Source organism: Talpa europaea, assembly GCF_964194135.1.
Source record: "Talpa europaea genome assembly, chromosome: 13".
Lineage (NCBI taxonomy): Eukaryota > Metazoa > Chordata > Mammalia > Eulipotyphla > Talpidae > Talpa > Talpa europaea.
In genome coordinates this window covers 70679047-71825750 of record NC_140080.1, presented here as the reverse complement: position 1 = coordinate 71825750, position 1146704 = coordinate 70679047, and the positions used below count along the sequence as shown (strand labels likewise).

The window sequence follows — 1146704 nt, the reverse complement described above, 5'->3', positions numbered from 1 at the left end:
GCTCAACTGTGAATGCCGGTTGTCTAGCTCCCAAAACGGGGTCCACCCCAGATAAAGATGGTTCGCTACCACCGATGTCCCACCTTCAATAGACTATTCCTTCCTGGCACTTTGATATTCAGTCAGTGCTGACTCACTGCCTGCATGAATGAAAGAGTTTAGGAAGGAATAAACAGCCTGCGGACACTGAGGGCAGGCTCCCAAGAGGCAGGTGTTCTGGAAGTGCCTTTAAATAACAATAGCACATTGGGAATAAGGGTCCAGCCAACAGTCCTTTTCCCCAGATGAGTATTTGCAAGTATATGTTTTTTGCTCCATAGCTTTCTCTCTCTTCTGCCCCTTTCTGTCCTCCCTTCTCCCTGCAAATCCTCCTTTGGTTACCTGCCTTCCCCTTCCCTCCATCAGGCTGGTCTCAGCACGCCAGGTGCTGGTGGCCTGGCTAGTGATGGAGGTAGAAAGCTGGATAGCCAGAACCAACACCCCAGACCCCTCCTTGTCACCCCAACCTCTTATGCTAATCTAACTGCTCAGCTCTTCGAGGAACTTTGAGTACCCCCATCTCTGCTTTCACCCTTTGTGCAGGAAGGTGGAGACTAGTACATCAGTGTGAAAAAGCATAGATTTTCACCTCAGAATGGGATGTAGGGCCTCCCCGGTGGTGCAGCGGTTGAGCGCTGGGTTGCGAAGCTGCCCACAGCTTCTGCGGCACTGGTTCGATCCCCGGCCGCCGAGCGAGCGTCCCACATGGCGTGCAGACCTCTCCTGCCGCCCGCTGCTCCCCTCAGCAGTGTATTTCCTCGGTCTGCCTGTTCTGTTCCCCTCTCTGTCTCTGGTGAATTCTCTCACCCTCCTGCGCTTCTGACTGTACCCACAGTGCTTGTATAAATAAATAATAAATAAACCTTTAAAAAAAAAAAAGCAACCCTAAACAAAAAAAGAATGGGATGTAAATCTCAGTTCTCTCAAATACCTTCTGTATCGCTTTGGAGATGTTATTTAACCTCTCTCAGCTGCAACTTCCTTATCTCTAAAATGGGGAGAAGACATCTTCCTGAGAGTGGTGAGGAGTAAATGAGACACAGACACAGCTACAGCCCACCCCAAGGATTCTCTGCCATTCTTTTAGAGTGCAGACACTCCAGATGAATTGTCCAGGCTTCCTCTGCTCCCCTTCCCTTAGTTCCATTCCACACAATTCAGGTCCCGCCGAAGCAAACTTGAACTTGACACCAGACCACTTGTATCTCTTAAGTCTGGTCAGCCTATGATTCTCCCCGATTATTCTTGCCATGGTGAGTTGCACACACCTCTGTCTCACAGTGCGCATGCCCTTTTCCAGGGACCCCAATTAGGGGAAACCCCAGTGCCCCCTCTTCTCTCTTTGCTCTTTCTTTTTCCCAAGAGCATTCCCAGCACTGATGTTGCTATTGTCTGCAGCCCTCCTCCTCCTCCTAGTTAATGTAGCCTCAGGTTGCATATTAATTTAGTTTTTGCATTAAAAAAATTGTATCCATTATTTGGAATAGATAATATATTCATGGATTTCAAAATTCAAAAAGCATAAAATAGTTTATCGTGACAAGTCTTCTTCCCACCCTGAATCCAGCCAGCCACACATCTCCCCAGAGGAGGCCAGAATAAACAAGCCTTCCAGTTCTTGTTTACCCTGGTGAGTAGATGTGGGTGCACTAGTGCAAGAAACTCAGTTATCCTCAGCAAAATAAGCCAGAAAGAAAAAGAAAAATACAGGATGGTCTCACTCATAGCAGGAATCTAGAAAACTTAAATAAGGGACCAGGAAAATGAATAACTATAAGAAAGAAAATATCAAAATCAACAAACAACTATGAACCAGAGACACTCTATGGGGGGGGGGTAGGGAAAGGGAAACCCCCTCCTTTCAAATAAGGGGGTTGCAATAAGGGGTCAAAATAAGGGGGTTGCAATAAGGGGTCAAAATAAGGGGGCTGCAATTGTATGGGGAATATAAAAATAAAATTAGAAAAGGAAACTCAGTTATCATCCTTGTTTTCAATGGGGAGACCTAAAGGCAGGATCCCATAGCTGCTGTGGGATTCCCAAGAGAGGACCCCAGGCCTGGGGCTCTCAGGACCCCACTGGCAGGGTAGAGCAAGCTCAGGGCCCTTCCAGTAGCTCACTTATCTGTTGGGTTTTTCCTCTTCTTCCTCCCATCACCCACCATCCCCCTTCCTACCCCCTTCCTCTTAACCATAGAACCCTCACTACTTTTATAAATGCCTGCTCCTTTTTGTAAGTATTTCTAAGATGGAATCTGACCAGTTTTAACCTGCATCTCTCATGGGAAGTGATGGCAAACATCTTTTTACGTAACTGCTGGCCTTCTGGTTATCTGCTTTAGTGAAGTTTCCTATCTGCTGCCCATTTATTGTTTTTTTTTGTTTGTTTGTTTGTTTTTCTATTGTTGAATTTACAAGGGTTTTCAAAAAATTTCTTGTATATGAGCCCTTGGTTGCGTATATAGTGTGTGAATATTTTCTCCCATTCAGTAGGATATCTGTTTAATTCACATTTTTTTCCCCACTATGTAAAGCTTTTTATTTATTTATTTTTTTTTGTGGGACCCTCGTCGGTGGCCGGGGATCGAACGGGCGCTGCCGAGGCTGCGGGCAGCCTCGCAACCCAGTGCTCAACCGCTGCGCCACCAGGCCCATGTAAAGCTTTTTAAATTGAGGTAAATTCCACTTACTTAATTTTACTTTTATTTCCCTTGCCATAGGGGTCAATGGTTATTCTCTTTAAAGTATGATGTAGTTATCATGTACGGAGTGCTTGCTCTGAGTAGACATTATATTAAGAGCTGTTTAATTGTGATCTCACCTAATTCTCACAGTAATTCTCCAATGTAGGTGTTATGGTCTCTATTTTACAGTTGAGGAAATAGGCTCAGGGAGGTGAAGTCCTTGCTGAATGCCCCAGAGTCAGGGTTCAAGTCCAAGACTGTTTGCAAGGCTGTATTCTTAATTGTATCTCTATATTGCATCTCCCTTGTTCTAAATTCTCATGCCTTCCATTTCCCTTCCCTCCTTCTCGCATTTTCCCTCGATAGTTCCCATTATACCTTTAATAAATGACATCATCTGTGTGATTAGGTACCAGGCCTTTTCTGGCCTTCTCTCCTTGATTGCGGGGCGGGCCCTGGAGTTCGTAAAGGTGAGTGGGTGACCAATCACTACACATGTTGCTAATGAGTATATTATTCTCTGCCACCACTTCCTGCTGGTAAGAACAGAAGGGAGAGTATGGAGGGTGGGAGCAAAAACGCACAGACCCAGATAACTTTCATTTTTCACAAGAAGAGGAAATTAAATTGAAATAAATGCGTTCTCTATTAACATTTTATGCAGCTAACTGAAGTTCAAAAACCTTTTGAGCTGTGTCAGCTCTGCTTTCACCAGTATGCTGAACCCTGGAGAAAACTATAAGCAAATCCTTAAGATCAATACAACCTGGTTTCCCATCATTCAAAATAAAGGGGAAATTTTAACCATTCCCGAAGGTCTGGTACTCCACTGATTGAGGGATGAAGAATCCCTCATCTCTAGAGTCTCCACAAAAATCATCTTTGTCACTGCCCTCCTCTCCCTACCTCCTTTAGGGCTCAGCTCTGGTGCCAGTGGGATGGCAGGAAATCCCATGGACCTGCATGCTGCCAACTCTATCTCCCTTCTACTCTTTCCTTGCCACCCAAAGAGGGGCTTCCGATACACGGTGTTGCACATGCAAGCACAGGGCAGGTTCACTATCCATTCGGGCAAATGAATAAAGGTGTCTCGGAGACCTCAGCGGATTTTTCAGCTTTAATGCACTCTTAGGGAACCAGGTCCACAGGCGCGCCAGGCAGGGAGGCTGGCATGAAAGGAGGCAGACACCAGCCAGGCAGGAGGGGGTGCTGGGAGGCAGGCAGGCAACTGATCCTCCCAACTTCCCCACGAATCTTTACACTCTTTCCCTGGTGTTCCTCCCATAGCCGTCTCTATAGCCCTGAGCCTCTAGGCTCAGGTGTGCACAATTACACACGTGTGCAAACCCATGCTCCAGGTGTCCACAATCAGGCATGCATGCCCCGCACCCATGCTCCCAAGTGCCTTCTGCATCAACTCCATCAGGACTGCAGAAGGTGACAGCCACAGAGACTAGTGGTGCAAAAAGCCTGATTAATTCCATTTACCCCACAAAAGTGACCATGCTTCACTTTCACCCTACACAGACTCGGGTGCGCCCCATGGATGGTCGATGGGAACTGGCATGGAGCCATTGGGCAGATCCAACCCTGCTGCTGCAAGCTTCTGCTCGCCACACGCCAGCCCTGCTCAGGGCCTAAATCCCATCGTTAGGTCTTTTTCTTTGGTCGGACTTGGGTCTCGATTAATTTTTTTTGAGTGAAAATTATCGTTGGATGGGGAGTGTATTTTTTCCCCAGCCTGCTTACCTACCATGTATAGTAACATATCAAGTGCCACCACTGTGTGAAGGATTAGGGGTGATGTGATGGTGATGAAGACAGCCACCTTCCAGGCATAATGCCAGGTGTGCTATGGGTATTAGCTCTAATCCTGGAAGTAATTCTGCAAGGTGAGGTGCTATCATCCTACTTTACAGGTGAACAATCAGCGGCTTGGGGAAGGTAAGTAACTTGTCCAAAATCACACTGCAACAAAGTAAATAGAGACCAGGTTAAAAATCAGCTGCATTTGTCGCCCCACTTGCGGGCCCCTGACAAACAAAGGGCAACTGCAGAAACTATTGTTCCCTAAGGGGAAAAGGCAAGGAGCCCATGTTGGGAGGAGACTCTGCAGAGAGAAGGCAGGCAAGCAGGGATTAAAGAGACCCTAAGGGAGGGGGCATGGAGGAACAGAGGGCTTTAGGCCTTCCAAAAAACTGCTAGACATCTTAGGTAGGGGAAGTTACTGGGGGAAGACATAGGCCTTGTTTAAGACAATCCACTTACCACTCAGACATGTCCTGGCTCCTTCAAAGACACCATCCTAGTTAACCTGCCCAGTAACACTGGACCCATTTTACAGAAGAGTTTAACCTAGTCAAGGCATAAGCCTAACACCTCTTCGCTGAAGCCTCCTTGCTAACTCTATTTCCAAGCCTCCAACAAAGACACGTAGCCTCACCACAGGACACGAGAGTGGCGTCAGGACTGTCCTGGAGAGGCTCAGACCTTGCAGATTTCCTTTCCTGCACAGCAGCAGCAGAGTAGAATCTCAAGATTCCGCTCAGCTCCTGTGTGCCTGGAGCGCTCTGCTAAGTGCTGGGTGGGGCAGTGGGAAGAGCAGTGCAGAGGGAGGGGCCGTGAGTGACATCGGCCTGGCTCCAAGGACCAGAGTGAGAACACTCCCTGAATGAGAAAGCTCAGCAATATTTACCCACCTCCTTGTTCTGCTCTTGACTCTGGGCAGAAGACACTTGCTGCCTTGCCCTGAGTGCTGTGTGACCTTAAGAGGACTTTGGGCTCAACGCTTACCCTTTGATCAACAGAAATGATAACGTGAGAGCGTTCTGTGTCTTCAGCACTGAACTCAATACCTGGCACCTAGTAGGTACACAAGTAGCTGAACGAACGAGAGGAGGCATGGAGTGGGAAGCATGGCCCCTCTGACGGCCCCTATGCCTGGTGCCCTCTTAGCAAGCACCTCTGCCCCACTTTGCGCCAACTCTGAGCAGCAGGGATCAGAAGCAAGCTGGTGGCTCTTGTCTCTTCTCAGTACCTCGGGAGCTCCTGGGATGACCGGCATTTGGGTCAGGGTCCCTGCGGGACCTTCAAGGGTGACTTAGGGACACACATTTTCATGTTACTCTACATTTCTGATCATTCAAATTCTCCCTGCCCTTAGTTCAGGCAGGGTCCGGACCATTCATTCCATGAGGCTCTAGTTCAAACTGAGATTTTCTAAAGTCCCGCCATCAGAGTGGGGGACATGTCACTGGGCTCTGCCCATACCCTTTCATGTTGCTGGGCAGATGTGGCTCCTTTGCTAGCTGAAGACTCTGAGGACAAAAAGTGAATTGTCTCCTTTTCCAACCTCTCCCAAGCACTGGACAAAGAAGGCAGTCATAATGCAGCAGAAGACTAAGGATTTAACTAAAACATGACAAATCATCAACGGGTGCTGAAGCTAGTGGATAAAATGTAGATGAGAAACAATATTCACATAGCCTCAAAGTATCCCACCCAATGGGCAATATTACTAAATTATGAAGTTTGTAATTTGACAACAGAGGAAGCCAGCAGACAGCACCTCAACCAGGTGATCAAAGCTAACATCACCTGGAAATGGCTCTCCTGGGCCTGCTGGTACGATGCACTCACAAGAACACAGCATCACTTATTCTTGCTGAAAATGCATAACCGCAAATGAAACAGAAGAAAATATCAGAAAAAGCTCAAATTGGGGAACACTTTACCAAATAAGTGGTTTGAACTCACATAAAGAGATATAACTAAATGCAACTTGTGATCATAGATTGGATCCTGGGCCGAATGATTTTCCTTTTGTTAGAAAGGATAGCTGAGGAAAGGAAACTTAAAAATGGAATGCTAATAAGGAAATTTGGCAAAATTTCAACAGGGTCTGCACAGTTTAGATAATGGCACTGGATTAAATGTTAATTTCCTGATTTTGATCATTGTACTAAGATTATGTAAGAGAATGTCCTTGATTTTAGGAAATACATACTGAACTATTTAGGGAAAGAAGAGTAATATCTCTGCAATTACTCTCAAATATTGCAAAAAAAAAGTAATGTGTGTCTATATGTGTGAGAAAGAATGAATGATAAGCAAATGAGTTAAAATGCTAACTTTTGGGAAATAGGTTTGAGGGGTATGTAGGAATTCTATGTATTATTTCTAAAACTTCTCTGTTGGTCTGATTTCAAAATAAAACAAATGAGGCCAGTTTGAACATTAGCTGGGTCTGCCTGGGGAGCTGTCAACCACTTGGACTGGACAAGGCAGGGACCAATTACCCCGTCCTCATTTACCAATTACCCACCTTCATCCCCAGCCAAGCACAGGGTAACATGAAAGGAGAGACCCCCAAGCCTGGACACAAGAAGTGGGTGTCGTGAGTTCCACCTGCTGCCCATTAAGGAAATGCTATCTGCTCAGGCCCCAAAGTAACTGGGGGTGCCTGTTCCCACTCTCATCCCTGGGAGTGGTCAGACTAGTGAGACAAGAAACAGTATCACCTTCAGTTCTGAGGAGAGAAGAGACAGATATAATATTCAGGTGGGTGTGGAGGTTGAGATGAGGACAAGGAGCAGGAACAGCAGCCGCCACCCACAGGAACCTCTGAGGGAAGTGGTTGGCTGTGTGGACCACAGCTCAGGGGTCCCCATCCTGGAACAGCTCTTGACTCTGTCTGCTCCTCATGGTCCCCAAGGTTGGGGTCCGGAGAATCTGGACCATTGGGGCAGAGGTGGCTCAAGGTGAGGTGATGGCTCTGCCACAGTCGCAACTCTCAGGAAGGCAGCTAAAGGACATCCTGAAACTGGGGTGAGTGTGACAGTGGGTGCCCCACTGGAGCCAAGTTGGAGATGGAGCAAGGCCTGAGGTGTTGGCATGCGGCAGCAAGTAGCAATGGTGGAGGCCGGCAGGCCGAGTTGTGCCTGGCTGTCATGGAATCCCCAGTTCTCATGCTTCTGAGGGCCCCGCTGGCCCTCGCCAGCCTTCCGACCAATAACAGCCTTCCGACCTGATTGTACAACATGCCTTGCAGCTGTTTCCCAGCGGGTACATCCTTTCAGGTGCTCCCGCGCCCCCCAGACCGCGAGCAGGGCGGGGCAGGTGTGCTTGTGTGCCAACAGAAGCACTGAGATTGCACTGGTGACAGGACTCACCCGATGCCACACAGCTATAGTGGCAGAGCAAGGACTTGAACCCAAGCCTCTGATGGAGCAATGGGTAAACTGCACTGTTGCTGGTTATTGCTGTCTATGAAGGTCTCTTTCCCGGGCATCTTGCTGAGCCTCCAAGTTCAAACACCTGCCGGAGCACTCAAGGCTGTGCCTGAGCTCACTCACCTTGGGCGTCCCTGGCTCCAGGCCTAGGACACATTGCTCCTCTGCCTGGAGCACCCGCCTTCCCTGTCTTTCTCCAACTTTCCCATCTTCTGGGAAAACTGAGATTGAAGTTTCCCTCCTGGGGGCTGCTGGCCGGCCCCTGTGACCGCACCAACCTCTGGGAAGTCTAAGGGCAGCTCACGCATTTCGTTTGCTGCCGGTGCCCAGGCATGGTATTGCGGGACTTGGCTTAGCACATCACAAACAGTCCAAAGTGCTTTGGGAATACCAGTGATTCCTGAAGTTTTTGGGTTATAGAGTCCTTTCAGAATCTAATGAAAGCTATGGTTCCTCTGATCCAGGTGAATATCCAGGTGAGGAGCTAAGAGACAGGTGAGGAGAGAGGGCTGGGGGCAGGGCAGCTCTCTGTGCAGACTGAATTTTGGGAGGGATTTCACACCATGCAATTTTCCTTTCTGATAGAGCCCTGGTCTTACTCTCCCCACCCCCGCAGAGAGGACAGGGCAGAGGGCCATTGGGGCTCCTGCTCAAAGGCTCTTCCTGGCCCAGCTGAGGTGCAGGAACTGCCCAGTGGCCAGGCCCTCCCCTGCTGAGGTGCACAGGCGACCCCTCCCACGGAGCGAAAAGCAAGCCAAGAGTTGGGGAGACATTCTGCGGGGGTCGCTGCTCCAAGCCCCTTCTTAGACTCACTGCTGCTCCACTTTTTGTTCCTTCAATGCAGTAAATCTCCTTCTATTATTCTCCAAGTTGATATAGTAAGCTGTGTCATTCTGAGAAGAAATACATAATGGTATATTAGAGGAATCATGGATCTCCTCATTCATGCTTAGGAAAAATTTATTACAATGTAAGAAAGTCTGAATAGCATGAATTTATTATAATGATTTAACACTTCTGCACTTGAGTTAAAAATGCCCCTCCATAAATAACTGTCCCTGCAAAACATAGCAAATTTACACAGTTTACCGTTTCCCAATGTTATATAAATCCAACAAGCTTAAATCAACTCCAGCTGGAAGAGGAATGCTGCGAACGGACTGTGAAGTTCATCTTGTCTCGATTGGCAGCCATAAGAAGCTGGAGAGTCAGCCTTCCCTGTCCGTGGCCCCTTCACATCAGCCCTGGTCAGAACCACCTCAGAACTTAACAGGGAAAAGGACAAAGACAGGAACCACTTCGTACCTGCAAGTGGCTGAAGGACAGTGGGCCTGGGCACTGGGGCTGTGGTGAGGACCTGGGCCATGACCTGTGTGGCGGTGCCTATGAGGTACGAGCCAGCCAAGGCTGTCCCGAGGGGGCCGTGGAGGGGCGGGGCAGAGAGGTCAGTGCCTGTGCCCTGATGGGATCTCAAAGGAGGCCTGGCTTTCTTTCAAATACCTCTTTTCCTTTCTCTCAAGTGCCAACACTGTTCTACTCCAGCTCTACTGAACACCCTACGTAGCCCTACTTGCGTGAACACTTTGTCCTTGTCTTTCCTCTGGGCCAAGTACCAGGGCTTGATCAGTGTTCCAGGCACTGAACATATAGGGTAGGGATTATCACCTCCACTTTTACAATCTTACGTTACCATATCTGAACGTTAGAGGTTATATGTCACTTGCCTAAATGTATATACAGCACACAAGAGGTGAGGATGGGTTGGTTCTAAGGTCAATCTATATCTGGCCACTTGACATTCTGACAGGAAAGACAAAACAGTATACAAAACAATGCAGCATAGTCTGAGCGACTTATGATGGAAGGCCTATGAAGCATTGTTGGAGCCAAGAGAACAGAGTCTGTAAGAATCCCTGGGGGGTGGGGGTGGGGCAGGGGGTGTTGTCAGGAAGATGGGGAAGCAGTGACAACTGAGCTGGATCTGGAATTCATCCAAAAGAAAAGGGCCTGGAAAAGTCACAGAGGTCTAATACGATGGCACACAGGCCCAGCTGAGGGTCTGGTGCACAGTAAGTACTCACTGTTTGATGTTTTCCTGGCGCCCACTGGAGGCCACTCCACATGCCCACATTCCACATTCCTCTCCCCGCACAGGCTCTGGGTCTCCATCCTTTCATGGCTAGCGCCATCACTCCACCAGGTCACAGCCACACAATGATTTGATTTTGCCCTGCATCTCACTTTCTTCTGGTTCATGCCTTTTCTCTCTCCTTTGTTCAGTCACAGCATTTCCCAATGTTTACTCCTCCAAGAGCTCCTCTGTTGATACCCATGTGCACCCCCATTGGGAAACAATTTGTTTACCCAAGTGCATTTATCCACCCTTTTTTTCTGTTTTTATTTTTTTTAATTTTTTCTGTTTTTATTTTATTTATTTTATTTTTATATTCCCCATACAATTGCAACCACCTGATTTTGACCCCAATCACTCCTTTCCCTGCCCCACCCCCAAAGTGTGTCTCTGGTTCATAGTTGTTTGTTGATTTTGATTTTTTTCTTTCTTATTGTTATTCTTTTTCCTGGTCCCTTATTTAGGTTTTCTAGATTCCTGCTATGAGTGAGACCATCCGGTATTTTTCTTTTTCTTTCTGGCTTATTTTGCTGAGCATGATCCCTTCCAGCTCCATCCATGTTGCTGCAAATTGCATGAGTTTATCTTTTTTGAACGCTGAGTAATATTCCATTGTGTATATGTACCACATCTTCTTGATGCAGTCATCTATTTTTGGGCATTTGGGTTGTTTCCAAAGCTTAGCTATTGTAAATTGTGCTGCTATAAACATAGGGGTGCAGGTGCTCCTTGGAATTAATGTTTCTGTGTCCTTTGGGTAAATACCTAGGAGTGGAATTGCTGGATCATATGGAAGCTCTATCTTTAGTAGGTTGAGGAATCTCCACACAGCTTTCCACAGTGGTTGGACCAGTTTGCACTCCCACCAACAGTGCAGGAGAGTTCCTGTCTCTCCACACCCTCGCCAACATTTGTTGTTGCTAGTTTTTTTTAATATGTGCCATTCTCACTGATGTGAGATGGTATCTCATTGTAGTTTTGATTTGCATTTCCCTGATTGCAAGTGACGTTGAACATTTTTTCACATGCCTGGTGGCCATTTGTATTTCCTCTTTGGAGAAGTTTCTTTTTAGCTCTTCTGCCCATTTTTTGACTGGATTATTTTCTTTGTTTTTGTTGAGTCTCATCAGCTCTTTATAGAATTTTGTGATCAGTTCTTTATCATTAGTGTTGAGTGCAAAAATTTTCTCCCAGTCGGTATCCACCCATTTTTATTAAGCACAGATGTATGTGTTGTGCATATAAATATGGGAATTCTGCCACCTTTTAAAAGGGTTTCTCTGTGGATTAAAAGAAATAAGGTATCTGGATCTTGCCTAATGCTTAGTAGGCACTCAATAGACGAGTTTCCTTCCCTTCCTTATCCCATTCCCTCAAATAGTCTGACACTACTGCTAGGTAGACAGTTCTAAACAAGTCATTCCAAAATAGTCTATGGTTTTTCATTTCTTGAACAGTAGAACCCCATTGCCTGACATTCACTATTCATCACAAATTGGACCCAACACACTTCTCTCAGCTTATTTCCACATCTTCTCTTCTAGAGCCTCACCTACTAGTCACGACCCCATCCTTTCAAAACACATCTGTGCTCTCTCATCAATAAACTCAGGCTCTGCCACTCCGTCTTAGATGCTCTTTCAAACCCTCTTCCTTTCTCTCCTCCCATGAAGCCTAAGTAAACTTAGCCTAGCAATTTGCTTTTCTGAAACCATTACATTTATGGCTTCTCACCAGTCACTGGAAATTTTACTGTGATGATTCTTATTTCAATTATTATTAAAATTTTTTAAGTATGCAGCTTCGTCTTTTGTTTAGTATGTAAGCTTACTGAGGAATAAATGGTGCTACAGAGAGTCCTCAGCAGTGGGGCACCCTGCACGTGTCAGATAATACACCTAGATCCTTCACATACAGTATCTCATTGAATTTCACCCGCATGACCATCCTATGAGAAATGCATTCCCATATTATAGATTAAGAAACTTCAGTGTGGTCAGTGTGGTTTTGCTTAAGATCATGCAGCTAGCAAGCAGTATAACTGAGATCTAACAAAGGTCTATTTGCTTCCATAGCTCAAGTTGTTAACTGCTTCCCTAGGTCAATGACACTTTTATGTACTGCTGGACACCCAAGGGATGCACTCAGCTGGCCAAGAGCTGGACAAGAGCATGCCCTTAGGTTTTGACAAACCTTGGGCTTTGACAGGTCACAGAAAAGGGATTTGGCTGTCCCTTTGGCAACATATGATTTAATTCATTCCTACTAAACTCCAGGTATCAGTGTCTTCTGGTTTTACTAGTGTATCTACCATTTCCTTCCTCCATTAGCGCCAATAAGCATCACCCTCATTTTGGCCACTGTCTTTTCAGAAGAGCTCTTAACTAGGGCTATAACAGTCTTCATTATGAAGTTAGTTATGAAGCCTGAGAGGTTAGATAATCCCTTTTCTGCATGAAATGGAGCCTAATGCCTCAGGCACAACATGCTGGAACAGCGACTCTGAGAAACTGGTTGCTTATTTATGAAACTGGTTCTCTAGTCAGGTCATTCTTCCTCTGTGAACTCTCACCCCACTCATTGCTAGCTATGTTCTTTGACTCAAAGATAACCTTATGGCAACTGGGACAAACTTTACGTACCTCATTTTTAGCTTGGGATCAACTAGATGATTCTGCCCCTGCCACCTCTGCCTCTGAGAGTTATCTGCAGATTTTGCTTAGGTCCTGACTGACTTGGGACCAGGGGACCATAGGGTCTCTGGCTGTCTTGGTTGCATCCACAGGTGTGATGGGCATTTCAGGCACTCAAGCCCTCACCTACATTCTCCCAACACTAAAGTCAACCAGGCATACCATTTTTTCATCTTTCAAAGTGCTGTGGTATTTCTTCCTGGTTGAGCAGTTTTGAGGACGGACACATGGAAGGAACTCAGAAGGTTAAACCTTTCACTTCAGCCTTCACACAACCTAGAGGAGGCTTGGTGTCCAGGTGAGCGGGAGTTAGCCAGGAAAAACTATTAGGATGTGACAAACCATATCCTTTCTTTCAGTTGACCACAAGCTCTGCTGATTTAACAGGTACTGAGGAAAATAGTAGTTTGATAACCCTCAGCTTTTGGTTATTATTTCAAGTTATTCCCAATTGATCAGATGACAGATGCTCAAAGGACAATTCAATATCAAAACCACGTGGAGAAGATAGCCATAGACATAATTTATTAACTTAAAATCTCGCACATATATAAACAGTTGCCCACATTAAAAGTAGCGCAAACAGGTGAGGATAAAGTGTCAGCTGGGAGGAGTCTGTTGTAGCCTCCATCTCCCTAGTGACTGCAGACTGTATCTGGCTCTGCTCCTTTAAGCCTGGCCCTTTCCAGATTCTCTTATCAGTAAATCTTTCCAATGAACCATGGTCTTGGCGGGGCTCAGAGAAAACAATGGCTCTGAAGAAGGACAGAGTCCCTTGGGGTGCTCCAGGAAAGTTCCCACCATGGAGGTCAGGTTGAGATAAACACAAATGTGCCTCCTGGAAGGGCAACTGTCAGCAAAAGCTTTTCCTTGATTAACCTTGGTTTTCTAAATCAAGCACTTTGGACCTACTTAGGAGCTTCAGTGGACATACTTTATCATTTTCCATTTTGCAAACACTGATTTTTCTCTCTCACAGAATGGTGTGTATCAGGATAGGTGATGTTATGGCCTCATCCCCATTTTGTGTCCAGTCTAGCTTTAGGAAAGCAGCCACTATTGAGCAAACTTCACAGAGGGAAAGGCAAATTCTTTTGTGCCTCTCTTTTTATTAGTGGCTTAGTTTGCAATTAGGTTAAGCCTCCAGGCTCTACAATAGCCTCAACGCTCTACAAGAACCTTTTCATTCATATATCTATATATATCCCAAGTATGACACAGATTAAAATTTCAATATGTACGGTTCAATTCATAATGAAGGTGTTAGAATGAACATAGATTCATAGCCAATTGTCCTGACACCCACAGGATAGAGAAAAGAAACTAGTGAGGCAATGTGGTAAGTAAAAAATATGTTGATTGGCGTTCTGTTGAAAATTCATCTTTGTTCTTTCAAATTGCTTATTTAGGGGGAGTTAAAGAAGCAATTAAACTCTCTGCTATGGCATGTGATTCCACAAGAGCCTTTAGTTTAGATACTGCTTATGATTCCTCAAAAGGCAAACAAGCTTCTTGAAGAAATCATAATCTGTTTCTTGGTCCTTCCAGCATCCTCTTACTCTGGAGAGCAGTTAGGACACTGGCATTCAGTTATGTTATGGACAGTTATGGATGACTGAAGGAAGTTGCATGGACTTAAAGTGGTTATGACACAGGAGGCAAGGGAAAGATAGCTCTGAAACCTAACTTTGAGAAATTGTTGAGGGCTTTTAGTTTGCTTGCACCCATTTTTGTTACACCAAAGAAAGTCTTATTTTCCAAAGGCTTTCTGAAATGAGGTGAAAGTAATTTAGTTACTCTCACAGGGGTGATCTTGAAAAGGCTATTATAATCTGCAACAGTGTTCAACTTTTTAAGTGAATAACCACAACTGGTTAGTCGTATCCTTACAATTATTTCAGATGAATATGGTATTGGTAGGGCCCATTCTTCTCTCTTAAAAGAACGAAAAGACCCAAGAGAAATACTGGGAGAAGACAGGGCCCCAGACTGACAGAGACAATGAGACTTAGATCTGTCCAGACAAGGAAGTTGCTCAGTAAGGTGCTTGTAGGCTGAAATAATCTAGTTTTGATACAGAATTCAGGGCAGCCATGCAGGTTTACTAGGTACAGGCTGCTCTGGGTGGTCTGACCATGCCTCCCAATACTGAATGACAAAGAGTCCCAGTCCCAGTTCAAGTCTGAGGTTGGTAAAAGAGAAAAAAGCAACACCTGCCATATCAAAGTCATCAAGATGTATCTGGAGACACATCTTCCCCTCACTTTCAATAGCTGGAAAGTTTGAAACTCACTAGTTCAAGTAGGCTCATCATACTCTCCATCAGCTTGAGGGGTCACTAGAGTCCACTGTAAACTGAAGAACCCATTTCCAGAGCTCAGCTGACTAGGAGAACAGAGAAAGAATAGGGTCTCAATTGTATTTCTTCCATGGCTTTCTTGGGGTCACAGTGAAGCCCAGTGGGAAAGAAGGGAAACTGGTGGGAGGTGGAGCAAAAGCAAGTAGAGATAGTTCTTTGGAGCACTGGGATGGTGGCCCTGAGCAGAGCACATTCAAGGCCTGGCCAAGCCAGCACAGCCTCATGGAGTGAGAGGGAGGGGCCAGGAAAAACTGTCAGGTTGCAGCAGCTGGATACTACTCTCTCTCTCTAGTGGCATCTGCCCTGGATACGGGCATGGGAAGTTCGAAGGGTGAATAAAACACCCATGGGGGTCGATAAAAAACATCAAGAGATGCCCCCTATTTATCTTGGGAAGTGGAAGAATGGTAGGAAAAGTATTGCAAGCTGTGCCTCCATTGGATTTCCTGAGGGCAGACATTCAGTAGTGTTACGTAATGCCAGTTCTGAGGGCTGGCTGGGTCCCTCTGCCAGCTCACAGAGCCCTTTAGGTCAGATGATGGACAGCTGATGACTACTGACTCTGACTCAAGATTGGCCCTCAGTGTTTTTGTGATGGTAGGGGCACTAACTCTAATTTCAGAATTAAGTGACTACACTTAGAGAGAGGTAGGTGGTGTGAGAACAGGGTGGAGATGTAAAAGGGCCTGTCTTCCTGAAATTGCTTTTGTTATAAAAGGGCTATGTTTAAATGAGAGAAATCTTTTAGTAGAAAGCTTTTCCTTATGCACAAAAGAGAACCGACCTTTTCCAGCAAAATACTGAGAAGGAAACACTTTTGAAATGAGGGAGAATGTAAATGGGCCTCTGCCTTGCAGAAAAAGTCCTATATTAGTTTTCTACTCTCTACTGGGCATAGAAAAGATTGTGCCCTCAGCTCCCCCCACCCCCCTTAATGTGCTATCTACTGATTGGTCTGATCAAAAACACCCTGGGTTGTTAGAATGATTTACATATTCAATATCTAATAGGATGCTAGTGAGACAGGTCCTGTGAAAGGAGAGACACTATTACTTTGCAATCAAATAATTTAAAATCCTGGATCAGTATATAAAAAAATCCATGCATTTCTGATGGAAGTTTTGCAGCATATACTTCAGTGTCAAATGAAAAAGATATCCTCCAGAATTTGATTCTCCTCCAGGTCTTCAGGGGTCTTGCTTATCCCCATCTTGTTCCAGGTTGATTTTAGAGATCTGGATTGGCAAATACCATGATTCCAGGCCCCGGCCTGTCTGGAGGGATGGGTCTGAGATTTGAGAGCAGATTTTGGGCTCAGAGATTGAACGAAATCCAACAGAGATGTCTCATACCTGTAACACACACAACCCAGACAGAAAATGATCAGACTAGTGGGACATTAAAATCCAAGAGGTCCATCCAGGGCAGACAGGTTGTTGCAGGCAAGTGTCAGATCAGAGACCACATCATGTATCAAGAGAGATTTCTAGGGGAACTGTGGGAGGTAAACACCAGAGGCCCCTGCTGTCTATATGTTCATCTTTCTGTAAGTAACATTCTCCTCTAACCTGGAAGAGAGACTATGGAGTGGGCAAAAAATCATGATAATAATATTAGTATCAAACATTTATTACAGGCTTACTGTCAGGCACTGATCCTATGCTTCATATATATTTAGGTACTGTGCTAGTCTCATCCCCATTATATACACGAGGATACAGATTCAGCTAACATTAACTCATGACATGGTAGAGTCAGGCTTTGCACCCAAGTCTCTTGTTGCCAGTATTTTTATTCAGAATGCTAAAGCTACTTTCCAAAGTATACAACCAGAGAGACTTGGTTTTAGAGCCTACCATTTGCAAGCTATGTGATATTGGGAAAGTTCTTTAATGTCTCAGTTCAGTATCTCATGCACAAGGGGCTAACAGAATTTCTGTTAGATGAAATGAATCTACGCATATAAATTAACATATAATAAGTATTCAATAAAAATGCTACTTTCTTCCTGTTATCTTATTCTCACTTACTCAAGAATTTGGAGAAAGAAACCCTCATCTGAATCTATAAAGAGATCTCTCCAAAAGACTCTTGGTATTGAGCATTTTTCTCAAAATCGATAAGCTTGGAGAGGCTTACAGGCAAAGAAACTAATTATAGTCGCCAACACCCTTACCCATGGCCCATGATACATTTTTCTAGAATGGCAACTCAAAGATGTAAATGTTTCTGCTTCCATATCCATTTACACCAAGGATTAGTAATTTCTAAAAGCTCAAGCAGGGTGTGTGTAACCTGTGTAGTATAGGCCCCAGAACTTGGTTTATTGCTCTATGGTTGCCATCTTGAAATTCTTACTGATCTTATATTTGACCTTGAATTTTATAAATATATCCTCATGGAACAAGGGAGCATGTATGTAAGCAGAAGATAAATGCTGGCATGCATTTGTAGGATCAGGCCAGGCCTGCAGGCACAGTGGCAAAGGGCAGTGTGTATACCAAAAAGTTGTCTTGCTTGCCTGGTGTGCACATTCATGCCAGAAGCAGTTTTGAGTGCCGCTGGGCCCCAGGGGCATAACTGGGGCTAGGACCTAACCCTAGGTTAGCAACAGTGCTGGTGGTGGCAATAGTGATAGGCTGGCTTGCCTGTCTTCCTAGAGTCCATACCCTAAGCAAAATTATTAGTTCTCTGGCCTAAGCACTGGGGTAAGAACTGCTAATGTTTAGACAATAAATATCAGTAAATAACAGCATATACAAGGAAATTGCAATAAAGTGTATCAAAGAAATATTAGGATTCTTTAAAGAATCTTGAATATCTGGTTTTAAAAACTGGTAACCCATTGCAAAGTAAATATCCACAGGCTTACAAAGAGAAATTAAATGTAAAGATTGTTGACTTTGATAGAAGGAACAATGTTTTCATATGCACCATTAAGTGAACCAATTAATGAGGAATACAATATTAAAATTACTTTTTCTTTATCATTGAAGATAGAGTAGTAGAAAGCATATATAGGCATTCTGAATTATACAGAAATTGTTAAGTGAGTATTTTCTTGTTTGATCTCTACAAGTTAAAGGATATGCTTGAGAAAACATTAAAATGACATTGCATAAATCCATGTTTAAAATTAAATTCAACATACGTGAAACTAATATGTATATAGAGATAAATCTTTTAAGAAAAGTTTCATAATAATCTTCAACTACAGATACACTAAAATTTATGTTTTGAAGTAATTTATCAGAAATCTATTCTGCGGACAACTAAATTTAACAAAGGAACCAAAAATATACAAAAGAGAAAGAAAAGTCTCTTTAATAAATGGTGTTGGAAAAACTAGACAGCCACATGCAAGGGAATAAAACTAGACTACAGTCTTATAACATACACAAATTTAACTCATGGTGGATTAAAGACTTGACTGTAAGAACTGAAACCATGAAATGAATAGAGGAAAACCTAGGCAGTAAGCTTCTCAATATCGATCTTATTGATTTCTTTGTGGGTTGAACTCCAAAGGCGAGGAAATCAAAAGCAAAAGTAAGCAAATGGAACTACATCAAACTAACAAGTTTCTGCACGGTGGAAGAAACCATCATCATAATGAAAAGGGAACTGACTGAATGGCAGAAGATATTTCCAAATCACACATCTGATAAGAGGTTAGTGTCCCAAATACATAGAAAACTCATAAAACTCAACAACAAAATAGGCAGAAGAATCAAAAAGACGTTTCATCCAAGAAGACATAATACAGATGGCCAAAAGGCATAAGAAAAGATGTTCATTATTTATGATTATGAAAATTCAAATCAAAACGAGATACTACCTCACACCTACAGAATGGTTATTATCAAAAAAACCAAGAGACAATAAAGTGTTGGCGAGGATGTAGAGAAAAACGAACCCCACTACAGTGTTGGTAAGAATGTAAATTAGTGCAGTCACTATGGAAAATAGACAGTAGGTTCCTCAAAAAAACAGAAATACCACATGATCTATCTATCCCACTTTTGGGTGTTTATCTCAAGTACATAAAAACACTAAGATATGCACTCCTATGTTCATCACACTATTACTTAAAATGGCCAAGATATGACAATGACCTAACTGGATAGAGATAATATGGCACATGAAGACAATAGAACACTACTCAGCTATTAAAAAAAAAAGGTGAGCTTTTGATGTCTGTGTCAACATGGATGGACCTTGAGGGTATAACATGCCAAGTAGATGGACAAAGACAAATATGTGATTTTACTCATGTGGAATAGAAAGGAACAAAGCAGAGGAAAGGGGTTGGAGGGGGGATGAAATGGGTAACAAGGGTCAATTGTACAGTGATGGATGGAAACTACACTTGGTGGTGATCATGATGTAGTGTGTACCGATGTCGAATAACAATGTTGTATACCTGAAACTTATAAGCCAATGTTACTTAAATAAAAATTTATTAAGAAAAAAATCACAATGTTGTCATTGCTTATAAAATAGTCATAAGGGCTCTAATGTTAGTTGCATCAGCAGATTCTTCTCAGAATGAAAAATTGACAAAATTTAAGTGTGATCTTTCCTTTGCCAAGAGTGATTGATTTGTTAATTATATCACTTAAAGTTGCTAAAAGTATAAATTTTGATGATCTAATAAATGCTTTTAAAGAAAAGTGAGTCAGAAAAATCTTTGATCAAGTTATCACATTAATAAAGTATTCTTTTTTTTTTTAATTTTTTATTTTATTTTTTTAAGATTTATTTATTTATTTATACAAGCACTGGGTACAGTCAGAAGCGCGGGAGAGTGAGAGAATTCACCAGAGCCAGAGCAGGGAACAGAGCAGGCAGAAGGACCGAAGTACACTGCTGAGGGGAGCAGCGGGCGGCAGGAGAGGTCTGCGCGCCATGTGGGACCCTCCTCCGGTGGCCAGGCAGCAGCCGGAGATCGAACCGGCGCTGCAGAGGCTGCGGGCAGCTTCGCAACCCAGCGCTCAACCGCTGCGCCACCGGGGAGGCCCTAATAAAGTATTCTTATTTATTACACTATATAAAATTAAGACATCAAAACGTAGTTTTTTGTCTACCTGTGGGTTTATATTATTACTCATGTATCATTGTTATCAGATAGGTTTTATAAATTTGTTCTAAAGAAAAGTACTTTTTTTATTTTAGTATTTTTAACTGCACTTTTCCATCCTACCTTTTGAACAAAGGGGCTATACAGGTCTTGTAAGTTATATAGTTGGCTCTGCCCACAAGTCCCAGGCAAGAGCAGGCTACCAACTCAGGCACAAAAATATACGATTTTCTATGGCATGAGAACCTGCACATTGGAATCCCTTTCAGCAGAAATATTTTCTACAGCTTTTATCATCATAGCATCAAGGCATTGTTTCAATACAGTTATTTCTATTATTCAAAACAATGGTTTCCGTGTTCAACCAAAACATCTTTAAGGTGTAAGCCAATGAGTTGGATATTGTTACCAACACTGTTTGTTGATAAGCAAGACAGATGTACTTTATGTAGGCTTTCTGGAACCTACCTTGGAAATCTGAGGCAATCTTGTGGTAATAATCATCTTTTCATATAGGTCATTCATTTTTTTTTTAAATTAGAAACAACTCTTGGCCTATATTTTCCTATGTAATTTCATGCTTAAAAGATCTAGTGAGAAATGCTCTGATTGAGGAAATCTTTATGAAAAAATGAAGTTAGAATAATTAGTGATAAGACCATATATCAAAAATAGATCTTTCAGAAATGCAAACTGAAATTCAGAGTAATGACATGGATTTGTGTTTAAAAGACTGATGTAAGAAGTTCCAACTTATGTAATCATCTGGAAAAAAAAGTTACGGGATTCAAATTCCTTCCCAGTATTCTTATTCAGATCCATATATAATATAATAAAAAAATCCTTATAGTATGAACAAGAATGACCCACAAAACCATAGAAAGCTTGGTTTTATGTATTAGGATAAGTTAGGTTATTTAGAAATAACAAATTAACCTAAACATTCCAATGGCTTCACACCACTGAAATATATTTCATCCTTATGCTAAATGCTTAAAGCAGGTCTAGCCAGACAGTCGATCTGCTATTTTATGGTGTCATCACCTGAAACATGTGAGTGTCTACTAATGCTCGCAGGTAAGAGAAACTAAAGAACTAATTGTTTTTATGTTTTCCACCATCTGGAAGTGACAAGACACGTCTTACATCTGATTGATGAGAACAAGCCACGTAGCTCCAGAAGAGGAGGAGAACTGAAAATTGGCAAACACTAGCAATACCTATCCATCGAGGACCTGGTCTCAGAAATAATTTAAAATAATTATCTTATTTTACCAATGAGAAAATTAAGGTCCAGAGAAGTAAAAGTGAACTGGTTGGGATCAATATCAAGTGAGTGGCAGAGTAAAGGAGTTTTTTACACAGGCCTCTTGACTAGCCTAGAGTATCTCCAATTTTTCCACCAAGATAAATAAGATGTGTAACTAAAGGAAAAATAGATGAAGAAAATGGTTGCTGTGTCCCACCACATTTTATTTTAAAAGTATAGTATGACTTATTTGTAACTCAGTGTAATCACATCTACACTCCTAATCAAGTGGGCCATCGTTTCAACCATCAATTCAATGCACCCTAAAGTGCAAATGCTTATCTTCATTATCTGGCTGATATAAAAATTCCATCTTTCTAGAAGTCACATTCAATTATGTATTACACTGTGTCAGAAGAATGAGAACTGTTTGTGGTAGGAAGGGCCTCGTGTGGTACCTAATAGTGAATTTTGTTCAAAGAGTGTATTAATATCAGCAAAGACCAAAACATTTGGCAGGTCAAAAACAACAAAATAGGAAAGATTATTTTCAAAACCAAAGCTTGAGAAATCACTCAATTTTACACCAGAATTATATATGCACTAAAACAATAAAAAATGAATTCCAATGGTATTTTGTACTAAATATCAGCAAAGGGCAGTGTGCTTATAAATTGTGTTCTGAGAGCAGTGTGTCTAAGTTTGCTGAGGTGACATGTGACTGGTGGCTTCAAAGTTGATTAGCTTGATCTGACTCTAGTGGGCACAGTTGGCATTCAAACAATTTAAAGGGAAATATAACTTATTCAAATGTATATGCTATCATCCCCCAAAAGAGACTATATTTTAGCCACAGGGGTTGCCTCTGTTGGCCCTTCTTGCCTCTCTACCTCATAGAGTCAGTACTCATGACTTACCTAGGTACACAGCCTTACTTTAACAGCTTCATTATGAAGGGGTAATAAGCAAAAGGGCTATTTGGTTTATTCTGCCATCCAGAAAACAATCTGAACTTGTACTGTCCTCCTTGAGTTCTCTTTCTAGCTTTGTTGCTTCCGAGCTAGAAAGACACCAAGACATAACCCAAGCAAGGATGTAGGTTCTCCTAATTTGACTTGATTCCATACCACCATGGAATCACTCAAGAAAGGAACAATCTGACACTGAACAGTGTTTGTGAATATTAGCATAGGCCAGGAAATAAATTAATTTCATGACTCATTCCACATACTGTATTGGATGAGAACCTAATTGTGATGCTAGAGCTTTCCCCTTCCACTGTCTTTGTCATCTTCTGTGATTTCAGTAGACTTCTCTTGATTTTCCATCTATAAAACCAACAACCTCCTATTTTCTTGCCCTTTTAAAATTAATTTATTATTTTATTTTCTTACATAATTGTTCAGTTTTGTACAATATTTGATTTCTCCCCTCAGATGGAGTCCCTATAATTTTCCCACCACCATGGTACCCGTGAACCATCACCATAGTCCCTTGTACTCTTCCCTCCTGTTTTGTCCCTTTTCCCTCCTCTTTCCCTGCAGTGTGCTTCAGATCTCTGGTTTGTCTGAAACCTTTGTCTTTTTCCTGAACCTTTCTTCGGTTTCCCTATACTCTCCCTATAAGTGAGAGCATCCAATATTTTTCTTTTTGCTTCTGACTTATTTCACTTAGCACAATCCCTTCCAGCTCTGTTCATGTCTGCCTTTTAAGTGATGGAATATAATAGGGCTCAATTATTAACTCTAATATCTTAGGTGATTCCATCCATTCTTATAACTCAACCAAAATCATTGAAATTCATATGTAACCAAAAAAGGCATTAAATTGCAAAAGCAACCTTAAGAACAAAGGAAAGAAATGGAGCTATCAGGTTACCTGACTTCGAAGTTTACTATAAAGCAAGAGAATTAAAAACAATATGGTTTTTGGCACAAATACAGATTCATTGACCAATGGAACAGAATTGAGAGCCCAGAAATAAATCCACATGTATACCATCATTCCATTTATGATAAAGCATCCATTCCCCACAAAAAGGGGAAAAGACAGTCTCCTTAATAAATGGTGCTGGGAAGTTATGGAAACAACCTAACTGCTCTTTGGCGTGGCAGTGGATTAAGATGATGTGGCATATATACACAATATAATACTACTCACCTATAAAGAAAGAAACCTTTTTTAGTGAATTATAGCTGGGCATCTAGTGTAAATAAAACAAAAACAAAGAAATAAGCAAACAAAGAGCAGGTCCAATATAAATTGATAGTCATTAAACTTAAGTGGGTACCAAACATTTTCTGACAAACTACTGTATTTCTCTAATCAGTTGTTTTGTTCTTATTTCCTCTTTTCTCATTATTAATCCTATACAGATGGCCTCACTTCCCACTTCAGAGAAAACAGAGGTCATTAGAGAGAAATTATCTTTACTCTATCAAGTTAACAAGTCTTTTAACACTCATCAGTTCCTCCTTTTACACTGAAAGAAGTGATTCTTCTATTAGACAAGGCCAACAACTTTCTTTGTGCTCCTTGGGAAGCTGTTAGTATTGATTATCCACTCTAGCACCTTCAATCTTTTCCTGCCTACTGGTAACCAAGTGCACTTAAGTAGTTCTCTCCTTTCCATAACCAAATCACTTATCAATTTATTCTAGTTTTGATTCCATCTTCTACTATTCTACTAAAATTGAAATTATTATACTTATTGATGACCTTCATGATGCTAGATCCAACAGACTTTTTGTAGTCATTATTTTACACATCACCTCTGCACAATTCATTGTGACTGACTGCTTCTTTATAAATCTGAAACTGTTTTATTGACATAAAACATACAGAAAAGTGCACCCTATTTAAAGCACAAAGATCAGTGGTTTTTAGCGTTTTAATAAAGTGCAAATATTAGCAAGTTGAATCCAACAATGTATAACAGAATTTATATACCACATTCAAGTCAGATTTACCCTGGATATGCAAGATTGATTCAACATTTGAAAAAATCAATTAATGCAATCTATCATATCAACAGGAAAAAAGGAAAAACATGATAATATCAATTATTAAAAAAGTATTTGACAACACCCAACACTCATTTATGATTAAAAACTATGAGTAAGCTAGGAAAGGGAGACCGATATGGGATAGCTACAAGAAAGTGTACAGCAAACATCATACATCACTATCATAACTGTGAGAAATTTGAAGCTTTCCTACTAAGTTGCAAGCAAGGATGTCCTCTTACATCACACTGAATGTTGATGAAATAGACAAGAAAGGGAAATAAAAGATATAAAGATTTGGAAGGAAGAAATAAACCTTTCTTTGTTGACCAATGACATGATTATCAATGAAGAAAATCTAAATGAAAGAATGCATAAAAAACTCAGAACAAATAAGGTTGCAGAATACAAAATTAATATATAAAATCAATTGCCTTCCTATAGATCAGCAATTAACAGGTAAAATTTGAAATAAAAAAAAACAAATATTTACATAGCGTCCTCCAAAATGAAAATAGATAGTTAGAAATCTAAAAGAATACATACAAGATCTATGTGAGGGAAACTACAAAACTCTTTAGAAGAAAATCAAAAAAGTAATGGAGGGATATCTCATGTTCATGGATAGGGATGCACATTCTTATTACATGTCTGTTCTTCCTATAGAGTCAATGTGCAATGCCAATGAAAATTCCTTTTTGTGTGTGTATATGGGTTCTAAAGTTATTATATAGAGAAAAAAGATCTAGAGCAGTTGACACAAAATTCAAGAACAAAACTGGAGGATTGATAATATCTGTCTTTAGTGCTTACTAGAAAGGGCTATAGTAATCAGGAGAGTGTGATTCCAGTGAAGGAAAAGACAAAGAGATAAACAGAACAGAACAGAAAGCCCAGAAATGAACCCACATAAATATAATCAACTGATTTTTTGACTAAGGAGCAAAGGCAGTCTCTCTCTCTCTCTCTCCCTCTCTCTCCCTCTCTCTCTCTCTCTCTCTCTCTCTCTCTCTCTCCCCCCCTCTCTTTTTTTTTTTTACAACAGCAACAAAAATGATGTATGCCCAGTGGTAATGCCCAGCCTCTAAGTTCAATACAGTATAGGAATTGAAAAGTCACACTGTAAGCACCAGTTAGTGCAAGGCAGAGCCCCATGCCTCCAAAGACAGCAAGCTCACCTCCCTCAGAGACCACTACCAGAATTATCTGCTCATATTACAGTAGAAAGCAGTCAGCATCACCTATGAAACATTCCTGCTATAGAACAATTAAACTTTAACCTAATAAACCTCTAAATCTAATTGTCAAATCACATTATATATAAAGCACAAAAGAAGCTAAATTATATCATAAGGATCTAATAATCCAAATCCCAGAATGTACGAAACTCTACAAGAATGACTCAATTACTTCAACAAATAAATGACATTAGAAAAAAGGGAAACATGTTATAAATTAAAAGAGATTTAAAGAAATTCATCAACCAAATGCAGCATATAGAGCTTAACTGAATAGTGATTTAAAAAACCCAATGATATATGTATATATTTAAAACAAAACAGGAAAACTGAATATGGACAGAGTATTCGATGATATTAAGGAATTACTGTTATTTTGTTGTGTGATAATGGTATTGTGGCTATGTTTAAAAAAAACCTTATGGGCCCCTCCCCTAGTGGTGCAGCGGTTAAGCACTGGGCTGCGAAGCTGCCTGCAGCCTCTGCAGCACCCATGGCGAGGGTCCCACATGGCACACAGACCTCTCCTGCTGTGCCCACTGCTCCCCTCAGCAGTGTATTTTGTTGGTCTGCCTGTTCTGTTCCCCGCTCTGGCTCTGGTGAATTCTCTGACCCTCCCGTGCTTCTGACTGTACCCAGTGCTTGTATAAATAAATAAATAAATAAATAAATAAATAAATAAATAAATAAATAAATCTTCTAAAAAAAAAAACAACTTATATGTTTGAAATATATATTGAAGTGTTTACTGGCTTAAAAACGTAATGTCTGGTATTAAGAACAGTGAACACTGAAGGCTATAAACTATAAGTAAATAACATGAGTTTATTATATCCTTTCTACTATTATTGTGTGTTTGAACATTTTCATAGTATAAGATTAAAAAGTAATCCTCCCCTAACCCATACTCCCCTTTTATGACAAGTTTTTTTAAACAGTAGCATGCACTGTCTCCACTTCTTCGTTAGCTTTCCCCTGACCACTTTGCTGAAATTATCCCTCCTAAGGTTACAAAAAACCCTCTCCGTTTTGGCAAATTCAGTGGACATTTCCATTCTTTTTATCTCTCAGACTTATTCTACAGAACTGACCATGTCTACCTCCTGAAACACTTTTCTTTCTGTTCTTGATTCCATGATATTGCAACCTTTGGAACTTTGGGGCCTCTCCTCAATAGCAGTTACAATTTTTTTTCTTCCATCCAACTTGAAAATAAATGGCATTTCTTAGTGCTTAGTTCAGGTGTCTTCTCTTAGCATTTTCCCTTTTACTCCTTTCGAGATGTTATTACATAATAGTTTTGTGCCCCTTTTCAAATTTACTATCTTTAGTCCAAGCCCCCAAATCCAATCATCTACTTGATTTCCCCACTTGAATGTCTCAAGGTATTGCAAACTTAACTTTCCCTAAAGCAAAGTGTTCATTTTTGCCCCATACTTGCCCTTATTTCACAGCTAAATCTACTCTCTCCTCTCCCAGTGTTTGCATTTCAACAAAAGCCTTTTCATCTACTTCATTCCCAAAGCCAAAAATCATAGCCATGCTTGATATCTTCTCTTTAAAGCTATCCTTTTCCTATATATAGCTCCTGTTTCCTATATATAGGTCCTGTCTTAAACCCATTACAATTTTGATGGTTCTCTGAGACCTAGGTACAATCATCTTTCATATATATTAATGAAACAGCCTCAGTAGTTCCCTAGTTTACTTCTCCCCTCCACAGAGAAATCAGAGTGAACTTTTACAGACTCAAAAAGGATCTTGTCAATCCCCTTCAGGAATTTCCCCTTGCACTTAAAGTACAAAACAACTAATAAAAGTAATGTGCTGGTTAATTTATGCGTCAGCTTGGCTAGGATATGGTGATCTGTTGTTTGGACAAACTCTAGATGTTGCTGTGAAAATATTTTTTAGAATGCTACCTGAAAAAAAATACTGTTTGGCCCTCTATAGAAAGTTTATCAAATCCTGTTCTAATAAAGTGTGACCATGTTAAAAAACCAAAACCAAAATCTCCTCAAACATTTATATTCAGTTCATTTTAAGTAAGGTAACTCACCCTCTAAAATGTAGGTGGACCTCATTCAATTAATTGAAAGCCTTAAGAACAACAATTGAGATTTTCTAAAGGAGAAAGAATTTTGCCATAAGATTGCAGCATAGATATCCTGTGTGAGCTTCCAGTTTGTCAGCCTGTCCTATGAAATTCAGATTTACCAGTTCCCACAGCTCACGAGCCAATTATCGACTCTCTCTGTTTAGCAGTTCTGCTTTTTTATTTATTTATTTTTTGATTAGTTTGTTTTCTTTTTGCCGAGTTGTATGAGTTCTCTGTAGATCTTAGATGTAAGTGTTTTGTCAGATGCATCGTTTGTATTATTTTACATTCAGTAGAGTGCTTTTCAATTTAATGTAATCCCAGTTGTTTAATTATTTTTTGGGTATGGTGTGAGACTGTGGCAATTCTCCAAAGAGCTCACATAGATGGCAAATAGGCACCTGAAAAAAATGTCCATTACTTATCACATGGGAAATGCAAATCAAAACCACAGTGAACTACCACCCCACACCTGTGAAAATGGTTCACACTGAAAAGACCAGAAACAACAAGTGCTGGCAAGGATATGGAAAAAAGGGAATCCTCCAATGCTGTTGGTGGGAATGTAGACTGGCCCAGCTCCTATGGAAATCAGAATGGAGGTTTCTCAAAAGATTAAAAATGGATCTGCCATATGACCCAGCAACTCCACTCTTAGGTATCTACCTGAAGAATCCAAAGACACTAATTTGAAGGAAATCTGCACTTCCATGTTTACTGCAACATTATTTGCAGTAGCCAAGTTATGGAAATAACTTCAGTGCCCCAAAACAAATGAGTGGATCATGAAGATGTAGTATATATACACACAATGGAATATTAAGAAGTGATCAAATAAGATAAACTCATGCTATTTGCAGTAACATGGATGGAATTGGAAGGTATCATGCTAAGCAAAATAAACCAAAAGGATAATGGTGTCACTTACATGTGGTATAGACAGAAACCAAACAAAGGGTCAGATAAAGACAAGCTTAAAAACTAACCCTTGAAAGCTAACTATGGAACTAAAGTATCCTGAGGGAGAGGCAAGAACAAAGTGGGAAGGGAGCACAATGGACTATGGTGGTGGGCTACAGTGATTTGGTGGTGGATGTACCAAGGTAACTGTACGTGAAGGGGAGGGATCCTATACTTCCAAAATACCAACAATACTGTAAGTCAACAACTCTCTCTCCATATATGCATGACTATTTTTCTCCTAGATAACTATGCACAAGCAAACACACAAATTGGTTCTGTTTCTCTGGAGAACCTGAATGATACTGGGAACAAGAGCCTGAATGTTCCCTGCCTGCTTCTCTTTCTCTTTTTTTTTTTTTTTAAGAGGCATGTATTTTTATTTATTTATTTATTTATTTATTTATTTATTTATTTATTTATTTATTTATCTATTTATTTATTTATTTATTTATACAAGCACTGGGTACAGTCAGAAGCGCGGGAGGGTGAGAGATTTCACCAGAGCCAGAGCAGGCAGAAGGACCTAAGTACACTGCTGAGGGGAGCAGCGGGCGGCAGGAGAGGTCTGCACACCATGCGGGACCCTCCTCCCGGTGGCCGGAGAGCAGCCGGGGATCGAACCGGCGCTGCAAAGGCTGCGGGTAGCTTCGCCACCCAGTGCTCAACCGCTGCACCACCGGGGAGGCCCTGCTTCTCTTTCTCTTATTTTGTATGACTCTGTTTCACTCAGTACAATCTAGCTACAATGGTTTTCTTTCTCTTTTTAGAATGAACAAGTTATTTTTTCTGTCAAGATATTCAGATTTGTTGTTTCATCTGTTAGGAATGTTTATCCGCTCTCTCTTTTTATTTTTTTAATATAGGAAAGTGTAAATAACATTTATGTAGAGTTAAGAATAACAACATGATAAATACTTTATACCAAACGTGGTCATTTTTTCTTCTAGGTAAATATCAAATTTTCTTCTAGATAAATACTGTTTATCTTTCTGGATATCAACTGAAATACCACTACTTCGAAAATGTCTTCCTTAATCACACTATCTAAATTACTTACCCCAGTTATATTTTTCTCATAATCTGCTCTTTTACTTCATAGCATTTATCATAATTTGCAATTAATTAATTGTAGGGGTTTATTTACTATCTATTTCTTTCATTACATTGGAAACAATAGGAGGGCAAGAAAAATTTGTATTCTTTTTATTTTATTTCATTTTTTATTTTCCATTCCTAGGACTCTACCCAAAGGACACAAAAACATTAACCTGAAAGAGGACAATTGTATTCTTAATGTCAGTTATTCAATAAGTGATTAATTAAACTACCTTGTTAAAATTATTTTCTTTAAAAATTTAATTGTCCAAATATGAAAGAAAAATGAAAAGAAAAATGAAAGTTCCCTAAACACTCCCTAAACACCCACCCAATTATCCAATAATGCCAATCCCATTATCCTCCCCAGAAATCAACATTAACAGAAAAGAATATATGCCTAAATCTTTGTTTTAGTGATTACATGCATATATGTATTATATATATACAAATACCATACCAAATATGGTATGATACAAATACCATACCAAATACCATACCAAATATATACCAAATATAGAGACACATGTATGTATTTATTTATTTATTTATTAAAGATTTATTTATTTATACATACAAGCACTGGGTACAGTCAGAAGTGCAGGAGGGTGAGAGAATTCACCAGAGCCAGAGCGGGGAGCAGCGGACGGCAGGAGAGGTCTGCGTGCCATGTGGGACCCTCCTCCGGTGGCCGGGGAGCAGCCAGGAATTGAACCAGTGCTGCATAGGCTGCGGGCAGCTTTGCAACCCAGCCCTCAACCGTTGTGCCACCAGGGAGGCCCGACACATGTATTTAAACACTTAAATGGAATCATGCTTATGTACTGACATGATCTACATTTTCATTTAGCGTTTTGGCGATTGTTGCACAACAATGTATACAGATCTACCTAATTCTTGTAAAACGTGCAAGTGTTCTATTTTATGGATGAATCTACATAGTCTTTATTATCTTATTCTAGCTAAACTTTGTACTTAGCATTTCTGTTATCTTAAGGAAAATATCAGTATTTGGTCATTAGTGTTGATTTAAGGACAATTTGTTTGAAAACATTTTCTTTAAACTATGCTGTTCTTGAACTTTCTTCTACTACATTCACACAAGATAATGTCAACATAACTTGTTTCAATGAGCAGAAATAAAATGCAAGACACAGTGAAGAGTTCAGGAAATCTCAGATAAAATAGCTCAAACGAGGTTTGCTTTTTACCATGCCATAAACTAGCCAAATTTAGAAAGTTTTAGTATCTATCTTCCTTTCTGAGTTATTGAATTTAGATAGATATCAGTGATTACCATGTGAAAAGCACTTTTTACTCACATTCTTGCCAACCAGTCCCCAAAGTCTCTAAGCAAGGAATGAAGAGCTCAGGCATCATTGTAGCCCAAGAAGTATCTTTCCTAATATTTTAATGCTATTAGTTCTATAGTGCCAGTTAAATTGAAATTCTGTTGGTTTAAAAGTTCAACTCCTATTTCTATGCCAATTTTGTGGTTCCAACCTCCAGATCCACAAAGTTTATGTTACCTATTGTGCTGTGACTTAAAAAAGTTGTTCAGTTGGTGAAACTTCACTCTGACAGGTTATTTCATTTAAACCAAGCTGTAGCTAGACACTTCGAGCAAAGTAGAACAATTCAATGGGCTACATTTACACACACACACACACACACACACACACACACACACTCACTTTTCCAATAGATGGCCATCCTATTTCATCTATTTTAAATGACATGGTTTCTCAGGCACCAGTATCTCACTGTGGTTTTGATTTGCATTTCCTGGATGATGAACATTTTTTTTAATGTGCCTGTTGGCCATCTGTATGTCTTCTTTGGAGAAGTGCCTATTTAGCTCTTCTCCCCAGTTTTTGACTGAGTTATTTGTTTTCTTTTCGATGAGTTGTATGAGTTCTTTGTTGATCTCGATAATAGCCCCTTGCTAGATGTATGGCATTACAAATATTTTCTCCCATTCAGTAGGGAGTTTCTATGTTTTAGTTACAGTCTCTTTCCTCATGCTTATACTTCCAACTATTGGAAAACTTAAGATATCTTCATTATTTTCCAGAATTTTAATCATTTTGTGAAATCATGATGCAAGATAATGGGTATTTAATATAAAATGTTCTATTTTCTGTGGAGTTATAAGTTACTATTAATTATGAATTAAAGCCTAATTTAGTATGGTTGGAAGCGATCATGACAAGTGAAATTTTGCACCCAAATCTTGGCTATCTTGAGAGAAAAGCACTGCTAGGCAGCTTGGAGTCAAAAAATGTTACCTGATAGGTTCATGGAAGAAAGGAGTAAGGGGACTGCTGGTGAAAGCATAACCAAACCAAGAGAAGTGCTTGTCAGGCAATTCTACCAGGCCAAAGTGAGGCGATGTTACCCTGTTTATTAGCATGCACTTTAGAAAGTTCAGGGCACGTATGGATAGCGTTCATTCTATTTAACATTACACATTACTGAAAACACATCGATAACATAAATAATTCATCAGAGCATTGTTTGAAATTTAAGATTACAAAGCATTCTGTTTTATGACTCTTTGTACTTTCTTTTTTTTTCTTTTTTATTTTTTTTAATTTTATTTTTTTATAGAGGCATGTTTTATTTATTTATTTGTTTGTTTCTTTGTTTATACATGCACTGGGTACAGTCAGAAGCGTGGGAGGGTGAGAGAATTCACCAGAGCCAGAGCGGGGAGCAGAACAGGCAGAAGGACCGAAGGACACTGCTGAGGGGAGCAGCGGGCGGCAGGAGAGGTCTGCGCGCCATGTGGAACCCTCCTCCGGTGGCCGGGGAGCAGCCGGGGATCGAACCGGCGCCGCAGAGGTCGCCGGCAGCTTCGCAACCCAGCGCTCAACCGCTGCGCCACCGGGGAGGCCCGACTCTTTGTACTTTCAAAGAGAAAGACAATATAGATAGATAGACTTCATAACCTTTATATGAACCTATTAGGGAGAACAATTCAACAGAAAAGAAATTGCCCCCTGCACCCCTATCAACAATTTCTCTGTGATCGTGCCACAGGCTGTTATATTTAGACTTCAGTAAAACCAGATGTTCAGGGGACAGAATGAGTTAGAGATTAAGGTGTTCAGTTTGTTCTGGGCGCCATGATTGAAGGTAGAAGACTAGAACTGATTGTCTGCAAAGAACATTTTGGGGAAGGAAGAAACCTGAAATTTTTTGTTATTTAAGGTAGCAAATTATAATCCTCCATCTTCTGGTCACAAAGGTGATAAAGGTTGGCAGAGGGCAAATCATAAGACAACAGAAAGCAATGGATATACAGTTAAAGAGCCACCCACTTTGTTGTAGGTGTAAATAGCTCCCAAAAGAATCATTCATTAAATGGTGTCATTGTGATGAGTTAGAGACTTTTTACCTAATTCTGGATATGGCTGCATGGAAAGGCATGTTTGGGATAAATTATGCATCTTAATTGGCCATAGTATATGATGTCTTGATGAAAATGAGAGCTAGGGAACATCCAGATAAGGATAATAGTAAACAGTATGATTCTTGAAAAAGATAACTGCCCATCTCCTTTATTAAATGTAAAATGGAACACTCTCAATAAAGCAGCCCATATGCTGTGGCTGAGAGCTATGTTGGATTGGAATTATGGTAACCACTTTCTCCCAATGAACATGCCTCTCATCTCTAATGTTTATCTCATGTTACTTTGGCTCACCCCCACAGCCTGGGTTCGATCCCCGGCCAGGGAGCTAGCCTACATGGTGCAGCAGATCTCTCCTGCCTGGCCTGCTGTTCCCCTCAGCGGTGTATTTCAGTAGATCTGCCTGTTCTGCTCGCCACTTTGTCTCTGGTGAATCCTCTCATCCCCTACACCCTAGTTCTTGTATGCATTAATAAATAAAAATAAATCTTAAAAAAATCACCCACATGTTATTTTGTGATGGGGGGGAGGTAAGAATAATGCAGAAAACTACATCTGATTTTACGGTTCCCACTTACTTTAATAGGTTTTAGTGAAAATTAGAACAATTCAATAGAAAGGAAGGAAATTTCAGAAGGGGAATAAACAAAAGAAAACAAGGGTAGCCAAATAGGGTGGAAATGTTTCAGTTGTTGTGAGCACACGGAATGAAGGCAGAAATTGATGGGGAAGGGCATCAGAGTTCTAATAGGGTATTATCAAGACTGGGGGACCCATTAGGTTTTCTCAGTGTTTTGCCAGTAAAAAGACCCAGACAAATCAACCCAGTTTGGAAGAATTTAGAAAACTGGATGACAAGGAAAAGCCCAATGAATTTGTTATTGAAATACAAGTGATGTCAATAAGAAAGATTGAATCTGATGAAGATTGATGGAAGGTCAGGATCTCCTGGCTCATTATAGTTGGCAGTAAGCCCGCATGGTAATTGAGCCTGACGTTCCTTGTTTGGGTGAATATAAATGATAAATGGAAGGAAGGAGATAAAAGAATAAACAAACAGGATTATGCTAAAGTAAAAATCCGACATTACTTTGGCATTTCAAGAGAGGCCCAGGGTAAGAGAATAATAGTCTTAGTCTAAATTCAGATACATGGAAAGTAAAGCAATATGGTTTGCCAAAGCCACCTTTGCTTCTGAAAATTAACAATGTAGAATGTCAATCAACAAACATGAATGGCATCATCCTGGAAATGCCTTTGTCCTGAATTACTCTTAACCTAAAAGATTCATTTAATCATTTTTTTCTTTTACAAAAAGTTCATTCTAATTGTGTGATTTAACTTTAATACATATTTTTCTCAAAAGATACACAAGTCATTTTTTTAGAACATACCACATTTTTTATAGCAGTGATTTATACTTAAGATTAAATTTACGTATAGGTCAAATAAAGAAGAAAAAAGGAGCTAAGTTTTATTGGAAACAAAATCACACTGCAGCATTTCTAAGGTAACTTATAAGAGAAACATGTACATTTGCATTCTAATAATCAACTTTGTAACAGGTCAATCTAGACAATTCTATTTAGTACTGCTGATTCCCACTTCTTTTTTATTTATTCATAGAATAATTTTTGTTTTCTTAACATTCAGGTATTTCACAATTTAGAAAAATGTAATCCAAAGAAAGTACATATGAAGTCAAAGAAAGAAAGAACTTGAAAGGAATATACTAATTACTAAAAATACTGACAGTGGGCTATACTATGTATATATAGTATATACAGTGGGTGGGAGGGTTTGGGTAATTTAAATGTTACTTTAAAAAATCTATATTACCATTGCTATATTACCATTGCAAATATGCACAAGTGCTACCAAATTACTGGTATTAGTTTCTTTAAAAACTCATTAGTAAACAGGTTCTTGAATGGGTCTTCCCTAACCTCTATACACAACTTTATAAAAAGGATTACAGTTGACATTATGAGGGAGTGAATGATGGCTACCTATATTACTGCCAATTAATCTGATTTGGCACTTTAAACCTGACTTTGGGATCATAGAGTTTAGGTGGTGGCAAGAAAATAAATTTGAAATAGTTCACTATAGGTGATACAATATTAATTTTTTGTAAATGCTAATATGAATATGTTCCTTAGAAGGCAATGTTAGTTTATAGTATTAAGTTATACTTCTAAAATTTGATCTTAAACCTCTGTGAAAACACAGTGCAAGTTTTTATTTCATTTAAAGAAAATAGCCCATTTAAATAAGTTCTCATCTGTTTACACATTTGCCATTCATCTGTTTTTAACTTTTCCTTAAACTGACAACTTTCTCTACTACCCTTCCTTCTTGTCTTTCAAATAAACAATGCTACAAAGAAGAGATTTTAATTTCTTTTGACAGCAATGACTATTTAAAGAGATCTTTGCCCCAGTCTGATTGTTTCAATCAGGAAACTCATGATAACCTGCACTGATGATATAATATCTGTAGCTGATGCCAACAGCATCCCACCCCCACCCCCCTGCCATTTTGAGCCACACTTATGCACATGGAAAACTCTATCAGTTGAAAAGAATTCTTCATTTTCTTAAATAACAGCTTTTGCCAATAGATTTTTCTCTCTTCTTTGTTCGGAGATCTCAAGGGGATCAACTTTACTTTTTTTTTTTGTCTAAAATGAACGTGACAGAAGGGTTTACCCTTTATGCAACAACAGGAGCAGAGAGAGCACAACAGACTGAAGTCTGCAGGGAATGAAATTAAAATTCGCATACTGACACAAAAGACTTTACTGAAGTAAGGATACAATGCTAGCATGAAGCCTTCTAACATGAATAAGAGTCAATGCCAAGTGACCTACAGTTTGTACATTAGTAGAAACATTTTGCTGTTCACAAAAATACTTACATTCAAAGGGACAAGAAAAAAGAATTGAGACAATATGTGGTGAAGCAAACTTACTGAAGGGAACAGTTCTGGGAAAGTTACTGAACTGCAACAGCACCTGAATGAGATGCAAAAGGAAACTGTAGTCCTACCAAGATGGCCTGTTTACCAGCACCACAGCAATCCTGCTGACTCCTAACTGAGTCAGCAGGACTCAGTGGTCCTGCCGAATGGTCGTGGTTCCCAGGGGTTTCAGGGCCAGTTCAAGCTTTGGTTCTGCCACTAATTAGCTTGTTTCTTTGTACATCAGTGGTTTGTGTCACAGTTATGATCTACCCCTGCCCTGAAGCAACACCTCCGTTTCTACCACAATCTGGTTCTTCTACCACCAGTTCACTTCTTTCCAAAGCCCAGAAGACAGGACTTGGGTCTGGGGAGTATCAAAGGATTTAGGGAAGTTTTATTTTAGAAGCATCAGAGTTCTCAGGCAAGAGCTGAGGTTGTGAGGACAGCAGACACAGAGGGTAGAGAGAATGAAGAGACACTCACTGAGGACTTGCCTCTGAGCTAGCTGGCACAGTACTTTCAACTATCTACGCAGGAGGGCACCACCATTAAAGAAAACATTTAGAAGCATCCTAATGAAAGTCCACACAGAATGCCATTTGCAGTTAATTGGCTATTCTGCACCTAGGTAGGAAAGGTGTCCCAAGGCAAGACACTGCTAGCCTTCATCATGTTCTATTAAGTGCCAAGTATATAACTGTGGTGACTTTTGTTGGGCAGATTGCTTTCATGGCAGGGGAAAAGAACAGCTCTCAACAGAAATAAGCTGAACATTTCTTCTTTCAGTGTGGACTGGCATGGTGCCCCAGCTCTGGTTTCCAGTCTAGCTTTTAAAAGCACCTCTGTAGCTCTATCCCCAATGTACAACTCCCACTATCCTTTTATTAATTCAAGTACAACATTAAAAAATAAAATAATCCCTTTGTCTGAGCATGCCTTTTTTCTGATCTTCTTTACTATATGTTATTATTAAATATGAACATTAATCCAGAATAGTTTTTAAAATGCCAAAACTAGAAAGGATGAATTTTTCATGTGTGGTACAGATCATAACTATTTAAGACTCTTATAATACTTCCAATTGTATACAAAGTCTGTCTGTATTCTACCTTGATGTCCAAATTGGGACATATCCAATTCTTTTTGGTCCTAAAGATCAGCTCTGGTTTTCAATAACACAAATCATGTGACAGGAAGAGAGTGAAGCAGGGTCCATATTCTAATACAAATTCCAAACTACAGAGTCTCAGCTCTTCCAAAGGAACAAAGCCTCTCAGGTATACCAGTAATCATTCTCCCCTTTTTTGCCAAGGGGCTTATGTCCAAACCAAGTTGATCAGTTTATAAGCATTTAGGGATGAAGCCAAGCAACAAGATGATGAGCTTTCAATCTCAGTAACAGTCATACTTCAGGATGCACCCATGACAGAAAGAAAATCAATGAAAGGCCTGATAAGTAAACAGGTAATGCATTGGCCAATTAATCTTGAGCTTCAAGGCCAACTTGGAATCTTTCTTTCACGGGCAACATTAGGACTTGAACACCAAGTGGCTCGTTTATATCCTCTAAAAAGACACAGCAAAGCTGGTTTGTGAGAAAATCAATCCAGAAGTCTTAAGGCTAATGAAAAAGAAACAATATTCATATATTTCCCTTTACTGTTTACAAAGAACATTTATACATGTATATCTCAATTTCTGTGGTTAAACTGGTAAGGAGGGAGAGACAATACAAAATGTTACAAGCGAATTCCAAACAAGAAAACAAAAAACAACAACAAAGGACTGTCATATCTTTTGGGAGCCTATCTCATTAATATGAAAAGCAAATAGCTCATGGGGAATATATGAAGTGTTATTAAAAGTTTTATATATATACATACATACATATTTATATAAAAACATATATGCACATATATATACACATAATACAGATATTTAAATAGTTAAAAAAATGTGCAGCTGAGCTGAAGAAACCTTACCCAATGACCACTAACTACATTATTCTTTGTCTTCTCCATTATAAATATTTTGCTCATACAAAGTCTTTGATTTACTTGGTGGCATTCTTGCTATTATCACGTACAATCCTGACTATTCCTTCCCCAAGGCAAAGCAAGTAACCTACACTAATATACTGTAGCCTTTTTCAATGTGGCTGATGACCTCAATTTGGACTGCAAGGGTTTTATCATTTTCTTTCTCTTGGTGTCCTCTCTAAAGTATGATCTTTTGTTTTCCAGGTAAGATTTAATTTAAACATTAAAAAAGTAAAAAAAAAAAAAAAAAACTAAAACAAAAACCAAACAAAAGAAACCTTCAGTAAACACATGTTCACTGCATAATCTCAGGGATGACGGGAAGGCTACAGATTCTCAGTGTTGCTGTACCCCATGCTATGAATGACATGGTGCGAAATTTGCTCACCTGCCCAACACATCTAAATTACTGGCTAGTAAAGATTTTGACAGGCAGTTTAAACCATGACATTCTGAAATCAATAATTTAATTACTATTGAAAATGTTGAAAATGTTCATTTCTTCACTGTTTTATTTTTAAAATGTGTTAAATTATTCTGAAGTGCCTAGAGAGATATGCACTTCATTTTGACTCTGCCTCTAAACAAAAGGTAAGGTTGACAGAAGATGTAAAGGCTGGGAAACTAAGGTTTCAGATGGCCCAGGGCTGTGTAAAGGTTTTGCTGCTAGTCAAATGCAGAGGCGGGATATATCCTGGTCTTTGGACTCTGATACTTTGAACTCTAATTCTATGCCAATTTCTCTGTTTCCTGTCTGCATGCAAGAATTTTACTAAAAAACAAAACAAAACACAACAAATTAGCCAAAGTCCAGAGTAGAGGTTTAGAAAAAAATCTGTGATATGGTAGAACATAAGATAATGGAATGATTCAGTGATGATAGATAACTGGGAAACACTGCCTATGCAATCAAATGCCAACACGCCCAACAAGGTGAAACTGCTCATAATTGAGAATCTGGTGTCATTCAGCCTGGAAACATCCTGAAAGTCTAGACAGTCTTCAATTTTCATAAAATCGGAAAACCTTCAAACAGATGAAAATGCAAGGATGTTCTGAGAAGTAAAAGAAGCACAACTAAATATACAAGCTGGATATAAACTATGGTTCTTTTGTAGATATAGTGAAGACTTAAAGGAAAATAGTTGCCTGCAGGAATGCCATGAATTGGTAAATTTAAAAGGAAACAATCACTTTCAATCATTCATTCACCCAACAGATATTTGTTTGGTAAATTTAAAAGGAAACAATCACTTTCGATCATTCATTCACCCAACAGATATTTGTTGAATATTCATTATAAGCCAAGTCCTGCTCTAGCACAGGGCTATAATAGTGAATATAACAGAAAATCCCTGCCCTTCTGCTCATGTTTACATTCTACATGCAGGAGAGGGGGAGAGATAGACAAAAAATAAAATACATTAGTAAGTAATATATTACATTAGAAGGTGATAAGCATTATGAAGAAGGAGAGAGGAGAGAAGAGAGACAGATAGAAGCACTAGGAATGATTTCTCTAGTAATCTTTCTCTTGAAACTTGCTTAGAGTTCCCTTATGGAATGATAGGTACATATAATCACTTCATAGAGAAGACTGCCAACAGTAAATGACATGTCCTAGTGATTAGTTCCCAATTTGAACAATTTAGATTGACATGTGGAGTTCTTTAAGGGTTTCTCAATCCTTTTTTCATTACAGGTTTATTGATGCATTCTGACAATCACTTGGGCAGAGAGTGACAATGGCTAAAGAAAACTGTTAATGCAAAAGAGAGGCCCTGGGATTGGGTGGGGGGTCAGAAGAAGAAAGGGAGACGCAAGGAGTGAACAGATGTACAGCTCTACAATAAGGATTTTCTACCAAATACAAGTGAGTCAACTGGGAAATATACATCACTGGAGTCCATTCCTGGCAATTCTGATTCAATTAATCTGGGGTATGACCTGAAAATAGGCACTTTTACAAAAATCCTAAGTGATTTCAATGTGGAGACAGATGTTGAGAACTGAACTGAAAGGAATTTCAGAATTTTCCTAAGGGTTAATATGAGGAAGAAATCCATTTTAATTAATTTCAGTGAAGTATTGAGTGATCCTGGAAACAAAAGTCTTAGGAACCCAACATTATATCCTAACTCTATCAATATACCCAGAATTTACCCCCCATCCACCTTCATTTGGATGAAAAACTAATGGAGGGAACACTCGAAGACGTTAGAAAATGATGCCAACGTTGCATAAGGAAAAATCCCTTGAAAACACGGTTCTTAATGTTTACTTCTAAGTCCTATTACTGTAGAGCAATGTCTCTCAGTGTAAGAGGTCACATCATTCACACATACTGGTTTAACTGCTCCAACAAGTCTTGTTGTCCAGTGCACAGAAGAAAGCCAATGCTGAGTGTTCATGATGGTTTAGCACTAAATTAAGGGCCTTACGTATCTAGTCACACTTAATACTCTGAGCAAGTTAGTAAAGTAATTACTAATACTGTTATTTCCACTAGAGGAACATGGCTTAACAAGGTAAAGAAAGAGGCATGTTTGCAATCATGTCTGCATGGTGAACGAGAAGAAATACACCCCTAATTGCTTATCTCTGAGAGGAAACTAATTCTATTACTAACCTTTTGTCAGGGAACACACATAGAGTTTGGATTTACAATAAGTTCTGTTCCTTATTGTCTGTGTGATCCTGGGACATTTTAACATGACAACTACTATTTAGCCATACTTAGGACTGTGTTAACGTCTTTATATAAACTATCTTGTTTAATCATCACAACAAATCTATGAGGAAGATATTATCTCCATTTTATAGATTAAATGATTTGTTCAAAATCACATAGCAAGCATTTAAATCTAGACCTATAAACCTAGTTGCTGTAATTATTACACCTGAGCTCTTAACTGTTCTATTATTGCCTCTCTGAGCTTCACTTTCTCATGATTATGAGGATTGCACAAGGTAACACATATAAAGGAATTTTTATGAAAGTATTATAGGGCCTAGGACCTCAAGTGACGCTCACATATGTTTCTTCACATTGAAGTTAAGGGAATTTGATGACCTTGGACCAAATGAACACCACCAAAACAGTAGTTCATGAGGTTAAAACCTATGAGATGGGGCTTCCCTGGTGGCGCAAGGGGTTAAGCTCAGCACTGTGAAGCTATCCGCAGCCTCTGCAGCATGGGTTCAATCCCTGAGTTCGATCCCTGCCTGGCCAGGGAACTCCCTGTATGGCGCTGCAGACCTCTCCTGTCTCACCTGCTGCTCCCCTCAGCAGTGTATTTCAGTCATTCTGCCTGTTCTGCTTCCCACTCTGTCTCTAGTGAATTTTCTCACCTCCTGCACCTCTGGCCTAACCCCAGTTCTTGTATGCATAAATGAATCTTTAAAAAATAAAAATAAAAATAAAATCTAGGAGATGATGACAGCAGAAACTGGAACCCAGGTTCTACTCCCCACTCTGTCTCTAGTGAATTCTCTCATCCCCTGCACCTCTGGACTACACCCCAGTTTTGTATGCATAAATAATCTTAAAAAAAATAAAAATAAAACCTAGGAGATGATGACAGCAGGAACAGGCACCCCTGAACAAATGTACTAATCACAGCATTTTTAGAGTTTACTACCCTGGAGAAGACACACTAAGGAAGTATAACCCTAACCTCCTGCTGGCTCCACAAAGAACATATTTGTGTCATATGTCCCAAGGGTAATCTTAGGGATTTTGCCACTACTTGCAAGTACAGAATATAAAATTTTGAGATGGGTTTATCTTCTACAAATGTGTGCTCTTTATTTTCTTTTTAAATAATGTTTTATAAGTTATTTAAGTAATACATTGTAGAACTTTGTAATTCTACTTTGTAGAGCAAAGTATGGACAATAAAATAGCACTTACAGTCTCTCTACCTAGAATTTAGATTTCCTGAAACCAAAGACTAGAATTCTAAGTGGTTAGTAAATACAGGCTGTTGTAATGTGTATTTTCCTTGTACTGTATGTTTTTCCTATAGTAAAATCTCTTGACAAGCTTCCTCACGCTTAATTCATTTCTTAGAATTAAGCTATGCCTTTATTATTTCTATTTAGTTTATTTGTTTCTATTTTCTTAACTTGTACACTTTATAAACAGTGTGTGCAGGAGGAATAGATGATAATATTAATGATTTTTAAGTGTGGGAATTATAGTAATAACCCAAGATCATGGCTTAATTAAAAGCAACACCTTTTTATCAAACTTAAGAAATTTTATACATTTGGCTATTTTTGGTAGTAATGCAGTTTTCAGCAGGTAATTCTAAGTTATTAACCCGACTTAAAAAAGCAAAACAAAACAATGTTTTTGACTGGCATGGCTTTTTACCCTCCTGGTTAAAGATGAAGACAGAGAAGCTTTTTTACAACCTCATTTTTTTTTTACATATTCAATACATTCTTTTCTGAAGTCTTCAAATTATACCTTTTTATCATCATTTTGAGTGCATTTTCATTAGGTTTTTCTTTCGTTATTTACAATGTCCTCAAAATGGAAAAGCTACTGTGCTTGTGTATAGTTTATAAACTGTTCACTGAGGTCAGATGAAGCTAGAATGATAGTTCTTGGTTTAGCAGCCCAACACAAGCCCTAATCCATAACAGGCATTCAATGACTAGTAGCCAGTATGGTTACATAGAGGTATCACTCACATACTCTGTTACACAGAGGCAGTCTGCTATTCAAACCTACCACATAAACCTAAGTAATGTTTATGGTCTCTAGTTTGAAGGTTGAAATTATAGTTTAGCTCCTCTCTCTCCACCTTGGGAAAATAACACATTATCTTGTGCTAGGCACATAAGGGAATCTGAATACTTAAAATATTTGTGTGAATGTATGTAAGTGAGAAATGTAAGTGAGAAAAAAAGTCTGATTAAAAAAAAAGATTTTGTTACAGTTAGGGTTCTGAGCACAAGTGCAAGAAAGCGTTGCAATTTGGTTGTAGTAGGTAATGGAACCACAGCACCTCCTCTTCTCAGAAGGACTAAGTTTCTTGATAGTTTCTTCCTATCAAGTTATAAAAATAAATTCTAACTCTTAAAGTAAGTTTGTATGACTTCTATTCTACAGCAGAATTTTATTATCTTAGTACCTATATCTCAGAACCAAATCCAAGTTTCAGGCAGAGTGACTAAAAAAAGAACCAAAACATTGAAATATGGGATCAGAAGTGCTAAATTCCAGTCTTCTTTTTCTTCTTTACTGTGTGACCTTGGGGAGAACCTCAGTCTTTCTTGGGTCTCAATTCACAGTTGCAAAAGGGGACAACACTACTACTTACCTCACAGGGTTTGGTTGCAATTTAGATGAGAAAATGCATGTTAAAGGCATTCTGTTAACTCAACAGTACTATGCCAAGGAGTACGTACAGGTCATTAAAATTTTCAGCAATTTTGTTATTGGTATAACAGAAACATGTTTCTTGTTTAGGTTTTGAATCCTTGGCAACTGTCAACTCAGAATTTTGTTACCTGAGATAAAATAGATCACTATTATAATAAGCAACAGCACATTTATATGATTTTCCCTTCTCTGCAATCTAAATGGTTACTGGCAATGTGGCATAGATATAAAACAATGCCTGAACTGCCCAGGAGGTAAAGCCTTGGTTTATAATTTATGGAGAATAAAGAGGGATAAACACAGAAAATTTGTCCCTTTCCATGGCACAGCAAAGGATTAAGACACTCTCAGTCATTTTACTACCTTAAAGGTTATGGCACCATATCTGAAACTGGAAGCAACTGGTCTTTCATGTCAGGTTACTTAAAGGAAAATAAAAATAAAAAACATCATATTGCGGTAACACTGGTTTATGACACTGTGTGAGAGTCAGTCTTTTTTAAAAATAAAAAGTGTTATATTTAAGGTGTACGGTGTGTTGTTTTGATATACACACAGTGAAACGATTCCTATAATAATTACTGTTAAAGTAATTTGACATAGCTATGTTCTCATAGATTACTACTTTTTTGTTTTTTTGATGGTGACAGAAACTGAAAGCTACTCTCTTAGTAAACTTCCAATACAGTATTATTAACTATGCTGTACATTAGAGCTCTAGATTTATTCATCCTACATAACTACAACTTTGCACTCTTTGACCAACATCTCCCCTTTTTCACTACCTCCGCATTCCTGGTAACCACCACTCAACTCTCTACCTCTGTAAATTTGAGATTCTATATGTAAGTGAAATCATCCACCATTTCCCCCCAAAGTCTTATTTCACTTAGCATGATGTCTTCCAGGTTCACATATGTTGTTGAAAAAGTCACGATCTCCTTTTTAAAGACTGAATCATATTCCATAGTGCATTCATTTTTGATGAACATCTAGATTATTTTCATACCTGAATGATTGTGAATAATGCTGCCATGAATACGGGCAAACATATCTTGATTTCATTTCTATTGGTATATATCCAGAAGAGGGATATCTGTATTGCAAATAGTTCTGCTTTTAATTTTTTGACTATTTGCATACAGTTTTCCATAATATTTATACCCACTACATTCATACCAATAATGTACAATCCTTTGCAACACTTATTTTAATTCTTTCAATAATAACTAGCCTGAAAGTATAAGGTGATATCTCATTATGATTTGGATTTGCATTTTCCTGATTATTAATGACATCCAGCACCTTTTCATATATCTATTGGCTATTTGCATGTCTTCTTTGACAAAATTCAATATCCATTCATGATAAAAGCTTTCAACAAAGTATATATGGAAGGAAATTCCTATAACACAATAAAGGCCATTTATAAAAAATCCATAGCTAACATCATAATCAATGGAGAAAAACTGAGAACTTTTCTTCTAAGATTCAGTAGAAGGCAAGGATGCCCACTCTTGCCTCTTGTATTCAACAACATACTAGAAGTATAAGCAATGAAGAAAAAAAAAACTGCTAGAATAAACAGATTCAATAAAGCTGCAGGATATAAGAATCAACATATAAAACTCAGCTGTATCTATTTATATTAACAATGACCTATCTAAAAAAGAAATCAAGACATCAATCTTATCTACAACATCGAAAGGTATAAATACTTAGAAATATATCTAATCAAGGAGATAAAAGATTTGTATACTGAAAACCATAAAATATTAATAAAAAATTGTAGACACAATAAATGAAAAATACCCCATGTTTATGGATTGGAAGAATTAATATTGTTAAAATGTCCACATTACCTGAAGTGACACACAGATTCAATGCAATTCCTATCAAAATTCCAATGGCATTATCACCAAAATAGAAAAAAGAATCTTAAAATTCCTATGGAACTTCAAAATATTCTGAGCACTAAAGCAATCATTAGGAAGAAGAACAAAGTTGGAGGCATTACATTTCTTGATTTTTGAACCATATTACAAAGCTATAGTAATAAAAACAGATACAAAGACCAATGGAACAGAATAGAGTCCAGAAATAAAACCAAGCACAAATGATAAGTTAATTTTTGATAATGGTGCAAAGAACATAAGGAGGAGATCAGCCATTCAAAAAATGGTGCTGTGAAAACTGGACAGTCACATTCAAAAAAATAAAACTGGATTGTTACTTTACACTATATACAAAAAACAATTGAAAATGTACTAAAGACTTAAAAGAAAGACTTGAAACTATAGGATAAAAGCTCCTTAAATTTGTCCTTCAAAATTAATTTTGAATATGACACCCAAAGCTCAGGTAACAAAGGCAGAAACAAACAATTACATTAAACTACAATGCTTCTGCACAGCAAAGGAAACTATCAACAACAAAATAAAAGCTACCCAAGGAATGGAAGAAAATATTTGCAAACCATATATCAAAGAATATAAGGAACTCTCACAACATAATAGCAAAAATACCAAACAGCCTGATGAAAATATGGGCAAAGAATCTGAATAGGCATTTTTCCAAAGAAGACAAAGGAAAAATACTGTCTTCAAGATGGAGAGGAAAAATCTAATTTCTAGAATGCAGTGTACTTGGATCTTTCCAGTCTGGTTTTGGTAGCATGTGGTCCCAGGTTACCAATAATCTGAGTCTGGTCCTTCAATCTCAACCTCCAAGGGCATGGGATCCCCACAAGCCACCTTTAAGTCAGCTGTGTGCAAACAGTTGTCAGGGAGCATAGCTGTGCACAGGTATCTGCACTCTAGAAAGTGCACCAAGTTGTAAACCTAAGGCAAATTTTTCAAGAAGCATGTAGTTTGACAGCAAAGGACCAAGGTCTGAAAAAAAAAAAAAACAACAATTTTTTTTTAAAAAAGCTCCCAAATATCTATCAAGTCCTTCAAAGCACACACTCAAAGATTTTCCAATGCCCTCTCACAACAATAACAAAATCAATATGAAACCTCCCTTCCTGAACCCAATATACCTTAAAATCAATCAAACAAACAAAAAAAACCCTTCAAGTTTGTATTACAATTAAAAAAAATAAACTTTCTGAAAAACAGCTAGAGTAGAAAGGTGAACAGCACTTCTTAGAAATAGGCTAACTCCTGGACCTCCCTGGTGGCCTATGGGTTAAGTCTCAGCGCTATCACAGGTACGACCTGAGTTCAATAGCCGGCCAGGGAGCTAAACCACATATGGTGCAGCAGACCTCTCCTGTCTTGCCTGCTGCTCCTCTTTCCAGTGTATTTCAGTAAATCCACCTGTTCTGCTCCCCATTCTGTCTCTGGTGAATCCTCTGACCTACACCCCAGTTCTTCTATGCAAAAAAACAAGGTATTATTAAAAAAAGAAAAAGAAATAGGCTAACTCCAGCACCAATCTCCAAAATTCACCACTTGGGCATGATTTAGTGACATCTGACTTCTTCTCTTCATATCTCCCACACAAAAGCAGGGCAAGAGTGTGGTCCATAACTCTTCTTAGGATTCAGAGAAAAGCAGAGAGAAGAGGGTTTTAGTAACATTTCACTTCAGGGACTGAGAATGTAACCCTGCTGCTTCCCCCACCTCCCATTTGACTCTTAATCAGTCTGGGTGATCATCAATCATCACTGAGTTGTCATATGACTGAGAGACAGAAATTTGGCCAGTATTCTAAAAAGTGACAAGATTTCTGTTTCATTGAGCAATTCCAGAAACCACTGTCTTCACTTCAGTATAAAATGTATCAGGATCTACATACCCGAATAGAAAAAGATAGCATCAGGTACAGGATATACAGCTCTAATAGGTCCCCATTCCCAATCAAATTTGAAATAAAAGATTTGAAGATTTAAAGCAGCATTAATGCAAATATCTGTTGCAAGTATACTTTTTGATTAAATTGGCATACATCAAGTACAATTAGAAAGGTTATTTATAACGAAGAAATACATAATTCTGCATCTTAATGGGGATGACAATTACAGCTGATGGTTGCTAATTAACATTACTTCTTTTTCTCTGGATATCAGATACTCCTGTACAATCTTTATTGTTGGCAATGGACAAGCCTAATGCTGGAAGGCACGAAAGGGTTAATTTTCCTTAACATATACACTTATAATAGATTCCCTGCTAACCTGCCTAGTTCCGGCTTCACATTGGAGACAGGAGCATCGAATAGAATTGGTAAACTCTAACTCTGACTCAGTAACATGGAATTAAAAGTATTTATTTGTTCAATTTTCTTTCCCAGTGAAGGCATACCTATCCATCAGGGTTCAGAATGACTGAGAAAAAAGCCCCAGGTCAAGTGGTGTGTGGAGTGTTGCCTGTTCCAGCCAAGCAGAAATGTGTGACCGTTAGTTCAGTGGTGCTACCCTCCAGTGCCAAGATGACCACCGTGCTTGCTTACTCTTTTGGACAACTCAGGATGTGTGATCAATGCAGGAGGCCAGAAGTGAAATGGAGAGAAAGAAGCATTGTAGCTTCTAGCACAGAAAACTATAAAGCCCTCTTTGCTTGTGCTGTAAATTACATATTTATTTTGTTAGCATGAGATAGATGAATATTTCTACATACAAAGGTGCCCAGCTAAAATCAGGATAAGTGATATTAATGTCCTATGGTCAGTGTTATTGAACCTGGAAAGCAATAAACTTTATGAGTCAATAAATATTACATTTGCAACATAGTTAACATTCCTTTACTGTCTCTCGCACTTATTACACATTGTAACCACAAGTCTACAATACATTATTCATATTTGGGGTGTCACCAAGTGATGGATTGCTGTAGGAGAGGCTGTCCTTTAAATAAATCAACAAATAAAAATGCAAATGTTAACATTTTCAGCCACAACTTTTTCCATCTTGAATGGGGAATGAAAATTTCACATTATATTGACAGGCAGCAGAGAGTACAATTAACAACCTACCCTGTGAATGAGAAAGATGACTTTGCCACGCCTGGTTTTATCACCTGCACATGGAACGACACAGGGCTCTTCTAGGTGTTAGCACGTTTCAGAGAACAAAGGAAAACCTGTCTCCCACAGGCATCTGTCCTACCCCCATCCTTTTTATAAGTTCTGAAAATTCTCAGAATTTACGGTGTGGACAGGGGAAAGGCTTTTTATTTTTTTTCTCCTCAGTTCTTTCAAAGGCTTATTGGGATGAAGAACAATAGGCTTTTTTTTTATTGCATTATGAGTTTGGTATAACTGAAAAGCAGTCTATAAAAAATGCCTTTTGTACCTTTGAAATAAAAATAATTCAAATAATCCTGATTTTGAAATCTGGAAAGCCACCACTGTGCCTTCCTGGTAACTGATTTTCATAGAAGTGAGTCTTCTTTTTCAACTCTGCAGTTTGTATAATAGACCATAATATGTCATTGTGCACTCTAAAGGATAAAATCTGGTGTGCTACATATTGTTTTATTTAGCCAAATGCTCATTATTTAAGAAGCTTCTGAGAATCTATATTTAGCTGCTCTGCAGTCTTAGGAACTAATAGATAAAGAATCTTTTTCTTAAGGTATATAAATTATGAGTCTTCACAGCAATTTTGACCTGGGCTTGTAAAACTCTCCAAAGTTGATATAGTCTATTCAGAAAATGTATGCTGAGGATGTTCTACAAAACCTTACCGGGGAAACATTTTATTCTTCTTTTTCATGCTTCTCTCTAAACTGAAATATAATCATCAAAAACACATTAAAGTAGTGGTAAAGATCTCATTCTCATCTTCAACAATAGGAACATTCACTAAGATTAAAAATCCAGACTGTCTCTCTTCTCTACCTGTAACTCCAAAGGAATCCCTCAAGGTGAAGTAGGATGAATCCTTTGAGCACATTAAGTGGTCCATCAACATTTCAGAACCACAACTCATGTGGGTCTTTGGCAAAAAGCCAGTATGACAACATTGAGAAGAATAGAAAGGAGTAATGGAAAAAGAATGTGGTAAACTAGTTCAATTTCCTTTTGATTGCAGATGGCCTCTAAAATAGGGAGTTGTCATTGTCAACTATTATAATATTTAATATTAGGATTTGAGGCTTTAGAGACTGAAATGCTACCTCAATTTCTTATTAGCTATGTGACCTTAGGCAAGTGACTCAATCTCTCTGCACTTCATTTCCTAATTTTCAAAATGAGTATAACAGTAGGACCACCTCACAAAGGTGTGATAAAGATTAAATCAGGTAACGCATACAAAGGACTTAGCACAGCACTAGGCACACAGTATATGCTCAGCAGATGACAACCATTATGACTATCTCTCTGTATTAGTCAATTTCCAAGTCTTCAAAATTAAGTCTTAAAATCTATATTCATTTCATTAAGATGCTAGCAATTTAAATGTTCAAAGTATCATATCCCCAAGGAAACATAAATCAAGCCCTTTTGGTGTTGATGTTTATATATTCAGCTTCAAAGTGTTATACAAGATGACTTATTAGATATGGGAAATTTTAACAACATATTTCTTTTCCTGAGTCCAAAAAAAGCTGATGGAATTATTTATTAACTCTTTAAAAGTCTCTGATACACATCTGTGCAAGGTCAGATTTCCATCATGTCCTTTAATCCAAACAACCACAGGTAGGATCCAGAAGCAGCTATGAGAACCCCAATATCTTCTATTAAACTAATCATTAAGGGTCTGCTGGTGGTGCAAGGGGTTAAGCACCGCACTATGAAGCAATCCGCAGCCTCTGCAGCATGAGCAGGCCAGGGAGCAACCCACATGGCACAGCAGACCTCTCCTAACTTGCCCGCTGCTCCCCTCAACAGTGTATTCAGTCAGTCTGCCTATTCTGTTCCCCACTCTGTCTTTGATGAATTCTCTCACCCCCTGCATCTCTGGCCTGTACCCCAGCTCTTGTATGCAAAAATAATCTTTAAATAAAAACTAATAATTAAGGAGATTGGCAAAAACATAAAACAAACAAACAAACAAACAAAAAAAAAAAACCACAAAGTCTCTTATACAAGTAAATGTTGACAGTCCTTTAGCTGTAGTATAAAACCTGTGATTTTCAGGATCAATTAATTCAGTTAGTTAAACTTTTAGTATAAGTGTATATAAGCATTCTATGATAAATTGGGAAGGACTTTCTGATGAAAATGGATTTCAGATGAAAGATAGGATTAACTGTGTGTTTCTACAGAAGTCCTAACCAATTACTATTATCAATTAAATAATGGCATGGTAAGGAAAGGGTTCCATGAGTTCAACCCGGTGAAATCTAGATACTTTCAAGTAAGTAAGAGCCAATAAGAATTGCCAAGATTTTCCTACTCCTTATTAAATAAACTTGAAAAAAATGTGCTTATTAGGGTATCTCTGCTTACCGGGAGGTATCCTGTTGGAATGATGATGCAGTTGTGGTTACAAGTTCCTTTGGGCTTCCTGTTGTCATAGGAGATGTAGATGCATCTTTTCTAACTCCTGTCATTGTTCCTGTATGAACAGTAAAGGAAATATTTGGGGATCTGATAAAAGGTAATGGGAAAGTCCATTCTGAGAAATATAATAGAGATTTTAGGGATCCCCAAGTTTTGAGAGTAAGGTATTTTTCTCCCCCTTAAGTGAAATAATGGCAGATGGAAAACTCAGTGAGTTTAGTTGTATAAACATCAGATTCATAATGTCATGCTTTCAAAAAGTCAATTTGTAGAATGGACTAACTAGAGATTTTGTTTTTAAACATGATCACGTATTATATTTTTGCCAATTTAGTTTACTGTGCAAATGCCCAAGAAGGTAACTTTATTTTGTTCCCTTTACTTACTGTTTTTCTTCTCTTTGACAAGAGAAAATTCCAGCACTTTGTACCTACAAACATCCCAAATTAAAATGATACCCCCCCCAAAAAAAACTTTGAAGGCACACATAAATCTTAATGCTTCTTTTAAAGAATTCCACATTGGGCTAAAACAAGTGTCTATGGGAAGAGATGCTCAACTAACTATTCTAGGACTGATTTGGTTCCTTTCTAATGAGCAATGTTTGGTTGACAATTATTTCCTCTTCTGGAGTGCTAAATAATAAAATGGCATGGATAGAAAGGTTTTCTGTTTTTATTTTGTAGTTATTAATATTTTAAATAATGACGTTCTTCTTGTTAGTATCTATTTTACAAACAACACAATATCTGTCTTCTTAGTGGAAGATTATAAGCACCTCATCACAATTTTTTTTTGGTTCCTCGGACACTGTTACCCAAGTTGCTTAAAGAAGTTATTTGGGAAGGGTCTCCCCTCGTGGCACAGTGTTTGAGCGCTGGGCTGCGAAGCTGCCCACAGCCTCTGCAGTGCTGGTTCGATCCCCGGCTGCTGGGCGAGGGTCGCACATGGCACTCAGACCTCTCCTGTTGCGCCTGCTGCTCCCCTCAGCAGTGTATTTCATCTCAGTCTGCCTGCTCCCCACTCTGGCTCTGGTGAATCCTCTCACCCTCCTGCACTTCTGCCTGTACCCAGTGCTTGTATAAATAAATAAATAAATCTAAAAAAAAAAAAAAGAAGTTATTTGGGAAGACTCATGATTTTTTTAGGGGAGGGTACACACTCAAATAACTTGAAGACGGCTTCGAAGTGTTGGGAATACTAGAGCCTAAAACACCAAGAATACCACATGCTAAGTCTGGGAATGGCACAGGTTAGGTATGTTCAGAGAAAATCAGACCTAGAGAAGGCAAGAATCTTATATTTGTAGAGATCAGTATCAAAACAATCACCATGACCCTGAGTAATCAAAAGCCACTTATTACTGACTATACTCTATTATGTGTAGATGTAAAAGATGGCCAACTAGATGCAGATTTCAGCCCTTTTTGTCTATTCAAATGAGTGGGGCCCTCAAGCCAAACCATTACCAGGTTTGGAGTCGAAGTGGTGAGGAAGAAATGCAATACTCTGAGCAATCAGATAAAGCATCTTGGCATGCGCCTGATACTGTTCTACACCTTTTCCATACACCATATATTCTTCCTATTTTGTTAATAGTTTCATTGAGGTGTAATTTGAATACCATAAAATTTACCAATCTTAAGTGTATAATTTGATAAACAGCCATAAATATATGGAAATATGAAAGCATGTTTACAATTTTAATGCTATTTCCTTATTTATTTTTATAATCTAGTATTAGAATACTTCCTTACACAAAAAAGTTCCCCTGTGCCCATTTGTAGTCAATCCCTTACCCTTGTTCGATCTTCTTTCCTCTCCAGTTTAGTCTCTACAGTTTTGCCTTCTGAAGGAATTAGTGACATTTATCCTCATAAACCCCCATCGCAATAGACAAAACCAGTAAGAGATGGATCCAGCATTCAAGTCCAGAGACTGTGACTCCCGTTTTCACCATTATACTACATTGTCCTAGTAAATACATCTGGCTTTAGAATTAGGGAAGATTTAAAGTAGGAGAAGAAATTTATTATTATTATTTTAAAATTTATTTTTCCTCCACCTCAGTCCCTGTGCTACCCTTTCCCCACCCAATCTTATCCCTCTCTCTTCTCCTCCCCTCTTAGATACCTCAGATTTATGGTCAGTTTTCAAGGGTTAGTAAAGTTTATATTTGCTTTACACTTTGCTTGGCTTGTCTATATTCCATATATATGTGATACCATCTGGCATTTATCTTTCTCCTTCTGGATTATTTCACTTAGCATAATCCCTTCTGGCCCCAAGGAGACAGAATTTTGAAAGGAAGGAATAAGGACCATGGAATTAGCTAAAGCATTAAATGAAAAATCTCAAGGCTAACTATTTAATATATTCAGAAAGTATTTATTGAGCATCATTGTGTCCTTGTACCTTGTTAAAAACCTTAAACCATTTTACATGCATAATTTCATTAATCCTTACAACAGTCCTTAAATTATATTATTGTCCTCATTTTAGAGATAAGGAAGTGGAAACTGTGAAAAGTCAAGTAGCATGTTCAATATTACAGGTTAGGAAGAACAAGGCTGGGTTTTGAATGCAATCAAGGTCTATTTGAATTTGCATTGCAAACTCTTAACCAGTTTGATAGTCTGCCTCAAAATACAACAAAATAGCAGTAGTAACAACAACAACAAAAATTTGTTTTTAGAGAGATTACCGTAGTGGCAGAATTCAGAATAGAGAGAACGGGGGTAAGTAAAGTAGTTCATCATTGCCACAGTTGTCTGGGTGGAATCCTGGGTGATGTAAGGGAAACTAAAATGGACAAGGCGGGGTAGAAACAACTGATAGGAAATTGTGGGTGAGAAGAGAGGCGAGGAAAATTGTCTGGTAATGACAGACTATAAATATCTTTTAGCGGTCATAGAGGATCTGAACATTAGTCTTCAATTTCTGTTTTGCTACTATGCCAAAAGTTTGGTCCAGACAACTGGCATTTGATGAGGATAATCTAAGGGAGAATTTCAACAGCGGCCCATGCCTTCTAGGGAGTCCATGAATGTAATTCAGGAATGCATGACTACCTTAGCATTGCAGGCATAATGATGTGTATGTATATGTGCTCATTTTTTTGGGTAAAGGAAAAATGATTTTCACCAAACTTAAAGGGTTGTGGGATCTCCCAAAAGTTAAGAATGATTACTCTAAGGCATTGGGCAAGTTTATTTCTATTTCTTTATTTCCCCCTACAACCATTCCTTATATCCACTTGCCCTCTCCCCTTCCTCTTAAACTCAGAAACCTGGGCCTCCCTGGTGGCGAAAGGGGTTGAGCACCGCACTATGAAGCAATCTGCAGCCTCTGCAGCAAGAGTTCGATACCCGGATGGCCAGGGAGCTACCCACATGGCACAGCAGACCTCTCCTGTCTTGCCTGCTGCTCCCCTCAGCAGTGTACTTCTGTTCCCCACTCTGTCTCTGGTGAATCCTTTCACCCCCCGAATCTCTGGCCTGTATCCCAGCTCTTGTATGCATAAATAAATAAATTTTTAAACTCAGAAACCTCACTTTGATTATTATTGTCTTAAAGCTTTTGTATTTTAATTTGTTGTCTTTGTCATTCTGACTTGTTTTATTATACATAATTCCCTCAAACTCCCTCCATTTTGCCTGTAACATTTTATCTTTCCTTATCACTGAGTGATATGCCATAGTATGTATATACCATATCCTCTTGATCCAGTCTTGTATTGGTAGGCATTTAGATTGCTTCCATGTCCTATCTACTGTGAATAGTGCTGTAATAAACACCATAGAACATATTATTTTTTGCATTGATGGCTTCATATTCTTTGGCTATATACCCAGGAATGGGACTGCTGGGTCATATGGTACTTCCATTTTCAGTTTTTTAAGGTAAATTCCCATAGCTTTCTAAAATGGCTACCAACAATGTAAGAGGGGTCCTCTTTCTCTACATCCTTAAATATGTGTCATCCTCATGGGAGTATGATGGCATCTCATGGTGGTTTGAAACTGCATTTCCTTTATTAAAAATGATGAACATTTTTCCATATATTGACTGATTTTCTGGATATTCTTTTTTGTGAATTGTTTAACTCTGCTACCCATTTACTAAATGTGCTGTTTTTTTCATTGTTGAATTGCTTAAGTTTTTTATGTGCCTTGGATATTAACCTCTTACGGGTTGCATAATGTTTAAATATTGTCTTCTATTCAGGAGGATGTCTTTTTGATCTCATATTTTCTTTTGCTGTGTAAAAGCTTTTTTTTTTTTGAAAGACATTTATTTATTTATACAAGCACTGGGTACAGTCAGAAGCGCGGGAGGGTGAGAGAATTCACCAGAGCCAGAGCGGGTAGCAGAGCAGGCAGACTGAAGTACACTGCTGAGGGGAGCAGCGGGCAGCAGGAGAGGTCTGTGCGCCATATGGGACCTTAGCCCGGCGGCCAGGGATCGAAATGGCGCTACAGAGGCTGCGGGCAGCTTCGCAACCCAGCGCTCAACTGCTGCGCCACCGGGGAGGCCTTGTGTAAAAGCTTTTTAATTTGAGGTCATCCCAACTGTTATTTTGCTTTTATTTCCCTTGACATAGTGGTCGTTTCCAAAAATATCTTTATCAATGATGTCATAGAACATATTGCCAATGTTTTCTTCTACATATTTTATTATTAGTTGCCTTATATCTAAATATTTAATCCATTTGGAATTTATTTTTGTGCATGGATTTAGAGAATGATCTAACTTACTCTTTTAGGAATGAAATCTTCCAGTTTACTGAGAACCATTTGTTAAAGAGACTCTACTTTCTTTTACCTTTTCTCTCTTTTTCTTAATCCTCAATGCTTTATTACATATGAAACTTCCAGAAAGTTACATATCTCCTTTTAATTATATCCGCTCCTTCTATAAAATTTAATATCATGTATACAACCAATTACATGTAGTGATACATATTACAAAACTACATATTTATCTATATTTATATGCACACATACAAAGACAATATACACATTTAAAATAATTTTTGCAAGAATATTATGTTAGATGATAAATTTCATACACAAATGCATGTTTATATATGTAAATATATGTGAATATTTTTATGAAAATAAACATGCATATATATTTTTGCATCCACAGATGGAACTGAATATAATGGATCATGTCCTATTTATATATAGAACTGGATCTATGTCTGCCCATCCATCAATCAATATTTCATGATAAGATAACTTTTCAGAGTTCAGTGTTTAGGAAGGCTCATTTTCTAGGCTCTTTGTCTTATTTTGTATTTTAAAAACAGCTCAACCTAAGAAAGAGGTTAAGATCAAGAGATAAAGTACTGGTAGCACTGTCACTTTTCCATTTATGTATGCATACCAAAAAATGTGCTATAGTTTTCCTATTTTTGAATTTTATAAAACTTGTGATATACTATATATAATTCTTTTTGAGACCTCTTTTGCTTAATATTATATCTGAGATTTATCAATGTTGATGCTTCATTTAGTTATAGTTTTTGTTCCATATTCCATATAATATTTGATTGTACACATTTAAGTCTTTATTCATTTGCCACTGATTAATATTTGGAGGACTTCTAGTTTGGGGCTATTGTGAAGAGTGATTCTGTGGCAGAGGTCACTAGTTATCTAAAAAATATATTCTTCCCTTCTTCCTGGGTACACAGTCACATATTTCCCGGTCCACCCTTGTAATTATGCGTGATCAGGGAGAAAACTAGTGGATGCTACCTGTGCCACTTTGGGCCTTTAAAGACCTTCCCTATATGCTATTCTGTAGCTTTCCTCTTGCCTACTGGCTATTATAGGGATAACATTTTCTAGTTATGGGACAGATAGTAAATATACTAGGTTCTGTAGGCCATCCAATTCCTGTTGCAACTATCTGTTCATCTCTGCTTTTGCAGCATGAAAGCAACCACAGGATATATGTACAAAAAATGGACATGGCTGTGTTCCAATCAAACTTTACTTACAAAAACAAACAGTGATCAGATTTGAACATGGATCAAGTTTATGACACCTCAAGGGGATTTGGGAAGGCACAGAGAAGTGGCAGAACTACTCTATTCTTTGGAAAAGGGCTGCTGTCAGTCTGAACCCTAACTCTGGACTATTATAAAAAGAAACACTGTTTTTCTTTAAACCATTATTTTTTTTTCCTGCGGACCTGTTAATATAGCTTAGCCTACCCTAACTGAATGTAAGCTAAGAACATATTTGTAAGTTAACCTTTGCATGTCTAAGATTCTTTCTAGTACATATATCTAAGAATGGAGTTGGTAAGATACAGAGTATTTGTTCCTTACTTTTAATAACTGATGCCAAATTGTCCCTCAAGTGGTTGCAAGGATTTACATTTTTACCAGCAGATAGACATTCTTGATATTCTAGTCTGGATAACACAAGAATGATAATGAAAATACAACTGACAACTTTGTGTTGGTATTTGGAGACCTTTGCAATTCTGTATTAATTTTAGGCTTAGTTTTCCCATTTCTATAAACATTGTTGTTGGAATTTAATAGGGAGTGCACTGAATATGTAGATTGAATTCCTTCTTTGAGTGAACTGGGCAGGATAATTTATTGTATACATATGGGTTATGTTCTGTTGATAAAGGCATCTACTTTTAACAATCTTTTAGCCAATATCTCTAGGAATCTGTAGTAATAGCTTATGGTTCCTTTTCTAAAGATTAAACATATAATAACAATGGGCCTCCTTGGTGGTGCAGTGGGTTGAGCACAGCGCTGTGAAGCTGTTGGCAGCCAGGGTTCAATCCCCAGCTGGCCAGGGAAATACCTACATGGTGTGGTAGACCTCTTCTGTCGCGCCTGCTGCTCCCCTCAGCAATGCTTTTGGTCTGTCTGCTTGTTCTGCTCCCCCTCTGTCTCTGGTGAATCCTCTCACCCTCCCATGCCTCTGGCCTGTACCCCAGCTATTGTATAAATAAATAAATAAATAAAGTCTATTAAAAAAAACAAACAATAATGATGATGCTAATAGAAAAAGAAACATGAATAAATGCTTCTTAGAAGCAAGATAGAATGGATTTGTCTACTTTGAATCCTTCATTTTATTTCTTTAATTATGTCACCTATGTTAATACATGTTGGGCTACAAAGATGACTCACAGCATTGCAAGCACAGACTCCCTAAGAGGAACAATGAGCTTTAGAGATTCTTTCTCACTCAGATGAGTCTAAATAATCCTCTTCCCATAAAAAACAAGCAAACTGTGTTTGGGAACCCTTCATGGGGCCTCAACCAGTGATAGCTGGTACATACTCTATAACCTAAAAAAGTCCAAAGACAAAGTGAAGGGCAATGTCAACACCATCCGGTAAATGCAAATTACTCTCAGTACAGTCTCAAACTTTTTTTTAAAAAAGATTTATTTTTATTTATTTATTTATACAAGCACTGGGTACAGTCAGAAGCACGGGAGGGTGAGAGAATTCACCAGAGCCAGAGCGGGGAGCAGAGCAGGCAGAAGGACCGAAGCGCACTGCTGAGGGGAGCAGCGGGTGGCAGGAGAGGTCTGCGCGCCATGTGGACCCTCCTCCTGGCCGGGGAGCAGCCGGGGATCGAACCGGTGCAGCAGAGGCTGCGGGCAGCTTCGCAACCCAGCGCTCAACCGCTGCGCCACCAGGGAGGGCCCCTCTCTCAAACTTTTAAAGGGATTCAGAGATCCATAACACAGGAACAAACAGAAGGTAGCCTAAATGTAGTAGGGGCCTTGCAATGACTTTAAAGTCTGACAGGGGAATGGGCAGAGAGAACTAAGCCCGAGGTCTAACAATTCACTCTAGAACAGATGTGCTCAGTGGCCTCCCAGCCTTTCCTTTAGTTTGTGAGAAGAAAGGAAATCAGTGACTCAGGAAAGAGAGATTCTAGGCATGTTGGAAGAGGAAAAAAATATCATTGTGTAGGGAAGAAAAAAAGGAATGAAGACTGGGTGCTTCCAGATTTATGCCTTTGGCTTAAGAGTTCTTGACTTAAGTTGAGATTTTCCCCATTCCACAGAGCTCAATAAAAGAAACGAAAACAGAACATCCCAAGCACTGATGACTGAAAAACATTTTATATTCTAAGGGTAATTCTGACAACAGTGTACATATTTTTGTGACTACAAGGTTGTTTCTTGAGACAAGAGCCAGGTCTTTTTTCAAACGTTTTAGCATCAATAAAGCTGACAGATTGGTGAGGAGGATAGAAGAGATAAAGGAATAAGAGATTAAAAATAATGATTAATGGTCCCACAGTAAATGTCCTATGTAGTATTTAATGATTAAAGGACAACATGAGAAACAAAGGATATATTACAAAGGAAAGCATAATGAAATTGAGATACGCTAATGAGGCGAAAGTAAGTATATGCTAAACCAAGCAGTATGACTTAGGCAATCAATGCTAGGTCATCGGTCTTATGATAAATAGGGTGTCCAAGCCCCCTGTGGCACACCTTGGAAAGTCTGCCTCCATTTTGGACGGTTGCCACTGCAAATGCCAATGCAGTGACTTTGCCCTAAGCTGTGCCCTGTGTCCCGCAGCTTTGAATGACTCAAAGGTACACCCTCAGCTCCTTTCATGATCAGGTGTAGAATCATTTTGCTAATGGCTCCATATTAGAATAAAAGAAGAGAAAAATACAATAAGTCTTAAGCGTAGGGAACAAGTTAGTCATTTCCATGACTCACTTAAAACAAAACTCTTTCAAAAAGATGACAAAAACTTCTATTTTCTTTCACTGCAACACTACAATCCCTCCCTACCCCCCAAAAAGGAGGGGGGAAAGATGAAAAAATAAAACCATGAGTGAAAACTATTCCAGAAAACTTTGCAGAATTGTAACAGCTTTCTCTTGGTTAAATTGATTGGTATAGCAACATTATACAATGACTATTAGGATTCATTGTGCACAACAGAAAGTGCTGAAATGTCAGCAGACTATACAGCAAAAAGTAATGGGTTCTGAACCCCTGTTAGTCAAAAATGATTTTGTTTCAAATTAGAAATTGATTTCTTTTGGACACAAGCCCTTTGCAGGCTTCCAGCTTCTGTAGCTGGACCCGGGAGAGATTAACCTCCACCACTGCAAGGCCTGGCCTGATGACACCTTCCTCCAAGTGCCTTTTCAATTGCAGCTTTCTAATGTGGCTGTGGTCTTAACCAATAACACAAGCTATTTGTCCCTTTGCTATTACACTACATTTTTCTCATTTTGCCATTTTATTTTCATGCTGACACACAACACAAATCTGTTGACAAGTTAACAGAAGCCTATGTAAGCTTTGCAGTGCAACCATCACACCAGTTGTGACGGGTTCTCCACTCTCCCAAAATGCAATGACTAAGAATAGAGGAAGCCAAAGTAAGTTTCCCAATTCTGAAGCATGACTAACAGAAAGTAAAGGCAATTCTATCTCAGATACTAACTCTCCTCAACTCATGTTTGTTTCTGGTAGCAAAGTCTAAAAAGAAAAAATTATTCTAAGTTATCTTAGCAATAAAGGGTTACAGAACTTTCCTTGTGTCAAACAAAAGTACTTCTGCTTTTGTTTCAAATTGTGGATGTAGACAAATTATCATCTCTCAATTATCTAGAATTAAATAATTTCTTGATTGATCATAATTAGAACAAGACAAAACAAAAAAGCATGATGGAGGTGGCAGCAATGAGAAACGGTAGAGGGGTACGCCTGCAAGATCATCTCATGAAGTGTGTACCACACTCAAATGAGTAAGTGTGAGAGTGGCTAGAGGGTGTATGAGAAGTTGGTTGCTTCACACCAGAGGCAGGCAGGTGCTAGCCCACAGAAAAAAAAAAGTAACTAAGAAGGAAATCAGGATAAATGGTTGTGAGAAAATTAAAAAAGAAGTCCAAGAAAGAGGTGTGAGCAGAAGGGGGCTCAAAGGCCTTTCTCGGCCCTTTGTTCCTTGAACATCTCTTAGGCACAATGATGTTCAGATGTTCCATTCTGTTCCCAAGTTGTCAGACACAATTGGGAAATCTAGTTAAATGCTACTGCTTTACTCAACATTTCAGTTATTTATAACTGGTTTCTTTTAAAATATCTATGACATATGAAGTAGGAAGAATTACTGGAACTTAAAATACTGCTAGGCTACATTAGCTTAAAACTTATAAGGTTTTCATTTAGCCACAATGTAGAATTATCTATGACCTGAAATCTAATCTCCCCATATTTCCAGTTAACTGAGGACTAACTGTAGTTGCTAGGTTTTACTTTCTTAGTAAAGATTTAAGTTCTATTTCTGGCTTTCTTTACCCACATTGAACATTATTTTGTGCACATGACCATACTTACTGCTGAATAATTTTTACAGTTTACTGCTTACAAAAAGGGACAAGCTGGATAGTTTCTTATGAGCATTCTAAGAGAAAAGCTGGTGTAACTCACTGATCTAGTAGATGTGCCACATTTGGCCTTGCCATCACACACCAGTTTGTCACATACTCACCTCTAGTTCAGGAATGTAGGAAACCATCTGGAGTTCCTGGCCAGCAGCCACCAGTAACCACCTGCCCCAAATGGTTTCTCATTTTGTTACTACAGATGCTAAACTCACCTTGACATGTCCACAGGGCGTTATCTTCCACAGGTGACTGAAACCCAACTGTCTTCTTCTCCCGCTTATTCTCCCCATTGCTAGAGGCATCTTGGTATTTTTTGATGGATGGTGATCCAAGCAGCCAGCCATCACATTTTGATGTCAATAGACTGAAAAGGACAGACAACAATGTGCTGTAAAGCGCAGCGAAGGGGATACAGATCGCACAAAGATATCTAATTTAGCATGAGTTGAAATGGATTTCATGGTAAGAAGAACTTTCCTTTCCTTCTTATTTTTTATTGAGGTACAATTAAAATAATTTACCGAAGGTCTATTTTGTGTCCTGCCAAAACAATTTTGGAGAAGAAATAATCTTTATTCTCAAAAAGTTTATATTTGGAGTTGGAAAAATGAGAATCAGATCCATGAAACTGCTAATAAAGCCAAGGAGTATGACTAAGAGGCAGGATATCTGGAGAAATAAAAAGTATGTTAAAACAAGACTTGCATTAATAAAATGTTTCCAAGTACTAAAACTGAACATTAGGGATTAAAATATCACCAATTTGCTTTGAAATGCATGTGTGCCTCTCATTTTCAAATGTTATAGCATTTATTATGTACCCAGAGTATGAAAGGAGTAGTAGAACAGTGCATGTGGAAGAATTGGTCTCTGTCCTCACATAATTTCATTATTTGAAGTTAATAAGGCAAATATGGAATAAAAGGAATTTTAATGAAAGTAAACACATGTACATATGTTTTTCTTTCTAATAAAATGCGTTGCCACTATTAGCACGTTTTCTCTCACAACATTATATTTTTTAGAGAAGAATGTTTTGATGAAGTGTTTCCTTTGCTATTCCACCAGCCTCCTTTTTTCTAATTTAAATTCACCAGACTCATGACACTTTGGCTCTGTCTTCCCCATGTCCACAAACAATGTGAAAATTAAAGCGAAGAAAAAAAGATATATACTGTAAAAAGTAAAATTCTGAAAAATAGAACATAGAGGTAATCTACAACCAAGAAAAGTTGATAGAGAATTACCCTTAATAATGCCATCTGGCTCTTAATCATGATTCAAATCACATAAACCCATCAAAGTCACTGGACTTCCAGTTTATGTTGATCAAAAATTTTAGTAATGTTGCTTATACCATAATTTATTAATAAAAACCAAGAAATGTAATGACTGTGCTTAGGATGACAGAAACAAAAACTACTAGCATAACTTTATATGGTCATAATGTAATGTATTAAATTTATATTCTTTAAAAATTTTTTTATCAGAACCCAGAGATCATTTTTCCATCTGTACCCATATGTGGATATTCACAGAATTTCTATTAATGAGACAGGAAAATAGGGACATTAAAACTACTGTGAGTTAAAGACAAATTTACCTCATCCTAGAAGCACCAAACTAAGACTATTCAGTGATTATATCTCTGAGTATTCTTATAGAAAATTGAAGTGACCAGGAGTACTGGCTTTCCCAAAATTCATTCATTTTCAGCTCAGTTGGGTTCCCAAATTCAGCCAACGCAAATTATTGATTGCTGCCTGCTTTTTTTTTAATCCCATTTTATACCTATACATTTATTCTAAACCCCATCCTGGTGCTCTTCTATTTTAACAAGGGACTTGGCTTCTAATTTTCATGAAGTAAAGATGACTATATAAAAAACTTCATTTGCATCTAATGCCATCTTTCTCCATTTATTATTCTTTTCCTAATTCCCAGAAGAAAATTATACCTTCTATTCGTACTCTTGACACCATTTTGATTCATACTCCTGTCACTCTGCTGATAATCATCTTTTCTTATAATTTAGAAACTCCTCTTCCTCTCAACTGGATTATTTTCTAGGATTATGAAATAGATCAGACCTTTCATTTCAAATCAAAATCTAAACTTGAAACTAAAGACTCTTCCCTAAATTGGGAAAATATAACAACATTCAGTGTCAGAGAGGATGTGGGACAAGAACTTTTTAATGAACTACTGAGGAACTGCAAATTATTGTAGCCTTTTTGTGGGTGATTTTCAACACAAAATAAAAATGCCCTTACCCTCCTAATAATTCTACTTGTAAGAAGTTATCCTATAGAATTATATAAACAACACCATGAGAATATTTGCTCAAGAGTGGCCACTGCAGAATTACTTATAATAGTGGAAAAAACTGAAGGTATGCATTACACAATATGAGATGGAATAAACAAACTATGACATATCCATCATAAGGAATACTGTTCAGTCATTAAAAAGAATGAGGCAGCAGCGAAATAAGCCAAAAAGAAAAAGAAAAATACCGGATGGTCTCACTCATAGCAGGAATCTAGAAAACTTAAATAAGGGACCAGGAAAATGAATAACTATAAGAAAGTGAAAATCAAAATCAACAAAAAACTATGAACCAGAGACACTTTTGGGAGGGTGGGGGGCGGGAGGGGAGGGATTGGGGTCAGAATGGGGGGGCTGCAATTGTATGGGGAATATAAAAATAAAATTTATTATTAAAAAAATAAAAAGAATGAGGCAGTTAGTAATCCATATTATTGTGGAGAAATTTTGACATACTATTAAATAAAATATTTTTTTCAATAACAGAATTTATAATTTATTCAATAATACAAAATACAATTCAAAATACAAAATATAATTTATTTCAAAATAAATTCAAAATACAATTTATTCAATATACAGAATTCATTTCTGTAAAGGAAAAAATCGTTTTGAAGTTCTACATGGATAAAATCAAACTAGAGAAGTAGAAGTAGAGTGAAAGGCAAAAGACTTTTGTAATTTATTTATTTCTGGGAAAAGACTTTTGTAATTTATTTATTTCTGAATGTTTTAATGTCCTTTATTAGGTATGTACTTTCGTAATTAAAAACACACACAAAAAATTCACCATCTCCTTTATATTACCATTTCCCTTCCACTTCCCTTCTCTGTCAAACTTCTAGAAAATAGTAATTAATTTTATTACACACACTTACTAAAACTATTTTTTTTTAAAAGATTTATTTATTTATGCAAGCACTGGGTACAGTCAGAAGCGCGGGAGGGTGAGAAAATTCACCAGAGCCAGAGTGGGGAGCAGAACAGGCAGACTGACGAAGTACACTGCTGAGGGGAGCAGCAGGCGTGGCAGGAGAGGTCTGTCGTGCCATGTAGGCCCTTGCTGGCGGCTGGGGATCGAACCAGTGCTGCGGAGGCTGCAGGCCGCCTCGCAGCCCAGCGCTCAACTGCTGCGCCACCAGGGAGGCCCAAAACTATTTTTTTTAAAAGAATAAATCTAGTAGTCTTTTCTCCTTCAATAGTCTTATTACTAGGCCATCTCACAGGAATTACCTCTGTTCTCAAAGTATTTTCCCTTGGACTTTATAATATATTATCTTAAGTGGCTTTTTAGTTTTAGGAGGCTTCAACTTGAATTCTATTTCTGGGAACTCATCCGCTTCTTTCCCCCTAAATGCAGTATTTCCTTAAGACTCTGTCCTCACCATCTTTTCTTCCCTGTAGTACTTTCTTAGTGATCTTGCCACCCCATTTTATCTTCAATTCTGATTTTAAATAGATTCATGTAGCCCAAGTGCTCTACCAAATTGCTGACCTGATCAAGTATCTGCTGAAAAGTGGTGAAGGGATGTCCTATCAGACCTGCCTAAAGCAATGCATTATCTTTATCTTGAAGTTAGTTCCTCTATTTCCATTCTCATTTAATGGTATCACCATTCTCTAACTCTTGTGAAAAACCTCAGTTGTCTCAGGCCTGCTTTCCTTATTCCTGGTCAATAAATTTCCAAATTAACCATTCCCTTATATATTCATAAATTTATATATTCCTTTATAAATTTGAGGACATAATTTATGGACCTGATAACACACGATGGTGTTGGGGTGGGTAAAGAGAAGACAAACCACAGAGTGGTTACAAGTTTAAGAGGTTGGGGCCTCACGTGGTGGCACAGCAGTTGAGTGCTGGGCTGCGAAGCTGCCCACAGCCTCTGCAGCACCGGTTCGATCCCCAGCCGCTGGCGAGGGTCCCACATGGTGTGCAGACCTCTCCTGCCGCCTGCTGCTCCCCTCAGCAGTGTATTTCGTTGGTCTGCCTATTCTGTTCCCCGCTCTGGCTCTGATGAATTCTCTCATCTTCCCACACTTCTGACTGTACCCAGTGCTTGTAAAATAAATAATTAAAAAAAAAAAAGTTTAAGAGGTTGGAATCATGAGAAAGAAAAATAATACTATTAATCTGTTGTTTATCAGATGTGATAGAAAAAATAGTCTCTATAGCAGTACTCTCAGTTAAGACACCAATTTTAGGCAGTGGTCACGTATTAAAATTATCTGGGGGATTTGTAAAAAGAATGTTGTACTATCCACTTCTAGAAAGTGAATGAGTGAGTCTGGAGTGGGCCATGGGCATTGTTTGCTCCTCCATTTTAGAAGCTCGGAGGGGATTCCAAAGTCCAGCCAGGGCTGAAATCACCAAACTATGGCAAACAACAAGAGAAAACCTTCTTTTGATAAAATGGTTGAGGATGAAGAGAATTATCTTGTTCTGTTCATTGTAAAGACTTGGGAGCAGTGATAGTTCAGTATCTTTTTATTTTTACTGAGGTAACATTGTATCATGGTGTATGTGATTATACCTCTTCAGATACATGTTACAGGTCAGTAGCTTTTATCTTTTTGTTCTTGGCTAAAATGCACTAAATCTCTAGAACTGAGCCAGAAACTGGATGACATACCAATAATTCAGGTATGAAATAACCAGACTGAATTAAGCCATTGGTCCTAGGATGATGGGATTATATATATGTACCCCCCCTTCTTAAAAGACAAAATTTGTTAAAAATGACTCAAGAAGAAACAGAAAATATGAATTGCCTCTTATCTATTAAAGAAATTGAACTGACAATCAAAACATTTCCACAAAGAAAAATAATTAGGTATTGTCACTGGTAAATTTTACCAGTGGTAAAATCACTGGAAAGAATATTATAAATCTTACCCAAACTTTCAGCAAACAGAAGAGAAGGGAACACTTTTCAACTTATTTTGTTACTTTGGTGATACAAAACCTGTTTTAGTTATTACAATAAAAGAAAATATAAACTTGTTCCCATCAGGAATATAAATGTAAGAATCCTCAACAGGGCCTCCCTGCTGGGGCAGGGGCTAAAGACTGCTATCAAGCTATCACCGCCACTGCAGCACAAGTTCGATTCCTTGGCCAGCCAGGGAGCAGCCCACATGGTGCAGCAGACCTCTCCTGTCTCGCCTGCTGCGCCCCTCAGCAGTGTATTTCAGTGGATCTGCCTGTTCTGTTCCCCACTCTGTCTCTGGTGAGTCTTCTCACCCCCTGTACCTCTGGCCTGTACCCAGGCTCTTGTATGTTTAAATAAATAAAATCTTAAAAAAAAAAATCTTCAACAAATATTAGTAAGTTAAATACAATGATATATAAAAAAAGTAGTACATCATGGTTGACTGTTTCCCAAAATGCAATGTTCACATAACATTAAAAAATAAATTATCACATTAAAAGAATAAAACAGAAAACCACATGGTCACATTAATATAGAAAAAAGCAATACACAAAATTCTGATAAAAAACTTTTAGAAAATTAAAAATAAGATGGAACTTATTTCAATCTTATAAAGGACATTTATCAAAAGTCTACTTTTAAAATTGTGTTTATTGTTGAATTGTTAAATGACTTTTCCTTGAGAACAAAGCAAGGATGTCTTTTTAACCACTTGTATCCAACATTATACTGGATGTTTTAGCCAATGCAATAAAGCAAGAAATAGAAAAAAAGCATGTAAAAATGTGGAAAGGCATAAACAATGCTGTTGTTATTCATAGCTGTCAATAAGCTTGAAAATCTACAAAAATTTGAAATCTATAAAGATAAAATCTGCCAGAATATGTGCATTTAGCAAGATTGTAGTACACAGGGTAAATATTAAAAAAAAAAACACTCTTTATATATGCCACCAGTAAATTCAATGAAAATGTACAAGATTATTACACTGAAAACTACATGGTATTACTGAGATAAGTTTATAAATATCTAAACAAGTGTAGAGCTATGCCATGTTTGTTGATTGGAAAATTCATTATTTTCAGAAAGTCAATTCTCCCAAAATTGTTCTAGTCATAATACCACCTCCTTAGTAGAAACTGATAAATTTAATATAAAATGTAAAGGAGGTCTGGACTAGGCAGAACCCTGCTCCCCTCCCCCGCCCACAGAGGCGGCACTCTCCGACCCGCAGAGAGGAGGAAAACAACAAACCAAAACGGCCAACGGGAACAAACGACGCAGCAAGCTGGACTGTGAGTGGAAAGGAACTATTGCAGCCACCACACCCCGTGAACGGGAGCTGGGGCGAGCCCTGCAGGATTCACCGCAGCAGTGGGCAGACGGCTCCGGGCACCATTAGAGAAGAACAAAGACCCCGGGAGACACCCACACAGCCCGGGCTGCCAGTAAGCTTGTGCGGAAAAGCGGCGCGCTTGGCGCGCTTGAAAAGCAAATGCAGACCTGGATCGCGGCTGCCCAGATCCCCCCGCCTGCGACCTAGGCTTGCGGGGAGATGCGCGGAGGTCCTCACTGAGGTGAAGGTCCCTCCCTGAGTAAGCAGGAACCAGGCGCCCAGGCACGGGAGCGGTGCAAAAGGCGCCATTCCCGCGCCACTGAACTGGGCTACAGCCCGCGTCCTGGAACTGAGGGCTTTGAACTGAGACCCGGGGCACGAAAATTCGGGGCGTGGGTTCTCCATGATGGTGGGGCACAAGGCAGACACAGCACCCCAAAGCTGTTGAGGTGTACCCTACCATTCCCGCTCTGTTCCCTGTCCCACGGGGTGGGGGGAGGCGAAAAACAGCCCCCCAAGGACAATAGGAGAGATCTCTGGCGCCACCTAGCGACCAGGAAAAAGAAGTCACTAACACCCCATAGAACAGGAAATTTCTTAAGACTGCTTGAAAAGGGCAGAAGGCTTCTGGAGGACCCAGTGGCCAGCCAGGAAGTTAGCCCACGCCAGGCCCCTCCCGACCAGCAGCCTGAGCCCACAGAGGGAGCAGGCACCCACGTCTGGGGCAGACCGGGTGCGCAGAAGAGTGTGCCTGAAACCGGAGGCGCAGGGACTGCATCCAGCTTCGCCATTTTAGAACAGGGACATTTCTTCAGTAAAAACTGCCTAAAACCAGTAGAAAGCTCCCCCAGAAGACAGAGATGGCTCCTGGAAGAGCCAGAGGGGAGCGGAGAAGTTCACCCAAGATGTCAGTCAGTCCGAGCAACACAGTGTCCCAACGCATACGACAAATTAGAAAACAGACAGTAGGGAGTAGAAGAACCACACGCAACCTAACAACTCCTCAGGAAAGAGGCACACCACAGAAAGAAAACCACTCCCCAGATTGCAACGACAGCAACTTGGAAGAACTTCTGAGCCTTCCAGAAAGAGAATTTAAACTTGCCATGATTAAAAAAGTGATAGATCAGAAGAAGGAAATTGAGTCCCTAAAGAGGGAAGTAAAAGAGGGCCTCCCCGGTGGCGCAGCGGTTGAGCGCTGGGTTGCGAGGCTGCCCGCGGCCTCTGCGGCGCCGGTTCGATCCCCGGCTGCTCCCCGGCCACCGGAGGAGGATCCCACATGGTGCGCAGACCTCTCCTGCCGCCCGCTCCTCCCCTCAGCAGTGTACTTCGGTCCTTCTGCCTGCTCTGCTCCCCGCTCTGGCTCTGGTGGGTTCTCTCGCCCTCCCGCGCTTCTGGCTGTGCCCAGTGCATGTATAAACAAAACGAACGAATATAATAAATGGATGAGAACATGCCTCTATAAAAAAAAAAAAAAAAGAGGGAAGTAAAAGAAATGCAGGAGATCAAAGAATTAATGGAGGAACTAAAGAACTCTGGGAAAAGCAATGAAAGCAGAATAGGTGAAATGGAAGAGCGAATAAGTACTCTTGAAGACACAGAAATAAAAAGAACCAAAACAGAAAAGGAAAGAGAGTACGAAGGAAAAAGAATGAAGAAAGACTTCGGGAACTATCTGACTCCATGAGGAAAGGAAATATAAGAGTTATAGGAATTCCAGAAGGAGAGGAGAGAGATGTAGGAACAGAGAAAATATTCATGGATATAATTGAAGAGAACTTCCCAAATGCGAAGAAGGAGCTGAAAATTGATATACAAGAAGCAAGAAGAACACCAAATTTCCACGACGAAAGGAAAAACACAGCAAGACACATAATAGTAAAGCTCCCAAGAATCCAGGACAAGGAAAAAATAATGAAGCTGACAAGAGGGAAGAAACAGATAACATTCAAAGGAAAACCAATCAGGCTGACATCAGACTTCTCTGAAGAAACACTACAGGCAAGGAGAGAGTGGAGGGACATAGTCAACAGACTCCAAGAAAACAGATGCCAACCAAGAATACTCTATCCCGCAAAGCTCTCTTTCCTCCATGAAGAAAGAATATGGACCTTCCCAGACAAAGAGAAACTCCGGAATTTCATTACGACTAAACCCCCACTCCAAAAAATACTACAAGGAATCCTAAAGCCAGAACCTCAGAGGGACGAATAACAACGAAAGAAGACCAAAAAAAAAAAAAGTTATTAAAAGAATAAATAAATAAAATCAAAGGAAAGACAAACATAATGGCAAATACAGATGCTAACATATCAATATTAACTCTAAATGTAAATGGACTAAACTCTTCAATAAAAAGACACAGAGTTGCAGCCTGGATTAAGAAACAAAACCCAACCTTTTGCTGTCTCCAGGAAACACATTTAGCTACAAAAGATAAAAACAGGCTCAAAGTCAAAGGATGGAAAACAATCCTACAAGCAAATGGGCCAAAAAAGAAAGCAGGAACAGCTATACTTATATCAGATAAAACAGACTTCAAACTCAAAAAAATAAAAAGAGACCCCAATGGTCACTACATTATGATTAAGGGGACAATACTTCAAGAAGAAATAACACTCATTAACATATACTCACCAAACGAAAGAGCACCAAAATATATCAGACAACTGTGGTCCTCTCTGAAAACAGACATCAGAGAAAACACATACGTAGTGGGAGAGTTCAACACACCACTATCAACAATGGATAGATCAACAAGACAAAAAATAAGTAAAGAAACTAAAGCTCTAATTAAGGACCTAGAGCATTTGGGCTTAACAGACATCTATAGAAAACTAAACCCAAAAAAAAAGGAGTACACATTTTTCTCAAGCGCACACGGATCATTCTCCAGGATCGATCACATACTGGGGCACAAGACAAACATCAACAGATACACCAAGATTGAAATCATATCAACCATCTTTTCTGACCACGAAGGCATCAAACTAGAAATAAATCATAAAAAGAAGGCAAGGAACTATCCTACCTCATGGAGATTAAAAGCCACACTACTGGAAGACCACTGGACTAACGAGGAGATCAAAGAAGAAATTAAAAATTTCTTTGAATTGAATGACAAGGAGGACACCAATATCCTAAATGTATGGGATGCAGCAAAAGCAGTAATAAGAGGAAAATATATAGCAATAGAAGCACACATCAAAAAACAAGAAAGAACTCAAAGAAACAACCTAATCTCGAAGCTCAAAGATCTAGAAAAAGAACAACAAAAAAACCCCAAAACCAGTAGAAGAAAAGAAATAATAAAAACCAAAGCAGAAATAAATGAAATTGAAACTAAAAAAACAATCCAAAAGATCAATGAAACCAAGAGCTGGTTCTTTGAAAAAATAAATAAAATAGACAAACCCCTAGCCAGGCTCACAAAGGAAAAAAGGGAGAAAGCACAAATACACAGGATCATAAATGAAAGAGGAGAAATCACAACGGACACAGCAGAAATCAAAAGAATAATCAGTAACTACTATGAACAGTTATATGGAAACAAGTTCAACAATCTAGAGGAGATGGACAAATTCCTACAACTCTACAATCACCCAAAGCTAGATAAAGAAGAAATAGAACACCTAAACAGACCAATTACAAGCAGCGAAATTGAAATGGTAATCAAAAACCTCCCCAAAAACAAAAGCCCAGGACCTGATGGATTTACAAATGAATTCTACCAAACATTCAGAGACGAATTAGTGCCTATCCTTCACAAACTCTTCCAAAAAATTGAGAAGGAAGGGACAATACCAAACACGTTCTATGAAGCCAATATTACACTAATACCAAAACCGAATAAGGACAACACAAAAAAGGAAAACTATAGGCCAATCTCCCTAATGAACACTGATGCAAAAATCCTCAATAAAATTTTAGCTATCAGAATCCAACAATGTATCCATAAGATAATTCACCACGACCAAGTTGGATTCATTCCAGGGGCACAAGGATGGTTTAACATCCGAAAATCAATCAACGTTATCCAACACATCAACAAAAAGAAATATAAAAACCATATGATAATATCAATAGATGCTGAGAAAGCTTTCGACAAAGTGCAACACCCATTCATGATAAAAGCCCTTGAAATTCTTGGGATACAAGGAACATACCTCAACATCATAAAGGCCATCTATGACAAGCCAACAGCCAGTATCATTCTCAATGGTGAAAAGCTGAAAGCAATTCCATTAAGATCTGGAACAAGACAAGGATGTCCACTCTCACCATGCTTTTCAATATAATACTGGAAGTCCTAGCCAGAGCAATAAGACAAGAGAAAGACATCCAAGGAATCCAAATAGGAAAAGAAGAAGTCAAACTATCACTATTTGCAGATGATATGATAATATACATAGAGAACCCCAAAATCTCCACAGAAAAACTAATTCAACTCATCAATCAATTCAGTAAAGTGGCAGGATACAAAATCAACACGCAAAAGTCAGTAGCCTTCCTATACACAAAGAATAAATCTGAAGAAGAAGAAATCAAAAAAACCATCCCTTTTATTATCGAAACAAAAAAAATCAAATATTTGGGAATAAATCTAACAAAAGAGGTAAAGACCTATACAAAGAAAACTATAAAACACTGTTAAAAGAAATAGAAGAAGACACAAAGAAATGGAAAGACATCCCCTGCTCATGGATTGGAAGAATAAACATTATTAAAATGGCCATCCTACCAAAAGCAATATACAGATTCAATGCTATTCCAATCAAAATCTCAATGGCATTCTTCAAAGAAATAGAACAATTATTGATGAAATTCATATGGAATCACAAAAAACCCAAATAGCGAAAGCTCTACTGAAAAAAAAAGAAGGAAATGGAGGCATCACACTCCCAGACTTCAAACTATACTACAAAGCCATAATCATCAAAACGGCATGGTATTGGAACAAGAACAGACATACAGACCAATGGAATCGAATAGAAAATCCAGAAATAAACCCACAGATTTATGGTCAACTAATCTTTGACAAAGGAGCAAAGAATATGCATTGGAGCAAAGAAAGTTTGTTCAATAAATGGTGCTGGGAAAACTGGGTCGCTACATGCAAAAGAATGAAGCTTGACCACTACCTCACCCCATACACAAAAATCAACTCAAAATGGATTAAAGAACTAGACATAAGACCTGAAACCATAAAATACATAGAAGGAAATATAGGCAAAACACTACGGGATTTGCACATCAAAGACATCTTTACAGACACATCACCCAAAGCAGTGATAGTGAAGACAAAGATAAACAGCTGGGACTACATCAAATTAAAGAGCTTCTGCACAGCAAAAGAGACAATAACAAAAACAAAGAGAAACCCCACCAACTGGGAGAACATTTTTGCACCCAACACTAATGATAAAGGACTGATCACAAGAATCTGCAAAGAGCTGATGAGACTCAGCAACAACAAAGTAAATAATCCAGTCAAAAAATGGGCAGAAGAGCTAAAAAGAAACTTCTCTGAAGAGGAAATGCAAATGGCCAACAGACATATGAAAAAATGTTCAACATCACTTGTAATCAGGGAAATGCAAATCAAAACTACCATGAGATACCATCTTACACCAGTGAGAATGGCACATATTAAAAAAACTAGCAACAACACATGTTGGCGAGGGTGTAGAGAAAAAGGAACTCTTCTGCACTGTTGGTAGGAGTGCAAACTGGTCCAACCACTATGGAGAGCTGTGTGGAGATTTCTGGACCTACTAAACATAGAGCTTCCATATGATCCAGCAATTCCACTCCTAGGTATTTACCCAAAGGACACAGAAACATCAATTCCAAAGAGCACCTGCACCCCTATGTTTATAGCAGCACTGTTTACAATAGCTAAGCTTTGGAAACAACCCAAATGCCCAAAAATAGATGACTGGATCAAGAAGATGTGGTACATATATACCATGGAATATTACTCAGCATTCAAAAAAGATAAACACATGCAATTTGCAGCAACATGGATGGCACTGGAAGGGATCATGCTCAGCGAAATAAGCCAAAAAGAAAAAGAAAAATACTGGATGGTCTCACTCATAGCAGGAATCTAGAAAACTTAAATAAGAGACCAGGAAAATGAATATAAGAAAGTGAAAATCAAAATCAACAAAAAACTATGAACCAGAGACACTTTTTGGGGGGTGGGGGGCGGGAGGGGAAGGATTGGGGTCAGAATGGGGCGTTTGCAATTGTATGGAGGACTATAAAAATAAAATTTATTATTTAAAAAAAAAAAGAAAATTATATATCCTTAAAAAAAAAATAAATAAATAAAAATAAAATGTAAAGGAAGGGCCTCCCCGGTGGCGCAGCGGTTGAGCGCTGGGTGGCGAAGCTGCCTGCAGCCTCTGCAGCACCGGTTCGATCCCCGGCTGCTCCCTGGCCACCGGAGGAGGTTTCCACATGGTGCCCAGACCTCTCCTGCCGCCCACTGCTCCCCTCAGCAGTGTACTTCGGTCCTTCTGCCTGCTCTGCTCCCCGCTCTGGCTCTGGTGAATTCTCTCACCTTCCCGTGCTTCTGACTGTACCCAGTGCTTGTATAAATAAATAAAAATAAACCTTTAAAAAAAAATGTAAAGGAAGAAACCTGGAACAACTGAAGAATTTCTAATAAGAAAAACAGAAGACTTACACTGATTTCAAGATTTACTATATAAAGCTAAAGAAATCCTGATTGTGTGGAATTGATAATAAGAATGGAATACAGGTGAACGGAAGAAAAATTCATTAATGTATATGTGTGTTTGTGTGTGTGTACATATATCTAATTGACTCTTAAGGACGCATCAGGTAATTCAATGAAGAAAAGATTTTTTTCAACAAATGGTGCTGTAATAACTTTCTATATTAAATGAGGTGTTAGCTACACAAGAATAGTTGCTTGTTAAAACACATTAAATTGCCATGCATTTTACTAAATGTAAATTATATTTCAATAAAGTTGACTTAAAAATAAAGTCGAACTGACAAATATTTTTACGATAGAAACTTTTAGATATACTTATCAAAAAATAATTTAGCTATATTATTTCCAAAATTATATTGACCCAGATATTAAACTGAAGAATATTCATGTATTTTGTACTATTCGTTTACTATGCAAGGCGCTGTAAAGTCAAAACCCAATTGTCAGATGATCAATGTTTATCACTTCATACAGTCCAGATAAAATGTGTTCACAATTCATTGACGGATTATGGTTAACATAGAACAACATCATTCATTGGTAAGATGGAATTATTAGGAATAGTTTTCTGTTTGGTTATTTAGCATCTGTTGGAGCTATTAAAATGATGACAAAATGTTCAAAATCAAGATAGCAGAGAGGTTAAAATCATATCATTTAGGACTGCCATGCTATATAAGTCATTCTTAAGTAAGATTTTACTGATCTATATCTCTTTATTTTAATGTTATAGAATACTAGAAGGGATACTTTGAGAAGCCCTGGTTTAGGATGGGGAAAGGAAGAACATTTTCAGTTCTTCAATTCCAATAAAATTTTAATAATCCAAAGCTCCATGAACTTTTCTTTGAATTTTGCCCAAACCTGGTATCGCGATAGTCTGCCTGAGAGTTTGAATGGCAAATTTTAAATGTCATTCAGGACCAATTGAATACCACTTGTATTTGCATTTCTTAAAAAGTAGAAAAACATTAACCTTTTGTTTTATTGAATTAAAATGCCACGGAAATGCTGATGTAGTCTTGGGAGACTGAAATACTTTTACAAAGAAGAATAGCTGTCATTTATTAAACACAAAGAACAATTACTTGATAGGATGCCTTCTGACAAAAAGCAGCTTGGTATTCTCATCATAGAAAAGGCATTATAAAAAAAAATCTAGCCCAGACCTCTGAGATTTGAATAATTTAAAGCTGCATTTGGTGCAATTTGAATTTTTCTTTAGGGAGGCAAAGTTAAATACCTTTAATTTGTTCTAATTATTTCAAATTTGCAAGTTAATTATGGCTGATCATTAAATAACAAAAAGGACTATCGTCTCCACAGAGTTTTACCTCCTACCCTCTGCATTACTTAAGCTAGATTTTAGTATGCATGAATTAACTTTCTAAATAATCACACGGTTTGACTAAATGGCTCAGTAAAATGAGCTCTGATCCTCAGACTAAGCATTAATGGACATTAGAAATGCTATTGGGACTCATGTTACTTACATTATAAGTATTTTTAATGGGACCTTATTTACTAATCTTTATGCACTGTTCAAGTTAGAATACCATATAGATACATTATTCTGCTTTACTGGAAGAAAAGTCTAATCTTTGAGACAATAAAAACAAATGTCCTTTTAACACTAAATTCATTTTGAAATTAATGCAGGGATGTGATGATAGATTTTAACTTGAATGATTCAATCTAGCAAAAATGGTGAGCTTGGTCTGGAAATGTTATATTATGGATCCACTGATGTGCTAAATGATTTAAGTAACAAAAGGAGGTCCACTGAACTAGCACTGAAATTCCACCTGCTACTTTCAAAGAAAGAATTCATGGTTTCTTGGGAGACTTTCTAGGTACCATTTTTGTTCATACTTTGCTATCAACAAAAATGAAGCCAGATGGCACATAACCCCACTGCTAAGAATTCTTAAAAACAGTGTTTCAAATGTGCCATTATATCTTCACATTCCCTAGAGAAGGATTTGTTAATGAACAAAATATTCTGAGACTAAAGAGTTTATAGAATAAAATTTCAAACAGCTACTGAGGTGAGAGATTATATCTGAAACTTAGTGTGTTAGAAACTAATGCTATCTCAATTAAAAAAGTAATACATTTTCAAAAATGAAATATTTTATATACCATCTGATCTACTTCTTCACTCCAAAGTCATCAATACAAAATTTATATCCTTATAGCCAACAAATATTACCTGAGTGCCGACATGTGTCAGTTCCATGTCTGGGCATGGGCATCCAGAAAGTAGTAAGGGATAACATTTGAAAGTTTACAACTAAGCAAGGAGACACAGCCAGCGCAACAATGAATATCTAATGTGGAAGGTGTTATGACGGCAGTATATGTAACAGATAAATGTAACAGAAGCCCTCCAAGAAGGGAATGGGGTTATCATAAGGATGAAGGATAGGCCTCTCCAAGACATATCACTACAGCATGTGTATTATTTTGAATAAGGTCAACTGAGGTGCTTCAGGCTCACAGGAAACTTTCATCACTCCCTTAACTACGTAGATGAATGAAAATGGGGGTACTATCCAGACTAGATTTTTTTTTAATCAGAAATAACCTTTGTATTTAAATGACAGGGCAAACAATTAATTAAAGAGTATCTGGTCTTCATCATAAGAATCATTTTTTCGGCATTTGGGTTGTAAGGGACCAGGAAAAAGAATAAGTATAAGAAAGAAAAAATCAAAATCAGCAAACAACTATGAACCAGAGATACACTATGGGGGGTGGGGGGCGGGGAAAGGAGGGGTTGGGGTCAAAATAAGGGAGTTGCAATTGTATGGGGAATATAAAAATAAAATTAAAAAAATAAATCATATACAGTGTTGTAAACCCATGTTACCTCAATGAAGAAAAGAAAGTTAAAAAAAAAAAAAATCATTTTTTTGGGCCTCCCCTGGTGGCGCAGGTGGTTGAGCACAGCGCTGTGAGGCTGTCCGCAGCCTCTGCAGCACGGGTTCGATCTTGGCCGGCTGGGGAGATACCCACATGGCCCAGCGGACCTCTCTTGTCTCGCCTACTGCTCCCCTCAGCAGTGTATTTCAGTCAGTCTGCCTGTTCTGTTCCCTGCTCTGTCTCTGCTGAATCCTCTCACCCTCCCGCACATCTAGCCTATACCCCAGTTGTGGTAGGCATGAATAAATAAATCTTAAAAAAAAATTATTCTTTCCTTATCAGAGTCCCCTTCTCTCTCCTTGAAGCCCAGGGTTCCTACCCCACTCCTTAGCTTGGGACATATAACCCTATTTCTCCTCATTGACCTTGAAATCCTCAATTCAATATATTTCCCATAAGTATGTAACTATTTTTTTCCCCTCTTACTAATCTATTAACATTAATTTGATTACTTGACCAGTCCTAGAAAAATCCAGAGGGGTAGGGGAAATTTCCTCTACTCCCCAGCAAAGGGGTGAAGTAAAGAAAATCAGTCAAAAGGAGTATTCATGTTCTAGCATATACTCTGCAAAAGGCAGTGATATGGTTTCTAGTTCCAAAAGATATGGTCATCCTAATAAAGAATTTACTTATGTGTATATGCCACATTCATCAGGTATTCTGGGTAGAATAATGATCTCTGGAAGGAGTAGTCCTTTAGAGGCAGAAAAGACAACATTTAGACTTATGTGACACAGGAAGGAGAGGGGACTGATTTTGAGAGGCAATTAGGGCAAAACAATAATTTTAGATTATTAGTTTGGGTGTCAGACAGAACTAGGTACTATATAGTCATTTATAAGTTCTGGAAGATATGATTTTTCAAGAAAGTACTGAACCTCTCTGGGTTGCATTTCCTTTTTAACAAAATGAGGTTAATTAATAACAATATGAGAGTCCTAAGGTTGTGGTGAGAAATAAATTAACATATGTGAAAGATGAAAAAATACTACCTAAATGTTAGCTTCTACTGTTATCATTATTTCTATTACTACATGAGGCAATATTTAAGACTTAGAGCAATATCCAGCACATCATAGGTATTCAATAAGCTATTACAGAATAGCTGTAAAGATGGATGGTATAATATTGAGAATTACAGAGAAAGTGTAGGCCACTGGGGTGAGGGGAGAGATAACTGATTATATCTGAAAACCCTGAATTTGAGGGACATGTAAGTCATTTGGGCTAGATAATATTAACATGCACTTACAAGGCAGGTTTGGAACTCAGGAGGGTTAAAAGCTGGGATCTGAGATAAAGATTTTAAAACTATCAGCATGGAGAGCCGATCTAAAGTCATGGCAATGAATTAAATTTCTCACAGAGAACGTTCTATTGAGAAGGGGGAAGAGGATGGAATTGTCAATATTTAAACAGTAGGAAAAGGCAAAGGAAGCTGTAAAATACTTTTGAGGGAAGGGAAACAAAAGCTAACAGGGGGATAACTTCCAAAAGGGAGATAAACAGAGAAAGAAGAAAGAATAGTGCCAAGAAAACAAGGAAATGAAAGAGATTCTGAAAGCCTTGCACTGTCATTTGCTATGAGAAGTCAAGTAAAATGATGATTGAAAAGAAGTAAAATGATTTAGGAACTAGCACGATACTATCACCATAGGGAACATGGTTTTCATTGAGTGGTAGAGAAGGATTATATGAAAGATGAGGAAGTGAAAGCAGAAAATATATATTATGCTTTCAGCAAGGTTGGAAAAAAGTAATGTCCAATAAGATAGGACAGTTCAATGGCAAGCCAAAAGATGAGCTTTGTTGTTTTAAGAAGAAGGATCCTTGAGGGCCTTCCCAGTGGCGCAGCGGGTTGAGCACAGTGCTGTAAAGCTGCCCACAGCCTCTGCAGCACAGGTTCGATTCCTGGCCAGCCAGGGAGATTCCCACATGGCATGCAGACCTCTCCTGTCACGCCTGCTGCTCCCCTCAGCAGTGTATTTCGGTCCTGCCTGTTCTGGTCCCTGCTCTGTCTCTAAGAATTCCATCTCCATTCCAGTTGGTGAAGAAGCAAATTAAGATCAAGTAACAGCTTCCCGTATAAAATATACCTTCACTGATTAAAAAAAAAACAAACAAGCAAGGTCTGCCCTAATCTCTGTCTCTGGTGAATCCTCTCATCCTCCCGCGCCTCCGGCCTGTACCCCAGCTCTTGTATAAAAATAAATAAATCTTTAAAAAAAAAAAAGAAGGATCCTTGAGAAAAAGAAAGAATCTGAAGATCTATAAGCACTGAAATAGTGAAACTGTTAGGAAATAGGAAGGTATTGTGAATAAGGCAGTTAGGGCAGGAGACATTTGGATTTGAGAGCTCTGTGGGATTTAAACAATAATGCCTGATAGGCTCTTAAAATATGAATTCTAGAGAGAGGTCAGGGTGTCACACAGAGGTGTGACTCTCACCATACAATTAGAGATTAGGGCAGACCTTGCTTGTTTGTTTGTTTTTTTTTTAATCAGTGAAGGTATATTTTATACGGGAAGCTGTTACTTGATCTTAATTTGCTTCTTCACCAACTGGAATGGAGATGGAATTCTTAGAAGCAGCAGTCACTAGGGGGAGAGTTAAAAATAAGAAAACAGTGGTAAAGCTGAGCAAAAAAAACATTGCTGCAGCCATCACCAAGCCACTAATTTGTTTTCTTATTCTATTCAAAATGCCCTCAGAATTTCTCTATGGTCTTCAATAAGGAAATAGCTCTTTCACTCAATTAATGTATATTTCAATGGAGAATAAGTACTTTAACTTCTTAAATGTAAAAGAAGGTTAACATATGGGAAGATGAAAATATCAGTTCAGTATTGAAAAAACACAGATATAAGCAAAAGCATAAAGTTTGTTCACCACACAGTTTCCTAAGGGTGGAGACCATGCTCTATTCTTTGAATTCCCAGCAATGCCTTCCATGGAATGTACACAGAGCAGAGGCCCAACATGGAACCATCATCACCATCAGGATACAAAATACTCCCATTATTCTAAATAAGACTCCCTCTACTATTCCTATGTAATCCCCTTCCTCTCATCCCTAACTTCTGGCAACCACTGATAGAGTCTCTGCCACTAGTTTTGTCTTTTTTATAATATCATGTAAATGGGACAAAACATAATTCAATTCTTTCTGAGGTTGGCTTCTCTCATTCAAATCTTGATATTCACCTAGGTTGCTGCAGGTATCAAGAGTTCATTCCTTTTATTTCTAAGTAGTATTCCATTAATATTGACATAATATAGTTTATTTATCCATTCATATACTGAAGTTCGTTTGTGTAGTTTCCAGGTTTGGGCAGTTGTAAATGAAGTTACCATGAACATCCAAGAAACTAAAAGAAGCTTCTAAATTTCAGCCAGAGCTTAAAGCATAAAAGATGATCTCTGGCCTTACCACTAATAGCATGGTTAAAAAGGAGCCCTGTCCAGCATTCTCAAAAACACTTTTATGACAAACTTTAGAAATAGTACCCAAAGTTCTCTCCATCAGATTTACATTCCTCATTTACATTAAGGAAATGCTTAGTCCCTATTTATTGATTGAACGTCAGTTTACCTTCAAATAAACTAATTGAGAGTTTATTAGAGTTCTAATTCCAATCAGCCCTTCTCCTCTGTCCATTCAGAGACTCACATTAACCTCATGTGATCAATAAGCATCACAAAAAAAATCCATTTTCTGACACTTAAAGAATCATGAGTTTTTGTGACTGACTGCTGAGTAACACAACTAGCAAGAAGCCACTAAGTGGCTTCCTTGTCTCCTTGGACCAAACAGAGAAAAGAATCTCCTCCATTGCTTTATTATATAAGACAAGAATAACTAACCCAGTAAAGTAAGGCTTAGCGTCAATGAGCCTTCTATAAAAATCCTGGACACACCAACAGCTACAAGACCTTTCATGATTTTTATACACTCAATATGACCATAAGTATATACCTACCATTCTCTGCCTCTGGGGCCTCAGAACTGGCCTACTGCCATTGATAACAGGCAGCTTTGGGTAAATGAATAGCATTTTTGAAAGTCACATTTTTTTCTGGCCAGTGGGTCCTATTCATACAACCATCATCCAGTGAAGTAAATGAGAATGTAATAGAAAGTCAGGCAGAAAGAAAGCAAAATAGCACTTTAAAGAGATTCAAAGAAAACACTTACAAGGATCCATAATTAGAGCAGCCAGCTTGGAGGTATAAAATTATGGATTTCTTATAGTTTGTATGGGCCATGTCCTGGCATCCATTTGACCCAGAACCTTCCAACAGTATGAAAATACTGAGTATAAGGATAAAATGAAAACCTTTAATTATCCCAGTGTGACCAATTTAAAGGAAATCAGTCAATACCTCAATATTAACAGTTAAATATAATTTACACGAAGATAACTCTTTGAATGTTTTTTCTCATATAATGTTTGTTGCTACTAGCATTAATGTACAGTTACCAAATGACACATAGTTTTAACATTCTGCAATTTAAAATTGGTCTCTGTTGAGTTGTACTGTTTTGCAAAATGCATGTGCAATAAGTGTGTTTAATGAACAAACTCACTGCTAGGTGTTACACTGGATTCCTTGTTGGAGAACTGTGAGGAGAACAGAGTTGCTAAGCATAAGCATATAATAATCTCTCAGCCATGAAAAACAGATCATTACAACATATTATGTCTATTAATTTATTCATTTAGAGGTACAAGCTCCTCTTGCTCAAAGGTCCAAAGGCTTTATGAACACAGAATTGAGGGATCAGAAGCCATGGTTTAAAAGGCTGACTTCAGGCAGTCCTACTCAGCCATCTTTGGCATAGATCTGCTCTGGAAAACAAGGCAATTTTGATAATACTTTGGCTCTTCAATGGGCATTAAAAATATGCAAAAATTATTTGCTAAAATAATTGACAATAGCATTATAAAAATAGTTTACTGAACATCGATTACATTATAGTAGGGCATATAAGACTTACAAAGCAAGCAAGACCTGAGCAGAGAAAGGATTTTTTCTGGTTTGTTCCCAAACCAGCCATTATCAGACTCTCCTGGGAGCTTTCTGAAAATAGAGATTCCTGGGCCCCAGCCACAGAAACTGTAATTTAATAGGTTGGGGTTAAATGCCCTTGGTTTCTTCCTTTATTTCTCCTGTAGCATGGATTTCAGTTTCCACAATTCCATGTGGCACTACACAGTGTCTATAAGATTCTTCGTTACACTACTTTAGCTGCATTCCACAAGTTTTTATATACTGTGTTCTTACCTGATTGAGTTCTATATTTTTCATTTTAAAAGAAGAGTCAGCTTGCTCTACAAAATAATTCATATTTTCACCAGATATGTAGTTTGTCATTTTCCCTGTAACCCTACTAGCATGGATGTTATCAATCTTTAATTTTTTTGCTGATATGAAGAATGAGAAGCGACAGATGACTGCTTTTTCCTTGATGAGTAAGAGGCTAATCACTTAAGAATCTAGGAATAGCTTCTCTAGGCAGAGAAACAGCAAGTACAGAGATACTGAGATGAAAATAATTTTAGGATATACAAGGAATCAAAAGGCCACTGTGGCTGGGATATCCTGAGCAGAGTGATAACATCATAGAGTGAGGTGAGGAGGCAAGCAAGGGCCACATCCTATTGGGCCTAGTAAATGGAAGTAGAGTTTAGATTTGTATTTCAAGTATGAAGTCATTAGAGAGTTTTAAACAGAGAATTGACATAATTCTAACATATATTTAAAAATGACTACTCTTCTTGATCCAGTCATCTATTTTTGGGCATTTGGGTGTTTCCAGGTTTAACCTATTGTAAATAGTGCTGCAATAAACACAGGTGTACAGGTGTTCTTTTGAATCACTGTTTTTGTGTCCTTTGGGTAGATCCCTAGTAATGGAATTGCCAGATCGTATGGTAGCTCCATTTTTAGTAGACTGAGGAACCTACAGACAGCTTTTCACAGTGATTGGACCAGTTTGCACTCCTACCAGCAATGTAGGAGAGTTCCTTTTTTTTTTTTTTAAGATTTATTTATTTATTCATACAAGCACTGGATACAGTCAGAAGTGCAGGAGGGTGAGAGAATTCACCAGAGCTAGAGTGGGGACCAGAACAGGCAGACTGACAAAATACACTGCTGAGGGGAGCAGTGGGTGGCAGGAGAGGTCTGTGCACCATGTGGGACCCTCGCCTGATGGCCGGGGATTGAACTGGCGCTGCAGAGGCTGGGGGCAGCTTTGCAGCCCAGTGCTCAACTGCTGTGCCACCAGGGGAGGCCCTGAGAGTTCCTTTTTCACTGCAACCTCGCCAACATTGTTGTTGCTTGTTTTTTTGATACATGCCATTCTTACTGGTGTAAGGTGGTATCTCAGTGGGGTTTTGATTTGCATTTCCTTGATTATAAGGTTTGTTGAACATTTTTTCATATGCCTGTTGGCCATTTGCATTACCCCTTTGGATAAATGTCTTTTGAATGCGTCTGCACATTTCTTGACTGGATTATTTATTTTGTTTTTGTTGAGCCATGCAAGTTCTTTGTATATCTTTGTGATCAGTCCCTTATCAGTTGAATGGAGTGCAAAGATTTTTTCTTTTTTTTTTTTTAAGATTTATTTATTTATTTATTTACACAAGCACTGGGTACAGTCAGAAGCGTGGGAAGGTGAGAGAATTCACCAGAGCCACAGCAGGTAGCACAGCAGGCAGAAGGACTGAAGTACACTGCTGAGGGGAGCAGCGGGCAGCAGGAGAGGTCTGTGTGCCATGTGGGACCCTCGCCCAGCAGCCAGGGATTGAACTGGCGCTGTAGAGGCTGCGGGCAGCTTTGCAACCCAGCGCTCAACTGCTGCGCCACCGGGGAGGCCCAAGTGCAAAGATTTTTTCCCAGTCAGTGGGGTGTCTCTCTGTTTTGGTTAATGTCTCTTTTGCTGTACAGAAGCTTTTCAGTTGTGGTATATATACAAATGGAATATTATTCAGCAATCGAAAAAGATAAACTCATGCCATTCACAGCAACGTGGATGGAGCTAGAAGGAATGATGCTCAGTGAAATAAGCCAGAAGGAAAAAGAAAAATTTCGGATGATTTCACTTATAACAGGAATACAGGGGAACCAAATAAGACATCAGTATAAAAAAATAACAGTACAAAACACAACAAAGCAAAAACAGACAATTATAAACCAGAGACATCCTGCAGGGGAGGAGGAGGGGGAGGGATCAGCGGGACGAGGAGCACAGGGGACTGAGGTGATGGTGCATGGCTGCCTTGGGGAAGGAAATTCTATGGGGACTCAATCTGAGGGGGTAGGGGGGAGCAAATATTGTCTAAAAAATTTAAAAAATGATAAATGTTAAAATAAAAAGAAGAAAAAAGAAAAAGAAAAGAAAAAAAGAAAAAAGAAAATAAAAATGACTACTTTGATTTCTGTGTCAGAGATGTGTTGTAGGAGTCACAAGTAGCAACAGAAACATCAGCTAGCAAGTAACTACAGTAATCTGGATGGAAATGGATTAGAATGGAAGGAAGATGACAGAAAGTTGAGAATTTTGGAAGCACGGTCAATAGGACTTACTGATAAACTGGACTTAGATGAAGAAGGAGAGAAAGAAGTCAGTGGGTTAGCCAGCCTTTGCTTTGCATAACAGCAGAAATCTATTTGAAATGGGTAAGAAAAAAAGGTAGAAGCTGGGTTTTCCAAACTTTTTTGTCATCTTAGTGATATTCTGGAGGAAGGTCTGGGTCATCCTAACCTTCTTTGTGGACAAAGAACCACTATCAGCAGAGGTACTTGCTGATGGCAAAGGGAATACAGAATGGGTAGTGGAAGAAAGTAGTTATAAATACCAGCTAAAGCCATGCAGCCAGCTGCAGAAATAAGAATACTTTGAGTCTTTCTTAGTTTGTTGTGAATATATTTCTATGTATTATGAACCAAATATTTTTGCATTTCCCTCCTTTTATCCCTCTTTCATCTAATATAAGATGCAAATAGCTAACTTTTAAATCACAACATTGAAATGGCAGGCTGTCTAGGAGAACATTAATAACATAAGATGCATTAATAATCTTTGTATCACAGCACTGAAATGACAGACTATCTAGGAGAATAGTGATCATTACCCAAGGATTTCACATTCAGTTCTGGAAAATGGTACCATATGCTTTCAGTTGTATGTGGGACAGTGTTGGATAGAAGTATGGCTTTGTAAGTATTTGGAGATAAAGTATGGTTTAAGGAGATGTATGAGTGTGAAGTTGACAAGGGATAAACCCAGGGTATTCTATACATTCTATATATATTCAGTCAATGTGGCCACAAATTTGAAGTATTGGTTTGCCAGGAAGGTATTTTATACATGTGATTAAAGTCAAGAAAATCTCAGGTAATCTGGATGGGCTGATCTAATTTCTTGAAAACGTTTAAAAGATGAGGTGACGGTCCCCTCTATTCCCCTCAACAAAAAGGAAAAATCCCCCTTGTGATCAATAGCTTCAGCCTGATCTTAGAATTCCCATCTGTTCTTCCTGAATCCCTGATATAGACTACATACCTGCCTAGTGTAAGCCAGGTCCTTGCAATACATCTTATAAAGTATCTCCCACTAGTCTGTTTATCTGGTTGATCTTGACTGGTCCCATCTTTTGCCATCTCACGTGACATAACAAAGAAAGATTCTCTTTCCATCAAATAGACCAAGGCTCATGTTCAAGGTTAAATGATTAAGGTTTGTACACACTGTTTTCCTAAGGAGAAAATCCAAATAGCAAAAGCAACATAGAAATCAATCCTCTTCACCACAAAAGCAATGCGAAAAACAAATGAGTTGAGTTTAATATGACATTTTCTCTGCAGGATCATGAAAAGTAAGGCTGTTTCAAATATATAGTCAGTAGGCTTCTACCTACAACAAGCCACCATAGGCTAATCAAGATCACAGCCATATCCTCAGATACTTTATGATCAAATGTATGCTGAAAAACATAGTCATTATTTCTTTACATCTTATCTTCAAATAAACCTCCAGAACCCTATCTATTCAGGAAGTTCCTACATACACACGTCTACAAATAAAAGAATGCATTTACTTTTTAAACTTTTGTGTTTATGTGTTTGTTCTATGTATATTCAATTGTCCTAAATCCAAACATCACTTTCAAACTATATCTAAGCAGTTAGAAAAGCTTTTGCTAATTAAAAATAAAAATCTCTTAATGGCATCTAAAATTTTTACATCTTTTCACAGAAAACTCTTAGGATTTCTGAAAACAACAATAAATAAACTGACATAATAATCACTAGTCTTAACCTTGCTACCTCAACTCTTTTACAGGCATATAAAAATCTTATATGCCAATGAGATGTTTTGCTAAAGTGATTTTGGCTTTCATCCATCTCGTCTTAACTTTTATTCCCTCTTCCTACTGTGAAATATCTATATGCAAATATTTCAGTTGTATAAATGAAAACCACAATATGTTTACAGATTAAAAAAAATCCTAGAAATGTTTAGAAAGAAAAAGGAATAAAGACTTAGATATATTTTATCAATTAAATCATAATATCTATAACAGTCCTTTGAATTCTAGCAAAGGTTTATGGTGACAACTAAATATGTAGTTGTAGGCTTCAGCCTAACCTCTATTTATTAGGGCTTACAAAAAAAAGTTAAAAATAAATGATACTTTTAACCAGTTGACCCTTCTAAGACTATTGTTTTTCTCTATCTCTTGGGAAACTGTTCACCATCCACAGTGCTATTTCTTTTCTATATTGTGACAAGAACCTATGTATTTCAGATTGGAGCAGGATGGGCAGTCACTTTCTAAAAAGAAATCAAAACTATTTTCATTCCAAATAAACCCAGGAATAAGGTTATCAGAGCAAGCAGACTCAAGTGATAATGAAACTTTCAATTCTTCAACCCCATTAATATTGGCAGGAAAGAAAATTATTTTCATGAGAGTATTTAGAGAAAAGAGTGAGAATCGCTACCATTCTGTCCGTTTGTGTACAGCAGATAAAGCATAAAATGTTTATACAATTTATTATTTAGCTCCTGTATTTAACCAATGATATTTGTAATATTCTTCAGGAAAATTTTCTAGTTTCTATAGATGATGCTTTCTACCCACTACCTCCATACACATATAAATCAAAGCCAGGGAAAATGCTATGCAGTCAAGTAAAATCCTGAAAATCCATACACTGCCATTTTATAAAATATTTACCTCACAAAATCATCATGCACTAAGATGACAAATCTGACTAAAAAAACTACCCGGAGGCAAGAAGCTTATTCTAAGGATATCCTATACCATATACAAGGGCGCAGGTAGTAGGTTTGTCTTTTCCTATTTGAAAGCCATTAATCTATAAAGACACAAAGCATGTATAGACAAAAAGCTTGGTTAAGAACCCTAAGAAGACATATTTCGGTCTACTCACCGTAATTTATAAACATGTGTTGTTGGCAAGGGTAAAATGGGTCTATGGAATGTAAGAAAGAATGGTTGTTCTCGAAAGCTTGTAAGATCACATTAAACATGAAGAGAACAGACACCAGATCTGCGTGTGTTAAATATCTCCCCTACTGCTTAAAATGAAGAAGTTTATTTAATAGACGTGATATTTATCACTAATGTATCTTTTCAAAATTATAAGTTCTGTATAATTACAAAAACTAAAATGATCATTCACCTGGACATAATAAGATTTGAATAGTCATTGTTCCTACTTGTTTTATCATTGTATCTGTTATGGCTACAGAATAGGATGTCATTTGTAGAATTCAGTTTAAAAAAGTAAATCTAGAATAACAGAAGGCATAAGTGGGCAGAAAACTCTTCAGGAGGAAGAGAGAAAGGCTGATGTTGTCTGAAAGCAAGTAATACTTTGTGCTGTTTCTTCTGTTTTTGGTTATATTTAATTAATTTCAAATACTGAAAAATACTAACAATAAAGGTTACTTTATAAGCTTTAGTGATTAAAAACATATAGGCCCAAAATTACCCACTTAAAATGATATTTAGTAAGTTCATAGAGTTGTACAGCCACCACAATCTAATTTAGAACAGTACCAACACTGCCACAGGAAACCTTATGCTTATTTGCATTTGGTCCCAATTCCTACCCTCTGCAGTAGGTAATTACTAATTTGCTTTATCTACAGACTTGTCTTTCATAGATATTGCATATAGATGGAAAGGTACATTTGTGGTCATTTGTGATGAGCTATCAGTCAGTGTTCTTTCAAGGCTCATCTTGTTATAGCATGTATTAATGCTTTGTTCCTTTTTATTGGTGAATATTTCTTTGCACTGATACATAGCATTTTGATTATTCATTCACCAAATGCAGGATATTTGGGTTGTTTCTACTTTTTGGTTATTATGAGTTATTATACAGAAATCTCTGTGTGGATGTATGTTACCTAGCAGTGAAATTGCTGGGTCAATGGTAACTCTATATTTAAGTGATGCTTTTTTTTAAGTGATGATTTTTGTATTTGTCAAAAAAGGTGAAGGATTTATTTATTTATCTATTAAATTTTATTTTATTTTTTTCCTGTCATCATGTTATTTATCATGTCTCACATAGATTTTTATTTATTTTTTTAATTTAAATTTTATTTTTATATTCCCCATACACTTACAACCCCCTTATTTTGACCCCAATCCCGCCTTTCCCCGTCCCCCTTCCCCCATAGAGTGTCTCTGGTTCATAGTTGTTTGTTGATTTTGATACTTTCTTTCTTATAGTTATTCTTTTTCCTGGTCCCTTATTTAAGTTTTCTAGATTCCTGTTATGAGTGAGACCATCCGGTATTTTTCTTTTTCTTTCTGGCTTATTTCGCTGAGCATGATCCCTTCCAGCTCCATCCATGTTGCTGAAAATTGCATGTGTTTCTCTTTTTTGAATGCTGAGTAATATTCCATGGTGTATATGTACCACATCTTCTTGATCCAATCATTTATTTTTGGGCATTTGGGTTGTTTCCAAAGCTTAGCTGGAGTAAATAGTGCTGCTATAAACACAGGGGTGCAGGTGCTCTTTGGAATTGATGTTTCTGTGTCCTTTGGGTAAATACCTAGGAGTGGAATTGCTGGATTATATGGAAGCTCTATCTTTAGTAGGTCACGAAATCTCCACACAGCTCTCCATAGTGGTTGGACCAGTTTGCACTCCTACCAACAGTGCAGGAGAGTTCTTTTTTCTCCACACCCTCGCCAACATTTGTTGTTGCTAGTTTTTTAATATGTGCCATTCTCACTGGTGTGAGATGGTATCTCATGATAGTTTTGATTTGCATTTCCCTGATTACAAGTGATGTTGAACATTTTTTCATATGCCTGGTGGCCATTTGCATTTCCTCTTCAGAGAAGTTTCTGTTTTGCTCTTCTGCCCATTTTTTGACTGGATTATTTTCTTTGTTTTTGTTGAGTCTCATCAGCTCTTGGTAGATTTCTGTGGTCAGTCCTTTATCATTAGTGTTGTGTGCAAAAATGTTCTCCCAGTCGGTGGGGTTTCTCTTTGTTTTTGTTATTGTCTCCTTTGCTGTGCAGAAGCTCTTTAATTTGATGTAGTCCCAGCTGTTCACCTTTGCCTTCACTATCACTGCTTTGGGTGATGTGTCTGTAAAGATGTCTTTGATGTGCATATCATGTAGTGTTTTATCTATATTTCCTTATATGTATTTTATTGTTTCAGGTCTTATGTCTAGTTCTTTAATCCATTTTGAGTTGGTTTTTGTGCATGGTGTTAGGTAGTAGTCAACTTTCATTCTTTTGCATGTAGTGACCCAGTTTTCCCAGCACCATTTATTGAACAAACTTTCTTTGCTCCAATGCATATTCTTTGCTCCTCTGTCAAAGATTAGTTGACCATAAATCTGTGGGTTTATTTCTGGATTTTCTATTCGATTCCATTGGTCTGTGTGTCTGTTCTTGTTCCAATACCATGCAGTTTTGATGATTATGGCTTTGTAGTATAGTTTGAAGTCTGAGAGTGTGATGCCTCCATTCCCTTCTTTTTTTTTTTCAGGAGAGCTTTGGTTATTCGGGGTTTTTGGTGATTCCATATGAATTTCATCAATAATTGTTCTATTTCTTTGAAGAATGACATTGAAATTTTTATTGGAATAGCATTGAATCTGTATATTGCTTTTGGTAGGATGGCCATTATAATGACGTTTATTCTTCCAATCCATGAGCAGGGGATGTCTTTCCATTTCTTTGTGTCTTCTATTTAAAAAGGTGAAGGATTTAAAAAGATTGAAATATCTAAAAATACTAAAGAGGAAAAAGCTTTTTATATTATTTCAATAGCTCAAAAGAATTTGAAAGAGGATTGCAAGATTAATGTCAACCCTTGAAAATTCCCTCTATTGTTGATGCCATTTAACATTCAATAGCACACTCCCCCATTCCCATTTTACTTTAGTTATACTTTATTCTGGGATGTCTCTGAACTCAGTTTTACAATCTTAGTGACTTCTAGCATAAGGTAGCCAGCAAGAATTCCTACCCATACTAATCAGTCATGTTGTTAAAAAACTTGGAAAGGATACTGGAGAAATGTTGTTTTGAATGAGCAATTCTTTAGGCCTAAAGGTAATACATAGGTTACACAAAATAAACAAATGGAGTTAGAAATTAGGGGGGAAAATCTGAAGGGGAGCTGCTATCAATTATCATCAATAATAAAAAATAATTGTAAAATAGTGTTGCCAAATTGTTGTTCAAAATGATTCTAGCAATTTTCATTTCTGTCAGCAGTATATTAAAACAGCTGTTCCTTCCTACCTGTTAATATTAGATATTGTTAAACTTTTCAATTTTGCCAATTTATTGATTCAAAAATGTTATCTTCTTGTTTTTAATTTTCCAAGATTAGTTGTGAGAAGATTTTATATATGTACTGGTTATCTGAGTTGTCTGTCTGGAGTATTTATCTTAACAATTTGAGGGAACTTCTATGCTATGGCTGCAATACTTCTTGTTCATTATCTTTTCAGAACTTCTTACTATCTCCTCCCTGAAGCCATTCCAAGTATTCTCAGATACTACAATCCCTACTGTCATACTTCTTAGTAGATGTCTCCCTTCAGACTTTATCTAGAAGACTGAAAAAAAATTATTCACAAATATTTTAAGAGCACCTAAAATGTATACATGTTATAATATAACATCATATAAAACAGGACAGTTATCACTGTGCACTCATGAAGCTTAAAGTTGGGTGATGTTATATGGGACTTCATAGTTGTTTTTCTGTTGTTCACTTGTACAATATAAACAACTGATAGCAGTCTTGGATATTAGTTCCTTATCAGATATTTGATATGCAAGTATTTTTTCCCATTCAGTCTTTTCATTTTAGTGAGTTTCTTTCACTGTTCAGGAGCTTTTTTGTTTGATGTAGCCCCACTTGTTTATTTGTACTTTTGTTCTTCTTGCTACTGCTGTACTATATAGCTTTGCCTGTTTACTAATCATGAATTATTAGAGATGGAAGAAACTTTTAGAAAAAATCTACATTAATTTCTATATAGGGCCTCCCCGGTGGCGCAGCGGTTGAGTGCTGGGTTGCAAAGCTGCCCGCAGCCTCTGCAGCACCGGTTTGATCCCAGGTTGCTCCCCAGCCACTGGAGGAGGGTCCCACATGGCACACAGACCTCTCCTGCTGCCCGCTGCTCCCCTCAGCAGTGTGCTTCAGTCCTTCTGCCTGTTCTGCTCCCTGCTCTGACTCTGGTGAATTCTCTCACCCTCCCATGCTTCTGACTGTACCCAGTGCTTATATAAATAAATAAAATAAATAAATCTTAAAAAAAAATAATTTCTATATATAGGTAAGGGGATTGAGGTGCACTGCATTATCTTTAAAATTATATGGTTAATCATTGGAAAGACTAAAACCTAACATTCTTGTTCCTTATTCCAGTGATTTTTTAATTATTTATTGTTATAAAGCAATAATAAATTGGTGCTTCACAAATAAAGCTGCTATAAATATTTGCATATAAACTTTATATGGATTCATGCTTTCTTTTCTCTTGGGTAAATATTTAGGAGTAGAATGGCTACAGTGTTGGGGTACCCAAATTATGGGTGGGGATTCATAGTGGTTCCTCCCCCTCCTCCACATTGAACTCCTCAGTCAAAATGTCTCATTGGTTTTGATCCAGCCATAACCTCTAGGATGTGGCTGAGCACTAGATTATAGGGTGAGGATTATAGTTGAGAAAAGTCCATAAGCAAGAGATTGTTCTCTTTTGCTTTTCAAGTATCCAGCCTTACTCTGGGGCACTTACTCCTGTTATTAATATCCAGGTACTTAAGCTCTGGTTAGTAATCTTTCAGTTGTCTTGGCTTTCCCCTTTGGTGGGGATAAGGCAGCTTATTATAGCCTCAGGTTGCAAATAGAAGCCTCTTCTATGAGGAGACACAGGTGATCTGATCTGGCTCTTCTTGCAGAGCTCTAACTGTTCTATCCTAGGAACCTCAGGCTCAAGGCAGTGATCTTTACGCTGCACCCACCCCTTTTCCAGTGCAGTGCTGGATCTCCAAAATGGGGCTGTGTCCCTGTTTCCATTCAGCAGTTACCGCTTCCCCTCATGCTTTGCACTGCCCAGATATCTCTGCAAATACACTTAAATTAGTTTTTTCTACCCTTTTCCTCCACTCTGTTGCTCCTGATATATGTGACAGTGACAGTCTATCTTTAAGGGATTGTAGGCTTTGTTTCGTTGCAATTTGGTTGTGAATATGTAGAGAAGGTAGGCCCAGTGTCTAACTCTGCTGCCATCTTGCTATACTACTCTGATAATCTTTAAAATCAAATTAATCATCTTCATCACAAAATGTATTCTTCCAACCGCACTGAACTAAAACCTCTGGCTGAATATTTAAACCTCTTAAAAATCTGTCCTAATTTACTAATTTAATCTTTAGTTTAATTTTCCCTTACTGTTCTGTGTTCTGTTCAAACTAAAGCAAAGTTGCTGTTGTACTCCACACACTGAGATTTCCTTCCTTTACTCAAATTCTTCTACTTCTCCTTCAGCATAAAACACACACACGGACACACACACACTCATGCATTCCTAGCCTGTCAAAATTCGGTCTTATCTTCTAGGACTTATCTCAAATATTACCCCTCTAAAAAAACCTTAATTTTATTATGTGTCTTTTATAGCCCTTATATTCTATATAGAGGATACATTTTTATATGTTTGCATCACCCTGCTACTAAAGTACTTGAACGAGAGGACTTCTCTGTATCTCTTGCAGTACAAAGTTTTTTTTTTAAAATGATATGTAATACAATTTTTAAATTGAATTTCTCAGTACAATATTAGGAAAGTACAAAATGGTATGATTTTTAGAAATCTCTAAAATTACCAAACTATTGTTGATTGATAAGGGTCATCTTTGCAGAGCCAACAAACATCAAACTAACTAAAAAATAAACCAGAGAACCTATAAGCAATCACCATTGCTTGTGACTTTTTAAGTCATTACCATCTTTCATGTGATAATTATCTTCCAATGGCTTGGCTCAGCTGTGCCCTACTATTTGCTCTTATTTGTCATTAAGGTCTCACATATTATTTATTCTCATGCTATAGCATTTATGCAGGAATGCAGCAATATAAGCTCCCTTGCCTGTGATTCTTCCCACAGATAATAGAAAATAAATTGCAATTAGATTTTGGTAATTGTATATAATTAACTCAAAATGAGCTGTTAATTATAAAAAATATGTTTTTCACTTCCTCATTATCTCATTTATTTTAGTTCCAAATTCTTAATGCCTCACTTGAGTAAGTTTAATATTTTAAATACACAGAGTATCTTTAATACTAAGATAATTTAAATTTCCAAATAAACAAAATTTAGCTTAAAATTAAATTTTATCTAGGGAGTTCTACTGGCAAAATCAAAGAGCCTGCAAGGTAGAAATAAGGTCATTTCCCATTACAGTTCTTGATTATATTTTCTAAAATCAGCAGGCATTTTTGTTTAAATAATTCTACAAAAGCTGCTCAAGGCTGTACACAGTATTCTCCATTGATCCATCTCTACCTCTTTCTGGGCTTAGTGGAGAAAACATTTGCATAACTAACTGAATCCAGGAGAGAAATGAACTTATTGCCTTTACTTCTTTTAATCTCACATTATTAAATAATTTAAGGACATTGAGAGAGAATACTTGACTTTCCAATGACTGTCTGTCAGACTTTAGAAACTACTGCCAGAGTTTCTTCTATAATGTATATTAACATTTTAAAAGGTCTATGGCCTTGTTAATGACATATTAGGAAAGTTTCTTTTGTACTTTAGGACGCATATGTCCAGATGCACCTAAACTTTTAAAGCATGTCCATCTCTTTTACTGCAACACTAGTTCCCAAAGCATTCACTACACCTACTGAAGAGCAGTAATGAAAATTTTCATAAATTGCAAGTGGGAGAATGAACTGCTACAACCTTTTAAAAAGGAAAACTGTCAATGAACTATTATAGCTTATAGTGATAAATTATATCAAAATATCCTTATATAAAAATAGGCTTTCACCCAGCAATTTCATTTTTAGTAATTTATCACAAAAATGTTGAAGAAGTACATCATGCTTATTATAACATTGTGAGTAGTAGGGAACTTAAAACAACTTGAGTGTCCAACAAGAGGGGTTGGATTAGATACACAGAAACCTTGAACTATTATGCATTTATAAGAAAAGAATTACTATTTGTATAAGTTTTATTTTGCTGACCCAACAAATCACCACAAATGTAGTGGTATCAACAACACGAATTTATTATTCTATAATTCTACAGGTCAAGAATGTGACATGGGTGTTAATGCACTAACATTAAGGTGTTGGCAAGGCAATGTTCTTTAGTGGAGATTCTAGGGGAAGATATGTTCCCTTGCTCATTCAAGTTGTGGAAGAATTCAGTTCCTTGCAGTTGGAGGACTGAGATCTCTATTTCCTTACTGGCTGTCAGCTATGACTAATCCAAGGTTCTAAAGGCTACTGCATTCCTTGAATTGTGACTTCCTTCATCCATTTTTAAATGGAGGCAGGTTGGATCACTGTAGACTTAGAATCTCTCTTCCTTCTGTTTCATCTCTCTGACCCAGCAAGGAAAGGGTATCCAGTTTTCAGAACTCATGTGTCTAGACATGGCCTATCCAGATAATACAGAATAATATGCACATTGCAACATCTGTTCCCTTGTTCATATCTGTTAAGCCCTTTGTCATGTGAGGCAACATATTCACAGGTTCTGGCAATTAGAACACAGATATCTTTGGGGGGAGGTCAATTATTCTGCTTACTATAGTGGCATAACTAAAAACCTAATAAATTACCATTAAGTACTTTTAAGTGAAACAATAAAAGAATAAGTAATGTCTTCAACTGATCTCAAATATATGTAGATAGTGTATATATATATATATATATATATATATATATCCTTTTTAAGCGTAAAAAGTGGTATAGAAAGATGCACACTGGGATGCTAACAAGAGCTCAACCAAGACTATCAGGATAGGGAACAGAAGAGAAAATGGAAAGATAACTCATCTTTTCTTGACGTACCTTTGTATTTTTGTAAGAAAAATGTTTTTCTTTTGAAATTTAGAAGATGCTTAAATATAAGGTACAATATGAAGCAAAATGTATAAATAAAAACACATATTCAAATAAAGAAGATTTAGAAGTTATATACTCATGCTATATTTACACAATAAGAATACGGGTATGTGTTATCTTCTTCTTTTGGTTTAACAGCATTTTATACATTTTTTTACCATAAGCAAGCAAACACATACATAAAGACAGAGATAAACATGACTAGCATTATGAATAAGAAAAAGATATTTTAAATTAAAAAACAAATATGAAAAAAGTTCATATACATCAGCTAAAGGAGATTTATAATGTTCCTACATAAAAAATGTGAATCAGGAAATGAAAACTCTGCAAAGTGATGCAAAGGATTAACAAGACATATAGAAAAACATCCATTACAAAAGCACCCTATTTTTTCACCTATTAAAGTGCCAAATATTGTTAAATTAGACAAATCAACATTGGAGAACCACGTGGTGGCAGGCAAATAAAGAGGCTAGACAACAAACAAGAAAATGACACATCATGTTAGAAGCCTAGAAAGCAGATATCTGAGTTCAAATTCAATCAGCCAACTAGAAAATTCAAACATGAATATTTGCTAGATAGGGCAGAGGAGGGGGTTAGGCTGAGACATGACAGAGAACTTCTGAAAGGTCCAGGGACTGGAGGAGCCAGGTAGGATTGCAGGTGGGACAGAAAGCCTGGCTGGCTGAAAGTTTGCAGAGCAGTAAAATTCCAAGATATTTTTCCTCTATTTCCAGAATCCCAACCTATCTCTCTCCATCTTGAGAGGAATGGAGGTTACTTTTCTGGAGAGGCTGAACTACAGTGACTCCGGTCTAGGGGACATGAAATATAGCTGAAAGCAGAAATACCATGCAGATAAGCGGGGTATAAATTGAAAACCTACATAATGTGTGATGGGTCTTTTTTCTCTCCTTCCACTGGGTCACCCACTTTGACAGTCAGGCATATTTAATGCTCTCATCTCTTCTTCCCACCTAAGGAAACTAGGAGAAAAGGCCTACAAGTACTAATATGCCCTCAGGATTCCCAGCTGATCACTTCAAGTGAAAATCATCAATTGACAAGCTCTGGTCACATACACTGAGAGCTTTTAGTAGCTCTTCATTGCTGTGTTAGTGGCTCTTCATTGCTGTTAGTTGTGGAAAAAAAGAAATTTGAACTTGGTGAAAATAGAGATAGTGTACCAGGAAAAGATGAAACTTCAAAAACTCCTATTAATATTCTTGGAGGTAAGAAAAAATATTGCATAGATAGGACAAGCATAGATTCTTATAAAAATAAATCTGAGAAAAACATGTTCTTGGAAATTATAGAGCAAACAAATTTAATAGAAGGGTTGAAAATATAATCTAGGAAATTGTTCAGATTTTTCATTTCTAAATTTTCACTTCTAAAAGAATCTTCTAGAAAAACCTAAAAAAAAAAACAAAAAAAACAAAAACAAAAAAAGGGAGACATATGAAAGATAATCCAAGAGAGTCAATATCTGACTAACAGTTCTAGAAAGAAAGAATATTTTAAGAATGAAATGGAGAAAACTGACAAAGGCAATTTCCTGCTTTGAAGAAAGTCTCCCAGCTGAAAAAAAATCTGATTATTAAGAATAATGAGTGAAAAAAGGTCCAATTAATGCATACTGGCATTAATTTTAGATCAATACTGAGAGAGAAAAGATTGAAATGGTGCCCATGGGGAACAGGTCATATAAAAAAGAATCAAACAGCACTAAGGCTTTTCAATGGCAACAGTAGAAACTATAAGATAATGAAACACTGCTCCAGGGAAATAAGAGTTTGGAATTTGAGTTCAGTCTGCTAACACAAAAAATATTAACATTGTCCAGATGACTATAATTGAATTCTAGCGCCATGAGAATAACCAAGATACAACCCAAAATTACCTGATATATAAACAAATAGGAAAAAACACAACTAATACTCAAGAGAAAAGTCAATCAGTGGAGATGAACTTCAAGATGACACAGGTGTTAGACTTAACAGATAGGTATTTTTTAAAGGAAAAATGTGCTTGTAATGAATAAAATTTTTACCTCAGAAGAGAAATAAATAAAACAAAGATCCAAATGGAAATTTTAGAAATGAAAAATCTAGTATCTGATATTTAAAAAACATTGCTGTATGAACTTACCGACAGACTGGAAATAACAGAGGATTTGAAGAACTTGAGGATAAAGTAATAAAACGTTATTAAATGTCAAGAAAAAACATTTAAAAAATTTGCAGTCTGGAATCTATAGGGCATGATCTAAAGGTCAAAAATCATATAGTCACAAAAGAGAATAGAGAAAACATATTTGAGGAAATAAAAAATTCTTCAAATTTCATGCAATGATAAATCTCAAACATGGCTTTAGGAGTACAAATTAATTTACCTTTTATGAAAAGCAAATTGACAATGTTATTTAAGAATCTTAAAAGGATTCATATATACTCTGAGCTAATAGTTACACTTCAAGGAATCTAACCAAGGAAAAAGGTAGAGATAAGCAAAAAATTTACTTACAGAAATATTCTTTAAGGCATAATTTATAATAGAAAGACCCTGTTTTATAGAAAAACAGGATAGTAGATGCATATTGTGTAATAGCTATCACACAATATTTGTTGAATGAATCAGTATCTTGTTTTCATAAAATAATTAATGACAAAAATATTAACAGTGAAAAGAGCAAAACATTAGGCTCTATATAAGCATAATCACTACTATTCAATATTTAGATAAATATATTTAGAATATATTATTATAAAAGAAAGGAAAAAGGGTTCAAGGAATCATCTCAGAAAGATGAGATTACAAATGATTTTTACTTTCTTCTCTACACTTTTCTGTATTTTTCAGATTTTACAGGGAGGACATATTTATTCATATAATCAGAAGCTGAAATCATTGATATAGAATATACATATATGCCAAACAAATCCTTAATATCTGTATCTTGCATATTCTTGCCTATATCCACCCCTCAACTTTACCTTGGTCCAGAGTCACTCCCATTCATATCCAGATTGAGCTCTCTGGGTTTAGTAAATTCTTTATCAGCAACCAGTTCTCTTGATGTAAATGCAGCTTGAGTTCTTAACCTATAAAAATAAATTTACAGAAGTTTTACTCTTGTGGGACCCAATAAACCAAACAGTAACCCTTAGAAGACCATGTTATTCCAGGTAGTCCCCCCACCCCAGCAATTATTTTCAAATTAAAACTCAATCTATCAAAAAGAAATGAATACTTCCTAAATGTACATAAATAAACATGGGTTACTTTCAGAAAAAATTTAAATTTTCTCTACTTTTTGAGGAGTGGGGGAAAAACTGAATTGGTCAAATATCATTTTAAAACTCAACATTACAGATGATTTAAGGGGTACTTCAGTCTCTTCTCTAGAAATCTAAAAATTCTTTCCATCTACGGTGAAGCAAGTATATTTTGATTACCAAAATTTAAATGGAAATTCTAGTAACACTAGGTATCACTGACCCTGCCCAAAATACCATAGAAGTTTGCTACTTCTCATATATACAGCTCAACAAGCTCTATTTCACTGACCAGCTTATTTTCCCTAGGTCATAGAACTTCCCCAAAACAACTGGAAGATTTTCTATCCACCAATGCTACTGTAGCCCCATCTTCAGTTTACTGAGGATGGAAGACACTTGAAGAAATTATCATAAAGCTATTCTACCAGGAGTTTGGGTGGCAAATTAATCATTGGCATCAAATATGTGACCCTTATTCCCCAATCTCAGTTTTTAAAAATGTATTCTTGTTTAATTTGTGAAATGAAATCTGTAAAAATATAGTTTTTTAGCTGTGAAGTAAAACCAACCACGAAAAGGTAAAAAAAAAAAGGTTGTTAAAACAGCATTGTTCTTTCCATCATTGTCAAAAGACATTTTTATAATTACAACTAACAATGTACAGTGATATACAAAGAGAGGTATATAGATTAATTACTCACTAGGAACTTAGGGTTTAAAAATACTAGGCAGTGTCTCACAGGTAGGTAAAAGCAGATGTAATTAAGCAATTACGAGAAAAGAGTAAAAAAGAATAGCAATAGCAATAGTAGCAGGTCACAGCAGTCTCTGCAGCAGCAGTGTAACAACGATGATGATGTTGCGGATGATGGCAGCTACCATATACTGAGTGCACTTAACATATACTATCTTCATGGATCTTCCCAGCCACCATTACTATACCTACTTCCAGATGAGGAAAGTAGACACAGACATAAAACTACCAAATTGACACATTTTTAAGTGGTAAAGATAATATTTTGAACACAGTATAAGAGCATATGGCAAGGGTGGCAGGCAAAGGTAAACATTACAATTTGTCTAGATTTTCACACATTATACATATACTCCTTTCCTCCAACAAGGATTTAAAGTGATTCTCTGCACTGTCATGAGTAGCAATTTAGATAAATCCTCCCCGATCAACCTGGAAAGGGTTCAGAGATAATATCCTTTTGAAAGCTCGTATTGACTATCATGCAATATCAAGGTGGCAGAATGAGTTATTAATTACAATTAAAATAAATCTTAATATCATGCCAAGTTTATTTCAAAATGACAGGCTCATCCTCAAATTCTAAATAAATAACAAGTCTGTGGTAGTCATTTGGTATTCAATTACAGATTGCCTTCCCAGTATTTCTCCTGAATATCCTAAACACCATAAATAATGCCTTGTACACAGCATATATTAATTAATTCATCAAATTAATTGAAGTGGGATTCCTTTGAACATTAAAATTGACAAGTTCAATAAAGAGATATAAAAAGGCAAATAAAAACAGAGTGAGATTACAAATAAACTGAGAAACACAATCAAGTCTTGCTTATTTTATTATCTTTCCCATAGAGTTTTGTAAAGAGCAAGGTGCCAAGTATATGTTTACTTTGTATATGTTACTTAATACATGTTTACGGAATCATAGACAATTAGGTGCTAATTTTGCATATATTTAATAACATAAAAGAAGTGAGAAAAAGACAGGACGCAAAAGCTTTAGGTACTGGGATTTGAACTGCACTGTGATAGAGTGTGGATAAATAGAAAAGTAAAGTGAATACATTTAAATCAGAAAAAAATAATATGTTAATAGGAAGCTTATGAATGGCATATTGAAAAGATCTCAAGGAGACAAACTTGACTGAAAAAAATTAGTTCAGAGGAAAAAGAGAGGCAAATGGGTAGAGAAGTGATTCTAGATTATAAAAGGCTTTTAATATTAGGTTGAAAAACAAAACCTAATAGAAAATCATTTAAGAGTTTTAAAGTTCAGAAGTGGCACAATAAATATGTATTAGGAAGATTCATTTGAGATAGATATTCTTGGTATATGACACTAATGTGCAAAGGTTGAATTTCAAATAATTCATAAATGATAAAGTTACACATGAATAAGTGAATATATCAAAATCTGTGAGATATAGTTAAAATAGTGCTGGAAGGGAAATTGATAGCACTAACTGCTTCTAGGAGAAAGGAAGAAAAGTCTCAAGTCAATAATCTAAGCTCCTATCTGAAGAAACTAGAAAGAAGACAAGCAAGATAAATACAAGTCAAGTTGAAAGAAGAAAATAAAGAAAAGAATGAGGTCAGAATTACGTTGATACTAAAAACAGAAAAATTCCAAAAATTCTACAAACCATTATCTCCCATCAGTATAGATATGACTATTTTTCACAAAATATCAGTACATAGAATTCAATAATATGCAAAAAGACTTACACACTATGATTGAATGTATGTATTCCAGGAATACAAGGTTAGTTCAATATTTAAAAAAAAGTCATTCCAAGTAAATCTACACATGATAAAATGGCACAGAACTATAGCATACATTGTATCAATGTAATTTATTGGTTTTGATTTTGTATCACAGTTCCATAAGATGTAGGCATTGGAGGAAAATGGGTGAACAGTACACTGACCTAAACATTTTTGCAACTTCCTGTCAACCTATAATTATTTAAAAATATAATGCTTAAAAAACCCCTATGGATATATGTATAAATTTCTATGGATATGTATAAATTTCTGCAACTTATAAATATACAACACTTTCTCAAAAGCTGTGTTTCATAGCTCTCATCTAAGCTAGGACAATCAAGATAATAATAAAGACTTCATTATTATTATGCAGAATTATTTAACTATACAGTGCTGTTCAAATTAATATGATACATATTCTAAAAGTACTCATTCTCCCCTAAGACTGTGCCCTTTTTAAAGACTTCATTTTTATATCCCAAGAGCCTAAAATCATTCTTTGCATATCATCTACATTCAATAAATGTTTGTTGAATGAAGTTCTTAGGAGAGAAAAAATATTAACTGAACAATCAGAGATTGGGGTAAAAAAACTGAAGTAACATTTTGGCCTTTGGTGACAATCTTATTGTAAGACGATTCATTTTCAGATATTTAAAAAACTTCCAAGTTTTGACAATGAAGAACAGAACAATGAAAGAAGGCGGAAGATCACTTCAAGTTCCAAGAAAAGTATTACACTGAAGGAAATGTTAAAAGGGAACTTTCAAATAAGTTAGAATCTCAAAAATATTAGGCAGAATCTGTAAGTGAAGAAAATTAGCTCTAAAGAAGTAAAATAAATCAATACTAGTATATATACCAGTAGTATAGTAGATATATCTATATATGCATATCTACACATACGCACATATAGATATCACACACACATATCTGTATAGGATGTATACCTCTAATAAGAATGTGTACAAAGGTGAAACAGTACATTTGACTAGGGAGGAAATGGCTGTACTCTTACTACTAATTTTGTTTGTATATGCCAAACAAATTATAATACCAAAATAGAAAATCAGCTTTTAGAACACTGTTATTTGGAAAGAATTGTTAGGAGAAGAACAGTCTAAATGTGGATAAATTTGTAAGTATTGGTGATTGAATAGGTTATGCTTTGTGACCAGGAAAGGCTGAATTTAAAGGGCTCTCATCATTTGTGATATTATCGTAGGTAGATATAAATATGGAATGATGGCTGCTAATCAGTTTATCACAATTTCATTCCACATCCTGACATTTCAAGTTTTACTTATTCTCTCCAGTGACATCAAATAACAAAGGATTTTGTGTAATGGTATTACCACTTAAAATACTGTCTTGGGAGTCCAGCAAAAATTATATTGGACTTATCAGAAACTAGATATTACCGGCTACCATTCTGGAAAATGAGGTAATCTTTTAAGTCTTCCAAAGAAGACAATGGAATTCACTGAGTAGTTACAGCTGTTGTGCATCTTGAACAAGTCAAGATCCCAAGGAACTCGTCCCTACACATCTATTATGATAACAAATACACTGTTCTGCAGGCTACAGACATTGCCGAAAGAATAGGCAGTACTTACCAATTGTAATCCAGGCGAGACTGATGAAGTTGCTGCTGTTTTAGGAGAAGCTTTGTCTCCTGCTGGGCTAGCAGATGCTGAAGGCGTTCCTTTTCAATTTCTAGTTCCAATTTCTGAAGCATAAGTTGCTGTCTTCTATCTTCTGAAAGTTGATTTTTGATGTCAGTTTCTTCACTAGGTTGTAGTGCCCCTTGGTCATGCATCAGAGATGCCCATGAAAGTCCACAATAATTGCATGATTCCAGATGTGTCTTGGAATACTGAGGGGCTATATTTGCAGAATGGCTCTCATGAACATGATCTGCATTTTCAGAAAGTCTGTGACCATAACACTGACTTGATAGAGTATGGTTAAGATATGGACATCCCTTCATTTTCAGGTCCTCTGGTAGAGTCTTCTCTGAAGGGATTGCATCTACTATTTTTTTGCCAGGGGATCCACAATTACATGTTCTGCTCTCTGACAGTACCCTGTTCAGGTCCTCTTTGGGATAATTAAGGACCACTGGTTTCAAAGAATTATTCCTTAACTCCATAAAGGATTCTGAAGCTGATCCCTGGTTTGCAGATTTAGGTCTCTGCTTGGTTTGATAGCTCTGTGGTTTGGCTACACTTATGTAGGAACCTTCTAGTTCCATAGACGAAGACTGAAGAGTACTTTTCTTATTGGATACCTAAAATGGACCAAAAGATCACTTGTCAAATAAGAGCACAATGAAATGAGTTTTTTCTTTTGAGAAATCAATGATTTATGTTTACCAAAATAAGATTGTTGTTTTGTTTTCTTAAATAATAAATGATAGTATTCATACAGCTAAACAGATATGGGACACAAAACTATACCTATTTTCAAGCAATCTACACTTCAGCAAATCCATAGGATGAGAAAAAGAAAGTATTGCTATATGTCAGTTAAGCAAGATGTCAAGAGTTGCAAATAAAAGGCAAAAACTCAGATGTTAATATCTAAAAATGTTTGATTTTGAGTAGTGACCCAAGAAATTCATTCAGTCACCTCAAATAACCTTCGATTGGTCATTATATAGCATGAGATTTGATATAAAACATTTCACCTAATACTGAGTAGGCTGTTAGTTACTGCTAGAAATTTGATGAATTTTTATAAACATTTATAGCACACAGATAAAACCAAGCATTTTTAATAAAATATGATTCTAATCAAAAGTAGTTATTTAAATACAAAACACATTTAACTTCGGCAATAAATATAAGTGATTTTTCAATTAAGTGGTTCAAGTGATTATAATCTATTAGAACTCAGGCTGAAAGGAAGCAGTTACAAATTACATTTGACAGGCCAACAGAGAGAACTTTCCCAGCTTTTTAGCAACAGGCCGATTCTAGTAAGGTGGGAGGAAAAAAAAAACTTAGTCTAAATCAGTGGTTCTCAAACTTCAGCATGTTTCAGATTCACATGATGGGCTGGTTAAATGTAAATTGCTGGGTTTCAACACCAGAGTTTCCAATCTAGCAGCTCTGGAGCAGAGTCAGAGAATCTGCATTTTAAACAAGTTTCCAGGTGGTGCTGATGCTGTTAATTTGGAACCAAGCTCAGATCCATTGGTGTTATCATGGCATGTCTGATATCTCCTGTGTCCCACTTGTTTTGATTACAATGGACTCACTTATTCAGGATAACCTCCTCATTTTTAAATCCTTAATTATTAGTACATCTGTAAAATCTCTTTCATACAAAACCCCTTGGTCATACAAAATGACATTCACAGGTTTCAGGAACTAGGACATCTACATATTTGGGAGCCATTATTCAGTCTACCACAGATTTTTTAAAAATAAGAACAAATTTACAAACAGTTGAGACAGTTCTGTTTTGGATACCTAAAATGAATAAAAAGTTGAGAGCCCCTAAGAGAAGTAGGAATATTTTACCAATTTACTTTGCAATAGTTGCTCTTTTCCCCAATGAGTATGGGTAGGACCTATGAATATTATGGGATATTAATCCTGTGATCATGCTGCATTATATCACTAAACGGATTTTATAGATGTAACAAAGGTTTCTAATCAGTTGAGTTTAAATTAATAAAAAGAGAGATTATCTTAGGTGGGCCAGATCTAGTCAGATAAACCCTCTCCAGGTCAGAAACTCTGTTGCTGGCCTTGAAGAAATAAACTATGTTGTGGGAGGGCCAATAAAGAGGGTCAGGTGGCAAGGATCCACGTGGCACCTGAACAAAGGTGCAAGTAAGGCGCTGAGCAAAGGACTCAGAGTTGTGTCACTCATGATCCATATAAACTGAGATAACGTGTGCTATTTTAAATGGGAAAGTTTGTAGTAATTCACTATAAAAAACCAACAGCCCAGTACTCAAGTTGTCTAAGCCTCATGTTCATCATCAGTATAACAGGGATTAAAAACAGCATCTATCTCAAAACTGAATGTTCTGGTGGGACTGATAGGTAGTTATCAAGGATGCCAATTTATAAGGGTGCTGATTAAGAAATGGAAAAAAATCCCTACATTTACTCAAACTTCTCTCAAGAACAATGTGTGTGTGTATGTGGAGAGAGATAGAAGTAGAGGTAGAGATTGGTGGTGGGGAGAGAGCGGGAAAGAGATAGTGAGAAACCCAAGGAACAAGTTCAGTGACAACAGATTAAAGTATTTTCCAAAGAGAAAGAGTTCAGTTATTATCTTTGTTTTGCTACAATGAGGTTTGTAAGTTAGCCCAGAGTTGAATCCTTGAGATAATGGAGAAAGACGATAAATTTTCTCCTTCATTAAAAAAGATGGCAGTCTTGCACCAACATTTTTGCACTGCCTCTTAGGGCTGTTGTGATTAGATGAAAATTCATATAAAGTGTTTTGTATAGTCCTAATATAAAGTTAGTATCCAAAAAAGTGTTTCCAATTATTAGTACCCCTACTATTATTATCACCCACTTATCTTCAATAATTCTTTGACAAGTGCCTAAGTCAGGGGCTATGCTGACTCCACTCTTTTGCATAGCAGTGGGCATGCACACAGAACATTCTCAGTAATTATGGACTGACTGTATCAGCTCAGCAGAAAAATTCAATTCATGCATGGGTCACAGTAACTAAAGAAAATTAGAATCCCAGATTAGCCTAATCATATGTTAATAAGGAAGAGGAAGAGGGGAGAAATAGGAAACTCCCTGATAGAGTCTGACTAGAAGAAATTAAGTTATTTTACTGGTGGAATTTAGACAAATATTGCCTCTGGGAGACATGGAAGTCACAATGGGCCTGAATGAAACAGATGTGCTTTTCCTTCTGGAGTGGCTCCATGCATTCTATGTAGTATTTACATATACAACTTCTTTTAACTAAAGCTAAAATTAAGAACAAATTTCAAACTGCTGCCTCTAACATATGGGTCTAAAATGAATTTTTTAGATATACAACATTAATTCAGAAACTAATAGATGTTTTTGAGGCATAATTTATATGTAGTAAAATGCACAGACCTTAAGTGTACAGCTAGATGAAACTTTACATTGCATATTCACATAATTATTACCCAGAAGTTACAGGAGCAGCCCATTACCCCTGAAAGTTTCCTTGTGCCCCTTCTAGTCAATATCACCCCCTCATACTTCCAAGGGGAAACATTATTCTGACTTCTATTACCACAGATTAGTTTTGCCTGTTTTGAACTTCATATGAGTGGAATCGTAAGAGTTTGTTAATCTTTTGTGCCTGTTTTCTTAAGTTCAACATCATTTTCAGACTCCTCTGTTTTTGCAAGAATCAATAAATAGATTGCTATTTTTTATTGTTGCATACTACTTCGTTGTATAAATATAACAATATTTGTTTATCCATTCACTTATTGGACTGGGTTGTTTTTAGTTTACAGCTATTAACAGTAAAGCTGCTATGAATATTCCTACACAAGTCTTTTTTTTTTTTTTAAAGAAATCTGCATTTATTTCTCTTGGGCACTGACTAGGCATGCTTACCTTTATTTTAATCAGTTAATATGTTTTCTAAAGTGGTCATTCTATTTTATATCTGTATCAGCAAAGTAAAAAAAAACCATTTGCTTCACATTTGGTAGTGCAGATGCTTTTGTTTTTAGCTACACAGTAAAATCTTATTGTGGTTTATTTTGTATTTCCCTGATACATAATGATGTTGCAGAAATGCTTATTGGACATTTTTTGTGACATGCTTGTTGAAACCAATACCTTTAAATAATTCAAAATAATCTTTAAGGACCGCAGGTGAGAAATAAAAAAATGAAGGTAAAGGAAAATACCTTTGCGTAAATTATTTCTGATGAGACAACTTGGTTCTAAAAGGTCATATTCACTGGCCAAAGAATATAGAAAATTTTCCCATAACACCTTGTCATTTTGGCTATTCTTAACTCAGAATTAACTATGTACTACACTAAATGTTTTATATATTAAACCTATAATTCTTAACAATTCTGTAAAGTGGTTCTTATAATTACATTTTACAGATGAGAAAATGAAGCTCATTGAATCTGCAACTTTCTCAACACAGGGGGGCATGTCTCACTTCAAAATTTTAGTCTCCCATTACTCCATGGTGTGATTTTTTTTTTTTAGAAACTTACTTATTGTGAAATACAATAAACATAGAAAAGTGCACAAAACAAATACGAGCAGCTCAGTGCACAATCACAATGCAATGCTCATTTAACTATCTTGTGAAAAACAGAACACTGCTATATGCAGAAGACCCTTATGTTCCTTTCCTGTCAAAGAGAATGACTAACCTGACTTTATGGGAATAACTTCTTTAACATTTCCGTGCTTAAATACCTATACCAGAGTTCAGTTTTACCCATTTATTTTTCAAGTATAAATGGAACCATATGATATACATTCTTTACTGTCTGACTTCTTTCATCCACATTATATTTGTGAAGTTTGGAAATGGTAACATATGTGGCTATAAATTTCCATAACTACATAATAGTGGTCAGCAAACTATTTCTGTTAAGGGTTAGTCGATAAATGTTTTAGACTTTACAGTCCCTGTGGAATTTGTCATAACTACTCAGTTCTGCTTTTGAAGTGTAAAAGCAAGGATGGGTCATAAATTAATGACTGTTCCAGTAAAATATTATTTATGGACACTGACATTTAGATTTCATGTAATTCTCTCATATTCTTAGGTCATGAGTTATACAACAATATGCAATGTGCTGAACTTGGCCTGCCATAATTTGCCAACTGAACTTGATGATAACATTGCAGATGCTTCCAATTAAAGGATTCTAGAAATATACTAAGATATGTTCAAAACCCAATAAGCAAATTAAACAATATAACTTGCTATGTGCTATTTACATGTTATCTGTATGGTGAAAAATAAATCAGAAAGCTTAATCAAAAATGAACAGAATGATTTTAGCAGAAAAGAATGCAGAAGAAAATATGCAGGCAAGAAAAAAAATTGTGAATTAAAAAAAAATTTAGAGAGGAACAAGATTTTCAAATCCCAACATATTAAAAGATATTAAAAGTGAGTAAATTTCTAAGCTGGAAGAAGGTTTTCTGAATCTTTGAGATATTCCTTTAAATACGATAGTTTTTAAAAAAGATCAAGCTATCTATATTATAAACAGGCATGATATGATCTTTTTTTTTAAAGATTTATTTATTCATTTACACAAGAACAGGGGTATAGGCCAGATGCGCAGGAGGGTGAGAGGATTCACCAGAGACAGAGCGGGGAGCAGAATAGGCAGACTGACGAAATACACTGCTGAGGGGAGCAGCGGGCGAGACAGGAGAGGTCTGCCTCGCCATGTGGGACCCTCACCGGCCAGGATCAAACTGGCGCTGCAGAGACTGCAGACAGCCTCACAGCGCAGCGCTCAACCGCCTGCACCACCAGGGGAGGCCCTATGATCTTTTATATATGTATGCACACACAAGTGTATAAGCACATTCATAAACAAATACACATATTACATGTCATTCTTATGGTAATCCAGTATTTATTCATATTTTCAAATATTAAAAAAGAACTGTAGTAGTATTGCTTTGTGAAATATGAGCAACAAGTAAATTGGAGTAGCCAATGCTACCAACAGGTCTAAATGCTGTTCTCTTTTCTCTGATTACAAATAATAATTTTCTGTCTAGCAAGAATAATTTCTACTTGTAGCCTTATCAGAATAAAAATCTCAATTTTATAACTTCAAAAATTTCCCCTCTTTATTTTACTGAAAAGTCATAATAAATTCAAGACCTAGATAAATATTTCTAAACCTATACTACTGTATTTGGAGCAGGTCACTGCATTACCCAAAACATTTGGAGTTAATGTGAAATAAGGCACAGAACGACCTACTGCAATTTTAAATTTGGGCTTACATGGACCAGTTGTCAAGCTGACAGAAGCAACGTAATGCAACAGCTGCACTGTATGGTTTGCCAAAGTCTCATCCCAAATAAATGTTCATTCTCCCTTGTGCAATTAACTCTCCTATACTGGCAGATTTTGCTAGAAGATCATCAAGGTAGATTACCTTCCAGCATTATGAACTAAATACTTACAGGTGTTATACCATCAGTTATAACTTACAAACTTTTGCATTTTAGCAAGACATCCAGGCAAATGAATCATCTAATTTATGAATTATTTATAAGAAATTCACAGCATGCTCCTGGCGTCATCCATGGCCTTTTCCAGGTCATATGACACCAATTAGAGCTGAATTTTAAATTATTCAATAACCTGAACTCTCTTGTCATTTAACATATAGATATCAAGGCAGTAAACAAGTTAAATCTAATGGGCCCTAGAGGTTTAGACTTCTCCACTGCTCAGCAGCTGAAGCTGTAGGCCATCAATGGATGAAAAAAAAAAAACAAAAAAACAAAGCAATGCAACAGTCAAATGCATTTGCAAGGCTCTAATAACTTATTCTAGTTCCCATAGGGACTGTAGCACAATTTAGGAATATTGAATCTAAAAGACATTAAAGTCAATAATTATGAGATCTGAAAGAATATAAGCACACAATAGTACATAAATGACAGAACACTAGCAACAGACTAAACAACGCCTTATCAATACTTACGTACATCATATGCCTGTCATTAATCATTAATTTTAACAGTAACTATCAGACTTAGAAAAGGCTACACTTCATATTCTTGAACCATTATTATATTTCCTGAAAGTTGGAATTTGTTGAGTTGCTAAAAAAATGAAGAGACAGCGGGGCCTCCCTGGTAGCACAGGCAGTTGAGCGCAGCTCTGTGAAGCTGACTGCAGCCTCTGCAGTGCCAGTTCGATCCCTGCCGGCCTTGGAGCAACCCACATGGTAAGCAGACCTCTCCTGTCTTGCCCGCTGCTCCTCTTAGCAGTGTATTTCGTCAGTCTGCCTGTTCTGTTCCCCGCTCTGTCTCTGGTGAATCCTCTAACCCTCCCACACATTTGGCCTGTACCCCGGCTCTTGTATAAATAAAAAATAAATCTTTAAAATAAAAAAATGAATAGACAGCATGGGATAAATGATGGTATACTGGAGCTGAGGTCAAACGACCTTGATCAGAATTCCAGTCCAGAACTTAGGAGTTCTACTGTTTTGGACTGTTCACTTTATGTCTGTTAGATAGTTTAGACATTTGTAAAATAGGATTTGAAGCTCTCCATAGTTTATGCTGAAAAACTCAGGGTTGAGTTGTACCCAAGGTAGTGAGAAAAAAGGGTTAGATTATGAGAAATTATACCAACCAGTAAACTTTCATTTATCAATAACAAACATACTGCAAAATTATTAAATGCTCTTTTCCACTAGCAAATTCTGTATTTTAAACATATCACTGCCTTATGTGACTCATATACTGAAAAACTTAAATCAGCATCTTAATTTATCTGGCCACAAAACCTTAAAGAGATGCAAAAGAAGATGGAATAAGACAAACATTAGTTGTGAAACTGTCAGTGTTTTGATGAGATTTAAAAAGGACAGCCACATACCACAGAAATACCCAACAGTAGTACTCATTCAAATATATGAACGCATATGATATTTCATGTATATGATCACAATTACTAAAAGCAGAAAAGCCCAGCTTAGTGTGTACCAGGCCTTCTAAAGCAACAAAAGGAAACAGATGCATGAGACTAGTTTTAATTATTTAGTGAAGATCAGAAAGATGAGATAATTTTACACAGAAAATAAAAATAAGACATGTTAGAAATGGTGAGGACATCTTCATAAGCACAAAATGAAAATAAAAAAAAATATTGAATTACAAAGCCAATTAGTACTTATATATTCAGTTAAGGATATAGCACAAGAAAATGACCCATAAGTGTGTACACCAATTTTCCTGTGTCATAACCTTGGCATTACGCTTTTTGAGCATATCCTGGGGCACCACATAAAACTCCAAGGTCTGTTCACTGTGCTCTCTCATCTGTCCCTCCAGTAACAATCTGGCTCAAGAATGGAAATAAGAACTGAGCATGATCGGTTGTTTCAATGAAATTCTTCTTAAAGAGAGTAAACAAAATTAGTTTGTGTCAAAAGAAGGGATATTCTAATAAAGATGTTTTAATATACTTTCTAGAAAATACAGTTAATACTCTGAACATGACCAACTTTCCCTGAAGGTGGGGTTGGAGTTTAGAATGTAGTTATGTTGTTAGCTGGGGGTTGGGGGGGGCAATATTTGCATTGGCTTTTTGAGAGTAGCTAGTGAGAATAAGTTCTTGAAAATAAGTTCTTGAGAGTAGCTAGTGAAAATAAGTTATGAAACACCAAGTATAATCTACAGTCTACTTGGAGAGAAACAGAAAGGAAGGGAAGATTTCCAAAGTGAATTAGAGCACTTTTGCTAAAGATTAGAGCCTTTTATATTCATTTTCCCCTATGTAACTGGCTGCAGATGAGAATTATTAGAGATCTAGTGAGAATCATTTCTGAAGGCACAGGGAACTACCAAATCAGAGTTCTAAGGACTTTAGAGAGCGAGCCCTTCCTTGGTAACTCAAGAATTCTTAGTCCTTTAACTATATAGTGCCAAATCCTGACTTTTAAAAGAAATTTTGGACAGCATTTATTAGCTACTTTAACTTACTATTAAAAAAACCCAAGAGAAGAAATTTCATTTAGAAATTAATAAAAATAAAACCAGTGATGCAATTTCCTAGTGCTCAAATGTCCTAACTCTCTTTATCTATCATTCAGACGTCTGCTAATGTTTCAAGGTCAGCTAAACACCATTTCCTTCACTGTGGTTTCCCTATTTCCCTAGTTCAGATTACTTGTGCCTTCCCCAGGAGGCATCCAGGGAGGTCTTTATTCATTCTCTCATTGTTGCACTTATTTCATCTTGATCATGTTTTTACATCTATGTTTCCTTATTTATGTGTAAGTATGTACACTTCTGGGCCTCCCTGGTGGCGCAGCAGGTTGAGCACCGTGCTGTGAAGCTGTCCGCAGCCTCTGCAGTGCGGGTTTGATCCTGGCCGGCGAGAATCCCACCTGGTGCAGCAGACCTCTCCTGTCGTTTCCGCTGCTCCCCTCAGCAGTGTATTTCTGTCGTCTGTCTGTTCTGCTCCCTGCTCTGTCTCTGGTGAATCCTCTCACCCTCTTGCGCCTCTGGCCTGTACCCCAGCTCTTGTATTAAAAAAAAAGTATGTACACTTCTCCTTATGGAAACCGCAAACTCTCTGAGGGCAGAGACCTCAAAGAGATCATCATTCTTGTTCACTGCTTTATCTCAATAAAAGAGAGGTGCTCAACAAATAATGAATATAGTGTGGCTCCTCACCAGAATAGTGTATGGAACTTGAAAACAGGGGAAATGTTACTTAGGGGACTTGTATTTCAATGACATTGATCTTTATAAATAAAAGGTATACTTAAGTTAGTAAATATTTGTTGACTGAGCCTATTAGCAGGGAGTAAGAGCAGCAACAGTTAAATGGCCTAACATGTATACTAAGAAAATTGAAGTAACTTAAAATGTATTTACTTTTTGCAGGGATTCACTTACTTTTCCTGTAGTACCCCCCCTTTTTTTAACAACAGATGTATAAAAGGTGATTAAAGAAACTATAAATGCAAGAAAAATCCCAACTGTCTTTTGTTGCACAGAGGCAAAAAAAACAAGGCTCTAGATGCCCATCAAGTGTGAAACAAAACACAAAAGCACTTGTTGCTTTTAAGATGAGATTTTAAACTTGAAGATTATATATATTATTTTCTGAAATGTTCCATGAAGAGGTTTTAAAATAAGGAACTATATAGAAAGACTACAGAACATGTGTGTTGTATCAATTTAAAATAGGAATAGACAAATTGACAGGTTGCAATACTTGGTACTTGAATAAAAGGCACCTGTTTCAGGACTCCTACTTTTGAGTTATTAAAAAGAAAATCAGACTTAACATAAATGACTCTCATATCATAAACAAAGCTGACATATTTGATATAGACATTAAGTTCAGAAGAACAATTTATAGAAATTCTGGACAAACATGACTTTCAAATATGTAAAGTTAATTGTGTTATCCCCAAATCCCTTTTCAGCCAATGGCATCATCTATGTGTGAAAAGATACTTTCAAACAACTACATTTCTGTAACTATTAAAAAAAAACTTAGCATAAACTTTTAATCTTCTGTTTCCTGCTTTTAGGTGTTGCCCTGGTGCTAAATGTGAGAGGGAGAAATAGAATACGATAATGTTGGGAGGAATGATGAATTTTTTAAAAGTTATTAAGCGGAAGATACATAGGGATGGACAAAACTTCTGTCACTAAAAAGCCAAGTCTTCTATATTCGTCTAACAACAGAAGGGAAGAATTTATATAAACAAAATGCTATGGACATATACACTCAGTATTACTGTCTTCCCTCTCTATAATTTTACCCAAAGGTACAGATTGCTACTTTGCGTTGGGCAGGACAGATGGGGATCTGGAAGTATGTGCCAGATACTGTGCTAGGTGCCAGGAATACAAAGCTTTACAGAAAGAGTTGCAACAGTCATGGTCCTCAAATTTTGGTTATGGGGGTAAACCATTTTATATGACAAAATCTATTAAGAGTGTTATGTGCAGTGAGTTGAGGAGCATTAGGAAGATTAGTTTTTGCCTTTCTTGGGGAGAGGAGGAAAATTTTCATATTAGAGGAGATAAAATTTTAACTAGTGAAAGACATACTGTAATTTAATGACAACAGTATATGCGAAGGTGTATGACATGTGTATGCTAGTGCATTTTAGGCAGAAGGGGAAAATATGAGTGGAAAAGATTACATAAATGGATATGTATGATGAACTCTAAGTAGTCCAGAGCATAGTGTAAAGGCTGATGGGGAATGGATGAAGTCGAAGGTTAAGTGGGTGTCAGAGTAGAAAAGGTGTAAATGCCAAGATAAAGAAATTCCATTTAAAATTTTTTATGCCCATCTGATCCAGGAAATGGGCAATGAATCAAATGGTAGGAGATGGAACGAAATGAAATAATAAAGGGCAAGATAATCTATTTGAAGAAACCAACACATGAAGTTTATGTGGGGAGGTAGTAAAAGAAAGGAAGGGCTAGTAACAAACTATTGACAAACTAAATTGAAATACTATAATTAAAACTGAAGTGTTCAGGTCTGTGCATTATAGTGAATGATCTTGGGAGTGTAAGGGACTAGGTAGAGGGAAGATACCTATTCAAAGTATGAAAAGGAACTACAGTAGGAGGAAGGCACCAATAACCATTTTACAGTTTGTTGATTAAAGACTATAGAATTTCTTTAGGGTCTAGTGCATCCAAATTCTCAAAAAGGCTGGTCAGAATCCATTTTGGATTAGCTTGTTTTAGTCAACTTTCTTTCATGAATAACAGTGAAGACAAAATATCAAAAAAACAAGAAAATACAGTTTTACTTTAGGTGTCCCTTTTTTGTTCTAGACAATCTAAATTAGAAAATGTTGTCTTAGAAGAGTTTTAAGGAGTCTTATAGGCCTGGAAATAAAATTTGGTTTACAGACCCTGCTAAGAGAGATTCTGTCAAAACCTCAAGCTTTAAATTGAGGACTCCCCCTCCCTACCCTAAAAAACTAGCAGTAAGGACAAAATAGAAATAGAAAAACACATGTAAATACTAAAGCTAAATTTCAAATCCATCCAGCTCGGGACTGAATTAAGGTCATTTGAAACCATGTTAACTACCAGCAAGAAGAAAAAGAAAATTCTTTCTGGAAAAAGGTAACATCAAACAGAGACCCATATTGTATCTAAAATTGTCACAAACAATGTCTAACATAAGCAAGCATACAATATGATAAAAATATCAGACTTGGAAGGGGAAAAACAATAGAAATAGAATCACAACAGATTTAGATAATAGCATTATCAAACACTTTAAAGTAATTGCTATGTATCTAATTAAGAAATTAACTGATATGATGGAGGATACAACAAAGAATTAAAAACTAGAAAACAACTAAATGCAAATTTAGGACTGAAAATACAATAGATAGAACCATCACCTTAACAACACATTAGATGCATTCAAGGAGACAATTAGTGAACTGGAATAAGAAGCAGAAGAAAATATCTAGACTAACATAAAGGGATGGATATGAAAGGATGGAAATATATAAAAGTATGTAAGTAACATATAGGACATGATGACAAAGGTCTACGAATACATGCAACTATAGTACCAGAAGAAAAGAAAAGAGAGAATGAGGAATATTTCAAGACACAATGCTGATTATTTTTCAATGTTTTTACCAAGGCATAAATTTAAGTAGTATGAAACCAAAGGATGACAAATACAAATTACACCTAAAGCACATCACAGTGAAAATGATGACATCAAAGTACAAATGAAAACTTGAAATAAATTTGTACCAAATATTGGGAAGATACACTAATATTTAAGAAATCCATGCATGTGTTATCTGTAGGTTTGTCTAGTTAAATAGGATATAGATTAGGTGATGTTGAAATCATGTAGTGAATCCATGAGCTATATAATGAACTGGAACCAAGGTACACTATGTGACATTTGAAGAACAGTTTATCATTTGCATCAAAAAATTTTACCAAAATCTGAGAAAATGTTTTAAAAACTTACATGATTTTTGCATGCAATAATTGTATCACTGGACAATTTTTAATCAAGCTTATTTTTAATTTATGACATGATGGTATTAAGTATTTAGGGAAGTAATTGCTTATTTATCTTAAATCTCAATTCATATGTAGTGAAACAAGTTTCACTGGATGTTTTGGTCAAGAAAAGATATTCCTTTTGGGCCTCCCAGTGGTGCAGCAGTTGAGCGCTGGGTTGCGAAGCTGCCCCCAGCCTCTGCAGCACCGGTTTGATCCCCGGCCACAGGGTGAGGGTCCCACATGGCGCGCAAACCTCTCCTGCCGCCCGCTGCTCCCCTCAGCAGTGTATTTCATCAGTCTGTCTGTTCTGCTCTCTGCTCTGGCTCTGGTGAATTCTCTCACCCTCCTGCACTTCTGACTGTACCCATGCTCGTATTAATAAATAAATAAATAAATCTGTGAAAAAAAAAAAAAGCAAAAAAAAAAAGATATTCCTTTTGTGAACACAGAAGTATTATCAGTTTTACTGAAAGGTATGATTCCCTCAAATAATGAGCTTAGTTTTGTGGCCACAAATTAATATGGTGTATTATTTACTGAAATATTCTGGTTAAAGAAGCAATTAAGTTATCAAAACTTAAGTAGCATTTATATATACACAAAAGATATCTTTGAAAGAAAGATTACAGAGTTAAAAAGCCAAGAGAAACAGTGTGCAACACTGTTATGTAGGTTTATAAAGTAACAATTTGGTTTGCTAAAGATAAAAAGATGATTAAAATGGCTGAAAAATTAGTGATCAACTGTAACAAAGGTGTTTACATGATGATGGCTGAATCTATAGGAAGGAAGGTAGCTCAAGTACCATGCTTTCATGACACCATAGCTTCATGTGGTTATGATGGTACTCTTCATGTGGTTATGATGCAAAACAAACCCACACATTGAAACTAGTCACATATTACACATGGGATGATGAGTATAGAGGGGAAAAGTTCTGTTGAGAGTGGGAATAAATCTCAAGTATTTCTGCAACATAAGAAACTAATTTGGGCACAACTTTAAGAGATGGGAACAGGAGAGTCAACCTAGCTTATTTGTCAGATATCTTTGGTATTATTTGCTGATTTTTTTAATACTTCTGTGCCAGGGAAAAATTCAACATGGCAGATCAAATTGAAGAATAAAAATGAATGGTAGCAGTTTGGAAGAGCCATGTCACTAGGGATTGTTATATTGTATTCCGAAATGTCAACGAAGTAAATAATGATCTTGGTAATGCACATCTGTGAAGTATCATCACTGAACTCCTTTCAAATTTGATCTTTCAAATTTTATTTTCCATTAAAAGAAGACTCATACCTAGGAAATGCATTTCTTTCATTGAAAGGATTTAACTATAATTAGGAATAAATTTTTGAAACTTATTCAGGAGACAAAGTTTTAAAATATTCCATCATTCATTCATTTTGGACAAAAAGTTAGACGTTAATAAGAATGAATATTCCAAGTCTATTGCTTTAAAATCTCTTCTTCCATTTTTACCAGTATGCAATATACACAATACATCAATACATTGTGAGAGGTATTTTCTAATATGAGTGTTTACAAAACAATAGAAAATGAGTTTAAATATATATATAATTACTGTCAGTATCATAATCACTCCAAACAAGACTGTACAAGTTGCCATGAATGAGCAAGCTCATGCAGTATATTAAAATCTTTTAATATTTACATACATGGTGCTATTAATATATCTGATGTTCATTCAAAGATTATAGACTTTTTTGAAGGGGAAATTATGATTTAACAATACACTTCTTAGTTATGATTGCAAATGACAAAAGTGATACAAGTAATTTGTCATTCTCTATATTAATCTCCTGTCTGCATACTTTCAAAGCAGGTTTTCCTAATTCATTTTTTCCAGTGTTGCATTAGTTCAGATTACTTTTACTGAAATACAATTTGTCTTGTCTGCTGATACTATAAATAAAAATGTGTTTATACCATTTCATTTTCTAGTATCTCATTTTTAAATGAATTTTACAACAGTTTTAGTCCATGGAGATTAAAAACTAAAAAACTGAACCAAGTCCTTCGCTACAGTTTTGAAAAGGTGGATTTGTTCCAATTTGACTTAATATATGGTGCAAATTTCTTTATGCACAGTCCTTTTTGTGAAACATACTATGTGAACACAGAAAATTGCATCCAGCTGAACTGAGTCAAGTAGGAATTTACAAAATGCACACAAACACCAGTCATCTGAGTTTCCCACATGTGTAATACTACAAAGTTTTCTTTGCTATCCTTTCACTATGAACTTTCAATATAAAAAAACACTCCATTAACATCTCCCAAATGCATCAAGCAGTATATTCAAAAGGAAAGTTTTAAATATTGAAGAGAAATATTGAAATAATAGAGTATTTTGAGAGAAAAAAGAGAACATGTTAGCTCAAGCAACAAGTATAAAGGAATCCACATTAAGGACCATTAGAGATGACATGCAAAAATAAATAAAAAAAATGTATGGTTGATAAAGATTCAAGTGCTGTGAAGGCAGTAAGAACTAGGCCTAGGGCCTCCCCTGGGGCACAGCAGTTGAGCAAAGGGTTGAGCGATGGGCTGAGAAGCTGCCCACAGCTTCTACAGCGACAGTTTGATCCTCAGCCACCGTTGAGGGTCCCACATGGCATGCAGATCTCTCCTGCCAGGCCCACTGCTCCCTTCGGCAGTGTATTTCGTCAGTCTGCCTGTTCTGTTCCCCGCTCTGGCTCTGGTGAATTCTCTCACCCTCCAGCGCTTCTGACTGTACCCAGTGCTTGTATAAATAAATAAATAAATCTTAAAAAAAAAAAAAAAACAAAACTAGGCCTAAAATAATAAAAGAAACAGAAAGACCGGCAAGTATTTGGAATGAACACCAAACAGTAAAATAACTGGAAGCAACTTCTTTCATAATCGAAGAGAAAGCACTATCTACATACAAAAACCTTAAATGTAATTCACCAAATATTGTAGAAGTGGCTCATTTTCATGCTTAGAGTTTTCAAACATCATTGTAGCTGTCTGCAAAAGCTGTGAGTGTGGATGAGAAACTGCAAACAAATTTCTAGTAGTTTTGCATAAATTAATTAAAGGCTACACATGGGATTAAATTTTTAATTTTGAGGAAACAGATCACTGTTAAAATGGTATTCTTTGAAAGAATACCAAATGCAGAAACACATGCCTCAGTGTCCCGACCCGCGGGATTCGTAAGCACGAAAAGAGAAGGGCTGAGGATTGAAATGAGGGGCTTGAGACAACTTGACGCTAGCACATGCTTCTTTATTTCTTCTCCTCTTTCTCTTCTCCTCTCTCTCTCTCTGGGTTCTCCTCTTATATCCTGGTAGCTCCTCCCATCGTACCTCCCAGTCTCACGTGATTTACAGGAAAACACAAGTGGTTTCTCAGAAGGCGAAACGGTAAGGCGAAAACTTAACTGATGGCACATATTGCGCAACACTGCGCATGCTCCGGACACCTCAGCATTTAAGGCCAAAGGATTACTAAGTTAGAATTTGGTGCCAATTTCTCACACACGTCAATGAGCCATACCCTTCCACATTTGTTTACAACTTTCCTTTTCATTTCAGACAACCCTATTTCCACCACTTACAATAATTTATAAGCTGCAATTCTTACAACACTCACTTCAATGAATTTCTGGTCCACTTTAAGGTGAAGTATCATATTTATTATTACATCTTTGTATTTTAAACATTTAACATGTGTAAACCTGTGCTACCATTTTATATTGGTACTTGTTTTTTTAAGTATTATTTGGAATTTTTAAGTGTTGTATCCCTAATCCTGGTTTCTCTATAAGTCTTATGTCTTTTATTGTGTAGTTTTGCATAACATGGTTACTTTTAAAAGTATATGTATGTCACATTACAGCATGAACCATGTGGACTTCTCTTTTCCACCATTTTCCTACCATCTCCAGCTTTCAATAAAGGAAGGAGACAATGCATAAGACACATAGTCAGTGTGCCTGAAAAGTATCTGCATCCTTCCAGGGACTATTTCAGGGACAATAACTGATATATCTAAAATATCAGTTATATCTGATCTATGTGGGGATTCTCCTCAACCCCCAAAAAGTGAATGGTAAACAGAACTTTAGATGAAGTTAGGAAGCAAAATATTGAAGTTTATAACTTACAAAATTAAAGATCAAAATATCATCCTTGATGTCTGATATATGGTACCTGCTTCATATTTTGAGAACTACATCTTAGGCAGTCAAGCATAAGGAATCCACAAAGGTGCCATCTCACATGCATAGGTTGCTTAATTTTTTAAACTTCTACATTTCTACCAGTTTAGAAAACAGCAACATCTACAAAGATCTATTGAATATAATATCATAAAATAGAACTATATTACATTGAAAAGCTTCTTTCTGCACAGTGAAAGAAACTAATATGAAAATAAAAAGACACTACTGAATGGGAAAAAATTTTTCTGCATCATACATCCATCATAGGGCTGATATCCAATATCTACAAAGGACTCAAACAACTCAACAATAAGAAAACAAATGACCCAATCAAAAAATGGGCAGAAAATCTAAACAGACATTTCCCCAAAGAAGATATACAGATGGCCAACAGGCACATGAAAAAATGGTCAATCATCACTTATTATCAGGGATATGCAAATCAAAACCATAATGAGATACCACTTCACACCTGTGGAATACCCCAGAAATAATAAATGTCCGTGAGGATGTGGAGATGGACATTATATCATGATTAAGGGAACAAGAAATCGTTAAGACATAACACTCATCAACATATACATACCTAATGAACAGACACCAAAATATATTAGCGAATGACTATAATTTCTGAAAACAAACACTGGGAAAAACACATTTGTGGTAGAAGACTTCAATATTACAATTTCACCAAAGGACCCATCAATGAGACAAAAAGTGAACAGGGAATACAGGAAAATAGTTGCACACCATACATTTGACAAGGGACTGATATCAGAGCTCTATGAAGAATTCATGCAACTCAACAAAAAAAGATCAAAAAATGGACAGAAGAGCTAAATAGGCACCTCTCCAGACAAGACATACAGATGGCCAACAAGAACAGGAAAAAGTACTCATCACCGTTTATCATCAGGGAAATGCAAATCAAAATCACAATGAGATACCACCTCACATCTGTAAGAATGACCCATATTAGAGAGATCAGAAACAAGTGCTGGTGAGGAAGAAAAAGGAACTTTTAACTGCTGGGGTGGGAAGGTAGACTGGTCAAGCCCCTATGGAAAGCAGTGGGGAGGCGTCTCAAATGATTAAAGATATATCTGCCATATGACCAGCATCTTCACTTCTAGGTATCCATCCAAAGAATACAAAAATACCAATTAAAAAGAAAACCTGCACTTCCATTTTTATTGCAGCATTATTTACAATACAGAAGCTATGATTCCAACCTGATTGCCCCCAAACAGATGAGTGAATCAATAAGATGTGGTATATTTACATTATGGAATACTACTCAGTGATTAAAAAAAGGATAGATTCAATGTATTTGTGGCAATATGGATGGAGCAGGAAGGGCTTATGCTAAGTGAAATAAGGCAAAAGGTTAAAGACAAATACTGGATGGTATCATTTACATGTAGAATGTAGAGAAACCACACAAAGGGTCTGTCAAAGATAAGCTTTAAAACCAACCCTTGAAAGCTGAGGCATCCACAGGAGAAAGGGAGAGGAAGGGGCATAGAGTGGGACAGGGTGGGGAGAAAGCACAATGCAGTACAGTGGAGGAAAAAAAAAAGCATTACTGGTGCTTTGATGGTGGGTGGGCTATGGTGACTATACACCAGGCAGGTAAATCCTATACTACCAAAACACTAACAACAAAGTAAACCAATGTTACTTCAATTAAAAAAAAATTATTAAAAAACAAAAAAAGGCAATAATTGGGAAAAGATATAGACAGTTGCAAATGAGGATAAAAAATGAATAACAACCATATAAAAAGATGCTTATCATCACTGATCATTAGGAAAATTAAAGTGATTTAATTAAAGACAAAAATAATTTAAATAAAAATAAAAGGACTTCATATCTATTATATTGGTAATAATAAAAAAATGTAATGTGGTTTTAGAGAAAACACAATTCACATACACTTCAGATGGGTATGTGATAGTCTAGCCATCTTGGAAAGTTTGGCAAGTTCTTCAAAATTTAAAAATAAACTTACCACACTACCCAGAAATTTATCTCTTAGGCATTGATCCAAGAGAAATGAAAACATATGTGTACACAAACACTTGTATATAAATGTTTACAGCATCACTATTCACAACAGCCAAAATCTGGAGATAATCCAAATACCTTTTAAATTGTGAATGGTTAAACAAAAGGTGGTATATTTATAAAATGGAATAATATTTAGTGCACAGGAACAAACTATTATTATTTGCTATAACATAGATAATCCTCAAAAACATTTTAAGGGCAAAAAAAAAAAAAACCCAACAAAAAACCCAAATGCAAAATGGCTATCTCTCGTATGAACCCATTTATATGAAATGTCCAGAAAAGGCAAATCCATTGAGACAGAAAACATACTAGCAATTGCCTAGGGCTGAGGGAGGGAAGACAGATGACTGGAACTGGGCACGAGGGATCCTTCAGGAGTGATCAAAATGTTATAAAACTGGATTGTGGCGATGGTTGCCCAACTCTATAAATCTCTCCCAAATCACTGAGCACTTAAAACTGGTGAAATTTATAATAGAATGACCACATTTTCACTCACTCATCAGCATCTATAAAATGCACACTAAGTAAAAATTACTGTTCTAGGCACTGTGGAATCATCAGTGACTAAAAAGAACCTGCTCTAAAGAGAATTCACATTGTAGTAGAAAGAGAAAAGTAAACAAGTAAATAAATTATGAGATCATTTGTAAGTATGAGGACAATAAAAACAGCTCTTTGTGAAGAACAACTGGGGTGAGTGATAGAGCCTAAATGAACCCTTCCCACCTGTTACTTGCCTCAGGATTTCTGTCATCTTCCCAAGACAGATACCTTCTGCCACCATAGCTACCTGTCATTTGCATGGGAGATCCCAATTTCAACTTCATCTTCTTAGACAAGGGCCTTTAGAGTCTAGTGGCTGAAAATCATTGAATTTGGAGAAAGATTTATTGCACAAAGTTCTACATTTTTATGGCAATATACAAATAGTGAAAGAAGATAGTTTGTAAAAACAGGTGGAAAGAGGTGAAGTTAACTATAACAACAACAGAATATACAAGCATTTCAAATAGTGAGCCAGATGTTTCTTTTTTCACTAAGAGTGAATGATGATGAAAATTCAAGGAAAAATTATTGTAACAATATTTATAGCATATGGTTTCTTTAGAATCAGAAATCATTATAAACTTTGTATACCATACAAATTTTGGACATATTTTGGCTAAGGTCATGATTATGATCATATTAGCTGTTTTATTACTTGCGACATCCCAAAGAGAATGCACGCATGTGTACACACACACAGTCACAGAGACCCTTATTCTTTTTTTTTTTTTTAAGATTTATTTTTATTTATTTATACAAGCACTGGGTACAGTCAGAAGCATGGGAGGGTGCGAGAATTCACCAGATCCAGAGCAGGAAGCAGAGCAGGCAGACTGAAGTACACTGCTGAGGGGAGCAGCGGGTGGCAGAAGTCTGCGCACCATGTGGGACCCTCCTCCAGTGGCCGGGGAGCAGCCGGGGATCGAACCGGCGCTGCAGAGGCTGCGGGCAACTTTGCAACCCGGCGCTCAACCGCTGCACCACCGGGGAGGTCCCAGACCCTTATTCTTTAACCTGGAGTAAATTCAGAATGCAGCAGAAGACCTGCTCAGAGAATACTGTCCTAAAAGGCTATGATGGAGGTGAGAGAGGAGACATGTGAGGAAAGAACATAAACCTGAATTCTTATGGTAGTTTTCATGTGAGGAGGACATTAAAATTTAAGGCTAGCCAAGACTTCATTATGAAAGACTTTTAAATCAGCCTATTTCAGTGACAAGAAAGGTCTTTTCCTAAATTGTCACAATGTTATCTTTCAATGCTCTCCAGAAACCATCCCAACCAAGCGAGAATTCTTTCACAGAGCAGCCTTCTGAGCAAAGTTGCCAGGCAGAACCAAATATGTCTGCAATCAAATGCTTATGAAACAGGGTGATACTTTTTTTTTCCACATTATTGGAAAAACAGTAGTCTTTAACATAAGACCTTTCTAATAATAAACCCAAATCTGACTCTACGCTGAATGCCTCTTCTTGGATGGCACATTTTGAGAGAGTGGCAAGGCGAGAAAACAGACACATCAAGGAGAAATCGAGAAGAGCAGAGAGGGGCAGAGTAGGGTGGAAGAAAAAAGAACAAAAACAGTGCAATAGTAATGGCAGGAAAAGTTATATTGAAAAAATTTACTCTAGTACACTTTAAATTGGTTTTTTAAAAAACCATTTTAAGCTTAAAGTACCCATTTTTGTGCTAAAGGTAGCATATTGGATCATCTCACTCTAAACCAATATTAGTTTAAATTCAACACAGAAAAGGACATCACATTAAAATGGATAAAAGTGATGGAAAGGAAGAGACTTATAGAACCTTGATGAATTTTGCTCATTTTCTATCTTACAGAGTCTCCTGTTATCTAACACTTGTGTGATTAAGCACACTGGTCATTTCTTTGAATATAAAATATTTCTGACCTATCTATACCAAGATGATAACTTTGGGAAGTATATTATAAAATTTTGATGTAATATGACTAAGGGCATTTAAAAACTGAAATCCAAAATATCTAAGGGTAAAATATATTAAAAAAATGAAAGGAAAAATTAAAAAGAGCTTTCATAGTTCTTTCATATAAAGAGCTTTCAAAGTTCTTAGTAACTGATGGGGAAAAAGATAAAAAATCAAGTATCTAGCAATTCTGAGCAAATACTATAAAAATATCAATCTTGTTGATATGTACTGAAAATTCCATCCTTTTATTGCAGGTTACCTTATTTTTACATGTAGATGAAATATTTATCAAAATATGTCTTATCATTGGATAATAAAAAGAATTTCAATAGTTTTTATGGTACCAAATTATGGACAGTACATTTTCTGACACAAGAGCATTGATTTGAAAGCTGAGGTATCTGCAAACATTTAAAATGAAGAAATAATCCCACAAATGATTATAAACTTTTCAAAGAGGAAATCATGAAGGTAATAGTAAATATTTTGAAATGAATCAAAATAAAAACTTAGTGGGATATAGGTAAAATTGCCTGCAGATAATTGCTAACTTTAAATATTTACATTGAGAAAAGATTGAGTTCCAAACCAATAATCTGACCATCTTTATTAACAAGAGAAGATATGCACTGAAATAAGAAAGGAAAAATAAACATAACACCAGAAATGAATGACATAGAATACTGACTAATAAAAGCTGCTTTATTACAAAATTCAGTAAGATTGATCAAGAAAAAAAAGAAACAAAACATCAAAGTAAAAAAATCACAAGGTTCACACAAATACAGCTGGTGTAGATGTTATCAAGTTAATAAAGGACCATTATGAACAACTTGATGCTACTACACATGACAACTTAAATTCAGAAATTCCTTGAAGGAAAGTAACAAAAACCAACTAAAAGAGAAAAATTTTAGTACTTCCATGTCAATTAAAAAAAATTGAAGTAGAAACTACAAACATTACCACACACACACACACACACACACACACACACACACACACACTCACACCCTCTATCCCTCATGGCTTCAGTGGTGAATTCTATCAATTATTGAAAAATTTAAATAACACTGTGTAGGGTAATGATGGTAAAAGGTATCAGGCTTTTCTGCCCTCCCGCCATCAGGATAGATGAAGGATCCTTGCGGTCCTGAATGCATGCCTGATGGTGGGCACCTGGAATAGGGTGTAGGCCTAGGTAGATGGGATTCACCTGGGCTGAGACTGTGCTTTTTAAGGGCGGCCTCACGGGGACGCCAGTAGAAGCCGAAAGAGAAGCCGAGAAGAAGCTGAGAACGAACAGAAGCCGAGAGAGAAGCAGAGAAGGCCGGAGAGCCCACATAGAGTGAAGACTTGCTGGGGGCCTCCCAGCCCCCCAGAACCCCTGCCTGTCGTGTACCGGGTAAATCCCAATAAAAGACCTGCAAAAAACCACTGAGGACTCTGACTCCTCCTTTATCCCGCCTGCTGGATCCTAGAAAACCTGCACCATGTCCTTTCCTGCCTCTACACACTGCAAAGATAGAAAACAGAAAAAGGTAAAAAAACATTCTAATTCTTTTTTTAAAGCCAGAATACCTAATACACAAGTCAGACAAAACTATTTCTAGAAAACTACAGATAAATATACCTTATCAACGTGATGTCAAAATGTTGAGGAAAAAAGACACTCAGATATAACCAAATGATCAGTTGCTCCTTGCCACCTGTTGCCAAAGTCTCCACACACAATAATTGTCAATTGTATTATAATTACACCCAGTTGTTTACAGGTGATCACAGACCTAACACAATCTCCCCAAGGAAATGTGATTTTTAAAAGGCTTTAAGGTGAGTCTAAGAAAAATAAAAACTAGAATCAAGTTTACTGTTATCCTTTCCATCACTCCAATGCAGATTTTAAGCAGTCTCCCACTGGTATGAAAAAAAAAATATGACAATCATTTACATTTAAATTATAGGAGAGAGCGTGACTATTTATAAAATGTTAGCAATGGTATTCAATGAGTGTAGTGCTCACTTGTTTACAATTAGAGTGTATTAGTGTACAGCAATATGCTCAAATTATTTGCCTGATGAGCTATGGAAACTTTACCATAAGCCACCAGAATATGTATGATGGCTTAGATTTTCATAAATATTTTTTCAATCTTAACATAATTTTCATCTACCAAAACAATTTCCTAACAATTTAATGACAACAAAATCACAGTAAGATAACATTTCAGGGCCTCCCGGTGGCGCAGCGGTTGAGCGCTGGGTTGCGAAGCTGCCCGCAGCCTCTGCAGCGCCGGTTCGATCCCCGGCTGCTCCCTGGCCACCGGAGGAGTGTCCCACATGGTGCGCAGACCTCTCCTGCAGCCCGCTGCTCCCCTCAGCAGTGTACTTCGGTCCTTCTGCCTGCTCTGTTCCCTGCTCTGGCTCTGGTGAATTCTCTCACCCTCCCGCGCTTCTGACTGTACCCAGTGCTTGTATAAATAAATAAATAAATCTTAAAAAAATAAAAAAAAAATTAAAAAAAATTAAAAAAAAGATAACATTTCAATTTCTTACATCCAGATTAAAAATACAACATGGCAGAATTCAAGGAGTAAACTGGACTCTGACAAGTCTCCATTTCCCTTAAACTGCCATATGATGACAACATAATTATCAAGCAAAAGTATCTATAAATTTTTTTTTCAGAGAATTGTTTACTGGAAAACATATGCAACTTAACATCCAAAGGTCTTTCATTTCCACGCTGAATTATTAATAGTTTTCTCTAAGGGCACTGTGCCATCTAAACAGCAACAGACACAATCTGCCAGCCTCTTCAGTTTAGGTCTCCTAAGGCAGAAATCCATTCTGACACTTGAGCCACCTTTTACTTTTTTTTTAATTGATAAATTTTTAAAATTGAGGTAACACTGTATATATTTAAGAAGTATAAGTTCACACCTCTTCGGGTGTATATTATTAGACCACACCTACCACCAAAGTTCCAATAAAAATACCCCACCAATCCATTGGATCCCCACCATCCTTTGCTCCCATTCCCCTGTCCTCTTCTGGTAGCCTCTGTCTGTATTGAATTCTAAGGGTTTGCTTCGGCTTGTTTTTTTTTCTGTACTTCACTTGTTTCTTTATATTCCACAAGTGAAATCACCTGGTATTTGTCTTGCTCCTTCCGACTTGTTGCAAATGGGAGACTTCAACTTTTTTAGAGTTGAGTAATATTCCATCATATATGTAAATAACATCTTTTTTATCCACTCCTCTGTTATTGGCACTTAGGTTGTTTTCATAGGTTGACTATTGTAAATAGTGCCGTATAAATATGGGAATGCACATATCCCTTCCAATTAGTGTTTTTGTGTTGATATGGGCCATCATCATAGGTGCAAGATGGTATCTCTTGGTTTTGATAATAATTGATGATTTTTAATTATTTTTGGCTATCTCTATATCTTATTTAGCTCTTTTTGATTGGGTGATTTGTTTTCTTTTTGTTGAGTTATATAAATTCTTTGTAGATCTTGGACATCAGTCCCTTGTCAGATGTATGTGCAAAAGTTTTTTCCATTGAATAAGGTGTTTTTTTAATTATAGTTTCTCTCACTGCATAGAAGCATTTTAGTTTGATGTCATCCTACTTGCTTATTTTTGCTTTTGTTTTCCTTGCCACTATAGCTGAGCCCTCAATTACATCACTGAAGTCAATAGTGTGGATTTGCCTGTTTTCTTCAAGGTATTTATGATTTTAGAATTTATGTACTAAAATGGACTAAGTCTTTAATCCATTTTGAGTTAATTTTTGTGTATGGTGTGAGATAGTGGTCTAGTTTCATTCTTTTGTATGTAGTCACCTTTGATTTAAAAACCTTCATTCTAAAATTTTAACTGGGAGTATACTGAATGGGGGTATAAATCAGGACTCTAATTCCAGTATATTCTCATTTCTATATGAATTTTGAAACATCATAATCTATATCCTTCTTATCTGAATGTTACTAATTTCTTGTTACTCACTTTTATCCAAAAATTTCTTAATATTCCATTAATTCTATATCTTAGAAATTCTGTAAGATCAGAGGAGAAATTGACAATTCTTACATTCCTCAGTGTCATCAGCAGCTCTGCCTTTTTAAAAAAATGTTCCTCTGTCCACAATTTCAATGAGGCACATGCTTGGGTCCCCACCAGGTCAAATGCCAATTAAATTCATTAATTAAAAAATAATTAAAGGGACATTCATGTTCTAACTGCCACAAGGTAACTCACAAGGCTATCTTCTTAACCAGAACCAACACAAACCACATCTGACAAAGACTATAGAAGTTATGAAATGCCATCTCTAGAGTCAGAACTCAGTAGTATGGTAAGGACATTATCTCCTTAAAAAGTTTCTTATACAATAGGTTTCATTATGGGAATGCATTGACTAAAACTAGTTTCATTGGCACTAATGTTCTACTTAATTTTAAAGATAACATAACATTGAACAGAATAATGCATTCTATTAATAACATTCTATTGAAACAATAAACTGATTTATAGCATTTGTTTGTCCAAATAAGCACCCAGATCATTTGCCATAAATCTTCTTGAGTTTAACAGAAGGCTAAGATGCAGCTTGATAAAAATAAAAAGTTATCATAAAACATAATGAAAAATCCAATTTGGAAATTAAACAGTGCACTGCCCAGTGTCATGCTTTGTTTAGGGTCTGAAGCTTATAATGAAGATGAAAGAGTTGCTCTAGTTTACTTAAAATGCTATTGTGAGTCTTCATTTGAGAAAAACAATAAAAATAAAAAATAATTAAAATCTATTAGAGGAAGTCTGACCATTTAACTTCTGAAGCAATCCACTCTAATCTCATTATTTACTTTACAATAAAATACCTTACATTTTTTACTCAAAACTTTTTTTTTTTTTTTTTTTTTTTTGGTATTCAGAAGAGCAGGTTTAGCATAAAAAAAGAGAAAGAAAAAAAAAAAGCCTGTTTAGACATAGGTGGACAGAGAGCTACTGCTGCTGCTTTTCAAAGGGAAAGGTTTGTTCAAAGAGACGTTGCATAAACACAGGCAGGAAGTCCTGGGACCAGAACTGCATTTTGCCAGGGCAGGAGTTGTTCTTATTAAGTTGAACTTTATTTCCTGGGGGTGAAAGAGGCCAGAACTTAACACAAGATTTATGTTCACAAACTAAAATATTCTGGAACTTTAGTTTTCAGTGTGCTGACTCAAATGCATGCTTGTGTACATATATACATAGCATGGACATACACCAGCTCTTTCTAGAAGCTGATATCAAAAGGCCATCCCTCTAAGAAAGATGATCCAATTATCATTTGGAAGCAATATTTGAACTTCACAAAGCTTATTTGCCACTGATTCTATATAAATTTTGTCATTTATATGTGGATGATTTGTCTTTAGTAGAAAGTATTAAAGATTTTTTATATTATTTACTATTTAGAAAAACTCTTGTTTTCTAAATATATATATGGCAATCTGGATATTAGGAAGTCTAACATATTATAATCTTTCAAATTAATTTTGCAAAAGAGGAGCAATTTAACTATTTTTACGAAACAGTAACGTTTGCAGCATAAATTTAAAAGCAGTTTTCCTGAAACTCATCATAGATACTGGCTTTGGTATTGGCTAGATTTCAAAGTATAACATTTAAATAACCTGAATTTATTAGCCAACACTCAAGAGTACAATTATACTCCAGCTAATGAAATAGCTTCAACCCAGATCAATCCTTCACCTACTCTTTACGTACCATAAATTGCTGAACAGTCTTTTATTGATGGCTAAATTCATCTTCCATTTAATTGTAAAATTTGGGAAGCTACAAACCAGACTCCAGACTCCCTTAGAGAGAGAACTCTGGACATCAATTAGGTTCTGCCTATTGTGAGATTTGGGAGGTACTATTGTTTATCTCTGCTGGCAAGGGCGATGGTGAGACATGAGAATTCTCTCCAACAATAATATCTGAGGGAATGTGTTAGAGTTTTCTGAGTAAGAAGCAATTTGTGGCAGCAGCAGAAGCACCAATGACTTGTTGATCTGGCTTCCTTACCCTTAGATTTCAACAACAGAGTTTACCCTAGTTTCCTGGGTCTCCAGAGACTGTTGCCAGTGATTGTCTCAGTGCATTACTTACTAAGTTACTAATGTATTAGTTCTCTGTTGTTGTGCAGTCACTACTAGAAGTCCAACATAAAACATTATTCTTCAGTCCTTTCAAAGCTTAAATGCCTAGCGTAAGTTCCTTTCTGCTTAAAATACCTAGAGTGACTTTTGTTCCCCACACTAAACTCTGATGGATATAGTCTTTTGCTATTACTAGGGACACATTCCCTTTTTAATATTTCTAAGTTAAGGTATAATTTACACACAATAAGATTCACCCTTCTAAAGTCTACAGTTATTCAAGTTTTGAGAAATACAATTGGATAACCACAATTATAAGCAAGATGGTTTCTAATGCTCCTTTGTCGTCAACCTTTCACCCAATCTCAGCCCCTGATTTGTTTCTGTCTTGGTAGTTTTCCTTTCTAGAAAATGAAATTAATGAACTCAAATCTATTTAGTCTTTTGAGTCTGGCTTCTTTAAATTGGCATAATTTTTTATATTTGAGATTCATCTATGTAGTGTCAGTGGACCTGTGCTAAAGCAGGAGCAGTGAATGTAGAAAGAAACAGCAGGAACTGGGATATATTTAGAAGGAAGAATCGGCTGAATTTGGTGATAGATTGGAACTGGGGTAAAAAAAAGAAAGGTATCAACAATGACTCCAAAGGTATTTTTCCTGAGAATCAGAAATTATAGGCGTAAACTGGATAGATGAGGAAGTTATAGGTCTGGATAGGGAGTCAAGAGTTTAATTTTAGTTATGCTAAGTTTGAGAAGTTAGTGAATATGCTTATTTAAATTGAAAACTTTACAGCAGAATATATATTTTATTAATATATATTTTTCTGCATTAGTAAGGGAATGGACTAGAATATCTGGGAGTGTTTTCCATCCCTAAAATTCTGCAGTATCAAAATGTCACAAGTGCAAATTTGCAAGTACACTAAGTTTCTTGTATCCACAAATGGCTATTTGTAGGGTCACTATAATTTAGATGAATACGACATTGTTCTGTGGCAACTAGAATCAGCATTTATAAAGCACAGAAATACCACTTTGAGAGCACAAGGCAATTTCATGGTTAGGGAATTTTTTAATGTTGAATTTTCCATGTTTTGTTTCCATCAAATATTGCTATTCCTTTATTCTCTTAGGTCAGAACAAATAGCTGTAGTTTCTTAGATCTTACTATGGGCATAATCTCAAATGACAGCCTCATTTTAATTGCGTTCTAAAGTTAGACATAATGTTTCAGCTTTGATGTTGCCCTTATAACTAGAAAAGGATCCTAAACAGTTCAACTAACAATATTAAATATTTCTCCACAGTGTAAAGACTGTTAACCTCTATCATCTTTCCTTTTGTAGATATGCAACTCCTGGTAGTGTAGATGAATACAGGTAAGCCTCTGTGATATATGTTAACTACAAATCTAGTGGAGGTTGCAGTGACCCAATTCTGGCACCAGAATGCAATACACTGTAATAATATCAGAAAAGTGCCTCACTGAAGAAACCCACAAATGGTATCGACTCCTTTTAGGATCATTGCTAGTCTTCTAATGACCACTGAAAGGCAATTTGATGATAGTAGCCCAGCAATTCTGATACTTTACCAGATTTTAGACTCTGTTCACCAAGGCCACTTTCTTCAAAATGCCTCTTTACCCAGATATTTTATACCATGCCAGAAAGTTTACAATGTGGTAAACTTTTCCTTACTCATTCAATGCCTAAGAATTCATTACTATCTATGTTTATCTACCCTAATCTATATGACTAAACATTTCTAAATAAATACTCTGTTTATTAATAAATGTTTAAAGAAAGAAAATTCATTAGCTTCTTCAAGTTATTTCTTTCTTGAAATAAGGATCTGGAAGTATCTTTGGCTGGTGTAACAGTACCGCAATGTCAATGGGAACCTCAGTTCCCTCTATCTTTTGGTTCAGCTGTGGGCTTGCCACCTTTTACTCACAAAAAGGTTGCAAAATATCCAATGCCAGGTCATCATTCCACAAAACAAGGCTTCTCAATTTTGTGTAAGGACATTTGGACCAGATGATTCTTTTGTTACAGAGGACTATAGTGCAATTGCAAGATGTTTAGCAAGATCCATGGCCTCTACCTGCTAGATGCTTGTAGCAACTTCCAATTCAAACAACCAACATTTGTCTCCAGACAATTGCTAAATTTCTCTCAGAGACCAAAATCATACCTAATTCAGAACTGCTGCCATAGAAGAAAAAGAGAATGGATAAAGGACCAAAAGAGTCACTACAGTACAGCCTGCTTTCCACCCTCCACCCTTTACCCCTACTCCAGGCCTGCACAGGATTTCTTAGAAGCCCCATGGAACAATTTCTACTTACATCTCACTGGCCAGAACTATATCCCAGTGTCACCCCATTTCAAAACAGGCAAGGTAAGGCAGCTTTGATCTGGAGTCACTGTTACACTCAATAAGAATGGCATTTGTTTAAGAAGTAAGAAGTACAGCATAGATAATAGGTAGGTAACTAGCATTTTCTAAGATAGAAAATACTTCAGCACTTAATTTTTCAGACAATTTTGCTCTCTTTAAACTGACATTCTTGAGTATATCCTTGCAAAGGCTCCCAAGGTTTTAAAAAGAAATTTTATCCTGATTTGTGTCTTATAAAAGACTTATTCTTTTTCTGCAGAGGTTGTCTTTTCCCTTAAGAATTGGTTATTCTTTCCCGGTTCTTAGTATGTAGAACAATCTTTCTTCCCCTTATGTCATTGGGATTCCAATGGCATAAAAGTTAGGTCCTTAAGGCTCTGTTCATTTTCCCCTCCCCCAATCTTGTTTTTCTTTTCTGTTCTGAAGATTGAATAATCTCTATTGATCTATCTTCCAGCTTGCTGACCTTTTCCTGTCACTTCATTCTGCTGATGAATCTACACAGTGAATTTTCTACTTCAGATAATACATCTTTTGGTTCTAAATTTTCCATTTGGTTCTTTTTAATAGTGTTCTGTTTCTCTGCTAAGAACTTCTATTCATTCATCTCAAGTGCATACCTTTATACTATGCAGGATTGCTACAATAGCTGCTTTAATCTTCACCTGATTATTCTAAAATCTGGGTGATCTTGGATTTGGCCTCTGTGGGTTGTCTTTTCCCATGAGATTTGGTTCTAATTTCCTGCGTTTCTGTAGGATAATTGTGAGTGATATCCTGGACATTTTAAATGTTATGTTGTGTTGACGGCAAGTTCTGTGTCCTACTCTAATCTTGCTAGAGAATTTGTTTTAAGAGGCAATCAGTTTAATTAGGTTCAGACAACAAATTCTTTCTCACCTTCTCTGAGCAGTGGTTATAATTTCACTTCAGATCTCACAGCCTTTGGCACTGTGCACTGAATCTGTCTTGTGCATACACAGCCTAATAATTGTATTATGATGGTCATACACAAAATGAGGGGATATTCATTTACTGTTACTGAAGAACCATTATACTACATCCTTGCTATTGTTTTGACTGTATAGGATTTACCCCTCAGCTCTATCAACAAAGCACTGCCACCGCTAAAGCACCCATAATCCTCCATCATAGTCCACTGTGTTCTCTCCCTCACAGCCTTCTTTTCACTCCTTTTCTTCCCCTGTGAGGGGAAAAAGGATGTCCCAAAGCAAATTCCATATAGGCTTTGTGGACTCCACCCCCACCCCAGGTCAAAGCCAAAGACACCGGGAACTCCAAATCCCATCACCACCAAAGGGAAGGTGGCTGAGACCTGAGGGTGGGGTTAAGCAGGTGGATACAAAAGGCAGACACGTGGGCTTTGGGGGCTCTCCATTTTTGGGCTCTTGGCCAGCAGCAGCGTCCGGCCAGCTCTGAAAGTGACTTTGGGTTTCCAGGTCGTCGGATCGGGTAGGACGCATTAAAGACTTTATTTCCCTATTTTCTCCCTGAGTTGTATATTTTCCTTATTTCCTTTTCTCTTGTAAATGAACCTTTTATTAACCCTTTGGCGTGTGTCTGTAGTAGAGTATTCATAAGTCCCTTTAAAGCGCGCGGGTGAGGACCCACAGCCAGGAACCCGTTTAATATCGGGGTTGCTCTATAACACCCCCTCCCCCTCTGAAAGCTGAAAATCTATGATTAGTTTTCAAAGGTTGATTTTAAAGTTTGTCCTTGTCTTATCCTTTTTTTTTTTTTTAATATTCCACATAGAAGTGACACCATCCAATATTTATCTTTCTCCTGGCTTATTTCACTTAGTATGATCCTTCCAGCTCCATCCATGCTGCTACAATGGCATGAGTTTATCTTTTTTCATTGCTGACTAGTAATGTATATACACCACATCTTCCTGATCCACTCATCTATTTTGGGGCACTTATATTGTTACCATAGCTTAGCTATTATAAGTAGTGCTGCTATAGATATGAGGGCACATATACTCCTTCCAATTAGTGTTTTTGTATGGATATGAGTCATTATCACAAAGTGTGAGGTGGTATCTCTTGGTTTTGATTTGCATATTCCTTCTATCTTTTGGTTCCTCTGTGGGCTTGCCACCTTTTACTCACAAAATGGTTGCTCAATCTCCAACACCCTTCATCATTCCACAGAGCAAGGTTTCTCAACTTGGTATATATTACTGTGCAGAAGCTTTTTAGTTTGATGTTGTCCCAATTGTTTATATTCTCTTTTATTTTCCTTGCTGCTGGGATGATTCTGTACAGGTTTATGTCTTGCGAGTGTTTTGCCTATGTTTTCTTCAATAAACCAGTTTAGCAAAGTGGCAGATTATAAAATCAATATACAAAACTCAGCTGCCTTCCTGTATATAAACAATGAGCCAGAAAAGCAAGAAAACAGAAGAACATCCCATTTAAATCACATCAAAAAGAAATGAGATACCTAGAAGTAAACCTAACAAGAGAGATGAAGAACCTATACAAGGAAAACTATAAGATACTGTTAAAGGATATAAAAGATACAAATAAACGGAAAGATAGTCCCTGCTCATGGATTGCAACAATCAACAATAAACACTGTCAAAATGATCATCTTACCCAAAGCAATTTATAGGTTCAATGTAATCTCAATAAAAATTTCAATAGCATTCTTAAAGATATGGAACAAAAATTACTGAAAATCATATGGAATAACAAAAGACCCCAACAGTCAAAGCTATTCTTGTTAGGGGGAAAAGGATGTCCCAAAGCAAATTCCATATAGGCTTTGTGGACTCCACCCCCACCCCAGGTCAAAGCCAAAGACACTGGAAACTCCAAATCCCATCACCACCAAAGGGAAGGTGGCTGGGACCTGAGGGTGGGGTTAAGCAACCAGGTGGATATAAAAGGCAGACACGTGGGCTTTGGGGGAACCCCATTTTGGCTCTCCACCAGCTCGCAGCGTCCGGCCAGCTCTGAGAGTGACTTTGGTCGTGGGATCGGGTAGGACGCATTAAAGACTTTATTTCCCTATTTTCTCCCTGAGTTGTACATTTTCCTTATTTCCTTTTCTCTTGTAAATAAACCTTTTATTAACCCTTTTGTGTGTGTCTGTAGTAGAGTATTCATAAGTCCCTTTAAAGCGCGCGGGTGAGGACCCACAGCCAGGAACCCGTTTAATATTGGGGTTGCTCTATAACATCCTGACAAAAATGGGGGAAAATTGTGGTTATTAATTACACTTGGAGACTTCAAACTACACTATAAAATCATAAAAATTAAAATAGCATGGTAGAGAAACAAAACCATCCACACAGGCCAATGGAATGGAATCAAGAACCCAGAAATAAACCCACACATACATGGACAAGTAATCTATGACAAAGGAGAGAATAGACACTGGGACAAGGAAAACCTCTTCAATAGAGTGTTGAGTGGCCATATGCAAAAGAATGAAACTAAACCACCATCTCACGCCACACAAAAATTAACTCAAAATGGATTAAAAAAAACCTGGATATAAGACCTGAAACCATAAAATACATAGATCTCTTTTCTGATATCTCCCCTGTCCTCGTTAGCTCATAGGGACTCCTTTCCTGGTTCCTCCAGCAAGAAAGGCAGGGCTTTTCTCACAGCGCCACTGCAGCTTGACAGCTGGCTCTGTCCTAGGGGCAAAGTTGGGAAGGGAAAAACAACAAAGGGATTCGCTCCACAATTTAGAATGCAGGGCCCGCTTTTTTTCCTTGAAGGAGAAAATGAGGTTTCCATCATTCTCAGTTGCCAGCATCAGTGTTGTTCTGCTCCATGACTGGAAACAAAGTCATGAGAAAAAAAGAAACAAAATAAAAAAACAAGCAGCTCACCCCCAAATTAATTGCCCCTCCATGTCTTGACTTTCCTGTCACCATCTATTGGCTTTGTTTATTTCTACAGCTGCTTTTCTATCTTGTCAAGTTCTTAAGTTCTAACTGGCTGAAAAGGTAGGCTATATGATCTTACCCCATCATGGCAGGAGAATAAACTTTTTAAGGTTTTATTTTATGAATGCCACAGCCAGGTAAATGTTTATGAATATCACAGAATCTTACTGTACCACAAACCACAAAATCTCAATATGTGAAGAACCAAAAATAAAGAATTTTAAGAAACAAAATATATTCCTTTCTGATATTAGTGGTGCAACAATTAAAATTAAAATGGCATTTTTATCATGAAGAGCCTGAACTAATGAATAGAAGAGCTGATAACATGTCAAACACTAACTGGACAACCTTGGGCAAGTTAGTGAACCCTAGAAAAGCTATTTCATCATTAGTAAAAATGAGACAATATCTACTTACGGCATTTTGAAGATTACTGTTTGTAAAATAAATTGCACACAGAAGTGATCAATAAATAACAGTAATTATTATTATCACCACCACCCAGATTTATCCTGAACAATAAGGAATTCTTCTGCCCTCTGTAAAAATTGTATATTTTACTTTGATTTCATTAAGGAAAACCATAAAAATGCAAATTTAATTTCACTGAAAACCAGTAGCCGAAGGAGAACTTTCCTGTATCCCAGAAAAGGAGAAACGAGAAAGATGAGTTTATCTAAAGTTTTACCAAATCTAGTCGTCTGACAAAAAGATATGGAATAGTTATCCTCTTAGAGGTCAACAAAGCAGTTTCATCATATAGGCAATTTCCATTTTCAGAGCTGTCACTTCATTTTGTTGCTTTGGTAATGTATTGGTGATTCTACTCTACTGCATTGGCTTTTTATTTGAGACTTGTAAAAATAAAATCAGAGCTTTGATTAAATAAAGTTGGTAAGAAGGAATATTGAAAGGGATATTCACACAGGGATAACAAAAAATCAGAAAAGATACCAACAAAACTTTGGGTGTTGTAAAGTAGGAGGTTGAACTAGTAACTGATTTAGCATGAATGCAACAAAATCCTAATTGAGAAGTAGGTTGATTAGTGTTGCTCAGGAATTGGAAATAATGGGTATTACTAAAAGTGAAGATAGAAGTGAGACTAAAAAAGAGGAGGTAGATAGAAAGTGTCTATTAGAAGTAATGTAGGTTTTATACACCAGTAAGAATGGCACATACCAAAAAAACTAGCAACAACAAAAGTAGGGGAGGATGTGGTGAAAAAGGAACTCTTCTGCATTGCTGGTGGGAGTGCAAACTGGTCCAACCTCTATGGAAAGCTGTCTGGAGGTTTCTCAGTCTACTAAAAATGGAGCTACCGTATGACCTGGCAATTCCACTCCTAGATCTACCCAAAGGACACAAAAACACTGAATCAAAAGAACAACTGTACCCCTATGTTTATTGCAGCACTATGTACAATAGGTAAATCCTGGAAACAACCCAAATGCCCAAAAATTGAATGTTTGGCTCAAGAAGATGTGGTATATATACACAATGGAATATCATTCAGCAATCAAAAAAGATAAACTTATGCCATTTACAGCAACGTGAATAGAGCTAGAAGGAATTATGCTCAGTGAAATAAGTCAGAAGGAAAAAGAAAAATATTGCATGGTTTCCTTATAGCAGGAATATAGGGGAAGCAAATAAGACATCAGTGTAAAAAAATAATAGTACAAAACACAACAAAGCAAAACCAGACAATTATAGATCAGAGACATACTGTAGGGGAAGAGGATGGAGAGGGATCAGAGGGTTTCAGAGGGCGGGAGGGAGGAGCACAGGGGACTGTGATGATGGTGCACGGGTGCATTGGTGAAGGAAATTCTATGGGGGCTATACCTGAGGGGGTGGTGGTGGGGAAGCAAATATTGTTTAAAAATTAACAATGATGTAAAAAATAAAAACAATAAAAAAGTAATGTAGGTTTCAGAAGACCAGTGTTTAAGAGAAGGTGTGTAAGCTAAAATATACATGAGAAAAAAGCAGAAATAGATGGCAGTTTTTCAAAAATAGAACATAAAAAATTTAATGCTCAAAATTAAAATAAAAATTAAAAAATGTAATGCTAGGAGTCAATCTATGCTCTGCCACTAATTAGTTATGTGAACTATAGTGCTAGTGTTTCCACTTCTGTAAATGAGGACACTGTATGAAATGAATGGTTCTCACCTAGGTTGACAACAATATTATTTAGGGAGAAGATGACTTCTTAAAAACCACATACCTGGTTTCCCATCCACCAAAATTATGACTCCTGGTTATGTTATAGAAAAATCTCCCCACCACTGAAGAAAATAAGCTCAAAAATTCTCTCTAGTTTTAATACTTTATGCTTCAAATAACAACAACAACCAATCTCATATATAATTAAGTTCAGTAAGCAGAAATCCACTGTGAGCTTTCCTTTACACCATTTGAACCACACCAAAAGAGGCAGTGAAGAGTAAAATAAGAACTTATTCCACTAATGAATGTTAGCCAAATGAATGAATGTATCTATGGTATCATCATGAATTCAATTTTATAATCCAAACTAAGTTTATTTCTAACAAACTACTATAGGGTACAAATTTTTGTGATATTTAAAGTTTATAAATGGATTCATAAACTCTGTAACTAATGTTCATTAAGTCTGTCCTAGATGTCCAGCGGTCTTTACTTTGATACTGCTGTTTCCCAGTTTTAATTATCCCATCAAAGAATCACTGCTTCAGCTTTTCTTTTATCTTCTTTTTGAATTATTTGCAAAATAATAAATGAATACATAACTAAAGTATAAAAAATTTTAGGAGGTAAAATGGAAAATAAAAGCATCTCTGTGCCCTACTCCCTAACCCACTGCACAGAGGTAAACCCCCTTCTAAACTTTTATGTGTTTAAACCTTGATTTCTTCAATTATATTTGTTCTTCAATTATATTTGTTATATATATGTGTTGAAACTTTGATTTCTTCAATTATATACTGTTTTCATCATTACGAAAGTCACAGAATTTAGCTCACTTACACTACGTCCTTTAATCTTTTTCTTAACTATATTTTTATCTTGAGTTCTTCTTTACATTACCTTTGAAACCTTGAATAATAATTATCTACCTGATCCATTACTTTAGATTAACTCTTGACTTACCATTCTGCAAAATGAAAGTCAGTATTCAGTTCCTTCCACCCCTCTGCCTCCCCTTCTTTATATCATCCCTTTCACACCTCAAGGTTTTAGCATTTCTGTCTCAGAAACTACGATTGGCTCTCCCAAGCTTTGTTCACAGACTTTTTTCTAAAGACACAAAGTCTACAAACATATAAAATATGTAACTCTACCACAGTAGAAACAGGATATGTACTTATATTACAAAAAAGTAGAAGTCAGTTTATGTTCACTAAATCAGATACCTGAAAGGGAGTGTTCTAATCATAGAGGCCAATGGAATTGCTTTTCTAACTTTCAGCTCCTCAGAATCATGTCTCATTTTTTCACTTAGTTTTGAGCCATGACTTTCTTGTTCAGCTTTTCATTTTCACTATATTTCAATGTACCTCTTTGATTCAGGTGGTAGGAATACTTACTGTTCTCTCTATCAGGATAACATTCATCCCTGGCTCTTCGTATGACTGACTTCTAATATTTGGGGGCTCAGTTCCAGTGTTATTTTTTCACTGAGGATTATGTCTGTTTAACTGTATTATTTGTAGACTGTAGGATGTTCACTGCAGTATTCTTTGTAATAGAAAATCAGAAAGAACTAAAGTATCTATCAATAGGGATTGATTAAATTATGATGCATCCATATACTAAAATACCAAATAGGCATTATAAAACATTCTGTTAATGAATGTACACACCTAGAAATTTTTATTTAAAAAAATAAAAATTATATATATAGTATTAACCCATTTTTCTAAAAATTAAAATATCAGATTCTGCATAGAGAAATAACTGCAGTAGTATACATACATACACACATACATATTTTAACAGTAGCTATTGCTGAGGAAAGAGAATATAGAGGACTTGGAATTAATACAGCACATATTTTTTGACTAATTTGAGTATTCCAAGACAGGAATGTATTAGTTTAACAATAAAAACAATAAACGATCTTAAAAAGTAATAATATACTAACAACACAAACTCCTAAAAAGAAGTCTTATCTTTCCTGGCTTGTGTTCACAATGACTAACCACTAATCATCCCAGCTACTTCTGGAGTTCTGGGGCTGAACTACTTCTTAAGGTTTTAAAGAACCTGAAATGATACATTATATTTATGTGACTAAAAGGAGTAAAATTTTGGAACAAAAATTGAGGTGGAAGCTGCTGTTACCTCTTCTAGATTTACCTATGTTCTCTTCTTTGGCTCTATTCAGGAGCAAATGCTAGTCTACACAGACACATATCTCAGCTGAGGCAGCAACTTTGATGAGTCCAAATAATAGTTGAATATAGCAATCCATTTTACAAAGTCATTTTCCCTTATGCTTTAAACCAAATGCACACTGGTGGTTATAACAATTTTATTCTTAGTAAATGAAAAAACCATTTATTCACCAATCTCAATTTTATTCTTAAGGCACTCAATTCTGGTGAATATAGAGAAATGAAAACTGGGGCAGTAATCTCTAAATTGACATAGTTCTGGATGAAGGTCATAAGGACAAAAGTGAATAACTGAACATAAGGGTATTCCTAAACAGATTTTTTCCCCCACAACTCTATTTCACAATTTTCATAAACTCAATTATAATAATAACAATGACAACTGGGAAGCTGTTGTACAGCTTCCAAAAAATGGTTGTAACATCAGCTATGCATATTACACATTCATTGCTTGACACATGCATCTTGCTTGACAAGGGTAAGTCTTTTAAATTTTGGCCAGTAGAAAAATTCCTAATAGTTGTACAGTGGTACATTATTGTTATTTTTATGCTCATTTCCGTGATTACTAATGATCTGAAAGTATACTTCTATTTGCTTTATATTAACTAACTCAGTCAATCCCAATAGATACTCTAATAAGGTATGTTCATTACATTTCCCCCATTTTGCTGAGGAGGAAGTTGTAGTAAATAGTGGCACTTACTATATAGGAATCCAAGCTTTTTGGCTCTACACTGACATTCAAACAAGCTTTTAAAACTGGCATTCAGAAGGAAATTTTGAGCAGAATGAACAGAAAAATATATTGTCCCCCAAACAGCAAACTTTAGAGTAAGACTACAAATCAATGCCCCCAAATACGACTTATGGAAGTAGAATATAGTAGCTTGTCAAATGGTCACTGATTGAATCCTCCACATACGCAATATTTAAAAACAAATGTTTCAAAATGTTTCTCACTTACACTGATGGTTGTCTATTTACTGGTCAGGAGGGTAGCAAATTACTGCAGAGTAACCCAATGAAATGAGCATAATATCAAGCTAAATCCTATTAACAGGTGTGGTTTAAACATTGAAATTTCAAATTTTATAACTACTTCTTCAAACTATATGTACTTATGTGAAGATGTCATAATTAATATTTAAAAGTCAAATTATCTGGAAAAAGGATTCATATAAAATTTATTTTCAGAAACTGATATTCAGCCTATTGCCTTCAGAGTCGATTGCTCTTCTTGTAAACTTCATTCAAGTTTCTGTGATTTGAAATATAAAGACTGACATTTAAAGCCTGTGTAATGTGTCATTAAGAAGATACTCAAATAGAAACACTGCCACTTTGTCAGGAATATATAGTTTGCTAGGATAATGACTATAGTAACAGCTTACAAGTTTCTTTTCTGGGTATTAAATATATCTACACTATTAAAGATATTATAATTGGAAACGACTGAGCTAAACTAGGGCTGGAAAATTTGTTCTGATCATAACAAGGCCAGGCAGCTAGAACTTTAAAGGAAAGTCATGCCGTTCTTCTTTTTTTTTTTTTAAAAACTGCTTTATTGAAGTAAAATTGACATTCGATAAACAGCACATATTTAACTTAAATGTAACATATAATCAGTTCCAAGTTTTAGCATATCTATGTGCCCAGAGCCATCAACATAATGAAGAAAATGAACATATCTATCATCTTCAGAATCTCCTGTTTCCCTTTATTATCTCTTCAACTCTATTCCATAACCCTGCAATTACTCTTACCCAACCAGCAAGCTCTAATCTATTTTCCGTTATTAGTGATTACTATCCTTTTTCTAGAGTTGTATTTTAATAAAGTAATATGGTCTTTTAATTCTGGATTATGTAGCTCTGTTTAATTATTTTGACATTTATCTATATTGGTGCATGATTCAGTAATTCCTTTTCATTGCTGAGGTATTTCATTACAAGACAATTGTGTGTCATTTAACAAAAGTGAGTGTATTCTAAGAAATGCATTTTTAGGTAATTGCTAAGGAATGTTGTAGGGTATACTTACATAAATCTCAAATGGTATAGCCTACTATACACCTAGGCTGATTGGTAGAGCCTGTCAGGATCACCACTCCATCTGTGAGCCTTCATTGATGGAACTGTCATTGACACATGACTCTATACTACCATTTATCAATAACATTTAGTTTGTTTCAGGTTTGGGACTACAAAAACTAAAGCTGTTACATGTTGTTATTTCTCTTGGGTAAACTGCTAGCAAAATGTATATAGTAGGTTACAACACTTTCTAAAAAGTTGAAATGCTTTACAGAATGGTTGTACAATTTTGTACCAAAAAATGGTTGTAACATCAGCTATGCATATTACACATTCATTGCTTGACACATGCATCTTGCTTGACAAGGGTAAGTCTTTTAAATTTTGGCCAGTAGAAAAATTCCTAATAGTTGTACAGTGGTACATTATTGTTATTTTTATGCTCATTTCCGTGATTACTAATGATCTGAATATCTTTTCATTGTGCTTATTTGCCATTTATATATCTCCTCTTGTGAAGTATCTGACAAAATCTTTTAACCATTGTTTTAATTCTGAAGTTTGTTTTCTTGTTTTGTGAATTCTTTAAATATTTATTAAATATTATAGATAGTCATCAGATACTCACATTACAAATATCTTGCAATCTGTGGCTTGTCTTTTTATTCTTTAAATAGATTATTTCTAAAAAAATCAAAGTTTTAAATTTTATGGATTGTGCTTTTGGAGTTATAGTTTATAAATCTATAACCAATCCATGGTTGCAAGATTTTCTCCTGGGAATTTAATAGTTTGAAAAACTGTTTTTACAAAGAGAAACCCCACCAACTGGGAGAACATTTTTGCACCCAACACTAATGATAAAGGACTGATCACAAAAATCTGCAAAGAGCTGATGAGACTCAACAACAACAAAGAAAATAATCCAGTCAAAAAATGGGCAGAAGAGCTAAAAAGAAACTTCTCTGAAGAGGAAATGCAAATGGCCAACAGACATATGAAAAAATGTTCAACATCACTTGTAATCAGGGAAATGCAAATCAAAACTACCATGAGATACCATCTCGCACCAGTGAGAATGGCACATATTAAAAAAACTAGCAACAACAAATGTTGGCGAGGTTGTGGAGAAAAAGGAACTCTCCTGCACTGTTGGTGGGAATGCAAACTGGTCCAACCACTATGGAGAGCTGTGTGGAGATTTCTGGACCTACTAAACATAGAGCTTCCATATGATCCAGCAATTCCACTCCTAGGTATTTACCCAAAGGACACAGAAACATCAATTCCAAAGAACACCTGCACCCCTATGTTTATAGCAGCACTATTTACAATAGCTAAGCTTTGGAAACAGCCCAAATGCCCAAAAATAGATGACTGGATGAAGAAGATGTGGTACATATATACCATGGAATATTACTCAGCATTCAAAAAAGATAAACACATGCAATTTGCAGCAACATGGATGGCACTGGAAGGGATCATGCTCAGCGAAATAAGCCAAAAAGAAAAAGAAAAATACGGGATGGTCTCACTCATAGCAGGAATCTAGAAAACTTAAATAAGGGATCAGGAAAATGAATAACTATAAGATAGTGAAAATCAAAATCAACAAAAAACTATGAACCAGAGACACTTTTTGGGGGGTGGGGGCCGGGAGGGGAGGGATTGGGGTCAGAATGGGGCATGGGCAGTTGTATGGGGGAATATAAAAATAAAATTTATTATTTAAAAAAAAATAAATAATAAATTTTTGCTCAAAAAATGACTCTGTTTTGGGAGGTAGGCATACAAAAAAAAAAAAAAAGAAAGAAAAACTGTTTTATATGTAGGCTTATGATCCATTTTGAGTTAATTTTTGTATATGGAAGAAAGTAATGATTGAAGTTCATTTCTTTTTTGCTAAGGACATATAATCTTGAGATATCCATATAATACTCATTTGTTGAAAAGACTTTTTTTTCTTCCACTGAATGTCCTTCACACCTTTGTAAAAAAATTAGGGATATATTTGGGGTTTATCTCTGGATTCTCTATTCTGTTTCACAAATCTATCTTTATTACAATACTGCACTGTAGGAATATAATAAGACTGCAGATGTTATCCCATTGAACTTGCTCGTTTTTTCAATGTTGTTTGGTTTATTCTAGTCTGTACATCTCCATATATATTTTAGAATCAACTTGTCAATTTCTAAAAATAAACATCTCAATGGGATTTTGATTAAGATTGCAATGAATATTTAGAATATCTTGGAAAGAAATGACATCTAAAGAGTATTGAATCACCTGACCCCATGAATAAAGGATATTACTTCATTTATTTAGGTATTCTTTAATTTCACTCAGTAATTTTTTTAAAGATATTTTATTTACTAATATAAGGACTGGGGTACAGGTCAGAGGCATGGGAGAGTGAGAGAATTCACCAGAGGCAGAGTGGGGAGCAGAACAGGCACACAGACCGAAGACACTGCTGAAGGGAGCAGCGGGCAAGGCAGGAGAGGTCTGCGGCACCATGTGGGTTTCTCCCTGGCTGGCCAGGAATCGAACCGACGCTGCAGAGGCTGCGGACAGCTTCACAGTGTGGTACTCAACCCACTGCACCACCGGGGAGGCCCTCACTCAGCAATTTTTAAATAGTCTTCAATGTATAGCTCTTTTGACATTGACACATTTATTCCTATGTATTACATACTTTAAATGCTTTTGTAAATGGTATTTAAAAAATTTTCCATTTCCAACCCTTCATGTCCAGCACATAGAAATAATAGTTTATTTAGTAATTGACTTTGTATCTTGTAACTTTGTGAAACTCACTTAGTTTTAACAGAAATTTTTTGGGGGGTGTAAATTCCATTGATCTACACAGATGATCATGCTGTTTGTGAATAATGACAAATTTCATTGCTTAGCAGTGTCTTGTCCTCTTTATGAAATGAACGTTTTTAATTTTGGTGATATTCTTTGCTCTGCAATCTAGTTTGCTTTCTAGCTCTGCTTTCTCCTCTCTATTGTTAGCATAGTACATCCTTTTCTACCTATAATGTTACTTATGTGTTTCTTTAAATTAAATAGTGATGAAGCAGAGAGAAAATGATTTTTTAGAAGGCAAATCAGTGAATTACAGTATAACTTTAAGTGGCTTTTTATATATGTAATTGAAGTTACTGGAATTAACTTGAAAATCTTAGCACTTCTTACTACCTCCTTTACCTTCATTTATGCCAGTCAAACATCATTATATATTATGAATTTACAAGTCTCCTTATACTATTATATATTTGCAGCCCCTATTACTGCTCCTGCACTATCTGATTTCTATGCCAATGTATAACTCTGTTTTTAGGCCAGCACCATCTACTTCCTATTCTGTAAATAAATTCACAAAAAGCATTTTGTGAAAATGGCTTAAACTGTGATTCTACCTGCAGAAGAAAGTTTCTTTATTCTGAAATTCTGAAATTATATGGAAGTATGAGTTGACACTAATTTTAAACTAAATTAAAGGCTTACTTCATTTTGTAGTGCTTTAGTTTGTATCACTGATAGACATAAAAACTTCTCTAAGGTGCTGCAGTTTCAATTCTAAAGTTTCTAAGAATTGAGAAGCATATTGATAGGTATTCATGTAAGCATCTTTCAAGGCAATACCAGCTTAATGCATTGAGGAAGAAAGAAATCTGTGGTTAAATGCTCAGCTGCAGCTACAAGAGCATAATGCTGAAGAACTGAGCAAAGCAAATCCAAAAAGAAAAAAAATGAAAGTAGCGAGGATTAAGAGGAAAGAAGATCTGGTGTGCAAGTTTATGTTCAAGTTTACAAAAGAAATGTCACCATTAGGCAAAGTAAAAGCATAATATATATTTCTGTTATCTCAGTGACATTAAACATCATCATCAACAACAAAGACAATAATGTTACTAGATATAAAGAAAGTTAAAAGTAGGTTAAAAGTTCTAAGTCTGAAAGTTGACTGAGGCATACCCACATGCTGAAGAACTGAGCAAAGCAAATCCAAAAAGAAAAAATAGAGAGTTAACACAGCAGGTCTGCTTGCAAGGTTGGGCCTTGGCTGGCATTATGAAAACTTCAATTTGGGGACTATTCTCACTATTCTTTAACTGATAAGGGTATTTTACTGTGCCTACATGGTTTGTGCAAACAAATGACTTTACATGAACATCTGTTTTCCTTCTGGGAGCATGGAAATTGTAGATCCTATACAAAGGGTGCTGACATGACTAGACTCCAATAAGATCTCTAATAAGCTTCCCTGGTAGAGAGCACTTCATAAATATTGTCATAATTAGATACTAGAAGAACTGAGGAATTGAGTATATCCTGTGTGACTCTACTTGGATGAGATTCTTATAAGAGTATATATGCTTTCCTCTAGATTTCATTCCACGCAGCTTTTCTGTTAGTTGATTTCACTTTGCTTCCTTTCACTATAATAAATCTTAACTGTGATTAAGACTATGTGCTGAGTCTTCTACGTTCTCCCAATGAATTATGAGATCACCCCCTGTTGGGAGTGTTCATGGGAATCCTGAAACACCCAGTTTTAGGGCTTAATCAATTAACATAATCTTTTGCTTTAAAAAAAATGAGGTGGTGCTGGCAGTTTCAGTTGGATGTTCTCTATGAGATAATGCTTTGAGTACACAGGCAAATGCTCTGTGACAAGAGGTGCCAAATAAGATTCACTTATAAGGGTAGAGGGAAACACATCAGATATTCAATCTGTGAAGCAGGCAGGTTTTCATCAAACACTTAATATTTCATGCCCAAAGCAGATCGAAAGCCTTAAGCCTACACTTCTTTTGAAAATTCTGAACACTGCAAAAGTGTAAGCTAAACAGAGTAGTAGATTTATCTATTAGATGTAAAAAGTTAGTGCTCTGATTCAGTCTGGAAGAACTGAAGCAACCAACAAGTTTAGCTAACCAAATGGCATAGTATTATCTCCCAAAGCTGATGAATGATTTTACTAATACACTGTGAAATTTGGAGAACAATGAGATTCAGTACTAAACAGTGCTGTATTTTGTGAAACATACAAATTATTTTTTTATGTTTATACTCCCTTCTAACCTATTACTTTAACAGGTTACCTCCATAAGTAGTATATTTATATCTTACTGATTAAAAACCATGATTATCACGCTTTTAAAAAGCTATTAAAATAACCAGGAAGATATCAAACTCTAGGGAGTATTTATCAGCACTTTATTTTAATCAATACTCCATTTGAAATGAAATGAATTTACTTAGTAAGACAGAAATCATTCATATAGCCTGAGAGATTAAGATCAGACATTCAAGTTCAAATCCTAAATTAATCAGACTGCTCCACTCTCAGAGATTTCCTTCTGCTCAGTAGACTTAAGATTTTGTATCACAAGTTAGACCTGGAAGGAAACTTGGATAACATCAAGAGACTTAATAATATATCCCTTCTGTGGCATTTAGAATAGAATCTTGCATTGTTAACTTATCCATCAACCATCCATTCTTCTTTCTCTAAAAAGGATAGATCTCACCTAAATCAACAAGTCTAGTCAAGCCTACTTCATCTGGTCAGCTTATTGACTATGGGAACTTAAAAATTCTCATACCCAGGGCATTTCATTCATCACCAGGATAGAACTGCATGGCCCAATATGGTAGTCGTGAGCCAAATGTGTCTACTGAAATTAAACTTAACATTGGTTAAGTTTACTGTTTATGATTCAGATACAATACTGTTTATGATTCAGATATACGATCACACCTCTTCATGTGTAAACAAAGGTTACCTCTATCAACAAAAGATAAAAATGAAACAATGTAGGAATTAATGTTAGCTTGAAGAAATGAAAGATTAATAGACAAAAAAGTTAACTTAAAATTAACTTAAAATTCAATCTCATTAACCACATGACAGTGCGCAGCTCAGCTACTATGGCAACTTATTACCATGGTTGGACAATATGCTAGAGCAGTTTCATCCCCACTGATAGATCCATTGGACAGCACAGCTCTAAAAGATGTTCTGCTAATAGGGTCTAGATTCACAATTGATTTCAAATAGCCTTTCTCTGTAAGACTTTCCATGATATGCCTAATTCAAAGGCTTTCTATCAAGACAAGCAGTGAGCATATAATTAAGACATATAAAATCACATTAAGATTTTAACATTATTATTTCTCCAAAAGACACAGGTTTGATCATTAATTCTAACTGAAGGGGGAACATGAAGTTGTTTTTTTTTGTTTTTTTTTTTAACTTAGAAAGGCTATTTAGAAACTATCAAACACATGGATGGAGGTGGTTAAAAGGTACAAAGCTCTAGTTATAAATAAGTTACGAGGCTATAATATACAAAAAGACTATAGCTAAAAATACTGTATTATTTATTTGAAAGTTGCTAATAGATCTTAAAAAGGCCCATTACAAGGAAAAAATTTCACTTTGTAAGGTGATGGATATCAATTAAAATTACTGTGATAAGCATTTTACAATACACACATATATCAAACATTATGATGGACATTTTAAACTTATATGTCAATTATATCTTAATAAAGTGGAAGAAGAGTAAGAGAAAAAAAACAAAATCTGCTAAAAAAAAATCAACTAAACATGAATACAGATACTCTTACCCAGATATATTGTCACTTACATTACACCCCATTTTCTTTATCATCTGCACATATAGAATGTATTTTTTTCTGAAGTGTTTGAGAGTAACTTACATATATCATGATATTTCATCCCTAAATACTTTAGTGAGCATTTCTTATGGATTGCTCTATTCTCTGGCATAAATACAATAGTTAGTAATTTGATAAATTTTATCTAATCCAACATACTATCTAATCTACCATATTCTGATTCTAATATCCTTTATAGTATATTCCTCCCAGGATTATAGAATATAGTCTCAGGTGTACTGTACTTCATTGTCATATCTCTTAATCCTCCCTTAATGTAGAATATTTACACAAACTTTGTCTTTTATGACAATTCCACTTTTGAAGTAAAGGAATAAACCTTGCTTACTTGGAAGGTTTGTCACTTTGTATTTGTCTGAAGTTTGCTTGAGGTTTAGATTGAGATAATACATTTGAGGTGGGAATACAGAACAGGTGATATGTTCTTAAGAGTTTATCATCTGAAGACACATGTTTGCCTGTCTCTTACTAGTGATGTTAATTTTGATCACCTGGACAATTTCATCACCTTTTTCTCCCTGGCAACTAATAAGCAGTCTAAATGTAGTATTTATTATTTTTAAAGATTTTTATTTATACAAGAACTGGGGTAGAGCCTAGAGGCACAGGAGGGTGAGAGGATTCACCAAAGACAGTGTGGGGAGCAGAACAAGCAGAGAGACCGAAAACACTGCTGAGGGGAGCAGCGGGCGAGACAGGAGAGGTCTGCCACGCCATGTGGGCATCTCCCTGGCTGGCATCTCCCGTGCTGCAGAGGCTGCGGACAGCTTCACAGCACAGTGCTCAACCTGCCGCACCACCAGGGAGGCCCTAATAAGCATTCTAAAGAGAGACACCTAATGACCATAATGGTCCTCATTTCCTCCTAAATCTAGCACCCACTGATGAGTCTTGTTTGGTCTAATCTTTTCCGTGGTGGTACTAAAATAATGATTTTCCAATTTTAGCATGTCTATATTTATCAACTAGATTTTCAGCATTCTACTATAAATAACCCTTCTTCCTCCCCATGTATGTAAGTATGGATGTAGATACGCATGTATCACTGATACAAACTCATGAATTTGTTTTCCCCTAATATTGCATAATTCATTACTGTTGTTAATCATTTACTTAAGCAAGTGCTTATAAGATAGTGCCCCTACTTGGTGACATTATTTAAGAATGAAATGATGACTGGTTAACACAATCCCAAACTGCCTGGTTATGATTTCAAAAAGAGTGGAGGGAGAGAAGGGTGAGGGGAACATAGAATGATGGATGGTGTGGAAATGTTCTCAGATAATCTAATGAAACAGAAGCACCCAGAATGAAAGCAGGCACAGGCTGTCCTGCTTTACCTGCTAGCCATGTAATGGAAATGTCCTACTTTATATTTTGGAAATTGGATCTATTTAAGGGAAAACATGGTTAATGAATTAAGCTTCTGTACAAGAAAATTCCTGAGAAATCATGATGCACAGGAATAACTAAATGTGGCTAAAATAAATAGAAAATGACAACAATGGCATTAAGCTGAACATGGCTAGAATCAGAACTGCAGTTTAATATAAAGATATGGTTATAGCTTCTCTTGTAATTCAGCAACTCTGGAATTACTTATATTTTTTCTTATTACTTACTTTTTTCCTTACCCAAACTACAAACTATGCAATACAGCCTCATATCCTCACCTCCAGCATCCAGTCCAGTCAGTGCTCAAAGGTGCTAAAGAAATGTGAATTTTCAAGTTAATATAGAGCTGCAGAAAAGGGGCACTTGTCATTAAATAACTGCCCATGAAAAGGAGTAGTAAAAGAATGACAACTGTTTCTGCATGTGAAAAACACATAGTTAGAAATACATTTTCTAAGTAGGCAAATTCAAATGACAATCATAGAAATTAACTTCTATGTGCTTTAGAGCCAGGGCAACATGCCCATTGTTGGGAGGACAGGAAAACAGGGCTGCAGTCAGGCTTACTGGGACATCTGAGAGAATCTATGAGGTAGGCATGTCACTGGATAGAGACAAATGTCACACAAGATCTAAGGAGAGCTTACTGGTAGTAAGCTAAGAGGTGAGAGAAAGCCTGGGGAAGGAGCAGGAAAAGTCAAGGAGAACTGGAAAGAAAATAGAAAGAATGGAAGAAATCTTGGAGGTCTTTCTTCGCTCTCCCTTAACTTTCTCATTTTCTGAGAAAGTAAAAATCAGAGAAATTAAAGAACTTACCCAAGTGCATTACAGGAAGAGTGAAAATTAGAACCACAGACTCACTTTCCACCAAGTAGCTGATATATACAAAGGGCAATGACCTTGAGATCACAAAAGCCCAAGTTTGAATCTTTACTGCCACTGGCTCGTTTTATGGACATTGCAAAAGCATTGATATTTCATGAGCACTTGGAAAGAAACTGGCATGTAAGAAAAGTGAGTTGAGTTTTGAGTAGCTATGAGAAGTGGCTATGAGAAGTTCCCAAAATGGAACTCCAAAATGTAAATGGTAAGATGTATAGAAACTAAAGAGAACATATTATTGTGTAAAAGATTAAATTCAAAGTAATTCTGGGTTTAAACTGTTCAATATTTTTAACCATTGTCCCAATTATATCCAACGAAAAGAACAAGGAACAGGTATTAATATCTAGATTGGACCAACAAATACTTTTGTTTATATATGTGAGATATGTAAGTAAATATAAAACTGTACGCACTAGCATATCTGAAACAATATTCCGACACTAATAATACATATATATAGTGTTGATTTGGTTTTCAACTACTAAGAGAGTTATATTATGTCACCAAATAATTACTTATTATTATTCAATTTAGCCCAATTTGAGGATCTGGAATAGGTATGCATGACTTTCAAAGAAGTGTATAGAGACTGATTCTCTCATATTGGAAACAACTGGTCTATAATCTTTTGTGTGGCTTTTTGAATAAAGAAAAAGTCATAATAAAGTAATGGGTAAAACATGAAAAAGTAAAATATTTTATGCAGACTGGTCAGCTAACATGACAGCAGCTTCAACACAAAAATCATGTATTCAAATGCCAGACAAAGACATAAAGAATTTAGACAACTGAAAACAAAGATGTAAATTTCCATAAAACAAAGTAAAATCTTAACTGTCTACGGAAATATGTACAAAGACATTCATGAATTTTCAAGTACTCAAATGCCACTATGCTACACAATTTGCTTAACTTCCCCACCTGTCATGGGCAGCTTCTCAGATGGCCCTAATGATCCATTTCTTGGCATTCATGCCCTTGGAGTAGACAAAGGCATGCCATGGAGGCAGGATTTAGAACTTGCTTCTAAAAGTTCAATTACATTACAAAAAAATGCAACTTCCCTTGTTAGTAGATTATTACCTACTTGGCTTGCATGTTTTGAAGAAACAAGCAGCCATGTTGGAAAGGCCTATATGACAAGGAACTGAGAGTGGCCTCCATTCAATAGCCAGCTAGGAAAAGAGGCCCACAGCCTAAAAATCCACAAGGAACTGATTCATGCTAACTACCATGAATGACAGTATGGAAGCGAATCCTAACCCCCCCTGCCCTCGTCAAACCTTCACCTGAGAATTCAGCCTCTGTCAACAGTTTTAGTGCAGCGTGTGAAAGAGCCTGCAGCACAGGAACAAGCTAAGACTTGACTGGATTCCTAATATACAAAAACTGTGCGATAATAAATAAATTGTGGCAATTTGTTACAGAGCAATAGATAATAGTAATAGATGCTTTTACAGTAGGGTTCTCTGGCTTGTTGAGTGAATTTGAATGACAGATTAAAAATTAATTAAAAAATATATTGCTTAAAATGCTAGATAGTGCTTTGTGCTCACACTTTATTAAGTAACTCATGGCATTCCAGCCAACAGCTAGGAAAACACATTTTATTTAGAATATGGTTTTTTGGTAACAAATTAATTTATAGCCTGCACACTATTTTCATTATACCTTTTAAAATTAGTAACTTTTAAGGAATATTTTTAGTTTTAAAAATTCAGCAGATAATGCAGAGCACTCCCCAATATATTCCTCTTCATGGTTTTCCAATTTTTAAGATCTTTTATTAATCTAGTATATTTGTTACTATGGACTAACCAGGTTTTATATAACTTACCCTTCCAAACCAAATAATATACCAAGAATCAGTGAATGTAACCAAGTATTCATACTTCTCATGTTCTTTATTAGTTGTCCTTATTTACATGTAAGTGCCTATTTAGCTCTTCTGCCCATTTTTTTGATTCAATCATTTGTTTTCTCTTTATTGAGTAGTATGAGTTGTTTGTAGACCTTGGATATCAGCCCCTTGTTGGATGTATGGTGTGCAACTATTTTCTCCCATTCAGTAGGGTGTCTTTGTTTTAGTGAGTTTCTTTTGTGTACAGAAGATAAGCCAAAGTTTCATGCACTGGTCTTAGAATGTGTCTGATTGCTATGTGTGTGGGTGTGGGAGGGGTGGTACATAACTATCCTTCTCATGTTTGCCTTAGCACAAGCCTCACAATCCACAGTGGCACAAAAATTAAATGAGTAGTTCATCTTAGGATTCAAAATTCATGCACAGTATCCCATAGGGAGTCAACAGAAGTTTTCCTAAACTCTGGATCCTAAACTCTCATTATTATTATAATTCATACTATTGGACAACACTTCAAATAAATTTATGTCTATGTCAAAACAAATTCTACACTCATGTTTAATATTAATTCCCCTTGAAACAGAATATTTGCAATATATCTGAAAAATAATAAACTGATAAAGTTTACCCATCTAAGGGTATCATTTACTATTCTTCCTTCCCTAGCTATTAAATGTGTACACTTTATTTTTTTATGTTTAAATATAACAATTTTATCATAACAAAAACAAGAAGACAAAGTAGACTAGCAAAGGAAAAGATTTGCATAGGGCAAAATCTAGGTGGGTTCCAAGTGTGAAACCTTGTCATCCTCAGTGACATACTATCCTCCTAGCATAGAAGTGTGACAGAACCCAAAGAATACTGCCAGCCAGGGAGGTCCCCGAGTCAGGGCCTAGGGCTTTTATTGAGCATCATTAAATACTCATGAAATATTTTTTTGACAGTGGTGTCCACCATGTAATAGACATCTAAGTTTATTTTGTTTAAATTTTTCAAATTGAATATTAATTTATAACACTATAGAAGTCTCAGGTATATATAGCTTTATAAATCCACTTCTCTTTATATTACATTACATTTGCCACTAAAAGTCTAGCTTCTATCTTTCACAATACAATTGATCCCTTTTACCCAATTTACCCACTCTCCCCTTTCCCTTCTGGTGACCACTATTATGTTCCCCTTTAGTCTAATAAGAGTTTGCTTTTGTTTTGTTTTGTTTATACATTTGTTTTGTTTATCTTCCACATGCGTGAAATCATGCAGTGTTTGCCTTTTTCCACCTGACTTATTTTACTACGAATAAAAGGTCCATCCATGTTGTAAATGGCAGGATTTCATCTTTTTAAAGAACTGAATGGTATTTCATTGTGTAAACTACATCTTCTTTATCCAATCATCTGTAATTGGGTACTTGGATTGTTTCCAGCTTTTGGCTATTGTGAATAATGTTAGGATGAATATGAGGGTGTAAGAGTGTGTATCTTTGAATTAGTGTTTTCATATTCTTTGGGTAAATACACAGAAATATGATAACTGGATTCTATAGGACTTTTATTTTTAACATTTTTGGAGCAATACCCATAAAAGAAAATAGTTTATTGACTAACATTGCTGATTGACTTAGGTTTAGCTGTTACAGGGGATCCGGGAAGGAATCTTACAGACACACCAAACTTACCAGCAAGATACCGGTACATTATGAAATGGCTTTTACATAATTTCAGAAAGCAAGGCCCCTGGTCCTCTTCTGGGATCTCTTAATGATTGCAGCTGCTTGAATCTCAGAACTTTCACTAGATGTTTTTTCTTATTAAGGATTTTTTGTTTGTTTCATAAAAGTAATATCCTGCTATCTTTCCTATTTAAGGGGAATACTTCTGGTCATTATTAATTACATGAGAGCAAATAACTTATTGTGATCACTATTCAAGTTCAGGTGGTCACTGTAACAGGCATCCAAATGAAAAAAAAATGATGTTGAGAAAAATCAACATCTGGAGTAGGGTTTCAAAAAAGGTATCCTGAATACTAGACTAGTGTAAAAGCTAATTTTTGTGCATGGTATAAAGAATTTATCTTTTTGCAAATGTTCAACTGTCCTATTAATGCTCATTAAAAGATTCTTTCCCCACTTAATTGCTTTAGCACATTTGTTGAAAATCAATTGACTGTAATTGTTAAGAGTTTATTTCTGAATTTATAATTCTGTTCCATTGATTGATATGTCCATCATTATGGTAGGACTAAACTATGTTGAAAACTGTATGTATTAGTTTTATATTTCTGTATGTATTAGTTTTATATTTCTATTAGTTTTATATTTCTTTTAAAGTTCCACAACAGTAGAAGTTTAAAATAATTCTAATTCATTAATTCACAGTTCTACAGGTTCCACAAAGAGTTGTCAAGGTTCTATTTTCTCAACTGAAATCAAGGTGTTAGCTGGTTGAGTTCTAATTTGGTATATCTGAGGAGGAACCTGCTTCTCAGCTCATTCAGTTTGTTGACAAAATACAGTTCCCTATGGTTATATACCTAAATCTCCAATTTTGTTCTACTGATTAGAGGCCATTCTCAACTACCCCATTCCTCTTCTTCAAAGCCAGATGGTGTGGTGAATCCTTCTTATGCATGAAATCTCTGACTTCCTCTTTTGCTTCCAACTGAGGAAAACTCTGTTTTTCTCAGGTGATTAGGCCAGAGCCACCTAGGTTATCTCCTACTTACTACACAGTCAGCCTTCCATTTCCAAAGGTTCTGCATCCATGAAGTCAACCAAGTGTGGACAGAAAATAAATACTATGTGGTTAGGCCTATGATGATTTTGGTTGTACAACATGAATAGACTACTTTCTTGTCATCATTCCATAAACAATATAGTATAACAACTATTTAAATAATATTTATATTGTATTGTGTTTTATAAGTAACCTAGAGATGATTTAAAATATACAAGAGTATGTGCACTGATGATATGCAAATACAATGCCATTTTATATAAGGGATTTAAACATCCACAGATTTTTTTATATGGGGAGGAGGTCCTAGAACCAATCCTCTGTGGATACTGAGGGATGACTATATAACATAACATAGTCATGGGAGTAGAACCATTTTTCCAGGGCACAAAGGTCATGTTAAAATTCCATGTTATTATACTGAATCTTTAGAGTAAATTTTGAAATCAGAAAAAGTAATCTTTATTTTTCTTTCTCAAAATTCTTATTCCTTTGTATTTCCATATAAATTTTAGAAACAATTTCTGCAAAAAAGAAATGATCAAAATGTGCTGGAAATATGATAGAGATTACAACAAATTATAGATCGATTGGGAATTGCCATTTTAACAACATTGAGTCTTGCAATCCATTATGTGGAATGTGTTTCCTTTTATTTAATCTTTATTTTATATCAGCAATGCTTGGTTGTTTTCATTGTACAAGTCTTATACTTATTTTATCAAATATATCATTTGTTCACTGGTAGTAAACAGAAATACAATGGATTTTTGCATATTGGTACTACATCTTGCAACCATACTGAGCTCATATATCATTTCTAGTAGTTGTGGGGTGTGTGTGTGTGTGTGTGTGTGTGTGTGAATGCCTTAGGATTTGGGGCAAACAGCATCATGGAATTTTCAAATAGTAGCTTTATTCAAATAATTTATAGAAAATTTCCTCCAATATATCTCCCTTTCCTCCCTTTTCCTTTGTACAATACATACACACAAGGGAGTGCACAACACAACATCTTTAAATCTCATTAGTTCAACAATAAAGTTTTGTAATTACTGTTTTATTCACGTGTTACAAATTATTTAAGCAAAGAGAAAAACAAAATTACCTTCATCAATGCTCAGATTTTGTGTGAATTTGAGTTAGTGTCCTAATGTCATTTCCTTTCACCTGAACCTACTTAATTAGGATTTATTGTAATGCAGGAAAGCTAGTAAAAATTTTAGTTTTTATTTATTTGGGACTGTCTTTATGTCACCTTCATTTCTGAAGGATAATTGTACTTGATTGCAGGATTATTTTTTTCTTCAGCTCATTAAATATGCCACCCCACTGCCTCTTTCCTACATTGTTTCTGAAGAAAAGTCAGCTGTTAATCATCTTCTTATTCTACCTACTGACCACTTATTCTGTGAGCAGTTTAGTAATATATTTGAGTCAGTAATATATTTGAGCATGATATTGTCTTTGACTTGATTTCTTTGTCAGAAGTATGATGACACTTTTAGACTGCCAAAAGAATCTGGACTACATAAAACAAAGACAAAGTTTGTGTCTTAAAAAAAGGTCAAAGATAGTTCAGTATTAAATAGAACTGAAATATTACACATGAAATACACAAATAAAATTAGGTGGAATATAAATAATGAATTCTACTGTCACATGAGTACATGTGGTGAACAAAAATATTTAGCCAAAAGAATACATGAAAACCACCACAGAACAGGAAGTAGTTTCAAGACACTGTGGCCCTAACCACCACAAAAACTCTTCTAATTAAACCTGTGACACAATAGTAATAGAAACCATCAAGAAATATTAAACATGGGCTCAGTAATGATTTATCGTTAGTGCATTTCAGATTTCTTTCTAGCCCATAGCCCAGATGAAATTAAGAAACATGGTTTACATGATCATGGGAAAAATGCAAAAAATTCTATAAACTGTCTTTTACCAGATCAGAACCAAAGAGATTCATTAACAGACATTATCTGGTGCTAAAAAGTGGAGATGACTTTATAGCAAAGAGAGAAATCTTAGGAAGAATCAAATTCTACCTCTTTTATATCTACTTGACAAAAGAAAAAAAGAAGGGTAAACTTACATATCAATATTTTTGAACACATGGAAAAAAGTACTCAAAATGCTTCTAAGGCTTTCCCTTAATATAAAGGATACTGAGGAAACAGTATAAAATTTCTAAAATGGTATAGGCTGTCAAATAAGACTAAAATAGAAATCATAAGCATTATGGCTTGAGGTGACACCATTCAAGTTTAGATTCACACATAAAAATATAACATTCAATTGTGATAAGAAAACAAAAATATAAAATTCAATTTGATAAGAAAAGGTATGTTCTAAAATGTACATCTGCCAAAACTCTGCATACTAGATGTTCTCACATCCAAGATCAAGGTGAAACTTTGGGGAAGTACTGTTTCTTATGACAAGGAAATGAAGTTAAAAGACATGTATCAGTTAAATATCTGAATTGAAAAAAGAGCAAATGAAAAACCTTTCTAGAATTCATAGTGAAGAATTTGTAATGCTGAATAAATTACAAAATGAATGTAGAATGACTCATTTTGGAGGAAAAGCAAGAAAGAGGATGTAGTAAAAAAAAAAGAAAAAATATTCACATTGTAAATCAACAATTTTTTTTCAAAGAAATGGTAGAAACTGGAAAACAAAATCATAAACTAGGCGCTCTTCGGTAGGACTGTGGAAATTATAAAACTCCAAGCAAAACTTCTAACATGCAACTTGAGGCCAAATGACAACCAACACAAAGAAGAAACAGAATAAGACTCAAATGAATGCTTCATAAAGAAACAAACTGCTGCCATCTCCACCACAAAATTTAGAGGTAAGTTTTTAAAAAGACTTATTTTGAGAGCACATTACCTGACATTATTTTCTTGACTAAAATTCTTAACCCACCTGAGACAGTTGTCTCTAGGTTGAACAGCAATGGTGTTCTTTAGAAGGTTTACAAAAAAACTCTTAAAGTCTGGTTTTCAGGACTTGATACTATTCAAAGCAGGAAGATAACACCTGAGTACATTATCCACATTTTAATACTCAATATGAATGACTCTGACCTTACTACAGTTTATTCCATAATGTTTTAATATAAAAGACTCAGCTGTGGCCATTTGAAGATTTAAATGCAAGTAGATGTGAAAAAGACAGCAAGTATTATTACTTTCTTGAGAACAATAAGAATGCCTTTAGAACTTGTTTCACATAGCAACTAGCAGGGTTCTGAACATTCATTTAATTATATAATATATATTATTTGATGATAGGTATATAAATGTTTATATATAAACATTTGCAAATAATAATGTAATTAACAGAAAAACATAAAAAGACACAAAATATTGCAGTGCTCTCTAACACTTTTAAGCCAACAAGTTACATTTACTATTATAAAATGTAAACTTGAATTAGGAAAAGCTTATGAGTGTTTTCCATATGGACAATGAGTAACAAACATCCTATTTGATCTTTTTCTTTAAGCAACAGAACCATGAGTTTTCTTTACAATTCCTGCTTTGCTTTCATATCACCAGGAACTTCCCCACTGACTAAAGCCTTCTGATCTCTGGGCTACAGGAACAGAAAAGGAAAATGAGAGGGAAATAAAAGACACCAAGTGAATCATGTGCTTTATTTGTATGTTTTAGGGTAATATTATATACCATGAGACAAAGAAAAAGGCAAATGACTCTTCTGACATCTTGCTGATCCATTAGAGACAAGAAAAGGTAAGAATAAAGATGCTTACCTGTTGTTTCTGCATTCTAGCAGCATTAAGTTCTGAGAGAGACATGGTGAGCTTCTCCTGCTGTTCTGATAGGTATTTCTGATATAGGCTTAAAAGTTCTTGGCATTCTCTATATTGCAGTTGAAGAGGTGAGATTGTAAATTAAGGAAAAAAAATATTAAGCTTATTTAAACTGCATTCATCAGTGGCACTTTTCAGATCCCAATAAACAAAAAGTAGATAAAAATGTAATCACATTTGGTGAGAGTACAGGTAACTGGTTTTCAGATGAACACAGTACATAAAAACTCTAATTCACAGAGTATGGTCATCCCATTTGAAAAGAAATTTCTCAAACACGTGCAAAGGAATGAAATTGACCCCTACCCTTATACCACAAAGAAAAACTAACTGAAAATGTACCATTGACCTAAATGTAAGAACTAAAACGTAACATTGGTAAAAGTAAACCTTTGTGAACTTGAATTAAGCAATGGTCACCTAAAAGAACAGCAACCAAATAATAAACAAAAATTTAAAAGCTCTGCACTTCAAAGGACACCACTAAGCAATTAAAAAGACAACTTCCAGAATGAGAGAAATACTTGCAAGTTATATATGTATATATGATTTAGAACTATTATGGTATCCTAAATATATAAAAAACCTAATAGGGCTCAACAATAAAAGATGATTACCTTAATTAAATTAAAATTAAAAAGAGCAAAGAACTTAAAAAGATATTTCCAAAAAGAAAATATATAAATGGCCAAGCATCAGAAGAAAAGATATTCAACCTCATTAGTCACAGGGGAAAAAATTAAAATAAAAACAATGAGATACCACTTGCATTCTACTAGGATGGTTAAAGTGAAAAAACCAACAATAAGAAATTAGTTACCTACCTTTGTAGCTGATAGGAATGTAGGAATGTTAGCAGTGCCTCAAAAACAAAAACAAATGAAACCAAAAAAAAGACACAGACATATAACCCAGCAATTCCACTTTTAGATATACACCCAAGAGAATTGAACATATATGTCATATAAAAACTTGTACCAGCATTCAGAGCGAGTATAACAGTGAAAAGTAAAAAAATAAAAAAATAAAAAAAAAGTCCACCAAGTGATAAATAGATAAATAAATGTGGTATATATCTATATATTAGAATATTATTTGCCCATAAAAAGAAACAAAGTATTGTTACATGCTAAAATATGGATGAACTTTAAATACATGAAGCTAAGAAATCAGACACAGGCCACATATTGCATGATTTTATTTCTAAGAAGCTGTTATTGTTTTTAAAAATACCACTTCCAACGAGCTAGCGGAAAAAATAGTCAGTTCTAGGTATACCAGATTACAATTAAGAGTTATATTCATCTATACCCACTTTCTACACTATTCTCCAATTTTTTAAAATACCTATTACAGGAGAAAAGTTGAAAATAAAAGGAAATGTTCAGAACAGGCAAATCCATAAAGACAAAAATTACATTTGTGGTTGCCAGGGAAATGCCAATGGATATCGGTCTTGGGGGTAGGTAATGAACATGTTCTGGAATTAGATAGGGATTATAATCAGATAGGGATTATAATCAGATAGGGATTATAATCAGATATTTGTCTTGTTTGATTTGTTTTGCATAATGTCAGCTAAGTCAATGTTTCATTAATAAAATGATCATTAGGACACTCTTTTTTAAAGGAAATTTTCTTTCTGTATACTACGCTCCCTTTCACATACTAATACAAAGAATATAAAAACCGAACTGGGCCACCATCCACCTATGTCCTCAAACTTATGAAGTGCTTAAGATGCAGAAACTACTTTAGAAGCATGACCTAATTGTGTAGGTTAAGTGTCCACCAGAAAGAGTTCTATCCAAGGGAGAGTTCTGTCCTTCTCATAGCAGTAATTTCTTCCCCAGGTCCATTTTTCACTCAGATTATTTCTGAATCTCCCCCTTATATTCATGAATGTATGTATGCTGTTGGTATAAAAATTACTGTGCAATGAGATCATTTTATATGCATACTTTTACAACAGGTCATTATGATTAAGGATGGAAATAGTGTTTCTTAAATGTCAAAAATGGTGACTGATTTCAGTATTCCTTAACATTTTCCTAACCTAATCTTTGCTTCTGGGCAGATTCCTGTTCTAATAACTTTTGCCAATCATGACTGCATAAATAGCCAACTGCTTCATTATTCTCATTATTAACCTTTAACAAAAAAAGGAGCCACAAATGGTTTGTAGAAGAGGAGCTGGTTTGTCAAGAAAGGATAGGTCACTAAGCTCAGAGAACATATGAATTAGAAGAGCTTGTTGAATATTTAGCATCTTACAACAATAACAATAGAATGAATAGTGGTCTGAACAGCTTATAAGTTTTCAAAGTCTGTATCACAGACCATGCTGGTTTTACATTTCCATGCTTTTTGTCAGCAAACTCCAATAGACAGGAATGATTTGTGGTAGTCCCAAGAGTCTCTGCCAGCTATAATGTATATAAAAGCAATTTTTATTTCTAGCTTTACCATAGGCAGTAATGCTTTTAGTAATGCTTTTAGTGAACATATTAGCCTGGACTCAGAATATGAATTTTATTCTTGAAAAAGCCAGCACAATTATACAGTCTAAGAGTTAAACATGAGTATTTGAAGACAAATTATAGGTATAATTATTTGAATACATGCTACATGGCAGAATACAAAAACAGGTAGTCCCTATCTTTATCAATTTTTTATATCTGTTCTTGATTCACCAGATTTTGAAATGTCCCCCTTTTTCTTGAAAAGTGAAAATATATGTCCACACACAAACCTGTAATTTCCCTTCCTTTCTACACAGTGAGACTTCAAGCCTCCATTTGAGGAAAGAGATTTAGGTTAGGAAAATGCGGGTAAAATGCCCTCTTCACTGAAATGGCTGCTGAAATGGTTATTATGCAAGGCTTAAAGCCTACATCCAAAGTGTATATATAAAAAATAAAAGTAACGATCAAAGCGGAATGAATAGGGAGATGGAAGAATGAAAACCAAGAAAAATCAGCAGTAGAGATGGACAGAGAAGGGAGGTATTACTATCAATAGTAGGCTGCCAAAGAGAAAGAAACTGTCTGAAGCTGGAAGAATACTTAGAACACAGCAAATAGTACTCACCTCACCCTGCCCCACCTTTGCCCCGAGACATCTGGGATATTCAGACCTAACAAGTCATCCTGATCTGAACCAAAACCAGTGAGAGGAGAGAAGGGAGACTCTACATTTAAAAGAATTCTTTTTTTTTTGGAACCACAATTCCTTGGAGAAATAGCTGATTTGATTCTTGGGTAGAGAAAGTGTGGTCTGACCTAAACTAAGGATGTTGATAACGTCAGTGCCCGATGAACACCCTCTGGCCATTTTAAACTGATGCCACAGAAGACAGCAACTATTTCATTAGGATCTATATAATCCTGTGCCCAACTGTTACAACCTCACAAGATTTTTCCACTTGAAGAAAATATGATTTCTGATCATGTCATATTTCTCATCTCACAATCATTTCCTTTTCTCCCCTTTCAAAACAGAAGACGTTTCCTGAGATAAACACTTGAGTCCAAATTATATACCCAATTTGGTGCACAATGACAATATGCACAATTGAAAAAGAATTGTTGATAAAAGAGAAACTGATACCAAGATGAACCGATGGGCAGAGCTAGACAAGAATTTTCTACGAATGTTTATACCCTTTGTTAAGTTGTGATCTGTGCTGGAGAACAACTCGCTGATACAAGTCCGAAATTTTCCATTTAATTAAGAGAAATTTATGGCAAATTCAGTGCCAGGTCACAGTGTTTTCCAATTTCCTGATGATAGCAATCTGTTGGGAAAGGGAACGAAACTCCAAAACAAGCAGGGGAAAATGCAATGTTCTAAGACTCACAAAGGGAAAGACGAATCCAGTGCCTCACCCAGTTTCTTCTGGATTCTGGTCCTTGAACAACCGCAAAAACTACCACCTGACCTAAGGAAAGATATCTAGGTAGAACATTTATGGTTTTTTAAAGTGCTTTCTTCCCATTTTTAGTCTCTACCTTGTTTCTTGTGGCTGCAAAACAAGATGGGGCAGAAAATAAGTTGAAACTGCGATGTTTGACATTTCTGTCTTTTGCTCAAGTCACTAGACCCTGAGGGTTTTTAGGAAATCAACTACACCAAGTTGATTTCTCTTACATTAAACATAGGACACTTCTTTAAAAGCTCATATGCAAATATCCTAAAAAGCAGGTTTTCAATGTGCCAGATTGATGAGAATGTTGATTTCTTCTTTATAGCTTCTTTTCACATAATACTCTAAGGATATATACTTTCAAACATTCATAGTGGACATTAAAGACAGGTACAAAACCATTTTTATTGAAAGTCATATATTTTCTCTTGCTATCCTATTGACAAAATTTATCTTTTGTTTAAAGGTTCCATGTTTTAGCTAGAACTGAAGGAGAAATATGTTCTGTATTTAGAAGGCTGTTTTAAATCAATTCAGCTTTTGTTGAATTATAGCAATGTAGGGTAAAGAAAATATCAGGCTTTTCTGCCCTTCCGCCATCAGGATAGATGATGGATCCTTGTCCTGAATGCATGCCTGATGGCGGGCACCTGGAATAGGGTGTGGGCATAGGTAGATGGGATTCAGCTGAGTTGAGACTGTGCTTTTTTTAAGGGCGGCGTCACGGGGACGCCAGCAGCAGCAGCAGCAGCAGCCGAAGCAGAAGCCGAGAAGCAGCAGAACGAACGCTAGAGAGCCCAGATAGAGTGAAGACTTGCTGGGGGCTGGGAGGCCTGCCCGCCTCCCAGCCCCCCAGCCAGCACCCCTGCCTCCCATATGCCTGGTGAACCCCAAATAAAAAAACCTGCAAAACCACTGAGGATTCTGACTCCTCCTTTACCCGGTCTGCATGGGATCGGAAAACCTGCACTGTGTCCAGTTCCTGCCCTTACAAGCAACTAGCCCAGAATTGAAGATAAGACTATTATCACACACACCCCCCTCCCACCCACCAGAAGTTCGCAGGTGAACTGCAGTAACAATATTACACTTGAAAATTTCAAATTTCAAAAAGAGTTCATTCCTGACAATGCAGACCACTAGAACCAGTCTGCATACCAAGGTTTCTAGATTCTGAAAGATCAAGAAGTGAGGTTGTATATATAATACTTTGTGAAGCAGTGCTAAACATGGCAAGGTTGGGGCTCACTAGCCCCAGCCAAAGAAGCAGGGTAAGTCCTTAGATCAGGCATCATCTGGGGGAATTCTGTTTAAGGGGAAACTTAAAGCACACCCTCTATAGATCCAAAAAGGAGGACCACCATAGGGCACCCTGCCAGGATCTCCAAATTATAATACAGAACAATAACTAGTTTTTCCTAACCTTTTACAAGTTAAGATATGCATAGGAAATTAATCAATTTCAATGACACACGGGAAAATTAGCCAGAGCAACTGATCCAGAGGCTCTGATATCACAAGTAACACCTGGCTTCTCTGAGGGGTGGAACTGGGGGTGGGGAGGCGATGAGGATCACAACTCCAACAACTGTCATCTATCACAACACACCAGTGAATAGCTGCCCACCCAGTGGAAAGAACTGCAATAACTTGTGTCAACAAGGAGTTCAACTATGTTTGGTCTACACTCCTTAAGAAGTTGGGAAAATAGATCACACATCAGAGCAATATTTTCATCAAAAGCAGCTAATGCTAAAACATTCTAATGTATAAAGGGCAAGCTTCAGTTATTAGAAAAACTAATTCTTGGAATGTCTTGCTCCTTGAGGATACAGAAATACAAGATGCAACTTCAGGTCTTTCTAGCAGATCATCCTACTATCTCAAGAATTGTTTTAATTGTTTAACTTTATCGACATGCATCATGGACTTCAAACATTAGAATGTATGACCATATGCTCTGATGCTTTGAAGGTAAAGTGAGTTCTATTAATAATTACACTGTAGTAACAGTAATAAGACAAGGCTAGTGCTAGGCAAACCAAAACATTTCGTCACCTTATATTAAACCATTCCCCACTTTGGTCTTAACCATTTTAGTATGAGGTAACCTGAGTTCATGCATCCTCTTCTATAAAAGCAAAATTTAAAACAGTACATGCTAACAGCAATAAACTTAAAAATTGAAATATACAAAAAATAAAAATGGTAACCTTCTCCTTTACACACACACACACACACACACACACACACACACACACGCAAATCTCTTTAGAAAGAATTCATCTCATTCTGCAAATATCTACAAAGAAAGGATATTTGTTCTTGTTATTTAAATTAAAAATTTCAGGCCTCCCAGGTGGCGCAAGGGGTTAAGACAAAACCTATGAAGCTGTCCACAGCCACTGCAGCACAAATTCGATCCACGGCCTGCCAGGGAACAACCCACATGGAGCAGCAGACCTCTCCTGACTCACCCGCTGCTCCCCTTGGCAGTGTATTTCAGTCAATCTGCCTGTTCTGTTCCCCGTTTTGTCTCTGGTGAATCCTCTCACTCCCCACATACACCTCTGGCCTGTACCCCAGTTCTTGTATGCATAATCTTTAAAAAAATTAATTAAAACTCTCCATGAAGTATCAATATATATGACATCTCCCTTCTCTTCTGTCTCCTATATTTGCCTGTTTGAGCTATTTATGCTGCTATGTAAGGCCATTCATCTCTGAGTGGAAGTGTAAATCAGGGTTAAGAGGTTCGTTAACCTCTTTTTCAAACTAAGAAATCCATTGGGATTATGCTTTCCTCAAACAACTAGTTCACTTCCAGTTCTTCTAGTTTTTGTGCTGTGATCACTCCAATTTTCAGATTTCTCAGGAGAGTTCTCTGTAAGAGTCAGATACCACCATTACCTGTCACACAATCAAATGCTTATCACCAGGAATAGGCATTAGAATTAGAATAGCTGAGGATGGCAAAGTCTATCATTTACTGGTGGTGGGGCACATCTAAGTGCTTCAAAGATACTACAGTATCTCTTTCTCATCAAATACATGTTACAAATAATTTAACACATTACCCTAGTTTATTCTGCCAGTGAGCAAGGATTTGGAGTCAAATCCTACAAACAATAGATCAGCATTCCTTAAAAAGTAATGTACACAGGGCCTCCCCCATGGCACAGTGGTTTGAGCGCTGTACTGTGCAGCTGTCCGCAGACTCTGCAGTGCGGGTTTGATTCCCGGCCGGCCAGGGAGAAACCCACATGGCGCCACAGACCTCTTCTGCCTCACCCACTACTCCCCTCAGCAGTGTCTTCGGTCCCTCTGCCTGTTCTGCTCCCTGCTCTGTCTCTGGTGAATTCTCTCACCCTCCTGCGCCTCTGACCTATACCCCAGTTCTTGTATAAATAAATAAAGCTTTAAAAAAAAGTAATGTACACAGGAGTCACCTGTGAATCTTGTTAGACAGCAGCTACTGAGGCAATCTGAGGGAGGGCCTCAAAGAGTATTTCTAAGAGCATCTGAATGATGCTGACTGCTGGCTCAGGCATCACGCTTTGTGCGCATCACTTCTGAATACCTTTCCTCTGCTTTATGGGGGGAAGAAGCCCATCCTCCTCTTCTCTGTTTGAAGTACAGTAAATTATTAGAATCCTTTGCCTTCTCCCTTTAATCTATCCTTAGAATATAAGTTGTTGCTTTTTTTTGCTTTGGTCAACTGTTTTTGCTTTGGAAAAAAGCATACAGAAAATAAAATACAAGATACAAGATGTGGAATAACCCATTTTCTTATTTAGAAGGAAGCAGTATTCTAGATTTTCAGAATAGTATAACATTTCTATTGTGGTTACTGCTGAAGTCATAACAATTAGCACACATTAACTGTAGGGTTTGAGAATTTATATTGGGGGAAGAGCCCCTAGAAAAACATATACACATTTTTTTCTCTGCCTTTTTTCAAATAGACATCCATTTTCTAATTTGCCCAAACTTACTTTTAAGCCTAAGTTGACAGTGTAATAATTTTTGAAATGTTTAATATTGCCAGATCAACAGCTATAGGCCCTACAGAACAGCACTCTTACCAGAGTTGCACACTTTTTAATGAAATATGGAAATATGAACCAATATAAGAATTCCAAGTAAAAACCAAACCATTTCCATAAAACAGTATTTATAACTAGAGTGAAAAAAGGACAGTTCTCACAGAATGGAATCACATCTAATATTTTAAGGTTAAATTAGAAAAAGGAGTACGAATATCTCATTTCTTACCTCTTTCATTGACTGAGGCTACTGCTCACAAATGTAAATTATTGCTCAGAGAAAAATTAAGTAACTTCTATGTGCAGGTTTATTATCTAAACTCAGCAAATGCTGCAAAGACTGAAGGTAATAAAGCATTTTATGAACAACTTCACTTCAGTGGTTCCTAATATAATTGAGCTGATGTGGACTGTTTAACAGAATGATATTTAAAAACTGGTAAAGAACCAGATTATTTGCTTGACCCTCCACTCAAGAAATGTTGCAGAGAAATAGCTGAAAACACTCAGAGAAAAGTTTTACAGTATAATTATAATCAAGGAGTTAGGTTTTGCTTTACTATTTTAACACTCTTGACTATCAAATAAATTAATCCAAGAAGCCATATTTAAAAGAAAAATCCCCAAGGCCTCGGTTTTTACCTATACACATGCTTAATAGAGAATTGGAGCTACCATAAAATTCAAAAATAATAAGCAAAATAGTTAACACCATTGATTTCTATCTTTTTGTTGTTTTAAGCAATTTCACTATGAAGCAAAAATGTTCTCTAGTCTGTGTTTAGTGATGATTTTCCTTGAAAAGCCAGTCTTAGTTAAATTAATTCACCCATGACTACAATGGTAGGAATGGAAATCTTCCCTTCTGGGCTAAAATAAAACATCTAAATACAATGGAATGAGTTTAGAAAATTGAGTTAGTGTTAGCTGCCAGAGAATATATTTAAAAGAAAAATGTTAAATAAGCACAGTGGGATTTCAGGTTCCAGACAAGAAGGCATAAACATAATTTTTCCAATTCCTCTCACTTAGTATAAAACCTGGATATCACATGGAAAACAAGAAGATTCTGAAGGATGGAGAAAAGGTAATCAATTGCTTACAGGGCCTCAGAATTTAGGGAACACACACTGGTGATGAGTTGCCTAGCACTGTTTTTGTTTTTTTTTTAAAGATTTATTTACTTATTTATACAAGCACTGGGTACAGTCAGAAGGGCGGGAGGGTGAGAGAATTCACCAGAGCCAGAGCAGGGAGCAGAACAGGCAGAGGGACCGAGGAATGCTGCTGAGGGGAGCAGCGGGCGGCAGGAGAGGTCTGCGCACCATGTGGGACCCTCCTCTGGTGGCCAGGAACAGCCGGGGATCGAACCAACACTGCAGAGGCCCCAGCCTAGCACTGTTTTTGCTTCCTGTATCCTACACTGGTTGGAGAAGGAAACAACCTAGAAAGGCCAATGGTCACAGAGAAAAGAAAAACCAGTAACAATCCACTCCCAAAGGAAGCCAGCCTTCATTAGCTGAAGAAAAGCAAAGGAAAGGGGAAGCCCAGCAAGATAGACAAGAACTGCATTATTCTAGAGTCAAATACTAAGAAAACACTGCAAACCCAGTTCACCTCCATCAGCAAATGCTAAGTGAGAAGCCTACACTTCTAGGTGTCCCTCTATTTGCCCTTTCCCTGCTGACATGGCATCAGTAGAAACTGAATGGGGAGTTAGGAATTTATCTGCCATGTGAAGTTAAGGGCTCACTGCTCCACCTCTTTCACCCTCATGATTATCAGTCCAGGGAGCCTGGACTTTGATTCCCATTAGCTTTAATTAGGTGTTAGAGGAAGCAAGGTTTTCAAGACATACCAGCAATAACGAGTGGAGGCCATTTTGGAAGCCCCTGACCCTCGAAGTCAGTGTGGTATCAGCAGAGGTCTAGTAGGAAGTGTAAATTTTACAAAGCAGTTATTAGGTGCTCCCCACTTTGGGTGTCAAAAAAGGTGGCATATGTAGGAACCCTGCAATTCCATCCTCACCTAGAAGTAATGAGGTGGTGGCCCTTCTTTCTCCACTCATGTGATATCAGAAAAGGTCTGCTAAAAGAGATGATTAAATAAAACTATAACATAATACCGAAAATGTCTAGAATATAATTAAAAATCACTTGCCATACGCCATACCAAGAGCCAGGATAATCCCATCTTAACTGAGAAAAGCCAGTCAACAGATGCCAATACTGAAATGACACAGATGTTAGAATTATATGACAAGGATTTTAAAGCAGCCATCATGAAATGCTTCAATAAGCACTTACAAACATGCTTGAAACAAATGAAAATCATCTCAGCAAAGAAATAGAAAATATAAAAATGTATCAAGTGGAATTTTAGAACTGAAAAATATAATAACCAAAATAAAAGGCTTCAGGGTGGGCTCAACAACAGAATGGAGAGGACATAGGGAAGAATTAATGAAGTTGAAGACAGAATAATACACATTCAATTGGAACAAAAGAGAGAAAATAGCCTGACAATGAAAATGAATAGAGCTTCAGGGATCTATGATACTCTAATTAAAGGGCCAACATTATTGTCAATGGAATTCCAGAAAGAGGGTGGAGCTGGAAAAATATATGAAGAGCTAACAACTGAAAATTTCCCAAATGTTGCAAGAAACATATATCTAGAGTCTAAAAGTTGAGCAGACCTCAAACAGGAGAAACGCAAAGAAGCCCGTGCACATAATAATTAAACTACTGAAAATGAATTAGAGAGAGAGAAAATCTAAAAGCTAGAGTGAAGCAACAGCTTATTTAAAGGGATAGAAAAAAGAATGACAGATTTTCATCATAAAACCTGGAAGCTAGATGGAAGTGACATTTTTTCAGATGCAGAAAGAAAACTGTCTTTCCCCTTTCCATCATTACCAACATTCTAAAAGATTGATTTATATTCATTATGGTCTCTACTTTCTCATTTCCAATTTAATTTTTGGCCCAATCCTATATTTTCCTGTCATGTTATTTTATTTACACTGTATTCTTGACAAATGTCCTCTAACCTATTAATTGTTAGATTAATTATAGATTTCTATATCCAGTAAAAACATCCTTTAGGAATGAAAGAGAAATAAATTCACAGATGAAGGACAAGCAAGAGAATTTAGATATATTCTAATAGAAGGGCTAAAGATGGTCTAACGAGGAAGCAAATGGAACATCAGGAAAGAAGAATAGAGACAGTACAAATATGCATAATTCCCTTCCAAATTTTCTAAATTATATATGATAGCTGAAACAAAAATTATAATAATTTCTGAAGTGGATAAAGAAAAAACTTAATATGGAATAACTAAGGAGTAATAGCTTAAGCTACTGCATTTGGAAGCAAAAAAGATTTACTCATTTTTTAAGAACAGGGTAGATGGCCAACATGAATTTGTTAAATATCACCAACTTTCTTATAGCTCCCATCTCAACACATCATTCCCTCAGGTGTTGAAAATCAATACAGGTTGAATGAATGAATGAATCCTTTCTAAGACAAACTTCTCCATCTGTGTTCCTGACTCCATACTCCTCTGTATTATTCAGGACGCTGTACTATAAATTATTCTGTCGGGCCTCCCTGGTGGCGCAGTGGTTGAGTGCTGGGTTGCAAAGCTGCCCGCGGCCTCTGTGGCGCCAGTTCGATCCCCGGCTGCTCCCCGGCCACCAGAGGAGGGTCCCACATGGCGTGCAGACCTCTCCTGCCGCCCGCTGCTCCCCTCAGCAGTGTACTTCGGTCCTTCTGCCTGCTCTGTTCTCCGCTCTGGCTCTGGTGAATTCTCTCACCCTCCCACGCTTCTGACTGTACCCAGTGCATGTATAAACAAAAACAAACAAATAAAGAAAGAAAGAAAGAAAACATGCCTCTATATAAAAAAAAAAATTAAAAAAAATTAAATTATTCTGTCTTTCTCATTATATCAATAGTTTTTGGCTCCTTCCCATAAGCTTGCAAAGAAAAGTCATCCTCAAATAATTATTTTTCTCCTTAAGTTGCCAACATCCCCTTTCCATCATTACCAACATTCTAAAAGATTGATTTATATTCATTGTGGTCTCTACTTTCTCATTTCCAATTTAATTTTTGGCCCAATCCATTATTTTCCTGTCGTGTCACTTTATTTACATTATATTCTTGACAAATGTCCTCTATCTATTAATTGTTAAATATAACAATTCAATTTGGGGTTTTATCCTCCTTGTTGACCAGGTTCTCCTCTTCAAACGATCTCCTCTCTTGCTTTCCAAGTTACTGGCCCATTCAGCTTTTTCTTTACTGATTGATCCTTTTTACAAATCTCTTTCTCAGGCCTCCCTGGTGGTGCAAGAGGTTAAGACGCACCTAGGAAGCTGTCTGCAGCCACTGCAGCACGAGTTTGATCCCCTGGCCAGGGAGCTACCCACATGGCACAGCAGACCTCTCCTGTCTTGTCTGCTGCTCCCCTCGGCAGTGTATTTCAGTCAATCTGCCTGTTCTGCTCCCTACTCTGTCTCTGGTGAATCCTCTCACACACCCCCCCCCACACCTCTGGCCTGTACCCCTGCATAAATAAATCTTTAAAAATATATAAAAGTCTCTTTCACCTACTAACTTCTTTTATCCACAATTAAATGCAGATAGTCCCTGAGAAAATGTCCTAGAACCATTTCTGTTGTCACTACCTTTTCCCATGACCTTTGCTATATACCATAGGTTCAAATTCATTACATATGCCGGTGATCCTCAAATTTCGATTTTAGCTACTCAAGAGACTCAGTGTGACATGAAGTTCTGTAGCAGCCCCACATTACAAACAAGATTATTACCTAGTATAGAGTATGTGCACTATTTTGCATTATATGGGTAGTAAAATGCAGGTAAGACATTTGTTAATTCTCCAAGTTCTTCAATTTTTCAAAGTATGTTCAGCATATGATGTTGTATTTATATGTTTAAATAACAAAAGTCAATGCTTCCAAAAAGGTTCACCTACCTTTACTATTTAGAGCATCACTAGACTGTTGCTGAAAGATGTCACTTTATTATAAAGTGATAACAATAAATGCTATCTTCATTTGACGGAAACACGTAATTTACTTTACTACAGGATAATATAGCACAATTAATTCCTGACATTATTACTCTTTGAAGTGAATCCAAAATGACATATTAAGTTAGGGTTACCTACATGCAATAAAGTCACACTGAATAAAAAGCTTATGATCAAATAGGTTACACATCTTTTCCCATTTCAGGCAATGGCTCAGAAATATATAGACCATGTAGACAGATAGACTGTGCTTAAAGTTTAGTAAATCACCTTCTGAGCATCAAAAGGAATTAATGTTGAGCAATTGAAGGAAATATCTAAGGAAGATTTAATAATGAAAGTAACTGAGTGGTAACATAAACACTACAAACAAAATTTTAGTCCCTGTACTCAAAGAAAATCTTTATAATATGTATTAGTTGGATTAAAAATGACCTTCGTATTGCATTAGGTGCCAAATTACTGTGGCTTCTTTTGAATCTACAAGCCCCAAATAAACCAGGCAGCCACACTGTACATCTCACAGCTAGCACATTGTTAGCTCCTTCAATTCAAAAGGGTTTTATGTAAGGATGCCAATAGGCCATGATCCCTGTAACCAGTGAGCCATCTGTGTAGCACTGTATCAAATCCTGATAGAGCTGAGGGAAGTAAATTTGTTTTTGCATCATTGCTAGGGATGCCTCTTGGAATAAAATTTGGGAATGTTCTATCTCTAGGAAATGGTAGAGAATTTAAAAATTTGTGTATTTGTCAAGCCAAGTGCCAGCAAAACCCTCCTTTTAATAAGTAACAGGAGTCATGATAATGTAGCAGAAAAAACTAACTCCCTATAATATAGACATAATCTGTCAGCTATGTGTTCCAATTTCTATCATACACAAGAGATCGATTAAAAATGAAATGCAGGCTCCACTGGGTGGCATAAGACTAAGCCACAGGAAGCGTTACTCCTCCTACTAAAAATTATTCTGCATTTGTTTTCTCATTTTAAAAATATATATTTAGATTACAAAATTAAAACAAATAAAAGTAACACTGCATAACTTATCTATCGTTCTGTACCAAATTGCTTATAACTGTAACCATAAAATGATAATAATCTGCCATATGTGCAGCTGCAAAACTAAGAAAAGCACTGGTCAGTTTAAATGTGAAATGTGAACCTACTACTCCCCCTGGTGCCAGTGGAGATGAATTGCAATAAAATAAAAGTTACATTTCTCTAACAAAGTGTGAAGTTACACAGCCAGTTTGGTTATCATGCTTGTTTTGGAAACACAAATGTGTTTTACTGCATTTGATGTATTTAGAAATCATTTGAGCATAATGTGAGTATCACCATGAGAAATATTAGGTAGAGGCCGAAAACAGCTCCCAGCTGATCCAAATCCAGGAGTACACAGAATACACACACATACCCATATGCCACACAACCTCAAACATCTACTAGGTAAAGTAAGTTCACACCAAACACATCTAGTGTTAAAAGTCTATAACCTTCCTTCTACCATTTTACAAGAAGTCACAAACTACAATCCTTCCAATGATGTCTTCCACAAGCATAAGTCAGTTTTTTTCCAAGGGAAAGTGCCATATTCATTGTAGTATTTCTGCAATTTTAATTATTTAATATGTGTCAAACTGTGCTATCATTTTTATTAGGTCCCCCATGTAAAAAGATGTGTCGGGCCTCCCTGCTGGCACAAGGGGTTAAGACGCAACCTATAAGGCTATCTGCAGTCACTGCAACATGAGTTCGATCCCCGGGCAGGGAGCTACCCACATGGCACAGCAGACCTCTCCTGTCTCGCCCACTGCTCCCCTCAGCAGTATATTTCAGTAGATCTGCCTGTTCTGCTCCCCACTCTGTCTCTAGTGAATCCTCTCACCACCACCCCCCCATACCGCTGGCCTGTACCCCAGGAATTCATAATCATTCACTTAGTCGGCACTGCTATTTCCTGGGAACTTATAAGAAATACAAAATCCTTGAGCTCTCTCTGGATATGGGTCAGAGTCTGCATTTTTCTCAAGTTGCCCAGGTAGCTGATGTACACATTGAAATCTGAGAAGCTAGACTACTATGACAAAATTCCAGGCTTCATTTCTGCCCATGTTGCACAACTATAGAAGCAAAGAAAGCACCCTGCCAAATCAAGTGAGAGTTTTTTTTTTATATTGAATTAAATTTGCTGCTGTTTTGTCAGACTTTCTAACCTCATTAGAACACAAAATTTTTGGATCACAATGAATAAGGATGGGTCACAACAGATATAAGGATAAAATTAATGAAATATAACTACATACTAATTCCTATAAGCAAAGTTTCCTATAGAAATACATATAAAACATATTTTTCTTTTTTTTTAAAGATTTATTTATTTATGCATACAAGAGCTGGGGTACAGGCCAGAAATGCGGAGGGTGAGAGGATTCACCAAAGACACAGTGGAGAGCAGAACAGGCAGACTGACTGAAATACAATGCTGAGGGGAGCAGCGGGCAAGTGAAGAGAGGTCTGCTGCGCCATGTGGGTTTCTCCCTGGCCAGCCAGGGATCGAACTCATGCTGCAGGGGCTGTGGATGGCTTCATAATGTGGTGTTCAACTCCTTGCGCCACCAGGGAGGCCCTAAAACATATTTTTCATTCATAAACACAGAACAGAAAACATTTGTACAATAAAAACTAGCAACTCATGCTAATACTACATGCTGAGGATACATTTCATTAATTATAAAAACATTTAAAAAAACTAGAGAGTAAATGCTTTCTCCTCCAAAGTATATAAAAGCACCTAAGTGCCCTGTTTCCAGTGAATCAAAATCTACAGAAGAAAAGGTCTAGTAATTGAATGTTTATGCAATTTGTTGTGATAGGACTACTTAACACAGAATTTTACTGAAAACCTTTACACATTTCTTTCATATATGCATACTGTCATATACTTTTAAGTATCAAGCACCCAGGAATACTCTGGCAAGTGATCCCCATTCTGTTAAGATATCTTCTCTGACTCTTAAGGTATGTACACACTGTATGTACATGACACAGACTACCCTGAGTGCTTCATTAAGAGGGATGCAATTTGCTGAGGGATATGGCTACCTGTCTCCTTATGTTTTGGTGCTTCAATTACTTGTCATTGAAATATATGATACACTTTTGATTGCTGAGTAATATTCCATGGTGTATATGTACCACATCTTCTTGATCCAGTCATCTATTTTTGGGCATTTGGGTTGTTTCCATTGCTTACCTATTGTAAATAGTGCTGCAATAAACATACAGGTGCAGGTGCCCTTTTGAATTAATGTTTCTGTGTCCTTTGGGTAAATACTTAGGAATGGAATTGCTGAATCATATGGAAGCTCCATCTTTAGCAGATTGAGGAATCTCCACAGCTCTCCACAGTGGTTGGACCAGTTTGCACTCCCACCAGCTGAGCAGGTGAGTTCCTTTTTTTCCACATCCTTGCCAACATTTGTTGTTAGTTTTTTTAATATGTGCCATTCTCACTGGTATAAGATGGTATCTCATTGTAGTTTTGATTTCCATTTCCCTGATTACAAAGATAAACTCATGATAAACTCATGCAATTTGCAGTAACATGGACGGAGCTAGAAGGGATCATGCTCAGTGAAATAAGCCAGAAGGAAAAAGAAAAATACCGTATGGTCTCACTCATAGCAGGAATTTAGAAAACCTAAATAAGGGACCAGGAAAAAGACTAATTATAATAAAGTAAAAATCAAAATCAACATGCAACTATAAACCAGAGGCACACTATAGGGGGGGTGGGGGGGGAGGGAATAGGATCAAAACAAGGGTGGTGGGAATTGTATGGGGACTATAACCAAGATGAAAATGCATACATTGTGCAAAAATGAAAAATGATGTAAAAATATGTAAAACTAAAAAATTAAAAATAAATATATATGATACATTACACTGTAAATTTGAAGTATACAACATGTTGACTTTATACATGTATATATTCTAATATGTTTGCCATTGTACTCATAACACCTCCATTACATCACATTGGTGAAAGAAATTTAAAAAGACACAAATGGAAAGATATTCTGTGCTTGTGGATTGAAAGAATTAATATTGTTAAAATTACACTACCCATAGCAAGCTGCAGATTCAGTGCTATCCCATCAAACTTCCAATGGCATATTTTCCTAAAGATAGAAAAAAAAATCCTAAATTTATGGCACCATAAAAGACTCTGAATGGTCAAAGAATCTTGAGAAAGAACAACAAAACGGAGGCATCACACTTCCTGCTTTCAAACTATGTTACAAAGCTGTAGTAATCAAAATAGTATATAGTACTAACATAAAAGCAGATACATAGAGAACACAAAAATAAACCCATATATATGGTCAACAAATTTTTGACAAAGGAGTCAAGTATATAAGAGAGGGGAAGGACAGTGTTTTTAATAAGGTGCCAAGAAAACTTGAAAGCCATATATGCAAAAGAGTAAAACTGGACTCCTACTTATACTATACACAGAAAGCAACTTAAAATAAAGACTTGAATATAAGACCTGAAGTCACAAAACTCCTGTTAAAAAAACATAGGGGGTAAGTTTCCTGACAATGGCCTTGGCAATTATTTTTGGATTTGACACCAAAGTTCAGGCAACAAAAACAAAAATAAGTAAGTAGGACTACATCAAACAAACAACAAAGGAAACAACCAACAAAATGAAAGGCAACCTATGGAATGGGAGGAAAATATTTGCAAAACATATATTTAACAAGGGGTTAATACCCAAAATATACTACGTAAAGAACTCATGCAACTCAATAGCATATAATATTATTTATTCTTATGTCCTCACAAAGCATCTTGATGCACTACTAACTTCACTATCTAGCACACTTTATAGGACCTCTATATGGTACTCAAAATGCCTATCAAAGAATATCCTCCTATTTATTAATTTCAGCATTAGTACTATTATTTTTAAAAATTACCACTAAATTCAAAATTAGAAAAGACAGTTCTCTGAGAAATATTTCTTTATAGAACTTTTAAACTCAGATATAAAAGACACATCATGATCAGAAGGGAGGTTCACCCTGTTTAGAATGCAGAAAGTGTCTAGAAAATGTTGCTCCCACAACAAAGAGAAAGAATCAGATAATCTGTAAAATATAACTTTGGGCGGCCCATTAGAATTCAGGTTACAAGACAGTCAGGTGAGATGAATTCCAAAGGTGACAAGCTTTAGTAAGGAGACATAGGACACAGAACCCAGAGGAAGAGCTGGTCATCATAAAAGGCAGATAAAAAGGAAACAGCTGAAATTTCTAATAAATTGTTAAAGGCCGAGTGTGGGCAAATATGACAGCTTACACATCCCTGGGAGCACAGACACAGAAGAGCATGTACTCACTCATGAGATCTGTTTCACAGGCCCCTGTCAGGGGCTTGTCAGAAATAATGAGTACAAAGCAAGAGACCTTAGAGAGTCCCCTTCAGTGGTATAAAACTTTCCACTTCTTAGATCCTTCTCTCACGGTGAGTAAAAGCTGAAAGTTTCTATGAGAAGGTCAGAATGCCCCTGCCTTACCCCTCCTACCAGGGCACCAGGAACATTAGAAAAAAACTTGACAGGACTTCAGAACCCACATTAAGTATAAGACAGCAGCAACTCACCTCTAGAGAAAATACAAGTCTGGAGCACTGAAGAAAGCTAAAGTGAAAACAAAAGAGAATCCAATGCGACCATTGACTGGAATGAATCAGACTGCACAATGTCTGTATGCAGTGCTATATGAGCCCAACTGCTGTTTACCTCAGTCTCTACTGTTCTTTACCATCCAATGTCAGGTATTAAAATGAAACATACAAAATACAAAAACAGAGCACCCCAAATCTGTGGTACCATATAAAACATGTCTAGCCAGAATTCCAGAAAGACAAGAGAACACAGAAGGAGTATCTTAAGAGATGATGAAACACAACAAGCCACAGACCAAAGAAGCTCAAAGAACTCCAAGCTGAACACACACACACACACACACACACACATATCAGTCAAATTACTAAAATCTGAAGTCAAAGAAAAGTCTTGAAGACAGTAGGAAAAAAACAGTAACTTTTAAAGTTTTGAAATACAAGAGTATCACAACAGAAACAATATTCCATACTTGGAACTTGATAATGGCAATTAATAAAAGCAACAGGTATAACTAAAACTTAGTCAGATACCATTTTAAGTGTCACAAAATCTGATGAGATACAATTGATATCTTTGTTACAGATGAAAAAAAAACAAGATACAAAGAGGTTAAGTAAATTGCTCAGGAACCCGGGGTTAGAATCTGTGGAGCTGGAGTTGGCACCAGGGTCCATACTACAATCATAAAGGCAACAGAAAATCTGGATTTTAAATATATTTTAAAATCTGGATATATATATATATAAATATAAATATACATATAAATATACATATATATGTATTTTCATGTATTTTTATGCTAAATTGTAGTACTTACAAGGGGATTTCCACCAGAGACTACATCTTTTTCCCTAGTTCTACACAGTGAAAATAATCATATCAAGGAAAAAGTTATTACTATTTCTTGTTTCTGCTCACAGCAGTCAATCTCCAGATAACAGTTTTGTCACAGTGTTATGATTAATTATTAATACATTTTTTATTTTAGAATAATTTTACAGAAAGGTATAAAAATATTACAGAGAATTCCCATATATTTCTCATCCAGGTCTCCCTATTTTAGTATCTTACATTGCCATAGTTTCTCATGACCTAAGAAACCAACATTGTTACATCACTATCAACTAACTTCCAGACTTTAGTCAGGTTTCACTATTTTTCCATTACTGTCCATATTTTGTTCCACAGTCTTACTGGGACATTTAATTGTCTTGTTTTCTTAGCCTCCTCTTGCCTGTGGCAGTTTCTTAGGCCTTCCCTTGCTGATGTTTTCCCTTGCTTGCCTGATGTTTTCTCATGGTTAGAGTAGAGTTAAGGAATTTTGGAAAGAGTACATCAGAGGTAAAGCATGCTGTTCATCCTATCATAGTGGGGTAAACCATATCTACAAGACACCAACAACAGCATTCTCTGCCGTGGCTAAAGTTGTATGAAAATCTGTTTTGAGTGGAGGAATATGGAACAGACTTGGTAGTCACAGCACTGCAACCAAAGAATCTTTCTCCTTTTGGGGTGGAGGAAAAGGAGGATGCAAAGAAACAAAAGAAAAGGTGAAACTGGCATTCTCATGTCCTACCAATAACAGACAGATGCCTAGTGCTGCCATGTGCTATTAGAAATTATAACTTGGGAGGCCAGGGAAGGAATGATATCTAGAAATGTTAAAATAAAAATTTCTAATTGAGCGCCTCACTGTGAAGCTGTCCGCAGCCTCTGCAGCGTGGGTTCGATCCTGGCCAGCCAGTGAAAATCCCGTACCCCAGTTCTTGTATGCATGAATAAATAAATTTTACCAAAAAAAAAAAAAAAAAAAGAATCCTTGATTTAAAAAAAAAAATTCTAATTATTATGGGTTATTTGTAGATAATTTCTCAGATAATTTTGTCCTTCATTCCATCAGTCAGCACAGGAAGCTAAACCCTTTGAATAAGGCTCTTACCTCAAAGTAAAATGAATGTAAAAATGCCTAGGAAACCCTACACCCAGAAGACCTGCACTCAAAAGTTACAAAAAGTGAGACTTTTAGACAACAACAAAATAATAAGAGAAAAAGTTCAGAGAACTTCCAAAGAAATAAATCAAGAGAAGGGGTGAATTAATATTCATACTAATAAAAAAAAAACACACACAAAGAGAGGGGGTAGAGAAAGAGATTAGGGTTACTAAATGAAATTAGAAAAAAAAATCAACTGCTCCAAAGAAATCATTTGTAAGAAATATTTTCAGAAAGGCTAAATTGTAACAGACATAATTAGTCTGAACATATGCTATGTAACAGTGATCTGTTTATATAGTACAAAAGCCTTCTAATTTGTTTAGTATAGTCCTGATTTACCCAGAAAGAAGGTATTCAACAAATAGTGTGCAAGATACCAATATTCTATGTCTCTTCCTTCCTCCTCCTTTCTTCGCTCATGCCTCCACTGTTGATGTAATTCCAATGAGTCCTTTAGAATCCCTAATATTCTACCAAGTTATATTTTTCAATCTTCTCTTTATCTAAAATTCTCCCTTCCATTTTCTTAAATTAAATATACATTTCACCTAAAAGTAGCCATGATTCTGTAAACTTAACAAAAAAAAAAAAACTATAGAATTAACAAAATACTTTTTCTCTTATTCCCTCAGTTGATCTTTATAATAATAAAAACACTGTGGTGTATTAGCATCTAACAAATGAAGCAAGGGTAACTTACATGTCTGAAGGCCTTATCAGTTCTGATATTCCCAACAGCACTTTACAAATTACCTCAAATGAAGATCTGAATTCATCTGGAGATTCAGCATATTTGACTTACCTAAAGGTCCCCAATGACTTGCTGTTTAACAAATCCAATATATACTTTATGGTTTGCTTACATAACTTCTTAGACAGCTAACTTTCTCAAAGTGCTATCTTCTTCCTTAAACACTTTTTGACACCACTTTTTATTAATACTAGTCCATTTTTTTTCTAGTTACTCCTTTTCATTCTCATTCTAAGGCCTTATCTTTCTCTATGTAATAAATGCTAGGGTCAGTTCTTGGCTTTTAGCTCTCTTCATGCTATATGCTCTTCAGCAATCTCCCCCAAGATCTAAGCTTCAGAAGCTAATTATATTTTGCTAACTACCATAAGTACATATCTGATGTTGAGTTTTATTTTCAACTCTAGGCTTTTAATTAAATCAAGCAGATCTTTAACGTTATGACCAACATTAAAGACATAACCTTTTTCGTTTCTTAAAACCTGCTTTCCCCCCATATATGTCCTACCCATTAACTTATATGACCAATCCAGTAATCAGTTATCTAGGTTGTTATTTCCCACAACAAATCCAAATATCTATTCTACTTCTAAATAACTGTCCAGTCTGTCACCTCATTTCTATCCTCACTGCCTCTGATTTAGCTTAGTCCTTAGTATTTCTCTCATCTATGCTGATTTACTACACAGAGTTTCTGAATACTAATTTCATACTTTCTAATGGAGGAGCTGGAGTGCTCTACACAGGCTATTTCCCAATAAGGAAAAGAACAGAGAAAGTGCTGCAAACTGCATGCACCCTCCCTCCTTGGAACTGGTATTAACCTCTTGATTGCACATTGACAAAAACAGATTGCTGAGTAACATACCTGGAATCCAAGAGAGCAGGAATACTGGCAGTGCCACAAATATGAACAAGGACCCCTTCCACCTAAGCACATTCACATTAACAGTTGAACCCTTTCAGGTCCCATTCATGCCTGCTGACTCAGCAACTGCAAAAGCAGGTTTCAGTTACCAATGGAAGCCAACAAAGGTCAAAAAAACAAATCAAATCACATTAAACTACTATCCACAGCATCAGCTTCAGGGAAAATAAAAATAGCTCAACTCTATGTTATTGTTACAAATATATATATTTTTAAATAGAGAAATTTAAAGTACCAAAATAAGCAAATAAAAACATAACAAATGGCAATTTTTGAACTGTTGAGATCTCAACAGAACATATCACAAGGAAGAGACTAACTTTCCAGAATCTAACCACAAACACATGGAAGGTTATATCTCCCTATTAAACAGAGAGTTCAAAATTGCAATAATAAAGAAACCCAAAGAGACAAGAGAAAACTATAAAAGGCAAGTCAAGTAATACAAGGATATGCAGAAAAGCTAATCAAATAGATAAAATAAAATTTAGGGAAAAATGAGCTCAGAAATAAAATTAACAAACATAAGATAGAAGTAGAAGCTTTAAATAGAAAATAACATAGATTCAGGATGTAAAGAGCTCAACAAACACCAAAGTGATAAAAAATTCCAAAGAAAGCCATGGAAACAGGATAGACCAAATTGAGGATTGAAAGTAGTGAACTCAATGAGAGTAAAACACAAATGAAACTAGGTAGAAGAAGAGTGAGAAATAAGATAAAAAAAAAAAGTATAACAAAGCAAAAAAGGACAATTATAAATCAGAGACATACTGCAGGGGAGGAGGAAGGAGAGGGATCAGAGGAAGGGAAGAAGGGAAGAACCCAGGGGACTGAGGTAATGATGTAAGGGTGCACTGGTGAAGGAAACTCTATGGTAACTACAACTGATGGGGTGGGGGAAAGCAAATATTGTTTAAAAATGAACAATGATGTAAAAAAATTAATATTAAAAATAAAATTATAATAAAAAAATAAAATGATCACTGATCTTAAAATGAAAAGGTATTTGGAGAACTATTCAACTCCATTAGGGAAGGTAACGCAAGGAAAATGTGTATCCTAGAAGGGGAAGAGAAGGCAGGGTGAGGAAATAATAAAGAAATAATAAAGCAAAACTTCGCCAACCTGGGAAATAAACAAACAAGTCCATGAAGTTAAAAGAATACCTATACAAAGAATACAAAAACACTAATTTGAAGAGAAATATATACTTCTATGTTCAATGGAACACTATTTACAATAGCAAAGTTGTAAAAACAACCTACGTGCAAAATAAAAGAGGTGATTAAGATGTGTGGTATATATACATAATGGAATGCTACTCAGCTATTAAAAAAAAAATCTTGCCCTTTGTGACAACAATGATGAAACTGGAGGGTATTATGCTAAGCAAAATAAGTCAGAAAGAGGACAACAAATACTGGATCATGTCACTTAGAGTGGAATATAAAGAAAACAAGGAAAAGACAAATCTAAATCAAAGTAAACTCAGAAATCTGTCTGCAGATGGAAGATAAAAGGAGGGTAAGGATAAGAGGTCGGTCCAGTGAACTATGATGGAGGATTAGTATTGAAGCTTTGGTAGTATGCATGGTGTGGTAACATACATCTGAAGAGGTATGAACTTACACGCTTAAATCATATACAGTAAACCAATGTTACTGCTATTAAAAAAAAGTAATACAATTAAAACAAAAAGATTAAGTATAAGTAGTTGAATCTTGAGTCTTGTTTATGAATTCTGAATAAACACCGATTGCTATAAAATAAAGATCATAATGCATTTAATTAATAAACAAATACAATTGAAATATAGACTCAAAAACTAAATTGGTATGCCTAAAAAAAGGTACCATTTACCATAATGTAGTAATTCTTTTTAGAAATATTAACTGTCTTGGCCCTCCCTGGTAGCACAAGAGATTAAAACGCAACCTATGAAGCTGTCCGCAGCTACCACAGCACGAGTACAATCCCTGGCCGGTCAGGGAGCTACCCAGATGGTGCAGCAGACCTCTCCTGACTTGCCTGCTGCTCCCCTCAGCAGTGTATTTCAGTCAATCTGCCTGTTCTGTTCCCCACTCTGTCTCTAGTGAATCCTCTCACCCCCCACACCTCTGGCCTATACCCCACTCTTGTATGTATAAATAAATAAATCTTTTTTAAAAAAGAAATATTTACTGTCTTTTATGTACTAATTACTGTGATGTCACAAAAAAGTCACACTTTTGTAATAAGAAAGTTATTGTTTTTTTATGACAAAAGTATGTGGAAGGTACTATACAGGCAAATATCTGCCAATAATACTGTTGTCTGAATAATGCCATGCTCACTGATGTTTTTTTACATGCCTTTCCTTTAGTCTGGTATTCCCTCCTCTGCCTAATTTACTCAACAAATGCTTTCGTGATTTAAGATTCAGATCAAGAATCAATTCCTCTGGCAAGTTCTCCTTGATCTCTCCTCTGTTCTCTGAAATCTTACCCTGCAAATATCACTATCATAGGCTTATCACACTGCATACAAATATCTTGTTTGTTTCCATTATATAGATGCCTAGTACAGAAGGTAGCACTCAAAATCTGTAAAATGCCTACATTTTACAGAGATTAAAAATTAAGAGAGGTTAACATTAACATTATTCATACTTTCACTTCTGTTAATAACATATATACAACTCTGACTTTTTAACCTGTCATACAAGCAAATTTCCATTTACTTCTTTGGTAAATGGACATATTCTGAAATACCTAAATGCAAGTAAACTGAACATATCTAAAAGTTATTTTTCTTTTCCCAAAACTACCTGAATTTTGTCCTGAGTCCCTACAAGGAAAAAAAAAATGGTTTTCAGCATTTTAAAACTAAGTACAATAAATGTTAAATATACATGGTTTTAATTCATAACCTACAATTACCTATCACTATTTTAATTTTGGCTACCTCTCCTCTTATCCTCTTAAATCAAACTAAACAAAAGAATCATGCAATGGTCATTTTATAATTTTGGTTATATATGCTCAGAAGACTCTTAAACCAAAAAGACATTAATTAATCTTTCAAAGATTTTCAGAAAGCAGAATCAAATAATTCAAAAATTTCTAATATGTTACTTATTCTTATTGTATAACCCACAAGTCCTATTTAAATATGAAATAAATGACAACATAAGTAACCAAAGTGGCCCACTTAAAAATGTATTTTTGCAATGAATTTTAAAGTTCTATACATACTTAAAAGAGTCATAAATCAAAATAATTTGGAGCTCTACCTGCAAATTCCAGTCTTGCTTCTAAACTTAGATGCTTGCTTCTAAACTTAGGAAAAGTATAGAGGCATTCAAGTATGAGTGTAAATTTTTTGCAAATGTCCTATAATAGGTTGGGGAAATTCTTTTCTGTTTTTAGATGGCAAACATTCATAAGGAATGTTGGTTTTTGTTATAGTATTTTTTCCATCTTTGTCAACTGAGAAAACTATATAGTTTTTTTTTTTGTTTTTGGATAATATGGTAAATTTCACTGCTTAATTTTTTAATGTTAAAACAATCTTGCTTTCCAGAAAAAACTTTGGTCATGATATATCATAGATTTTTTTATACTGTGGATTTTATTGCAAATACTGTTGATAATTATTGCATAGGTGACAGAATACTTGATTGCAATTGATTTTTCATGTAGTTTCTTTGTAGGTTTTTATATCAAATTGTGGGTAAGATCCTTTTCTCTTCAATTCTCAGAAATAGCTTTGCAGGGCTGAGGCCTGTTGGGAACTGATCTCTTAGAATGTCTTGACAAAAGCTGCTTTGCATGTTTGGAGTCTTGAACTGTACTGTACTGGTTTGTCTATTTGTCTAGACAGTTTATGCAAACAATGTGATATAAAATCTGCTTTCTGTAATTATAGTTGGTCATGCAGTTACTGTGACTGACCCCCAACAAAAACCCTAGATTATTAAGGTCAAGCAAGTTTCCTTGGCAGACAACACTTGTATGTAACTGTTGCTGGCAAAATTAAATGCATCTTGCCTGACTCAAGTTGGTAAGGGCTCTGAAGTTTTCACTTATTTTTTCTTTATCTGCCTGATAGATCTTTTTCTTTTGCAATTTTACTTTGTATCACTTTGCTGATTTAAAACAAAAACAAAAACAAAGTATGTTTCTATAAGGGTAATGAGTTCTGCATCCTGTAAGTCCTCTCAGAAAATTAATAACCTTCAATGTGGTTATCACATTGTGATGTTGGTGAAGGCCTCAGACACTAGTATTTATTTTTTTCCTAAGTGTGGCATCATTCACCAGTGAAGACATCTGGACTTGAAATCTTTGTGGGAAGTTTTTCTTCTCTTAATTAATAGATGCTATTTTTAAGAGCAATTTTAGGTTTACAGAAAAAGTGAGCAGAAAATATAGAGTTTCTGTGCAGCACTCCCTCCCCTACAAGTTTCCCCTATTATTAATACCCTCCTTAGTGTGGTATATTTGTTATAACTGATGAACAAATCTTGATATATTGTAACTAAAGTACTAGTTTACATCAGGGTTCACTCTCTGGGTTGCACTTTATATGCGTTTTGAAAAATGCATAATGCCATGTAGTCATGATTCAGAATCATACAGAATGGTTTCACTGTATACAGTATACTGTATACTTCATCTATTCATTCTATTCTCCTTCTCCTCTTCCTCCCACTACCCTGAGTCCCTAGTAACAACTGATCTTTTTGCTGTCTCTATAGTTTAGTCTTCTCTAGATGTCATATACTTGGCATCGTATATAAATGGAAATTTTCATATTGGCTTCCTTAGTAAAATGGGTTATAGACTGGACATCAGACCTGAAACTGTAAATGCATACATAAAACACTCCACAACACGTTCCAGTGATATCTTTGGGGACTTAATACAATGGCAAGACAAACAAAATAAAAAATAAACAAATAGGTTTACATCAAACAAAAGCTTTTGCATTGCTAAAACAAACCATCATTAAAACAGATACCTTACAGAATGTGAAAAAAATTATTTCCATATCATATAGTCAACAAGGGGCTAATATTTAAAATCTACAAAGAACTCATACAACTCAACAATAAGAAAACAAATAACCCAATTTAAAAAAATGGGCAGAAGACCGAAACAGACACTTTTGCAAAGAATGGCCAACAGGCACAGGAGAAAAGGCTCCATCACTTATCATCAGGGAAATGCAAATCAAAACCAGAATAAGATACCATTTCACATCTGTGCGGATAGCCCATATAAGAAAGACCAGAAACAACATTTAAGGGTTTACAGAAAAGGGAGCGCTTCTACACTGTTGGTGGGAACGTAGACTGACCCAGTCCCAATGAAAAACAATGTTTCAGAACAATTTCTCAAAACATTAAAAATAGACCTATCATATGATCCTACAATACCACTCATAGGTATCTACCAAAGAAGTACAAAGACACTAATTCGAGGCAACAAATACATTCCTATGTTCACTGCAGCACTACTTACAATAAAAGGTTATAAAAACAACCTAAGTGCCCAATGACAAATGAATGAATTAGGATGATGTTGTATATATATATATATGGAGAGAGAGGGGAATACTACGCAGCTATAAAAAAGATAAACTCTTGCCATTTGTGACAACATGGACAGAAACGGAGGGGATTATGAAATAAGTCAGAAGGTGAAAGACAAATAACGGGATGATTTTCACTCAAATGAAAATTAAAAAAAAAAAAGCAAAGGAAAAGACAAAATCAAACCAAAACAAACTCTTGAAATCTGACTGCATAACTGAGGCTACCACAGAGGAATAATGGGACCATAACAAAGTATATACTTATAACAAAGTATAAGAGGAAGCAAAGGGAGGAGGTGACCCGATGGACTAAGGTGGCAGATTATGTGTGCTTTAATGGTGGATGTGGTGTGATAACAAACAGTTGAAGAGATATGAGTCTATACCTCTAAGTCATATACAGTGCTGTAAACCAGCACTGTCAGTATAAAATGCAATTTAAAAAATGATCTTCAACAGTTTCCATCTCAAGATGCTCAAAAATAATGAGCAAATTAAGCCCAAATCAAGTAAAAGGATTAAATATAAAAGCAGAAATCAAGAAAGTAGAAAACATGAAGTAAAGAAGAATTAAGACTGCCAAAATTTGGCATTTTGAGTGATAATTATATAATACTTTTGCAAGACTAATAGAAAAGAGAAAAAAAACACTAAATACCAATGTAAGAAATAAAAGAGAAGGCACCAAAGTCAAAAGGAAAACTGTGACAATTCTACTTCTGTAATAGTGATGCAGTCTGGGGATAAACCTTCCACATGTAACAATTTACCATTCTAGATAACTAAATATAAAAAACCAACTATCTCAGAAGCAGAAAAAATGGGAAGGGTGTTGCAAGTTGGAAGAAGGGAACATGAATTTCTATTCTTATGGCTTAATAACGAAGTATAAGCCTCAGTGGATGCTAAGTAGAATGGCAAAATTTTGGAGAGAAAACAGTCTTACCTACTGTTAATCAGAGAACAGAATTAAGGTGATAATGGCAGATGCAAACTAAGGAGGCATATTGCAGGAAGTAGGAAGTGCAAAAATTCATGTATTAAACTTTGCTTCAATTTCTATTTGCAAGCTACATGATTATTTAAGTAGAAATCTCCAAAGAACCAACAAAAAAAGACCCATTAGCACTATTAAATGAATTGAGGAATATCTCAGTATACAAAATCAATAGACAAATATAACTCATGTTGCTATATGCTAATAGCAAAATGGAAAATTAAAGTTTTCAAAACTTCCATGTGCAATAGTTCCAAAAAGTACTTAGGAAAACATTTAACAAAATGAATAAAAAACCTCTACCTTGAAAAGTTTAAAACATTGCTGGAAAAAAATAAAACAACTAAATAAAAGGAGAGGAAACATTTTCAGAGATTGGAATATATGATACTATTAAGATGTCAATTTTCTGCCAATTAAAATTTATGGATTCAGTAGTCTGCTAATCATAATCCCAGTGTTAATTTTTTTTATTAAACAGAAAGTAGCAAGCTGATTGTGAAATTTATATAGGAACACAAAGATCATGAATAAGCAAAACAATCCTGACAAAGAACAGTGATGGAGGATTTACACTTCCTGACTTAAATATATACTATAAAGCTACAGTAATTAAGACACCGCTGTACTGGCACAAAAACAGGGAAACAGATCACACTGAGTCCATTTAGTATCAACAAACATGACAAAGCAACAATGGGTAAAGTGTGTCAATAAATGGTACTGAAACAAATGGATAGCTATATGGGAAGAAGGGTGGGGGAGAAGGTGCCTCAACCCCTACCTTACAACATATAGAATTTTAAATCAAGGTAATTATTTTTAAAAAATATAAATATAAAAGCCAAAGTGTTAAAGTTTTGGGGGAAAACACAGAAGAATTAGTTACCTATAACTAATAGGTAGGTAAAGATATTTTTACATTGATTCCAGATTGTACCAGTAGCAAGTATGGCTGCTCGATTTACCTAGTAAGACCCACAAAATAGAAATGTGATGCCTGAGGTTGCCTAATATAATTGATATAAACCATATCTATAGAGTCTATCTATTATATAGGGAGCATTTCACAAATAAGCTCCCTTCTTAAAGCTTTTTACATTTTTCTCTTTTGTTCTTTGCTAAAATGAAAGAAACTGAACCATCCCATACTCATTTTAAGACTTGTCTAAACTAATAATTCGCTTACAATGAGGAAGAACTTCATTGGATAATTCAATATATCCAGGAAAATGCCATGTTCTTAAACTTTGGATCATGTAAATATCATGGATTAGTCCTACATTTGAAATTTATCAGTTGTTGTGTGTAATAATGGTTTGGTCCTTTCTATTGTTGACTAGTATTCCATCAAACAGAGCTACCAATTGTATATTCACTCATTGGACAATATTTGGGCTGTCTTTTAATTTTTGACAATTTTGTATAGTACCTCTATATTTATGTAAAGAAGTTTAAGTTTTCATTTCCCTAGAACGAATGCCTAGAAGTGGCACTGCTGACTCATACACTAAATTTATGTATATAAGAAACTGCCAAATGTTTTGTAAAGTTATTATGCTATTTGCATAACCACCAGCAACGCATGAGAATTCCAGTTCCTCTGTATCACTCATTTCAAGTAATTGGTTACTCTCGATGCATTTTTTTTTTTAACTTGACCCATTCTAGTAGGTATAATATAGATTCTCATTGTGGTTTGTTGTCTTTAAAGTGTACAGGATTCAGAGAAATTTCCCTATATGTGCACCTTGGCATACTAAATACTTCAAGCCAAAGGAATATAAGATAAGGAATGTACAAGACTCTGACCTTTCCCTGAAGCAAATCACAAAACCCTCAACAGAGAGGTCCCATTCCTATATGTGGAGGAAAGAACATTCTTATCAAAAGGCTTTAGAAAAACTCTGTAACTCAAACATGTTAACAACAACAAATAAACTAGAGAGTTCAGTAATAATAGTATTAATGTGTTCTATGGGTCAAGAAAAAAGATGTTAATTTTAGACTTTTGATAAGTCAAATATGTATGTGAAATATATATTTTTTACTATTCGGTTAAAAAAAACCTCAAATTTTTCTTAGGCAAAAATACTTAGAAGTGTACAGTGTACAGTATTTACAGATATTTAATAACAAACTTATAAATAAAGGCAAGAGGGCCTCCCCGGTGGCACAGTGGTTGAGCGTTGGGTTGCGAAGCTGCCCGCAGCCTCTGCAGCGCTGGTTCGATCCCCAGCTGCCCCCGGCCACCGGAGGAGGGTCCTACATGGTGCGCAGACCTCTCCTGCCGCCAGCTGCTCTCCTCAGCAGTGTACTTCGGTCCTTCTGCCTGCTCTGCTCCCCGCTCTGGCTCTGGTGAATTCTCTCACCCTCCCACACTTCTGACTCTACCCAGTGCTTGTATAAATAAAATAAATCTTTAAAAAAAAAAAAATAAAGGCAAGAAATATCTGCCCATAGTGGAGTTAAGGAAGATTAATTTCCTTAGGTTGCGATGGACTTAGAGTGATAGAACATAAAAACTGCTGTAGCATGAAAAATAAACAAATAAAAGGAAAGAAAATGATTGAATTAAAAAGACTCGTTTTAGCATAAGATAGCTTTATAACATGGAGTCAATTAATGCAAAGACACATTTCCAAGCTGAGTATAAGTAAAAATAAACCAATAATGTATTTGGAACTGCATAACATGACTGTTGTGCTCTTAAGTGTACTAAACAACTATTTATATAGAATGGAAAGAGTCTAACCTGTGACTGTCAATCTGGCAAAGATCACCACTTAATTATTAATCTTTGCAATAATACTAGAAATTAGAAGAAACTATATTAGGCAGATGGAGGCATGAAAAAACATATATATGCAATTAGACCACCCTATTTCAATAAATAAGTAAACTTTTTGGTCTTCATTTCAAATTCAGCTGCTTCTTTATCTATGTTTCTAATAAACTATAAAGAATTTGAGCTTCAGGAACAGCAAGTGCTGGACACAAACCCAGCTAGACAACTTACTAATTGACTGACATTGGCAAATTACATTAAGCTCTGTTACTTTCAGTTTTCTGAGCTATAAACGTGAATATAACAAGGAGTCACTATTCCTTTTCACATAGCCCTTATTTATTCTATTCTTCTATTTCTCAAGGTAGTCACATCATAAAAATAATTAAATCAATATTATCAATCTACAGGGGTGGGAGGAAACTAAGAGGGGCCACAAAATGTTTAAAATTATAAAAATGATAAATTGTTTCTCAACTCAGTGGATTCAAAACTAAGAAACTACTCTTTTACTTTGTAGCACTAATGTATTATTATATAAAATAATAATACAGTCTTATTCCAGTAATAAAGCATCACAACTCCACCCCAAATCATTGCAGTGAACATTAAGTACTAATAATTTACAACCTCAAATAAGATCAAAGGCTGAAAATATATTATATACTAAAAAGCAGTAAATGCTAAGTAAGATGTATTTCATTGTTGGTAAAACAATGAAAATAATTTCAAATTTCCCAGAATAACAAGTAATAAAGAATAAAAATAAAAAAAAAAAACCAAACTGCCAGAGGTTTACAAAGTAAGACTGATTTGAAAAGTCCAGTGGGAATCTTTAGAATACTGAGATGTATTTTTGTATTATCTCATAAAATTTTGGAAAACAGTATTAGTTGAAGATTAGCTAAATTAAATCAGATTTCAAACAAGATATAAAAATGTGAGCCTATAAATGAGTATTTATTCAATTGAGTGCAGTACCATATAGAGGAAAAAGAAAATTAATTGAAACCTATTTAATGACATTTTAAATTCAATAGCCTAAAATCTAGTAAAATAAATTACGTGTACCTTAAGTAACTTACAAAAATATTTAAAATCAGATAATACAAACATGCATAATGCTGTAGTAAGAAATATGCCCATTACACATAGGTAGAGAATAATTTCATTTTCATTGTATTAAAAAATAAATGCAATTGGGTCCTCCCCTGGTGGCACAGTGGTTGAGCGCTGGGCTGAGAAGCTGCCCACAGCCTCTGCAGCGCCGGTTCATTCCCCGGCCACCAGCGAGGGTCCCACAAAAAAAAAAAAAAACAAAACCACAAAACAAATAAATAAATAAATGCAATTGGATAGAAGTCCAAGATAGTCTCTCTAAAATATATTTATTGTGCTACTGAATAAGTTACTGCAACATGATTTCATTATATATATATATATGACAAGTGTGTTTATGAATACATATTATTAGAAATGTACCTGAAATTTTAAGTGAAAACCAAACATAATACAAGGTTGACAAAATAATGCACCATATATATTTTCAGCCTTTAATCTTATTTGAAGCAGTAAATTATTAGTACTTAATGTTCACTGATGCCCATGTCCTAATCCCCCAAACCTATGAAGATACTGCATTAAAAAAATGAAGGGGACTTTGCCCAAAGACCTATCTGGGATACCATTTTGGTAGTGTCTTGGAAGGATCAAAAAGTGAGAGTACTGATCATACAGAGGGATCTTAGAAGAGATGAGATACATGACTTAGAGACTCCTTCAGTTATGCAATCCAGATATGAGATGGTATCATTCAGAAAATGAGGGAGTCTCTTACCTAACAGAATGAATCCCTAAGTCATATGCAGGAAAACCACAAAGTTCTTGAGAATCTTACATGAGCAGAAATACTGCCAAATTGGACTAAAAGTAACAGAGGAAAAAATAAAAGAAGTTTTTTGAATTCTCAAAATACCATAGGCTGGAAACAGGCAGATGAGGCTACTCAGTTACAAACCTGCACTGCCCTTGGTGAAAAAGGAAGGATGATCCCGGCAGAGCAGTGAGTTCACAAAGGTAGAGCATCAAATCAAAGAGGGTTTTTCCAGGCACTGAAGCCTACAGGATCTGGCTAGGCTGGATTTCAAAATGGCCTGGAACTGGTTATTCCATTTTTCCTTTCACTTCCTCCCTTTTAAATGAGAATGCCTATTCTTTTATCTTATATCTGACCCAACATTGTCTTTTGGGGACAGGTAACTTGCTTCTTGAGTTTCACAAGTTGACAGATGGACAGGGATTGTGTCTCAGGATAAATTTTTCCTGGAGGTTCACCCATGCCTAATTTAGATGATTTAGATGATGAGATTTGAAATTCTGAACTGATGGTATTTAAAAGGATTTTGGACTTTGACTTGAAGCTATAATGGGCTTGAGACCTTGAGGGTGAATGTATTTTGGTTGTTGGACACACACAAATCTCTGTGACCAAAGAGTAGACTCTGGTAAGCAGAATAATAGTAGACACAAACATATCCAGGTATGAATCCCCCCCAAAAAAATATGAAAATATTACATAATCTGGAAAAAGTGACTTGGTAGATATGATTAAGTTAAGGATCTTGAGATGGTAAGACTACTGTGGAGTATCTGGTTACATCCAGTATAATCACAGCGGTTCTTATAAAATGGAGGGGAAAAAAAATCAGAACCAGAGAACAAACTATAATGATAGAAAAAGAGGTTGGAATGATACATGGCCAAAAGCCAAGGAATACTGGCATACTCTAGAAGATGCAAAAGGTGTGAAAATGAGGATTCTCCTCCAGAGGCTCTGGTAGAATCTCAGTCATGCTAAGATCTTGATTTTAGGCCACTGAGACGGATTGTGAACTCTTAGCTTTAGGATTGTAAAATAATAAATTTGTGTTACATTACATCACTAAGTTCATGACAGTATGCTACAGCAGCAATAGAAAATATGAATATTTAGAAGAATTCATATAAACAGAAAAATTTAAAAGGTTAACAAAGATACGAAAGGGGGAAAAGTATTTCAAGGTCAAGGTAATCTACTACAATATATTAAATTCTAATATTTGTAAAGTAAAAGAAGAGAACTATTTCTTCTCAATGTTTTTCAAAAATTGTGTATATTTTCATATTCCTGGGAAAATATTTAAAAGTTGTTATTACTGCGCTGTTATAACATCAAGGAGATCTTTATGAGTGTATATTATGCACCAAGCACTGTGCTATACCTTTAAATGTGTTTTTTTTTTTTTATCATTTATAACCTCTTTAGTAGCTATATGGGGTAGAATCTGTTGTGTATTCACAGACTACAAAGAGGGAGATGAGGTTTAAAAGTTAAGTCAAATTTATGCAGCTAAGTAGGACTATATATCCTTATGTGGAACCCAAATATGTCTTGTATTTTTTTCAGCCACTATACTGCCTAGTTTAATACAATTTTATTCTTTGGGTCTGAATTTCTTTTTAAATTTTTATATTGTTTTATTTTTTTAAATTGTATTATTTTTTATTGGGTAATGTTGGTAGATGACTCAGTGGTAGAGGTTCACACTTCTTCAGATGTATGAGATCCACACTACTGACCTATATTTCTTTTCGATATGTTATAGAGAACAAACTTACTATGCAAGAAAACAAAGCAATTTTAACAAGCAGATAAAGTACTCTACAAGTAAAGTTTTTCTACAAGGTCTGATTAATACAGAGTCTACCTTAAAAAAAAAAAAAAGAATTCTGGTTGACAAGAGACCACAGTCTATTTTTGTCTTAAACACTTTTTAAATACTTTTTAACAGTTTTAATGTATTGATAAAGGGCCAAGTCTTCTCTGCTGTCTTTATAAGCTAAGCATTTTGAAAGAAGAATGTGATACCTACTTTCTGACTTAAAAGGATTTGTGCTCACAATTCTAATTCTTAATTAGAGTATTGTCATAGAAGAGGTAGCTTAACAGGCTATAAATGCCAAAAATCTTAGGACTTACACATTTGAATCTAGTAACTTTCATAATTTAAACTCTAGCATTAGTTTAATGTCATATAAAGTGTGACAAAACCAGAAAGCACTTAATAGATATAGGAACCCTCAAAACCATTGCAAATTTTCCCTTAGAATTTCTGCCAAACACTAGAAATATGCAATACAAAGGGTAAAGAGTAAATTTATGGTTTAGAAGTCAGGAAAGACCCAACTGGGAATGGTAATGATTGGAAGGAGCCACAGAGGGATCTTCTGAGGTCCTGATAAAATCTGACTCATCCACACTAGGAATGAATTAGTTCTAAAGACTTCATCCTCCTGAGTGTTATTTCTCATGATAATGACAGAAATTCAAGAGGGCAAGCAGAATCACTTAAGCCAAAGTCAACAGTAAGGCAAATATATGTAACTATTATGTCACATGGAAAGTGGATATAAGAAGGGATAAAGAACTAGTTTAATTCTGACACTACTAAGTAAGCCTAGATAGAAATTAAAACCTATTTCAATTTGACTTTGGAAATAGGTATTCTTTTGTAAACTTTCACTAACAATAAAGCTCGTGTCACAATGCTATAATAATATAAAAAGGGAGCTACTAAATTTACATATACTATTACAAGTAACTGGCAGTGTTTATTTTTATATATAAATAATACTTGAAATACATGCTGGATTCACACTACTACAAATTCTCTTCAATCCCAAGTAAATATATTCAGATTTAATGCTCCAAATTAGATTGCAATAATATGTTCAGAACTAGCTATAAAAAAATCTTTGTGTTCTGGACAGTCAGACTATCTGTAAGTTTATAAAATAAATGAAAAGAAATTACTTGAGTGTCTTAACAACTGTCTCCCTCAAGTAAACTATGCAGCTTTCAAGCTTAAGAAATGGTTAACTGCAAAAGTTCCTCCATATGGAGGACACAACTTTATTCTACATGTTCCTTTTAAAGCACATTACACAAAAGAAGAAATAACTTTTTTATTCAAAAATAGTTAAAATCAATATAATTTAAGAAAGTGGTTCCATTAATCTTCAAGGTACTGATTTCCCCAAGTTTTATAAGCATAAATTTGAAGACAGACAAGAGACGAATTCCTTGAAAGATACAAACTACCAAAGCATACTCAAGAAACAGATAACCTAAATGGCTCTATACTGATTAAACTCAAATTCTTAGTTAAAAACATTCTCATCAGTAAGACAGGCGGGTGGGATGGGGGGTGGCAAGGGCAGAGAGAAGCAGTGAGAACAACACTCAGGGCTCAGATGGTTTAATTAATGAATTCTAATATAAATTTAAAGAAAAATGTTAAAACTCACTCTAAACACTTGCAGGAAATTGATAAGGAAAAATGTTCCCAACTCATTCTTTGAGGCCAGTATTATACATATAGAATATTACAGGCAAAATTCTCTCATTAAACAAAACTCTTTAACAAAATATTAAGTAATGATGTCTAGCAACATATGAAAATATAATATCACACTAAGTGGAGCACAGACCAAAATGTACAGTGATGTTAACATTCAAAAGTCAATCAACGTAACATACCTAATACTAGACTAAGTATGAAACACTACATAATCATATCAATCAACTGACACAGAAAAAGCTCTCTTCAAAGTTCAACATTCATTTGTGATAAGAACTACCAGCAAACTAGGAATAGAAGAAAACTTCCTTAACCTAATGAAAGTTACTTATGTAAAACCTGCAGTTGAAATAATAATTAATGATGAGACTAAATGTTTTCTCACTAAGTTCTAAAAAAAGGCAATAATATCCTCTAGCATTATTTTCAGACAACATGATTTTTTATGGAAAAAAATTTCAAAGATTCTACAAAAAATTCTTCATAAAACTAATAAATGAGTTTAGCGGTAACAGGACACAAGATCAATAAATAAAAGTCAATTGCAAACCTTTATATCAGCAATGAAAAATTAAAATGTAAAACTCTTTTCAAAGTTAGTACTACTGTTAGTAATCCAAAATATAATGTAGGTAAAATGTAACAAAATATGTGCAAGATCTGTAGGTGGAAAACTACAAAATGCTGATAGAAAAAAATTTTTTAAAGAATGATATAAAAGGGCCTCCCTGGTGGTGCAAGGGGTTAAGAAACAACCTATGAAGATATCAGCAGCCACTGCAGCGCGGAGTCTATCCCCAGCCAGGAAGGAGACCCACATGGCGCAGCAGACCTCTCCTGACTCGCCCGCTACTCTCCTTGGCAGTGTGTTTCAGTCAATCTGCCTGTTCTGTTCCCCACTCTGTCTCTGGTGAATTCTCTCACCCTTTACACCTCTGGCCTGTACCCCAGTTCTTGTATGCATAAATAAATAAAATCTTTAAAAAATAAAATTAAAAAAATATATAAAGAATTGGGAGATGTACCATGTTCATGAACTAGAAATTTAATATTGTTAAGAAATAGATTCTCTCCAGTCTGATATATACATCTAACCTAATCCAAATCAAAATCCCAGCAAGCTTTTTTTTATCTATCAAGCTCATTTTAAGTTGATATGGGAAAAAATATAGAACTAGAATAGCCTGTATTCTTTTCATTTCTGAAAAGAACAAAGTTGAAATAGTCATACTACATCAATACTTAGTGTCAAGCTATGGTACACAAGATAGTGTGAATGGTGAAAGAGATATAAATCAGCGGAATAGAAAAAGTGGATAGAAATAAACTGTCACAAATATAGCCAACAATCTTTTGATATAGAGGCAAAGGTAATTCACTATTAACAACACAGATTTCTCAACAAATGGTGCTGAAATCAGTGAAGAGCCAACATATGCAGAAAAATTGAGATTTTACACCACATAAAAATCAACTCAAAATGAAATGAATTATAAACCTAACTGTAAAACATAGTGACAAAACTTTTCATGTTCAGGTGTGAACATGAATGACAAAAAATTACTAAAAACTGATTTTACCAAAGGTTAAAAATGAATAAAAAGACAAGACATAGACTAGGAAAAATATTTTCAAATCACTTATCTGATAAAGGATATATATTTATGTATGTATATTTAAAATTCTTAGAACTCAACAATAAAAAACCAAACATTCCAATTTAAAAATAGGTGAAAGATAACAGATCACTTCACCAAAGAAAATTGATAGGTGACATATTAACATATGAAAACATGATCAAAAACAAGTGTCATTAGCAAAAGTCAAAAACCACAATGACAAAACACTACATACCTATTAGAAAGACTTATGTCCAAAAGTATGAACATAACAACTGCTGGTGGGATTGCAGAGTAGGAAGGAACTCTCATTCATTGCTTGTGGGAATATAAAATGGTGCGGTCACTTTAGGATCTAATTTGATATCTTACAAACATAGTTTAAACATATAATCCAGCAATCAAACTCCTGGGTATTTAACAACTTGACCCGAAAACTTAAGCCCATGCAAAAATGTACAAGTAAATGTTCATAGTAGTTTTTTTTCTACTCACTAAAAAACAAAAGTAACAGATATCTTTTTAAAAAAAGAGTAAAATAACAAAGTGTGGTACACTCATACAATGGAATAGTAAAGTGATAAAAAGCAATTATTAGGCCCTGCAAATATATAAGTGAGTACTTAGCAAAAATGATATATTTTTCAAAACTTTCTATATAAGGGAAATAGTAACAGGCTGTGCCTAGAGGCAAAAAGAAAAGTGGTCAGTAAGACAAAGGGTAAACTAATCACTGCTCACTGGCAAAAACAACAGTGTGATGGCAGTGGAGCAACATTTTTAAAGTTGTGAGATTATAAAGTAGTGGAAGGGAAAAATAAAAATGAAGACAAATAAAGGCTTTTTCATAGAAATTCATAAGAAAAGGATCCATAACAACAACTGCTATGAAATCTGTCAGGCAGAGGAAATGGCTATAGAAAGTTGGACTATCAAGAGCACTGGAAGTTTTAACTACACGGGTAAATACATAATATTTCTAATATTATTTAAATGTCCTTATAGATAATTATTTAGCATAAATAATAATGTGGGAATGAAATTAACATGTATCTTAACAATAGCACAAAGATCATAAATAGAATAAACTCTTCTCGTTTATACATTCCCTCATAGCCAAAGCTACAAATTGGGAAATGGAAACTTTGAAAAGAGAACAAAAGTTTTTATTTCTCCACTGCTCCTATCTCTTACACAAAACATTCTTTATTGAGGAAATTAGTATAAATAGTACTTTAATATACAGATCACCTGGGGAGCTTGTGAAAAGACAGGATGTCAAAAATAAATTCTGGAATGAAGCCTATAATTCTGCATTTCTAACAAGCTCCCAGGTGTTGCTAGTATGCTGACATTACAAGTCCATAGGAGGTACATGGAGACGATAAGGAACTAAAGATGAAAGTGCGTAAAGGAAGCTACCACTGAGTGACTCTAATGTGGGCAGTCATATCAATATTACAAATCCCTTGATATTCATGATTTCATTTAAGTTTTAAAAACTCTTCAAAGTATAACAATTATTATCCTCATCTTTCAGAAAAGGAACCTGAAGTTTAGAGAGGTCAGTTATTTACACATATCACAGAGCTACCTAACTACTTGGTTTAGCAGATCACAGGCATTCCGATGACTCAGTGAGCACCCTAGAAACTCTTTACCAACATGTTCCCTCCCTCTCATCACAGGGAAGACCTAAGCATAAACACAAAACTGTCCAGAGAAATTTTGAAATACAATTATACAACTGAACTAGCAAGTGTTATTATAAAATTAGGTCATTACACATTTATGGCTGACTTGTACTGCATTTAAGAGATGTTTAATATTTTACCTTAAATAAAATATAATTAATTGATATAAAAGACAAGACATGAGAAATTCTAAATTGTACTGTGATGTCAAATTAGACTTACTTGCATCATTTACCTATTCATGTGATGATTAAATGATTCATGCTTACCTGGTAAGCATGAATATGCTACACACTGATGATTTCAAGAAAAAGTAATATTCTGTATTACTCCAAAATATTCTACAATGTACAGTTCATAAAATCAGGAGAAAATTAAGTTAAAATTTTTAAGTAAATATGGCATTATTAATATTTCCTAGGCCCCTTCAATGTCCTTCACTAACTACTAGCCTGAGTCACAGAGTTGAGGAAAGATTAACTGGTACATATTTGCAAACATCTCCAGAGACTCTAGAAGTCTAAGAATAATTACTGTCCTAAATACCAATGGAAAAATAAAGAAAATATGTGTAGTGAAAAATCAAATACCCTCCTTTAAAGTTTCCTCAAACAGGTGAAACACAGTGGTTGCTAAGAGTCCCTGCAGCTTTGCAGAACAGGTGACACTCAGGTATCTCAGAAAGCTCAAGGTTTATTTCTTAGTACTTTCATCATCTCTCAAAGGGAGGTGGGTATTGTGTATCCCATAAAAGCAAAAATAAGTATAACCAAACAGGTAAAATCTTCCTAACTGGTTGCCACTTTATGGGCAATACCTGACTTTTTCTAGAAGTCTCTATCACATCTACAAAGTAATTGTTGTAAAACATAATTTAGAATTATTCTATCCTCTGAAGTCAAGACTTATATCCCAGTCACACAGCTCTTCAAACATACTTCCTCTGCTGCCTCGAAGGCAGTTAAGTTCTACAGCAACAGAGATAGTCAAAGAGAAGTTCTTGGGTTAAATATCACAGCCCTTTAAAAGTGCATAAGGAGATAAAATTTTCATTCCAATTTTAATTCTTTCTAGAAATGAAGAAATGTGTGGAGGCAGGATAAAAATAAATAGTACCTTTTGGTGACAAAGGAATGTTTTTCTGTAAATTTGTGGCAAGCTGCACCCCGCGAAAAACAATTTTGTTGCTGAAGAATGTAATCACGGATAGTTTTATAAATAACTGAAAATATTGCCTTACTTATAATAAGTAAGATAGATTTTCAGAATTTTAAAAACATTTTCATATACAGTGACTATCTGGCAACAAGAAAGGCTACAAAATTTTCCCTGTAGAAAAGAGCATGATCAACGTTTTCAATAGGATAGTTCAGAGATCCCATCATTGCAAGAGGTAATAACCTCAGACTATTTTAAGAGATCATAAGGAAAATTTATGAAAAAGTTAGGGCAAAAATGAAAGCTACGAAACTCCACCTCTATCATAGTTTCTTCCCAACATTCATATGTTTTCTCTGGCAATTTTTTCAAAGAACAGAAAGTCCTAGCAAAATTTTCAGTTGCCTTTTGACCTGTTAAGCCAAATAACATTTCTATCCAAATAATCCTTGTATGCTGTATTAGATTTATGCTATATCAGTTCTAATATATTTTTAGCAAGTAATTTGGGGCAAAAATTCCTCTTAAAGCTGCGTCTTTGCTCTATCTTGCCAGACAGCCAACCTTGCACTTTGAACTTTGCGGAGTCAGCTCTGGCTCTGCAGGTCCATTAAGAGTCAACAGTAAAGTGTTGCCCTGAGCTGTCGGAACACAAGAAGAGGAGGGCCCAAAAGACCAAAAGTAGTGGCTTCTTGGTGGGCACCAAAAAGACGTAAATCAACTCTTAAAACAATTCTTTAGTTGGTTGCTTTTGTTTAAACTTTTCCAGCCATCTGATTGGCAGCATTCACAAAAGCATCCACATATGGTAGAGAAAAAATGGTGATAGTACACATAAACATCCAAAAGGCAAGGAGTTATTCCATAAACTTGTCCTTCCAGATTAGTTCTGACACCTAAATTGACATGCTCTGGGCTGCCCATCCTGCAGCCCTCTCTCACCAAGTGACTCATTTTTTCCACAATGAATATGTTCTAAATACATACAAAAAACGTAGATGCCAGGAGTATTAACATAACAGCTTCTAGCATGATGTACTACAATTTATGTTAAGAAAACTAAAGGGAGGGCCTCCCTGGGGCACAGTGGGTTGAGTGCAGCACTGTGAAGCTGTCTGCACCCTCTGCAGCATGGGTTCGATTTCCGGCTGGCCAGGGAGATTTCCACATGGCGCAACAGACCTCTCCTGTTTTGCCCGCTGCTCCCCTCAGCAGTGTATTTCGGTCCTTCTGCCTGTTCTGTTCCCTGCTCTGTCTCTGGTGAATTCTCTCACCCTCCCATGCGTTTGGCCTGTACCCCAGTTCTTGCATAAAAATAAATAAGTCATAAAAAAAATAGAAAACTAAAGGGACCAAAATACAGAGAACAAGCTAACCAAAAAACTTGCATCAAGATTTCAGAAGTAGAACTCTAAATATTCATAAGTAGCAAAATCTTTACTAAGACTCATCCAATTCAAGACAACAAAACTAACCTTAGTCAGGTACATAGTTATTCATAATGAAGTATTTTGAAGAGAAAACCAGATTATAACATTTAACCCTGAAAGTTTTATTTCATAAGCTTCTGTATATGAAGACAGATTCAATAAGTGAAGATTTTTTTTTCTCTTATTTCCTTTGCTATTTGGGGGATGGAAAAGCATCCCTGATTTGTATATTAAAGCACAAGCATCTGTCCTACTGATGATATTCTAGGGAAGCACATTAGCATAAAATTTAACGATGTCAAATAAGTGGATGTGAAATAGGGACTGCGTAAAGACACTATTTCCAAGGCTGACAGAAACATCACTGTTTAGAAATGCAAATGAAACCATTATGTTCAATAATTATATGAAAATATGAACAGTTCAGCATGTTTTCCAGCCCTGATGGCGGTTAATGGGATGTACGCTTATGTAAATAACTACTATTAAAGCTAATGCTGAAAAAAACTAATAAATTCATACTAAAGCAACTGATTTAGTATGCTTTTAAACCCCAGCAGTGCTCACTTATTAGAAAAGAGTGCATTATTATGTTTAGAACTCATTACTGCTACAAGTCACTGCAACTCCATCAATTACCATGCATTAATGAAAATGGGACACATACAAAAAAAATTATTGCCTCTCAGCAGTTTTCTTTAAAGACAAAATCTAGGGGTATTACCATCATGGGGCCTTGTAGGGAACTTATCCACACTATAATCTTTATTACTAAAACAGTACTCCCAATACTATCACCCTAGGGTAATTGGGTATGAGACGGGCTAACCTTTATGTAAAAATATCAACATTTTAAGATTGACCATTTAACAGAAATAAGAAATTTTTAAAATTTTAATTGCATTTTTAAAACTTTTATTAACATATATGCAGCGCATTGTCTTTTTTTTTTTTAAGGAAGGCTAAGAAATGAAAATTCATAGTAATAATCATACCAGTAGTATAGAAAATAGATGGTTTCATTCCAAGATGCTGCCTGATATGCTGCTCGGTTCTACATTTATGTCTCAGCTAATTCTGTAGAACTAAGGAAGAGGATTTTTAAGAATAAATATAAACTCTCCTTTTTAGCTACAAGATGAACTTTCTTGCAATATATTAAATATTTAGTATAAGATATTAGAAGCTGCCTTGTTGTTTAAAATTCAAATTTAGCTAGCACCTAATGGCAAGGAAATGCTGACAAGGTAGGAATGCAAATATAGAAAAGCTTTTGCTCTCACCCTACTTGTGTCAACTTTCACAATTTATTCTGTTTCTCTAACATATGTAATTAAACTGATCCTTCATCCTTTCCTAGCATCCAGGAAAACAGAAAACACTTCAGCACCTACTAAATATGAAAAATATCTGATAAATGTCAAACATAGTCTCATAATATATAATGAGTACATGTTTATTTTGAAATTATAACTGTCACATGAGACCAACCATTTGCAGTTTTAGCACTTACATGTACATTCTCCTTCCAAGAAGCTTTCCCTGCAATTTAGATATACTATCACCAGGTGGTGGTAAAGTGTTATGGCAGTGTAGCTTTGATAATCAACTCAAGTTTGACCATTCATTCATGTAACTTTGCATCTTTTGACTACACATAAAATGCCTGGTATTTTGTACTAGATTTACAGCATACAACACTGCACCAAACAGAAATGGTATTCCATGAGGGAAATAGGTTCTATATAATAAAATGTTGAGTGCTTTGAATAACTAATGCCCACTCATAACCTAAAAGAGAAAAAAACAATCTCTTAGTGAATTAGTAATAAAACAATCATTCCTCAGTGTGATAAAAAGCACCTATCAAAAACTTCTGGCTAGCATCAATCATAATGATGAAAAACATTTCATCCTAAGAAACAGAACAAGACAAGGATGCTTTTGCTTGTGATTCCTATTCAATACATAACTGGAGGTTATGAAAAAAATAAAAGCTATACATAAAGATAAAAAGAAACTGCTAAAGTTGTAAAAAGAGTCTAGCCTCTTTATTGTCAAACTTTCTGTAGTGCAAATTTCTCACAAAGGCAATTACTATTTCTAACCTTTGCTCCTATTGGTTGCATTTATCTTATTTTCTCCTTTGCCTCTTTTCCTGTGTATATCAGATTTGATATAGAAAAGGGTTTTAAAGGTATGGTCAAAAATTAAACATCCATAGAATAACAACTATTTGAAAAATTACGAACTGGAACACAACGAGCATTATCTTTAGATGCTTGCATTTTCTAGGCTACATTTATTTAGAAATTCAAGAAGGCTTTAAGATTGTTTTGATAGGAAGGACTCTTATTTTTTCTCTTTGGCTCTGTCCTTCATAAGACTGAGGATTCAGGAAAACAAGATGCTCAGCAACCTAGATTTCCGCAGTAACATGCTAATAAAATTGATGAGATGATGACAATCCTTACCATCTTTTCTAAAAGGAAATCCATTTCAGATACTCAGTTAACTTCCAATCATTATATAACAATACCACAACTAGATATACTACTTCTGAAAAATTATAGGACTTGGTCATGCAAAATCTTGGGCATAACTACAAAAACAACAACAAAAGAAATTCTATTGCATAAATCTCTGACAAAAGGGAGAATATGGCCATATGAATCATTTATTCATAAGTGAAGGCCATACTAAGGTTGCCACTGGTAAATAATAAAGTCATTCATTACATTCTTCAAATCTAAAGCAATTACAAGCTGTGGCATGGCAAATGGATTTATCTAAAGAGATTACATCAGAATAGCTGCTGAAAAAAGATCAGCAATGTAAAAGGATAAACAGAATAATGAACTCTCCTGAACAATAATTATGAGATTGATTTATTGAAAATCTATTTCTTCATGAAAGAGATGTTGAAACTTTCCAAAGTAATTTGAAATTATACTAAACATATTTAGTACTGTTTACTCAGTGCAGAATTATCACTGAACTTTTAAAAATTAAACAAAGATCTAGAAAATCAATTTCTTAATATTTCAGACCGCTGAGCTTATTTACATGTGGGCATCAAAACCAAATGAATTGCTTAACCACTAGGGCTAGTTTAGAAGCCCCAATCTGCATCCATCTGAATACTAGCATCACTCACTATAAAGAAGTTGCTCTCTGAGGAGGCTAAGGCACAGGAGCCTGTGGCAAAACAAAGTTTGTAAACCAAAACACTATCAAAATCAAACCTGGAAAATCAAACTATTTGTTTTATTATAAAATGGGTGTACCACAGATATTAAAAGGATCTGAGACAATAAGGCAGAGAAATCCCTAAAAGGAAATCTCATCAAAAAACAATACTAAAATATTATTGTTCAAAATGCATTAGAGGCCTCCCCGGTGGCGCAGCGGTTGAGCGCTGGGTTGCGAAGCTGCCCGCAGCCTCTGCGGCACCGGTTCGATCCCCGGCTGCTCCCCGGCCACCGGAGGAGGGTCCCACATGGTGCGCAGACCTCTCCTGCCGCCCGCTGCTCCCCTCAGCAGTGTACTTCGGTCCTTCTGCCTGCTCTGCTCCCCGCTCTGGCTCTGGTGAATCCTCTCACCCTCCCGTGCTTCTGACTGTACCCAGTGCATGTATAAACCAAACAAACAAACAAATAATAAATAAATAAATAAATAAATAAATAAATAAATAAATAAATACGACATGCCTCTAGAAAATTAAAAAAAAAAAAAATGCATTAGACCCACCCAGAAAAATAGAAGGGAAACTGATGAAAGAATGATAACAGAAGTCACACTAATGTGTAAAATACTACCCTTCTACAGATACAGTGAAAGGCCTTCTCACTTACTTAGATTTAAAATGTCAAAGAACTAAATACATGTTAAGCACTTTCTAAATATGCTCAGGCTGCTGTAACAAAATGCCATAGGCCAAGTGACTTAAACAAAAGAACGTTATTTTCTCACAGTTTTAGAGCCTGGAAAGTCAGACATCAAGGTGGTGCAAGGTTTGATTTCTGTGGAGAACTCCCTTCTGTCTTTCAAATGGCTATCTTCTTGCTGAGCCTCTCTCAAAGTGGTGGAAAGGAAGAGAGGGAAAGAGAAAGGGTAGGGAAAGGAAGTAGGGAGGAGGTGGAGGGAGAGGAAGAGAGGAGGAGAGGGGAGGGAGAGGTGAAGAGAGAGAAAGAATGTGCATTTGATGACTTACATAATGTCACAATACTAAAAAGTAGCTGATCCAAGACTGATCTCAAGCTTTTTTTTTTTTTTTTAATTAATTTATTTATTTATGCATACAAGAGCTGGGGTACAGGCCAGAGGTGCAGGAGGTGAGAGGAGTCACCAGAGACAGAGTGGGGAGCAGAACAGGCAGACCAATGGAAATACACTGCTGAGGGGAGCAGCAGGTGAGACAGGAGAGGTCTGCTGTGCCATGTGGGTTAGCTTGAACTCATGCTGCAGTGGCTGCTGATAGCTTTGTAGTGCTGGGACTTAACCCCCTGGGCCACCAGGAAGGCTCCCCATGTAAGCTTTCTTAGTCAAAATTTAGTATTGTTGCAAGAACAACACAGTTGCCCAAAGAACCTTAAGATACACAAATTAAGGCAGTTGGTATAGGTATGAATGTTTGAAGAATTCTAAGAGTCAAATATTGTTTAAAAAATCTTTTATCAAAGAAAATGTTTTAAAGAAGTCTTGAAAAAGAAACTAGTAAAAGGAACAATGTTCAAGTGTAATAAGTAAAAAAACCAGTGGTAGTATCTAGGGAGTACTCAATGAAGTCATAAAAAATAAAGGTCATATATGAATGTGATACCAGTAATGGAAGCCTTGATGTCAAAATTAAAAATATGCATTTGAACCATTAGACCAAAGAAGCCATAGAGAGGTAATAAAAAGCTAAAAGTAAGGTAATAAAAATGGACCTTAAGAAAGATTAATCTGGCAGCAGTGATGGAATGAAGTCAATCAAAAAACAGCTGGAAAAAGTGGATATGACACAATAAAGCAGTAACATTTCAGTGAGGGGTGCAAAAGTCAATGGGCTCAAAATACAGTTTCAGAGGGAAAAATGATAAAAACTTGATGAATGAATAGAAAAGTCAAATACAAGAAAATCTCTGGAACATTCACCATATCTGGATTTCTGGGTAACTTAGGTTTTACTTTTTGAGTACCAAGATCTTTTTCAGTCAACTTTGGATAAAATCCATTGTAAAGCACATTATAAATTTTTATAAAATTGTGCGTTAGCTGTAAAGCAAGCTAGAAAATAAGACATCATCAGTCACTGTTGCAGAAATAATTTAGTATAATGGGAAAATATTTGGAGCCAAAGATACCACTCTTAGCTTTACAATGGGCTATCTCAGTTCCCTCTCCAGACCTGTACTTTTATCTATAAAGTTAGGGAAAGAATACTATCTCACTTAACCAGGTTATTGTGAAGATAGAAAAGTATAAGTGAAAATGCCTAGCAAGTAGATAACCAATATATAAATGTATGGTGGCTTACTAAGTACTAGGAGTACTACAAAATGAGATAAAAAATGATTTAATATTATTCTGATGACTCAGAATCATTATGAATGTTAAGTACTATATTTAATATATAAAATCCTTGAAATATAATTAGTGGACAGAATTCTAGACTGCAGTGGATTTTCAGTTCTTATGTGATTTTTAATAGTTTTCCTGTGTACTCTCCTTTCAACTTCAATATTCTCACAGTAACTCCATTCCCTATTTCTAATTTTCTCTTCTAATCTGCAATGGACTTATAAAGTAGACACCAGATAATGAGTCTGTTATTAATCCTTAGAACAGCTTCAGGAATTCTCACATAAGTATATACATAAGGGACTGGAGCAGGTGAAGAGTACTTCTTTTCATTCTTATACATGAATGAGTTCCAGAAATGCAAAATGTAAATGTAATTCACTATACCACAAAGTAACTTAACCCCTAAAGGCTTGCTAGAATTAAATTAAGCATATGGATAAAAGTTTATAATTTTTTTACTCTCTGCAAACATTTACTATTAATGCCTCTCTGTAATGACCATTAATATTTAAGTATTTTTACAAAAGCAAAACAATCTAAAAATAGTTTAGACAACAACAAAAAACTAGTAACAAATAGTTCTTTGTTCAAGCATACTTATTTCTCTGTAATATAAGAGTTAGTTAACCTGTTCTTATGATTCAAAGTGATACTCCAGGACACTACAATAACCAGGGTTGAAAACCTGCTAAAGAGGGCCTCCCCGGTGGCGCAGCGGTTGAGCGCTGGGTTGCGAAGCTGCCCGCGGCCTCTGCGGCGCCGGTTCGATCTCCGGCTGCTCCCCGGCCACCAGAGGAGGGTCCCACATGGCGCGCAGACCTCTCCTGCCGCCTGCTGCTCCCCTCAGCAGTGTACTTTGGTCCTTCTGCCTGCTCTGCTCCCTGCTCTGGCTCTGGTGAATTCTCTCACCCTCCCCTGTCTGTACCCAGTGCATGTATAAACAAAACAAACAAACAAATAAATAAATAAATAAAACATGCCTCTATTAAAAAAAAAAATTAAAAAAAAATTAAAAAAAAAAAAAAGAAAACCTGCTAAAGATATACAGCATCACAACAAATAAAATGGCCTCAAGTGATACAGCTTTTACAGTATTAAAGATCATTATTAGATTGATGAAACAATATTGTCTAAGGCTTGGAAAATGAAATACACTGACTTCACCTAAGTATACAAAATATATTCTATCACCATATAATTCAATTTATAAACACAAAAACAAAACTCCCCAATATTTACTCAAAACAAAAGGCTAAGAATCATCAGAGCTGATAAAGTGTTCAGCAACATACTTCATTATTTTAGTGTATCACACTGCCAACAAAAAACATCTCCTCTGCCCTTGTCTTAATTTTAAATTAGATTTTTAATTCTTCTACAATCATTTTCAAAACAAGAGCATTCCCTGCCTTCTCTCTTAGAAAGGGCCAGAAAGATTAAATAGAAAGAGACTTAGCTTTTCTTTTGAAATTAATTTCCTTTCGTATGAAATTTATTTCTACCCTCTCCTCTTACCCGTACCAATCACCCAGGTCTATGATAGAGCTTCCTAAAGTATGGCTTCTATCCTTGGCAAAAGTCTAACAGAATATGGTGGCAATCTGGCTCCTGTAGCAGAGATGTATAGTTAAATGGAAAGGTTTGAATACCTCTGAAGTATTACTGTAACAGAAACAGAGTAGAAGGGGAAAATCACAAACGATCTGTCATTCCGCTTTCTGGGAAAGGAAAGTTAAGAGTTGGTTTCCTCTTAATGGACACCCAACAGGTACAAATGGTACTGAGAAGTGTTTCCTCTTTCACAGAAATTAGAAGTAGATTAATTTACTCTCCTACTAGGCCTCAAAATCTAAGCACTTGCATAACCTAAAGAAAACCATCAAGGGCCTCCCTGGTGGCCTAGGGGTTAAGTCTCAGCACCATCACTCCTAAGGCCTGAGTTTGATCCCTGCCCTCACCAGGGACCTAACCCACATATGGCACAGCAGGCCCCTATCTCACTTGCTGCTCCTCTCAGCAGTGTATTTTGGTAGATCTGCCTGTTCTGCTCCCCACTCTATCTCTGGTGAATCCTCTCACCCCCCACACCTCTGGCCTCTGGTTCTTATATGCATAAATAAATAAAATCTTAAAAAAAAAAAAAACCCTAGTGAAGGCACAGAAATGAGAGAAATGAGAAATAGGGGCCACTCATTTCATCCCTCTTCCATATAAATAGTAGTCATAACAAGAATTGCTATCTTTTATCAGTGCCTTCTAAGTATGCAAAACTGCAAGGTTCTTTACACACATAATGTAAAGAATCTATCAAATTTCAACAGGTCTGCAAAGAAGGCATTATTAGCTTTTCATAAATTATAGATGAAAAAAGAGACTCCGACAAATTCAGTAGCTATCCCAAGGTCAGACAGCTAGTCGGTGCTAAAACTAGGATTGGACTCTAGTTCATTGTGCTGTCTTTACTGTCACTTCCCTTGCCTGCCAGTTAAAATAGTGAAGTCAGCAAACATCAGACTTTATTTTCCTTCAGCAAGCTTTGATGCCACTGTGTCCTGAGGCATATGTTCTGGAAATACAATTAGTTCAAATATTAATCAACTTCGGTGTCTTATACTATTACAAGCTAACATGAACTATTCCTATTGGACATATTTCACGCTAAGTTTCAGATTTATCTCTGCTTTCATTCTCATTTAGCTAGTCAAAAATATACTAAGTTCGTTATCACCCAAAGCAGTGATAGTGAAGGCAAAGATAAACACCTGGGATTACATCAAACTGAAAAGGTTCTGTATAGTAAAAGAGACATTACCAAAACAGACACCCCACTGATTGGGAAAAAAATCTTTGACTCCATTTAACTGATAAGGGGCTGATCACAAAGATATACAAAGAACTCACAAGGCTCAACAAAAACAAAATAAATAATCCAGTCAGAAAACTTATATAAGGGACCAGGAAAATGAATAACTATAAGAAAGTGAAAATCAAAATCAACAAAAAACTATGAACCAGAGACACTTTATGGGGGGTGGGGCGTGGGGAGGGGAGGGATTGGGGTCAAAATAAGGGGGTTGCAATTGTATGGGGAATATAAAAATAAAATTTATTTAAAAAAAAAAAAAAGAAATGGGCAGAAGAACTCAAAGACATTTCTCCAAAGAGGAAATTCAAATGGCCAACAGGCATATGAAAAAATGTTCAACATCCCTTATAATCAGGGAACTGCAAATCAAAACCACACTGAGATACCACCTTACACCAGTAAGAATGGCACATATCAAAAAAACAAGCAACACAAATGTTGGCGAGGATGTGGTGAAAAAGGAACTCTTCTACATTGCTGGTGGGAGTGCAAACTGGTCCAACCACTATGGAAAGCTGTCTGGAAGTTCCTCAGTCTACTAAAAATGGAGCTACCATACGACCCGGCAATTCCACTACTAGGGATCTACCCAAAGGACACAAAAACATTGATTCAAAAGAGCACCTGTACACCTATGTTTACTGCAGCACTATTTACAATAGGTAATACCTGGAAACAACCCAAATGGCCAAAAATAGATGACTGGATCAAGAAGATGTGGTATATATACACAATGGAATATTATTCAACAATCAGAAAAGATAAACTTATGCCATTCACGCAATGTGGATGGAGTTAGAAGGAATTATACTCAGTGAAATAAGCCTGAAGGAAAAAGAAAAATAGCAGATGGTTTCACTTAAAACAGGAATATAGGGGAACCAAATAAGACATCATTGTAAAAAAAAATAATAACAGTACAATACATAACAAAGCAAAAACAGACAATTACAAATCAGAGACATACTGCAGGGGAGGAGGAGGAAGAGGGATCAGAGGGAGGGAGGGAGGAGCACAGGGGACTTTGCTGCACGGGTGCCTTGGGGAAGGAAATCACATGGGGACTTAATCTTAGGGTGTGGGGGAAGCAAATATTGTTTAAAAACAAAAAGAAATTCAAATAAAAAAAAAAACTAATAAAAATAAGTCAACCCCTACCCCCACCAAAAAAAATATACTAAGTTCACCAGGTTGCCTGACTTTGTAAATGGCATATTCATTAACATAGATTAGGTCTCAGGAAATAAATTATTTAAAGATAAAAATTACCAAAATTTTTAGTTTCGGTAATAAATTCTATCTACTATAAGAACAAATTGTTCAAAAGCCTGACCTACACACAAACATGTAAAACAGTTTTTCTCTTTTTCACTAAGGGACTGTTTAATTGAGCAGTAAGTCAAATTATTAGAGTTTTTAAAACAAAACCACCATAAATTTATATGACACATTCGTAAAATGCTAAAAATCAAAATTCATACATTTCTTTACATAGAAACAGACTTAAAAATGATCTGAAATTATCTGATCATTCATGTGTGTTAGATAAATGTATATTTGATTAAAATCTTTTGTTTTAAATTATAATTTTATGTTTCTGAGTTTTATACGGTTTTATGTGCGGTAAAATTATATTAATGTTGGATAGGTTTATGCAGGAAAATTATCACTATGAACCTTTGACAGGTTTATGCAGGTAAAGGAAATTTGTACCTAAGCAATCTACTTTGAATAAAAAACCAAAGATGTCACTTTCTCCCTTTGACAAGTTCCATAAATACCACTGATCTTTTGGTGATTCAAAAAATATTAAACCAATTTATTGATTAAACCACTTTACTTTATTCATAATGGTTTAACATTTACCTCAGTCTTCATTCACAGTAATAATAAATGCTCAAGTCAAATCTTTTTACACATAGAGAAAAAAAGTCTAGCTATGCTACATATCTGACTTTATTTCCTTTCCTTTTTTGTCTTTTAAGATAGACGAGGGGTTAGGGGAAATGCAAATCATTTTTTGTAGAGGGCCAGATAGTAAATTTCTTAGACTATCCAGGCTACAGGGTCTTTGTTGCAACTATTCAACTAGAAGCTAGAGCGGAAAAGCAGTCATAGACATAAATGAATGTGTGTGGCTGGAGTTAACAGGTATCCTACTGAATTTGGTCGACGGCAGTAATTTGCTGACCCTGAACTAAGTGATCGGGAAAACAGGAAAAAGTGTTATCGCTACAATCACCCACGGGGTATCCTTCCTATGAGAGGAGCAGCCTCTCATAGTCATGGCGAATTCAGGCCACACTATAATCAATTCAATACTGTATACAATCAATCTAGCCCAGAGAATGCTAAATACACAGTTCACTGAAATTAGATTCTCCTTTTCCAGATAGTCACCATTTTTGTTAAAACAGATCACCAGATAGGGCCTCCCCTGGTGGTGCAGGCAGTTGAGCGCCGTGCTGTGAAGCTGTCTGCAGCCTCTGCAGCGCAGATTCAATCCCAGCCGGCCGGCGAGGGTCCCACAAGGTGCGGCACACCTCTCCTGTCTCGCCTGCTGCTGCCCTCAGCAGTGTATTTCATCAGTCTGCCTGTTCTGTTCCCCACTCTGGTGAGTCCTCTCACCCTCCCTCGAATCTGGCCTGTACCCTGGTTCTCTATAAAATAAATAAATCTTTAAAAAAAACAAAAACAAAACAGATCATCAGATAAATAAGGCTCCACTTTAACTGTGGCCAGGCTTTTAAAATTACCTCCCTTTCTCATCTTATTTCCCCCAACTCATCTAAACTCCACTAGACATAATACAAGCAGGTCCTCAAATGATATCATGTTGTGTCCCTATTTTTCTATAACATTAATAAGAAAAAAGAATCTCAGTCCATGGTGAACAACACCACTTTTCTAGCACTTGCTTTTGTTATACCTCTTTCATGTAAAGCCACAATTTCAAAGAATCCACTTAACACGGATTATGTTAAATGAGGACTTGCCATACTTATTTTTTTGTCCCAGGAAGGTCAAGGTATCACCACTTCCTCCCTCTGTTAAAAAGCAATTCCCATTTCCCTACTTCTGCTACCATACATAGTGAGACTAACTTTATCCTCTTCTCCCTTGCTGCCTTCCATAATGAAAGTCAGACAAGCTCATGCCCACTTTATCAGGCTCTCTGGCAGCTTCTCATGGCTATGCAATTAAGTTCTGGACAATGAATATCTTGTGAAACCTCCTGGGGATAGGGGTGCCTTGAGAAAGATTGTGTGTTTTTAAAAAGAAGCGGGAGTTACAAGTGGTAGGAACTCTTCCTCTCCCTTCTTCCTGCCTTTGTGCAAATGTGATGACTGGGATTGGAGTAACCATTTTGCACCCTAGATTTCGCTAACCACTAGAAAAAGTTGAGAATTCTAGAGATGTCAGCGCCGAAAACCTGAAGCTACTGAACCAATGTCAGAGGCCACTTATCCCCAGAGTTCTTGGTACATGCAGAACTTCTAAAGGGAATTTTTGTTACCAATAAAAGCATTCCAAATCTAACTTTTTAAGTGCTAGAATCCCAAACCACTAATATTTGTGAGAAGTAAAGACAAAAATTGGGGGAGCAAGTTTGTTGTGAATTCTGACTAAACAGCACTACTTCATCCTAGAGAGAAGATTAGTAGGAAGAAAATCACAAAAGAGGGTCTAGGCTGAAAGCTGACAACCTGGGGCACTAAAGGCAAACAGGTAAAGAAAAGAGAAATCCCAAGACCATTCAAATACTAAAAAGATATAGAAAAACTACTTCTTTAGAATGGTGGGGTCATATGCCTTATGAATGTTCTGCTCAGCAAATCAAGTCTAAGAGTTTTAATTACATTAATTTCCAATAAAGTACTTCCACTGTTTCAAAAACTGAAATTCAGAATTTGCTTTTTATAGTTGTATTACTGTGCTTTCTTTCGAGCCAATCAACTTATCTCATATGTCTATTTCCATGTTATTCACAAAGATAACATGTCTATTTCCATGTTATTCACAAAGATCATTTTGACACTTGAACAATCTTTGAAATAATTATTCAACAATCAAGTTAATGATGTTATTGACAATAAGGACAACAATTCCTTGGGCAACAATTCCTTGTGGTGCAAGAGGTTAAGTACAGCACTGTGAAGCTGTCTGCAGCCTCTACAACAAGAGTTCGATCCCCTGACGGGCAGGGAGCTACCCACATGGTGCAGCAGACCTCTCCTGTCTCGCTCACTGCTCCCCTCAGCATTGTATTTCAGTCAGTCCATCTGTTCTGTTTCCTACTCTATCACTGGAGAATCCTCTTATCTCCTGCACTTCTGGCCTTTACCCCAGGTCTTACATGCATAAATAAATCTTTATATATAAAAAAAGGACAATTCCTTCAAGGCATTTACATACTAGTTTCACTGGCAGATCCATCACTCTAACAATCACTTCTCTTTTTCATGTCAATGCCATTGCAAAAGTACCTACAGTAAGTAATCTTACACATTTAAAAGAAACTTCAGTAATATGCTCATTTTAACTTCATGTCCCCTATAGTACAATCACACACACGCTCTCTCTCAAATACACACACACACACACACACACACACACCCCTAATTCTAAGCTCAGTAGTACTCTCCTCCATGAGAATGGCTTAGTGGTTTTAAGCTGCAGTGTGAACACTTAATCAGTTACAACAGGTACAAATCATAATGTTGTTGTTTTTTTTTCTTTTTATGACTTTCAAAACTTTAGCTAGAAAGAATACCATACAAAGAGGTTTTAAGCTCAATTACAATAGTGGAACAGAATTTAATACAGTTTCAACACTATATTTTAATGCCCAAATTTCTTTTTGTCTCTTTTAGTTGACAAATATGCGCTCCACAGTGTAACAGCAGCATCAGAACAGCTGGATGGCCATATCAAGCACAAAGGAAGCAACAGCACATGCTGTTAAGTGTCATTCTGATTGCCTACAAATTGCAGCCCATGCAGATTTATTCCCTGTTATAAATTAGAACAATTATTTCTGGAGTTTACATTTTCTTAATGAAAAATCAAACTTTCTGAACATTAAGAGGATTTTCAAAAAGGATATCTTCCCTTTCTTTGATGATCAGTTCATTCTGTTCTTCCAACTGCCTGATCTTCTTCTCAAATGATTGCTGCTCAGCTTTGAGTCTTTCTTCTGTAACTTCCTTTTCCTCACTTACTCTGGAAGAAGCACAAAAATGAAAAAGAAAATGTCTATGAGAATAAAATAAAATATGTGCCTACAGCTAGTTTACCAAAACTAGATTTCTCCAGAGTTATGCAGGTTCTTCAGTGATACCCTATGTTTCATTTTTAAATTAACCTTTTATAAGATAATCTTCACACCTTTGTAATAAAATACGCACGTAACTTCTACATTAAGATCCTTCCAATCACCAGAAGTATCTTAACTACACACAGTCCTACACAAGACATAGGTTCCCATTGTAATCTTGGACAGAAAAATTAAAAATCAGGATGTTAAAACAGGTATCATTTTTTCATTATCACAATTGATTAACACAATCAATTTATGTTGATTTAGATCATCTTCATACTTTTTTAAAAATCCTGTCAATAAAATAAATAACATATCTCTCACAAATATGTCATTAAATATGATAAGTAGGAAATTTTATCACTTTTTCCTGATACTGATATTCTATACTACTTAGTAGTAAATAACTGAATTTGAACAGAAAGATGATGTTAACATAATACAATGTTTGTGCAACATTTATTCTCAGTCCAAAAACATAAAGTTAACACTGACCAAAAATAGTTACATCATTAATGTTTAACTATGCAAAGTATACAAGAGTCTTTAAAAACCCCAAAATTAAACAACATTAAAACTTGTCTTAAAATGAAAACCCTTATATTCTTGTTACTCTATGTGCAGAAAAGTTAGCTCTGAATTTCTCTATTACTGGTGCTTATTTCTCTAATGAGAGTATAATATATTGATCCTACAAGGTCACACAGATATGATGTATATAAGTGAAATCCATAGGGAAATCAAATCATTTTTCTTGAGCTCTTAAATTTACTTCTTCCCAGACTCATACGCTACCAGAGATATTTCTGAGTAACATTAACTTCATAGTCTTTCTTTCATTGCTAGTCTTCTAGTAGACATATTAAAATCAGTAAAATAACAAAATGAAAATTAGAATTTTTAATGTTCAAAAGTCAATTGTAAATTGAATTTAAAATAATTTAAGAGAACGAGCATAGCACACAGTACTGTACTTCTTGCTCATAATGACATTCAAATCATTTTCCCTAGTTCCTACTATTATATTTGGCATACTACTAGGCCCTAAATGGGAATTAGGCCCTTCTTTTTAAGAGAGTAATCTCTAAACATGATACAATCACATGGAATCCCAACAACTAAACAATGAACAAATATATAAAAAAGATTCAGACTTTGACATTAGGTTATCTAAGTCCAAATCTTCCCTTACCCTGTCATTACTTTCAAGCACACTTACACTAACATCTATCATGGTAATTCCCCTACAGTCTTCGAGTTTTTCAAAAGTTATCAAGCATTTGAACTATTAATTGTTTATACCATTTAAAATACTGGGTTTTGATCTATCAACCAGTTTCTGAAATATCTTTGTCAAAATCTGTTCCTGACCAAGAAAATCCCCAAAGAGTAAATCAAACCATGTGTGCTGGGGACTTTGGCAAAGTCTGCTTATTTGTCTGGTCATCATTTCTCTTACTCGTACAGAAAGGGTAGACTAGACAAATTTAAAAACTCTTTTCAGCTCAAGTTCTTAAATTTCCTTCACCATACTATAAATATAATATTGTGTTATGTATATATTATGTAGATATATATATCCTTTATAAATATGGAGAATATTTGTAAAGAAATAAGAAGTTATGGGGTACTGGGCCTCCCTGGTGGCGAAGGTGGTTGAGAGCCGCACTGTGAAGCTGTCCGCAGCCTCTGCAGCACAGGTTTGATCCTGGTCAGCGAGAATCCCACATGGTGAAGCAGACCTCTCCTGTCTTGCTTGCTGCTCCCCTCAGCAGTGTATTTCTTCAGTCTGCCTGTTCTGCTCCCCACTCTGTCTCTGGTGAATCCTCTCACCTTCCCGTGCATCTGGCCTGTACCCCAGTTCTTATATAAAGACAAATAAAATCTTTAAAAAAAAGAAGTTATGGGGTATCCAAAAGGAACCTAAGCTCTCTGTAGTTTCAATTACATTCACAAAAATCACACACACATACACACACACACACACACACACACACACAAAGATAGAGGGAATGGTCCAAAGATTTGTTTCTTTTTAACAAATAATGCTCCAGGGTCCTCATAATAATGGCAACAAAAAAATAGGTTGTTAAATTTACCCTAACTGTAAAGTAAATACAGAGACTATTTCCAGAGCCTGCCAAGGTTAGTACATCTAGACATACCCCAATAACTACCTTTGCTGGACTTAAAGATCCCTGAAAACTCTAGGGATCATTAAAAGCAAACCAGAGTCTACCATGAGCTTTCTCCCAAACGTAAATTGTTCTATCCAGAAAAATAACCACTCTTCTAAATCTAATTTGTGGGATATGTTTGAAAAATTTGTTGCTAAATTATTTAAATAGGGTTTTTTAAAAAATCCTTTCTGTTATGCCGCTGCGATTAGACTACCCTTTAGCAATTATTATACTCTGGAAGGCTATAAAATTAACAAGCTGTGTTAAGCACAAAGGGCAACACTTCTTCTATAGGCTTATCTGAAGATATGCATGGCTTCTTTGTGGCCTATTAGCATAGTTAATATGAGCAAGTATATTAATACAGCCATTAAATGCAGAGGACCTCCAATAAAACCACATCAAGATTTGATATTCCCTCTAAAATCTGTCTTTTTGTTTAATTTATATTCAATAATATTTCCCATAAGGCATATGTATGAGAAAAGATCTGATATCATGATCTACATTTTTCATCAAAGCATTCTCAGACCACAAAGCAACATAAAAATACCTAATTCTCTCTCATTTAGAATATAGCAAATTAAAAAAACGAGAATCTAAATACAGGAAAGGGAAATATTTGACAAGGATAAAAAGATTAAAACTCTGCATAAGAAGATATTCCCAGTGTTGGCTCGTTAGTCATCTAAAAGGAGGGCAATAACCTGTTTTAACATAAAAAATGACCAATGTCAGCATTTACTTAAAGCCTCAGAACATTTTCCAAAAACTTCCACTAAATGTAATCTTTGTAACAAGAGAATTCAAACCCTCAAACTTAGGTGGTCAGACTAAAAATTGTGCAGAAAGAATTGAATATTTTGAAGTCTTTTATTTTAAACATCCCTATACATTTTGTATTTTTCTCCATAAAACAATCATCTTTGTTTTAATATCAGAGTTTCCCCACACCCATCTACTGTAAATTTTTAAGTAAGATTAAGACTTATGATTTTGCATAACACTTGTTCTTTCAGGCACTATAGGAATAGGTACGTTTATACAAATGTGAAAGACCAGTGAAGTCAGCAAAGCTTCTATTCCAAAGAGGATTATAAATTACAGTTCACCCAGTGGTCAACCAGATAAATTTCTTCCCCCACTTACTATGTCATGTTTGGAAGCTGCGTATGCTGGTTGCTTTTTATATTAACAACTTTCAGGTTAAGATTTAGAGAAGGAAAGAACAGGTTTCACAATACATCTAGCAAACAGAAAGGAACATGTTATTTTTCAAGCAAACGTAAATGTCTGGTAAAAAAAAGTAGGGTTTTCATCATTACAAATATAGTGAAATCATCCTAATGCCCTCTCTATAAATTTTAACATTTGGTTATTTAAAAAAAAACTGCCTAAAGTAAAAGTCTAAAGGAATGGTATCATCTAAAGGAACACAGGTGCTTTAAGAAATCAGACACAGTAATCTGTCAAAAGGACTTGAAGAACTACCAGAGTAACATCTAATGAATGACACAAAAATCCTCAACAAAATACCAGCAATCAGAATCCAGAAACATTAAAAAAAAAAAAATTATATATCACTAGAATTTGTCCCAGGGAAGAAAAGTTGGCTTAACACTCAAAAAACAATTAGTGTAATATACCATATCAATTAAATAAAGGACAAATACCACGTGCTCTAAATAGAAACAAAAAAAGAGTATGAAAAGATTCAGCAATGATTCATGATTAAAAAAAAAAGACAGTAAACCTGAAAAGATCATCTCTGAAAAACCCACACTGAATATAATTTTTAAAGGTAAAACACCAAATGTAATCATGAAGTAGTCATGATAATCATGAAGGAGTCAAGGATATGTGTTCTCTGTACTTCAACATTTTACTGGAGGTTACAATTAAGTTGATTATACAGGAGAAATAAAGATTCTAAACGAAGACGTGAAATCACCTCTATTTCATTTGACATGATTTCATATAGAGAGAATCTATGAAATCCACTAAAAAAATCTATTAAAACTAATAAGAGACGAGAGCAAGGTTAAAAGATACATGATCAATGTACAAAAGTCATATTCTAGCAATGAACAACTCCCCCAAAAATTAATGAAAGATTCATTTACAATTGCATCAAGAAAAATAAAATACAAAGGAATAAATTCAACAGAAAAAGCAACATTTAGATAGTGGAAACTAAAAAACACTGTTGAAAGAAAGAAAAGACTTTAATACATGTAAATAAATTCCATTTTCACAAGTGGAAGGCAATATAGATAAGATGGCAGTAGTTCCTGCACAGACTTAAGAGATTCAAATCAACCTCTATCAAAATCTCAGCTGATGGGCCTCCCTGGTGGCGCAAGGGGTTAAGACACAAACTATGAAGCTATCTGAAGCCATTGCAGCACGAGTTCAATCCCCAGCCAGGGAGATACCCACATGGAGCAGCAGACATCTCCTGTCTCACCCACTGCTCCCCTCAGCAGTGTATTTCAGTCAATCTGCCTGTTCTGTTCCCCACTCTGTCTCTGGTGAATCCTCTCACCCCCCACATCTCTGGCCTGTACCCCAGTTCTTATATGCATAAATAAATAAATCTTTTAAAAAACTTCTCAGCTGGTTTATTTGCAGAAATTGAAAAGTTGATTCAATCCTAAAATTCATATTGAAATGAAAGAAACACAGAATGCCTAAAATAATTTTGAAAAAGGAAATAAAGGTAGAACACACACACTTTCCAATTTCTAAATTACAAAATTACTGCAATCCAGAGTATAATACTGTCATATGACTAGATGAATATAGTCAAAAGGAGCATAAACAAACACCTACATTTACAGTAAATCAAATTTTCTACCAAGGCACTAAGAAAACCAAAGGGAAAGAATCGTTTTTAACAAATAGTGCTGGGACAACTGGCTATTCACACACAGAAGAACAAAGTTGGGCCCTTACTTCACATAAAACACAAAATTAACTCCAAATGAATCAAAGACCAAAACATAAGAGCTAAAACTATAAAATTTTGGAAGAAAACATAGGCATAGATCTTGACCTTGGACTAAGCAATGGTTTCTTAGATATAATACCAGAAACACAAGTAACATGAGAAAAATAGAAAGATTGGACTTCCTGAAAATAAAAAATATCTGTACTTTTTTCACCAACAAGAAAGTAAAAAAAAGTGCAAGAATGGAATAAAATTTTTGCAAATAATATAAATATATTAAAATTTTATATATAAATAGAAAACTTTTACAAATAATATAAAGGACTGAGACATCGAATATACAAAGAACTTTGAGAACCCAATTCGGTAGCACATACTCTAAAATTGGAATAATACAGAGATCAGCATAGCCTTTGAATGAGGAGAACAAGCACATTTGTGAATGTTTCATATTTAAAAATAAAATAAATAAAAAGACAAATGATACAATTTAAAAGGATCTGAATAGTCCTTCAAAGAAAATACACAAATGTACAAAACACATAAAAAGATGTTAATATCATTAGCCATTAGGTAAATGCAAATCAAAACCACAGTTAGATACCACTTCATACCCACTTGAATGATATAACAAAAAAGATGGATAATAACAAATGTTGGCAAAGGTGTGTAAAAATCGGAGGCATCACAGATTGCTAATGGGAATGTAAAATGGCATGGCCATTCTAGAAAACAATATGACAGTTCCCAAAACTTTAAACACAGATGTGCATATGACCCTGCAATTCCATTATATCTTCAAGAGAAATAAAAACACATGTCCACATAAAAAGTTAGACAAAAAAATTGAAAAAAGAAAAACTTGTATGTTCATAGCTGCATTATTAATCATAATACCTAAAAAGTGGAAACAACCCAAATGTGCATCAATAGAAAATATGAGGTATTATTCATACAGTAGAAAATTATTTGACAATAAATAGAAATGAGGTACTAACACAGGCTGCCATGTGAACAAACCTTGAAATCATTATACTAAGTTAAAGAAACTAGTTTTAAAAGACTACATATTACAACTTCATTTACATAAAATTTTCAGATCATACAACCAGCAGACGCCAATCCTTGCCTCTCTGGATTTATGAAAATCCTAAGGGATTAAAAAAATCAAGTATTTCTTCTCCTCACTATACCAGTAGTCAAAATTTCTTTTTTCTGTTGTTATAATATCGATATTATTTCTATTATTTTTCCAGGCCTTACTAATAATAATTGACACAGAACATTATAAAAGTTTAAGGTGTACAGTGTCTTGATTTGATATACTTATAAAATACAAAATGATTACCACCATAATATTAGCTATCACTTCCATCCCATCACAAATAACCTTTCTTTTTTTTGTTGTAAGATTGAAGACTTACTTTCTTAACAGCATTCAACTTACTGGCAATAATGGCCAAATTATACATTAGAGCAAACCTGTTAATCTTATAACTGGAAGTGCATACCTTTTGAACAATATCTCATTACTTTCTATTATTAATAAAGAATATATTCAGAATATAATAAAGAATATGTTCAGAATAGGCATATTTGCTAAAGCAAAAAATAAAGTATTGCTTGTCTAGGGCTAAGAAGATTGGTAGAAATTGAGCAGTGATTTCTAACGGTTTTACTTTTTGTGTAATGAAAATGTCCTAAAATTGATTGTGGTGCTGACTGCACAATTTTGTGAATAAACAAAACCCTCCAAATTTGAACTATGTACTCTATTTCTACTAAGGAATAAGTTTTTTCCCTTTAAGTCTAACCAGTTAAAAATTCTTGGTGAAATAAGAAATCTGAGATGAAGGGTGGAATGCATGATTTCCTCTATAATTAAACCAGTAGTTTAGACATCAGAAATGAAAATTTAAAAAAAAGTGAATTTCAATATAGTAAGGAATATTAGATATAGAGAAAACTGACAAAAAGATGTATTTTTTTAAAACCCTAAGATTAAAACACATTTTCAAAACATAAATCATAATTGTCAAAGCTGCAAGATAGCTGATTGTTTAAATCCATGTTTAAGTTGGTGCCCCATAAAACTCTACTATTCACTGGTTACTTCTTTTAGTGATTTTTCCTTTCTCCTGTTGAACTCAGGTCTAACATAATCTGAATGCATTACAATAAGTATGTAAAAAATCAAACTGTAAAAGAAAATAATCAACATATATTAAAATCCATGGATTAAAAAAAAAAAGGAAAGCTGTCTGAGAAAAAGTTGACAAGTCATAGCATATAGTTGCACAGCAAATGTACCTACAGTTCAACTTTTCATTGCCAAAATGTGGTCCAAGCATAACTCTGGTAAATCCAGCAAGGTCACAGAAGATTATTACATCTACATGGCACTGTACATGTTTCCAGAGACCACATGGAGGTGGAAATATTGATATAGAAAAGCTATCCTCTTTTAGGAGGTAGGATCTGGTCAGATCCTACAAATTCCTTTTATTTTCTTAAAATTTATAAAGACTTTTACATTATAAAGATTATTTATACCCTCTCCTCCAAAAAAAAATCCACAAAGGTTTCAAATGGAAAGACAAAAGATAGAGTCACTAAAAAAAGTTTAACTTTTCTTACTCACTGCAATACACATTTAATTGTGAAAAAAGTTATGATTAATTTAAAAAATAAAGGACCAGAATAAATATAAAATAATAATGATCTACTTATTTTACAGTGGGAAACCAGTGGTATGCACTTTCTATTTTTCTTCTGAGAAATGTCAAGTAGAAATAGCAAACTGTCCTCTGGGAAAAATCAAAGTATGTGTGCCTAGAAAAGAACCCTGTCCTCAAATGAATTAGTACATAAATATTCACTGGGGAAATATGCATTATGTGACAGTATGGTTATAGGACATAAAATAGTAGAGATTTTTTTCAGGTTACATAGAACATGGTTCATATACATCAAAAACTGCAATTGTGGCCCAAATTATTTTTAGCCTCTTTTCCTTTCAGGACTAAACTATAGCATAGTTTGTGTATTAGTCTATAGTACTCCTCCCTAATTTAAAGTCTTAGGGGGAAAAAAATACAAATGCATATATTAAAGAACTGACACTATCTGTCAGCAAAAACTACAATACTTTGTAAAGTCATTCATTTTTCAAGTCCCTATAAATGACAAAGCTTCTCCCATCTACATAAACAATTCATTTATTTTACTGTGAAAGACTTTCTGAGGTCACTTAATTCAGCAATCTCGAACAAAAAAATTCTCTATCCTAATACCTCCTAGAAAGATCGATCCATATTCCACTTATCCTTCTGCAAATGTAAATTAATGCTGGAAACCTCAGGGAAACTACTTTATATACTTGAAACCCATATATCAAGTCATTTCTTAGCACTCTCTTCCATAACCTAAATAATTCATAATACTCCAAGTTTATTTGTGTGGTATCTATTCTCCATTAGCCTGTATATTTTGATTTGTATCTATATTCAATTCCTCTATTAGTGTAGTTAACAGAAGTGGGAAAGTTCCCTGTGCATCTAGAGATTATTAAGAAGGCATCTACAGCTATTAAAATCTCATACCAAGTGTTTATTTTTCTTTGTTTTCTTGTCAAGGAGCACAAAACTGCTTTTTCACAATCAGGTTATATTTACCTATGAACCATAAATATATTTTTTTGATGAACTAGGTCTAAATAATGAGTCTTTCTCCGATGGAAAAATTCTGACAGTGGTTGGTAGAAAATGGCTGCATAGTAACATGAATGTATTTAATACAAGTGAACTGTATACTTAAAAATGGTTAAGATGGTGAACAATGTTATTTACATTTTACCACACATATGAAAAGTCATTACACTGAAGGAAAAAAGCCACACAGAAGTATGTACATATAGCCATTTATATTGCATGTCAAAACATGTAAAATTAAACTATAGTGACAGAAATCACATGGTTGTCTAGGATGGGGGAAAGAGGAGGAACTAACTGTAAAAGGTCTCAAGATAACTTTGTGGAGTGACCTTACATTTGTCAAAATTCAATGAAATATATTCTTAAAATGGGTACAGATTGTATGCAAACTGTACTCAATATATTTAAAAATATTGATAAATAAGTTTTAGGAGAGAATGAATGCAAGAGAACAGAAAATAATATTACAGACTCTTCTTTCTAGGAAAGAGATGATGTTGTGGAGCACATAGAAGGTGGTAGCTAGAGGAAAATAGATGCTCAAAGGAGTATTTTATTTCTCAAGATGAGAGAAAAAGAAATGAATTTAATGCCAATGGGAAATCAATTATTTGAAAATTCAGGAGTATAAGAACAAAGGCTAGGAATTTTTTTGGTCGTTGTTTGAGACATATGAAATTTTGTTTTCAAATTCCTCAGTTCAATGAAACTGCATCTCAGTAAACCAAAGAAAAAGGGGGAAAAGGGCCACCCTGGTGGCGCCAGGGGTTAAGCACTATGAAGCTGTCCACAGCCTCTGCAGCATGAGTTCAATCCCCAGCTGGCCAGGGAGCTACCCACTGGTGCAGCAGACCTCTCCTGTCTTGCCCGCTGCTACCCTCAGCAGTATTTCAGTAGATCCACCTGTCTCTGGTGAATCCTATCACCCCCCACCCCCACACCTCTGGCCTGTACTCCAGTTCTTGTATGCATAAATAAATCAATCTTTAAAAAAAAAAGAAAAAGGGTGGGGGGGAAAGCCTTCGCAAGATTAGAAATATGCATCAGACTGAAATATGCATCACAAAAATTTTAGTGAAATCTACAAACCAAGAATATGTCATTGCCATATACATGTGTATTAGTAGTAAATATAACAATAATGGGTTTTTTTTTTTTTTGGTGGTATAAGCAAAATCTGTACTAATAAAAACCTTGTACTAAGAGGTTGACCCTTTAGCAAGAAATTACAAGGAACTAGCATTTTGTTAGAAAGCAGAAAATTACTGAAACCAAATAATATGCTCTAATATTTCAGGTTTTCTTTAAGCCTGGCCTCAGAAATAAAAAAGATTAGTTAGGGCAATAAAGATTAATATAAGGAATAACATAACAGTTTTGTAATGCTATCAAACATGTGAGAAGGACATCCATAGCCATCTTTGTTAGTAAACAGCCTTGTGAGACTATATTTTCAAATACCGAGTATAACCATTAAATTTTAAAATTAGTAAGAACTTTATTTCAGGAACTAGAAGAGCCAAAGTCCCCCCAAAAAAGGTTACTGCTGGTCTTAGGTGATATATAAGTCAGGTTAAGGAATGTAGTACTTTGAATTCTCATACCCCATATTCCAGCTCTCAAAACATTACTGCTTTATGCCATCTTTTATATCTGTGAATCTATGACTTAGCAAGGTAATTTTAAATTTTATAAAAGCCTTTACAAATATTTTAAGGCCTGAACATAAAATATATTTGAAACACACTTTATATAGTTATCTTTAATTGGATTTTAAAAAAAGCTTTATTTCCCAATATGTAATTCAATGATTAAAAACTAATATTTTTAAACTATTAGCTATGACCTGTCACTAAATTTAACTTTTACAATGTATATTAATACATTCTCTATAAACATCTTTAATTACCAAGTATTTTTACAATCTCAAAATTGGATGTGTATATTGACAAAGAAATTATACATACAAAACAGTTATGTATAATATATATGTTATACATAATATATAATGGTTATGTATATATACCATTAATAAACTGTAATAGTACATACAAATAGGTAACAGCTATTGTTTTCAAAATTCAAAATGATTAATTTGAAAGCACCAGGAATTTGCAAAATGACAACAGACATTCTTGTTATATACTAAATAAAATCAGTGTTCTTTTCTGTTCAGATTTTAAAGCAAAAACAAAAGTAATTGGTCTGACTCTTTATAACAATATCAGCCAATAGAGCTAAGTTTCAAAATTTTCTCTCTTGTTAGAACACTGTCACAAATAGTTGCACTACACATTTTTGGAAATCAAGTAAATAAGAAAATGGTTTTCTTACAAACAGAATGGTTTGTTCAGGTGTTTATTCTTTTTTAACTTTTATTTCTACTTTTCTTTCTTTGTTTTGGTGTCACAGAATATCTTTTTTCTAAAAGTCTTATTTTAAAAGTCTTTGCCCCATAAGACCAATAACATCAAAATATATTTATTATTTTCTATTTATAATTTTCTATTTTCAAAAACCGTTGCCTCTCCTACAAAATAATGCATTTCATAGAAGCTCTTGTCTCACCTGGCCAGTTCTTTAATTAAGTTTGCAATGCGTCTTTTGTCTTCCAGACATAAATCCTTCAGTGATGCACTCTTTATTCCACCTGTGCAGAAATTCTATTAAAAAAAAAAAATCTTAAGAAAACGTTTAATACTTTTGGAGAAACCTCTTAAAATAAGGTGAAATGTCTTAGTTATTTTTTATTGTGGTGGAGCACTAACCTGTGCTATTTAACCTACTGTGAATTCAGGACAGACTAAGAGCAGCTCCCCTTCCTGTCTGTGACTATGCAGATGCCTCTCTTTTACTTCCTCTTTTTCCTAATAAACCTGTCCTTTTAAAGTGGTGATTTTTTTTTTTAAACAAAACAAAACAAACAAACAAGCAAAAAAAACAGACTAAGAAACTGATTCTCCACCATGGATACATTGTGAAATTTACATTGAAAAGCAGTCACTAAGAAGACACTGAGAACTACCGGATAACATGGAAGTTTTCAGGGTGCAGGGTTGGACACCCAGAGGGAGTTCAGAGACCCAGAGGGAGCCCAGCGACCCAAACTGAGATGATAAATCTGCGAGTCCAGAAAAGCCAAGGTTTAGAGCTTGTAGGGCAGAGAATGGAGATAATAGAGCTGCACATAGAAAAAGTTCTGGAGATCTACAGAAGGTCTCCCTGCAAGTCAACAAGTCACAATGATCAGCATGCGTTTATGAAGAAACATAAGTGAAAAAAGAAATACACAAAATCCCAAAATGAACTCTGGAAATATTCTCTGTAGCTAAATGCCATGAATGGTCTGTGTATTCCCACTAGTCAGAATGGAAAACCTTGCAATTCAAGGTGCATCAGGCAGATTATTCAAAAGAATACTGCCTATGGTGGGCAAAACTAACCCTGTAATAAAAGCTTCTCTACCAAGCTTTAAAAGAATCAAACTTGGGCCTCCCCTGGTGGCGCAGCGGTTGAGTGCTGGGCTGCGAAGCTCCTCACAGCCTCTTCAGTGCCAGTCTGATCCCTGGCCTCCGGGGAGGGTCCCACATGGCACGACAGACCTCTCCTGCTGTGCCCGCTGCTCCCCTCAGCAGTGTATTTCTTTGTCAGTCTGTCTGTTCTGTTCCCTGCTCTGGCTCTGGTGAATTCTCTCACCTTCCCGCGTTTCTGACTGTACCCAGTGTTTGTATAAATAAATAAATCTTTAAAACAAACAAACAAAAAAGGATCAAACTCTTCCACATAACTCAATGATATCCCAGGGAAAAAAAACCCAATTTCTAGAAATTAAAAAATATCCAACATTCACAAGAGATTAAAATTCATACTACCTGTAGCATCCAATAAAAAACAAGCAGGCAGACAGGCAAAGAAGTAGGAAAATATAATCCATAGCTTGGAGAAAAATTACACAATCAAAATCTACCCATAAATGACTCAGCTGATAGAATTATAAACAAAAACATTAAAATAGCTTTTAAAACTATATTCCATATGTTCATGAAGCTAGAAGAAAGGCTGAGTATGTTTAGTATAGATTTGGAATATGTAAATAAAAACAAAAGACCCAAAATGAACTAGTAGAGAAAAAATTATATCGTATTACATGAACAATATACTGGAAGAGGTTAGTGGCAGATCACGCATAGCAGATCATTAATGAATTTGAAGACACAACAATGCAAACTATCTATAGACAAATACAGGCCACAAACAACAAAAAAATTACACAGTATCAGAGAAATGTGTGTTCAAGTCACCTAATATTTGTGTAATTGGAGTCCTCAAAAGAGAAGAGCGGGAAGACACAAAAATATCTGAAGACATGATGACATAGTGGCTGCAAAATTTCCCAATGTGATGAAAATTATAAACCCAGAGATGCAGAAAGCTCAGCAAATCCTAACCAAGAAACATTTAGAAAACTAGTCCAAGGCATACTATAATTAAAACTAGTGATAAAAAGAAAATTTGAAAAGTAGCCAGTTTAAACTCACACATATTAAATATAAAGGAATAAAAATAAGGGATGGCATTACATTTCTTTTCAAAAACAATGCAAGCCAGGTGCTATACAATAATATCAGAGTACTGAAAGAAAATTTATCAACTTAGAATTTTATAACCAGTAAAAATACATTCAAAAAATGAAAGTGAAATAAATATTCTTCAGTCATCAAAAGCAAAAAAAAAAGATTATTCCCAATATAACTGAAATATAAAAGTTAAAGGAAATATATTAAGCAAAAGGAAAATATTTAAAATGCAATGGTCTTTAGACAATTGAAATAAAAGGAATTCAACTGAAAAACAACTGAAATAAAAGGAATCCAAATTGGAAATAGTAATGTAAAATTATCTCTACTTTGAGATGGAATGATCCTATGTATATAGAGTTATAAGGAGTTTACACACACACACACACACACACACACACACACAACTATTAGAATTCATAAATGAATCCAGAAAGATTACAGGATACAAGCTCAAATGACAAAAATCAACTGCCTACACTACACTACACTACACTAGCCGTGAACAAACCAAAAGCAAAATTAATGGGGAAAATCTATTTACAATTTTCTTTTTATCACTAAAAGTACTTAGTGGTTGCTAGGAGATGAGATGATTGCAGAATGGGCGTGATTCCCAATATATAGAGTTTCCAACAAAATTTTATTTACAAAACAGGCAGCAAGCATATTTGACCCACAGGTGACAGACTGTCAAAACCTGACTAGAACTCTGATGGAGAAAACAAAATATAATAAAAGTAAAGTGAAATAGCTGTTAAACTAGGATTCAGTCAAAGGACTATATAGATGCTAATGTTACAAAGTAACTACGAATTACTACTAACTTTACAAAATATTAGAGTTAAAGGCAAGGGAGAAAGAAATCAATGACTGGTTTATAAAAACAGTCTTTATATGATAAATTCCAAATGAAGGAAAAACAATAATAATCCAGGCTAAATTTACTTTTAAAACATCTTTCTTACACATAAGGAAATTTCACATGAACAAAAATCATAAACAACTGCTGTAAATTTGATTTACTAACTCTACACAGATTAGGATATAGATTTTTTTTGGAACCAAGTCAGTAACTTTTCTTAACACTTTAAACTACCATAGATGTTTTGGAGCAAATTTTGTTAGTCATACAAATAATTTATATATATAGCAAGTATTATTCAAAGAATCCTAGACTCCTCTATATTTTTTATCATCCTTGCAGATCATCTAATATTAGTTCAAGGGCCCTTATTGAAGAGCTACAGAAAATCATCTACTGGTAAGAATTTAAAAAGATTGTAAATTCAGAAAGAAAATTAAAGCAATTACTGACCTGTTCATCTATTGCATCTCCTGCACCTTTTAAAGATTCCATGGACACTGAGGCAGCATTCACCTTGGAAGTCTTAAGTTTAAGATTAGCTTTTGGACTCAGCAACTTGTGTCTTGATCTGATATTTTCTTCTGTAGACGTTCCTAAGGATTTTCATCAAAGATGGTATCAAAATTATAACTTCTCATTCTCTTAATTCCACCCCTCCATACTTGATAAACTTCATTTACAGTTCTCAATAAGTAATGAATCATGAAGAAATGATGTTTTGAATAAACTAAGGATCTCATTAAAATATTTTTAAAAGGTGTTGTGAACATTCATGAGTCACATTAAAACCAATAAATTATAGCATGTGATACATACTTTAATTTAGGGGAAATTAATCTGATGGTCACATCATTAGGGTACTTACAATTTCTCAGTTTTACTATTCATCTAAGTAATAACCAGTAAACTTTAAGGAGTCTATTATATCAACCCTAAATCAAGAAATTTTTACTTTTCTTTGAAATATTAAATTTCGGCTATTATTCATAACACAAAAAATAAGAATCTCTTGCTTCTTAATATGTAAGTGAGGGCCTCCTTGGTAGTGCAAGTCAAGTACAGCGCTCTGATGCTGTCTGCAGCCTCTGCATCGCAGGTTCGATTCCTGGCCTGCCAGGGAGAGTCCCACATGGCAGACCTCTCCTGCCACTCCTGCTGCTCCCTTCAGCAGTGTATTTCCGTAGTCTGCCTACCCGCTCTGTCTCTGGTGAATCTTCTCACCCTCCCATGCCTCTGGCCTATACCCCAGCTCTTGTATAAAAATAAATAAATCTTTAAAAAAATAAAAATAAAAAATAAAAAATTAGGTTCTCTGATTAACTATCCTCTATCCAGTTCTACCTGCAAAGTTGTCCTAAGGTTTCATTTTCTCCTAACATTTAAGAAGCAAAGGAAAGTTAAAAATTAACATAGAAAATCATACCTGGAACATATACTACTGATTGTTCTTCATCAGAAACTTTGCAGAAGGACATGAAGGAAAACAATATAAAAGATAATCCAATATCCAACTACATGCTTTGTCAAATGTTGTAAGACTTTGTTCCATAAAACTTTTATCCATGTTAATTCCCAAGTGAGGTACTGTAAATTATGCTATTAGGGTCCTTTCATTTACTTTCCTTTTGCAAACAGAGAGTTAAGTGTTCTAGTTTGCTCATTATTGGAGAAATGACAAGTTATTTTAGGCTTGAATAAATAATTTCAAAAAAGCGTCAGCTTTGAAGAACAAACACTGTTTGAGGGCAAGTCAATCATGCAGACACAAAGACAATTTCTATCCTTCTGCAGTGCATTCATGAAATGTCCCAAGAAGCCCTACTATTTAACAAATGGAGGAAATTTAAGACAAAAAGAACTATTTTGAATTTGAAAAGGAGAAATTTAGAAAGGCTAAGTTCTTATCACTACTATAGAAAGACAACCAATAAGAAACCTTTCCTTCCAGAAACAAAATTTTATTCAGAACTATATCTAAATCTGGGTATGTCCATAATAACCTCCTATTACACTTTCAGAAAGAAGTATCTAAACAATTTTGTTCAAATGACCTAGAAAAATTCCAGTTTTCTGGTATTCTTTTTATTGAGGTAACATTGGTTTATAACAATATTTATAATTCAGAGGAGTTTTCTGTTCTTTTATATAAAATGTGTTGTTTCCAAAATTTCTAGGCAAATTAATTATTAACAATTTCCCTCCTGGAAATAGCTGAAGTAAAATGGTGAATTTAATAACATGTTCAAAAAATTCACTATATTTCAGTGCAAGATTAACCCTTGTAATGGAGTCTTTTTAGGGAATGCTGATCCGAAATGCCTAGAATCCCTATGAGAATTGAGAAGACGACTGCAGTGCCAACTGTTGAAGCTGTCAGGTGGTCTCTAACAGCTCTCTACACTAGACCATGCACAAATCACAGCTTCAAAATTTTGGCTAATAAATAATGCCCTAAACTTTAAATTCCCTCAAATATCAAAGATGGAGATTAGAAAAAATTTAAAGGCATATAATACAAATAAAGCATTAGATTCTACAATGCCACGGAAACTTGATAGAAGCTAACACTGGAGCAGAGAAAGAAATTCCAAATTTCCTGACACTTAATCTATCAGCCTAAGAACACAAAACATTAAAATCCCCTAAAATGAAATTAAGCAGGCTCCTTAACAACAAAAACTGATTCAACTTTTCTTACCTACTGGTACTAACAAAGGGCACTGCAAACACAGTAGATGCCCAATAAATGTTGTGCTATTTGAAAAATACATAAAGAAAAAAGTATCTGGAGGGGAAGAAAAGAAGGCTCAAGATTCAAAAAAGTTCCATACGGCCATGTATTCAATTAGAAAATATATAATTAACTTACAGAATATTCTACAAGGATGAGCTGTGGAAAAACTAACAACTTAGGTCTTGGAAAACATAGGACACTTCCCTAGACCATTCACAAAGGAGCCTAGACAACAGACCAACCACTGGGGCCTCTACTCAGTTCCCTCGAAGATGAACTTGGAAGTTCAAGTATTTTATACTTTCTCTTCTCAAACTTGACACTACTTACCCCATCCTTACTCTTTGCTAATAACTTGGTCTCCCTTTTCATTTAAGACAAACAAATTGTAGAGACCTTCCACAAGCTTCCACCAACATATCTAATTGACTGTCTTATATTCATGTCCATAAACTCTATGTTCCCTCTTTTTACTATAGATGAACTGTCCCTGCTCCTATCTAAAGTCATTGTAGGCCTTATGCAAAAAAATACTATCCCTTCTTCCTACATGATATTTTCTCCCCTCTTTCATGAATCATTTTTCCTATTAAACTTTTTCCAGCATCCAAATATATAATAATTTTCTTTCTCCTGAAAACAAAACTCTGTTGAGCCTATGTCTTTCTCACTAACTACTGTGCCATTTTTGCTCCCTTTACAGCAAAACTCCTCAAAGGAGTAATCTATTGATACATTCACTACCTTCAATTTCTCTCCTCTCATTTATTCTTGAACCTATCCCAAAAAGCTTTCCACCCCATCACTTTAGAACAACTACTTTTAACAAGGTTACCATGGTCTCTGCATTATTAAATCCACCAGTCAATTCTCAGGCCTGACTGTATACGATCAATAGCATTTGCTATAGATAGCTACACTCCTCCTTAAACCACATTTCCCCTTAGCTTCAAAGATACTATACACTCAATTTGATCCCGACCTTCTGTTTTAACTCTTACGCATCTCAGTCTCCTTAGATTCTTCCCAGCCTCTTAATTTAGAGTGCCTCCAAGGTCCACTCCTTGGACATTTTTCCCTGTTCATTTCCTTGGTGATCTCATTCAGTCTCAGGCCTTTAAATATTATCAATATGCTACTGTCTGCCAAATTAATCTCTAGCAGAAGCCCATCCCCTACATTTAACATTGCCACTTAGATGTATAAAAGATAACTAAAACACACACACACACAAAAGATACCTCAAATTCAACATCAAACACTGAAGACCAAAAAAATTACAACATAATAAAGTCAACAACCCTGAAAGAAACAAATGATCACTGCATTTCACCTCAGAAACAACAGTACTGTGGAAAGGGTAAGAAAAATTGTAATTAAACTGGGTTTAGAGTAATACCTAGGCAGTACAATCCAACACAGAAGAGCAGCTATTGTACAGAGCTCCTCTGTTGTTAACTCAAAAACTGGCATTACACTGGAAAAGGAGGTACAAGGAGTTGGCATGGAGGACAGAGGGTGTACCACTGGAAAACCATACCATACTGGCGCAAAATGACTACTGCCTTGAGCCTAACTCTCCCAAACTAGAACAACTGGAGCCCAAACCAGAGGGGAGAGCCAAGTAGTGTCAGCTATTTGGTGATCAAGCATAGTGAAACAGTGTCTCCTCATAGAGGCAACTACTATTTATATCTTGAAGCAGTGATATACCAGACACCTGTCTTGCCACCACTAAGAGCCAAAATCAAGACAATAACCAGAGTTTGAAGCATATGGATCTTCATAACAGGAGTAAGCACCCAAGAGTAAGACTCCATGTTCTAAAAGCAAAGAGAAAAATTCCCAGCTGTGGCTATGTCTTAACTTTAGTCCTCACCCAGCACTGCATCAATTGCCTAACCATAGCCTAAAAGTTGAGACTGGCATAACACTTGGAGACATTTTGGCCAAGGAGGCGAGTACAATGGATCCCCCCCACACAACTTAGGCAACTAGCACTGTAGAACCTTGAACACTTGATGATGAATGGAGGTGACCTTTCAGTGCCCTAGTGCCCCCTTCCTCACCAGCACCAGGTCTGTAAAATAATAGATACCTAAGGTTCCTGGATAAAAAAAGTAGGATTATATTCAGCCTCTTTTAGGAGAGTTATAAAGCCAATTTAAATTTATTAAGATAAGGAAACTCCCTTTTCAAAACAATAAAAATTAAAAATGAAGAGACAGAAGAACATCATTCACAAATGTTGGAGCGAAAAAACCATAAGGGAACCGTCAATCCAGCACTGCCGTAGAATATGTCTGAGAAAGAGTTTAAGGAAAGAGTTATAACCATGCTTGCTGAGTTAAGAAAAACAATGAAGAAAAACAGGATCACAATAAAGACTGAGAAAAAAATGTGACTGTTACAACAAGAACTAATGTATCTAAAATATACTGTAACTGAATTAAAAATTAGAATACAGGTCCTCAACATAGAAAAATGCAAGTAATGGAGAGAATTAGTGAGTCTGAAAGTACAATGGCAAAGAACAAAGAGAACTAGCATCCATATCATGGGGATTACAGATGGAAAAGAAAAAGGCATAGAAAATTAAAAAAAAAAAATTGCTGAAAACCATATCAACCTGTTTCAAAAGGACTAAAATGTTCCAAACAAAATAGTATTAGACTGACATACACCAGGACATATTAGTATTAAACCACTGAAGGGCAATGGCAAGGATAGAATATTAAAAGTATCAAGAGAAACATACTTTTTCAGCAGAGCCTTCAAACAAAAATCAACAGAAAAAGAGAGAATAAAGAAAAATCAATACAAGTAATATAAGACAAAGAAAATGGAAACTAAATATAAAAGAAGGGTGTCAATAAGTAGACACACTAAAAAAAATCAAAATGATAATAATCATTTATGTCTCTTATATTATATAGAAACAATCTAAGTGCCCAGTGATTAAAGGACTAGATGCGGAAGATGTGGTATCCACATAACAGAACACTACTCAGCCATAAGGAAAGATGAAATATGCAATTTATTACAAAATGGAAGGAACTTCACAGAATTATGTGTAGTAAAGCCAAGGCAGACTGAAAAAGACACACATAACCCAAGGATACCAAGCCCCACACCTTATGTCATCTCACTAAAATGTAAGCACTGAGAGAGGATTTTTGTTTCATTTTGGTCAATGTTGGTATCTCCAAACATCAAAGAATGCCTCCTTGTAAGCCACCTATGAAAGAATGAATTTGATATTCATTTACTTTTAAAGTCACTGTCCAACAACTTTCAAAGTCACCTTCCTCTATTTTAATCAAACGAAACTGGCAAAACTTGTTAGCTACACCATGCTACATTTCTTTTTAAATATAAAAATAACCAGTAAACCTCAATCCAATCCTTTCTAATCATTGTAATCTGTCTTCATCATATTGTCATGAGAATCCAAATATTTATCTTCTTCAAATACAGAGATGCCCACAAAACATACATACTTTATGGGAGAACAAGAGAATGCTCATACCAATCTATCCAAATGCCCAGAATTAAAACATCAAAGGCAGAAACAGTGGAGAGAAGCATGTCTAGATTACTGGAATCTGAAAGAAACTTAGTACTGACAACTGTAATGAGTTTCATTCAGTTACCATTAACACATGAATATGTAATGATTAGTGACCACAACTACTTTGCTGGATTGCTGGATAGTATATTAATGTAACATCCACATAAATTCTTTGTCTATTTTTAATTGAAAACTCAATGACAGAAATGATAGCTATAGCAATGTTTTCACCAGGTCCAGTATTTCTTAATATCAACTTACTAATACTGTTAACACACTTGAGTATATTTACATTCACATATAGATGCTGAGGAACACTAATTTCTGATATTACCAAGAACAATAATGAAGGGGAAAGGCGGCTTATTGCTGAAGGGGCACTTTTTTTTTTTTTGCATATTTAACCCAAAAATGACAATATGGCTTATATATTGTTTACACATTAGGTACAAAGATGTAACCTGTGCAAAACAGCACTGCTGAACCACACTGTGCAGGTGATGCATAAAACATAAGAACAACAGCAAAAAGAAAAAAAGGGGACATTCAGTCACAGATGATCTATCCTCACATGAAGGAAACATAGGACTGGGAACTTTCTCAATCACATTGTTCTAATTTCAATAAAGGTGAAGATGGAAAATCTTTGAAGAGTGTGAAAATACCAAATTATAGGGACATACTTTTTTCTGATGAAAGTTAAACCATAAAGACTTTGGGATGACTTGGGAAATCATTAATATGACAAGAAAATAAATCAAGACCCAAAACACATGACTAAACCAAGTGACTAATAACTATGGATATGCTTTTTAGCAAAGATTCAGTAACAAATTTGCATTTGATTTAAAATGAAAGTATCTTATGCAGGATGTTAATTGATCATTTTGTGAAATAGATTGGGGAAATAGGCGCTAGTAGAACCCTTTTAATTCCATTCAAGCAATTGAATTTCTATAGGATGTAGTCACAACCATTTTTCGTATACAATTTCAACTCTTCACTTTCAATAGAAAGACGGTATTTTACAGTAATTTTAAGAGTAAGGGAGAATGTAGAAGGGAGGATATGACTTCTAGGTGAAATAGTAACAGGACAACAAATAAGTGAGTACAGACAACTAAGACCAAGAGCATAGGTTAACATAACTGTTAATTTATTCAGTTCCAACCCAACAGACTGCTTCCCCCATACACCATTTATTCTATATCAGAGCAATACCATTGATCATAAAATTAAGTAATAATAACCAAAACCACATGGTTATGAAAATGTACTAAAGAAGCTTGTTACAAGCTATAACCTACTTGTACCTCCTCTATCACAAACTTCTATCAATGCAGAGGCAGTGTTTCAGGACAACAAACTCATTGGCAATTCCTGACTTCCTGATTCAACCCAGTTGTTCCCAATGAATGTATTCTTTTTGCATCCTTACTGACAGGTAAGAGAAAAAGTACTTAATTTGCATGGTGCATTAGTGTGGTTTCATCCAGTATGAGAAATTGATTTCACTTGATTCTCACCAACTTAACAGAGAAAAGTGGTACTTCTATTTAGAAAGTGCATAAGACAAACACTGAGCAGCATGAAGTGCAAAAATATACCTCTCTCCAAATCATGACACGTCAATTCCAGTAACTCAATAAAGGAAAATGATAATAAAATTGTGTAAGTTTCACAGGGAGTTTAGTAGAATCTGCAAACAATGATTCTGCCTCTAACTCTGCTATCATCAATCCCATTAAAGATACAAAAAGATTAGCCTCTGCAGCACCCAACAATAATTGCCTTCCTTTCAGTAACACTCCTCCAATTAACATGACCTAAATCATCATCAGGACCAAAGATCAGCTAGGAACAGTTTACCAAACCCAGGGAAACGCACTTGACATCTCATCAGACAATGAACCACCGAATACAACAACATGGTAAAAGTTCCACTGCTGCTCCACCTCCAAACAATCCAAGAATGTCAATATTACCAGTGAACACCCATAATCTATATCTTCAATCGACGGTACTTCCCAGCAGGATGATTCGGATCCTACTCAGCAACAAGCACCACCAGATCACGTCCCAGGATAAGGAGACCCAAGACCCGCACCTCTTCTAAAATCCCACTACGAAAATAAATTCTCACTGACAAGCCTTCGAAGTCCCACAAGGTCCTGACACTCCTAAATCAAAACAAAAAGGAACCTGGTCCAGCTGAAACGGGACAAACCCAACACGCTTCCCTTCTCCTCACAAGGACACAGCGAGCCCGAGGTGACCCAGGGCGGGGGGGCCCTAGAGCCCCAGATCGGGCCACAATTCCAGGCCATCTTCCAGATCTCAGGGACCGCGAGGGCTGGGAAACATCTACGCTGAGCCCCACCCCTGAGCTCCAAACGGGACTTGTCGCCGGCTGGCCGGCCATCTGATTCCCGGCACCTGGACCACGGCCGGACGGGCGGCCGCGCCCCCGGAGTTCGCACAGAGCTTCCCCTCCACCGTGAGACCCACGCGATCGCCCGCAGGAGGGCGGCGGAGCCCCCTGCCAGCCCCGCAAAGGATACAGTCCCGGCTCCAGAACGCCGCGGCGCCCGGGCGGGAGGGGCCCGCCACGTCCGCCATCTTGAAACAACCGCCACTCGGGGCGCCGCGCCCGGCCGGCTCCGCCCCGGCCCGCAGGCCCAGAGCCCATTGGCCGCACGGCGCCCAGGCCCGCCCTCGCCTGCGCGGCCGGCCCCGGCGGGGTGGGGCGGGCGGGCCCGAGGAGTCGCTGTGTACCCGCGGCGGGGGGTGGAGCGCCCGCCCGGCCCGCGGAAAGGGTCGCCCCGCGGAGCTGCTGCTCCCAGACCGGCCGGGGCCCCGCATCTCTGCGCCGCCGAGAGCTCAGGCGCCGCGCACTACAAGTCCCGGCATGCCGTGAACGCCACGGCCCCGCTGCGGCGGCCCCCGGCCCGCCCTCCCGCCCGCCGCGCCCGCCGCGCCCGCCGGCCCCCCGGCCCCCCGGCGCCGCACTGGCCGCGCGCGGAGCCGCGACGCGAGCCATGGAGGACGCGCAGTCCCCGCTGCCGGGGGGCAGCAAGCCGCACCTGGAGAAGCTGACCCTCGGGATCACCCACATCCTAGGTGAGGGGGCGGGGGCCGTGGGGGCGACCGGGGGACGAGGGCGTGTGCGCTAGGAGCCCCAAGGGGCGACGGGGCGCCGAGCCCGGGCTGCCCGTGGGCACCGCGGCTTGGACTTGCGTGGCCACGGGGGGAAGAGGGGGTGCCGGTGTGGCTAGGCCGGGGAAGGCGCGCCGGGAGTGTTTGGAGGCTGTGCTGGGAAACCCTACGGCCCCCGGCCCCCGCCCCCCGAGGAGGTGCCGCCCCGGGGCTCAGGACGGACGGGGAAAACGGGCAAAGGGGGGACAGCGGACTCCTGACAGTTGAAATGTGGGGTCTCCCCAGAGGCATTCTTGTGGCCAAGGGATAAGTATCCTTGAAACTGAAGCCCGTCCTCTGGGAGCAGAGAGAGCTGGGGAAGTGCTGCAGCCATATCCTCCCGGGACAGCTCCCTCCGAAGAGGTTGAGAGCTCGCCCCCCTGGATAGAGAGTGATGTCCTTTATTGAACCTTTACTTAGCAACTCCCGCTGTGTTAGACTCCAGGGCTACTAAGAGGAAAAAGCAAAACCACAGTTCGGGGGTGGGGGGATCAACAGACCAGGTCTGTAAAAAGTGGGAGAGGTCAGTAATCGGTTATTGTGCAGATGCGGCCCACAGGAGGAGGTTATTGACCTTATCTGGGGAGTTAAAGGGCATGTCCCACAGGAGATGATGGTAGATGTTGCAAGGTAAATGAGTTATCCAGATAACCAAGAAGGAAAAATGCAGTCTCAGCAGGCCGAATAGCATGCTTCCCTGCCTTCCCATCACATAATGAAATCCAAATTCTATCCCACGACCCCACAAGTCCCTTGTGATCCACCCTCATCCCTCTGTCTGACCTTATTTTCACTCTGCTTCGACCACTGTAACCTCCTCGTTGTACCACAAATACACTAAGTTCCTTCGGTCTCTAAGACCTTTGCAATTTGCTGAGACCCTCCTCCTGAAATTATCTTCCTCATAATGTCTTTCCCGCACGTTATTAAAATCTGTGCTTTAATATGACCTTACATAAACCTTTCTGAATAAAATTCTAATAACATCTCTATCATCTCCCTCCCTTTATCTTATATTTTATCCTCATGGCATTTATCACTACTTGAAGTTAGGTATTTATTTGGCTGCTTTTTAAATTTGTCTCTTTTCAGTAATTAAAGTCCATGAATATAGCAACTCTGTGTTGTGCTTCCCTGTACAGCAGGTGGTCCAATAAGTCCTTTAATAACGCTATTTAGTCCTATTCAACATCACTTGGTGGTAACACTGGTAAGGGGGAAAAAAGTTGATTCCCAGCTGGAGCCACTTCTGCCTGAAGCTGGCACATTCTTCCCAGGTCTGCATGGGTTTTCTTTGGCTACTCTGCTTTCCTCCCACATTCCAAAGAGGTGCCTGTAGGGTTGACAGGTGTGTCTAAATTGTTCCTGTGGGAGTAAGTTGGTGGAGGGTGGGGGGCAGGCATTGTGAGTGTTCCCTGTGAGGGAAGCATGGCCTGTGGTTTGGATCCCACCATGTTCCTTGAGCTGTTGGGATAGGATCCAGCCACCTGTGACTCTCACCTGGACTAAGGGTATTGGAGAATGAATGAATACAAATAACTGTGTAATAGTACAAATGCTTTTGGCTTTTTATTTAGAAGCTTAGTGATGTGACCAGAACTACGCCATAGGAACTTACCTCTTGTTGGTATCAATTAGCCTATGGTTTAATTGTTCCTTATATGTCACTTTGTGTAAAGTCACAGTTTCCAAGAACCTATATGTGACGTTATGGGAGAACATACAGTGTTTCCCAGTGCCAAAACAGTGAGTGAAACATGAAATCATGATGTGTTTGGGAAAGTAATAAGTTTTAGAAATGAAATTATAGAGTTGAACAAGGAGAGAGCTAATCATCAAGACCACCCATAACCTAGCTCGTTATTTTTATCCAAACTTCTGCCCTGTTGTGTTTACGGATTTAGTCAAGCAGGTCTTGCTATTGTCCCATTATTCCCTTTATAAATCTTCATTACTCCCTTCATAAATCTGAGTTTTCTGTAAATAAGAAGTTAATTTCTTTTGTTTAATGTTTAGTCTACTCAAGCCAACCAAATTTCTCTTATGTTGTTTCATATAAAAACCTTGTAGGGTAAGTGAATTGGTTAGGCTTTTACACCACTGGCTATCACCTGCAGCCTTGATTGTGCTAAGGCAGGAGGTGCTTGGGAGTGTGGACTCGGGGCACACATGCCTGATGGTAGACACCTGGAGCATGGTGTGAGCATGCGCAAGTGTGCACACCTGAGCCTGGAGGCTGAGGGTATAAGTGCGGCGTCACTCAGAGACAAAAATGGCTGCAGCGGAATGGCTAGGAGAGGACAAGCGATGGCTATGAGTGGAAGAAACCAGAACGCCAGAGAGAGCCTAAAGAGAAAGAGTAAAGACTCGCCAGGGACTGCCAGCCAGGCCCCTAGCCTCCCTGCCTTGCCTACCTGTGTGCAGCCTTGCCTCACAACAATTGGTATAGAAAGAGCAGAAAAGCCTGAAAAAGACATTGAGGGCTCCAGGATTCTCCTTTATCCATCTGCCTGAATCGATTGAGAACCTGCCCCGTGCTTTTTACCACTACAGACCTAAACAATTAAAAACTATTAAAAATTTTACTTAAACGCTTAATATATCTATTATTAAGTAGTTCAGATATCAGATAAACTGCTAACCCAACCCTATAAGGCAAAACCTACTAAGGAATTAAACAAGTCTGTAATCAAATAGAGTTAAGCTAGCTTTCCATAAACATTCTAAAGTGTTTATAAGGTTCATCAAAACCTCATAATTTATTATTTAATTAGTTTTATTGAGATGTTGGTTTACATGTATATGTTAATATATATGTGTTTAGGTTCATACCTCTTCATAGTAGCAGTCAAAAGTGGAAACAATCCAAATATTCATCAACTGAATAATGGTTTACAAAATGTGGTATAGCCATACAATAGAAAATTATTTAGTTAGAAAAAGAAATGAAGTACTGATATATGCTGCAGTAGGGATGAACCTTGAAAACTAAATGAAAGAAGTCAGGTACAAAGACCACATGCATGATTTCCTTTACATGAAATGTCTAGAACAGACAAATCTATATAGAGACTTAAATGTTAGTAGTGCTGGGGAAGGGGAGTAGGAAACACTGCAAAAGGTACAGGGTTACTTTTGGGGGTAAGGATGCATAATACTGAATATACTAAAAAACATCAACCACACATTAAAAGGGTGAACTTGAGACTGTGAATTATACCTCAAAGCTATTTTTTAAAAAGAATTCTAAAACCAGCCCTCCAAGGTTTCCTATCCTAATCCTCAAGACTATGAAACTGATGAAATGTCACCCCATGATGATATTATATTAAATGACAAAAGGGAGATTTTCCAGGCGAACCTGATCTAATCATATAAGCCCCTTAAAAGAAGCTGTTAATAGAAGAGGAAGTTGAAGAGACCTGAAGCAATAAAAGGATTTGTTATGCTGTTGCTGGCTTGAAGATGGATGGGAACACTTGACAAGGACTAAAAGACGCTTCTGGAAGCTGAAAGTGACCCCAGCTGACAGCAAGCAAGGAATGGAGAATTCAGTTCTACAACCACAAGGAATTAAATTCTGTCAACAACAGAACTGATCTTGGAAGATGACCTGAACTCTGAATGAAAACAATTATCACCTGTTACACCTGGCATAAAAATAGGACTGTAGAGCAATGATTTTAACATTAGCAGAGAATCCAGTCATGCTGTTCCAGACTTCTGAACTACAGAACACTGACCTAAATTGCATGTTATTTAAAGCTGCTAATTTATGATTATCCATGCCATTATCCATAATAGAAAACTTAACACCTTCCGCATTTTAAAGAGCACGCTTCAAAAAGAAACATAAGTGTAATGTGATCACAAAATTATAAATTATACTGATAATATCAAATCTCTCATACCAAAAAATATGAACCATCTATTAGTAGAAAAAAATTTTAAATCTAGATCACATAATCAACTATTTGTTGTTTCCAAAAGTCTACCTAAAAGCAAATTTATTAAAAATGCTAAAAATAAAGGGATGGCTATGTGTTTCTGGTTACCCACAACACCCACACCTTCAATGATTCGCTGGAAGAACTCACAAATATTCCAGCTATAGTTTCTTGTATCGGTCAACAAGGGACACAGACATGACAGGTGGAGTCTTGAAGCATCCATAAGCTTCTCAAGGTTTCATTTCTGAGAGTGGTCACGTGAAATATACTTTTTTTTTTTTAAGTAGTGAAATGTAAGTATGTGTGAAGTGTTTCTTACCAGGAAAGCCTGTTTAAGACTCAAATTCAGAGGCTTTATTTGTTCTAGTCACATAGGGAGAACAACTTGCCATTATTATCAAGGTTTTGGACTTGAAGAAGGATAGTGTGTCAAGAAATTTAGTGGGTTAATGCAGAGGTGGGCAGAACATCCTTATAAATATGAAACATATCCAAAGGCCACAGTCCCAGGCACCAGTCAGAGGTGAACCCTTCAGCAGGTCATTCTAAAGGTGTTAACCTGGGTTGGCTTTGTTTTTTCTGTGCAGTCCACCCTACCTCCCAGCTCTCCAAATGTCTCACCTTCAAAGCCCTGACTTTATAGCATTTCCTAATTCTTTGATTTGTTAATAGACTACTAATGTCTTTAAATTATTCTCTTTGAATAGTCTTATTTAATCAGAGGTTCTAAGTTGTCTTTTCTCAAGAGTTTTAATGTCATATCTTAGATTCCAAGATCTCTCATACTTTGATCTGTGGCCATAATTTTTCAGTAATGTAGATGACCATTTTTTCCAACCTGTGCACATTTGCCTGTCCCAAAAAGTCACCTCTGAGCACACAAACATAAATTTCTGTCTTTCAAGCTTCTTAATTGCAGACTATGGAATACACTCTGGCTAGTTGAGGCTAAAGATATACTTTTGCTAGTTAAGGCAGAAAAGGGTCAATTAAGAAACATTAATCTACAGATTCATAGGGAGAACTAAAGAGCCATTGCTAGGTTGAAAGTCATACTTCAAAAAATGGATGCTAAGTAGGATATATCTGCAAGATAAGGAATCTGCTGACACTCAACCCAAACTCCTTCACTGTGCTTGTGAGATGATCCAATATCTTCATTTGCCCATTACTTCACTTGCTCATTCTCTTCCAGATTTTTTGAGTGAATTGCCATGCAGGAATCGTGGTTTCCTATTTGCAATGGAATCTGAGAAATGTCTTTACCTGCTCAGTCTAAAAAACAGGGCTGCACACATTGGAGGGAACAAAAGTGTTCATTGAGCATTCTGCAGGAAAGGCCACATCACTCTTCAAAACCCAAATCAACTATGCATGGCTTGTGGCATTTTCTATCACTCTCAGTCATCTGCCTTCCTCTACCATTAGCCTGTGTCCCGTGGGGCCAGTATTGCCCAATTTAACACCAAATTATTGACTATTTGAAGTTTTTACTTTTGTTTCATGCTTATCTTGTTTTTCTAACAAGGCCATAAAATTCTTCAGACAGTGTTTCCAACTTAAATTCCTGATCTCTGGCAGTGATTTAATTCCCTTGGTCTGTGTGTGTGTTTTGTTCCAGTTCCATGCTATCTTTGGTATGGCTTTAAAGTATAGTTTGAAGTCTTGGAGTGTAACACCTCTACTTCCCGTTTTTAGTCAGGAGGGATTTGGCTATTTTTGGTATGTGTTCTTTTGTTGGTTTTGTGATCCCCTGTGAATTTCAGAAATACTTGTACCATTTCTTTGAAAAATGTCATTGAAATTTTTAATGGAATTGTATTGAACCTATAAATTGCTTGGTAGAATGCCTATTTTGACAATGTTGATTCTTCTGATCCATGAGCAGGGAATGTCTTTCCAATTTCTTTGAGTTGTCTTCTTTTTCTTTTAACAATGTTTTATAATTTCCTTGTATAGGTCTTTCACCTCCTTTGTTAGGTTTATTCCCAGGTATTTAATTTTTTTTTTACAACTGTAAATCAGATGGTCTTTTTAATTTCTTCCTTTTCAGACTGATTGCATATAGGAAGGCTGCTGTTTTTTGTGTATTGACTATATAACCTGCTACTTTACTGAACTGATTTATTGTGTTAATTATTTTTTTCCATAGATTTTTGAGGGTTCTCAAGATATATCATCATCGGCAAATAAAAACAGCTTTAATCTTTCCCAATTTGGATTCCTTTTATGTCTTTCTCTTGCCTAATTACTCTAGCTATTAGAGTCCAGTGTTATATTGAAAAGCAGTGGTGAGAGTGGACATCTTTGTCTTGTTCCATTTTAGTGGAAAGGCTGTCAGTTTTCACTGGTGAGAATGATGTTAGCTGTGGGTTTGGCATAGATGGTTTTTATTATGTTAAGATATGTTTCTTTTATCCCAAGTTACATCATAAATTGATGTTAAACTTTATTAAATGCTTTCTCATCATCTACTGATATGATCGTATGGTTTGTATTTCTCTTTTTGTTGATGTGGTGAAATATGTTAATTGATTTTCAGATGTTGAACCATCCTTGTGTCCCTTGAATAAATCCCCCTTGGTCATGGTGTATAAGCCTTTTGATGCATGTGTTGTTGGATTTGGTTTGCTAAGGTTTTATTGAGGATTTTAGCATCCATGCTCACTAGGGAGCTTGGTCTGTAGAGTGTGTGTGTGTGTGTGCGCGCGTGCGTGTGTGCGTCTTTCCTCGCTTTGGTATTAGTCTGATGTATTGGTAGTATTCCTTCTTTCCCAACGTTTTGGAAGAGTTTTAGCAGTGTAGGCATTAGTTCATCTTTGAATGTTTGGTAGGACTCACTTGTGAAACCATGTGGTCCTGGGCTTTCAGTTTTTTGGGAGGGTTTTGATTACAGTGTCAAATTCCTTGTTTGTGATTGGTTTGTTCAAGTTTTCTATTTTTTTTCTTTGTTCAGCCTTGGATGATTGTATAATTCTAAGAATTTGTTCATATCATCTAGATTGTTGAATTTGTTTGCATATAAATGTTCGTAATAATCTCTATTTTCTGCATTTCTGCTGTGTTGTAATTTCTCCTCTCATTTTTGATCCTATTTGAGTTTTCTCCCTCTTTTTCTTTGTGAGCCTGGTTAGAATTTTGTCTATTTTGTTTATTTTTTTCAAAGAACCAACTTTTGGTTTCATTGCTCTTTTGGGCTGTCTTTTTTATTGCTATTTCATTTAGTTCTGCTTTAAAACCTTTTGTTTCCTTCTACTTGCTTTTGTTTTGTTGTTGTTTCTCTAGTTCCTCAAGATGGGAGATTAGATTGTTTCCTGATTGGGCCTGTATTGCTATGTACTTTTCTCTTAGGCTTTTGTTATGTCCCATGGCTGTGTCCTCATTATCATTTGCCTCAAGGTTTTTTTTTTTTAATTCTTTGATTTTCTCATTAACCCAGTGGTCTTTCAGTAGCATGTTGTTTAGTCGCCATGTAATGGGGGGGGGGGGTTCCAGTTTATTTCTATGATCTCAGTCTTCATATGCTTGTTGAACTTTGTCTCATGCCCCAGTATGTGGTTGATCCTAAAGAATAATCCATGTGCACTTGAGAAAAAGTTTGTTCAGTTTTAGGAGGGTCTGTTAGGCCCATGTGGTCTAGACCTTTTATTAGGGCTATTGTGCCCTTGTATATTTTCTGTCTTGTTGATCTGTCCATTGCTAAGAGTGGGGTGTTGGGGTCTCCTGTCACATACATATTTGCTCAAGTGTCTCTTTTCAGAAACAATAGTAATTTTCTAATGTTTTTTGGTGCTCTCACGTTGGGTGAGAATATTTTGATGAATGTTATGTCATCTTAGTGTATTGCCCCTTTGTTCATAATATACTGTCCATCCATGCCTCTTGTCACCTCTTTTAGCTGAAAGTTTGTTTTATCTGATGAAATATGACTACCTCCTTTGGGGGGCCATTAGCTTGTAGAATTGTTTTCAACTCTTTACTTTGAAACTGTGTTTATCTCTGGAATTTAGGTTTATTTCCTGGAGGCAATAGAAGGTTGGATTCTGTTTTCCAATCCAACATGCTACACTATATCTTTTTATTGGTGAGTTTAGTCCAATAAAGTTGAGGGTAATTATTGATATGTGGAAGTCTGTTACTGCTGTTTTGTTCGTCTTTTTGTGGTTCTATTTAATTCCTTATTCAGTTTTTTTGTGGTCATTCCTCTATTGATTTAGATAATAAGGCTGCTTGTAATATTACTTGGGGTGGGGATTTAGTTGTAGGAAATTTCCAAAGGTTTTGTTTGTCTGAAAGGTCCTTATTGTTCCTTCATATAGAAAGGAGAGCTTTAACCAAATAAAGTATACTTAGCTGGCTTATATTTGAGTATGACTTAATCTTAACTAAGTACATCTGAATCACAGGTTATTTTCTGGGATTCTGGGCAATTTAACTTACATATTTTATGTCTTAGATTAAGGACTTTAAGATCTTGATTCTGGGTGAACACGGACAAGTGGAGAATGTGGGAAGAAGTATTAAAATCCATTGTATCTCCACTTAGGTGGCTTCTCTTTTACGTCAGCATGAATACTAGAACTGGAGAGAGGAGATTATTTGGAGACCTTTTTCTGCTTTGAAGATTTTGAAATGACTTTGTTTTCAGTATATTTCTGCACAGAACCCATTTTATATCATATTGTCTTGGCTTCTAAATCCTAGAGCTCAAAGAATAGAAGGTGGGTTTTATTTAGAAGAAAAATTGGCAAGCAGGTTTTATATCTTATAAAAGTTGTTGAGGTACTATTATTTTTTTTAAAGATTTATTTATTTATACAAGCACTGGGGTACAGTCAGAAATGCAGGAGGGTGAGAGAATTCACCAGAGCCAGAGCGGAGAGCAGAACAGGCAGACTGATGAAGTACCCTGCTGAGGGGAGCAGCGGGTGGCAGGAGAGGTCTGCACACCATGTGGGACCCTCACCCTGGGGCCGGGGATCGAACTGGCGCCTCAGAGGCCACGGGCAGCTTCGCAACCCAGCGCTCAACCGCTGCGCCACCGGGGAGTCCCCTATTATTATTTCTTTTGAAGAATCATAAGAATATGTGGACTTGCAGAAATCTAGACTCTCTGGTCTTTGTTCAGCAAGCAGAATGGTGAGTGTAGGGCACATTCCAATAATGTAAATTGCATGGTCCAAGGTTAGGAGACTGAGTGCCTTTGAGAGACTGATTGGGTCTTTCCTGCTTTTACTAGAGCAATAATGAACAGATTGTTTATGTCTAGTGTAGAAATGTGTAAGAGTGGACCAATTGCAACTCTATGTATATTCTTTTTCCCTTTCCAGAATCTTCCCCAGGGGTGACAGAGGTGACCATAATAGAAAAAGCACCTGCTGAACGTCATATGATTTCTTCATGGGAACAAGTAAGTATTGTCTTGTCAGATCCTTCTCAACAAAGAAAGATGCAACTTAAATGCTCCTGAGAAGGAAAGATTAGGGCATGAAACCTATTTTCAAATCATGGCTGCCTTCAAATTAGTGTTCACCATTCTCTCTGTTTCTATTCAAGTTTCTTAATACTCTACATTTCATGCCATTTTTCCAGCATGGAGCATCGCCACTTAGCCACTATCACATGGAGGCAGTGAAACATTGGAGACTGCATATAGAAAGCTAAAAATTCAGCAAGGAAAGGAAAAATCAAATAATAAGCACACATCACAGAATGTGGTTAAGTGATGCAGAGAAGTACTGTCCAGATCAATACTTAGTACTTCCCAGTCGTCTTCTGAACTTTGATACATTTACATGGTAAAAGTTTTAAGCTTCTAAACTGGGTCAGGCATTGTGCTTGGCATTGAGTCCTGGGAATTCACTAGTAATCAAAGGGAACAGTTTTTACCTCTTACTGTGCGAGATATAGTGTAAATCAGCACAAATATCATTACAAGGCAGACACAGAGGTAAAAGGAGCATTGTCAGAAGACCTGACGCAGTCAGTAGGATGGAAAAAGTTTTTTGCCAAAGAAGTTAGATGTTGTTAACTAGGTAGAGAAGATTTGGAAGAAGGAAGAGGCCTTCAGCCTGTGTGAAGGCTTTGAGATGGGAAGGATTACATTTTCTGACAGCATAAAGAATGTTCATGTGCAGCACAGGAGAGTAAAGAAAAGAGTATGGCAAGGGCCAGGACTTGCAGGGTTTATCATAAAGAATTTGCTCATTCTTCTTGGAGCAAATGGAAACCACCTAAATATTTTAAGTTCTGAACTAGGAAGATCATTTTTCTGCTTCGGAAAAATTACTGTGGCTGAGCAGTAGCAAATGGGTTTTACTAGAGGCATGAAATTGCCTGGCTATTGAATGAGCACCAGGTAACACATAACATAATTATTTCATCTAATCTTTATAATAATCCTGCAAAGTGGTGTTGATATCTCTTGTGTTATAGATTAAGAAGTTAAAGGATTTTTCCTTGGCCACGTATTACTAAGTGGCAAAGCCTGAAATTTCTTGTTCTGTTAGCTTTTGGATTTGTTTGTTCTTTTTCTGGTTCCTTGAGAGGAGAGAAAATGTTGTTTGTTTTAGCTCTTGTCTTGTTTCTTGATGTGGGCTTGTAGTGTTCCTCTTAGTACTGTTTTTTGCCATATCCTATAACTTTTATACAGTTGCGCCTTTGTTGTTATTTTTCTCAAGCTTTTTTTTATTTCTTTGATTTCCTCTTTAACCTAGTAGTCTTTCTGTATTGTGTTGTTCAGTCTCTGCTTGTTAGAGGATTTCTCTACTTTCTTTTTGTAGTTGATTTCTGGTTTTATACTATAAGGTGCTTGGTATATCAGTCTTCATGAATTTGTTGCTTCTTGTCTGGCAACCCAGTATGCAGTCAGTCCTGTAGAATGTCACATGTGCACTTGAGAAAAATGTGTATTCTGCTTTCGTAGGGTCCAGGGCCCTATTGATGTCTGTTAAGTCCACTTGGTCTCATTCTTAGTTTGGGGTTATTGTGTCCTATTCATTTTCTTGTTGACCATTGGTGAGAGTAAGTTACTGAAGTCTCCTACCACAAAGGTGTTTTTTCCCATTGTTTTGTTTTCAGAGTTGAAAGTAGTTGACAAATATATTTTGGTGCTCCTTCATTTGGTAAGTATACCTTAGTGAGTGTTATGTCTTCTTGATGTATTACTCACTTTTCATTATATAGTGTCCATCCCTCTCTCATTACCTTTTTCTTTTAACTGGAAATCTCTTTTGTCTGATTTAAGTATGGCTGTCCCCATCTTCTTTTGTGTCACATTTGCTTGTAGGATTGTTCTCCACCCTTTAATTTGAGTCTGTGTTTATCTTTATAGCTTAGGTGTGTCTCCTGGAGGCACCAGAAATTTGGATTCTGTTTCCTAATCCAACCAGATACTTCGTGTGTTTTAATTGGTGTGTTTAGTCCATTTACATTTGGATTGTTGATACATAAAAATCTGTTGCTACCATTTGTCCTTAATTTTATTGTTATATTTCCTTGTTCCATTATTTGTGGGTGTTCCTCTTTTTGGCTTAGGTATAGAGCTCCCTTTTAATGTTTTTTGAATGTGGTAGGGTTCAGTTTTTACTAACTCCTTCAGTTTCTATTTATATGAGGCCTTTACTTCTCCTTCATATCTGAAGAGCCTTTCAGGAAAGAGTATTCTTAGTTGGCAGGTTTTTAAGTTTTTCGATCACATCATCCCATTCTCTCCTTGCCTGCAGTGTTTGTTCAAAGAAATCTGGTATTAGCCTAATCGGGTTTCCTTTATTTATTATCTGCCTTTTCTCCCTCATAGGCTTCAATATGCTTTGTGTTGAACTCTTGGAAGCTTCAATATTTTATATCTTGGTGTAGGTCTCTTTTTGTTTAGGTACCTACGTGTTCTTTTAATCTCATAGAGTTATGTATTTATTTCCTACTCCAAATTCAGGATTTTTCTTCTATTATTACTTCAAATAAATTCTCTGTTCCTTTCTCTCTTACCCCTCTAGGATATCCTTTATTCTTATATTACCTTTATTACGGAGTTAGATAATTCTTGAAGTGTATCTTCTTTTTTGGGGGGTTTGTTTTCTTCTGCCTTTCATTCTTTTACCTTTCATCTTTATATTCTCATTTTCAGGTTCGCCGATTCTCTCTCCCATTTAGTTTATTCTGTTTTCATAGCTTCCTGCATATTGATCTTTTTATATACTGCAATTGTGTTTTCTTAGAATATAATTTTTATTCTTTTCATTAATTTACTTAGGACATTCATTTGTTTTTCTGAATTTTCTTCTGTATCTTTGATCTACTTTTCTATGTTTTTTTCTGTGTTCTTCGAAATTCTTTATCATGGCAAGTTTAAATTCTGTATCTGATGGGGAGAATAGATCATCCATGTCTTTGTGATTGGGTTTTGTAGATTTGCTCTCTTTCTTTGCTGTAGTATTCCCAAGAATATTCATGTGGCTATTTTTTGTGCTTTACCATCTCCCTATTGTTTGCTTTCAGTGCCACACTGCTGTGGGTATGGCTTTTTACCAGGCCTAGTTCTGCCCTTGCACTGGACCAGGGTTCTTACCGACTGTTCTTGGAGTTGCTGGTGCCAGAGAGCACCTTAGGGTACTTGTGCCACTTTCCACACCGAGCCAGGGGTTCGGGGTTCTTACTGGTGAGTCTGGAGGTCACTGATGCCTAGTTGGGGCCTAGAGACCTTAGCTGGGAACCTGCTCCACTTCCTGTATGCTGGGCCAGGGGTCCAGGTTCTCTTCCATTTTTTGTTTTTCAGGAAACATTTTAAACCCACCTGTGTAGGTTTTGTGCAGTTGCATGATTCATGTGTTCACTGTGCCTGATACCTGCTTTCTATAAAGATAACCTGCTTTCTATAAACATTTCATAGTTGCAGAATGATGCACAATTCTTGATTGGTTAGTTTTTCCTGTTTCCAGATAAATATTCACTTTACTGGTGATGAAACTGTGGCCCACAGAGTCCAAATGTCAAAATATCCCCTCTCAATTTAACCTCATTTTTTCTACAGTGTACAAAGAGTGGGTTCTGAGTATCTTATAGATCTTCCCTCATATGCTCCTGCTGTAAATTTATTATAAGCATCCCTGGTCAGACAGGTCAACCTGCAACTCCGTGTCTCTAGTGAACCTCTCTCCAGTGTTTCACTTCCTTCCTATATATTGACAGCTCCCTTAGAGAGTCTTCCCCATCTCTGTAAAACCTTCAGTTTTATATCTCTTTCTAGCTACTTGACCATTTGTTCCTTTGCACAGTCACACATTTAGAAAAACGGTTTAAATCAGAGATCATCAAAAGATTTCTTTAAATGACCACAGAATAAATATTTTATATTCTGCGGACTGTACAGTATCTGTCTCGTGTTCATTTCAACCATTTTAGCACTAAATGCAGCTATAATCCATATTGAAATGCATGGGGATGGCTGGGTTTCAATAACACATTATTTACAAAACTAGGTGGTAAGGCAGGTATGTCCAGTGGGCCATAGTTTGCTAACCCTTCATCAAAGTTATTCTCTCCTTTCTTCATTTCCCAGTTAATCTTCATCCTTCTACAGTCTCCCTCCACTGCCATACCATAGATACTGCTCTGTCAAAAAATCACCTTGGACCTCCTCATTGCATAAGCTATTTTTATTTCACTAGCTCTCTCCTGCCTTGTATTTCATAATACCACCCTCTCTGATTCTTTCCCTATCTCTGACTTTCCCTTCCTACTTATCTCTGCTCCTGCAGCTCCACAATACTTATCTGTTGCATATTTGTCTCTCTATAAAGTAGGAATATGTTTGGCTTGAAGAAATGTGATACTAAACTGAGATGAGCTTAAGCAAATGAAAATTAATATTGCTCACATAACAAGACCTGTAATATGCAGTTGCAATTGGTGCATCAGACCAGTGTTAAACTATTATCTCTGTAATTCTTTAATCTTTTTTCTTTATGGTGGCCAGTCCCATGTAACACCTCTCACCTCAAGACAGGATGATAGAGGATGTTGCCAGGGATATGTCACCTTTTAATAGGGACATGAAAATTTTCTTAGAAACTCCCTCGCTGGTGTTGGTTTTACATTTTTATATCAAACACTGCTTGCAGAGGAGAGTCTGATAACAAGTATCTAACTGGGCACATCGCCTTTTCAAGCAAAGGTTGGATCTGCCAAGGAGGAAGGAGAGGAAGAATAGGCAGGTTTCCACCACATACTCCTCTGTACCGTACTCATTCCTTACTGTTTCTGTGCTCACCACAGTGTTTATTCCTTAACAGTCACAATTAATGTTGGAAGAATGAAGAATTTAGAGAAAATGCAAGGTCAGAAAGAGTGTAGACATTTTAAGGTCACCTGACTTCTACAAGCAGTCTCCAGTTTATAGAAGTGAGGCTACAATAACTCCCATCTTTGAAACAAGGGGGCTGCAGATACAACGACTTCTCCAATTCTAGGCTCCTAATGGTGGCTGAGTAAGCTGGGGGAGGCTTGCTGATGTCTGCATGTTCACACTTCATCAAGATACGTGTTGTCCAGACAGGTCAATATATTGTTTTTCATTGTGTATTTTTACAGGAAAACTGACATGTGGAGAAATGACTTGGGGAAGAATATGATGCCTTTCCTCTGAATCTTAAGCAGTTCCGTTCTTGCCCCAAATCATGCCTTGCCTGTTAAAGCAAGAGGTTCCAGTTCACCAGACTCTCTACCCCCTTAGGAGGGATTTGTAGAAGATGATAGAAAATTATCCTGGGATCTCATATCATCCCACCACAGCCACTGTAGGTTGTCTTCCCACTACATGGGTTGTCCTGCCCATTCAGGAAATGCATTGTTCCTTGTTGCCTCAGTGATCCTGCAACCCTTCTTTCGCTGTGATTGCAAATGGGCTCAGCCTGCCTGGCATGGACAGGCACCTACAGAAACATTACTTTCCATGCGCAGCTCTTTCCTACTCTAATCCTGCATCTTGCTGCCCAGACTCCATCCCTGATAAAGTGGTCTCTGAAAGGGAGAAAACAATAGAATACAGTATTCCCAGAAGTAGGGGTGGAAAGGAGGCAGTGAATGGCCCTTGGCCCTTTCCTCACGACTTAGGTAGTGCTGGGCCTCCCTGGTGGCATAGGGGTTAAGTCTCAGTGCTATCACTGCAAAGGCCTAAGTTCAGAACCCACATATGGCACTGCAGACCTCCTGTCTTGCCTGCTGCTCCCTTCAACAGTGCGTTTCCATAGATCTGCTTGTTCTGTTCCCCACCCTGTCTCTGGTGAATCCTCTCACCCCCTGCACCTCACCCCTACACCCCAGTTCTTGTATGCATAAATAAAAATAAATCTTAAAAAAAAACAAAACCTTAGGTAGTGCTGATGAAGATTTTCTCGGAAGCAAACTGATAGGTTAGGTCCTTCAGGTGATGAAGTAGCAGTACAGCTTGTAGCAGCCTCTTTCTAGCATAGCTTAAAGTCACTGTGATTAATAACTGTAGAAGGAAAAAAGACTGAGAATTGGGAGCTTTTGTGACAGAATCATTGTTGCTCCACACAGAGATCACAGTAACATGTGAGGCAACATTATTATTTCAGATACTGATCAGCAGTGTTATTCTCCCATCTTGACTTTCTCACCAAATCCTCCATCCTGATACACACCCCCCTTCCTTTTATTTCTACCACTCTTCCTCCGCCTCTTTCCCACCCTTAAAAAAACAAAAACCAACCCATGAATCTGGCAAGGAAAAGCCTTCTGAAATGGCAGCTTGCTTCCTGTGGATGAACTGTCTGTTTCCAGACTGCCCATAAGACAAAACATCTATAGCTCTGAGTCTTTGGGCAGACCAGAGGAGCCACCTTAAAGTGGTCCCCTAAAATCCCACTCAGAAGGAACACACTGCATTGAGGGCCTAGCCAGTCTCAAGTGCCAGGCAGGTAAGGTTTGCAGCAAGGAAGCAGCAAAGCCCGGTCACCAGTGATTTATATGAGAATGAAATTGCACACTTAAGTTTTTTATGAACTTATTGACATTTTGTATGTCTATATTAGAATTTTATGTGTATTAAATATTTCACTGGACTTTTTCCATTTTTATGAACTCTGAATAATGTTTTAAAATATCGGTATAAAATAATATCAAAATTTCATTCAAATCTACCATAGTAAATGTTACAATCACTAATGCTGAAATTCTGCTGCTGCCTATCTTATAGATGAATTATGGCCACTACCCTTCCCCAGCTGGGATCTCAAGGAATCCTGATTAAGAAAGGATGAAAGAGAGTAGTTTCTTTGTCTCCACCACTAGATGGCACTATAGTGACCAAAATATCAGAGAGCCTGCTGACCTTTTTGAGTAACAGGAGAGAGACCTTCATCCATAATCGTATAATAACTATAAGCTTTCAGTGCTAGGGTCCTGGCGATAGGAGAAAGACAGCATGTGTGCACACATTTCCTCTCTGAAAGCACAGAGGATTGCTACACAGGAGGTACTGGGAATAAGCCCTAAACTCCAAATAACTTACTAAGTAGGAAAATAAATGTGAAGTAAAGGAATTAGAGAATGCTTTAGGTTACAACATCTCTGAGACTAGGAACTAGGTGGTGAAGAGAGGGAAAAAACTGATCAGAATGCGTATTTGTTAGGACAGGAAATGAAATACCTGCTTCATTAAAATGACAGTTGTCCATTTAGTCATCTAAAAACACTATTTAAAATCTCCTGCAAACTTGAAACTTGTTTTTCACCTACCATTCTTAAAGATGCTAAGCCCTAAAATTGTTATAGCCAGTCTTTTCCTGACAAGCTCACACTCCCTCCTACTTCCAGTGTTTTACAAACTCAGTCTTGGAGATTATTCATAAACTTGGGTTCACGGGGTTTGAGTGATAGGGTCAAGGTCACTCAGTGCACAGTTGGGAAGTAAACTCAGATTGTTCTCCTACATTTCAAATTTCCTCATACATTGGGTACTTGGAACTAACAATGTGACCTAAAGCAAACTTGACCTAAGCAGTGTTTGGTGGCACATGTCAAGGGTTTTAACAAACCAAGATTTGGACAGAGTAGCTAATATATCACTCCTCTGTCTGTGTAACCATGTCAAGAAGTAACTGTAAGTAGTCCAAGAAAGGAATTGGAGAACTCATTCTTCTGTATACTCCAGGGGTTTGAGTTGACTAGAGATGACTGTTCAAGCAAGTGCACATGTGAGTTAATTTATAGTTTAAGACAGTCTCCTAGTACTTCTTGAAAAAGCACTTAGCTGTTCCTTTCTTCTTTCCACCACCAGTTTGGAGGATTTCTTATCCATGTGAACTATTTGTTTATATCCTATAGTACTTTACTTTCTTAGAATTTTCAGAGCTAGTAGGTTCATTGCATTAAATATTCTAGAAGTATATCCTCTTCACTTTTCAGATATTCTCATTTATTCACTAATTTGTTTCAGAAGACCATTTATGAGCATGGATCTGAAATTGATGACAGTGATTGCTTTTTTTTTTTTTTCCATCATCAAAATTTTACCTCAGGACCTCTTCTTTTACCATTTTCTTCTAAGTATCCTCCTTAGTTTGTGTCCTTGAACCTCTTCCCAGCTACTGAGTCATTGTTACAGCAGAGCAAACACCTCCTCTGCCAGTTCAGATGAAGCGAAAAGAAATTTGGTGACTTCTGCTAAAAACTGCTTTGCAAACCTAGTGCCACTCTGAAGAATTTTTGCTTAGTTCTTGGTTTAGTTTTATTGAGATGCAATCAACATATAATTTTTTATTAGTTTTGAGTGTACAACATAATGGTTTCATATATGTATATATTGGGAAGTGATCACCACAATAAATTTAGTTAACATCACCACACAGTTAAAATTATTCTCTTGTGATGAAAGTTTTAAAGATTTATATCGGATGGTTTCACTTATCTGTGGAATATAAATACTCAAAAAACATTTATATGCAAAGAATAGCAGGGATAAATCTTGAACTCAGCAAAAGGGATATGATGGTTGCCAGAGAAAGGAGGGGGAAGAGGGAAGGTAAATGTGGTAGGGCACAGATGGTTTGGTGGAGGGTGATAAATTAAAAAAAAAAATTATGCTCTCTCAGCAAACTTCGAATATACATTACAGAGCTGTTAATTATAGCCACCTTGCTGTACATTACATCTCCCGGGACTGACTGACTTTACAGCTGTAAGTTAGCACCTTTTGGCCATCTTACCCATTTCAGCCACCCCTCACCCCACCTCTGGCACGTGCCCGAATCTCTACATGTATCTCGAGTTCTTTTTGATTTTCACATAAAAATAAGATTATGTAATTATTCTCTTTTTGTGTCTGACATATTTTACTTAATCTTTAGGTTGCTTCCATGGCCCAGCTATTGTAAATAGTTCCTCAGTAAGCACTGTAGAGCATACAGCTTCTTAAGTTGACTGTTTCGTGTTCTTTACATGAATGCCCGGGAGTGGGATTGCAGGGTCATGTCATATTTCCATTTTAGCTTAAGGTAAATCCAGGTTGCTTTCCAAGATGGTGGGCCAGTTTATAGTCCCTCCAGCAGTAATAGAGTTCTTTCTCCACATCCTCTCCAGCATTCTTTTGGGTTATTTTTTTAAATATGTGCCATTCTCTCAACCTGATAATGTGATTTTAACTGCCATCTCCCATGTTAAAAGCAATGATGAACGTTTTTCTGTGTATCTATTGGGTTTGTGCACATCCTCTTCAGCGAATTGTCTGTTCAGATCTGCTGCCCATTTATTGGATTTTTTAAATTGCTAAATTGTGCGAGCTTTTTATTTATCTTGGATATTAACTCCTTGTCAATTATATATTATGACTGCTTTCTCTCCTTCAGTAAGATGTCTCTTTAATCTACTTGTATTTACTTTCACTGAGTAAAAACCTTTGCAATTTGAGATAATACCAATTATTTTTGCTTTCATTTTTTTTATTTTTGCTTTCCTTGGCTATAGGGGTTGAATCTCCCAAACCATCTTTCTAATTGATGTTATGAACCGTATTATCAATGTTTTCTTCTGTATATTTTTGCAGATCTTATGTCTAAATATTTAATCCAATTGGAATTTATTTTTAGTGCTTGGAGTTAGAATGATTCAACTTCATTCTTTTACGTGTGGCTGTCCAGTTTTCCAAGCATTATTTGTTAGACTTTCCTTTCCCCATTGTATAGTTGTGATTCCTTTATCATAAATTCAGTATTGCTGTGTTATGTGAATACATTTCTGGACTTTTGATTATTTCCATTGATGTGTCTATTTTTTGCTCCAATACCATGTTTTAATTACTGTTGCCTTATGGTATAAAGCCAGATGATGTGTTTTTTTGCCTAAGGTTAGCTTTTGCTATTAAGGCCTTTTATGTTTCCATGTAAATTTTGATATTTTTGTTGTTTCTTGGAAAATATTTTCATGGGCATTGTGTTAAATTTATATATTGGTTTAAGTATAATAGTCATTTTGATTATATTGATGCTCCCCGCCCATCAGCATAGAATGTCTTTCCAAATCCTATGTAACATACAAGTACTTTAATAAGATTTATAGGTCATTTACCTTCTTAATTAATACCACGATACTTGATTCTTTTTGAAGTGATTATTGTTTTTGGATTTTTTTGCTTGCTTGTTTGCTCTTTTTGCATAGAAGAATGTGGGTGTAGGCCAGAGGTGCAGGTAGTGAGAGGATTCACCAGAGATAGATTGGAGAGCAGAATGGGCAGATCTACTGAAATACACTGCTGAGTGGAGCAGCAGGTGAAACAGGAGAGGTCTGCTGAGCCATATGTGGGTCAGCTCCCTGGCAAACTGAGGCTGTAGTAGTGATAGCACTGAATCTTAATCCCTAGGCCACCAGGGAGTCCCCATGAAGATTGTGAATGGAATCATTAAAGATTTCTTTTTTCATTCATTGGTTGAAAAATGTAGTGGATTATTGTATACTGACTTTGTAACCCTGCCATTATGCTGTATTCATTTATAAGCTTTTTGGTGGGGTCTCTAAGTTTTCTATATATTGTGTCATATCTGAAAATCAGTTTCATTTCTTTTCCAACATGGATACCTTTTATTCCCTATTGGTATCTAATTGCTCTAGCTAAAGTCTCTTAACACTCAAGAGAATTGTCAGTGAACATCCTTGTTCTGATCTTGAAGGTAAACTTTCGATTTTTCACCATTAAGTAGTACATTGACAGTAGGTTTGTCGGTCAGTTTAAGTTTGGCCTTTACTCTGTTGAGATAGGTTGCTTCTGTTCCCATCTTGTTTAGAGTTTTTATTATAAATAGGTGCTGAATTTTGTCAAACTCTTTCTCTGAACCTGTTGATGTTATAATTTTTATCTTCACTGTTACTATTACATTGCTTGATTTACGTATAATAAACCATCCTTATATACCTGGGGTAAATCCCACTTGATCATGATATATATTGTTGGGTTATATTTTCTAGTATTTTGTGGGGATACAACGTTTATCAGGGATATTGGTCCGTAATTTTCCTGTACTGTCTCTCTCACTTTGGTGTTAAGGTAATTTTGGCATCATAAAATTAGGAAAATGTTCTCTCTCCTTGGATTTTTTTAAAAATATCTTGAGCAAGATGAGAATACATATCTTGCTCAGGTTATTTTTAAATATATATATATATGTGTGTGTGTGTGTGTGTATACACACACACACACACATATAAAGGTTTGATAGAATTCACTTGTAAGGCTGTCTGAGCCTTGACTTCTATTTTGGGAGAGATTTTTTAATTACGGTTTAAATTTCCATGATTGTGATTTGTTTGTTTAGCTCCTTCTGGTTTAGTCTTGGTAAATTATATTAATCTAGAATTTATTTCTACAAAGTTGCCAAATTTATTGGCATATAAGTCAGAGATATATCTACTTTATTTATATGCATTGAAGAACTTTTGGTTTCGTTGATCCTTTGTATAGCTTTTTTGGTCTCTATATTTTTTCATGCTCTGTATTTTTTCTTTCTACTAATCTGAGTGGTCTTTGTTACTCTTTTACAAGTTGCTTTAGGAGTATTAAATTGATTTGGGGGATTTTTCTTGCTGCTTAATGTGGACCAATATTGCAATTCTTGCCTCTTACGTGTTTTTGCTGCATCCCATAGATTCTGGTAGTTATTGCCTCATTATTATTCTCAAGGTATTTTTTAGGTTCTGCTTTAATTTATTCTCTGGCTATTAAATAGCATATTTAGTCTCCATGTTTTTATGGTTTTTCTGAGGTTTCTTGTATTTGTTTTTATGGAAGATGGTCAGAAGGAGTACTTGGTATTATTTTAATCTCTGTACTTTGCTGACTTATGTCCCATCATATTATCAATTCAAAATGTTGCATGTGCACTTGAAAGAAATAGCTATGTGCTAATTTGGGGTTTAAGTGTTCTGATATTCTGTTAAAATTACTTGGTCTAGCTCTTCACTTTTAGGTTATTTCCTTATTAATCCTGTCTTTTTAGTCTGCCCATAGTTGTAAATGAGTATTAAAAACCTCTAGTGTTACTGTGTTGTCAGTCTCTCTCTAGTTGGTAGTAATTGTCTTATGTACCTTTGTGCTTCGTCATTGTATATACATTCATGAGTATTTTATTGTTTTATTAGCCCTTAATTATAATTTGATATCTACCTCTATTGTTAGCCTTTTTACTTGAAAGGTAATCTATCAGATATAGCTGTTCTTGACTTTTTGGTTGTCATTTGCTTGTAGGATTGTCTTCTAGTCTTTAATTCTAAAGTCTCCTTTGTTGATTAGATGGGTTTCCTGAAAACACTGGAAGGTTAGATTTTGTTTTGAAATGAATTCAGCCACTGTATATCCTTTAGTGAATTTGGGCTATTTATGTTTAAGGTAATTATGACACATAAGTGCTCATTGTCCTTTTTTTCTTTTTTGGTTTGGCTTTTTATTTTTTGATATCATCCTCTTATGTTTTGTTTAGGTTCCATTTCCTTCATTTCTCTTAGTTTATAGTTTTGAGTTCTCTCTAACCTTGTGGATCTCATGGACCCAAGCCTCATTGGCATTTAGAGCTAGATGGTTTGGGGCCCCATCTCTTAGATGGAAATCTTCTAAGTTGGGGTCCCAGATAAGGGGCCCAAACCTTTCACTCCTCAGGGAGAAGCTAAGTATGAGAGTTCCCTCCCAGTTGTGAGTGCACCAAGGTGAGTTTTATGGCAAGATTGTGTGTCAGCCTCTCTTAATTACTTAAGTGTTCAGTTGTCATTCCTCTAGTTTCTAACTTCAGAGTGAATTACTCCATTTGTATCTATAAATCCAGTGTGTCTACAGGGGGCGGGGGAGACAGTGAGTTTAGGAGTCCCCTCTGTCTCCTAAACTCACTACCAGAGTTTTGTAGATAATTATCAGTTTTCTCATTGGAGGAATCTGAAAAATGGTAAATAGTGCCTCTGAGATGCTTTGATATCCCTCTGCTCTCTCCCTATCCCTGACCTAATACTAAGCTGCTTTGTGATTCTAGAAAAATAACTGTGTGCTTCCTGAGGATGTGAAGAATTTTTACCTGATGACCAATGGCTTCCAGATGACATGGAGTGTAAAGCTAGATGGTGAGTCAGTCTCCATGCTTTAAGGGAATGCTTTCTTGCCTGTAAGATTAGGTGAACAGTTTTGAGAGGCTTTACACTTTTGCCTCTGCCTCTTGGGGTCCCTTTTTTTGTTTATTTGCAGAGCTTTTCTCCTCTCACACTGACCAGAGTTATTTTTCTATATCTTACTACTGCACTTTTAGCATGAACTTTTAGGTTAGAATTACTTCTGCTAATGACTTTGGAGCCATTATTGTCACCAGAATCACATCCCTCCTTATGTAATATGGCCTTTGGAATCAGGAGTAGACAGATTAAACTGGTAATCATGGAGACAGGCTAGCCCTTTCACAAGCCTGCATCAGAGAAGAGACATTTCATGAAAGTATTATAGATGAAGAATGTTCATTATTTTAATACTTTCTCTAATATAGTCCTCCCAACTCATTTTCTTACCCATATTACCATACCCATTCATGAGTGCATTGCTAACAGTAATTGAAAAGTCAGTAACAGAAAAGACAACAGAGGAGGTTCTCTTTAGCAGTCATTTCTTCTTAGATACCAACTGTTTATTGTCTTCTGACATCCCAGTTTTTTCAACAGTCAGTTACAAGGATTCAATATAACAGATAAAGAAAATATGTAGTCTGCTTGTTTTCTACCCTACTTACTAAAGACTAGAATCAAGCAAAAAGGATGACAAGTAGATATTTTCCATCATAGAAGTTTATAAACAGAATAATATATAATTATTATATAGTATATCACTTCTAATCAAAGCTGGGACTCCCTTGGAGTGCATGACCCTTCATATGAGGGGAAGAACATGTGAAAGCATTGTTTAAATCTTTTACTCTTCAAACAGGGTACTGTAGTTTAAATTTTCCACTTCTTTTTGAGCATCCCCTTTTGAAGTTTTCTTTAATACTCCACCAAAACACATGCATGAGGAATTCTTCACCCCAGTTGGTTTTCTTCACATGAAAATGTTGCTTTGGGCTATAGAATATATGGATCCTCATCATTCCACTTTTCATCACATTCCTCAACCCTGGAATGAAACAATAGCTCGGTCTAGGTTACTCAAGCAGAAGCCATTGTGACCATGATAACTAGACATTACTCAATGTAATTCTTTTTAACGTTCCCATAGAGCACATTGTTCCATTGGGCAGCATGGCAATTAACAGCATCTCAAAGCTGACACAACTCAACCAATCTTCTATGTATTCACTTCCTAATGCACCAACTCTGGCAGATCTGGAGGATGACACACAAGAAGGTACCTGAGAAATTTCTGCTTTGCGTTTAAAATCAGTCTTTTTCATAATGTTGAAAACCATGGGAAGTCATTCTGGCATTGTAATCTTTTCCCTCAAATCCCTCCTATTCATGACTTCTTAGGACCATTAAAGTTGAAACAGCCTGTATCAACAAAAGAAATTTTCATGAAGATAATTCCAGGCTTAATTCTAGCACCCACTTCACTGCCTTGCACATAAGTGAATGCATGCTGTAGATTAATCTTTATTCAACATTTTCAGTATCAAAAGGTTTTATGGAACATGATAATCTAAATGCAACTGACTGTAAGAAAGTGCTTCTTTGATCAGAATTGTGCTTGGCATCATATGAGACTCAATTGCAGAGTCTAAACTAGGTTGTTTGAGAAAATCAATTATAAAGCTGTGGTTTCTTGGTGCATCAGCCTTTAAGTATGGTTTTTATCCTCAAGAGGTCTTTACATCCAAGCTTCAGGTATATGTTTCAGACAGGAAGAAATAGTATAAACGGTAAAGGGCCAAAATAAAACCTGTCTTTTGGCAGGATTTCTTCCTTTTTTATCAGAAGCCCTCCCAAGTAGCCTTTGACCAGAGTCAGTGGCTCACTCATAGCTACAAAGAAGTATGAAGAGGTGAGAATTTTAACTGTGCAGTATTGCCTTCTCAAACAGTGTTGGGGTTTTTAAGAAAGAAGAAAATGGGGAATGAATATTGAATAGGCAACTAGCATCTTCAGTGCTAAGGCCTTGGGGTACAACACAGGCTAAATGCTGCCCTAGTTCTACCTAACAGATGTTAAGTGCAAGATCTTAAAGGTATGTCTTCAAGTAATATAACTGTGGCTCAGAACAAAATCAATATTTGCAGATATAGAAAAATATCCAGCTCTCAAACAATGCAAACTTAACAATTTTACATTAACAAGATTACTAGATAGCAAAAAACACAGAAAATAATCAACACAATTTAGAATCAGCAGATAAAGACAGTGAAACACATAGATTACTAGATTTTATGTGTAAAAGTAAATTAGTGCAGGCATGAAAATGGGGATAGGTCCACATTTAACTTCTACTAGAGATGAAAAATACACTAAGTGGGGATTAATAGTGACCTAATGCTAAAGAAAAGTATGGTGACATAATAGATAACTATCCAAAATAACAAAGAAAAAAATACCTTTACACCACTTGTTGCCCTTCAGTTCATTAATTTATGTGTATCCATGGAAACTTGACCATATCCAAGAAGTTTAGCGATTCTTTAAAAAAACATTGCTCAAAATCAGGAGAAAATCTTATAAGTAGTGAATAGATACAGTATATTTCTCATTGGGAACAATTTAAGCAAAATAAATTATGCAAAAAGCCATCAACTTAGAATTCTGTATTCACGATGGCACATACAAGGAATCTGTCCATATAATGAAGGCACCAGGACATAAGAACGTGTTCAGAAATGGTTATTGTGGCATTGACGGCAGAATAAATTAGGGTACATCCCTTCCCACAGACTATCAGGCAGCTATTAAAAAAATTTTTAATTACAAATTAAAGTTTAATGTGTAATATTCCATTTTTACACAATAAAACAATCTTAAGACAAAATTTAAATGTATACCTGTATGTCTGCCTAGGACCAATGAAAAAAGAATATGAATGGGTAGCCTCCAAGAGGTTTTTTAATGTTTTTAAATCAGAAATTAAATATTAATGCATTTTTATAAAATTATATAAGTCATTTACCTTGTTGTATCCAGTCTTTCATAGGCTTATAAACTTTCTTCACCTCGGTCAACTAATAGTTTTTATTGCAGAATAGCTGAAATGAAAGAGGTTTCTGATGTTTGCATTTCAAAGAACTTATTTCTCCGTGATGTTAGGTTTCTAGGTTAGTATTTTTAGCTGAGCCAGATTTGGCATTAATTATAATTAGTAATATTATAGTTAAATATTTTATACATTTTAGACAGGAAGAAAGATTCTAATCAAAAAATCATAATACTATTAAAAAAGGGAAAGCAACTGCCTGGGAAAAAGAAAAAGGTTATGTCAACATCAGCCCTTCAGATTACTCTATGTAGACCCACTCGCGAGAAGTTCAGTTTGTTTTCCTCATGTCACCTTTCATTTGGTTCACATTTTAAAGTGATTGAGAATATGTGAGATATCTTTCCATCCCAGCAAAGCCCAGTGAACATGTATGTGTTTGAATCGAATATGTTTAAACATTACCTCTGGGTTTGCAGCCAGTGAGAACCAACCAGAGAAGCCTCACTTTGATTCTCGCAGTGTGATATTTGAGCTGGATCCTTGCAATGGAAATGGGAAGGTTTGCCTTGTCTACAAAAGAGGAAAACCAGGTAAGCATCATTGACAAGCATAGTCCTACAGTATGGCCTGTGTTGATCTTGCTTTCTAGCAATTATACAAAAGGTACAATCCTACATGGCCTCCTGAGATGCCACCAGTCCTCTTATAGGTACCACTCTAAGCATCCCCTTCTAGACCAATCAGTAGAGTCTTTCTGAGCTGTCATCACTTGTAAGTTACTGTAAAATAGTCGGTGGTATTAGGGTAAGTGAGTAAAAACTGAAAGCCATTCTATTTTTGGACTCATCCAGCAGGATCATGCATTTGAAAAGCATCCAAGAAAATCATTATCTTCTATGCTTCTCCAAGTAGGTCTGTTAACAGCAATAAATTCCTGAATTACTAGACCTCAATACCAGACCCCAGATGGAAATGAAGACAAAAAGGCTCTGGCCCCCTAACAGCAGTTCAGATTCTAGCCTAGGGACTGTGGAGAACTGGAGAAGACGTAGCCCTCTTCAAGTGGTTCTCTGGTAGCAGTAAGATCATCTCCAGCAGAAGGAATCTTAGTGAGGTAGCCTATTAGTTGCATCTTAAACATAGGTAGGAATAGATGTTGGGGGGGGGGGGTAGGGGAGGAGAATTACAAGGGGCATCCAGACAGAGTCAAGGATAAAAACCACGCAGGGAAGTGCAACTGATTTGACGGGAATGGCAATTCCAATTCATTGGGCCTCGTGGCTGTAGATGAGAAGCCAGAATGCCAGTTGTTCTCCTTTCTGCAGTTTTGAGAGCCAGGAGGAGGAGTTTGAACTTAGAGTGGAAGACAGTGGAGAGTCAAGGTTGTTTAGCAGATGACAGAATTAAAATGGAAATATATGTACAAGCAGTTCTGGAAAAGTAAGAGACTGAAAACTGAAAGCCACTTAGGGGAGATGTCCCAGCCATTAAACAGGAGAAAACCTAGGAGAGTTCTACTGTGGTGAACTGGAAAGTCAGACGTGTAAGTCTGAGTTAGAAGCTGGTATGACAGTGTCTGCTTCAGCTCAGCAAGGTCATAACATAGCAGCATAGTCAGGATTCCTTGGAGAGGGAGTTGATCTGGGCTCCTCCAGGTTGATTTCTGACTGCTCTTTCCTGGCTGAGTCCTCTTTAGAAAACTGGAGCCATTCAGAACTGCTCTCTGTCAAGAAAGCTGGAACTACAGTATGTCCCCACTTGGGTGAGGGGAATGCTGATTGTACACAAAGGAAGAGCTGTTTAGGTCACTTGAATGCACGCATCAGTTGACTAATGAAGAACTTGTAAATCAACCGAAGAAACAGTAGCCATTGGAGAATGGGGCAGGGAGGTTAGAGGGAACTTTATATTTTACATTCTCTCCAGTATTAGAATTTTTTTTGACCGTTAGTATATATGGACTTTAAAAGTAGAAAAGGTGTCATTATCTCTTCATTTATTTGCTTTATCTGCTATTTCAGCATTAGCACAGGACACAGAGATCTGGTTCCTGGACAGAGCATTATACTGGCATTTTCTGACAGACACTTTTACTGCCTATTACCGCATGCTCCTCACCCACCTAGGCCTGCCCCAGTGGCAGTATGCCTTCACCAGCTATGGAGTTAGTCCACAGGCCAAGGTAAGGGAGAAATACTTATTGTCTCAAATTCAGATTCATCTGAAAATGCTCAAGTTGTACATCCCCAGCTTTTCCAATCCGATTCAGGAGATCTGGGATGGAGCCCAGGAACCTGCATTTTCAGTAAGGAAGGCAGGAATTCCAATATATGTAGATAAGTTCACTTTATACTGATCTAGTTAATTGGTTCCCAAACTTGGATGGTCCTCAGATTTACCTGGGAGTTTTATGTCCAAGTTTATTGGGTTCTTAGGCATACATACACATGAGTAGAGCAGAAAATCAGCCTCTTTCCTTCAGATTACTCTATGTAGACCCACTCGCGAGAAGTTCACTTCACCACAGGCAGCCTCTGATATTTCTTGTGTGCCCTTCACAAGATAAAGCATGCATGTGTATGGTTAGGGGTTGTATTTTCTAAAGCACAAACAATATAATTCACATTGTTCTGCACCTTGTACTTTACACTAACGCTCCACCTTGGAACTCTTTCCCTGTGAGTACATATGGAGCTATTCTCTTATTCCACTGTAAGGATATACTCACTTTATATTACAGGTCAAGGCAGCATTTCAAAAATATAGATGTCAGGTAATGCTGAGAGATTTCCTGGTCTGACAACTGGTGTGTTTGGAAGAACTTTTGATTGGGTGGCAGTAAAGGTAGGGACTAGCTCCATATGGACCTCACTTTCTTCAAATGTTACTTAACAGTAACATCCACTCACATTGTGAGATGACTATGATCAATGAAAGATGATACTCTTTTCCCTTTCTGGGCAACTAAAGGCAGAGACTCTCCAATACCGGCAGCTTTCCTCAGCAGAGGCCTGCGCTGGCTCTGTCATGCCCCCTTCCCTATGTGCAGGAGCTAATTTGAGGGCAGAACCAATGGAACACTGTCCCCTGATGGTTAGGGGTTTAGGGCTCTCTAGATAAGGAAGGAACTTTATTCATTGCATTTAATTTAAATGAGACTTAACAGAACAATGTGTATGTCTTCACTTGAACAAATTGACTTTCAAGTGGTTGTTCATAACCTTTTTCTGCGCAGCTCTCAACCTCTGTATCTCCAGTATAGATCATAAACCATGGAATTTCTCATTTAAACTGTGACCCTCTCAATTCTGCCTTACAGCAGTGGTTCAACATGTATAAACCCATCACCTACAACACTGACCTTCTCACCGAAGAGACTGACTCCTTTGTCAACAAGCTGGATCCCAGCAAAGTATTCAAGAGCAAGAACAAGATCTTAATTCCAAAAAAGAAAGGACCTGTTCAGCCTCCTGTTGGTAGCCAGAAAGTGCCCTCAGCACCTTCTTCTACCACCAAACCATCCTCAGCCTCTGGAAACCCAGTCCGGAAATGAGTGCCCCACCTACCTGCCTAGCACCACAGTTATGATTTCCATGCACTGTGCCCAGGGGTGGTCCCAGCCTCAGAGCCTGTGTGAGGAGCCAGAGGCCTGTACTCATAGGAATAACAAAAATCCTGTACCTTTTATTCCCATTGGCTTTAGCCAGGAGTTGAAAGGAACTATTTGGGTCTCCCCAAGGTCCTTCCTGATAACCCGAGTAGCATGTGATGCTACCCCTGCCTCTAGAGGCTGGGCAGGATCTCACATGGTATTTGAGTGGCTAAATATGTTTGTTTTTTTTTTGTTTTTTTTTTACCTCTAATTCCCTACCCCTCATCAGTGATTTAGAAAACTCCCTCAAAGAAACCACTGAAGCATTAGAATTGCACTCACTGTTCATTTGGTAGCCACATGTGGCTATTTAAATTTATATTAAAAATTCAGTTCCTCAAATGCATTAGCCACATTTCAAGCATTCATGTGGCTAGTGGATTCTGTTAGTATAGAGATACTAGAACATTTCCATAATCACAGGCGGTTATACTGGACACTACTGCATTTGAATATTTTCATATTGCTCTCAGATCAGTTTTTAAGAGAATGTTGACACCTTTGGTGAGTCACAATGTTCCATGAAAATTCTTGACACGATTGTATGTTCTTTATATCTTTCAACACAAATCTCACTCTGCCAGTTTATCAGTTTCTTATAAAGTTTCTTGCTTCCAATTTTGTGTTGTGATATTGACATATCTGCCAAAAGTTATGAGAGATTCTGCTGTACTTTAAACACATAAAACAAAAAAACTCCCAAATACTGCTTTCAAGAGTTTTGATGAAATTAGTCACTGTTGACTAGAGCTTTCCACCTCTTCAACAAAAAAATTAACATGCACTTACCTTGATTCAGAACTCTGATGGAGCATGTACCCACTGGAATTCTGTGCTCCCGGGGCAGCATGAAGGCTATAAGCAAATGGAGAGTTAAGGATAAAAAAATTAACAGGGTAGCAGAAAAGGATGGCGAGGAACCGAGTTGTTAAGGATAATAGCTGAAATTTAGTCTCCAGAATTACTCTCTCAGAACTGATCAAAGGAAGCAGCACCAGAGAGGAGAGTTCAGCACACAGGTGCTTCTCCAAGACAAGTGACAGAAAGGGACTGAGCAGTCATGTCATCTCCCACTGTGGAAGGTACCCTTCCTCTCGTACTTGTAAAGCCCCTGGATTACTTCTAAATCAGTCCAGGTTCAGGTCACAGTGAACTAGATTTCACAAATGAAGAGGGAACTAGGAGGGCAAAGGTACTTTTGAAGTCAGTCTTAGTTCTCAAAGGGCTGCAGATGGAAGGGGGTTCTGGTGAGGAAAGACTCAAGACTGTGCAGAAGGCAGAGCAGCAGAGGATAGCACTGACTACCTCACAGGTAGGACACAGTGAAAAATGATGTGGGATCCTTGTCCAAAAATCAGAACAAAGGTACTAGGGTGTATTTCCATTTTTCCATAGTCTCACGGCTTAAAATGGTATTTTATTTGCTACCTAATGCTGTTCTGAGAAATATTAAAATGTTAAATTATTAGCATTAACTTTATCATGCATCTTTATATGGTGCTACTCTAGATTAAAATGCAGAGTATTTAACTCATATGCAAAATCACCAAAATTGCATTTTGTATTCAATAGCTTATGTAAACATACTGTATGCTTACTAGAACAGTGGAGACCACACACAAAACTAGCTTAACATTTCACTTCTTCATATGTACACATTCTTTCAAAACTCTTGCAGCTTAGTGATGAATAAGAAAGGACTTGGATAGAAAAACTGAGATTCTCTGTCTTCGCTTCCCTTTTGTCATTTTCAGCACAATGATGGCTAATGCAGAAAAGTAATTTAAGTAAAAAAGGATATGATAGGAGTCTGTGATGCCATCACTACCTTTCTGCATCCAATCAACTCTGATTCCAATGAAAAGCATGGCCTCTTGGAGCTCTCGGTGCTCCCACTACTCAGTGGTAGGCATAACATGCGTTCTGTGTAACTTACCTTGAGTCTGAATGCTGATAGGTCATGGATCCACTGGAACTCCGTGTCCATGGGGCATCACAAAGGCTATAAGCAAAGGTAGAGGTAAGAACAGGTACACATATTGCAGGTATTTCCTCTGCTGTTTGTATGCTCTGTCTTAGCAGATTTCAAGACAGTAACAGAAGAGCATTAAGCCAGTTGTGAGACCTTTCTGAGTGTGGGCCCTGTGTGACTGCGCAGATCACCCACCCATGAAACAGGCCCTGGTGATAGAGGGAGCACTCCCAGCAAAATATTTGGACAACATGTGGGCTGAATGGGTTACATGAGGAGAAAACTAGCCCATGAGATTTATGTTTACACAGTTAAAATGGCAACAGGCTCTACTACAAATCAACTGTCCAAGGTAAAAAACAACACTGGAATCACAAAATAAGAATGGCAGGATGCCTCATGACGCACTGACAGTCAAGATGGTGCCAAGAGAGTGCACATCATCGGGTTGCTTGTGTCCTACAACAGGGAAGCACCCAAACATGGGGGGAAACAGCAAGGGGCTTTATGCACATGGTGATCCCATGAAACTGTGCTTCCCAAACTCAGTGTCACCAGAATGTGTGTAGAAAATTAGATGCCCATATCCCTATCCAGACCTACAAATTACTAGGAAAAAATTCCAGGCATCAGGACTGTTAACCAACTGAAAGGGTGACATTAATGCTTACCAAGTACAAAATTTTTAGTTAGCAGATATGGTAGTTTTGCTTTCATGGATAACTCAAACTCTGTTTTTAATCCAGTAAAGCATGCCCACTGACTGGCACAGAAGAACCAAGTGACCATTTTAGTTTTGTGTAGATTCCATGTCTTTTAAAAACATTTTACTATGGAGAATCAAACATTTACAATGTTTAAAAGAATAGTGAATGAACCCCTGTGTTTGACTCCTAACCAATCTACCTGCTTTTTATTCCAACTAATTTTTTTAGTAGTTCCATTTTAAATTATTGTTATACCTTTTTGCATTGTATTTTAACAGTTGCTCTCAAGTTTACAATGTATTTCTCATCAGTAGAGTAACTTACTCATACATGGGGTCCTTAGTACCTTAGAGCCTAGGCAGGGCAGGGACACAAACATATTTGGGTAGATTAACTCTGGCCCCTTGACTCTAGTCCAAATTGGCTGCACTTTTATTCTTGGGATCTTGTATAACTGTCCTTAGGCATAAGCCAGCCCATACTGGGTTGTTTTTCCAGGCAAGCATTCTGTGCTTAACACACAGTCTCCGTTATGGAGGTTATTGTGAGCTAATACATGGGTGAGAATTCAAAAAAGCTTGTCCCTTCAGCCATCAGCCTTCCTTTCTAGCTATGAACTTTCTAAACAACCCATTGAATCTGCCTCCTCCACTCACTTCCTGCTGTACACCAGTGTGGTTTTGTTTTCACTTAGTTTCCTGCCTACCATTACCCATCAGATGTTCTTCCTCTTCTTCCCAGGGTTCAGCTCCAGTCTACTTATGAGCCCCAGTTCACAAGAAGAGCTCTCTTTGGGATGGAGAGCTTCATACCAGTACCATTTGGTTAAATTTTGGTCATCTTACCTCAATCCTCACCTTCAGAGGTTCCTGCGACAGGGCTTTGTGTTACTCTGGCAAGCCATTCTGCATGGTGTGGAACCCCAAGCACTATTAACAAATAAAACTTAGAATAAATTAATACATCATGGTGTGCTAAATCAAGAGTTGCCTCATACTTAAGTCCTGATTAGACCAATAAATAAAGATAACAAGCAGAATCATTGAGCAAAAAAGATGTAAAAAAAGATGCTACACATTTACACGACTTGTACAAAGGGCAGGTAAATTTGGGAGGTAGGACATTAGTACAGTTCACAGACCACCTCTGACAGGAGACCCTGCCATAATGAAATACATGGTCAACATTCTAATGTTTTGGCAACCAAAAATTATCTCCCAGATTCTCTCTTGCCACTCATGGCTGTGGCTAAAGGTCTTTTCAGACCATGAACCTTGATTTGTGGTTTCAGAAATGGAATCTTTGTGATTACACATCCTATATTTCCTACAGCACCTAGGCCTTACCCAGTACCCCCTCTTGGTAAACAATGCAGCATGTGAAATGAATGTAACCTTCTACCTGGGCATTTTCAATAGCTGCCCGATTTGTGTCACATGGATCATCTGTTGTGAGCAGGCCTTCCAGATGGTAAGGGTGAAATGCAGTAGCGAGGACCAGATAAGAGAAAAGCATGGTAAAAACACCACAGGAACTGAAGTGGTGCTTTATAAAGCTTTGCTGTGAGGTGGATTAGCAGCTGGAGACGCGCTCTTTGCTGTGGTGGCTATCACAGGGCTGTGCACACAGGCCTGATGTGGCCTCTGCTGAGGAGAGCGCACATCTGGAGATGGAGTGTTTGTGGGGAAGAGTGTGTCTCTGAGTGTCTCTGAGAGCGCTGATTATCAATCACACAGAACTCCCTCATTTAAGGACAAGAATTCCCAAGGCTCAGAACACATTGTATGGGAGAGGAGAGACATTTCTTCTTGATGAAGTGAAGAGCAGTCCAAAGCAATTTTACATGCAAATTTCACATAATAAAACATTTGAGTAAACAAAGTACATACAATGTGTATTCTTTCAGACCTGTGTTAGCAAGTCCTCTAGCAACTAACCACTGCTGCCACTTAAAATCAAGATTTTAAAATCTGTTGGACAGTCTGTATACAACCACATTTCAAGTGTTGATTTATGTCTAGTGGCTGCCATATTGAAGAGTGCATACACAGAACATTTCTATCACAGAAATTTCTATTGAGCAGCCCTATTGTATGGCCTGTCTACATTACAATTCTCAGTCTGCCCTTTTCTGACACACAACCTGTACGTATTCTGCAACTCCTGGCTCACCAGGAAAGCTAAGGAGGAGTCAGCTGCCATGGCACAGCTCGGAAAAGGGGCGGCAGTCATGGCAACTGAGTGGGCACTACTGCCTCTGGCTTTGCCCCACAGTAGTCACAGGCCAAAGCAGCTCAGCCCTTAGGCTGCTGCAGTCTCCAGGGTCAGAACATGATAAAGGAACAAGTTTTCTGCATCTTAAAGCAGCTAGCCTTATCTCTGCTTTCTCAGGGAGCAGGAGGCCTGGCTTTGGAAACACCCTCCTGAGCTCAGAAATAATCACAAGAAATGACATTTCTCAAAGTACCTGCTATTTCTCTGGAGATCAGTTACATTTTTCTTTTTTCACAAACATCAGACAAAGAATACTTGAGAGACCAATGAGGACAGAGACACTATCAGCTCCCAAAAAAATTCAAGGCCAACATAAGGGAGAGAGATCTCACCCATCAAAACGGAAAATGAGGAAAAAACTAAAGGACAAGATTAAACCTCTGGAGAAAGCTTACCTTTAACTTTTGCACCAGTTGCCAACCATAGAGATGGAGGTAGAGACTGCACTTCAGAGTCTGCTTTTTAAATGCCTGGTTAATAAGGCACATTTCCCACACGTGACTTTAGACATATGGCCACACAGACTCTGGGACAGTGTTGGGCTCTAGAATATAGGTGTCCTGAAAAATAACAAGAAAAAACTTTGCCTTTAAGATTTTGATTCTAAAACAGACTGCTGTGGCCTCAGTTACTATAATCACAAATCATGTTTTTAGGCCATTACAAAATAGGCCTTCAATGTTATATCAATTTAGAGCAGGAAGAATTCAGTCAAGCATAAATTCAAAAATTTGTTCTGCAACATTTTTTCATAAACATAAGCTTACAAAGTTTAACAACAGTGAATTCATATATACATGTTGATTTAAGAAGTTGTCTAAATTTATACAGCCTTTACAATTTCAAGATAATTTTGCTGCCAAAAAGAGACAAGTTCTTTTTCCATACCCCCTGCAGAGAGAGACGGCTGGTTTAGAACCCATCTTTTTTCATCGAGACTGCATTTCTGAGGATGGCTGAGCTAGAAACAACCTCCTTTATTCCTTTGTCCTTCCAATCTTCTGCTTAATCTAAGCCAAGAAGGACTCTGACATTGATTGAATTGCTCTAATTATATAGCCAGGTCTACTACCAGCTGCTGTGTGCTGAGTTCCAGTCAATGACCCGCCTAAATCAGCATTATCAGCAAGCACACCTTCTTTCAGGGACTGCATAAAGCAGCTACCAAAGCTTCCCCAGGTTGCTAGCTCTGCATAGATATATAGCTACCACGTCTTTTCTTATTTGAAAATTGGGGGTTACAAAAATCTATTGCATAGGGTATGTAAATCGAATGCCGTTGGGGAAGGGTGACTGCTTCCATCTCCGAACCTGCTGCACTGCCCAAAAGAGACTGGCTGGCCCTCAGCAGAGCCTGTCCCAGAGCGGGGGAGGTTCAGAAGCACTGTTAGGCAGGTGCTCTTAAGGGGCAGGGGTTCTCTCAGAAAAAATGAACTTAAAATTGACTTTCTGAAAGAACAAAAAAACCAAGGCCTCTTCTTAGCTGGGCCAACTGAATACTCCAAGTGCAGTTATCTATTCTAGCCCAGAAAAAGCCACTGCTGACCCAGAGCAACTGAATGCTTCCCGCTTACCTTGTGGTTGATTTAAGGCCATACCTGTAACGCGCTGTGCAGGTTCTCTGGGGAACGTATTTTGTATTTGACAAGACCCATTTCTTCCTGTTTCCACCTAACTCAGATAACTTGTAGTATATCAAAATAGAAGAAAATGCATTAAATAGAAACCAACTGATGAACCCTTGTAAGTGGGAGATGAGGAGGTGTGCTTGAGTCTCTGCAGACATGGGGACTGGCACATGCAAGCCACTTCCTGCCCCACCAGCCACCAACCTGCACCATCGAGCCCTGGAGGCACAGCAAGTCCGACAAGTGGTCCTACAGGCCGTGGGTTGTAGTGTCCCAGCCCCTCCTCGGGGAGGGTCAGAATGTGCTGTTTTCATCATCAGGTGGTGCTTCTGCTTACCCAGCCTATTTAATTTTTCTGTGCATGGAACATCCTACTTTTAAATTACAAAACATTCCGGAAGAAAATCATTGTCACTAATCTAGTAGTTAGGAACAATTTCCACGATATCAACAGCTGAAATAGTGTTTGAACTACAAATTCCCAAACTCATAAATCTGTACTTTTTCAGGTGGATCTTAAAATTTTTTTAATTAACAGTGCTCGGTAAGAAAATATAAATGAGTGAGCCCTCCTTTGGTTGAGTATGATATTGGAATGACCTGTCATCTAATCTTTCCACATAAAGTCACAAAAGACGCCTTTGAGCTTCTGAACCTTTGCTACTTGTGTTGGGAGTGGATAACAGTTAATGTGAAATTTATGCATGCTTTTCAGTCCTTATCAAAAGTTCAGATAGTGCTGCCACCTTGTAACAACTAGGACTCTGGGATTTCAGTTTGGTCAAGGTGGGACTAACTGGCTCCCCACCTGAGCCCCTGGTTCAGTCTGTGCTGTGTTCGACCCAGTCACAGCTGACTATTGATATCCAACTAATAGGCTGTCATAAGAATTTTTAAAAGGCAAAAATATAACCAGGAACTAGTATGACAAGCCAGGACCTATCAGTTCCTATCTTCTGCCCTGGGGAAAGTTATTCAGCCGCTCTCAGCCTCAATTTCTTCATCTATAAAATGAAAATGCAGAATGGTTATAAAGCTTATATAAAATATATAACAAGTGTCCACACAGAGATGCCTCCAATAAATAGCTTAACTATCTTAGAAAATCTATTTCCCTGCCTGAATTGTCTAAAAAGTAGAACTGATTTTCTACCAAGTTTTATACTACCTTTTTTGGAAAAAGTGGTACTACATTTTAATATCATATACTTTTACTGCAGTTGCAAAGACATCCCTTTTCCGCGGCAGTTTGTGTTTTTATTTTAGTTCTAATGAAATGTATATCAGAGAACTGCAAAGTGGCTTATTAAACTTTAATAATCATTGATGACTGCCTCTCTTGGTCCCAGCACCCCAAGGTGAAGGAGCATGACTCTTTCCCAGCTGAATCCCCAACTTGGAACAGGGTCACCCTCATAGTATGTCCTTGATCCAGATTTGTGATTGGCGACTATCATTCTTAGGGCTGCCATGACTGATGATCACAAACCTGGTGACTTAAAACAACAGAAATTTATTCTAGTTTCACTGGCCAGAATCTAGGTACCTGTGGATCCATGCTCTCTCCAAGGCTCCAGGGAGTAATTTGGTCCTTGTCTCTTTCAGTGTCTGGAGGCTGCTGGCATGCCTTGGTTTATGGCCACACTATCTCAATCTCTGCCTCTGTCTTTAAAAAACCTCTTCTTTTGTGTCTATCAAATCTGCCTTTCTAAGGACATTCACAATTGGATTTAGGACACACATAAGTAATCCAAGTAATCTCCCCATGTGTACATCTATAACTTATTTTCATCTACAAAGGCCCTGCCTTATAAACAGTTACAGTGTCCAGCAACTCGAACTTGAATATTTTGTGTGGCCATTATTCAGTCTACTACTACAGTGGTATTTGGTGAAACACTATCTCAGGGGCATGAACATGTGGTGGTTTGGGAGCTGTGGATGATATGAGCCACTCACAAACCAGGAGTCTGGACACCAGAGCTCCTGGCCTAGTGACTCCAAGCCCCTGCTCTTCTTCCCCACACTGTGTTCAGTGATGGACCTGAAAGAAACAAAACTGGGTCGTCAGCCTTCTAAGTCCCTCCTTCACCCTCCCACCCTCTCCAACTTTGTTTTTAAAAAGTTATTTTTTCAATAGAAGCAACCTTCAGACTCCTAAGAACCCAAAACCTAGCAATCTTTGATAGTAAAGCATTTGCTTTTCTTTACCATCAATTTTGTAATTGGAACCCAAAATAAGAAATAAGCACAACCATGGTGATGGCCAGCAATATTAGTGATAATACTCTCCTTAATGCTTCCATTAATGCTTCCAAAGGCCTTATAGCAAAATTTAACCTCATAAATCAAAACTCTAATAATGGCAGCCAGAATGAGTGGCAACAGAGAGGAAATAAGAACAGAAAAAAATTCCTTCAATTTCACAAAAAACTGTTAACCCAATTTCCCAATAAAAGGAGGTCCTCTTTACCTAGCTATAACCAAAAAATCAGTTTTACTTGTTTGCTGCTTCGCAGTTTAACCCCCAAAATTAACATTAGATCCATTTAGTCACTTCCTTCCAAATGTGACCTTTTATTTTAAGCAGTAACTGTCAACAGAACAGCAAAGGCCTCTGAAAGGGCATCATAGTATTTGTTCACTAAACAGTGCAACAAAAATACATCTTGCTTTTGTTTGCACATCACAATCCCAAGTGATACAGATATTCCATGTCTGCATTCAGCACCAGTGCAACAGGCAAATGTTCTCCCAGACCACTAAACCACATGCAGAACATTACAGTTATTTAGAACCAGAAGGAAATGAACATTAAAACCCTATGTATCCTTTTCAATAAAGTGACCTGACCCTTCCAGGTGCCAAGCCCTCCATCCCGTGTTATATGACACAAGCCTGCTTGCAAGAGCTCCTGGTCTCTCAGTGAGTGGGGATACAAAAGAGGGGATACTTAGCCACAGAAGCTTATGGGGTAAATGTGTGGCCTGTGGTTCTTCAGATAGCACGATTATAGAGTCTATAAATCAGCCTCACCCAGATTTAGGATTGCAGAGTCACAGAGGTTTTGAAAGTGAAGCAAAGATGGACATAGTAACCCCTCCCCATGAAAAGCAAAGTACCTGCTGCAGTAGTTCCCCTCTCCCTGCTTTCGGAGGCAGAGGATCTTCGTGGGAGCCATGGGAGGTGCTGGGGGCCAGGAGTTGTCTGTGGAGAGCTCGGGCACCACCTCCTCAGAGAGGCTCTGCAGTTGCCCAGAGAGCCTCAGTGCCTGCTCTGGACACTCATTTATGGTGGCCTGCCCTAGGCCAAGCACTACGTATGTCATTCTGAGGTTCTCTGTAGACAAAGCTATAAATTTCCATCTGGTGACTCAGTAAATTCATTGAAAAAATGAATTTTCACATACGAGGTAAATATGTGAGTTGCAGGATAGTTTTAAAATGCTACTCTGATGCTGCGTCCACATCACCATGGCCAAAGCAAAGCACACAGTAAGGTGGCAGAAGTGACTGCTGACATCCTGCAGAAGGACTTAGGCCTCACAAATCCGGAGCTAAAACAAGCACATTCTTAGTGTCACTCACTCTCTTCACAAACAACAAAACCCAAAGGGCCTGAAGATGGCCTGAGTCCTCGGAGCTTCTGCTGGACCTGAGAAGACTTGCTGATTCGGGAGGAGGTGAGGCTGTGCAGCTGTTTAAGCTCCTGCACTCGGGAGAATAAACATTTCCAATTACGACATTAAACTCTATTTATTTAGTGTTTGAAACATGGTGTACATTTATGAATTTGTATAAACATTTAGTTCATTTAAAATCCACAACCGGTAAACAACCTGTGCTTGCTTGTGTACAATTTGGAGTTTACACCTCAACATTTTGATGTCAGTGAATCTAATCAAATTGCCTCATGACTGTAGGAACTGAAAGAAGTGATTTGTTCTTTCAAAGGACTGTTCCTCGCACAGAAAAGGTGTTACGCCTCGGAACACCTAAACCGGGTGTGAAGGAAGCGAGAAACAAAACTGACACAATGAAGAAAGTGTGTGAGGGGGCCCATGTCAGTGCACAGTGGGCGACACAGCGCATGGGGACACCGAGAGATGGGTGCTCCCTTTCAGAATGTTCCGATGCTCATGGAGAATCCCTCTTGCCTCCCACTGGAGGGGTTCTGTCCTGCAGGAGCTTGTACTTTGCTTGGGCACACTTCTTAGGGCACCCACAGGTGTCACAGCTGCAATTCTGAGGTGCCGACCAGGCCCAGGGCTCTGGCTTCTTCTGGAGTCAGGCCGCTCTTGAGGGTCCTTCGCACTGCAGGTCCATCAAAGGGATGACAAGAGAGGGAGGTTTTTAGCAGCCAGGCAGATACAGTCAGTCCGCCAGACCCTCCCCGAGACATCCTGGGTGGTGATGGGGTCACCACGCTCACAGACGCTCTACCCCTCCTGTCCTGAAGTGCCCAGGCCATCATCTGCCAGGGCAGGGCAGGAAAAGTCTTCAGGCTGCAAGAAGCTGCCCTGTAGATGGCTGACACCCCCTGCAACAAGAACACGGGAGTTGCGAATACAGGAGAAGGGAAGTGAGGCCCATCCTTACAGAGGTTCTGAGAAATGGGTGCAAATTGCAAAAGTATAGATTGAGAGCTCAGCTCTGACCAGTATAAGGAGTGGATCAGAGCTGGAAAAGTAATGACAGAATACCAGACAATGTGAGTTCAGTGGTATCAAATCCGGTAAAGTAACCCCACAAATCTTCAGGGGGAGCAAAAATGCTGGGGGGCACACTAAAGAAACCACTGCCCCACAGAGCGAGGTGTTCATGGAACCCAGGACAAGGGGAGCTGTGGGGATGTTTCTCTTGCAAATGAGGGGGCAGGGGGAGGTCTTCATCTCAACTCATCAAGGGCTGCTGAGGAGAATAACCAGTGAGTCCCTGAGGACTGGAGGCCAAGGAGCAAACTGTCAAACACTCCTGGGTGCATTTGGTGGCTGTGCTCTGTGAAACACACAAGGCTCCAGAAAGACCATGACCCCAGCCATGGCGGCTTACAACTGGCAGATGGAGGAACACTCACATTTAACTGCCTTAGAATTGCTTTGTGTTTAGGTTGGCACTAATATGGGATTTTCCCATTGTTTAGTGTTGATCAATTTTAATGTCAAAATAAAGGCTGGATAAGGGTGAAGGAGGAGGCAGCTGCTTTTTCCAAGACAAGTCCTTTCATTTGAAAGGTTGCCTAGTGATATTTTCCCCTAATTTACAAATTATATTTGGCCTACTCTGTATGTAAGGTCGTACAGAGTTTGGGGCATTTGATCTGTTTTCAGAAGAGCTGTTAGCCTAAATCAGAAATCATAGCGTCCCTCAGATGATCAGGGCAGACCCTTGATCAGAATGAGGAGAAAGTAAGACACCCTCAGAGTCTTCACACCCCAAGTCCCCTTACTGCCCTCTCCCTTCTGTGACCAGGGGACTGTATCCACCGGGGCCTCCAGCAGCCAGGGCCCCCACCTTGAGTGTCAATCTCAGTTTTGTAAGGGCAACACTCTAGTGACCTCATTCCCCTTTCTGCTTTTTTATTCCCTCTCCCATTGGCTACTTCCCTCACTGCCCGATTACTGTCCATGCCCATTCTTCCTGGCCATGTAGTTTCTCTTCCCAGAACCTCCGCACTCACATATAGCCCACTGAGCCTGCAGGCACAGGATCTGAAAAAGCCATGTCCATGCAGAACATACAAGGGAAAGACCTATAAGTAATGACTTCTGTCCTTGGTATTAACACTTTGAATAGAAGCTAACACCTAATCCTTTAACTAGTCAGTCAACAACACTTTATAGAAAATTATCATGTGCTCAGCACTTAAAGAGTTGAAACGTGTATGGAAAACTGACAGCATAGAGGATGGATTTTTACAGAGACACAGAGATCTATGGAGAGAGCGACGCTCAGATCTAGCCCCCACACACCACTGTGATCCAAGCCTAGCTCTAGGGCCCAGAGCCATCACGTACAGCTGCTGCCGCACGAGTTCCCCACCCCCCCACCTCCTTGGGCTCCAGACTGAGTGTCTAACTCGTCCAGACAAAACGTTTGGCTCCAGAGCCTTGGCTGGAGGCAGACTTCAGTTAACTGAGTAATGGAACTCATTCTATGGGGCAGCAATAAAAACACTAGTTTGTAATAAACTTTTATGTCCTTTAAACACCCCTTCAAGTGTTTGTTAAAGAAAGATAAGAATTTTAATGGCTGAAACAAAGATAAAATATTTCTCATTCTTGACAAGAACTGCTAAGATCTCTAAGATCCCAAATTCTGCCTGAGCAAGTCCATACTGAACTAGGACTGCAGGGACTACAGACTGTAGGGACTTACTCATTCAGTTTCATGAACCATAGAGGTAGCATGGACATGTGTCTGTGATAGTTTTTGTGTCTTTAGGTACACATGCTTGGCCAAATGACAAGAGAAGACTCTGAACTGGTAGCCATTTTACCCATGAGGGCACTTAAAGATGCACTGTAACACTTTGATCTGCACAATTGCTGAAATCTTTTTTTTTTTTAAGATTTATTTATTTATTTATTTATTTATTTATTTATTTATTTATTTATTTATTTATTTATATAAGCACCGTGTACAAACAGAAGCACAGGAGGGTGAGAGAATCCACCAGAGCCAGAGCAGAGAGCAGAACAGGCAGACTGATGAAATACACTGCTGAGGGGAGCAGCGGGCGGCAGGAGTGGTCTGCGCACCATGTGGGACCCTCCTCTGGTGGCCAGGGAGCAGCCGGGGATCGAACTGGCGCTGCAGAGGCTGCGGGCAGCTTCGCAACCCAGTGCTCAACCGCTATGCCACCGGGGAGGCCCTTGCTGAAATCTTTTACCTGTAGTGTTCAGTTCATGTAAATACTTGAGTCAGGACCCAGATACTTAATAGCAATGTGTAATCATCTCCTAATGGACACAAGCATTGGGTCAGCCTATCTGGGACTGGCTCAGAGATTAGAACAAAAGCTTAATGGCGCTGCACTGGCCTTGCTGCTGGTCTGCAAGGAGGCTGTGCCCTCAACCTCATGGTCTACTAGCAATTGTGATGCACCAGAGCCTTTGGGACTCTCCCTAAGCCCTTCTGTCTGGGCTCATGCATTCTCTGCTGTGGGGAAAAGCCAGAATAGGCTAATGTCTCTTTGCTGGCCAAGATGATTCTCTGAAAAGCATACACAGAAAAATCTAGCCCATTTGTGGTGTCCTACTTCCTGTGGAACTTCATGACAATTCATAAAAATACCCATCCTACCCCCTACCCCAAGACCTTAAGAAGGTAAGTCTTACCTTTGCTAAAGATCCTAAGTTAACCATGTACCCTTTGAAAGAAGGTGTGAATGAAGGAAATCAGCTGAAATCGGCTTTATGCCCCCATTCAAGTCATGCATGGACAGGGCCCTTTGGGTGTCCATTTGTTCATTAGTCTGCCTGTCAGCTCATTCAGCAAATGTTGCCTGATCTTCCATCCTGACCCAGTGCTGCAGTCAGGGAGGCAGAGGCCTATAGGCACACAGCGTGTGAAAAAAAGCTCAGGGCAGCACACCCTGTCAGAGACAGGGAGTTGGCTCTCACTCAGAAACTTTCCAGAAAATGGAAAAGGGCTGAGCATATAAGAGAATTAGGGGACCAGCAGTGGGCTGGCAGGACATGGCACTTGTACAATAGAAACAAGTCTTCCATCAAATAGGGGTTTCTCAAGTGCTGGGTAAGGGGGGTGGCGATGAGGGGTGGCGGTGGGGGCTGACCCACAGGCTGTAAGACTCGTCTGGGCCCCTCTCCACTCCCCGCTCCTGCTTCCTGCTTGAATGCTCTGGCTACAGCCTCACTGCTCCCCAGCCTGTCCCATGTGACTGCCTCCCCTCCCCAAGGCTGCTTAACAGAGAACAGACCGTGGAAATGTTTATCCCTGTCTGCCTCCTGCTCTTCCATAGACGGTGTGGGTCACTTTGCTGGCACCAGCAGCTACTTGAGGCCCCAGGCACTTGAGACAGCTCTCACGATGCTGCCTGACAGCAGCGGGATCTGACGCAGGGCGTCCCTGCTATCAACATGCTGCTCAGGGGTGTCTGGGGTCTCTGGATAAAAACATGTGTTCTTTTTCTTATTTTTTATTCTCCCTCTTAAAATTGAACACAATTTTTATGCTACAGAGTACTCTCAGGTGACTCTTGGCTAAGAGGAATTGAATCTGAGCATAGTGGTGATGACATCCTCCATCTATTGAGTGTTTACTTGGATCATTTCATTTAAGCTTTGTGGAAACCCTACGAGATAGGTACTGTTATTATCTCAGAAGTGATCAAGTGGTGCTATCGAGAGATCAAGTTAGGAGCCTAAGAACACACTGTAAGTGTTAGAGAAAGGATCTGAAATAAGGATTTGAATCATAGCCTACCCTGCAAACAGGACTGAAGTTGGCAGAATATGTTCTGACCACCTACCACACTAACGGGTGATCCACCAACTTTACTTCCATGTGGCTGAAGTGCATTTGTGTTCATTCGCCTTGAATCACTGACAGATTCCCCCACCTCCTTTTTTTTTTTTTTTTTTTTGCATATATCATCATCAAACAATTTGGAAATTGAGTGGTTTTTTTTTGTTTGTTTTATCATCCCTGAGACTGTAGAGATTTTCTACCAGGTATACTAAGAGCAGTGTGCCTAGGGCTGCAGGGACACTCAGAATGTCAAGATGTCTTAAATGGTCTGTCTCACGGCTAGGAGGTACTTGGCTGCTCAGCTGTTCTTTTTGTTATTTGGGGGACTTGTTTGCTATGAGGGACCAAAATGGCAGGTCCAGTCATGCCTCTTTGGACTTAAATATAGGGAATTGTTGTTTTAAGGTATATTGTTCTTAGTGCATCAATGTCAGGCTATCTATGGATTGTTCACTTTGGATTGGTTTGGCTCATGTCAATTATCTAGGCATCGGAGTGATGTTTATTGTTTCCATATCTTTTTTTCATGTAAAAGCAAGGATTCCCATATTGACAGGTATTTTACAAATTAACTGATCAGTACTTTTCAAATGTGTCAGGTCGTGAAATGTCCTCCACAGATCAAGATGGACTAAGAAGACAGGATGACTCAGGGCAAGGTAGGGTCCAGGGTAGGATGGTGGAGTAGAAAGAGAACATCAGTGGAAGAACTGGTGAAACTGAATCAAGCATATAGTTCAGTTAACAGTATTGTACCAGTGTTAATTTCTAGTTTTGGCAAATTGCCTTATGCCATATGAGGTGTTAAGATTAGGGGAAGTAGGGTAAAGGTATAAGGCAACTCTGTACAATTTTTATGACTTTTCTGGAACTCTAAGCCTAAAATTTATTCAAAATAAAATTTTTTAAAATTTCAGCCTTCAGGGCCTCCCCTGGTGGTGCAGCAGTTGAGCACTGGGCTGCGAAGCTGCCCGTAGCCTCTGCAACGCCGGTTCGATCCCCGGCCGCCGGCGAGGGTCCCACATGGCGCGACAGACCTCTCCTACTGTGCCCACTGCTCCCCTCAGCAGTGTATTTTGTCGTTCTGCCTGTTCTGTTCCCCACTCTGGCTCTGGTGAATTCTCTCACCCTCCCGTGCTTCTGACTGTACCCAGTGCTTGTATAAATACATAAATAATTCTTAAAAAAAGAAAGATTAAAAAATTCAGCCTGCAACAACAAAAAGTTGAGGTGCCCAATCTGGCTGATTTAAATTCAACTTCTTAGACACAGCCCAGACACAGCAACAGAGTCTCAGAGAGGGGCCCACACACTTGTACTTGCAAGTTTTGTCACTGTTAGCTTACCCTGTAAAATAACATAAAATTGGTTCAAATAGATAAGGAAGAATGATTTAAATAAAATGCAAAGATATTTTTCTTAATAAAATTAGTGAGAAAATTGCTGGATACTTTCAAATACCACTTTGGAAAAGAAAAGAAACTGAATTAAGTGGTACTGATCAGATCCAGGACTGAATCTAATATTTTGTGAGACATGACTGCTGTGTTCCCTAAAAGAGATTCAAGAATTTTTTCAAACTTGATAATTTTCTTTCTCCATGAAATTCTACTTCAAAGACAACATGTATCAGTGTTCTATAAAAGAAATAAAACTTTGCTACATGATATCAGCATGCACAGTGGTCCATGCCCTTGGCACAAATGCTGAAGCTCCATGAAACAGGATGAGGGGGGCGTCACTGTGTGAGGGGCTGACAGTCAAGGCATGAAATCAAAGCAGAGCTCTGCAGTCCTTTTCAGCAGCCCCTGGAATCAGGCTCCTGGTTCTTCCCACTGAGAAACTGTTCTTGTGTGACCATCCCTAAGTTCTTAACTAGCTAAGTACTTGGTTGCTTATTCCTAAGAATACTTCAAATGCTGGGGGGCCTCCCTGGTGGCACAAGGGGTTAAGTCTCAGCACTATCAAGCTATCACCACCCACTGTAGCACGAGTTCGATCCCCGGCCAGGGAGCTAACCCACAAGGTGCAGCAGATCTCTCCTTTTTTCACCTGCTGTTCCCCTCAGCAGTGTATTTCAGTCAGTCTGCCTGTTCTGTTCCCCACTCTGTCTCTGGTGAATCCTATCACCCCCCACACCTCTGGCCTGTACCCCAGCTCTTGTATGCATAAATAAAATATAAAAATATTAAAAAAAAAAGAATACTTCAAATGCTGGTCAGCTTCAGAGTTTTCTAGGAAAGGCCAACACTGAGGAGGCCTAAGAGAACACATAGCCCTGGCACAATACACCTGTCCCAATAGGATGGAAAGAGAAACAAACAAACAAACAAACAAACAAACAAACAAAAAACCCAAAAACCCAAGATCTTGGTGAATGGTCCATTATGGTCACATCCACTAATCAATTGGAGAGCTTTGGCTAGAATCTGGGGTGCAATGAGATGAACTGGTGCAGCCATTTCACAGGCTATAAATCAACTGGATAATTTGGAGCATTTAATTAATGAGACCCAGCATATCAGAGCCCTAGGAACATGTGAACTGAGTAAGATGCCCTCAGAGTGTCCCTATGGGCCATAGATTTCAGGCTTTGGCAGGACAATGGATCTGAGAGGCCTAATCACCAGCATCAAACATGACAGCAGACATTTCATTATCTCTGAGGATTCTCAAGTGACTTGCAGGTCATTAATAAATAAGTTATGGGATGGATTTTGTTTGGGTTTCTGCAATAGCTGGATTGTCATTGTCTGTAGTCAGTTACTACCCAAATATGTTGATTATTCATTATCTACTTGCCTCATTGCCACCATTAAACAATCAAATCAAATACAGCATTGTCTCAAGGGGATTTTGCCAACTCGCTTGTTCTTATTCCTTTAATTTCTTGTGAAAAGCTAGAGTTTATCATCCCTTTATAACTGAAATCAAAGTTAACTTCCCCTATTTTAAATTTCTGGTGTTGGTACCATTACTAATAAATTAAACTTGTTACAGATAAACACTCATATTCATGCAGTGTTGTATTTGTTGTAGTAACTGCATCACAAGAGAAAATGTGTTTGGCTAAATAAAAAGTATATATGGCTGTTTTGCATAAGATTGGAATGGAAATGATACCACAGGAAATTATTTTACGTCAACCCCAAAAACATACAAAGTCTTTCTCTGGCCAGATCGAAGAGGAAAATTAATTATGTCTGTGTTATTGTTCCAGTGACATTATGTCTCTAAGAATCTGGTTCTTTCCAGACCAGAGGGCAGGACCCCATATGCTTTGCCAACACAGATAAGTTACCTGTAGGAGAAGCCCATACCCTGCGCCTCCCAGAATAAAGAAAATACTACATATAACACTATGAAATAATACTCAGGCTAGACTGAAAGATGAAATCTTGCCACCTGCGACAATATAGATGGAACTAAGCTAAGCAAAGTATGCTAAACAAATCAGAAGGAAGAAGACAAATACCAGATTATTTCACTCATATGTGGAATATAAAGAAAGAAAGCAAAGGAACAGACAAAACTAAATAAAAATAAACCCTAGCAATATGACTGCAGAATTAGGACTACTAGAGGGGAAGAATGTTGGGTGGGAGAAAAGGGGAAGGGGACCCAATGGCCTACGGTAGAGGATTATGGGTGCATTGGTGTGGTAACATACATCTAGGAGGTATGAACCGCAACCCCTAAAATCATGTACAGTGCTGTAACCCAATGCTTCCTCAAAAACAACAACAACAAATCCTTTTCTCTTTGTGAGGCAACTAATCATTACCAGATGTTCAACAGGAATGGCCATCCTATTAGCCAATTAAATAATCATTATTCCACCAAAAAAAAAATAAAATAAGCATCTTTCAGACCTTTCTGGGGACAAAGTTTGTAATAGGAAATGGCGGGTACACTGGACAGATGTGGCTGCCACTGCCCTGTTCCACAATGGCCAACTTGATTGTCAAGCATGAAACCTTTGGTTGATAAGCACAGATGGGCCCTCCAGGCATCACTAACAATTCACTGGAGATGGCCTCTGGGTCTCTACCTTTCATGGATCATGTAGAATGGGGGGGCAGATCCTGTGTGGTGACCCCCACCACCCTACCCAACTCCAAGGCACTTACGAGATTTCCGGTTGGCCCTTGAGCGCTTCCTCTCCCGAGGCACCACTCGCTGGCTGGGCACTTGGGTGGCTGATTTGACGATGCGGTCCATGATCTCATCAGCTGCATCATCTGTGATGTTAGGTGAGTCATCAGTTCCCATTGTCCATGAACTAGAGGATCCTGAAGAATTAACCAGAGAGCACAGTGTACTCAGAAAGAAGGAAAATTCCACTGCTCCTCCAGTAGCTAAACTTGGTCAGCAATGGATCACAGCAGGGCCCAGTTAGAACCTGGGCCAGACAGAGGCAGCTCACTGTCCCCCTCACCCCGCAGGGGTACCAGTATGACCTGTGACTCCAGGATTTGACCACTAACCTTGAACTCAGAATTCCCACAAACTTGAGTTTGAGGCACTTGGGCCACACAACCCTATAATATAGCAGTGTTCTTGTCTCTCACTGTGCCTTAATTTTTGACCCCTAGTTGTGTTGTCTCTCTGTGTCAGATCCCGTGATCACGAGAGGCAGACTCCCACATTGCCTGCTGCCCTGCACCTCACAGATACGCAGTGGTGTTCATCCAGTAATAGCCAGAGACAGCTGTCCACGCCACTCTGTAAAAGGTGCACTACTAACTTTTTCTTTCTAACTCCAACTAACTTCTCCTTCAGTTAAATAGAACCAATGAATTTTGAAAAATGTAGTTTATCTTTGTATTACTTAACCTTTAAAATCATAATAAGATTGCCCTCTTCAACTACCAAAGGGAGAAGTGACATAATTTTTTCTTTGCTACATTTATCTGCTCTCTGACCAGAAAAATGCATTCACAAGTAACTCCCTGTAAAGAGAGAGAGTACAATTTCAAGTCTGGCATAAAAGCTTCTGCCTTTAGATAGGTAAGTTGAAAGCACCATGAAAACGATCCCCAAATCATGATCAGTAGCTAGAAATGAATACTATTTTAATATATCAAGAACTGTGCCTTTATGGTCAATTTCCTTATTAAAATCTATTCTATAAAATGAGGAATATGCTCTTGCAAGAAGAAAAATGTACAGTGTGCTCACAATATGAATTTCCTCTACCTATACTTCCTGTTGTAATAAACATGCAATTTACAAAGCCCAGAGGTGAATTTTCTCAAACTCTAAGTAACCCAGGTGCCCTGAGTTCGATTACGGTCCAGTTGAAGAATAGCCAGCTTTTCCAAGATCACAGGGGAAAAAATTGTTAATGTATATCTTAAAATTTTTAGTTCTCTTCTCATACTCTTTATTTAAACTTTTGGTGTTTGGCTTAATGATGGAAATAGTCAGGAATAGCTAGCTAGACACAATCCAGTTCATGGACACCTGTTTGTATTTGAAATTTTACTGCAAGTATGTGATGTGCTATAATTTAGTCATAATTTCTGCTATAAAATTCGTACAACTAAGTTAAATACACAAATAACTCAAACTTCTCAAAAGGAGTACCAAAATTCTAGATGCTCCATCACCTGCATATGTTTGAGCCAGTGGTCAGAAGACAAGGTTTTCCAATGACAAAATCTTTTATTGTTATCTTGACAATTTTTTGTTTTATTAATGTGAGTGTACCAACAACACTGGCATGTACTGGAAGAGCACATTGTACTTTTTCTGCTTTTACCCAAGGGAAATTGATCTACTTGTTTCTACTAGAAGACTAGTTGTTCAGCATCATAAAATCCTTTAAAAATTGATTTTCCCAGAAATGAATATTTGAAATTGCTACCAAATTTTTCTGCATTCTCAGGAAGACCCAGGTATTCTCATTAGAGGCAAGTGGCTGCAGGGCATACAGCTTCCAGGAGGGACTGCAGTCTCAGAACAATGGCCCTCCTGAGAGGAGAGCAATCAATACTGCAATTGTGTTTTGCCCAGCAATTTCTTGTTTTCCACTTTTCTTATTGATTTGTCATTCTGTGTCTCACTTTGTATCACCAAACTACCCTTCTCAAAACAGACAAACCTAAATAAATTGCATTTGCTCATAATATGCTTTCAGAACACTGGGTCAGAAATGAGGGCATCATCTGATCTTCCCACTGAGCCTGACTGATATTTTACTTCCCTGGGAATCTGCTTGCACTGTGCGGTATCAGGGAACACTTAAAAGGACCAGCTTGTCACAAGTCCAGGATTGTCGATCTCAGCTTTGTGAGGGTGACACTCCCACACGACCTCATTCTTAATTCTGTGCTTTTTTTTTCTTAATCACCCCTTCTCCTGTGGGTTACTGACCTTGCTGCCTGATTACCATTTATGCCCATTCTTCCTGGTCTTGTACATTTCTCTTCCCAGAATCACTGGGCCACATATCAAGAAAATTATACCCATGTCTTTTACATACCTCAAGGGGCCATTTGGCTCACAGTCTTCAAAGCATTGACAAGATATTTATATATAATGCAATGAGGTTAGGAGACAAAGCCTTAAAGACCGGGGCAGCAAACTATCACCCAGAACCCACCAGCAAAGATGGGCTCCACCCCATTTACCTCTGCTGGCTCGGCTGCGCATGCGCACACCCAGCACTGGGGTGGTGTCCTCCATGGCAGGGGAAGAGGTTTTCAGCACAGCCTTCATGTTCTCATGCTCAGCGGCATCCTCAGCATAGCTCAGGCCCTGCGGCTGGCTGGGGGGCGCTGGAGAACTTCCAGAGAACTTGCCGGACTGCAAGACAAAACAGAGTTAGGATGTGAGGTGACTCCCCAAAAAGCCAACTCAAGCTTACAGGATGTTCAATTAGGGAAAACCTCCTTAACTTATGTCTTCCTTGTGTGCATTCGTTAAGGCAGGAACTGAGATTGTCAATGAACTAATGACAGAACAATCCTGTGGGCAGGAAGTTCTCTTGTCAGAAAGAAAAGCCTAGGTCCCAGAAGGACCACACCCATCCCCAGGAGTGTTCACTGCTGATGCCTTTGTCAGGGGTGGGGTGGGGCTAGGGGCTGCTGATGGTGACTGTCCTTGAGCTTGGGAAGAACTCAGGAACCAAATCTGTTTCTAACACCAAAACTCCCTATATGAGATTTGAAATATGCCCCATTTAACAAATGTTTCATTTTTTTTTTTCAATATCAAAAAGCAGTTACATTTTTCTTATAGATCACATATAGCAGAGTTTTAAGAAAATTTTAAAAAGTGGAATTGGTCACAGATTCAACATTAAGAAACTGGAGATGAATTTTCCAAATCTAGTGCTATGCTGACAGAGAAGGAAACGGAACCCTCCGAGATGAAATAACTTGGTGAAGATCCCAAGGTGGATAGCTTCAGGGTGAAGATCAGAGAATGACACAGAAATTCCCACTGAAACTGAGTTTGGCAATCCTTACTACTTCTGGTTGTGTCAAAAGTTTAGTTGTTTTAATAAGCATTACATGCACATGAGGGTATTCTCCAATGCTAGCTGTACAGAGTCAGGGCAGAGATGTTTTACAAGAGCTATACTATAACATCAGGCCATATGAACAGAACACCAGACATCTGGGTGAAAAATAAAAAGCCCATCAGATTAACATTTGCAAAGAGCAATCATAGGGTCCTGGCTTCCTGTTTTCATGCAGTGTCCCAGTGGGTGACAGAGGCCAAGACACCATCTGCATTAGTCTCTGCTTATCCAAGGCCATTTAGCCTTGACTTGGTCTCTGGTCTGGCATCTGCACAGGGTCAGAAGGAAAAGTCCTGCCATTCCATCCCATCAACACACACTGATGCCAATGGATCCAACAGATGCCAGTCAAAAAAATGAGCTCAAGTCAGAGGCTACCAATATCGGGTGACTGTCACTCTTAGTCACTGCCCACATCCTCTTTGGCTTTAGGGTTCTTTATGTGATTATTCTAAAATCCAGTTCTCATACTTGAGTTGCCAGAAGGTTCATGTGGAGGCTAGAAGGAAAATCCTGTCTTTTTTTCCATTTGATCCTGCTACTGTTGACAGTGCTAGGAATCAGGGACAACTTGGAAAACGCAGTCAGCCCTTTGGTCCCTGGCACACCCAGATGATGAGAACTTGGGTAAGGAGGTTAGTGATCACACACAGAAACCAACCAGAAAATATCCATGCATGGTTTAAAGCACTGAATGGTGCTGACACTTCATGCTGCTTGTTAGTTAGACTGTACAGCACGCCTGGGAGGATCAAATGTGACTTTTTTTTTATGTTTATAAATAGTCATACCTCAACTTCATCCTCTTCATCAGTCTACCAGAGGACAGGACAGGATAGAAAAGACAGAAGGGATTCTTAGAAGGCACAAAGTCAGCACAGATGAGATCATCTCAATGCCACATCAAATTCCAAATATAGAATTTGGTGACCACAACTGAAACATACCCTCTCAGGCCCTGCCTGTATACACTCGTTACCCTCATCTGGGTATTTCCTCTGGGAGACTCAAAACCAGTCCTGACCAGTCAGGAGGGACTGGTGGGAGCTCTAGGTCCATCTCCTGAGGTTGCTCAGAATGCGGTTACCCAGGTGGTTCCATGACCACGACAGCCCCACTTGCAGTTCTGTGCCCCACCCCTCATGTGTCTTGCAGAATCCGCCACCAGCTGCCCATCCCCTGAGCCTCAGGAAGCAGATCGGTCTCTATCTGCCTACTTCTGCCTGTCATCCCCACTCTCATCCCAAGTGCTGGCCCTCCCCTGCCCAGGCTGCCAGGTCTGGGCCTCATGCATCCCTCCACACAGACCAAACAGGACAAGTGTAACCACTGACCCAGCAAAATGTGCCTATTACTGCCTCCTCAAAAACATGAAAGTAGGTTCCCTTTAAAATCTTACCTCATGGCAGCTGTCTGAGCTGATATGCATACTTTAAATTATTGCCAGATAAAGTTCTTGAAGTAACTTTGAATAAAATATCCCTTTTCTAAAAATAAATGGAGGGTGACAGTCAAGTCAACCTCTTGATTATAAATTAAACACACCCTCCATTTACGTGCTTCCACTGAGGTTACCAGGCAGGCCAGCAAATCAGACACAGGTTTTTGAGAGCTGACTAAACTTTTGGGAGCTGAAATGACCAAATGCTTCTAGTTCATCATGTTCCTGTCAAAAAGTAACAAGACATGAGATGACAGTTCTGCTCTACTATATATTTTCAAATCTTTGAGCTTATTTCTTTATCCAGGATAGTTGGCATTTTTTCAGCAATTAGCACCTGTGCAAGGTGCTACATATAGAATCTCTAGTCCTCTCAACTCCCCCCAGAGTAACCATTATTTCCTTTTTCTAGCAGAGTCAGTGAGGAGCTCAGAGAGATAAAGGGTCTCACCAGTGATTACCACAGCCTTGTAGGTGGGGCCTAGGGATTGATTGACAGCCTGAGTCCTCACAGCATTCCCAGTCTGATCAGCAAGAAGGGCCACTACTGCCTGTGGTCTATGTCGTAAGTCTAGAACTAGTTTATTTCTTCCTTCCTTTTGTGTTTTTTGTTTTGCTCTGTATTTTTTTATTTGAATTTTACATTAAAAATTATTTTTTGAAAAATTAATCTTTCCCTGATGAGTAGATATGAGCAAAATTAGAGTAAAAAATGCAAAATATTTACTGTTATAGCAATCTTAGATGTGCATGTAACTAAAAACAGAACTTTAAAATACATAAAATAGGGCCTCCCTGGTGGCACAAGGGATTAGGCAACGCACTATGAGGCAATCCACAGCCTCTGCAGCACGAGTTCTATCCTCGGTCAGCCAGGGAGCAACCCACATGGCGTGGTAGACCTCTCCTGTCTGCTCCCCTCAGCAGTGTGTTTCAGTCAGTCTGCTTGTTCTGTTCCCCACTCTGTCTCTGGTGAATCCTCTCACACCCCGCATCTCTGGCCTGTGCCCCAGCTCTTGTGTGCGTAAGTAAATAAATCTTTAAAAAATAAAATACATAAAAACTGACATAACTGACAAATCCGAAATTACAGATACTTATTATAACAATCTTAATAGCATAAGTAGACAAAAATCAGAAGGCTATAGAAGATCTGAGCAACACTACCAAGCAACTTACCTAACATTAAGTTGTCATATTAAAAACACTACACTCAACAATTGCAAAATACATGTTACTTAGAACCAGTTTCTGATATAAAGATCAGAAATTACTTGGCTTCTCACTGACTTTTTCCTGGAGGGGTCTCCTGGTACAAGAAAGGAGACCTTTTGCATATTCAGCAGCAAAGAAAGAGGGGGAGGGAGAAGCACAACCAGCAGATAGGAGACTGCCCCTAAATATGGAGTCTTCAGATTTACTCAGATTTCTCTCTTAGAAAATAAGTTTTCTTCCTAAAATCATCTCTGTTTTAATTGCTACCATGTCCACCTTTATTTTTCCCCACATGTAAATTAAAAACATCCACATTTTTTTCTCTAAAAGCTGCTTTCAGAGCTAATGTAATCTACCACCAGTTTTTGTGCCCAATGGTTTAAGTTGTTTATATGTTGTTTTTCTAAGTAGATCGTGATATCCTGGGGCTATAAGTGCTCAGTGCAGTGCTGGGCATACAATGGGAGTTGAGATTTGGGGAAACTTGAAGTTGTGCTGACTTAAGTGACCATAGTCTGGCTGTCCAGCAGATGGCGATCTTTCCACATGAATTATGCCACTTGACTCACTAAAAACAGGGACTCATGTTAGAGGATGAACCCAAAAGCCTGTACTGTCCAGAATTTAATGGGAATTTAAATACTTTTGAATCAAACTCTAGACACATTTATCCATGTTTATAAATAGGAAAGCTGAATGCTTTCAGAGGACAGAATTTTAAAATTAGTGGGATCTGAAAAAATCTCAGGAATTTGGCAAGAAATTTTGATGTGTTTTCATAATTATAAGCATATTGGGCTTGTATTCTTCACTCTCCAATGTGTCTCATTTCCATGAAAATAAGCAATTCCCTTTTAAAACTTTTAAAAATAACATTTTGGAATAAAATGTGGGCCATAGTCGTGCAAGTGGATTCAGTTAGCTTCCTGAGATGCCTCCTGGAGGCTCACAGGCTTCAGGAGAGGTGATGGCAAGACCCAGCAGATGACACTGGCACTTAGAACTGCCAGGAGGCTATAGAAAAGGCCCTTGCTACAGAAGGGTGAGCTGATCCCCCCTTAAGGGTCCTGGAAATTCCAAAGAAACAAGGGGTCTGAGTGGAGTGAGTGGTGAGGGGCTCAAGTCCCTGATTCCCATAATTGCCTTTAATTACAATAAAATTTATAAGATAATGCATCTAGTCTCCATGAAGGTCAACCCCTAGGAAATACAGAAGCAGTTGGGACTCTGTTTCTCCTACAATATGGATACCCATCTGGGTACAGAAGCAGCCCGACTGAGGTCTTCTTAAAGGACTTTATTCTCCCCCAGTGAAATCCTCCTGACTTGAATCCAGTCAAGGCTTGTGACCCTCAGAGGAAGACAGCATTCCCTGTGTCTTAATCCTTTACTTAGTACATTACCTGTGTCACTGAGAGCCAATACACTTCCCAAATATCTATATACAGAAGGGATAAGTTTCATGAAGGCACATCAGAAAAAGGCACCTTCGTGGTGTGTCCGTGTCTCCGGCATTTTCCACACATTCCTTACCCGTCCACTTAAGCACCTCCCATCTGAATGCCCACTGCACCTGAGGCCCAGGTGGGCTCAGAGCTGATGAAGGAGATATGGGGGAAGCGCTCAGGAGAAGCAGAGGTATGCAAGTTGAGCATGGTCCCACAGGGACTGTAGGGAACTGCTGCTGACTCACTGTCCTCTGGGATCCCTTTCCATCTTGATATTGTGTGACTCAAGGGATTGCCAGAGCCCATCTGTTATGTCTTTGAGCAATCACATCCATTATTTCTCTATCCAAATGCCTAGAAGGATGGTCTATGTGTCAACAGACAGGTCACACAGCATTGTTATGATGATTCAAATCCTAAGCCAATTCCTAAATTAATAATTTTTCTTCTATGCTAAGTGGCATTGTTTTAACATTTTTTCCTTCTCTTCCAATTTTCCCCACATCACAGAGGCTGAAAATGGAATCAAGCATTCACTATCTTCAGCATCATATAATACAGCAACATAGATTACAAGTTCTTCCATCAGCCACATATCCTTAATTTTACATGCCCTGCTTCCTAGTTCATTATGCAGCAGATTTTCACAGAAATGTAGGCACTTTTTGAAAAAGGAAACTTTTTTTCAGTTAAAAAAAGAAGCACAACCCCCAAACTGTGGGGAGGGTTTATGGCTGCCCATATTTTCAAAATAAAAGACAAAAGAGATTTATCTTATGACACTTACATCAGTGATCATCTTCCCTCTGGTCTTATTTCTCTCTCTGTGGTTGGCCCGTTTCTGCTTCTGCTGCAAAACCCTTTCCCTGGTGGTGCGATACTCCAGTGCAAACTCACTAATGATCCTGCAGAACTTGTTTATGTTCACTTCTCGAATTGCATATGGTGGATGGCCCATAAAGAGCAAAAACGAATGGAACCTGCAATGGAAAACAACAGTTTTTAAGGAAAAAGAACAATTTTAAGGAACAAAAATCAACTATCAAGAAAAATAGTCTGGAAATACATAAAACTGAGACTAAGAACTTGCAGATTATATGAAAAAAATAGGGAAATATTTTTATATATTTGGACTCTGAACTCTGAAGGACTATATTTAGGTGCCTTGGTAATATGGTAATATATACCTGAAGAGATAGGAGAGCTTTTATTTCTGAACCTGTAACATTATAAAACAATGTTATCTTAATAAAAATAATAATTAAAAAAAACAGTAAAAAACCAATCAGTCAACAATATTGTTCTTCATTCTGGGCTTTGAGGTTGAAGAGTTTTCTCAAGTGAATATGCAAGCAGGAGTCAAATTCAAGCCACTTTCTCATTGATGGACGTTATATCCATGTGGTAGAATTTCAAATTAATTAGTGATTCCTTTTTGTCTGTCTGTCTTTTAATGTTTTTCTAAAATGGACATATAAAAGTTTTGTAAGAAAAATGAGAAATTGTTACTGTCAGGAAAATATCGCACACTTTCTAGGTTATATAAGAACTAAATAAGGAATAAAGAAATGTTGCCTAGCAATTCCATGGGAACCTGCTTTAGTGAATATTTAGAATAGACATAAATGTGTTGCATCATGTTAAAGGATGGTTCATAAAAATAATTATAAAGTTACTTACAGAGCCTTCACAGAAAACTTTTTCACTAAGAAAAAAATATTTTCTTGAATATCATAATTAAATTAGTACAAACCAAACTACACAAGTAGATTTCTTTCTCAATCTTTCCTAGCTATTTAATTTATATATTAAACTTTATTGGGCTCCACTTATTTTTTTTAAATAAATGAAATAAGTAAACAAGTCTCCAATTTTAAGTTGCCAGATAATGAAAAAATGTTACAAGGAGACAGAGGGAAATTTTACAAAGAATTAACAATATTATATAAATGATACCACTATTTGTAGGTAAAAACTTTTGGTTCTGGTCACTCTAATTTGTATGGTTTGAATAGGGGTCAGATTGTTTCCCAAATGAGGAACTTATTCTTTCTGTGAAGAATAATAAAGTGAAGCATAAAACATGTCTTTAAGGGGTCTGAAAAATGCTGTTTATTTATTTATTTTTAAAGATTTATTTATTTATTTATTTATTTATACAAGCACTAGGTACAGTCAGAAGCGCGGGAGGGTGAGAGAATTCACCAGAGCCAGAGCGGGGAACAGAATAGACAGACTGATGAAGCACAATGCTGAGGGGAGCAGCGGGCGCGGCAGGAGGGGTCTGTGTGCCATGTGGGATCCTTGCCGGTGGCCAGGGATCGAACTGGCTTTGCAGAGGCTGCGAAGAATTTCGCAACCCAGTGCTCAACCGCTGCGCCACGGGGGAGGCCCTGAAAAATGCTGTTTAAAGCCAAACATGCTAGCTGAAACTGCCAAGAGAACACATAATGCATAAATGTTCATGACTTTGAATTAGGCAATGATTTCTTAGATATATCAAAAGAAGCATAAGAAACAAAGAAAACAGATAAATTGAAACTTCATCAAAATGAAAATCTTTTGTGCATCAAAGGACATCAAGAGAAAAAGATAACCTGCAGAATGGGAGAATATATTTGTGAGTCATATGTTTGATAAGGGATTTGTACCCAGAACATATAGAGAAATCTTGCATCCCCCCTACACTTAAAGAGATGAAAAATGGACAATGGATTTAATGAGCTACTTCTCAAAAAAATATGCAGATAAGCAATAAGCACATGAAAAGATGCTTAACATCTTAAGTCATTAGAGGACCATAAGTCAATGCCCATTTCACACACACAAGGATGGCTAAAATACAGACAATGACAGGGCTGGTAAGGTAGTTGAAAATAGTGGGAACATGAAACAGTTCAGCTGCTGTGGAGGTCTAGGTGTTCTGAGAATCCATATGCCACTTTGTCACCTGTGGAGGTTTGAGACCTTACACCTCGAGTGTCATGGAGCAACATCTGTGTAACCACTGCTGCTTTTAAAAAAAGTGCCCTGTTAAGTGGATCCCTGATTACCCAGTTGCATGGGGTGAAAAAAAAAGATAAAAGTTTACCTATTTGTGACTTTCTGATGTGAAGTCCTATATTTAGGTTTATCTGCTAGGCATCACCTGCCATCCAGTGAATGATTACAAACTAAGGTTTTTCTCCTTTCTGGGTCTCAGTCTCTCACTGTGAAATGGGAACAAGTTAGATCTCAGCAGTCCTAGGCTCCTGGGAATCTTGGTAGCAAAGGAAGGAAAGACAAACCACTGAGGCTCTGAGTCTCTCATGTCCCTTTCATGGTTAATCCTGCTTTAATCAGTTCTAGGTATGGGGCGAGATGGGGCTCCTGCTCATGACTTCATTTGAACCCAGGGTTGTGTGGTTCAAATACTTAGGCTGGGCCACTACTTGGAGCTTCCCCGCCTCTGCGCCATGACCCTTTCACTACCCACCATGATGTCAATGAATTCTTGGCTCACAGTTGTCATCCCCACTGGGTGGCCAATAGGGAATGTAGGCTGGGATTCGGGGCACCTAAGAGCAATCATCATTTGACCAGCTTACCAAGGAGAATGCACATATGCATATATATATATATATATATATATATATATATACACACACACACACATATGTACACATGCACACACATATACACACGCATTATACCCTAAGGAACAGAGGTATCCACAGAATGAATTTTTATCTGTCTGGGATTAAGTGGTTACTGTGACCAGGCATAATAGCTTTACAAGACTTTTGTAAAACTGCTCAAGTTTCAAGACATTTCAAATGGAAACTATTTGTTTATTTGAGTAGTTTTTTAAGTTGGAAATCGCTTGTATCATACAAAGCATGGAGGGCCAAAGCAGCTCACATTCCCTGCTGTCCCTCTTTAACCATGTTAAAAGCACAGTGTACTTTAGTTCAGTAAGAAATTTGACAAAAATCTCTGAGATCTTCTTACCCAGAGGGCAGATGTGAGGTCTAGATGAAGCACAGGGAGGCAGGTTTAAGGTTTAGGTCAAGCAACCAAATTCCAAAAGTGCTAATGAATGGATAGTTGTCAACCTAGAGGCAAGATTCTGTTCTTTATTCCTCTAAAGACCACCCCCGCCTTCTCAGTCTGCATCAAGACCCAGGAGGTATATTTACCAAAAGCAGGAAATGACATAGGGGAGAGAGGGTACATACGTGTACACACATACACACACAAACACACACACACACATCAGGTTCCTAAAAGGTCTGAGTTCAGGGAAGGCAAAGGAAGAAGATGAAAGGAGCGAGGGGAAAGGAAGGCAAGAGAGATGAAAAGAATAAAAAATAAGAAATGTACAGGGATAAATGAAAATACCACCCCTTTGTTAAAAATTAATGATAAAGGTTCCAAGCGCAGGAATGGGAATTGCTGGAGGAGCAGATCTCTGGAACAGCCTCTGGCTGAGATGGCCCCAGCTCAGTCTGAGATTGCTGGGAAGACTACCTGAACAGAACTGCAGGGAGGCCTGTTTCCGAAGGGCTGGCATCAGACCACCTGCTCCAAGTAGACCACAGCCTGTAGACCTGCACATGTGCTCACCAAGCTAATAGCCCAGGATTGAGCACACAGACCCTAGAGGCCACAATGAGGGACCTAAAACCATACTCTGTGACAAGCAAAGGAAAAGAAAGCGTTGGTGGATGGGAGGAAATATCCTTGCTTAGGAAGCTGGAAGAGCCAAGGTTCTAGTCCCAGTGTTGCCACCAGTTACAGATGAAAGAACCCCAGATATTCCTGCTTTTATCAGATTTACATAGAGGGCTCACAGGTGTAGGCAAGTAGGTCTGATGTATCTCTCCTGTGTCTCCCACATTCTGTGACTCTGAGGACGGTCCAATGGACAGCACCTGGGGTGGGGCCTCAGCCTCTTCCAGGCAGGGTGCTGCACAGAGCCACCATCAGAGAAACAATGAATGAGAGGCCTCAGAGGCAGACTACAGATGATATAGAGGAGAAACATTTCTAATAAGTTGAGCTGTCTGCAGGGAAGAGCACTCTTGTAGCTCCCTGTAGAAGCAGGCTCAAGAGATTCAGGGCTCCATTTGTCTGATGCAATTCCCGACTAAGTAGGATTTGGGGATGACATTTTCTCTGAGATTCTTTCCAATCTCAAGAGTCAATGGCATTATATTACTGTCATGTGCGTAAGAAAAATGAAGCTTGTGCGTCAAAGGTGTACTTACCATGTATCCCGAATTTACAGAACTTTTGTCCCTTTAACTTCAGGTGCAAAGTATTTTCAACATGCCATTTAATGGATATTTCTATAAGTTCCTCCACCCACTGACCTGTTAATTATTCTCCTATGGACAATCTTTAAGATGATAATTCGTTCTGCACAGTCTTTTAGGAACTCGGACATTCGTTGTTTTAAAACTGGTTTCATTTCATGTTTTGCAATTGCCTTAAGGTGATCCCATGAAGCCTTGCATCTTCTCTCCATCTGACATAAATTATCCTGAAGTTGATCAAAGTCAACCTGAAAATCAGAGAGAGAACATTGCAAATGCACTGAAATAACCGGACACCAACCTGAACCAGGAAACCAAACTGCCTCTGGGAAGAAATAAACATCAAAACCAAATTTACATCTTGAAATACAAACATATTTATGGCCCAAAAATTATTCACATGTGTATTTGTCATTATCTTGACATCAAATTATTATTGAAACTGTTCTCCAAATGAACCCAACACAAGTATCACCTCTTTTTTATTATTTGGAAAGAAATCTTAGAAAAGTCTTCGGGAACTGTAAATTAAAACATGATATCAAGGAAGCCTAGTACAAGATGAACTGAGCAGATGTCTCATAAATTTTTTCAGAGTGCTCTCTTTCTCAGAGATGATATTTCATGTAAGGTTGGAGGAACTCACCACAGCCATACATGGATGGCTCCGATATGCCAGGGCCAGCTAAGGGGCAGCCAGTTTCTCTTCCCCATCATCTCTTTTAAACTGTGTGACAAATTATATTATTTATCTACCCACTTACTCATTCAACCAACCCCAATGGAGAAGCTAGTGCTCGCCAGTTTTCAGTACAGGTTCTAAGGACAAATGTTGAGCAACCTGCGATTCTCAAGGGGGATCATATAAACAGGTGAGTACCAAGCACTAAGGACACACAGGACCCACCAGGTGAGTGCAAATGTGGATGTGTATCTAGGTATATATGTATGTGCTGTGGGGGCATGTGGTCCTGCAGCAGATGTAAACCATGAGCACAAAGAATCAATGTGACCTTCAGGGAACTGGGAATAGTTTGGGTTGATTTGAAGTAGCCTGAGATGTGACTTTTTAATATAATGCTTTTGTAAAGTTTCTAGACTAAAATTTGTGTGAGCCAGAGGATCAGTGTGGAAAAGATACACTTGAAGGTATTTAATGAAGGGAGATGTAGGATTAGCAGCAGCAGAGGTGGAGGAAGAAACTGAGAAAGCTAGGAGGGAGGGAAGAGACAAACAATGAGCTGAAGGGAGGCAGCAGAGAGATGGTGGGAGAGAAGAGCCAGTCTGAAGAGGTAAGAGAAAATGTGTGGGAGTGAGTTGCCATTGTTTAGATGCCACTGACTATGGTTACAAGGTTACAAGTGACCGGATATGAGCCCAAGGAGACTTGCTGAGGTGGCTCAGACTTCCAGTCAGAAAGAGAATGGAATGGTCAAATCAAAAACAGGTCAATTCTGTGAGAGGATCTGTCACCAGACAGGATGAAGATATGCTGAGCCTTAAAGAGAATACCCAGCATTCCAGGCAAGACATCACATGTCCTGAATTTCATGGGTGCTAAAGAGCCAAAAAAGAGAAGACAAGATTACGCAGAATGCTGAGATTCAGGCAAGCAAGGAGTTCATGGGTCTTTGAACAAAATGGTTTGTCTACAACTAAGAGAATCCTCTGTCCAGATTAAAGAAGGCTTCACTTTCCAAAGAGACAATGGAGTTGAGGGGGAAATCTGGCATTCAGCTGAGGGGATAACACATGTAAATTTAGAAAAGGATCAAATAGTTCAAAGAATAAGTCCAGAAAAGGATCCAGATGACTAGGGATTGACAAGTAATGTCTAGGAGGTCCAGGAGATTTAAAGCCAGTTGTAATAGGTCTAACTACAACTCTCTGAATCTGTCCTCACTGGCATCTGGCAGTGACCTTGATCCACAATAACTTTAAACACTTTAATACATCTAATGACTTCAGTTCATCTTAAACACATGTACCCCATAGCTTTGTGTAGTCTAACCAGATGATGCTGGTTCAGCACTGCAGTGAGCATGGTGTGGGCAGGCAGATATGATAGGAGAGATGGTTTTTCAGAGAAGAGAGAAATCTGAGCTTCTAAGGTAGGAGTAGAAACAACCTCACTGCCAAACAGGTGGGGAACTTTTAATGAAAAGCAGTTGAGCGTTTGACTTAATGCTGCATCATTTGAGAGGGTTGGAAGACTGTCTCAGCTGGTGCACATGAGCGGAGTCTTCACATCCTCAGATTCTGTCACTAGTTCCACTTCAGAGGGGAGAAACTGATGGCCTAGTGAGGTTAAGTAACCTGTGAGATGCCCAATGGGAAGTGGTGGAACTGGGACTTGAAACCAAGGCTCTATTTGCTTCAGTTCCTAACCATTACGACTTAAGCCTAGGCTTGGTCCTAACAAATTCCATCTCAGGGAGAGAGCTGGCCTGGCCTGCTCTCACCAGAAAGTTCTCTCCCAAGAACTGCTCCACATGGGCCACCTTCTGTGTGTAGGGAGACATAAAGGCTGTAACGTCTCGCCTTATCAAGGTAGTCTGGGATGCTGTGGGACAACTCAGGCAGGGAGGAGAGGCTTGTGGTGGGGAAACACACAGAATGAGTGTCACAAATTTTTTGACATGTATCCCTTCAAAATGTAAATACTGACTGCACTTTGAATGTGAGACAGCTTAAGTAACGTGGTTCTAATTAATGGAGAATAAATACTAGGTCATAAAAAAGGACAGAGCTTCTGCCCTGGTTCTTTCTCTCTCATCAACTAGTAGGGGAGGCCATCTACTATATAATGAGAAACTCAAGGAGCTGTGGAAGTGGCCCAAAGGGGAAGGAACCTCAGTTAACAGCCAGCAGGTGAGTAAAAACACCATGAGAGTAAATTCTTCAGGTCCACTCAAGCCTTCTGGTGACTGCAGCCTTGAAAACATCTTGACTGAAATCTCATGAAAGATGCTGAGGCAGAACCATTCATGAAATAACATTTCTTATTGTCTTTTACGGGTTGAATTTTATCACTCAAAAATTCACATATTGAAGTCAAATTTCCTGCCCCCCGGTATATATCAGAATGTGACAATATTTAGAAATTAGGTTGTTGCAAATATAATTAGTTATATTAGAATGATCATACTGGAGGAGGGTGGACTTCTAGTTCAATATAACAGGTGTCATTATAAGAAGGGGAAATTTGGACACAGACACTCAGGAAGAATGCCACATGAAGATGAAGGCAGAATAATTGCCAGCAAACCACCAGGACCTAGGAGAGAACTATGGAACAGACCTCGCCTTCAAAAGGAAGTAACCCAGGGGCTTCCCTGGTGGCCAAGGGGTTAAGCACAGCATTATGAAGCAATCCGCAGCCTCTGCAGCACGAGTTCGATCCCTGGCTGGCTAGGTAGTTACCCACATGGTGCAGCAGACCTCTCCTGTCTCACCTGCTGCTCCCCTCAGCAGTGTATTTCAGTCAATCTGCCTGTTCTGTTCCTCACTTTTCTCTGGTGAATCCTCTCACCCCCTACCCCTGTACCTCTGTACAGGGCCTATATCCCAGCTCTTATATGCATAAATAAATAAATCTTAAAAAAAAAAGGAATTAACCCTGCCAATATCTTGATCTCAGACTATTGGCTTCCATAACAGTGAGACAAAAAAAAAAAAATCTCGTTTTTCTAGGCTAATGAGTTTGGGATACTTTGTTACATCAGCCTTAGGAAACTAATACATTGCTAAATGGCTAATTTTTGGGGTGATTTGTTACACAAGCAGGTAATACAAGCAGGTACAATGTGAGGAATGAGCACCTGTGTTACTACCCGCCTGTACTCCCTGGAGCCATGGAGTAAGGCCAGTGATCACTTGTCACTTTGTTCTTCCCCTAGGAGTAGCCAGGCAGTTGGTCCCCACCTCCATCCATTTCCACAAACGTCTGGTGGGACAGTTTCCTTCCAATGCCAGAGCAACCAGCTCCTAGGAGGTGACAGGGGTGATGCCCAAAGTGTGACAGCCCAGGGCATGAGTGCAGTTGGACTGTGGGCTCCTGCAGTTTAGTTTGTACTAAACTGCACAGAAGGGCCCCTTAATTAAGCCCCAAAATGGCTTTGGGAGTAAAGGCTGAGAAGAGCTGGTAGATGCCCTCTTGGCCTCTTGGTGTCCTGCTGCAAGTTTTGGGGTCAATATTCATCATCAGGGCCTCCCCTGGTGGCGTAGGCGGTTGAGCACAGTGCTGTGAAACTGTCCGCAGCCTTTGCAGTGTTGGTTTGATCCCGGCTGGCCAGCGAGGGTCCCACATGGCGTGACAGACCTCTCCTGTTGCTCCTGCTGCTCCCCTCAGTAGTGTATTTCGTCAGTCTGCCTGTTCTGTTCCCCACTCTGTCTCTGGTGAATCCTCTCACCTCCCACGCATCTGGCCTGTACCCCGTTTCTTGTATAAATAAATCTTTAAAAAATAAATTCATCATTAATAATTGCCAAGGTTAATAGGTAGAAGCTACCTGCAGTTTTGCTTGCGCAGCCAATCTTTAGGACAAGATCAGCCATTTAATGACCAGTTCACTAGTAACCAAACATCTTTTGGGAAAGACCTAGGTCAGACTTTGGGGCCCAGCTACTGTCAGGACTCCTAAGCCAGGGCAACTTTTGTCACAAGCAGGCTCTCTCTAGGGGAAGGTACTAGGAAAGAACAAAAACCACATGTAAAAAGGGAACCTATTTGTTCTGGATGGTTTTAGAAACAGGACCAAGATGAAGAGGCTCCAGACAGCCAGGCAGACTTTGTCTCCTATAGTTATTCCTAACAAAGCTGCCCTCTGAGAAGGTGCTGGTGGGGCTGTCAGAGCAGCAACTGGAGGACCTCCTTTTGGGTGGGGGGGAGACTCAGAGGGGCCTTTTGTGTTGGTTAGGATATTGAAGTAATATTTGTGAAGACTTCAAAACAGTGCCTGGCACAGTCAATACTTAAGAGAGTCTGTGAAACTGGCAGCGGCGGCAGTGGTGGGGGGTGTTCTAAAAGCCCCTTTGTCAGCTCACAGAGCTTGAGGTTGCTGGCTGTGCCTATTTCTGCCTCAAGACAGGTCCATTGTCAGGCCGGCTCTACCTGCCACCCTGTCCTTCCTGAGGCAGGCAAGGAGGGTCTCAGTTCCAGGTCCCCACAAGCCAGAAAGAGGAAGCACCACTTGAAGGAAACCTTACCAAAGCCCCTTCCCCACCCCCTGCCCTCCCCCTGCTACTCTTCTCATACTAGACTCCAATACCCAACATGTCTCAGTGCAAAAGGTCCTTCTGCTGTTCCCTCTGCCACCTGGGCTGTGATTCCAGAAGTTTTCTCCATGCTGGCCTGGCTGCTGGGCCCTATTCATGCCCTCTCCCTAAGTTTCCTGTTGCTCCCAAGACCCTCACATCACCTCCCAGTTCTGGTGTATTTGGGATTCCTCTGAGCTTATTGAGGCCCAGCAATGCTCCTGTGGTGAGTTCAGCTGGGTCCCCAGCTATTAAGACTGTCTCTTTTCTGGGGGGTGGGGGGCAGGGAGGGGAGGGATTGGGGTCAAAATAAGGGGGTCGCAATTGTATGGGGAATATAAAAATAAAATTTATAATAAAAAAAAGACTGTCTCTTTTCTAATAAACCATAAGTTCATGAAGATTTTAACTCTGCACTAAATTTAAGGGCTCACAGCAGAGGGGCCAATTCCATGTACTGTTTAGAGTCCTATAAAACTGCCCCCTCCGTGTAAAATCATGGGGATGGCCAATGTTGGGGAGCATGGGCCAGGGTGCCCTGTGTGCTTGTTCCACACCTCCCTGCAAGGGAGTCATAGGAGGAGTCACAGCATGTCTTTTTTTTTTTTAATAATAAATTTTATTTTTATATTCCCCATACAATTGCAACCCCCTTAATTTGACCCCAATCCCTCCCCTCCCGCCCCCTACCCCCCCATAGAGTGTTTCTGGTTCATAGTTTTTTATTGATTTTGATTTTCACTTTCTTATAGTTACAGCATGTCTTTTTAACATGGGCTGGGATTTTTAATGCGCTGGAGAGTGCAGCTTGATGCTTAGCCCCACTCAGCAGTGGCCGGGGGTTAGTACTGGGATAATAGGCTTGCCTCATATTTCTCAGTAGGAAAGAATCTGATGGCAAACCTGAGAGGGGAAAACCATCTTAAAAGTCCATTAGAAATGGCATACAACAAGTCAAATTCATAAGCTCCAGGGCAGGGGATGCCAGCAGCACTTGGGCGTTTTCCTTCACAGAGCCTGTGCCTCAGAGATGACCCGCAAAGAGCGAGCATGGGAGGGGAAGGCACAGCCCGCTCCCCTGTCCACACACATACCTTGGCTGACCTGGTGACGGCCCCAATCTCCGAGTACAGATCAGAGCTGTCTGGGAAGTTTTCCACCACCATGGTGCACACGTGGTGGAGAAGTGACTGCTTGTGCACGGTGTCTTTGACTTCTGGAACCTTCTCGAGGTAGCTTAATTCAAATGCTTTGGCCTGTTTGGTGAACATTAAGTAAAAGAACAAGTTCCATGCAGATTCTTAGAGAAGCACAAATGGTTAGAATCCACACTCTACTGGGTAGCCCACCATAGTTTCCTCTGTGAGGGAAGCTGCTCAGGCACAGTCCATCATCTGCGGCTGATCACACATGGACCAGGTACACAGAAATGACGTGAGCCTCCAGCCCATTCCCATCAGGGTCTGATATAGACTGCCCCCGGGCTCCCCCTGCCAATCAGCATGCCATGGGGCTGAGTCTCTGCCATCTGGGTGTATTACAGGTACTTCTTTCCCTTGCCTTGTTACTTTTGACAACTTGGCCCAAATAAATTAAATTAAGTACAAGTATTTGAGTAATAAAATCAGAGGGAAAAAAAAGCAGAAGAAAATATCTTCAATGTCAGGTTTGAGAATAGCCGAGCTTCCTAAGGAACAGTGTGCTTATTTTTCTAAGTTTTCTTATTTATAGTAAGATACAGGTTGCCATAAATAGGCCCAGATAGATTAGGGACACAATTCTGCCTAGATTTTCAGCACAAAAATGTGAAAGTTGTTTTTTCATTTGTACACTGGGGGGCCAGAGACACAATCTCCACAGCAAATGAGGGTCAGGAATTTCATGACAAGGAAAGGTGGGAGGATGAGGGATAGGAAAGACTTACATTAGTTCCATTTAGAAAGTTCCCAATGGCTAAGAGAGTAGACAGGATGAAGCCCAAGGTTTTATTGTTCTCCAATTGGTCTATTCCTTCCTTCAGGTCCAAAAGAGGTTCTGCCACTTCCTTTCAGTTAAAAAAACATTAGGAGGAGATGATAAAGAATGTATATCTTGGCTTCACTTTGTCTTTATTCATATTTGTACAAGGGAAGGAGTGGATTTCTCCCCAGCACAAGGCAATCCCATGGGTGGAGACTTGCTCCTAGTTATGGAAAAGGGTCAAAAGGATCAGGGAGAAAGTCTGGTCCCCAAAAACTTGCCGGTGGAGACATGTGGCTACAGACACTTGTGCTGGGGTGACAAACGGGGTCTTCCCTTGTTCCTGCTTATCTACCAAGCTCAAGAAGGATGCTTGGGTCACACCCTCTTCACTTCTCCTCAACCATAGCTCACTTCCGCGACACTCTTCCTTTGCAGTTTCCTTCAGTATCTGGCCTACAGTGTTCCTCTTTGCCTCTCTCTTTCCAGGTAGATGTTAGAAAATGTGGCCTCCCTGGCCCTGTCTTCTAGCTCCCCTCTAGGCACTCTGTGGCAAGCCACCTCTTATCTGGTTACTTTCTAGAAAGACACCATCCTCACTACTCCCACGGCCTTCGTAACACCCACTCTGACCTCTAGCATTTTCTGTGGCCTCACAGCCTCAGTCTCCCCTTCCCTATCTACTGTTGCTTGATGAACCCCACTGCCATGCCTTTACTAGTCCTCTCCCATAGCTTATACCCAAAAGTCAGAAGGTTCAGCTTCATTCTCTCCAGCAGACCTTCTACCAGGCTAGCCCTGCCAATCCCCAAACAAGCTGATCTGATAAGTCCATGACATGACCTTACTTTGCTTGAGAAGGTCACCTAAACATTCTGACCAGCTTAGAGACCAACTCATGCCAGGTAGGTCACCTTAGCAGTCCTAGGGCTCCATTCCTGCCCTATTCCTGAATGAACGCAAATACCCACTGCCAACTCTCTGCCCTTCACAGGAGGATGGAGGCCACACAGCCACTCCACCTGTGCTTGGAGTCTGTCTCCTCCAGGCACTTCCTATCAGTACAGCTCACCTTCCATTCTCTGTCCTATCCACTGGTTCCTTCAGCCCAGCCTGCAAAAATACTCACATAATCCGAGGCCAGAGGAAGCTTGCTTCTATGCCCTGCTCCAGCCGAGTCCCCAATGTCTTCACTGTCAAGGTCCCTTTCTTTGTATTCTCCTCTCACCCTCATGTGATCTCTTCTATTTTCAACTTTCTACCAAGATACTCTTTTAAAGGGACCCAATAACCTGCTGATTGCCACAGGCAGTGGCAGTTTAGTTGATTATCATCAGGTGGGAGACACAGGTCATTTTCTAGGGAGTGCTTCTATTTTCCAAATTTTTTACTATGAGCATATGAAGTCAGAAAACTTTAATTGATATCTTTCTTTAACATGTCACCTAGTACCCACAATCAAGAGTGTGAAGCTGGTGCCAGGCAGACACTTTAGAATTACCCCTCATGAGTAGACAGCTGAGCTCTTAGGATGGACACACCATTCCCGTCAACCCTATCTTAGGAATGGTACTTCACTACTTTCTCATAAAAAACTGACTCTCTCTACAGTGGGCTGCAGGAATGGCTGCCTCTATTCCTAATTGTTTACCTTTTCTGTAGTTTCATAATCCATTTTGAATGCCCAGAGGTGGAGTCGAGCTGAGAGCTCGCTGATGGAGGAGAGTGTGAGGAGGAACTGCTCAGCACTGCCCAGGGGCACGTCAGGGTTGGCCAGCTGAGCTTCCTGGATTTTCTGCTTCTCTTCTTCAGTGGGAATCATAGTTAGAATTTTCTGGAAAGAAGGGATGATACAGTAATATTCTTATTCATCTCAGTCATCTCATTCATCTCAGTGATGAAAGATACCCAACCCCTTCAATGTTTTCAAATTCATATTGCAATTTTCCAACCAGGTAGTGGGTATTGTGTTGTCAGCATTTATATATACACACACGTGCATATACATAATCATTATAATAAATACATTATAAATACAAAATAAATAAATACATTATAAATACATTTCAGAGATTATATGTACCCGGTAGCATCTAAAAGGCTACTGACTGGAGGGCCATAAAAGAAGTCTTAGGGAACTAGAGGAAAGGCAAAGTAAGTGTATCAAGTTATTTAAGAATGTTCTGAGCTCACCCCTGAGCTGTTCATGTGTGAGTCTGACCTTAAATACAACATCAAAGGCTTTGAGACCTGAACTAGCGTTCTCGCATAGCTACCATCCACTTTGAAAACAGCTGACGCTGGAACCTCGGTCCCCAGAAGGCAGGTCAAAACCTGTGGCCTGAACCCCAACAGGTAAAGGAATAATTTCCAATTTGCTTTGAACTCCCTGATATAAAACGTAGGCAATGATAGGACAAGGAAAGCAAGTTTCAGGCCACTATCCCTAATGAATGCAGATGGAAAAATCCTTCACAAAAGGCTTTTAAAGTATAAACATCAATATATTAAGATGTGGAAACATAAGCAACCTAAATGCCCATTAGTAGAAGACTGGATCAAGAAGATGTAGTGGACCCACACTATGGAGTGTGGTAGACCCACACTGTAGAACACTATTCAGCTATAAGAAAAATGCTGCCCAAGGTTTCCATTACAGCAAAATGGAAAGTGCCTGAGAGAATTATGTGGAGTAAAGCAAGTCAAAATGACAAAGATAAAAATTGGACATTTACAAAGCAGACAGTTTGACAAAGTAAAATACTTACAAAACCACTGTCACTAATAAATGAAACGAAGTTCCTGAGATTAAGAGGCAGGGAGAAAGGGTGAAGGAGATATAAGGGATGGTGGTGGGAAAAACAAAAGGAGTACAATAAGTACATGTGTGTGCTAAAGATAATGAATCACTTCTCATTTGTTTATCACTAGAAAAGGCCAAATAATTATGGCCTTTGGTAGTAACTAATGGTCTAAGAACAGGGTTTGACAAGTAAGTATTTTATTGCTTGGTGGACTTTTTGAATGCAGAATAGTTAATTTAAGTATTTAAATTTAAGGTAGTTAAATGTTATCTACCATGAAATTAAACAACTGGGTTTATATTAAAATACTGTAAAAAATGGGAAAATAATTGATTTAGAGAGTTAATGGATGAGCACTTCCCTTTTTTGTTAATGTTGCTATGTATATTAGATAAGCTATACAGAAGAATTAACTTTTCTTTATACAAGTAACATATGATCTAAACAGAAAAAACAAAATAAAAAGAAAAGATGTAAATATGCTATCTTTTATAGTGCAATATGAAAATATAGTAAGATTACCTCAATACGCAAGAATCAATGCAATTAATCTACCATATTAAAAAGTCTGAAGAAAAACAGTGAGTTTACCAATGTTGTAAGATATAATGTTAATACATAGAAGAGTCCATTTAATACCTAGATATTTATAATGAACAAATAGAAACCAAAAGTTAAAAATAAAGCATTTATAATAAAATACTTCATATATATCTAGGAAGACATGTGAGGGATCTAGATATGGTAAAATAGAAAACGCTGATGAAAACAATCAAAGAAGATTTAAACAAATGGGGAGATACTCTGTTTATAGACTGACTCAACAGGATCAAGATGTTAATTTTCCCAAAACTGATCTGTAAATTTGACTCAAAGAAAATGAAAATACTAGCATGATTTTTTTTCGAGGGTATAGACACTCTAAAACAAGGTAGAGGGGACCAGAACCACCGAAACAATGTTGAAAAAAGGATAATCTTGGAGGAATCATATCACTTGTCTTTAAAATCTACTATAGGGCCTCCCTGGTGGTGTCAGGGGTTAAGACGCAACCTATGAGGCTGCCCGCAGCCACTGCAGCACAAGTTTGATCCACGGCCTGCCAGGGAGCAACCCACATGGCGTAGGAGACCTCTCCTGACTCGCCTGCTGCTCCCCTCAGCAGTGTACTTCAGTCAATCAGCCTGTTCTGTTCCCTACTCTGTCTCTGGTGAATCCTCTCACTCCCCACACCTCTGGCCTGTGCCCCAATTCTTGTATACATAAATAAATAAATCTTAAAAAAATTAAAGTAAAATCTACTATAAAGCTATACTAACAAGGCAATGGGGGATGGAATACTAATCCACTAGTAAGACACGGGCACCAGGATAGATACATGAATCAATGGGACAAAATACGGAATCCAGAAACAGACTACATAACTATGACCCCATTGATTTGAAGAAGATGCGAAGACAATTCAGTGGAGAAAAGATAATGTTTTCAACAAATGGTGTTGGAAAAACTGGAATCCACATGTACAAAAATAAAAACAAATATTACACCTATCATAAGTTAACTCAAAATGGCTCAAAGATCTAAAAGTAAAAGGTAACACAACAGAATTTTTAGGGGGAAATATAGGGAAAAAATCTTTCTGACCCACAGCAGGTAATGACTTCTTAGATGATCCAAAAAAATGAATGAGTTGATCAAGCAAACATCCTCCAGATTAAAACCTTTTTCTCTGTGCAAGAAATGCCTCAAGCTACAATTCTCCACAATTTTAAAAAGAGCTACCATCTGACTCTATGGTAGGGAAGGGATGGCATGGTACAAAGGGCAAGTTTATGGTAGGTCTGTACCCTAAAAATAATGAAACTTAGGTTCATACAAAGACTTTTGCATTAATATGTACAGTTGTTTTATTCAGAGTTGCCAAAAACTGGACCAAGCTATATATTCTTCAATAGGTAAAAAGACCAACTGTGGTGCACCCCGATGGTGCATTAGTCCTCAGCAACAAAATGGGACAAAGCATAGCCTTGTACCAGCACTTGCAGACTCTCAAGTGAGTCATGCTGAGTGAATGAAGCTAGTCTTAAAAAGATACAGCCTGTATGATTCCAGTTATCTGACATTCTCAGACAAAACTGAGAAGAAAACAGATTGGGGGTTACCAGAGCAACAGGTCAGTTGAAGATGTGACTGGATGGGACCATTTTGGGTTTTTTTTGTCATTGTTAAAGATTTATTTATTTACACAAGCACTGGGTACAGTCAGAAGCATGGGGAGGGTAAGAGAATTCACCAGAGCGGGGAACAGAACAGGCAGACTGATGAAATACACTGCTGAGGGGAGCAGCGGACGTGGCAGGAGAGGTCTGTGAACCATGTGGGACCCTCACCAGCGGCTGGGGATGGAACCGGTGCTGCAGAGGCTGTGGGCAGCTTTGCAGCCCAGCGCTAAACCGCTACACTACCAGGGACCATTTTGAGTTCTGACTGTGGCAGGTATTCCTTGGATTTACACATATTTTAAAACAGACTGTAATACCAAAAAATCCAATCACACTCTGGTTTAATGCAAAAAAATAACAAAATCAAAGACTGGACATTTGACAGCAAGATGAGTAAGCATGCAGCTGTTTACATGATGCTGCTTCAGGATGTATCTTGGTCGGGTAAGAGCTGTCCTGAGCCAGTGAGTATGAGCAGAATTAGTCATGTGTCCAAAGACAGTAACACCAAATTGCATGGAAAGCTCTCACTGTACATAGCCAGAGTGAGGCTGCAGAAGGTGAGTCTTAGCTACCTCTTCCCCCAGCATCCTCTTCATTATGGACCTGAAGCCAGAGATTATGTGGACTTCATAACTTGAGCATCATGGGGGATACTCAGCTACAGGGGCTCCCTGCTTTCCTGCAGGTTTACGTTACTGACCCCACCTGTCACATAGAGGGTATTAATAGCCGAAATACTCTGAGCAGATGCTATTTTCTTTCATGACATCCAGGATTTGAACTCAACTCAGTTTCAAAATGAAAAATTGTATTTCAAGTTGCTTAAATGCTTACTAATTCTAAGCATATACAAGAAGGTCAAAATAAAAAGTGTCAATAACTTCTTCAGAAATCATTTTCCTGTGATGATTTTAGTCGCTTTTCTTTCTTTGGGAAAGTAATCAAACAATGTTACTTTTGTTTTTCATTTCTGACTAAGCTAAACCATTTATTCATTGTTGAAGATTTATGAAATTGCCATCTGCCATTTTATTTTATTTTTTACACATTAACTGACAATAAAAATGGTCATCAGATAGTGGAATGGCAGGTCAACACCGCCTCCTATAAGATGATGGCCCTTTCTTCTCCATGAACAGAGGAGATGAGAATGAGGAGGTGCCTTTAATTTGCCCTTCTCCCATGTCAGTAGATATATAGATGATTTTATGATCATACAGTTTCACAGAAAAACATCAAACATGACCACCATGTAATAATCACAGTGTTTTTTTTTTTTTTCCACTTTCCTCTAGTGTCTTTCAGCAATGCTTTAAGCATATTTGCTTTTGTATCTGAGAACTGTATGTTAGAAAAAAACACATCAGTCTCATTTTAACAGACATAGCTCTGGATGAGAATTTAGTACAAAGATTTTGGTGATAATAGCAGAAAGGTAGAACCTTAGAGCTGAGGTTAATGTGGATGCAACTTGCACATTGACACTCATGTGACAATGGTTTTCTCCTTGTGTACTTATCTGCATGGAGGGATATTTTATACATATGCATATAAACACATATAAGCATATGCATATATACACAAATGTGTATATATATGCACAGTATACATGCATATATATGTATATATGCATATACATACTTTTTTTTCACTTGTCAAGTTGTCTTTATAGTATCTTCTTTTGTTCTTCTGACTATTCAGTGAGGTACATAGGGCAGAAATTATTGCCCCAAACTTGCAGAGGAAGTGAGTCACCTGCAGTCAGGTTAGGTACATCAAGGCAGAGCTGAGGAACCACTTTGGGGCTCCCCCTACTTTTTTAGCACCTGCTCCCTAATTCATGGTGATTCAACCAGAAACACACATCTACCAGTGCAGCCAAGGTGCCCACTCACCAGGGAGTTCTGTTCCCTGGCACTGTTGAGTGACTGGCCCTGTACTCTGGCCCCCAAATGGACACTCATGGGTGGGATTAGTGCCACACAAAAGCTAGAGAAGAGTCTGTTCTTTTGTACTTGTGGCCAAAGGGAACTTATGTTTCTGGGATGCTGACAGGACTGATAGCCAACAGGGGCAGGTCAAATGTCACTTGGGACTGTTCGATTGTATTACCCTCTGAGTAGGCGAACACCCTAAAAATTAGAAAAGCAAGAGAGAAAAAAGTAAACCTTCAACCTTCCATTTGTGCTTGATAGTTTACCTGGGGAAGTATCAGTATTACCACATAGAGAGGGCCCTAGAATATTGTTCTGAAATTTAATTTTCCTATGAAAAATGACTTAAATTGGTTTAGTTAACTACCTCTTAGATTTTCACGACAAACCCAGAAACAGACTAATGAGTGGCTCAGCTAAGCCACAGGACACCACTGTCTGTATCTTAATCACATTTAGGCACACGGAGGTTTCCAATGGCCCCATTAAGCCATGATGCCATGCTACAGAGCCTGCTTCCAAGAAGCAGACAGTTTGGCAAAGGGCCCTCTGGACAACAGCTGGAAATCTTATTAGTAAAGATCTGTAATACACAACTTCCACCCCTTCTCAGTCCTGGTTTAACTCTTGAACAGTAAGCCTGGAGCAGCAGCTTGGGTAACTGGCTCAGCACATGACGAGACCCTCCATGTCACTCAGGTCCCTAGGTCAGTGACCACAGACTGCTGCACATGAGGCATGCTTTGTTCTTTTCCATCTGGAAGCTTCCATAATGTTCCTCTCTGTATTTGTCTGCTGTCATCTGACTTTTCTTTATATTCTGTGTCCCAGTTGGCTACCCACCCACTTGGCTGCCCACCAAGATATTCTGACCTGCTTTGAGGCCTGACCACAAAGGGGCTCAACCGCCTCTCCATGCACTTCCCTTCTTGCACCTTCTCCCAGAAGAGCACATGTACAGGATTCTCTGAGGACAGCTATTTGGGCCAGTACTGAAGTCCTTGGACTGCCCTAACAAAGTGCTGCAAACTGGTACCTTATCACACCTGAAGTTTATTCTCTCCCAGTATGAGCAACTAGAGTCTGATATCCAGATGTCAGCTGTGCCATGCTCTCTGCAGGCTCCAGGTAAGGATCTTCTCGTGCCTCTTTGCAGCTTCTGGTGGTCGCAGGCAACCTGTGGGGTTCCTTGGCTTGCAAAGGCATCACCCCAATCTGTCCCCATTGTCACATGGCCTTCTGTTATCTCCCTGTGTGTTCTCTGTCTTCACATGGCATTCTCCTCTCTGGGTCTATGTCCAAAACTCCCTCTTCTTATAAGGACACCAGTCACTGGAGTAGGACCCATTCCAGTATGACCTCATCTTTACTTGATTACATCTGCAAAGACCCTACTTCCAAATAAGGTCACATTCTGAAGTTCTGGGTGGATAGAAGTTTGAGAGAGACTCTATTCAACTCAGTACAGATCTCTAAGAAGACAATTTTTCCTGCAGGGCCTCTTTTCTTTCTCCCATAAAGCACAAAGGCACACCTGTCTGGCTTGGTTGAGAGACCACCTTGCCCCAGCTCCCCCATAGCCCCCTCCTACTCTCAGGGCCATGGTGAATCCAACACAGCAGCATGAGTGCTTCCTCCACAGTTTGTCTTCATTGGGTCTCTTTTGATTTTTTCAAATAAAGCTGCATTTGAGTGAACCCCAACTATGGAAAAGCTTTAAAGAAATCCAGACTAGAGGTTGGGTTGGGTGTTACCCAATGCCACAGTGAGTGTCCTCAGATCCCCACTCTGACCCAGTAGGACCCCAGGACACAATGTCCTTTGGTAGGAATCTGTGACTGGGCCACTACTCACTCTTTATCTGTTATTGGCACATTAGAATTAATTTGTCACAAACCAGTCCATGGTAAAGGGACCAGCACCAGCCCATGGTGAAGGGAAAACAGGGCTTGGGGAAGGACACTGAACTCTGGCAGAGCAGGCAAGCAGTGGTCCAGCTGGGCCACCTCCAGCTGTGCAGTGGGACCCATGTCACCTGCCTCTCTCCACACAACATTCATATCAGCAAATGCCAAGGACTCAGTTCACTATAAGTTACCACATCATCTTTCATCTCCAACTTATCACATCAAACATCTCTCTCCATACCCCAATGAATGCCAGAAGAGAAGCAAAGTCATTCACCGGGAGGTGAGTCCACACAGAAAACTCTACTTTTGAAACTGTTCAGTAAATATATTTTACTTAAAAGGACCAGCAAGGAGACTGTCCCAATCTCCTAGAAGGTTCTTCTTCTTCCACATTGAGGTAGGTGGACATTGGATAGCCAAGAAGTCAGTACATGAACCAGAGATTGAAGATATCTGAACTTCATAGGCCAAGGGAGGCTCCCCTCCTCCCAGAAGTTGAAAAAAATGTGAGAATTATTAACATTATTCAGAGTCTGGCTGAGAGAAAAATAGCAAGCCACCCTGCAGAGAAAGTCATATTGGATACAGTAATGCTTTACATATGGGACATATTACAGAACACAAATAATGCTTGATAGAACTTCTCTTACCTCAATTCCTTCTTTGTTTAAGGCATATTCATCAAAATTCAAAATGGCTATCTTAATGGTTCTTGGAGGGGGGAGTACCGTCAGGCCAATATTAATAGCATTGCTCCTCTTGGAATCCAGGACGATGATCTCCTGTCTTTTTCCATCTGCAGCAGTTTTCTTGGTGACAAAATAAGGAGAACTCCAGATTAATGCATCACCTTTGGTCCTTGCTGTGTTTCATTATTGAAAGCAAGCTCACTACTTATTTAGAGATGAAAACAAATGGCCCCGACTCAGCTCAGGGAAGGACTGGCTACTGCTCAGCAAAGAAAGAGATCAGGGATTAGCTCTGAGATGCCGCCAAGCTTGGGTCAGCCATGAACTTCACGAGTCAGACACATTACAAAAGAAAATTGATTTTCCTTCAATTGGGAAAAATGTGATATTCACAAGAAAAAAAACACTTTTTTTTTTCCATAAAAGCAGTAGAAACCAAACTAAAACTTCTCAGAGTTCCCCTCCTGTGGTTTGAAAGGGTAGGATGTGCCTTGGTTGGCCCTGGTGCCCGTGGTATGCCTGGGGGAGGATGAGCTATTACATGAGCTGAGAACACAGGAGTGATGTGAAGAATCTGGTAACGCGGGCCGGTCAGCACTTGTGGATCCCCTCATAATGCACGCTTCCTCTGGCCCTCACACCAGAGCACCCGCCACATTTAAAATCTACAGGGCTGCCCAGTGGGTTCCTGAGAAGGGATCTTCCAACGAAGGGCAATGAAAGGCCACACATGGTGAGGAGGAATGGAGTATGAATAGGCATAGAAGGCTGAGGAGGGGACAGGGAACAAGAAACGTCCAATGTCATCGCACAGCCCTTGTGTGTGTGGCCTCCCTGCTGGCCTGGTGCTCCTTGGGGGAAGTAATGGGCAGAGCCCAGTAAGTGTGTGAGGTGCTGAGCCAACACTTGTCTTTGCCCAGAACTGAGAAGGCCCTTAGCTTCCGGTTTTAGCTCCCAGGAAGCTATGGGTGGGGGTTCTGGGGGGGGATGGGGAGCAAGTGGGGAGACCTGGCAAACTCTTTGTGTGTGCTCAGGTTTCCCTTGAGCCTAACAGAGCTGGGAGGATGATTATTTTGATTCATGTAACAAGCCCAGAATGACAAAGATGAATGCAGTGGATAGGGGATGTCCTGCCGGAAAAGACACACTCAGCACAGAAATGGGCAAGCTCCCTGAGGCCACTAACTCTCCTGGTGGTGGAAGGGTCAGGGTCTAGAGGAGCTGACACTTAAGTGGGGACCTGATGAGGATCTAGGATCTATCCTGGGGTTGGAAGGAAGACAAGGAGATTAAAGGTGCCTTTATCTAGGGTACTGGGAATGGCCAAAGACAAGCTGGCAGCATGGAGGAGCCACATTTGGGGGACTGCATGAGTCAGTCCGGGGTTCTGACTACACTGTGCAGACGGGCCCCAGCCAAGCAGCGGACTGCCAATCACCATCTGGCTCCTGCGTGAGGACTTACCCTCTCCTCTGAAGAAGGGAACTTGGTGGGCAGAAGCAGCTGAGCTGTCTGGAGAAGCTGCCAGGAGAAATGGGCTGTGGCCCCTTGAGTCCTACATGGTCTTTCCAGACTCAACTGCTAAAATTCTATTTTAGATACTTAAGTATGCCTTTGGGAATTAAAATTTTGTTGTGAACAAATTCACTGAAGGCATCCCAACTATTTGGGGACATGGTGGCCAGGAGGAGCAATTCCTGTGGGTGTGGCCATCAGCTTTAAGCAGTGGGTTCTCAGGGACATGTGGTGTTGATACACCCGTGATCTGCCCAGCAAGCTTGTCTTCCATGTACTTAATCAAATAAGCTTATTAGGAGCCCCTGAAATTTAGCTTTTTAATCTAATTTAATATATTATTTTACATATGAAATGTTAAAGAGGAATGAGAAAAGGTTGGCAAAATGTTGAACACAGGCAATGAAGAGGGATATTACAATTTGCAAAGTCAACATAGGGATCCTGGGTGTCCACTCCCCCGGACACAGCAGGGCACATAACCAACATCCATTCCCTCTGTCCTGCTCACCTAGTAGACAATGATTTTTTCAGGCTGGCAATGTGTCTGTTAAATCAGTTACCTCCCTGGACCCCTTGCAGCTAAAGTTGGCCCTCTCAGTTTTGACTTTTGTTTTCCCAATTAATCCAATGGACCATGCCTTTTACCCTTCTCCTTTCTTCTTGCCTAGAATGTGGACTGAGTCTTGGAGGTGCAGTAGAAGACACTCGTGAGCATAAAGAATGAGCAACTTAAGGATGGTCATGTGGAGACAGGGGGAGCCTGGGACCTGGCACTGAAGCGGCAACTACCCACAGACAGGCTCCAGCAGAGGAGGCGAGTATCAGAGGTGGGAGTTCCCTGGAATCATTAGTTCTTAACTCATCTATCTAGGCCCCCTCAGTCCAGGAGCCAGGAGAGATGCCTGAGCAGGCCCAGCCCAACTGCAGCCTTTGTGCAAATGAGAAAAGATGGTGTCCATGGTAAATAGCTTGAAGGAGAACACAATTCAGACTGTAGCCCTTCCTCCTTAGTCAGCATCCATGGGCGGCAAATGACCTACTCATGTGGTGATTAAGTCTCCATGTCCTTGTCCCCATTCCCAACTCATTTGGCACCAGTGGACAACACTCCTCCCCATATGGAGAAGCAAACTACCAAGCATCCTGAAGAAATGGGGAGAGCTATTCTGATAGATGACTCTACATGTTTTCAGAGATTCCAACCACCTTGGGAAGGAAAGAATAAGAATTAAAGTCAAATCTAAAACAGAATGATCCAATTTCTGGATTTTATCCAAGAGATGTTTTAAATGTTCTTCTTTATGATTAAAACAGATTTCCCACTGGGTGCTACTGAGCACTCAAGAGCTTTGGGGTCATTCTGCCCCAGGGGAGGGAGTGGGTGACGTGCCCATCTCTCTCTCCCCCCTATAATAACTGGAGCAGCATCTGCAAGGGCTTGTCCAGGAATAACATGTTTCTCGGTAGGAAGTCTAGAATTTAAATGAAGTCTACTGCCTCTCATCTAATATATATTTAAAATAACTAATCAAAAGTCCAACTAGATTTGTTTTTGAAATTAGAAAAAAATCCCAAATTGAATATAAAGTATATGCATAAAAAAGTCAAAAATATTCTAAAAAGTATGTTATATATAAAATCTATCAACCATAAAAACATCAAAAAATTGATCGATAAATCTTCCTTGATTTAGGGTGATACTCTAAGCTAAAAATACCATAAGTCAAAATGCATATAATATACCTAATATACCAATCATCTCATCTCATCCTAACCTATCTGAAATATGCTTAAAACATTTATATTAGAGATCAGTTGGGGAAAATCATCTAATGCAAAATCCATTTTATAATAAAGTGTTGACAATCATGGATTTTATTGAACATATACCAAAAGTGAAAAACAAAATGCCCTAATTCAAAATTCAACTACATTTTCTACTGAATGCATATCACTTTTTGTACAATCATAAAGTCAAAAAATCATAAGCTGAACCATTGTAAGAGTAGTGTTGGCACTAGTGTAGCTGGAATGATAGAATTGAATGATAGTGCAGAAAAAGCTCTCACACCATGGTTCAAGGTGTTCCAACAAAGACACCAAGGTATCAATCAGAATCCATATGAAAGTCCATTTTCTATACAGAACCAAATAAAGTAACTTAAAAAAAAGTATGGTAGTCAACACCATGACACACCAGATTAATGGACATTTTCCACAATAGAAAGAGAAAACTCCAAGACAAAGCAGAAACACAGGCTTGCATGGGAATAGCCCAGCATAATAGGACAGACTCAGGAGCTCTGAAGGGTAACTGAAAATCTTCAGAGCAGCAACGCATCTGGGGGTTCAGTTGGGGTTTACCCACCCAGATCTGTATGACCTTGGTCAGTCATTGACCTTCTCTATGCCTTAGTTTCCCTTCTGGAATCTACCTGACAGGGGTTTTGGGAGAATGAAATGAGATAATGGAACTAATCCAGTGAGAACAATGTCTGGCCCAGGAGAAGCACTGCAGAAGTGTCTTCTAGGCTTGAGAGAACAGTGTTAGTGGTACTAAAATAAGCAAAGCGCTTAGGGTAATGTGACATAGCAAGTACTTCCTAACATAAGCTCTTAGTTATTTTTACCTCCATGACTCCTTCTTAATTTTAATTTATTGACACTGTATTTTAAAACACATGGTTGACAATGTATGTATTTCATAGTTAATGTAGTTACCTTGTTCCCTGATGAAAGGTATACATAAATAGGAATGTTGGATCAGATCAGAGTCACCACCTTGAATAAATGAGAGCTCCAGGGAAAGTGTAGACTTGATACTCAATTTAGACTGCAGACCTGCTTCCAATGGGCCTGGATATCTCATAAGGAAGTTTGTGAATGACTGATAATATACATGGATGCTCATGAGTGTCTTTGCAGATCCTTAGGCACATGGAAACTCAGGTGGGACTAGATCTAGAAAATGAGCATGTCCTGGGTGGTACTGAACATCTCCTTGCAACAACGATGGTTGAGAATGTCTTATAAGGAGAATATTATGGTGATGTCACAAGCCAAAAAACAGACTAGACTCCAGGACTAACAGAAAGGGGAATTTTGGGGAACAATCAGGAGTGTTAAAAAGAAAACTTGTACACAATGGAAGTGCTTATGTTAATTCCACCAAGACTTAATACCTAATTTAAGTGCAGCTTCATACTCCTCCTGGAATGTAGTCCTAATTGGTCAGTATTGAACTTCTTGGCCAGCACCAATATGGCTCTTTTCCATTTCCCAAATAAGATAATCTGCCATAAGACCTTTTCCCACACGCACAGGCAGGTTACCTAAGCCTGCAGTAATTCCCTCTTCCTTTCTCTTGCCTTCTTTCTGCCTAAAAAGCCTTCCAGTTTGTATAGCTTTTCAGAGAACCTTGCTAAACGGGCTGCTGCCCAATTCATGAATTCCTTAATAAAACCAATTAGGTCTTTAATATAATTGGGTTGGATTTTGGTTTCTGAACAGGAGTTTCTCCTCCTCTGCCAAAGACATGGCCATCTCCATAACTCAAGGCAGACTAGGCAAACATTAATTTGCTACCATTAATTAGGAGAAGCTCAACATCATTCATCTAAGCAGGAAACAGTTCTGATCAATCAAAACCCAAAAGTCATATTTAGATCAGTGCTTTACAACTGGAGTGTACAAGAGAATTCCCAACAGTGATTTCTGGGTCTCATCCTTAGAAGTCCTGAGCAGCTTGGTCTGGGCTCAAATACCATGTTTAAAAGATCTCTGATGCAACTAAGGTCACTGGTTTGGACTTGCAAAAGGTGTAAAGGCTTTTGAGATGGGATTGTTGGGTGGGTAGAAAATTTTCTTTCAAGAACAGAAATGCAAATAGGAAAAGAAATAAAGGAGAATAATTCTTAGCATACAAAAACCTAGTTAACTCCCCTCTCTGTTCCAAGATGCAGCAGACTGGTCCTGCCATTTTTATAAATAGTATAGAATAACATCCCCACAACTGTAAACAATGCAGGAAGCTTTTGTCCATGTTAAAATCAGCTTGATGTGCCCAACAAATGACAAGTTCATCCCAGTTCTAGGGGTTTAAGTTGTCGGTTACTAAGAAACATCCCTTCCACACTCAGGGTTTGGGAGGCTCTGAGTGTAGGCACCTCTGGAAGACATGGCCACATGTTCTGCTGCAGCGAACACCATGAAACACAGGTGTGGTTCTTGGAATCCCTGTTCTACCTCCCCACACAGGTATGGGGGCTTCTGTCTATGGTACTCCATGATCAGAAGGTCAAGTCCCAAGAAGGACTGCTGTGGAGGCAGAGAAGTCCATGTGAGGGAAAAGTAGGGAAAAAAAGTGCATGCATGTGTGAGGGAGTCTGATCATAACTGAGGAGGTACGAGGTCTGGTCAGGTGATTGTGGCTTGTTTTCCACGGTTTCCTGAAATGCTGCCACAAAGGATAACCCTTTGAGGGTTTTTTTTTTAATTAATAAATTTTATTTTTATATTCCCCATACAATTGCAATCCCCCCCTTTTGAGGTTTTGAAGAATAATTTTATAGAAATAAAGGATGTAACCTTTAAAACAGTTGTTGTCACCCCAGAGGGTGCTGGGACTGAAAATAGAAACTGGGCTAAGGACGTGATTTATTATGAGAACTCTGTGAGTCTGGGAGAATACCACTAAGAGGAGAGCACTTCCATGAAAGGCGAGCTACTGCTCAAGACTCTCAGCATCCTGCCACAGACCTTGTGTCTGGCTGGGTAAGCCACGAGTTCTAGAAATGGTAAATCACTCCCTGCTAACTGCCAGGATACTAATGCCACAGACTTTCAAAGCTATGCATTGAGAAAGTAACAATGATGCCACAATATAATGTCATAAAGATTGTGACAACTATGGCATTTTTCTCAGTCCTATAACAAGACAACAATATATATGGGAAAGTGTTAGGCAAACAACAACAAAAACCATATAAGTCTAAAATAAAGGCTGGAAAACAGTTAGGAATAAAGTTACTGAGGAACTTACCAGAATAGGCTTGCCTTATTGTTAAGTTTAGGAAAAAAGTATTCCTTTCCCCTATTTGTTGTTTTGATCTTCAGTAGCAGAGGCCCACTAGACACAGTTTCAGTTTCAGGATAAATCTATTTTATCTATGACCCTAACCAGGAGACTTCTAGTTATTACAGTGGGACTCCCGGCACATACCAGGACCATCCTGGATACACTAGGATGTAGGGTCACCCCTCTGACGTTCCAAAGTTGGGTTTGGCATTTCCAGGTAGAACTCAGGCTTCCTGAGTGATGGCAAAGGAAATCACATAGCTCTTAAGTCCTGAACTTGAATGAATACAGAATAGGGAAATTGAATGAATACAGAATAAAGTCTTTTCTCAGGAAATAAAACCAAGGGGGAGGAGAGTGATAGAGAGTGGAGAGTGGTAGCAGGGAAAAGTGGTCCCCTGGCGCCTCAATTTTCACTTTAACTCAGTGGCTCACAATCTGGGTTGTGACCCTGGAGATTTTTAAAAATACTCACATTGGGGTTCACCCCCAGATCAAATAAATCATCCATCATGGGTGCTATGGTGATAAAAGAATTACGGAGACTACACTTGAGGGGAGAAACTAAATACTATCCAAAAATTAACAACAATGTAAGAAATTAAGTATCAAAAAATTAAAAATGAAAAAACAACACATTCCAGATAAAAAAAATGCTAATAGTTTCTGGTCTGCTTTGAAATATCAGCATAAAGTTGACCAAATTTCTACAAATCCACTCTGGAGTCCTCCCCTCATGTTAAACATAATGAACCCAAGGGAGTCAGACAGCACCCAAAGGAAGTTAGGGTCCCTTTCTTTTTGCTGGTCTCCCACTCCCCACACCTCCCAGTTTGACTGTAACTTGGGTGGTAGAAGCTGCCCTTTGGGAGCAAGAGAGACTTAACACCTTTGATTAGGCAAGTCGGTTGGGGCCAGTTTTTTGGGGCTCCTCAAGGTGACAACAGATCTGTGGAGGGCACATTTCTATACCCCCAAGGATCCTTCCTGGACAACTTGCTTTGGGACCACTAAAACGATCTCCCACGGGATTCACCACATTTCAGACCAGCAGTAGAAATACTACATGAAGAAATTCAACACAGGGTCTGTTTTCATCACAAGCCATATTTAAAGTCATCTTACTGAAGATATGTACGTATTTTTCTGCTGAGTGAGAAAAGTAGATCTAGTTGCAGAAATTATTCGGAAAGGAAACCAACAAGTACATTATTCTGTCTTATCATCTGAAATTTGATTTGGGGAATGACTTGGTCTGGGTAAAGTTTTTGTTTTTTTTATGGAAACAAAAAACATTTTCCTTTGCTCTGTGCTGTCTTGTGGAGTTAATTTCATTTTAGCTTTGCTGTGCTTTCTTGTATCTAATGAAAAACTCAGGGGACTGGATGTGGACGTACCTGTTTACAGCTGTATTTTATGAAAATCATATTCAAGGGTTAGAAGCAGAAGTGAAAATGGTGATACCTGTACCGGTACCATTTTCACAAGAGTCAACTTTCCAATATGATGTGTTCTAATCCTAATTAGCATTCTCAACTTTTTTAACATTTGCGAATTAGCCACTGTCTAGCCCCTCACCACAAAACAATATAAGCTCCTGAGTCTTATGGTAGAATAATTTGGAGTGAGTTTAGTAAATTTTTCACTATAATCCTTTCCTCTTATGCTCCCACTTAGTACCAACTAGGATGACATTTGTCCTTCGGCAATGAACTATTTTAAGCAAGGAAGAAACTTGGCTATTAAGAGAACATCTCAACCAGACTCTTATCACCCTCTGAAGTGGGACTGAGAGGAGAGTAGAGCCATCTATCTTGAGTCTACACAAGGCAACTTGTTATATTGTCCTTTCCTTTGTAGAATGAAGTCAAAGTGCCTTGACCACCAAAGTGTTACCCCCTTTCATTCCTCCCTACCCTGAATCAAGGGTCAGCCTTTCCCTGACAGCCTCCAGAATGAGCAATCACAGAAGCACAGAGGGTGAAGCTGGTCACAAGAGTCCACTTTGGGGAGAAGTCTGTAGGAAACTAGTGAAATAAATCAATGGATCGGAGGGTGGTGGTAGCGAAGTCTGGTCCTGGGTAACTTGGGACTACAGAGATTGCTGTTTTAACCCCGCTGGGCCAATCTTCTCCTAGATGCCAGACGTGACTTTAATAATTGTAGGGGCCATGTGGGTGGATCAGAGCTGAGGAAGTCAGGACAGACAGACACCAAGAGGGGAATACAACATCACTTTCCTAGGGGTCATTTTCTAGAAAGGACAAAGGAGTTCAGTCAATTTTCAACTAAAGGAGAGGACCCACTCTCCTAGCCGTTTGGAGTTATAAAGAAGGGAACGCTTTAATTCTGACTTGGGGGATTCTTGAGGTTGGAAATGGTATAGAGTCATATCCTGAACCTGGGCAGAAATCAACACAGGGTAACCAGCAGCTTGGGAAGAACAGCAAGTGCTTTCTGATCACTGGCAGGAATCTGATAAGAAAATCAACTGATTACAACTCCTTAACCTGGCCTGTCAGCATCACACAGCAGCGACAGGCACCATCTCTGTCACTTGACTCCTTGTCTGAAGGGCTCACTTGTCTTGAGGATGCTGCACGTACTTTCGGGTTCAGATTCGTTGCCAAGTGGCAGAAGGGGAGGAGTTCAACTCAGCCAGAGTGATGACAAATGAAGTAACTTATGGGCTAAAATTAATTCATGATATTAAGGCCTACATACACTCTCCTAACTTACCCTAAATTACATTTTACAAGTGTTTCCTCATATAACTTTGATTTTTCTGAGTAAGGAGAATAGTCTTAACTCTGATTAAAAACTATAATAGAGCCAAAATCACAAGGTGTTTTTTAAGCAGTTCTTTAAGATATGTAAAGGAGAGTCAATTAATGCAGTGAATAATTAGAATAAAATCTGACTCACTATCTTGTACTTATCAGTGTTCATTAACCATGACTTCACCTTTGATGCTCAGTAACTTCACGAACAGTGTTTTCCATTTATAAGAGAAGACATAACATCTGGAAACATCTAAATAATTGCAGCATGATGACTGATCCAAGGGATTATCCAAAAAAGTGTCACTTGGATTGTTGCTTTTGCAAACGCATTGTGTGATTATAGCTGAGGTTCAAGCTACTATCAACTATAATCGATGAAGATAAGAGTAAATAAACACATCCCCCAATAAAGTCCAGGGGGTTGATAAATTAGCAAGTCTACTTTCCTCTGGAAACTTTCCTCTATCTGAACGTACTTTGGTTACTCTTTTTGTCTTTCCCTCTAGGTTATTTGGTTCTTTGAAAGCTACTCTACCTAATCTTTCTAATAAGCTGGTGTCCATGTTAGCTATTCAGCATTCCCCACCATTTAGCTTATACCTGGCATGCAGCACAAAGATTATTATATTAATATAAGACCAGCTTTTTATGCTAACGGAATTTCATTTTCAAACATATACCTTATTAAAAGGAAGGGTATTTTATATAGCACAAAGCTCTCCAGTGCTACTCAACAGTGGAAAGCAACACTGCAAATCAAGAAGCATGCTGGATGCTAGCAGTACCTTTGAGACGGACAGTTCCTTAGACTTAGACTCAAACAGATGCTCCAGCCTGGACGTGTCCACCTTGATAGGTTCCAGTTTCGACCACAGGAATTCTCTGCAGCGGCGATTGTTTTTACAGGGCCACTCAAACGGCCGCACTTCATTCCAGAACAGACGGATGGTCTTCTTTTTCTTTGTAAATGCTGGCTGACCCCTGGGTACCTGGGGCCACCCTAAGCCCTGAGGAGCATTGAATACCGGAGGAGGAGCCAATAAATTACCAGGGACAGGAGGGGGAGGCACGCTGTCCAACAGGGGTGGAGGGGGCGGGGGTGGCAGGCCCAGAAAGATGGGTGGGGGTGGGGGCGGAGGCCCGGAGGCCTCCCTGTGACCTGGGTCCACGTCCAGGACATCAATGTCATCCTCTTCCCCCAGGTCAGTGAAATCCATGTCTTGGATTCTGAGCTCCCTAGGGTTGGCCATGAGCTGGTCCCAGATATAATCCGATTCAGTCTTCTGCTGTGTGGATGCTTTCTCAGAGACCTTCTCACTGGGCTCGGTGTCAGAGGAGACAGACACTCTTCCAACATCCCCGCTGTTGAATTTTTCAGCAAAGGCTTTCACACTGCCCCGATTGTCCAGACAGTCAACGTCCACCCTCCTGATGCTCTCATCCTGGGCCAGAGAGTTGGCCTGCAGGGTGGATATTCTGCTGGCCAGGCTAGCTACTGCCTCCGCCCCCTGCTCAGTCCTGCTGGCTGGGCTTGCCTCCTCTTCCTCCTCCTCTTCCTCCTCTGTGGGCTTTCTGTTATGGGCATACAGCATGTCCAGCATGAACCGTTTGTTGGTGAGGATGTCGCCACACTGCTCATTTACACCGGCATCCTGAACACCCGTGGACCACAAAGCTGAAAATATACAGAGGGAAAAATGAGAAAGTGGCAGGGGCCTGCCTACCAGGAGAAGCCCAGGTAGTAACTGCCTGCATTTTGACATTAGAAAAGACGGGGAAACAAATCGAAGAGATCTGGTCACAGCTGACAAGATGTTTTTGATCAGGAAGAAATGCTACCTCAAAGGACCAGTGACAGACCCCAGGGCACAAGACTCTCACATGCGAGAAAATGCTCGTGACTGCTGCCTAGGCTCAGGGGAGAAATTTCCCTCACCTTTCCTACCTATCCATGACTGCTGGCCCAGAGCCACTCAGCTGCAGGTAATTGATGGGCTTTTGTCTTAACTAGATACAAGGAGGTAAAGATGATGCTCCTTCATCCATGCAAGTGTTGGAAAGACTGCAGAGTCATCTCTGTTCCTCCTCTACTTCACATCTGTATAAAGGGCCTGGATAAATACACCAACCATGCCACTTTAACTTCACAGTCACTTGTCTTCAGGAGACCATCAGTGTCACCTGTCAGTTTCATCCATGACCTCCCAGCTAACTTTTATACTCTTCTGTCCTCTAACCTTCCCCACCCATCTCATCTTCATGTAAGGATGATCTTATTTTTTGCCATCTCAATGGATGAAATCAGTTCTTTCAGTTCTTCCAGAACCGCTATTCTATATCCACCCAGCTGCATCTGCACCCCAACCATGACAGTCCCCCTGTGACTCCTATAAATCACAGTTGACAAACTTAGCAAGGTAAGCCAGTCCAGCATTGAAAACCCTCTAGCAATTTTCTGTCCTGCATCTGCCATGCTCCTCACTACACCCTCCCTACTGACCCATAAACATTATAGAATTTCACCCACCTTTAAAAAGAAAAATCCCTCTTGATCCTGCTTACCCTCCCTCTCCAGCTAAAATCTAAATCATCTTCTTTCCTTGCGTGTAAAGCTACTGCGAAAAGTTGTTTGCTCAGTCTCCAATCCCTCTCCTTCTTCTTGCCTGTACCCAGTCTAATGAAGTTTTTGTCCCCACCCTCTTTTCAGCGATGCACTTTTCCAGATGACCAATAACTTCATGTGGCACTAATCTCAATGACCCTTCAACAGACATCCTTCATTTGACTTCCAGGATGCGATACTCACTGGTTTGATTTCTTCCTTCTGGCTCCTCCTTTTCAGTCACCTATTCTGGTTCCTCCTTATGTTTAACCTTTAAATGTCTTAAAGGTTGAAAACATCTATACTCACTTTTCATCTACACTCACTTTCTTAGTCATCATCTCATCAAGTTTCAGGGCTTTTAATATCACCTTCTGTTCTCATACCAATTCTCCTCCCCAGACTTGCTTCTCCTGCCCTGGTGTCCTGTCTCTGATACGGTAAATTCATTCATCTTGCTGCTAGTTCCAAAATCCTGAAGTCATCCTGGTGATTCTCAACCTCCACTCTACACCCACCCAACCCAACATAGCAGGGAATCCTGTTAGCTAAATGTTCATGTTACATTCAGAATCCAACCACTTTTCTCACCACCTTCCCTGATACAACCCTGGCCTAAGTCAAGGTTTCTTCCCTGCAGAGGTCATCCCTAGCTGCTGTCTGCTTCCACTCTTACCTATCTTTCGGCTCAGTCTTTCAATGCTATCACCTTTCACTGAGAAAGAAGTCAATGCCCATTCAATGTAATAAGTCTTGCATTATTCCACCTTAGCATTATTTCACCCCTTACCACTGCCACCATCCCAGATGGACATGAAGCTCTTCAGTTATAGCAGTTCCCTGCTATTTCTAGACCTCAGCAGGCATGATTCAGGCAGGGAGAGGAACTGGAGCCCTGTGCTCCTGTTTCCATGGGGTGGTGCTATATAGAAGATAGCCTTTCCTTTGGTCCCATTGAAATAACTGTGAGGTGAGTAGTGGCAGAATATTTCCCATTAGCACTTTTTAGTGCAGGGCAAGCATTAATAGCCAAAAAGGTTTTCTGTTCTGTTAGGTAATCCTTTACCCTATCCTTTGGCTAGGGGAATGGGCTTTGTTTGGAACTATACAGTCCAGTTTTTTTCTTTATTAATATAATTTTTTTATATATGTAGTTCATTGTTCATTTTTTGTCTTGTATATTTCAAGAGCCCACGGCTGTCTGCCTCCTCCGTCCCACATTTCAGGGCCCTCATATGATTGACTGCTCTGTCATACTCAGGGTGTTGGTACTTTAGCTATAAGAGGGAGGAGCAGGGAGCAAAGGAGCTACAATAAGCCCTCCTATGCTAATGCCATAGAACAGAACACACAAAGCAAAGAAAACAAATACCACACACCCAGATAAGTTGACTCCTTTTTGCATCCTACAAAGTCATTCTCAATTAATAGATACAAACATTAGAAATATGATTGGGGATCATTTCAGTTGCCTCTGTGACTTAATTGAGAACATTGTGAAAAGCAAGAGTTGGGACATAGCTGCCCTGACTCCACAGCTGCTATGGTGCCTATGAGCAATGGGATTTTCAAGAACCAATAAGCTAAAGCAAATAAATACAATCAGCTCTTTTAATAGCACCAGAATGAAGCTGAAAAACCACAGCAGAGCCCTAATTCCCAAGTCTACACACCTGGACACCACCAACTTTTGAGAGTGCATCCTGGTTTTTCACCAGGAACAGTCTCCATTTTTGGAGAGTTGTCCTTATTTGGAAGACTATTGGACAATCTGATCCAAGAAAGTTCTATTTCTTTGCTTTTTTTTTTCTATTTTGTTATGTTTCAGGCCTGCTACACATAGTTCTGACAAATAGCAAAGTTATTCATAACAGATAAAACATAATTTTAGGCCAAACTGATCAAGAAGACTTACCCAAGACACCCTGAAATGGGATCATAATTATATTCAATGTGAATAATAAAGAATTTAGGAGACTAATCTGACTTTCAAAGAAATTAAGTATCAATATATGCAATACCTCTTAACACATGTATCCTCAACCAACTGGACAAAAGATTTTTGATGCAATAATTCCAAAGATGTAAATTAATAGTCTTTCAGTCCTCCTTTTTAATGGTATCATAGTGATTAGCAATATTCTAACTGGTAAAAACTGAAATAGCAACTATTTTTGGCTAAGCCATTGACTGACAGTTCTCACGGATGTTGTTAATTTCATTCATTCATCCATCCATCCATCCACTCTCAACTTAGAGACAAAGTTCTCAACCTGTGAACTAATGAGCCATGTGTAGATGCCACTGGTCTGCAGGTCCTTGTGGTGACTTCATGCTGCCCTTTGGGACCAAGTTGTAAGTTCCTTGAGTGTGTGTCACTGTAGCTTAATGAAGGTTGGCTCACAGGAAAGCCCTCACTGGGGAGAGGGGGTTCCTGCTCCCTGCCACCCTGGTTGCACATAGTCATGGGAAGGAAAATCATCCCCCATGGATCATATATGAATCACAATAAATGATTATATGAATCATTTACAAAATTATATGAATCAATCACAAAATTCTCTGTGGCACCCTCCCCAATCCCTGGTAAGAATTAAAACTCTTTTTGGCCCCTAATCATACAGTCACTATTATGAAAGTGAACTAAATGAGTATCAGGTATAATACCAAAAAAGATGGCATTCTGTAAGGAGAAGCACACACTTGGTACCAAAAAAAAAAAAGAGTGGTCGGGGACATGGTAGGACATTGTTTGCATTGTGTCTATTCCCGTGTAGTACACCAAATTGACCCCCCCACACAGGAAGGAAGCACTTTCTGGAAGGACTCATTCAATTCATTTGGACAAATTGTCTCTGGTCTGAAATACTTAGTCATAATGGCTTAACACATTTCCCTCAAAGAACAATTCCAAGGGAGTAGATAGCAACATGACACATCTTAATTTAAATCAAATAAAAGCTACACCTACTGCTACCAATTAGAAGGAAATGAGGAATCTCCCTTTTAGGGTTTATGCCTCAGGAAAATTCATCTGTTGCCCTGATTATCCAGGTGCTTTCTTCCCATTTGTGGAAGTAATGGTGTAACAGCCTGCCAGACGGTGGTGGGGGCACCATTCCATGATGTGGGAAGAGGCCAGCTGACCGACTATGTGACCACATTCTTCACCTCCACATGTAGGCCAGCGAATGAGCTGACCCGACAGGTCATCTCAGAAGCAAGCAAACCAGGTCCCTGTCGTGGGATCCTCTGGAATGTGATTATTGAGAAAAGGGACTTTATTACCATTTCCCCTGTCCCTGGAGAGCTTGTCCTCCTTCTCCTCCCTCTCTAAGGTGCTGCTGGAGGATGAGATGCTGGAGGCGGAGCAGTTGTCCCTCTCGTTCACCTCCTCGTTCTGTCTCTCTTTCTCACTGAGGGAGGCTCGCTCTTCTGGCTCGTGCTCCAGGGCCTGCTCCACTCCGCTCTCTGTCCCCAGGTGGGCAGGGGCTATTTCCTGGCTGGCCTCATCAGCAACCTGCCCCACCTCTGCCTCTGGTTCTGGTTCTGCCTCCGGTTCGGGAACAGGATCCCCGGCACTCACTGATGGGAACAACAGTGGAGGTTACAGTCACAAGAGGATCTTCTTGAAAATGTTAGGTTAGGTATGAACATGGACATGAGGTAGATTTCTCTGTATTATCTACAGAGGTAGGAAGAATTCAACACATGGTCCCCAAGAGTCCTGTCCCTTGGCTACTCAATCAGTGTGGGCCCTGCTGGGAAGGGATTGTGCAGCTGACATTAAGTCTCAAGTCAGTTGACCTTAAGGTAAAGAGATTATTGAGGTAGGCATAAGCCAACCTGTGAGCGTTTTAAATCAGAGAGTCTTCTGATTAGCTGCAAAAAAGGAAGCAGCAGAAATGGAGAGAGATTAGAAGCTGGGGGAGGATTTGGTGTATCAGTCCTGGCTTTAAGATGCAGGGGAAGAGTTCTGGGTCAAGATGGTGGTGTAGGGGGCTGCTCCCCGCAGTGGTGTATTTCATCAGTCTGCCTGTTCTGTTCCCCACTCTGTCTCTGGTGAATCCTCTCACCCTCCTGCGCATCTGGCCTGTACCCAGGTTCTTGTATAAATAAGTAAATCTTAAAAAAAAAAAAAAAAGATGGTGGTGTACGAAGAACCTGAAGTCACCTCCGCCCACACACATATTAAATCACATATGAAATAATTTACATGGAAAAGAAAGAAAGCCAGATAAACAGAGCTTTCACAACAAAGGGTAAAAGAAAAGCACTGAAATTGACAGGAGAGAGATGCTCTCCCAAGAAAGAAACCCCGTTCCAGGCACAAGGATTCATAGTTGGGAGGGTTCTGAAGGTGTGGTGGGCTTTTCTCTGAGGAGGAGGGAGAGAGGTATGTCTTATATTAAGTTCCCCAAACCCTTGATCCAGCTCAGCAGTGAGTCTCTGGAGCACCAGTGAGAAAGGTCCAAGAGAATCAAGGGTCAACAGGGAAGGACCCTTAAGGGCACACACATGACTCACCTGCCCCGGGACTCAGCACAGTAACACTGGTGCAAACATGTCCAAATCATAGGTGAAAGAATTCTCCACCTATCATCTGAACAATATCTACCTGAGGCAAGAAGGTTTAGGGACAATCCTCAAATCAAAAACACTGGCAGGTACCACACTGGCAGCTTCTTGCAACTTTTCTAATGTCATTGTCTCTGGGTACCATTTTGTCACCTCCTCCTCCAGTCCACTAAAGTCTGTGGAGGAGCCCCACTAGGCAATCTGCCCACACCTGTGACATAGCAGCACATCACAGCTCTGTACTTGAGAAACATATCTCAGTTCCATGGTGGGCCCTCAGCCACTAGGTGCCAGACCTCTATCCACCCCATGCACTGGGCTTCCCTGACACAGAAGGTGTGTGGATGCTTCACAGGGAACACACCTTGAGCACCTCAGTCTTCAGAGGGGACTGCACTCCTGAACATCATGGGAAATCACCTGCACAACACCAATCCTTGTGAGGCAGTAATATTGGTTAATACATAGAGAAAAACAGAGAGGATCAAATGGAATGGGGAGACAGAGGAACATGACCCAAACAAAACAGCAAGATAAAGCCCCAGAAAAAGACCTTGAAGAAATGGAGATAAGCAAACTACCTGACAAAGAATTTAAAATTATGGTTTTACAGATGCTCAATGAACTTGGAAGAATAGAAAGCCAGAATATTTTTGAAAGATCTAAACAGAAGTTATAGACCTGAGACTACAAAGACAGAGCTGAAGGTGCAATAGAAGGGTCAAACAGTAGATTGAATGAAGCAGAGGAGTAGGAAAGTGAGCTATAATAACTCACCCAGACAGAGAAGCAAAATGAAAAAATTAGAATGAGTGAAGATGCCTTGCGTGAACTCTGGGACAATATCAAGAGGAAGAGTATTTGCATTATAGGAGGGAGGGAGGGTTAGAAAAATTATTTGTGAAAATAATGGCCAAAAGTTCCCCAATCTGGGGAGGACACAGACATCAAGGTATAAGAAGCCAAAGAGATTCAAATAAGAGGAACCCAAGAGAGGCATGCCAAGATACACTGTAATTAAAACAACAAAAGTTAAAGAGAACCTTAAAAACATAAGCAAAAAAAAAAGTGTGTCATGTATAAGGGAAAACCATTAAGTCTGCTCTCTGCAGACTTTTCAAACAAGACAAAAAATTTTAGAGGTCAGAAGAAAATGGGATAGTATATTCAAAGAGCAGAAATGAAGACACTTCCAACCAAGAAGTCTATACCTGGCAAGGTTAACTAACATACAGAACTGAAGGGGAGATAAGAATTTCCCAAAGAAAGGCTAAAGGAATTCATTACCCCCTAAGCCAGTCTTGTAAGAAATGTTAAAGAAAAGAAATATGATGAAATCAAGAAAACAGTATCACTGGAAAGGGGTGGTGGCAATGAAGATGGAGAGGAGCTGCAAGATGCGAGATAAATATTGGAGGTAGAATCAATGGGGCTTGCTGATGGACTGAAAATGGCAGGAAGGTGGAATTGGTGCCCTTTTGTCCTGTGAATGAAAACCATCACTCCCCCTCTTAAATGTATACTCAAATCTCTTTCCAGATGCACATTTCACCTTCCTTGTGGAGATGATTCAAGATACATAAGAACTGCTGTATGAATAGGGAAAACAAAGACTAGGCGGGAATGGGGAGTAGGAGGCAGAAAGACCATTTGATGAGAAATGTGGGTGGTCTCTAGAAGCCGAGAAGAACTCCTGATAGACTGTCAACAAGGGATAGGCACAGTTCTGGAACAGTCAAGGAACAGTCCTGGAAGCCCAAGAAATAATTCTGCCAGCACCCTCAGTGAATGTGGAGGTGGATTCCTCGCAGGGTCTCATAGGAAGAACCTAGCCACCCACAACCTTGAGGGTGACCTTGTGATACCAGGGCCAAGAACCCAGTAGAGCCATGCTGGACTTCTGACCCATGAAAACGAGATAATAGATGCTGACATGAATGGCTATGTTTGTGGTAATTTGATATGTACCAAGAGAAAATGAATACATGATCCTTTACCTCTTCAGGGAAAGAGAAAACATTCCCCGGTGAATCAAGCTGTTAAGCAAGTAACAGCCTCATGTTTCCTCAGTGGTGACACCAATGAGGCTCCTTACCCTTTGCTTGAATTAGGTTTGCTTTTAAGGTGAAGTAAGCCCACAATTTTGAAAACTACTTGGGAGAATCTCTCATGGACACAGAATTATCTGCAAACCTCTCAAGAATGGAGATTTGATGCTTAGAGCAGGTAAAATGCTCACACTCCCACATGTGTCATCACCATGTGTGGGGCAGGCATATGGGAAGTCTGGTTTTGCATGTTTTTGCTGAGCAAACTCTCAGCTGTAAGCTGTGTCTGGGTTGCTAAGTGATTAGGAATGTAAACAATTCTGAACTAACTCTGCAAGTGAAGCTTAGAGGAGGGCGGTCACTCCTGAGGGTCTGACACTCAGTTTGGGCAAAGCCACATTGCTGGAAGCCTGGCAGTGAACCCCAAGAAAATATACTTGAGCCTTAGACCCACACTCCTCAAAACAATATTGAAAATGAGGCTGGATCTGCACGTGGCAGGAAGTCTAAGGGAGCAATCCAGACCCCTCCAGCACTAGCTAGATGAGGGGCTTTCTCTCTGGGGGTATCTGCCTGCTCAAGTGAGCAGGAACAGCTGTGACAGTGTGTGCTGAACAGATCCCTGTCAGGCCAGGTGCATTACTAGGAGAGAGGAAAGCTCAGGCCTCACTGGACAGGGGCCCAGGTTGCCCTCAGCGTTTCAGCAAGTCATCATTCTGCCAGGACTCACTGGATCCTGTAACCATTTCCCTTGTCTGCTCTCAGGCTGCTGTCCTCTAACAATGACTCAGGGACAGGGGAAGAACAGAGAAAGGAAGGGTATGGGGGGGACGAAATGTCAGCCTATCCTTCTGTCTTTGGATGACTTGTAAGCATCACCAGGAGGAAATGTTCCTCCACAGGAATGCCCTCAAGCGCCCATTAGGTAGGGATTGGGCAGAGAGAATGGAGGTCTTGGCCCCACCACTGGCCCTTAGCTGGATGACATATTGTACATGTTCTGGGAATTCCAGCCTAGTAAGCAATGTGCTTCCTACTCAGGGCCTCTGCTGTCTACTGGCTGTTCCAAAGAGTGACAGTTTTAGGAACTAGAGATATGAGGGCAAAGTTTCTAGCAGAGACATACTGGCCGGCTGTAGCAGGAAGAAACCAAAGGCCATGGTGAGCCCATGAGCCTAAGAATGGGCGTGTCAGGTGCCTTTCCTTAAAAGTGAACATGGAACTGGGTAAAGGCAAGGAAGGAGCAAACAGGCCTCTTGAGAAAAATTCTCTTGGTGGTGAAGGAATTTTTATGGTGATTTCTTTTTCATCTGATAATAGAGTATTTAGCAAGGAGATATAAAACCCCATCCATCTTACAAGCAATGTAAAAGCACAGTTTCAGCAATAGCAGTGTCATCATTTGGTTGACGGAAAGCATATGTTCTTGCACACATTTACTTCAGAATAGCCACATCAAAACAAAAATGTGTTTGCAACAGCCCAGCATGTGGCATGCATTTAAGTTTTAATTGGTAAGCACATGGCGAAAACTGGCAAGGGTGCCTCTGTGTGGCTTTATCACTGACAGGGAAATGTGGGCAGGTGGTTGCCATAAGCCTGTGTCCACTCAAATCCTAGGACTCTGGGCAAAGTGATTTGATGGTTGTTTGACGCTAGTCTACACACACTCCAATGTCGGGATTCCTTTGACTTAAGCAGCAATGTGGCCTCTGATTAGCCAGTGGCTGTCTGGACAGGTGTGGCAATGAACAAGCGCTAGAAAGCCACTTACACGTGGGAATAAACAGTGCAATTCCATCCCCATAGGTTAGGGCCTGATGTCATAGCGTTTTTTAAGCATGTGATCCAGCCATTGGGGTGGGTTCTCTTTCTCATTACTGTCGGGAAGGAAGTGGTCCCTAAAACTACCTCCTGACCAGATCCTGTGATTCAGTGTCCACATGGAAGTCAGGCTGTAAATCTGAAGCGCATGACACCGTGCTAATGGTGGAGGACAAACTGAATAAAACTCACACACATTCAAGTCAAGCAGAGCGACAAGGGTGATGAGGGCCAATACACAAAGCTGCTCATTCCCAAGCATCCCTGCAGTGCACACACCAGGCGACATGTGCCAGTGCCCTGACACACCTCCCAGCTTTCAGAGGCCCCGCCACTTGGACAGGAACACAGGACATAAAAACCCATCAAAGTTGGGGGTGGGGGGTCATTGTGGGATGTGGCCTGACAACCCAGTGAGTACACTGGATAACAAAGAGTCCTGGAAGAGGCAGCCAGGAGGCATGGCAGAACCCTCTACAGCTCAATTAATCAAACCATGAAGGACCAGGGCAAAGACTCCTCCGGGTCGAAACCTTGGCCCCCTCCCTCATGTCCAAGAGCTTCAGCATGGTCCAGTGCCAGCATCTGCTCAGAGTTCTCACCGACACCCAGGATGGTCCTGGGACTCCATGCTCAGTTCCAGAACATTTCTGCTTCTCTTTTCCATTGTTGTCATCAGGACCACCCCCTTGTCAACACCTACCACAACCAACACTCCCCTCCCTACACAACCATTCCTTTTGAGTCGCTGCCCCAAACCATGGTCTGCTTCCCTCTGGGCAGACATGAGGAAAAAGTGTAGTTCCCCTTGCTATGTCCCCAGGAAATAGGAAGTGCGAGTCTTCAGGAAAAATTCTAAAGGGAGCAAAGACATTTGTCAACACAGGAACAAATTGCTCACCACTTCCTCCGTGGCTAGTCTTGGTAATTACTGTGTCTTTCTCTGACCCAACAAGGCTGTCTATAGAGACACATTGATGCTTGAGCCGGACCCTGTTCTGGCAGTGCTGGTCACAAGGGCGCGGGATATGACACCTCCTGCAGAGCCTCTGCAAGGCAAAGGTGAGCGGGCGTCCCCCTCCAGAGGCATGGAAACCCAGCCCCTCAGCCCCCACCAGATGCTATGTGAGAAATGTATAAACCTGGTGGCTGTCCTGTGGGCTTGCCTGTGCCCTGGGAGGCCACGCCAGGGGTCTTCAACAAGCCTGGGAGGGGATACAATTCTCTGTGCCAAAATAACAAGTGATTCCCAGAGGAAAAGGAGTTAGAAGAGGGAAATGTGGCTGAGAACCTTCTGGGCAGAAGGCAAAGTACATGCAGAGATCTGGAGCACATGGCATAAGAGAGGAAATAAAAGTGGCATCAGGAGCTAAGACCACATGGCTGATAAGGGAAGGACCTGGGACTTTACCCCGAGGAGAGTGACAGTTGCTTCCCCTGGAGAGGCCAAGTGGCCTCTGCCTATACCTATGTCACAGACAAACCCCGATTCCTGCTGGGACAACTTGGGGGAGGCAGGGCTGGCAGTGAGGGTTGAGGCTCCTAGTTGGTGTGGTGTAAACAATCCAGGAAGCAAACCCTGCAGGAAAAGAGACTGAGGAAGAGCTAGGTGCCAGGTAGAGGGGCTCAAGAGAAGAAAATGAACAGTGATCCTGAGAGAACAGGGGAGTGAAGGGTTGAGGTTCTAGAGAATAGGAGGAAGTCTCCATCCCAGAGAGTCCCTGGGGGAGGTGCTGTGTTAACACTGGAGGGGAGCAGGGGTGGCAGGGCTGGTGGCTTCCCATGAGGGTTCTTCCTAAGCATAGCACATGAACTGTCTATTAAATCCCCACAGCCTTCCCCATGGAGAAGGTTCTACTGACTTCAGAAAGCCAAGGAGGGGAGGAAACGGTGAGGGCAGGAACTCTCAACTCAAGCACATGCCTAGAAAGACTCGGCAGGCGCATCTTTGAGGCTGGCTCAGTGTGACTGTGATAAACCAAACCCACAAGTCAGCAGCTGCCAGGGCCCCTGCCCCTGTCCATAACCACCCACCTGGCTTGCCAGTCACCTTGCCCAGAGGTAGGACTCTGAGACCTGACCACACCCCAGGAGCTGGAAAGGGGAACTGGAGGCAGGGGAGAAGCAGCAAGAATGACTTGGCCAGGTGCCTCCGTGGCCCTTCTCCCCAAGGTAGGAGTGAGTTTGGAAATAAGAAGAGGACATGGAGAGAAATGCCTGGCAACAAAAAAGGCATTCAAATCTGGGATCTGTCTTCCTGGACCACGTCCTGGGAGCAGACTGATGGGATCTTGACATTGCCAACCGCACTTAGCAAAGGCCAGAAAAATGTATTTGGCTGGAATCTGCATTGACCTGATTCAGAGGGCCTTACACTGAAGTTTAAGGTTGGAGGGGGACAGTAGAAGGGAGGAGAAAAAAATCAAAATTAAACTGTGTAAGAATATACTGCAATGGATAGTTAGGTGATAGGGAAGGAATAAAAGGGAGAGGCCCATGATATATTCAGGAGGAAGTGACCAGGAACCAGGTCATCCCATTCAGTGGGGAAGGACCCACAACCAGAACATGGTTGCTCAAGGGAATCCTTTAGCCAGAGGAAACAGGATTGTAGGACAGAGGAGTGGGGGAGCCCAAAAGGGACCTATCAACATGAGAACCACAGGGAAAGGGGAACAGAGAGGTGATTTGTTGAGGGAGTGTAAAAGGAAGCCGAGTCAGCTGGAGAGAGCGACTCCTGCTTTCCCCTGCAGATCCCCCAGGCTGTGAGAGAGCTCAGGAAAGAGCAGGCCTTGAGGGTTTCCGCCAGCCTGCCCCCAGTGCCAAGTCAGGCAGGGCAGACATCCACTCACACCAGCAAGTTCTTCGTCCCTCCAAAAGCCCAGTAGCAACTCCCTATCTGGTCTTCAAAATCTCACCAGTCATCAGGCCTGCTTGTCCTTAAGTGAAGCAAAAAAACAAGTTACTATCTATTGAGCTCCTGCACAAAGTGCAGTCCCAGGGCATATACACATCACTCTCTTCAGTTCTCACACCAACATTGTGAAGCTGAATGCTCCACATGAGACACGAGGACACATTTTCAGAGAGGCTAAGGAACTTCTCCAGGGCCACACAGCAGGTTGGCTACTCTGGGCTGCTCCCCCAGACACATTCTTTAGTTTGTGCCCTGGGAGGCTGATTTCTCTAAGAGCAATTGCTGGGTCTGCATTCTCTCTTCTCCCAGCTGGGTGGGCTCCTGGTGGGAGTATTTGTGTCCCTGCCCTTTTCTCCTGCAGCCACAGTTTGGGGAAGTTGTAAGGCCTCTGTTTCTGTCCCCCGGGCTCTCCCAGGCTACAGCTTTCATCAAGTCCTAGCCCTTTGCCAGGATCCCCCAGGTCTGGAGGTGCAGGGAGTGTTAACAGTTTCTCACTGACTGTTGCTAGTGTCCGGGGGGGGGGGGGGGGCTCCCCCTGCCTCTGATAGCCCCATTCCCTCTCCACACCTTTGCAAATAGTTCCTTTGCTGACAGCCATCCTGCACTCTGAAGACTCACCAGGCTACTCCCACCAGAACCTCACTGACAAGTAGAGCAAATACTAACAGAGCTGGGGGCTGAATCTATTAGCCCGACTGAAAAGCTTGGGCTGTAAATCGTGATGTTATATTGTTTGGTGGAAAAGTATATAATCATCCCCCCAAAGCCCCAAACAAAACATACTGTGGGCATGAAACACTCCAATTCTGTTTTCATCAGTCTCCCAACAGCTGAGTCCACAGTATCCAATTGGAATCTCTTGTCATGCAATTTTTCTTTGAAGAGATAAATTGCTGGTAGAAAGATCTGAACTTATTAAGTCTTTGGGTGGCTTCGATCGATTTCAATCTGTGATGGGGGGGTTCAATGACTTGGCCAGGGCTTGGCTTTCTGGCAGGACTTACGAAATAAAGGCAGAGCCAGCCAGTTCTATAATAATCCCTCCAAACTGTGTAGATTCCAAAGACCTCCCCAGTTTAGAGCTCATAACTAACACCATCAACTTTAAACTTGTGGCTTAATCACATAAATGTGAAAAAGGTCCCAAGAGAAAAAACTCACAACTTTGAAAATTCTAAAGACTTTGCCTTTGGTGTTGAGCCAGTTCTTGCTAAGCTGCTCGCTCAGCTTCACTCCAGAGCAGTGTTTCTCAGCCTCCATACTAAGAATATTTGAGGTTGGACAATTCCTTATTGGGGGAGGAGAAGAGACTGACCCAGGCACTGCAGCATGCTAGCGGTACACTGGCTCCTACCCACAGAGGCTTGATAGTATCTTCTCTTCATGTGACACCCTTACATGTCTCCAGACACTGCCAAATGTCCCCTAGGAATCACCCCTGGTTGGGAATCACTGACTTATGGAACCATTTCATTAGGATAGACACACACTTAGCTTACCCAAGCTTTAAAAAAAAATACCTATCACCTGAAAAATACTTATTCATCATCTAATGGATTTGCATGGTTTCAAAATTAAACATGACTTTGTCCTAAAAATTCAGAGCTATGAATCAACATCTGTATATGCTACATTATGTTCACCACTAAAAGTCCAAGTCTATTCACCATAAATTGGCCTCTAATGTTATAATGCAATGTTACTTCAATTAAAAAAAACAAAACTATAAAATACCAGAAGAAAAAAATTCAGAGCTGTATTTTCCAAATAGATTTGGGCTTAAGCAAGTTCTTAAGATGAAAATCATATATCCCCCAAATTACCTTCAAAAGTCCCTTTAGAAGATGCTATTTTATAGATCCCCTACCCACTCTTAAGAGTTCCATCAATTAAGGTTTTCCTGTATCTTCTGTGAAATGTTGTAAGAAATAGCAGACTAGGAGTCATGGGACAACATAAATACAAACACTTAAACTCTAAAATCACATTTGATGCAGCAAGACATTCTTCTACAAGCACATGGGGATCAGGAACGGCTCAAGTTCTCATACCTTGCTCACACAGGGACACAGACCCAAGTTGAACACTGCACAGGATTACAAGAACTGTGTACACTGTAATTTCCACTCCATCTTTTTTCGCCCTGAAGATTATGCTTCTTAGTAATTTCATTTGGTTCAATACATATAAAACTCCACTGCACTATTATAGAGTAGAAAAAAAAAGCCGGCTTGGGGTCTAATCAGCCTAATATTGGTTAACATATAGATTATATTTCACACTATACACAGAAAGTGAAACTTAACTCAAGATTATTGTATCATTTATTGCCCTATATTATCTTGAACTTGAGCCACATGAACCCAAACATTAACCATCAATATGAAGACTTCCTTTGAGCCTCATTAAGTTTCTCTTCTAAACTCATCTAGACAGGTCTTTCTTGATTCTGACAGTATCAAAAAGGACTGACTACAATACCTGGCTGCCCTTCATGGCCAGGAGGACAGGTGGAGCCACATGCCCATTTTCTTACAACAGTGAACAGGAAGACAAGTCTTTCCTCAAGGATGAGGACATTGTCTAATTATAAACTGGCGGTGCATTTCAACAGCACCTCTAGCTCTTGTCAAATCCCAGACAGAAGTATCATCGACTTCAAGACAAAATCTGCTATTTTGGAAGGCTACACTAGCACTAGAAAGGGTAGTCCTGATTAATAACACCAAGCAGGCTTAGCATGATGTAGTTACTTTTAATTTGATGTTGTGGGTGATTAGTAACAAAACTCATTCATTTCATAAATTCTTATTGAGACCTCACATGTGACAGTCTATGTGCTACGAACAAAGAAGTCAGACATGAAAAAATCTTCCCTAAGATATTTTTCAGGCTAAAGTGGTCTAAGTCATAACCAAGAGATAATATAAGGTCAATACAACCAGTATTTAAAGAAAACAATAGTGTTTCCTTTCAATTGAATCTGATTATTACCAAAAAGAACCAGCTATCTAGTGATTGGGGTGTGATTAGAAATGCCACTTTTAAATTTTTATCTCCAAAAGTTGCCCCCTCCTCACTTACTAGTCACTGATAGATATGGCTATTCATTTGGCCAGTAACTCAATTTATTGTACTTGTTAGCAAACTCATTCAGAAGGAAATGGAATAATTCACTTAAAATTCTGAGTAGTTTTAAATGTGGGTGAATAAATATCTTGACTATCAATTAGTCAAGAATCAACCTCTAAGTCTTTTAGCATTTAGATCCTGAGAAAGAAATGGCCTAATATGGCAACTCTCTACAAAAGCCCTCTCTTTACATTGGCTACCATCATTTCTTTAGTATTTGCAGAGTAATCTGTAGGGTGAAAGATGTACTCTCTATCATGGCCTGGGCACAGGGGAAATAGCTGTCTCTATAGATCAATGTGTCTTTTTTTTTCCCCAAGTAGTTTTCTCATTTATAACTCACAGAACATTTACTGAGTGCCTATTCTGCTGCAAGCATTGACAGATGAAAAAGGTGAGCACTGGCAGGGGTCCTCCTTTGAGAATCACAGAAATGAGTAAGGGGGACTATTTATTACATACAAACATAAACCCTGTATTTTAGTTATGCACAAGATATAAGAGGCAATCAAAAGAGAAATTCAAACAGCCTGCCGGGAAGAGAAGATGCTTCAACTAGGGGGATAAGTCCAGTGGGCACCCAATGAAAGGGAGTACACCCAATGGAAGGGAGCACTCAAACACATAGGCACACCCAAGAGAATGTGACATCTTTCAGGTACTGGGGAGTGGTTTGGTGGGAATGGAGCATAACATGTGGGTGCTGGTTGTGACAGTAACCAAGAGTCTTGAATGACAGCGAAGAACTTAACTTTATACAACAGATGTGGGGGGGGGAGGGGTTACCCGACAAGAAATAGAAGGTGAGCAGATTTGGGGAAGGGTTTTATAGGTGAGAGATGAGTGCTATCGTCCATCTGAAAGCCCCTGACTAACACCCATTAAGTATGAAGTGTCTCATGGTGATATCTAAAGAGGCTGGATCCACAAAACTGAGCTCAAAAAAGTCAAGGTTGGAGATGAACACTTGGCAGTTGCAGCACATGGGAGGTCATTAAATCACAGATGGGGATGTGAAAGTACAGCCAGAGGGTACATCATGAAAATAGAGGGCTGCTAGGGAACCTTGGAAGACCTGACACTTGGGGGGACAGGCAGATTGAAGAGTCAGATGGAAAAAAATGATGAAAAATGTAGAAGACATGAATGTCAAATAATACTTGGAATCTGAAATTATCTAGAGAATACAAGGAATCCAGAGTTGTTAGATCTAAAAAGAAAACAAAAAGGTAATGGAAACTCCCAGACTCACACCATGATCAGATGCAGCTGAGACACATTCTAAGGGATATGAGCCCAAGGATTCTCCTGAAAAATCATACTTTTAGGAACTGGAAAACCAGTATGTGATTATCTTGCCATACTGCAGGCACTCAATCATTTTGTACAAATACCTTATGGGGCTTGGTTGGTGAAAGGGAGGGGTGGAAAGCAAGGGCTGCTGGAGGGAAAAGAAGAGTGGTGGAGAGGGCACAGGGTGACCCAGGTCCTACCACAGATAAGGATGCTGGAAGCAAACAGTTTTTCTTTGCCATTTCCCAGGTCTCAGTCATTGACTCTGGAAATTTGGAAACACCAAGTATTACTCTGACTGAGAATGCTCATTGTCCCTACCTGTGAAGACATGAGTATATCAGGAAGCATGTACCCAATGCTCCAACCTGGGGTGAAAAGCACTAATGTCTTCCCAGATTCCCTGTTAGCATGGTCAGATGCAGACAAGCTCGTTCCTCCCAGGGTCTGCTCTAAACAGAGTTTTGCAGCTATGGATACTTTCTTTTTCAGGGTGTATATCTAATTATCAATATTGGTTTAAAAACATTGTCATCCAATGCTTGGAAACCATTCTCTGTGGGTTTCTCATATGTCCGCAGTCTTGCAACGTAGGCTTTAATAACCTTTGTTTAGACTATCTTCCTAAGGACATGTGCATAGAAAACAGCCTTGGAAGACAGAGATAGGTTCTCTCTGGAGCAAATGACTGGTTGGTTTATTGTCCACTGTGATCAATATTCTAACTCCCTCTGGAATCAGAAGCATGGGAAGACATGTTCTGCCCACTATGAAATATTTGGGGTCCTTAAGTTCAGGGTGTGTGCAGACTTGGGTCACATTTACTTGTGGGAACTCAGATTTGGGGACATGATATAATTGTTCATATTCCAATTGATAGTATTGCTATGAGGAATAAGGTCATTTTCCCCTGACTCCTGAGTTTTCTACCTGTGTCAACATTCATCAAACCGTGGCAGGCTAACTCACTAGCTTACAAATAGCGTAAAGTCTCAGATTCTTCAGTTTTTGATGCCTAATTGCTGCCTATGAAATTATCACGTTGGTCACATAATACCCTTCTTCCACAGCCTCCCCAGAGGCCATTCCATGCCCTGTATTTACTTAAGTATATTTAAGTTATAGTCATACTTTTTCTACTCCAAAAGGACTCAGGCTATTATTTTAAAATATGGTACAAGAAAACACATTATAGGCAACTGCCTTTCTCTATGGAAAGAAAAAGGGAAAGTTTTGCTTTCTTCTATTTTTAGAGACTGACAAATAGCAAGGTATAAAAATGCAATGATTTAAAAAGTCTCTTAAAAAAAGGTCCACAGCAGGTGTAGTAGGCAAGGCCTTGGCAAATGTCTAGTTGGGGAGAGATCCTGAGAGATTTTGTCTAATTGACAGTTAGGTGAGGGATGGGGAGGTGGGGCAGCTCCAATCCCAGAACCACAAGGAATCTAGTTTCCTGCCAATTCATGACACAATGGACCAGGGGTGTCCAAAAGCTTTATGCAAGGGAACCAGCATGCATTAGGCTGGTGACTGACGATACTCCACTGCTACTGTGCCAGCTGGAAATAGCGTACCAGATGTTTCCGATTTCTGCCAGATGGATTAGGTAACCTAGAAGATGTCTGCAGCTGAAGGAGACCCAAAAGGTGACAGAGGTGCTCAATGACCAGTGACAGTCACCATGCTGATGAATGATGCCCACATGAAACATGATTATTCATTTAAATGAACTGAACATTTGAGGATATAACTATATGACAGTAACTTATTTCCTGCCTTAAGAATGAGGAGGCTAGAGAAGTGCCCTATTTACCAGTACTATAAATGCTTGGATATGTGAGGGAAATTATCAGTATACCATATCAACAATCTCTGTAAATGGTTCCAGGGGCATTCTGGTGTGTAGGCCATCAACATCTCTGCAATCTTTTCTATCTCCAGGGCCAAACAAAGAGGTGTTTGAATATACGAATCCAATTAGGTAGAAAAATAATCAGTATTAAACAGGTTTTTCCTTGACCTGAAATTAACATCGTGTGGTAAAATTTTTAAATGTCTCCCTAAAGCTTTATTTTCTGTGTGCAATACGGAGAATACTGAGCCAAAATCCAGAAAAGGAATCTAGCCATTAGTGTGCTTTCATGGCTACATTAGTGGGTGAAAGCCACTTGTTACCTCTTGACAGCAGTTTCCTTTTACTGGGAAAGGTCATTTATCTCCATCTAACCTCAGAAAGGCCTCAGTGTATGAGCCAGGGAGCATGGAAGGGTCATGGTTCTAGATTCCAGGAAAGGCAGTTCAGCGCTGGGACACCATCACCATCTGATTTTCAGACTGCTAGGTTATTCCACCTTGTTTCCATGAAACAAAGTCTCTGATGCCTATTGGGATAATAGGTTACCTTGTTTTAGTGACTTCCCTGGTCAGTACACAGATTAGTATTTTTAGTCCTCAGGCAGCTTTCTTAAGAGTCATGTCGAAGAATTCCATCCCAACAGGAACACTCTATCTTTTTCTCTGATTAGCGAGAATAGCTAATTTATTTCCAGGGTCACCTACAAGTTCCTTAAAATAATAGAAAATACACTTTTTAGAGAGAGAGAGAGAGTGAGATTCTGATGTATCCCACTAGGGCTCAGTGGAAATAAGGGAAGCATAATTTAAGCAATGGAAGGCAAGAGAGGCCCTTCCATGTTTGCCTAAATTTGGGTTTGATTGTCTCCATTAATTACAGCACAGTGCAAATGAGAACACATGTATATGTTTGTTCCTTACTTGGGGCTGGTAGTTTCTCACAGAGGAAAAACATTCAGACCATCACCACTAAGTCTAGGCAGGATTGGGACACAAACATCTGCTGTGAGCCACAAGAGGGCCAGATGGAAAAATAATTCAAGCACACATTGACTTGATGGTGGGGGTAGTGCCATAATTTATACAAAAATTACAGCAGATTTAGCTGGGATGGTTTTTGGCTAAAAAATCTCACTAGATGGCACGTAAGGCCATTGTTTTTCTTTCCTTTTTTTTTTTTAAAACCATCATCCTCCCCTCTTTTTAAGATTATTTTATAAGAGAAAAGGTAAAGAAGTATTGAATGTTTTCATATCTTCTGCTGTTAAAAGTTGTCTAGAATCCAGTTTTAATAGAAGAACCCATAGAGTGAGCTGTAGTCTTAAGGTATATAATTCAAGAGCAAATACTCATTTTTTGTTGGGGGTGGGTAAATATGTAATTCTAAAATGTAGGTCTCAATTTTCGTAGGTACCAGGGAGGGGGTAAGCAAGGGGCTGGTGAGCATTAACGAAAACACCACCATAGGCTCTGTGGTACAGGATGCCTGCTCAATGGCTGGGGTGGAAGTCAAAAAGTACTGGGGTCTACTTGGGGGGCAGTGCCAACAAGACCTGGAGCAAATCTTCCCCATCTGTTTGAACCTCACTAAAATATGGCGAAGAGCACCTCCCTTACTAACTCAATTTGCCAACAAGGTATTAAACAGCAGCATTTGGGAGGAAGGGCCCAGAAATGTGAAGTGGATTATTATCCTGATTCCACAAGGAAAAAGAATGAAAACGAGGGTCAACCCTGGCATGTTTGAACCATCTAATGCCAGGTGTTTTGTGCAGAACATCTGGATGTGTGATTATATTTTTTTTTCTTCCTCTAGCTGTTAGGATAATGTAAACATTAGGGATAAGCAAAAAATTACTTTGAATAATTGATATTCAAAATATTTGATATTCAAATATAATAAAATATTTCTCTTTTTGCCACAAACATCAAGTACATTTTACAACTTGGGGACAGGAAATTTTTATAGATCTTGACAACTCTGTCTTAGTTCTGTATTTTGCAGTTTAGACAACCATTCTGTAAAGTGCAGGAGGTACAACTCCAAGAGTTAAAAATCCCAATATTAAGTGCTGAACCACAACTTTGCAGGGGAATATTTTTCATATTGCCTCTGGAAATACCACAATTTAGATCAAGCAGTGATATCAGGCCTGGTTTGGAAAGCACAGGGTAGTAGTTAAAGAGCAGTCTGTTTTCCTGATTCTCAGAGTCTCAATATTTTAAGACCGACATTACTCATCTGTGACTGAGCCATCTGCCTGGGACAATCTTCCACGGCTCAGGGACCAGGAGTAAAACTGGATGTGATGGAAAGCTGTGGTGGAGCCAGCCTGCTCCTGCAGAATGAGCCCCGAGGCTCTCCTGAGGCTAGGAGAGCCAGCAAAGAATTGCACAGACAAGATTGTTCCGTTACATCCAGTTCTGCTGAGGTCATGGAGTCCTGCCTTGTTTAAATTAAACTTTACACCATATTTAGTCAACCTTCCGAGAGTTACAAGTTTTAGTGCCTCTGTTGTCTTCAGATGGCTAAATCTACATCAGGCTGCAAGTCATAACACTCGATTAAACAAACAGTGCTAGCTACAGGGTTAATCAACATGCATTGTTTGTTAAGCGCCTGTGCCCCAGAAGCATCCTGTCAGCTAATGTGAAAGAAAATGGACTCATAATTTGCAAGGAAAATAGCTGATGCTCCAAGGCTGCAAAAGTATAATATCATTGCTTTTCACCAAATAAAGATGATAGGGAATTTCTACAGGGAGGGCCTGTCTGTCTGCACACAAGCATCTACACCCACATCCACACCCACACCACGTGCCAGTAATCTTTAGCATTTTCAATTTTTTTCTTTTCAATATTAACTTCTGTTTTCACTAGGTCCAATTTTTCTTTGCTTTTTTTGATGGACTTTACTCTCCATCAGTTTAATTTAACCAGATGGACAATCCCTAGGATGAGAACATTCAAAAGTGGTCACTTTTTGGGGCAGTTCCAAAAAATAAATAATGTCCAAATTATAGAGTACTAAGTTAATAGCCTGTGACTTCAGATTAGGATTCCAAGTAGGTCTTATTTTCAATATTCCCCCCTCTTCAATGATAATGCATTGACAGTCTTTATAAATAATTATGCTTTAATATAAGTGTGTCTGAAGACATCTAACTTCTTAGTATCAGCACTGATTAATCACACTGTAACTTAACCTTATTTGCCTCTAGGTTTGCAGGTAGAATAGTTACCACCCCCCAGAAGAAGCCAGTCTGATGTAATTAACCCATCAGCTGTTACTCTGCTCTGCCAGCACCAGCACTCACCTTGGGGATGCTGAGATGTTCCGGGGGAGGATGATGATACTCTGAGAGCCTCCTGGGAGTCTGGAGAAGACGGGCTTTGGCTCAGAGGGGCAGAGGAGGCAGGGGCTGCTGGTGAGGTCAGGTCCAAGGAGAGGTCAGCTCTGCCCCGGCTCACACTCCGGCTTCTCAGTTCCTTCTCATGAGCCTCAGCTGCCAACTGCTCCAAGTATTTGTATCTGAAAGTTAAATTCCAAAGGGTTTCCGTAAAAAGAAAGAGGAGCCCGTGGCCGGAGCTTGTTTATGGATGAAACACCTGCAGAGGGAGCTGGTTTCCTGATGTACAGAGCGCAGCACAGAGCTGGCTGGAGAGCCAGTCTGCCAAAAACACCCAGCAAAGCCAAGATGCTAATGATTAAGAATCCTGCATCATTCAGAACCAAACAAATTGGGTGAAATGGCAACATCACACAGTCTGCAGATACTGGGTCACTACTGCAGAATCCTATTTTGCTGTTTTAGGAAGCATTTGTACAAATAAGCAAAACAGCAATAATGGCCATCCAAAAGCCCCAGCAGTGACAGCTGAAAACCACACACCTTCAGAGCTCACAGCTGTGAAATGGGAGGGTTCAGCAGAGAGAAACAATGCCCCCCAAATACCAAAAGGGGTTGTTGGACGAGGCCTCTCTGAATTTCTGAACCTGCTTCAATGCGAACAGCAATGCGCCTGGAATTCACTTTGTTCTCTCGGTGTCGACCATGGAAACTTTTTTATATTCTAAAATATTTCTGAGTAGGACTCAGACATCCAATAGCTTGGACCTGACGTCACATATAGTTTATTCATCAAAGTCAGTTTAAAAGAACAAAGATACATCTGTTTTGCATTTCAGGCAGGCAGAAACCCACTAACTGTTTATTAAGACCAGCTACCAATCATATTCCTCATAGTGCGCTTTATAGATCAGACCAAAATAACTTTGAAATATGTGCCTCTTCCAGATGTCTGCTAATTTTACCCACCATTATTTGTTCAGAAATAAACTTATAAATACAGCTATAGCAGGTTTCTGTCTATGCTACCCACCACTAAACTTTGAAGCAGCTAATGCAAGACCCTCATTCCCATCCATCTGGAGTCATTGCTTCTGTCCCTCCAATGGGCAAGCCCCCAGCGGGCAAGCCCCCAATTTTGACACACCACAGCACCCCTCCAACTCCCCACTCCTAAATCACCCAGATAACAAAGGCAGAGCAGACATATAAAACCTTGAAAAAGAATGCATTTAAAAAACATGCATGTCTTCATTTATCCTTAAAGTGGGATGGCTCCCACATCTACCATGGACACCCCTTCTCTCTGCCAGTCCATAGGCAGCTCACCCTTCAGGCCAAGCTCTCTGCAGGCCTCCCTCTGTGGGGCCTACCTTGACCACCACAGCTGGAAGTGATCTTGGCCTTGCCTCTGAACTCATGTCGGATATGTAGTCCATTCAAGTCAGATGGCATTTTACATTTATTGCCTGGCATATTTAGTCATCTTTTCACATGTGGATGTCTGTTTTCAACAAGCAGATAATAGGATTTTTAAGAACAGGAAGATTACCAGTCTTTGTTCTTTTTCTTGGTGCCCTGCAAGAGAAACTTGCAAAAGCAGCACCCACCTTCAGAGCTGTACCTGCATCAGAGGCGGGCCAGAGCACCTGCTTCACTTTCTAGGGGGTGAACTTCCTCTCAAGGTGAAGCTTATGATAAAAAGTACTCTGAGGCTTAGCTCTGGGAGCAGCTGCCTCACTGTTTCAGGTGAAGTGACACCCAGAGAGGCGGCTTTAAAAAATCTGGAGTTCTCAAAAGGTAGGAGAGGTAACAAAAGAAAGATATTTCTGAACTTATGCAGACCAACAAGCAAGGGAAAGTGATCTTGGAAGAAAGTGATCTCGAGGGCAGAGTCAGAACCCAGGAAGAGGCGTGTTTTAAAGGAGGTGGTAGCAACAAGACCAGGAAGGCTATGAATCCAAGAGGAGATCATGGGTACAGGTGTCCCCTTCTTTTGGGGAGGCAAGAAGTTACATGCCCGGGTCCAGGCAATGGGAGTCTGGAGGGGGAAATGAGGCTCTACTGTATCAGAAGACTTCAGGGAGGGAGGGAGCCCAGCCTTGAAGGAACCCAGCCTCCTCAGGCCATGAGGAGACCTCATTTGCGACCTGCATTCTGGCTCCCTGCCCTGGTCCTGACCTCTCCATACCCCTCCCGGAAGCAGGCATGTGCTGGAAACTAAAGCCTTCACCCCTTTTTCTGGGGGACTCCTGGGGTTGCTCATGCCAGAGTCTGGACAAATTTGACTCAAAGACTATTCCAGTGTGTCCCCTAAGTCCCAAAGATGTCCTCCTCCAGAACTGAGTCATGGAGAGAATCAAGGGTTTCAGCTGAAGCATCCTGAGCGTGTTTTTGTGCTAAACACAAGGGGTGGGGGAGGGGACACGGGCATTTGTTTGATGGGTAGAAAGCTTCAGTTCTACAGACAAAAAGATCTGGAGCTTGGTTGTGCAACAATGTGAATGAATGTAGCACTACCAAATTACATGTCAAATTAAAAATGGCTAAAATGGTAAATTTTCTGTTATGTGCCTCTTGCCACAATTAAAAAATGTTAACAAATAGTGGTGACATGCAGGCTTGAATGGCAAGAGTCATAATTAAAAAGGAACTGCATGGGCCTCCCCGGTGGCGCAGTGGGTTGAGTGTAGCGCTGGGAAGCTGTCCGCAGCCTCTGCAGCATGGGTTCAATTCCCGGCCAGCCAGGGAGAGTCCCACATGGCGTGGCAGACCTCTCCTATCTCGCCTGCTGCTCCCCTCAAGCAATGTATTTTGGTCCATCTGCCTGTTCTGCTCCCTGCTCTGTCTCTGGTGAATCCTCTCACCCTCCTGTGCCTCTGGCCTGTACCCCAGCTCTTGTATAAAAATAAATCTTAAAAAAAAAAAAAAAGGAAATGTAGTGTTTGTCTGCAGTGGGCTGGAGTGGTGAGGGTGGACTGTTGTGCTGGGAAGAGCCAGGTCATGTGGCATTTAGGGTTGTACAGCTCAGTGAGCTCTCCTGCCCCATGTCAACCTCCAGTAGTCACTGGGGATGAAGCTAGATCTGTATCATGACCTTCCTTCCCTCAGAGAGTGACAGGAAGTGCCACATGACACTTAGGGGCCCAATGCTGACTTGATCCCAAGACTCCAACGGACCATGAAATGACCATCACACACCTCCTGCCTTGTGATACAACCCCCAAATGACAGATTCTGGTGGAGTCTTCCGGGGCACTGGGTTTTCTATCCACAAAGCACAGCCCCAAGAAGAGACCTTTCGGGCCTCCCTGGTGGCACAGCGGTTGAGCGCTGAATTGCAAAGCTGCCTGCAGCCTCTGCAGCGCTGGTTTGATCCCCGGCTGCTCCCTGGCCACCGGGCGAGGGTCCCACAAGGCACTCAGACCTCTCCTGCCGCCCGCTGCTCCCCTGAGCAGTGTACTTCGTCACTCTGTTCTACTCTCCGCTCTGGCTCTGGTGAATTCTCTCACCCTCCAGCACCTCTGACTGTACCCAGTGCTTGTATAAATAAATAAATAAAAATCTTTAAAAAATAATAAAAAAAGAGACCTTTCACTTTTTTTTGCCACTTTCATCTAAACACTGGCACCTCTGCCTGCATCATTTGTTTTTCATTGTCTATAGAACATTTATCAAGTGACTGCCATAAGCTAAGAGCTACAGTATTCACTGGAGATTTAAAAATAAACATACAAAAAAACCCAAAAAACCACTCTCATGAAGCTCACCGTTTGGTGGCAGAGATAGGCAAACACACCTTGGTGTGCGATGACCTCAACATCCACCATGGACATGGGTGGCAGGCTGGCACCGCTGCCCAGAGAACCATGCAGGCTCAGTCTGTTGCCACAAGGCACTACAGAAACCCTGCTTCACTGTAGATTAACCTAAACCAACTTAGTAATGACTTTTCCCGCCACCCTCCTGCTGAGAATTTTTCCCTACATTTAACAAAAATCTGGCTCCTTCTAAGTTCCTTGCCCTCAGACCTGTTAAGTGGTGCTCAGAATCTCCCTTACTGCATCATTGGTCAAGTTTATGCATAATTTCCTAGCCCAGCCCCAGCTTTCCCTTACACAGTGTTCCCATAACCCCTGTTGGCTATAAAGCATGTTCTCCCCATGTCCTGCCATCCCCCTCAGAGGAATACCCATTTCAACGTGTGCCCAGCCTGGATGTCATTTCTTACTAATTATTCCAGGATGCCACTTTGACTGATATAGGATAAAATTTTTCTACTACTGCTTGAAAAAAAAAAAATAGAAGGAGCAACTCAGCAGAAACTCACTGTGTCTACACCATTGCCAATAAAGCAGTTTGCCTGAAATTATGAAATGAGATGATATGAAATGAATCAAAGTCAAATGTGCATGCATGGATGACCATTATGCCTCAAAATAGCAAAACCACATTCCTCTTGTTATACCAGATGATACAAACCTCCACACCCTCTGCTGCGGCTCTAGACATCTTTTCTGAGTCTTTGCATTACGGTTCAGAGACCTGGGACCCAATAAATATATTCAGCTCTATCTAGAAGAGTTTTGTAATTTTTCTACCTCTTATCTCTGTCACTTTCCCCAACTATTTCTAAATTCCATTATTCTTGGAAACCTCATCATTTCCTGGCTAATCAGGAACCCCCCACAGCTTTCCAAATCGGGAGGAAAGCTGTCTTCCCCACTCCCGTGTTCACCAATGTAAAAAGCAAACTAATCAGGAAAAGTGGCCAGTCCAAAGTCAAAGGAAAATGCCTGGCTGCTTCCCCAAACCTGTGTGTAAACAGAGGGCTGTACTGTACGGGACATCCCAAAAGGGGTCACAGAGAGCTCACCCTTGCACCAGTTAAGAAGCCCAGGCAGGTGGGTGACCTGATGTCCAGGACTGAGGGACAAGAAGAAGAGAGGAGTGGCAAATTTCTCTGCACAACTTTTCCAGGCATAAGCAATGCTCTGATTTGGGAAAAAATCATTAATATTCAGAAAGAACTAGTCTGTCTTCGATGGTTTGAGGAAATTGTGAGCTCAATCTGAGCCAGTTCATCACCCTCAGAGCTTTCACTTTGCTTGTGTTGATATAGCCTTATAGATGAGTTGTCAAAATTCTTTAAAAAGGAGAAATAAAATTTGATTTCTCAAGACTAGAAAATTGATAGCATTTTCAGTAAAAGTATATGTCAAAAATCCCCAATGTCAAAAAAAATTCCCAAATTTCAAAAAACATCCCCAAATGTCAAAAAACAGGCACTAATTAGAAAAATAGACATTCATTTCTCTCTTAATCAGCACTCTTCACTTTAAATTTGCTGGCCACAAGTGGTTACTAGGATGGCAATATTCTAATAGAACACTGAAATTAAAGCAATGCCCTGGTATTGTTTATGAGGCTGACCGAAGCAGCTAATTTTTTAATTGAACACAGGCTGTCTCTACTTTTCCCTGCCTCAGACTGTACTGATCTATTTAGCTGATGATGTCTTTAAAAAATTAGCACAATTCCACCTTTTATTGGCATAGTTCAGATTGTTAGATTCCCAACGGGCTCTGCTATGAAATCAGCCTTTCCATCTTGTCATGCAGGATCCCCATCTGGTGGTAGAGGAGGTAACTGCAGTGCTACGGGGTAAAATTTTGTCTCCTGCTGGTTTATTTTGCCCTTATCCGTTACTTACCTAAATTTATCAGACACTAAATACATCACCGTTCTCTCTTTTAATGAAATTCAAGCCATGTTTCCATTGATATGAAACTAGTTTTCAGCTTGAATATTTTAAATAAAGCTGTTCATTCATCTGCTCATTAACTCTATACATTCTTTTGAAGTACCTACTATGTGCTAAGCACTGTGGCGGGCACTGGGACAGACACGGTTCCTGCCATCAAGGAACGGAGTACAATTAAGCAGGAAGACTGGTAAGTAATCATACACATCCAGTGAGTTTCAGGGGTGTCTGGCAGCCTACCCAGCACCTGGCTGGTCAAGTGACTTGGAAGCACACAGTGGGGGCACCTAACGCAGGCTCAGTAGTGGAAGTGCAGGGTATAAAAAACACAGATCATACGTCAATATGTTAAACTAATGTGCTCTTTTAGAGAAGAGTTTTGGAAGGACACACACACATTTCACATCCACAACGACACTACATTTAGCTGTACATTCCTGGAAATTTTAGACAACAGGACACTAATCTACAAAATGCCAAGGTGTGAGGTGTCTTAGGTAAAAGTTATTATATTTCAATTAATAGTCTCTTTGACATGCTTGGTTAAGAGTGCAAAGTCATATGCCGTTTTGGTTACAATGGGAAAGAAGAGATATACAAACCTTTCTTCTCTTGCTTGTCTTTGCTCCTCTCTTTTGTCTAAATACTCCCGGCTAATGGAAATATGCACAAGAAATGAATTAGGGAAGCAAAGTAACAGAATTAGATGCTACAAAATTGCTAAGATATTATCTGCATATCATGAAATTCCACCATTGCTTTACAAATGGAAAGTGGCTGTAGTTGAATTTAAAAATTTGAAAGTTTGCACTACTGATGTCCAAAATATAATGGATTTTCTATAAAAATCACAGGAATGTCTGAAACAGAGAATTATTGGATTCACTAAGATCCACTAGTAATTACACTTCAAAAGAGTGTGTAAATAAGTGTATGAAGAGAGGAAGGAAAGTTTTCTTAAAAAGTGAAAAAAAAAGTAAATAAAACAGGACAATGGCAAGCAAGGCATAGCATTCAGAGGTGATTAACAGCCCATTGAGCTCTGGTAGTCCCACAAATTCAACTCAAGAATGCAATCTTCATGGGCCTAAGTTCCTCAGCCAGTTTGCACTATACCCTAAAGACAGACATTCCTCCCGCGGCCCAAGTTTCCTTTTTTGCATCCTTTACAATCTCAGTTCCCACGCAGGGATCACTGGAAGCTCTTGTGTTGTAATTCTCTTTTGTCTATATCCACAAGAAACCCAACTTTGTCCAATTTTAATGTTCTTTTGGTTTTCATAGATGAAATTATTATATTTCAATCAACACAGTCTCTTCTAGATGCTTGGTTAAGAGTACAGAGTCACATACTGGTGGGATTCCAACTTGAATCTGAGCGTAGGGCTGGGTAATCAGTCACTTTTCAGGGGACCATTTATTTTTCTAGAGAATTCTGACATCATGGTTTCACACTGAGCTTAAGAGCTTAAGCTCTAGCCCTTGGTACTGACAACTGAACATGAAGGGGCAATAAGTAAGAGCAACTACATTGGGGTAGGAAGGTGGAGGGAAGTAACAGAGGCTCAAATTTGTTATCACTATAAACATCCATCTTCATCATCCATCTTGCACACCAGGAATAATATTTCCCATTATGCAGGAAGTTTAAGATTATATTCAACAAAGATAACTGTTGTCAATATAATCAATAGTTGTTTGTGGTCTATCCTAATGAGCAGCACTCTCTCCTAGATGTTTATTTTGCCACACTCTCAGTGCCCTTAAACAAGTGAGATCCATTTGGGATCAAAATCAGATAATAAATAGTTATGAGCATGATCTCTAAGAATTATAAGACTTGTACTCTTATTTATATTCTATGAAAAATCTTTTTGTTTTTTGTTTTTGTTTTTTTTAGCATGCAGTTAACTAGTTTAGGTTCAACCTGCAAGTTCTGACTACCTTCTGATATTGGTTTCAATATTGGTTTGGGTTGCAAATATTTTTAATTTGTATTTGTATTAAGCCCTAATGTATATCACTTAATGGCCAGTTGGGGGCCCAAATGGTGGTTCACTCGACTTAGTTCACAGTCTGCTGTGTGCTGGTTAGGTTTTGAGCTGTACAAAATCGAAGATGAATCCAGGTGTGCTCTCTTGATTTCTCTACTCTTTGTGAAATTCCCATCATTGTTTGGCTTCCTTGGGCCTCTTTTCCTGGCCCTCTCCCAGAAATTTTGGTTTTCATTTCTCCTGCTCTGATGCATACTTTTGGTGACTCCATCTAGATCCAGGGCAATGCATTTGACGAACACAGAGGGGTAAAATGTTGATATGCCTACTACTTTAGGGGTCACAGCTCTTCTGGCCAGAGGAAGGGTTCTCTACCTCAGAGCTATAGGTGCCTGCCTGGACACCACTGCCATCATTCTATTTCTTTAACCACATTGCTTGGAGGCTGGGGTAGAAGAGAAGGAAAAACCAAGAAAACAGGCAAACTTTCCACTCTGGCCCTTAGGAATTTCTTTTGCTATTCCTCAGTTCAGAAAGAGATTTTTCCCTGAAACCTCTTTTAGTTCATACTTGGTATGCGCATCTGGCCTTTGGGGTAATTTTGAATACATGCCAGATGATACTGGAGGGTGAAATATGGTAAAGGCTCACTGGTTTTGTGGAACTTTGGATGCTAGTCTCCTTCCCAGTTTCCCTGATCCCATGCATTCTGACCATGGTTTATGGCTGCATTCAGTGATGAGCTGGGAGAGACAGAAGGGCGTGTGCTGGCGCCATCTTCCTCAGAACTGGCACCAGGTTTTAAGAGGTTTTCAATCAAAATCATTAGATGTGTAAATTAATCTCTGAATTTTCCATTTGTTCAGTCCGAGTTTCTGCTGCTATTTGGCAGTAAAATAGGCAAACCCCTCAGAAACTTCTGAATCAGAAAGCATTTAACAGGTTTCAGCGGTTTAACAAATTGGTCTTTCCAAAAGGGACAACTTCCAGAGCTACCTACCTCATGAGAAAAGGTGCACACAAGTGTGGCATTTCCATATATCATTTGCTACCACTCTGACAGCACAGGTGGTATTTCACATACTCATGGCAGGGGATGCTGCTGCTTACTGCATGCAGGTCAATAATCCATCTGACAAAAGCCAGGATTACCAGCTCACCCACACACTTGGGATATTTGTTTTCACATGGGATTAAGGTACAACTGAGAAGATTTCACAACTCTGCTCATATTTTGACCATTTCTATGATTACACATACTCTACCTGGCTTCTGGAAGAAAAGTCACTGAACCTGTAAATCCTCACTGACAATGTTATATGTGCTTTGTAGGCTCAACTGGGATAATTGATAATATTGTTTGCCAAAGAAACTATCCTGTGGAACCAGAAAAAGGGAAGAGAAGTGAAAAGAAAGGTGTGGGGACTGGGAAGATGAAGAAAGCAAAGATGAGAAGGAGATAAAGGGAAAGGGATGCAATAAAGAGGAGGGAAGAGTAGAAGGAATGAAATGTATAAGGGAGATCCCGCAAGTGTTCTGCATTCCATGAAGCACTGCACAGCATGAACCCCAAGAGAGCAGAGTGAAAGGAGGTAGACAGAGAATGGGGAGCACAGAAGACCAGGCTGAAGGAGAAATAAAGAGATATTGGACTCAGAGGGGGGTGGACGAGCCAAGTCCTGGCAATGGAGCGAGTCATATCCAGAAGCACATCCTTGTTGCTGGACAGAGACCAACAAGCTCAGAGGACAATGGGTACAGTGACCTTCCTCTCCCATAGGAGGAGAGATTACTGTTGAAAAAAGTATACTGAAAATTGCTACAGGGAGAAGAAGCCAACCAGAAAGTGGGAAAAGCACTTATTTTCAGGCATCCAATAGAATATGAATAAAACATGAGTGGCTCTAGGGGGAAGTGGCAAATTAAGTTAAGACAATTAAGTTCTCTGTCTTCAGGAAGGCCTGGATAAGACCATTTGAGATAATGGATGGCCCAGGAATGGAATATACAAGTCCTTAATTGTATTTGGCTGACTGGCTGTGCTTCCTGCCATATGGTTAGAGAAGAGGCCATAACACAGCAGATGTTGTCTATTTCAGGTGTGTCTTGCTCTTCTGGAAAATAGAGACTGAATCTGAAGCAAACATCACTTCCAAATCCTTTAACGCCAGCATTAGCCATATAAAAACTATGAAGTTATGTGCTTTAAACTTTAATTCATTATTTGAAAAAATTCTTAAAATTCTTCTTTTTTTACATTTATTTATTAGTATTATTTTTTAAATTTTATGTATTTTTTACATCATTTTTCATTTTTGCACAATGTATGCAATTTCATCTTGGTTATAGTCCCCATACAATTCCCACCCCACCTTGTTTTGATCCTACTCCCTCTTCCCCCCACTGTAGTGTGTCAAAACATTAATTCAAAAGGGCACCTGCACCCCTATGTTTATAGCAGCACTATTTACAATAGCTAAGCTATGGAAACAACCCAAATGCCCAAAAATAGGTGACTGGATCAAGAAGATGTGATACATATACACAATGGAATATTACTCAGCAATCAAAAAAGGTAAACTCATGCAATCTGCAGCAACATGGATGGAGCTGGAAGGGATCATGCTCAGCAAAATAAGCCAGAAAGAAAAAGAAAAATACCAATGGTCTCACTCATAGCAGGAATTTAGAAAACCTAAACAAGGGATGAGGAAAAAGACTAATTATAATAAAGTAAAAATCAATATCAACAAGCAATAAAAATTCTTCTTACTTGAATTTGTTTCTTTCTTCCCGCTCTATTCTCTGCAACCTCTCTTCCCTCTCCAGCCGACGCCTCTCTCTCTCTGCTGCCAGAGATTCTTGGTGCTGCTTAAAGGACGACGTGAGGAGACCACTCAGTGATGACCTAAAGATACAATGAGTTAATAATGTTTTAATGGTTTAGCTTATGATTAAAAGAACTGAAAGAAGAATCAGACCCTGGATAGAATTGAGTGCCTACTGGTACCCAGGTATTGCATGGAGATAATTTCTTTATCTCAGATCTTTTGTTTCAGGATCTACCTCTGTAAGTGGAGATAAATAACCTCTTCCATGTGCTGAGAGGATAAAAATGTCGTAATGTATATAAAATGTACATCATGTTTGGCATATAAGCAGTCATCAATGATGGCTTACTTTCTGGCATCCAATAGAATATGAATGAGTATTTCATATATGAATAAAACAATGAAGTATTTTATACTTGGTCAATGTTAAGACTTTGATGACCAGGAATCAACATTCACACTAAAGCAGTTTTCTATTTTCTATGTACTGAAGATACTTTACCATATACGAGTTTTTCAATATACCTCCTCAAAATAATTTTGTCATTTTACAACCACATTTTGGGAAGACAGATGAGAAGAAAATGACAGTGATGGTCTAAAACCAGAATTTAGCAAATTTCACACTGTGACAAAGCACCCAGGAACACACTGCATGTTCAAAGGACAGTCCTTGACTCGTTACTGTACAAACTGGACTGCCCCTGAGGATGGTATAATGGGGATGGCCAGCTAGGGGGAGGCTTCTGTGAGGGAGCAGGGATGTGGATCACAGGAAATTTCAGGAAGATGGGTGAAAGAAGGGAAGATTAAGGAACTTCAAGGAAAATAAAGAAGGCAGTTTTCTTGGAAGAGGAATCAGCTGGATCTCTAGGGAACAATAAAATCTGTTGTGAACATTTATTGGAAAAATACATTTCTAAAGCTAAGATATAAATATTTCTGAAATATGATCTGGTACTTGAATTCAGTAACAAGGTGCCTGCCTGGTGGGAAACACAAGTCTCTGAGTGTAGGAGAAAGATGTGACTCTTATTGCATACATTCTTCCCTGAGGCTTGTAGCTATTCTTGCCAGAAAAAGCAAGTCACCTCTGAAGTGGGGGAAGTGGAGGGAAGAAACCAACAACCCCAAAAGCTACTGAGAGTAACTAAATCATATATGCAAGGTCACTAGGGAAGCTACTAGCCCTAGACACTTAGGCATAGAAATAATTTTATTTATCGTTCACATAAACAAAGTTCAATATGACTCCTGACTTGTTTAAGCTACTTGTTTTCTGTTACATGCAGTCAAATCTAATCCACAATCAGAGCAGAGGGGTCTACAACATCCCTTTCAGTGATTCATATACACTGTTGTGGATATGACAGATTTAACTTGATTAAATAAGTTTCACACAACAAATGAGCATATACACCCTGGTGTTCCAAATTAAACACTATCAAAAACTATCAATTCTGTCATAAAGTTCATGAATGAATGCCAAAAAGGGTATCATATGGGTCTATCTATATGGAATCCTAATGCAAGCGGGATGCCAGTGGGGATGTGATTGCTTAATAAATGGTGTTGATAACTCATATATAAAACAAAATATAGTTCTCCCTTCTTCACACCAAACACATGCATAAAAAAAGTGAGAAAAGCAAAAAGTAAAGCTTTACAAGAATTAGGAAAGAATTCTTAGAGTAAAACCAAAGAGGGCAATCTGAAAGGAAAAACTTAATACATGTGCATATATTAGAATTTAAAACCAGTTTAAAAACTACAATAAATTAAGAATTAAGGAAGCCATAGTCTGGGGAAGCTAATTGTAACACATATAAACTACATAGGATTAGCATTCACAATACAAAGAGAATCCCTCTAAATCAGAATGAAAAAGACAACTATCCAGTGGGGAAATGAGCTAAGAATGATGGGTGAATTAAACTGTCAATAATATCTGAAGGATGCTCATCTTCACTAGAAAGCAGGGAAAGGAATTACAAGCTAAACCCATAGCGTGATATATTGTTCCACACCTCTCAGACTGACAAAAATTAATGTTTGGTGACACTAAGTATTGGCACAGAACAAGATGACAAGAATTGTCATATATTGCCTTCAGGAGTCTACATTGAAATGATCATTTTGGAGAAGCACTTAATATATTTAAGATGTGCATATCCTACAACCAGCAATTCCCCCTGGAGGTTTATATGAGAGAGTAATTTGCATGCAAAATGATAGACATAAACAGGAATACTATGCTATGCTGCTGGGCACTGTTACTGGTCAATAATAAGGAACAAAATCAAATATCTACAAATGGAAACCAAAAAAATAGCCAATTTTTACAAAAGAACACACTATAACTGTGAAAATGAGTAAATTAGAGTACAAGGAGTAACATGGGTCATTCTCAAATACAATATATTGACAGCAAAGACAGTTCTGAGACTAAACTACAAAGTTAAATCACACACAATATAAAAATACACTATTTAGGGATACATGTATATTTGGTAAAAATATAACATGGAAATGATAAACACTAATTTCAGGGTGGTAGTCATCTCTGGAAAAGAAGGAAAATAAAAGGAATAAGCACTTCAAGTTTATATATAATGTTCTTTATTCTTCATTGTTCTAAATATTTCTGTAATTACCTATAATCTTCTGTAAACCGGGAATGTATTTTCAAAAGTCATTTTATTTCTCTCAAAGGAATCAAAAGGTCTTTGGGTAGACAAATAACTCATCTTTAATATTAAATATCCTTGAAGCCCTGAGCTAGCTGAACATCAAAAACTATGTGCAATTCCAGAATTTAAAAAAAAAAATACAAATAAGCTACTCTATACAGGAGAATTATTTTCGGGACTGTTTTCTACCTATATAGTGAATTTGATTCTAGCCCAGCTCCCTGTCTGCCCTGCATGTCTGTTTTCTTAAGCACTAGCACCTTCACTTTCTGTGTTCTTTTTGGGTGGGATGAGAGGTGCAAGCTTGCTGTCCATGTTCTTATTGAGGAGCAAAATAAGGACCTTGGGTGGGATCTCCCCTTTCACTTGTGACTTTAGTTGTTTCTTCTAGATAGTTGACCTTATTTCAGGAAAAACTTAATACACAAATTAATAATGGGTCATTCGTGACTATACTAATAAAGTCACAGTGGAACGTTGCTACATCCAATCCATTACCATCATTTCCTTGTTCAAAGTGAAGCTTTTAGAGTTTGTTGAAAACTTTAGAACTAGACTTGAGAAAGTTAAGTTTCTGGTGGGTGTTTCCTTCCTTCCTGGGCACCTCTAAGGAAGGGAAATGCAAATCATACTCCTCTGCATTTGGACTTTTGCAAGAGCAGAACTTCTCTGGGCTCTGAGCCAGAACACACCCATGGACACATGAGCAGCAACATCAACACGGTGTGCAAGCTTTTTCCTTAACAACTTCATGTCTGAAATTTCTTTCAGAACTGAAATGTGAGGTGCTAACTCAAAGCAATGAGGAATGGTTCCTCTTTATCTGAAATGAAGCAATTTCTTGGCTGTCCTACCCCAGACTCCTGTAGCAAGATGGGAGAATTAAAGGAGCCCCATGAGCTTATCTCTCTTGGATGCATTTAAGCTATTTTGGTCATACTGGAAACAAAGCGTGGTAAAGAAAGTGTTAGTAATTAGTAGGTCTCCTGCTATTTAAGTAAGCCAAACATGTCAGAGTATAAAGCCTGGCCTTAAAAATCCTATTTCTAGAAATGGATTCAACGTATAATACCCATGCTCAATGCTGGGATGCGTTCAAATCCTACATAGGGGATATCCCAAATCATTCTTTTAAAAAAATACAAATACACCACCAAAATTCAAGCTAACATGGCAAATTTGTCCCTTTTTAAAGGCATCTTTACCAGATCTTTACTTTTCATGTTAGGTAGTGCAGGAAAATACAGTGATTGGAGGTTGCTATGATGTTGAAGTTGGGACAATCTGTGGATGAACTACGGTGGAAAGGGATGAACACTTGGATGGAAGAGGTCTGAGTGTAGCCAGTCATTTAACCTCGCTAAGCCTCAGTTTACTTCTTCATAAAATGGAGATAATTATATCCCTAACTCATGAAGTACTATGTGTTTAAATGAGAATGTAGACATGAGTTTGCTTAAAACAGCAACTGGGCCACAGTATGTAGTCACTTTATATTGGGAGTCATATCTATAGATGGAGGGAGCGCTGGCACTGCAGCTCCCAAGGTCAGGTCTGGAATACAACATTGGCAGTTCTCAGACAGAGGGTCTGGAGTGGGCTGAGGGCTTGAGCTGAGCCTTTCCGTCAAGTCCACCAGCTGGATCAGACATCAGGATGGCATGCCACCCTGGAATGCACCTGGAAAACTGAAGTCATCTAGTTTTACACCCAAAGCAGCTGCAAATGAGTAAGGCCAAGCAGAAATGCAGGTGGAGTGAAAGGATTTTGCAAGGGAGTGGATGATATACTCTGAGTGAGAGGAATTCAGTATTTAATTTTGACCGTACTATACTCCAGCCCTGTAATATCATATGGTTAAAGTCTTCCTTGCTGGAACAGGAACTCTATTTCACTGAAATATGATTGTTAATAACAGTTAACTTTCATGGAGATAATATGATATGTCAATTATTGTACCTTAAATGACTCAATTCTGTAAGGATTAAATCTCTTGTACAGTATCAAGTTTCATTTTCACCTTTACAGATTAGGTACCGTGAAGTGTCATTTAGGACACGGGAACTGAACTTTTAAATAGTTCTGTTAAGGACCTCCCCTGATGGTGCAGACAGTTGAGCACTGCATTGTGAAGCTGTCCACAGCCTCTGCAGCGCTAGTTCGATCCCACTGGCCAGAGAGGGTCCCACATGACACAGCAGACCTATCCTGTCTCTTCCACTGCTCCCCTTAGCAGTGTATTTCATCAGTCTGCCTGTTCTGTTCCCTGCTCTGTCCCTGGTGAATCCTCTCATCCTCCCGTGCATCTGGCCTGCACCCCGGTTCTTGTATAAATAAATAAATAAATCTTCAATAAACAAACAAATAAATAAATAAATAAATAAATAAATAGGCTGTTAGACTACAGCCCCAGTGTTGACCATGCAGTCTCACTTTACTGTGCTGGCTCACGTGAGGATTAAATCCTCCAGGCCCTGGCCCGCATCACAGTGCACTTCGGCCTGCCTGCTGCCCCCTCTGCAGGCACTGACCCCAGCATCCAGCAGTCCTTGCCTATTCCCTCTGATTTTCCACCCTCCTGACCAAGACCAAATGAGTCCTCCAGCCAGGAAGAGGTCAGTCCTCTCCTGTCACAGCTTCAGTTTTACACATATTTGGCTTCGTAAGTAAACTCCTCTCCTGAAGCTTCCAAAAGTTCTGATTGCCACCAACATCTTTGTGTACCACAGTTTCCAGGCCTTGCCAGGCCAGACTTAGGCCTATTCTTCTGAGTGTTTTTTTCCCCCTTCTTCTTCACTCCAGACCAACTTACTTCCTGTACACTTGCTTCTTCTCCAAACACTAAATTTCTTCCAAACACAGTCTCCCAGCTCTTCAGGATCAGACTTGAAGAAAGACATGGGCTCACTCTATTTTCCTATCTCTCTCTTTAACCCAACGTCCACCAGGCAAACCTAGGGGCAAACTGCAATTTGTCTTACGTCAGTGACTTGGTTTCCTGGGCCTCTTACCAGAAGTGTCCTTCTGAGAACAGAGCCCTGTTCTAGATTTCCACTCTAATGGCCTCTCTCTCTAGCTCTCCTATGAAGGTACATTTTATCCCCACAGCATTTACTATAGTGGAAAGTCTTTACTTGCTAAAGGCTTGCTTATCTTCTGTTTCTGCCATGGACAGTGAGCTCGAGTTAGGGACAGTCTGATTCCATTAGTGTTGGACTCCGTGACAAGCACAGGGCTGGCATATTGTGAGCATGCAAGTACTGTCTGAATGAAATATGAGTATTGTTGGGTGATGTGATGTGTGTGTGTATGCACACTCAACAGTTCCCAATAGCTAGGTTTCCAGCTGTCACCAAGTACAATGGCTTGGCACTGACAATGTCAAAAGATCATAGCGTGATAAAGGGTAGGGAGGAATTTCTATCTACATATCCATATTTCTCTGCCTACAACTAAGTGGGTGTATCTGTGTGTGGAGATACACATCACACACACATAGACAAATTGCAAAATATACACATACACAATTTGCACACACATGCAATTTGCAAAATCAACATAAAAGCTCAGTTCTTCCATTACAATAATCAAGCTTATTTAGTCATTGCTGGGCTTGAAGGGATGAAGTAGAGAAACGGGATGATGTCATAAGTATTAGGAACCCAGGAATGCATTTTCTGAAGGAGAAACCTTTCCCACTGTCTACCCAATTTCATTCTGTAATCTTTGTAAGAAGGCAGTGCAAAACAACTCTAGCCAGGGACAGCTGGAGAGCTGGACGTTGGTGCCCCTCACCACAGTAGGGTTGATGACAAATGGGCTCAGTTTATAACACTGAGTAACTGCAATGCCCATAGCTCTGGGGTGTGGGTGTTACATCCACACTCTTTGATGAATGATATCTGCACGTCATTGTTACAGATTTCACCCAACTCTATATAAACAATGTTCTCACTTCCAAATTGAATTACTGTATGTACCACTTAAGGTTGCTATGTATTTCCTCCACATAAACACAGATGAGAGTAATGTCTAATTAAAAAAAAAAAACATTCTAATTCCACTTTCCAAAGGAGGAAAGGGGATGCAGAGAGGTTAAAGGTGAATCATCTTCATCCTGTGACTTTGTGGGATCCAGATTTACTACTATGGTTTGTGAGTCCCGTTTTAGAAACAAATGGATTAACACATAATGATTCAAAGGGCTGAGAGGTGACAGAGATTTATGAACCCACAAGGATGTCACAACTTATTCTGCATGAGGAAGTCAGAGGAATTTTACGGGGCAGATGTCATCTCCTTAGGCCTTAGAGGATAAGAAGGAACCACCAGGATGAAGTCACCGAGAGCCAAAGGACAGAGCAAGATAAAGGGAGGGTCCTGAGGAGAGCCTGGTGTGTTCATGACAGCATGCCTCTGGGGATGAAACACAGGGGCTTGGGGACACCCATGGTGGACAAAGCAGGAAGGGGCACACAGGGCCCAAAAGTGAAATCCTACAGGTGATGTTAATCAGGTTGGGCTTGACTGCTAAGTCGTGGTGGTTATTCAAGGTGTCCAAGCACTGCTCAGATCGGTATTTCTGAAAGCAGGTAAGACATGCATGACTACAATATATAGCCCAGCAAGACAAGGGTTTTGAACCAAATCTATGGTAGCAGGAATGGTAAGGAGTCAGATCCAAAACAGATGGTAGAGAGGGAATCTCTATTGTCTGTTGAGGACCAGGAGTCCCCTAGAGGACAGGAGACTCACATAGAGCCTAGGCACCCTAAAACCCACAGATGCCTCATGAAGCTGCCTCCAGAAGCCTGCCCCTAGTGTATACTCCCTCAGTCAGGGCAGCCAGTGCTTCTCCTCACATGCACTTTGGATGTAACACAATCAATTAATCAGGACCACATTTTGCCTTACAGGGACTTATTGTCAGTAACAAGATTGCTATCAGGAGCTAGCAGCAGGCAAGTAGGAAGTCTCCTTGCAGTGCAGTGCAAGGAGCACACGGTTTCTTTGTCTGCATGTCAGGGGATCCGTCTGCATGGGCACTTATTTCCTGTTGGTAGTTGTATCAACTTGACAGGGTACCATTAATTGTGATCTCATAGAAAGGTGGTGCCCTCTATCCCCTTTTATATGCAATTCAGGATTTCCTTGGGTGTTTGGAGTTTTTTTTATTTACTTTGATCAATCTGTATTTTTTAATGAGAGCCCTGCTGGACACCTCCACTCACACAATTATATAAAGTACTGCAAAGATCAAGTGATGGAAAACATCCAGCAAGTATTTGGGATCCAGAAAAGCACCATATTCTTGGGAACAAAAATGATTCAAAAAGCAGGCAATAGAGCCTTAAGGCAAATGTAGATACTAGTGAAGAAAAGAAATGATACAAAGCCAAAGCATATTAGAAAGTCCACATGGAAGAGGACACCAGGAGGAGGGAGACGTGGGTACCAGCACATTATCCTCAGCACAACAGTCAACAGGTCTGCCAAGCAGGCAGGAACTACAGAGCTACAGTAACTGGAAACAGGCAGGAACTACAGAGGAAACAAAGGACTGAATTCTGAGGGACTTGTCATAGCAATGGTGGAGACAGGTATGCAGAGGGCCACAGGAAGTGAGGTCCCAGGAGGCGGCACCTGAGCTGGGAGGAAGCGCCACCACTCAGCCAGGCTCCTATTCACAAAGGCAGCTGTCCGCCCCAGCCTCACGAATAGTCTCATGTCAACCACCACAGACAACGCCACACAGCAGATGACAAAAGTAACAGAACTGTTCAAGGTAGCACAGGACATAGTCATAATCCAAAGACTCCTAGCTGAGTGGCAAAGTCAACAACTGGGAGGAAGGACAGTTCCTGACAGCCTAGAATAAGGTTGATCAGAGAAGACAGTTACTCAGAGGAGATGGGCAAATGGCAATGGTTGAACACAGAGACACATAAATGAATACAAATTCCCGTTGATATATGACAAATTGGTAGGAAATGATGAATTAGTCAATAAAGGGTATTCAAACAAGTGAAAAAAAAAATTAAGTTGGATTCCTGCCTCATACCACATGCCAAAATAACTTCCAGACAGATAAAATCCTCCACTGTGAAAACTGTAGCAAAGAAATACTAGTTGAAACCCGGAGAGAAAAGGACTTGCTCACAAGAAACACAAAATCCAGGCGACAGAAAAGATAAACAATTTAACTCAAAACATTGAAATGTTTCTATATGATAAAAACACCATACATAAAGTTTTAAAAAGACCAATGACTGAGGAAAATAACTGCTATTCCTATCAATTTATAGGGAACTTCTATACGCCAATAAGAGAAAAAACTCAACGATCATAAACTAAAAATTCACTCACAGTCATCTATTTTTGGGCATTTGGGCTGTTTCCAAAGCTTAGCTATTGTAAATAGTGCTGCTATAAACATAGGGGTGCAGGTGCTCTTTGGAATTGATGTTTCTGTGGTCCTTTGGGTAAATACCTAGGAGTGGAATTGCTGGATCATATGGAAGCTCTATGTTTAGTAGGTCCAGAAATCTCCACACAGCTCTCCATAGTGGTTGGACCAGTTTGTGGTACATATATACCATGGAATATTATTCAGCATTCAAAAAAGATAAACACATGCAATTTGCAGCAACATGGATGGCGCTGGAAGGGATCATGCTCAGCGAAATAAGCCAAAAAGAAAAAGAAAAATACCGGATGGTCTCACTCATAGCAGGAATCTAGAAAACTTAAATAAGGGATCAGGAAAAAGAATAACTATAAGAAAGTGAAAATCAAAATCAACAAAAACTATGAACCAGAGACACTTTTTGGGGAGTGGGGGCCGGGAGGGGAGGGATTGGGGTCAGAATGGGGCATGTGTATTTGTATGGGGGAATATAAAAATAAAATTTATTATTTAATAAAAAAAAATTCCTTTGAAATAAAATACTGAAAAATTTAAAAAAAAAATTCACTGACAGGAAATATGAAAGGCTCTTGGACACCTGAAAACATGCTCAATCACATTTACTTTAGGATAAATGCAAATTTAAACTTTAATGACATCTAACTCTTCACTACCATGTGTGATTGAATGGCCCTCTGACAGAGGTTTGGGGAAAACAAGCTCTCCCACAGCTGAGAATCAAGTCTGATAGTCCTCATGAAGAGCGACTTGGCAAAAATCAATCAAATTTGGAAACATATGAAGTTTTTGATTTACTAAATCTATTTCTTGGAACTTATCCTAGACATAATTACATGTGCAAAATGATACATGTACAGGAATTAACTGCAACATCCTTTGTAGTAGAAAGTGATTAAGAAAGAATTAAGAATATCTTTAATTGAAAGATTAGGATGTGTTCTAGTTTGCATAGTGAGTTACTATTTGTGCAGCTCTATTAAGCATGTACGTACCCTGGGAGTACACATTAAAAGAATTGTTAGGAGTGTTTGCTTCTGGGCAGGATAGCTGGGGAAAAGGGAGTTTTTACGTAAAGCCCATAAAAATCTTAAGAAAATCAAATTTAAAGTTAAATCCTTTATTCATCCTAATTGTTCACTATTACTCCCAAAGGAGCTAACATTACTTATATCTGGTCTTATAGTCTTCCGGGAAGTTGGAAAATCTCTGCTGGGACAATTACAAGCGGCAGACAATTCCCAAAAGGCAGGTGATTGTCACTGTCAGTGAACAAGGGCACTATTGTTAAAAAAAAAAAAAGAGAATAGAACCAATGCTGAAAGCAAATACTGATGCCTCAGGTTTTAACTCCCATGAAGTCCTCCCTGCCCCTAGAATCTGGGCCTGAGCTTTCTTCTAGTTGCTCCCATGACCACTTGGCATGCTCACCTGCTCACACCCCTTCACGGTATAGTTAGGCCTCCTTCTCAGTCACTCCCCAACCCCAGCACAAAGACCAAGTGCCTTAAGGCACCCTCAGCCCCACGCTGCTCCTGCACAGTCCCTCAGTAACCACTGTCCTTACACTAAACATGCCTGCTGCCACCATTTCTGAAAAGGCCCACAAGATGGAGATGTCCTCCCAGGGATGGGAAGTGAGCCCCGTCCTTCCTAACGTCCCAGAGACACAGTTTTTCTTGTGGTATGGTTATTGTTTGTTTCATCTGAATAACTGAACATGAATTGTTCAAATATTCTTGTAATTTTGCTTTCTTTTAAGAAGAAAACATTTAGAACTTTTCTACTCAGAAATCACATGTTCAAAATAGAAGATTTTAAAAGACAGCTTTCATGAAACAGTTACCTCTTACATCCTGGAGGGCCTCTGTGAATCACTCTGACTTTCTTGTTTTGTTTTGGCACAACTCAAGTTCCAATTACATGAAAATTAATGCTACCCTGTCTCTAAAACACAGTCTTAAAGAAGAAACTGTAATAGGAGATGTGGAAAAGGATTTGTTTTTAATACCCTTTCCTTGACTTATTTTTTATATTTTTTCTTCACTTATTCCTTCCTAAGTTAATTTGGAGTAAAATTGTTACTCCAAGTTTCATTAACATCTAACACATGAGCATGTTTGGGAAAAATACTAAGACTTCAAAGCACAAAAGATACTCAGTCGTATTTCCATAGTGACTGACCTGCCTGAAGGGGTGTTTTAGTTGGCCTGATTTTCCTCGGACTTCAGAGAAGCAAATCTTGTTTCCAAGTCAAGGGAATGGAGTTCTAGAGCTCCCCAGCATTGCACAGGGCCATGGATGCTGCTTATTAGTCAGGGTAGGCTGACAGAGATAATGGATTCTCATGGCAGAACTATAACTGCTGCTCATAGAACTCAGTATCTTTCCTACAAAGTTTTTCTTTTTGGCTTCAATAATAAATGGGTTTCTAAAACTCATTATCAACAATAAATTTTACAAAGTCTAATGAAATAGATAAAGCTCACTAAAAACCACCATATATCTTAGTTGGGCAGAAAATACTTATGAGAAATAGATGAGTGATAGCCAAAGAACTTAGTTGCCAAAAAATGAAAAAGAACAAATTAAACTGTATGAAAATATATATTATCCCAAGTGCACATGACATAATGTATGTAGGTGATGGTGTATTGATTCTTATTTCATAGTGTCAACACAAGCTGGCAAGGTGAGCATAAAAAAAGGGGTAATGAGGTTAAACCAGTCAGGTTTGATAGTTTCCTTGTCTTAATAAAGAAATTGCACATCTGATATTTCAAATGATTCATCATTTGAAAGTTTTTCAAAGTCACAGATGGTGATAGTTTTAAAACAAACAAACAAACCATGTCAATGTATATGGGCCAATAAACTCTTTCACTAGTGGATACAGCAGATGACAATAGCTGTCATTTCCTGTAGCAGAAGAGCACCGTAAGAGAGGTAGCTTAGAGGACGGAGCTCTCTGGCCACTGTTATTCCCCAGGGACCTGTCTCAGCCCGGAGACTTCAACTATAAGACCAATGAGACCACAACCCCTCAGAGTCTGAGAACAAGCATGGACTTGTCATGCTTGCTGCTCCAGGCTGAAATCCCCACCCTCAATTTGCTTTTCTTCCAGTATCCTCTGTCTCAGGCCTTTTAAAAAAAAAGATTTAATTTTTATTCATACAATAGCTGTGGTACAGGCCAGAGGTGCAGGAGGGTGAGAGGATTCACCAGAGACAGAGCGGGGAGCAGAACAGGCAGATGGACCGAAAGCACTGCTGAGGGGAGCAGCGGGCCAGACAAGAGATGTCTGCTGCACCATGTGTGTTCTCCCTGGCTGACCAGGAATCAAACCCCTGCTGCAGAGGCTGCGGACAGCTTCACAGTGCTGTGCTCAACCCACTGCGCCACCAGGGAGGCCCTCTGTCTCATGTCTCATGTGTAACATTCACATGCTTGCACAAGCCTGAACTCTCTCACTCACTCACTCACTCACTCACTCACTCACTCTCCCTGCTTCCCTAGCTTCTGCTCTTCTGGTCTTGGTAATGGTCACCCTGGACCCAGAGAAGGCTTCTGCTGGTCCCTATCCTGCAGCCTTGCCCTGCTGGGCTCCACTCACTGTTGTGTGAGAGCACATTGCCAGCTTCCAAACACAAACAGCTACTGTAGTCTCAGGGAGACAAGCCTCCTCCCCGGGGAGTTCTGGGAAGGGATGCAGTCCCACATTTCCTACTTTAATTCCCCCTGGGGGATACCCAACTGCATGGAGCAGAGGAGCCTGTACTCCTAGCCCTTCTAATGCAAGCCTTAATTTGGGTGCCCAAGGGTCAGGGCATGGGAAGAGACGGGACTTTCCCTTCAAACCTGGGAATAACTTCCCCGAAGTCCAGGGCTCCAGAAACCTGTGGACCTCCAGGCCTAATAGTTCAACTTCAGCGACTTCCAAACTGTCCCCGAGTCAATGAGTGGGATAATTTACCCAGTCCCTCAACCAGCATTTATTCTAGCTCCCCCTTAGCCAGCTCCTGGGTACTGTGGGGGACGGCAACCAACGGAGTCTGGTTCCAGCTCCTGAGGAACTGGCCCCTGGGCAGATGTGAGACATGCAATATAATTTCATCCAATCTAATATTCCTCACTTTGGCCCTAAATCTCACATCCCACATGACAAGGACCCTCTATGGGTCACTGTTCTGGAGCACAGGCCACCTGATGTCAAGAAGAGATGCCCTCAGGTAGAGGAGAGAGGCTGTCTTCAGGAGGAGCAACTTGTTACCTTATTATCAAGACCTAACTGAACTTGTATATGCCCCAACCCAGGGTCATGGTGGGCAGTAGATCCCGAGTGTGTGACACTGGGGGCTTTACATGCTGTCCAGGGTACTAACGGTGACCTGTGGCCAAGCAGGGCCCATGGATAGCCCTTCCTGGGGATGTCAGGTCTCGCCTGCCTGCTCTACATCCTGACTAAATCACCTGCAGCACTCAGCAAAATACACTTCAGAATACATAGGAGATGATCAGAATGTATAATACAGGCAGAATTCAGTTTAAATTCAGGAACTGAAGCAAATGATCTCTGAATTGTGCAGGCCTAGACTATGATCAGTCAGGAGCTGCTGAAGTTACAGCCAGTCCCCACACATTCTCACTTCCCCCTGGAGCCACAGGGGGGGGTTCATGCAGCACTTTCCTGTGCATATTTTCATTTGCTCATCGAAACCACCCTCTAAGGTAAGGGTTGGCATAATCGACATTTTAGCCTTAGGGATTAAATAACTTCCAAGTGAGTGAGTTGGAACCCTACCCAGTCTTCTCTAACTCAGCACTCTTGCCCTATAAGGATAACTAGCTTTAATTGTCCTAAAATTACAGATCTTACCTTTCCCTTGTAAACACATTCTTACGCAATCACTCCCTAGTTGGAGTGATAATCAGTTAATTTCTGGTGGTCTAATACTCCTGCCAAGTTAAATTCCTTCCACGTACTCCTTATATGATTCTTTTCTCTTCTGGTAGGTCCTGGATTAATTACACAACCCCTTAATGAGCTCAATACCTCCTGATTTACATAGAATTATTCATTCAAGGTGAAAACTGATGTGTAAAAGACAAATTGCAGAGCTTCCATAAAATCCAGAACAGTTTTTAAGTGGTGAATCAAAATACTCACATTTAAATATTTTAGAATTTTTATACTTTCTATGGAAAGTATGTACTTAGCATATAGCATACAAGCAAATAGTGTGAAAGAGAAAATATCCTTGCTTTTTGACTATATTCTGTAAAGGAAAATACTTCAGATTATCTTTGTTATTTATACTTGTTCCTGAATTACTCAAACTGATTCCCTTCCCTTGAGAACAGTGAATCATCAGCTTACTTCTTATAAAACCCACCTTTCCAGTCTGGCCTCCTGAGGGGGTGAAAGAGACGATGTGGGGGCAGAGGGCACAGCTGATCCAGATGAAGGTCTTGAATGATAGGAATTGTTGCCAAAATTGCTATATCTAAAAAGTGCAGAGTTTATATGGGAAAAGACAGAGAAATAAGTACAAGTCAGTAAGTGTCTTGATTATCAAAATAATTTTTCAAAAGCAGGTCTGGCGATGCTAACCCTGTTAGTCTTTTTAAGTTAGAATAATCACTAAACTGTTTTATCTATGATTATTTTTTTTACTAGATAAGTCTCCTAAAGGTCAAAGTCATTAGGCACCAGGATTTATAACCAAGGATTTCAATAAAACCTTCATATTTTCTGTGTTAAAATACACATTATATATTTGGTAACATAAATTAAGAATCCAAATTATCTGCTTTTGAATCATGAATCTATTTTTAAAATATTTTTTATGGAGGTGTGACCAGTGTAAATCTGTCAAGGGTCTATAGAAAATACCACATGATTAGCTCAAGAAATTAAAAATTAAAAATTCTGCTTCAGGTATTTCTGAGTTAATTTCATTCACTAAATATAATCTCATCACATGCTGGGTGATCAAGGAGAAATTGTCCCTAGGCCTTCTGCTCAGAGGAGATTGCACCTACATTGTCATCTGTATTTCCCCACAACCAAAATTATAGCTACTAAGATTTAAAGGAGCCTTATCATTTCTCAGTCATCTTGGACAAATGTTGGCATTTGGAAAATTCTAGAGTTTTCTATTTTTCAAAATAGATGCCCAGTGGCAGTGTGTATTTAGCTATCATCACTCAGTACATTACCAGAAAAAAAAATCACTTGAAGTCTTTATTTGGGGACAGACACCATGACAATTTATAAATAAGATTCTGAGGTTTCTGCCACCCCACCTCCTCAGCCACAGACTGGGGTTTTTTCCCTAAAATGATTAGGACACTGAGTTGGGAGTTGTGGGAAGCCAAAGATCAAAGGATATAAGTGCACAAAGACACCAGCACACAGTCAGTGCAAAACCCATAGACAGAAATCAGTACAGTAAGAATTCAACATGTTGAAAAGTTCTTGGAAAGTGTGATTTTAAGCAAAGTAATGTGTAATGAAACCAGGTCAACATAGGCTAATTGATATAAACGAGAGTTAATCTCCTATGTCATAGCTTTGATCACAAAAAAAATCACCAAACATCTAAATAAAGACCCCCAAACACTCTTAATAGTAAACAACAATTTGTATTTACTCATTGTGCTACCCACTTATGCTTCTCAGGAAGCAGGGAACAATGGGCCATCATAGCAGCCCAATGGGCAAGGCAGGGACCAACCATGGACAGCACATCCTTCCAGTGCAGGGCACACTCCCCTGCACAGTCACAGACTGGGGCAATGTATAGCATGTCCATGAACCCAGTGGTGCACTTTAGGTTGAGGATGAGGATTTGGGATGAGGGAGGGAACTGGAGTACCCAGAGAAAATTTACACAGACATGGGGAGAATGTGTAAACTCACATAGACAGTGGCTTTATTCTCTGTATGCTATAATAAATTTTATATTTGCTATGACAATGTTATAGCAAAAGGTTGCTGGATGAGACCATGTTATTCAAGAATCTACTGTGCTGACCATCTGGGAGACAATATGACTTTCAAAATGTGGATATGCTTTGACAGAGTAAGTGCACTTTGGGGAAACTAACATAACCTTTTGATTATTTAAATACTGAAAATTTTAGGCACAAATATATTCACTAGAGCATTATTTACCTCATGGAAGAAATCCAAAACTAGCCAACACAGGAATGGCTAAGAAAGTATGAAATGCTATTTGCCAAGGGAACATTATGCAGCCATTAAAAATGATCAACAATTGTATAAGTGATAACATGGAAAATGTTTACAGGTTGAAATATCAGCATATAAAGAATGCAGTGTCTGATCTCAACTTTATACAATTATTCTCTAAGGTTAAGAACAAATGAAAAGAAAACAGGACATCTATTTAAAAATATGGAATATAAGAGATGAAATTTCAGTTACCCTTAATAAATTACATTCTAACAGGAAATAAAATATTTACATGACCTCAAATATATACTGTGTTGCTAACTCTGGTCTGCCTGGATGATGCTCTCCTGGTTTATTTATTTGGTGTTACAAGTCAGGCCTGTGCTCAGTACCAGGCACTCGGCCAGGCAGATGGGAATAGAGATCGCACAAATTTACGTAATCATCCTTTTCTGTTAACACACCACCTTCACAGTACTTGGCTTCTGAGCATTCATTCTCCCTTCTCTTTAAAAACCCAACGTGTTCAACAGGTTAGCTGTTTCTCCAAGTATGTGCTGGTTTGATTTTTCAAGAGGGCAGCACCCAAATCACAGACCAGGGAGAAAAGTGAAAGATGGATTGATGGAACATTCAAAGAAAGGAAGGAGAGAGAAGGGAGAAAAATCACTGAAGTAAAGAGAAGGGAGAGAGCAAGCAGCAAACACTGCCATTTGGGAGTGGAAGGAGGCTGCCCCAGGATCCTCAGTCCTCTGGGACAGGAGACCCTGTACTCGGGCTTCAACCCTGGACCACCCCACTGCCTGGACACTCAGCTTGCTATTGTCCTCAGGCGTCTAAAACAATCCCTTTCTGACCCAAAGTGGACATCCTGTAGAATGTTTTAACAGAATTACTTTACTAAAATTATGCTGCTTAAATGACGTTATGGAAATAAAACCAGCATAATCCATTTCTCCCTCCTTTGGTTTTTCTAATGGCTGAGCAATGAGTTCAGATACCTCCCAGTCTGTTCAGCTTTGCTTCTCTATTTCAGTCATACTAGCTAGATCATAAGATTCACCCAATTTGCTATTTACTATGGTGGAGGTTTTTGTTTGTTTGCTTATTTGATTATTTTTAATGACCAACTGGTTGGGCTCCATTATAACCCATTCAATTGCAGTTAACCACCAATCCATCAAATCTGTGGCTGTAGACACCCACAAAAAACACAGTGAATGAACATCTGAAAGTTAATGGGTACAACAATATTTATACAGTATTCAAATTCCTGTCTCACAAATGGTTAAAATTTGTAACCTTCTCAAAGTTAAACCTAAGTCAGTCCTCATTCACAAGCAATGTAGCTGTTTTCCTTCATTGGCAGGTATATTCATTTTGGCAATTTCTATGTTTCTATTGCTCCCATCACCCAGGACTGTAAGTTGTAGTAAAGACCAAGTGGGAGGAACCTGCACCCAGAAAAGTCCCATTAAAGGCTGTGAGACCATCACCAAGGAGCCTAGGAGCATCACCATGGCCTAGTGCCACCCTGTTGGCTGCCAAGATATTTTTAATCCAGTACAATGTAAGGCTCCTAACTTGCATAGTTAGGGCTTGAAGGGCAAGTTATGGCTCTTGGATGTGTTTCACAAAAACTGTGTGAAAGGTTACAACAATGTTCGAATTCTAGACCTGGAAGAGACTGGTACAGAACCTGTATTTGCAGGTGTTCAGACTGTAGTGCACATACCCCCAGAGGTATACAGAGTGATTCTGGAAATGAGGAAATTTATTTTCAGAACCTCAAATTTCTTATCTGTTCTTTCTTAAAATGGATTTGCTGTGCCTCTCTGGGGAACTCCCAAGTCTCCTTTCTTCTTCTAGAACTGCATTCTGCTTTTAGGAACAAAGGGAACTCTCTCCCCCACCTGAATCAGGAACACAGGGAGCATTACTTCTGTAGGAATTCCTTAAGAAACACTAAAGAAGGAGAAAGCAGGGGTCTGTCTACCCAGGGAGGGACAAAGTCAGAGCCGGGCCTCCTCCTCTTCTCTGTCTGCCCATCAGCCTGCCTGGAAATCAGACCTCAGAGGTGCTGGGGCTGTCACAGGCACAGACACTAACTTATTGGGATTGAAACCTGATGTCAGATGTTTTCTGATAGAAATTAAGTTTCATTTGACTTAAGACCAGCCTTTCCAACTGGGCATACGTAGGGGTTTTCCACAATTTCATCCATTACATTTAAAGCTCCCCAGGTTTTGGCAAAAATCAATTTAAGGCACATAAACAATAGACAAATCACACCCTTTACAACTATTCACTAATGATTAGAGAAACAATTTAGAGAGGCTACTTAAAACTCTGAGGGAAGTTTCAAAATTCTTTTAGGTTGTATGTATGTCAAAAAGGTTGAAGACCACAGTTCTAGGTGAATGCTGTTGGATGCAAAGTCTTATACCCACTGCAACTGGTCATTTTTGTGGTGTGAAAGCACTGCCTGGCAGGTCCAAGCTTTGCCTTTGTGTAAGACAAGGTGTAACTTCTTGCTGAGGTCAAGGAGCCCCAAGACACAGATTCTGACAAACTGCCATGGACTTGCCTGAAGACCCCCTGACGGGGAATAAGCCCCTGGTATTTAGAGGTAAATGCACATGAGCTCAGAAAGGGGAGCGACCCACCTGAGACTGCCAAAGAGAGAGCTGGTCCAATATGCAGATTAAGACCAGACTTTGGAGCAGGCTAACCTGGACAACCCACTTCCTAGCCCCTCCCTGTGTCTCGGTTTCCTCACTGCAAATAAGGGTTAGTAATAGAACCTGTGTCTTCAGGGTTGAGTGATACCTTAGAGCACCATTTTCATGGAAAGTCTAGGGCCTATCTCTTAATACATATTCAAAGAATGTTAGTGATTATTATTAATAATCATTATCATTAGTGACCATCATTATCATTAGTGATTGATTTTGGACAATTGAATGTTCAAAATATACAAACTCTGTTCCTTGTTCCTCCCTCTACAGAGTCCCTATAATCCAGGCAAGAGTGAAAGGGAGGCACATCAGCAAGCCAATAGCACCTGCTAAAAATTGCTGCTGCAGTTTTCATTTGCACACCTTGCTTCCTCTGCCCTACCCCCGTAAGAACTATTGAAGTGTTCACACCTTAATGATATAATTATATTAATGTCTATGGAGTGATTCAAACTGCAATTGTTTGCCATCTCATGGGATACTATGAGTAATCTTCAAAAAGAAAAAATGCATATATTGGAGTAAAGTCAGAATGTGACAAAAAAGAAAAAAATGAAAATCACTCACCTATTAGAAGAGAAAGACCGGAAGTTGTAAGGCTCAGAGGCCGAATATACACTCAAATGGACAGAGTCAGAGGAACTGTTAAAGGAAACCTCACTCAAAACATTGCCAGGAGTCATGGTAAAGCACTTGGCTGCACCCCACAAGTCAAAAGAGACCCTGCGCTAGATAGATGGGTACAAACCACACAGATGCTCACAGACCATGCTTAAAATCCACTTTTAGTAGTTGTAACATAATGAAAGAGCTCCTTCAAACAGATGACAGTTTTCTCCTGCATCTTGCCTAAACACAAGAAATTTAGTTGGTGGTCATGATGTTAGTCAACTGCTCTCTGTTCTGCTTGGAATCCACACAAACCCGGCGCAAGGCCACATTGGACAAAACAGTTAGCACACCATGTGACTTCCCCGGGGTTAACCTCCATGCAAGTGGCATCTACCTGTTTTCCTTCTGGGACTCGGCTTCCTTTTCCTTGGTGGATATGGGCGAATCCTCAAAGTCATAGGAGAAGAGGTGGAAGGGGGTGTGGGGCACGTAGGGCAGTTTCTCTATGGTAGGTGACGCCTTCGGGGGGGCAGGTGCAGTGGAGGAGGGCCGAGAGGCTGAGGCAGGGGGTGGGGGTGACAGCAGGACAGGCCCGGAGGACCCACAGCACAAGGGAGTCCCCACTGCTGTGCTGGCCGGCAGCTGCTTTCCCTGCAAGGTGGTGCTGGAGGCAGTGGACAGGGCTGAACTCTGGGGAGCAGCATCCTTCCCTGTGGGGTTCTGTTCTGAGGCAGGGCTGACCTGGCTGCTGGACCAGCAATGAGCAGAGAAAAAGAGGAGAAAGAAAGGGAAGGAAAGAGATTTGGGAGAAAGGGAGGAAATGTTAGGAAAGAGAAAAGGCATAATGTAAAACCCCACTACTTCACCACAACCACTTACTTCAGAATCCAGCTGTGTTTTTCCAGCTAGAGCATAAAAGCCCAACACCAGACAATTTGGTTTGTCCAATATTCCTGGGCTGGCCAATCTGGGAGGTAAGACCCACTTGGCCAAAGGTCTTTGCAAGGACACCCACTTCTGCATCACTATGGTTGTGCTAGCACCTGAATTTCCAACATTTGAACATCATTACTTTATCTTGGTCAAGCAGAGGATCTGTCCTCCTAAAAAGCCCAACCATGAGGAAATGGGATGCTACCAGCCCTCTACTTCAGTAACTGCTTTTAGAGCCTTTCTGGAAAGTGGGTAAGGATAAGAGGTAAGAGCAAATTTCAACAAAAAATGTAAGGAACCCCAAAGGAGGGGTGGCATAATGAAGTCAAATTTCACACTTTCCCCAGGTTCTCCTCTACCACTAAGCCTTTGACATCTAGATTCCTGAAAGTAGGTTTAATTTTATCAGTTACAGTTATAAAACATTTCATCTTCAGAGCACTGGACTTAGACCACTTCCATAATTTGATGTATAACTTTATAACATGAGCACCTATGTTAAATTTTATATTTTTTAAAACCACAGTCCCTTTCCTGCAGAACTTGACTCCTGGCCATGCCCATTTGGGAATGGAATGTGAACTATTTTCCTTCCCACCTCAAATTCAGAGCTCCATCTGGGGACATACTGATTTCCCTGGCTGATTATGAGGTCAGGATGAGACTATACTGACACACTCAGCACCAGACTGGCACATGCAGTACACACACACAATGCACACACATCACTGGTACATGCAGTGGGCACACAAAAAGCAGCAGCCAACAGGAAGGTGAGTGATAGTGAAAGACACCAACTAGGCAGAAGTGGGCAGAAACTGTTATCGTCACTTTAAAGTGTAATAGGTTTATGCCAGGGAACACATGGGATCCATATTAATGTCAATAAATGCTTTGTATGGTCAAGGCAAAATTCTGGTGTTTAATATGCATGCATTTATCCACTAAAACTGGAAAGCCTAACTAATGTAATTAATCAAGGATGCCTCCAACATCAGTTCATGTATCAAAGACACTTCAGAGTGTAGGAAAATCAGCTATCTATCTAGTTAAGATACAGAATCAACATGGATGACTTTGAAGGTTGCCCTTTCTGGCCAGATTTATCCATTTAGTCTGTAGGTATTGAACCATGCCAGTCACTCAGGATTGAAGGGTCTGTGTCGGTGGGACAGAACTTGTACACTGAAGCATGTCAACCTCTATCAGTGTATTTATTAAAGGTTTACATTATTTTCTGTGCCTAATTTTCAACCTGAGCTAGAAATGTCAACTAACCTCCCTCCCTCCAGAACACTCTTAGCTGAAAAAGTCACTATACCCAAGCAGGGCATGAAGCACAGGTAAGGGATTCTATTAACATCAACTTTTCCCCCTCTCATTCTGAAATGGTCTATGTACACGGTCACCAGATCATTCCTTTACTCTCTCTACCCTGCTTATTTCTTCCCAGCATTTCCAAAGGGGGAAATTGTTAATTATTATTTTGTTAGCTCAGAGAAGGTTCCAAGACCCTAGGAATAAGTGGGCTCCTCAACATGTCAAGTGAGTCTGCTAGAGGGCTTTCATTTGCCCTGGTGGCCTGGAGAATGAGGATGCAGCAACAAAGAATCACACTGATTTTGAAGTTTGTAAGAGAAAGATTTTACCAGAATTCATTCAAGATCCTTTTGATTTTGCTTATTTGTGAAAACACTCACAGTGAAAATGTCAATTTCAAGTAGTAATTAAGTGAAGGAATTATTCAATTTTAGAATTATTTTTGAATATAAAATACAATTACCTGTGATCAATTTTTATTTTTATTTAGGCATCATTTGGGAAAAATCCTACAAAATTTTAAAAAATGTGTGCAAATGCCTGTGTCTGTTAATATTGTATGAAGACAGGAAAACAATGATCTTAGATTGGTGAACAAAGGACAGTAAGGGTGATAAGATTGTTAGCTGTTCTGGGTGTGAAAATAAATATTGGGACATTTTCCTGTGCTCTATGGGGTGCAAAGTGTTCTTGTCCATTTGAATAAAAAACAAACTTGCATCATTAATGCAGTAGTTACCCACACATTTCATCTAATATACTGGTAAAATTAGTAGGGAAAAGGGGACACACAAACTTATTCTTACTACACTGCTAAAGTGTTAAAGCCTTCTGAACAGACATGGAGATCCTTTAAGTTGCTCTCAGTGTGACTGAGCAAAAGCACTCAGTGAGGAAGGGAATAGTGGGGAGAAGACCAATTGGATAATGTTTCCTTTAAACATGGTTAAGAAGACAGCATTTGAATGAAAAGTGCCATTCTCTGATGAAAACATCTTCAGTTATTTCTATGACATTAGTTGTGGTTCTGCATACAGGATCAGTAAAGGTTTGCCAGTGGGAGCTAGTGCAGAAGGGAGGAGACTACTGAAAAGTGAATGCAGACGCTCTACTAGGAAGGTGCCTCTGGCTTTTAGTAGGAGCCTGGGAGGGTCCAGGCACTTGGACCCTCTGTACCTGTCCTTGCCCTGACTTGCAGCAGAGGCATCGTCCTCTCTCTCTTCCTCTGAATTGGGCTCCGTGACTGGCTGCTCCTCTTCTTCTTCCTCCTCCTCCTCCTCCTCCTGAGGCCTGAGACAAGGCCAGAAAAGAGAAATACACACAGAGACAAGACAGAAAAGTGAGATAAACACTACAGACAAAGAGGAGGATGAAACAAAGGGAGGAAAAAAAACTGGCTGAAATGAAAAGAGCACATTCAACCTATTAGGAGAGAGAAGAAAGTTCTGAGAATGGGAAATTTAAATATGGGGTGAAGACATAATAACCTACCACAACCAGATGTCTTTGTCAAATTGCTGCATGCCACTACCCTGCTCTCTCCCCATTCCCCCCCTACCTCCCCATACAGGTGATTCAGAGATGCTTCTGGCCCTGGATGGATGGATGGATGGATGGATTGGTGGATGGATGGATGGGTGGACGGACGGATGGATGGACGGATGGATGTATATCAATAGATAGATCTCGATCGATCAATAGAGATGAGATTTCTGTGTCATAGTATATGCTTGGTTTCATCTTTATTAGAAACCATTAAACAGATTTTTTAAATGATTGGATAAATTTGCATACCCAAAAGCAGTAGATGAGTATGCTGTTTGTTCCATACACTTGCCAAGATTTGATATTTTTGTCTTTCAGTTTTAGACATCTAATCTGCATGTAGTGATGCTTCAGTGTGGTTTTAGCTTTCTTTCCCTGATATCTAATGAAGTTAGGCTCATTGTAATATTTTCACCATCCATTTAGATATCCTCTTTTTGGATGTATCTAAACACTTCGTTCATTTTTTATGAAGAAGTTATCTTTTTGATTGGTAAAATTTATATAATTTGGATACAAGTTCTTTTCATATTAACGCTTTGCAAATACATTTTTCCTCTCTGTGAGTTGCCTTTGTATCCATTTCATGGTGTCTTTTAATAAACCAAAATTCTTATTCTTAATGAGGTCCAATTTATCTTTTTTTCATGGTATACTAATCATTTTGTGTCCTGTTTTAAAAGTGTTTGCCTACACCAAGGTCTTAAAGGTATTCTTTGATATATCCTGCCAAAAGGTATTCTGTGATATCCCTCTCATAGGGCACAGGGCTATCTATGATTGATTTTACTGTTTCACCCTATGATGAAATTAGTGAAACAGAAAGATATTTTACGCTGATAGTATTCAAGGTGAAAGAATTCAGACGACTGTGCTTTTCCCTTGCTGAATTTTCTCTTAAAGAATAATTCTGTTTATGTCTAAGCTAAAGTACCTCTAGGGTCATTTTGCTTACTTTCAGTAGATAAGGCACAGGCATGTTCTGAAACAATCAGGATTTTTCATTTTTTACCACAAACAGTCCTAATCTTAAGGCACACTTTTCCCTTTGGAAGAGAGATCCACAGGCCAACAACCTAATTGACCACAGGGCACAGTTTCCTTGAAAGCCAGCTTAGCTTTCCCCAATATGGGTCTCAAAGCTGATGTCACATTTTCTCGGCTTCAGAAAACAAACAGAAAGGAAAATGAGTGTTTCAAATGTGTAATAAAAGCATTAAAAATAGCATTAAAGCTGGGACAAAAGCAATCAGGATGAGGACAAGTCAAACTACAAATTCAGAGAAGGCATGTCAATTCCACTAAAAACAACAATGTTCATGCGAAATATATTTTTAACAACACAACTCTTAAAGGAGGCAAAACACATGATCATGGTCAAAAAACTTGCATGAAGAGCTATTTTCACTTCATCATAAATCAGGAAAATATAAGGCCACAATGAGACACCATTATATATTTACTAGGTAAAATAAAGAGTCTGACAAGAACACTGAAGAGACTGTAGATCAATTGGCTATTAGATCTTGCTGATAGGGTATGCACTGGTATAGTCACTTTGGGAAAAACAATTAGCACTGTGTTGTAAAATTACACATTGGTTTCATAACCTAGCAATGGCACTGTTAGGTGGCACTGTTACACTGTAGGACAGTGGTTGTGAACCAGGGTGATTCAACCCCCACCCTCACACTGGGGACATATGTCAATGTCAGGAGACATTTTCAGCTGTCATAGTTGAGGAGGTACTACCAGCACGTAGTCAAGGTCAAAGATACTACTGAACATCCTATAATGTACAAGATAGCCTCCCACAGTGCAGAAGTATCAGATGCAAAATTTTAGTAGTGCCTAAATTGAGAAACCCTCCCTAGCGATACTGACACACTCCTGCACCAGTATGTGAGTCTAAGAATGTTCTCAGAAGTACTGTTGGTAATTGGAAATAACCCAAATGTTCACCAACAGGAAAAAGGATAGACTGTAGTTTATTCCAAGCAGTGAAGATGGATGACCTTTAGCTTCACATGACAATGTGGATGAATATAAGAAGCACAATGTAGAATGAAAAAAACAAGTGTAAGAAGGAATATACAATATAATGTATATTATATTTTGTATAAAATGCATATTATAATATAATATATATCATAATATATATTATAATGTATTGTAATGTATTATTATATTATAATGTATATTATATAATATAATGTATATTATATTTTGAACTTTACAAAGTTCAAAAAATGCAAGATTGTACTGGTATGTTTAGCTATACATATATGTTTGATAATAAAAAATAACCCTCAAGATAACAATACATATTTAAGCAGGTGAATGGGTGGTAGGAATTTCATGGGGACTATAACCCAGATGAAAATGCATACATGCGGGCCTCCCCGGTGGCGCAGCGGTTGAGCGCTGGGTTGCGAAGCTGCCCGCGGCCTCTGCGGCGCCGGTTCGATCCCCGGCTGCTCCCCGGCCACCGGAGGAGGGTCCCACATGGCGCGCAGACCTCTCCTGCCGCCCGCTGCTCCCCTCAGCAGTGTACTTCGGTCCTTCTGCCTGCTCTGCTCCCCGCTCTGGCTCTGGTGAATTCTCTCACCCTCCCGCGCTTCTGACTGTACCCAGTGCATGTATAAACAAAACAAACAAACAAGCAGACAAATAAATAAATGGAACATGCCTCTATAAAAAAAAAAAAAAAAAAAAAAAAAAAGAAAATGCATACATGGTACAAAAATGAAAAATGATGTAAAAAGTGTATTAAAAAAAAGATTGTTGGTTACCTAGGTCCAGAGATGGGAAAGTTGGAAGCACACAGATGTTAGAGGAAACACTCTGGATTTTTCATTGGTGTTCATTGGCTTCTCATTGGTGTTCTTTACATCAATAAATTTTATATAAACTAAGAGAGGGCCACACATGAACCAATGATGATAATGCATCATAAACTAAGAATTAGGATTAATCTGATTCTGTATCATTAAGAATTTTAAATTATATTTTCAGAGCAGTTTTTGGGTTCATAGCAAAATTGAGCAGAAGATACAGATTTCCCACAAATAAAAAAAAATGCTTTTGCTCTTTTGAAAGAGCAAAGCATTCTAAATATGGAGTAAGAGTTCTCTCTCCTTTTATTAAATATATTTATTGAACGTTTGCTCTGCACAAAATATTGGGCTATAGTGTTTAAAAGAGATTTCCACACTTGAAATTTACAGGCTTATGGGAAAGAAAGACATTAAACAATTGCAACAGGAAATATTCAAATTGGATTGGAGGTGCTAAGTGGCCTGGAAAGTGAAAAAGGCTTCCACATTGCTATTGGAGCAAAACTCTAAAGGCCAAGGACTAATTGGCCAGAAGACAAGATGGGATTTTGCACATGACAGTCTCCTGCTCAAACATATAAACTAACCTTAGCATTAAGTTCCATTTTTCTATCATCTCTACAACTTCATTCTACACTCTCTTTTTGAACCTACCCACTCCAGCCCCCAATTTAACAGGTCTATTGGCCTATCCATCCAACACCAAGGCATTTCAGCTTCAGAATCCTTCCTGGAGCCATTCTCCCAGGCTGAAGTTACTTTCTGCTTTGTTTCTACTGGGACCCCCAGTATGTCATTTGTAGTCATTAGTTACAAAGTTCTATCCTAAGGTCTAGAAGAAATGCATATGTATTAAATACCCTATTTAGCTCTGCAAAATGCATGACACTTCATAATCCAATAAAAAGATACTTCACACAAATATTTCAAGTTTATAACAGAAAGTGCCTCCTTGAACTCCTGTTAGCCAATACTTACTTGCTAAGTTTGTATTTGGCCTCACAATGAGTCACACTTTCTGTTAACCTTAAGGCTGTTTCTAGGTTACCAATGGTCCAAGTGAGATTTGAAAATATGCAGTTAGTGATCTTAATGAGTTTGGATACATAACTGACCAACAGAAGCAACGATTTCACTTAAAAAGAGAGTTTTGATACCCACCAATTTTTTTTTTTAAAGTTCCCTCAAAACGTTTCTTGCCAGTCCTAAGGATGAAAGGACATCTAACAGAGCACAGCTGTTGCTTGGATGTTTCCATGGTGAGAACCCAAAGCTAGACAAGAAAGTATTTATTGCCCTTGTATCACACAAAGTTAAGAAGGAGCATAAAGTACAGGCCACAAATACCAAATACACACAAGAACTGGACCACTAGCCAGAACCTTGATACCTGAGCCATTGTTCTGCTACCTTTTTTTTTAATAAAGATTTATTTATTTATTTATACAAGCACTGGGTACAGTCAGAAGCATGGGAGGATGAGAGAATTCACCAGAGCCAGAATGGGGAACAGAACAGGCAGACTGACAAAATTCACTGCTGAGGGGAGCAGTGGGCGCAGCAGGAGAGGTCTGCACACCATGTGGGATCCTCGCCGTGAATCAAACCAGCACTATAGAGGCTGCGGGCAGCTTCGCAGCCCAGCGCTCAACCGCTGCGCCACCAGGGGAGGCCCTGCTATCATGTTTTGAATAACATACGAATGGATTCAGCACATTATTTCTTCTGAGAATAAGGAGTACTTCAATAGAACGAAGTTCCGTCTGTAGAGTGTACATTAGCAATAGGAAACAGGCATACACACTAGCCAGGTTTCAGATTTATACAGGCAGGTGCGAAATAAACTGGTTCCATGATAACTACAGACTATGAGATACCTGGCTTCTTTCATTTATGTGTAGCTTGATTTTATATTTGAAAAAACTTTCTCCTAAACCATAGATACTAGTAAATTGTTTTAAGTATTCTCTAGAGTCAAAGAGAAACAAGGACTAGAATTCTCTTAGACCTTCTGAAACAAGGACTAGAATTCTCTTAGACCTTTTGAGAAACAGCAGGGATGTCAAGCAGACTCCCAGGATGCAGTTTCAAGAAGGTAGGCTCCAGAGGTGAAAAAGCCCTGCATTGAGCTGGGCTCTGTCCAAAGTCCCTCTCTCTTATCTCACCCACAAAGTGAAGTGGAACAGAAGCACGAGCGCCGCCAGTGCTGACAGTCTGTGACAGCTGAACACACTAAATTGCATGGACATCACACTAGTTTCCCCATTTCCAAAAGTTGTACAATCTAATGTGTGTTTTCAGGTCAAACTCAATTTTATATGTTTTAAGTAATGGCACTTCTTACACAGTCTGGCTCACGGTTTTTGCAAATGGAAAAGGAAGAATTCTAAAGCATGAACGGCTACTAGTTAGAAATGAAGGAGCCGTGAAATGTGTCTTTGAGAAACAGATATCAGATGTAACTGCCGCAAGGAGGCCAGAGGCATTTCCAATTTTTAGTGTGCAGCAATATCTTTCTAACTCTTGACTCAGGTCCTGGGACTCAAATTGCCTTTTCACATGTTTTGGACTCCAACACACCACACTCAACTCTTAATATGGTAATAAAGTACAGATAATTGACATCTAGGGATAAACCTCAAACCTTCTATTTCAGCCAGGGTTCTTCAAACAACCTCATTTTCTATTTTCTACCCCCTCAAGTCATGCCCCCACATTACCAGCAGTAACCACATGGATCGTGTGGGTAGCATTTACTTTCTACTTCATTGACCATCTGCTGATGGAGATGTACATGAAGAATGAATTGTATATAAAGGAGGCAATGTGAAGGTAGTACAAAACACCTATAAAGACCAAACGAGTGGGACTCATGTTCATGGGTCGACATGTCACCCTGCAAACTCACAGTTCCTACAGTGTCACAAAGAGTTCTAGGTGCAATTCAGCCCTAATGGTAGGCCTAGGAGATCCAGCAGTGAAGCTATCAACTCTTTATCCAATGGTGTTTCAAACCCTCCATGGTCCATAGCAACTTTCAGACTTACAGCCCTCACCCTTGAGATGTATTATTCAACAATGGGACTACTCAGGCCCTATCTTCAGAAACCGTATTCAGGTGTGGCCTGATCATGGGTCATGTTCCACAGGGTTGAGTTTTGGAACGTCTAAAACAATTGCCCTAATCCATAATAATACTTTTTCAGTAGATCTGCATCAATAATTACCACCCAGAGTCCCTGCTTCCACTCCCCCTCTCATCCATTCTAATCCCCACCAGGCAGATAGATGTGCACTGCTGAGCCCTGTATTCAAACCATGAGCAGAGGCCATGCTGTGACTTCCAAGATCCTGTAGGACTTTGCACAACCTCACCCAACTTCTATGCCACCTCTGCCTCCTTCCACACTCTATCACTTCTCTTAGTTCACTCATACACTAAGTCCTTTCTTCCCTTTGTCACAGAACATGGCATTCATCCTTCAGGATTCAGTCTAATGCCTGAGGCAGATTCTTGGACCACTCCAATCCCATTACATTACATCACTATCTTCTTTTCTGAAGAAACTTTTAGAATTATACTTTTCTCTTTGGAAAAGTACAACATTACTGATAAAAACTAAGTCACATTTGACTAGAGATAACCACTGCAATAAATTGGGTGATAAATTTCCAGAGCAATTACCCTGCAAACTTTTTATGCCATATTGATGTGGCACATATGGTGGCACTTCTGGTATGGTGATTCCTAATCACCATTGGTTAGATTCCATCATAGGACTGTTTCATGTTTTAATCACCTTGCTATTTCCTCACTCTTTGCTGTTACTAGAGATGGTATGAGAATCTGCACACGTGCCCTTGTGTGCTTCTGTAAGTTCTTCTTAAGGACATGTTGTTATACCCTATCACATGCTACATCATATCCCTGTTTCTCCAGTCAAAAGTCTTAGTCCAGAGTTACATATGATTACCTGCTTCTGTATTTATGTATACACTGTCTTAAAAGTCTGGAAGCTTTACAAAGGTCATGACTACCTCACAAAGGTCATGCAGCCTCAGAACCAAGAATATGGTAGCACACGACAATCTCAACTGACTGGATAGTGAATGAATAGGACTTTGCTCTAATTTAGCTAGTGCTTCAACAGGCTTAGGGCAACAGCTGTAATATTGAAGTCCACAGAATGTTGAGACGGAGTAGAAAGTCTATCAATGTAGGGACAGCTTGAAATAATAAGCTGAGCTTGGGGAGTTTCTCTTCCAGAGACTTGGTGGCTTCCCCTTTATTTGTAAATAGGAGCTCTTATGAATATGCACCAAGTTCCAGCTATGCTTTTATAAAACAAAGGTACTTCATCTTTGCCTCATAACTTTCCTTCCCACTTTATGATCAAAATTATTTATCCTATATGTGTAACATAGCAAAACCAAACAAAGGATCAAACTAAAACATTAAAACCAGTCCTTGAAAGCTGACTCTAGATCCGAGGCATCCAGAAAAGGAGGGGAAAGGGAGACAGGAGCCAAGGGAGAGAGCGCAGTAGATGACGGAGGGGGGCTGTGGGTGCTTCGGTGGTGGGTGACTACACTGGAGTGGGGAAATCCTACACTGTCAAAACACTAACAAGGACATGAAATGAGGATACTTCAATAATGTAACAATTACTTACCCTTCTATTTGGAAGACAATTTTACAAAGCTGGTTATAGGTGAAAAAAAATCAAAGAAAAAGATCTCAAATCCAGTAATTTCCTCTTTGTTTCACTGCAGAGGCCTGCTGTTGGCACACAGCCATGACACCCTCCAAACCCGCCCCGCCTGTCCCCTCCCAAGACTTGGGAGACAAATACCTGCACGCAGCAGGCCCTGACTGGCCACTTCCTCATGGGGGCTCATCTCTAGTCAAGTTCTAATCTCATGTTTATAAAACTAGAACCTCATGGCTGGAAAAATAAAACCTCAGGAATGAAATTATTTCTCTGGGGCAATGTGAATACTGTAATTGAGTATTCCTGAAGTGTGATATAATTGTCTCTGAATTCCTCACTGAGTTATTGTGTCTTTAGAAAGCATGCTCTATCAGCATGACTAAAAGGCCTTCAGGCAGCAGGTACCTGTCCCAAATGTGCCCAGGTTTCCTTGCGTCCTGCAAGGCACTCTCCAAAGAACAAGAACAGGTTCTTTGCTTGGCTCTTCCTCCCAGGAATCTCTCCAGGAAAGTCAGGTTCTCACCTGGAGGGCTGTGGTCACAACTTATTCTAGTTATTTAAAAAACTTGGAGCCAGGCACTCTTGTACTAAGCAACTTTACATGGTTTACACCTTTACTTCTTGCAGGAACTGCTGAGGTATATGCTCCATTCACAGATGAGGAGCTGAGGCACAGAGAGGTTAGGAAGTTTTCTCAGAGTCACACAGCAAGTAAGCCTGGATTTGAGGCAATATAATCCAACTCTAGTATTCCAGCTTCTACCACGATGCTATGCTACCTCTGCTAGGGCCATATCTTTGTGACTGGAAAAAAATGTCACCTCTCCTTAAGGACTGGACGAAGCCATGAACCTTTTCTTCTTTCAGGCTCTTTTCTGAGCATCAGTGTTTTTTTCTCACTGTATTTATGTGCACAGGGAGACTATCAGATCATCCTTGCCATCACACCCTCACCCCACTCTACTCGGAGGAGAGTTACATCAACAACCCCTGGATACAGGGCACTGCAAGACCGATTTGAACCATGACGATATTCCATATTCATTTTAACTAGCCTCTGAAACATAACCATGACCTCACTTAGAAATAAAAATCTTTGCACATGAACAGGATGCTTCTGTGGCCACTGACAGGTCACTAAGCACATGATGTGAGAGAGGAATGATACTGGGTGAGGTCCCTCTTTCTTTGAGCCAGTCCCCCTCAATTTCCATGTGCCAGTCCCGAAGGGCTCCCTTGCAAAATGCTTTCCTGTATCACTGCTGATCAGAATAGAGTCCCTTTTTAGCCATGTCACATTTGACCTCTTCAATCTACATCTTCAAGATTTTACTGCCCTTTTTGATTAACCTTCTTCAGAAGAGTGAACACCAGGCTCTCTCCACAGACTCTTGCCAAGCAATGACCATCTCATTCTTCTTTCCCTGAAGGGATCCAATCAGCTTAACACAGTGATCAAAAGAAAGTTCTTACTCCATTTCCAAAGGTATCCTGGGAACTAGATCAGATAAGAGAGATGCTCACACTCTAGAAGGACCACCCACACCCACACACCCCATACCAACTGCCAGGGAAATCAAATTCTCCCAAAAGGACTGTGAACATTCAGAATATCGATGGAAGGTGTGTTGTACAGGAAACGTGGACTGTGTGCAGGCCCAGGGGAAGCAAGCTGGACACTGAAGAAGAAAATCCCCAGACAGAATAACTAGAAACAAGAACCTCTCCTTCTCTTTGTAGTATGTTCACTCCCTACTCCCACAGTAAATGACTTGTCTCTTCTTGAAACATCACACCAAGTAAGGTCACTCTAGCTTGAAAGACATTCGCTCTTGATGATAACTGATTTCAAGGTTCATTGACTGGGGGAAGGAAGTGAACTTCTCGGTTTCAGCATTTCATGAGACGATGATGCTACTCTTTATTTGCTTTTCTACTCGATTTCTTGTCCGTGGGTCGTGGCATCTAACTCAGGTTTCAACACTCAACTACATGCACCTGAGTTCCAGAAGTGCCTCTACAACAAACCATGGAAGTTCTCCTTGTGGCCCTTAAACACCTCAAGTTGAAAATGTTCAAAGTTGCTGAGTGACCTTCCAGTCAACCCATGACCCTGGGTGACTGGCTGCCAGGGGATCACCTCAGACTCCCCCTTTCTCACTTTACAAACCAGTCACCATTCTACATAGATGTCCTCCCGCATCTCAGCACTTTCCCTACTTGCCATTCTCCCTGCCACTTGCCTCTCTACCCCTCCCAGTACTGTGGAGCAGCCCTCAGACTTCTCTTGGCAGTCTGCCCTCCTGCTCTGAGCTCTCACTGAACAGTCGGCTGAAATGCAACCCTGAGCTCACTTCATCACTTCAAATTCATCAGTAGCTCAGTTTGTTTTTAAGGATAAAATTTTGACCACTTCTTCAGACCCTCGAGAGCTCCTTTAATTCAATTCAGCAATGTCCAGGTCCCCAAGAAATCTGTAATCTGGTCACAGCGACTCTTTGAGAAACCAGAAACCATGACACCCAAATCAGAAGGAACTTTCCAAAGTGAATTCTTCCTCATGCCTCGGTACTTCTACCTTTTCTACCAGGTCCAAGCTCACTCCCCTTGTCCCAGCCCTCTACCCTCCGGCCCACTCTTCACTAGTCAATACTCAGGAAAACATGAAGAGCCTCTTGGACATCAAATGGTAAATCTGAATGGCTGGCTGTGTTCCAACCATATCTCCCGCAGGAGGTCACATCCCTTGTTGGTGAGTCCCATTCATAATGAACCATTTCCCATCAGATAAATCTCCCCAAGTATCTACTTGCTGCTCATGGTACCAGGGGTTGCTAATCTGGTTGTTGTGAAATCCTCTGTTGTGTTTATGCCAGTGCACAGGATTCTTCTCTCCAGTTCATGTCCATATTTATTTAACAATTACCTTCTTTAATAGAACAATATCCGGGAAAGCTCCAGGGCATGCAGTGACTATAATTATAACACTGAGCTAAGCACACTTTGCTGCCTCTCAACTCTCCCACCACCCTACTGAAGAGATATCCTGACTTTACAGTGGAGAACACCAAGGCCAAGCCTGGGGAGGGAGCAGGGTCTATGGTCTGGAGACAAGGGCTGTGCTGTCAGTGACCCCAGTTGCTGCTCCTTTACTGCACTTGGCCAAGCCTTCCTTCGGGACCTGGGACTGGTGAGGTCGCCAGACTCATCATTTGTAGTTATCTAATACCTACCAGTCTCGAAATGTACTTTTTGTTTACAGATGCCTCCTAGAGAAAGAGCTAGGTCTACTGTACTCTTTCTGCTCAGACCCTGTACCTAACTGGTGAATTCTGTAGCCCCCGGCAATGAAATGCTGTGGACTTGCATTGAGACAGACCAGGGAGCCAGGCATTGCCCTAGAACTCAGCATCCAAACACATCTCCTTCCTGTCAAAATATGGGAGGATGAGCTCACCACTCCTGCACCATTCCATAATTAGGCTCCCTCATTTGCCCACTGGCTCCTGTGGCTGATGGAGAGGTGCCAACGCCCTTTCCTACTGAAAACTAAGATCACCTTCAGTTGCCTCCACTCAGCTCCCACCCCAGAGGCTCATGCTAAAGGGCATGATTCCCTCTCCCCAATACCCACTGGATCACTAATTTGTGAGCGTCAACTGTAAGTCCTCAAAAGGTGAGGACAGCTGAGATAATTGATAGTTAACTGTGGCTTCCTCCCAAACATGAGTTTCTGTTCTTTACACCTGGCTTCCTTCCCCCATCACCAGGTTTATGGGAAGTTAGTTATGATTAACTGGGAAGGCTTGTTCCAATGTTGCTGTCGTTGTTGTGAACAGTGGTAGAACTCCTTGTGGGCACTGTCTTCAGTGCCAATTTAGGAGAAAAACAAGCAAATCAGCATGATTATTTCAGGATCGTAATCAATGACTATATAAAATACAGCTCATTAGGATTATCAAGTTTTAGTAAACATTTGCTCTGATTTTTTGCCTTCTCAATAAGTCTAATTCATCCTCAAATTACTACTTAACACATTCTATAGATTTAGAGCCTAGTTCCAGGGATGTTTTGTTCTGAGCATCGACTCTGCATCAGGATGGTTTGGGTTCAAATCCAGCTGTGCCACTTCCCACTGGTGAGATCTAGGACAAGTTCCTTAACCTCTCTGTGCATCAATTTCCTCATCTGTCAAATGTGGAGTAGGGTAGCACCACCTTCTTCACGGAATTTACATGTGAAATTGCTCAGCACAATAGCTAGCACAAAGTAAGTTTGGACTGCTCAGGAGGTAAAAGCAGACTGGGATGGGTGCCTGGTAGGCCAACCTTCCTTGGACTCACTGCCAGACCTCTTCTCCCCACTGGCTCTGTGTATCCCCTCTCTGTATATCTTCCACTGTGTCCTGAGGACTCACAAACAACCATGAGCAAAACCCCCGACAGACTTGATCACTTTACAGAACACTCCTTGCTCTAACCCAGAACTAAAGGATGCTACTGCCTACAGTCCTTTCCCAGGGCATGAAAGGCTCTCCCCTTATACCCCACACTTCTCTTGTGGACTGCAGACCATTTACCACCAAGTGCCCTCAGGAAACTCAACACTTGAAACAGGGGTTGACAAATACCACCTACGGGCCCAATCTGGTCCACCACCTGCTGTTGTGCAGTCTGTCAGCTAAGAATGGTTTTCACATTTTTTAAAGACAAAAAAGCATAAAAGACCATTTCATGGCATGTAAAATTCAAATCTTAGTGTTCATAATATGTTTCACTGGAATGCAGCCATGTTCATTCCCTTACCTATTGTCCATGCCTGTTTTTCTGCTAGAAAGATAGAATTCAGTTGAGTAATTGCAACAAAGACAATCTGGCAGGCCAGGTTGAACATACTTACTATATGGCCCTTGGCAGAGACAGTTTCCCACCCTGGCCTTTGAGACACGTGGCGGTGTTCTGCACCACCCACTGCTGCCCTGTCACTCTTCCATGAGCATTAAAATATGCACAGGACAGAAAGCTGGATGGCACAGCTGTGAATGTCAGTGACTGAGTGAAGTTTAAAATGACCTCTATGGGTTGGAATGTTATGTGGAAATCAATAGAATAAAACCTGAAGTTTTTATATTAAGTCCCATGCAGTGTTCATTGCTAGAAAAACTTGCATACAGAGCAGGAAAGAAACCTGGTGTGTATTGAGAGAGGCAGGAACCAGGATGAATAGAAGAGCATTGTGGGAAAATTTTGTGCACATAATGGAACACTAGGCAATAATAGGGCTTTAACATTATGGAACAAATTGAAGTCAGAAGACTTTCCTAACAGGCAGTAAAGTTCAAGAATAGAATGAGGTGCCTTGGGGAAGAGAGTATTTGCCCAGGGCAATAGCTCTGGGCCCGACAACCTTGAAGATATTTGAGTTCTAAGATGATCTACTATTACAATATAAACCATAAACACCACTTCTTTTGTTAATTAGATGCTAAAAATTTTCTTGGTAAAAAATGAAAGCACCAACTTTTTTTTCCTGGCAATCAAATCTGTAAATTTTCAGCACAAAAATGAAACTTATTATGGCATATAGTCACTAAAAATACTTTCAAGTTACAGATGACCAGTAACACTCATACCTTCTTTGGCAAATGCTCAGTGTAGACTTCGATTTCTTAAGAACCCAAAATAAAACCATGTGAATTTAGAGTCCTATAGACCTTAACACATATCACATAGCTTAGCAGACTTACATCTGTTAAGGTGACTGAGATTTCTCCTTTTAGGCTCTTTAAATGTTTATATTTACCCTCAATAAAAATACTTCAGTACAGTGTGAAAATCACAGTCCCCCTCTAACAAGTCAGAAATGCACATCTTGCTCAATGATTGATTAGGAATGGGTGGTTGGGAAGTGGTTTTGTATGATTTGGAAATTGAGAAACAAGAGCCACACTTGGGTTTGATTCTCTATTCAGCCTAGTTCTACAAATCATCACAAAACATTTACCCCAACTGTTTTTGAAACATGGAAAATGAGGTTAATGACACTGTCCAGTCTGGATCCTACAGAGGAGAATTAAATGTAAATGATATAAAAGGACCATCTGAGTGTAGAATGCCATCTGCATTTCACGACAGCATAAATCTCTCTCTAGCCTCTAACATATTTCCAAGTTCTTTTCAAATGTATAGGTTTCCCCAGCTATCTGAATATAGAAGGTTCATATTTGGTATGATCTGGTAGATTATAATGGGGAATGTTATTACCATTAATTTACTGTAGAACTTTTTTTAACACTCTCAAGCCCCCCAAATACCTATCAAATCATGGCAAATAGGAATGCCTTACTTTTAGATAGTAGAGGAAGCCTGTATTAGAATTAGCTGGGTCACAATTATAAAATTCCTCTTATGTGATATATGTATAAGAGCATTGCTGCAAATCAGCAGTGAGTAGGACCAGAACATTCACGTAGATGAAGAGTAATCTAGGTCAGGCATGTTTTTTGTGTTTTTCAAGGTCTACAGGGAATCTAACACAATGAATTACTTGACTTGAAGGTAATATTTTGGGCTGCAGATGTTAAGCAGGTGACTAAGCTATGCATTCAGGGATCATTTCCCATTTTACTTCTCATCACCTTTTTCCTCTATTCTACTACCGCCTCCAGTCAAAATTGTCCTGACCTTTAGGGGCTACAGGGAAAACCCCTGCCAGTAGGCATCATGGATGAAGCCACTTCATAATCATCACAATCTATTAAATGTTATCTATTTTTACAAGCTGAAGAGTGTATTTTTAACAAATATGCTACTAAATTTACATTTAGTAAAATGAAAAATCAGTTCTATTTGAAAAGAATAATTTCTATTTGAAAAGAATAAGATAAGCAGCCTTCAGAGACGTGGACTCCTGTTCCAGATTCCACCAAGCCTCACATGTCAAAACTGTGATGGATACCTACCATAATACTTCCCCACTTACCACAAGGTATCATCCCCTGAACATACACATACAGACCTTCATAGAGTCTAACATCAAGAAGTAGACCAGGAATAACAGGACACAAGCCACACAAAGCAAGACAACACCAAGGGCTGCTAACAGGCTCCCTTCATTCTCTTGGCACTTTTGGTGGTTTTAGGCAGAGGTTTTCCAGTTCATCATGTACATTTTCTGCAACTGTAACCATGTCACTTCTCAAGCCTTAGCTAGAAGCAGTACTAGAAAGCTTCTAATGTCCTTGAGCATTGAGTTTCTAGAACCTCTCAGGTCACAAAGTGCAATGTCCGTGGTAGATGTTCTCATTCCTCAATCTGTGTAGGTGTTTAGAAGTTCACTGAACTAGCGCTGCTGTACCCAGACTTAGAAACAGAAAAGCCTGTAGATGGAGGGCCATGTGGTAGAGATGGTGCCAACATGGGTCAAGTCTGGCATATCACTCTCAACCTCATCCTTCCTTTTTTCCTTCTGTGCCAGGAGGCACACAGAGGTATAGGCTGCTCCATGCTCAGATCACTCCATGAGTTCCAGACTTCTCAGGGCACATCTGGCTATTGGTAGTGGTGTGTGTGGCAAGGAGGGGGTCAGGGGCTTGTCCCTTTAGGGATGCAGAGAAAGGGACATATCTTGATCAATATCTTTCTTAAGATAACCCAACTTATTCTGAGCTATCTCCTTAATCCCATCCAGCCTCATAGCCTGCATTTGATTCCCAAGAGGAGAAACATGATGAGAGAAATTGCTGCAAACAAATGACGGGCACAGAAATGGATGCCCTGCACCTGGTGTTAATAGTCAACCCGGGCAGACTTGGCTGGCATGGACTGGTCGCCTTCATCCTAGTCAGCCAGGAACACCCAGTAGGGCAGGCAGCACTGGCCCAGACCCCAGGGCACCCTTTGGCTGTACTGCTGATCTACAGAACTTTTGTACTCCTGTGGAGTCCCTCAAACTTTATTTTGAATATGTGCAATTTCTCATGAGCTTGTCAATCTTTCTATCTCTTTCTACTCAACTTCCTGATTCTTACATTCTCCCAGCCCCAGCGTGAGATTCTAAGGACAGAGAGCATATAACAGACTCAATAAAAAGGTTTGCTGACTGACTGACTGAAAATGACATTAGTACTTGGTGAAATGTATATTGATACACTCAATGTATTAGTTGACAGATTGCTACATATAGGATTATTCTATTAACTAAAACCAACCTCAACTATATTTTTCCATGAGATTCTCAAGACCCTTCCAATCCCTCATTTGCGTGGTAGCACACTATCTAGGCCAAAGCTTTGTGCCTAGGGTTCTGTTCTACTGGATAAAGCACAGCTTTCCTGTACAGATATAACAGAGATATTAAGTGATTAATATTAAAAACACAAGTGGGTGAAGAAGGATTCATGTGGTTAGTAAGAGCAAATCTGGGCATGTCACCAAGGCCACCTTGGCTGGGAATTTCCATGGGAATTTGGGGTGGTGTTTTAAAGAAAGGGGAAGGGAACAAGTTAGGAGGAGGCTATGTGACCAGCAGGAAGGGGGTGGTGAGCACCTGTGGGTTGTGGCCTCCATCCTTCACTCTGCACCCCTCTGCACGGGTCTGGGTTATTGCTTACTTTTCGCAGAGATCTCGCACTTGACTGGTCTTGCAGCCTGGAGCCGTCTGGGAGCAAGGGCTGGTGGGAGCCGACAGAGGACTCTTGATGCTCTGTACCGAGTGCCTGCGGCTCCGCCTGCGGTCCAGGCCCCGGTGCTCGCCCACTCCACCAGAACACACGCTTGCCCGCCGCCGGTCCCGGCGCCCGCTGGGGGGCGGCTCTGCTGTTTCATCACCATCCTCCAGCCTCAGCGCCATCTGAAAAAGCAGAACATGTGCAGTGTAAGATCAGACCAAGAGCCTTTCACAAACCTCAGCTGTGATTCTGCGTTTCAAACTTGCCTTAATGAGGACTTCACACTGTCTTTTCCCATCCTGCCGGCCGCAGCTCCTGTGCAAGCCCTCACAACCACATAGTCTCAAAGCACATTCTACAGACTAAAAGAAGCTGGCTGTGTGTATATTCCCCATCAAAGGGCTGTGAAAAGGACAACTATGCACATGAGTAAGTCTGAGAAATATTTCCTAATTGGATTGATCTCCAGCCTGGAGTCAGACCACACTACCATTTCCAGGAGCATCTCTCCTGGCTCACCCTGGCTTTTCACTGTTTCAGAAGAAAAGTCCCTCCAGAAGCCTAGGGTCCCGGGTTCCAGATGTTTCTGAGTTTGCTTTCCTGGACAGGGTGCTCAGATGAACAGAGCACAGGCTCTGGTCAGGGAGTGGGGGCTGGCCTAGCCCATGGCATTGTGGGAGGCACAAAGCCTGATGCCAGCATCACTCACACTGCCTGATGCCAGAATCACCGGCTGACAGTACTGCTGCTCTCAGGGTACCCACAGCAGCCTGGTCTCAGGCTATGGTGGAGTCTGTAGTTTCACTAGACAGTCCACATATGCAAGTCACAAAAACATATGCCAGAAATAGACTTGACCTCCAGAATAGTTATTAAAATTTTTCTTCTTAAAAATGGTTCATATTTGTGCAGAATAATTGGCCACTTCAGTTTCTTGTGGAAACCTGAGACAACTAGCACCACCTGCACACCTCTGCCCTCTTCCAAGGGATATCTGAGTTCTGCTTCTAGTTGGTGCCCAGTCCAGAAGCCCAGGCTGGCCATCTTTTCATCTCACTCTGGACTAGATCCTACCCCTTGACTTTCTCACCCACAAAAACACCACCTGTCTCTGCTCTACACACTTCAGCTTACCCTGGCAGTCAGCCTGCCCCTTACACTGTGCACCCTTCCAAGTGCTGGGCTACCCTCACCTGTGTCTTGGTTTTTTCCATATTTTTAGGCCTACCTTCTCCAGCACTAAACAGTAAGAAGTACACACTTTGGCATTGAGTAGGCCTTTGGGTGCATGCTGGTTGTGCCAGCAATGAGCCAGCAGTGACCTGCAGCAAATTACTTGCCCAATACATTATACATTGCATTTGCAGGTTTGTGGTAACAATAGTTTACATAAATACAACTTATATAAAGTAGCACAAGCAAGACCTTCCCTGTGACCAGAACTTACTAAAGACTGTAACCAGTCCTTTCCCCACCAAAGCCCTGACATGAAGGACTGAGCATAACCAGACTCCTCTGTCACACAGAACTGGCAGGCTAGGCCACCTTACAGGACAGATAAACCAAGTCCAATAGTCTCACTGAATTGGCAATCACAGAGTCCCATGGACACCCATTCCCAAGGTGTAAGTTCTCCAGCCTCTGGGTGCTCTAGGTCATATCTCACAAGTTAGACCTGACATGTAAGAGAATGCAGAGGAATATAAAGACAAGATAGCTAACTATACCCTTTGACTTTAACATCATCTAGCCATAGCAAATCTGACTGTTGCAAAATCAGTGGTCCCTTTGTCCAAAGTTCTAACAACTGTGTTCATCTAGCAAGGTGAGGTTGACTGAGTCAAGAACAAGTTAGCCACCCTCATCCAGACCTGGTAGCTGAGACATATGGCCTTCTTCACAGGAGTGTGTTAGCCTTTATTTGCCTCAACTCTAGTTCCCTCCAGCTCTAGCTCTTGGAAATATTGATTTAGTGAAAATTCTCCTGTGTGCCCAGTATAGTTTATAGCAAACTCTCAGATCTATGAAGCGAATTTAATATTTTTGACTATTTTGTTTCCCTAGAATTTTGTAGTCAGACATAATTTAGGAAGGCTCAGGGTAAGAAGAGAGAAGAGTTCAGCAAAAGTGTTATTCTTACAAAATTCATTAGTAAGTCTCTTTCGCAGGGGTCCCTCTCCAGTATAACTGCAAGAACTAAAAAGAAATTATGCATTTGGTTAATCACATATATCATCATCGCAACTTAATACTTCAAGTGTCACTGTCTGGGGAAAGTTTGAGCATGATTATCCACCTAACCAGGGTCAGTATTTCAAACTATTTCTAGCCAATTATTTCCCCTCACTTAGATTTAAAAATTCTAGACCAGCTGAACTTATCCTGACCTTAAGTATTGATTCTGCTTCTTATTAAGCACACATTTGGAATGATAAGATTAGAAGCTAAAGGAGAGTTCAGATATTTCTAATTCTTTGTCTAACCTCAGAGATCAAGGATCAAATAGCATTCCGTTCAAAGCTCCTTTCAGGGAGGAACACAGTGTTCATGAGATGAAATCCACTTTCACTGCCTTTTGTCAGGAATATGGAGACCCCTAGAACTTTTAAATGAAAAGAAAAGTCTGAACAAACTATCAAAGCAACACCAAACAATGAAATTCAACTGAGATTTTCTAAGATTCAGGTCCTCCACAAAACATCTATCTTCTTCAAAAAAGCAAACAGTGCTCAGAAGGGGTGAATGGGGCACAGAATCCCAGGATTCCCAGTGGCAGCCTGGCCATCAGGGACAGAGTAACATGAAATTTGGGGCTGGTGTTCACTCATGGTTTTGTCTATGTAACAACAATCCTGAGTCCCCTGTGTTCACTAGTGACAGAGAGAGACTGCACTTTAAAGGGCCATTGTATTATCTCCAAACTCTTCAGATCCAAAGGAGCATTACAGATTGCAGTCAAGGGGAAAAAGAGCTGGAAGGTACCTGGAGAGCATAGCACTCACCATGGCATTTATTCAGAATCCTTGGTGTCACATTTAACCAGCTGCAAAATGCAATGAGTGTCCTCTGTGGCAACACAAGATGTGATCGCCCCATCCTAAAAGCATCCAAATGATGGAGGGATCTGTTTGCTGGACCCCTGTCAAGTGCCTTCTAGCTCTTTGCATTAAGTGTAAAACACTGCTTATAAATTAAAACAGAGATGAGGAGCAAGCAGGTTCTAGAATCCACACCCTAACCCATCGTACTGAGCAAACATCAAGAGCAGATTAAGGTGGCCTCTGTGACCATTTCCAGCTGCCTTGGTGATGACATTCTTTTAAACTTTCCATTGTAGAAATTTTGAAACATACACAAAGAGTAGATAAGCGCACAGACTTTGTGATGTGCACCTCACCCTTGATAATTCAACAATGACCAACCCCTGGCTGATCCTGCCTCATTCTGTACTCCTAACCCCACAGCCAGACTCAGGGGTAAATACCCCCAGATCATATCACTTCATCTATAAATATTTCAATACACAGCCCTAAGAGGGTAAGCGTAACCACTATACCACTGTCCCATTTAAACCAATTTCTTCATATCAACAAGTAGATGATAATCTGAGCATTCTTGATGGGGGTGAAAAAGCTATTAATATTTGAGCTTATATCATCATATTACTAACATCCATGACAAATAGACATAACAGAGGTAACCCTTTTTTCATATTGCTACCTGGTGTCTCCTTTTTGATCTTTACCTATGTAACTTGACTCAGTTGTCAGATGAAAAAGATACCAATGCCATTCCAAGGAGGAGCCATGGTGAGGACAGTCATGGCAGATCACTGGGCTGGACTCCCACATAGTCATGCCTCCTGTTTTCTTACCCTGGTATACCCCCACCTATATCAAGTGTAAGATTATCCCCTTGCTTTGGCCAACAGGACATCAGCAGACTCAATGCATCCCAGAGGTTTGCAAAGTGTGCACTGGAATTTGCCCTTCTGAAATGCTACTACCATATGAAGAAGTGTGGACTTGTCTGCCAAAGACATAACTTAGCCGAGGGCACCAAACCCTAGGCCAGGTGAATGAGGTTACCTTAGACCACTCAGCCCCCATCAAGCCATCTGCTAACTGCAGCTGCCTGAGAATCGTTCAGCTGATCCAGACCCAAATTTCTGACCCACAAAATCATGAGCAGTAATTGTTTTTAGACCACTAAGTTCTGGTAGTTCTTTGCTATGAAGCAAGAGTTAATGAGTACACATTTTATTTTTAATCACTTATAACAAGGAAGGAAGGATCTTAAGAGACTAGATCTATTAGTTAATTATTCTTAAATGTAACTCCTCACCCCCAAAGGCCTTAAGATGCCTCCTCCATTATGAGGACCACATTTTCTGAATCAAAAATGAGTACACATAATCTGACAAAAGTTTTTCATTTTGATTTGTGAATTTTAGTATTTGAAAAATCATGTGAAGTTATAAAAATTCAAATGAATTTAGTTAAACATGGATTAAATCACCTTTCTGAAATGGAATTAAATTACATGGAACTGGGCCAGTCCCCACAAGTCCAGGACATATGGCCACCAGACGTTCTGCACCATGAGGGAGAATTCTAGAAGCCCAACCAAGTTCTCGGCAATTGCTTGAAAACATTCATGGTCTTTGGTGAGGGAAATATTGGCTCTGCTTGTTGGTCTCCTTGCCTCCCCTGAAAATACTGAACTTAGTTGCCCTGTGGCAGAGAATATTTTTCAAACAACTATGAACCAGAGACACACTTTGGGGGTGGGGTGGGGAAAGGAGGGGTTGGGGTCATAATCAGGGGGTTGCAATTGTATGGGGAATATAAAAATTAAAAAAAAAGAAAAAAAAAGAAAAGAAACAAACAAACAAACAAAAAAAAAGCCGTACTTAACTTCTGAAAGGAGTAAAGTCTTGACTCTGTCTGGTATCTAAAACATTCAGTGGTCACTCAGAGTTATTACTCAAAGCATCTTCCCTCTAAGGTAGCAGTTATCTGATGAAGTCACACCTTTCTCTCAACCTAGCATCTAGCAAACGTTGTCATAAAATGTGTCATTTTAAATGAAACCTTCATTGATTCACTGAGAGAACTTCTATTCTGGACAGGCATGCTGCTAGGCCCTAGATTGGAAAGAAAAAGGAAACACATGATGGAGAGAAGCTTACAGGGATACTGACAGGGAAATACGGCTGAGGGCTGTTTGATCTGAGGTGTGGACATAGGCCGGTGCTTTTCCATGGGTTGGACCAAAGTGCAGGGGTCAAGCAGCTGGAACTCCTTTTACCTTGCCCAGGAGGCCTTGTGGAGGAGAACACATCTGAGGTAACCCCTGCAGAAGGCACAGGAGTTGGCCAACTTGAGAATGGGAAGAATAGTACAGGCAAAGTAAAAAGAATAAATGAAGGAAAATTCCCAAAGGTCTGCCTTTCACACTCAAGACACAGGAAATGCTGAATGCAGCTCAGACTTCAGAGACATCTTAGGAATGACAAGAGACAGGCCATAGGGGAGTCAAACCACAGACTGTGTAGCCCCTCTACCTATTCAGCCTACTCAAGGAGTCTCGGCTTCATCCTGCAGGCCATGAAAAGGTTTTCTTTCATTCACTCACTCACTCACTTAACTCACTCACTCTACTCACTATTGCTTGTATTCTTCATCAGAGGACTGACATAGTCAAATATGACTTTCTAGAGGATCACCTATTTTCAGTTTCAGGGAATTAGAAAAAAGGAGAAAGCAAAGAAGGCCCTGTGAGGTAAGTCCCCACAGGATGTCGGCTTCTCCAGGCTCTGCTCTCCCAGGTCCTGCCCTGCCAGTGATACCAATCTCCTGGCCACCCCTCACACCTGCCACACTAGAGTTCCTCCAGGGCTTTCCTTTCATCACTTTCTTTTCAGGGCTCTCACCTGACGGCCCAATCTCTGTCACTTCAGAGATTCTTCCCCCACCACATCCAGTGTCTTTTCTTCATAGACATGCTTGTCTCTTACCCTCAACTTATTTGTGTACCTCACAAATAAGGTTCCCCATTTGTGATGTGTGTTCTTTCAAAGCAGTGGCCTTGTCTAAATAACTGCTGTATCCCTCAGCATAGACGAATGCTTTGCATATAGTAGGTGCTCAATAAATTTATTGAGACAACAAATTCACAGAAGAAGAAATGAATGAGAAGATATTGCAGCAATGCAGGCAGGAAAGAATGAGAGCCAGAGCTAGAGGAACGATGTTGGGAATGGGGAAGAAAAGTACTGTTTTCAGCAGTCAGGCCTCTAACTTGAGGGACAGAGAAAAGTCTAAGGCAACTCCAGGTTTATGACGTGAGAGACTCTGCTCTTTGAGGAGAAACAAAGAGATTGTGCCAGATTTTTGTTTTTCTCATGGGAGGAAAGTAAATGTACATGTTGGATGCAGCCTCCAGGTGGCCAGGTCCCAGATAGCCAAAGCTCCCCTGGCTCCTTTGGTCTCTCCTCCTCTGTGTCTCTCATCTCATTTGGCTGTTGGGGGAAGCAGTTACCTGCTGTCTTAGATTATGAAATGGAAATTCTTGGAGTATGGAACATATAGTGGGCCCCAAATTAATGAATGAAATACAAAATGACAAGCAGGAAAAAAAGCAGGCAGCCATGGCCTAGGCAGAAAGCACAGGATCAAGACAGCAGCTTCCAAGGTGGCTAAACTCACTGGGTAAATCAGAGGGCTGGTCATGGGGTCTGAGAGAGGACATCTGATAAGGAAATCCTGACACTGACAGGGAGTTGATAAGAAGAGGCTACGGAGGACTCTGAGGCGGACCAACCAGAGTGGTGCCCTGGAGACATCTGTCAACACAGCCAGGCGAGTGTGCAGTAGACGAGCAACATACGAGAGTGGTCTCATTTTTACAACACCAGCCTAACAGTGCTGCCCAAACTTATAAAGATGGCATACAAGAAGGGGGTCGGGGTAAGGAGGAGACCAATCTTATTTATGATTATCTGTGAAAAAATGCTAAATAATTCAGTGTTGAACAGAATTCCAACAGCATATTTCTTAAATGAATGCATTGTGACCAAGTAGATTATATGCCAGGTATACAAGAAGGGTTAAAGGATAAAAAGAAATGAATAAGCAATTCAGAAATTTAGAAAAAGAAGAGTAAACTGGAAGAAAGGTAAAGAAGGAAATTACAAAGATAAACATGTATTGATTTACAAAACAGAAAAAAAAACAGAAAAGTAGTGCAAATCACACATAAATTAATAGTATATGGGAAAAATAACAAAATAGACAAATCACTAGTTAAGGTAGAAGGGAAAAAGGAGGAAATTACAAACACAAAAAGAAATAACGAAAGTCAAATGAACTGCTGAAATAGAGGAAATTAAAAACATTCCTAAGAGACTGCTTGTTAATCAGTTTAAAAATCCAGATGAAATGGATAAATTTCTAGGAGAATATAATTTAGCAAAACTGACCCCAGTAAACACAGGAAGCATAAATAGACAAAGTTCCATAAAAAAATATATAGTTACCAAATATCTTCCTCTTTCCCCAACACACACTCTTATTATCATCATCACTGACCCAGGCCCACATAATTTCTTGAGATTCTATCAAATCTTCAAAGACCAGAGAAAAGGGCAGAGAGAAGAAAAGCTTCTGAATATTTTTGTGAAGCAAGACTAAAACAGATAGCTGGATATAAGTATCACAGACATGTATGCACACACACACACACACACAGAGTACAAGAGATACATGGAGGAATTTATCATTAGCAACAAACTGAAAACCAGTTAACACCTATTAAGGGAAGAAAAGATAAACTGTGATAAATGTGGTGAAAATGAACAAACTAGAATTCCACATATCACCATGAGTAGAAGGATACGAATACCATGAATCCATGTTTTTTTTTAAGTTTGAAAACAAAGTTAAACAGCTTTTTGTTCAGGTATGCAGACTGGGAGGAAAGAGTTAAAGCAGCCGGCCTGTGACCCTTTCTGTCCCTTTCAAGGAGATGTTCTAGAGCAAGAAACAAGGCAAAGTGGCCTCATCTCATCTCCTATAAACACACTAATAACTAGACTACTATAGACCTATGATATTTGCTAAAATATGAGAGCTCTCCTGTCTGCAGTGCCCTTACCAGGATGTCCCTAGCCGAGGATTACCTACAGTAAACGCAGAATTTATAGATTTATGAGTTGTGACTCTGTGCTATGTGGTAGAGACATTTCATAACTGTACACTACTCATTGGAGGAGGTGACCTCTGAACCCCATTTGGAGACCTCACCTATTATTTTGGGACATGCATAAAGGATAGACTGGGAGAAGTCACAGGGATATCCCAGGCCTTTCCCATGTCTCTGGGAAAATAGGCTACACAGGTGCAAAGATATTATCTTGGATTGATAGGGAGCAGGAGTTCCAATTTGTCAATTCTGACTTGATTATCCGATTCCTACCATTAATTCATAAAGTAAGTGATTTTCAGGTAAAGTTATAAAGAAAAGTTAGAGAATAGTACTGGGCTCCACAGGATAGAAGGAGGATATGCTCCTAAGTTACCAACAATTTTCTGGTTCTTAAAGATAGTACCTGAGAGTATCTGTCAGGGGTCTCCAGAGAAACAGCGTAAATAGAATATGCAAGGAGATCGTAACCAATTGGCTTGAATGATAATTGAGGCTGCGAAGTGCCAAGATCTGTAATCCAAAGGCCTGAGAAATAGCAGAGCCAGTGGTGTTAGTTCTGGTGAGAATATGGAGGTGGAAAATGATGTCCCAGGTCAAATCCATTCAGCAGAGAGAGTCAACTGCCTTACTCAAAAACACAATTTTGTTTCTGTTCAGGTCTTCAAAGGATTGGGTGAGGCTCACTCACACTGAAGAGGGCAATTAGCTTTAATTAGTCTATTAAATATTAATATATCTGAATATTAACCTTATCTAGAAACACTCTCATAGATACATCTGGAATAACTGATCAAATATCTGGGGATCTCACATTCTACCTAAGTTGGCATTAAAAATTAACCATCACTGTCACTTACATGTAGAATGTAGAGAAACCAGACAAAGGGTTAGATAGAGACAAGCTTAAAAACTAACCCGTTAGAGCTGACTATGGAACAGAAGTATCCAGAGAGGGAGAAAGCAGGGGAGGAACAAGAACAAAGTGGGAAGGGAGCACAATGGACCATTGTGGTGGACTACAGGTGATTTGGTGGTGGTGAGACCTGAAGAGAGGGATATTTTATTTGCAAAATACCAACAAGAATATAAGTCAGTGGTACATCAATTAAAAAAATATATAAAAATATTAACCATCACAAGGGGTATTCCATTTTTCTTTCTATGACACAGATAAGCCACATTTGTGAATGATATGCACTTGGTACTAAAATGCTAAGTGCACTTTGACAAAAGGAGGATGGCAAACACATAACAACTTTTGAAAAGTATGAAATGAAGACAAAAAAGGAAATGGTGAGGAAGATTGAGAGCCAAGCAGGCTGGAGAGAAAGTGTTCCCTGAAATGGGAAATAGTTTCTTCGAGTCAATACCCAGGCTATTGTTCAAAACTCTAACTGGGGGTCTCCCCAGTGGCGCTGTGAAGCTGTCTGCAGCCTCTGCAGTGCGGGTTTGATTCCTGGCCAGGCAGGGAGATGCCCACATGGCACGGCAGACCTCTCCTGCCTTGCCTGCTGCTCCCTTCAGCACTGTCTTTGATCCGACTGCCAGTTCTGCTCCCTGCTCTGTCTCTGGTGAATCCTCTTACCCTCCCGTGGCTCTGACCTGTACCCCAGTTCTTATATAAATAAATCTTAATAAAAAAGAAAATGTGTTTTTAAAAAAGTCAAAAAAAAAAAAAACCAAAAAACTCTCCTAACTGGTTCACTAATGGGAAATTGACAAGCATCAAGCTGTCTGCCAATATACACTGACAACACAGAATCAAAGCTGTTGTCAGATAAGTCCCCAGTTGAACAAAGCCTCAAGGATAGGATTTCTGGTGGGAAATGGAGGTAGGGAGGGGAATGATCAGTACTAGGAAAAGTTCACCTTCTACCTCTACCTGTCCGTAGTCTCTTCCTTCACTGTCTTTATATTCTTTTTTTTTTTTTAAAGATTTATTTTTTTATTTCTTATTTATTTTTTATACATGCACTGGGTACAGTCAGAAGCGCGGGAGGGTGAGAGAATTCACCAGAGCCAGAGCGGGGAGCAGAACAGGCAGAAGGACCGAAGTACACTGCTGAGGGGAGCAGCGGGCGGCAGGAGAGGTCTGCGCGCCATGTGGGACCCTCCTCCGGTGGCCGGGGAGCAGCTGGGGATTGAACCGGCGCTGCAGAGGCTGCGGGCAGCTTCGCAACCCAGCGCTCTACCGCTGCGCCACCGGGGAGGCTCTGTCTTTATATTCTTACTTTGTGCTATCTTTTAGCAGACCATACCTCTCCATCACTCTCTGGCTTCCCAATGCTAATGGAACACAAGTCTGCGCAGGTAATTGGTTCTTTTGTCAAGTGAGGAGCAGCCAGAAGAGATGCCCAGAGCCAGGTGACACAGAGCTGGGTGGCGGCAGGGACATCCCACTCTGACAGCAAATACTGTCAAGTAGCTCTGATTTCTCCTAAGATAATATAAATATAAGTCTGTTCTGTTCCTCCACTTGTCATTTGTGATGACAGTACTTGTAAGAAAAAGTGAGTTACATGTCAGTCCCTCCACTTCTCCCCAGTGGAGAGAGCAAAGGAGCCATTTATCCCCATGGGGACTTAAGCTGTGCACAAAAACTTGTGAATGAAGCTGCTCGTTGATAAGTAAAAGGATTTATAAGTGAAAAATACCTTGGAAATAATCCACATCTAAAAAAATCGGGACAAGTTATATACAATAATGTCCCTGCATACAGAACATTATATTCCTAATAAAATTAAGTTCTTGAAGATATAATGACACAAGAAATGGTTCGGACATGTCCACTAATAAAAACTTAGACTATGATATTGTACACAGGCTATTATCTTTATGGTTTACACTTAGGTAGATGAAAAAGTTAAGAGAAATATTATGGGTGAGTTTTTTTCCCTCATACTTTTTGGCATTTCCCAAATATTCTTCAATGTTTATATATTATTTTTATAAGGAGGTAAGATGTAAAAATATATATCACTATGAATAAGACTGATGACTGGATCAAGAAGATGTGGTATATATACACAATGGAAAACTATTCAGCAATCAAAAAAGATAAACTTGGGCCTCCCCTGGTGGTGCAGCAGTTGAGCACTATGCTGCGAGGCTGCCCGCAGCCTCTGCAGCGCCAGTTCGATCCCTGGCCACTGGCAAGGGTCCCACATGGCACACAGACCTCTCCTGCCGCACCCGCTGCTCCCCTCAGCAGTGTATTTCATCAGTCTGCCTGTTCTGTTCCCCACTCTGGTGAATTCTCTCACCCTCCCACACTTCTGACTGTACCCAGTGCTTGTGTAAATGAATAAATAAATCTTTAAAAAAAAAAAGATAAACTCATGCCATTCGAGGCAATATAGATGGCGCTAGAAGGAATTATGCTTAGTGAAGTAAGTCAGAATGAAAAAGAAAAATATTGGGATGATTTCTATTATAGCAGGAATATAGGGGAACCAAGTAAGACGCCAGTTTAAAAAAATAACAATACAAAACACAACAAAACAAAAAACAGACAATTATAAATCAGAGACATCCTGCCAGGGAGGAGGAGGGAGAAGAGTTAGAGGGAGGGAAGGAGCACAGGGGACTGAGGTGATGGTGCACGGGTGCATCAGTGAAGGAAATTCTATGGGGAATACACTTGGGAAGGGAGAAGCAAATATTGTTTAAAAATGAACAATGATGTAACAAAAAAATTTTTAAAAAAATTAAAAAAGAAGTAGAATAGTACAACTCAAAATGGGAAAATATGTATCAAAACCTGTATCTGACAAGGATTTCGTATTCAAGTACATAAAGAATTTTTCCAACTCAATAGTAACAAAGCAGCCCAATTGAAAAATGGACAAAGGATCTAAATAGACATTTCTCCACAAAATTTATTCAAATGGCCAACAGGCGCCTGGAGAGCTACTCAACATCATTAGTCACCACGGAAATGCAAATCAAAACCGCAAAGTGTAGCACTTCACACCCACTGGGATGGCTATAATTTTAAAAGATGAACAATAACAAACATTGAGGAGGATGTGGAGAATTTGAAATTCACCACACTGGTGGTGGGAGTGTCAAATGGTGTAGCCACTTTGGAAAATAGTCTGACAATTCCTCAAATGGCCAAACAAAGAATTGCATAGGCCCAGCAATCTCACTCCTGGGTTTATACTTGAAGACAACTGAAAATACACATCCACATAGGAACTTGAACACATATATTTATAGCTGCATTGTTCATAGTAGCTGAAAGATGGAAATAATCCAAATGTTCATCAACAGATGAACAGATAAACAAAATGTGACATCTCTAACAAATGAATTTTGGTAGACACGAATAGGAACAAAGCAGTGATACACACTGCATCATGAATGAATCTTGAAAATATGCTAAGTGAAAGCTGGTCACAAAGAACACATGTTGTAACACATGCATGGGGAGTATATCAGTAACAGTAACATGGTCTTGCAAATTTGGAAGTTGCTAAGAAAATATGGTAAGTAGACTTATTGTGATGATCATTTGGTAATGTATACAAATGTGGAATCATTATGTTGTACCCATGAAACTAAAATAATACTGTATGTCAATTAAATGCCAAAAAAAGACCACATGTCATGTGGCTCAATTTGTATGTGGTGTCTAGAATGGACAAATTCATTCAGAGAGAGAACAGATTAGTTGTTGGGGGCATAAGATATGAGAGATAGGGAGGACTGGATAGGGGACTTCTTTTGGAGGGATGAAATTATTCTGGAATATGAGAGTGATGATGGTTATACAATATTGTAATATGCTAAAAGCTATTGTATTGCAATGTAAAGCTTTTGATTAAAATGAAATAAAATGGTTAATTTTGTGGTATGTGAATATCTGGAGGAAAAAACTTGAAACAAAAATCGGAGGGTTATGAGGACCCCCCAAACTCTTTCAATGATACTTTTTCAGGATACTACTGTTAAAAAGTCCTCATGGCCTGATTCACTCTTATTTTGAGCACACTTGGGACTAAAGGAACAAGCTTTCCTGTTGAGGTCACACCATCTAAGAGGAAACATGTTTCCGTATTCTAACCCCCATTGACCATGGGAAAACCTAGATGATGTGAATGTGCTTTAATATTCATCTAGAGGCCTCCCCGGTGGCACAGCGGTTGAGCGCTGGGTTGCAAAGCTGCCTGCAGCCTCTGTAGAGCCGGTTCCATCCCTGGCCACTGGGCGAGGGTCCCACATGGCGCGCAGACCACTCCTGCCGCCCACTGCTCCCCTCAGCAGTGTACTTCGGTCCTTCTGCCTGTTCTGCTCCCTACTCTGGCTCTGGTGAATTCTCTCACCTTCCCTTGCTTCTGACTATACCCAGTGCTTGTATAAATAAATAAATCTTTAAAAAAGAAGAAGAAGAAGAACTCTGTTCTTTATAAGACATTTAAAAAAAAATTCATCTAGAGTCCAGGCCACAGTCACCCAAGATAATTAATAAAATGGAGGTATATGAACCTAAAATAAACCCAAAGGGCACATCTGAACTCAAGTCAATAAACCATAAAGCCATGATGTGGACCTCAAAGCAGGCCCAGCTTCATGGATGTATGACCTGTGCACTTGTACGGAGTGTGCTGTGCCTTTGGCAAGGTCCATGGTTAATGCTGTCACCGGCTGTGACCATCTTGAAATTCTTATTATTTTTATCTTTAAACTTGTATTTTGTAAAGGGACGTCTAATGCAACACACATGAGTAGAGGAAGCAGGTACAATGTGCATGTCTACATTCTTTGCCACCTGTGAGCATGTGTGGGAGTCCAGTAGGCTTGGGGTGGATCAAGGTCAGCACGTTACCCTCTTACCAAGTCAGCAGGGGCACTGAGAGTTTAGGAGTTGACATCTTTTGTGCAAACCAGATCTTGCTTTGAATACAGAGAGATGGCAAACTACTAGATCTATCATCCTTTCTCACCTGTGTTACTTTCCTGCATTAGTCAGCCACTTATGCTGAACAACCACATAGAAAACAAATCAAAAGATGGGGCAGCCATAGTTCTTTTTCCTTTTAGCCCTTCCTTAGCTTATCAGTAGGTTGAAGGTAGAAAACTGATATATGGCACATCTATCAAGAAGTAAAATAGTTGATTTTTTACTGTGCTTTCACTGTTCAAGAACAACATATACATGCATGGAAGGACTACAGACTACAAATTGCATAAAAGTTAAAATGTTCTTATATTGGTATTTTAACTGGCTCCACAATCTAAACAGCAAAATTCATGTGAAAACTTTTCAATTTTTATTTTCTTTCCCTTGCATTGATATTGAATAATAAAAAAACCACCATAACGAGATGAGAGAGACTATAGAAGAAATTAAAAAGTTGTTTAGCCTCTTTAATAGCACTTTTCCCCCTGCTTTTCCATTTTGCACTGGGCCCTACAGATAATGTATGGCAGACATCCTACCCCGTCAGGTATAAGAATATGCAAAAAGCCATCTCTGTCTGTCTCTCCCTCCTTCTTACCTTAAATGAAAGTGCTGCTGAAAACTGCATGTTCTTCAAAGTAAGTAGTAAATAAAGTAGCCACCAAGTTTTACACAGATCAGGCAGTGCATCAGAATCATCTAGAAGCTTAAGTCACAAGATTGCTGGGTCCACCCAGGTTCTGACTTAGCAGGTCTGGGGTAAGGTCTGAGAATTTGCATTTCAAATAAGCTCAGAGAGATGCAGAGGCCACTACCCCACACTCAGAGCCACTGGTCTACAGTATGGTTGGCCACCACCCCTGACATTCACTGAAGCAGCACAATGCCTTCCAACAGGTTGCTGTTACCTCATAAATGTTCAACTGCTCCACTAAATCCAGGTCAGTCCCTCTCTTGTTCAAGTGCCTCTGGGACACGGCTGCGATGCCCAGCTCCTCCAGGCAGTCCACCACGTCGTAGAAGGTGTCCTGGTCTGGCAATCCTGACAATGTCTGGAGGAAAAAAACCAAAAGGACTCAGATATGTCTTAGGGTGTTAAGATCCTCAAGGTTCTTAAGGCACTTTTTACATGGGAGACTGTGGCCATGAAGGTAACAAGATTTAACAAAGTCAGCTGACACCTTCATTTGAGACAATGCTTCTTTTTTTATTTTAAAGATATAATTATTTATGCATACAAGAATGGGGGTACAGGCCAGAGGTGTGAGGGGTGAGAGGATTCACCAGAGACAGAGTGGGGAACAGATCAGGCAGATTGACTGAAATACACTGCTGAGGGGAGCAGAGGGCAACATAGAGGAGAGGTCTGCTACGCCATGTGGGTTGTTCCCTGGCTGGGGATCGAACTTGTGGTGCAGTGGCTACAGTAAGCTTCATAGGTTGCATCTTAACCCCTTGTGCCACCAGAGAGGCCAGAGACAATGCTTCTTTAGTGTGGAAAGCACACTGGGTATAATGGCCCTATAATCCCTTCCCTTGAGTATAGACAGGACAGACCCATGACTAGGTCAGGTTATACATCTACAGATGTCATTTAAGACCTCAAATCAATTGATTTTGAGTTAATCAAAGGGGAGATTCACCTGGGTAGGCCTAATCAGGTAAACCCTTTCAAAGAGGGCTTAGGTTTCCGTGAGCTCAGAGACTAGCTGAGGGGTTGCCCTGCTGGCCCCCAAAGCAGCAGCAATCCAGCATGTGTCCAGCAGCCACTAGTCAATGAGCTTTGCTGACCAGCACAAAAGCTTGGAAGGGGACCCCAGCTCAGAGGAGGCCTCTGGGTCTAGGCCCACCCAGGCGAATCTCCCCTTTGATTAGCTCAAAATCAACTGATTTGAGGTCTTAAATGACATCTGTTGAAATCACCTCACTTTTGACGTATAACCTGACCCAGTCATGGGTCTGTCCTGTCTATACTCAAGGCTTCCCTTGGGTTATAGGGCACTTATACCCAGACCTCAACCCTGGTGGAGAGCCCCTGAGCAGAGGTCACAGCCAGGCAGGGCCTGGGTGACTGGATCCTGCCCCATAGAATCTACGACTTGAGAAATCTGTAAATTTGAGGTAATTTGTGACATGGTAATAGAAAACTAACCCAGGTAGTGGTTAGAAACTTCTGTTAAGATCACCCTTCCAACAGTGGAAGCCATAGTAATTTAATGACTCTCTTTTCTTTCAATTCTCAAGGCCTTCCCCCAAGCGTATGAAATTTAGGGAAATGCAAGAAATTTCAAAGCAGCAACCAAGAGACAAGACGAGAACCCAAGAAAGAAAAGGCTAACTTCTGCCTCCCTGACAATAAGGATGGCTGCGCAGATCAGGCCTCTACTCTAAACTGGATAGACCCTTGAGGTGATTTACAACAAATCACCTATCTTATAATGAGGACAAGCAGGAAGGTTAGAGATTGGCCTGAGGGAACTGGAAGTGACTGAACACCTGATACAAAGCCTGCTCAGAGCCACTGTCCTGTCTCCTGTCCTCACATCCCCAAGCCTTCTACACACATCACCCTGGCCTTGAATTCCAGACACAGGTTTTACTCCCTTTTCAATTTTCTCCTTTTGAAATTCTAAGAACCCTAGACATATTTCAAAATGATTCTAAATATGGTGACTTGCCTGGAAGAAAAAAGGCCAAAACTTTCATAAAGATCTTCTCCCAGCCCCAACTTCTCTGAGACTTCTATTTTGGGGCTATTAAAATTGGAAAGAATGTCTCTATTCATAACCCAAACAATAGCTTTTTTCCTCTCTAAGCTGAGTGAAGAGGACACAACTCACTGCTTTTGAGATGAGAACAAAGGAAAATAATTGGGGTGTTGGACTTTATTTCATCAGGGCCCCAGGAAGGTGACATAGCATAAGGCTGGGAATCCATTAACGCAGTCACAGATAGATGCTCACACTGATGGGCCAAGTGTGACAGCGGGTGTGGGCACGAAGGTGACAACCACCCCCTCAACTGTCCCCTGGCACCCAACTCTGACAGGAAAAGTGTGTGCGCAAAGAACCCCATCATCAAGACCACGTCACCTCTGGGTTTAGTGAAAACACTAAACTTGTTAAAAGATGAAGAGAGAAGAAATGGTGACACCCGGCTTGGGCAGGGCTGAGAACTGCAGGTGCCCTAGCAAACTGCTGACTCTGCCAGATGCACAATTTGAGGAATGCAGGCAAGTTGGCATTTAGTGTTAGAACTAAAAATTTCCACACCACAGTGGAAGAGGCACGGCAAGGCCTCAGGCAGGCTCCTCACTTCTCCGTTCCCCTCCCTTCTTCTTCCTGTTTCTCCCTGCTGAGATGCAGCTGAGGTTCTTTCTCTTAGAAGTTTCCAGGGGGTTAAATTCTTGGACCTAATCCCCACTGCCTTAGCAGCCCCACCAGGATGTGCAGGGGGATTACCACAAAATCATTAAACAATTAGGTCTACACAACACAACAGACTCGGGGAGCCCTTGCTCAGTAATAAGCCCAGAATAGACGGTATGAAGAGGTCATTTGCCATTTCCACTGTGAGAACCTGGACATGAGCCAGGTCTGCATGCCATCACCTTTCCTGTGTGACTGCAGGGGAGATGGCCTTCCGCCACAAATCCAGCTTCTCGGCCTGCCAGGGGAGGGGGGTATACACATTCATCTATTTCAGCTGATTGCCTCACATGCTCTGCAAATCTTGCCAGGCACCCACCTGTCCCCAGGCCCTGTCCTCCCATTTCTACCCTGATGCTGCATTGCTAAGTTGCCTCCTTCTGCAAAGTGGCAGCGACTGCAAAATTCTGTAGAGGCGATGTTACTTGCCACCTTTACTCTCACATGCTGAAGGTGCTGGAAGCATCTGACACCTGGTAACCTGTGTGCCCCTACTTGCTTCCTCTCAAACCTTGTCCTTTAAGTGCTGCAATAAGTAAATCTTTATACCTCTCTCAGAGGGAGAAATTTCTGCCCTAATGGACATTTTATTTTCCTCATTTTGGGTGTTTCACTGATTCCAGCAAATCTTTCTTGCGGCAAAATCTGTACACAAATGTCCATGGCAACCTTATTTGTGAGTGCCCAAAACTATAAATACCCACATCTCCTTCAGAGGGGGACAAAAGCACAAATCATGTTGGAACCACAGGCTGGAATATTACACAGCAGGACAAAGGATCAAATTAAGACGCACACAGCAACACAGATGGATCTCAAAGACAGAGCAAAAGAAACCAGCCTCAAAGGTAACATCCTATATGATTCCTTTAGACATTTCTGAAATGACAGAACTGTGCTAGAAAATAAGTCAGTGGTTGCTAGAAGGATGAAAGGGGGATTGGGATGTAACTATAAAAGGACAATACAAAAGAGAGTTTTGGGAGAGAGAACCAGTCCATATCCTAATTGTGAAGGTCATCCATAATTACATACGTGTTTAAACTCAGATAGCTGCTTATCAAAAGAAAGAAGTAATTTTATTGTATGATTATTTAAAAAACTAGCAGGGCCTCCCCTGGTGGCACAGAAGTTGAATGCTGGGCTGCGAAGCTGCCCGCAGCCTCGGAAGCGCTGGTTCCATCCCTGGCCGCCGGCGAGGGTCCCACATGGCGCACAGACCTCTCCTGCTGCAGCTGCTTCTCCCCTCAGCAGTGTATTTCATCAGTCTGTCTGTTCTGTTCCCTGCTCTGGCTCTGGTGAATTCTCTTGCCCTCCCGTGCTTCTGACTGTACCCAGTGCTTGTATAATAAATAGATCTTAAAACAAACAAACAAATAAATAATAAAAACTAGCAGGAAATATAAAAACAAAAGCAAACACCAACTGCACCCCCCATTCCTGTCAGAAGGGGAATCCCTCTCCCCTGGCTGCCTGGGACTCTCCCAGACTGCTCTAAGCCAGCTCCACAGTCATGCTTTGGCTCTTTACTCATCTGCCGATCAGCCTCATCCTATTCTACAAGGTGGTCAATCTGAACTCTCCAAAAGAGGGGAGTCCCACTGGGGATCTGGGGTGGAACAGGGCAAGGCATTCTAAAGCTTCAGCTGGCAGAATGGCCCGTCCCAGACCCATGTAAGCCTCTAACAAAGAGGACAGATTTCAATCTCAGAAACATGAACAGACTAGAAAATTTAGGAGCTCTGTTTTATTTGTCATAAAAATGTTATTTTTTTGAATTTGATATTAGACCATCTTTTGTTGAAAGGCAAATTAGTAAAGCAATATAATAATTTCCCAGATTTCAGAGTCTGAATTTTTTCCCAGACCCACATTAACATTTCAATTTATTCTTTGTTTTATATCAAGATGGTTTTACTCACTGGAGCAATAAACATGACTGAAATTCAACAAAAGAAAATAAACCCAGTGTGGGTACCAGCGGTCTTTGTTGCCCTGCTGAAGGAAAGGATGACATGTGGAATAACGTCCTCAGAATCTGCCTGGATGTCCCCTGGGCCCAAACTAACAAAAGATGGGACTGAACTGCCAGAAGAGAAAGGATAAGCAAGGAATTTCTGGGCACTGGTTGCCACATGCTGCCAAAGAGACGGACGCACTGGGTCCTTGCCAGCGGCCAGCAGCAGGATGCCCAGGCCATGCAATGCTGCCAGGATTGCTGGAACAGCCACGCGCAGCCTCCACTAATGAAATGGGCAGTGTTACAATGGAAAACACTGTATGAGACTGCAAATCCCGTTCTTGATGAATTCAGTGTTTCCCAAAACAGCTGTCAGGGACTGAAAATGACAGGAAATTGATGACTTTAATCTTAGAAAATCAAACAGAAAATTGCTTTAAAAATGCATAGTAAGATAAGGTCACAAATTGATTTGACAAAAACAGCATTTTCAGGATGATCCTACGATCAGTGATGCCTGTTCCCCTCTAGGACTGTGGTAGTGTGTCCTGCGTCCTCATTCACAAATGGAGTTGCATTAAAAAAGCAATCTCTGTAAGTGAGACTTGGGAAAATGGTCTCGTTGGTTTACTGTGTATTTCTTTTTATCTTGATAGGCTTAACGTCATTCATTTTCTACTGGTTCTTGACAGCATTTTATTTTTTTAAAATAACTTATTTTATATAATTATTACATCTTGACAGCATTTTCTGCAAACAATTTCCCTGTTTGTCACTTGCATTTAGCTGTTATTTGTGGTTTTCACTTCATAAATAAGATATTTTATGGTTGTATGCAGTGAAATATTTAAGTCCTTGCCATTGAAATCTTTTTACTGGTTTTATTATTAGGGGAACCAAATAAGACATCAGTGTAAAAAAATAATAACAGTACAAAACACAACAAAGCAAAAACAGACAATTATAAACCAGAGACATCCTGCAGGGGAGGAGGAGGGAGAGGGATCAAAGGGAGGGAGGGAGAAGCACAGGGGACTGAGGTGATGGTGCACGGGTGCCTTGGGGAAGGAAATTCTATGGGGACTCAATCTGAGGGGGTGGGAGGAAGCAAATATTGTCTAAAAAATTTTAAAAATGATAAATGTTAAAATAAAAAATTAAAGATACCCTGTACCAACAAGAGACCAATTTATCTTCTCTCTGATTTCTTCTCATTGTCCTATGGCTCAATGTATTACTGAACTCTTTATCCAGGATTTATTTTGGAACATGGTTAAAGAATATTTGTTTATTTCCATGTAATAAAACCTCCCCTAACCATGAATGATGCTAACCCATCCCCACTGATTTCCACCGCACAGTAAGTTGTTCTGGACACTGGGGTCTGTTTAGTGCCTCTGCCTATATCACTTTCACTGAGGAAAGAGTCAGAACCCCATTATTTGAATCCCTAGGCTTTGCACAACATTTTAGTATCTACTCAAAGTTACTACACATAATTATATTGCTTTCTACTAATTTGTCACCAGGTCATGAGGGGAGGTGTTTCCACAGTGATACTCAAGAAGAACTTCTGGGACTTTTCTGAAGATCTAACTATCTCCCAGCTTCTGCAATTGGTTCCAGTGGCTGCATGCAGTTAAATAGCCTGCAGAACACAAAAGCTGGCCCCGGCAGTGACTGATGTGGTGCCTGGGGGCTGCTGTAGGAGATACCCATCCACCCCAATCTTAGCTACTGAGGAGGGTGAGGCTGCAGTCCTGAGAGTGGGTTGTCCAGGGTCAGCACTGGGTCCGTCATCAGAGGACCCCTGCTGAACATGGACTCTGAAGACTGCTACTGTCTACATAAAGGTGACCCGGGAGAGATGTGATGGGAGGAATGGGGACACAGGGCACAGCCAACATGATGAGTAGAGACCCCCGGAATCCTCCTTTTGCCCCTGAGCAGTCAGAATTCAAGAAGAGTACCTTCATTTTTCCCTGACTTGTGAATATTCCCTTAGACTAAAACTTGCTAATTGATATTTTCAAGGAAAAAATGTTTTAAGTGGCCATCTTGATGGAAAAAGCAACCATGAAACCCTGTCATGTTTCTGGTTTTATTTATAAAAAGACCAAAGCGCAGCAAGCCTGCAGATGCCCACGGCCCCACATGTGGCACGGCAGCGTGCGTGCGCCAGTGAGGGGGTGAGGGCTCCTGTGAGGCGGCACGCTGCCGCCTTGGTGTGGGCTGCCGTGCTGGGGTCGGTGTGACTCTCAGCCAGAGGGCAGAATCCAGATTTGCACATCATATTAGTTCCCTAAGTTTGCCCTAACAAAGTACCTCAAGATGGGTGGCTTAAAATATAGAAATTTATTCTTTCTGAGTTTGAGAGATGAGAAGTCTGATATCAAGGTTTCATCAGTGCCACGTGCTCTCTGAAGGCTCTTCCTGGCCTCAGCCCAGATTGACTGCTGGCTTATGGATACATGACTCCAATCCCCCCAACATCTTATGGTCGCCTTCCTTGTACACACGTGTACAACTATCTTCTCTCAATGTGTGTCTCCTGTTCTATTTTCATAGGGACACCAGTTCTATTGGATCAGAATCCACACTAATGATGCCATCTTAACCTGGTTACAACTTAATGACCCTGTTTTCAAATAAGGTCACATTCACAGGTACCAGAGATTATAGGCACATAACTTTGGGGTGAGGTGGGTGGGGGACACAATTCAACCCATAATAAACATCAACCAACCTTATTCACTAAAGTCATTGCATAAACCAGCAGCTCCGTGTCAACCCCATCTTTTTCCTCCAGGATTTCCATGATATTTGACCAGGGCTTGACTCCTATCAGCAAAGCAAAAATCATTAGAAACAGCAATCCACCATTCCTCATCTAGCTCACATCACAGTTTATCTGAAGGCTTGTCACCCAATGATGGCAATGCTTTCAGTCACCAAATTCTAAAATGTAACACTATCCTTAGGGTGGAGTTGAAAATGCTTATAATTAGGAAAAAAATATGTGTCATCCTTGTCTACTTGAAAATATATACTCTTCATGCCTCTATATTTCCTTGAAAAAGCCACCTTCATTTACAACATGTAATTTTTATTTATTTATTTTTATTTATACAAGCACTGGGTACAGTCAGAAGTGCGGGAGGTTAAGAGAATTCACCAGAGCCAGAGCAGAGAACAGAACAGGCAGACTGATGAAGTACACTGCTGAGGGGAGCAGCGGGCGGCAGGAGAGGTCTGTGTGCCATGTGGGACCCTTGCCCAGTGGCCGGGGATCGAACTGGTGCAGCAGAGGCTGTGGGCAGCTTCGCAATCCAGCGCTCAACTGCTGCGCCACCGGGGAGGCCCAACAAGTAGTTTTTAAAAATCATTCATTTGCATCGGGCCTCCCCAGGGGCGCAGCAGTTGAGCACTGGGTTGCGAAGCTGCCCGCAGCCTCTGCAGCACCGGTTCGATCCCTGGCTGCTCCCCGGCCACTGGAGGAGGGTCCTACATGGTGAGCAGACCTCTCCTGCCGCCTCCTGCTCCCCTCAGCAGTGTACTTTGGTCCTTCAGTCTGCTCTGCTCCCCGCTCTGGCTCTTGTGAATTCTCTCACCCTCCCGCACTTCTGACTGTACACAGTGCTTGTATAAAATAATAAATAAATAATAAATAAATCTTTTAAAAAAAATCATTCATTTGCAGCTTTTGAGGGCATGTATTTCACTCCCTGAGCATGCCATGAGCATGCTGTGCTCTGATTTCCTGCAAGGAAAGGGGCTGCAAGAGATCTTGACACTTGCTCCAGCCGTCAACTCTGAGAAATAACAGAGAAAGGTCCATCTAGCAAACATTTCAGGAAGTGTATTACCTCTATTCAATTAAAGCATATGTGCTGTTTAAGAGATGGCTGTCCTCATGAAATTCATAATCTATTGTGTAAGTTAGGCATGAGCACAAGAACACAGATTACACAAGTAAAGGGCTCTGACAAGGCCAAAGCTCGCAGCTAAGCCTGTCCCTCAATGAGGACTGATAGCCACAGACAGCTTGCTGGCAAATAGTGGTGACAAAATGGGGTTCTGCAGGTGAAGGCTCATAGGTGGTTTTCCCCTGGCTCCAGGAGATGGCAGGAAAGCCCTTCATATTCAGGACCGCCAAACCAAGGCTACAGAGATGCTATGACACACTGACACAATTTCCTGTGCCTGAGAAAAATATTTTAAGTATTTGCAAGTATTCCCTTAAACTTTGCAGGGTGGTATAAAACATAAAGCTTTTTCTTGTCTTTTCTATGAAGATCTCAAACCATAACTTAGTTATTTAATCACTGTCATCTGTTTATCTACATGTCCACCCTCACCCATCTCCAAGCAGTGGAGTAGAGGTTTCGCAAGATTCTATTTTTTTTTTTACTCTGAATTTTGCAAGCACCTAGTTGGTGCTTAAATAACTGTCAGAAAAATTAGCTTTATATGAAAAATGCTTAACATGGCATCCATTATATGAACGGCACTGGAATATAAGTCATGGTGATAGTTATGGTAATGGTTAGTGGTGATGACACCCACTCTTATGCACAGACCTTCTTTTCTAGCTCCCACCAAACCGTAGTATTAACCCAGAATCAACAGCACAAAATAAATTGCTCAGAACTTTCTCCTTCTTACTTTCCTCCGCTCTGCATTAAACGCGAAAAAAACTAAGACAGCACAATGACTTGTATACTAGTGTAGTCTAACACTCAAACAGAAGGTCCTGTCAGTATCTTCCATGCCCTTCAACAGGATTGATAGATACACTTAACACATATACTTCTGTTATAAATGATCATGGACATGAAGCTTGTGTTCTGTCAGCCTCTAACTCCCACCATGCTTTGTGCATTACTTACAGATCAATGTGTTCTTGAGTAGAAGTCAGGGGCAGGATTGCCTAAAGGATGGCTAGATTTATTCTCTGGTTAATCATGTGTGATACATATGTTTGAGAATTATGTCATATCTCATCACTTCACATTCAAATGAAAAGTGGAACGTCTTCAAAAGAAGTGCTGAACTAAATTAGTGGGATTCAAGATTTATGACTGAAATTTCAAAATAGGTTACCCAAGTCTGACCACTTGCCCCACCCTGTGTCTGAAAGATAGACCCACGCAGTCAGACACCGTGTCCAAGGAGCAAAGGGTTGGCAACCAGTTTCCTGTCAACTAACACAGGGAAGACCTCAAGGAAAGGAAGTCTTTGATGGTGGCAAAATGACAAAGCAAAGTTCTCCCTTTGCTTCTGCAAATGCTTACCACCTTCCTCTCTCCCTGCCCGGTAGGAAGTAATCTGAAGATGCAAGCAGAAGAGATAATGGTCCAGCCCTCTGCAGACAGCAGTGCCCTGGGCCAGCCCCAGGGACTCACGCAACCTCTCTTTATCATTCCAGCCCCTGGGCAGAAGTGACAGTTGCCTGGATCAAATGGGGCATTTATTTTAACTCACCCATAAGCAATTATTAGCCTCTAGGGTGAACGTTGAACTTAGATCCCTCCATCTTTATCCCTGTTCCCACAGTGACCCACGCTTGGCCAAAGAGAGAATCACCCATGTGCCCAGAGGAATCTGGTTGACCTACACACAGCACATGTGTTTACAAAGCAACCCAAGTCATTTGTTCTGGGTCACCGTCATTTGCTGTAGGCGGTCATAATTTTTGAGGACTCATAGCTCATTTGTTGGTTTTCTTTGCCGATTCTTTATATCGGATGGTTTTCATCAGCTAAAAGAATTCCTTTGTATTCAAAATCAGCCCTGTGATATTTCCATTCTCCACCGTATTCCCCAGAGGAATGAGTCTAAAGGCACTCTGAGGAGTAAAATTTATGACTTATTTATACACTTGTGCACAAATGGACATGCTTGGGCAGCCCTTGGTCACTTCTGGAGCCCCTGTCTACTCCTTTACCCGCTAAGAGGGAACTGGAGAGCAACCTCTACGCCGGCTGGAGGAAACACACCTGGAAGTTGGGCTGCTCTCTGCAGAACACCATGACATATTTATATGTTTAATTCCATCACAGGGTTCAAGAACAATTTTACTAGCAGTAAAATAGGATGATGTTATGTGTATGCATTATAAAATCACGGCCAAGACCACACATGTCCATGGAGAAACATGCTATTGAAGCAGATGTGATAAGCTATGTCTGGATTTTTCCGTTAATGCTATTCCTTTTTTTCCCCAGCTTGTAGGGCTCAGTAATAGAGAGCTGACAGTAGTTGCCAAAAGCTTAAGAAATTTTATGGTCAAAAACACTGAAGTTGAGAAAATAATCCATTAGCTGTATTTTTTTTAAATTTTTACAAATTGGGAAAAGATGGCCATTGTTTTGTTTTGAGGGAGAGACTGAGTACAGCAGAGTCTCCAGCTGAGTCTATAGATGGAGTCTAGAATATGGGGTGTCAAGGCTGAGGCTCCCCACAGGATCACTCCTCCACCCCTACAACACACCCTTCATGAAATGTGAAGTCCAAGGAAGGAAATTGTGAACTCCCAGCTCCATGAAACTAAAGGAGAACCCCAAGGTCACGAGAGGTCTGTTCCCTCGAATACCACTCACCCCCTTGACCCACCACCCCAAGGGTCCAGGGGTTACCTGCAATTTAGGACAAGAAAGCAGAGTCCATTAATTCTCTTAATGAAGTAACCCCTGGAGTTGAGAGATGGACTGATTCCCACAAAGATATGTGAAAGGCTAGGTCTTGTTCTCTTGCCAACCTCCAACTTTAGGCCTTAAACCTCATTAATTGACCTTGAGAAATTCAGCCTAGTTCGTGAATCTTGGGCAGGGTCCATTAAGGATTCTCAGCTGGTGCCATAATTTGCTTTTGACCATAAGAGCTTTTGTGCTCAAGCTTCAAATGGCAGTATGTTGTGGTAGAAAGAAACCTGAACCCATCTGGATCTATCTTCCACACTCACAGCCCCTGATCATGCACGAGGATTTGTTTTTATCACGCACACCTGCACACAGACCTGGAGTTGCCTCCGGTCTGTGATCCACCATGCCTGAGGCTGCCATCCATCTGAGCATTCATGAGAAAGTCCCGAAAGTATGGTCCTGGATGATTTTCATTAATTTACATTCAACTTTCAAAGTAACTAGCTAAGCTACTTTCTTTGCCCTTTGGATTCAGTGCTGGAAGGTGGGTCTCTGAATAACACTAAGTCAGAGGCACATGGTTTGAGTCACAGCATGCTGTTTAGTCCCCTCATTTCCTTTTGTAAGTGTTATCTTGGCCGATTTGTGCATAAGAGTGTGCACAGACACACAGAGAAAACTGTAAGAAAATATACAGACATGTTAACAATTATCTCTGACTAGTGAGATTAGAGTTGCTTGTTTTCATTCAGGTAACGTTGGGTTACAATATTGTAGGTATAGGGACATACACTTCAGATGTATGTTACCACACCCACCACCAAGGCACCCATAGACCCCACCAGAATCTATTGTACCCCTTCCATGCTTTGCTCTCCCCCTAGAGATGATTTTTAAATTGTCTTCTTTATACTATTTCCCCAAAAAAATTTCTACAGTATTACTATTATAATCATGAAAATAAATTTTATCAAGTTTTTGTTCTTTGAGTCTTGGGGGGAAACAATAACAATGATAAAAATGACTAACTGTGGAAAAAAACTAAGTTTTTGAAAAGACAAAACAAGACAAAATCCAGTATTTTAACTAGGTTTCACTTCATTATTACTCATGAAGTCAAATCCAAAGTCAAATCCAAAGCTCAGTCTTTGTCAAGTATATGTCGCAGGTCTGCCCACTTGGGGTCAGTTAGGTGCAAGGACACAAAGGGACCCCAGCCCTTAATCAGGCCATCCACTCCCAAGAGACAGGCAATGACAAACTGCATAGAAGATGGGTCTAAGGCATTCTGAGAGCACATGACCACCATCTGATTCAAGGTAGCACAGGGTTAATAAAAAGTATCAGGCTTTTCTGCCCTCCCGCCATCAGGACTGATGATGGATCCTTGTGGTCCTGAATACCTGACTGATGGTGGACACCTGGAGTAGGGTGTGGGCATGTGTAGATGGGATTCACCTGGGCTGAGAGACTTGGCTTATAAGGGCAGCGTCATGGGGACGCCAGAAGAACCACGAGAGCAGCAGAGAACAAGACCACCACAGAACGCCGGAGAGCCCAGAAAGAGTGAAGACTTGCTAGGGGCTGGGAGGCCTGCCAGGCTCCCGGCCCCCCAGCACCCCTGCCTGCTGTGTACCCAGTAAAATCCCAATAAAAGCCTGAAAAGCCTCTGAAGGCTCCAGGATTCCTCCTTCACCTGTCTGCACAGAATCATAGAAAACCTGCACTGTGCCCATTCCTGCTGCTACAGGTAGTAAGGGCAAGATACAGGCCAGGTAGAAGATGGGGGTGATAGGAGTGGACAGCAATGGGTCAGGGGTGGGAAGAGCATAAGGGACTATGGTGATGGTACACAGGTTAATTGGTGGTGGGAATTTCATGGGAACTATAACTGAGATGGGAAAGCATACATTGTTTTTAAAAAAAATGAAGAATGATGTAAAAATATATTAAAAAAATAAATAAAATTATTAAAATAAAAAAAGAGCTTGATCCTAATTCAGAGGACATTGGGAAGTCATTGGCAGGGTTTAGATTAGGAATGATGTGACCACTCTCATGTATTGAGGAATCCTCTAGAAGGACCAGGTTTCTTTTGGACCCAGGACCTTTTGCCCTAGAGCTCTCACACCGGTGGTTGCTCAACAAGTAGCATTTACCAGTCAGTCGCATGTAATCAGGAAGCAAGGGATCCCAGGTGAAGGATGGTGAGGCCCCCCCCATAATGCAGGGGCATGGGATGGAGGGAGGGAGGGAGGCGGTTCAAGGACCATCTGATGGTCCAAGCAAACAAAGCATGTGTGAGGGATGGGGGAAGGCACACTGACTCCAGTAGGGGAAATGATCCGGTTCTGTGTGTGTGGGGGCGAGACACAGCATGAAGTTAAGCCCAGGGTCTAACTGTCCTGGGGGGCCTTTTTCACTGTCAAACCATGGTCCAGTCCTAATTTTCACAGACTTACTATCCTAAAAAATGCTTTCTGCAGTGGAAAGTCTACGCAAGAACTCTTAATTCTGCTTGAACCCATAAAAAGTGGAAGCCTTCCTACTCTAGATTTCTTTACCTTAATGGAACAAAGAGAGGGGACCACTCACCTCTTTTTGTGTCAACAGCAGACACAGCCTGAATTAGGAGAGGGGCATTTGACTCTGAGTACTCCACAAACACAAGCAGCAGCTTCAGGGCTGTCTTCACCACCAGGCGGAACTGTGGAGAGTAGAGAAAATCATTAAAAAAGATAAACACATGCAATTTGCAGCAATATGGATGGCGCTGGAAGGAATCATGCTCAGCGAAATAAGCCAGAAAGAAAAAGAAAAATACCGGATGGTCTCACTCATAGCAGGAATCTAGAAAACCTAAATAAGGGACCAGGAAAATGAATAACTGTAAGAAAGTGAAAATCAAAATCAACAAACAACTATGAACCAGAGACACACTCTGGTGGGTGGGAGGCGGGAAAAGGAGGGATTGGGGTCAAAATAAGGGGGTTGCAATTGTATGGGGAAATATAAAAATAAAATTTAAATTTAAAAAATGAAGAAAAGAAAATCATCACGTAGCTGCAGACACAAGGGCGTCGTCGTCCTCACAGCAGCTGACACCAGCTCTGGCTTTGCCTGGTCACTCTTTTCAGCCACCACACAGATTCCCTCCTAGGGTGCCTCAGGAGGCAGATTTTAGTACTATCCCCATAGCACAGATCGGGAAACTAAGGCACAGAGTAGCCCAGGATCACACAGCTGGAACTAGAAGCAGGTTTCTTTTGGACCCAGGACCTTTTGCCCTAGAGCTTTCACACTGGTGGTTGCTCAACAAGTAAAGTAGCATTCACCCAGTCAGCTGCATGTTATCCAGACTACAATGTGGTAAGGGAGGGATGATCATAATCCTCGCTTCTAGCAAAGAAGCAGGAAGAACAAGTTAAATGATTTGCCCAAGTTCACAACAGCTGGTCTAGGTAAGCAGGAATCTCAACCAAGGCTTGGTCTTAAAACTGAGCAGAGAGGGCAGCCTGGAGCCCAAAACCTGGAGGTACTGGGTCCAGGCACAGCCTTTGTGAGGAGCCACACAGTCTAGGGGCCTGCTTGACACAGGTCATAGGTTACCCGCACCAAGAAATTCCTAAACCTCCCCACTCAAGTTCAGCCAGTCCTGAGGCTGCTGCAACCTGGGACGTCCAGCTCCTGCCCTTCCCCACCAGGCTGCTGCAATGACACTTCATCCATAGTCTCCCTCCCCTGGACACCACTTCTTTCCAAGAAACTCCTCCTCAAGGAACTCACACACCAACTACCTCCTGAAAAGGTATTCAAATATTGCTTCCAACAAAGAGCAAGCCTGCCTTTGGGTGTTCAACCAGCACATCCCAACCCAATAATGTGCAGGAGGCAATTTCAAGGGGAGAGCGAGCTGATTTGCAATGTGTCTGCAGGACCTGGAATGGCATGTGGCAGGCCATCGAGACTGCTATGTGGAGTACTCGAGTCAAATGTCTCTCTTCCAATCCAGGCCGGCTGCTTCCTTGTGCACCTATGACCCACCATCATGGTTCTGAAGCCTCAGTTACAGGTTCTTTGTTTGCTACGCAGTCCAAGGGAGACCCAGGGCTTCCTGGAGGCAACTGCTCACAGCAGAATATCTACAACTCGCATAGACTTCACTCCAAAAGGAACAACTTAAATGCCACCACACCACATCATTTCTCCAAAATCATGCAAACACTGCAACCCTTTTTTGCCTTTCCTTGCCCTGCTTTACTAGTAAACCATCTGTCATTTTCTTGATTCCACATTTCTCTGCCAGTGTCCTGAGCTCCCCTTAATAGGAGAACTTAAATGAGTTGCTACAATCCCTGGCTCTATTTACTCACTTCCCATTGGTTCTTCAGCCATTACACAAATGAAATCACTCCTGTTAGGTATCCAATGGCCTCCACATTGTTAAATCCAACAGTTACTTTTCTGGATCATTTTAGCTCAACTCTCAATAGCAGTTGACACAATCAGTTGCCCTTGGCAGAAATTATTCTAGCTCACCATGTCAGACCTGCCTGCTACCTCAGTGGCCATTCTTTTGCTCCTTTCTTCTACGGTGTTCACATTCTAGGTGTGGGAAGACCTTCAGAGTTCACTCCCAGGCTCTTATTCCTTCTCTTTCCACACACACTCTGTCTCTTGGCTTCAAATTCCATTTATGACTCAATGCTAACTGTTGCTCTCCAGACCTGACCAAAATCCTGGGCCAGGTGTTTACACAACAACCTGAACCCTGACATCTCATCTCCACTCAAGATACTAATAGGCACCCTCAACTCAATGTGGCCAAAAGAGAATTCCAGGTTTTCACTCAGACTCCCTCCCTCCTACTACCCACTTCCAACTTGTCCATGCCACAGTCCCCTCTAAGTACCAGACTCCACCATCCACAAGTGGTGCCTGCACCCTCCCTCCCCGACCCCCTCCCCACATTCAACACAGTTGCCAATGTGATCACTTCCTTTAAGAGAGGTCCTAAATCTATCCACTTACCACTTCCATTCTGGGCACCATAAAAGCCTCCTAAGTACGTCTGTCCCCCTAAAATCCATTCTCCAACTTGCTGCCAGAGGGCACCTGTGCACTCAGTCCTCCAAACACTCCCCAGTCCTGTGGGATGAAATCCATCCTTGCAGGCTCCGTGTCTCAGCCTCTGCCAAGCACCCTACCCACCTCTCCTGTCCCTTCCCTTTCCACCCAGTGGTCTCTGCTACTCCTCAGTAGTCACATGGCCATGTGTTTTTAACATAGCAGAGCTTATTTGTGATCTAGAGTCTTCCCATTAGCTATTCCCTAACCAGACATCATGGGACCTGCCTTTTCTTATGCTTGTGGTCTAAGAAACATCCCCTCCTGGGAAAGGCCTTTCTGACAGCTTCATCTAAAAGAGCCCCTAGTCACTAATATCACTCTCTTATTTTCTTCACATCCTTTATCCTGGAATTACTACATACACTGTTCCTCTGAAGCACCGACCAGAAGGTAAGCTAGTTGGTGGCAGAGGCAGTCTCTGGAGATTCTCACACAGAATTGCATGTGAGGGGCAGGCTGGCATGTGCCCCCACTGAGGCTGGCTCTTCAAATCCATCCCCACTGTATTGTGTGGAGCGAGTCACCCTGAGTCCAGCTTCCATATTCCACTCGGTTGCCCTCCTCAGCACAGCCGGGGCCCTTCACAACTGTACAGAGGACAAGCGGTGCCCTGGGCTGCCACTCATAGGGTCATGCCCTAACCACACAGGGTGATGAGTCTTAAGAGAGCTTTGACCACCAGTTTAAAGATAGAGGCTTTTCACCTTCATCACTCAAGTCCCATATTTGGTCCTCTGCTCACTGACTAGGAATAGACTAAATTCCAGAGTATTTTTCTCAACAACTACAAGGTTGAGGGCAGAAGGGGGAAGTATGGCATAATGAACTGTGCTATCTTTGTGTGTTGAGAGCTGAAGAAATTTCTTCAAGTAAATAAAACAACCCAGCAAGTCCAGGCTTGGTGACTTCCTCAGTGGGAGGACTATCATTATGTGGTTTGAATCTGCTAAATGCCTTCTTGGGAAAGAACCTGGCTGCTGTCCAACGCCTCCCCCCTTGAGCTGGTCTCAGCAGGACCCCTTCTGCCCAAACATCAAGCTTCCTTCTGAGCATCTCTGTGGTCATCGAATCTCAGCCAACATGGTCCCATGAACCCAGAGCCCTTAACCACCCACCCTTGCATGGTTCTCTAATTAAGAAACCACTGTTTTCTAGCAAATTCTTATTTTTCTATTGCTCTCAACATTCCTATTCATATCTTTTTCCTCTCTGATTTAAAAATCTGTTTAGACCACTTTCCACATTGCAATTTTATTTAAAAAAAAAAATCCCCCAACTCTTCTGATTCATTATTTTAGTTTTCTATGAACTTGGCTCCTACTGAGTCTAAATTTATGTTTATGTACATTTGGGAGGCTTCCTTTTTAAAATTAATAACAAACGTATTAGATAAACTACTTTAGAAAAACATAAGAAGACACTAGAATAATAATTTTAGGAAAATGCCTGGTACTAATTGCAAACATGTCCTAACTAATCATCAAAATATGTCCAGCAGGACTCCTCATCAGAAATACCTTATTAGCTTTACTGCATAGACTTGAAAGTAATAAAAGGCCATAAAAGAATTCTACACATGCTCAGCTATCCAGAAATCACTTGATTTGATGACCTCAAGTATCTGGAATGCTGTCAAAACCCACCAAAGCCTTGAAAAAGCCACAGTGAAGCCAGATATTCATTCCTCCAAGTCCACACACACTGCTCATCTCAAAGCTCTTAAAAAATCCAATGTTGGTGCCATTTGCACTCATTGTAGGTGCATTCGAACCAGACTGACTATTGAGATTCCCAGCCCACATTCACTGAGAAGGGGCAGAACAGAGGACAGTGACAGGTCAGGAGGTGGCAAGAGCATGGATGGCGAATGAGCAGGTGGGCAAAGCTGCACACGTGCAGCACCACTGCCCAGCTCGGTGCTGACAGCACCTCAAAGGGCCATGGCCGCGGCATTCCAATCACACTGAGTTCAGGGCTGCCTGGATTCCTTCATGTTCTAATGAAGAGTTTCATTGCAGTGACTTACAGGTTCAAACACCTGCCCATCTTTCTAGCAGCAAAGGAAAATCAGTAAGAATTGATTCTCATTCCTATGGCTCATGGATCGCATAGGAAGATAAAACAACCAGTTACCAAACACTTAAAAGTGTACAGGGCAACATGGAGTCAGCCCCAGAGTCAGCCTCAACATGGAGTCAGCCAAAGACACAGGATGACACCTGGAGGTCCTGAGTGGCCACTTGCTAAGGCTGCTGCAGAAGGAATTCAGAATCTGAATGGGGGTGGACTGGCCAGTCCCATTTAAAGTCATTCCTAGTCCAAGAGGCTCTGATTCTACTTTTAACATTGTCTTGAGGACTTTAAAGGCGCCCAGCACCTGCGACATTCTGTGAGGTAGTAAGGAAGCCCTGCCCTGCCTCCAAAGAGATGGTCATCTAGCTTGAGAGAAGGCCTGGGACACCACCACACCACTCACCTGAGAGTTTCTCCCACGCCAGAGGCCTGCGGAATCCAGGTGCTGAGAGAGAGAGAGAGTGCTCCCTAGAGGACAGCCCATCTCATGGGGAGGGGAGGTGGTCAGATAGCTCAGAGCAAAGCCAGGCAGCCCTCCTGGGCTTCCAGGAGCAGAGCCTTGCAATGTTCTTCCAGTACCTGCTCATGCAAATAATCCCACTTCCGTAGGGCTAAAGGACACACACTGGGAGCAGGGGTGGGGGGCGGAGGGGGTCTAGATTCAGCCTTTGGTCTACGTATCACCTGCTTTTTCTGTAATTACATTCTAGGGAATGCATTCTATTTTAATGCCATCTGTTATAATAAATTATGTGCTACATGGCTTTAAAACACACAGCTAAATCACAGCATATACCAGGAACTAGAGAAACTCCTGTGTGAGAGGACAAGAGCACGTAGCCAGCTGTGAACTGTTGTGCTTCTCTTAAGTATTTAGAACATTTTGGGGGGTGCTTGGCCTGAAATTTACTTTCTGCTGCAGCTATTAATTGCACTCTCTGTTCCTACTCAGCATTGAAAAAAAAAAATTAGTGGTCCTGCCTCCAGAGGAATAAAGATGTCTTTGACTCAGGGATATAATATTTGTCAGGTCAAGTCCTGAGACTAAACCTCCAGATTCCATAAACAACTCGGGGATCCAGTGTTACCTCTGTGCCAGGAAGCTGGGCTGGAGAGAGGGGTAGCAAGATAGTGTTGACATAGTGCTTTTATTTTTTCATTTAATTTTCAGAGTCACCACACAGGGAGGCTGTGGGGTCAGTCTGTACAGAACCTGGGTGTCTAGGTTTTAGGTAAAAGGTAACTGCCAGATGTATGGAAAAGGAATAAAAGGGAGTTTCTCAATAATTTTTCACTTAAAAGCCAACTGGAACTCCCTTGATGTTTTATTGCACTTAGAGAAACACAAGAACTACACTCAGAAGGTCAAATATGCTGCTTATTAAGTAGAAATAAAAGGATTCCAAAAAAATTCTAAATTCCTATTCTTCTAAAAATTCAACAACCATAAAAAGAAAACAATTTTCAAACCTCAGGATTTAAATTACAAAGGGAGTTAGAAAAACATGCTCCACTCCATTTGTTTCATTTTCCACTAAAAAAGCATAAATATATGTTATAGAAGTGGATGTTGCTTATTAAAACCGAATTGGAAATCGGTAAGATAATTTGATCTATAAAGCTTTGCCACACTGTGCAAGTTTACCAGAGCTAAGAATATGCTGAGTATTCACAAAAAAAAAAAAAAAAAAGAAGATTCAAGTGCTTAAGGTACTTATCTTCACGAACTTTTTATTTAAACATTTTTTTCCAATGACATACACTGAAATTCAGAATGGTCCCTAAAGTCTTTTTAACTGGTCACCAAACAGTCCAGCAGAAACCTCCAATTCTCAATCTCTCCCCTTCCATAAAAAACTGCATTTCCTAAGTATAGAACTCGGGACCTACGTTGTCAGGTGTTACTGTGAGAGGAGTGTAGAAACAAGAGTGGGCACATTTGCCAGGACAGGAGGTCACCTGCCCCACATCCAGGTGCTATGGCTGCAGGGTTGATGGCCACCTCTTTAGCACCCCATGCAATTTCCCGGAAGGGCACCAACTTTATGATAAATGTAGTCTCAAATGTGAGACTGTGAACCCTTTCAGTTTTCACCAGTTAATGGATAAGAAATCTTGCAGAATGTGAAATACAGCACACTGCTCAAAACAACTAAATATCAAAATAATGATATTACAAACATTTTCTTCTAGTGAGCTAAAAATCCGGGGACTTTGCAGGAAGTTTCCTTAAAGAATAATGGATAAAAGACCAGAGATTATGCACTTTGCTTGCTTTCCCTTAGGATGCACAATTATGAAAAACTAGATGATAAAAGAAACCATAAATCCCCTCCATCATTGCTAAGGAATACTGACTGAGAAGACACCTTGATCATGTTTGCAAAATGAAGGCGAGAACCCATCCAAGGCTGGGTGCTTTCCTGTTAGTGACACCCCCATTTTCAGATGCAAATCTCATGATCAGGATAGCTGTGGAAATCATCACACAGGTTATTTCTGGAAGAAGTCAAAGAAACACACAGACCAAACTGATTCTTCCTGCTAAAGGATCTCCATCTTGCCCTGCGGTATAAAATGTAAGCCTGTGGAAAAGTGACAAGTACTCTTTTCTGAGCAATAATCAAGGCAAAAGAACTTTCTTTGGTAAATAATCAGCCCTGGAAACATGCCAGGGGACAACAGCTAAACCTGACGAATGGTTAACGTGCTGTTCGCAGGAGTTTGGCAGGCAGCACACATCTCAGAGTGGGGGGAGAGAGAAGGTTGGCAGGTAAGTGGTGGCAGCGGGCGAGGCTGTGGGGACGGGGTAGGCTGCTGGCAGAGGCACATCTAAGCCTGCAGAGCCACTCTGGGGCTGGTTCCTAGAGGCCTCCACAAGCCTAATATCATGTTCTTCAAATATTGCAATAAAACAGGAAAATACTCATAACATATTTGGAGTTAATTATATAAGGAAAAGTCAAGGAAAAATCAGAAGGAAGGGTATGAAATTAATCTTTATGTTGTAACATTTCAGGTGATTTTTTTTTTTACTTAGTGTTTCTGAAGTTTTATACAGAGTATATTACTCTTATGAAAACATTCAGTAAAAGTTTTAAAAGGTTATTTTTAAGATCAAGATTCCATATGCCATCAATAAACTCCAGCTATGACTTTTCTTCAATGTTTTCAACTGCATCATGAAAATCAGCTTTAATCCAAATTTCTATTAATAAAATACATATTAATTTAAGCTATTTGGAAGGATTAAACACAAAAATCTAACAGTATTTATTGGCTGAGCAGATCTCATGGCATTTAATATTTTTGAAGAGTATTTAAATATACAAAATCAGACCTCTGGCTTTTACTTAGAAAGCAGCTAAGAGTTTTATTCCAAAGCTAACAAGAAAAAGTCAAATAATCATTAAAATTATAACTTTTCTTCAGTCCATCAAGAGCTGGGTATTCCAGGTCAACCCCAAGGCCCAACATCTATGCAAGGACACCTTTCCTGCCCCCAAGAAAGAGTAGGTCCAGCAATGGTCCATCTGAGGCAAAGTAGAGGAAGAGAGAGCGATCACACCAAGCAGCAAGAAAAACTCAGAACATAGCATTAACAAATTTCTAAAAACTGAGCATAGGGGCCTCCCTGGTGGTGCAGGGATTAAAGTCATCACTATCAAGCTATCACCTTCCACTGCAGCATGAGTTTGATCCCTGGCCACATGGTGCAACAGACCTCTCCTGCCTTGTCTGCTGCTCCTCTCAGCAGCGTCTTTCAGTGGCTCCACCTGTTCTGCTCCCCACTCTGCCTCTAGTGAGTCCTCTCACCCCTGCACCTCTGGCCTGAGCTCCAGTTCTTGTATGCATAAATAAATAAATCCATTAAAAATTTTTAATAAAGAAAACCTGAACATGGGCTGCTCTGCGAGAATAGAACCCATGGGACTGCAGACTAAGACGATGAGGCATCCACTGGCCCGCAGGTGCTCTCCAGTCACCTCACGGCACTCTAGAGTAAGATGGAGGAGAGGGCACATCCCCCAGGTGTGGAGCACACAGGCAAATAACCAGCACAATGGCCCCACTGGAGGAAGGAGCAGCCACCCACCACCACGTAAAGGCAGGACCCCACACCTGGAACCTTCTCTACAAGACGAAGGCTGTAAGCCACAGAGAAGGGCACATTACAGGTGGTGTCAGAGACAGGGAAGAAAATGAAACTGTGCTTTAGGTGCTGAAAACCATTGCAAATCCAGATCTTTATAGTTCTCCTGCTACTGAGGGAGGGGCAGATCACTGAGAAAGCCCATCCCAGGGTTTTGACCCAGGGGCTTTGGCCCTGCTTAAGATTAATTCAGGACAGAGATGAGAGAGATCCCATGTGCCCTCCAGGCTGGCAAGCACCAACTAGCACAGGTCACCACCAGGGGATGGGGTATAAGCATGGAGAAAGACCCTCTCTGAGGCTCAGATACATCCAAGCTCTAAAGGGAGAAAAAGGACCATTGAAAAACCTGCCGGCCAACCAGCCCTCACCCTAAGTACAAGATAGGGCTTTCAGGAACTTGGAAACTGGTGGTGTACTGAGAATAACCACCTCAATAACAAAACCCAAACCGAACTGACTGCAGTAGCTGACTGACCACCTCACCCCTGATAGCCTAGCACTGACGGCTGGATCATTGCCAGGCATAAAAGCTACTGACTATGGTCAGTGCTGCCCTGCACATAATACCAAGCATTCAACCAAAATTACAAGATGCACTGGAATGCATGAAAGCTTTCAAGAAACAAAGCAATCAACAGAAACAGACTCAAATTTGACTCAATGTTGGAACGACATAATTCACCGTAATGACTATGTTATTAAAGATTCTTGTGAAATAGGTGAGCAGCATGCATGAAATCCAGCAGAAGGAAATAGAGCTGAGCAAAGAGTCAGTTAACTTGATAAGTCTGCAGAAATTGCCAAAATAAAACATGAAGAAAAAGCAAACAAAAGATTTTACCCGTGCAAAATCTATGTTTATGTCAGTCATTAGAAGAAACATTTAAAAGTCTACAGTTTTCCTTTCTTGGACAGAAGCCAGAAGCAAGACCATCTTAACAAGGTAAAATGGTTCTAATTAAAGTGCACAAGCTCTGTTTTCCAATGTGAAGATCCACGATGCATATATTAAAGACCTGGGGAAATTGGCAGTACAGTGGATGCACCATGAGTGAGAACAGGAACACAGATAATAGCAAAATGGAAACTGTTTTCATTTTTTGTTCATTGATATGTGAGTTAAAATAATCACCATGCTGTTGAGAATAACTGAGCATAATAATTGATGGTGTAAAAGTTATGATGCAGGTGCCTCAAGCAACATAAAATTAAAATTCATAATCTTTAAGAGAGTAAGAGCTATCAAAGTCTATACAGGTAATTGTCCCAATTTCTAGAAAAGGATTAGAGGTGAAGTTCAAAAATTTTACTCCCAGAGAACATTGTCCTTTCTTGCCTAATGGCCAGTGACTTGAAACCACTGCTTCATAAATTTTGTCAAGTTTTTCTCATTGTTTCAATAAATTTGGTCTCTGCTATTCCATTTGTTTTGAAATGGGGACTTGAAGTTAAAAGTGAGTTTGAAATTTAAATTTTTAAACTGCACTGGACATTGCTAAATAGACTAATTTCAGAGATGTTTTGGATTCACAGCATATAAACTAGGCTTTTAGAAACAAAAAAAATTACCAAAATAATTTAATTTTCTTAAAAACACGCATCTTACATGTTACTAAATCCACTATTAGTCCCTGACATATGTTCCAGAAGATTTGGGGATGAATGTTTCATGAGCACTTAGAAAAGAGAAGAAACACCAAATCAGCAAATTCCAGATGAGCACCTTCTGGCTAAGTGGGCATGACTCCTTTTTAACCACTGGGAGGTTGGCGGACTCATGACAAGAGTTGTTAGTTAACATTACTGTGCATGTCTTTGTGGGCGTAACGTTCAGTGTTTTACATATTCTTTGCTAATGTTACCCCCATTTCATGGGGATTATTATCTTCATTTTTCTTTTTTTTTAAAGATTTTTTTATTTCTGCATACAAGAGCTGGGGTGTAGGCCAGAGATATGGGGCAGGGGGTGGTGGTGGTAAGAGGATTCACCCAGAGACAGAGTGGGGAGCAGAACAAGTAGACTCACTGAAACACACTGCTGAGGGGAGCAGTGAGTGAGACAGGAGAGGTCTGCTGTGCCATGTGGGTAGCTCCCTGGCCAGGGATCAAACTTGTGCTGCAGTGGCTGTGGATTGCTTCATAGTGCTGAGAATTAACCCCCATACCATACAGGAGGCTCCTATCTTTACTTTTCTAAAAGAAAAATTAATCCACCCAAAGGGTCACGCGGGGGTGTTGGTCCCCCAAGTGCCACACAGACCACCAGAAGCAGTACACCTTGCCTTCAGAAGGCTTGTGAACTCAGTCAAGAAACAGTCAAGAAACAAACAAGAAACATTTTCCAGAAACCTTCCCCATCACTGCTCCAAAATGATACTAAATGCCCTGACACAGGTACCCACCTGCAGATGGCTTCTCCTTCCTGGCCTCTGTCAACCTTTTAGTCAAATGACATATAAGCTCTACCTATTAATTTTATGTTAATTAAAATCAGGACATATTGTTTACAAGATGAATGGCCCAGGAAAAATTCATAATTATCTAGAGGCCGGAACTCTTCCCTGAAATCGGTGGGAAAAAATGCAGAGCCCTGCATTTAGAAGTGAAACAATCTATCAGAGACTCTGATGGCACACAGGGATGTGTGAGCACAAAGCCTGGGAGGTTAGTGGATGATCAGCTAGAGTTGAGCCAGTACCCAGGGCTACTGCTGCTGAAAAGCCTCATGAACCATAGTGGGGTGTGTAGAACAACAATGTCACACCCCAGGAGGCTACCACATCACTATCCCTTGTCCAGATGGACAGAACAGTTAGTAACAGGCATGAGGAACTACAAATTAGGTCCTCAGGGGCTGTCTCTGGAAACATCGAGTTTACCTTGGACAGGATGGCATGGTAACTGCCTTTAAAAACTAAGCTTCCACAGGGTTGTGTGTGTTGTTTATTTATTTAATGCGCGTTTATTTCAGCAGTGCACATTTATTTAATGGCAGAGGCCACTGCAGGTCCCAAGGAACACAGCTGCTGGAAAGAAACAGCACTCCTGCTGCCTCTAGAAATATCAGTGATGTGATGGCTGAGTGTCAGGAGCATCTTTAACAGGACTTTGCCATCTCTTCAAGGCTACGACTATTATATTATGCAACTCATGAAGTGCTTTGGATCGCCCTGGTGTGTGGATCATCTAAGAGGAGAGCATGGGGGTGATGGATAAAGGGGTTCACTGAATCTCCTCACAAACAGCCAGCACCTCATGGAGCACTGGCACCATGGAGGCACCTGCTTAGCTCTTCTGGGGAACAGTGTCTGCCTCTCAAACCAGCATGCCAAAACTCCTCTGCCAGGGAGGCCCCTTCGAACCTCTCTGCTCCTGCAGAGCCAATGCCGTATGCATAGCTGCCCAGAATCAACACTCTGGCACCCTCTTTGATTCTGCTTTTATTTTTCTACATCCAGAAATCCAACCCTAAGAAGCTATTCCTCAAAATATCTTCCTGTTTCCATGATGTTCTGTTTCCATAGCAACTCTTGAGTAAGCCCCCCCACCTCATGGTTTGGAAACTGCTGCCTGCCACTTCCTATCTCTGTCCATTTCTTCTCCTTTCATCCTCCATTCTACATACCATATGCTATTTCTCATCATCTTATTGTCCTAATGAGAAACTTTCAGCCGTGTCTCCAGTGTGAGAGTGTGAGTGTGAGTGTGTGTGAATGTGTGTGAGTATGTGAGTGAGAGAGAGAGAGAGAGAGAGTGTGTGTAGAAACAGAAAGAAAGAAAGGGGAACTGCACGTTGGCCTGCCCTCAGCTCAGATTTAGACGCTGGGGCTAAGTGGGAGTTGGGAAACATGTCCACCCCACACAAGCACAAGGGATGTCTAGACATCTGTGATCAGTAACCTGGGATTCAGCTGGAAAAATTAGATTCCAAGGAGCTGACAGAAAAATAGAGCAGGGAGCCAATGTGGACAGCACTGGAGAGGGCAGATTCTCTGACCACATCAGGAGGTGTCCTTGGAGAACCTGAAATGAGGTGGGGCCTTCTAGTTGCAAGGACCCTAAGCCTTGTGCACTCCAGGGGCCAGAGTGGATCCATACAAATTTTGGGAGACAGATTTTGTTATGGTGACAAAAGCTGAATCAGCTCACTCCCAATCAATTATACTTCCAGATGCATGAAGGAAAAGCCCCCCACAGTGTGATAGATAAGTCAAGGGATGGGTATCTGCTTCTTACCTTGGCCTGGGGAGTTTAAAGATGGGTTTTTGTAAGCAGAATCAAACACTATTGAAAACACTTTTTTCTTTCTTTAAAAAAGTAGTTATTTGGCTGCAAATGCATCATTTTCTCCTCTGGCTATGAGTCTCAAGTATCTGCAAATATGCATTGCATAATGGCTGTCTGGCAGACCACGAAGTCACGTCTTAGTGCCTTTCAGGGACGGAAAGGAAGAATTATGAAAACAGGACAACAAGGTTTTCTCTAATCCAGGGTTTCATTTATCAACTCTGTGCCTGTTTAAGGAAAAAACAACCAGATCTCAAGGTAAACTTTTAGGTTCAGGGAAATCTGACTCTTAATCAAAAGAAAACCCAGACCCCTTGGCTTTCCCAACTACCTAATTTAATTTGTTTTTTTTTTTTAAAGATTTATTCATTTATTTATTATTTATTTTATTTATTTATTTATTTATACAAGCACTGGGTACAGTCAGAAGCGCGGGAGGGTGAGAGAATTCACCAGAGCCAGAGAGGGGAGCAGAGCAGGCAGAAGGACCGAAGTACACTGCTGAGGGGAGCAGCGGGCGGCAGGAGGGGTCTGCACGCCATGTGGGACCCTCCTCCAGTGGCCGGGGAGCAGCCGGGGATCGAACCGGCACCACAGATGCAGCGGGCAGCTTCGCAACCCAGCGCTCAACCGCTGCGCCACCAGGGAGGCCCCCTAATTTAATTTGAATTGGGATGAACTCTTGTGTCTGTATCTCCCATTCTGTACATCTAGGAGGGGACTAAGGCTTCCCTCTCAAGACCTCAGGGTTTTAGGTTGAATTTCCATTCTTCTTGTAGATTTATCACTATCCAGATGCAGGCTGTGGGGGGAATGACAGGAGACACTATTTTGTAAAGAAGTGGTGATATCTCATTAGAACTTGACTGAAAATAAACTCGGTGGCTGCTGCTGCAGCTCATTCCAGCCAGTAGCCTAGAACTCAGTATACGCTGCAGGGTCATGGGGGACCCTCATCTGACATCACAGCGAGCGGCCATGGGCTGTGGCTATTTCCCTGGCCCCCTTCTGCCAGCACTGCCGGCTCCACGGCTTAGGCTGCTCCTTGGCTCTATTGCCTCGTCCTCACAGTGACCAGCCTGGTGATGAATACAGAAGCCCCATACTTTTATGGACCTTTCTTTGGGGAAAAGATGGAGAAAGAAGCCAGCACTGCTCCTGAGCTGATGCCCCAAGGGACTGGGGAGGAAGCAAATATCTCACCATAGATAAGAGCCCCGAGGAGGGATATGCAGGGCCGGGGGTGTGTTGTTTCTACAAACCCATGACAGCTCATCACTTAATGATTTCTCATGATATTTAGAAACGCAATTTCTGAATTTCCCTGTGTTCCTTTCCAGTTATTTTTCTTACAAAAGGATTCCCAAGAAAAATTGACAGAATGCTATTGCCAATACCGACGCTTCCAGGTTGCCTCCCATCTCCCGAGCAGCGAAGCTTTCCTGTTAGGCCTGTTTCCTTTTTCTCATTTTCTCTTCCCCATGATCTCTCCTCTTGCTTTTTGCCACCTTCTTCTTCTCTTTGACTTTGCTCTCTGTATCTTCTTTTCCCTCCTCCTATCCCATCACCAGGTGTACACACACACCCCCACACAGTGTATATGGATGTACATACACACATACACATACACACACACACACACACGCACACACACGGCGTGAGCTAAGACTGCCCCTTGTCCTGTGGTAAGCGTGCTAGGCTTTATATCCTTTGAGAAGTGGGATTGGTTGTTGGTGCTCTATCATTGACCACAAAAAGTTATAAAAATGTCTTCAATCAGCAGGACATGGACCAAAAGACAATTTCTATTGCAAAATCTCTTCCTATCTCCCCACTCTGGGGGTCCTCAGAACCATCCAGAGAGCCTTAGGGAGGGAGCAGCTTCCAAATTAATGTGATGGTTGTGGTGGTGGTGGGGGGAGTGCGGTGGCTCCCAGCAGAAGGAAGGAAACACTGAAACAGGATATGAGATAGAAATCTACCCCCAGCCTAGTAGGTCCAGCTTTCCACTCCGCCTGTAAGGTCACCTACAGCAGTTTGAAAAGAGTCGTTTCCATTTTCCATAGAAAACAAAGCCAAATAAAAAAGAAGTAAAGATGTTCAGTCTCCGGAGAAAAACCACGGCTATTTATATTATGAAATAGGGGGCGGGGGGAGTCTGTCATCAGTAACAATGGGAAAAGGAAAATTGAGAAGATATGAGGGTCAAGCAAGGATCTGGAAGGCGTCCAGGGGGTGTCACACACCAGTGCCGTCCAGAGGAAAGGCCTCCCACCCACACAGCACAATCACCAGGACTCAAGCCTGAAAGGAGGGTTCAACCTCAAACTAGATCTGTTCTTGGCACAACAAAGCCAGCTAAGTCTCCCCCAAACATAACCGCCCCCCCGCCCAAGCACAGCCCATGCCCTGGGAAGCAAGGGAGGAGAGAAGCAAGGTCAAGGGATGCGGCCCAACACTGGGAACAGGATGCTGGGGCCCACTGAGCTCAACAGGCTGGCTCAAGATGGGATGGCAGCGAATACAGGGGTGGGGAACAATGTGGCTTACTACACGATGCCTAAAAACTACACTGATTCTGCGATCTGTTGAACACAGGCTCAAATTCCATACCAGGCCCTCTAGACACCCCTCTGTATGGCTCTGTTGCCCACTATAGTCACTTTGCTCTCCTGCACTATGCTTCACCCACTTTACCCCAAATGCTGACCTCACACCAAACCAACCTCGGATCATTTGTACCTGACCGGGACAAAATTCCCTCTTACTCTTTCCAAATCCCTCCTCCAGCCAGAATCCAGGCCCATCTGAGACATGCCCAGCTTCTAGCACACTCCCGGTAATAGGTAACTGCTTCCCCGGGGCAGCACTTCCAGACAGGGGATCTCACCGGCACGGCATGGCCAGGTGGACATGTGCCAAGGTCTGGGGGGGTAGTTAACAGTGTCTCGCAACCAAGTACTACTCCCTCAAATGGGAATAACATTACTTACCTTACATAAAATATCAGGGGGACTAAAGGAGAGATGCTTGTAAAGCACCTACTATGGTGTCTGGTAAATCTTTAATAAATGTTGGTTACTTTAATAACTAATGGTAGAGTTGAAAGAACCAACTTCTTCCATCTAATGTATAGGAATATGCATTTCCAAATGTACAACATATAAATATCTACTTAAGTAAGTGAACATTATAGGAATGTGAAACTAAGCAAGTAAAACTGATACCATACATATGTTTTAACTAAACATCAAAAACCAGAGGTGCAGAAAGCACCAATTTTAAACCTTAAAAGAAAAAGTAGAAATGTACTAAAAAGTCATTAGCTATTTGCAGTTTGAGTGTATTTTTCCCATTGTCAATGACCCTTCATTGGGATTTTTAGTACCTATAAAATAGCAGTTCTTATTTGCATAGTCACAGGGCTGCAGAAAAATTGAATGGGGCTGTTTCCTTGCAAAACCAACTCAGAAAGGGTAATAGAAAGGTGTATGACATGCAAGTGGAGCCAAATGCTCAACAGTAACTCTTACCTTTGACCCAATGAGAGTGTAGAGCCACTGAATAGTTTCATTGTGGTTTATTACTCCGTTCATCCCATCCACATACAACATGATCTGGCCCAATGCTACAGAAAAAAAAAGAAAGAGAAGCAAAGCACATTATGTTATTTTATGTAAATATAAATCTTTGAGAATTAGTATGTCAACTGGATATTTATACTTTAAGTACATGGTATATTAGGAACCAAATCTGAAGAGAATTTCCTGAGCTCTGGAATTTGCTAGATCTCATTTCACAGTGAAAGTGTTGACCACATCAGGACAGACACTGTCTATTCCTGGCATCTAGAAGATGTGATTAAGGCACAAAATCCAGTGATTGCTGTTTGTGCGCCTCGATGTATAAATGCATGTTTTTGTGTTTCTATATCTGTGTGTAGCCCCAGTCGTGGCAAAGATATCCTTGAGATGGTGACTGGGCTGTGGCCTCCCACAGGGGCCAAGAGGACAAAAGAAATCTCTAAAAGCAACCTTGTGCTCCAGGCTGTGGTCAGAAAGTTCCCAGATTCGATGGAATCAACCAGAGCTAATACAATTTAAATCATTTTGCTAAAGGATAAATATGTATTAAATATTTTTAATTCCTTCAAAAGATTCTCTGGTAAGTCAGAAATCATTAAAAAAATCATTTCTTCAAGAAAAAGTTTCCACTTATTGTCATTATTTATGAAAAAATATGTCATGTTATTACCTTTTTTTGACAAATGACTCAAAATTTTCAACTTCCCTAGTACAAAATAATTTGGACTCCATAATAAACAAACAGAAGTTGCATACTCTATAAGTAGACTTCCTTAAATTATATTTAACCTAAATCTTATTTCACCTATAGCTAATCAGCATGGCATTGACAATTTTAGGCAAACCATTTTTTTTTCTGGCAATGGCAGGACATCTTGTTTTTACAAAATTGGAACATAGTAGAGTAAGAATTAAGAATAATTCATTACTCCATCATTTATGATAACCATTCTTAATATGTTGATGATATGTTTTCTCATACTTTCTTTTATGCATTATGCATGCATACAAGTTAATAGGTTGTAAGAAGCAGTTTATGTGAAATGGTGTTGGCTGTAAAGAGAAAACCATGAAACAGTGAGTATACTCTAATTTGATGCATACAAATGTCAATATTTGTGTGATGTTAGAAAGCCCATTATTATCCCCTATCCAACAAAAGATCATATAACAAAACCACACAATCTTTCTGAGAAAAATTATGTACGCTCCTAAATATGTAAAAATTCAAGGTTTGAAAAATTGACCATATTCTTGACACAAACAGTATAATTAGGGAAATAACAGATAATATTCTATTTAATAGTGACACATTGTAGCTATTCCAACTAAAATTAAGAATAGTTTTAAAATGATGCCCAGTAATTCTATGAGCACTTAACATTGCTACAGAATTCAGACAAATTTAATAATGAGGAAAAATATAAGTAGGACAATTAGAAATGAATACATAATTTTGTCATTATTTACAATACTAGAGACTTAATTTTATCTACAGAATTTATGAAGAGGTCACAATTATAAGTGCTTTCTCCATAAGAGATATGTAATATATGATTAAAAAACTGATACAAAATTATAATAGATAAATGGACATATGATAGCAAGTATGATAAAGAACTAAATGATTTGGTATATAAATAGTTCATACAAATTTATATGAAACTACTAAATGCCAATAGAAAAAGGCCCAAAGCATTTCAAGAAAGAGATCACAAACTGGTTTACAATACACAAAGTCCCATACTGTCACAAAAAAATGCAAATTAAAATGAGGTAGCATTTTTGATTGAACTGCCAAATGTATTATCAAAAGAAATGATTAACTCTCAAATGCCAGAGAGGTTGAACAAGTAGCTCCATACATTACAGGTGGCAGAGCAAAATGATATAGATCCTAAAATGAGGCTATTTAGTGCTGCATTTATTCTCCAAGTCATTACCATTTACTTGGTGCCCACAGTGTACCTAAGAGCAGGAACTTTACACATGTTATTAACACAGTACTTCTGTGCATTGGATATTTTACCTCCATTTGACAGAGGGGAAAAATAAGGCTTTGAAAAGTAAAGGAGGGCCTCCCTGGTGGCTCAAAGGGTTAAGCACCGCACTATGAAGCAACCCATAGCCTCTGCAGTTTGATCCCTGGCTAGCCAGAGAGAAACCCACATGGCGCAGCAGACCTCTCCTGTCTCGACCACTGCTCTCCTCAGCAGTGTACTTCAGTCAGTTTGCCTGTTCTGCTCCCCACTGTCTCTGGTGAATCCTCTCAACCTCCTGCACCTCTGACCTGTACCCCAGCTCTTGTATGCATAAAATAAATAAAATCTTTTTTAAAAAATAAAAAATAAAATAAAAAAGTAAAGGAATGTGCCCGAAGCCTAACTGCTACCAGTCAGCAGAGTCCACCTCCATCCAGGGTAGATAGGTTTTCCCATGTCTGTACTCAGAGCCTGAAAGTCCTCATCAGGTTTCTCTCCAGTCACTGTGATTTGGGGACTCTATCCTAAGGAATTAACAGTAAGCTAAAGAAGGAGAAAAAAATATGAAGCAGAGATACTCACTGATACTACAATACTTAGTTCTAGAACTCCACATATGCATACAAAGCTGTGCCCCAACCTGTTCACATTTCTGATAAAATAATTTAAAAGTAGAAAATTTAAAAATAATATAATTATTTTTGGTGTTCAAATATCCACACAAAGCAGCACAGGAAAATGCATGAAATATTAAGTGTTATGATTGGATGTTGTTCTTTGGATATATTTTTTCCTACTTTTTTCTTTTTCCCAAGTTCTCCATTATGAGCAACTTTACTTTTGTAATGGAAAAGTAAATTAAAAGGAACTAAATAGAATTGTGTAGAATAGTGTTTAGGAGGCTTTTATCAATTTTTTAGACTTTACGAGGTCATCTTTCTTGGCATTTGCCTCCCTTCTTCAGAAAGCTACAGCCCTCACTTCAGGGAAGAGCCGTGAGAATTCAGTTAATCTGTCCTTTTTCCCTATTCCCCCTTTTTTTCCTCCTCCCCCTCCCAAAACAGGCAGGTCTCTGAGGTAGGGGAGTGTGTACCACAGTCCTTTGCGCATTTGACTTCCTATTCAGGAGCAGCAATTCAGAGGCAGATTTTAGCATCACCTTCTGAGTGAGATGTGAACTCTTCAGCCTCTAGAAGCTCCATTCAGGGGACCCTCCCCCTAGGTGAAAAGCCAAGTTGAAAGTCTCTTCCCTAAATTCTCAGGCTCTGAGAGCACAGAAGTCAGGGCTCTGCTACAAAAGGGCAAGATAATCCAAGATTTAAAAGCTAAGTTAAATTTCTCTGTTTTATTTCCATATATTTCCCTCTAAGACTCTATTAATGAGTCACATGAGAAGTTAAGCCACCGGAAAGTTCATGTCTTATGGAATTCAGGTTTCTGATTGCACTGATTTGCCATATTTTGGTCATCAAAAGCTTTCCCGCTTGGTCTTCTCTACCTTAGCCCGGATGCTGAAGCACTCCTTCCTGCAAAACCTACTTCAGGCACAAGATGGCGCTAAATAGATTCAAGTGGGTTAATGCACTGATTCAGCAGCAAAAATCCACCAACCTAAATGCAGGGCTGTGAATTACATTCACACAGGAAAAATAAAATAATATATACATATATTTTATATATATACATATATATATTTATAACCCGGGTCATGGAAGTTATGGTCTTTAGTGATTTGCTTGTTCAAGAAAGATAAGAACTCAGAACACAGTGATAACAGCTCAGTAACAAATACCTGGGTATGTGTTGTTCTATCACTCATGGCATTTACTGTAGGTGTACTTATTTTTTGTGTTTCAGCTTCCACATCTCAAAAATTATTATAATATTATAGTACCCATATGTTACTGAGGTGTTATAAGTATTGAGTTAAGACAGTATCTGACTCTAAGTGCTTGATAAATGTTACAAAAATGACCTCACTGAAGCCCAACATCCATTACCTACTGCAGAGAGCACACATGAACCAGTCTGCACCAAAGTGGGGCTGACCTGGAGGCTGACCTCACTGGGCTCTGGGATAAAGATGAGGTGGATGCCTCCTTGCCTAACCCAACGTGGCAAAGCCCTTTATTTTTACATAAGATAGATGATCCATTTTAAGATAATTTTTGTATGAAGTGTGATATTTAGATTGATGGACTTTCTTTCATACAGATGTTAATTGACATAACACACCACTTGTTGAAAAGAAACTGTACTCACTGCTTTCATGAATTTTCCATAAGTCAATTAACTGTATGGTCTGTTTCTGGATTTTCTATTCTGTTCAATTGATCTGTCTATCCCTTTGCCAATAACACACTATCTTGATTATTATACCTTTATAGTAAATTTCATGCCCTTATGAATTTTTCTTTGTCATTGCTACCTGTTAATTTTTTCTATTCAAAAAATTTCATCCCACTGATTTTTTCCCTATCTCATTGTTTTCAATTTCATGTCACTCTATTACTGCCCTCATTCTATTTGAGTTTTTTAAATTAGTTGTTTCTTAAGGTGTTTATACTTTTTTCTAATACAAACATGTAATGCTATAAATTTCCAACCATGTGTTGCTTCAATTGCATCCCATAAATTTTTCTTTTTCATGTAGTTTCAAATATTTTCTAATTTTCATTTAAAAAATTCTTCAACATATGGCTTATTTAAAAATAGGTTGTCTAATTTCTACAAGTTTGTGTTGTGTATTTCTTTTATCTTTCTGTTACTGATTTATAGTTTAATTCCATGATTACAATTTTTTGTAACTTTCTTTTATAACCCAGGTTAGATATCTTGGTGAATGTTTTATACATATTTGAAAAGAATATGTCTTCTGTAGTTGGGGGTATGCTTTAAAACTGTCATTTAGAACTAGTTGGTTGATGGTGGTATTCAGTTCCTCTATATTGTTGCTGATTTTCAGTCTACCAGTTCTACTGATTACCAAAAGAGGAATGCTAAAGTCCCCAATTATAACAAAGGATTTTTCATTTATTTCATTTGTTTTCAGATTTTACTTCATATATTTTGAAATTCTATTGATTTTCCATTTCTGAATGAACTGACATTTTTATCATTATAATGCTCTTTTTATTCCTTGTTACTTTAAGTCTGCTTTCTCTAATTTTAACATAACCTCCTTTTGATTACTGTTTGCATATTATTTTTGTATCCTTTTGCTTTTAAAATACTTTTAGCATTATAATTATAGATTCTTATAGGCAATATTTAGTTGGACCTTATTTATCCTGATCATTTGTCTTTTAATTACTATCATTAGGCCAATTGCATTTAATATAACTATGGGTGCTACTGAATTTGAATGTATCATTTCCAATCTGCTACTGAGCCCATCTAGTGAACTTCTTGCTTCAGTTTTTGTATTTTTAATTTCTAAATTCTCCATTTGGTTCTTTTTTATATATCTTCCATATATATATATAATGTCCATATATATATATATATATATATATATATATATATATATATATATATAAAGTCTCTTTACTGAGACTTTCTGTCTTTCCATTCATTTCAGTAGTGCTCACTTGGACTACCTTTTGTAATAACAGCTGCTTCAAAGTATTTGACAAATCTAGTATATGTCCCCTTGTGTTAAAAGTTTGGGATCAAGGTTGAGAAAATTTGTGTTTTACATAAGTTGAACCATTTTAAGATTTTTTTCCCTGCGATTTTGATGTATTTGCTGTCTTATTTTGGCTAATGCCTCCAGATGGTTTTTTGTTTTTTGTTTTTTTTTGGCTTGGACTGATAAACTTTTTCCAGGAATGGAGGACTTTTGCTTTCCACAATGGACAATACTTGCAGGGACTGGTTTTCTTTCACACTGGAACCCGGTAAAAATTTTCATCTGAGACTGCATCCCAGCATCCATATATTCAATCTTCATCACCATGGAAATGGCGGCAAAAAGTGAAAGGGGGGAATTGTTAGGGGGAAAAGGATGTCCTAAAGCTAATTCCATACAGGCTTTGTGGACTCCACCCCCACCCCAGGCCAAAGCCAAAAGACACTGGGAACTACAAATCCCATGTCACCAAAGGGAGGGTGGCTGGAGCCTGAGGGTGGGGTTAAGCAGCCTGGTTTGGTATAAAACCAGACACATGGGCTTTGGGGGATTCCCCTTTGTTGGCTCCCCGCCAGCTTGCAGCGCAAGGCCAGCTCTGAGAGTGCCTTTGGGTTTCCAGGTCGGAGGATCGGGTAGGATGCATTAAAGACTTTATTTCCCTATTTTCTCCCTGAGTTGTGCATTTCCTCAATTCCTTTTCCCTTGTAAATAAACCTTTTATTAACCTTTTGTGTGTGCCTGTAGTGGAGTATTAATAAGTCCCTTTTTAAGCGCGTGGGTGAGGACCTACAGCCAGGCAACCCGTTTTATATCAGGGCTGCTCTGTAACACCCTGACACTGGGTCTTTTGATTTGTCCTTTTCTGTGAAAGTTGAAATTTTCCCAGTTTATTGCATGCTAAGTAATTTTGGTTTATATCCTGGAGATTATAAAAATTTTGTTACAAGACTTTGGGTTTTATTTTAACATCACAAAAAATATTGCCATTTTTATTTAAGCAGGCAGTTAACCTGGTTCAGATTCAACCACAAGTTGTGCCCTGCTCTTTATGGGCTGTGATTCCAATGCCAGTTGAATTTTCAAGGCACTTGCTATGCCATTCGATCAAGGATATCACACTGTGGCTGGTTTGGAAGCTGGGCAACTGATCAGTTCTCAAAGTCTTTGTAGTGTTTGGGGTCAGACTCAAGGATGTATAGTTGTTGGTGAGCCTTGGGTTTCATAACAAACTCTGCAGGTCACTTTCCTGAGGTCTTCCCCCATTATCTTCTTGATATGTTTAGGTTCCATGGGGATCCCCTTCGAAATCCTTCAACCAGAGCTGGGCCATTATCTAACCTGCTGTCACTTTTTATGTCTGTATTCACATCTGGGGATAAGTAGTGGGAGAACAGAGAAGGAAAAAACACAAAAGGCCTTCAGCCAACCATCCTGTGACCACAATTCCTCTCAATCAATCAAATTTATGCCCCCATCCCCAACCAATGTTTTAGGTGCTTGCAGGCCCCTGCTGTTCTCACAGTATTGCCACAGCTGTTCTCTCTCCCTGGGATGGCCTGGGGGCAGGGGTGCAAGATAACAGAAAAGACCAACAAACATGGGGGAGGGAGGAGGCAGCACTCCTGAAGTCTGAAGTAGAGGCTCCATCTGGAACTCTCTGACAACACTGATGTTCACTCATGAGTGTTGGGCTAATTTGACTTGGGACCAGAGAATACTAGAAGTAAAATGTAGACAATACCCTCAGTTCAAAACTATTTTAGATTCTAGTCTTCTCCCCCAATCTGCCTACTGCAATTTACTATTCAGAGCCCTCGAATAGTTGTTGCACATATTTTTCTCAGGCTCATAGTTGTATTTAATGGAAGACACAGGATCCTGTGTGTCTACTTATCTCTCCCACAACTCTTCCCTGCTCTGTTGTGAGGAAAAGACTCCAGTGGCAGCATAGGAAGGTGGCCTGGAGTCAGCCAGTGCTATGTGAGGGTCCACTCTATCACCTTCCTACTGTTTTTTTTTCTCCTTAAATCGCTTGGTAACTTTTAATTTTGTTGCAATTTCAAAATTATCAAAAGTTGGAGTAGTACAAGAAATTCTGGTTCACCCATATCCATTTTACTCAGCTTCATTTGATTGTTTATATTGTGCAATATTTACTTTCTCATTCTCTTTTTGGGAACCTTTTAAAAGATCTTTAAAATGCAAGTGGTGTCTAAGATGTACAACTTGATAGTCTGCTTCCACAGACAGAGTGAAATTATTGTTTCAGTCTGACTGACATCATTACCATTGTGTATGTGTGATGGGAGCACCTGAGAGAGCGCCTCTTTATCATCTTTCAGGAACCCAATGTGGTGTGATTAACCATCACATCTGTACAGAGACCGCTAGACTTATTCTCTGCACTTTCCCACTCTTGATTTTTTTTTTTTACCAAAACAGCAGAAGGCAGACCTAATCTATACCCATTCCAGAAGAGCAGCTATTTTACCATTTGAAAATAATGACTACAAATAACTCCTACTTAGTTCTACCAAAAGGACAAGGAATAAAAAATACTGGTTATATGAAAACTAAGAGAAAACCTGCCTCAGCACAAGTGCAATTTCCTGCTGAACAATTATCATGATCACTAAGGTTGTTTTGGAGGGAGGGTGGTTGACACAAGAGGAATACTGTTGTGATGTTACCACAGCCTGTTCTTCCTGGAGGCCACAAACACAAGAAATACTGCTTTCTTCAGCCAGGACACAGGGGAGCACTGATCCTATGCAGTGAGACTTCTTTACTCTAGAGAGGAAAAAACCGTTACTACCACTAAAACCTTCTCTTCCAGGAAGGGCTAACTCATCTAAAGGTGGAATTTCAACTTATTTTAATCAGAACATTAAAATTTACTCTTCTTACCTCTGAAGTGAATTTGCTGATCCCCTATGTCCACTATTCACCAAAGCCCACATTATTGAAAAGAGGTTGATAATACTGACTTTCTTGGAACTAAGCAGAGACCTTGGAATACGCGATGTTATTATTACTCTCTTCTGTTTAACTGTCCACCCCACATAACAAGCCCAGGCCAAGTTTTCCCCAAGGGCAACTGTCAAATACTCTTTAAACATTGATTACTGCATGAAAATTAAGGAGAATAAGCTGCCAGTTCTAGACTGGAGACAAGAATTTAATCAGCACAACACGCTCCAACAAGGTTTCAACATTTTGAGTCCACTGCTGACATTTAGCAGGATTTGCAATGCAAATTTTCAAAAGCACTCAGAGAAACATTGCTAACTGCTCTCCCGAATGCCAGTTTCTTAAAAAGAAAAAGTCCTTAAGATAATTTTTTTTAAAAAATCAGGTCTATGGGCCTCTCTTAATACTTGCAAGTTAATGGAGTAACTCTCACAGGTGGGAGGCCCTCCACCAGGGTCCCTAAAACAGGATCACTGCTGTGGTTTTAACAGATCTCCCCACCAGGACATCATGTAGCTAAGCTCCCTGCAATCTTCTTCCTTCTAAAGTCACATACAGAACCTATTGCTTCTGGCCTATTCCTCTATCTTCTCCACCAGCAGTAAAACTTAAATCCCAGATTCCCACACTAAAGGTTTAAAGACAGACCCCAATGAGAAACCACCTCATTACTGCTGAGACTATTGTGGCCTCAGTTTCACCTGTCTTCCTCAGACTCTCTCAATTTCTCCTATTCCACATTTTTTTTCTTAGATAAGAAACCAAAAGAATGAAGAAAAGTTTAATAGATTAGCAGCTTTTGAGCTTCAAAAAGTTTTTGGCAGACTCCTAATTTCTCTCTACAAAGAAAAATCACCATTTTAATGATGTGTTCTGAAATGATCTTCCAGGACTTACAGCCAATGACAGCAGTGGAAGCACAGCCTTCCCAAGGCGACTCAGAGTCAGAGATGAAATGAACCAGAAACAGACTCCACTGGCTAAGTCATGACTGTCCTGCTCACCTCATGTGCTCAACCTAACTCTGCTATTCCCACAGGGACCTGGTGTGGCACTGAGTCAGTGACAAGGACTCGCTTGACAGCAACCACGGGGGAGACAGTCCCTCCCTTGGCTTAGGCAGGAGACACTCAGAAGGCAAACACCTGGGACATCTCCCATAAATGGCTTGTTGGCTTTCCTGTATATTTGGAGTGACAGAGGCTGGAGGCATGAGGCTTAGAGAGCAATTAAGCCCAAGCAGAGTGGGATAAAGTGGGCAAGAGCTCATAAACACCCACATTCAGAGAAGGGCAGGGCTGGCATTAGCCCAAGTAATTAGAGAAGGTTTCGTGGAAGAAGATGGCAGAGCCATACCTTATGGATGGGGAACACTTTGCTGTGAGATGAAAGATGAGCTTCTGGAACATGAGAAAAGGTGCATCATTGCTTCCCCTAAGTTCTGCTTTCAAAGAAAACTCACAGAACATGATTCTGAAGAGTAGCTGGTTTTATGTTGCCTCTACATTTCCTAATTCTGAAAAGGAACAAGTCACTGAGCCTCCTGAGCATCAATTACACATTTGTAAAGCGGAAGATAAATCCACCCTGGATGTCATGTTGTCAGGAAGGGAGGGAGATTGCATATCAGCATAGCCCATGGCTGATGCTAGACTTCAGTTCTGTCATCTGAGAGATACAAAATTTAATCTCAAGATGACCAAATCTCCCCAGAGCTTCAAAGTTTCACATTTCTCTGAAATTATTCTTGAATTCCTGGTGGAGATGTAATATGAAGTGTCTGGCATTAGGGGGCGCTCTTCTAATAGGTGTCTATATAGAGGCAGTCCCAGGGGTCCAGATGTGACTTCATAAAGTAAAAATCAAAATCAGCAGGCAACTATAAACCAGGGACATTCTGCAGGGGTGGGGAGAGAAGGGAGTAGGATCAAAACAGGGGTGGGAAGAACACAAGTGACCATGGTCATGGTTCATGGGTGGTGGGAATTTCACAGGGACTGTTACCAAGATGAAAATACACACATTGTGTACATAAGTGAAAAAATGACGTAAAAATATATAAAAGTTAATATATATATGTAAATCAGAAATAGTACACTTTGGGGCATTATTTTAAACATAGTATATTCCTGTATATTAGTTACATATTCCTATTTAGGATTTCAATACTTTGAGAATTTTAGTTTCTTTTGGGAAATAACCCTAACTCAGTGAATTTATCTTACTAAAATTCCACTAACTGTTTATGTATCTATGTCTACAGAGGACTTTCTATTGGCTCCCTTTTCAGAATATTCCTTCCGTGGTCCCCTGAAAGGATCTGTATCCTGTGGTTACCTTGAATACCAACTTTCCAGGCACGAGCCCAGTGAAGAGCTTGAGGCTTAGCTGCAGGGGGCAAATCTCTGCCTCAGAAGGCTGAAAGAATCTCTTTCCACCTGTCTCAGCCCCATCTCCAGTGTCTGACTTAATTGGTCGTGGTATGCTCCTGTCATTGGTGCTTCTCAAAGTTCCACAAGTGATTCTTCCTCACAGTAGTGCTGTGAACCTCTGGTCCATTTGGCCCAAACTATTACCCACTGCTTGGGATAGGGCCCTCTCCTGGGCCACTATCAGCACCTGATTCTAACAAAAGTCAAACTCAAAGGCACAGAAAACCAAATTCCAGCATGCTGAAAATCCTTTTCTGTGCTTTCCAATAAGGCAAAGGACTAGAACAGGAGAGATAGGGGGTGCTGGATTCCACTACCCCAGAAGGCTTCCACCCAAACCCCAAATTAAGGTTGCATGTTTGATAGGCACAGTTTCACAATTTCAACTTTCAGAAATAATTTTAAAATCGCAGCATCATGTGATACAGTAAATAATGTTTCTAAATAAGATAACCCTGTAGTTTCTTCTCCAAGGGCTTTATTACTTTAACATTGTTCTCCACAGTAGGGTTACAAGGACTTTTAAACATGAGGATCCAGTGTAATAGTCACTTGCCTATGACTTAAACCTAAAAGCTTGGGAAGTATTACAAGCTTGCCAAATCTATGTTTATGATATTTTATGACCCAGAACAAAACAAAAATATGCATAATAGTCAAAGAATCAGAAACCTTCCTATTATGAGTCATTCAAATTTATGCATACCTGTCAGCTCTACATCAGTCATGTTCAAAGATGAAGAAAAATAATACAACTTCCTTTAAAGTGAGGGAAATAATCCAATCTCTCTGTTGCTTGCATCCAATTATTTGCATTCCAAAAAAATTGAAAGATATGTGATACATTAGTATGTGGGATACAATAACATACAGATCCAGGTAGATCCATGCCAAGCCATGGATGAAATTTGAAAAAATCATGCTGGTTAGAATAAACCAGACACAAAAGGACAAATAATGTGTGACTGAAGTTATAGGAAAAATCAAGAATAGGAGAATTTATAGACAGAAAAGGGGTCCAGGGACCATTGAAGTAGGTAGTTAGTGCTTGATGATTAGATAGTTTCTGTTTGGGATAAGGAAGTTTTAGAAAGAGATGGTAATAGTAGCACAACTGTGAAGGTCATTAATGCCACTGAATTGTACAATTAAAAATGGTTAAAATGGTAAATCTTATGTATATTTTATCATAATAAGTAAAAATATTATATCAAAAACTACTTGGCTAAACCTAATGGCAGAAAGTCATAAAGGTGACATTGTCTCCAGAGTCAGGGCCTGGCCGTCCCATCCGCCCTAACAGTTCTGGGAGTGTCTCCCTACACATAAAAGACCAGAGCTGCCCTTCAGTGCTGACCGTGGCTACAAGACTATGTGTCCATGAACTTCATCATCACCCATCCCGCCCCTTGGCCAGTGTGTTAGACTCTCATTTATTTAATAGCTATTTCCTGGCAGCTGTAATCACACACTCATTAGAACCAAATTGTTCCGCCATGCTCACACTCATTACTGGCTGTCCACGATGAGTACTTTGTTTTCATTTCTATAAATAAATGAGCATTTCACATGTCATCAGCTACTGAAACTGAATGAACACTTCACACCAGGAATTCTCTATGGAGGCAAGAATCAAGAAAATCAGTCCTTGGATATGGAATGTTTTATGGTCCTGCACAGGGATACAGAATGCAATAGATACATTGTATGTCGGTGGCATTAAAATATGGGGGTGGGGGGAGGGAGCAGAGCTTATTTAGCAAAAAGTATTAAAAGGCTTCCCAAGGGGATGATAATGAGAAAAAGGTTGACAAGAATTGCTTTATATGCTATAATTAAAAATTTTACTTAAGTCAAAAATAAACAAACAAAACCCAGCTGCTCTTCACCAAAAAAAAAAAAAAAAAAAAAAAAAAAACACTAAAACTCTACAGAAATTTTCATTGAAGACTAGACCATGACTTTGCTGCGGATTTCCCCCAGTCCTTTCACCACATTGCACAGCTATCTGTGAGGCTGGTTACCCTCCATTTGGTCCAAACTGTCTCAGCTTTTCCCCACACAGACACAGGCATCTGTTTACATGCGCAGTCAGGAGCATTTGATAAGAACCTGTCACTCTGCTAGGCCCATTTGGCAGGATGCACCTTGTCCAAATGGACAGAGTCCCCTGCAGCTGTCAGGCTAGAGAAAGGCTGGATCTCTTGCTCCACAAAACCCCTGAAAAGAAGAAGCAAGACACAGGCCAGGGAACTTGGCTCTGAAGCCAAGAAACCTGGGTTTGAGGGAAGTGGCCCTGGCTCTTACCAAATAAGCAACCTGAAGGCATGTCTTTGGGGAAAAAATGGTTATGTTTCTTAGGGGAAAGCAGTGAGAACCCAATGCAATATACATTTGTCTCCTGCAAGCTCAAATAAGTACTGGTATTGTCTTACTGAGTGAAACAACAATCAGGAAGGATAGAGCTACCTGCCATGATTTCCATTAGTGGATAATGTGTACAAACACCCTTAACCCTGCTGCTGTGGCCCTCAACTCTCTCTTGGGGTCAGCTCTTGCTTCAAGGTCAGCTGACAGAATGGGCTCTAGCCTATTAGTTGCCAAGCCCCTTGAAACACCCCCACCCTCTGCAGGACAGAGCAGAGCGGCAGCAGGTAGGGATTCTGTCATTGAGCAATCTCAGCAATGTGTATTCTGCTTTATGCTCATTCATCAAGCCAAGATGAGGCACTCTCACTCTGGATGCCCAAGAACACAGAGAAAGGGGCCCATTCAGCACACTCTGGCTGTTAAGTGGTGGTGATGGAGTTGGCTGCATTTGGGTAGGATTTCAGGGGTCCTTGGAGAAACAGGCCTCTGAAGAGTAGATTTCTCCCCATATTGCTAGAATTGTTTCCGTTCCACAGAGAAAGGCAAGCTCCTGGCATACATCCCTTCCCCAGAAGGTGAACATAATTCATGCTATAAGATGAAGAGGCTAATAAAGTTTATACTTTAACGCTTCTCACTCCTGTGAGGGGTGTCAGGAATGTGTGCAGTGGCTCTTATATTTTCAGGAATTTACTAAAAGTAGTAATTCAATAGCAATCAATTCAGACTGTGGGCACTGACTGTTCTGGGTTCCCCACCTCATCACACTTTTTCAAGGAGTAGGTGGTAGAATGATAGGTGTTTAGAGGATCCAGTGAAGTGGGGGTTAGCAGAGATGTGATTTCATAGTTTAGTCTATAGCTTGCCTTTTACTGGTCATCCGATGAAGGAATGAGTCCCCAAAATAAACCCGCTGCCCAATATTTCAACTAAATCTGATTCTGTGACCCAAAAGGCAGGCCAGAGGTCACACTGCAATATGAAATGACTTCAGTGTGAGACGCCACAGGTATGTGAGTAGGAGGAAAACCAGTCCTTCAGATGGAAAGAACTAGAAGGCTGTCTGTGGTATATCCCTTGGATTCAAAGAATTAGTTCTTTTCTCCCATGTGAAAGAAAACTAGAAGTTTCTCTTCAGTTGAAACAATTTTAGACATTTTCAAGAAATGACCACAAATAGTTGTGAAGATGAAAGAAACTGGCTAAAGCAAGGGCTGGCAAATGATGGTCCAACAAATTATAGTCCATTGGCTAGTTCTGACCCACGGCCTATTTTTATACATGAAGTTTTACTGGGACACAGTCCCACCCGTTCATTTACACACTGCCTAGGGCTGCTTTTGCCCATAAAGGTAGAGCTGATTAGATGCTACAGAGGCCATGTGGCTCCCACGGTCTAAGATAGTATTTGTAGGAAAAGTCTGCTGACCCCACTCTAAACTATCAATAATATAAAATGTTCTGATCCGTCCCACTGGAACAAAGTAGATAAGCCACAAAGGTTCCAGATTGTCATTTAACTCAATTAATCCAATTAATCATGCCATTCATGATACAAGAAATACTTTTTAACATGTACCTGTAAATAGAAAGCTTCCCTTCCTTCTAAGAACAAGTGAAATGAGAAAGTTTATGAAACCTAGTTTCCTAAAGCATAATTATTTTTTCCTAAAACATTATTTTTCTATAGAAAATGCTGCAGAGTCATTGTAAGGTAAAGAGAAAAGAAAGCCTGTAGGCAAACAATGCAGGAAAAACTGTTGCATGTTTGTGCACTGATTAGTAAAAATACTGTCTCTGTCCCCTGGATTTTGAGATGTGTGTGCTGTCAGCCTGTTACAATAGGTAATTTGTTGTGATTCATGTTCATATTCTAAAATAGTCATTTTTGCACCCAAACTGTTACAGGCTTTAGACGACTAAAGAGCTCCTGCTAACATATAGAGAAGCAACACCTATTTCTGTGGGCACTCTTGTCACCCCTTTGCAAAGCTTTCTCTGACTCTTCTTGGGTAAACAAGCCCTGCTAGGAATAAAGAAGCCAATAGAGGAAGCAATGCGTTGGAGACAAGGGAACTCAAAATGAGAGAGTGATGATAACCAAAGCACACACAACTCAGGAAGCGCTAACCTTACAAAAGGAGGAAAAATTGCTCTGCACCTCTGCTTAAAACGTAAGGTGGTTCTGTCTGAGCAAGGTGCTAAAATGAAGTATACAGAGGAAGAGGAGGTATTGGTAGGGGTTGCAACTGAATGGTTTGCAAACAATAATCACATGTAAATTGTAGTCTACTAAAAAGGAAGAAAGGATCAAGTCAGCTAGTCCTATTTTAAAAGCTTCTTTCTGAGTGAAGGAGGGGATTGAGGTGCTGCTGCTGGTCTTTTTCTAGATTCTTTCTGCTGAGCTAGACAAGCAGGGGCAGAAAGGGGTCTGGGAGAACTATGCCACTGGGCAGTCCACGTGAGGGAGGTGCAAAGCTCGAAGGTTTTGAAATTCTGACTTTTTTTTAACTTCATCCCGTCCTGAAAAGCTGAACAAGTCCTAATTGCAAGAAGCAATCAAAGAACTTTAGGAAGTAATGACTGACTGGGGTTTTCAGGAGAAGGTGGCAGGAGAGAAGGCAATACTTCACAAAAGGTGAAGATGCAGGCGGTGACTGGAGTGAGGTGATTGCTGTCCTGGGAAAAAACTGGCAGCAGCAGTAGAGGCTGCCAGGGTGCTGAGGTCTGAATATGAATCTGAGCACAGACCCACAGACCAGAAGTACGGCAGCTCAACCGGAGTGCACTGAAGTGAATTCTGCCTAAGGTGATAACAGAGAATTCTCAGGAATCTCATTATTCAGTGGCTTTATGCATAAGGAATCACTTATGAATGATGCCAAAATAGATACCAAAATGCTAAGCAACTCCCTTAAGGTTAAAGAACCAAGACATAACTATGTGGATAAGCCACAAAGGCTCCCGATTGTCATTTAACTCAATTAATCCAATTAATCATGCCATTTGTGATGCTTTTAAGCATCACAAAGAAATACTTTTTAACATGTACCTGGAAAAAGAAAGCTTCCCTTCCTTCTGAGAACAAGTGAAATGAAAAAGTTTATGAAACCTAGTTTCCTAAAACATAATTATAACCTCACAAGCCTTTAACTTCTGTATCAACATGCTGCAGTCTAACCCCTAATACTTCACTGCATAGAAATCCCTTAATTTTAGCCACTCTCTCACACATGTACACAAGGAGGCATGTACAGGATTTTTATAATACTGATCTTTAAAACATGGAAAAATTGAGACAGGGCCTCCCTGGTGGCACAGCGGGTTGAGAGCAGCACTGTGAAGCTGTCTGCAGCATCTGTAGCACGGGTTCGATTACCGGCCAGCCAGGGAGAAACCCAGATGGTGTGGCAGACCTCTCCTGCCTCGCCTGCTGCTCCCCTCAGCAGTATCTTCGGTCCGTCTACCTGTTCTGCTCCCCGCTCTGTCTCTGGTGAATTTTCTCACCCTCCTGTGCCTCTGACTGTACCCCAGTTCTTGTATAAATAAATAAATCTTAAAAAAAAAAAAGAAAAATTGAGACAATTTAAGTGTCCATCAGCAAGACATGGTTATGAAACAGTGAGGGGCCATAAATATGCCACATGGCAGTCTAAGTACACGAGTCACAGATAAATACATGTAACACACACAAGATTGCAAGTACACACAGTTCTATGAAAGGATCAGAGACTAATTCATGCAGTATTTATGAGAGCAGTTGCTTCTGGAGGGGAGAAAGATGCAGCTGCTGAGAGCAACACAGGGGACCTTCAGCTACTTTGTTAATTTTGATCTGTTAAAGTTAATAGTATGTCCACAGGCATTTAAGTGATTTTTTTATACCTCTTTGTATGCTTTTAAAATTTTATAAGATGTTTAGTAATTATCAAATTAATACTAAATTGATAAATTCTAACACAATGATGTTTATATTTTTTAAAGTAGAGGAAAAATACTCAATTCAATCTTCCTAAAATGCTACGTCATTTTGTGCATTCTCTTTGAGTCTTTACCCATATAAATGTTTTATAATATGGTAATGATAATATACCATAGAGTATTTTAATAAATCATTAATGAACTTAATATTAAATATTAAGAATTTTAATGTTTGAAAATCTTTGAAGTTGTCAATTAAAATAACCCCCAATACTTCACTGCATAGAAATCCCTTAATTTTAGCCACTCTCGTCTTCTTAAACATAGATTATTTATAATTATCCATTACAAATAAGTTGTACGGAATATTTTTGTGTATATATTTTCTCCTTTTTAGAATTATTTAAGGTATATTCTCAGAGGTAGGATCATAGGTCATAAAGTTTATATGAATCACTATACATTTTCAACACAAATGGGTGCAAGATTTTTGCTTCTGGACAAAAATGGGGAACAGGCATCAAATTTGCCATTCTACTTATATATAAAAAAACCCACCTTACTTCCTTGAGAAAATTTCCAGGCTATGTCATAAGGAAAGGGCCTTTGGCAGAGTCAGAGATTCATCAGTCACCCTAAGTTAAGAGACCTGGGAGTAAGGTAGATTGAGTTTACGAGACGGAATATAAGAGGGTTGCCCAGAGAAAGAACTTGGAAATTGACAAAAGGTCCCCCTTTGAGCACGCCACAAAGTACTTATCAGTGTATGTAAGTGCCTGAGGCCAGGGAAAGAACCATCCAAAAGGATTAGAAGGAAAAATACCAGTGCTCAGGGTTATTCACACTAGCCAGACTAGAAATTTCATGGAATATTGGGTATAGTACTCAAGGGTCTTGTCTTAGTCATGGGGAATAATTAACCCTACACACTAGATGGCTCTCTAATGTTGTGGAACTATTTTTTTTTCATTTTTTTCATTTTAACATTTATCAGTTTTTACATATTTTTGGACCATATTTTCTTCCCCCCACCCCCTCAGATTGAGTCCCCATAGAATTTCCTTCCCCAAGGCACCCATGCACCATCACCTCAGTCCCCTGTGCTCCTCCCTCCCTCCCTCTGATCCCTCTCCCTCCTCCTCCCCTGCAGTATGTCTCTGGTTTATAATTGTCTGTTTTTGCTTTTTGTATTTTGTACTGTTATTATTTTTTTTACACTGATGTCTTATTTGGTTCCCCTATATTCCTGTTATAAGTGAAACCATCTGATATTTTTCTTTTTCCTTCTGGCTTATTCCACTGAGCATAATTCCTCCTAGCTCCATCCACGTTGCTGTGAATGACATGAGTTTATCTTTTTTGATTGCTGAATAATACTCCATTGTGTGTAGTTGGGAATAAACCTAATATTGTGGAACTATTCTTAAAATCAAAATTCAAACAGATCAAACTTTTTCCAAGTAACTAAGTCCCAAAATAAACATTACAAACATTTATAAAAAATACAGTTATAAAACATGAGCATACAAGGACAATTTCAGTGTCTGGGGTTCCATAAAAACTATCAGACATGCAAAAAAAAAAAAAAACCAGAAAAATATAACCCTAATTTGGAGAAAAATTAATTGAAACTGAAACAATGGACACAAATATTACAATTCAAACTAGAACATCAAAACAGGTATAATAACATATATCATATATTCAAAAAGTTAAGTAGGGACAAAAAAGACATTAAAAAGAATCAAATTGAATATCTAGGTAAAAATTCCATTTCCAAGATGAAAATTACAGTGATGGATGGAACTACTGGCAGAAATAAAGATTAGCAAGATAATTGAAGACACAGCAATTTAGATACTATCCAAAATGAATAACAAAGGAAAAAAGAATTTAAAAATGAATAGAGTATCATTGAGTTATGAGACACACTAAAGCATTTCTACATACATATTACTGGAGTTCCTAAAGGAGAAAGATAAAGACAAAAAAATTGAAGAAATAATCACAAAATATTTTCCAAATCTGATGAAAATTATAAACTCTAGATCTAAGAAGGTCAACAACCCACAAGCACAAGAAACATAAATAAACTACACTAATTCATGTCATACTAATATTGATCAAAACCAGTGATAAGTAGTATGAACAGCAAGGGAAACAGACACTACATATAGAGGACCAAACATAAGAATGACTGAATTCCTTGACAGAAACGACGTTAGTGAGAAGTCAGAGGAGCAACATATCTAAACCACTGAAAGAATTAAAAAGCCAACTTAAACAAGTGAAATGAGGATTTTCTAAGACATGCAAAAGTGAAATAATTCACCAACAACAGACTGAATTATGAGAAAATGCTCCAGGTAAAGGGAAATGATGCCTAATGAAAACATGAATCTATGAAAAGGAATAAAGAGCACTGTTAAAGGTAACGCTGTAGATATATGTATAAGCTCTTTTTTGCTAATATTCAAATGTACCTAAAAGCTACTCAGCTGCTTAAACAGTAAAAGAACAATGTGGCATGAGGTTTATAACAAATGTGAAAGCAGAAGGTATGAAAATAGACACAAAGCCTAGTAAGGGAGAAATGACACAATCCTTCTAAGTTTCTTATACTCCATGAAGTGATACATCACTTGAAGAAAGTCTGTAATGAGCGCCTCCCCGGTGGTGCAGTGGTTGAGTGCTGGGTTGCGAAGCTGCCCGCAGCCTCTGCAGCGCAGGTTCGGATCTCTGTCCGCCATGGCGCGCAGACTTCTCCTGCCGCCTACCAATCCCCTCAGCAGTTTATTTCGTCAGTCTGCCGGTCTGTTCCCCACTCTGGCACTGGTGAATTCTCTCACCCTCCTGTGCTTCTGACTGTATCCAGTGCTTGTATAAATAAATAAATCTTAAAAAAAAAAGGCAAAAAGGGTAGAAAAATAAACTACACTAATGTAATTTACACTAATTTACATAGAAATCTATAACTATCTCAAACAAGATAGATTTAAGATAAATTGTCATATTGTCATTTCAAAATGATAAATGGATCCATTTATCAAGTAGAAATAACTAAAAATTCATATAACAGAGCTTAAAAGTACCAAAAGGAAAAATTGACAGAATTCAAAGCAGAAACAGAAAATCTACAATTATATTTGAAACATCAGCACTATGCTCACAGCGAGTTACAGAACAAACAGAAAAATCAATAAGGAAACAGATGACTGGAATAAACTATCCATTAACTCAACCTAATTGTCTTATATTTATAGAATAGTTCATGGAACAGAATATACATTCTCATCCAGTACCCATAGAGAGACCAGATTCTGACCCAGAAAAATAGTCTCGTTAAACAAAGGCTTCAAGTCATACAAACTGTGTCCTCTGATGACAATGGAATTAATTTATGAACAATAACAGAAAGATCTCTGGAAAATTCCTAAATATTTATATCATAAAAAATTAACTTTGAAATAACCCAAGGGTTAAAGAAACCAAAAGGGTAATTATACAGTATTGCTAAATGAGTGAAATAAAAGTCTAATATAGTAGTTACACTTTTGTAATTTTTTTTTCCAGAAAGGCCCAGATGACTCCAGGCCCAGATGACTGTGCTGATGAAGTCTAGCCAATGTTTAAGAACTTAAAAAAAAAAAATCTACACAAACTCTTTGAGAAAACTGAAGATTTCTCAATTTATCCAGTGAGACCAGGATTACCACAGTAATAAATCCAAAGACATTAGAAGAAAAGAAGACTATAGACCAATATATCTCATTATTTTTGCAGCAATAATAACCAAAATTTGATCAAAACAAGTTTAAAAATAAAAGGAAAATACACTGTGACCAATAGTGTTTATCAGTTTCACAATTTTAAAATGAAACAGTGTAATTCATTATCTCAACAAACTAAATTTTAAAACATCCTTTCATATATGTTCAATAATCATATAATAAAATCTAATGAGCATTTCCAGTATAACTCTTGCAAAAAGGTGATAAAAGGAATTTTGCATAAATTGATAAAGGTCATCTACTGAAAACATATAGATAACATCAAACCCAACTTTGAAGACTGAAAGCTTTTCTCTTAAGATGAGTAATAAGAATCTTGTGATAAGAATCTACCTCAAAGTAAGAACAGCAAAAAAGAAAAATATCCCCTTCTACCTCTAAATATTGACTGTTATGCTTTGAAGGCAGTATTACAGGAAGGGGAGGCTTTTCCTAATGCAGTTAGTATATCTGACCTTGAACTTGTGCAATGGACCCAGCCCCTGTGATGCTTGGCCTTTCCTTGCCCGTATTTTCCTATGTCCTCTGTCCCCATAAGAATGCCCCCTCTCCTGTGTCACTGTTACTACAAGGGGCCAGATGACGGTTCTCCCCAGGAGACTGGCTGAGGCAGGGAGGACCAGCTTTGGGAGAAGGTATGAGTCCACACTTTATTCTAGAGTCTGTATATTGTGGCTAGCACTGACTTTGAAGTCCCTCGATTACATTTCCTGCTTTGAACTTCTAAACTGATTTCCTTTGAGGGAACCAGCATTTGAGACTCAGAGAGAAGTGTTAAGAAAGTATTCAGTGTCATTGTTAACTTCATGCCATAGAAACTTGTGTGCCCTCTGGCACCTGATAAATATTACACCAAAATGCATTGTGTGTGTGTACCTAGAATGCTGGTGCACAAGCAAACATGCCCATTGTGTCAATGGATGTGAGATACTAGAGTCCACGTTAGGAACAACAAAACAACCCACTGCATCTTGTAAGTCTAAGAATCTGACCTGTCTTTAATGACCATTCCAGCCTGTCCCTCTCCCTTCCTGCAACATTAGCTATGGAACACAGGGAACTTCCTAGAGTTACCCCTTAGTGCCACTCTCTCTGAAGAAAACAATGGATCAACATCTGAAAAACTGCTATCCTCCCAGGAGAGCCATTCTCCATTGCTTCCACCAAAGCTTAACTTAGCCAACCACTACACAAATCTCAATTTGCTTTAAGGCTGCCCGGGTCACTTTTTTGAAACGAAATAGCAAAACCCTAAGCCCAAACGACAGGAACTAGTTCAAAGAAACAGAAAACTAAGCAGCAGAGAGATGTGGAAGAAAAATAGTCCCAAATCCAGTAAGTATGTATGAGTACCTATGAGTATGTCTTGGGGGTGATAAGCTACCCCAATTTGTAGTAACCCGGAAAACAGGATGATCAGAAACAGAAAGATCAACAGCAGGGAACAAAACACGCAGACTGAAAGGAATTTCTTCCCAGAAACTCAATAAATAGGCTTTCTTACACATTTTATTCCAGCACTTACTTATCTGGGAAGAAAAACCTACCTTGACATACCCAGTGTGTGGTGTAGTCCTTCACACTGGTTGCATTCCAAAGACGTCTGCCTTAAACATGGAGGGTCCTTCTAGAAAAAGGTAATCCTCATTAACTCCCACAAGCAGAGAGTTGTAGAGGCATAAAACTCTGAGAACTGTTCTTAAGCAGCATTTTCTTTTATCCAAGCAGCAGTTTTTTTGAAAAAATATGAACGGATATGTAAAATTTTTGCCAATTTTCTTGTGTCAAAGAACATATCATAGTTCATTTCAACCACTACTTTAAAGACTACACCACCCACTAGCATCACCAAAAACCTCTACTAACTACATCAGTTCTACTAAATCATGCCAATCTTTTCTTTCAATGATGTCTTCATAAAGATAAAGCATAATCTTCATAAAGATAAAGCATAATCTATGCTAAGGAAAAGGCACCCCCCACACACACACACACACACACAAATTAGTTCTGAAACTTAAAAATATTTCATGATCGATATCTTGAGCTAATTATGTAATCAGTAGCATTGTTGGTTGCTGAAGATTCAGAAAATTACTTCAAATACCTTGAGCCATTTATCTTTAAATTTTGGAGGCAGTTTACCCTTTAGCTTATTCCATTCTTTTAGCAAGATGTCACTTCTTCCGAGAGAACTTCCTTGTCGACCCCATATAAAATAGTCTGCCTACCTCACATTAGCCACCCTCCACCCCCATGGCCTGGCTTTATTTTCCTTCCTGGCAGTAATCACCACCTATCATTCTTACATATACCCTTTATATGTTCCTGTCTACCATCCTGGTCAGAAAGGAAAGTTCCATGAGGCAGAATCATATCTGTCTTATCTACCACCATAAGCCCTAGTTCTGGCTCATTGGGCACGAAACAAATTTTTCTCATTGGGCAGAGAAGAGGAGAGGAATAAATTTTAAATTCTGAAGCCTCAGGTAAAAGTTTGCATCACCAACTCTAACATTATTCTAGTATCTACAACATTGAGATAATCCACAGGCACTGCTTCACTGAATCTTGGTAACAACTTGAGGTAGAAATTATTATCAAATTAAAAGAAATTATTATCAAATGAAAAGCACTAGTTTTAAAGATGAAAAATCTAGATTTAGAAAGTTTTATTTGCCTATGTCTTTAAGAAATTCCTGCTTCTAATGACAGGCTGGTTTATTTTGTTTATTTAATTTTTGAAGAGTTTGAAACCATCAGCAAAATTACTCTGTTTACAGGCTTGTATGTTGCTGGAAAAGTACCACCCAGAGAAGATGCTGAGGAAGGAGCAGGCAGAGCTGAGGGTTCAGCAGGAAAGGGTAAGCGGTGTTCAGCTGTCAGGTCCCAGCCTGTTCAACACTCACCTGGATTTTAGGTTTCTTCTTCAACACACATTTACTGCTCCCCGCACTAGTTGGTTCTCTTTGGCTCTTTTCAGTCTGTGGCAAATTTTTTCAGCTCCCAAAAACGTTCTCAAGTCCAGGGGCACCGTGGGAGCCAGTGACCATGACCCGGCACCAGAGTGTCTGCTGTGGCCCAGCCTCTGGGTGAATCAGGTGCTCAACACCTCACAGTGAGAGCTGACTCGGGACGCAACTTGATTCATCAGGGCCCCCGGGATGCCTGGGCTTTGGTCCCAACTAATAAAGCATTTACCCACAGACTAGATGCAATTAGACAGAAAACAAACAAGAAGCAAAAGGAAAGTCAACATGTGATGAGCAAGCGCATACGTTCTTCATTATTAACTACCAATCAGTGGGCAGAGTGTAGATCTGCAATTAGGAGTGTGTATGGGGACACTGGGCAGGTGCTGTGCCAGCTTCAGTACACTACAAATCCCATTCACCTCACAGTAGAGTCTGGTTAGGTACCTTGCTTTAAGTTTAATGTCCTCCTGGTTCTAATATTCAAGATAACAGCACAGAAACAAATATATGAATTTAACTCTCTAGGGACGAGCCAGAGAATGTCTCATTCATGTGACATATTTAATGAACACCTACTATGTGCCAGAAGCCTATGAAAACACTTGTAAACAATTTTATGATTTGCCTAAAAATCTGGCTTGCTACAGCACTCTTCAGCTCCATCCCCCACCTCAATCTGGGGATGGAGCCATAAAGTGCCAGCTTCTTATCACAGATATCACTGAAGGCAATTAGAAGCATGCTCTTTTTCCACAAACACTAGAACTATTTTTTTTTAAAAAAAAAAACTAAGCTCTGGGAGTCAAATACTAGTCAAACACCAAATACTAGTTCAGAAAGCACAGAGCACAAGCTTTGTGGAGAAAAATCACCTTGTGATAGTTTCACTCCTTTCTTCATAGTAATCAACTAGACCTCACCTCAATAACACACCAGACCTTTGCCTTTACCTCCCCCAGTGTCACGGTGGGTGGCAGGGCTCCTATGCTTGCCTTCAAAAGCTTTTCTGCATCTCAAAACTTTAAGAATGTTCTCTTTTGCTCATCCTAGGTAGACTCACTGATTATTCTTCTAGACTACAGGCTACTCTCCCTGAGTGCCCTGAACTTTCCTCTCTGGGTATAAGCAGGAAGGGTGTCTGTGCCAGTGTAGGGTCCAACAGGGTATCAAAAAAACATCGGACAATTTCTTGATCACAGATTTCTCAGCTGGCTGATTTCTCTCTGAGTGTATTAGACCAAGGTTCTCTAAGAAACAGAACCAACAGGATGTGTATAGATGATACAGATCATAGATACATAGACAGATGATAGATGTAAATAGGTAAATATAGATAGATAGGTAGATATACCTATTTTGATAAAGCTATAGCTGTAGATATATAGGTATGGATATATAGCTAGGGATAGATGTGTAGTTTAAGGAATTAGCTCATATGATGATTGAGGTAGACAAGCCTAAAATCTGCATGGTAGACCAACAGGCTGGAAGCCTGGGGAGGAGCTGGTGCTGTAGTTTAAATCTGAAGGACAACTGCTGCAGAATTTCCTCTTGCTTGAGGAAGGTCAGTCTTGTTCTGCCAGACCTTCGGTTGATTGGATGAGGCCTATCACATTTTGGGGGATAATTTGCTTTACTCAAAGTCCACTGACTTAAATGTTCATTTCATCCAAAAAACCCACACAGAAACATCCAGATTACTTGACCAACTATCTGGACACTGTGACCCTGCCAAGTAGACACATAAAATTAAGCAGCACAGGAAGCTAATACACTCCCTCCTCCTTCTCACCTTTTTTATGCTTCCAGAGATACTAATTATTTTAATATAATAACATATCTTTTAGTAATACGAGAGCCATTAGTAACTTAGAAGTTCTATAAACCACCTTTGACAACTACAAATTTACCTACTTTACAAAAGTCATCATACCAATCTCAACTTTAAGAATTTCTAAATACACCATTTTTTCCCTTGGAGAAAAAAATATCTTTTGAAAATAGGAAAAATATATTTTAAGACAAATGGAAGTTTTTCCAATATAATTATTTTTAGGCCAGCTGGTTATGGGGAAAAGATAGTAATTCAGGGAATACTATAAATATTTAGCAAGTAAAACTGTAAATTCCAGAGCCTTAGTCAAGGTTCTCAATGAAATTAAGTATCCTTTTCTTTGACTTATTTCTAGAAAATGTTAGAGTAGAAATTATTCTAAAATATTACATATTAAAATTAATATTGCCTGCTATTTTTCTTGGAATTTTACAAGAAATGAATGCTTATTTTTTCAACTTTGAAAATAAAGATTGAAGAGATCTGAGTCTGTAAAATGACAAAGGCAACTCCCAAACCCCTCCCCACCCCCCACCCTATTCCTTAACAGACAGAAGATGAAAAGCACATTAACTGTGAACATCATGATACACTGTACTTCCTGTTTGGGCTCCAGCGCTGATCTGTCTCATTTTCATGGAGCATGTCTTCATAAAAAGCCAAGATGGGACTAACTCTATAAAGAGTCGTCGGGAAACCCCATAAAATCATCCTCATTATAAATGGCTTTATCCATCGTATGTTGCTTTTTAATTCCAGTGTTATAAACTGAGATCCAAGTTCCCATTTGTAAAACAGCTTTGATGTGGGGCTGGTGAGGACCAGACTGGCAAGGGTAGGTATTTCCTGGGAAACTTTAGATGCTGGCACCCACCTTCTACTTCTCCCCTGGGCCCGTACACTAGTAAAGGGTACTTTACGAGCATAGACCATTGTTATCTGAAGATCTCTAAGTACTTAAAAGAAAGAACATTTATTTCTCAGACTTCTCAAGGGGGAGAACCTGGAATTAGCTCAGTTCAATTCTGAGTTTCAATTCCAATTCTGTCCCATTAAGAGGCACATTAGAATACTGGCATTTTTTAAAAGATTAAACTTTAGAAAGATTTGAGGAGACTATGAACCCAGAATCTCAACCGTGTAACTATTTCCTGTGATTCTAATTTCCTAGGGCTAGTTCTACATTTTACTGATGACCTGATTACCTTCCTACCTTATTTGGAGTGAGTCTTTATCTTCCCTCAATTCTTGGTTGCCAAAATTGAAAGGAAGAAAAACTTAGAGCAACATTCTTTTAATAATCTCCCTTTGAAAAGTGACACTAATAAGGAAAGAAACAAAAGTAACCAAACACATTTCCTCCAGCAAGAATGCTTGAAGAGAGGGGAAAACAGAGGGATTAAGTGTGCCCTGCTCCTCTGAGAAACAGAGGTGCCATAGACAGTAACTGGCGGGCTGGGGCTTGAGATGAGGGCAAGACCAGTTTCCTTCCTTGAAAGAGGTTTTCTATCCAATCAGCCCTTTCCATTCTCTCTTACTCTTCTCCCTCTATCCCCTCCAGCCCACCCTCTCTCCCGTGCCTACTTAAATCATTGGGTACTACTCAGAAACAGAACTTGGCCGGCAAGACCAGAACTGCATACAGCAGCCAAATATATTAGTTCAAATATATTAATTCCACTGAATCCACAGACCCCCCACATCTCGACTGTGTACTTGACACCATGAGCTGCTTCTCCCCAAGTGCACCTGTATGGTCTTTGAAAGCTCTAGCTTGAGAAAACCCTTCTGGTTATAAGGGTGTCTGGGAGGGCGACCAGCCACCTTTGTTCCTGCGTCATTGTTCCACTGATTGCCTGCACTGCAGCCACCACAGCTCTGACAGTCATACTAAGAGGAGGAATGCTGAGGAGAACTACACTCTACTGTTCTGCACCTGACAGATAGTGTAAGTATTTAGTGGCTACCATTGCTTTGACACAACATCACCACCAAGATTGGAACCTGGTGGAATTAGACTTGAGATACTGAATTTTTCTCTTTTTCAAAGGCCCCACAAGCCTGTGTAACACTTCATGCCAACCCCTCCCCATGCTGGCAGTTCTAGATGTGTCATCGAGGAATCTGCTTTGATCTATGGGAAGCATGCTTGTTGGAGCAGCATAATGAAAGGGATTATTATTTAAATGCAAGCTCCATGAAGCCAGAGGCAGCTCTGTGCCTCTGTGGGATCTTGGTTGGAGACTGAGACTTTGCAAGGATGTGTAAAACGTTCCTTCAAGCTACAGCCCATGGCCACATCATAACTAGGCCTCTCCTGGAGATGCACCTGTTTGGTTCATCACTGGGTGTCCACTCTGAGGGGTATTCATGTGCTCATCATCCTTAAATCTTGCCTTCCCCGCTCTGGAACTAGCATTCTAATTGGACCGAAAATAATCCCAGAAAAGTTATGCTTTGATTTTAATTTGCTCAAGATAGTGAAGATGGAGTAAGGATCCACTTTAAGATTCTGTCACCCCTGATTTCACCCATCTAGTGACCCTTGGCTTTATATGCCACTGAGAGGAGCTGTGGAGCCCCAGATTTGGCTACTGCAGTCACCATGCTAACAGCACCCCTGATGCATGTCTGAATAATCACTCACCTCTCCAAGTGTACCTGAGCAATGACAGAGCTGTAACCTGTGTACCTTTTTGGATAATAACTGGGTTTCCCTATACTGAACCCTAATCTCACTGCAGATACTTTTCACCTGCTGGCCCTGGTTTTGGCCTTAGGGTTTACACACAATGTAATTTCCCATCTTCACTATTCAAATAGTTAAGTCACAGCATGCCCTTCTTGGCAAACCTTGCCCTCACTTACATCATGGCCTGGACTCCAGTCAGCTCTGTCCATAGAGTCTATGCAGAATATACTCAGGATGGGCCTCATCAGCACAGACAGCATGGAGACGATGACATCCCTCTGTTGGACGCAGTAAATCCATTAGTGCAGCCCACGCTAATTGTGGTTATATTTTTTTTTTGGTGAGGTAGAGAGGGCGTTTATAGCATCTAAGTGGCAGATGATGCCCACTGATGTTTTTTTCTTTTAACTTTTTATTTTGAAATATAATACACAAGAAATTACAAAGGTAGCGAGTGGTTCCAGATACTCTTCCCAAGTTTCTCCCAATGGTTACATCTGATATACTTTGAGTTCAATATCAAAACCAAGTATTTAACATTTATATACATACAGTGTGTATGGATAGTTCTGCATCATTTTATTACAGATGCAGATTCCTATATCCACTGCTGCAGTCTTAATGAAGAAGCACTTCATTAATACAAAGATCCACTCCCTGCCCCACCAGCCATTCCTTTTTCCACTACCACAACTAACCACCAACAACCTAATTGAGTGAATGGAATCATACAGTATATAACATTTGGGGTTGGCTTTTTACAATCAATATAATGCCCTTACCATCCATCCTAGTTTTGTTCTGTTTCTATGCCAATGGTTCATTCTTTTTTTATTGCTTAGTGGTATTCCATATTTGGACGCACCAAAGTTTAAGCATTTACCTACTGAGAAACAATCTGGTTTATTGACATTGTCAAATTTATGTGTACAGTCATTTGTCCCTTATTGTCTATTTGATGTCTGCAGGAATATTTCCTTTCATCCCAGTTATCAGTAATTCATGTCTTCTCTCCTTTTTTTCTTTCTCATTCTTACAGGAGATTCAGCAATTTTACTTATCTTTTCAAAAGAACAGGTTTTTCCTTCATTGATGTTCCTTATTATTGTTTTCAATTTCATTGATTTATGTTCTTGGTTATTCCCTTCTTTCTACATGTTGCTCTTCTTGCTCAGATTTCTGGAAATCTCCAGATTCTGGAGATTTCCAGAAATCTGAGTAGTGTAGATTATTCATTTGATACTTTTATTTTCTACTGTAAACATTATTAATGTCCCTCTCTAAGACTGCTTTTATTACATCCCTTAAATGTTGATATGTTGCTAGAGCTTCCATATGATCCAGCAATTCCACTCCTAGGTATTTACCCAAAGGACACAGAAACATTAATTCCAAAGAGCACCTGCACCCCTATGTTTATAGCAGCACTATTTCCAATAGCTAAGCTTTGGAAACAGCCCAAATGCCCAAAAATAGATGACTGGATCAAGAAGATGTGGTACATATACACCATGGAATATTACTCAGCATTCAAAAAAGATAAACACATGCAATTTGCAGCAACATGGATGGCGTTGGAAGGGATCATGCTCAGCGAAATAAGCCAAAAAGAAAAAGAAAAATACCGGATGGTCTCACTCATAGCAGGAATCTAGAAAACTTAAATAAGGGACCAGGAAAATGAATATAAGAAAGTGAAAATCAAAATCAACAAAAAACTATGAACCAGAGACACTTTTTGGGGGGTGGGGGGCGGGAGGGGAGGGATTGGGGTCAGAATGGGGCGTTTGCAATTATATGGGGGAATATAAAAATAAAATTTATTATTTAAAAAAAATTAAAAAAATAAATGTTGATATGTTGCAATTTAAATTGATTCCAATATATGTTTTATTTGCCTTGAAACTTACACTTGAATCATGGATTATTTAGAAAGGTATTGTTTAGTTCCAAGTATTGGAGATTTTCATGTTCTTTCTATCGTTGATTTCTAGGTTGATTCCACTGTGGTTAGAGAACATACTCTGTATGAGTTTTTAAATTTTGGTCTGCAAAATTTGGTTAAGGTTTGCATTATATAGTCTATCTTTATATTCCATGGACCTTTGAAAAGAGTGTACATACGGCTTTTATTGATTAGAGTGTCCTCTAAATGCTTCATGGTATGAACTGAGTTCTGTATGCTTGCTCATTTTCTAATTGTTTTAATTGTTGAGAAAGTGACTCTGAGGTCTCAAACAGTAACTGTGGATTTGTCTTTCTCCCTTCAGTTTTATCAGTTTTCGCAGCTGTGTTGTTCCAAGCATACACATTTAGGGTCGATATGCCTTTATTACATTTCTGTCTTTGGTAATTTTCTTTGCCTTATTTCAATTGAGTAGCAGTAAAAATCCTGACTGTCTATGTGGCCTTGTCCAGCATCAACCCAGTGAGGAGGGTGAAGGGCACGCAATTGCCACCAGGCAGAGGTCAATGTCCATGTTCCCCGTGTGGCCTCCACTGACTCCTAGGGAAAGGAAGGCTTTTTATGGTCAGAAAGGGATGAACATGACAACTTCCCATCTCAGAACATTACAGAGAACTATCAGGAGACCAGAGGGCATTGTGAAGAAACCCAGAGGCAGAGTCTGACATGACGGTGACAAATGGGGGTGCAAGAAAGCTGAAGAACTGAGGGTCCTCAGCCCATAACAAGGGTGAATGATGGTAAATCTCCAAGGACCTCAGGGCTTCCCTGGTGGCACAAGGGGTTAAGACGTATCCTATGAAGCTGTCCACAGCTTCTGCAGCACGAGTTCGATCCCTGGCCCTGGGAGCTACTCACAAGGCACAGCAGACTTCTCCTGACTTGCCCACTGCCCCCCTCAGTAGTGTATTTCAATTTGCCTGTTCTGTTCCCAAATCTGTCTCTGGTGAATCCTCTCTATCTCCTGCACCTCTGACCTGTACCCCAGTTCTTGTATGCATAAATAAATAAAAGAAAAACCTTCAAGGACCTCATATCCAGAGTCCCCACCCTGAAGTGAAGCCATGAAAAAGGGGGAAGAGGAGTTAATATTTTGTGAAGCCAGGCTAGCCTGACCACCCAACCTACCAGCAGCAGCCTGGAAGCCAGGCAGGCGGTACCAACGGAAACCTTCATATTAAGACAGGTGAGGGGGCCCGCACTTAAGGGAAACAAAGACCACATCAGATTTTAGTCAGGCTAGAACCTTTTAATCAAACTCCACTCTGATTCTGCAAGTTTACCTTTCTCTACTTTTGTTTTTCTTTCTTTTTTATTGTTATTTCTAGAAAATGTTCCATTTGAAAAATTACATGATTTTAGCTGAAGTAAGGGGAAAAGGAGATTTTTCCTAGGCTTTAGTATTGGGGCCAGCATTGCTAGCAGAAGGAGTGTGTCCTGTGACGTGCTGCAGCAGCAGACAGGAGTGTGGGAACAAGCCCTTCCCTCCTTCTCTCCACTTTGATCCTCACCAGAAGGCTGCGCAAGTCCACTCAGCCTCCCACAGGGAGGCTGCACTCAGGGCAGCTTCTCAGGCAGGTGGCTGCAGTAACAGCGGCTGGCAGAGGCTCCTGCACACATGTGGGGCCAGCACGGGGCCCAAAAGGAGAAAACACAACTGTGCAAGTAGTAGGAAGAGCTCAGTGGGTGACCCTATCCACAGCTGACTATAAAATGCCTAACTGGGCACAGTGGGGCACCCACTTCCCTAAATCCACTTTTGTTAATGACAGGAAGTCACCAAGACTTATTTGTAAAATTATAGAAACAGCGATGGTTTAAAATTAGAACATCGCACAATTCATAAATATCAGAGATCTTCAGTTTAGATTATGTTTGCTCAAGACCAGACAGAGAGTTACCTTGACCCCATTCCTGGGGAGATGGATGAATTTTCCAAACAAATCATTTGTGTAAATCAGGGGTCAGCAAACCACCATATATGGGCCAAATCTGACACACCACCTGTGTTTGTACAGCCGACAAGCTAAGAATGTTTATACAGATATACGCAGGTCATCAATTTCATGATCAGAATCACTACTTTTGATTCTCCCACCAAAATCTCACTCATATCACTTGTAGACCTGAGTCATAAAGACACTGTACTCTATTATTAATATAATGATAATAATACTATTATTATGTCTTGAACATAGTAAAAATATCTGCCAATTTACTTTCTCTTTCATCACAGAAGTAAATACCCACAATATTGCCTCTTAGTCGGCAATGCTGAAAATATTTACTTTTGGTTCTTTACAGGAGAAAGGGGTTCACCTGTAGCATAAATAAAACAGCAAAAAATAAGTCTTTAAGATATTGGTGAAGGAACCACACAAAATAGGTAAATTTTCAATAATTACCACTCATGAAGGCACAATTAAGGAGTGCTTAATTTGCGTGGTACTCTATAACTTAAAAGTAAGAGGTGCATTTATTTGAAACCATTCTCTAAATCAGACTCCTCTGCTAGGTGGGTCTTTTCCTCCAAGGGCCCTTCGTTTTCAGGCAACATGAAACATCAGCCCTGACTGAAGGGATTCCTGCTAAATGCCTCCCTCCCTCCTGACCCAGATGGCCTTCAAGTGTTCAGATCTCAGATTAACCCTCTGCTGCTCCAGGGAGCAGGAGACTGGGCTTCTGGCAGCCCTACAACAGCACGGGCTTGTGTAGCACTTGCAGGCCTCCCTGGCAAGCAGGGTTGAGAACGCCTGTGGTCCAGGGACCCCTTCTGGATCTTTAAACCTGGGATGAAGTCATCAGTCATCAGTATAGAGCAGGGAATTTGGAGAGTGAAAATGGCGCACTGAACTGAAACATTGGACCAACTTACCAAGCTCTGTGTATTGACTCACAGCCCATTGTCATAGGCAACTTGTAATGCTAAAGGTGGGGGGGGGTGTTTGTTTGTTTGTAACACTGATATTTTTGAATCTGAAAGCCTGGGTTTCCTAGAGTAGCAGTGGGGTGGAGTTTGAAGGAACAAATGGGACAAGTTAGCAAAACAAGAAACGAAAGAAGAAAAACATTATACAGACATCAAAGTGATGCCCCTCCCCCACTAGCCCGGGGTGGGGTCTCCGAGCCTACCCCACCCCCACAGTGGGGTAAACTTATACAGATGGTCCTGTTTTTGAAGAACCTTCTAAGGACACACATTTATAGACTCAAATAAAAACTAGACCTGGTGTTGCAAGTTAGCACTAGAAAAGCAACTCCTTCTCTTGTGCTGGGGGCGTGTCTCCAGCACCACTTAGGACAGTAGAGCTTTATAAAGTAGGGGAGAGGTGAAACAAGTAGGCCAGACCCAGTTCCCCACAGCCTTTGAAGGTTCTTGGGTGCCTTCAAAGGTACTGATCAGCAACAATAACCCAAGGCAATTATAAAGGCAGATATTGGACTTATGAGATCTGTTAATAAAATTCCATCTCTCGTGGCCACTCTGGGTGAGGACCAGTCCCTCCCAAGACCCACTGTAGTTATGTCCCTTCCTCAATATTGCCCAGGCTCCAGGTCCACCTGTCACAGTCACAGCTGGCCACAAAGGCTGCCCTTCATTTCACCACTGGAAGCACAGCACAAGGTTAACCAGGGCAGGCAGGGGAAGCATGTTCTCACCTGGTTCTGGTTCGATCTTCTCCTAAACCCTGGAGAAGCACCAGCAGGATTGACCTTCAGGTACCTGAAGGGCTGCCACTGGATTGGGGAATAGAAATGCTGTGTGTCCTGGCCCCAGGGCCAATAGGAGGTGCAATTTGAGGAAGAAAGGACTTTTGTTACTCAGGAGTGTCCAAAATGGGATGGATTACCACTTTCAGGATGGTAAAGTTTCACCTCCACTGGAGGGTTCACTGTCATGGAAAGGAAGTTAGTTCAGATGCTCTATAACCCCTCATATTCTTGACACTAATAGATACTTAACACTAATTAGATAAATTGCACTATTCAATTTTCCCCTTCCCCATCCCTGTCCTCTTCTCTCTCTCTCTCTCTCTCTCTCTCTCTCTCTCTCTCTCTCTCTCTCTCACATACACACACACACACACACACCCACACACACCTCTTCTGTCAGATTTTCTTAACTTGTCCTTTGCCTGCAAGCCCTAGGGGGCAGGCCAAGGCTGTGCCACAGTTTCCTGAATAACTAAGACATTAAGGCATCTTCTTAGCAGGCCTCCATGAAATGGTGGGCCACCATAGATAGCCAGAACTACCCACCGATTCCTCAGTCCCCCTCATTTTCAATTGTCACAAGTTTTGTTCCTTGTAAGGCTCATCTAGAGACCAAAGGCTCCTGACTCTTTCAGCAGCCATTGGACACCTGAGTTCATTCTGTGCTATCCACAGAGCCACAGGCAACAATCCACCTTGCAGAGGAGCTGTGTGATTCAGTGACTTGCCCTGTAAAAATCGGATGCTTAGGAAATCTCTGAGGACAGCAGGCTAACCTTTAGCACCTGCCCAGAGCTAACTCCTCCATCTCTGGGTTCTCCCTTCCTGCAGAAGTACCAGAAGTAGAACAGTAGAAAGAGCATGTCTACAGCCCCCATTATGTGCTAGAGCCCTAGTGCCTCAAACACATGCACTCATTCAACCTTACAGCAGCCTATCAAGGGGATACTTGATCCTATTAAGTGTTTTCTTCATAAATCCTATGTATTACCTGATTTATAGACAAGGAAACCATGTCTTTCTGAATTTCAAGACCCTGGTACTAAAACTTGGTTTATGCCTTTTATAAGTGGCCCGGCTCAAGTTCTAAGCTTCTTCAGAGTTTTCTGTTTCCATTGATTCTGTTTCCATCTGCACTGAGCTTGTACCACCTTGTGTGCTTAGCATGCAAAGCCACTAGTCTGCATCCCGGTGACCCCAAGCAGCATCTTCCATTGGGATCCTGGCACAGCTCAATTCTCAGGGGCCCCTGCTGCCTCTCTGACTATTACTTCCTGCTCCTTCATGGTGTCTAGTTTCTCCTTTGCCCCTCGCATGTTAGAGTCGCCAAGTTGTGCCCTCGCCCCTGCCACTAACTATAGAGTATGGTGCACAGGCTCCTGGTCCTGCTGAGATTTCAGGGGGGCTCTGTGCAAAGTTAGTCACTCCCCCAGTGCGGTCAATTCTGAAGAGACACAAATACCAGCAGTCCACAAAGGCCTAGTGCTCAACTGGCAGGGTCCATGCCTTGCCTCTGGGTCACCTAGGTAACCATGATGCTGCTCAAACCTGTAGGACCTGTTTCAGCCTCCCTCTTGAGGGTAAGACTCAGATATCCAACTGCCTGCTGTCATTTCCACATAAATGTCCACAAGCAACTCCAACTCAACAAACACACCCCTCTAACTGCTCCCCTACCACCCCCTCCACCTTCCTTAGTGATGTCACCGCGTGCCTTATTACTCAAGCTGGGGACCTATTAGTCACCTGATGCCTCCTGAACCCTCCAGCTGGGCATCAGTACACACAGATGGTTTTACCTCTGTGGGGAGGCAGCTGCCTCACTGTCCCCACTGTTTCCAGCAGGAACCCTCATCTCTCACCTACCTCCATGCTTGCCCATTCACAGACCAAACCAAAGCCCCCACCACCATCCAAAGAAGCCTAGGGGTTAGACACCAAGCAGGCATCATGTTGGGGTAAACACCCATTATGGAGGACCTTGAACGACAGGATGAAACAACGCAATCCATCTCATTTAATAATGGCTTCTGACTTTTAAGAGTTCTTTCAAAAGAACTCTTATGCACAAACCTGAACTACAAGACACATCAGAGAGGAGGCTCTGTGGTGTTTCCTGCTTTTCCTGCTTTCAGCTAAGGATGGGGCTCTGTGAATTTTCAGAGGGACCCCAAGATTTGTGGACTAATATGTGGAAACCACTGATTCCTTTTGCAATGGGAGTTGAAGGAGCTCTGAAGACAACTCAGAGGTTCCTGGGAAAGTTTGGGTTTCCAGCTCCCACCAAGAGTAGGTAAGAATCTCAGCAGAGTTTCTGGCAGGGAAGGAAACCCAGGAGAAACTTTCTGCCAAGCTGGAAACAAACTGTTGCAGCTCCCTCCACCAGCCATGACACCCCAGGGACACCTCAGCTGGTCATTCTCATGCCAGTGGCCTATAGAAGTATATCACCCTTCCTGCCTTCACTCCTCAGGGAGGGTGTGACTGAGGTGAGCCACTGGGGGCGAGGACCCTGGAGTCTCCCAAACACGTAGAACAAGACAAAAGACTTTCTGAATTGTGGCAATCTCTGCTTTGTGTGCACTGGAAACCTACTGAAAAACGAGATAATCCAGACTTTAACATACTTTAAACCTTAAAAATTACAGAGCCTTGCTGATGTTCTAAATTACAGCTATGGAGAATAAACATTAGGGGCACGATTTGGGCCTGGGAGGAACTTAACGGTTTCCTCCAGTGATGGCATAAAAGCCACATGGTGGGGAGACTTCTCCAGAGGCAGACAGCAGCAAGGCCATGGGGAGCACAAGCACAGAGAGGTAGGAAGATTGTACTTCAATCAGCAAGACTTGGTCAGAGGTCAAAGGGGATGCAGAGGGGCTATGCAGGGCAGGGGACTCTGTGGTACACGTGGAAAAGCCTGGGAGGAGCCAGCTGTGGACAAACAAGCCTGGTTTGGGGCACCTGACTCTGAGCAGAAAGCAGGGTATAGACAGCTGAGGTTGTGGGACAGGAGCTGAGGTGACACGTTGCCATGTTGAGACATTTCTTTCTGACTTATGTCAGTTTATAACCTGTTCCCCTAAGTTCTATTGCATCACCAGGGTATTCAAAACAATTTTTTGTAATATCCAACAGGTCTCTTCTAAACCCAGGGGTTGATAATATCTGAGATGCTGCAGAAGAGTCCTGGAGATGTTCTGTTGCTCTCAGTGACACTAAGTGCTATTCAGTGATTCAGGAGGGAGGGGCAAGCTAGCAGGTGAGAACAGGCAAGAGTAGGAGGATGGGAGCTAACCATCCCACACCAGTGTTGGGGAACAGGAATGACTATGGACACTGAGGTTAAGTCATGGTTGAAAGAAAAAGTAAAGGGACAAACTACGAAAGGCCAGCAGAGAGAAAAGCAAGAAAAGTATTGACCTGGGGAAAAAGTAAGCTGGAATGCATTGTGTGCTCGGGCCACACGCTGACACAAGTTTGGGCCATGGACACTTGAGGTGCAAGGAGGCACAGAAGGAGACCATGACTTTCTGTCCTGGTCCTTGTTAGGCCTTTTGCTAGCAATGTGAAAGCACCCTGCTGTGTAACATCCATAGGTCAGTCACCGTCCAGCTGTAAGACCATGGACAAGTCACTTCTGCACTTCCTATCTCAGCTTCTCCATCAGGGCAACAAGAGGCCCTTCTAGGAGGCTTCTAAGGACACCTTCTGACTTTTAAAATCCTGTATCCTGGGCCTCCCCGGTGGCACAGCGGTTGAGCGCTGGGTTGCGAAGCTGCCCACAGCCTCTGCAGCGCCGGTTCAATCCCCGGCTGCTCCCCGACCACCGGAGGAGGGTCCCACATGGCGCGCAGACCCCTCCTGCCACCCGCTGCTCCCCTCAGCAGTGTACTTTGGTCCTTCTGCCTGCTCTGCTCCCTGCTCTGGCTCTGGTGGATTCTCTCACCCTCCCGTGCTTCTGACTGTACCCAGTGCTTGTATGTATAAACAAACAAACAAACAAATAAATAAATCTTTTAAAAATAAATAAATAAAATTAAAAAAATAAAATCCTGCATCCCACTGGGTCAACCACCAGGCAGGACACTGAACTAGGGCAGCCATGATCACAGAGGCAAAGCCTGGGGCTGTGGAAATGGGCCAAGGAAAAGTCTCTTCCCAGCCCAAAGACTCCAGGCCTAGCTTCACCAGCCATCTCAGTCACATGGTCACTTACCACAGGGGCCTCAGGGAGAACAAGACTCAGAACACCAGCCCCAACTACCAAGCAACCCGCTGGGAATGCAAGGCGCCTGTGTTCAGTATTAGGAGCTCTGACACAGGCTGGGAATCACACAGCCTGTGTGATTACAGAATAAATACAAAAGTTTCCTTGACCCAGCAATTCCACTCCTCTGCACACAATGAAGAGAAACGCACACTTGTGCATAAAAAAAAAACCACAAGAATGGACAAGTTGGCATTGATTATAATTCCAAAAAGTTGAACACAACCTAAATGTGGACCGACTAAGAAAAAATAAATTATTGCAAAAGATTTATACAATTCAGTAGGCAAGGGCCACATTAGCAACTTGCACAAATCTCATATTGTTTGTTCACTCATTCTTTCAACAAGTACAAGTAAACAATACCAAAGACTCTGTGGTACCCAACAGAGGACCAACAAAGCAAGGAAGAGCAAGGTGGGGTGGAGGAGTACTTTTACAAAGTCATCAGTAAAGGCCAGGACTGGTTACACTTACCATCTTAAACTTAAGAGTTGGTGCACATGGGTTCACTTTTACTACTCCTCATTCCTTTATCTATGTCTGATACATTTCAAAATAATTTTAATTACAAATGACTGATAAGGGAAGTAATTAACTGAGGACAATATAGTCTTTCACCTTAAACCTAATATATCCTGTTCTCATGATCCCAAATCATCGGTCCTCTCCACACACTTCCTCCTCCCACTCCTGCACAGACAGCTTAGTGCTCACCTGGGGTGGGGGAAGCCATGACCTGCAGACATATCCCTGAACATACCTTTGGTGTGTAAGGCACAGACATTAGGCCACATCTTGTCTTCCATCCCCACACAACCCAACTTCCCACCTGAGGCTGGTGTCTCGTTCTCAAGGTCAAGCGGGGTGCCCTGGTACTCTGGGAATCCAGCCAATTCTTGTAGTGTCTACTGCTTGCTTGCATACCTGTCTATCAATCCATAGGAATATTATTCAGCCATAAAAGAGAAAGAAATCTTGCCATTTGCAAAACATGGATTGACTTTGAAGGCATTACGCTAAGTGAAATAAATCAGACACAGAGACAAATACTGTCAAATACCCTATGATCTCACTTATATATGGAATTTAAATTAACAGTTAATCAAGCTCATACAGAAAACAGATTGTTGGTTATCAGAGGTGGGAAGTAGAGCAATGGGCAAAATGAGCAAAGATGGACAAAGACACAAACTTCCAGTTATAAAATAAGCCATAGGGATATAATGTACACTATGGAGACAATAGTTAATATTGTGTATTTGAAAATTGCTAAGAGATTAGAGCTTGAAAGTTCTCATCATATGTAATTATGTGTGTTGCCAGATATAAATTAAACTTACTGTGATGATCATTTCACAAAATACACAAATACTGATTCATGTTATACACTTGAAATTATTACAATGTTATATGTCTACCATATCTCAATTTTAAAAAATAGAAAAGAAATTGTGTGGACCTTGAAAAGACCCCTGCCTAGTCATGGGAGAAGGAAAAGGGTCAAGTGAGATGGAAGACCACACCCCAGAGGCATCACAAGAAGAGTTGCAAAGGGTAAAGAGAACTGCGCAGTAGCCAAGGAGGAAGAGGAAGAGGGATTAGCATATGCATGGCAGAGAAGTTAAGTGTATTGTAGATTCAGTCACATGTATACCCCAATACAAAGACAGAGTGAAGGATGTTCCCTCAGCGGTATTATTATTTATCATCTCATTCCTCTGCCAAATTCCAGGCTGATGAGCATGTCCTGTGATCAGAGACAGGCTATGGTCAAAGGTGTTCATGATAGTAACCATTACAGTTAGGTGACAAAAGATGCTAAGCTTGGAGAGAGCCTGTAGATCTGACACCCTGAATGTTAGCAGCACAGGGAGAAATAGCACAAAATCACAAAGCTGCCTCCTGCAACACAAAGGTAAAGAGTGAAGAGAGGGCCTCCCCTGGTGGCACAGCGGTTGAGCACTGGACTGCGAAGCTGCCCACAGCCTCTGCAGCGCTGGTTCGATCCCCAGCCACCAGCAAGGGTCCCACATAGCGCGCAGACCTCTCCTGCTGCACCCGCTGCTCCCCTCAGCAGTGTGTTTCATCAGTCTGCCTGTTCTGTTCCCTGCTCTAGCTCTGGTGAATTCGCTCACCCTCCCGCGCTTCTGACTGTACCCAGTGCTTGTATAAATAAATCAATCAATCTTTAAAAAAAAAAAATAGTGGAGAGAGAAGCATCTTAGTGGAGTCTATTCTGTTCTAAGTCAGGTTGCTTTACTACCATCTCTCTGGACTTGGCAGATGAGTGCACACTCACAGAGCACTTGCAGTACCTTCTAAATAAATCATTTTATGAGAAGTTATTTCAGTGCATGACTAGTCTGAAAATCTAATTTAGACCAGATGAGTCAGATATAATAATATGCCTCACTCTTTTTGCTTAAAGAGTACAACAGCAACCACCTTGCATATTCGTTGACTATGCAGAGCTCCACAGGGGAATAGCTGGAGGGTCTCAGGCTGGAGAGTGCATTCTGGAACCCACCACTAAGTTGTCTATACAGGCGTACTGGAAGAGCAGCCTGGAAGCAATGCTCCCTTCCCAGTGCGGGCAACAGGCTCCAGATGCAGCCTCTGTGAAATACATAATTGCCCAGCCCAGTGGAGAAATGACCACACTTTTTGAAGGTTACTAGAAGATCTAAAAGGTTTTACTACTGTTTCAACTGTAACTTACAAAAGAATAAAGTCATTTTTGATTCCAAGCATTGTTCACATTAGCCCTTCAACTGTTAGAGAGAGATTTTGCAATCCACATGGAACTCAAACAAACCATAAAATTATGTATGTCCTTTATGTTTTAGCCTGATAATGCCTAGGAACCTTTGTGCTGTATTTTGCCTACATGAGAATGAATAGTTGATTCAAGTACCACATTTTATATTTTATGAAATTCCCATGAAACACGATATATTCAGCTGATTCTATTTAAAAAAAAAAAAAAACCTGGACTGTGAAAAGCAAGCATCTGATTAAGAATAACTGGAAAAAGTTTCCTGTGTTCCTGAAATGGATGATATAGGATGGAACTACTGAACATTTATCAGCCACCGTTGGAAACATAGTGCTGACGTAAGCAATGTTGAGGGGAGGGGGGGAAAAACAAAACAGTGATTTCAGTATTTTCATCCAAAACCTAACATAATATAGTACTTTTTTTTTTTTGGTATATCCATCCTTACTTGATGGCTCCAATACTAAGACCACCGCCAAGTTCCTTGCGGTGTGGGGCCTTGGCTGGGGCCCTCCCCCATCAGAGGAATATAGTTCTCTGTACAGGGTATGAGGTGACACTAAAAATGAGGGAGTTAATGACAGGGATACAAAGGTGAGCCAAAATCATCTTAAAGAGAAGCAGAACGCTTGTGCTCCCCATTATCCATGCCTGGCTTCACAGGCAAGATCATGCCAAGATGACCCAAGTGATTGCTTAGGGACTGCCCTACTTGTCCTAAGGCTCAGTTCATTCAGCTTTGTAAGATCACACTGGCATATTGGAAATGCTGAATATCTCCTGAATCGCCGCCTTCTTCAGTTACTCATTCCTGTGCTGCAGAGCCCTATAAATGCATGGCGTGAACATCACCAACAGATGAGACCCAGTGGAGCAAGAACCACTGGAGGGAGGGGTCTGAGCAGACTGTAGCAGGGACATGGAGGAGAATTCAAGTTAGATGGCTGGCATGTGGTTGCCTAAAAAACCAGAAAGGAAATAAAATCACTGCCCCCATGAAACTTTTCTTAACTACCCCCCAAAGCCCTTGGCTCTTGTGAGGTCATAGTACTCTACACCAATTTCAGCATGCCCAGATGGCTTTGTATTGTGATTTTTTGTATCTAACTGTGCTCATTTTCTATTGCTGTAAAACAAACTACCACAAATTTAGCAGCTTAAAACAACCCATATTTATTACCTCACAATTTCCATGGGGCAGGAATCCAGGCAGCTGTGTGGAATCCTCTGCTCTGGGTGTCACAAGGCTGTAATCAAGGTGTCAGGGGGGCTGTGCTCCCAATTCAAGGCTTGGGGTCCCATTCCAAGCTTATGTGGTTGTTGGCAGCATTCATTTCCTTGTAGCTGCAGAATTCATGGCAACTTGCTTCTTCGAGGTCAGCAGAAAGGAGAGTCTCTGACTTCCCCTTCTGTTAAAGGGTTCACCTTGTTTAGGCCCATCCCACAGGGGATAATCTCCCTTTTAAGAGGCTCAAGCTCAACTGACTTGGGACTTTAATTATACCCGCATAATCCCATCACCTTTGTTATATGATGTAACCTAATCACTGGTCCATCATAATCACAGGTCTTGTGTATTTTCAAGGGGAAGGGCTTATACAGGGGACACATCAAGGGGAGGGACTCTTCTGGGTCATCTTAGAATTCTACCAACACAGTATACGTCACTTTCTCCATAAAATTCTAACCTCACTCTCCTTAGCACTTCATTTTGGGTTAACAATACAATCTGTAATTTTTAAATTTGTATTTTTTTCTGTTGCCCTATACTCAGACCCCAAAGTGACTGGCTCATATAAGGTAACCAAGTCAGACTCACTGATGAATAAAGAAGTCAACTGGTTTTCATTTATTGATGTCTCTGACTACAGGAAAATAGGGGTGACAAACTGACAAAAAGCAATTAAGACCTGGATGATCAGAGAAGATAGGAAGAAGATCTGGGAAGAAGGATGTGAGGCAGCAGGATGCACACAGGGGAGCTATTTGGGGCATGATGGTTGTGAGGGTAGATACCGGGGAAGTCTGGAAAGCAACAAAGGTAAATATTCTCACAGCTGCTTCTCCAGTCCTACCTTGGTTTGACCAATGTGCCCAACTTGGCTCCCTTCCTTAGACTCTGGAGAAGCAGCCTTTCCACCACTGTCCCCTGTGCTCTAGCCCTCACAGGTGGTAAGGATATTGGATAGAAACCGATACTCACCATGCTAATCCTTCAAAAGTCATGGATCAATATGTGTGCTAGCCTTTATATGACCTGAATGGGTTCTAAGTTACTTAACAAGATGACCTCCTGGAAGTTGAAGTAGGACAATATGTCCTCGGTGGGGACACAACAATAGCAACTAATAAAAGGCATGCAGAAGAGGGAGAATCAAACAGCCATTCCTTCTGCAGTTTACCTAGAATTGTACAATCAGGAGCTGGAAGGGATCCAAGAGGTCATCCAGTTGCATGCTATCCCAAGCCTTGCAGCCTTAACAGCTCAATTCAGTCTGTCTATTGGAGTATTCCCAATGCAAAGTTGTGTGATCTGTGGCTGGAACAATAATTGCCACACACCTGTCTGAAATCAATTCAACAACCATTCTGGAAATGCCTGGTATTCCCTAAAATAAGCAATACCATATATAGTAGTCCTGCTGTCACTCCCCCACCTCTCCAACTGTTGACAGACCTCACTAATCAGTCATGGCACTCTTTCCTGCTGATGCTGGATGTGGCTTCAGAATCCTCAACAGAATGCCCCAGAAAGTCACCACTGATCAGTTTATATTGGCAACAGAAATAAACTAATTTTCCAACTCTGTTCTTAGAGCTTGTCTTCAGTCAAAAACCACTTTCCTATACCTCCTATTCGTTACTCCTAATCCGCCTTTAAAAGCAACAGTTTTGTCCCTTCCTCCAAAACAACACTTTCTTTATCTAACTAACATCTAAACTTATCCCCCACTTAAGCAACTGAAGATTCGAGTGCAGCCCCAAGGACAGGGTTGTCTGGGAAGGAAAGGCCAGAGCTCTAACTCTGGGACCAACAAGGTACCCAAGCGTTGTTTTAGGGGACTCTAGAGCCAAGAAGGCACAGGGGCACAAAGATGACTGTGTGCAGTGGGAGTGCCATCCTGCCTCTGGGAACTGGCTCCAGAAATGAGCGAGGTCAACCCAGCATTGGAATGGCTTTGGGGAACCCAGTTTTAGGGAGCTGGTAGATGAAGATATTTAAAGCCAGATCAAATGAGAACACTCCCAATCACTCTTCATCACTGATCACATTTCTGCTGCCTCCTTGTTTTGTCTTCTGCTCACGCATGCCCTGTTCTCACTACAAAGTGTGCACTTGGCCATTCTCACTCATTAAACACAGAGTAAGACCAAGCAGACGTCCATGGCATGAAACAAGAGGAGCTCGAGGCACTCCCCTTCCATTCACTCGCTCAATTTTTTCATCAAACTTAAGTTGACTATGAGGCATCAAGAGGCAGACAGGAGCTGGGGGCATAAATCTATGATGACACTCTTCGGCCACAAGGAACTCACGGATTATGTTTCAGAGACAGGTAAATTACTCCTTGAGATATCAGTTTCTACAGTATAATTCAAATGTGCATGTATTTTATCTGCAGAAATTATCACCTAGGGGCCTCCCCTGGTGGCTCAGCGGTTGAGCACTGGATTGCAAAGCTGCCCACAGCCTCTGCAGTGCCGGTTCGATCCCCGGCCACCGACAAGGGTCCCACATGGCGCACAGACCTCTCCTGCTGCACCCGCTGCTAACCTCAGCAGTGTATTTCATCAGTCTGCCTGTCCTGTTCCCCACTCTGGCTCTGGTGAATTCTGTCACCCTCCTGTGCTTCTGACTGTACCCAGCGCTTATATAAATGAATCTTTAAAAAAAAAAAAAAGAAATTTTCACCTATTTAAAATCAATACATACACCATTTTGAGCTAATGAACTAAGCAAAAATTGATCAAAAAGAAAATTCAGGGCCTCCCCTGGAGGTGCAGGTGGTTGAGTGCTGCACTGGGAAGCTGTCCGCAGCCTCTGCAGCGCCAGTTCGATCCCAGCCGGCCTGCGAGGGTCCCACATGGCACAACAGACTTCTCCTGTCTCACCCACTGCTCCCCTCAGCAGTGTATTTCATCAGTCTGCCTGTTCTGTTCCCCACTCTGTCTCTGGTGAATCCTCTCACCCTCCTGCAAATCTGGCCTGTGCCCCGGTTCTTGTATAAATGAATAAATAAATCTTTAAAAGAAAAAAAATTCAATAATTTGGCATTCTTTTCTAAGCACCAAAACCAAATCAACTTGTGCTAAAGACTTTAGAAACAGGACACTCTAAAAAGCTAAAGCCTCAGGTTAGCTTCATTAGCACAAACCAGGAGTTTTGTCCCCTTCAGACATGAATCCTTCCATCCATTCTCTCATTCACTCACTTTTCACTGAGCTCCTGAACATGCCTGGCATCAAGGATGAAAACAGCACGTAGGAGCCCAGCGTGCGGCAGAGTTAGCCTGGGGTCTCTGGTCCACCATGTATGTGCAACACATTCATTATCAGGTAGCTGAGTGTCAAAACCACGATATGCACAAAGAGAAGGTATACGGCACCAGAGCCCCGTCTGAGGACAAGCAGGCAGCAAGGGATATAGCGTTAATCAGGTGAGGAGGGGTGAGACAGGGCATCTGAGGAAGATGCCGAGGCCAGGCAGAAAGCTAGCATGGCTAGACATACTAAGACAGGCAAAGGTGAGCACTGCCCACACACATGGGCCACTACTTCATTCTGAGGATGAGAGGAGCCACAGAATGATCACACCAAGGGCTGAGGAGACCAGAGCAGTGCAGAAGGAGGTCAACCCAGGTAACAGGGTACAAAATGGATCTAAGAGAGGCAGGACTGAAATCAGAGAAACTTAGGAGGCTGGTAAAGAAAATTAGGGAGGGGTATGAACTCAGAAACTAGGACTGGGAATGAAAAGAGAGGGAGGTTTTCATTGAAAGTGATTCAGCAATAGAGAAGCTGAATTTGGTGGCTGGCGATGACAGACTGGCCAGTCGAGAACCAGGTAGCTGATCTCAACATGATGGGTGACTATTCTCTTGGCCAAGATGATGAACAGAGCTGTGGGGACTCTGCTGGGTGACAAAGATGTTGGTTTAGGTGCAATGGGGAGACTCAGGACAGGGTTGGCTCTGTGGATCGGGGGAATACAGTGACCTGGGCAGGAGGCCTGGCACAAATCAACAGCAGGGAAGTCACGGCATCAGGAAAGAGTGGTGCCCTGTCAAGAAGGTGGCCCCATCTACCAAGAGCCCTCGAAACTCCAAAATGCAGGAATCTATGAACACAAGTCATGGACATTTCCCCGCAAATCCCAGTCATGAAAATTGATTTTTTTTCATTTTTCTTATTTTAACATTTATCATTTTTTACATTTTTTAGACAATATTTACATCCCCCCACCCCCTCAGATTGAGTCCCCATAGAATCTCCTTTCCCAAGGCACCCGCGCACCATCACCACAGTCCCCTGTGCTCCTCCCTCCCTCCCTCTCACCCCAGTTTGGGGCTTGGTTACAATTTGCTTAAGATATTCTGTTCAATGAAGACTGTATCTGTAATAGAAACCCCACAACAGGCCACCACATGGGAGATTGTGTTATAGCCCAGGAAATAGTGACTGCAGGTCAAGTCTCACCAAAGTCAGCGATTCCTCTGGAAAAGTCTACTGAGCTGGGAGACGACAGAGGGAAGAGGCACATCTTTGCCACGAAAAAATGGAAAAATTCCTGATGAGCACAGAGCAATGAGATTCAGTCCTGGAAAATTCCAAAATAGCTGGTTTTTTTCTTTTTTTCTTTTTATCTCAGATAAAAGGAAGATGATGGAGGTATCTAGTGGAGATGAAAATTGGGGGGAAATCTCTTTGGCTGAGATTGATGAGAACAGCGCTCAGGTTCCATGCTCACTTAGAGGCACAAGTGCCCACAATTGTGAGTTTTTTCCTTTGGTTGGTTTTTGTCTACAAATTGGCCTGAATTTCTGGAGGGATGTGACTGTATACGGGGCGCAAGGTGAAAACTATAAAAGCATTAAATCAGCCTAGGAATGAGTCAAGTTCAGATTCCAGTATGACAATATTAAATTGAACCAGTTGACTTGGCCATTTCTGGAAGTAAAAATGATCAAACAGCAGCAAGTTCACATGATTTGGTCCAACGATGCTCCGGGTTGGAGACAGTGTTTACCAGGTAGACCTAGCTGTGCATTGCTTTATAAAGACTGCTCCTCATGCAATTCTTCTTTTACAACTTAATATTTGCTATGTCAAACAGTATTAATAATCGATTTTTGTTCAGGAAAATTAATTTCAAAGAAATGCCTTATTAATATTAAGGCAAAGTTACAAGAGCCAAACATTCTGTAATCATAGAGAAAATATATATATATTTTCAAAGGAGGTAAGGGGTAAAAATCAAAATGCTGTTAAAACTGGAAGCTACCACCTGGAATTAGGAACCAAAGGAAAACATCCTACTTGCTGCCAAAGGTGGCATGGGTCTATCCCAACACCTTCCCACCCACTTAAGAAACTGGAGGAAAAGCTAAGGGCACTTTGTGTGATCACAGGGCACACCCTGGCTCCCTCGCTGTTCTGGCAGGAGCTCCCAGCCCACCTGATCCACCACATTCCTGCAGACCAAGCAATGTCACCTTACCGGAGGGAGCCACAACCATGAGGCCGATGAACAGCATTTCCCCAAAGAGGGCAGCACCAGAGCCAAACCACCCCCGGCCTATCTACCCTACAAGAGCACAGGTGGAGAAGAGGTCCCTGAGTCTTGAGGCAGGGGGAGCCAACCACACACCATCGAGATAGACCTGAGCCAGCAGCAGGCTTGAAAAAAAAAACACATGGGGGCCCGCTTGCAGCACCCTCTCCCGGGAAGTGTGGTGCTGCAGTAAGTCACAGGGAAAGTGAGCATCGCAGGAGTTGAGTTCAGATTAAAGTGCCCTAACACTAAGCTAAACCACTGTAGGCAGCACAAGGGAGACATGTGAACTGCTCCCAAGGCCAGCCCACTTTTGGTCCCTGTAGCTGAGCAGGGTGGAGAAGGAAGGACACAACCCAGCTGTCCTAGTTTTTTAAGAAACTAGGTGCAGACCTAATGCAGGGTAGGGATGCAGGGGGCAGAAGGGGAGGCCATAGAGCACTCTGGACATAACAGCATTTCTGTCACCACACACCAACAGCAGCAGCCAGAGGAACTCGACCGCCCTCACCCAGCAGGGCAGGCTGTGGCTTTGCAGTCATGACCAAACTTCCTGGCAGTGTGGCTAGTTCCACCTGGAGGCCACATGCCCAACAGCATGCCAGGTGGGTGATAAAGAGGTCAGGCTTAGGTGAGACACAGCCAGAGCACAAAGAACATCAGATAACACAAACAGAAATCTCAACCACCACCAGGAAGAAAGAAAAGCAAATCATGGAGTCCATGTCTCCCCTGGCCAGTGGGTTAGCTATGCCCAGCCCTTATGCCAGAGCCGCTCATAACTGGGACCTGGCAGACAGGAAATTCACTGAACATGCTACTCTCCTCATTGCTCAAAGGTAAAGTTTCAGGCACGTAAAATCAGAGGGAGCAGATGCTGACTCTCCCTCAGGGAAGATGTACTTCACAACTAAGCTTGTCTTCCCCAAGTGGTTGTGACAGTGAAGGAACCCAGTGTTCCCCCACTGCTGCAGAAAGCACCCAAGGACAGAGAGAAAGACCCTCCTTAGAGGACACTCCCCAACCAAATGTACAACATAACAGGTAAAGGACCCAAGAGAATCCTCTTACTCCATCATGTGGCAAATATCAGGCGCAGTTAAAAAATGAGTTAAGTACAAACACTTGGGGGGAGGTGATACATAAAATTCTTTAACAAAATGGAATAGACATTATATACAAAAGTTAGATGGAGAACACCCCCTCAAAAAGGATTTGTTTCAGGACACAGAGGTGCACGAATGTAACAGCTATGAATTTCAAATAAAAATCTCAATTCTTGGGGGGGCGGAGCAACATGGCGGCGAGGAGACGCTGCGAGTAAGATCTCCCATTAAAAAAAGTTAATAGGGAGGAAAAGCGGCAGGTCCCAGTGAGAACTGGGACACGGAAGATAAACGGACGACTCCAGCAAACTGCCCGAAGAAGAAAGTTGCCATAAAAGAGGACGAGAAGGGAGGGAAGCGCAGAACCCTGCTCCCCTCCCCCGCCCACAGAGGCGGCACTCTCCGACCCGCAGAGAGGAGGAAAACAACAAACCAAAACGCCCAACAAGAACAAACGATGCAGCAAGCGGGACTGTGAGTGGAAAGGAACTATTGCAGCCACCACACCCCGTGAACGGGAGCTGAGGCGAACCCTGCAGGATTCGCCACGGCGGGGAGCGAACGGCTCCGGGCGCCATTAGAGAAGAACAAAGACCCCGGGAGACGCGCACACAGCCCGGCAGCCGGTAAGCTTGCGCGGAAAGCAGCGCGCTCTGAGCGCTTGAAAAGCAAGTGCAGACCTGGATCGTGGCTGCCCAGGTCCAAGCAGCTGCGACCTAGGCTTGCGGGGAGACGCGGGGAGGTCCTCACTGAGGTGAAGGTCCCTCCCTGAGTAAGCAGGAACCAGGCGCCCAGGCACGGGAGCGGTGCAAAAGGCGCCATTCCCGCGCCACTGAACTGGGCTACAGCCCGCGTCCTGGAACTGAGGGCTTTGAACTGAGACCCGGGGCACGAAAATTCGGGGCGTGGTTTCTCCACGACGGTGGGGCACAAGGCAGACACAGCACCCCAAAGCTGTTGAGGTGTACCCTACCATTCCCGCTCTGTTCCCTGTCCCACGGGTGGGGGGAGGCGAAAAACAGCCCCCCAAGGACAATAGGAGAGATCTCTGGCGCCACCTAGTGACCAGGAAAAAAAAGTCACTAACACCCCATAAAACAGGAAATTTCTTAAGACTGCTTGAAAAGGGCAGAAGGCTTCTGGAGGACCCAGTGGCGAGCCGGGAAGTTATTCCACGCCAGGCCCCTTCCGACCAGCAGTCTGAGCCCACAGAGGGAGCAGGCACCCACGTCCGGGGCAGATCGGGTGCGCAGAAGAGTGTGCCTGAAACCAGAGGCGCAGGGACTGCATCCCGCTTCGCCATTTGAGAACAGGGACATTTCTTCAGTACAAACTGCCTAAAACCAGCAGAAAGCTCCCCCAGAAGACAGAGATGGCTCCTGGAAGAGCCAGAGGGGAGCAGAGAAGTTCACCCAAGATGTCAGTCAGTCCGAGCAACACAGTGTCCCAACGCATCCGACAAATTAGAAAACAGACAGTAGGGAGTAGAAGAACCACACGCAACCTAACAACTCCTCAGGAAAGAAGCACACCACAAAAAGAAAACCACTCCCCAGATTGCAACGACAGCAACTTGGAAGAACTTCTGAGCCTTCCAGAAAGAGAATTTAAAATTGCCATGATTAAAAAAGTGATAGATCAGAAGAAGGAAATTGAGTCCCTAAAGAGAGAAGTAAGAGAAATGCAGGAGATCAAAGAATTAATGGAGGAACTAAAGAACTCTGGGAAAAGCAATGAAAGCAGAATAGATGAAATGGAAGAACGAATAAGTAATCTTGAAGACACAGAAATAAAAAGAACCAAAACAGAAAAGGAAAGAGAAGTACGAAGGAAAAAGAATGAAGAAAGACTTCGGGAACTATCTGACTCCATGAGGAAAGGAAATATAAGAGTTATAGGAATACCAGAAGGAGAGGAGAGAGATGTAGGAACAGAGAAAATATTCATGGATATAATTGAAGAGAACTTCCCAAATGCGAAGAAGGAGCTGAAAATTGATATACAAGAAGCAAGAAGAACACCAAACTTCCATGATGAAAGGAAAAACACAGCAAGACACATAATAGTAAAGCTCCCAAGAATCCAGGACAAGGAAAAAATAATGAAGCTGACAAGAGGGAAGAAACATAACATTCAAAGGAAAACCAATCAGGCTGACATCAGACTTCTCTGAAGAAACACTACGGGCAAGGAGAGAGTGGAGGGACATAGTCAACAGACTCCAAGAAAACAGATGCCAACCAAGAATACTCTATCCCGCAAAGCTCTCTTTCCTCCATGAAGAAAGAATATGGACCTTCCCAGACAAAGAGAAACTCCGGAATTTCATTGCGACTAAACCCCCACTCCAAAAAATACTACAAGGAATCCTAAAGCCAGAACCTCAGAGGGATGAATAACAACGAAAGAAGACCAAAAAAAAAAAAAAGTTATTAAAATAATAAATAAATAAATAAAATCAAAGGAAAGACAAACATAATGGCAAATACAGATGCTAACATATCAATATTAACTCTAAATGTAAATGGACTAAACTCTTCAATAAAAAGACACAGAGTTGCAGCCTGGATTAAGAAACAAAACCCAACCTTTTGCTGTCTCCAGGAAACACATTTAGCTACAAAAGATAAAAATAGGCTCAAAGTCAAAGGATGGAAAACAATCCTACAAGCAAATGGGCCAAAAAAGAAAGCAGGAACAGCTATACTTATATCAGATAAAACAGACTTCAAACTCAAAAAAATAAAAAGAGACCCCAATGGTCACTACATTATGATTAAGGGGACAATACTTCAAGAAGAAATAACACTCATTAACATATACTCACCAAACGAAAGAGCACCAAAATATATCAGACAACTGTTGTGCTCTCTGAAAACAGACATCAGAGAAAACACATACGTAGTGGGAGACTTCAACACACCACTATCAACAATGGATAGATCAACAAGACAAAAAATAAGTAAAGAAACTAAAGCTCTAAATAAGGACCTAGAGCATTTGGGCTTAACAGACATCTATAGAACACTAAACCCAAAAAAAACTGAGTACACATTTTTCTCAAGCGCACACGGATCATTCTCCAGGATCGATCACATACTGGGGCACAAGACAAACATCAACAGATACACCAAGATTGAAATCATACCAACCATCTTTTCTGATCACGAAGGCATCAAACTAGAAATAAATCATAAAAGAAGGCAAGGAACTATCCTACCTCATGGAGATTAAAAGCCACACTACTGGAAGACCACTGGACTAACGAGGAGATCAAAGAAGAAATTAAAAAATTCTTTGAATTGAATGACAAGGAGGAAACCAATATCCTAAATGTATGGGATGCAGCAAAAGCAGTAATAAGAGGAAAATATATAGCAATAGAAGCTCACATCAAAAAACAAGAAAGAACTCAAAGAAACAACCTAATCTCGAAGCTCAAAGATCTAGAAAAAGAACAACAAAAAAACCCCAAAACCAGTAGAAGAAAAGAAATAATAAAAACCAAAGCAGAAATAAATGAAATTGAAACTAAAAAAACAATCCAAAAGATCAATGAAACCAAGAGCTGGTTCTTTGAAAAAATAAATAGATAAACCCCTAGCCAGGCTCACAAAGGAAAAAAGGGAGAAAGCACAAATACACAGGATCATAAATGAAAGAGGAGAAATCACAACGGACACAGCAGAAATCAAAAGAATAATCAGTAACTACTATGAACAGTTATATGGAAACAAGTTCAACAATCTAGAGGAGATGGACAAATTCCTACAACTCTACAATCACCCAAAGCTAGATAAAGAAGAAATAGAACACCTAAACAGACAAATTACAAGCAGCGAAATTGAAATGGTAATCAAAAACCTCCCCAAAAACAAAAGCCCAGGACCTGATGGATTTACAAATGAATTCTACCAAACATTCAGAGACGAATTAGTGCCTATCCTTCACAAACTCTTCCAAAAAATTGAGAAGGAAGGGACAATACCAAACACGTTCTATGAAGCCAATATTACACTAATACCAAAACCGAATAAGGACAACACAAAAAAGGAAAACCATAGGCCAATCTCCCTAATGAACACTGATGCAAAAATCCTCAATAAAATTTTAGCTATCAGAATCCAACAATGTATCCATAAGATAATTCACCACGACCAAGTTGGATTCATTCCAGGGGCACAAGGATGGTTTAACATCCGAAAATCAATCAACGTTATCCAACACATCAACAAAAAGAAATATAAAAACCATATGATAATATCAATAGATGCTGAGAAAGCTTTCGACAAAGTGCAACACCCATTCATGATAAAAGCCCTTGAAATCCTTGGGATACAAGGAACATACCTCAACATCATAAAGGCCATCTATGACAAGCCAACAGCCAGTATCATTCTCAATGGTGAAAAGCTGAAAGCAATTCCATTAAGATCTGGAACAAGACAAGGATGTCCACTCTCACCACTGCTTTTCAATATAATACTGGAAGTCCTAGCCAGAGCAATAAGACAAGAGAAAGACATCCAAGGAATCCAAATAGGAAAAGAAGAAGTCAAACTATCACTATTTGCAGATGATATGATAATATACATAGAGAACCCCAAAATCTCCACAGAAAAACTAATTCAACTCATCAATCAATTCAGTAAAGTGGCAGGATACAAAATCAACACGCAAAAGTCAGTAGCCTTCCTATACACAAACAATAAATCTGAAGAAGAAGAAATCAAAAAAACCACCCCTTTTATTATCGAAACAAAAAAAATCAAATATTTGGGAATAAATCTAACAAAAGAGGTAAAGGACCTATACAAAGAAAACTATAAAACACTGTTAAAAGAAATAGAAGAAGACACAAAGAAATGGAAAGACATCTCCTGCTCATGGATTGGAAGAATAAACATTAAAATGGCCATCCTACCAAAAGCAATATACAGATTCAATGCTATTCCAATCAAAATCTCAATGGCATTCTTCAAAGAAATAGAACAATTATTGATGAAATTCATATGGAATCACCAAAAACCCCGAACAGCCAAAGCTCTACTGAAAAAAAAAAGAAGGAAATGGAGGCATCAGACTCCCAGACTTCAAACTATACTACAAAGCCATAATCATCAAAACTGCATGGTATTGGAACAAGAACAGACATACAGACCAATGGAATCGAATAGAAAATCCAGAAATAAACCCACAGATTTATGGTCAACTAATCTTTGACAAAGGAGCAAAGACTATGCATTGGAGCAAAGAAAGTTTGTTCAATAAATGGTGCTGGGAAAACTGGGTCGCTACATGCAAAAGAATGAAGCTTGACCACTACCTAACACCATACACAAAAATCAACTCAAAATGGATTAAAAAACTAGACATAAAACCTGAAACCATAAAATACATAGAAGGAAATATAGGCGAAACACTACGGGATTTGCACATCAAAGACATCTTTACAGACACATCACCCAAAGCAGTGATAGTGAAGGCAAAGATAAACAGCTGGGACTACATCAAATTAAAGAGCTTCTGCACAGCAAAAGAGACAATAACAAAAACAAAGAGAAACCCCACCAACTGGGAGAACATTTTTGCACCCAACACTAATGATAAAGGACTGATCACAAAAATCTGCAAAGAGCTGATGAGACTCAGCAACAACAAAGAAAATAATCCAGTCAAAAAATGGGCAGAAGAGCTAAAAAGAAACTTCTCTGAAGAGGAAATGCAAATGGCCAACAGACATATGAAAAAATGTTCAACATCACTTGTAATCAGGGAAATGCAAATCAAAACTACCATGAGATACCATCTCACACCAGTGAGAATGGCACATATTAAAAAAACTAGCAGCAACAAATGTTGGCGAGGATGTGGAGAAAAAGGAACTCTTCTGCACTGTTGGTGGGAGTGCAAACTGGTCCAACCACTATGGAGAGCTGTGTGGAGATTTCTGGACCTACTAAACATAGAGCTTCCATATGATCCAGCAATTCCACTCCTAGGTATTTACCCAAAGGACACAGAAACATCAATTCCAAAGAGCACCTGCACCCCTATGTTTATAGCAGCACTGTTTACAATAGCTAAGCTTTGGAAACAGCCCAAATGCCCAAAAATAGATGACTGGATCAAGAAGATGTGGTACATATATACCATGGAATATTACTCAGCATTCAAAAAAGATAAACACATGCAATTTGCAGCAACATGGATGGCACTGGAAAGGATCATGCTCAGCGAAATAAGCCAGAAAGAAAAAGAAAAATACCGGATGGTCTCACTCATAGCAGGAATCTAGAAAACTTAAATAAGGGACCAGGAAAATGAATATAAGAAAGTGAAAATCAAAATCAACAAAAAACTATGAACCAGAGACACTTTTTGGGGGGTGGAGGGCAGGAGGGGAAGGATTGGGGTCAGAATGGGGCGTTTGCAATTGTATGGGGGAATATAAAAATAAAATTTAATATTAAAAAAAAAATCTCAATTCTTCCCCAACTGACATATTTAATAAAATGAAAAAAATTACTAATCACCTTTTAAAAATGACTATAAAACTCATCAGTGGGAGTAAATGTGCCCTAATCGCCAGGAATATAAAGATTACAAAGAATGATCACCACAGGCCTAGGGGAAATGAGCAGAAATGAGAACACTGCTGGAAGCACATATTCCCATATGCTTTCTGGAGAGAATTAATTGATGCAAAATAAGATTAAAAGGTAGATATCTTCCAATCCAGGACTTCTCCCCAGGTAATACCAGATAACAATCAGGCCGCTTGTGCAAGGATGGGGTATCAGTCTGCTCCAACAAGTACCACAGACTGGGAGATGTAAGCAACAGAAATGTCTCAGTTCTGGAGGCTTGAAGTCCAAGATCAAGGTGTCAGCAGGATTGGTTTCCTCAGAGGCCTCTCTTGCTAGTTTGTAAATGGCCATCTACTCCCTGTGTCTTATGGGGTCCCCTGTGGAGCTGTAACTCTTAATCTCTTTTCATAAGGACACAAGTCACTTATGAGATTTGGGTCTACACTAATAGCCTCATTTTAACTTAATTATCTTTTAAGGCCCTGTCTCTACAGTTACATTCTGAGGCACTAGAGGATAGGAGCTCAACATATGAATTTGGGGGTACACAAATAGCCCATAACAGGTGATTACTATGTTGATGTTGATTATTAATGATAAGAACTGTCATAGCTACAATTCAGTCCCTTATTTAGACCTTCCTTGAGTGCTTCAATCTTCACAACCCTCCTATAAAGAAGATATTATCTATCTCCCTTTAACAGGTGATGAGGCTACAGTTAAAGAAGTTAAATCGTTGTGCCAAGGTTGAAGAGATAAGATAAACTCAGCTTCTCAATCCATGCTTTCAAGTCCCTGCTCTTCCAGCTGCCCTATGTAAAGGGCACTTTTGTGTTTGCCTGTTTAGTAGGATTTGGATTATTTTTTTTTAAATAATAAATTTTATTTTTATATTCCCCCATACAATTGCAAACGCCCCATTCTGACCCCAATCCTTCCCCTCCCGCCCCCTACCCCCCAAAAAGTGTCTCTGGTTCATAGTTTTTTGTTGATTTTGATTTTCACTTTCTTATATTCATTTTCCTGGTCCCTTATTTAAGTTTTCTAGATTCCTGCTATGAGTGAGACCATCCGGTATTTTTCTTTTTCTTTCTGGCTTATTTCGCTGAGCATGATCCCTTCCAGCGCCATCCATGTTGCTGCAAATTGCATGTGTTTATCTTTTTTGAATGCTGAGTAATATTCCATGGTATATATGTACCACATCTTCTTGATCCAGTCATCTATTTTTGGGCATTTGGGTTGTTTCCAAAGCTTAGCTATTGTAAACAGTGCTGCTATAAACATAGGGGTGAAGGTGCTCTTTGGAATTGATGTTTCTGTGTCCTTTGGGTAAATACCTAGGAGTGGAATTGCTGGATCATATGGAAGCTCTATGTTTAGTAGGTCCAGAAATCTCCACACAGCTCTCCATAGTGGTTGGACCAGTTTGCACTCCCACCAACAGTGCAGAAGAGTTCCTTTTTCTCCACACCCTCGCCAACATTTGTTGTTGCTAGTTTTTTTAATATGTGCTATTCTCACTGGTATGAGATGGTATCTCATGGTAGTTTTGATTTGCATTTCCCTGATTACAAGCGATGTTGAACATTTTTTCATATGTCTGTTGGCCATTTGCATTTCCTCTTCAGAGAAGTTTCTTTTTAGCTCTTCTGCCCATTTTTTGACTGGATTGGATATGGATTATTTTTAATATTTTCCTTCTTATGCTGTTTTTCAGACAATTATGTATCCACAAGTTACACAATCAAAATTATAAAAGCTATTTCCATTTTAAGAAAACATGGACACATCACTCAGTTTTATTATAATAGCCTTGATACTTTGACACCCTCACCTCTGGGATCCATCTGGATCCTTCCTTTGACACAAGATGATAAGGATTTTCTACAGTGGATTCTAAGACACACTATTTAGGATTGAGATGAAAGCCTCATTGTTATCGCATGACAAGTTCAACCAAGGTAGCAAGTCTCCAATAGGGAATCTTGTCAACACATTCTCAACAGCTCCCCCTACTCTCAGCCTGTTTCCCAAGTTGGGTTATTCAGACTATGGAACACCACTGTCCATGTGGAGATAGGGTATCTACCCTTAGACAGTCACGTAAGGACTGGAGTAGGGGAGAGGACAGAAGCCAGATCTGAGTGCTATACATATTCAGAAAATCCTAGGATAGGACATGGCAGAGTAAAAAATTTATGTTGAATTTGAACCAATTTTGCAAAATAGCAATGACATCCTAAAACTTTTGTCCAGCTATAATAAATCTGGGCTCTTCTATTTTAGATAACTGTAATTCCCATTTCACAAGACTGTTATGCCATTAGTCAGAGGTCTCAAACTTACATGCCTATGGGGCACAGAGGCAACCTAAACGTAACAAGAGGGAGTAGTGGGGACTGTGGTAAATAGCCCATGTGTCCTACGTAAAAGAAATAGCTGCTTGAAATTTTAGTTATTTGTGGCCAGGCAGCAATGTGAGTTTTAGCTTTCAGTTTTTCAAGAGAAAGGAGAAGTTGTTTTTATGTCAAATCTCCTAATTTCTAAAGATTCATAAAGTTTCAGAAATTAACATACAAATTTGGGCAAACAAAATACTGGCAGGTTAAATTTGGCCCCATGGACCACCAATCTCTGCCAGTTGACATGATTCCATAGTTGCACCAACTCAACAAGAGGAGAGAAAAATAAGTGTCCGTCCTTGACACTGACATCAACACCCATGAGACTGGCAATGGACACCACCTGAATGCGTGTACCATTGTGTCATACACACCAAAGCTGCCTGAAGGAACTCTGAAGCCCTGACCCAGCACAGAAAGCACCCTAGGCGAGAATCAGGAGAGAGAACGGTCCTTCCAAGCCAGCAGAGCGGGTGCATCCAGGGCCAGTGTAAGGGGGTAGAGGAGAGTCAGGCCAGGCACTTCAGTGGAATGAAGTGGACGCGTGATAGCCAGGCCCTGACCTTGGCTCAGGAAGTAAGCAGCTCCCCATTCTGCTCCCATCTCCCCACCTCTTTGCCAGTTTGGGACCCTCCCGCTTCTATGGTCTGCACCCAACCTCCGTGCTCTGACTTTGCTCTGAAATGACAAAGTGCAAACTTGAATGTTTTTCTGGGAAGGAGGATGTTAGTTTAATTACTATCGAGCATTCTGTACCATCACTTCTCTCTAACATCATAAATCTCTCTCTGCACGAATATTTCTGTTCCTGGTGATATGCATGCCAACAAAAACTGTCTGACCAGAAGCCCTGATCCTTATTAACAGATCCCCTAATATGCAAGGTGTTTTTTTTCCTCTTGTGAAATACATTGGAGTGATACTTGGCAAGGCACTGAAATTCTCTGGGTCTGGTTTTTCCAAAGAAGCTTAAAATATGGATTTTTTTCTTAATGTCAGATCTCCCAATTTTAAAATGTTGACAATCATTAAAACATTTCATAGTGGCAGACATAATATCAGTTTTTTCCTAAAATGAACAGATTAAGCCAAAGAGCTGTAAGATCTTACCTAACTCTGATAAGAACTGAGAGGTTTATGATTCATAGTCTAGTTTGGGTTTTTGGTTTTTTTTTTTTTTTGCTTTGTTTTTTGGCTTTAGGATAAATGATCAGATCAAACTTCTCCATGTAAGATTTGTCCAGAAGAAGCAGGTACCCTTCAGGTGCAGCCAGAAAGGGCAACTGATATTACCAATTCTACTTCTCTCTTTTCTCCCCCAAAGTACATCACCTACACACAATTTCGAAACATGGAAGACATGTGGGATTCAACATGTTGAACAGGCATGCACAGCATCTCCTGTGGAGGATCTCCAGGGCATAGTAGGACATAGTGGCATCCCCAGGGCCTGGTATGACACCCAGCAAAAGTGCAGTATGGAAAGTTTAAGTTCCCAAGGATACATCACTCTAGGTCCTCCTTCAATAAGAATAATTGTGAGGTACAAAATTCCACAGTAGATTTCTATTAAATACTGGCTATCACGAACAACTTTAGATCATTAGCTTTACCCATCCAAGAATAATAAGTCAGATAAATATTATTTCTACACGTTGTATATTTAAGACCTCTTCCCAGCAGCCAGCTCACATTTTTGGAGAGTACTTGACTACACTGTAATTCAAAACCTATCTTTACCTCTCAGTAGATACATCCTCAACTAAAAGCAACAGATTGCTGGGCCTTAAAAAAAAAAAAAAGAGCTGACAGAGGGCAAGTGCAAAAATAAAGATTAATTAGAGGAGTTCTAAAAGCAGATGTGGAAAGGACTGGGTTCTCCAAATGCTCTTGTTTCCTTTGGATCAGTGGGATTCACACATGGTCACAGAGGAGCATTGCTGAGGGAATATCATGGCGGGCATGCTTCTCCCCAGCACTATGACAGTCAACCCACATACAGTTTAGTTTGTAATACAGTTTTTAAATGCTGTCTTGACCCAGTTTTGAGGCCCTGGATAGAGGTGAATTAGTTCCCCTTCTCTAGAAAATCATGAAGTCTACACCCTGGACACCAGCCAAGTCAGCTCTCACACTCCAGGTCATTCCACTCCCACCTTCATGGCCTCAGAACCAGACACCAGACAACCAAGGATAGCCCCGACGTGTCAGGCAAGGCCTATAGATACTATTCAAACTAGCCAATCCTAAGCCCACTTCCCCCACACCTCACCTCACCAGAAACCACAATAAAGGGCCCACCCAGTGACCCCACAATGACCCCTGTCCTTCCTGAGTGGCCCTGTGTGACATCTGTATTCTCCCCAAGAACTGTGTTACCAAACTGTAAAACTTTTTCCGGTTTCTTCCACTTGATCTGTGTCTGACCTCATCTTACCTCACCCAAGTTAACAGGGTTAAAATGAGGTTGGACAAAGAAGCAAGTCAATGGGTGTCCTTGATTTCATAAGTTTGGTGGCTGCCGGCAACTGATCACAACCTTAAAAAACTAACATGAGAAGTTCTTCAAGGTCAGGAAGGGGTGAATTAATATATGGCTAGGAAAAAATAGGTTTCTTTATATCAAAAAACAAAAGTGACACCAAGAAATCTATTGTTTACATCCCTCAAAAGGTACTTGCCTGGCACAGGCTTCAGTCCGATACATCAAAATGTGCCAAAGTTATACAGGCAGTGTGCTGGTTATCCCGAGTCTTTTGAGTCTTAGCTAAAGAGGCCAGGCATGCAAAGGCACCTCCATCCCAAGGAAAGCTGGGCCTGCTGCGGAGTAACTTGAATGGGAGCAAGTACCTGTTTGTTTTCCAGTAACATGTGGTGTCAATGGCCACCTGGAGATTGCACATTTTATGAAGGACTATCTGCAGTGAGGGTCTTGCCTCAGTGGCATTTTCTGCAGACAGGAGCAGCAGGTGGTTGCAGGGCTCTCCCCTGTTTATACTTGGGTTCTGGTTCTTAAACATTTGGCAATTGTCTTTGGCACCTCTCTGGCACAGATCAGAACATCACAAGTGAATAGCCCCAGCAGGCTTATGCTAAGCCACCACTAAATAGAGAGCAGAGTTCAACTTGTCTTTCATTGCTAGGAAGCAAAATTTATGTAGCTCACCATTTGTGGCCTTGCACAGGCATGGAGCCTACCCTCACCCCCCACCATGATGAGTCTCTCGGTAGCATGCAGACCCCTACTCCTGCCAATAAGCTCACCACACAACTGCTCATGAGAAAAGGCGTTCTCAGTTAGGTGAGTCTTTTCTTCTTAACTCCCTCTACGTGGCACAACTGGTAACCACCCTCAGGTTCAACGTCGCAACTTGTTTTCTAGCTGCCTCCCCTTAGAATCCAAGAAGCCAAACACCCACTCTGTCAGCCTCCCTTGCAGCTACAGGAAGTTGTGTGACCCAGTTTTAACCCCAGGGAAGGGTTGCAAGAGGGGCTTTGACAAAAGTTTTGCCTTCCCAATAACCACAGTTGACCACAGCTGACCACAGCTGCTCTCCCTCTCCCAGTCTTGAATGTAGATGAATGTCAATGTTTATAATGATTATACTCTAAAAATGCCATATACACTTCTATATAGGAATCAGGAGAATAAACATTTCAATGGTTGTAGAATCAGTTTTAAGAGAGAGTGTGTGTGAGTGTGTGAGAGTGTGTGTGTGTGTATGTGAGAGAGAGAGAGAGAGAGAGAGAGAGAGAACACCCACTGGGTGTGAAGTTAAAAAGATGTATGCTTTAGGGCCTCCCCTGGTGGCACAGCAGTTGAGCGCTGGGTTGCGAAGCTTCCTGCAGCCTCTGCAGCGCCGGTTCAATCCCGGGCCACTGGGCGAGGGTCCCACATGACGTGCAGACCTCTCCTGCCGCACCCACTGCTCCCCTCAGCAGTGTACTTCATCAGTCTGCCTGCTCTGCTCTCCCCTCTGTCTCTGGTGAATCCTCTCACCCTCCCATGCTTCTGACTGTACCCAGTGCTTGTATAAATAAATAAATAAATCTCTCTTAAAAAAAAAAAAAAGATGTATGCTTTAAACATAACAAAAATATACTGTCAGCTTGGACCCATTATTCAAAGTTAGGGGAGCTTATATATATTTCATTCCTTGTAGTTCAACTTATGAATGTCCATTTTGTAAGTACCTGGAAAATAAACTAAAGTTCTCCCGCCCTTTTCCTCTACTTTCCCCCATCCTATGTTTTGGACCAGAGTGGTAGAAATGAGTATGAGAATCAATGCTTCCACCAGTCCCTTCACATTCAAAAAGACAGCTGCATTTAGAGGCAACGCAACGGGATAGAGTTTAGTTTACAGTTCAGTTATTTACATACACCATGAAAATCTCCATGTATTCATACATTGAGGATATCATAAAATTGATCAATAAAGCATCTTTACTAATAACCTGCAATATGGAGCTATTACATGAGCATAAAAAGATGGAAGGTGGACAGAGAAGTCGACACCATGGACACAAGCACCATGAGCAGAAAAACAAGAGGTTGAGGAATTCTCTTACATACATTTAGCATTTATGAGAGAGAGAGAGAGAAAAGAGAAAGGGAGGGATGGAAGGAAGGAAACAAACAATACTGATAGGAAAATAAATTCTTAAAGGATTTTGTTAATGAGCCCTAATTTTTATTTTTGGCTTTGCCCTTTCTTTGCAGGGACCTGCCAGAAGGAGGGCAAAGGAGGAAGAGTCCACAATTGGATGTACTAGGTCCCCCCTCTCCATTCTCCATCCAGGCATCCTGCACATCAGGAACCAGGCTCAGGGTGAAACACAACAGGAACTGTAGGAAACTTTCATTTTGCCTGTTTCATTCCATTTTAACCATGGGCAATAAGTGATATCGAATCATATTTCACATATTTTTACTGCATCCGCAGGAAAATGAACTTTGGGTTTTTGTCCCTTATGCAAACACAGCACTCTGACCTGACCTGGGAGGTTATAGGGAGGCATGCAGGAGGGGAAACAGACACTTGACCAGCCTGACATGTCCCAGAGCCAAGGTGTGGCCTCTGCTGGAGCACACACTAGAGGCAGTGACTCTATTAGGCCAACACCCAGGCTCTTTGAGTCCCAATTATTTTCAGCTGCATAGAATAGATATTATCTCTGCTTAGAAATCACAACTCTTGATAGCAATTTCACAAGGTTCAATCTAATAATTGCTGCCTGGCAATTTACAGCTTTCCTACAAGAAAAAAAAAATTTTATGAAATGTACACGAAAATAATGTAACTATAAAAAAAAGCATTAACTTTATGAACTGGAACAATATGTAGTACTTCACACATGCATTGCTTTCTTTAAAAAATGAAATTATGAAGGAGACTTTTAAGAATCACCTTAAAATGCAAATTCCTGGGCCTGGCCCAGATCTAACAAGTCAGAAGCAGCAGGACCTGGTGTGATGTGAGCATTTTTAACAATCACCCTGATAAGCTCAAGTTGGAAAAGCTATATTTTCCCTAGGAAGTAAATTGTTCTCTTTGGCTTTGGGTGACCATCCACCGAAATGCAGGCTTTATCCAAACCCATTTAGCATGTTCCTTTTCTCACCAATTAAATGAGATTACAAAGGACTTCATATATTACACCTGAAACCAGTACACGTTATGTCAATTATATTAATATTTTTTAAAAAGATTTATTTATTTATTTATACATGCACTGGGTACAGTCAGAAGCACTGGAGGGTGAGAGAATTCACCAGAGCCAGAATGGGAAAACAGAAGAGGCAGACCGACAAAATACACTGCTGAGGGGAGCAGCGGGGGGGCAGGAGAGGTCTGCGCACCATGTGGGACCCTCTCCTGCAGTCAGGGATCAAACCGGCGCTGCAGAGGCTGCAGGCAGCTTTGCAACCCAGTGCTCAACCGCTGCGCCACCGGGGAGGCAAATCAATTATATTAATATTTTTTTAAAAACCTAATGCATTGTATATTTTTTCTTAATAATGGAAGAAACATCAGGTGAAAGTTAAAAAATTAGCTCAATCATTAATTCATTATAAGGAATTGATGAAACCTAATGAAGATGTCATCATCTGTTATGGGTATCCTCCCCAACTTACTCCGGAATGTCTTTGAAAAAGCTTTGAAAAAGCTATAGGATAGAAGCTTCTGCAGGTGACCCCAGTCCTCCTGTGAACTGGGCCACACACTGGATAGGTAACTTACCCCTCAGAATGTAGTTCTGATAGTTTTGATCTGCTTCAGCTCCCACCTTGATCAAACATGTCAGACCTTCAGCCACGACAAATTCATGCACCAAATCCTTGTCATCCTGGCAGGAAATGGGAGAAACAATACAAGATTTCAAATATGGCCTACCCTCCATTCTCCATCCAGGCTATGCTGTTACAAGTACGTACAATCTCTTGAAGCTGGCCCAACCTCTAGAGAGTGTTCTGTTCTATTCAAATAAAGCATCTTAACTGTTGCTGAAGGAAATTTATCACCAGCCTCCATAGCCAAAAGCAAATGAATCCCTTCAGGAATATCTAGTATATTCCATTTTTCATTGCTTAAAAATCACCAGGCTCCCCCACAGTTCCCACAGGTGCCATATGAAGCCAGATACTTTTTTACAATAGGAAGTACTTGATTGCTGCACAGACCATCCAATGAAGTATTGGAAGCCACACACGTGTTCCAAAAGACAGCCCTTAAGGACAGTAGCTACAGGAGCTTGGGAATGATATCTTAGAAAAAAGGCAGCTTCTCCACCTCCTAAGATAAGCTGCTGACAAGACAAGCAAGGAGGCAAAATCAGCCATGTATCAGAGCAGACACATCATCCTTCATAAGAGACACTTCAACTGGCCAGCAGATCTGATCACAGAAGGCAGAATGTGACTCAGGGATTATCGAATGTGGAGGTTCTCAAAGAAGGGTCTCCAGACCCACAGGCACCATGAGCATCTCATGGGAATTTATTAGAAATGCAAACTACTTGGTCCCCACCTTTGACTTACTGGGTAGGAAACTCTACTGCAGGGGTCTCAGCAATCTATGTTTAACAATTTCTCCACATGAGTTAGAGGTATTGAGATGGTTCTCACCCGTGACATCTGTAAATAAGAATCATGCAGGAAGCTTTCAAAAGGAACAAGAAGCAGGTCTCCATCCAGATGGACATGGTCACAATTTCTGAGGAAGAGCAGGTTTTGCTATTAAACTCCCCAGGAAATCCTAGAGAGCAGACAGTTCAAGAACCACTGATCTAATGCTAACCTTCTCTCCATAAGTACTTAAGAGTGACAAACCTTCAGCTAAGATCACCAACTCTGAGCAGTCCCCAAACCCAATCCTTTTTCTGCGGTACCAGTTTCTAGAGTCTACGAAAGGAATTTTTCCACTGTTTCAGGGGATCTCCTCAAATGGACAGTGCCTTGTTGCAGATGCAACGAGGATAAGATTGGAACATTCATCTTCAATTATAAAAACGGGGCAAAAATAAAAAACCTCAGTGATGTAAATAGTAGAAAGTTTAATGGCATAATGAAAGGTTATTATTATAGCGATGGTCAAGAGAAAAAAATAATTTTGACGAATTGGCATAATTCTCCCATCCCTACATGAAATCAGCCCTTCATTTTGATTTCATGGCATTTTCCAATTATGTGGATGGAGGACTTGAGCTAAATGTGGGCAGGCCAGGCAAAGACTGCCTTTGAACCAAGGAAGCACTCGTAACGTTCGGAGGGCACTGGGGGGAGGGGTGAGCTGTGCTGTGTCCTGAAGGTAATGAAAGACAGATGTGTTAACTCAGACGTTCAGATAATCATGGCTTTGGAAGCAAGAGAAAATGGGAGAGTATCTTGAGTCTTCGGAAAATTACTTTACACTCATATGTATAAGGGAAATAAAAAATAATTCTCTCTCCATCCATATCCTTTTCCACCAGCATATGTGAAAAGTGAACATTTAGATGAGCTCATGTCTAGTCAGAAAGTTTTTCCAAGCATGTAACAAATGTTTATTACTTTAAAACTAGATTCACACATGACTTCATGGTGAAAAAGTGAGAACAACCTCTCAAGAAACCACTCAAGCTAATCACTAATATTAATATAGCAGAGAGCTCACTGTCTGCAAAGGTGTTTGGAAAAAACACTGGACAGAGGAGACAATGTTTATAAAAAATAATTCAGACTAAAAGGCATGCACACATGTAGATAAGGCATATAAGAGAGTGAAATTTATGGATAATAAATATGGAGAAACTTCCTACACCCTTACAAATTGGCTAAGTATTAGATTTTAAGCACATGTCCTAAAATATATAGGCATTAATAAATGGTTCTTAAAACACTGGTTTCTGACTAGAAAGAAATAAAAATGTTAACACTAACTGATAAATGACTATCGCTACATTTCAGAATTTTCTATTATAGCCATGATTTAACCTGTGATCATTTTTTTTTTAAATGGCTATTAGTCAAGGGCTATTCAACTCCATTCAAATGACTGATGACTTCTTTTACACCCTTATGTTCTAGTTCCAAAAAAGAACCTCCACATCTAATAAACACAAGAGAAGGAGATGCAGACTCATGGATCTAGGCAAAAGTGATCTAAGCCCCAGACAGCTTGCAAAAGTGATTAACCCATTTAATACCCAATGTGTCCCTACTGTGTGCTTTAGAGCTATTTTGTACACATGTGCATGGTTTTCCAAACAAATCATAAACTTCCGTTAGCAAGCACCTTCTTCCTTGCCTACAAAGTGCTCAAAAATATTTCTTTGATGAATAAATAGTAGAAATAGCATCCTGAGATTTCAGAAAGCTAACACTACAGAACCAATTTGAGGAGGGAACATTTGACAAACCCCTAAACCTGTTTCTCTTGTCACTTGTTTTCTAACTTTTCCATAAGGGTAAACTTTAAACATTCCAAAGAAGGTAATTTAGTGAACCCCAGATGCCAATGAGCTCATTCTAATCCTATTTCATCTAGCATGCGTCCCATCTGCTGCTATATAAATTTGAAGCAAATCTCAAACATCACTATTCTAGTACATATCCCTGGTATATGTCCCCAAAATATAGGAACTCATTTTAAAATGATGTACTCATACTAAAAAGTATCTTATTATCAAATGAGCACATTTCTAATTATCCCATAAATACCATTTTATACAGTTTGTGTTAGTATCTAAATAAGAGCCATACAGGCAATTAATAGATCTAGCTTTCATGTGTCTTTAAATTTGTCTTTTTATTCCTTGAAATGTATATGTTGAAGAAACTAAGTCACTTGTTCTTTGTCCATAGAGGAGGACACAGGCAGAATTTTGTTGATCGAACTCCTACAGCGTACTTTCAACCTGTGCCTCTGTCCTCCACCATTTATAAGTTGGTTTTGTACACAGCTCTAGGGCTGGTCTTGGCCTCGCCACACCATTGGCGGGAGTGTGCATTTCCATGAGGAGATACAGAATGTCTGGTTGTGTCTCATTTCCTTCATGGCAACAGTACTTGATGCTCAATTCCTACATCCACTAAATCGGGGTTGCAAAATGATGATATTCTAATTCTGTTACTCATTTTTATTAGTTAGAATAATTGTATAAGCAAAACTTCTCAAGTGTTTTTTGGTTATCCTAAAGCTCACATAGGAAAAAGCAAGATAAATGTGAGATTCTAAAACCTTACTCATTTTCAAAATATCTAACTGGTTTACAAGCATCTTCTAATCATGACCAGTTCATTGCTATTTTTTAGTCTCATTGTGAACTCATCAATGCAAACTTAATTTGATGTCTTTTGCTCCACTCTATCATGCTTACTGATGCTTTTGCTGTTCCATCTTTGGCCAGCATTTGATTCAAATGCACCATAATTCTGTTAGCACTAATTCTACAAGTGTTTGATAGCCTTCATGCTATCTGTAAGATAAGAAATTCCAAATTTATATTTCCCATTTCCTATACCAGACTTGGAAGCAGCTATTTTTCTAAGGAGCTTGGGTTCCCTTCAGTGTTTTAAGACCACAATCTCAGTGCTAATTGTATTTTTTTGCTAATGTGTTATAAGCATTGCTTCTTTTCAGTAAAAAAGCTAAATATATACTTATTTGCTTGCTTCTTTATTAAAATATGCCATAGCTCATTCTGATACTTAAAATTAAATTCAGAAACATGGAGTTTTAAACTTAACCTCTACTACCTTTCTATCTTCCTTCTCTCACACCAAGCATTCTAATCCTAAAGAACTAAGGATGACAAATTTAGACCAAAGAGGTCCTCTGACTGCAGTTGAGCAACTGCGTTCAAGAAGAGAATATAATGGAGGGTGAACAAAATTTTGCTTTGTTCAGCCAAAGAAGAGGGAGACACAGATGGATATATGGTGAGTGAACCTTGGGACAGTCGATATAGTAACTTACTAGATTAGAGACAGATGACTGGAGATATACACATCTGATAATACTATTCAATTTACCCAGCCCATTCATCTTTTGCTTAAGTGGCACCAGACACTATGCTAGGCCCCAAAGACCCAGCAGTGAAATCCAGAGAGCTCAGGACTAGACTCAGTCAAGTGCCCTGTAGTACCTTGTGTTCTATGCTAGAGGTAAGAACAGAGAAGTTTAGAGGTGTTTGGAGGTATTTGACCCTGACTGGGGTGAGGGATCATTTAGGGAGAGACTCCCTGGCAGGAGGCTATATCAGGAGGAAAACCGAGAGACATGGAGAGCAGATGTGGGGTAGCGATGCACTCTGGAATAGAAGCAATGGGTCAAGGGGTAAAGGTGCAAAAGAGAACACAACCTTCTCCTGGAATTCAATCACGGTTGGCATTTAGGGTGTAGCTAAGGACAGAGACATGGGCAACAGAGGCCAGATCCACAGGGTTGCAATGGTATACTGATTAACTCAGATGTAATGCCGAAGGCTACATGGAATAAGCAAAAGAATGACAGCCTCAAATTTCTCTGGTGGGAAACTAAAAAACAGCCAATGTTGGAGAGATCAAAAGCTGGCTGTTGTAATTTTTCCAGAGAAACAGTCTGAAGCCAGGCAGACCCCCAAACCTGAAGAAGAAATCCCTGTACAGGTTCACACCAGCAGTTGAGGAGAAAAGAACTGTCTCCAGAAATGTTGATACCAAGAAGGGACTCTGACCTGGGAAAAGATGAGGGCATAGTTCAACCATGCAGGCCTACAGCTATCCCAATCTCAACAAGGGAGCTAAAACATGGTGCAAGCCACAATATAATTTATACCTTCAATTAACAGAAGAGAATGTCACATATTGCCAGTGTGTATTCAGCACTGGTATGGAAACATGCTTCTGCATGATAAACACTAAATTCAATATTCAGTTGAGAGCAGACCAAGGGGCAGAGTGGGAGAGGATGTCTGGTGTTGAGGAACAGAACACAAAACTGCAATTCTACCTGTAACAGGCTTTTCTTTAATGAATCTGAATTAAATTTGAAAAAGTATTGTATGTCTTACTTTGTATTTTTGAAATAAGTGATATGTAAAAATCTGAGATGATATTTTAACCTAATTTACATTGTAATATAAAGTATTTGTAAACAGTAAGTGGTACAACTTTATCTGTATCTAATTCCACATGCAATACAAAAACAGAACCTAAGAATAATTTTTTACCTGAAATATCTGCTTCAGGGAGAAAAGGGCTCTTCTTAAGTCTCGTCCACTCGAGTTGTACAGCTTTTCTGGAATAAATAATAAAAGATATAAAGTTAATTAAACAGACCCCAAAGATGGTTAAAAAAAAAAAAAGAATGCATGAAGTTACAGGAGTTCCATTGGGAAGGTGAATAAAATGAATCCATTTAGGATACAGTCTGAGTTTTATCGATGGCAAGAAGAGGGGATGTGGGCTGCAAAAATTAATGCCCGGATTTGCACCCTGAGTCCCCACCATCCCTCTCTCTGTATTTCTACCTGATGGCTAGAAATGTCTCTGGGTCTCTATTTTCACTTGATGTATCCAGAAAATGAACACCGTCAAACGGAATTCTTTCTTCAGCCTCCCTCCTACCTTGCCTTGCAGCCCCTGCACCACTGTGCTTTCTGCAGCTGGGTTCAGAAAGATTTGCAGACACATCTTTGCTTTGGTCATCTGATGGTCACCTCAAAAGACCCATGAGCAGCATCCTGGCTCTAAGAACTGGTGATGGCACCCCAGGCAGGAGGCCAGCCTTAGCTCTTTCTGAACCTGGGTTCTCACTCATGTTCAAAGACCCTTGCCCTGCTTCATTTCTGAGGCTCGCGATTCAGGCAGACTTCTAGCACCAACTGTTCAATCAATCACATTTAATAAGCACTAGTTAGTTCAGGCTACCTAAGGAGGTGACCTGAGCCACGGACCCGTCCTCTAGAGATCATAATGTGGCAAAGACAGATGAGCATGCCACAAGTACTATCTGACCAACGGGGTAGTGTCACAAAGTACTGAAGACACGTGGAAGGAAGAAAGAGTCCAGTTCTTGCGGTATAGACAGGACACCTAGAAACACAAATTCTGTTCAGCTTTCTGATGGTTCAAGTGCCTAGGGTGGGATTCCTAACACCAGATGCCAAACTGCCCTAATGTAAATCATGCAATTCCTGCTTCCTCAGCACCTGGCAGGCATTATGGGTACAGCCTAAGCAGTGGGAGCACAATCGTGAATAGTGGACTTAGTAAGAACAAAGACCATGCAATTTAACAATTTCAATTCCATTATTGCCACCTATTACCTATGTGATCTTGGACAAAGTACTGTGCCTCTCTAAGTCTTAGGCTGTCCATCTGTAAAATGAAACCTAAAAACAATAGACAGAGGAAAACAAATTTTGTGCTAAATCAAGTATGTGCACAATGGAGAGGGATGCAAAATTATTTAAAATATTTAGAACAGAAGAATTGAAAGCAAAGTCATGCTGATGACCAGTCACCCCGGACTTCTATTCCAGCCTACAGGGGTAAAGGGCAGAGCCTCATTCTCCTCTTGTGTGAATGCCATGGACTTGAGTGGGAGCACCAGGCATGCAAAGATCTAAGAGACTTAACAAAGTCTGATTATGAAAAAGATATGGCTGCTTTGTATGGTGGCTCTGGAGTTGAACAGGTTCCCGCCTCAGAGATTTTAAAAGATGGAAGGTAGGTGGAGCTCAGTATTTGCACAGTGATAGCCTCCTCAAAAATCTCCCCAATGAATTGTTGCCCTCTGCCCACTTGATCACATAACCAGTCCCATTTAAACCCGTCAGTGGCTATCAGTACACTGAGAATGGAATCCAAAATCCTTTACGTGGCACAACAAGGCCTGGGTCATGCAGCCCTGGCACCCGCTCCCTTGCTATGCTGTAGACACTGAGTCATCCTTCAGACCCTTGGGCAGACTCACAACCTATGTGCAGAGTTGGGAAGTGGAAATGGAAGGATTCTGTAGGCTTTGGGCCTAGAGGTGGTGCTTGACTCCAAGGTCTCCTGGTTGTTTCACAACCATGAAATTCACCACCCCTAAATACAAATGCAAACCACAGCCATTTGTCAATTATATGGAAAGTTTTGATTAAGACAGCAGCACCTTCCTAAAAGAACAGGACTCAGATAACTCCAGAGAAACCAACAACCCCCAAACTAAATATCTAATCCATCATGCACCTTAAGAAATGAGGACTAGGTGACTCAAGTCGACCTTTGAAGTGCTTGCATGATGTTGAAATACATGAGTAATTAATTCTTGGAGTGAACTGCATCAGCATCAACCCACAGTAGAATCCGAGTCCCTGGAGTGATTAACTTCTTCAGTTTCTACATCTAACAACTTGGAATTCTTAAACCCCCAAAAAGCAGACTTAGCTTTTTCCAGCTCCACTATTAATAAGAATAAAGGGATCAGAGGCAAGCATGGGACTACATATACCCTGAGGAAAATAGGCAGATTCATCTACACAGGAAGAGCATTAGAAGACAAATCAATCCCAGGTACTACGGGATCAATCCCAGGTACTACTATGAGGTAATAAGGCTTGCAGTAGACTTTCTTGGTCATGTACCATCAGATAAGCAGAAATATGTCATAATGGATTCACAATATCACAATATCTTCAGCAACAATTGATCTGTTATGGCTGCTGATTCATGTGAATGAAGATTGTGATTAATGCGTTTTGACTATTAAGGTTTTAATACTTGGTACTATAGTCAAAATAATCGGCTTTTAAAATAGAGATAAGAAAAGGGAATATCTTAGCTTAGCATCTCTGCTGATGTTGTGCACAGGAGCTTTACATCTATATTCATGAGAAATACTTATCTGTAGTATTCTTATAATGTTGTTGATATTGAAGCAATGCTGACCTCATGAGTTGGGAGTAGACCCACCTCTTCTACCTTCAGAACAAGTTTGTATAGATTTGGTATATGTTCCTGAAATGTTTGGCAGAATTCTCCAGTGAAGTTACCTGGGCTTCGAGTTTTCTCTGTTGGAAGGTTTTTAACTATGAATTCAATTTCTTCAAATAACATAGAGCTATTCTGATTATATTTTCTTGAATGAGCTTTGGTAATTTGCACCTCAACAAATTTCTCCAGTTCATCTCAATGTTCTTCATAATATTCCCCATCAACCTTTTATTGACTATAGAATACTCCTCTCTTTCATCCCTGATATTTGGTAGTCTGTGACTTTTCTCCTTTTAATTTGGTAGTCTGGTTTGAGATGAATCCATTTAACTGATATTTTCAAAGAATCATTTTTTATTTTATTGGATTTATTTTTTAACTTTCTAGATTGTTTTAACTTTCTGGTTTTTTTGTTTGCTTTTGATTTAGTTGAATTTTTTCTGGTTTTCAAGGTGGAAATTTAACTGACTTAAGAATTTAAGTATTTAGTGCTACAAAGTTCTCTCTAAGCACTTATTTAGTGGGATTCCACAAAATGTAACCTATTGTGTTTTTATTTCCATTCAATTCAAAATTGAAGGAATGATGAGCATTTCATTTAATTTGGAAATAACTTTGACCTTTTTGACCTGTGGTTTATTTAGAAATCTATTCAATGTCAAAAGATTTGGGAATTTTTCAGATTTCTTTCTGTTGTGGATTTCTGGTTAAATTTATTTATAGTAACAAATATACATTTTATATCAATTATTTTCAACTTAAGATTCATTTCATATCCAGAATATGGTCTATCATGGTGAATGTGGCATAGTCACTTAAAAGGAATCTTTATGGTGTTATTGGGTGGACTCTTCTAGACACATCCTCTAGGTCGAGTGATCGTGTTGTTCACTTCTTCTACATTCTTACTGAGGTTCTGTTTACTTGTTCTATAGATTACTGTGAGAGGACTGTTAAATTTCCAACTATTAGTGGATATGTCTATGTGTACAATCAGCTTTATGAATGTTTGTGTTAGGTGCATTGAAGTCCTTATGTTAGAGGTACTCAAGTTTATGGTTGCTATGCCTTCTAGGTGAACTGACTTTTTTTTAGCATTACGTAATGTCTTCACCTTTAGCAATATTCTTCATTTTACAGTGAATTGTTTTAATACAATATGCTCACTTTTGGTAAGTGTGTGCATGGTGTATATTTTTTCATCCTTTTATTTTTAACATATTTAGAATTATTTGTGGAAATGGTTGCAACTTTTCTTTACCCAATCTCTTTAATGTTATACATTCACTGTATTTTTTTTTCTCTTTTCAATTTCGCTTTATTTGTAAGAAAAATATTTTACCCTTTTTTTTAAATAATAAATTTTATTTTTATATTCCCCATACAATTGCAACCCCCCCATTCTGACCCCAATCCCTCCCCTCCCACCCCCCACCCCCAAAAAGTGTCTCTGGTTCATAGTTTTTTGTTGATTTTGATTTTCACTTTCTTATAGTTATTCATTTTCCTGGTCCCTTATTTAAGTTTTCTAGATTCCTGCTATGAGTGAGACCATCTGCATTCACTGTATTTTTAACCTCTAGGATATCACAAATGACTCCTTGGTAGCACTAGAACAGAAGGCCTCAGGGAACCCTGGTGGTGCCTCTTACCCTTTGATGAGAAACATCCTTGTTCCAGTGCCAAAGACATCTTTGCATAGTGCCAAGAAAACTCTCCCCCGCCTTTTTCTACCAAGTGTCTTTTAATTAAAACAAAACAGTATCTGTTTGAAGAGTATGTACTTTCTCAGTCCAATTGTCTTTAATTTTTTAGATTTATACATATCCATTCATTATTTGTTTAAATAAATGTATTTTTGCATTCTATTCCAAAACTAAATAAGATAGTATAGTTCCCAAATAATTATTTCTTTCATTCAAGAGAATTATTACTATAGGCAGTAGAGAGATTTTCACAAATTTTAATGTAATTTTGCTTTTTACGATCAAAACTCAAAAGATCAGCTAACCTATGTAAGAATATTACATGGTTTGGCTGAAGTGTCCTTTAAAATACTTTAGTTTTTAATTTCATGTGCTATAAGGCACTTGGTGTGGTCAGATCAGAAATCTTTCCATCTGGCATCTGTTAAATAGCAGCTTCTTTTTCACCCTTCATACAATGTAGCCAGATTGTCAATGAAGTTTTATTTTTATAGACTAAGATAACCTCTCCCAAAGTACTGCAAACCTTTCCTTTTTCTTTTCTTTTTTTTTTCCTAAAGATTTATTTTATTCATACAAGAGCTGGGGTACAGGCCAGATGTGCGTGAGCGTGAGAGGATTCACCAGAGACAAAGCGGGGAACAGAACAGGCAGTCTAATGAAATACACTGCTGAGGGGAGCAGCGGGTGAGACAGGAGAGGTCTACCATGCCATGTGGGATTCTCGCCGGCTGGCTGGGCCCAAACCGCACTGCAGAGGCTGCAAACAGCCTTACAGCAAAGCGCTCAACCGCCTGTACCACCAGGGAGACCCAAACCTTTCCCTTTTCTAGGCAACCAACATCTTAATAAACATGCACTGAGTCCTATTTGAGAATAATACTGAAGTCATCACCATTGTGGTTGCAATTAAAATGACTAAATATTCAAAGAGATAAGATCTTTAGAGTACTGATTTTTGAAAAAGATAATATTGTCTCTCTACAAAAACCTGATATCATGGTATAAAGCAAAATCATATTGCTTAATCAGAACTCAAAACTGCCATCTATTTTAAAAACATAATGTACCAAAAAGCCCAACCAGACTTGTTTTGTTGATTCTTAACATATATTTTAGAGGACTCTGCTGTTTACCTACAGGTTAGGAAGGATTAGGGACCAAGGATATGTGCAAATGACATATAATTTGTCCTTTTATGAGAGACACAATTCCTGCTGGTAGATGAGGAGCCAGCAGGTATTTTACCACATCAGAGATTACACCCAAACCAAAGAGTGCTGATAGTCCTTTGATGTGGCTCAAGAGAGATCTACACAGGCCAAAGGAGCACTCCATCCCCCAATCCATGTCCTGGCATCTTTGCTACAAGGCTGTGCAGACCATGGGAGGTATGGTTTGGAACTTTAACAGCTGGGGACAACTTTCAATTCAAGAAACTGAATGTTCCATTTGTGTCACCTTAAGTCTTCACCATAGGGCAAGTCAGACTCACCATTGGTTGTGCAGGGCTCCCCTTCAGCTTAGACTAGAGTGTGAAAGACTCACCTAGGATCAAAGCCTGTCCTGCCAATTTCCCGGGGCTATGTCTCACATTGCTCTTGAATGCATTTCCTATTGAAAGTCAACCACTCCTTTAGAAGCAGTTTATGAAAAAATTCAGTTACAACTCTTAATCCTGGACTACACGGGTGTATGTAAGGCTCCCTCCTTGCAAGGTGACTTGACAACCTTGGTGCTCACTTGCTCTGGCATCAGTGTCTGCTGCCTCTGTCCTGTGTGGGTCTTGCTAGCCTGTATATGGTCTCTGTGTGTACAGATGCCAGTACACATCTGGTTTCAGACTGTGAATGATGGAGCAGAGCTTGGAGTCCCCTGACCTTCTGTACCAGATACAGTATGTAAATTGTCTCCTGGGTCCTGAATTCCAAAGGAATTCCATATGTGCCCATTGCCTGAGGCAAAGCAAAAGAAAGACTTCAAGTGCAGAGGAGGGGAAGGAGCCTGAAGCCCATCTAAGCCAGCAAAAGGGCAGCTCCAGAGGCTTCACCAGAACCCACCTTTCTCCCAAGAGATCACAGAGGATCTCCTTTCCCTCTGTCCATGCCAATGAAAGTGGTGCAGCACTTACCAGGGGAACATGCAGGGAAAATTGGTTCCTTAGCCCCTCCCTGCCCCTAGTTCAGTTGGAGAGAATGCTAAGTATCAGGGGAAAGGGTGTCTAAGTCACTAAGAAGTTAAATATTGGTCCCTTCTGGGTAAATATTAAAGTAGCACCATAGTAATACATGAAGCAAAAATCCTTACATGCAAACTGTAGAGTTGGTATCAGATTGGAGTCCCCAGGTTTTCTCATTCTTCCTGAAGCTTTGAGATTGTCTGGTGGGAGGTGTGCAGTGTGAGCCCCCACCAGCAGAGCCCCCAGAGCTGGCCAGGAGCTCATGAGAACTCGGGCCCCAGAAGATCCCAGGGAAGAGGCAGCGCCAGTTCCACAGCTGGGGAGAAGCTGTGGGAGGCGATTATCCATCCAGCACAAACCCTGCTTGGCCAATAAATGAATGTGTGCACTTATTCTCCCACCCCTTTCCAAGCTGCATCTGCCCAGAGTGTAATCACTTGTGTAGCTTTAGCCTTCGACTAAAGGGCAATTAGGAGCCTTCATTTGGTGGGGAAAAGGAGGTGTAATCAAAATGTCATTTGTTAAAGTCTTTATAACTCCCCCCATCTTCATTCATTGCTTTTAAAATTAAATATGTTCCTTTAAGAGATGCAATTAACGTATTACACTCTTAACTGATTTACAATAACAAGGAATATAGGGCAAATTAATTAAAGGCCATGGAGAGTGTTCCTGTTTTGTCGTTGGGAAAGAAACCTCCCACATGGCCCACAAATATCAGCACTGAAAAGCAGCCAACGAGGTCTTGTGTCTCTGCTGAGCCAAGAGTGCAAGGAAAAAAAATCTCAATATGTGGGGAAAGGAAGACAAGAACATCAGAAGGAACCATGAGAAAAATAGATCCAATTCACACCAGTGAAAGAAGGTGGAGGGAGGAGCCAAAGGCAGCTGTGAGTGAGACAAGGGAAGTGGATAGCAAAAAGGACATCTAGAATATCATGCATTCAGACCATAAAAATCACTGATTTGGGGGCCTCCCTGGTGGTGCAAGGTGTTAAGACACAGCACTGTGAAGCTATCCACAGCCACTGCAGCATAAGTTCCATCCCCGGCCAGGTTGGTGACCCACATGGTACAGCAGACCTCTCCTGTCTCTCCCGCTGCTCCCCTCAGCAGTGTATTTCAGTAGATCTGCCTGTTCTGCTGCCCACTCTGTCTCTGTTGAATCGTCTCACACACACCCACCTCTGGCCTGTACCCCAGTTCTTCTACACAAAAATATTTTTTAAAAATTTGAGGTAATGACAGCAACACCCTTCTCTCACCAAGTGTCAAACACATTAACCAAACACTCCAGCCCTACTCTGTCCTATCCTTGGGCCAAGACCTAGAGACCCTCTGCACACAGGAGAAATGATTTTTCTCCCTTTATCTCATTTGCTACAAAAGACATCACTTTGAGAGAAGAGACTTATTCAGGGGGAAAATATCCACGCCTACATTTCAAAACCTGTTTGCAGCAGCTCTGGCCAATTCGACCATCATGATTTTTCAGGAGTAGCAAAGAGACATGAGCTCCTCTTTTGCCAGATTTAGCTGCAGGACATGTGCTCTTCAGACCCACCTGGTAGAGAGAGCTAGTGAAGAGCAACCCTGAAAGGGAACAAGACAGCCTGCAGAAATGAGTGACTTATTTGGGAGCTGGCCCTTGCTCCAGCCAGGAAGCCCACAGCACAAGTTACCATAGCACTGAATGAGTCAAAACTATCCCACTCTGGAATTTGCCCCCACAAACTCCCACATGGCACACTGATGACAGGGAGGTAACAACCCATTTCCATTTGCAAATGTTGCTTCATTATTGCATGTTGATATTGTGATGATGGTGAGTGGGGATGCATGAGGGTCCCCCCCCACCAGCTCAATTAGCTGAGAGACAGGCTGAATGTCAATGATGACAAGGTCAGGAGACCTGATGAGACAGAAGACAGCTTAAGATGACCTTATCTAAACCCACAGTCCCTTAGAGTTTAATCACTTGAAGTATTTATTTGTAACATAACCCTTATTATCATCCTTTATTGATTGCCTGCTAAGCAGGTATTGTGCTGAGCACTAGGGTTACAAAAGTAAATAAAAACAGTCTTAGTCATCAAAAGGGCTGAGTGGGGAAGACAGACACATCCCCAAATAATGCCGACGTTATGTGAGAAGGTGATGGCGACGCTCAGGGCCCACAGAAAGAGTGGCAAAACTTGTGAACCAGGACCTGGGGAGTGGAGGTTCAGAAGAGGTGACACTGAACAGACTTTGAAGGCTAAGTAACAATTAAGCACTGTGAGAGTAGAAAGAGAACCTGAGGAAGAAAAAGGAGCACACGTCTGGCCTGGACACTGAGTGGGGAAGCTATGTGTTCAAAGAGGACAATCACTTCAGCTGGCCAGTACATCAGCTGGTCTGGCAGTGACAGAACAGGCTGGGGACACTGGGAGAGCCCATGTGGAGAGGACCCTCATGCCAGCAAGCTGCAATTCTACCACATTATGAAATTGTGTCCTCCTTGATGTCAGAGCTCATAACAACTTACCTCTAGATGCCCAATACCTCAACAAATGACCAAGATGACTATGAGGCAGGGGAAAAGAACCTAAAAGGATCACATAGCATTCAAGTTCCTAATGCCTCCATCATTTGGGCTGGTCACTACTTTATAGGTTAGCCAAACGTAAGAAGACTCAAGAATTTTGTTTTCTGTGAAGGGGACCTGCCCCAAAGACACAGCCCTACTCTGTCCTATCCTTTTAGCCACACTGACAAAGACATAAAATCATATCCATGTTCTTAATTGCCAAAACTTGAAAACCAAGATGCCCTTCATTTTGCAAATGGATAAAACAAAGAGTCATATTATCAGATACTGAAATATTTATTCAGCAATGAAAAGAAATGAGTTATCAAGTTATAAAATAAAAGGTGGAGGAAAGTTAGAGGCCTATTGTTAAGTGAAAGATGCCAATCTGAAAAGGCTACATACTGTATGTTTCCCACTCAATGACATTCTGGAAAAGAAAACCATGGAGATAATAAAAGGATCAGTGTTTGCCCCAGACTCAGAGGGAGAGAGGGAGGAATGAAAACATGGAGCATGGTCCATTTTTAGAGCAGTGAAACTATTCTCTGTGACACTAGAATGGGGAATACATGTCATTACGTTTGTCCAAACCCACATGATATACAACACAAAGAAGGAAAACTCATGTAAACTGTGGAATTCAGTTAAGAATAATGTGTTGATATTGGCTCACCAATTGAAATAATGCACCACACTCATGCAAGATATAAATAGCAGGGGCAATTAGGGGATGTTGAAGGGGTAATATGGAAACTCTATACATTTTGCTCATTTTTTTTTCTGTAAAATTAACACTGCTTCTTCCCAAAAATGTCTTTTAAAAAATCATATCCAAAGGCCAGCCCACAAGAGGAGGCGGCCATGAGCCTGGAGATCATTAAGAGCTCTGTTCTCTTCCCTTCTGCACAGGCAACCTGAGTGTCCAGGTCCTCTGCCACAAAGCATTATTAGTCTTTCCATACACATTTCTGTGATGGCCTCTCACCAGGACCAACTCTTTCCTTGCTGGTTTCCCTCCAGCCCCTGCAGCACAGAGTTTGGTGCTGTGTGTACAAGGCTGATGGACAAATGTCTGTGTTCTGCTTAAAGCCAGGGATCCACCAAATGGTCCGTGGATGATTTTTGGGTATGTCTGTGGTTACATTTACAGCACAAGGTAGTAGCCATCTCTGACTTCCAAAGGGCAGGGCACAGAGAACTTTTAGGACCATGGACATTCCAGGATGTTCTTTGTAGCCTTCTACAGCCCTTCTGACTCCTTCCAACTTTCCTTCCTTTAGTCACTGACCACTTATTCAAAGGACTGTGCCAGTCACAAGGATGCAGGAAACAGGACTGGGACAAGATGATGCCTTGTCAACAGAGGATAGCTGGGCACTGTGGTAGAGAGGAACTTGGAAATTGACAAAGTAGGAGGCCCCCTATGAAGTGGTAAATAGCTCCCAAGGAGCTGATGACCAAGAGGCTGCACCAGACTTGCAGTTACACGATTATGTGCATGCGCTTGTCTGTCATCACCACCCCACTGAGTCCCACCCAGCTCCACGGCTTTCCAGCTTGTTACTCTGGAAGCCACTCAGCCATCCTCCTCATCTTCACCAAAGAAGGCAGAGCCAGGTAGCTCCAGTTTTAAATTTGTTCATAGGAAAGTACTTTTCCTTCTGAGTTGGAGGGAGGTGGTCAATTCTGAGACCCAGCAAAGTCCATTTCTGTCTGCTCCATCTTTAACAAAAGTGTCCCTTCTCAGAGGCCTAAAGCCCCGGGTCAGCTACAGCAGGTCACTCAATGAATTGGAATTCTGTTTAAAACAGGCCTTTTTTCCCTGCGATCAAAGACAGGCAGAGAGAGAGGGGTCCTCAGAGACCATCCACCCCAAGCACCTCCCTCTGTGGAGAAGTTGAACTGTTTGCCCCATCCACAGAACCCCCGCACATGTGCCAAAGGGGTCAGCACTTTGCCACAGTGTCACTAAAAAGGCTGCTGACCCGGGGTAATCAGTCATTAGCATCTGAAAAGCAGCAGATACACCCTGAGGCAATCAGTGGTGTGAGAAACAGGTGAAGGGGATCATTTCTGAGGCCAGCTTCCCTTCAGTTCCTTGGTCTTTATCTTCATGTCTGTCTAGCAATTCTCTCTCTCTCCCCCCCTTTTCCACCCCCCACAAAGGGCTGGACTGCTTGCCTTCCTGCCTCTGCCTTCTCCCTTCCTTCTCTATCCACATTTCCTTTGTTCTTTTCTACCCTAATTAGAAATCTGGAACACCTCAAAATATTTATTTATGGCCTTTTATAATTCCCTTTCTTTCTTTTAGAAGTTGAAACATTTAAATATATGTTTTACAAAATTACATAGGTTTTTCTTTCTAGTTCTCTGTGAACAACAAAGAAACCACACTGCCGAGTGGGTTTTGCTTGGGCGTGGGGTTTTTTCCTCCTGAGATGGCCACAGCATAATGGCGGCACTGCCTGCAGCCTGGCCCTTCTCCACCTTCCAGCAGGGCACAAAGGCTAGAGAGGTTTCTGGAACAAACTAGCCAGCTCTCTCTCTGCTCTCCTGGAAATACCCAGGGTCCCAGGTGGTCACCGGAGACCATCGCTGTCAGTGATGTGCGAGGCCTAACTTTGGGGTTCTCTCCAGGGAAAAAAATTGAGAAGAAAAGGACCATCCCAGCATAAGCACATGAACCCACCCTCACCTGGGGACACAATCAAAAATGACTCTACCTTCTCTCCCAGCATGAGGTGGAGCCAGAACTGCCTTAGACTTCGCCTCAGCAAACCACCTCATTCTCCCCAGTCTCTCAGCCCTGACCACCTCTGCCAGCCCACCCAGGGGCACTGTGTCCACTTCATGTGCCTGCTCCTGTGTCCCCATCTGCCCAGGCTGCCAATCTGCATGAAGTCCTGGCCCTCACACACTTGGGCAGGACGCCTCAGACACTACTCAGACTCCTAACTCGATACTGGTATTACAAAAGAGATTCCTCTTATCAGTAAATCAGGATTAAAAATACCCATTCCAACATGAAGAATTGATGTGATGAGCACAATAATGTTGGTCAAGCCCCGGACACATCTGAGTGCTCAGTCCTCACTACTTTCCTTCCCTCTCCAACCCCAAAGGCTTCAGTGACACTTCTAGAAAAAGTACCCAAGCTCCTCCATAGTCAGGCCTTTCATGCAGGACACCCCCAAGACACCTTGGGCCATCTGTCATGGCCTGCACTCAGCCCCATCTGGGTCCTGGGGAGCTGCCCCAAGTCACCATTGCTGCCTCCAAGAGATGCCTCTTCCTTCCTGGGTCAATGGTTCTTGACAGGGAAAATGTTCACCATCCCTGTCACAAACATTTGGAGAGAAAGAAATGAATGTCTGATCCTTGGGGAGAAGATGAGACTCATTAGCTGGGGTCAAAGGGGAACAATCTGGCATCAATCATGTCACTGAGCAGAGCTGGCAAAATTCAGTAATTCACCTGACCCACTCCATGGGGCAGAGCTCTTCCCTTAAGTACTCTTCAAGATGGAAACAGCCTTTCATCTATGGAGAGCTTCCTACAACACACAAAATCCTGCACCAGAGAAAACACTTAAGTTTTTAAAACCCTGATTCAATTGTGATTAGAGTTTATTCACTAGCCAGGGGACAGGGGAGCCGCAATAAACAACAACATTGCATTTTTACAATTAAATGCAGCACAGCTTAAACAGCTTTGGTGTCCTAGCAAATTCACACCCAAACTGAAGGTGTTCACACACCCAGAGGAAAGGTTGCATCCCAAGCCTCCCTGACCTCCTGACGTGCCCCTTCTATTTCCAGGCTGTGCGAGGGTCCTAAGCCAAGGAGCCCGAGGGTGCCACACAGCTGCAGTAAGCACTCACAGTGAAGACACAAAAATGACCCAAGTGTGACCGCTCATCCCCTCTGGTGAACAGTTAGGTGAACCCACATTTGGAGAAATAATTAGGAAACAATGTGGATGTGGCTTCAAATTTCTGAGAAGAGGAACAGAAAACCTAGGCTCTGAAGGCTGAGTGAAGTCAGTATTTCCAACTTTAATCAGTAATTCCTAACAAAATCAGCCATTTGCCTGGCTGTAACTTCTACAGAATAACAGGATACAGAGAAGGGGGTTTTGAACTCTGAGCTACTTGCAGGCAGTTACTTTGGAGGCAAGGTATTGCATCTCAGCCTCAAAGAGGAGCAAAAGAACTCCAGAGACCTACTGGGAGATACATGCAATCTAACTCAGGAAGGGAGGAATGGTCAGGGACGTGCATTCCTTGTGGGACTGCAAGGAGGCTTCCAGACTTCTTCCCTCACTCCCACCCCGGAAACTCTAGGACAACGAGCCCGTTATCCAGATGAATACAGGCAAGCACAGCTCTCCAAGCTGCAATAACCCCCACGAAGAGGCAGCATAGTCCTGTGATGCCAGGGAGGAGGCCTGAATGCAAGGTGCCATTTCATTTCTCTCTGTTAGACACAGGCTGTTTCCTAGAGCCTTCTTCACTCCTGCTTTTGGTAGGTTGGCTGAGCAGCCTACCAAACCGACAACTGTCCTATATTCACTTAAGAGACTTCATCTTCAGTTTCAAGCTCACCGAATGGTGGTGGTATCCTTTGTGGGTGAACTAAAGCCATCTGACAGTGCATCCCCCAACTGCCAGTAAGGCCCAACTCAGGGATCAGCTGACTCTGACTTCCTTTCCCCTCCAAGGTCTCTATCTGAGGAGTAGCAGCTCCACATGGGGGTCCTTTAGCTCCAAAAGAAAGCAAAGAGAAGCCACTGGCCTTTCACAGAGTGTTGGGAGCAGCCAAGGAGTAGACAACCCCCAGGATTTGGACCAGGATGGGTTCCCAGGACAGGCACTCACACTCTCTCTCAATACCTTTACCACTAAGTCACATGGAGGGTTAAGTCTGGGAAACCTTTAAAAGAAAGTCACAACCACAGGCTACGCACAGAAAACAAGCAAAACACACCTCTCTTCAAATCAGATCACCTTGAAGGGGGCAGACGTATCTCCAGTTGAATTAATTCAGGCAGGGATAATGAGTCAACTTCTGAGTGGCAACTGACATTTGTCAGAGAATGTGAGTGGGGATGCAGGGTTCAAAGTACATTTGCAAGAGACAAGGTGCTCATTGGCTGATCAACCAAGCACCCTCCCGGTGCCAAACTCCATACACATCAGATGCAATTCACTCCCAAGGGCAGACATATTTCCAGGATCAGAAACACTCGTGCTGAAGGGGTACCAGGCTGACTGGACACATCCTCTGTGTGAACCACTACCTAGGTAGTGCCAGATGGAGGCTTATATGGGTGAGTGGCATTTACAGTGACAGAACCAGAGAGGGGAAGCTGGCAAGAGCAGCTCCCTTTGGGGCCCCCAGTGTGGTCTCCTTGGGCCTTGCCCTTATTCCACACAGACAAGAGCCACAGGCATGGAAAATGTCCTCAGTAATCTTTGTGGCCGGACAGCAGGGCCCCAGCCTTAACCACACCCCCCGAGGGGCTGGAGCTTTTCCCTCAGGAAAGAGACATGAATACCCATCATTATACCACATACAGTCTCTCTCAAGCACTGACTGCAGATAAAGGTGCCATTAGAGGAAAACCAAGCACCCATGCTGTGCTCTGCACTGCGAGGGAGCAGAGATTTGCTGCTTTCTCCTCTTCTGAAAATTATGAGGAAGCCTGTTTTCACATTGCCAGAGACCTCGGACTACTAAAATCTTAGCCTTACTTCATGGTTAATGCCTGTAGTTGGAGAATATTTAAGCCAAGCCAGGAGTAAGTCAGGGAAACATTTTTAGCCTCTCCATAAATCAAGTTAGCATTTAAAGGACAACCCTTCCCTGTCCTGTCCCCATAAGTGGCATGTGAGGGACATAGAAGCAGCCATATCCTACCCTCGGTTGCAAAGCAAGTCATCAGAAATTCACACTAAACATTTTCTGTGACGGGTATTAAAGGAACTCAGCAAGTAAACAGAAAGACTAGTCAAGAACTCAGCAACAGGTGGAAATCAATGAGAGGCACTGGTGATTCTGCCTCAGATAGCGCACCAGAGGAACCACAGGGTCCCCATCAGATACTCAGGCTGGACCCCCGTGACCAGCCTTCCTATTTCTCTCTCCCAGTCGAATCTACTGGGAATTCTACATCCAGCCTGTTCTCCACTACTATGCTATAGCATGGTTCAAGCAATCATCCCTCACTGGGGTCATGCTATGGCCTCCCACCTGGTCTCCTTGCCTCCCTCACCCTGCCCCATCCCCACGCCCTTGCAAGAACATCCCTCTTCTGGGTGAGATCTTCCTGGGCTACCTTATATAAAGTCTCCAGCATTCACTCAAACACACACTCACACAACCACTTCCTTTTTTTCTTCTCACAGCATTTATGGCTTTCATACTCTATATTTTACTTATTTACTTTGTTTACTATCTGCCTCCCCCACCGTGATATAAACTCAAGAGCTTTATCTATTGTCTGCTTTATTCACTGCTATATTTCAGGACCTTCAGTGATGACAGGCACAGAATAGTGATGGAACACATTTTTGTTCCACTTCCCTTACCTCGCCCTCTTATCTTATGAATAGGGTGTTAGAAGTCTGTTTCCATCCCCACTTTTTTTTTCAATTTCTGAGAGCAAGGAATCACTTTCAGGATATTTAAGTGACACACACACTCCCACCTTCTGTCTAATTCCTTACAACTTCAATTGAGATGCTGGCATAAAATAGTAACAGGCTTCCTTCACATCATCAATTGGAATTAAAGAATCATGAATTAATTTGTTCTTGATTTCAACTAGACTGACAGAAGGTACAAGCTAAAAACTGCTTCCAATTTGTGGGTGTAAGAACTTTTTATGTAGTGGATAGCAAGGGGAAGGAACGCCTTTTTTTAGAGATTTATTTATACAAGAACTGCGGTACAGGCCAGATGTGCAGGAGGATGAGAGGATTCAGCAGAGACAGAGCGGGGAGCAGAACAGGCAGGCAGACTGAAAACACAGCTGAGGGGAGCAGTGAGTGAGGCAGGAGAGGTCTGCCGCTCCATGTGGGTATCTCCCTGGCCAGCTGGGATCGAACCCGCACTGCAGAAGCCACAGGCAGCTTCACAGTGTGGCGCTCAACCCGCTGTGCCACCAGGGAGGCCCAGTAATGCCTTTTAATATTCCAGTTGTCATATAAAAATTCCTTTGTGTTGGACTATATGAAAATTGTGTTTAACCTATTTCCAACATTAATTTCCATGTTTAATTGACTTGGGGAGCAATATTAAAAGTCAAATTGTTATTATGGGAATTTCATGTTTGAAATGATACACGAATTTAAAATACCAAGAAACAATGCTCAGCGAAATAAGCCAAAAAAGAAAAAGAAAAATACCGGATGGTCTCACTCATAGCAGGAATCTAGAAAACGTAAATAAGGGACCAGGAAAATGAATATAAGAAAGTGAAAATCAAAATCAACAAAAAACTATGAACCAGAGACACTTTTTGGGGGGTGGGGGGCGGGAGGGGAAGGATTGGGGTCAGAATGGGGCGTTTGCAATTGTATGGGGGAATATAAAAATAAAATTTAATATTAAAAAAATAAAAATAAAAAAAATTAAAAAAATACCAAGAAACAAAAATAGTTGCTTGGTATCTGTCCATGGTACCAACGGAACACAAATGCCAACCCCCACTCTGGTTTTCAGAACCATGTTTAAAAAAAAAATAAAACTGTTGCAACAACTTAAATGAGAAGGGGAAGAAAAAAGAATGAAAGGCAAGAAGAGGGGAGGCTGGTGGAAGCCACATTTACAACAACTTAAGGAAATTTCACAATCTCAGAAGAAGGGACACGCTCCCTTTTCTTTTCATTGTCTTTTCTCAAGCCTTTGGCTCACTTGAAGGCCTTTCAAGAGTAGATTATAGCTGACTGCAGAAATTCCTCAGGCAATTTACTAAGAAAAGCAATGCAGGCAGCAAACACAGAAAGCAACAATGATTTCTACCACTCCCCTCCTTCCTTCATTCCTGTTGCTTTTCTCCTTTTGTGAAAGAAAAAAACAAAGGGAAATTAAATTGATTTCCAACACCATTTGGAGAATGCTTTATGAGCTAAAATAAAGTTATGCCCTTCCAACTCAGAATGACTCCCAATCCCCCCAGCCCAACAAAGCACAAGAAAACTATGACTTGAAGGGGCTCGAGTTTCCAGAGAAGTCTCAATGCTTTCCTTGTGCCACAAGGAAGGAATGACTCAAGACAAGAGAGAAAAATCTGTGGTTCCTCAAATTGGCATCAAAAGCAGAGCAAAGAAATGGAGGCAATTGATGGCATTGTATTGACCCTGAATGGAGAGTACCACCACCGTCTGCTTATGCCGATGAAATGCAAACCACTCGCTAATACTGAAATTGTCTATCGGGCCAGGATGCTAGAAGCATACAAATTAAGGACCAGATGCTGTTTACCTCATAACATCCAGTCATAACAGTGAGAAAATTGACTTCACATTACTCGTCCTCTTTTCTAGAGCTTAACAAACTGCACACCTCCAGGATAAAGCTAGCTGAAGTGGAAAAAAACTTTGAATAATCTAAGCGTGTCAGCAGTAATCATGTCCTGAAGACACAGGTGAGAGCGTCATGGCCCCAGAAGGACATGATTAAGTTTGCATTCCTTCTTCTGGGTGGACAGTTCAGGTACTTCCATTTTCCACTCTGGAAACTTTTCACTGACTTTGGACAAAGGACATTTCCATACAGGTATGCATATATTCCTCTATAGAACTGAATCAAAAATTTTCTATGGTTCTCGTATGCCTGGTGGTCTTGTGTTGGAACACAGCAAACTAGAAGCAGTACATGAAACAAAATATGGGGTGTCCACAGCAGTGATCAGGGGGACAAAGTTTCTGGCCACCAAGCCTCAGAATTGACTGAGGCACAGAGAAAAACCATCTTCTACTGGGCAAACACAGTAGCATTGTATGAAAGCAAGCCAGTTTGTATAAAGTTCATTTGCCTAAACCCACCATGCAGAATTTACACATTACTCTTTATTATTTATGGAGTTTTATCAAGATAGTTGGATGTGATGGTTTTAAGAGCTAAATCTTCCAAGTTCTGAATGATGAATTTTTAGGAATTTGTTTCTCACCCAACTCCCTGAAGCTTAAGATGGGAGGAGCCACAGGGGGAGCAGGAAAGAAGGGTGGTGTTCCATCAGCACTGCCTAATCAGGCAATTGAATGGTGGGGGGCAGAAGGCGGAGGGATGGTAAGAAGTCACCCATTTTACATGTGTACATCTAGTCATTGGACTACAGACATTCCCTCCCAATATAAGCTTTTGCCAAATAAATACATCTAACAGAGTCATTCGATATGGTCAACAAGTTCTTAAGAATGTTTCTAAAAATAAAGTATATTCAATTATCAAATAAGTTCCACAATTTATATGTTCCTAAAATGACTCATTATGATGTGACTACCTGACAGTTCTTAAAATGATGCTATTGGAACAAATGTAAGTCAATTAAAATGTGGCAGAAATTTTCACAAGGTAGAAACTTCATGAGAGTATCAACACAAATGGCCATAAATTTTACACCATTAAGGATACAAGCAAATTTGGAAAACTGATCAATAGACAAAAAGGACCAGAATACCGCAATTCATACTAAGACCTGAGGTTCATTATGATGAAAAAGGGTTAACTTATTTGTAGATTCAGTATCCTTTATTTAACAAAAAGATACTTTATTTAACAGTATCCTTTATTTAACATGTCCATAAAAAAGGACATGTATATAATACTACATGTCAATTATATCTCAATTAAAAAAATTGAAACTTTTACAAAAAGAAATATATTAGATTTACACCAAAATCAAGCTTATCTCAATTTTTTATATTTAAGGGATAATGTTTAGTTTTCTTAAAGATTACTTTATGTGTAAAATAAAAAAAAGAGAGATCACCCAATCCATCCGTAATATGTGCAAACAACTGAATACAATGAAGATACATGCATGGCCATAAAAGGCAGCCATAGGACATGAAAAGGTACAAAGAATCTAACATGGTTATTATGTAACTTCATTCACTCACTATCTGAAGTTGATAAAAGGCCATCAAACCTGGTCTTGATACAGACAACACAAACTATAATTAGAATCCTCTATTTGAAATTTCTACTTGATGGGAAAAAAAGCAACTCAAGTTTTAGTCTAGAAGACTAAAGAACCCACTTGACCCCATCCCTACCCCCTCATTCTCTCTCAAACGCCCAGTCACCTCTGCACAAATAGAAGTTGAGTTCAGTTCACACTGGACCCTTCTCCCTACTGCAACAGTACATCACTGATTAACAACCTGCCCTTATCACTTTAACTACTACTGGTTCTGTTTGATTTTGACATTCTGTTCAGTTTTAGTGACTCTCTCTAGTAGGACCCACTTCGCCCACCTAACCTCATCCCCTCCCACCAACTGAGAAGACACATCCGACTACCTCTTGAACCCCACTTCCTGGAGTGGCCCAGCACTCTACTCTCCCCAAACTCTACATATACTCCCAGACCTGCCGTGACATCCATTTTTTCTGACAACTCCCACCATGGCTGCACTTTCTCCTCTTTGAAGTTTCACAGTATAACAAGTTGTCTCCCCTAATATACCTTTTTATGATAACATTGTGTGAAGCTTATGCCAAGTGCAGTTCTTGCTTCCCTGAGTAAGAGTGAGCACTTTTCTGACAAAACCCTCATCTTGTGCCTCTCCCATGTTCTGGAAGCTCCAAACACATTCCTTGATCAAGAAGAGCTCCATGACTCCTTTGGCTTCATGATCTCCATTCTCCATGCACTGAGTTGGCTACATCCAGATTGGATCTTTACATTTAGGAACAGCTGATTTAGGAAGGAAGAAAAGTCAAGAGATTGTTTTGCTTTGATGTGTAATTTAATGTGTATCCAGATTTCTAGTTTTTTCCAATGACTTGCTTTGAAGAGGCTTAAAAAAAAAAAAGAAAAAAAAGACTTCCTTACAACTGCCTTTGACCATGGGGATTCAATAACTCAAATTGGCTTAAGATCTGAGCTAAACCTAACATGCACCTAGAATTCATTCTGCAGTCCTTCCCTAGCTATGGCACAAAAGACCTTGCCCTGAGCTACAACTTGGAGAGTGAGCGCCCTGACCTTTGCATTTCGGGCTTGGGGTTGGAGAAAAGGGCACTTCAGGAACAAAAAAGCTATTGTGCTAAGAAATGGCTGCTTTTGTGCCATCTCCACCATCACTGTAGGCAGGTAGCCCAAAATCCAAATCCACATGCCGTTCCCACACATAAATAGCTCTCGGGATATGGAAAAGAGAATCCAGTCTGGGGAGGCCTATGCGGCTCCCAGCTTATGCTTCACATCCCACTGATGGCCCGGTCTCCTCCATGTTCTGTTTGACTATAGGTGATTCCTAGAACACCAAGGTTTTACCACCTCTTTAGTTATGAGGTTTATCCTGAAAGTTACAACTTGTCCCTACCAGTTAGGAAGAAAGCCATACAACCCTGATCTGGGCAACCAAGAATTTAGAACTATGTTATAATTAGATCACTTTATCTGGTCCCAAAGTACTTGAGTCCTTAAGTCTCTAGAGGCCATTAACCCATAAAAATAAACATAATGGTGAAGGAAATTTTGGTTTCCTTGCAGTAATTATTTTTCAGAGGGAAATGTGCCACATCTAATTTTTATTAATAATAATCATCTTAATACCACAAATAATAGAACACAACTTATTTCAATATGATAACTAGGGACAAGCAAAGAGGAGAAAAGCACAGATTTGATGGAAGTAAAGAATTGGGTAGAGACAAACTTAGAGGAGCAGAGAAAACTAAAAGTGCCCCCCCCCCATCTCACAATTCCCAGACTTCTCATGGGGCTATAACTGCCCCAGTCCAGCCCTCCCTGAGGCAACTCCTTCCTAGGAGCTCTTCTTGAATGATGCCAGCATCATGCATTCTCCTGGTACCCACACCCAGTGTGCCAGTGAGGTAAGCCAGAGTCACCTGGAGGAGCTCTCCCACTCTCTCAGGGGGGGGTGGGGGTATGGGAGAGCACAGTCCTGAACCCTGTGGCCAAGGGGATACTGTGGATTGGAGGAGACATTTCCTCCTGGCTGCTAATGGCATCTCCTCTCTGCTGGCAGAGAGGAGATGACTTTGGAATCCCTCAGCAGCAGCACCAAGAAACAGGACTGTCACAATCAGCAAAACTGTGCACATGGGAGGCCAGACACCATGGGATGGGGGACCTCAGTGCCCTTAGACACACTCAGCACTGTGACTGACAAGTGACAGGACTCAATAAAGGACAGATGAGTGATAGATGGACAGAATGAGTCAAACTTTGTACACTATTAACCACTATATTAGTGACATACATTAAAAAATAAATGTCTTTGAACACCTGTGCCCCTATATTTATTGCAGCACTATTTACAATAGGTAAAACCTGGACCTGGAAACAACCCAAATGCCCAAAAATAGATGACTGGATCAAGAAGATGTAGTACATATACACAATGGAATATTATTCAGCAATCAAAAAAGATAAACTCATGCCATTCGCAGCAACATGATGGAGCTAGATGGAATTATGCTCAGTGAAATAAGTCAGAAGGAAAACAAAAAATAACAGATGGTTTCACTTATAGCAGGAATATAGGGGACCCAAATAAGACATCACTGTAAAAAAAAATAACAATAAAAAAAACAACAAAACAAAAACAGACAATTATAAACCAGAGACATCCTGCAGGGGAGGAGGAGGGAGAGGGATCAGAGGGTTTCAGAGGGCGGGAGGGAGGAGCACAGGGGACAGTGGTGATGGTGCACAGGTGTACTGGTGAAGGAAATTCTATGGGGACTATACCTGAGGGGGGTGGGGAGCAAATATTGTTTGAAAATGGACAATGATGTAAAAAATAAAATTCAAAAAACAAAAACAAAAATAAATGTCTTTAAAATACCAAAACAAACCTTTGCAATTTGACAGCAGAACTAAGGCTATCAGAAGGAGCTCAATGGACTATGGTAGCAGATTATTTGTGTTTTGGTGGCAGGTGTGGTGTAAGAGCATACATTTGTACAGGTGTGAACCTATACCCCTGAAATATACACAGCACTGTAAATCAATGTTGCCTCAATACATAATTTCAAAATGTAACAAATATAAATTTGTCTTCACCAATATTTGCATTTTGTTTTTCCCAAGTTGGACTCTGTTAATTACATTTTTTCATTTCCTAATAAAGGATGTTATTGGTTTTAGATGTTATTGTGATCATTATCCTTTTAACGTGTATAGTTATCCCTGGTTTAAAAAGCTCTAACTCCCACTGCGAAAAAAATCATGAAACACTATAATTATGTATGTCTCTACAACCCCACCCCTGAAGTATTTGATACACATTCCTCCAGATTTCTTAAATGAATAAATTCACGTCATAGATATTTAAACTAAGAAGTATGAGTAATCACTGTTTCTGTACCTAGTTATGTTAGGGAAAGTTGCTCCAAAATACCTTTATTAGTTGGTTCTTGTTTCTAGTGCAGCTCCTTCCTATCAGAATTCTCTGCTCCCTTTGTGTTTCTTCAGGGAGGGAGCTGAGATTTGAAGAACCTGCCTTGACTATCAAAATGTCCTCTGCAGCAGCCAAGGAGGAGTATCAGCCACAATCTCGCCACTCTGTGGTTGGGATGCTGAGAACACCAGTCAGGGTCTTGAGGATGCCATCCCTGCATGAGGTTTAACCCAGCACTGCACTGAGTTGCTACGGGTGCCAACCTGTAGCACTCTGATGGATCACATAGAGGGTATGGGGTAAGGGAACAGAGTCACATGTGGTGAGTGAACAGGCATGTGGGTGAGTGAACAGGTGTACCACCTGGAAACCCAAGGTGAGCGATGGGGAAATGCCATGAAAGGTACAGTCTACTAGCCATCCTGCAAACAAAAACACTTCCTAGATAGATTAAATGAGCAAATAAATAGCCCCCAGTCCTCTGTTCTCCAGGTAAAGGCATAAACCTGTTTTGGGGGTTGTTTTATTGAGATATACTTCACATGCCAAACACATCACCCTTTCAAATTGTATAAGGATTTTTAGTATATTCATAAATTCAATAAACCATCAGCAACTAAATATGAACATTTCATCACCCTAAAAAGAAACCTTACATCCATTAGTAATCATACCTCACCCAGCCCTCCCCCTAGTCCTTGGCAACCACTCATTTGCTTTCTGTCTTACATATTTGCCTATTCTGGATAATCCATACAAATGGAATCACATAGTATGTAGATCACATAGTATATCGGGCTTCTTCTACTTCACCTTTAATATTGATGGCATCTATCAGTACTTTAATACTTTTAATAGCTGAGTAATATTCCAGTTTTTGTTGATACCACTTTTTATTTCTCCACATATGAAATTGGTAGATATTTGGATTGTTTCCATCTTTGGCTCTTGTAAATAATGCCATTATGATCATTTGTGTACAAATTTTTGTGTGTACATTTTGTGATCTCTTAAGATATGTAAATAGGGTCTCCCCAGTGGTGCAGCAGGTTGAGTGCAGAGCTGTGAAGCTGTCCACAGCCCTGCAGTACGGGTTCGGTTCCCAGCTGGCCAGGGAGTTACCCAAATGGTACGGCAGACGTCTCCTATCTCACTTGCTGCTCCCCTAAGCAGTGTTTTCAGTTGTCTGCCTGTTCTGCTCCTCACTCTATCTTTGGTGAATTCTTTCACCCTCCCACGCCTCTGGCCTGTACCCCAGTTCTTGTATAAATAAATAACTTTTTTTAAAAAAGATACATAAATAGGGGTAGAATTCTGGGTCATATGGAAACTATGTTTATATAACTCTGGTTTTTGATGACTGTATTTTCTCCAGCAGATTTCAGTAGTTTACCTCCTCCTCTCTACCCTCCCTGCAACCAGCACACACATTTTATTACCAGTGGCAAGCTATATAAGACCCTGATATTCACAAAATGCAGAGGATGTGAAAAGCCCACTTTCTGGCAATAGTCCTACCTTCCTTAGAGCCTTAGGATATTTGACCTTCTCAAAAGACCCTAAAAACTGAGCTGAGCCAAGAAAGGCCTGTAACTCTAGGCAGACTGGGCATCAGTTTGAATGGAAACTCCCTTTCAAAAGTCCAAGGGCTCAGACATGGAACCACAGATAATTCACCCTGGGTCTGAAGAGGGCCATTGACCTCCTGATTATGTGAGCCTTTCCTGCCCCAGAGGCCTTATACAGTCTAAGGCAGAGGTGGTCTTGGGTGATGGGTTTCTGGGGCCTGCGCCATCCCTACTCTCCCTCCCTGACCTTCTAAGTCCTCATTTTCCAAGAACTGCAAGGTTTTCAGTTACCAGCGCAGGGAAACATCTCCAGTTATCAGTTTGCAGTCTACCTCCCTTTCTAAAAGCTCAACATCCCAATTATAAGAACATGGCCTAATGGTGGCCAGGTAGAACAAAAATCCCCTTTAAGGTATGAATCCATATTCTATGGAAATAAGATTGCTGTCTCATTTCGTCGGTATTCAGAACATCATCAATGTGTCCCTCCTGCAGGGCAGAACGTAAGGAGACAAAACAAAGAGAATCATGCTCCCTTGGTCACAATGTAGTCAGTAAAATAAATAATAGGTAAATTTTCTGAAGTATAATTTAAAAGATCAACATAACAAGCAAGATGGTGCCCTTTGGATTTGTAAGTCTTACTATTCTATGTTGTGTAGGTATTAGGAAAAAACGGTATTCTAAGCTTCATTTAAAATTTAATTATCTGGAGTTAATGGAAGAAGAAGTCAGACATAAAGGACCCAAATACTAAAATAGGGAACTTGGATGCCACTTTCATATGACCACCACAACACAGAGATAGTCTGGGCTATGGGATCAGCAATATTGAGATCAGATTAGTTTCCTAAAATGGGTTCTAAGTACTGATAGCCATTTTATATGTCAACCTGACAGGGATGAGGGATGTCCAGATAGCTAGTAAAATAGTATTTCTGGATTTGTTTGTCTAGTTGTTTCTAGAGAGACTAGTTAGTATTTGAATCTGTGGACTAAATAAAGAAGATCATTTTTTACCCTTGTGGATAGGGACCATCCGATTCACAGAGCACCCAAATAGAACAGAAAGGGGAGAAAAAGTGAAATTGGTCTTTTTGCTTGAGCTGAGACATCCATTTTCACCTGCTCTTAGACATTGGTGTCCCTGGTTCTGGCTCCTTGAGACTCTATGATTTATGCCATTGGCTTGCCCGGTTCACAGGCCTTAGAACTCAAATGTAATTATATCACTAGCTTTGCTGGTTCTTCAGCTGTAGATAGCATGTGTTGGAACTTCTCAACCTCCAAAAAATTGCACTGGACAATTGCTATAGCAAATTCCCTCTTTTACATATGTATGAATATTGTTCTGTTTCTCTGGAGAACCCAAATGTACAATACCCATGCTCTAGAGTCAAAAGCTTTCTCTACCAAGGTATTCTCAGAGTCAATGATACATTCTTGTGAAATGGAAATTTTGTAGGATACCGCTAGTCCAAGGAAACTGAAGGATTAGTAACACACTGAAAATGATGACTGATCTTAAAATATCTTCCTTTAGGTTTTACCTCTTTTACCACATCAATGCATAATGGCTATTGGTTTCTCCATTTTAATGTTTTGATGCAGTAAGGTGGTTAATATTTTACACAACAATACTTTCTAAAAATGTTCTGAGGTGCTATGGAAACATAAAAATCCCTCTGGACTAGAAACTGGAAAATCACAGTGCTGGTCCTCGCTGTGTGCTTCTTCAACTTTAATGAGCTTCTTATCACCCAGGATTGTCTGAAATTGCAGGTGCTGAACAAGCAGACCTAGATGGAATCTAAGAATGCATTTCTAACAAGTTCTAAGAAGAAGCTAGTGCTGCCACCCAGGAGCACACTTTAAGCAGCCAAGATTAGAGTACCTCATTTGTTTTTGCTGGGTTTGTGTCCTGCCTTCAAATAAAGAAAGCTTACAATTGGATTTAATTGCCTCTAAGGATTCTGCCTGTTGAAAATCCCACAGGAGAGAGTATAGAGAAGGTGTAAAGTAATACTGTAATACTGACAGTCACATGTACGTCAAAGAATTATTAAAATGGTGTTCAAATTCTGGCTCCTGAGGATGTATGTTATTAATATAATGGAGTATTATTCATTGATGGAAAAAAAAAGAATGAGGTAATGATGTATATCAAAATAAGGGTGAAGCTCAAAAACATTATGCTAAGTGAAAGAAACCAGTCATAAAAGACTAAATATTACATGATTCTATTATATGGAGTACCCAGACTAACAAATACATAGGGACAGAAAACAAACTAGTGGTTACCTACGGATAGGGAAGGCAGACAGACAGGGAACTGAAGGAGGAGCAACTGATATTGGATACGATATCAGATTCCTGTTGGAGTGATGGAATGTTCTGGAATTAAATACTGGTGATGGTTGCACGACTTTGTGGATACACCAAAACCCACAGAATTGTACGCTTTAAAAGGGTAAATAGTATGGTATATAAATTGCATCTCAGTAAAGCTTTTTTAAAAGAGCTGTAACTCCTCCTATGAAATATGTGACCTTGGATACATAGTTAAACAGTTTTTCCTCATCCATAAAATGAGTATGTAAAATTTAGCTACACTGAATGGCTGTGAAGTTGGCTGTCATTATATTAATATCTGCAATCCCAAAGTTGCTTACACAAAGGCTTTAACAGCCTTGATTGAAAGCACTACCAAAAATAATTCATGCTTGAAAGTTCATCAAGGCAAGGCAGACCTCTCCTGTCCCGCCCACTGCTCCCCTCAGCAGTGTATTTTTTTTTTTTTTTTTTTTTATAAATTTTATTGTTATATTCCCCATACAATTGCAGCCCCCCATTCTGACCCCAATCCCTCCCCTCCCGCCCCCGCCCCCCTAAAAGTGTCTCTGGTTCATAGTTTTTTGTTGATTTTGATTTTCACTTTCTTATAGTTATTCATTTTCCTGGTCCCTTATTTAAGTTTTCTAGATTCCTGCTATGAGTGAGACCATCCGGTATTTTTCTTTTTCTTTTTGGCTTATTTCGCTGAGCATGATCCCTTCCAGCGCCATCCATGTTGCAGCAAATTGCATGTGTTTATCTTTTTTGAATGCTGAGTAATATTCCATGGTATATATGTACCACATCTTCTTGATCCAGTCATCTATTTTTGGGCATTTGGGCTGTTTCCAAAGCTTAGCTATTGTAAACAGTGCTGCTATAAACATAGGGGTGCAGGTGTTCTTTGGAATTGATGTTTCTGTGTCCTTTGGGTAAATACCTAGGAGAGGAATTGCTGGGTCATATGGAAGCTCTATGTTTAGTAGGTCCAGAAATCTCCACACAGCTTTCCACAGTGGTTGGACCAGTTTGCACTCCCACCAACAGTGCAGAAGAGTTCCTTTTTCTCCACACCCTCGCCAACATTTGTTGTTGCTAGTTTTTTTAATATGTGCCATTCTCACTGGTGTAAGATGGTATCTCATGGTAGTTTTGATTTGCATTTCCCTGATGACAAGTGATGTTGAACATTTTTTCATATGCCTGTTGGCCATTTGCATTTCCTCTTCAGAGAAGTTTCTTTTAAGCTCTTCTGCCCATTTTTTGACTGGATTATTTTCTTTGTTGTTGTTGAGACTCATCAGCTCTTTGCAGATTTTTGTGATCAGTCCTTTATCATTAGTGTTGGGTGCAAAAATGTTCTCCCAGACGGTGGGGTTTCTCTTTGTTTTTGTTATTGTCTCTTTTGCTGTGCAAAAGCTCTTTAATTTGATATAGTCCCAGCTGTTTATCTTTGCCTTCACTATCACTGCTTTGGGTGATGTGTCTGTAAAGATGTCTTTGATGTGCAAATCACGTAGTGTTTCGCCTATATTTCCTTCTATATATTTTATGGTTTCAGGTCTTATGTCTAGTTCTTTAATCCATTTTGAGTTGATTTTTGTGTATGGTGTGAGGTGGTGGTCAAGCTTCATTCTTTTGCATGTAGCGACCCAGTTTTCCCAGCACCATTTATTGAACAAACTTTCTTTGCTCCAATGCATAGTCTTTGCTCCTTTGTCAAAGATTAGTTGACCATAAACCTGTGGGTTTATTTCTGGATTTTCTATTCGATTCCATTGGTCTGTATGTCTGTTCTTGTTCCAATACCATGCGGTTTTGATGATTATGGCTTTGTAGTATAGTTTGAAGTCTGGGAGTCTGATGCCTCCATTCCCTTCTTTTTTTTTCAGGAGAGCTTTGGCTATTCGGGGTTTTTTGTGATTCCATATGAATTTCATCAATAATTGTTCTATTTCTTTGAAGAATGACATTGAAATTTTGATTGGAATAGCATTGAATCTGTATATTGCTTTTGGAAGGATGGCCATTTTAATAATGTTTATTCTTCCAATCCATGAGCAGGGGATGTCTCTCCATTTCTTTGTGTCTTCTTCTATTTCTTTTAACAGTGTTTTATAGTTTTCTTTGTATAGGTCCTTTACCTCTTTTGTTAGATTTATTCCCAAATATTTGATTTTTTTTGTTTCAATAACAAAAGGGATGGTCTTTTTGATTTCTTCTTCTTCAGATTTATTGTTTGTGTATAGGAAGGCTACTGACTTTTGCGTGTTGATTTTGTATCCTGCCACTTTACTGAACTGATTGATGAGTTGAATTAGCTTTTCTGTGGAGTTTTTGGGGTTCTCTATGTATAATATCATATCGTCTGCAAATAGTGATAGTTTGACTTCTTCTTTTCCTATTTGGATTCCTTGTATGTCTTTCTCTTGTCTTATTGCCCTGGCTAGGACTTCCAGTATTATATTGAAAAGCAATGGTGAGAGTGGACATCCTTGTCTTGTTCCAGATCTTAATGGAATTGCTTTCAGCTTTTCACCATTGAGAATGATACTGGCTGTTGGCTTGTCATAGATGGCCTTTATGATGTTGAGGTATGTTCCTTGTATCCCAAGAATTTCAAGGGCTTTTATCATGAATGGGTGTTGCACTTTGTCGAAAGCTTTCTCAGCATCTATTGATATTATCATATGGTTTTTATATTTCTTTTTGTTGATGTGTTGGATAACGTTGATTGATTTTCGGATGTTAAACCATCCTTGTGCCCCTGGAATGAATCCAACTTGGTCGTGGTGAATTATCTTATGGATACATTGTTGGATTCTGATAGCTAAAATTTTATTGAGGATTTTTGCATCAGTGTTCATTAGGGAGATTGGCCTGTAGTTTTCCTTTTTTGTGTTGTCCTTGTTCGGTTTTGGTATTAGTGTAATGTTGGCTTCATAGAACGTGTTTGGTATTGTCCCTTCCTTCTCAATTTTTTGGAAGAGTTTGTGAAGGATAGGCACTAATTCATCTCTGAATGTTTGGTAGAATTCATTTGTAAATCCATCAGGTCCTGGGCTTTTGTTTTTGGGGAGGTTTTTGATTACCATTTCAATTTCGCTAATTGTAATTGGTCTGTTTAGGTGTTCTATTTCTTCTTTATCTAGCTTTGGGTGATTGTAGAGTTGTAGGAATTTGTCCATCTCCTCTAGATTGTTAAACTTGTTTCCATATAACTGTTCATAGTAGTTACTGATTATTCTTTTGATTTCTGCTGTGTCCGTTGTGATTTCTCCTCTTTCATTGATGATCCTGTTTATTTGTGCTTTCTCCCTTTTTTCCTTTGTGAGCCTGGCTAGGGGTTTGTCTATTTTATTGATTTTTTCAAAGAACCAGCTCTTGGTTTCATTGATCTTTTGGATTGTTTTTTTAGTTTCAATTTCATTTATTTCTGCTTTGGTTTTTATTATTTCTTTTCTTCTACTGGTTTTGGGGTTTTTTTGTTGTTCTTTTTCTAGATCTTTGAGCTTCGAGATTAGGTTGTTTCTTTGCGTTCTTTCTTGTTTCTTGATGTGAGCTTCTATTGCTATATATTTTCCTCTTATTACTGCTTTTGCTGCATCCCATACATTTAGGATATTGGTGTCCTCCTTGTCGTTCAATTCAAAAAATTTTTTAATTTCTTCTTTGATCTCCTCATTAGTCCAATGGTCTTCCAGTAGTGTGGTTTTTAATCTCCATGAGGTAGGAAAGTTCCTTGCCTTCTTTTTATGGTTTATTTCTAGTTTGATGCCTTCATGGTCAGAAAAGATGGTTGGTATGATTTCAATCTTGGTGTATCTGTTGATGTTTGTCTTGTGCCCCAGTATGTGATCGATCCTGGAGAATGATCCGTGTGCGCTTGAGAAAAATGTGTACTCCATTTTTTTGGGGTTTAGTGTTCTATAGATGTCTGTTAAGCCCAATTGCTCTAGGTCTTTATTTAGAGCTTTGGTTTCTTTACTTATTTTTTGTCTTATTGATCTATCCATTGTTGATAGTGGTGTGTTGAAGTCTCCCACTACGTATGTGTTTTCTCTGATGTCTGTTTTCAGAGAGGACAACAGTTGTCTGATATATTTTGGTGCTCCTTCGTTTGGTGAGTATATGTTAATGAGTGTTATTTCTTCTTGAAGTATTGTCCCCTTGATCATAATGTAGTGACCATTGGGGTCTCTTTTTATCTTTTTGAGTTTGAAATCTGTTTTATCTGATATAAGTATAGCTGTTCCTGCTTTCTTTTTTGGTCCATTTGCTTGTAGGATTGTTTTCCATCCTTTAACTTTGAGCCTATTTTTATCTTTTGTAGCTAAATGTGTTTCCTGGAGACAGCAAAAGGTTGGGTTTTGTTTCTTAATCCAGGCTGCAACTCTGTGTCTTTTTATTGAAGAGTTTAGTCCATTTACATTTAGAGTTAATATTGATATGTTAACATCTGTATTTGCCATTGTGTTTGTCTTTCCTTTGATTTTATTTATTTATTCTTGTAATAACTTTTTTTTTTTTTGGCCTTCTTTCATTGTTATTCGTCGCTCTGAGGTTCTGGCTTTAGGACTCCTTGTAGTATTTTTTGGAGTGGGGGTTTAGTTGCAATGAAATTCCGGAGTTTCTGTTTGTCTGGGAAGGTCCATATTCTTTCTTCAAAGAGGAAGGAGAGCTTTGCGGGATAGAGTATTCTTGGTTGGCATCTGTTTTCTTGGAGTCTGTTGACTATGTCCCTCCACTCTCTCCTTGCCCGTAGTGTTTCTTCGGAGAAGTCTGATGTCAGCCTGATTGGTTTTCCTTTGAATGTTATCTGTTTCTTCCCTCTTGCCAGCTTCATTATTTTTTCCTTGTCCTGGATTCTTGGGAGCTTTACTATTATGTGTCTTGCTGTATTTTTCCTTTCGTCGTGGAAGTTTGGTGTTCTTCTTGCTTCTTGTATATCCATTTTCAGCTCCTTCTTCACATTTGGGAAGTTCTCTTCAATTATCTCTTTGAATATTTTCTCTGTTCCTACATCTTTCTCCTCTCCTTCTGGTATTCCTATAACTCTTATATTTCCTTTCCTCATGGAGTCAGATAGTTCCCGAAGTCTTTCTTCATTCTTTTTCCTTCGTACTTCTCTTTCCTTTTCTGTTTTGGTTCTTTTTATTTCTGTGTCTTCAAGATTACTTATTCGTTCTTCCATTTCATCTATTCTGCTTTCATTGCTTTTCCCAGAATTCTTTAGTTCTTCCATTAATTCTTTGATCTCCTGCATTTCTTTTACTTCCCTCTTTAGGGACTCAATTTCTTTCTTCTGACCATTGTTTTCCCTCTCTAGGGACTCAATTGCATTCTTCTGATCATTGATTATTTTTCCCTTATCATTGTTTTCCTTTATGACTTCTGTCAGTTTTTTAATCACGGCAATTTTAAATTCTCTTTCTGGAAGGCTCAGAAATTCTTCCAAGTTATTGTCGTTGCAATCTGGGGGCTGGCTTTCTTTTTGTGGTGTGCTTTTTCTCTGGAGAGTTGCTAGGTTGCGTGTGGTTCTTCTCCTCCCTACTGTCTGTTTTCTAATTTGCCGTATGCGTTGGGACACTGTGTTGTTGGGACTTGCCGGCATCTTGGGTGGGCTTCTCTGTTCCCCTCTGGTTCTTCCAGGAGTCATCTGTCAGTTTCAAGCAGCCTTTACTGGAGAAAGGTCCCTGTTCTAAAATGCCGATGTGGGGACACACTCCCCTGTGCGCCTGGTCTGCCCCACGGTGGTTCCTGCTCCCCTCTGGGCTTGGACTGCAGGCCAGAGGGGGTCTGGCGTGGGCGAACTTCCCCCGCTCACCTCTGGCTCCTGAGGAAGCCTTCTGCAGGTAGTCTTTACTGAAGAAATGTCCCTGTTCTAAAATGGTGATGTGGGACACACTCCCTGCGCTTCTGGTCTCAGGCACACTCTTCTGCGCGCCTGGTCTGCCCCGGCTGTGGGTGCTCGCTCTCCCTGTGGGCTCAGACTACTTGTTCAGAAGGGGCCCGGTGTGGGCTAACTCCCCAGCTGGCCACTAGCTCCTTCAGTAGCCTGTGCTGGGGTCAAGTCGCTAGGTGGCACCAGAGATCTCTCCTAGAGCCCTTGGGGAGCTGATTTTCCACCCCGTGGGACAGGGAGCAGAGCGGGGATGGTAGGGTACACCTCAACGGCTTTGGGGTGCTGTGTCTGCCTTGTGCCCCACCGTCGTGGGGAACCCACGCCCCTAATTTCGTGCCCCGGGTCTCAGTTCCAAAGCCCTCAGTTCCAGGACGCGGGCTGTAGCCCAGATCAGTGGCGCGGGAATGGCGTCAGCAGTGTATTTTGGTCAGTCTGCCTGTTCTGTTCCCTGCTCTGTCTCTGGTGGATCCTCTCGCTCCCCACCCCCTGCATCTCTGGCCTGTGCCCCAGCTCTTGTATGCATAGATAAATAAATCTTTCAAAAAAAAAGTTCATCAAAGTCACATTTCTAATGGGAATCATATAGGGACAATAGTTTACATATTTAAGGTTATGACAAAACATGCACTATCGAGAAATGGGATTTGCACTTAACAACACTTTTTGGTTTTGATTAGAGGCTTTGTTTTATTTTTCAAGCAACATCATCACCTGCACTTGATGATACTGACCAATATTTGTTATCATTCTAGTAAACTGATTGGAAAAAGTTCATTATCTGATTTGGATTTTTTTCCACAGTTTTTTAATTACTGACCACAAAACTATGAAAATTGTTATTCTTATCTAGTTCACGTAAAATTTCTGGGATTAAAAAAAATGCATCTGGAAACTACGTCCCTAAAATGACCTTTCCAGGTGCTATATGGAAAGTACCCCTTAAACTGTGGATAGACAGACAAGCAATTGTGGGAGTAGCAGAAAACCAATTACCTTTAAACAGGGTCATTTTCCCATGAGAAGGTTCTCTTTTACTGTCTTTGCCCTGCTACAGCAAAACCTCAAGAAGAACTTTCCAAAGTCAGCAATCTGGACAAAAGGAGTCTTTACTTGGAGAAGTGCTGAATAGATCATTGTTTGCATCCTAAGTGCATGGACTGCCCTTTGTTCTGAATGAGGCCAGTGCTCAGGAGGGCCCCGGGACCACTCGTGCTGAGCAGGTGGTGACAAGCACTTGCTGTGGACTCAGGGTGAACACAAATGAGGTGGTTTCTACCCCTAACAACCTTGTGACCTTTGGGAAGAAGGCACAACCACTGGAAACCTCAAGACAGCACCTCATGTAGAAGGTGGCAAGCCAGCTGGGGTCAGGCAGGAGCAAGGGCAGGGGGTGCAGGGCCGAGGTGTGAGACCCCAGGCTCCTGGCTCGTGACACTGAACACACCCATATGCCTAGCTGCTGTTGCTCTACTTCATGGAGCTTGGCAGAGAAGCTGGGATAATACCCTTAGCTTCTCAAAGCCACCCCCCTCAAAAAGCACATGTTCTCTGCCCTTCTACTTTTTTGGCAGAAATGTATTATCACTGTTGACTCTGGGATGCTGCAGCATCTGAGCCACAAGGGAAAACTCATGGACCTTCAATGCCCTCAGCTCTTGACTCAGGAAGGAACAGAGGTTCTCCCACAACAAATGTCACTGCCATACCACTGTGTCATTAGTCCAGGGGAAAGGTGCCAGCTACTTACCTCTCTAACTCCCTGTCAGGGCCTACCACCTGTTAATTCATTTTCAGCCCTCAAGAATTTGGCCTTTCCAATCCCTATTGCCAGTGAAATCATTCATATCCAGAGGACTTCAACGCTCTGCCAGGGTTCCAGAGCTAGGTAGGAATCTACCTAACTTTGTTGTTCACCCTCTGGACCACAGAGTGCTCCCCTCGCTGTGCTCACCAGGGAACAGGCAAAAGCACTGACTGCATGCAGGGTCTTGCAGATCGTCGCGTGCCATCCCGATTAAACATCTCTTAGAAAGTTGAAATATATTAGTGATAATTATAGGACAACAGACATTTTAGAAGGCACAGGACATGAGACCATGCTCTATCACCCCTCCTCCACTTCAGTGCCTAACCTGTGCCTCGGAAACCTCTCCTCAAAGTTCTCCTGTGCTGCAAGATAATTGATGTAGACAGGAGAGATAATAGCCTTTGAAATTGGAGCTAATCCAGATCCTTTTAGTTATGCCTAAGGAAACTGAGGCCAGGGAGACTGCAGGATATTCCTTCTTACTGCTAAAATTTATTGAGCATCTATTATGTGCCAGGCACCTGTTCAGCATTGAGGAGACAGGGTACAGTCCTGTTCAATAGGCAACTCTGTAGTCCCATTTCAACACCATCCAGGGGTCTCCTAACTTATTGCCATCCCATGTTTGCAACTATTCTTTGTGCGCCTGACCTTTGCCAGGGTCCAGAAGGACAAAGCAACACTGACAAGGTTCCTGCTTCGGGGGCACCTCCCCATTCCCACCATCTGAATTCTTGCCAGTTCTCCACTACCAAGTTTCCTCACGAACCAGTTTCTTAAGCTTTTAGGTCAGCCTAAAGCACAGGAACTCATTTTCCAAAGACACCTTCCCACACATACGCATTCCATAATTACATAGATCAGGACACAAGGGGAAATATGCATGGAAATAGCTTGATTTGTGGAAATAATAATGCTTATTCTGGCTTAGCCACAGAGCACTGGAGCTTCCCCCACAGACCCACCGCTACCCCCTTAACCTCCAACAACTTCCCTCAGGGCCGGCAAAGCCCACAACTCCGGAACACTTGAATGCCCTTAAAACCTGGTGGAAGCTCCAAATGGTGTCATGTTATGAGCCAACCAAATGCAAGGAGGCCTTGCAACCCCTTGGGAAGCCCAACATTCCTGCCAAGTTATTTTCGCACAGGCATCAGCTGCTTGCTGGTCGAATGATAGGTGAACATGAAGGGTGTGATTGCTGGGAGCTTAGGAAGCAGCTCGGTTTTCATGTCATAAACATGCCACTTTGCACTCCTACTACTAAAGAACAAAGTGGGGGCACCCTGGGGAGAAATCAACCAGCCTGTGGTGCATGGACCAAGGGAGAGACTAAAGTTCGGAGAACCCTCTGCCTCAATTGCAGCACTAGGGGCAACAACCAGGACCATAGCTGGCCAGCTGTCAGTGAGCCCCTTCATCTGTGCCCAGATCCACAGAACTTAACCATGAGGAACATGTCTTCTTCAGTTCCACAAAGACAGAGTGAACAATCATCCAGTTCCCTGTGTGCCACTTGTGATGGAATGGGGTGGGCACAGGTGTATATGGAAAACAGAATTTCAGGAAGGACCCAGGAGGCACAATTCTGAAAGGAAAGAGCCCCAAGCATGGCAAGACCCAAGTCCCCCAGGCAGGAGCAGGCTCAAGCCCCATGGTCCTGTCTTCTCCCCAGCACAGGCCATAGTCTGAAACTAGTATCATCCCTGGCTTGCTTCCTTGGTTACCGACTGTCTTCCATGCTTGCACCAGGTCCAGAAAGGCACAGGCCTTGTCTTTTGTATTCCCACTCCCACTCCCATGCCCGGTAAGAGCGCCTGGATGTAGCTGAGCAAGTGCTCAGTGTCCATCTGTGGGATTCAAATGCCTGCACCCCTACAAGCCCCACCTGCGGGTGCTACACTTCAGGAGCAGAGCAGAGGCCTCCCATCCAGAGTGCCAGGCCAACTATAGGAGGAGGAACACCAAGAAACAGCTGGGGTCAGGCTAATCTCTGCCACCAACCTTGAAGAGGTCCATCCCCCAGCGACAGATTTCATTGCCTACAAAACAGCACTGAGAGTGGGGCTGGGGTGGGTGCTATGATCACTAAAATCCCCCTGGCTCTGAAATTCAAAGGCTGCTCCATCTGCCAGCTTGCCCTTCCTGTGCCCTGGCTCTCACCTGTAGGGCACTCCCAGGGAGGGCCCGGGGCAGCTCCCACACCCACAGCTGTCAGGCACCCTTGTCGACAGCATGCTCCCAACAGCAGACTGGGGAGCACCAGCTGTGCATTCCTGTGTCGAAGCCTCTATCTTATCACCCTGTTCTTTCCCCACCACCTCCCCCTTCCCTGTCCCCAACTGATGTCCCTGACCATCTGGGTCCTTATCACTGCGTCTCTTGGGCTATTCTTAGTGCTACATTTTCCCCTGGCGGCCTCCTGGTCCCTGTCTGGGCCTCCCTGCTGCATAACCCAGATGAGGGCAGAGGCACCCGCTACATGTGGGTCCAGTAACACAGGGTCTTTAAGGTGGACGGGCATGAGACACAAGCCAGCCAGACCCGGCCCTGCACGGGAGAATATAGCGGCTTCTGAGTCAGCTTTCTCAGGCTGATGTTTGCTGCTTCTCATTTTGTGGAACACCCAGAAGCTTCACAGGGTAGCCCCTATCTTTGTGCCAGTGCAGAGTGGGGGTGGGGAGTGTGTGGGGGGCCTGTGGACCATGCTAACTGTCCAATTGAGTAAAAACTAACACTCCACCTTCAGACTGCACAACTTTTGTCCCTGCCCTACATTATTTTACTGTGTTTGGCACTGATTAATTTAAATTATCATCTAGTCTTCATGTATGCAGTCCACTTGTTTTGACAGCATTGTTCCAAAAATAAACTTATTTATTGAGGTAACGTCATTTTACAACACTCTACACAATTTAGGAGAATAGGATCACACCCCCTCAGATGTATCTCAGACTGCAAATCTGTTAGGGTTTCTTGCCTTTTGGAATTACTGCAACAGGTCTGTAATGCAGTCACCTCTGCTGTAGATGACACTTGGCATCTTCTCCAGCTGCCTGAGGAACGAGTGCACCCACACCTTGTGAGTCTTGCAACATTAAATAAAAGGAACACGTCTGAGGCCGAGTGCCATTCATTCACTAACACAAAAGTACCCCAGGCTGCTGGCCCATGTGACCAGTACCTTACACAAGCCCTTAATCAATCTTCATAGCAGCCCCTTAAGTGGAGAATGGTGTTTTCTCAGTTTTATAAACTGAAGCGAGGAAGGTCACTGACCTTTCTCCCAGCTGTAAGCTGAGTTGCTGGGATTTATCTCCTCGAGAAAGCAGAGCTCAAATCCTTTGCCCTGGACACCCATACTCCTGGCTATCCCGGCGGGGCTGGGCTGGTCCTGGAAGGAAGAGCGTGTCCCCAGCTTGGAAAGTTTCCAGGGGCAGCCACAGGGTGGCGGTATGGCCTCCTCGCCTGCATGGTGGCTCTCGGAACACAAGTTGAACAGGAAAGGGCATTTCCAGCTTTAACTGCTAAAAGTCATTTCTCACACAATGCCTTCCAGCCACCCCAAAAGAAAAATTATTTTGCATAGTGTGGGAAGCATCTCAGAATTAATAGGAAATCACGAAGGAACACAGGTGTAAACTAGGAGGATGAGTCCATCCTCTACAGCAGGGGTGAGGAGAGAGAGTACCGGAGAGGCTGGCAAGGGCAGCTCTTTTCTTTCTAGGGGCCCCACCCAGTGCAATGTCTTCTCTGCCTTCTTCAAAGAGCATGACTTGCTGGTCAGCAGGAAAGAACGGGGTCTGGCCAGACCAGCCCAAGTGGCCAGGCCTAGATTGGGGCTCACTGGACACTTGAAGGCAAACTCACCCATTTACAGCGAGCCTACTCTTGTGGGGTGCCCTGAGAGTGTCCCTCTCCCTGGGAAAGCATGCACAGGAGTAATTCACCAGGGGCAAGAGCTGACATATCTTCAACAGCAATGTCAGCATTACATAAGATTTACAAGTGAAGGGGACAGGGAGAAGGCAGGGAACAGACCTGCAAGGCAGTGCGAGCCAGACTGTCTAGCAGTGACAGTGAAGCATAATCTTTTGCTCTAAGGACTGCTCTAATTTTATGCTTTAGAATTAAAGTCAGATTCTGTCACACTGAGAAAGCAAAAACATACCTATGCATGGAGAAGATGGTAAGGAAAAATCTAATAATGTAATTTAGAAGAACTTAAATAAGAAAAGAAAACGCTACTAACCTTATGACAAGTACTACTTAATACAAACACACTGAGCCCAGACACAGCCTCACACTCATTCCTAACACAGCATCTTAGAACCCAGCCAGCAGCAATTAATAAGTGTTGCTCCTAGAAATAAAACAGACCTGAAACCCTTTGTTCAAAGCAGTATGTGTATGAGCGTTCTCTGACAGATTCTTAATGAACCAAGTATTAGGACATCAGTCAGCTTTCTCCATAATATCCCTGGATGACAATGTCTGGGATGGGGCAATGGACAATTCAGACCTTTCAAAGGTTGGAAGGCAGTGCCACACTTCCTGTGGCACTCTTGGCTCACACCCCAGTGCTCTGCAGAGGCAAATCCAGGCCATAATCTCACCCCTAATCAGCCTAGGCCTCTGGTAGCCTAGCAGATACCAGATAAGTTTGGTTCTCCAGTTAGAAAAGGTAGCAGCAAACATAGTTGTGTATATTCCTCTACAATTCTGAGATGCACGTCTGTTTATTTTTGACCTAAAATTGTCACACTACTTTTATTTAAGTTTCTATTTTATTTTCAAAGTCTTAAACACTGCAATGGTAGTTGACATATACACGTGTGTATGAGTAACAAAGAGACAGACCCTGGGTGTGCCAGGGCCTATGATACAGAATAAAGAGGAGGGAAGGGAAGACAAAGGAGACACAAAGAGGAGGCCTGAAAGTTCGGTCCTTTTTCTTGCTTCCACCAAAGTCAAACCACCACCACCTACTCCTTTGGGGCCTCCCTTCCCCACTCAGTGCCTCGTCCTGGAGTTTCCTTGTCACCAGGGACCCATTTGGGTCTCATGCCCTGATTCTGGCTCTGGCACTCTTTCTCCGCTTGCATTCAGATCCTTTCCACTTCTGCCAGTTATCATACTGGCAGTCCCCAAAGGAAAAGTGCAATATTAACTTGTGAGCTGATGGAATTTTTATCTCCCTAACCCAAGTTTCTCTGGCTGGACCTGACTCTGCAGGAGCCAATTCATCCCTGGTCTGAGGCTCCAGGTGCTGGGGCCCAGGCTGCACCGTAGCAGCACCCAGTCCAGCTAAGCCCCAGAAATACTCAGAGGTAAGGCTCCCTGCACATTTCCAACAGGAGTGAGTGTGCTACCTCCATTCACAGCCTTTCCTGGAAGAATTTTAAGAGGAGCAAAATGCCCTTAGGAACCATTAGAACGTTATTAATGAAAGGAATGTTTATTGCTCTGTAACCGAATTGTCCTTTACTAATCCTTTCCCCAGATATCTTTTATCAGAGAGGCACGCAGTTCATTTCTTTGACACGTCAATATTGACACAATCATCTGAAAACTCAAGTACAGTGGCATGTTTCCCAAGAGAATTATCAACCTGGTCACAGATATGGCCCAATTTGAATGCCAGCTATTGCAAACAGAAGGCTCTTCTGATTAAATAAAATTACGGATGCTTTCTCCTACTTAATCTCACTGCAAACAAGACCTGCTCTATCATTAAGTGAGAAGGTTTCCTGCAATATTACAGCTTTCTGTTTAGGTTAAGAACCCATTTTCTGAAGAATTTTATGGCTGATTATTTTATCAGTAAACAGGGAGTGAAACGGAGGTGGGGAGAGGAGATACTGTTTTAAAGACAATAATTGTATTGTTTTTCATATGAAGCACTTTCAAAAAGTTACTGAATTTCAATTTTCCCAACTTCAAAGTGTTGTAAACCTAAAAACACTGGAAAAGCCCTGAGACTATCTTTTCAGCAAATAAAGTGGCACTTGGACTAAATACTTATCACTGCCTTCAAAGCTATCAGACAGGATGCCTCGATGTTTAATTCTGACTATAGAGATAATGGAAATAGAAGACAACCACTTAACTCATTTGGACTTTACTGAAACTGCTTAATTATAAAGATAAAAATTAGAGCATATCTGGAGATAAAAATTCCAGTTAGCAAAGCTGGCCTTCTGTTTTAAAAATCCAGAAACTAAGCAAATCTGAGTTATACTGGGTTGGTATGCAACAAGATAGATTACTTTTTTTGCTGTCTTTATGCTACTAAGAAGGATGGTCAGTAAAATAAAGTAATTATATATAATAAATTCTTCTCACTCATCTAATACATCAAAGATCAGAGAACTGAAAGAAGGCAGCTAGAGGGAAATTTACTTGCTTATACCCAAAGTCCTAACCAGAGCCAAGAGAATGTCCATCTCCTTTGTCGTAGTATTCACCAGAGAGCATTTCCATTGGGTACAGGGCCCAGGGTATAAAAACAGCTAAGGCAGCAGCTGTTTACTGAAAAAATATATATATATTTGTGTGTGTGTATGTATGTGTGCATATATATACAAATGCGTATGTGTATATATGTATGCCTATATAGATGTATATATAAAACAACTTTGATGCAAATAGCTTTATATAAATTCATCTAAAAATCACCAAAAATTACTTTAAGTTTTGTATATTTTCTACAGTAGATCCTAAACTCTTTATCTGTAAGGGATCATTAAGATCTTCTAGTGCAACTTGATTTTATTGAAAAGCTCAAGCTTAGATGGGATTGCTCCAGATCCCAGTACTGAAGGACAGGTCCTGGACAGGGCGAGGCCTTCCAGCTCCCAGTGTGTACTCTTCCCACTACATCGCCCTTTCCTCCCTGGAATCCTGCTGCTTCTCACACAATGGACAGGCAGAATCCCAATGCTACAGGGCAGAATCCCAATGCTACAGGGCGTACTACCCACATTCCAAGAACTTAATGGGAAGTTAGTTACTTAAAATTAAAAAGAAACTTCCCTATGTTGCCTGTGCTGGATGAGCTCCCAGGTTGGCCCACAAAAGCGAACTTAGAAACTCGGAGAAGCAGGTGTGGATAACCCTTGAGCCTTCTGAGTTTCCTCAAGTCCTCAAATTCCTCTAATGGAGGCTCCAAGGCTGGACAAGAGTTGACCGCCCAGCCAAGTCACTGTCAAATCATGAAGGCAAAATGGGTAAATACAGAGACTGCAATAAGACCAGCCTGAGTTCAAATTCAGGTTTATACAACCTCAGCAGAGTTTTCAACTTCATTCTCTCAGCAAGAACCTACATGGAGGGCCTCCCCAGTGGCACAGCGGTTGAGCGCTGGGTTGCTAAGCTGCCCACAGCCTCTGCAGTGCCGGTTCGACCCCCAGCTGCTCCCCGGCCACCGGAGAAGGGTCCCACATGGCGCGCAGACCTCTTCTGCCGCCCGCTGCTCCCCTCAGCAGTGTACTTGGGTCCTTCTGCCTGCTCTGCATCCCGCTCTGGCTCTGGTGGATTCTCTCACCCTCCCACGCTTCTGACTGTACCCAGTGCTTATATAAATAAATAAATCCTTGAAAAAAAAAAAAAAAGGACACAAGGATGCTTTAAAAAAAAAAAAAAAGAACCTACATGGAAAAGTGGGGAATGGATGGAGGAAATCCTTTTACTCTTCATGAGAGCTTACTGCATCGATGTTAGAAACAGAACACCCTTTCTCCCTCGGGCAACACACAAGGATGCTGTCCCACAGAAGAAGGAGAGAAACCCCGCAGAGGAGCACTTGAGGGTGGCAATGGAAATGTGTTTAAAAAGAGTATAAAACTGTTCTGTTCTTTTTTTAAAAAAAAGATTTATTTATTTATTAATTTATACAAGCACTGGGTACAGTCAGAAGTGCAGGAGGGTGAGAGAATTCACCAGAGCCAGAGCAGGGAGCAGAGCAGGCGGAAGGACTGACAAACACCGCTGAGGGGAGCAGCGGGCTGCAGGAGAGGTCTGCGCGCCATGTGGGACCCTCCTCTGGTGGCCGGGGAGCAGTCAGGGATCGAACCGGCGCTGCAGAGGCGGCGGGCAGCTTCGCAACCCAGCGCTCAACTGCTGTGCCACCGGGGAGGCCCTGTTCTGTTCTCTTTCATTTCACTCCTTACAGAAGTATACAGGAGTATGGAGGTGAAAGGCAACCAAAAGCACCCCACTATCACCTTTCTTACCTCCACTGCTCAATTTAATTGCTAAGCCTCTGTGTCAACCTTCTTATGTCACCAACCAAAAGACCTTCTTGTGATTCTAAGTTTTCTTCGAACCTCCAAGTACCTCCAGAGGGAGTTTCCTTGGTTGATCATTCACACCATACAAACAATGCTTTAATCCAGTATAACAGGAAAATAACCCTTTTGATGGAGGTATGTGGGAAGAGGTGAAATATGGGGGTTGAAGCAGCTACCCATGCCTCTAGTTCCTCCCTTTTTCTCCCTCTTTTTATGGATTCTCAAGAGCTCTACTTCTTCAGGATTCCAGAACTTACACCTCAGGGTTTTTGTTGTCATCCAAATGTTAAGAATGGGTAAACTATTAATGAAATAAGTAGCACATAGATTGTAAGGCTATAAATTGTCTCCTTAGATCTTTGCCTACTCTACAGCATATGATTAAGCAGAAACAAAATTCTGCCTATTACTATTTTCAGACTGTGACACTGTGAGCTAAATTAACTGTACCAAGCCCTGGGGGATCTCTCTGAGTGCTCAAGAGTAGGTAGTGACTCAGGGAAAAATACCACCAGAACAGATATCACTCTCCACCTGGTACAACAGCAGTATTATCTTCTTCCCTCTCATCCTAGCAAGCAAGACAAACTGTGATGTTAACTTCAGCCCCACCAATGAGAGCAAATCACAAAAACTGCTCCTTGTTTTCCTTTTCAAGACTCTGCCCTTTTTCTGCATGATCCTGACACCCTTCCTATGTGAATTTAAACCAAATTTTTACAAAAACCAGCTGTGTCATACAGAAGCTGTGTCTACTCCAGAGCGTTCTACCACATCAGAAGACGTGTCTACTCCAGAGCGTTCTACCACATCTGAAGACACTCTTTCCCATGTACAATCCACCAATGCTGATGGCTGCAACTTCCACAGGAGGTCTGCATGATGACCCACCATAGGAGGGTCCTGACCCAGCTGAGTGACTCACACAGCTGTGCCTCTGCCTGGTTTTGCGTTCATGGAAAAAAAAAAAAAAAAAGCAAGTCCAGCATCAAACTAATCCTCAATGGCTTTTTAAATCCATACTGAAATCTCAAACAGGAATCAACACACAACCAAACACCCTCCAGGCTTTCTTCACCTCTCTCACCCAAGTCATATGCCTCTTGGCAGCTGTTCCCTTTAAACCTTTTCTCCCAAAAATGTCTGACCCCTCCCTTCTCACTTCCCACTTCCCTGCCTGTTAGAACTCACCATAGCTCGCTCCATCTCGCCTTCCTCATATCTTTCCAATTCTTCTCTTCGTTAATCGACCCCTCATCCCCAACACTACCCCCCAGTGTGGTGGTAACAAGAAAACATCAATCCTCCTTAAAAGAGATAGCCTGTTCCAGAAAGAAAAAGAGAAATACCAGATGGTCTCATTCATAGCAGGAATTTAGAAAACCTAAATAAGGGACCAGGAAAAAGAGTAATTGTAATAAAGCAAAAATAAAAACCAACAAGCAACTATAAACCAGAGACACACTATGGGGGGGGGGGATTAGGGTCAAAATAAAGGGGGTGGGAATTGTATGGGGAATATAACCAAAATGAAAATGCATATACATTGTGCAAAAATGAAAAATGATGTAAAAAATTTATAAAATTAAATTTAATTTAAAAGACCTTGTTAAAGGAGAATACTCTCAACCAGCATCTTCCCTCTCAGACTCATTCATCAGCGCTAAATGGAGCTGGGACAAGTCACCTCACAGAAGGGAGGAGGTATCTGCAGTTTTGTGACCTGCTTCACATGAATGGGCAAGAGCTACGGTCAGTCCTGGCTTGAGTAGCCCAGAGAGCCCAACACAGGAAGGCAGTAGAAATGGTCCCTCTCTGATACTATCACTGCCACTGTCACCCTTGGGGGACCCAAAGTTTAAAAACCCTCCCCTACCCATCTGAGCAGACCCCAGGGAACACTGAGAATCTCAATGAGTCAATTGAACACTATAGGCTGGAGGATTCCTGCAGCCCTGCCCACCTATTCTATCCTTACCTAGAGCACATTTGTTTCCCACCAGAAATGATGGTCTCTTTTCAGGTTATCTTATATGTTAAGTCAACTGCCTTTTCTTGCTCTTTCTCTTAAGGAAAAGCATCAGCATGTCCAGCCCCCACCCCGCCCCGGCCTTGAGCTGGTGTAAGCTGATAAAATCTACAGTCTGAACCCCAGTTCTCTGGGTAACCTTTTCACATGTGCTAGAAAACTTCTCTTCCCATCCCCGTCAGAATTTCATTCATCACAGAACAAAGATGGAGCAAAGATGGAAAATCATGCATAGCTAAAGGATTTGTTTGAGACCCACAGTTAATTATAACTGCACCAGGGGCCCAGGAGCCGGGCTCACCTGTCACCGTTCACTGCTCAGGACAAAAGGAGTTCAAGAGGAACCGCAACCCCATTAACTCCACAGGGGGCCTGGAAAACATTGGAAAAGTACAAGCCCCTGGGGCTGCCAGTGCACACTCAGGGTGCACGTGACCTTGGCAACACTTCAGGCAGACCCTGTGCAGTAGGGTGCAGCACCCAGGAGACACTCCTGTCTGGCAGGCAGCTCCAGCCTTTATCATGCCAGTCAGAGAGAGCCTAGAGGGGAGAGCAGCACCCAACTGCAGGAGGAGGGGATGAGTCTGCCTGCTGCTAGGCCACTGGCTGAAGTCCAGTATGCTTTGACCTTGTCCCCAGTGGTAACTGCAGCCAGAATCAGAGTGTGCATGGTCAACAGCGTGTTCGGGCAAGGCTGGAGGGTGTGCTCCAACGACACACCTCAGAGCCTGAGGGAGGCATAGCGGTTTATATTTTCATCTGTTTTGTTTTGTTTTTTTTTTTAACTTTTGGCTCAGGGCCTCCCTGGTGGTGCAGGACGTAAAGTCTCAGCACCACCAAATTATTGCCAGCCACTATAGCCTGAGTGCAATCCCTGACCAGGAAACTAACCCACATGGCACATCAGACCTCTCCAGTCTCACCCACTGCTCCCCTCAGCAGTGTATTTCAGTAGATCCACCTCTTTTGCTCCCCACTCTGGCTCTGGTGAATCTTCTCACACCCCACCCAGTTCTGGTCTACACCCAGTTCTTACATGCATAAATAAAAATAAATCTTTAAAAAAAAATTTAGCTATTTCCCCATGTTAAATACATTAAATACATAGGTAACTGTGGTCCCTTGATGACTTAAAGAATGAGGCTTAACAAATATTGACAGCACCTGTTCAAATGGAAAACAAATCCTCAATACAACTGAAGGTTTTCATGAGAAAATTGTGATATATTATCATTCTACTGACATGATCAAAACAAAAAGGAGAAGGTCTCCTGGGAAATACAACAAATGTTTCCTTCTTATTCCTCCTACCCTAGCCCAAGATACTTCCCTTTTTAGGTAAAGCTTCCAAATTTTTGTTCACAAATCCAAACATTCTTGACAATAGACTCTACCAGGGGTCAAGACTAATAAGGCTAGATAGATGTAAACTAGCACCTTGGGTGGGCTCCATAGCAGAAGCAGAGAGAGGATTGCTGCAGGAGCTCTGCAAGTGGAAGGTTCTGGAAAAGTTACCGTAAGTTATAAACTGGGAAATCAAGAAGAAACAGAAATGACTTCCCACTAACCATGACAGAGTGAACGCAGGCAGTCCGGTTTCAGAAATATTCCCAACACCCCTGGGCAGCTGTCACTTCCTCTGCAGTTCTTTGTTCTTGTGAGTTTACTACACCTCTATTCCATAAGGCATGAACCTAAGTGGGTGGGTTGAAGAGTAAACAAAAGTAAATGGAGACTAGAGAAAGCTGAACCCTACGTGGTGCACAGGTAAAATCAGCAAGAAGCAGGTCAGTTCACGAGGCAGATAGCTGGGAGCAGCGAGAGCTGAAAACCAAAGTCCGCTTGGAAGCTTGAGGAAGAGCAGTTTGCAGCTGGCCTATCCTCTCCCAAGCCCCAATCACAAGAGCCCCCAAAGAGTGGGGATGTAAGGGGGGTGACAGAGGTTAGAGGGACAGTTCTAGCAAAAAAAAAAAAAGTTTCCAGGACAAAAATTGCACTGGTGGAATTTCTGGTATATCCAAAGAGATTGAGAATTTTTCTTTTAAACTCTGAGTTCAGGGATAAATCCACACAGAACCACAGAAAACGAGGCAAGATGCCCTGCGTCCAGCTCCAGCCCCTTCCCCATCCTCTGATCACAGCTTGTACTCTGGCCCCCATGTCTAGGTTGAGAGCAGTTAATACATGTATGTGACATGTCCCCTCAGGCATAGATGCTCTGGGAAGCAAAAATTGGGTGTCAAGCCTCTCTAAGAGGCCCTGTGTGGAGAACTTGGGGGGCAGGAAGGGTACACACCCACTGCCTAAAGTACAGGGGAGACAGAATTTGATTGGGGTCACAGATGACGTGGAGCATCCAGCTTCTCCTTTCCCACTGGCTGTTTGTTCTCAGAACTGACCCTCAGACCTTTTCCCCTTTTCTTACCTGATCCACCCTACAGTGGCAGGAATCAAAACCACCCTGTGAATTAAAGCCTTTGCCTAGAATGAAAGGTATTCTGTACCCAGAGGTGCATTAAGCTTCTATCTTGATGCCATGTTTTCATGGCATCTGACCTGACACAAAAAGCTAAAGAGAAATGAGTATGTTCTCAGGGCAACATTAAGTTAGAATCAAGCCTGACCAAGCACTGGCAAAGAATATAGATTGTATTTTCAATTTATTGAGAACCATCCATACTGTTTCCATAGCAGCTGCACCACTTTTACCCAACGAAGTCATATCTGGGTATTTATCTAAAAGAATTAAAGTCAGAATTTCAAGAGCAATCTGCATCTCCCCATGTTCACTGCAGCATCATTCATAAGAGCCAAGATGTCTGAAGAGTCTAAGTATCCAGTGGCGGATGAGTGGGTAGAGACAATGAGTGGATAAATACATACCACAGCAATGTGGTAGATAAAACAGGTCCAGGACCAGGATCCCTGGGGCTCTCTCACACACTTACCCCCCTACAACTCCCCCGCCAGGTAAGCACAAGCAGACTCTGCTCTGCCCACCTCTACGCACAGTCCTTCCCTATTCACTTGGCACATTTTAATGGAAAAAACTAAAAGCTATGCACACACTCAATACATGGTATAAATAAGACAGCTGACCCTTCAATACTTCTGTCTCGTCAGGGGGACAGATGCTCCGACTGACATTCAGGGCTCGGAGTCCACAGAAGGTGGCAGCAGAGCAAGAATTCAAGTTGAGTTTGTGTATGAAGTCCGAGGGTGAGTAGGGCCCCATTCCTCCCTCCAGCCTTGGACAGGATGCGATAACGTCTCCCACCAGGGCTACTCCATCAATTCTCTCCACTAACGTGCAGGTTCTGACTGACTTGCAAAGCCATTCTGTTCAAAAAGGGCTCAATCTGGGACGTTTGGGTTAAAGTGAGACAAACTTGCCAGTGCAGAGCTATGCCCTGACCTCCCCAGGGAGCAGTCTCCAATCTGATGAGACAGCCATTTGGAAAGGAAAATGCCCACAGAGGCTTGTGCAGCTTAGTAGGAGAGATCAATATGGAGATTTAAGGCTGTTAAAAGCCAGCCTGACAGTTGCTGGCTTCCCATGTTGCTGGTGATTTCAGACTGTTGCTAGTGATGATCCATCATTCTGATAACCCCAGGGGCTGCAGGAAGACCAGGCTCACTGTGTTCTGGAACCCCAAATGCCGGCCTCGGGTGACAACAGCACATTTCCAGGACTAGTCTTCAGACACTTTGTTTATACCACATGGACCAGTCCTGGATTTGCAGTAAAAGTAAGCCTGGACAATTCTAAACCCTCTAACATCTGCAGTCATAGCAGCACTGGAAACCTCACCAGCCCAGAAGCAGGGTATCAGCTCATTAGCAGATGCCCAGAGGAAGACCTCATTGCCCTGGATGCAACAGAGAGCACTGGAAAACCCTGGAATAGGCTCAAGGATTCTTCACTAATTGATTTAGGAGAAAATGCAACTTTGACCTCCACCTGATCCCGAAGACTACAGTCATACTGCCGTAGCTAGCAAATAGAGCCTCAGTGTTAACTAGCTGGCATTACCTGTGATGCCTAGAACGTGCTGAAAGGGGAAAGCCCAGCTGAGGCAGAGGCTCCAACCTTCACAACCATGCCCTTAGCCAGGCCATCAAATACTGAAGTGAAGCAAGGCTTATTTTTACAGAAATTTTAAACACAGCCTCACGATCAGTCAGTGGAAGAATTTAGAGCCCCTCTTCTTCAAATAAATCGAGTAAGACCAAGGAGTGGAGAAGGGAAATAACTTTCACTGTGTACCACTCCATTTGTGATTTATTTACTCCTCAGACCAACCACATCAACCCTGCCAGACACCATGAAATGTGCTTTCCTTACATTTAGTATTTATTATTCTCATTTTTCAGGGAGGATAAATAAAACGCCTACTTAGGAATCACACCACTAAAACTCAAGACAGGGCTCACACCCAGAAGTTCTTAACCCACTTCCAGCCCCCAGAACATAGTCATTCCTTAAAATAAGAGACTGTTTTATTCACTACCATGAGCAACAGCACATATGTCCCCCAGGTAGCATGGAAAATCTTGGATCATCTGAATCCAAACTTCACCTCCATACTCATCACACTGGATCGTTCCTCTGGTAGACAGGAGGGCAATGGGCCGAGTTGCCTACCCTCCAAGAGAACCACTCATGTCCACTCTGGATGTCATCACAGCTGTCACCTTTGGCAGAGGGGAGTCACCATTTGCTAAACCTGCCCTATTTAAACTATCCCTCCACAAAGCTTGGAAGGGAATTTGGCAACTCTGAAACTAGAGGGGCACTTTTGACTTATCTTTACCTCCAGGAATTTATCCTAACACACCTCCAACCAACATCAAATACACATGTAGGAGGCTATTCACTGCAGCACTGTTTGCAATTGCAACATATTGAAAACAACCTACATGCCTATACTTAAGAGAACTATTGAATAAATGACGGTACATTCACACAATGGAATTTGATGCAGTGGTGAAGAATGAGGAAGATCTCTATGAAGTGATTTCCAGGATTTCATGTTAAGTGCAAAAGACTAGAATATTCTCCCTTGCATATAAGAAAGAGTTAAGACAATAATCAGACGTTTGCTCATCTACAGACTAAGAAATACAGAATGATAAACAAGAAAACTAAGAAGACTGATATTCTACAGGGTGTGGGTGGGAAGATGGCAGAACAATGGGAAGAATGGGAACATGAGGGCCTCCCCTGGTGATGCAGCGGTTGAGCGCTGGGCTGAGAAGCTGTCCACAGCCTCTGCAGTGCCATTTCGATCCCAGCCTGCCAGGGAGGGTCCCACATGGTGCGGCAGACCTCTCCTGTCGTGCCTGCTTCTCCCCTCAGCAGTGTACTTCGGTCCTTCTGCCTGCTCTGCTCCCCGCTCTGGCTCTGGTGAATTCTCTCACCTTCCCGCGCTTCTGACTATACCCAGTGCTTGTATAAATAAATTTAAAAAAAAAAAAAAACTACTTTAAAAAAAGAATGGGAACTGAGAGTAAGATGGAGAAGTAACACTCCTGAGGATGTCTTTGTGTGTAATTTTGATTTTTAAAACCATAAAAAATAAACAAAATCAACCAGAATGTGTGAAGAAACCAAAAAGTAGCAAATGAATCTACTTGTGTTATGAGTGAATTCTATAACCACGCTGAAGAGGGGAGAGTAGGAAAAGAACTTTACCAACCTTAGAAAAGTGTGTCTTGACTAGATACTGTAAGGCTAATGATAAGTACTGCAAAATAAATAACCCTTCCTCTCTAGTTAGCAAGTTTACACACACAAATACACACATGCGCACGCGCATAGATTAACAATTCAGAAACTGTTTTAGACTTTATTCCATATTCCAAGCCTGAGTGCAAGTAAACAAGTCATCATGTGACTACCAGGAGTCCGGTTTCTCTTTGATGAAGAAAGAAGTTATAAATAAGAACAGGGTAAAACCAAATAAGCACTATGTGGGACAGATCAGGTCATGTCAGTACCAACTCAGTTTTTGAGTTGGGTATGTACCCAAGCATTTGTATTTACCTATATTTCCTAGCCCTGTGCTCTGAGATGTGTAAAATTAATGACATCCCATTATCAGTGAGCACATCTAGCCTCTAAGATCCTGGTTTCTAAACACCATCCTCCACTAAAAGAAACAGAGCTCCTCTGAGAAACTGTTGCTTCCACTACTAGGCAGGCAAGTGAAGAGCATACATGCAATGTCTTGAGATGTCAAAAATCAAAATTCAGAAAAAATTGACGATAAAATATCTAAAATTCGCCAAAGTGAAATAGAAAAGATCTCTCAGTGGTCTAACCTGGAACAATTTGAGCAAGAAAATAAATGATTTTTATAATCCACGTAATTACCAAAAAATCTGTGAGTCCATACAGATATTAAGTAAATAATGAACACATAGAAAAGGGATATTATTCCTAAAAGTAGAATTTTAATTCATAAATGCATATTGAGTGACAGAAATGAAAACTTGTTTTGCAAATATCGTAGCAAACGATTGCTGCAGGAAAGAAAAGAATTAAGGGATGAGAAAGTATGACGAGAAGCGGGCTATTTACATAATCTCAAAGTACCTCCTGGCAACATGTTTTAGTAATTACAAAAGGGAGAACAGTAACTTGTTTAGTGGGGAAAGCTGGCAGGGCCCACCTTACCCAGGTGACCACAGTTAACAGCAGCAATATAAATCCTCATCTGATAAAGAAAGACATTTTTCTGGTATTTGCCAAAAATGTGTACTTTGAATTCACTCATTAGGAGACAGCAAACCAACCTACTTAAGGGATTTTTTTTTTTAAAAGATTGATTTATACAAGTGCTGGGTACAGTCAGTAGTGCGGGAGGGTGAGAGAATTCACCAGAGCCAGAGCGGGGAGCAGAGCAGGCAGACTGACGAGGTACACTGCTGAGGGGAGCAGCGGGAGGCAGGAGAGGTGCGCACACCATGTAGGATCCTTGCCTGGTGGCTGGGGTTCGAACCGACGCTGTGGAGGCTGTGGGCAGCTTCGCAGCCCAGCGCTTAACCGCTGCGCCACCAGCGGAGGCCCTCCTTAAGGAATATTCTACAAATTAACTGGCCAGTGCTCTTCAAAACTGGGAAGGTCACAAAAGAAACAATGAGGAATGGCCACCAGCTGGGAGAGACAAGCGAAATGAACAAATCACATGAAATGAAAAATGTGACCTTGGATTGGATGGATTGGATGAATTGGACTCTGGAATGGAAAAAAAAGGCATCAGTAGCACAAATGACAATATTTGAATAAAGTATATAGAACAGTTAGTTGCACAGCGGCAATAATTTCCTGGGTTTGATGCTTATATTGTGGTTTGTAAAATGTTAACATTTAGGTGAGCTGCATAAAGGGCATACAGAGAGTCTATGTACTGTTTTTTATAATGGTAGGGGAGGAGGGTGTGTGTGATGTAATCATTTCAAAATGTAATGTTAAAATATAAAAATAAGTTTAAAAAAATAAAAATTTGTATATCATATAGTCATCAAGGGCTAATATCCAAGATCTACAAAGAGCTCATACAATTCAAACAAAAAGCCCAGTCAAAAAATGGGCAGGGCCTGCCTGGAGGTACAGGGTTAAAGTCTCAACACTATCAAGCTATTGCCAGCCACTGTGGCCTGAGTTCGATGCTGGCCAGGGAGCTACCCACATGGTGCAGCAGACCTCTCCTGTCTCGGTAGCTGCTCCCCTCAGCTGTGTATTTCAGTAGATCTGCCTGTTCTGTTCTCGACTCTGTGACTTATTCTGGTGAATCCTCTCACTGCTCCCAGCCCCCCATGCCACACCTCTGGCCTACACCCCATTTCTTATATGCATAAATAAATAATAATTTTAAAAATGGGCAGAAGAGTTAAATAGACATTTCTTCAAAGAAGACATATAGATAGGTACCTTCTATATGTTCATGTTCAACATCACTTACCAGGGAAATGAAAATAAAAACCCCAATGAGATACCAACTCACTCTAGTGAGAATGGCCCATATTAAAGGAAAACAAAAAAACAATAAATGTTGTCAAGGGTGTGGAGGAAAAGAAATTGTCATATACTGTTGGTGGGAATGTAGACTGATTTAGCTGCTATGGAGAAAGTACAGAAGTTTCTCAAAATATTAAAAATTGATATGATCATATGGCCCAGCAATTCCACTCCTAAGTATCTATCATTCAAAGAATGCAAAAACATTAGTTTTAAAGGACATATACATGCCTATTTTTGTTGCAGTACTATTTATAATACCCAACTTATGGAAACAATCTCAGTGCCTGGGAATAGATAAGTGGATTCAAGAGTTATGGTATATATACACGATGGAATAGTACTCAGATATAAAAAAATGAACTCTTGCCATTTGTACAACATGGATGGAAATGGAAGGGATTATACCTAGTGAAATAAGGGAGAGATAAACACCAGATGTTTTCACTCATACATAGAATACAGGGGAAAAAAACAAAGGAACTTATGAAACTAAAAAAAACCCTAGAATTACGACTGCAGAATTGAGGCTACTAGTGGAGGAAGACAGAGTGGGGGTGAAAGGGCCCAATGGCCCATGGTAGAAGACCCTCAATGTTTTGGTAGTAGGTGTGGTGTCATGACATACATCTGGAGAGATGTGACTCTACCCCCTTAAATCATATACAGTGTTATAAACCAATGTTATCTCAGTGAAAATGAAAACAAAATGTTCCCACCAAATTCTCAAATCCTGGAAAGCTGCCTGCATTTTTCCTGTGCAACTACTTAGAGAAAAAAAGAAACCAAATGAAAATAAGCACATATATTAAGTAAATGCCAACATAACAAAATCATCTGATAAAGATTTGAGTAAAGAAAATCTTTTTTTAAGATTTATTTATTTATTTATACAAGCAATGGCTATAGTCAGAAGCGCAGGAGGGTGAGAGAATTCACCAGCGGGGAGCAGAGCAGGCAAACTGACGAAGTACACTGCTGAGGGGAGCAGTGGGCAGCAGGAGAGGTGCGCGCGCCATATGGAACCCTCGCCCGGCAGCTGGGAATCGAACCACGCTGCAGAGACTGTGGGGAGATTTGCAACCCAGCACTTAACCGCTGCGCCACTAGGGAGGCCCAGAAAATCCATTTTTAAAGAGATGAAAAATAAACACCCCTCGTTTTGCTCTTACATAGAATATTTTCTATTTTTTATGTATGATAAACATTATCATGAATACACCATGAGAGGAAAAGCAGAAAGCTGCTGGCCTCCAGCTCAAAGAACACTGCACACTTAAAAGAATGTTTGAACCACAGTCTTGCAAAACCATTATGTGAAAAAGACCCAGTGGGAAGGGGGATGTGGGTGAACGGGAGTGGAAGGGGGTGTTCCAAGAACATATGGAATGTCCAGCATCTGGAAGCTACTGAGGACTCCAGTCGCTGGCAATGACATTTCTAAATTGTGAAAAATAATGACACTCTCACACCATGACTCATAGAGGAAACACTGTGTAATCAGTCATTTATTATTCTATTCCTCAGCTTTATTCCCTGACTTTCAAGAACTGAAGTTAAAAAAAAAAATCCAACTTAGCATAATTTTACTTGGCCTTTCTCGTTTGGGGTCCAGGGGAGCCTTTTCTCATGTAACGTGTCACTGTAACTTGACCCAGGTCCCTTCTGAGTCTACCACACAAACCCAATGAGTCCACAATTCTATGAATAGGTACACTGTGTTCTACAGGGCAGGCACTGCACCTAAAATGTGACAGAGATGGCCCTTGATGGTGACATCTATAATTAAAACACATAAAGGCAATTGCACGGCACAGCTGCTGGAATGATACTTCCCCTGGAACATGTGGTTTCCCAATGGTTTCCCAATGCGCTGTCCCTACAAAGACCTTAGATATGGAAATAAAGGAGCCCACCAGCAAACACAAAGCTCAGAGCAAAGCTGCAAGGGCTCTGCCCACTCCAGCTGCTAGGAGAGAGATGCCCAGCCTGCAGCAGGCTTGTCAGGATGTATGTTGAACCCTTATGGATGCAATGCCAGTCTCCCTGTCCCCAGGGGAGCCTCCTTTAGATCCCTGGCTTGCTCTTTGGCTGCTATGTCCCCAAAGAACCCTGGACTCCATGTTTGCTGGCACTTCAGACAACAAAGCAGAATTAGCGGTCTCCTTCCCTCTCTCCATGCAAGCAGGGTCCACACCCACCCTCTCTACCTCTCCAGGGTTCTGACACAAATGGAGGGGAGGGTAGAGTCTGGGGGAGGCACATGTGACCATGCATGTAGCACAGGATGGAGAATGTATCTGCTCTTCTCATCAACTTCGCTGACCTCCTGCAAGCCAGACAGGCTTGCAGGTGCTGAGAACACTGCAATGACAAATACAGAGAGATGTCCTCCTGAAATTGAGACTCAGCTGGGAGAGGCTGATTTTAAACACATAACCATGCAAACCATTATGTAATTATTATTGGAAAAAAAAAACATTGCTCAAAAAAAAAAGTGTGTGCTATAATGGCAATCATATTACAATAGGTAAAAGGATCAAAATGACACTGCACATCTTAAATTTATACAAGGTAACAGGTCAAATTTAGCCAAGTATTTTTTTAATTCTATTCAAAAATAAATAAGAACACAGTGTGCTTATAATTCAGACCAAAACAAGCAAACAAACAAAATAACCAAAACAGGGCTATAAGATCATATAACTAGATAATCTGGCCATATGGCCTATGTAGCCAATATAATAATGGGAAGGGAAGTCGAAATAATCTCAGCAGAGTCATAACCCCACTGCTTTAAAAAAAAAACAAACCTGGAGATGAGCCAAGTGTCCAGTCCCAGAGGAATGGCTACATGTGGCCTTATCCTGGCAACCTGGGGGAATGTAACTACTGAGCCATTTAAAAATGACAAGTATGTGAACAATGCTGATAAGTGGGAAGATATTGATAGGGTTTATTGGGTGTTGGATTTTTGTTCCACCATAAAGGTGCTTAGGTTCATTAACAAAACTTCAGTGCTCAGCCTCAGTCGCTCCTACCTCAAGACAATCTTTATACTCCTGGAATTAGCAGTCTTGGTGATCAGTGGCAGAATATGAGCACCATCGGGGCTCACAAATCATCCAGAGGATTCTGTCCATTTTGCAGATGCAGGTTCAGTCTGTAGGCCAGAGGACCCACTGAAACAGTCACTCACCCCCTTTCCATCCCATGTGAGGCTCTTCCAAGGAAGAGCAAAGGAAGTTGGACACCAGGAGGGTAACCACATCCTCTGTCAGGAAGAGAAGGCTGTTCTGGGGTAGATGTGGAAAGGCTTCCTGGAATGCCCTATCACCTGCCCTGCTACTGAGGATACCAGCTGGGTTGGCCTGCAGTACAGGTGGCTGGCTGGCTGAACTTGGATATCTCCACTATTTTTTAAAAGGTTAGTGGATTAATCCGTAGCTCTTCAAAGTGTGGCCCTTGGACCGGCAGCATCATCACAACTTGGGATCTTTCAGAAGCAAAGAAAACTAGTCCTACCCAGATTTCCTAAACCATAATCTGCATTTTGAGATAAGCCCCAAAGGATCCCAAGCACATTGTTAACATCTCAGAAGTGTGACTCAGTACTAGAGTGCTGGAAGATTCATCTTTTCATTCCCCACTGTCTCCTCTGCTAACTTCTGGGGTGACCCAAAGATCTAACAGGGTGCCTACAGAAACCTCTTGAAGAGGGAACCAGGTAAGCAAATGATGCAGATTTCCTGCAGACCCCGGGAAAGGAAACCCATGCTGAGAAACTTAACATCTTTTGGTAAAGAAGCCAGAAGGTCCTTGGTTGGGGGTGGATCTATGAAAATCTTTAAGAAAATGGTACTTAACTACAATGAAAGAGCACCCTTAATAGAAATTGCCCAAAAACCTCCCAGTGGCTCAATGAGCACAGTGCTATGAAGCTGTCCAGTCTCTGCAGCGCCGATTCGATTCCTAGCCTGCCGGGGAGAAATCCACATGGCTTGGCAGACCTCTCCCGCTTCGCCCACTGCTCCCCTCAGCAGTATCTTCCATCCGTCTGGCTGTTCTGTTCCCCGCTGTCTCTGATGAATCCTCTCACCCTCCCGCACCTCTGGCCTGTACCCCAGTTCTTGTATAAGGGGAGGGGAGGGGAGGGGAGGGGAGGGGAGGGGAGGGGAGGGGAGGGGAGGGGAGGGGAGGGGAGGGGAGGGGAGGGGAGGGGAGGGGAGGGGAGGGGAGGGGAGAGGAGAGGAGAGGAGAGGAGAGGAGAGGAGAGGAGAGGAGAGGAGAGGAGAGGAGAGGAGAGGAGAGGAGAGGAGAGGAGAGGAAAGAGAAGAGAAGAAAATGTCCAAAAGGTCCCTGTTAGTAAATGGGGGTCTGTGTGGTTCATTCCACTCAACATCCTCTGCTGGCTGGCCACTGTCATTTCTCTCATGCCCAGAGTTTCCATGAGATGCTGGTAGATGAACTTTGTTGCAGAGAACTAGAATCTTAAATGGCCTGTGTTAGCATTTGTGCTCAGTATATCAATATCATTTTCAAATTGCACATTTACTGAAATTGCCACATTAGCAAGACTGTGGTCTTCTTTGTTGTTTTTAAATGCTTATTTTTTTCACAATATAGGATTGCCCCCCTCAGGTGCAGTTTCCTCAGCAAAGTGCCCACAGTCTTCCACATATTCCACACTCTTCCCACCACCTCTCTTCTCCCCCTTTTAATCCCCCTTCTGAATATCTTCGATCTATGGTCTTCACACAAGGGTCGGTCATACAGTTTGTCTTTGTCTGATCCTTCACCTCAGACCCCAAGTCACACCCAGGAAGTCTGTGTATTTTTTAAGGTATAATGAAACTTCTCAATTGACTGTCTTTGTTCAATGGGTTGGTTTTCTATGATCATTAGCTAGTTTCTGGAGACATCGTTAGAAATTGATACTTGTGCCATCTTCTTTGTCATAGGTTTCCACAACAAACATTTTGATGCAGTCTTTCCCTATAGATCTATTACTTAATGATGAGGATATGTTATGTCCTGAGAAATGTTTTATTAGGAATTCTGTTACTGTGTGGATGTCATAGATTACACGAGCACAGATGGGCTAACCAACTACACTCCTAGGCTGTATGGGCCCACCATCATGCATGTGGTTATTTAACAATTCATGACTGTATCACACTCCATCCAACTGATAAGGGACTGATCACAAAGATGTACAAAGAACTCACATGGCTCTACAAAAACAAGATAAATATTCCAGTCAAGAAATGGGTAGAAGAACTTAAAAGACATTTCACCAAAGAGGAAATGCAAATGGCCAACAGGCATATGAAAAAATTTTCAACATCCCTTATCATCAGGGAACTGCAAATCAAAACCACACTGAGATACCACCTTACACCAGTAAGAATGGCACATAATGGGAAAAAAAAAAAAAACAAGCAGCAACAAATGTTGGTGAGGATGTGATGAAAAAGGAACTCTCCTACGTTGCTGGTGGGAGTGCAAACTGATCCAAGCACTATGGAAAGCTGTCTGGAGGGTCCTCAGTCTACTAAAAATGACCCAGCCAATTCCACTCTTAGGGATCTACCCAAAGGACACAAAACATTGATTCAAAAGAGCACCTGTACACCTATGTTTATTGCAGCACTATTTACAATAGGTAAAACCTGGAAACAACCCAAATGCCCAAAAATAGATGACTGGATCAAGAAGATGTGGTATATATACACAATGGAATGTTACTCAGCAATCAAAAAAGATAAACTCATGCCATTTGCAGCAACATGGATGGAGCTAGAAGGAATTATGCTCAGTGAAATAAGCCAGAAGGAAAAAGAAAAATATCAGATGGTTTCACTTATAGCAGGAATATAGGGGAACCAAATAAGACATCAGTGTAAAAAAAAAATAACAGTACAAAACACAACAAAGCGAAAACAGACAATTACAAATCAGAGACATCCTGCAGGGGAGGAGGAGGGACAGTGATCAGAGGGAGGGAGGGAGGGAGGAGCACAGGGGACTGAGGTGATGGTGCACGGGTGCCTTGGAGAAGGAAATTCTATAGGGACTACACCTGAGGGGGTGGAAGAAAATATTATTTAAAAATAAAAAATTTAATTAAAAAAATTCATGACTATCATCTCACTATTTTCTTTTCATACTTAATAAATCAAAAAGGAAACCTATACATGCTACTATTGATATATAAAATGAATACTTGCATCTTTCAGCTCTTATCAATTTATATGGACAATTTGTTTAGCCTTCCCAGACAGACCCAAAAAATGACCTTTTGACTCTTATAAAGTAGGGTCTTCCTAATTTTAGATAGCAGGGGAAACCTGTATTTAATGGATGAGACTATTCAACATTATTAAGATATCAGTTCTCCTCAAGTTAATCCACAGATTCACTGCAACCCAGCCAAAATCCCAGTTTTTTTATTAGAAATCAATAATCTGATTTCTAAAATTCATATGGCAATGCAAAGGGCATAGAATAATCAAAGGAACTGTCAGAATTTGAATTTGAAGATTCTCCCTAATTTCACAATGTAATATAAGAGTAACCAAGAAAATATGGTGTTAACTTGAGCATAGACAATAGAACAGGATGCAGGATACACACCTAGAACCATACAGGTGTTGTCAATTGATTTTCAATGCAAGTGCCAATAAAAAACAAAAGGACAATGTTTTGGTTTTTTTTTTACCTTGTTGATTGTACATCTCTTTTTTGTTGTTTTATTTTTATAGTCCCCATACAATTGCAACCCCCTTATTTTGACCCCAACCCCCTCATCCCTGCCCCCCCATAGTGTGTCTCTGGTTCATAGTTGGTTGCTGATTTTGATTTTTTCTTTCTTAAAGTTATTCTTTTTCCTGGTCCCTTATTCAGGTTTTCTGGATTCCTGCTATGAGTGAGACCATCTGGTATTTTTCTTTTTCTTTGTGGCTTATTTCACTGAGCATGATCCCTTCCAGCTCCATCCATGTGGCTGCAAATTGCATGAGTTTACCTTTTTTGAAGGCTGAGTAATATTCCATTGTGTATATGTACCACATCTTCTTGATCCAGTTATCTATGTTTGGGCTTTTGGGTTGTTTCCAAAGCTTAGCTATTGTAAACAGTGCTGCTACAAACATAGGGGTGCAGGTGCTCTTTGGAATTAATGTTTCTGTGTCCTTTGGGTAAATACCTAGGAGTGGAATTGCTGGATCATATGGAAGCTCTATCTTTAGTAAGTTGAGGAATCTCCACACAGCTCTCCATAGTGGTTGGACCAGTTTGCACTCCCACCAGCAGTGCAGGAGAGTTCCTTTTTCTCCACATCCTCGCCAACATTTGTTGTTGCTAGTTTTTTTAATATGTGCCATTCTCACTGGTGTGAGATGGTATCTCATGGTAGTTTTGATTTGCTTTTCCCTGATTGCAAGTGATGTTGAACATTTTTTCATATACCCATTGGCAATTTGTATTTCCTCTTTGGAGAAGTTTCTTTTTAGCTCTTCTGCCCATTTTTTGACTGGATTATTTTCTTTGTTTTTGTTGAGTCTCATCAGTTCTCTGTAGATTTTTGTGGTCAGTCAAAAAGACAATGTTTTCAACAAATGATTCTTGAACAATCGGATGCCCACACCTACCATCAGCCATAAAAATCAACTCAAACTAAATCACAAACCAAACATAAAAACTTAAACTATAAAACTTGTACCCAAAAAGTAGAGCAAAAAAGTCTTTGTAAACTTGGAATATACAAGCATTTCTTAAAATGGATAAAAAATATATAAAACTGGAAGAGAAACTGATAAATTGGATGTCATTAACATTTAAAATCTCTGCTCTTTGAACATTTTAAGAAAATGAAAAAAGCCACAGAGGGAATAGAAATATTCACAGTATGTACACTTGGCAAAGATTAGGTACCCAAAATACATAAAGAACTCATAACTCATTAAGAAGAAAAACTCAATTTTAAAAAATGGGCAAAGACTTTGGACAGATACTTCACAACAATGCTATCTGGGTGACCAACAAGCATGTGAAAAGATGCACAAAACCATCAGAGAAATACAAATTTAATCCAAAATGAAACATGAGTTTCTACCCAGGCAGCCGCAATGGATGGAGGCAGAGATGGCAGATGAGATTTCCAAGGCACAGGCCACTCAGCCTGGTGCAGACATGATGTTAAGGAAGATCATCCACAAGGAAATCCCAGCCAAAATCATACAGGAGGTCGACCAGTGCCTTGCTTTCCATGGTACTTACCCTCAACCACCAACACATTTTCTGGTGATACCCAAAAAACATATCCCAGATTTCTGGCAATACTTCACAAAATCAGCAGTGATCTGTAGATCACACTTTTGAATAGCCTGGTGCTAAATCTCATACCCAGGTTATTCCAGATTCAATAAAATCCCAATATGCTTAAAAATTTAACAAATTTGTTAGCCTCTTCATTTTTGCTAAAGGTACTAGTGAAGCTCATTTCAATACAAAGTGCTCCCACTTTTTCCAAAGTCAGAAAGGTCTGAGATCAATTTAATGCACACACAAACCTCTACCAAGACCTTCCATTATGCCAAGTCCTAGGGGGAGGGTAGTTTCCCAAAAGGAAGCAAGTGCTGCTCCTGGAGAAGGTGGAAGGGGAGTTGGACAGCTAAAAACAGAAGAGAGTCCAAATATTTTCCTATGGAATGCAAAGCAGGAGAACAAGGCTTTGCTAAAGGTACTAGTAAAGCTCATTTCAATACAAGGAGTTTGGTGAAATTCAAATAAAGTACTAATGAGTGAACTTGAAGTTGAAAAGAATTTAAACTCTCTAAGGTAAAATTATTACTTACTAATCCTGTGCAATTCTTTGAGATTTTAATGATAAATGTTTAAGGAAAAATATCAGAAATAATTTTAAGATGGTGTTCAAGATTCCCTTCCCTGCTCCACAAACTCCATATACTCTCCTCCCCTTGAAATGTGTGAGATCTCTGAATATGCTATCACTAGGTTACATTATACAGCAAAGATAAAGATCTTGCAGATGTTATCACACTCCCAAATCATTTCGAGTTTATCAAGCAGGAGATGATCCTGGCCTAATCAGGTGAGCCCTTTCATAAAGAATCTAAAGGTGAGAGACAAGTAGCCACAAGCTTTCCTGTTGACACTGAAGAAACAACTGCCATGTTGAAGAGAGGCCCACATGACAGGGCGGGACAGAAAGCCTATAGAAGCTGAGGGTTCTCAGTCTTCTAAACTCAAGAAACTGAATTTTACCAACAATCAAGAAACCTGAGCCTCAGCTTAGACCAGGGCTTGACTGACACCAGTATCTCAGCCTTGTAAGTCTCTAAGCAGAGGACCCAGGTAAGCAATGTCAGGAACCCTGACCTATGTAAACAGTGGGAAAATGAATGCAATGTTTGAAGTTGCCAGGTGTGTGGTAATTTACTATGCAGGGGGGGGGGGTAAATTAATAAATGGGGAATCCAAAAAGCTTTGTGCATAAGCAAATTTTTTAAAAGGTTCCAGCTCAAGGACATGGAAGTACATGGAGCGATGGTCATGAAAGGAAGCATATTTAACCTGAAAACAGTTATTGAGTAGGCAGAATGGCCCATTGGGGATGGGGAGGCTTCATGGAAATGTAAGAGCACAGTCCTGGGAACAGGCTAGACCTGGCTTTATATTCAGCCTCTAAACCTTTATTGCTTCTATGAGCTGCAGGGAATAACAATTTTCTAGACTGCTCATTGCTTATTTGAAAGAAAGATAGGTTAAAAACCTAAGTCACTTAAGATTCTATGACTACAGGCAACCAAGTAACTGGCTGAAATAAACCACAGAAACATGTATTAATAGGATAAGAGCAACTCAAATGTAAAAGCTAATGGCCAGGTCTTAGAAATAGGCAGCCCTAGGGGGTGGCAGTAACAAATTATGAGCAGACTTTTCAGGAGGCCTCTGCTTTGGGGCTGAATCAACTCCAGTCTCACATCACTCCCCTCAAGACCAGGATTCAAGGGGAAAATGTGCTCCCACTTTTTCCAAAGCCAGAAAGGTCTGAGGTTAACTTAATTCACAAACCTCTACAAAGACCTTCCATGATGTCAAGTCCTAGGGGAAGGGTAGTTTCCCAAAAGGAAGCAAGTGCTGCTCCTGGAGAAGGTGGGAGGGGAGTTGGACAGCTAAACACAGAAGAGAGTCCAAATACCTTCTCATGGAATGGAAAGCAGGAGAACAAGCCTTATACATATTCAGAACAAGTGCTCAAAAAATAGCAGCAATCTTGAGTCTCACCTAATTTGTCAATGGTTTGTTCACAAAGATAAAATAACTACATATTAAAGGTTATATGGCTACTGGACAATACATACCAGGTTTTATAATTTTTCAACTTCTCTTTTTGGCCATGATTGCTGTGTTCTTCCAAAACTTCCAAGGTGAATCCTACAGAAGATACGCATCTCTGAGCAACTTTAGCAATGTTCTCTTAGCCATCTTCCAGTACAGAATTCTTTCTTCAGCTGTGTTAGCCTGATGCTTTACACTTAGTCTTTAGTTCTTCTTTCTTCTATTTTGCATTTGATTTTTTCAAGTCTGCCTTTTCTTTATTCATAACATCTTCTTTATATTCTTAAGCTTTAAATTCCTTCTTTTGTGTCTCCAATAGTTTTAAACATACTTAATATTCCCCACTATTAACTTGACGTATTCTCCACCTGGGGCTAACAGTGTATACTTAGTTTTAGGTATGGTGGATTGTTTCTCAGGGGAGTTGTAATTTTGACCTGTGAGTCCATCTTTAGGACATGGGTGAGAATACTGTGGAGCTTGAGGATTGGGTGAGTCCCTTAAAAAAGGCATTGCCAACTTAGGACCCAACCCTACTTATGTTAATTTACCAGCTTGGAGACTCTTATACAAGTAAATTCAAGCCCCAAGCTCAAGCATGGGCAGGCCTGAAGTTACAAATACCACCAAGACCAAATCCAAGTTGAAGCAGGTAAATTGCATGGTGATGTCCCCATATTTTCTATAGCCCACCCCTTCACCAAGGCTGTTATCCTGAGATGCCTGGTTTTAAATATGGATCCCCACTCTTCTTGGACCTAACCGCTCATCTTCTAGCACCCCACCCCCACCCCATATGCCCTTAGGTCATCAAGACTATGCAATGTTCCCAACTCTACTCTAACAACAGCTCGCACAGCTCTCTCTCACTCATGAAAAGGGTTTGAGCCCTTGGGGATTTCTTGTGATTTCTATCTCTGCAACACATTTAAAAGGATATTTGATATTAAATAACCAGAAGTACTAGATTTTCTATAAGAAAATCACAAATACTATAATGCCAGGAACAGACGTTTTAAAGTGTACGTAATAAGTGCAAGTTACTTTAAATCAAGTCGTTTTTTTTCTTACATAAGAAAATATGCAAAATTATTTAAAGCCCATCCAATCTAGCCTCTCATTCCTAAAAAGATCTGATCCTGTCACCTATTAGCTTCTGGAACAAGTTAAAATCAACACATTTAACGATGCTAAGAATTATAAACAAGAGAAATTATACCAAACCCCCTACTATTTAATATTTACTATTAAAAGTCATCACTATAAACAATGCTTTAAATAACTGTTTGCATTCTGTATTTCATAAGATTTCCTTAGAATTGATTCTTAAAAGTTAAATTACTGGGACAAAGAGAATTTGTTAAGGGTTTTCCACATAATAAAAATAACAACTAAATACACATTGTTCAATTGCTTTTCTGAAAGAGCTATATTCTAAAGCAAGAGCAGAATCTGGGGATGTCCACCTCATAGTGTCCTACCAAATGCGGGGCATATAAATTATTTTGTTCAAGAAAATAGGAAGAGATTCGAATAATCAAAGGAAATGGGAAGTAGAAAGATAAGGCTTTCATCTGAAAAGGCAGCGATTATAAAAAAAAAAAAAATCACTCCCCCAGTGCCCCCCAAACAAGAAAAGTCTCTGAAGAAAAGTCAGGACACAGTCATTACTACAGAGTAAGCATCTGATTCTCAAAAGCAGCAAGAAGGTGACATTTACAGTCCTCTGTGGTTGACAGCAACCCAGGAGAGCAAGCGTGTTCTCCGTCCTGCCTCCCTGCCTGCCTGTTTTCCATGTGTGACCCCAAGATGCTCCGAGAAGGACAGGCAGAGCCGAGTGCCCAACACACACTCCAGGGGTTCCTGAGATCCCAATTTCCCAGCCTGTAAGCAGAGTTCTAATTCCAGAAACCTGCTGGACCTTCCCTCATCTCTGAAAGATGAAATTGGCTGAGGTATCCCTGACATTTTTCTAGGAAAAAAGAAAAAGTCTTGAACATAAATCTTAATGTGGTGATTTGTTTTCAACTTCCCATCCACTGAAGTTATGGAAACCAAAGGATGCCTCTCCCCAACTTCTAAACAACAAACACCAAAATGGACAGTCCTACTTAAAATTTTAAAAAGAGAAAGGAAAGAAAGTCTTTAAACTAACATCCAGCTGGCACTCTATCCACGCTTTGTATAACGGATTTTAAATTACAGATTAGAGTAAAACAACATGAACAAAAATAAAGAGTAATCAGGGTCTTGTTCTGAAGAAATTCTCCTGACAGCCATGGCCCTGGAGGTCCTCAGCCCCCCTGCCAGCTGTAATAACCGCTCTCAGAAACACAGCTCGCTGACCCAAGAGCTTTCTGGGCAAATCAAAGCTATGATTACTGGAAAGCGGAAATGCTGGAAAAGAATCACCAAAGGGAGAGAGGATTTTTTTTTTTAAGTCTTCAGATTTACCAAACAGAGTCAACCTTTTCTGACTAACCACAAAAGGCATTCTAGAAGACATGTTCTGCAGGCTGCAGGCTTCCTGTGCACTCTCTCCAGTCACAGTTTATTTTTCATGTAATTAGATTATTTTATCACAACTCCATTCAACAAAGCTTGCTCTCAGCCAAACAGTCATGGATTCTCATACTGCTCTAGAAACTTCCTCACTTAAAGGACAGTGATATCTCCGTTTCCTTTCATAGTACTGCACACCCCAAGTTATAATGATAAACCTGTCTCTAAACCATATGTTACTGGCTCTAAAATTAAAACAAAATGTAGATTGCCTAAGATTATCCAGTACTGCAGAATCTAAGATTTGGTAGGGACCTCAGAGGACACCAAATTCTACTCTCCACCCCCTGATGATATACCCTAATCCAGCCATCAGGTTTGTTCAAACCTAAATCAAATTGGCACATCAGTAATCTCTACCTGCAGAGGCAGTGCTCACCTTTGGAAGCTGCCCAGAACTACCCCACTTGTTCCCCAGAGCAGATGTGAACAGCAGGAGGAAGCTTTGTGCTCCCTGCCAGGTTCCAGGCCAGATGCCCACAAGCCCTCTGGCCATCCAATATGTTACCCCTGCATGCTGTTCAGTATTCTCCAACAGTCAAGGGCCTCCAAATATATGGCTTGCAATCACTGCTGCTGTGGGGACTTTATATCCCTTCGACAGAATATAAAACTTTATAGGCCATCTCAGCCTATAAAGTTCATATTCTACAATTGAGTCAATTAAAACATACAGGTCAACCTTTAAGGAAATGCTATCTTTTCAAGTCTCTTGCTACTCATGTAATAAAATTTTTATTCCAAGAAGCAGGACATTAATCTCAACTATACATTATCTTTTTAGTTTATTTCAACCTATAGAGATCTTGAGTTATGATATTAGATTCCTCTCAGTTCTGTCATTTGAAATTATTTTGCTTATGTCCTCTACATATAGGATATAGGACACTGATTTTTTTTTCTTTTCAAATAAAGACCTGGCAGCCTAATGGCAGTCAGTGGCTCTACCTCTTCTATTCTAATAACAATGAAACCAGACTGGCTTTAAACAGATGGTGATTTCATCCAACAGCTAGCCAAACAATTTAGGAATCCCTATCAAATCCATTCCCAAAAATCAGTTCAACATTATCTCTGATCTGAGTAACCAAATTGGTTCCTAGTAACTATGTAACCATTTGGAAGTACTCATAATATGCTTTTCAATTTACCTCAAAATTTCACTCTTGATTCAATAAAAAATTACTGATCATCTACATAATGGGTGGAATAGATTTTACTAGAGAGAACTGTCAGATTTCCAGGAATAAAACATTGAGTCTTGTTTATTTTCCATTTTTAAAAACTGGCTTATTTGTCCAACAGTCTTCTGGCAAATGGCAATTATTCAATGAAATAACCTGTAATTCCAATCAACACCAATGAGCTATCAAAGTCCCTCTGAAATCCCTTTCGAATCCTTCATTTGCAAGAAGAGATGGAAATATCTTTAGTGTTCTGGGGTCTTCCAGCTTTATATCCAGAATTTTGAGGTCTCTGGAGATAAACCCGATGTTCAATGCCCATATGAGGCAGCGGGCTCTTCTCCCACTAGTAAGCTTGCAGGGTTGGGGGAGCTCTTTGCCCCCCGTTTTGAGAAGCCCCCGAAGGCATACAGGTCTGCAAGCCTGCCAGCTTTCAGACAGTCCGCTTTTCACCTGTTCTTGCTGCAAAGAAACAAGATTCTTTGCTGCTGATCCCACGCTCCCCTCTGGGTGTTTCAGGGAAGAGGAGGTCTCTCTCAAAAGCAGCAACTCATGTCTGTGCAGCTGCACCAGCTGCTTCTTCCCACCCTGGGTTCTGCCACACCCTCCCCCCACTTCTTCCTCTCTGAGTAGTGTTCTTCTCCTGTCAGGTTTTAGCTTCCCTTAACCTTGACCCCCAAATTAATCTCCAATCCTAAGGCTTCCTGAACCTGTGTTAATCACCTAGGAATAGAAATTTTTTTTTCCCCATAACAAAGGAATGGGCTCCACCCATAACAGAGTTTCATCTATAACAGATATATACAAAGAATCCTTGTATGCAAAATACAGCACAGAGGCCTCTGCAGCATCAGGTTGTCTATAAGAATGGAGTCCTGCATGGTTCCCATGGTGGCCTACTCTAGAAAACTAGGGGTATTCTACCGCCCTTTTGACTGGGACTCTGAATCTCATTAGTGAGAAGTCTACTTAGTTTTTCAGCACCCTTTCCTCACTGCAGCTTGCTGATATTTTAGCAACACTCTACTAAGTGTCACTTACATTTCCCTGCCACAAAAGACACAGCAGACATGCAGACACTCCACTGCAGCAACACCTCACAACACTGCCTCTCACAGCCGACTAAGCCACTGCAACAACACTCCAGTCACTGTTTGCCATGCTAGTTTGCCCTGGTGGCAGGGGCTTCTGGGAAAAATATCTTGAACTGGAACTCAACACCTTTCATGAAATGATTCTTCCTAGGCTAAAGCTTCATCTACCAACACAGTCTCTCTCAGTCTTTATTCCAAGCAATGTTGGCATGTGACCCCCGAACATTCTCAATTGACTCCAGGTGAATATTTTTAAGTTTCACTAGAGAAGCTTGGCAACCCCAGCCAGCACAGTCTTTAGATGATGTGTTCTCACAACTCTGCTTGAAAATGTTAACATGCGGGCCTCCCTGGTGGCGCAGTGGGTTGAGCGCAGTGCTGTGAAGCTGTCCACAGGCTCTACAGCACGAGTTCGATTCCCAGCTGGCCAGGGAGAAACCCACATGGTGCGGCAGATCTCTCCTGTCTCACCCGCTGCTCCCCTCAGTAGTGTCTTCGGTCCGTCTGCCTGTTCTGCTCCCCACTCTGAATTGGACCTACCAGGACCTCAAGTAATACCCTCCATGTATGAAGGCATGAGCTTTACATCCCAAAATCCACAATCCCAGATCCTTACCATGGCATCATCCTCACTAAAGTACTAGCCTCTTTGGTCCTTAGGTTCCTTATTTAAATGACCAAAAATAATAGCATCAACGCATAGGACAATTGTCAGGATGAGATGAAGTAACACACATAAAGCACTTCCCATGGTTACAGCACAGTGACATGTACATGTGTACATGTGAACACATGTGTACACACATATACATCTGAATCTATAGTTCTAGCTAACAGTTTGGTGTGCACACTCAATCCATGACTTTACTTACTGAGCACTAACCATATACCTATTTTAAATATATATGAGATAAGGACTGAAGCAAGGATTCAATGACTTATGGATTTCAATTTAAAAAAAAAACTTGGACCCTTCCAAGCCACTGATTGAAAAAAGCTTTCAAAACTAGAAAGATGATTTTACACTAAAAATTCTTTGATAAAATTTTAATTAAATTTTTTAGAGTTAAACACCATCATTATGATTCCTTCTTTTTCACTATTTTTACTTAATGAACACAACCTCTTTTCATAGGTCTGGCTGCTTTTGCTATTATTCTCATTGCTCTTATCTTTGAATGTGGTATTAGGACATTTTTTTCTCAAATCAAATTCTACAAAGTTGTGTGACTATATTTCATGTTTCCATTTCTGCCTGATAAGCTAAGTTAGCCAAAGAGCCAGACATTTTTGCCAGACACCATCCCTTAGCTGTACTAATTTCTTGGAAACAGTATGTGGCTAGAATGCTATTTCTAGTGAAAAATCTAATGATACTTTCATTCAACAAATATTTGTTAAACACCTGCAAGATAATCTCCCCACCCAGCTAAGTTAAGCAAATGATCAAAAGGCCTTGCCCCCATGAACTGACATTGGGGCTCACAGAGAGACAAGACACTCAACAATGAGCATAAAAAGGCATTGTACTCATATAATCAGTTCTTCTGCACCGCATGTGTTCCTAAAAATCACCATACTGTGCATAAGTCATGAGATAAAAACCAAAGGACATATGTGGGTTGGGGCTGAAACAGGAACTTAATAAAAACTGCAGCACAATTTTATACAGGCTGAATGGTTAAGAAATAAATACTACAATATATATGGTATTTTATGGGGGGGACTGAAATGCACTTATAGAAGTGGACCTCGTGAGAACAGCAGCTTGTGAGTCACTGAAGTGTCAGGAGCATTACTAACAGTAGGTCAGCAAGTTGTAACACACGCATAAACAAGACATGGACAGAGGCACAGGTGGGGGTTTGAAGAGTGTGCACATGTGCACGTAAGGTATTTCTATGTGGCTTAACTCAACCAGATAGTTTGCTAGTGCTTTTGCAAAGAAGTTTGCACATGAGCAAATGCCAGACCTACGTTGTGCCCCAATTGCTCCCTGATATGTCAACATATTGGAAAAAATATGTGTTTTAAAAACAAATGTTATAGAGAACTGAGTATATAAGGTGATAATTAAGATATGAAAGGCTACAGCAGGGTAAGAGAAACTGAGAATGGAGATTTTGACTTTTAATGTATTTTTATACCACTCTATTCATTTTATATCAACTGTGAATAAAAAGCAACCTATTATGTTGCATTTATGGGCAAGCCTGCAATCATTCTGGTGCTTCTTCCACCGCTTACAGAAGCAGCCGACCAACTATCTCACTGGTTACTGCTTGAATAACTATTTAAAAACTCAAAAGCAAAAAAAAAAAAAAAATCCTCAAAAGCATCTTTCTTGTTCTCTAAGTACAAAGGTTAGAGTCAGGGCATATTACCTCAAACATAAAGTCAGCCTAATCTGTATTTTCACTTAAAGGGCAGCTGTAGTTTTTTGAAAACTGCTCCGGCATACTTCATTTATTATCTTACCAGCAGAACAAGCCTGGTAATAAGCCAGTAAGAACTTGAGTGAAAACTAAGGACAGTTCAAGGGCCCACATGCTAATTTGCATAGCCCTGTGACTGGGGTGCTCTTTCGGAAGCCACCACTGGGCTGAGCACCGGCCAAGCCACAGACACATTAACTTCAGCATCTGCCTTCAGGTAAGGAAAGACTGGGGGAGAAAGCACTATGGCGGGGTCATCAGCTGCAATGACAGCCCACCAAGACTTGTCTCCACTTCTTAGTCACACTACTCAAACTGTACGATTTCCTATCATCCCAAATTGCCACCGTCAGACACCAACAGCCATAAAGCTGCCAGGATTGGAAAAGAATTTATCTAGCCAAATACTAGGACTCCTGCCCAACCCGCGCCCTAAGGCAGTTCTTACTTCAGGCAAACACTGCCTTTTCAAAAACCCTAGAGTGTGGGGGAGATATTTAGCACCAAATTTCTAATGATTGTTACCTAAAGGCTTGATTAGGAAACCAGCTGTCCTGTGCTCACAAGGGCCAGTCACAGGTAAGACTGACTGGGAGCATTTTGTTCAACAGACCTGCTCCAGCCTTGCCCTGGAGTCCCACAGGGCCACCCAGCTGCCTGAGGCCGCTCACAGAGGCTCCAGTGCTGCAGCCGCAGGAGGACTGACAAGGCTTCAGCCACACTGGAGGGCCAGTGCCACACCAGGAGGCATGTGATTCTAGGACAGCACATGTCCTTTAATCCACTCCCTAAGTGTTCACAGCTGGCGTGTGACTGGCAGTCTTGTCCACATGACGCCTGACTGTAATCGACAGCCACAGACTACACTCTGTGGTCGCTTGCCTGCCACCAGTGTACTGTGTGTGTGCCTGGAGGGCCAGGGTGAGGACACATCCATATGAATCCAGGACAATGCTAAGGAATGCCCAGGACCCCATCTTCCCTTACTAACTCGTATATTCAAAGAAAAACTCAGCTTTAAGAAATAGTGAGCCCAGGAAGACAGAGAAGATTCACTGAGTGTAACACAAAATGTGTAGGATATAGAGAAACAAAACAAAGGAACAAACCAAACAGAACCAAAATAAACCCCAGAAATCTGACTGAAGGACTAAGGCTACCAGAAGGGGTGGGCAGAGGTAGGGAGCCAAGTGTGGGGAGTAAAGAGTGGAAGGGTCCTTGGATGATGGTGGGGGGCCGTGGGTGGCTTGGTGGTGGGTGTGGGGTGGTAACATATCTGGAGATGAGTGAACAGACCTCTGAATCTTGTATGGTGTTGTATACCAATGTTACTGCAATAAAAAACACAACTATTAAAATAAAAAGTTATTGGGAGCCTCTGAAAATCATGTAGGCCAATATCTTCATTAAGGAAAAAGGCAAACTCTTTTCTCCATCCTATATTGAGGTGTTTCCAGTAGCCTGTGCTCCAGAGCTAACACTCCTCAGCAGGCACATTCCATGACTCAAGCGTCTGCTCTTCTTGAAAGGCCAGACAGAGTCCACGCTCTCCCCTTGGCCCCCACCCCCCATCCACACCGGCCCTTGCTGGCCCGAGGAAGCCCTCCCATCCCAAGGTCCATCAGACACACTCACTGGCTATTTATAGATGCCCATTCACCCATTACCCAGGCACTTAAAAGATCCTAGGTTCCTCCTAATCCAGTGTCAGCACAGATGCAGGCTGGCTTTCAGAGTTTGCTGTTACAGTAAACCTCAAAATTACAAGTAACAAGCTGTTACAGGGTAACTATTGAGTATCAGCATTCTTTCCTTCCATGGTTTATATCAATTCATGAAAACATGTGTGAAGCATCTGCCTTTTTATTTAAACAGAAAGCAAGGGCTCAGATTGCTATGCTGTGGCATTTCATGCACAAACCCAACAGCTAATTTGGGAGCTCTGTCTATGGGAGGGGCACACGAGGTGGGTCACCACAGCTGCCCTGGCCACCAGCTGCCCGGGAGGCCTCTACTTGAACCGAAGAGTGGACAGTCCACAACAGGACAAGGAGAGAAAAGAATACTAGTTCCTGCTGAGGACACAGCTAGAAAGTCAGATTCCCAAGCACCCATGACTAGGGAGAAAGCAGCGAGCTGTCATTATTTTTAAATTCCTTTTACTGCATCCAGTATTATTTCATAATATTTTCCATGAATTTAATATTGGTAAGAATTTATTGTAAGGGCCTCCCCTGGTGGCGCAGGCAGTTGAGCGCCGCACTGTGAAGCTGTCCACAGCCTCTGCAGCGCTGGTTCGATCCTGGCTGGCCGGCGAGTGTCCCACATGGCACAGCAGACCTCTCCTGTTGCGCCCGCTGCTCCCCTCAGCAGTGTATTTCATCAGTCTGCTTGTTCTGTTCCCCGCTCTGTCTCTGGTGGGTCCTCTCACCCTCCGTACATCTGGCCTGTATCCCGATTCTTCTATAAATCTTTAAAAAAAAAATGCAGCTAAAAAATGTATTGCAAAACTAAGAAACTTTAATATTAACATGACAAGTTCTTAGGAAATCCCCCCCAACTTTTTCTACCTCCCCCTCCCACTAACAACTGAGAAATTCCTGCCAGACCACTGTTTTAGTCCTTTTTAGGAAAGACAAATTCCCATTTAGCAGAGAATGGAGATTCTGACAAAGGGGTCTGAACTGTGTCACATAGTGAGAAGCAGGTGACAAAAGTCAACACTTTGTGCACTTCCTTCCCTGCACATGTGATTCATCACAAACCTCAACTCCTCTGTCACCTCAGGACCACGTGGTTCTCCCAAACCTTCCATGATCTAATTCTTGCATACAGAGCATTCAAACTAGCATTGTCTCCAAACTGCTTTTGCCAAATCAATATGTCCTTTCTTTAATAAAAACAAAAACTGCAATAGAGCATTAAAAAAACATTTTATTCCATGTTTCTACCGCTAAAGTCTTCACTTGGAATGAGACAAAACTATAAATGCTAATCTCCGTGAAATTCCTTTTCAGAAACGCGAAGCAGTTATGAACATCTATACTGTGGAATTACCACCAAGGCTCTGGATCCAATGAAATTGGGTGTGTCCATTATGTGATTGAAGCGGCAATATTCTAGATTCCAAGTGGTAATTCACCTGCAGGAGCAAAAGTCTCAGCCAATCACTGAGGCGAAAACTGACAAAGTCCTGTTTGGGTGGGCAAACCAAAGAAAATGATCACATCTTATAACTAGCATAATCATATGTATTAATGTACCTAATGCTTTTCTTTTTTGTTAAGTTTCAGTCTAAATTAGTGGTAACCATTAATTTAAAATAATTTTAAAAAAAAACTCTGCAAACCAAAAAATTTTCCAAGACAGTTAATAGTAGTTGATTAGATGCATTTCAAGGAAATGGAAAACCAGTAAAGGAAATTAAGGTCAACATTATAATCTTCTCTAAGGCTGTTCATTTGCTCAGTGACTTAACTGTTTTCCAAATATCTGTGGAGGGAATGTCATTAAAAGTTCCATCTTTCTCTCTTAACAATCCCTGGCTGGCTCAGAAATATACACAGCAGCAATGGAAGACCAAGCGTGTGGTTACAGAAAGTTTCCAAAGCATACATTGTCATGAAATAACAAGTGAAATGCAAGTACCTCTCACCCAAGAGGGAGACGCTGAGATAGAATTAAAGTAGACCTCTTCAGTTTTGAACTACTTCTTAACAAGGGAGAGCAAACAGCACTGGAGACAGCCATTGCAGGCAGAAGGCAGGTGCATGAAGGGGGAGAGGAGGTGCTTGTATAAGTCTCAGGGCACAGAGGTGACCCCTCAGCAAGGAGGTGGGGTGGTGAGGCACAGCAGAGAGTCCTGGTCAGATCCCACATTTGTGGAAGATCACTTGCAAAATCCTTGGAAAAGGGTTGGCAGAGAATACTGCTGGAGGAGAGAGACCACAGGGGGAGTGCCACCCAAGTCCAGAACAGGGCTGTTGAGAACACCAAATTAAGGTGGCAGTAGCTGGAACGGAATGAGGGCTTATGAGAACTTTATGCAACTAAATTATATTTTCTTAAGTAAAAATTGGAGCAAAGTAAATGCTATTAACTAAATAGTTGTTGAGAGTAGGGTGTACTAATAAGTAGGTTAGAGCTCCCCCAGTCACCTGTTGTGAGATATAGGCCGCGGTTCCCTGATGTGAACTAAGATGTCCAGGATAGGGGCTACCAGCTCATCACCCTGAATGATGTCAAACCCACCTTTTTATATTTCAGTGTGAAGACAGATGTTCAGAAATGCCAGCTATGTCTATGATACTCAGACAATGTGCTTGAGATTTGTTTGGAAAAGAAATCTATTTCTAGATGATTCACAAGTTAAGCCTTATGGAAGCAAAAAGATCGTTTGATGATTATTTGGTTAGCTCAAACTTCATCAAAGAAACCAGATGCCTTTCTCTTTCTCTTGCAAGAAAGTTGTGGCATAGAAAAGAGAAATACCACCCTTATTATGCACACTTGGAAAAAGAACCACTTGTTGCTGGGACAAGAATGTCTGTGTGAAATTAAGAATATACAACTGGATGTACCCCAGAGTTTGGTATTTCTTTTAGGATTTGAGAAACATGCTAATTTTAATCCTATTGGAAATGACTTACATTTGTGCTAAATATAGATTTACTGCAGCCTGGTAAACTTCAAAACATCAACCAATTAAATATTTATTGTCTGAATAAAACAGTTCAAATGAAATGCAGTCAAAAAGGAATCATTTGTCCTTCACTGGATAAAGGTTGGGCGCATTGAGTAAAGGCTGGGCTCCAGGGACACCCTCATCAGTGAGATGTCCAGGACATATGGTCATGTCCACCTGCCAGCAGGTAAATTTGAAAACTCTATCATCCTTTACATATTGGCTTTTTATGCCCTTTTCAATATTAGATTTCTGTGCCTAATCAGTCATTTTTAACTGTTATTTTTTCAAGAGTATTTTTTTCACTAATTGAAACAAAGAATCTATAATGACTGTAGTAAGAGGTATTTTGACCATCAGAATCACATTAATGTTCACAAGAGGAAAATGTCATGATAGACTTCTGAGATATATGCTGTGATCCTGCAGAAGGGTTATCCAAGTGAATTTATTTTCCATAAAGCAAGACTTAATGTAAAGAGAAGACTGTGCTCTTAAAGCAATTTTATGGAAGTCAAAATACCTTTTACTGCTGCTCCTTACCAAGTTTTCCCAGTTAATCCAGAATAGGTCTGATTTTAGCACTGTCACTCATCAATCACCCTGAATTTTAATTATGTGCATGTAAGCAACATTTTTTATATTTTCTTGAAGAACGGTGTCACCTTTCCCAGTAGAGTTGACCATGCTTTTATAAATTTTAATTTTAAGCACTAAAATTTATGTCATTTTTATTTTCTCAGAAAGTAGCTTTTTCTCAAACTGCTCTTTCACAAACTGCTTTTTCTCAAACTGCTCTTTCTTTTCCATGGCTAAAAACATGGAAGGGTCCTTGCATTTGTAGACAGCCTTGTTGTTCTAAAAGTGCCAAAGAAAGGGCACTGGGTTTGAGCAGCCCTTCTGTTCCCTGCCACCCTCGCCTACCCCCCTTGCTGCCTATGTGAGGTGGGGGCAGTGGGACAGTCTTGGTTGCAATTAGGCAAACATAGAGGAATCTTTATACAAAGGATTCAAACCCTACTCTGCTCCAAGGATCCATTTGTCACCCTACAGATGACACCAGGACAATATCTATTTTCAGAGTGTCAGGTAGGGGTGAGAAAGGCGAGGTCAAGGGAGCAGCCATTGCTTGGAGCAAGGCCACTCAAAAGGGAGAAAGTCAGCAGGCAGGTCAATTGCCCGATGGCCAACGGTGGCCTTGTTTTAGCATAGAGGCAGGAAAATGCCAAATAACAGTGCAAAAAGTTGGGGGGCTCTTATTTAGGGAAGGGGAGTCAAGATTTTGAAAATTGACAACCATGGCACTCTCCTAGGTAATGCAGACCAGGTGGCAACCATAAATCCACAGGAATACCTGGTCTGTTTTGTGCTCTGAACATTTACAGAACTCAATATGTGCCAACCAAAAGCAAACACAAATAGGCAAATAAACAGAAGACAGATAACTCAAATGAAAAAAATGAAAAACCACTGAAAAAGAGGAACAAGGTTTCTAGAGGCCAGTTATTTGGGCACTTTAAGCACAGAATTCAATGACTAAATATCCTTTTTAAATATAAGTCTCAAATATAGACAGGAAAAATTGATTCCTTATTGAGGATCACATACTAATAAATATTGCCCTTCGAGGAATTACATTATCTTAATGACTTTCTTTGCAAAAGCTCCCAAGGGAATTCACAAAAGCATTTAAAAGTTATAAAAATAAAATTTAAAACATCTGTTAATTCATTAAGAAGGGATGAAGATAATTTTCAACAAATAGTGCTGGAACTGGGTAACAACGTGCAAAGAAAAAATTAACTTGAAACCCTATTTCACACCATATATAAAAATTAAAATGGATCAAAGACCTAAACGTAAGCATTGAAACAATAACACTGCTAAAGGCGAACATGGAAGCAAATATTTACGGTGTTTATGATAATGATATAGGAGTAGGCAATGGTCTCTTACATACAACACCAAAATTATCAACGACAAAACTAGTGGTGAGAGTTGGGGCACCTGGGCAACACCCCTTTCCCTTTCCTCTGATACTTTCTCAACAGCGTCATTGCTCTAACTGTTCTCTTTCTCCAACAGCTATGAGTCCAGTTAACATACAGGATATTTGATTTCAAACTTTGGTTAAGAATGAAACAAGCCAAGGACTGGTTACATCAGCTGGCCCCTGGGACCAATGCTTTGGTTTTTCCAGCAGCCAAATGTCGATATCTGACATCAATGTTGGAGACTGACTGCAAACTATGTCCTTTTTCTTCTTTTACTCATTCACTCAATAAACATTCACTGAGCACTTACTGCATTTCAGACCCTGAAAGGGAAATTATGGTAGACACTAAGAGCACAAATGATAGTAAAAGTCAAGGAGCTCTGAGGCCAATAGAGGAAAAAAGATGTCAACAATAACATGAGGGCATCTAGGAACACATATAGGGGATACCTAGAGTAGACACATGAAATGAAGATTGGCTGGATGAACAAATCCATGATGATTAGTGAAAGGTAATGAGCAGTGACCAGGTAAGGGTGATGAGCATGGAGTAGACTTGACATCCAACAACTTTTATAGACTCCTGGAACCCTCGACCTTGCTATACTATGGATCCTTACAACAGCCACTCTTACTTGTTTATGGAAATCATGTCTACATGCTCCAGACTAGCAACTCAATTCATAGCAGAAATTTAGGAAACCTAAATAAGGGACCAGGAAAAAGACTAATTGCAATAAAGTAAAAATCAAGGTCAACAAGCAGCTATAGACCAGAGACACACTACAGTAGGGGATGGGGGGAGGAGAAGAGGGATTAGGGTCAGAAAAAGGGAGTGGGAATTGTATGGGGAATATAACCAAAATGAAAATGCATACATTATGCAAAAATGAAAAATGATGTAAGAATTATATAAAATAATTTATAAAAAAATAAGCAGAGGCTACAGGAGGAGTTATTCCCAGGGTTTCTCCCATGGTCCATCAAGAAAGACGACTCTGTTGATCCCCTCCTGGGAGGGGCAGGAATCTGACAAGAAAAGCACTGGACCAGGACCCCAGTTCAAGTCTTTTCCCTGTTCTAACTGACTATATCATGTCAATCCAGTCATTCAAAACTCTCAGACCCAGATCCCTAGCAGGAGGGGTTGGGAGTGTGGGGTGGGGTGAGAAGATTCTCAGTAACTCCTCTGAGCAATAACAATGAATGATTCCACAACCTGGTCAACTTCTCAGCATTGTGACCATTGCTTCCACCACCTCTCATACACTCTTTACTTAGCCCACTAATGTGTACTTCTAATGGCAGTCATAAGCCTGCTCTTTCCAAGGAAATGACCACCACAAAATCTGGTCTAAGTCTGGGTGTCCTCTATCTTCCTCATGATGGACATCATCCAGCTCTAGCCAGATCCCAGTATCTCCACCCTGACTCCTTCCTGACACCTTCGTGGTTGTGTCGGTACCCATCCCTGGCTCTCCAACCTCACTCCAGGTAACCACTGGCAATATGTCTTAGGGATGAGCTAATTCAGCCTCTTGGTCTTCAGCGTCATCCTAGGGACACTACCATCTCTGTCAAGAAGTGTCTAAAAGGCGTCTTCCCAATCAATACCATCAGTGCTTTCTTCCCCTTTACACCCCTCCCCTTGACACCTCTTTTTCAGCCAGCTCTCAGCTGTTCAGTAATACCTGTCAGCCCTGCACAGAAGAGCTAACCCCTTACCTTCTCAAACATCCCTATCCTGGGCATGCAGCACCTGCCTTGTATCCTGCCAACTGAGAGTGAGTTTCAGCAGGCTAATGTTAGCTTTCCTTTTAGGGACCAAGACCATCTTTAAGATTCCAAATTAATATTCAATTTTTGCACACTATTCAGCTTTTCCTTTCCCTCTACAACCAACCTAATTAAATTCCCTGTTAATGATTTTAAGGGTTGGTGAATGGACAGGACAAAGGATTACTCAAGAGAAATTTCCCACAATGAAGCCCAAGGGATCTGCAAGGTGATCTCAGGGCCAGAGAGGCTCTCCCTGCAGGAATTCAAGCACCCAAGTCTTCACAACTCTCATCCTCAACCAACTCCCAGCATCATCACCCTTTCAATCTAATTTCATCACAAACTATTATAAAGGAAATTAGTCAGAAAGAAAAAGAGAAATACTAGATATCTTATTTACTGATAAATGTGGAATACAGAGAAACAAAAGGTCAAAATAAAGTCAAAACTAGCAGTTGACCACAGAACTGAGGCATACAGCAAAGGAGGGCGAGAGAGGGGAGAGGTGAACCCAAGTGAACATGGGGATGGTTCACAAGTGATACAGTGGCGGGAGAACTGTGGGGACTACATGATGTAAGGGAAAAAGATAAAAACAAATTTAAAAAAAAATAAATAAAGGAATGCGGGCCTCTCTGGTGGCACAGGGGTTGAGATGCAGCCTATGAAGCTAACCACAGCCACTACAGCTCGAGTTCAATCCCCAGCCAGGGAGCTACCTCCTTTCCACCCCCCCTTTTTTTAAGTCTCCACAGCTGTTGGGAGAGAGAAATAAGGGCAGTCTTTGGAGGAAGGTGAGTAGAGAGGGGGATGGAAACCGGAGGATGGCAGATGGGTCCTTATCACAATATGATCTAGTCAGATCGTGCTCTTAATGCCTTTCAGTGGACCCTGAGGGTCCACTATACGCAAAGCCCTGGACTCATACATGACCTCATCCCTCAACGGGCACAGAAGCATGTTAAATGCTTGCAGGGAGGTGGATGGGCAGGCAATGCTTGCAGGCAGGTGGGCGGGCAGGCAATGTAACACACCAGAGTGAGAACCCATTGTGGAGTGATGCTACCCATTCAGTGCCCCAGCGGGGCCAACCATTTGACAGCCTCCTGTCAACAACCCTCCTCTTTCCCAGCCCCCATTCATAGATTGCCCTAGCCCCTGAACTGCCAGCCAAACCATACATCATTAAGTCCAAAATTCCCAAACAATACTCCAAAAATCAAGAGCACCCCTCCCAAAGGAGAACTGAAGTCAAAGAAAATCAGATTAAATCCACTCATCCCTAGGTGAGAATGACTGACAGACTAGAGGGTCAGGTGCTGAAAAGAACTAACTAATCCAAATGCACGTCCTGTCAATATCGCATGTAAAAGGCACCTGTATGTCCCTTCACCACCCACCCACTCCTAACCCTTTGCCAGAGGGGTGGCGCTAACAAGCTACCTCATCCCCCCCGCACACCCAAGGCTGCATTTTGCAGCATGCACAAAAATGCTAAAAGGAAGCTCTTACAAAGGTAGAAAAGTTAACACTCAAAAACACGGGCATACTAAAACAAGGCATGAATTATGAGCTCTTCAGCTCAGAGAGCCAAGCCTGCACCTCTGTGGCAGGCCACATTTCAGCAAGTGCATGTGCACAGGCAACGCCTGTGAACTGTCAGACCCAGTGTGACATGTGCCGCACCACCAGCATGGGGGGCATTCCATCAAGGCTGGCATCACTTCCCATTGCTCTAGAAATATTTGCAAGTACCACCTTGCTTTTAAGAACAGACAAGCCACAATGCGAATTCAGGGCAGATCCAAGTCCAAACTGCAGAGATGAATTTGCCACCTGGCCACTACTAAGAACCTACTAAGTGCTTAGCAATGCTGGCCCCAGATCCCTTACAGCTGATTCAACTTCTGGAACCCACAGGCAAACTTGAAATACCATGTTTTAAATAGAAACAGTCTCGCTTCATTTAACCATAAAAGAGGGAGAAAAGGGGAAAATTATTGTGCAATTCCCAGCATACATGAACCTTACAGCCGCAAACAAGAGCTATCCCTCCATGTGGACAAGCAGCACATCTGTTCCATATTTTGACACATTCACAGTCATAAAAATGTCCTCACAGCTGGCTCCTCGGGAGCCTTATAAAGATGTATTCTTTTATTTATTCTGAGCTCTACACCCACATTGTTCCTGAGCTTTATTCCTCTGTCTTTTGATTTCCTATTTTCGCTTGCATTTTACATACTCAAGAAACCATTTATCCATTAAGATATCACACATCCACCAAATGACACAGGCAAAAATAATAGTGATTTTAAAATGTGAATTATATTCTGCAAGTATTTCATGCCTAGCAACTTGGCGCCTAGCATGACCCCCGCCCCTGCCACCATCCCCTGCCAAAGAAAGCAAAGGGGACAAGAAAGAAATACCTCCAGAGTTTTAAAACATTTTTTATCCTTGAACTAAATCCCTCTGCAAATTAAAGCTTGCTTTCCTTAAAATATAATTAGACCCAATAATGAAATCTCAGCCTCTTGATCATTTTCATTGAACAACCTCCATTTCACGGAGAACTGGAGAAGTCAAGGGAAGTGGTCATACATGTTAGCCAGGATTTAATCCTGATCTTTGAACCCCATCTCCATTCCCCATCTACCAGATGGGAGCTGATGTTTCATCAATGAAGAATGAACAGTAATAACTTCATCCATAACCAGAAAATGAAATGGAACATTAGATGCATTATCATTTTATTAGTCATTGGTTTTATAGTAAATCATAAACATAATTGATATTTACACTTCTTCTAGTGGTCAGAATCTAAATATATGGGGCCTCCCTGGTGGTGCAAGGGGTTAAGCACAGCACTATGAAGCTATCCACAGCCTCTGCAGCACAAGTTCCATCCCCAGACAGCCAAGGAGCTCCCCATATGGCGCAGCAGACCTCTCCTATCTCGCCCGCTGCTCCCCTCAGCATTGTATTTCAGTCAGTCTGCCTGTTCTGCTCCCCACTCTGTCTCTGGTGAATCCTCTCACCCTCTGTGCCTCTGATCTGTACCCCAGTTCTTGTATGCATAAATAAATAAATCTTAAAAAAAGAATCTAAATGTATGGAGAAAATTGTCAACAGAAGCTACAAGCACTCGTCGCAACACCACAGGAACAGCATGCGTGGGGGCCCTCAGTGTGGGGATGGATGGCAGTACTGTGAACACACAGCTAGTCCTTGGTTCACCCAGGTGTTATGCCTTTGGCCACCTGCTAGGTCCTGTGCGTGAGAACCTGGGAGCTGAAGACACAGGCAGTACATCACTTAGAAACCTGTCAGAAATGTAGGCTGTTAGACTCTGCTCCAGTCCTAGGGAAACCTACTCCATGTCCAGGGTAATATATGAGCCTTCAGGTATCTGGAGCAGGTTGGGGTCATGCCACATGACACCATCCCATGTCCTTTTCATGTATCAGCTGCCATGCCAAGTCCTTCACACTTTTTTTTTTTTTTAAGATTTATTTATTTATTTATACAAGCACGGGGTACAGTCAGAAGCACAGGAGGGTGAGAGAACTCACCAGAGCCAGAGCGGAGAGCAGAACAGGCAGACTGATGAAATACACTGCTGAGGGGAGCAGCGGGCGGCAGGAGAGGTCTGCGCGCCATGTGGGACCCTCACCAGGCGGCTGGGGATCAAACCGGCGCTGCAGAGGCTGCGGGCAGCCTCGCAACCCAGCGCTCAACCGCTGCGCCATCAGGGGAGGCCCGTCCTTCACACTTTTATCTCATCAGTTTCCCTCCATCAGCCCTGTAAGGTAGTCACTATTTGTTACAGATGAGAGTGATGAGAAAGTAACAATCTGGAAGTTAAGTGAGGTCACATAGAAAAAAAAAAAAAAAGCTGGAGTGAATCAGGGCCAACCCCCAACCTGTAGGATGTAGGATGTATGTCACCAGCACCCCAACCAGACGATACCTGAACACCTGCCTGGCTTGGGACTGGCTCTCCTGAGGGCTTCTTAAGTGAGACAGTCCCTGCAGGAGGACCCAGCAGGAAGAAGTGTAGGGCCCAGGAGGTGAGAAAGAGCTGGGCTAGGAGCCAGCACTGGGGGCAGCAGCATGGGTCTTAAATTATTTAACCTGAAGAGGCTCAGGTTCTGCCTTTGTAGGGAGGTGATAATAGATTCTCCCACTAAAGAGGCAGAAATGTGACCCTGTAAGTAGAGCACTTAGCACAGGTGGAGCACTGAGCAAGACTGAGCTGCAGTACCTTGAGGGTGAGGCACAATGGTGTGAGTTAGCACCATGAGAATCACCCAGAAGCTTTAAAAGGCCACCATGTCCCAGCCCCACCTCGAGAGCCCAGTCTAGTCACCAGTTCTTTTTCAATTAATTTATTTTTTACATCATTTTTCATTTTTAAACAATATTTGCTTCCCCCCACCCCCTCAGGTGTAGTCCCCATAGTTTCCTTCACCAATGCACCTGTGCACCATCACCTCAGTCCCCTGTAGGCACCAGTTCTTTTCAGAAATTGCTCAGCTATCCTAGTACAGTTACTAATATCTCTATTAGAAACCGAAGCCTTTTTGGCAGTCACTGGAAAAGCTCTGGAACAATTCACAAAGCAAACTATCCTAAAGAAATCTGTAACAACTCTTTTTTTTACTTATTATTTTTTTAATTTTATATATGTATACATCATTTTTCAATTTTGCACAATGTGTGCATTTTCATCTTGGTTATAGTCCCCATACAATTCCCACCCCTCCCCTTGCTTTGATCCTACTCCCTCCCCCCCACCCCACACTAATGATAAAGGACTGATCACAAAATCTACAAAGAGCTGATGAGACTCAATGAAAACAAAGAAAATAATCCAGTCAAAAAATGGGCAGAAGAGCTAAAAAGAAACTTCTGCAAAGAGGAAATGCAAATGGCCAACAGGCATATGAAAAAATGTTCAACATCACTTGCAATCAGGGAAATGCAAATCAAAACTACAATGTAACCACTCTTATGACTTTCTACCTTTGTGGTTTTTTGTGATATCCAACTGTTAACCCTCCATCCCGCGACCTATTTTTTTGCTGTGAAGATGAACGCGAAAGCCCCTAAATTCCAAGTCCCTCTTTGAGAACATATTTATAGAAGTGGCCCGGCACACAGGAGGGCTTCCACAGTCCTCAGACAGCTTTTTAAAGGTGGGGAGCAAATTAAAGGCTTCGTGGACTAAGCACAATTCTTCCTTCTATAACCGCCCCTGGGTATGATGCCACTTCCCTTTAAGAGATGCCCTACTTTGTTTTGTGATCTCACTCAAAGGTGGGCTGTGGGAAGTTTGCAGAGACAGAAGACAGCCCTGGCTAGCACGCTGAAGAGAGAGGAACATGGCAACTGAGACACACTCTCACACACCCTCAACTGACCAGGGCCCTCTGGCTGACTGTTGGTCAACTCCAACTCTAGCCTTGGGGGATTTTCAGAGGCCCTGGATCCTGCACCACCACAGCCCCTTCCCAACAAGCTGTCCTCACAGATGTTCACTGCACTGTCATCACTTAGCAAATCTAACCAAGGAGAGCTTTCCTATCACTTTGCCAGCTTGAGTTTCTGACTTGAGTCACTGCTGGCCACAGTGTCAGGCACACATGCCTCTCAGCAGATGTGAAACAAAAGATGCTGCTATGTGTAAACACTGGGTTTTCTGCAACTGATGGAAATTCACTGTGGTTCTAGTTCAGATACCCTAAAACTGGAACATGTTTGCTAAGGCCTTCACATTCAGAAAAATATAAAATTCCACTCCTCACAAAGTAATTGTCCTTTCAGATATCAAGGAAGGGAATGTTCAAAGAGATCCATAACATGACCCCACAGGAGAAGCAATGAATGTCAAAGAAAGAAGACTGGTCTCAAGTTGGAGAAAAACATTACATCCACCAACTGAGAAATGGAGAAGCAAAAAAAATGGTGGGTCCACAGAATGGAATATTACTCAACCATAAAAAGGAATGAAGTACTGACAGATGCTGCAACATGGAAAAAGCTTAAAAACATTATGCAAAATGGAAGCAACTAGACACAAAAGGCCTCATGCCATATGAGTTCATTTACATGAAATACTAGAATAGGCAAACCCACAGTGACTTGGCGAGGGTAATGGAGAATGACTACTAAGAGGCACAGATTTGGTTTTTTTGGAGGGAGGGGTGGGTATAATGAATATGTTCTGGAATGAGATCTGTAAAACTATGAAAATCATTAAAAATCAGGGTGAATATACTCAATACTCTTAAAAGGAGGAGAGGGATTTCATGTTATGCAAATTTTATCTCAATAAAACTGTTATAAAAATTGAGTATATATACCTAGATATGTGGGATGCTAGTGACAAAAGCTTTACAACCCTATGGGCAGCATTACTGTGGTGGAACATGCCCTTCTCCACACCCTCCATCCTCCAGTCCTTTGAGACAGGCTAGTCAGCTGGGCCAGACCCTCTGACTCCATCAAATTCCCAAATCATGCAGTTGACAAACCACCCCTCAAACTCAGTTTCCCAGCTGCACACCTGTGAGAAGGGAATTGAGCTGGTCACTGCAATGGAAGCATCTTCTCCTGTGAGTTCTACACATATATCAACAAATTGGCCACCCCGTCATGTGTCCCATGCAATTAACTTCCTGCACAAGATGTTTCTTCCATAAAGTCTGAGCCATATGAAGCATCACCTTCATGGAGTTCAGCACTTTTACATCACATCTAATCCTCACAAAAGCCCAGAGAACAAAGAACATTATTGTGCCCATTTTATAGAATCTTAAGAAACTGAGGGTCAGAGAGGCAAGACCCCAAATCACACACTAGTAGGAAATGGTGCACAGAGCAAAAATCTGATCAGATGTGAGGTCCTCGAACTCTCCTGAAATCCTAGAAAGTAGAGAGCTTGGACAAACAAGTCCTGGATTGCAAAATCCCCAAGCTGTCTCCAAAAAGATGGAGTTCAGAGATAGTGCCGACAGCAATCAGACCAAAAGCCAGGAGATCCCCACATGCCACACGGCCCTACTTTAGTCTCTGTCTCTGCCCTGTGCCTCCCTACTCATACTGCAAACATATCCCCTCAGAAGGAAGCACAAAGACCTCAAGTATACACAATGTACCTTTCTTGTGAAAAATGGTCAGACTTACCTATTCAGGTGGGATCTTGGAGCCAAGATCAAGGAGGATGCAAAGCATGTGTGGATGAGTAGAATTACAGAGGTCATTGGCTTAAAGTTGTGCCCAACTGAGTCAGCCACCAAGCAGGCATGGAGCACCAAGAATGCACTGGGCAGCTGCCTCCCCTGGGCCAGTCCTGAAGTGCTGTGACCATCCTAACAGAACAGTCAGCCCACTCAGCTGCAACACCACACACCAGCTCTACCACCCTTGGGCACCCAGCATCTACACTGCCAAATCCAAGCCAATATTGGTTGGGTGTATTTTCCTTCTCCAAAAATAGTGGTTATAGAATTATATGTTCCAGCAATTCCACTCCTGGGTGTATACCCAAAAGAATAGAAAGCATGATCTCAAAAAGAGATATGGACACTCAGTTCATGACAGCACTTGTAACAGTATCTAGAAGCAAAATTAGAAGCAACTTATGTCCACAGATAGAGGAATGAGTAAACAAATTGTAGCCAGTACATGCTATGGATTATTACTCAGCCTTTTAAAAGGAAGGAAATTCTGACCCTTGCTATGACAGGGATGAACCTGGAGGACATTATGCTAATTGAAATAAGCCAGTCACCAAAAGATAAAAACTGCATGATACCATTTTTATGAGAACCCTAGAGTAGCCATATTCAGAGACAGAAAGTACAATGTGGTTGCCAGGGACTATGGGGAGGGAAGCCTGGAGAGTTATTGTTGACTGGATCTAGAATGCCAGGTTTGCAAGATGAGAAGAGTCCTGGAGATAGAGTTCTGGAGATGGAATGTGGTGACGTCTGTACATCAGTGTGAACACATTTAATACCACGAAATGTGCACTTGAAAATGGTTACAATGGTTAAGTGTCTGTGTGTGAGTGTTTTATCATAATTTTCAAAGCAATAATTAAAGAGAAACAATCAATAACTTGCTTATAAATACTGGTGGCTTGAAATCAGCTTGCAAACAGGTGTGACTTGAGGGGGAATGGGGTGTATTTCAAAATATTGCGGTTTTGAACAAGCAAAGGAAAAGAACAAGATCTGTTGCTTTGTTAGAAGTATGTTTTCTGCTCAAGAAAGAATACCTCATTTTCTCTTGAAGGTTCTGGCTGTTTCTGAACAAAGAACTTACTTTCTGTTGCCACTGAAAGACCTGAACAAACACCACCTACTAAAATGTCAATGGGGCATTCGTTATAGCACAGATTTGGTTGGGCGAAAATCTGATGTAATTATAGTACTCAGAGCATTAGCTTCCCTCTCTCCCAATTAAGCAAAATTTTTAATTTAACCTTTCGAAAAACAGCAAACAATTTCGAAGCAAGCAATAACAAGACCATCTTTGTATTTTAAAAAGCAGCCAAAAAATTTCTTCTATGTTTCTGGACTTTATAAAAAGACAGTTTCCTTTAGCTTTTGTGCTTCCATTTTGCTTTATTTTTGCAAAAGACAAGGCACCACAGCACAAGTGCAGAGAGGTAACAGTTTCAGTATAAGAGTTGTACAAATGATCCCATGAAGTGCAGAGGAAGCTTCTTTAAGCCAGGGTGGCAGCACCTGGACCACCTGCAAACCTGTAACACTCCAAAACAACCATTTAACATAAAGAATGCCTTGCATTTCTCCTCAAAGAAAATGAAGTTAAGGATTCAAAAACAAAGGCAGAAATTTAAATATGAACCATGAGGTAACATTTCACACTAACTTGAATTGCTGCTATTGAAAAAAACAAATAAACATGTTTAAAAGCATGTTAAAAGTATTGGTGAGGCCAGTGAGAATGGCACATATTAAAAAAAACTAGCAATAACAAATGTTGGCAAGATTGTGGAGAAAAAGGAACTCTCCTGAACTGCTGGTGGGAGTGCAAACTGGTCCAACCACTATGGAGAACTGTGTGGATGTTCCTCAATCTGCTAACGCTGGAGCTTCCATATGATCCAGCAATTCCACTCCTAAGTATTTACCCAAAGGACACAGAAACATTAATTCAAAAGGGCACCTGCACCCCTATGTTTATAGCAGCTCTATTTACAATAGCTAAGCTTTGGAAACAACCCAAATGCACAAAAATAGATGACGATCGAGAAGATGTGGTACATATACACAATGGAATATTACTCAGCAATGCAAAAAGATAAACTCATGCAATTTGAAGCAACATGGATGGAACTGGAAGGGATTATGCTCAATGAAGTAAGCCAGAAAGAAAAAGAAAAATACCAGATGGTCTCATTCACAGCAGGAATTTAGAAAACCTAAATAAGGGACCAGGAAAAAGACTAATTATAATAAAGTAAAAATCAAAATCAACAAGCAACTATAAACCAGAGACACACTACAGGGGGGAGAGTAGGGAGTAGGATCAAAATAAGGCCAGGTGGGAATTGTATGGGGACTATAGCCAAGATGAAAATGCATACATTGTGCAAAAATGAAAAATGTAAGAAATATATAATAAAAAAATTGAAAAAGAAGGTGTTGGCGAGGATGTGGAGAAACTAGAACCCTTAGCACTATAGGTGGGAATGTGAAATGGTGCAATATGGAAAAATCTTAAGAAATTATAAATAGAATTATCTTATGATCCAGCAATAACACTTCTGAACATTTATACAAAATATTTGCAGTCAGGGTCTCCAAAAGACATTTGCACATCATGTTCTTAGTAGCATCATTCACAATAGTGTATACACACACACGCACACACAATGGCAATAAACTGTGTCTTTTTGTTACCCCAATCAGTGAAGATCATCTGTGACTCCTCACAATTTATACAAGAGTGAGGCCAATACAAATTTTTCCAGCAAAATATCAGACATGAATTCTGCCAAAAATTTTGATGCTAGTAATTCAAGTATAACAACTCCCTCCAGATCATCCCAGCTTCACTATGAAATGAAACCCCTGCCCCACGCTTCTCTCTGTGGTATGTATGTTTTAGAGGCTATAAGGATGTCTAAAGAGACAAAGCTAAGAAGCCTATGAACTCTTTCAATCCACAGCCATCACAGCTCGAATGCACTCAGGGATAAGCATTGTTACCACAATGATCACTGCGTACGGTGACAGGTAGAATGGGGGTCATCCCCCTTCCCACCTCTGCTGCCAAGAGAGTCAAGACCTGCACTGAGCAGCCATCAGCATCCGGTGATACAAAAAGTTCAGTTCCTAGCACTGAACTGTTTTCATTTGCAGAACAGCATAAATTTAACAAGGAAAGTATGTTGAAATTAAAATTGTTAAAGTGTCTTTTTAATCTCCTATTTAGTCACTTTTTCTAAGCTTCTGTTTAAGCACATAGCAAGAAAAATCCATGCTTCTGAGCTACCTATCCCAATATCCACTGCCCTGTTTTTGATTTATTAAAAGAATCTGTTTTATTTAGGGCAGCCATACAGTCAGCTAAAAGAAATCATTTCCATGACTCCTTAGCAACTACCTATAGTTACAGGACTAAATTCTGGCCAATCTGACATAAGCACATACTCCCAGAAAATGTCTTAAGGAAACAGGATAAGCTCTTCCTCGGGCCTCCTTCCTCTCTGCAGAGAATCCAGAAGCAATGACTATAGTGTTTATACAGTCATCTCAGGTGGTGATGATGTGCTGACAATGACAGCAGCAGGGAGAGGTTACCACAGCCTGATAACCTTGACACTGCCACACTAGCCCTAGAGTACAACCCCCAGACCTCTTTTATACATTATGGAAGAAAACGTCTACCTTTAAACCACTCACTATTTGGGGAGGGCAAGGTTGTTATACAAAGGTAAACTGAATTCTAAGTAACAATTTTGAGGAAATTGTTTGAAGAATCACCAAGGAAGAGAAGGTTCCATGAAGGTGGTGGTAGTAGCAGAGGTCTATTTTTTTAATCATCCAAAACAGCGAAATAAGCCAGAAAGAAAAAGAAAAATACCAGATGGTCGCACTCATAGCAGGAATTTAGAAAACCTAAATAAGGGACCAGGAAAAAGAATAACTATAAGAAAGAAAAAAATCAAAATCAACAAGCAACCATAAACCAGAGACACACTAAAGGGGGTGGGGGGAGGAGAGAGGGATTAGGGCCAAAATAAGGGGGGGTGGGTATTTTACGGGGAATATAACCAAAATGAAAATGCATATATTGTGCAAAAATGAAAAATAATGTAAGAATTATATAAAATAAAAAATAATAAAAAGACACCAACGAGTGAGAGATATAGGATCTCACAATACAGTTTTACAATTCACAACTTACATCTACAATTATCTCAAAATACTTGTTTCTAAAAGCTATCATCTAAAAAGCAGTCATATAGCAAAACAAATATCCTGTAAACATTTGCAATAAAAATGTAAATGTTAAATATGAGAAAAAAATCCACAAATGCTAAAGTAGAAGAGGGAAAGGACAAATCATCAGCAGCCACACGACATGCCCAATATTGTCCCCTGTATGTCAGAGGGAAACAATGAGGCAGCTGATGAAGAAAAAATAAGAGAACCCAAAAGAATTCATGGGTATTCACTGGGAAGTCTGGCAGGCCAGCTCAAGAATAGCAGTGAACACAAAGGGACACTGACCAATCCAGGACCAGGCAAGTCAATGAAGCCATGGTTGGAACTGAAATATCTGAAGCAGTCAAATCCCTGTGAACTCTTAAAACTGACCCCCAGGGCTCTCATTCCAGAATCAGAGAAACTGCTAGAAATGGAATCAAATTTAGGAACAATATTATGCAGAGATGGTCGAAATGAAAATGAGAGACAAGAACAGAGACCAGAAATCTCATAATGCAGTCATGTTTCTGAACACTCTACAAATATAGTTTTAACAATAGATGAGCAAGCTCTGTGAAGTTAGAAGAACAACTCTAAAATCTCATGACGACTAATTTCACAGGAGCCTCCCTGGTGGCGCAAGAGGTTAAGCACCACACTATGAAGCAATCCCCCGCCAGCCAAGAAGCAACCCACATGGCGCAGCAGACCTCTCCTGTCTCGCCCGCTGCTCCCCTCAGCAGTGTATTTCAGTCAGTCTGGCTGTTCTGCTCCCCGCTCTATCTCCGGTGAATCCTCTTAACCCCCGCATCTCTGGCCTGTACCCCAGCTCATGTATGCATAGATAAATCTTTTTTTTTTAAAGACTAATTTCACAGAGATAAGTATAAAAGTATCAAGGTCAAATCACATGCAGCTTTATTTAGAGGAAAGATGAGTAAGGAGCTAAACAGCATAACAACAGACAATGAAAACCACAACACCAGAAAGACACAGCTAATGAACTAATCAAATTTTAGACTGTTTTTTCAAGAAAAAGGATAAAATAGAGAACAATAAAACAAGCAAAGAACAATAAAAGCTAGAATTAGGAAATGACAGAACTTAGGTGTTTGAGATAAAAATATCAGAAATGGATATTATACTAGAAGAAACACAAAAGGTAATGCTTTTAGCTATGTAGAAAGTTAAGTGGGGCTTTAATTCTGAAAAACAAGAAAATGATTCAAAAGAACGTGAATATTGCAGGTAGGCAAAGACCTATTGTACACATAATAGGAATCCCTGAAGACAAGCAAAACAAGAGAACAAAACCAGTATTAAAAGCTATAATACAGAAAACTTTCCTAAAGTAAGTATTTGACAATTTTTTTAGTGATAGATGAAAACTAGACTTTGGGTGTAAATCGTATGGGAAGAGGGATAAGGAGTGGGCAAACTGGGTAAGGGGAGAAAATTGCATGGTGAGGGATGAAAACCAGACTTTTCATAGAGATCATAACAGCCCAGGGTCAAGTGGCAGTGTCTGGAGGAGTTTTTTGCTCTCACAACTGGGCCTGGGGGTGGCTACTGGCAGGTGGGTGGTGGCCAGAGATGCTGGTGCAATGCACAAGGAGACCCTACAAGAAATACCTGGCCCGAAATGTCTGGGGAGCTGAAACTCTGGTCTGAAGGAAACAAGAGGCAGGGCCCCAAAGACTGAGGCCCACTGCAAGAATTGATGGATGCAGCACAAAGTGAGTTGCCAGATCCATCTTAAATGCTTGTGACATTTAATTATTTAACCAAAATGAAGCAGCACAGACTCTGCCTGCCCTTCAGCATCCCAGAAACATGTGGTCGGCCGGCAGGAACCCCAAATGAACACTTCGCAAACTCTTAGAGCGGGCTGCCACGTTTCTGCCTAGTAATTTTAATCTGTTTCTCAAAGGTCATGTATATTTTCAGACTTTTAGAACAAGCATATCGTGGGCACACTGACAGATGTTGACTTCCGGTTGGCAAGGCACTTCATTCTCCAGCACCCCAAGCTGAGGTCCACGGTTAGCTTTGTCGCTGTCATTCTCCAAGGGACTTTCTAATCCATTATCCTAATTGGCAAATCATATGCAAGTACCAGAAGGTTGTGTGTCTGCAACTGTATTTATAATGAAAGTTTAATCTCCAAAAGAAAACAGTAATTCATTAAAACCACCCTTCCCATCTGCCATTATACTAGCCAACGGAAAAAAAAATCTCCATGGCAAGGTACAAATTAGTGGCCCAGGCAGGAAACACAGATGAGGCAGGAAAGGGGAGGCAAGATAAGCATCCCCCACTTGGTTCCAGCAACGCTTTGCCAGCAGCTGCATACAGCAATCCTCGCGGCATGCCTGAGGGCATCACTGCTTGAGGGGCAAGGTCTGGGAGGACAGGAGCACGCATCCTTCTGTTCCCTTGCAGCCTGGGCTATTTTAGCAGACAAAGCAGCTTTGGCCCCTCTATTTTATCAGCACTTCAGGGAAACTTGAGAGGACTGGAGGAAGATAAATCCATGGTCTGATATTTCAGCTAGACACTTACCATGATCCCACGCCTTGCGGCCCTCACTGCCCATAGGGATCTATGAGGACCCACCTTGGGCAGGGCATGGTGCTGGGGAAGCCAATCACAGAGGCCCCACTGTGTGATGCTGTGCTGACCGTGTGCCTGGAAGGTTCTAAGTGCTTGATGCAGATTAACTTATTTAGTTTCTAACACCGCCCCCCCCCCCCCCCCCCCGGTCCTGCCATGGCTGTCATTGCACAGGAAAGGAAAGAGGTGGAGAGAAGCAGCTCAAGATCTCTCAGTCCATTAGTTGTGGAGCCGGGGCGGGGGGGGGGGGGGGGGGCGGGGGGGAAACACAGCAGACAGCCCCAAAGTCTAGCCTCCTAGTCTAGTTCCAGGAACTACCACCAGGGGTGATGACTCATTTTCCCTGAGAAGGGAAATGGGCTGGTGGGAGATTTGAACAGAGCCCAGAAGTCTGAGTAGGAGCCTGCAAAGGAGGGAGTGAACATGAAGCTGTGCAGCTGCACAGCCTGTCGAGGAGGCCACCAGCAGACAAGAAGCTAGAGGAGCAGACCCCAGGACAACCCAAGTGTACACAAGAACCAGCCAACACTTGCAAGAGTCACTGAGGCACACAGTGATTAAGTGACCTACCTGAGTGATAGAAACTGGGTTCAACATGGGCATGTCTAGCTACAAAGTCCCTGCTAGCAAGACTTCCTAAGGTCTAGGACATACCACCCCCTAGGACTCTCCCCTGTAACTGAAGCCTTGATTTTGTCTGACTAATGGACTTAAACTTTCCTGAATTTTTCACTATCCACAGCATCTGCTGGACAAGGCTGCTCCACCTGGTCCAGGAGCCTATGGGGACACCAAGGCACCACCCAGGCACCCCGACAGATGCAAGAACTCTGGAGAACATCTAAGAAGGCCCAAACCTCACAAAATAGCCTCTTTCCACCTATTCCTGAGCCCTTCCCCTTAAAAATGGGTACACTTTTCCCCCAGGTGCCAAGTTCCAAGCACCCCTTACTCTCTCCATCCTCAAATCAAATTCCATGAAAAGTATCTGAGCCTCAGCACAGTAAGTGCCTATCCCTGATGCCAGTGAAGCATCCCTCTCCCGAAGAGTTAGCAGCAACATGTGCAACCAGGTCTCTGAGAAGGCGCTCCAGCAGCACAAACAGAACCCTAACTGCTCCCAGGTACAATTCTAGTGCTTGGGAGTGCTGCCCTCTGATTCCCCACTTCCCACTGCACAGCACCAGTTTCCAGGGGATACTCATGTTCCATGTCATGGGCCAGGGTAAGAAAGCTAAGGCAGTGTCATTTCCCACCCATAAACTCTCGATATTGCCACCTTGGTTTAAGTTATGAATTACATATTATGGATCCATGCGGTTCCAGTTGTTACTTTTCCCCAAAGTTTATAATCCGTCATCAGATTACATGGTTATTCCATACCCCAAGTTGATGGTGTGATAATGTCCTACTTCCCTCCCCCTTGGGGTGCTCTGGGTAAAGAATAGCCCGAGGTGTAACAGAACCATCATCACTGGTGGTTGTGTGTCCTCCGTTACATCAGTCACTCAGGGAATTTTCCAGAGCAAGTTTGCCACAGACGCATTCATCTCTATCCGGTCTTGTTTACACCTTGAGATAACAAGCCCAAGGTCAGAATGTGATGCCCTAAATTGCCTGTTACATTATTCAAACCAGTGTTTACTGAAACTATCAAGATCGAGAGCACACACCCCAAAAATAAAGATAAGCAGAGCTCAGCACAAAGGCCAGTGTGCATGAGAGCAGAACCCCAGCACCAGCACAGCCTCATCACCCTAAAGCAGCAAGCCCCAGGAGGGCACGTGGCTGCACACCCCAACTCACTCATTTTATTTTAGACTCCCTCCTTCTCTTCCACCTCAAGTACTCCAGCCTTGAAAAGAGCAAAGTCAGGCAGCGCCAGTTTTAATTTAGCCTGGCACAGGCGCGCTGCTCCAAGCTGGAGTAGCTGTAGAGGGGAGCCAGCCAGGAGCAGCTGTCTGCCTGCTCTGGACACGCTGCCCCCTTCTGTTAATGGCTCGTCTCTCTTAGCTGCTGGATAAAGCAGCTCTGTGCCTCCAGGAGAAAGATCAATCTAAAGCACCCACATTCCCAACACCTGAGCTCAGTGTGCAGTCTCTGGCCTTTCCCACCCGAGTTCAGAAGCACGTGGGGAGAGAAGAGTGGCAGGTAGATGACAGAGCCCCTGGTGCAGAACGGGCCTCGATGCTGCAGCCACACAGGCTTCTGAGCAGCTCAGGGAAGGAGCACTGGCCCAGCACAAGGCAGGCTTCCTGCAAACACTTAAGCAAAGACCTTCAGGGTCCTCAGCATATAACATTTGAAGAAGGGGGAGACACTGAGCCTCACCTCCTCACTCTCTTCTCCCAAATCCACGTTTCTTTCCTTAGACAGGAGTGAAAGGGGAAATCGAGAGCCACAGGACCTCCTAAGTAGCCCAGTAGAATTCCCTGCTCTCTGGAAATGGGAAAAGCAGGACATAAGGGTTCCACAGAGCTGCATCCACATCAGAGGAAAGTAAAAATCCACTCCACGTCATCCCAGGGTCTGTGTACAACCACAGGAGCAAGGAGAATATGGCCAGTGCACCACTGAATGCACCGCGGGTACTGGCAGCGGGTGGACAGGAGCCCTTCCGAGGGGGTGGAGAAGGGCTGGGAAGACTGGAGATGGATGTGATGTGGAGTAAAGTCCAGGTTACCCAGTGGACACAGCACAGATCTCAATGACAGATCCAGAACTCTGGGGAAAGTTGGAAACGCTAAGTATGCAGCTGCTGCTCGGAATCATGAGAGTGAGTGGAACTGATCACACTTGCACGGGACTGGCCATTTCTTTGACAGCACATACCAGTGAAGACACCCAGTAGGCATTTAATAAAGGCTGAGCAGTTATTTTCTAAGTCAGGTGGAAATCTGGATATTTCTCCCCTTACAGTAACAAATGATGTTTTCAAGCCCACCCACAAGACACAGTAGCAGCCACAAGTTCATGTTCATAAAAATCCTGCAGCGCTGCCAGATTCTTGACATGAGATCTAAAACAGTCACCGCTCGTCGGTCCTTTCAGTTCATTCGGGAAGCATGAGGGTCTCCATTTTTTTGAGACATCAGTGCTGTGGCCCAGATCTAGCTGCCTGGCAATGCTGGCTCCAGAATTAGAACCCTGCCTACCACTGTGCCTCCTCCCTCACCCACCAACTCCCTTTAACTAAGACACCCCTGAAGAGGGACCCACATCCTCAGCTATAGTCTGGGCCCCAGAACTCAGCAGGACTTCTCTAAGGCACCTGTTTTTTAAATGTTATTTGTTTTTAATTTTTTGCCCACTAAGTCATTTAAGATAAAGTTAGACAAGAGCACAAGGGACTATAGTGATGGTGCACGTGTGAATTGGTGGTGGAAATTCTATGGGGACTACACCTGAGGAAAAAAAGCAAACACTGTAAAAAAAAAAAAAAAAAGAACAGTGATGTAAAATACATATAAATAAATTATTTTCAAAAAGTTAGACATGCCAAAGGAGGGTTTTTTTAACTTAAAAAACTGGTACGCTTGAAATATTTAATACTAGATTCTAGGCACAACCTCATTTGGCAGTGACATCACCAGTGCCCAAGGCCCAGTCAACAGCCTCTTGTGCCACAAAGGAACCCCCATGCTCCCCAATATCCCCTAAGCTAGATGCCACAGCCGAGAGTGCCTCCAGAGTCCTGATAAAGACGAGTCTAGAGTTAGACCCCACAAACAACTAGACCCCAAACCTAGCAGGTCAGCCAAAAGGAGGCAAGGCTGCCACTGGAGCCCCACGGCCCAGCTGCCCTGAGTATCACCATCTTGACACCGGCAGTGGGCACGTCCCAGTGGTTCTGCCCTTAGCTGTTCCAGACATTCCATGAGACAGTCTCGACACTCACTCTCCTAGATTTCATGGTCTTCCATCAAAGACAATCCACAGCATGAATCGCATCTGACTCACAGTGGACTTGGCATTTTCTTACCAGGACAGTTCCATGGAGCTCCCTTTCAACATCCTTAATGGGCTGGTAATTGTTTTTATGACTTTCTGATGAAGTGTGAAATGACCCATGTTATTCTGTGTGGCTGCCTGGTGGCCTATGAGGCCTTGGTGCCAATGCCTGATGAAGGGGAAAACTGCCTGGTCAGCCCCTCCTGGACCAGCACCCAAGGCCCATGCCTAAGACACCCTGAGCCACCAGCTCACCACAGGGAGATGAGGTAGAAGAGAGGCCATAGCATGACATTGCGGGATAGTTTTTAAAGGCACTCCAGGCCAAACAAGTCACAAACAATCCTCCAGATACTGAGTCAGCCAACAAATTTTCTGCTATGTGTGTGATACATGTTCACTCTCACTAGTGTCACTGTTGTAGGCAAAACATACAGATTGTACTCTTAGGTACCACTTGAAGTTTCTGTTTGTGTGTTTTCTAAGTATCAACTCATACCGAATATTTCAATTACTTTTATAGTGCTTAGAGCATAATTTTTCCACTTGAAAATTATTATCAATGTAACTTACACTTGGTATCATAGTGTTTTCCTTGCTTTTCACCCATGTGATTATCTTCCTCACTGTCTAAGCTGTGTCCTCCTCTTCAGTGGTCCCTTCGGACCACACGGTCTAGGGGCACAAGGAAGGGGATGCAAAGCTACTGTCACTGTCATCACAAAACCCACTTAGCTTCAGTAAAGATGAGTGTTCCTCTAGACATGCTGACTATTCAGGGCTTGCCAAGATTGGATCACTCAAAAGTATATCAAACTCAGGATAATTGAAAAGAAGCAGATCGCAAAAATAACCCAAATGCCACTAATTAAACAGGAATCACAGGCTCAGAACAGCCCTCAGACCTTGGGGTGGACAACTTCATTCTGTAATATCAAATGTTAATGAAAACATACTGAGCTAGTTTCAACCATGGCTGCCCATCAGAAAGGGTACCAGCCAAAACATAATTTAAACAATTAGTTGGGCATTGCTTGAATTTCATATTTAAGAGTTCCACAATTCATTGCCCAGTTTAATATTTACTACAAATCTGTGCTTCAGTTCTGGATGAGGAGCGTAGGGTCCTTTGAGAACTGGAGGCAAGACATACATTTCATCTGAGTCGGTTCTATCTGTAAACAGAGCAGACACTCTAAAGGTGCTTTCCTTTGAGAACCACTGTCTAGTCACATTCCAGTTTTCCTTGAACAAATTGTAAAGGCAATAAGAGACAAACCTCCTTTGTGATGATGGTAGTAATGATGCTGTCACATCTCCAGGATTGCAAGTGGAGGCACCATGCTTGGACCCGCACCCCTATGTCCAGGAATGCTTGCAACACCACCAAGAAGGAGACACTAGGCCCCCTCGTCCTCACTGTTATAAATAAGCAGACAGACCTAAAAGGGTTCAGTAACTTGCTCATAAGCACAGAGAGGCGGGATTAGCATTCAATCCCCAGTTTGATTCGAAAGCACATATTCCTTGAAGTTCACAAATCAATCCACTTTTATAAGTTCTTTGTTTCAAAAAAAATCAGATCCAGTGCCAATGAAATATTTAATCCTCACAATGGTGTTGCAGGCATTATCCTCGTTGGGTAAATGAGGACACTAAGGCTCAGAGAGGTGAGGTCAACTGTCTATGGTCACACAGCACCTCAGGAGCAGGGCTGACTCCAGAGCCTAAGTTTTCTCATCAACCCAGAGCTGTGCTAGTGAAGATAAACCTGGTAAGTTACCAATCAAGGTGGGCTAGCACTGTTACAGGTTACTGGGTACAAAGGTTGAACACAGCACCTCAGGCAGACCCGGAGGTGACCTCAGCTCTAGTGAACATTTCACTGAACATTTCAGTCTCATCAGTAATTAAATGGGAACAGTAAGTCCCACTCAGGAGACTTTGTGAAGATTGGAGGAGATAAATCTGGGGAGGGCTTTGCTAAGTGTCTGGCATATGCACTCATTATTTGGAAATTTCCCTTTCTGCTCTCATAAAAACTTTTTTAAAAGTAAATTGCCTATTTTAACAAAAACATCACATTTCCATTTAACAGGCAGATGTGGATTTGAATCCCAGCTCTGATGTTTAGCTCTGGATCCTGGGTGAGCTACAAAACCTCTTTTAATCTTGCTTTCCTCTTCTGCAAAGTAAGATTATATGTCAGGAGGATAAATGGAATAACTATGCTAAGCACCCTGCACATAGCGGGTGTTCAGTAATAGTAGCTGACAGGGCCTGAAGATGAGTCAGATGCAGCGCAATACCCAAAAAGAATCTCCCCTGCAAAGCCAGCATTGTCCTCCCCCATGGCCTGAGGCAGCCATGGCGGGAAGAACTTCATGATTCATAATGACACTGAAGCTGTCTTCAGACAAAATCTTCAGACCTAAGTCCCTGTACCCTTTCTGTTCATCCTTTCAATCCATCCCTAAGTGACATCTGGGGTCTACAACATGCCCACCCAGGAAAAGGCCTGCCAAACAAAACAGGGATGGTAGGGCTAGAAGGGCTCTCAGAGGTTGTCATGTGCCAGCAAAAAAAATAGTCACCTGCATAAGTCACCCACCAGGCCTTGGCTGCACCACACTCTGATCAGATCCAACACTTCCCCGTAGGGTACATTCTATCTCACAGTCACAAGAAGATCTATGAATACCCTTAATGAAGCTTCTCTGGCTTCTTCATTTGCTCCTTACCAGGATGTCATTAATTCATTACATATGGGGACAGTAGCACCCCATCCCATTCTCCAAAATAAGCAAAACAGGCACTGCTCCACAAGCAGCCTTACATTAGGCTTTTAGCCTGGATTAGACCATGTAATACCTTCACCCTCAGGATGCATATATATACACCCAGTTCCAATGGAAGCCCCATCCTGGGTGAGGGCAGCAAGCAGTCCCCCAAGCCCTGCCTAATGCATGCACAGGCCACAGATATTCACCGGCAGTACAACTCCAGTTTCCATGGACCACAGAACCAAGACTCCTCCTGGAAATACTCTTGGTGATGACATCCCACCCACTTTCACTGCATTACTATTTTCTACTTACTCTTACATTCTACTTATTGCCTTTTATCCTTCTTTCTGAGAAAATATGAAAGAAATTCATTTCCTAAGTAAACAAATTAAACTTAATACTTGTCAGTACCCAAGATCCTTTAAGCTACTATCTTTAATCAAGAGGTAACCTAGGGTTCCCTGAAGCCCAGACACTGCTGTGCAGGTGACAAAACAGTTCACCTTCAAATGCCCAAAAGCTAGTATGGGACCCCTACCTTCTAAATCATCCAGATAAGGCTCCAAACCAGGAGTCCCAATATTTGTACCCCCTGACCCAGAATCCTTCTTTGGGGAACCTCAAAAGTACAAGGTGCCAGCATCTAGTTCTAATCAGTTAAGAGCCTCAATTTCCAGAGACATCCCAACACGAAGCCCAAAATGAGAGACCACGTGTCCGGCAGGACAGAGACAGCTTAGAAAAGACATTGAAGCTCCTGCTGATCTACAGGAGTCGGCAGCCCAGCTCAGAAGAAGGGATTTTAACTGCATTACTCAGCACAGTCAGCTCTTGAAGGGTGAAATCCATTTTTCTCAGCTGATTTATTTCCCCCCAAGGCAATATGTGAACCACACCGGAACTCAGCTGGAAAACCATCCTTTGAAGTCTGGTAAAACTTCACTTAGAGAAAATGTTTCAAAAGACATTTATTTAGATGTTTTGGCAACTCTTCTCAGACTTCTCAAACCAGAAGGGTTGCATGGGCCTCTGCAATCACAAATCCAGAAAAAGGAAGGTTATATAAAATGGCCCAAAAAGAGAAACAGCAGGCATGGAAAACAACACTAGTCAGCAAAACAAGAGATTGTCTTTCCACCTCCCCAGAATTTGGCCTGAAAAAATGTGCACCATCTGGAGACCCTCACCTCTCTGTTCCAAGACCAAACTGCACACAGTCACTCAGTGATCAGGGCTCATGACACTTTAAATGGCTGTAGAGAAATAATCAGGACTGTTTTTTCCATTTTTCAGTAGAGTTCCTCTCGAACTTATCACCTTCAAAGCATTTTACAACTTCTGAAATGTTTATAGATACATTATCTGATTTTAAGAGTGTTATTAAGTAAACCATTGACTCTAAATTGGAATCTTTTTAAAAGACTAAGAAATGACTAAAGTATTAACTGCATGCCAGCACTATACTTTGTCCCACAAATATTTCTCTAAATACCCGTAAAATGGATCTTCTTCCTGCTCACAGATCACAATCCAGTTACTGGGATATTGGTAAGTCAGGTCACCTCTAGGTATAATTAACCCAACACTGGACAGTAGCATTTTTTTAATTATACTACAAAATAATCAAAACTTTTTTCAATGTTCTCCTTTGCTGTTCTGGGGCTATTACCCTAGTATATGAGTTTGAAAGGACAGCACTTGTAAAAAATTCTCCAACACCTTTTTCTTTCCTTTGAATTAAATCTTGAACTGGTTGCATAGTTGAATGAATGCTTCCCATGTCTATTTTTCACCAAGTTAAAATACTTCCTATTAAATATTTCTAAGTGGCCTTCCTCATGGCACAAGGGGTTAAGTCGCAGCACTATGAAGCTATCTGCAGCCACTGCAGCACAAGTTTGATCCCTGGCCAGGAAGGTGGCCCACATGGCACAGCAGACCTCTCCTGTCTCGCCCACTGCTCCCCTCAGCAGTGTGTTTCAGTCGATCTGCCTGTTCTTTTCCCCACTTTGTCTCTGGTGAATCTTTTCAACCTCTACACCTCCAGCCTATACCCCAGTTCTTGTATGCATAAATAAATTTTTGAAAAAAATATTTCTAAGACAATTTAAATCAGTAAAATGCCCCAAGAATCCCCTTTTCCAGGAATCCATATCCTCTGAGCCTCTCTGTGACACCTGAAAGTTGTTTACACACCCCATCCTTACAGAATCCCCATTTAGCACACCAATTTGGCCATCCTTGCTCCCCTCAGCTCTCAGGCTGTCTGGATATCAAAATATCTAGGAACAAGACTAGGCATTTTATTTCCCAACAAACATTGATTATTCAGTGACAAAATTAAGTTTTTTCTTCACATGCATAGTCACAGGCAGGCACAGAGAACTGGCATTATACCCCATGAGCCAGTCAAACCTGCAAGAGGAAAAGCATTTGTAGAGACTCTAGTAGAAATCACTTGAAAGCATGGAGGTTTCCTCCCCAGGGCTTATTTTGTGAACATAATGAAAGTTTCTTCTGTATAACAACTTTGGAGTCTAAGTGCCAGCATATAAGTTTAAGCTTGTGACATCAGCTGCAGGTGTCCACCAATATGATGGACATTCCTCATTGAAATTTTTTTGTTTCCCAGAAGTTCATAGTCCTTGTAAAAGATGTATTCAGATAGTACAAAGCAAATGTACTGTAACCTTCTAAGGCATGCTCAAATTCTATTGTACAACATTTGATATCCTTTGAGATGAAAGGCAACAAAGTTCTAAAGAGGCAATGGATAAACATTTTTTTTCCCAGATTTATTTATTTATTTATTTATTCATTCATTCATTCATTCATTCATTCAAGCACTGGGTACAGTCAGAAGCGCGGGAGGGTGAGAGAATTCACCAGAGCCAGAGCGGGGAGCAGAGCAGGCAGAAGGACCGAAGTACACTGCTGAGGGGAGCAGCAGGCGGCAGAAGAGGTCTGCGCGCCATGTGGGACCCTCCTCCGGTGGCCAGGGAGCAGCCGGGGATCGAACCAGCTCTGCAGAAGCTGCGGGCAGCTTCGCAACCCAGCGCTCAACCACTGCGCCACCAGGGAGGCCCTGGATAAGCAATTTAAATAAAGTAGAAGGGAGGATGCAGATTTCAGAGAATTGTGAAATAAAACTGCCATAAGAGACCCTGATATACTTGCTTTCTTTCCTGCTCACACCTATATTTCCTTTCTTGATGTTTTAACTCCCCTAGCAGTTCTGGTAAATTCTCATGCTAGCTATTTCATAGGTGTGTGGCTCTATTTCCTAATTCACATCCCCACACCCACATATTTATATTTAACCTGCATATCTATTTATAGTAAAGTATTTTCTCAAGTTTACTCTCCAGTTGGCCTTTTCATTTTGGTGGCCTTTTCACAAAGGCTGTAATCTTAAGTATATTAGGGATGATATACTTAAGATTACAGCCTTTGTGAACAAATATATGGCAGAACTGAATAATCACAGCCTTGAAACACTATGCTCTTAGGCAGTTTAATAAAACTGGTGGTATGTTTTACATCCTTCCCCTTTTTTCTCCCCCCTTTTATTTGCAGGGGAGGGGAGAGAGGAGGAAGACATCTGTCAGTCACCTTAGAGGTAGCCATCCTTGGGGGGAAGAGAAGCTAACAAACTGTCCACCCCAGGCCATACCCAACAGCCTTCCAGACACGTGGACATTCTGTGGGGTCCACCACTTGGGAACTCAGGTAGACTAGTAGGAAACTGAAGATGCAAGGTGTTTTATCTAATTAACCCACAAAACTTATTTCCTAGAGAATAGAATGCCCACCAAATGGGTCACAGACTTGATGGAGTATAAGAGGAAGGAGATGAAACACACACACACACAAGCCAAAGTCTCTTACTATAAAGAGAGACGAGAACTCAAATCCTGCCTCATCTTGTAGTAAGGCTGTAATTAGCACTCAGGGGAGCTGTTCGAAAAGAAGCTGGAGTGGGAGATGAACTCCGGGGTTCTGATCAATCAGTGGATTTCAATATCAAAGGACAGAAAATAGGAAATAGGACCCATGGTACCTACCCAGCCCCTAGGGAAAAATATGGCCAGGATACTGTGAGCTGGGCCTTTGTGATTCCAAAATCAGGGCAGGAAGGAACCCTCCTTCCCCAAGGCTGCAGTGGCAGAAACAGAACAAGAGCAGAAGCAATCTCCTGTGGGAGGGCAGGGCAGAGTGGGCAACAAGCCCAGGTCGGAGGCCTGGCATCAGAGAAAGAAGTCAGGGAGAAAAAGGTCATAGAGGATCTCCTGGTTAGAGAATAGTCTGTTTTACTCCAATTCTGCAGCTGCACAGTAGACACACAGGGAGCCTGCCACCTGAGACAACAGGGCCAGCGGCACCTATGTGGGTCCCAGAGCAGCCAGATGCTTAAACTAATGCAGCTCATTGCACTGGCCTCAGGTATCTCTGTACCCACAGTGCTAACGGCTCCCCATCTTTAATAGCTAATAAAGAAATATTAACCAAGTGCAATTAGACACAAGAGTGTCAAAAGGGAATTTCGTTGTTTCAGAATAAAATCCCTGGTTTTAATGGAAATTCCAAACAGACATAGTCAAGAGGCAGTAAGGACTACATTGGAGTCCAGTTAATGATCTGAAGTCCATGGTCACTCAGCAGCCTACCCAAGAGGCCAGTGTGACCCTGGAAAAGAATGCTGGAGGGAGCTTCCCTGCAGGACCAGCACCAGCTCAAACCAATCTACAGGGATAGACATTCACTCACAGGTGTGTGTTGGAGGCGGGGGGCCCGCGGGGCAGAGGAGCTTATACTTGGGCCATTCAGAAAGCTCAGCAAGGTAGGAGGGGACAGGCGAGCCTTGGCCCTGTGCACAGCCTTAAGAAAGGCAGAATCTGAGAAAGGAACTGGGAAACAAAGTGGAGGGTGGAGGTGTTAGGGTTGTGGATTACATGGGCTACTCTGTCCTCTGACCACAGAAGCCAGGACTCTCTACACTGTACCTAGAGGGGTACAAACACTGAAGATAATCTGTAACTCACCCCAAATCCCTGAGCTGTCATCTCACACCCTGCAGAGACACACACAGCCTCCATCACCACCCACCCAGATTCAGGATTCTTTCCCATGGTCTCAAGATCCTTCTCAAAACTGCCCCACAGTGTCACCTCCTCTAAATCAGGGGGCCTCCCTGGTGGCACAAGGGGTTAAGACAGCACTAAGAAGCTGTCCACAGCCACTGCAGCATGAGTTCGATTCCCAGCCAGGGAGGTGGCCCACATGGTGCGGCAGACCTCTCCTGTCTCACCCCCTGCTCCCCTCAGCAATGTATTTCACTACATCTGCCTGCTCTGCTCCCCACTCTGTCTCTGGTGAATCCTCTCACCACCACCACCCCCCTATATCTCTGGCCTGCCCTCCAGTTCTTGTATGCATAGATAAATCTTTAAAAAATAAATAAATGACTAGCACAAGAGATAAATCCACAATTACTCCCACACTAGAAGGTTCTTCGTGAAGAAATGCTCCACCGCCGTTCACCTCTTTGCTCTAAAGATATAGCACAAAGCACACAGATGCATGACTTAGCTCTAAGAGCTCCCTTCCTCCCAGAGGAAATGCTTTACAAATAATACATTGATGCCTCCGCCTATTGACATTTTTATTACTGGAAATTGACAACTTTGCTGCATCCACGGACGACGTAGCCTTCTCCTAGGTTGGTTTCTTATCTTTAAAAGCTGTCTTTACCCCTGCGGTTTGACCTTTAATATCAATGGACTAATCACATGGAGCCTTTAGTCACTTCGGCCACCTTGCCAGCTTCTGCCCACCTCATCCCTATCTTCATGGGTGGACCTTGTCTCTTAGGTTTGGGGAAAATTCTGCTAAAAACCCTCTGTGCCAAGCTGTACTTCACAACTACAAGCATAATGACACTTTGGAATCATCAATTTGTTATCCTTTTGTTTAATTCAACCCTTGATATTTGAAAGTGTCAGCCTTCTGGGTTCCAGAAAATCACTTAACAAGGTTTCTTTTCTCAATGGGAAGATGGAGTTCGCTTCAGAAAACCAAGTTTTAAGCCACACAAAGTACTTTCAAAGTCAAAAGAAAACACTCAGATATTAACTTTGGGATTCTAATGACTTCAAACCTCATTTTCTTAAATCCTCTATTCCAGTTCTTATCCCACAAATTTTTTCCTTCTTTTTTTTTTTTTAAGATTATTTAAGCATGCAAGAGCTGGGTACAGGCCAGAAATGTGGGGGGTGAGAGGATTTACCAGAGACAGAGTGGGGAACAGAACAGACAGACTGACTGACTGAAAGATACTGCTGAGGGGAGCAGCGGGCAAGACAGGTGAGGTCTGCTACGCCATGTGGGTTGCTCCCTGGCCAGCCGGGGATCGAACCCATGCTACAGAGGCTGCAGATTGCTTCATAGTGCGGTGCTTAACCCCTTGCACCACCAGGGAGGCTCCCTTTTTTGTCTTCATGATGAGATTAATCATCAGAACAAGTTGGCCCTCTGAACATTTCTCTGGTGTCACTTGTGGGCAGCCAAAAAAAAAAAAAATGTATTTTCTTTAGTTAACCTCATAAAATGCAGACTTCTCATGCCTATGCCAGACTTTTAGGGTTCTTATCTATAAATTCATGCCCACAGTCTGATTTTTTTGTTTTCCCAGGGACTGCAGCTAGATTAAGGCAGTAAATCAGGCATTGTTTGCTACAATATTACATCAAATGGTCTTACTAAAAATGTGCAAAGAAATCTAACACATTGGTAAGGAACACAGATATACAAAAGCTTAGAGAGCCTGTCTCTGTATCAAAACCCCATCCCAACCTCCTGCCAAATGCTTCAGGTCTGCAGACCTACAGAGCAGACCTGTCTCCCTGTGAGCTGTGACATCAGACAGAGCCCCTGCTGCCTTCATTTTTCACAAGGTTTTCTCACTTGCTAACCATGAAGGCTCCACTCTCATCCTTACCGCTGCAGGTTCCAAAGTTAACACTGGAGAATTCCAAAGGCATGTCACCTTCAATTCATCAACACCAAGTCCCAGATTCTAAATATTCCTATGCTTAGAAATCTAAGAATGAAGGGAAAGAGAATTTAGGGTGAGAAAATCTTTTCTTTTGAGAGATTTATTTGATAGCATTTTAGAGCCATGAAACAGAATCTGATCCTAGGTCCTTCCAGTCCAACCACGCATGGGCAGGAATGCCTTTCAGGGAGCTGTGTAGGGTTCCAGACCCAAGACATGAGCCATAGTCCACCACCTGGAACAATTCAGTAATTTATGTGTAAAGAGGGAATAATCTTGAAAAGAATAACTCAAACAACTGATGTGAAAAGGCTTTTCCCTCCTTGTCCTGTTTTCCTTTGTCATTTTAAATAGAAATTGTTCCGAGTTTGGGCAAGGGTCCCACATGGCGCACAGACCTCTCCTGCTGAGCCTGCCACTCCCCTCAGCAGTGTACTTCATCAGCCTGCCTGTTCTGCTCCCCGCTCTGGTGGAGTCTCTCACCCTCCCATGCTTCTGACTGTCCCCAGTGCTTGTATAAATAAATCTTTAAAAATAAAAAAAAGAATACAACATGTGTGTTATAAGGAGCATGAGACTATAGGATGCAGGAGTGCAACGAGTTAATGTCATAGAAGTTGGTCAGAAAATTCCTGTACTTGAAATGTTTACATATATAGTGCAATACAGTAAATTTTCTTAACAGAAGTTACCTCATTAGGGTTTTGATCTAGCCCACTGCCTTACAACTCCAATGCCATTTCATACTCAGCCCTCAGATCTGGACTGAAAAGCTATATTTCAACCAATATTTAATTTCAACATTTTTTTTCCTCAAATTTTTTTTGTATTTTATTTCTTTTTTTGTTTGTTTTTTTAATTTTTTTTTATTTTTATATTTCCCATACAATTGCAACCCCCTGATTTTGACCCCATAATGGGAATCTAGAAAACCTAAATAAGGGACCAGGAAAAAGAAAAACTTTAAGAAAAAAATCAAAATCAACAAACAACTATGAACCAGAGACACACTTTGGGAGGGGGGGAAAGGAAGGTTTGGGGTTAATTTCAACACTTTTTAACACATGTTCTGTAGCTGGGTTTGTTCCAGATCCAGAATGGTGGGAGAGTATGCACAGTCCTCGGTCAAGGCCTTTTCTTCAGATAGGCGTGATGCATACACATGAAATAAGCGAGAATGTGAAACAACTGAGCAAATACAGTTAGGTGCCCGCACATGTTTTATGGTCACTTGAGCCACAGACAGCTGAGAAGCAAACCTTCAATTGACTGAAGCTCCCCAGATATTACTTTGCTTCCGACAGATTATGAGACCTCCAGCCCCACAGGGTTATGAGTCTGCTACATGATCACTCGCTGGCCACAGCCAGACAAAGTTGTTACTTGAGACATTTGCAGCCTCACCACAACTGAACACCAAATGAAGTCAGATTGCACAAATGCCCTTGCACGGCCAGCAACAACTCACCCCACCCCTGCAGCTCCAACAGGGGCACAGGGGAAAGAGGAAAAATACACCCTCTCCACGCAGTCCTTCTGGTATAGACTGGACCTCAACAGCATGACCCATGTTTCCTAAGCATAGGCCCAAATCAAGACCACACATACATTGCATAAAGCAAAACTGCTTAGAAATGAAGACCTTCTATACATAAAGTGAATTCTAGTGCCTTTTTTTCTTTTTATGATAGTACTTACTTGTCCAATGACAGGGGGAAACCAGGTCATGGTTTTAGAGACTCTTCACATAGATCCTCTACTCAGCATAAATAATTGCTTTCATTACTGATCAACTTGTGTGTGTATGGGTTTGGAGGGGAGCCAATGGATTCAGAAAAAAATCATGGCTTCAGGAATGACCCCCACAAGGTTCCTGGGTAACTACAGGTAAGCCAGTCTAAGCCACAAACATGTCTTCTCCCCATCACACTGCTTTGCATATACAGACACTCAGTCCCACAGTGCCTTGAGATTTCCCTTCCAATCATCTGACCTTATGAGGGTGTCTAGATCCTCCCTCCTTCTCTGTAGGGAGCAAGTATAAGGAGGCATGTGACGGTCATTTCAACCAAATAGAGGGTCTCCCTGGCACAGCCCAGGGAAGAACATCATCTCTCACAGCAGTGTCATGAAGAGCCTCATCCACCATCTGTCTAACCCCCAGCTCTCCACTGCCCAACCATGCATCAAAGCAAGTCCAAATGAAACAGGGCTTCAAACACTGTTGCCAGAGATTGCTTCACTAAAACCCACAACAACCCATGCATGATAAGGGCTGACTCAAGGAGACAGCATGATAGTGAATGAGTTGTTTTATTCCCACAAAGGGCATTTCTTATCAGGTGTTTAATCACCAGGCAGACAGCAGCCATCCCCTTGCATAGAAATCACTCACCGATGCAGGCGTGGACCCTCACAGACAGCTGTGTCCTCAAAATGATACTGTGCTTCTTGCCCCGCCTAATGGAGGGGAAACAAAACATACACGGGCATCAGAGGGTTCAGCAAGAAGGCACCTACGTGCTGTCAATGAACTTGAGGCTCTGACCATGGCAGTTGCTTAGAATTGACCCACTTGAAAGAGGCTCCAGATAAGCAGGGATCCAAACAGAACAAGTATCCACCCTGAAATAATGTGACATCACAGGTGGCTTTAAACAAAATAATAAAGCAGTGTCAACAGCTTGACACTGTTGGATTGGCACACACATTTTATTGCCAAACCCGGTCAACTCATTCCCTCCAGAGTTTGCACATAATCATGCTTGACCATGTTGGGAAATTTTAAAATCTGTGCCCATGAAGTGAAATCCCTGGAATGTAATAACACATATCTGCTTGATCATTCCCATGGCTATTTTTTTTTTTTTTGCTTTTTTTGATATAAGAAGGGCACATATAGTGGAGGAATTAGAAAGAGCTGCTTTGCTGTGTGTCAATTCAAGATCATTATGGATTTTCTCTTTTATAGGACAAGAAGGGAGCCCACCAAAGAGTTTATAAGCTATTTATTATCAGGAATACCATTTGACACCACACCTCGTCTCCCCTCTGCTTCTTACTTCATTTCTTGTAAAGGAGGAGGATGGCCCTCTTTAGCTGTTTTACTAAGGCTCATCACCCTGCTTTATGCAGGAGCAGCTTATAGAAAATAAATGGGAGAGAACATGAGTCCTGGCTACCTGGGCTAACAAAGACTTTGAGGCCTGGAGAAAGGGAGAAGTCATGGACAAAGGTAAAAGGTAGCCAGCCAACCAGCAAGGCCAGAGGTAACCCACTGGGCCTCAGGGGCTGAATTTCCACCTCTCGTCTGGCCATACTCATCTCTGCCCATCCGGGTTCCTTCTAGAACAGAATCTGCCAGTGCGTCCTTTCCTGAATCCCAGTTTTACTGTTGTGCGGGGAATAGAACATGATGTCTCATCAGGACATACTGCTGATGTCATGATCATAAGTGATCATTATAAATGATCACATTAGCTAAGATATATTACCTAAATATTTTTTCATTCTTGAGATAAGATAGAGGTATGGTGTGGAAAAACTGCTTTTTGATTCATTTACAGGAGTCCTGGGTCTCCAGTCTAGCGGCTGACTTGTAGAGAATCTGTATTCACAGTCCCTTAAATCCAGCAAGTTCTTCCATTCTACTGTGTTCATCTGGTTGTTCTCTAGGTACTCTGTGCAAGGTGCTTTCTACAAATACACAATGCATGGCCAACTTTGAGATTCGTACAAAGCAAGACTTCTCTAAAACGTTCTTCCTCACATACAGAACAATCACCCTGATGCCAATGCTCCTTCAATTCTTGGAATCGCAGTAAGAGGAAGTTTCAACTGAGTGCACTGAACTACACTGTTGAACAGCTTCTGTGTGAACTGTCAAAAATGGTGTTCCAGGTGGAAAAAGAAGCCATCAGAGTGTAGCCTCACCCACAGCTGGGCAGGGGTGGAGCTAGGAGCAGAAACCAGCGAACCCCTGATGATGGCCAGACCATAATGAGGAGAAACAGAAACCCTCGTCCTCAAGTCTAGAGAACGTTCTGTAACTCATAATATCTGCAGATATGAGTGACTAATAAAGAACAAATGAACATGTTTTAGCTGCCACATGCAGTTCCCTGGGAAGCATGGGAAGGCCAGGGAAAATATTTCAGAATACTTCATGTTCTGAAAAAGTTCAAAAGGACCCACTAGTAGACCCTACTTTCATCTTCAAACAACTACAAAGTTGTATTTTGAGGAAGCACTTAAGTTTTTCTGCAAAGTTCAGAGTCTCTCACTGACTGTGTGGGGTGGTTGCTCTGGGATTTCAAGCTTCTGCACAAAAACTGGACACTTTTACGGGAGGAAGCAGCAGGCCACCACTCTGGGGTATCACCTTTTCGGTGCTTGTGCACTAAGAAACCAGGCAGATGGACTGGTTAAAGCCAAATCCTAATGGAATTTAAGAAGCATAGGGCTAAAAATACCTTTTATTTAGTACTTTTATCACTTCTATCTCTTCTTCAATATTCTACCTTCTCTGTCTTCCCCTGTACACAAAATCCTACAATGGGAGAAACCTGTATAGAAGTAAGAGCCAAGGGTTGTGGAGGCTGGAGGGCCCAGATCTCAAGGGTTGCTGACAAATGGTGGGTTTGGGGGTGCCAAGGCAGAGGCAAGGGGGCAGTGAGTGTGGCCAGGTCCACAGAAGGCGTCCATCTCCTACTCCTCCCCCCAGACCACCTTTCTCCCACCTTGGATGTGGATACTATCGCTTTGCCCATTTTGCAGGTGAGAGATGCCTGCCAAGCCTGTAGAAGTGACATGACCCACATGAAGCCACATGGCTGGTGGAATCACCTGGGCTAAAAGCAGAGCATCCAGACACCTGTGTTCTCCTGCCTTTTGAGGTACAGATGCCTCACTATATAACCTCCTCCAGAGATCATGAAGGAGAAAGAGTCCCAGCTTTGCTAGGGAACTGGTCCAATCTCAACTCTAAAACCTAACAAGACACAGAAAATAAGCTGCAAATGTCTAAGAAAATATCAGCAAACCACGTGATGCAACTTATGAAAACACAACAGGTCCAAATAAGGTTTATCCCAACAATTCAAGAATTACAGGAAATCCAATGTTTTATTCATATATGCATCAAATATCAAGGTATAGCTGACACCCATCATAAGGGTCCTCTAAATTTGACAGCTTTCCCTACCCCACCACGGTATTTTCTCATTGGTTAATGGTGACATTTTGAATAAAGGTTACCTTTTATGTATTTCTCTTAAATATGCCCCTCTTGTTATTGATTCTAAAGACATTTTGGCTGATTCTTTTTGACTTATTTTAGGGACATAATCATGTTTTAAAATAGTCATTTTATTCCCCACTTGTCTAGTAAGTATGGCCTTATCTTCAGAGAAAAATTAAGTAATCCTAGGTATACTTTCTTCTGCCCCCAATCGGATAATAAGTCAGTTTGGTTTCAGAAAATAATAAAGTGGTAACATTTATGGAATACTTATCACGTGCCAATTGAGTTTTAAAGCACTGTATACAGATTAAATCTTCACAAAATTCCTAAGCAGTAAGTAACATTGCCATTTGAAAATGAGAAAATTGAGGCTGGCGAGGGTTAAGCACTATAACTGAAGGCTCAGAGTTAGAGACTGACAGAGTTTGGATCCAGCCCAGGCAGTTTGACCCAGAGCCTGGGCCACTATCACCTCCCTGCAGGGGGCTCCCAGATGGGTGTTCCTGTATCACGAGGGAGAGCCCTCATTCAACACACTATCACTGGTGCCGCCCCTGTGCTGGACTCTAGCTGAGGCCCATGGAGTGCATTCTCTCTCAAGACAGGAACAAAAAATCCTGCAGATTTGGGACTCAAGACTGTAGCATTAACTCATACCTGGATTCCCAACCTACTGGCCCTCTCTACATGTGTCAAAACTTGCCAGTCCCTACAATGGTGTAAGCCAGTTACTTAAAATAAATCTCTAGATAGACTAGGTAAAATAGATTTGATAAATTAGACAAAAGACACAGACACATAATCATATCAATTGTTTCAATGAAGAACCCTAATACGAACATTTGGTGTGTGCCTTCATGGAATTTCCATGTTCCAAAAATGACATCAGTGAGGAGCAGCCAATGTGGAGTCACTGCAAGCACTTTTGTGATGCTTTTCTCCCTGATATTGGCATGCTTGTCCATTTCACAGCTACCACTCATTCCAAGTCTTTTTTTTTTTTTTATTTCCCCAGCAGCAGCAGGGTGAAATGAGAATACATGGAGTGGCCAGAAAGGCAAAGGCAGTTTACTTGACCTGTAACGCCCCAGGGAGATTCAGATTCCATTCCTATCAGCATAACCACTGCCAGGGAAACGTCACCAGCTTGGGAGACCAGCCACAACCAATCAGTTGCCCATTCCCCGGTGCAGTGCTACCCAAGTGATGAGAGGACTATCTAAAATAGATGCTCAGTTCAAGGAGGCTTCAGGGGAGTTACACATGCCAAGGACATGGTGGTACTCCCGCTAAAGAAGCTTTCCAAGACTTCTGTTTCTCAGAAAGCATGTGTTGTTCTTACAATAATGTCTATGACCTTGGGGAAAATCTGGTTTCATGAAGTCAATCTCACAGAAATGTGTGGCTTTTGAGTCTATTCTTGTCTCTCAAGAGAATATGTTTGCAGGAGTAACTTAAAGGTTGTTTATAACTCTAAGAACAGGTGTTTGCATTATTTTATTGAGTGGTGAGAAGTTAGACCTAATGACCCTTTCCTGCAACCAACATATGCCCCAAATGCCCCAAATAGTCCTCCACTTAAACTGAACTCAGTGATTTCAGTTGGGTAGAAAATATTTATTTGACCATGCAGCAGAAGCAGATAGTTGGGCCCCTCAGCAGTGGGCCCAAGAATAAGCTTTTTAGTAAGCTTCGGGAGCTGTGAGACTCAGCAATGGTCTGCCTGAGGGATAAGGAGATGAAGGAAGATTTCAACCAGCCAACAGTTAGAAAAAGGATAGGGCTAAGATCAATTAGCTCAGGAACTCAGTCCAAAAGAGCCAGTAACGGCTATATTCATCTCCAGAGGTATTCTGACCTTCTAAGTAGGGAGCAGAGGTGAAAAGCAAAGACTCAAGCCAGCTGTGTGATCTTGGACAAGTTAACCTCTCTGAGCCTGTTTCCTTTAAACATGGGATATTATCAGGCTTTTGGTGTCATATCTGAGAAACTACTGCCTAATGCAAGGTCACAAAAACTAGCTCCTATTTTTTTCCTACAAGTTTTATACTTGGTTCTTCCCCCACTTAGGCCCTCCGATTCCCCCAGCTCTCCCCTTCCCCACATCTCCTCTCCTCCCCCTTCTCAAATGGGAAATAAGCCTTTGCCCAGCTCATTCACAATGCCCAACAGCTGTGCAAGTGTGTTCTCCTCAGCCCCACATTATCTCCTTGACCTACCCCCACCTGTCTCCACCTCACTACCCTTCTGCATCCTCTCTCCCCAGGACACCTAAACCACTCCCCTGGCTTTGCTGTGGTCCTCTTGCCACTTAATTTCTCTGTGACCTGGTGTCCTTGCTACCCTTTCTTTGAAACTTTCTCTCCTTGCCAAAACAGACATTGCTGCTTTCCTACACATTTCCCCCTTTTGTCTTTTAAAGAGAACCCAAATTTGTTTGAGGTCCCCAGCTAAACTATATTATCCAGTCTCCTTAGCCACCAGAGGTGGTACGTGGTTCTCATCCATGAACTGTAGGTGGGAATTGCTGGTGGAGTTTCTACAAAGCTCCTTAAAAGCGGCAGTCCCAGCCAGCACCAACACCTGCCTTTCCCATCTAAGACAGGAACCCCTATATCCACAGAAGAGAGGCAGAGGGTTTACTGAACACAAGTCAAGATTAATTTGTTTCAAAGCCCAAATTCCTGGTGTGACCATGAGTTGAAGTTCTGGCCAATGGCATGACAGGGAAAGCTATGTGCACAAGGAAGCATCACCCCAAGGGCGCTGTTGGGATACAGATAAAATGGCAAAACTACACTAAGGTGGTTTCGTCATTTTGAGGGTGGTGTCTCTGCTCCAGTCCCAAGGGGGCTGCCCACATTTGGACTCTTACAGAGAGAAAAACACTTTCCTCTTCTTTAAACTGCCATATTTTGGAGTCTCTTGGTTACAACAGAGAAGACTATGTCCCAACCAATGTGCTCCATCCTGCCCCACTGTGATGGGGTGGAGCAGCCATATTGGAACTAGAATGAGGCCTGAGGGATGAAGGCCACAACCTCAGGATGGCCCAGTAGAAAGATTAAACCTGGCTTCCTAAGGGCATCTAGTTATAAACATAGGGTCCTTGAGATAACCTAATTATCCATGTCTTTTTTCTAAATAGACTTCATCTTCTAGAGAAGTTTTAGGTTTACAACTCCCTCTGTGGGATCGCCTCCAACCTGTTTGATCCTTGGTGCTTCTCACCTGAATCACAGATTAATAGCTCTCAGCTGGTCACCACATATCTCCAGTGTGGCTTCACTTACCTCAGCCTAACATGCATGAACCTCACTCCACCAATTGCCTCCAAGTCCATAACCTGGCTACCTCTCTAATAGTACATACCTGTATACTATCCAGCTAGGGCCACAGAATCATAGCTCCCTGCCCCTCCCCAACTAGTCCAGGCCCTAATCCACCCGCTTCCCTCAGCCATTGTCCCACTAAGTTACTCTCTTCTCCCTACTACAGTGAGCCACATTTCACTGCAGCTTCCTGTTCAAAGCTCTAGCTGCCCAACTTGCCCTCCCCCATCACATGAGGGGTTCCATGAGAACTCCCACTTGTAGGTTTGTTTTCTTTGTCCAATTCCAACCTACACTGTAAAGCCCAGACCCACCTTGGGCTCCCCCACTCCTACCTGCTGCAGTCTTTGTCCCCTAGTATAAGCTGGAGTGTGAAGATGGCTCCAGCCGTGCCAGCTCTGCGGCCCACCCAGCACAGGAGCGGCTGCTCTCCCGCCTGACTTATGCAGCGTTTTCAGGAATGGTCTCCCTCAGGGAGTGGAATCACCTGGAGGGGACTTTAAAAAGCAGCGTGCCTGGGCCCACCCCCACAAGTTCTGATGTCATTGGTAGGGAGCTAGCTGTGGGAGGGGCGGTGTGCAAATGCCTCAGGTGGTTGCAATATTCTCCAAGATTGAGACTCAAGGCTGTAGGTTCCCCACCAAGCATCTGACTACCTGGGGAATTTTTAAAGGCAAGATTCCTGAATCCAACAACAAACCTCTGAAGCAGACTTTAGAAACCAACGTTTCTGAACAGCTTTCTCCCAGGGTGTCTGGAGGTCCCTGGCCTACCTCTAGCACAGAGCCATGAGCAGGGCGCTCGACTCTGAACTCACCCCAAGGGCGCCTTTTGTTTGAAAGGGCTGCTTTTCTCCCCCATAATGACCTGGTGGACTGTGGCTCGAGCCTTTAACTGAAAATAATCATTTAAGAGGAAATTTCTCCATTGCTTCCCATCCACACCCCAACCAGAACCTCTCTTTTGACATGAAGGCTTGTTTTCTGTTTGGTTGAGTTTTTCAGGTTCAGTAGGTTTTTAGACCTAGGTTCAAAATATATTTCAGCTGATTTCCCATCCTACCAGAGGAAATCCAGATGTGACTGTAATGCGAGGGAAAGCTACTTCCTATTCCTTCAAACTTGACATGAAGGGATACAAAGAGCAGTGGGAATCAATAAACCCCTCCACACCCAAAACCCCTGCCTACCTGTAGGGTAAATGAAAATTATCAGGATTTCCCCCCCACCTGCCACTAGCATTAATGATAGACTCCTGAGGTCCTACATGCATGCCTGATGGTGGGCACCTGGAGCAGAGTGTGGGCCTGCATAGGTGGGCACACCTGGGCTAAGAGACTGGGCTTAAAAGGGTGGCGTCATGGGGATGCCAATAGAGAGTAGAACGAGAGTGATAGAACTAGAACAAGAGAGGAACCAGCACAACACCAAAGGAGAAGCAGAGACCACGAGGGAATGCCAGAGAGTCCAGAAAGAGTGAAGACTGGCCACAGGGGGCTGGGAGACCTGCCAGCCTCCTGCCCCCACCCTGGCCCCCAGGCTTGCTGTGCACCTGATTGCCACACTACATATGGTGTAAAAAGCGCTCAATAAAAGCCTGAAAAGCCCCCGAGGGCTCCAGGACTCTCCTTTACCCATCTGCCCAGATCATAGAGATCCTGCTCTGTGCCTTCCTGCCACTACACTACCCCAAGCTACAGAGAAACCTCAGGGGATTGTGGGACACTACACACACACACACACACACACACACACACGAATCCTAAAAGCTCATGAGTCAGACTGGAAAGTTCCATGTCAAAGAGTCCCAGAGCTGTCCTCAAGCCCCTTTGTCCCTTTAAGCACATCCATTACAAAGTTAGTGGGGCCAAAGCCAGCCCCACCCCTCATAGCCTTTCCTGATCCCGCCTGGCCTCACATCCTTCATTTTTGAACCCCGAGATTCCCCCAAACCCCACCCTACAGGTGTTCTTCTGACTTTCCCCACCCACACACAACCTGTGAGAATAGGGGTTAGGTGGGGGTGGACAGAATATTTACTAGCCACCATGGTAGACAAAGAAACTGAGATAAGGTGAAGAGCCTCACCCAGAAGATAGAGGTTTCCAGAGCTGACCATCTGGCACAGGCCTGAGGGTGCCAAGCTGAGGAAGAGGTGGGTACCTGAGTTACTCACAGTAGGGCGCACCTGAGATCCTATACCACATCCACCCATGAGGCTAGTTCTCACCTGGTCCCTGAAACATCACACTTCTCACACCCACTTTTAGTTCCACCAGGTTCCTACCCACCTCATCTACTATCTCCACTCTAGGGCTAACCTCAAACCCACCTTCTCCATGATAGTCTCCTGTGGACCTCAGCGGGCACTGGTGTCCTTTCAAAGAGAGTGGGAGTGAAAACAGGCAAAAAGGGTAGGGGCTCGGGCCCACCTCTGCCCCCAGTCAAGGCTCTAGCCTTGGTTTTCTCAACTAAAAAATGAGGTCTCAGAATGGTTGACCTGCATAAACCCAGTGACTCCCACTTTCATGGATCATCTTCTCAAATCCTGACTGTAATTATAGGATGGCTACCAGTCTCTAGCTCAATGTTTTAGAGACATCATTGTATTCCACCTCACAGTTACCCAAGGAGACAGCATTATGCTTATCCTCATTTACAAGGAAACCAAGGTTCATAGCAGTGAAGTAACAGCCCCACAACTGTGACACTGAGCATAAAATCTGTGTTCCTAACCACTCTGGCATTCCTTTGTGCCAGAGACCTTGCTGGGGTCCTTGCTGATAAAGGAAGGGAAATGGGACTGGATTATACTTTCCCAATTTTACAAATACATTTAATACTTGTACTCATTTTATAAAATACTATCCAAGGTAAAGTGATTTGCCCAAGGTCCCACAGTAGCAGAGCCAGGAATGATAATCCAGAAGCATCTGGGCTTCTCTTTCTGCTGCACCAGGCTGGGTTGCTAACTTCCCTGGCCTTGGACGCAATGAACAGACCCAGATCCATGTAGCCAGCATAATGACTGCCTCGTCCTTCCACTTTTGAAGGTCTTCCTCGCCTCTCTGATTAGCTAGAGCTTGAGTGATAATTCTAAACAAAGAGTGAGTTAATTTTTAGTCTTGGCATAAACAAGGAGGGTAATGGACAAGAACAAAGACACAAACTCCTCCAGCAAGAAAAATTCACTCAGAACACACTGTACAAAAAACACTCTTATTTTCACACAGCCTGCCACCTATCTCCACCCAATGATCACAAAATTAAAGGTATTTTGCTAAAATTTACACAAAGGAATCAAGAGAAAGAATATTTCATTTACCCTTTTTCATGCCTCAAAAAGGCAATTCTTAACTAGGAAAAAATATATATTTTAACTCTCATTGGTGGGAGACATGAGTCCTTGGGCACATAGACTCTGCCAAATGTCACACATGCAGGAAAGGACCTAGGAGGGATGCTCAGTGCAAGTGACTCTGCCAGGTACCCAGACACCTTCCACCTGTGCACAGAGGCTCAGGCTGCAGCTGCTGCCCAAGTAGCTCCCAGCAATTTGCCATGTACTTCCAGTTCTCAGCTGTGGGAAATCACCTGGGGATCCCAAAGGGTGTCCTGGCAATGCCAAGACAGCACCAACCTGGATGTGTTCAGCAACTTAGGCCAAGGAAAGGTGGCTTCTTCATGATCTTCCAGGCCAACAGAAGTATCATACTCGCTATATTCCAAAAGACAAGAGTCATCACCACAAACGATTATTTCAAGGGCATTAGCCCTGCTGTGGGATGATTTGGGGCACACCTGTCTAATATGTAGCTACCCATTATTGTATGGGCATCCCTCCCTGTTTGGAGCGAAGTCATGCAGCCCACCTTTCCCCAGGATCCCATGCAGTTAGGGTGCAGACACTGGTTAGCACTGTACAGATCAGTGGACCCAGGGCCAGGGGATGATTCAAAAGGCAGCAAAGTGAAAAGTAAGCACCGATCTACTCAGTGAGTTTGCAGCAGGGTTCCCTGGCTCCAGGGAAACAGCTATGGGTAACTTCCAGCAGTATCTGGACACTGCAGTTTTCAATGTCAGCTGAAAATCAGCTGTAGTATTACTGTATGCCATATAGAGGAAATGCTATGTGCTGGATACTAAGGCCACTTCTGATCTGGTGGAGATTGAGCAGCTGAGGACAATTAATAGAACAAGGACCATAAACTGTGATAAGTGTTAAAGCAGGGGAAACCTAGGAATTCCCCCACTGCACACTGGAGTTAGGCAGGAAACTAACACTAAGAAGATTTCAATTTTTCCTGAATTTTTGAGCCACTTATAGAAAATCAGTATACTCAGATAAGATAGTATTCATCTATCCATAGTATATTTTTAACTCAGACAAGGTAGCATCAAACAACTTTGGGGGAGGGAGCAAATACCAGATAAAGAAAGCTGAATTTTATTTAGAAAGCAATAGGGAAGGTTTTTAAGGAGGAGAGTGATGAAATCACACATATACTTGGTTCAAGGTAGATGAAGGACAGAAAGGCAGGCAGGGCCCCATCAGAAAACTGCTTTAATAATTTAATAAATGTTGGAATGACTGATATATTCCTACAGAGATTTTACTATCTTACCTCTAATTTTTATGTGCATTGCTTTATTCAAGCTCACAGCAACACAAAGTATTAAGTAATTCTAGATGCAGGCTATAAGTCACTTGATACTAATTAACATAATTAAAAATTATTTTCTTCACTGAAATGAGTTTAAAATGTGAGACAGTATAAAAATGATCTACTCAGGCATCCACGAAAGAAACTAAATAGCCAGTAATTTAGCATCATAAACAATAGTTTAAATAACTGTCAAAAAAACCCTGTCAATTCACTAAAATCTGGAGAATACTGAATTAAATATAATATTTAGTTTCAAACAAACTTAGAATATGAATACCATGTACTTGGACTGTAGCAGAAACTGGCCTAGCCCTGTATAGCTTTGTCAAGAAAAGTTACTTAAGATGGAAAAGGGTTTGTCTCAACGACTGGTGAATCACTGGCAACTCCCTTTCTTGTGTGTGATTGTGAATTAAGAGAAGATCACAGCTAGGGTGGGGTCTCCATGTTGTAAGTCCCTATCTCTTAGTAGGTAGGGAACACTGTCGCTCTTACCCAGCGTCATCCTGGAAGCCTTCTAATTCGTCCCGCTGCTCTGCCAGGGTGGCTTCCAAGTCTAGGTAGGTGCCATTGTGGGAGAGCTGCAGCGTGCAGTCGTCCAGCTGCAAGAGAAAGAACCTGGTAAGCCCAGCTTGCTCCAGGTGGGGACTTGGTGTGGAGAAACCACCGCACATTGCCCTCAATCGTTGTTTAAAACAAGCACTATTCTGAAATTCAGGTCATAACCAAAAGAGGAAAAGTGTTCCTGCAAGTAGATTGTGAGCAAACTGCCTTCTGAACAGACAGAAGTGACATCTGGGAGTGAGGTCAGAGGACAGGGGAGAAGGAGCTCTCTGGGCAATGGCCAGTGCCACTGTCTACTCTGAGGGGCCCAGGGGAAGCCATAGATCTGGGGAGAGGAAACCAGAATTACAATGCTGACATAACCATGGATTAACAGTCCTGGAGTTTAAAAGGCAAATTTGTTGGCGAAAACACGCTGTTTCCTTTGACTCAGTTGGAACCCTAGTTATTCAAATTGTATGGTCATACCCGGCACAATACAATGAATAGTCACTCAATAAACATTTGGGGGCCTCCCTGGTGGCCCCCAGGGTTAAGTCTCAGCATTATCACCGCAATAGCCTGAGTTTGACCCCCAGCCAGGGAGCTGACCCACATGGCACAGCAGACCTCTCCTGTCTTGCCCGCTGCTCCCCTCAGTATTTCAGTAAATCTGACTGTTCTGCTCCCCATTCTGTGTCTGGTGAATCCTCTAACTCCCCACACACATACTGAACCTCTGGCCTATACCCCAGCCCTTGTATGTATAAAGAAATAAATCTTTTAAAAAAAAAACGATTTGGGGGTTGTCACAGCAGCCAGCATTCCATTTAAGATGATCAATGAATTCAAAAATATAGAGACATAATTTTACCAGAAATTTAAATTAACATTTCAAAGAAATCCAAATTTATAACTCCATGCTGAATTTCTTAGATTGTCAGAATGGCCCGTATTATTTATCTAGTTGGTGAGCTAAGACTCATTCCCAAATGACAGGAAATTGGAGAGAAGTGAACGCAAATATGCGGTTACTTTAAACCATCTAGATAAATGTCTGATAATCCTCTCACTGTAAGATGTCCAACAAGGAATGAGTCACTTTTGATAGAAAAGTTTTGCTTATTATCCTCAACAGGAGAAATGTAGACTGTCATCGTGTCAGGAATCAGCATCTCTAGAGGTCGGGCAGTTCCTTGTTCCTGGTTATCCTCAACAGAATGAAAGGAATTTGTTCTTCAGTATTGGTAGGAAACCCCTAGTAAAATCATATGAAAAGGGTTAATCCTATTGGATTCACTTGTTCCATTTCTCTAATAACACACCACTCCTCACAACTACTAAGGCATTCTGGCAAGGTTCAGCATTCCTGACTGGCATTTTCTAGATGGATCATGTGATCTGAGAAAGCATTTAAGCCCAGGAATCACATTGGCCACGCTCACTGTACTAAGGTGTCAGCAGTGCGTGCAGGATTTGGGAAAATACACAGGGGAGCTGCCTCCTCCGGCCTGCGGAAGCAGTAGACAGGAAGGATTTCCTACAGAAGGCGTCTCCTAGGCTAAGGGTCCTCCGAGAACTGAAATCGGGCTTTATCATTCCCTAGATGGAAAATTCCATTAGAAACTGGGCCTGTTTACCTGTACACTGGACCATATGTAAAGCTGTAATCACTGCTCTCACTCCTGACATCATTAACTAATAACTTCGCTTGGTCTATTGAATTGTATCAAAACTTTTGCTTATTTTTAATCCCACATATAATCAACTGATTAGAAAACAGAGATAATTAAATACCTTTAAACCAAGGGCCTCCCTGGTGGTGCAAGGGGTTAAGACGCAACTTATGAAGCTGTCTGCAGCCACTGCAGCACGAGTTCAATCCCCCTGCCAGCCAGGGAACTACCCACATGGCGCAGCAGACTTCTCCTGACTCGCCCATTGCTCCCTTCAGCAGTGTACCTCAGTCAATCCACCTGTTCTGTTCCCCACTCTGTCTCTTGTGAATCCGCTCTTACCACCCACACTTCTGGCCTGTACCCCAGTTCCTGTATGCATACATAAATAAATCTTTAAAAAAAAAAAACCTTTTAAACCACAGCAATTTATTTCATCTCAACCCTGGGAAACATACAAGCCCCAAGAAAGTAGTTTTTGGATAAAGAGCTTCTGCCTCTCTGGCCTCCCTGGTGGCATAGGGCTTAAGTCTCAGCACTAGCACCTCTGCTGTCTGAGTTCAATCCCAGCCAGGGAGCTAATCCACATGTGGTGCAGCAGACCATTCTTGTCTCGCCAGCTGCTCCCCTTAGCAGTGTATTTCAGTAAATCCACCTTTTCTGCTCCCCACTCTGTCTCTGGTGAATCCTCTCACCCTTGTACCTCTATGCTAGTTCTTCTATGGAAAAAATTTAAAATATAGATATATATTTTTTTTTTTAATTCTGCTTCTCCTCCAAAGGGTCTGAGAGATCTGAGGCTGTAGTCCATACTCAGCACAGATGGAGAGAATCAAGTAGGAAAGAAATTGTTCTGGGTTGGAGAGAAGCAGAATGTGCAAGTATGGGGTATAAGTACACCCGCCATGTCTGATTCAAGCTCCAATGCGAAGTGACTGAGCATAGAGTTGGAAAAAGATACAAAGCAGGCCACGGGCAGAGTACCTTTACCATTCAGATACAAGAGATGTAAGTAACCCCAAAAGCACAGGTACTAGTGAAATAGGAAGTGACACATTTAGGGTCATGATGATCTTAGTTTTTTTTTTTAAAGATTTATTTATGCATACAAGAACTGGGGTACAAGCCAGAGATGCAGGTGGTGAGAGGATTCACCAGAGACAGAGTGGAGAACAGAACAGGCAGACTGACTGGAATACACTGCTGAGGAGAGCAGCGGGCAAGACAGGAGAGGTCTGCTGTGCCATGTGGGTTCCTCCCTGGCCGGCTGGGGATCGAACTCATGTTGCAGAGGCTGCCGATTTCTTCACAGTGCAGTGCTTAATCCCTTATGCCACCAGGGAGACCCCTAGATGATCTTAGTTTTTAACAGAATTTAGGTAATTGTCCATTTATATGATTTCATTTTTAATAACAGCTGTTTAACAACTGGTTCAAAAAGCTCTTGAGCATCAGCCCTCTCGAGTCACCCAGGCCACCTGCAGCACACACGGCCCTTCTGGGTCAGAGACTGGGGAGAGCAGGGGGAAGTGAAAGGCTGAGAGACCCTGTCTTGACTTTCAGTCCTCAGGATCCCCATGTAGCCTTGTTCTTCGCCGAGCTGGGGCAGAGACAGGGATCCCAGGTGACTAGCAGGTATAACCCTGTCATCAACAGCAACAGTAGCTGTTTTGTACACCATCCCCATTCATACCTTCTGATTTATTCCCAGCACTCCATGGCCTCAACGTGCTCCCTGCTGGCCCCAGATTGCAATAGGAAGCACCTTGATCTCCCTAGCCTTCTCAAAGCGAATCCCAAAACCTTAGCAGAACTGCCTGCTGTTCCTTGCCTCACATCGACAGCATCATTAAATGACTATCACTTTACTTCCATAGTTCAATTTTAACAAAATGATCTGTCATACACATGGGCTGGACACCAAGAAACACATAATACTTCCTTCCCTCAAAAGTCATTGAGCAAGTGTGACACACAGAACACAGAAGAGTATAAAAAGCCACTAAGCCAACTCTCAAGACGTGTGAAAGTTCATCCTCATCTGTAGCCCTTCTGCTAGGATCAGCAGCCACAGTCTCCCAAGACCCAAACATGTTCTGAAAAACTGCCCCATCTCCCTTCCAGCAGAAAGGCCAACATTAATTCCCATCCCAGGGTCACAACCCTGCTCCCAATTAATAGTCAGGCAACTGGTGCTAGTGAGTCCTTCAGCCAAGACAGAAAAGATGGACACGTGCCTTTTCATCCCTCAGAACATGAGTGGCATCCTCACAGTAGCTACCAGAAAAGAGACAAGGTCAGACATGGCTACCCAGAGGGAGCTGGGACACAGCAGAGTCCCAGCAACAGCAGTGGCCTGCGAAGATAGCAAAGGTGTCAGCATACACTGCTCTATTCCACAGCGCAAGCCCCAGCACATCATTCCACCCCGACATAGATTAATGTTTAAACTATCACATGAGCCAAGGAATAACAATAAAGGACTTTCTTTGCTGGACCGGCACATTGAAACAGTAAAATCCTTTCAATATCTTAGGGGTTCAGCTTTAGATATCATCTTTTACCAACAAGTGAATAGGTACACTAAATGAATTCTGCACATGTCAGAGATAACTAGTAATAATAAAAGAATGCAGCAACTATGTGAAGAGGCAGTGAGTGGAGGTTAATTCCTTCTGGAAATTTCAAAGAGATGGAAATATCCACACTTTGCCTACAGAGTGAAAGATTCAGACATCTCCGTGCCAGACCAGTTCCTGATGGGGAATCTCAGTTCCTACTCACAGGGAGGCAACCTGATCCCCTCCCTTGGCCTCTCATGTCAAATGTCTTCCCAGATGACTTAAGGGCCCTGGAATTTCCTGACTCCAACGATTTTCATGTCAACCTGATTCCCTGGCAGCACGTTCCCTGCGCTCCTTTCTTGGCTCTAGGTTTGGTGGCCAGGACACTGCTGGGCACTTCAGGACATAAGACAAAGCAGGGAGCACGTGGGAGGATAATGTTGCAGGGCTATAATAGAAGTACAGCATTAGGGAAGTTAGGGAGAGTGACAGCGGCTCTGCAGGAAGACTTCAGATCAGGTTGCAGGCTGTAAAGCTGTGGGCAGGATTCTTGTGGGGGGTGGGGTGCTGGGAGGGGATCAGTCCCAGATGCACATGGAGGACCCTTCTAAATACCCTGGGATTTTGTGCTACTCTGCCTGGGTCAAAAGCAACCATTAAAGCGTGCCCTTAGTGCTCCAGAGACATAGAACTAACCCTCCACTCCTTGCAGATCCTTTGCACAAGGTCACTTTGAGGTTTCTGCGGCTGTTCCTGCAAAAAGAATGTATTAAAAAAGAAAAGACGGACTCACCATCCTGGAAAGAAAAAAAATCTAAAATAAGGCTGATGTCATGTCTCAATTTATATATTCCTTTCTTTACTTAATCCAGTTAAGTGGCATGTTACTGGGGTGGTTTAATGATTATCTGGGTTTGGCAGCAAGTCTACAGTGATCCTGAATCTAGGCAATAAAATTTCTGTGTAACCCTGAAATAGATTTGCATGGAACTGTCCTATAAATATGCACGGGGGCTATCCTTTATGCTTTGTTAATAGTTCAGAAGTGGGAAAATAGATGCTGATTTTTAAAAGAGAAAAGAAAAACTAAAGAAAAGCTAAAGTAAATGTCATATGCTTAAGTCATTTAATTAGTTCCTCCCATCCCTGCGTCCACACCCTTTGCAATGTGAATTGGCAGCTCCATCCATCGGGCGGGGGATTCTTTCTCCCCTCACAGACTGAGTAATCTGTGTCTTGCTTTGCCCAAAGAGGTAGCAAGTGTAATATGGTAGAGACTGGAAAGGTCCTTGCTCACTGGGGCTGTCTAGTCTTGTAGCTGCTCTAGCAACTCTGTCTCTACAAGAAGACACCCAGTTTGGCCAGCCTCCAGGATGCCTTATTCTCCGCTGCCCCCACCAACAGTCGGCCAACTTCCACACACGGAGTGAGATCAATCTGGATGGTGAGGCCTCCAGATGATCCACCAGCTGATGGCAAACACAAGAGAGCCCAGCAGAAATCAGCCAAACTGGCCTAACCCAGAACTGCCACAACGACCTACAGAGCAATATTTTATGGTTGTTGTTTTAAGACACTCTCCAATTCCCCTGGGCCTGCCACCTCTACCCACAGCAGATGGCAACCCCCCAGGGCTTGCAATCGAACACTCTAAGTACTCAGTGTGGGTGGGGGGAGAGGTTCACCCCTCCAAGGTGCCCACTGAACATTCTCTGACACTGCCAGTTCAAGGTAGGAATGCCACCCCCACACCCAGCACTCAGTCACTGGCCCTGCTCCTTCCTGACCCCAAGTCCTCAGCAGGGACGGAGAAGAGCTACAGTGCCTGGGAGCACCAGAAAGTGGCAGGGGGAGGGGACAGTCAGCAGAGAACTGTTCCCAGGGAGTTGGAAAAGCAGCTGAAGCAGGAGGGCCAAACCATGCATGAGTTGTGGATCCAAGCCCCAGAGCCTGTTCCATCATCATCATCATTCACTTGCAAAATGTACAGGCAAAGATGAAAGTTTGACTTTCAAAATAGCAACTGCAAGCACCGGGCCCTCTCGAAGGCTTTGGGCACATTCATTGCAGCTCCACGGGAGGTACAAAGGCTCCACGTGTCAGCGGTCAGTTCTGAGGGAGCTCAGCCTGACTCCCCCTCAGATGGGGCTTCTGTTGCCAGGCAGTCATGAAGCTTGTGGCTTCCTCCAACTTTGTGGTTCCTTCAACAGGCAGTAGAGATAAGAAACTGGACTTCAATGACAAACAGAAGTTAGGAGAGAGTGTTCCAACAAGCAGTGGCACGTGTGTTCCTTTCACAATTCTTAATGAAACCTACACAGAACTCTGGCTCAACCACTCAACTTTCATGGGCTTTGGTGCCCCCAGGACCCGCATGACCACTGCAGAGGGACAAGGTGGGGTGCACACAGACTGAGGCCGCCCTCTGGCCCTTCCCAAGGTGTGCAGTGAGGCGTAGGTGGCGTTTATTTTCTTATAACTTTACATTTTCTTGAACTTCACATTCCCTTCGTGTTTATTCCTTTGTATGCATAATGCATTTCATGATAAATACGAGTCATTTCATGTCGTTACACACCTTTAAAATATACAAGTAACACTCAGTTGGTTTTCTTAGGAGAAAAACCAAATGAAACTGATTTGCAGGATTCTCAGAAGAAAGTAGGTCCTTTTGCCTAAACCGAAATCATCATATTTAAACATTTATACACCAAGGGGCTCATTTAGCCTCTTCAGAACAACAGGTATGTTACTTACAACACACACATTATGGGTTCATTAGTAAATGTTTTAAGATGAAGTATAGGGATATTTTGATCTGTGCTGGATCATGAAATATGAGTATTTAACTTTGAAAGTGGTGGGATTTGATCTCTTCAGAAACCTTTAATAAGTGATGTTATTTGTGGTCACCAACCTCAGTGAGAGAAGCAATGCCATGATATTGATTTAGGCAATTTCCAAATCTAACCCCAGAATTTTTTTTTTTTTTTCAGATTTCTTTTTAAGTCAGCAACTCACTAACCACAGACAAGTATCTCTGCCAAATTCTACCAAAAAAGTCAAGGGCAAGTTTTCTCCCACTGAGCACATAAACAGAGAAACTGTAGTAATCTGGTAAATACATGAATTATTTTAAAACACCTTTTTTATGATTAAATAAAGAACCAAAAATACATTAAATTCCTCTCTTGAAAGATAGGACTATGCTTTGTTTATGTTTACAAGGACCTTTTTCCATTTTCTGTTTCACTTCAGTCAAGTTGAAAAACAGTAACAGCACTAAGTTTTAGGTTATTATTAATGAAAAACCTCTGTTAACATTTTTTCAGTGATAGTCTGTGGACAACAAATTCCCCCAGTTTCTATTTTCTAGAAACATCTTTATTTTACCTCCACCTACATTTGATAACAGCTTTATTTAGCTATAGTTCACACACCAAATAATTCACCCAATGAGAGTGTACAATTTCCTGTCTTGTATATTCCCAGGGTTGGGTATCCATCACCATAATTGATTTTAGCTCATTTTCATCACTCGAAAAAGAAACCACATATTCATTAGCAGTCACTTCTCATTCCCACAAACACACCCTCTCTAGTCCCAGAAACCACCAATCTACTTTGTCTCTATGGATTTGCCTATTTTAGACATTTCATATAAATGAAATCACATAATATGTTGTCTTTTATGACTGACTTCTTTCACTGACTATAGTATTTTCCACGTTCATCCCCGCTATAGCAGTATCAGTACTTCATTCCCATAATTGATAAATAATATTCCATTGTATGGATATACCACAGTTGAATTATCCATTCATCGGTTGATGGACATGTGGATTATCTTCACTTTTTGACTGCCCTGTCCCCTTTACTTTGAAGGACAATTTTACCAGAAACAGAATTCTGGATAAGGCATTATTTTCTTAGAGCACTGTCAAACTGTTATTCTACAGTTGCAGGCTTATATCATTTTAATTGAAACATCAATTGCCAGTCTTATTGCTGTTCTTTTGTAAAAAAAAAAAAAAAAAATTTTTCTTAGCCTGCACATTATATTTTCTTGATCTTTAATTTCCATCAGTTTTATTACGGATTGCTTATGTGTGGTTTACCTTGTATTTCAACTGCCTGGATTATATAGCACCTCTTGAATTTGTGTCTTGATATCATTTGCTGGTTTTGGAAAATCTTCAAATATGGCCTCTGCTCCATTCTCCTACCTCTCTCATTCTCAAATACCTGTACTTTAGACCCATGTTCCACATGCCTACTAGGCTCTTTTCTAAATCTTTTTTTTTTTTTTGCCATCATAAATATTTATCTTAATATTTTATACTAACATATATTCTAGATTCATTTTTTTCTTCTTTTTTATCTAATCTTCAATTTAACCCATCTACTTCATTTTTCCATTTTTCACTTTTGCAATTTCCATTTGATTCTTTATATTATATATCCCTATATATTTTTTAATTCTCCACCTTGACTATTTTATTGAATGCATTAATTATAATTGTTCTAGAGATCCTATATGAGACTTCTAGTATGTGAATCACCTTTAGATGTTTCTATGGTCTTTTTCTCCCCATAGGTCTCTGGGTATACATTTTATTGAATGCAGTCATTGTTTATGAAAACATTTTGAGACTCTTGAGTGTTATCTTCTTCTGGAAAAGACTTTCCTTAGCTTCTCGAAACCTTAATCCAATCAAGAAGCCAAAACTGCCCATCAACACACCTCCCCATGCCTTCATTTAAAGGACACAAAATGAGAAATGAATTACTTAGAATTTCAAAATTATGAAAAATGTGATGGCAGAGCATTAAACTCCAAGTGTAGGACTTCACACAACGGCACTGGTTGCACCTCTGAAATCAGTCCCGGGGCTATCACTTGTTGCTGTCTCTTGGGTTCTGGGCTGTGAGCCAGAACAGACCAGTAGACCCACATACTCCTCCCAGGAGCTTGCATTCCTGCATGGTGGGTTCTATAGAACATGACTTGGAATCACAAGACCCTATTACCAGTGCCTACACCACTATTAGCACAGTGGTTCTTACACTTTTGTGTGTCTAATAAGTTCCCGGGGGAACAAGTTTTGAAGGGAAATTCCATGGTCACACCCCCACATTCTAAATGTGCATGTCTGGGTGGGCAGGACCCAGGACTTTGCTTATTTCCCACCACCCCCAGGTGATCTGATGTTCTGAGAACATGTGCCAGAAATACCTAGTTTTAGCTCCCCTGAGGAAAAGCAAAAATATCAGATTAGACTGAGGACCAAGAGCAAGGACTGAGGGAGGGGAGAGGATTATTCTTAATCTCTGCAACTTTTCCCTCTTTACCTAGTTCCAAGCACCTCCCCCCTACTCCATCACATTTGTGTGTAATTTTCTCCATGCTGAGCAAGTAGCTTTCCGAATCTGAGGATATAGGTATCAAATCCAAGCCCCAGGAAAGATCCACTGATATCCTAGGAAAACACATGAACGGGCCAAGAATCCAGCTCTACTTGGCATCTGCGACATGGACACCCAGGAGTAATAGGCACACCTCAGGGGAAGTCCAGCTGGCTGTGACTGTCGACTTCTAGGAAAGGCTTTCAAGAACACTAGCAGGTGAACTGCCCACTAGCCAGGAAAACCCAAATACACTAGTCATTCCATAGCATCCTCCAAAAAGGGCCCTTTGGAAAGAAAAGCAAACCAGCCTGAAAGACAAGTATTTGGGCCTCAGCCTCAGACCAGTCCATCATCCCATCGGTAAAATGACAATGACCAGTAGACACCAGAGTGCAACTGGCACCTCACTGCCTCACTTGGTTTGGCATTTTTAATTATTTTTGGTTAAATGCCAACAGTTCAAAGAGCTTGTACATAAAATCCCAGATTCCCAGCTTCCCTTGAAGAATAGGAAGAGCTGGAACCGTGAGCTACCCTTCCAGGCTCAGGGAAGCAAGGCTGAGCATAATCGCCCTCCCTCATGGCACCTGCTCTCCAGGTCCCATCCACCTGCCCACCTGGCACACTTTCATTACTGTCTGGGCCCTGGCACAAGTGATTCAAAAATCCTTTTTCCTCAAACACTGTGATAAAATGGGCAGTTTCTTCATTTAGTTTCAACAGTACATAACACTAATGTTCTCTGCTGACACCTTCTCAACAACCAAAGGATTTCAAAATCAGCAGTAAGAAACCAGCAGAGTAGGTTACTTTACTCCATTCCCTTAGCGATTCATTACCTATATGACTGGACAGCTCTAGTTTAGTGATCAGCTGAAAACCATGAATAAAAAGCCACTTCTCTCTAGTAGCTCACTGAGGTCCAAGCCACCTTTAAGATCCCCCACCAAGGCACCCGTGCACCATCACCTCAGTCCCCTGTGCTCCTCTCTCCCTCCCTCTGACGTCTCTCCCTCCTCCTCTGCAGGATGTCTCTGATTTATAATTGTCCGTTTTTGCTTTGTTGTGTTTTGTACTGTTATTATTTTTTTACACTGATGTCTTATTTGGTTCCCCTATATTCTTGCTATAAGTAAAACCATCCGATATTTTTCTTTTTCCTTCTGGCTTATTTCACTGAGGGGGTAGGAGGAAGAAAATATTGTTTAAAAATGAACAATGATGTAAAAAATTAAAAAATAATTAATAAAAATAATAAAATAAAATAAAATTTGTAGGCGGAGTCATTACATCTGGAAAAAAAGAAAAAAGAAAAGCTCCCCAGTATCCCAGGGATCAGCTACGCAACTACTGCTTCTGCTCTGAGCCTTCTTTACGGTCGCCACAGCGAACACCTTCTGTGAGATGCCTGCTGCCCTGGCTACAAGAGCCCTGTTGGTGGTGATGCCTCCCCCACCTGGCATGACAAAGTATAGGGCTGAGGAGAGCTGTAATTAAAGATTGGTCTCTGTACTCCTTGCCACAGCTTTTAAAATCCAATTTAAAAATCCACAGGCATCCATGTCTTTCTAAATTACAACTTGTCCATTTTTAATTGATTAAAAAAAAAAAAGTAACCCCGTGTCTCTGTGACAGATCTCTCCTGGAGCTGACGGGCACGGAGGAATGGCCCTTCCAGAGAGTCACACGCAAGGACAGCAAAAGTGAAAAACTTGCATTGGTGATGCCATATGGTCCAAGTAAAATTCCCTGAAAAGCCCCCACACATGTTGTCATCTGTAATTTGTGTTAGATATGTGTGTTAAAGAAAGAGCTGTCACCTCTTCTAGGCTTATTCATGTTACAGAGCAGCCCAGAACAGGACTATTACTGTAACCTGGCCTGGGACGTTGGGGGATCTCGAATGAGAGGCAGGCTGTGATTCCTGTAACCAAACATAAGTGACTCTAGGTATGTTCTGAATTAACTCCCTAAGTGTCTGGAAAATCTGACCTTTGCTATAAAGAAACTTCCAATCTACGACTGTTGAAAATCAACTTTTTGGAATCAATAAAAATTTTTAACATTGTCTATTTTCTGGCGACTGAAAATCCACTGTGAACTTTTGAACGGATAGATGGTCACCTGTGAGCTTGCGATGGCATCATCAAGGCATCATGACCAGGCATCACCTTTTGATTTAGAGATACTTTACAGCTCAAAAGTGTACTGTACTGTTGGCTTTCAAAACATGAAAATAAAAAGTGCTTCAAGTTCCAGAAGTGTTTCCAGTGGCTTCTCTCACAAGTGGCACATTTGCAAGAGGATTCAACTCAGGTCCCTTTCTGTCAGGCACTCAAGGTCAGTGGGCTCAAGGGCTTCTGGACAACAGTTCACACGTGCCACTTCACAAAGTAGCACACATGAGCAAAAATGCCTGCAGGGTTGGCTTCGTGATTCACCTAGAGGCGGAGTTTCTCCTGACCACTGCAAGGCTCGGTTTGAGACAGAGTAATCATTCCCAGATGTTTAAGAGAAATGTTCTGGCCAGGCGGACGCTGCTGCACCACATGTGTCCAGCATAGGAACATGTCCTATGTCCGGTAAGGCTGCCACCAGTGCCCATGCTGATCTGATTGATTGATTGATTGATTGATATCCAAAAGGGCAGTTTTATTATAAAAAAGGAGAGGAGTGAAGGCCACTTGCATACACACAAGGAGGCAAAAAGAGCTGCCCCAAAAGTTTTGCTTAAAAAGAGGCCTGCATAGTCACAGGTGGGCAGCCTTGGGAGGAGAGCTGCCTCTGCTGCTTTGAAAAGGGAGAAGGGGTAAAGCAGACCTCTCCTGTCTCGCCCACTGCTCCTGTATTTCAGTCAGTCTGCCTGTTCTGCACCCCACTCTGTCTCTGGTGAATCCTCTCACCCCCCACATCTCTGGCCTGTACCCCAGCTCTTGTATGCATAAATAAATAAATCTTTAAAAAAAAAAAGAAAAGAAAAGGGAGAAGGATGGTGAAGAGAAACACTTGCAGAGTCAAAGGTGGGCAGGAGAGTTATTGTCCCCCCATACTGTTCTTGCAGCAAGATGTTCTCCCAGAAAGAGTAATGGGAGCCATTCACACTTTAGGTCCCCTGTGCCCCTCAGAGGGGCACACAGCCAGGGGTGTTGGGCTGAATGGGCTGCATCTGGACTCCAGAAGGCTCCAGAACACCTCTCGCCAGCTGCCCTGGCTTCTTACAGGATTGATCGAGTCCATAGGCATTGCGCTATGGTGGGGTGCAAGATGATTCCTTCTCATTCACACTGGGAATCCCAGCAAAATCTACAATCACATTGTCAGTTATAGCTCTCCAAGTGGGTCAGAAAGTGGAATTCCTGGTACCGAACATATCAAACTGCCTAACATGGTCTGTCACCATGCTTCACTGACCCTGGGGCAGCCAATCATGGAGATGTCAGACACGGACAATCTGGTCACTGCATCATGAAAAGCTCAGCCAAAAACAGACTTGATCCATCCCTTTAATATGCTGGGCACTCCAACTTCTAGAAAGAAGACAATACCTTTACCACAGTACGGAATTCTTAAATTCCCTCTTCTGTGTCCTAACGTAGTGATTGAACACCTGTTTTATGCAAGATACAGTGTTAGTTGTTATTTAAAGCATGGCTCCTATCTCCAAAACAGGTCATCTGAATATAGCTCCTCCTAGACCAAGGTGGGACAGGGACATTTATAACAACCCAGAGAGTCAGGCATTACGTCTCCTTAACTTGGGTGCCTTGACTTCTTTGGAATTTTCTGTACTTTTCTTTTTTTTTTTCTAATTAATAAGTATCGCTAAAATGTAAATAATTTTGCACTACACTCAGGGCTTTGAGGAGTACTTCCTAACCTTGAAATTGACAGGAATCACCCACAGAGCTTGTGAAATGCAGATCCCCACTCAGAAGGTGGGCAGGGCCAGATTCCACATTTCCACAAGTGTAGAGTGAAGCTGGTGTGGCTGGATGGGAGGGGTCAAATGCAAAGAAGCTCCAAGAAAGAAGCTGGGGGAGGGGGAGGAACAGGGTGGTGGTGCCGGGGAAGCACACACAAGACAGCACCTGTTGGAGAAGGGCATTCACAAAGGAAGTGGCATCTGACTGTGGCCAGAAGAACAGAAGGATGGGTAGGGATAAAGTCTTGGAGGTTGAAAAGGAAGAGAGAGACAGAGAAAGAGAATGAACAGCTGGACTTGCAGGGCACTGAGACAGCCATCCCATCCAGCTGACTGTGGGTTGGGCAGCAGTCCCCCAACTTGGTCTGTACCAGTCACCAGGGGTTTCTGACAATACAAACTGCTGCACCTCACCCTCAGTATTTCTAGATCAGTGGGTAGGTGCAGGGGTGGGGCAGCAGCAAGAATTTGTCTTGACCTGTGCCAAGGTGATGCTGAAGCTGCTGGTCCAGAGCACACTTCCTGAACGCTAGGTCGGGTTTGTCAAAAAAAGACAAAGGACTGTGTCCCCCCCAACCCCACTCATTCCAGGGAGAACAATTGGATCATCTAAAAGAGGTTTGACCACTCACAGCCATAGTTTATGTTAGCTTCTGCCAAGGCAAAAGTGGTTATAAATCCAAAAGGGCAAAATCATACATTCTTCGGGATTAACTGTACAAGGGTTTGAATCCATCCCACTGAATTAAGTGAGGACTGTGTGGAATCCTTGCAGTTTGTAAATGAAGTCCTGGAGAAAATTTTAACTGACAAACCATCATCCCTACATGCTGGTGGATTAGGAGTCCAAGACAAAGTCAGGCCGTGGAAGTGCTGGCCCCACAGCTGTCCTTTACAAGAATAGCCTTCCTTCTTCTCCCCTTGGGCAAGCAAGGGTTGGACCCTAAGTAAGAGAAAAGGTCAGATCTCACAGGGAGCCTCTGGGCCTGAACAGACACAACAGGGGCAGAGAGGACTTTGGTGACATGAGGGAAGCAAGCGCAGAGTGCAGTACACCCTACACGGAGGTTGCCACCAGCCAAGGACACAGGAGGATAAAAGCTCTAACTTCAAAATGCTCACAGGCAGTCATGGCCTGAGACCCAAACAAGTAAATGAGGAGTAAACAGTGACTTTATGAGCCAAAAAGTGTCCCCCTCCTACCTCCAGGGGCAGACACAGTTGTCAGACTTGGCTGCATTCAAAACCACACAGCAGGAGGTGGGGTGTCATTGAAAACTCAGGATTCCAGAGTCCTCCTTTAGATCAATTAGGTCAGAATCTCCAGGGGCCCAGACAAAGGGATACGGAAGGCCTACACCCTCCTGAAACCAACCCTGGCACCTTATCCCAGCAGGCACACCATCCTCACAAAATGAACAAGAGGACTGGGTGGGCCTCTCACAACAGCACAGAACCATGCTCTCACTGATGGGTGCTCACATGCCATCCTCAGAACCTGTGTCCCATTACAGCCTGTGAGTGTGTCTGTTTCATTACTATCTGATTGCAATGAATTACCATTTTTCAGTAATTATATAGTGTCATTTCCATGGGTGTTTTAATTTCTTTTCTAACGATCAGTTTATTACTCATAAAGTGTTTTACTGTTTATTGGTCAGGAAGTTAGAGTTGTCATAAGTAGCAGAATCAAGATTCAAATTTAGATCTCATTTCAAAAGAGATGTGCTCTGCAAGCACACAAGGAATTCCTCTCAGACTTGTCCTCCCTGGAGGCCCTCCCTGGCATGTCAGAGAGAGTTTTCATATATCTGAAAGTTACTCCTTTACTATAATTCAATAATTCTTCATATTAAGAAGTAAAACTATCACTATTTGAAGATGATATGCTAATATACATAGAGAACCCTAAAAACTCCACAGAAAAACTAATCAAAATAATCAACCAGTTTAGTAAAGTAGCAGGATACAAAATCAATGCACAAAAATCAGTAGCATTCCTATATGTAAACAATCAATCTGAAGAAGAAATTAAAAAAAAAATCTCTTTTATAATTGAAACAAAAAAAAAATCAAACACTGGGACTAAACCTAACAAAAGGGGTGAAGAACCTATACAAAGAAAATTATACTTCCTTGTTAAAAGAAATATAAGAAGACACAAAGAAGTAGAAAGACATTTCTTGTTCATGGATTAGAAGAATTAACATTATCAAAATGGCCATCCTACCAAAATAAATTTACAGATTCAACGCTATTACAATAAAAATTTCAATGACATTCTTCAAAGAAATAGAACAAATATTGATTAAATTAATATGGAACCACAAAAAAACGCAAATAGCCAAAGTTCTCCTGTCTAAAAAGGAGAATGGAGGTATCACACTCCCAGACTTCAAGCTATATATATATATATATATATATAGATAGATAGATAGATAGATAGATAGATAGATATATATATATATATACAGGTATATGAAAAAATGTTCAACATGGGCCTTCCTAGTGGCGCAAGGGGTTAAGCACCACACTATGAGGTAATCCACAGCCACTGCAGCACGAGTTCGATCCCCGGCCAGGGACGTGACACACATGGCACAGCAGACCTCTCCTGACTCACCCGCTGCTCCCCTCAGCAGTGTACTTTGGTCAATCTGCCTGTTCTAGTCCCCACTCTGTCTCTGGTGAATCCTCTCACCTCCCGCATCACTGGCTGTACCCCAGCTCTTGTATGCATAAATATTTTAATTAAAAAAATGTTCAACATCACTTGTAATCAGGGAAATGCAAATCAAAACCACATTGAGGAGAGGGGCGGAGCAACATGGCGGCGAGGAGACGCTGCGAGTAAGATCTCCCATTAAAAAAAGTTAATAGGGAGGAAAAGCGGCAGGTCCCAGTGAGAACTGGGACACGGAAGATAAACGGACGACTCCAGCAAACTGCCCGAAGAAGAAAGTTGCCATAAAAGAGGACGAGAAGGGAGGGAAGCGCAGAACCCTGCTCCCCTCCCCCGCCCACAGAGGCGGCACTCTCCGACCGGCAGAGACCAGGGAAACAACAAACCAAAACGCCCAACAAGAAAAACGGATGCAGCAAGCGGGACTGTGAGTGGAAAGGAACTATTTCAGCCACCACACCCCGTGAACGGGAGCTGAGGCGAACCCTGCAGGATCCGCCGCGGAGGTGAGCTCCACGCGCCATTAAAAAGAGAGCCCCGCCCCCCAGGAGGAGACCAGCACCAGCTCACAGCCCCGGCCGCCCGGTAAGCTTGCGCGAAAGCGGCGCTCGGATTGCAGCTGCCCAGGTCCCCGCGCCTGCGACCTAGGCTTGCGGGGAGACGGCGGAGGCCCTCCCTGAGTGAGCAGGAACAAGGCGCCCAGGCAGGGGAGCGGGATTCAAAAGGCGCCATTCCCGCGCCACTGATCTGGGCTACAGCCCGCGTCCTGGAACTGAGGGCTTTGGAACTGAGACCCGGGCGAGGCCCTCCCTGAGTGAACAGGAACAAGGCGCCCAGGCAGGGGAGAGGGATTCAAAAGGCGCCATTCCCGCGCCACTGATCTGGGCTACAGCCCGCGTCCTGGAACTGAGGGCTTTGGAACTGAGACCCGGGCGAGGCCCTCCCTGAGTGAGCAGGAACAAGGCGCCCAGGCAGGGGAGAGGGACTCAAAAGGCGCCATTCCCGCGCCACTGATCTGGGCTACAGCCCGCGTCCTGGAACTGAGGGCTTTGGAACTGAGACCCGGGCGAGGCCCTCCCTGAGTGAGCAGGAACAAGGCGCCCAGGCAGGGGAGCGGGATTCAAAAGGCGCCATTCCCGAGCCACTGATCTGGGCTACAGCCCGCGTCCTGGAACTGAGGGCTTTGGAACTGAGACCCGGGGCACGAAATTAGGGGCGTGGGTTCCACACGACGGTGGGGCACAAGGCAGACACAGCACCCCAAAGCTGTTGAGGTGTACCCTACCATCCCCGCTCTGCTCCCTGTCCCACGGGGTGGAAAATCAGCTCCCCAAGGGCTCTAGGAGAGATCTCTGGTGCCACCTAGCGACTTGACCCCAGCACAGGCTACTGAAGGAGCTAGTGGCCAGCTGGGGAGTTAGCCCACACCGGGCCCCTTCTGAACAAGTAGTCTGAGCCCACAGGGAGAGCGAGCACCCACAGCCGGGGCAGACCAGGCGCGCAGAAGAGTGTGCCTGAGACCAGAAGCGCAGGGAGTGTGTCCCACATCACCATTTTAGAACAGGGACATTTCTTCAGTAAAGACTACCTGCAGAAGGCTTCCTCAGGAGCCAGAGGTGAGCGGGGGAAGTTCGCCCACGCCAGACCCCCTCTGGCCTGCAGTCCAAGCCCAGAGGGAAGCAGGAACCCACCGCCGGGGCAGACCAGGCGCACAGGGGAGTGTGTCCCCACATCGGCATTTTAGAACAGGGACCTTTCTCCAGTAAAGGCTGCTTGAAACTGACAGATGACTCCTGGAAGAACCAGAGGGGAACAGAGAAGCCCACCCAAGATGCCGGCAAGTCCCAACAACACAGTGTCCCAACGCATACGGCAAATTAGAAAACAGACAGTAGGGAGGAGAAGAACCACACGCAACCTAGCAACTCTCCAGAGAAAAAGCACACCACAAAAAGAAAGCCAGCCCCCAGATTGCAACGACAATAACTTGGAAGAATTTCTGAGCCTTCCAGAAAGAGAATTTAAAATTGCCGTGATTAAAAAACTGACAGAAGTCATAAAGGAAAACAATGATAAGGGAAAAATAATCAACGATCAGAAGAATGCAATTGAGTCCCTAGAGAGGGAAAACAATGGTCAGAAGAAAGAAATTGAGTCCCTAAAGAGGGAAGTAAAAGAAATGCAGGAGATCAAAGAATTAATGGAAGAACTAAAGAATTCTGGGAAAAGCAATGAAAGCAGAATAGATGAAATGGAAGAACGAATAAGTAATCTTGAAGACACAGAAATAAAAAGAACCAAAACAGAAAAGGAAAGAGAAGTACGAAGGAAAAAGAACGAAGAAAGACTTCGGGAACTATCTGACTCCATGAGGAAAGGAAATATAAGAGTTATAGGAATACCAGAAGGAGAGGAGAGAGATGTAGGAACAGAGAAAATATTCAAAGAGATAATTGAAGAGAACTTCCCAAATGTGAAGAAGGAGCTGAAAATTGATATACAAGAAGCAAGAAGAACACCAAACTTCCACGACGAAAGGAAAAATACAGCAAGACACATAATAGTAAAGCTCCCAAGAATCCAGGACAAGGAAAAAATAATGAAGCTGGCAAGAGGGAAGAAACAGATAACATTCAAAGGAAAACCAATCAGGCTGACATCAGACTTCTCCGAAGAAACACTACGGGCAAGGAGAGAGTGGAGGGACATAGTCAACAGACTCCAAGAAAACAGATGCCAACCAAGAATACTCTATCCCGCAAAGCTCTCCTTCCTCTTTGAAGAAAGAATATGGACCTTCCCAGACAAACAGAAACTCCGGAATTTCATTGCAACTAAACCCCCACTCCAAAAAATACTACAAGGAGTCCTAAAGCCAGAACCTCAGAGCGACGAATAACAATGAAAGAAGGCCAAAAAAAAAAAAAAAGTTATTAAAAGAATAAATAAATAAAATCAAAGGAAAGACAAACACAATGGCAAATACAGATGTTAACATATCAATATTAACTCTAAATGTAAATGGACTAAACTCTTCAATAAAAAGACACAGAGTTGCAGCCTGGATTAAGAAACAAAACCCAACCTTTTGCTGTCTCCAGGAAACACATTTAGCTACAAAAGATAAAAATAGGCTCAAAGTTAAAGGATGGAAAACAATCCTACAAGCAAATGGACCAAAAAAGAAAGCAGGAACAGCTATACTTATATCAGATAAAACAGATTTCAAACTCAAAAAGATAAAAAGAGACCCCAATGGTCACTACATTATGATCAAGGGGACAATACTTCAAGAAGAAATAACACTCATTAACATATACTCACCAAACGAAGGAGCACCAAAATATATCAGACAACTGTTGTCCTCTCTGAAAACAGACATCAGAGAAAACACATACGTAGTGGGAGACTTCAACACACCACTATCAACAATGGATAGATCAACAAGACAAAAAATAAGTAAAGAAACCAAAGCTCTAAATAAAGACCTAGAGCAATTGGGCTTAACAGACATCTATAGAACACTAAACCCCAAAAAAATGGAGTACACATTTTTCTCAAGCGCACACGGATCATTCTCCAGGATCGATCACATACTGGGGCACAAGACAAACATCAACAGATACACCAAGATTGAAATCATATCAACCATCTTTTCTGACCATGAAGGCATCAAACTAGAAATAAACCATAAAAAGAAGGCAAGGAACTTTCCTACCTCATGGAGATTAAAAACCACACTACTGGAAGACCATTGGACTAATGAGGAGATCAAAGAAGAAATTAAAAAATTTTTTGAATTGAACGACAAGGAGGACACCAATATCCTAAATGTATGGGATGCAGCAAAAGCAGTAATAAGAGGAAAATATATAGCAATAGAAGCTCACATCAAGAAACAAGAAAGAACGCAAAGAAACAACCTAATCTCGAAGCTCAAAGATCTAGAAAAAGAACAACAAAAAAACCCCAAAACCAGTAGAAGAAAAGAAATAATAAAAACCAAAGCAGAAATAAATGAAATTGAAACTAAAAAAACAATCCAAAAGATCAATGAAACCAAGAGCTGGTTCTTTGAAAAAATCAATAAAATAGACAAACCCCTAGCCAGGCTCACAAAGGAAAAAAGGGAGAAAGCACAAATAAACAGGATCATCAATGAAAGAGGAGAAATCACAACGGACACAGCAGAAATCAAAAGAATAATCAGTAACTACTATGAACAGTTATATGGAAACAAGTTTAACAATCTAGAGGAGATGGACAAATTCCTACAACTCTACAATCACCCAAAGCTAGATAAAGAAGAAATAGAACACCTAAACAGACCAATTACAATTAGCGAAATTGAAATGGTAATCAAAAACCTCCCCAAAAACAAAAGCCCAGGACCTGATGGATTTACAAATGAATTCTACCAAACATTCAGAGACGAATTAGTGCCTATCCTTCACAAACTCTTCCAAAAAATTGAGAAGGAAGGGACAATACCAAACACGTTCTATGAAGCCAACATTACACTAATACCAAAACCGAACAAGGACAACACAAAAAAGGAAAACTACAGGCCAATCTCCCTAATGAACACTGATGCAAAAATCCTCAATAAAATTTTAGCTATCAGAATCCAACAATGTATCCATAAGATAATTCACCACGACCAAGTTGGATTCATTCCAGGGGCACAAGGATGGTTTAACATCCGAAAATCAATCAACGTTATCCAACACATCAACAAAAAGAAATATAAAAACCATATGATAATATCAATAGATGCTGAGAAAGCTTTCGACAAAGTGCAACACCCATTCATGATAAAAGCCCTTGAAGTTCTTGGGATACAAGGAACATACCTCAACATCATAAAGGCCATCTATGACAAGCCAACAGCCAGTATCATTCTCAATGGTGAAAAGCTGAAAGCAATTCCATTAAGATCTGGAACAAGACAAGGATGTCCACTCTCACCATTGCTTTTCAATATAATACTGGAAGTCCTAGCCAGGGCAATAAGACAAGAGAAAGACATCCAAGGAATCCAAATAGGAAAAGAAGAAGTCAAACTATCACTATTTGCAGACGATATGATATTATACATAGAGAACCCCAAAAACTCCACAGAAAAGCTAATTCAACTCATCAATCAGTTCAGTAAAGTGGCAGGATACAAAATCAACACGCAAAAGTCAGTAGCCTTCCTATACACAAACAATAAATCTGAAGAAGAAGAAATCAAAAAGACCATCCCTTTTGTTATTGAAACAAAAAAAATCAAATATTTGGGAATAAATCTAACAAAAGAGGTAAAGGACCTATACAAAGAAAACTATAAAACACTGTTAAAAGAAATAGAAGAAGACACAAAGAAATGGAGAGACATCCCCTGCTCATGGATTGGAAGAATAAACATTATTAAAATGGCCATCCTTCCAAAAGCAATATACAGATTCAATGCTATTCCAATCAAAATTTCAATGTCATTCTTCAAAGAAATAGAACAATTATTGATGAAATTCATATGGAATCACAAAAAACCCCGAATAGCCAAAGCTCTCCTGAAAAAAAAAGAAGGGAATGGAGGCATCAGACTCCCAGACTTCAAACTATACTACAAAGCCATAATCATCAAAACCGCATGGTATTGGAACAAGAACAGACATACAGACCAATGGAATCGAATAGAAAATCCAGAAATAAACCCACAGGTTTATGGTCAACTAATCTTTGACAAAGGAGCAAAGACTATGCATTGGAGCAAAGAAAGTTTGTTCAATAAATGGTGCTGGGAAAACTGGGTCGCTACATGCAAAAGAATGAAGCTTGACCACCACCTCACACCATACACAAAAATCAACTCAAAATGGATTAAAGAACTAGACATAAGACCTGAAACCATAAAATACATAGAAGGAAATATAGGCGAAACACTACGTGATTTGCACATCAAAGACATCTTTACAGACACATCACCCAAAGCTGTGATAGTGAAGGCAAAGATAAACAGCTGGGACTATATCAAATTAAAGAGCTTTTGCACAGCAAAAGAGACAATAACAAAAACAAAGAGAAACCCCACCAACTGGGAGAACATTTTTGCACCCAACACTAATGATAAAGGACTGATCACAAAAATCTGCAAAGAGCTGATGAGACTCAACAACAACAAAGAAAATAATCCAGTCAAAAAATGGGCAGAAGAGCTTAAAAGAAACTTCTCTGAAGAGGAAATGCAAATGGCCAACAGGCATATGAAAAAATGTTCAACATCACTTGTCATCAGGGAAATGCAAATCAAAACTACCATGAGATACCATCTTACACCAGTGAGAATGGCACATATTAAAAAAACTAGCAACAACAAATGTTGGCGAGGGTGTGGAGAAAAAGGAACTCTTCTGCACTGTTGGTGGGAGTGCAAACTGGTCCAACCACTGTGGAAAGCTGTGTGGAGATTTCTGGACCTACTAAACATAGAGCTTCCATATGACCCAGCAATTCCACTCCTAGGTATTTACCCAAAGGACACAGAAACATCAATTCCAAAGAACACCTGCACCCCTATGTTTATAGCAGCACTGTTTACAATAGCTAAGCTTTGGAAACAACCCAAATGCCCAAAAATAGATGACTGGATCAAGAAGATGTGGTACATATATACCATGGAATATTACTCAGCATTCAAAAAAGATAAACACATGCAATTTGCTGCAACATGGATGGCGCTGGAAGGGATCATGCTCAGCGAAATAAGCCAAAAAGAAAAAGAAAAATACCGGATGGTCTCACTCATAGCAGGAATCTAGAAAACTTAAATAAGGGACCAGGAAAATGAATAACTATAAGAAAGTGAAAATCAAAATCAACAAAAAACTATGAACCAGAGACACTTTTAGGGGGGCGGGGGCAGGAGGGGAGGGATTGGGGTCAGAATGGGGGGCTGCAATTGTATGGGGAATATAACAATAAAATTTATAAAAAAAAATAAAAAAAAAAAAAAAAAAAAAAAAAAAAAAAAAAACCACATTGAGACACCACCTTACACCAGTGAGAATGGCACATATTAAAAAAAAGGAAACAACAAATGTTGGCGAGGATGTGGTAAAAAAGCAACTCTCCTGCACTGCTGGTGGGAATGCAAACTGGTCCAAACACTAAGGAAACCTGTCTGGAGGTTCCTCAAACTAATAAAAATGGATTTTCCATATGATCCAGAAATTCCACTCCTAGATATCTACCCAAAGGACACAAAAACATCAATTCAAAAGGATACCTGCACCCCTATGTTTATTGCAACACTATTTAACAGCCCAAATGTCCAAAAATAGATGACTAGATCAAGAAGATGTGGTATATACATATACAATGGAATATTACTCAGCAATCAAAAAAGATAAACTCATGCTATTTGCAGCAACATGGATGGAGCTAGAAGGGATTATGCTCAGTGAAATGAGCTAGAAAGAAAAAGAAAAAAAAACCAACGGTTTCACTTATAGGAGGAATAGGAGAGCCAAATAACGGATCAGAAAAAAAATTATTATAATAAATTAAAAAACAAAATTAACAGGCAACTATAAATCAGAGACATTCTTCAGGGAAGGGGAGGGAGATGGATCAAAACAGGGGTGGGAAGAACACAAGGGACTATGGTGATTGTGCATGGGTGAAGTGGTGGTGGGAACTCTATACCTAAGAGGAGTAAGCATTTATTGTACAAAAAGAATGATATAAAACACATATAAAATAATAATAATTCTTCATATATACTCCTGATTGGATCCAGTTCATGACAGCAGTAGATCTGCTCCTCACAAGCACCCCACAGAAGCTCTACCACAACAGAGGTGGCCCCCAGGCCAACAATCCCTGAGCAGTTCATCTACCCCAGGAATTCCCAGTCACCTCAAAAATAGAAAAACAAACTTCTAGTGCAGCTTGTGACAATCAACCCTGCTCCTTTGTCAATAGAGTTCATACGGAAGCAAGAACAATGACTCAAACCCTCCTCTAGAAGTTTTTCAAATTCTTAGTCAATCCAAAAATTTTGGGGATGCTTACTAATAATGAGTATTTCATAGCTTGTTTCTATCAAACACCAGCAGGGAAAATTTATTTATAATTTATATTATAAATATAATATTATTTATAATTTTCACATATTTACAAAAGAAAATAGGAAAAGGTTAGATACCTTTTGTAAGAAATCAGATAAAATCTCAAAAAGAGATTAGTACCCAGAAGCATTTGTGATCTGGATGGAAAGCTGGGGCGTGCTCAGGAAGGAGCAGGGAATATCTCCTATTTTTTTTTTTAAATAAATTTTATTTTTATATTCCCCATACAATCCCCTTTTATATTCCCCATGCAATCCCCTTATTTTGACCCCAATCCCTCTCCTCCCCGCCCCCCATCCCACATAGAGTATCTCTGGTTCATAGTTTTTGTTGACTTTGATTTTCACCTTCTTATAGTTATTCATTTTCCTGGTCCCTTATTTAAGTTTTCTAGATTCCTGCTATGAGTTTTCACTGGTATTTTTTTCAGTTTTCAACCATCTGGTATTTTTCTTTTTCTTTCTGGCTTATTTCGCTGAGCATGATCCCTTCCAGCGCCATCCATGTTGCTGCAAATTGCATGTGTTTATCTTTTTTGAATGCTGATTAATATTCCATGGTGTATATGGACCACATCTTCTTGATCCAGTCATCTATTTTGGGGCATTTGGGTTGTTTCCAAAGCTTAGCTATTAAGGGCAGGGGCAGGCCAGCTCCAGAACATGCTCAGTCCCATACCTGCCAATGCACGGGAGCCACCTGATGTCTCCAATTCCACGCAGGCCCACTCTCACCAGAATGCACTGGACATCCAGTAGACGAGTATAGAAAGAAATGCCTACCCTGATGCTCACTCCCTAAGATGCTCCTGGCCTCGATGGGGTTTCCTCAAGGTCCTTCCCAGATGGGAGGAGAATGAGCTCATAAACAGCAGTCTTTCCAGCAGGCAAAGTCATTTTCAGGGACTAAGTTGGCCTCTTCCTATGAAGCCGCTCACAAGACAACAGCCAACTTTTCATGGGCTGGATCCCTACTGGCTGAACTGGCCATCAAAATAGTGGACTATTCGCCCTGCAAGGACACCAGTCTCTACCTCCAGCCTGCCCTGACCAACAAGTACTTTATCCAGACCAGGAAAAGCCCATCCTTAGAAATTCTCTTCAAGTTCCAAGAGGAGAAACTCCAGCATAGGAAAGGAGAATAGTTCGCGTGTGTTCTGTCATTGTTAGCTTTACAACTGAGTGGGATTTCCTCGAGCACAGCATGACAATAAGACCTTACATGTACAGAGCTCTTTACAACACTGAAAATACTTCCACAAACACTACTTCCTTTTGGTGAAGGAAATCTCCTGCTACTTTGCACATTTTTCTCTCAGAAGCTGTGTTTTCACTTCTCCAGAAGCTTCTGTGTAATTCACTCTGTGATATAAAACACAGACCACAACAATGTTAAGGGTCACCTCCCAAGCATGAGGAGAAAACCAATGACTTTTTTTTAACTAATATATTTGGCTAGCTTGCACTTAAGTTGGTTAATTTCAAGCCAGACCTCACTTGATGGGTGTCTGGTTCAAGTAGCACGATTCTCACGGGTGTAAGGAAGGCCAAGACCCGCTCTGGTCAGGGCAGCTCTCCTCCCTTCAGAAAGTTCACGGGACCAGAAGGATAAACACCTGACCCCACAAGTTCCCTGGCAGACATGACTAGTCAATCACTGCATTCTTTCTTCTAAGACCGGACCTCAAGGCTACATTAAGGCAGGCATTACCAGTTGATTTGACTTGGCATAGCAAAAGAAAGCTGAGTGTCCTTCCTTTATCTCAGGTTGCTGGAGTTAGGCCCTAAGGAACCTGCTTAAGTTCTCTGGGGTTCCCTCTCCTGTTGGAAAGTGGCTGGTGGATCTACAGAGGCATCCCCAAGACATATCTAATATTACCAGGAAACTAATACCCCTGCAGAGCCCAGGCAATACCAGTTGTCTCACCCTTTCTTCACTCCGATTCTTCTCCTAACTACTAAAATTCCACTCATCCACTCTCTTTCTGCATCTCCCTCGTTTGTCCTGCATTACTGAACTGCCCTACCCCACATCCCAGCAGCCACCAGACTACAAAAGCCACCATAGGTCTCTGATCACATTTCCCACCCCTTCTTCATCATGAGGAAATTTTTTTTTAAGATTTTTTTTTTTTTTTATACAAGAACAGGGGTACAGGTCAGATGTGTGGGAGGATTCACCAGAGACAGAGCGGGGAACAGAACAGGCAGACTAACTGAAATACACTGCTGAGGGGAGCAGCAGGTGAGGCAGGAGAGGTCTGCCACACCATGTGGGTTTCTCCCCGGCCAGCCGGGATTGAACCTGTGCTGTAGAGATTGCAAATAGCTTCACAGTGCAGCGCTCAGCCTTCGCCACCAAGGAGGCCCCATGAGGAAATATTTTTAAAAGACTTCACACCGCAATAATCCTTTCCTGTCATTAGCACAGCGGTAACACAGCTATCACATAACACTGGGCCAGGGAGTAGTTCTTCCAAGTGGCAAAGATCATGGAGACTCAGGACAGGTAACGAAAGGCAAAGAACTTCACTTTGCTCATTACACAGTGCAGGTGAAGGTGGGACAGGAGAGAGGCTGGAAGGGCAGGCGAGGGCAGTAACACCAGCACACTCATCTACACACTTTACAGACAAACAAAGTTTCAGCAGGGAGGAACATGGCTGGTGCTGCATTTCTGGACTCCCTGGCAATTCTGTGAGTAATAGCATGGGAAGGAAGCTATGGAAGTAGGTTGTGGGAAGAATCTTGAAATGTGGAATCAGCAGAAGTAGGAGGTTGAAGTGCAAGAGGAGCAGTGGCCTTCAGCCTAGCCCACCCTCTCTCTGCAGTCACTCCCTGACAATCCCAACTAGCCCCAATTTTAAAAACCACCACCCCCTGCCAACTCACTATTAGATAGCCCTAAATTAAATTGGAACTTGAAAGATCCATTGCCTGGGCCTCCTAGTGGCATAGGGGTTAGAGACAGCACTATCAAGCTATTTCCAGCCACTGTGGCACAAGTTCAATCCCAGGCTGGCTAGGGAGCAACACACATGGCACAGCAGACCACTCCTGTCTGGCTTGCTGCTCCCCTCAGCAGTGTATTTCAGTAGATCTGCCTGTTCTGCTCCCTACTCTCTCTGGTGAATACTCACACCCCCACACCTCTGGCTTACACCCCAGTTCTTATATGTATAAATAAATATTTAGAAAAAAAAAAGATCCATTTACTTGACACCTGCACTTGAATTTCCAAATGACAATTCCAACTTAATCCATCCAAACTGAACTCTTCATCTTCCCCTTAAACCTGCTCTTCCACACTCCTCCCATCTCAGCAAAGAGATGTCCTTCCAGCTGCTCTAGCCAAAACCCCTGGAGTCAGCCTTGACCCTTCTCCAACTTCCTACTACAATCCACTGGGAAAGCATGTGGCTCTGACTTCATAATATAGTCAGAATTTCTGGACTTCTCCCACTATCTTCCTCCTAATGCATCTCTGGCATCCACCCCTACTCACCTCTCTTCACCCAGCAGTCATAGCTCCCATTGTAGTGTGAGTCAGACCATGACCCTCTACCACTTGAACCACCCTCCATGGCTGCCCACCATAAAGTCCAGCAGTGCCCCACAAGACACTACATGAGCTGCCTCTTCTCTGTCTGCTTCCCCCATCACTCTTCCCTTCACTACTGCACTACAGCCACTCTGGATTCCTGAGTGTCCCTCGAACATGCCAAGGACTCTCCTGCCTCAGGGCCTTTGCACTTGCTCTCATCTATGTGTAGAACACTCCCCCAGTAGCCATGTAATATCTACCCTTCTTTTCTGCAAACTTGTTCAAATGTCACCTTTTCAAAGTCCTTCTTTCATTTAAATAGCAGCCCTGACCTCTATATCCTTGCCCTATTCTTCTCACTCTTCACCATCTGACATACACCTGTCTGTCTCCCCACAGGACTGTCAGTTCCACGAGTTCAAGAACTTTGGTCTGGCCACTGCACACGATCCCCGGTACCCAGCACATGATAGACCCTCAAAGATTAGTAGAATGTGTGACTTTGGACAACTGAGCAGATCAAGCAGAAGCTTCCAAGAGGACAGTGATGCTGTTAAGAGAAATAGAAACACCCAAGGATGTGGGGTCTTAAAAAGAACAGAAGATGGCAAGGAATAAAATAGGTGTCAGCAAACTTTGGCCTGCTGAGCAAATCCAACCCATCACCTGTTTCTGTAAAAAAGGAAAACATCTTACTGGAATAGAGATGTACACATTTGTTTAAATAGAGATGTACACATTTATTTAAATATTGCCATGGTGTGCACTATGACAAAAATGCTGAGCAGTTGCAACAAAGCATGAAATATTATCTGGCTCTTCATAGAAAATGTTTGTCAGCCTCTCCCACAAAGCACTATTGTTCAAACTACAAATTCATAGACAACCCCCCTCAAGAAAATTTCCACAAACCTTCCAAGAGGCTCAGACCCCAGTTTGAGAAATAATTGTAGTAAAATAAGATGGAAGTGGAGAAGTAAGAGTTGGATTCAGTCTCCAGCACTGCCAGTTAAGCTGCGTGACCTTACATAAATTACTTAACTTCATTGAGCCTCTTCTTCCTCATCAGCAAAATAAGAAATACTATCAATCACCTTCTTAGTGAGAGGAGTCAAGATATTATAGGCACGGCAACTGGCAGTGGCTAGCTCACATTATACCTGTACAACTAGCCACTTTTTTGAGAATGCACTTTATTCCAAGCACATTCTAAATGCTACCTGGGCATTTACTCATGTAATCCTCACAAAAACTCAAATAGGTTCTGTGCTACTGCAGAGTATTTTATTTACATTTGATGAATACAAATTTTCAATCATTTTTTAATTATAGAGGGGATGAGGCCCATGGTTCCAGGACTGTTTTAGGAACAGACAAGCTTGGGGAAGCAGCAAAGCACTGAGCCAGCTCCTCTGCAGTGAGTGGGGATCCTGGAACTTTCAGGACCTCTGTCAGTCCCCTAAACTGCTCCCCAAATTAGCCGGAAAAGTCTCCAAATTCGAAGAAGTCTCGTGACACACTCAGTAGAGATACCATGAAAAGCAACTGATTTTGTGCCTATTTTGGGCAGCTTAGTAGATAAATGGTCACTGCAGAGGAAAGAAAGAGCAGGGCACAGAGCTGAGAAACAGCAAGGCAGCAAAAGTGAGAACCTGGCACCTCTCCAGAGAAGTCTCTGTGTCCTCAGCCAGTGAAGAACCAAAATCCTTTGGACCTCGTCACCAACCCAGTAATTCAGTGTTACTTTCTTGATAAATATAGCAATTTGAACTACTTTTATGAATGTAAAATATGTGGAAAGAATTCTACCTCCTTAAACATATTGTACATCAAATCAGAGAAAATTTTTCAACTCCGATTTGATACCTGAGAAGCGGCACTAATTCCAAACCAAGAACAAATTCTTTATGATCATTTTGGGGAACATGGAGTAAATAAGGTTTTAACTAATTTGGTTAGACTGAAAACAAGCTGAATCTAAAGGTAAATCCTGACTTAGAAGTAAACCTCACTAGGGCCCTGGGATGAATAGTTAAATCTTTCAATTCCCATAAACCCCAAGAGTTCTTGGGCCTCCCAGATGGCGCAAGGGGTTAAGCACTGCACTGTGAAGCTGTCCACAGCCTCTGCAGCACGAGTTCAATCCCCGGCTGGCCAGCGAGCTGACCCACATGGCACAGCAGACCTCTCCTGTCTCACCCACTGCTCCCCTCAGCAGTGTCTTTCAGTCACTCTGCCTGTTCTGTTCCCCGCTCTGTCTCTGGTGAATCCTCTTATCTCACCACCCACACCTACCCACACTTCTGGCCTGTACCCCAGTTCTTGTATGCATAAATAAATAAATCATTTTAAAAAAAAACCCCAAGAGTTCTCATTTCTTTCCTTGACTTTCCCATTACCAAGATGGGGTCCAAATGAAAACCCCAGTGCTTGCACCCTCAGGGGAGAAGCAACTGGGCCCCACCTGCAGGAATCAAAGCCAAGAATTGAACGCCTCAGTCAGCTTGGCTGATAGAACAATCAACATGCCAGCAGATTTGCCTTATGGTAAGGGCCCTGCATTGACAAGCCCCCTTCTTGCTGTGAGCTCACCTGGCCTTTCCCTGGGAGAGAGGCTGCTTTTGCATCTCTTGTGACAAGGGCTCTACTCCCTTGTGGCGGGGGCGGGGGGGGGGGGGGAACACTCTCATGACCTCTTCTAAATCTCATCACCTCCCAAGGCCCAAGCATCATCACCAGCAGGCATCGCCTCAACATATGAATGTGGGGACACAAACATTCAGCCCATAGCAATTCCTGAATTAAATGTTTTGAACATCTTTCATTCAGTTTCTGAACGTGGAATTCTTGCCTTTTCAAAGAAGCCCTCTCTACTGCCCACTTCGCACTGGTGCTAAGTGCTACTACATTCTGAAGTCTTAGCATTTGTGTCTCTGTCTACAAAATACTAATTTACATCTGTCCTTTTTAAAAATAAATGTCCTTCTGTCTTTTCCTCTGTGGGTGTGGGCTCCCTAGCAAGAATTCTGACTCTGGAGCAGAGCAAGGAGTCACTCAGCAGTCCTCTCACTCACCACTCTGCACACAGCCAGCACTGTGTGATATGGATCAAGCAGAAACATGGAGCACAAATGTCTCTGAAAGGGAGAAAATAGTGGTAATGGCCCTGTTTCCCTGTTTCCTGGTCTTTGGGCTCCTCCAGGACCACCATACTGAAGTGGTGGTCTTCCATCCCATTTCACTGTACTCAGGGATGAAGATAAAATTGCCACCTGACAATCCTGAAGTTATATTTTATCCAAAACATGGGATTTTATCACCACCTCCCTTTTTTTCCAGATAGCCCATTCCCCAGTGGCAAACTCAACTGTCTTCATCCTCTGTTTCTTAAGTAAATATTTTGTATTATTCAAATGTAAGACATTTAGAAAAAGTATTCAAATCAATGAATTTTCACAGTAAACACATCATGTGACCACTACACAGGTAACAAAATAAACATCACTGGCACCACAGAAGCCCCAATCAGCCATTAAAATCCCTTCTCACCCAAGGGAGCAGCTGCTTTAACTTATAAAATTATAAAGTAGTTTTCGCCTGCACTTGAACTTGATCTAAATTACCAGAGACAGTCTCCTGTGTCTGGCTCATTTCATTCAACCGTAAGTTGATGAGACTCACCCATGTTGTTAAATAGATGTAACAGTGCATCCATTTTCAGTGTGGTATGGTATTCTACTACATGAATATACTGTAATGCAATTATCATTCCACTGTCAATGAAGATTGCATTGTTTCAGGTATTTTGCTGTCAAGGATTGCTGTTGTGAACATTTTTAAAAGTCTTTTGGGGTATATATGTCTACATACCTATTGGACCTTTATTTAGGTGTGGAGTTGTTGGCCAGAGAGCATGGGGATGCTCTGTTTTATGCCTATCAAAAGGGTTTTTGAAGTTGGTTAGTGATGTTTCTTTTGCTCCATCTTTTCCAATCCTTAGTATTATTATGATTTTAACTTTTAACCATTCTGTGGGTATCAGTGTATCCCTGTGATTTTAGTTTGCATTTCCCTGATGAATGAAGTCTGTTGGCCACGTTGATACCATCTTGGAGAGCCTGTTCAAGTCCTTTGCTCATTCTTCTGCTTGATTTTTTCTATTCTTACTTATTTAGCAGAGTATTAACTCTGTAAATTTTCAATGAGTCCATTATTGAATGCATATTTACACATAGATAGAGAGCACATAAGTATTTCTCACATTGTGGAAGATCAAAGTTTGCTAAGATTTTTTTTCATCACAAATGGGTTCAAATTTTATCAAATGCTGTTTCTATATTATGAGCACATGTTTTTTTTTTTTTTCTTTTTGAGCCTGTTAGCATGTTGAATAAATTGAGATTTTTTAAATATTAAACCAAATTTTCATTTCTAGAATTAACCCAATTTGGTGATATTTCTTATCCTTTGAATACATTGTTTAAGTTATTTCACCAACATTTTGTTTAGTTTTGTTCCTGTACTCATAAAACAGGCTGAGCTAGACAGTTTGCCTTTCTTGTAATGACATTGTCAGGTTTGGGGATGAAGGTTATACTAGCCTCATAAAATGATTTGGGAAATGTTCAACTCTTTCTCTGTTCTCTTTGGAACTTAGTATAAGATTGCCATTTCTTCGCTAAATTATTTGGCAAAGTTCACTAGTGAGAACATCTAAGTCAAAGATTCCTTCACCAGAAAAGCTTTTATTTACAGATGCAATTTAAGGCCCAAATATACTAATTATTTCATGCATATTTGTAAAGAATATGTATTCTGCAATTGGTGGTTATTGTGATCTATGTATGTCAATTCAGTTATATTGGTTAATATTGTTCAAATCTTCGAGACCATGCAGGTTTTTTTGGTCAGTTTCTGGAATCAGTTACTAAAAGAATATGCTAAAAATCCACTCTAATTACAAATATGTATATTTTTCCTTACAATTCTGTCAAAAATTTTTTTATCCATTCCAACTAGGTACATACTTATGTTGGGTTTCTGATGTTTCCTTGATTGATTGTCCCTCTGTATCTGGTAATGTTTTTCTTTTTTTTTTTTAATGAAAAAAAATTTTTTTTAATCGAGGCATGTTTTATTTATTTATTTATTTGTGTTTGTTTTTGTTTATACACGCACTGGGTACAGTCAGAAGCGCAGGAGGGTGAGAGAATTCACCAGAGCCAGAGCGGGGAGCAGAGCAGGCAGAAGGACCGAAGTACACTGCTGAGGGGAGCAGCGGGCGGCAGGAGAGGTCTGCGCGCCATGTGGGACCCTCCTCCTGTGGCCGGGGAGCAGCCAGGGATCGAACCGGTGCCGCAGAGGCCGCAGGCAGCTTCGCAACCCAACGCTCAACCGCTGCGCCACCGGGGAGGCCCTCTGGTAATGTTTTTCACTAAGGGTCTACATTGTCTTTCATTTCTTATATCCTTTTATTTGGATAATATATCTTTTTTCCATTCATTTACTCTCAGTCTTTTCATATCTCTGTATTTCAGATATTTTTGAAAGCAGTATTTAAATTGAATTTTACTGGGCTCTTGAAAATTTTATTTGACAGTTTCAGAGTTCTCACTGGAATATTAGTTCATTCTCATTTAATGTAATTACTAATGCATTTACATTTAAATCTGCATTCTATTTGTTTTCTATTTATCCTATCTGTTCAGTGTTCATTTTTCTCTCATCTGAATTCTCACCTTCTTTTAGATTAACCAAGTGTTTTTTAATATGCCCTTCTCTTTTGTTAGCTTATTAGTTACATGTTATCCACTATTGTTTAAGGATTATCATGGAAATAACATACTTGACTTATCAATTAGTACTTTTCTCATTCTCCAAAAAATAAAAGGAGTTTAAAACAGTTCAGCGTTTTTTTTACATCTTCATTACTTCTGTACAGTTGTTTGCTATGTATTTTAACTTTACAGACATTTTAACCCCATAAGATACTGTTGAGTTGTACCATTAATATTCATTTTAATTTACTCATATATTTAACTTATCCATTGTTTTTAATTCCTTCCTGTATTTCCATCCTTCAATCTGGGATCATATACCTTTTTCTGGAGAATTCCTTTTAGTATTTTTTATGTTATGTCTGCTGGCAAAAAAAAAAAAATCAGTCTATGTCTGGAATGATTTCATTTCATGTTTATCTGTAAGGAAATTTTGGATACAAAATTCTGCCTTAGCACTTATTTTTCTTCAGCAGTTCAAAGACATATTTCATTGTCTTCCAGTTTCCACCATTTCAGTTGAGAACTCAGTTGTTAGTTTCCCGGTTGCTTCTCTAGGCAATGTGTCCTTTTTCTCAATACAAGCACTGGGTAGTCAGAAGCGCAGGAGGGTGAGAGAATTTACCAGAGCCAGAGCGGGGAGCAGAGCAGGCAGAAGGACCGAAGTACACTGCTGAGGGGAGCAGCGGGCAGCAGGAGAGGTCTGTGCGCCATGTGGGACCCTCGCCCTGTGGCCGGGGAGCAGCCGAGGATCAAACCTTCACCACAGAGCTCAACCGCTGCGCCACCGGGGAGGCCCTGTATCCTCCTAGGTTTTAGAATTTCTGTTAGTATCTCTTGAAATGTTGCTTCTTCCATAATCTTTCTGGATTTCAAAGGTATGTTTAGAGATATGAATATTTTTGTGACTATTTTTTTATCCTCTTCATTTTGAGTTAGATATTTTCTACTAATCTAACTTATAGATCTCAAAATACCTTTTCTCCTATGTCTAAGCCGGTGTTAAACCCACCTACTTATACTTAATGCCATTGATTTTATTTCAGTTCAAGAATCTCTGTTGGGTTTATTTTTATAAATAGATTCTAGCTTCTTTAAAAATTCTCCATAACTGTCATCTACCTTCCTGAACCTATTGATCACTAATATTAAGCCTATGTTTATAATTGCAATATCTGTATCACCTGTAGAACAATTTTTTAAATAAATTTTATTTTTATATTCCCCATACAATTGCAACTCCCTTATTTTGACCCCAATCCCTCCTCTTCCCACCCCCCCCACCTCCCATAGAGTGCCTCTGGTTCATAGTTTTTTGTTGATTTTGATTTTCACTTTCTTATAGTTATTCATTTTCCTGGTTCCTTATTTAAGTTTTCTAGATTCCTGCTATGAGTGAGACCATCGGTATTTTTCTTTTTCTTTCTGGCTTATTTCACTGAGCATGATCCCTTCCAGCGCCATCCATGTTGCTGCAAATTGCATGTGCTTATCTTTTTTGAATGCTGAGTAATATTCCATGGTACATATGTATCACATCTTCTTGATCCAGTCATCTATTTTTGGGCATTTGGGTTGTTTCCAAAGCTTAGCTACTGTAAACACTGCTGCTATAAACACAGGGGTGCAGGTGCTCTTTGGAATTGATGTTTCTGTGTCCTTTGGGTAAATACCTAGGAGTGGAATTGCTGGATCATATGGAAGCTCTGTGTTTAGTAGGTCAAGAAATCTCCACACAGCTCTCCATAGTGGTTGGACCAGTTTGCACTCCCACCAACAGTGCAGAAGAGTTCCTTTTTCTCCACACCCTCGCCAACATTTGTTGTTGCTAGTTTTTTTAATATGTGCCATTCTCACTGGTGTAAGATGGTATCTCATGGTACTTTTGATTTGCATTTCCCTGATTACAAATGATGTTGAACATTTTTTCATATGCCTGTTGGCCATTTGCATTTCCTCTTCAGAGAAGTTTCTTTTTAGCACTTCTGCCCATTTTTTTGACAGGATTATTTTCTTTGTTGTTGTTGAGTCTCATCAGCTCTTTGCAGATTTTTGTGATCAGTCCTTTATCATTAGTGTTGTGTGCAAAAATGTTCTCCCAGACGGTGGGGTTTCTCTTTGTTTTTGTTACTGTGTCTTTTGCTGTGCAGAAGTTCTTTAATTTGATGTAGTCCCAGCTGTTTATCTTTGCCTTCACTATCACTGTTTTGGGTGATGTGTCTGTGAAGATGTCTTTGATGTGCATATCACGTAGTGTTTCGCCTATATTTCCTTCTATGTATTTTATGGTTTCAGGTCTTATGTCTAGTTCTTTAACCCATCTTGAGTTGATTTTTGTGTATGGTGTGAGGTAGTGGTCAAGCTTCATTCTTTTGCATGTAGCAACCCAGTTTTCCCAGCACCATTTATTGAACAAACTTTCTTTACTCCAATGCATATTCTTTGCTCCTTTGTCAAAGATTAGTTGACCATAAATCTGAGTTTATTTCTGGGTTTTCTGTTCGATTCCATTGGTCTGTGTGTCTGTTCTTGTTCCAATACCATGCAGTTTTGATGATTATGGCTTTGTAGTAGAGTTTGAAGTCTGGGAGTGTGATGCCTCCATTCCCTTCTTTTTTTTTCAGGAGAGCTTTGGCTATTCGGGGTTTTTTGTGATTCCATATGAATTTCATCAATAATTGTTCTATTTCTTTGAAGAATGACATTGAAATTTTGATTGGAATAGCATTGAATCTGTATATTGCTTTTGGAAGGATGGCCATTTTAATAATGTTTATTCTCCCAATCCATGAGCAGGGGATGTTTTTCCATTTCTTTGTGTCTTTTTCTATTTCTTTTAACAGTGTTTTATAGTTTTCTTTGTATAGGTCCTTTACCTCTTTTGTTATATTTATTCCCAATTATTATTTTGTTTCGATAATAGAGATTTTTTTTTTATTTCTTCTTCTTCTTCAGATTTATTGTTTGTGTATAGGAAGGCTACTGACTTTTGCGTGTTGATTTTGTATCCTGCCACTTTAGTGAACTGATTGATGAGTTGAATTAGTTTTTCTGTGGAGTTTTTGGGGTTCTCTGTGTATATTATCATATCATCTGCAAATAGTCATAGTTTGACTTCTTCTTTTCCTATTTGGATTCCTTGTATGTCTTTCTCTTGTCTTATTGCTCTGGCTAGGACTTCCAGTATTATATTGGAAAGCAGTGGTGAGAGTGGACATCCTTGTCTTGTTCAGATCTTAATGGAAATGCTTTCAGCTTTTCACCATTGAGAATGATACTGGCTGTTGGCTTGTCATAGATGGCTTTTATGATGTTGAGGTATGTTCCTTGTATCCCAAGAATTTCAAGGGCTTTTATCATGAATGGGTGTTGCACTTTGTCGAAAGCTTTCTCAGCATCTATTGATATTATCATATGGTTTTTATATTTCTTTTTGTTGATGTGTTGGATAACGTTGATTGATTTTCGGATGTTGAACCATCCTTGTATCCCTGGCATGAATCCTACTTGGTCGTGGTGAATTATCTTATGGATACATTGTTGGATTCTGATAGCTAAAATTTTACTGAGGATTTTTGCATCAGTGTTCATTAGGGAGATTGGCCTGTAGTTTTCCTTTGTGTTGTCCTTGTTTGGTTTTGGTATTAGTGTAATGTTGGCTTCATAGAATGTGTTTGGTATGTCCCTTCCTTCTCAATTTTTTGGAAGAGTTTGTGAAGGATGGGCACCAATTCGTCTCTGAATGTTTGGTAGAATTCGTTTGTAAATCCATCAGGTCCTGGGCTTTTGTTTTTGGGGAGGTTTTTAATTATCATTTCAATTTCGCTGCTTGTAATCGGTCTGTTTAGGTGTTCTATTTCTTCTCTATCTAGCTTTGGGTGATTGTAGAGTTGTAGGAATTTGTCCATCTCCTCTAGATTGTTGAACTTGTTTCCATATAACTGTTCATAGTAGTTTCTGATTATTCTTTTGATTTCTGCTGTGTCCGTTGTGATTTCTCCTCTTTCTTTGATGATCCTGTTTATTTGTGCTTTCTCTCTTTTTTCCTTTGTGAGCCTGGCTAGGGGTTTGTCTATTTTGTTGATTTTTTTGAAGAACCAGCTCTTGGTTTCATTGATCTTTTGGACTGTTTTTTTACTTTCGATTTCATTTATTTCTGTTTTGGTTTTTATTATTTCTTTTCTTCTACTGGTTTTAGGGGTTTTTTTGTTGTTGTTGTTCTTTTTCTAGATCTTTAAGTTTCGAGATTAGGTTGTTTCTTTGAGTTCTTTCTTGTTTCTTGATGTGAGCTTCTATTGCTATATATTTTCCTCTTATTACTGCTTTTGCTGCATCCCATACATTTAGGAAATTGGTGTCCTCATTGTCATTCAATTCAAAGAATTTTTTAATTTCTTCTTTGATCTCCTCATTAGTCCAGTGGTCTTCCAGTAGTGTGGCTTTCGATCTCCATGAGGTAGGAGAGTTCCTTGCCTTCTTTTTATGGTTTATTTCTAGTTTGATGCCTTCATGGTCAGAAAAGATGGTTGGTATGATTTCAATCTTGGTGTATCTGTTGATGTTTGTCTTGTGTCCCAGTATGTGATCAATCCTGGAGAATGATCCGTGTGCGCTTGAGAAAAATGTGTACTCCATTTTTTGGGGGGTTTAGTGTTCTATAGATGTCTGTTAAGCCCAAGCGCTCTAGGTCCTTATTTACAGCTTTAGTGTCTTTACTTATTTTTTGTCTCATTGATCAATCCATTGTTGATAGTGGTGTGTTGAAGTCTCCCACTACGTATGTGTTTTCTCTGATGTCTGTTTTCAGAGATGACAACAGTTGTCTGATATATTTTGGTGCTCCTTCGTTTGGTGAATATATGTTAATGAGTGTTATTTCTTCTGGAAGTATTGTCCCCTTGATCATAATGTAGTGACCGTTAGGGTCTCTTTTTATCTTTTTGAGTTTGAAATCTGTTTTATCTGATATAAGTATAGCTGTTCCTGCTTTCTTTTTTGGTCCATTTGCTGGTAGGATTGTTTTCCTCCTTTAACTTTGAGTCTATTTTTATCTTTTGTAGCTAAATGTGTTTCCTGGAGACAGCAAAAGGTTGGGTTTTGTTTCTTAATCCAGTCTGCGACTGTGTGTCTTTTTATTGAAGAGTTTAGTCCATTTACATTTAGAGTTAATATTGATATGTTAGCATCTGTATTTGCCATTGTGTTTGTCTTTCCTTTGATTTTATTTATTTATTCTTTTAATAACATTTTTTTGGCCTTCTTTCGTTGTTATTTGTCCCTCTGAGGTTCTGGCTTTAGGACTCCTTGTAGTATTTTTTGGAGTGGGGGTTTAGTCGTAATGAAATTCCAGAGTTTCTGTTTGTCTGGGAATGTCCTTATTCTTTCTTTTTTTTTTTTAACAGAAAGCCCAGTTTTATTTTTTTTTATTTTATTTTTTTTAATTTATTTATTTGTACAAGCACTGGGCACAGTCAGAAGCGCGGGAGGGTGAGAGAATTCACCAGAGCCAGAGCGGGGAGCAGAGCAGGCAGAAGGACAGAAGCACACTGCTGAGGGGAGCAGCGGGCGGCAGGAGAGGTCTGCGCGCCATGTGGGACCCTCCTCTGGTGGCGGGGGCGCAGCCGGGGATTGAACCGACGCTGCAGAGACTGAGGGCAGCCTCACAACCCAGTGCTCAACCGCTGCACCACCAGGGAGGCCCCTCCTTATTCTTTCTTAATAGAGGAAGGAGAGCTTTGCGGGATAGAGTATTCTTGGTTGGCATCTGTTTTCTTGGAGTCTGTTGACTATGTCCCTCCACTCTCTCCTTGCCCGTAGTGTTTCTTCAGAGAAGTCTGATGTCAACCTGATTGGTTTTCCTTTGAATGTTATCTGTTTCTTCCCTCTTGTCAGCTTCATTATTTTTTCCTTGTTCTGGATTCTTGGGAGCTTTACTATTATGTGTCTTGCTGTATTTTTCCTTTCATCATGGAAGTTTGGTGTTCTTCTTGCTTCTTGTATATCAGTTTTCAGCTCCTTCTTCACGTCTGGGAAGTTTTCTTCAATTATTTTCTTGAATATTTTCTCTGTTCCTACATCTCTCTCCTCTCCTTCTGGTATTCCTATAACTCTTATATTTCCTTTCCTCATGGAGTCAGATAGTTCCCGAAGTCTTTCTTCAGTCTTTTTCCTTCGTACTTCTCTTCCCTTTCTGTTTTGGTTCTTTTTATTTCTGTGTCTTCAAGAGTACTTATTCGTTCTTCCATTTCATCTATTCTGCTTTCATTGCCTTTCCCAGAGTTCTTTAGTGCCTCCATTAATTCTTTGATCTCCTGCATTTCTTTTACTTCCCTCTTTAGGGACTCAATTTCATTCTTCTGATCGTTGATTATTTTTCCCTTATCATTGTTTTCCTTTATGAGTTCTGTCATTTTTTTAATGATGGCAATTTTAAATTCTCTTTCTGGAAGGCTCAGAAGTTCTTCCAAGTTACTGTCGTTGCAATCTGGGGGGTGGTTTTCTTTTTGTGGTGTGCTTTTTTCCTGAGCAGTTGCTAGGTTGTGTGTGGTTCTTCTACTCCCTACTGTCTGTTTTCTAATTTGCCGTATGCACTGGGACACTGTGTTGCTGGGACTGGCTGGCATCTTGGGTGAACTCCCTCCCCTCTGGCTCCTCCGGGAGCCATCTGTCGGTTTCAAGCAGTCTTTACTGAAGAAAGGTCCCTGTTCTAAAATGCCTCGCGGGGACATGCTCCCCTGCGCGCCTGGTCTGCCCTGGCGGTGGGTTCCCGTGCCCTCTCTGGGCTCGGACTGCAGGCCAGAAGGGGCCTGGCATAGGCGAACTTCCCAGCTCACCTCTGGCTCCTCCAGGAGCCTTCTGCTGGTTTCAGGCAGTCTTTTCTGAAGAAATGTCCCTGTTCTAAAATGGCGATGCGGGACGCACTTCCTGCGCGCCCAGTCTGCCTTGGCGGTGGGTTCCTGCTCCCCCTCTAGGCTGGGACTGCAGGCCAGAAGGGGTCTGGCATGGGCGAACTTCCCAGCTCACCTCTGGCTCCTCTTGGAGATGCTGGTTTTCAGGCAGTCTTTACTGAAGAAGTGTCCCTGTTCTAAAATGGCGATGCAGGACGCACTCCCTGCACGCCCGGTCTGCCCTGGCGGTGGGTTTCCCATTCCCCCTCTGGGCTCGGACTGCAGGCCAGAAGGGGCCTGGCGTGGGTGAACTTCCCAGCTCACCACTGGCCTCTCCAGGAGCCTTCTGCTGGTTTCAAGCAGTCTTTACTGAAGAAAGGTCCCTGTACTATGGGGTGTTGGTGGTTTTTTTTCTGGTCACTAGGTGGCACCAGAGATCTCTCCTAGTGTCCTTGGGGAGCTGTTTTTTTCACTCCGTGGGACTGGGAACAGAGTGGGAGTGGTGGGGAAAGCCTCAACGGCTTTGGGGTGCTGTATCTGCCTTGTGCCCCACCGTCATGGGGAACCCACGCCCCGAATTTCGTGCCCCAGGTCTCAGTTCCAAAGCCCTCAGGTCCAGGACGCAGGCTGTAGCCCAGTTCAGTGTCAGCAGAAATGATGCCTTTTGCACCCCACTCCCGTGTCCAGGCACCCGGTTTCTGATTACTTGAGGGACATTCACCTCAGTGAGGGCCCCCGCACATCTCCCTGCAAGCCTAGGTCGCAGGCATGGGGACCTGGGCAGCCGCGATCCGTGTTTGCTTTTCAAGCGCACCGCTTTTGCGCACAAGCTTACCGGCTGGCCTGGGGCTGTGTGTAGGTCTCCAGGAGTCTTTGTTTTTCTCTAATGGTGCCTGGAGCAGTTCGCTCACCTCCGTGGTGAATCCTGCAGGGTTCTCCACAGCTCCCGTTCACAGGGTATGGTGGCTGAAATAGTTCCTTTCCATTCACAGTCCTGCTTGATGCATAGTTTGTTCTTGTTGGTTGTTTTAGTTTTTGTTTGTTTTTTTTTCCCTCCTTTCTGTTGGTCGGAGAGTGCCAACTTTGTGGGTGGGGGAGGGTAGCAGGATCCTGTAGAACTATTTTTGAAGTCTTTTACTTCTGTTGATCCTGCCTCTTTCTGTGCCTGTTATTTATTGCCTCTATTTTTTCATCGAATGAGAGAACATACACACATGGCTACATAGGAGATACATAACTACAAAGGATCGAGATGTTACATGAATTTCTGATTTTCTTTAGTTTGTGGTAGGCAACTAGATCAGGAACAGATCTTCTTTTAATCCAATCAGAGGTTGGACTGATTTGAGGCTTGGTTTTAGTCTTTATAAACTTGGTCTATTTCTGGTCAGCTAATTTGAGGTTAGGTTTCAGTCTTTATAAAGTTGACTATTTTTAGTAAGCCATTTCTCCTGGACATAGTCCTTCAAGGTTCCCGACAAAAACATGACAGTATTTCCAGAATCTCTCCATCTTTGGAAGACTTGAACCCTCATTTTTATCTCCTTAGCCTCATACACTGGTTTAGAATTCTGCTCAGCCTTTCAATCTATGCTGCCTATAAATCAATAAATTGGGGAAGGGGAGCTGCCTCAGAGATTAGATTGCCAAGTGAAGAATTAAATTTGAGATGGAATTGACATTCAGGTCACTTTCTAAAACACATACTAGAAAGCTAGAATGAGAACAGAGAATTCATCAAAAATAACAACAACACTATAAATATGAAGCAAAGAAAAGAGAAGGCTGCAAGAGTTTTGAGGGAGGCAGTGGTAACCCCTGTAGGGGAGATAAAGATGGCTGAGAGCAACATCCAATCCCATGAACAGCCCTCCTCTCCTGAGGGAGAAGGAATTCAAACAAATTCTCAAGTTCAAAGGGGAAGGGGAACCCCAAAATGGTGGGGCCCCTTCACTGGGAAGGCAAGCAGGAAGATGGCTCCCTCTGGCCAAGGTCAGCAAAGCAGTCTCCACAAAGGTAAGAGCATCTGTCTGTGGAGGGGTACAGCCTAGCTTAGTCAGCACAACCCAGAGAGTGGGCACAGCTGCGTGAAACCAAACCTTCCTTCACTGATGTATCCATAGTCTGGGGAATGCACTAGGACACAGTGTCCCAGAATCAGCTTCCCTATGTTTACTGCCTGGGATTTCCCTTTATGGATTAATATGGATATATAAAAGAGGAATCCTGCAGAGGGGCAGAACTGCTGGTAGATCAATGTGTCGGAGAACATTGGGATGGAAGACAGGCTGGATTCCAGCAATGAGGGGTATGGATATCAAATTAAGAATATCAAGTTACAAAGGACTTTGGCCACAGGATCCAAAGCAAATTGCCTCTAACTAGACCATCTTTCTGCTCTCAACTCAGCTCAATGCAGTTCTCTCATGGGCACCATTCATACAGGCCACATGGGTGAGGAGCTGGCAGCAGCAGGAGAAGCAGACAATAAGGAAAATTTAGAACAGCAAGTCCAGTAATAGGGCACACCAGCATGTTTTCCACTTAATACCATGGCAAAGAAGGCACTTTTAAAAAATAGCCTAGATGGGATTATCTGTGAGGCATGATCGAGATAATGAGGAGGCTTCAATTAGCATATTTTACTACTCACAAATCACAGTCCTTGCCTATGTGGAGGCCACAGCCCCAAGCACATCATGATGGGACTCAACCCACCCATTCCAGCACCCCTTCCCAAGTTTCCTTACAGTTGGGCAAATGCAAGACAAGCCTTGACCCCAGTACCACAGCCTCAGTGCTGGCTCCCCAGTTCCCACCAACATGGCAGCTTCATGCAGGCATGTACCCTCCCAGAAGGAAGGGAGACCCATAGAAGTTCTCACAGGGGAGTTTTTAAGAGTGCCAAAATTATTTCTCTCCAAATACTCCTACCCCATGTACCATGAGATACATGGTAACATGTATCATGATAACATGTATCTCATAAGATCTTAATTACCAGCTTAACCATCTAGATTATCAACAATGAACAGATACATCAGGTCTAATACTTCCCTGGATCTTCAGGTCGTATTTGACACTCAAAATACATTAGCTGCCTTTCTCAGTTTGCTTGAAGTCTTGGAACTGAACTCCAGGTCTGCTGATGATCAAGGCTCATTATCAGACCAAATCCTGGTTACAAAGGCAGACACCTGGGCCTGGGATCCCAGGCCCCCCATAAACTAGCCTCTGCTCCTCTCACATTCCTGTCCTCAAGAATCTAAACTCCTCTCCTCTTGCCCACCCACCCAAGCCCATATCGTCTTGACTAATCCTATCACTTTTTTTAAAGATTTCTTTTTTTTATTTATTTATACAATAGCTGGGGTACAGTCCAGAGGTGTGGGGGGCGAGAGGATTCATCAGAGACAGAGTTGGGAGCAGCACAGGCAGACATACCAAAAACACTGCTGAGGAGAGCAGCAAGCAAGACAGGAGAGGTCTGCCGTGCCATGTGGGTATCTCCCTGGCCAGCAGAGAATCGAACTGGTGCTGCAGAGGCTGCAGACAGCTTCACAGCATTGCGGTCAACCTGCTGCACCACTGGGGAGGCCCCCCATCACTTTCTTAATGCCACCCCCAACTATATCCATCTGGTTTTCACAGAAGAAAGGACTCATGGGGGGGTCCCCAACCCAAAGATAATACAAAGAAGAGAGGCAGCAACAGAACATCTCCCATCCTGTAAGTGGGCCAAGCACTAGCTTAATGTTTTCCAGATGTAATTCATTTAGGGTTCACTACCATCCCTTGGGGAAGCCACAGCTGTTCCCATTTGATAGATGCAGAAGTTGAAGCTAAGACATGGGAAGCATGTGGGATCCAAAGCCTGTGCTTTAAAGTGTTATGCTGCACTGAGCAGAAAGCCAATGGAACATCCTAGAGGCAGCAGCCAGCTAACAGGCAATATGAGTAGATGGAATGATGAGTTAATGCCAGAGCTAACCTTTTAAGAAGATGAAGATGACCAGGTAGAAGGTTGCAGGAGCAGGGGTGGGGGTGTGGCAGAGGGGAGACAGAAGCAAGGAATGTGATGAACTAAGGCAGTCAGGCGGCTGACACACAACACATGAAGTGGAGAATGGGCAGGGACAAGACTGGACAGAGGGGACACTGCCAGGTCACGGGAGGCTGAGGGACAGTGATGAGCAGTAACAGAAGTGCATGGCCACCTAATCCCCCAGCTCCAACCAAATGTGCCCAACACCAAGGCCACCAACACCCGCTCCTGTTGGTCTACAGGCTCCAGAGCATGCCAGCCACTCCTCGGACCTCTGCTCGGTCTCACCCCTTGACTCATCCCACCCAGCTGCAGGCTGCTCCTGACCTGGAGTTCAGCAGTGAAGAAAATGGGCACAAGTACTGTCTTCCTGGAGATTGCCCAAGGATGTTCCTCCCCCTATCTTGTTCTCCCAGCCCAGTGCACCAAGGGGCCGGGGTAGAAGGTAGGCAGTTCTCGGCCACCACTGCTCTTTCACCTCCAACAGGGGAGCCATCTCTCCTCATTCCTGAACTCAGGACCATGGTAACTGCTCACAATCTTCCCTGACCCCAATTTCTGCCACTATCCTAGAAGATCCCACCCTTCTGTTTGCCCCATCAGTGGCCTCGCACCCGATTCCTCAGCAAGAAAGAGTGGGAGGTTGCCACACTCAGACTGAGTCCCATTTACCAACCACACAAACTCACATCCAGACACTTGACAGATCCACATTCAAATGCCCCCATGAGATAGGATGCCAGATGCAGGAGGCATCTGTCTCTGGTATTCTGACCAGAGGAGGCCTCCAGTACCCACATCAGCAGCAGTCCCGTGCCCTTCCCCGTGGTCCATGGGGAAATAGCAGAGTCAGCACAGGCAACAGAAAATAGAAACCAACTTTCCTCTTCTGTGGATGGGAAACTGTCCCTCCCCGCATGTTCACCATAGTTCTCCAGCTGCTACAGAACCTTGCACAAAAAGCCACCAGTCCTGGGCACAGGGCAGTTCCACAAAGGGGTATTTGCTGCTTCCTCACCCTCACAGGCCCTGGTCATGGCCCAGGGACTGGAACTAGCTGAGAGGGAGCAACAGTTCCATAGATTCCAAAAGTGCAATATATAGTGATAAGATTAGCAACAGTCCCATTCTCAAAAAGCCCTGAACCAGGAGAAAAAATACAGACATTACCCCATAATCCCATTCTCCAGAAGCTCTGAAGGCTAGCTGTGTCCTGAGACCTGTGTCTTATAGTCACATCATTTCCCACTGAATACCTGGAGAAACCCACCATCGCCAGAAAGCACAGTGATGCAGAACCAAATGTGGTGGAAACATTTCTGGGGTCTTAGTAGGAATATCTGCGGGTAGGGCCTCCCTGGTGGCGCAAGGGGTTAAGCACTACACTGTGAAGCTATCCACAGCCACTGCAGCATGAGTTCGATCCCCTGCTGGCCAGGGAGCTACCCACATGGCGCAGAACACCTCTCCTGTCTCACCTGCTGCTCCCCTCAGCAGTGTATTTCAGTCAGTCTGCCTGTTCTGTTCCCCACTCTGTCTCCGGTGAATCCTCTCACCCCCACACCTCTGGCCTGTACCCCAGTTCTTGGATGCATAAATATTTTTTTAAAAAAAATATCTGCAGGTAGAAAAATTTCTGGATCGTCTTGTAAACTGATGCCAAAAATTCATAAGGAAACCTAGAGAAGAGCCAAAAGAAAGGAACAGAGAGATGAGGAAGGTGAAGCTGAGGTGATGAGCAGGCCCCTCCCCCACACATGAAGTAACTTATTATTTTGCTTGCCCTCTCCGGGTCTGCCCTCTCCCGGTCTCTCCCACTAGAATGTGAGCTCTAGGCAGGTCGGAATTTTTGCCATTTTGTTCATTTTCTTCAGTGTTTAAAGCAGAGTTTGGCACGTAGCAGAAGCACAATAAAAATACACTGAGTAGTGGCTAGATGACTAACACAGCTAATTATGCAGGTTCATGGGCAATGAGTTTTGAGGTAATCACACTGTTTCTCAACACACAGCCAGTTATTGATCCCAGAAGGACAAATACCTAACCTGAAAAAGTGAAGCCTGCTCTATGATATATAGGAAAGTTGTTGAGGGAGTAAATCCGAAGAGTTCTTATCACAGGAGGAAAATCTTTTTCCTTTATTTTTCTTCACTCCTTTCTTTTCTTTTTCATTCTCTCTATCTGAGAAGATGGATGCAACTTGAACCTACTATGGTCATCATTTCACATTATATGTAAATCAACACCATGATATACATTTTACACTTAATTCAATATAATGACATGGCAATTATTTCATAATAGAACTAAGGAAAGGGATTTCAGTTTCTTGTGTGAAGCCCACACCCTATAAGGGAACCGTGAAGGGGCCTTGAGATGAGGTCGTGTGGTCTGTCTTATTGGTTCACTCCTCAAGCCAATGATGACTCTGGTCTTGTGGAAACTACTGAAACATTAATGACGCCTAAAGCCTTTCAGTCAACAATTACTGATTCATTCGACCCAAACACACCATGGAATTACGCACAGACAGCTTCCTACGGCCTAGAACTCCCATCAGATGGAGTTTTAGTCCCAGTGACTCATTCGTAGAATTAGAGCAATCCTGGTTCTTGCCGGCAAACAACTCAGGTGTGCAGAGCCCGCTGCCTCCTAGCTCCCGAAGGCAGAAGCCACGCGCACTCCCCGGAGCGCAGCAAGCCAGACTCCCGGCCCCTTGCAGATTCCTCCTGCTCTGGCAAACTCTAGTCACCAGACAAACACTGCCCGGAATAATGAAATCTAAACTGTTTACACTTTGCAGGACTGCAGATGTTAACCTAATGGGTGTTCTGCCCCAGGGACCAGGCAGGCCAAGGAACTTTTTTTTTTTTAACGGAGGGGTTTAACGCTCTCTTGCGCATTGCGCTGACCCCGGGCCATGCTAATCTTCTCTGTGTTCCCATTTTAGTATGGAAGCTGCTGAAGCCAGCACCAAGGAACTTTTCTAAAACGAAAGGCTCTCCAAGAGAGCTGGGGAAGAAAAGAGGCTTAAAGACACGAGAGCCCTGAGACACAAAGAAACCTCGGCCTGGGACGCGGCCCCTTTTTTCCCTTCCGGCTCCTCAGTTTGGGATTAGCCCTAGTCTTACTCATGGCTGTGTCACCAAGAGCCAACATGCGCAGCCTCAGCAGGCAGAGCTGCCACATCTGGGTCCAGCAGGTCACAACATGGGGTGGCAGAGGCGGGGAGGGATGCACAGTTTTCCAAGGAGATGGGGGACACCAACACCACGTCAGGAAAACCATGTTTCCAAAAGTTTGGGTGAAGGCAGGAGTGACAGGAAGCTTGCTGGGCTGTACATTGCTGGCATTTGTAGGACATGGCAGGGGTGAGGGGTCCTCTCCAGGCTAGGTGCAGGGCAGGAACTAATGAGGTGCACACTTTAGCACAGACAGGTTCTGGGTGTTTAAGCTAAATCCTTCCTCCTTGCTGATATGAGTTGAGCCATTATTCAATAATCTGTTTGCAAACTCTAATGTTACAAGCAAAGATCAAAATTTCAGGTTGCTTCAGAATTTCGGATGCTCCCAGCCCCACCCTAGCCCCATCCACTTCCATCCATAAGGGAACCTGATGAAAGCTTCAACACATTTGGATGAATGAGAGATGCAAGAGGCTTGGTGTTAGTTAACAAATCAGAGGGCAGAGATTTTGGTCACAGGTGCTAGAATCTGGAATACAGTGCAGGCAAGGAGAGGGAGGGAGGGGGCAGGCTTCTCAGGGGGACAGTTAATGAGTTATGACAAATGTTATAAACTCCTCAACACAAACCAAAGGGTCTCTTGAAATTCAACTAAAAAGAAGCCAATCCCAGTTTCCTTCAGAAGCACAGTCCCCACCTTACACGCTGGTGGCATCCAAAAATTCACTATGACTTGCCTATCTGGCATGGAGTTATTTTTCATAGAAATAAAGTAATGCCTATAGCTAGGATAGCAGACTAGCCTGTCACCAACATGGCTCATGAACTCTGGGAAACAGGCCCAAACTTTATTCTTCTTTGACATCCAAGTGCATGGCAGAGAGTAGACAAGAACAGGAATTCACACCTAGGTCAAGCGTGATTTAACTTTTAACGTGTCGAGCTGTGTCCTCCTTGAGGACACCTGGTTGACATCCTCAGTTTTAAAGGTACTTGGAGAATCATGCAAATTCCCCCAATTTAGTCCCTGGATCTAATTTACATACCATAATAGCCTAAGCAAAGTAGTATTCCTAGATAATCCCACAGAATCCAAAGGGAGCTAAAAGGCAGGCCACACTCTTGCATTTCAGGCAGTTCCCCAAACTGGGAGCTTCATTCAATCAAGCACAAGTCGAGCCTCCAAGAAATCCTGATGAAAAACAGGTCTCCTACTGAGGGCTACCCAGAGGCCTGCGCAACTTCTGGACACAGTTATCCCTTAGTAAAAAGATGGTAAAATCATGCAGAACTGGCCCTTCCATACTCTAGCCTCCGAATGTAAGTATCTCGCCCCTCCTGTTTTTTCTACCACCACCTCCTTCACTCCAGATCTATCTGCTGAGGCTGCACAGGGAGAAACCACCTCCCTCCAGTACTGCTCACTGCATCTCTCCCTGCAATGATCAAAGTGCATTTTTCATTCTCTTACATTCCCCAGTGCTGCTTGCAGCCTCATTTATTTATGATATTTTGAAAGCCAATCCAATTTCTGGTGATCTGTGCTCTGTGGGGTTTGAAAAATGATCCCCACACTGCTGTCACCAGCACTGTCCTCTGCAAAGTTGTGGAAGGTTAGAGAGTGTTGGCTGATGTCAGAGTTCAGGGGGGGCAGCTGCAGGGGATCCCAGGGTTTTCCCTCACTATCCATCCAGGGCCTCCAAAGGCTTAAGAATCAACAGCACTTAAATAAAGCCCAAACAATTTTTATATGAATGGCCTTTTATGTACAGGGTATTAAAAGGCACTTTTATTCTAAAGTTCAAAGACTTAGTAACAAATTTTCTGACAAAAGCTAATTGCCTAAGAAGTAAAAACCTCTAACACTCCTGCTGAGGAGAGAGCCAGGTAATTCTCTGCCAAAAAAAAAAAGCAATTCCACTTGTAGGTATTTATCCTAGAAAAATGAAAAATATGTTCACACAAAATTTCTACAGATATTTCTAGAGGTAGAAGAGGTGTGACATGGTGGCTAAAAGAGCAGTTTCCATATCAAATGTTTATAAAAGCTGTATTTATCATCACCAAAAACTGGAAACAATGTAAATGTCCTTCAGAAAAACTGCAGTATATCCACACAGTGAAATACCACTTGGCATTAAAAAGGAATAAACATAACAATGATGCAATGATGCCCACAACTATAATGATGCCCACAACAACCTAGATGGATCGCCAGGGAATTATGCAGCATGAAAGAAGCCAGTCTCTAGATACATGGCATTCTGGAAACTACAGGGAATGAGAACAGATTGCCAGGGATTAGGGTGAGGGGAATTTCTGACTCCATAGGGAATTCTTCAGGTAGGTGGTCTATCCTCCGGTAGTCACAAGAATCTACACAGGTGTAAACACTTACAGGATGGTGCACCAATAATAAAAGTGAATTTTATAGATAAAAATTTCTTGGTAATCAATATGTCCAATTCCCCTGATCTGAACACAGGTGGGGGAGAGAAGGCCTGATGCCAAGGCTACAGAGAAGGATGGAGAAGCTAGGGCCAGGGAGCATGGCCCCCAGGTAGCTGGGGCTGGAGGCCCCACAAGCAGAGCCCCACCATCCACAGCAGGGAGACCTTTTCATTTTTATTCACAGGAGGCGCAGGAGAACTGCAGAGGGACTGTGGTACTGGAGGAGCTGGAGCCCAGGCCTGTCTGACGCTGACCCCACCACCATATGAGGAACATGTGCTCTCATTTATTCTTGTCACCGCGCTGGTTCTAACAGAGTCTCATGTGGAGCAGACACCCCATAAACATCTGTGAAAGGGTGGAGGAGGGGAGTCCCTGGAAAGGGTCACATCTGAAGTGCTTACTGGCTAACACCTCAACTCACAAGGAGTCAGCCGCAGCCAGGCCCCAGCTCATCCTGCGGCTTGTCCCCGAGTCCCCTCTTGCCACACTATCTTCACTGACTCTTCAGTGGCCATCTGTCTGTCCTCCCCTTCTTTGTGCTATTTCTTTTTCCCCTCATCCTATCTTTGTAATCATTTCCTCAGCCCCACGGCCCCTGCTGTGGGTCCCCAGCCTCAGGTGGCTGTCCTCATTTGCCCGGAGCCATTGAGTCTGGTCACAACTCCCTATTCTGCTTTTCACCTCTGCTCTCACCCACTCCAACCCCACTCGGTCTCTGCCCTCTGGGTCATGCAGTACAAGTGGATCTTCCCCAGTTTTGACATTTTTGCAATCCTGGCTGCTTCCATCACACTCATATGCTACCTTCAGCTGTTACTTCACTTCTTTATGTTTATCATTTATTTCCCCAACCAAGCATAACAATTAAGGAGATCGTTTTCATGTTCTCAGATCTATAGCATCATTCAAAATAAAGCTTCCCACTTAGCCAAACTCTGCTCCCAGCCCTCATAAAAAATAATCACCATGTGGTGACATAGGATGTCTGCGAACTCAGCTGAGATTTCCCAGTTTGTGTTCACTCTCCAAAACTTCCTGGTGTCAACATCTGTTTCTCACCCTTACCTCTGACGGGCTGAGGCAGGACACCCTCATGGGAGAGAGCTGGGCCTGGGGGTCAGAATTGCTAGAGTTCTAGTCCTGCCATCTTTCAGGGGGTGATCCTGTACATCAGTCACGCACACATCCTGATTTTAGTTTTTTCATCTTTGAAACGGGATCTAAATGCCCCATTTTGCACACTTTCAGGGTTGTGTGAGGATCAGTCAGACGAACCTATCTCCCGGTGCCTTGTAAAATGCACAGACATGCTGTGGTTCTATTACTGGCATGTTCAAGGATGAATCACTGTCCACAAAAATGCACCCAGTTCTGGGAACAAAAAACCACTCATATCCTCGACTATTGTCCTGGACAGCACTACCCTATAGCTCCCCTTTCCCTGCCCCCAAACACATGGTACTGTTGAATTTGAACAGAGGACACACAGGAAGACTGGACAATCTCTTGGACAAAGCACAAGCCACTCAGATACTAGCTGCTCAGGAACTCCAGGTCCTGCAGAAGCCAGAAGGTTGGTGATTGATGGACTCTGTGCTCTGGAACCAACCTGAGTCCTCTGGAAGCCTGAAGCCGTGATCTGATACAGCAAAGAAATAATATATCTCTCATATGAGTGCCATCACCTCCAAAACTGTAAGAAATATCTATTGTTAAAATCCTCCAGATGTGTGGTATTTTGTTACAGAGCCTCAGTTGACTGAGATAGGGTTATTTCAATAAATATCCCATATTCTGTACTTAATACAGTTAATATTTTCCTTGTTCTTGGACACTTTTTTTCAGCTTTGCACTATTTGAACCATTGCTCAAATTATCTTTATACATATAGACATAGATTTAAAAATAATCCTCAGATCATCTTTATACATACAACATTTTTACCATTATTATTTATCCTTTCAAATAATGCTGATGAGTTAGGTCACTGGGATAAAAATAATCATTTTTACGATTTGTCCATGTTGCCAGGTCTCCTGAAAAAAGTAGGGTCATTGAGTAATGACCCACATCATATGAGCACCTGTTTTCTCAGTGCAACATTGAGATGTATCTTTTTCTTACCAATATAATAGTCTTACTTAAATGCATGAAATGTAATTGTTGTAACTTTAGTGTAGCGATTGACTTTAAGTCATGATTTTTGTCCCTAAAAATAGGGAGAGGCAATGGGATGAACGTGCACAATTTATCCATGGTATTAACAATCATCTCTGATTTCCACCAGGTGGTATTTCCAAACTTCAGGTGTCACTCTCAGCCGTGACATGAGCCACATGCAAAGTGAGGTCAGGATACACTTCATAACACTTCATTCCCTTTGGGAGGTAAGAAAAGTGACCTGTATTTCTTCCATGTGCTTTTCTAAAGTCTCCAAATTGCTAGCCATGTTCATTCTGTGATGAGGGCAGAGGCTTTGTTTTGGCAGGGTGTAACCCCCACCTCCTACTCTTGCTCTCACTGATTCTAGCTTTGTCAGTGGTGACAGCTCCCCAGCAATGTCACTCTACTGCTACACACATTAACTTCCCAGCTACATGGAACTGCAGTATGAAGATGATTTCAGATACCAGACACATACATATCAATATGCAAATGCTGATCTGAGAAGGAAGCAGCTTTTTGCTTCTGCCACCATGGGCAAGAGTAATGAGCTTGATACTTCCGGAAGCCCCTCCAGGTACTCTCCACAGGTCACTGCACTTACCAAGCCCTGGGGCCATGGTTCTTCTGTTTGTCCATCTCCAGGGTTATCCATCCTATTTCTATCCTCTTGGGCACAGTTAACCAACTAATTGTCCAGACCCACCTCCACCCCTGTCTGTGGGGGTGTGATTGATGGACCTCTCCAAGTAAAAATTAGGGACAAAGAAAGAATAAATTCTCACCCCAAAAGTTAAGAAATGGGAAAGGTTGAGGAGATGTGTGAAGACTGCCCCAAGGCCTCCCCTTGCCTTGTGACTTGGACAGAGCCCACCCTCTGGACCTCAGCTGCTTTTCCAGCAGCAGTACTCCACGCCCCTGCAGCAGCATGCACCCCTTGTGAGGAAGTCAAGGACCACAAACAGAAGTCCCTTCATAACTGTGCACAAGGGTTTTTAGGAGGCAGCAATCAACAATATTAAATTTTCCTTTCATCTAATAAAAACACAGAAATAGGAAGGGGAAAACATCATTTAAACCAGTTGTCTCAACCTCAATACCCCGACACATATTTTCATGAGTTGTGAAGGACTCTGGGTTAATAATTACAATAAGGGAGGACTGCAGAAGGAACCTCAAATCATGGATAAAATAAAGTGGCATAAAATATAATGGATATAAACTTTTTAAAAAAAAGATTTATTCACTTATGCATACAAGAACTGGTGTGCAGGCCAGAGATGTGGAGGGTGAGAGGATTCACCAGAGACAGACTGGAGAGCAGAACAGGCAGACTGACGAAATACACTGCTGAGAGGAGCAGCGGGTGAGTCAGGAGAGGTCTGCTGCACCATGTGGGTAGTTCCCTGGCTGGCCAGGGGATCGAACTCATGCTGCAGTGGCTGCGGATAGCTTCATAGGTTGTGTCTTAACCCCTTGCACCACCAGGGAGGCCCCTATATAAACTTCTTTACTCAAAATTGTAGCCAGTACTTGGCAGTCACAATGAGAGGCTGCAGCACTGTGTGTGGCCCTTGTATAGCCAGAAGGACCCTCTCCCTCTTCCTGTTCTATTCACATGAATGTGTGGTCACTCAGGAACGTCTGGCCAGCAAATCATCTGCTATGAACCCAAGCTACTCCTGGGATCTGATGAACCAGTCAGAAGATGCATCAGTTATCTTCTATTCTGAGAACTTGAAAATAAGCTTTATCTTCTCTGGGTAACAGCCTGCATTTCATTCCCCACCCTAATCCCCATGCACAAGGAGTCAGAGTAGCCTCATCAATAACAAAAAGGTCTTCTGGGTTTGCTTCTTTCCAAGAATGCTAAAAATACCTGATGGAGTGATCAACAAATTATTTTTTCACATCCTTTTTGCCAACTCTAATAGCACTGTCCTATATTGAACAATAAGTTATTTAACATTTTCCCTTCTTTCACTATGTTCAACAATTTAGAGTTTTTGTTTCCTGACACTGAATTCTAAACACTTTCCTTTGGAGTTCAACATTTTAATTTCTTTTTTTTTTTAAGTTTATTTATGTATTTATTATACCAGAACTGGGGCACAGGCCAGATGAGCCTGAGGGTAAGAGGATTTGCCAGAGACAGAGCGGGGAACAGAACAGGTAGACTGATGGAAATACACTGTTGAGGGGAGCAGTGGGCGAGACAGGAGAGGTCTGCCACACCATGGGTCTCTCTGCCATGTGGGTCTCTCTGCGGCTGGCGGGGATTGAACCAGCACTGCCAAGGCTGCAGACAGCTTCACAGCGCTGCCCTCAACCACCTGCAGCACCAGGGAGGCCCTCAACATTTTAATTTCTAGCTTACAAATCTGGCAAAGAGGAGATATGTCCCCAAGTTGTAAACAAATATAATGTAGACTCCATTTGTTACAGTGTAGCTCTAAAAATAGATATACTTCTGGGTGTATGATTTTGCTGATGTGCAGTAATTTAAATTTTTTAATGATCTATCTTTTCCCTCCCCAATAGCTAATCCACAAATGGATTAATCTGTCCATAAATATGGAAAGTTGCCTGTAATAGCAAGAAAACCAAGGCATACAATCAACTTACATTTTCATATCCCTTCTAAGGCCACTGCCATTCACTGTGCTCTGAGATGTTCTCATGAGGTAAATGCAGGTGGAGGCAGAGCTGGATCACTGGGAAATCGGCAAGACCCAGAGGGAAATTCAGTGCCTTTATGTGGGCATCATTTATTAGAACCTCAGCAATGTCTCCGTTTAGTGATAAAAATTTAGGTGCATTCACTGAAACTACATGTATAATACATTTACCTTAATACTTGCTTTACCAAACTACCCGTCTGTGTAACTGACGGCTGCTGACTTCATTATCAGAATTGACTAAGCTAGAAAGATCAACTGAACATAAAAAGACTGCTGTCCTATGTTTATTTTTCAAAGGTCCTAAGGAGAATATGACCATCAGAGTGGGAAGGAAAATATCAGTGGAGGCACAATCAAAAGTTTGTCGCTGTTTGGCAAGCATGCTCAGGACACAGTGACACTAAATGGAAGAACTGTGATCCCACAGGAAACCTGGGACCTTAATCTAAATTTTAAGCTTTTTTATTAAAAAGCTCAACATCTGCAGAAGTATAGAAAATGGTATAGTGATACTCCCACAGACCCATAATCTAGCTTTAACACATGATCTATCGTGCTCCATCTATCCACTCATCTGCCTGCTTGTCTCATCCAGGATTATTCTGAAGCAAATTCCAGACATCATAGAATTTCTTCTGTGAAGTATTTTAGTATGTATCTCTGAAAGCTACAAAATCTTCTTTAAACATAGCCATTACACTATTATCATACTTGAATAATTTTTAATATTAAATATCATTATTCATTTAATTTTGTTTTATTAACTTAACTTCAATAATTTTTAATGTCAGCTAGCCACTGTTCAAGTTTTCCCGATGATCTCAAATATTTATTTATAATGTGTTGGCTTGAATTAGTATCCAATGAGAGCCATACATTACAATTGATTGATATCTCTCATAAATCTTTTAGTTTAAGGTTTCCATTCATTTTTTTGTTCTTTATGATTTATTTGCTGGAGAAACTATAAGTTCCCACAATCTGGATTTTTGCTGATTGCAGTGAGGTTTAACATTCATTATAACTTAATTTCCCCCAGAACAAGACCCAGGCGTGCTTCCCAATAAAATAACCTAAAGACAAATCAAAACAAAAAGCCATCTGATTGTCTCTACACAGGAGCAGATGCTGACAAACTCAATTCAGAAAGTGTCCAGGAAAGGGAACCAGCTACACTGATTAAAAAACCAGGTGTGACTCCAGGCTGTTCCTGAGCCAGCCACAAGCACCAACACCTGCAGATGAGGTGTGGAGGCTACCAAGAGCGGTGACTGTCTTCTGTCTGAGAAGAGCTCCCAAGTGTTCAAAACTGCATCTTTAGAGAGGAACAAACAGTGGTGAAGGAAGGAGGCTGGGGGCGGGGTGTTCTTGAGTTGGCCTCAGCATGTTAATCAGTTTTAAATCTGCCACCTAAGAACTAACTTCTCAGAGTCCGGAGGGGGCGGGCAAAGGCAGTCCTGTTGTTTCCCAGAGAGACGCAGGTTGGACTCTGAGGACAAAAGGCACTGCTCCCGGAGCCCGGACACTGGCAGGACTTACCAGAGCACAACCATTTCAGTCACAGACTGGTGACAGGCAGCCTCATATAAAGACTGTGCCGTCAACCCCCTCCCCCACCCCTTCTCCCCACTCCACACCTCCCTCTGGACAGAAAACATGTGCGCTGCTGGTTTTCTAATAATGGGACACAGTTGGCTACAGAATTTGGAGTAAAAAAAGATTTGACCTTAAATCCCAGCTCCTTCTCTTAAAAGCAGTGTGGCCTTAGATGACCTGCTATATGTGCTTGTGCCTCAGTTTCCTCTTCAGTTAACAGGGGATACCATTACCTGCTTGTTAGAGTTGTGCGGATAAATGAGTTATGGGTAGAGGCCTACAGTGCAGTGCCCAGCACAAGCTCATTATATGTTAGCCTCCCCCGCCACAACCCCCAAAGATTTCTACCACTCCATTCCCATCCAGATCCTTGCAGAGAGCTATGACAGCACCTGCTGGAAGTCTGGCTGAGTTACCCATGCCATCTGTGGCCATGCATGAAGCAAAGCCAACTGACCCATAAAGGGTTCAATCCCATGATCCTGATCTCAACAGCACAGCTCCAACCAACTGAGCTAATTATGGTAGAGTCAGATTCTGCTCAGCCTGCTCAGGGACGCTCTCAGCAGTTCATAGAACAATCTTAAAACAGTGTTGTCCCAAGAAGCTATGTGACACAACATACTTGCCAACTTAACTAATGATCTCATCTTTGAAAAATCTTAATGTAATGTAGCAAACAGATGTGTCCCTTAAGAGGATTAAGGTGGAAATTCATTAGAGCAGTAATGCCAGTGGATTTGTGTTCTAAAACTAACACCGGTCAATCAACTGAGTGCACGCTCAGTCTTAGCACTACTCAGCCTCCAGGGGAACACTGAAGGACTGGACAGCAGGGTCTCACCCTTGAGGAAGCTCTCTGTGAACAGTGGAGACAGTGAGAAGTTCCGCATACTAGAGCCAGATCTAAATGACCTCTACTCCACAAGTACTTTTCTCCCCTCTTTCCACCATGCAGAATATTCCCCCATAAGGGACTCTCCCCCTCCTGCGAAGTCTGGGCTCAATGGGGCCTGGAAGAAACATTCCCTGTGGCTCCAGAGGTCTTTCCCACTACAGGGGTGTGGGATGACAGCTTGCCCACTCCCCCCCCGCCCCCCCCCCCCCCCCCGTAGCAGTTCACTGCAGAGTTCATAACCATGTGTTCCCATCTCTGACTGTGAATGCTCCCACGCTAGGAATTCTGCCTCAAGACTTTTACTCATTGTTTTACCTGCCCCAGGCTAAAAGGTACTTGGCACATACAGATGACTTTGTGAACTACCCCAGTTAATGGAAGAGAAGCCCCCTTGAGATGTGGCTTCTTCTCACCACCGCACAACTGGTCTAGGGAGCAGAGCTGCACTGGGATCTCTCAGCTCCCCATTCCAAGAGAGAAACTAGGTTCCTTAATTGCTCCCTACCTCGGTTTCCTCACCTGTAAAAGAGGGAAAATAAAATTCTCTACTTCACAGTATAATATTAACCTAGATCCTTCATTGACATCCCTGGTAGAGTACACACCTATAAGCCAAGGAATCAAAACTCACTAGCTCTTCTGTCACAGGTGGATCATCTGTGTTTTAAGATATCCTGATGGAAACTAACCAGTATTTAAAAATACAAACATGCCCTCAGCACTTAAATGCCCTGGATTCTGCTTTACAGACCCTGGCTAATGGAATCAGCCCCTCACTCAGCACTAGATGTGAAAAACAATGCCAAACATCTGAATACACTGCAGGGATCATTGGGCAAAAGCTTCTGAGACTGAGGTTGGCTGACCCCTGAGCCAAGGGGTTGAGGGTCTCTGTGGGGGGGATACCTTCTGGGTCTGGTTATTCCATAAGGGCCACCTCAGAGAGTCTGTGAGCCAGGACAACTGCTGTGCTGTGGCTTCTAGTTTGGGGAAGTGGAGGCAGGAATGCTGGAGCATCAGGATTTGCTCCTACCAGACCAGGAACACTGGATCAAAACTATGAGACTATTTCATGGAAACATAAAAATGTATATCAACCTCCAGCTTGAAAGGTCAACTCCTGCATATACAGCTTAAGATCCAAGGAAACCACTTCAAGGTCACAGTGCCACAATTACAAGTCTTCTGCAGTTTCAACAAAAGATCACTGTAATCAGAGACCATTGTGAATCATGATGCCGAAGAAGCCCTTCAAAAACTTTCAACTGAAACCACTGATTGAAAAGAACCAAATAACTTACAAAATTGATTCTGATACGCTGAATCCACAATACATCATCTGTCCCTCCATGTCCCAATCCAACCTGCTTTTATGACAAGAGGTTTCCTCCAACAGAGACTGTATTGGTCTTCCACCAACAGGGAGAGAATGAGATAGAACAGCCCCATTCCTGAAAACAGGTTACTAATTAAGTAGAGGGGAGCACTGATACAGTACTAATAGAGAAAGAAAAAAATCACTGCCAAAGGTCACCCCTTTCCTCATATAACCTTCCCTCCTTACCCGCCAGCCTTCCAAGACAGGTGAACATCATACAGAAATCTCAAGAATTTTTTAATCAAATTTGTTCTTTTGGGCATCAAGGGTTATCACCAAGTTCTGATATGAACCTTAAGCAAAAAAAAAAAAAAAAAAGCACCGGGGAAGTAATTATTCAAGATGCAGGAAGGGTGCTCCTGGGTGACTCAATGGTTAGTTAGCTTTTAACGCCCAGCTCTTTGCACAAACACTTTGCAAGATGCCTGTCCTCCTGCAAAGGGTTAAAAAGGAGAATGGTTTTAAAAAAAAAAAAAAGAACTATCGGGTGGACTGAGAAGCCATTCTTCCCAGGGGACACTTCATTTCGGGCTTGGAGGCTCAGGCTTTGTGCGCGCGCCGCCCCCCTGCGCCCCCGCCCCTCCTCCCACAGAGACGGCCCCTCCAAGGTTCCCAAGGCCACCTGCTTCTTCTCCAAAGAGAAAGAGGCTGCTCGGAGCGCTATTGCAGCGCGCGGTCGGCGGCCCCGCGCTGCCCCGCGGGGGAGGCGGGAGCGGGTCCCCGGGAAGCGTGCTTTGTAGCCGGGGTCGCGCGGTCCCTACCGCTGCCCCAGAGGCCCAGAGCTCGCCTCGGAGGGACCTGTGGCGGGGGGTGCCGGGGTGTCTCCCTCGCCTCGCTCGGCGCCAGCGAGGGTGCCGAGGATTCATAGTCGGCTTCCGAATCCCACCCCGCCCACCCCGCGGGGTTAACGGCGCGGCGCCCGGGAACCTTCCCCAAGCCGCCTCGGGCAGAAGGCGGCACCTGCTCGGCAGCGCCCGATGCCGGCTCTGGGCCCCAGATCCGGGCAGTCCTTGTCGCCGGCCGAGAGACTCCCAGCTTAGGGCCGGGGGCCAGGACCCCTCAGCTAACGCGGGGCGGCGGGGGGGGGGGATCTGCCCTTGGGCGCTCGTTCCCCTGGGCCGGTGCCTGCCCACGGGCCCCCACCCGGAGCGCCCCGCCGCAGGGGCTGCGTCCCAGGGGCCGGGCCGTACCTTGTGCGGCGCCCGCAGCAGCCGGTGGACCCCGGCCAGCTGGGTGCCCAGCGCGAGGTCCTCGCGGAAAGCAAACAGCGGCGGCCGGCTTGGTTCTGGGAAGTTGGTGCTGTTGAAAGGGTCGGTGTCGTCCAAAAACTGCACCCGGCAAGCCAGCGTGGCCATGATGCATCCCGGCCGCGGGGGGCGCAGGCCCCGGGATCAGCGGGGCCGCGGGCGGGGATGCCGGGGTCACCGCGAGCGAGAGAGGCCGCGGCCGGCAACCCTGGCTCCCGAGCCTGGTCAGGGCGCCGGGCTGCTGCCCGGCTCGGCCGCGGGGGGCGGGCCGGGGGCGGGGCCGGCGGACCCCTTTCTTCCCCGCCTTCTCCGGCTCCTCCCCCGCCCCGTCCCCTCTGCGCCCGGCGGGGCTGCCCGGACCCGCGCCGCCCGCCGCGGGGAACCGCAAAGCCGGAACGGCCGCGCGGCCCCCACAGTCCTGCGCAGCAGCCGGTGCGGCCTGGGGCAGGGGCGCGCCGACTCCCGCAGCGCCGACGCCTCTCGGGCTGCACGTGCGCGCTGCACCTTTCGGGGCTCCGAGAACCGGGGTGAGGGGGTCCGGGGGGACAGAGACGGGAGCGCCAGGGCCGCCCCGCGGCTCCTTCCCTGTCCGGGGGAGGGCTTCACCCTTTCCAGATAAAGGCAGCGGCCACTGCACGCCAGCTACCCGCTTTCGGAAAACCCAGGGCGCGCCAGGGGGCGCCAGGGGGCGAGGGAACCGGCCCCCCGGCAAGGTGGCAGCAGCCGCCGGGAACCGGGACAGGGTAGCGGTGGTGGTTTCCCGTGGAGAAGGAAGCTGAGGAAATGGGCGAGGGGGTAACCTCGGTAGCTCTTAAGAAAAAGCCCCGAAAAAAAAAAAAAAAGAAAAAGAAAAAGCCCCGAAGGCGCCGGGTTAGCAGCTTGGGGACTGCGAGGCTCCACCACGAGACGCCGCTGCCGGGCCTGGCACGCGGCTGGCCGATGTGTGTTGGTTGAGCTCGGCATCACTGCCATCTTGTGGGGCCCAGAGGGCGCTTCTGGCTGGTTCGCAGAATTGCGGAGGGGCGTCGGAGAGCTGGGAGTCCGCTGGCAGACTTGGCGGGGGTGGGGGGGGGGTGGAGAGGGGAGATTTGCAACCTGGTGGCCTTCGCCTTGCAGAAACTGCGAGACTCCTGTCTCCCGCGGTGCTGCTCCGTGCTCGTGGGCGACCCCATTTCGTTTCCAGTAAGACCTTACTGTTCTCTCCATACCCAGATTGCACCCCAAGATCCTGGTTCTCTCACCTCTAATAATAGGTCGCAAGGATAATGCCCGGTTGCTCTTAACATTTGCTTCTTTATCAGGCAGTTCTGTAACGTGTCTCGCTCCCGTTCTTCTGGGTTCAAACAGTAAGTAACCCTGGGCCTACACTTAGCCTCTTCGACCTTCCTTCTGCGTGGACACTCACGATGCGTCACACAGTCACATAACAATGATCTATGACACTTCTGCTCATTCCAGTAAGGAGTTGTTTTTGGTATTTAACTCTGAAAGTGTCCGCTAGACTCACCAATTTCACCATCAGTTCATGATCAGAACATTAAAGCCGCCAATTCTGTTCCTTTGACACTGGCCTCTTACCCTGCCTACATCTTGCATTGCCACCTCGCTCCTGCCAAGAGTCCTTCTGTCCTCCCTCCCTCCAGTCCTGCCCACTTACTCCCCCCCCCCTCAGCATGTGGCCTCCTAGCTGCACTGCTCCTTCAGCCTCACCTGCCCAGGGAGGCCCTGGCTTGCTCCTGCCCCATTTGCCAAGCACCCGCTGGTAATGGGACCACTCTCAACGACCCATTTCTAAACAGGAATCCTCAGCAATACTCAGTGTGGCCTCCACTACCCTCATAAAGTGCAAACTTCCACCACTGCCCTCTACCTACAGATTATTCAATAAGGAAAATCATCTCTAGAGCACGAAATCCTCCCCTTTCAGTGCCCCCTCCTCTCCTTCCTCCAACTCCTTCATCTCATGACCCAAGCCCTATTTCTTCACTTGCTCAAGGCTCTACCTCCATCTGGACCCTGAGACCCTCCCTTCCCAGTTGCTCTGGGACAAAGCTCTGTCACTGAGCCAATTCCCTTCTTCCTTCCTCCTGGGCACCTGCCCCCAAGAATTATGGCTTCCTGGCATGCAGCTATGCAGTCATACTGGCTTAATACTCTGCTCTTGCTTTCTTGAAATTTGTATTTTTTTTTAACAAGAGGCCCCAAATTTCCATTGTGCACCGGGTTCAGTTATAGAGCTGACTCTGATGAGAATAAATACTCAAGTGTTTTCCATCTCAGAAACAACACCTTTATGAAATCTGCCTGGCACTGGCTTATCGCCTCTTCACTTCCTGGCCAAAGAGCTATGTTCATTTCTCAGCATCCTCGCTCCCTCTTTGCTTCACACCCCATGGCATCTGGTAGGCAATCCTACCTGCTGTCCTGGGCTCATCGATACCACCTAACCGCCTCATCCTAAGGACAGCTGAGTCCTTCAATCCATTTCCTTAGCAGCATCTATCACCATGGAGCACTCCTTTCTCAAACTCTCTTCTCAGTCTCAATACCCACACATTTGCTTTCTCCTCTTTGCAACTTATTCTCAACTCCCTCTAGACTCTGTTTTCCTCTTAAGAATTGGTCATCACAGCTACCACTACTGTTAATCTAGTCTCTGTGCTTTCACTCAACTGGAAGCTTCTCCAGAACAGGGACAATGCTGCATTCAACCCTATAACTCCAGTGCCCTGTAGAATGCCTAGCACAGAAAAGGCACACAATAAATTTCTGACAATTAACTGAACATCAGAGTCATCTTTGAATCCTATATCTTGCATTTGTCACTATGACCTGTCATTGAATCAGCGTCTGAAATATTTCTCAATGCCATTGTCCTGCCTGCATCTCCCTTTCTGTGCTAGTCTTCTAATTAGTCTCCCTTCCCTGGCCTGCGTCCTGCATTTGACCTTCCGTTGGCTTCCCCAGAGCCAGTGATCACACTGAGATGGGCATTTATGTGCCACACCTTAGGGTAAAATACTATATGCCAGCCCCCTTTGCATGACTCACAAGCTCCTATAAGATCTGCCCCAATCCATTAGTCCAGAATCATCTCTGGTCATTCCCCTGCTTCACACACTGCATCCAACCACATTGAACTTACTACCTTTTCCCAGACATACTGCAATTTTTCATGGTGAGCTTCTCAACCTGGAATGCTCTTCTGTCTAGTTGGTTAGCTTAACCCACTTATCCTTCAATATCCATTTCTAATATCAACTCTTCTAGAAAGCCACCTCCATTTCACCCTGAAAAAGGATTGTCTCTTTCCTCTGTGGTCTCAAATTACTTTCTACACTTCCCTATTGTAGCACTTTTCATGTTACATTGTAGATTCATGTTTGCCTGTATGTCTACCCCACTAAACTAAAAGGCTTTTCGGGGTTAGAATTTGTCTTAAATTTCTGCCTTAAAACTTCAGATAGGGACTGCCATCTAAATTAAGCCTTTACAATGTTTAATCATATAGGTTATCCATAATTCTTTCAAGGACATTTGCCTCAAAATGACTCCTAGCAATAATTTTTTCCTCTGATTAACAGCCAATTATTTTTCAATCTATTTTTTGCAGTCAATCTTTTTTTAGTAACACAATACTTTCTCTTAGCTTAAAAGGTCAAGAGTAATAAAAAGTTAAAACTAAAAAAAAAAATCAGCACTTATTTTACAAGCTCCATCCTCACCCCACCCCAACTTGCAGAGGCACTGACTTCCAAACAATGTTAAGTTCACTGTTAAACTTTGATCTAAGAATTTTAAAATATATACTGGCTTTTTATCATATTACATGAAGATTTCAGTTTTATTACAAAACACTTGTCTCTCTTCAACTTCCCAATGTAGTTTTACCACAATTTTAGTTAGATTCTCACTCGGTAACAAGAATTATATTAATATTGCTCATTCTTGTGCTAAGTAGTACACGTGATTTACATGACCTTTCATGTACAACTCTGATTTTCCTGAAATAAATAATTTGCTTTAATTGTTCTCAGGTGCTTTTTTTTAAAACAGCTAATTAGATCTCAACAGCTCTGAAATGCCTGTCATTAATAATGTCAAGCAATTCTTCAGTGCTGCATTTTCCCCTAAGGCATCCTTCTCAGGGTTATTCCCCTGGAAGTTCTTTATCCTCCTGTTTCAATATGGGTCATGGCTATTGGTTTTGGCTTGTCTTTTAGGTGGGAGCACCTGTTTCCACATCACTTGTCATTCTTTCTTGATTTATATTTTTAATTTTTATTTTTTTTAATAAGCATATCCTAGTGTAGGGTAAGGAAAAATGTCAGGCTTTTCTGCCCTCCCGCCATCAGGATAGATGATGGATCCTTGCGGACCTGAATGCATGCCTGATGGAGGGCACCTGGACTAGGGTGTGGGCCTAGGTAGAAGGGATTCACCTGGGCTGAGACTGGGCTTTTAAGGGCGGCGTCACGGGGACGCCAGCAGAAGCTAAAAGAGGAGCCGAGAGAGAAGCAAGAGAAGCAGAAGCTGAGAGAAGGCCGGAGAGCCCAGAGTGAAGACCTGCCTCCTAGCCCCGCAGTGCCCCTGCCTGCCTTGTACCTGGTAATCTAAATAAAAAGACCTGCAAAAAGCCACTAAGGACTCTGACTCCTCAGACCCGGTCTGCTGGATCACAGAAAATCTGCACTGTGTCTATTCCTGCCCTTACACCTAGTAACTTCCCAAGAAAAAGACAAGCTTTTTTGAGAATATTTATGTTTGAAAGTATCTCTCTTCTCTATCCTCACACTCATCTTGGTGAGGCAGTTTTGCTGACAAATACGGTCACATCATTTTTGCACACACACCCCGCTTTTCCTTCCCACCATTTCTGCCCTTTGAGTTTGCCACTTCTATCTAGAGGTGGCTATTATTTCCTGCTCCTTGAATGAGCATGGCTTTGTGGCTTGCTCTGACAAATAGAGTATGTTGGAAGTGGCATTGTGAGGCTTTTGAAATAAGCTCTCAAGAAAACTTACAGGATCTGCTCTCCCTCTGGGAGTGTTGAACTGAGATCTAGGAAATGTGGTAGGAAAATTGCTACTGAAGACTGGGAACATGGTTCTCTGTGTTAAGCGGCACGGAAACAATTGATAAAACAATTGCCTACAATAATGTGGAAGATAGAAAATGTATCTAATGAACTGTGGATTTGGCTAAGGACATCTCTAGATGAAAGTATCTGTTAGTGATATTACCTGCATATAATAATTGTTTTGCAAACAGAATTTAGAGGAAATACAGAGGATAACAACTTGCTGAGTTGGAAAATAAAACCATTTCTTATCCCTGGTCTCTCCAACTAGCAAAACATCCTCAGAGTAAGCAATTACCTTGACAAAAATCAATTTTAAAATGTGGTTATAAGACCCTTTATTAAGATGTAAGGATATTTAAGGCAGTGCCTAGTAGAGCCTCCTATTTAGGCAACAGGGCTTCTAAAAATTATATTGTTCCATAGCAGCCTGACAGGCCCAAATAAAAAAGAATTATGGCTACAGTGGTCGGAACATGGAATAAATTCCAATAGGATTCATCAGAAATTCACAAAATGTTAAAGACAGTTGAATTGATGAAATCACAGCAAGTTTGAACTAAAAGAGACTGAAAATGCTCAAAATAAAAAGACCTCTGGAACTTCAACCTACAGTGGGTGAGGAACAGATGAGGAAAGCTACTCAGCTGAAAACATGGAGCTGTTGTTGTTTGGAAAAGGAAGAATCCATCAGCGGGTGGAGCTAAGAGCCATGGAGAAGAGTGAACTGGGGAACCACCGCAGGGAGCAGACCCAGACCCTACTCCTCTGGCAGCACGTGCCTGACTGGTGTTCAGAGATGTTGTGCCTCAGTGGCTATGCACCTTCCAGTCTCCACTTTTGAATGTCTATTGAAATTATTCTGTTACAGTCCCACCGTTGTTTACTGGGTGTCTAAAGGATGGAAAATTTGCCTATTTAGGTCGCAGGTCTCTGGATCAGAGGACTTGTATCTGCGGAGCTACCCTTGAAAGGCCTCATCTGCACGCAGATTCAAATAGCACTTTCCTTACCAGTTTTCCAGCTTCTGCCCCCTGCCTGGTTCCAAATACCATACATTTTAGGGTTTTGTTATGGCAGTAATAGGATTCTTGATACCAATTTGTTTTATTTAGTATGTGTTGCAGAACAAACCATCCCAACATGTAAAGTAGCTTAAAATGACTATTGCTCTCAGTTCTGTGGGTCAGCAATTTGGGTTGGGCTCAGCTGGGGTCACTGATGTAGTTGCAGTCATCTGGAAGCTTATCTGGGGTTGGTTAGACTCAGATAGGCTCCATCCCTGTCTGGGAATGTATGCTTGCTATCATCAGCTGGTTGGTCTAGGTGCCTTCAATTGAGACAACGTATATCTCCATGTGTCTTCTCCTCTGATAATACCTGGCTCCTCCTTCTCATTGGCCACTTTAGGGTAGTATTCTAAGAGTTTAAGAACAAAATTATTTTCTTGAGCTCTGAGCTTGGGATTTATAGCTATGTCTTTTGTTACCACTTTTTTTTTTTTTCTAAGTGTGTGTCAAGGTCAACCTAGCCTAGCCTTAAGGAACAGAATATAGATTACAATCCCTGGTGGGAGAAGAAATAAAATCACATAAAATCACATGATACTGCTGTACTTACCTTTGCAACAATCGCACAAATATGATAGATAATTCTAGGTTAAAAATATTTTCCTGGGCCTCCCGGTGGTGCAAGGGGTTAAATACAGCACTGTGAAGCTATCCACAGCCTCTGTAGCATGAGTTTGATCCCCAGGCAGCCAGGGAGTAACCTACATGGCATAGCAGACCTCTCCTGTCTCGCCCTCTGCTCACCTCAGCAGTGTATTTCACTGTAATCCACCTGTAAACAGTAAATCCACCTGTTCTAAACCCCACTCTGTCTCTGGTGAATTCTCTCGCCTCCTGCACCTCTGGCCTGTACCCCAGTTCTTGTATGCATAAATAAATATTTTTTTAAAAATTTCCTAAAGTTGGACCCTATTACATACCCAGGCCTGAGAACAAGTTAAGGAGTGACTGCTCATAGCTGCTATAAATGGAGTTCGGATGTACAGGCTCAGATGTCCACATGTGGCATATGGACCTCCATTTCAACTTTTTCCTGGGCTGTGCAGATGTTGAGATGCACCTACATCATCACAGGCTCACTAGAACTGTGTGGGAAAGGAGCAGACTCACTTCCATTGACTCTGTGAGTTTCCCTTACCCACTCCCACACATTCTCACTGCCAAATACACTCTCCTTCTCTAAATCCTGCAGCCACTCTGGTTCATGTTCTTCAGAGGATATCTATGGCCTCCTTGAAACTCACAAGTTGCCATACATTAGCTACATCAAGTTAAAAATGGAGTATATTTGCTACAACATGGATGGAGCTAGAAGGGATCATGCTCAGTGAAATAAGCCAGAAGGAAAAAGAAAAATACCAATGGCCTCATAGCAGGAATTTAGAAAACCAAAATAAGGGATCAGGAAAAAGACTAATGATAATAAAATCAAAATCAAAATCAACAGGCAACTATAAACCAGAGACACACTGCAGGGGGGGGTGGGGGGAAGAGAAGAAAGAAGGATCAAAATAAGGGTGGTGGGAATTTTACGGGGATTATAACCAAGATGAAAATGCATACATTGTACAAAAATGAATGAAAATGATGTAAAAAATATATAAAATAAAAATTATCCCAAAAATGGAGTATTTTTTTTTTATGTTACACATGGGAGTCCATGCCCAGGAAACCTGAAATGACTAGGCCAATTCGCTATTGAAATACTGGAGTTATAATTTGGTAGTTTTCTACTGAAAAACATAAGTATTTCTAGCAATATCTTTATAACTATTACCCTGAAAGCCCAATCATATTCCTAGGAAATAATTTAGCAGAAGCAAAATTAAATGGATAAGTAAATATATAAAGTCATGTCCAAAAGCAAAGTTTATGCTTCTATAAAATTAAAACTGGAAACTTGTATGTCTATCAACAGGAGTATATTCTAACTATTTATAATACACAAAGGCTACTATGCATCCATTTTATACAATTACAAAGGCCATTTTGAAGTATGCCAAATGTTAAAAGTAAAGCACAGAGCACAAAAACAGTGCACAGTGACCTCAGCCACTGGAAAGTAATCATGTGGGAGCAGAGGTGTCAAATTTTCAACCTATTTTCCTGAGGCAATTTCTTTCATCTCTTCTGCTTAGAAAGTTTTAACTAGTTATGTAGTTAGCTAAAAATTAAACCTATATTTTAACAAACTGTGGATAAACATGACAAATTATTGCCCTGTGCTTTGGGATGGGATGAGCAAGTAATACTTGTTGATAACAACATCGCTGTCTTAGTCCATTCAGGCTGCTGTAAGATAATGCCACAGACTGAGTGGCTAATATCAACAGGTGTTTATTAGTCACAGTTCTAGAGGCTAGGAAGTCCACGTTCAAGGTGCCAAGAGATTTGGTGTCAGGTGAGAGTCTATTTCCTGCCTCACTGGACAGTAGTCTTGTAGCTGTATCCTCACAAGGCAGAAGAGGGAGGGAACTCTCTGAGGCACTTAAATTCCACTCATCAGGCTCCACCCTCATGACCTAATTACCTCCTGAAGGCCTCCCAGCCTAATACCTTCACACCGGAGATTAAGTTTCAACATATGAATGGGGGCGGGGGGGGGGGGCACACAAACATTCTGTCTATAGGAACACACTTCCTGCAACAGAGAGTTCTGACAACACACTGGGAAGGAGATTCTCAGGTCTCAGTCTCAACCGCCAACTAAGAGCAAGCAGTTTCCAGGGGAATGGCTGTTACAGAGTGATGATAAAACAATTAACTTGCACCCACTGGTGGGAGAGAAAAGACCAGAACAGATCTTTATATGCTGTTCATTTTAGAAAGTGAACAAAGTGTGGTTTATTTTGTAAACTGCAAGAAGCAGAAACAAAGTAATCCTTGGGAGGCTAAGAGCCCTTCCAAAGCCCATACTTTTCTCATACAAGTCAATGTTCACTTTTGTATCTTTTATTTTGTAATCTTTTTCTTCTCTTTAAAGATGCCTTTAATATTGCATGAGCTTCAGGTTCACAAAACTGTATCTGCTACTGAAACCAAGTGTTATATATTAGAGAGAGGGAGAGAGAAAGAGAAATATCCAGCTGACAAATCAGCCATTTCAAAACAGCATCCATTAAAAAAAAAATTAAGATTCCTTTAAAAACTAAAAATGGAAATACATGATTCAGCCACATTACTCCTATTCATTCAAAGAATATGAAATTACTAATACGAAAAGATACAGACACCCCTTGCGTTCATAGTAACATGGACTCAATCTAAATGCCCATTGATAGATGACTGGATAAAGAATAGGTACTATATATATTGAACAGAATACTACTCAGCTATCAAAAAGGATGAAATTGTGCCTTTTGGGATAAGATGGATTAACACAAGGTGAAATAAGTCAGAAAATAAAAGAGAATTATCAGATGGTTTCACTCATATGTGGAATATAAACAGCCATAGGAAAAAAAAAGTGGCAGAATACAACATATATAACCCCTAAACTGTGAAAAATACAGTGGTTATCAGAGGGAAAGGGGAAGGGAGTGGGAGGAAATGGAGAGGCAGTCACTGTGATCATGTGATGGCACTAGATACCCTGGGGATAAAGGGATGAAGGTATGAATCTGTCCTCAGGAGATTATATCATTTTTTAAAATGAATGGTAAACCAATAAAATTTAATTAAAAAAATTCTTAAGTATGGGAGACTTGAATGCTCAGTGCAATAAATATGACAAAGAAGAATGTAAGTTGAAAATTAATGACAAAGGAATAATTCTGGAACTAAATTTTAATGTATTCCAACATTAGTTATGAAGTTTCTCAGAGCTGCTCTATCAAGGAAGCTAGGCAGAGAGAAGACCCTAGTTTTCCATCCTCCAGGATTTGCTGACCCAACCTGAATTTGTCTTTAGCCTTGATACAACAACCTGCACTTACCTAGTACAGCCACCAGGTGGTAGGCGTGGCTTACTCAGGCATTATTTTGAGGCCATGTGCTAAATACAAAATTCTCATTTAAAAAACATAATTTGAACTTCCTATGATTCTCTGAGATTTGGTATTAGAATTAAATTCAAGGCATAGGACATTGCCCTTGAATTTGAAATTTGACAGTGCCCTTGAAGAGCACAGGGTTGAACTTCAGGAGGTGGGAACCAAGGAAGGTACACAGAATCATAACCTGCACAAGAAGTCTGAATGTGAAACCACTCCAGAGAACATACAAAATACATTTTTAGATACAACCTCATATACTGAAATTATTCACTAAGGACAATTTGCTTTTAAAATCAACCAATCAAACAATCAAATGGTTAATCATAAAAACAGTACCTGCTTTAATAAAATCCACTAGTCAACCAATTTTATTGAACACCTATTATCTGCCAACGCTGGGTACACAGGTCACCAAATAGACACAGGCCCTGTCCTCGTGGACCTTCCAGTCTGGTGAAGACAGATCAATATTAAATCAAAAAATATAAGTGATTAATTAAATAATTGTCCTGTAAAGAAGAGTAGTTTGCATTAAAATGTCGAAAATGAGTCATAAAAGCAGCAATTACAAAAAGTGACATGGTGTTGTTAAGAATAGAATGAGTTATACTTGTACCTGAAAACATGTTGACGACACAGGTGTTCCCATTTTTTTAGAACATGTTTTCTTACTTGGTTCCCATTGTATTTAACGGGATACAATTTCCTGGAAAATTCTGCGGCATGCCATCTTTGAGCGGAGCTGTTTCCTCATGCAGAAAACTGTCCATCACCTGAGCGCACTGGGCTCTAGTACACTGCCTGATAAGGGCGGGCCCGTCCATACAATGTAAAAATGCTGGGTCTCAGAGGAGGCTCAATTTCAACAAACAGTTTGAAATAAATTACCCCCTCCCAACTAACTCTATTTGTCTACTCTTTTACTGACCTCAGGAACCACTGAGTCAGAGGCCAGATTTTACACTTGGATCCTCTCAGCAAACAAAGGTACCATGCATGGCTCTACCTCATCAACATTTGACAACAGAAGCACAGCTCATTTTTTCTTTTTCTTTCTTTTTTTTTTTTTTTTGTATTGTGCTGGGAATGCCATAACGTGCTACAAATAAGATAATATAACAAGCAGACCCCTAATCCTGAGGGCTCTGAATAAATCAGGCAGGGAAGCCTGAGTATAATGCACTAAACGATAGTGACAGAGAGACATGGCAACGCTGGCTTTAGGAAGATGTGGGGGGCAGTGGTGGGCAAAGGTTTGGGGAAAAGAAGTAACTGGACAGATATAACAAAGTACTGAAGGTCTGACCAATGTCCTGGTGTTCTCCCACAGACCCCAAGCTTAAGCTGGACTCAGGCATAGTGGATGCAGGGGTGCACCAGCTCACACTACATTGCTCTGGACGACAGGGCTAGACCCATGGCTGGAAGTCACAAGGAGTCAGGTACAAGCTCAACACAGAGGAACTTTTGGGCAACCCAGTGGTCTGGGTAACTTCATTAAACAATGAGATTTCCTGCACTGGAGATATTCAATGGGAGGCTGCAGATGTGGTGGTCAGAGACGGTACAGATAGATGAGATCCCTCAGCCTCCACAGTTTCTCTCTTGAATGGGATTTGGAGGCTCTAGAGTGGATGGAGCAACCCCACATGATGGGCTTGTGGAGAGGAGCACACTGCTGACATAACTCCACGATCACAGAGCAAAATTGTGTGCCCTCCGCGGTGCATCCACTCAAAGGGGCAGAGGAATGGTGTGCAACAATGAAAGCCAGGGGAAGCGGGTTGCCAGCCTGTGCCTTTGCTCAACACATAAATATCCTGGTCAAACCTCCACTAAGGAATGTGATCACAAGTCACACCCTGGGCCCTGAACCTTAGCCACATCCACCATGCACATGAGGTGTGAGTCGCATATTCTCACTCTCTCAGGATTGCTGGGCACTCTTTACCTTCCTCAACACAAAGGGATTTGAAGAGAGCCTAGAGATTCTTGCTAAAGACAAACTAACCATATGGTAAAGTGGCAAAATAAAGGTTAAATCTTCCCAATGAGTCAAAACTCTCACACTCCCAATATACATGGAAGCCTTGCTAGACATCAGCAAAGCGCTTGTGCTGAATTTGTCTCTTAGGAAGCACAGACCTTGGACTTGTCCAAGCAGAGACCTTGGACTTCTCTGAGGTGGAGCAGTGCAACTGGGGAGTGAGGCGTAGAGCACGTTCTCTACACTCGAGACAAAAAATTCCACTGAACCACACTGCAGACCTTAATAAGAGTAAATATAGTTGTAAAAGAGAAATGTTAACTTATGCAGAAAAAAATTTTAGGAAGTAACATCCTGATGTTTCTTAGAAGCAGGTAAATTGTGGTGGTCTATATTTTCTTTCAACACAGGGAGAATCTGAGATCCCACGGTCAGGAAGCCTGGAGAAGATAGATCCAGAGGGGCATGCATCAGGTACACTCCAAAGTTCACCTGTGAACAAAACAATAAGATTGCTTTAGCAGCTGCAATAATTTTGTATACAATGTTCAACTGAATTAATTAATTGAAAATTAAGTTCAATCTTTAAAGACAATTACTGGGTTATGTCCCACCTGGAAAGTAGTGAGAAGTAGGAATTCTAAACTTCAGCTACCAGAGATTCTTATTCTAAAGTGTCCTTTCTCTACAATCACCACATGCTTTGGTATTTCTGGCCCCATTCCTTTTATCTCCTTTGTGATACCCTGACTTCCTGCAGAAGCATTTTATTCTTGTTCTTGTCCTCTGGCAACAGCCAGCTCAATTTCTGTTCAATACCCATATAAAAGCCATTTTGTGAAACTAATGGCAAATTGTGTATTTTCCTTCAGAATGTGTGATGTTTTCCAATTGTCCAGAATTATTTAAGTCTGCTCAAGGTTTGTCATCAATGCATGCAAGCCAGCAGGAACCCTTTGGAGCTCGAGGTCCCTGTGCCCCCCACTGCCATGGGTTGGCTTAGCTGAGCAGACAGATATGTTGGCATGACACTCAAGTGCAACTCAAGTGCAACACCTCTGCAGGTCACATCCACCATATATTTGTTTTTTTTTTTTTAGGCATGTTTTATTTATTTGTTTGTTTTTGTTTTATACATGCACTGGGCACAGTCAGAAGCGTGGGAGGGTGAGAGAATTCACCAGAGCCAGAGCAGGACCGAAGTACACTGCTGAGGGGAGCAGCGGGCGGCAGGAGAGGTCTGCGCGCCATGTGGGACCCTCCTCCGGTGGCCGGGGAGCAGCCGGGGATTGAACCGGCGCCGCAGAGGCCGCGGGCAGCCTCGCAACCCAGCGCTCAACCGCTGTGCCAACGGGGAGGCCCTCCACCATATATTTGTAAAGAGATTTGTGTCAAGCAAATATGAAACAAAACCTTAATTTTGGAGAAATCAGGAAACAGAATATCATAAATTTTAGACTATCAATTTTTTATTGGAAGGAGATAAAAGTTTATATGATTTCAGTTAGTTTTTAAGAATTGCCACATGCAAGCTGATGCTTACTTGGCTTACTGAAATTCTTTGCAAACAGTAAGTCGTAGAAGAAAGTGCAAGTCTAGAAATAAATATCCTTAAAGAACCAGTCTGCTAGCTATTTCAGCTTTGATAATCTGGAATCCACAAAAACCCTCTAGAAGATGGTTTAGTATAGTGATATTTACCGGATCTTTCTATGCAGGCATTCTACTCAGCATAAGGCACTTTACTCTTCAAGAGATCTCTGACTTGAAGAAAACGTGACTGAGGCAACATAATTACTTTAATTACTTATTATCTCTTCAATAAGACTTGAGAGCATTAAAAAATGCACATACTAGACTGAGAAAACAAACTGTGAGGAAATGGATGGAAAGGAAAAATAAGATGGTGTCACAGACAAGGTCAGACACTTAATGGCGGTCCATCATAGAATAGTCCCCGCTTCTAAAAATTACTCAGCACTGTTAGGGATACAATGCTGGTGTGTTAACACAAGCATTAAAACAAGGTACTGTATTTTGTAAGCATGCTTACCTTTCTCTCTCGACTCTCAGAAAGCTTTTGGAAAACATCTTGGTTCCGTTGCCCTGTTTGCTGGTCGATGCATATCATCTGGCATCTGTGACAAGGTCCCACAACCTAGGAGGAAAGGAGGGAAAGTGAGCCAGCCCCCCACTCTGCAGCCGGGAGTCTGGGTCCTGAAGGATTGGCTGGAAAAGGCCGTGCCCAGTCAGTATCAGACTCACACAGAAATGTTTCCTGTGCTGTGCTGACCAGGTGGGCCTCTTCACAGTGATGACTGTTTGTCAGCTAAAAATGCTGCAGCTTCAGGGTTTTGTAGAGAGAGAAAAGAGGGCTTGTGAATCTCACATGGTTATCAGAGAGTGTTGAGGATCCTCCAAGGAAAAAAACTGATTGGAAGACAAACTGGAAGATGATAAACAACACAGAGAAAGTCGTCAGAAAGAACGTAGGGAGTACATGTCCTTCGACGCAGCAATTTAACTCCGAGAAAATCAACCTAAGAACAGAATCAAACACAGATTCATGTACAAGTATATTTCTCCCATTATTTGTAATAGGAAAAATCTGGTAACAACTAAAACATCAAATAATAGAGAAGAGTAGTTGTGCAAAGATGCCATAGCTATATAAATATCATGCAGGTATTAAAATTAATCCATAAAGGGCTTTAAATAAAATGAAAAATATTTTATAAATGAACTAAACAGGAAACAAAATCCTGGTATGTGTGTATGTATGTCTATTATATAAACACAGACATATGTACACAGTACATGAAACACAGCACACTGCTTCTCACAAGTGCCAAATAAGATGGTGGAAGCACTTCTGTTCTGGAAGGTCTATCATGAGCATGAGTGGCTTTTATAGTAAAAACTTCCCTCATAAATGTTAACATAAAAGAAGAAAGTCTGCAGCTCAATAGTGACCAGATGCTTCTTTCATTGCACATGCAAAAGGTACAAAGATAACTGGATTTCCTCACAAACATTTTCTCCTCTGCTCACTCCTGTGTACACAGGAAGTACATACAGAAATAAGAAAACTCAATTAAAACTGAATGTTTCTTGGCCTGTTCCTAACACTTACATTCCAGCTGGCAGGCATTAAACCGGCACAGATAACCTCACTTTGGTCCTAAAGGCAATATTTCCAGGCTTCCTAAACAGCTGGTGTGTGAAGTGTACGGAGTGTGCTAGGAAGGGACTGCCCAGTACTGGCCTGGAGATGCTTGGCTGACCCCTGACCTTCCAAGGCCTCATTTCCTTATCCAGCTTCTTAGCTGAATTTGGTGATGATTCCAGATGCTCGTTCTGGAAAGTGAAACACAGACCTGGCACTTGGTGGTGCTCACAAGTGAAATTACAATAATACTACTATATAGAAACTATTACGATTCTCCCAGGGGATTCTACATCCCAGTTCACTGTGCCCTGGAGGACCCCGTGTGATTCTCAGTGAAAGAACCTATAAGGAGAGGTACCATGTTTCCATTGAGAAATGGAGCTGAGTGGCCTGGTAAAGCCATATAACACAGAAGGCAGCTGGGCTTGGGGAGAGACACATGGAGAAGGTCACGCTGCTTCTTGGCTTTGGACTTGCACCAGGGACTTGGGAGACGTGGAAGGAGAGACTTGTAGAGACACATGGGAGAGACACTGGTGACAGACACAAGGTGGGCGCTGACAATGGTAGCCATTACCTTGATTTGTACTTTGATTTTGTTCTTTTCCTCCCATACTTACCTGTTTCCTTTCACACCTTTCATATGGTTCCTCCCTAGAAGGTGCCTGAGACTTGTGGCAAGCTTGTGGGCATCAGTGGCCCCGCTTTGGGCCAATCTGGTTTGACTGGGCATTTACCCAAAAGGGGGTGGGTCACTTGGGTCACTGGGAAACTATATCCTTTCTTTTCTTCTCTCTCTATTAAAATTCTTTTGCATAGAGTCTCCTTTGTCTTTATGTGCACAGAAGGCTGGACCCTTTTAGAGTGTACAAGTTTGGGGGGTCTCAGTGTACCCCTTAGTTGCATGCCAACAAACCCTGTACCTTCTCTGCCCCCTTGGAGCTGTGTTCCATAGAAGCATCAATCAGCCCCAAGCTCAGAACCCCAGCTGCTCCTGACAGATGCTACCTTAAGTAAAAATCCTGTCATTTACAGGCAAAGGCTCTCTTAAAAGTTTCTCAAACTGGCAGGAGGAAGGACAATTTCCAGCCACTCTTTTCAAATACCAGTATCAAGATAAGAATTTTCTTAAAACATTGCAATTAATTTTTGTTAGCATTCAATTGGTATTTTTAAAAATCTTTACTAGCATGTGTTGAAAAATAACTCAAATGATACAGGAACTTGAGGAGTTAAAAGAAAGCACTCAGCAGTGGTCCCCTTCCCATTCTCACAGACAAGAGGTGTGATCATCATGGCTACAGATTATTCCAGAAGGCGGCGTGTTGCCATTTGCAACCGCACATGCACCAGTGCCACATATGCACAGAGATCTAAGAAGCCACTGGATTTCTTTCTTTTTTAATCACTCCACAATACATACTGGACATCCCTCCCTATCTGTACAGATAGCGACCTCATCCCGGGATTTGGCAATTTTCACAATAGCCTTACATTCCTGTGGGTTAATGTATCTATCTGAAGTCACATAGTTTCAAATTTCTTGCTATGTCAACAATCTTGCAATAAAGATGTTAATTTATATAGCCCTCTTTCCCGTTTGAATTTTTTTTAATAAAATCTACCAAAATGAGATTATAAAGTCTCATAAACTTTCTATGACTTGATGATACCCAGGGAAAAACTACTTTCCAAAAGAGAGGTGCAGGATCTTTTGGCATTGCAACGGCTTCAGCATTGATTATCATCATCAACAAACATCTTTTAAGCATTTACTTTTTGAAAGCATAGTATTAACTATAGCTTATACTTTTTCATATCTGCACAGGAAAATATTGTATGGATATAGCATAATTTATTTAACCATCTCCACTTTATAGATATTTAGGATGTTCTACAATTTTTCATTTTCTAAAAGTATTGCAATAAGCAATTTTGTAATATATCTTTCCTTGACTTCTTCTTAAGTATTATGAGTATTTCTTATGGGATAAATTTCCACAGGTGAAATTTTTGGGTCAAAGAGCATGCATATTTTAACTATTACTAATTGCTGCATGTTAAGAACTCCAAACTAAATAAATCAAAGCACCTTAGAAAAATTCCTTTAAAAGTCTTTCTCATATCCATGTCCCCAAATACCTGGAGAAGTACAGGTACTGCTGTTGCAAGGTAAATTTCTAATGGTGGTCCTATCTAGTTCTGCTTCTCTCTCTTTCCTCTTCCTTCTTGTCTTCCTTTATTTCTCTCTCCCTCTCTCCACATATCAGACGATACATACTTAGTGCCTACTCTGTATCAGATAGGATATGCAAGAGCAGGTGTTTTTAAAACATGGCCAATATTCTACAGGAGAAAATGAGGAAGAGAAGACTATGTCAGGATGGAAGGAAGAGATGGAGTGGCAGAATACTGGTCCCTGAAACAGTCTGTAAGAGACAATGTGGGAGAGATTGGTTTTCAAGGGAAAGCAGCTTCCAAGATAAAAGAAAGTTCAGGGAGTCAAGAGGATAAAAAAGAATCTTTAGGACATTTTTTGTGTGCCATATAATTTATCACTCACCCTCACCCTGAACTCTGAAATTCTTCAACAAAGATTTAAATCATTGTTTACTGCTTTTCTGGTGTTGCTTTTAAGGGCAGAGCCTGGACATAAAGTAGGCATATTACAGTCAGTTTATACAACTGGTTAATAACACTATTATTATTAAATGACTTCATTCCCCACTGAAGAACAGAGCACATTCTTTGCAGATGACCCATCCTTCTGTCCCTAGCTATTCCTCATTCTTTGTATCCATTGATTCCCTCTGAAATTACTTATTGAGCACTGACTCTGGACTGTTCCAGGCCCCAGTGATATAGTGGGAACACAGGAGACTCTGTCTCCACCCTTGTAAACTCTGCAGAACATGGCCACCTGGTGGGCTGGGATCATCTTTCCAAGAAGGTAACATACTCCCTGGAGTAGTACAGGGAGAACATGCCAAGGTGGGAGGCACAGCAAAGGCAAAGGTGTTAGGGCAGAAAGCTGGCTTTGTTAAGGGAGTGGAGAGGTCATATAAAAGGTAGGGGCAGAGCTGATGAGCTCAGAGAAGTCAGAGGTCAGCAGGTCAGGTCTCAGGAGGGCACCCCAATATGGACCATCGATCTCACCTCTTTCTCCTATCTTTGAAGCTCCCAGCATGGGTTTGGGGAGCCCAAAGCCTACACAGATAGGGCATCCCTGTGGCTGTGCCTCTGACTGTGAGCTTCCCCAGCTCCCAGTGAGGCAAAACAACTGAACAAGTCTGGGAATGGCAATGGGCACTGAAGTTCCATGGCTAGACATCTGGGTCCCCCTCCATGAGCTCCAGATAGCCAGAAAGTCCAACAAGTTTCAGGAGAATGAAGTTCTCATAGACACAGCATTTCAAAAATAAACAACAACAAGAATTTTAACCTAGACAGAGTGATGCGGTGGAGATGGCGCTGAGCTCTCCACCTATATAGGCAGAGTATCTCTTCCGCATGTGAAACAGACTGTGGACACCTGTGTGGGGAACGAGCAATGGATCATCCCAAGGGGGATCCCAAAATGGAGATATCATATGCCCTTCTGCTGAAATTTTGTAGGTACAAGTCAGAGAGGGAAGAACTCTGTCTGCCACTATCCTGGCTGAGGACAGAGGTCAACCTCCATCAGCAATCCTCAAAGAAGGGTGATAGAACTTCCTGGAACTCACCTGGAAACGCATAGAACCAATTGAAATCTCATCCCATTTCTCTTCTTCAAAAGGCCTTGTTCCATTGGTAATAATATTGGCACGGAATCGTGGGATGAGGTCTTTCACTGGGAATAATTCCTCCATTCCATTCTCACCACTGTTTAAGACATAGCAAATGGGAAAGAGAGATGGATTACTGCATCATTGTAATAATTCTGTTTATCAACCATTTGATGCCTGACTTTCTCAACTGTACTCTGAGTTGAGGTCTGGATGATGAGAATAAGCTTTTACCATGATATAGGCCAAGAGACAACCACATGCAAGACAGACCTTCATGCTTTCTCCTGGGAGATAGTCCCATTTCATGGAGAGGCTCAAAGAGGCAGTCCAATGGGTAAGTAGATATTAGCTAAAGAAACCAAGTGAAAAACTCCTCAGAGAAAAATACCAATTCTGCAAGGTGAGTCAGGCAGGACAGAAAGATGGTCAACAGACTTCATTAACAGGGACCAAGACAGCTCATACTCTTTGGAGCTCATACTCTTTGGAGGTCAGATCATAAAGCAACGTAATGTCCACAGGGGAGGCTTTAATATCTATTTCCTAACTTTCATCCTGTTTGCAGTTTTAACTAGCATGTGATATTTTTGTAACTCTTGTTTAAAAAAATTTTTGACTGCCATGAGGTCCCATAAAATGGCTCTCTGCACCTCTACACATCCCTTCCCTCAAAGGAAAAAACACCATAAAAAGTATCTGAAAACTCCACAAAGAGCACATTGTGTTATCCCATTATTTTGCATCCAAGAACAGATGAAAGACGTCAGAATAGCAGTGGCCTTCATTTGACAGGATGGGGGAGGGGTTGGCTAAAAGGAGGTCCAAGGAAGGTTTTGGAGTGCTGGAAATGTTCCCTACTTGATCTGGGTGTTGGTTACATGAGTATATAAATTTTTTTAAAGTCACGGAGCTGTGTGCTTACAATATTCACACTTTGTTGTACTTCAGTTAAAAAAAAATTTTTTTTTAATTAGCTGATGGTGAAATCCTTGAACATGACTGGAATTTTCTCTGGAAAGAGACCGCAAAAGCTTTAGGGGAAGAGAGGAGGTTTCAATTCCCCTCTGAGCAGTGACTGGTTTATGAAAAGCCAGCAATCAGAGTTACCAGATCTATCTTTGCAACTGCCGTGATCTACTGGAACTAGGGGAAATGCAGTTTCTTCATCTGAAATGAGAGGCTTGTTCTTTCCAGTTCTAAATTCTAAATTCTCGGCATTTATACTCCAGGTTAAATTTTTGTATTTTGTAACAGGGAAAATATTATATCCAAAATCTAATGTGATCAGTATGTTTGATAGAGTCCATCAAATCTAATTATAGAACAGAAAGACACACCAACCAGGGCCACAGGCAACCCCTGCCAGGTACCAGCCACAAGCTGTTCCTCTTACCTTTGACCACTTCTCCTGCCCACTCCTGTTTTCCAACCTGCTCTACACCAACTGGTAAGAAACTAGGGCCCTAAGCCTCCTCCCAGTAGGAGCCATGGTTGTAGCAAGCCTGTCCCTACCTCCTGTCTTTCCACACCAAGAATCCCCCAAGCCTGCTGCCCTGCACTCTCTGGGCCCTGGCTTCCTGAGGAGGAGGGTCATCCAGTGCGGGGAAAACTCAGTGACCACCCAGGAACCACCAGCCTCTTCCAGGAAGGGCGAGCTGCATTATGCCAAAGGAATACAATTATTGCATGTTTTTTGCCAATGATTCTAAACAGGAAGTACTAACAGTCCATCTTTAACATTTTTGTTAAGCTACATTTGCAAGCATGCATACACAAACACGCACACGCACACACATACACACACAATCAGATGGCATATGAGTCACAGGATCCCAGCTCACCGTGCTCCCTGCCGTGTGGAGAAGAAACAAGCAGCCAGTCACAGCCCCCAAATACCAACTGAGTGATTTTTTTTGCCCCAACTGCCTAAATACCTTGGGACTTCAATTTCCTCTTAAAGAACAATGAGGAAGGTCAGACTCAAGACCCTTTCTAAAGCCAACTTCTAATGTAATCAAGGCCTACAGGGAGACTAAGCAGGTGCCAGTTCTGTCTGAAGGTAAAACAAGCAACACTTATAATTACAGCTTTAAAAACTTTTGAAACCACTTTACTTTTCACTCAAAATGACTGGAATGGGGCAAAGCTTCTAGGGAACAAAGGACAGTGGGAGGATGGGCAATGAAATTAAGTCAAGGTGGTGGGCACTCCATTAAAGAAAACATTAAGAAATGGAATGACAGTTGGGGGTCTCCTTAAGTACTAGAGCATCAAGAAGGATCTTGAAAGATAAGAGAAAATCCTCAAAAAGATTAATGGGAGCTGGCCTCACCAGGCTTAGTGACTTCTTTGGTGTCACTCTTTCTCATCTGTAAATGGTCTGAACTCCTTAACTCTTGAATCCTTTCTCCCCTTTCGAGTGAGTTCGGCACTAAGTGAACTGACACCTGGGGGCACGGGTTACACCTGTCTGCTATTCTCAAGGTAAAGGATCTTACCTGACATTTAATTGCTGCTGAAGTTCCAAAACACTGGATCTGTTTATCAGCAGATACTGTGCTTCATTCACCAGAGAAAGGGCAGCTGTTGTACCAGATTGATCTGGAAAACAATGGACTATTTAAAAGAAGAGTTGCTTTCTTGGAATGTAAATGACTCACTTTTTCATTGACTTGCCTTTTCAAAGGTAGAGACTTTTCTACAAGGGAAAAAAAATGGCAACATGGAAATGTTACAGAGGGTAAGCTCCATAAAAAGGGAGGTTGCATGTTCCCTGGCCCACCTAATGAAGGGTGGAGCTGAGCAGCCAGGTGAAAATTTATAGAACACTTGGAGAGACACAGAGACTTGGAGGAGATGCATGGAGCCGAAAGACTTGTAAAGAAGTTCCCTTGCTTCTCAGCTATGGACTGGCACCAGGGTCTTTGGGGACATGGAAGGAGACCATGGAGGTGAGACATGTAGAGACACTTGGAAGAGACATGGATGAGAGGCCTGTGGGAAGGCTGACAATGGCAGCCATTACCTTGATTTGTACTTTGATTTTGCTCCTATCATTCCAGACTTGCTTGGCCCCTTCTCCCCCTTTTCTATGGTTCCCCACAAGAAGGTGCCTTAGATTTGTGACAAGTTTTTGGGCCTCAGTGGTCCTACTTTGTGCCAACCCTGTTTATCTGGGTATTTACCCATGAGGGGATGGGTAAATTTGGGTGTTCCACTAGGAAACTATTATCCTTTCTTCCCTTCTTTCTCTATGCATACTATTCTATTAAAGTTCTTTCACACTAAGAGTATGCTTTGTCTTCATGCAGCAAATGGTAGAGTGTGCAAGTTTGAGGGTTCCGGGGAACCCTTCAACCTGCCCACTAACAAAAATAATAAATATATTTTAAGGTGGCTCGAACATCTCAAAAACAGAAAGGGAGCTGGTAGAACACTCAATTAATAATCTGAAAAATAAAATGCTGAAGTGCAACTGTTCTAGCAAAGATGACTTGGAGGCAACAGTTAGAAGATGGGAGATGAGGCAGTAAGTGGCCCTTCAAGAAGAAGGCAGGGGTGAGCGGCCTTGAGGATGCAGACAGGAAGATGCTCTGAATCTGGCCGGTGAAGTTGTTTTTTGTCTTAGGCTAGTGTGAAATACTGACCTTAGACATAAACAATGTAAGTTTTAAAACTAAAAGGAAAAAAATTGAAAGAAAATATCAAGTGTACTCAGAACTGCAAACAGCCTGTTACCCTGCTTCTGTCTCCCATTGTTGGGGCAAATCATCTCTGTCTTCATGGATGATGTCAATAAAATGGGTTGACTGGGCCAGAACTTAGGGAGCTGTCTCCAATTCAGTTCTGGTGAACCTCAAAGTCCACAGCGATAGATACTTTTAAGAGATCACTTTCCAGGTCCCCAAGTCCCATTTGTCCTCTTTGCTAAAATGGCTGTTGGAGAAAGGAGATGCAATCTCAGCCCCCTTCTCAAAAGGCTCTTCTTCTGCTTCACAGAGAAAAAGGGGCACATCTCCCCTGGGGCTAAGCATCTGGGGGTGGGGAAGAGAAACAAAAGTCCCATTCAACACCCCAACTGAGAAAATGAGAAATCGCACATCTCTAAAGCTTGGGTGAATGATCCTCCTGTAGGTCAGTTTGCTATCCACCAAACTGCCCAATCTAATTAAGTTGTCAAGTGACAGATGATTAAAGTCACCTTAAAGTGAGATTCCCTGTGCCTCTGTCAGGAGCCTCAAAGAAAAGGTTTGAGTGACAGTGTGTGAACCAAACTCCTTTCATCACCCACTCTGTTGACTTAAATAGGTTTTAATAAAAAAAAAAAATAGGTTTTAAGGGCTGAGCACCACCACCCTGGTCATGGGTGACAGTCATTCATGAATATGGGGGTTTGGGGTGGAAGCTCAGCTATCTCATTAGGAGATTCATTTTCAACAATGTTTTCTCTGTGTTTAATAACTATGTTTTGGAGTCTATAATATACTTTAGTTCTCCACTCAACTGTGTGCTGTTGCAAATTATAAGAACTCAACCTAAAAGAAATTTTCTAACACTTTGACTTTATATTCACAGTAAGCTTTTAAAATACTGATACATTTCAATTTCTATACCATTGTAGCTTCAGCTACATCAAGGAAAGATTTTCAAGCATAAAATATGTAACACTAAGGTGAATGTCTATCTAGGAAGTAGAATAGAAATTTAAGTTGAAGAAGAAAAAGGAAAGAAAATTTCTGACCATTAAAAGGCAACTTGTTCATATGTATTAGCACACACTTATATATACATATATATTACGAAAAGTCACGAGAACCAAATTGCTATGGTATAGAGATTCCACTGGCTAATGGTTAAAAGTGCTATGTGCAGGAATTAATTGAAAATGACAGTATTTAATTTACACTATGCTGGAAATAACATCTTTTGCAATATTTAAACATAGATGATAATGTAAAAACATACAAGGAAGTAAAGTAGTTTTAAAAAATTTCCTCTGAGGTATACCAACAGAAAAATGTTCAAAGACCAGAGAACTAGACCACTGGAGGCCTCCCCGCCATAAAGGGCATCCTTGATGTGTGACCATTCTCAAGCTGACACTCCTTGCTCCTCTAGCTTGCAAGCAATAGATTTTCTTCTGTCCTCTAAGCCTACATTTGCCCACCCATCTCCCACCAAGACAGTCACCGGAGCCCCATGCCTGGCCCCTTTGCACCCCCTCTTTCCCTTTCTGATGAAGCTTCATATCACACCAGGAGTGTGTTTTAAACACAAGCAGTGTCAGTGAGCTGCCCCTGCTACTAGATAGTACTGACTCCATCAACATCCATTCTGTCTCCTCCCGGCTCAGATCCATCACTCCCCTGTCACATCTGACCCATCTAAACCCTTCTCTCTGCCCCCAAATGCCAAGCCCTGCCATGCTGCTCCTAAGTAAACTTTCTGCTCTCTGCCTAGAAAACCCCTACTCTCCTGTGAAGATGCAACTCCAAACTCATCTCTTCCCTGAATCCCTCTGCAACACACTCTAGGTGGCGGGGATGCTTCCCCCACTTTCATGCCCTTTGCACAAACCTTCATTATGTCCCATATGTGGTAGTGTCACTGTCTGCTGAGTCATTGCCCCTAAATTGAGATCCCAAAGGACCATGACCATTGTTTATCATCTCAGCCAGTCTCCTGAAGACCCAACCAAGCCTCAGACACACAGTAGGCACTGTGGATGATTGGATTATATTCAGTCAGATCATTTATAGGGGTGGTGCAGGTCCTGATGAACCCTGTTCTTTGCTTGTCTCTCTTCAGGGAAATACTTTCTTTCTCCCTTTTAATCATGTCTTTAAAATTATCCATGTCTGCTATTAACCCCTTGATTAAATGACCATTTCACTCCTCTTATCCATCACAGAGCTACTCAAATTCTTTTAGTTTGATTTGAAAAAATTGTCAAAACTTGTAAAAGTATAAGTAGATAAGTATAAGTAGATTACTTTCTCTACTTTCTCTAGCACATATCTTTGGGAGTGATAAGTTCCCCTTGGACTTGGTTACAACTCCCAAAGTGGACAGAATGCTACTCTGCGTAATAAGTCTCTGAGAGCTAATCACTAGACTAAGTCATCGCTGTACAAATTGGTAATGCAGCCAGGATCCACCCATCTAGTTATCTAGCATTTATTGAGCAACTACAATGTGCCAGGTGCTTTCAAAGTACTTTCTTCTCTGCTGTATCACTTCATCCTAACAATAGCCTATGGCAGAAAAAAAAAATGGTCAAAACTTAAAAGTCTAGGGCCTCCCCGGTGCTGCAGGCGGTTGAGCGCCGCACTGTGAAGCTGTCTGCAGCCTCTGCATTGCCGGTTTGATCCCTGCCAGCTGGCGAGAATCCCACAGGGCGCGGCAGACCTCACCCGCTGCTCCCCTCAGCAGTGTATTTCTGTTGCCTACCTGTTCTGCTCCCCGCTCTGTCTCTGGTGAATCCTCTCACCCTCCCGCGCCTCTGGCTTGCAGCCCAGCTCTTGTATAAAAATAAATAAATCTTTAAAAAAAAACTTAAGTGTTTAAGTAATTGATATTTACAGAAGATGAGGCACCATAAAGTTAAAGATTTTTCAAGGTCTCAGATTATCTGGGTACCAAGACTAGGTACCCAGATTTTCTAAGAACATGGAAACCACCAGTGTTTTTATTTAGCAAAACTGCATTATTCTTCTAAGTATGCAGGACTGAGATAGAGCACCTGGGCAGAGGCAAGGCAGCTGGATGGAAGCCCACCTGAACCTCTCAGAGCTATCCTGGGACCACCCATATGGTCCTGCTGATCTGGCAGGCCACCATAGCACTCTCTGCCAAAGACTGACTATCTCCTTCTCTATACATGAGCAAGTCACCCTGGAAATCTAGTCCAAGCACTGACACATGCAAGGGTAAACCCAACTTCCTGTCCCCTAAGAAGTGATCCAAAATGTGATACCTTTGCCATGTTTCTTCTTTGCGTTTCTTTGAAAGTTAGAACTTTGTTTAATCAAATGACACGGACGGCCAAAAAACCTTGACAACCAGCTTGAAATTTTTTCTCCACAATCATAAGTATTTACCCTGGCAAAAAAAAAAAAAAAAAAAAAAAGGCGGGGGGGAGTGTGAGGGAGAAAGGAGTGGTAATGCTATAATGCATTTCTTCAAATAATTATCTAAACATAAAGTTAGATTTTATGATGGGATAGGATAGGGTAAGATAGGGTAGGGTAGGATAGGATAGGATAGGATAGGATAGGATAGGATAGGATAGCATAGCATAGCATAGCATAGCATAGCATAGCATAGCATAGCATAGCATAGCATAGGATAGCATAGGCTAGCATAGGATAGCATAGAACAGGATAGCATAGGATAGAATAGGATAGGATAGGACAGGAAAGCCTTGAACCCCAGGGAGGAGGAAGGCTAAAGTGACAGGTGCTTAGGAAGCTGTGGGGAGATGTCTAAGGGACAGGGAGCCTGTACTAGCTCTGGGGCTTTTTCCCCCACAATGAGAAAATTTACTATTCCACAAGTTTCCAGATCCAGATTATAAATGCCAGAATTTGCTATATTCAATATGAAATAGAAATGCTCTCATGTTTAACCTCATGTTCTATAGTTCTTAGAATTGTGGAGATAATTAATCACCAATAGCTCAGATTAGGTAATAATCCACAAGTATATGGAATATAATTCCTGATTTATCACCTGAAAGTTAGATAATCTGAAAGACATCCTGAAACCCCCATCCCCACATTCTCTAAATCCAGTCCATCAGCTAGTTGAGCTTATTGTAATACATATCTCATGCCCACCTGATTCCCACCCTGATCATGGTTCATTTTGTCTCATCTGTTACTCTCACAGATGCTCAACTGGCCTTCCCATTTGTACTTACCCTTCCCACTACTCTAAACCCACCAGTCAGTCTTTTCAAAATGTGAATCAGGTCTGTTTCCTCCCCATTCCACCGTGACCATCCCACCAAATTTCACCACGCTTTCTCCAAATTGCTCCCCACTTCACCACACTGTTCCAGGCTAAGCACTGCTCTCTCAGAGCCAACTCTGGAGGTAAGAACTAAAGATAAATGTTGGGGAGACAATAAAAGTGAAAGAGGACAAACAGAGAGGGAGGGGCTTGTTCCTGTGGGTGGTCAGAGGGCCCCTCCAAGAGGGAGATTTTTAGCAGGGACCTACCTGGAAGTGAGAGAGGTGAGACTCTCTCCCAGGGGAGGCATAAATAGAGGAAGAGCATTAACAGGTAGAGGGAACAGTGAGTGCAAAGTCCTGAGGAAGGAAAAACACTTGGCAGGCTTCAAAGAGCAAGGAGCCAGTGAGGCTAGAGTTGGGTGTGTGAAGGGGAATTAGAGGTTGGACAGCAGACTGAAATTGCACAGGGCTTTGCTCTCCTCTCCCCGGCATATGGACCAGAAATTGTCACGTCACCTGCTGCAGTCTCACCTGTCCGCACAGACCTTGCTCTGGCAAATCTGAGTTGGTTCATTGCTATCCTCAAGAGGCACCTTTATAGGCTCCATCCCTAATGAACAAAAGTGAGAGAAAAAATTAACGTCATGTACACAGAACAACGATGTGCATAACAGTTCATGATTGTGAAATATTTAAGAATTTTAATGACTCTGAAAATTGGGTGAATCAAATAACTGACTGGGTCTCAGAGCTCTTTTTTCAACACAGAGATTCTCTTCATCATTATCAGTCCCACAAACGTCCAGGCATCCAGACACTTTCTCATGGAGGCTCCTGCCCCAGAGCTGTCACGTCTATAGTACCTGGAATACCATAAGTTCCTATGAAAGATTTCTCTACCTCCTGATGATTACAATTCCTGAATTCATTGCTCCCTAAGCTCTCATAAATCCTAGAAATGGGCAGGCAGGAGTGAAGGCCCATCTGTAAAAATGTCAGTGTAGACTGTCAATTCTCAGTAGCCCCTAGGAGTCAGCATCAAATTAAACTCCTGCATCAATCATCATTCTCACAACAAAGCTAACAGTATGACATATGTATCATACATCTAAAGAAGTATATAACATTCATAGTGACAGTTTATTTTTTTTAATTTATTTATGCATACAAGAGCTGGGGTACAAGCCAGAGGAGCAGGGGGTGAGAGGATTCATCAGAGACAGAATGGGGAGAAGAACAGGCAGATCTAGAGAAATACACTGCTGAGGGGAACAGGGGGCGAGACAGGAGAGGTCCACTGCGCCATGTGGGTCAGCTCCCTGGCAGGCCAGGATCGAAATAATGCTGCAGTGGCCAGCAATAGCTTAATAGTGCTGTGTCTTTAACCCCTTGTGCCACTAGGGAGGCCCCCAGAGTAACAGTTTGAAGAATAATAATACTCATGTACCCACTTCCCAGCAAAAGTGATATTCACTTTTTAAAGATTAGAGTGAAATATGTAGGCAAAACTAAAGGAAACTGATCCAATCCTATTTAGGAAAGAAAGACATATGATAAAAGCTGAAATTGCGGAGGTCCCTGCTACTCTGTATACCTTATCTACTGTGAGTCATTAAAAGTCTGGGGAAAGGCATGAAGTCTAGACCCTCAACAGAATTTGTGGAGGCCCCTTCTCTGTGGACACCAGAAGCAGGACCTCCTCCCGTGTGACCCACCTGTGCCCTCCAGCTCTCTCAGCACTGCTATCAGTCAGGACCCCATCTGTCCCTCAGGCAAACACATGTCAGTCCCACCTGCATCGCTGCTCATCCCGGTCCTGCTTCATCACACACAGCACAGCACAGCACTCTGGTCCATCTATTCCGGGAGTTTCAGATCACACCTGCTGCCCAGACCTGTGCCCATCACCACAGACCTTTCTCTACAGCAAAGTCAGTGAAGCCACAATTTGTGTCACAGCTATTCCATGAACTATTCCCCTGCTTCTCTGCATCTTACACATGAATAGCCAGTTCCACAGCCCTGTCCTTGTATGGGGAAGGCCAGAAGAGGAATTGATCCGAATGTTTCAGAAATTTACAGAAGGAATATGCTGTACTGAGTGGTTATAGATGTTGCTGTGTCAAAGGATGTATATGGAAGAATGATAAATGCCAGGTATGCACCCAGAGGAGAGAACAGTAAAATGAGCTTGACATTGGTTATGATGCGGTAACCATGGCTGAGCAGGGATAGACAGTATGAGGACAAGCGCCAGGGCACAAATGTGCCATCAGCAGCTGGTAGGAGAGCTATTCTCAGACTCTTTCTGCCCTTACTGGAGTCTCTATGTGAATCACTCAGGGTCTCTGGCCCCTGCTTGCCTTATAAAGGGTCATGTCAGTTCTGCAAGGGGGTAGAAGGGAGTAGGATCAAAACAGGGGTGGGCAGAGCACAAGGGACTATGGTGATGGCACACAGGTGAATTGGTGGTGGGAATTTCACAGGGACTATAACGGAGATGAGAAAGCATACATTGTGAAAAAAAATGAAGAACGATGTAAAAATATATATAAAATTTAAAAAAGGGTCATGTCAGGCATCATTTTAAGGCAAAAAAAAAAAATCTGGGATTTTTATATATGTTGAACTCAACTCTCCCCCCAACAAAATTCATGGATGTTTAACCCAAATGCCCAAAAATAGATGACTGGATCAAGAAGATGTGGTACATATACACCATGGAATATAACTCAGCATTCAAAAAAGATAAACACATGCAATTTGCAGCAACATGGATGGCGCTGGAAGGGATCATGCTCAGCGAAATAAGCCAGAAAGAAAAAGAAAAATACCGGATGGTCTCACTCATAGCAGGAATCTAGAAAACTTAAATAAGGGACCAGGAAAAAGAATAACTATAAGAAAGTGAAAATCAAAATCAACAAACAACTATGAACAAGAGACACTCTATGGGTGGTGGGGGGCGGGGAGGGGAGGGATTGGGGTCAAAATAAGGGGATTGTAATTGTATGGGGAATATAAAAATAAAATTTATTTTAAAAAAAATCATGGATGTTTATTCTTTTTTAAAAAAGATTTATTTATTTATGCATAGAAAAGCTGAGGTAAAGGACAGAGATGCGGGGGGGTGAGAGGATTCACCACAGACAAAGCAGGGAGCAGAACAGGCAGACTGAGTGAAACACACTGCTGAGGGGAGCAGCGGGTGAGACAAGAGAGGTCAGCTGCGCCATGTGGGTTTCAAACTCATGCTACAGAGGCTGCAGATTGCTTCATGGTATGGTGTTTAACCCCTCACGCCACCAGGGAGGCCCTAGTGTATTCTTAAAAGAAGAAAGATGAGAGATGAAAGGGCAGGGGATTGGGGGTGGGGGAAGGGAGGAAAAGGAGGAATCTGAAACAAATATGGCCACATGTTAAGATGAGTTAAAATTCGATGCTATCATTATGTATTATATTGCTCTCTATACCTGTGCCATCCAACACTGGAGTCACTAGCCACAAGAAGTGTTTAAAATTAATTAAAATTAAATTAAATTGTAAATTTCATTCCTGTGGCCCACTAGTCACAAGTTAAGTGCCCTGTAGCCACACGTGGTGGCTACCAAGCTGTACAAGGTAGGTATTGAACTCTCCCATCATCGTACAAAGTTCCATGGGACAGAGTTAGTCTATACTTTATGTATAGATAGTTTTATATGTTAGATATTTCATAAAAAGCAAACAACAAGGAAGAATGAAAGTTTGCAGTACATTTTATGATGAGTGAAAAAATAAAAGGAATGTAGGTGAAAAGACATCATCTAATATCAAAATCTATTATCTCTCTGTTTTCTGAAATGACTGTCAGATCTTTACCCAGAAATTTCTCAAAACTGGGGGAACAAATTTTAATCTCTGCTAGACATCATTTCACTTACTTTAGAATTATTTTAATATTTGGTAGGGGACATGCTATTGTTTTACTTTCATATGAATACAAAGGCTACTCTGCATTGCTGCTTTGTACACACCAATCAAGTTTTCATACCCTGGGCTTTGATGACCATGATCTTTTGCTGCAAGTCAATGAAAGGCTGGATCAGGCAGAGTCGGGGCTCCTGCTTCTGACTCAGGCAAATGCCATTGTGGTTCACAACCATCCAGTTCCGATCATACAACAGTCCCTGATTTCCTATAGGCCAACTGGTCTTTACCTAAAGAAAAAGGGAAAATATATTTTAGGCCAAGGCTCTTCAAAAACAATCTGAACGTTGTTAACATAAGGACTGCACAAACACAGATGACTTCACCAATTCAGCACACACTCTTGGAGGAAGAAAGGAAGGAAAAAAAGAATAAAGCAGAATGAAAAGGACCATTCAGAGGGGACAGTGTGGGATCTAGGAACCTTCATTCACCTTCCAGATTCATTTTTCACCCTTTCCTACTTCAACCTGCTTTTTAAATGGGTAATGTGTGTGCAAGGTACAACATTCAGAGTCCAAGCACAGATATGTCTCTCAGCTGCCTCCCCACCGGTCTTCAAGGTTCCTGCTTTCTGTGTATCCTACCACATCGGTAGCTCCCTTCACAGACATGGACATATTTCTTGCATAAATTAGGGCCACACTATAAAGGTCACTGAGTTGATTCACTTTCAATGTGTTTAAATTTCCTTCACATTTCTGCAAACATACAAACATATCCAATGCCCAGACCTTTTATTCTAATACCATTCTTCAATAAGAAGAACTGGGACTCCTTGGAGAAATGTCTGATTCCAGGGCTAGGTGAAGGACTATACAAGATAAGCCAGGAGCACCTTGCAGTGAAAAAAGAGTAAGGAAATTTTCAGATGACCAAATGATGAGCATGTGTCAGAGGGATGCAGGAGTCAACTGAAAGTGGTCAAAACAGAAACAATTTGAGCAAAATTATTAATACTGTAGTATTGGACTATAATCCATAAATAAAAGCTAAATGTCCATGAGGCCAAACTAACATAAATAGCTATATACATACATACATGCTTACATGCATATAGATAGGGAGAAAAATCAAATTTCCTATATAGAAGAATCCCAAGTAGTTGATGTAGATACAGGTGGCGCATAACCATACTCTTCGGTGCGGATTACATGTAGCAACTTGCTTCCCCAAAACACAGTAGGGAAAGAGGTGGGAAAGAGACTTTCCAGGGAAGAAAACTGGCAAGTACTATCTCACCCAGGTGATCTGGGTTAACATCAATGATGATAAGTCATGTTAACAGGATGTAACCTTACACAAGATAATGAGAATAATGCCTTTCTTCTATGGGCTTCCTCCTAAGAATCCCACCAGTCTAATCTTGAGAAAAACATCAGTCAAACCCAAATTGAGGAACATTCTATAACATTCTAGCCCAACCAACATCAAGGTTATCAAAAATAAAGGAAGTCTAAGAAACTGGAACAGCCCCAAAAATCATAAGAGGACAAGATAGTTAAATGTACTGTGACATCCTGGATGGGATCCTGGAGCAGAAAAAAGACTCTAGGCAAAAATGAAGCAAATGTCAATAAAATCTGACCAAGTCTTTGCAGGAGATTGGTCCGAGGTTAATCTCTAGCAACCAGCAGCAGAGCACAACTACAGAGGCCCCACAGATGACGGCTCTTCTGGAGCCAGCTGTCTGCTGAAGAACGGTATAGGGGAAAGACCCAAATTTTGAAATATTTAGGAGATCACCATTCTGAGTGCTCATTTCATCTACCCAAAGGAAACTGAACACTCCAGTTGAGGGTAATGAAGAAAGAGAAGCAGTGTTTAATCTAGGGGCACTTTGGGGTGAGTCTTCCAGTGGGGGACCTCAGGGAAGGTGGAGGCACCAGGGAAAGTGAAGCAGAGTTGCTGCAGAGCACAAGGAAAGGCTCAGAACTCAAGGAGGAAGAAAGTAAAGATAAGCTTAGCTCAAGCAAGGGGCATCTTGTATCTAGGAACCGGAAATGTGGCAGTGCAGGGGCAGGGGCTTTAGAGACTGAAAATTCTGGGTTTAAGTCCCACCTCAGTCAGTCACTCATTTTAAACAATTTACTTAACTTCCAAAGTCTTGGCTTTGTCATATATAAAAGATAAATTATTATCAGTTCTCATAGGATTGACTGAAATCTAAAATGAAATATGAAATAAAACAACTAAAATATAGCAAATGAGCCATAGAGGCTAATCCCTTTATCTCCTCTCTTCATTGTTCCTATGTATCAAATAACTTCTCTCCATAGGTTATGGCTGCTTCTGTTGGTACAGCATAAGAGCTCAGCAATATTATGCTTTAGATAAGCCACACTAGGAAGTAAGCCCAGAAACTTCCACAAGTCATAATGGCCATAAAAGGTAGGGTAAGCTCAGAAAGTACCATTAAATTATGGTAGGAAACATGTTTTGAACAAGAAATCACTTTAGAAGACAATCTATTACTACAAGCAATTCTCCATGGTTCTCTTATCTTTCCACAAGTCTATTTTAACCAAGCAGAGGCATCAACTGCCCTTTTGTTCCAGATGGTCTTCTCAGGGATGTTTGCATAGTAAACAGCTGCATAACCCTCTGGAGTGGGAGGCAGACTTGCTTACAGACCCATATTATAAAGATAATGTCTTCTCTTGAGAAAAGGCTAGCAGACTTACTGGCAGCCTGTATAAGAATCAGGTTCCTGAGCTAGGGGTTCCTCAGCTTGTGCATGGCATCCACCTGGGCCCCTCTGTACCCTCTCTTGGACTTGGGAGCAAAGGGAACTAACACAAATGCTGCCTGCTGTGTTATGAGTAACAAAGACCTCTCTCTCTACACAGGAGTCTTATGGTTTTGCAGCATCCGTGAGACTATGACTAGCTAGTCTGTTAGCTTACAAGTACAAAAGCTAACTGAATTTGATGAAGACAAAAATCTCAGAGCCCCGCACAGTTCTGGATAGTTTTTATTAGAACATGACTATAGTTTTCTATCATCTTATGTGTCACCTAAAAATTTAATTTACCTACTTCCTTTTCCTCTTTGTCTTAGCCACGCTTTCAGCCAGTAAGTATGTGTAGAGAGAGAGAGACACTGGAGATGTATAGACTGAGCTTTCAGCTGGGCAGGTGAGATTCTGATTACATAAGGAAGTTGAGTAAAGAAGGATTCACTGAGGATAAGGGGAGTCAGTTTTTCACAGGCATTACAAGTAGCAGACTCACACAGGCATCTGCCTACTCCACAAACTCACAAGCACCCAGAACTTATGTGTGCAACAATGACCTCCCACTTCCTCTGCTGACCTGCTCTTTTCCCAGCCTTCCTTGCTTCATCACAGTAACAAGGTGTTCACCACGCAGAAATAAAGTCTTCTCAGAGGTCCCCATTAGCAGAGACACATTCAAAAGTCATCCCAAACCAAGAAAGGCAAAATTAAAATGGTTCTTCATGTCACAGTACTATCATTTCTCTGTCTTTTGGCTAAGATCAAGTGTATGTCATAATACTCTGAATAAGATTTTGATTTTTTTCATATTTTTCTTCACTGCACTTTTTTCCACTTTATCAAAATAGTATTTTAAAGTAAATTTTTAAAAAAGACGAAGTCTCTGTTGCCATTAAAACCCTTACCTCGAATGCAGCACAAGATTTGATGGGGTAGAGATAAATGTTGGTGATGATGTGTGTCCCGAGGACCTTATCTGGGACTCCTGGAGCTTTCTCTGAAGGAGTCTCCTGGGTTCTGACAGCCTCAGACAGAGGTGGGTGCAAACCCACCACATCCACATTAGTGGGCGGGTTGTTCCAAACCCGGGAGTCTGTGGGAGTATCTTCCTGAAATGAGGGACTAGATCCGTCCACAGTGGCAGATATGTTCCCAGCCTCATCCTCGGCTTGTGGGGCTCCAGCCTCCCCGGGGGTAACCTGTAGGAGAGACTGGCCATGGGATGGGCACAGTCGGGTTGCTATGATGAACCTGAGAAAGGCCTGGGCATCCTCCAGTGTAGACATGTATCCAAATGAAATCCTCACAGACCCTGTGGGCTGCCCATCGATCAGATCCATTTCATCTCCACAGACATGACCAGCCTAGAATAAAAGGGAAACAAGTCAGCCAGAGTGACTCACTTCCCATGGGTAAGTTGGAAACAATTTTATAAAACAAAATTAACCCAGGAAAACAGAACTGCCCCCTTGCTATGTGCTGTGTGACTGAGGTGAGTTCCACGAGGACAACGGTCACTTCCTGGACCTCACTTTGCTCCTCTGTACATTGAGGTGAGTACCAATCTAATGAGGTCATTAAAAAATTTAGAGGAAATACTTCATGGAAAGCAATTACCCAGACCTGGGCATGGTGTTGACCTACAGAGGGGTCCAAAGATAGACCAGTGTTTCAGATGCATGAAGAGGTCTGCGTCCTGATCTGCCCAGGGCTGAGGCAGGAGCAACACATGCTGCCAACTCCCTTTAGCCTCTCTCAGAAATGAATGGAGACCCGAGAATTACTCCTTGATAAGAGGCAAGACACACATGGATGTTCCATGGTGGCCCAAAGCCATCACGAAGGCAAAGGCAGCACAAGTGCCCCGCCAGGAGGAGGTAAAGATATGAGGATCTGGCCTCCAAGCCTCCCTAAGCCCAGAGCTGGTATAGGGCACTCCTTGGTCCCCCACCTATCCCAGAGCTGGAACCAGATCAGTCACCCCAAGAGACAGAGCCCCAGGCCTTCCACAGGATCAAAGATTATATCTGGAGCTTTGTTTGTTTTCTAAGCCTCTCTCTTTATTTTCTTTTTAAACAAACCAATATTGGTTTGTAGCATTGTAAAGGCTTCATGTGTACAGTCTTTTAAATCAATATTTGTATATACTACCTTATGTTCACCACCAGAATTCCAGCTTCTATCCATCAGCATACACGTGACCCTTTCACTTGACTTACCTACTGCTCTTCTCCTTCCCTTCTGGAAACCACTAATTTGTTCTTACAGACTAAAAGCTGGTTTTGTTTGATTTAGCACGTTCACTTGCTAATGGTTAACTGGAGTCCAGCATATACAGTATTTAGTGGAAACCAAAATGAAACTCAAGTTAGAAACTATTCAGGAATAAATACAGACTCTTTGCTACTCTAACTATTCTTATCAAATGGTTCAAAACAGGCAGTACACTGAAGTGAAAAGCCTCACCTCGGGGCAGAGGGAGGGAATGGGGGATTCCGAGAGGCAGGACACCCCCTGAAAGAGTTCCTCTCCTCATCCTGTCTAGAGATAAGCCAGCTCTAGCATGGAAATGTTACCAGTGGGGAAGAACCAGTTACAGGTCCTATGTATGTATGAGCACATCCCACATTTGCCAGCCCCCTGTTACAACTCTCCTTCTATTGAGGCTTCTACAAGAGGAGGGGGGATGGAGTGGGGACAAAGTAGGGATGGTGTCCAATGGCCAAAGGTAAAGGCGATGGGTGCTCTGGTGGTGGGGGTGGTGTGGACACATTCATCTGAACAGATGAATGTGATCCTGTTCAACTAAGTCATATACAGTGCTGTAAACCAATGTGATCTCAATAAAGAAAAAAATAGTTTATTATAGAAATAATAAAACTCTTCTCCTGCTTTACATTTGTGTTCTTGAAGTAAAAATTGACTGCCACAGAGACACCCTCTTGAAGGTGTTCCATTTCAGTAGACTCCTTCCCCCCCGCACATCACAGATGGCGCAGAGATACGGGCCCACAGAACCAGCCCTCACCCGACAGGCCTGAGTGGAGTTGGCGGCATCACCACTGGTTCTCGCTGACCAGTGTTGGGACCACATGTACTAACCTGAAGATTCCTCTTGATATCATCGTTGCTTATTCCCAGGTGCCTCTGGCAGGCCCCGGTGTTACAGAAGCAGCCAGTTCGCACTTGGATGTTGTAAAGACTGGCCATTTTATCCACCTGAGGGTTTAACATGACATGACATGGAACCAGCGTTAGGACTGTCCAGTTTGCCTCCCTTCCTGGGAGGAGTTTCAGATTAACATTTTAACCTCTTTCTTAACAATAAAATGAAGATGTGAACCTGGAGTTTTGCTCTGCAATGCTACAAAGCACTTTGTATAAAATGTTACTGAGAGGCAGAACTTAGGCAGTTGGATTATAGGCATATGCTTGAGAAAATACCAAGTCAGGCCAAGTTCCCAGTGAAAAGACCACGTTTCAAGCCAGAGTGAGAAGAATGGAACTGAGAGCAGGTGGGCCATGGCTGCGGGGCAGCAGAGCCCCAGGCTGCAAGCACTGCTGTGTGGACACTGCACACTACCCATTTGCTTCCATCGTGTCGTGAATGTTGAGAAGAATCACAAAACCGCTGTTGGGAGAAAGGATCCTCACTCGCTCAAGGCTCAAAGGTAGGGCTGCCCACGGAGATATTTGTCCATCATCTCCAGCTGTGGGGCAAGGCCTCCATTCCCCCAAAGGCCTTTGCTACTCTAACTATTCTTATCAAATGGTTCAAAACAGGCAGTACACTGAAGTGAAAAGCCTCACCTCGGGGCAGAGGGAGGGAATGGGGGATTCCAAGAGAGGCAGACACCCCCTGAAAGAGTTCCTCTCCTCTTAGCCCAGGAGGCTAAACTCAGGAAAGCAACACCATGCCTGGCAGGTAAGCCTTGGAAACTTTTCTCCCTGGGAAGTCACATTCCGGGTGGCCAGAAGCAGCCATGAGGAGTGTGGTGCCCTCTGCTGCCCAAAGGTCACCATGCAGCCAGCCCGGCTTCCTGCTGGGCATGAGGAGACAATGGTGCCTCCTCCACACACTTGTGAAGACCAGGCTGAATTCACTTCAGCCATCTCCTCTGGACTGTCAGAGTGAGAAGAAGCCATTCTCTGTGTTGAACTGAGGAAAGCAACTCTGCTCCTTCACCCTTGGCTGACAGCTCAGTGATAGGGAAGCCAAACTAACAAATTTCAGGGATTTCCTGGCTCTCTGAGGTACAACCTTGCAGCACCACTAGATCTGGCCAACCCTATCTTCAGAGTCCAGTAGTTTCCTTTCCTAGAGAAGCCCTCTTTACTTCCTGCACCCCAATTCCTGCCAAGATGTATTAGAAATCTACCTACCACACTACCCTTCTCCCCCAACCTACCCCGTATCCATCTTGCAGTTACCACTGCTGGGAAACAAACCTCCTAAATTTAGTGGAATAAAATAATCACCATTTTATTGCACTCACAGCTACAGAGGGTCAGGAATTCAGGAAGGGCACAGAAATGCTGTTCCATGATTTCCCAAGTTTCATCAGGAAGACTCTAAGTCTTGGAGTGAGAGCTGGTGGGAATCACCTGGAGACTCACTTACTCACGGGGGCCTGGGCCCCTGGCAGGAGGACTCACAATGGATGGCCACCCCAGTGCCTGTGACTGGTTTCCACGCAGGATGGCAGTTTCAAGGTAGACCTTCAAACAGTCACCCAAGGCTCCAAAAGTGAGCGCCCCAGGGAACAATGCTGACATTGGGGGTCTTTTCAGACTTAGACTCACAAACCATCACCTTCGATGACATTTTACTGAGAGTCACAAACCCACAGAGATTCCAGAAGAGTTGCTGCTCCGGCCACACTTATACTCTTCTTCCTAATTTCCCCTCAGGACCCAGGCTCCTTTTCACCCTTGGCCCTGCAGAACCACACACGGGTATGGCCTGTGCCCAGCCAGGTGAGGGAAGGGGCTGTTGCAGGAGATGAGCAAGTAAGAACGGGCCTGACCAAAGGCAGCCTCCCAGCCAGGAGCCTCTGTGCTCAGTGTTTACGGAACACTTGCTCCATACTTGCCCTGGGCTAAGGGGGCCTGTACTGCATCTCATTCAAGCCTCATCACAGCACTGTCAGCAGGAGACACTGTTATCCTTAGTAAGTTTTAAGTTTACTTGCCCAACTTCACAGCAAGAGGGCAGTCAGAATCTGAAGTCACACTCTTAACCACAGTGTAGAGTGACTCCCGCCAGAGGGGAGAATGAAATTAGGAGTCCTGGGTATCAGAAACAAGAACGTAGACCTGGGGCCTCCCTAGTGGCACAGTTGTTAAGACGCAACCTATGAAGCTGTCGCAACCTCTGTAGCCTCTGCAACATGAGTTCGATCCCCCGGCCAGCGAGGTTGCTACCTACATGGTTCAGCAGACTTCTCCTGACTCACCCACTGCTCCCCTCAGCAGTGTACTTCAGTCAGTCTGCCTGTTCTGTTCCCTGCTCTGTCTTTAGTGAATCCTTTCACCCCCCCACATCTCTGGTCTGTACCCCAGCTCTTGTATGCATAAATAAATAAATCTTTTTTTAAAAAAAGAACCTAGAGCCTTCACCTAGAAGGAGAAATTCTTTTACACATCCTTTGGAAAAGAAACAACCACACCCAACTATGATGCCATATTATTTTTCCAAAGTCCTCCCAAATCCCTGTAGAACTCCCACACCATGAAGTAGCCCCAGATTCCACTCATGCAAGGAGCTTCTGCAAACATACAAAGGGAGAAATGTGTCCTGTGTCCAGAGCCTTGGTGAGCTCACTCAGGCACATGGACAGGCAGTTCTCTGCCTGGGAGATTCCTTCTCTTTGAGGGTGCTCAGGGCTAATGAGGAATTCTTTCCCCACTCTGCCTGCCATAGCTTATTGCATTTCACTTGTTGCCCCATCCAACCCTCTCAGAAAATCAAACTTATTTAGGTTCAAGAATGAAACTTATGGGATCTCCCTGGTGGCACTAGGGGTTAAAGAAGCTATTAGCAGCCACTCCAGCCTAGGTTTGATCCCTGGCCAGGGAACTAACCCACATGGTGCAGCAGACCTCTCCTGACTCACCCACTGCTCTCCTCAGCAGTGGGTGAGTCAGTAGCTCTACCTGTTCTGCTCCCCACTCTATATCTGGTGACTCCTCTCACCTCCCCGCATCTCTGGCCTATACCCCAGCTCTTGTATGCATAAATTAATTAATCTTTAAAAAAAAGAAATTTATTTTTCCAATTATATTTTAGAAGGCAAACCTTTTGTCTCCCATGCATTTTCCAACCTTCCCCACTCAAAAAAAATTTTTTAATTGCACACTTCTGAGCAATGTCAAGGCCTCTTCCGCAGGTGTATAGCTAAGGGGGGGTGTGCACAATTAAGGGACACCTGTGTTTGTAGAGCATCACCCCTCAATACTGGTGAGAACTGACATTTCCCCCAGGAGAATATTTCTCTTGTTTGTTCCTCAGGAAGTTTATGGGTACACAGAAGATGCGGGGAAACATGGTTCCTTGAGAAATGGATTTTGCTTGAGAAATTCAAGGCTTAATAAGGTGAATGGCAATGGTGGTTTTCAGGAAAAGATGAGCACTATCTTCCGAACTTATCTGACAATCAGATCTGCTCCCTCCCAACACTCTGGGAAGGTTTTTTCCTATGACCAGTCGGTAACACTCCAATTGGTGATCACCTGCCACCACTATTTCTGAGCTCTTTGTACAACTCTGAACTTTCTTACGGAATGGAATGTGAGCAGCTTACTCAATTATGGAAGATCTCAAGCAATTTCCCAGTCTGCAAACCACTATTTGCACAGCTTCCAAGGGAAAACACATACAAAGGATATATTTTACAACCAATCTACCAAGTCCTTTGAATTCAGAGCAAGCGAACAAATGATGTCAGCAGGCCTATGATTTTACATAATACCAAGATATGGTCTGATGTATTACTGGGTCCACCCACCTGTTTGTGCATGAAATGACCACAGATGTGGTGTTCTGTCTACACTGTTTTTCTGTCTACATCATTTTGGGATGTCTTCCCTTGCTAGGAAGCTGTCAGCTCTCCCCATCTACTGCTATCAGTGAATAGACTTTTTCCCCATCTGAAACTGACCACTCATGACTGCAGAATGAGGGCTGAAGAACTAAATAGGCATGTTCCTTAGAACTGGGTGTGACCCATTCATGATAAAAGCCCTTGAAATTCTTGGGATACAAGGAACATACCTCAACATCATAAAGGCCATCTATGACAAGCCAACAGCCAGTATCATTCTCAATGGTGAAAAGCTGAAAGCAATTCCATTAAGATCTGGAACAAGACAAGGATGTCCACTCTCACCATTGCTTTTCAATATAATACTGGAAGTCCTAGCCAGGGCAATAAGACAAGAGAAAGACATCCAAGGAATCCAAATAGGAAAAGAAGAAGTCAAACTATCACTATTTGCAGACGATATGATATTATACATAGAGAACCCCAAAAACTCCACAGAAAAGCTAATTCAACTCATCAATCAGTTCAGTAAAGTGGCAGGATACAAAATCAACACGCAAAAGTCAGTAGCCTTCCTATACACAAACAATAAATCTGAAGAAGAAGAAATCAAAAAGACCATCCCTTTTGTTATTGAAACAAAAAAAATCAAATATTTGGGAATAAATCTAACAAAAGAGGTAAAGGACCTATACAAAGAAAACTATAAAACACTGTTAAAAGAAATAGAAGAAGACACAAAGAAATGGAGAGACATCCCCTGCTCATGGATTGGAAGAATAAACATTATTAAAATGGCCATCCTTCCAAAAGCAATATACAGATTCAATGCTATTCCAATGAAAATTTCAATGTCATTCTTCAAAGAAATAGAACAATTATTGATGAAATTCATATGGAATCACAAAAAACCCCGAATAGCCAAAGCTCTCCTGAAAAAAAAAGAAGGGAATGGAGGCATCAGACTCCCAGACTTCAAACTATACTACAAAGCCATAATCATCAAAACCGCATGGTATTGGAACAAGAACAGACATACAGACCAATGGAATCGAATAGAAAATCCAGAAATAAACCCACAGGTTTATGGTCAACTAATCTTTGACAAAGGAGCAAAGACTATGCATTGGAGCAAAGAAAGTTTGTTCAATAAATGGTGCTGGGAAAACTGGGTCGCTACATGCAAAAGAATGAAGCTTGACCACCACCTCACACCATACACAAAAATCAACTCAAAATGGATTAAAGAACTAGACATAAGACCTGAAACCATAAAATATATAGAAGGAAATATAGGCGAAACACTACGTGATTTGCACATCAAAGACATCTTTACAGACACATCACCCAAAGCAGTGATAGTGAAGGCAAAGATAAACAGCTGGGACTATATCAAATTAAAGAGCTTTTGCACAGCAAAAGAGACAATAACAAAAACAAAGAGAAACCCCACCAACTGGGAGAACATTTTTGCACCCAACACTAATGATAAAGGACTGATCACAAAAATCTGCAAAGAGCTGATGAGTCTCAACAACAACAAAGAAAATAATCCAGTCAAAAAATGGGCAGAAGAGCTTAAAAGAAACTTCTCTGAAGAGGAAATGCAAATGGCCAACAGGCATATGAAAAAATGTTCAACATCACTTGTCATCAGGGAAATGCAAATCAAAACTACCATGAGATACCATCTTACACCAGTGAGAATGGCACATATTAAAAAAACTAGCAACAACAAATGTTGGCGAGGGTGTGGAGAAAAAGGAACTCTTCTGCACTGTTGGTGGGAGTGCAAACTGGTCCAACCACTGTGGAAAGCTGTGTGGAGATTTCTGGACCTACTAAACATAGAGCTTCCATATGACCCAGCAATTCCACTCCTAGGTATTTACCCAAAGGACACAGAAACATCAATTCCAAAGAACACCTGCACCCCTATGTTTATAGCAGCACTGTTTACAATAGCTAAGCTTTGGAAACAACCCAAATGCCCAAAAATAGATGACTGGATCAAGAAGATGTGGTACATATATACCATGGAATATTACTCAGCATTCAAAAAAGATAAACACATGCAATTTGCTGCAACATGGATGGCGCTGGAAGGGATCATGCTCAGCGAAATAAGCCAAAAAGAAAAAGAAAAATACCGGATGGTCTCACTCATAGCAGGAATCTAGAAAACTTAAATAAGGGACCAGGAAAATGAATAACTATAAGAAAGTGAAAATCAAAATCAACAAAAAACTATGAACCAGAGACACTTTTAGGGGGGCGGGGGCGGGAGGGGAAGGATTGGGGTCAGAATGGGGGGCTGCAATTGTATGGGGAATATAACAATAAAATTTATAAAAAAAATAAAAAAAAATATTATCAAAAATAAAGAGGAGCAATTACAAAAAAAAAAAAAAACAACAACAAAAAAAAAAAAAAAAAAAAAAAAAAGAAAGAAAAAATTAAAATCAACAAACAACTATGAACCAGAGACACTCTATGGGGTGTGGGGGGGTGGGGAAAGGAGGTGTTTGGGTCAAAATAAGGGGGTTGCAATTGTATGGGGAAATTTAAAAATAAAATTAAAAAAATAAAATTTTATATAGAAAAAAAAAAAAAAAAAGAACTGGGTGTGAATAAGAGCAATGAGTGCCTTCCCTAGGGCCAGCAGTAGCGCCCATGGAGTAGGGGCTTTCTCATAGTCCTGCAAGGACACCAGAGGCTTTCATTGCAAACTTCAGGACTCAGGAAGGCTGCAGAGTTACAGAGGAGAGATTCTGTTGTGGACAGGTCAGCAAGGTGAAAAGAAAACCCACCTGGGAGTAGCCAATGATGGTCCCATTGTCATCAAGCACATTAAAATTGATGATTGGACCCTGAACCTCCGGGCTGCTGAACTCTGAATCACTGTAAATTCGCACAACAGGGGCTCCATTGGGGTACCGGAGAGCAGACAGGGCGGTGTAGGTATACTTCGTCAAGGTAAAGGTGTGCTGCCTTATATGCTCCATTCCACCTCAAAAACAATTATGAAACATCAATGAGAGTCATGAACTTCACGTAAAATTCACTCACTTGTTTTTAAGAAAACAAGATCATGATAATTGCTAATCCTGAACTTTATAGTAATGATTTTATTTTTTTTAAAGATTTGTTTATTTATTCATACAAGAGCTGGAGTACAGGCCAGAGGTGCAGGGGTGAGAGGATTCACCAGAGACAGAGTGGGGAACAGAATAGGCTGACTGACTGTAATATACTGCTGAGGGGAGCAACAGGCGAGTCAGGAGAGGTCTGCTGCACCATGTGGGTTGCTCCCTGGCCAGGGATCGAACTGGTGCTGCAGTGGCTACCGATAGCTTCATGGGTTGCATCCCATCCCCTTGCGCCGGGGGAGGCTCCCTATAGTAATGATTTTAAATACAGGTAAATATTATATTGCAAATGCACACAGACTAGACATTAAGTCCTTGGTATTGAACAACAGTTTGCCATTGTGGTCTCTGTGGAATCTTCCCATAGGAATTCTTGCCATCCTCTTTTTTTTAAATAATGTTACTTAAACATTCAAGTACTTTAGACCTTTTGATGGTTAAAGAAAAATACAGATGTATAGAAATGTCCACTGACCTGTGAGATGCTGAAGGGCATCAAATCCATGTTTAAGTGCTATCACATCAAGGAAGGAGATGGTGCCATCTTCGAACCTGCAACCACAGGAAGGAACAAGGTCAAGGTATGGCCAGTACCTCCATGTGTGTTTTGAGTATGTAACCAGGTTTTGAACCTAGACTTAGCCATAATCTATCAATACCATCCCCTATTGTGCTCCCTTTCAAGACAAAGAGTTCTACACATACAGGCCTGCATCTGGCTCTGATCGCTCAGCAGTTTTCTCAGAATGGGCCGCAGAGATGATAAAAGATCCTAACTGTCTTGACCACCTTGAGAAATCCTGCCTTGCCTCTAGGAAGACCGCAGACTTGATAAAACCTCAAAGTGCTGCGGGCTCTTGAAATGCTGTCCTCGACCGCAAGAGGGCACTACCCTCATGGCAACCAATCAGTGTGATCAATGGACGCTGCTGTGAGGCTCTTAACCAGTCTAAGGCAGGTGCGCGGCCGCCTGGGGTCTTGCGTGGGTCTGGCCTCGCGGGCAGTAGCACAGACCCGCCGTGGGGTGTTCTGTAGCCCCGCGGTTGCTTGCAGCCATTCCTCTCTCTCCCCCAAGTCATGCTTCAACCTGACCAAGTCCGTATGTACCGCCACACCTGCCAGGGCAAAGGTAAAAGCAATGAATGACTGATTTGTCTTACACTTTTACTTTCAAAGCTGTCAGGACTTGGGCATTAGGCGCTCCTCAGGTGCTTCCAAAGCCTATGCGTCAAGTACTCAAAGGAAAGTGCCCAGGTTTCAGAACTGGTAGATCAAGTCAGAGAACGCAGCACTGGATGAGAAAAGGGCCTCCAGGGCTCTGAGCAGAGGATGGACAGGATGGACTCAGGCTTTGACAAGACCTCCCTGGCTGCTGGAAGGGTAAGGGGGAAGAGGGGAGATAGTGAAGAAGTTTCAGAAGCATCTAAGATGCTTCCGAAGCACAAGAATGGTGATAAACAGCCTTATCCAGGTTAAAGCTTATAATAGAAATATTTCTCTTTGTATTTTAATACTCTAGGGATAAGATTTGTTCAAGATACTGTTACTACAGTATTACTAATGGCAATTAATAGACATAGAATTAAAGATAATCAATTATTAGTTGATTAATCACTGATGAATTAACAAATAATTTTCATCTTTAATAAATTAAACAGTATTAGCCAATGATGACTTGTTATTAACTGATCAATAATAATAGACATTTATTAGTCAATAAGTAATAGATTCCTTGGGAAAGGGAGGTCTTGTGGTTTCCATCAAGAATGTATCTTATTTGGGTTACAAAATAGAAAAGATTAAAAAATAAGGTCCAAGAGCATAGTCAATAAACATTTGGGTTAGTATTAAATCTCTTAAGATCTAGTCCTAAGTTGACAAAAGGAAAATTAGACTTTGAAGCAAATACAATCTGCATTCTGGGAATCTTAGTGCAGCACCTGCTGTAAAGCACCCACCTGAAACCAAAGAAAGAGGACTGAAGAAAATCCCTTTTACAATCACATCAAAAAGAATTAAATACCTATGAGTAAACTTAAGAAGGAGGTGAAGGACCTGTACAATGAAAACTGTAAGACATTGTTCAAAGAAATAGAAGTCACAAAGAAATAGACATGTATTCCCTGTCCATGGAATGGAAGAATTTATATTATTAAAAAGGTCATTTTACCCAAAGCAATATAGAGATATAATGCAATCCTTATCAAGTTTCAATGGCATTCTTCAAAAAAATAGAGCAAACGTTACTGAAATTCATATGGAACCACAAAAGGCCCTAATAGCCACAGCAATCCAGACAAAAAGGAACAGCAGAATCATACATCAAGACTTCAAATTATATTACAAAGCTATAGTGATCAAAACAGTATGGTACAAGAATAAAAATAGACACACCACCAATGGAATAGAATTTAGAGCCAAAATAAACTCACAATTATATGGAAAGTTAACCTACAACAAAGAAACCAAGAATATACATTGGAGAGAGGAAAGACTGTTTAATAAATAGTGTTGGCGAGATTATGGTCAAAATAAGGGGGGTGGGAATTGTATGGGGACTATAACAAAGATGAAAATGCATACATTGTGCAAAAATGAAAAATGATGTAAAAATATATAAAATAAATTACTGTCTCAAAAAAAATAGTGTTGGGAAAATTAGACAGCCACATGCAAAAGAATGAAACTAGGGCCTCCCCGGTGGCGCAGCGGTTGAACGCGGGGTTGCAAAGCTGCCAGCAGCCTCTGCAGCGCTGGTTTGATCCCCAGCTGCTCCCCGGCCACCAGAGGAGGGTCCCACATGGTGCGCAGACCTCTCCTGCTGCCTGCTGCTCCCTCAGCAGTGTACTTTGGTCCTTCTGCCTGCTCTGCTCCCTGCTCTGGCTCTGATGAATTCTCTCACCCTCCCGCGCTTCTGACTGTACCCAGTGCTTGTATAAATAAGTAAATAATAAATAAATTTTAAAAAAAAAGATTAAAAAAAAAGAATGAAACTAGACCACTATCTCACACCATATACCAAAATTAACTCAAAATGGATTAGAGACTTGGAAACCATAAAATACATATAGAAGAAAATGTAAGCGAAACACTCCACAACATTGGCTTCAGTGATGTCTTTGTGGGTTTGTCTCCAAAAGAAAGAGAAACAAAAGAGAATATAAACAAATGGAACAACATCGAACTAAAAAGCTTCTGCACAGCAAAAGAAATGAACATTAAAATAAAAATACACCCTATTAAATGGGAGAAAATGTTTGCATATCATACATCTGACAAGGGGCTGATAGCCAAGATTGACAAAGAACTCAATAAAAATAAAATGAATAACCCAATCAAAAAATGGACAGAAGAGCCAAAGAGATACTCCAAAGAAGAAAGACAAATGACTAACAGACACATGAAAAAATGTTCATCATCACTTATCATCAGGGAAATGCAAATCAAAACACAATGAGCTATGGTCTCACACCTGTCACAATGGCCCATATAAAAAGATAACAAGTGCTGGTGAGGATGTGGAGCAAAAGGAGTGTACATGGGAATGCATACTGGTCCAGCCGCTATGGAAATTATGGAGGCTTCTCAAACTACTAAAAATAAATCTACCAGATAGTCTCACTCACAGCAGGAATCTAGAAAACTTAAATAAGGGACCAGGAAAGAGAATAACTATAAGAAAGAAAATATCAAAATCAACAAACAACTATGAACTAGAGACACTCTATAGGGGGGCTAGGGGGTGGGGAAAGGAGGGATTGGGGTCAAAATAAAGGGGTTGTAATTGTATGGGGAATATAAAAGTAAAATTTAAATAAAAAATAAATAAATAAATCTACCAGGGCCTCCCTGGTGGCACAGGGGTTGAGACGCAACCTATGACGCTGTCCATAGCCATTGCAGCACGAGTTTGATCCCTGGCCAGGGAGCAACCCGCCTGATGCAGCAGACCTCTCCTGCCTTGCCTGCTGATCCCCTCAGCAGTGTATTTCAGACATTCCTCCTGTTCTGTTCCCTACTCTGTCTCTGGTGAATCCGCTCACACCCCACACCTCTGGCCTGTACCCAAGTTCTTATATGCATAAATAAATAAATCTTTAAAAAAATAGTAAAAAAATGAATCTACCATACAATCCAGCAATTCAACTTGTAGGTATCCACCCAAAGAATGCAAAAACACTAATTAGAAGGGATATATGCACTCCTATGTTCATTGCAGCACTATTTATAATAACCAATTTATGGAAACAGCCCAGGTGACCAAAGAAAGATGAGTGGATTAGAAAAACGTGGAGTGTGTGTCTGAGGGGGAGGGGGGTGCGGTTGGGCAGCAAAAAGTAAGGGGCCCGAAAGGACTATGGGGAGGACTATGGGTGGGTGCCTTGGTGGTGGGTGTGGTGTGGTAACATACATCTGAGGAGTGTGACCCTATACCTCTGAAACATACGCAGTGCTGTAAATCAGTGTTACCTCAAAAAAAGTTAAAAAGTACTGTTGTTCAATATTTTAAAAAGAGAGAAAAAGAAGTATGCTCCTGCTCAGCTGTCCAACCACATCTTGCCTGTATTGAGCTGCACCCCTTCTCTCAGACTTCAGGTGGTCCTATTAGCTAAATAAAGCTTGAGTTATCTTTTTTTTTCTTTTTAATTTATATGATGTTGTGCCCTGTCATTCTGTTCTTGATCATATTAAATGCTGTATTATGACACCTGGATTCAAAACGCTTTACATTAGCATTTCTGTTATAGAAAACCCATCTGCGGAGAAGTTCTAAATAAAAGAGACTTCAAGTAGCCTATAACACACATTGATGCCACCTCCATCTTGGTGCTTCACCTATATTAGCTCTAAAGAATGGTATCCTTTTAGAAACTCACTTATGAAGAAAAAAATAAGGTGCAGAGATCAATTCACATGTGCCCATTTCCATGGCCTGTCTGCTAAGGTTCATCCCCAGGAGTCCCACTCTAGGTCTATACTCTGGGGCCTTGACTCTACCATCAAGGTCATGGCCCCATCTATAGGACCCTTGAGTCTACACCTGGGTCTGTGAAGGATCCAGATCCCTAGGCCTTCTCAGGCACCAGCAGGGTGACAAGCTCCTAGGTCAGCTGCCATTTTTACCCTCACACATAGCCATCCCTCAGATTTCTGGGCATGACCTACACTACCTGTCCCTGCAACCTGAGGAAGACACACACCCCCAACACACTCAAGCAGAAGCCTAAGTTCTTTTAGGGCAAATAGCTGCCTACCCTCAAACTTGCTATGTAATTCACGGAGCCTGCTATTAAGAATGTCCCACAAGTCTGGGGGTCTCTGATTTAATTGGTCCTTGCTAACGAGGTTCCAAGCTGAAAAACCAGCTGCGCTATCAACATGTGTGCAAACTTGTTCCAAATAGCACCATCTTTAAAAATCACCACTTTAATTCCTGCTATTTCTCAGTGCTGTGGGCCCAGTGGCCTGCCCACTTTACTCCCTTCAAGGCCTTTTACCTCCCCTTATTACAGCCCTTATCTGCAGGCCCTTGTCCTGCCACGGCTGTGGAGAAGTGATCAGAGTTCACTGAACCATGCCTGGCACACCTCAGCCGACCTCTGCCTTCAGATCTCAGTCCTGCCGCCAGCCTCCATCCCTGCCAACAATAGCCTTCTCCCCGACCCGGGAGCCCAGCCCTGGCCCCTTGCACAATCCTACAGGTGGTACATGCCAGCTGCTCCCATCCCGAGGTTACCTTTCAGTCACCGACTGCCTTGGGATATAGAAGTCTTCTCCTGCGAGGTATGCAGCAGCCGTGCCTCCTCCAAAGTAAGATTTCCTCAGCAGAGAAGCTGTCTGATTATTCACCAGCAGTGCCCCCAGGCCAGTGGGGAAGCCAAATATCTTGTAGAAGGAGATGGGGACAAAGTCGGCCTGGTGAGCCGACAGGTCCAAGGGCGAAGTGCTCACATAGGAGGCTGCATCCAGCAGCACGAACCACTTCCCAGGCACATTCGCAGGGCACATCTGCCCTGACTTGACCTCTCGTATCCAGGACAGGGGGTATCTGGTTCCAGAAAAGTTACTCTGAGCTGGGTAACAGAAGAGATGTGGAACCTGGCAGTCAGGGTCCCTGGTGGCCACACCCCTTTTCTCTGCCCACCACATGTCCTCTGGGCTGAGGGGTATGGACGTGACACCCATGGCTCTGGTGACCTCCCTCATGCCCACCACAGAGGTGTGGCTGTCGGTGAGGTAACAGAACTGACTCCCACTGCTCTCTGGGCCATGGGGCGCCCATGGGAAGGCCTCTGCCACCAGCTTGAGAGCAGCCGTGGTCCCGGATGTGAAGATCACACTGTAGTCCTCTGGGGTGGTGTGGAAGTGCGCCAGGATCCTGGAAGAAGCACAGATCATGGCGACTCTTTGGACTCAGTCCAGTGCTACATGTTTGGAAGCATTTGTATTTCCACCAAATATGACATCTGTCTAGCCTTGTAGTTAGGTATGCAGCGGCCGTGCCTCCTCCAAAGTAAGATTTCCTCAGCAGAGAAGCTGTCTGATTATTCACCAGCACAGCACCCAGGCCAGTGGGGAAGCCAAATATCTTGTAGAAGGAGATGGGGACAAAGACTTTGGGGAGTCCAGATAGACTTTACCACAATGATGAAGTTAGGGCAGGGGCAGAAGAAAATAACCTTGTCTCCCAAGTCCCTATCACCATCTGGGGAAGATAAAACTCCACCTACCCTAACTTTAGTTGCAAATGCCTTTCCTCGGTCTGCTCTCTGGCTCTGTCATAACAGATGCTGTGATCAGCTTGTTTCACTTGACTTTACGTATTGGCATCCTACAGCAAAACAGTAGCACTTCCAAATTGGAAATAATTTGAAATTGCATCAACTTAAGTAACTTCAGGTATTACAAATTATTTCCCAAAAATGAATTATTACATGTGAAAAAATATAAAGAGCTATTAACATGCAAATATCAGTAAAAGGAGGGACATGAATAACACAAGAGGCCCAGTGAAACATAGGAAAAAAAACTAGAAGAACTGCTTTCCTTCCTTCTGAAAACAAGACTTAGGAAGCTGGTTGGTCTTGTCACTCTGGCCCCAGGAGCTCTGGCACAAGTCCTGAGTCACAGTAGGTTGTGCACACCTATCCTATCCATGATATCCTGCTCTGCACCTACACACTCTCGCCACCCTATCTGCCACCCCTGATGTTTGTCACTGTGAATGTGTGGCCATTTAGCTGAATGTGATCTTCCAGGAACCAGTTCAAAATGTCCATGGGATGCAGGCAGTTGTAGGAGGAAGTCCACCCACCTAGCAGTGCCCATGAGACCTGCTCCTGCCACTCACCTGTAGCGCACCTGCTCCACAGTGTCGTGGGTGAGCTTGCTGCTTATGTTCTGGCTGTGAGGATTACCTGCCAGGTTACAAAGATAGAGCTGTTGAGTAACTATTGATAGTGTCTTCCTCTTTCCTCCAGAACCCTCTCTTCATTCTTCAAAAAGTTAAGTATAAAGGGGGCCTCCCTGGTGACTCAGGGGGTTAAGACACAACCTATGAAGCTGTCTGCACTACTGCAGCACAAGTTCGATCCCCGGCCGACCAGGGAGCAACCCACATGGCACAGCAGACCTCTCCTGACTTGCCCTCTGGTCCCCTCAGCAGTGTACTTCAGTCAGTCTGCCTGTTCTGTTCCCCACTCTGTCTCTAGTGAATCTTCTCACCCCCCATACATCTGGCCTGTACACTCAGTTCCTGCATGCATGAATAGACCTTTAAAAAAAATTTTTTTAAGTTAAGTATAAAACTACCATATGACTCAGCAACACCACTCTTGGATATATATTCAAAAGACATGAAAACTTATATACACACAAGGATTCATGCTTGTGAATGTTGGTAACATTTTTGTTTGTAAAGCCAAATTCTGGGAACAATATAAATATCCATCAGCTCTTGAACAGATAGACAAGATGTGGTACATGCTTACAATGGAAAATTGTCCCTCAATAAAAAGAAAGAAACCACTGACTATGTCATAAACGAAACTCAAAACCATGCTAAATAAAGATGCTGGACACAAAAGGTCGCATATGATTCCACTTATATGAAATGTCCAGCAGAGGCAATTGTATAGAGATAGAGAAAACAGTAAATCCATGTTTGCCTGGGGCTGCTGGAGCAACAGGCATTGATTATAACTGGGAATCAGAAATCTTACTGGGAATAAAAATGTTCTAACAGGGCCTCCCTGGTGGCGCAAGGGGTTAAGCACCGCACTATGAAGCTATCCACAGCCTCTGCAATACAAGTTTGATTCCCGGCCGCCCAGGGAGCAACCCACATAGCGCAGTAGACCTCTCCTGTCTTGCCCACTGTTCCCCTCAGCAGTGTATTTCAGTCAATCTGCCTGTTCTGTTCCCCACCCTGTCTCTGGTGAGTCCTCTCACCCCCTGCCTCTCTGGCCTGTACCCCAGCTCTGGCATGCATAAATCTTAAAAAAATGTTCTAACAGATTTATAGCAGTGGCTGCACCACTCAGTAAAGTAAGTAAAAATTAATGAATTCTACATAAATTTTATGGTATGTAAAATATCAATCAATAAAGCTTTTATTTATTTATTTATTTTTAGATTTATTTATTTATTTATACAAGCACTGGGTACAGTCAGAAGCGCGGGAGGGTGAGAGAATTCACCAGAGCCTGAGCGGGGAGCAGAGCAGGCAGAAGGACCGAAGTACGCTGCTGAGGGGAGCAGCGGGCGGCAGGAGAGGTCTGCGCGCCATGTGGGACCCTCGCTGGCAGCCGGGGATCTAACGGCGCTGCAGAGGCTGTGGGCAGCTTCACAGCCCAGCGCTCAACCACTGCGCCACCAGGGGAGGCCCTAAAGCTTTTAAATAAGCAAACTAAAGAAACCCTTTGCTCTTCAGTAAAACAAGATGAGATCTGGGAAGAGCTTTCTGCAAATGAAAATTGCCCAGAGGCAGCCAAGCTAATACAAGACCCTTCTGTACAAGATGCCTGACAGGTAGCCAGGTGTGTTCTGTTGAACTCCAGGGAATCAGGTACACAACCTCAAGAGGCTGACTCTTCCCTGACCATGAGAGCTGTGACTAGACTGTGTTCATGCCTTTGCTACTGTCACAGTTACTGCAGAAACACATTTCTGTCCTCCACCAAATATGTGACAGGGGCCACCCATTCCCTTAGCTACCCACTCTCTAGGCCAAAGGCTCTTCCTTTGTCAACTGTTGTTCTTCCCTCCTGGCCCCCCAGTACCAGAGTACCATCTCCCTCAAAATTTAGGCCCCATAAATGAAAACAGACCTCTCGAGGGGCCTGACCAGGTAGGGCTGGGTGCTAGCATTTTCAGGGGTAGAACCAAATATGCACATTTGCGTGGTCTTGGCCTTCTTTGTTTTAAGAATTTTTTTTTTCTTTAAACCACACTGGTGCCTGTTCATTAAACCTATCAATGTTCTTTTGCCACAACAGCTAGCAACCTGTGGGACTGGCTACCTACCCATTGCCACCTGCAGTCTCCAATTATCTCTCAGGCCAGTCCTAACCATACATGGTTAGGACTCTTGCAAAGGCTAGAGAAGGAGAATTGCAGGTCTCTTTGCAAATCATAGATTAAAATCAAGATAAATGTCCTCTCTGTTATCTTCCCCAGAGACAGTTCCCCAGATTTAAATATCTACTTGCTGCCCAAAGCCTTAGTGTGGCATTACAGGACCGTTGAGATCCTCATGAATAGAGGCAGACTGCTTAGAGCTCAGGACCAGTGCTTGGAGCCCAACTGCCTGGACATTCAGCTCCAGGGTCTGCCAGCTCCAATACTTCCTGACTGCATGGCCCCGGGTTAGTTACCTTTATTCTCTGGGGCCCTACTTCATTTCCTGTACAACAGGATGTTGACAGAACCTGTACCTTAGCTTGTCAAATGCAGAAACTTTGTCTTAGTTTGCCTTGAGCATTGAAAGAGAATACAGATAAAGCATTTGGAACAGTTCCTGATGTCATTTATTGCTATTAATCTTATCTGCATTCACTATTGCTGCTATTATTTTAAACTGCCTTTCCAAGGTTATCTCCTGATTATATTGTATTGCTGATTAATACCGTCAAAGACTGTCTACCTGTCTAGAATAAAGATCCAACTCTACAGAATGCCAGCAATGTGCCTGCCTTACTCTCCATTCATAGCCCCAGTGCTCTACTCCCTTCCTCTCTGTTCCTGGCTTGGTTCTTGAAACCACCACAGGGTCTTGGCACATAATGTTCCCTCTTTCTGGAATGCCCTTCTCCTCCTCTTTTCCAAGTGAATTCCTGCCCCATCTCATGGGGTGGATATCCCATACCTAAGGAAATTTCCCTGATACTCTGTAGATACAGACCCCATGAGCCCAGAACCCTTTTGTTCACAGCCCTTAACAAGGGTGGTAGTTTATCACTCGATTAGTGTCTTGTCTTGACTAAACCATAGTCCATGAGGGCAGGGACTGTATCTACTTTGTTCCTATCACAGCAGGGTGCCCCCCACACCAGAGTGGCTTCACAGACATTTATGTGAATGAATGAATGAATGAATGTTCCTCCTGCAGTCCCACCTTCTGTACTCACAAGGTCAACCTACCACCAAACACAGCACCTTTGTACCTGACACTGACCCCTTCTTCTGGAAGCTACCTGTGTGTCCTTAAGCCAAATACTCCCCTCCTGGCAGCACAAGTATTACATAGAGTGACCCCTCTAGGTGTTTACCTGGCCCCTCCCCATTCCATGTGGCTTATTCAACGCAGTCCCAGTCTATTAGTTCAATGTTTATTAAACATAGGTACATCCACTGGAAATAATTGGTTAATGTTCAATAAAGAAAAGTCAGTTATGATGTGCTTTTCTTTACCATAAACATTTCCAATGAGATCATTTGTGAAGCTGGTGAGCTGGCTCTGGGGGTACAAGGTGGCCCCTGCATGGTCAAGGTAGATGGTTCCTAAAAGAAAACACAACACAGAGCTGCAGTTACTTAGCGATAGGTATTCCACTCATTTTATCTAGATCTGTTTGTATGAACCTGACAGTGCCCATCTGATGCATGAGACCTAATGCCAGGCCATTGATTTCCCCAGCCCCTAGATCTGTGCTTGCTAGTCCAAGTGTAGACATGATCAATGGATGAACTTCATTTAAACATTTAATGACCTTTAAAACCCTAAGAGAACCTTCCTGATTCACCATCTTTCTTGGCAATCTCTCAACTAGTTTTGCAAACAGAACTTCCTATGTTTTTTATTCTTTTTGATCCTTTAGAAATTGTTTCCTTTATCTCATTTTCATATGTTCATTTCTAGTGTATAAAATTGAATTGATGTTTGTATATTGATCTCATATCCTATGCCCTAGTTGAACTTGTTTTTAAATTCTAACAGTTTTGTGTACGACTTCCTTAGGATTTTGTTTGGACAAGACTGTGTTTTAGCAAGTAAAGATAGTGTTACTTCTTCCCCTCCAGTCTGGATGCTTTTTGTTCATTTTCTTGCCTAATTGTCCTGGCTAGAACCTCCAGGACAATGTTGACTAGAATGAATGGATGTTTTTGTCTTGTTCCCCATTTTAGGGGTAAAGCTTTCAGTCTTGCACCATTAAATATAATGTTAGCTGTGAGGGGGTTTGTAGATGGCCTTTATCAAGTTGATTGTTTCCTTTTACTCCTAGCTTACTGAGTGTTTTGCATTAAATAAATATTTATTGAGCGCTTACTATGCCCCAGGCACTGTTGCAAGTACTGGGAGCACAACAACAGACAAAATAGAAGCTCACATGATAGTGACAAAGACTATAAACCAATATAAACTATGTCAGATAGTAAGAAATCTTATGGCTCAATTGCGTAAAAACAAAAGCATGTACACACACATAACTATACACAGCTGCTGGAGTGGCACACAAGATATGAATGACAGCAGTTGATTGTGGGTAAGACAGGCTGTCTGTGACTGGAGCAAGAGGAGAGCTCCTTGGCCATTTTTTAACCTTCCTTTGTCACCTTTTGAATTTGGTAGCACGTAAATATACCCTGAATAAATTATTATTACAATAATGTTGTCTTCTACTGGAGATTCAGAAATACCAAGAAATCAAACCAAAAGATGCCGGGGAGATGCCCAAGTGAACCCCACGTGCACCTGTGGAAACTGAGGGATGAAGGAGCACACAACACACTGAGCCCATGGTATTTCATAGGGCCCGAAAGCCATCTGGGAGGTTACTTTGGCCTTTCAGCTATAGCTAATTTGGCAGGGTGGGGGTGGGGAGAAGGAAGTCATGTTAGATCACCCAGAGATCTGATTTAGGAGGTTGGCCAGCATAGTGGTTTACAATGCAGAATCCAAGTTAGTCAACCTGTGTGGAATCTGGCCTCACCACTAACCAGTGGATTCCTTCACCTGCAAATGGGATGAGGCTTAAATCAGTTGGTATATGGCAGTGCCCAGTTCAGTGCCTGGCATACAGCACACATTCCCCAAGGTTTGGATGTTGTAACAAGCAGGCAAACAAGCCCAAAACCAATAGACATTACACTTTTAAGAAAGAAAATTCCGGGGGCTTCTAGATCAGGGTCTCTTTAGTTCTCAGCTCCACTCAGAGTGAGTGGCCGTCAATAGGCACCCCAAATCTTCAAAAGCACCCTGAACCACACCTGTATATTCAATATGTTCCCTTCATCAGAACAAGAAAATTCCAATCCAGCTGGTTTAGGAAAATATTTCACCACTTAAAGATTAAGTTAAATACCCAGAGCTAACATTTAGCCAAATTCTCAAACCTGCAGAAAGACTATGTCTGTATGTATGTGAGGGGGCAGGAAGGAGGTGAAGAAAAAAGAAGTGAAGCTTATGTTATTTTGGCTGCCCTCTGAGAATAAAAAAATTTAAAAAGTATGTTCCAAGGCTCCCAGCAGTGTGAAGAGTGGGTCTGAGTTTAGTTCACAAAAATCTGCTTCAGCTATAAGGTAGAGGAAATGCTGGGAACTTGCAAATAAATTGACAAATACATGCGGACATCATGAGTCATTTCTGGGAAATGCATCACTGGGTGATTTTGTCATTTTGGGAACACCACAGAGTGCACTTCCCCAAACCTAGGGGGTAGGGCCTACTACACACCTAGGCTCTACATAGGGACCACCCTAGTATACGTGGGGTGTCATTGAAGGAAAGGTCCGCATTTTCCTCTGTACAAAGGGAAACACGCAACACTATTACAGACATAGCAGATGTTAAAGGGGCTCTGGAGTCTAGCCTGGGCTCCTAGCTATCCCGCCTAAATTTTGCTTTGAGGGGAAAGGCGCCGTTCCCTGAGGGGAAGGACAAGAAGGGGCCCAGAGCACAGCTACTTTCCCAGGGTAGTGATGAGGGGGGAGGTCAAACAATGACAGGTGTGAGGGATCAGATATGGAGGGGATTACAGGATTAAAGAGGTGTGGTGCTCAAACAATTACCTACTGAATGATTTGCTCTGGGATCCTCTGAGATTTGTTTCAAAAGAACGGTGATGGTGCAGAATGCCTCAGCACCTGTGGGTGTTCATTGCATGAGTCTGTTTCGGTTTGTGGGACATTTCTGAGTAAAATGTCCATAAGAAAATCAGTAAGTTTTCCATAATAAAACAAGCTAAATTTTCATAATAAAACCTTCAGAAAGAGAGCTCTAAGGTGGAAGCAGAGGGAAGAGACTGTCTCCAACAGATGAATGGGCCACTTGGATGGAAGGGAAAGAGGCCTCCAGAAGGTTCCCTGTCTCATTCCTGAACTTCTCAACTTAAGTACAGAAGGAAAACACAGGAGGACACAGCCCTCAAAGCCCCTAGAGGAAAAAATAGTCACCATGTGAAACATGAGTACTAGTATCAAAGAACTAGTATCAACCACTTGATTAAAGAAAGGTAGATCATGGTTGCAATTCTGGTACAGGCAGGGGAGCAGTCACTAGTTGTTCAGCACAATATAAACGCCTCAAATCCTGCCCTCTGAACCTCTACTGCCCCCCTACTCAGCCTGCACCAATTCTCAGGCAGGAGGAAGTGCCTCGGGCAAAGTCCCTGCCAAAAGGGGATAGTGGTCGCCTAGTGTGTGTTGGGGGTGGCCAGGACCCTCCCACCCGGCAGTATAGTGAGCTGGTGAGCGCCAAAGGGCCAGGCAGATCTTGACTTCCAATTTAACCGGTCTGTTCCGCCTTACAGGATTCAAAGGCGCGAGGTGATTGCAGAACCTAAGTGCATTTTACGAGTTAGTCCTGTACTTAAGTTCAATTTGCACGGCTTGCTAATACTTCAAGCTCCCTAGCGAACTGAAGAGATCAGAGCCATATTTCTGATTTCAAAAGCGAGGAAAATGAGGCATCGAAAGTAAAAGCTGCTGGTGAGCCATCCCAGGGGAATGGGTTGGAGCTCAGCCTCCGGAGGCCGCGGCCGGCTGCTGCGCAGCCTCTTGCCCCAACTCCCCGCTGCGCGGGGCCCAGGTCCCAACCCCCTGCGGGCGGCCCTCGCACCGCTCGCATCCCCGGCAAGCAGCCAACAGTCACGGTCGCTGGACGTGTCTACATTTTGCAACCCCGGTTCTAGCAGGGACCTTTAAGGTCCAGTAGGACCTTCACAATCAGGAGTCTGGAGGTAAACGAAGTCAAAAAGCATCCTAAGCGAAACAAGTGCCAAAAGATTCCGTGGCCCTGCCCCTCTGGAATGTCTGCGCAGCAACAGTGCGAGAAGCGTTAGAGCTGCAGGTGGGACCTCAGGGCGTTGCGTCCACAAAAAAAGGACACATTTCTACATCCTTCCAGATCTTTCCATTCAAAATGCACCCCCAATGCGGTAACGCCGCTCCCGCCTAGCCCACAATCTCCTTCCACTTGGCTTCCAGAAACCGCGTTCCCCCCACGGCCGCCCCGCCCGCCCCGCGCAGGTGTCCCCGCCGGCCTCACCTGCCAGGCGGCCGAACTCGCGCGCCCGCAGCTCGCTCAGGCTGCGCTGGCCGTAGCCATAGGTGAGCCGCTCGGCGCTTGAGTCCAGGAACCGCGCGAAGGTCAGGAGCTCGGCGCCCAGCGGCGCTGCCTCTCCAGCCATGACCCAGGCCTGCCCGCCGCGCGGTCCGGGCCGGCCGGACCCGGGGAGAGACCGGGCCAGCTCCTGGCGACTCCGCCCCGCCGCGCCTGGGCCGCGCCTCCCCGCCGGCCAGTGGAACGGGTCCGCGGCCGAGGGGCGGCGCCTCTCCGGGCTCGCCGGGGCCCCGGGGCGCTCTGACTCACGGAGTTTCACTTCTTTCCCAGCCTTGTTCCGCCGGGGGTGGAGAGCTCGTGGGAGGGCGGAGGACTCGTCGGAGTCGTCTCCGGGACGCCGGACACTTGGAACACGAGCTTCGCGATCATCTGGGGTCCTGCGGCGAAGCAGGTGCAGAAGCGACACGTTGCTTTTTCCCGCCCCGCAGCCTAGAACTCACTTGCCGACACTCCCCAGCGAGTCTCCCGGGCAGGAGCCCCGCAGCGCGCCCTGGGCGCCTCGCTCCCCCGTGGGGCTCTCGCCGGCGGTGCGGGCGTTTGCAACGAGACTTCTCCGATTGTGGCTCCGGGTGGGTGTGTGCTGGGCGCTCTGAGGATGTAGCTAAGCAAAGGGTAGCTAAGAAAAAGGAAAGACGTGGATCCACCAGGTTGTGGGATTGAGCACCCACGGAACCTGCTGGCCCCGGCCGACCCGCACGCGAGCGCCGCCTCTGCTGCGCCCTCGGGCCTGCATCCCGGGTGCAGGGGGTCGAGCTGCACTGTTCCGCCGCCCCGGGGCGCCGCGCCATGCTTGTGCTACAGGCCAAACCCGCGTGCGGAAAGTGCGAGGCCGAGTTGGGGGCTGTAGAGCAAGTGCGCGAAGTGGGATCCGGGTTCCCAGCACAGAGACCTCAGGGGCGCTTTCAGGGGTGGAATCTCCTGCGGAAGAGAGCAAGTGTTGGGGACCTAGGTGTCGGGACTCAGATTCGGTCCCAGTAGGCGAATCCAGGGTGTGAATCCAGGACCACTGGCTCTGGAAGCATGCCACGGTGGCATCATGTGGATATGAGGCCGAAGCCACAAGTACACTGCCTACGAAGTAGTCAGGCCGGCAGTGGCCCGCAGGCACCTTGGGATATGTGATGATGTGTCCCCACCCCTGCCTGTATAAAAAGCAATCCAAGGGGTGCCTCCTGGTGGACCAGCGTTGGAGTCATAGGTGGGCGTGAACACCTTGCCCCTCCAGAACCACCCCCAAATACTGAGTTTGAAAAAGACCCAGGCTAGTAGGTTGGGGGGTTTGTGGCAACTCTGACCCAAGGTGACAGGTTCCCAAACTGCAGTGCTACAATAGCAGCCCACCAAGTCACCCCCATGCCTCAGGACCTCCACAGGAAACCACCCCAGTCTTTTTCCTCACTGCAGAATCCCAGAGAATGTATGGTTCTGGAAGGACTGAGTGTGTTGATAAATGAAAGCATGCATTTGTTTACTGGCATCACCACCCACCCCAACCCCCTTCTGCACACCTTCTGGCCACACTTAGAGCAGGAACTTTGGACACTTATGCCATCCTGGCCCCTCTCCACTGCAGTCCTTCCTGCAAATAAGAGAGCTGGCATTATGGAGCCCTCTTTGTGTGCCAGGCACCATACTGGAAACTGCACACTCTTACCTGTACTCATGATTCAACGATTAAGCAGCTCCTTACAGGTGGGAAAAGTGGAGACAGAGAAAGAATAACTTGCTGAAGGATACACAGAAATGGATGAGCTAGCACTTGGGGAGTAAATGTCCCGAGCCTCACAGATATATATTCAACAACCTCTTTGGTACAAGACAGGGTGGGTCTCCACTTTCCCTTCTCTAAGTTGGGGGCTGCATAGGTGGTCCTCCCAGCAAGTGTACTGTGTTGAAGCAAAAATATATTATTGAGCAAATGAATATAATAAAGATTCCAGCAGAACTTCAAGCCCAGGTGCAATGAACACTCCAATGCAGGCATAATCAACAAGTTTGCTTACTTACAGCTCCTTTCCTTTCAAGATTCATGGCCAGGGCCTCAGCACTCTTATCTACAAGGTTGGGCAGCTGGCCAAGCTGGTCTGTCTCTCCAAGGCCATCCCTGAATGCCTGCATCTTTCTCCCCTTGCCTTGCTCCCCTTGTCCGGGACTTTGCCACAAATGGTTGTGCCTGCTGAAAAACGATGTTATCAACGTAACAGATATGGACACAGATGTGTATAAAAGGAGCTCTTGGTCTTTAAACAGGTGCTCAGATCTTGCGGGGCTACCCAGGTCTGGGACCTCATGCATGAGTAATAAAGCTTTCCTGATCTCACCATTCCTGAAGTACTGCTTGTTCTTCCTCTGCTTAGATTAAAAGAGGAATTAATTTCTACAACAGTGTGAGCTCTCCAGCCCTCCTACTAACACCCATCTTCCCAGTGAATATCTCCTTCAGGTCCATTTTTTAAAGGCATTTATTTGCATAAATCACCTGAAAGCCTATTAAAATACATGTGCTGATTATTTAACTTGGGGGAGAGGCATCCTGAGAATGTTTATTAGCCCAAGTTATGCTGATGCTGGCATCCACAGGCTGCACTCCAAAGGAGGACTTAGGTCATTTCCCTAGGGTTGTAAGGAGCACCTCTTCTTAAGGTTCTGTGGAGCCAAGTAACGAGTCCAAAATCCACAGTGGTGCTACTTAGAACGGCTTGCCTAGGGAACAATCTGAATGGCCAAGTACAGAACTCTGCATTATTTAGTTTTTAACTGCGGTAAAATATACATTACATAAAATCTGTCACCTTTGCTATTTTCAAGTGCATACTTCACAGTGTTAAGTACATTCTCATTGCTGTGCAGCCAATCTACAAAACTCAAATTCTGTGCCTATCAAATAATAATTCCTCCTTTTCTTCTGCACCCAAGCCCCTGACAAAAACCATTGAGTTTGGCTTCTAGGCATCTCATGGAAGACAATCATTTAAGTGTATATTTCTTGTGACTAGCTTATTTCAGTTTTCATAAAGTCCTCCAGATTCATCCATCTTGTAGCATGTGTCAGAATGTCCTTTCTTTTTAAGTCTGACTTGGTAGACATACAATACTCCATTGTATGTATATATCACATTTTGTTTACCCATTCATCCTTGGAGGTTCGATCTCTGGGGAAAATGTTGCTAAGAACATGGGTGTACAAATGTCTTTGAGACTCAGCTTTCAATTCTTTGAGATATCATACCAGAATTGGGATTGCTGGACCCTGTGGTAATTATTTTTGAGAAACTGTCAATGTTTTCCATGACGCCATTGTACATTCCAACAGCACACAAGTGTTCCAACTTCTCCATTCTTACCAGCACCTACTGTTTTTTTGTTTTGTTTTTTTTTGATAGTAGCTATCCTACTGGGTATGAGATGCATTTCACTGTGATTTTGATTTTCATCTCCTTAGTGATTAGAGATGTTAAGCACCTTTTAATGTACTTTATTGGTCATTTGTGTGTTTCTTTTGGAGAAATGTCAAGTCCTTTGCCCACTTTTTAAAGGGTTTTTGGTTTTTATTGTGGAGTTATAGTAGTTCTTTGTGGATATTAACCCCTCACCAGATACATGATTAGCAATATTTTCTTGCATTTTGTAGATTTTTTTTCACTGTGTCCTTTGATATACAGTGCAGATCTCTTAATGGTTTATTAAAAATCACTGCTCTACCAAGTCAGTAAATAAATTTAAGTCCTAGCGATGCCCAGGGCACTGTATGCTCAAGAGGATGTCACAGTATTGTGCCTACAGCCAAATAGGGAAGTGACACAAGGTGATGGGGGCTGGGTAGTTGGCCACTCCTTCAAAGATGCAGGTGTAGAATTACAGAAGAGAGGGCAAGTAAATGCTGCTGGTTACCCTGTCAACCAGTGTCCAGGAAAGGCACCACAAAGGAGGAAGTCTTTGGCTTGGACCATAGCAATGAGCCTCTGAAGGGACAGTAGTGGAGTATGTGGGAAAACCGCAAGCCTCCCTTCTAACTGGCACCCTTAAGTGCATTGCACCAAGATTTCCTGAGCCTCAGAAATTGCTGGATTGCTCTCATCCTGCCTGAAGCAGAACTTCCAGCCCCACCACTGTCTGTACCATTACCACTGCCACTACCTGATCCTACCTCTTCCAGCTGCTGGCCCTGAGACCTCAGAGGATCATGAGTTGGTCCAAGCTGAGGTCCCAGGCAGCCAGCTTCTGCACCCTTTCCCACTTTGTAGGGAAACAGCTCTTCAGCCTACTTCAGCCCTTTCACCTGAGAATCATAGAAAAGCTGCTAACGGGTCAGACTGAGCACAGAGGAGACAGCTGTTCTGTACTTATAATGCCTCCTTATTAAGATTATGTCCTTTGTCCAGCTCCTGAGCCTGGGTTCCTATTTGGGACACTATGTGCCCTGGCAGTGGGCTTTTTGCAAGATCCTCCTTTGTATGTAAGACAGTCATTCATGCATTCTTCCGTTCATTCACTCATGGCTAAAGCTGACTGAGTGCCTCTCAAGAGGCGTGGGTAGCTGAGGACTGCAATCATGGTAGATCAAATTTCCTGCCAAGTTGTTGTGATGGGGGATGGTACTTCAGAGGAGGTTTGGATAATGAAATTAATAGTATTTCCTGCTAGACAAGTAAAATCAGAAGCGGGCCTGCAAGAGACAGCTATGGAGCAGCTTTCTCTCCAAAGTCTGGCAGAAAAGCAGCTCTGATAAAAACTCGAGAGCAGTGGAAAGAATGATCAGGAATCCCAGGAAGTTCCCACCCATATAGTGATGGGAGCCCTTTACTGTGAATGGAAGCTAAAAGGGCAGCTCAGAATCAACAATGTGGCTGGGAACAAGGCTCCATTATACCCGTAATATTCAAAACAAAACAAAACAAATTCTGCAGACCACAGGATTGAGAGGGTGGGTGGGACACTCTCATATCAGTCCTCACAGAGCCTCCCACGCCCTCTATTAACCTCTTTCCACTCAAATCCCGAGCTCCCAACTCTCCTGGCCCATCTCCCAAACCACAGCCAGCCCACCCAACATTCTATTTCCAGCACCTACTTCTTTCCTCTGCTTCCCTACTCATTCTCCCTGGAGGAGAGACTTTACCCTGATTCGTTTCTATGACTTAATATACATTCATATGATTCCAAACTTCACTCTTCAGCCCCATCACCTGTAGGTTTAAAATGTCAGGTTATAATACTTTCAGTCAAGCCCTAAAAGAATTTCCATACTTTTAAAGAATAAAGAACAAGTTCAAACTCAATCCACTTGCCAAATTCCTAGAATGTTTGCTGCGTTCTGGGAAAAAAGGGTCAAAAGACCCATTTGTGTGGTCTATTTATTTACCAGAGCTGTTAAAATAAAAATTGCATAATGTAAATTTTATCTCTTTATTTTTCATGTCTTCCCTCTGAAGATGGTAATAAATTATGAAATGTCCAAAGAGCGGCATATGAAAAGGCCCAGAACAACACAAAATTGGGCAAATTCAGTTATGAAAAAGAACAGCAGTTCTTAAATCAGGGACATGGATGCAGGAGTGAATCCCTGAAAGCATGGGTAAGGTTTTAAGGATGTGAGGTTTTGAGAAAACAATCTGTACTTTTCATCATATTTCAAAGGATGTGTGATCCACACAAGGACCTCTGCTACAGGATTCATAAATGAAACTCAATGAGATAACGAGGTATGAGGTAAAGAAAGGTTATCTATTTACATGATAAATATTTTAGGACCACCAATGATTACATGCTTGTAGTTATTTTAAGTCCACTAGAGTGCACATCTGTTAACTTTGTGTATCTTCACAGTATGATCTTCACCACAACTTGCAAAGTGTAACCATTCAGCACCTTCACCTTCATCCTGTTCAGTTTTTCCTTTACAATTCTTCCAGCATAATTTTTTGATAGCCAGTGTATGACTTTGGCTAAAACAAAGATAGAGAAATCATGAAATGAATGTATGCTATGATGACAAAATATTTTTACTAGATCGTCACCTACATATTAATTAGGATGCTCATATTGGTATAAACATAAATGGAAGTCAACACCTGAAAAACAAAATGTTCAAGTTTTTCAATACCATCACTAATATTTTAGCAGTTTATTTCAACCTTGAAAATATCTTACTCTCTTTACTTAGAATTACCACACTAAGTATCTTACTTACTGACAAGAACATCTCCAAAAACAGTAATTAATAATATCCTGTCAAACACTGTCTTAATGATCAGGTATTCATGAAATGGCTATTAAAATCAGTCCTTTAGGGCCTCCGGGTGGCACATTGGGTTGAGCGCAGCGCTGTGAGCGCAGCTCTGTGAAGCTGTCTGCAGCCTTTGCAGCGCCAGTTTGATTCCTGGCCGTCCAGGGAGATTCCCACATGATGTGGGCAGACCTCTCCTGTCGCGCCCGCTGCTCCGTCAGCAGTATATTTCGGTCATCTGCCTGTTCTGCTCCTTGCTCTGTCTCTGGTGAATGCTCTCACCCTCCCCACGCCTCTGGCCTGTACCCCAGTTCTTGTATAAAAATAAATCTTTAAAATAAATAAATAAATAAATCCGTCTTTTAGCCGACACTACTAAATGCTTTTCCTTTTTTAAGAATTGCAACTTTGTGACATCTTTTATATTATTTTATTCTTTTAACATCCCTGTGAGATGAATGGCTCCTCCTAGTGTCCCACATTTGAGCCATGAGGGTACCAGTTACATGCAGAGCAAGCACCAGGAGCAGGCAAGATAGAAAAAAGAAAAACGAAGGAAGAGGAGCCCAGGCAGAGAGACAATTTCAAGTGCCTGGATTTCACTGGATGGAGTACTTCCCTCTTTAGTAAGCCAACAGCATGAACTATTTCAAGTGCTAAACCCAGCAGCAGAGAGGCAGGAGAGAAGCCATGAGGGTAGCAATAATAAAGGCAGATCTCATTTTAACAAATAAAACAAAACTGTGATTAATGTATTTTTCTGATAAGGAAACTAGCTCTCCTGGATGAAATATTTTCTAAAGTATGTGTTCACAAATCTCTTTCTATCAAGCCATGACATTGTAGTTTGGAGTTGTATCTGAAATTATATTCTGAATTTGGATATATATATATATATATGAAGGTTGAAGGGGCCTAAGAAAATCTGACATGGAATGGTACTGATGACTTTTTGAAATTTTAGGCATTTTTAAAGAATAAAATGACTTTAAAAAAAGGATTAAAAAATGATCCCTGTTGCCAAGGTGGGTGGGGGTGGCAAGGAAGCTGTAAACTGCAGTGCTCTAAGCCTGCGCAGGTGACAAAAGCCCAAGTCCAGGTATTGAGGTCCAGATAGTACTAACTATATTTGCAAAGTCATTCATGGGACTTTGAGGGGCACACAAGAGTTTCTGCCCCATTACAGGATCTAAGTTGAAGTGTTCAAACATAAGATATAGCTTCCAAACACATCTATAATGTTCAAAAAATCACCAACATTTTGAATCAAGTTTCATTAATCTGCCATAGTCATATTTTAAAATCCATCTTTGGGCCTCCCTGGTGGTACATGGGGTTAAGACGCAACCTATGAAGCTAACTGCAGCCACTGCAGCATGAGTTTGATCCCCAGCCAGGGAGCAACCCACATGGTGCAGCAGACCTCTCCTAACTCGTCCGCTGCTCCCCTCAGCAGTGTATTTCAGTCAGTCTGCCTGTTCTGTTCCTGACTCTGTCTCTGGTGAATCCTCTCACCCCCCTCACCTCTGGCCTGTACCCCAGTTCTTGTATGCATAAAAATAGAATAAATCTTTAAAAAAAAATCTTTATGAAAATTACCTTTATCTCAAATATGGGAGCTATAAAAAAATTATTACACTAACAAGCAAACTTAAAAAACAAGTGCAATATAGTAACAACATCAATTTCAACAGACTAACAGTACATAGAGATACCACTTAGCAAACATACTGAATAGAGATTTGTGTCTGACTCCATGCAAATATGACATAAAATTTGTCACTAAAGATTCCATGATTTCTATCTTATGTAGTGGAAGCAAAAACAGGAAGAAAATACCTTTGACTTGTCTCTACACAGTGGGTCCAGTCATTTACTTCTGGAATTTGATCAGTCTTTTTCCAGGTGTATAAACAAATCTTTCCACACTCTAATCCTATTGCCAGAATATATCTGTTTTTAAGGGAGTAGGGAAGACAATGATTAATTGAGAATGAAATTATATCTCTATCATCTCTCTAAAGCAGTTCTTCATTGTATTCCCAACTGTCACTGGCAGGGTTTCAAGGTGCCAGCCCAGAAGACACCATGCCCTTAAGGAGCCCCCACTCTAGAGAGGGTACAAGGTTTATGCCTGTCTCCTGCTGGCAAAACCCACGAACCACTGTTTTCCCAGCTGGCTACTATGACCCTGATTCTACTAGAGACACTCAGTACAGAGAAAGTAACACAGTCCTGAATTTAGTGAAAAAAGAACCTTTGATCAGTCTCTCTTTCACCACTATTAATAATATTGAGTTCTATCAATTTAAAAATTCTTTCGGGCTCCATCCATGTTGCTGCAAATGGTATGAGTTTACCTTTTGTGAGTGCTAAGCTTAAAAGGATAATGCTACATGAAATAAGCCAGAAGGAGAGGGATAAATACCAGATGGTGTCACTCACATGTAGACTATAAAGTAAGTAAATTAATAGTCAGATAAAGATAAGCTCAAAAGCTAACTTTGATAGCTGACTACAGAACTGTAGCACCAAGGGGGGAGAACATGGGGAGGAGAAATGACAAAGAGAAAAGGAAGCACAATGGTCTATGGTGGTGAATATGGGTGAGATGATGGTGGGTGCATTATGGTGGTTATACCCGATGGGGGTACCCCAAATTACAACAGTTAACAATAAATGTAGAAAAAAATTCTTATGAGAAACCCAAGCATTATGAAAAGAATTCCAACTCAGAAGCTAAGAGGAGCTTTATGCATGAAAAGTGTAAGAGGGTTACACATTGGAAACCAAGTGCCCTTCTTAGAGAACATACAGAACTAACCGTTGGGAGAGGTTAAGCACCGGGCAGACGCTGACGGCTGTCACAGCCCCACCCACGTCCAGGATAGAGGAACAGGGCCCGATGCTGTGTTCGATGGAGTCATCGCTAGCATCACACTCACCCCAGGCAACCACCTAAGAGTTAGATCAAGCTCTGTAAGACTTCTTTTTGCAAGGTTTCTAGCAGCATTAGAGTTTCAATGGCACAGATTATACAAAATATTTGTTCTATTACTTAAAAAAAAAAGCATTTATATTTGTGTATAATGTTCAAGGACTTTAGAGAATTTCAAGCATCACAGAGAAGTCAGAATGTAGCAGATACAAGTAACTGAGACCTCATCCACCTAAATGTGTTGGTCCAAAGACAGCCTTTCTCAAATGGGTGCTGGAGGGTGGGGGTGGTGTGATAACATGTATCTGAGGGTATGAATCTACTTCCATGAATCATACACAGTTATGTAAGTCAGTGTTACTTCAATTAAGAAACAAAAGAAGTTGAAACAAAAGCAAATAAAGATGGTCTTCCTCTGCCCAGATACCAGAAGGGTGTCTATCATACTTTTTTTTTTTTCTTTACTATCATACTCTTTACACCAATGAATTCATGGATCATGTCCACACTGAGGGGCTCACGTTCCCCCCTGAGAAATTTCCACACAACATGTATGAGTACTAATCAAGTCCCTGGATCTTCTATCCTATCTGTCAGGACGTAACCTTGATGATACTCCTCATGAGACACTGACGAACTTGGAAGCTCATGCCTCAAGGGGGTGTGACTGCCTACAAAGAAATGGAGAAGGAAATAAAGAGGACAAAATGCAGGTATAAAGCAAGATTCCAAATAGAAGACTCTTGCTTGGAAGCAAGTAGAAGTATATTTCTAAGAATGGGCAGCAGATGATGTTTTTCAGTTTTGATGTATCCATGCGAATTGCTAATTCTGTAGTTAATGGCAGAAACAGCCTGCTTTTCCAGCAGCTAGCAGAGCATAAGCAAATATATGCCAGAGGGAAAATGAACAGCAACAACCTGAGTGTGTTGTGGAGGCTGATGTTTTGGTGTTTCATTGAGTGACTATATGCCCTTATCAACCTTCTCCTTGGTGGTTTGTAACATGACTACAACTGGAGAGGGCAAGAGAGGAGATATTCACCTGCCTCCCTCACTGTTTTTCTATAGGGACTGCAGAAAAAGGAAAGGACAATTTAAAGATGGAAACAAAGTAAAGACCAGAGGTCAGGAGAACATGTCCTAGAGACCAAGGGTCATGGCTAAGAACCTACTACTTGCTAACTAGTTTTTTTTCCTCAAAGTTTGGGGAAAAAACCCACCCTGCTCCCACCACTGAAGCTCAAGGGGGTGTGACCGCCTACAAAGAAATGGAAATAGCTTCTCTATTCATTAAAGAGAAAAGTTTAAATTCATAAAAGCATGAAAAAGAAAAGCAGAACGTATTTTCCCCCTCCTGCTCTCTTAGTTTCTTAGTCTTGATTCATCTCATTTACTCCTTTTTTCCTCTGGGATGATCTAATGGACATTCTTTTCAGATTTGAAATTTCAGAGAAATATATTTATAGAATTAACCAGATCAGAAAAGTCTATTTTGTGTAAGCATATTAAAAACACAAAAGGGAATATGTAAATTGACTTTTAAAATTGTATCAGAAAGGTATAATTATGTGCTTTTTATCTAAACATACCTGGAAAAATATATTATTTTATGTTTGAAAAAACATTAAGTTAAAAAAATTACCTTTTTGTCCCGACTCCCTGTGAAGAAATACTTGCTATCAGGACTCCAATCACAAGACCAAATTATTCGACTGTGCACAGCAGTGATTTTGTTGGTGAAGGCGAAGAGGCTGAAAATTGGGTCTGAAAGAAACACATTATGTACTACTCACAGAGAGAGCTGGTGATGACTTCTTAGAAAGCTTTATTTAAATGCCATATATATCAAATGACTTAGTATTCAATTTACATATGCTGAATTTTGTTTATAGTAGACCCAGCAAGGCCAGGCACTTGATTCCTCACCAGAAGGCTGTGGGCATGTAGTTATTTTTCTAGTATGGAACACTTTTATACAGACGAAATACTTTCTAGTGACTGATGACAAACTTCTTCCAGGCACTTAACTGCAGGTTCACTTTATGACTATGGAAGAAGCTGAAGCAATTGAACCTTAGTAAGTAGCCAAATTCCATAGTTAACTATGGAAAATAGGCTTCAGCACTCTTAAATAATATTAAAAAAACAAAACACCTTTTTTTCTTGTAAGATTTAACATAATCCTTAAGGATACCACTAATTAATGGATACCCTCTTATTATCACTTTAACTAAAAAGTTACATGTTAAGAAATCACTAGAGATGCAAAAGCAAACAGTCTGTTCTAATGCATATGCTCTGTATGTGTCATTGTCCTCAGTATTCTCTAAAATACAAGAAACTAGAAATACCACAGATCAAATTGCATGCAGGTTATATCAGAAGGAAAATTAAAAACAGGATTAAACAATCCAAACATACTTTAAGTAATCTAGATTACATCCACTAAAGAAAGTGGGAGACATTATGAAACTAAGTCCTATTATATGTAGATTGTACCTCAATTGTTAAAAAAAGGGGGGGGTGGGCGGGATCAGACTAGGTCACTGCTACAACAACACAAACCTTTTGTTCTTTTTTCTTTTCAATTTTTGCCAGGCTTAGAGCAGAATGCAGGTAGGTGGGTTAGTAGCTTGCTTGGGGGTCATGTTATTCAGAGATGGATGCCAAAAAACCCTTCCCAATTATCAAAGTTATAGGGTAGGGCAGGAAAAAGATAAAAGATAATGAATGGTCCCTCTAAGTTTTCATAATTCAATTGTATACGCATTATTTCTGTCCAGAAAATCCTGGTCCAGAATATGCCATCAATTTAGTTTATGGTGACATTCTGTAACTATCCACAAAATAAAATTTCTACATCTGTATCTTTATGTTTCCTTAATGAAGCCTATGAACAATGCCATTCTGACTACATAATTACCAAGTCAACCCAAAGATCACCTGTATTTAAGAGGTTGAGTCTTCCTCACTATCACAGAATTTTAAAAAACTTCACAACCATGACACTCTACCCTTCATTCTGTTATCATTTCTACTTCTATTAACCCAGTAGTTGCTCAACAAGGATTAAAGGGATGTTAACTATTTCACTAATAATCTTCCCAATAACAAGCTGTTTTACCTAACTCGGGAGAGAGTGTATCCTGTCTTTTCCACAGTGACCAGGTTCGATCTCTGGAAACAGCTAGCAAAAACTTGTCATTAGGAGAGAAGGCCATCTGTGTCACGGTCAAGCTGTGGAAAACTAAATTCTGCACCTGTTTCCAAGAAGCAGTATTCCAAAGAATGATAGCTGCATGCTCTTTCTTTGCTGCCTGTAGACAGAGATGAAGCAATTTAAGTAAAAATAAACTAAAAACAAAACATCTTTTCAAAATAATATATTGCTTCTACAGGTATATGTTATGTATTTTTGTGCATACAAAAAAGATTTTGAGGAGATAAAGTCTACAAAGAGGTACAATCTCTGAGGAGAGAAAGACTACAAATAAGTATCAGCGGGAAAGAAGAAACTGACACTGCAATCATCGTGTTTCAATATTTGACAAGAAGAATACATTTGTGTATTATGTAATTAATAAGTTAGACACTTTTACTTCTGGCCAATATGGAATAACAGGAGCAATACTTACTCTCTTGCCTGAAAACACTAAAAAGACAGACAAAATACATCAAATAATAACACTCCAAAATGGTAGTTATCTGGCAACAAAGAACATTAATCCCTGAGACAAAATGAACCACAGAGTAGAAAAAACTAAAGAAACCACTGCATTCTTTGACTTCAAACACTAGATATAGGTTTAATTAACGTCCCCAAAAGGATAAGAAAAGAATATTTTCAAAGACAGAAGCTGAAAAATCTCCAAATTTAATGAAAACAATAAACCTACAGATGCAAGAAGTTTAAAAAAAAAAAAAGACAAGCACAAGAGACTTGAAGAAATGAATCCCAATAGTCAAATAGCTTAAAAACAATGGTAGATAGTCGCAGCTGGAGGGAAATAACCAGTTACTGAAGAAAGAAGAAAAATTACAGCAGACTTCTCATCTGGGCCAATGAAAGTCAAAACTAAATAACAGATTTTGAAATAACCCATAGGTTAAAAACAGAAGGGAAATTAGGAGGTTTTTTTAATTTAATTGAATGAAAATGAAAACACAGCACATCAAAATTTGTGAGATGGGCAACTTGGCGGCGAGGAGACGCTGAGAGTAAGATCTCCCATTAAAAAAAGTTAATAGGGAGGAAAAGCGGCAGGTTCCGGTGAGAACTGGGACAGGGAAGATAAACGGGTGACTCCAGCAAACTACCCGAAGAAGAAAGTTGCCATAAAAGAGGACTAGAAGGGAGGAGAGCGCAGAACCCTGCTCTCCTCCCCCGCCCACAGAGGACCGGCAGAGAGGAGGAAAAAACAAACTAAAACGACCAACAAGAACAAACGACGCAGCAAGCGGGACTGTGAGTGGAAAGGAACTATTGCAGCCACCACACCCCGTGACCGGGAGCTGTGGAGAACCCTGCAGGATTCGCCGCGGGCGGTGAGCAAAAGGCTCCGGGCGCCATTAGAGAAGAACAAAGAGACTCTGGAGGAGACCTGCACACATCCCCGGGCCGGCCCGTAAGCTTGTGCGGAAAAGCGGAGCGCTTGGCGCGCTTGAAAAGCAAACACGGATCTGGATCGCGGCTGCCCAGGTCCCCGCGCCTGCGACCTAGGCTTGCGGGGAGACCCGCAGAGGCCCTCACTGAGGTGAAAGTCCCCCACTGAGTAAGCAGGAACCAGGCGCCCAGGCACGGGAGCGGGGTGCAAAAGGCACCATTCCCGCGCCAATGAACTGGGCTACAGCCCGCATCCTGGACCTGAGGGCTTTGGAACAGAGACCCGGGGCATGAAATTTGGGGCGTGGGTTCTCCACGACGGTGGGGCACAAGGCAGACACAGCACCCCAAAGCCGTTGAGGTTTACCCTACCATTCCCGCTCTGTTCCCTGTCCCACGGGGGGGGGGGGGTGGGGGTCGAAAAGTGCCCCCCAAGGACAATAGGAGAGATCTCTGGCGCCACATAGCGACCAGAAAAAAAAGTCACTAACACCCCATAGAATAGGAAAATTTCTTAAGAAAAGACTTCTTGAAAAGGGCAGAAGGCTTCTGGAGGACCCAGTGGCCAGCTGGGAAGTTAGCCCACGCCAGGCCCCTTCCAACCAGCAGTCTGAGCCCACAGAGGGAGAAGGCACCCACGTCCGGGGCACACCGGACGCAAAGAAGAGTGTGCCTGAGACCGGATGCACAGGGACTGCATCCCGCTTCGCCATTTTAGATCAGGGACATTTCTTCAGTAAAGACTGCCTAAAACCAGCAGAAAGCGCCCCCAGAAGCCAGAGATGGCTCCTGGAGGAGCCAGAGGGGAGCGGAGAAGTTCACCCAAGATGCCGGCCAGTCTGAGCAACACAGTGTCCCAATGCATACGACAAATTAGAAAACAGACAGTAGGGAGTAGAAGAACCACACGCAACCTAACAACTCCTCAGGAAAGAAGCACACCACAAAAAGAAAACCACCCTCCAGTTGCAACGACAGTAACTTGAAAGAACTTCTGAGCCTTCCAGAAAGAGAATTTAAAATTGCCATGATTAAAAAAGTGACAGAAGTCATAAAGGAAAACAATGATCAGAAGAAGGAAATTGAGTCCCTAAAGTGGGAAAATAATGGTCAGAAGAATGAAATTGAGTCCCTAAAGAGGGAAGTAAAAGAAATGCAGGAGATCAAAGAATTAATGGAGGAACTGAAGAACTCTGGGAAAAGCAATAAAAGCAGAATAGATGAAATGGAAGAACGAATAAGTACTCTTGAAGACACAGAAATAAAAAGAACCAAAACAGAAATGGAAAGAGAAGTACGAAGGAAAAAGAACGAAGAAAGACTTCGGGAACTATCTGACTCCATGAGGAAAGGATATATAAGAGTTACAGGAATTACAGAAGGAGAGGAGAGAGATGTAGGAACAGAGAAAATATTTCAGGAGATAATTGAAGAGAACTTCCCAAATGCGAAGAAGGAGCTTAAAATTGATATACAAGAAGCAAGAAGAACACCAAACTTCCACGACGAAAGGAAAAATACAGCAAGACACATAATAGTAAAGCTCCCAAGAATCCAGGACAAGGAAAAAATAATGAAGCTGGCAAGAGGGAAGAAACAGATAACATTCAAAGGAAAACCAATCAGGCTGACATCAGACTTCTCCGAAGAAACACTACGGGCAAGGAGAGAGTGGAGGGACATAGTCAACAGACTCCAAGAAAACAGATGCCAACCAAGAATACTCTATCCCGCAAAGCTCTCCTTCCTCTATGAAGAAAGAATAAGGACCTTCCCAGACAAACAGAAACTCCGCAATTTCATTACGACTAAACCCCCACTCCAAAAAATACTACAAGGAATCCTAAAGCCAGAACCTCAGAGGGACGAATAACAACGAAAGAAGACCAAAAAAAAAAAAAAAAAAAAAAGTCATTAAAAGAATAAATAAATAAAATCAAAGGAAAGACAAACACAATGGCAAATACAGATGCTAACATATCAATATTAACTCTAAATGTAAATGGACTAAACTCTTCAATAAAAAGACACAGAGTTGCAGCCTGGATTAAGAAACAAAACCCAACCTTTTTGCTGTCTCCAGGAAACACATTTAGCTACAAAAGATAAAAATAGGCTCAAAGTTAAAGGATGGAAAACAATCCTACAAGCGAATGGACCAAAAAAGAAAGCAGGAACAGCTATACTTATATCAGATAAAACAGACTTCAAACTCAAAAAAATAAAAAGAGACCCCAATGGTCACTACATTATGATCAAGGGGACAATACTTCAAGAAGAAATAACACTCATTAACATATACTCACCCAACGAAGGAGCACCAAAATATATCAGACAACTGTTGTCCTCTCTGAAAACAGACAGAAGAGAAAACACATACGTAGTGGGAGACTTCAACACACCACTATCAACAATGGATAGATCAACAAGACAAAAAATAAGTAAAGAAACTAAAGCTCTAAATAAGGACCTAGAGCATTTGGGCTTAACAGACATCTATAGAACACTAAACCCAAAAAAAAAACAGAGTACACATTTTTCTCAAACGCACATGGATCATTCTCCAGGATCGATCACATACTGGGGCACAAGACAAACATCAACAGATACACCAAGATTGAAATCATACCAACCATCTTTTCTGACCATGAAGGCATCAAACTAGAAATAAACCATAAAAAGAAGGCAAGGAAATTTCCTACCTCGTGGAGATTAAAAACCACACTACTGGAAGACCACTGGACTAACGAGGAGATCAAAGAAGAAATTAAAAAATTCTTTGAATTGAATGACAAGGAGGACACCAATATCCTACATGTATGGGATGCAGCAAAAGCAGTAATAAGAGGAAAATATATAGCAATAGAAGCTCACATCAAAAAACAAGAAAGAACTCAAAGAAACAACCTAATCTCGAAGCTCAGAGATCTAGAAAAAGAACAACAAAAAAACCCCAAAACCAATAGAAGAAAAGAAATAATAAAAACCAAAGCAGAAATAAATGAAATTGAAACTAAAAAAACTATCCAAAAGATCAATGAAACCAAGAGCTGGTTCTTTGAAAAAATCAATAAAATAGACAAACCCCTAGCCAGGCTCACAAAGGAAAAAAGGGAGAAAGCACAAATAAACAGGATCACAAATGAAAGAGGAGAAATCACAACGGACACAGCAGAAATCAAAAGAATAATCAGAAACTACTATGAACAGTTATATGGAAACAAGTTCAACAATCTAGAGGAGATGGACAAATTCCTACAACTCTACAATCACCCAAAGCTAGATAAAGAAGAAATAGAGGGCCTCCCCCGTGGCACAGCGGTTGAGTGCTGGGTTGTGAAGCTGCCCGCAGCCTCTGCAGTGCTGGTTCGATCCCCGGCTGCTCCCGGGCCACCGGAGGAGGGTCCCACATGGCGCGCAGACCTCTCCTGCTGCCCGCTGCTCCCCTCAGCAGTGTACTTCGGTCCTTCTGCCTGTTCTGCTCCCCGCTCTGACTCTGGTGAATTCTCTCACCCTCCTGTGCTTCTGACTGTACCCAGTGCTTGTATAAATAAATAAATAAATCTTAAAAAAAGAAGAAGAAATAGAACACCTAAACAGACCAATTACAATTAGCAAAATTGAAATGGTAATCAAAAACCTCCCCAAAAACAAAAGCCCAGGATCTGGTGGATTTACAAATGAATTCTACCAAAGATTCAGAGACGAATTAGTGCCTATCCTTCACAAACTCTTCCAAAAAATTGAGAAGGAAGGGACAATACCAAACACGTTCTATGAAGCCAACATTACACTAATACCAAAACCGAATAAGGACAACACAAAAAAAGAAAACTACAGGCCAATCTCCCTAATGAACACTGATGCAAAAATCCTCAATAAAATTTTAGCTATCAGAATCCAACAATGTATCCATAAGATAATTCACCACGACCAAGTAGGATTCATTCCAGGGACACAAGGATGGTTTAACATCCGAAAATCAATCAACGTTATCCAACACATCAACAAAAAGAAATATAAAAACCATATGATAATATCAATAGATGCTGAGAAAGCTTTCGACAAAGTGCAACACCCATTCATGATAAAAGCCCTTGAAATTCTTGGGATACAAGGAACATACCTCAACATCATAAAGGCCATCTATGACAAGCCAACAGCCAGTATCATTCTCAATGGTGAAAAGCTGAAAGCAATTCCATTAAGATCTGGAACAAGACAAGGATGTCCACTCTCACCACTGCTTTTCAACATAATACTGGAAGTCCTAGCCAGAGCAATAAGACAAGAGAAAGACATCCAAGGAATCCAAATAGGAAAAGAAGAAGTCAAACTATCACTATTTGCAGATGATATGATAATATACATAGAGAACCCTAAAAACTCCACAGAAAAACTAATTCAACTCATCAATCAGTTCAGTAAAGTGGCAGGATACAAAATCAACACACAAAAGTCAGTAGCCTTCCCATACACAAACAATAAATCTGAAGAAGAAATAAAAAAAACATCCCTTTTAGTATCAAAACAAAAAAAAATCAAATATTTGGGAATAAATCTAACAAAAGAGGTAAAGGACCTATACAAAGAAAACTATAAAACACTGTTAAAAGAAATAGAAGAAGACACAAAGAAATGGAAAGACATCCCCTGCTCATGGATTGGAAGAATAAACATTATTAAAATGGCCATCCTACCAAAAGCAATATACAGATTCAATGCTATTCCAATCAAAATTTCAATGTCATTCTTCAAAGAAATAGAACAATTATTGATGAAATTCATATGGAATCACAAAAAAACCCGAACAGCCAAAGCTCTCCTGAAAAAAAAAAGAAGGAAATGGAGGCATCACACGCCCAGACTTCAAACTATACTACAAAGCCATAATCATCAAAACTGCATGGTATTGGAACAAGAACAGACATACAGACCAATGGAATCGAATAGAAAATCCAGAAATAAACCCACAGATTTATGGTCAACTAATCTTTCACAAAGGAGCAAAGACTATGCAATGGAGCAAAGAAAGTTTGTTCAATAAATGGTGCTGGGAAAACTGGGTTGCTACATGCAAAAGAAGGAAGCTTGACCACTACCTCACACCATACACAAAAATCAACTCAAAATGGATTAAAGAACTAGACATAAAACCTGAAACCATAAAATACATAGAAGGAAATATAGGCGAAACACTACGTGATATGCACATCAAAGCCATCTTCACAGCACATCACCCAAAACAGTGATAGTGAAGGCAAAGATAAACAGCTGGGACTACATCAAATTAAAGAGCTTCTGCACAGCAAAAGACACAGTAACAAAAGCAAAGAGAAACCCCACCGTCTGGGAGAACATTTTTGCACCCAACACTAATGATAAAGGACTGATCACAAAAATCTGCAAAGAGCTGATGAGACTCAGCAACAACAAAGAAAATAATCCAGTCAAAAAATGGGCAGAAGAGCTAAAAAGAAACTTCTCTGAAGAGGAAATGCAAATGGCCAACAGGCATATGAAAAAATGTTCAACATCATTTGTAATCAGGGAAATGCAAATCAAAACTACCATGAGATACCATCTTACACCAGTGAGAATGGCACATATTAAAAAACTAGCAACAGCAAATGTTGGCGAGGTTTGGAGAAAAAGGAACTCTTCTACACTGTTGGTGGGAGTGCAAACTGGTCCAACCACTATGGAGAGCTGTGTGGAGATTTCTGGACCTACTAAACATAGAACTTCCATATGATCCAGCAATTCCACTCCTAGGTATTTACCCAAAGGACACAGAAACATCAATTCCAAAGAACACCTGCGCCCCTATGTTTATAGCAGCACTATTTATAATAGCTAAGCTTTGGAAACAGCCCAAATGCCCAAAAATAGATGACTGGATCAAGAAGATGTGGTACATATATACCATGGAATATTACTCAGCATTCAAAAAAGATAAACATATGCAATTTGCAGCAACATGGATGGCGCTGGAAGGGCTCATGCTCAGCGAAATAAGCCAAAAAGAAAAAGAAAAATACCGGATGGTCTCACTCATAGCAGGAATCTAGAAAACTGAAATAAGGGACCAGGAAAATGAATAACTATAAGAAAGTGAAAATCAAAATCAACAAAAAACTATGAACCAGAGACACTTTTTGGGGGGTGGGGGGCGGGAGGGGAGGGATTGGGGTCAGAATGGGGGGTTTGCAATTGTATGGGGGAATATAAAAATAAAATTTATTATTTAAAAAAAAAAAATTTGTGAGATGCCTCAGAAGCAACTCTTAGGGAAATTTTTGCCCTAAAAACCTGTATTTAAAAAAAAGATTTGAAATCAATGATCTTTAACTTTATAAATTAGAAACAGAAGAGTAACTGAAACTTAAATAAGTAGAAGAAAATAAAAACAAGAAAAAAAAAACAATGAAACAAAACCAACCAAGGAAAGCTAACAAAACCAAATGCTAGTTCTTTGGAAATATCATTAAGAAAATCATTTTCTGCGCCTCCCCAGTGGCGCAGCAGGTTGAGCGCCGCCCTGTGAAGCTGTCCGCAGCCTCTGCAGCGCGGGTTCAATTCCCAGCCGGCTAGGGAGGAACCCACATGACACGGCAGACCTCTCCTGCCTCTCTCGCTGTTTCCCTCAGCAGTGTCTTTGGTCTGTCTGCCTGTTCTGCTCCCTGCTCTGTATCTGGTGAAGTCTCTCACTCTCCCGTACCTCTGGCCTATACCCCAGTTCTTGTATAAAGAAATAAATCTTAAAAAAAAAAAAAAAAAAAAAGAATAATGGGGGCCTCCCCGGTGGCGCAGGTGGTTGAGTGCAGCGGCCTGTTCGATTCCTGCCGGCCTCGGGGCAACCCACATGACAAGCAGACCTCTCCTGTCTTGCCCGCTGCTCCCCTCAGCAGTGTATTTCGTCAGTCTGCCTATTCTGTTCCCCGCTCTGTCTCTGGGGAATCCTCTGATCCTTCCGCACATCTGGCCTGTACCCTGGTTCTTGTATAAATAAAACAAATCTTTAAAAAAAAAAAGAACCATGATGTAAAAAATAAAAAATTAATTAAAAAAAAAAAGAACTTGGTAGAGAAACCTGTCCTTTTAAAAAAAAAAGAAAGAAAAAGAAAATCATGTCCTGGCCTGCTATTGTCAATAGCAGTAATTGCTAGAAAGGTGACATCACAGAAGATTCTTCAGGTATTATTAAAACGATCATATAGGAATATTATGAATGATTTTTTGCCAATAAATCTGACAACTCAGATAAAAGGGACACATGTCCTGAAAAAGATACCTAACTAAATTTGTTAAAAATGTTAGTTTAAAGGAGTATATACTTGCCACAAGCCAGACAACTTGAAAGGAAAAAATAATCAATGATACAATTGACCATGCCCTAAGCTAAAAATAAATTAAATGCTCATATAATTCTATTCCTATTACTAAGGTCCCATCCTTCCCATAAGCACCTATAACCGAAAGAAGTATTCTCAATATCAGTTCATAGAGGACATAATAAGCAAGAGGGCAGGCAGTGCACATAAACAGTTCTTAAGATGACTCTAATACATGCCAATGGCAAGAAACCACAGCAAAAGCAGGGACAAAAAAAAAAAAAAAACAACCCAGAGAGGCCATCCAAGTGAACAGTGCTCATCATCATGCAAAACAAGCAGATAACATTTAGAAAATACAGAAAAATGTGAAAATTTCAGAACTTACAGTCCTCCATAAATATTCTCTCTCACCATAGAATATGGATACTGAGAATCCAGTTCAAGATTATTCTATCCAACAAATGTTTGAAGTCCACTCTTCTGCAGTGCCATGCACTATGCTGGCTAGCTCAGCTGCTTACTGCCCTGCCTCACTCTAGCATGGGCCAAGGGACTTAGGTCAATATAGTCAATACCGAAAGTATCCTCAAGGAATGGTGAGATGGAGTGCGCTGTGGATTTTACCCTCACTCCCCTATGTCTAAAGGTCCCCAATTACTTAAAATTTACTTAGCATATCTTTAGGTATTAGTTTAAGATACCTGGCTAGATTTTTTTTTTAGTAGGGCACAAATCAGCTCAAACCAATTATTTAAGAACAAAACGTGCACCTGAAATAGATTTAAAATGCAGCTGTGAGATTTTGAAGGAACAGAAGAGAATGAGAAAGCAGTTCAGAAAAAGCAGAAACCTAAGGCCTTTCAGGTAGTGTTCTGCTTCAATCACTGTAAACTTGAAGGAACCTGATAATCAATAACCTGTGACCAAATTAAATAAAAAAGTAAAATCTCCTACCTTACAAGCTGAGGCAAGCAGAGTCTTTGAATTGTTACAGGCAACACAAAATATTTCATAACCATGTCCATATCTAAAATTGAAAGAGAAAATGCATGACTCCTTTATTAGTAAATGGACCCATTCTCGTGCTACATTTTAAATTTTATTATCAATCTTCTTTAAAGGAACACTGGATAAAAAAAAATGCCAGTTATCTAGAATAATAAATTTATCCAAAGATTAATATACAAGTTTTAACCCCTAGGCAGTCAGTACACTAAACAATAAACCATGGGGAGGTTTTGATAGGAAACAACTGAAGGAAAAAAAACCATTAGAATAACAGATCTTAAGTCTATTTAGAAAATGAAATATGGGCCTCCCCAGTAGCGCAGTGGGTTGAGCGCAGCGCTGCGAGGCTGTCCGCAACCTCTGCAGTGTGGGTTTGATTCCCGGCCAGCCAGGGAGATTCCCACATGGCGTGGCAGACCTCTCCTGTAGCATCCGCTGCTCCCCTCAGCAGTGTATTTCGGTCGTCTGCCTGTTCTGCTCCCCTCTGTCTCTGGTGAATCCTGTCACCCTCCCTTGCCTCTGGCCTGTACTCCAGCTCTTGTATAAAAATAAATCAATCTGGGCCTCCCCTGGTGGCGCAGGTGGTTGAGCACAGTGGTCTGAAGCTGTCAGCAGCCTCTGCAGTGGTGATTTGATTCTGGCCGGCAGGCGAGGGTCCCACATGGCGCAGCAGACCTCTCGTCTCGCCCGTTGTTCCCCTCATCAGTGTACTTTGTCAGTCTGCCTGTTCTGTTCCCCATTCTGTCTCTGGTGAATCCTCTCACCCTCCCACAAATGTGACCTGTACCCCGGTTCTTGTATAAATAAATAAAACTTAAAAAAATAAAATAAAATAAAAATGAATAAATCTTAAAAAAAAGAAAGAAAATGAAATATGTTGGGGCCTCCCTGGTGGTGCAAGGGGTTAAAGCACAGCACTGTGAAGATATCCGCAGGCTCTGCAGCACGAGTTCAATCCCCAGCCGGCCAGGGAGCTACCCACATGGCACAGCAGACCTCTCCTCTCTTACCCACTGCTCCCCTCAGCAGTGTATTTCTGTCAGTCTGCCTGTTCTGTTCCCCCTCTGTCTCTGGTGAATTCTCTCACCCCTGCACATCTGGCCTATACCCAAGTTCTTGTATGCATTAATAAATACATTTAAAAAAAAAAAAAGAAAATGAAATATGTTATGTCTCTCTACTTTCAAAGACCAGTAAAAATATCTTACAATACATACAACATAAAAATCTGCGTTAAGTCTGATTCTGACGCCTTATAAACAGTCACAAGATTTTGAGGGTCTCCCTGGTGGCCTAGGGGTTAAGTCTAAGCACTATCAACACTATGGCCTGAGTTTCTGATCCCTGGCCAGGGAGGTGACCCACATATGGCATAGCAGACCTCTCCTGTCTCGCCTGCTGCTCCCCTTAGCAGTGTATTTCAATAATTCTACTGTTCTGTCCCCCACCACTGTCCCCCCGCCCCTCCCCACACCTCTGGCCAGTTCTTCTACACACAAAAAAAAATATCTTTAGAATAAGGAAGGAAATCCAGGTAAAACATAAAGAAAATCAAGTTGAGGGTGTGTGTGTGGGGGGATCATAAATTAAAACAGAATTAGACCAAAGAGTCAAGTACAACTTGACTTACAGTTTTTGAACTTCAGGCCACAAAGTATTCTGCAGAAGATGATCCTCAGTGGGAGGTTCTACAATAAATTTATAGCACTGCAATTAGTATTTTTTTCTATGCAAATGAAAAAAATGAATTCTATAGCACTTATTTAGGTCAGAGGTGACAGATGTCATCCTATGTGTACTAATGATTCTATTAAAGCATCTTTTTGTCATTTCTTACCAGTAAGTATAGAGGGTTGAAAGGTCACCTGGTGATACTCTAAACCAGTGTTAGTTAACAGCTGCTCTTCCTCAGAAGGCTGAGAAGCTATATCTCCTAGGTTAAAAGAAATACACCAACATTATGATTGCAGTCACTATTTATATGTCTGCTATACAAGTCCCACTATTAAGGCCATCCATTAGAAGGTACTGGCACTTCAAAGTAGACTCTCAGTGCAGGGAAACTAGCACCATCTGGGTAAGTAGCACATCCATGTAGAAACCAAAGTCAAACATATTCCACTACTCTGCTAAACTTTTTAAAGCACTAGTACTTTTTGAAGCACTAGTCAACTCCACACAGACTCCTTTTTTCTTTGACCCAACATTTTCCAAAATTTGAGAACAATAGACTAGACTATTCAGGCTACCCATGTTCATTTTTGCAGTTGTAGTGCTCCAAGAGATTATTTTGTGAATACTGCACCTATATCAGGGTCTATGTGTATATACAGTACTTATCATGAAATAGGTGATGAAGAAAACAAAGATATACAATGGAATCTTTAAAAAAAAAAAAAAAGAGCGGTGGTTAGGTATACATTATACAAATGTGTAACTAGATTTTGTGTACCACTACAGGTACAACTATTTTGGAGGCTAAAGCCTTACCCTGAAAGACAGCTTTATTTGATAATCCCAAAGCAGGGACAGTAGCTCCTTCTGGAAGATCACCATCTTGCTGGAACAAAAAAGTATGATAGATGTACTTTAAATGCTAAAAGTTATCATTACCTCAGACAATACAAAAAAATGCTCATAAATTCTGAGAAGCAGTTTAAGGTCACCCTGTGTGGATATCTACCCATACTTGCACTTCCTGAACCAACAGATGCAATACTCATCAATTACTCCTCAGCAGACAATCTCCAAATAATCCCTATCTTACCCAATACTTAAAGTCAAGTCATCCATGAGTTCGACAAACCCTAACAGCTCAATGGGTTTCAGGGTCTGAAAAGGAAGGCACTGAGTTAGCACTTAGTAAAGTGTGGGCTGTAAATGGAAGACCCAGAATGCTGCTTCCAAGAGTGTCTCAAAGGCATAAATCCCTGATGATGCTCCTGCAAGTAGTTATTTCTTATTAAAGGTATAGTCACAGCATTAGACTTAAACAGGTTTAAATAATTTATACTTTAAAACTCTGTAACAGAGTGCCATTTGAAGTACCAAAAAAACTGTGTATCTTCTGCAATTTATGTCAAATTGTCCCATACAAAACTATACACTATCAAAACTGGCAAATGTCCATATGCCAAATGTGTTTCTTACAATGTACATGTTTATACAAGAGCCTGAACTCAATACAAATAGGAGCAATGGAAATTTAAACCATCACCAAAACAGCTATTCAGGACATAAGAGACTATATCTTTTATCTCAGAAACCAAGAAAAATAAAACAGCATGAATAAGAACACTAAGAAACATTCTCACATTCCTATCCAAAACTCAGTATGGGTACAAAAGGCAGAATACAACACAAAGCTTTGCAGTTTACAAGATTTCATCTTAGGATACAGAATTCAGTGTGTACCTAGAACTAAGCTTCTCATGGAACCCTAAAACCACATTGCAATCTCTAGAACTGAGAGGCCTTGAAACTGTCCCTCCACCCCCAGTGCTCTATGTAATAACCACAACTGAGACATACCTTTTGATCTTGTTCCCACCATCCATTATGATTAGAAACAAGCAGAGCAGAATCTTAAATCATCACATAATTAAACCTATGGCATGTGATTTTTTTTTTTTAAGTAAATCTATTTTGGAGAGTCTCTGGCTCAAGGCTCAAGTGTATCCTGCTCCCACACAGTATTTACTTCCCATTGCTTTCATTGTTTAAGAACCTCCAACAGCACCCCACAGTCTAAACTGGGTCTACAACCCAAGGTCCTCCACCATTTGACATCCCACCCCCCCTCCTCATTTCCCTCTATATATGCTTCATTCTAATACCACTGGCCACCCTGCTGCTCTCTTTGTCTCCTTCCTTTTGCCAATCAAAAGTGTACTTATCCTTCTCAAGCTCAGAACCAAATTTATGATCCAACTCTCAGTATGTGCACTTCTGCTTAACACAGCTATATTCCTACTTCTTGCCCTTCTTTCAAACTACTCAATAATTTCTATAACCTATGTATTTTTAAAAGTAGCTCAAATTTTTCAGTAGGAAAGGGAGAGAGACATAAATAAAAATCTACCCTTTCAAAACGCACATGAAGTCCCATTAAGCATTTTCTCATTACTGCAGTATAGGAATTCTCTTCCCTCTATGAAATTGACATCAGACTTAGCAATTGAACACACTCATCTAACAACTACAGATACATAAATTCACTACTCCTTATCCCTAATCTATACCTAGGTGGTAATCTCTTTGAAAATATAAACATTATATATATTGTTTTACTGTCAATACCTAGCACGGCGAAAATAAATAGTACTTGTACCTTAATCCAACATTCCAATTCTGCCTTAAGGTGTTTGGGTTAATTTGTTACAAAATCTCTGAATTTAATGTTTAAATTACTGAATACGGGGATTGCAATTGTATGGGGAATATAAAAATAAAATTTATTTTCAAAATAAATAAATAAATAAATAAATTACTGAATGCCACATACAAATTTGTCAAACCAGTAATAAATGATTTGACTTCCTATCCAGATGCTTCATTTATAGACTTAACAGACATTTAAAATGAAGTGACAAGCTTTAATTAAAACATTTAGAAGAATACTCACATTACACAGTACATGATTCAGTGACTGGCTCGTAATGGCACAAAAATTTTCCACAAAATTCCGGGGCGCAGAAAATACTCGAAGAACTTTCTCATCTGCTCCAGATACAAACTGAAACCGATTTATCATTGCCAAGCATTTCAGGTCATATCCATGAATCTGAGGCCTTGCAATTTCATGCCAAGTTACCTGGGTATTAAAATAGGATAAACTAAAATAAATACTCATTTCAAAACCCAATTTCTTTTCAACAAGCAAAATGTTAGACACAAAATTTCTATACCATAAAAATATGACCATGGGGCAGTAATCCATATTGTATTTGTTAATAGTCAATTCTTTTTATGAGTTGTATTCTCTTGTACAGATATACCAAAACCTACTGATCCATTTCACCTGTAGATAGACATTTGGGTTGTTCCCAGTTTTTGGCTTTTCTTGAAAAGCAGTTATGAGTATTTGGGTACAAGTCTATGTGTGGCTACCTGCTTCTACTTCTTGAGTAAATGCTACCTATGAGTAGAATGGCTGGATGATTTGGCAGATCTAACCTCACATTTTTAAGAAACTGCTGAACTACTGTCCAAAGTGGATGCACATTTTACAATCTCATCAGCAGTGTATGAGAGAGTTCCAAATGCCCATATTCTCACCAACTCTTGGTTGTCAGTCTTTTTAACTTTGATCATTCTGATAGGTGTACAATGGTATCTCATCATACCTTTCATTAACATTTATGATTAATGATGTGGATAATCTTTTCCTGTTCTTATTTTCCATCGATACATCTTTTTTGAAACACATCTATTCAAGTCCTTTGTCCATTTTTTAAAATAGAATTGCTTGTTTTCTTACTAGTCAGCTTTGAAAAATTCTTTATATATTCTGGATACAAGTCCTATATCAGATATGTGCTTGGTAAATACCATTCTCTCAGTTTGTGGCATCTCTTTTCATTTTTCTAACAGTCTTTCAAAGAGTAGCAAATGCACATTTTCCAATTTATCAATTTTTCTAATGGGTCAAGAACTACTCAGCCATATAATAACAAATTACAGAAAACCACTCCATATCACCTGCCTTGTTTTCTAGCTAACTACAGATGGTGTTCCCAATGTCCTCAACAATATTAATTTGATTTTATCACCTGCCACTAAAGTAATAATGTTAATAGCACACTCCATTAGCTCCCATGAACTAACCCAGAGTTGGTTCCATAAATTTTTATTAGAAATTGAAGCTTATTATAATGCATATAGCAGTTCAATGGCTTACCAGTGACAAAGCTTTGCTGTGATTTTTTGAGCTCAGGGCCAAGATTGAAGAGTTTCCTGAACAAGAACTGACCTTAACCACTATTATCTAACATTGTATGACCACACAAATTAGCTTTTATTCGACAGACTTGGTAATACAGAACTTTTAAGTAAAATGAAGTAAATACATTTTGATAACAACACTTGAATTATAAAGAGTACAACTTTAAGTTATCAAGAAAATGCCAAACTGTTTCTGGAGCAGTTGTAACATTTTGCACTCCCACTTGTGATGTATGAAAGTTTTGTTTATTCTGCATCCTTGTTATTGTCACTATTTTTTACCTCAGTTATTCTAGAGGGTATGTAGTGGTATTTCCTCCTGGTTTTAATTTGCATTTCCCTAATAGCTAACAATGTCCTCATGGATGTTTTCTGAAGTAGATTAGTCAAGTAGGAAAACATCTTACCTGTGATTGGCCTTTTCTCTTCCATGGAGCAAAAAGTCGAGTTGTCTGGTCAGTACCAACAGTGATGATAAATTCTCCTTCCGGATCCCATATTAGGTCTTGGACACCATCAAAGTGTCCTGAAATGACAATCTCTGGAGTCCACTCTCTCTACAATGAAAGTGCTCATTACACATCAAAATAATCAGACTACCAATTAGGACTACCAATTAAAACAATTAATATAAAGTCTGATAATGTCCTCACAGAACTAAGACCTATTAATGCAGAAGACTAAAGCCCAAGGGGGCCTCCCTGGTGGCCTAGGGGTTAAGTCTCAGCGCTTATCACCTCTATAGCCTAAGCTCCATCCCTAGCCAGGAAGCTAACCCACATATAGTGCAGAACATCTCTCCTGTCTCGCCCCACTCCCCTTAGCAGTGTCTTTCAGTAAATCCACCTGTTCTGCTCCCCACTCTGTCTCTGGTGAATTCTCTCATCCCCTTGCATCTCTGGCCTACACTTCAGTACTTCCATGGGAAAAAAAAAAGAAAAAAAGACTAGAGACCATGCTTTTATAACTCAACGGTCCCTCAAAGCTAAGTCTAACAAATATGGTCAGTCTTGAAGTTAAGCTGCATTATTTTCTGGTCAAAATAAAAGGCTGTGGCAAATAAATACAATTAAGGCCCTCTGTGATATAAAAACTGATTCTAAAGTTAGCACTAACGGGAGTTTCTGAAAAGTTTGATCAAAGGGTAGGACTTTTGGACTACTCCTAGTTTTCCACTGTAGCAGTCCTAAAGGGCAGTATTTGATGTAAAAATCAGCCTTGACTGTAACAAATGTATCATTGTGGTACAGGATGTTCACAGTGGAGGAGGCTGTATGTATGTTGGGGGGGGAGTCTGGAGGGGAGGCAGGATGTACCAGAACTCTGTACTTTCTGTTACCTTTCACCCAGTATTTAACTGCAGTATAATGTCTGCAAGAAGTGTTGTCATGTGAACTTAAATGCCTCTACTGTGGTTCTGCAGAGTGTTGTAAGCAGAACTACACTATTTACCTAGCTTTCACTTAGGATTCAATCCATCTGATTAGAAACTTTTTATTTGAAATTGATTTTCTTACTGAATTAACTGCATTCTGTTTCCAAAGGTGCAATGCTCCATGGAAAGCATGAGCAATGATCATGGAGCCATCTTCATTGAACTGGCAATCATAAAATCCCAGAGTATTTCCACCCACTTCACCTACTCGAACCTATACAAAAGAATAATTCTTATTAGTCCACATTTCTGAAAACAGAAACCACTGATTTCAGAGACCAAGTTTTCACTTCTTCAACAAATAAAAAATTGCAGTTCTAGGAATACAGACTTGGAATTTAATTGTTCAGATTATACAACCCAATTTTTTGTTCCTTAAATATCCTCATTTTTACCTGTTCTAGCCAAACTCCTGACTCTTCATCTGGAGCCCAGAGAATCATGGTTTTATCCATTGAAGCAGACAACAATCTCATTGGCTGCTGTCGAACACCATCTAAAGAATAAAAACTGATGCCTTAGGTGAGCAACAGCATCATGTTTGTAATTAATTAAAAACAACAACAAACAAACAAACAGAAGCACTGTAAGAACATTCACTGCAGCACTGTTTATAATAGCAAAATTTTGGAAACACAAATGTCTACCATTAGAACAGATAACTAAGTTGCATACAAGACAATAGAATATTATACTGCAATACAAGTAAACCAGAGCTACATAAATCAACATGGTCACACCTAAAAAAGATAAGCTACAAAAAGGCAAGTTTTAAGAAGACACATTGACAGCAAGCTTTAATAGCTATAAAACAACATTATTTATGGCTATAAAACTGTGTTCATGTGTTTATGGCTACAAAAGTATAAAAACATGTATGGGAATGATATGCAGTGAATTCAGTACTGTAGTTATCTCCAAGGAAGGATGGAGGAGAAAGAGATTCGGAAGAACATACAGGGACCCTCAATATCAATATCTAATTTATTTTCTCCAAACCTACAGTAAATATGGCATAATACAGTTGATGCTGGAACAACACAGGATTAAACACCCCAGGTCTACATATATACATAATTTCTTATAAAAAAGCAATGTAGACTTATAGTTAACAAGTATAGTTTCGTACCGTAATTATATTTTCTCTCCCTTATGATTTTAACATTTTCCTTTCTCTAGCTTACTTTGTTGTAAGATACAATATATAATATATATAACACACAAAATAAGGTTCAGTAGACTATTTTAGTAATTATTTAATTAGTGAAGCTTCCAGTCAACAGCAAGATATTGGTAGTTAAATTGTGTGGAAGTCAAAAGTTACATGCAGATTTTTGACTGCCTAGGGGCTAGCGCACCTCACCCCCGCATTGTTCATGGGTCAACTACCTAATAAAAGTGGAATGATGGTTACCTGAGTATGAATTATTGCTATTCCCCATTCTTGCCTTGGGGAAGGGGTTGGGAGAAGGATGTGAGACTGCATCTTGTTTTCTCTATTCTCCCAGCACCAGCCTAAGTAAGCAAAGAACTGCCATGCCATAAATGAACATTAAGGCAAAAGAGAAACTAAGTGTACTCCACTCTGGAGTACACTTTTCAATGGCTTGAGCATCCAGCGAAATACTCTGCCGACTTGAAAATGTCAGAGATTTCCAATCACACTCAATTCCTCCATTTCATCTGGTCAGCTTAAAATTCTGTATGTGAGATTTTTTACATAAAATAAGGATTATGTGTTTTTCTTCCTACCTTTGTAAAATGAGGGTTGCCAATGAACTGCATTTACCCAGTTTTCATGACCAGCCAGCACAGTCTCCAGAGTAACTGCAAATACTATTTTAATACCTAGAACAAAAGTATTAGAGAAATATTTCCTCAAAAGTCTTGTAAAAAAGAACATTTTAATAATTAATTCAGTTTGCAATTATGTCCCCCTCCCCCAAAATTTGAACATGATCTAGATTCAATTAAAAAACATGGATTCTAAGTTTCATTTACCTTGCCTACTATTCAAAAATTACAGGAGAAAAAAAACGCTAAAGATCTGTAATCTTTTTAAATTTTTAAAACATCCACTTTTATACTGCAATTAAAAAGTAGACAAAGAGGGCCTCCCCAGTGGCACAGCAGTTGAGCAAAGGGTTGCAAAGCTGCCCGCAGCCTCTGCAGCGCCGGTTCGATCCCCAGCTGCTCCCCGGCCACCGGAGGAGGGTCCCACATGGCGCGCAGACCTCTCCTGCCACCCGCTGCTCCCCTCAGCAGTGTACTTCGGTCCTTCTGCCTGTTCTGTTCCCTGCTCTGGCGCGATGAATTCTCTCACCCTCCCGCACTTCTGACTGTACCCAGTGCTTATATAAATAAATAAATAAATCTTTAAAAAAAAAAAAAAGTAGACAAAGACATGTCTGCCTGCCTTCTTGATATTCTTTCTCATTACCAGAGTGTAACAGCCTAAATATCATTTTTAAAAAACCCTTAAAATAAATGTAGAAATATAGGAAGTCAAATCAGTATTGTGAACTTTCAAACAAAATAATTAATGAAAACATCACTATGTCACATTTAGAAATAACTACATAGAATATGCTATTGTATTTCTTGGTTCCCCATGAATCTATGTTACCATAATCTAAACTGATAGACTTTGTAACCAAGAAAAGCATTGACAAGTATATTTCTAGGTGAAGAATACTTGTCACAGAGGAACTTTGTAATTAATTTTATTTTATTTTTTTATTTATACAAGAACCAAGGTGCAGGCCAGATGCACGGGAAGGTGAGAGGATTTACCAGAGACAGAGTGGAGAACAGAACAGGCAGACTGATGAAATACACTGCTTGAGGGGAGCAGCAGGCACGAGAGGAGAGGTCTGCGGTGCCATGTGGGACCCTTGCCAGCCGGCCGGCCAGCCAGGAACAAACCGGTGCTGCTGAGGCTGCAGACAGCTTCATGGCACGGCACTCAACCGCCTGTGCCACGGAACTTTATAATTTAAATACATATCAAAAGTATTTTCTACAGGATTATGCTAAGCGAAATAAGTCAGAAGGAAAAACAGAAATATTGGATAGTTTCACTTATATGTAGAATATAGAGAAACTAAAGGTTACTAATACCAAAACCAAACAAAGACAGCACAAAAAAAGAAAATTAAAGGCCAATCTCCCTAATGAACACTGATGCAAAAATCCTCAACAAAATCCTTGCCAACAGAATCCAACAATGCACCAAAGGGATAAGACACCACGATCAAGTGGGATTCATCCCAGGGGCACAAGGATGGTTCAACATATGAAAATCAGTGTAATCTAACACATCAACAAAAAGAAAAATAAAAACCATATGATCATATCAACAGATGCTGAGAAAGCATTCGACAAAGTCCAACATCCATTTATGAAGCCGGCCCTTGAAATTCTAGGGAGAGAAGGAATATACCTTAACATGATAAAAGCCATATGCGACAAGCCCACCTCCAATATTATTCTCAATGGCGAAAAGAGAATAGATGTCCTCTCTCACCACTGCTCTTCAATATAATACTGGAGGTCCTAGCCAAGGCAATAAGACAAGAGAAAGACATACAAGGAATCGATAGGGAAATAAGAAGTAAAACTATCACTATTTGCAGACGATATGATAATATACAGAGAACCCGAAAAACTACTCAAAATAATCAACCAGTTCAGTAAAGTAGCAGGATACAAAATCAACACATAAAAATTAGTAGGCTTCTTACACACAATCAATCAATATGAAGAAGAAATCCAGAAAACTATCCCTTTTAAATTGAAACAAAAAAAATCAAATACTTGGGAATAAACCTAACAGAAGAGGTAAAGGACTATGCAAAGAAAATTATAAAAAACTGTTAAAAGAAATAGATGACGACATAAAGAAATGGAAAGACATCCCCTGCTCATGGATTGGAAGAATTAACATTATTAAAATGTCCATCCTACCGAAAGCAATGTACAGATTCAACGCTATTCCAGTAAAAATCTCAATGACATTCTTCAAAGAAATAGAACAGACACTGATGAAATTCATATGGAACCACAAAAAACCACGAATAGCCAAAGCCCTACTGATGAAAACAAAGGAGAAAGGAGGTATCACACTTCCAAACTCCAAATTATACTACAAAGCCAAAATAATTAAAACAGTTTGGTACTGGAACAAAAACAGACACACAGACCAATGGAACCAAATAGAGAGCCCAGAAATAAAACCACACTTATGTGGACAATTGATCTTTGACAGAGGAGCAAAGAATATGCAATGGAACACGGACAGTTTGTTCAATAAATGGTGCTGGGAAAACTGGACTACCACATGCAAAGAAATGAAACTAGACCACTACCTTTCATTGTGCACAAAAATCAACTCAAAATGGATAAAAGAACTGGACATAAGACATGAAACCTTAAAATATACAGAAGAAAATATAGGTAAAACACTACAAGACATACATCGCAATAACATCTTTATAGACTCATCACCCAAAGCAAAGAAAGTCAAGGAAAAGATAAATACCCGGATTACATCAAACTAAAAAGCTTCTGCACAGCAAGAGACATTAACCAAAACAGAGACACACCCCACTGACTGGGAAAAAAATTTTTGCACCCCAGTCAACTGATAAGGGACTGGTCACAAAGATATAGAAAGAACTCATAGGACTCAACAAAAACAAAATAAACAATCCAGTCAAGAAATGGGCAGAAGAACTTAAAAGACATTTGTCCAAAGAGGAAATGCAAATGGCCAACAGGCATATGAAAAAATGTTCAACATCCCTGATAATCAGGGAAATGCAAATTAAAACCACAATGAGATACCACCTTACACCAGTAAGAATGGCACATATCAAAAAATCAAGCAACAACAAATGTTGGCGGTGATGTAGTGAAAAAGAAACTCCCCTACACTGCTGGTGGGAGTGTAAACTGGTCCAACCACTATGGAAAGCTGTGTGGAGATTCCTCAACCTGCAAAAGATAAGCTTTCATATGATCCAGCAATTCCACTCCTAGGTATTCACCCAAAGAACATAGAAACATTAATTCAAAAGGGCACCTGCATTCCTATGTTTATAGCAGCACTATTTACAATAGCTAAGCTATAGAAACCACCCAAATACCCAAAAACAGATGACTGGATCAAGAAGATGTGGTACATATACACAATGGAATATTACTCAGCAATCAAAAAGTATAAACTCATGCAGCAACATGGATGGCGCTGGAAGGGATCATGCTCAGCAAAATAAGCCAGAAAGAGAAAGAAAAATACCGGATGGTCTTGCTCGTAGCAGGAATTTAGAAAACCAAAATAAGGGACCAGAAAAAGGCTAATTACAATAAAGTAAAAATCAAAAGCAACAAGCAACTATAAACCAGAGACACGTGGGGGGGGGGAGGAATTGGGGTCAAAATAAGGGGGGTGGGAATTGTATGGGGACTATAACCAAGATGAAAATGCATACATTGTGCAAAAATGAAAAATGTAAAAATATATAAAATAAGATTAAAAAAAAAAAAACCACAAAACTTACAAGCTGGGCCTCCCCTGGTGGCACAGCGGTTGAGTGCTAGGCTGCGAAGCTGCCTGCAGCCTCTGCAGCACTGGTTCGATCCCCGGCCACCAGCAAGGGTGGTGCGCAGACCTCTCCTGCCACAACCACTGCTCCCCTCAGCAGTGTATTTCGTCAGTCTGCCTGCTCTGCTCCCCACACTGGCTCTGGTGAATTCGCTCACCCTCCTGCACTTCTGACTGTACCCAGTGCTTGTAGCTTGTATAAATAAATAAATCTTTCAAAACAAAACAAAACAAAAGAAAACAAACAAACTTACAAGCTGTGTAGATTTGACCCAAACAGTGTGTTTGTGTGTGTGTGGGGGGGGGGGGGCGGGACACCACAGGTGCTATGGTTGGGGGGAAACTATGGGGAGTACACCTGAGGGGAAATATCAAATACTATCCAAAAATTAACAACGTTATGAAAAATAAATTTTAAATTTCCTTCAAATACAACATTAAGATAGAATATCTACCAGGGAGGGTTACTGTTCTGCGATGACAGTGAGAAAATCAGAATGTGTAGGGATTTTGTTTGTCTCCTATGAATGTTCTCCAACAAAGGAATGAATAATTAGTCCTTTGGATCCTTTTTTTTTAAATTTGCTCATTCATATTTTTTAGATGTTCCTATGCTAAATTTAATACTTATAAACTAATTTGAGTAATCTCATTGAGCAATTAAAAATCCATCTCATCCTCACCTAAGAATTTTTAAAAAAAAGGAAAAACACAGTATTAGTTTCAGGTAGGAATCTTATACTTTGAAAAACTAACCTATATATAGCTATAGAATTAAGTAAATAAACAAGTTAGGAGACCTAAGTATTGTTACACTAAATATTTTCACTAATTACTCACTTTCATTTTCTATAATAAAAGTATTTTCCTTTAGTCTTATATTATCATCATCTTGAGTTTCTAGAGATGTCGATTTTATATACAGCTTCCATATTCGTATCAGGCAATCTTGTGAACAGCTTGCTAGGAAAAGATCTTTACCTAATTAAAAAACAAATTTCATTATTTTTAAAAATTACACTCAAATCTGGATATGACCTTTTCCTATATAATATGCATGTTTCTAAAATTCCTGAAAAATTAAGACTTTGCTTCCTTACCCCCCATTCATTTGACCTATATTCATGTTTAATAACAATGCTAATAATTGACTACAACATGTGGTAGCAGTCTTATATACAGATTACTATGTTCTATAAAGAACTTCTCAAGAATGTTTGCCAGTGGAATAATCAGCTTGTGTACTGTTTTAAACATCAACCTGTTTCATCCTCTACTACACAATTAGTAGTAAATAAAGGGATAAGGATATCGCTTTTCTAGCTGGAGAGCAAGAGAAAAAAAGAAAGAAAGAAATTTAAAAATGAGTTTGCTTTCTTGTGAGTTATACGTACTTATCCCCATGACATAAACTTCATTAAAACTTCATACTAACCAAAGGTTGCCCATTCTACACCTCTTATCCAATCTTCATGTCCACAGAGAGAAAGAACTTTCTGAAACTAAGACAATAAAAATCATCAGGTTTATGTGAGAAATTAATATACCCATGTACATCAGTAATTTCATTTGGTCTCAGTCAGTCCTTCTATCTATCTATCTGTTTTGTTTTTTTTTTAATAGGGATACTACCTGATTAGACATAAAACAGAGCTCTCATTTGGGACTAAAAAATCTCAATCCTCTACTGCAGAGTAGGTAATATAATACCTAACAGAACTCAAATACTCTAAATGTTTTTCATTTAGACAAATAAACACTTGCAGGTGATTATTTAAGATAGGTATGCTATACTTCATTTGAAATTTTAAGGAAAAAAACACAATGCTATATTTCATTTGAAATTTTAAGAAAGCATTTTCCTTCTCTCCTTTCAACACCTGACAACTCTGGACCTGCTCGCTAAGGCAGCAGTTATTTGGTGTACAAACAGAGAATGGAAAATCATCTAGGAGAAGACTATCACAAGATTCTCCTATTGGATTATTTCAATTTAGATTTAGAACATCCCCAAAATTCTACAATGTGAAAACTATCTGTATTAGATATGTAGTTAAACAGAACATAATTCTAGTCTCATAATAAACATCATTAATTACCTGATCATTCTGTTGAACAAATAAGTGTATTTTGCAGTCATCATCACCACATGCTAATATTGGTACTGGGGCAGAAAAAAGAGGCTTCATTGTAAGTACTGCATCATGTAATTACCACCTATGCTGGATTCTAAGTTCTAGGTAAAGAAACCTGACTCCTAGTTCCCATACCACCAAACAAACAATTCAAAGTACTCAATAAATGTCTTATAGGGATACAATGAAAATGCTTAAAATGTTCTATTAAATGGTTACTTGGCAAAGAATTAGCTAGTATTACTGAACTGAGAGTCCACGCCTCCGTTCTGTGTCACTGAAGATAGAGGGACAGAAAAAGAGAAACTCAAGAGGAAGCATTGTCCAGCATTCAGTCAGAACACTAACTAGAAAGGTTGTAAGCCCAACTGGATAACAAAATGGAAGAGCTATTATATGCCCAGCTTCATGGCTATTGTACAAAACTTTAAGGCTATGTTTGTTACTCTGAGGAACTTACATTTTGTTTGAGAATTCAATAGTAAAACAAAGTTGATAAAGCATTAAGAGACCAAAATAAAAGAGCATGTAATCAAAAAGCTATGAAAGGTACAACTGTAAAATTAGTGTACTTTAAATCAACTAAAAAAATTTTCAAAAAAGTCCAGTCACTTAGCCCCAGTGTGGATAGGAAGAAAATAAAGTTTCTACATTATAAAACCAGAATGCGTGCAGTTCCCCCTCCTAGGGAGTCCTCACACAAAGTAGAAGCATCACACGAAACCATGGAGTCACAGTTCCCATTGCTGAGGACAACAGAGGCTGGTAGCTTCCAAGCCCTGCTTCTCTCTACTAGGTCTCCTCCAGATAATTAAGGAAATAAAAGACTAACTGATTCACACTGTCCATCTTTTTTTTTTTTTTTTTGTGGGACCCTTGCTGGCGGCCAGGGAACAAACCGGCGCTGCAGAGGCTGCGGGCAGCACTCAACCACTGCGCCACCAGGTGAGGACCACACTGGCCATCATCTTTGCAGAGGATAATCAAAAATAGATATAAAAAAGTTGCACACCAAAAGGGAAACTTTTTTCAGCTAGGAATTTTAAGTGGTCTTGAGCAAACTGTCATTATGCAGGATGTGAAGGGGCTGTCATCTTGAGATAAATGCTCACACAGTCTCTCTTCAGTACTCCTGCAACTTATCCCACATCTTCATCTTCTACAGAGCTGGATAACTTGACAGTGCATTTGATAAACAGCAGTATCAATCCCAACCGCATACTAATTCACTTAAATTTAATAGTTATCCACATTTTAACTTGTTTCACAAAAATATTCAGATACAAATTAAGATCCAAAATATTTCTCAGAGGTTCTGATTATATTCTTTTAATACATATTTAGCAGGATACTCACCATTAGTATCAGACAAAAAAGATAAGCAAAGAGTCAGAGTAACTCCATCTCCAAAGTTCAAGGTCTGCAGGCATGTCACTGAGAAATAGTAAAAAACACTTTGAATAACTAGCTGCGTTTTTCCACCTAGAAAGGCTAGGTATTATCATCACAGGCTTGCATGTCAGCAGAGAAGTCAGTCCTGAGCCCACCGTATGAATTGAAAGACCGATTTTTAATAGTTACACACAATAAAAGGACTTATATGATAGGTCTAGAAAGAATTTACATTAACAGTATGATAGAGAAATTTTGAAAAAGTGCAAAAGAAACATTTATAATTAAAGTTTTTTAAAAATTGTTTGAAATACTGAAAAATTTATGTATACTCTTCAAGTTGTTAATTTGACAGTTACTATTCCGTTTGTTTGGATTATAACATTTCTCAACCTACCTTCAGATCCCTCTTTAGACCAGACTCTAACAGTAGAATCCGAAGCTGCAGAAACTATCAGTGTGTGTAATGCAGTATCATTTGATGCCCTCCTCTGGTAAACAGCATGAACTGCATTAACAGGTCCTTCATGGCCATGAAGACAGACAGCTTTTATAAGCTAAATCAGAAAGGACAAAAATATAAAAAGGAATTATCACTCTAACCCTACTTAACTAAAATTCTAGAACTTAAGGTACTATACACAATGCCTGATCCAGAAACAGGTCCTCTCAATTGAGGAGAACGTAAAACTTTTGAGAAGTTTGTCAAACCACATTACAACACATAAAATGTACTTACCCTCTGATAGCACAATCTCACATCAAAGGATCTATTTTGAGGAGATTAACAGCACTAACCTAACACATACTAACAGACTAATGCAAAAAGTCACCACTCTCAGGCCTCCCTGGTGGCACAAGGGGTTAAGACGCAACCTGTGAAGCTGACCACAGCCACTGCAGCATGAGTTTGATCCCCAGCCAGGGAGCAACCCACATGGTGCAGCAGACCTCTCCTGATTTGCCCACTGCTCCCCTCAGCAGTGTGTTTCAGTCAATCTGCCTGTTCTGTTCCCTGCTCTGTTTCTAGTGAATCCTCTCACCCACCCACCCCCCAAACCTCTGGTCTGCATCTCAGCTTTTGTATGCATAAAAATAAATCTTAAAAAAAAAAAAAAGTCACCACTCTCTTTTTAATAGCAAAAACTTGTAATAGGCCAAAAGTTATTATTAGAGAACTAAGTAAATTACTACAGACCTCTATTGTCATCAATAAAAAGGGTAATAAACATATGCTCACTACCATGAAAAGACTTCTATGACATTGACATTTTTGAAGATTGTAGACCAGTTTTATAGAATGCTCTCCCTTTTGGATTAGTCTGACATTTCTTTGTGAATAGATGAAAGTTTATACTTGGACATTATTACTACCTAAGTGCCTCACATGAGAAGCACAAAATGTCAGTTTGTCCCAATTTTAGTGAAGTTAACCTTCATATCGTTACAATAAATGTAGTGTCTGATAGGGTGTTTTGCTGTGAAGTTAAAAAAATTGGGGAGGGGGTGGTGGTAATGTGTGAGATTATACGTTGGGGTTGAGTAAATATTGCTATCAAATTTTCTGAAGTAATTTTAGCAGACATTATAATACCTGCCTGAGTCAAATATAGGTACCAAAAGGGAAAATGACAAACAGAATTGAGAAATCCCATTTATTTATTGAGTCTATATGCTAGTCATGCAAGATTAATCTGGGTGGCATTTTTGCTAATTTGAGTCTATTTTTCAGGGTTCCAAATGTGTGAGATTCCATCATTTCCTTGGAAAGGTATCGTCTATAAATTGTTAACTGATGAACTAGAGATGCCCTTTAAGTGACTCCTCAGTTGTTTCCTGATTTACTTAAACAGAACCCTGCCACTCCCAAGGTAATCATTAGTTATGTATATGGGTCTCTATACTAACTTCCTTTAATCATTAACCTTTGGCTTTCTTAAAAAAACACTTTTAAAAGTAGAGTGAAATCGTTTTTTTTCCAAAAAAAAAAAAAAAAAATTGTTTTTTCCTTTTTATTGAGGGAACTTTAGTTGACAACACTGTAAAAGCTCCAGGAGTACATTTTCTCACCTCAGCAACTGCATACTTCTCACCACGTCCACCACCAGTAAACATATCTTATGTATAATTATATATACATGACTAGAGACCTGAAACAATGTTCATTAGAATGTTAACTCTGCTGAGATTTTCTGTAGCTTTTCTTCTTTATACTATTCTGTAAAATTTTTTACAGAGTTTCATCACCAACCCCTTCCCCCAAAATTAAATCTATTGGAACTTACTCATTTCACATCTTTTAGGAAAAGTTTTATTTCAACCACCATAGAATTTTAAAATCTCAAACAAATCTCTCAAGGTCATCAGTTTTTTAAAAACTGCTCCCTGTTCACAGACTCAAACCTCTTATTATACCTTTTATCAGAATCCAAGATGTGTTGAGCTCCTATGTTCACAGAAATGTGTATGGGGGGCCTCCCCAGTGGTACAGTGGGTTGAGCGCAGTGCTGTGAAGCTGTCCACAGCCTCTGCAGCGCGAGTTCAATCCCTGGCCAGGGAGCTAGCCACATGGCGCAGCAGATCTCTCCTGACTCGCCCGCTGCTCCCCTCAGCAGTGTACTTCAGTCAATCTGCCTGTTCTGTTCCCTACTCTGTCTCTAGTGAATCTTCTCACCCCCCACACCTCTGGCCTGTACCCCCAGTTCTTGTATGCATAAATAGATAAATCCTTAAAAAAAAAAAAAAAAGAAATGTGTATGGGAAGGAACCTTTAAAGCCTCTAAGATTATGAAAAAAGGCCCCTTCCCCTAAATCCTTATTCTCTTCATATCTCTTACGCATTTCATCCTACTTTTCTCCCTCTCATTGTTTGGCATCACATTCTTCACTCTGGTGCCTTCTCCTAAGTTTGCTGTCTGTCATCAGACACTTGTTTAGCCTGCAGTCCTCTCTACTAACATAAGCAGCTTAGGGCAGCCCTAAGGAAAAGTCTTGCACCTCAAAGTGGCTCCAAAATGCCTATTTCCATAACTGCCCTCTCTCTCTCTAAGGGCATGTCTGGATGTCAGCAATTCAAATGACATAATTACAAATGAATCCCATGTCTTCTTCCCTACTTGCCTATTTTCCTTTCTTCCAGGGCTATCTCGCCATTATTTACCTGTCATTCCCCTACCAACCAGTTCCCTACTCCTTCAATTATCTAGTCAATGAGAAAGTCATTTTAAGACTACATCCCATATTTCTTCCTTCACATTTTTTCCTATTCCAATTTGACACACTGCTGTCAGATTAATCATCTTACTCTGACATTCATACTCCTCAGCTCAGAAATCATCAAAGACTTCCAAATGCTGGCTAACGAAGAGTATGCTCTTAAAATTAGCATTTAAATTCCCACCTGCTCTTCTCTTATTCTACTTCTCTAGTATTACTACCCACATTTCCAAAACTTTGTTCCTCAGAGTTACAAAGGAAGATTTTAGAAGTTCAGATAGGAAACACATCTGGGGCATTCTAGATAAATGAGATAAGCAGGTTTGTCCATTACAGAACTTTTCAGAGTCTTTCATACCTCATATGCAGTGGGATTCTAAGACAGGTATATGACATGCAGTATTTTTCCAAGCTTGACTGATCACAGGTTGCTTTCTCGCGGAACTTCTTGAGAAATGAATGATTCTTGAAGCAAACTTTAAAAAGTCCTACCCTAACGACATCTTAGGCTTTTGTTAAAACTGGATATTCATATAATTCTTGCATAGGTGTTCTCTTTCTCATCTGAGCTTTTATTCATGCCATTTTTCCTAGGAGGAATTCTTTTTTTTTTTTTTTAAAAAAAAAGATTTATTCATTTATACAAGAACTGAGGTACAGGCCAGAGATGTGGAAGGGTAAGAGAATTCACCAGAGACAGAGTGGGGAGCAGAACAGGCAGACGGACCAAAAACACTGCTGAGAAGAGCAGTGGGAGAGACAGGAGAGGTCTGCTGTGCCATGTAGGATGTTCCCTGGCCAGCCGGGAGTATAACCCACGTTGCAGAGTCTGCAGACAGCTCACAGCACTGCACTCAACCCCCTGCGCCACTGGGGAGGCCCTCCTAGAAGGAATTCTTACTCCTTTCATTCTTCCCAAGGAAATCTTATCAGCTGAAAGGCTACCTCTTAATTTTCTTCTCAATTCTCAATGTACCAAAGTTGTATTACAGCAAGTTAGAGTATTACCCAGAGTCATTCCTGTGCTTCAAATATACTTTGCCTTCAAAACCATGTTCATAAAGGGCCTCCCGGTGGCGCAGCGGTTGAGCGCTATGTTGCGAAGCTGCCCGCAACCTCTGCAGCACCGGTTCGATCCCCGGCTGCTCCTGGGCCTCCAGAGGAGGGTCCCACATGGCGCGCAGACCTCTCCTGCCGCCCGCTGCTCCCCTCAGCAGTGTACTTCGGTCCTTCTGCCTGCTCTGCCCTCTGCTCTGGCTCTGGTGAATTCTCTCACCCTCCCGCGCTTCTGACTATACCCAGTGCTTGTATAAATAAATAAAAATAAATCTTAAAAATTAAAAAAAAAACCATGTTCATAAATAGAATTGTATGTAATCTACATGTTTTGCATGGCAGACATTCAAATACTTAATGCAATAACTTTTCACTTCTGATCTTTGCTTACAAGTAGAAGTAACAAATATCTATCAAAAGAAGTTTATCCATACCCCCCACTGCATATTATAACATCACTCAGAATTATGTAAATGTATAACCATGTGGTAATAGCTGTTCTAGGAACACAGCAATTCTGATTTTGCTATCATTAAAAACAGAACGAGGGGGCCTCCCTGGTGGCACAAGGGGTTAAACACCGTACTATGAAGCAGTTTGCAGCCTCTGCAGCACAAGTTCGATCCCCGGCCGGCCAGGGAGCAACCCAATGGTGCAGCAGAGCCCTCCTGTCTCACCCGCTGCTCCCCTCAGCAGTATATTTCAGTTGTCTGCCTGTTCTGCTCCCTGCTGTCTCTGGTGAATCCTCTCACCCTCTGGCACCTCTGGCCTGTATCCCAGCTCTTGTATAAAAATCAATAAATCTTAAAAAAAAAAAAACAGAATGAGGACTACAAGATGTTACTAAAGGACTTAAATAGCATCAGGAAGGAAGGATATCACTTGCTCATTGAATCAAAATGACCACTCTATCTAAAATGATATATAAACTTAATGCAATCCCCATCAAACTACCAGCAACAGCATTCAAATAAACTGAACAAAAAAGACTGAAATTTATGGGAAACCACAAACGGCCTTGAATCACAAAAGTAACCCTATGAAAAAAGGAGAGAAATAGAGGTACCATGTCACCTGTCTTCAAACTTTACTATAAAACAACAGTATTAAAAACAACATGATATTGACACAAAAAGAGATACATGGATCACTGGAATAAAAAGCCCAGAAATAAATCCACATTCATACTAATACCTAAACTATAATAAAGCAGCTATGACCACAAAATGGGAAAAACAGCCTCTAATAAATGGTGTGAGGAAAACTGGAAAGCCTGATATGAAAGAATGAAGTTGTATTACTCATAAATACCATCCACAAAAATAAACTCCAAATGTAGTAAAGATTAAGATATAACACCTGCAATAATAAAACACATAGAAGAAATCACTGGCGATATGTTCCTTGATAGCAACAAAGCTTAAAGGATGTTCTGGAGAGACTCCCCTTTGGAATGACAGTATTGTCCACGAAGTATTAAGCAGCAAAAATTTTCTGATTATTTGCTCATGGAAATAGCAGCAGGGCATTCCTGAAAGATGTGGAAGCTATCTCCAATGAAGACAATTTCGACATCATCCTTTCTACTGGAGTGCCCATTCTCTTGAACCAGATAAGAATCTGCATGCTGTTGGGCTTAACCAGGTTCTGGGCAACCAAGAGGCTATCCAAGCAGTCACTGAGAAAGTAGAGGATCAAGGGAAAGTGAAATACGCTAAAAAATAAAATGTTTTTAAGTGCCAGTAAGGAATAACTGCAAAAGGAGTGTAGTATGTTATTAATTTTTCCTGATTTTTCAAGAGCTAAGCTATGATAGTAGTTATAGAAGTAATTAGGTAACTTGGTGTCGGCCCAGACAGAAGCTTTAGTATACCTGAGGAATTACATCATAAGTCTTGTGAGTGAGCTCTTCTGCTGGCCCTGTTTAAATTATTCACTAAACCTAGTAACCAGCAGGACTTTGTTAATGTTCTTAAGTTTCCAATACAGGAGAGTGACAAGTGAAGATAAAGTTTAAGATATTCACCATTCATTAAACCATTATTGAGTCACCACTGACAGGTACTCCAGTAAGTAGTTGACTTTTATATTTACTAAGACTTTCTGGGATGATAATAAGGGATATCAGAAAATACACTATACTTAAGTATTTATTACTAGTCTTTTTTAGGGGAAAAGATATGCTTTGACAGTTAAGACCAAGAGGCCCATTACACGGGTAAGTCACAGATGGGTTCCTCAACAGCCAAGAGCAAACCAGGCCTTTCTGCCTTGGCTCTTTTGCAGAGGTATCCTTCATCTGCTGTTCGGTAGTATTCTTCTCTGACCACCAGAATCAGTGGCATATAGATAATATGGCTGCTTGTATTCTCTTTTTATTTTTTGAATTTTAACTTTTGTCTTCCTAAAATAAATTTAAAAATAAAGTTCTGTAACAAAAAATGCTATCCCTCCCCCCAAAAAAGAGATAAGAAAATACAAGATTAAACACATACCCTCTTAAATGGGAGAAAATATTTACATAATACATTACTTATTACACAATATATTAACTGTTAACATAATACAGTTACACCATATTAAATGTTACAGGACTAATATCCAAATGTATTAAAAACTGATACAACTCAACAATTAAAAAATAACCCAATTAATAAATGGGTAACAGATATTAACAGAAAATTCACCAGAGGATATCCAAAAGACTAAAAGACATGAAAAAATGTTTGTCACTGCTAATACGAGACAAAGAGATTAAATCTACAATAAGAGGGGCCTCCCTGGTGGCGCAGGCGGTTGAGCACAGCACTGTGAAGCTGTCCGCAGCCTCTGTAGTGTCAGCTCAATTCACGTGGGCCTCGCAGCAACCCACAAGGCGAGCAGATCTCTTTTGTCTCGCCCGCTGCTCCCCTCAGCAGTGTATTTCATCAGTCTGCCTGTTCTGCTCCCCACTCTGTCTCTGGTGAATACTCTCACCCTCCCGTGCATCTGGCCTGTACCCTGGTTCTTGTATAAATGAATCTTTAAAAAAAAAACAAAAAAAAAACTACAATAAGATACATTTGCCATCCATAAAAATGACACACGTTAAAAAGACCCCCAATAACAAGTACTGGAGAGGATACAGAGAAAAAAGAACCTTACTACACTGTTGGTGGGACTGTAACTGGTGTGACCATTATGGAAAGCAGTTTGAATTTAACTTAAAAAACTAAAAATGGAGGGGCCTCCCCAGTGGTGCAGCAGTTGAGCGCTGGGTTGCGAAGCTGCCCGCAGCCTCTGCAGCGCCGGTTAGATCCCCGGCTGCTCCCTGGCCACCGGAGGAGGGTCCCACATGGCGCGCAGACCTCTCCTGCCGCCCGCTGCTCCCCTCAGCAGTGTACTTCGGTCCTTCTGCCTGCTCTGCTCCCCGCTCCGGCTCTGGTGAATTCTCTCACCCTCCCACGCTTCTGACTGTACCCAGTGCTTGTATAAATAAATAAGTAAAACAAATCTTAAAAAAAAAAAAAAAACACCTAAAAATAGAAATACCTTACAATTCAGCAATTCCACTCTTGGCTACATAGCCACAAAATATGAAACCATCAACCAAAAAACCCCTACATGTTCCATAATATTATAGCTAGACTATGGAATCGGCCTGAATGTCCATCAATGGACAATTGGATCAAGAAGATGTAGTACATACACACCATGGAGTATTATATAGCCATTAAGAAACGATGACATGTAGCCATTTTCAACAAAATGGAAGAAATTTGAGAGAACGTGTAGAACAGTAAGTCAGAACAATAAAAGTCAAAATAATAAAAACAAATACTACCATCTACAGAGCAGACAATCTGATAGTGTATTACGCTTTCGAAAACCAGTGGACATCCATAAATATCCAGAGGGCTGAGGGTAAGAGAGATGGGGGAGGGAAAGGGACAAGAGATACAGAGATGGGGGGGGGGAGAAATTAGCTTGAATTCCCAATCTCTGGATAGTGGGAAACATACATACATACAGAATTGCAATCCAAAAACTTAACCACTGGCAAATCAATAAAACTGAAAAGAAATAAAAATAATGGGAGTTTCATGAAGAAATAAATGTTCATAACTTGAAAACCTAGGTGAAAGGGATAAATTCCTAGAAAGGTATAAAATGCCAAAAATGACTTGAGGAAAAATAAAGAATTTTAAAGAAAAAAATTAAAAATACATTAATTACAAAGAAAACTGCTTAAAAATAAAAGCAGAACAATAACCCACATAACAGTTTGAAAATTACTCCAAAATGAGAAATAAATACAATGATTAACAGTGTATGACTAGGGAGTAGGTAGCAGAGGGACAGCTACAAGGTCTGTGTAGTGCTGAAGTTAGAATAACAGAATTACTAATAAGCACAGATGAGGGAACTTCCTAAAAGAACAACACAGCAGAAATGAGGAAAAAATGGAAAACAAAAGTAGATATAATGGTCATTTCCTATCACTATAAACAAGTCAACCCACCTGATTACTCTCTATTTCCCAGTGAATCACTTGATTATCAGATCCTCCAGAAACTAACTCGGTAGAAGGAGCTGGGGGGGAAAAAAAAACTTCAGTAAATATTTGAGTACTTTTCCCCCAGATAATTTTTTAAAGTTAGAGAAAATAAGAAAATTCATATGTCCTTTACCTCAATTCACCAACCATTAAATTTTGCCACATTTACTTAGTATCTTGCTCTCTATACATACATGTATATGCGCGTATCCCCTTTTGTTTTGACAAACCATTTCAAATTAAGTTGCAGACATCAGGATCTCTGATCCTCAAATACTTTACACCATATATAATCCCTAAGAACTGAAATCTTCTCCCACCTTATCACAGTACAATTATCACCTTGCAAACTTTTACTACGTATAGCATCGTTATGTTATACTCAGTTCATATTAAAATATCTCAGTAATGTCTTTTCAAATATGTATTTATTTTTTTTATTTTTTAATTTTTTTTTGTGGGACTCTTGCCGGCGGCCAGGGAACGAACCGGCGCTGCAGAGGCTGTGGACAGCCTCGCAGCCTCGCAGCCTCGCACTTAACCGCTGCACCACCAGGTGAGGCCCATCAAATATGTATTTTTTTAATTAAGTCTCTAAGGATCACATTTTGTACTTCGGTTATCATACCTTTTCAGTCTTATTTAATGTACTGATAGAACAGTTTCCCAGTGCCCTTGTTTTTGTGACAGTAAGAGTCCAGATCAGTTTATACAGTATCTCTCAAACTGTACTTGTCTAGTTGTTTCTTCATGATAACATTCAGGCTAAACATATTTGGCAGGAATAAAATTAAGTCAGCAACTCCTACCAAATATACAACATATTTCCGAGATTAGAAAAACATTGCAAAATAGCTCTTTTAAACATTTACAACTTGTTTGTAAGAGAAAAAAGGCACTGAAAAAAAGAATCTAGCATAATATTGATTTGGATTTTCCATTTACTTTTTTCCCCCTCTGGCCTACGTGCTAAATATTTAGGGGCAGCAGTCAGGGGACAATCTAAAGAATATTAGATTTGGGATGGCGCTTCTGGAAAGCAAGCAGTTGGTGGAGTTGAGCAGACTCTTCTAGAAGTACCAGTTATCAGGCAACATGTTCACCATCCTGAGGAAGTACAATAGCTGAACTAACCCCATTAAAGAAAAGGTCCTGTGAAGGCCTTTGAACCCTTAGACAAGGGTCTGTTAAGAGCGACTGATGGGAAAAAAATGATCAGTACCACCATAAAAGTCTCTGATGGCTTACTCAAGCTTACTGGGGGCTAAGATTATCTCAAAAAGAGGGACAAAAAGAACAAGAGCAAGAAGAGCAAAGAATCAACAGCAAAGTATGGGCCTCCCCTGGTGGCGCAGTGGTTGAGCACTGGGCTGCAAAGCTGCCTGCAGCCTCTGCAGCACGGGTTGGATCCCAGGCCCCCAGTGAGGGTCCCACATGGCATACAGACCTCTCCTGCCACGCCCACTGCTCCCCTCAGCAGTGTACTTCGGTCAGTCTGCCTGTTCTGTTCCCCGCTCTGGCTCTGGTGAATTCTCTCACCCTCTCACACTTCTGACTGTACCCAGTGCTTATATAAATAAAAATATTTTTTTTAAAAAATCAACAGCAAAGTACACCAAAGTGCCACTAGATTGCTATTTTTCCTCTGGTTTTTATTTTTGGTCACAGTTATATTTCTGGTTCCCCTACAGTAAGTGTTTTCATGTAAGATTAAGGTCTTCTTGAATGGACAAAGTGCTGCTATGTTCACAGGTAGTTGTAAGAAGCTAGTTTATTTTAGATGGCTAGCCATGTGTTACATGGTTGTAAATTCCTGAAGTATAGTTTAACGTCTCTATAGCCATCTGCGTGAACAACAATAAATAATTAGACATCTCAGCAAAAAAAATAAATAAAACCATTCATATCCAGTCAGCTAGCTGTGATCTTGGGTTTTAATTTCTTCATGTATCACAGAAGTGAAGCCACTAATCTAACTACATGATTTTGAGAATCACTATGGTAACACACCTAAAAGTAAAGTGTTCAAAAATCAGATACCAGGCCTCCCTGGTGGCGTACGGGTTAAGTCTTGGTGCTATCACCTCTATTGCCTGAGTTCAATCCCTGGCCAGGGAGCTAACCCACACATGGCACAGCAGACCTCCCCTGTCTTGTCTGCTGCTCCCCTTGGCAGTGTATTTCAATAAATCTACCTATTCTGCTCCCCACTCTGTTTCTGGTGAGTCCTCTCACCCCCATACCTCTGGCTGATACCCCAGTTAGTCTATGCAAAAAAAAAAATCAGATTATCTTAAGAATATAAATTATTAAAATTTTCTGCCACTGATACATGGGTTAAAAAGAATATTTGAAACTAAAAAAAAAAAGAATATTTGAATTCTCTGGCAGTAGAGCCTGTTCTCAATCATAATAGTTATAGATTATAGACTACAGTGAAACACAAGTAATTCATTTTATATAACCTCACTTTTAAATGGAGGATAAAATATACAAGCCCAAATGAATAATTTATAATGAATATCTATACTGAAATCAAGTAGTCTTTGATGTTATTTGGTAGCAATTACTACATACTATAATTACAATTGTTTTAATATATGCACTAATGGCCACCCTTTTCTACTATTTAATGGTCTTTATTGACCTACTGCATAACTAATTGTACCTTACCAACTGAAACAAGCAGTTTTTTTGAATTTTTTTTTTTAAGATTTATTTATTTATACAAGAACTGGGGTATAGGTCAGAGAATTCACCAGAGACAGAGCAGGAAGCAGAACAGGCAGAAGGACCAAAAATACTGCTGAGGGGAGCAGCGGGCAAGAGGTGTGCCGCACCATGTGGGTATCTCCCTGGCAGGCAGGGAATCAAACCAGTGCTGCAGAGTCTGTGGACAGCTTCACAACACAGCACTCAACCCACTGCACCACCGGGGAGACCCAGAAACAAGTAGTTTTTAACATTGTTAAAATGTTTTTAATGTCAGGAATAAAATTATAGTAATGTCTCACTAACTCAGTAAATTCTTCCTCTGTGCCAGTCTCAGAATGCATTCAACATACAATGGTTGCAGAATGAAAAATAAAATTAATTCAGAGTCAGTAACACGAGAGTAGGTGTATTTAAGACCACTGAGGAAATCCCACAGAATTTTGGAAATACCATTTAAAAGCAAGCAATATGGGGCCTCCCCTGGTGGCGCAGCGGTTGAGCACTGGGCTGCAAGACTCCCTGCAGCCTCCCGGGAAGGATCCCACAAAAAAAAAAAAAAAAAAAAAAAAAAAGCAAGTAATATGTTAATTAAAAATTCTGGAGTCACAGAATGTTAGAGATGGAATAGGCCTGGAGATTATCTAGTCCTGCAATTTCTCAAATTTTTTGGTAACAGGACTTCTTTCTACGTTTAAAAAAATCTTGAGGACCCCAGGGTGTTTGTTTATCTGGACTATACGTACCAATATTAATCACATTAGGAATTTGAAAAATACTTGTTATTTAATTTACTTAAAAACAATGATGAACTCTATCATATATTAGCATAAATAACATTTTATGGGGGAGCTCTATTTTCCAATACAAAATATTAATGTGACAAAAGGCACTGTTTTACAATTCTACAACTCTAACATCTCACTTTATTATTAGAGTACTGGTAAATTTTCCTATCTGCTTCAGTACTTATCTGCTTCACTATTTAATTGCAATATAACACAACACAGAAGCACTGGAAATGCCACTGTATACTTATACTGTGACTGAAGGAGAATGAAAACTGAGTAACATTACTCAGAAAATAATTTTGACTTCACAGATGTACTGAACCTCCAAGAATCCCTTGATCTAGTCTAATCAGGTGTAAACTGGGGTCAACAAAGATGCAATGCCTTTGCCAAAAAAAAAAAAACAAAACAAAATAAAACACAACATATAAAACTACCATACAATAGCTTGTCTGTGACAGAAACAGACCTACAATCCGGCTTTCTAAATCCCAGCCTGGGCCCCAAAATGAGCCCAGCTAACAGGTTTTCAATCAAAACCAGGATGGGTCCCGCTAGTCGAGGGCTGCCTCTACCCTATTCTAAGCACTGCTTCATTATCCATGTTTTAACTGCTATAAAAATAAAGGTACAGATCAGATATTTCACTGGGAATACCATTTCTCTTCTAGTTTCTGACCACATAGTATCAGAGAAACTAATGTTAAATTAAGAGAAGAGATGAAGGGAAAATGACTAACCATATTTTAAAAACAAACGTGATTAGCTTTAACACTCAGGTTAATACTTACAACCATCCTGTTTACAAATCCACTGGACACAATTAACCCGTGCAGTGTGACCATTCAGGTTGGTAATGACAATCCTTTTCTTCAGAGAAGAAAATACCAGTTAGTATACTACAAGTTATACAGAGGAATTAATAAGTTAACAATAATCAGATTTCAGTGTTTTTGACACTAATAAAATAACCCGGATTACATCAAAGAGAATTGCCTTTCCTAAAGGCTCACGGGCTGACCATCGATCTCCGTCTTGCAGCAGGGGAGAAGTGGGGGTGATCAGAGCTGGGGAGAGAGACACAGGGGAGCTGGGTGGTGGTACAGGGTGGATTATTGGTGGAAAGGCTGCACCTAAAGGGAACAATAACTATAGAAAGATGACCTATGACCTATTCTTTTTTTTAAAAAAAGAGAATTGCCTTTCTGATTCATAAATTTTTATAGTAATGCAATCCATTCATTCCTGCCTTTCTTACCACGCCACATTTCCAGTCCCCTGCACCCTTGCCACACTGAACTCTTCAGGTCTTCAATCTAGCTAAGTGTCCACTCACCCTCCTGCAGTGCCCCCGCCCCCATCCTTCTCACATGGGTGGCCTCTTCCCTGTTTGCATCAATTTGAGGATTTTGTTGGGGGTAAAAAGCCCAACCTTCAGCAGAGGAATTCATGGTTAAAGGATACAAATTTATGGCTCATTTTATATGCTATGGTTGATCAGGTTTTGGTTCTTCAGGCAAGGTCACTGGACCACAGTGACTAAGTTCCCAGCAGACCCTCAGACTGTTGCTTTCACCAACACTCTTCCACACTTGGGCTTCCTTTATTTCACTCACTGCTAAAGATTTTAACTCTGTGACTCCTGTGCCTTCCTCTTTACAGACCCATTCTCCATTTATTACCAAAAGCACTGGTTTCATATCTGCTATGACAACTGGAATAGTCATGACTGAGAAAAAAGGATATAGAAGTAGATTATATAATGAATCGCATGGGTTATTTGATGTTGGGAAACAATGTAAAGTAATTTTCTCTCTCCCTAGATTGAGAATTCCTTGATGGACAGAAATTATTATCCATTATCTTTATGCCATCATCACCATTCAGTTCAGGGCTAGCCCACAGGTCCTCTGAAATTTGCTGAACGAACATCATTCCCCAAACCTTATTTTAGCATCTGTAATGCTTTTATTCTTAAATTGAATTAAATGCCTAAGCAACAAATATTTGTAAGTACCTTTTAGGCTCAATAATATACTTCATTTTTGATATGTTAGTATTCCCTAATATGGCCATCAGGTTATCATTAAAAATAAAAAAAGTCATGGAAGGCATGGGACAAATCCATCAAACAGTTGCAAAAAGATGGGATTAAACAGGTAAGTCAGTCCTTGGTTCATGGCTACTATAAAGTTTACCCTTGCTTTTTTGTGCTTTCTCTAGCCAATCAAGAGTACAAGCAATCAACAAGAAACAAAAAACAGGAGGCAAGTTCAAGATACAAACTCCAAATATATTTCATATAAAAATTTGAATCTGCAAAAGATGTGATAGGGATCAGTAGAACTTTTAGTGTAATTAAGAAAGCATCCATTTCCTGCACTGCATTTTAATTTCAGCACTTGACTTTTTATACTGAGAAGCATCACTTTTGAGAAGCATCACTAACTATACTGTCTAATCAGGAAAGAGCCAAAAAATAATCAACTGTGTTAAATTCGGGACATGAGTAAGTTCTGCCTTATAACTAGAACTTATGACCCTCAACCCTGCCCGAACGGAACTTTTTTTTTAAAACGGCCATTTCCAAAACCAAAATACAAGTAGTGTTTCTTTAAAATGCAATACAATAAGTTTATTAAAACAACGAGGGAAATAAAGAAACGATACAGCATCATTTTAACCCATACCTAACGCAAATCTTTTAAAACCCAAAGCAGTTTGTTTGGGTTCCCATGGAAGCCTATAGATAAGGGTGTCATCATTCGGGTTTCTACATGGAGCTAACAGAAAAGGATACGGAAACCCAAGCTGGCAGCGAGGGGTGAAAGCAGAGCATCCACCGGTGACTCCTCGCACAGAAACCCTCCCCCAAGCGAACCCAGCCGCACACCCATCCTCACTCCGGAGCAGTCTACACAGTCCGCCCCGAGGGCACCCAGCTGCTTGGATGCCAGAAGCAGACGGGGTCGGGGGTCGGGCCACCAGCTTACCTGAGGGTCATAGAGCACCACGGAACAGGACGTACCGAAGGCCAAAAGCCCTCCCGGCCCAGAACTCCAACTCAGGGCGCCCCGCACCCGGTTCGGGCAGCAAAACACGTGAGAGGTCTCCAGCACCGGCACCACCATGTTGCTAGCTGGGCTCAGCCAGACCTGGCCGCGCACTTCCGCCGCCGGACCGGAAGTGCCCCGCGGCCGCCTCTCGGCTCGCGCGTCCGCACCGCGTTTCCGAGGCGGCCGGGGCGGGGCGGAGGCGGCCCCGCCCCCCACAGCCCTCCCCCCCCCCGCCCTCCCCCCCCCCCACCAACCCGGCCGGGGAGGGCCTTAGCCCGGGCCTCGCCCCCGGCTTTTAGCAATTGTTTCCTGAGCCGTGGCCGGGCGCTCCGCCCTAGGAGCGAAGACCAGGGGGGAGTAGCTGAGAACCCCCCCGCAGGACCGCACTCGCGTGCTGGGGCGGCATCCGGGACATCTTGTCCCTCACGGCTCGGCTCCCCCGCGCCGGCAGGGCCGGCCTACGAAGGGCCTGGCCCAGCGAGTCTCGGGCCTCGAGGAAAGGGTCTCGGAACACGCTTGTTCGGCCCGGGCCTCCGCCCCCTCCCGCCGCGGCGCCGGCGAACAAGCGGACACCGGATCCGCCGGCCGAGGACGGGGTTCCGGGGCGCGCTGCGCATGCGCGTCAGTCATGGCCGGCGGAGGCGGTGGCTCCCGGCGGCGCGCCGCGCTCGGCGCTAATCAGTGATTGTTCTCCTGCTCGCCGGGGCCCGGGCGCGCGCGGCGCGCATTCCCTATGGTTCGCGGCGCTACCTCTGCACCGAGGGAGAGCGGGCCGATGAGAACGCGGCTTGTCGGTGCCCTGTAGAGGTCTCGCCAGAGAGAGACGCGCGGCCCTCGCCGAGCCCCCGGCCGGCCGCTGGGCGAGGCCGCGGGGAGGTGAGCCCCGCGGCCCCGAGAGGGGCGGCGGCGAGAGGAGCCCCGGGGGCCGTGGAGGCCGAAGTTCTCGGTGTGGGCTGCACGGATTGGCTTTGGATTTCCACGGGGGACAGTCTGAGGAAACGGTTTGTACTGTTCATCTCCTCATCGAAGGTACTGCCGTGTTTTGAAATTAATTCAAAACCTTCAGAAGTAGTTTTGTGCCCTCATTCCTGTTTTCTCCACTCACCCTCTCTCCAGGCCCTTGTGTGTTGCTTTTCTTTTTTCCTCCAACACACGCGGACTTGCCGGGAAGGAGATCCGCTCGCGGATCTGAGATCGCGCTAAGCATCCTCCCTGGAGAAAAGCCTGGAGCTGCGAGGATCTGCCCCCTGAGCCATCACCCAGCTCTTTGCCTTTGCCTGCAAATGATTTCTTAATGATTTTTTTCTTTTGCCTTTGACGTGAGCTCTCAGTGCTCTGGTCCCTAAGATTCTTTAAAGAATCTTTTATATATTAAGTGTATAATTTTTTTTAGATTTATTATTTCTTATTTATTTATACAAGCACTGGGTACAGTCAGAAGCGCGGGAGGGTGAGAGAATTCACCAGAGCCAGAGTGGGGAGCAGAACAGGCAGACTGACGAAATACACTGCTGAGGGGAGCAGTGAGCGGCAGGAGAGGTCTGCGCGCCATGTGGGACCCGCCCCGGCGGCGCTGCAGAGGCTGCAGGCAGCTTCCCAGCCCAGCGCTCAACCAATGCACCACCAGTGAGAACCTAAGTGTATATTCTTTACTGTGGTAAATTATATACTTCCATTCTCCACCGTTCCAGTATGATAAGCAGCAGTTATGCTACACATGACAATTTATGGAGCACTTTCACTTACTTCCTTTTTGTGATAGTCTCAGTCACCCTATGAAATAGGTAGTACTAACTTTAACGGGTCCGAGGAAGAACAGCTGGAAGTGATAGAGCTAGCTTGCCTCTTGCCTCTTGGCGCTTTCGCCTCCAAAACCGACCTCTGTGTCTTTTCCCTGGAGGCAGATGATTTTCATCACCATCATGGTGCTTGACCTCTGCTGGCTCCTGAGGTATCATTCTCTATGCTTGCCTGGACCTTACCTTCCTGTACTTAACTGAATTCTGCTTTTCAAGGCTCAACTCGATCCCTAACTCCCCTTTGGAGAACAGGCCTTTTGTTCCTTTTGTGTGAATGAGTAATAGTCTATGTTCTAGTTTTCATTGGTTTATAACAAAATAACGACATAAGAAACTATAATTTTTTTATGAAGTTTAACTTGCTTAACTATTACTGTGTCATTCAAAAGAATGAGATGAATGTATATGTACTGAAATGGAAAAATGTAATTTGTTGAGTGAGAGAAAGAAATTATAATGCGTGGTTAAAGTACACACCTACTTGAACATGCAGAGAAAATGTCCTGAGAAATAGAGATATACAAGAAAATGGGATTTGAAGTATGGAATTGGGGCAAAGAAGCCTAAAACTTATCTATATGTAGTTTTAGAAAAAAAAATTTAATGAGGGCCTCCCCGGTGGCTCAGTGGTTGAGCGCTGGGCTGCAAAGCTGCCTGCAGCCTCTGCAGCACCAGTTCGATCCCCAGCCACCGGGAGAGGGTCCCACATGGTGCGCAGATCTCGCCTGCCTCACCCGCTGCTCCCCTCAGCAGTGTATCGTCAGTCTGCCTGTTCTGTTTCCCGCTCTGGCCCTGGTGAATTATCTCACCCTCATACTCTTCTGACTGTACCCAGTGCTTGTATAAATAAATAAAATAAATCTTTAAAAAAAAATTTAATGAGTTATCCTAAGATTGCCATTTCTGCTTTTGTTGATACTGAAAGATTCTTTTATAAAATTATAAGGGAAATAGTAGGGATTTATTTTGTTTTGCCTTGTTCTCAACACACTAAGAAGATGCCAGTTTGACTGTGACCACATGAAGCTCCAGATTGCTATTGCTTTTACAGTGCTAATAACAGTCTCAAACTGTTCTGCAGTTGTTTCATATATTTTAGCAATACCAGGGTAGAGCCTAAGACTCCAGTTCTCTGAATTTTTCACAGTAGCTAGCGCTGCGCTGTAAATGATGCTTTGTAAAACCTTGATTTTTTGATGCGCCATCAGTTTTCAGCATGTGATTTCTTAATTCAAATTGTTTCAGAAGTGACGACAATTTTTTTTTTTCTCCAGGAAGGTGCAATGGCGAGAAATTTGTCTATCATCTTGATCCTGACCTTTGCCCTATCAGTTACAAATACTAGAACCAGAACTGCTTTCCCTCAGACCACTGAGAAAATTATTACAACTTGGGACTCCAGCATTAATGTTGACTTGGCATATACCACACAGCAACATCATCTACAGCAACTTTTCCATCGCTATGGTGAAAACAATTCCTTGTCAGTTGAAGGGTTCAGAAAATTGCTCCAGAATATAGGTCTAGATAAGATTAAAAGAATCCATATACACCATGACCATCACTCGGACCATGAACATCACTCTCACCATAATCATGCTACTTCCAGTAAAAATAATCGGAAAGCTGTTTGCCCAGATCATGACTCTGATAGTTCCAGTAAAGATCCTAGAAACAGTCAGGGGAAAGGATCTCACCGATCAGAACATGCCAATGGCAGAAGGAATGTTTTAATCAAGGATGGCGTTGGTGCCAGTGAAGTGACCTCAACTGTATATAATGCTGTCTCAGAAGGAACACACTTTCTGGAGACAATTGAAACTCCAAAACCTGGAAAACTTCCCAAAGATGTGAGCAGTTCTACTCCCCCCAGTATCACAGAAAAAAACCGGGTGATTCGACTGGCTAGTAGGAAAACAAATGAATCTATGAATGAACCCCCAAAAGGCTTTTTGTATTCCAGAAACACAAATGAAAATACTCAGGAGGTAAGAAGAGTGCTGTTCATTAGTTTAACCAGTATGCCAACTCATCTGTCCTGTCATTGCTTTCTCTCTAAGGAGTTTAAAGTAAAAATAAAATGGTGAGATTATTGAAAACAGAATATCTACTCAGCAAGACACTTGGCTCAAAGTGCCCCTACTCATGTTCTAAATGTGCTTGATAAAAAACTTAGGAAATAGTTCTTGGATAAGAATTGTGCTGCCTACTAAAATTATTTCCTAACATGGAAAATAAATCTAGAAAACAGATATTAAGGTTATTTTTGGAGAAAATCTTTAAAGGTGAATATTATTTAAAATAAGGGAAAATGGGAGATTGAAAAAGCAGGCGTTAGAATCCCTGTTTTAGAGAAATGTATGGTTGAAAGGACTGAAATATGCACATAGATCAGTGTTACCTCCTTAGCAAAGGAATCTCAATACTTTGTAGATGATTGAAATCAGAGCAGCTACCACAAACAACGTCCTGGACAAGTGAAAAGGCAGTGAGGTTCTAAGTTTGTGTAGGGTTTTGGGGGGTTTTGAGGATCTACATTTACCAGAAAGAATTACATAGCTTCAGTTTGGAGTCAGAACTCAGTAACACTATGTTTTATTTCAGCAGGTGCACAGATATCTTCACAGCTATGGGTGTAAAGAATAAGTATACAATGTAAAATCTGTTCATATTATTCTGTTAATAATTTAGCATGATATTTATACTTCAGTATAGTTATCCTTTTAATTACCAGAAGTGACCCCAGCCTATATTGCTCAAGTGTCAGTATGACTTAGAACTATTCCATAATCTGAGTTCATGTTTTTACTTCTAGACTCGACTTCCAGACTACAGATCTCAAGAATGGGGAATTATTCAATTTACATTAGGAATCAAACTTCAGTATCTTCTTCAAACCATCATAGGCTTATACTAGCTCTGGAATAATCCTACTAATGGTGATCCCCATAGTGATACCAGTGATAAAGTTTGTTCCGAGTGGTGTTGACCAAGAATTGTGGGAGTTTAAAATAACTACAAAAGATGAGAAATTTGCAGAGAAGAAGAGAAGCTTAGATTAGTCAGAGGAATTCTCTTCAAACTAAGCTTGCCATCTAATTGTTGGAACAACTATGTACCTGCCAGTACAAGTTTGTTCATGAGCCTTGCCCTCTTTATAAGAGTAGTCTACATAATTTCATATTCTCTCTTACAAAACATTATTTTGCCAGCTATGTAGAGAGAACTGAGCTAAGTTTTGCAAGTATGATTGCTGAAAGAGTAACATGTCTAGGGCTTGTTTAGGCCAGGTAGGGTAGCGTTAGTACTAAAACAACATGTTTCTCAATCTCTAATGAACCCCCATCTTGAAATTAAAGCTCATTTCCTTAATAGGTTTATACTATGAGTTAACAAGCTTGTGAATATCCATTTACCCTCAAGCTTATTCCACTTAAGACTTTTTCCCTCGGTGACTGATGATGTAACCGCTCTCCCAAGAATAGGTAGAAGAGGTGGTGGGAAACCACCTTTGTGACATAGTATCTCCAGGTAGCTTGAGGGAAGTTCCAAAGTACTTTAACGAAAGTTGGTTTTAATTTGCTTTAACTTAATTAAGTAGCTTCAGTAAGGAAAGGGTGTTATGTTATTGCATAGCCTTTTTGGAGTCTATAATGGGAACGCCTTGTGATTTTTCACTGCTTTGTTTTTCTTCAGTGTTTCAATGCCTCAAAGCTGCTTACATCTCATGGCATGGGCATCCATGTTCCACTGAATGCGATAGAGTTCAACTATCTCTGCCCAGCAATCATCAATCAAATTGATGCTAGATCGTGTCTGATTCATACGACGAGTGAAAAGAAAGCTGAAATCCCACCAAAGACCTATTCTTTACAAATAGGTAGAATTTCCTTTTTTATGCAAAAATAATTTCCAATAGGTACATTTGTGTTGTCCTTTTCCTTATATCTATGTATAGTAACCTATTCATTTTTTAGCATAATTCCAAATATATCCGCTTAATTTTTCTTTACCTTGAATGTGAAAAAAGCAAACGTGTTAGCTTCATTACCCTTAAAAAATAATTAAGTTAAATTTATAAAATTTATATTATAACTTCTCTGAGGTCATACTACAGTAGGTGTCAGGGTCATTCAAAATTTGGCCTTTTTGTATGTTTGGCAGTGAGGACAGAGTTATTTCTGCTATTTAAGAACCTCATTCTGCTATGTTATTACTAATAAGTGAGACTAGGATGAGCTCTGGTGTAGTGTAGAATCACGTTGCTCAAAAACTATAGTAAAGAAGTAATTTATTTCTCTTAACATCTTCCACTTTACTGAGTTTGTATTTCTTTAGCTGCTTTTATAAATTACATTGTGCTACTTCAAAATCTCTCTTCTAAAATTTATCAATTGTTTGGTTTTTCTTCTGTGTTTTCTTTGACAGCTTGGGTTGGTGGCTTTATAGCTATTTCCATCATCAGTTTCCTGTCTTTGCTGGGTGTTATCTTAGTGCCTCTCATGAATCGAGTATTTTTCAAATTTCTCCTAAGTTTCCTTGTGGCACTGGCTGTTGGAACGTTGAGTGGTGATGCTTTTTTACACCTTCTTCCACATGTAAGTACAGTAAATTGCCCTGTTAGTATGTTTTATTATTCTTTTTTTAAAAGATTTATTTATTTATGCATACAAGAGCTGGGGTACAGGCCAGAGGTGTGGGGGGTGAGTGGATTCACCAGAGACAGAGCGGGGAGCAGAACAGGCAGATCTACTAAAATACGTTGCTAAGGGTAGCAGCGGGTGAGCCAGGAGAGGTCTGCTGCACCATGTAGGTATCTCCCTGACTGGGGATTGAACTCATGCTGCAGTGGCTGCGGACAGCTTCATAGGTTGTGTCTCAACCCCTTGCACCACCATGGAGGCCCTAAAACACATTTTTTGGGGAAAAAATTTTTTTGAAGTATGTACTAGAATTGTTTGTATTGATAAGTATAGAAGGCTAAAAATTTGCTACAGAGGAGTTAATTTTAAGCTATATTGGTAAGTGAAAGCTATATTTTTGTGCTAGATCTTAACACATTTGTTTGCTTATTTATTTTGCCGTTCTTTTTAATGTTGTTTAATAAATACCGACTCATTAAACTTTTTGGAACCCACTTAGTAAAAGGAGATAAATTTGCTCAGTTTTTAGTACTGCAGTATACTACACCAGTGTGAATTATCTGCTTTATTTCTGTGTAATTGCCACAGAAATAAAAAATGTGACTCTATTTACAAAGTTTGTCTTTCTTTAGCTTTTCCTTAGCAGTTCTTCAGAGTTGAATTTATGTGTTTATTTTAGAGATTTAATAAACATTTAAGTGTTTATTTTAGAGATTTATGACACAGTGACCTTTTAAATAAGTTCGGTGACATTTACTTAAAATTCCCATTAAATATTTAGGGTAGGTGCTCAAACAAAATGTTTGTATCTGGGCCTCCCTGGTGGTGCAAGGGGTTAGATACAACCTATGAAGCTATCCACAGCCACTGCAGCATGAGTTCGATCCCCTGCCAGGGAGATACTCATATGGCGTGGCAGACCACTCCCATCTCACCACTGCTCCCCTCAGCAGTGTATTTTAACTGATCTGTCTATTCTGTTCCCCACTCTGTCTCTGGTGAATCCTCTCATCTCCCACACTTCTGGCCTGTACCCCAGGCCTGTAAATAAATAAATCTTTAAAAAGAAAAAAGAAAATATTTGTATCTAATTTTTTAAGTTTCCTTTTGAAGTTTGTGATAAGTGAGAAAAAGAAATCAGTCCCTTCCTAAAGCACATCATGTTCCATTCTGTAGTGAAAGAAAACTGCTTTGCTCTCATAAACTCCCTGGCTTCCAGACAGTAGATGTTCAGGAATACTTGCTGCGCGAAGCAGTGTATGCATGGAGTGTACTCTACAACACACATCCAGCCCCCACCTACCCCTATCTCACCTGTTAGTATACTTCACACTCTGTTCCCTAACATGCAGTAGCGGTAGTTTCTCCTCTCAGCTGTAAGCTGTGGGGACAGTACACTGAGATCCCAGGTCCTCACCTGTGCCCATTACATAGACTGGGCTTCTTGTAACTATGCTGACAACAATGGTGTAGGCTTTTCTGTGGGCATATAGGCAGTAGACTTTGTGCTATTCTAGACTTCTTATTTGTGCCCATGGTAACTTACAAAACATTGCAAATACCCACTACTTACAAAATATGAGGGTCATTGGGGAATGTATCTGTCTTTACATTAAACAGATTACTCTTAATACATTAAGCTCTAGAGAACTAGCTGTTTGTTAGTCGTTTTATTTTTAATGTCCTAAGCTTCCCCTCAGCTCTCAAAATATCCCATTAATTGCTTGACTCAGAATGATTTCAAATTTGAACTTTATTATCTTAGCCACTTTTTCTGACATGTGAAACTAATAAATGTATTAAAAATATATTGTTTTACCTTTAGTCTCATGCAAGTCATCACCATAGTCATAGCCATGAAGAACCAGCAATAGAAATGAAGAGAGGGCCACTTTTCAGTCATCTGTCATCTCAAAACATAGAAGAAAGCACCTATTTTGATTCTACATGGAAGGGTCTTACAGCTCTAGGAGGCTTGTACTTCATGTTTCTTGTTGAACATCTACTTACATTGATCAAGCAGTTTAAAGATAAGAAGAAAAAGGTAAGAAAAATTATACCAATTACTGTTCATCAGACATTTATGTAAAGTAGGACATTAGGTAGACAGCAGAACCTGTCCAAGGATATATGATGTTCATTGGAGAGGGGATTCAGTACCCAGGAGTTACTTGTTTGCTCCAAGAGGCAATTGCTGTCACGAAGAGCAATTTTATATTTTGATAATCCTGGAGTTTACTGTCTTCAGTAGTCTCTTCAAACTCATGAGAGAGTAAGAAAGGCAAGGACAGACCAAATAAGGCAAAGCACAGCCTTGAAAATGAGAAGCATTGTGATTATTACACCTTAATGGTGGTGAAAGTTTCACACCAAACTCATTGAGTCGTATATTTTAAACATATCCAACTTTTTATATGTCAGTTATGCTTCAAATGGTTTTTATGAAAAGAGGCATCATAGACCTAACTCTCTGTTGGTAGTTATGATTAGCTATTACTGTTAAATTACTTACCCAATAGCTGAATATTGTTTTGTTTTTATTGGTATGTGACTTTTGCAGACTTGCCCTTTACAAATTGACACCAGAAAATAGTATGAAACCTAATAGTAGGTTCATTATTTCTGGTAAAAATTTCTTTTAAGCCACCTCTTGACAATTCTTGGTAATCTGCTTCTTATCTAATGTGACTGGGCAAGTCAGTCAAAAGATTATCCCACTGAGGACTCCTAAAACTGACATGAACACATCTTGGACATTTTAATTTAACTAAAACATTTGTACACATATTCTGGTTATTTGATATTGACCAAGATTTTCTTTGAGTTGAAGTTCTATACTATTAGTTTTTTCTACAACCAGGCTGCTTCATCTACAACTTCTAAAAAATTTCTTTAAAATTGAGCAAGAGATTACATGCTTGTAAAGCTATTATATGTAAAATCTGGATTTTAAAAATTTTATACAGTCATCATCTTACATAATTTGATACCTTTTCTTTTCATAACTTGCCTTTTGAAGCTTTGAAAACCCTTGTTAAGTTTTCATAGAAATGACTGTTTTCACCAGCTTCTCATAGTTTGAGCAATATGTAATTAAATTGTGCAATTATAATACGTATAACTGGCATGAAGAGATTTGAAAACTTATATGGTTAATTCTTGCTGGTAAGCATAAAGGTCACACCATGGGGAACAAGTGCACATGTGAACAAAAATATATTCTCCTCCATCCTGCCGTTATAGACTTTACATTCTCTGAAATATCAGATTGCAAATTTTGAAACTTCTCTTTACTTGACCTAAATTTTGAGGAAAGAAGTACGGCAAAACTTATTCATTCTTAATTCAGGAAGTCATCCCAACTCAATAGGACATGTTCCCATTGTCCCAGTTGCTTGACTTAGACTGGTTTTAAGATATATCCTACTCTATTTTCTCTGCAGTTATTTTTACCTTAAAAAAAAAAAATCATCTTGCGGGGAGGGGTAGAGGTTTGTCTTTTGTTTTTTTTTAAATATATTTCTGTTTTAGATGCCATAAATTATTTAACATTCTAATTTCAATTTAGTTTTCAAATTTTACCTAAAAATAACTTTTGTTAGTTTTTAACATGGGATGGGTAAGAGGTAAGTTCTCTTATCTAATACAAACTCTTATCTAGAGTTTTCTCAACTCTAGGTTATAACTCATTTGTAAGTTGTGAAGTCAATCTTGCCATGACCAGTGTTCTCAACAGTAATGCTATGGTATATTACATACATGGCCCCATACATATTACATATATTACTATGGATTGTAATCAAAGAAGTTTGAAATCTATTTTAAGATGATTGCTTTTTTACCATGTAAACTCTTAAGAGCCAGGTCCTCTCTGTCTTATTTATTGCTATGTCGCCAACATCTAGAATGGTGTCTGTCACATAATAGTTGATTGATAAACATGTTGGATGTGTATGAAACATTAAGCAGCAAGTAGGCACAATTGCTAGACAAAGGATTTTTATAAACATTACATGTTCTCTTCCTTTTTAGACTATATTGAGTGTATATTTTGAAAAGGGCATCCAGGTCTTGGTGTTCCTTAACAATTTTCAATCTCATTTGGTTATTTCAGGAAAAAAAAGTACTATTCACTATATAGTGAGTGTTGTGAGCTCTCCGTGCTCTTATCGGGACATTTTACCTAGAACTTTCCTTAAGACATCTATCTTGCACCCCTAAAAGATTGTGTATATCATAGTTTTAGGTCATCTGCCATATACTTCAATCTGAAGTCTCTATATTCAAATTAAGGTAACATCTCATATTTGATGTAGATAGTTATATATACATATAGATCAGTTCAACTTCAAACTTCCTAACCACCAGTGAAAGTTGCTTGTGCTGGAAAGCTGAGAATCAATATGGCATCTCCAATCTCATATCTAACCCAGTTTTATTACATATATTTAGAGTCTTTGCTGCTCTCTATTTTCTTTGCTGTCATTCTAGTCTACAACATACTTATCTCACACCTGGGAAACAGCAGTTGCCTCCTTCCTGGTCTGCCTACATTATTTTCTTTTCTTCCATTCTAGAACAGAGCAGTGCAGTGACTTATTTAAATGATGAGATTGTATACCACCACTGCATAAAATCCCTCCTTGTGACTTCTCATTGCCTTTAGGTAAAGTCCACAGTTCTTAAAATGGTTTGCATTTTCTGCTCTCCAGTTGTACAGCCTCATCTCTCACCATCCTGACTCTGAACTACTAGTCTCCAAACACCTTACACTTTCAGTTTAGGACAGAGCTGACCCCATCTTGCCTTCGGGCCCCCTCTCACATGCTGTCCTCCCTCCCTGCCTGGAATACTACTTCCTTCATGCTTTTCTGGTATATTCCTGCTCCTCAAACCCCTGTCTTGGTATAAATGTTACTTTCTCAAGGAAAACTATCCTGAAATTTAGTTAGGTCTTACTGTTATATACTTTGATAGCACTCTGTATTTATCCTTTGTAAAATGTATCAAAAATTGCAGTCAAAGAATTGTATAATCATCTGTGTGAATTCTCCCTCCTTGTGGACAATAAACTCCATAAGAAAAGAGACCTTGTATATATTTGCTTTATGTTCTGTTACCAACACTTAGCATAAGCAACTTTATAGATCCCTGACACTTATGGGACAAAACAATTGGTTAAAAACTATGCATTCTAGGGCCTCCCCGGTGGCGCAGCGGTTGAGCGCTGGGTTGCGAAGCTGCCGGTGACCTCTGCGGCGCCGGTTCGATCCCCGGCTGCTCCCTGGCCACTGGAGGAGGGTTCCACATGGCGCGCAGACCTCTCCTGCCGCCCGCTGCTCCCCTCAGCAGTGTACTTTGGTCCTTCTGCCTGCTCTGCTCCCTGCTCTGGCTCTGGTGAATTCTCTCACCCTCCCACGCTTCTGACTGTACCCAGTGCATGTATAAACAAAGAAACAAACAAATAAATAAATTAAAAAAAAAAAACATGCCTCTATAAAAAAAATAAATAAATAAAATTAAAAAACAAACTATGCATTCTAGAGAGATTGCCCAACAACATAATGAAGCAAAACGAGTGATTCATAATAACCTGAATTAATTTATTTTCACAAATATGTAAATACTTTCTCTTTGAAACATTATGCTCGCAGATGGGTTTAAAGATTGTCCTTGTGCTCACCTTTAAAAACTCGTAAAACCTAAGTATGCACAGATATTTTATATGCTTTTAGAGTTAGAATGAAATCTCAGGATGTTGTGTATGGTGGTAATTGTGAAGTCATAAAAAAGGTACTAAAAGGTACTAAAAATAAGAAATCTGAGGTTTGTGTGACAATTTTCATCATTTCGAATATTATCTTCTATGTAAGTAAATAATACACAGGCCCTATTATTCAAGTAGTGACCTTTATTCTTAGATTCAGAGATAGGGACTACATCTCAAGCTAATATTCAGGTAATTAAAAAAATCTGATAAATGGGGATTTATTTAAAAAGAGAAAACATTAATGTTGTTTTATTACAGGGAAGCTATCTTAGTATCTTAGTTTTAATAAATACTTATCTGTATCACAGAATAGCTTGAAGCTATAAAATGTATAGTAAATATGGGTCTCACTGTCCAAAACAGGCAGAGAAAAAAACAAACAGTTGATTAGCAGATCACTAAATATTTGTAAGAATGCATCTAGCTGGTTCTGACTTGATAACCTGAGGCAGAGCTCACTTTTACTATATGAATGAATCACCTGGGAATCTAGTTAATAGTCACATTCTGATTCATTAGGAGGTCTGGGGTGTGGCTTGAAATTGTGAATTTCTAACCAGCTCCCAGGGGATCTCTGCTGCTTGTTAAGGCCAGGTAGAGTATGACTAAGGGAACATTCAGAAGGGTGAATTGTGATTTTGCACCATTTCATATTTCTGAGGCATTAACTCTTCACCTTTCTGAATAGTTACTATGCCTAAGACATGCTACTAGTCCTGTACCCTTAGGTGACTTTTGTTCCTATTGTCCTCTGGGAAATTTTTTAGTTATTTAAAACTGATACATAAGCAAATCAACTGTTTCAAAGTATTACTTTCCCTTGCTGTGTTAGAATCAGAAAAAACCTGAAAATGATGATGATGTGGAAATAAAGAAGCAATTGTCCAAATATGAATCGCAACTTTCAACAAATGAGGAGAAAGTGGAAGCAGATGATCGTAAGTCCTTCTGAGTGATTTGGAGGTCTGGAGAAAGTTCATTGTTCTGTGATTTGCAGGCAGTTTGGACTATTTGGTAGAGATGTAGTAATACCCCCTCTTTTTTTTTTTAATGTCCCTCGTACTTTTTTTAATTGCCAGTGAATTGATTATTTTATATACTTTCTATAATTTTTTGTTAAAATGTTTTTTCTATAATTGCTTTTTCTATAAAATGGCTTTTCTATAATTTATTTTGAGGTAAATGTACACTTCTAGAAAAGTTTCAACAAATAATACAAAAAACTGTTGTGTTCCTTTCCTATAATTCCCAGGTATTCTGCTACTTATTTATTATTTTCTCTCTCTTTGTACACACATACACACACTTTGTTTTCTAAACCATTTGAGAGTTGCATACATGATGCTTCTTTTTGTTTTCCTTTTTTTTAAAAAATTACAATTTTTGTCAAAATTCAATTATTAAATCTTTTTTTACAGAACAGACCACCATTTCATACCTTAAATCCTAGGACTTTCGCGCACTCCTTGGGGGTCTCAGTTAGGCGTCCACAATGCTCTTCTCCTTCCTAGATGATACACGCATTGCATGCCTGCTTGGGCTCCAGGCAGGCCACAGCAGGCTTCCACGGCAGCTTCAGTGACTCAGACAGTGCACGGCTTAAAGCTGCCAGACCTGTCATCTTTGGTGCCAAAAAAAGCAACTTGCACATGTACCCTAAATTCTGCCAGCTTTAACAAATGCCCAGACATGCTGTTGCTTTACCCTTAAATGCTTCAGTGTATGCTTCCTCTAAAAAAAAAAAAGGAAACAAACATTCTTTTACATAACCACAGGTCAGTTGTCAAAATCAGGAAATGAACATTGATAACAATGCCATTATCTAATCTGTAGACCTTTTTCATGTTTTTCCAATTGTCTTAATAATATCTTTACACTCCCTCTTATCCCCAAAAAGAAAATATTGGTCCATCGTAATTCATCATCAAATGCTGGATCTAGTTCTCCTCATTCGGGATTTGTGTAATGTTTTCTCATGATTAGATTGATCAGTTTTGGAAGGAATGCCACAAAGTCAGTAGCATTATATCCTTTTCAGTGACAAGGTATGCCGCTGACATGACAACGCTTGTTGCATATGGGTGTTGGTAATTTTGATAACTTCGCTAAGATTGTGTTAACCCTTTCTCCACTATAAAGTTATGATTTTTCCTGTAACATTCCTAAAAATGGTCTGCCTGGAGACCTTTTTTTTTTTTTAGCTTGGCATTTTTCTTGTTATACAGATTCAGTTAAGATTAAAATTTTAAACCAAACTCCTCACCATGACCTTCAGGGTCCTTTATTGCCCTCTCCTCTCAGCCTTACTGGCCTCCTTTTTATCCTGTATGCATACCAGGTCTGTCTCGGAGCCTTGCACTGCCTGTTTCTTCTGCTTGGAATACTCTTCTCCCAGATCTTCACATAAATTCCTCCTATTGTTCAGGTCTCAGCTCAGTTACCTCCTCCTCTGAGGACTTCCTTAATCAGCCAGATACAGAGGTCTCCCAGTCGCTCTTTCATATTGTCCTTTTCTATTTTTTTTATCATGCTTTCCAGTGCCTCAGACATCTTAGTTATACACAGCTGTTTGTTAAATGACTGTTTTCCATAAGAATATAAGCTTCTTGAAGGCAGAGACTTTGTCTTGCCCCATTTTGTCTCCCATGTCCACCAGCATTCCTGGCCTAGAGTAGGTGCTCAGTAGATAGTTGCTGACTGAAGAAGAAAAACTATTATTATTACTACCTGTTTGTAAAGTTTCTTGTCCACCTTTGTTTTTTAACATGAGCAAGTGCAGTGTTTTTGCTCACTTTCTGCATGTGTTCTCTCTTCAATCTTTGTGTGGACTCCAGTGAAATATGTAACAATGAGGGGAAAATAACTAATCTGGAACTGGAACACAGTGTCAGAAATGTTCCCAGGAAAGTTGATACCAGTGTAGATGACAAAGAAGAAACAAAACCTTATTGTTTTACTTTTCTTTTTATGGACAATAAGTGGTAGTGATTTGATGATGATGGTATGGTAGTTCCGTTTCTTCTGTTTTTCCTGTAATATCCCCCCCCCAAAAAAAAAGAAAATCAGATACACATCTTTTTACTTCCAAATTTCTCTCTTTATTTTAAAAATTTCTAAGCTACTTTAAATATCTCAAAGACATTTTCTAAATGAAATATCTGTTTCTTTATAATCAGGGGAAAAAGTCATCCCTCATAATGTAGAGAGACAGAAGAAATCAAGGAAAGATCTGAGAGATGCTTAGTAAAGGTTAACATTTAAAATCCATTCTTGGGCCTCCCCGGTGGCACAGCGGTTGAGCGCTGGGCTACAAAGCTGCCCGCAGCCTCAGCAGTGCCGGTTCGATCCCCGGGCACCGGGCAAGGGTCCCACATGGCGCGCAGACCTCTCCTGCCGCCTGCTGCTCCCCTCAGCAATGTACTTCTTCATCAGTCTGCCTGTTCTGTTCCCTGCTCTGGCTCTAGTGAATTCTCTCACCCTCCCACGCTTCTGACTGTACCCAAAGCTTGTATAAATAAATAAATAAATCTTTAAAAATAAATGAAATAAAATCCATTCTTAATATGGGAAACCATTTAATTTCTAAAATTACTTAGGACATATTTTTCAACAACAGTGCAGTACTGTTTAATTCTGCAGGTATATGTGAGAGAATTACCATGCTTTAAGATCTCTTATTGACTTTGTTGGTAGGACTCTTTAAAATATGTCCCAGCACATTAGCAAGGCCTCTGACTTACTTTCCAATGTCCTTTCGTTTATACCTAGGACAAGAAGGCTATTTGCGATCAGAGTCACAAGAGCCCTCCCACTTTGATTCTCAACAGCCAGCAATCTTGGAAGAAGAAGAGGTTATGATAGCTCATGCTCATCCACAAGAAGTCTACAATGAATATGTACCCAGAGGGTGCAAGAATAAATGCCATTCGCATTTCCATGATACACTTGGCCAGTCAGACGATCTCATTCACCACCACCATGACTACCATCATATTCTCCATCACCACCATCACCAAAACCACCACCCCCATAGTCACAGTCAGCGCTACTCTCGGGAGGAGCTAAAAGATGCTGGCATTGCTACATTGGCCTGGATGGTGATAATGGGCGATGGCCTGCACAATTTCAGTGATGGCCTAGCAATTGGTAAACATCCACATATTTGCTTCTTGTTTGTTGACCGGAAAATGTCACATTAAACTTCCAGTCCAGTTTTAACAAAGAATAGGGTTTTTTTGGATAAGGCTGTTAACGTCTAAGGTTATGAAAATGTTATTTCTTTGGCTATATTGATAATTAAGTTCTGATAAAAGTTACATAAGATTAAATGCTGGGGGGGACCTCCCTGGTGGCGCAAGGGGTTAAGCACTACATTATGAAGCAAGCCTCAGCAGCACAAGTTCGATCCCCAGCCGGCCAGGGAGCAACCCACATGGCGCAGCAGACCTCTCCTGTCTTGCCCACTCTCCCCTCAGCAGAGTATTTCAGTCAGCTGCCTGTTCTGTTCCCCACTCTGTCTCTGGTGGATCCCCACATCTCTGGCCTGTACCCCAGCTCTTGTATGCATAAATAAATAAATCTTTAAAATAAATAAATAAATGCCAGGAGGCCTCCCTGGTGGCCAGCAAGTCAGGTGCTGTGGGTTGAGCGCAGCACTGTGAAGCTCTCCACAGCCTCTGCAGTGTGGATTCGATTCCTGGCTGGCCAGGGAGATACCCACATGGTGCAGCAGACCTTTCCTGTCTCACCCACTGCTCCCCCTCAGCAGTGCTTTCAGTCCGTCCACCTCTTCTACTCCTCACTCTGTCTCTGGTGAATCCTCTCATCCCCTCCTGCACCTCTGGCCTGTATCCCAGCTCTTGTATAAATAAGTAAATCTTTATTAAAAAAAAAAAAAAAAAAGCTCCAGGAAATGAAAACCTTATCCAAAAAAAAAAAAAAAGATTAACTGCAAGGGACTGTGTCTCACCCATTACCTAAATTGTTAACTAGCGAAGTTGTCTTAATTTTCAAGATCATGAAGATCAGGCTTTAATAAGTATGGAACATGTGTGAGGTGCCCCCCCCACACAATTAAGTTCCCTTACCAACAATATAAACCATATTTATTATGATAAAAGGACTTTTTCTGTCATCTTCCTTTGTGCAATAGCATCTTTAGTATCTGGGCCTCCCCTGGTGGCGCAGCGGTTGAGCGCTGGGCTGTGAAGATGCCCACATCCTCTGCAGCATCAATTCGATCCCCGGCCGCCAGCAAGGGTCCCACATGGCGCACAGACCTCTCCTGCCATGCCCGCTGTTCCCCTCAGCAGTGCATTTTGTCAATCTGCCTGTTCGGTTCCCCACTCTGTCTCTGGTGAATTCTCTCACCCTCCCACGCTTCTGACTATACCCAGTGCTTATATAAATAAATAAATAAATAAATCTTTAAAAAAAAAATCTTTAGTATCTACAGGTTCAGTTATCAGTCTATTTTTAAGGTATTAAAGGCATTAAATTTTTTTTTTAAAGATTTATTTTATTTATTTATTATACAAGCACTGGGTACAGTCAGAAGCGTAGGAGGGCGAGAGAATTCACCAGAGCCAGAACAGGGAGCAGAGCAGGCAGAAGGACCAAAACACACTGCTGAGGGGAGCAGCAGGCGGCAGGAGAGGTCTGCGCACCGTTTGGGACCCTCCTTCGGTGGCCGGGTAGCAGCTGGGGATCGAACCGGCGCTGCAGAGGCTGCAGGCAGCTTCGCAACCCAGAGCTCAACCACTGCGCCACTGGGGAGGCCCCTAAAGGCATTAAATTTTAATGCCACAATTGAGAGGCAATAGAATACTACAAAGTTTAATAGCAATGCTGGAAGGAACTATGGACATAATTAACAAATGAGGCAGTACAAGCCTGACAAGAGAAAGCCACCTAAGGAGGCAGTGCTGTTTTATAGACTAGTTGAGACAAGTCCAGGTGGTCTCTTCCTCCTTTATATGCGGGAACAGTAGGGACAAGGAAGATGTACAAATGTTCATAGTTTATGAGTGATCAGCTGTATAATGTGTTACCTTTTAAGATGCAGGAGGCCATTTGTCTTAGACTCTCCTCATGAAATGGCAAAAGAATGAATGTAAACAAATCTAATTGTATAGAGAATTTCTCTGAAGCCCGTGTACTAACTTGAGTGCTAAGTTTTTTCTAAACCTTTTAAATCAGTTCATATGTTTAAATAAGTGCTTTGTGTAGTAGCAGTAACTTCTTAGGTTTGTAGAAGATCACCTTTTTTTTTTTTTTAAAGATTTATTTATTTATACAAGCACTGGGTACAGTCAGAAGCACGGGAGGGTGAGAGAATTCACCAGAGCCAGAGCGGGGAACAGAGCAGGCAGACTGATGAAATACACTGCTGAGGGGAGCAGTGGGCACTGCAGGAGAGGTCTGCGTGCCATGTGGGACTCTCACCGGGGGCCGGGGATTGAACCGGCGCTGCAGAGGCTGCAGGCAGCTGTGCAGCCCAGCGCTCAACCGCTGCGCCACCAGGGGAGGTCCAATCACTTATCTTTCTAAGGCATAGTAGAACCTTCCCTTTTCAATCAAAACTGATGTGTTCATTTGAGAAGTTAAAACCTAATTGAAGGGCCTGCCCTGGTGGCACAGCGGTTGAGTGCTGGGCTGCGAGGCTGCCTGCAGCCTCTGCAGTGCCAGTTCATTCCCCGGCCACCGGCGAGGGTCCCACAAAAAAAAAAACCTAATTGAATATAATCTGAGATTGCTTATAAAGAAGACACAGAGTGGAGTGGAGTGGAGTGGAGAAAGTGCTCTGTAGTCACAAGCAGAATGTAGTTTATGTCTTTTACTTCATTTTATATACTGGTAAGATTTAGAAAGCGTACTCACAAAATAATATAGCCAAATTTTCTCTGAATGATTTTACACAGGTGCTGCTTTTACTGAAGGCTTATCAAGTGGTTTAAGTACTTCTGTTGCTGTGTTTTGTCACGAGTTGCCTCATGAATTAGGTAAGAGAACCATATAAATATTATATCCAAGAGGGTGAAGTGTCCTGGTGTCACTGGCTTTTGTTAATGGTAGTTCCAGCAAACTTCCTCATGACTTTCACACCTTCTTAAGCTAACCCAGCTAGCATTTGTTTTCTTACTGTACACAAGTTTGCTCCCAGTCAGAATTCTGACACTAATCCACAATTACCTGTGGGTTTGCCAAAGAGTTACCTGGGCCCCATCACCCGCTACCATATTTCTTCCTATCCCAATGTGCTGGTGACATCAGTAGCCCTTATATTCATACACGCAACATGAATAAGGCCACTCAAATAAAGGCATCATCTTCCAATAACAAATTGGCAAAGATAATCTCACTGGAGCAAAAGAAAAAGGAAGTTAATAAATTGTATTTTGAGTATTGTTTTTCTCTGTCACCAAATCTTTAAGCTTTCCAAGTGCTGTTGAGTACCCCTGTTTATGTCTTTGTTTATCTTTCATAGACACTTTTTCGTATATACCCATGCTGTCATTTTCACTTTCATTCCTTGACTTGTGTTCTGCTTTTCAGAAGGCTTCCCAACTGCCTCAATCTTAAATCCTCAACATATGGTTTGTGTTCCATGTTCTAGAGCCTTCATGTTCCTTTAAGTCTCTTTTAGCTATTCCATCTTAGTCTAGATTTTTCTCCTAGGCTCTTTAACTCTTAACTCTATATTGTCTTTATTACTTGCCTCACATTTCATGTGTGTTCTCTACCATCTTCTTCCTCCTTTGTGGCCATTTACAATCTCCTTCAAGACATTGCAAGAGCACAGCAGTAGGTTCATGATGTTTGTCATTCAATGCAAAGTGGAAACCTTAAGAAAAACTTTGGATAAATGATATGTTCACTTATAGAGTTGTGTGGTGATTTTCCCTGTTAGCCCTGAGCAACTGGTAATTTTACCTTTTTTCCCTTGAAATAAATTGGACAACTTTTTGGGAAATCACTCAGATATGTGTATTAAAATGATTTTTCAATCACTTCCTCTCCTTTTTTGTTTTCTATTAAAGGTGACTTTGCTGTTTTACTAAAAGCTGGCATGACTGTTAAGCAGGCTGTTCTTTATAATGCTTTGTCAGCCATGTTAGCATATCTTGGAATGGCAACAGGAATCTTCATTGGCCATTATGCTGAAAATGTTTCTATGTGGATTTTTGCACTTACCGCTGGCTTGTTCATGTATGTTGCTCTGGTTGATATGGTAAGTTATTTTTAAAGAAATCAAATTACAGTATTGGCTAACTATAAAATTGAGAAATATTCAGTGCAACTAATCTTTTTTAAGTCTAGCTTAAATGTGGTGGTGATGACAAGTAATTCTGTACTTAACAAGGTAGCATGTAAAAATACACATCCTTGAGCATTTATTATTTGGAATTACTGATTATAAGTACATCTTTATCCTGCCTAGTGTGTATTCGGGTACACAAAAATGCCCCTTCTGATGTATTTTTGAGAGTAGTATCTCAGTTATGAGGCTTTAAATTATCTAGATTTGTAAAACCTTATACATGCCACATATTGTTGGCATACTATGTATATTTCATAACACTTAGGTTTCCTATTAATAGACAAAGGAGTCAGATCTTTTTGTCACCAAAGTCCATATAACAAGTCCAGTCAGTGTTTTCGCTAAGATTATATTATATATAGTATAAGGTTCAGATAAACCTCATGTTATATTCAGTTCAGATGCAGGCAGTAACCTGAAGCAGGGCAGTCAATATAACTCTCTATTTTACAGTGAACAAACTGCCCAATATAAATCTTGACTAACTGAGCAAACCATGAACAAACATTATTAACTAACCTGCTAGGAAATGCCGTATGGCATGATTGGCTAGAGTCAATTAGTATGTATGTGTTTTGTCAATTAGTATGTTGTATTTTAAGGAAGTGATTCATATCGAACTATGTAAAGCTATTATGCTATACTGCAAATTCTTCTAAAAATTAATCTGTGGTCCTAAAAACTTAAAGATTATTTTTTTTTCTTCAAGGTACCTGAGATGCTGCACAATGATGCTAGTGACCATGGATGTAGCCGCTGGGGATATTTTTTTTTACAGAATGCTGGGATACTTTTGGGTTTTGGAATTATGTTGCTTATTTCCATATTTGAACATAGAATTGTGTTTCGTATAAATTTCTAATTAGGGTGTAGCTGCTAGAGTGCTTGAAACATTGCTGTCTATAGTTTGAATAGGCCATAGGGAGATGAGAGTTTCTATGCTGTGATATGCAGCATTTAAGGTTAGTGAATTTTGTGATTTTTTTGTATTGAATATTGCCATTTGTTATGCTTATAAGTTCAGATATGGTGGTAACAAAGGTACGTTTTAATATTTAAGTTATTCTATTTTGGGAATATAAGCTATATGTGCAATTTACCAATATAATCAGTTTATCGTATAAACAAGAGATTTGGCATGATATGTTCTGTATATTTCAGGAAAAGTCTTTAATGCTTTTTAGAACTAATGTAATACAGCAATTCCCATGCTGGATTTTAGGCCTCTGAAGAGCTGCTGGTGCTTAGGAGTAAGAATATGCATGAAGCGAAAGATACCAATAAAACTTACACTGAATTTAATCTAATGAATGAGAAAAAAAAGACTTGATAAGAACAGAGAAGGCATAGATTTCATATTATAAAAAATCATAAAACTGGTTAAATTTAGGGGAAAATTAGATTTTAATGAAAGAAAAGGCAATATTAGTATAGAGATCATTCATAAACATTTTTGTCAGACTATTAATGTCCCTGAAAAACCACAGCAAGCACTTTTTACTAATTTAGTTGTACATTTAACTTTGTATAATAGATAAGTCTCTATTTAATGAATTCAAGCAATATATCATTTGACCAAGAATTTGCAATTTTAAAATATTTGTGTGGAGATAAACACCAGATGAGTATGAGTAAATTTATGTATTGCCAGAAGTTCTGTATCACCAGAAGTTCTATGATTAGAGATTCTGGTTATCTAGTTTATCAAACGTTAGCATATTAGAATTTGGAGAGAGATAATAACATTAAAAACCATACTGAGTATAATTTCATTTCATGCATTCAGAAAAGTACTCTGGTATCTTTCAGTGCTTCAGTGTTGTCACTATGATCAGTTGTCATTTTTATATGTAGTACTTTAAACATACTAAGACTGTCTGTGGCATTCTATAGATGTTGCTTTTCTACCAAATAAATTCCCCATGTCAGCTTGATAACAGATGTCTGATTTTTTTTTTTTACCATTCTAACCATTTTTTAAATTGAAATGTATTTAACAAACAGCACTATAAATTTAAGGTATGGAAGATGTTAATTTGTTTAATTTATATATTTTAATAAGAATTTAATTGTAGGGGCCCCCGGTGGCACAGCGGTTGAGCACTGGGTTGCGAAGCTGCCCGGCAGCCCCTGCAGGGCAGGTTCAATCCCCAGCTGCTCCCCGGCCACCAGAGGAGGGTCCCACTTGGCACGCAGACCTCTCCTGCTGCCCACTGCTCCCCTCAGCAGTGTACTTCAGTCCTTCTGCCTATTTTGCTCCCTGCTCTGGCTCTGGTGAATTCTCTCACCCTCCCGTGCTTCTGACTGTATCCAGTGCTTGTATAAAATAAAGAAAGAAATCTTAAAAAGAGTAAAAAGGACTGTTAAAAAAAAAATTAATTGTAGCCGTGATTATTATTTTAACAATTTTTTAAAGTGCACAATCAGTAATTTTAAGTATATTCACATTGCTGTGCAGTGAAGGTCCAAAACTTTTTCACCTGGCAAAAGTAAAACTCTATACCCATAAAATAACAGCTCATTTCCTCTTCCTCATAGCCCCCATAACCACCATTCTACTTTCTGTGTCTATGAATTAGATCTCATTTTCTTAAGTAAAATCCAGATTATAATATACCTATAAATTTATATTATTATATTGGGTGGCCTTATTCACTTTTTAAATTCTTTATCACAAAGAATACTTCAAATTATATTGATTCGTGGTTTGTTCCAAGTTATCCCTAGCTTTTTTTAAAAAAAAAAAAACAACCAGAGCCTTAAGCTCAAGAAGAATCATTACTACCCCATATTCTAAAGAGTATCAGAAACAACTGGACAAGGCCCTACATCTCACCTAGGGCCCTACTTAGAAACATTTGGATTAGTATTTCGATTCTCCAAATCAATTGAAAGGGATGTGAGGAAGACATGGAGCATCTCCTTTTTTCAGTGATTACTTGTGGGTTCCTCTGAGCTGAGCACTCATGGGCAACTGTGACTTATTTGCTATCTGCAAATCACAGCAGAGCATTCCTTGACTACCTATGGAAAATAGCCTGTATCTTGAGGCAGGCCTGGGAACTCCTAGGCCACTGTTGAACTGATTACATGATTATCTCCATAGTGGTCTCACTATGGACCTATGATAACATCAGCACATACACTTCGCTAATGCAAATGTCTCTTGATGTTTGGCCATGATGTCCCTTTCTCTGGTCCTCGTAAATCTTTGTTCCTCCCCTCACCCCCCGCCCCCGCCCTGACTTACTTCCTCATACCATCGTTGCATGATCAGCTTTTTTTTTTTTTTTTTTAAGATTTATTTATTTATTTATACAAGCACTGGGTACAGTCAGAAGCGCGGGAGGGTGAGAGAATTCACCAGCGCCAGAGCGTGGAACAGAACAAGCAGACGGATGAAATGCACTGCTGAGGGGAGCAGCAGGCTTAGCAGGAGAAGTCTGTGCGCCATGTGGGACCCTCGCCGAGGGCCAGGGATCAAGCCGGCACTAACGCGGCTGCGGGCAGCTTCGGGCAGCTTTGCAGCCCAGCGCTCAACCTCTACACCACCAGGGGAGGCCCCAGCTTTTACCAGCTTTACTTGCTTTCAATAAATGGCACGAGAACTTCTGCTCAAATGGCAGTCTTGCCTTGCACACCTGCTCCACAACTGTTGTGTCCCGAATGGCGGAATTTCCTGTTGCAACAATTACTGTTTCGGAAACCTACCCTAAGGCCACTGCTAAATAAGTCAAAGATGAGGAAGCTGGGCATGTTCCCCTAGGAGTCTGGGAAACAGATATGTACCTACTTCTTTCACAGATTCTGAAGGCAGAAGTTACATTGGACCATTGCACAATACAAGATGAATAGGAACCATGGCTCCCACTATGGTTCAAGCCCAATAGCGGGTATGTGGGAGATTTAAGTAGTTAGTTCCCTTAGCTCCATATAGAAAAAGTCTTAAAATTGAAACTCATTGACAGTTAAAATGATTGCCACATCATAATTGTTCATTTCCTCCTCCAAAACAAAGCCCTGTTTGCTGTGAGTTACCAAAATTTCTACCCTTGATCTTAGCGAAAAGGCCGAAAAACAATAGTGACCAAAACTTCAAGCAACACATAAATCCCTCGTTTATGCCAAGAGTTCTTGGGATTAGAAAACATTTATCGGCAGCAGTCCTTCTGCCCACCTGCTTCCTTTCGCCAACTCTCTCCCTCCGCAGGGCAGCAGCCTTCCTGCTTGCCTGTGACCTCTACCATGTCAGCCCTTTTCTTTACTGATCTCCCTCAGAGGAGGCAGCTCTTAAGGCCGCCCGCCTGCAACCATGCAGGCCTCTCTTAGCAAACCTGTCCCTTTTGGGGCAGCTCTTCCTGCCCGCTTGTGTTCACACAAGTGTCCTTTGCTCTTCTGTCCCTTTCCCTAATAAACCTGCTCCTCAAATATCGAAAAACAAAACAAAACATTTATCACGTTAATTGAGCTTAGTGTAATCTTGATACAAACCCATACTAGCAAAAGCAATCTATCTTGGACTTGCAGACTCCCTAGACATTTTGGCTACCTATGTCAAGAATGTAAGGTCCTGGGGCCTCCCTGGTGGTGCAGCGTGTAGAGCTCAGTGCTGTGAAGCTGTCCGCTGCCTCTGCAGCCTGAGTTCAATCCCCTGCCGGCCAGGGAGAAACCCACATGGCACAGCAGACCTCTCCTGTTTCGCCTGCTGCTCCCCTCAGCAGTGTACTTTGATGATCTGCCTGTTCTGTTTCCCGCTCTGTCTCTGGTGAATCCTCTCACCCCCCACACCTCTGGCCTGTACCCCAGCTCTTGTTTGCATAAAATCAAAATAAATCTTTAAAAAAAAAAAAAAAAGAATGTAAGGTCCTGACTACTACTCCTTTGCAGGGACCATTTATCAGTGAACAAAATAGATGAGGTCTGAAATAGAATGGGTCTGTATAAAAGGTGCATATCATAAGCTCACTGTGCCTCAACTGCTCCATGAACCCAGTTTATGCAGCAACCACTTGAGACGTTTCACTTTGCTTCTGTGGGCATTGACCCAAATAATGCTTATGCTACTTGCCCTGCCGTGAGCAACAGTCTTGTGTCCAAAGAGTCTCATGTCTTCTCCCATTGTTAACAAAACAGTAATAGGCTAACTGATAGTTTCCAAGTTGGGTAAAATCCCAGACCTTTGCCAAACTGTGCAAAATAGCATAGGAAAAGCTAAATTGAATATACAAGTATCCTAAATAAAACAGAAAATCAACTAAGTGTTATCAGGTAAGGTAATCCTGAAATGCAAGAATGGTTTACCTGAAAACTCATTACTGGGGCCTCCCTGGTGGCGCAGGGGGTTGAGCACAGCATTGTGAAGCTGTCCGTGGCCTTCGCAGCACAAGTTCGATTCCTGGCCGGCTGAGGAGCAACCCACATGGCACAACAGACCTCTCCTGTCTCGCCTGCTGTTCCCCTCAGCAGTGTATTTCAGTACATCTGCCCGTTCTGCTCCCAGCTCTCTCTAGCGAATCTTCTCACCCCCTGTGACAATGACCTGTACCCCACTTCTTAAAAAAACTCATTTCTGCAATAAACCATGTTAGAAGATTAAAGAGAAAAATAAGTATAATAAATTAGAAACTTATTTAATAAAATGCTTATTCCAGATCATGGAAAAACATTCTAATTAAAATATTAAAGATAATTTAATATTAAAAATAAATCATTTTATTGAAAATAGAAGAAAAATTTCAGAATTCAGGAAATCTTAAAAACTTGGCTCCCTGAACATTCTCATCTATGAGGGGTTTAAAAAAGAACCCCAGAGAAGAAAAGGGGAACTGTATGAAGAGAGAGGAACTAATAATGTAGACCAGAAAGAAAAAACTACAACTTCAAAATTTGAATGGATCTTATAACTTCCATTTAGCAACTCTCCTGCCCACCTGGTGCCTCTTTTTCTCCTTTTCCTAATATACCTGTCCTTTTAAAATGTAAAAACAAAAAACAAAAAACCCACAAACAAAAAAACTCCTATATAAAATATATGAACCAGTAGCATATTGCCACAATTTTATAACTGTCACTAGAAGCACTGAGTCATCGATAGATTTTTTTTTCCTTTTAAAGAAATAGTAGTACAAACAGTCCCAAAATTTACTCTCTTAACCATTTTTAAATGCACAGTTCAGTGGCATCGCATGCATTCACATATTGAAGTTACCCACCTGCAGAACTTTTTTTTTTATCATCCCATACTGAAACTCTACCCTATAAATGACTCTTCATTCTCCCCTTCCCCAGCCCTTGATGTTGATGGACATTTGAGTTATTTCCTTTGGTTATTGCAAATATGCTGCTATGAATGTGGGCGCAAATATCTGCCTACATTCAGTTCTTTGGGGGTTCATACACAAGTATAACTGGCACTTTCATTTACTGGTGTTGGTTGTGCAAAATGGCACAGCCACTATGGAAAACCCTGTGGCTATTATAAAAGTAAACATACACCTATATTATGACACAGCTGTCCCTCTCCTTACTCCCCCATAGAGTAATTAAAACTTACATTTACACAAAACCTAAATAACAGTTCTATTAATTGCCAGAAACTGAAAACTGCCCAAGTGTTCCTCTGCCATTGAATACATAAACATTACTGTGGCATATTTGCTCGATGCAATACTACATAGTATTAAAAAGAATAAGAATAAGCAGGGTCTCCCCTGGTGGCGCAAGTGGTTGAACGCAGCGCTGTGAAGCTGTCTGCAGCCTCTGCAGTGCCAGTTCAACCCCAGCCGACTGGTGAGGGTCCCACATGGCGCGACAGACCTCTCCTGTCACACCCGCTCGCTGCTCCTCTCAGCAGTGTATTTCATCGGTCTGCCTGTTCTATTCCCCACTCTGTCTCTGGTGAGGAATCCTCTCACCCTCCCTCACATCTGGGCTGTACCCTGATTCTTGTATGTATAAATAAATAAATAAATAAATAAATAAATAAATAAATAAATAAATAAATTTTTAAAATGTTAAAAAGAATAAGCAACTGGCAGAGGCAACAACTTCCAAACTATCAAAGATATATTTCTGTGGGAAAAAAAAGTTATGTATTAGATGTTTCCATTTATATGATTTCTCAAAAAGATCAGTAGTTTTGCAGTGTTAATGTTGTCAAGAGGGTATAACCACAAAGTGGTAGCACAAGTTTTTTTGAAGTAATTGAACCATTCTTTACCCTGATTTAGGTGGTGAGTATACAAGCCTACAAATACATTAAAACTCAGAGAACTGTGTTGAAGATTTCAAAAGTAAATTTCCCTATATGTTAAATCTTTTTCTTTTTCTTCTTTTTTCCAGAAATATGATGAGGTAGATTTTTCTTTCATGATTTAGTGATACTATTTATAATATCAAAATATTTATTTACATAAGAGTGCAGATGTGTGATTATAGATTTAGGAAGTGTGTACAGTAAAGTGGAGGGCTATCATACTCCTTATAAATTTCTCTACTGAATTTTTTGGTCATGACTTCTGTGGTAAAATATACATAACAAAGGCTCCATTTCCACCATTTTTAAGTGGTCAATTTAGTGGTATTAAATACATACACATTGTTGTGCAACCATCACCACCATCCATCTCCAGAGTGTTTTTATCATCCCACACTGACTCTACCCTTTAAATAGTAATTCCCCATTTGTCTCCCCCAGTCACTGGTAAACACTATCCTACAGTCTTTGTCTGTATTTGACTATCTACATACACCCTATCAGTGGAATCATAATGATGGAGGACAAGAATATTTAAAAAACTGAAAAGGAGTTTCGCCACAAGACCAGAAACCTGGCTCACACAAGGAGGTGGGGGTAGAAGAGATTAGCATAGCCATTGACACAGCTATGGAAACCAAGATCCTTAAGTGCAGACGACACAGTCGCAGAAACTATGATCCTTAGGCCAGGACGCCTAGATTACAAAACATAAAATCCAAGCAGGTATCAGACTGCTGTCTAGAGCACAGGCCCAAGTGTAAAGATATGGATATTGAGCCCAACAGACCCCAAAGGTGAAAATATGGAAATTGAGCCCATTGTGGAATCTCCAGTCCCTTTCAGATTCTGCATAGTAATCCACAGTTAGCAACCAACTGACAGCTCACAAGGAGTGAGGCCCTCCTAAACAGAAGAAGACTATATGAGTGCAGTCTCTCTGCACAGGCCCGGGGCAGCACTCCATCTGCCCACCTGTGACTATGAAGGTGCTTCTTTTCACCAACTCTCTCCCTCTGCAGGGCAGCAGCTTCCTGCCTCCCCGTGACCTGTGCCATGCAGGGGCTTCTCTTTACTGACCTCCCTCAGCAGAGGCAGCTCTCCTCAAGGCCGCCCGCCTGCAACCAGGCAGGCCTCTCTTAGCAAACCTGTCCCTTCTGGGGCAGCTCTTCCTGCCCACTGGTATCCAGGCAAATGTCTTTTACTGTTTCGTCCCTTTCCCTAATAAACCTATTCTTTAAATATAACTAACGTCTCTGTCTCGTGGAGAAACCCACCTGGGAAACTCGCCTCATGTTGCTGAAATGGGGAGCTCTGGAGAAACATTTCCCAGAGTGAACCCAAGGACCCCGCACTCCAAGCCCACAGACTCCCAAAACCACATCAATACTGTCCTGGTTTATTTCACTTAGTGGGTCTAAGTTTTATCCATGATGCACCATTTGTCAGAATCAACTTCCTTCTTAAGACCGAAAAATATTCCATTGTTATTCTATTTATCCATTTTTCTTTGACCTAGAAGAGATGCATCCACATTTTGGCTGTTGGTTGTACAACTATGTATGTGAGCCTGTCTCTCCTCATTTCTTTCAGTATACACACAGAAGTGAAATTGCTGAATCATAAAATTTTATGTTTAATATTTTTCAGAATTAACATCCTGTTTTCCATAGCAACTGCACCACTTTAAATTCTCATTGCCTTGATATTTTTTTTTATACTTTTTTTTTTTAATTGAAGATTTATTTATACAAGCACTGGGTACAGTCAGAAGCGCGGGAGGGTGAGAGAATTCATCAGAGCCAGAGCAGGGAGCAGAGCAGGCAAAAGGACCGAAGTACACTGCTGAGGGGAGCAGCGGGCGGCAGGAGAGGTCTGCGCGCCATGTGGGATCCTCCTCCGGTGGCCGGGGAGCAGCCGGGGATCGAACTGGCGCTGCAGAAGCTGCGGGCAGCTTCGCAACCCAGCGCTCAACTGCTGCGCCACCGGGGAGGCCCTGCCTTGATATTTTTTAAATCCAAGAATAAAGATATTTGCATTTGGGCAATACCTATATAATCCCTATATAATTAAATTATTTCTTAAGTTTCTTTTTGTAGTGGCAGGAATGACCACTGAGCAGGTTTTCTGATCCTGTGCAGACTGGGTGAAGGAGGAGTCAGAGTCCTTAGTGGCTTTTTGCAGGTCTTTTTATTGGGATTTACCTGGTACACATCAGGCAGGGGTGCTGGGGAGCCAGGAGGCTGGCAGTCCTCCCAGCCCCCAGCAAGTCTTCACTCTATCTGGGTTCTCCGACCTTCTCTCAGCTTCTGCGTCTCTTGCTTCTCTCTCTGCTTCTGCTCATTCTTGGCTTCTGCTGTCGTCCCCGTGACGTCGCCCTTATAAGCACAGTCTTAGCCCAGGTGAATCCCATCTCCCTATGCCCACACCCTACTCCAGGTGCCCGCCATCAGGCATGCATTCAGGACCGCAAGGATCCATCATCTATCCTGATGGCGGGAGGGCAGAAAAGCCTGACATTTTTCCTTACCCTACATTTTTATTGATAAATTGTAAAATTCTGTGATTCTATTACAACTAATTTGATAAGATTTGTGAACTGATTTACAAAATTAACCACCATATGTAAAGTTGTTTTGGGGGAGAAAATGCCTTCATAGTTTCCTCATGTTGGTTTAAAAAGATTTGTTATACTTTGGAGGCCAAAACTGGGACTATTCAGACTGTCAGTGTAGCAACCCAATTTAATAGAACCAATCTGCCACCTTGTGGAATTTTGATGCAACTCTCAGTTTCATAAATTAAAATGACAATGTAATTTAGAAACGATGCCACTTATGTTCAACTCTTAAGTTTTCTTTTTCAATGACAATTTATTTAACATTTCTATGCAAGATCTATACAAGGATAACAACACGTTGCTAAAGAGACAACTATTTGAATAAATATAAAGGTATTTCCTGTTCTTGGCTAACAGGAATGCCCAAAAGGCATGAATTGAGAGGTCACAGGGAAAGATTTCTCATTTAGGAGGAAAAAATTCATTAAAAACTATATTGTCTCGGGCCTCCCTGGTGGCGCAGGTGGTTGAGCGCTGGGTTGGGAAGCTGCCTGCAGCCTCTGCCGCGCCGGTTCGATCCCCGGCTGCTCCCCGGCCACCGGAGGAGGGTCCCGCATGGCGTGCAGACCTCTCCTGCCGCCCGCTGCTCCTCTCAGCAGTGTGCTTCGGTCCTTCTGCCTGCTCTGCTCCCCGCTCTGGCTCTGGTGAATCCTCTCACCCCCCACGCATCTGGCCTGCACCCTGGCTCTTGTATAAATAAAATAAATCTTTTAAAAAAAAAAAAAAACTATATTGTCTCATGCTCAGCAAAATAAGCCAGAAAGAAAAAGAAAACTACCGGATGGTCTCACTCATAGCAGGTGTAGGGTAAGGAAAAATATCAGGCTTTTCTGCCCTCCCGCCATCAGGATAGATGAGGGAACCCTGTGATCCTGAATGCATGCCTAATGGCGGGCACCTGAAGTGGGTACACCCGCTCTAAGACTGTGCTTTTTAAGGGCGGCGACACGGGGACACTAATAGAAGCCAAAAAGCCGAAGAGAAGCCGAAAGAGAAGAAGCCCGAAGCAGAAGCAGAAAACGCCAGAGAGCCCAGAGAGAGTGCGGATTTGCTGGGGGCTGGGAGGACTGCCAGCCTCCCGGCCCCCCAGCACCCCTGCCTGCCGTGTGCCTGGTGAACCCCAATAAAAGGCCTGCAAAAACCCACTAAGGACTCTGACTCCTCCTTTACCCTGTCTGCATGGGATCAGAAAACCTGCACCGTGTCCGTTCCTGCCCTTTACAGCAGAAATCTAGAAAACTTAAATAAGGGGCCAGGAAAAAGAATAACTATAAGAAAGAAAATATCAAAATCAACAAGCAACTATGAACCAGAGACACTCTATGGGGTTGGGGGGCAGGGAAAGGAGGGATTGGGGTCAAAATAAGGGGGTTGTAATTGTATGGGGAAATATAAAAATAAAATTAAAAAAAACTATATTGTCTACAACATGTATGAACCTTGAAAACACTATGCTAAGTGAAAGAAACCAGGCAAAAGGACAAATATTCTATTTGTTTTTTTCATTATATGGTATTACTTTAACAAAACAAACAACTATTTACTTCCATTATATCTTAACTGAAGCCATCTGGCAACCCTGCAACATAGACCTGATTAGTTATGAATTGCAGGTGAGCAAAATGATGCTCAGTAAAATTTACTGGTTGTAGTAAAGTCCCAGAACTACTTGATACTACATAAGTGGCTTAATAAATTTCTATTAAATTCTCCAAAGTTGAAAAATTTGGGAGTTCAGGTTGTACAGCCATATCTTTTTTTTTAAGATTTATTTATTTATGCATATAAGAATTGGAGCACAGGCCAGGGATGTGTGGTGGGGGTGAGAGGATTCACCAGAGACAGAGTTGGGAACAGAACAGGCGGACCCACCGAAACACACTGCTGAGGGGAACAGCGGGTGAGACAGGAGAGGTCTGCTGCGCCATGTGGGTTGCTCAGGGGATCAAACTCGTGCTGCCGAGGCTGTAGACCACTTCACAGTGCGGTGCCTAACCTCTTGCGCCACCAGGGAGGCCCTGTATAGCCATATCCTAAAAGAGATTTCCCAGTCTGATGCCTCATGTCCTTGTCTTCATTTCCTTTGAAACTTTTGATTCCACCATTATAGATGTGGCACAAACCCTGAGTTTTGCAGGTTGGCTGGTTGTGATTTTCTTTCCTTCAGTTCACGGAAAAATACAGGTGTGATGTAGCAGGGTTATTGTCTGTCAAACAGGCTGAGCTTGCTGGAGTGCACCATAAAATGCCAACCTTTGAACAAAGATACATCCTAGTATCCCAGGATTTAGCTAGAATATGATCTAATTGTTTTAGAGAAATTTTGTCAAATGAGCATGATCATAGACGTCAGGCCAACAAAAGGATTGGATCTGAAAACCTTTAATTCTACAAACACTTATTTGACTATGATGACCAGGCATTGTTCTATACATTTCATTATTTAGCAAAATAAGCAAAAATTCCTGCCTCGATAGCACTATCATCTAGTAAGACTAGACAGACTGTAAGATAAAATAGGCAAGCCATGTAGTGCTGTAGAAAGTGCTATTTTAACCCCCAAAAGTAATTGTGGAATTAGATTTTTCATGTGAAAAGGCCCAAGGAAGATATTGCTGAATCTTTTTTTTTTTAAAGATTTATTTTATTTATGCATATAGGAACTGGAACTGGGGTGCAGGCCAGAGGTGCGGTTGGGGGGCCGGTGTGTGAGAGGATTCACCAGAGAAAGAGAGGGGAACGAGCAGGCAGATCTACTGAAATACACTGCTGAGGGAGTAGCGGGAGAGTCAGGAGAGCTCTGTTGCGCCATGTGAGTTGCTCCCTGGCTGGGGATCGAACTCATGCTGCAGTGGCTGCTGATAGCTTCATTGGTTGTGTCTTATCCCCTTGCGCCACCAGGGAGGCCCCAGATATTACTAAATCTTACAGTGAATTCTCATTCTCATCTTGCTCTGCTAGGAGTATTTGACATAGTTGATCATCCTTCCATTAAATGACTTCTTTGGGGCCTCCAAGTTTCCACACTATTGGTTTCTACCTACCTCAATAGTTATTTCTTTGGATATTTTTAACATTTCTTCTTGTTTGATCAATCTTTAAACACTGGAGTGCCCTGAGCCAGTCTTTAAATTTCTCTATCAATCTAAACTTCCCTGCTTGGTGATTTCATCCAGCCCCATGACTGTAAATTCTATCTAGAGCCAAATTCCAAAAGTTTTAATTCTAGTCCAGACCGCTCCTCTGAATTGTGGGCTTATCTCTTCAATTGCTTACCTGACACCTCCAGTTGTCATTGTGTAACAGGGTGGTCCTCAGGAAAGTGGGAAGTTCCAGGTTTCCTGCCCCACCCGAGGGAGGGTGGAGCTGAGCAGAGAGAAGAAGCTGCAGAGGAGACTGAGGAAGGAAGGAGGCAGGATGGAGCCAGAAGGAGACCTGGAGAAGGCACATGGAGCAGAGAGACCAGTGAAGAAACTGTGCTTGCCTTTTGGTCGTGGACTGGGTGACACAGATGTGGGTGAGAGGCCCGTGGGGAGGTGACAGTGGCGATTTTTGTCTTGATTTTGATTTTGCTCTTTTCCCTCCAGACTTGTCTGGTTGTTTCTGATCCTTTTCTGTGGGTCCCCACTGGAAGATGCTTTAGACTAGTGGCAGGCTTTGGGGCCTTGCTCTGGGGCAATCCCATTTGGGTGGACTTTTACCACAAGGGGACGGGTAACTTTGGGTGCTTGATTTAGAAACTAGATTCTTTTTTTATTAAAGTTCCTTCACACTAAAGTCTCATTTGTTTTGTGTTGATGCGGCTGATGGCAGAACCTATTTAGAGCAGGCAGGTTTGTGGGGTCTGGGGTACCCTCTCCCTGCCCTGTAACAATTGCAAATTTAATGTGAATTCCTCTTCTTTCCCCCCAAAAATCCTGCCCTCCCATGGCCTTCCCTGTCCTCAGTCAATGACAATGTCAGTCTTCCAGTTTTAATTCTTGGCTTTATTTTATTCTAATTTTTATACATTTAAAGATCAAGTTTAGTAGAACCAGAACTCCAGTTTGAGAATCTTACATGTGGCCAGAATGGGAAGAGGTGAGAGTACTGTAAAAGTCAGAGTGGTTCTGAACGTGTGGCCTCATCTGTGCATTAAAGCAACATAGGGTCTAGCAAAGGAGAAAATCACTGAGTCTGAAGGTTCTAACAAAAGCTTTCGGTTCTGTTAAAGGAGGCCTCCATGTGCAGTAGCATTCAGAAGGCAGTGTGGGAGTCAGCCTCATGAACGAGGTGTCTTCTTGGTATCCTAGTCCTTCATAATATCTTCAAGTTTTTTTGACAGGTTTGGTATGTCATAGTTCTGTGCCAGATACATTCCAACCATGGTACCTAAAGTAAATCCAAGCAGAACTGGAGCATGGTGTCAACAGGAGGCAGCAGAGAGTGGCAGCCCCAGCCTGCCTCCCTGTAACTTTTGGATTTAAATATGAGCATTGTCTTTGACTGTTGTCTCTTTCACCCCTGCCGCTATTTCAGTAAGTCTTGCCAGCTCTAATTTGCATACATATTCAGAGTCTGCCACTTTACTTTTCTTATGTTTTTGGTTTGGTCCAAATCACCACCATCTCTCATTGGCTTATCACAAGTACCTGGTCTCTCTGTTTTCACCTTCCCGCAGTTTGTTCTCAACACAGCAGACTGAGCGGTGTTGTTGTTTTTAATTCAAGTGTTAAATAAGACCTGCCATTTTTTATTTTCTTTTTTACATTTTAAAAGGATAGGTTTATTAGAAAAAGAAAGAAAAAGAGAGTCACCTGCATACTCACAGGTGGGCAGGAGAGCTGCCAAGACCTGTCATTTTTCTGCTCAACACTTTCCATCTCAGAGTAGAAGCCAAGTCCTTGCAGTGAATTACAAAGCCCTGTATGATCATCTCCCCTCCCAGGCTTATCTTACTCCCTATCACTCTACTCTCTGATTGCCCCACTCTAGCCACACGAGTTCCCCTTGCTTCTTGAGCCATATCAGGCACACTTCCAACAGAGGGTCTCTGCACTTGTTGCTTCCTCTGCCCGGAAGCCCTGAAATAGCTGCTTGACTCATGCTTTACCTCCTTCAGATATTAAAGTATCATCTCAGTAAGGCTTTCCCTGGCTAACCAATTAAAAATTCCAACATACATCACCACCACTCGCTTTCTTTTTTTAAATTTATTTATGCATACAAGAATTGTGGTGTAGGCCAGAGGTTCAGGGGGTGAGAGACAGAGTGGGGAGCAGAACAGGCAGATCTACTGAAATGCACTGCTGAGGGGAGCAGCGGGCAAGACAGGAGAGGTCTGCTACTCCATCTGGGTTAGCTCCTAGGCTGGGAATCAAACTCTTGCTGCGGTGGCTGCTGATAGCTTGATGGTGCTGAGGCTTAAACCCTTGCATAACCAGGAAGGCCCACCACCGCCCTCTTTTTTTGTTCATTTTTTTCCATGGCACTTAACCTAACACATCACATATTATGTGTCTTCACCTGCAAGTAAGTATAGGGGCAGAGATTTTTGTCTGTTTTATGCAGTGCTTTATCCCCACTGCCTGGTTCATATTATGTATTCAGTGTGTCAGTATCCTCCAGGCAAAGAGCACCAGGAACTCAACTATAGTTGAATAGGTTGGAGTTTTGGCTCATTGCCATGAGGGTGAATGTACACCAGGGGGAACCATGGAGCAGCTCAACGAGGGCATATTAGCAAGGACTTAGGCCTCATGCCAAGTGATTTTCTGCCAGTGATTGAAGGAAGAGTGAGGCTTTGCTCTGGATGGGTTGCTGCCAAGAAGGAGGAGTAATTCTCTAATTGGCTTTATTAATGAAATTTTTTCTAGGTGGAGGGAAGAAGAAGACAAAGCTAAAACTGCAACTGGTAAAGAAACAGCAGCTTATATTAGCTTATATTATCATGCAGTTAACGGGAAATGTTCAGAATTGTTGTGGATTACACAGTGATCTTGCTTTTCTCCCTCTGCTTAGATAAGATTTATTGGTTCAGCACCCACATGGTGCAGCAGACCTCTCCTGTCTTGCCTGCTGCTCCCCTCAGCAGAGTATTTCAGTAGATCTGCCTGTTCTGTTCCCCACTCTGTCTCTGGTGAATCCTCTCACACCACCCCCCCCACCTCTGACCTGCAGAGTATGCATAAATACTCTGCATACATAAATTTATTTATGTATGCATAAATAAATAAAATAAATCTTTAAAAAAAGAAACAATCTGAAATGTTTATTAGTGAAATGATATAATGTCTGGAATTTGCTCCAAAATAATTCGTTGTTGGCAGGGGGTGTGTGTGAAAAAGTGTAGACATTTGGCCAAAAGTTGGTAATTGTTGAAGCTGTTCAATATATTCTTTAAATTTTGTATATTTTTGAAATTTCCCAAAATACAAATTCAAGTTTTCTTTATTGAGGTAAAAGATACATAACATAAAATTCTCCTATTTAATCATTTAAAAAATGTTTCAGTGACATTAAGTATATTCACAATGCTGTGCAACTATCATCACTATCTATTTATGGTTTTTCATCATTCCAAACAGAAATTCTATACTCATTTAACAGTAACTTTCTCCATTTCCTCCTTCCCCTCCAATGTCTATTCCACTTTCTGTGGCTATGGATTTGCCTTTTCTAGGTACCTCATGAGTAGGATCAAACAATATTTGTCCTTTTGTGTCTGTCTTATTTCACTTAGTATAATGTTTCCAATGCAGTATATAACACAATGGAATATTATTCCATCATCAAAAGGAAAAAAATTTTCAATACATGTCTTATTACACTACAATCACAGTATATACCCTTATTTGGTTTTTGTTCTGTTTTGTGAGGGTGGTCGATGTTTTGTTAGTTAGCTATTAACTTTCCAGTTGTGGTGTAAAAAGTTGTTGGTAACTGAATCTAATTAACCAGGAAATAAATAGTCTCTTTACAAGGAGGAGATACAAGAAGGTAGTGGGTAGCAGTCAATGGAAAGCAGATATAAACCCAACAGTTGATTTTATCTTGTGTTTTAGCTAAATCACAAGAAAATTACAGTAGATATTGGACATATGCCAAGGGCTAACTAAAAATTAAAAAGAACAATATTAAGAATCAGGCCTTAAATTTCCTGTGGCTAACAGGTAACAAATGTCTTAAGGCAGAAGAGAGGAAGAAAAATAACTATAAATAAAGAAAGAGTATGCACATTAAAGCAAGATAATCTGTGGTTCTGGGTATTTGGTCTAATTCTGTGGGTCTTGAGTGGCAGTCATATACTTCATGCAGTTAACTTGATCTGAGGATCTTGGGTGAATTCTTCTCCTAGTTGTTACTTTCTACCTCTGAAGGATTCCTAAGGCTCACATGAAGATCTCTGGTGGAGCCAGTCTTCCAGTGTGTGGTGGTTCCAAAACATATCTGCAAGATGGCCCATACTCCTTCCATCAAGAAGAAGAGTCTATGTCCCTCCTTTCAGGAATTTGGGATATCTTGTTTAATAGAATAAGATGGACTCTGTGTTGTGTGACTGTCAAGGCTAAGTAGAGAATTTCATGCAGCTTCTTCCACTGACCCTGAGAGAGTGAGCAATCATGTAAAGGATCTGGCCACCTTGAGGCTGTCATGTGGAGAGATCATGTGAAGTAAAGACTAGTGAGAGAGAGGAAGAGAAGATGATGGAAAAAGAGAGGAAAATGGAAGAAAGAGAAAGAGATACTTGAGAGGCCCCAGCTATTTATCTCCCAGATGCTACATCTTCTCATTCCAGGCACCAATGACATGAGGGAAGAAGCCTTTAAGATGACTCTTGCACCATCTGGCTGCAGCCTTAAGCAAACTCTGAGGCAGCCTCAAGCCTAATTACTGCAGTTGATTCCCCAATTTCTGAGCAAGATAACATGATTGTTATTTCTAGTTACTTAGGTCGGTTTGTTTTGCTTCAGGATAATAGGAACACAAAGAAAATAAGGGTAGCTTGTGTCTCTTTAACTGAAGGAGTTGAATCCAAAGATCAACACTGGCTTCCCTGGTGGCTCAGAGGTTAAAGACACAAAACCATCAAGCTATCCACAGCCACTGCAGCAAGGAGTTTGATCCCTGGTCAGCCAGGGAGCAACCCACATGGTGCAGCAGACCTCTCTGGTCTTGCCTGCTGCTCCTCTCAGCAGTGTATTTCAGTAGATATGCCTGTTCTACGTCCCACTCTGTCTCTGGTGGATCCTCTCACCCCCCCTCCACACCTCTGGTCTACATAAATAAATAAATCTTTAAAAAAAAAACCATAAAAACAAAAATCAACACCATCGAATGTTACTGCTGTGTTAAGTGGATAACAGCACTTGCTAAGGCCCTTTCCATTGAAGTTACTCTCTAATCTCCTCCAAAACCTGAAAGCTCCTTGTCTAAGATCATGTAGTGACTGATTACACAGATGGTGAGGATGGTGGCAGTTCATATTGTGGAACCAAGCATAAGTATTCTTAGCCATTGCTTTGTCATTTTGTGTGTAACTGCCATTTTAGAATTTTAGGTTTTGCTGTCCTGGGAAAGACTGCATTCCAGAGATAGTTTCAACAGTTTCGACCCTCACTCCACCCTTGCCCTTGATCACCAATGAGGGTGAACTTGCTGTCATTGGAGCTGCAGGCTGGAGCTGCATTTCGGCCGGGCCAGTCAGCTTAGAATGATAGCCAGGCAAAGTTGGAGAACGCATGCTTGTAGCCAGTGAGTAACTGCCAGCATAATTTAACCTTATTAAAAGACCCCTGCTTCCTTTGTTTGGGGCTCTCGGTATCTGCCACTGCATTGGTAGGTGCTGTGAGCCTGGTCTCGAGTCTGTAATAAACTCCCTTTTGTGTTTGCATTGGCTGTCTTTGGGTTCTTGGGGGCTATGCTCACCGAGTCTGCTGATCTTGGGCACAACAATATCTGTTAGTGATAAGACTAAACAATTTTCTTTAATTTATAATATTTTGTACCATTACCAGAATAGAGGAGAGTAGACTACTCTATGTGGGATTAGTTTATGATTATCCTGAGAGTATTAAAAAAAATCTCCAAATTATTTAAATCTGGAAACCTATAAGTAAAATCTTTTGTAGGCCATTATTGTGCAATCTTTGTGCATAATAAAAATATTATTGTGCCGCTTCTACTCTGGGGTCATCATTGAAACATATGTATATTAATAATTTACTTATACATAATTTAACTTAGAAAAACAGAACTTTTTATTTTATTTTTTTAAAAGATTTTATTTATTTATGCACACAAGCACTGGGGTACAGGCCAGAGGTGTGGGGGGGTGAGAGAAGTCACCAGAGACGGAGTGGGGAACAGAACAGGCAGAATGACTGAAATACCCTGCTGAGGGGAGCAGAGGGCTAGTCAGGAGAGGTCTGCTGTGCCATGCGGGTAGCTCCCTGGCCAGGGATCTAACTTGTGCTGCAGTGGCTGCAGTGGCTGCAGATAGCTTCATAGGTTGTATCTTAACCCCTTGCACCACCAGGGAGACCCAGAACTTCTTTTTAGATTGTAAGTTTTATTCTCAGTTTGGTAGTTCTGAGTCAACTAAAATTTGAAGAATGTGAAATAAACCTAATATTTCCATTAGACTTCCCTTTTTTGATACTGAGATAAAATGCACATAATACAGAAACCAATTTAAAGTGTACAATCTAGTGGCATTTAGTACATCCACAATGTGATACAGCCACCCCTTCTATTTAATTCCAAAGCATTTCATCACCACAAAAGAGAATCCCCATTAATAGTCACTCCTCATTTCCCTTCCCTCCTGTCCCTAGGAACCATTTTATGTCTATGCCTATTGCTTAGTTTATATATATATATATATAGATAGATAGATATATATATATAAGATTTATTTATTTATGCATGCAAGAACTGGGGTATAGGCTAGAGGCATGGCGGGGTGAGAAGATTCACCAGAGACAGGGTGGGGAACAGAACAGGCACACTCACTGAAATACACTGCTGAAAGGAGCAGCAGGTGAGACAGGAGACGACTGCTGTGTCATGTGTGTGTAGCTCCATGTGGGTTGCTCCCTGGCCAGCCGGGGATCAAATTCATGCTGCAGAGGCTGCAGATAGCATCACAGTGCTGTGCTTAACACCTTGCACCATGAGGGAGGCCCCTGGAGGTTTTACATAAATGGAATCATAAAATATGTGATATTTTATACCTGACTCCTTTCCATTAGCTTAGCATAGTTATTTTTTTTCTTTGTTTTTTTTTATTTTTTTTTTATAAATTTTATTGTTATATTCCCCATACAATTGCAGCCCCCCCATTCTGACCCCAATCCCTCCCCTCCCGCCCCCGCCCCCCTAAAAGTGTCTCTGGTTCATAGTTTTTTGTTGATTTTGATTTTCACTTTCTTATAGTTATTCATTTTCCTGGTCCCTTATTTAAGTTTTCTAGATTCCTGCTATGAGTGAGACCATCCGGTATTTTTCTTTTTCTTTTTGGCTTATTTCGCTGAGCATGATCCCTTCCAGCGCCATCCATTAGCATAGTTATTTTTAAGATTCATCTGTCTTCTAACAAGTACTACTATTTCATTCTTTTTTATGGCCGAATAACACAATAGCTTTGTAGCTTTGTAGTGAAATTTGAAATCAGGAACTACATGTCCTCTAACTTTTCTTTTCTTTTTATTTTTTTATTATTTTTTTTTATAAACACTTTTTTTTTTTTTAATAGAGGCATGCTTTATTTATTTGTTTGCTGGTTTGTTTGTTTGTTTTGTTTATACAAGCACTGGGTACAGTCAGAAGCGCGGGAGGGTGAGAGAATTCACCAGAGCCAGAGCGGGGAGCAGAGCAGGCAGAAGGACCGAAGTACACTGCTGAGGGGAGCAGCAGGCGGCAGGAGAGGTCTGCGCGCCAAGTGGGACCCTCCTCCGGTGGCCGGGGAGCAGCCGGGGATCGAACCGGCGCCACAGAGGCCGCGCGCAGTTTCGCAACCCAGCGCTCAACCGCTGCGCCACCGGGGAGGCCCTTCTTTTCTTTTTAAAGATTGTTTTGGTGTTTCCTGCAATTCCATATGAACCCGAGTATCAACTTTTCCATTTCTGCTCAAAGGGTCACTGTGATTTTAATATAGATTTCACTGAATCTGAAGATTGCTTTGGATATGATCAGTATCATATCATAAGTTGGACAGTATAAGTGTCCAATCTATGAACATGATATGTCTTGCCACTTCTTTAGGTCTTCTCTGATTTCCTTCAATGATATTTTGTAGTTGTCAGTGTAAATCTCTTGGTTAAATTTATTCCTAAGTGTTTTATTACTTTTGAAGTTAGTGTAAATGGGACTGTTTTCCTAATTTCATTTTCAAATTACATGCATAGAAATACTCTGATTTTTATGTGTTGATCGTGTAATTTTGGTAAATTAATTTATTAGCTTTGTCTTTTTATGGATTCTTTCAGATTTTCTATATATGAGTATAAGAGAAGTAATTTTACCTCCTTTTTAAATTATATCAGTGGAGCACTCCATCTGCCTACCTGTGACAATGCAGGTGCTTCCTTTCACCAACTCTCCTTCCGCAGGGCAGCAGCTTCCTGCCTGCCCATGACTTGTATCAGGCTGGGACTTCTCTTCACTGACCTCTCCCAGTGGAGACAGCTCTCCTCAAGGCCGCCCGCCTGCCACCATGCAGGCCTCTCTCAGTAAACCTGTCCCTTTGGGGGCAGCTCTTCCTGCCTGCTGGTGTCTATGCAAGTGTCTTTTACTATCCTATCCCTTTTCTTTAAATACTAAAAAAAATTATAACAATATTGGTAATATAGACCTAACATCCTGGTATGGAAAGCCACCATACACTCATGTACAGAATACAATGGAAATTCAGAGCAAAAGCAATCAAATCAAACCAAAAACCAAAGAAGACAGGAGACTGATGCTTTGGCTGAGTCTCATTGAGAGTAAAATCTGGTGGAGGTGAGAAAAAAATACACACACACACACAATGACATTGAAGTATAGCATTTGAATAAGTGAAGGAAAATCTTGCTTTCAACTGGTTAGAGGGAAAAAGTGGTGGAATTTGAGGTGGTCTTCAAAGTTCAGGTAGAATTGATTAAGTAGAGAAGGAGTGTGAAGATTTGGAATTCTAGGTGATAATTTGAAAGAAGATAAGTAGTCTTCTGGTGGCTGCAGGGTTCACGGGAGAGAATAGTGTTGAAATAACTCTTATTTCAGGCCCCAACCCAAAAGAGTGGGTCCTTTGCCCTTTAGGGAGAGAATTCACCACAGAGTGCTAAGTGTAGTTGAAACAGGCAAGGATTTAATAAAGACTTATAGGTGAGGGAGCCAGTGTGGGAAAGGAGACTTTAGCCTGGCTCCTTGAAGGGAGTTGGGAGGAAATATTTAAAGGGTAGGTCCACGAGGCCCTGTGGAAGAGCGGCCTATACCCAGCCATGGCCAAACGCACTATATTCCAATTGGGCATGCTGCCTCTTGGCCTTCTCCATAGGGAATTTGTGAGGGTCTATGGCAGTTTGTCCATCATGTAGCCTCATGGTCAATGTGATGGGACAAATACTGTGGACAGGACTCCTCAGTCCATGATATTATCCACCTGTTCAATCAGAATTTGGGATGACTATTCCCACCACTTGACAATTTCTTTTACCTAAGGTGTCTCTTAGTTATTGGTAGACAGATGAGTTAAACTTGAGCTAAGTTAAGGTTAAAAACTAGACCCAGTAGATTGGCCAAATGAAAGAAGTAAGTGGGAAAAGAGAGGAAAGTAAAGACAGGAAGAGATATGAGAGGAAGAGAAAGGAGAGTAGCTCACCTTTATGGTGTCTCTGAACCTCAAGCAGTCGTTACAGTAAAAAAGAAGAAAAACAAACATATTTGGTGCTATTTAGCGCAAAGTTGTTGAAGAGTGCACAGGAATTGTTGAAGAGTGTGCGGTTTCTCATATATCCTCTTGAAGTTTCTTCTGTTAATATTCAGACTAATCTTTTTGTTTCCTTTGTGAACTATCCGTGAGACAAGCACTATGTTCAAATGTGCTGGATTAATTGTGATAATTCTAAAATTGATTTTAATTATATAGGTAATACATGAATATTTCTTTTTTAAAAAGATTTATTTATTTATACAAGAACGGGGGTACAGGTCAGATGTGTGGGAAGGTGAGAGGATTCACCAGAGACAGAGCAGGGAACACAACAGGCAGGCTGATGGAAATACACTGCTGAGGGGTGCAGTGGGGGAGACAGGAGAGGTCTCCCTCACCATATGGGTTTCTCCCCAGCTGACAGGGATCGAACCAGTGCTGCAGAGGTTGCAGACAGCTTCACAGTGCAGCGCTCAACTGCCTGCACCACCAGGGAGGCCTACATGAATCGTTCTTTTAAAAAATGAAACCAACATAGACACAACTTAAGGGTTCCAATTCTGATACTCTAACACCACTCTTACTGTAGTGTGTATTCTTCCAGACCTTTTGCCATGCATTTACATACTTAATAACTCACATAAAATATACTTTAAAAACAAATGCTATACTATTCTTCTGCTTCTATAGCTTTTTTTTTTAAAGATTTATTTATTTGTTTGTTTGTTTGCTTATTTATTTATACAAGCACTGGGTACAGTCAGAAGCGTGGGAGGGTGAGAGAATTCACCAGAGCCAGAGCGGGGAGCAGAGCAGGCAGAAGGACCGAAGTACACTGCTGAGGGGAGCAGCGGGCGGCAGGAGAGGTCTGCGCGCCATGTGGGACCCTCCTCCGGTGGCCGGGGAGCAGCTGGGGATTGAACCGGTGCTGCAGAAGCTGCGGGCAACTTCGCAACCCAGCGCTCAACCGCTGAGCCACCGGGGAGACCCGTGCTTCTACAACTTATAAAAACCCCAATCCACTCTATCTTGGACTTATTATTAAACTTTTAATTTGCTACGTGTATCCTGAGCTAGGATGTATGACACTTAAATTAGCCATTTATCTGCTGTGAATCTCCCAACTTTTCAGTCGCTGCACTGGATAGAACAAATAGTATACAAGCGTATACAGTTCCTGGAGCAAAGGTGCTAATTATTTCTTTAGCATGAATAGCGATTAGTGAAAATGCAGAGTTACAGACAAGGTGCATTTGAAAACGAAATATATACTGCCAATAATCTTCAAAAGAAAGGCCCTCTTTTCTCAGCAGAATTTTTTCCCAGGAGGGGCGTGAGCCCCGCCTCCAGCCCTGCCCCGCTTGGCACGCCCCCCCCTCTGCCCGTCCCCCCCGCTCGGGCTTCCCCGGCCTACCTGCGCCCCGTCGGCCCCGCCTCCCGGCCCCGCCTCTTCCGGGGACGTGACGTCGTGACGTCACTGCCGGCCAGGAGCCATCTTGCTGGTTTGCTGCCGCTTTCGGATGTAGCGGCAGCGGTGGTGAGGGCGTGGGGAAGGGTGGGGTGAGGGGGCGAGGCCCCGGCGAGGGCGGCGAAACTCTCCTCCCTCAGCCCCACCGCGTGGGACGGCGCGATCGCGGTGTCGGAGGGATGTCCGCCTTCTCCGAGGCGGCGCTGGAGAAGAAGCTGTCGGAGTTGAGCAACTCGCAGCAGAGCGTGCAGACCTTGTCCCTGTGGCTCATCCACCACCGCAAGCACTCGCGGCCCATCGTCACCGTGTGGGAGCGGGAGCTGCGCAAAGGTGAGTCGCCTGCCCCTCTCGGCCGCTCCCGCCGCCGGCCCGTTCCCCGACGCCGGTGGGGCCCCTCCCCCCCACCTCTCCCCTCCCGAGCCCACTTCCCCAGCCCTCGGCTTCCCGGCTCCCGGGCTTGGGGGGGTCGGTGGGCGCGGGAGGAGCAGCGAGCCCTGCGCTTCCCGCAAAGTCGGCGCCTAGTAGATGTTGTTGGAGAAAGGACTTGAAAAAACAACAACAGAAACCCCTTCCATTGAGCACTGAAATAGTAGTCAGGGAGGGGCTCGGAACTCCGCATCTAGGAGGGCCAGAAATTCAGACAAATATTGTTTTCATCCTGTAAATGATAATGGAGGGCCGGGGGAGAGGAGGTGGGGACGTGGAAACGAAAAGATTGGCCTTGGGTTGGGAGTTACTAACATCGTTTCTGTACTCAGTCAACCCAATCTTATAAAATTAACAGAGGAATCAGTTTTAGGGCTGGGGAGTCTAAAAAAGATGCGCAGCGCAATGGAAAGAGCCTTAAATTTGTAGATTGTAAAGGACCTGGGTTGTTGGGCACGTTTCTTAATTTCTGAATTACGGTTGCCTGACCTGAAATTGAGGGAGTTAGAGTAAATGATCTAAGATTCTTTCTCGTCTATTCAGCGTCTTTATTTTTGCAAAACATTCTATATATAGCTCCTGAAAATGAAGTTAACTTTTTTGAGAAGTTGTCTGCTGTCACTAAAATACCCAGGATCATTTCATTCTGCAAAGCACCATTTTCTGTAAGAACTGATTGTAAGTGTGTGTGAAACATGTTTTCATTTGCTTAGCCTGAATTTGTACTTTCATTTTTAACTTATTGGGTAGAGAGATGGTTACTCTTTATTGTTTTTTCAGGCATTCTTATTTGTCAATATATAATGGTTATGTCCTAGTTGTTAAAAGTTTTAACGAAACATTAATCAAAATCGATACTTGCTTACTGACCCATTGGAAAGCTCTGTGATTCATAGGCGAGCCAAATTTGTGGGATTGACTGGACAGAATGAAGACTGTCCTTGTGTATATGCCTGTGGTTAAGAAAATGTCATCCCCCATTTTTTCAGTTCATAGGAAGTCTGTATTTTGGCTCTCAACAAGGAATTAGTCCTCTCTGATTGTCCAAAAACATTTTAGAAATAGATATAAAGGTCCTGGAAAATAGCTATGAACTTTGAGAAGACAGAAATTTGCCTCTATGTCTTTTTAGATTTCAAAATCAGTGACAGGTGTATACTTTTTATTGGAAAGAGCATTTTAGAAGCATATAATCAATAAAGGATTGATATCTAGATTGCTTAGGAACTAACACAAATCAATAAAATAAAATGGCACCAATAGAAAAATGGCAGTACCGTTTAAAGACACTTTATATGAGAGGAAACCTGAAAGGCCAATAAAAGATACTTAACGTTATTAATCAGGAAAAAAATAAACCAATGAGGTACCCCATTATAACCATCAGTTTGCAAAACTGAAAAGTGTAACAATACCAAGAATTAGCAAGGATGAAGAGAAACAGGAGCTCTTTTATGGGGATATAAAAAGGAGAGCAGCTTTGCAACTTCTAATGAAGTGAAAGGTACATATCATTTGACCTAGCGGTATTCCTCCTAGGAATATTCCTAGAAATTAGTACCTGTGCCCAAGGAATTATGTTTATTGCAGCCTCTTAATAAGAAACAATTTAAACATTTCATTACTTAAAGCATGAACAAATATTTTGGGATGTGCATGCAATATAATAATATCATGTAGTGGTTTTTACGCATGAACTAGAGCTACGTGAAACAACATGTCTGAATTTAAATAACAACAGATAAGCAAAATGTTAAGCTAAGAAAGCAAGGTGCAGATTAATATGCCATTTTGTAAAGTTTGAACATGCAAAATAATATGTTGTTCATAGATACCGAAGGCTATAGTTAAAACATGCATAGTAATGGACACCATATTCCAATATAGTGGTTACGGTAAAGGAAAGAGGAAACAAAAATGAATGTTATCTTTTGTTTCTTATATTTAAAAGAAAAATTGATATAATAAGATATACTATTAGCTGGGTTTGGGGATATTTCTGTATCTTTAAATGCCTCATAATTAGAAAAAATTAAAAGCACATAAATGTATGCTTTGACAGGTAGGAGAGTGATGTTGTTTGATGATCGCTGTAGTGATGGTGGTGCTGAGCTCTTGCTGCTGCTGCTGATCTCAGTTGGGTCTGGGTTAATCTGCTCAATATTTCCTTTCTTTGACATATGAGTGCTTTTTTGTAGGGCATACCCTGTATATCCTCCCCTCTTTCTAAAGTTTTGCTCAACTTTGGGATACTGCGTCTCTTGTAGCATAGTGGTAATAGTATACTGAGTGAGTAACAGGTGGTGGTGTTTTAGCTTTCTTCCTGTGACAACTTGCATTCTCACATTATCTCTGCAAAATAAATTTGTTGTGCTTTGGTCGAATTTGAAATGAAGAAATCAGAAAATAAACTAAGGAAAATTAGTTTAGCATTTTGTATTAGGGTAGGCATTCTTTAGTTTCTGGAAGTGTATAAAGACAGAAATGTGACATCAGTAGGAAAAAATTACTGTTCACAATATGAGCATGAGTAGCAAAAATTATGTCAAATGTGGTAGTCATGTAGTTATGATGATTTCCCGTCTTTTTTCTTTGTCTTTGTGTCTCGGAGGTATATATTCTAAGACCTTTATGAAGACCCAGAGTAGCTATAATTTCACTGATATATACAGTAAAGTATATCCAGAAATATAGGTAGTTGATTTTGTTTTATAACAGCTTTATTGAGGTGTTATATAATTAAGTCACTCACTGTGCTCTGTTGTGACCCACTTCTTTTAATGAGCATAACTTACACAGGTTTATCTATGTTGTAGCATGTATTAGTACTTTATTCCTTTTTATGGCCAAATAAATAGTCATTGTGTGAATTTATCCTTTTATCCGTTGATAGACAGTTGGGTTGTTTCCACTTTTTGGCTATTATGATTAATACTGCTGTGAACATTTACATGCAGGTTTTTGTTGGACTTGTTTTCCTGTTTTTTGGTTTTGGTTTTTTTATTTTTGGATAAGTACCTAGGAGTAAAATTGCTAGGCCATATGGGAGCTGTATGTTCAGTGTGTCAGACTTCCATAGTAATTGCACTATTTTATAGTCTTGCCATCAATGGGTAAAGATCCCAATTTCTCCACATTTCTACCAATATTTGTTAGTATCTTGTTTGTTTACACTATTGGGTGTGAAGTGGTATCTTTGTGGTTTTAATTTCTGTTTCCCCCAATCACTAATAATGTTGAATATATTTTTATGTGTTTAATGGACATTTGTATGTTATCTGTGGAGAAATGTCTCTTCAGATCCTTTTCCGTTTGAAAACGAGGCTGTTTGTCTTTTTATTGTTGAGTTGTAAGTGTTGGAAGTGTTGAGTTGTAAGTTGTAAGTGTAAGTGTAAGTGTTCTTTATGTATTTTAGATATATGTCCCTTATTGTATCCATGACTTGCAAATCTTTTTTCCCTTCAGTGAGTTATAATATTTCTTCACTTTTCAAAAACACTAGTAGTGTTTTTGCAGTTGACTAGAGTCACTGCCTTCACCAGTCTTGTGATTGAGCTCCTTACTCCAGCCTCTGGTTTATTCGTGTTTCAGTCTCAACAAACTCTTATATGGGTCAGCCCTTTAGGATATGTTAATTCATCCTGTATTTATTACCTTCTTTGTATCAGACATTGCATAGTGTAGTGATAAAATAAAGTTTGTTTCTTGTCTCATAAAATTAAAGTCTCATAATGGGGTACAAAATAATTTTAAGGATAAATTTTGTGTTAAGTCCATTAAAGGAGGAAAACTTACTAAAGGCAGTGAGGGCAATCATCTTTGCATAAATGTCCTATAATAACAGACCTCTCTGAATCAGCTATTCTGTAAGCTGGTCCATACTCCATTGGGAGTATGTGAAGGTAATGAAGTGAGAAATAGCTTGGCTTACTAAGAATGGAACCTGGGAAGTTTAGTCCTTGTTAGTGCTTGTTACCATTTTCTACAATATTATACAATTAAAATGGTAGATTATTTAAAGTTTAGATTTTCCTTTTTATTTGTAATGATTTGTTAAAATCAGTATTTTGTTATCAGAAAACTGCATTAGACATCTTTCAGGGACTAATGGTCACTGTATAGCGTATTACAATTTGGAGGGTTATGTGTTTGGATATGAAACAGATGGGGTCTCCTCTTTTTTCAATTTTTAGACCCCATAACCACAACATATTGGTGAATGTTCTTAAATATGTTGACTCAATATTATATTAACTAATACTGCTTTCGATTTTTAAGAGAGGCTGAATGAATGAGTGCTGAATATTCTCAGCTGCTTTAGAATAATTGAGAGAAGGCAAAGAACAGTTTTCATTTGCTTTAAAAACATATAGCAGTATAGATCCTTAAAGTGATTCTGTTTTGAGTTGATAATTAATTGACTTGAATTGTCTAATATTATTCTCTTTTAAGAGGCAGAATTGAACAAGAATGTAAAACAATATTATTAATATTTTTAAGTTCTTAAAAGGATTTCATTTTCTAAAACTGGGTAAATTTTATAAGCCTCCAGCTAGTTGTTGCCCACGTTCAAAAAACACCATCTTTATTATCACCTTAAAAAAAAAACTTAGGAAAAATTATTAAATATCTAGCTAGTGTTTGCTTCCTTGATTGTCCCACTTTTCCTAAAGCCATTTGTTTGGATCAAGATCCAAGTAAAACTCATTGTTTGCATTTGATTATTATTGTCTTTAAATCCTGTCACAAATAAGGATTCTCTCTGTCTTTCATTTTAAATTTGATTGTTTCATAGAAATTTTCATGATCTAGGATCTCCCTGGTGGCCTACTGGTTAAGTCTCAGTGCTGTTACCACTACGTGGGCTGAATTTGATCTTCTCAGTTCAATCCCTGGCCAGGGAGCTAACCTACATATGGCACGGCAGTCCTCTCCTGTCTCATTTGCTGCCTCCCCTTAGGAGTGTCTTTCAGTAAATCTGCCTGTTCTGCTCCCCATTCTGTCTCTGGTGAACCCTTTTGCCCCCTACACCTCTGGCCTACATCTCAGTTCTATGCAAAAAATTAAAAAAAAAAGAAAAAAAGAAATTCTCCTGATCTAGGCCAGGGTTTCTCAGACTGTGTGATTTAAGAATCCCTTTATTCTCTTTAAATTTATTAAAGATCTCAGATCTTTTGTTTATGTGGTTATATCTATTAGAATTTATTTGATTGGAAATTAAAATATTTGAACCTATTTAATAGTTTCATTTAAAAATCACAACATTGATTTTACATTGTAAAAGGGTCTTGGACTCCCCAGGATCCACAGACCATAAGTTGAGAATTAGACATTTCCTATAAATTGGTAGTTGCATCAAGAAATTTGGATACATTGCTTTGCTTTAAGCAGAACTATTCCCTTCAGAATACTAATCCCTACTCAGTGTGAACATAAACTGAATTTATGAAATTTCAGTTTGACCTATAAAATTTACTTAGAGTTCTCTTTCTGATGACATAAAACTCTTAAAAAAAATGTATGATTTGATGTTTTTGCTCCCACAAAACTTAATTTAAGCAAATTATCTTTAAATTTCTTATAGCAAAAAGGTATACTCCTACATTAAACAAACAATATGATAATCCATAATTCCATAGTTTTTTGAATAAAATAAATTTTCATTTGAAATGTGTAATTAAAAATCTTTTTCTGATGGATTCCTTTATTCAGCAAATAGTGACATGCTCAGTTGTTAGACTAAGAATGAATCAGCAGATCAGTGACACAGACCTTGTTTTCTTGAAGCTTATGTATCAGTTAGGGAAACAGACTGCTAATCTAGTTACTACACATGCTACAAAGAAGAAATGAAACTGAAAAACTGCTAGCCATTCCGAGAATGCTTCTTTGATTTGATATTTTTATATGAGTAGAATGTATTAGAAACTATGCAAAGAATATTAGACATAGATTTTACTCATCCTTTTATCATTCGTATATGGTTTTATGTGGAACAAATGTTATTTGATGTTTTGAATATAAGATTTCAGTTCATTCGTTTTATTGGAACCATGAAGGATAATCATTTTAAGTAAACTTTAATGTTTATAACTGCAAAGAACTTTAGGTGAATTAATATATATTTAAACTTTTTGTTTGTAAAAATACGTTAAGAGGGTGTAGTGATGGGTTATTTATTTAGTCACCTGGCTGTGATCTGGGTTTTTGGGTCCTTTTTGTTTTCTAGCATTGCTCTAAGCACCTGGGTACCTTGTTCTTTTTGTAGTTTTTCCTTAGCCCCACCTACCTGTCAATATAATAACTGGGAAATTAAGGAAAAAGGTTTACCATGTTTATGTTAAATGCTTAGCCTTGCCACGTGTATTTTGAAACAAACCCACAATCAATCACTCAATCTTGCTCTCAGTCTCTTCCTTTCTTAGTGGGTTGTAACAATGTTACAGAGCAACCCCGATATTAAACGGGTTCCTGGCTGTGGGTCCTCACCGCGCGCTTTAAAGGGACTTATGAATACTCTACTACAGACACACACAAAAGGGTTAATAAAAGGTTTATTTACAAGAGAAAAAGAAATAAGGAAAATGTACAACTCAGGGAGAAAATAGGGAAATAAAGTCTTTAATGCGTCCTACCCGATCCCACGACCTGGAAACCCAAAGTCACTCTCAGAGCTGGCCGGTTGCTGCGAGCTGGCGGAGAGCCAAAAATGGGAGATCCCCAAAGCCCACGTGTCTGTCTTTTGTATCCACCTGGCTGCTTAACCCCACCCTCTGGTCCTAGCCACCTTCCCTTTGGTGGTGATGGGATTTGGAGTTCCCAGTGTCTTTGGCTTTGACCTGGGGTGGGGGTGGAGTCCACAAAGCCTGTATGGAATTTGCTTTGGGACATCCTTTTCCCCCTAACAACAATGCAAAATTCAAAAGACAAAATAATTTAAAGATTTATTTATTTATACAAGAACAGGGGTACAGGCCAGATGCGCTGGAGGGCGAGAGGATTCACCGGAGAGAGAGAGCAGGGAACAGAACAGGCAGACTGACGAAGCACACTGCTGAGGGGAGCAGCGGGCGAGACAGGAGAGGTCTGCTTCACCATGTGGGATTTTCTCTGGCTGGCCGGGATCGAACCAGTGCTGCAGAGGCTGCGGACAGCTTCAGAGTGTGGCACTCAACTGCCTGCGCCACCAGGGAGGCCCCAGACAAAATAGTTTATAAAGAGAAAAGAAAGCCTTCTATCCCTTCCACTTCTCTGTCTACCCAATTTCACTACTCAGAATCAACCTTTAACAGAATTTTCTATTCCTGTGAAATCATGAACGTATTTGACCATACTTTCTGTCTCGGTTAGACAAATGATAGAGTGTTATATAGATTGCTCTGTGCTTTGCTTTTTTCTTTTTAATATATCTTTCAAATTGTTAGGCATTTGCACGCCTGGTATTTGCTCATTTTTTTTAAAAATTGACGACACTATTTCATTTAATGGTTGCAACAACATTTATTAACACCTAGGATGTCAATTTTTTTGTTACAGCATATAAATATTAATAGATGTTACGAATATCCTAGTTATATTCTTTTTTTAAAAAAAAAGATTTATTTATGCATACAAGAGCTGGGGTGTAGAACAGAGGTGCGAGGGGCTGGGGTGTGAGAGGATTTGCCAGAAACAGTAAGGAGCAGAGCAGGAGAATCTACTGAAATACACAGTAGGGGAGCAGTAGGTGAGACAGAAGAGGTCTGCTGTGCCTTGTGGGTCAGCTCCCTCAGGGAGGCCCCCTAGTTACATTCTTAAGGTTTCATCTGGTGATTTCAGAGATTGTGAAAGACTAGCATATCACTGTTTTTTAAGTTTTTTTTACCCTCGTCCATTTCATTTTAGCAAATTATACATAATTTAAAATTTGCCTTTTTAACCATTTTTAAGAGTACAATTCAGTGGCATTAAGTCCATTCACATTGTTTTGCAACTGTAACTACCATTTATCTCACATTTTCCTTTTTGCAAACTGAAACTCCAAAACTATTAAACAATAATTCCTCTTCAACCCCTTGCAGCCACCCTTCTGCTTTCTGTATCTATGAATTTGACTTCTCTAGTTATTTCACGTAAATGGAATCATATGATTTGTTCTTTTGGGACTGACTTAATTTAACTTAGCATAATGTCATCAAAGTTTATCCATGTTTTGGCTTGATCAGAATTTCCTTCCTTTTGAAGACTAAATAATATTAGATTATATATATATATCATTTATATTACTTGGGTTGCCTTTACAATTTGGCTCTTGTGAATAATGTATTGAATGTGGGTGTATAAATACTTGTTTTGAGTTGCTTCAGTTTTTTGAGTATATAGCCATAGAAGTATTGCTGAACCATATGGTTACTCTATGTTTAATTTTTTAAGATACCATTTATGTGGTTTTCTACGGTGACTGCATCATTTTACATTCCCACTCCAAGTACATCAGTTTTCCAATTACTACATATCCTTACCAGTGCTTGTTATCTTCAGAGTTTTTTTGGGTAGTCATTCTATGTGTTGAAGTGGTGTCTATGAAGTGATTTTAATTTGCATTTCACTAATGACTAGTGTTATATCGAGCATTGCTTGACATGCTTATTGAACACAGTATGTCTACTTTGAGAAATGTTTATTCAAGCCCTGTGCCCATTTTTAAGTTGGGTGGTTGTTGTATGAGTTTTTTTTTTTAAACATGTATTGTGCCTATTAATCTCTTAGACAATATGATTTGCAAATATGATTTTCTTACTTTTTGGATAATGTCCTTTGATAAACTAAAGTTGTTTATTTTGTTGAAGTCTAATTTCTCTATTTTTTTTTCTTTTGTCCCTGTGCTTTTGGTCATTAAAAAATCTTCCCCAATTCCAATGTCATGTCGTATTTGTTTTTTCTAAGTTTTACAGTTTTAGCTTTTTTTTAAAAAAATATTTATGCATGCAAGAACTGGGGTACAGGCCAGAGGTATGGGGAGTGAGAGGATCCACCCGAGACAGAGTAGGGAGCAGCACAGGCAGACTGACCGAAATACACACTGAGGGGAGCAGCAGGCCAGACAGGAGAGGTCTCCTGCGCCATGTGGCAGCTCCCTGACCAGCCGGGAATCAAACTGTGCTGCAGAGGCTGCAGATAGCTTCACAGTGCTGTACTCAACCCCTTGCGCCACCAGGGAGGCCCAGTGTTAGCTTTTAAATGTAGTTCTTTGATCTGTTTTAAAATAATTTTGTATATGGTGTAGGGTAAATGTCCAATTCCATCTTTACATGGATTGTCAGCATTTTGTCATTTCCCCATTGAATGATGTTAGCACCCTTGTTAAAATAAGGGCTCCTTCTTCTGTTCCATTGGTTTATATGTCTGTCACTATCCTGTACCATACTGTTTCACTTACTGTAACTTCAGTTTTCAGATTAGGAAGTGTGAGTCTTCCAACTTTATTTTTATTTTTAATGATTGTTTTGATTACTTAGAATCCCTTGAGATGCTATATGAATTTTAGGAATCTGATAGGGATTGCTTTTAATTTAGTAGATCATTTGAATAATGCTTTCTTAACAATATTTAGTCTAACATTCCATTAACATGGATTGTACTTGAGTTTGTTTATGTCTTTAATTTCTTTTAGTGGTAGTTTATAGTTTTCGGCATATAGGTCTTACAACTCACTCTTTAAATATTAAGTTTTATTCCACTTTGATGTAGTTGTAAATGGAATTGTTCTCTTACTTTTCAGATTGTTCATTGTTGATTTGTAGAAATGTAATCAATTTTTGACTCTTGATTTTGTATCCTGCAACCTGGCTGAATTTATTAGTTTGTAGTATAAGCCCCAAGATACAGGTTTTCTCTTTTTATAATGCAAATGTCTGACTTTAAGTTTCCTCAGGCATCTACTTCAAAAAGGCATTTCCTTCAAAGTTGCCTATCTCTTGTAAATGCTTTGCCAGCCACGTGGCTAGTAAGATAAAGAGATTAAGCCTCTGCACTAAGGCTCTTATTTTAGAGATTTTGGTTGATTCAGTAACTAGTAAGACTAGTTTTTTTTTTTCTTCTCACACTTCACATACCTGTTCTTATGTTTTAAATTCATCAATAAGAAGTGAGCCCATGAATCCCTAGGTCCCAATTCTCAATTAAAATCAGAACCCTGGCTCTTGCTGTCTCCCACCCGTCCGTCCTCTCTGATCTTGCTACATAGCCCCAAGTGTGCTGTGTCCTTTTCAGGTCTGGTGAGTAATAAACTTAATTTTCCATAGTTTCTTGATGGCTATTGCTAAATGACATCTAGCAATCATAGAAGGAGCCACAGGGCAGTCCAACCACAACATTGGTTACTGATAAGCTTAAAACTGACACAAAAAATAGTTTTAAGTTCTTGTAGCATCATTAGGGTTTTCTATATATAAGATTATGCACTTGATCTTAGCCAAAAGGCGGAAAAGCAATCTATATATAAGATTATGTATCTGTGAACAGAGATTATTTTACTTCTTCCTGTTTAGTTTGGATTGTTATAGGACAGGGAGAGGGGCAGCCCAAACCCCGCAAACCTGCCTATTCTACATGGGTTCTGCCATCCGCCGCATCAACACAAAACATAGGAGACTTTAATGGGAAGGAACTTTAATAAAACTAGGAAACAATACAGGTAAGGCAAAGAGTCTAGTTTCTAAATGAAGCACCCAAAGTTACCCATCCCCTCGTGGGTAAACTCCATCCAAATGGGATCGGCCCAGAACAAGGCCCCAAAGCCTGCTACAAGTCTAAAACATCTTCCAGTGGGGACCCACCGAAAAGGGTCACAAACAACCGGACAAGCCCAGAAGGAAAAGAGCAAAATCAACATCAAGATAAAAGCTGCCATTGTCACCTCCCCACGGGTCTCACCCACATCTGTGTCACCCAGTCCACGGCCAAAAGACAAGCACAGTTTCTTCACTTGTCTCTAGGCTCCATGCGCCTCTTCCAGGTCTCCTAGCTCCATCCAGCTTCCTTCCTCAGTCTCTTCTGCAGCTTCTTCTCTCCCTGCTCAGCTCCACCCTTCCTTGGGTGGGGCAGGGAAGCTGGAACCTCCCCCTTTCCTGGGGACCACCCTGTTACAGGATGATGTTTATTTACCCACTTTTTGGGGCCTACTCTTTTAGCTAGAACCTATAATACTGTGTTGAATAAAAGCAGTAAAAGTGGGCACTCTTTATGATCTTAGAGGAAAAAGCTTTCCCATTTTTGCTGTTGAGCATGATGTTAGCTATGAGTGCACAACGTTTTAATAAATTGTGTGCCCAGTGGGAAATACACATTTATGTAGTACTATGTACTGAATATTGTGGGAAAATAAGCTTGTGTGAATAAGTTGTGAGGTAAACTAGCTTTTTTCTTGGAACACCATTTTTATTTGGAAAAATGAACTGAGAGAGAAACTGGTTATTTAGTCATTGGTATTTGGCCGATGTTTTCTTGAAATGAATGCAGTAAGCCTGTTTCATGAAGGAAGACAACTGACAGTATTTGCTGCTCATGAAAATGTTCAAGTTTTCAAGTAAAAATGGAATTTTGGAAAACTTACATGTACCACCATGAACTGACAGCTTCCCAGTACTTTAAAGTGCTTTTGCAATGAATTTGGTAATGATATTTGTAAATGTGACTTTGTCTTACTGCCTAATGAAATGTTAATAGTTGAAGTATCTGTGTAACAGCAAAGAGTATTTTTTAGAAGACCAATGCATGTTGTTACAAAATTATGTATAAATAAAAGATCCCTTTAAAGATCATGCTAGACAAGGTCCTTAATGTAACGGTTTTAAAGTTTATATGATTTCAGAATCCTTATTACAGTTTAGGCTCTTAAAAAAGCACAACTCTGTTGCACTTAGATGTAGTTGCACAGAAGTGGATTCACACATATCTGTAAAGGTTGTTAACATACTTTTCTCTTTACAGTTGCATATTTGTGTGAGGCCTGCCTTTTATTTGTTTATTTTTTGCATTTCTTCTACTAAAACAACATATGAGGGTATAGTGAATAGAGAAGCGGGAGAATTCAACTGTATTTTTTGAGCTGGAGATTTGCAAATAGGTATAGCAGTATGAATCTTTTCCCATTTAAATTTTCAACATATATTTTTAAAATGTTATTATGTTACTATGTAATGGATTTTAATTGTTTTTAAATGAACTAATATGTATTTTAATATTTCCTCAGCTTTAACTTTTAGTATAGTAAAATAATCGTTGGTAGGTATAACCCACATGAGTAATAGCTATTCAGAGTTCTCAGTTTTTAAGTTTGGATGAATGCTGAGACAAAAAGGTTTGAGAACTGCTCACAGATAGATAAAAATTACTAATGCTCTATATTAATTTTGTCTTATTTAATCTATTTTAAAATAATGTTTTAGTTTTAAAGCTTTAGCTTGGATCCTTACGGAATTGAGTCAATGAAGTTGCTATTAATGTCTATACATAAATAAAAATGTAAATACTGTCTGAACTTGATTCAACCACTTTTTCTTCTGGAGTTTTCTATTATATAGCGATTCTTTAGTCCTGAAACTAGAGGTTGCAGTGTGAAATTTTTAAAAATACTGTTTTAGATAATTGCTGATTTATATTCACTTGTAAGAAATAATACAGAGATTCTGTTTACGCTTTGACAACTTCCCCCATTGGTAACATCATGCAGAACTACATGTAGTTTTTTAAATTATAGATATTGCAAAACAATATCACAAGGGCCTCCCTGGTGGTGCAGGGGGTTAAGATGCAACCTATGAAGCTATTTGCAGCCACTGCAGCACAAGTTTCACCCCCGGCCATGGGGATACCCGCATGGCACATCAGGCTGCTCCCTTCAGCAGTGTGTTTCAGTCATTCTGCCAGTTCTGTTCCCCACTCTGTCTCTGGTGAATCCTCTCACCTCCCACCCCTCTGGCCTGTACCCCAGTTCTTGTATGCATAAATAAATAAATCTTAAAAAAAAAACAGCATCACAAATAGGTTATTAACATTGATATAGTCAAGACAGAACATTTCCATCACCACGTGCTGCTCTTTTATAGCTACTTTCACTGTCCTCACATCCTTAACCCCGATTTATCAAATATTTCTTTTATGAAGTATGCTTTTGGCATCAAATTTAAGAACTCTGTTTAGTTTTGAATTACATATACTTCCCCATTATGTTTTGTTTGAAATGCATATAGCTTTACATTTGTCCATGTTCCATTTGAGTTAGTTGTATAAGGAATAAAATTTGGGTCAAGTTTCATTTTTTTGTCTGCAGATATTTAGTTGCTATTGCACCATTTGTTGAAAGGACTCTTTTTTTTTTTTTTTTTTGCTTTTATGGGGCCTCCCTGGTGGCGCAGGCAATTGAGCGCCACACTGTGAAGCTATCCACAGTCTCTCCAACGCGCGTTCAATCCTGGCGGGCAGGGGAGAAACATACATGGCGCAGCAGACCTCTCCTCTTTCTCCCGCTGCTTCCCTCAGCAGTGTATTTCATCAGTCTGCCTGTTCTGTTCCCCACTCTGTCTCTGGTGAATCCTTTCACCCTCCCGCATATCTGGTCTGTACCCCAGTTCTTGTATAAGTAAATAAATCTTTAAGAAATAAAAAATAAAAATAAAACAATAAAAAATTTCTTTTATGCTGTTGTCAAAATAGATTTGGGCATATTTGTGTGATTCTATTTCTAGGTTCTCTGTTTTATTCCATTGAGCTCTGTGTCCTACCAATAACACATAGCCTTGATATTAAAGTTATATAAGTCTTGAATTCAGGTAGACTGATGCTTCCACTATATTCATTTCCAAAATGTTTTAGTGATTCTAGTTCCTTTGCCTTTCTGTGCAAATTTTAGCATACTCTCCCATGTCTATAAAAAATACTTTGCTAGGATTTTGAAAATAGCTGCATTAATCCTGTATTGGTTTAGAGAGAAATGACATTTTTATTACATTGAGTCTTCCCATCCATGAATATGACATATCTCTCTATTTAGATTTTCTTTGATGCTTTTATCAAAATTAAGCATCTTTTAGCATGAATCCTATACATATATCTCTGTATTGTTAAATATTTCAAGTATTTTGAACAATTTAAAATAATATTGTATTTTTAATTTTGCTGTCCATGTGTTCATTACTAATGTATTAAAAGTACAATTCATGTTTTAATGCTTGTTTTCTGTGACCTTGTTGAACATGGTTACTAGTTATTATTGTTGTTTTTTTTGGGTAGATTCCATAGGGTTATCTATGTAGATATGTCATCTACAAATAGGGACAGATTTTATTAGTTTTTGACCACTGTATCTAGAGTAGACATTTGCTGCCTTGTTCTTTACCTTAGAGAAGTAGTAGTATACCATTAAGTATAATGTTGGCTGTAGGTTTTATTTTTAGATTTTTATCAAGTTTAGGAAGTTTCTCTATTCTCTTGATGCTGGGATGCTGGGAGATTTTGTCATAAAGGGTTGAGTTTTATTTTCCTTATCAGTTGCTATGATCATGTGATTTTTCTTTTTCAGTCTCTTTATATACATATATATATAAATAAAATACTGATTGGTTTCCAAATCTTGAACCATCTTTTTAATTCCTAAATAAATTCTATTTGTTAATTATTTTCATATATTGTTGAATGCTGTTTATTTTGTTAAGGATATTTGCATCTGTAATTATGAGGGCTGTTAATAGTTTTTCCTTTTTTGTATTATCTTAAAGTCACTTTTATAAAGTGAATTGGGATGTTTTTCCCCTTTCTGAAAGTGATTGTATAGAATTAAAAAATTCTTTTTAAATGTTTGATAGAATTCTTTGAGTTCTTTTTTACAAATATGAACTTAAAATTAGGCTGTTGAATTCTTCTGTGTCATGTAGGTGAGTTGTGGTAGTTGACTATTTTTGAGGAGGTAGTCTGTTTTCATTCAGTTATCAAGTTTACAGAGTTGTTCATTGTATCCCCTTACTATCCACAGTATCCTTTTGATCATGACACTCCTAATGGTAACTTACTGTTTCACTTTCATTCTTGCTACAGATTTGTCAGTTGTGTTCATCTTTTCAAGGAACAACTCTTTGGACTCCCTGGTAGCCTAGGGGTTAAGCCCCAGCGCTATCGCTGCAAAGGCCTTAGTTTGATCCCTGGCCAGGTTGCTGACCCACACATGGTACATGTATTTCAGTCAATCCACGTGTTCTGTTCCCCACTCTGTCTCTGGTGAATCCTCTCACCCCACCCCCCGCACCTCTGGCCGCACCCCCGTTCTTGTATGCATAAATAAATCTATCTTTAAAAAAAAAAAAGCAGGATATTTCAGTAGTTCTGCCTGTTCTGCTCCCTACTCTGTCTCTGGTGAATCCTCTCACCTCCCACACCTCTGGCCTACACCCTAGCTCTTCTATGCAAAACTAAATAAAAATTTTTAAAAACCTTCTTTGTTTCATTCTTTCCCTTTTGTTGTTTATTTTTTTAAAAAAAGATTTATTTATTTATGCATAAAAGAGCTGGGGTATAGGCCAGAGATGAGGGGGGTGAGAGGATTCACCAGAGACAGAGTGGGGAATAGAACAAGCAGACTGACTGAAATACACTGCTGAGGGTAGCAGCGGTCAAGACAGGAGAGGTCTGCTTTGCCATGTGGGTTGCTCCCTGACTGGCTGGGGATCAAACTCGTGCAGCAAAGGCTGTGGATGGCTTCATAGTGCTGAGCTTAACCCTTTGCTCCACCACGGAGGCCCTGTTTTTTATTGTTTACCTCTGTTTTCAATTTGATTGATGCCTGCTTTATTTTTATTTCTTTCTGCTTGCTTGGATTTATTTTGCTCTTTCTAGATTTTTATTTATTTATTTTAAAAGATTTATTTATTCCTGCATACAAGAACTGGGGTACAGGCCAGATGTGCGGGAGGGAGAGAGAATTCACCAGAGACAGAGCGGGGAACAGAACAGGCAGACTGACCGAAATACACTGCTGAGGGGAGCAGCAGGCGAGACTGGAGAGGTCTGCCGCAGCCAGGATTGAATTCGTACTCCAGAGGCTGCGGACAGCTTCACAGCACTGCGCTCAACCACCTGCACCAGAAGGGAGGCCCTCTTTCTAGATTTTCAAAGTGGGAGCTTAGGTTGTTAATTTCAGATTTATTTATAATGTTGTCAGAAGGTTCTTGGAAACTGCAGTGTTAAATGAAACAACTTGGAATGAATTCGGGTCCTTGAATAATATTGTTGTCAACATATGCTGGGATTTACCCTCTCATCAATGCTGTGACCAGACAATGTTGAATGAAATTATTTGAGGACCTTTTGGAACATTTAGTATTGCAAGTTTCTTTCTCAGCACGGTTTCAGCTTTATCAAACAAATTTCGATAAGTTGTATTTTCAAATTTGCATATGCTTCTTGAAGCATTTTTATGATGACTGTCTTAAAATCTTTGTCATATAATTCAAACATCTCTGTTAAACATTGGTGTTGAAATCTGCCATTCAGTTTGAGATTTTCTTGGGTCTTGGCGTGATGACTCATTTTTTATTTTGGGGGGGGTATTATGAGACTCTGGACTTTATTTAACTCTCTTTTAGCTGGATTTCTCTCATACCACCTCATGGGGAGGGCAGGAAGAGAGTTATTCTTTGTTACTGTTGGGTCTGATTTGGAGTTCAGCTACCTAATAGAGTGCTACTGACACCATGGAGTTGGTGGTGGCCAGAATGTCTGGCTTTGCCACTGCTAGACTGTAGTGAAAGGCCTGACTCGACGAGACCTTCTGTGACACCTCCCCAATAGGAAGTTTGTTTTTACTGCTGGGTGGGGGTTGAAGTCCAATCTCCCTAATTTTGCCTTCTCTGACTCCACTCTGGTAGAGGTGTTGGGATCCAACATTACAGCCTTCGCTGGGTATGGGTTGGCCATTTTTCTGTGACTTGCGGCTAGAATTGATTGGGTATGGTCTAAATTTTAGTTTTCAGTCTTGCTAAGCTGCCTATATCCTGGTCCTTTGGCTAGAGTAAGGAGGTTTTTGTTGGAGCTTTTTAATTTTTTAATTAAAATTAATTTTTTTTAAAGATTTATATATTTATTTATACAAGCATTGGGTATAGTCAGAAGCGTGGGAGGGTAAGAATTCACCAGAGCCAGAGCAGGGAACACAACAGGCAGACTGACGAAATACACTGCTGAGGGGAGCAGTGGGTGCGGCAGGAGAGGTCTCCGCACCACATGGGACCCTCGCCCAGTGGCTGGGGATTGAACCGGCGCTACAGAGGCTGCGGGCAGCTTTGCAACCCAGCGCTCAACCGCTGCGCCAACAGGGAGGCCCTAAAATTAATTTTTAATTTGCCTGCAAAGGATTTCTGAGTTGAGGCCTTCTTCCACACCAAATCTGAGATAGAGAAGGCAAAAAGAAACTCCAGGGAACTCACTTTGTAATGTTCTTGGTTCCCATGCTTTGTAGTCAGTCTGCCTTTGTTTCCAATATTTATTTTATATATAATGTCTGGAATTTGTAGTTGTACTTAGCAGAAGGAATAGGGGAAAGTACATCTGCTCTTTCTTCCCAGAAGCAAAAGTTCCCAGCAAATTGTTATTTATATTGGAATTGGGACAATAATTTGGAATGCTCAGGCTTGTGTTTTCTATTAGTATTTTATTGTGTTAGATATTACAGGATATTACGTGGTTCACATGTTATATTAACATTTTACCAAACTTATTTTAGTATAGCTGTGTTAAATGCTTTTACTTTTTATTGACTCTAAACATACGTTTGTTATGAAATTTAAAACAGTACAGTGGTCGGCCTCCCTGTTGGCGCAGCGGTTGAGCGCTGGGCTGCGAGGCTGCCTGCAGCCTCTGCAGCACCGGTTTGATCCCCAGCCGCCAGGTGAGGGTCCCACATGGCGCGCGGACCTCTCCTGCCACCCGCTGCTCCCCTCAGCAGTGTACTTCGGTCCTTCTGCCTGTTCTGCTCCCCGCTCTGGCTCTGGTGAATTCTCTCAAGTCTCTCACCCGCGCTTCTGACTGTATCCCATGTTTGTATAAATAAATAAATAAATCTTAAAAAAAAAAGTTTCAATTCTATAGTGAAGAATAGAAAGTAGACTTAAAAAAAAAATAAAACAGTACAGTGGTACGTAAAATTACTTATGTAAAAATTCATTGCAGAGAGGTCACTTACCTCCAAGTAATCTATAGGTAATTCTTTTTTTTTTTTTTAAAAACAAGAAATTTAAAACTAATTCTAAGATCAGTGGGTAAAGTATAAATGTGGAGGAAGAACCATGTTTAACTTGGGAAATTTGACAATTTTGAAGGGAAAACAATAATGGATGTAGTGTGCCCTTTTAGTAGCCATGTACACTGTTAAAGACATTGAAATAATATGTGAATTATGTTGGTACAGGAATAGGATATGTACGTGAGGATTAGGAAGAGACATATTTATATTGGTATTTGGTAAATTAGGCACTTTTAAGTTTAAGAGAAAAGGGGTAGGTTATTAAATGATTCTTAGATTTTTATCTAACAGTATATACAAAATTAATTCAGTTGAATGAAAGATACACATTGAAAAAAATCAACCATGCCATCATGTAAGTGAAATATGTTTTATAATTGAACAACTCAACTTGTGAATTGTGGAACTTCTTGAGAAGGACTGTAGGGGAGCAAAAACCTTCCACACTAAAGGTTGTCTTTGGCAAAAAATGAATTTCATGTGAGGGGGCTCTGGAAACTGCATGGAGGATGCTTTTGAAAAAGATATTTTCATATAAACTCCTGTAATGGGATGTGCTGGAAAAAACTAATAATCTCTTTTTAATGGATAAGTCAGAACTTTAATCTGCACATTTTTGTCTGCTGTACCTTTCCAGGTAACCTCCCTAATGGACCTTACCTTTCTTTTCCCTAAATAGTTCATCTTTCTTCTCTAGGCTCTTTAAGATGGCATCTAAAGCCATGCACATGGGCAAGTTACCAGTCACGGAGTCATACTGGGTCTTGCATATGTATGCAGGTGATATGCATGTAATTATTATATTTATTCTTTATTTTTTCTTGTACCAAAAAACCTCAACACATTATCTTGTAGGCTATCACCTCTGCCTTTCAGAACCTATCAATAGAAATACTTGCTCAGGTTTATGACGATAAAAAGTATTAAAGATTTGAAACAACTTACATGTCATGTGACACATAGCTATTAAAAGGAACAAGACTGTTAAAAAGAGTTTGGTAATAAATCTGTTTATGAATACAAAAATCTCTTGGATACATGAAGTGTGAAGAAAGCTATAGACAAATATTATGTATAGCAAGATCTCATTTATGAAAAAGTTCAGCATATGTATATATCTGTGTCTTTGTGCATAAGTATACAATGTTTGCACAGGTAAATAAAATGTGTATCCTTAGATTAAAAAAAGGATACACACTGTTAATTATTAACATTTTCTTTTTTTTTTTTTTTTTTTTTTTGTGGGACCCTTGCTGGTGGTCAGGGAACGAACCTGCGCTGCAGAGGCTACCCAGCCTCGCAGCCCAGCGCTAAACCACTGCACCACCAGGGGAGGCCCTAATTATTAACTTTTTAAGATGGGCTTTTAAAATTATACACAAAAGCTTCAGCATTATTAACATTGTATCTTTTTGGTTTCATCTACCCAGCTCTTTCCTACTCTGATGCATTCTTTATTTCCTAGTTAATGAAAGTAACTCTCAGACTTAAAGTCATTTTAACTATATACATCATTATATGCTCAGAATACATAAATTAAGACCTTTATTAACAACTTAATGTAATTCTAATGTGTTTCTAGGAACACATCTAACAAAGTTAACTTTGATTATTATTTATAACCCAGTTCCTGCTCAGTAGTCCAGATTTACTCCAAAAATGTCTCTATAGTTAATGCTTAAAATCCGGGGCCTCCCCGGTGGCGCAGCGGTTGAGCACTGGGCTGCGAGGCTGCCTGCAGACCTCTCCTGCCTCGCCTGCTGCTCCCCTCAGCAGTGTACTTCATCAGTCTGCCTGCTCTGTTCCTCGCTCTGGCTCTGGTGAATTCTCTCACCCTTCAGCGCTTCTGACTGTACCCAGTGCTTGTATAAATAAATAAATAAATCTTAAAAAAAAAAAAATCCAACAAGGTCCACTAATGACATTTGGTCTCTTAAATTCATCACCTGCCCTTTTTGTTTTATTCATGCAATTTTTTATTTGTTGGGCAGAGTGTCACATGGGCTATAGAATTCCCCTTATTATTCATATGGCTGATTTTCCTCCTTAAGATATTATTTGAAATATTTCATTGGCTATGTTGTGCATTTCAGTTGCATCACATTAAGATACACATAGTGGGTGGCGCGCAGACCTCTCCTGCCGCCCGCTGCTCCCCTCAGCAGTGTGCTTCGGTCCTTCTGCCTGCTCTGCTCCCCACTCTGGCTCTGGTGAATTCTCTCACCCTCCCGCGCTTCTGACTGTACCCAGTGCATGTATAAACAAAACAAACAAACAAACAAATAAATAAAACATGCCTCTATTAAAAAAAAAAAAAAAGATACACATAGTGGGGCCTCCCCTGGTGGCGCAGCGGTTGAGCACTGGGCTGCGAGGCTGCCTGCAGCCTCTGCAGCACCGGTTCATTCCCTGGCCACCGGCGAGGGTCCCACCAAAAAAAAAAAAAGAGAGAGAGAGACATATAGTCAAGTTGTTTTATATTTAAGGATGAATTTGAGCAATGGGTTCTGTTACTATGAATCTAGTATAAAATTCCATCTTTTACCTAGTGATCTTATTGCCACTGATTATGGTTGGTCAGATGCTTTATCAAAAAATAGTTGGGGTTAAAAATTACAAATTTTAATTATTTCCCTTCTGAATTTTATTATCCAGAATTCATGTGTAATAGGGGTTCTCTACATGCAGGCCCATACTGCAGCACTGGTGTAATCTGAGAACTTGTTGGAAATGCAAATTATATGTTATATGGGCCGGAACCAGCAAACTGCTTTAACAAGCCATCCAGGTGATTGTGAGGCATGCTAACATATTATCATTTGTTTATAAGAACTTTTTTTTCCCTCCATTACCCATTGGGGACTCTGAAATACAGTTCCTACAGGAAAGCATAAATATTTAATTTTTCCACTAGTTCTCTAGCAACCTCTTTTGTTGTTTTAAACTGTCTTTGTGAGCCCATGGATTTTCATGTCTTTTTTGTTTTAGACCATTGTGCTTATCCTTTCTGATATTTTGTTTTAGTTTTTTTTTTTAAAGAACCATTTTTTAAACCAATTAATTAATTAATTAATTTATACAAGCACTGGGTACAGTCAGAAGCACGGGAGGGTGAGAGAATTCACCAGAGCCAGAGCGGGGAGCAGAGCAGGCAGAAGGACCGAAGTACACTGCTGAGGGGAGCAGTGGGCGGCAGGAGAGGTCTGCGCGCCATGTGGGATCCTCACCCGATGGCCGGGGATCAAACCGGAGCTGCAGAGGCTGCAGACAGCTTTACAACCCAGCGCTCAACTGCTGTGCCACCGGGGAGGCCCTAATATTTTGTTTGATCACTGACAATCTCTTGGAGGGTTGCTTGTATTTCTTGATACAACCCCAGTGGTTCTAAAATCGTTTTCTTGATTTTAATCATGGGAAGATGTTCCAGGTTCAGTTCATGTATTTCCTGTTTTTATTGACAAAATGTTATTTAGGGACCACATATAGGCCCAGGGTTTGCTGATTGATTTCAGTGCATTTCTTTCTTTTTTTTTAAGAGTTATTTATTTATTTATACAAGCACTGGGTACAGTCAGAAGCGCGGGAGGGTGAGAGAATTCACCAGAGCCAGAGCAGAGAGCAGAACAGGCAGAATGACGAAATACACCGTTGAGGGGAGGTCTGCGCGCCATGTGGGACCCTGGCCCGGTGGCCAGGGATCAATCAGGCGCTGCTGCAGAGGCTGCGGGCAGCTTTGCAGCCCAGCGCTCAACCGCTGCGCCACCAGGGGAGGCCCAGTGCATTTCTTTTGAGTGCTTTTAATTACTTCAATAATTATTTAGTTGGTAAGTGAAATTAATAACGTACCTTGTAGGGTTGTTTTGAAGATTAAATGAGATATATAGTAAACTTTAGGAACACTCCTTAGGTCCTAAAACTACTTAGTATTGTTTTTAAATATTCTTTTTTTTTAAAAAAAAAAGATTGATTGATTGATTGATTTATGCATACATACATATAAGCACTGGGTACAGTCAGAAGCGTGGGAGGGTGAGAGAATTCACCAGAGCCAGAGCGAGGAGCAGAGCAGGCAGAAGGACCAAGGTACACCGCTGAGGGGAGCAGCGGGCGGCAGGAGAGGTCTGTGCGCCATGTGGGTTCCTCGCCCTGCGGCCAGGGATCGAACTGGCACTGCAGAGGCTGTGTGCAGCTTCGCAACCCAGCGCTCAACTGCTGCGCCACCGGGGAGGCCCCTTTTTAAATATTCTTAAGAGCAAAAACGTTTTAGTCTCAATCTTACTCTGAAAGTATAAAGTGAACAAATAGTGTAATATTTATTCTTCCAGAACTAATTGACATTTTTTTCATAGTGACATGTTCATGTTCAGTTTGTTCTTTTAGAAATTCATTTGTTGCATACACCAAAATCAGGATTTTTAAAATGATTTCATTTATTAAAATTATGCATGAACTTGAATTACTTTTGATCTTTTAGAGTGAAAAAGATGGCCATTTGCCCCCTGGGTGAAGTTTGTGGGTTTTTTTAACCAAACATTGAAATAGTAGAAACCATGGATAAATTCATCTGCAGAACAAAGTCAGTTGGTGCAGCACCAAGTCAGCAACATTAGAAACCTTTTTCATCTTGTAGGCTCCAGTTAATCACTCAATAAACTCATGTGTTTCCCTTTTATGACTTAATTCTGTGTTGGTACTCTTGATTCCCCCAAGTTCTTTCTTGCTCTTTCCCCATAGTAGAGTTATCCACTATGTATGTAGATATGTATAACTTAACACTGTCTTAGATATTTTTTGATATTAGTATGTAAAATTCATTTTTTTAAAAATTTTTTTTAATAGAGGCATGCTTTTTATTTATTTGTTTGTTTGTTTGTTTATACATGCACTGGGTACAGTCAGAAGCGCGGGAGGGTGAGAGAATTCACCAGAGCCAGAGCAGGGAGCAGAGCAGGCAGAAGGACCGAAGTACACTGCTGAAGGGAGCAGCGGGCGGCAGGAGAGCTCTGAGCGCCATGTGGGACCCTCCTCTGGTGGCCAGGGAGCAGCCGGGGATCGAACCAGCGCTGCAGAGGCCGTGGGCAGCTTAGCAACCCAGCGCTCAACCGCTGCGCCACCGGGGAGGCCCCGTAAAATTCATTTTTAATAACTGTATTGATTTGTTTGCATGTGCCAATATTTCATTATTTCTTGATGTTATCTTGAAATTTTTATTTAATAGAGGCATGTTTTATTTATTTATTTGTTTGTTTGTTTGTTTGTTTTGTTTATACATGCACTGGGTACAGTCAGAAGCGCGGGAGGGTGAGAGAATTCACCAGAGCCAGAGCGGGGAGCAGAGCAGGCAGAAGGACCGAAGTACACTGCTGAGGGGAGCAGCGGGCGGCAGGAGAGGTCTGCGCGCCATGTGGGACCCTCCTCCGGTGGCCGGGGAGCAGCTGGGGATTGAACCGGCGCCGCAGAGGCCGCGGGCAGCTTCGCAACCCAGCGCTCAACCGCTGCGCCACTGGGGAGGCCCTATCTTGAATTTTTTTAAAGATTTATTTATTTTATCCATACAAGAACTGGGATACAGGCCAGAGGTGTGTGTGTGGGGGAGAGGATTCACCAGAGACAGAGTGGGGAACAGAACAGTCAGGTCTACTGAAATACACTGCTGAGGGGAGCAGTGGACAAGCCAGGAGAGGTCTGCTGCACCATGTGGGTCACCTCTTAAGTGATTTCTGTGTGCATTTATTTATGTGACTATATTAGTAGCATAAATTCCTAGAAGTGAAATTTTCTTTTGTGCGTTTACATTTTTTATTGGTAATTATCAAATTATATTTCTTATTTTTTTTTGCTGATTTTTTTTAAATAATAAATTTTATTTTTATATTCCCCATACAATTGCAATCCCCCCATTCTGACCCCAATCCCTCCCCTCCTGCCCCCCACCCCCCAAAAAGTGTCTCTGGTTCATAGTTTTTTGTTGATTTTGATTTTCACTTTCTTATAGTTATTCATTTTCCTGGTCCCTTATTTAAGTTTCCTAGATTCCTGCTATGAGTGAGACCATCCGGTATTTTTATTTTTCTTTTTCTTTTTGGCTTATTTCGCTGAGCATGATCCCTTCCAGCGCCATCCATGTTGCTGCAAATTGCATGTGTTTATCTTTTTTGAATGCTGAGTAATATTCCATGGTATATATCTACCGCATCTTCTTGATCCAGTCATCTATTTTTGGGCATTTGGGCTGTTTCCAAAGCTTAGCTATTGTAAATAGTGCTGCTATAAACATAGGGGTGCAGGTGTTCTTTGGAATTGATGTTTCTGTGTCCTTTGGGTAAATACCTAGGAGTGGAATTGCTGGATCATATGGAAGCTCTGTGTTCAGTGGTTAAAATACAAATTAGAGCAATCTCTTAGAAATATAATTTGATAGAACCACTATGGAGAGCTGTGTGGAGATTTCTGGACCTATCAAATTATATTTCTAAGAGATTGCTCTAATTTGTATTTTAACCACTGATGTCTGAAGATATCTAAAAGTCATTATCTTACCCAGTTTCTTGCCAATAGTGTTTTCATTTTGATCAAACAGGTAGAAAATGATAGCTTTTTATTGTTTGGTATTTGTGTTTTTTTTGACCTTCCATTTGTAGTACTTGGCTGTTTTCCTATAGGTATTGATTTGTGAGAATTCTAGAAATAGAAAGTGTGATGGTGTGAAATACTTGAATGCAATACATTGAAAATCAGCAAGAATAACTAATCTGTAAGGGAGTTTGTCTTTCATAATCTGGAATTTGAAGTTGCAGTTTTTGAGGGCAGTGTTTTTTTTTTTTATATATATATATGTTTTTCTTTCAGGTAAACTGGGTAAGGTTAACACAAGAAGCCAAGTTGAGTAAATAATTAAAAGCTCAGGTCGAGGCCAGAAACCATTGATTTAGCAGATACTGAACCAATTGTGACTCATTTTCTGGGTTTGATTCCATAGATTGGTAGATGAAACTGACCAGTGTTCTTGATGAAATTTAGTTTAGTTGAAAAACAAATATACTTGGGATAAGTGCTCTATAGGAAAAGTATGAGGTGCTATGAAAGAACACCCAAGAATGGGTGGTCAGAAAAAAACTATAGGATCACATTTGACTGAGGTGTAAAGGATGGTAGGAGTTGGGGAAGTTGGAGAAGTAATAGTGTTGGGCATTGAGAGATAGTTATGTATAGGGTGGGGACAGACTTTTTGGCCTTTGGTTCATATTAAGGATTTAAAATGTTATATGGGGAATGGTGGAAAATCTCAAAGGTTTTAAGAAAGAAATAACAGGATCAATTCCTGTTGGATAACTTAAAATGTGAAAAAGAACTCTCCAAGGGGATGGGCTATCAAAAGTCCGAGGCATACTGGTAGTGCTACAGTACACCACCAGCTCTATCCGTTTTTCACCTACCTCAGCTATTAAGAAGCAGCCATCTGTGTCTGACTGAACTCTTTCTATTTGAGATAGATAGAATCCATTCTAGAATCATCTGTTGATAATGCACTTTTTTTTTTTTTTTAAAGCTTGGTGCTTTTTTTTTTTTTTTTTTAAAGATTTATTTATTTATATAAGCACCGGGTACAGTCAGAAGCATGGGAGGGTGAGAGAATTCACCAGAGTCAGAGCTGGGAGCAGAACAGGCAGAAGGACCGAAGTGCACTGCTGAGGGGAGCAGCGGGTAGTAGGAGAGGTCTGCGCGCCATGTGGGACCTTCGCCTGGTGGCCAGGGATCGAACCAGTGCTGCCGAGGCTGTGGGCAGCGTCGCGACCCAGCGCTCAACCGCTGCGCCACCGGGGAGGCCCGATAATGCACTTTTTATGGAATGAATATATTACTAAGAACAGTTTCTGCCTTAAAAACCACCAAATCATCCATATAAAAAAATCTAGTCTGTAGCAATTCACTTTACCAGGGAAATAAAATGAGACCATCTAATGTTGCTAATAAATCTTTAATAGATTTTTATTTCAAAATAATGAATTTTCCTGATTTTCTTCTCTAAGACCATCAGTAATACCATTGGGGTGTGTGTGTTTGATATTTATGTTAATTATTTGCTTCTCTTCATGTAGAAGATTTCCTTGGAAAGAGGGTTTGTATGTTTGTAGGTAACACAATAAAAATGATTTTTTTAAAGATTTATTTATTTATACAAGAACTGGGGTACAGGCCAGATGTGCGGGAAGCTGAGAGAATTCACCAGAGACAGAGGGGGGAACAGAACAGGCAGACGTACTGAAGACACTGCTGAGGGATGCGGTGGGCGAGGCAGGAGAGGTCTGCTGTACCAGGTGGGTTTCTCCCTGGCTGGCGGGGAATCAAACCCGTGCTGCAGATGCTGTGGAGAGCTTCATAGCGCTGCGCTCAACCCTCTGCCACCGGGGAGGCCCAACACAATAAAAATTGAATATATGTCCCCACTGTGGCTTTGAATTTCAATTTTCATAAAAACATCAGTGATTAGATTGTGATATTCTGCATTTTAATACAATGAGTAGGCATAAAGTACAAAGTACAAAAATAAGTAATGATCCTACCTATCACTTTCTGATTATAAGTGAATAAAGTTAGATTATGAACTGAAGACTAGTGAGATTTGATGGCATTTCTGTAGTCATTTTATTGGTAAGGTTTCTTTAATATTGTTTATCTAATAGCTTAGATTTTTTTTTTTTTTTTGGTAGCCTGGTAACTTGATCTTTCAATCTATTTTATATTTTTTACTTTTTTGTTTTAAAATAACTTAGTGACTGATTTCCCTTTTTTTTTTAATCAGCTTGGGCACTAAAGTTAAAACAATCATAAATTCAGTTTAAAATTTAAGATACCATCTTAATAACATGACCAATCACCAAATTGTTTTAATAAAATTTAGCATAGGCTAGAGTCATTGAAATGCATTTTTACTCAGGCATGAGGATTTTAATGTATAAAGCCAGTAGATTGGAATGGTGATAAAACTAGGAATCAAGAGTAAATAATTAAGCTGCAAGGACACAGGACAATTTATCATTGACTTGTTATCCTTTTTTCTCATACGATTAATTTCAGAAAACAGAGTTCCTATCTTGGTGAGTTAAGGAATAGGGACTTGATAAGCAGAATGAGAAGCTAGGGTTGAACATGATATATAAAGGTTAGTAGGTTTATTGTATTTTTTTTAAGATTTATTTATTTATGCATACAAGAATGGGGTATAAGCCAGAGGTGTGTATGGGGGTAGTGGTGGTTAGAGGATTCACCAGAGACAGAGTGGGGAACAGAACAGGCAGATTGACTGAAATACACTGCTGAGGGCAGCAGCAGGTGAGCCAGGAGAGGTCTGCTGCACCATGTGGGCATCTCCCTGGCCAGGGATCAAACCCACGCCACAGTGGCTTTGGATAGCTCCATAGGTTGCATCCCAACCCCCTGCGCCACCAGGGAGGCACCTATTGTAACTTTTAAACTGCTTAATTTTCGGGTATTAAGAACATTTGTCCAAGTTAAATGAGGATATTTTAAGTAGGTTTAAATTTTTTTTTTTTTTTTTCAGCCAAACCAAACAGGAAGCTTACTTTTCTCTACCTAGCCAATGATGTCATTCAGAACAGCAAAAGGAAGGGACCAGAGTTTACAAAAGATTTTGCACCAGTTATAGTGGAGGCTTTTAAGCATGTTTCAAGGTATGGTCATGGTTTTGGGTTCTAGGTTATCTGTCTTAAATCCATAATATGTCATTTTGCGAAAATCTGCCTTAAACCTTAAAATAAATAGGGAATATCTTACTTTGAAGTTTTCATTTGAAAAGACCTATAAATGGCATTTGTAAATGTATCAAATGCTTACTGTGAAGGAAAAAATTTTTGAATGTTACAAATGTGGAATTTGGAGTAGTTGAATTACTACTTCCCTTTAAGAGACCAAAAGCAATTGCCATATTGAATTAAACTTCATTAAGAATGAATGAAGACACTGAATTAAAAATTTCTGTGTTTATAAAGCTGTCAGTTTTCTGATTACTATTTCTGGATAAACTCACACTCTTTCTTCTCATACTGCCTATAATGGTTTTAAGGTTTTCCAGTGTGTGGGTATGTGTTATAACACTTCGAAATGTTTTGGAAATACAGAATGTTTCATTAGAGTAATGATAAAACTTAAATTTTTGCTGCAGAAAAATTCTGAGGGTACTTGTTCTTTTTAAAGGCTATTTCCCAAAGGTTTTATGAAAATATTTGGTAGATTGTTGGGCAGACTAGTGAAACTACTGTATGCAATTATTTGGTAGATTACTGGGTTTAGATTACAGTCTAAATTATAGAATTCAGTGGTGAATAATGATCTCTGTTGACTAATTCAGGATGAAAATATACTCACCACATGTCCTGCAGTTTTAGTCACAGTAGATGCATTTAGAAAAAAAAATAGAGTGTGAAATACAGCTGTATATTGTTTTCTTAAATAAAGATTATTTATCCTTCAATTTAGATTCTCTCTTCTGTCTTTCCAGATTTTTTTTAGAGTTCACTTTCCATTGCCTTTTGGGTGATTTCATACACTGTGTATGTTTTGTTAATATCTATACCCCCATGCTGCAGTCAGATGTTTTTTCTTTGTTTCATAACTGTATGTCCATTTGCCTGTTGAATCCTTTTTTTATGCCTTCAGGCACCTCAAACTCAGTGTGTCTGATGGTGAACTCATTATGCCCTTGCTCCTTGTCAAATTTGATTCTCTTCCAGGTCTTACTCTCTGGATGAATGTCATCTCCATCTATCCAGATGTCCACACAAGAAATTAAGTGTCATCTCTAACTTTCCTCTCTCTTTCATCCCTATATTCATGTAGGGTAGTACCTGTGGTTTCCTCAGTTCTTTAGAAATCTTTCCACTCCAGTTAGGATATCATTTCTCCTGAAGATTAAGTCTAAAGTCCTGAGCAAGACTTAAGATTTTTCTTTATGGGCCTGTCTCCCTTTCCAGATTCCTGTCTCTCATTTCTTCCATGCATATACATGATAATCTGTATTTTAGGCTAATCAACTTCTTTTAATTCTGTCTGTCTTAAGGCTTTTTATACATGTTGCCTCTCTCTAGAATTAATTTATTTATTTTTAAAGATTTATTTATGTATGCATACAATAGCTGGGGTACAGGCCAGAGATGGGGGGGGGTGAGAGGATTCACCAGAGACAGAGTGGGGAACAGAACAAGCAGACTGACTGAAATACACTGCTGAGGGAAGCAGCGGGCGAGACAGAGAGGTCTGCTTCGCCGTGTGGATTACACCCTGGCCAGCTGGGGATTGAACTCATGCTGCAGAGGCTTCGGATTGCTTCATAGTGTGGTACTTAACCCCCTGAGCCACCAGGGAGGCCCTCTCCCTAGAATTCAAAAAATAAACCACAACATTTATTAACTGCATACTATATGCTAGGCCCTGTGAAGAAGTAATAGTGAGGAAGACAAAGTTCCGTTCTAGAACAGCTTATATTTCAGTGGATGATACCAGTAATAACTAGTTAGAAAAGTGAATACATATTTTAATTTCAGAAGTACTATGAAAAAGCATAAAGCAGGGAAGGTACTAGAGAATATGATGTTGCTCAATTATATAATCTAACAAGGTGACTATTTTCGGGAGGCAGCATTTGAACAGACTAAAAAAGAAAGGGCAAAAAGAATCTGATTCTCTGGGAGGAAAGGAGTCTAAGTAGAGAGATTATTTGGCAATAACAATGAGACAGCTGTGTGCTGGACATGTTTGAGGATCAGCAAGAAGATTTTTTTATGGGATAAGATATTAGGGGGATATGCATTGAGAGTTAGCCCAGAAACAGAACATGTCCACTTTGTAACCCAGGATAAAGATTTTGGTTTTAATTCTTGTTATGATGAGTAGCTCTCAGAAGATGAATGCAATGTGGTGTGATTGACATTAGTAGGATACTTAGTGGAGAATAGAGTGAAATAGTAGATAGAGCTTGGGAGGCCAATGACAAGACTTAAAGAAAAAAACATCAGCAATTGTGTTAATGAAGGAGATAGGAAGTGGTTGGGAGTTGTCTTGTCTTCTCCTTCTTTCTACATATAATCATCTGATGGCAGATTAAAATCACTCCCTCAATATCCTTCTAACGCTTCTTCAAATGGGCCAGACCTTTCTTTTATTCCTGTCTTCAAACTTTGTTTTCTTTTGTATCATTTATAAATAATAGCTACCATAAAGCTCCATTTGTGTCTCCAGTGTCAAATAAAGTGCTTTGATCAATAAATATTTGTTAAATAAATTAAAAATCACCCATTAGAAATCTTCCTTAGCCTCATGTTCAGTCCTTGTTAGGCTAGAAGCATCTTGTTTGTAAACCCTTAACTAGCCGCTGTTAACACTTTCACAGGTTTTTGTATTTTTTTTTTGTTTGAATAGCTTAGCTATTCGAGGAAAGCAAAGAGTATGTCTGTCTTGGTCACTTCACCCTTTAACTGCTGGTCACATAGTGGTGCTAAATATATGTTTGGACAGTTCACCCCCTATTCTCCCTCACCCCCTCCCCCCAGATAATAAATATCTGATTATATTAAAAGTCATTATTACCATTTTAATAGTACTATGCACTGTTGATATTTTTTCTTTAGTGAAACTGATGAAAGTTGTAAGAAGCACCTTGGACGAGTGTTATCTATTTGGGAAGAAAGGTCTGTTTATGAAAATGATGTATTAGAACAACTTAAGCAAGCTCTGTGTAAGTATATAATCTTTTTTCATGATCTCATCATTAAAATGTATTCTTAAATTAATACTCAAATGTCCTTTCAATTCAGATGGTGACAGGAAGCCTAGGAAGAGAACTTACGAACAGATAAAGGTGGATGAAAATGAAAACTGTTCCTCTCTGGGATCTCCAAGTGAACCACCACAGGTAGAAATATTTTTCTGTTAAGAGAATCTTGTTAGTATTACTTATGTGGTCACCATGCTTTACTTCAGTGTTTTAACTACTGTAAATTGGATATAAGAAAGAAGCTACATAAGCGTATCTTATTTTATGGTTACTAAATTGCTTATGTTTAATGAATTATGTTGTATACCATATGTTAGGAAATCATATTTTGAATAGAAAGAGGATTTCTGATTGCTGAGTATGATTAGATATGGTGAGATAGCTACCACTTAAAGTTTTCTTGTTAAAAAAAAAATTAAATAAGACTTCTGTTGTACAGAACAGCTGTATCTCTATTCCTAGAGATAAGCACTGCCTTTTAATGCACCTTGCTTTTTAAAACAGATTTGTATTTGTACAGTTCTGTGTAGTTATATTAGAACCATGTAATTCCATGATAGATGGATTAGAATCATTTTAACACCCATGCCCTCCCTGATTGGTATAGTGTAAACATTACTTAACCATCAGATGAATTCTAGAAAGACAATTTTAACTTTTAATTACATGGACATTGAGTCTTAAAAATTCCTCCTTCTATGTTTCAAACATATAGGAGGGACAGATAAAATTAAAAAGGAGAAAATGAAGACATAGCCATACTCATAAAACAAGGTAAATATCTTTGTGGGCTAGAAAATGGTATAGAAGCACAACTCAGTGTGTGATCCAGAGCCTGGTTCCTGCTGAGCTTTGGTCCAGAAGTAGACATGGGTTGCTAGAAATTAGTATCCTGTAAGGCAATAAGAACTCAGAGCACTCCAAGGGAGATGGAGACTGGGCTCAAACTTACTGCATGAGACCAGAGGTTGGGTGGAGCTCTTTTCTCCATGACTAGAGCTTGAAAGAAAGAGACAACTAATTCCTGCCTAGAACTGTGGATTTACATCAGTCTTAATACTAGGGAGGCAGAAGGAATTTTACTAGGACATTCAACTAGGTCCTGAGGCTAAGTTGCAGGAATGCTGAAGCTCACATGATCACCATAGACATGAATCCATGAATAGAAGAGTAATAAGAACATAACATTTAGAATAACCAGACACTATATGGTAATAAGGTAGAGCAGAGAATCATCTCTGCCCCATTATGATTTCATGAACAGGGTTTTTCACCTGAATTCTAGATAGAGGCTCTGATCTTCTTCCACTCTTAAATGAAAGAGTAATTTTTGGTTGTTTTTCTTAGGTGTATCATTGAGTAAGATTATTCTTTAGTAGTTGATTAAAATACTGCTGCTCTTCATTTTATGACCATTTTCAGATTAGTTGTGCTTTAAATTTCAATGGTTCAACCTTGTAGTCAACATTTTGTTTAAATCTTTGTAAGAAAAGTTAAGTTCTCTTTGCAGGATTGAACTCATTTTATCCTTTATTAGGAAGTCCTTATAGACAAAGACAACTTTGTTTTCTTATCTGATTCTTGACCCCAACCTTGAGAGCTTAGAATTAACTCATGTAGAAATGTGAATGTTGGGCTTCCCTGGTGGTGCAAGGGGTTAAACACAGCACTGTGAAGCTATCCTCAGTCTCTATAGCACGAGTTCAATCCCCGGTTGGCCAGGGAGCTACCAACATGGTGCAGCAGACCTCTCCTGTCTTGCCCGCTGCTCCCCTCAGCAGTATATTTCACTCAGTCTGCCTGTTCTGTTCCCCACTCTTGTCTTTGGTGAATCCTTTCTCCCTTCCCCCCTCCCCACCGCACCTCTAGCCTGTACCCCAGTTCCTATGTGCATAAATAAATAAATCTTTTTTAAAAAGAAATGTGAAAGGTATAATGAGATTAGGTTGTAGTTAAAGCATACACATATTGTTAGGACCTTAAAGCCGGATTTCTTACTCCAGAAAATTTTAGTATTTCACAACTCACTAAAAAATAATATGTCAGTTAATTAGGGTACCAGAAGAAACAAACTGCCTGGTAATTGTCATTGCATTTAAGCTCACTTTCCTTGTAGAGGATTTATTTATTTATGCATAAAAGAGCTAGAGTACAGGCCAGAGGTATGTGTGTGTAGAGGGGGGTGTGTGTGAGAGGATTCACCAGAGACAGAGTGGGGAGCAGAACAGGCAGACCAACTGAAATACACTGTTGAGGGGAGCAGCAGGTGAGCCAAGAGAGGTCTGTTGTGCCAAGTGGGTCATCTCCTTGGCTGGGGATATTACAGTGACTGCAGATAGCTTCATAGTGCTGAAGCCTAACCCTTTGCGCCACCAGGGAGACCCCTAGAGGGGATATATCTTACAGTAGAATTATTTTTTAAAATATTGGGGTTTTAAGTATATATAATGAATTGAAAGCACACTTAGGGTAGGTTATTTCTTATTAGGTTCAGTCAGTCTTAAAATGTTTGATCAATTGCTCAGTGCTAGACCCCAATGATAGCATTTTTTGTAAAGGGCTAGCTTACATTGGCTGCCAGTGTCATCCTAATACATGTACAGAATTAGTAATGTACTACAAATTTCAAGCATTTGTAATTTCTGAGTGTCCCAGAATGTGTTCTTACAGATTAAAAACAGAGAGAAAGAGAGAGGAAAAAGGTGGAATGAGAATGGATACTGGCAAAAAGAAAATTTGCTCCTTTTTCTTTGGAAGTTTATAAACATTATGAATTATGAAATCACCAGCACAGAATGCTCTTCCCTCCTAATTATAGCTGGTATGAAAATAGTACACCAAAAATATTCTAATGACAAAATAATTTTTATAGTAAGCTGTATATCAATATTAGTCATCATGTAAATTTGTAATATTTTAATTATTTTATGAATTAACTAGAATAGTTGAAAGTGTCATATTTAAACATATTCCCAAACTCCATTTCTTTTGTGCTTTAATTACATCATTTAGAAGTGGATTCTAGGAGGTTCTCTGTTGTGGTAGAAGTTGTTATTCCTCTTTGTCTTTCATCCAGTTTACTATTTAAAAAAAAAATATTTTCATATGCAGTGATAACAGGACAACTAGATCACACATAAAACTTGTATTCTCCAGATTGAAGTTATAACCTGCTTTCCCTTTTACCACTGAATGTGTTTGTCATCTAATTCAGTCATTTAATAGTCAGATCATCCATTGGCTAGAAGAGTGAACTTCTTAAGCTAGGATCATGGCTTGATTATTTCCAAAACCTAACACAATGTAGCTTCTTTTCCTTAATGTACAAAAGACATGGACTATCTTTAAAAACAGCTTACTGTAAAACTTGGAACTAGTAAATAAAGAGTAAGGCTTACGGACTAAACTTCAGTCTTTTGTGTTTGTTTAAGCTTCATTTATTTTGTTTCTGAAGTTGTACAACTTTTTTAGACTCTAGATCTCGTTAGAGCATTACAAGATCTAGAAAATGCAGCTTCAGGTGATGCAGCAGTTCACCAGAGGATAGCTTCTTTGCCTGTTGAAGTCCAAGAGGTATCCCTACTAGATAAAATAACAGGTAAGAAACGAGCGTGGGACCTGGAAATTTAGAGCTGGGATGAGGCACTAGCATATGTCATTGTTTTTATTTTTGTAATAATTTTATTTTTCTGTGCTTTTCATAGATAAAGAATCTGGAGAAAGACTTTCTAAAATGGTAGAGGATGCGTGTATGTTGCTGGCAGATTACAATGGCAGATTGGCGGCTGAAATAGATGATAGGAAACAACTCACTCGAATGTTAGCAGATTTTCTTCGTTGTCAAAAGGAAGCCCTTGCAGAGAAAGAGCATAAATTGGAAGTGCGTAACCTTTTCCTTTTATAGTGCTTATTTATTTAATTTATATTTTGGTAGTTTTTAAATATCTCACTGTTTCTGCACATTTTGCATTTTTTTGACATAGACCTTTTTAAAGTGGCCCAGGTAAGCATATCCTTGCATTAACAGGTTTGTATCCTATCAGTGTAAACCCTTATATTCTAGAACAAAAATTATAGGAAAATAGCAGTTGGTATAAAATCTGGTGTCAACTATAGTAAATTATGGTTGTGTTTATTTAACTTCTCCTGTGAATACATACAGTCTTTTTGGCTACAGAATTTATTGTGGATATTCTGGTTTCCACTCTCACTGGCCCCAGAAGCTCATCAGTTTTGCTCCGGAAGGTAGTCTTCAACTTACTCCTTTGTTAAACCTGGTCTGATACTTAAGACTGAGATTTCCCCCACCCCCACCCCGCCCATGCCACACAAGTGTACACCCCTAAGTAGAAAGTCATTGCTTCTCTACACATTGGGTGATAATTGATACTGTTGGTGAGCTATCTGGAAGTGTGTAGGTAAAAAAAAACAAAACAAAACACTCTCATATTGCTTTGAGCAGAGAAGCTGCTCTTAGGGGTGGAGGAACCAGATTTGGTTTCATTTAAACGACTAATTTGATGAGATCTTTCTTAAATTGTTTACTGCCAGGGCGATTTCTTTTTTTAATCTGTAGGAGATTTTCTAATTTGTCTGGATGCCTATATTTAGAGGCAGTTCTGTAAATTTTTAGGTATGCTGTAGTATACCTATATTAAGTTGCTTTTACTAATGTTTAGTTTTTGTTTCAACAGTGTCTGAGTGGGCCAAACACAGTTGCTGTTTCAACCTGTCAAAACAGTAACTTGATTAAATACCAGAAGCAGAGCTCTCCAACCTTAAATGCTTTTATGTTAGCTTTGCCCCTTTTCAGTTTGACCCTCCTCTCTGCACAGATACATACTCAGAGATAGTCATTGGCGCCATGCTCTGCCTTTAGAGAGGTTGTCCATGTCTATGTAGAAAGAAAAGGTGGAATTTTTTGAAAAGATACATTTCATAGTTAATATGTCAGTTTTTGATCCTGTGATGGAATTTCAGTATTAAACTTTGTTTATTAGCAGAATTAAGGGTAAGTAATGTCATACAATATATGTCTTCAGTCTTTTGGTTTCTTTAACTTGTATTGAGCTTCTGTTGCAGATATTGGACATGCCGTATCTTCTAACGATGTCATCATCATTAGCATATTCTTCCTGCTAAAAATAAATATCAAACTCCAAAGCCTGTATTGTCTCATGTTTTTGAAAATCAAAAGAAAACTGAAACTTTGTTATTCTACTTTATACTGCTCTCTCACTTAAATTGGCCTTTTGTCACTGGTTATAAAACAATTTATATTTTGAAATATGTGTTTGGAAAATAGATGAGATACCGCCCCAACCTCTCATTCCCCTGTACCTTCCAATCAGATTTCACAGTTGATAGTGTTAAGTGGTGCCTGATGATAACATTTGGCCATGTGTCAGAAGTTAAGTGCTATTTAAGCATTTAACACATATCAACTGATTAAATCCTATATTGCAGGAAATATTAATTGCCCCATTTTACAGATAGGGAGACTGATATACAGGAGATTAGGTAACTTGCCCAAGGACATACAGGGCTAGTGTATTGTTCAGAACTCAGGGAATCTGCCTCCAAAATGCCATAGTTACTCTTTGAATATAAGATTAAGGCAAAAACTAAAGTTATCTCTCCAACTCTTTCTGCTTCCTCCTTTCTTAGAAGTAATCACTGTCTTGAAATAAAGTGTTATAGGAACTTATATTGATGTGAATTTTATCATAGAGAAACCACCTAAATTATATTAAACATTTTTAATAAGTAAAGATGTATTCAGATTTCTAGTAAACAAGGAAGTTAATTCACAGAGCTCTTTGTAAAAATTATTATTTAGAAGTACACGATTCCTTTGTCAGAAGACATGAAAATGATTTGAGATTTGACATTGTTGTACCAAGTAGGTGGTATCACTTTGAAGTTGAGACTAAAAGGTCAAGATTTATGGTTATCTTTCCAGTTAGTTGATTGATAGTACTTAATGAGTCAAATAGTTTTCAGTTATTGTGTATCTTAGACTATCAACTGTGAGTGACCAGATATTGATGTCACTAATGGCTCTTTTTGCTTTTGTTTTTGAAAATGGGACATAAAGTATCAGTTAACTTAAGAATTGTGACTATTTCATGTTTCTTAAGGAGGCCTCTGTTAAAGCATTTGCAGTAAATGAAAATGTGAAGTGCTTTAAAAAGTTTTGGAAATATTACATTTTTGAAAGGTGACTAACTTTAGTTATTAATCAGATAACTGTTAAATAGACTTGTAATAAATATTTATAAAATCTATTTTGTAGATTTTTGGATGTCATATTGCACTATTCAAAAGCTGAAATTTTTGCCTATCCTCTTGTTCACCTAGCTTATTAGCTTGGAAGACACTCATGGATAGAGGAGTTAAAATTTTGACTTTGTTATTTCTGGAAAAGAGGCAGTATAGAGATAAGAAATTCTTCTATACTCAAATGTCTTTGTTGCTCAGTTTTGATTATTTTTTTATTACATGTTTGTTATAAGGAAATATGCTTTTATAAAGACCCCCTTAATCTCACAGTACATTGATATACTTAAAATTGCTAGACTTTCATAGAAAACAGATTTTCTAGTTTATGGAGTAGATTCCCAGAGAAAATTGGAAATTGCAATTTGATGGCTCCTAAAAAGGGGAGACAAGTTACTGTTCCAAGTTCTAGAAGTCAGGACCAGAAAGCTGTCAGCAGTGTTTTTGGCACTCTTAACATCAGTATATTAGGATCTACATCATTTTTAAAAAATGAGTGTAGCGTGTTCATTATGTGAATTGTTTATTTCAGTCTGTCCCTCTTAGGGTATTAGATTGTATCCACTGACTTGCCTTTATTACTTTTGTGCATTATAGTAGTCAAGAAAAGTTCTGCTGAAGTAGGTTTGTATAGTTGTGCAAGTTTATCTACAGAATTGATTCTCAACAGTAGAATAACATACCTGAACCAAAGGGAATATATGTTTAAGTGTTGATAGTATGCTCAAACCTTCCAAAAGGTTTTGCCCTTTTAAACTCATATTTAATTCTTAAATATTCACATATGTACATGGGAATGCAGTCCCTTTTCTATTCTAGAGTACTTGTCTTAACCATCTTCAATTATGTAGACTTTGTATTACATTCTTGGTGTTTTTCTTATTGATAATTTTAGATAATCATGATTATTGTGTATGTGCATTTTTACATTCTTTTCTTCCCACTTATTTTATACATATTTTACATAACTACATATTTAGTATTTTAAATGACAACATTTTACTCAGAAATTTCTTGATTTACCGGTCCTCTTTCCTGTTTTTTTGACACATTTTTTGCATTTGGGTCTGTCCCTCTTTTTGCTGGACAGTATTTTCTAGGTTTTTCAAGAGTGGTTACTTACTAGAAACTTTTTGTTTTCCAAGAAATTCAATTTGTATTATTTTAAATGCTTAAGGTTAAGTTTGTTTTGTGTGAGACAGTTAATGGTTAGAAGTTCCTAATTTTGTGTTTTTTAAATATAGGAAATAAGTAATTTAAATATATAGCACTGAAATTGCAGATTTAAAAATATTGCTGAAATTATTATTTGAATGTAGCTTTTTGATGGTTAATTGATATATCAAATTACAAATATTCAAGGACATAGTAAGAATGTGGGAGCATTAGGGAATCTTCTAGTCTTCATTTTTTTTATATTTTCCTTTTTCCATTGAAAACTTATGTACTAACTTAGAGTTTAGAAGTAATCTGATAAGATGGAACTGTGTTTTGTTGCTTTTTCAAAAAAGCAAACGTTACTAATTTCTTAATTATTTTATATTTCTTTTTTTTTTTGGGACCCTCCCAGTGGCCAGGGATTGAACCGGCGCTGCAGAGGCTGTGGGCAGCCTTGCAACCCAGCGCTCAACCGCTGGGCCACCAGGGGAAGCCCAATTTTTTTATATTTCTTGAAATCTAAACATCACTGAGTCTAAAAATTTTTAGTTAATTTATCCATCTTTCAGGAATCATGTAATCTTTTAATACACATATTACATGAAAATGCACATAGTCCATTTTCATCATAGTAAAACCTGCTTAAGCAAAAAAGCTTAGCCCTGTGTGGTGTGTTGGTTCCACATATTGTTTTGCATCCTGGTCTTTTTACGTAATATTTTACGTCCATCTTACCTTGTCACTGTTTGCCTTTTTAAGATAGTGTGTCATTTAACTGCTATATGTGTTCTTTATGGTTAAGTATTTCCTTTGCCTTGATATTATAAACAGTATTGCAGTGAGCTTGTCTTTAGTTAACTCATTACTCACATATATCATCTCTTGAGATAAACTCCTAAAGATGAAATTGCTATACATATTACCTCTCGGATTGCACTAAATCATGTCTTTGATAATTCCTATCTATCATTATCTATAGGTCTTCTCCTCTGGGCCATTTTCTCCTGAGAAAATAATGACAACTTTGTTGGATAGGTAATAGGGCTTATCTTTTCAAATAAGTACTTTACCTCCTATCTGTGTGATTGGGATCTCAAATTTGGGTCCTTGGCTATTTTTAATTCCCCATCTTTAGGCTCTAAAGGATGGGGTTGTAACAGATTGGTGTAAAGATTTTTAGTTGATTCTTACTGTCAGCCATAAGACCAATTTTATTTTCAGGAACTTACTCAGAAGTCCTGAGCCTATCCAGTGCTCTTTAAGAGGAATTGCATTTTTTTTGGTTCACTGTCACTTCATTTTTCCCATCTTTCAAAAGTTTCTTAACTCCAACTCCCTATATTATGTTGGTCAGATTGGTCTTTTAAGAAGAAATCATCAGGGCCTCCCTGGTAGCCAAGGAGTTAAGTCTCAGCACTATCACCTCAAAGGCCACCAGGACGGCCTGAGTTCCATTCCAGGCGAGAGAGCTAAACCCACATGATGCAGCAGATCTTTCCTGTCTTGCCTGCAGCCCCTCTTAGCAATGTAGTTCAATAAATCCGCTTGTTCTGCTCCCCACTCTGCCTCTGGTGAATTCTCTCATCCCCCCCCCCCCACCCCAGCTCTTATACACAAAGATAAATAAAATCTTTTTGAAAAGAAATCCTCATACTCCTGTCTAAGACTCTAATACTTTTCTGTTACAATTTTATATCTTGTTTTGAAAACTCTATATGGTTTATGAGATCACTAGTTATGAGTGTCCATTTAACCTTATCTTGCACCATCTCACAGGTTTCTGTTGTGCTCTTGAAGCACATGAAGTAAGTTCTGTTTTTTGTTTTGCTAATGACTAACAGAATGACTGGAATGCTTTTGCCTCCTGATTTTTACTTAACTGGTTCCTTTTTTCCCTTCAGATAATGTGTTCCTGTGTCACCTCTTCAGAATCCCTTTCCATTTGCTGTCACCTGCCATTTCACAAACTGCCTTGTCCTTTTCACACATTGTAATTTTGTCTTTTCTTCATTGCTCTGAGCACTACTTGAAAACTTGTGATCTTAGTTTCCATCGATACCTGCCACTAGAATATGAACTGCATGAATGGAAGAACTTTGTTTTTCATGTTTATTTCCTTATTCTCCATGCTGAGCAATACCTTTCTCCTGGTAGACAGTTGTTTAGTTGTTTTGTTTTATTGAGTTAATAAATGATAGCAGGCCTTCTTATAATGAGGGAATTATATGACATTTTTTACTGATGATTTCCTTTTATAATTTGATCAAAAAAAGAATATTGCTTTAATAAAGTGATTAAAGAGACTTGAAGTTTTGAAGAAAATTGTATCAAACACAATAGGTGAATTTCTTAAAAGTCATAATAGTACAGTTCAGTATTTTAATTTTAGAAAGTGGACCGGATGTTCAAGGACCACAGTTAGAAACTGCAGCTAAGCATTTTGAACAAAAGCATGAATAGCCATTTTGAAATTGTAAAATATCAGTTTACTCTTTTTTTCCTTTACACATTAACAGTGTTTGAAAGCATGAATAACATGATACTCAGCCATGCTAGAGAGCTGAGTTTGTTATAAGGCACAGTGCTGCCTGATGGAGGAGCTGGAGCTACAAGTGAAATCAATCCTTAAGACAGTGTTCTTTTACATAAAAAGAGGAAATTTTTTATTATTTATATTTTTTTACATCATTTTTCATTAAAAGAGAGGAATTTGAACTGTAATTGCCCTCTGCCTGGACCCCTCATTCATGGAATAGAAATAATAATGTCCTTCAAGCATTGTGATGATTAAAGAATTTATGTATATAAAGCAATTAGCACCCTGCCTGAGGTAAAGAAAGTGCACAATAACTTAAAACAACTATTTGTTGTTAACTATAGTGGTTTAGTATTCCTGGAAAGAAGTGGGATTGAAAAGTAGGTTGGAACCAAATTGTGAAGGGTACTGAATATTACACTGAGCTGACAGAGCAGTGTTGGTATTGCTAATGTTTGAGAACCTGGTTATAGTTGCTTAGTGGGTTCAAATGGTGAAAGATAGGCAATAGGGAGGCCAGATAGAACTTAATCAGAAAATTGTATAGGGTAGACAGCTTAGGTCTGAATATATAGTTAATGATACTGAGAAAATAAAGGGGGAGATGTGAGGAATTGTTGAGTCACTAATTTGTTAATTTGGTCTAGGAGTGAGAGGAATTGGATGGGCCTCCCTGGAGGTGCAAGGGATTAAGCACCACACTATGGAGCAATCCGAAGCCTCTGCAGCACGAGTTCAATCCCAGGCCGGCCAGGGAGCAACCCACATGGCTTAACAGACCTCTCCTGTCTTGCCTGCTGCTCCCCTCAGCAGTGTATTTCACTCAGTCTGCCTGTTCTGTTCCCCACTCTGTCTCCGGTGAATTCTCTCACTGCCCCCCCCCCCAACCCCTCATCTCTGGCCTGTACCCCAGCTCTTGTATGCATAAATAAACCTTAAAAAAAAAAGAGGAATTGGTGAAAATGAGATTTTGAAAACCATAGGGCAAAATGATTTTGGTAATCATTAAAAGGCTATAAAGTAGAGAGCTAGTTTTATGGGGGCAAACGGTGGTTTTATGTTTAGTATTGGTAATAATCTTTTAATTGTAAAAGTAGTACTGTTAGGGGGAAAGGATGTCCTGAGCTAATTCCATGCAGGCTTTGTGGGCTCCACCCCCACTCCAGACCAAAGCCATCAAGACATTGGGAAAGACAAATGCCGTCACCACCAAAGGGAAGGTGGCTGGGACCTGAGGGTGGAGTTAAGCAGCCAGGTTGGGTATAAAAACCAGACACGTGGGCCTTGGGGGGCTCGCTCTGTCGCTCGCCTCCTGGCTTCACGGCTCCTGGCTCGCGGCCAGCGCTCAGAGTGCCATTTGAGATTCCAGATCAGCGGATTGGGTAGGATGCATTTAAAACTTTGTCTCCCACGTTTCTCCCTGAGCTGTACATTTCCTCATTTGCCCTTCCCTTGTAAATAAACCTTTTATGAACCTTTTGTGTGTGCCTGCAGTAGAGCATTGATGAGTCCTTTTAAGTGCGCCAGTGAGGACCCACAGTCAGGCACCCCGTCTTGTATCGGGGCAGCCCTATAACTACCACGTTCCTCATAGTTTAGAGACCATTAAGAACACACATAGACACCACCTAAAATCTCATCATCCCTTAATCTTTGACAAATAGAGTCATACATTTACTGGAAACATTTCCACATGATTATAAATACTCTAATTTTTTCAGAGATTTATTTATGCATACAGGAACTGAGGTGCAAGCCAGAGGTGTGGGTGGTGAGAGTATTCACCAGAGAGGGGGGGGCGGGGAGGGGTCGGGGAGCAGAACTGGCAGATCTACTGAAATATGCTTCTGAGGGGAGCTGCGGGTGAGGCAGGCATGGTCTGCTGCGCCTTGTGGGTCCGTGCCCTGCCCAGGGATTGAACTCATACCATACTCACACTACAGTGGCTGGTGATAGCTTGATAGTACTGAGACTTTAATACCTGTGCCACTAGGGAGGCCAGTTGTAAGGATTTTAGCCCAAGAATTTCTCAGATTTTACTCTGAGAACTGTTTTAACAATCATACGTTAGCAAATTCTAGTTTAGTTTACATAAGCAAAAACAGTCATTAAAGAATATAATATTCTTCACAGGGAGCTTGCTGGTTTTACTTTGTTTTGACCTAAAGATATATTGATGTTATCTATGCACAAAGGAGGGCAAGGTTTTGTATTTTTATTCTTGCTTTTATATGCATTTATTTTATGTAGTATTTTTTTCTGGGCCATAAATTTCTGCTGCTTTTTTTTTTTTTTTTTCCATTTCCTCTGTAAAACCTTTCTTCTGCGCAACATGATTCTGGTTTAGGAACTGCTTGCTCTTTTTCAATAAGGATCATCTCAGTGTGGCAGGGAGAGCTCATACACAGGTTAATTTGACCATGAGCTCTAAAATTTTGAGACATATCGTGGGGGCTTTGGTAACCTGAATGTGTCAACTCCATTGTGACAAGTGGCACATATTCTGTAGAGTGACAGTCTTTAGATGAGTTGGGCTTTTCAGATATGCATATCCTTAATGACCTGGGCAGTTAAGATTTGACCCTCTTGATTTACATGACTTAATAGGGTTTCCTAGGTCTTCTGAGTAACAATCCATAACCAGGTCACCTCAGGCCACTTAAGGGAAGAGCAGTCACCAATTTCTAAAGAATGTGTCTGCAGTTGCAAGGGCTGGGTGCCCATTGTTTAAATCTTTATTGGACTCCTTGGTCATTAGGGTGTATTGAAAGGCTGGTTTACCCTCAGGCTGCAGATTCTTGCATAACTGCCTCACAGAACAGAAAGTCAGTTTTGACTTTGAAGCCCTTGCAAGGTATCTTTGCTTTGTTCCTTTCTGGGCCTGGGAGGGGTGATTTCCAGAGCATTTATGTTAGCTGTACAGTCACACTGTTTTGCAGTCAACTCTCCAGAACTCTCTTTATCCTAAAACACTGAAACTTAAAAACAACTTCCATTACCCACTGTCCCCAACCCTGACAGCATTTTTCTGTCTGAATTTGACTACTTCAATATAAGTGAAACCATGCAGTATTTTCTGTAGTGTGACAGGCATATTTCACTTAGCATCGTGTCCTCTATGTTCTTCCATGTTAGAACATGTTACAGAATTATTTTACTTTTAAAGGCTAAATAATGTTCTATGGTATATATAGCCCATTTTGTTTTCCTACTCATCTGTTGATGGACATGTGGGTTGCTTCCACCTTTTGAATATTGTAAATAATGCTGCCATGGGACTGGGTACATAGCATATGTCTCTTTGTGTCCTTTTAAGGCTTTTGGGTATATACTCAGAAGTGGGATTGGTGACTCACACAGTAATTCTATTTTCAGTTTTTTGAGAAATCACTGAACCGTCCCAACCCACCACTGGTAACCGCTATTTTTTACTTTCTTAGAACAGTGTCCAAGCTTTGTTTCTCCACATCCTTGCCAACAGTTATTTCTATTTTATTGATAATAGACATCCTAATGAGTGTGAGGTAGACATCCTATTGTGGCTTAATTTGCATTCCCTAGTAAGTGATGTTGAACATTTCATGTGCTTGTTGGTCATTTGCTTATATTAGAGACTAGACATATTCAAATCCTTTTTCTAGTTTTTAATCAGGCTGTTTTTTTCTTGTGTGAAGTTAGTGTTTTAGTTTTACTTGTTATTAGAGCTTGGAGATACCTAAGACATCTAGTACTGGAAATTATTTTTTAAAATTCCCCAGGTGAGAGAGACAAATTAGCTAATGTTTGCTTGAATGTTTTTTATGTAAATGGAGCACAGTTTTGAGAGTAGTCTTTTCCATTTTATATATAGTTGATAGAAATTCGTTATATACTTTTTAAAGAAGATTCACAAAAGTACTTGTTCAAGTATATATGTTTGTTCAGTATATGCACAAAGCTTGGACATTGTTGGTAAGAATGTAAAATAGTGCAGTTACTGGAGGTGGGATGAGAAGGTACGGTGGTTTCTCAAAAAACTGAAAATAGAATTACTGTGAAACATTGATCCCACTTCTGAGAATATACCCAAATATATACTCAAACATATGTGTGTTTTTCAAATATTTGTTCAAATATATGCACAAATATAATCGTGCATGTACACACACATTTGTGCATTAGAAAAAATGTGGAAAAATACCACAATTAAGGAATGGAAGACAAAAATCACAACCTGCTATTAATGTAGAATGTATACGGTGAAATATAGACCTCTTAGTTTTCTAGACCACCTCCTTTCAGATGAGCTGTGTTTGTAAAAGACTTATGTCCTTTTAATGGTGTGTTAGGAATCATTTCTCTTACTATTTTTGCTTTCTGTTTCTGCTTGTTTTTGAAGCAAATGACAGTCATTCAACTGTCAAAATAAAGGACAGAAAGTCATGAAGAATAACAAGTACAGTACAAGTCCTTGCGTGTCTGAGGGTAGCTTCCCTTTCTGCTCACCCATGAAGGACAGATTGGCCTAATACGCAGTGCTTCGGTCTGTTTTTAATTTTGTCTTAGCAACCTTTTCCTCTGTTCTACACATTTCAACTCTGACTGGAACATATAGCTAGGATATGGACACTTCATTAACTTTATTTGTTATTTGATGTGCCCTTTTATTAGGAAGGCCTAAGTTGCCTTTTCATTTTTGCTTCTGAATTTTTTTAGTTTCTTCGTAAGTTCCTATTATATGTATATTGTATCATCTGAGTTTTTCTCTGTGTTCACCTTTTCTCACCATTTTTCCTCATTTTCGTTAAGTCTATTCATGGGTTTTGATGCTGCTGCTGCCGCTGCTGCTGTTTTGTTACACACTTATTCTTATATAAGGAGAACTCTGTGTGTCCAATGTAAGATTATTGTCTAATGCTGGAGGTTGTCTTGTCAGATTTAATTTTTTGCCTCTCTGTGAAAGAAGTGATTCGTTGTTGCATCTTGCAACTTGAGGGCAAGTCCAAGGCAATCTGTCTGAGGAGATGTTTAGTGCCAGAGTTTTTTGAGTTTACCCAGTTTGCCCAGACCTTTGTGGGACCTGCCTCTATTAGGTCAGAACACCCACCACAACACCCAGCACCCATTTATTTGGTAATTGTAATCCTTGGATTCTCTTTATGCTATTGGGAGTCCCAACAGGTGAAGATTGCCAGTGCCCTTAAGTACTATAAAAGTAGTTAAACCTCCAGAACTTGCCTAAGTCACTGGGAGTTTGGATCTATTTATTTTACATGTAAAATTCTGTTTAACTACTGTCTGCTGTTTAGGAACCTTAATAGGAGCTTCTTCGTTGGTTGAATTCTTACATTTTTGTTACTGCCAATGAGTGCTTAATGCTTTTTCTCTCCTCAGTTTTAGATTATTTTTCCTAACCCATGGATTTAGGCTAATGTAAGGAAATATAGGAAAGTAATAGGCTCTGAGAAGGAATCAAAGGATCTTTTCAGTAGGCAAAGTAGATAGTTACAATAAAACTGTAAGCATCATGAAATTTTCTGTGATCCCAACCCTGGCCTACTAGGCAAGAGAACAAAACCATCTTCACTGGCTCCATCCTGTATGCAGGTATCTGAGTCCTGAAGTGAAAGCTGGTCTTTCAGATAAACAAAGATTTAACAGAGGGCACCCACCCTTTTCATCTATGTATTGCCTTTTTTTGAGCATCAGCATATTTTTAGGTCTGGACCACTTAAACTAGAAGGCCCATCTATCAGGAGTGATTGCATTAAGTCAGTGACTCACTATTCTTACCCATATAAACTAAATGCAAACTTGTGATTACTAATACAGCTCTCACAAAATAAAATCTATTGGACTGCTTCCCACATTTGAATCCTCACTTTTTTTTTTTTTCCCCTAAGATTTATTTTTTTATGCATACAAGCTCTGGGTTATAGGCCAGAGGTAGTGGTGAGATGGGATGGTGAGGGGATTCACCAGAGACAGAGTTGGGAACAGAACAGACGGATTGACTGGAATACACTGCTGAAGGGAGCAGCGGGTGAGACAGGAGAGCTGCTGTGCCATGTGGGCTAGCCCCCTGGCTGGGGATCGAACTCGTACTGCAGTGATGGCAGGTAGCTTCATAGTGCTTAGACTTAACACCTTGTGCCACCAGGGAGGCCCCCTGAATCCTCAGTTTGATTATTGAGTCAGCTCTATCATTGAGAGTGCGTTCAGTTAACAAGTACATTATGAGTCTTTTATTTCTTATCCTGTAAATAAAGAATATTTGAAGTACTACTCATGGGGCCCTTGGGTGCTAAGGGAGGTTCTTTAGTTCTGTAGGAAAGAATTCATGTGAGAGTTAGAAGTAAGCTTTATTGCAGGTGATAATAGTACATAGTCAAGAATGAGTGTGGAAAAATTCAAGAGAGAATAGAGCCTTTAGTCTTGAGGCTGCTGATAGAAATATTTTCTTAGTTTGAGGGGGCAAGGATTCACAGATGTGGTCCTGAATGGGTTCTAACCAGTTTTGTTTAGCATGACCACTGAATCATAACTTTTCATCAGCTAGAGTTTCACAACAGTGGTGCCCATTGGGCAAGTGAGATAAAGAGTCTTACCTAAGATGGTTTAGTTCACCTCACTCTGAAATGTGTATAGACAGGCCTTTTGTTTTTCCCCTCAGAGTTAGTGAATGGGGCTAGGTGGGGAGAGTTGCAGCCTATGTGCTAAATTCCTGTCCTACCTCACAATGAAATAAACTCTGTGATAGCATAAATGATTTATGACATTATTTTTGTAGCATATGAGCTTTTTTTTTCTTCTAGACTCTAAGTTTTTTTTAATGGAGTATACTCATTTTTAACCATGTAGTATTGACATTTTTCTTCCCTCATGCTAATTTTGGGAGTACTTCAAACCTTGTTTGTTTGTTTTCAGCATCAGCATTTGCTAATCTTCGCAATCTTCATCCAATTTTTATGTGATTAGTTTTTAAAATATGTCTTTATTATTGAGTCATGTCTCAGCCTATAGAAATTTTTTTAAATCTTTTTTCTTTTTTTTTTTTTTTTTTTGTTTTAAGATTTATTTATTTCTTTATGCAAGCACTGGGTACAGTCAGAAGCGTCAGAGGGTGAGAGAATTCCCCAGAGCCAGAGCGGGGAACAGAACAGGCAGATTGACGAAATACACTGCTGAGGGGAGCAGCGGGTGCAGCAGGAGAGTTCTGTGCGCCATGTGGGACCCTCAAACCAGCGCTGCAGAGGCTGCGGGCAGCTTCGCAACCCAGCGCTCAACCGCTGCGCCACCGCGGAGGCCCAAATTTTGACTTTTTTCATTTCTTGTTTTGATTCTCTTTGAAATCTACAAAGTTCTTAAAGATATATTCTAAGTTAAAGATATATATTTTTTTAAAATTCTGTAGCATTAAGGCCAGAAACATACATAAACTTGTGGTTGAAAATGTTCCTCCTTTGACTTTGGTCTTAGATCTTCGATCAATCTAGAACTGGATTTTGCCCAAGTTTAAATTCTGGTTTCACCTCTTACTAACTCAGTGATATTGGACCAGGCATTTGACCTTACACCTCAGTTCCCTTGTCTGTAAAGTAGGTATAATAGTTACATTATCTATAGGGTTATTAGGAGAAATAAGTGATCTGGGTCCTTAAAACTGCCCAACATATAGTTAGTACCTCAGAAGTTTCAGGTCAAAGCATAACAACTTGGAGGTTTTCTAGTTAGCTGATACTGTTTTATTTAACCATTGAATTTGTCTTCTTTCTAGAGGTACTCTAAAAGAGTAAGATACCTGCAGTATTTTTATATCTATAGCCCTCTCATGAAGGAAGTGTGTTTATTGCTAATTATGTTTTTAGCATCTCAATGATTGCACCTGGTTTCTTAAGTTCTTTTAAATACATTCAGTCATTTTTTTGAGACTGTGACTTAGATGCATGAGGCCTACTTGTCTGTCCATGGAATCTACCTTTTCAACTTTAGGTATAGTGTTGGTATTCACCCTTTTGGTAGTTCTTTACGTTTTCTTGGAAGCAGTTATCTAAGAAATCAGGTAAGCGTAAAGTGTTTTCTACCTTTCAACCCAGTATTGTAGAATATAATTGATGTGTTAAGAGACATGGTTCAGTTTAGGTGTGGTGTACACAGTGTTCCTTGCCTGACTTAGAGTTTTACTCTAGAGAAAAGCAGAATAGGGGCTTAGACTTTCTACCCTTGGCTTCTATTTTAAGATGTTAGACTGAGATGCATCTTCTTTCTCTTCCTAGAACTTACAGAAAATATGTATTAAATACAATAATAAACAATAAAACCTAGTATAGTCTATTATAGAACTATATAATGAGATGTATGTAAATATATATTACGTTACAGATCTATTACATAAATATAAAGCTATAATGAGGGGGAATTAATGAAGAGGGTGAAATTGAATGGAAGAAGTGACATGAAATGGAGACATTGAGGTGAAATGTAAAGTTACACAGCTGTGCTGTTTGGGTGGCCATTAGCCACATGTGCTATTTAAATTGATACTAAAATTAAAATTTAAAATAAAATTTCTTGACATTAGCCATGTTTCAGTTTTCAGTATTCATGTGTGGCATTTGGCTACTGTGTTGGATAGTACAGAAAGTTCCATTATAATGTTTGATAAAGATTGTTTAAAAGAGAGATATAGCTAGAGAAATAGATACATAAGAAATGAAGAAATTAAATTTACTGTATATGATGTGTATAAATAAACTTTGCTGTAATAAGAGAAGGAATGTTATGGGTGTCAGCTCTACCTCAAATGGACATACACTTACAGGAAATGAAGAAAGAAACCATTTCCTGGTGTGTACCCTTGAAGAATAGATGCGTTTACACAAAATGGGACACCTGGAAGCAGGAGATTGGAACAACACACAGTGACTGAGGGCTCTGCACTGGAAACAATTGGAAGGGTCAACATCTGTGTCCTCTTTGTCTTGGCCCAGGTAGAAGTGATGAGGAGTCTTATCTGTGTGGGAACTTGGGGAAGAGTAAAAGGGCAGAGTCCCTTCTGGACCCTGGGGAGTACCCAGAAGTGATAGGGATCTTCTATTTGGAAAACCTATCACTGCTGTTGTGCAAGCTAGATCTTATGGACTTAATGACAACCCAAGCAGATTGTATGTGTACTTTATAGTTACGTAAATATAAAAAGCATCCCTGAAACCACACAGCATTTTCAGAAATTACTTAAGATAGCAGGCTTAGAGGGAAGAGCTTTCCATTTGGAAATAGTTAATAGGAAAACCAGCACAATATAAACTGTTAAAAATGCCTAAATACATGGAGATCCTTGCCCTGCTCCTAACTGATATTCATCATAAAAGCGGGTTTCCTCTCAGCCATGTAACTAGAAACTACTTTTTTATTTTGATGAAGCAATGTTTAGGGATTCTAGGCAAGGAATCGGTAAATAGCAGTGTCAAAACTATAATTCTGAGGAGAGATTAGAATGGAACAGGAGAACAAGTGAGATAATTTGGGAGATTTTTGAAAACTGAAATTGTGCTGAAGTTTAACCCTAATGAAGTAAGTTGGTGGTCTACCTTTGCACATAATACATTCCCTAAAAGGTGAATAAAATGAATTACACTAAATTTTAGGAACAAAATTGTATACTATGAGGGACTTTTCCCCCAGGGAGTTTTTTTTTAATTATAAAGTTATTATAGTCATGATTTTTAGAAGCCTTTATATATGATTTGAAATGTAAAATTAGTAAAGACATAATTAAATATAAACTTCAATTTTAAATTAATAGCTCATTCTGTTAGCTAAATAGGAATAACACTTAGTAGTCAAGGAAGATCCGATCTTCAGTTTGGGAAGAATTCAGTTTTTTAGTGAACTGAGCTGGCGATTGCAGTGCTGATTTTAATGGCAGTCTCATCAACTTCCCTTCAGTCTGTCAAGCAAAAGATGTGTAACAGTTTGCTATTCTTTTGTCTTTTCATGCAATAGAAGGAAGTACTGTGATCCTCTTTGCATTCGTGAAATTCTTTTTGCATTTGGATCACTGACATTTATTGATGCTGAATCCCAATTCAGAATTATAAAATTCCGCTCTCCTTTTCATTTAGTGTCGAACATTCAACCAATCAGCGGAGGTCCAGGGAGTATCTTGAGTGGACCTAAATATTTGCCACTCTCAGCATGTCTGATTTCCCATTGTTGTTTCTCATCATAAGTATCAGCACTTGCGTAACACCACAGTGTGCTGTTCAAAGCTGATGCTGACTGTAGCATCAGAGAACCTGAATTTAGTATCAAAAAAGCTGTTGAGGTTTATCTATATATAGTGTTTATTATACATTTCACACAAAGTTAGCTTTGTGCAATAGCTGAAGATATCCTGTAGATGGTGCAGAACTGAATATTTCACGGTATAGTTCTAAATGACAACAGTATTTGCTTTTTTGAGTTCCCTGATAGGGCAAGGGGACAAAAGCAAAGTGGAGAAGAGAAGAACAAGATGAAGAAAAAACAGATGGAGAATTGGGAAGGAAAAGGAAACAGTGAGAGCTGCAAATAGTAAAACTTTCTTCATGCTGTCAGAATGTAGTGTTCTATCTTGCATCTGGTATCATATGCCGGCTGAGCCTTTTTCTCTTTACTCATATCTAGACCTTACAGTTGATCACCTGCAGGGTTTAATGGAGCATCTGAATGACTAGTGCTAGTGGGTTGGGTTGATTTCTAGGATGCTGACTTAGGCTGTGCCTGTGAGATTTCATTCTGCCTGCTCTTCCATATTGTCCCCCTGTCTGACTAATCAGTAAGCCTGATTCTCAACATTTGAGCTTCATACTTATGATGCAAAAAATGACAAAAAGCCCTGCTCACCAAGAAACCTTGCTCTTAAAGCCTTTAATAGCTAATTAATTTTGAAATACCCAGAATTCTTCAACCTCTTGAATAAAATCTAGTAATACATCAAGGAAATATGTACATATATTATGTGGGTAAAAAATTAGCAGTGCCTTTGTACTGGTACTGAAACCATGCTTTTGCACTCAAACGTCATTGTAGGGGACATCTTTAAAAATTACAAAATAGTAATACTTAGCATTTACTCTATGTCAAGGTAGTGTTATAATACCCCATTTTTGCTTGTGATCTGTATGAGGGAGACACTATTTTAAAAGAGGAACGCTTAGCATATAAATATTAGTATATACCTACAAGGGAAATTTTTAAAATACATAAAAATAAAAACATTGAAATCATTTAGTTCTTGATAACATTTCAGTATGCTATTTTGTATATATAACACATTTTATGTATAAATATATTTCCTTTAGTCTTGTAAAAACTATAGATTAAGAACAATTTTGTGGGCCTTTCTGGTGGTCTAAGGGTTGAGTCTCAGTGTTATCACTACTACTGCCTGAGTTCCATCCCTGGCCAGGAAGCTAAACCACATGGCATGGTAGACCTTTCCTGTCTCACCTGCTGTTCCCTCTTGCTGTGTATTTCAATAAGTCCACCTGCAATGCTCCCTACTCTGGTGAACCCTTACCCCCCGCACTTCTGGCCTACACCCCAGTTCTAAGCAAAAATAAATAAAATATTTAAAACAAAACATTTTTGTACGTGGAGTAATGAGCAATTATAGCCATACTGTACATAGCCAAATACTACTAGGTTAGTCTTCAATTTGTATGGAGTATTAGTATAATGAACTGAGAATTTGGGTTTATGGGTCTAGAATTTACTGTGTGAACTTGAAGAAATCCTATGATATTGAGTCCATTTGTCATCTTCAAAATGTAGATATCAGTCCTAATGTTTTATAAGAGCTATTCTAGTTCTGAAATTCAGTGTTTGTGACTTTCCCTCTATCCTTTATCTCATAGTTGAGAGCTTCTGGGTAGTTTAGTTTAATTCAACTTACAAAAATAATGTGCAGAGATTAAATTTTTCCTTCCTTGCCTAGAAATCTCCCATCATAAAACCAATACATGTTTATTATAGAAAATTTGGAAAATCATGAAAAATAACTACTCTCAAGAATATGCCAACGGATGGAAGCAGCCATTCAAATTTGGGTGTATTTCATCCTATTCTGTTTTGATTTTTGTTTTAGGTAGTTGCATATATGCAATTTTATCTTTTAAAAAATGTTTGTGAAATTGATCTTAACATTATAGCTGGCCAGCACTTAATTGTTTCCTTCCTTTCAAGTGACTGGGATTTTTTTTAAAGAAGGCTCCATTTATCTACCTGGGTTAAATACTTTCTTAGATTATTGAAAGAACTAGGTCTCTGTTACAAACTAGCAAGAGGATGTTTACTATCAAGAATGTTGAAAGTTAATTTTTTAATAAAAATCCCATTGATTCAGTACATCATGTTAATGTATTGGTGGAATGGTATTATTGATAGCTATACCATCTAATTATTCTATTCATTGCATTTTAAGTGTAAGATTCATGTTAGATTGAAGTTAAGTCTTGATAATTTTGATATCATTACACACATCAGACTGTTAAAATGTGAACCCCTTAAGTAGTTATCCATCAGTCAACAATTTAAAGAGAACTATAAAGAGAACTATATTTCATTTAGATGAACATTAATGTAAAGTTCTCTCAGGTTTAACTTCCTAAAGCAAGCATTCTTTGTAAAGCATCTCCCAAGTCTGGCCAGTGTTTAAGTGAAGTTCTAGAGAAATTCACTGCTCTAGAACAAAGCTGCTCTCTGGTCTTAGAACCTTGCTACACGCCAGTCATCTTACTCTAATATAATATTCTTGGTAGTTTTTTTTAGGATTAATAAAATTTAATACATGTTAGAATTGAGATAGTTTATGTACAAGAAAATGCACAAATATTAAGTAGGCAGTTCATTGATAAATTTGGATAGGTGTTAGATATATTACAGTAAATGTTACTCTAATTTGTACTGAGATTTTAATTATTGGCTAAATGCATTGTTTAATTAAAAAGTGCATATTTAAACAGGAAAATTATAGAATGAGAAGAACATGAACTTTCGTAACTTTTTTTGAGTTTTAAAAATGCATATATGTATACAAATTTTCTTACAACGTAAGCTGATTTAGGGTTGCCTCTGATACTTCCCCATGGCTCGCAGTTGAGTATCATTGGTCCATAATCAGTGCAAGTTGGAAGAGGATCAGTGTGAAATCTTGTATTGCTTTCATTACCCTGTATCTCTGTTTGAAAACGTCTCTCAGTTGTTACATTTAGATGCCCCTGAGCTAACTACAATATTGTGAGGCCCTGACTTGGCATCACTTTAGAGGAGTAAGCACTGATCATGTAACTATTGTTCAGCATGGTGACATAGCTGTTATAAAGTGTTAGGCTTTACTGATTAAGTGTTCAGTATATGGAAAGTAAGTTCTATTTCACTGGATGTTGGACACCAGGTTTCTGTGTTAGTCTCCGGATTTATATTACCAAAAGGCAGGAATCAGGATGGTAAAAGAAATAGAAGCAGAATACCTTGAACAGTTGAGGGAACTGGGGATATCAGAGGTCAGAGTGAGGGACGAGTATAATTTATATGCTACTTATCTTAAAATGCTTGAAAAACTAACAGAAGAGAGGAACTGAGTTTATGTGGGAGAGCATTACTAGGACAGTGGATATATTACAGGTGACAAGACCAATCTGCCAGTTAGGACCGTCTAATGTGAAATTACTATTTTATGGTTTAAGCCTCTGCCATTTACATATACAGCAAACCTTAAACACAAAGCAACTCCTAGCCATATTAATGCAAACTTAACACTAACTTATTTAACCTCAGTTCCTAGTTACCTGATACGTCAGGTTCAGCTTTTAGCACAATATTACAAGTCTTGCTAAAAACGCAAAAAAGCAATTTGAAGAAACAAAACAAGGCTCATAAGAGATTCACTACAGCAGATATTTTGGATTTATTAGGCCAGGAATTGTAACAGTTGAATATTTTATTAAGGTCTCTAATGGAAAAATAAACACTGTAAGAGTAGATGAAAGTGGAAAGGTGAAGACACTTAGAGAATCAAAAGCAAAAGCTGGAAATAAAAAACAATGACAAATGAAGATTGCCTTTGACACCTCAAATGAATGCAGCTAAGGAAAAAATCTGGGATTTGATGCTGGATCAATAGAAACTTCTCAAGCTGAAATGCAGAAAGGAAAGAAGAAAACCCTAGAACATTCAAGATTATGGGACAGCTTGGAAAGGTATTTCTTTGGAATATCAGAAGGAACTAATGAAGCAGAAGAAATATTTTGAAGTAGGGCCTCTCTGTGGCACAAGGGGTTAAGACACAACCTATGAAGCTGTCTGCAGCCACTGCAGCAACCGGAGTTTGATCCCTGGCCAGGGAGCTGCCCACATGGCGCAGCAGACCACTCCTGTCGCCTGGAGCTCCCCTCCCCAGTGTATTTCAGTCAGTCTGCCTGTTCTGTTCCCCACTCTGTGTCTGGTGAATCCTCTCACCTCCCCGCCACACCTCTGGCCTGTACCCTAGTTCTTGTATGCATAAATAAGTGGATCTTTAAAAAAATATACTTTGAAGTACTGATGATCAAGAATTTTCGAAATTAATGACAGACATGAATAAAGCACTGATGCCAGAAACACAGGAAACAAAAACCAAGCAGAATATCAAAAAGCAAACAAAACTACAGTCTATGGTTAGTTAAACTGCAGAAAAGACAAAATCTTAAAAAATCGAGGGGTGAAAACATTCTATCAAGGATAACAATTACAGTGGACTTAGAAGCAGAATCACACAAGCAATTAAAGAATGGGGCCAAAAGTATTGAAAAACACCACCTATCTAGAATACTAATATCCATCAATGAGTGTTCAAAAGTGAAGGATAAATAATGAATTTGTTGCTGGAGATGGTCAAGATGAAAGATGAGAGAAATGTTGAGTCTAATGTTTACCTAAGAATGTTCTACTCAAACTATTCTGGAAGATGTTAGTAGGTATTCAGCAAAAATATGTGTTTCAGCATTTTTGGGCAATGGTACAAATCTTAGTCTACTCCTGGAACTTCACTCTCAACATGAGAGTATTGAGGATTGAGCAGGGATGTAACATTCTTAAATACCTTCTCCCCACTTGAGTTTGAAATTGCTTAATAAAGGGTCTAAGTTATATGTGTCCTATGAGGTCCTGGATTATCACTCACCACTCACTCTTCACCCCCACCCCTGTCAAATTTGATAATGATTAGATTCCCTGGAATGCTAGACAGCAGTCCTGATTCAACTGTTGAACTAAATCCTTCCTTTTTCTTGTTTCCTTTGTGTCTTTTTCCATGTTGTTGTTACTATTACAGTTACTGGTTCCTCTTTTTTTTTTTTATTTAATCTCAGCCCCCATTTCTATTATTCATAAGAAAATGAAATTTCTACACTACTGAGGATTCCAGAGATACTCTAATGGCAGAACTAGACTGCCTTAATCCAAATCAGTTGCATTTTGTATTTTAGGGACATATTGCTAGTCCAATCACTGTGGTGATCCTATGTTTGATAACATACTCCTTCAAATATTCAGCTCAGTAAAAATTCTAAGTTATGAGAAGCAGGATAGTATAATGGTTAAGCATGAGGATGGTTTAGGTTAAATTTCCTTTTTGCCCCTATCTGCTAACTTTGGGAGAAGTTTCTTAGGTGATTAATTTCCTTTCATAATCTATAATGCAAGGATAATACTCTATACCTATGAAAGTTAAAGGGGGTACTTATTACAATGGTTGACCTTTAGTTAGCACATCAAAATTTTGGTTAGGGTTTTAGAGTGCTAGATGAAATGTAGAAATGTAATTATTTACCGCAATAAAATTATTATCACTGCAGTTTAGTAACTTCAAAACCCAGAATAGGTAGGCATTTGGGATTGTTTTGGTTTGTTTTTGTCACTTGTTAACAATATAGAAGGCTAATGAACACTCTGCAGTCATAGAATTGTAACTTATTAACAGGTGGGAATTATTTCAAGGCTATTTTTAAAAATAAACGTTTACTGTACTTAAGAGAATAGTTATTTAAGAGAATGATAATATAACCAGCAGCAACTTTGGGCAAAAATAAATAAATAAATAAATAAAAAAGAATGATAATAACCTTTGAAAGGACCTAAAAATGTTGACTTAAGTGACACATTTACACTAAACTCCCACTAAAAGGTAAAATTTTTCGTTTTTAAGTAAAAATGGTTCCATCAGAGATGTGTAGGATAATGTGACGAGAAATGAGAAAGGATTTGATGATTAGGTTTTATATTTTAAAAATCTCACTAGCAGGATCACATCCCAAGTTAAATTTGGGTATTTGTTTTCTATGAAATTACTAAGGGCAAACCACTGAAATCTTCACCTGCTTTGTACTCTGTTCCCTGAAGATCACAACAGACATGACTGATCACAGTCTTAGGAAGTCCCTAAAATGAAATTTCTTGCTTTGTTTTTAAAAATTTGTTTTAAAATCTTAATACTTAAGTTAACTTTTCCTATCTTACCTAGCTAGTATAGAGCCCCAATACCAGGGTAGGAAAAGTGAAATTAAGTAATGTAAATTATCCTAACGGATGAGAATCAAAGCTTCAGAGTTATATTAAATACAGTTGCTTAGGAAAGACTTGTCAACATCTTAAGAGAGATGAAGGACATAATAAAATAGATGTCAAAAAAGAAAACCATTTAGGAATGGTCTGCCCAGCTCAATCTTACTGTTTTACTTGAACCCTGAAATTAACTTCACAAATGAAAAGTAAAAGAGAATGACTTATCTAAGCCTTGTTTTCTGAGTATTTTAAACTCTGGACTGTGCTCAAACATACTTCCTACAAAAGCTACACAGCTTGCTTGCTAGGACCGGGAGTGGGCTTTCTTTGGCTTCATAATTTTCTCTTCCAAGTATTCTCTCAAGGAGTGGGTAGGAAGCAAGGATAGATGTGATGTTTGCAGTTGCTTAATGCCCACTAAAGATAACATGTGGACACAGTTGAAGTTCTCCATATGTTTTTTTTTAAGTCACAGTCATGTATGAAAGAGAGCAGAATTATTAGCATCTGCAAGGGAAAGTCATATACTTACAGTCAAATAGTTATTTAAAGCAACTGGAATTATAACTGCTTCTGAGTCAACCCGTAAGAACTCCAAATTTCAGGAAATTTATTCTCTTCATTGTTCTTACAGCAACATGACTCTATCTTAGAATAACCAGAATTACCTAACATTTCATAATTTCAAAACTCCCACATTATACCTCAGATTCCTGTAAAACTGATACCAGTGTTTTTTTTGTAAAGGAAAGTTTGAGGCTTAGCTAATCTTAACTCCTTGCCTACAATCACATAGGTAGTAAACTGAGGAGACAGTACTGGCATCCAGTCCTGCCACCACACCCAGGGACTGGGAACCTGTTCACACCAGGACACAGGAACACGCCAGATATAAAGACTACAAAACAGTACAATCTCTGCTTACAATGGTTTGGCATACAATTCTTTCACTTTACAATGGTGTGAAATTGGGAAGCATTGAGTAAACACTACCATGATAATCTTGTGATGTTGGGCAGCAGTAGGAGCACTAGCTTCCAATCAGCATTTTTGACTTAAAGTTATTTTCAACTTGTGAAAGATTTATTTGGATGTAACCCCATCGTAAGTCAAGCAGTATGTCTATAGTAGTATTTAAGTTCAGAAATAGCTGAAGTCATAACATCACAGAAGTGTGAGGCTGGATTAGGAAAAATTTGGCAGTATTTGGTCTTAAAGTAGATCTTAAGTAATATATGAGATTTGGATGCTTGGTATATACTCAGTATTAAATAAAGTAAATCTGTAATGGTGGTTCAGATTTCAAACTATTTCTAACCTACTTGCTGTACATACAAGACAAAATTGTACCTCCTCCTGATTCAGTAAATTTTCTCAAAGATATATTTTGTTTATGCATACAAAAGCTGTGTTATAGGCCAGAGGGTGTGTGTGTGAGAGAGAGAGAGAGAGAATGAGAAAGAGGATTCACCTGAGACAGAGTGGGGAGCAGAACAGGCAGATTGACTGAAATACACTGCTAAGGGGAGCAGCAGGTGAGATGGGGAGGTCTGCTGCGCCAGTTGGGTCAGCTCCCTGGCCCTGGATGGAACTCTTACTGCAGTGGCTCCTGCAGTGGCTCCTGATAGTGTCATAGTGCTCAGACCCCTTGCATCTTACGGAGGCCCTTGATTCAATAATGTTGCAGTACCATGGCTTTTAAGATTCCTGTCCTTGAGATGAAGATGGATGCATAAATAATGTGTAAAAAAAACAGCACAGAGATAGTTTCAGCTGGCAGCCAAGAGTGAGAATGGCAGGCAGGAACTGAGGATGTTTCTAGAAAATATGAAAATTTATCTGCACTAAAACATGGCTAAAAGTTTTGCAGAGTGGAGAGGCTTGGATATGATAGATGGAAGTGAATCTTTGAAACTGGATCTAAAAAATCTGGTCAGACTTGAGAGTTGCAAGAGACTGAAATAATGCCTGTCTTGTGGTGGTAGTGATCACAGTGGCAAGTAAGGGGTGAATCAATTAAGGACAGAAACATGGCTCTTATTGAATAAGGGGGATAGTGAGGGAGAAGTAAAGTGACTCATGTAAACAATTGATAAGGATAAGATAAAGCATTGTTTTTCAAAGTGGTATCTGTGTGCTGCTTCAGGACAATTTATTGTCATAGCTATATGTTTATTTTAATATGAGTCAAATCCAAAGCTAGCACATAAACAAGGTGCAACATGTCAGATTATATGAATCTTACTTCATGTAAATAAGCTGAGTTTATTTAAATATCAAGAATATAGCTGACTGGTGGTAAAGACATATGAAGGATGTCATTTAACTGAATTTTGGAAAATAGTGATTTAAAGTTTGGAGGGGTGGCATGAGGAAGCCTGGGATTCTAAATCCAGCCTATATCAGGATCAAGGTTTTGTTACATAGATGAATTGCTCACATGTATGCATTCACATACACCTGCTTCTTTACACACACACTCATTGAAGTATGTACCTAATAGGTATGGTCTTTTTTAAATTTTTTTTTAGATTTATTTATTTATGCATACAAGAGCTGGGGTACAGGCCAGAGATGCGGGAGGTGAGAGGATTCATCAGAGACAGAGTAGGGAGCAGAATAGGCAGACTGACTGAAATACACTGCTGAGGGGAGCAGCAGGCGAGGCAGGAGAGGTCTGCTGCTCCATGTGGGTTGCTCCCTGGCCAGCGGGGGATCGAACTCGTGCTGCAGAGGCTGCAGATTGCTTCATAGTGTGGTGCTTAACCCCTTGCGCCACCAGGGAGGCCCAATATTTATGGGCCTATTAAATTTTTAAATATTGGCTAGATAAAGTTGGGTAAGATGGAAGGGAAAGAATTTCTGGAGGCAGGAACTGGTTCTCTGGTTAATTTTACTTGGTTCCTGTTATTGAGGTATAATTAACACGCAACATTATTTTTAGGTGTACTACAGAATGATTCTACATTTGTTTACCCTGAGAAATGTATCAGTTAACAAAAAGATTAATTGACATTGTCACCATATGTAGTTATGAAAGTCTGTGTGTGTGTGTGTGTGTGTGTGTGTGTGATAAGAACTTTTAAGATCTTTCGTAGCAGAGCAGCTCTCCCTGTGGCCATGCAGGTATCTCTTTTTCTCTCCTTTTTCTAATAAACCTGACCTTTTAGAATGTAAAAAAAAAAAAAAAAAGAAAAAAAAGCTTTTTCGGGGGCCCCCCTGGTGGCACAAAGGGTTAAGCACAGCACTATGAAGCAATTCGAAGCCTCTGCAGCACGAGTTCGATCCCCGCCAGCCAGGGAGCTGCCCACATGGCGAAGCAGACTTCTCTTGACTGGCCCACTGCTCCCCTCAGCAGTGTACTTCAATCAATCTGCCTGTTCTGTTCTCCACTCTGTCTCTGGTGAATCCTCTCACCCCCCCCGCACCTCTGGCCTGTACCCCAGCTCTTGTATGCATAAATAAATAAATCTTTAAAAAGATTTTTTTTTTTTGTAGCAACTTCCAAACCTGCAACACAGTATTCTATGGTCACCTTAGTAACATAGTACATCCCCAAAGGTGAAAGTTTTAAGTCTTTTTGCCCTCTTTCACCCATTTTGCTCATCCCCCATGCCATGCCTCCTGTATCCACCAATCTGTTCTCTTATCTATGAGTTTGGTTCTGGGATTCCCCATATAAGTGAGGTCATACAGTAGTTGCCTTTATCTTACCTCATTTAGCCTGATGTCCTTGAGGACCATATGTGTTGTCACAGATGGCATTGCTAGGATTGCTAGGTGATTTTGTCAGTATGCAAACATCATAGAGAATAATTACACAAACATAGTATAGTTTGCCACACACCTAAGCTATGGCCTATTGGTACCACTGTTGTAAATATGGTCTGCCATTAACAAAATATTGTTAAGCAGCACACTTTATCTGTCCATTGATGGTCACTTAGTATAATTCCTTATCTTGGCTACTATAAATAACACTGCAATGAAAATGGGAGTACATGTATCTCTTCACGATAGTGATTTTTGTTTTATTTGGATCAATACCAGAAATCAAATTGCTGGATCACTTGGTAGTTCTATTTTAATTTTTTGAGGAATCTCCACACTGGAGGTTTTCCATAGTGACTGTCCCAGTGTACATTCCCACCAAGGGTTCCCTTTTCTCCCAACTCTTGCTATTTCTTATCTGTTTGATGATAGCCATTTTAACAAGTGTGAGGTGATAGCTCATTGTAGTTTTGATTTGCATTGCCCTGACAAATTCCTAGATACATAGAACCTCTTAACATTGGATTATCAACAGAAAATCTGAAGACACCAATTACTAGTAAGGAAATTGAGTCAATAGTCAACAACCTCCCAAAATCCAAAAGCCCAAGACCAGAGGGTTTTACTGGTGAATTCTATACAAACATTCAAAGAATTAATACTAATGATCCTGTGGTATTGGTTGCAATGTCTCCTCTCATTTCTGATTGTATTTATTTGAGTCCTCTTTCTTTTGGTGAGTTTAGCTAATGTCAGCTTTGTTTATATTTTCAAAGAAACAATTCCATTTATCTTTTCTATTTTGTCCTTTTTTCCCTTTATTTCATTTATCTTCCCTCTCGTCTTTGTTATTTCCTTAATTCTACTTTGAGCTTTTTGTTACTTGTTTTCTAGTTCCTTGAGGTGTAATGTTAGATTGCTTATTTGAGATTATTTTTGTTTCTTGATATAGGCATTATTGTTATGAACTTACTTCTTAGAACTGTTTTTTGTGCATCCCACATATTTTGGTTTCTGTATTTTTCTTTTCATTTGTCTTAAAATAATTTTTCTTTTGATTTCTTTGATCTATAGGTTGTTCAGTAGCATGTTATTTAATCTCCACATATTTGTGAATTTTCCACTTTTCTTGATTTCTGGTTTCATATCATTGTATTTGCAAAGGTTGCTTGATATGATTTCAGTCTTCTTAAATTTATTAATACTTTGTGGCCTAACATGTGAACTATTCTAGATAATATGAGAATGTTCCATGTGCACTTGAAAAGAACGTGTGTTCTGTTGCTTTTGAATGGAATGTTCTGTATATATCTGTTAAGTCCATCTGCTCCAGTGGTCATTTAAGGCCAGTGTTTCCTTACTGATTTTCTGCATGCAATGCACTTGTTGGGAAAGCAAGGAAAAGGCTTGAAACTTTCCAAATACATGTATGTATGCTGCTCTCTCCTGGTTCACTTTTACCAGTTTTGCCAGTTATTAATACTGGCAACATTGTTGCATTCTGTAACTAGTCTCTTTTTTCATTTGAATCAAAGGATTAAGATAAATTTTATATTTTTAGCAATTGAAGAATAGACTATCTGAATACTAGAAATTAGGGTGGGCAGTTATGACTACTGAGGATGGGACATCTCTCAAAACATCTGGCTTCCACAGGAACAGAGAATAATTGCTTTTGAGCATGTTTTAATAGCATCCAATATATCGTGCTGTCCCTAAAGTGCTTTAGGTATTATTCAAGAGTGATTTAGCTAAGAACAGTAGAGCAGATGGAAATATGTTTTTACCCCCATAGCCAGCATGTTCTGAGGGAGAAATGAGTGCAAAATGAGATGTGTAATGAGATCCTGCTGAGAGGTATGCACTTAGAGTGTAAAATGCTCTGGGGTTTATCTCTTGTACACCACTCTGAACTACCACGCTGAAACCTGGTTTTCCAGTGTGTATCACTGATGAAGGGGAGAAGGAAAGTGGAAAATCTCCCCTTGAGATTATAGATTCCTATGAAACTCTGTTTTACTTTACCTTGATTTTCATTCATGACAGATTAGAAATGCAGGATGTATATATACATGGCAAGAGTTGACACCCCTGTTATGTACCCCAAGTTATCCATGAACTTTTCTAGCTCTCAACCTTGCCTGCTTCCTCTGACAGTGTGCCTAATTCCTCATGCTCTAGATTACTTCTTCCCCCCATTCCCTGAGAGCAATTATGTTGTAATAAGTTTAAGAAATCCCTTTCCCTACCAGGAATATTTCTTTGAAAGAGGAGACTCAGTAATACAGTTGACCTTTGCATAACATCTCCCAGTCAAATATCCATGCATAACTTATAGATGGCCTTCAGAGTGCGTGGATAGAAAAAAGCCTTGTGGACCTATGTTGTTCTAGGGTCAACTGTATAAAGAAACTTCACTAGTGATTTCACTTTAGGCACAAAACCTGTAGAGAAATGGTTCACAATTCTGTGTATTTGTATTTTGGCAGTTTTTACAAAATTTGTGGGCTCTGGACCCAGTTTCAGAGATTTTCCCTTACTTGATATGTAGTGGGAATTGGAGTTCTCTTGAAAAATATGAATTCTCTTTAGATTATCATGGTTGATTTTGATGTGCTTGAGTTTAGAAATATGACAGAAGAGTCCTTTGTGGATAGGCTTTCTACACAATGTAAAGCTTATCACTCACCTGCTCTGTTTTGTTTGTGAGATCAGCCTTAGAGGGAGAGAAAAGGTCATAGTCTTTCTAGAAGGAAGAATACCCATTTTCTGGATTCCCACTTAAAATTTTATTAGGTGATGTAGTATAAAAGGATCCTCTCTCTTCTCATATGGAAGTCTGAAAACTTCCCCTGAGAAGATTTATTCCCACTACAGAAAATGGACTGTTTTCTCAAAACCAAACATGATTATGGATTGTTTTCCAATCTGACATCTTGGGCAACCGTCTGCTTCTGTGTGCTATTGGAAATCTCTGGTTGTCTGATGAAGGCTTTGGCTCTTTTTCAAGTTAAATCTTTTAAGTGTAGAAAACAAAATGCATAGCATTACAAAGAAACAAGTTATAGTAGAATATAGTACTTAAATAATAAAATGTGTGCAATAATATGTGCTTTTTTATTGACACATTAAATAACATTTAGTGGGTTCCTCAACTTATCACCATATTTTCAAAGTAGTGATAAATAGTATTTCATGATTGCTATAAAAAATAACTAATGTAATATTGAAACAACTGGTTTCTATTGGAGGAAAATCTTACAGGTACTGAATACTCCTGTGGTTTGTTACCAGGATTCACAATTGAAAACAATGTTACATTTCAGTTTAGTTTTGTGAAAATAAATAGGTAATTTTTCTTATCCCAAACTCAGGGATACCTACAAATCTTCTGTGCTGCGGTTAAGTATATTAACATGTTAGTCTCTTTATAGGTGTGAAACAACAAGTTAAGTTTGTGGTTTTTCATAATAGAATTTACCTGGTGGTATATTTTCAAAGGCCCTCTTTTGATCCTAAAGATCACATTATAATCTTTTTTGAATTTATCATGAACTGAGTCTAGTACCAGATTTTATGCAGAGCTTTGTTAGCTAGAGAGCTCTTTTCTGAACACCCACAATGCTAATGGAAGTGATTTGATGTTGCAGGAATACAAGCGCAAGTTAGCCAGAGTTTCCCTGGTGCGCAAAGAACTCAGGTCCCGGATCCAGAGCCTGCCAGACTTATCTCGATTGCCCAATGTCACTGGCAGCCACATGCACCTGCCCTTTGCGGGGGACATCTACAGTGAAGATTGACGACCAGTCTCTTTCCAGGGCCCAGGACTTTGCAAGAAATGGAGACAGGTTAGGTGGATAGTCCTGTAGCGTTATTTTTGTATATTGTTGAGAGAGTGACACTAACAAAAAAATGACAAGTAATTTATAAAATTGTTTAAAATGTTGGTTTGTTTACTATTTTATTGGTAAGTTAACTTAGTTTAAACAAAGTGGTGGTCTCTGTATTAATAAGCTCACAAATAGTGATTATTTTCAGAAGATCTTTTGTAAATTTTTTTTTTAATTCAGGGCCTTGTGAGAAATTCCATGTTTCTATTTCTTCATGTATTTTCATGTTTCTTTTATTTTCTTCAGTATCTAATCACTGTATAGTATGTAATTCTGAAAGGGTAAGAACTAATCAGGATTTGGTTGAGACTTTTTATGGTATAGTTAGGACTTGATTGTAGAAGGGACTAAATGTTTCAACTTAATCCTTCCCCTTCTTGACCAAAATATCAGTTCTGTGCCTCTCAATGCCTTTGATTCTTTATCCCTCCGAGGTGCGTAACAACCCTAAACATGGATGTTACTTTGAGCGGTAGATCAGAGCCTAGAGAACTATCCACACTAACACTATAGGGATTCCATTCCAACTGCCAGTGTAGAATAAATAATGTTAAATAGGGGTCCCCTCGATAAATTGTTCAGAATTATTTGAGTAGATTAATATGAATATGCTTGGGAATTGTTATAAATTGTGACATTCTACCAAGAAGACAACTTTGATTCTGGAACTGATTTCTCTTTATCACATCAGTCTTCTTTTAACATAATTGATCTCTAACATAAAATCATCTATGGGATTAAAATAAACAAAAAATAATATTTTCATTACTTCCTTAGCCATTTAACTCCAAAAATAGTATTTTTAGCTCTGTTAGCTCAAAAACATAATGTTATTGTTCAGTAAAATAGCCTGGAACATTTTTAATATTTCTTTGAGGTTTTTGAATGACTGTATATTTGGAAATTAAGCAGTGCTATACTACAGGGTAGATCTGGTAAATACTATATTTGTATATTTAGAATTACCAAAACAAATGTACTTTTTACCTTTTATTTCTAGCCCTGTGTGTTAGAGCAGTTGCATGGTCTCGTGCTTTCTTTTAAAATCACATTGTTAAGCTGTGGATTTGTACGCAATAAGTTAGGATAAACATTTTTTCTCATTCATTACATATTAGATCTTTTTCTTTTTGTTGTGTAAGCAGATTCAAATTAGATAGTCAATAAAACATTTCTTAAATCCCACAAGCCAATTATGTCTCACTAGTTTTAATGGATTCACTCTTTCTTTCTCAGCATTAGATATAGTGAAAATGAATTTATATGTGAAGGAGAAAGCAAATGTTTATTTGTTATAGCTTATAGTTCTGAAAACATTACTTTCAACAGTTTGACCTCTCTCCAAAACGGAAACATATAAGTGTTCCCCACACAAACTTGGCTGATATTTCAGTTTTTAGTTAACATTGGGACTCTGGGCACAACTTTCTCAGAGAAACAGCAGTACTTAAGTTCCCTGTGAATACCACAGAAAGCTCACCTCGGAATCTAATCCACTTAACCACGAATGTATTTGTGATATGGTTGACAAATTACTACTAGATCCTGACCAGCATTTGTAACATCACTGAAGGAAATGTTGTGCAGCAGCCGGACTCACACATTGGGTCTCTGTCTTGTGTACCTGTCTCCAGGTGTAGGAAATACAAGAAAAAGAGCATTGTGGAGAGGGAGGGTAACAAGTGCACAATTAATTAGAAAACCTGGTTATGCCTATTATAAAAGTCTAGCAAGTAAGTTTTTGATGTTAAAGTGAAAGCAAAAACTTTTATGTTAACTTATTTGCAATATCTTGACTTTATGATCTGCTAAAATAGTGATTGATTCATTTTAAATATATTTTTTCCATTTAAAACTAATTTATAAGCTATATGTAGTCCTGAGAAGATTAAAATCTATTAGTTTATTGAAATATTTTCACCATTTTAAGGCAGACTTCTGACTTAGATACTGATTTTCATGCCAGTATCTGCACTAAATATTTATGATAAAAATGCGTTATTTTTTTAAAGAGCTTGACGTGATTTGTGATGATAGTACTCAACCTGAATCCTACCCCAATCCCATTCTTTGACCATTTCTTCACAAACCCTGTTGTTGCTTAATTCACCAATTGTAAACATGAATGATATCATCTGGCTTAGTTTTCAGCCTTGTTTATGATAGTTAACATGATAAGCCTTAGCAGTAAATAGTCTTCCTTTCTAGAAGGTAGACTATCTTTTCTGAAGAAATGGGGTTATGCGGAGGCAATATAATACCAAATTATAAATCATGAGTTTTTCCATTGTTCATATGAACCAAATCATGCATCTTTGAGTGTAGTTTGGCTTGGCTCCTCAGGAGAAAAGTAGGGGTACTGTGGTTTGAATGGATACCATCACTCTTTTTTCCACAAACAGTGCAGAGAGCTGTCTGGAGTGGCAATTTGAACAGACTCCTTGGCCTTCCCTCTGCTCCATCATTACAGTAAGTAAGTAAGTAAATAAATAAATAAATAATGGGGGTACTTGGGAGTCTTGAGAAAATCAGCTGTACTCATAGCCAACCTCCCCCCTCTAGGAAAACTAGTCCAGATGCAACTATTTTGTTATCTTTTCTCACATGCACTCTGAAGTAGGGTTTTCCATAAGAATTCCTTCATAATCAGCATAAACTGGGATAACATCTTGATTTGCAAAATTAAAAACAAAGCTTGTTTGTCATTTGTTAGGGTAGGTAAGCTTCTCATCTCTTACAGTATAGCTATTGAACTGAGTCTGAGAAATCTTTAGAAAGAAAAAACTCAAAAGTACAAATTAATTGGGATATTTCGAACAACCTGATTTTCCATTCTAAAAATTTACATTACTTGAGGTAATATAAAGCTTCTAAACTGCTTTGTAATTCTAATAGCACCTAAAGATGTAGTCTTGTTTCATAGATGTTGCACTATATCAAAGCTTTTTAGTGTAAACCCAGTTCTCGGTATTAAAAAAAGGAAGTATTGTGTTACCACATTTATTTATACAGAGCTTTTGTTGCCACTGTAATCCCAGCCATCCACACATGAATCTGTTGTGAGGGGGCAATAGCACACGGGAAGATGAGTTTCCCTGTTTCTTTACCCCTTTTTCTTTGGCTGTATCTGATGACAATATAAGATGTTCTTAATAAAGTTTTATGTTCTTTTTGAAGTGTGTAGATTATTTTTTGTGAATCTAATTAAATGGATGTGGAGTAAGCGGGGGAGAGATGAATGAACTTGGGAGAGAAATCACTGGAAATATTCAGTGATGGGACAGTGGAGAAAAATGCCAAAGGATATTCTTTTTGCTTGGCAGTGGTTCTCAAACTTGAGTGAACATCAGGATCACCTGGAGGGCTTATTATATGACAGTGTTTCTGAGATAAGCCTTGATAGTTTATATTTTTAACAATTTGATGCTGGTTCCACTGGGTTTGGAGACCACATTTTAATAATCTGTGCTCTAGACCAACACTGAAGTCTGCAACTTGCTTCACGATTTTAAATAGCTGAATCAATTCCAGTAGTAAGATAATAAAGTGTAGGTTTCCATGAAAAATAACCACCTCCTTACTCAGAGAAAGGAAAAGTCCAGTAAGCTGGTGGTTTTATAGCCCAACAATATTAGCTTCAGCTCAGAACTTGTCAGAAGTGCACATTCCTGGGCTCCAGATCTACTGAATTAGGAAATCTGAGGCCAACGATGTAAATTTTATCAGCCCTCTAGGTAATTCCGATGCACATTCACGCCCCAGCTTTGTTTTATGCACCACTGTTCTAGGCGAGCATCCAGTACTTTACCTCGTAAAGATCTCTTCTCATGTATGGGAAATTTAGAGAGTAAGAGGACTTGTTCCAACAAATTCAACTGTAAAAAAAGTCCTTCCTTGAAAAGGCAAGAAATGATTTTCATTTGCTGTATTTCAACTCTTGTGAACCCTACTCTCTCCACAATGGCAAGTCCCTCCTTATTTTCTTGTTTCCTTTCTCTGTCTAGCACATCTCTTGCAATTCTTCAAAGGAGGGTAGAGTGAAGGAGAAAACAAATGCAATCTGGGGTCAGACCATTATCCTCTGCCTTATCTGAAAGACTCATTTGCCCTTAGTATAATTATACTGTCACAGGCTTAGTTATTTTAATTGCTGAAAGCCATATGGTATTATTTCTAACTTGCTGATGACATAAAAATGGAAACTATGTTACTGCCTTTTTGTAAAATGATTTTCAGAGTTCTACATTTCACATTTGAATTCCATGGAAAAAGTACAAATCTGAAATTTTGAATTAAGTGAAACTGTCATGCAGAGTCAGTCAGATGTATCAGGAAAATTCAGCTGTTTGGTTAAGCTTAGCATCTTTTTAGAGTCCTATTTGTGTAAGCAAGAAAATTTCATTTTACTTATAGAAATACAAGTTAAACGCGAGATTTTTAGAGGCTTAATCCATACATTAATGCATAAACACTGAAGGATGCCAAAGAAAAATATTTAAAGAATAAATAAAAAGCTGTTTTTTTAACTTTATTTTCAGAAATTGTATAAAGCACTTCTTATTTTCATTGTCCATCCTTTACAGAGATGATAAGAAGTTTCTAAAGTCCATCTTTGGATTCTTTTGGGATTCACTCTGACTGAGCAACATTTTTAGTTGAGAGAAGTGTTTCTTTGTTTTGCTGGCACTCTTTGAGGAGCAAATGGGTGTTGACTGTCCAGATGTCGGTGTTCTGAAAAGAAACAAAACTGCACTTGGTTATACTGACAAATGGCAATTTGAAAGTGTTCTTCCTGCCTAGCCTAGATAACAGCTACTGGAATTGTTTTCAACTCTTTTGTATTACAGCCATATATGTGCAGTGGTTGTACCCAGCACAATCCTCCTTTTGTTAAAGATTTACTCAATAAAGAAGCTATAAGCAATAGTTGGAAGGTACCCAAATATTAGGTAGTTCTGGAAGCTTCTATCACCCGTGAAAGAGAAGGGTAAAGATAAAGTGTCATTGGATCTGAATCCCCTTTAAATCTAACTTCAAGATTCATGAAAATTCTAAACAAGGACTTTAAAAGCATAGTCCTTCTTTGAAACTCAGGACTACTTCCTTTCTCAAATATGAAGGATCTCAACCTACACAGGTAGGTATCATTGCATTTTATCTGCCCCAACAGAATGCTAAGCTCCATAGGGCAGATGCTTTGTACTATTAATTTTATATTCTAGTACTTTTTAACAGTGTCAGGCACAGGGAAAGCCCTCTAAAAATATCCATCAAATAAAATGATTCCTCATCTGATATGTGTATATTGATGACTCACTCTGTGTTTCATTCCCTCCAATTGTGTTATATTCCCAAAACCCTTATTTGAGGTTTGTCAGTCTGATCCCTTTTCTGACTCCCCATTTGGATGCTAAATTTCTCATTCCTGCATGTATCTAAGCAGCAGTTTGGTCTAAATGTGATTGAATTATGTCAAACTTTCTGCTATCTACATTTATGCAATAAAGTGGTGACTTCTATGATGAATTCCCATCATACCCAGTATCAAAATAACTGACTCAAGAATAGGTAAAATTGGGCTTGAAATTTTAATACCCAAATTTATAAACATCAAACTTAGTATTAAAAACTCAAGTAAGCAGAGATAACCTAGTCCTTACTGAATTTCATATTTACATTTAATAAACTTTCAAGCTCACTTTCTTTTTTGGTAAGAAAATATCCAAAAAATCAGTTTCTGTAAAATTAAAATATACTGACTGTCATAGCAAATAAAGTATTAAAGATCATTAAAAATACAATGTGCCCAGTCATAAGTCAATTTAATATCGTTAGACAAATCCCTAATTCAGTTAGATTTCTATGGCAATTTCTCAGAGGAAACAGCAAGAAGAAAGGCTTAGGGCAGGAAAATAAACTGAGTGGTTCAATTTTGCTGTGATAGGATGAATCAAAGCAAAGTAAAACAGGCAGGCAGATTGGTGCCAGATAGTGAGGGCTGAAAAGTGATGCTGGAGCATTTGAGCCATGTGCTGTAGAGCTGGATGCCAAAGGCATCTAATCAGACCTGTGCTTTAAGATACTGTCAGGTGGGCCTCCTTGGTGGCGCAAGGGGTTGTGTGTCAGCACTATGAAGCTATCCATAGCCACTGCTGCATGCGTTCAATCCTCAGCCTTGGAGGGGACCCACATGGCACAGTAGAACTCTCCTGTCTCTCCCACTGCTCCCCTCAGCAGTGTATTTCAGTAGATCTGCCTGTTCTACTCCTCACTCTGTCCCTGGTGAATCCCCCTCACCTCTGGCCTGTACCCAGTTCTTGTATGCATAAATAAATAAATCTTTAAAGAAAAGAGAGCCTCCCTGGTGGTGCAGGGGTTGTGATGCAACCTATGAGGCTGTCCACAGCCACTGCAGCATGAGTTCTCTCTCTGGCCAGGGAGCTACCCACATGGCACAGCAGACCTCTCCTGCCTCGCCTGCTGCACCCCTCAGCAGTGTGTTTCAGTCAATTTGCCTGTTCCCTACTCTGTCTCTGGTGAGTTCTCTCACCCCTGCCCCTCTGGCCTGTACCCCAGTTGTTCTACACAAAAACAAAAACAAAAAAAAACTTAAAAGAAACTGTCAGGCTAGAAGGACTCAGGCAATTCACAGTGGTCAACTAACTCCACAAGGCCCAAGGGAGGAGGCTGCCAATTATTCTCATCATTTCAAGTCAAAATGTCTAGAAGGACATGTTCATTCCCAGAATAAGGAACTTAGGAGGATGGGCAGGTTTGAGTGATCAGCTAAGGAGATACATAGTGTGGTGAAGTAAAACATGTTTAATAGGCAGGTGGGAACAGGCCCGGAAGAGGTTGGGAGTAAAGGAATATACCTGGAAGTCATATACAGAGATGAGAATTGAAGATAGGGAGTATATGACATTACAGATGAAAAGGATATGGAGGAAAAAAGGAGGCCAAGACTGAATTGCATGGCAAATTTAGGGGGTGTATATTAACAGAGAAAATTAAAAGAAATATTCAAGAGTGAACACCAGCAATTCAAGTGAGTTTAGTGAATAAAATACCTGAAAATCGCTGGGCTCTTGCCTTTGGAACCAGACACATCAGGATTTAGGTTTGCAGAACTTCGAGTCTTCCTCTCCGGTGTCTTTAGGCTGAGTTTACTTGGAGTAGTAGAATTGTTCCGTAATGCTGATAGAAAGCTTCTACTTTTACCATGATGTTTAACTGTTCTGTTGCATGTTTTACAAGTAATCATCTGTCATAAAAAGAAAAAAACACTGGGCCTGATTTCTCTTATATGTTAATCCAACAAGCCACATGTTTATTATATTCTTCTATGTGAGGTACAAGGTAACAAAGGTTGCCTTTGTAGAGCTTGTGATCTAGTAGGAGGAATCAGACAAGACACAAATTTGAAATGAGAAAATCTTAAGTAAAAAATTAATGCTCTCAGATGTTAACTAGACATATTGTTATCATTTCATAAAATATACAAATATTGAACATTATATTGTATATTTGAAACTAAGGTAATGCTATATGTCAATTATATCTCAAAGACAATGGCTAAACATTTGCATTTAACTTGACTTTTTTTTTTTTAAAGATTTATTTATTTATACAAGCAATGGGTACAGTCAGAAGGGCGGGAGGGTGAGAGAATTCACCAGAGCCAGAGCAGGGAACAGAACAGGCAAACTCACAAAATACACTGCTGAGGGCTGCGCCACCAGGGGAGGCCCTTAACTTAACACATTTTAAAGATAACAAGTCTCTACTCTCTCCATGGGAAGGGTGTCTGAGGAGAAGAGAGAGCCTGGGAATGATGCCCTTTAACACCCAATGTTCTTTACAACAGCAATAGACATTTAACCATTTTTTGAAAACTAACTCCAAATCTCTTCCCAATAATACATGGCAAAATATCACTGATAATTTAAGTGGCCCCTTCAAGTCCTTAGTGATTATGTAAACATAGATCTAGAATCATAGTTTATAAAGCCAAGTGAATTTGCATATTTCACTTCATTAGTTCTGTTTTTTTTTCTTTTCAGGATTCATTTTTCAAGTAACGGTTCATTTTCTAGCCACATGCCTTTCTTCTACATATCTGACTCTCAATGTACAGAATTCAGCCCAGGCTTTACAAAATTAAAACAAAGTTGTTTAGCTGAGAAGTACTCCGAATGTTCACACACTGGTGAAAATTCAAATGAATGATCTGTGTATATCAAAGGTCTATATAAGTTGCTTGATATTTTTTGAAAATATGCTAAACACACATTAAATTCAATATTATGACAAAGCAAACTACCCTTACCAATATAGTATTGGTAAAGCCTAAACATGGCAGTTTCAACACAAGTTATTAATTGTAGTCTTAGGCCAGCTGTGTGTGTGCTTGGCAGTAAACTGGCATTCCAAAAGCTGATGTTAATTTGGAACATGCACATAAAATGTCTCTGATACTGGTTTTCATCTAATAAACCATAAATAATTTGATTTGATTTCTTTTATATCCCTAGTACTTATGGCTTTTTTAAGCATAAGATAGACCTTTGGTCAATATGAATGAACATAAGATGCACTTATCTTTGCTGAGCATAAATATAAATATATACTCTGATATGAACAGGAAAGTGATATGCTATGAAGAAGTGACATTGCCATCAGACACTAATAAAGCATTAGGCAGTGCTATTTGAAGGACCATTACCTAAACTGGTAATTTAGTGGTAACTGCAGTTCAGGTGAAGTCACATCAGTCAGCTCATGAAATCCTGAAATTTTGTGAAAATAATTGTGCTCAACAATGAGATCTGAGAACAACTGAGAATAAATGATACTTGGTTTTAGGTAATTGTGAACAATAAGAGAAAAAGCTGTACTCTTGAAACAGTAATCATAAAAATATTCACATGTATATTTTGATAATCTAAGTATATAACTACAAAACTGAGCTACATTTAAGCTGACTTTAACTTCATTTTAAGTGAAAGAAAATTCTGGTTTACATACTGGAATTAAAATCTTACCAGCACACTTTTGGAATCTTGGTATTTTTTCACAATTTTTGCTTCTTTAAAACTGAGTGTATAATTACTTGCTTCTCGGTTAAGAAGTTTCTGTATTTTGGGTGTCAATTTGGACTTGGGTTTGAGGCGCACTCTAGAGTTATCCAGAACCAGCAACTGGAAACAGTATGGACATGTCTCTTCAAAAGTGCTTTTGTCATCTAAAATTACACAAATGAAACTCATGATTTAGCAAACAAAATATTTTGTTAACTCAAACTGTCAATGAGTATGAAAAAATATATTATTTAATATGAGCAGATATAGATTCTCCTTAAGAAAATTCAAAATGTAAGCATTTACCAAAAGATAAATTTGCAGCAATTTATTTTGCAAAACACTAAAATTCCATGTAGTTGCTCCATTTATCAATAGATAGACAAGTCCCCACTCTTTGCTCATGGCTCATTGCTGGTATGTGTTAAAACAAACAAACAAAAAAAAAAAGGCTAATATGTCTCACCAATTTTACAAGCATTTATCACAATATAATCACATAATACTGTGATTTAAAAAAAATTGTAGTTTTATGGTTTATCTTTGGTTTTGTCTGCAGGTAACTCAGTACAAGGTTAAAACAGGGCAGCAGACTTGCCCTTTATACAATCAAAAAAACATTTACTGACCACTATCATGACAGGCTGTGAAGACAAATAAAGTAGGGAAAAAGTTGCTATTTTCTAGGAATTCAAGTCTTGAGAAGTCCTAAGTAAATGAAGATTGACAAAACAATAAAATGATTAGGATGCCCTGGAAATTATTAAATTTTGCATGGATAAGTCAGAGATTCTTCAAAGAGGAGGTCTGATAAAGATGATGGTAGATGATTATAAATTCTATCTATATGGATATAACATCCATTATTGCTAAAGGTGTAAATATAGTGAAAAAGAAAACATGGCTATTCAAAGGAAAGGTGAGGGTGTGAAGGCAATGCAGCAAAAGAAGAAGGTGGCTACACCATTGTTTGGTCAATGAATATTGGTGAGTAACATGCTAAGGATATACCAACACTATAAAAAGATGCTTGTAAGCTATGCCAATTGTAAGATTAGTATTTACTGTTAAGTGCCAGGCACTGTTCTGGGTGCTGGAGATACAGTATATTTAATACTATAATTTAAATACTATAATTTAATACTATAATTTAAAAAGCATATTATTTAATATGGCAAGGAGGCCTAGTGTGGTTGGAGTTAAGTGAGCAAATGGGAAAGCAGGTTAGAGAGGTAATGATGTAGGACCTTGTCCTTTTAAAAGATTTTCACTTTTAACAACAAACAAAAAAAAGGGCAGAAGAGCTAAATAAGCACCTCTCCAAATAAGATACAAATGGCCAACAGGCACACAACAAAGTGTTCAACAACACTTACATGAGAAATATAAATTAAAATCACAATAAGGTACCACTTCCCTCTAGTGAGAATGACTCCTATCAAAAATACCCAAAATGTGCTGACAAGGGTGTGGAGAAAAAGGAACCCTCGTACACTGTTGGGGAGGGAATGTAGACTGATCTAGCCCCAATGGAAAACAATATGGAGGTTTCTCAAAATATTAAAAATGGATCAACTATTTGACCCACCAATAACACGCCTAAGTATTTAACCAACAGTACAAAAGCACTGATTCAAAGTGAAACATGCATTCCCATGTTCAATGCAGCACTATTTACAATAGCCAAGCTATGGAAACAACCAAAATGCCCCAAAACAGATGAGTAGATCAAGAACATATGGTGTATATATACAATGGAATACTAGTCAGCTATTAAAAATAAAACTTAGCATTTGTGACAATATGGATGGAACTGGAGAGGATTATGCTAAGTGAAACAAGTTAGAACAAATACCAAATGGTATCACTTATATGTGGAATACAGATAAAAGTCAGATAAAAGTCAACTAATAACAAACCCTAGATTATCTGACTATAGAGCTGAGCCTACCAGAGGGGTAGAGAGAAGGGCAAACAAAATGAGGAGGAAGCACAAGGGATTATGGTGGTGGACTATGGGTACTTGGGTGGTGAGGGCAGTATGGTAACACCTGAGTATGGGGGTGGGGGGAGAGCCTATATCTCTAGTACACAAATGTCCCAAACCAGTGTTACCTCAATTTAAAAAAAAAAAAAAAAGGCTAATAGAGCTTACCTAATATACAGTAAATATTATATCTTCATGCCATTATATCATGGCAGTAAAGGGGTTTTGTAATAAGTTTTAAAGAATATGATTTCAAAAACAGGTTTTTAATGTTGCTTCTGAAAAATTTTTTTTTTTGCCTATCAAATAGCACACAAGATATGCCACCACAATAAACAAATACTTTTCAAAAGAAATTTTCATTTATACTGTGACATGATGATATGATCTAGCTTAGCTTTTTTTTTTTTTTTAGAGGCATGTTTTATTTATTTATTTGTTTGTTTGTTTTTGTTTATACATGCACTGGGTACAGTCAGAAGTGCGGGAGGGTGAGAGAATTCACCAGAGCCAGAGCGGGGAGCAGAGCAGGCAGAAGGACCAAAGCACACTGCTGAGGGGAGCAGCGGTCGGCAGGAGAGGTCTGCGCGCCATGTGGGACCCTCCACCGGTGGCCGGGGAGCAGCCGGGGATCGAACCGGTGCCGCAGAGGCCGCGGGCAGCTTCGCAACCCAGTGCTCAACCGCTGCGCCACCAGGGAGGCCCTGATCTAGCTTAGCTTTTTACTAGGCTCACTTTGGATGCTAATTTGAAATGAACTGTACAAAGAGAGGCAGTTAGCAGGAATCCAAGAGAGTAATCCTTGGGCCCGTGGTAAAATGTGAAAAAAGTAAAGGCAATAATACAATTTGCCTTTAAAATTGACTTGGGAAGGAATGCTGTTAGGAAGATGTTTTTTTAGGGTGGGCTGAATAATTATAATTTCCATTTACTGAAATGGAAAGAACTGTTGGGGTAATGCTCAGGTTTGGGCCTCAGCCACTGGAAGGAAGCTGTCAAGAAGGCATCTCTGGATCAGTCTAGAATTCATGGGAAAGGTCTGGGCTGAGGATGTACATTTGGAAGTGCTTAGTCTACAGAATTTAAAAGCCAACAGACTGGATATAAAATTATGACCAAGGAAGTAGCTAGAAGAGAGATCAAAAGGACTGAATCCTGGGACACTCCAACATTTAGAGGTTGGGAAAATAAAGAGGAACCAGCAAACAGACTGAGAAGTACTGGCTACAGAGGTAAGAGATCAATTATGGGATGACCTGAACGTCAAAGAAATGGGCAAACTAGAGTAAACTAATGAATGTGTCAAATGCCCCTAAGAGGCACAGTGAAGCACATTAGAGACTGGATTTTCCACGAAACTGAGAAAGCTGGAGGGCTCGAGGAGGGTGTTTATCAGTGGGTGAGATTTCTCTCCCGGATCATTCTGCGCGAGGTGAGGATTGGAAAGGATCGGGCGAGGGGAGCAAGACCCAACACTGACGGGTGTTCTTCCTACCGTGTGACGAACTGTAGGCCCACCTGAAAAAGAGAAGAGGGGCTCGTGAGGACAAGGGAATGCCTCCTGCCGCTCCCCACACCCCCGCCTCTCTTGCCGTCCTCTTACAGGAGATAGCGGGCCTGGCCCGGGCATCTGTCTTGTAGTTTCCGCGCCGCAGCCTCAAGGTAGTGCTTCTGCCTCATTGCCGCCGCCGCCGCCGACAGCACCTGGGAGCCGCTTGGCCCGAGAAAGAAAATGACATTCCGGAAGCCGGCTTCCCAGCGTGGCCGACTTTAGCGTCGGATTCGACCTCCCTCCGGAAACTCGTGCCTTCGGCAGAAGGGTTCCGGTTTCCTTCGCGTGGAATCCGCCGGCTTCCCGGCGTGGCTGACTTTAGCGTCGGATTCAACCTCCCTCCGGAAACTCATGCTGTCGGCTGAAGGGTTCCGGCTTCCTTCGCGTGGAATCCGCTAAGCAGGCGAACGTTCTGCGCCCCAGGCCGCGCCCCAGGCAGGTCGCTTAGGGCGGGTCGCAGATCAAGCGCACGCGGGATCCTAGGCTGAGCTGACCGACTCGCCGTCGCCTTGGGAGTCAAGGGCAGGAACCGAGTGGTCTGCCGTCTCTTTCTCCTGCTGGTTTCCTCACTCATAAACCTGTTTTCAATTCCTCAACCCACATGGCCCTCCAGATTAGACTTGCCGCAGGCAAGACCTGGATAGACTAGTGTGGTTTTCTAAGCTCATCTTCCCTATTAAGACTAATGGCTATTCAAAAAAGAGCTTTGGGAGCCTTCCTGGTGGCGCAAGGGGTTAAGCACTGCACTGTGAAGCAACCCAAAGCCTCTGCACCACGAGTTCGATCCCCGGCCGGCGAAGGAGCAACCCACATGGTGCAGCAGACCTCTTCTGTCTTGCCCGCTGCTCCCCTCAGCAGTGTATGTCAGTAGATTCATCTGTTCTGTTCCCCACTCTGTCTCTGGTGAATCCTTTCACCCTCCTACCCCTGCATCTCTGGCCTGTACTCCAGCTCTTGTATGCATAAATAAATAAATCTTTAAAAATAAAAAAGAGCTTTGTTCTAAGATTAGACAAGACAGTGTTTTTAGAAGTGTCTAGGGCACTACAGATAGCGGACACTTCATAATTGTTGGTTGACTTGTAAAAATTTGTCATAGGTGCCTCAATGTGAAGTTGATGTAAACAGGGCCAGTTGTAGGGAAACCATAGAGCCTGTATTAGAGCAGTGGTAAAGTTTGTGACTTACAACTTATCTTCATCTTGAAATGAGTGGGTTTAAATCCATGTGTTAATAGTGATACTCTTAAAAATTACCTAATGGTCCTATCATAAAGGATGCTAATGAATCCACCATTATTTTGAAAGTTGACAAGTAAAAGAAATTAACCTTTTATCCTCTGTCTCCTATACTGTATAGGGGTTGTCTAGTGAAGGAGAAGAAATATGTTGCTGTAGAACTATTCCAACTAATAAATGAAGAAGAAATGACAGAACCAGAATATCACCATTTTGTGACCCTAATTGAATGGATCTAACTACGCACCCAGAGCTGCCAACACCACAAGAGGCAACCAGGCATACATGTGTCTCTTGATGAAAGACACACTACTTATGAGGTAGTCTTGCCAATAAAATAAAACCTAAACCTGATCAGACTCTGATTCCAAATAGCAAATGAAAATACAGAGGAAGGGGGAATCCAGGGATGCAGTTTAGGAAAATCTGGACTGTGTGAAACTACACTAAAAATACCTGATTTCCCTGGCCCTTTGTAATAGATGGAACTGGAGGGGATAATGCTAAGAAAATAAATGAGAAGAAGTGAGACAAATGCTGACAGTCTCACTCCTAAGTGGAATGTAAAGAAACAAAGCAAAAAACAGGCAAAATAAAAGCAAGACAAAATCTAGAAATCTGTGGAACTGAGACTCTCAGAGCAGGAGGGTGGGCAGGGAGCAAATGGAGGAGCCCATGGTCCTATGTTATGTGAACATCTATCTGAAGAGGTGTGAGACTATACCCATAAATCATATATAGTTTTGTGTATCAGTGGTACCTCAACTAAAATAATATAATTTTTAAAAATAAAAATTATAGAAAGGCAATTTGCTTCAACAAATTGTAAGCAAAAGCAAGAGAAAGGGAGGTATAACTTCTTGATAAAAATGAACTTAAGACTTATCACCCATTTGAAAGTATGGACTTTAATTGGACTCTGATTTAAACAAATTGTAGAAACTCAACTATTTAAGATATTTATGAGATAACCAGATATTTGCTAATATTGAGGAGTTATTATTAACTTTTCTGGATAACCATGGTATTGTGGGCAAGACAGGAGAGGTCTGCTGTGCCATCTGGGATTCTTGCCAGCCAGCTGGGATTGAACCCACACCACAGAGGCTGCAGACAGCTTCACAGCACTGAGCTCAACCGCCTGCGCCACCAGAACTTCCATTTCTTTTTGTGTTGGTTTTGGTATGTTACATTTTAAAGTAAATTGTCTATTTCACCTAAATTGTCAAATTTGTTTGCATAAAATTATAACAATCTCTTGTCTTTTTCATGTCTGTAAGATCTGCTGTGATATACCCTCTCTAGTTTTTGATATTAAGATTCTTGTTCCAGGTAAGGATGAAGTAAGCACCTCCATCCTGTCTTTCCCACTGAATGTCACTGTAATACCTGGGCAGAATGCATACAACACCTATAAGAAGGCTGAAAAGCCAATAGTGACTGATTGAATAAGAAGATTTAACATTTCCATGAACTAGAGGTGAGTGTGCCATTTTTGTTGCCTTCCTATCACTGGGATATGTATAGAGAGGAGGGGAAACCTTATAGTTCTGGCTGAGTAGCAAGAAACTCCTAACATCCAGCGAGAGTATGTGAGATTCTTGGGCTGTTTTTTTTCCCTTTCTCTCTACTTTCTTGAACCCAAGACCACAATCCATTCTGTAGTGGCAGCGGCAAAAGCCACAACAGGAGCCAAAAGAAGCCAAAACTCTGGGGAAGTATATTCCTCTCCATTTCTCCAATGAGATAACCTTATTGCTTCCCTTCCCTCTTTTTCTATCTTTTCCTGCTTGGTCAAAGATGGAGCAGTCACAGAAATACACAATGATGAAGCAACTTTCTGGTGTCAGCTTTCTAGCCTTAGGACAAAAGAGGGCACTTAGAGGGGACTAGAAAGTATTCAGCAGATTGTGAGAGAAAGGAGCTCATGCTTACCCTTATGGGAAGCCCCATGAAGTACATTCCATATGAGCTTCTGGGCTCACCCCTAAGTTATACATGCCTGGATCTGATCAGTACACCAGCCTGAGAGCCTGACTAACAGATCAATGATCAGTTCCCAGAAGACCACTGAATGGTACATATTCAAAAGGGTCTATCCAAAGAGCACTACAAGGGGTTTGAAAAATGAATTTATATTTGAGCCTCAGCCCATAGATGGTGGGTTGAACTTATAGCCTGATCCTAAGTCTATTGCCTAAAACAAAAATATATACATTCTCCAAAGGATTTAAACAAGACCTAGAGTCTCATTACATAATATTTAAATTTTCTAGGCAACAACCCAAAATTACTTGGCTTATGAAAATCCAGGAAAATCTCAAACACATGGGGAAAAAACCATCAGCAGACATCAATACTGAGATTGCCAGATATTGAAATTTTAGGACACAGGCTTTAAAGCAGCTTTAGACAAATGCTTCAAAGCAATCATGAATACTTTTGAAATGAGTAGAAAATTAGCTAACTTCCTAAAGGGCCAGGTAGTAGATATTTTAGGCTTTGCAAGGCATATGGTCTCTGTTGCATCTAAATTCCATGAAAACAGGGCCTCCCTGGTGGCGCTAAGGGTTAAGTCTCAGCACTATGACACTATTGGCAGCCACTGCAGCACTGAGTTCTACACCAGCCGGCCAGGGAGCTGACCCACATGGCACAGCAGACCTCTCCTGTCTCATCCACTGCTCCCCTCAGCAGTGTATTTCAGTCAGTCCCCCTGTTCTGTTTCCAACTCTGTCTCCAGTGAATCCTCTCACCCTCTGCACCGCTGGCCTCTACCCCAGTTCTTGTATGCATAAATAAATAAATCTTTTAAAAAAATGAATTCTATGAAAACAGCCATAGACAATGCATAAACAATTGCATGAGATTGTTTTCCAAGAAAACTTTATTCATTGGATTTGACCATTGTTCACAAGCTCTTGAAATACAGAGGGTTTTTTTCTTTAGATATTTCTAGATACTTTCTGATTTCTGTGTTTAGTTGTCTATGGATTATCAAAAGCAGCATCTTAAAATCTTTCACTTTGTGGATTTACTTATTTTCTCTTCAGATCTGTTAGTCTTACTTAAGGCATTTCAGAGCTCTGAGATTAGTGCATAAATGTGTGTAATTGTTATGTTGTCTCAACGTATTGACCCTTTGGTCTTTAAATTCCCCTCTTTATGTCTCTTCAAACTTTTTGATGTGGTTAAAAAACACAAAATGGTAAATTTAAAAACTTAACCATTTTTAAGCGTACAATTTAGTGGTGATAAGTATACTCATAATTTTGTTCTATAGATCTCTAGAGGTATTTCATCTTGTAAAACTGAAACTCTATATCCATTAAACACTAATTTCACCTCCTCACTCTCCAAAGCCCTTGGAAACTACTTTTCCTCTTTTTGTTTCTATGATTTTGACTACTTTAGATAGTGGAATCATACAGTGGTGTTTTTTTTTTTGTGTGTGTGATTGGCTACACTCTTATCTACTTTAAATAATGCTGTAAAGGACATGGATGTGTAAATATCTCTCTAAGATTCTGCTTTGAATTCTTTTTTTTTTTTTAAAAGATTTATTTATTTATTTATACAAGCATTGGGTACAGTCAGAAGCGCGGGAGGGTGAGAAAATTCACCAGAGCCAGAGCGGGGAGCAGAGCAGGCAGAAGGACCGAAGCACACTGCTGAGGGGAGCAGCGGGTGGCAGGAGAGGTCTGCCCGCCATGTGGGACCCTCCACCGGTGGCCGGGGAGCAGCCGGGGATCGAACTGGCGCTGCAGAGGCTGTGGGCAGCTTGGCAACCCAGTGCTCAACCGCTGCGCCACCAGGGAGGCCCTGCTTTGAATTCTTTTGGATCTATACCTAGAAGTGGGATTGCTGAATGATTAGGGAGTTCTATTTTTAGTTAATGAGTCACCTTGAGTTTTATTTCTAATTAGCTGAGTTTTCCATAGTGGTTGGGTCATTTTATAGTCCCACCAGTAGTGCACAAGAGTTTCAGTTTCTCCATATCTTCACCAAAACTTGCTATTTTTTTAAAGTAATGATTATTTGAATAGATGTGAGATGATATATTATTGTGGTTTTGGTTTGCATTTCTCTTATGATTAGTGATATTGAAAATATTTTATTATGCCTTTTGGCTACTTCAGATTTGCTCATCTTTCTCTTTGCATGGTGATTTCTTTTCACCTTTTACTTTCAACCTATTTGTGTCTTTGTAGTTAAAGTCCATTTTTTTTTGTAGATAGTGTACAGTAGGGTCTTTGTTTTGATTTTAATCCAGTCTGACAATCTCTGTAATTTAATTGGCATGTCTAGTATATTTATATTTAATGTAGTTGGTTAAATATTAATGGAATGCTTTTAACGTAAAAAATTGCTATTAAGGTGTGTCAGAGGTAAATACTAGTAGATGGGGAGAGTGTATGGCATTCTTCAGCTTTTTTTTCTTCTCTCCATTTTCTTGAGCCCCCTGAAGATGTTCATGTCCTAACCCTCAGAACCTGTGAATATATTGCTTAACATGGCAGGAGGGATTTTGCAGATGTGATTAAGCTTACTGACCTTAAAATGAAAAAAATTATCCTGGATAATTTGGGAGTGCTCTATGAATCATTCTGTATTGGATCAGAAAGATGAAACAGAAGGATGGATTGGAAACGTGCAAGAGATTCAACCCCAAATTGTGGGCTTTGTAGATGGAGGAAGAAAGTGTCAATTTAAGGAATGCAGCAGTAGCTGGCAATGACTCTGAGCTACTAGCCAACAGGAAAGCAGGAAACTCATTTGTACGACTAAGGGAATGTTGTACGACTCAACAACCTGAATGAGCATGAAGTGGATTCTCCTCTACAGCTTGTCAACATGTTGATTTTGGTCCAAATGAGACCTGTACAGGACTCTGACCTCCAGAACTGTGAGACAACAAACCTTTGTTGTTTTAATCCTCTAAACTTATGCTAATTAGCTATAGAAAACTAAAACAACAGAGAGTTTGGGGTTCATTCTCTCCTTGTATTCCTCTGGTAGTGGGTTCCTAGACCCAATTTCCATGTGTGTGTGTGGAGGACTCTACAGACAAAGTAGAAATTCACCAAAAGCAACTAAACTTTTACACTGTCTGCTCTGAGATAGTATTATATTAAACAGGTTAAGGGCCTAAGTCTCTTAAGATCACTCTCCTCTTCAGATGCCAGCAGGAAGCACATGTTCCCAGGAACCCTTTAGCCTCTTCAATTAATTTGCTATGGTAGCTCATAGGACTCAGGAAGTTGATTTATTCACTAGAGTGCCAATTTATTACAAATGATATTTGTTGTGGGGAGCAGATCTGGGTGAGACCAGGGGAGCGGGGGTAAAACACTTCATCAGAGACAAAGTGGAGAACAGAACAGGTGGGTTGGTAGAAATACATACTAAGAGAAGCAGCAGGTGAGCCAGGAAAAGTCTGCACCCTAAGAAGAATTTGAGGCTCTCTTTTATGTTCTAACTTGGGGGCCAGTTTGCACCAGTTATCTGCTGGAATATCTGGTCTCTGGTGCTGGTCTTTGACACAGAAACATGTTCTGTCCTTCGCTTCTGCACTCCTGGAGATGGGCTGGTTTTTTTGATCATGGTTGTCAGCTTCATGGCCTTGTCCCAAGGCAGCCTTATCCATTCCCTTATCGATTCCAGCCTCCTGCTGGGTCAGGAGTGGGGTCTTAGTTTTCAACCTTAGTAAACTGTACCCCGAAAAAAATGAAATGAAAAAACAGTAAAGTTTACAAAACTTTTGATATAGTGGGAGGAAAGGACCCCACTTAGCTTTTAGGCGGGAAGGAAACCTTCAGCACTGTTGGTTTTGTTCTACTAAATGCAGTTCCTCACAGTCACCAGCAGGGGGGAAAAGTAGTTTTCTGTTTCTGATGGGTCCCCGCATCTCGCGGCTAATTCCCTAACCAAAGGCAAAGGAAGGGAAGAGCGCGCAGACCTCCGTCAGCTTGCGGAGCGAAATTGACTAGAGGGATCTCTCCGAGCGCGAAGACCCGGCAAAATAGAGGATCCATATCCTCAGCAGTCGTTCTTTCTGGGCACAAGAGCTAACTTGGCTGGAACTCCCTGCTGAAGGCTCAGCCCGGCGTGCAGGGCTGCAGCAGCGCAGAGCCTCCTCCTGAGCGGCCGCAGCCCTGCAGGCAGGAGGTCCGCCTCCGGTGTGGCTGCGCGCGGATCCGCGCCGGGCCAGGTGAGCCCGCGCCGGACTCCGAATATGATCCAGGTGAGCGTACGCCCCAGTGCACGAGTGGTCAGGTGAGCCCGCGATCGAGTCCGCGACGCATCTAGGCGATCCGGCGTCCAGCTGCTCTAGCGTCTTGTTCCGAATCGGGTCTCAGGACTCGAGCAGTTGGTGGGCAAAATGGGTTGAAGCCGAGAGCGAAGCCAGCTCAGGAGCCGGCAGCTGGTCGTGGGCACGGTTGTTTTTAAGGGCTGAGGTAAGGCGATTGTTGAAAGGATCTTCTTCCACCAAGTGTGTTCATAGTATTAGCCTTCAATATAAATCATGCTAATGATGGGGGTGGGGGGGGCGGGAGAGTGGTTGTTTTATAAGTGCCGAGCATTAATCATTCCCCGGGGGCCTCGGCTAAACTGTTTATTTTGTCGACTGGGTCTGTGCCCCTGAGTGTTGATTACCTGCTTGGTGAGTAAATGATGAGGTGCACATGGGAAGAAGCAGCCGCCACTTTAGGTGTTTAAGATTGAAAGTCAGCGGGTTCCGAATCGTGGGAAAGACTGGAAAGGGAAAGCAAAGAACAGAAAGATAAGCAAAGCTATGGGAGTCAAAAAAGAAACCACTTGCAAACAGCCTGTGACGGATCCACAGCTCCGTGGGGTACGCAGATTAGCAGTCCCGGGAGCCCTGTCCGGGTTCACCTCTTTTAGGGGTCATGACCATGAACGTTTAATTGGGAGTAAGAAAAGGTCATTGGTTGAGAATCTATTGCTTATCACTGGCGTTTTAAAATAATTGTGGTAGGAACAGAAATATATGCAACATGCAGGCAACAAGTTTTCTTTTGACAAATGATCAACTATCAACATTTATTTAGATTAGAAGATAAATTTCCAGTGTTTTCTACAGCCTGATGGTCATTCAGAGAGGAATCTCTAGAAAAGCATTTAGTGTTAATAGACTTTAGGATTAAAATGTTGCTAAACAGCACAACAAATTATTTATTGCTCTGTCTCATATGCAGTAATGTTATACATATACATGGTAGTATTATAGTTGATTATACTTAAGGATCTTTTGATTATTTGTTTTAGAGAGCCAACTATTAGTTGAAAACAGATGGGCGGGCCTCCCCGGTGGCACAGCGGTTGAGCGCTGGGTTGTGAAGCTGCCCGCAGTCTCTGCAGCGCCGGTTCGATCCCCAGCTGCTCCCCGGCCACCGGAGGAGGGTCCCACATGGCGCGCAGACCTCTCCTGCCGCCCGCTGCTCCCCTCAGCAGTGTACTTCGGTCCTTCAGCCTGCTCTGCTCCCCGCTCTGGCTCTGGTGAATTCTCTCACCCTCCCGCGCTTCTGACTGTACCCAGTGCTTGTATAAATAAATAAAAAATAAATCTTTAATAATAAAAAAAAGATGGGAATAGACAATATTTCAATAATTTGAAATATTTGCAAAAGTCAAATAAAATATTTGCCAAATCTTATATAAGAATGAGTAAAATCATAACATAACCTAGTTCACCTACTTTTAACAAGACATATATTATGTTATGATGCTGCCGTTTCTTCTTTCTTGTACTTGGTGGTTGAGGGGCCGTTTATTATTGTAGATTCACATCTGTGTGCCCCAGTCAGGCCTGAAATACCTGACTGTCCTTTCCACTTTTCAACTTAACCGGTTCTGGATTCTCCTATGCACAGCTATAAAACAAACAAACAAACAAACAAAAATGAAAAACCCCCAATTTTTTCATTTTAAAATTTGCCTTTTTGCTTGATATTCTTAAAATTTGGAGGCAGGAAGAAAAGGCAAGTTACAATTCCATAAATCATACATAATAATAAAGTGTCTATTATTGGAGAGGGATTGTTGACTGTATATGAAATGAGAAATTGGCTGAAAGACATTAAAAGTATTTTTCACAGGCAGTGTTTATATAAAGTATTAACGCTTTCTCATAAACCCCCTGGGACTGACTCCTAGCATCTAAGAGGCGAAGCACTTATCACTAAACCTTTACCTGGAATCTTGCTTTAGTATCTTTTATATGCCTGTAATGGAACTTGGTGATTAATCATACTATGTGCTGTTAGGTGTATTTTTAAAAAATAGGAAATGTTGCATTGTGGGCTATTGATTTCTTCTGTTATTCATATTTAAGTCTCTTGCTACTGGAAAAACCAAATAACCATTGTTTAAGTAAGACAGAAGTCTGTGTATTTGTTAAAGCAGGTACAAGTAGGTAGTCCTTGACTAGAGTAGCAGCTCTTCTGTTTCATCTGCTATCCTCAGTGTGTGACTTCCATCTTCAAGTTTGCCTCATGGTTGCAAGATGACTGCTAAATTTCTAGTCATCATACCCACACTGTAGACCAAAACAAGGAGGAAAGAAGGGCAGAAAGACACCTGGTAGCTTAATAAGGCTTAACAAGTTCCACTTGAATTTTCTGGTAAGTTGTCTAAAAAGATGGCTGTCAAGAATCCTTGTGTGCATGTGTCATTTTTTTCCACCAAGGGGTAGAGTCTATTTCTTTTCTCCTTGAGTTGGGCTTACACTGACTTACTTTGACCAACAGAACATATTGGATAGGCTTACTAGGGCTTACTGCTTCTGTTTTCACCCCCTTTGGATCCAAATGCCATCTAAAGAGGTTTGGACTGATGACTGAGTAATGGACAGTGTAAAAAGAGGCCTGAGCTGTCCCCGGCTATTATAACTATCCCAGCTGAGGTGTCAGTCATGTGCAGGAAGCCATTTTGGATATACTTGTCCCAGCTGAGCTCTAGCAGACACCCCATGGAGCACAAGAACCACTCAGCTGAGACCTGCCAACTTACAGAATTGTCAGAAATCATGAATCATTGTCAAATTGAGTTAAAACACAATCAATTGACTCTCTGCATCCATGTGCCAGGATGACCAGGAAGTGAAGTTCATTAGTGTGGCCTTTGGCTGCACTGGATGTGTGGAAGTCTTTATCACCTGGTGGCAACTTGGGACAGGAAAGGCATCACCAAGGTCCTGTGGAATAATTACTCTCATCTTTGGCATTAATGTGATTGGGACACCCACATGGACCATGCTGCTGTGTTCATTGTTGGCTTTTGTTCTGAAGCTTCTGTGCGGGCATGCCCTCAGGCTACCCTGGGGTACCTCACTTGCACCCTCTGAACTCTGATACTCTAGCTCCTGTTCTCAGAGAGGAAGTGTGACTGGATTAGTGCATCATCCAGCCAGGCCACTGCAAGGTCATTGCTGTGCTCTGGATTCAACCCCTATCCAGTCAGCACTGGCAGCAGAGGAACATAGCCATAGTTGTCTGACCTTGTGCAGTTATATACTCAGCTTCAGTTTCCTCATCTGTAAAATGGGATTAATGGTATCCATTTCATAGGTTATTGTGAAGATTAGAGAATCATGTAAGCAGGTGGTATGTGGTCAATAAATGGTAGCCATTTTTGCAACTGTTTTAACTCTCAGAAGCAGCAGTGTGCTTCCTTTATAGAACAGGTGTTTCTTGGAAAGTTAGCTATCAATCAAATGATACTTCCCCATACATGCCTGTCATAAAATGGGAATTCTGTCCCTCTGAAGTTTTTTTTTTTCAGTGATGTTACTATATTTAAAAACTTCTTTTAAAAATACCACAAAATGTTTTTCAGACTCATGAATTGAGAGGAACACTATCTCATAATATACCAAAGATCACCAAAAGCCTCCCCTCTGAGTATGTAGCTGGTTTTGCTCTGTGGGGTGAGGGAGCAGGTGGGGAGTGTGGGTATGCCTTTGTTTTCTGTACATGATCCTGGATGCTACCTTCACATAGGACCTCAATTGTCCCCCTGGGACAAAGGCAGCCTGAGAGAAAAACCAGAGTTTGGATGCTTTGGAAGACACACTTTCCATGGTTCTAGATTCTGCTTAACCCCAGGTACCTTGTGATCTTTCATATAGGGAGGTTTTAAATTTTTTCTAAAGAGGAATCTCTCTTAATTGTTTATTTAAGAACTGCAGACAGGGTATGTTACAGGTTGTTGATACATTTATTTGATATTTTTTGTAGGTATTTATAGTGAGGATAGTTTTACCATTCTGCTTAGGATGTATCTTTAAAATTCCTGCTTGCATTATATATTACTTTCATAAAGACAAATTCCTCACAGAGGTCTTTTTGCCATTCCTAGATTGTAAAGCACTATATAAATGTAGATATCGCTATAACTCTTTAGCCTGGACATACCCTTACTTGGTGGTGAAATTTCTTTTTATAACAGCTGAGGTGGTATCACATGTGGAAATTGACTGATTTTGTGATCTCGAGGCTGACATGGGCTTTATCTATGGTCAGAGTATACACTTACATCTCAGTACAGTCTCTTGAGAAGGGGCAGGAAAAACAAATGGCTTTTCCTAAAACAACTAGTTTTGATGTTGTCAAAACTAATCTACTTTTACCAAGTTTAGACAGGACAGGATGCCTGAGACAGGTAGGCAGCCACTATTCAGAGTCTCATCTTCCTTCCGGCAATTTCCTGTGCCTCCACAAACATACATCTACATGATTTGTTTCTATTTTAACACAGATGGTGTCAAGCTATATGTATTGTTATGGCATCTTTTTTTTTTAAATATATCTCTAGGTCTGGAACATGTTCCTGTTGCAGCACATGTAGCTGTATTTTTCATTCTTTTTAACTGCTCAGTAGCATGCTCTTGAATGGAAGGACCATGGTTGACCAATCCCATATGATCATCATTTTAAATAGGCTGTATCTGAAAACTAAAGATTTTACAGAATCTTATAGAGTTAAAAGCTTTTAATAGACTTTATTTCTTAGAGCAGTTTTAGATTCACAGAAAAATTGAGCAGAAAATGCAGACATAGCCCCTATAGCCCCTGACCTCATAAATGCACAGCCTCCCCCCTTATCAAGAGTCCCACCAGGGTGAGACATCTGTCACAGTGAGTGTAGTCACCTCATTGTCCTCCAAAGTTTATAGTTTACATTAGTGTTCATTCTTGGTATTATACATTCTGTGGGTTTTGATAAATGTCTCCATCATTATAGTATTCTCCAGAATGGATTTACTGAACTAAAAATCTTGTGTCCTACTGATTCATTCCTCCCACTCTGTGGCCACTGTGATGTTTTTTTACTGCCTTCATAGTTTTGCCTTTTCCTAAATACCATACAGTTAGACTCCTATAGTATGTAGCATTGCAGAATATTTCACTTAGTAACATACATTTAAGTTTCCTCTTTTCATGGCTTCATAGCTCATTTCTCTTTCATGCTAAATAATATTCCATTGTCTGGCTGTACCATAGTTTATTTATTCATTCACTTACTGAAGGACATTTTGGTTGCTTCCAAGTTTTGGCAATTATAAATAAAGCCACTATAAACATGTACAGGTTTTTGACTAGAATTAAATTTTCAACTCAACTGGGTAAGTACCAAGAATGAGATTGCTAGTCACATGGTAAACATTTATTTAGTTTTATAAGAAACTGCCACTGTCTTCCAAAGAGACTACCATTTTCTATTCCCACTGGCAATCAAGAGGGGTTCCTCTTCCTCCATATCCTCACCATATCCTCACCAACATTTGGTGTTTTCAATTTGGTGTTTTCAATATTTCAAGGTATGTGACAGGTATTCCTTTATTTCATAGACCATGACTTAGTCAGAATTGTCCCTATTGTGGATATGTAAGATGTCTGCAGTTTTTTCCCTTCAGAAACTTTTAATCCTTAGAATTGGTCTCTTTGGTTTCCATAAGAGTGTGTAGAAGCTTCCTCCACACCAAGCAACCCTCAGACACCAGCAGGGTGTCCAAGAATTCAACTCAATTCTGATACTATCTTCTAAATAACATCAGTTCCCACAGGTTAAGGATTCAGTCTTCCAACACTGCCCTCCATTTCAGACACCAGTTACAAGCATACATTGTTACCTACAGATTGGAGGCTTGCAATCCCCTCCTTAGACTTCAGGTGACACTTGCATGCCCAGGTTACAGTTGATATCTGTGTTTCTGACTGATTGGTTATAAATCAGAAGCTCCCAGACAAACCCCTCAGGCTCAATTAATTTTCTAGAGTAGCTCACAGAACTCTTTTACTCACTAGATTATCCATTTATTACAAAGGACATTATTCAGGAACAGCCAGATGGAAGAGATACATAGACCAGGCTATGGAGAACAAACACAGAGCTCTCATGCCCTCTTCAGGGGCACCATTCTCCCCAAATTTCCCCTACAGGTTCACCAACCCAGAAGTTCTCTGAAGCCCCTCCCTATTAGGTTTTTATGGAGGCTTTGTTACTTTGGCACAATGATTAAATCATTGGCCATTTGCAATTAAACTCAACCTCTAGTCCCTCTTCCCCCCAAGGGAGTTACAGGAGGAAATAGGTGGGACTGAAAGTCCCACCCTATTCATGTTGGTTTCCCTGGCAACCAGTTCCCATTCTCAGGTGTTTCCCCAGAAGACACTTCATTAACCAGAGACAGCTTTACCACTCTCCATACTTAGGAAATTCTAGGTTTTTGGGAACTGGGAGCCAAGAATTGTGGATGACGACCAAATATATATATATATGAGAAGTAGAGTTTGGTCACCTGAATAACCAAATATACATATTTCCTACAAATCATAATGTCACATTCCTGAAGGACTCCTGAATCAAAGGTGATGTGCATTTCTAATTTTAGTGGGTATTGCCAGATTAATTTTAAAAAGAGTCATGTCACCACTAGCAATGTATGAGGTGTGCATCTCCTGACATCCTCATCCATTGAGGTCATTAGCAGTCTTTCACACACCGACCCATCTGTTGCTCTTATTTTAATTTGCATTGATTTTGCTATGCATTGAGCGACTGTGGCACTGGTTATCTCTTTGTAAGCATGTGGCGTTGCTTGTTCATATCCTTTGCCTATGTGTCTAATAAGTTTAAATATGCCTAAAGGTCGTCTTCCAAGGGTAGAGTACAGCACAGCAGAATGGAACAGGCAGTGCAGGGTGCAGATTTATGATGAATAGTGTGGAGGGTCCCAACTTTGGGGCAGCTGCCCTCATCACAGTCGGATGGTGATATCTACCATTAGCACCTCCTCCACCCACTTGTGTGATGTCCAGGGACTCTGGATGGCACAACTCTCAGGAGCCATGTTCATATAGAAAATGGACAGTGGGAGAAGGATTGAGACCCTGGAGCTGTGCATTGCTAGTTCTCTGTGATGATAGCACTTAAAGGATTGTACCATAGTGTGCATGTGTGTGTGTGTGTGATCTTTTCAGACTCTGAGCTTAGTAAACTGGTCCTCAAAACTTAGTATAGGACTTGGCACATAATTGGGTCTCCAAAGTGTTGGCTGACTGAATAAATAAAGATGTCTGCAAGAGGTGACGGCTTCAGAAGGTGATGGGTGAAGGTGGTCTGTCTGTGTTTGTATGTGTGTGTGTGTAAATGTCAGGCATTGAGATTAGTCTTTGGTCTTTGGATGAAGGAAGTGCTAATGGTAGGTATCACCAGGAAATTCAGCCAGGGGATGGAGGAAAGGTATGCGACAGGCCAGTTCCTTTTCCTCTTCTTTCCTTTACCCACTTTTCTCTAAGACCTCTCTATGCTGTTCCCTCTCATTCCAGCTTTATATAGGAGTCACTGTCCTTTCCTGAGAGCACCCTTCCACCTACAAACTTTACGCATTAGGGCAAGGGGATTGTGTTAGATAAAGCCCATTATTCCCCTGAATATTCCTGCCAGTGAACCTGTGGTCTGCAGAATAGCAGCTGATTTCTGTGTGGTTCAAAAGGAACTGGTCAAACTCCAAAGATAGAACTCAGAAAAATCATGACCAATTACTAATGATTAAAGGAGCAAGTGTATGTGTGTGGTGGGAATCAGAGAAGTGCAGGGTGAATGGGGTGGAGATGGGGAAAAGAAACCAAGTGGATACTACAAGCCATTTTATTCATTTGTTAATTTTCTTCCATTCATTCATGCAACAGATTTTAGACAAGTTCAGCATTTGCAGTCTTCTTGAGGTCAAGAAATTCTCTGGAAATCTGTGGAGCGCTATTGTTATCTCTCATAAAAGCATCCCTTAATGTACACAAAAGGCTTGCATATGATTGGGGGACTTCCTGCTTCATTGCCTGGGACTTCTAAGTTCCTGTTTTTTTGCCTGTAGCCTTAGAGGTGGAAAGAGAGCCTCAAGGGATCTGATTTCTTAAAGGACTATTGCCACATTGTAATTACTCCCCCACCCCCCAAAGCCAATTAAAGTGTCCACAAAGCATTGACATTTACTTAGTGGGGTTGAGTCATAGGTTGAGTCACAATGGAAGAAAAAGGGAGGCAGGGGACAGAAGTGTCTGTTGCCAGAGGCACATGAATGCCAGGTGAAGATTAGAAAAACCTTATAAGAAAGATAAAAGGCATAGTTTTCACTTTGAACTTGAAAAACATCCACCTTGCACAGAAGCAAGTGGACAAAGTTAAATGTGAAAATAAAAAAAACACAACAGAGTTCAGAACTACAATCATAGGTATTTAGAGCTGGGAGGACTTTCTGGAAGGTGCATAGTGCATTTACCCTAAGGGCATTCTTGTACATTTATTCTATAATTTGTCGCATTTTCCCATTCAACCTAAATGTTCTCTTTATCATCATTTGAGAGGAAAGGGCTTTGTATGGTGCTGACCCAGAATTCATGCTCTTTTTCCCCTCATGTGACTGTCAGAGAGTCCAGGCCTGGTGCAGGGCCAGGGCTGGTGCAGTGGTGAGGCCAGGAAAGGAGGTCTGGAAGCAGAGGGCAGGTTTCTTTCTCCATAGAGGGGCCATGACTTCCATCCTAAGGTTTTTCAGCAAGTGCTCATCCGCAGGCATTGCCTATGAGTGTAAATCTTCTCACATTTCCCTATGATTTGCCAATTTTCTTTCCTCAACTCTTAGTAACAACTTGATCATTCAGGGCCTTTGAATAGGAATGTTCTGGATTAGTAAATACCATACATCCACATACCCTGTACCCTTGAACAGAATTCCAAAAATTCTGCAGTTTGATCTTACTCAGCATTCTGGATGGATTGTTTTGTTTTTGGGGAATGACAAGTGTCCCCAGGACCGTGGTCTGTTAATACCCTAGGAAGGAGCATATGTGGCATCAGAAGAGTTTCAAGGACTGGGCTTCTTTCTAGTTACCTCCTTCTCACAGAAATGCAAAAGAGAATGTGGGGCTAGGCACCTGGCAGCAATTTAATGGGGCCGTTTTCTTCAAAATTAATGAGGTACAAGCAAATGCAATCTTTTCCCACCATGCACAACACATTAAATGCCAGAAAAATGCTACCTTTTCCTTTTTCTCTGCCACTGTCCCCATCCTTTGATTTTTTTTCCAGTAGTATCCCAAATGTACCTATCGTTTATGCATCGCTAATACACCGCGGTTCTGAGCCTTCTACCTACTTGAGATGGAAGTTGCTAAGATAAATGAGAGAGGCAGTCTTCGTTTTCAGGTGAGCTGAGTGCATTTTTGCCAACATGTTATGAGGCTACAGTTTCTCCACAGCTTCCTTGATAGTTTGCTTCATCACGAAATTCCAAGCACAGGAAAAATTTGAAAATTAGAGCTTTAGTATTCTGTGACTCAAAGTCTTGCAGTGTGCTGTGCTGTCATTAAGCTGCTGTCTCGTAGCTGTAAACCCATCCTTGTGTGCTCTGTGATACTGGGACTGAGGCTGGGACTCTGCAAACTTCTTTTTTTTCCCACTGACACCAGCCTTAGGCTATGCCAATGGGGGGCGCTAGAGGGAAATGGCAAGGCTGCTGGAGGAGAGCACACCATTGCTCTAGCACGCCATTCCCTTCCTGTGGTTCATGGGCACTTCTGCCCAACAATTGCTTGGTCACTGGCTGTCCAGTGTCCCTTCCTTCGGATTCTCTTCTGGATTTGTATCTGTCTTTCTCTGAGCAGCTCACAAACACCAGACTCAGTGAGAGCAACTTGTCCTCTTGCCTCTGAGAAAACTAGCCTTCCCTCCCTGGAGAACTTTCTCATGAAATTCTTGACTATCCTTTTATTTTGTGGATACTGTCTTGGACCATAAGTTGAATCACTGAGGTAACAGTGATGGATAGAAAAAAGATAAAATTAATCTTAGACTCTTTGCTTATTTGGGCCCCTCCACATCCTGTCTAGGAAGAGACTCTTGGCTCCAAAAACAGGTAACCCCCTGGTTTTGTAGTCTTGACTGATAAATAGTAACTACCACTAGCAGAGAGGAAAATGGAGATTTCTTCTTCTTCTTCTTTTTTTTAAAGATGTATTTATGCATACAAGAACTGGGGTACAGGCCAGAGATGCAGGGGGTGAGGGATTCACCAGAGACAGAGTGGGGAACAGAACAGGCAGATTGACTGAAGTACAGTGCTGAGGGGAGCAATGGGAGAGTAAGGAGAGGTCTGCTGCACCATGTGGGTTGCTCCCTGGCCTGCCGGGGTTTGAACTCGTGCTGCAGAGGCTGCAGACAGCTTCACAGTGCTGTGCTCAACCCCTTGTGCCACCAGGGAGGCCCTGAACATTTATTCTTGGAAGTAAAACACGAGGACTAACCTGGAAGAAGAGACTATGGGGGGGTCCCAGCCAGCTGCATCTTCAGCTCCCTTCAGGTAGGGCTTGGCTGATACAAAGCATTGAGATTGGCAGGTTTTCCCAGGAAATCCTGGGAAATAAGGACACATTAGAAACAAATTGCTGCAAGCTTGGCTTTCCAGGGCATTTGTTAATTTCCAGACAGGGCAATGTGCATATTTGGAACTCTGATAGGCAATTTTCGAGTGAGAAAGGCATGGATTTAGAAGATAAAAGATTTTCTCATAAGGAAATGCCTTTTCAGTCTGTGGGTTGCCCCTGGGGGAGGGAGGTTTCTGACTTCAGCCTGCAGTCATGCCACAGATGGCAGAGAGGTGACCACAGAACTCAATGCAGATTTTTCACAGCAGGTCTCCATCTCCTGACTCTGACTCTGCTTCCAACTTTGCCCAAAACTTGTTCAGATTTTTATTTCATTTCATAATAGTGACCATTGGGGTTCTGGCATCTGCTGCATAAAGGCAAAGCAGATTCTTAGTGTGCAAGATTTAATAGGATAAGTGTGCATTGAGATAGAAAAAAGAAAGTATAATAAAACACCCCAAATCACCTATCGGCTCATGGGTAAATGCCCAGCTAAACAGGGGTGGCCCAAAGCAGGGCCACTGAGGCCTGAGCCTGCCACAAGTCTAAGGCACCTGCCAGCAGGGGCCCATAGGAAAGGGGTCAAAGGGGCCAAGCAAGTCAGGACAAAAGGAGCAAAATTAAAGTGCAAATCAAGATAAAGTCTGTCATTGTCACCCTCCCCACCCGTCTCTCACCCAAATGTCACTGTATGTCTTTCCTCCACATCTCCTCCAAGTACCCCATCCCTGTACTGAGGGGCAAGCAGCACTTCTTCACATGTCTCTCTGCTCCCTGTGTCTCCCCCAGGCTTCTCTGGCTTCCCCTTGCCACTCAGCTCCACCCTTCATTAGGTGGAGCAAGGGACATGGAACCTTTTAATGGCAATTCCTTTCTGTAGCAGGTGCAGTAGCTTAAATGCAACTCAAAGCAACAGTGAGAAGACTCTGCCTCAGCACACTGATGCACACCTGCCAAGAGCTGGGACAAATGTGACACCTTTGAGTACTTGAAGATTAGCATTTTTCCCAGGCACCAAAAGCTCTGTTTTATTGTTTGTTTGTTTATTTGTTTAATGGATACCCTTGGCCTTATAATATGCAAAATGAGTCAACATGTTCCTTTTTTTCCTGCTTAATATCAGGGGCATGTGATACTCTTTGAGAAAGCCGCAAGGAATATTACAAAGATCCATTTCATCAGCCTTCCACAAGTGCCCAAGAAAAAGAGTGCTTTGAAATGCATTTACTGAGAACTCCACACATTGTCCAACTGCTCCACGGTCTAATGATTCCTGTCATGACTCATTTTGAAATGGACAAGTCAACCTTCAAAAAATACATTGTTTAGCGGCACGTATTTGTTCATTGACATCTTTTGCCTTTGGCTGAGCACTGTGCCCATCTTTCCCTGAAAATCTTTTCCTCCTCTGCTGCCTCTCTCTCCAGAGCAGGGTAGAGGTCAATGACTTTAACATAAATGTCTGCTCTGAATTTGATCAGCTGTCTTTTCTGATCTCTGCTGTTTTATCCACAGATGCCTTCCCTTAGGTAAGTTTGGTTTTGACCAGATCTTCAGGCAAGGACTTTACTGCAGGTGGTTTATTTGCAAAGTGATTCCAGGAGAGGGGAGAGAGAGTATTCCAAAGGGTACCCATTAAACAAGCAAACAATAAAGTAGGTGTATATGAGTGGAATTATCTCTCCATTTGGTCAGGACATGTGGGAAGTATGTACATTGCCTCTCAGAGCTGAAGAACAAAGACCAGAGACTGGAGCTTTTCTCATTGGCTCCTGTTGCCCATTAGTTGAAAGCTACCTGGAGCTCTTCACTCTCTTGTGCTTCTGGGTTGCAGGTAGTGTGGGCTGCAGGTAGTGGGAATGTGAAACAGCACAACACAAGCTGGAGGGGCTGTCACAGCTCATATGGACTCTCCTCCATAAATCCTGCTCCAATCAGAGGGTATGGGTGGGATGGACATGGTCACCAGAGGTGAGCAACTGACTCTTTAGCCAGACCACCTGGATCAGACTGCTAGTTCAGTCACTGAGTAGCTGAGATCTCGGTCAAATGACCAAACTTTCCTCCTGGGATCTATTGTCCTCCTGGGGAAAATAATAGGGCTTTACCCCGTGGAGTGGTATATTCAACAAATTCAACTATGGTTACCCAACAATATTCTCCTATTCTCAGTTGCATCCAGCTCTCCCTTTTCTCTTTCAAGGTGAATGCAGCTTCTCTGTGCTTCCATATTTCCCAGGGGAAGTGTGGACCTCTGCACCAGCACACACTGATGAGGCATGCCTTCCCTCTCCCGTTATATACATTGGGATTTTACAGCTGCATGATCCCTCTGAAGCCTCCCCTTCACCTCCTTTTCATCTTCTTGCTTCTCTGCTTTCTTGCCCTGGTGTCCTCAGTGTGCAGATGGCTGCAGAGCTCAAGCCCTCAGTATGCCCTCCTGTTGCAGCTGGCTGAAACCCTGTGTGATTGAAGTCACATTGTACTGCCTTCAAAAATTCACTGCAGGGCCTCCCCGGTGGCGCAGCGGTTGAGCGCTGGGTTGCGAAGCTGCCCGTGGCCTCTGCGCCGCCAGTTCGATCCCCAGCTGCTCCCCGGCCACCAGAGGAGGGTCCCACATGACGCGCAGACCTCTCCTGCCGCCGGCTGCTCCCCTCAGCAGTGTACTTTGGTCCTTCTGCCTGCTCTGCTCCCCGCTCTGGCTCTGGTGAATTCTCTCACCCTCCCGTGCTTCTGACTGTACCCAGTGATATATAAACAAAAAAACAAAAAAAAAAAAAATTCACTGCAACACTGTACGTTCTAACAAGTGCTGATGTAAACATTTCCCTACCAGAATCTGTTGATAGTCTAATACTTGCAGTACTTAGATTAATGGTGACCCTTTTGGTGACCCTCTAAGTAGAGATAAGCCAGAGTAGTTCAGCTAATGTCAGCACTCAGGGATCTAAACTTTCCTAATTGACTATAACAACTCTAAGCAAAAAGCATCTCGTCTCCTGGAAAACAGGAATGTTTTTCTTTTTCCAGATGATGTATCAGGTAAAAATTAACCTACTGTTTTATTTTTTATTTTTACTTTGACTGCCAGGATGCTCTGAGCTAAATTATATGTTCCAGAATAACAATTATACTTCATTGATGTTTTCTGATATATCTACCTTTACCCTGGGATTTAAATTGTCTTAATAGATAGGTCTTTTATTCTAAGCTGACTCACATCCTTTTAGAAGGATAAGTGGGAATAGAAAATGATGCATGAATTATTAGAAGTATCATTGCCCCCACTGAAACATACAGTCACTATTCTTTGTTCAGCCATTCCTGAGTATAGCACCTGTCAAAGCTTGTTACACAAGATGTTGGTAGTTTCTGTCCTATTGTTTAATAGTTGATAAGGCAGTGATATTTTAGATGTTGCCATTTATTGAAAATCCAACTAAGGCGCAGGCTTGAGCATCAGAGGCTTGAACTCAGTCTTGAGACCCAAGTACATGGGCTCCAGGTGTTGGTCAGAGTTCTGTTTCTGGTTCTATTTCTCTTAGTTTCTCCTAGCTTGGCTCTCCTGTGTTGTGTTTCCCCCAAGAATGGCCTCCCTCACCAGTGGTGGGAGCTGCCAACTGCCTCTGGTGAAAGCCCTGCACTTGCTTTTGCATGGGCCACGCTCTGGGAGTTCACCCTGAGCCTGCAGTGAGGGGAGCAGGACTTTGCTTATTGGGTGGACCAGTCAACGCCCCCTCCCTGCAGCTGCAAGCTCAGCAAAGCCCCCAGGTTCTGCACAGTTGGGGTGGGGTGAGGAGGAGTGGAAGAGAAGACAAATGACAGAAGCTTATTTCTCACTGACTGGGGATGTCTTCAACCCGCTCTGTGCCAAGATACTATACAACTCAGAATATGCACATTTATTTGGGATGGGTAATGCCAGGTGTGGTCTTTTTGGGTCTTATAAGTTCAGTTAAAACACCCTCACTGTTTTGTTGACCTCTAGAAAGAATTTGCCTGATTCTGCTAGAATAGGGCAGATAGGAAGCTTCCTGCAATTATATTCCTTCTATATGGGTTTTCTCCACCAGATGTTTTGCAGTTTTACAGGGCCCTTCAGCCAATTGACAGCCATTTTGAGATAGAGTTTAGCGCAATAAGAGAAGAAAATTGGGGGGTTGGAGGGGACACATGCCCAAGAAGCTAACTATTGCTTGGTTCACTGTAGCCACAAATCACTTTACACCAAAGTTCTGGAAAGGAATTAGTGCATCTCTTCAAGGAGGGCGCAAAGGGTTCTGAACACCTTTTTCTCTTAATCTATCAATTCCATTTTATTTTACAAAATACACTTTTTCTTTCCAAGTGCCTGTATTTTCCTATATCTAGTTATAATTTGTGTCTGAAGTAAGCATTTAAGAGAAGCCTGTCAGAATTTATGGAAAAGAAGAAACCCCATGTGCGCACATGTACCCACCCCCTCAGACACACAGATGCCTGTCTCCCTTCCACCAGCATCTTTTTCCTGCTGGATGATTAGACCCTGGATTAGACCCTGCTCTCTGCCAAATGTCCCTTCCGGGAGGAGCACTGTGGTTTCAAGTTCCTTCACAGAGTTGCGGCTTGTTTGGGTGCAAGAGTGAAGTGATCCCTGGTGGAGGAATGGGCATATTGACTGGGTAGGCCCTGAACAGGCCCCCAGAGTATTCTCAGCCTGACTCAGAGGTCCTGAGACCCCCCCCCCTCTACTGTAGGGTGAGGCTGGCATGCCTGCCTCTTGCCAGGGCTCAGAACAAAGTAGGAACATTGGTGGCTTTGTCCTCAGTGAGGGAAACCAGGCCATGGTGGCCTGAGGTGCAAACAGGAGAGGGGCTGTGTGCTGAGGTGTTATCATCTTTTCGGTAATTACTCCCAACTGTTTAACACCTCTTCCCACCTGCCTTCATTTCTACCTAAAAAAGCAGGGATGAGGAAATCAAAAAGGCATTTGTTGAATCCAGTATGTTTTTGGTGATGGCATAAGATAATCGGGTGAGCCAGGACTGTTTTTGCCCTGATAAATATTGCTGGGCCCCCATAATAGCAACTATGAATTCTTCTCCAAATGGAGCAGTTGGTGGCGCCCCCAGATGCTTAGGTGAGTTTAGCCATCCGGTACCAAGGAGGATAATGGAAGAACTGTTTCTGGCTCTATTTCTCAGTTTCTCCTAGCTTGGCAGTCCTCTATGTGTTGCTTTCTTCTCCAGAATGGCTTTCCTGCACAGGGGTGGGGCTGCCAGCTGCCCACTCGTGAAAAAAGGCCCTGTGCTATCTTTGCTTGGACAGGTCAGGACTGGGGAACCAGACCAGATAAAAGGCTCACCTTCTAAGGGATTGGTCCCCCAGTCAAAATACATAGTGCAGAGAATTGTGAGTAGCTCCGAACTGATCTGGCTGGGACATAGACTGACTCTAGGTTGAGGCTTTGGTTCTTGGGACCAACCCATCCCAAGAAGTCCAATTATGAAGGTTGTGAACACTCAGGTTTCCAGAAAGACTTACACTTGACTCCCACGTGGTTGGGAGTAACTAGTCTGGTTTCAGGCCTCAGTTGCCCATGAATAGAGTTAGGTTGCTAGTGCAGGTTTTGCCTGATGTGGGCTGGTTTGGAAGAAGCTGAGGTTTGGTTCAGTGGCTCAGGACCTCAGGAGCCCCTGCTTATGGCTCTTGGTATGGCAAAAATTGTTTCATACAGTTGTATAGTCTTCCCTGGGCAAAGGCCCCTGACTCATGGCAGAGGAAATACTGAAGTCCAGCCAGGCCTTTGGTGCTGGTCAGTTCTGTGCAGAAGGCATCCTTCTTTGTAATTCATGCAAAGGAATGGAACGGACTAATGGTGTTTCTGGCAATAGATACTCACCATGAGCAGTGACTGTGTCCTCTCCCTGTTCCGTCCCTAGGTCCCAATTTAGGGTTGGGCTCACAGTTTGTAATAAAGGATTATATATCAATGGACCAAATCTATCACAATGTCTCCAATTTGGGACCCTCTTCCTTAAATTTTTTTTTTTTGCTAATTTAAATAAGTAAAATGTTGGGCCTCTCTGGTAGCTCAAGGGGTTAAGTACTGCACTATGAAGCAATCCTCAGTGTCTGCAGCTCGATTTCAATCCCCAGCCAGACAGGGAGCAGCCTACATGGCATAGCAGACCTCTCCTGGCTCTCCCACTGCTCCGCTCAGCAGTGTGTTTCAGTCAATCTACCTGTTCTGTTCCCCACTCTGTCTCTGGTGAATCCTTCACCCCCCTGCACTTCTGGCCTGTGCCCCAGTCTTGTATGCATAAATAAATAAATCTTTAAAAAAAATAAAAATAAATAAGTAAAATGTTACCTTTTTGGTCCACTCTGGAGAACTATGGTACTATTTACTAAAGCAATGTCTTACAATCTAGTAATTCCAGTATTGTGTACATACTCCAGAGAATGATGGCTCTGTCCACCAAAATATATGTATAAAAGTATTCATAAAAGTATTATACATAATATCCTCAAACTGGAAAAATCCAAATTTCCATAAAAAAAATAGATATATGGTGATATAGTCAAATCATGGTATTCTATCCAGCAGTAAGAGTAAGCCCTATGGACCTGCTTGTAGCCATCTAGATTCATCTAAGAAACAAGAAAAAAATGAGATATAAAATACTATTTATGTTCCCATTAATGAAAAAAGTTCAAAAGTAGGTAAAATGAGTCTTTGATGCTAGTTTGCAGGGAAATAATGCCTGTAGGGGACTGCTGGGAGCAGGGAATGTTCTGCTGCTTGAATTGTTCTTTTTTTGAAAATTCATTAAACTGTATACTCAGCAATTTGTGAACTTCTCTGTATGTATGTTATACTTTAATAAAGGTGTTATTTTGTTTGTTTGTTTGTTTGTTTTTAAAGTTTTTCACCAGAAGACAAGTTTCAGGGAATGGGGAGGTGACTGTGGGCTAAGGAAGTTGAGTAAATTTCTGGTTCCCAGTTGAACTTCTATCTCCCTCCTCCTTTCTTTGGATCTATTAACTGTTGTGACTGTTGGATCTATTAACTGCTTGGATCTATCATATTGTGTCAACACACATGAGAACTTAGCTATCTATAGTAAATATTGGATCAATTACTCAGATAAGCTTAATATTTGCATTTCCTTATACACTTTATTGTTTCAGGAATTACTTCCAAGTAAAGAGCCCAAGACCTCCTAAGGGACACCCTGGTAGACACCTCTATTTTCCAAAGAGAGAAGTCATTCTTACCTGTGTCCTGATTGTTATTTAGGACACATGGTTCAGTGTTTATGCCAGGTAAGTGGGTTTCAGGTTGGGACATTTGCTTGGGAGAACAATTTCCAACACTCTGGTCTCTAGCAAAAACCTTGAAAGATTCTCAAGGGCCGTGGAATACATCCACAGCTCCACCTGCCAGGGATTATACTGGGAATGTGGGAATGCTGGTCTCTGGACCCTACGTGGACTAGAGCCCTGTAGAATTGTTTCTCCTTGATTGCAGTTTCAAGGTCAGGCCTGTACCCTGAAGTTGATGAGGACATTCACTTTGCTTTATGGGTACTCTCAGGAGAAATGTGACCTACTTGAAGAATGGGAAGCTGGCACCTCTCAGCATGAGACTTATTTTTATCTTAAGAACACTTTGAACCAGGTAAGCTTCTCTTTTTAGTGTTGGAAGTTTCTTAAAGCCAAATGTGAGTATTAAACATGTTTAGGGATTTATATGCATTTTAATATATAATATCTGACTCTATTTTATACCTTTATCCTTGTTTTATTATGTCTTTCTCACCTCCTTTTTATTTATGTTACCTTGATATATTTTATTATTTTTTTTAATGTATTTTTTTTTTAATAGAGGCATGTTTTTATTTATTTATTTGTTTGTTTGTTTGTTTTGTTTATACATGCACTGGGTACAGTCAGAAGCGCGGGAGGGTGAGAGAATTCACCAGAGCCAGAGCGGGGAGCAGAGCAGGCAGAAGGACCGAAGTACACTGCTGAGGGGAGCAGCGGGCGGCAGGAGAGGTCTGCGCGCCATGTGGGACCCTCCTCTGGTGGCCAGGGAGCAGCAGGGGATCGAACCGGCACCGCAGAGGCCGCGGGCAGCTTCGCAACCCAGCGCTCAACCGCTGCGCCACCGGGGAGGCCCCTTGATATATTTTATATATGCTTCTAGGTGACCTTCCAGTGTTCTAGAACCTGTGCACTTATTAAATGTTTGGGAATTTTATGAACCCCTTGTTAACAATTGATAATGTGAAGTCAGCCATAGTGGGAATATTTACACCATGGATATAGGCAGACACTATAACATAGGTCTTTTTTTAATTCCAGAGAGGTAATTTATAGAGGCATGTTTTATTTATTTATTTATTTGTTTGTTTGTTTGTCTGTTTTTTTGTTTATACATGCACTGGGTACAGTCAGAAGCGCAGGAGGTTGAGAGAATTCACCAGAGCCAGAGCGGGGAGCAGAGCAGGCAGAAGGACCGAAGTACACTGCTGAGGGGAGCAGCGGGTGGCAGGAGAGGTCTGCATACCATGTGGGACCCTCCTCCGGTGGCCGGGGAGCAGCCGGGGATTGAAACGGCGCCGCAGAGGCCGCGGGCAGCTTCGCAACCCAGCGCTCAACCGCTGCGCCACCGGGAAGGCCCACCAGAGAGGTAATTTAATAGCATACTACAGTTTACATCCTTTCCAGAAGAGCAGTATATTAATAAGTATGTTTTTAAATTATACATTCAAAATTATTAAAAGTATTATGAAATTATGTAAGTTAAAGAGTATATATAATTTTAAATCTTAAAAAACTGTTTAGGGTACAGACATATTTCAAGGGTAGATAAATTTATAAGACTGGTTTTTATTGATGGCAAGGGAAAACTGGGATTCTTCTAAACTGTGCTTTCTAGTCAAGTTTGGCAGTCATGCAGCTACTCTGTAAGGGAGGATATTTATGTATGTGGATGTGGTGAAAACTGTTTGTATTTCCACTGATCACATTTTAAGTTGCATTTTGGTAAATTGGGCAGTTTTAGAAGCAAGTTGATGTCCCAGTCCATGTGCAATGGTTGCTAAGGGACCATTCAATGCAAATTAGAAGTAATAATAGTTCTGGTTTAAAAGGGCAAAGAATTAGAGCTGGGAAGAGAAAGTGACTATGGAGGACAAAGGTTTTGCAGTGGCAAATGTGGATGCTTGCTATGCTGCTCTTCTTTCTGCTTCCGTCCAGGGGTAGAGAGCCAAGGAGGAGTAGGGACAGTGTAGGCACACAGAGAGCTTCCTGCACTCGCTGGCTGGCAAGTGCTCAGGCTGCTCTGGTCTTGGTTTGCCATAGAAAAAGTACAAATAGCTACAGCCAGCATGCTTGTTATCCAGAATTGGCAGCCCAGCAATCTCCATCTTCAGCAATAGCACGTAAGAAAATAGAAAAAGATCTGTGACAGTAAAATGGCAATCTCTGGGCCACAAACAATGATACTGAAGATAGCTGGCAAGGGAAGATGGCTGGCACATGTCCCAAACCTGAAGATCTCTCAAAGGCATTAAAATGGGACCATTTACTGACCATGGAAATGCTAACGGTGACTGTGCAATTGCTGCCAGGTGCAGGACTCTGCTAATGAACACTTTTCTGATATTAACCCTTTTATCTCATAACAGATGAAGAAACTGAAGCATTGATGGGTAAATCCACTTGATTGGGGTGCTCAGTGAACAAGAGAAGGAGTCAGGATTTGGGCCTCTGCTCAGGTCAACCAGAAAGAAGGATTTGTGTGGATGGCAGTCATCTGAACTACAGTATCCAGGGCACCAGGAACCAGTAAGTGAAGAGTGGGGATGTGTGTGGCATGAGAACAGTAGAAGAGAGATGGGTGGATAGAAACAAGATAGGTGCCGGATCAGGAAACCTGCAGCGTCAAACCAGAGGGAAACAAAACCTACTTAGGAAACCTAGACAATCTGCTCCCTCTGTTCAGCAGCCCCATGTATTCAGGCCATCACTGTGTCTCCATGCTATGAAAGTCAGCCACAGTTTGGAATTTAAAAGGTTGGGGCAATTAGTGGAAGGGCTAGACAAGGCTTACTCTCTTCTACCCTTTAGTGGGTTGGTGTTCAGAGAAAGCCCATGCTAGTTTAGGCAGTTTTTTACAGGGGACCACACTGAGTTGCATTTTTGAACTAGTGACCTCTCATCCCAAGTGTGGATTATCATCACACAGGAGATTTTGGTTGGGGGTGGGGGGTCAAGGGATTGGACTGAGAATCATATCACTTTGGAAAGATTGCTTTCTGAGACAGTCAGAAGCAAACCCATAAACACAAACCAACCAACCACTGAGCTGAAACTGTCAGGGAGAAAGTGGGAATCTGTGCTTGGTATAGGGCAAAGACAGAACATTTGGTCACATGAACACCGATCTTGGTTCTTCCTTGGGAACATCTATCTCTGAAGGTCACTACTACTTATCCAAGAGCTGTACACACCACAGTCCTTAGTAGTTGATAAAATTCTTTGTGGATTGCTGGTCAAGTCTTTATTGATTGAATTACCACACAGACACACCAGGTGCTAGATCTTGTTTTATTTGAGGCTTTCTTGGCTGCACTTTGAACAGAGCCCTGACTTCTCCTTGACTTTGGTGTGTCCAGACCCAATAGCACTGAAGGTAAGCTCTGCTTTCTGAGAAGTGAGCTGGCGGTGTCCCCTCCCAGCCTCCTCCTGCAGGATCCATCTTCACAGACAGTTTTTCTCTCTCTTTTTAACAGTTTTATTTATTTATTTTAAAGATTGATTTATTTATGCATGCAAGAACTGGGATATAGGCCAGAGGTGCGGGCTTCAAGAGGATTCACCAGAGACAGAGTAGGCAAAAGAACAGGCAGACTGACTGAAATACATTGCTGAGGGGAGCAGTGGGTGAGACAGGAGAGGTCTGCTGCACCATGTGGGTGGCTCCCTGGCTGGCTAGAAATCAAACTCATGCTGCAGAGGCTGTGGATAGCTTCACAGTGCTGTGCTTAACCCCTTGCGCCACCAGGGAGGCCCTCTTTTTGACAGTTTTATTGAGATAAATCTATATATCATGAAAGTCACCTGTTTTAAGTGGGCAATTCAGTGGATTTTAATATATTTAAAGAGTATGATCTAATTTAGAACATTACATGACCCCTGAAAAGAAACCTCTTGCCCATTTGTATTCACACCCCATTCTTACTCCCAGATCAGGCAACTGATAACTTTCTGTCTGAAGTTTGTGCTGGGGAAACAAGATATGCTCTGCAAATATACCTTCTGCCCTGCCCCTGGGGTGAAGCAAAATACAAGACAAGTTGACTGTTTTTATGTGAGTTGATGTCCAGTCTCATAAAATAAAAAAATCTGGTAACAGCTAATATAATATGTTAAAAGGTACACTTGCCTATTGTATGATACACCTTTAACATCTTCTGATGAAAGGTCAGTTCAGAATTGTTGGCTGACTATGGTTGAAATCATTGGTTGACAGACCACACTTTTATAATTGCTTGATGATTTTAGAATGGCCCTTGAGAAAGTAAACACCTAGATTATTTTTTCTTTACTGTTTACTTTCCCTTTGAAATTCCATGCCGTTGATAGAACTTATGCCTTTGGATGCACCTTAGAATACGAGCTGCCACTATGGAAAGCTGTGTGGAGTTTCCTCAGAACACTAAAAATGGATCTAACATATGATCCAGTGATTCCACTCCTAGGAATCTACCTAAAGGACACAAAAACACCAATTTGAAAGGATACCTGCACCCCTATGTTTATTGCAGCTCTATTTATAATAGCTAATATATGGAAACAACCCAAATGCCCTAAAATAGACAAATGGATCAAAAAGTTGTGGTATATATACACAATGGAATATTATTCAGTGATCAAAAAAGACAAACTCATGCCATGTGCAGCAATATGGATGGAGTTGGGAGGGATTATGCTAGCCGAAATAAGGCAGAAGGAAAAAGATAAATATTGGATGGCCTTATTTATATGTAGAATATAGAGAAACCAAGCAAAAGGTCAAGAAACAGTCAAAACTAAGAAGCTGACTATAGATTTGAGTCATACAGCAAGGGAGGTGGGTTCAAAACGGGAAAGATGAAACACAAGGGAATATAGTGATGGTTCATGGGTGAGGCGGTGATGGGAGAACTATGGGGACTACAATGAGGTAAGAAAAATTAATTAATAAAAACCAAAAAAGAATGAGCTGCTATTATAAAGCAGACTTCATGAGGAAGTTGGTCCAGTATTAGAATTGTGCTGTGTTGAGAAGACTGTCCTTTTCCGCTTAATTGTCTGTGCTCCCTGGTCAAAGGTCAGCTGACTATATTTATGTGTCTATTTCTGGGCTTTCTATTTTTTTCCCATGTCTTGTGGCTTTATATATCACTTATATGCTAATGGTCCTCATTTGTGTGTCTAGCCTAGCCTAGACTTCTTCCCTGAAGTCCCAGAGTATGTATCCACTGCCTTTCTGATGTCTCTACCAAAATGCCTAAATAGACATCTCAAACTGAACATGTGTAAACACAACATCCTCTCCCCCCCACCCACCCATTCTGCTCCTCTTATCACAATTAATTGCAATTTCATCTTTCTGTTGACTCAGATAGACGATCTTAATTTCTTTCATTTTCTTATACTTCTTACCAAACAGATCAGGTAATCCTGTTGACTCTATTTTAAAATATGTCAAGAATTCAGTCCTTTCTCCCCATCTACTCTGCACCCACTCTGGCCCAAGCCACTATAATTCCTCACCTTGGTCACTAAAGTAGCTTCCAAATGTTGTGGAGGATCCATGTTCTCTCCGCCACTTGTGAGCCAAACACAAGAGCTGGGTTAGGAAAACAGGGCTATTCATAAAATGGTACTAATGGGAGATGGTGGGGTCACCCCCTAGAAAAACAGTCTCCCTTCTTGGGACTTCGGGGTTTTTTAAGACTATCTTGAGAAAACAGCTGAGTTTAGAGGGGTTCCTGCTGTCGTCCTACTGGTGCTGTTTGGTTGGTCTGGGTGATCTGGGTCATTGTTCCATGATTCATCTGTCAGTAAAGAAACAGCACAAAAATGCTGGAAGTTTGCTTAAGACCTTTTTTTTTTTTTTTTTTATAGAGGCATGTTTTATTTATTTGTTTGTTTGTTTGCTTTTGTTTTATACATGCACTGGGTACAGTCAGAAGCGCGGGAGGGTGAGAGAATTCACCAGAGCCAGAGCGGGGAGCAGAGCAGGCAGAAGGACCAAAGGACACTGCTGAGGGGAGCAGCGGGCGGCAGGAGAGGTCTGCGCGCCATGTGGGACCCTCCTCCGGTGGCAGGGGAGCAGCCGGGGATCGAACCGGCGCCGCAGAGGCCGCGGGCAGCTTCGCAACCCAGCGCTCAACCGCTGCGCCACCGGGGAGGCCCTTGCTTAAGACCTTTTAAGGAAGTTAAGATGTTAATGATCTAAGGGACACAACTGAGTTATTTTATTTTTTCCTTTTATTAATTTTTTATGCTGTTGTTCATATTTTTACAGTATTTACCCCTGTAAATATCCTACCACCACATCACCTATGAACCATCACCCTGGTCCCTTGTGTTCTTCCCACACCCTGTTTTGATTCCTTTTCCTCCCCCTCCCCTGCTTTAAGCCTCATATCTATAGTTATCTACAAGTTTTTTCTCTTTTCTTTCGACCCTGTTTGGTTTCTCTATATTCCTCCTGTAAGTGATATCATCTGATAGTTTTCTTTTTCCTTCTTTTTCCTTCTCCTTATTTCAACAGAGCATATCATCCCTTCTAGCTCCATCCATGTTGCTGTGAATGCCATGAGTTTATCTTTTTTGATTGCTGAGTGGTATTCCATCATGTATATATACCACGTCTTCTCGATCTACTCATCTTTTGGGGGCATTTAGGTCGTTTCCATATCTTAGCTATTGTAAATAGTGCTGCAGTGAATATAGGAGTGCAGGTTTCTTTCTAATTTATGTTTTTTGTGTCATTTGGGTAGATTCCTAGGAGTGGAATTGCTGGGTCATATAGTAAATTCATTTTTTGTAATTTGAAGATCCTGCATGCAGGTTTCCATAGTCGTTGGACCAGTTTGCATTCCTACCAGCAATGGAAAAGGGTTCCTTTTTTCTCCACATCCTTGCCAGCATTTGTTAGTTTTTTTAATGTGGGCCATTCTTACTGGTGTAAGGTGATAATCTCATTATAGTTTTGATTTGCATTTCCCTGAAATGCAAATTTCATGTGGCTGTTGGCCATCTGTACTTCCTCTTTGGAGAAGTGTCTTTTTAGCTCTTGTGCCCACTTTTTAATTCTGCCCACTTTTTTGATTCTTTTTGTTTTTGTTGAGTCGTATAAGCATTTTGTAGATCTTTGATATAAGTCCCTTATCAATTGTATGGAATGCAAATGTTTTCTCCCAATCTGTATGGTGTCTCTTTATCTTGGCTGTTATCTCTTTTGCTGTACAGAATCTTTTTAACAACTGAGTATTTTAAAGGTTACGTAATGGCTGAGGCAGAGGCCTTTCCCCCTGCCTCAGCCATTTTTTCAACTTTTATTTTGTTTCTTTACATTTCATTTTTACTTTTTACATTTTAAGAAGGACAGGTTGATTAGGAAAAGGAGAAAGGAAAAGAAAGGAGCACATGCATAGACACAGGTGGGCAGAGACCTGCTGCTTTTCAAAGGGAAAAGGGTTGTGAAAGTAAACTCCTGTAGGGAGGCAGTCTTGGGAAGAAAGCTGCCCTGTTTGTGTTCTGTTTTTGCACTTTCACTAACTAGTCTCCCTGCTTCTGCCCTTGCTTCCCTATGGTCTATTCATGGGGCAGCTAGAAGCAACCTGTTAAAGTCAATATTATCACTTCTCTGCCCACTTCCCTCCGTAGTCTTCTGGTTGAATTCAGAGTAGGCTCTAAAGAACTTCTAGTAGCCTGTATAGTTCTTTGTCACTTGCCTTACCCACTTACCTGTCCAAGCTCACCTCCCACTACTCCCCCTTACTCACTTTACTCCAGCCTCCCTGATGTCATCCCTGTTCACCAAACATCGTGCACAGGCACCTGTCTTAGGCCCTTTGCATCAGCTCCCTCTGCCTGTCACTTTCTTTCCCAAGATCGCCACAGAGCCTGCTTCCTTCAAATCTTTGCTCAGATTCCACCTTCTTCTGGAGGCTTTCACTTACCAACCTATTTAAATACCTCCTTGCCATGGGCAATTTCCCCCCATTACCTTACTCACTTCCTTCTCCTCTCCCTTTATAACATATAATTTACTTATTTGTAGGTTCAGTGAGGGTAGGGATTTATGTCTTTGTTACATTTCCAGTGCTGTGAGCTGATCCTGTCTCATGGTTGGCTACTGTTGTGTGTGCTGAATAAACAAATGATTAGAAGAAGAGGCGGTTAGCACGCCCTTCTCTGACTGAGTGTCTGTAAATGCAGTGTGTTTGTTGGGTGGTGGGGCAAGAACCTGTAAGAGCTGGGGTGGAGAGACTGCCTACAATGGAGGAGCATTCAGTCCTGCTCTACACTGTGACCTAATTTGTAGAGATTCCCCTAGGTCAAGTGGTCGCTGAGTTGATCACTGAACTCAGCACATGGGGATGAGGGAATGCTGGAGGTCAAAGTCTGGGGTGGGATAGTAAGAGGTAGAGTGGGGCATGTCACTCTTGTGCCAGGTGAGGATAGGTGCAGTGGGGAGTCCTGTGGGCCTCTGAGGAAGCCTGTCTTACCCCTTGAAGAAGCCTGCCTTACCCCTTGAGGAAGCCTGCCTTACCCTAGAGGTGGCCAGCATTTGAAGAACCCCTTCAGAGGACATCAGCTGTTTAGCAGTATTGGCCTTGAGGCACTGGAAATAGGATGCTACTTATTTAGTTCCTTCTGGCTGATTCTTCTGCACACTCTTCCACCCTCAAGCTGAAGAGTAGAAACCAGTTGGAGGGATGGAGGGAAAGCTTGTGCTCCATGCAGGCCCCTCCCCACTCCTGACAAGAGACAGGGTAGATGGGAGGCTTGATGGAAGCTGTGAAGTGGACTGAGCTGAGGATAAGCTCTGAGCTCTACCAGAATATCACTGAGGGAGGGAACAGAGTCATTCCATGCAACATAGCTGAAGGCAGTGGGTATAGGAAATAACAATGTGTTATGTTAGTTAAGTGAAGAATCTAAGGAAAATAAACACTGTTTTGAGGTCTGAATTTGCAAATCTAAATCCATGAAGAATAGCAAAGAGTTATCTTTGCTTCATGAGACAGCTTTACTCAAGATAAAGTGAGATTTAAAAAAAGCAGAAAACTTAATTTCCTAAAAATATTTCAGATGTTGCTCCAAGTTCTGAAGAAACTTGGAGCATATTTTAATATGCTAAGCTAAATTGGGCCGGGAAACACATTGAGAGACCTGGTCTCCACTCCATGCTGTGCGGCTTCCGTTCCCACCCAGAGCAACAGCACCCACCCTGTGCTCCCATCACACCTGAGTATGCTAATGAGCCCAAGATCACACAATCATTGAATTTTGGAGCTAAAAGACATGAATTAGTTCAATTCATCATAATAACAAGATGATGCAGTCTCAGAGAGGTGGGTGATTTGGTTAGGATCACAGAGCAAATTGGGAGCACAGAGCAAATGTGGTTGGATGAAAAATGGCTCCCAAAGATGTCTATATCTTGACCCCCAGAACCTGCAGATATGCTTCTTTCCAGTGGCAAAGGGGACTTTTCAGATGTGATTAAGGGTTTTCTGATGGAGAGATTATCCTGGAGTGTCCAATATAATCACAAGGATCCTTGTAGGAAGGGTGGGGAGGGTCAGACAATAGAAGCAGACATCAGAGTGATGTAGCCATGAGCCAAGGAATGTAGGTACTTTCCAGAAACTAAAAAAAAAAAGTAAGAAAGCAAATTCAGCTCTATAACCTCCAGATAGAATGCAGCTCTGCTAATATCTTTATTTTAGTCTCTTAAGACTCAAATTGAAATTTTGACCTCCAGAACTGAAAGATAATATATGTTGTTTTAAGTGATTAAGTTTGTGATATGTTGTTAGTGGGTAACTACCACTGGGGTGAGTCTGACTCCTGTCTCCTGTTCCTAGGCCTTTCTTCTATGGTTCTGAATTGTGATGAAACATGTGATTCCTTGAATAGGTTGGATGTTCCACACTCTGGCATGAGCCCTATGCTGGCGACTGAGGTCTGGGAGGTGATGGAAGAGCCACTGGGTAAGAAAACTTTCCTCTACATGGTGTAGCCGGATTCAGATATGATCCAGACAAGGCCAGCTCCCAGAATTTTAAGACCTAGAATCCAGGGTGTGTAGTGCTTGAGAATTGAGGAAGCCTCTTCGGGTGCTCTGCCTAATTGCTGGTGGGATCCTGGAGTTGGGGCCAAGATACCCACTAGATGGTCAGTGGGAGCTTAGCCACAGAAGAGTGTTAGTGGGTCAGAGCCAGAAGAGGAATGTGTGGGGCACATAGGTTTGAGGCTGGTTTTACAGGGATGTTGGGAGCCCATGAATGTCACTGGTGTTAAAGGCAGTGAATGAGATTTGAGAAAGGATGTGGTCAGCAGGAGGCCAGTCATTTCAGGGATTGGTAGGGAGGTTGGATGACCCGAATTATTTCCCCTTCTCCTTTGGACTGCTCTCAGGACTGAGATGGGATTGGAAGAGGAGGAGAGGGGGAATGGTAATGAAGCCAGCTTTTGAGAAGCTTAACAGAGCATCAGTACAATGAATTGGAGGTTGACATGTCCCACTGTTTTCATAGATGAATTTAATAAAGTCACAAAAACATACAGGTAGTGCAAGTCCTGCTATCACTGGACTATGGCTATAAAATAAGGTCACATTTCCTTTCAAATGCCCAACTTCCAATAGCTTATTGGCTCTCAATCTTGGCTGGATACTAAAATAGCCTGAGAGCTTTGAAAAATCCTGTGGCCTGATTCCACCCCCAACCAGGGGTCCTAGCCCTTGTCCAGAGGCAGCCTGGACACTAAGATTTGGACACTAGATGCCCTTAAGGGCATCTAGTTTAGTTTAAACTTCTAGTTTAATCCCTGCAAGCTTATTGCTTATTTATAATAGGATCTCTCCAAATATACCACAGCTGTGTTCAAGGGTCTCACTGGCACACACTCATTTGGGCTTGGGGTAAACCCCCCACCAGCTCTGGCACCACCTCCAAGCCCTGATGCTGGGCCACTGTCTACCCTTCTGGGAGCTTGGCTCAGGAGGTGCTATTCTCCATAAAGCTACAGGTCCCAAATGTAAGACAGGACTTCTTGTGAGTCCCCATAGAATGGCTGAGTTGGGTCATTGTACCCAGGCCTTCCTGGAACAGAGGAAGATAAGTACACCAGAGAGCAACTGATAAGCGGGAAAAAGGAGGTAGCCCATGGGGGCCATAGGCAGAACTACCCTCAGAGACCCTCCCAGGGCCTCCACTACTTTGCCAGAAAAAACCAGCTCTGGGCATCACTCCTAGAGCAGAGTCTGCTGCCTCTGGTGGCTGCCCCATGTCCTTTGCCCAACTCTAAGGTCTGACGTTAGCTCCACTTTCAGCCCCAGCATGTGCGACAGTGGGAAGGTCCACTCTCTAACCCCAGAGTCCCACCCTGTGGCCTCCAGAGACTTTAAGAATACAAATGTGCAACATCAGCACTTTCAGGGGACTTGGGTCTCAATTGTCTGAGTAAGTGGCTGGCTGAGTAACAGCCTCCTCCTGTGGGAGGATAGAGGCAGATTTCATCCCTCTATTTCTCAGTCTAAATCTCTACTGTGAGACCAGAAAAAAAATATCCAGATATCCCAGGAAATAGTCAGGGACAGTTCTGAGTCCATCCAGACAATGCTGTGTGTCTCCCAAAGGAACATGTTCAGAGTGGGGCAGAGTACGGAAGTGTGAATACAGACTAGTTATGAAAATGAATATTTATATAGAGTGAGAAAAAAACCCAGGAAACTGCAAATGTTAAAATGCTGAAAAATACCTTCAATAGCACAAAATCCGGGAAAATGATCTAATATTTTAATTAATTAACAGCTTGACATGGCTTTATGGTTTACTGTATTTTTTTTTAACTGCATACTCTTTGATTACTTATCAGATTCTACAGAGGATGGAAAGATAATACTTTCTATTTAGCATAATTTCTAATTAATATAATTTCCTTTTGCACCATTGATCAAATTTCACTTCACCTGGGACAAGACTTCATCGGGACAAGATGTGTCAGTATATTAAAAAGATCTCTTGTGTTGGAAGACAGAAAACATATGACTCCCACTGAGATGTCCTCTCTGCTGGGAGTATTTTACTGGCTTATGTCCCACAAATGCAGAGATTATTATTAGTTATGTGTGTGTTTCAACCTGCAGAGAGGATTTTGTTTTGTTTTTCAAAATTGAGATTTAATTGACATATAATGTTCTATTACTTTCAGGCATACAGCACAGTGATGGGTTGTGTCTATATTGTAAAATGCTCACAATAAGTTCAATACATTTAACATTATCAACTACCTCACATGACTTTTTTTTCTTACATGAGAACTTTTGAAATGTACTCTTGAGTACCTGTCAAATACACAATTGTTGACTATAATCACCACGCTGTGCATTATATCCCAGGACTGATTAGAAATTTTGATAAAGTTTTATCAGAGAAAGAGAAAACAGTGTGTTTATGATTGTATAAGCTTCATTATGGAGACTGTTCTTGCCAAGAGAGAATGTTTGTTCTGAATCAGGTCAATAAGAATGGAATCCTTTGCTTACAACTGTACACATCTGGTGATTCAAGGAATTTTCCACAGACCAGCTTCTGGCTTTGTGTACTTCAAGTCTTGTTTCTTCTCTTACCCACATGCTTCTTTGGCCAGGTATGCATGTGACAGTATGTCCATGGGCCCTCAACTTTCATGGCCAGCTCCAGAGCCTCTTCCTAGAGGATGTTCTTGTACCTGGGCAGCTGGCAATAACTTGAGTTCATGTAGAAGTGACTGTGGACCATGTAATTGGATCCCACTAAATCCAAACTAAATGTATCTCCAATCTTATTTCCCTTGTTGGAGCCCCCAAATGCCCATGGCCATTCCATCACCCGGCCCACAGAGAGAGAGATAGGAGGAGTTTGGGATAGTTATACGCAGTGGTCTCACTCAATGGTTGTCAAAATATCTTACTTTTAGAAGTTTTACAGAAACATGATTATCTTTCTAGGGTCTAGGAAATGACCTGGGCAAGAGAGGGGCCCTGCAGCTGGAGCTTCAGGGGTGCAGGTCAGCTGAAAGGCACCTTGCTGTACCATACCCTCAGACCTGAGGAGGTGGGGCTGGTTTTACATATGAATGGCCAACAAGCCATTTAGAATATTTATTCTACAGCAAGGAAACTGCCTCAAACTCAAGACTTATCATTTGGGAGGCAGAAAACTGCTTGAAACTTAAGTTTTTCCGGTCTCTCTTCATTAAGAATAATTTGTTTCCCCTTTTAAAACTGTCCGGTTTCCTCTTCCTATCTTCAGAGACACCTGCTATCATTTTAGTTCTCCAGTATCTGTACCAAGTCTATGTTTTGCAAGTGAGTCCAATGAGAAATTTTAAATAAGTTCTGTTGGATAAAATGGTACAGTGCCTCTGGAAAAATTTGACAGTTTCTTATAAAAGTAAACATAATCACCTTATACCTCAGCATTCATACTCTTAGACTTTTATCCTAGGGAAGTGAGAGTTTATGTTCACATAAAAGCCTGTGCAGAAATGTTCATAACAGCTTTATTTGTGATAGCCCAAACTTGAAACAATCCAGGAGCACAGTGGGTGAATGGTTTAACAAATTTTGGTACACCCATACCGTGGATACCACTCAGCAATGAAAAGGACAAACTACTAATAATACATTGCATTTTGTTGGGGTCTTAAGAAATTTATGCTGAGTACAAACCAGTCCTAAAAGTCTGCTTACCGTTATGATTCCATTTATATAACCTTCTTGTGTCATTTGGTGCAATCTCTATGGAAAATGGCATGATGTTTCCTTTAAAAAAAAAAAAAAAGGAAATCCCATGTGATTCAATAGTACCATTACTAGGTATTTACCCAAAAAATAAGAAAACACTACTATGAAAGATTTATAGCAGCATTATTCACAATAGCCAAGTCTTGGAACCAACCTAAATGCCCACTGACAGATGACTTGAGATAGAAATTGTGGGACATATACTCAATGGAGTACTACTAGCTGTTAAAAAGAAAGACGAGGGCCTCCCTGGTGGCGCAAGGGGTTAAGCACCATGCTACGAAACAATCCACAGCCTCTGCAGCAAGAGTTTGATCCCCCGGCCAGGGAGAAAACTACATGGCGAGGCAGAGCTTTCCTGTCTCGCCCGCTGCTCCCCTCAGCAGGTTATTTCAGTCAATCTGCCTGTTCTGTTCCCCACTCCGTCTGTGGTGGATCTTCTCACTCCCCACACTTCTGGCCTGTACCCCAGCTCTTGTATGCATAGATAAATAAATCTTTTTTAAAAAAAAATAAGAAAGACAAAACGGTGTATTTTGGGACAAAATGGATGGATCTTGAGGTGCCTGTGCTAAGAGAAATAAGCCAGAAAGTGAAAGACAGATACCAGGTGGTTTCATTTATTTATGGAACATAAATAACCAAAAAAAAATAAGCTGCCAAAACACAGGAAAAGTAAATCTTAGATTCTGAACAATATGCTGGTCAGCAGAGGAAACAAAGGGCAGGGAGGAAGGGCCAGGTGATGGGCGGGTATAGGATATTGGTGCAAGAGCTTTGGTGTAAGGTGGATGAAACAGGTGCACATATAGAGGTGTGAAGAGTACCTCCAAAATTATAGAGTTATGTAAATGATGGACAAATTAATAAAATCTGGAAAAAATTACAACAAAGGAAAAAAATTCTTGAAATGATGAAACTGGAGACGGAGAAGAGATTCCTAGTTCCTAGGGACTTCTCAGGGGGAAGGATGCAGGTGGGATGAGGTATGTGGATATAAAAGGGGGTATAAGGGGTCCTTGTGATGGACCTGGTCTACACCTAACTGTGGTGGTGGAAATTACACGTGATAAATTGCATATAACTAAATATATAAAAATAAACACAAATAAGTGCATATTAGACTGGTGAAATCTGATCAAGATTGGTGCTTTGCCATCATTTATGTCAGTTTCCTGGTTGTGATATTACTACACTTTCACAGGATTTTATCATTGAGGAAACATTGAAGGATACATAGGATCTTTCTGTAGTTCTGAAGCTACAAAGATCTCAAAATAAATTTTATTTTGAAGTGAGTTACTTAGATATTTGGATGATAATAAAAACACAAGTATGGGTATATTCTGGATGATTTGAGTGACCGCTTTATAACCTACTTCCCCCGTGGGCCATCTTATTTTCTTTGGTTGGAATGTTTATTACCACTTTGTGCCAATCAGTAACAACCACTAAGCAATAACAGAGTCAAGGACAAGCCTCCCCAGGAAGCAGGCCAAGTGTCAGGCACCTGGTACAAATCCAGGGAGATTTTGCAAGACAAGACTGAGAAAAATTCTTATGGGCCCCCAGTGCTGCCTTTATTATCATTATACTGCTTAAATATGTGTAAGCTCATATACAGCTATAAAGTCAAAACAAATTTCTGAATAAAATAAAAACTACAGAACCAATAAAATTCAAATTAGTGACATTAATTTAATGCAATGAATGATGCTGTTGTGCTCAAGCTAAATTACTGAACACAAAGTGGTGATTATGCTCCCATTGCTACAGAGCATGCCTACCATCTTCATTTGGAATTGGGATTTCTCTACTTACAACTGGAACTTTCTAGGGAGCCAAGGAGCTAATAGGAAAAGATCTCAGCCCTTCTAGACTAAGTACAACCAGAACCACTCTTTCTCTACCTTAGTAACATTCATCTTTTCAGACACAGCCCTGAACAGCCTGGTTGGCTATTTTTCTGACTTTTACAAACAGCACAGGAGGGCTTTCCCCTCCTGGAATGCCAGCAGAGAACCTAACAGTATTGGTGATGAGAAGTTTATGAAAAGCAGATAGAGAAATGAAATATTTTAGCATCTGAGAGGAAAAGGCATACAGCTTCTGAGAAAATCCAGGATGATGACTGCAGTGTGGTAAATACTGTTAATGATAATGAACTTGAGCAATAAATGATAGTTTGAATTATGTTGAGAATTTCAGGTTTAGGAAGACAGGGCTGTGTCATCTGAACCATTATGTGTTTTTGAGTTCTGACCTTTGAGTGAACAAATTTCAGTTATCTCCAGACCGGTACATTTATGGGTACTCCTTCCCAGCAGGGAGAAGATTCTGGGGAGAGAGAGAAAGAGAGAGAGAGAGAGAAGGAGAGAGAGAGAGAGAGAGAGAGAGAGAGAGAGAGAGTTGGGGGGGAGGAAGAGAGAGAGAGAAAGTGTGTGTGTGGTGTGTGTGTGTGTGTGTGAGAGAGAGAGAGAGAGAGACAGAGAGAGAGAGATACTAAATTCTGTGACATTCAGAACAAATGGCCTCACACACAGTTAATCATCCCCTCCCCCCAGCACTCAAGACTGCTAATTGCCCCCCATTTCAGGATTTTGAGGCGGCACTTCCGACCTTCCGAGCTTTCATCTTCACACCTCTTCCCGCCTCTTATGACAGATAATTATGGCTGAGTGTGAGCATCAACAGAAAAGCAGACCTCTTATCTTCACATTGGGCACTTAAATGAGCATTTTAAGACAAATTATTAATAACTGTACTCAAGAAAATGATATCAGCAAAGCTTGTGAGATATTGAATTGTTATATTGTGACTGTGGAAGAAAAAAGGCCATTTCCATGATAAAAAGGGGAACTTTTATGAAGTAATTAAATATTAATTTATCCAACAAATATTTATTACTTACCTTCTACATTCAAGATATTTTATTAGGGACCACAAGGTACACAGTCATACATGATTCAGTTCCTGATTTAATGGAGTTTACAACCCAGGAGTTTAAAAAAGACATTGTTTAAAATACCTGCAATATAGAGAAGTGTCAAAAATTTACTTCAATCCTGGCATGTGAGTAGGTGAGAAGGGGGCCTGTCTAACAAGAAGGGACCCCTGGGCTGCCGGAAGGGTGGGCAGCACAGTTGTGGTGGATGGGGAAGCACACCCTGTGGAGAGGACAGTGTAGGCAAGACTGTGGGGTAGGGGGAGGCTAGGAAGCCCTGAGTGCCTCTGAACTATGAAATTGACAGGAGATTAGCTGCACAAGGGCAGAGATCAGACTGTAAAGCATCTTAAACACTAGGCTAAGGAGTTAAGCTTCCTTCTCTGGGACATGGAGTAACTAACAGAGGTGGTTTGAGGGGGTACAATTAGAAGGGATTAGAAGGGCCTTCACTTAGGGGAATGTTGCAGGGGCCGGGGGGAAGACCTGGAGATTCCCCTCTCCAGGCATCTTTGGAATAATTTCAGGGGCCTGGCAAGGTAAAGTCTGCAGGTGGGTGAGCCTAGCTCTCATCAGAAGATAGCAAGTCTGAGCCAGCAAATGACACTGTCACCTGGCCCCATGCAAAGTGTTTGCAAGGCTGTAGGGCCCCTGCCTCTAGGACATTCTCTGCCCAGAGGGCCTTCCCTGGCTTGAGTGTTTGGAGATTAATCTACTAAATCTGTCTTACCTGCAGCATGACAATGGTGAATTTTGAACTGATTCTGGAGTCATGTGGTTTCATGAGATGCACCTCGGATCTCCCCAGAAGAGGTAACCCATACCTGGCGGTGAGTCCCTAACCTATGCCTAGAGGGGGACAGGCCCTTCCCATCTGCTGCTACTTGCCCAGTGTGTGCACAGCAAAGGCAGAAATTCCCATGAGAGGGCTAGCTCGTCAGACCTTCAATTTTTCTTTTTTTTTTTTTTTTATAAATTTTATTGTTATATTCCCCATACAATTGCAGCCCCACCATTCTGACCCCAATCCCTCCCCTCCCACCCCCGCCCCCCTAAAAGTGTCTCTGGTTCATAGTTTTTTGTTGATTTTGATTTTCACTTTCTTATAGTTATTCATTTTCCTGGTCCCTTATTTAAGTTTTCTAGATTCCTGCTATGAGTGAGACCATCCGGTATTTTTCTTTTTCTTTTTGGCTTATTTCGCTGAGCATGATCCCTTCCAGCGCCATCCATGTTGCTGCAAATTGCATGTGTTTATCTTTTTTGAATGCTGAGTAATATTCCATGGTATATATGTACCACATCTTCTTGATCCAGTCATCTATTTTTGGGCATTTGTGTTGTTTCCAAAGCTTAGCTATTGTAAACAGTGCTGCTATAAACATAGGGGTGCAGGTGTTCTTTGGAATTGATGATTCTGTGTCCTTTGGGTAAATACCTAGGAGTGGAATTGCTGGATCATATGGAAGCTCTATGTTTAGTAGGTCCAGAAATCTCCATACAGCTTTCCACAGTGGTTGGACCAGTTTGCACTCCCACCAACAGTGCAGAAGAGTTCCTTTTTCTCCACACCCTCGCCAACATTTGTTGTTGCTAGCTTTTTTAATGTGTGCCATTCTCACTGGTGTAAGATGGTATCTCATGGTAGTTTTGATTTGCATTTCCCTGATGACAAGTGATGTTGAACATTTTTTCATATGCCTGTTGGCCATTTGTATTTCCTCTTCAGAGAAGTTTCTTTTAAGCTCTTCTGCCCATTTTTTGACTGGATTCTTTTCTTTGTTGTTGTTGAGTCTCATCAGCTCTTTGCAGATTTTTGTGATCAGTCCTTTATCATTAGTGTTGGGTGCAAAAATGTTCTCCCAGTTGGTGGGGTTTCTCTTTGTTTCTGTTATTGTCTCTTTTGCTGTGCAAAAGCTCTTTAATTTGATGTAGTCCCAGCTGTTTATCTTTGCCTTCACTATCACTGCTTTGGGTGATGTCAGACCTTCAATTTTTCATTTGTTCATTTGGCCCAGGTGTGCTGAGCCCTACTGTGTGCAAGGAGCCAAGCCACCTCTATGACAGCCAGTCCTGATGACCTTCCCTGAGATCCTTCTCTCTGCAGAGTGTGTGGTACACTGTGGGTTTGCCTCACTGGCAAATTCCTCCTTCCAGAGGAAGAACTGCAGGTTTACTTACTGGTAGGGTCTAGGCAGGTCACTAGCAAGGAGTAGATAGGGGATTGCTTCTATGGGGAGCCAGGAAGTAAACGATCATGTCACTTCTAAAGGTGTCACCACAAAGGAAGTAGCATTGCTGGTGCACATGGCTGCTTAGAAGCTACTCCTCCTGGGGTATCCCATCTATTCCAGGCCCTATAGGCCAAGTTCTCCATGACACTAGGCCTCACCCCACCAAGACAGTCCTGAAAATCTGACACTGATTACCACATAGTAAAGATGGAGAAATTTGTTTCACAAGGACTGTCATGTTCTCCACGTTACTTAGTTCATAATTTGGATTTGAGCCCAGAACATTCCAGCTCCACAACTTAGGTCCCGGCTCACAGGTTTAACCTCTCGACTGTCCCCTGGGTATGAAAGAACATTTGGCTGCAGGTAACGGAACCTGACCATCTTGTCCTGAACAGGTGGGGGTGGGGTCCATCACCTTATTTCCAGGGCTTAATAGAGAGCTGGATACATTCTAAAGGTTCAAGAAATGCTGAATGGGTACAAAAGTGAATAACCTCCTTAGGTACTAATTATCTTAATATCTTGCATCAATATAACACTTTATTGTCTGTGCTCCCATTTCTGGGGTAACAGAGAAGACTCTATGTTGTTGTCCCTGTGAAAACAACCCTGGGCAGAGGCCAGGACAGTTCTTAATACCCCCATTTTGCAGAGGAGGAATCCGAGGCTTAGAAAATATAAGTGTCTTGTCTGAAGTCACAGAGGTAGGACATCCCAGTGTAGAATTCAAGCCTTTTTTTTCTGATTTAGAGGTCAGTACCCCTTCTCCATTGCTCTATCTCCTTGGCTAAATAATATGCTAGAAGCTAAGGGACATAGTCTTTCTTTTTCTTATTAACTTTCTTTCCAAAATGGATGTAGAGATTCTACCAATGGGACCCTTCTATTAAACGCCATAAACCAGTAGCCCCCACCCTTCACTTCCCCATGGGGTCTTCTGTCTTGCTTTGAAAAGCAGCCAAGTCTTGGGTTCTGAAGGCAAGGGCAGAAAACGTACTAGGGTCTCTAATATGATAATGATATAAAAGGAATTTATGGTGCCCTAGAGGGAAAGAATTACAAATGGGTGAAAGGTGACTATTTAATGTACAGGTTTTTTTTGGTGGGGTGTAAAAATAAATAGAGGGAAATAGAGTGCAAATAGAACCTAAGGCAAATGGACCTGTTACATCCGGTGCCTCCGCTGCAGCCTACCTTTCTGCGTAATGGTGGTCATTTGTAACTTTTCCTGCTTTGTAATTTTTCAAGTGGCTCTACAGCCTCTGGCTCCTTTGCCAGTCTTTGGGAGGTCTCTGGAGCTGCAGTGAATGAGGAGAACCCGTGGCCCTGCCGTTCTTTCTACAGGCCTTGTGCTTGCCACCTGCCTCCTGGGTCTCTGGTTCTTCCCTGAAGTCAGACCCTGGGCAGACTTGGCATGAAAGAACCATGGCCCGGGCTGTGCTCCTCCATACTGCCCCCTCCCCCATGCTAGGACACTCTGTGTGTCTGGCTCTGGACACAGGGAGTCCTCTTCAGGGGTGGTGAGGGGCCAGGGACCCTAACTCCCAGGAAGCCAGTTCTTTGCTGACATTCACATATTGGGCTCCTCCAGGTGCTCTGGTCCCTGGCACAGCCTTTATTCATGCCAAACTCCCAGCAGGTTGTCATGAGCTTTCCCATTCCGGGGACACCCATGAGCTTGCTCCCCAGATGCACAGCCTATGGCCCTTTGACTGCAGGCTATGGTCTGTCCTGCTTGACCATACCTGTCCTGCCAGTGGGGAAGCTGCCAGGTCACTGCAGGTGGGCTCTTTCCCCCCCTGAAATCCAGTTGCATTTCACCAAGGCCACTGACCTTTCAATGAGTAAATTCTCCTTCTGTTTGCCCAAACCCTACCCTATTCCAGACCTCACTGTTCTTGAAAAGGCCCTTGGCCCTCTACCTCAAAAAAGATCTCTACCTGCTACAGATGCTCTTTGACTTCACAACTGAAGCGTCTTTTCTAGTTTGTCCTTAGCCTACTATACCCACCCCCTTGGGGTTCCTTGTTGCCCCATCTCACAGGTAGGGTCCATAAGCTTTGAGTTTTACTCTAAGCTTTTTCTTTCTGATTTTTTCTCTGATCACTCTGACCTCTTGTTGGCACAAACAAACCAGGCAGCCTCATCTCAGCATAGGCATGGAAGCCATGGGTTACCTCTTGGGCCATGAGGAGTGGGGTTGGGGGTAGAAGACTCAGACAACAAGGAGGGGACAGGAGGCTTTTCTGCATCTTCCTGCAACTATGCCCAACCTCCACCATTCAGGCCTCCCTGGCTCCCTTCTGCCTTGGACTTAGCTTCCAACCTGGCTGGGACTGCGCTTTCTATTTCCACTGCTCAGGGGCAGGCTGACCCCATGACTGCTCTGCCCCTCTGCTGTTCAAGCTGAGCCCCCAAGTGGCCCAGGCTTCTGACAGGGGGTAAAAGGCTCATCCCACAGCATCTGGAGGATGTGCCAAAGGGCAGGTGTGGGAGAGCCCCCACAGTTCAGGTTCTACCCCCGCCCAGCCCTCACGTCAATTACTGGTTCCTAGGGTCACTGGGAACCAGCCAGCTCTCCCAGCATGGTGTGAACTTGCAGGACATGCCTGCAGCTACTCTGGGTCTGTTTCTGGGGTTTGCACCGTGTCCTCACCCTCTGCACTGTTTGACAAGTATGGAGACACAGGCTCCAGCACAAGTTGGAGTTTGAATCTCTCTGGTCTTGCAACACTGCGGGGCTTTCTCTTCAGTGCCCTGACTTGTGACTGCTCTTAATTTCTCAAAATGCACCCCAGGTCACACACATGTTCAGTCAGAAGTTGATGATGATAGTGGGGAAACCTCCACTTTCTTAAGCAACTCGGTAAGGCAAATCTGCTGGCTCACAGTCAAAATAATCACATGCAAAATTTCAGTTCCTTCTGAAAACAGCCAGAATAGGCAGCTGTCTGGAGGCATCGGTAACATCAGGTGTCTGGATTTTTGAAGCTGAGGTCCTGGGGAGTAGGGAGCTTCTCCCAACAGTCATGAGCTGTCCACTGCCTGGTGGCTCAGCAATAGCTCTCTGAGTTCCTGTCCTGAGTCCCAAGCAAACAACAAAGTCTTTAAAAAGTGGATAATGCCCAGAAATGACTGGACAGAAAAACCCAGACACCCTGGAACACTCATGCAGAGGTTAGAGGGCTGACACCTCCCCTCATCAGTAGCTTCTGCGGACCAAGGTAAGTGTTGCTGGGGGATTCCTGGAGGTGAGCAGAGGGGAGAGTGAGCCTTCCACAATGGGCATGCTGTGAGGAGAGGACCCCTTGCCTGCTTAAGCCGTGGGAGTCAGTCCTCTGCTCTGTAAGGTTGAATGCCATTCTATTTAACATATAAGAACTCAGATTAGAAAACTTCCATGCATGACTTTTTCTCAAGGCTACAATATTGATGCAATCTGCTCTCTCTGTGCTTCCCTCCTAGTGGCAGATGTCATGTGGGTCATGCCTGGTCTTCCTTCAGATCGCCTCAGCTCACCTTCTTGTGATGTTTTACACTCTCCATCTCTGCCCTGCATTCCCTAGTCCCCTACATCTGCTTTATTTTTCTCCCAAGACTTCTCTACTTTTGTCATGTGTTGCTTTCTTTTTTTTATATCATCTGTCTTCCCCAGAATGTGACCTTTATAAGGAAGCGGTCATTGCTTTGCCCCTGCTATATTCTCCATGTCTAAAAGAATGCAGGTTACAGGAGCTCTTGTGGTAATAGCCTTTCAGTGTGTGTGGCTGTAACAGGAAGCCTGGGGGCAGGCAGGTAGCTGCTTTGTGGTCCACTGAGGACCGGGCTCCTTTCTCCCTCCTGCTCTGCAGATGGCTTCCAGGCAGCACATGCCATATTTCAAGCAGCAAGAAGATGAAGGCCAATGGACAAAAAGCGCATGCCCATTATATTATTAGTCTTCATGACAACAGAAACATAACTTAACTCCTTCATGGTTAGAACTGTGTTGCAGGCCTCTAGCCGCAAGGGATACTGGGACACGGCCTTCAGGAATCCATCAGGTTCTGCTGGAGAGGAAGAGACAGGGAAGGGACATAGAATGACAGCCAGCAGCACTTGAACCACTGTGTCCTCTGATGCTTCCCTAGGACCTGATTATGGTTTGAAAGTATTTTGGGGGGGAAATAACTTATTTGGGGAATGAGTGCCTGTGAGGCATTGTACATACTCAGATAAAATGGTGAGTATTCAGGCCATCTAAGAACCCTTGTAAACCTCTTAGATCATTTAAGGAGAAGTAATTATTTTTTGTTTCCTTCTAAAAGGTTCCATTTTAAGTTCCTGTACAAATGTAGACACACTGTTATTATCCCTCTTCTTTCTACTTTGTGTCTGTGGAATTCTAGTCTTCTCTCATTGGTAGAAACCGAGGTGATATTTAATATCTACACTTTGGTTTAATGCCTAATCTGTACTCAAAGTCTTCTGCCTTCTTGAAAGACTGAACAAAACTGATGGGTCTGCTTTATTGGAGACCGAAATGGGGAGAACAATGCTATAGATTATTCTTCCTAGTCCTGAAGCCTTGACTTCTACCAAGAATTTAGTTGATAGGGAGTCTGGAGGGAAAATGTCAATGATCACCTTTGAAGAAATTGAAGTTGGGGCACTTTTTGATTCTGGACCACTTCATTTTATTTGATAAGAAAAAAAAAAACAGAAATGACTCACCAACAAGAATCCACATAAAATTGATATGTAGGAGCATTTGAATAAAAAGAAGTCATAAATAAGTAATAAATCCTCCACAGGACCATTGGAAATGGATAGCAGTAATGCTGAGTTTACTGCCTTACTTCCAAAGTGAAGCTATTTATTAAAATTTGGCACAATTCATTATAGTAGCCTGGCATTTATAAAATTCTCATCATAGTATAAAGAGTAAGAACGCATTTCCTAGGAAGTATTATTGTAATAAACTGTAATTAGTGGCTTGTAAACAGCTGCAATTCATTCATTTTTTGAAGGAAAAGGCATGTAGACAAATATTTGTGTGTCCATCCACTCATGGAGTGTTTCCCTCAGGCTGGCGGCTCTCCAGGGCACGGGGCACCCACGCGGCTACACGTGGAGCGTGTGCTGGAAGCTCCAGGCTGTCCCTCCCAAAAGTCTTCCCCTGCAGCCGCCAGGATGACCCAGAGTCGGCCTGTATTTTACAGAGTGCTTCTTCTAACGATCAGCAAGTTGAATTCCCCAAACCCAAGCTGGTGGCCCACCTTGGAGAGGAAGCGGGCCTGCCCGCAGGCCAGGCTCACCATGACACCGTGGACACCTCGGGCTACAACACGGGACCCGGGCGCTGCTTCGACCCCTCGTGTCTTGTGTTGCAGCCGGAGGGACGCAGGTCTGCAGCTGAGCCTGCTCCATGGACCATGGGACTGGACACAGCAGCAATGCAAGAAGACCCAGGCCCAGCGCTGGGGAAAGGTGGGTGTCCTGCGGGGCCACTGGCAGCAGCCATTCAGCCTCTCTTAGTGCGCGATCAATGTCGGTGCAGGGCCCAGCTGCACCCTCAGACCTCTTTGGGTTGTATAAGGGGCAGGACGGGGCACAGTGAAGGTTTTCTGTGACCTAAGCAGACTGGGTAAAGGAGTCCTGGAGCCCTCGGTGACTTCCAGGCTTTTATTGGGATTTACCAGGTACACGGCAGGTAGGGGTGCTGGGGGGGCCGGTCAGCTGGCAGGCCTCCTAGACCCCGGCAAGTCTTCACTCTTCATGGGCTCTTGCGTTCTCTCTGCTCTTCTCGTAGTTCTTCTTTCTGCTTCTCTGCTTCTGCTGGCATCTCCATGATGCCGCTCTTATAAGCCCAGTCTTAGCCCAGGTGAATCCCATCTACATATGCCCACACCCTACTCCAGGTGCCCACCATCAGGCATGCATGCAGGACCGCAAGGATCAATCATCAATCCTAATGGTGGGAGGGCAGAAAAGCCAGAAAAATCACTTACCCTACAGGTTGCTTGTGCTGATACTTTGGACCCTTTACCTGAGTTTTGAGGACACACTCCACCTGGGAGGTCAGGGGATCAAGGCGCCACAGTGAGGCTTGAGGGGCAGCAAGGAAGGCAGTTGTCACGCAAACATTTCTCGCATTGGTGGAAAAACCCACCAGTGGATCAGGCGTTCCCTTAAGGACTAGCTTGCGTTTCTGGGAGTTGCCTATAAAAATGTGTGTATTTTCTGCGAGATGGTAGATTAAACCACTGCAAGCACCAGCTGGGTTTCATTGATTACAATACTTTCCAACATGACAGGCACTCCAGAAGGAAATGAAATCAGATGGTGAATTTCAATAGGGAAGACACTCCAACTGAGCACCCTAAAACTGGAGGGTAGAGAGCACCAGAGGCAAGCTTCCTTCACCATTCTGTCATTCCCTGCACTGGGGTGGAACACAGTCCTGTGGGTGACGCCTGCCTTCACAGCTGGTACTTTTGCAAAGCACTTTCCCCCTGGCTGGCCATCCTTCAGCCAGACCCCCTCAACCACAGGGCCCGAGATCATGTGGGTATGAACTTTCCACACCTGCCCCTAGTGAGTAGAAATCATCCTTTTCTTCCCTCACTTCTCACCAGATGTTCATAGGGCCCCCTCTCTAGAAGAATGTACTAATTTTAAAATGTACTAGGTTCAGTGTTTTTCCTTCTTTTGAATGATTTGGAGGGAGTAGAGTAAAATGAGAGACTCTAACACCACATTGATGGGGGAACCTGGTTGCTGAGAGGAATGAGATGAAGGAAGGACCCACAGTTGCTCCAGGAATTCTCCTCAGGCAGGTGTCTGTATTTAGGAAAATACCGCTGGATGGAAAGTGGGATCCTGGGGGTGTGATTTGGCAGACATCAAGGGACCAATGAAGCATCTAGATTGCTTTTTCTTTGAAATGAAAAGGAAGGGGGAGAGTAGAGAGCGGCTCCAAATGGTGTTTTATTTTGCAGTTTGCAGTTTGTGGTGTGAGGAAGAACCCATCCTTTGTCTCCTAACATTTGCTAAAGTCTGTTACACCCACCAAGAAGGTGTGAATGGAATTCTGTTGGTTCCTTGGTTTGGGTGAAATTTAGTGGAAGGGGTGAGCTTCGCAATAACATGTGAGGTAGCCTGATGATTCGTAAACTAATTTAGGAGTATTAGTAGCAGAAGAACTTTCATCTTTAAAGAAATTTGAAACTCATCGTGGGCAGTAGTAATGGTTAATTTTATGTGCCAATTTGGGCTGCCATATCCAAGTATTTGGTCAAACATTATCCTGGATTTTGTGTGAAGATGTTTTTCGATGAAATTAACATTTAAATCGGTTTACTTCAAATAAAGCAGCTTACCCTCCATAGTGTGAGTGGGCCTTTACTTGAAGGCCTTAATAGATCAAAGACTGATTTCCCCTGAGCAAGAAAGAATCCTGCCAGCAGGGCCTTTGGACTTGAACTGCAACTCTTCCCTGGATTTCAGTTTGCAGGTCCACCTTACAGATTTTGTATTGATCCACTATTCTAAGATCCAGTTCCTTAAAATAAACTTCTCTCCCTCTCTCTGTCTCTGTATCTATGATATAAACATATAGATAGATATACATCCTGTTGGTTTTCTGGAGAACCCTGATTAACACAGGAGAGGATATCAGATTGCCATAGAGAATGAGGATTTGAGACAATCTTATCTAGATTATTTGAGGTGGGGAAACTCTAATAACATAGAAGACTTATTTTTGTAAAACTGATTTCTGGTTTAATTCCATTGTGGCAGAGAATATATGATTGCAATTCTTGAAATGTGTTGACTTGTTTGGCAGCCTGATACATGGTCTATATTGGTGAATATTCCACATGCACTTGAAACGAATGTATATTCTGCTTTTGTTGAGTGGAGTTTTCTACAAATGTCAATTAGGAAAACTTAGTGGATAGTGTTGATCAAATTTTCTGTCTTTATTATATTTCTGTTTGCTTATTCCAGAATTTACTGAGAGAAGCGTTAAAATACCTATATTAAGAGAAAGACTTGTTTAGTTCTATCAATTTTTGTGTCATGTACTTGTATTTGAAGGCATGTTATTGGGTTCTTATATTTAGATATCTTTTCCTGTTGAATTTTTCATTTTATCATTATGAATTGTTTCTTTTTCACTGATTGTTATTGCCTTGAAGTCTACTTCCTCTGTTATTAACATAGTCACACCAGTTTTATTATTAGTTTGTGTAGCATGTATCTTTCAACCTAATATTGTATGTGTATCTCATAAATAACGTAGCTAGATCTTTTTAAGAATTCAAATAACAATTTATGTCTTTTATTGGATGTCTAATTCATTTGCTGTTACCATATTACTGATAAATTTGGGCTAAATAATTTTGTTCTGATTTTCTGTTTGTCCTATCTCTGTTCTTTTGTTCCCTGTTTCATGCCCTTTTTTTTTTTTAGATTAATCAAGTACTTTTTAGTATTTCATTTTATCTCTTTGCTTTTTAGTTATACTCCCTGATAGAGAGAGAGTTAATTTAGTGTCTGCTCAAGGGGCATCCTTAAGATATCACAATCAACCTTGAATTTATATTACACTACTATACAAACAACCTAAGAATCCTTTTTTTTTTTTTTTTTAAAGATTTATTTATTTATTTATACAAGCACTGGGTACAGTCAGAAGCGCAGGAGGGTGAGAGAATCCACCAGAGCCAGAGCAGGGAGCAGAACAGGCAGAAGGACCAAAGTACACTGCTGAGGGGAGCAGCAGGCGCAGCAGGAGAGGTCTGTGCGACATGTGGGACCCTCACCAGCGGCTGGGGAACAAACCTGTGCTGCAGAGTCTGCGGGCAGCAGCTTCGCAGCCCAGCGCTCAACCTCTGTGCCACTGGGGAGGCCCCAGCCTAAGAGTCTTACACTTACATTTAACTCCATTTCTTGCTTTGTGCTATTTAATAATATATTTTATTTCTTTATTTGTTTTAAACTCCTCCATATAATGTAACTGCTTTTGCTTTAAATAGTCACTAGTTTTTCAAAATCTTTTGCTTTTGAAATAGCTATAGATTCATAGGAAGTTTCAAAATTAGTACAGAGTATCCTATGTATTCTTTGTCCATCTTCCCCCAGTGGTAACATCTTACCACTTATTATACTCTACTTAAATAGAACAGTGTAAAACTGTAGGCTTATTCCTCAGGAAGGATATGAGTGCATATTTGAGAACTTAATATCCATAATGTGGATATAGTTAAAAAGTGGTAGAGAGACAGGTTTCCATAAATTTATTAAATGAGGATTTCTTCAAATTCTAGCCTAATTCTCAGTCGTGTTAGATATCAAGTATATTTTGCAGAGAGTTCTGAAAACTTTATTTGCTTTGACACATCTCATTAATCACTTAAAGTGAATGTCACTACAATTCCTAAGTCTTTATCATAGGTACTTGTATCACAAATGATAAGGCAAGCTTACAAAGAGGTTATCTACGATGTTTATTGCAGCATTGTTTATAAACATTGTTAGGGAAGACAACACAAATGCTTTATCAGTAGATGATTGTTTAAATAAATGTATCATAATTAAATATTAAAAATGTGCACCATAACATCTTTCCATTTAAGGTCATAAGACAATGTGTCTATTGTATATGTACAGGGAAAAGGTTTCTAAACAGAGTATATACTATGATCTATTTTCCATTAAAAAATGTTTGAGTGTATAGAAGAAAGTCTCTAAATGTTTATTTTTAAAGAAAATGTTGTCTTTTGAAATAGGACAATGAATAATTTTTATGATTGCATTGGGGATTCCCACTATCATCCATTATGTTCAGTGATTCTCTAGTAGGGACTCACGGGACACAGAAAAGTAATCATACTCATGGTTACAGTTTGCATAGTGAAAGTGAAAGGATGCATATTACAATTAGCAAAGAAAATAAGCACATAAGACAGAATCTAGGGGAAAAAAAGCACCAGTTTCCAGTTGTCTTCTGCACTATGTTGCAAGACACTTAATTCTCCCAGCAACAGTATGTGACAACAAAAGTTGCCAGTCAGAGAAGCTCCTAACTGGAAAAGCTCAGGGAAAGCTCATTGAGACTTGGCATTAAGAGGTTAGTCATGTCTGTGTGCCATGCCAGCAGACTGGCCTCAGTTATGCAGCCCTCACATTCCTCACACTGATACATGTGGCCAAAGCCTTAAACATTCAAAAACAGCCGGTCAGCAAAAATCATATTGTTAGCATGAAACTGTCTGTTGTGGCCCCAGACCTCAGGCTTATAAAGAACTTCTCGTTTGGTAGAATACTCCAAAGGTTCAGAGGTCTTTTCCAATAACTGAGCCAAGGTCAAATTTTGAAAGATCTTGGGAAATCCGGGTTTGAGCTACCCAACTCTGCTGAGTTAACTTTTTACTGCACAATGCTTTTCTTATTTTTAATATTTTGTAATAACCACATATTGCTTTTCTCATCACAAACAATAATTTAACTCTTCCCTTCTGCAAAAAATGAAATGTATCAGAAATGTTTGTGTGCTGTCATTCTAGTATTGTTAGATGTCACCGAATTCAAACTTTCTGAGCTTGCAAAAGTGACATCTCAATGAACTATAGGTGAAATGTATCATTATGAAGTCAATTCTTGCCAGAAATTCTCTGAACTTTATAAATAGCCTCATGAATTCGTACCAGAGAAGGCCAGGAGCCAACTCTAACTTCATTTTGAAGAAGAAAATCTCAGTCCAAAAAGTGCCAAAAAGCCAGAAGCAGCTAGATAAGAAAGTGACTGAAAGAAGTACTTGTCCGTCCCCACCCCCCCCCCACCCAGCTGAGGTTCAATTAATTTAAAAACACTTAGTTCTGGTGACTGTTGTGAGTTAAGGATTGAGGATTCCAGAGGCCATACCTGCTTAGGGACTCTCTGCTCTGTTGTTCATTTTCAGATAATTCCCATCACAGACTCAGAGATCCGCCATAAGGGGAAATATTGGGCTGTTGGAACGGTTATGATGCATTTTTGCTTAGAAAACATAGAAAAAATACATCATCACTTTTCCGACAACCCAATACTTTTTTACCCACTTTAATCATTGCTGTGTTGTCTTTCCCTGACTGGTGAAGAATAAAAATAAGGACAGCCTCCTATATGCCAAATCCTGTGCCAAATGCTTGTACTTGATATTCACAACAATTTTGAGGATATGTGTTATCATCCCCACTTTAGAGATCAGGAAACTGAGGGTTAGTGTGAGTCTTGGTGCAGAGACAAGGAAGAAGCCTCTTCCTTGTGATAATCAACTGAAGTAATACCAGGAAAGCCACACATAGCAAGATTCTCACAATCTAGCAGGAGTGACTGGTATTTGTAAGCTATCTGGGATGTGCAACTGTCACATGTTTCAACATTATGGAAAATAAAAAATGTTAACCTTTTAGGAGAAACTCTTTCCCCTCAAATAAAGAAAATGGCATAACCTAAAGAAAATTCTTTTAAAGAGAGAAAATGGGTAAGAAATATCCAGCGCAAAGTTGACAATGCTTCCCTAACATTTTGAATTTAGATCTGATTATGAGTTAAGTTTCAAAGGGTGACAAATTCTGAACAAGTAGATTGAAACTAAATAAACAGTTGCACTATTCTACTCAGCAGTTAATTATAGCAGGAACCCTGCTTCCTGGGAACTATTGTTATAATATAATTAGTGGGTTTGAAGCAGATACTTTTTTACTTAAAAAAAAAAAAAAAAAGCATACCAGAGTAAAGAGCTTTGTTGGAGTTGTCATATTTGAATTGGAAAAGAGTTATGGTAGAAAATGGGTTTTTTTTTGGCAGCCGAATGACACTGTCAGTCAAGACTGTGAGTCAAGAGCCCCAAATATTATTCAAACAGGAGAGAATGAACCTTGTAGAATGTTCAGGTGTAGAGAGGCCCTTGGCGTCTTGGAAATGTTCTGCGTTGTTTAATGCCGAATGCTAATTGATGGATCTCTGCTGATTGCTGTTAGTTTTAAAACTGCATTCAGATTAGACTTTCTCTGCCTCAGAAATGTGGCAATTAAAAAGTGCTTTAATAGAACTGAGAATGGGCCCAGGAGCAGCCTGGATGGCTCTGTGAGCACATCCAAAATAACGACAGATGTGGGGCTGTTGAATGTGCTCTAGGTGGGTAAATTGCTCCGTGCATCAGATTTTTAAACATAGGCGCAGAGCACTGCCTGTGAGAGTCTGAAAGCACAGAGCCTCCTTCACTCCATGCCTATACTACCCCCCAGCCTGGCCTTGTCTCTTCCTGTTGCCTTTCTTGGAGCTTCCTTCCATTGCCATCTGGACCTGGGCTTTAGTTATAGTGGCTGGAACTTTCTGTAGCTACCATTCCCGCAAAGAGCTTCACCAAATCCAGTTGTTTCTAGAACTTCTGGAAGAAGGAGTAAACCCCAAGTGGGTAGTGGCTGGATATTTTGGTGGTACCACCCTTCTCTGCTATCCTTTATGGTGGCATCAGCTGGGGTTTCTTGTACTCTGGCTTCTTGTGATGTGGGTCAGTGGGAAGCAGCAGCAGCAGAGCTGAGGATGAGAAGCTGTGCTTCCCATCAAACATCCTTCCTCCTGGGGCTGTGGCTTTCACTGGGTTCCAGTAAGCACTCCCTTCTTTGCCCTTTCAGGCTGAGAGATTTAATAACTTCTGTTTCCTTTGCTGCTTCTCCATCCTTCTCAGTCCCCTTAACCCTACTCATCCCTTAATAAATAGTCCCTTCTTTACATTTCTTCAGTGAGCCTTTTGAGAAGCCATTTGTTAGCTCTTGGAACTCTAACTGACACTTGCAGCAACATCGGTCCTTTCTGCAGAAGTAATTAAGGTAGATTAAGGTTCGGGAGAGCCACTGGTGACCTGTGCAGGCAGGCAGCTGTCCTTTCTCCTGCTCAGGCTCCAGTGAACTCCTCATCCCCTAGATCCTATATTGCAGGTTAAATAGGTTGTCAGGCCATGACTTAAAAAGGTGAAAAAGAAACAGTGGGGCAAAAAGGCTCTTGCTACTACTGTCCTCTTTCTTTCCTTTGGTAGGTTTTTTAGCTGTAAGAGGGGCTCATCAGACCTTGGTTTTCTCTGCCTCCTTTTAAGTCCTTATCTCTGTTCAACTTTATAACCATCAGAATTGATCTACTGAAATTGCTTTTTTAGAGTCATCCAGTTGTAGGACACAAATCCAGGTAAGTTTCCTTAAAACTGGTCTGTACTCTCCTCTCTGCTCTGAAAGACATATCCAGAATCCCTAATTCCTGAATTACTATCTGTATGTGTGTGTACATGAGTTTGTGAATGTATATAAATTATGTTTTTGTATTGTCTAGCGATTCATGGTCTTGCCACTCCATTTTTACTTACTTGGGGGTATAATATGTCCCAGAATGATCCTTCTATATAGTAGGACCATATTAAATATTAGTGGACTTCTGTGTTAGATGGAATAATGACCCCTCCACCCAAAGATGTACCTGTTCCAATTCCAAGGAACTGTGAGTGTGTTACATTATATAGCAAAGGGGAATTAAGAATTGAAGTTACTCATTAAATGACCTTAACAATCAGGAGATTATTATAAATTTATCGTAGTGGGCCTAATAAAATCACAAGGGTGTTTAAAAGAGAGTGGCAGAAGAGACTGTCAAAGTGATGTGATATAAGATGGATTTACCTGCTAGTGCTGTCTTTGAAGATGGAAAAAGGGGCCAAAGCCAAGAAATGTGGGTGGCCCCTGGAAGCTAGAATGGGCAAGAAAAAAGATTTCCTTGAGCCTCCATGAAGGAACAACTTTGCTGACACCTTGACTCTGACCCAGTAAGAATTGTACTAGATTTGTAACCCACAGAACTGTAAGGCAATTTAACAAAATGTATTGCTTAAAGTCACTGAATATGTGATAATTTGTAATATGAGCAAGAGAAAAATAGTACAAATTCCAGACAAAACTATACACAGGACAGGAACTAGCATTATAGCAATGACCATGCTGAGTCAGTAGTGGGCTAGTCAAGGTGGGCTATAGCTTGTACAGCAAGGGACTTGATATATGAAAGAATTATGGCCAGAAGATCATCAGCTAGACAGGTTGAGGGTCCTTAGACACTCACAGGGAAGAATAGAAATAATATATATCTGAAGGCATTGGAGAACTGCCATGAGAGTGAGAAATTTCAGGCCAACATCTGGAGAGGAGAGAATCCCAGAGGGGTGAGCCTGGGTCAGAGTAAACTAAAGATGTTTGCTGATTCTGAAAGTGAGCTGACAGCCTAAGAATCTAGAATTCAGTAGATTCACTGACTTGAGGGAATACAAATTGGAGTTCAGCTTTAGCTAGGGAGAAATACTGCTAAATTCCAAGGCTTTGGTTTGACTGTGTCCAAGGAGTAAGAGTAAGCCAGAAATAGATCATAAGTGTGTGAACGAAAGTTATTTCAAATTTTTTCATCTCCTTTTGGATTAAGATAGTCTAGGATTGAGATTGCCTCTAGCTGCTTACCAGAAACAAAAGTAAATCCTTTCTGGAAGAAGATTATCCCTCAAATTATCTGTATAATTTTTTATATACTATGTCTAGTACTTAAAAGTACAGGATACAAGGGACCAGGTCCATATGCCCCAAATAAGAGAAACAATAGAAAACAGAAACAGGCCCTTAAGAGGCTCATATCACTGAGATATCAGATATGGCTTTAAAATAACTATGCCTAGTAAGTTCAAGGATTTGGAAGATGATATTGAAAATTCTGGGTAGAAAATTCTGAGGAAAATGGCCATTGCATAAATTTGAATCCCTCCACATAGCATCCAAATGTATGCAGATCATTGACAAGAACAAATAAAACAACATACAGGAGATGTCTGTAGGATAACTAGAAGAGATGACAAATCTCAAATAACTTGTTAAAAGAAAAATAAACATGAAATGCCAGTAGCACAATCTCTCAAACCTTTACTGCAACCACTTGTGGAATGGGAGGAGGGATTTGGAAAAACTGGAAGAACATGAGTGAAAAGTTATACTGCAGTCATCCCCAGGAAGAGAAATTCCATACTAATTACAAAATAATGAAACTAATTACAAAAATAGTGAAAATGACTTTTTCTAAATCAGAGTACTGACAGTAGGGAATGGATTTAAAAGTGGAATTTGAAGTGGCAATCTTGGAAAGTCTTCAAGAGAGGAAGATGGCACAAGTATGCCTTTGTGAACTGAACGATGAGGGGAGAAACAAGCATGAATCCTGCAAGACAAGAGAAAAAAAGCCCAAAACTCAAAGGAAAACAGCCTGACGCAAAAAAAGCAACCCATTAAAGAAATTGACTTCATTACAAAGGCAGAGGAGGGCGCTCTTGCTATAGGACTCTTGAGACACCCTCCCCCCACTATGAATGAAGTCTTTTATATAAAACTTTTACTAGAAGAATACAGAAAATGATTGAAAGCATTTCAACTTATAAAGCTCCCTTCCAAACCAACTGCAAGCAAAAGTAAATTGAAACAGCACTTCAAACTAAACTAATATCTTCAAGCATACTTTTAAACAAAAATACATCTAATGATTAAATTTTGTGATTTATTTATTTATTTTTTTTTTAGAATTTTTTTTTTTTTTTGTAGAGGCATGTTTTTATTTGTTTGTTTGTTTGTTTATACACGCACTGGGTACAGTCAGAAGCGCGGGAGGGTGAGAGAATTCACCAGAGCCAGAGCGGGGAGCAGAGCAGGCAGAAGGACAGAAGTACACTGCTGAGGGGAGCAGCGGGCGGCAGGAGAGGTCTGCGCGCCATGCGGGACCCTCCTCCGGTGGCCGGGGAGCAGCCGGGGATCGAACCGGCGCTGCAGAGTCCGTGGGCAGCTTCGCAACCCAGCGCTCAACCGCTGCGCCACTGGGGAGGCCCTAAATTTTGTGATTTAAAGAAAATTACAAAAGAACAAAATGAAGTAGGTAAAATTCAATCTTATAGAAGGCAGGAAAGAAAAAATACTAAGGATATTCTTCTGTAAGCAAATAAAAGAAAGTGATTTTTAGGGGATAAAGTTAAACCTTTAAGTAATCACAATAAATACAAATGGGCTATATTTTATTACAATTTAGAATGGTTACAAAAAAATAAAACAGCTCTATGCTATATATGAGGCCCTCTGAAACAAAATGATATTTTAAAAATGTGCCAGGAAAATGTTAATAAAAATAAATGCAAGGATATTAATACCAAGCAAAATAGAATTTAAGGCAAAATGCATGTTGGGGATAAAGATTTTATTTCATATTGATAGAAGTTATATTCCAGTAATAAAATATGTTCTATAATATTGTATGTCCAGAACTACAAATTGTATGTATAAAAATACAATTTTTTTTAAAAAACCTGCTATCAGGAAAATACAAATCAAAACCACAGTGGAAATCACTTCACATTCAAAAGGATAGCTGTAATCAGAGACACTATTGTGATATAGTGAAATTAGGAGCCCCCCACACTGTTTGGTGAGGAAGTAAAATGTTGCTTTGGAAACAGTCTGACAGCTCCTCAAAAGTGAAACATAGGGTGACCATATGATCAAGCAATTAGACCTCTGGGTATATCCAAAAGAAATGAAAATCTATGTCTGCACAAAAATCATACATGAATGCTCATAGCAGCATTCATAATAGCAAAAAAAGTAGAAATAGCCCCAAATGTCCATTAACAAATGAAAGGATAAGCAAAAGGTGGTGTATCCATATGATTGGGTATTACTTGGCAATCAAGAAGAATGAAATATTGATCCATTTTACAACATGAATGGACCTTGAAGATGTTATACTAAATGGAATAAGCCAGTCACCAATGTTTATAGATTATATGATTACATTTATATGAAATATCCAGAATAGGCAGATTGATAGAGACAGAATGTCAATTGGTGGTTGCCTAGGGCAGAAGAAGTTCAGGAGAAATGGAGAGTTACTACTAATAGATGTGGGGTTTAGGATGATGAAAATATTCAAAATTGGTTGTGGTCATGGTTGAACAACTGAATACACTAAAAACCATTGACATGTACACTTTAAATGAGTGAGTTGTATAGTATGTACATTAGATTTTAATAAAGCTGTTAAAATATAAAAAGAAACTGGTGTGTAAAAATACAGATTAAAGTAGTCATAGAGCAAGTGTTTGATCATGTGTGCACAGTAAATTATTCTCTAGACCATTAAAAACATCATGTCTTTACCAGTGCTGTGGTGGGATATGGCCTCTGCAGCTTTAATATAGCTCCCACTGGTGCATTGCAGAGGCCTTGGTTGTAGTCCCAGATGCTGATACCAATTAGTCTGGGCTCTAGGGAGAATCAATACCTCTTAGGGCATCCATTTCTTCACTTGTAAAATACAAAGGAAAAAGACTGTGATCACTAAGAACCTTCTGTTCTCCCCCAGGAGAACCTGGAATTTTCCTTGAGGTGCTATTCCTGGTGAGCTCTGTGACATGGGCACAAGTCTTGGCATCCTGCAGCCAGCGCTGTGTAAAGAGAAAGGACAGAACCCGTATTTATTTCCCTCTATGGAGGCCAATGCCAATCTGAACCTATGTTCGTTTTTGTTTTTAAAGACTATGTTTTGTCTTTTGTTTAAGATTTTGTCTTCGTATTCAAGAAATTTGCCTCTCTTGAATATTTTTTTAATTGCTTTTTCCTGTCCAAGGGCCCTGTATACTCTTTCAAAAAACATTTAAGCAACTGATCATAGGTAGATAAAACAAAAAGGGGACTTTTACTCTGGATTTAATTTTGACCAGGTAAAAATAGGGTGGACAGGTGGAAAATTGAGGTGTGGGGGTTGAAGAATGAACAGAATCCAACCTGGATTTGAATCTTTTTTTATTTTTAAAGATTTATTTATTTTATGCGTACAAGAATGGGGGTAGAGGCCAGAGGTGCGGAGAGTGAGAGGATTCACCAGAGACAGAGTAGGGAACAGAACAGGCAGACTGACTGAAATACACTGCTGAGGGGAGCAGCGGGTAAGACAGGAGAGGTCTGCTGTGCTATATGGGTAGCTCCCTGACCGGCCGGGATTTGAACTCGCGCTGCAGAGGCTGCAGATAGCTTTACAGTGCTGTGCTTAACCACTTGCGCCACCAGGGAGTCCCCCTGGATTTGAATCTTGATTCATGTAATTACCAGATATATGATCTTTGGCCTGCTAAATGATCTCTTTGAGCCTCAGTTTTCTTATCTGTAAAATTAAGAAAATATGCTTTACTTTATGGAGTTGTTAGAGGTAATAACAGTATCTGCTACCATTTCCAACTATTAAATGCTGGAACCTATTTACAACAACTAGTTACTGCTCCAACACTGGTACTGAGGGATTCCTTATATAGCATGTTTTTGTAAATATCTGTGAAATTGCTAGAAATTTCATCCTGATATTGAGGTGAAATATTCATCCGTTTAACTTCCATGTGTTGTTCTGCTTTTATTTTTATTGTTTGAATCATTGTCTTTAGATCCACATCATATCCCATCCCTAGCACAGTATTTTCTTGACTGAGCATTCCCCATTGTCTTGTTTTTCCTTATAGGGTAAAGTTTCCAGATTCCCCACCATCCTGGATGTCAACTTGGTGACTGCCACTGTGATTTGAGGCTGAGACCAATGGTCTAAACATGGTCTGATTAACCCAAAAAACATTGAGGCTGTTTCCTCTCTTGTTACTTCTAATGGAGCCTGGAGTGTCATTAGCTTGTTCAGCAGCCTAGTCACACTCTTAGTTCCTGTGGATTTGCATTCAGCTGAAACCTGCAGAATTTTTCAAATGGATTTTTCTTAGGTCTTTGGTTTTCTTCATCCTACAGTTGTATATACATTTTTAAACTGTGTGTGTTTAGACATACTGTTCACATATATATGCTCTGACTTTTTTCTCCATTCTCAGAGGAGGAAACAGAGAAGTTAAATAGCTTGTGAAAATAGGTATTTCTAAACTTACATGCATGTTAATTAATATGAAGAGTTTCAGAAAGTACTAAATATAATATGCAAACAATGTTAGAGGCAAAGATATATTTCCCTCTAGCACTCTGGGTTCTTCTCATGCTGGTTGAAGCAATCAAATCAACATCAGATGGATTAGTAGTCAAAAAGGACACACTTAATTATATAAGTATGGAGAATCTGCATGGGTATAGATTCTCAAGTAAATGGGGCAAAAAGTAAGGCTATGTATCCTGAGCTGTATATCCTGGAGGAGGGGCCTAGGACTTTACGAAGAGGAGAAGGGAACTCGAATGATGATGAGAGATTAAGGATCAGAGACTGTAATTATGTTTGTCCTACCATATAGATAGGTTTTATCTAATAGAAAAGTTATTTCTAGAGACAACCCTAAATCTGGATAATACCCCACATTTCATTCTTTTAGGTAGTTAAGGGAGTGGTAAAAAATATTTAAGAGAATTGCTCTCGACTCATAGTAGCCCACATGCTAAATGACATGTCTTGATGAGACCTGTTCTGGATAACTTAAGGAGACCTTTCTTTCCGATATCTAAAAATTACTGAAAACTTGCTATGAATGATTGCTGGATTTTACCCCATTTTCAGATGGGGAACAGAGGTTTAATAACTTGTGAAATTTCTGCAGCACCTAAGTGTCAGAGCCAGGGCCAGAGCTCTACTTTAAACTGCCTCTGTACTGCCTCCCAACAAGGCCCCAAACACATGCACAGGTGATGCCCCCACCTCCAGCAGAGCTGGGTAGGTCACTGAACCATGGGGCTTAATTTGGACACAGTCTCTCTGGGGCCACTGATCTTTACCTGCACAGTGACTGGTGGTATTAGATTACTTCCTATGTTTCAGCCCTAAGATTCTGCATAAATCCACCAAGATTTTAATCAAAGTGTGGAAGGGAAGTTAAACTTTTGATTTTCTTTCTCAGGGAATCTACTAGCATTTAAGCCTAGAGATGCAGAATCTCACATTTGTCCTCATTGAATTTCATCTTATCAGATTTGTTGGGGTGAAAAGAACTTGTGGAGTTAATATCTCTACTAGGGCAGCCACATCTGCAAGCTGATACTCAGATCCTTTTAACCTTTATCCCAGGAACCAGACACCTGCAGCAGCCCACACTGGCCTGCAGCATCCTTGTGGGGTCACTAGAAATGCTTCTAAGACATGGGACAGCTTTGTACTCTGCTGTCTCCAGACCTGTTTCAAAATGGCCCCCCAAAATGTTCTTTCCTAGAATAACCAGCTATGGTGCAAACCCAGATGAACTGTGACCAAGTGGTTAGAGTGTAACCCTGAGCAAGTCCCTTAAAGGCTGAGTCTGGCCAATGGGGTCAGCTGAGCCGTCCAGCAGGGCATCACACAGAGAGCATTCCCTCACATCCACATTGCTGTCCTATCTCTTGCAAGCTCCATTCCAGCAGCTCTCTTGACCGCTTTTCCTTATTCAATAAACTTCTCACTTTGGTAAGATCAAAAGCTTCCCTTTTGGTAAGAAGAAATTCCTGGGTCTTTTTTTCCTGGATCTTTTATTCCTGGCCTTCTTTCCTCTCAATCTCAAACCTAAGGAAGAACTGTAATGGGGTAGGAAGAGGGGCACCCCAAAACCCCCAAACCTGCCTGCTTTAAATAGGTTCTGCCATCCACTGCATCAAGAAAAAACATGTAAGACCTTTAATGGAAAGGAACTTTAATACAATTAGTGAACAATACAGGAAAGGCAAAGAATATAATTTCTAAATCAGGCACCCAAAGTTACCCATCACTTCGTGGATAAAAGTCCACCTAAATGGGATTAGCCCAGAGCAAGGCCCGAAAGCCTGCCTCAAGTCTAAAGCATTTCCCTGCAGGGCCCCATAGAAAAGGGTCAGAAATAGCCAGACAAGTCTGGGAGGAAAAGAGCAAAATCAAATTCAAGTTAAAAGCTGCCATTATTAACTTCCCCATGGGTCTCTCACCCACATCTGTTTTACCTAGTCCAGGACCAAGAAGCAAGTATAGCTTCTTCACATGTCTCTCTCTGCTCCACGTGCCTCCTCCAGGTCTCCTCATTGCACTCCATTCTGCTTTCTTCCTTCTCCAGTTTTTTCTCCAGCTTCTTCTCCTCCCTGCTCTGTTCTACCCTCCTTTTAGTGGGACAGGGAATCTGGAATGTCCCTTTTTCCTGGGCATTGCTGTGTTACAGAACCATGTTTTTTCTCAGTCAACACACATCCCAGTCTGCATGAAAAAGAAGAATTCCTTTCATCCCCAGGATATATTTTTAATGGGTCATGCCCTTTCTCTGGACTGCAAACATATACCAAGCTGGTGCACCTTTGGATTGGGAGAAAAAGTAGTATGATTTTGGAAAAACTTGAGGAAAAATTTCTGTGTTGCTGGAGATTTTTCTTTCTTACTGGCAGCAGATAAGATGAATAGAAGAATTGTCTTTTATTAAGAGGCTACAGAGTGTGCCTCCCGGTGGTGCAGTGGGTTGAGGACATCACTGTGAAGCTGTCCACAGCCTCTGCAGCGCGGGTTCGAATTCCGGCCGGCCAGGGAGATACCCACATGGCACAGCAGACCTCTCCTGGCTCTCCCGCTGCTACCCTCAGCAGTATCTTTGGTCTGTCTGCCCGTTCTGCTCCCCACTCTGTCTCTGGTGACTCTTCTCACCCTCCCACGCCTCTGGCCTGTACCCCAGTTCTTGTATAAATCAATCAATCAATTAATCTTAAAAAAAAGAAATATTTCTATAAAAAGAAAAAGAGGCTATATAGTGATTGATGTGTTCCCTTTGTTGACACACAGTGTCTCTGCATCAAGGAAAAAAGTATGTGCAATTCTGCCAGTTTCCAGTTCACTTTCTTTCTTTGTTAGAATTTTTCCTTGCTTGTTGAAAAACACTTGTAGTCAAGACAGGGAGGGAAACATCTTTACTGTGTCCCATGAGGAAGAATGTTGTGATTAGATCTCACCTTTATTTTTTTTAAAGATTTATTTATGCATACAAGAACTGGGGCACAGGCCAGAGATGCAGGGGGTGAGGGGATTCACCAGAGACAGAGTGGAGAACAGAACAGGCAGATTGACTGAAATACACTGCTGAGGGGAGCAGCGGGCAAGTCAAGAGAGGTCTGCTGCACCAAGTGGATAGCTCCCTAGCCAGGGATCAAACTTGTGCTGCAGTGGCTGTGGGTAGCTTCATAGCTTGCATCTTAACCCCTTGTACCACCAGGGAGGCCCTAGATCTCAACCTTTAACACAGAATTTCACCCCTGAAGCAGGAGAAATAAGTAAGGATCCCTTACCCCCTAGGAAATTGGCAGAGGTGCAGCATTAGCAGTAACATTCTCTGTGTTTTTACTCCCAAATGTAAGTAAACAGAGACAGCTCAGGGGCATCTGGTCAAGTGCAGAATGTTCCATTCAAAGATTACAATCAGATAACGTAGATTTTATCAGACTTGCTTTTCACAGGCAGTAAGAAAAAGCTTGGTCTGCTGCCTGTCTCAGCATCTTGGCTTTCTCTCATATTTCAACTTAAAAAAAAAATGATGGCACGACCTGGCTCAGGCAGGGAATATACCCCCAGTCTTGTCAAGTTCTGAAATAAACACAGTTTTCATTACTTAACCAGAACCACCTAAACCAACTCTGAATCTTCTCAGTTTCTTTTTTTTTTTTTTTAAATTTATTTATTTATTTATACAAGCACTGGGTACAGTCAGAAGCACGGGAGGGTGAGAGAATTCACCAGAGCCAGAGCGGGGAGCAGAGCAGGGTCTGCGCACCATGTGGGACCCTCCTCCGGTGGCTGGGGAGCAGTCGGGGATCGAACCGGCCCTGCAGAGGCTGCGGGCAGCTTCGGAGCCCAGCGCTCAATCACTGCGCCACCGGGGAGGCCCTGAATCTTCTCAGTTTCTGACTCTAAATGCAAAGTTCTTTCCACTTGGCTTTAAGGGCCAGGTGAAGATCAGAGAGATGCCTCAGGCTAGGGTTTCCAGTTGGGTCTCCTCCGACTTCACATTTCCTCTCTAGGCTGGGAGCGCCCCTTCATGGACCCCAAGGAAGGAAGAATGGAGGCAAATGAGAAGATATTTCTGCCAAACAGGATAATTTTGAGTACAATGTAAGCAACAGGGTATCTCCACTTGCAGGAAAGAATAAAAAAGGACTGGCAGTTCCTTTTGGCCCATCTTTGTCTCTGGACAGCTGGGGTCGTTACTGAGAGTTAATGTCATTTTTGGAGTCAGTGGGTTTAGAGTGCGGGGTCCTTGGGTTCACTCTGGGAAAGGTTTCACCAGAGCTCCTGTTTCGGGGGCACGCAGCAGGTTTCCCATCCGTAAGACAGAAACGTAGTTATCTTTGAAGAGCAGGTTTATTAGGGAAAGTAACAGAAGAGTAAAGGACACTTGCATAGACACCGGCAGGCAGAAAAAGCTGCCCCTAAAGGGACAGGTTTGTTAAGAGAGGCCTGCATGGCTGCAGGCAGGCGGCCTTGAGGAGAGCTGCCTCTGCTGAGGGAGGTCAGTGAGGAGAAGCCCCGGCCGGTACAGGTCATGGCAGGCAGGAAGCTGCTGCCCTGCAGAGGGAGAGTTGGCGAAAAGTAGCACCCGATAGGCACAGGTGGGCAGAGGGAGTGCTGCCCCAAGCCAGTGCAGAGACTGCACTGATTGTCTTCTTCTCTTTGAGAGAGGCTTACTCCTTGTGAGCCTTCAGTTAGTTGCTGATTTTGGATAACTGTGCAGAATCTCAGAAAGGAACCAGAGATTCCACAATGGGCTCAATCTCCACATCTTTACTCTTGGGCGTGTGTGTCTAGACTCTCCCCACGGCAGTCTGATACCTGCTTGGATCTTATGCTTTGTAACCTAGGCGTTGGCGCCTAAGGATCTTGCTTTCTATGGCTGGGTCAATGGCTATGCTAATCCCTCTACCCACACCTCCAGCTCTTGGCACTGTGTGAACCAGGTTTCTGGTTTTACGGTGCCTCCTTTTCAGTTTCTTATTCTTGTCCTCCATCAAGAGCACTTTTTCCATTCGCCTTCGCACTGCTCTGAACTGCCTGAGCTAGTTCTGTTCTAACTTAGTGAGCTGCGGTGACAGCGTGATTCCCAGCTCTCCTTGGCTCTTTCCTTCTGTTGATTGATCTGTCTTTCATTGCTGAGCCTTCCCCCAGCTCGGTCTTCTTCTCGGCCAGGTCAGTAGAGCTCCGGAGAGCTCAGTTTACAGGTGCCCACGGCTGCCACTCCTTGCCCCTGATCACTGTGCAGGCATCTCGTCCGCTCCTGAGTCTGGCCACAACTTGGGCATTCCTGCCCAAGGTGTGCCTTTGTTAGGGGGAAAAGGATGTCCCAAAGCTAATTCCATATAGGCTTTGTGGACTCCACCCTCACCCCAGGTCAAAGCCAAAGACACCGGGAACTCCAAATCCCATCATCACCAAAGGGAAGGTGACTGGGACCTGAGGGTGGGGTTAAGCAGCCAGGTGGATACAAAAGGCAGACACGTGGGCCTTGGGGACCCCCCATTTTGGCTCTCCGCCAGCTCGCAGCGCGTCAGGGCAGCTCTGAGAGTGACTTTGGGTTTCCAGGTCGTCGGATCGGGTAGGACGCATTAAAGACTTTATTTCCCTATTTTCTCCCTGAGTTGTACATTTTCCTTATTTCCTTTTCTCTTGTAAATAAACCTTTTATTAACCTTTTGTGTGTGTCTGTAGTAGAGTATTCATAAGTCCCTTTAAAGCGCGCGGGTGAGGACCCACAGCCAGGAACCTGTTTTAATATCGGGGTTGCTCTATAACACCTTAAGAGGCCTCCACACGAAGCAGCCAGAGCCTGTCAATCTAGAAAATCCTGGAGAGGTGCCGTGGTGGTCCTGCACCCTCTGATCCTTGGACTGGAGGCTGCACCTGGCAGCCAGCCTGAGGAGCCCACTTTCCTGGTGACAATGGGCACCCCCAACTGCTGTTATAGGAGTAATTGCAGGTGTTTGGAAACTGGTTGCCATTTGTGCTCCAGATTTGTAGGACTCTTACCTTATTTGAAAAACAAATCCTTTTCTCTGCTTGATCTTTGTTTTTAAGTATGACCCTGGTGAGAAAATGAATATAGAAATGGACAGTGGCCACACCTCGGTGACCCACACCTCTGCAGCAACCAGCCCAAGGGGTCAGCCTTTGGACAGTGGCTGCCCTTCCCCCCAGCATTTGTATTATTTCCCCCCACACCCCCAACTGAGGACCAGCCAGTAGAATACGCTCCCCCAATCTCCAGCCCAAAATTCGAATTAGAAGCATGTCTGAAGGCTTCCCTTTTTTCCACTATAAAGCTTCCCCACTCCCTTGTCTGCCTTTGAGCCTCTGCCAGACACAAGTGATGGTGGCTGATCCGCTCCCCTGCCATAGCAAGTCTGAATAAATACCCTCTGTCCATTCTCATTCCGGAAGTCTTTGTTTATTTCCACACTGGGTAAGTCATAGCAGCTCTTCAGCTCCTGCTCACCTCCTACCCTATTGCTCAAAGGGAAAATATCCTCAGTAATGGAAAGGGAGTGATGTTATATGATGGGCTCTATTTCCTTTAAAAGAATGCAATAAAATGACAGCAGAGGGACAGAAAAGCATCTTTGTTTCTTAGTGTTTGGCGTTGTCTCTGCATCACCCACACAGATGTTAGAGCAAAGTGGCCACCTGGGGGCCAAGTCTCTACTGTGAATGGAAACTCAAGATGATCTAGCAGACATCAAACTTTAAGGGTTCCGATGCCTTGAAATAAGTACCCTTTTTGTGTTTCTGACTGAAGCCCCCCATCTCCATTGACACCCCCATTTTCTCTTGGGGTACTTTTCTTCTTGCACAGAATTCACACCCACGGATATCTCCTTGGTCCCTGTAGAACCTCTGATTAGCAGCAATTAAAAAAAGGTCTTCCAGCAACTTGACACTTTTTGAAATGCTAATTGATGCTAAGCAGAGCCATCAGGCTGTTCACACCTACTCAGTCCCTGCCCCAGGCTTTTTTGCATATTTGAATCAACGTTTCTAAATCAAGTAAGTGTGAGATATGCAAATAGAGTGCTCCCACTGCCCTTGCCGAGATTAGGAACTGTGGGGCCCCAGAAGATCCCTACAGTACGCAGGGATGACAGTGTTTTACTTTCCACAGGTGGAATGCTCTGACGGTCCCGGGAGCTTTGTTTGGAGAATTTGTGTAAACTGGTTGATACGTCTGTGGCTTCAGTAATGTAATGGTTAGAAATGAAACCCAAGTAGACAGCCAGTAAAAAGAAGAATGCACAAATGAGATTTCTGAATCGGACAGAACTGGCTGCTGTTCACAGGGCAAGAAAACCGTAATGCCAGACTGAAACCATTGACAAAGAATCGATTGTCTGTAAGTCAATATCTAACCTCACAGTGTATCAATATTACGTCAAACCAGCTTAGTTTCTCTAGAGCAGCAAATGATCCTAGACTTAGCTGTGATCCCATATAAGCTTAAAGGAGCATGTAGGCATTTGGGCCTTAGTTTTGAATACTTCACACTTTCAAAGGTTGTCCTTGAAGGGAAGTAGGATATGTCACCCCAAAATGTGTCTCTTTAGCTTAAAGATCGTTTTGAGAAAATGCAGACACAGGAGAAGCTCTAAAAACAGAGTAGAATTTACTCTTTTACAAGAAAAATTTACATTTGTATAGGAAATCTCCATTTATGAGAGTGTCTTCCTTTCTGTACCTGGAAGAGAAGGTTACTTAAAATCCCAGGGCACACTCAGCAATAGACTTGACTTAAATCTGCATCACCTTAGGCAGGTTTTACTATGTTTTTTTGTCTGATAACCTCCCACAACTGGGTTCTCAGCCCACTGACATTTTCATTTGGTCTTTAGCTGAAGATGGTATTTAAGGTGAAGACTTAAGCCATTTCAGGAGTTTTACTCAGTTTTCTTGGGTCTCTCTCTCTTGTATATGTGTTATTAAACTTTGGTGTTTTTTTCTTCTTGTACATCTGTTTTTTTATTACAGGGGTTCTTAGTTGAAAAACCTAGTAAGGTAGAAGTCAAATTATTTTTCCGTCCCTATATCAGGACAGCCCCAAGACCTTCACAGGTGTTTCCTTATCCAAGCACATTTTCTTGCAGTTGATTTTGTCCTCTAATAGGGGTGAACAGAAGTTCCTCTCTGCGGGAACTTCTTGCTCCCAAGTCCATCTGGAGCAACACTTCTGAGAAAAACTACTTCCTTTACTAAACTTTAAACTCCCGTGCACCTTCTCTACTAGGTCTTGACCTTGGCCTTCATGTGTCCATCCTTGCTGAGTCTCCTGTTTTCGAAGAATCCCACTAAGTCAGTCTTGATGTTTGATCAAGTTCTTTATCCCCCACCTTTAATGTCTAAATTCTTGGCCTCCCTTTAGCAAGAATCCTGTTGAGAGGAGCTGAGACCAGGAGAACTTGGGCAACAGGAAAGGCTGAGACACGGGACAGTGATTTTAAGCAACATAGGAATAGAAGGAACAAAACAGCTCCCAGGAAAATAGAAGTGTTTTCCTGAAAAGTTGCTGAGCTAGCCACCACCTAGAGTAAGATCTGATTACAGGATAATTAGGGCACAGAAAACAACCACCACAAAACTTCCAGATCACCTAGTGCCTAATCAATAGTCTGACACGTTGGGAAACAGGAAGTCTTATAACAAGGTGGTCCGCAGGGAAGGGGGAGGTTCCAGTTTCCCTCCCCCATCCAAGGGAGGGTAGAGCTGAGCAGGCAGAAGAAGAAACTGCAGAAGAGACTGGAAAGGAAAGGGAGGTGACAATGGCAGCTTTTATCTTGATTTTGATTTTGCTCTTTTCCTTCCAAACTTGTCTGGTTGTTTCTGATCCTTTTCTGCAGGTCCCCACTGAAAGGTGCTTTAGACCCATGGCAGGCTTTGGGGCCTTGCTCTGGGCCAATCCTACTTGGGTGGACTTTTACCCACAAGGGGACGGGTAACTTTGGGTGCTTGATTTAGAAACTATATTCTTTGCCTTTCCTGTATTGTTCACTAATTATATTAAAGTTTCTTCCCACTAAAGTCTTGTATGTTTTGTCTTGATGCGGCAGATGGCAGTACCTATTTAGAGCAGGCAGGTTTGCAGAGTCTGGGGTGCCCCACTCCCTGTCCTGTAACAGCCTGACCATATATAGTCACAGACAGGGCTGGAGTAAACAGGCATCCTCCCTTGGACCCCCTCCTGCTGTCAGTTCTTTCTTCTTGCTTCGATAAATGCACACTTGCTTGCTCTCACATTTGGTGTGGCGGCTGTTATTCTTCAACAGGTGTACACACCCGGACCCATGAGTGTCCACTTTCCTAATGCTGTTAGGTCACTTTAGCTAGAATCCTCCTACCCTTGATGTCTCCTCTTAGTAATATTCCAGTTGTTCATTGGCAACCTCAGATATAAAAAAGGAGGGACCCCCAGTTTGTGAGTCCTCAGCTATGTATTTAAAAACTAGGGACAAGATCCAAAAAAGGCCAGTTTACAAAGGGAGTTAGGAGAGAAAGAGAGAGAGTTTAAATGGCCAATAAGTGGCTACATGCTGTCTTGTCTACCAGCAATATCAGTGTGCAAGTCAGAGCTGAAAGAGTAAAAGAGCCAGGCCTTTTTGCTTTCAGTGTTTAAAGGTCCTCCTGGCTCTGAGCAGCTCTCCCCATACCCCCACTCCCTACCCCTGTTCAAGAAGTCCAGTTCATGGCATGCTGGGAGTTGTAATCTAAGACACTTGAGATCTCACCTGCATGGAAATGGGGGTGGAGTTTGCTCAGGATCTCATTCACTGGCTTGGAATTTGCTCCTCAGTGTTCCTCTTGTTAAGGGGCAGGGAGAGGGGCACCCCAGACCCCACAAACCTGCCTGCTCTAAATATTTTCTGCCATCCACCGCATCAACACAAAACATATGAGACATTAATGGGAAGGAACTTTAATACAATTTGGAAACAATACAGGAAAGGCAAAGAATATAGTTTCTAAATCAAGCACCCAAAGTTACCCGTCCCTTCATGGGTAAAAGCCCACCCAAGCAGGATTGGCCAGAGCAAGGCCCCAAAGCCTGCCACAAGTGTAAAACATCTTCCAGGGGGAGCCTACAGAAAAGGATCAGAAACAACCAGACAAGTCTGGAAGGAAAGAGCAAAATCAAAATCAAGACAAAAACCACCATTGTCACCTCCCAACAGGTCTCTAACCCACATCTGTGTTACCCAGTCCACGACCAAAAGGCAAGCGCAGTTTCTTCATGTGTCTCTTGGCTCCATGTGCCTCCTCCAGGTCTCCTTCTGGCTCCATCCTGCTTCCTTCCTTCCTCAGTCTCCTCTGCAGGTTCTCTCCCTGCGCAGCTCCACGCTCCTTGGGTGAGACAGGAAGCCTGGAACCTCCCCCTTTCCTGGGGACCACCCTGTTACACTCTGACACATTCTCTGGCTCCTCACCGTGCTCTTTGGATATGAACTTCCATCTTTGCTGAGCTCAGAATTAAGCCCCATCTCTCTCCTGAATTGCAGTAGTCTTGAACAAAGTCTTGCTTATCAGTTCAACCGCGGCAGAGTAATTTTTCCTTTAACAATTCCACAGGCCACCACTCCTTTTGCAAGGGCTGTGTATAGCTGAGGTCAGGGACTTATAGAAACACCACCCTACAGGCACACTGGGTTGGAGAAAGGTGGTGGTGGCGCTTTTGGCCAGCACAGTCTTCCTTTCACCCCCTTTTGGTAGTACAAGCCCCTCTCCTTGACCACAGGGTGGGCACAGGATTTAGGCGTGGGCCATTCCCAAGATGGAGCCTGGTCCACATGAGCTGGCCGGATACAGACAGTGGCAGAAGTAAGGTCTTTTCTGTCTAGATTCTGGGAAATTGTTAAATTGGAGCTGTGCTTCCGCATCCACCCCTCTGAATGAGGGGATCCCTTGTAAAGATGGCAGAATGAAGCTGAGATGCATTGGGCAGGGTCTGGAGGGAGAGGGGCTGAGTCTCCTGCTGGCCAGGGCCCTTCCTGAAGCTAGGATGTTGCCATGGGTCTGAGTTAAGATTTATGTCAATAGCAACTGAGAGCCCCTGGCACTGTAGGGAGATGGTGCAGTCACACCCTGCTACATTCTGGGGCAATCCTCTCACACCTGGTCCACAAGCCCCTGGGAGTGTCTCCCAGGACTGTTCTCAGATCTTCTCTCTGCGGGTGGCACTTAACAATGAGCATGTCTGAGCTGGATCTGATTTTCCTTTTCTCTTTACAGTTGCTCTCCAAAGTTTTTCATGACAATACATTTAGTGTATTTCAAATTTGAGCAAAGAACAGACCCCATTCAAAGCCAAAAAAAAAAAAAAAAAAAAATAGCAGACCCCCTGTGTGAATTTAAATTAGTATAAAAATACTAAGTGCAAGCATAACATATGCCCATGATTATATAAAGCCAAAATAAATTTCAACTATAAAACCAACAAAATTCAAATTAAAAACAATAATTTAATGACAGATTCTATCTTGCTAAAGCCACATTGCTGACATTGAGTTTATTATTAGAAAATGTTCTCTATTTAATTAGTCCTAAATTTTGATAGGGAATAAATAGTGGGAGAAACCCTTCTGCCAATTTCTGTCTCCCAGCACACTAACATTTTCATTTCATTGTGATCTTCCAGAAGAAGGCAATCATTTCTGGCTCATTCTGAGAGGGTGCAGACCTCCTGTTTTCCCCTGAGATTCTGTGAATCCAGTTGGGAAACCCTCAATTGTGAGAAGCTTGAGTGCTCTTTGTGTCCCTGTTCAGGTTTCTTGTCTGGAGGAAAATAGAGGAGGCCAGCTCAGGAGGGATATGGCCTTGGAACTCCTGTTCCTCTAGGTTGTGGTTTTAGGCAGGCAGGTAGAAATTCCCCTTTGCTAGAAATTCACAGGTAGAAATTCCCCTTCCTAAATCTCATTTGAAGAGCGATGGGGTTCTTGTGGTAGTTAAAAGTTCTCAGCATTTGAGGGCCTTCCTGGTGGCACAAGGGATTAAGATACAACCTACTAAACTATCTGCAGCCTCTGCAGCACAAGTTCAATCCCTGGCCAGGGAGTTACCCACATGGTGCAGCAGACCTCTCTTGTCTCACCTACTGCTCCCCTCAGCAGTGTATTTCAGTCAGTCTGCCTGTTCTGTTCCCCACTCTGTCTCTGGTGAATCTTCTCACCCCCACACCTCTGGCCTGTACCCCAGTTCTTGTGCGCATAAATAATTTTTTTTTTTAAAAAAAAGTTCTCAGCATTTGAAAGAGAATGGAAGAATCTGAACATATTGAAAATATCATGTGACTAATGGCCACAGAGAACAATGTTTTCTAGGAACAACAACACAAGGCATATGGAGAAGAAATTGAGAAATGAGTTCCTGGATAGGAAAACTGAATGTCGAGAGGGTCCCCATCCTTACTCCCAACCTCTAGCTCAACCTCCCAGAACCCCTAGCTTCAAGATCCTGGGTCTCCAGCACCCAGCACCTCTATTTCATTCTATTTTTCCAATAACTTAATCCTATTATGAAATGCTAAAGTTTCATTCATTACAAAACATACACACACACATAAAAACCTTATTTTTTTTTTAAAGATTTATTTATTTATTTATTTTTATACAATAGCTGGGGTATAGGCCAGAGGCATGGGAGGGTGAGAGGATTCACCAGAGACAGAGCAGGGAGCAGAACAGGCAGGCAGACTGAAAGCATTGCTGAGGGGAGCAGCGGGCACAACAGGAGAGGTCTGCCACGCCATGTGGGAATCTCCCTGGCCAGCCAGGAATTGAACCCATGCTGCAGAGGCTGCGGACAGCTTCACAGCACTGCTCTCAACCTACAGCGCCACTGGGGAGGCCCTTATAAACTTTATAATAAATATGTATGATAATTGAAATTTTAAAAAATTTCCTATGACCTATGTTTGTTTCAAATTTTTCACAGCAAATAATTTTTTTAAAAACAGATTTATTTATTTATACAAGCACTGGGTATAGTCAGAAGCACGGAAGGGTGGGAGAATTCACCAGAACCAGAGCGGGGAACAGAACAGGCAGAGTGACGAAGTACACTGCTGAGGGGAGCAGCGGGCGGCAGGAGAGGTCTGTCGTGCCATGTGGGACCCTTGCTGGCAGCCAGGGATCAAACCAGCGCTGCAGAGGCTGCAGGCAGGTTCACAGCCCAGAGCTCAACCGCTGCGACACCAGGGGAGGCCCTTTTACAGCAAATAATTAAAAGTAACATTTTGGGAGTGCATTTCTTAATGTAATTACTTATATTTAATAATCATCAAAATTTAGAGTGCATAAAATGCAGATTACTAATAATTATAATCTTAATCCAGAACATTTTTATATTTATTGAAGAAATGTTTGAATCTTTGTAGTATTCCTGCCACAGGAAATCTTTCAAAGTGCTCAACTTTATTTGTTTGACAACATAATCCTCCATGAGTTTTGACATAAAATTGAAAAGAGTGCAAAGAATTGGGTGAGTTGCTGTAACTAATCTCCCCTTGTTCCCACTTACTTACATATTTGAATAAGGATATTTGGGACTTAGATCTTTAAAAATGAAAAATAGAAATGAACTCTTTGCTGAACTCTGTCTCATGCTAGCAATAAGTACTATCCACAATGAATACAATAACTAATTTATAAAAAAACAACAGGGATGCAAGGCTCATTGGGACTGATTCCAGTGGGCATTCCTGGCAGGGGTAAGACTAGACCTGTTTCCTTTTCCCATCTTCTCAATAGAGTTCTATTGCCCTTTTATTTCAGTATTCAACAATCCCATTATTATGTGACTGGGTAAATACTATTCATGGCTGAACCAACAGAGGTCTATGCTTGTATTCCCTTTCTTATACAAAGATTTTTTTTTTTCTATTTCTTAGTCTTCTCTATGGTTATCACCAAGTAAGTCCTAAACTCTGCTATAGAATTGAAAATCTCTCAGCATGATTAAGCATATCAAGATAGCAATAATTTCTGTTTTGTTTGGAGACAGCCAAATTTAGCCATATCAAGATAGCAATAATTTCTGTTTTGTTTGGAGCTTTCCCTGTTTGTTCTCTCCCTGCATCTGCTGCATAGCTGTCACTGGAGACTCCCCTCCACATCACCTGGGGAGGGGGGCACATCTTCCTCTCTCTTCTGAGCTAGATCCAGGCTGTGGTCTGTGCATGGTTTTAGTGGAATACCTCCTCATTCACTTTCTCAGAGAGTGTGCCAGGGGGAATCCTTGTACCCCATAAGGCTCAAACACTAATATTTAGTAAATGGAGAGAAATAGGGGAGAAATTGATACCATGGGATGCAGTCAGCAAAATAACCTACAACATGAGGTATGTTATAACTCACACAACCCATTTTCTTCAACAAATTAATTTCAAGGGAATAAAAGTATTCATAGGAAAATAATTTGTAAGGAAATAGATGGAGGAGGAAACTACAGATGAAAATATTTAGAGAGCAAACGATTTACAGTGACAGGACCTTACATGGATCCTGATTCAAACAAACAAACACACTTTTGAAAGTGTGTGACATTTCTGAAGTGACTGGAAATTTGAACACTGGCTATCTGATAATATTGCTCAGTTTCATTTTTTTAAATAAAGATTTATTTATACAAGAACCGGGGTACAGGCCAGATGTGCGGGAGGGTGAGAGGATTCACCAGAGACAGAGTGGGGAACAGAACAGGCAGACTGACTGAAATACACTGCTGAGGGGAGCAGCAGGCGAGACAGGAGAGGTCTGCTTCGCCATGTGGGACCCTAGCTGGCTGGGGATCGAACCGGAGCTGCAGACTGCAGACATCTTCACAGCATGGCACTAAACTGCCTGCGCCACCAGGGGAGGCCCCTCAGTTTTATTTTAGAGATATTAATAGCATTATTCTTATCTTTTTCAATCCTTATTTAGTGAGACAATGGTAGGACAGGAGAGAGGATTACAGTTAGGTTGTAGATGAATGCTTGGCCACAGTCTGATCTCTGTTGAGCCTAAATGATAGATAGAAGAGATTTTATTTATTTTAATTTTTTTAAAGACGTATTACATTTATTACATACAAGAACTGGGGTATTGGCCAGAGGTGTGGCAGGTGAGAGGATTCACCAGAGGCAGAATAGGGAGCGGAACAGGCAGATATCATGAAATACACTGCTGAGGGGAGCAGCCAGGGATTCAACTTATGCCACAGAGGGTGGCCATAGCTTGACAGCACTGATACTTAACCCCTGCTTTACCAGGGAGGCCCTAGATAAGAATTTATTATGTGATTATCTACTATTAAATATGTTTGAACTTTTCCACCTAAGTAGTTTTTTGTTGAAAGAGGAAAGCAAAAACAAAATGTTAACTATTTTATCTCCATACTTATTTCCTACCTCAGCTGGATGTGAATTATAAGATAAAAATTCTTTTTTTTTTTTTAATTTTTTTTTTTAGAGGCATGTTTTTATTTATTTGTTTGTTTTTTTGTTTGTTTTTTTGTTTATACGTGCACTGGGTACAGTCAGAAGCGCGGGAGGGTGAGAGAATTCACCAGAGCCAGAGCGGGGAGCAGAGCAGGCAGAAGGACCGAAGGACACTGCTGAGGGGAGCAGCGGGCGGCAGGAGAGGTCTGCGCGCCATGTGGGACCCTCCTCCGGTGGCCGGGGAGCAGCTGGGAATCGAACCAGTGCTGCAGAGGCTGCGGGCAGCTTCGCAACCCAGCGCTCAACCGCTGCGCCACCGGGGAGGCCCAAAAATTCTTTTTCTTTGATACCATGAAGGGGTTTCTGTACTGTGTTCTAACTCACAGGAAGGTTAATTTCAGAGAGCTCCAGTGCGTCTCTGTGTCCTCATTCTGGGATGTATATAACCTGTTTTTCTCCCTTTCTGTAAGTTCTTAAGAGCTTTCTTTTTATTACTTTCATTCTATAATTTCTTAATCAAATGCCTTGGTGTGGATCTTTTTCTCTTCTTCGTTTATTGAACTGTGAATTCAAAGGGCCCTTTTAATCTGGAATGTTTCACTTGAGAAATTGTATTTTTCTTGGATAATTATTTACTTACCATTTTCTTTGTTCTTTCTGAAATTCCTATTTGGTTGTTGAACAAATGCTGCCTTTATTGGAGTCACATTGCATCTGTGGGTAAAATTAGGGAGAAAATCAACACCTATTACAGGTAGATTTTCCTATCTTGAACAAGATACCTTAATCTTCTTCTTAATCTTCAGCAAAATTTTCTTTTTTCTAATAGTTTCAGCTGGCACCTTGATTTTTTTTTTTTTTTGGGTATACATCATCTATCTATCGATATATAGCATCTCCAAATGATATTAATTTTGACTCCCAGTTTCTTGTCTCTTTCTCCCATTCTTTAAAAATAGATAATTGAGTATGAAAACATTTTGCTATGTTTTCTTTCCTAGTTTTGAAGTTTTGTTTTACTATTAATAGGTGATGGTGGATTCTGTTGGTTATGTTGCAGAACAATTTGTTCCTCTGTCTTTGTGCTTCCTACAAATTGACCTCTGAAAAACTGGGCTGGACTCAAGTTAAATTCCTATGGCAAGACTATGGATGTAATGTCTGTTTTTCCCTCTTTTGCCATCATGGCAGTCATGGATGCTTAATGTCTATGCTGATTCATTAGCAGGTTACAAAATGGGGATAGTCTGACCTTTTAAACATGTTTAAATAAATCTTTTATTTTAGAATAGATGTAGATTTACCAAAAAATTGCAAAGACTGGGGCCTCCCTGGTGGTGCAGCAGGTTGAGCACAGCGCTGTGAAGCTGTGTGTACCTCTGCAGTGCCAGTTCGTTTCGGGCCGGCCAGGGAGAATCCCACATGGCGCAGCAGACCTCTCCTGTCTCTCCCGCTGCTCCCCTCAGCAGTGTATTTCATCAGTCTGCCTGTTCTGCTCCCTGCTCTGTCTCTGGTGAATCCTCTCACCTTCTGGCAACTCTGGCCTGTACCCCAGCTCTTGTTTAAATAGAATAAATCTTTAAAAGAAAATTGCAAAGACAGCACAGAGAACTCAGTGTACCATTTCCTAGTTTCCCTCATTGTTAACATCTTATCCTGCAGTAATATATTGGTCACAAGTAATGAATCAATATTGTAACCTCATTAACTAAAGCCCATTCTTTATTTAGATTCCTTTAGTTGTTACCTAATGTACTTTTTCTGTTTGAAGATCCCAGCCAGAGCGCCACAGTTCATTTAACTATTTCTTCTCTTTCATTGCTAGTGGGATTGCAAAGTGGTACAGCCACTTTGGAAAACATCTTACTGTTTCTTACAGAGCTAACCACGGCTCACCATATGATCCAGTGATTAAACTTCTTTGGTATTGACCCAAATGAATTGAAAAGTAATAGCCACATAAAAACCTCCCTGTAAATATTATAACAGCTTTGTTTGTAAATGCCAAAAATTGGAAGTAGTCAAAATATCCTTTAATAAATAAACTGGTACATCCACACAATGGAATTTTATTCAGTAATAAAAGGAAATCGGCTATCCTGCCTTACTAGACATGGGGGAACCGTAAATGCCTATCTCCAGGTGAAAGAAGCTGATTTGAAAGGCTAAATACTGTATGATTCCAGCTATCTGACATTCTGGAAAAGCCAGAAAAAGGGGAGACAGAGGAAAAAGATCAGTGGTTGCAGGGTTTCAGCAGTTGGGATAAATAAATAAAGCACAAGGGATTTTTAGGGCAATAAAATGATCCCATGTGATACTGCAGTATTGGAAACAGTGTCATGCATTTGTTAAAACAGAATGAACAACAAGAGTGAACCTCAATGTAAACTATGAACTTCGGTTACTGATGTATTAATATTGCCCCACAGATACACCACACAAGTGCAAGATGTTAATAATAGGCATAACCGTGGGTGGGGATTGTGGAAACTGTACTTTCTGTTCAGTTTTTCTGTAAACCTAAAGCTCATCCGACACAGAAAGTCTGTTAGTATGAGAACCCTGAGCAACAGCAATGACACCCTCCCTTGAGATTGGGGGGTCCCTATTCCTCCTTCCTCCCCACCGTCAGCTCTGAGAAGGGGTCAGATGAACACCTGCAGTCAGGGGAGTGGCTTCAAGTCCTTCCTGGTGAGGGCAGAGCTCAAAACTACAGCTCACCAGGCTGGAAATACACAGCGGCCCGGTACCAGGCGCTGGCAGCAGGCACTGAGTGTGTGTGTGTGTGGGGGGGTGTTCCTGCCTGGGAACTGCAAATGCCAATTGCTGGGAGGAGGACTTTGTATAACATGGTCCCTGGGAGTGCAGTGGCCGGGGGAAAGAGCAGGAGTCAAATGCAAATCAACCCTGTCACCCTGGAGACCCACACAATAGGTACATTCAGCAAACACTGACGCCTTCTTTCCTCCATTTTTTTTTATTTCTCTTACCGGTTACTTTTTGACACTGTAGTTATCATACTTTGTCAAAAAAGAAAAAAAGAATATTACACTTGAATGGGGAAATGCAGCCAGTTCTCTAGTGGCAGGAGAATGGAGAATAATGTTGTTGGAAGAAAATCTCCACTTAAAATGTGGCAGGTGCCGTTGGAGGTGGCTGTGCTAATATTACTGCAATGCTTCTTTCTGGATGCTCTGATGGAGGGAATTGAGATATTCCAATTCTTTCATTCTTTGTGTCAGAAGAGTGGGAGCTAATTATAAAATATCATTCAATATACTCTCTGTTGAGGGATGACAGCCACTATGTTTTTCTCTTCTTAAAATGCAGAAGCAACTGATCCATTTCATTGCCTGGCCCTGGCTCTGCAACCGTCTTTCATACACCGCACGTTCTGCATGCTAAATATTATGTTTCTTAGAGCAACTTCCCTTTGATAAAACTCTCCCAAACAGTGGGTGAAGCATCCTTTGCGATCAAAGAAGTGGCATCCAGCAGAAAGAGATACACTGGGGCTAGAAAAGTCCCCTTTCTGGCCCCCTCCACCTTGAGACTAAGTCCTTAGAGGTAATCCCTCTGTTTATTGAGTCTTTGAGGAAAGGGGAGATGGAAAATGTCATGTCCCCAAGAACTCCAATCTGACCCAAAGAAAAGAACTTAGCCTTTCAAGTCTCTGACCCAGAGTTTGTAAACTAAAGCTCTTAAAGCTGTTTGAGAGTGAATATAGACCTTTCCTTTGCACTCTGGGTCTGGTAGGGAAAGAGGATGGACAGAGGGCTCAGCGAGTGCCATTTAAATATCTGGCAGCACATAATAATGAGCTAGATAATGACCTTTTAGTTGTCGGGAGGATAGGGATTTTGTGGGGAAAGAAGAATCTAGCAGCCAGGACAGTAGTGGGCACTTGTGAAACTCAGGGAAAGGACTCTTGACCAACAAGTGTGGAAGTATTTTAGTATTTTGAAAACTTGAACAAACATGCTGTTGGCCTTATCCATCCATCCTTCCATCCATAGATCCACTCACCATTCACCCATGTACCCTTCCATCTCCTCGTTCATTCACTCAGCCACTCAGTATGTCATCCATCTATTCAGTAAACGTATCTCGGGATGTTTCCTTAAGGGCTACATGTCACCGTGGATATACAGATGGGTTGGAATGGCTCATATCCTCAAGGAGCTCGCAAGTTATTCTTGTTACTTGTGGGAAGTATGTGTTTTAGCTGCTGCCATTTATACTACTGTGATAGAAATATGGTGCAATGTCATGGCATAACAAATAAATTTATAAGATTTCACAGAGAATATGTTTATCATCTTGTGTTTTTCAAAGACAGGTTTTATTTTTCACTTGCCCTTCATAGCAGTCCTGTGAGGTGGGTGGAAGCGAATTCTACACACAAGGGATCAGAAATATAAAAACCCTATGTGACAGTCAGAGGGGGCAGAGCCAGTGGACTGGTCAGTGGGCTTTTCATTGAGGGTGGAAACACCTTGCTGAGTGATTGTGGCTTCAGGCATGGATTCCATTCCTATCTCAACATTGCCACTGCCTGACAGACTGTACAGCCAGGAGTGGATGGTCCTGTTTATTGTGGCACAGTTGGGACTCTGACTCTGCAATGAGCCAGTGTTTAGCTCTCTGCTGGTTTGATAGAGTAAGAAGGAAGGAAGGTCCATTGAAATTCAAAGTCCCCTGTGATTGGAATAATAAATTTTCATATAAAATACAATTCGACACCCTCATATGAAGCAAGCGCTTCTCATTTTCTTTGAAAAACCCACTGAACCAAGACAAATGTCCCAGTGTTCCCACTGGGGTTTGCTTTCTTCCTTTTTGTGAAGCCAGTTTAAGTGGTTACTCTTCAGTCATCTGGATCTTTTTGAACCTGACTTTGACAGACTCTGATAAAGTGACTGCCTTTGGCTTTGAGGGTGAATGGAAAAACAGTTGAATGAAGGAAAACCTCCCAGAAGTTGGTTAGGTTTGAGTCAATTTTTGAACTGCCAGTGGGGAACAGCCTATAGAGTATTTGTAAGAGGAAATACGATTTACTGCCCTCCTTTCTTCCTTTAACTTCACTGAAGGTTTTGGCTAGAGAAGAAGTAACTGCAAGAAGCATGACCCATCCTCAGGAGATTTATAACAGGGTCTGCCTCCCAGTGATTTAAGTTAAAAAGCTCCTGATCGAAAAGAGTTCACTGCTGGGTTATTGGTCATTCAGGGGTGAAACAATAACCAAGACTTATTACTTCCCAGTCATCCCTCCTTGAATTGGGTCAGCAACTCCTGTACCCAGAACAAGGGCAGGTACACCCTTCTCTCAAAAATCAAATAGGCTCCTTTATCATTTACAATGGCCAGACCCGCAGGAGCTTCAGTGAACAGAATAGATTGTGCATGCACAGATAAAGACTTCATACACCTGTCTGAGAGGTCTGACAGGCCTGGGGAGCTGCTGTTGGCCCTGTTGCTGCTCAAGCCAGGAGTTGGTCCTGGATGGGGAGGGCTTAAGGAGGGGTAATGGAGCATCATGGTCAGATCCTGGGGAAAGGAATCTGAGGCAGAGCCAGGCTGATGAGGTTTATTTTATTTTTAAAAGATTTATTATTTATTTATTTATGCATATAAGAACTGGGGTACAGGCCAGAGGTGTGGGGGGTGAGAGGACACCAGAGACAGAGTGGGGAGCAGAACAGGCAAATCTACTGAAATACACTGCTGAGGGGAGCAGCGGGCGAGTCAGGAGAGGTCTGCTGCACCATGTGGGTAGCTCCCTGGCCAGGGATCGAACTCGTGCTGCAGTGGCTGCAGACAGCTTCATAGGCTGCGTCTTAACCCCTTGCACCACCACCACAGGCCCTGTCCGCCTTGTGGGTGTGGCCACCTCAGGTCTTGAAGGTCCCTATCTGTCCCTTGTCCTTGGCAAGTCCTGGTCAACCCTGCACATTCTGTCCACCTCCTCCATTTGGGATCGTTTGAAGCTGGGGCTTTCTACATACATACCCCAAAGGAATCAGAAAGCCTACACAGCACTTTAGGTATCACAAATTGCTCATGTCAGTTACCTACTACTGAATTAGAAACCACCCCAAAATGGAGGCTTGAAACAACCATGCTATTTGTCATGATTTTCTGTAAGAAAGTAGAAATTGACCCCAACAGCTAATAGTTGGCAACCAGCAGCTGTAGTGTTCCGGAGCATACATAAGCAATTCTCACAGCATATAAACACACAAGGCGATCCTTTGTGATGGAATAAGATAGAGACAAGACAATTTTGTGAAACTATACAGAGACCAGGACATTCTACAACTGAAAAGTAACCAAACATCTTTCTCTTCCGCCTAGTTTGACTTACTACTGACACTTCTAGTACTACTTTCATCCTCCTGCCTCATAGATAAAAATGATCAAGAAGAGATATAGTCACTAAATTGTCCCCACTAACAGCACCCAAACAAAAACTGGCACCTACTTCCTTATATCCTTTATGGAATCACCTAGCAGACACTCAAATCCTGTAATTAGCCTACCCAACTATTTCTGCCTGCTTCCACTGATATACACAATCTGTTGTTGCAGCAAGTTCACTAAAGCTAACTTTATTTGACTACAAGTATATTCCTGGTGGTCTTTGATATGTGGGTCAGTAATTAGACTGGGCTCAGCTGGCTGCTTGTTCTGTGCCCGGAGCCTCTTATCTGGTTGCAATCGCCTGGCAGCTTAACTGGGATAGGCTGGTTTAAGATGGCCTCACTCTTAGATGGTATTTGGGCTGACTGACATGATCCACACGTCTCTAGCAGGCTAGCCTAGGTGTCCTCGCATTGTAGACTGATATGGTACAAGAAGGTGAGCCCCACTACATAACATGTTTTAAGCCTCCACTTGAATTATGTTTGCTAATATCTGGCTAATCCCAGTTGGTGTGAAGGGACCACTAAGGGCGGACAGACAGAAAAAACTGATTGGGGTTCCATTTCTGTAACAAATTGTTCCAGAACACACACAGTTTCATTGGATCCTCACAAACGAAGGCACTGTTATCACAGTTTTACTGATGAGAAAATTCAGATTTAGACAAGTTTGAGTCAGCTTTTTAATTGAGACATAATTGACATGTAATATAACATTGTGATTCTGTATTTGTATATGTTGTGAATGTATAAGCCAGAGTAAATCTAGTTATCATCCATTACCTCTCTTGACTTATGTTACAGACATCCTCCATAGTTACGCTCTTTTCCTTTTGAAGAGGACTTTTGTGATTTACTCTTAGCAACTTTTAAATATGTGAACTTTCATCACCATGCTCTGGATTATATCCTCATGACTTATTTATTTTACAACTGAAAGTTTGTACCCTCTGATCCCCATTACGTATTTTGCATACCCCTACCAATACCCTCTGGGAACTACCAACCTGTTCTTCATATCTGTGAACTCATTATTTCCCCCCAAGATTCCACATATAGGTTAAGATCATATTTGTCTCTCTCTCTCTCTGACTTATTTCAGAGTAATGCTTTTAAGGTCTATCCATCTTGTTACAAATGGCAAGATTACATTCTTTTTATTGCTGAATAATATTACATTGTATGTGTATCGTAATTTCTTTATTCATTCATCCATTGATAAACAGTTTGTGTCCTTAATGTGACTGCTATAAAAATGCTACAGTGAATGTGGGGCATGTCTGTCTTTTTGAATTAGTGTTTTTGTTCTGATAAATACCCAGAATTGTTACATGATATGGTAGTACAATTTTTATTTTTTTAAATCTTTTAAATTATTTTTTATATTTTCTGTGAAGCCTCCAAACTGTTTTCTGTAGTGTTTGTACCAATTTAGGTGCTCGCCAAAAGTATATAGAGATCCCTTTTCCCCACGTCCTTTCCAACACTTATTATCTCTACCTTTTGGGTAACATTCTAACAGGTGTGAGGTGACATCTCATTGTGGTTTTGATTTGCATTTCCCTCATGATTACAGGTCATGTATCTGTTGACCATCTTTGTCTTTGGGAAAAAAATGCCTATTCAGATCTTCTGCCCATGTTTTAATTGGATTGTTTGGGTTTTTTTTTTTTAAGATTTATTTATTTATGCATACGAGAACTGGGGTACAGACCAGAGATGTGGGGGGGTGAGAGGATTCACCAGAGACAGAGTGGGGAGCAGAACAGGCAGACTGACTGAAATACACTGCTGAGGAGAACACTGGTGAAAACAGGAGAGGTCTGCTGTACCATGTGGGTAGCTCCCTGGCCAGCCCGGGGATGGAACTCATGTTGAAGAGGCTACAGATAGCTTCACAGTGCTGTGCTTAACCCCTTGCACCACCAAGGAGGTACTGTTTGGTTTTTTTGTTTGTTTGTTTATTTTTTGCTATTGAGTTGTATGAGTTCTTTGTATATTTTGGATATTAGTCCCTCCTAGGATATATAACTTGCAAATATTTTTCGCACTTAGTAGGTTGCTTTTTCATTTTGCTGATCATTTCCTTTGGTGTACAGACACTTTCTGATGTAATATAGCCACACTTGTTTATTTTTGCTTTTATTGCCTTTGCTTTTAGAGGCAGATCCAAAAAATCATTGCCAAGACCAATGTCAAGGAGCTTACTGCCTGTTTTCTTCTTGGAATTTTATGGTCCTAAGTATTTCATTCAAGTCTTTAATGCATTTTGAGTTAATTTTTATGGAGAAGTTTGAGTTTTACCTAAAGTCATTAAGCTATATAATATCAGGGCCAAAGGTCTAGCCCAGATTGCCCAGTTATATGTCAGAATGTCTCGCCAGAGTCCTCACTGTGGATTTGTTATTTGGGACAAATGAACTGTCATCATGTTGGCCCTATAGAGCCCTTCAAATACCTTTTGTGACTGATTTCTTTCATTTAGCATGTTATCACACTCATCCATTCTTTAATGAAATATACAATATCTCATTATATGGATATGTCTCATTTTGTTTATCTATTTATCAGGTGATGGGCATTGTCTGAAACCTTCAAGAGAAGGAGGGTCAGTGACTTAAATTATGAACTTTAGATAGCAAGGTCTTGCCAACCGATTTATGCATTTGACTGGGACAATTGGACAGAGAGGCATAAATATCTCATCATACAAACTGCCTCTCTCCTGCAGGTTGAGGAGGTGACATTGCCCCAGTGGGGCAAGGATAGTAAGTGGGGGAATCAAGAAGGGCCCCATTGCATGAATCTATCCCAGGACCATCAGAAACAATCTTGCTCCACCGTCAGGCATTCCCCACAGCACCCTATCCGGGACCAGTTCTCACACCAGGGAGACAATTGCTAAAACATCTAGACCATGGAGCATTTTATCAAACAGGAATTTCTTTTGCCATCAGATCACCAACTGTGGCTCTAACACAAGCAGAAAGAGATTCTTTAACAATGTAGGTTTGACCAATTTTTCATATTTTTAGTTAAATGGAAAAGCCTAGGGTGGGGTCTGAGAAAGAGAAGAGGAAATAATCTGTTTCCCGGAGCTACTCCACCTTGGTCAACAGGAAGTGTCAGGTGTCTATGAGAACTGGCAGGGCTGCAAAAGCTAAGATTGATTGGAAATGTTTTTTAAAAAAAAAAAAGACCTTACAAAACAAAACAATGATGCATTTAGGAAACATATGTTTCTCGAATTCATTGTAAATGGCAGTGATGAACATGCCTGTCAGGATGTGCTGTGAGGCCTCTTTACTGGTTTGAGCTGTAACTGTACAGGGTTCCTGGAGCACAGCTACCCCCACAGGGTTCTCCAGGGACATCCGAGTTACCCCAGAAAGTCATGATCTTAACAGGGTCCTAAGTGGTTTTGGAGGGTTGTCTGAGCACCCCAGTTTCAGAAACACTATCCAGGAGGCCACCTTAGTTCTCTCTTCCTCTGATTACATTGTATATTTGTGAAGGTGGAAGTCACAGGAGGAAGGAGAATGCTTTGGAGTCTTTGGGAGTGAAATGGATTAGTCCTTACCTAATTAGAAAATTTAATTGACCAACACATTTCAGTAACGCCCATGCTGGCTCTAGGTCAATGAAAGGAATATTTTAATGTGGGTTCCACTTGTTTAATGAGTTGTGAATCCCTCCAGAAAAGCAGAAACACACCATTTCTACAGAAAACTAGTGGATATTCACAGGTTATCCATATTATGTGTATTAGTTAAGGTTCTACTGAGAATCAGCGTCAATAGGATGGATGGATGGATAGATAGATAAATTGATTCTAGGGAATTGGCTCTTGAGACCATGGAGGCTGAGAAGTTCCAGTCCCAGTGTGAAGTAGGAGAGCCAGTGGTGCTACTTCCAGCTCAAATCAAAGATCCAGGTCCCAACCCAAATACAAGCAGAGAGAAAAAGAGAGAGTGAGAAATGTTCCTTACTCAGCCTTTATGTTCTAGTCAGGCCTTAATTGGATGGATGAGGCCCACCCACACTGGGGAAGGCAGTCAACTCAGTCAACTGATTCAAATGTTAATCTTATCCAGAGACACCCTCACAGATAGATCCAGAATAATTTTTAACAGAATATCTGGACATCTCATGGCCCAATCAAATTGACACATGAAAATAACCATCACATTTTAAAATAAAAAAGATTCTAAATGTATTATATTGCTCTTAATTTAACCCAGTAGAGAATCCCCAAGTCGTGAGGGTTTGAAAAAGACATCTTGATACTGTTCTTTTTCTCAAATTTTTTTAAAGATTTATTTATTTATGCATACAAGAACTGGGGTACAGGCCAGAGGTGCGGGGGTGGGGGAGTGAGAGGAGTCACCAGAGACAGATTGGGGAACAGAACAGGAGAATTAACTGAAATACACTGCTGAGGGGAGCAGCGGGCGAGACAGGAGAGGTCTGCTGTGCCATGTGGGCTAGCTCCCTGGCTGAGGATCGAGTTCGTGCAGCAGTGGCTGTGGATAGCTTCATAGTGCTGTGCTTAACCCCTTGTGCCACCAGGGAGGCCCTCTTTCTCTCAGATTGGCTGACTGGGTTCCTCCATTGTATACCATTGCCACCCTGCACTGTAAGCTGTGACTTCTTCACATGTGTGTGTCTATCATTGACTGTGAATTCCCAGAACCTGGAACCTACATGGTGGCTGCCATGCAGAAAGCATCAATAATCTTAAAAAAAGAGAAAGGACTTGATGCTTGACCCATGATGCTGGATGGAGAATTGACTTCTCCATTCTTTACCCCATCTGAAATCTGGTAAATCAGGTTGATGGCAATGTATAAGCTTACTCTGACAAATTAATATGATATACGAAGAGAAATTACTGACATTTTTATGACAGAGAAAGCATTAGAATGAAATGAGACTATAAAATAAAATTGTAGCAAATGACTAATAAGGAAGGGGCTCAAGTTAATATACAATCTTTCTATAATTTATTTTATTCTGGTGATTTATGACAGCAGCTGCAGATTTACAACAGGCTGGTTCTGACCAAATCTAGCTCAGCTTGTGATAAAGAAATATAACTCAACATTATACAAAATATCGTTCTTTTTTTTTGCACCAAATGTCATTGAGGCATTTAGAAAAATGTTAAAATACCTTTCATGGATGATTTTTTTCTCCAGTAAATTTTAATCACACCATATATGCAATAAGCAAAATTCAGTTATTCCCTCTATAATTAAATTGACTAAATTCACAAGTTCTTCACATTAATTAAAATAGCACTCACCCAGTTGTAAAATTACAAATAGCTGGCTTTCTCTTGGGCTTCAGATGGTGACTTTTATTAGTGCACATATTTAAACTTATTGGCTATCACTTGCCCTGAACTCTTTCAGATTTGTTAATTTTGCCACAAATCCTTTGTTAGAAAAAAAGAAAATGTAAGTAAAATCTGACCTTTAACTGAACCCCACAGTCAAACTTAGTACTGCATTTTTTTCAAATGCCAACATGTCCCTATAAATAAAGCTAGTTACCAACTTCAAAGTAATAGATAACCTTGAACTTTCAGAGAAAAACTATGTTTATTTTAATCCATTTAAGCCTGGATTTAAATGATTTTAGAACATAATGGTGCAAAAACCCAATATTCCCAGAGACTGATTACATTTGACTCTGAAGGCCCAATGATAATACGACATAATTAAACACGTGGGGCATGAGTGTCTTTGAAATACAGTATTTGTAGGGTGGATAAAGAGAAAAGAAATAGGATTCCTTTTTTTTTTTTAATGAGATTTTAAGAATGTAAATCTGGTTTTAAAATGTTAGGCTAAATCATTCCCTTATCTCTTTCTGAAATCCCACATGAAGTTTCGTTTTCAGAGACTCAGATTTAGAAGCTTTTGGTTTTAATTCGAGACTCAGTGGCAGATCCCCTTTGTGTTTCTCTAAGCTCAGGCAACCTCTCAAAGGAAACCCATTTTTCCTCTGCTGGAGGGGCCGAGTGCTAGAAATGTCTTCCTTATGTTGTTCGAGCCTTACACCTTGTCCCTCTAGTGTCCCACCATCATTACTTCTTGTTCTGCCCTATTTTTGTAATACAGAAAAAGCCCCTCTTGCCTCTAGACACAGCCCAAATCCTTCAACTCCTGCTCGTATAATACATTTTTCAGACTTTCCCCCACTCCAGACACCATCCCTTGAGTTGACTCAAACTCATTGATATTATCAGGCCTTAAATATATGTCACAAATTCAATTCTAAAAAATGTGTTGAGTAGCACATGCCAGGCGCACAAGAATTGGGCATTATAAATAGATAATTTATAAATGTACAAAACAATAGCCTTGGCCTTCAGAAGTTTCCGGTGGGAATAGGAGAATTCTGTACCTTTCTTTGTGCTTCTCTTTCTGCTCCAGCCCAATCTCCCTCTATGGGGACATTGCCCTGTGTTTGGCTAGATCCCAGGACAGTCATTGGGCCATGTTTTACTGTAGGAACAGGTAGCTGCACCTTAAAAGATCACTCATTTGTGATCTTTTTGTGGATTCCACTGACAGTCTGAGCCCCATGAGGGGGAGGTCAGGGAAGAGGAGCATGATCCAGGCATTTCTGGGACCTAGGCCTAATTTTGTTACTGAACCCCTTTAAGGTAAAGGTCCATTTGCCTGGTGACCAAAAGCCCAAAATTCAGAAACTAGGTTTGGTTTAACAGACCAAGAATTTTATTGCCTGATAAGCAACAGAGAAAGGAAAATGTGTGCTAAAACAAAACAAAAAAACGAACCATCTCCCCAAGATTTAGTGAGGGGTTCCCTTTTATTTGGATTCAGTTCTGTGTCCTACTCTCCTACCTCATATTCCTGAGAAAAGGCACATCTTGCTGCAAATATTCTACCTCATAGTTACAAAATCGCTTCTCTGTTTTATTCTGCTCTTCATCCTTGAGGGACACAAGGCAGAGGTTATTTTTCTTAGATTGTATTTTATTTATGTGCCTATACTTTTAATTCCACCATGTGGATACCAGGTCTCTGCCATTCCAGCCTTCACAAATCAGACATGATAAATATATATGCATATGAGAAATAGATGCATATATAATATGTATACACAAAAAGCAACCCCATTGAATTTCATGGGTAGAGAATTGTGGATTGAGGTGAAGGTGGGAAGGCAAAGAAGGATTGAAACTTTCAACAGGTGCGCTTGGAAGATTGTGGGGGATAATGGCATCCTATGTGGGGGTTGGGGAGTCTGGAATATATTTGGGGAATGATGAGATCTCAAATTTGGTTGAAATATTTAGAAAACCCGAGTAGAAGATTCTTGAAAGAGGAACTAACCAAGACATGGAGAGTCTGACTATCAGACCAAGGTTTTGCACAAATCTTGGTAAGCAGTAGGACTCCCTGAGGGTTGAGGTGTGGGGATGTGGAAGTGGTCCCTACACATATAATGATGGAGCTGCCTAGCTGTGGGGCTGAGGGTGGGGGAAGGAAATTTAGATTGAGTGAGGTTAGTGAGGAGGCTCTTGAGCATAACACCCCGACTTATTGGTCCCTGGAGAGGGCAGCACAACCCCGATTTCCTGTTCTCTGGGAGGGATTGATGCAAGCCTGGGTTGGACTCATCTTTTTCAACTGCTCCATCACATTTTGTTGACACTACATCTGGCACTGATTGAGGTTACTGGCTTTGATTCTTTCAAGGTCTTCCCACACAAGTGATATGGGGGCCTGTCTGTGTAAAGTCTGGCCTTCATCCTTGTGCAAACTGATCTTTTCTGTTAACTTGACATGCCTGACTCCCAAGATAATTCTAAATCTTGACTGTTGTCTGTCCTTTACCTCTTCTTCTTGGCTCCCTTGTAGCTAAAAGTATTGACAAGATGAAGACAAAGACAGGTCCCTGGAGCTCTAACTGGGAGCTCCTCTAACAGCTTTAAAGTCATTGACCCACAGAGTGCTTTGCTTCCCTGGAGTCATATCCACCCATCAGCCTCCTCATGCCCTTCAGCATTAATCATTTCATCCCATAAAGTCCTCACAGTGACATCAAAGACTGTTATTCCCCTGACCTCCCAAGTCTCTGGCACCATGATGAGGAGGTTCATGTCCCACTGTTCTGCAAAGGCTGCTCTTTCTTATCTTTATTTTAAAGATATTTTCATTTTTTATACAAATGAACTTCCATAATTCTCCTTTAAGGAGTATTCATAATTGGCAGAACAACAATAGATAGTATTGATTTAATTATTCATAGGACTTCTTGATGACATTTGTGGGAACTGATTCTTTGTATATTCAACAGCCTGACAGTTTCAAATGACTAAGACTGGGCAAAAAGGAAAGGCAGCAACCTCATCCCTAGAGAATACATTCTGCCTATGTCTTTCCACGGGCACTGCAGGAGGTGTCGTTCTTAGGTGACAGGTGCATGACTCGGCGGACTCATGTCTCATGGCAGGTGGACACTTGGGATCATATAGAATTGTCAACCTGTCTGAGATCGCAATCTCTGTTGAAAATACATTAAAGCATGACTCAACCTCCTCAGGCCTGCTGTCCCTGAGTAGCCTCAGGTCAGCCCTCTGGTCTAGGCTCCTCCGCCAATTCGGATCTGCTCCTGATGGGGCAGCTTGGCAGGAGGGAGGGGAGTGAGTGGATGAGCCCTATGGAGAAAACTAAAATAGTTCTTGTAGGGAAGTTAAGGAAGTGACTAATAACATCTTTGGAATTTTTCAGTATTTGAGGACTAGGACCCTCATTATTACTAAATACTGAAAACAAGATGAAAGGCCTCTGGCTATAGTGGTGATTAAGGACAGAGCAAATCAGATACTACTAGGATCTCACTGTTAGAAACTTTCCCGTGCAGTGTGTCTGTGGCTTGAATTCAAAGGCGACTGGTTTTGGACAGTCTCTGGCTCAGAAACTGTTAGTCCCAAGAGACATTAAAAATCTGAGTTTTGGGCCTCCCCTGGTGGCGCAGTGGTTGAGCGCTGGGCTGCAAAGCTGCCCGCAGCCTCTGCAGCGCCAGTTCCATCCCCGGCCACTGGCTAGGGTCCCACATGGCGCGCAGACCTCTCCTGCCACGCCTGCTGCTCCCCTCAGCAGTGTGTTTCATCAGTCTGCCTGTTCTGTTTCCCGCTCTGGCTCTGGTGAATTCTCTCACCCTCCCACGCTTCTGACTGTACCCAGTGCTTGTATAAATAAATAAATAAATCTTTAAAAAAAAATCTGAGTATTCATAAAAGTATACATATAAGTTATTATTTTAAACATGCAGATTAACAAAATGGTAATAAATCCAAAGTAGAATATTAGTCTTTCCCCTGCATCATAAAACATATTTAGGTCTGTTGGAGGAGGCTGCTGAGGCAAGATGCTCAGGGCCACGGTGGAGCTTCCTGGACTCCACCCTTACATCTGCATTGATGATAACTCAAAGGCCTTGCATTACAACTCCCAGCATGCCATGAACCAGACTTCCAGAAAGGGAGGGGGCATGGTTGCTAGAAAGGAGAAAGGAACTGCCTGGCCACTGTGAATGGGGGAGGCAAGAAGGCCAGCACATCCCCTGGTCTTTGTACTCTTGCAACTTTGGCACTTTGGCAGGCATGAGAACCCTGATGTCTTGAGAAAGAATGGCAGCTGCCTTGATTCTCTCGTGGATCCAGCTTGTACCATATATTTTGAGTCTCCCTCTCTCTCAGCCCTCTGGGTCCGGCCTAACTGTCCTTCTTGGAGGTGCCTTGGAATTTATTATTATTTTTAAGGAAAATTTAAAACCCATCTGCAGGCAAAATTCTAAGATAGTCGTATGATCTCTGTCCCTTGATGTTATGCCAATGATTAGGTTTCATTATATGGCAAAGGGGAAAGGATTTTGCAAATGTACTAAAGGCTCCTAATCAATTGACCTTAGAGTTCATCAAAAGAGCAAAATTTACCTGGACATGACCTAATCAGGTGATCTCCTTAATAGAAACTCAAAGCAACAGAGACTTTCTCCTTTCTCCTGCTGGCCTGATAAAGCCCACCACTGTGCTGTGAACTGCCTAAGGAGAGCAGCAGCCTGAAGGTGCGAGGACCTCAGTCCTGTTGCCACAGGAAGCTGAATTTGCCAGCAATCTGAGTGAATCTGGAAGTGTGTTCTTCCATAGTTGATGGGGGCACAGCCCAGCCGACACTTTATTGTAGCCTTTGCACACTGAGCAGAGGACCCAGCCACATATACGTATACTCCTAACTCACGGAAACTCTGAGATGCTAAGTGTGTGTTGCGCACACCACTAACTTGTAGTAATTGGTTGTGCAATGATAGAAAACCAATGCACCCACTAAAGTATAGAGAATAATTCCATGCAGTGCATTCAAACTCTAATGCATGAGCAGCTTAATAGTGCCACAACCTCGAAGGGGAAGGGAGGGAGGGAAGGGGGAGGGGTGAGTAATAAAAAAAAATCTTTAAATTACATAAAGGCAAATGCACTAAATTAAATACCATCCTACTCAAGAGGAACATGGTCATCTCTTACTGCATTGTTGAGGTACAGAGCTGTTGGAGGGAGAATTCTGTCAAAATGAAATGTGGAACAAATTTACCACATTTCTGTAAGATGAGGAATCAGTTTGAGCCAATGTTTAAAGATATGAATTGGATGTCCAGACGTGACGGTTTTTCTGATACCTTTTTTTTAATGATCTTAAAACTTCCACTTAAGGAAGGAAAGCCACAAAAGTCAAAAGACAAAAATAAAAGTTTGGATTTCTATAAATTTTCACATCAGGTCTCAACAACAATTGGTAATGTAGCTGGGGGCCTCTTATTATACAGTTGTATACCTGACTTTGAATTTCATTTTCTCACCTAAGATAATGCACATGTTAGAAATCTATGGCTCTGGAATCTATTTCTTAAACCAAAAGACATGAATAATTTACATTGAACCACAACTTTAGGGATACATTGATGGAACTGGCTACTGATCAAGGACTAGAGAAGAATTTTGAAAATACAGCATTATTTACTTCATTGCATAGAAGTTACAAATAAATACTCTGGGGCCTCCCGGGTGGCTCAGTGGGTTGAGTGCAGCACTGTGAAGCTGTCTGCAGCCTCTGCAGCGCAGGGTCGATTCCTGGTCAGCTAGAGAGAAACCCACATGGCGCTCCTCGCTCTGTCTCTGGTGAATTCTCTCACCCTCCCACGCCTCTGGCCTGTATCCTCATTCTTGTGTAAATAAATAAATCTTTTTTAAAAAAGTTTTTTTAAAGGCAAATCTTTTTTTTTTCAAAGATTTATTTATTTATGCATACGACAGCTGGGGTACAGTCCAGAGATGTGGGGGCAAGAGGATCCACCAGAGACAGAGCAGGGAACAGAACAGGCAGATTGACTGAAACACACTGCTGAGGGGAGCAACAGGTGAGACAGCAGAGGTCTGCCTCGCCATGTGGGTATCTCCCTGGCTGGCTGGGGATCGAACTCGTGCTGCAGAGGCTGTGGATTGCTTCATAATGCAGTGCTTACCCCCTTGTGCCACCAGGGAGGCCCAATTAATAAATCTTTAAGAAAAATATTCTGAACTTTCTGAATTCAATTTAAAATCTCTTCTACTATTCCCGTCAACACACTTCTGTGAGGCTGATTTTCTACAGAAGTATCATGACAACAAAATAGAAAATTATAGACATGCATTATCCCCTGTGAATAGTGCTATTATCAATCCCAACTAGTTAGATGAATTAACTAGCAAGAAGCAGTTTCATTTGTCAGATTAAAACCTGATGACATTAAATATTGATATGTATGCTTTTTGTTCCCACTGTGTGTAGAGGCATTTAATATGGGGAACCACTATCTTACTCATAACTGATGAGTTATGATTGTAGAATGACGAAAGTTATGAGTGTAATAACAATTCTCCATATTCATCACTTATATATACACTTTCAATGAAAAGCATGCCTGATTGAAAAAAATTACTTTCTCTTCCCATATAGTATGTTTGTTCTGATTATCCTTTTGAAATATACTTTTATGTCTATTAAATCCAATGAAAAATTTAGGTTTCTATGCTATATATATGATTTAAAATTTATTTTTTTGGTAATTTGCTCTTGTATTTTTTTAAAGATTTATTTATGCATTCAAAAACTGGGGTATAGGCCAGAGGTACAGGGGGGTGAGAGGAGTAGCCAGAGACAGAGTGGGGAGCAGAACAGGGAGATCTACTGAAATGGACTGCTGAGGGGAACCGCGGGTGAGTCAGGAGAGGTCTGCTGTGCCATGTGGGTAGCTCCCTGGCCGGGGATCAAACTCGAGCTGCAGTGGCTGCAGATAGCTTCATAGGTTGCGTCTTAACTCCTTGCACCACCAGGGAGGCCCTAAATCAGAAGTTTAAAAAGAGCAAACTAGTTCTCTCTCCCAGATGGATGAGAAGCTACCTGGATATAGTACTGCAGGGACCAGCATTTGCTAACCACAAAGACCCACCTTTCAGCAAACATATCTTTCTTCTCCCACTTACATTGTTTTTGCTGGAATATTTGAAAATAAATCCCAGATGTCATATGATTTTATGTGCAAATACTTTGTATCTGTAAACGTAATGCCTTAAAAACTCCAACCACAATTCATTACATTCCACAAAGTAAATAATCGTAGTAGTATTTAATGCTTGGTTTATCGTTACTTTTCCCTGATTATCTCAAAAACATATTTTTCTAGTTGGTTTATTCAAATCAAAATGCTCACAGTGCATTTGGTTGTCATGAACAGTTTTCTTTTTTTAAAAAATTATGTGTTTGTTGAAACTGAAGCATTTGTCCTATAGAGCTTTCCACATTTCTGGATTTGGCTTCTTGCTTCTTGGGACTCCCTGGTAACCTACACCTGACAGTTCTTTTTCCTGGAAGTTAGAGCTCAGGCTTGATTAGATTCAGGCTTGGGGAAGTATTTTTGTTGTTGTTATTTTCAAACTATCTTCCTAGATGGTGCTGTGTGCTTCCCTCCGCATTACCCCAAAAGACACATAAGTCTGGTTGCCCACTTGTCGGGAGGTAACCTCACATTGATCGTGAGTTTTGTTTTTCACCCTGATCCATTCATTATAATATCCTCTGTTGACATTTACTGAATGGTTAACAGCCATTCATTATTACTACCTCGTCTGTTTTTCAGTGGGGATTTACAAAATGGTGATTTTCTAATTAGCTCATTGCTTCTTCGTTTATTAAGTTGAATGGCTTTCTATGGAAAGAAACATTCCTTCTTTATTTGGTTATGTTGAAATATTGTCTATAGAGGAAAGCAGGATAAATGCTCAGCCCTTTCCATTCCTTTATCAGTTTTGAGAGTAACAAACTTAGCAGTCTCCCAGGGTGACAATTTTGTTTTGGACTTTTTTTTTTTTTTTTTTGGTATCAGTATGAATGCATAGATCTTAATACATTTGATGTGTTTTATGAAACACTGTTATCATTATTCAAATGATCCCATATTTGGCAAGGGGACTTTTGGGTCTTCTCTTGTCATCTCCCTCGTGGTTTTTGAGCGCTCCTTGTTTTCGGGCATGACAAGATGTCCCAGGCTCTTCTTGCATGCTTTTGGCTCCAGACCTGGAATCTGACATTTCTGTAAGGAATCCTAGTTTCTTTTAGTGGGTGTTGGCATTTACATGCCACTGTCAATGTTCTATCTGTCTATTTTCTTTATATCCTTTTCCCATGGATTGGAAGAACTTAGCAGGGTCTAAACAGTGGAGTTTGGGGGTTAGGCCACTGATTTGTTTTGAGAGTCCAGCTTACTTGTCATCCCCATGGGTCCCAAGAGGAGAGAGAGTTCTTATGCTCTGATCCAGTGCCATAAATTGACACTTGTACCACCTTGGAAATATCTGATTTCATTCATTCATTCATTCATTCATTCATTCAACAAATACCTAATGAGTGCCATTATAGCTATCGTTTTAGGTCCCCTGGGAATGGCAGTGCACAGAGCCCTAACTCCTGCTGTCATGGAGATGACATTCTAGAGAGGGGAAGAAGACAACAGACAAGCACACATGTGATGGGGTGGGAGTGGGCTGCTTTTCTACAAAAGCTAATCTGACAAACATTGGAGCAGAGGCCCGAAGGAGAAAAGAAGATGCCAGGCACCCCTGCCAGGTCTGGGGGACAAGTCCTGGCGAGGAAGGCATGGCCAGTGCAAGAGCCCCGAGTCATAATGTGCTGGCTGTGATTTCTAACACTGGAGACACAGATTCTTAACCATCTAAGGTTTTGACATTTCTTATCAATTGCAAAAATTCCACTCACAGTAAAATTTTAAAATTTACAGCTTGCTTTTCCATAGTCATCTCTAGAGGGTGACTTTAATGCCATCACTTCATGATATCTTGCAAGATATACCATCTTCTCCCCCCATGCTCATATTTTTAAAAATAACATTTCTAATTCCAGAAGTCATAGGTGTTTATTACAGAACACATGGAAAGCACAAAAAAGAACACACAACAAACTAAAACTAAAACAACACAGAAGCCATCTGTTATCCCCCGACTCAGAATTAACCTCTGTAATATGGCAGTTTGTGTCTTTCTGTTCTTTACAAAAATACTGTCAGCTCTGGACCCTGCCTTTGCACTTTCAGACATGGTCTTCATGGCTATAGAGATTTCTAGCTTTTATTTGCTCAATGCTTCTTTGTCAGAGCAGGAGTTCTTGCTGAGCCATGGCTTATGTCTTTTGCCCTCACCTGCCCCCGGGCAAGGGGTTGGAGAGGAAGTTCTCCCTCTTCTCTTCTCTCCTGCTCCCCCTTTCTTTATTTTCCAACACTGGAGAGGTGGGGGGAAGTCACATCAGGACTCATAGGGAAAGGCAAAGAACCCCAACTGTCTGGTTTTTCCTTTTCCTGCTGAAGCAGAGTTCAAGCCAGCCCAGAGTCACTCCAACTCTGGCCTTGGCCTACTCTTTACATCCTGCTCCCAGATCCATTGGTTTAAAATAGCTTCGCTTCATCCCAGGGCCTGCTTGGAGCACATTCATGGCTTCTTCAAGTTTGAGCAGCCCTGTTCCTGATGCTGGTGCTGCCGCTTGCAAGGGACTGGAGCATCCACCTTGTTCAAAGCTTGTACAGGTAGGAGATGTGAACCCCAACCTCAGTGAAGTCTGAGGGTTCTAGAATCTTCCACTTAAGCATGACTTTGCTCACTTTCTCAAAGTTTGGGATGCAGATAGATGTGGGCCAAATATCGCACCCAAAAATTGCATCTGGAACACCTTGGGATCTTTCAAGTCCTAGGGGACCTGCACTCACGACACTAGGGGGAACTTTCAGTGTGCCCTCTAACCCCACCCTTCCCTGTCTCCAGGAGACATGCCCCTGAGTCCAGCCGTTTCCACGTCACCAACCAACTGTTGTTTCTTGGTCAGAAAGAGGCAACAAGGAGAGTTCATTCTCGCCTTCACCAGTTCTCCTTCTCAGTGAGAGAGAGCATGGCGGGGAGGGGTGGGGAAGGCAGGGGAGAGGAAACAAGCAATATTTCAAAGGTAACAGTGGAGCCAGAATTTAATCAATTCTTAAAAGGAAAGAATTTACTTTAGAGTAAAATGGAATTTTCATTTACTGGGTTTGTTTTCATCACCCGAGGCTGTGCATGGTATTATCACAGAGGACCTGTTCATTTGGCAATTCTCAGTTATCTGAGCACTTGTGTATGTGAAATATTCTTAACAAATATAGACACGTGTGGAAAAAGCCAAGACCATCCAAATGAGAACAGGAACCAGGTGTTAGGATTTTAACAGGTCTTTCTTAGGAGAAATAATTCAACCCAAGACAGGTACCTTGATATTAACAAAAAGAGCACTTTAAGAGGCCGCGTAACAGGTGCAGAAGAGGGATTTTACCAGCAAATTGTCTAGACTCAAGCCCTGGCTGTGTCGTTTCTTAACTGTGTGATCTTGGGGAGGGTAACAGGCCATCTGTGCCTTAGTTTCTGCATCTGTAAGATGGGAATGATGCTAAGAAAAGCACTGGCCTCCCTGGGCTGTGAGAGGGTGTGTGAATCCACACTCTGAGGCACTTTGCGCAGAGCTGGCTGGGAGCAGGTGCGATGCCCTCATTGGCTGTGTTCATCGATGCAAGCTCTTCATGAGTGTTAATCTTTTTTTTTCTTTTTCATTTTTTCATTTTTTTAATTTTAACATTTATCATTTTTACATATTTTTGGACCATATTTTCTTCTCCCCACCCCCTCAGATTGAGTCCCCATAGACTCTCCTTCCCCAATGCACCCGTGCACCATCACCACAGTCCCCTGTGCTCCTCCCTCCCTCCCTCTCACCCCTCTCCCTCATGAGTGTTACTCTTCTTGATATGCAAAACAGCCCAGTTGAATATGTACTATTGTCACCCTGACTTTTCAGAGGGTTTAAGTGAGGCACAGACAGGTTAATAACCTGTCCAAGGTCACGTGCTGAAAGGTGCACAGCAAGTCCAAACCCAGGTGGTCCTGGTTCAGAGCCTATACTCAGCTATTTCCTGGTATCCTCCACAGCTTAATCTACCCAGCCTTCCCTGCCAGACCCCAGGAGGCCGTTTCTTTTGAATGCTTCCTCCACTCATATCTTGCACTCAGATATGGATGTGGCTCCAAATTTAAAATGAGGCTTTCTCTGCCTCCTCTGCCCTTAAAAGCTGTGACCCCTTGTCCTGAGCTATTCTCACTTCTCCAGCCGTACACCCCTCTGGCTTTCACAGTGAACTCCCTCGACCCCTCCTGGGAGCTGCCAGCAAGGGTTCAGTTGCAAAATGAACTGAAATTTAAAAGTTTAAAAATAGGTCCTCCCTGATGGGGTAAGGAGTTAAGTCCCAGCACTATGAAGCTACAGGCAGCCTCTGTAGTATGAGTTCGATCCCCAGCCCAGGAGCTAATCCATATGGCGCAGCAGGCCTCTCCTGTCTCTCCCACTGCTCCCCTCAGTCAGTCTGCCTATTCTGCTTCCCACTCTGCTTCTGGTGAATCCGCTTACCCCCACCCTGCACCTCTGGCCTACACCCCAGCTCTTGGTTGCATAAATAAATAAATATATTTTTTAAAAGTTTAAAAATAAACTTAAAATATAATTTATTTACTTATTTGGGATGACATTGATTTATGTCAACAAGGGGGGCAGATTCAGAGCTGATCTCTGAGTACAAGGCAAGTACAGTGGAGGGTGTGTGGAGGTGAGGGAAGGCTTCCTGGAGGAGGAGGCCCTGACCTGGATCAGATCCAGGTTTGAACTGAGGCTCTAATTGTGTAAATGTTCAGCCTCTCTGGTCTTTCCTCACCAGCCGAGTGGGGACTGTTATGAAAATGAACCGCTCACCACGTGTGGCACACAGGTATTACCCTAAAAATCCCAGAGGGTAATAGTGCTTTGCCCACTCTTGATGACAGTGGCTGCTTTCTAATAACCTTCCCTCGTCATTCAGAGCTACTTTCAAGTCCATTAAAAATCCCAGCCTGCAAGCAAATACAGCTCTTTAAAAATATGATTATACAGAGAGGAACAAGATTTTTTAAAAAGTGTTATAAATGGATTTTGCCGCAGACCATTTTGTGCAGCTCCTGCACCAACCCTCTTCCTCTGTCCTCTTGACAAGTCTGTCACGAGGCCCAATGAACGTTTGGGGACTCACAGAACCAGAACCAGACTTTCCATCCCCAATGGCGACTTCCTTCTTGTGTCGTAGCAACGAGTATGTTTCCTCCTCTAACGAATTACCAGGGATGCGTAATTATGACTGGTGGAACATTCTCGGCTCCTTGGGATCACAGCCTAGTGATGATTCTTTTATAATATTGCCATTATTTCTCCATAGAGTACTATTGAGAGAAGCCAAGTTGCTGAGACAAATGGTCTCAGCATGTCATTGCATTAAATGGACATTTCTCCCTGTGGCCTTTAATAATGTGTGCCTTAAGAAGAAGACAAGTGGCCGTCCAGCTCGCTAATTAAAAATACCAGATCTCACAGATGAGCAGCGCGGTTCTTATTAAAGTGTCCGTTTGCTACCTTGACAGTTTCTAAGAAGCAGATCTTTCCCTGCTCCAGATATTAAGAAACAAAGTTACTCAGCCACGAGAAATCCACTTTGGAAAACAAATGAATCCATGAGACTCCCCCAGGATGACAGAGCCCTTGGTGCGGAATCCGATGATAAAGTGGGGTGCCTTCAGGGAAAAAAGGCAGTTCTCACTAAATAAGGGAACTCGAGCCTTCTTGACCCCAGTGTCAGCCTGTGTCCATCCCTTTCCCCGTGGTGACCAAGGAGGGGATTCACTGGACACCACTATTGGGCATCCCTTCACCAGGGGCAGAAGGACTTCACCCAGGAGCAGCATGCCCGAGGGAAGCTGGACAGAACTGCCAGTTAAATGTGCTGTGGGGCGCAGCACCAGCTACACGTCTGCCCCAAGTCCCATGAAAGACAGTGCAGGGACAGCAACAACAAAAAAGAAAAGGCATAAGCCCCCCATGGTGAAGAGACTAGGCCAAGAGCCCACAGCAGAGAGAGAAGGCAGTAAATGTTTGGACAAGAAATCTCTGAGTGCTGGGGCCTCCCCGGTGGCGCCGTGGTTGAGCGCTGGGTTGCCAAGCTGCCCGCAGCCTCTGTAGTGCCGGTTCAATCCCCGGCCACCGGTGAGGGGCCCACATGGCGCACAGACCTCTCCTGAGCGTCTCCCCTCAGCAGTGTCCTCCGTCTGCCTGCTCTGCTTCCTGCTCTGGCTCTGGTGAATTCTCTCACCCTCCCGTGCTTCTGACTGTACCCAGTGCTTGTATAAATAAATAAAATTTTAAACAAAACAAACAAAAAAAGAAATCTCTGAGCGCTCACTTAGCTAGTAAACACGGGAAGCCTAGTGCTGAGCCTGGATGGAGGGGTGCTGGGGAGCCAGCCTGTGAGCCCAGAGTCTGCAAAGCTCCAGCCAGAGGCCTCACGGGGCTTAGCACACAGGGATGGGTGGGATCTGAGAAGGGAAAAATCCAGCCGCCTGCACCAGGAGCAGGCCTGGCTCTCACAATGAGATCACGATAGTCTCTTGTTGAATGACGAGAGTTCTAGAGAGCACTGACACCAGACAAGGCCACTTGGTGACATGACTGATGGCTAGAACAAGGCCATCCTATAACCAAGCCTTAGCAGCAACAAAAATAAGAACTCCACCCGGGAATGAGCCACAGAACCCTCTTCTGGGTAGTACGAGTGACTGAGGCTTCTTTAGTGATTAATCTCACTTCATTCCTCCTAACTTCTAGATGAGGTTCAGTCAGTCGTACAGCTCCTTCTGATCCAGAGAGAGTCACTGCTTCCCTGAGGCCTCCTCCGAGTCACCTAGTTCAAGTCCACATTGTATTCTAAGTCCTCCCTGACACTCTTGCTGAGGCCCACACTTCTCCACGAGGTTGGACTCTCTCGTGTCCACAGCACAAGAAGCTCAACTTTGTGCTTCTGGTGGATGCTGGCTGATAAGCATGGACAGCCCCAGCCCTCCCTCTGACTCTATCTCTCTCCCCGCCCCCAGTTCAGGCATCTGGGCTGGCAAGTACCTGGAGAGACTAGGTGGAGAGACTGAGGCAGAGAAGCTCCAGGCCCTGTTGAGGAAGGGGGCTGTTCTCTAAAACAGGAGAATTCAATGAATGAGGACTTCAGCCCCTGCCTCCAAAGCGGCTCTCAGAAAAGACCGTGCAAAGAAAAAGCAAGACTCTAGCAGGCAGCAGAGACAATGGCAAGAAATGAAGACGATGCCTGAAGCTGAAGTATATTCTTCAACAAATAAATTACAAGAAAAACAATAATAAGTCGGGGGAGAAGTGTATATTAGAGAAACTTGAGAGCTTTATCAGCCAGTAACAAAGTGGGGCTTTTACTTGGATTCAAATTTAAACACAGCACAAAAATAAAACCATTTGTGAAACAATCAGGGAAAGATGAATATTGGCTGCATATTTGATGATATGAGGAAATTACTGTCAAAATTGTTTAGATATGATCACTGTGTTGTGATTATGTTTACATAAAAAATTCATAAAAGATTTCTTATCTTTCAGAGATACATATGGGAATATTTATAAGTGAAATGCTTTGAATTCTGAAATTTACTTCAAAATAATCCTCAGGGGGAGGGTGTGATAAAGGACTAGGATTGACTCAAACAGTATCATCAAAGCTGAGTGTGGGCTGTGAAGAGGCTCACATTCGATCAGCTCTATTCTGGCAAATGTTCCGACCTTTTCAATTGAAACTAATGAAAACGAAAACAAAACACAACTCCCCTGAAAGTATCATCCTCTTTAAACATGCAGAAGTGCCTCAGCTTTCCCAGACGCACCCCAGAGCCCCAGCCAGGGAGATGCTGGGGCAGTGCGTCCTCAAAACCTGTAGACACAGAAAATTGTAGAAATCTTGAACATGGCAGAAGCAATACCAAGGATAAAACGCAGGGCAGTGAGTGCAGTTGGGCATTGCTTCCCTCCTCCTCTCACTGCTTCTCTGCCCCATCCTCCAGCCAGCCTGTCATGACCTCTGTGACAAGTCCCCTGCTAACCTGCAGGAATCACCTTGCTGGGTGACCGGTGTGGGGGAGGGGTTCTGGAGGGCCCAATCTGGGTGACCAGGTGATGGCTGTCAGGTGGGTCAGATTTGGTACGAGTGGGGGCATTGCTTTTGACTCAAGCTGTTATAGAGCAACCCTGATATTAAACGGGTTCCTGGCTGTGGGTCCTCACCCGCGCGCTTTAAAGGGGCTTATGAATACTCTACTACAGACACACGCCAAAGGGTTAATAAAAGGTTTATTTACAAGAGAAAAGGAAATAAGGAAAATATACAACTCAGGAGAAAATAGGGAAATAAAGTCTTTAATGCGTCCTACCCGATCCAACGACCTGGAAACCCAAAGTCACTCTCAGAACTGGCCAGACGCTGCGAGCTGGCGGAGAGCCCAAAAATGGAGCCCCCCAAAGCCCACGTGTCTGCCTTTTGTATCCACCTGGCTGCTTAACCCCACCCTCAGGTCCCAGCCACCTTCCCTTGGGTGGTGATGGGATTTGGAGTTCCCAGTGTCTTTGGCTTTGACCTGGGGTGGGGGTGGAGTCCACAAAGCCTGTATGGAATTAGCTTTGGGACATCCTTTTCCCCCTAACAATGGGAGGGGACAGAAACACCCTCCCCCGATCTCTGTGACAGATGGAAGGTGGTGGGTGGCAGGGACAAGACAATGGCTCTGAGGTACCCAAGTTGTGGGCAGAATTGAGGGTGCGGGTGGGATTTGACTCCCCAAGAAGCTGGAGCTCAGGGCTTTTTTTCCCTAAGAGACCGTGACTTCTGCTCTATTAATCTTGGGGGAAGAAATCCTTCATCTTAGACTAAGGAAGGTTTACTCTGAGACCCAGAGGCAGCTTGAAACATTGTTCTTTTTTCCTTCACCAGGAAATTTCCAAGGGCGCTCCTGCCTTTGAGCGACTTATCTGGCTTTTCATATTTTGATGAGACTTGTTGCTTTCAGCAACTGTTCTTTGAAGTACAGTGGAAAATATTTTTCCATCTTAATAATAGATAGAAAGTGCCTTTATGCTTTACATACAAGCGTTTTCACCGTGGAGTGTGTAGAGCTGGGGATTCATTTAATGAGGGCTAGATGGATGTCTGTGGCTAACAAAGAGCCACAAACAGACAATTAGCAATGCAAGTGATTCAGCAGCAAAGGCCCCATCAAAAAAAAGTTGAGAAAATAGACACAGGCCATGTCTCCTCACCTTTTTGGAGTGATAGACCCCTTCAAGAATCTAATGAAAGACAGGAACACCTCAGAAGAGCACACAGGGTGTGCACGCGCACACTTTGCATGCAATTTTGGAGGGTTCACGAACCCGAGGAGAGTGCCTAAGCAAGAACAACAAAGAGCTGGCAGAAAGTGGTGGATCATTTACATTACAAAAGGATTCTTTGCTCCAAAAAAAGGGACTTGCTCCGGGCTCTAAAATATCTTCTGATTTATTCCAGTTGATTTATTTGCAAAATATTCTATATCTAGGAGACTCTACGGCTAAGACATTGTTTAATCAATTCAATTCTACTCCTTCTACAGACCCATTCATGGAAGAACAGTTCTTTTAACAAATGTTTATATTGTAGCCCTTCTGTGTGCCCAGGCCTGTGGGCAGAAAAAAATCCAATGAGCAAGAAACCAGTTCTGGGCTGTGCCTGGCTGGGTCTCCAGCACCTAGGACAGTTCTCAGCACTAGCGATTGGATGGTCTAAGAAAGCTTGAAAAGTAAGCAAACTACAAAGTGCTGGGAAGAAAAAAAATGAGTGCTGTAATGGTGCCTAAAGGGTTGGGCCAGAGGGAAGAATCTCCATGGAAAGGCGGGGGTGGGGGTGTGGGGGTGAGGGTGGCAGGGAAGGTGTCCCCAGGGAGGAAAGATTTAAGCTGAGCCCCAAAGGATGAAACCTGGGAAAGAGCATTTCAGGCTGGGGACCTGTGCATACAAAAAACCTAAGTCAGGAGAGTTTGAAGTGAGGACACTTAAGAAAGAAGCAGACACAGGGCCTTCTAGTAAGGGTAAAAGCAGCATCTTTAATCTGGATGTGATGGGAAACAACTGGAAGGTTTAAGCTACAGACAAGTCGTACTAGCAGCTATGTGAAGAACAAGCCATTGGGAAGAGAAGACAAAGTTGCATCTGAAGCTCAGTTATCTGGACAAGAGATGACAATACCTGTGTGCATGGGGAGGCTGTTGAGGGGCGGGAAGAAATGACTAGATATAAATGACCATGGAAGGGACAGCCCCCAGGTGTGGGGATAGAATGGCTGTGGACAGGGAGAGTTGAGCATGATTCTTGCCTTCTAACTGGGTGCCTGGTGATATTATTCACAGAAATGAGGAAAATGAGAAAACAGTGTTTGAGGGAGAATGAGTTCATGAGTTCAATGTTGAGTTGAAGAAATTGACTGGATGTCCCAGTGGAGAGGTGATGGAGGCCTTGCAGGAAGAGGACTCCAGAAATGGGGTGAGGCCTGGGAGCTGTCATAGCATAGGGGACACTGATTTCAGAGAGGTGAGGGAATGCAGAAAGACAGGTGGCCGTGGGGAAGCTGGTGCAGGAAGGTGAGCAGGGGGCGAGAGCAGTCATGGAGGTGGGGCTCAGTGCTTCCTCCAACTCCTCACAATTGCTAGCAAGACCCATCTGTGCTTCAGCCAGACCTCTGGGACGCCTGAGGTTGCAACATACCATTTCTACGGCAGCCCCTGCACTTGTGCCCTGCTCCTCCTGTGTGGGACGCCCTCCCTGTGCGTCTAGACTTTTCTTTATACTGCCCATTCTTTAAGACTCAGCTCACTCAGCCTTGATGTCACCCCAAGGGCCAGGGCCATGTCTGCAATTGTTTTAACAGCAAAGTGCCCATCAAAATAGTCCTGAAAATAGACACAGGCCAGAGCCATATCTCCTGACCTTTTTGGAGCAATGGACCTCTTTTAGAATCCCATGGAAGATATTAATGCCTCACAAAAGTGCACAGAATGCATGTGCACATATTTTGCATATAATTTTGGAGGGTTTCCAAACCCAAAGATAACTCCTGATCAGCAGCAACAAAGAGCTGGGAAGAAGAGATGAATTCAGGCCACCTTGGCTCAACTCTGCACTGAAAGCTGTGGGCCCGCCAGCCTCATGCCCCAGATGTGTTCCAGGAGGCATCACACATCCATACGTGGTGCCCCCTGTTGGAACACGGGGGGAGTTTCCCCTCCCCTTCTCGGTTCTAAGACTAGACAAATTAACAGCAGTCAGATTAGTAGGAGAAGAAGTAAAACATTAGCAGCATGTGTGGAAAATTCACATGATTGCAAAATGTAACGAATAGTGGGGCAGGTCTGGGATATTTATCCTGCATTTAGGGACCTAAGGGGTGGGAGGGAGGACTTTATATGACAGAACAAAAGGGTTTACCTCATCCTTAACCTGAGAGTAAAGATGAGATTCTTTTTTTTAATTCATTTTTTAATTTTAACATGTATCATTTATTTACATTTTTTTACAATATTTGCTTCCCCCACCCCCTCAGATTAGTCCCCATAGAATTTCCTTCCCCAAGGCAGCCATGCACCATCACCACGGTCCTGTGCTCGATGAGATTCTTGAATAGAGAGGATGTGTCCACTGATGACCCCACAGCCGAATGGGTTACCCCACCCCACAACCACATTCTTTTAGCTCGTAAAAGGGGGGCAATGATTGCTTTTCTGAGCAGTAGGGAGCCAGTGTAGGTCCTAGGAGAGAGGAGAGAGCACAAAAACCCAGTGAGATGAAGATGGTAGGGTGGAAAGGGTTGAAGGGTGAGAGGTTGGTGGTGTGCTGTCCCCACCAGCCGGTGAGAGGCAGGAACCTTGGGATGTCACAGGATCAGAGGACTGCCTGGCCCGAGGCCCCGGAGGGCTCCCAGAGCATGGGTATAAGGCTGCAGGGGACAATGAAGAGGTCCTTTGGGGAGTTTTTGCAGAGAGCGTATGGACCTCTCAGGGGACTTACTGAGCTGTTCTCCTTTGAGACTGGGGGCTGCAGCCGCACAAGTGTCACAGAGGTCTTTGGCGCTGACCAGGCCGGCACTGATCTCTGGAGTGCTGGAAGCTTCCCTTCGAGGAATCTCCCTAATGCCAGTCGCTGAGGGCTGACCCCCAAGACCCATGGTTACATCGTTGCGCCAGTTGTTACCAGTGGTGTGCTGGTGGCCTCAACAGTGGGCTCTCTGAACAAAGGGAAGGGAGGGGACTCTTTGTATTTTTTGTAAATTGATCTTGCACTCTGCAACTTTGCTGACCCAACTTATTAGTATTAATCATCTTTAGTGCATAATCATGGATTTCCTCTGTTCAAGATCATGTCAAGTCTTGGCCTAGGTCAAGGCCCAGCATAAACCCAAGGCCCAGCATAAACCCGAGGCCCCAGCATAAACCATGGCGACATATCCTCCTGCCGTGCAGATCCGTGACCTCGGGACCTGGACGCAATAAAACCATAGTGAAGTCATGACTTTCAAGTATTTTTAACCTTCGTTTTTAAAACAACACATTGAGTTTTAGCTTAATATTACACAATTTTTAATAATGCAGAACCAGCTTGTGAGTTCCTGACTATTAATAATTGGCTCTTCAGAGGTGGGTTGAACCACTTCCTGTGCCACTGGCTGATGCCGAAGACGCTTCTGACCCAGGGGCGGGGAGTCCTTTCCACACACTCCAGCGCCCCCTCCCAGGCATGGGAGGCTCGACTGTCCGCTGGGGGACGCTGCAGGGGCAGTGGGCACGACCGGCCTGCCTGCTTCTAAGAAAAGCTCGTGGATGGGGTCAGCCTGTGAGAGCAGCGCCTTGCATGGGTCCAGGAACTGTCTGATTTTTAACCAAGAGGAACAAAAAGCTCATTTCAAACTCACAATTGCCAGTGTCATTGGAGCTGCAATGGCTACGATAAGACAATGTATCAGTGTTAAAATTAAAGTGAAAATTAAGCACACACCACCCTATTAGTCAGCACTTTAAGGCTATATTATTGTGAAGTTCAGAAAAAGAGTTAAAGAATCTATTTAAATGCAAATGTGCCATAAAACTGACTAACAGCAATGCATCTTCAAAATGCGCTCAGCCCTTCTTTCAGCTGGCTCTGCTCATAATCTGTTGTTTTATTTTTCTCAACGTTGGGAATAAGATCTCTGAGGAAGCCTGTGTTGTCGAAGTGCAGCTGGTGTGATTACCTGGGGTGGGGGAGATCTGGGGGGGTGGGGGGCTGTGCGTGAAATCTGCCGCTGCCTCTGGGGCAGTATCTGCACATGCGCGCTGCGTCCTCTGGGGGCCAAGCTGCACAGAAGCTGGGTGTGGCATCCCCTGGGCAGGGCATTGGCTTGAGGGGGTCCTTCCTTTTGGAGTTGGCCCCACAGCCCTCCAGGTTACAGAGCTCCAGACCAGGGGAAGCTTCCCCTTTGTGTAGTGAGTGGCAGGGTGTGGGGTCTGACTCAAGGATTGAAGGAGACACTTCTCAAGAGGACGCAAGAGTAACACTCGACTCGGAGGAGGTGGCCCATGGGGCTTGGCCTCCTGCCTTGTGTGAGAATATCACACAGGGGATATTGTGTATAGGAGGCGAGGAAATGCCCGACCTCACAGAGCCCCTGCCAGATGCCAGGTGCCTCACAGTGCTACTGCAGAGGAAGCGTTACTGTCCTAACTGTAGAGCGAGGGTGGGAGGTAGGACCTGGGGAATGGGTGCCCGTGGGTGTCAGGGCTCTGTTGGAGGCAGACTGACCCCAGATGCCAGCTTGTGTGGAAAGGGCTCTGGGCACCAGATGACTGGAGCAGAGCTGGGCCAAGAGCCTGGGCTGGCACTGGCAGAAGCCCTCTACATCCCAGAGGCAGTGGGGTTTCTGTCCCCCATCAAGGCGTGGTGCCAGGCTGGGAGCAGCCAGGGGACCCAAAGTGTCTCCAAAGGCCAATAGGTACCATTAGCCTGTGCCCTCAACTACAAGGAGATGGTGACTTATGTACTCGAAGCCCTCAGAACACAATGGAACCATCTAAGAACCACCTGCTTCAAGGTAGACTCTGTGAGGGAGCACCAGACCCATGTAATCAGCACAGGGGCAGAAATTTTGGATATTAAAAATTGTAATAAGATATTAGCATTATGTAGCTTTTTTTTTTTTTAATTTAAAGAGCAGGTTTATTAGGGAAAGGGACAGAAGAGTAAAAGACACTTCATAGACACAAGTGGGCAGAAAGAGCTGCCCCAAAAGGGTCAGGTTTGCTGAGAGAGGCCTGCATGGTTGCAGGCGGGCGGCCTTGAGGAGAGCGGCCTCCGCTGAGGGAGGTCAGTGAGGAGAAGTCCCAGCATGGTATAGGTCATGGGCAGGCAGGGAGGCTGCTGCCCTGCGGAGGGAGAGAGTTGGTGAAAAGAAGCACCTGCATAGGCACAGGTGGGCAGACAGAGTTCTGCCGCATTATGTAGTTCTTTTGACTTGCATTTATCTGGAGTCAGTCCAAACTGGTCTGAAGGATACTGTGCTAAGGTAGGCTCCTCTCCCCAACCTTTCCCTGCCTCCTCCTCAAAGAAGACCCTCTCGTAGAACTCACAAGTCTAGGCCCCACCTCAGGAAAAAAGAATACAGGGTTGTGAATCCCTCCACTTCCCTTCTCCTTTTTCTGTCTGGGGGACACCATAGGGACAGGCATATTTTGGAGTTGCTTTCTGCCTGGTAGAAGACACCGGAGCCAGGACCAAAGGTGTGGCAGAAGGAGTGCTCAGCTTAGAGCAGGCAGAGCAGCCTCGATGCAGCTGATCTCTGGGCATCTAGCAAGCAGGGACAGCAGACAGAAGATTGACTCTACAGAGGAAGGGGTTCCCCATCTCCAGGAACACAGGGGAGGAAGCACCCAACGAGGATGCTCAAGACAAGCTCTCATGTAGGCAGCCAAACACAGGCATGTGATCTTCCCTCTGACTGTCTGTTCGCAGATGATATCATCTTGAGTATAGAAAGTCCACGGAGGTGCACTAAAACAATGATTAGTAAGTGAAGTCAGCAAAGTTGCAAAGTGCAAGATCAATTTACAAAAAGTACAAATTGAACAAAAAATTATGCTTTTAAAGACTTGCAGTTAACAATCCAAAGGTGAAATGAAGAAAATAATTCTTTTTCTAATAGCATCAAAAAAGATAAAACAGAAATAAATTTAACTAAAGTGCAAGTCTTTAACATTTAAAGCTATAAAACATTAATGAAAGAATTAAAAAACCTACATAAATGAAGACAATCCATGTTCATAGATTAAAAGATTTAAATTTCTCAAAAATCACAACAGTCCCTAATTAATCAAGTCTCAACACATTCCCTATAAAAGCCCAGGAGCCTTTTTGCAGATATTGACAAGCTGATCTTCAAATTCATATGAAAATACAAGAGACACAGAATACCAAAATAGTTTTGATTTGACGATTGCTCTTTATAAAAACAAAATTAGCTCAGACTTGTCCATTTCAAATTTATTGCAAAGCTACAGTATCAAGAATGTATAGTAGTGATATAAGGATAGACATATAGACCAATGAAATAGAAACGAGAGTCCAGAAGTAAACTTACATTTATAGATAAATGATTTTTAACAAGGATGTCAAGACAATTCAATGGAGAAAAAAATAGTCTTTTCCACAACTGGATATTCATGTGCAAAAGAGCACTTCCTCAAGCCATACATAAAGAATTCACTCGAATGGATCCTAGGCCTGAATATTACAACTAAAGCTATAAAACTCTTGGGGAAAAAAAAGTCATAAACATTCATAGCCTTGGATTAGAATAAGCATTCTTAGATATGACACCTAAAACAAACAACAAAAATAGATAAAATGAACTTCATCATAATGAAAACCTTTTGTACTTCAAAGCATAGCACCTACAAAGTGAAAGATTAACCCACAGGGTAGGAGCAAATGTTTGCAAATCATGTAGACTTGTATCTAGAATATATAAAGGACATAACTCAGTAATAAAGGCAACCTAATGTAAAAATAGGCAAAGAATCTGAATAGGCATTTCTTTAAAGAAGATACACAAATGGCCAATAAGTAGATGGAAAAAAGCCTTCAGAAAAATGCAAATCAAAATTATAATGAATCAGTACTCACTCATGAGGATGACTGGAATTTTGAAAAAGACAGATTATAACAAGTGCTGTAAGGAACACTTACACACAGTTGGTGGGTATGTAAATGTACAGTTGCTTTGAAAAGTCTGGCAGTTCCTCAAAAAGATAAACATATTGTTACCATATGAACCAGTAATTATGCTCCTGATACACCCAAGAGAAGTGAAAACATAGGGCCACATAAAAATTTGTGTTTGTAGCTATATTCATAATAGCTGAAAAGTGGAAACAACCCAAATTTCCATCAAGTGATGAATGCATCAATCAGATGTGCAGTATTCGTATGATGGAATATTAAAAAGAAATGAATTATGCATGAAGGAAATATAACATGGATGAACTTTGATAATATTATGGTAAGAGAAAGAAACCAGTCACAAAAACCACATATTGTTTGGCTCCATTCTATGTGGCCTAACTGGAATAGGAAAATCCATAGGCAGAAAGCCACTTATGGTCTGTTGGGGGAACAGTGGTTGCTAGATGGGAAGTGATTGCTAATGATTAGGGTGGGGGTGAGCAGGAATAACGTCAGGCAGGGATCTGAAGGAAGAGAAAACCCCATATGGACGAGAAAGTAGTTTGTAGCTTTTGAGGCTTTAGTCCACTTCAGGTAGTTTGTCAAATTCACATGCATAGGGATGTTGTTTTTGCTTTAATGTCTGTGGGGCCTGTAGTTTTATTTTCTTCTTCAACCCTGATTTGGTCATTTCTGTCTTCTCTTGTATGTCTGTCTAACTAGACGTATATCAATCTTACTTGCTTTTTAAAGAATCACCTTTTAGTTTTATTGATTTTTCTGTTTTTCTGTTTTCAATTTCATGAATAACTCTTCTTTATTATTTTCTTCCTCTTATTTCTTTGGATTTATTTTGTTCTCTCCTCCCCTTCCCACTACCTCCACTTAGATGACTTAGATGATTGCTTTGAGACATTTCTTGTTTTGCGGTATAAGCATTTAATGCAATAAATTCCCCTCCCACTTTAGCTACATCCCACAAATTTTGATATGTCATAGAGCTAGTTTTTCTCATTTAAACATATTTCCTAATTTTTTCTTTCTAGAAGTGTGTGGTTTCTTTCCTCGTTTTAGGTGATGTTTTAGTTACCCTTCTGTTATTGATTTCTAATCCAATTCTGTTATGGCCAGAAAGCATATTTTGCATGATTTCAACCCTGTTAAATTTGTCAAGGTTTCATTTATGACTCACAGGGGTCTATCTTGGTAAATGTTCTATGTGCACTTGAAAAGAATGTGTAGTCTGCTGTTGCTGTGTGGAGTGTTCTATAAATGTCAATTAATTCAAGTTAGTTGATGGTGGTGTTGTTCAGTTCTATTCTTGCTAATTTTCTGTGTACTATTTCTATATATTACAAGAGAGAGGAGTTTGCAGTTTCCAAGTATAATTGTGGATATATTTACTCCTTTTCTGCTCTGACAATTTCTGCTTTTTAAATTGTTATGCTTTCTTGATGAGTTGATTCTTGGATCAATATAGAAAGTCCTCTTTAACTCTGGTTACTTTCTTTACGGTTAAGTTTACTTTGATATTCTTTGCTTTGCTTTGGTTAGGGCTTTCATGGTGTCAATTTTTTTCATTCTTTTTAACTTACATATAACCTACAAATATAATATTTGAAGACAACTTTTCGTAGATAGCATATCTTTGGGACATTTAAAAAAAATCTATTTTGCTAACCTCTATCTTAAACGACAGGTATGTTTACTCCATTTACATTTAATGTAATTATTGATATGTTTTTATCTAAGTCTCTCATTATTTGTTTCCTCTGTTTTTCATTACGCTTTCCTACTTTCATTTGGATTACTTAAACTTACTTTTTTCCTAAGTGAACTTTTTTCCCCCAAGATTGATTGATTTATGCATACAAGAGCTAGGGTGCAGGCCAGAGATGCGGGGGTGAGAGGATTCACCGGAGACAGAGTGGGGAACAGAACAGGCAGACTGACTGAAATACACTGCTGAGGGAAGCAGCAGGCAAGTCAGGAGAGGTCTGCTGCGCCATGTGGGTTGCTCCCTGGCCGGGGATCGAACTTGTGCTGCAGTGGTTGCAGATAGCTTCATAGTGCTGACGCTTACCCCCTTGTGCCAGGAGGGAAGCCCCATAAACTTACATTTTTTTTCTATTCTACTTTACGTTATCTAATATATTTTTTACATCACCCCAGGTATAATTTTTCAATGTTGAGAGAGACAATTCTTGTGCTTTTTGCTCACCTATATACCCAGATTGCAAAGCCCAGATCACTCTTTGACCTGGGCCATTTATCAGTGTGGGGGTAGGGGCAAGGGCAGGGGTGAGGAAGGGAGGGAAGCTCCCAGGACTGTGTGTTGGACTGTGGTAGCCTGTGTAGGGGAAGAGAGAAACTTCAGGACCCAGGCACGGGAGCAGGACAAAGTGCCCTTGCTCAGGTATAGCCTCTGGAGGAATGGAGGAAAGAAGCTGCCATTTAGTTTCCTTCCCGCTACTTCCACTGGGTTAACCTCCACCTCCCCTCAAGCTCTCTGAGCTCCCAGCCAGGGGATAAAATGATCCCCAGGTGTTAGGGACCCATGTTGCTGTAATTCCTGACTTCTGTGCACCTCCATGGACCCACAGGGGAAAAGGACTCCAGACTGCAAAGGATGGAGTTTGGGCAGAGTTCATGGAGGGGACAGAAATTCTAAGTGACCTTGTGGGCCGGGCCCTGCAGGCAGTTGACTGTACTACTGTCATGGCTTCCCCTTCAGAGCTAGTGGTAAGAGCTAAAGTGTGTTGTCTGTACTTCTCACCACCTAAGTGTCAGGGGGATTCCCTCACTCGGGATGGTTGTCTGTACAGAAGCGCTACAGGTGTTGCAGACTGCAACCACCATGGCGCCTTTTCCTGCATAAACCATCTCTGGTGGGCCAGCAGAAGCCATAGGAAACACCAGAAACAGAGCTCTAGTGACAGTCTGCGGTGGGCTGCACTGCTCAGAGGCAGTTCCTGGCACAACAGTGCCACCTGCCGGACCGTGCGCCAAGTGCACGTTTTGGTTCTTGAGGAAGTTATTACCAAGCTCTTGAAACGGCACACCTTCTGACCCGTGCGCACCCTTGTGACATCTCCATTTGGGGGGATCCACTCAGACTTAATGGGAAAGTAGGTGGAAAGAGCCCCGAAGGCTTCTGTAAGGTAAAGAAAAACCGTCAGGCTTTTCTACCCTTCCGCCATCAGGATAGATGATGGATCCTTGCGGTCCTGAATGCATGCCTGATGGCGGGCACCTGGAGTAGGGTGTGGGCATAGGGAGATGGGATTCACCTGGGCTGAGACTGGGCTTTTAAGGGCGGCGTCACGGGGACGCCAGGAGAAGCCAAAAGAGAAGCCAAGAAAGAAGAAGAGAAGCCAAGAGCAGAGAAGCAGAGAAAACGCCAGAGAGCCCAGATAGAGTGAGGACTTGCTGGGGGCTGGGAGGCCTGCCAAGCGTCCCAGCCCCCCAGCACCCCTGCCTGCCATATGCCTGGTGAACCCCAATAAAAGACCTGCCAAAAACCACTGAGGACTCTGTAGGGTAAAGAAAATGTCAGGCTTTTCTGCCCTCCCGCCATCAGGATAGATGATGGATCCTTGCGGTCCTGAATGCATGCCTGATGGCGGGCACCTGGAATAGGGCATGGGCATAGGTAGATGGGATTCAGCTGAGCTAAGACTGTGCTTTTAAGGGCGGCGTCACGGGGACGGCAGCAGCAGTAGAAGCTGAAGCCGAAGCTGAAGCCGAAGCCGAGAAGCAGCAGAACAAACTCCCGAGAGCTCAGATAGAGTGAAGACTTGCTGGGGGCTGGGAGGCCTGCCAGCCTCCCAGCCAGCACCCCTGCCTGCCATATGCCTGGTGAACCCCAATAAAAGACCTGCAAAAAAACACTGAGGACTCAGACTCCTCCTTTACCCGGTCTGCATAGGATCAGAGAACCTGCACCGTGTCCATCCTGACCCTTTACAGCTTCTCTGTCCAAAAGGAAATGACGTTTTTAAGAACCCAGCTCTCCAAGTCTCATCTTTACATGAAAAAGAGACAGCAACTGCCCTTTAGGGAAAACATTTTGCCCCCATCATCCCCTAAAGGCAAATCCACTGACTCAGTTGGTGCCTGGTGCACAGTACCCCCCTAAATGCCTGCGCCTGGTGTATTGAAGCCTGATGGTGTCTAAGCGCTGCTGCCGCCGTATCACCCTCTCCAGAAAACAGTGTAACCATGAACGTGGGCTCAGGGGCAAAGCTCACCACAGCCCTCATCACCCTTGCCGGCACTCTCTTGACGAGCCTTTCTGTGTGTGTCCTGACCGAGCTGTCACTGATGACCTGACCATCTCCCTGTGATGGGGAGCCCGTGCGCTGGCCGTTACACACCTCTCTCTGTGCGGCAGCAAACGGGACAAATCCCACTGTGGATGGGGTAGCTGGGCCTCCGGTGCAGTGTGTTCCGGAGCACCCCCTGTTGAGACTGGGCAGAATCACCGTGCAGATGAATGCTTCACTCCAGACCACCCCAGGCTGCCTGCCTGCGGGCCTGGGGGTGTGTGGGAGCGGGTAATGGCGCAGCAGCAGGCGAACTCACTGCTGGTGCATATCAAATCCTGCGCTCCTTCCCCGGTCCACCTGCTCCTGTTTACTGCTCAGAGTCCACAGAGGGCTGCTCTGCTCCTTCCCGCCCAGACCCAGAGCTGAGGGCAGAGGGAAGAGGTGAGAGGATAGGGTCGTTTCTGGGAGAAGAGCTCTAGCAGCAGGCCCGGAGCTGGGAACCCAGGACAGGCCCTGGAAGCAAAAGTAACCCATCGGACGGGGTCTTGAGCTCTGGAGGAGAGCAGAGGAGAGGAATCTGGCAGAGGGACTGGCCTGAGTGCGGCAAGGGTGGCGTAGATGAGGAGTGTGGCTTGGCCGGCCTGCAGTCATGTGGAGCTGCTGAGGGGCTCCTCGGTGCTTTAGGGGAGCTGTATGTATCTCAAGGCACGGTGCATGCTGTTGCCCCCGCCTGGAATGTTCTTTCTTCTGCTCTTCGCGCACAGACAACTCTCTCACCCTTCAGTCTCAGCTTAAATCTCACTTTCCAGCCCAGACCACGACTCCATGGAATTTTGTATTTTCCTTTCTTGGCTGTTGTGCTGACAGCTGTTAAGGTAATCACCTGCCGCTGGTTCCCCTAGCTAGTTCCCCTAATGACGCCAGTTCCCCTAGCTAGGCTGTGAGAACGTGAGGGCAGCGTCCACACACATGCTGGTCACTGCTAAGGTCAGTCGGTGCACAGTGAGCTTGTAGGGAGAGCCTGCAGGGGCTGTGGGCTGTTTTCCAGTTGCCTGTTTAAGGGCTGGGGCCCAGTGTTACCTGCCTATCTGCCTGAGGGCTGCTGCTCCAAGGTCAGCTGGGTGAGTTATAAAAGCCCAAAGGTGGTTCCAACTAGCTTGTAGCCAGGGCTTGAGGGGCAGGGCTGGACTCAAGAGTGGACACCATCAATGCCTGGGCCCTTACGAGGCCCTGGGGGACAGGGTGTTCCAACATAGGACTTTCTGATACTTGCCAACCTCCTGCAGGCTGCAGTGAGCCAGGCTGCCTAGTGCTTCTCAGCAACCCTGGGGCACTGGCAGGGCTGGTGGGGGCAGAGCCGAGCGCCTTCTGGTCAGGCCTGGGAGTCAAGACTCTATGTGATTATTGCCGACACTCATGGCAAAAGAGAATAGAACCAGAGAGCAGGAGACTGCTCTGGGGCCACTGACCCAGGATCCCAGGCCTGTCTGCTTTGGAGTCTCTGACCTCCAGGGGATCCTTATGCCCCTCAGGGACCATGATAGGGAGGAGGGCCCTGTCTGGGGAGGCAGCCTCAGGCAACTCCATCACCCTCTGTCTTCCAACCCTCCACTTCCTCGAGGTGTGGCCTTAGAATAAAGAATCCACAGTCAAAACAAGTCTGTAGCCCATCCAGGTGCAGGCTTGGAGTCTGCCTCCGGGAGCCCTTACAGGCTCCTGCTGGCCAGGGGATCTGTGGAGAGGATCCCTGCCAGGGGCCCTTTGCCAGTCGCCCCAGCTCTGGGTCCAAGGGCCCTGGCGTCCCCCCATTCCACAGAAACGTCGTGGGCAGAGGGGAGGGGGGAGAATCCTCTTCCTCTCTTGGGATCAGAGACTTTCTCGCAGCACAGCCTGTCACCCTCCCAGGAGTCTCAGGGATCCTATCCTGAAAGGAGGAAGTGGACACCTAGACAAGCTGTTGGGTGGGCCCCATGTCCCCCACCCCTCTTTTTATGTAGCCACCTGGCCTAGCTCCTGGGAATGAGAGGAGGAGCTGAGCGGCCAGAGGAAGCCACGTAACATGGAAGGCAGGAGGGCGGGTGGGCTCTAGAAGAGGGTTCTTGCTTCTGAGGCCTGACTTGGCCCTGGAGCTGCTGGGGAGAACTTCAAGGAGACTTGTGGCGGAGAGTCCTGTACAGACACTTGGAGAAGACACGTGGGTGAGTCACATGGGAAAGCTGTTCTGGTGCTTGGCTGAGACAGCGGCAGCTGTTGTCCTGACTTCATGGTGGATTATTTGGGACATTTTGAATCTGACTCTGCCTTATTTTTTTTTTTTTAAAGATTATTTATGCATACAAGAACTGGGGTACAAGTCAGGGGTGTGGGGAGGGTGAGAGGATTCACCCAGAGACAGAGTGGGGAGCAGAACAGGCAGACTGACTGAAATACACTGCTGAGGGGAGCAGGGGGTGAGACAGGAGAGGTCTGCTGCGCCATGTGGGTAGCTCCCTGGCCGGGCGAGGATTGAACTCATGCTGCAGAGGCTGCGGACAGCCCCACAGTGCTGTGCTGTGCTGTGCTGTGCTGTGCTGTGCTGTGCTGTGCTTAACCCCTTGCACCACCAGGGAGGCCCCTGATTCTGCTATTGTCCCAGCTCTTTATCTGCTTGACTCCTCTCTTGCTGTTCTCTTCCAGACAGTGCCTTAGGCTGTTGCAAGCTTTTGGGCCTTAGTGCACTTTGGGCCAACCCTGTTTGTCTAGGCATTTGCCCACGAGGGGTTGGGTGATTTTGGGGTGTTCTATTGGGAAAGTCTTATTAGGAACTTTCTTCTCTCTGCATGCTAATTACATTAAAGATGTTTTGTGCTTAGAGTCTCCTTTACCTTCATGTGCGTGGATGGCAGAATCTCTTTAGAGTGAGCAAGTTTGGGGGTCCCTGAATACCCCTCAGTGGTGCTAACAAGGCCTGCTCCATTACATAGAGTTCCCTATGTCTATATAGTTGATATAAAGTTTCCACAGAACACCATTTAAGATTCCATGGAAGCTAGTCTGGGAAGTTCCTAGATGGCTTTTTTTTTTCTTTCCATTTTTACCTTGTATGTAAGGCTGGAGAAGTTTCTATTCTTGTCTGAGCCTCTAATCAAAGAAGAGATCAATATGTCCTTAGCTTTTGCCCTTTTCCTAATTGAAGAAGCAATCATTGCTCCCCCTTTCATGACCAAAAAGAATGTAGACAGGGTTTATCAGTAAACATGAATCTCGTCTTCACTTTTAATCAGGAGATGGGGTTGCTCCCTTCTTGTCTCTCTTGTGAACTCTCCCCTTCTCTGTCCTTGACGACAGAGGTCTTAGAATGCAGGATAAATATTCCTGGTCTGCGCCATTACTCTTTAGAATTTACACCCACGTGAATTGCCCATATCTGTGTCATTAAAGTCATTGTTCTTCCTTTGCTAACCTTGTCTGATGTTTTGATTACTTGTCCAGATGGAGAAGAACACAGTAAAGGCTGGTTTGTTTTGTGGCAGACAATGACAAGCAAGAGTTGCCCTGAGCCTGTCCCACTCATCAGGAAGGGCAGTGGCGCTGGGTTTCCAGGATTAACTGTGAGCTTTGGATCCTTGGGCCTCACTGAGGGACTAGCCTCCAGAGGGCCAGGCCAGGGATGCTCAAATCCTGTTGGGTCCTTTCAGCTGGGGGTTCCCTAATATAAAGAAAAATATGTGCTATTATGGATTCCACGAATGAATCACACACCATGAATCTTTAGATCACTTGGGGCTATTTGATGCTGGCCTTTTATTGCCAAAGTGCTATTTTTTTTTTCAAAGTGCTGTTTTATAACTGCAAGTTGTAGATGACTGATAGCAATGCAAAGTGATTCTTGTCTATAGACATGCAAATGAACTCTTTCCTGCAATGCTCTACTGCCCTCCCCCAGTGGAAAAGCCAATTTTGGATTCATTTGCAAGTTCATTTCAATATTCGTGATGTATAAATGTGTCTGTTCTTTGGCTTCTCCTTTGAACTTATTATAACATCCTCCATGTTTCTTCATTAATAATGAGTGAATCAAATCTTTAACATATGTTCATTTTATATCTATTAGAGTCAGAGTTTTTACTTTTGTTGAAAATTATTCCTTTGTTTTGGGGCAGCCCCAGGGGAAAGGAAATGACCTGGGTTTGTAACCTGTGCACTCAAGAATACAGGGCAAGATCCAAAAGCAGACTCAAAGAGAGAAATTTAAATAGGGATTTAATTACATAGGAAGTGAGACAAAGGGAGCACTAAGAGACAAAAGAAAATTTGTAGGCCGGAGGATCTGTCCTACCAGTGGATAGCATCCACCGGAGGCCAGGGTGCAAACAGAAGCCAAAAAATAGGGCGTCTGACCCAACTGTGTTCAGTCATTTTAATATCAACATGATGGCACGGTTCCTCCCCTAGTTCCCATCCAGGGAGCCAGGGGGTAGCGTCCATAAAATTCTACTTTCTACCATCAAATTAGCTCAAAGATTGTTCTCACTGTTTCTTTTACACTTTAACAGAACAACTTTAATTAGAGTCAACCTCAGAGTTTCTGAAATAATAGGTCAGAGGTAGGGCCCAAGAACTAGATTTCTAACAAGTCCGGGACTTATACGTAGAGAGCTCTGTTTTAGGCCTCCTATGAGGGCATTCCTGGGGATGAAAGGACTTGGTTGTGGGGGAGATTCTCCTGGGTTATTGGGATATCTAATTCCCAGGACCCACAAAAGTTGAAATCAGCCCTGCCAGCTCATTCACCCTGCTGATTTCCAGATGTTCATTGAAGACTCTGCTTCACAAGGATCCACAGAGGGGAGACCAGCTGGAGTAAGTAAAAGCACTTTCCTCAGTGCCTGCTAGGCACATTGGCCCAGATGAGGGCTTTCATCTGTGTGCAATGAAGATACGGAGTAATGAAGAGGCTGTCTACATGGTGCACAGAAATTCTAATAATAGCCAACCAGGAGTTTTGAGACAGTAAAAACTTTATTTCAAGTCTGCCTGAGATAGAGCCCCCAGATTCAGCTGTCTCCCTGAGTGGCCCAGGGACTGGGGCTCATATTACATTTTGTGGAGCAACCCTGGAAAAGAACAGCGTTGAACTTCATAAGCTGGGGAGTGGGCTCGGAGCACAGACATGCAGGTTTGGCAGGATCATCATTGGGAGAAGCAGAAGGGCACAGCGGAGTGCAGAGGCAGCTAAGGATCATTGGTGGAGGTGTGCTGTCCTCTGCAGATGGGCTGTGGACAGATCCTTCGGATGCATGGGCACCTCGTGGACAAGTGCTGGACCCATATTGCTGGATGTTCCTTACCTGAGAAGCAGAATTGCTTGGATAGAACTAGTCAGTCCTGACTGTAACAAAGGGCATAGTAAGTTATTATAAGATAACTCATAAATGATCTAAGTTATCTGGTCAGACTGGAAAACAAGAAGCAGTTAGAATTAGTTAACAGCGCAGCTTTGGGCAGGAAGAATGTAGGGTTGGTTTCAGAGTTTGGAAGTTGGTTGCATTTGTGTGGCCTTAAAGCTGGGATGTTGTAGAACCTGTTTTGAGTCAAACAGATTCCATCTTCTCTCCAACTGCCATGTTGAAAGTGAAAATTAAATAGCAGTGACTATGAAAACCAAGAGATCATCTGCTGATCGTGACAGGAGCCCCCCACTCCACAGGCTTCTGTCTGCGTGACCTTCACCCACCCATCAGAGGCAGACAGACTGACTTGGGAACCAATCCAAAGTTGTCCCCAGACTATCTCCCTGCCTGATCCTTTAAAACTCCCCTATATCCTGACCCAGGTGGAGCATGGACCCATATCATGACCCCTATTCTTGAATAAATGCATTTTAATTATAGTACAGGCTATTATTTCCCTGTTGAAGGTAGACTTGTGTCCCAGGAGGGGTGATGAGTAAAGGTACCTCCCCTGGCAGCACCTGCTCTTACTCCGTGCAGCCTCCTTTGTGTAAGAGAGCACATCCCTCCTGGACTGGCTATGGAAGGCAAGATCTTTTTGAATTTTTGTGGTCAGATTTGAATCCAGTCCCATATGGCTCTAAAAACTGGGCCTTTTAGTACTGTGGGGGTTCCCAACACAAGGGGGCTTCTGTGGCTGGAAAGATGCTGCTTTAGGCATCTGACCCTGAAGCCCCATCCTACTCTAGGACACCACACAGCCACAGGCCTGTGACCTGGGACAAGATGCTGGGTCTATGGGGTTTCCATTCCTCCATCTGTAACGAGAGCTGGCTGTCATCATACCTGTTTCCCAACATCTTTGTGGGATTTCTTCTTGTATTTTTTTTTTTAAAGATTCATTTATTTTTATACATGATCTGGGGTACAGGCCAGATGCGCGGGAGGGTGAGAGGATTCACTGGAGACAGAGCAGGGAACAGAACAGGCAGATGGACCGAAGACTCTGTTGCAGGGAGCAGCGGGCAAGACAGGAGAGGTCTGCTTCACCATGTGGGATTCTCACCTGCCGGCCGGGATCAAACCTGCACTGCAGAGGCTGCGGACAACTTCACAGCGCTGTGCTCAACCACCTGCGCCACCAGGGAGGCCCCAGAGTAGTCTCCTTTTATGAACACTCTCACACTTTACTCTTGTGCTTGGTTGACAAAGGGTTCTTTTCCTTTACCATTTATATTATGTTATGGCTTCTCTAACAGATTATTAAAATTTTGATGACTTAAAACAACCCAATATATTACTCTGAAGATCTGTAGGCTAGAGATCTGACATGGGCGAAAATTAATGTTGGCAGATTTGTGTTCCCTTCTGTAGGGCCTGGGGGAGAATCTCTTCCTTGGCTTTTTCCAGCTTCTAGAAGCTGCCAGCATTTTTTTTTAAAGATTATTTATTTATATAGTCAGAAGTGGGTACAGTCAGAAGTGCATCAGCCACGGTTCCCAGTTTCTTGTGTAGTCACTGATTGGGAGAAAACAAAGAACTGCTGAGTTGGGCTGCTCTTAGCAACTCAGCCAGAGACATGGCAGTCAGGGACAAGATGGTGTCTGTCTGGCTCAGTGGGCCCGACAGTGACAAATGCACAGGTCCCAACTTTAGGAACATTAAAAAGTTTCAGATGTACAATTCCAAAGAGCACCTGCACCCCTATGTTGATAGCAGCACTGTTTACAATAGCTAAGCTTTGGAAACAGCCCAAATGCCCAAAAATAGATGACTGGATCAAGAAGATGTGGTACATATACACCATGGAATATCACTCAGCATTCAAAAAAGATAAACACATGCAATTTGCAGCAACATGGATGGCGCTGGAAGGGATCATGCTCAGCGAAATAAGCCAGAAAGAAAAAGAAAAATACCGGATGGTCTCACTCATAGCAGGAATCAAGAAAACTTAAATAAGGGACCGGGAAAATGAATAACTATAAGAAAGTGAAAATCAAAATCAACAAAAAACTATGAACCAGAGACACTCTATGGGGGGCGGGGGGTGGGGAGGGGAGGGCTTGGGGTCAAAATAAGGGGGTTACAATTGTATGGGGAATATAAAAATAAAATTTATTTTAAATTAATTAATTAATTAATTAATTAATTTAAAAAAGTTTCAGATGTAGGGCCTCCCCTAGTGGCGCAGGCGGTTGAGTGCCGCACTGTGAAGCTCTGCAGCCTCTGCAGCACTGGTTCGATCCCGGCCAGCTGGCGAGGGTCCCACATGGTGTAGCAGACCTCTCCTGTCTCGCCTGCTGCTCCCCTCATCAGTGTATTTCGTCAGTCTGCCTGTTCGGTTCCCCACTCTGTCTCTGGTGATCCTCTCACCCTCCGGCGCATCTGGCCTCTACCCCAGTTCTTGTATAAATAAATATTTTTTAAAAAATTCAGATATTAAGTGAAAAGGGGAATTGGCACCAAACAGATGGAGGACACACACTTCTCCCTTACTGTCCTGCTAAGCACAAATAAAAGCCCTGGGCTTATACACAGCAAAAAATATAATAACAACAAATATATATAATAACAAAAACAAGGGCCTCCCCTGGTAGCACAGCGGTAGAGCGCTGGGCTGCGAAGCTGCCCGCAGCCTCTGCGGCGCCAGTTCAATCCCCGGCTGCTCCCCGGCCACCGGCGAGGGTCCCACATGGCGCGCAGACCTCTCCTGCCGCCCGCTGCTCCCCTCAGCAGTGTACTTCGGTCCTTCTGCCTGCTCTGCTCCCCGCTCTTGCTCTGGTGAATTCTTTCACCCTCCCGCGCTTCTGACTGCCCAGTGCTTGTATAAATAAATAAATAAATAGATAGATAGATAGATAGATAGATAGATAGATAGATAAATAAATAAACAAAAATAAGAGGACACTAGAGATAAAAGCAGAATAGCTAGAGAACCAGGACTTAAGGGAGGAAATGACTGTTGGTTCTGGTGTTTTGTTTGTCTGTTTTGCCTTATTATACTAGTCGGGATACTAGAGAACTCTGCCTGCAACCTGAAGGTACCAGAGTACAGACAGAAGAAAAGCCCCACGAGAAGTCTGCTCCCTTTAGCTACAGGATCAGGAACAAAGCAGCCTAGCAATACAGAAAATATTAAAAAATTGAACTCTGGCCAAATATCACAGAACAACTTTGGCCTTCACCCACCCTTGTCAGCCAAGGCCACGTGGAGAGCCGGGGCTTCTACTCTACCTCCTTCTGGCAGCAAAAGATGCCAGGGGACACCTCCCCTCCCCCAACACCTCCCCATCTAGTGTCAGAGGATACGTGTTAAACAGAAAATACAATTAAGATTCCAAGTCTCGGGCCTCCTCTGGTGGTGCAACGGTTGAGCGCTACCCGCAGCCTCTGCAGCGCTGGTTCGATCCTGGCCAGCTGGCAAGGATCCCACATGGCGCGCAGACCTCTCCTGTCTTGCCCGCAGCTCCCCTCAGCAGTGTACTTCGTCAATCTGCCTGTTCTGCTCCCCGCTTTGGCTCTGGTGAATTCTCTCACCCTCCCGCGCTTCTGACTGTACCCAGTGCTTGTATAAATAAATAAATAAATCTTTAAAAAAAAAAAAGATCCCAAGTCTCATGATAGTGCTCAAAATGTTAAAATAAAAATCACTTGTGTCTTGAATAAGAAAAGATAATTCACAGGTAATGACATGACAAAGGTTTTGGAATGATCTGACAAGGATTTTAGAGCAACCATAAAAATGTTTGAATGAGCAATAACGAACATGCTTAAAACAAAGGAAAAATAAAAATTCTCAGCAAAGAAATAGATGATATAGAAACCAAATGGAAAAGTTAGAACCAAAAATTAGAATAACTAAAAAACACCTCATTGGATGGGCTCAACAGAAGAATGGAGAGAACAGAGTGGAGAAGTCAAGGCACTTAAAGATTTCAGAATGAAGTGGCATGTTGAGGAGGGGCGGGGTGCAGCTCTGGACTTTGGCTGAGCTTGCATTGAGGCCCCAGGTGCTGCTCCAGGAGCTTGTCACAGTCCCATTTGCAGCCCGTGCATGCGTAGTCTACTCTCCTGGTGTGGCTAGGGAGGTCCTGCCCCTGCAGCATTGCTGGCTCAACCCGTTTCCCTGTACCAGGCCCACCGTGGGGCAGGGCACCTGTGTACTGACTCTGAGTGAGGGTGCTGTGGGGAGAGGTTTGAGGCATCCCCAAGAATTAGGGTTTAGTTGATAGTGAGCCAGTCACTTTAAGAAGGAGTCTGGGCCAACCAGGTGGTTCTCATCCCATAGATTTCAGAGATCCCGAAGTAGGGCCTTCTCTAGGTCCTTGAGCCTGATTCACCATCTCAGAGCGTCCCTCACTCTCAGAGACGCCCCCTGGCCCTCCACTTTGACCAGCTCTCACTCTCTCCCCTCTCCTCTCCTCTCTCTCATACCCCCTCATACACCCCCAAGCCACAGCACAATGAGGGCTCTATCTGAGGGCTCCTGGTGGCTTTCCTGGGAAGCTCCACAATCCCCGGCCACCCCCAGCAGGCCCAGGTGTTGCTTATGTACTCAAATGAGGAGCGTTTCCTGAAGGAGGGGCTTGGGTGGGTGGGCCGGCCTCCATCCCCGAGTGCTGGTCATTAAATGATCTGGATGGAAGGAGAAAGCGGTGCACTGAGGCTGCTCATGGAGGAAGGCTGAAGAAGGCACCACAGCAGCGATCTCCTGGGTGGAATTCCAGACACCCTGCAGCTTCCAGGAGGGACAACGACTCCGAGGACATGGGTGAGTGCCTGAGTATTTTTATGAGTGTGTGAGGGAGTGTGTGTGTAGTATGAGTGTTTGCATGTGTTTTTTTTTTCTAGAACCTACTCTATGAAGTGTGCTGAGTAGCCCAGGCCCTCACTCCCTCTGGACGGCGGTGTTCAGGATGGGGAGCTGAAGGTGCCTTGGGCCAGCGTTGCCTATGTACTTCTTAACATGCCGTGGGCTCCGGGGGACCAGCTTGTGCTGGGAAGAAGAGACTGCAGTCAGGCAGTGGAAGGTGGCCAAGGCTGATAGCAGTAGGTATTACCAGGTGACTCCCATTTGGTTTCTCTGATGGCTTGAGGCGCCATATTTTCTAAATTGAGAAGCTAACCGTGTGTTTGGGTTGCTGCATTCTTTGACCCTGACTGACCTAGGTGTGGCACCCCTGTAGTGTGTGCCAGTGTCCTGGGACCTTTGCTCCTAGGACTTTGGGTATCTGGAAGGTGATAGACTCCTGGTACTTGCGTGTAAGTTTCTCTCCCCACCAGGCCTCTGACATTCCGTATCTTCACTTTTGGTGGGACAGAGCCCAGGCCTGCATTTCTTGCCAGCCCCCTGAGACAAGGTGAGCTGCTCCTTGGGTAGGAGAAAGTTTTGAAGAGGATTTGGGTTTGCTTAATAGGAGGCAGGAGTCAAACTCGCTGGAGTCTGGGTAAAAGCACTGAAACACCTGGTCAACCACTATCCCACATTTAGCTTGTTGCTTTGAGATGCTGCAGGTGAGAAGGTTTTCTTGTTAAGGTGGTTGTGGTGAACGTTCTTGGACATGGTCTCTAGATTGAGCAGCTGGAGGCAAAAGCATGAATGAGAGCAGGAGGACAGTGCAACCTGTTTAGAGGTGACACAAGCAGCCTGAATAGGCAAGAGAGTGTCTATGCTGAGACTTACTGTTCGAGTGTGATGGAAGGTGGGATGCAAGCAATTAACAATTATTATAGATATTATGGTAAATAAATGATTATGCATATTTTTATACATAGAGATTAACTTTAAAATACTCAAATATCCATCTATATAAAAAAACAGATAATATTTAAAAAGTCTAAACAATAGGGAAAAAACAGGTTAAAATTAGGGAGACTACATCTTTAGGGATCTGTTGGATTGTAAGAGATGAAATATTTGTGTTACTGGCGTCTCAGAAGGAGATGAGAAAAAAATGTGGGGCTGAAAAAATGTTCAAAGTGTAATGGCTAATAGAGTCCCAAATTTGACAAAAGATTCAAGAAGTTGAACAAATTCCCAGCAGGATTAGCCCAGGGAAATCCACACCAAAACATAGTAATAAAAATTTTGCAAACTAAAGGCAAAGAGAAAATTCTTTATCAGTGAGAGAAAAGTGATACTTTATCCACAAAGAAAAAGCAATTCAAATGGCCACAGGTTTCTTATCAGGAAACAGAGATCAGAGGAAGCACAACATTCTTCAAGTGCTAAGAGACAATAACTGTGAACCGACAATTTTCTATTCAGTAAAAAGATCCTCTAGGAATTTAAGGTAAATCTAGACATTATCAGATGAAGAAAAACTATGAGAATATGTTGTCAGTATAACTACTCAAAGAGAATGGCTACAGGAATTTCTTAAAGCAGAAAAGAAAGAAGAGAAGGAATCTTAGCCCCTACCTTATAGCATATAAAATTGAAAAAAGATCCAACACCTAAACTTAAGAGCTAAAAATGATAAAAGAAAACATAGGCATACATCTTTGTGACCTTGATTTTAGTAGTGGGTTTTTTTTTAAAGAGGTGCAGGAGATGGTAGGGTGTGGGGGCAAGAGGATTCACCAGAGACAGAGTGGGGAACAGAACAGGCAGACTGACCCAAGTACACTGCTGAGGGGAGCAGCGGGCGAGACAGGAGAGGTCTGCTTTGCCATGTGGGTAGCTCCCTGGCAGGGGGAGCAAACTCATGCTGCAGTGGCTGTGGACAGCTTCATAGGTTGTGTCTTATTACCCCTTGCACCACCAGGGAGGCCCTAGTTGTGGTTTCTTAAACATGATACTAAAAGGATAAGAATTAAAGAAAAAATAGATAAATTAATTTCCTCAAAACTTAAGTTTGTACTTCAAAAGATATCAGGAAAGTGAGAAAAGAGCTCACATAATGGGAAAATACTTTCAAATAATATCTGATAAGGGACTTCTATTTATAATAACGAACTCTGATAATTCAGTATTTTTAAAAAGTTAAAAATAGGGAAAGGATCTGAAGAGAAATTTTCCAAAGATCAAGTGGCCAATAATGAGATATTCAGAGAGGGTCAACATCATTAGTCATCAGAGAAATGGAAAGCAAAATCACAATGAGGTAGCACTCCACTCCCAGTAGGATGGCTATTTTAAAAAAGATAAATAATAACAAGTGTGGAGAAGTTGCTGGCTGGAATGTAGAATGGTGCAGCTACTTTGGAAAACAATTTGGCAGATTCCTCAAAATGTGGAACAAAGTGGTACTGGGCCTCCCTTGTGGCGCAAGGGGTCAAGTCTTAGCACTGTGAAGCTATCCGCAGCCACTGAGCAAGAGTGGGATCCTGGCTAGGAAGGTGACCGACATGGTGCAGCAGACCTCTCCTGTCTCTCCTGCTGCTCCCCTCAGCAGTGTATTTCAGTAGATCCACCTGTTTTCTGCTCCCCACTCTGTCTCTGGTGGGTCCTCTCACCCCTCAAACCTTTGGCCTGTACCCCAGCTCTTGTATGCATAAATAAATAAATCTTTGAAAAAAATAAACACAGTATTACCATCTAACCCAGCAATTTCATTCCTAGGTAGGTACCCAAGAAAAAGAAATGCCTATATCCCACAAATATTTGTGCATAAATGTTCATAGCAGCATTTTTCAAACAGTGGGAAAAATCCAAATGTCCATTACTAAAGAATGGGTACATCAAATGTCTTCTATGCACACAATGGGATGATATTTGGCAGCCGAAAGGAACGAAGTACCAAGACATGCTACAACATGGAGGAAAATTGAAAATATGTTACATGAAAGAAGCCAGTCACAAAACACTGTATATGACAAGCTTTCTAGAGATGTTAGAAAATAATCTATTTTCTCCCCTTTCCCAGCTTGCAGAAGCTGCTTGCATTTCTTGGTTTCTGTCCCCCTGCCATTTTCAAAGCCCATCCTAGCCAAGTGGGTCTTTACATCACTTGGATACTCACTGGTCTGCCTCCCTCTGTTACACTGAAGGATATTTGTGACTGTCTGTGACTTATCCGTGACAACGCAGGATAATTGTGCCATCTCAAGGTGGCTGATTAGCAAGCTCATCCCCACCTGCAAACTTCTCCTTTGCCAAGTAAACAAACATACTCACAGGTTCTGCGAAATAGGGTATGGCTCTCTTTGGGGGGCATTGTTTACCTACAAAAGTAAGCCCTCTGACCCTTTTGGCCCTACCTCTGCCCTGTTAGTCTGTCACCTTGCCGGGAACACTATCTGCTTATCACATGACTTGTACTTCATAGGCTGGGGTCAACTATCCTTCCTGCGGTAGGCTAGCTGCCTGCCATAGACTGGCCTCCCTCCCTCTGTTCCTGGGTCAAGGGAAAGGGACCATCAATAGGACTGAAAACTAAATATGCATTATTTTCTTCAAGGACATCTTTTATTTGCTTGTTTTTTGTGTTTTTTTTTTCTTTTAATTTTCTTTCTTTTTTTTCCACATTTTATTTAAATTTTATTTTTATATTCCCCATACAATTACAACCCCCTTATTTTGACCCCAAGCCCTCTTTTCCCCACCCCCACCCCCCCATAGAGTGTCTCTGGTTCATAGTTGTTTGTTGATGTTGATATTTTCTTTCTTATAGTTATTCTTTTTCCTGGTCTCTTATTTAAGTTTCCTAGATTCCTGCTATGAGTGAGACCATCCGGTATTTTTCTTTTTCTTTTTGGCTTATTTCGCTGAGCATGATCCCTTCCAGCGCCATCCATGTTGCTGCAAATGGCATGTGTTTATCTTTTTTGAATGCTGAGTAATATTCCATGGTGTATATACACCACATCTTCTTGATCCAGTCATCTATTTTTGGGCATTTGGGCTGTTTCCAAAGCTTAGCTATTGTAAATTGTGCTGCTATAAGCATAGGGGTGCAGGTGCTCTTTGGAATTGATGTTTCTGCCTCTCCTCAGGTGAGCTCCATTAGGAGGGGGAGCTTGGCATTCTGAGTCCTAGAAGGGTATGGACATAGAGGAGGGGCTCAGTGTCTACTTGGTGAACCAATGAGCAAAGAAAGGACAATTATCTATTGAGAACAAATTATTCTTGATTCTTTTTTTGCCTTTCCTTTCTGTTTCATGTTTTGTTTTTTTTTTTCAAATTGCCTCCACCACACCACTGGTGCCCGTACCCTGTCTGCCTCTGTGTTCCATTGCCTCCTCCCTTCCCCTATTTTCTCTAGTAGCAGTCATCTTCTTCTTGCAGAGTTCCAATTTTTATTTATTCAATGTTTGCCACACTTTTTTTTTTTTGTATTTATATTCTGCAGATAGTGAAACCATCCATTATCTGTTTTTTCACTTTTTGGCTGATTTAACTCAACATAATCAACTCAAGTTCCATCCATTTTGTGCCAGATGCTACCACTTCCTCTTCCTTCACAGCTGTGTAATATTTCATTGAATGGGTGCGCCACCATTTCTCTATAAATTCAGCTGATGAAGGGCGCTTGGGTTGGTTCTATGATTTGGCAATTGTAAACAGTGCTGCTGTATACATAGGTATAGACAGCTCTTATGTTAAATTTTTCATGTTATTTGAGTAGATACCTCATAGTGGTATTGCTGGGTCAAATGGGATTTCCATTTTTATTTTCTCAAGACATCTGTATACAATTTTCCGCAGGGGCTGTACCAGCTTGCATTCGCACCAACCGTGGTTGCAATTTCCTTTTTCACTGCAGCCTGGTCAATGTTTGCTAATTCTGTTCTTTTGTTCATAGGCCATTCTTGCAGGAGTGAGGGAGTAGGTCTGTGTGGTTTTATTTATTTATTTAAAAAATATTTTCTTTTTTTTTTTTAAAGATTTTATTTATTTATGCATACAAGAACTGGGGTACAGGCCAGAGGTGCAAGGGGTGAGAGGATTCACCAGAGAAAAGAGTGGGGAGCAGAACAGGCAGACTGCTTAGGGGAGCAGCAGGCGAAACAGGAGAAGTCTGCTGTGCCATGTTGGTTAACTCCCTAGCCAGGGATCAAACAGTGTGGATAGCTTCATAATGCTGAGACTTTGCTCCACCAAGGAGGGTCCAGAACAGCTTTTAAATCATCCTATAGAGTCTGATAGCTTGTCTCTCTCCATTTTCATTAATCTCTAGATTTTTTTAATTTCTTTGATTTGTCGACCCAAGGGTTGTTCAAAAACATTCTGTTTAGTCTCCACGTATTTTGGTTTGTTCCATGATTCCTTTTATGGTTAATTTCTAATAGCTGTATGGCATTGTGGTCTGTGAAGATGCTTGATATAATTTCTGGTTTTGTTATTTTCTGAGATTTGTTTTATGTCCTAATATAGAATCTATTCTTGAAAATGTTCTAGGTGCAGTGGAGAAGAAAAGGGTATTCATTGCTTTTAGGATGGCAAATTCTACGAATGTCCAGTAAATCCATCTGATCTAATAATTTATGATCTTTGTTAATTTTCTGCTTGGATGATCTAGCCCTTTGTGTCAGTGGTGCATTGAAATCTCTGAAAGTTGTATTTTTGTTGATATATTGTTTTAGGTCTGTTAATAGTTATGTAACTAGGTGCTCCTATATTTGGAGCATAAATAATAAGAGTTATATCTTCTTGGTAAGTTGCTCCCTTAATCATTATATAGTGTCCGACTTTGTCCCTGAAGACATTTTTTAGTTTGAAAGTCTTTTATAGGCTGTAAGAGGAGATTTACTCTCTGAGTTATTAGCATATATGACCTTATTCCAGCCTGTTATTTTTAATTTGTTTTTGTCTTCTGGTTTTTACATGGGTCTCTTGTAAACAAAGTATTGATAGCTGTGATTTTTCTACCCACATTGTTGGTCTTCTTTTTATTGGTGAATTGAGACCACTCACATTTAGGGTGATTACTGATAACTTTATTTTCAGTCATTTTGTTTTTGACAGTTTTATTTTCCTGTTGCTTCTTCTTTTCCCTGTTCTGGATGGCTTTCTTTAGTATTTCATTCAATTTCTATGGCTCTTCATCTGTAGGTGTCTATTCTGGATTTTAGTTAGTGGTTACCATGGGGGTTTTACTTGAATTCCTATGTTAGGGGTGCTTTATGAATTGGCGTCTGCTCTCTGACATTTAACTCTACTGGTTCTACCCATTTCTTCCTCCCCTGTAGTATCCAGTGTTGTTGATTCATAGTATTCTTACTCTTAGTACTCTTGTCATTTTGCTAAGGAATTTTAGCTTTATTTTTTTTTTTTTCCTTGTGAAAAAACTTAAGTATTACTTGGAGTGGGTCTGGGGCCTCCCTCGTGGCACAAGGGGTAAAGACGCAACCTATGAGGCTAACTGCAGCCACTGCAGCACGAATTCAATCCCCGGCCAGGGAGCAACACACAGGGCGCAGCAGACCTCTCCTAACTCGCCCGCTGCTCCCCTCAGCGGTGTATTTCAATCCGCCTGTTCTGTACCCCACTCTGTCTCTGGTGAATCCTCTGACCACCCCACACCTCTGGCCTGTACCCCCCTCTTGTATGCATACAAATAAAATAAATTTTAAAAAAAAGAGTGGGTCTGATGGTGGCAAACTCCATTCTCTTTTGTTTGCCTGAGAAAACTTTTATTAACCCTTCATACTTAATTGATAATTGTGCAGGGTGGAGATTCTTGGCTGACAGCTCTTGTCTTTTAGTGTTGTAATATTTACTTCCCCTCTTCTTGTTTGGAGAGTGTTTGGCCTGAAATCCTAATTTGAGAGTCCTTATAAGTTTATTATTTTTCTTCCCTTGCTTCCTGCAAAATTTTTTCTTTATCTTTGATTTTGACAATTTGACAATGATGTATCTGGGTGTAGCTCTTTTGCATTTAAGAATTTAGGTGCGGTCTCTGCTGGACTTCACTATTTAATTCATTCCTATAGGTTTGGTAAGTTCTCATTTTTTTGCAATAGGTTTTCGAATCCTATTTCTTTTTCTTCCCTTTCTGGGAGTCTAGTCACTCATAGGTTTCCTCTTCTAATTGAATCTGGTATTTCTTGGAGAGGTTGTTCATTTTTTCTTTGCCTTGAAGATACCCTCTTTACTAAATGTGTAACTTGTTTACTTGAGTCTTCTACAGCTGAAATTCTTGTGCTGTTTTGACTTTATTTAAAGCACTAAGTTTGTTGGTATTTCATTCAGAATCGCTTTTTGTTATCTTTTTATATATTCCATCTCTTTAATGAAGAACTTTGTTCCTGGCCTCCTTTTTGAGATCTTGCATCTGCCTGTCTCTCACTTTACACTATTAATATTGCTGTTCTGAAGTCGTTGTCAGATAATTTCTGTCTCCTTTAGACTTGTCTTGGGACTTCTGTCCTTCTCATTCTGCCTTTCCATCTTGTGTTGAGATGTTTCTTGCTTCCTGGCTGTGTATTGTCTTATTTATTGCTATTCCTGTGTGTGTGTGTGGCGGGGGTAAAAAGGGGGTTTTGGGATGCTGGGGATTTAACTTTGTCCTCTTTTTAGTTTACCTCTGTGTGAGGTTCAGAAAGGGAGTCCAGGGGCCTCCCTGGTGGCGCAAGGGGTTAAGACACAACCTATGAAGCTGTCCACAGCCTCTGCAGCACGAGTTGGATTCCCTGGCCGGCCAGGGAACAACCCACATGGTGCAGCAGACCTCTCCTGACTTGCCCGCTGCTCCCCTCAGCAGTGTAGTTCAGACAGTCTGCCTGTTCTGTTCCCCACTCTGTCTCTGGTGAATCCTCTCACCCCCAACACCTCTGGCCTGTGCCCCAGCTCTTGTATGCATAAATAAATAAATCTTTAAAAAATATATTAAAAAAACCAGAAAGGGAATCTAGGTATTTAATACTGGGTCTTAGTTTGAGGAGTGACGCTAGCTACCTCTACTTCTTGTTTCGTTTGCTCCGCAGTAAGCTGTATTGTGTGCTTAGGTTGTCTCACTCCCCTCCATGCTCCTGTTGCTCCTTTCTTCTGGACATTGTGACCTATGAAGCTTGAACCTCCCAGTGGGAAGGGTAATATCTAGATCTCCAGCTCACACTCTGGGAATAATTTCCCCTTGGCTCAAAGGTGGCGCTGTGTGTGTAGCCGGTGCACATGTGCCCACTTAACACTGCAGCTACTCACCGCGGCTGTCACTGCTCAGCGCTTGCCTCAGCTGCCACGGCTGCAGGGCTGGGAAATATAGACATCATTGGTTTGCCTTCCCAGAGGGTTTGTGAGTTCCCGCTAACATCCTTCTGGTATAGAGCCTGCTTTGGCTCCACCTGACTTTTCTTTGATCTCTTCCAGGAGGGGCGGGGAAGGGGCTTTCAGTGGGCACATTGTCCCAGTTGCAGAGTTCCCAATTTTCGGGGTTGGGGTCTGCTGAGCTCCCACTGCCCCAGGTTGGGGCCAGGCCTACTCTCTGGTCAGGGGAATTTCACAATGTCCTGGGTTTCCCTTGGTAGCTTGGGGTGTCGACCCCCAGCCCTGACAGACTCCCCCTTGCTTCCTCCCTCTCATTCCCCTCAGCAGCCACCAACCTTAGTTCTTGAGCTCCCTGGGGGTGTCCTGGAGCTGTAGAGCTGGTCTGAAGTGTCTGGATAGGAGCACATATCAGTTTTTTGTTTTTTTTTCCTAGTTGTTTTCCAAGGGAGAGGGTGATCCCAGCCACTTTATTCTGTCCTGTTGTGGGGGGAGTCTCCTGTTTCATGTTTTAATTCAATGACCAGAACTTCCTCGACACTGTTAAGTGATAATGGTGAGAGCAGGCACCTTTGTTTGGTTCAAATTGCAGTCTCCAGGGTTTTATCATTAAGTGTGTTTGGCCTTTGGTTTGGGATAATATTAAAGTACAAAAGCGCTTTAAAAATAGATTACATACATGGTTTTGCAATAAGCTTTTCTGGAAATGTTTTATCAAACATTTGACCAATTCATTCTTAGATTTTGTATTGACCCTTAGTTACATTTTGACCCTTAGTTACAACTTGAAGTGAAATATTCTTTTGTAAACATTAATTGAAGTAACATTGGCTTATGATATTACATAGGCTTCATGTTTACAGCATTATAAACCAAAATCTGTATAATCTATATTATATTCACCACCAAAATTTTAGTTTTCATCTTCACCATGCAACTGACTAAGCCCCTTCCCTTTCCTTCTGGCAGCCACTATTTTGTTCTTATAGTCTAAGAGTTTGTTCATTGGTTTTGTTTCATGATCTTCCATATGTGAGTGACATCATGAAGTGTTTTCTCTTTTTTTTTTTAAAGATTTATTTATGCACACAAGAGGTGGGGTGCAGGGCAGAGGTTGGGGGTGGGTAAGAGGATTCACCAGAGACAGAGTGGGGAGCAGAACAGGCAGACTGACCCAAGTACACTGCTGAGGGGAGCAGCGGGCAAGACAGGAGAGGTCTGCTGTGCCATGTGGGTCACCTCTCTGGCCAGGATCGGACTCGAACTCATACTGCAGAGGCTGTGGATAGCTTCATAGTGCTGCATCTTAACCTCTGGTGCCACCAGAGAGGCCCCTTTACTGTCTTTTTTTTGATGTGTGTTATTATAGCCATCCACATCGCTCATGAAGTGGAATCTTACTGTGGCTTTTGACTTGTATTTCCCTGATGTCTAATAATGTTGATTATCTCTTCATATAAGTACTGGATTTTTCATATCTTCTTTGGAGAAATGCCCATTCAAATTCTGTATCCACTTTTCAGTTGGGTTATTTGTCCTTTTGTTGGTTAACTGTAAGAGATTTTCATATATTCTGGATGCAAGTACCTTCTTGGATATGAATAACCAGTATTTGGTACTATTCTATGGGTTGTCCTCTCACTTTCTTAATGATATCCTTTGAAGCACGTGTCTGGTTTTGATGAAGTCTTAATTTTTAATTGTCTTTTTACATTTTTTTGCTGGTGCTTTTAGTTTCATATCTAAGAGCTCATGTCTAAGTTCATGAAGATTATGCCTTTCTTTCTATTTATTTATTTATTTATTTATTTATACAAGAACTAGGGTACAGTCAGAAGCGCGGGAGGGTGAGAGAATTCCGTGGAGCGGGGAGCAGAGCAGGCAGAAGGACCGAAGTACACTGCTGAGGGGAGCAGCGGGCGGCAGGAGAGGTCTGCGTGCCATGTGGGACCCTCACCCGGTGGCCGGGGATTGAACTGGTGCTGCAGAGGCTGCCAGCAGCTTTGCAGCCCAGCGCTCAACCGCTGCGCCACCGGGGAGGCCCAATCATGCCTTTCTTATAAGAGTTTTGTAGTTTTACTTCTTGTATTTATGTCTTTGATCCATTTTGAGTTGATTTTTATGTATGGTAGGACATAGGTGATCTAACTTCTTTTGCATGAAGCTAATCCAACTTTTTTTTGCTGAAAAGACTATTCTTTTCAATTTGAAACAATCATAAATATAAGAGATTATTTCTGGATTTTTAAAAAAGATTTATTTATTTATGCATACAAGAGCTGGGATACAGGCCAGAGATGGCGGGGGGTGAGAGGACCCACCAGAGACAGAGTGGGGAACAGAACAGGCAGACTCACTGAAACACACTGCTGAGGGAGGCAGCAGGCAAGACAGGAGAGGTCTGCTGTGCCATGTGGGTTAGGTCCCTGGCTGGCCCAGGAGTGAACCCCTGCTGTAGCTGCAGAGGCTGTGGATAGCTTCACAGTGCTCTGCTTAACCCCTTGCGCCACCAGAAAGGCCCTTCTGCTTTGAAGGGTTTCCCCAAATTCCTATCTACTCAGAAGCTCAAAATAGGACCTAATTTTGAGATAAGGTCTGTATTATTTTCCTAGAGTAGCCATAACAAAGTACCACATTGAATTGCTTAAGCAATGGAAATGTATTATTCCTGGAGTTCTGAAGGTTAGAAGCTCAAAAAGGAGTTGGGCAGGGTCGGATTTCTTCTGAGTGCTGTGTGTGATAATCTGATCCCTGGCTCTCTTACAGCTTCTTGTAGCCTCAGGCATCATGTGCTGCTTGTGGGCAGCATTCTCCTGTGCCTTCTCACCTTCCCCTCTGTATGCCCCTGTTCACATCTCCCCTTTTAATAGACATGTCATAATGGATTAGGGTCTACTATAATGACTTTATTGTAGCTTGATTATCTCTGTAAAGACCCTATTTGCAAATAAGGTTACATTCTGAGGTTCAGAGGGTTAGAACTTTAACATATCTTTCTTGGGTGCACACAATTCAAGCTAGCAGTCTTTCAGATGTTGTTAGTTATAAGTCATGCTAAATTAGGGTAGGGCCCAATCAATGTTCCTAGGGTCCTTATAAGAGAGACTCAGCAGGGAGACAGCCCCAGAATATGTTATGTGTAGATGAAAGCAGAAATTGGACTGATGCATTTAGAAGGCAAGGGCTGCCAGCGTTAGTGAGGAGGGAGGTGTAAAACAAATTCTACCTTAGAGACTCCATCCTTTTATCATCCTTCTTTTAATTTGTCAAATGCATGTACTTCATCACTAAATGCCAATTTCCCTTCCTCAATTTTTCTGTGGTTCTGTGTGGATTTTTTAAATTGTATTTAAATTCAGTGATTTTTTAAAAAGTCCAGTGTTGATCCAAATCAATTAAATTTTCAAATAATTTTCAATTTTAAGATTATTTTGTCTAGTTTCTACATCTGACATTTCTCATCTTTTAATACCTATTTTTCTGTATCTTTTTAAAAAAATTATGTCAATGAATTCGTCTAATTCCATTATCTTGGTCATCAGTGGGTTTGCCTTTGACTATTATTTTAAACATTATTTTTTTGCTTATATGTTACTTTCTACTGTATATTGGACATTCAGATCGATACATAAAGCAATTCTGTATTCCATTCTCTGCCAGAGAATGGAGTTTTACCCAGGAGGACAATTATTGGCAGAGTAACTTGATGTTGCAGACTTGGTTTTAGATTGTTAGGTCTGGTGTTTACCCATTTTTAACTTTGTCCTTGGGAATGCCCCCAAGTCCTTAAGAAAGGGTCTTTATTCCTATACATGGCCTTTCTTGGGTTTCAACTCATTTTTGAATAGAAGTCCAAGGTGTTTATCAAGCCTCTGTAAACTATGCTTGGGCTACTCTGACATCCCTGCTCAGATCTCAATCTTCCAGTTGTTTGCCTCTGGGCTTCTGGGCATCTTACCCATGCATAGTTATCAGCCAAGGATTTGAGCAAAGCTCTTATGTGAATTGGGGATACTCTGATTCCTTCCTGTTTTGAATTTCCTCCAATTTTTTTTTTCCCTTAAATAAAAAATATGTGACTCCGTAGGCTAAGATGGCACACTCTCTCTGGGGCAAAGCTACATCTGTCATCTCATCCAGCGAAGATCTTTTCTAACAAGGGCCAAACTCCTTATATTTTCTGCACTTTGTTTTCATCCAGGGAGAACCTGGTTGTCCCAAGGTTATTAAATTATTAGCAGGTTTAGTCTGACACACACTACTTTCACTTTGCTGGAACTTTGTTTTTGTTAATTCACATTGGTGACTCATTTTCTCCTTTTGTTAGTAACTGCATAAATTAACTCGTAAGACAGTAGGACCCTGGATTGTGATTTGGATGGCTTCTGTGAGGTGTGTATTCATTTCTTCTTACTTTGTGTGCCTTTTTTCATTGACTTTTCTTTTTGTAGATATATAATCCCTTTATCAGTGATATGTATTCCAAATATCTTCTCCTTGGTCATGGCCTGCCTTTTCACTGTAACAGTATGTTTATGATGAGAAGAGTTTAACTTTGAAATTTTTTTTTTCTCTTATGGTTAATGTCTTTTGTGTCCTAATGTATCTTTGCCTATCCCAAGAGTAATGAAGACACTCTATTTTCTTCTAGGTTTGTTTTGCCTGTCACATTCAGGTCTATGACCCATTTTGAATAAATTATGCATCATGTGAAAGCATCAGTGTTCAGCTTGTTTCTCAGGCCGCTGTCCAGTCACTCCAGCGCCAGTGGGACTTTTTCTTTACTGAACTGCTTGGTGTTTTTGTTGGAAAGCCAACATAAATACATGTAGGTTTATTTCTGGAGTCTCTGTTCTCTCCATTGGTTTATTCTAGCACCACATTCTCTCTTAATTACTGTAGTTTTTTTTAAGATTTATTTATTTATACAAGAACTGGGGTACAGGCCAGAGACACGGGAGGGTGAGAGAATTCACCACAGACAGAGCAGGGAGCAGAACAGGCAGACAGACCAAAAGCACTGCTGAGGGGAGCAGTGGGCAAAGCAGGAGAGGTCTGCCACGCCATGTGGGTATCTCCCTGGCCAGCCAGGAATCGAACTCGTGCTGCAGAGGCTGCGTACAGCTTCACAGCGCTGTGCTCAACCTGCTGCACCACTGGGGAGGCCTTAATTACTGTAGTTTTAAAGCAAATAATGGAACTGATTACTGTTAAGTCTTCCAACTTTATCTTTTCCATCAAACTTATGTTGGCTATTCTGGATCTGTTGTATTTCCACATATTTATGAATTTCTATGAAGAAGCTTCATAGGATTTTGGTTTCATTGAATTACTAGATAAATCAGTGGAAAGCTGATTTAAACGTGTAGTCTTTCAATCTATGAATATAATATTTTTATTGCATTATCCTACAGTGTCATCCTTTTGTAGTTTTCAGAGTAAAAGTCTTTCACATGTTTTGTTAACTTTCTCTGTAGGTACTGTATTTCCTTTATGTTATTGTATTTTAAAATTTAATTTTCATTTGTTTGTTGCTAGTATATAGACAATACAACTGAGTTTTATTTCATAATCTACAAAATTATTAATTCTGGTAGCTATATCAAGCAAATCAGAGATTGGGAGAAATGTCATATAATTAGAAACACATCTAATTTTCTAAACAGTAGAAAGTGATTTGCTCTTTGTGTATCTCCTCACACGTATCACCTCAGAAACACTACCTTCTGGTTTTCTTTTTCCTTTGAAGAACATGTAATTCCGGAGTTAAATATGCTCTTTTTATGCCTTTTTGAAAGAATAGGAAAGTACTGGAAAGTACTAACTCCTGACAGAGGAGTCTGTTTTTCAGCTGAATGTAGACTAGCAAAATGAGGACATGGCCTACTTGTTGCCCTTCATTTGCAGAATGGTAAACAAGGTACTGTTTTTTTCAAGAATGCCAACTGGAACAGAAAAACATTGAGTGGGATTGGAGTGAACAGACTGGGGTTCAAATTATCTTTAGTTGTCACATTTATGAATTCCTCACTGGTCAAATAATCCTTTTCATCCTTTGCTTTCTTTTTCATTCATTCTTCTCAATTTAATTTACAACAGAGTGATTAGCATACTGCCTAATCTACAAATTGCTCCTAGCAAACAGGCATCCATTTTAACTTCAAATAAAACCAATGTAAGGCACAGCTATTCAGGAATAGTTTATATTTTCAAAGTATTTAGGAATTCTTTAATTAGAAAAATAAAGGCAATGGGATTATCTATCAGGTTCTAAAAGTACCCATGAATTGAATCACTCGCATTCCCCTCTTAAAAACAAAACAAAACAAAACTTTAAATCACATTGCTAAGTTTTCTTACAGTAAAGAGTAAGATCAAGCTATGCTAAAGTACAAAAACCTGAAATTCTGAGCATGAAAATAATTTATTGATTAGACATCTGGTTTATTCAAGCATTAGGCTTACTGAAGATAGAATTAACAGAGATTAACACAGCTCATGGAGTAGAAAAAAATTTCCATCCAGCACCTGCTTCATTTCAAATTTTCTGGGGACAAATGTATGCATTCTATACTACAGCCTCACCCTAAAACATCCACATGTGCTTGATATTAACTTGAATAACATATGAGAAACTTTTTGTACACTCAACTTGGCAAATATCATTAGTGATGCAACTTTCAGAAACATTCTTATGCACAAGAACTAGCACTGCCTGCAGTGAGTCTCTGATAATCAAAGAAAAGAATATCATTAAATATAATCTTACAAAGAGGAAGGGAGATATATGCGCTTTTGCCAATGGAGTGCTTTACATACCAGGAAAAATGTCATTTTTTTTGATTAAAACATTAATTGATACTCTGATCATTTTGTTATACTAAAAATCAGAGGTACGAAGAGAAAACTAATCTACATGGAATTTAGGGAAGAAATGCAGGATTGATAATCTTGAACAATGGCTGCACTTCTTTGGCCAACTCATTAAAAAATGCCAATTAAACATTTTCAGTCAAATTTTATTTAAAAAAAGGCAGTAGATCAACATTACAATTCAAGAACCTAATCTAAATATGCACTTGACACTGAAGCACATCCTAGTATGGAGTGAAAAAAGTTTTCCAAGAAATCAAACACCCAAACAACAAAATCACTTCTGCAGGCCTTTCGTTGAGTGCAATCATGAACAAAAACTGAAGACTTATTGCTGTGAAAACAAATCTGTGGTACAGTAGTATGAATCTTGGGTTCTAAGCATAACGGGTTGAATCAAGAAGTTGAAAATCTATTAAGAAATTTGTGGGGCTGTGTGTGGAGGTGAAAGTCTATAAGCCAGTTGACCCAAGAGCAACTGAGATATCTAACTTGTTCAGTGAGACCAGACATTATTTTAAATTTTCATTTTTTGAAGGCATTTAAAAATTACAATTTCAACAGCTCACAAACCAAATTAAAAAAAAAAATCGTAGAAAGTAAAACTACGTTCAGAGAGCCATTTTTTAGCTCAATTTAAGCACCCCAAGGAAAAAAAAGCATCCATGACTGTTACAGATAAACAAAATGAGTATCATTGGAATCAGTTTTTTTCCCCAGTGAGGTATAAAATCTATATAGAAATTTGATACTATACTATAACAAATTGTACTTATCATAGTTCTGTTTTCCTTTAAACCCTGTTTAATATAGTTTTTTTAATTGCTGTAAAAATGTTTTTGATTTTGGATCTAGTTCCAGTTCGTTCATTTTTTTTAATATCAATTTTTAATATACTATCTACCAGTTCTAATCAGAAAAAAAAAAAAATCTTGGAAATTTCTTCATTATGACAGCACGTTCAGCAGAAATTACTGATGTACCGACCATAGAAGGTGCAATTCTCTGGACAGCACATCTTGATGATTGTTTCACTGTCTGAATATTCCTTGCAATGATTCTTGATGAACAATCTTTCAATCTTGTAAACATCGGTGTGCACAGTCTCGATACTATGTAGTTTCACGTCCTTGGACAGGAAGGCTGGTTCACAGCTAGTAAAAAGCGAGAGGAGTCTAGTAATGGCTGATAAACCTTATATCCCGCAGAGGAGGAAAAGTACTTTTCCTTTTTTTGCTACTTAAGAATGTGGCAGAAATGTTTGCTGAGGTAGCCCAGTCAATCCTTATTTTTTTCTTTTTCTTTTGTAAATTTGGTCTCAGAATATTTCTGGAAGAGTGACGTTTCGAAGAAGCCACTGCTGGGACCGGCTTCCACTGCAGTCTCTAATGCTGGGCACCTGGCTATCTTCTTCTGTGGCTTTATCCAGGCACTGGTTACTGTTCACATGCTGCAGGGTTAGTTTCTAAAAGTGACAGGTAAAAAAAAACTCAACATGAAAGTGCAAACCAAAGCAGTTCAGCCATCATTTCTGGTGATCATTAAATTCCTCTGTAGACAGGTTTTTAGATAATGTAAGTTATCTAAAATACAATGGAGAAAAGGTATCTATGTAAAGACAGCATTAAGATCTACATGGGAGGGAGAAGGGCACTAGGGCATAGAGGGTTACGATGGACTTGCAGTAAGGTGACCTAAATTCTAAGTCCCGATTCTGCCATAACACTGTGAGAAATTTTATATTTTTGTGCTTCAGTTTCCTAAAAAAAAAAAAACAGATTAATGGTTCCTAATTTAAGATCCTCAACCTATTTTCAAAAAGCTATTTCAAAAGTGCTTCAGGATGAGGCTGCACAAATTACTTCTGTGATTCCATCCTCAGAGACTCAGCTCCTTTTAACTCAGGTCTTCGAAATTATAAAATTTATAAAACAGCCCTCAATAAACAGCTGATATATGATCATTTCAAGAAGACAAGAGAGATCAGTATAACAGCCACATACTGACTAATGCTAATTATCCTGATATTGTGCCCCAATTTAAGGTCTTCAAAGGAGCTGTATAGGAATTTGCATTAATTATCCTATAAGTGCATATAGTTGATCCTTGGACAATGCGGGGTAAGGGTTGCTGACCTCTTCATGCTGTCAAAAAGCTACGTGTAACTTTACTAATAGTGCCTTAAACAGTTAACACGTTCTGCATGTTATATGTATTACGTACTATAGTACCATAAAGTGAGCAAGAGAAAAAAAATAGAAAATAACATTTATTGTACTGTATTTGTTGATGCTATGTTTGTTTTCTATTTACAAAATGTCTGTATAAGTGGACCTGACAGCTCAAACCTGTGTTGTTCAAGGGTGAAACTGTACAACTATAAGGTAAGGAAATATTTAACACAATTCCGGAACATTTCATAAGGCTTCCTTTATACCTATTTGAACTTAAAGCAAAATCTAATGACTGTATACAACTATTTTAGTTTTCAATCACTGTGTGATCAAAGGGAAACTTGCAAAAGGTAGGATGCGTATGCAAATGTCACAGTTTACTATGAAAACTTACTTTAGGTTCAGCATTATAGAACTCACTTCTTACATGCATGAGAATAGAACCTGGAAGAGAGCATGGCTGTGGTTTTTACTCTTTAAACTGTGTAGTTTACTGGTTAAGAGCATGTGTTTTGCAGTTAAACTTTTCTGGAGTGAACCCCAGATTTGTCACAGATGAATATATGCTCCTGAGCAAAAAGCTCTGAGTCCAGTTTTCTTATCTACAAAATGGAGACAAAATTACTTATCCAGTTTGCTTCCTTACAGTAAGATAAGTTATATTAAGATAGAGTATAGAAAGTGCTGCCTTGCCCAGATTAAGTTCTTGATAAATGGGAAAACTCAATAGTCCTGAGCAGCCATAAACACAATCTGGCAGCCTAGGAGCAAAAGCTCCCCATGCACAGTGCTTGAAACAAAGCAGGATGAGAGCCCCTCAAACATGCAGAAGGCCCTGCAAAGCTGCTGTGAGTGGCACCCTTCATAGGGTCTACTGTTTATATAAATAAAATCCAAACACACCAGAATTTAGTTGGTGACGTGGCCATTCTCATCCCAATTTCTCAATGTGTGCTTCACTTAGATTAAAATAAACTTGTAACAAAGACATATCCCTGGCTGTTGTTTAATTGGTCATAAGAAAGGCCTCCATTTAGGAGCCATAGACTGGAGAAGAACCCTGTTCCAGACATGACTCTGGCTGACAGCAAGGATAGACTTCTGTGGAATGTCGTCACTGCACTTGGCAGTACTGGCTAGTCTTTATACAGGAAAAATTTTCGTCTACTGGACAAATAAGTGACAGATAGCTAACTGTACTTGTTGAAGGGAGAATAAAATCTACAGTTATCATTGCATAAAGTTTATCGGCAACCTAGAAAGAAAAATCCCAGTCTTTAGATACAGCTATGTTTTATTTGAAAAAGGATAGTAACTCTTTGCACTGTGTAATATGGAGTCAGAAATAGAGAATATATAACTTCACATAAAGATAGTAATGGTATTATGGAAGAACCTAGGGTCAAGAATACCAGGTCACACGGCAAAGCTGAATAAAATGTGGCACTTACAATAAAGTTATATGTACTTAAAATGAATGCCAGGTCTGACCATACCATTTACTTCTCTGTGACCTGGGGCAATTACTTTTCATCTGGGCTTCAGTCTTCACATGTAAAATACTGGGCTCTAGGGTTTATTTCTAGGTTCCTAAGATTTCCTGATATATTACAGATTACTGACAAAAATATTTTGTTATTTTCCTGATTGCTGTTTCTGATTTATAGAGACAGGTTAGCTCTGAGGGCTACTCTCTCCGAGCCTCCTTATGTAGTTGGCTCGAGTCGTGGAACTTGTGTGGTGGCACTACTCCTCTCTGCCCTCTAGCAATCTCACACACGACAGCTTTTCCCTTCTCACAGGTGTTGATCCAAAGGGTGCTCCCTGAAAAACATCTTGAACCCTAAACTTGATCTCAAAGTCTATTTCTAGGAGAACTTACCCTGCAAAACTCAAATTTTATCTCAGGGAAAACACTTTGCAAAGTGATCCAGAAGTTTAAAACTTGATAATCACAATGGGTTCTTTCTAAATATCCAAACCATTTCTAGCACCTTGCATATGAATCAAACATTTTCTTTTGGGATCACTGTTGTTGCAAACTGCATAGGGGGCCTAGCCAATATCCATTCTTAATCCTCTCTACCTCAAACCATAAACCAAATACCTATTTTTCTAGCCCTCTTGCAGCTGGGTGGATCATTATGAAATGAAGTTCTGGCTAATGAAACATAGCAGCGTCTGCTGAGGAGGAGCCATAAAAAGCGTTTACCTGATAAATACTAATAATACACATGGTACTACATTTCCTCTAATCACCTTCCTACCTTGAGTTGGGATGTGATGGTAAAAACCACAGCAGTCATCCTGTGGTCACAAAAAAAGGTAAGGATATTACAGCAAATATTATCTCTGACATTGTTATGCCACTGACCACACCAGAAGCCACTTACCTCCAGACTTACAGGGATTTTATTTTCCTAACTATGTCCATACTACTATAGATCTTATATTACCTAATTAATAGTGTCATTTTTCAATGAACATAAAGCTGGGAGAATTTTAATATTAATTTTTTAAAGTATTTTGTTGTTACAATGACAGTGGGTGCCACTGGCACTTACTCTCTGGAGTCTGATAAACTAAATATCCCATAGTTCGTGGAGCAGCTACATTCAAAATGGCAGCAACATGCATAATGGAAAACCCCAGAACAGAACACAAAGGCCATTTCCAATGGTCATGTTAACTGAGCTACTGCTTCACCCTGTGAAAGGAGACTCAGAGATCCTTTGCCCTCTAGGATCTAATAGTGGGAAAGACTGAAACAACCTCAAAACAGCACAGCATTATAGAGGTCAGAGACTATTATAATTAGTACTGAGAGCTAATTTCTGACTGGAATTCATGGAAGTGGTATCAAAGCTGGGTCCTGAAGAATTATAAGACTTGTTAGGCAGAGAGGACTGTATGGTCTTAGAGGGAAAGTATAGGGCATATTCAAGGAATATCAGGTTGATGACAGTAAGCAAGCCAGGGTCTGTATATGACACAGCAGAGGAAGAAAAGAAATCCAAAATCCTAACATTGGAAATCTCCATTTAAAGGTAAGAATGCAGAAGAATGAGCCAAGTAGATGAAAGGTACAGAGAGAAGAAACTAAACAGTAGCACGTTTAAAGTCAGTGGAGAAGAGGATTTAAAAATGTTACCTGCTTAGCAGTTGTTAATGATACACAGAAGTTAAAGAGAGACAGGAATGCTCCTGGCTTTGCTTTAGGAGTGTTTCTGTAGAGTCTCAGGCCAAGGCAAGAGTCATGGCTGGATAACCAGAAAGAAGCATGACTGACTGCCAGCTACCTCCCTGCCATCACATAATGCAGGAGAAAAGTATTATGTATATATAATGTAGGAACAAAGTTTTTTTTTTTCTAACAAAGAAAAAGAACCAGCGTAACACATGCTGAATATGCTGGTGCTAGTTCCAGAACTGTAGAGCAAAAGCACAAATTGGGAGGTTAGCCAGGTGTGAGAAGAGGGAGAAGGGCTTAATGAAGATGCTTTGGTTGAACGAGTATCTTTTAAATACCTCTATAGTGGATAGGTGGGGAGGAGAGGCTCCAGAGTAAACAAAGGTAAATTTAAAAAGTTTTGCTGTATGTGACACTGAAAAATTAGGATGAACCAGAGAATTTCACTAATTAAAGTTCACATGAATTAAACTGAGCTGTTTAATTCAGTATTTTAAAAAGCCTACATACTGTTCCATTTCCCCCATGATAGAGTGCAGAACTTAAAGACTTACATGAGGGAAGAGTGGCTACTTAGTAACAAGGATCCAAGGGCTAGAGGTAAGAAAATTTAATTATTGGGGAGATGAAAACATTTATATTGTTTTCCCTATCTGCCAATTCTTAGAATATAAACAATTTGATCCACATTCAAACTCCACAGAATTGTTTTAGTTATAAAGTATGTAACATATCCCATGACACAGGCAGTAGTATTCCTATATGCAATTAGGGAACTCACCACTGGGTCGTACTCCCAAAGCTGGTTGCCTTTTAGGTGGTGGCATTTGAGCATTGTGACTGGGCCATTAAGTTTGGAGACATCTAAGCAAAGGTCATCAGTTCTAATTTCTTTGTTGGCAGTGTAAGAGAAAACCTTAAACAAAAACAAAAACAATGCTGTAACACTAAAATAAATTAGCATTTTTATATGCCCCGTAATTGGCAAGGGAGGAAATAAGTATTTAAAGATAAATATTTTTGAATTTTATTAATGTAGTGGAGAATGACTCAAAACTATCACTAGAACAGAGAGGAAATCAAAATGACCTTGAGCTCTCATTATACTGAATATATTGTAAAGGTTGTCATCTGATTAGAAAAGGCAGTATCACAGACTGCAATGTAAACAGTTCTCCCAAGGAGCCTTTTACAAATGTTTCATTCAAAAATAATCATTCAGGGCCTCCCCGGTGGCGCAGCGGTTGAGCGCTGGGTTGCGAAGCTGCCCGCGACCTCTGCGGCGCCGGTTCAATCCCGGCTGCTCCCCAGCCACCGGAGGGGGGGTCCCACATGGCGTGCAGACCTCTCCTGCCGCCCGCTGCTCCCCTCAGCAGTGTACTTCAGTCCTTCTGCCTGCTCTGCTCCCCGCTCTGGCTCTGGTGAATTCTCTCACCCTCCCGCGCTTCTGACTGTACCCAGTGCATGTATAAACAAAACAAACAAACAAACAAATAAATAAATAAAGCATGTCAATAAATAAATAGATAAAAAAAAAATAATCATTCAATTGGAGCCTCCCTTCTCCTAAAGGGCTTTATTATTTTTTCTTTAAAGGTAGGAAAATATTTCCTGAATGACATGAGATTAAAAAAGGGCAGAAGATTAAAACAAGCCCGAAAATTATTCCTTTCAAAGCTTTACTAAAACACTCACCTGATTACCTCCCATACCATGACAGTTAAAAATTCCAACTTTTTCATTCTCTTTTCTAGCCATGTTATCTAGACACTGATTTGTTTCCACATTCCGTATCTATGGGAGAATAAAAATATCAGGAGTTACAGGAGGCTAGCTCAGCAAACACAAACATTAAAATCAGTCTAAACTTCCCACTGCTATAAAACAACCTTCAATTGTTGAGACAAGGATGATGAGTTGTGGGGAAATAACTATCTGCCTACCTAAAATTCTGTGGTCTTAAGAGTTTATAATTTGTGTTTCAGGGAGAAACTCATTACAATACCAAAAGTGAGTATTTTCTGATCAAAGAGTTTGGTGCTTGGCTCAACTGGAAGCCTATGCACGGTTTGGTGCAAACAGCCCTCTTTTATGAGATATCAGTCAATTAGATAAAAGCATTTAAATCAGTTTCAGACTTTGGAAGATTATGTTAAGCAATGCCCCTTGATATGCTGACTATTCTGAACCACTGAGTTTAAAAGCATGTGGTAGTTATTTGAAAATCCTAAATCTAGACCCATGGATGTATTAGCAGGTAAGTCAGAAGGGAGACATGTAACAAGGTATGTCATCCTATCATGTAGGTAAGAAAAAATGTAATTTTGTGTTTGTGGGATCAGTTAAAAATCACAAATAAGCAACTTACGAACAAATGTACAGTCTATATATTACTACAGTATTTTAAAAAGACACCGACAACTCTAAATGTCTTTTTTCCTTATAAAGATACAAGGATGTAGGTATGTCAAACTATTATTCCTGGGTGGAAGGGAAGAACTGGGGCTTTTGCATGAGATTAGGTTTAAAATCAAATGACCCAAACCCTCTATGACCTCTAGGATCAACATCCTAACAGCAACCTACTTCTTTCTCCCTTGCCTTTCCAGTTGAACACCTTGAGGGTCATCAGATGTCAGCATAATTTTAGAACACAGTAACTTGGAAATGTCACAAGAAGAATCTCAGATTTGCTGAGAGCTCTCATGGTGGTACCACAAACACATGTCCTAGCAGAAACTGACACCTAGCGTGCCCGCAGAATTAGCAGTTTTTCTTTTTCCTATTAGATCCAGCAATTTCTTCAAACCCTTTCTGAAGTAGCAAACTAGGTATACACAGCAATCACTAAAATAGTTTTTGACTTTAGGAAATTAAAATAATTGTGAATGTACTCATTCCCGGGAAACAGAAAATATTAGCACCTAAGTTTCTGCTAGTCTTTTTCAGAATCTTGGTACCTCCATTAATGATGGCAATGTAGATAAAGGATTTCTGAAATTCAATGTTAGGGAATCTGGATTCACTTTTTCACTCTCTGCCATTAAGGGATGTATTTGTTAAATGTGGTTAGATGTGAGAAAAAAGCATGGGTGTTAGGAATTAAGCACAGGTAGTCTGGCTTGAGAGTTTATGTTCTTAATCCTATCTCTTCCATTTTGTAGCTGTGACCTCAGCAATGTTGTTTAAACCATTTATTTATGCTTCAAATTACTTGGGAGGTGGGGAAATAGTACCTATCTTGTAGTGTTGATGAGTTGATATCTGCAAAGCACCAGAACGATGCCTGAGAGTTCATGTTCAGTCACAGGATTATTAGTTCTGCCTCTTAAAGAAGCAATTGGTAAATCCATAAGATTGGCTAAAGCAAAAAACCTCTGAATTTCTTATTTTTGTGGGCATTATTCATAATCAGCTCCTGGATTAACAACAATTAGATGTTACAATGAAACACATTTGTTCAGTTCCACGTAATAGAGGAGGTGTGAAAATCACACTTAATAAAGCCAGAGAGTCTAAATTATACTAAGGTTCCCTTTTACCATAAAATCCTATCACTTCAGGTTTTGCTGGACCCTTCAAGTATGAAAGAAATAATCCCTAAAAGCTAAATTCCAGTTTTTAGTAAAGGCAGGTTCAGGTGGGCAGAGCTAGTGTCACAGTGTAAGATTACTGGGTGCACTTGAGCATGATCCTGGCCACAGAAATTGGAGGTTTAACCTGCTCAGTATGACGTGACATTAAGGAAATGAAAGTTTAAGACCAGCTGCTTAATTAAAAAGGCATATAAGCAGGCCACAGAGGGTAAAATCTGTTCCTTTATATAGTGAGCCAGCTGGGAAGATGTGGGTAAAAGGCAGGCTTGCCTAGGCAATTATCTACTATGGGTTAGACAAGACTCTTTGTAAAATGCTGATATTCTGGCCCAGCGAACAATGCCTTAGTGTCCAAATTTGGGTCAGTTAAAAGGAAAGGCAAGTTAACAGGGACAACTGTTACTGAATGTTCTCATGTCACACCCCAGGCCTTTCTTTACTGGAAAGGGCCTAGAGCAAAGAGAACAGATACTCATTAACAAGACATCTGTGAGGAGCACTGAAGGAAGTCAACATATCCACCATTTATCAACTTATAAAGACTTGCTAGAAACTGCAGATTGACCCAGTAGAAACAAAATTCCATACTATAAGCAAAGCATTTTGAGTTATTCTTTTCTGGACTATTAAAAAAAATGGTGGCTAATAATGGTACAGAGGATCATAAAGAGGATCATAAAAGGTCACTCTGAACAATTACTTGCCAATAAATTCAACAACCTTGAAGATACAAATTTCTAGATCAATATAGTTTACCAAGATTAAGGCAGGAAGAAAAAGATTTGAACAAACTGATCACAAGCATGTAAATTGAAACAGGGTAAAAAAATCTTTCCAAACACAAAAGCCCAGAACCAGATGGCTTTATGAAAGTCTATCTAACCCTTAAAGAACTTATAACCATCTTTCTTAAATTATTTCCAAAAATCCAAGAGGGAACACTCCCTAATACATTTTAAGATGCCAATACTACCTTAATACCAGAACCAGATAGACAGCACAAAAAAAAATAAAGACCACTATCCCTGATGAAAACCAATGCAAAAATCTTCAATAAAATACTAGCAAACTGAATTCAACATTATATCACATGGATTATACATCAAAATCAATCAACCCTAGGGTTGCAAAGATGGTTTAATATACATAAATCAACATGATTCACTATATCAACAAAATTAAAGATAAAAATAATGAGTAGATACAAAGAAAGCATTTGATAAGATTCTGTACCCCATTTGTGATAAAAATTCTAACTATGGGGATAAGAGGAACTTACCTCAATATGAAAAGTCATATATTATAAACCAACAGCCAATATGACACTTAACGGTGAAGAAGTCAAAGCTTCCTCTTTAAGAACATGAACAAGACAAGGATGTTCACCATCACCACTTCTGTTTAATTTAGTAAGTTTTTAGCTAGAGCAGCCAGACGACAGGAAATAAAAGGAATCCAAGTTGGAAAAGAAGTATAACTATCACTTTTTGCAAGTGATAGTATTAGAAAACTTTAAATATGCCACTAAAAATCTACTAGAAACAAATGAATATAACAAACCAAGAATTGGAACTCCAAAGGAAATAAATGGGTGCTAAAAGCACAATTCATTATAATTGTCTGTCAAGGTTTACTTGTGAGTTCATTACAACTATACTTTGAAGTTCAAGCTTTGCCTGAGATTAACACTAGGGCACTACTAGTTGTAGGCAGTATATGGTTTCAACTAAATGGGTTAGTTTGTTGAAGACACTAATATACTGTAACAAAGGTCCAACTGTGAAAGGTTAGAGTAGAGAATTAATAAAATCTATGATAAAAAATTAATGAGGTTTAAAGTTAAAAGCCAGATTGTGTCAACAAACAAGAACATCCCCATACCTTAAGTTACATAATTTTACCATAAAGATATTCCCTTTTTGGAAGTTTAACTTCTATTATTTTTCATAAGTTAGCAAAAACATAGTAACTTTTTTTTTTTTTTTTTTTTTTACCTCTCCCAAGGAGAAATAGTGACGTGGAATCTGAGAATCGGGATAAATATTCTCTAGGTACCAAGAGAAAGGTTTACACTGGAGTTTGTGTCTTAGACCAAGTCTTGATGCTATATCTCCATAATCTACTTTTGTAACACCTGTTGAAAGAATTGACTGAATTATTAATGTCCTTTTAGATAACACATTCTATTTACATATTACATTTATTAACAAGTCAGATTAATGGGAAATGTATCATTTGATAATGGATTACACAAGTGGTATTACCATAAACCCACCTATCAAAGTATTAAAAAAAATTTAAACAGGTTTTATTTTTTCAAAGAAAAATTAATGTGAGAGTGAAATATATGCTAATATTATGCATAATTATAACTTAAATGGTATCAGAAAATTATGTTAAGAAAAAAAAACAAAAATTAAGATCTATTTTGCTCAAATGTGAAAGACAGAATTTATTCCCAGTCAGGTTCTCACATACAACTCATTGAATTGTGTACCCTGCCACTTGTCAGTCTTATAATTAAAAAATGAGAATGAAATAGCAACAGTGTCAGGCAGACTTATAGCTGATATAACAGCTAGTCCCAGAACACTTTGAGTGACAGGAAAGTTACTAGAGAAAAGTCTCTTTGGGCATGCTACGGGGCTCTACACTGGCCTTGAGCTACTTGACACTTTCACATAAATGTTAAATACTGCAGTGAGGTTAAAACAAATAAATAAATATGGATAACACCTGAGTTAACAGTAATTTATGCAACAGTGACCTGGAAAATTTATTATTATTGTTAATAACATACCAGGATTCTGCTGCTAAGCACTTTCTCTACTGGGCATTTCATTTACTCATTATAAGAACAAGTGAGGTGGGTGTTTCACCTCTGCTCAAAACTTCTCAATCCTTTCTTATTTCTCAGGACACACAAGGATCAGGGCTAAGAAAATCAGAGTGTTGTAATTCTAATGCAAAATAATGCTAACCTGGAGAAATTATATAGAAGAAATTCTTGAATTCATCCATCCACACTTCTGCAAGTCGTCTGTTATTTTTATTGATAATCTGCCCTGTGCCTCCTGGGAATGTGTAAGGAGTAGCTTTCCGAAACACATGTCCAACATGTGAGCAGGTAACAATCTCCAAAGTTCCTCCACACTGCCAAATCTGAAAATAGCAAAGATGACCATGTAAGGCACTGATGTTTTTGTTTTTGTTTTTTTTTTTAAAGATTGTTCTATCAATCCGGTTTCATAGTTGGAATTTCACAAAGTCAAGGGCACAGAGAGGAGTTCCTGCTATATGGTCACAAAGTCAATGCTTCTTCAGGAGTGAACCCTTCTGTAATTTTTGGTTCTGACCAAACTAGAAATTGAAGGTTAAATTCAGAAAAGGTAGGTTACAGGCTAAATAAGGAAAGGCATGTGGTCTAGAGCAGTGTTTTTCTAACTGCGGACCATGACTCATGTAAGGATCATAAATTCAAATTTGAAGAATTACAACCAATGATTGCTAACAAGGACATACTGTTTCATGAAATGTTTACATTTTGTGTGTGGTGTATGTGTAACGTATAATGTATTTATTAATGTGGCTCACAGTTAAAAAAGAAAAACACTTGGCCATGGAGTATTCAGCCAGAGTCCCACCTGTTCCCCCTTCTCTAAAATCTGTGTCACAGGTATATGAAACAGAACCTAGGATCTAAACTGGACCTCTCACAAATCAATGGGTGATAACAATGATGGTGATATTTGTGAGAAATAGTGGCATGTACTCTATTGTATTTGCACAATAAAAACAAAGAGTATCAGGGAGATCAAATATGGTTTCACTTTTTTTTTTTTTTAAAGATTATTTACTTATTGATACAAGCAGAAGCACGGGAGGGTGAGAGAATTCACCAGAGCCAGAGCGGAGAGCAGAACAAGCAGAATGACAAAGTAGTACACTGCAGAGGGGAGCAGTGGGCGGCAGGAGAGGTCTGCGCACCATGTGGGACCCTCGCTTGGCAGCCGGGGATCGAACCGGTGCTGCAGAGGCTGCGTGCAGCTTCGCAACCCAGCGCTCAACCGCTGCGCCACCGGGGAGGCCCTGGTTTCACATTCTTAATGAAACTACCTTTCTGTTCCTTCCAAAATCCATTTTCCATAAGTTAAAAATCCAGTAACTATTTACAATTAAAACACATTTTTAAAAGTTTCAATTTTATTTAGTATTTAATATGTCTGCATAACAATTTACCCAGGTCATGAAGTGTTACAGGTGGTCAGGATCTCTAAGGTGCTTGAGAGTCCAAACCTCTCCTCCAGTGAGGGGCCAGTGACACAGTGGCACAAAATGAGCTAGCTGGTTCAAATTATAGTACAGTTCAATGTGTTTCCACTATGAGTGTCTAAAGTGAATTATTTAAAAAAAAAAAATTGCTGATTTTAGAGAACATGACATCCATAAGACTTTTACATAAGATTGAACAAAATTAAATTAGAAAAATTTCAGAATTCTCCTGCCCTTTTTTATTGAAAAATATAAAACTGCTAGAGTGACTGTTTTGTATAAGAAAGAACAATTTTTACACCAAAGCACAAAGCTATTATTGAAAGAGAAATTATGATCTTGGCAGTTAAGTACCAAAATAGCATACATACACATATGCTTTAGAGCATGAATTTTTAGAGTTTGAATTACCTTCTTGAAAATAACAAAAACAACCAAGGAATCCTGTGTAAGTTTTATAGCTATTGAGATAACTGAATTATTTGCTTTACATAGTTCATAATGAACCCTTAACACAAATTCTAAGCTGAACGCTCTGAAGTCTAATTAAACTCATCCAGTTCAGTTATTTTTTATTTAGAGAGAGAGATAATGAGTTATTAAAGTATATCATTTTTTCCAAGGGAAACTTACCCTAAAGGAAATTTCTAGGTTTTCTCCTCCCCAAATATCCATTCCAGCATCATATGTTCCAATTTCTTGAAAGTAATCTCTGTCTATTGAAAAAAGGCCTCCTGCCATTGTAGGTGTTCTGAAATGCAATTATAATTAAACTAAGCCATGAGTTTTAACAATTTAAAACTTAGTTTTTAAGAGTAGTTTTATACCCATACAGTTAAAAGGTACCTACGAGTAGGATGTTAAGAGAGAAAATAGGGACAGAAACCAGGTATTGGCAGTTTCTCCATTTTCTTTTATGTGTGAATTTTTAATATAAATGTGGGGACAAAGTATTCATGAAAGTTAAAGTGCTTCAGTGAACAAGTTTCAGCTTGAATTGCTTTATAACCATTAGAAATAAACCTGTCAAATTTTTCTGGACAATGCCAGCATTTGTTTTTTTTTAAAACAAATTTCTTATTGACAGAAAAAAGCACCTCGATAACTGTTCATAACTACAGAATAAAGTTATTCTCACGTTCTTTAGGAATGTTCCTGGGGGGCATTCTGTGTTACTTGGTCTTTAGATGTGACTTGTACCAAATTCAAGCTGCTCACTGGACCTACTCTCACAACTGCTGCCTGGGGCTGACGTCACACTAATTCCAAGAACTCTTCCTGTCTAAAGTACCTTTCTTGGTCCTCACATCCTTACTGAGTTTCCATCTCAAGTTCCTTAAGTTAAAGCTATTTTTCTTACTCCTCTCCATCTGCTGGGCACCTAACTCGGTGTTTCCTTGCAACTACACATGCAGTTGACTATATTAACTTGACTCATGTTAGCAACTCTGACATGCCAGGTTCTAATGAGTAGCTAACATTGTAAAGACATAAGGTAAAACAGGATGAAAACAATGCAGCCCTTTCGCTATACCTAACAGGAAGCTTTAAGGAAAAGAGAAAATAAATTACAGAATAAAACCAATATAATAGTCCTTCTAATGGGGTCATCATCCTGACCAAATATGGTCTATTCTCTGCAAAAGAGAAACCCAGTTCATCAAAACATGGTCCACATATGCAGAATGATTGGGGACAGGTAAAATTAAGTAGAGAAATGATAATGAAAGAGGATTTAAATATCAGTCAACCATGTGGTTTCACGCAAGGTCAGTATGAAGAAAAGTGGTTTCCAACTGGGAGAAAAAATTTATATTCCAGGGACAAGAATACTGTTGAGACCATATTTTAGGATGAACTGGCCACCTCTGCAAACCTAAAACAGTTATCTCATGCCCTAGTCAGGCTGGCACTTGCCTTTCCAGTAGAAATAGTTCTATAAAAATAGGGCTTATTTTGATTTTAGAAGAGAAATAGAATGAGAAAAGTCTAATATCTTAGGAGTCAAAGGCAGCAGACCAACTCCATTATCATTTAGTATGAAGGTTTCTTGGCCTGGGTTTTTATCTCTAAAATCCTAGAATAGTATGCTAAATTTTCTGTTTGTACATGTACATTCCCCCTCACCCTCAGCAGAAAAGAGTCAGATTTTTCAAAGTGATCTGCCATCTATGAAATGTTCAGGAACCCATGATTTAGACAGTGATTTGCTATATCAGCAAAAGAGTGGAAAAGTCCCTTTAGGTTGGTTAAGGTGAAAGAGCACAGAATTAGTGAAACCTCTTCTTAACTCTGCCAAAAGTGGACTTGAATTCACGGAAAGCAGATCTGAGAGGCCCAGGATAGAAAGTTAAAGCTTGGTTCTCAGTTACTGAAGATACAGCAAATGACGCAACTGGAATAAATCCCAGGATGGCATAGAAAGCTCAAGGTCTCTATTTAAAAGTTCTAAATATCATGGAGATTTTATCCCTTTCTGGGGAAAACAAAACAACCCTATACTTGAAGAAGTGCAAAAAAAAAAAAAATATAATGCATTAGTAGAAATCTTTTTTTATGCTTATGTCAATTCTAGTAATTTTTATATTTGAAACAAGCTTTTCTAACCTCACCAATCAATAACTATCATTCAAATGGTACAAGTCTGAATCTACAATCTTACATTTTTGGTAAGGACCCTGTTTTAGGTAAAATTTTCACGTATTTCACATTTACAATAATTAAGGGACAGTTTAAGTTAAATGTTATGTTCCTTAACCACTGAATGAAGGCAAAAATATGACTTATAGATTGGCAAATGTTCACATAAGAATGAAAGAACATATACACGTCACCAGCATTTCTCATGTGATTTATATATAAGAAAAATTCTAATTTTACTTATTGATCAGAGGATACTGATGTGTAAAATAAAATACTGATGTGTAAGACTGGCTCTTCACTACATAGTACACAAATGATTCGTTTCTCAAAACACACTTATTCTTTTGATTTAATTCCCCAAATTTCATAACCCCCTGCCAATAATACTGTAGAAGAAAATGTTTGACAAATTTAGTTACCTGACTGGAAGAGTCCGATCACCTTTTCTTCTATCCATTTCTCTTTGGGGAACAGGATACCAGCGAAAATTGAGTTTCCAGTTGAAGCCACCATAGGTCATATCGGAGCCGGCCATGTACTCAAAAGTATCGTCACTGATGACATCAATGATAGGACATACCACTGTTCTCCTAAAATCATAAGAGTAAAATGTTAATTTATAGATTCCCTTTTGAGGCCTGCCATAACAACTACATATTAAGGGTTTTTAAAATAATAAAATACATTCTCTAATGTTAAAGACAATGGTAAAAAATTTCCTGGTAACGCCTACCAAGCTAGCATCATCATTATTTATATCTACTTATAACTAATTGGTAATCTTCTGCCCCTATTTCATTTATACATATTTGCCTAATGTAAAAAAACAAAAAACTTTATAGTTCTCAAAAATAACCCTTGGCTGTCAGTCTTACAACAAATGACTTTTTTTATAAACCTGAAACAATTCACACATGACCATAGCCCCTTCTAAGAAAGGTGCTCTACTCACAGTCCTTGAAAGCCATATTTTAGAAATCTTTCCCTCCCTGTCCAACTGGTGTCATATTTAAGAAATCTTTCCCTACTCCAAAATCATAAAGATAATCTCTTGTATTATCTTCAAAAAGAATTATATCTTTGTTCATATTTAAGTCTTCAGTAAGTCCCCATGGATTTGATTTTGGGTATGATATGCAGAATTATCCACCTTCATTTATGTACCTTATGGATAACCAGCTGTTTCAGCACTATTTATTAATGGTCTTTATTTCCCCCTCTACTGTAATATCAGTGCCTGCTCTGCGATAAATTGAATTTCCATATAAACATGGGAGAATTTATAGACACTATTCTCTTTCATTAGTCTAACAGTGAATTACTACATCAGTATGTCACTGCCAAAATTAATAAAGTTTTGATAACTGTATGTGACTTATTCTTCAGGAGTATCTTAGATTTTTTTTAAATATGCATTTCCATATAAATGTAATAATCAGTTTCTCCAAGAAAATTCAGTTTAGATTTCCACTGGAAATTCACTGAATTTATAGTTCATTGTAGCAAAATTGATGTTCTTATGTAGATATGGAATCTTTCTTTCTACTTACATTATTTTCCAGGCAATGTCAGTAATTTTCTATTTCATGTATCTTTTGTTAAATATATTTGTAATTATAGTCCATGATTTCCATTGCTATTATAAATAGTATTTCTTTGTACATGATATTTTCTAACTATTCCTTGTTGGTGTAGAGATGAAACTGACATTTCTAGTGATCATATGTTTGGGATCATTGCTAAATTTTCATTATTTTTACTGTGTTGTATATAGATTATTTTTCTTCATTAAAAAACATACTCTGCAATTGTCTACACTTGTTTTTTTTCCGGTTCAATCCTTATAACCCTCAGAACCCATGACATTTAATACTATCAGAGTAACAGCTATAATTCAGGGCATCTTATCTTGCTTCATGTCTTTTTAAAAATACTTTAAACATTTCTCTATTATTATGATGTTTGCTTGCTACAGGTTTTTTCTTGTTAGTTTTCAGCTATTCTTTCTCAGATCAGTATGTTTCCATTTTATAATAGCTTACTAAATAATTTGTTATAAATAGACATCTGTTTTAGTTTCTTCTGTATCAATTAAAGTGACCATGGAGTTCTAGTGACAGAGATTTTTTTTTTTTAAAGAATAATCTCTTTTTTTTTAATTAATTAATTAATTAATTTATTTATACAAGCACTGTGTACAGTCAGAAACGCGGGAGGGTGAGAGAATTCACCAGAGCCAGAGCAGGGAGCAGAGCAGGCAGAAGGACAGAAGTACACTGCTGAGAGGAGCAGCGGTTGGCAGGAGAGGTCTGTGCGCCATGTGGGACCCTCCTCCGGTGGCCGGGGAGCAGCCAGGGTTCGAACTGGTGCTGCAGAGGCTGCGGGCATCTTCCAAACCCAGCGCTCAACCGCTGCGCCACGGGGGAGGCCCTAGTGACAGAGATTTAATCATAGTTTCAGAAATTGTTAATGGGGTATATTATATGAATTGGTTTCGTAATATTCAACTAAGCCAATTAAAATACATCTAAATATGTATTTTATATATACATATGTACATAGATGTATGTTTGTATCTTTTCCATTTGGAATCAATTTGTTGGTACTGTGAGATTTTTGTATTAGTGTTCATGAGTCAGTTTAAATAATTTTCCACATACTTGGTTTTCACATCAAAGTTATACTAGTCTCGTTGAAAGAGGTGAGTTGGTTTCCTCTTTTTATGTATTTTGCTTACAAATTCTTGGGGAAGATTTGCTTTCCTAAACAAATTCCCCATTGCTTCCCACACCAAGGCTGAAACAAGTAAGTTTTCTTTGGTATGATGGGATTTCTCATTCTTACACTGAAGCACAGGTGTCAGTATCTTGGCATTATACTGGTGGTGGTTGCCATTCATCATCCCACTTTGCACAGGCCTTGTCTTCTATATCCTGTCTGTTTACCAAGGCAGAAACTCAATATCCCCTGAAATTCAGCAGAAACCCTACGAGTAAAAGCTGGTCTGGCATTAGTGTTTGGATTGCTCACTTGTTCTCACTTCATTTTAAGATCTGCAAAATTCTTACTTTGGTGCCATCTCAGTGATGCAGTTCAAAATGTGTTTTATATTTTTTCCAGCATTTTGGCTTTTTCAGCTGGAAAAGTTATTCATGATACCTAATCTACCATACAGCTCAAACTGGAAGTCATTATGGTTATTACTTCTGCCAATTTCCTTTTCATACTTGTGTTATCACCTCCCATTGCTTTCTCTCTGTGGGTCCAGGTTCCTGTGTCATAAAGTTATGTGTTGTTTTTACATAAGTAAATATATCCTAAATCAGTCATCTATTACTTATAGAAAACAATTCACAGATATTCTATTCCTTCAGGCAATATTCTCCTCCTTAAAGTTGCTGTATCTTTTCATCAACTCAATGCTGATTTTTCCTATATTTTATCTTTGAAAAGGAACAGATCTAAGTCCAGCATCTACTAACAGACAGAATACATACAATGGCTTTAGCCCCTGCCATCCTCCACTTGACTAGCAAAAGTATTCCCTGCTAGAATCTTTATCTTAATGTAGATACAGGCAGTCTGTAGCTCAAACTGCAATGAATGACAAGCAGGAATCCAACTATTATGGTCTAGCAGGCTGAAGTTACTTTTTGTTTATTAGGAGAGAACCTAAGTCACAGGTAAGCAGCAGGTTAATTAAAAAAAAAAAAAATTTATTATGAAAGTACTACAGCCAGGGACATACATTGCTCCTGATGCCTGTCCTGCATTATTGAAGATTATAGTGCTTTTCTATATACAAATAAGCATTACAGGATGCAATGTATATCCATTAACCCCCTTCTACTTCTTGCTATGCTAAAAGCTGAGAGCGCTAATTCCAAAAGGGATATACACAGGTATGACATGACCTGCTTGGCCCAGTGTTAGTCTCAGAAAGTAGGGAAAAGTGAAGGGTTTATTTTACCTTCTCTTAATTCACTGTCCATCTGATCTTCTCCTGCTTAGTGAACATAGCATATAGTCTACATCCTAACAACATGCAACCTAATCCATACTCATTAACAAGAGAGCCTGTAAATACACCTTCCAGAGTATGTCTTCATATTTAGTTTACAATACTTCATCACAGGTATTTTAAGGAATCTTCAGAGGAAATTATTTTTGTATTTATTGAAAAATACAGAATGGTGCTATTTACCGTTTAGGACAAATACACTGAAAATAAATTTGTAAACCCCCTCTCCGCCCCACCCCACCAATTACCTGTCATATTTGATCCTGGCTAAGAGAGGTTCCAGCCATCCCACTGTACACTCACAATGAGCATCTAAGAAGGTGATCACTTGGCCTTTAGACACAGCAGCTCCTTTCAATCTAGCTCTGATTAATCCAGAACGTTGTTCCATTCGAATTACATGAACTGGTACTTTTAATTTTTTCACATAACTCTCTAGAGGTCTTTTCAAAAAGTCTGAAAAATTAGCAAAACAAAACAAAAATAACATGAAAAATTGTGATCTGGCAGGTACTACCCAGAAGTGAAGCAATTTTGATTTTGAATATTCATATTTCAGTCAGGTTCCCCGACACACAAACCAATTTTGCCTCAAGAAGTCTTTTATATCCCAAGGGCATGTCCTAGAGCTGCCTCCACCTTATTACAGGTAGATGCAGGAGCAAGCCTTTGGGCTTGGTGTCAACCAAAGATAGGCATGTCACCATAATCCTCTAAGCAGCTCCCTGTCAGGCATGGTTCTTTTTCTAATCATGCTAAGGATCAGGAATAGAAAGAAGGTAATTCTATAGCATTCAATCCAGACCGCAGCAGAGAAGGAACAGAATCTCCAATAGCTGCTGAAGTTCAGAAAACTGTGGAATTTCTTCAAAGGCAGAAACAAATGGTCTTATTGATTATCATAGTTTTTTTACTACGTAATTCTTTTATTAAGAGGCAGGAAGTGAGATCAAGCTTAGAAAAGAAATGCTGGCTTACTGTAAGACCAGACAAACAGACAAGTAGTTACAGGTAAAAGTTAAAAAGGAAAGCGCACAGAACAGGAAGAGGGATAAAAAGAGGATACAGGCATAAGAAATTAAAGCTCTCCTGGAAAGTTCGGATAGAGCTAATTCAAGGATGCCCTGCTTCCAAAGTACATAATTGAGTTTAAAGAGTAAAAAAGGCTCAATGTATGCATTTTCATTTTGGTTATATTCCCCATACAATTGCACCCCCCCCTTATTTTGATCCCAGTCTTTCCTTGCCACTTCCCGCCCTCCCCACGTAGTGTGTCTCTGGTTTATAGTTGCTTGTTGATTTTGATTTTTACTTCGTATTATTTAGTCTTTTTCCTGGTCCTTTATTTAAGTTTTCTAAATTCTTGCAATGAGTGAGACCATCCGGTATTTTTCTTTTTCTTTCTGACTTATTTCACTGAGCATGATCCCTTCTAGCTCCAACCATGCTGCTGTTGTGCAAAAATGAAAAATGATGTAAGAATTATATAAAATATAAATTAAAAATAAATAAATGCATATAAAATTTTAAAGAAGTAAAAAAGGCTCAGGATCTTTAAGCAAAGAGAAAGAATTTTTCAGATCAGGTTCATTTGTGGAATTGAAATTGGTGATGATGGTATGGGGAAATGCTTTTCTAACCAGTCCCCACACCGATAGGTACATGAATAATCTTGGGAAGGAAAAACTTGACATGAGACTCTAGGACTCCTAACACTACCTTTGTCCAGCGGGATTCTAGTAATGGGAAGATCTCATTGAGATCAGCGTATACATATTAAGAGGCTCTTTAAATACTAAACCAAAGAACTTCCTGTACAGTAGAGAGAAAAAACAAGTAAAAATGAAATGGTTCTTGGTATTAGTCTGGTCAATCAGAATGATTTAATAATGAAATAATCAGAGATATGAAAGTTGTAAAAGATAAAGGCCTATGGATACCCACTAAACCAGTACACTGATCTTCTCCACTTCTGCTAATATGTTTCCTAATATATTTGAGACAGAAAGAGTATGTGGAGTAGAACTGTGATTATCACTGTGACATTATGAACCAAATTCTAATATCAGAAAGATATAACTTGATACTGAGTAAAAAGGTAAGGGCAGTGCCAACCCTGGAAAAAAGCAACATTTTGTAGTAGCAGTTGTCATTTGGGGTCTGTTCAGCATAGTGCTAGCTTCTTTTAAGCCACACAATGACCCTATGTGATTGTTAGTAGTTTTAGATGCAGAAAAGGCTGCATCTAAATGAAACGAATATGAAACGAACTGATTAAACTGACACAGCTTGGTAAAGGGCAGATCTAACCTGGGTCAGCCTAACTTCCAGGCCCACCTTTTCATCCACAGAAAGAAAGCCCAGAAGGGAACTCCCGAGAGAACAAATCATGACTATAGAATCACCTGATCTGACATGGCTTAAATTGTGTCCAGGGTTCAAACAATCTCATGTGGTAGGGTGTAAGATATATCTATTCTAGTATCTTAGACTTGTCAGGATGGAGTGTGTTATGAATGATGTCTTCGCAAAAATATTAGACAGCTTCAAGTATTTCTAAGAATGTAATTTAATTCCCAAGTCCCACATCTCTGAAAGCTATAATTATCTGTCCTGTCTAGAAACAAAATGAAAAATGCATAATTCTATGGTCTGGAAGTTCAGAAAAAGTAACTATTCCACAAATTTTCTTGGCATCTTTGTGATTTTCATGCAATAAGGCCAAGAAATAGGTGTCTTCCTAACAGGTGATGCAAAATTATGGCCTCACGGCTGGATGGGGAATTAGGAGCTACTTATTTATGCCTCATTTTATAAAAATGAAGTTGGGGGAAAGTGGTAAGAGATTATGTTCAAAAACTACATCATCTAAAAAAAGCAGGGCGGGGGGAATCTCATTTATCAGAGTAGCTTTAATAGTTACTGGTTTATAAATGAATCCCTAGGCATCTCCACCAGGAAGTGAGCTTGTCAGAGTATCAGGGAAAATTTCACTGCTCACAGCAAGTACATGAGAAATCTAAGCCAGAACTCTAAAAAACAGTAGGGGAGAGTAAGGAATTTAGAGTCTTAATAAACCCATCTCCTAATCCCTACTAAGCAAGAACCATCATTTCCTTTTGTGTGAAATGAGAAAAACAGTATCATCTCAGATTAGGAACATTACATCAGTTCTAAGTCTTAAAATAACCTTCTGAATTGCCAATTACATAACTTCTGACATAAACTAGGGATTCATCCAGACTGTCTTCATCACAGACCCTTTAACAATAAAGTTATGATAGATGTGATATACATAACAGTTAAGAGGTCAAGTCCTGGGTTTATACTAAGCTTAATTTCCTCATCAATAAAATAGGGATAATTACAGCACCTGTTTCTCACATCTATAATAAATGAAGCTACTGCCAACTCAGCAGCTTACCTGTGAAATCAAGTACCCTAAGGCCACAAGAAGACTGTACATGCTACACAACCTAATTAGGAAGTTAGTATCAACAAGAAATAGAAGCCAGGATTAATTAACTGTTTAATTATTCTTTCATTCATTCATTAAATCAATGTTTTACTATGTAACAAGCACTGTCAGCACTGAGGAGATGATGGGAGAGATAGTCAATGGACAGTAAATAGTTTAGATCGCTTGTGAATGTTGTGGAAGAAGTGTAAAATGTCTGATGTGTTCAGACAATCATGACCTGATTGTGGGATGTCAAAGCTTCTCTAAAGAAAGCTTGATTCTAAGTAAACATGTGAGCTAAACTGTGGGTTCAAGATGTGACTGGATGCAGGCCAAGGCCGAGACATGCAGGCTTTAGAGGAAAAGTTTTAATCACCGAAGTACATGACCAAATTTACATGTTTAAAGTTTCACTCTGCAGCACTGTGAACAGATGGGAAAGGGTGAGAGTGTATTTGGGGGAGCTTCGTTAGACTAGTTAGTCTGTTTCAGCAGTCCAGGTGAGAAATGGTGATGGTTTGGATGCATCTCATGAATAGGAAAGAGCAGACTTAAATAGTTACAAAAAATAAAGAGCTTTCTTTCTCTGGCTTATAGGCTCAACAGTTAGTACCTAAACAAGAGAGCCAAAGAATTATTACAGTTAGTACCCAAACAAGAGAGACAAAGAAGTATTAGATAATTAGTCCACATAGCAAGACTGCAATTATAACCACACAACACAATGCTTCATGGTTTCCAACTATCAGCAATAGTGACCTAGAAAGTTTCCTGGTAGGAGTTAAAGGGGTTTTGAACCATATCCCCGATTAGGGGATCCGGGTTAGTAACTAAGAACCCCAAATAGAACAGTGAGGTGGACATCTGCCCATATTTCTCTTACAGGTTCGATGATTAAGAAGGGCCTAAATGAAAAAGTAAAAAAGATAAATAGTATATGTGATTTTGTCACTTTAGAGTTGTTGGCACGTATGTCTTTCTGATTAGGTTACATCCTACAAAAACTATTCCACATAACCCTTCTCAGGCACTCAAAACAACAATAGAGAAATCAAAGAAAGAAATAAAAATTCACTTAAAAAAATTCTCCTTGAGGAATAATTTAGCAAATATCAAATGTAAGTAAAGCAAACACAAGTCATTTGCAGGATAGACTATCACTGCTTAAATTAACTTCAGTTTGTTTTCTTAAAGAGGGATTAATTAGCAAATAATCATCCATATAAATTTTATGTTTCTACTGTCAACGGTAATTATTTGTTCTAATGTGGTATTCTTAGTTTATAACAACTGTCATTCATCTTCCCATTATATGTTATACTATTATTTAAATGTTTTATGTGATTATAAATTGTCTCAATTAGATTAAGGAGATAAGGTTCTTGAAAAGACAGGACTTATCTTATTCTTCATTTATACCTTTACAGTCTGGCAAAATAGTAAGATTTAAATTGTTATGAATTTGGAAATTATTCCCAACACTTAAGATATGATGTGATTAAAATTAATCATGATTAAATGTGTATCTTTAGTGTGGGCAGAGGAAAGAGAAGGTATAAAACTTAACTAAACCATTTCAGAACATGCAGTGAGAGATTAGGAAAGACAGTTGAAGTTGCCATCAGCAGAGGCTGAAATGGTGGGTTGTGAAATTATAGCCTAGTCAAGGAAGGAAAAGTGAGCCATTATGTGTAGGTCCCTCCAAATTTTTCTTATGTCATCATAGAAACAGTGGCAGTAACACATGACAACAGTGATTCCTAAACAGATGTGTGTGTGTGGGGGGGAAAGCCTGGGAAATGCTGCTGTCATTGAATTTAATAGGTTTCTTTACTGATGAACTAAGTAGAACCTTTTCTATGCTGCTTTGTGATGCAGACCCTCCAAGAAAGATTCAGAATAAATGATGTTGGCCCAATGTACCTTTAATTACTATATATTGCCCAAAAGAGTATTTTAGGAAATTTTTGGAGATTCTAAACTTGTGAAAAATCTAGATTCTTGGAAGGGTAATTGGGTAAGAGTCACTTGTAGAGATTTTTTTCAGATTAGTTATAGTAAGTGTCACCTTTTCATAAGTTCCTTCCTCATCCCTTTATGCACCAAGCTTTAAATCATTTCTGAACTTGGAAATGGAAAATAAAGAAAAACCTAAGAATAATCTAGTGCACTAAGCCTCACCCAGCTAAGGATCTGTTTTGCTATAAAGATACTTCACACTGTACATGAAACTAAATTCCTCCATCCCTAAGTAGGATCCAGTCTTTCTCCACAGACTCAGGGATGCAGTTTTCCAGAGAAAATCCTAAAAAAATTATGTGGCATTTTTCACTGTTCTGCATAAACATTTATATAGCATTATTTCTTTTTGAAATAAGATTAAAGTGTGATACAAATTAAAAACTAATTAAAACAATAGTTTAAGTTTCACAAGGGTTTGTTTTTGTTTTTTGTGAATGAGTTCAAATGCCATAAATATTTTTAGGACAAATTAGAAGTTTGTATAAAATTAGGTTAAAAATGAGAGCAGCTAGCTTTTTAACCATTAATGACAAAAGGTGTAGCATATTATTGGCATTAAGATTTAAAATTTACCTCTTTCACTGGCATCATCTACTAGAACAATTTCTTCTAGCATGTGTCTTGGTGAGCGATTAATGACACTATGGACAGTTCGAAGAAGAGTGCTCCAAGCCTCATTGTGGAAAACAATCACCACACTTGTTGTAGGAAGATTATCTGGATACACCTTTGTTTTACACCTAGAGACAAAGCAAATGCCTTTATAAAAAGTGACTGTTAAGATAGCATTATCAATGAATTGGGACTAGAAAGGGTAACGGAACAATAAAAACAGCTCTAGTGGTGGGATTCTAGGTAACCTTTCAATGATTTAAATCTTGGTTAATGTTGCATATTTAATAAAAAGAACCTATTTAAACTTATATGTTTATGGTTTAAATTATTTTAAAGATGTCAAATGTATTCTTAAAATTAGGTACCTCTTCCTGATAATGTTTTCGGTTGACTCATTTTAATGGAGAATGTGCTAAGGGGTATCATCAACTCCAAACTGAATGCATCTTAAGAATCCAAATAGACTGGGGCCTCCCTGGTGGCGCAAGGGGTTAAGCACCGTACTATGAAGCAATCCGCAGCCTCTGCAGCACAAATTCAATCCCCAGGCAGCCAAGGAGCAATCTACATGGTACAGCAGACCTCTCCTGACTTGCCTGCTGCTCCCCTCAGCAGTGTATTTCAGTCTGCCTGTTCTGTTCCCCACTCTGTCTCTGGTGAATCTTCTCACACCACCCCCTCCCATCTCTGGCCTGTACCCCAGCTCTTGTATGCATAAATAAATCAATCTTAAAAAAAAAAAAGAACCCAACTACACAAAAAGACGAGTCTACACAGTTTAGAAATAAAAATAAAAAAAATAAAATACACCTTCTACAAAGAAGACAGCTAATATTTACTGAGTGTCTATTATATACTAGGTACTAATAATTCTATGAGGTACTAGAGCCACAAATGAGAAGCTGAGGACAGACACAGTGAGGGAGCAGGAAGGGTAGATTGAGGACTCCACAGTCCATGCTGTGCTGATCAAACTCTTGATGTGCCTCTTCCATAGTTAAATATCAACATGTAGTTAGTAAAAACTACATCAGAAATGCAGTCATCAGAAAGACCAAACATACTCAAAACATACGCGCAATCAGTGTATTAATTGTATTTTTTTTAAGCACATCTTTCAATCTGTTAACCAGATGAAACTACCAGACAACAGATTACTGAGGAACAAGAATAGAAGTGACTGGATTATCAAGAGATGTGTTTTCAAAGACCCCTAACAACTGCATATATAACACTTTCAGGTTCCCCAATTATAACAGTTGCTCTAGTCATCTTCCACCCTCCCCCTTGCTCTTTCAATAGCTCCTTAAATCCTGTGGTCTCTCCAGTTTCATTTGTTATTATCTGTCAATGGGAGAGAAGAAAAGAAAGAAGGGAGAATGAGAAAAATACCAACAAAACCCCTCATTTGAAGCTTCCACAACAACGCTACTGACAGGTGAGGATATTAACCATTTTACTGAAGAGGTGCTAACCTTACTTACTGAATACATCACACTAGGGCTGCTAGTTGTCAGCTAGATGGAAGAAATGAGAAATGGAAGGGAAAAAATATAACAAGGTAAAAAGGGTTGAAAGGAGAGGTGATAGGAAAGTTCACTATCAGCCTCATCAACACTAGTCTGTTCTCGATTTTTCTTCATTAAACCCCACTTCAACACCCTCCCTTTACCATTCCCAAGATCCCCTTTCACAGTGTGGTCTCCATCTCCTATTACCAGTAACCTCATTATCCATTGACCCGAAGGACCATAGCTTCATTTCCACATCACTGTCAACGTCTTCTCACCTTATGTATACTCCAAGATCCACTCAAAGACCACAAAATCTGTCATCCCTTCTAAAACTCCCTCTCTCTAAGATTAGACTTCAGAGGTGAGATCCAAAAGATTTGGTCCCTATGCTATGGGAAGAAGAATGTGACTGCAGCATCCCACAAAAAAACTCCGAAGATATTTCCCATTCAAAATTGTTTTAAGTGACAGCTAGGGTATAAGTGTCACTAGTATTATGCTTCATATACATCACAGGAGAGCATGCCAAGGGTTCTCATGTTTTTATGGAAAGATCTTTCTTGACTGCCTTACAGACCATTGGAACAAGACTTTGAATAGCTTGTGTACAGGTAAAAGGGATTCAGAAAAAGTTATTTAACAATAATGTTATTTTTCATTCTAACATTATTTAACTAAATCATAGAAAGTAACAAATTTCTTTCCCATATTAATCCTACTCATTGTTATAGAATTAGAAAGCAGACAACTGCAAAGGTAAACTACAAAGCTGCTAGCTTACCAAAACAACAAAAAGAACAAAATCAAGTGAGAGCCAGAAGATGATCAGGCAAAATGTGCATTGCACAAATAGCATTGCTAGCCGTGTGCATGCTTAGGAAGTAGGTAGGAAGAAAAAAAAAATCTGAGACAGCAGGCTGTGCAGAAGACAAGTGATAAGCCAGATTTATCTCTTGGATGATATACAACAGAATTAAATTCTGAAACAGTATAAAAGGAAAACTATAAGAACACTGGCAGTAAGAAAGACTAAAGTGGAAATCACAATGGAATGGAAAGATCAGAAAACAAAGGTAATATTAGGAGCCAGATCCAGAAGAACAGATACAAAAAAGAAACTAATTTCCTTTATCAAAGAGTTAAATTTACTTGTTCAGAGACTGTAACAAACTCATTCTCTCAGAACAAAATAAAAAATATGGACAAATTATCATAACTGATCTTTGAACAGGTACACACACACTCTCTCACTCACTCACTCTCCCCTCTCTACCTGGGCAAAAAAACACTTGAGAAGAAAAATCCCTTCAGCATTCTAGCTCAGTTTTCCACTGGCGGGGTGGGGCTGGTTGGGAGGTCCCGCTGGGAAGGTGAGATACAGAGCTAAGGATGAGCAGGAAGGCCACAAGCAGTGATATGAAGCAGCATTCATCCACCCTGTCCATTGAGTCGTTTACCCTTATACATGAAAATTAGCCAGTATAAGGTTCTGCAACTTGAAAAAAAAGTTACATACAGGGTGTGGTTTAGGAAGAGAGGAGAAAGAAGAGTCTTAACTTTTTATTGTGATGTAATATACAGATAAAAAAGATGACAACCATAAACACAGTTGAATGAACTTCCACAAAGTGAAAGTTGTTGGACTGCTAGTTACAGATGAGTTTTGTTTCTTTTTAATGAACTTTAATTAAAAGGAGTAACACAGAGTAGTGGGCCTCAAAATATTTTGACTTAAAATCTCATGATTAAGAACTGGGAATCCCAAATTGCTTTTGTTTATGTGGATTATAGCTATTTACCATATTGTAAATTAAAACAGAAAAATTTTAACAATAAAGCACAAAAAAATTACACTGGCTATCAGAGAGCTGATATTGTGTCATATAGTGTGTGCCCTTTATGCACTCTGAGATCCAAATAGACCTTTCATTGCTACTGTCTGGGAGTGGAACTGCCCCCTAAATCTCCTTTGCTGCTGGCAAAATTCAAAGATGACAACCTTTGTCAGTAAAGGGTGTTGGAAACTTCCCGGTTCCAGTGTGATTATTTGTTTATCCTCCTTCCCACTGTGTGGCTACCACTGAAGTGTGGTGGATACCAGAGGCATTTTTCTCCATTGAGTTTCAGTAGCATCGCCAGCAAATTCTCAGTCGCCTAATCACCCTAGCAATGGGCTTCCCAGATATGGCTGCCTGCACTCTGTAGAGGTGGCTTCTGTTAGCCAGTTCTGGCTCTGATTTCCAGACCAAGTGCTTTTCCTGCTTGTGAGGCATACCTACCAGTCCACACACCAAGGGTCCTGCGCATCAAGTCTGGCCAGAGGTTACCAGCATTTGACCTAGCCATTAGGAGTCTACCTCAGAAAATTGAAAACCTAGCCACACAAACATGTACACTAATGTTCTTGGCAACATTATTCATAATAGCCAGAAAATGGAAACAACCCAAATGTTCATATCTGGTGATGGGAGAAATAAATGGGGAATAGCTATATAATTGGAAAACACTGGGCAAAAGTGAGCAAAAGATACACGCTAGGTATGAGATAAATGAATCCCAGAAACATCCTTCTCACAGAAAACCCAGACACAAAAGACTACCTACTACATGACTTCACTTATATAAAATGTCCAGAAAAGGCAAATCCATACAGACAGAGTACATTAATGGTAACTTACCCTAGGATTAAGAGTGGGTACAGAAAGTGACTACAAATGTATACCAGAGATCTTTTTGGAGTGATGGAAATTTTCTAGAAGTGGTGGTGCTTGCATAACTCTCAGTTCACTGAAAATCACTGAATTATATATACTTTAAATGGGTGTACTTTCTGGTCCCAGCAAAGATGGAATAAATGCATTCCACTGTTTCTTTCAGTGAGTGGATCTACAAAGCCTGGGCAGAATGCACGAAGCAGCTCTCTGAGGAGGACTCTGCAATGTAAATGGTAGCAGGTCAACTGAGGAAGAACACGAGAATTCCAAGTTCCACCGAACCAGTGGTAAACTTCCCATTCCTCACTGATGGCATTCACCCATCTACATGCAAAGGCAGCTGCAGAACTGCAAGTGTGCACAAAGAGCGAACCCATGAGCAGCCCTCTGTCCAGTCTGAGGAACTTGAGCAACGGAAAGGTCAGAGAACAAACTCCCACCTTTTTTTCTTTCTTCTACGTTAGCAAGTTTGAGAAGCACTAGGTTAGAGTCATAAGTCTTCTAGGAGAGGGGGGATCTGTGGAACTCAGAATTACCTGAATAACTTTAGGCCTTTCATCAAAGGACTTGTTTTAGAAAACTGATTCCCTCACCCCCTTCTGCCTTTCCCTTCTCACAATGTAATCTACAGTCAATTATTTTACCTTTTTTCTCTTCGTATTTACCTCCATAATTCTAAGTACTATATGTGCATTTTCATTTTTTCTAATTCTACATATTACATAATTTACTTCTTACTACAGAATATGAGGATTTATTTCCATGCCAATCCCCATCCCAACATACACACTTGACTAGTGCCTCAGCATCACAAAGTAGTTTTTATAAGTTTGGTTATATCACTATTTAAAGTTTATGTTAGAACTATATAAAATGTTATTCATAACTGATTTGTATATTGTGAATAATTTTCTGCACAACATACCCTTCAATTCACCATGCGCTTTTTTTTTTTGAAGGGGGGGTTAGTTTTCTGTACATTTGTTATAAATTCAAACAATTTAGGTGAGCAGAGCAACAGAAGACTCTTGATAATCTTATTTTTATTATTTTTTCAACTGTTAAAGTCCCATTCTACTTACCCTAAATTTCTCAGGGCTTAATATAGTATTAGTTTTGTATGTTTTATCCTTCCAATCAATCATAAGTGAGAAGTATTATCCTTCCCAATTTACAGTTGAGGAAACTGAGTTAAGAGGGAAAAAGTTTCTTGATACCAAATCAAAGTGAATTTGAACATATAATCCAATCTCTTCTCCATGTCCCGCTGAGTTATGATTTTCAAAGTATTCTTTGTTACCTACTATTTACCAATGACAAGTCATTATTTCTTGAGATTCTGGCTATCTACCTGGCAATATTTGGCAATGCTACAAAATGTCTCTTCTGTATACTCTCATTCAGACAAGATTAATGAAAATCTAGCCATAAAGTGATGGCAGAGCATAGTGATTAAGATTACATGTTTTATCACTGAGAAATTTCACATGGGATACTTTTCACAAATCATTTATCTCCCCAAACCTGAGTTCTCCATCTGTAAACTGGGCATAGTACTACTCTGTTTCTCAGCTGCTTAAGTATAACAATGTGTTCAGTGTCTATTATACAATAAGTACTCAACAAATGGTATTATTACTTTTTAAGCACCTAACACTAATTACATAGGACAGAATTGCCATATTAGGGGAAATGAGTCTTAAGTCTTCTTTCCTAAGCTCACATATTACAAAAGTTATTCATTGATCGTTAACTTCTATTTAACCCTTTTTCATAAGGGAACATGTCATTTTTTTTCTCTCCAGTTTTCCTTAGGGAATATATCCTTAGAGATTCTACAAGGCAAAAAGATTTTTGGCAGGCACAGGACAATCTGGACAGCGTCTTATACACCACCAGTTTAAGCCCATGGCTTAAAACAAGCAATGAATTAAAAAAAAAACTTAACAGAGGGATAGTTAATATTTAATATTTCATTGTGAATATGCTTCAGAAGCCAGAGAGTAATTGGTAAAAAAGAGAGTGGGATGGAAAAGCATGGTTGGAGTTGGCTTTTCTTGAGAATTGCACTGGCACCAAGAGCTCATCCCCAGAACAGAGGTCTTCTCTATATCCAAGGCACATATCCTTTTCTATATCAATTATTCAAAGCACTACAAAATCCTCACAATCAATCTTAGTATTTTCCTTATTGTTTGTACAAGAATCCTGGGGCCAAGTAACTTATCTAAAGTCACAAAGCAAGTAAATGGAAGAACAGACCCAGACTTCGCCAGCATTAAGATATTAATAGAAACCCACATAGAGAAAATTCAAAAGGGACAAAGGGAGAAAAAAAGGGGACAAAGACTGAAAAGCTCTAGCTTGTAAAGATAAATCCACACCTTGACAATTACAATTTGGCTAAGTCTTACTATGAAAGGAATAAAAATAAAATGTAGAGTTTCCCAATGGAGAGGAAAAAAGATGAATTCTAAAAATATTATCAACTGAAATTATCAATTAGTAAAGCAAAAAAGAGAAAAAAATAGGTTGAAATTTATGAAACTGTCATTTTCAACAGTCAAAAATGAATATGAATTTCATATAGGCTCAGGCTAAAATCCAAACCTTAATATTCACAATAAAGATTCATCACCATTAAAGATAAACTAGAGTAAATTAAAAATATAAAATCCAGCCACCTAATGGAGATACACCTAAAACAAAATCATACAGACAACTGCAAATAGAAAAAAAAAATTAGACACATGAGAAAATGTTAAACTAAAGGAAGTGTAGCAATATCAAAAAATGGGGGAATGATAGTGAAGATACAGTAAACACTGGAATAAAAAGACAATTTTTTTCTTAAGTATGTCCACTGCTGCAGCCTTGAAAAACAAACTAGCAGAATGAGAGAATATCAAATCCACAATCATGGGAGATTTTTAAAATACAACTTAATCAGAATCTAGCAGATCATGGACACCAAAACAAAAACTGGGTGTAACAGGCAACTAAACATTATTTGAATGCAGAGGAAACATATTTTTAAAAAACTAAACACTTTCTAAGTCACAAAGGTTTCAACAAATTTCAAACAGATCATGTTCATATACAGATAATGATCACTGACCAATATTAAATTAATTAGAAATCAAGGATAAAAAACAATAATAAAATGAAAAGACAACAAGAAATGTGTATGGAAATTTCAAAATAATTTTCAAGTCTTTCTGGGTTAAATAGAAATCAAATGGAAATTACAGAAGTAAAATGGAAATGACAAACTACAGATGAATAGATGAAAATACTATATATAATACTACTACGATGTACTAAAGTGATGCACAGATATAGACTTAGAACCTTTAATACATTTATTAAAAAACAAAAATATTATTTTAAAGTGTTTAAAGATGTAAGAAAACATTAAATACAAAAAGAATTTACATAAATAACAAATTAAAAAAAATGGATAAACAAAAGGAAAAGCTACTTTAAAAGTTAAAAATTAAAAAATAAATTACAAACCACTAATACTGTTAGGAAAAAAAAGAAAACAATGTTAAGAATGAGGATAGTTACCTAATTATAGAGCTAGTGGAAATGTCTTATAAGTATAAGCGACTGAAGATAATGCTATAGAAAAATTAAAAACCCATGTCATTGTGAATTACCCAAACTTTTAACTGCAATTTCGCTAAGTCCTCTAAACCTGTGCTCTATGAAATTCATGGTTATTGTCATCAGCAAAATTAGCAATATTCACAATCTTTTCTCTAAATATTCCCTTCATCTGTTAACACTAAATAAGATATCACCAAGAAAACTGCTTCCTGAGAAGCTTTTCAAAGGGAGGCTGGTTTTTGTTCCATATCCCCTGTACCACTGAGTCTGGAGGTGGGAACAGGTATCTTATTCTTCACTGCAGATTCATAACTATTGTTTCTCCCTCTTCCCTAAGACGACTCAGGTTCTTTAAAAAAGGTGCTATCAGAAGTTGTCACTCCCTTCTGTTACAGTAAGTTCTATCACCTTTCTTATCAATTCTGTCACTATTCACAGTCATTACAGTATAGAAGTAGTCAATTAATCAATACCCTGCCTTCTCTGACCTTTGTTCTGTTCTCCTCTCTTCCAGTGCAACTGTCTTCCACCACATATCATCCACTTAATCTCATGCTGTACCCCTGCACCATGTCATTATTGATAATTTCCATTTATGCATCCCAATCTTTGGTCACATTCCCCACACTCTCTCCCTACCCCAATTGTGGCTTGTTCTAACCCAGTTACACCATAATCCCAGATCTTTAAGCTTCCTTCATTGGAACCTCCAATCCTAACCCTTTTATCTTTTAACTTTTCTTTACCCTCGCCTCATGCTTTCTAGTTCCTCTACTCTGCTGAGATCCACAATGCTTTATTTATAATCACTACCTTCTATCTCCTATCCCTCTATCAAATCAGCTGGCAAAATCCAACCTTAGCTAAATCCATCTTTTCCATTGATTTTGTACCTGCACTGGAGCTGCCGAGTATAAAGATAATGTATCATCATGATGAATATTCTCACCTTGAATTTATAAACCACCAACCTCAAGTGGGCTCTATCCAGTATTCTGCATTTCCTAGTCAATTCCTTTAAATTTCCCATCTCTGCAGATTTTCAAAAGCTTTCCCACACACCTTACTCACTGGTATTAAAGATGTTTCCAATTCCATGAAAAAATTAAAGCCATCAGAAGAGAATTTCCATACTCCCATCAACTCAGATACCATCCTATAAGCATCTGTGACCATGAGTGCTGTTTTTCCCCACTACACAACGCATTAATTATCCTTGTTCCTTTCTAAAGCCAACTACATTCCTTCTCACCTATTCAAGGTCAACATTCAGTCTATAATATTCGCCTCTCAAATTTCCCTCAAAGGCGTCATTCCCACAGATATACAAACATACTGCACTATATGCCATCTTCAATAAGAAAAAGAGCGTTCTCTCTTGGTTGTGTAACCTCCCAAGCTAACAACCCCATTTTCCTCCTTTTTAAAACAAACCTCAAAAGCACTGCTACACTTACTGTCTCCACCGCTTCACCTCCCACTTTGTTTCTCCCATTTTTGTCAAATTTTTTTTACGATGATGTCTATAACATAGTGCACAAAACATAAATTTAGAGCTGAATGAGTTATCACATAGCAAACGCCCACGTAATCATGACTCAGGTGAAGAAATACAACACTGCCAGCATCTCACAAGTTCCCCCTTGCCTCTGCTACCTTTTCTTTTCTTCTGAAAAGTGACCAATCACTATCCTAACTCTTAACATAATTTGTTTTTGCCTGCTTTTGACCTTCCTAGAAACAGCATTATACTGTATATATTCTTGTATGATTAGTTTGTTCAGTATAATGTTGAGTTTCATTCACATTGGGGTATATAGCTTTTGTTTATTTCCATTGCTATCAAGTATTCCTTTGTATGAAAAGTGCCACATTTTATACTTAGGTTGTATTCAGTTTGGAGTCAATACAAATACTGTCAATACAAGTACTGCTATAAACATTTTTGTTCTGATCTCTTAATGCATACATGCATGCATTTGTTAGATAAGCCCAGGAGTGTATCAGCTGGGTCATGAAGTATGATAACGTGCATTTCAGTTGATACTGATTAGATATTTCTCAATATGGGAGTAACAATTTACACTACTATGGACAGTGGGTGAGGGCATGAAGTATTTATTATGGTTTTATGGTTTTTCAATTACTAATAAGGCTGACTATCCTGTCGTATGTTTACTGGTCATCTGGGTAACCTTTTCTTTGAAGAGGGGTTGAAGTCTCTCACCTATTTTTCTACTGGGTTGTCTTTTTCTTATTGATGTCTAGGAGCTCTTTATACATTCTGGACCTGAGCACTTTGTTGGTTATGAGTGTCACAAAGATCTTTCCTGTGACGCCACTTCATTATTTTCCAATTTTTAAAAAATTAATCAAAAATTCTTAATGATATCTCACTTATTAAACTTTTTCTGTATTTCTTATGCTTTTTTGTATCTCGTTTAAGAATTCTTTCCCTACCCCAAGGTTATAAAAATATTCTTCCATGTGATTTTCTAGGACCATTACTGCTTTGCTATGACATTTCTATCTGTGATACACACGGACTTGATTTTTCTGTATCATGTGATGTAAAGGTATTGTTTTCAGTTTTGTGCTTTAATATCCTCTTTCTCCTCTTCTCTTCTTCCTCCTACTACACAGTGCCTTCTTGTTCTAAATCAAGTGCTCATGTAGCATGAGAATGATTATAAACTATTTTGTTTCACTGATCTGCTTGTCTGTCCTTACAATACCATAGTCTCTTAGTTACTATAGTTTTGTGAGAAATCTTGATAGCTTATTGCAAATCTTTCTACCTTATTTTGCAAGGATGTCTGGCTCCTCTATATCTTTGCATTTCCAGTTACATTTGAGAATCCATTCCTCGAATTACACACACACACACACACACACACTCACAAATGTGGTTGACTGGGACTAATGAATCTATAAATCAATTTAGAAAAAATCTACATTTTTATAACTGAGTCATCCACCCATGAACATGGTGTACTTCTCTGAATTTATATCTTTAATTCCCTCAATATTTTAGAATTGTCTTTTAAGAGTTTCCTGTACTTGATATTTTCTGATTGCATTTTAAGTGGTATTTTTTAAAAAAATCTATTTTCTAATCTTTGTTAGAAAAAATGACATATAGAAATATTTTCTTATATTGATCTTAAAACCATCAAACTTGCTAAACATGTATTGATTCTAATCCTTTATAATTCTTTTGGATTTCCATTATACAAAATCATGTCAGTTATAAGTAATATGTTTTCCTTTCTTCTTTCCAATGCTTCCTTCTTTCTACTGCCATCTTACTCTGGCAAAAACCTTCAGTATGACATTAAATAGAAGTAACAATAATGGGCATCTGTATCATGTTTCAAATTTCAAAGAGAAAACCTTCAAAACACTATTATTAAATATGACTATTTGCTATGGGGCTCTGTTTTGTTTTATAGATACCCTTTAGCAGATTCAGGAAGCTCTCTTCCATAAATGTTTGCTGAAACTTTATTATGACTAGTGACAAACTTTAATCAAATTCTTTTTCTGAATCTACTGAAATGATCACATATATAACTTAACTTCTTTCTTCTTGTTAATGTGGCAAATTTAAGTGATTTTCAAATACTACACCAATCTTGCATGCCTGAAAAAACCAATTTGGTTTTAATGTATAATTAACTTTATACATTTCTGGATTCAGCTAACATTTTATTTGTAATTCTGCATTTATGTCTGTCAATGAGATTGGCCTGCAAAACTCCTTTCTTGTAGTGTCCTTACATGCTTATCTCAGAAAACAAGTTTGATTATATTCCTTCTCTTGTCTAGTATCTAAAAAATGTGTTTGTATAAGTTGTCATTACTGTTTCCTTAAATGTTTCGTATAATTTATTGGTAAGGCCATCTATGCTTGGAAGTTTGTGACTGCGTATATCTGTGTGTGTAAAGGTTCTAAATCATTTTTTTTTAATAAATTAATTTTTTAAAAGATGTATTTATTTATTTATTTATTTATACAAGCACTGGGTACAGTCAGAAGCGCAGGAGGGTGAGAGAATTCACCAGAGCGGGGAGCAGAGCAGGCAGAAGGACCGAAGTACACTGCTGAGGGGAGCAGCAGGCGGCAGGAGGTCTCGCGCCATGTGGGACCCTCCTCTGGTGGCTAGGGAGCAGCCGGGCATGGAACCGGTTGTGCAGCTTTACAACCCAGTGCTCAACCGCTGCACCACCATGAAGGCCCAGGTTCTAAATCATTAATTAACAGTTATGGTGCTTTATATTTTCTGTTCTTTTTCCTTGAATCACTTGTATTATTCTAGGAATTAGGTAATTTTATCTAAACTTTTTTTTTTTTTTTTAAGATTTATTTATGCATACAAGAGCTGGGGTACAGGCCAGAGATGCAGGGGGGGGGGTGAGAGGACTCACCAGAGACAGAGTTGGGAACAGAACAGGCAGACTGACTGAAATACACTGCTGAGAGAAGCAGCGGGCAAGACAGGAGAGGTCTTGCCCATGTGGGCCATATGGGTTGCTCCCTGGCCAGCCGGGGATCGAACTCATGCTGCAGAGGCTGCAGACTGCTTCATAGTGCAGTGCTTAACCCCTTGTGCCATCAGGGAGGCCCCAATTTCATCTAAACTTATTGGGATGATTATAATATCCATTTATAACCTAAATGTCTCCACAGTGTATAATACTATCTTTTCATTCCTCATATTTAGCATTTAATAAAGGTTGTTTTTTGTTACTCTTTTCAAAGAACTAACTTTTGGCTTTATTTGCCCTTTACACTCTGCTTGTATTGTTTTATTAATCGCTGCCCTTTGTATTATCTTTTAAGATCTAGGTCTATACCTAGAGAAATTGGCCTGATAGGAGAAAAATAAACATTAAAATTATTTTTAATGTCTACTTTCTCCACTCAACTAATGTTCACAATCTTCTGGTGATTGCAACATGCATCACTGATTTATTTATTTATTTTTAAAGATTTATTTATTTATACAAGCACTGGACACAGTCAGAAGAAGGGGGGGTGAGAGAATTCACCAGAGCCAGAGTGGGGAGCAGAACAGGCAGACCAATGAAGTACACTGCTGAGGGAAGCAACAGGCGTGGCAGGAGAAGTATGCGTGCTATGTGGGACCCTCGCTGGCGGCTGGGGATCGAACAGGTGCTGCAGAGGCTGCAGGCAGCCTCACAGCCAGCACTCAACTGCTGTACCACCGGGGAGGCCCCATCACTGATTTATTAAAGGCTGATGTTAATTGGTATTTTCACCCTCTTAACATACCAACAGCAGACCTGCACGTTTACTCCATTAGAAGAAAATTTGTTCTATATTTTACATTTATAAATATTTTTTATCCCATATTATTGTTTTAGAAGTTGACATTAATTTATCTATATGTACCATTTCTATTGCTCATCCATCATTACTATATCTGATCATTCCAGTAGATAGTTTTCTTTCTGCTTAGAGAATACTTTTAGTGGTTTAAAGTGTAGATAATTTTTTGTTTTTCTGTCAAAATGTTTTACTTTGAAGGATATCTTTGCTGTAGTTAATCTCATAGCCGTTAAAAGATATACTATTATCTTTTGGCTTTCCTGGCTTGTTTCTTCTTGAGAAGCAGTTGTCAGATTTCACATTGCATCTTTGACGGTAATCTTTATCTTTCCTTTCCTCTGGTTGTTTTTGGAATACTTTCTCTTGCTTTGGTTTGCAACAGTTTCATTATGGTGTACCCATGGATGATGTGGCAGGCATCCTGCTCAATGGTCATCAAACTTACTGATTGTGTTCCTTAATATCCTTCATTGGTTTCGGAAAATTCTGAGCCATTGTACTTTCAAAAATTCCTACCGCTCTGTTGTCTTTCTTGTTATACGACTACAATTTGTTGACAATTTTAGACCTTCTATGTATCTCCTAAATCTCTTACTACCTGTTCTATAATTCCCATCCTTCCAATACTCCTTGCCTCATTCTGGATAACTACTTCTTGATACATAATTCAGTTCATTAATTCTTTCTTCACCTATGTTTAATCAGCTGCAAAATCCATCCATTGTTATTAATTTTTATTATACCTTTCCAGTTCTAAAATTTCCACTTGAATATACTGTAATGGACTCCAGGCCTCTGTTAAAAGCCTCAATCTTGTTTTTAATTTTCTTGAACACAGAAATATTACATAAAATCATTTAAGTCTGTGTCTGATAACTGTTACCTGGAGTCCTATTGGATCTATTTCTATTGTATTTTTCCCATGTTGTCTTGTTTCCTCATGTATCTGTCCTTTTTTTACTGCATCACAGAAACTATGTATGAAATACCATTAAAAAATTTTTAGGCTTAAGAATTTCCTTCAGAGAGGATTTACATTGCTTCTAGAGAGAGCTAGAGGTACTAGTAAACTCTGAATACCTGAATTCATTATTGAGACAGTAAAGTTGGGCTCAGCCACCACAAATCTAATACTCAGAGCTTAAAGCAAAGCATGAAGTGAAGGGGTTTATCAAACACTCCCCTCTCCCCCTATACATATAATACACACTCTATAGACTCTGGACTCTAGTTTTTATGCCCTAGCACCAAAAGGCTGTCAGAAGCACTACTTAGTTTTTCACTGTTTGCCTTCTGGACTCAGCAGGTGCTTCTACGTAAAAAAGTAGCCTCCAAAATTCAAGTTCACTGATCTGGATCTCCATCTTCCCTCCTATTTTGGCTCTGCCTTCTAACCTCTAGATGTTTTTAAGCTGACTACTTTCATATATTTTCTTTCACTTTTGGTTGTCCTCATGGGGAAAGTTGGGTCCCGATTACTAAGACCACCACTATAGAAAGTGGAAGTCTTCTCCATTCTTTTAAATCAAAGCTTCACTCCTATCATCCACAGAAATTTTGTACAAGTTCCACACGCTGAAACCAACTGGTCAATTCAGAGACCTCCTCATACTTAACCTTTCAATAGCATTTAATACACTTGACACTTTTTCCTTGTAACCTTTTTTTGATTTCTAAGGCAATGGATGCCTTTTCCCTCTCACCTAACTTTTTCTGTTGGTTTTTTTTTTTTTTTTTTTTTTTTTTTTTTTTTTAAGATATTCCTTCTCCTCCTCTCAACCTTGAGAAGCGGGCATGCCAGTCATCTGACTTCTTTCTCATCTCCTCCATACCCAAGGCTATCTCAGCCAATCCCTTGTCTTTAAATTTATTGTTTCCTTTTATAATTCTAGCTTCAACATCTCCACTTAACTCCAGGTCTTTAAAGTATGGGCTAAAAACTCTTGATTTCTACTCCCCAAATCTCTACTTTCCTCTTCTTTCCATCTTGGCCAACTGTTACAATTCACATGTCTGCTCAGTTCTGTATACTTTTTTCTTTTGTTCCAAATCTAATCCATCGGCATTCTGATGGGTTCCATCTTTAAAATGCAACCAGAATTCAAAAACTTCCTGTCTTGTGTTATTCTAGTTCATGCCACGATTATGTGTCACTCATGCTACTGTTACATTCTGCATGAATGTGTAAAGAAATGTAACTCTCACTCACTGCTGTTGAAAAGTATAATTTGGTAAAATTTTAGTAAACTAAAATCAAAAGGCACTTACCTTTCAGCATTATTTTCCTTCTATGGTGACATGGTTTCAACCATAAACCATGGTAATAAATTTTATGTTCAAACAGACTGAAACAATGATTCATGAAATAAACTTTTACTACACTGTGGGTAAAGGCGTGAAGTTAATCAGTCGTTTGCATCTCATTGCACGAGAGCCTAATATTGTCCATCTGTTTCTCTTCTATTTCATTAATTAAGACACTAAAAGGTACTCACTAAATAGATTTCATGATGCAATAATGACTACAGGGTATGACTTTGAATTGGAGATGCCTTGTTTCACCAAAAACTGTCACATCTATACAAGAGAGAATACATGTAAAAGGATGTTTACAGAGACGTCTAAGTGTTAAATACATAAAACACAAAGTAGAAAAACAAAAGGCAAAGTATAGCACATTCCTATCAGTGACTTTTATGCAGTTAAAATGACCTGAAGCTACATGTATTGACAAGGATAAATCTTAAAATCAATGCCTGAACTAAAACAATTCTTAAAAGTCGCAAAGGGACATGTATATATGCCACTTGTTATATTAAAAATATGAAACTATATTATTTATATGTACACAGAGATAAATACTTTTAAAACATTCATAGTAATGATAAATTAAAAAAATCAGACCTATCATTAAAGAGGAATAGATGAAGAGGGCATATACAAAGGGCTTTAACTGTAGCTGTAAGTTTTATTGATTAAAAACAAAAGTATGAAGGAAATGAGGCAACTTATCAAGAGTCAATAAACCTGGTGTCTGGCAGAAAGGCTTGTTATGTCCTATAGCTTTTTGAATTTTAGATAATTTTACTTAAAAAATAAGTATCTAAAATAAGGAAATAGAAGGCTAGTTTAAAAAGTAAAATTTCTGAGATCACTAATAAAAGCTAGAATACATAATAAAAAATACTTCAAAGACAAACATTTTGAAGCATATTTTTAAAGTACAAGTCATGTCATGTGTCTGGGGCAATAGATAAAACAAAAAAAATCAGGGAGTTCACTTTCATTTCACTTACATTTCTGTAACAGACATTTACAATTCATGAAGCAAGTAGGAACCAAATTCTAAGACAAATAAGGGTTAAAATAACTAATCTTTATGCGAGAATATTTTGTGTACAAAATTTTAACTGATGCAAAATATATTTTAGCTTTACAACTACAAATCCTATTTATAGGAAAACAGCAATGTTACTGAAAGTATCCCCCAAAACATAAATCTTAAAAATTATAAGCAACTTTGATAAGTTCATCAAAATCATCTAAAGAAATTTAACATGTGAAGAAATAAAAAAATTCTACTAAATATATAATTTGTTTCCAGAATTTAATCTAGCATTAAAAAGAATAAATAAGGGGAACAAAATTTTCAGCAATTAGGTAGAGAAAGAAGCTAATTAAGAAACAGAGAGAGGCCTTGGTTCTAAGTTGATTCAGTTATTCTGGGCTATAGCAATCTCCCTGAGATAACCCATCAAGCAGTATGCTTTGGGGGACTGACTTTTTATTAATTAATTTTACTCAAGGACAATAAGTGGGGACTGACTAATTTTTACACCAAAGTTAAAATTACTTGAAACACTGGAAAGACTAAAATGCTACTTTTATGCTAAATATCTCTTGACTATATGTTTAAAAAAGATAAATTATGGGGTTTTGGGTCTGTATTTTTTAAAAAGACAGTAATAAATTTAATAGAAAATTCAAGAGAATAGCTGGAAGATATGCTAGTTTCTCCCTAGAAGTAGAACAAAAAGACAAAGATTAAGAGAAGATTAAGAGAAATCATCAAACAGTCCAAAGTCTGGACAATATGAGTTCTAGAAAACAGGTGGGACACGTATGAGAGCAGTGCCATGAGGATGCATGCGAATGACCAGATTTCACATCTTTACTTGAACAAGCACACAATTCACTTGCGTTCACAAGGATATTGTACAAAACATATTTAACCTAACAATCTATAGGGAAGAAAGGAATGCAATTAATGACACCACAGCAAAATGTAGGCTGAGGAAAAATACAACACCCTCTACCTGGTTTCTTCAAACATTAAACCTTGAGGGGAAAAAAAAGATGAAGAGGGAACCTGCATTCTAAGAGAGACTTCAGGGACACATCCACCAGTAGCAATGCATGGAACTTGCATGGGTCATGATACAAATACCATAAAAATGGAAAACCAGAGAAATCTGAACACTAGGTATTTCATATTAAGGAAATCACTGTTAATGTATTTTTAGGTGTGAAAGTGGCATCATTTTACTTTCATTCATATGATAGATGATGATTCATCTATCAGACATGCATAATGTAATGTTATCTTTAATAATTAAATAACGTAACTGATAATAACATTAAAGATACGTTTTTGCCCAGAGGTAGAAACTGTGCTTCTAATCTCACTCACCTGGTTGTTCTCAAAAGGCCATAAGCCACGTGGGCTTCTCCACTGGTCTCCTCCAGCCATGCCAAGTGGCCTACCCAGGAGTGAAAGATTCAAGTAATAGTAAAAGGCCAAACTGGAAATTACAGTGTATTTCGTAACGTAATCCTGAAAATGGCACTCACTCCACAACTTGTACACACAGACTAACCCTAGTACAATGTAGAAAGAAACTATACAGGGGTATAAATACCAGGAGATGGAGGTGGATGGAGTGCAGCTTAGAGTATAATGATAGGATAAGACAGGACTGTTAGATATTATTCAAGAACTGTGACAAATAATGATGGTTCATTACATTATCTCTATTTTTACATATCCTTGAAATTTTCCATAATAAAATGTTTTCAAAAAAATTTTTTAAAAGAATACCAGCACAGAGATGTAACAAGAAGGTATAAAAAGTAGTACTTTGCATCACTCCCCTTAAGTGGCCCAACCCCAAAGCCACCCAAAGGTTGGCAAGAAGGACCGGTCATTAGTAGCATGCACAAAGCAGGACTTTTTCAGCTCTGAGGAGTCCTCATCAAGTCCAAAGTTCAGTACACAGGCATGTGTCTCATCATTTAAACACTGTTTTTTAGTTGGTCACTGTCCAAAAACTGGTGGCTTAGTATACTCTTAAGAACTACTCATTAATAAAAATACCTTAAAGAACCACATAAAAGATAAAAAGAAAACATAACCATTTAATACAATATGCTGAGTAGTTTTGTGCTTAGGGGCATTATTTAAAATTTAAAGAAAAAGAATCTACCATTAATAGTTGAGGTTCTTTGTAATACAGACATCATTAAAATGGTAAATGTAGACTTCCATAAGAATTAAGCATTCTATAGTAATTCTTAAATTGTCTAGGAAAATACGGTTTGTGAAAATGTAAGATTACAAAAAGGCTTCCTTTGATCTCCACTTAGCTAAATGAATAATACTGTTCATTCCCTCAGTTTAATTTTTACATGCACAACATTCAATGGTTACCTTATTATGACTCATACACAGTGTGCCAGGTTGTATACTATGGCATCTCTAAACAACTTTCAGCAGTTTTCCCTGGAGTCATTAATTGCTTAAATTTTCCCCATTGACATTATTAATATTTTACACCAAACTCCCATCAACTTGCCTAAATTTCTTTTAAACAAATTTAACTGCATCAGGTTTGACTTCAAAAGCATCTTTTTGAAGTCTCTCCTGTGTTTTCTGATCCACTCCAGTCTGGATTGGCTGCCTTTCTGCCAGCACAACTGTTATCACAGGGTCTCCCTTCACCCTCTTTCAGGGATCCCCACCATCTCTCAACACACATTGAATTATCTGTTTTCCACATCTTGTGCCTTCCTTTTCCATGGTTTCAGTAACTGTTTAGAGGGCACAATCTTCAGTAACTTCCCAAGAAAGGATGTGTGACAGTTCTTGAATCCTGGCATTTACAAAGATATCCCTATCTAACTGTATCTAACCAGATTTTAAGTTTGCACAGATATAAATTCCTAAGTTGGAAATTATTTTCCTTGAGAATTTTGCTTCTTTGTTCCCACAGATGCTAGATCTGTGTTGATGGTAACCTGCATTCTTTTCTAAAGAAACCTAAGAAGTATTTTGTGGGGGAGACCCTACTGTTCTGAAATTCATAATGCCTTGGGGTATGGCCTATTTTCATTTATTGTCCTGACAACTTGGCAGGCCCTTTTAATCCAAAATCTGTATAGTTTGGTTCTGGACTATTTTGTGCATAAACCTCTCCCCCATTTTTGTTGTTCTTCTCTCTGAGATGCCTATTAATCAAATACTATGCTCCTTGAGTGTCACTTCCATTTCATATACTTTTACTATTGTCAATCTCTTTGTCCCTATGGTCCATTTCTATAAAGACTTCCTCCCACACTGCTTTCAGTTTTTGTTTTCCAAAAGCTATTTTTGGTTCTGTCAGTGTTATCTGTCAAGTAACTATTCTATTTATAATTTAAAAAAATTTTTTTTACATCGTCGTTCATTTTTGAACAGTATTTGCTTCCTCCCACCCCCTCAGGTGTAGTCCCCATGGAATTTCCATCCCCAATGCACCTGTGCACCATCACCTCAGTCCCCTGTGCTCCTCCCTCCTCCTCCCTGCAGTATGCCTCTGGTTTATAATTGTCTGTTTTTGCTTTGTTGTGTTTTGTACTGTTATTATTTTTTTACACTGATGTCTTATTTGGTTCCCCTATATTCCTGCTATAAGTGAAACCTTCCGATATTTTTCTTTTTCCTTCTGGTTTATTTCACTGAGCATAATTCCTTCTAGCTCCGTCCACATTGCTGCGAATGGCATGAGTTTATCTTTTTTGATTGCTAAATAATATTCCATTGTGTATATATATCACATCTTCATGATCCAGTCATCTATATATTTTTTAAATGGTTGTAATGTTTTCTGAGTTCAAGAGATTAATATGTTTTTAAGTTTTTTCTTCATGAATAGTCTTTGCTTCTTCCAACTTGCTTATTTCTCTACTTTTGACTACATTTTTAATGTTTGAGGGTTTTCTAGTATATCTAGAATTCCTGAGTTATCTTTTTGATATAAAAATGGAAGACCAAAAAACTGAATATAAATTCTGACTATGTAAGTAAGGCTTACTGAATTTCCATTTGGTGACAGCTAGACAGCACTGAGACTTTAATCCCTGTGCCACCAGGGAGGCCCTAAATTTCCATTTGGATGAGCAGGTTGTGCCTTTAAGTTGGACAAAGTCTGATATCAGTTGTTTGTAATTTTCTTTTTTTCCTATGATTAGTCCAATTCTGTTGAGAAGATCTTCCAATCCCGGAAGGCTAAGACTTTAGTGACATTCATGAGAGTCAAAGGAGGCAAAGTGGCAAGGGCTGTAGGCAATGTAGGGATGTAAGTTCATTTAGTCTCCTGTTTTTTGTGTAGTTCCCCTGCTGTTATCTGGCCCTGTTGTTCATCAGTATAGATATGTATACTCTATTTCTTTCCCCAATACATACTAAATAGAAATGAGAGATTATGTCTGCCAAGACATTGACAAGAATGTCATGAGAGCTTTATTCATAATAGCTAAAAAGAAGCAGCAACCCAAATACCTATAAATGTATAAGCAAACTATTGGTAGTATGTTTAATAACAAACCGCTACACTGCATTGAAAAAAATAAATTGTTGATAAATTCAACAATATCATAAAAGTATACTGTACAGATGCATGACAAGTCAAAACAAAGACAAAATTCATCTATGTTTAAGAGGTCAAAGTAATGCTTATCTCTAGAGATGAGAATACTGACAGGAAGGAAACATGAGAGAACTTTTAAGGGAGATGAAAATGTTCTATATTTTGATTTGCTATGGTTAGACACATATGTAAAGTTCAGTAGTCTGTGCACTTGTGGTTGTATTCACTTCAGTTACAAAGAATATTTTTCAGAAAGTTAACCATATGAATGTATTGATAATAGTAAAGTTTTAAACCCCTTACTAATGTATAAAGATAACCAATTATTTTCCATGGCCTATAATACATAGTCCTAATGATCAATAGTTACTTGAGGTGTTTTTTTAATAAGGACCTAATTATTTTTTATGTGTGGTAAGGAGTAACTCAGTGATGTAACATTCATTTACTGGGAATTCAGAATATGCCTTTCATTCAAATTAAATATTATCAGGACCGCATTAGGTACTTACCCTTCTAACCTAACATCTGGTAAAGATCTGTTGAGTGCAATCTTCTCACTTGCCATTAAATTGAACTGGTTGATTTTAAACATCTCTTTCATCTTTTCTTGATCATCTTTAGGAATGACGACTGGTTTCCCCATTTCTCCAGGACCTTCATGAGGCTTTTGTACTGGCCCTAGAACTAAGAATAAGAAGGAATCTTAACTAACATTAATTTTATAGCAATTGATTTATGTTTCTGTTTAACACTTGAATTTAAACTGTACCAATAACCAGTCATTTCCGAAACCAGCCACACCTAATCTGATCCTCCACAAGGTGCTCTCCAACAGTGTCTCTTTCCCCTAACTCCACACACATACTTGGTGCAATCTCAAGTACAGGCAAGGCATAAGCTATTTATATCCTCCAATTCATACTGTAGGACATCTCTACCAGCACCTCTAGCAAAAAAACTTATTCACCCACCTTCTCATCAAAGCTGGTCCATCTCTGGGGGTCTTACCATGTACCAATTCATCCAAATAGGGAACCTGAGAGTTATCTCAGACTTTTCACTTTCTCATTACCTACCTTCAATAGCTTCTCATATTATGTAAATCCCACTGCTTGCATAATTGTCATAGATTTTATTTCCTTTCCACCCCCAGTGTCATTTTAGTGTAGGCCCCAAAAGCTTCTCCAATTTCCAAAACATCCTCACACCCAATCTCTGCTCTTCTGGTACATCAGCCACAAGGCCACCAAACTTTCTTCTGAAAGTCAGGGTCCTATGTACTGCCGTGTTTAAAATCCCGATGGCATTCCACTGCCTACAGGATGAAGTCCAAAACCTTTAGCATGTCATATAAGCCTTTGCTAATCTCCCAAACTTCATCTTGTACTCTTTCCTCGCATTCTCCTATCCATCAACTCTGTGTTCTCACTTGCTCATCTCACACAAGCTTCTTTCCTTTGCTTAGAAGGCAATGCCCTATTCCATTAAACCTAACAAATACCAACTCACCTTGACACTGCTCAACTTGAACATTACCTCCTTCCTATACATTCTCAGATGCCCCATGTTTCCTCCTTTCTCTCCTGTACAAACCTCTAGCATATTTACTTCATCAGAATTTTGCTATTATTATTTCCCTCCAATTAGACTGTAAGTACCCCTAAATTAGACATTCCTACTTTTTTTCTTCAACTATGTAACAGTGCATCTAAAACATTGCCTAACACATATCATAGTTTAACAAGCATTCATTGAGTAGATCTTCATGTTCTATAGGTCCTTGTCTTTCTTTCATATCTTTGCAGTTAAGATAGAATACCATTGAGCTTCCATTATAAATAGCAATGAATTAAGGTGGGGTAAAAGGAAAGTTAAACTATTGCATTTGGGGAAAGAATAACCATGTTTTTCAGCGGTGAATGGCAATAGCTGCCCTTTGACTTAAATGTAGACAGGGAGATAAAGCTCTAACAACAATTAAGGAGGCAGGCCTCTCTGGTGGCACAAGGGGTTAAGCACCACACTATGAAGCTATCCACAGCCTCTGCAGCACGAGTTCGATCCCCGGCCAGCCAGAGAGAAACCCACATGGCACAGCAGACCTCTCCTGTCTCGCCTGCTGTTCCCCTCAGCAGTGTTTCAGTCAGTCTGCCTGTTTTGTTCCCCACTCTGTCTCCAGTGAATCCTCTCACCCCCGCATCCTCATCTCTGGCCTGTACCCCAGCTCTTGTATGAATAAATAAATACATCTTAAAAAAAAAAAAAACAATTAAGGAGGCAGTGTTTTGTTACCCAACAAAGTTACTAAACATCAGGGTGATAAAGTAAACCAAGGGGAAGTCTGCAAATTAATAGGCTTAGAATAAAAATATGTTTATAACAACTTACAGGGAAATTTTAAAGTTAGGTGTTAGCATAGGAATTATCAGAGCTCAGTGCAAGAAAGTGAGCCTAATTTTTAGGCAAATTTCCCAAGAAGAAATTAACAGAACTGTTTATATAATCTCATCCACAAAAATCACAAAAAGTAGGCAGTTAACAATACAAATAATCTTAAATTTTGTATTTCAGGGGACCATGTGCTCTCATTATAAAAATGAAAAATATTTGTATTAGGCTATATACTCAAAATTTATGTTAAAACAACAGAATAATCATTTGCATGTAATTCCTAAAAATAGTAGGATAATGTATATCCAGATAATCAGTAACTAATAACAGAGCATTCAGGACCCTGACTTGAAAAACAAGTCACCTTGGGCCTCCCCGGTGGCGCTGCGGTTGAGCGCTGGGTTGCGAAGCAGCCCGCAGCCTCTGCAGCGCCGGTTCAATCCCCGGCTGCTCCCCGGGCCACCTGAGGAGGGTCCCACATGGCGCACAGACCTCTCCTGCCTCCCGCTGCTCCCCTCAGCAGTGTACTTCGGTCCTTCTGCCTGCTCTCCTCCCCGCTCTGGCTCTGGTGAATTCTCTCACCCTCCTGCGCTTCTGACTGTACCCAGTGCTTGTATAAATAGATAAAATAAATAAATAAAAAGAAAAAAAAAAAAGAAAAACAAGTCACCTTAATACATCTAAAAATAAATAAATAAATAAGCAAAAGGCAGCATTTGTTTACTGGTTTGAGCACAAGGAATTTAAAACTGCATCTTCCAGGTGTCCTCTGCCAAAAATGTCAGTATTTCCAACCTAGGTCCTCATATTTGTGTTTCCTTTCTTTTCCATACCAAATATTGCTATGTTCTGACTGCAGTCCCTATTCTGATGCCTGATCTTTTCAAAAGCCCTTATTGCCAGTGCTAAGTGGAACTATTTACAGCAGTAACGAAAAGAACTATCTAGATCACACCTATCTAGAATGAGTTCTTCCCTTAGGACTTAGTGGGAAGGCAGAAGTCGTCTCTTTTGATATCTGATAACGCAATCTTAAAACTCCACTCGGCATTATGACATCAGACTAACCTGTATAATTTTGACAGTCCTTATATGAGATTCCCTACATTATTTGGTAATAGTATATATCTTGCAGAAACCTAACTACATTTAACATTGAACACAATAATTGAATTTAGTAATTCTACACATAATACTTGAATAGTTTTAACTATCAGAAGAACACACTGGAGGGCCTCCCCTGGTGGCACAGGCGGTTGAGAGCCATGCTGTGAAGCTGTTGGCAGCCTGCAGAGCCAGTTCGATCCCATCGGGTCCCACATGGCACAGCAGACCTTTCCTGTCTCGCCTGCTGCGCCCCTCAGCAGTACATTTCAGTCAGTCTGCCTGTTCTGTTCCCCACTCTGTCTCTGGTGAATCCTCTTATCCTCCCGTACATCTAGCTTGTACCTTGGTTCTTGTATAACTAAATAAATCTTAAAAAAAAAAACAACACACACTGGAGAATTGCTGGAAATACAATCATCATATACAGGAAGACTACAGGGATTACTGTTAATCTAAAAGTTAAAAATTTACAGTATCTATATTAGTTAGTAAACAGTGACATACTTATTAAAACAAAGGTATTATTATAAAATGTCACTTACCATCCCCAGCAGGAAGTCCGCTCTCCTTTTTTTCATCACATTTGTTGCATTCACTGAAGTAAAGCAGCAGGAACATATCCAAGAGTACCCAAATCAAGGAGGTGGCTAGGACCACCTTGCAATATGCAAATTTTCTCATGGCACTTTAGTCAAATGCAAAATTTTAAAATATATATATATAAATATACAAAGATCATGAAAATTATTCCAATCCCATTTCATCAGAAATTATGTTCATAACCTATAAAGAGAAAAAGAAAATATTAACTTAAAATTTTTAGAACCTAGAAAATGAACTGTAAGATTTATTTAATATGCACATGAAATATAACTTGAATATAGAAAAATACTTGGAAAATACATGAAAATTACCAGTATCAAAAATCTACAGATAACTCCTACAAATCACCTCACAGGAAAATGGGTAAAATATGTAAACAGACATCTTGCAGAAAGGACACGTGAATAGCTAATAAACACGTGAAGAGTGCGCAATTCACCGCAATGAAGAAAAGGCATTAAAGCACAATGAACTATTTCATATCCATCAAAAGGGGAACTTAAATGCCTTTTATTCAATGGCTACATTAAATCTTATGGCAGAAGCTAAGCCATTAATTGTTACAGAAGTTTAAGAAACCAGTGATTCCCAGTCCATTTCAATCACTCACATTCAGTTCCCAGGACCCAAGGATTAGTATGAGTCCTCCTAGTAGCCAGTACTGTACATTTTATTGAGCTAAAATCTTGTCCCTCTGTCTCACTGAATTCTAATTTAAAAAAATGGTAGTTACTAGACTTTCAGAAACAGACGCATGGAATGTACAATGGAAAAGAAAAGGGTCATAAGATCTGAAACTTAACCTGGGTTCTGACAATTTTACAGACTTCCCTAATCTTTAGTTTTATTACCCACCCATGTTCCCATCCCCCAATCTGTTAAAATATTATGAGAAAATTACTGGAGGAACTATCACCAAATTTGTAAGGTTGTTTGGGAATAGTTCGACTAGAAACATTTTGAGGACAAAGAAATCATCTTGGGGAGCAATAGAACAGTCTAAGGGACCTCAGGTAAGGATGAAGTCATCCCACTCGGCCACTGCCACTGAGGGTCCAAGGCCTGTGTCACTGCTGACCAGCAGAGACAAGTCAAGTGCATTTAGATGAGGCGGATCACACACTTAGTAGATGTGACCCACAGTGAAAACCATAAGAGCAGATGCTCTGAATATCCAGCTGATGGGCAATGTAGCAGATTCTTATGAAGGCGAACATGTGTGGTATGTTTGTTCTATGGATGGCAGAACAATTCAGGATGGAGAGCATATCTATGAAAAAGATAAACTAGTTCTTACCTACTTCACAAAGTTGCCAGAAGGCAACTTAGAAAGACTCTCGAAAATATTAAGTGCTACTTAAGAAGTTTCATTTCTGCCCATTTCTCTGGAGTCTTTGATCTCTTCCTTATCTTCCTCCTTTCATCAAATCAAAATTCACTCACTGCACAGCAAGACCAGGGATGCTGCTGTCATATTGTTCTTGCTTCAAAATCACATTTACTGAATATCTGATATTGTGTCATATTTGGTAACTTAAAGTCTGTATAAATTTGTATCAACTCCTATTTAATTTTTCCGCAGTTAGAGTCTAAAAATGCAGTGGGTATATGTTTGTTTAGGAGAGGGATATACAGAAAACAGAAGGCACAGGGAGAAAGTAAGATAAAAGGGAGGCAAAATCTTTGGGTTCAACAGAGTCCTTACAGCAAAAGCACAAATTAAAAAAAAAGAAGCCTGATCAACTGCATATATCATTTAAATCTGTTCTTCAAAAGGATGGTTAAAAAGAAAAAAACTAATTACAGATTGGGATAAAATATTTATAAATGACATCTGATAAATGACATATCCAGAATATAAAAAGAACCCTCAAAAAAAATCCAATAAAGTGAGCAAAATGTTTGAATTGCTACTTCACCCAAAAAATGATGTAGCTGGGAAATAAGCACAGGAAAATCGATGCTCAACATCATTATCTATTAGGTAACTGCATATTAAGAACATAACGAAACACTACCACGCACCAATATAAATGGCTAAAGTGAAAAATAAAAATATCCAATGCTAGCACAACTGGAACATCCTCATTGTAGTAGTTGTCATATGGCTGTGTCCATTAGTCCTAGCTAAAAAACTACACCCAAAAAGGTGAATTTTACTGTAAGTAAACTCAACCTCAATAAACTTAAAATAAGTAAATATATAAACTATATAAATAAATTTACTGAAAATAAACTTGAAAATATGGTGTGGGAAGGATATGTTAAATAAATAAAACTGATTGTAGACAAAAAGGAATTGGTGTGTTTCCGCATATGACACAGATCAGAATTTATCTTAGAAATCACTGAAAGCTCTGAGTCTGTTTTGTCCCAACAATATATTAAAACATTCTAAATGAAATGTTAACTTACCTTAAAAGTTAAAATCAGAATGAATGTCAAAGTGCAGTGATCAATTACATCAGTAAACGTCTGACCCTAACCTAGATGTCAGAATCCAAGATTTTCCAAAGATTGATCAACATTTCAAGGGCTTTTCTTTTTTCCTATCACTTACACTAAGACTCTCCAGAAATTTCAAGCATAACAAGAGCCTCAACTCAATAGTACCTGTAAAAGAAAATGAAGCTTGGGCCTCCCCCGTGGCGCAGCGGTTGAGCGCTGGGTTAGCGAAGCTGCCCGCAGCCTTTGCAGCGCCGGTTCGATCCCCAGCTGCTCCCCGACCACCAGAGGAGGATCCCACATGGCGCGCAGACCTCTCCTGCTGCCCGCTGCTCCCCTCAGCAGTGTACTTCAGTCTTTCTGCCTGCTCTGCTCCCCGCTCTGGCTCTGGTGAATTCTCTCACCCTCCCGCGCTTCTGACTGTACCCAGTGCTTGTATAAATAAATAAATAAATCTTAAAAAAAAAAAAAAAAAAAGAAAGAAAATGAAGCTTCATTCTCTTGGACCCAAAGCTTCAGACATCTGAGTATATCAGAGTTTACCTCCCTTCTCCATAGAACACAGTATTCTCAAGACCTAGACCTGACCACTAACCAGATGTAGTATAAACCAGGCAGAGTTATGAGACAGGAAATTTTCAATAGGTCTATTGATTTCAATTGAAGTTGCAATTTCTGCTGGTATAACAAAGGTTTAAAAAGATGAGTTATCCTCCAACATAATCCTCAAACACAATGCAGGAGAGCCTACATTATTTTATTTCCTAATTAGATATTGCCTATTTCTCAATCAGAACTACAACTGAAGGTATTCCATTTACTTATTAATTTTTTATTCAAGCCACAGAAACTCAGAAAATGCAGGGAATGGATCAAATACAAAAAATACAAAAATAAACAAAATACACAGGCTCCTGCTCTTACGAATATATGGCTCCAGGAAAGCAGGCATTTAGTACAATAGTCACATAAATGTGACTTTCAATTGTGATAACTGTTTTGAAGACAGGTATACAGCACTCTACACATTTGAAACAGAGAGATTTAACTTTGTCAAAAAGACTTTCCTCAGTAAGACATGATTTGAAGGGGAAAAAATAAGCATTTCAGGCACTGAGTACCCAAAGGCTGCATAGCAGGACAGAGTCAATACTGAAAGGTCAACAAATCAAAGATACGAGAAGAAACTGTGATGTGAGATGAAGCTGGAGATGAATAAAAGTAGGCAGATTCAAGAGGTAAAGGACAAACTCAATGGGATTTAAGGATGAATCAGATGGTGGGAAAGAGAAGGAAATCCTGGCTTTTGCATCTGGATGCAGAGTGGTATGAGTTATTGAATTGCAGCCACTAAAGGAAGACCAAATTTGTTCTCTTTTTTGTTTTTCAGTTTTTATTTTTTTTCAGTTTTTTTTTTTATTCTATTTTTATATTCCCCATACAATTGCAACCCTAGTCTGCCTGCTCTGTTCCCCACTCTGTCTCTGGTGAATCCTCTCACCCACCACATCTCTGGCCTATACCCCAACTCTTGTATGCATAAGTAAATCAATCTTAAAAAAAATTTAAAAAATTAAAAAAATTTGAAAAAAAAAAAAAAAAAGCAAATGTTAGCGAGTAATGCTAGATACAAAAGTTGGGGTTTAAAAGAGCATGGGTAGGTTAAGATACATAGACAGAAGGCCCTGTTCTCATACAACCTTCCAGGGCAGAGAGATAACAAAAATCAATACACAAAATAGTTTTTGTGGAGCTTACTTTTCCTTAATTTTCTAGAATGTTGGGCCTCCCCAGTGGCGCAGCAGTTGAGCGCTGGGTTGCGAAGCTGCCCGCAGCCTCTGCAGCACCGGTTCGATCCCTGGCTGCTCCCCGGCCACGGGGCGAGGGTCCCACATGGCGCGCAGACCTCTCCTGCCGCCCGCTGCTCCCCTCAGCAGTGACCTTCGGTCCTTGACCTTCGGTCCTTCTGCCTGCTCTGCTCCCCGCTCTGGCTCTGGTGAATTCTCTCACCCTCCCGCGCTTCTGACTGTACCCAGTGCTTGTATAAATAAATAAATCTTTAAAAAAAATTTTTTTTTTCTAGAATGTTGGACTTAATGACTTGCTTCTAACCAATAAAATATGAAGGAAGTGATGGCGTGTGATCTCAAGACTAGTCGGAAAGCACACTACAGTTTCCTCCTAACTCTCACTCAGATGATACATTCTGGGTAAAGCCAGTGCTATATCAAGTGTCCCTACAGCGAGGTCCTTATGGTGAGAAACTGAAGCCTCTATCAACCGCCAGTAACTTTCTTGACAGGCATGTAAGTGAACCACTCTGGAAATAGTCCCAACCAAGCCTTCAGATGGCTGTAGCTCCACCTGACATTTTGACTGCAACATCTCAAAAGAGCCTTGTCAATACCCCCTCCTAAGCTGCTCCTGCATTTATGACCTAAGAAAATATGAGATGAGTGTTTATTGTTGAAAGTCATATCATCTTGAGATAATTTGTTACTTTATCAATAGGGAACTTCAACAACAAACTTAGATTTGAAAGGAAATTCTTTAACCATAGTAGACATTTAATGATGTAACTCTTGATGCATTTTTTGTAACATTCTGTAAAGTAAGTTAAGCCTCCTATTTAAACTTGAGATCATATTGAATATTCAAACCAGAAGACAAGAAAAGGAATAAGGATTAGAAGAATTATCATCTGCAGGTAGCATGCTTTCTAATCATCAAGATTACTGAATACAAGAGTACCATATAACATCAAGCATGCTCCTATATGAGAGATATAACTAATTAGAACATATAAAGGAAAACTAATCACATAAGAAATAGCTACGAAAATCCTCTGGCTTGGGGATTAAATTAACAACAGAAATACAAGACATGGAGAAAACTGAAGACCTTTATTCAAAGAATATAAAAGAACAGGTGACTAACAGATATATCATGTTTAGAGGGAAAAAAATAGCTTCTCAAAATTAATCCATAAATTTAATATAATTTAAATCAAAACCCAAATGAAGGGGGGACTGGATATATTATAAAGCAAAAACATCTAAAACCAGGCAGTACCCAGAAACAAGACCAAATATGTGTGGAAAACTAGAAAGGTGCTAATATTAAAGATTAGTACCATCAAAGTAGCCAAAATGATGTGTAAACAAATGGGGGGACAGTGTGCCAATAAAATTTTATTTACAAGTGTTGAAATTTGAATTTCATCTAACTTTCACATTACAAAATATTTTTTTGACATTTAAAAATATTGAAAACCTTTCTTAACCTATGAGTTGTCATACCAGCTCTACAGTACAATACTAGGGGGTATAAGGCCATAGGGAATGCATATTTTCAATATGAATAAATACAACCAATTTATTTTTTCAGTGTAGAGGGCTACTGATACTTTGGTGGTGGGCATGGTATACATTTGAAGAGGTAGAAAACATACAGTGTTGTAATCCAACATTACCTCAAAAATAATTTGGTTTGCCGTAATACCTACTTCTCTGATTATTTTTCATAAGCTAAATAATAATAATAATCATAATCTCCTTAGGTGAACAGTCAGTGTACAGGATAAAAGTTAACATAGCAGATCTGAGATTGCTATCTTAGAAAAGGCTTGTTTGCAAGTTTTGCCCTTGGTTCTAGAAACTTGGGTGATAAACAGTTCCCTAAAAGAAATAAAACACAGTGCAAATATAAGTATAGCTCACTGCACCTAAATTGTACAAATACTATGGTTTGTGCGAAACATCTGCTTTCCTTCTGGAAGCATGAAATGTTGGTATATGCTCAGCTGAGGGCGCCTACGGAACCAGTGCCAATAAAAACTTTGGCACTGAGTCTTTACGTTTCCCCAGCAGACAACACTTCATAGTGTTGTCACAATTCTTGCTGGAGGAATTAAGTACATCCTGTGTGATTCCACTGGGAGAAGACTTTAATCTTCATCACAATATACTTTTTCTCTTTCCAGTACGTTTTTACATCCTTTTGCTACAATAAAACTTAGCTGTTAGTATGATTATGAGCTGAATTTTGTGATACCTCCCTCTTAATCACTGAAGCTGCATATGGCCTTGGAACTACCAATACAATCAATATATTAAAACAAAAATAAATGTCTATTACACCAACTACTGAAATTCAAATTTGGGTTCAAATTTAAATTCCAATACTTATTATTATTAGTTATATAATCCTGGTAACACTACTTTATTTGCATATACCTGAGCCTCTTTATTCCTCCACGTGAGAAAAACACACCCATAGTCCCATTACACTTGAGAAAATGAGGTAATGCCTAACATACTCATACATAGCACACACTCAGTAAATCTTAAATAATATTTCTAGAATTGCTTTCCTAGATCAAATAAGAAATCAGAACCTATGTGTAGTGATGCAATGAGAATTCAAATGGTGGCCTCCCTGGTGGCCTAGGGGTTAAGTCTCAGCATTATCACTGCTACAGCCTAAGTTCAATACCAGGCCAGAGAATGAACCCGCATGTGGTGCAGCAGATCTCTCCTGTCTCGCCTGCTGCTCATGTTAGCAGCATATTTCAATAAATCCGCCTGTTCTGTTCCCTACTCTGTCTCTGGTAAATGCTCTCACCCCCAGTAACTCTGGCCTACACCCCAGTTCTTTTACACACACAAAAAAAATGAAATAAAAAAAGAATTCAAATGTCATCTGAGCACTGCACAGAGAACCTCACCAACAAACTTTGATCCTGTATTTTCAACACTGGCTCTGAGAGTGATTGCATGTTCACATTATAGGATTATTGGTTAAGTTCAAGCAAGAAAAACCCTATACAGTAAACATTTACTTATTTCTAAACCTAGTTTTCATTTAGTCTTTGAATTGATCTCCCTAATGAAAAAAGAATTTACTAATTAATTAGTACTGGGCTAAGTTTGATAGTTACAGTTCTCAAATTACTAAATTGGGATTTTAGTACAAGCCATTCTCATGTGTATATGAGGCATAAAATCCAATAAACGTCAGTTTGAAACCTACAGAGCTGTAAGATTAAATCTAAACGTAAAGCATAGTGCAATCCTGAAGTTATTCACCCTAGCTATCAACTTACCCCAAAGTGGTTTTTCAAATGAATTCATATCCCAAATCCACATGTCCCACATCTCCTGTTGAAAAATAAATTTCCTAAAATCAGTTTATTACAGAATAACTCTATTCCCTCCCCCCTTTATCTCAACCACCCTATTCCACGGGGCCTATTCATAGGGCAGCCACCACCAGAGGGTGAGGACTGATCAGCTATTTCCCCAACGCTGAGCACAATACCTGGTGCACAGAAGCTGTTTAGTTAACGCCTATTATGTGAATGAGTTAGACAATGAATAAAGTATCACTGTATGCCAATACCAAGCTTAGGGTAAATATTATGAAAGTATCCTCCCTCTTAGAAATTTCTTAAAGATATTTACTTTCTAGGTGGAAAGTGAAAGATACATAGATAGCAAAACCTGTGCTGGACGGCTTGTTCCATATCTCATCCTTAGTACCCTGTATTTTTCACTGCATTAGACTCCCAAATGAATTGGGAGTGATCATTGATCCTTCTCTGCTAGACTACCTACTCTTGATTGGTTTAAGCCAACCGTGGTTGTTCTATTCCTCTTGCTAGTACAAATGACCAAATTTTGACCCATAGGGCCTGAGGGGAAGTCTGCAGGGAAGCATTCAAGAAGTTATGCTCCCTTGCAGATATACTAACAGAGAAACTATACTTTCCTACCCCTGGGGATACTGGTTGTACAGCATACTTAAAGCGCTGCAGCCACCTTGAGATCATGAGGATTTGATGGTGACTGAGTGGAAAGCAAAAGGACCCTGATGGAGCCACTGAACAGATCAATTCTGAAATCTCCTATGTCTGGACTTCTTGTTATGTGAGTTGTTAAAGCCCTCATTCTTTAACTGGTTACGCTGCTATTAGTTAAAAAATATCTCAATATACCATTCTGCAAGCTATCATTTCTAACTCAGGTATGTGTCATGTGAAAAATAAATGAAGCTGTGAATCAGTGGAGGATCAGAATTAAGGAGTCTATTTGGCATAGAAGCAAAATTTCAATGTAAATTTAACAGCTACAAAATTAAAGTTGGTATATAACATGCCATCTTAGACATGGTTATTTAACCTGTCACAAGATCACTTATCCCTAGTTTCCTTAATCTTAAATAAGTATCAAATATGTGCGAGACATTATGCTAAGTGGCCTGATGAAAAAGACTCAGACCCTATACTCAATGAGCTTGCAGTTCAGTGGCAAAAGAACAGGTGTATTCATGTGGCACTTCACAATTTACAAAATGCTTTTAAATCTTTTCTAGATGATTTGCTCAGTGCTACACTCACCTATACCCTCACAAGGTGTGTGGCCACACCAACAACCTACACCCGAAGGTCAATAAGGCCCCATGATCAGCTACTCCTCGCCAGTAGGACAGCCTCCTGCCAAAGCCCCTGTGGCCCTAGGCCTTTTCACAGACTGGTGCAGAAAGGAAAAAGTGAATATATATCGAACACAAGATAACCCAGATTCTGGAATTACAGGCAAACCTCAGAGAGACTGCAGGTTTGGTTCCAGACCATCACAGTACAGTAAAGGTGCAACAAAGCAAGTCACACAAATTTTTTGGTTTTCTGATGCATGTAAAAGTTATGTTCATGCTACACTGTAGTCTATTAAGTGTGCAACAGCATTATGTCTTCAAAAATTTACATAACTGAACTAAAAAATACTTTATTGTGAAAAAATGCTAACCATCATCTCAGTCTGGTCAAAAAACAGTAACAATAGACTTTCTTGACTTGTTATAAATCTTCAATTTGTAAAAGACGCAATATCTGTGAAGCACAACAAAGTGGAGTGCAATAAAATGAGCCAGGCTTGTAGTCAACAAAGACTATAAGCAGCTACTATAAATATGTTCAAGAATTTAATAATAAATAAAGAGACGGAATGCTCATCAGACAAATGAAAAGTATAAAAAGGATCATGCAGAATACAAAGTCTGAAATGGAAAATTCACCTGACAGGTTTGAATATTAGATTTGAGACAATGGAACACAGGGTGAGTCAATTTACAAAGAGAGCAAAAGCAATTTTCCAATCTAAACATAAGAAAATGTTTTTAATGAACAAGACGTCGCAGTGAGCTATGGTACGGTAACAAAGTTCAAGATAAGATACTGAACAAGTGGAATGTGAAATCAGTTTCCCTTTGTTCCATAAACAGTAATACAACATGTGTGCATAAGGCAGTGGGACAGGTGCTAAACAGAAAAAGGTAGGTGTCTAGGATGCAGTTTTGACATGAAGGAACAATGCAGCAAGGGCATCAGACCCCTAAATACTATGACACTTGCCCCAGAGGTCATGCAGAGAAAAGGATCACTTATGGCTGGCAGGATCAGAGAAAGCATTCCTCCCCACACCGTTCTCAGCATGTCTTTGTGCCTCTAACCACTGAGCCTGCCCAATCCAGGAACTTGCTTATCTCCTTATCTTTCTCTGCAGTGTGAGAAATTGAGGATAAGCTCTTGCCTCACAGGTGCCTAATAAATGTGTGTGGAATGAAGGTGTTGTGAAAGTGTCACTCTCTTGGTCCAGAAGGTGAAAAAAACTGGGGAAACAAGACCTAAGATGGTAGTGGGAAAGGTAGGTTATTTTAATCAGAAGGTGGGAGCAAAGTTATAGCAACAAGCAAATTTAGTGTGTGATTTAAACCGGATGATAGGGAGAGCACCAACGTCACCAAGGACCTTTCAATGTGGTAGCTGAAAACCCTCAGCTAAGGTGGTTAGTCTGAAGAATTGGAAACATAAAATTTTTTCTTATCATCTAGTCAAGATCAACCAGAGCATATGAAAGAATAATGAATTAGAGGGTCTTAACTTTTTGATCAAGTGAACACAACATCCCCTCAAAAGTGAGGCTGAATGTCAAAGTATAAAGAAAGCTTTTAGATACCTTCTTTAAGTTTGTTTTCAGTATTTTGGTCTATAAGCATCCAAGATGAAGAGAGATGTTATCCCAAAGAGGAAAGTCTACAAGAACAGAACAGTTGAACCCAGCCTTTTGTGATGCCTATATACTTGCACAATTCCAAGGCATACAAGGAGACTTGTATATACTCCCCTAACCCCAATCAGCCAGGCGAGTCAATACCTATTGCCTGGGAGAGTGTAATACATAGTGAAAGGGCCCAGGGGGCCTAAGCTCTGATAAGGGATTCTCTGAAGCCAAAAGACAACCCATGAGAAATATCCAACCCCCAGGACTTTGACCTGTGAGGCCAAGGGTCTGGCTGTATGGAAGTCGGTGGTAGCAGTTCTGCCGGCCTCCAACTTCGCCACCATCATCTTGAAAAAGCCAGACACTGAGTCATTGGGTGGAGAGTCATCCCAGCCATCTTACTGGGAAAGCCTGAATGCTGGTTTCTCAGGACCTCGAGAACTGGCAAAAGGCATCAGTAGATGAATGCACCTGCCAATTAAATTTTTTAAATACAACCAAAGATATCATACATAGTTAAAGGATAAGCCTAAGAATAGGGGGAAATATACACAACAGAAATTATCAACAAAAAACGAGTATCAGAATGCACTAAAAAACTCCCTATCAAAACAAATGAAAAATGGCTGAAAGGTATGAGTAGACAAATTACAAACAGCCAATGACCTTAGCAGAATGGCCAAAATACAGGTGTTAGTAAGGAATAAAGAGAGGGAACACTCATACACAATGTTGTTCCAAGTGTAATCTGGCATGGCTACTTTGGAGAGCAATCTGGCAATTTCTAATAAAACTGAAGAAAACATTAGCATATCATAATCCTACTTCTAGACATATAGCAGTTACAATTAAACAGAACTATGTGCATCAATAAGGGTAAAAATGTTGAATGGAAAAAAACTATGCAAAATATGTAGAGTACATTCCATTTATGTATAGTTTTAAAGTATAGAAAATAAGACATATTATTCATAGACATAAGCATACATTGTAAAGATAGGATAATATGCATGAGAATAAAATACCAGATTCATATTACAGTTATTTTTGAGGAAAGAGGAAAGGGCTTCAACTACATTGGAACTTCTCTATATAAAATATCTAAACTGTGGCAGACTGCTAGCTGCTCACCAAATATCAAGTTTCCTCTTCTTGCTTATGAATCAAACCTGTGTCTTACTCAGAGTGGCAATTTGCATATCCTAGTCTCTGCAGGTTCAGGTGGTCAATAGGGTAAAATCAGGAATCACTGGGTGAGGCCGTTGAAAAGGTATTGAACGGGCAATGATTTACTTCACTGGGGCATGGAACACTTTTACCCTTATCCCTTCCTTTATTCTTCTGCTTAGAATATGAACACAAAGAAAAGAACTGCAAGGACCAGAATTTGCAACCATGAGTCGACCTGAGAAAGAAGTATCACAAGCTACTGAATGTAATACAGAAAGATAAAAGGAGTAGGATCCTCGATGACCACACAGCTGCCATTGCCTGAAGATGAAAACACTCTTTAAAGTACCTCTGTGGGGAACAGAAGGGGAACAGGATCTTTTAGAAGCAATCAAACCGAAAGCTAACTGAAACAGAAGCACACAGAGGAAAATGTTAAGACATAGAGGAAAGATGGGCTCATAACTGTTCCTTATATTCTGCTACTGTACTTTTCTGTTTTAAATTGTTTTATTTAAAAAATCTTTTATTTCTCAGATTTTAAAGAGATTCTCAAATGTTACCAATAGTCAATTGTTAGTCAACAGATCAAGCCAAACTACAAAGATAAGATATATACTTTATGAAGTGGCCAATCTGCATGGATAAAACAATTCACATGGGCAGTTTCTGTATTAATGCTACTAGCACTGCTACTGCCATTTTGGATAACTAACAAGACTGTAGAAACCTAGTCTTTCGGTTCAGGACTTGGGATGAGAAAGACCAAAACCAATCTGCAGACTAAATGGAAACCTCTGTTATCACCCTTTTGCTTCTTTTTCCTTCTTACTACATTTACCAAAGCTCAGGGCCATAATTTTTTTTCCCCTCCCCACAACTGGATCATCAGGGAAAAGAGAAGGAAAAAAAAAAAAATCAAAGGACAATTTCTATCTTCAGATTTTTACAATATACAGATGATGTTGTTAACAGCTGCAAACATGAAGGTTCTGAGGACTCCTTTACTTAAAATGTTTTGATTATGACTTTGATAACGCAAGTCACCTTTTGAGACCTAAAGTTTTAAAATTTGCTCAAGAGATCAAGTTAAAACAGAAATTTGCCATGGAGGTAGATTTTAGATTTTGGTTTATCTGAAATATTTAGTTACTATGTGCAAAAACTAAAATGAATCATTGTCTTATTTATTAGCATGTTACAGAAAAAAAGAGTACTCTAGTTAGTTCTGACTTCTACTTCCCTAGATTCCTCATAGGCACAAGACACTGCAAAACACACGTAGTCTTCGTTTTCTTTACTTAACAGTCAGCAGTTCAGTACTTCACATTTTGTTTTGATGGATTCCCCCTCCCCCAATTTGGTTTTCCTTTTGTTTGTTTTTTCCCTAATACCACTTAACTTCTTTTCTTAGCCTGTCATTTTAGAAGTTGTTCCACATTCTGCCTGCTGATTTTACTCAACTTTCTGGCCCCTTGCTCTTTGTTTCTGTGAATAGCTATTCTTGGCCTCACTCCCTCAATTCCATCCTCCCCTCATCTCAGGTTGCTTCTGCATTGATACTATTAAAATCCATACTAGGAAATAACAGCCCAAGTGCCTTCTCTCGGAATTTTTTTCAGTTCTTTGGTAGCACATTATAGGACTTATTTCCTGTTCTCAGAGCAAAAACAAAACAACCAACCAACCCCCACTGCAATTAGGATTTTAATAGTGTAACAGAAAGTTAACAATTGTTGCAGAAGTCCCTGAAAAAATCTTGCTATTTAATTCATACCAATAGCTCAAAACATTTCTTATGCATTATTTTTTAAAACTCCATGAAATTGTCAAAATTATACTCTGGTGAAACCTCTTAAAACTCAGGTTTTCTATCTTTTCCTCCTCACATAAATGCAACAGTTAGACATTTTTATCTTTATTATTGATAGATACATATAACTAAGAAACTTTTTTTTGCAGATGACTTTTCTCCACTTTCAGTTTCAAAGAATTTAAGAGTTAAGTTCATCCAGGAGCAAATTTTTCCAAACACACATACTATGTTACAGTCTCAATTCAGTTTCCCTCTTACAACCATAAATTCCAGAGGAATAAGCATAAAATGTTTAAAGATATATTTAAATATTAAATATTATATACTTCTTAATGACTATAAGTAATTTTACAGTTTTGATGACATCCCAACAGTATTATAGAAAAGAGTTACCTTTCAATTTTGAGTTAACTTCAATTTTGCTGTATTGTTATATAGTAATACCGTATATATATTTAAGTGCTTGATTACACACGATTGCCAAAAAAAAAAAAAAGAAAAAGCAAAGCAGTCTTAAAGATAAAATATTTGACATAGCAATCTGTTTCATTACAAAGAACCCTAATCTTAAGGGGAGTTATTTAAAAAAGAAAAGGGGGAATGGGAGAGTAGTAATAAAATCTAGATATTGTTTCATTTCTTTTTCTTTTTTCTTTTTTTTTTTTTTTTTTAGTAAAATGTGAATTTGACCTGAATCTGCAAACAAACTCAGACACTATAGGGACCACTGAAGAAATGTAACTATAATACATTGGTACTAAGGAATTAATGGTACTAAGGAATTAATACTGTTTTTACTGGGTATGATATCGTAATAGTGCTATGACGATATTAAAAAATGTTCTGGGCCTCCACAGTGGCACATCGGGTTGAGCGCCACGCTGTGAAGCTGTCCACAGCCTCTGCAGCACGGGTTCGATTCCTGGCCGGCCAGGAAGCAACTCACATGGTGTGGCAAACCTCTCCTGTCTTGCCTGCTGCTACCTTCTGCGGTGTCTTTGGTCTGTCTGCCTGTTCTGCTGCTCGCTCTGTCTCTGGTGAATTCTCTCACCCTCCTGTGCCTCTGGCCTGTACCCCCGTTCTTGTATCAATAATGAATCTTTAAAAAAAAAAAAAAGTTTTCATTTTTTAAAAATCCAAATTGAAGAATGCTAGAGATGACATGGTATGTCTGGTATTGTTTTTAAAATATTTGGAATTACTGAGTGAAATAAGTCAGAAGGAAAAACACTGATTTCACTCATATGTGGAATATAAGGAAACCAAAGGAACTGATAAAACTAAACCAAAAGAAACCCAAGAAATATGACTGCAGAATTGAGGTTACTAGAGGGGTCGGACATATGGGGGTGGAAGGAGAGAGGGGCTCAGTGGTCTATGGTAAAGGACTGTAGGTGCTTTGGAGGCAGGTATAGTGACACACATCTGTGGAGTTATGAACCTATTTCCCTAAATCATATACTGTGTAAACCATTGTTACCTCAATTAAAAATAATAAAATGCTTGGAATTGGTGTTGAGGGCTATAGGGCAATGCTGAGGTAAAGTACATGTGGCAAATCTTAACCTTAGCTCTATCTGGAAGAGGTATACAGGCTTAATGGGATTCACTTTCCTATTTCCTCTGCTTTTCTAGATGCTACAATTTTTTGAAATGAAAAGTTCAGGAAAAAACTTTTATGTCTGTTTCAGATAGCTAAAAGCTAAGTTAGAATTACAAACAGATTAAACATTGTATTATGGCAGCCAAATATTGCAAACACTGGTGTTTTGTTAACAAAATCAAGGCATAAATGCATTCATTTACTTAACTTCTATTTAATCAGTACTTATTTACTATATGCTAAGCATTTCACCAGAACTTGGAAAAACAAAGATGAATTAAGTGATGTCACTGTACTTAGGGAGGAGACAGTCAACACAAATACCTGTGATAAAGGATTCTAGGTGGTTTGGCGGAAGGGA

General features: G+C 40.4%; 9 protein-coding genes across 21 annotated transcripts; 3 read left to right on the top strand and 6 right to left on the bottom strand.

Annotated features, from left to right (window-relative positions):
- Positions 1-16277: 16277 nt before the first annotated feature.
- On the bottom strand, positions 16278-242392 carry KIAA1328 (the record flags this gene model as incomplete). The annotated part of the gene is made up of 10 exons (XM_084252345.1): positions 242221-242392; positions 234778-234813; positions 233805-233947; positions 230478-230572; positions 218854-218969; positions 162172-162299; positions 103941-104614; positions 61760-61915; positions 51079-51219; positions 16278-16488 (listed from the first exon to the last, which is right to left on the bottom strand). The coding sequence occupies exons 1-10, from the start codon at positions 242276-242278 to the stop codon at positions 16278-16280; spliced, it is 1758 nt and encodes a 585-aa protein (XP_084108471.1). The 5' UTR covers positions 242279-242392.
- Positions 242393-242662: 270 nt separating this feature from the next.
- Positions 242663-272006, top strand: TPGS2 (tubulin polyglutamylase complex subunit 2; the record flags this gene model as incomplete). The annotated part of the gene is made up of 7 exons (XM_084252799.1): positions 242663-242779; positions 252135-252214; positions 265329-265416; positions 266552-266680; positions 268930-269043; positions 270475-270635; positions 271773-272006. The coding sequence occupies exons 1-7, from the start codon at positions 242698-242700 to the stop codon at positions 272004-272006; spliced, it is 888 nt and encodes a 295-aa protein (XP_084108925.1). The 5' UTR covers positions 242663-242697.
- Positions 272007-282916: 10910 nt separating this feature from the next.
- On the bottom strand, positions 282917-700257 carry FHOD3 (formin homology 2 domain containing 3; the record flags this gene model as incomplete). 6 transcript variants are annotated; one of them, XM_084252166.1, is made up of 29 exons in its annotated part: positions 282917-282999; positions 291309-291470; positions 293814-293988; positions 295501-295524; positions 299601-299793; positions 304168-304358; positions 310461-310622; positions 311291-311410; positions 312977-313159; positions 320849-321007; positions 331051-331940; positions 336156-336452; positions 353831-354045; positions 360230-360280; positions 364395-364529; positions 378961-379071; positions 384071-384145; positions 384510-384860; positions 387545-387658; positions 404074-404312; positions 419152-419295; positions 426378-426472; positions 432871-432982; positions 449455-449549; positions 513950-514055; positions 519399-519466; positions 628540-628604; positions 639880-639986; positions 700093-700257. In XM_084252166.1, the coding sequence occupies 29 exons, from the start codon at positions 700255-700257 to the stop codon at positions 282917-282919; spliced, it is 4887 nt and encodes a 1628-aa protein (XP_084108292.1). The 6 variants fall into 6 exon arrangements, with proteins under 6 accessions (XP_084108292.1, XP_084108294.1, XP_084108293.1 ...); XM_084252168.1 differs by lacking the exon at positions 378961-379071; XM_084252167.1 differs by lacking the exon at positions 384071-384145.
- Positions 700258-712620: 12363 nt separating this feature from the next.
- Positions 712621-759316, bottom strand: MOCOS (molybdenum cofactor sulfurase; the record flags this gene model as incomplete). Its single annotated transcript, XM_084252384.1, has 15 exons — positions 759060-759316; positions 754985-755074; positions 751425-751491; positions 749811-750452; positions 744549-744625; positions 743735-743934; positions 736984-737100; positions 734787-735245; positions 731209-731374; positions 727707-727785; positions 726197-726321; positions 721719-721821; positions 719176-719314; positions 714335-714439; positions 712621-712773 (listed from the first exon to the last, which is right to left on the bottom strand). Exons 1-15 carry the CDS (start codon positions 759199-759201, stop codon positions 712621-712623), a joined length of 2664 nt encoding a protein of 887 aa, XP_084108510.1. The 5' UTR covers positions 759202-759316.
- Positions 759317-764922: 5606 nt separating this feature from the next.
- ELP2 (elongator acetyltransferase complex subunit 2) lies at positions 764923-813201 on the bottom strand (the record flags this gene model as incomplete). Of its 6 annotated transcripts, XM_084252487.1 has the most annotated exons (22): positions 764923-765079; positions 767200-767313; positions 768185-768318; positions 769943-770064; positions 771425-771617; positions 781195-781267; positions 782879-782936; positions 783086-783181; positions 783739-783808; positions 785873-786061; positions 787599-787748; positions 788709-788840; positions 789022-789122; positions 790379-790474; positions 795072-795212; positions 795667-795733; positions 796331-796395; positions 797723-797800; positions 798156-798315; positions 806532-806602; positions 810862-810940; positions 813064-813201. In XM_084252487.1, the coding sequence occupies 22 exons, from the start codon at positions 813199-813201 to the stop codon at positions 764923-764925; spliced, it is 2484 nt and encodes an 827-aa protein (XP_084108613.1). The 6 variants fall into 6 exon arrangements, with proteins under 6 accessions (XP_084108613.1, XP_084108616.1, XP_084108615.1 ...); XM_084252490.1 differs by lacking the exon at positions 787599-787748; XM_084252489.1 differs by lacking the exon at positions 788709-788840.
- Positions 813202-816205: 3004 nt separating this feature from the next.
- SLC39A6 (solute carrier family 39 member 6) lies at positions 816206-834797 on the top strand. Its single transcript, XM_084251770.1, has 9 exons — positions 816206-816913; positions 818622-818805; positions 819354-819523; positions 821394-821612; positions 826171-826276; positions 829107-829484; positions 832259-832339; positions 833378-833568; positions 834368-834797. Exons 1-9 carry the CDS (start codon positions 816209-816211, stop codon positions 834518-834520), a joined length of 2187 nt encoding a protein of 728 aa, XP_084107896.1. The 5' UTR covers positions 816206-816208; the 3' UTR covers positions 834521-834797.
- A 23275-nt stretch (positions 834798-858072) lies between these two features.
- Positions 858073-923487, top strand: RPRD1A (regulation of nuclear pre-mRNA domain containing 1A; the record flags this gene model as incomplete). Of its 2 annotated transcripts, none has more annotated exons than XM_084252150.1 (7): positions 858073-858223; positions 886153-886282; positions 889235-889341; positions 889421-889518; positions 892852-892978; positions 893085-893260; positions 923338-923487. In XM_084252150.1, 7 exons carry the CDS (start codon positions 858073-858075, stop codon positions 923485-923487), a joined length of 939 nt encoding a protein of 312 aa, XP_084108276.1. The 2 variants fall into 2 exon arrangements, with proteins under 2 accessions (XP_084108276.1, XP_084108277.1); XM_084252151.1 differs by lacking the exon at positions 923338-923487 and adding an exon at positions 894463-894765.
- A 4652-nt stretch (positions 923488-928139) lies between these two features.
- On the bottom strand, positions 928140-936324 carry RMP24 (ribonuclease MRP subunit p24; the record flags this gene model as incomplete). Of its 2 annotated transcripts, XM_084251800.1 has the most annotated exons (5): positions 928140-928308; positions 930648-930841; positions 932622-932821; positions 936140-936162; positions 936248-936324. In XM_084251800.1, 5 exons carry the CDS (start codon positions 936322-936324, stop codon positions 928155-928157), a joined length of 648 nt encoding a protein of 215 aa, XP_084107926.1. In that variant the 3' UTR covers positions 928140-928154. The 2 variants fall into 2 exon arrangements, with proteins under 2 accessions (XP_084107926.1, XP_084107927.1); XM_084251801.1 differs by lacking the exon at positions 930648-930841.
- Positions 936325-1081373: 145049 nt separating this feature from the next.
- On the bottom strand, positions 1081374-1131327 carry GALNT1 (polypeptide N-acetylgalactosaminyltransferase 1; the record flags this gene model as incomplete). The annotated part of the gene is made up of 11 exons (XM_084251769.1): positions 1081374-1081520; positions 1086201-1086335; positions 1087115-1087213; positions 1091010-1091149; positions 1091997-1092177; positions 1093921-1094038; positions 1096350-1096520; positions 1100200-1100407; positions 1106007-1106173; positions 1127658-1127832; positions 1131189-1131327. 11 exons carry the CDS (start codon positions 1131325-1131327, stop codon positions 1081374-1081376), a joined length of 1680 nt encoding a protein of 559 aa, XP_084107895.1.
- Between the last annotated feature and the right edge of the window lie 15377 nt (positions 1131328-1146704).

Coding starts and splice junctions, on each gene's coding strand:
- SLC39A6 (XM_084251770.1), top strand. CDS start 816,209: ATGGCGAGAAATTTGTCTATCATCTTGATCCTGACCTTTGCCCTATCA. Junction 829,485..832,258: donor CAGTGATGGCCTAGCAATTG/GTAAACATCCAC, acceptor GATTTTACACAG/GTGCTGCTTTTACTGAAGGC. Junction 833,569..834,367: donor ATGTTGCTCTGGTTGATATG/GTAAGTTATTTT, acceptor TTTTTCTTCAAG/GTACCTGAGATGCTGCACAA.